Source organism: Melozone crissalis, unplaced genomic scaffold (genome assembly GCF_028551555.1).
Source record: "Melozone crissalis strain CALT ecotype California unplaced genomic scaffold, PUWL_Pcris_2 ptg000013l_1, whole genome shotgun sequence".
Lineage (NCBI taxonomy): Eukaryota > Metazoa > Chordata > Aves > Passeriformes > Passerellidae > Melozone > Melozone crissalis.
In genome coordinates, this window is record NW_026535791.1 from 33,423,173 (window position 1) to 34,372,500 (window position 949,328).

The window sequence follows — 949,328 nt, forward strand, 5'->3', positions numbered from 1 at the left end:
TGACCTCAGAAATGACATGTACCTCTTGTTTCCTCTGTTTCCTTTCATTTGTTTGTATTGGGACATTTTTAATAGTCAGAATTTTCTCTGTATTTCCCAGAACAGATAAGCTTTTGGCTTTATTTTGCCTTCTTTTAAATAATCTTTTCATGTATTATAACTGTTATGGTCTAAAACCAGAATACTTTACTCAAAGTGCTATTTCTCAGACAGACACTCACTCAAAGACTGATCATACTAAAATTGCAATATTAGAGTTGTGAACCTGGCCTTGGTACATTTTTTTTATTTAAATAGCAACCATAAAACAAGAGAGCCTCATAAGAAATAATTTCTTGGAGAACAGTCTGGTTACTTACAATAAAATTCCAGGAAAGGAATAATTCTAAAAAAATACAATACCTCAGAAATCCATAATATTTTTATTTGATGAAATTAAGATATTCCTCTTCTACCCTGAGATTAAGAGAGGTCCTACATGTAGCAGACCCATTTTTTAGGGTAGCCTGCTGCCTCCCCGGGTACAGCCCTCAGATCATTGTCTGTTACTGGATTTCCAGGAAGCCCAAGGTCAATCAAAAAGACTGAGTTGCCATATTGTGCTTGGAAAAGTGCAAGGGAGCTGGTGGCAGGTCTGGAGTGTCTGAGGGAGCTGGGGTTTTTTAGTCTCGAGGAAAGGAGGCTCAGAGGAGACCTTATCACACTACAAATACCAGAGAAGAGGTTGTGCAAAGGTGGGGTCGGCCTCTCCTCCCAGGAAACCAGCGACAGAATGAGGGGACACAGCCTCAAGCTGTGCCAAGAGAGGTTTAGATTGTGTATCAGGAGAAATTTCTTCATAGAAAGGGTTGCTACACATGGGAATGGACTGCCCACTGAGGTGGTGGAATCACTATCCTGAGAGATATTTAAAAGACATGTAGATGTGACACTTTGGGACATGGTTTAGTGACAGACTTGGCAGTGCTGGGTTAACTCGAGGATCTCAAGGTTCTTTTCCAGGCTAAATGATTCTATAATTCTTGTCTTCCCATTTCTATTTTCTGAAGATGTACCTGTGTTTTTAAATGTACTTGTATCTCCTGGGGAAAAGGTACTGACTGGACTACTTATTCTCATAACTAATGTCCTAGCACTTTAAATAAACATTTCAAGGTGAAAACTTTCCTGTGTGTAGCTGGTGAAAGAGAAAAAGAAGCACCTGTTTCCTTAGAAAGCAAATATCCATGGTTCTTTTCATGAATAATAAAAGATGATGCATAATTACAGCTATGTAAAAGGTTATCTTTTTATTTCTTTCTGTAGATAGATAGACATATAACTTCTTTACTACTCTGTACCTGTATATTTATATTCATATTATTAAAATAATGATATTGTTGAGATTATAACAGGGTTTATATTAAGCTATTGAAGATTTCAGATTAACCTTATTATTTCCATATCATCTTCTCAGGATAATGAATTAAAATATGTATTTGAAGCCATATCTATTTATTTTCTTTTATATTCAGTTCTTCTCTGAAATAATTGTGTAAGCATTAATCTTATTTAGAAAATGGTGTGCTTTTCTATGTGCTCTGGGTCACAACTGATTATAATAGGAATTAAAATAAAAGTTATTTTTAATTATGTTACATTAAAAAAGCTAGTGACTCTAGAAAAATCCAGATTTTCTTCTTGAAATTCTCAGCAAAATTAATTAAGTTTTAACTCTTAATTCTTTCTTCCTGGTCATACATGAACAAATTTTGGGAGAAAATATTTGCCTTTCAGGCAGTTAAAAACTTTGTCTTCAATTTATTTTACTACTTTTTAATGTGAAATGCTGCAGACAGTAAGCAGGTAGCCCATGAGGCTCTTTTCCAGTTCACATTGAGGAAGAAGCTCATGCTGAGCTTCTGTGGCTGGGAGGACTCGGTCGATGCCATCTCATCGCCCCTCACAGCACAGAGGGCTGTGCTAGGATCACCTGCTGTGCATGCCTAATTTAGGTGTCACAGCCAAGTCTCTCCAGGTTTGTCCGGCAGTCCAAATCAATTGTTTAGTCTCCTGAATGTAAGTCACACGGAGGTCTTTCTCTGTAGCATTTTCTGATTTTCCTGCTCCTCTCAATGTCACTCTCTTTCCCATTTGAGTGGTACAAGAGTTTACAGGATCACGCAGTGAAACTGGCCGGGGTATTTCTGACTCAAAGGATCTCCTTGATCCAGCTCACCTTGCATCTTCAAAGACAATGCTGCTGGTACAATGGATGGTGTGGCCATAGTGCTCCTGGAATTTTAGCCACATATTTATAGCAGGTGGACACATTAGGAACAAAAAACCCCACTTAAATAACATTTAAAAATACTGCAAAGTTGTTTTTATAACTGTGTTATGTGTGAGGATTCATAATTCAGTTTCTAAAGCAGGATAGGGCCATTAAAAAATCATAGTAAAGTCTGATTTTACTCATGCCACACTTGAAAGTGTATAACAGATCTCTTTTGCTCATGGGCAAAAACGTACTGCTCAATACATTCATCAGTGTGCCTCACCATTTCTCATCATTTCTCTTTTTTGTATCTGTCTTTAGGGGATTGGAATTGTATAGAATGTGCTTTCCTGTTTACTTTCAGTTCATCTTATTTATAAGTATAGCTAATACCTTTGTGATGGCTGTTAAAAATATTTTTCATGTCTGTTTACATCCCTGCTTTTTGGCAGACAGAGGTGTTCATGAAACCCATGTATTTCACCCTCTGTATTACAAAAAACCAACAAACACAGTTTATCAACTAAAAAAAAAAACAAAAAAAAAGAAAAAAAAAAGAATGCCAGGCCTTCACAAAGGCACAAAGCAACATCATCCTAAAGCATAAAGGTTGCTTGTCATGTATATATTTAGCAAGCTATAAAAAATATGTTGTTTTTAGTTTCAGAACAATACCAGACTGGAAATTAGTTCATGGGCCACCTCCTTCTTTTAGACATTTGCAATGCTACTGAATTCCATGGATATAACTGCAAACCAACTTTGTATTATCTACATGCAAAATCGAATTGATACACTTAATAAATAAGATTGTTTTCAGAAAAGCATCACAAAATTACAGGTAATAGCAATTTGTATTTCTCTGCTCTCTCCTGGTGATATGTATACCATAACAAATAAAAAGTTAATTTAGAAAATAAAGATTTATATTGTGAACCCTTTCCTTTGCGGCTCTTAGGAAAAAGTGTGAATTACGTAACCTGGTGATAAATTTCAGCATTTCAGTAATCTAAATATATGGGAAAGAGGAAATGACATAGTTTTTATCTTTTTTTATAACTTTATAGTCAGCCTTCCACTCTTTATATCAGTCTTAAAACTGGCAGTTTCAGACTGCAGAAGAGGGGGTATGTTGGGTGGGCAGCATCTGGGGCCCTTCAAAGGGAGGAATATTACATTGATGCTTCATTCTTTCTCACTTCAGGACTGATTTTGTCATTATGTTTGCTAACATGCTTTTATACCTTTGCTCTTCCTTCAGTCATCTGTTGCTCCAGATTACATCTGAATCTAATATATATAGTGCCATTTACGTATGTTAGATGCTACCTCTTGATTCTCTTTGTTAACCATATAAAACCAGTTTTTTCCTGCTCCAGAGCTACATTTCTTCAAAGACCACAGGTCTGTTGTCTATAGCTATGGGGTCTCCAGCAGCAACCCTGTTCCCTGTCCTTTGGCATCCCACGTCTGTTCTTCCTCTACACCACAAACTGTGTCAGCAATTCTCTGCTCTTGCAGCAAGCCTCTATTGCTCTATGTTACAACATTGCCTTAGAGTCATAAATATCTCATTCTGCATGGAATGACTGCTTGTTACTGCTATCTATATAAAACTGTTGTTGTCTCTTGCAAAGATAAATGAAAGTAAACCCAATTTGCCATAGTCATCAGGTCAGTCAGGAAAAAACCCTCTTGTCACAGCTAAAGTGAGCTAAACAAAGCTGCAGGCAAGTAAAGAAACATTCAGATAGCCAGTCTGAGGAGTGCCAGTCTGGAGGGATTGACAACTCCATACAAAGCCATTAGGGCCACTTTAGCCATGGCAATGCCATATTCCAAGGCTGCACATTTATACCAGGATGGTCTGAGACACCTGCCTCAGTGTGGCCAGAACAACTGGGTCCTCTGGATCAAAAGGGTCACCTTGGAAGTGTGATTCCTCTCATCCTGAAAAAGAAATATAGGATCACATGTGTCTCTTCTGGTAAAAAAGAAATTTGTTCAGGGATATCTAATAATTAATATGTGAATTTACAAGAGAAAAAATTTACTTTTACACTGGGATTCAATCCAACCTTTTCCTTCTAGAACAAAACCTTCTTAAGTGTTACCTCTCTTCATTACCTGAACAGGGAATTTGAATATATACTCTAGCAGGACTGGTCCTCTACATCTCCTGATACTCAGGTACCATCTGTATCTGCTGTATAGCCTTCTACAGCAGCATGGGCCTAAAACTGTTTACGACTTGATACTAAGTAACCTTGAAACTAAATAAAAATAATTATGGAATAATTTCTTTTTAATGTGAGAAAGCTAGGGAAAGGTACTCTCCGTACATTTCTGGAAAACGACTGGAATTCCAAATCATATTTGAGAGTTTATAAACCCATGAACATACTTGCTTATCTGAGCAATGATCAGTTCTGTTTCAAATGTAGATATGTAATAACAAAGAAAATAAACCATTCTGTACCATAGGCAAGTGAAATTCACTTTTGTCTAATTAAATTTTGTCTTCAGTTTTATCTTAATGTAATGCAAAATCTTGAAGTTTATTTACTGATAAAATTTTCTGATTGACAATTAATTTACTGATTGATCAACAAAATCATAAAACTGAACTCAAACCAAACCCAAAACCAAACAAAACCAACAACAGCAACAACAACAACAACAACAAAAAATCCTCTAACATGACATTATTCCAATACTTAGAAATCTGTGATGCACATCCTGAAAAATCTGATTCTTGCTCCCTAAGTGGTTTCTGCATTTTAGGTGCAATGGTTCCCAGATAAAATCCTGACCAGAGGATTTTGATCCAGAGAGAAGACAGTAAGATTTCATACTCTCTGTGAACAAATTCACTGTCTCTGAGTTCTGATGGTGGAGAAGCTTTTTTGTTATTGCCTCTAAAAGCTATTGTTGTCCCCCTAGAATCTATCATGTCTGCTCCTAAGTTGCCACAGCTTGCAGCCTAGCAATTTGCAGAAACACATTAGGGTCTAAATTGCTGTGGCACGGACAAACACTCATATCACTGCTGAAAACACAGAGATCTCTGGGATAGAAGAACCAGTAATTTCTCTGGAGATAGTGGAAGCTCTCTTTTAATGGGAATCAGAGTCCTGAGCATTGAAACTCTAGCCAAGCACTGCTTTCACCTGAAATTTAAAAAAGTAAAATTGTGTGATATATATACACTTGCCTCTATATGCAAACAAGCAGATAATGATCAGTAGCACAATTTTTTGGGTGTTTTTTTTTTTTATTTAACAAATGGTTTCTTTAAGTCATAAAATTATTTTGGAAGAGAATCTTTCTGTTTTAGAAACAAAAGGCAACTTACAACTGATTGAACACTTAGGAAATAAAGATGATAAAAAAATTTAACTATGCATTTTCATCTCAAAAGCAGTAGCATGCTTCATTGCTATTTGAGTCAGGAGCCCATGTACCAATTTTTAACAAAAAAGCATTGCTTATCAGTGCATGAAAACATCTGGTTTCAAAGGCCATCATTTGACTCTGAAAAAGATCTAATGTTGTCAATATCCATTGCTCTTATTTTTCCCAGTAAAACTTAAACAACAGTGGGCAAAAGTAGTAATTAACATGCAAAACAATGTTACCCTAAATGTTTTTTAAATCCCTGCACAAATATGAAATCTATCTGTTCTCTGGAAAAACAGATGAAAGCACAGATGTATAACCACTAACTGGGATGTGTATAGTTCATGCCCACAACTGCATAAGCATTTTGTTTTCTCTCTCACATTATACCCTATTGCTCTTTTTGCATGCTAATTTTATCTACTATTCTGTATAATTGTCAATTTTAGCACTTTTTTCTAATTCAACCGCAGAATTGCAGAGACGTCCCTTTTTTGTAGGTTTGTTCATGGCCGATTGAAGGGGTATTCCTATGTTATTAGGCTTGGAGAGTCTACTTCAAAAATTAATGCTTAGAAAATTACTATGATGAGTAAAAAATTACTATCATGACATCAAGTATGGGATGCTATTGCTGGTATGCAAAAGTCAGCCTTTGCTTCCATACAGATACTTTATTTAATATCAATTTCTAATTTTAATTGACTTCAGGTGAGAAATTAATAGAATCATCTAAATTCAGAGAACTGAACTTATTCATCAGGTCTCCTGATGAGGCAAATGGGAAAAACATTAGAACCCCAAACCTAAACATCATGTTTTTCATAAAGACCTGGATATGCTTAGGGAAGTGATTATACTATTTGGATTGCCTCAGCTAGTGGGGAGCTACATGTCATGGATCAGAGGTACTTCCCAGTCACAACAGTTCACAGCTGCTTTCCAGCTCCATGATCCAGCACCCAACTTACAATTTCTGATTCTCCTACAATGACTGTCAGAGGATATTTATTGCTCAAAACTGTTTAGAAGACCCATTGTTAAATAGGTATCAAACTCTTGAGAATAAGCCAAGCAATGTCGTGGAATTTCAAATAGTTCAGACACAATTCAGTCTCAGAAGGAAAATAACATCTTTTCATCCATTGCTAAGTGGCTATGTAGGTTACACTCTCCATATAGCCATCTTACATATTTTTGCAGGAATTCATGTTTGGCATTTCTGTTTCCATACACTATCTTCTTCATCACAGTGATCTTTTCCACTTTCACTCTACTTTCATTTATTAAGGTGATACCAAATATCTTATCAGAGACTCTAGCCTCTATCCTATCAGAGACCCTAGAAAAGAAGGACAAATTTAATTCTGTGATATGCCAACCTTTTTTAGGGAACGTTGTCACAGGAGCCGAGGAACTGATAAGGTGATTAAGAGCTATTTCAGGTTTAATACATTTAAGCAAACAAGGAGCACCACCATTTGCTTTATTTGATAGCTTTTTGCTGGACTACATTGAAGAATACTGCAGATTTAGGCACTCTGTGACTAGTACACTATCTGATTAGCAGTTTCAGCAATGAGGCTGAGGTTTGAACAAGCAGCAGCTGAACTACACCAAACTCACTCACTGATTCTCAGAATGGAGCTGAAGAGAAGGCTTTGACAGGGTAATGTCAGGAAGCCTGCAGTGCTGCTGTGGATTTTTGTTCAGTGTCTAGATAAAAGCTGTTGGATTCCTGCACTGCTGTTATGATCCAAATAGAAGAGACGGCCCTGCACAAACTAAGGTGCAAACAAGAACATATGCCAAAGTCACCTGTACAAATTTTATTTAACAGTAAATGTGAGATAGAGACATAGAAAGAAATAGGAAAGAGGTGGGAGAGAGGTTTAGTAAATATATCACCACCACAAGTGGCATTCTGCTGATCCCTGAGTCATTCTTCTGTAAGTACTGTGTTTATCCACTCCAGGTCCTGGGTATCCAAGGGGTGAAGATGCCATTCCCATAACTACAGATGGCATGTGTATAAGCACTTTCTTCCTTCCTTTCCCAACAGCTTGCCACAGTGGGAATTTTTTATCTGGATGCTAACCAAACCTTTAACTCCATTAGGCCTGCCTTTAACACCATTAGGCCTGGAATTAACTCTTTCCTGCTGTGCATTTTGCGCTTATTTCAAGTTCCATTGTGGTGGCTTCTATTATGGGGACAGTGTTTTCAGACATGCAATTGCATTCTTTAAGTCCTCACAACTGTCAGTCTGACAGATTTCAGAAAAAATGGTTTGAAGAAAAGACCCATAAAGCTGTCAAATGCTAAGGCAAAATTAAATTTTCATTTCAGGAAGGTTAGTAATTATCATTTCTCAAACATTGCTAGACGGTTTAAACAAAATGCTCTTGAGGACTTTTGATGTATGGCACATTGTATTTAAATGGCTTTGCAGCAAAGCCCAACACTGGCTTTTCACCAAATTATATCTTTGCTATATGATATATGTGCATGAAGACTTGCTCAGATTGTGAGGTTAAAAACAAACTTAGCTCTGCCCTTTATTTCTCTTCCCTTCAGGCTGTATCTCATTTTTTCAAAAAGCTTCAAAACAGTGAGTCTCTGAATGGAATTGAATTTGTCAAATTCAAATATCCTTTTTAACGTTGCCCTACCCTTTATGACACAGTAAGTGCATTGTGAGATCTTATATATCCTTTTTCATAAAAAGACTCAACTTGAAAAAGAAATTCCATAGTGCAGTGTACGCAATAGCTAGTTTCTTGTGACAACCTCAAGTAGATAAAAATTCCTATAAGACCTCTTATTACCTCTTTGAGAAGATGCTGTCTTCACTCCTTGATGCCATGCAGGCACATGGCCCAAGTTTAAATGATGAAAAGAGCCATGTATGAATTTACTCCAATCCAGCATCCAGGAGGCCACATAGAATGTTGTAGCAATTTTTTTTCCACAGATTGAAAATTATTGTACATATAACTTGCGATGTGTTCTATGAAGTCCTATTAATTTCAAGATGTATTAAGTTACTAAAGTGTTATGTGTGGGGTCTGGGATTTTACTGAACTGATTAAGTCTTTACACACAAGTATGTAGCACTTGGTGGTTCCTCCCATGAAAAAACGGAAGTTATTTATTGCTTGTCTGTGGTGGAGATTATATTTAATCCTTAACGCTGTGCATTTAGCCATACTCAGGATTTGTACAATACCTCCTGATCTGTTCTATATTTCATGTTTTAATTAAAACTTTGAAAATATGCTAAGGTTTCTCTCTACCTCTGAATGTCAATTTACATTTATGTTGGGGCATTGTGAATGAGTGAACATTTTAGAATATCAGAATATTCCCCTACTTCCAACTACAACTAAAAGGTTTTTGAGAAATAAAAGTAAGGTTTAAGAAACTTTATCCTCTACTTTGAAAAAAACTTAGAATAACAGGATCAGTGTGAAAGGTTTTTGGCTCCCAAGCCTAGAAACCACTAGATCAAACACACTAAGTCTTTCTAGATACCATTAAACTGGATTTCCTCCAATGCAAAAGGCTCAGCCCAACTCACACAGCCAGTCTGCTCTAAAACCAGGGAGTAATAGCTTAGCTAATAATGAAGTTAAAAGGACTTAACTTTGAGTCATTCAGTGAATAAAAATTTGAGTTCTTGAACAAAGACTTTGAGAAATCAATTCTAAAAGGAAAATTCATATTTCTTTTCCACCAAAGATCAAAATTACAGTGATTTGGACTGGTTTTTGTCTTGCTTAAAGGAAGCAGAAAACTACTTTAATAAAACTTGTATTTTTAAATCTTTGAATGAATACCTTGTTGGGAATGTAAAATAAATTTAACTAGTTGGAGGAGATAGAGGAGTCATCTCACCTAAGTTCGTTCTTCTAAAAATAAATGATTTTGTCCAAGCTTGTCCAAACATTCTCTTAGTCATCTGTAAAATATTTGTAGCACATTTTAATACCACCTTATATGAGCGGAAAAATGAACTACCCCCTGGAGATTCACATCTCCTTCAACTCTCTCTAGAAAGAATTTAGATGAGTAAATTACATAAGTTACTGAAGCTTTTGGATAGTAAATAACAAGACTCATCCCTACCTCCAGTGTCCAGCAGGAATGAGAGAAATAACACTGCCTTAATGACCACAAGGAATTCCAAATATAATTATAATTATTAAAATTGTTTTAGAAAGGTGATTATTATTATTATTATGCAATGAAATTAAATTAATGATAAATGCAAAGGTTAAAAATGTTGCTGCCTTTCCAAAGACTAAATAAAAAGCATCAACCTAACTGCATCTATGAACACAGTTTTCATCCAATCTGTTGATTACAGCCAGCCAACTTTGCAGCCATATCAGCCCTGCAGCAGTAATGACCTGGGAATAGGACTTTGGATTAGTTATATTCATGAGGCCATGATTGGAACAGGAAAATAAAAAAAAAAATTCAGAAACCTGGCTTTCTAGCTTCCAACAATTAGCTTTGCTACAAACCCAATTTGACAGGAGCACACATAAATTCTGCTTTCTGCTACTAACTGTAAACTTCAAAAAAACCCAAAGACATTTCCAAGGGATATTAATGGATATAGTCTGAATCTAAAAGGAAAGGTTGGTGCATTTTAGATCTTTGCTAATGAAATTAATGAACAAAGACATAATGTGTAATGGATTAAATATTACATTAGCAGTCCATTTCCAAAGGATTGATGAGGTTCTTGCTTGTTTCAGACACTATTTACTGCTGACAAGTAAGACTGGCTAAGAATCTGAAGATCTGAACGTGTCTCATTTTGTTTTCCAAAACGTAATATAAAAAGCACCAAATCCACCACAACAAACACAAACAAAGCAGAAATAATAAAAGGTTTTTGCTCGTAAACTTCTGCTTGAAGCAAGACTACAAAGTGAGGCTGCCCCAGGATATGATTCAGTTTCAGAGATGCTTTATACAAAGGCTAATGAGCCTGTACTGAAAACACTATTTGCCAGTGGCAAAACTAACAGTAATTCTATATTACTGCTAATTTACTGGCTATTTTTCTTCATTCAGTAGCTGATAAATTCCAACAGTGTTGCTTCTAGGGAAATATCAATTGCTATGAAAAGGGCATGTAAAAGTGTCATAACTCTTAGTGCTTTTATGACAGGATTATTAATATTTGCAATTCATATTTATCATTGAAGATACAAAAGTTAAACTTTTCCAAAATATTGAGTCAAGGAAATCTGTTTGCTTGGATATGGAAATTAAGAATAAAGAAGATTACATGGCAATCCAAAACTGTTTTAATATTTTGAAGTGATTTTTAGTTTAATTCCTTGAGAGAAGGAAGAAGGCTAATGGCTTGCCCACTTCAAACACAAAAATGGCCCTGAAAACACCACTGTAACAAATATCTTCTCAAAGGATAAATAAAACTTTTATTTCTGTAAGATTTATTTTTTTAACTATTGCTACCCTTACTGAAGGATAATTCCCTTTAAAAGAATATTAAATTTAGTGATAGGAAGTGGTTTTTTTATATTGAGTAACTGTTTTACTAGGACAGAGTAGAAATGAGCAAAGAGAGTTGTTTGCATTACCCTGTGTTGCATCTCCCAAAAGCTCTCTCTGTTAAACAGTCAAGACCAGCTTGTATAACAAATATAATGTGAATTTAATGATACCTACTAAGCAATAGATTTTTTTATTGGAACAACTTGTTTTAAGTCTAAATTTAGAGACCTGTCTCTGCCAAAAAGTATAGTGACAATATATTTTCTTCCTTACCATAAAAGTTACCATATCTCCAGGGAAAATTTTTCTGTGACACGTATTAAGAGCTGTTGACAAATGAGAGAGGTGCAGGAGCAGGAAGGAGAGGGGTGGGAAGGAGAAGACAGAAGGGAGGGAGAGAAGGGGAAAGAGGAAAATTGAGAGGATGAATGGGACAGAGGACAAAATAGGGAAAGGCAGAGATGGGTGAAAGCAAGGGAGGAGGTGAGGCAAGGTAAGGAGAGGAGAGGAGAGGAGAGGAGAGGAGAGGAGAGGAGAGGAGAGGAGAGGAGAGGAGAGGAGAGGAGAGGAGATTTCTCTTGATCTCTATGTCAGAATATTGTTCATAATTTCTCTTGACCATCTATATCAGAATGTTTTTCATATAAACATCCCACTCTGGATTTTGTCATATTTTGCCTCTGTGGTATTGTGAACAATTGGTGTTCTATTGGTTGATAGTGCATTTCATAGAATTGCAGACTCATCAAGTTTAGAAGAGACCTTCTAAAGGTCATCAAGTCCAACCATCAACACCAGTATTCACCTCTAAACCCTGTGCCTAAGTGCCACATCCAGACACCTCTTGAACACTTCCAGAAACAGTGACTGGGTCATGTCCCCAGGCAATTTGTTACAATGCCTAACACTCTTTCAGTGATTTTTTTTCTAGTATCTAATCTGAACCTCCCTTAGTGCTACATATGGCATTTCCTCTTGTCTTTTTACTTGAGACGTGGTAGAGTAGATCAACCCCCAATTGATGAAAATAATAATTTCCTCGATTTTAAAACTAATGACATTTTATAGGCAACAGTAACATTTATTTTCTCTACACATTTACACCGCCAGAGAATGGAGGCAACCTCCATTTTCCTTTTTCTCCCACCTTCAGAGGCAGGATAAGCCTATTAATAAGAATTCACTGACACCTTTCACGTTCTTCCCTTTAGGATCTACAGTGGATGGCTAATGTTACAAGATATCAAGTAACAGGGGACTAAAAGAACATATTGCATTAAAAGAGGTACTTAAATAATACAATATAAGGTCTAACAGTTTTATAGAGCAGGTAAGACTATATTTAATACTTTGAGGATGAATTTAGCATGTGTGTTATAGTTCATGATCCAAACTCCTTTAAAAAGCAACCACAAAATCCTATAGCTCCCTCATGAAAGGGAAACACAGAAAATGCTGCAATAAAAACATTTATCTTTGGATAATAGGTTAAAAGCCCCCTATATTATCTTTTTTTTCAAAATAAAATAAAGTAAAATAAAAATTTATGTTGAGTTGCCCAAAATGTTAAGCAGTGCGTGTTTTGCCTATTTTCTGTTGACTTAATTAAAGGCTCTCAAAATGTTTGTGAATCCTTTTGTTTGTATTTCCTGCATAGAATGCATTTTTTTAGTAGAAAATAAATGTTATCAGTACAATATGCAAAATTAATGTAATGTAATTTTATTCTTTAATAGAAGACACAAATCAAGCAAAGCCAATCAAACAAAATTGATTTTCAAATTATAGTAAGACACAAGGGAATCAGGTAGTAACAGCTCATGGATCTGGTACAAATACTGGTATATCTTCATATTCGTGAATTCACCTACACTGTTTCTGAATGCCTCTGTTACATTGTAAAAGGAAATCTCTATTCTCTGCCTTTCCTTTTATTCACTTATCAGAATATAGCAAGATATGTATTACTGCAGATATGTCTCGATTCCTGATGTACAAACATAAAGAAAACAGATTTTTTTTTTTCCTTTTGTTCCTTTTTCCCTGCAAGGCTCCCTTGCAGAAAGATTTCAAGTTGTGTCACATTATCTTTTGAGCTTTCCTACCTTTGCAGCCATAACAGTTGCTCCTGGTAACTATCCACCTGTCATATATGTGCTCTCTTATGTAGTTACTCTTCAATAAAGCATAACACAATTTTTTTTTTCTAAATACATTGTTCAAATACACCAACTTCTGGCATTTGCTTTGCTGTTTTGTTTCAGTTGTACTATTTACCTCATTTTCCCTTCTGTATGTGCTCAGTGTGATAAAGTGTGATCTGCTCTCCTCCTGTCCCCACTGGCAGTGAAGCTCCCTGAGTGGCTCAAGCCCATGTGGGACAGCGTCCTGCTGAAAGTGCCCACCTCCTCCATGTCTGCAACAGCACATTCCCTCTGCTCCTGCATTTTGGCCAGGCAAGCAGTGAGGCAGGTCAGTTTGTGATTCCCTGGAAATTCAACCAGCTAAAAATCAACACTTGGTTTTGGTCTCAGTGCCACTTTCCCTGGCAGCAACTGCCTGCAGGAGCAGCACTTCAGACCTAGAAATGCACAATATCCCCATCTTAGAATGGGGTGGGTTGTAGCTTGAGAAATTAGGTTAATGAGGGCACTCACAGATCCTAAAGGACATGAAATTGGACGCTCATGGTTTGTAGATGTAGGAGTCCTTCAGAGGTCAGTCATTCTACCTGCTTCATTGTCAAGTAAGAGTGAACACATCAGTTGTTATCACAGGCTCTTTAGTCAACTGATACCCATGGCTCACTTACCATCACTGGCTCTTGAAGAGATAAAAATACACAGACACAAACATGTACAGCCCTACAGGACACCTGGATTTCTGATATATCTCTGTCTTCACCCAAAAGGCAGTTTCTTGCACAATGTGTGGAATTTGAGGTCTTCATTTATGTTACACAGAGAAATCAGCTACTCAGCAAAATCTGCAGTCTTAAATGTCAGGCATTATAGCAGTTTTTTAAATCCCTATTTGAATATTTTACTCCACGAATCAAGAACTTGGTGTTATCTATAGCTTGTTTCATTTGTCATTCACCGTATCAGTCCCCTAGTAGAATGTAGTACAATTTTCTTTTAGAACTCCTTCAAAACCAGAGGGAGGAAAATTCATCACACCTAAAGCTCATAATGGTGTACCTATTTTCTGTCTTTAGAACTATGATCTTTCCATCAGCATCCATCTTTGGAAGTCTGGCATGTGACAGTAAAATGATCTTGTGTTTTGTCATTCATAACCTTTTTTTATCTTTCTGCAATATGGTCACTGCCGTAATTTAATTTCCCATTCACCCTTTTTGAAGCACTCTGTATAACTCCACCTTCTCTGCCACCTCTCATTTTTATTTCTTTCTATTAAATCAGAGAATCTTTGTCCTGACACAATCCACCATTCATGTTCTATTAAATAACATTCTGTGTTGCTAGAGCAAGCTGATAATAATCTGCTATGTGACCTTCTCCTTTGTCAAATTGCTCCCTCAACCCTTCTTACACTGTGAGAACTGTTCTCCCTGCTAAGTGTATTGTTATGGGCTTCCATTGTCCATTGCTTGCATTTATTGCAATGAATGTACCTCAATGTTCTATACAGCACTATTATAATTGATACATTGTTTTGCATGTCTTGGCTTTTTCCATGGTCACTGAAATCAGTATTTTTTAAATTTTTTTTTTTCCTTTCCAGGGATTTCAGTGTTTCAGTGAGTTTTGAATTAAGACTTTATGTTTACTTTCCATGAGCAGCAACTTTGTCTTTTGGACATGACATTTGCACTCAATGTACTATTAGACACTGGGCACCATGGGGTAGGGTAGGCCATCTCAGCAGAGGAGAAGGAAAAAGAAGGGAACAATCCTCTCCATATTTTGAGTGAAACCCTGCTAAAGAAATGGATGTGCTTACAGGACATTTATAAATGTCCTAAAGAATATAAAAAAAGGGCTGAATGCTTAGCAAACATGGCCGCTGGAACTTTACCACAGTACTTTAGAACACTTTAGGAGAAAATCATTCTGCAAAAGGTGAGCATCTTATTGACTTACCTGTCTGGTACCATTGGGTCTCTTCAGCTCTTCATTAAGTAATGCTGTTGTTTAAAGTTCTGGTACTGGTAGTGTTGCTCTAAGTGCTCTTATTTATAATGTTTCCCCATAATAAAGAGAAGTTTATCATCAGGAAAAAGCTGAAAGGAGAAAGAAACAGAAAGGCGAAAGAATAGTTAATAAAATTTTTAATAAATAATAACTAAAAAATTACTTTAATGAGTAATTTAATCATCATCATGATTTTAGCTGAAACAATTCCTGCTTACATCATCTAGAATTGTCAAAAAAGTATGCAGTTGTGCCATATCAGTTCCTAACATATAGTATTAATTTTTAATATTTATAAATGTTTTAAAGTATATTTTGGGGAAAGGTAAATTTTATATTATGAGTTTGCTTGTTTTTCATACACATATTTTAACAAGGCTTGAGCTGGCATTTGGTAAACTTTGCTTCCTTGAAACATTTCTAACTAGAATACATGATTTTGTTTGTGTTTTGTCAGAATACAATTTAAAGTAAGCCCCAAAGTGAACTCTATTTAAATTCAGAGCAATTTAAGATCAGGCTTATGGATTAGGTCAATATCATAGAACAGTTTCTTCCTCCTCTACGACAGCTATCATTTTTTTAAATTGTGTGTAAAGTAAAATTTATTACATTATGTGTGCCTATAAACAATCTCTAGTGAATATGATTGTTTATTCAAATACCTGTGTTTTCCTTGTCCATTTTATTTTGCACTCTTTTGGAACATTATAGTGGAAAAATTTTCCTGGAGAGAGACCTAGTTAATGTTTTATGAGACAGACAACTTCCAGAATTCTTTTTGAGCTTTGCAATGGGAGAATAAAGTTGTCAGGTGTCAGAGCAGTAGAGCATTTTTTCCAGTCTGGTTTGGAGGATGAAGCCACATGGTGCTGTTCTGGGAAAACTGATTTTTGTCTCTGTAAAGTGCATCATTATTATTCAGTGTGATTGATCAAGGTAAGTATATTCACTTCATTTACATCAAATAAAGTCACAACCAAATTATTCTGTACACAGTCAGGTGCATGCCATCTATCTAATCCAAAACATTTTTCTATTTTGTTACAAAAAAGGTAGACTGGTTGCCACAGTGCAGATGTAGTAAGTGAATGATAAATAACTCAATGACTTTCAATCTGTATGAGCAGGAAAAATTAAATAATAGGTGAATAAAAAATAGACAAGTCTTAAATCTTGCAAATCACGTGTAAGAAAGGAAACATTTAATATAATTTTATTTGAAATATTGTTAGTATTGGTAAATTAGATGTACCTTCTGCCAAACAGTTCACCAGGTTTTGAAAGCCGATGGAATATTTTGATATTATCAGAATGACTAGGTGAGAAATAGTAAAATTGAGCTATTTGGAAACAACCCTAATTCATTCCATTATTTTATTAGACAACTTTCAAAGAGACTTGACACCTCACATGATTTGGCTTTCAATATGAAGAGAAAATTTCTGGGCTCCTGAAGTGCTGGATTGAAAGGCAAGCCTGACAGAGTTCAAGAAGTGTTTGGACAGTGGTCTGAGGCCCATGTGTGGCTCTTTGGGATGGTGCAGTGCAGGGCAAGAGTTGGACTCGGTGATCCCAGAGGGTCCCTTCCAACTCAGCACATTCTTTGTGATTCTTTGATTCTGTGATTACAGCTATAACAGTTAAGAGGAAGTGCCAAGCATGGTGAAACTGCTGTAGTTGTTTATCCACAGTGATGAAATTGCTAACATAATAACATTATTTCATGCATTTATATACACCTGTGGGAGTAAGCTTACGTTTTCTTATGGATATCTAGGGCAAGGAGGGCTTATTTATACTTCCTGGCTTGATCTGGTATATTCAAGAAATAGTTCTGCTGTTTCCACTGTGAGGAAGATGGTGTGAGTTTGACAGGGAAGGGATGAAAAGGGGACAGGACCCAAACTTATAAATGATAGAAGGTGTAGCTGGTACACTTTTTAAAGAAAGTTAACCAGTTCAGAATAGTACAACCTCATTTATTCTTACCCAAAACATGGGAAAACAAAAAAGAACAGTCCTTGATACTTTATACCAGTAAAGGTAAAAATTTAAAAATAAAAATCCTACTTGAATAACTAGTTTATGATTAGTCTCGCTAAGTCAAGAATAACTGGATGACTGATTTTATTTAGACCTGGTGTCAGTATGGATACAGTTCATTTTCCTCCCAGTAATTTGTACAGTGCTGTGTTTATTAGGATGAGAGCAATAACACACTGATATTTGAGTTATTACTAAGTAGTGCTTACTCTAAGACAAGGGCTCTTAAGCTTCTTATATTTCCCTGCCAGTGAGGAGGCTGCTGGGCACTAGTTGGGAGGATCCATAGCCAGAACAACTGGCCCTAATGGGCAAAAGGAAATGACAGCATTTAAACCAGGGGGAAAGTTGGCCAGAAGCTGCTGCTCAGAATAAGGATGGGCCTTGTTCAGCAGGTGGTGAGCAATTCTGTTGTTCATCACTTCTTTTGTATAATTATTTTGTTATTGTTCATTGTTAGTTGGAGCAGTAGTAGTAGTAGTCGTTATTTTCTGTCCTATTAAAGTGTCGATCCCAACCCACAAATCTCACTTTTTTTTTCTGATTCTCTATCTATCCCACTTTGAGGCCAGGATTTTAGAAAATTAATGTGTGGTATTTAGCTGCCTGCCAAGTTAATCATGACATAAGGATACAGATGTTTCCTTTCCCCAATATGATCAACTTGTTGTGATCTTTACACATAATTAATTTTTTAATCTATGGGTGTCCTTCAGTATATCTCAGCCCTCATGCCATGCCACTTACCTTAAAATAGAAAAAAAAATATTAAAAAACAATCAATCACAACCAAAAAAAGTCCCTCTCAAAAAATTTAGAAAAGCAAGTTTGTATAGCCTATGCAAAAATACGCAAAACAAGTAGTTTGCAAAAGCTGATCAATGATACACATGGCTTATGACAGATATTATTTAAAGATTGACAGTATTTCTATATTTCATATTTCGCATAATCAAAATGAATACATAAATGATTTTAATTATTTAATTATTTTTTATTTGGCATTACATGAATTGTTAGATGTAGGGCTCCTATTAAAGGACTTTTTCATCAGATTTACCATTCTGAACTTGCTGCAGCAACTGCTAGCACTACCAGTGAACAGCAAAATTAAGAAGGATACAGCTGATAGGTTTTGCCCTTTATCAGCCTCATGCTAATTTAATGCAACACAGAATATTATTTGCATTACTTCAAAAGTAAAAAAGATGCTCCCCATGGGATTACATCACTATTAGACATTTCTTACTCTATTATGCATGAGTCAACACAGCATTAAAACAGGGATTGTACGAACTTCATTTGTGATAATAAACTTAATGAGCAGCACTAAGAAATGTCTGAAGAACTGAATTATGATGACATAGTATTTGCAAAATAGAGCTTTGTATTTTTTTGTATGTTGTTTCACTAAAGACACACCAGCTTTTTTGGCATGAAATGGAAAATAAGAATTCCAATGTGCATTTTAAACATCTGTCATGGTAGACAATCACTGGAAGGGAAACATTCTCTAAAAACATGTAAGATGCAAAATTAGAACCCTCAAACTTGTTTCTTTTGAAATGAGATGGTTATAGTTTTGTAATGTTTTCTGTTGCCATCAGTAAAATTCCTCAGTTTTACTGTGCATCAATAACAGGGAAAGGAAAGAGTAAAACAAATACAGATTTATTTCATTAGGCCATGTAAATATGATAGCCCAGTTTATTTAGTGCCAGACAGAATGGCTGAAAACACTGGTACACCAACCAAAGTGAATGACACCTAACTTGGTCATTATAGAAATAACCCCAGCAAAAGCCAGAGAAAAAGTGTTATAAAGCTTTATATGTACAGGCTGGATTTTGTCTGGTAAACCATAATCCTTATGGATCCAGCCCTGACAGGGATCCTCTCACACTGAAACTACCTAAAGTTGAAAATTTTAAAATAGTTTTGGTTTTATTTTTCAAAACTGTAACATACTTTAAAAAAATAATGTTTTGTTTACAGCATACTTATTTTTTTGCTTATAGTGTCTGACAGTCTTCCCTCAGTCATTTCATTTTCTATTTTGATATTTATAACCACACTCTCACTGTCCTCATCCTTTTGTTCCCATTTCTGTCAATCTGCTCTCTACACACATAAGCACATCATCACCTATCTACACTGAGTGAAACAACCAGCATGGTGGGCCTTGGGCCTGTCAATAATTCATATTGCACAGCAAAAAGGATTTGATAAATACTTGTGATCTCTGTAAATCACCTTGAAAACTGATTATATCTAGGATGATAGAGATCAGAATGACCTGTGAAACTGCATTTAGGGACAGAAAGGGGAAAAGAGTTTTCCTAGTGTGAAGGACAAACCCATATTTTTTAAATTTCCTTTGTAGAAATGTTTGTGCCGCTTCACCTGGTATGGCTTTTTTCCAATCACTTCCACTAAGTAATATTCTATTACTTCTAAGTTATCAAGTAAAAAAACCCCAAAAACAAACAAAAATCCCAACCAGCAAACAAACAAGCAAAACCCAACAATGCTATAATATGGAGAATAATTTCAGATAGTTTTGTTCACCTGTGATTTTGTTGCTGGATATGTTCATCTTAATTTTTTCTAGTTGTGTTTGCTTTATTTCTCAGAACTTTGACAAGGCTATATGTAATGAATCAGTGTCTCCTGTTCAATATCGAATGCTTCTGAAAATTGCTTATTTGTTTTCCTTAATTTGTTGAATCCATTAGCTAATTTTCCTAACAGAAATTGGTCAGTGTCATGTAGAATGTGCTGAAGACAAAGAATTCTTGAGTGGAATACACACAAGGTTTTCCTTTTCCACTGAAACAGCAGAAGGTTGTAGCAGACATTCAATGGGGAAAACTCTAAAGAAGCAGTTGTGAATTAATGGAGGTGTGATCTTTGTGATCTAATATGATCTTCTAAAAACCCCAAAAATTATGCGTTATAAAGTAACAAATGCATTCAACACTATTGATAATAATCACAAAAGTAAAGCTAAAAGCTAAACCGTATGATGGGACATTTTTTAAAATTTCCTTCTCTGATTCAAGGTTGAGATCATTTGGCACATGACCCTTGTTATTTGTATCTTAATTACCTCTGCCCATGTTATAGTTATAAAAGCTTTGTTCTACAAAATTTTCATTTAGTTCATGCCCAAATGCCATCTCTTTCAAGCAAATAGAAGCCACATCTACACTACTACAAAAGACATCTTTTCTCTGGTTCCTGTGTCTTGGTCAATGCCCAAGCCATACCCCAGCCTCACATTAGGACAAGGTATTAGCCTGTAAAACCCTTCTCCTGTACTCCCAGTTACACCAAAGTGGAACTTTGGGGCCCAGGAGGCATCATCTGTTGAAGGAATACAGGCCAGCTTGTCTAGGACACAAAACTTGGGAATGCAACAACAGCAAGGCTGGTGACAGCCACAGAAAGCTAAAGACAGTGACCATCACTGAAAAAAGCCAAAGGTTTCTTTTTATCTCTGCGCACAAACTTTGAGTCTACTGTAAGAGAAAGTGAGAGCAGGAGCACTTCAGAACTCCAGATTTAATTACCTTTGCTCTGAAAACAAACAAGTAATGGATATAGAGTAGCAAAAAGCAGAAGTCAATCTGTGCTACAATGCAGTCAAGAATGGTAGTCCAAGGGCTGTCTTCTATTAATAAACAAATAATTTAGACTGCTTCAAAGATTTCTGTGGTGTTTCTGCAGTACAGATTTCCCTAGGGAAGATCTTCCATATGCATAAAAGTGGGAAATATTCAGGTGCTTTTCATCGAGTAAGAAAACATTTAAAAGAGGACATGTTGTATCAATGTCATACCTATAGCCCTAACTTTGCTGTAATGAGATTAGTTGAAAAATAATTGTGTCCAGGCCTAAATTTGTCCTATTCAATGAAGCACAGCTATCATAATTTTTTTTCCTAATGTTTATCTGCTGTTTAATAACAGATGCCAGAACTCTTCTGTTACTTTTTTGTTCTAATACTCTTTTGATTTAATGACATGATATCCAATGGTATGGATTATCCCTCGGGTCAGTTGGGGTCAGTGGTCCCAGCTGTTTTCCCATCCATTTTCTTGTGAGCCCCCAGCCTTCTCGCTGGCATGGCTGCATGGGAAGCAGAAAGGGCCATGACTCTGTACAAGCTCTGCTCAGCAACAGCTGGAGCAGAACTGGCTTATCAACACTTTTTTCAACATAAATCCAAAACAAAGCCCCACACAAGCTACTGTGAAGAAAACTACCTCTTGCCAAACTAGAGCTTCGTAGCCAGCACCAGCACACCACTGCACCGCAGGGACAAATACAATGCTGCATTAGCAGAATACAATTTTTGAGTGTACACCACGCTTAGGGACTGTTGTCATAATCTACCATTAGCTAAATATTTCAGACTTATTAACTTCTTTGTTAATCTTCAAACCTGGTTAGGGAAACCTAACAAGAACATCCTTTTTATCTGTTATAACTGATAATTTTGGAGAGTTTTTTATATGTCATTAACATATGTAGATAGGTTAGAAAATCCTGACATGAATTGTACAGCAAAAACAATGACACTAATTGTTTCATTCTTGCTTTTTTTGAAATAATAAAATTATAGCTGAGAATACCCCAATTCGTAAACTTTTGCTTTCTAACACACCAACCCATATTTTGGAACATGTAAGTATATAAAAACTGAGCTACACTGTCTCGGTATAATGCAATTCTGGGAAGTCATCCAAATTTGGGAATACTGTTTTACTACTAGCACATAAAAAATGGACAGATAACTCATCTCATAGTCAACTAAGAAAAGAATATAACCAAGGAGTTTGAAGATGAGATTTTGTGTTTTATATAAACAATGCAAGAGACTTTCCTATTTCCTTACTAATAGCACCAAAGTTTGTATTCTCTGAAAGACCCTTTTCCATTTACAGTTGATTTATTAATGGGCAATACAGTTCAAACAGCCTTTTATACAACCAAGATTTCTTTTACACAGATATTAAAATCTGTGGACAGAAGAAGCACAAGACAGAGTGGTGTTGTCTACAGTTTCAAATTTGCCATAGCAAAGCTGCAATTAAACAATGTCTCATTACTTGCAAAATCTTTCCAGTCTAACAGTCTTTCTGCTTCGGTAGTTTACTGATTTCCTCTTCCTGGAATCCAAAGATTATTTGAAAAGAAGCAGACAGACAATTTGTCTTTGCAGGAGGAGTAGATTAGGGAAACAGTTTAGAAAGGATGAACTCTGGAAGTGGCCCATTTGAATGTCTAAAATAATATTGAGAATTGCTTTCCAGTGATGTTTATGTTCTCTGGCTTCAAGAACATGCAGGGCAAGATGATGAGTGTCAGCAAATAAACATGACAACTCCAAGAGGGAGTCATGAAATGGCAGTAAAAACACCTGGCAACAGTAACCAGAAATCCCAGAACTTCCAAATCATAGATTTGTAACAACTGAGGAAGTAGCAAGATAACGAATGTGCAGCCATCCTCTCACACATCTGTAGCAGGTTACTTGGCATGGGAAATAAGCTGCAAGTGAGGTTATCTTGTTATTGAGCATTCTGCCTTTCTAATATTTGTGCTTGCATGATACCCAGAACACAGTCCTACTTTTCAGGTTACGTTACCATTCATAGAGCTTTTATCAATGAATCACCTTAAATAATATACTTAGCTTAAATACAATATACACTGAATGAAAATGGTGTCTTAAAATCTGCTGTTCAGCCCTTAAGCTATTTCTTGCAACTGAAAGGGTCATTTCAAGAGTAAGGTTCATTATTATACAGGAAGAAAATAATTTAATCTTCTCAAGTGCAATTTGCTCTGTGGAGATCACCCCTGTCAGAAGATGAAATGCACCACATGGTTTTTATTATTTTTGCTAGGAATTGAATGATAAAATCCAGACTTTAATCCAGAGAATAAAGTCCTCAATACCCTTTAAGGGAAAAAAGTCACAAGCGGTCTATACCTAGGCATTTTGGAACAATGCGCTGAACATAATACACATGTGCATACACAAAATTAAAAACTCAGTAACCTCCAATAAAGACAAAATCTGAAGTGCTTTTTGGAGAGTTTAATAGAATGGAAAAGAATAAAAAAAACATTGGATGAACTTGATTCAAAACATCATTCATTTCTTGTCACAGAGTTTAAATTAAATTCAAATCAATTTCTGATCTCATCTTCCCATCACATTCTGTGAGGGCATTTTTAACCTGAGGCTAAAATTGATGGAACCAACAATTTGTAGAACAACTTGCATTACCTTTAAGAAGGCTCATGCATATCAAAACAATCAAAAGATAAAGGGCTGGGGACAGACACACACAGGAGAAAATGGTAATAAGGCTGTGTATTGTCTATTCTTCAGTAATGTAGTTTTTATGTAACATTTCATCTCCCCGAAATAAATGTCATTTAAAATATTGAAATGACGGACAAGTAATGAGAAACTGTGCCCTGGGAATATGACTAGAGCAAGAGGTGAGATGGGGCAAGACAAAGAGAGGAAGAGAAGAGAAGAGAAGAGAAGAGAAGAGAAGAGAAGAGAAGAGAAGAGAAGAGAAGAGAAGAGAAGAGAAGAGAAGAGAAGAGAAGAGAGGGAGAGGGGAAAGGAAGTGTGGAAGGGAGGAGAGGAGAAGGAAGAAGAAGGAGAAGAGTAGGAAAGGGAAGGATTCTTTCTAGTTCTGCTTTCTAATTCAGTCTCTAATTCTGCACATTACAGTGTGCATCTAATAATGTTGTTCCATGTATTGTTTGAGACTACAGAAGACACCGACCTCATTACAGAGGAAAATCAGGAATAAGACATCTGTATGGTGCATTTCAAGGTTAAGAAATCTGTAACAGATGCTATACAGGATAACATGGATGGAATATAATTTTAGCAATATAATTCAAACTGCAGGTATCATAGTCAAATGGGAAGTTAAGAAGGCCTGTTACAATTTGAAAGGGACAGATAAAAGCTAAATCCAAAGATTTATTTCCACATTAATTCCTGAGGAGTTATCTATATACTGCAGCAGCTGTATATGAATACAGGATCCTGAATCCTATGTTATGAATCATTGAATGTTCTGATAGGCAAGGTAGAGGGGTGACTAATTATATACAAATGCCTTTTTTTTCATTACAAACTTAGAAAATGCATTTCTTAGTGAAAATAGATGTTGTCATGTGGAAGATATTTACATCACTAAAGACAATTTATAGTGAAAGCTACAGTACAGAAGGAAAGCATGACAAGGTATGTGTATCTCAGAAATGCACTGCAGAATGAAATAGGGAAGATAGTAAGTGAACTGAATTTGTTAATGGTAAAGAATATAAGTGACATCCCAGGTGCTATTTTACATCAGGACTCTTCTTTCCTTCTCTCTTCTAAACTTTATTTTAAAAACATTCATATGTCTATTTCAAGATGCTGAAAAAGGAGTTTCAAACTTTTCTTCTCAAAAGGACTTCAAGATGAAATTACAATAGTCAAGATTTTGAATTTGTGTAGACTAATCAATGCTTCTGAAATAAACAACATTTTTTGTGTACTGTGTACTTTCCTCTTTTTCAGGAATGCTGTTTTTGTTAAATAAAATGTTTTTATGTTAAATTTATTTTCCAGAAATGCCATTTACAGTAATAAAATGGTAAATGGGCAGAGAGAAACTGTTCCCTTTAAATGGGCAATATGGCGAATGCAAAAGAGAAAATATCTCTTTTGGAAATTTGGTTGATTTACAGTGCCTGAGTATCTAACCCAATATGGAAATTTTTGTTTCTTTGATTTTGCATTTATTTTTGCCGTGAATAAGAAAACATATGGGAAAAAAATTGGAAGTCACCCAGACTCTTGTTCTCTCCAGATGTTTCTCAGGAATGCAGAAGGAAAAGAGAAAGAAATGGTTTGCTAGAAATAAGGAAATAATTTACAAACAAAAGAGCCAAAACCACCATTCCTATGAAATCCTCCTACAGAAGTTTGGCCTGGACACAAACTTCTGGGTAATTTGAGATTGAACAGTAACTTCACTAACACAGAAGTAAACATCAAAGTATACTTGAGGCTATAGTGTTAATCATGCTACCGATCTCATTTATATTTTTCTCTTGAAAAAGCTTTAATGGGAATGAAGTTTTTACATTCTAAGAGACATTTTAGGCAAAAAGATTAAATTCAAAATCAGCTGAGCTTACTCAAAATCACAAAAAATGCTTTTCCCTTTTCTGAAAGAAGATGGATTCAATGGGTGTACTGTTCCCATGTTTTGCAAAGTTTTGCAATAACTAGTGGTAGAGGACAGAAGGAAAGGTCTTACACAGAAAAAACCCACAGTAGAAGCACTGTCCTGGCACAACCTGTAAAACCAAACTCTAAAACAAGTAGAGAGAACTATATTTTGAAAGTACTTAAAATGACCTAATAACTATGAAAAATATGAAAATTTATCTCGTCCATATTTTACACAGGATTTACCTGAGCTAAATTTGGAATTCAGCCTCAAAATCAAGACTTAAAGATATGATTTGCAGCTGAGCTTCATATTTACTCTTTTCTGTCCAGTAGAACCAGTAGATTACTTTGCAGGCCATTGGTAAAAATGCTCCTTATTGAATCATTCTTTTTCTGCTTATAAGAATGGGCCAAGGTGATGAAAACTTTAAACAGTCCATTTTATGTTCCTAAATTAGGTACTACCATATTCAAAGAGCAGATGTTAAGGTGAGCCATGGCTATTCTGATAATCTAACTCATCTGCCTAGGTTTTTCATCAAGTCAATATGGAAAAAAAGTAGCTTTGATGTTTGAACTTTTTGAGTAATCTAAATTAGATTGCTTAAATGAATCATCTGGGCAAACACCGCTAAGACATTAAAATTAAGAAATCCCAGAAGTTTTTAAATCGCAAACTGAAATAACTTTTTTGGGGGAAAAATGTTTGCTTCTTTACGATTGTAAAAGAGATTCTTTCATATTACTTAGGAGTTAAACCATCAGTGAGGGACAAGTTATTCCTTCATCAAGGTCTGCATCATGGTTTCTTCTTGATAGTGCAAGTCCTTTGCTGTGGGATATATAGTTATGCTGCTTCAATGCATGGCATGTAAAGGATACCCCATTAATTCCATTGGTCTACAGACTGTTAGTTTTGTCATCACCTAAAAAAAATCTATGTGTGAGTTTACTTGAGCACTTATAATGCCTGCAGCAATGTGAGAATTTTAAAGCAGACCAGGCTATGTCTCAGGGTAGACAGTCTGTGTTGTTACCTAGGGCAGAACCTTCAACCTTCGATTTCAACCTCTGACCTCAGTGCAGTCAGAACCCTTTTGCCTGGATCTAGCCTACTGGAATTAATCCATTTGTTAGCAAAGCAATTGACAGTTCAGAATTCTTCTGCTAACGTGAAGTTGCTCGGAAACTTTTTTAACATCTTCAGCAATTTACGTGAAATCTGATTTGTCTTATTTACTTTTCGAGAGACTAGAATCACAATCCAAAGAGGAGTCAGTCTCATTTTGGCCTTATGCTTTCACAGTTGTTTTCCTTACCCTCTGCAACAGGAAAGGGAATAAAATTAAAATCACCCATGTTTCTCGAAGATTCTTCCTACATGGAAAATGAAATCACACTCATAGAGGTCAGAAAAGATCTGCAGATGTCAGGTAGTCCAACTTCTTACTCAGAGCACATCTGGCAGGCCATGTCCAGTTGACTTTTTAATATCTCTGAAGATGCACGTTCCACAGTCTCTCTAGGAAGCCTATTACAGTGCTTGACCACCTTTATGGCATTTTTTCTTACATAGAAAGATTTTATTTCATTTTCTTATGCTATTTTCCAGCTTGTGTATGTTTCCTCTTGCTTTCCATCTGCACAGCTGAAAAGTTTGACTCTGTCTTCTTTAGTTTCTTGCTGAGGCTCTTGTAGGTCTGCCCTGCCTTGTAGGTCTTCCCTAGTTTGTAGGTATGCCTTCTCCAGGATCAACACTCCCCATTCTTTCAGCATTTCCCCTCATGGTGCATGGATCAACCTACTCAATGATCTTGGTATCTCCCTGACGATCTTACTCCAAAATGTCTTCACTTTATGTCTTGGCCTCTTCTGTGTATGTTCTTAATTCAAATAAAAATTATTCAGTCTTTTGATCTAAGTCTTGGATTGTTTGCCGGGAAGACATTCTGCTCACCACTCCTTCTAACAGAAAATGGGCTAAGCATGCTTGATTATTATACAATGAGCACATGTCACAGAAACTCTTGAAGAAATTGTCCCACAAAGTATTTTGAAAAAATTATGCTGAATTAGTAACTACTTGGAATATTGTATACTTTTATTCTTCTGGTTGTTACATAGATAGAGCAGAATTAATTATTCACTACAAGAATACATATATGAACAACTTTAATTTGAATTTTCTTTTAATTTCATTTCAAGTAAGCTAGAATAGCCCAGACTCCTTGGAGCCAAAGTTTTATGAAGTGCTATAGCTTAGGCTAGTTTCATTATTTCTATATTTAGTTTCAGTATTAAACACTGAAATAATGAGGTTTTTTAATAGCATCATATCTTAACTATTACTAAATAAATTATTTGTACTAGTCTATACAGAATGCAAAACAGAAAACAATTTTAAAAAGTTCCCTTTTACAAATTAGAATTTGTTTTAAGGGCCACGTGTCTTTAAATTAAGAGTACTCCCATTCTGTAAGATTTCTGGATTGTGGATGTTTGGTGTATTTAAGAAGGTATAAGACTTCATAAATTTTAGAATGGAATCATACAATCATTGAATGATTTGTGTTGGGAGAGAACTTAAATAATGTCTGCTTCAAACCCTCTGTGAGCAGGGACTTCTTTGAGCAAAGTGGTCAAGTGGAAGGTGCCCCTGACCATGGCAGAGTGGCAAAAAGAATGTTAAGGCCACTACTAATCCAGGCCATTCTGTGATCTCTTGTTCTTGTGATAATTTAAGTCAGCCATATACTTACACAGTTAAAAAATCAGTCTGGTCATCTAGTCTTCCTGTTTGCATAACTTTCCCGTGAACAAAATCACAGTTATCCATTACTCCAGAAAAATGTAGCAAGAAATGAAGGTGTTTATAAAATAATTTATGGATGTTCTTTAAAATCATATCTAGACTCAAAATCATAATAATTTACTATACAGTTTCTGTTTTCTTATTTATTTTAACTGACTCTACCTCTGTAACTGTTATCTCCATTAAGGTAAAATTTAAAAATATAAAACCCCCAACATTTTGGTAAAATCTGCAAGCAGTTCTATATCCCAGGTGATACTCCAATTTGAACAGTGGTTATAATGCAAACAACTAAGTATTGACTCTGAATTAAGTATTGTATTGATAGTGCTAAATATATCATCTATTATATCAGAATATCTGCAAAGAGCTCAGACAACTGTAGAAAATTGAAAAGTTTGATTTAGGTCTTACTATTAGCTGAGAGTTCAAGGTTTTACTCTTCAGTAATAGGTAATTAAAATGTTTTATCAACAAAAAAAAAAGTATGAAAAAGTTTAACAAAGCTGACAACATGTTTTACATCTGATTTCTACCAAAAATATTTGTATATTTGCTTGAGGTTTGTGTAATCTCTAATGGCAAAATTTCTTTTTTCCTATGTTACATTCTTTACTGGACAGAAACTCAAGGCACTGGCAGGTGATAACTTGGTCATTTTGTGCAAAGGAAATGTCTGCCCAGTCATTTCACATAGCTCGGCTGAGAAACATCCCATCTAATTTTGAGCAGATACTCAAGGTGCTCCTTCTTTAGCTTGATGATAATTCTTTCCAAGTCTATGCCTGAAGGGAACACAAACCTCATGCTAAGAGAAAATACTGCCTTTGCCTCTTCTGCAGCTCTCTGGACAGAAACAGGGGAGCCTAGAACACTAAATGCGCATTGGTATGATCTGTAGCCAAGACAGCTCAAGAGAGTTCAGTTTCTAGAAAATTAATTAGAAAACCAATATGAAATGAAAAAATAAAATATAATCTGAGTTTAGTGTTCTGGCACACAAGCTTGATGAACTTGAATATTAAAGGACAACTCAACTTTTCTTCAAAAAGTTTTTTCAAGAATGTAGTTCATATAGGAAAATAATGCATCTTCAAATGTTCTGCTGGCTGTTAAGGTCAAAATTAAAAAGCTCTAACTCAAAGACAAGTATTTCACAAGATGAAGAAGTTAAAGAAGGCATAACAAATAATGAAAACATTTAGTCACACAGAAGTTTCAGAGCAGTAATTCTCAGACATGAGTCAGAAATCCCCTTGAGAGAAGAAAACTTCATTTTTTAAGTCACCTGTTTTTTCATCTCAGACTTTGAAAGGACAGGTCATTAAGTACAAAAAAGAAGATGTTGCATTGTAGTTATTCCATAGGGATTATATTGCAGCTACTCCCACCAGAGAAACAGCTAAAACTAGTTGCACAGTACACAAGTTCAATATTTAATTGTTGAAGACCTTAGTTAATTGAAGTCAATGAGGAAGGTGAATGCTAAATATTGAGTTAATGATTCATGGTTGAATATATATATTTAATTAAATAAATATTGTGCTCTATATAGCATACCTATTAAAACTATGATAACTGTTGCTATGAAGGTGCTTAAATAACTTATATTCATATTGAAATGATAATTTATATATCTAATTACTAATAAAGGATAGCCAAAAATCATTCACTTAATAAAACTGCTTTTTTTATGAAAAACTCTTTGTGTCCTTTTCTCTACACTCTCTTTCAGATATTTCATGGAATTTCAATGCTCTTTCTTTTATTGACAAGTTTATTTTGAGCTGAAATAATAAAAAGTAAAGTAATGCATTTAAAATTACTAGTATTCTACAGACTGTTTACTTGATTGTAATATATCTATGCTAATTTTATTTAATATAATGTGAGATTACTTTTTTTATTCTGCAGAAACTGCCATCATATTATTTTCAGGGAAAACATAAGTCAAGAGAGATTAGTACTAAGAGGGCAATTTGTAAAAAGTAATTAGACAAAAGAAGTAGTTGTTTGGGTTTTATTCCCATTTATTTTTCCATAAATATCTGTGTTTTTCAGAGCATTCTATCTTACTACTCTATGTGTTTGCTCTTGCATTTCTCAGTCTTAGAGTGAAGCAAACAAATAGGACTGAAATCTTTTATTTGAGCTGCTGTCATGTGATAGTCTACTGTAGACTGCAAATAGCACTGGTTAAAATCCCACTTTTGTGAGTGGAACAAGAAGGCAGTTTGCAGAATTATCACATAGACATACTCTCTTCCCCTTCCTGGGGTTTGCGCAAGACTCTCCAAGCAAATTTCTCTTATTGGAATATTGAAAGCTTGCAAAATAAATCTCTCTGTAACTGAACATAAACTCAAAGTTCATGATTTCAAATTAAATTAATTCAAATTAGTTCTAGGCTAATTAGTTCAAATAAATATTAGTCTATGGTTTCCAACTGAACAGGCCCTTTCAAGAATTTGATCCTCAGTGGCTGGGTTTTGGCAGAAGAGTCAATAATAGAGGGGTTTTTTTGCTTTAATATAATGCAAGAAGTAACACTGCATCCTTTCATCCATTTTAATCACATACTAATCTCAGTTTTATGATTATATACAACTGTATGCGCTGAAACAAGTCCTATTGATTAAAACTTGTTCTATTTACATAAATTCAGTTTCAACTGTAATTCAGAAGTTTTTCTCCTACAGCTGTTTTCAGAAAACATATATGAAGTTGTCTGAGAAATAGCTGATAAGGAAATAGAAAGCCAATACAGAACTATCAATTTGATTGAAATATTAAAACCCATAATAAATCATTATGGGTTCTTCATACCTTTTCCCATTGTGAATAATGTAAGCATCCAAGAAAACCTATCCTTCAATCAAATATTTGTTACCTTTCCTCTCCTGGTGTGTTTCCTTCTCTTCAAGTATTCGCAGTTCCTCAATTATTGCAAACAGCGTTCATGGCAATGAGTGATCTGAACCTTTAATTGTAACTCTGAGTGCCCTTCTTACAAGCTATCATTGTTACCTCTACACAAAAGGACTTGCAGTTTCATGCAGGATGAGTCTAAGACATTGGTTTGTCTTTTAAAAGCAAAACTCTAACAATCTAAGGCATTCAAAAGCAGAAACATCAGTGAAGTCTGCCTTTCCTGTCTGGGAAAATAAAAAGGGAGACATCACTCACACTCCTTTTTAGGGCAGACAAGAAGGCAGACTCACTTGAAAACCTGGAAAGGCTATGGGCTGAATTCTCCAGGAAACCTTGGTGGGGCACATGAAGAACAAGGTATCAGGAGCAATGAGCAAACCATGCCTAAGTGTCTGCTTGTCAGGAGTGGGACCAGTAAAAACTCTGTATCTCCAGCCACTTCCCTGCAAACAAGGTGAAAATGCCTGCTTGAGAGCCTACTGAGGGGCTAAGGAAACAGTCAATTGCCTTTTATTATATGTAAAATAATTTAACTTTCAGTGTAATATCATATGTTTGCCATGAGAGAGAGAGAAAACAGAAACCTGATTTGCAAGTTTATTTTTCTGGTTTGCAAGACCAGTAACCACAGAGGTCATATTTAAGGTGTTTGAAAATGTATATGGGAAGACCCCAATCCTTTATATTGATCACTGCACTGATACAATGAAGTTCTCCCTTTTAAAACCTGCTGAAAGTTCAGGAGCTATTTCAGATTCAGGAACAAAGTCCTATCAAAAACTTTTTCAAGCTAAAAAATGATAAAATATAAAAGCTTGATTTCCCTCTCTTCTTTCCTGAAGTAGATAATAAAGCTGAAAGAAAAGCCTATCTTTTTTCTGCTTCATGTTACAAAGCCCCCTACAATATGCTAGTCTTGATGAAAACCTCTTATGCAGAAACATTTTGTGGAAAAATGCAAAAGAAAGTCCTTTTCATCATCTTTCAAGATTAAGCATGAGTTTGAACTAGAATTAAAATGGAGAAAATTCTTATCAGTGGGCATCATTAACTTCTTGATTTCACCATTAGTCCCTGTATTTTATAGGTTTCAATACAGCAGGAATTCCTGACACATTTTGTCTGATCTTCAGAGCTGCTGCAAAAACAGAAGCAGTGTTTCAGAAAGTTCCACTTTGTTCTGTGAATGAGCCTTTTGAGATAACTTTTGAACAGGTGATCAGAACATGGGACAATTAAATTCTGTTCATTGTATGGCTTGGGTAATTAAAAAAAATGTAAATATTAGTAAGGAAAGACAGTCTCATCTGAGAAGGTATTTTTCTAATGGACTTTCGGAGCAACATCATCAGTAACAATTTGGAGATCTGAAGATGTGTCAATACCTCAGCTCATTTCAAGAACCTCCTCACCTCCAGAACTAAGCAATCTAGGAGAAATCTCTTTCATACTTTTGCTTTCTAAGGAGCTGCACCAAAATGCGTATACTTTATGTAATAATTTATCAAATTCTATATAGAATCTACATAATGCATTAAAGGAAAACACATTTTTAAAATCATATTTAACTCAGCAATGCACTCATGTATAGACCTAATTTTTAAAAAAGTGGCATTACATATAGACATGATCTTCTACCCGTATATTTGATTTTTTGGCACTTTATTCATCTAAGTGCCAAAAAATATTTAGTTTGATTATACATTTCAGTGTGTTTCAGGTGTCAAAAATGTCTTGTAGCAACTCCACTGGTAGGTTTTCCCTTCTGCACATTTTTAGGTTGGAAAATAAAGTTGAATTACTTCATGCAGACAGAACATCTCAAGTTAAACACTAGAGGCAAATTAATATCTGCGGGTTTCCTTTATCTCCTATCTTCCTTTGAGGTGTTGCCTGCCTTCAGACTCTGCTTGGTGTGTGGTACTCTGAACATCTGACACATCCTTCTCTGACACTTTCTGAGGCAGTTGTACATGAGCAGCACCTCCTCTGGGGACTGCTACCATCGTCATCAACTCCAGGGCCAAGCAGAACCTCTGGTGCACGGGGAGTCACTGGGGTCCTTGGCCTGACATTGTTCCCATTGTTCCTCCACTCCTCACCAGGCCTTGGTGGCTGTGCTGATACAATAGTCCGAGCAGAATTCAAATTCTAAAGTTTGGGAGATTAATTGGTCACACTGGAGGCATAGGGCACTCAAGGTACTGAGGAATATTCTTGGGAGGCTTGGGAGTAGGAAGGGCTGGGGCTTCAGCCCTTGAGAGGTTGGAGCAATTCCCATGAAGAAATGTCCAGCTCATTTTAGAAAGCTACTAAAAGGGAAAGAATTGAAGTAAAGTTCTCTGAAGCAAGGGACTCAGGGAATGAGGATGGCTTCCTGGGGCACATGATGAAGGTGACAGAGATTGCCACAGCTGGCCCAGCTGTCTGGAAGGAGCCATTTACCTCTTTTTGACTCCAGACCTCTGTCTGTTAAAGGGAAACATTAATATTGTGCTACAAAGGTTTGAAAAATGCAAAATATTTGTTAGATACTTGGAAATAATGCTGCTACTGTAACAAAATAAGAAAATGCCTCTATGGTGAACAGTGTTCCCTTATCTAGGTTGACAAAGCTATTTAGGTCTCAGGTACGCTAAGTCCTGTGTCTCCATGTTTGGTTTCCATGTGAAAAACAGCATGAGGCAGTGGAGTTTTGGTTAATATATATGACCACTTAGAATGTCCGTGGATTTGGAACTGGGAAGACGACTCCACAGAGAATTTACAATGTTCTATTCAGGAGCTTAGAACACTCTTGTACACAGAGTAGGTAATAATATGGGTCAGCTTTGAGCTACTTAGGGGAGAAAGTTTCAGTCACAGTAAGGCTGAGTTCCACAATTTACTTTTTTTCCCCCCAGATAGTGCAAAAGAAAGGATAAGAAGCAAGATAATCAACACAAATCTTGAAACACCAAGACTTTCAAAGGAACTATGACAATTGTGATGTGTACTGAGAACACACAGATTTATTTCAATTACTCACTTCCTGGTATGTTGAAAGAAAGTATTTCCTGTCAGGAAAGGTCAAACAACTTTTTATAGAGAACTACAGAAGGCAAATACAAAAAAACCCAAAAATTGCCTAGGAAAGTATTGTATCAGAGTGTTCCTCTACTGAGAGTAATCAGAAAAGCAGTGCAGGAGCCAAGAAGAAAGCACCTGGTTTTAGAGGGAAAAACAAACAAACAGTCAAAGAAACAAACAAACAAACGTTTTCTTTCTATAATTAAACAATTAAGTAATAATAACTATTCCATTAAAAATATCATGTTACCAGTGGATATTTCCCACAAATTACACTGAGATTTATGAGAAGTAGCTGATGTCTATATTAATATAGCAAATACCAACTCAATGACAGAGAAATTCCTTCTTTGCATCTCATAGAAGTACTGTATATTGTGACATCTGAAAGAAATATCATAAATGGAATTAGTCACAAACTTTCATGTGAAATTTTTCAATTTAGAAAGCCATGATTTATTGAAATAATACATAATTTCTTGGTAAAATTGTCACTGAATTTTCTGGGTAAAAATAAATTTATGACTGTTAAAGTTTTATGGCTTTTTAAAATCTATTTTCTGGTCTTCAGAAGGAAAATACTTTTAATATTAAAACATAAATGAATTTATGAAATGAGAAATAAAAACCAAAACCGAGAAGAAATGTTTTAGAAATAACTGAAGCAGAATGCTTTGATTAATCTTTATAGACGTTTTTCTTTCTTGCACTTTCATTATGACAAATTTCTCATATATTCAGCATTTATTTCCAACTCAGAAAAAAGCAGTTTGGTTCTTTAAAAGTGGGTAACTAATGTCATTATAGATGCTCTAATATTTTTCCAGATATTTACATGAAGCTGGAATCATTTAAGGAGAGGAGCAGCAGATGAGTACTTGAAAGAGTTCTGCAAGTCTACATTTAGGAAACTGAATCCTGCTTTTTGAGACACTGTAAAACAAAATTACTTTATGAACATATGTAAACACCTCTTCACATTCAGCTATGCTACTTTGCCTGACTTTTGTTTGCTTCCTCTCAGAAACCAAGTGTAAAGCTCCACTCCCCTTAAGTGTAATGCTAAATAACCAAGGGAATTTGCATAAAGATTACCTACTTCTACTCTGATCAAGTTAAAAGATTGTTTCCACTGATTGACTGTTTTTAAATACTTCATGATATTTATCCCAGGTGTTGATGGGTAAGATGTGCAGATGGAAACTTTAACATCACAGTATTATCATTTATAAAGTAAGAGGAAAAATGACCAAGAAATAAGGAGAAAAGCTAAATGCTTCTGAAGAGTGTTACTCTGAATTTAGATGTCATATTTATCCATAATTTGATACTATTAAGTACAAAATTTGAATACACAAGGAAATCAGCTCTCTTTGTTGTTTGTAGGAAGAAAAAGCAGTAAAAATATTGGCACTAAATCAAGTAAAAAAGCCCCAAAACCAAAAAAAAAAAAAACCAGGCATTTTTGTACTTACTGGTTTGTGTTCTCATCCCCAGTCCAGAAATGTTTTCCTTATGAGTATCTGAAATTAAAATTAGAACAGTTTAAAAAAATATTTTGTACTTACATCAATGCTTGCTGCAAATTAAGACTGCCTGAAACCAATATTCATATTTCAGCCATAGCAAAGTAGAACAAAACAGAAATACTACATTAGCTGTAGAAACTTGTTTTTGCTTTATCTTTACATCTACTTTGTTTCCAGTAGCTTATCTTTTTAAGGATTTATCTAATCTCAATTTTAAACAGACTCTTTCTTGGATATATATGTGTCTCATATACAGATATGGACACACATATACTGAATCAGCAAAACATCTACTGCCAGTGCAATCACAAAGAGTTAGAAGTCTATCCTCACAATAACTGGATCACTCAGGAGAATAATCTAATTGCAGAAACCAGAATTATAATTCCTCAGAGCTAGAGAAAATATGAAAACCATTAACAAAATATGAAGAATTTGTTAATTTTTTTCTTCCCATTCCTTGGAAAAAAAATGTATGCAACTTTATTTTTTTTTTCTTCAACAGTTTGAGAACATCCAGTGAATTATGTGATGTGATGCACTAAAATATGAAGTGCATCCTCCATATTTATTTCATTCAAATTAATGATTGCTCGTAACCAAAATCCCTGATCTTAATATATATTTATCTTCACTTTACATAGAATAGCAGCGTGACGATGTAGTTTTTAATCTCTTTCATAGGCCGGTCCACAGTTCTGTCTCTCAGCTTTTAGCAGCTTTGGACAACTGAGAGCACAGCACAACTTTGTAGGGCTTATTTTTTTTTGCAAGCTGTACAGTGCTTATATATTCAGATACCTTCACTAGTTCAGACCTAATAACAAAATGAAACATGTATTTCCAAACAAATAAACTTTTTTTTGTAAATGTAGTGCCTTTTCAGTCAGAAAAGCAAAGTTCCAAGCCTACTTACGTTTATGACGAGTTCGACAGAAATAAAAAAACCAAAAAAATCTTGACTGTATTTAATAAAAGGGTAAATGCTTGAGAATATGCACCATTATATCTATAATGACAAACAAATGCTTCTAAAAATTTACTGGAACTGAAATAACTTGTTGAAGAACTTGAAGGTCAGTCTGAGACAAGGGATTTAGTAAATGAAAGCAGTCACATCGCCCACAGAGTTGCCCTGTCGTATGTGGTACAATGTTCCAGCACTCAAACACTTCTTTTCTAACAGAATGCATCCTTGATTTGTCAGGAATGTGACACACTCTGTTAGAAGAGGATACTGGTAAGTGTCTTCACCGAACAAGTTCTGCTGAGCAGCCTGCAGAAGTGTCACATTTTGTTAGAACTGCTGCCCTGTCCTCACATCTCATTATGTGTAGAACACTATACTGGAGGGTATCTCTTAATGAAATTAATGCTGAAAATGAAACTGAACCTGAGATGATTGCATGACAATGACACAATACATCTGCCCACTTTAGAACATGTTACAAGGTGAAGGTACATCTCTCATTATTTCAACTGGTTTCATTGTATTACAAGTGTTTTTGATGTACTTGCAAATCACTTGAAATGGCTGCAGAAGGAACATTTTACTTTTGTTGCTGAATTTTCATAAACATGTTTGAATTTACTGTTCTCCTTTCCCTCTCATTTCTCTGTCTTTTTAACCTTCTATTGCGACTTTTTAGACAAAGGCTTCTTCCAGTGTTTATGTTCCTAAACTTGCCTATGCTGGCGTGAATAATCTGAGTCTAAAATGAACTCACTGCTACCTCTCACAATATATTAAAAGGTAACAACAGAAAACAAAGGAGAATATAATGCAAAATATAGGAGGCTCCATAATACAGTTCTAGTCACACTGAAGTTGTTCTACCTGAATATTCCATGTGGCTGCTTTAGAGTTTTTAATTCTTGAAAGAAGGATCTGTCACAGAGGTGTCTGCTAGATCATATCTGAGACAATATTCAGGCTGGCTTTAAGTAACGTCAGTGTGTTACTAGAGGTCCTGAACAAAGTGGCCTTCATCAACAGCTGTTGCTCTTTGCAGCATTTAGGCAAGGAATTGTCCTCCAGCACCTTTAATGCAACAGAGCAATCCTGGGGGAGTTCAAGGGAATCCACTAGTTACACGAAATGGGCTGATTTGTACAGTCTTCCTAAATGACAACTCCTAATGCTCTTGGATTAAAACACAGGGCAAAAAGAACCTTTGGTTTGTCTTGAGAGAGGATTTCTTGTGTTCCTGTGAAACCCAAATTCACCCAAATAATGTCCTCTTTCGTCTACACCACACTCAAGTTGAAAGATTGTAAAGGAGGGACAAGCACAGAGAAGACTTCCTGTAGAAAATGCAGCATTCAAATGCTAAGCAGAAGAGATTTGCAGCATAAAAGGGATCTTCAGTTCACAGTGCAGTGCTTAACACATTTTGCCAGCCTGCGGACTCCTGGATTATGGTCTGTGTTTTGTGTTCTACATTTAAGAGTCATTGATTTTAAAACACCCATAGTAGTTTAAAGGAGTGTCTCCCATCTGGGTTTGTAGCCATTAGGATAGTTCATAATACTTTGGGGCCTTTAGTTATGAAGAGGGGCAGTGAAGTATTCTGGCACTGTTGTTAAATAACAATATAGGTTCTTTAGGTTTTAAACTTGGATCCTACATGGCTCAGTCCTGAGATAATAATTTATGATAGTCATAATCTTTGTTATCATCATGCAATTCATTTCATTTTCCCCTTAGCTCAGCACTCATGATTATAACTTTTATAAAGTAATTTTAGTCAGTATTCTGCAGGACCTTGATTCACAAGGGCACACAGGGACGGGAAAGAGGATATAATATAACACATAAAAATTCCAGCTATATTTTCCTTGGTTGTTTAGCTTACTTCCTTTTCTACTCAGTCAATGTATGTATTCTGCTGGATATTTTCTCTCTCTTTGTCTTACACAACATGGGAGGAAAGTAATTTCACAGTGTACAGCATATTTTCATCTGTTGTTTCTCAGGTAGTGAATGAAGTTATGCATACTTGCCTTGAATAATTCAGTATGCTCCTTACAGTCCTGTAGACGAATCAGAGGAGGTGAGGGAGTCTGCAGAGAGACATGCGACTGTCGATGAGTTGCTATCATCTGAGCAGAGGTTATGAAAAAAACAGAGCCTCTAGTAAACTAAACATGTAAAAATGGTGCAGAAATGCAAGATCTTTCCTATAAAAGCTATACATCAAGGGATTCATAGCATGAAAATTTCATGATGCAATTATCTCAACAGAAAGGTCATAAGAGATTAGAAGATAGCACTACAGAAACACTACACTACAATTGTTAGACCAGTGCCCCTCAAGCACAGCCTTTCTCTAATCAGAAAGCTAACTACTGTTCTAAAAATACAAAAAATTATCTTGTGCAATGTGGGAAAAATGGTTTTTATCTACATGATATGAAAAAAGTAAAGTTAGCATGGGATGCTCAAATTTTGTTTTTGCATTTTACCACTTCAATTGTTTCATTGCCTGTATGTGAACACAAACTGCTTAGTGAACCACTTGCTCGGATCCTACAGACCACTGATAATACAGAAACTATGAGCTGAGAAATAGCCTTGGATTTGGCTACTCCTGCACCTCCTTTGATTAGTCCTACTCAGATGAAGTGTCACAAGCAAACCTAGAGGAATTATTCTGTTTTTTGCTAGAAGCTGTCTGATTAAGCAAGGGACGGAGATCAGTGTTCTGCTAAATTGTTATTGCATACTGCTCATCTTCACACAGATACACAAATACACATCCAGGTGTTTCACAAGGTTTTCTCTGGAGGTTTGATGGAAGCTGATCAGTTAAGGACGTGCTCTTTGTGACTTGGTGCTAAGACATTAATGGTCTCTTTGAAGGTACTAAGGGTTTTAAAGATGTAAAATGCGTCCATGTCATATCAAACCTGATCCCATGTTTAGAAGTGCATTTCTGCAACTATGAAATCCGTGATTTTTGTTACAGACTTCATGGAAACTGAACTGTATTCCTATATCAAAGTAAGGAGGATTAGCAAAAAGATTGACATTCATGTGAATTCATAAAGTACTGGAAACTAGTAATTATTTCATTCTATACTCACTATATTATGGAATGGACTTTTGTACTGTTTAAACCATTGTGCAAGAAATAGCTTGACATGAGGGAAATATTTCCTGTTAAAATCCCCATAGAGCTCATTATACAGATGAAGTGATTACAATTCTAAAAAAAGAATGAAAAATTAGTCTGAAAACAAACCTGAATATCACATGGGATTTGGCCTTATGTTTTAGGGTTTCTTTTAATGTTTTTGTTTCATTGTATTTTGACATTTTTGTTAAGTGGGCATCACTAAAACTTTATTTGTGGTGCCAGAGAAAACTTGGAAAACAGCAGAAGGGCTGAGAGAAGTGTTATAGAACTCAATAAGTTGAACTGATGTTTTGGGGGAAAGTGGATTTTCATATTGCTCTTCAGTAAAACTTTAAATTGGTAATTCTATAAAACATGATCCTTACTACAGTCACAATATCAAAATATGAGAAAAAAAAAAAAAAAGTAAAACAAAATAGAATTCCTACAGGATTTTCCAAACATGAAACTAGATCTCAGGTAGTAAGGGAAAAGTATTTATAAGATTTTTATTTCTGTCTGTGCTTTGGTTATGAGGTCTTGGACAATTGGCTCTAGGTGACCCTGATTGAGCAGGGAGGTTACACAAGATCACCTTCAGAGGCCCCTTGCAACCTCAATATTTCTGTGATTCTGTGGTTTAGAACATTAACCACATTTGTGTTTGACACAAGTCAATAAAGTATAGATTATTTTATTATTATCATTTCTCTTCAGTTAACTGTAAGGACAATTCAGAGGAAAGTCAAATTTGTGTCATTCACTCTTTTTGCTCAGAAAAATGCGAGTAGCAGGGACACGTAATGGGACTCATTAGGAAGATGTCTTTCAATTCCATAAGAAATAGAGTTTGGTATGACGCAAAAAATGTTTTCACCTCAGCAAAATAGTGAAGTATTGTTCAATGAAGTGAAATGACTATGAAGTCCAGAATTTCCCTGTCAAGTTCCCTTGCTTCAAACCCTTATAAGGACTTTTACATAAAGTGATTCCTGAACTGCTGCAATGTAGGAAAGAGGAAAAACAGTCTTACAGTCCCTTCACAAGATCTTTAGAAGGCAACCAAAACCTTCATTTGCCTTCATCTATATTAGTAGATTAGTAGGTCAAATGGATTCACATACTGTTATCGTAATCATTTTTCAAGATTTTTTCATAGTGAATATATTTATATAAATACATGCACAAAGATAAATATATATAAGCATTTAATGACCATGTGAAAAAGGTAAAAACATTTTGACATAAATTATAAACTATGAGAATATTTTGTTCATTTTCAAATGCCTTTTATTCATTTAATTTGAAATTCTGTTTATTATACTGCATTACACTCACTTGTCTATGAATGAACATTTTATTATGCTTAGTCATATCTATATCCAAGTGTATTTTATTTCCTATCAACATTAATTCTCTTTAATCGGTATGGAACACCATTACAAATAAAATCAATTTGTATCAACATATTAGGAATATATTCTGTGTAATGCAGTAGCATATTCAGGCACAGCATCGCCAGCCTGTTGAAGGAGGTGATTGTCCCCATCTACTCTGCCCTAGTACAGCCTCACCTTGAATATTGTTTTGGGTACCATTATGTTAAAAAGACATTTAGGTCTTGGATACTGTCCAAAGGAGGGCCATGAGGATGAAGGGCTGAGGTCACTTGGTGTTTTCAGCCTGGAGGTGACTGAAGAGAGACCCCATTGCAGTTACAGCTTCCTCATGAGGGGAAGAGGAGGGGCAGACACTGATCTCTTCTCTGCGGTGACCAGTGACAGGACTGAGGGAATGGCCTGGAGTTGTGTCGGGGAGGTTTGGGCTGGATATTAGAAAAAGGTTCTGCCCCCAGAGGGTGTTTGGGCCCTGGAACAGCTCCCCAGGGCAGTGCTCACAGCACCAGCCTGACAGAGCTCAAGAGGTGTTTGGACAATGCTCTCAGGCACATGGTGTGATTCCTGGGATGCCCTGTGGAGGGCAAGAGTTGGACTCGATGATCCTTGTGGGTCCCTTAGAATTCAGGAGATTCTGTTATTCTATGATATTAACTCCAAAATACAAATATTGAAAGAGTTCATGTAAATTCAAACCATATATTTTTAGGGTCGAATTCAGTTGACCAAACAGACTTCAAGTGCCATTTGAGCTTCTTTGGGATAGTCCTCCTAGACATTTTAAAAGCACATGAGCTATCCGTAGATCTCATATCAGGTGGCCCTGCGTAGATAGCTGAAAGGCATGTGAATACTCAAAATGGTACTTGGTGCCTGTGTACAGGCACTCAAATCTTAACCTAAAGTTGTTGTTCACTCAAGCATCTGCCTTTCTATTTCACAGGGAGCTGGTATCATTTCATCAGTTGGATCATTCTGTAGACTAGTGGCTGTAAAGCAGTTGAAAAGACATTGATGACTGAAAACATTTGAAATACCATACTTTATTCTATTTATCCTTTATGGGACTTCTGTACACCTTGTGTAAGGTTTGTCAGTGTGTCTGACATATCAAAAGGCACTGAGAGCCTTTGAATGGGCATCTGAATCAAAACTAAAATCTTCTAAAAATACAGTGGTATCTTGGACACTAGCTTGCAAATGGACAACTAAATGTAGGTGTCTAAATCTTTGCAGCATGTCCACATTGAGAGTTGTCTTATTTTCTCCATAAAGGTGAACACAAACCAGCTGGTTTAAAATTCAGCACATTACATTTAATGTCCCTACAGTGCACAATGTTTGTGTTACTGTTGTGCAGTCATTGGCTAGCAAGTTCTTATGAACTGAAATCAGGGCATCAGCTCACACTACACAAAATCATCCTTAAGACAAAAATTATAATAGAATGAAAAAATAAAACATAATTAAAACTGTTATTAAAACCATCTCTTTTGCAGAAAAAAGCTTCATTTTAATGCAATCAAAATTGAGATACTGTTAATTACATATCCAAGATTACAAGAAGCATTAAACATGGAGACCTTCTCAATTACTTTACAATAAACTTCTCAATCACTTTGCCTAGAACTCCTTATTTGTATCTCATGGCATTTGTGCTTAACAACATCTTGTATCTGTTGGATTAAAAGCAAAAATACTTCTTTCCTTTTTTATTTAAAATTATCAAAAATGAAATTTATTTTATCAATTCATCTTTTTAATTTCTTGTTCAATTTGAAGTAGATAGGAAAGTGAATCTTTTATTCATTATGCTAGATAGTCACCACTTTATATGCACCGCAACAACTAAAGTACAGTAAGTACCTGCAGCTGTTTTGTAGCAGATGGTTATAGTCAGCATCTGATTTTTTTTTACTGCTAGCAAGTGCACAGCACTTGATTCAATGGCCCATTTAAAAAAAAAACAACCAAAAAACCAAAACCCCACAGACCATTCTAGAAGATACAGTTTGTCTTTTCCCTTCTTTCTTCTTATAATTGCCCTATAGTTTCATTGTATTGCTTCCTCATCTTAGTTTAAAATTTTTGGCATTGATATTTTTCAAGACTCTTTCTTGATAGCTTTTAAATTATCATTGTATGTGCCTCCTGCGGACATCCTCTCCTATGAAGGGAACTTATGCTGATATTCTTAAGACTTCATTTCACAGCTTGAAAAAACTTACAGAAGTTTCAATCTTGTTTGAAGAAGAGCTGGGAATCCGGAAGATAATAATTATGTTAGATTTTTTTTCCAAGCACACTAAAAATATAAAAATTATCTCTTTTCACTGAAACACTGGAAAATTAGTCCAAGCTACCTTACTCAGCTTCAACCCCATTCCACTTGGAAGGAAGGTGAGATTATGAGAGGTTGCTCTACAGCCTTCTTAAAAAATAGTCTGTAGTCAGCTGCAGATCAGTAATGAGAATTAAAGCTGATCAAAACTATATTGTCCTCAGAACTGATTTTTTTTAAAAAAAATGTATGCACAACTGCCTACAAAATCGTGTATCTTAATTTTATCTCTGTTAGTTTCAACAACATCTTTTATAATAATTTTAAAGGTTCCTGAGTTATTCCTCTCCCTCCCACCCAGTAGCTGAACTAACCTAACACAGGGAGAAATCAAAATTGGGATTCTATTCTGGAAGCTGCCATAATGAATTTGAGCTACTTTAAAAAGTAGCATTATAAAAGTAGCTACTTTAAAAAACAGTTGTCTTACTATCACTTGGGAAAATGTGGTGCTTCTTTGAGTTGGATTTCTGAGAAAATGTCCTCCAGAGGTCCTTTCCAAGTAAACAATCTTATGAATCTGTGATTCTAAATCCTGTTTTATCTTTCAAGGAGTTTGTGGCTTAATTGAACACAAATCACAAGGGCCCATCCAGGAAACAAAGTAAGGATCAGAGCAAAACAAGACAAATTACATCATGCAATGGTCCTCACATGCAAGTCAGGGAGAAGGATTACAAGGAAAGTGAGCTATAAGACTAATTTGTTCAACTGGAAAATTATATCAATAACTGTTTCCTGCTTAATTCAGGGCTTATGCACAGTTGAAAGGAGGCCACACTTGAGTGAAAAGTCTTGTGGCAGGACTACTGAGAGCTGTCAGGCTTGTTGCTTCACTGAAAATCCACTGAAACTCCAGCCTACTACTTCCAAATACGTAAGGACCCTGGCAGACACCACTGCATTGGCTGGCCTTAGTACAGGTTTTTGGTACCTTCTTTAGTGTTGTGTGGATTAGAAACTGGGCATAATAAAGGGAGATTGTTTTCCCTTTTCTTCATAGCATTCTTTTGTCTTTAATGAAAAGTGGACACTTCAAAAATCCTTCAGGCTCAGAAAGTAAGACATAAGCTTAAGTTTAATCTGCCCTTGGAAATTCAAAATATGATGACTGTAGTAGAAATATTCTTTTCCTTTAAAGCACCTATCATTTTTATGCTGTTCTAATGTACAGAACATAGTTTACTATCTTGCACAACAATACTAAACCCCATTGATCTGCTTGAGTTATATCTTCCCATCACTGTCTAGTTAAGAGTAAACTAAATAATTTCATTCAGTAGGAGCAGACTTACTTGAACATGGTTCTCTGAAATTGTTATGGGTGCTTGAGTCATAATGATTAGATGACCTACCTACACTCTAATAATGAACAGACTATAGAAAGTAGTACAGCATATTAAATTGAGGATATAAATCTCTTTCAATTACTACTGTCTTCCTCAACACTAATGGAAAGTTCAGTTTTTTATGGCAGCTTAAATAAGAACTGGAAAATGATGGAGCAGGCAGGATTAATTGAATGTCCAGGAGATATGGCTCTTCCTTGTCTACCTGCTCCTGTTGGTCTCCTGGACTCACCTTACAGTACATCTGTGCACTCACCCTGTATTTAAATTGTGTATTTGTGGTAGATTTGCATTAAGGTTTTAATGCCTTTTTTGACAATATTAATTTTCTACAAATATCAGGGCCCATTCTTTTGTTAACATTACATGCTTGTGTGTAAAACTCAAAATTTCCATTTAGAATACTTCCTCACTCTGTAACTCTGACAAATCAGCAGTCAGACCAAATGTTTTGTTTCTGAAAAAAAAGGTTGTGGTGGTTCTGTGTCCACTACAATACTGCGTCTCAAACTTTTTCTTTAACCCCTCAGGTGCATAAACTCTCATCAAAACTTAATTTTCTTATATGTACACTGAATAATATCCCATCTGATGTGCATATAAATTAACTCTGAAGGTAAAGTCCAATTTTTGAAGATTAAGAGAAACAACTATATTCAATGCTTCCAGTTTACTGTTTTATAGAAGCTTTTCTGATTTCCCCCATCCTCCCCGGGTTAATTTGGCTTTGGTAATAATAAAGGTCTTTGTTGCCTTATTAAACTCTTTTGTTGTAGTATATTGACTTAAGGTTTCACACCAACAGTCAAGGTAAAAGTTAATTACTATTCAGAACCTTTAATTGCAAGCTACAGTTCAAATACTTCAGGACAAGGTAAAGCAAATAACACTTGACACCTGTAATTACAGCCAGTTTTCACCACCCTGTCTTAAAGGCACTGAGCTGCTGCTTTCTTAAGAGGTCACTGAAGATAAATGACAGAAAAGATAAATGACCAAAAACATCACACTTCTCAAGCATTCAAATTATACTTCACTTTGACAAGTCTTTACTTATCTGCAATTATGCTTGTGTTCACCATTAAAATTAAGACCAAAAAAAAGCTTTTCTATTTTTCTGTTGCTGTGCATTCCACAAAGTCTCAAAATAATTCATTTTTGCTTACTGTGTAATACTCATATACCTCACCAAGGTCTGAGTTTTGGAATAATTTGGTGGTTGTGATTTTGTTTTTAACAAACTGCCATAAAGATCTAGTGGATAAAGTACACACTTATAAGAAAAACACACAAGAGAAAAATAAACAGAAAGCGGTATAAAATGAAATGGTCAAAGGGAGACTGGCATAGTTTCTAGAATTCACAGATACTTCTTTTTCTCCTATGCAGCTAATGTGAAAAACATAAGCAAGTAAATGGAAGAAGAAAATTTACATCAAGCTGTTTCTTAATTGAGCTCTAATGGATCCCCTTTGAGACTCAACATAACAGAGAAATTCATATGCATTCTGATTTGCATCTGTGCATTGAATTGGCTCACAGGTGTTTACCTTTGCTGTCTAGCAAAAACAGTTTTTAGTACTGGCTTGCAATCTAAATCTTCCTCTCATCTCTTCTAAGCAACACAGTCAAAAGCTTCAAAAATAAGTTTGCTGATTACTCTCAGTGAAAAACATTTCCTTTTAATATCTGCACCTAAGAACTACAGTTTTTAACTGTACTTTGTGAGTTTCCTCACAAAGTATCTATAATGTATAGGTAAGCTGGATAGTTAAGAGTAGAAAACAGAAAACAAACAAAAAAATCTCTGCTGAACAGTCTCTACCATCAACAACAAATTTAGCTGCTTATTAGTGATTATAAATTGTGTGACAGAATTGAGTGTGTGGTTTCAAGGCCAGCGTCAAGTGAAATAGAGAACATTGTAAATTCACATTTGCAGTATATTTGTAACTTTGTTGCATGTGCGGGTGCATTTCCATTACACACACAGCAATATAAATGGTTCTTGAAATAGACTGATCTGAAAAATGTTCATCCTGCTGAGAGACGAAATACTGCAAAAAGGATAGGTAGAGCTGATATTGCCATTGAAACCACTCTGTGTCTGAAGAGAATACTTTTGTGTGCTGAACTTCCCTCACCTAATGACCACAAACTACACGAACTGGCTGCAGTAATTGGCACCTCCCTAGGAGGCTCTGGGTTGGCTTTGTTCAGATCATTTAAGGTATGGTCGGCTAGGACAAGCTCTTAAATGCTGCTGTACATGAAAGGAAACCTACCCAGCTTTTGGACAGGTCAGTGCTTGTTTTCCTGGGTCATTTCCTTCCCTTGAACTTTCACTGGCCCCAGTGCTCAGCTGTCCTGAGAGAGGAGCTAGTTGTAAGCCAGTTTAAAAGGAGTAGCAGGACATATTGGCAGCTTTAGAACCAAAATGTCCTCTTCTTATATGAGGTCTTTTGAGTGCCTTTCTTCAAGCTTCATCATCTAACTTTATTTTGAGATGATTTAGGTACCTGAGATATTAAAATCTATGGTTAATACTTTGTTTGAAAGGAACTAATTTCAGTCAATTAAATAATCCCTATGCAAGTCTTGTTGATGCAAATGTAAATTGAATGTTCAGAAGAATTGCTATACTTAAATTCATTTCATAAATGTAGGATTAACAGTGATTTGGAGTTGTGGAGATCATAATTTTTTTTAATATGTATAATCTTAAATATGTAATATCTGTAGATTCCTTTGATTTTCTCAAAATTTTCCATTTAAAAAAAAAAGAAAAATTGTGCAGAATTGTATGGGGTCAGATTCCTGGGGAAGAACACATGTGAAAGTTTAGAGAGAAAGGGAATGTCTGTTTACCTAGGCATTTCAACTGCATCTTTGCTAGAGATGCAGAAGATGCTTATATGTCAAGCAGGAAATATTTAAGGTAATCATTTTATTGAAAGAATTTTATTCTAATGGATTGTCAAAAGCAAATAATAATGAGTTTTAACTGCAGTGGACAACTAGCATATTTTTCTTAGAGCTTTGGAGAGCCCAAGTATTGAATCCCATTAATAGTTTTTATTTAAGTAAAAAGAAAATCACAAAAAATGGAGATGAAAGCCAGAAGTTTGAAACTAAATTATGTGACTACAAGAATTTTGAGAGCTTGTTTTCAACACAAATAAGTGAAGACGCTGAACGTGCTAGTCCCGAGTCCTGGCAGTAATCAAAGTAGAAAGTGTTTCAGGTGCTACTAAGAATGTATTATAATGCCTCTGCCAATTCAATCCTTAGATAAAAGATATCAGATTCAGCGTTTTCTTCATGACTAAAGTATATAAAAAAGACAATTTTCACTTTCAGTAATGTGTACCACAAACATGTTTTTAGAGATCTAAAAGTACCTTGTTTCTCTTTCATCTTCCTCACTTTTTATATAGAGACAATCATGCATAAATCATCCAAAGACTTGTACATAGATCAAGAGAATGAAGAGAAAATCCTAGAAAAATAACAGGATTTAGGATGGCAAACTAGTCTCAGACTATGTATCAGTTTTTTCATCCTGTGAGTTTGTATGCTTCACCTTAGCTGTGTGAGACTCTTCAGCACCCACAGCAGATTAAAGCTTATGTGGTGCTGATTGCACACCAAATGTGGGCAGAGGAGAGATATCCACAAATCTGAGCTGGTGCCTTCAGTGACTGGCTTGGTTACACCAAGTGCTTTGTCAGCAGAGCCCCCAGTGTGCACGCAGAGCATGGCAGCAGAAAGTGCTTTTCTGCCATCATGGGATCACTAATCCTCTCAATGACATAAACTAAGTATGACAACGACTCTGTCAGCATAAATGTCTCTGCAGAAGGTATTTTTTTAACATAATAGTGAGATTGGAGAGATTCTAACATAAGGAGTGAGATTTTTTTCACGCCCTCAGCTATGAAAACTCCACTGATTAAAATTTTGAGCGTTATTTTGACAGAGATGCAAGACTAAGAAATCAACCTTAAAATGTCTAAGAACACTTTCCCCCTTCCATCTGCCCAGAGAAAAAGCTGAGATGGCATGAGCAGGATTTGTGAGCCACAGAAGGATCAAGATGAATTTTTTGTGGGGCTGTAAAATAGTATGGTCATGTCACCCTCATTTGAAGATGATGTCAAGGAGTTTGGGGACAATTAAGTAGTTTTTGGGGGCTGTAGTGATGTTAATCTGTGATGTAGTTATCAAAATACCCCTTTCTGTACCGTGATATACTGGAAAGATGTTTTTAGGGAATTGCCATATAATGTAAGCTCTTTTCCATTGCTTCCTATAGGACACTACTGGGCCTGCTGCCATTGCTCTAAGTAGACTGTCTGTAACAGTAGTACAGACTGAATATATTATGAATAATAAGAATAAATTATTATAATGAATGACATAAGGTATTATAATATTTCATATCTTTCCATTCTGAGTTTCCAAAAGTGTGTACTTTATTGGCTACATCAAAATATGGGCAAATAATGTGCATTAAATAACCTGCATACAGGTACATAGAGACCTAGACACACTACATACTTCTATATTATATATAGTACATGTGAAGACGTGTATATATATATATATATATATATATATATATATATATGTGTGTGTGTGTGTGTGTGTATATCTCTATATCACACCTCGAGATGCTAAGATTCAGATGAATTTTTAGACTAATTTGGGTAAGCATAAAATGCAATTTTGCTGGAAAAACCCTGATGTTCTACTCCCTTAACTGACAGATTCTGATTCCATTAGAGATACTCTAAGGTCTGATCCACAAAATTTGTGCATGTCAGTTAGTGAAGTGTTTGTTTATAATTACCATTATATTCAGATGTACAACCTTGTACCAATATATTCAAGAAAGTACAATTTCTTCACAAACAGCTTCTTCTCGAACGCTACATTCAATTCTAAACCTGTAAAGTATCCTGATAAGATACAATTGAGAGATACCTCTGCCCAAATTAAGGGGCAAACAAGGCCACATGCTGAAGCTAAAAGTATGGATTTTATTTAACATTAAATGTGAGGTGGAGAGATAGAAAGAAATATAAAAGTAGAAGGGGTAAGTGGGGAGAAAGACAGAGAGACGGGGGAGTGAAAGAGAAGATGGTTAGCCATTCTTCATCCTGGGCTTCCTGGTAGCAGTGGTCCTAAGGTTGTTCAAAACTTTTCACTATCTATATATTTTTCAAAACAACAGAATTAATGGCCAAACATTTATCTTATTCTATTGGCTGAATGATTCCCTCACTTCTATTGCTAATTCATCCCCATGCTCAATTTTTCTCTTCTTGTAAGTCGATGGGTTTCTGAGTCAGTGGGTCTGTGCTCGGCAGTCGTGATCTACTCCTGGTGAATACCTTTTACCCAGCCTGAGCTCTGTGTCTTTACATATCCCTGGAATAATTCTAGCAAAGTTCAAGCATTTTGCCCTCATTGTCTGCAATTACAGCTCACATTTAATGGTTCTATTAAAAGGCATTGCTTTATTCATAGCATTCACCCATATTTTCAATGTTCTGCATTTTTTCCTTTGACTTCAGGTGCTTTGTATAAACTATTTGTATTTATTTAACTTGGCATGGCTGTTTTATCTGCAATGCATATACACTTAATTACTGCAGTTAGGTGATTGAACTTATGAACCTGAATGTATCACATAGGTAGTAAGTAATAGATTTTCTGGCTTGAGTGCTTCCTTCTTTGTGTATTTTCTTCTAGACTAGGCATATTTATTGCCTGAGTAGCTGTTATAATCATTGTTATTCTCTTGAGAGTCTTCTGACACAACTGCCACAGGTTAACTCACATGCAGATCTGGTTTCTGATGCCTGTTCACTAAACAGTCTTCATTTCAGACAGTGTCTAGTACTATAGAAGTTGTTTTTACACTCAGACCATACAACCACCTGTCCTCTCCTTGCTGCTTCTCTCTGGGTCAATGTCTCTTATATTGCAGGTTACAGAGATAAAGAGGCATTCAAAAGTAGAACAGGAAAGTTCGATCTTCAAAATACTCTACTACTTAGGATACTGCCTTAGGAGGGGAAAGAAGAGACAGACTTCTCCAGGGAAAGCTGATATACAAATGTGGAAACTTAGAATCTTTGTGAGTTATTTTAGACACTTAGTCATTCTCTAGAGCATGAATAGTAGAGAATAGACTAGACTAGACTAGACTAGACTAAGCTAGATGGAAGTAGAACAGATTGGGTTAGAAGGAACCTTAAGATCCTCTAATCTACCATGGTCAAGGACACCTTCCACTAGACTAAGTTGTTCAAAGCCCCATCCAAGCTGGCCTTGATCGCTGCCGGAGATGGGGCATCCACAGCTTCTCTGAGCAATCTGTTCTCGTGCTTCATCCCTCTTATACTTAACCTGGGATAAGCCAGTCCTTTCTGCTGGGTGTGGAAGGTCCTTCCTCAGCTGGAGGATTGGCAGCATTCTCCAGAGGAAGCTACCTGATCTCTCCCCAGCCTAAAGATGACAGTCTAAATACCAAACCTCTGAGGTTTAAATCATCACCTAGTGACAGACACCTCATGAATGTGTCTAGTTAAATAAATGAATCTCACCGTTGGCTGATAGAATATACAATAGACTGTCATTTAAAGAGGCACTTAACTGTACTATCCATCCAGTTAAACTAATATCGAGAAATGTCGAGAAATTATTGCCTTTAACAAAAAAATGTGTGGTCTTCAATAAAATACGTAGAAGTCTTTAGTAAAGTTTTTATTTTACTGCTGCAAATATTCAATGTGTAGCTTCTCTTACATTTTTTCATGTTTTATTTCTAGATAAAAAATGAGGCTTTTTTAGTTCTCTATACTTAAATAGTGTATTAATTTAAATAATATTGCTTTTATTGTTAATATTTATTATGGAGTGCTTATCAGCGCTCTTAAATTAGCAAAGGCTTATTACTTACAAATTTCAAATCTTTCTTCAGGGATGTATAGGTGCTTTCTTTTCATTAGGTTTATCAATGATTTTAACATCAATAAAATCTCAAATTCACCAAGATGTACACTAAGTGGCTCTGGCCTGCATTTCAGGTCCAGATTTGAAATTACAGAAAAAGACAACAGGGGCTGACTTAGATATTTTAGAACCAGGGGACAAAAGGAAAAAGGAGGGGCTGTCCTTAGGTCATCTGCTCCTGGTGTTTGAAGTCTGAGGAAATTCCGGCTACAGCTTTAAAGCTCATGAGCACAAAGAGTATATACTGTGCATTATTCATCCTCAGAAACAGAGCTGAACAAAAGTGCCCTCCTGAAGAGCTCCTCACATGAGAATGCATAATTTATATTTGCACAGCACAGTACAATGCCAGGCAGAGGCTGTGTCCCAGCTAGTTCTGGAATGGAGGCACCTTTGTGCTGTGCCTGTGCCTGCCAGGGGTTACCTTATTGTACTTATGCTGCTTCCAAGGTCTAACGTAGCATAAATCTGCATTCAGAGTATGGCACTGCACTGAGCAGTCACATTGCATCATTTAGAGCTAGCTGAGGTGTTCATAACTCTGGGTATTACTTCTTCTAAGCTTGTCTTTAAAGCCCTGGGAGCTTGGACTGAAGTCAATTCATCTGGGATACTTGACACCTCTATTGGCTACAATGACAATGTTATGCCATAGTGTGAGAGTATTGCTGAATGCAATTTCTTCCTAGAAAGTAGAAATGTCAGTTCTGTGGATGGGCATTGCTCTTGGTTCCCTAATGTGCCACTTTAAGGACAATCTTGAAAATCAAGGACTGTTAGTGCAAGTGAGGTTTCCATACTGTGCAATAAGAATTTGAAAAGAAAACCTTATCTAATAGCTTCCCTATTAATACAATCAAGTAGATTTTTATTTATGCTTCAGTAATTTCACAAGAGTATGTAGATTGTTTCTTTTTCATGTGCCTGTAGCTGTAAGATCACCATTCCAGCAGTACATTTTATATTATATTTAATAGACCTTATTAGACTCAATTATCTGTCTGTTCTGACCAGTTACAATGCCAGCCTTGCATGTGTGTTTTGATTTGTATCTTCTAATCACGGTTGTCTAGGTGGTGTCCATGTTAAAATTGCTGTATGTGAGATACTTTTTTGTCAGTATTTTCTTGAATTACAACAGTAAAATTTCACAATTGACTTTCAATACTCTGTCTCTCATTTCTTATAACAATTACTTAAATAAATATTTCATTTATCAAGTTAACTGTGGGACTAAGATTTATTTTCATCCTAACAGAGTATTATTCTCATTCCACTTGTGTTGGAAACATTGTTCATAACTTTTTGCTCCAGCAACTGGAATTTCTACATATAGTCTAAAAATGTGATACTGATAATCTATGTAATAGATTTTTGCATGCATTGTTTTAGGCAATAAATAGTTTAGCAGCTATTGAAACCTTATAAAAGTTTCCCAATTGTTTCTTGGAATGCCATGCAGTATTGCTTTTCAATTAATATTTTTCAGGAACCTTAATCTCTTTCAATATGCCTAAACATCAACAACTGCTATCACCTGAGATTATGTGAAACACGTGCACAGAGCTGACAGACAAATATGAAGGTAGAGGATGTGTGCAGTCCTGTGCCTCTGGAGTGGCAACAACAGGCTGGGCATCATGATCCCTGATTAAAAAAATAACATACCTTAAAGCACCTGAAGCAGTCCCTAGCTGTTGTTTTGCTATGCACTTAAAATATTTGAACAACTGTAGTTTCAAAACAAGATTTAAGAGCTAAAATCCTTTAAAATTTCATACATTGAAAAGCATTACCATAAAAGAAATTTTATGGCCATTTACCATTAAATACTTTTTTTTTCCTAGGGATTTCATTCAAATATGCAGGGCAATGTGTAGTAGGGTCTTGTGCAAGTATATGCATTAGCCACTTAATGGAAAAATATGCATAGATTATTTCTGCAGTAAAAAATTTACACACCTGAAAAAAAAAGTACACAGCTTTGAAAACTAGAGATAAAAATTATGTATCAAACAATAATCAAATAAGCCCATGCAATTCTACTTGTTCAGGGACAACTAAGAACAAAATTTTTCTTGTAAATGTTAGCTGGAAGTTGATGAGATGTGTTATGGATTAAATAATTATAATTAACTTCTTCCAACAATTATAAGTCCTTAGAACAACAACAAAAAATTCTTTACTACAATAAATTCAGTATTCAATCTCGATGTCCTAATTCTGTACTGAATTATATTTATTGTTCACTTAGCACTTCTGAAATGAACCATTTATACCTGCAACAGTGGTCTGTAATTAAACTATTCCATGATCTCTATTATCTGCCTTACAGAAAGGTTCAGGAGAGTAATTAACACTCCTCACAACAGCAAAAACAGTTATTATTCAACAATAAAATAAGCACATGGAAACAATTGTAAATTAATAGGTTTAGAATTTAATAGGTGTGTAACATGAAGACCAGTAAAATTTAGCAGCTGTTTGAGAATTTACTGTAAAAACACTGCAGTATTTTTACATTTCTAATACCAAAGGTAGACTTAATTAGCAAAGGTTATCCTAATAGCAAATTCAGACCTAATAGAAAAGGGTCTTAAGTAGCTAGGCAAAAACTGCGGACTTAAAATTTAAACACAAAGCTGAATATCTGGTTTTATAGCATTATTCCAGCTGTTTTATTTGTTAATACAAATGAAAATTTTGAATGGCTTATATTTATATACTGAGATGTATCTCAGTAGTTATGTCAGATTTATAATATTTTTCAACCAGCGTGTAAACAGAAGTGTAGGTAAAATGAATATATCAGAGAGCCCAAATTTTTACTTGACATGTCTAATTTCTATGATAAAATTTAATTTTTCTAGGTTTTTGCATAAGGTCATAGCATTTTTTTATCAAAATTGTTTGGGTGGGGTTTTTGGTCTGAGTTCTTTACTTGGCTTTTCTTAGAGATTTCGTCGAATGAGGGCAGAAGGTAAGCACTGCCTGTGACAGTGGTGTCACAAGGGTCTTCAGGGTGAAGAGAGAGGCGAGAATGTTGACTCCATGTTCAGAAGGCTTGATTTATTATTTTATGATATATATACTACCTTTTAACTATACTAAAAAGAATAGAAGGAAAAGTTCTCAGAAGCTAGCTAAGCTAAGAATAGAAAAGAATGAATAACAAAGATCTGTGTCCCGGCAGAGAGTGAGACCCAGCTCTGCCATGAGTGGTCAGTAAATCCAAACATCCACAGGAGACCAATCACGGATCCACCTGTTGCATTCCACAGCAGCAGATAAACATTGTTTACATTTTGTTGCTGAAACTTCTCAGTTTCAGCAGGAAAAATCCTAATGAAAGGATTTTAATGAAAAGATGTCAGTGACAACTGCCTACTTACTGTAGTTAAGTGCCCTTCCTGTGCTTTAGTGCTACCCTGAGCTCATTGCCCCAGACGTGAACACGAGCCATGGTTTCATTAATGGCCTTATTGGGAAAAGGCCAAGGCTGGCATCACGGGGATGAATCTGCACAGGGCCCTAGAGCTCCCTTCCCTTCTAGAGGTCAGGCTGACTGTGCTCAGAGCCTGTGCTGATGTGGTGCAGCTGCCTAATATTTCTACAAGTCACTGGGAGAGGACTTTGGGTGGCAGAAGGAACTCACAAGGCCCCGCTGGAGGGCTCCAGCCCACGGCACTGAAGCTGCCCCTCTGCCCAGACCCACAGTTGTGGCCTTTGCCTGAGCTGTGCCGTGGGCATGGCCATGCAAACCTGCTGGCTCAGCTGCCTGTGTCCCCTTCAGGCTGCACTCCTGCAGACAGCACAGTAGTCAAAGTTCAAAACATCCCTCTAGCTGTCCTAGGTTGCCAAGAGCCCTGCCAAAGAGCTCAAAGGCCGTGGCACAGGGCCCAAAACACCTGTGATTTTGATGATGACCCATAGAGCAAATTACCAACCTTATATGAAGATCTGCAAGACACAAAAGTATAAGTAAAATAATAATCAGTTTGTCACAAAGTGAAAAATAATTTTTTTGAGGTTTTTAAAATGAAAGTTCAAAAAGCAAGATAGAAGAATCTAAGCGTGTCCAGCCTTTCTCCTTCTTCTTCTTCTTGGCCTCCATCTTCTGCTGTGATGTTAGCACTTTTAGATTAGTTTAGAATAAAAGCTCACTGTCTAACATAAGTGATAAGTATTAAAAAGTTATTGTAAATAATGTACATGTAGTTTTTAGTATAAAAGATAACACCGCCCTGAGGATGGCCAGAGTGCCTCTGTCTGACCTGCTGAGCAGACCTCAACCAGCCAAAAGAAAGAGTTTTATAGATAAGAAATAATAAACAACCTTAAGAATGAAAACTGAAGAGTTCTGATTCCTTCTTCAACTGCCAAGCTAAGAAAGGAAACTTTCTGATGCATCTCAAAGTCACTCTAACCAGCTTAGGCCACGAGACACAGTGACTGCAGGGCTCGTCTGACCATAGGGACAATCAATGGTCCTGCTCTGCTCTTTTTGCTCACATACTGCTGAGCACTTTCCCCATCCAGCAATAGCCCACTGCTTCTGTCCACCTCTTTTTGGATTTGGCACAAAAGCCAGGGGTAGAGGCAGTAACATTCAGAGCAGCCACTACTTCTGCTCTCACTACTCCTCTCCCAAACAAGGGAAGTTTTCCTTGCACAGGTGAAGAAGGGCAAGGGCTTAAAGAAGGTCCTGAACAACAAAATGAGGAGTGCTCATTGGCAGGTATCTAGATACCTGGCAGGTAGCTAAATCACTTGTCCAAAACTGCAGACCACCATTTCCTCCCTAATGATTTACCAGAACTACTACTTTTTCTCTTTACCCTTTATTAAAGATCTGTACTTGTTTTCACATCTCAGGATAAAACAATCTCTTACTGTTGTTGGTATGTTGTTGTCATCCTCTGGCATTCAAAAATCATTCTGAATCACAAGGTAAAAGCAGCTCTGTTAGTTCTGCTTTTGCCTTCAGTCCTCTTGATTTATGTATTAAAGCTTTCCCATCCAATAATATTTAATTTAATGTTTTCTTGCCTCTTTTTGGTTAGAAGCTCACATTCTTAGGTAATAATACAGAAGTGAGAACATAGGAAATGAAAATAATTGATTTTATGAAATCTGGTAAGTCTGAGTAATGCCTTCAAGGATTTTGTTGGTGACATTTTGGAAAAATCCTTTACCCAGAAATATACAATGCTTCCTCATCTCCTCTATGTCATATTGTGTACATTAATTTTATTTTGTATGAAAAAAAGGTTTTAGTTTAAGTACTTGTCTCTCCTATGCACTGGCATTCAGCTCACACAGGGGTTGATATTGTAAATGATTCCATATTTCTCTGAAATAGTTTGAAGCCAAATCAGCTGAGCAGACAATGTTTATGTAGACTAGCTGATGATGCTGGTACAAGAGAACTTATTTTTGCTTTCAACCTCACCTCAAGCATGAGTTAGCAGCAGCTTTGCCAGTGAAGGCAAATGTCTTGGAAAAAGGTGTAAAACTGGCAGTTTGTACAACAAAAGTTGCATTTTAAATGTCTATCTGTAAGCAAGAGAAGACACACACAGAAATTAGATGTTAGATAGGTTCCATTACATTTTTAAGCACACAATGTATCAGTTTTATTTCCCTGGAGCAGTATAAAAAAAAAACACTAAATGGTTTTAAAACTTGGGCAAATATTCTAGATATAATTACTCAACTTTGTGAACACCATTATTATCCATTATGAACATGGAATCCTGAACAAAGCATTCAGTCTCTTTTTGTTGGTTTGGTTTGGATTATTTTTTTACAATAAAGGCATACATTTAACACATAGGTTCATGTTGTTCTATTTGTGCTTTTATGAAGAAATAAATAGATAAAAAATCAACCATGCATAACTAGGAAAATTAATAGTGTCAACAGCATGTCTCCCACAACATCTAGAAACTTCTTCCTTCCTCAAATTTTATTTCAGCAGTAATTTTACTCTGTGTCCTGGGATGCTTTGAGAGATCTGTGTTTGAATGTTCAGGGCAAACAAGGGACTCGGAGGTCCACACCAAGTGCACACATAGTAGGGACAGGACTGAGAACAGAGGAATTCCCCATTATGATTCACAGGTGCACCCATTTCTGCAATGCCCCTGTTACCTATGGAGTGTTCTCTGTTGCATAATCCAAAGCATACGAATATCAGGGTTATATATAAAATGCTATTTTTTACTTTAATTTATAGAATTTTACTTTTTCCTATTCTGTATTTTAAACTCTATTTGGTTTAAAAGAAAGGTAATACTAATACAGAAGTGCAATTGGGAAATGATGGGAATATTTATTTAATTTCATTAATACTTGAACTCTTTTTCTCCTTAATACAAGTACAGCAAATGATTAGGCTCTAATGACTGCAATCTGATTTAAATATGAATGAGAAAGTTTTTGGCGCTGTAACTTTAAAAAATATAATCTGTGTGACCAATACTCCTAATTTTCTTTGATCTCTTTAATTTATTTTTATTACCAGAGAAGTTGCTTTGTTACAATAAAAGAAGTTCAGGGATAATTTAATCTCTTCTTTTACCTGAATATCTGTAATGATTTACTTCCTTGAAAAACTGTGGATGACAGTAGATACAAATGAAAGCCATTAATCTCTGTATAATGCATGCCAAGTTTGGACTGTATCCAGGACATATCTCACTTAATGTACTGGTCAAGACAAAAATCTTTGAAAATTACTCTTACTGACTTTTGAATACAATAAAACAAGAAGCAGCTGTCTCATTTCTACAAGTTACCAGAGAAGATGTGCCTTTCCAAAATCTTTATGTCTGAATTCAGGTTTAAGTTTTATATGTCAATGTCTTTCCACTTTACCCTAATTATCTTGCTATCATAAAAAATGGATAGGTAAACAGTTAACATTAGTAGCAACCAAGATCAAAACATGTACTGCAGATGCAATAATGCTCATTGTTGCAAATAATCATCATCTGGATGATTTAATTGAGACTCCTCTATTTCTTGCATGCTACACAAGTCCATTGAATAGGACTGCACTTGAGGGTGTTTGTAGGGAGTTTGGAATTGGAATTTTGATTTGTTTTCTTGGTTGTTTTGTTTGTTTGCTTTTGACTGGGATGGGTAACGTTTTTTTTTTAGATTTAAAAAAAAAATTTCACTAATTCCTCTTATAACTCTATAGATCAATGTAAGTTATCTGTTGGCAAATATCTCACGTGTATCTTATAGATACCTGATTTTTGTTATCTAATAGATACCTGATTAATTATTTAGGTCCCATGACAAAAATGATTAAGTGTTTCTGACATTAGGCATTGCATCTTTGCCTTTGACTTTGTGCATGGACACTCACATTTCCATGTGCTGTTCCACACATGTTTTATGCTGTCTGCCTAAGAACAAATGTGGGGTGGGCAGTATATGAGCTTTGGTCGAGTGCAGTGCTAATGCAGTTGGACTGCTTCTGGTATATGGGGCAAGTCTTTCAAGCTGGGTTAGGTCTGTTTTGTTGGGTTTTGTTTGGGGGTTTTTTTTTTTTTTTTTGGTTTGGTGGGGTTTTTTGATTCGTATTTATTTATAAAACTAAAATGGCCTTGGGGTTTTGTTCTTATTCCATTTGAAGCAGTCTAACTTGGACTTACAGCAGAAAATTTATACCTACATGTACTACTTTTCTTTCCTACCTACTGTTTTTTTGCTTTCTCCTTTTAAGTGTACTCCTGACAGCCTTACAGCTGATTTTTCAGTGACAAAAGGCCATAATGGCTTTCCGCAAAATTTTTCCAGGACTCTGATCATTTTTTTGAATGTGAAGGAGTCCCAGAATTTCTGTGAATCAATATGCTTAGTTCCTCCATTAGCGTCACTAATTTCCTACATTTACTGAAATCTGACGACTTCAAACCAAAAGCATTTGGTAACATTTACAGAACTAATTTTTTATTCATATAATTAATTTAAATTGAATTTTTAATGTTATTCTCTATTAAATCCTTACAAGGATATCCAGATCAGTATAAACTTAGCACTGTTGATTTCTAATGACTTAGCAATGAAATCTGCCAGCTGTCAGAAATCTGAATAGCCAAAGCTATTCAATATTAATACCATTATCAGTTTCATTTGTTCTCCAACACTGTGTTTAGGAAGTTCAATACCTCTGTAATGATACTGTTCCCAATTCACCATCTGTTGAATGATGATAGGTCTTTAAACACTCACAGCAAAAATTAATATTGAAGTCTTCTATGGTGATTAAAAAATTGCTGGTTTTTGGGACATCAGCCATACTGTTTCATAAACATGTCTTTAGAAAGATAAGAGTGAGAAAACAGCCTAAAACCTTTGAGAAGATTGTAAATAAATCAGACACTATTGCAGAAAATGTAAATCAGGAAATGCTGGTGAAAAAAGCCAAAAGACACAGCCTAAAAATAAGGAAACTTATTTGGATTGTCCAAAATCCCACTAACAGAAAAGTACGAATAAAATTCTTGTAAAAGCAAGTTGGATACTTCAGCTTAAATATGTTGGAAAGAAAATGAGAGACAGCACACATTCTTAAATTAGCTAAGAGACACTGAGGACCTTCAGGAAGTACTTCAAGGATTATCTGCTTTTGCATTTTCTTGCCTTGGAGTTTTTTTTGTAATATTTTCTTTAACATAATGGTATTTTTTATTTTTAATCCCTGTCAGGCAAAGACCAATTTTTTGAGATCTGACAACATCATATGGGTAAAAGAAGAATGCTGGCTGGGTAAGCAAGGAACTCATTCTCCAGCTGAGGACTGATACACTGCTCAAGGGTCTTTGCCTGATTAATTTCTTTATGTGCTCTCAGATTTATATGAGATAGGAGGGTTCTAGAGACCTGGCACATCTGCCTCCAGTTACAAAGGATCATTTTGGAATGGGACTTCCCGAATGTCCAAGATGTGGAGGGCTTTTAAATGTTGCTTTGACAGACAAGAGGAGTCTCAAAATGACTGGGATGTTTAGAGTTCAATAGACATGAACAGACTCACAAACAAAACAGTAAAATTTCCTTCACTATTTTTTATTCTTTTGTCCTCAAAAGATTGTCCACTATTCTCATATTCTGTGTGCTGATGCTCCTAAGGCAAGTAGGATTCTTGCCTTAGAGGTGTTTCTGATAAAATGTTTAACAGAAGCATCAATTGGAATGAGTGATAAAGGAACATCTATATTTTCAAGAGCTAAATTTTTTGAGATCAAAATTCCTGAAACAAGCTAATTTGTCTTCAAAATATGCATAAAACATAAGCCTGTACTATTTTCAGGACTCAACCTCTGTGTCAGACATAGATTTCCTAACCTGCTGTGATAAAGCAATTACCTCAGGCTTTGAAGTCAGCTATGAGAAACTTTTTAAGGATTCCGTAGTCTGGTGGAGACATCTGGCTGGAAAACAGAAATTAGTGCAAATTTATTGCATTAACCTAAGAAATATTTGGACCAACAGTCACAACAGAACAACTGATATGTTTTAAGACTGAAAATATATTTCAGAAAATAGAATGTCTATAAATACAGTGGTTGTTTAGATGCCAAAAAATAAATGAAGTTATTTACTTCTTTTGAATTGTCTAAACCACCTTCTGTTAGGCTATGATACCACCAAGAATAACTCTTCAGTAAAATGTAAATACTATTTTTTCAATTTGTCTTTTACCTGTTGTATTTGGTCTGACAGATGGAGTTAATTTTCCCCATAGCAGCCCACATCCTGCTGTGCTTTGGAGTGGTAGCTGGGAAGGTGTTGGCAACACACACCAGTGTTTTGGCTCTGGCTGAGCAGAGCTTGCACAGCATCAAGGCTGTACCTCCAACCTTACTCTCTCACTCCAGCAGCCTGGGAGTGGGCAAGATCTTAGGAGGGGACGCAGCCAGGATATCTGATCCCGGCTGGCCAAAGAGTTATTCTATACCATATGGTGTCTGCTCAGCAATAAAAGCTAGGAGAAGAGAAATTGGGAAGCAGGGCGGAGGCATTTGCTATTATGACAATTGACTTACAGGACAAATATTATGTGCACAGAAGTCCTGCTTCCAGGGAAGGGGCTGGACATTACCTGCTGTTGGGAAGTAGAGAATAAATAATTTGGGTTTTCCTTGCTTCCACACACAGCCTTTTTTTTTTTCTTTATTTTTCTGCCTTTAACTTGAACCATGAGGTTTTTTTCCATGTTTTCTCCTCCCCTCTGCCCTGATGAGAAAGGCAATGACAGCACATGTTACTGGTCCAGCCAAAATTAACATACCACAGTCCTTTTTGGCTCACAAAGAGGGACATGAGGAATTTGAGATAAGGCAGAAGCAAAGGGTGGAATGTGGGTTTTGGAATGGAAGGGTTTTGTGGCAGGGTTTTGGTAGCAGGGTGGCTTCTGTGAGAAGCTGCTTGAAGCTTCCCCTACGTTTGACAGAACCAACGTCAACCAGACAGACTGACTGCTGGCCAAGGCTGAGCTCATCAGTGGTGCTGGGATGACAAATCAAGGAAGGGGAAAAAACCCTGTGCAATTCAGCCAAAGGAGTGAGAACATGTGAGAGCAACAGCCCTGCAGACACCAAGGTCAGAGAAAGAGGTTGGGCAGGAGGTGCTCCAGGTACCTGAGCCGATTCCCCCACAGGCCATGGTGAAGCAGCTGTGCCCCAGCAGCCCATTTCATTATCATACTCTGATTTAATTGACAGTAAATTAAACTAATTTCTCCAAGTAAAGTCTTCTTTGTCTGTGCCAGTAACTGGTGAGTGATCTCTCCCTGTCCTTATCTCAATCCATGAGCTCTGTGTTGTTTCCTTTCCCTTTTCCAGTTGAGAAGGGGAATGATAGAGCTGCTTTGGTGAGTGCCTGGCGTCCAGACACCTGAAATTGTTCTTCCTTTGTATTTATTAAAAGTAGAACAAATATATTCATAACAGCATGAAAATCCTCCTGGTTCAATGATTTTCAGATACACTAGGTGGGATACATTATAAACTTCATTTGGTTTTGTCTAGAAATTACCTAAAAGCAAGATAACACTAATGTGGAAGTTTAATTAAATTACTAGATTTTTTGGATGATCTCTCTGTGCCTCGCTTATGAAGTTAAGCTTTCACATAGAGCTTAAAATAAATAAACCTCCATTTTCAGAGGGTTAAAACTCACTGAGACAGATTTCACCTTTACGGATTAATTTGATATTTGTAAATTTTTCCAATTTTTCTTTTACGTTTCTATTAACATTTTGTCATAGTGCTTAAAACAATGTATCTTGATTTCTTTCTTTCAAAGAAAATTGAGAATCAGATGATTCCATCTGTAGTAGGTAATTTTCATAATCTGTAACTAATTTCTTTTTTACTAAAAAAATATTACAAGCTATGCAAAAGCATCCAAGAAAACCCCCACAATACCAAACTCCACATAAACCCAAAACAAAACAAAAATAAAACCCACAATTATTTTCTTAATATACTTTTATGGAAAGTATACACTTTTATGGAAAGTATATACAATATATTGTACAAGCAAATACACTTTTATGGAAAACTGAAAGGTTTTCCCATCTTCACTAACTGAGAAATAAACCATTTTGTCTGAGCAAATGTATGGGAAAGATTAGATTGTAGATGCAACCTGAAAGATTTCCTCTTTACCTTCAGATTTTAAAACTTCTTCAATCCTTGGCTTTATACTAAAATTTTACCCTTTTAACAGTAATTTTCAATGTATTTTTAACTTGACCCATTTTTTTCCCACCATGAATGAATCCTAAAATAAATCTTACTATTTTTTCTTTTAAGTTATCTAACCTATTTCCCTTCTAAAGTTTCTACTGACACTCAATGATTGTGACAGGACTATACTAGAGCCTTCAAAGAGATTATTTCCTTTGGGTGGTTACCTCTTCAGAAGCAGAATAGCTTAAACTTTACTTTAATTTAGTGATTAACTAAAGGTTAGAGGTTGATTTAAAATCTTGGAGTTAGTTCTATTTCCACCAAAAAAATGTTCCAATGAACAAGTAATTATTAAATTACATGGTTTTCACAGTTTTGATGGAAAGTATTTTTTCTTCAGGCAAAAAATCTAGTAATTTAATTAAACTATAATATTGATAAGGTGCTTGTTAAAAATCTATATTTGGTGTGACATGCCAGTTATGTGACACTGCAATATTGTGTGTGCTTCTTTCTTTCAGATAAAAACTATTCAATGGACTTCTCTAGTGGAAATTTAGATAATCTATTTTTCCTTGAATCTGCATTTACACAGTCTCTGCTGGCAGAGAGAGGAGTTGATATGCAATTAGCTGCTCACTTAGAGCACCTTTGAACTTATCACCTTGCTATCTTAAGGAAAACAACATGATAATAAAAAAGTGTCATTTTCTTCATGCTGTGCATAACTGGTAGTTACAAGAGAGGTGCACAGGCTAACAACTCTGAAAGAATTCTTATTTTCTGAAGTGAATCTGTTGACCTTGAAATATGGTGAACTACTTCTAAAAAGCATTATTAAAATTTAAAATAAATGTTAATTACTTCTGAAAAATCCGTGTCTTATTTTGAAGTGACTGATGAGTTTCCTTGAAATTAAAACTTTTAGCTCTCTGTATCTTTAATTTTTAACTGTGTATACTGCATCAGCTTTGGGTCTAAGTGATTCAAATGCTACTACCAGGCTGAAAAATACAAACAATCAAATATATTTTGATCTTTTAAAAGCACTATTCATTTTTAGATTAAAAAGAGTTATGTATTTTCATCAATTGTAGAGGCAGAATGTTATAAACTTCTGACATTTGTAAAGAATTGTATTCCTCTGATTATTGGGAAGACAAGAAATAAAAAAAAATATGACAAAATACTTTGGGGTTAAAGAATTGACACCTGGTTTGAACTAAAACCATAGGTTCTGACTTAGCAGTAATTTTTAATGAGAAATTGTATCTAAGTACCCTGCTTTTAGACTTGACCAAAAAAAAATAAAAACAAAAAGAAAAAAGAAGATAAACAACCTCAACAAGGAGATGAACCCAAGGTGGTTTAATAATACTAGCTTGCTTACATGGCCAGAATGAAAATCTATTTGCTAACACAAGAGAGAAGGGAGTGGGCTAAGATGGTTGATAGTTTTCCAGTATAAACTGATTCTTTTCCTCCCTTAAATGATTGTTCCCTTAATTTCCCTAAATTTGGATGATTCTCTCCAGTAAAAAGCTGGCACTTTTTTGTACCAAAAGAATGAAAATGTACAGTGATGATACGAGCAACTTCTACTGTTGGACCAGGAGGTAATATCTCACAGAACAAGAGGTGAAGAGAGAAAAGCTTGAAGTGTATGTAAAGACTGGAATCTGGGGAAGGTTTTTGACAAATCTTACATATTTTACTGTGTGCTCACTTTTGTTAAAAGGCAAGTCTTCAGGGAATATCTCGATAGTGCTAACAAAGTCCAGTCCCTTGTATAATTGATTGAGAGAAAGGCAGGATCCTTCTTTGAACCATCCTCTGTAAGAACCCAACTTTATAGACTAAATTAGCAGCTGAGAAGCGTTTGTCTCTCTTCATTGACGACTAAAGAAGAAATGAAGATCAGAGTCTCTAAGCACAAGTTAATCCTTAAGAAGACCTTTCCCTTAAGTGAACCATGACTCTAGAGGATGTCACATCATGGGATGGTTCTTCAGTGGTTCCTTAATGCAGGCAGCCCTGTGTGACAGCTGGTTCCAGGGACAGAGCTGCAGAGGGAGGGGGCACAGGGAAAAGGCAGCAGGCTGTACCATGGGCTGAAAGGAAATTTCAAAATTATGAGAACAGAGTGCTTTGGAACACAGGACTCATTCAAAAGCACAGGAATTCTCTTGCTTCAAATTGTCAAGCCTTTCTGCTTGTTTGTTCCAGTTGTGTAGAGAGAAACAGGACTGTGAAAATATTTTTTCTGAATAACCAGTATTGTACTGAAAAAATACACAGCTTCCACTTCCAGAGGATCAAATCAAATGTAAATTAATTGCATATGCTTATGGCAAATATTTTCAAGACAGCTGATAATCTAAAATTTGTGTTCAACATGATTCTGTGAACTTGGAGCTGCATTGAGTGGTTCCCTTCATGACTGGAAAGATTGAAAAGCTCTGCTTTGGATGCTGTTTTCTTCTGAGGCAGTTGGAATAAGACGCATTTCTAGTCAGTGATGCAGGTATGTGGAGCTACACTGAATATGCATTCAATCGCACACAGAGAAATGAAGGCTGCTGTCAGATGGAAGGGATTTTTCTCCAGTGGCACTCAATTCTGCATTTATATGAAAATGCAGAGGTGAATGAGGTGAATGTATGATGTCTATAAGCAGTCCTAATAATCCATGTCTCTGACACAAAGATTTTTATACATAATTTTTCCTGCTAGTATATCCTGTCAAGACACTCACTAATTACTTTCAGAAAATAAGCATTTCACTAACATCAAGGTCACTTGCATAGAATTTTTCACATTTGGTTATATCTATGCTCGTGCAGGCAAGTTATAATACATGAAAATTCCCCAGGTCACTGTATCCATGAGTCACCAAAATAGCTGTCCTGTGGAACTCTATCATTACTGGCAAAATTTGGGAAATTTTGCTTGCCAAACAGACCCCCTAACCCCTAGATTATAATCCTGTGTCCCACTACATCAGGCTACGGCTTCCAGCCACCTGCTGTGGAAAGCAGAAGCAAAATGTCAAGCCTGCAGCAGTCAAGCTTTAAGCTCTTGGTTCTGTATCAACTAGGACGCCCTGCTGCCCAGAAGTGAGCTTCTCTTTCTGACTGGAAACAGGATTGCATTCTGACATCCTGAAGTGCTCCTATTGCACAGTTTTGCTCAGCTCTATTAGCAAGGCCATTTTGTGCCAACAGAATAAACTCTTGCAATATAAATACATTATATTCTATTGAGAACACATATATATCTATTTAAACTCTTAATTGCACAGGAAATAATATACATTACAAAATTATGATCCTTTTGATATCATCTAATAAAATACCAAGTAAATCATACTTCAGTTTTAAGACGTGTAAAGACTATAGTTAATAGTGCTAAAAGTTAATTACAATTATTTCATTGGTGTAGGACCTCTTGTATTATGCAGCTCTTTATGTTCCTCAATTTGTTTATAATAGGATGTTTGCACCTTTACCAGTAGGAGAACATTGTAGTAAGCAACAAAATCATGTTTTTAAAATGAAAATTTTTTGTCAGGAATAATAAGACAGGCATCATTCTGTTCTAACACAGTTCTTTAAATGATGTGTGTGTGTATTTTTGTGTGTGTGTGTGGGTTTGTGTGTGTGATTGTGTTATTTAGCCCAACAATAAACATATTCTTATAAAGAATTTCAAGGGACAACTTCTGTTATTAGTAATGCTTATATTATATGACAGTGTAGTGAACATTATTAATGTCTCAATTTGACTTGAGTTGATCTGTTAATCTGAAGGTGTAACCATGGATAATACTGGGAAGCCTTGCATGTCAAAAAATAGTCTTTCTCCAAAGAGATAATGCTCATGAGTAACTCAGATCAATTAATTGAAATGAAACAATGACATTTTCTCTGTTTATTAATGAGCATTGATTTGTTTAGTGGCTTCAGGCATCTAATGCCCAGTCAGTTTCTAAGTAATTAAACAGCATTTGAATAAAGGAAATAATTTTTAGACTATGAAAAGGAAAACAATGGACTAAATTCTCTGCATATATTTGTATGACTGTGACTTGGAAAAAATAAGACAATATAGTTAGGAGTAATGTATATGAAAAGGAGGAATATAATGTGTTATATGACTCTTGGCTGTTTTATCAGCTATTGCCCTAAGTCAAAACAAGAGCTGTGAAAATGAACATACTAAATGTATCAGTCTGTCCCATTTGTGAATTCCTATGTCAACATTTATATTAGAGACATTTATATATAAATCTTTGGGGGGCTCGATATCAGAAATGCTCCCTTTGGTACTGCTGCTGGGTATCAATTCTCATACAATTGAAGTCAAAACAATCAGGATTGTTGCTCACCTGAAGATAAACCCCTTGCAAGCAACCATTGCAATGAACATCGAATAGGTTCTTATAAGGGAAGACAATGAAATGGCACAAATCTCTCTGTTCTCATCTCTGTGATTCAACTCAACTCATCCCATATAAGTGTCAACACCAGAATAATTCCTCCTAAAAGTGTTCATCTTGAACTTAGACATCCAAAATTAAGAAGTATATATCTTACCCTGTGTGAGTTTGAAACAAATTCTGTTTAGGGTGTTCCTCTTGCTGAGTATCCAACAGCAAGGAAGTTTTTTCAGCAGTGAAACGTTTTGTCCTAGTGAGTAGGATACATCTCACTTAAGTTTAGACAACCTCAATTGAAGTAGTTTGCAATGCTTACTTAAGAGTTAATAGAGATAAATAGGCATCTTGAATCAGACTCATTGCCTATGAAGACAGTCTGGACAAATAATCAAATGTAGACATCCTAATTCACTTATTTGGATTTGAAATGCATTCCTGATTGCAGATACAATGTTTGCAGCGACAAACAAAGGCATCTCTCTTTTCTTTTTCTCTCTCCTCACAAATTCTTATTCCTCACTATATTATGAAGATACTTTGCAGTCCTATTAAGAGTGATTAAATACTTGCTTAAGTAGATAATCAATGTCTGCTGAGACAAATTACCTTATTAAAGAGAAACCTCATTTTAACCATCTCCAAAAATTGGGACATAGTATAGAATAAAAACCCGGGGCAGCCATCAAGGTCACGGTCAGAATGAAATACATCAGTTCAAGCACAAGCAGAAATAACTACAAACAAACAGCCCAAGTAAAAGTAAAAAACACAGGCATGGGGGTAATTTATGCCTCAACACAGGCAGAGCAAGACTATGTTTTATGAATCTCTTGCTTAACTTTAAGTGACCTCTTTGCTCTGCAATTAAATTATCCAGAAAGGAAGAACATTTAATTCATTATAAGAGGGAATGAGGTTTTTTTGCTATGCTAATGACAAGGCTTGTACTGAGACATAATCAGTTACTTCAGTTGACTGCTTAAATTCCAAGTATTTTCTTTCTCTCTGACTAACGGAAGTTACATTTTTTTTCCTTTTTTTAAATGTCTTCATCCATCATCTGATATGTTTCTTTAATGATGCCAAATTCATGTGGCATTTTGGTCCCTCTGGCATACAGGTGGCTCCCAAAGAAAACTTTTTAATGAACCCTATTTTGTGCTTAAAGAGCAAACACCAACTAATGGGTAAGAATTTGTGTACCATGAGACTGGACAAATCCTGACATTTTCTTTGTTCATAATCCTTTTGTGCATTAATAATACCTTGATAAAGGCTGGCTGTAGGGACTAACTTGAAAGTCACAGCTGCCCAGACAGCTATCCAATCCTTTCCTTTGGACCATTAGTATCTTCCTTGATGCTAGTGGTCCAAAGGAAAGGATTGGATCACAGAGGATGCACCAGAAATTCAACTCTTAGGTGATCAGCTGGGGGTCGTTGGCAGGTCTGTGCCTCTTAGCCTGTCTGAGACCCCTCAAAGGATGAGAACTTCTGCAGAGAGAAGATACAAGATCATAGAGTCATAGATTCATACAGTCGTAGAATTTACATTGAAAAAGACCTCCTGAAAAAGAGTGAGTCCAACTGTTAACACTGCCAAGTTTACCCTGCAACCATGTCTCTAAGTGCCACATCTCCATATAATTTAAATACCTCCAGGGATGGTGACTTCCCTGGGCAACCTGTTCCAATGCTTGACAAACCTTCCAGAGAAGAAGTTTCTCCTAATATCCAATGTACATCAGTCCTGGTGCAACCAGGGTCTGTTTCCTCTCATTCTACCACTTGGGACTTGGGAGAAGAGACTGACACCCATATCACTATAACTTCCTTTCAGGCTGTTGTAAAGAGTAATAAGGTCTCTCTGGAGCCTCTTTTCTCCAGGGAGTTTTTGGAATTGATCACGACTCTATATTCAGTACTTTAAAATTTCCCTTCCCCAAATTCAGATCTGTGCACCTCACAGCCTTCTGACTTCTACATTTGCAAATGGGTGAGGCAGAAAAAGAAGAAACAAAAATCAGGAAAGGGATTTGTGTTTTTCCACCCAAACACAACCTGTGATTCTCATGTCTTTAAAGCTTTCCATAGAGAGTGTTCAGATGTAGCTGTAGAAGGGAACACATCTCACAGGACCAGATTACATCAGTGCTAAACAACTCGCTTCCAAAGGCTACCTGCAAACTGATACTGCTTAAAATTTAGAAATAAGAAGGCTGTTTTTCTTAAGACAAGGGATGGCATTCAAGACCAAAAATTTTAGTCCACAGCTTCCCCACATATTTTGGCATCAATCACCGCAGCCTGTGACACTTTAAAGTGACTTAAGTAAGGCAATGTTACAAAAATACAGCTTCTGTCTCTGATCTTTGTAAAATCAGTGTCATTCTACATGATGTCAACATGGGTAGAAACTTTTAAAGGCTGACAGATAGAATAGATACAATATTTTGCACCTGTCTTCTGCTTCTACAACTTATTCCTATAGGGAGATGTACCCTACCCATGCCTCCATCTGCAGAACTACCACTTTTACACTGATTTCTGTGATAGAGAACTCTGATAACTGGCAGATCCATTTTCCTTCAATCGCATGTACAGGTGGGACAGAAACTTTTCTTTTGTAGGCTTAATGCTTGGAATAATAATCTTTTATTTGAAGTTTCACAGAATAATATGGCTAGATGTGCGCTAGAGTACTCCTTCTCCTTCACACACAGTATCTTCCGAATATATTTCTGTTCTTTAATATACTTCAGTTATGTTGTTGAGAGGATGCAGTCTGTGTCTGCTTTTATTAGGCAGAGGATGGGAGGGAAGGAAAGGAAAAGACTATTTCTACAACAAACAGGCACAGAGAATGATTTTTCATGAAGTTATCAAAAGGAAACATTTGAACAGATTTTGGTATCATTTATGAGTAAAAGCATGTTGAGCAATAGACAACTGTGATCTGTTGTCCAACAAGTGAATAAGACGGAGGCAGATGGCGATACACCAACTCTGAAACTCTGACGCGTTTGTTCCAAGGCTCCCGGTGCCAGCCGCGCTCACCAGAACCTCCCGGCATGAACTTCCCTTTCCTTCATTGCCACATGCCACCTAGCGACTCATCACCGAACCACAGCTCCAAAGCCACTAACAGAGAGTTACAGCGTGCCGCGGGGACTCCGGCGTGTTTCTGAATGCTTAAGGGTGCAAAGCTGGGCACGGAAACAGTGGAATGCAGAGCATGAAGCACAGCTGCACTCTGAGAGCAATTTCACTCCCGGACTCCCAAGGACAAAGAAGCAAAACAAAAAATTCGGTGTACACAAATGATGCAAATTTTTGTCTTTCAGTACTTCTGGGTGTGGAGCATTAAAACAGAGATCAGATGATTCAGCCATTAAAATAACAACAACAAAAGCAAGACAGCATATCTGCTAAAACAACAAGGAATAAATTCAATCAATGCCTAAAACTAACAAACATTCCCTTCTGACTTAGACTTCTTAAACATTTTAGTTAACTTTCTTCTTAATCTCCATATACTTTAAACACTTAAAATTCATGGTTTTAGTCATATGATTTGTGGGGGTTTGTTTTATTTGTATATTCTCAGAGAACACAAAAAGTGGTGAAGAGCACCTCTTCCTGACTGCAATCTAAGGCCATGTTACATGTTTCACTTTTTGAACTCTTTATCATATTTCTTACAAAGAATAGTGAGAATATGTTTTTTCTTGAGTAAAATTAGAGATGTTTAAATAGTTATTTTAACAGCTTTACCAGTAACAGCAGCCCTAGAAACTCACTTAATGATTTCATTGTAACAGCTTTAAAATCAAAACTCTTGTGCTTGAGAAGGTAGTTCTAAGAAGAGATGTAATGGATTCTTCCTGCTTAGGAAACAAAAAAACCCAAACAAAATAACACTATAGGGTACTAGTGATGCTTATCAAAATACCGTGTCTGCTTTCTCTCAAGTGTATTTTGATTGAACGCTGTCTGAGAGGTTCTTCATTACACAGCCAGTCCAGACATTAGAGATTCAGCATGACTTTATGTAATGCAGATCAGAAAGCATTTGATGGCAACTTAATATTTGAAATGCAATGAATAATTCACTATGTGGATCCAGAACACCATTTTCTAACTTGCTACGTTAATAAGATTAAACTGCAAAGAATTATCATCTCAAGACAGAACAGTATACCAGACCAAATCAAAATGACATTTGTCATACATGACTCTTAAAAGATCTTGTAAATGAAAACTGCAATATATTCTCCTTTGAGGGCATGTTACTGTGTGACTGGTTACATAATATTATGCCATGTCTGTGTATAATATTTTTTTCATCTGAAACTCCTGGCCTGCTACCCTAGAAGAAACTTCCCTAATCAGCATCAGGGAAGCTGAGGTTGAAAGAAACAAAGAATCTTTATTATTTCCCTCTTGCCTGATTCACCTGCAACTGCATAATATACAAACCAGCCTTTATTACAACAAGATTTAGAAATTCAAATCTGAAATATGTTTTCCTGCTCTGTGGATTTTTTTTAAGGTTCATACATACCATGACTCTACAGTTCTAATGATACAAGGTATTTCCTTGCAAAGCTGTTGAATGTTTACAAATGTTCCAGGCAGCATTCCACAAACAGCATATAATCCTATGTCCTGTCAAGAGCAAGTGTAACTGCATTTTAGAATTTGACCACTTGGTCTTATTTGCACTGGATAGGACCTACCAAAATTCCTTTTGTTACAGTATTTAAGCTCAAGTCTTCCTCATCTATGAAGTCTAAGGTTTACAAACGTGCCTAACATGTTATTCTGAGAGTAAATAAAAAATTCTCAAATATCTGAATAGAAAGCAAGTTTCTAATGCTGAAAACAAACCTGGACTGATGCTACAGACCTAGGCTGGTGCTTTATCAGTATTGACAAAAGAAAGAGTGGGGAAGAAGGAAGCTTTGTGAAAACTTAGGCACTGATGGCAAACATTCAAAATGTTCGTTTAATTCAGAGGCTAAATATTCTCCTACAACTGTTGGTTCTCCTTCAGTCTGTCATGGGTATCAGCCTTGATAAATGGGATGATAGGAGTGATTCATCCTTCCTAATGCTGCGCTCTACAGCTGACCTCAGTCTCTCCTGAGAGTTCCTAGAGTCTGCTGAATTTACTGGCATAACCTATGGTCCATAACTAAAATTTTGAAATAATTTTTTACTGGGGCTTAAATATGTTATATATGTGTGTCTCAGTGACGTGATTCAGAGAGGGTAATGAGGGCAACAAACACAGCTTTGTGAAGGGATCTGCCTTTGAAAGGCTGTTTGTTCATTTGGTGTTTAAAAACCATCTGTTTTACAGGAGAAGGCAGCAGCACACAGTGTAATACACCACAGGCTGTCAGTTCTGTATTTACTAGACAAGGACAATGACAGTCTAATTTTAATGATAAGCTATTCTTGTTGAAGCTAGACAGAATGGCTTCCTCCAGCTTCTTTGCAGGTGTGGCAGTTTGGAGAAAATCTCCCAGTGTTTGACAAACTAAGAGAGTTGTTAATATCTTCCAGAAACCCCACAGAGAAAAAGAAGGAGAAAGAGGAGAAGGAGAGAGAGGAAGAGAGAGCCTTTCTGCTCTCATTACCAGCTGTGGCAGGAAAATAGGATCCTGAGCTCCTTGAAGCCTATTTACCTAAACATTGGAGAGTTTTTCCATAAACACACTGTGGCAACTCTTTCTTGGGATCTGTTACTTTTTGGTTCATGGCAGCAGCATTGTGTCTCACTTAGGCCCTCAGAGGGATGACAGGTAATAATCCCTGTAACAATGTGAAACTGCCTGTCAAAGCTATCACTTTATTTGCCTAAAAGGCAAAGTTCAGACCTTTTTACAAATAGGTTACCTGCATGATTCAGGCCACCAATTTTTCCTGAATCCTAAAGAAGAACTGCATATTGTCTACGTTGGAAAACACAAGAGGCTGGGGACAAAACTCAAGCACTCGCTCACATAATCAAACCACTCTACTAGCTTATTATTCAACTTTCAAACTGTACCAAACCAGCTTTTTTCCAAGATTAAACCTGAGCAGGAGGAGGGATGTAGTCAAGTCCCAAAAACATAAGGACAAATCTACACTAGGGTCACTTTCTTTCTCTCTTAAATCCTCCAACACAACCCAAGGACAACTTGCAGTCTCAAACATGCCTGAAAGCCCTTATCCTTTCCCCAAGGCATGCAACCAACACCTTTAGTTTCTCACTAGGACACCACTCTGCATCACGGAGCTGCATCACAGCCCTACATTAATACAGACACTCCTGGTGGAAAGAGAGGTGTGGGCAGTGCAGACTGTAGGCGTAGACCTCATGTAAATCCTGCCCCTATAGGGCAGTCCAGTCTTCCCTTTCATAACACTACCCATGTCCCGGACATTTAAAACAAATTAATCATGTTGTACTTAAAGAAAATTATCTTGCTTGAGCAATGTTGCAGTTCAGTGATGGAAGTGGAGGAGGCTAAATTCCTTTTCAGCCCCCGGTGTTTAGGGTAGAACTGGCAAGCTCAAAGCAAGTTCTCATGAAGTCTAACACAGCCTGGGAGCACAAAATACAGGATTCATACTGAGTAAACAGGATCAGAGCAGTGTGAAGAAGGCACATCCTAAAGATCTAAACTTTGTTCAGGTAGCAGGCTTGGAGTTTTGGAATAATGCACTCTACAAGTCACTAGTTACATAAAACTTGTATGTGAAACTTTACCAGGCTGTGTGCTAAAGAAAGTATGAATTGGAAACAGGGGTTGTATACAATGTAAAGAGTATTAAATTAACTACTTCTAGGCTGACTCATTATTAATACTCAATGTTATATCACTACTACCTATCACTGTACATTCATATTAATACTCTAACCCTGAAGAAAATAATATATGTCAGTTAAGAACTTTAAATGAAATCAACATATCTCAACCATGAATATGAGTGTTTTGTTTTTTAAATACAGTAGTTAATGCAGTTCAGGCAGAGAAAATTGAACAGTAAAACATGGCAGGGAAATAGTGTATTAATTCTGTATTTACAACTATGATGCTTACTATATCAAAACAGTAGATTTCAAAGCACAGTAAAGGGCTGATATAAATGAACAAGCTGTGGTGCAACAGTTTCACCCATCTCACCTGATTTGTGGCAGCTGCTTGTATAGAGGCTCTTAGCTTATGCTGAAGTAACTCTAGCTAGCTTAGCCTTGTCTCATTAACTTTGTACACAGTAGGAACTTTTTTCATGTATCTGAACTTTCCTGTGACACCTAACTTTCAGGTTAATGCACAGCACTGAAACATCACAGCCAGATAGTTACAAAAGCTTACCCAGATTTGAAAACATGAACATTATTTTAACCTATTCTGATGTAAAGGAGATGTTTAGCTGGGGAAAATAATCAAACCATATGACAAAAAAAGTGGGGTAGAAAAAGTGAAAATACGCTGCGCATATTTTACTAAACCAAGGGATATCATGATAAGAGCAGTGCTCTCTAACACTGTTAAAACTCTTTCACCTTATGATGCTGTCTTCAAGGAGTCAACAGAAGGACAGGATGTCTAGGGGGACAAACTTGAGCGGTGAGCCCACAAGAATATAATGAAGTTCAGTGTGTCTAAATACAAGATGCTGCACCTGGGTTGGTACAGTCCCAGATATGAGTACAGATTGGGACAATAAGCGATTGAGAGCAGCCCTGTGGAGAGGTTTTGGTGGTTATCATGGATGGAAAGCTGAACATGTGTGTGCTCACAGCCCGGAAGGCAAATCACAACCTGGGCTGCAAAGAAGTGTGGCCATCAGGCTGGGCAAGGGGATTTTCCCCCTTCTTTGCACTTGTGACACTGTACTGTGTACAGGTCTGGGGTCATCAGCAAAAGAAAGATATGGACCAGACCAAGATTGCTGGTCCAGGGAAGGGCCATGAAGGTGATGAGAGGGATGAAGCACCTCTCTTATGAAAACAGATTGAGAGAGCTGTGGTTGTTTAGCCCGAAGAAAAGGAAGGAGAAACCTCATTGCAGCCTCTCAGTACCTTAAGGGGGTAAGCATTCAGAAGTCTTCAGGGGTAAGCATTCTACAACGTATATAGCCTCAGTACTTCAAATAGCCCATTGTTTTTATAATTTTTTTATAATATAATTAGACCTGTCAGTCAGAGATCTTTTATACTGATCTCTATAGCTTCGCTTTCTTCTCCCATAAATGCAGTCTCTTTTTCTTTTTTCAGCCAAACTACTGCATGTGAAAATTTCTAATATGTGGCACCTTCCTCTTAGTCCCTCAATCAAAATGCAAACCATCTTCAGATCATATTTTGAAAGGATATTTGAATTTTTGCAACAACTCTAAACTATTACAACAATGTGATTTAGAACTAAGCAAACTATATTTTAAATATGCAGTATTTAAACTACTTCCCGTTATGATATAAAAAAAAAAATTTTAGAAGACAGCAGCACTTCAGTGTTACCTCTGTAGAACATTTCTGTAGCTGTTCCTTTAAGTAAAATGGACATGGACCAAATGAAAATATTTATGTCTAAGCAGAACCTCACAAAAATATTTTATATATGACTAGGAAAGGAAAAATGAGCAGGGCTTGGAAGAATAACAGCAACAAGAGATATCACTATCAGAAATAAAATTAAATGTAGACAGGAACATCAAACAAGAATGTTGTATTATAAATAACCATGTCCCTAACTGAATTCATAAATCAGACTTTACTTATCTTTAATCTCTCTCTTGAGCATTGTAGATGTAGCATCAGCTGCCTAACTACAGCCCTGACTGGCATTTGATCCCTGGGACAGTCTGGTCAGCCTTGAAGCAGTGCATTCTTCCTCGCATTAATCCACGCCCAGGACCAGATTGAGGCCTCATTTCTACTCTAAGCCATATCTCTTCCCAGGCTGCTTTCAAATGACTTTCCCAGTTCACCTCGAGATAAATTTTGAGACTGTGCATTGTGCAGGGTTCCTCAGCAATTGTCATGCAGCCAGTGCAGCCCACCCTGGCACCGGCCCATTGAGGCTCCAGTCGTGCCTCCAAGGTCTGCCCCTGTCGGCATTTCATCTTCAGCTCCCACTTCAGCCCAACTGCCTCTGCCAGTTCCATGAGCCTTGAAGGTCACTTGGTCAATAAAAAGATCAAAAGTGAATAATGAAGCCTAAATGTAAAAAAAAAAAGCAGCAGAAGAAAGCAATACAATTGTATGGCAGGAAATAACTGACACAACTTTCGCCAGAGAAGTGGTTATAATGTCAGTCATAGCTAATAAATAGACAGCTGCCTTTATTACTTACAGATTTCTTATGCATCATGTTTCTTAGCTGTGATTTCCTTATCCATCACCAAAAGAAAACAAGTAAACAACTTTATTTAATTTTTATCTCTCACTTCCATTAACGATCTTTTTTTTGCCTTGAAAGTGGCAGTATTGGCCAAAAATATTCATTCTAAGTTCTCTTGCAAATTCCCTGCTTCTCTGAATTCCTTACATGACTGCCCATTCTTAGCCCAAATATGAACTATTTGTCTTTCAGAGAAACTATATCTGTACATTGAATTTTATTTTGTGGTATCCTGAATACCTAGCCATCCATGCAATCAGGCAACTCCCACTAAACTGTTCAAAACATCTCTGTTTCTTAACATTGTTAGGAATGTTTGTTTCAAGTAGCCTATAACTGTTAATTATTGTTGAAATACAACTAATTCAAAAATTAATGATAGAAATAAAGGAAAGCTGCTGCACAATAGAAATGAAGAAAAATCAAACCCGAAGATTTGTATCCTATTGTGTATTACCTATTTTTAAAACGACACTGACATGCCTTCTTTATATTAAAAAAAAGGCTTTGGTGCAAAGTTATCTGAACTAATTGCACCACAACTTTAATAACACTACACCTATAAATAATCACATTAAAATTACATTCAATTAAATGCGAAAAAAAAGTTCTGATTTATTCGGTCTCTAAGTGGTGAACTGCTATAAAGTCATAGAATAGAAACAATGATTAAGCTAATAAGTAAAAATGAAGTATGGAATGGAGAGAAATATGAGATGAGAGAAAGGATTAAATATCTACATGTAGGTTCCTTAGTTCTTAATTTAAATTTATGTATGCACAGATTTATGACAATAATTGCCCCCAGTATAAGAAAAAATCTGAGTGCAAAAGTTATGCACCTCTATCCTATTTTAAACACTCCTCTCTAGTCCTGCCCAATCTGCAAAGTCATTGGAATGAAAGCTGAAGAAATACAAGGAATTCCTGGGGCAGGAGGCCTCAAAGGTGCTGAGAGGTCTGGAGCATCTCTTCTATGGGGAGACACTGCTGAATCTGGGCCTGTTTAGTCTAGAGAAGAGAAGACTGAGAGGAAATCTCATCAATCCACATGAACACCTCAAAGGTATGTGCCAAGAGGATGGTGCCAGACTCTTTACAGTGGTGCCCAGAGACAGGATAAGGAGCAATGGCCATAAACTAAAACACAGGAAGTTTCACCTCAAGTGAGGAAGAAGAACTTCTTTACACTGAGGGGGGCAGAGCACTGGAACAGGCTGCCAAGGCAGGGGTCACAGAGACCTCTCTGAACACAGTCGAAACCCACCTGGATACGTCCCAGTGTATCCTGCTCTGGGGGACCCTGCCTTAGTAGGGGGATTGGTCTAGATGATCTCCAGAGGTCCCTCTCAACCCTAAAAATTCTGTGCTTTCGTGATTCTGTGAATGAGGCAACAGAAGGCAATAAATATTAAATGAAGGTGTTAGGTTTTGAGGAATGTTTTCAGCAGAAGTCATATAAAGAGCATGACATGTCAATGGAAGAATTTCAGAAACAAATGTAAAGAAGAGTGGCAGTTAAGTCATCAAATCTTATAATGCTGTGGATTGAAGAAAAAGGGGTATACAACAAGAATTAAAATCTCTTAGTTTTGTCAAACCAAGTGCAAATGAGAAAAAGACAAACTGTAGTAGACACGTACTTCGGCTACATGTATCAAGAAAGAAATCCAGCATCAGGATTCCCCTGTAAATTATCACATTTTATGACACAATTTTATGAGATTATATGACTTTTGGGGATTCTATTTGATTGTATTCTGAAGTTAACTTAGCCGTTTGCTTTCCTAAATGAAGTTGTACCTGCATTTTGTGTATCTTCCCATAACAGAAGACAAAGATGCACTTTCCTGGTGTGTTTCATTATTATTAACAAATATATTTGTGATCAGTTTGTGGTTAACAAACATATTCAGTGATCAGTTTTCTGCATTTTTTCCTAAAGCAATGTAGTGAAAAAGGCTGCTGGCAATTAAAGTTCTTCATCATTAGTAGTTGGTTTTAAATAAATGAGCACAGGAATAAGCTCTTGATGCAACTGAATATTTAGGGATGGACAAACTCAAAGTGAAGTGGAAGAACTGTTTCACAAAGCTACGTGTCCATTAAGGACACTTTGACAGCAAGAATGTGGATATTTGCTAAATATGTAAAATGAATCTTCACTTGTGGCACATTCTGTGCAACAGATGACTTTGTCCTGAAAGACTGAGTATTATGTCAGTGAAAATAAAGCAGACTGTTTATCTGCAGCTAAATTCCTATCTTGTTCAAAATATTTTTCTGCCTAAACAAAAGTAGAATTTTTTTTTAAATTTTGCTTTATTAGTGGAAAGTCTTGAATTGCTATTTGAGACAACAAACATCAAGAATATTTGAGCCAAACAAATTGCCATATCAGAGAACTGCAAGAGTTAATCCTATAATGAAAAACTGTGTATAGGATTAAAGCAAGATTGCACCAAGTTATTTGACAAGTGAACAAGAGTCAACTCCTGAACTTGGAACTCGAGTAATGTATCTTCTGTCTGGGCCTTAACATCCATGACTGCTGAGTGCTCATTCAGAAAATTCATGACAAAAGACTAATTCAGTCCTCTTACAGTCACTTTTGATCGATGAATAGGTTTTATTCTGACACAGCCACTAAAATCAACTTGGAAAATTTAAAAAAAATAGTGCTTTTGACTGTCATATAGACAGTTCTCTGATAGCTCCAATTCCAATTTGCAAACATCTTTATTGCAGACCTTCAGTTTCCTTGCCATTTTATTTTCAAGATTAATTAACAAACAGACATAATGAATGCATAATTAACAGACGCATTTGCTTTTATGTTACTGTAGATATGAAACTTGAGGAGAAAACCATAAGCTTATTGTAAATGTTATGGAACAAAAGGGTAAGCACATACTTAGATGTCAAAAAATTATTCTCAGTGTGTCTCAAGGCAGTTTTAAATGCCTGGTTTTGTTAACGTGATTAATGTGCTACCTTTGAAAAGATATTCACAGACAAAAAGTCTGGCAATAAATTTGGTTACAAGTATCTAGAAATATTTCTGGTTCTGTTCTTGATTTCCATTAACTCTATCTATAGTCCCTGACAAAATATTTGCCCTTTAGAAGTTCCAAAATGCAGATTCTGTGGTTTTCTCAGTGTTTAAATTGGGACATTTTCATATTGCAAAGTAAATCTCTTAAATTAAAATGAAACCCCACACAGTCTGTGTATTAAACAGATGGAAAATGTTTTCCTTCACATCCAGCACTTGCAATTGTACCTTAGCATGCTTGTGCTGTATTACGGGAGCATTCCGCTGAGGCACCATTACAACTGCAGCCTTCTGGACTCTCTGCCTGGTGCTTATCTACCCTACAGTGCAGGTGAAAGCATTTCTGCCATGACCACACAGAAAGGAGCTCTACCAAAAAAGCAAAAAGGGGTACATCCTGTGGAGGGACAGTTTTCCTATTTTTATTTCCTGATAAAAAACGATAATTACATTTTTTTGCAATTGCATTGCATTAGTCACTGTTGTTTATCTTCGATCCTAACACGTTTTTGCATAATCCTACCAAGGCTAGCATTCTTATTTTGGTGAAGTAATTCAAAATTTGGGGAACTGTTCCCTGTTCGAATTCAGGATCAGTTTCCAAATTATGTAGTTTATCAAGAAAATTATGGGTTTAAATCTTATCCAACAGTGTGCTTTGAGAAACTCCAAGGTGATAAAGATATATTCTCTCTCTCTCTATCATGAAGTGTTTCAAGACATTCAAATTTAAACACTTAGCAGCAAGAATTTATTTTTCCAAAATGAAATATTTAGACAACATTCTAAATGAGGGAGATAGAAAATAACTTTTCTGAAATAGCACATTAATATGGCGATACATGATCAATGTCAGTGCTCAATATTTAATTCGGCAAGGAGTGACACTTTGGAGTAGTCAAAATAATTCGCTAATTTAGACTGACAAATAAAAACATTAAAAGATCTATTTTCAGAATGAATTGTTCTGTCTTCAAACCAATAGATGTCATATTTTAAATTAAGAGTTTTAACATACTGTTTCTTTTGAATATTTATCTCAAATAAAACCAGAAAGAGCTCAATAACTTGAAAATTAAACTAATGTTCTCATATGACAAAAAGAAAGTGTAGATTAGTCAGATTATCATAGCTATTAGTCAGATTAGTGTAGTTAACATGTTTCAAAAAGAAAAGGGAGGAAACACAGCAGTTTGACATATGAGAAATGCATTTCCCACAGCTATTTGGAGAAAAATTTAGTATGAAACAAACATTTAAAAAATCCTGTCTTTTTTATCTTAGATATTATATTTTCACTGTCACAGTGTTGCAATCAGAAAATTTCCATTCACATTTTTTAAATACTGGTAATTGTAAAATTAATATTTTTTTTAGTTATATACTTGGACAGAAACCATGTCAGATATTTTAAATAATATTTTTAATAATACAGTTCAATTATAGGATCAAAGATTAAGGCAGACATAACTAAAATAATCCTTCATTTTCTTATTCTTTGTTCTCCCAGTAAATATTCTGCTACTGCTACCTCAGGATAAATGTCATTTAGTTACAGTGAAGAGAGGAGGACTGCAGGAGCACTAGTCACTAGTATATTATCTACAACTGAAATATTTGCCACAACTGGTTGTGTTGAAAGAGCAGTTATTTATCAGTATTTTAGGAGAAAAGTTCCAACATTAAAAAAACTTGAGTGCAGGTCTTCATTACAACAAGAAAGGCTTGGCCATGACCTGGGACTGTACATTTACTGTAGACAGGTAATATATGCTTATTCCTGGGAGGTGTAATCTGGGAACTTAGAAACACACTGTACCTCTGTGTGGCAATTAATTCAGCTAGAGTCTTGTTAAATTGATGTGCTGCTCTTTCCTGAGTACTGCTGATACCGACTGCTTTGAATTTTTCTAAGGAAAAGACAAAGGACCATTTATAGTTAACCACCTATGGAAATGAACAGTGTGAAATCATGAAATTAATTGCTCAATTTCTACATTTCACTTCTTAGATTTCAACAGCACCTTCCCTTGAAGATACCATGAGCTATGTAAGAATTTGTAGCTATCATCAACAGATCTTATTCCCATATAAAAGCAGAGCTATTTCCCATTATGATTTCCTCCTGGAAATACTCCCTGCAGGAGGATAAACATATGGTAAATGTGAAAAAGTTAATTGCCTATATATTGGCTGTAAAAGTTAATTAGCTGCATAGTCTTCCATATATTGGTATTTTAACAATTTACCTTCAGATGTCAAAACTGATGCTTTCATTTTCCTGGGTCTGTTACCTCAAAATTAGCTTTCAAGAAAGTTCAATGCAATAAACAGATCTTTCTGTCCGGAGACTGCATGCACCTTACAGAGTAGTTATACTCTTTTTGTCAGTCATCCCAGTGAAAAGTTCATCCTTGGGATTCTTGCCATCTGATTGTGAACAGTCACTCAAAAGCTAACATGAAAAAAATATTTTTTAAGCCAAGTCAGTTGCCTGAAGAAATTGGTTGTCTGGCCATATAACCATAAGAGCTCAGGAAAAAAAAGGGACAAAAATAGTGTCAGATGTGATTTGTGTGGTCCTAATCCTCCAAAAAGCCACATCTTAGTTCTCATGTTCTGTTGTTATGACGACCTGCACTCAAGTTTAAATTAGTCTTGTATCCAGGCTTTGAGCAAGCACCAAAACATGGAGTGTGTGAGAGAGAGGAGAGTTTCAGCTCCAAAGACCCCTCAAGACACTGCATCAAAGACCACACTGAGATAGGCAGGCAACTGGTAAGGACCACCACCACACCCATTTTCCCCAGTTCTCATGCTGTCTACAGATACAACACACAGCTAATATCAGGCAGAAAACTATCACTCTTCTTCATTAGAGGCCCAGTAGGACAAACCAGATTTTTGAAATTCTGGGTAGCTCAACAGAAACTTTCTGTAGCCCCATGCCCTTTGGAGTCCTTTATTTATGCTTCTGGGAAGGGTTGCTTATGCAGGAGGATGTGCATCCTACTGAATATGCCAGATACTTGAAAAAGAGGTGCTAAATCATCTAACACTGTACCTTCTACGGGGTTTAGGCCCTACCATTGTCCAAATTTTGATACAAAGTTGGTGCTTTGAAGTTTGGCACCATTCTGAATGTCACACTGATTAAAATTCTGGGCAATGCCAACAAACACTGTCAGGACAGAACTTTTAACTTAGCCCTTCATCATCTGTGGCACTTACGTTTTAAACCATTCCTTCATGTCTTTTATGGACTGCTCCAGCTAGCTGTTTCCAAGACAAAACTGCTGTAGGGACAGATAGAATCAAGAGGTCTGGAAGCATGACAGTCTGCATCACTTGGCTCTGATGTTCTCTTTAAATATTATAATAACTTATTATAATAGTATAATGATCAATTGTTTCTCTTTTACTTACTGGAGCCTCTGGAACTCTCAGGGAGACCCGTGAGATCTTTAATTAGCAAGAAATGGATGGCCTGCAGGAAGCCTGGAAAAATTAGGTCTATAGGAAGGTTCTTTACTTCTCTCTCTGTTGGGAAAAGCAAAGGTAGAAAGGGGACTGCAATGAAAAAAAAAATTATTTTTGGATTTACAGTGTTTTTCATGTTAAAATCTTACATTAGTTATGAATTTCATGTACTCATGCAACTTACATGTGGAAGTCCACATTTCCTTTGTGTCTAAGGGCTTAGTCAATGTCAGAACATGCTCCATATCACCACCTACTCCTCTGGATGTCAGCTAAATAATTATTTCAGATGGAATAAAAAACACTGTAAGGTACAAGCTCTTAATTTGGACTAGACCTCAACTTTAATCAAAGGTGAAACTTCATTTATAATAAAATTCGTTAGAGTTAGTAGGAATTCTCTTCATAATTTCTTCAACGTCGTATGTATTTTTTTATATTATTGATAAATGTTTCTGCAGTTCCTTTCCAAATGAAAATATCATCCCATCAGAATCTGAAAACTCAAAGACTGAACATCTTTTCCATTCCATTAGATGCCTTAGTTATCATGAAACTGAGAAAAATAAATGACTATCAGTAAATGACTATCACTGAGTACCCATCTCTTAAAACCACTGCCTCTAGTCTGACTTAACTGGCTAGCAAATGCATTATGAGTGCTTTCTGCAGATTTTAATTCCTTCTTTCTATGCAGATTATTCCCAAAGAAACAGTAAAATTTTCTAAAGCACGTTAACTGTTTATTTCTGCGTATTTGAAATAATTCTCATTAGATCTTCTACTCAATTCCAGTAAGCTTTTAAGGAATTTACATAGCCAAGAAAATCTTCCTTTTTTACTGCTCCATTGGCAAATCTGAAGTAGTGTAAAATGATCTTGTGATAGTCAAACAAAGCACTGACCTATTTGTTCCATATTTGCTTGTCCTTGACAAAGACGTGCTGGACTAAAAACAGGTGAGCCAGAAGACAAATCTGGACCAGCATCAAGAAGGCTTATTCTTCTAAAACCAGTATAAGGCAAATTTAAATGGCCAGGTGCAAAATAAAGAGTTGGCCACCTCTACAAGCACTTATAGCTGGGCACTACTTTGTCTACGTCTGAGGGTTTCACCATCAAGTTGGCTTTGCAGCAGCAGCACTTTAGATTCCTGCAAGAAGATGAAGATCCCTGCAAGCCCGATGAAGTAGCTGTGCTTGAAGCACATCTTGTACACAGACCATACCAAAGGCAAATTATTTCCTTAAAAAAATTCTAAGGATGAATATACCCACTAGCTTAGCAAACCGATGTAGGTGATGTCCTCCTTCAAAATAAGGAGTGATAAATCCACATCTTAAAGCTGCTATTAAAGCGTCAAGAGAGAAACTATTTTCCATTCTATACAATGAGGCTATGGCAGTATAGAATATAAAGTTGAAGAGGGTGTGGCAGTTGAGGAATATTAAGTTCCAGGGGCCAGAAAACAAGAGATGTTTCTTCACATCTTCACTGTGAGATGATGCTCTGATTTCGTTTTATCTGAGCAGGGAATAGACTCCAGGCTTTTTATTTCGTGGTTGAATGGTTTAATTATTTTGTGAATAAAAGTATTGAAAATTGGAAAGTGTGTCACTGCTATGTTCTCCTGATCCTTCAGCAGCTCACTGGAGTCTTTCAGTCTTCCAACAAGAAGTCTAGCTAGGACCTTTACAAAAAACTGATTAAAAAACTAAACCAAAACAAAAAATCCAACCAACAACCAAAAATGCAAGTCACTTTACACTGAGATGCTACATGTAAACAGAAAGCCCCTACCTTTCAGTAAAAGCTACTTGTCCTACAGATGGGCTGAGGGAAGCTGTATGTCATTCTCTTATTAATCACTCCTCACAAACGCACTTGGAGAAGCCTCCAAAACACGAAAAGCCACAGTGGTTAGATTATCCTGTATTTGTATGCATCAATGTTTTTTTTAAGAAACAGGGGCTGGTTCTATCTTTCCCATGAGTGATGTAAAAGATCTTGCAGGATTGCCAAGTCAGTCTGGCAATCTCCAACATGAAGGAAAGCTCTCCTTCTACTGCCTGGATAAAGTCCTCAGGCACTGTCAGTAGCGATTTGTGACTGATGTCAGGATCTCAAGAGAAGATTTTTAGCACCTCAGAGGAGAAGATCAATTTTATCAATCTATCCTCAGCTGGTACACATTTACAGAGGGCTACTGAGCCTCATTATCAAATCAGGCAGGCAAACAGGGCAGGAAGCCTCAAGATGATCTAAAAGCCCACTATCAAAAATCATAGAGGACACCGGACTGGGCAGAATGGGAGAGAGATGCAGATCAGAAATGCTGCCTGAAGAAACCAGAAGCTGTGTTGTAAGGGAGTTGTTAGTAAGCATTTTTACATTCTTTTGTTTTCCTGGAACATAACTGAAGTTAGCAACATTAGCTACAGCTGGTCTAGTGCTTGGACACTTTGACACCTTGAACTTCAGAAAGCTGCCACTGGGCTCTGGGTCTGGTATTTATTTCCATGCCTCTAGGTCCGAGTATAATGGAGCTATTAATTCCTGCTGGTTTTGCACATTATGGATAAGCACGATCTTATTATAAACTGCAATTTTTTTGGCTTAGCTGTCTTTCCAGAGTGGAGGCTAATCTTTGCTTTTGATAGGCTTTCCCTGTTTATACTTCTACATGCTTTGTGAGTTGGACAGTATGACTGTAGAGTACTTGAGTTATTGAAAGGCAGTCAAATACTCTCATCCCAAGTCATCCAGCTGTAAATCTGAAAATATAACTTGTATTTATGTTGAGAAACACTTGCATATTCTTACATCTGAGAGCTTTAATTGCTGTAGTATTATTACTTGCCATGTTGCCTTTTTGACTCCTATTTGTTGTTTTATTGGTAGACCGTAGTGAAATGGTTAGCAGCATTGAACAGAAATTCCTAATGCTTGCATCTCATAATCACAAAAGGAAACCTATTCAGATCTAATTCTCTTCTTTATTGTCTTTTTGCCTATTGTGTCTTTCAAAGCAGCCATGTTTTCCCAAGACATATGTAAATATAATGGTAGTAATATTGATCCCCTGTTCCAAATTCTTCACTACCATAATCATCCTAAGAAATATGTTTAAGTAGGAAAAGATCTCTGCCGCCCCCAATTTGATTTGAGCAGGTAGTCTGGGATTCTTTTGCAGTTCAAGATGGAAAAATAATAACATCTGAAATGGCAACATTTCATGGATGTCTAAATAAAACACTCTTGTTCTTTAAATAGAATGTGCATATGCAGACTGCACAAAAAAATAAAGAAAAACATGATTTCAATCCTTCTTAGGTTGACAAACTAAAAATAAGTCACTCTCAAGCTAAAATTGCTTAAGTATTAGTTAGGGGTAAAATCAATGCTGGACTGAGAGTAGCAAAACCCCAGAAACTCAGAACTAATTTGTTTTCCAGAGTTTAGGAAAATGGAAAACTGGAATAAGGTGCACCTTATCATAGGTACAAATTTGTTTTTAATTTTTTTATTATTTTCTTTTTACTGAGATGGGCGACTTTTCCACTCTATATTAAACCTGCTAACTTTAGAAGCTTGCAGAATTATTACAGCATACTCAACTTTTAAAAAAATTTATTAATACTTTTTGAAGTAACTTTTTGGACAGGAAAGGACACTGATACCACTAGGGCTCTATTTGGAAATATAAAACTGTCAGATATAGGAAGGAACAACTTTCTTGCTGGTGTACTGGTTTATCATTCCTTCTATTTATAGCTTGGTGAAAAACTCATTCTATTTGCTCAGAGAAAAATGAAAATAAAATTCTTAGGTTAGATCTATGAGATTACACATTTGAAGGGGGTCAGGCTGTGTTTTATACTTTTCTTGTTGAAGAGTTTTGGCAGTTCTCACAGTTAGGATCAACAATTTTTCCAAAACCAGCTACTGGCGCTGAGACTGAATTTCACAATTCATTGTGGCCCACTGCTGGTGCGAGTTCGTGTGGCTCATTGATTGTTCCCTGTGTTAAACACACTTGGTCACGCTGTTTTTTTCCCAGCCTTCAAATCATGATGGGATGTATTTCCTCCTGTATATTTAATCTTTTTTATTTTATGAGTTATGATGAGTAGGGAATTTGTAAAACTAATATAATAGACATAAGAAAGCAGGAAGATAAGTTTGATTTGGAAGGCCAATCATATGGTCATTTCAATTTTCAATAATGTGTCTTAATTTTGAGGTTTTGATCCAAATCTTGAAAGGAATGAAGATTTTGTACTGGTTTTGTCATTTCAGAAGGAGATTCAGTTTATAAGAAGGTCAAGATTCAGCAGCCAAGACCATTAGTCTTTACACAATTTAAAGCATATGCATAAAAATTCATAGTTGATTAAAATGCTATCTCCTGGTTTTTCTGCACTTCCTCCTAAAGGCAATGAATGAGAAAATAAGCTGACAAACTTTTGTGAATATTTCCTGATGAGTTTGTTTTGTTAAACCATAAAATTATTTCAATATAGATATTTTTTCGTGTTTTTCTTTGGAAAGGATGATATTACTACATAGTGAACTCAGAATTCAGATGACTTCTGGCTGCTGCACAGATTTGGTTTATTTTATTTAAAGATCAAATTGTGCTTATCCTTTGGAAGATGGGTATTGTCAAAGAAATTCCAGTTATTCAAAATCAATTCCAAATAGGAGAAAAAGAAAGATTTAAAATTAGGTTAAGATTACTTTTCTATGTGGTGTATGTACTATCACAACGTATTACTAGAAAAAAAGAATCTCATTTTTTAGTATAGAGTGAATGTTTTTAATGATGTTTTCTGCTTTCTAAAGATAGAATCAAGCTAATCAGCTTGCTGAAGTTTAATTTATAATCTGGTGCTGTCCATTTTGCATATTTGGATACTATTTGCATAAACAATGTAGCTTCTATTATCAGCTTTTCCCAAAAGATTACAAAAATACTAACTAATCCAATTTGCATGAGGATAGAGATAGTTACCTGAACATATTTTCTTTTTTTTTTCTTTTTTTAACCAGAGTAAAAAGCATTTTTCTTTTTTTTTTTTTAAGATTCACACTTTACCCTTACAGAATTGTGTTCTAATAAGCATTGTTGTTTGAAGTTTTCAAAGACAGGGCTCAATTCCCTCAAAATAGATTATTCTGTGATTATATTCCCTGGATATTGACTGATATGAGGCACCCATTCAGATGAAAATGAAATCTGGAGTCCTGAGCACTCTCAACACTATAAATAGCCTCCTTTTAGTTCTTATATTCTCACATGCTCATAAATGAGAAATTTGTGGAACAGGTTAACCCCGCTGCTGTGTTTGCCTTTGAAAACTGAATTTGTCTTTTTTTTTTTTTAATTTTTTTTTTTCTTCTGGATATCTCTATATTCATGTTTTTCAAAAAGGAAGTGCAAGGCTATATTAAAATTTGTGTGAGTGAAAAAGCAGGGTTTGATAGATTTAAATCCCTGGGTGATTGACAGGTACCATCTTCACATTCAGCATCACTGCAGTCAGTGAGCTGGAGGGTTTCAGAGAGAGTGAAAACAAAGATCATACCCTAAGGATTGCTTCTCCCAGTACTAGCAATAATAACCCTGAGTTTTGTCCTCAGGCAACACACATGAAAACAAAAACAAAAATAAAAAGAAGTACATAAATTATTTACAACTATTAAACATTAAAACAGCAAAGGGGTTTTTTTCAGGGGATTTGATGTGTCAATAAAATAACAAAAAAGGAGTAACAGCCTACTTTGCTGTATTCTCCCATTAGCATCCAAATTGAAGGGAAAATGGCAAGGACAGAATTTCTAAAGATTGTCTGTGTGTAGTTACTTGAGTTAAAAATGTGGGTGCAAATTAATATAACTCAATCCTTTGGTTACGTGTGGTGCAACTTTTTTCCATTGGTACACAGGTCACATTGTCTTGAGAGTTTATGGGATCTCTCTCTGCTTTCCCAGGTATAATAGAATGGCTATGTCTGAGTAAGTAACTTTTCCTGTTTTTTGGCGATGTCTGCATCTCACAGACATGAAGCAACTGGCAATTTTATCGTGCTGCAGAGACGGAACAGCTGTGCACAGGGCTAAGCTGCCTCCTGCACTGTTTGCAGTGGCTCCAGGTATACATCCCTTAGTGTGAAGTCTCCTGGTTTTGCCTATCTGGACAAGATCTCACAGTTCTGTTATTTTTGGGTCAGACCTTCTGTACCTTTTGTCTCTTGTCCTGCACTGTACATCCTCCTGGTTACTGTGTTGGGCTGGGGCTGGCCCCTGAGATTCTGCAAGGATGCTGGAGCAGACTGATGGGACAACTTTCCTAATGCCAGCAGAAACAAGATTTTTTAAGGATGTGAAAAGAAGGAAAACATGCATGTCTACCTTATCTTTCCTTTAAGGGAACTTATTTTTTAGACAATGTAAATTTTTGCCCAGTCTAGTTCATATGGCATTCTGGAAAAATAAGCATGAATCATCTCAATCTTTGACATTTTTCTTGCCTTTAAAAATATCAAAAGTGGTTTTTTGTACAGCTTTTTTCAACTTGCAGTTTATAACTCCTGTTGCTTTCCTGAAAACTCCGTGGGCTCCCTCCAATACCATGTACAGTACCACAGCATTTCAGTCTTGGTCCTTCAGAGGTGCTGCACTCTTCTACCTGTTTCTTCTCCCCTTGCTCCAAATTTTCCCAGACTGCTTGCTTTTTGTGGCATTTTTCAGAAGGAAAGTGAGGAGACAAGTTTTCAGCAGGAACAAGTTGCTGAATAAATAGGTATGCTGCATTGTTTCTGACAGACTAATACTCAGAGGGGTAGGACGTGATGGAAGAATGATCAGGTTTTGGCAATTAGGTGGCAAATAAACTGATTTTCTAGTTAATAATTTTTCCATGTGGAATTGTGGAATAGCTCCATGTTTATAAAGAAGCAATTATCTTGTCTTATTGGTGTAATTTACTAATGATTTTTCATTTAGTTTAATGTTGAATGAAAAAAGCTAAAATTGCTTTGGTTTAGAATAGAGATCGTTTTATTGGAATAAAATTGCAGCATGGATTTTAAGATGTCCTAATATTGGCTTTATTAATAAGCAATGCCTTTTCATGCAGCAGATATATTTTACATTCATCTGTTGTGTAAAGACTTATCTCTGGGGAATTGTCTCAGCTTGCTTATTGGTCTGCCACTTTTCTCGTGTCTGAAGTAGTGTCCTGATTTCAGCCAATGACAGAGGGAATTTTTTGCAGTACCTGTGAGGGGGCAGAGGCTGGAGCTGTGTGGGAATGACTGAGACCCTGTTGTTATATGGTATCACCTCATGTCCTTGCCAGAGGCTGGGGAAAGGCACTCTCTCTCCCTTCCAAGAAGAAGAGCATTCCTTCCTGGTGAAGGAATTGGGGAGAACAGAGTGGTGGGGTAACACTGGTCCTGACTGGAGGGAGCAATTTGGGTCCTGTGGCTGTGGTAGGGTTGAGCTCCACACTCTTCTGCACACATTTGTTATCAATATTGTTGCTGTTACTGTTTGCTTTCCTATCTTATAGCTGTTTCCAGTAAACTCTTCTTATTTCAACCTGTGATCTTTGCATTTTGTGTTTTCAGCAGCAGAGGAAGCGAGTGGTGGCATGGGGATTTTTTTTTAGCAGGACTACTAAATTGGAGAATGCCATTCCTAACCCACAAGTACCTCTGTGAAGCTTCAGCCTGGACTACAAGGACAAAAAACCAAAGCATTTGAAGCCAGAATAAGATGAATAGTATATTATCAAATATACTATTTGACAACAGGGCAGAGCAAAATAAGGGCAAGAGGGTAGAATAAGATTCATCTTCAGTAAGATTAATCTTTTCCTGTTATTTTTAACTGTGGTTTTAGTCATGGCTTAGTTTATTAGAAATCTAAATTTTTGGTCTTTTTCTGCATTATATGCTAAAATAAAGCACCAAAAGGAAGAATCTTACATTTGTCATGATTTTTAAATAATATTATTTGAAAAATGAAACAACCAACCAACCAAGGAAAAAACCCCAAAACAATGGAAATATCAAACCAAATCATGGTCCCATGACTCCCTGGAGGAACTACGAATGTATTAGTCCTGTAGTTTCAGGTTGGTTTTTTTAAAGCTAAATTATGATGCTTTTTGAGTTTTGTCCTGTTTTGAGCCTTAAGCTCCTGCAAGATAGTACATAGCAGCACAGTATCCAAAGCAGGTCTGTTCTCTAAAAGTCTCCCTGACAATCCTGATGTTGCCAAACATTCCTGGGAATTTGTCATTCAGTCCAACCCATGCTGGTTGGACTGCAAATGCTCTCAAGAGCACAAATCCGTCAAGCCAGCAAATAATGCTCTGCTTTTGAGTGTGGACAGTGGAGTCACAAAAATCCCTGAGCAGTGGTTGCAAGGAGAATTTCTAGAAGGCTTTGAGATACTGAAGCTCCAAGGGATGAAACAGGAACTATGTGTCTGAAAGCCAGAAAAAGTTATTTGAATGAGAAGCATGGTCAAAACTAATAAAACAAGAACAACAGTGTTAATTTCATATTTTATACTGCCTTAATTTTAATTTAATTTGCTCAAAAGAAGAATAAAAGAACAAGTGAGAAAATTCAAATGAATTATATTAAACTTGAAGGATGTTTAGACCATGAGAAATAATGTGCATGTAAACTTTTCAAACATATCTACTAAGTATTTTTCAAGAGAAAAAGACAAAAGAAATACAAAAATAATTTTTTTAGCTGTCTTCTAGTCTAAAAAACATGAGGCACCCATTACTACCTTATTTCCCTATTTCCTTATTTGTGTGATAATTTCATGCATGTGCTGTGTGGCTTGTACATATACATTTACTTGGAATTTAGGCAGAAATTGCGTTGTAAACTTGTTGACAAGTTATTTCCTTGGTGCGTGTTTATGACTTGGTGTGTGTTGGGGAGGCTGCAAGAGTGAACCTTGACCTTTAAAAAAATCATTGGTATGTTTGGTTTGCAAAGTTTGAGAGGCTTTTTTTGGTGTAAAGAGATGATTTAATAATGTATGTTTGCAATTATAAGCATGAAAAACATAGCTTGGTGTTTCCAGGTTTCCTTTCTGTCTCAATGACAAATAAAGTCCTTGGTTTTACTCATTACAGATCCTGTGTATTTTCACAGAATTTGCATTATGCAAGTAGGTCACCAACAACCTCAAAGTTACTGTGCTGTTTGAATCCTGTTGTGTGAACACAAAATGGAAATTCATTTGAAGAGATGTGATTTCCTAAAGGGGTTTGGAAAAAATAATGAAATTATGCCAAAGTTTTGTGCTGTACTGCATCCTTTTTTGATTCTTTCTCTTCCTTACTGAAATAAGCTTGAATGGTCAACATGGTAAATTATCTGAATCAGCTAATATTAAATTTCTGTTAATTAATCTACTTCATAACTTTACCTACTGATTTTATTAAGCTCAGTTCATATTTTTCATTCTTGCTTGATTAACAATTCTATCTCCCCATTTACTAGATGAACTCTGAATCTTCAGTAAAAAGAAGTATTTCAAAGCATCCTGGTTTTATCTTTTAAATCCCCCCAGTCTATTTAACTGAATCCACAATGTATTTTATGTCAATAAGTGATAGTCTTAACAACCTCACAGTACAGTCAAGGATAAAAAGTTACATGGATATGAAATAAATTGATTTGAAATATTGTTCTGTCATGGCAAGAATGAGTTACTGGTGTTTCTCTCAAGGGTTTGCTTCTGTGTGTTGTCTTATACTACCAATGTATTTTTACATTATGTACTGCCCAGTGAGTTGTTTTCTGTTATCCTATTACTGATTGAAACACAACAAGTGCTGAGTTAAAATTTTATTATATCAGACTGCATCAGATAAGTGAATAGTGTCTTTGTTGGTTTTTTTACTGACCACATATTTGAACCCAACATTGTAAGAACAGGTTAAAGATATCCCAGCCTCAAAAGGTATTGAATATTATCTGGAAAAATTGTTGTCTCAAAAATCAGAGAACCTGAGGCTGATCAGGTGGTTCAAGTCTGTCTCTTCTCAGCAGACAAAAGGGAAGTGTTGCTGTTTAGGACAATAAGGAGTAGGTGTGGAAAGATGTATAACAAGTTTTCTGATTTGGGATTGCTGATCTCTCTCTAAAAAATCTTTCCTGTACATTTTTAATGTACTGATTATCACACTCTTCTTCAGCTGCTGGATTGCGTTGCAAAACCATATTTCATAAACTGATTAATGTGATAAAATCTGTTTTGTAAAGCATAAGTACTCTATCTTTTGACCTATTTTAACTATTACCTTTAACTCTGGAAAGGTTAGTGTGTCAATATGTTACACATTCTAACAACCTGGTACTGCAAGCTGCAGCCTCTGAGGTTACAGCAGGGACAGATGGTAAATTATCTGAATCAGCTTGTGGGGAAAGTTTAGGGAGGGAGTGGATCTGTGTCAAGAGGATACTCCCTTTGCCAGACCACTGAGGGGAGGAGAAGAAAACGTGATACAGAGCTGGGTGGGAAGAGGAATTGTTCCCTCTCCCATTATAATGGCTACTGGCTATCATGTTTTGCTGCTGCTTGTCATTTGTTGACAAAAGAGGAGCTCAGACTTGCTGGCTGTGTGTGGAAATCCAGATTACTTTAATTAGGATACATTCCCTTCAGTGGGGCATGTGCATGAGTCTGTATTTTCATTTAAGTTTTCCAGGTTAGAAAAATGTGATGCAGGCCCACCACCTGCTATTTTAGTAGCCCTTTTTACATTGTTGCATTTCCATCGTGTCTGTTTTCCAAAGCATGATCAAAGTTTGTTTTGTGACATTATGGGACTGCAGAAGGACATCAGTTGGGAGAGCAAGCTATGCTGGTGATCCACAAGAGTGGGAAGAACAGGAAAGTGAATGGGGTGGAAGTAATTAAAACACCTTTGATTAATCTTCACCTTGAGGCAGAGTGAGATATATGATTACATCCTCAGGAAAGATGAAAAAAGGCATTTAAGAAAGATTTAAATATCTAAAAAGCCATACCTAGCAGAATTTGTCCAAATTGTCTAAAATGTACACAGTATGAAGAAAATAAAAACCACCTCTTGTTGAAGCCTTTAAAAAGTGGGACATATCACAAAACAAACCATACAATGTCTGCCACATGAAAGTATGAGAAAGGACAATGAACCCTTGTTTTGCATGACAATCACTTTGTCATTGAACAAGTACAAAAACAATGCCAGGAGTGCTCTGCTGCTGGAGTAATGTTTTCAGTCACTGATGCTCTCACCTGCTCGCTGTGAGCATGTCAGAAGGCTTCACTGCATCAGAGAGCAAGAAGGGGTGCACATCCACCCTGATAGAGCACATACTATCACTGGCAGCTTCTGCCACAGCTCAGTTATCTGCAAATAAAGGCTTTAAAAAAGTGAAAGCAGGAAGAGTGCTGCCAATATAAAATTTACATTCTGTGTTTCCTGTATCACAGAGATGGGATGTAACCACTGACACTTGTTCCTGTGTTGGAGCTCTGAATGATTTTTAAGTTGGGATTTGGTGTACTAAACTACCTCAGATGAGCAATAAAATTGAGATGATTTAATACTATGTAATTTGTTGGCTGCTTTGAATAGGTAAATATTTGTCAGTAAAACTGTCCTTTTCCAGCATCTGCAGAAATATGCTGTGACTCAAATGGCATTATTCTACCACCCACAGAAGACTTTTTCTCAGAGATCACAGAGATTAAGATGATAAAAACATTCTAGTAATAAATATGTCAGAGGAATATTTCTATTGCACGGATGCTAAAAGTTGAATCAAAAGAACATCTACCTTAAGCACTTCTTTTTTTTTTCTTTGTTTTTTTATGAAAGTCTGCAAAGAAAAGGATTGATTCATCCTGTATAGTATTACTTCTGAGGAATAAATATTTTTTCTCCATTTTCCTCCTGTAATCCGAGGTTTTGATCTCTTGCTGTGAATATTCATTTTATATATTTTCAATTGTAATAGTAAAATGAATATTGTTATTAGCCTGTCAACATTTCATTTCATCAGCTTACTCCTTAGTGAGAAGTAGCATCTTGGATGAATTTAAGACAGTTAGTTTTAAAAGGATTTTTTTCTTCCTGAAAAGAAAAGCTATTTTTCTAAGCTGACGTTGATTAAACTCTCTACCTTATGTTTTGTGGCATTCACAGAATACCATCTATAAGAAAACCAGAAAAGGAGATAACTTTGATATGATGAAGGGTGGTCCCCCAGGAAGAAATATTAGTTCCACATACATTACATGCAGTCTTTTCCTTCAAAAGTACAAGATGGGAAAAAGATACTGGGAGCTTTATACAATGAAAGACTTATCAGTTTGTATTTTGTGGGATGATTTAGGTGAAAATACCTGTCTTCACTCATCAGCTAAAATCACTAACATTCTGGATTTGACCAGTTGGAGATTAAGATGTATTTTGTGACTTAATAGATAAAGTGAAGTGGAAATGTATGGGGTCACAGTGTGGGGTTATAGATTATGTCACTAGATTTTGTAAGCAATCATTTAAACTGAGGTCTGTGTCTTCCTATTTAGATATTTTGTAAGCATCATCCTCTCCTATTGAGCCTAAATATCCTGGTTCCTTTGGAAAGTAACTATCCTGTAAAATTCCCAAGTGCTAATTCTTTAGCCAGGATTTGCTAGCTGCAGAACGTCTCACCTACTGCTAAACTAATACCTTCATAAATATTTCCCTGGTACAGGGCCGATGGTTATTTTGCACTGAGAATATTTTTGCAGTGATCTCTGTCAGGAGAGATAGGGTCTGATTAACACTGGTCACCTTTGCCAGCTGGATCTTTAATCACAGACTCTGCAATAAACAGAGAAATGTAATCAATAAAATTGTAGATACTATGAAGAAATATAGGTGAGGAATAAAAGTCTATTGATAAAATCTGGTGATTATTTCTCATCAAGACTTTAGGCTGTTATCTTCTTTACCTGTAGCACTATCTGGCAGAACTGAATAGGCAATTACTAATAAACATTGCAAAGAAAAAAACTTAATAGAGCCTCTAAGCTATGTTTTTTTAAAAAATACTTTTATTTACTTGATTTATCTTTTTTTCTGTATGTATTTCTTCTGCTTCTTACCATGGGTTCATTTGGTAGACAAATGAGTTATGCACACTAATTTGAAATTTGCACCCTTTCTCGCTATAACTTTATTGTAACTTGACATTTCAGGTAACCACATAACTTAAAGCCTTTCTAGAAAGTGATCAATTACTTTCATTTAACAAAGATATTGTATATTTGTTTTTTTTTTATAATTGTTTTTCAATTAATAAATAGTATTTTTATCCTGTTATTATAAATAAACCTTTTATAAAACCACAATTCCCCACGATTTATAAAGTCATCTAACTTCTCTATGTTTTTTTAAGCCTAAAATTTATTTTTTCTCCCTCATTTCTTTTAAGTCTTGGAGAAAAGAAACCCCAATCTCAAACAAGAACAACAACAAAATCAAATGAAACTCCCATGTACTAAATGTGGTAAATGAGATTTTGACTAACAACTCTTTTGTTTCTTTTCATAGAAGTTGCATGCAACTGTCAAGGATTTTCAGGGGAAGAAAAATGGATACATGCCTTAAGTTTGACTTCTTTATTAGCTAAAAATTTAGTAATAAATCTCTCTATGCAAAAAAATGCCCAAACTCAAATCACAACACAAATTTAATATTACAAATTTAATTTAATGCATCATGTATAGAATACATGTTTGAAAACTCTAAACCTAAAGCACAATTTTAAAGAAGTAATTTTATCATTCAAATTGCCTTTGAACCCAAGGAATGGCACCATTTCTCTTGATGATTTTGAACATATTTTCTTCATTTCTTTATCAAATAGAACAAAAATATGATAATTATGTATATAATTTCATAAATTCATGGTAAACTGTCATTCTTTTCTGAAAACAATTTATCATTGATAATCTAAGCTAGCAATTTGAGCATAAACTTCTTAGGCCTGAGCATAGTTTCTAAAAGACAGTTACAGGCATAATTGCTATATTCAAGGCACTATTCAATACTTTGTCATTAATTATCTTTAAAACAATATCCTATATATGTTAATGTTCAGAAACCTGACACTATCTCTGCAGGTGAAAAGCAGAATTCTTTCTTGTGTTATCTGTGCTTGCTTCCACATATACTTTAAAAAATATGAAGTAGGTTGTGGTTTTCAAATTCAGATGATCTGCCACTTTTATGAGAGCACATAAACATATTTCTAGAAGCTCTGCAAATGTATTTCAGGGATGAATTCAGGATAACAATGGAGTTAGTGAGTGAAATCTTTCTTACCCACCACAGCAGAAAATGTACACAGCATGGTATTCATCATGCTCATTTTCACTCCAGTAATCGCCCTGTATTTCAAAATGCCAGTGTAACTTTATTACCAACTGACAAAAAAAAGAAAAAGAAAAGAGAAGATCTTGTGGTGGACAGACAGCATAAGGGTATGGAAATGTGCTCTTCAGCTAAATACTTGCATGTGCCTTACACGTCCCCGGTGTTTTGACTTATGTTATTAAGTCTCTTGCTTAATCCCTGCATTTTTGCAAGATGCGCGTGGTTTGGTATTCAAGTGATGTTCAGACTTGTAGATTACAGATATAATGCAGCGAAGCTCTCCCCTAAGCTTCTCTGACAAGATGGTATGAAGCTTTTAGGTTGCACGCAGATGTAGTCCTTGAGTTGATACACAGAGGGGAATTACCAGGACTCAGGATATGGACAAACACAACTTCAGGGGCTCCTCAAAGTGCGTGATGCAGCCCTGGGGATTAGGGGCATGGGACTTCTTCCCTACCAGAAAGAAGGGCTGGACTGGTTTGGACCACTGGTTTCAAATAAACCCTGGTTTGGAACACTAGTTTTTTCACTGAAAGAGTGCACAGACTCATTAGGAAAGGGAACATGCAAATTCTAGCAATAACAAGGAATCTTCTTGCATTTTCCTTCATTTTCATTCTTCACATATTTTGTGTGGTTAGATACGGAAGGTGCATTAGCCCATTCTATACATGTCAATTGTTCTAGTTGTTACTGTCCATTGTTTGGCAATATCTTTTTGCCTGTTATTACTTATCTGAGTTTTCCCTGGCTATTGATCTGGAATTTTTCAGCAGCTGGAGTCATAAGACTTCAGTAAATCTAAACTGAAATCCACACAAAAGGACTCTGCACGCAAGTAGTTTATGTACATCCAAATGCAATATACTGCACATGGCCAGGCTAACTATGCAACATTCAGCATATTCATTTAAACATATGCAATTTACATACATCTAGCAAATTACAAGCAGGGACAGTATCTGTGAGGAAATCAATTGCCATAGTTCTACTGAGATTAGAGTATTTTGATTTTTTTTTAAACTCATGATTTCTGGAAGAGTTTTGCTTGGTTTTTCAAGCTTTGCTTGTTTGGTTTTTTTAAACTTTGCATTTAAAAAAAAAAGATACACCATGTAGGAAAAGCATCGTAAGACTATTCTGTAACACTTCTCTGGAAATAACAAATTTACAAAAGGATCTGCATAGTGTACATGCCAAGATACCAAGGCTCACTTAAACTGACATTAAGATATCTGTCGTTTCTAGGGAGGTCTCCAAAGGCACTCTTCACAATTATGAGTTTTATCAGCTGTGTATTTTGCAAATATTTATTGTGGTAGGATTTATACTCATTTTAACTTGAAAGCCAGCAGCAGGAAGCCTTTTTAAGTAGACAGAAGAGAATACTTATTAAGGAAGCATAAGAAGGATATGAGCTAAAGCTTTTATATTGAATCAAGAAGAGTCCAGTCACTACATGTGCACTGAAAGAAAATAGGATCCAATAAAAAAGTCAGGAAAGAAAAAAATTACAAAAGACTGGATTCTAGGTGTAGACATCACAGCACTGTTCTTCTGCTCAACCTCAAAAAGTATGCACCAGTTTCAGTTGTCCCAAACCAGTTTCATTGTTCCAGTTTCACAAGCCACAAGAAGGGAGCCATTGCTGTTCATGCTTGTGACTCCCATAGGCAACACCTATCCTATGGAAGAGCAAAGAAATATGGAGCTGGGTGCCAAGCTCTTTTCAGAAATTTTCAGAATTTTTTTTTTCTATGTACAACTTTATTTCTCACCCAGGAATTAGAACATCACATTGAGGACTTGGAGTTATAGAATAATATATGTTACGAGGGACTTCAGAAAGTCATCTGGCCCCACCACTACTGAAAATAGCAATACTGAAGGGTAAGAATCCCAATTTTTTTTCTAACAATAATGGAAAACAATACAAACAGGCTTAATGACTTTCTGCATATTCATCCATCTTCATACACAAAACTCCCACTGGAATTACAGATAACACAGAAAAATCCCTTCTACATTTTTTTTTCTGTTTATTCTTAAGGAATTGACACCTGACTTTCTGACTGCAGAGAAGCTTGTCTTCGAAGGTTTGAGGCTGAAAGCAACTCTACAGCCACAAATCTCCAGGCTCTCTCTTCAGCACCTTCTCTTTACTAGGGAACGAAGGGTGCAACCTTCTTGTCCTCACAAATACACAACCCTAAGACTTTGTCAGATAACTGAAGCGTGTTAGTCAATTATCTGTGCCTTGTCAGGTTAGGCAAATGGTCTTTCAAAAGTTGCCTGGAGGCAACTGGCCACCTGTCCTGCTGCCTTAGTGCCCACAGGGTCTTATGCTCCTTAGGCATCACTGGGGAACAAACCATTCATAAGAAGTAGGTAGATTGATGGCTCCTATACAAATATTCCTCCCTTTATCTGCTGGGTTCCCACAATCTCTCTACTGTGTTTTATCTGCTTAGGAACTGATGTATCTTTAAGGGTCACAATTTTGTACTTGCTGCAGAGGAAACTGCAGTGGGAAATCAAAGTGTCCCTTTTATTTTTTCCTTCTTGCTTTCTGCAAATAAACTCCTGCCCTTCCCACTCTTCGCACTTTTTAGAAATCTTAACATTAAGACTCTGAGCTCTGGGAAAAAAAAAAAGGTGGTGATATGGTTATACTAATGATAATTTTGCTGACAGAGGTGAAAATTATCAAAGGAAGATAAGCTGCAGCATTTTGATGAAGGGTTCGTGTGAGGATAATGAAAATAATCTCCAGAGAAAAAGGCATTCTCCTAAAACCTGCGAGCATGGAAATAAAAATAAAGCATCTGAGTTGTTTAACAAATGCACATTTTATAATTAAAGCCAGCTACTGTCTAAAGATTGGAGGGAGGCTGAACACAATGTCTAAGTTTCACAGAAGAGTTAAAGGTAATGCTGGGAACTACAAAGCAGTGTTGAAGCAGTACAGGAAAAGCTAGCTGCCACTAAATTAACCAACAAAGAATTGAAGAAGGACAGATCAATACCAATAACTGATTTTTCTGTATCAGAACTGTAAATCAACAGAACTCCCTGAACATGAGCACTGTTAAGAGAATACAGACCTTTTCTTTGTAATATCTGCAAAAATTCTCTGAAGAAAGTGGGGTAAACTTTGCATGATTTTTTTTTCCCTCTCTAAGATTGGATTTGCAGCTTCCTGAACAGCAACATAAGGTTATTTATCTGAACAAATAACCTTAGGAGAAGCGATTCTTTTATTTAATTACATATGTGGGATTTAGTGTCCTGAGGACAGAAAAAAACCCCAAAAAACTAAGACTTAGACACTGATATTTTATAAAACCTTCTGAGTTTTGCCATTTAAAGGTCAAATAGACATGAGCTGTGTTGAATCAAGCTACAAAGTACTTCTGGGACTTAGGAAAGTTTCCCTTCCATGGAATACTACTCAGTAACAAGTCAGAGGGAGCTGAAAAGGAGGGATGATAGGGAGGAACTGCGCTTTCCCATGAAGCAAAACATACTTTTAGAAGGACTTGACCGTTGAGCTAGGGATTGTGTAGAATACGGTAATTCCTGTGAACTGCCCTGACTGTGGGAAGTGAAAAAAGGATAGGTTTTGACAATCTCTGTAACACTTGCATGGTATAGTTGGTAAACTGGAGGTTTATGAGGGATTTACAAGGCAGGCACATTCAGTGGAGCTCTGCACTGCTTCCTGCTGGAGGTCTGAGTTCATTGAAGGCACTTTATAAACTGGTAATTTTCCCAGATTCAAAGATATAAGTATTTACTTAATATTTAGGTTACCTTCTGTTCTAGGTATCTAAGATCAAAACCAAATGAAGAATGTAATGTTTGAATGGTTGTATTGTCTCTGACCAGAGGGTAGAGCTAACAGGCTGTTTCTTCTCCAACAGTGTCCCAAAGCACATGCCAACGGAAAGTACAGGAGAGGGCAAATTTCTACAGATAATCTCTCAGCATGGCCATTTGGTTGCTGAAGTTATTCCTGAGCCAGAAGTCAGCTGTGCATTTAGCAATTCTTAGATAATTTCTTTTTCATTGCCTTGTCTAATCTCCCATGGACCCATGTAAATCTGTCTTAAACATCCACAGGAAAGAGACCATAGTAGCAATTCTTTTACATGCTATACAATACTCTATTTTGATTATGGCACTTTGTGCCCACAGCATGACAACAAGGTGATGACATAATTCCATTTAGAGTACCAAGGAAAGTGAAATTATATTACTGTGCCTGAGGTGTATCTTCCTTTAATCCTCAGGTTTCTTGCCTGTCTTTACCTAAGAATGTGGCTTTTCTTCTCTCATAGCTTTTCAGAACACGTGTGTGTACAGGAATGATTGCACCATTGCAACCTCCTCCCACCATTCATTTGCTTATATTCCTAAAATATATTTTGGTTTAGAAAACTGAAAAACCCAAGAAGACTGACAAGGTAAGCATGCCAAGAAATAAAAGAAAATTTACTCTCCAGTAAAACTGCAGCTATTATCATAATGCATATTCCAAGTCAAGTCTAAGATGTCCCGTATTTTTGCTGAATGTATCAGCTTGTGTGACTCGTTAGGCTCCCATTCATTATGGAAATAGACCAGTAAATTACAGCTTTTGCAAATGCAATCATTATAGCTGTAACTTACAAAATATATTAAGCCCTTTGATCTTTGTCAGAGAACATATCATATACTTTTAAACACATTGCTCGGAAATGGTAATTCAGAAACTATAAACCTTACATTCACAGCTTTAATGCATATATTATGCTGTACATTTATATCAGAAATAATGTCCATATTCTGTCTATTGCAAATTATCGCTTTAAATTTCAGCTGAACTGCAAATTGATAAAATATGAATGAAAATTGTCCCCAGTGAATACCTATGGGTTTTTCGCATTACTCAAGACTATGATCTAAATAAAGCTAAATTTTTTTTCTAGTGATAAGGTGTTGGAAATTGAATATTTTGACTCTGTGATTTTGCTTCAGTGTATTCTCTGTAGTTCAGTATTTTATACATCCAGGTTTAGGCAGATTAAATGACACCACCTTAAATAAGTAGATAGAAAAAATTAAGAAAATTATTACAATGAACAACAGTCCTGGATTGTCTGCTGTAATCCTCACCTGAAAGGAGCAATGGTTCTGTCCAGATATTTTGACTTATTCAGTTTCTGTGCATGAACTTCTACTATTTGTTCACAAAAGGTTTCATAAAATGAGCAGCTAATATAAAAAGTGGCTATTTTCCCAAAATAGCATAGCCTGCAGATTTCAAGAGCAACCACTACTGCTTATTGCTTATAATTAATATGACATCACTGATTACTACTTATAAACCTTTTTTATGGGAGCCTAAGCCTCCTATATTATGCATAACTGAGCATATGGAATCTTAGATCATTTTTTGCCTTCTGTCTCTAAAAATTTTCAGAAGAAAGAAAGCTAATCATATTTCATTATTCTGTGTATGTAGCAGGTCTGTTTTCTTGGCCAGGAATCTGAAAACGTTTTCTAAGAGGACTTACCTAGCAGCTGTGTTGACAATTCTATTTTTGAGTGCAACTTCTAGAGAAAGATGAGTTTTTCACACCTGTGCCTCTGGAGCTCACTTTTTGGAAACAACCGGGCTTTGCATTAATTTTGCAGCAAATACCATTCGCTACAAAGAAAAAACCTAAAGTTTCACCTTCCAGCACAGACTGCTAAGGAAGAGCAGTCTGTGCTATATGGAGAAAGTTTTTCTATGAGAGCTCTGGACAGAACATGAAAAATCAGTTAAAAGGCACCTTTTGATGCTGCAATGTATGCCTTCATTGAACTGCTCTTTGGAAAGTTTTATTGGGACAAACTCATAGCACAGTTTCAATCAAAGTGTTACCTCATTGCAATTAACCATTTCTGGACTTTTAAAGAACAATATCCACCTAGTGTAGACACTGTAAACCTAACAAAAGAACAAGTGCCTTCATATCTGTGCTCATGGTTTCACAGTAAAAGGAGAATGTTCAGATTTCCCTCTGGGTGTGCAAAGCTCGGAGTGTGAGTGACTTGGTCCTCAATATCAAGGATGCGTTCTGTACTCTAAATACTTCAGCAACCTGCGTGTGGATGGAACTTCTCCTGCAGTTAAGGCAAGATCCTAAAAGCCCTCCCACCCCCAGAGCAGCTGCAGTGGTGCAGGGGCTGGTGGTGTGAACAGAGGCCACCATCTGCCTGCAGAAATAGCTGGAACGTCAGAGCCACTTCACCAACAGAAATTCTATCAGGCATCTGAGAATCTTACTGATTATTTCCTCAACCACTGAAACATTCATGCTAGAAATCCATTATGTGAAAGCTGCAAATCTAGGGAGTGCATAGGTTTAATGGAGAATCGAGAAGTCAGCTTCTCTTTTTTGTGAAGCTGAGTTATGGAGCATTTTGACATTTGCCAAAGCTTTATTGTCAAGTCAGGTGAAAGATGCTTTTGTCTATGCAGTCCCCTTAATACCCATGACAACAAGGAGCGCTTTTTGATAACACCCAAAAATAAATCAGTGTATCTTTCAAAGTAACATCATTTATCCTGTTTCTAAAGGGAAATAACTCAAAAACATGAAAAAAGGAGCAAAAATTCCTTGTACAATCTCAATCTCATGCCTATGTACTACGCACTATAATGTTTAAGATCTATAATCGTGCTTTTCCACCATGTCCTTGAATTGTTCAGAGCTCAAGATGATAGCTGCTTTGCAAATGATGCAGCAATTCAATACTTATTTTTTTCCTTATTTTTTAGAGATTTCATAAGTCCTTTACATAAGTCCATGAAACTGTCTCAGCCACATGAGGTGGAGTATTCCAGTGGATGAAGGAGATAAAGATAGCTGCTGCTCCACTTTCAATTGATGTTTTTATGATAATTGGGTGTGAATGATCAGTTTTAATTCATTTTTTATGGAAGTGTTTGGAAACAAAGGTTAAAAATCACGTCTTCTATATTTTTTGCAGATCTTTAGGATAAACTTTGCAAAAAAATCAGTTGGTAGAACTTGAAATGAATGAACACCTATTTGGAAGAACTTGAGGGAAAAAAAGCCCACTTGTGGTAACTGTGGCCAGCAGATGCATTGCAAAGTCTTCATTCTAAGCAGTCATCTATGTTACCGCACTGAATGTGTTTGATGAAGGGGGCTCTCCAAGAGAGCAAGATTGATTTTCCGTCTGACTGCCAAGTATGAAAACCATTAAAAATTTATTTTTAAGTGCTATTTTATCTTTCCAGAGAAATACAAAAGACACAGAAACTTTCCCTGGTGATCAAAATATTCCATATAACTAAAATAAAATGTTTCATTTTCATGCTTATGCAAATGAATTGAGTTGTTGAAAAGTATTCATACCCAAAATTGTTGCAAAGTATTCTTACCCGAAATGTAGGAAAAGCCAGCATTTTACCCAACAACTCAGCATTCTAAGCTCCTTCACTGATGCACACCAACTCAGGATCAAGTCCATCTCTTCCAGAGAATGCTTTAAGTTGGAAGACACTAATCACCATGTCAAGGAGAAGGAAGGAAAGCTTTTAAATAAAGTTAGAGTTCTTGTCATACACACCAGTTTTATGGTTTTATTTCTATGGTTCAGCTGGACAAGGATGGGTATGATGTGGCTACCTCAAACAGCCTCCTAGTGCAAGTCCTGAAATAGGAGGGCTTTTAGCTCATGCCTATGATCTGCCTGGCAGAAGGTGTTATGTTTCTAAGCGATTGCTAAAGCCACTGGCTTAGAGTGCATTCCGACCTGGGCTTTCTCTGGAGCTCTTCCACTTGGTAGAAAATTAATTACATGCATACTGAGAGCACACAATGATTCTCCCATGTGATGAGTAGGAGATTTGTTGAAGTCAAAGAAATACCTGTGTTTAAACGTGAGCTCCTGGGAGAGTCAGGCATTCCTTCCACATTCAGAACTATAACACCACTGGCTGTCTAGGCCACTTGCATCTGAGGCAGGATTCAAAGGTGGAACTGAGCCTGACTTTCCCATAGCAAGTTTCCCATGTCATATAAAGGTTATATCATGCTGTCATTGTCTTATGTAAAAGTGCTAATTGTACTAACAATGGTATGAATTCAGCTGGTATTGGCAAAAAATGCATGGGTGAACATGCTCCATTTTTTCTTCTGGCAGATTAATATTTTTCTTACAAAACAATTACCTAAAGGCACCCCTAAATTAATCACAGGATTTCTTTTGCTCTTTTACAGTGATTTGTGCACTTCAGAACAGTTTGCTGATTTTCTTATTTGCATATTTGAATCTGTGTCAACTAAGTTTCCTGTGGGTTGGAGAAATGCTGAAGATTGGATTGTGGGGGAATGTGTCATGCTCAATATGTGGTAAACTAATGCTTGGCTTTGACCACAGCATGGAAGACAGTTGGAGCAATCCTGAAGAACTGAGCTATGTTTAACATTTGTAACACCCTTCTGATCCTCTCTTGGGGTGAACTGAGTGTATCTTCCATGTATCTTGCACACCCTGAGATCTTATATACAGATCTGTCAAAACATTTCTGCACAGTAAATACACAAACCATTTTACATTTACTTTTCACTAATACGGGGCACTAACACATACTAACAGCTGGTTATTGGTAGTGGGCTGGCTAAGACACTGAGCTCTCTGTTTGTAGGTTGTAATAGAGGGGTCCACTTGCATCCTGTCCTCTGGCAGAAGAGGCTGGGTGATAGCACTTGACACTGTTACAAACAATGCTTACCCGCTGTGTGCATAGTGTCAGAGCAGCATCATTCTGCTGGGGAATGGGAGGGAAAGGTAGAGGGAAGAAGAAGGAATGACAATGTGGGAGAGGTAAAACAGGAAGGGAGGCTGGAGGAACACAGAACACCAGGTATGACCAGGCTGCGTACACTGGCTCAGACCCAGAAATTACACTGCAGCTAATATGACACCACAGCAGTGCTGGCACCTAAAAATTTCTGTAAAAATGTGAATTATGTATCTTGAATTATGATACGTCATGATACTGCTCTGTGGCTCCTCACTGATAAGTCAGTCTGCAAGATCATGGTCTTTTATTTCTTCTGTTGGGCCTTCTTCACTTCATCCTGTGTCTGACATCTCTCTCTATACTTAGGACAAGCCATCACACTTCTCTCATAAAAAAGCACTGCAATATCTTTTAAAACTGTAAGTTTGGATTTTGCTATCAAATACTTTACAGTGTATTTTTCTCTCTCCCTAACCCAAGAACAATTCACCTTGCAGGAATTTTCTTTACTTCCCCCATTCAGTTTTTTTGCAGATGCTCATTTGCAGAAAAGAAATTCTGCTCTCCTCTCCTAGGCTGGCAGGAATTATCCAGGTCAAGGACTATCATTCTTGTTTTCTCATTCTTTGTGTGATGCACAGAAACATCTTTCCTTTGCTCTTTCCTTTAGAAAATGGACTAATCCTCATTCTAGCTTGTCAGCTCAGGTATTTATGTGTGCAACAAATAATAATGGGGAAAAAGTATTTAAGGGGCCCAGTCTAACCCTGGTACTACAGAGACCAATCTTGCAGAGCAGTAGTACCTTTTCGACGTCTTGCTAGTAGGCAATTTGTAATTTTGGGTCTAGGAGGAGCTGGATTTGTGGTGAGGGAGGAAGTTTTCGGGGCTGAGGGTGCTTTTCCTTCCTTCTGCCAGCAAAGAGCGATCCACGCCAGGATTTGCTTTCTGCTCCTTTATTCAGTATTTCGGCGATGCAATGTGCAGCACGTTTCTCTCTGTGTGTGTGTGTGTGTGCATGTGCGGCTCTCCCTCGCAGTGTCTTGTCTCCAGGATTTCTCCCTGCCTGGCTCCGGAGGCTGCTCCAGCGCTGCGCGGAGCAGAGGTTTCCCCGGCTCCCGTAAATACAGGCACACGCATCCAGTGCACCACACGCACGCACACCACACACACACACACACACAGAGGCACACAGGCACGCTCCGAGCCGCTGTCCAGTCCATCCCCACGCCGGCTGCTTTCCCCACGTCTCCATCCAGCCCGGCAGAGGCGGCAGGCACAGCTCCGCGGCGGATCGCGCTGACGCTGCCCCGGGACTCCGCTCGCAGCAACGCGCCCGCGGTTTTAATCTTCATAAGCTACAGAAGCTACAGACAGATTTTTACCCTCTTTTTTACATTGCCTTTTTTCTTTTTTCTTTTGGTTGTGGGGATCTGCTTCAGGTTCTGGTTTGGGGTTTTTTCCTTTTTTTTTTTTTCCTCTTTCGGCGTGGGGCGAGCTCTCCGCGTTTGGAGAAGGAGCCGGACGGACGAGGCTACCGCTCTGCTGCCCCCGCCGTGCGCGCATGTGTGCGTGTGCGCGCCCATCTCCCCCCCGCCTCGCAAAAGTTTGCCTGGGCGGCCGGGGGGCTCCCGGGCCGCCGCCCCCGCAGCCGGGGGGCGCGGCGGAGGCGCGGCGGAGCGGCGGCGGCGGCAGCGCGGGACTTGCGCGCCGCGCGGGAGTTGCGCTCCGCGCCATGCCGGCGGCGCGGGGGGCTGCGCGGCGCTGCGCCCTGGCGGGGCCGCCGCTGCCGGTGCCGCCGCCGCCGCTCCTGCTGCTGCTGCTGCTGCTGCTGCTGGTGCTGCCGGTGCTGCCGGCCACGGGGACCGAGGGCAAGGCGCGGAGCTGCGGCGAGGTGCGGCAGGCGTACAGCGCCAAGGGCTTCAGCCTGGCCAGCGTGCCCTACCAGGAGATCGCAGGTAAGGACGGGGCCGGGCGCGGTGGGGAGCGGGCGGGGGCGGCGGAGCGGGGCCGGTGCTGCCGCCGCCGCCGGGCTGCGCGCACGCCCCACGGAGCGCGGCCGGGATCGCGGCGCTGTGTGCGCGGAGCGGAGCGGAGCGGCTCTGCCCGCCCGGGTGGCAGCCGGGGGCTTCCCGGAGGAGCGGGTGTGTGCGTGTAGATAAAGATTAAATACAGAAACTAACGGGGTGGGGGTAAGTAAAAAGGGGTGAGAATGACGGGGACGCAGGCGGGCTCAGCCGCGTTTCTGTTCGCTGGCTGAAACTTCTTGAGAGTTGCAGCCGGGCGGCGAGAGGCAGCGGGCAGCTCCGCAGTGGCGGCTGTCCCCGCTGCCGCCCTGTGCCGGGGAGAAAACTTTGCCCTCTGCCCGCGGGCACAGGGCGTGATGGAGGCGGCGGAGGAGGAGGAGGAGGGCGAGGAGGGCAGTCCTGCTCCCCTCCGCACCCTCCGCGGCCCCGGCCGGCAGGCTCGCCCCTTGGAGGCGCCGCCGCCGCAGCGCGGATCGAGCAGAGGCACCGGCTGCCGGGGAGAGGCACCCACGCACCCGCACACACAGCCGCCCGGCAGCCTGCAACTTGGCTCTTCCGTCTGTTCAAACATGCCTACAACAGGTTACATCGCAATCCGCCTACGAAGGTGCTGGGAACAGTTTTTTGTTGTAATTCCATTTCCCTGCTTTTCCATACAACCTTATCAGTATTGCATCTTTAAGAGTGAATGAATAAAAATACGTTTGGGGCTGGAATTCATTTAGCAATCGGAGAGCGCCACAAAAAGAGAGCTATTATACGTGAACGAGCCGGGGCTGCTTAAATCGGACTGCTTGAGCCCTCAAAAAAGGTTTATGCTTCGCCACTGGCACTTTGCTGTTAGGTCCTGCTATTTGTAGAGTGAATTAGATGCTCCTCGGTTTGCTCGCTTCCTCTTGAAAGTTGGAAGCAGTAGATTTATCTTCCTTGAGGTGAAAAAATGCCACAGTTATTCACTGTGTAACATTTAGCACTTTACATGAGGAATGATGAATGTAGAAAATCTCAGGACAGCGAGGCTGTAGTTCACAAAGATACAGGGAAGGTTGTTTCGTGTTGCACCTTCATCCCTCAGGCTTACTGATTCTCTGGTCTTTCTGTGCTTTTTCCTGTAATTTATATTCAGGTTGCTCATCAGTTATATGAAATCATGAAATCTCTCCTGTGAGCCACAGATCCTTTGAATATGCAGTCATGCTTTCCCTTTGCTCACTGTTACACCAGCTGCTTTCAGACAGAATGGTAGGATATCCTCTGTTACATTAAAAAAAGAAATCCTAGTACATTTCAGACTTCTAATAACTTTGGGTAAACACTTGTTGCTTTCAGCTCACTGAGAAGTTTTATTGTTTCATATATTTTCTGAATGTACAGTGCAAAGTCGACATGCAATTTTTAAGTAAGCCCAGCATTTACAAGTTTCTGTTGACATGTATCAGTACAGAAAGACTCAGAGTAATTAAATATTTAATAGTAGTTCAATCCAAAATTACTCCACAGTTTCCCGCTAAGTTTTATAAGTAAATCTGCTTTTATGATTAAGTACATGATTTATGGGGGGTGTGAGTTATTTTTTCTGAGCTTCCTGTTGAAGTTTTTTGTGGTTTATATTCCTTTTTGCTCGTTGATGTATCAGCTTCTGAGCAGTTCTGTTTGTAGCTGTTCAAATGAGTTGTTGTAAGACTAGGGTTGCTTTAAAGTGTGTTTCTAAGTGTGTTGTTCTTGTACAGTGCTGCAAGGTGGGGTAATAGCTGTTCATACAGCATGGGCTCTGGTTAAAGCTCTGTATTTGCTACCTGGTATGATGTTGGAAGTGTAGTTAAAGCAGTCAATGTACAGGTTTGAGAAGCTTTCTTCTTTTTTTTTTTTCTCATTCTGTCTTTTTTCCATCATTCTGACTTGGTTAAGGAAGCAATTTGTTAGTGTTACAGAAGTGTAGTCCATCAAAGGCCTCATGTTTTAAGGAGTTCAAAGAGCTTTATTACAGTCTTATTTCTGAACAAACATTGTGTTTTCAAAAGATTTTGCATCAATGTCTTGATAATATGCTGATAAATAGTAATACACTGCGTGCTTTGATTTAACAGTAGTCATGTTTTTTGTTGTAATTTGTTCAAAAGCTATTTTCTAGCTATGACTCTTGAAATGATAAACTGAAGACAATGTGTATGTACTAAGGCAAAGTGTTTATGTACTGATGTAAAGAGCTGTTTAAATTATAGAGGCTATGGACATGGAGGGATCTCTCTGTTGGATGGAATTGCAATGCAAGAGACTTGTTAGATAACTTCTGTAGCGTTATTTATACTGTCACTCACTTTTGCACAGACATGGTAGAAGTTACAGATGAAGAAAGTTGTCAGTTTTCGCTCTGTAAGGAAGAGTTTTCCTACGGTATTTTGTTGCATGTGAAATATGTTGAAGTTGGCAATAAAGTGACTGGAGCTGTTCACTGTACTTTTACAACAATGCTAAATTGTTCTATGTGATTGTATAGAACATATCTGTTATCACCTTTCTGTTTCTGACGTCTTGTCTAATAACCACATTCTGGTGCTGTGACCTTCCCTGGAGTACAGCACATAAAGTTGCTTTCTGACATAGCTTAGCAAAGTAAGTCCTCCATAAAGGAACTTTACCTCAGAATGGGGGACAGAGGAAGAAAATTTGAAGTATACTTGGTATGCTGCTGTGGGCTTAATTCAGTCACATGCAGGGTGAGGAGCTGGAGCTCGCAGTGTGCGCTTGGCTGTCCTTGACACGGGCTCCTCCCTGAGAGGAGCTGCTCTGGCTACTGTCTGAGTGGAGTGTCCTGTGGGTTAGAAAGAGTTCTACTGTGAGACTCGGGTTGCCATGACCCAGCATTTCTGAGTGTTTGGAGGAAACTTTGCAGGAAATGTTTTGCTCTAGGAAAGTCTGTAATTTGAAAGTCCACACACAAGAGAAAAGTCATAGAACATACCTTTTTGCAATACTTGTTTAACTCCAGCCATGCCTTCAGTAACTTACATTGTCTTAGAGAAAGTCCTGAAAATGAAATGTCAAAGTTGAAGTTGGGTTGTGCCCTTCCCTCAGAATTTTCTGAATGAAAGTGAATGTCTGACTGTGTAAAGTAGTGGTTGTGTCTGCTTTGTGCCTTTCCACTTCCAAGGTGAAGGATGTGGGGTTTTGTATGTTGTGGTTTTGCTTGGGATTTGGTTTTTTGTTTTGTTTGGGGGTTTTTACTATTTGCTGAACAATAGTTTATTTAGATAAAAACTAGAACTGTTCTGATAAAGCGTCCAGCAGTAAAGATGTTGAATTCTAAATGCTTTGTAAGAGGCATGTGAACTTTGTTCTCCTGCACAGATAGATGATGGATGAGGTGAGATTCTGGCAGCACAGTCACCATAGTCAAAGTGACTGAAATGAAAGCAGAAGCAAACCCTTCATTTTGAAGGTCAGGAGTCACTTGAAATTGTGCTTTGATGAATAGGCTTTATACTGGCATAATACAGAGGCGTTGACTGAAGCCAGCAAGCATACATAAAATAGTTGCTTGTAGCTCCTAAGTGGTAATAATAACAACTATAATAATAATAAGTATAATAAATACCTCAGTAGTCATGCATGCAATGGAGCTATTAGTCCATGTCAGATGTCCCCAAGATATTCTTTCTGAGTGTTTTGCTTTCGTACTCTAAAATGCAGTAATAGATTGACAGAATAGGGAAAATCCTCCTGAGTCTGTATCCAAGTACTTGTTCATTAATATCTTCTTTTACTGTTTCTCTGCTGCTCTCACTGAGAGCTGTGAGAAGAAAGTGCTTGTAGACCAGGAGGTAGATGGGGATTCACAGACAGACACCTTGTGAGGTTGCTTCAGCAGTATTAAGAAAGAAATAGCCTTGGCAAAATAAATACCATATTCAGTGCAAATTCGTGCAATCTTTTTTGGGCCATTAGACATTAATTCACTCTTGATCTCCATGATGGCAGTGAAGATGGACATGGAATTTCATGTAAACTTTAAACTTCGTGTTTGAACATTGTTGTAGTTGTATCCTCCACATTGTGTGTGATCCCCTCTCACCTCTGTTTGCAGTTGCAGTAATTGCAGCATCAAGAGTCTCTCTGATCACGTCTCCTTATGGCCTCCCTTATTTTCCAGTTGTGAGTGCATGGTGAATCCTAATAAATTGGCATGTGCATGTGGGTGTTTGGAAGTGCAGCCTTCCTAAGACCCTTCTTTACTGTCACTTCTGTACATATTTATTGGTTTGTATGTGACTGATGCCATTAAGGGGAATGCAACTTATGTATGCACATCTAAAACCTAAAGGTGATGTTTGTAAGATCGGGGCCTTTGAGAAGAAATAGCATGTTTTTAATGCTTATAAATAATTCAATTTTGAATGAGAATTTTATATCTCAGCATCTGGAGTTTCCCAGTGTGACTTTATGCTAGAGTATTTTGGAAAGAGGGACTTTAAAATAGAAAAGGCAATGCTTTAATAATGAATCTAATTATGAACTTCAGTGTATAGTCTCTAATCATCTCTTTTATTTCTGTTGTCAGTCTGATTTATCATCAAAAACATACCTAAAGTATAATATTTTCTACACTTCCAAGTGCTAATGTGTTAAACTGTTCTAAAGCTGTATTAGTACTTGTTTCATCATATGCTGTTGTGAAATACTCCTGAGATTAGGTGGTGTTCAGACACCAGAGGTCAAGCACTATGTTAAAAGCTCAGGCCATTCTTTTTTATATTACTGCAATAAAGAATATATTCATTTCATTTATATTACCACTTGGCTCTCATAAAAGGTCAGTTTCAGCTGAATGTACAATTACTTGCAAATGGCAAATCTTATAACAAGCGATCAACAATAAAAGCTTTTCTGGGTAATTTGTCTTTAAAACTACTACCTGCCATTTCTTTTGAATGACTTGAGCATCTTGCAGTATCACTTGGAGATCTCTGTCTTATTCCCCACGATACATGTAAGAAAACTGTGCATACTAATCTTCCTTTCTGCTTAGTAAAGTAAAAATGCATAATTACATTAAAATTTCTAGTTGAAATAACAGGCTTGGTGCTTAAAACTCTATTATGGTATCAAAGTATCAGCACTCCCATTACTAGCAAAATGAAATTACTTTTCTAGTGAACTATGACTGTATGCCCCCTTTTGTACCTGGTTAATGGGTGCTCTCTCCCTGTGAAGGGAACCCACATTCTGTGGTTTTGACTGTTCATGCTACCAGCCATAATTATTTTAGCAGTTTAAATATGTGTAAAAGAATTAACACTTCTTCAGAAATTCCTAAGAACAGCACATAAAGGTTGGTTTTTAAAGGCAGAGTTGTTATTATGCTAAAGAGAGAGAATACATTATAAGATGCAAAAGGAATTTAAAATGTGTTGCAGATGGCAAGAAAACATATGCTGGTGAAATTCATAGCACTTTATTCCTCTGTATGTAAAAAAGGCCTATAAACCTACTGAAATCAGGATTTGCTTTCTTCACTACCTATTGTTCTAGAGCTCCAGCACACATACTAAAAAATGAGCTCCCCTTAATAAGAACATTTCTAGCTGTTGGTATAGGAGGCTGTCACAAAGACCATCAGCACTCTCTGACGAGTTTCTTTTGGCTAACGTGACCTTTTCCTTCCAGCAAAGTGGAACAGCAGCACTTTATTCTGTTGAGCAATTGTGGAACACAGGAGGCACGTGTCATTTGGAGGCAGGTGCTGCCAAAGATGTGCTGGAAGAGGTTCCCTCTGACTGCACAGGTGACAGCAATTTGTGTCCTACTGTGACATCTGCCCGGCAGAGCCAGTCTCTGTGGGCAGAGTCAGGGGTTGTGCGTTGTGCTGGGAGGGTTGCTGTCCTCTCCAGCCACTGTGAAACCTGGATGTGCAGGGAGAGGCTCTGCAGCACAACCCCAGCTCTGAGATGGGATGGAGACCCGCTGGCCACTCGTCCTGGTCCTGATTTTCAGGGCTGGGTACAGGATCTGCTTTCAGTGCACCAGAAAGAAGCAGCCAGGGCTGATACTGCTAATGCAAACAGCAAATTGCTCTCCAGCTCACCTGGCCTGTGAGGTCTTTCACCTTGTGCTTCTAATGGCCTTTTAGCAGTGTCTCCAGCTGAGCAGCAGATGTAAAGGGTACTGAGCATCTCGAGCTGGTTTTTTTTTCCTCCTGAAAGAAGCATTTCTACAGATGCTTGACAAACAGTAGAGCCTTGAACCTGCTCACTGACCTGTTGGGTTTAAAACACCAGGGCTAACCTCCCCAAAATAAGTGGAAGTGTCGACTGCTTTTAGCAGGTGCTGTGGAGTGGCATTAAAAAAGTTTGCTTACAGAGTAACACATACTATCTCTCTGTGTGTATGTATGTGCATGCAGAGGTAAAGTTACAGCTTTTACCTGGAGTGGCTTCAAAGTCCCATTTAAGGACTGAAAGAGCTTGATAAGCTGCACGTTACCAGTACAGGTGCTTGCAAACCAGGTTGAAACTTTGTTTTATGGGCCCATCTGACCAGCGCCTGAATACAAACATTAGGCACAATAAAAAACTACACAGGACTCACTTCATATATGTCAGAAAGACCAAAGGCTAAGTCAACCATGCTAATCCTACTGCTTGGGAAGTCCAATTAGTTCAAGCTTGATGCTTGATTAAGTACTAGGTCTTATCACCTGCCTTGTAAGTCAAAAGCTAGACTTCTCTGTTGCCAGAAACAGTTTCTTTGCCAGTCTGTGCAGCTCTTGATGTGTTTATAATGGTAGCAACATATTTATCTGATGTTTTTAGCCCTGTCCCCTGGCTCATGTGTTGAATTTCTAACATGCTAGGGACTGCAGGACCATCTTTTTGGCATTTGTATGAGTTGGCCTTGGAGAGAAATCAGTGCATGGGGTGAGGCTTTTGTATATCTCGGTATCAGATTGTGATGTGCTATAGTGGGAGAATGTATGTGGATACTGATGTAGCTGGAGAACTGTGGAGGTGTGTGGAAGTACTGCAGACCTGGCAAAATACAGTCTGTAAATGCCTCACTGTGGTTCTCATGTCAAATGGCTGTGGATGGCTTTTGAGTTATTGTTGGTATCCCTTATGACCTTGGAGTTTGTCTTTGAGAGCAGTAATTAATACAGGAAACTAAAATGGCTTTCTTAAACAGGATTTATGTTTTGAGAAATGAAGCTTAACAGTGGGGAATAGATCTTTATGTGCAGTATCCTACCAAAAGTACGGCAGTGGTGCCTGATGGAGGCTCTTGTCGTATCCTGTGTACATTTCCTGTAAGTTCTTTTCACTTCAGGATTCAGGTTTCCCGTCTTCAGGAAATGTTCCTCTGAGATGCTGACCTGAACTGGAAAACTGATCTGATAGCAAATCCACCAAAAACCATCTTGAAGTTGCTCAAGATGTTATGTGGGAATGTGGGAATACCTGAAGTCATGATGAGAACATGGGGCTGACGATCTTTTGGTGTCCTTCAGGTGTCTTACAATTCTATTGAAACTGCTAGGGATAGTTTGTCCATCTTTTCGCATGTGTCACGGAAACACAGCGTGGTAGTAGTATAGTGCTCTTAGCAGTGTAGTTCAGAAGAAACTATTAGCAGCTGAACGTTCTTGGCTGTTATCTCCACTTCTGTTCTTGCCTTTTTAACTGCATCACCATCAACTTTACAAGCCATACTAGCAAAGTCGTCTGTTTTCCAAAACTGATGGAGCTGAACACTTGCCTGGGATGAGGAAATGTACTTAGAGGATGTTACTGCCTTAGGGAAACTCTTGTTTGTTATCATGTCAGTGTGTGATAGTTAATGTGGTCGGTATAGTGGGTGTCTGCTGATTTTATGGCATGTTGAATTTGGAGGTTAGGAGGCAAAGGGATTAGGTTGTTAGACCTCATGTTTGTATACTGTTATTTATCGCTGTTTTCATGTTTCAAATCTTTTCTACACCTGAGGGTAACCATTCCCAACTCTGTGCACCTTTGACCTTACAGTTGTGCTCACAGTAGCACTGAAATAGAGATGGTTAAAAGCAGTGGCAAAATGCTTCTTTGTATGCCCTAAGTATCCAGTTGTCAGCTGTGAGACTTCAGATGTTGAACAATTTCTAAATGCCTTCCAGTTTCTAAGTAACCATGTTTTTAAATGAGTGCTTGTCCTTAAGAAGCATCAACAATGCAGTGACAAATCAAAGGCAAGGGCTGATGAACAGCAGTGTCCAGTGGCTCAACCTGATCTGTTTTCTGTCTGTTACAGAGGGAAAGGAGCTGTGAATACAAACAGCAACTTCATCTTCTTTAGTTACACAGAATTGATTCACAGAGTAAACACAAAATATGAATATTTAGTTCTCTGATATTAGCTTTTGGCTTTACAACTTTAACATATAAGTTAATACTGCATATAAGCAATTTAGGCTCCTTGATGAGAATAGATATATATCATTTAATCTGTCAGCACTATCTTTGTTGTAGAAAAATATGGAAAATACCTACTGAACAGTTTCTCAGTCAAGTCATTTTTTCTTTAACCAGTTAGAGTCATTTTAAGTTACAGTATTCTTATGTGGTCCAAACTTTGCATAGCATGCATGTATTTAAAATTGTTTCCAAAATTTGATGTCAACTCACAGTAAAACCTTCCTTAATAAAACAGTTTTTATTTTGTGAAGTAGTCTGTCCTTGCCTAACAGTCCTGTTGCAAAATAAAACAGGGAGGACCAGTAACACAAATCAAAATTGCAAAGTCATGTTGGCTTGACCTAGAGGTTTAGGTGGTTTTTGAGCAGAAAATCAAAATCTAATTTAAAAATGAAAGTATTTAAAAGAATGGCACAAGGGATGTTTATTTATTGAATTGGTAACAAGTAGGAGCATTATTCCTTCACCATTACTATTCCAAGAGATGTTTTTTGTGCTGACTATGGCCTGGCAATAAGCACTGTTAATGGAATACCTGGAACATAGCTAATATTCACTGATTAAAGACAAACACCTGTCTTTGCCATGTAGCATGGCTGATGAACTGGGAAGACTTCCAGAAAGGACTTCCTGAAACTGAATGCTGAAACAGTGATTAGCTTGTTCTTAAAGCTGATCTTCAGAAGTCCTGTGCTGTTCTTTAAATGAGAACTCCAAAGCCTCTTTCTTCTTTGACTACTGAGACAGCATACTAAAAGCCGTGTGTGAATTGATTGTAATCAGATTGGCTCCTAGGCACTTGCATGCTTCTGGTTTTAGTTTTTTGAGTTAAAGACCCCCCCAAAACTTATTTTTGCCTATCTGCCTCCATTGAATGCAGCTCGTGGAGGAGTTTGATTGAGAATTAATTGGAGAGAGTTTTTTTACAAAAGTAAATAGAACAGTAAATGATCAAAATTTAGAATTGCAATTTAATTGTGAGAAGCACTGAAGAAATGCAAGGAAGGAACAGTGCTATCTCCAAAGAGGTTCCATTTTACATTTATGTCAGTATTTCTTCATGAGACTTACAAAATCATAATGTCATAGTTATGTACGTACTGTTTAAACCCTTCTCTGTTACATAGACATCAAACATAATACAAATAAATCTGATGCTTAATTTTTTAGATGTGCCTCTAAAAGACTCCAGCTTCATATCCTGGTGAGATTCAGCAGTAATTGATGGATCGTTTGTGGATGCAACTTTGTACCTTGTTAATTAGCAATTTAGAGTTTGAGTTTGCTTTTTAAAGCAGCTCCAGCTGGACACTGTAAATCATTGTCTAAAGCACAGTCTATGCTCAGCACAGAAACTGGCCAATCCACAAACTCTTTCCACCTCGTATACCAAAATCTGGTTGCTGGCGAATACTTAAACACATAAATACAGGTCCGTGCTGAAGTAAAGCTTTTTGTATCTGATGAACGTATTTAAATTGCTCCTTTCACAACAGACTAATTCTGTCTCTTCGGCCTAGAGGAATACATGGAAGTATTATGTCCACAGTGTATGAACATATATATATATATATATTTTTTTTTTAATATTTATAAACCCCTGTATCCAAACAGCTCCTTACATTCAAAAAGTCTGCTGAGATTGTATCATATTTTGAGCTATATGTAACACTATGGATAACGAGTGGATTACAAAATTTGGATTATAAGTGAGGTCCAGTTGTCTTTTTAATAGTTGCATTGTTTTCCTGTCATTGTTAGTTTTTTTTCTTCCTTGAGTGTTCTAGAGTAATTTCCATTTTGCAGTGACAGGATGGTCACTGATGCCATTATCTCCATGCCTAATGGACTTACAGCTAAATCTGATTTTCCTCCAAAGAGGAAACACTACAGAAGTTCCCTGTCCTTTTCAACTGCAAGAAGAGCAAAAAGTCAACTTAAGATGAAGCAAGTTCTACACTTAAGAATGGATTCATCCAGATTTTATTCTGTAATGCCAAACAAATCTGATATCAGTCCATAAACTTCAGCTGGGTTAAAGAATCATGTGTGTCACTTTGCTATTGATTTATAAACTTTTAGGTTATTTTTATAGTCCTTTCACCATCATTATTACATTTATTGTACAGCACAGACAATAAACCTTTCTAGAAGGAGTAATGGCATTGGAAAATTAGGATCATCATAATTTAATGGCTGTTACCTAAGTGCTTCTCTTTTTGTTCCATTCTGTGGCTTGCCTGATGCTTGGAGCTGATCAACTTGTTGCATCCAATGACTATTCAGACAAGCCATAAGAAAAGGACTGATGTAGCAAAATAAAACTTCTTAAAATGGATATTAAGGTTTCTATATCTTTATGTAAATCAAATATAGAGATATAGAGATACAGAGATACAAAATCTTAATCAGTTGAAATGGGCAAATATGACATGAGCCATTTAAAATTTTCAACAATAAACATTCTGGGAAGTTGATACTAACAGCTAGCAGCCACGTTTTGTGATTAATACATATTTGTGTTTTTGACACGCTCATATGAAAGGCAAATTTGTAAACATTACCGATATTTATTCCGCAAATATTTGTCTCATTTTTATTTCACCCTGCTGCGATCTGCAAGTGCTAATCATTGGAACCCTTTGGAGCAAAGGAACTTATCAAGTTGCATTAGATATAACGGGAACAAAATATTGAAACAAATTTTTGTGGGAAAAGTGTCTTGGTTGATCTAATTTTACAAGTGAGCTGCAGGCATGTCTTTCAACAGTGAGGAGTTAATTTGCAAAGGCGAGTTATAGAATATATTCTGAACATTTTCGCAGTTCCTTACGGGGAACTTCTCTCTTCTAAATCATTCTTTTCCATTCTGTCCACAACACTCCTTGTTTACGCTACACAGACACATACATACATCCCCATTTCGAAATAAGAAAAAAATAACAGATAATTCAGTTTCTAAAGTTTCTTGGCATTGCTGAAATACTTATTGCTTCCACAAAGAGTTAGGCCATCACTGTTTTTACTGATACAGTTCCTTATTTTAGGCAGCTGCCTGCCTTGCAAGATAATTTCTCATATGGGTGCTTAAGGCTACAGGATACAATGCATGAGGGAAGTTAGAATAGTCACTGGCTGATTATTCACTGAATAATCAGCCAGTGAATGTGATGTAGGAGAAAAACCCTGTGTGTGCTGCTTGCTGATGAGTGAGAGAGTTGAGTCCTCCCTCCACCTTTTGAGACATCTTCAAGGCAGTTTTTTGGAAGGATGCATGTGATCCATTGCTTCTTTTTGAAGCAATTCCCCTGTGCATAAATAGTATCACATAATAACAAGAAATAACGTGAGAGTGGAGAGGGATGTTTAACAACATGCAAGAAGTGATAGGACAAGGGGCAGTGATTTTAAGGTGAAAGGGGGTAGATTAGATGTTGGGGAGAAACTTCTTACTGTGAGAGTGGTGAGGCGCTGAAAAATGTTGCCCAGGAGTGTTAAGTATGCTCCATCCCTGGAAGTGTTCATGGCCAGGCTATATGGGACTTGGAAGAACCTGGTTTAGTGAAAAGTGCCCCGACCCATGGCAGAGGGTTGGAACTGGGTAATTTTCAAGGTCCCTTCCAACCCAAACAATTCCATGAATCTATGATTCTGTGTTCATTGAGACAGAGAGGGTGTTTAGTTTTGTGCCTGTTTTTTAGCACATCACTGTTAACTATTGGAAGGGCACATGATTATTGTTGAAGTTGAGTTTTGGGTAGGCTGTAGTTCCAAAAATGGTTTGATCATTCCTCAAACACGTGCATGAAACAGAAAACATTCTTGGAAGATGTTTTTATTTTCCTGTTCGTGGGAGTGGGTGGTGGTGCAGAACGGTTCCTTCCATACCCTGATGAGGGGTTCAACATTTTGTGTTCTATAAATATATATTTTTAAAAGAATATTTATATTTTAGGAGTAATACTGTAAAAACAAACAAAAATGTCCCATGAAGAGTCAGCAGCAGAAATCTTGGTGTTATCTGCTAAAGATGAAGCTGTTCTCCTAAGGTGTTCCACAAAGGTTAAGGTACAGGAGAGAGGTCTTGAATATCCCATGGGTTCTGTCTGTTTCCAGTACAAGTTTTATTTTCTTTATGAGCCTAGATATAAACTTGGTACTGGGAAAAGCTTTAAAACTTTCTCCTGGGGAAATTGTTTGACTTTTGGAACACCTTAGAAGGTTGCAAAGGTATATTGCTGGCCAACAGGCACAAAATAATTTGATATAAAACTGAGCTCTAGGTTGCTGTTGGAAACTACCAAGATAATAAGTCAGTTTTAGAAAAAAACAGGTTCATTATTTTTTAATTGGGCTGCTCATCAAAAATGCAAGATGTGTTCCAAATATCACGAAGTTTAAGGAAATTAGATTCTGATGAATTCCACATCCATAACATGATTAATCTATCGATTATACACTGCTGACCCTCACAAGTGAGTTCTTCCTCCTTTTCAAATATTGTCTCAGGTGAAAAACAACACAAACATCAATTTAAGCAATAGATAAAAATGAAATGAAGTAAGTACTTAAAATGGAACTTTAACAGCACCAAAAGCATATTGGCAAGATTATTTCAGGGAACAGTTAAAATAAATGAGAACAGCTTTCCTTTGTGATTAACACCATTATATTCTCATTCATTTATGACATTATATTAATTCAGGATATTATATTCATTCAAGACTTACACAGCAATTTTCAGAGGAGCAGTGTAAAAACAAAATGAGAAAAGCAATAAAAGACACAGAACTAATAATACATTTGATATTGAGAGAAAGGAGGATGCAGAGTGGGTTGGGAAAATTGGGGCATATCTACATTCAGCTTGCTTCAGAACTCTGATGTAGGAAGATGTAGGAACTAAAGAAGCATTTCTTGTGCAATTACATAGACATAACTGTGACAGAGGAGGTGGATATGTGGTGGAATGCTGATGAGTGGACTTACAAGGCTTTCTGAGATTGGTTTTTTACTTTCACTTTCAGTATAAATTCTCTCCTTGTTGCCATCAACTCCAAAAATAAAACAAGGATAAAAACTCTCTTTCTAAGAATTTTGTAGTCATTTTATAGGGGCTTAGTACTGAACTCAAAAGTGAGTGTGACACTTCCATCACTTATCTGACTGTGAGAGTGACTAACAACTGCAGCAGTCTCGTGTGATGTCTTTCTGAAAGTCCCTCCCATTGGTGTCTTGTCTTTCACTTCCTTTGGTCCTTCCCTGAATATCCCCTAAGTTTTCAGCACCACTGCCTCCCCTCTTTAGCAGATCTCAAAGAGCTTGATAGAGTCTCAAAATGCTCTTGCCTCTGCAAACATCCTGTCAGCAGTCCTTCACCTCTGTACACAATTACCCTGTTCCATGTGCACAGCATGCTGGGGGAAGAGTTTCTTTCTTTGACTTTTTTTTTTTTTTTGTTTCATATCAGATACAACAATCTCGTCAAGAAATCTTTCTTCTTGGGCATTCATGAGTAGCTGACTCAGTGTCCTCTAGTTTTCACTGACTAGGTTACTAGAATTCCTTCACCTTTATTGTTTCTTTGGTCCTTCCCAGGATTTAGTATTTCATTTGTGTTGCCTTTATCATAAAGATAACCTGACAGTAGATTTCCAACAGTTTCACTCCATGTTACTTTTTCCCAGCTGCTTGTTCTTTTTGTTGGATCTTTTTTGTGTATGTCCATGTCCTGGCCCTGCCTGCCCCCCCCTCCCTTGCCCTCCTGCTTTTTTAAGATTGCTCTTAGTATTGTGCTTCTGCAACTTCAGACTGTAAATTTACCAACCAGTTACTGAAAAGAAGATATCATTTAGGGTGGTCTTCTTATATTTAGGATTTAGCCTCCTTTCAGTGAATTTTCTGTCGGCCTTTTCTTGGAGCACTTTCTGACTAAAGCCTGTCAAGGTTGTTGGATTTTAGAAGGGCCAGAGCTTCTTTATTTGCCCAGAATTTAATTTTCTGTATTATTTATTTTGGAAGATCGTTTTCTTGAAAGGCCATATGAAAGAAACTCCTAGGGATATGGAGAGGAGTCCTGTGAGTTCAGTCTTTGAGAAGGAACAAAGCAGTGGGGAGAAAAAGTACGCAACTTTGCCTCTGCAGAGCTATGTAAAAGTAAAGAAACACAGACTGAGTTATGCATTATCTGCTGGAACAAAACACATAATAACTAAAGTAATCTTTTGTAATTTTTCTTGTTTACAAACTCTAATTTTACAGTTCATCTGCAATTAGTATTTTATTCTTAGACTGTGGAAGTTAAACCCCATGGAATTCCTTTTTAAAAAAGGAAAACCAGTAGCTGTCCATCCATATTCCTGCCACAGCAGAGGCCCCAGGAGTTTTCTGCTAAAATTCTCATGTACTCACAAGAGCTGCAGAGGCATACTTTGTGATCCAGCTGATGGGGCATCTGTCTCTGTGACAGCTTCAGGCAGGAGATGGCAACAGCTTCACAGTGGTCCCCTCGCTCTGCTGTGAGGTGAGTGATTAAAAAATCATGGAATGGTTTTGTGTTAAAAGGCATCACAAAAATCATCTAGTTCCAGCCTGCCTTTTCTTGGACTGGGACACCTTCCAGTAGACCACATTGCTCAGAGCCCAAACTGAACTGGCCTTGAAGAGTTGGAGAGATGGGGCAGTCACAGCTTCTCTGGGTGACCTGTTCTAGTGTCTCACCACCCTCACAGTGAAGAATGTCTTCCTAATATCTAATCTAATCCTAGATTAGATTAGATATTTCAGTTTAAAGTCATTAAGAAGTTTAAAGCCATCCCCCCCTTGTCCTGTTGCTGCATGTCCTTGTAAAAAGTTCCTCTCCACCTCTTCAGTAGGCTCTCTTTAGGTGCTGGAAGTCTGCTATAGGTTTTCCGTGAAGCCTTCTCTTCTTCAGACTGAACAACCCCAAGTCTCTCAGCCTGTCTCCACAGGAAGGTGCTCCAGCCCTGTGATTATTGCCATGGCTGTTCTCTGGACGTGCTCCAGCAAATCCATGCCCTTCAGATGAGTCATTTCTGTAATGAGCTTCCCCTGGCATCTCAGGTGGATCTCAGGTGGCTGCACTCCAGGCACCAGTGCCTTGCAGCCCTACAAATGATGTGGTGTGGCCCAGGTGGGTCAGGATGCCCTGCCTGACCTGACCTGCACTGAGGAACAGCACCTGTTGCCTTGTGGAGTAATTTAGTAGTGTGGAGTAGAAAAAGGTATTGGATTGGTTTGGATTTGGATGTAGGACATGGCTTCAAATAAAGATGTTAGGAATGAGAAGGTTTATTGAACTTTTTCTTCCTCACTTCTGGAGGAGGGAGAAATATTAATAGCAAACAGCAGTAGAGATGTATTTTTGCTTCTCAATCATCAGCACTTTGGGAAGAATACAGGCAAAGGACAAAACAAGAAAAAGCAGCCACAAGATAGAAGCAGCGGGATGTGTTGAAAAGCACTGCCTTTGCCCTTCTGCTGTAGTCAGAAAAGTCAAAATCAGAATACAGGAATTAAAAATGCCAGTCTTCTGGACTGAAGCCTGAGAAAATTGCAGTGAATATAAGCTAACTCCAAGCAAAGCACTGCTTATCTACCATTTACCATGATGTTGACTCTTAAGATGAAAAGTGTGATAGTGTATTTGGGGAGTGGAAAATTAATTCTTTTTCATTAGCATGGCAATTTTTAATGTCATTATTTCATAATTACTCCACAAAGTTTAGAGTAGGGACATTTAGCATTGCCAGTAGCTTTTTCATCTTATCGAATAGCACTGAAAAGGAATCAATGTAATGAAATCCAAATACAAAATTAATATGAAATTGGCAAAGATTTGGCTTTTTTGTTTGTTATGTTTTGTTTTCTTTTGATGTATACAGATATACAGGCTTTGAGAAAAAGTTTTTTTTAATTAAAAAAATTTTAAAAGGTACAGTTTCAGAGTAGTGCATGGAATAAGTTGCTGCTACCTAAAAGTTTGGAACACCAGAGGTAAATGCAACTTTAGCCTGAATCAGGACTGAGGAAGCACATAGTGTGTGGCACCACAGGGCTCACTGATATATTTAATGCTGCTCTAATCTCCTTTACTGGCCTGCACATGGCCAACAGGCACAAACTTTATTTGTTGACATTTTTTATGTTAACTGTGCTTTTAGTAGCAGTGAATAAATCCGAAATTAGGAAAGAAACACCAAAACAGGTTTTTTAACAGTGTAAATAAAATGTAATTTAACATAGTAGCATATTGTGACTGTAACCTGATGTAAAAAGTATTATATCAGCAAAATTTTTCTTATGCTATATTCTTGGGTTAACATTACATGGTGGTAAGGACTCAGGGACTGAAATTGTGAAATATAAATTGTTCTTGATCCTGTATGTAATTAGTGATGGTAGTCCTTGCCACTGGTTTTACCCATGGCTAATTTGCATTTATAATCACAATATAAAAACCCCACATGGTCAAGATACAGCTATTTTAGTAACTCAGGTAGGCAGAAGAGCCTGGAGTTTTTTCTTTGGCATCATGCTGTGGAGCAAGAAAATAGTTTATTTAAAAATGAAAAATCCACTTACTTATTCTTTACAGAAAGTTGGTAGTTACCAGTGATGCAGATTCTGGACATAAATGAAACAAATGCACTTAATGAACCAGGTGTGGTGATGAGTGTTGCTTAAAACTTATTTCTTACACTATGACTCATGAGAAGATACTGGTAGAAAAGGTTTACTTTGAACAGAACCAGAGCTGGATGAAAAAACCAGGAGAGAGAAATCTGTGAATTGGGGCTGAGATGTTGGTTTGATAAAACCAGAGATACTTTGTATTTTTGTATGATGCTAGGGACAAGTCAAAGGGATGGATCAAAAAAAAAAGTGCTTGAAAGCCCACTGGCGATAGGATCAAAAGGAAAGTAAATGGGAAATAAAGAGGAGAGTGAGGGAGAAGAGGTGCTCCATAACAGCGTGCAGCAGCCTGTGGAGGTGAAGGAAATGTCATGTGGCAGCTTCCCTTCAGATGTGAGTCTTTTATCTTTTTTTGCATTTTTTGCACATGAATTCTGTAGAATTTTATTTGCTTTCAAAATTTCACCAGGCGCAAGTGGTTGTTGGAGTATTTCTGACAGTATTCCTACTGTTTGAACTTCATAGTTGTCATTAATTCCTTCAATAAATATTCCCTGCTGTTGCTTTGATTTTCATAATTGGTCATTCTCAATCAAGTACATTTCTCAAGGACTGAAATTGTGAAATATAAATTCTTCATGATCCCATAATGAAAAGACAATTTTAAAGGTTTTGATTCACAGTATATGTTTCAGCTAAGAAAAGAACGTGACTATGCGAGAAAGAACAAAGAGCCAGGCGCCAAGGTACTTCCATTTTAGGATCGTTTAGGGAATTTTTTTACACCTTCTTAAGGTGTAAAGATACCCAAATACTTGAAAAACTTGGAATGGATTTATGAAAGATAGAAGTCTGTATCTTAGGTGCATGTTTATATATATATGTCCCTCTATCTATCTAGAGATGGTTAAAGCAATGCTGTTAATTTGCTGTCATTTGTGAAACAATATTTTTTTACTATATATGTGACATAAGAAGGTCTCAGCACATGAAGTGATGTGTGATTCTAGCAAATAAAAGGGCAAGTGAAGTGAAAGGTGTTGTTCTACTCAGAAGTGAAGGCTACAGTGCAAGTATTTTATTGCATGCAAATCCAGTAATACACTTACACAGAAATTATGAATATGCAGGCCTCCAAAAGGTGCTAGAAGGATTTTATGAAGGATTTAGATATTAAAATCTTAGAAAGCAGTTTGAGGCAGTGTCTTTTTAAGAACCCCAAGGTCTCTGTAAAAAACCCATAAAAATCAGCTCCCCTGTGCCAGGCAGTTGTATTGGCTGTTTTGAGGCAGAAATTTCAACGTGCTAGCCATGGGAGAGGAGTGCTGTTCTCCTGTGTACGTTCATTACCCAAAAAGAAGTGTTTGTCATTTTGAATCCAGCTGAATTTAGGCATCTGCTTAATCAGGTTTATGAGCCTGGTATTCTGTTGTGTGGATATCCTGCAGCTTCCCTTGGAAATGTATAGATTTCTAGGGTCTTTATGTTTTCTTTTTTCTTGTTATAGTACATGACAAGGAAATAGATAATATGTATCTTTTTTTTTTTAATTTTTTCTATTGTAGTAAACTTGTATTAAATGGAGAAGGGAAGACTTCTAATTAAGATGTTCTACATCATTCCCTGGAAGCATTCAGGGAACATCCCTGCATTAGCATTTTTGTATGAATTAGGTACATGCTTTTGAAGTAAAGCTCCCCATTGTCTCTGCTTGCTGTGCTTGGATTCACATTATTAAGTGGTCTTGGAGAACACAAGATGGACTTTTTTGGGGGTGACCAGACAATGTGCTCCAACCATTTCCAGTTAATCAAATTCCTAGATCAAAATAAATCCAAACCCTTTAATAAGTATAGTGTGGATGTCAGCTTCTCATCAGCCATGCATTACCCTAAGGAGTTTCTTCCACTGAGCTGCTCTGCTTGCTTCTGTAGGTGCAAGCAGGAATTTCTTCAAAGCTTTCTCTCTTTTAGCTACAGGGTGAGTCTGGGTCCTCAGCAGAGAAGTCAGAATCACTCTGCTGCAGGAAGATGCCTAAATGTGAAGCACTGAAAGCTCATATTAGCTGTCTAAAGTAGGTGATATAAATACTGTTCATAGCGATTGTATCGTAAAATAGAGCAAGGCAGTGCAGGCAGCAGCTGTGCAGCACCTCTTACTTCAGTCCCCTCTGGTGAGTTATCCTCCCTTGGGCAGGATGTGATGGGATTGCACCCCATCTGTGCTAATCCACCTCTTGACTGTTGTCTTAGAGAGATATGATAATATTACCAAAACGATGCACTAGAAAATAGGCAAAATCCTCCTTTTCCTTTTGGAACACACCCTTCCTCACACTTGTATTCAGCTGGTTGTAATCACTGGGTTAGTGCAAAACAAATACTTTGATCTTGTACTAGGACTACTAAGTAAACCTGCTAAATTATGACTAGCATCTAACTCCCATTTTCTAGCATGTTCTCTCAAAAGCTGTTTGGTAAATCTTGCCTCTTTGTCAGTTAAGATATTGTTTTTCCCTCCCAGAAAACAGAGACATCTGAATTCATTCAGAGAATACTTTATAAATACCTATCTCTTATGTCAAGGCCATAGTAAATCAAGTATGGAATGGTGCAGACTTAAGTCATGTACTTTTTCCATTACTTTCTGATTCTCTCAGCATTTGTAGTATATATTTCTACTTAAAACACCAAAAAATACTAGCTTATAGCTTATATCAAGGAAAAAGCAAAAAGACAATATGCTAGCTTACTATTAGAAATTTAGAATTGCACCATCAAACATTAAAAATCTAGATAATTACAATTGTTGCAGGAGCTTTGTTTGGCTACCTATGAGTTATAATAGTCCTAGAAGTATACTCATGCACAAATCCTCATACAGAATCACTTATTGTACTTAGACAATTAATTATTTTCTCTGTTGTATACTAGACCTCATTCAAATTCTGTTCTGAAGATAAGCTATAAATATTCTCATAGCCTCTTCTCTTACAGCTACTATATCTAGAAACTTAATTAAATCATTTTATTTTCATAATCTGTCCTGAGCTATTATTTTCCTTTTACATGTGAGAAAGAAATGCATTTTTAAATATTCCGATGCTCAACTTGTATTGTAAAAGTACTTAGCACTTTGTATTTTCAGAGTATCACTGACTGGCTTTAGCTGCAGTCTCCAAGCAGATCTTCTGCATACCAGGCTCTATTGTGTCTGGTTTTGGACACCAGGAAGTGATTAATGTAAATGGGGAATAATTTGTGAAAGTCTGGCTGAGATACAGGAGCCTACAGGGGGAAGAATGCTACTAAGCAGTTCTCCATGGAAATGCTCTTGCCATGATACTCATGAGATTCTCATTTTTGTAGCTGCAACTCTCGTCTCTATTCACTAAGCACTTTCCAAGTTTGGCAAAAAAAAAAATAAAACAGCTTTTGTCTTACAGACTGAACACTATCCACTCTTGCTCACACTAAACCTATTCCATCCACCATTGTGATGCACATACACGCAGGAGAGTAGGTATGGGGTTTTTTGTATGAATGTTTCTTTTCCTAACTTTCTTCATTATGTTTAGACAAGACTCCTTAGATGCATATCAAAGTTACAGTGCAGGTGAATTTAGACTTTCTTATTGCCATGTCAGCTTTCTGTATAAAATTCACTCTGTATCTGTTTCCCTGTGGTCTTTGTTCTGCCCAAAATACATCTTGGTTCCTTTTAAAAAGTCCTTTATGTACCTTTTGTACTGTGATGGATTTTCCTGGTCTTCATACAGTAGCAGCTTAATGGTAGTAATATGGACAGGAAATATGATGGCATTAATTGAAAAATGTGAGATTAGATGCACACTGAAGTGTTCTGTGACTTGGTTGATAGGATTGGAGCTTCAAATGATACTCAAAACAACACCACTGGATACACTATGGCTCTCTGGCCCTAGCAAGGTTGGGAGGAACCCTAGAAGGACATTTACAGGGGGGAAAAAAACCCTGAAAAAACCTGGTGTAGAGTTTGATTCTCCTGAGCATTGGACTTGGATTCAGGTCCATAAATTCATGAAGAGGGTGGTTTGGGATTTGACTCACATGTCCTCTTCTCCATGAAGCCTATTCTGCTGCAAGTGTTTGTCACTGAGGGCCCAAGAGACAATTGGCAGTGCGAACACAGGGTTTGTATGTGGAGTGAACTTGGCAGCAGAAAGACTGGGCAAGGCACGGTTGAAAAACGAATGTTTGGTTTATGTCTGAGCTCTTCTAGAGAGGGGAAAACCACAGTTTGTTCAGATCAAGTGGCAGCTGCTGAAGTACTGCTGTAAGTGTATTCAAGTGCCAGGTTCATATGGGACGCAAACTTATTTTAAACACTCCATGAAAATGAGAACAGTTCTTCAAAGTTGAAAGCTAAAGCATTCATTTATTTTAAATGTTTCTCTTGGAAAGATTTAGTAGACTAGACTCTTGGTTTACTATTGAGTAGTTTATTATTATTTCTGTTTCCTTCTGAGGGTAGCTTTAGATATTGTACTGCAGAGTTCAGAACTTCCTTGAAAATTCCAAGAGAGGGGGAAGCCTGGCTTATCTCCTTCTCCTTGCTGTCTAGTGATGTTACAGCTGTGATTGAATTACATGAGATCAGCAATTGGCAAGCTTTAGGAGACATACCATATTGTGATCCCCCTTCACCTGATACCTTTGACTTAATACAAAATTCTCCTGTATTACTGATTACCACTTTTCCCATTTCCCATATCTGCTTAGGAAGCTTTTTTCCTATTATTTTTTCAGTCTTTTTAAGTTTTTGTTTTCAGTGTTCTTGGGAACACTTTTCATTATAGTGAATTTTGCAGCACGGAATGCAGCTTCTATCCATAGTACCCTGACCTTGCACGTACTGTCATTAACAGGTGTCACTCACTGGCAACAGATGCTCTTCCTTCATAATTTTACCTATCTCCACAGAAACTGCTAGCTCAGATGGGTTTCCCAGAAGCAGAACTTTCATGTTGAAGGCTTAATTTCAAATTATAATTCTAAAATATGTTCTCTACCCACATCTAATTCCATTTGTGCCTTCCCTGACTGCTGAAGAAATTTCATCTTCTCTCTTCTCCCTCCCCTGTCTTCTGACATAATTGTAGTAGCTGCTGCCCCAGTAGATTTCAAAGAGCATACTAGAGGCAAAAATGCAAACACACAAACAGAGCAAAACAAAATAAAAAACACCCTAATGTGTTTTTCCCTTTAGCTTCCATACTTAATCCCTATAATCAGATGCAACTGAATATAGGTAGACACATCCTGAAAAGGCAGAACTAAATCAGAACTAGATGGTTTACTCCAAGACATACATACAGCAGACAGTATTGCTAAAATAAAATATAAAGCTATCTGTTTTTTTGTTTTATTAATTCAAGTTTCTTAACTTATTTAATGTTTTCAAAGATGAAGTTAACTCATTGTGGTCTTCTCTGTACCTTTGCTAAGTATACCATCCTGTTGAAATTGTGTAGATGTTTTGCATTGTAAGGTTACGTAGTAAATAATTTTCTCTTTTGGTCTTGTTTCTTGCTGCCTAATAATACCTAAAATTATTTATTTTTTAACAGCTATTGGCCATGAAGAGCAGTAATCAAAGGGTTTAGATTGACTGTTAATACTAATGAAAGTCACAGCAGTCCATGACTGTCTGTGGTTAAGACTGTCCTTTCTTGCCCTTTCTTGCATATGCAGTACTTTGCAAGCAGCTACTTTGAATTTCATCTGTAATTTCTTTGCCAAGTGATTGAGTATTGTAAGATCCTCGTACAACTCTTCAAAGGCAGTTTTATTTATTCCTGTTCTGGTTAATTCTTTACTCTCAGACTTTCTCTTCACGTACCATTCTCATTTCTCAGATGGTAAAAAAGAAAGTTCAGTGCCACGAGACCTGAGAGAAGTTGATGGGAATGCTTCCTTCTCTGTTGTGAATAGTGACCATTTTATTCCTAACATGCTTCCTGTCTGCTAGCCAGTTACCAGGTCAGAAATAAATATTGCCTCTCCTCCCCCAATACTCAGGTCTAAGGCTCTTTTAAGTATGCTATCTGAAATAAGGTTTTTGGAAATTCAACTCCTTTTTGCAAATCAGTTGTGTCATATACAAACTTTATTTACTCTTCCAGAGAAGTAGTAACTTGTGAGACAGGACTTATCCTCATGAATTCAACAATTTTCTGTTCATTTGGTTCATTAGGTAAACTTTGTTGGTATATCTGATACAGAGGTTGGGATTGCTCATTTAGTATTTATTAAATTCTGAGGGAGATTAAAAATCTGCCTCTCCTGCATCTGCAGCCTTCCTTTGACACAGAGCTTGATTTTACTGACAAAACCAGTTGTGTTATGTGCTTTCACATGTTCTAGGCTAGTTTGGAGTGCAGTCAAAGTTATAGAAGGGAGAATCAGAGATGTCTGAAGAATTAGGAAACCACTGTTTTGTGGACTGAGCACTACCATAGGTCTCATTCTTCATTCAGAGGAAAGTTATGTCAAGCAGGAAGCTGAACTCATCTTAATCATGATTAGGCATAAGAAATGCAATTCTTTTTAGGAATGCCAGAACCGTGCACTGATCACCATGACAAATAAAAAGCAACATAGTTTGTAGAAGACCAGTGGGAAGGACTTGTTGTAGATACATGAGTAGGAAGTGAAATTGCCACCCTGTCTTCCAAGCATGTTCAAAGAAAAGCTTTTTTTCTTGGAAATGCCAATATTAATTTTAGTCTTAGGGTTGCTTCTTTTATTTCAAACCAGAAAAGTAAAAGCTTGGAACATTATTCTTATAGACCCATGAAGAGCAGAGTGAGCTTTCCAGAGAAACCACTGTAAGGAGGTTTGTTTGTCTAGAGAAGTATGACCACAGTCTTCAAACATCTTTTTAGAAGCTAGAAGCTTTCACCAAAAAAATATGGGTTCACATTATTAATTCAGATGAGTACTTGCTATAACTAATTCAAGATTAATTTTCAAAGTAAATCCAAATAGCTTTTTTCCTTTCAGGTAAGCATCAGAGCTTTTGTTACAGCACTATCAATCTGAGGCAGAGGAGTCATGACTTCTATTTGGAGATCAATGGGAGTGAATACACAGCTACCAGTACTGTGTACAGCTACCAGTACTGCAATTTACTGTTCTGCTATTGGTCATACCAGGTAGAGGAAAATAGAAATTGTATATTATATAGAAAGTTTGTTTCGAATTTTCATACTAGAGTAGGAACTTGCTTTCCAAGCAAGATAAATCTTTCCAAGCTCATAACTGTGAAAAATTGCTCCACAGTTGATTTATGGACCACAGTGTGATGGAAGGTAGAAGTGTATAACTGTGCTTACTTGGAGATTTCCTTTCTTCAGCAACAAAAGTCCTCAGATAGAATATTCTAGAATTGCTGTGTAGAAATATAGAGATTTATGTTCTGAAGTAGTAGAAGTATTTTCCTTTTTCCTCAGTTCTTTTGTTATTTAGTAACATTGAATTAACTTTGAAAGTGCTGATACCACACAAAACTTGAGGGAGTGAGACATGGTATCATTTGTTTGATTTTGCCCTCTTCTTCTAGGGACCAATCTGTATCAGTCTTAAGAGGCTTGTGAATTTCTAAGAAAGGGAAATTTCATTGTTTTTTTCTGACTTAAGGTTTCCATACTTTACCCAATTTATTAAAAAAAAACCCCAGAGGTACGTGAGGCCAATTCAATAGCTCTACATCACTCTAATTCTTTCTAAGTGTCTGAAATGATGTCACTAAAAGACATATGCAAGTTTCAAATGTATGCAATTTGTATATCTGCTTTCTCTGTTTCTGGGAGAATTTTATGACAGCATCCAACTGTTGTGTGTTTGCTTTGTTGAGGTTTATATTACATGATTGGCATGTATGGTATTTTTTCCCCTGGATTCTACCTTCCATCCTTACTCAATAATGCAGTATGTTAAGCTGGGGATTTTGTTAGCCAGCATTAATGGTAATCTGCTTTCAGGGTGTTTTTATGTGGCCACATCTGAAGTGCTGATAAAAAGTTACGAGTTCCACAAGATGAGGACATAAAAGATGCAAAATTCAATCCTCTACCTCCTAGTCTTTTAACCACAATATTATCTGAATCAAGGACACTATCATTATGTGCTGTAAAACCCGGTATTTTTAAAGAGTATTTCCCAAAGTAATTCTGACAGATTTGACAGATGTAATCTTTTTGCCTGGTCATCACCTACCAGGGGTTTTAAAATACTTATGCATGTCATAAGACATAGTAAAACAGCAAAAGGGAGACCCAGCACTGTAGGTACTACCACAACTACCATGGTGATCTGGGCTCTACGTGAGTGTTTCTCAGGACTACGGCAGCACAAACCAGTTAAAAAGCTACCGTGCCTACTAGAGATTACAGAGAAGCAATTGCTGTGCCTTAGTACAACAGCTATGAGTCCTAGCCTAACCCAGAAAGGTTTGTCATGAAGGAGTCCAGTTAAGGCAGCTTAAAATAGTCTTGGAGCAAGATGCTGTTTAAGCATTGTATAATTGGTACTTTACTTCACTACATAGTCCTCTATTTTGTTTTGCAAATTATTTTATTTTATTTTGCTATAAATGCTAAATCCCAAATATATGGAGAACACTCCTATGTAATTTTTTGGCCTTAAATCTTTTCCTCTTGCACCAACACTGAAATTTATCCTCCTTCCCCAACATTGTGATAGTGCTCCCCCTCTCCCCTTTGTCAGTCAGCTGAACGCTCCTTCCCTCTCTGGAGGAAATATCTCTCCTTGTTTTGGTTTTTTTGGTTTGGTTTTTTTTTTTTCTGTCAGTATTAACACTTCCCCTGCAGTCTCTCCTTTCTTGGGCATCTTTTCTGCCTTCCAGTAAATATAACATTGATTAGCATCCATTCAGTTCATTTCCATTTCTCTCAGCAACTTCGTTAATACCAGCTCATGAAAACAGCTAATCGTGCCTTGTTCATAGTCTAAAATAATTCTAAAATAATTCTTCAGGCACTATGGAACAGTTGCTCTCATATTCCCCATATTTGTGAGAGTAAAAGGGGTCATGGAGTGGGACCACATGTCCCTGGTGGGTGGAATCTTCACACTCATCCCCAGTTTGTAGGGTCTTGGGACCACTAGACAGCCCTTGTATAAACACTTTGTATAAACCAAAATATCCTAGCCCTAGTCCTAGCAGCAGGACCACTTAACTCTGTGATTAAAATGCTCTGGACTGGTCACTGAAACTTAGGAATAGATATCTATAGGTTTGTATATAAATATATATATATATATATATATATATATATATACACATATATGTATATACATGTGTGTGTGTGTGTATATATATATGTGTGTGTGTGTGTATATATGGATCTACATATACCTATATATCTAAGTGTGTGTAGTATCATAGAATCATACCTCTTCTATGAAGACGGGCTGAGCAAATTGGGGTTGTTCAACCTGAAGGAGAGAAGGCTCTGGGAAGACCCTAAAGCAGTGTTCCATTACCTAAAAGGGAGCCACAGGAAAGCTGGAAAGGGACTTTTTACATGTAGTGATAGGGCAAGGGGAGTGGCTTTAAGCTGAAAATAGGTATATTTAGATCATATATCAGAAAGAAATTAATTTCTCTGAAGGTAGCGAGACACTGGAAATGGTTGCCCAAAGAAACTGTGGATGTCCTGTTGTCACCAAAACCTGGAAAAGAGACTCTCCAACCAGGCTGGTACATTAGAAAGCTGATATTACTTTATTCAGCACTGAGGTACATGGGGATCACTCCACCCAATGTGTACACCAGTTGTCAAAAGTTTTAATTACTTACATATTTTAGCAAAGAAAGGAATTACTATTCACTGCATAAAAGTTAGAAGTTCTCTTGGTACTTAGTATTCTAGCTTCTGTTGGTTAATAATTCTCTTGCTTCTCATGCTAATTAGTTGACATGCTCAGTTTCTCTTTTCTTTTGGGTTGATGGGTTTCCTGGATCAGTGGTCTGTGGGTCGGTGGTTGCAGATCCCCACTGCCAGAATTACCTTTTACCCACTTGGAGCTGATTTCAGACTAATTTCTTCCTTATTTTGGGATTCCTGCCAAATATCCTTGTTGCCCATAAATTCTCCATTCTTGGTGTCCATTATCAGAGTTGCATCCTTCTTCCTAAACTATGTTACCCTCCTCCCCCAGCTCTCAGATCACTGGAGCGTGACAGGTCCTAAGCTGTAATTTGTAGCACATGGGCATCACTTCGAGGTTGCTTTGTTAGCTGCTATGGGTTTCATGGACTAAACCTTCTTGTTGCTGAGGTCCCAGCATTTTCCCCCAGTTCTTTATGGGCTCTTTTTTAAAAGAAATACAACTTGTTAGGCAGCACCATCCCTAGGGGTGTTCAAGACCGTGCTGGATGGAGCTTTGAACAATCTGCTCTTGTGAAAGATGTCTCAGTCCATAGCAGGAGGGTCTTTAAGGTTCCATATAACCCAAACCATTCTTATGTTTCTGTCATATATACAACATCAAAAGATAGTGTTTTCACCTGGGATGCCTCTGGCCACAGATCAGACACATTAGAAAGGACCCCACTCATCAAGCTGAGAAAATAAATGGCTAAAAACCCCTTTTTTTAAGGTGGGAAATACATCTAAGAAACTCCTCATCCTTTCCTTCTTTCTCCTGATGGAACTTTTTTTTACAAAGCAGTCTTCTCTTCCTCTTTCTCTGATGCTGGTCCCTTGCAGTTTTCTTAGCAGGCAGTCAGAGTTCTTTGCTGATTCCTGAAAGCAGCAAAGGGTTTGCTGTAGGATCAATGTTGGCTTTTTCCCAAATTTCTTTAAGGGACGCAGGTGCACTGCTTCACTGACCATTACTGAAACCAAGTTAACTGTGGAGGATGGATCTTCTTTAGTAATGAAATTACCAATTTTCAAGTACATAAATTCTGTGAGAAGAAATGGTTTTTTACCTGCAGTGAAGTTGTGAGCAGCAAAGTGCATACCTGAGATAGGGGCTGTGCAGGCAGAGGGAGTGCAGTGATGTGCTGTGCTCTCAGTGCAATGGTGTTTCACACACTGGAGCAGCAGCATGGGTGCTGCAGCTGCTGACTGCACAAGAGTGCGAGGTTAAAAACTGAGTGAAATGTCCGAGGTCAGGTAATGGTATGGAGATCAGAAAAATTTAATATAGTTACACCAGTTTCTTGCTGAAAGGCTGGACAGGATTTCAAATTCTTGAGGGGGTAGGGAGGGTGGTGGAAGTTGTACACATCTCAGAATTTTATTAGCTTGTTTTAAATCTTCTGTCTGTCACACACTGGCTCAGCTTTTAAGTATGTTCTGTATTTCTGTGCAACGTGCTGGAGAGATTTTCCTCCTCATTGACAAGAAACTGTTGTAAAATGCTTCTTCTTTCTTTCCTGTTTTTTTGTTGTGCTGATTCTTAAAATATCCCATTCTAAAAAAATATAATTTTTATTCCCTGGATGCTCTTGAAGTAGTCCATTGTGGGGCTGGACCCTTTTAAGTGTTTCAGTATATGTGTACTGTGCTCTTTCATCAGGAATTTCTTCTTGTTTGTCAGGTCACCCAGCCAGTGTTTCCGCTTTAAGGATTAAATAAAATGTCTTTAAAATATAAATTTGCAGAAATGGGACCTAAATACAGAATGATTCATTAATTAAATACAGAATTAACACTGTGCTTAAGAAGAGCAATCTTTCTTGCCTGTTACAGCCTCTCTAAAGATTTCATTGCTCTTGCTTTTTGTCAATGCAGACTCTCTCTCTCTGAATTGAAGCTTACCTGCAGATCCTTGATTTGAGTTTGATTACATGGAAGAAATTGTCTCCAAGTAAAAGCTACTGCTGCCCTGAGCTAGAATGTTCTGTTTACTCACTGAAGAAGTGAAAGGATTACTTTACTTTCTCCATAGGGTTCTTGTAATGCTTCAGTGGCTGCTTACTTGAGAGTTGTGAACAAAGCAGTGCCTGATGGAGAAATTGTGTGCTTAATTCATAACAGAACCATTGGTAAGACAATTTGTGAGGATTTTCCTGGGATTAATGGACTTAATAATATGATTTTCATTCACAGAAAAGTGAATTTTCTTTTTTTTTTAATTAAAAATATGACTCAACAGAGGTTCTAAGCATTGGAATAATACGTGGGTTTGAGGTTTCTTTAGGTATTTAGGATTATATATCTTTAGCTTTTATGCACCTTGGAAAAAAAAATGTTAAAGCAAGTACAAAATCTCAGAGTGGAAAATCAAAAAAATAATATAACTGCAAAACCAAGAAATTCTGAAGGTGTAAAAAATTATAAAATGTACATGAATGTAAAAGAAAAAATAATCTTGATTAGCTATCAGTACTGCAGGTGTTGTATCTTTCCATATTTTATTTCTGAATATTGATAAGCCATTTAAGCAATTGGGAACCTTCACTTTCAGCCACTGTTTTGTTTCTGTATATTTCTTGGGAGTGGTTCAGTAAATTGGGCCATAAAAGTTCACCCATTTTTGTCTGGCAACTCTTCCAACCAGCAGGTCCACAATCACAAGACGGCATGAGGAAGACCCTTATCACTGAGTCCATCAAGTTGGTGTATGTCATAATAAGCTGCTTGGGAAACCCACCTTGCATCGCCTCTGGTTTTATTTAGGTTAGGGAGATGCTGGTGTCGTTCAGCTGATTGCAGAAGATGGAGGAGAATTGCATGGTATTGTAATGGCTTCCATTTCAGCCACAGGGTCTGTAAATGGCAATGTCAACAGACAAGCAATACTAAAACAAGGCAAAACTAAGCAAACTTTCTTCTCTACCAACAAAAACCATTTAGGAACGCAGATTTGTCACAAAATTGAAGTGATGATCTAATGGCAGTTTTTGCAACAAGATGAGATAAAACATACCCTAGGTCTACCTTTGGATCCCTTTCAAAACCCTTAGAGAATAGATGGAATTTCAACAGCATTTTCTCTGATTGCTCGCTGTGAGTAGACTGCACTGCTTTTAAATGGGAAAAAAACTCTGTCCCTTCATATACATGTGTAGTTCCTAAAAAAAGAGACGTCTCTATATAAAGAAGTTTCTTGAAAAGGTTTTCAGGTGCGGAGAGGCTTTGAAGGAAATGGCTGATGAGCCATTACTGGTGACCTAAAAGCTGTGCTTTCAGGATGGAGTTTTCAAAAACTCTTATTTGGAACCTCCATAAAATCTGTGGGAACAAAAGTAATTCTCTTTTGAAAATCTGCCCTAAACATGTGAGCTTTTCATGTGCAATGGGAAAATGTGATAGGGCTGTCTTTTGCCCAAGAAAAGCCTGTGTGACCACTACTGATATGCCCTTACTCTGTCATGGGGCATTTCTGCATTCTGCAAGCAGTGCAGAAATGGAAATTGCCACAGCATCCAAGGACTGTCATAAAATTAAAAATTAGCAATTGAACTCATGTGGAATCAACTCAGTTTTCGGTTGTCTGCTTCTGTCTAACAAGCAAAGCGTGTTACTCCTTCATGAAAATGAATTTCTAATGTAATTGCTTTAATTAAATGGTACTAGATCACTAGCCATATAGAATAAAACCACTGCCATATTAGATATTCAGGGGCATACAGACATTCAGAAGAGCCCTGGGCAAAAGTTGAAATTGTGGTCTTTTCTGAATTTGTATTTATTATTAGCATCATCACACAAAGCTCACTATTCCTCCTCAAAATATTGCAAACTGTCATTCCTTCTTCCTGAGCCTCATCTCTTGGGGAGCCCTGGGCTGTATTTAAGATTATTTTTTTCTGGTTTGGTTGTTTTTACTTGGTTTTTTTTGCTCATTTGTGATTTTTTTTTTCTTATTATTTAAATTTCTTGGTATCCTTTTTCTAACTTGAAATGTTGTCATTGCTATAGAGACAGTGGAGTGCATAGTGGAATGGCCACTTTTGGTTGGATTTAATAATATCTGGGAGGACAGTGTGAGATCCATTTATAAATTATAGCAGCTTGAGAATCTTTGTGTATGATAGCTTGGGAAATAGAGCAGATGTATTGCCCAAGTTCAAGAGCACTTGATTAAAATACTGTCAAGAGAAACATACTTACTAGAGTGCAGTAACTCTTCGTCAGTGCTTAAATTCCATTTTCCTGACTGCTGGATCCAACTGTTGTCTCTCATTTTCTATATGCATCATAAAAGCTTCATGAATGTGTTGCTGTTTCTCCCAGCTTGGTAAAACCAGTGGTCAGTGACACCAGGTTTCATCAATTTCTAGATAATAAATGTATCGCACAATGAGAGGAGCAGTCAGTACCTGTTACATAGATTTTGCAGTGGTGGCATCTTTCATCTTTACACTGTGCTTTCTGCTTATCTTTTAACTCCTTCTCATGCTACCGTGAGGTATTTTATCTCCTGCATTATATATTTGGTTTAAAATACTATATTGATAAGTATTTAAATATTTTATAAACACACAAGCTTTCTAGTTAATATTGTCCTTGCTCTTTCTCCTAGTTGACATAGATTATTTTCTCTCTCTAGACTGGAGAACACTCAGACTGAGGATTAGACACATGGGCTCCAACCCTCAAATGGGATCCACAAAGTGCAGAGGAGGTTCAGTGGATTTCAGTAAACCTGTTGTTTAATCATGGGGGAATGATGTTGGCTGTGGACTCCACATCAGCACCCATTTCTCACCTACCCTACCTTTCTAAGGTGAAATCAAGTATGCAGCAAGTTAATTACAGTATCCTGCAGGCCTCAGTGCCTGTAAAAACCCTGCCTGCAGATCTCTCTTTCAAGTCCTACTGTCAGTGTCACTGCTTTTATTCCCAGCAAATATATATTTTATCCCAAGCCTCCTGTACTTTTCATGACTGCTAATTCTGTCTCTTTTATAATGTTGTTGCATCATGTATTTCTTTGGATGTCTTTTTTAAGGAGGCTGGAAATAAAGTTGCTTTTGCCACCATGAGAAGAATTTAAAAAACCCAAGAAACCGAAACACCCACAAATAAAAGGAAGATTTGGCTACTGGGTGCTGAGCATAGCCACTGATTAATATTTAAATGTCAAGATTAGAAACTTTGTTAGTAGCTCTTTATCTTATACTGGAGAAAGTATATGTATATATATGTTGCAAGGGTGAGAACTGAGTGCAAGACAGCAGAGTTGCTTGGGGCAAACAGGAGTGGAGGGCTTTAAACCTTCCTCTGGGATCTGTCTAGTTCCTTATGCTAACCAATTACTGAATACATTCCATAAACAATTATCATAGAAGGATCTGGAGCGTACTTCTCTCTCACACAGCTGCTCTACCCTCAAAGCTACAGATTCATGCTCTTTTTTTCTTTCTCCTCTTGACTAAGGAAAGGCTGGAGGGAGCTCTTTCCCAGCCAGAGTAATGTACAACCCATTTGTGAAGACACTTTCTGGGGAAATTAGATGTTGCAGATAAAGCTTCAGCTCTCCCACCTCAAAGAAGCAGTGAATCCATTAGACAAGTGTATGTAGAGGACCTGAAAACATCAGATGGATTTTTACCAGTGCTGCCTGAAGGAAAAGAGTGATCCCAAGCACTTTTTTAAAAGGAGTTTCTGCATCTTAGGAAAGTTGCTTTCATATCTCTGTAGTGATCTAGAGAGAGATAGCACTTAAGATATGTATGGGTCTCCTTTGCTAATTGCTGGCTACTTTTGGGGGCTGCTTCAGCACAGTTCTCTGAGGTTAATTGGATCCTCCATCAGCCTGGATTGAGTATCTACTTCTGTCATGATACAGTGTACAGTGTAAGGAGCTGTGCATCCCATACCTGATTTCTCTCTCAGGTCACACAGCCTGATGCTTTGCATAACCTGCAGAGTAGCAGGAGACAGGGGCTTGAATTGCTGTAGCCAAAGAAAGGAGCTGAACTGTTATGTCTGAAAATATCCTGAGTATATTCTTGAATCAGAGTATATCCACTGAATAAAGATTCTGAATTTTTTTTTTTCAAATGCTGTTTTGGCTGAGATGTATATCCATCCATAGCAAACTTAAATCTTATTGATGATTGGGACACTCTTAATTATTCTTTATGGATTACACCAAGACAGTCTGCACTTGTATAATGCTTGCAGACTAGAAATTGAAAATAGGCTCAGCTACATTCAGCTACTGAAAAAAAAGGGGAACCAACACTTGTGTTAAATTTTAAAAGTGTTGGTTAACACTGTACTTCAGATGTGCTTGATCATGATCCAGTCATAAAAATATCTAATGAATTCAGTTTTTTGTGGAAGGTAGGCAGGAGATTATGAACTTGATTTTTATGTTTCATTTTAGCTAAATGCTGGCTTCTTTGCATTCCCACACCTGGAAAATATCTGTGGATGTATTAAAGGGACCTTTTAGGCACATAGGAACTTTCAGGTAGTAGAAGTAGATCGCTTGAGTAAACTTTCATCTGAGTTCAGGTCTTGTGGATTACTTTCTTGACTAAAGGCAACTCTTTTTTACTGAGGCTGATTTAAGTGCTTGATATCCTTCTTCACTTCTTTTAGGTTTTTTTTTTTCCATTTGGAGTGACATGAATTAACCTTAAAGCATGCCTACAAATGAGTGAATTAATACCCAGACTACGCTAATGGTGTTGCATTTACTGCTGAACTAGGAAGGAGAATTAGGTACCTCAGTGTCTGGCTGTCTGTGATCTGGCAGCAAGCTTAATTGGACAGCAGCAGCTCCTTGAATTAACAAGTCCTGCTGCCAGCATGCACCTGATTCCCAGCATGAGCAGAGGGGATGCAAGGGAAAACAGATCTGACCCAAAAAAAAAAAAAAAAAAAAAAAGTTGCTGCAAAAATGAGAGATGAGAGAAAATGAAGGTAATTTTTTTCCTTCTTTAATTTTTTTTCCCTTGATAATTATTAGGTAATGATCAAACATGAACTATATTTCTGGAGTTGCTAGCTGAGAAATACTTTCTAGATTTTGAATTTTCTTGGCAGAAAGCTTGGAATTTGTATTTTTCTTGTGAAATCTTGGAACAGAACAGCCTTATTTATAGTAAACACTGACAGAACATTGGATATATAATGAACAATTATGCTACTTTGTGTAACAAATAACTTTTCATACCACTTTTCTAGTCAATGTATGGATTTTGACAGAGACTCCATGAGTATTTGGTGGTGTTTTTTGGAGTATTTTTCACACAGGCAAAGATAAATTATGGCATAGATAATTATGCTAGACCATGTCAAAGTAATCACTCAAGAGCTGTAAAAATGGTTTTGGTGGGGGAGTCCCTGTTCTTTAACCATTCTGTGTTTCCTTGGCTGTGGAATATAGGAAATGAAAATGATTTTCAGCCTTATGTCATTTTTATCTGCATCAAAAGCTGAATCATTCAATATGTTAGTTGCAGCTAAATGTGATGCTCATAATCTCCTTCCTGTATCTGTGTTTGTCTATGTGCGTGAGTATGTGTAGGACTTCTGAACCTGGTTAAATTGTAAATGTATTTAAATGTAGGACATAACCTTAAAAGCTGTCCATCCTTATAATATAGAATCTTAAAAAAAATCTCTATTTCATCCATTTACTTTTCTCTTTTGTATTTTGAATTTTGTATGCTTTTTGTTTTCATTTAAACTGTTCCTTCTTTTTGTTTAATTTTTCGCCGTCATCAGCCTGGTATCTTGGCTGTCTAGTTAAAAGAGAAAAGGCCTAAAAAAACCAAAAATGAAGAGGACCAGTTTCTTATGGATTTATGTCCCTTGGTTAATAATTGAATTATGGAGGTCTACTTTTATCTCTGAGTATGCATATATTCTGGTGATGGTATGCTGGCTGCCACACTTGACAGCAGAAATGGGCTGATAAGATTGTTAGCACCCTGCATGTTAATACAAGGATCCTGGTCTCTCTTCTCTCCAGCAGCTGCTGCTTTCAAAATTTATAAGAGTGTAACTATCTTTGAGATTTCTATCTCCTCAGTCACATTTAGTTGAAATCAGGCTACTTAGTTCAGAAATTACAAGGAGAGGACACACAGACTGTGTTATATTGTGGCTCAGTCTTGTTTCCATAGGAAACCAGGCTAAAAACAGCCTGAAAAAAGTCAGCTTTATCTTTTGCTAAAAAAAATCCCCTTCTAGTTTGAATGCTGTAGATCATAAGATAGTTGAGGATACTCAGGAGAAATTACTTTAAGGTAAATTAGTTTTATTGTATACTTAATCACACATCACCTTCTGTCAGAAAGAAGCTTTTCACCTGACCAGGAGTAGCTAGGAGTAATCCAGCTGTGGAGAGCCTTTTCTGCCCAAATCTTTCCATGCTGCCTCCCATGGATGAAGGCTGACATCTTGTTACATGCATCTATGAGGAGGAAGAGTAGATGAAGGAAGGGAGAAGAGGACTGCAGAAAGGTAAAACATTGTTTCTGCCCTACCTGCTGTTGAAGACACAGATAAGTCTTTCATCTTCCTGCACTCTGCCTCTGTTCAAAGCTCCATTTCTCTACAGGTGTGCAGGGAGCGTTATTAAACTAATTGGAAGTACATGATGAAAGAAATCAAAGGTACAACCTTCGAGTTTTTTACTGCAGCAAGAACAATCATACATGCATGATTTGGGAAACAGGAACTTATAAGAATAGTTTGACCTGAAAATACAATTACATACAAACCAGTGTTGAATTGTTTAGTAACATGACTTTGGACATCTCACATCATATTTCCAGGAGAAAAAACTTACCACTGTTTTAATGGTAAAAATGAAACTGAATTAAAAAGCAGTCAAAGTCTATTTGCCAAATACAAATAAATCAATAAATTAGAATAACTTAACCGGAACACTGCAGAATTTGAAGACTTTTGGCTTGGCAGGATTGTTGGAAACTTGTCTAAGCGCTAATTTCTTTTGTTTTTTTTCCTGGGTACAACATCTTTTTCCTGGTCAGGTAGTGAATTATGGAGTCTTTGGGGTAAGTATTGGTCACTTAAGTCTCACAAAAATAACATACATTTTATGCCCAGTACATGTAACAGGCAAGCCATACATAGACCAGCTTACTACCCACAAACACATGCAAACTAAAGGCTTAGTAAACTGAAAGCATCCCTGCATCTTTAGAAATTCAAATAATGATTGTTTATATGGTAATACATTCAGAAGTATAAAGTTCTGAAAATTACCTTGTACATTTAAGTGAAAACACTCTTAAATTGAATACAGCCATAGATAATCCACCTAATTGGCATTGGATGGGCTGAGTGCAGTTGGGTGTTTGAGGGTTAAGCATCAAGCCTCAAGTGAGTTGCAGTTACCTCAGCTTCTGTAGGCAGCAAAGAGAAAGGGCCATCTCCAGAGTGTGGCTCATCCTTTGCTGAGTGTGGGACTGGCATGAATGCAGGGAAAAGTGGAAAAGAGAGATCATTTTATTCTGAAGATAGCGAGAATTTAAGAAATTTGTCACTAGTCTTAAAGCAGATGTTTCACCTTCAGAGCTGGAATTCATACATGTGGTGAGTTTTGCTGTGATGTCTGCAGCGTGTCACATACAAGCACATTAAGATGTGTTTAGGCAGTGGCATAGGAACTGTGTCAGGTCAGGGTTTTCTTTTTTTCTATAGTATTTTGCAAATGGACCAAGGTTATGATAAGATGCAGGTAGGATAGATCTTTCTCTCCAGGTTGCTCAGTGATGGTTTGATTGGCTTATTGAGTTCTAAAAAGCCTTTTTCTCTATTATTATTTAATCAAGCTCGGTACTAGCAAATATATTCAATAGCAGTTTTACCATCTGAGGAGCAGACTCTGATTGCTGATTCCCACAGTAACATATCTAAGAGATCAAGTTATGACAGACACCATTTTTATTTCATTGATTGAGGACAGTAATGAGGTCAAAATCATACATCTAAAACTGGTTCATTTAAGCCTCTAATGAGCTGTGTGATATGTAAGCTTTTTCCATGTCTTACAGTATAGACACTGTGCAGTAGGAAAAATGCAGATAAGCAAAACATCTAAAAGAAGTACATAATTTTTAAGGGCTACAGAAGTAGTAATGTTTAGAATTTTTTAACCGTTCTAGTAAATCTGTGGTTGATGAAGGACTTGCAGTGCAGTGACATGAGGCTGCAATGCCACGCTGGCTTACAGACGGAAATTATTTGCCACCATCACCAGAGGAAGGGAAGTGCACTTATGCAAGTGTTTATGGAGCTTGTTGGTGCCCACTGGTCACACTGTGTGGTCAGGGGTGTGCTGTTTGGAGACCTGGGAGGTGCTGATCAGGAAGCAATGCTGTTTAGATTGCAGTCTAATTTAAGATGTGATTAAAGAGGTAGGAGATGCTCCTAGGAGGGCAGCTGAGGGCAGGAGGCTTCCAGCGAAACCAGGGAAACAAAGCTGTGAAAACTAACTCTGTGCAGAAGTATCACATGTGTGTTTTTATTCATTTACTTATCTGTGTGCCATTTTTAATTATTTTTCAAACTTTATTATAAGATTAAAGGCCCTTATTTATTTATCCATTAAGAGACAAGTACATTCATTTACCTAATCAATATGTATATAATTTTTCAGGTATATCATTCAGCTTTTATGGGTTTGCATTCCCTTGGTGTGTAATTTCTAATGGGTGTTATGCCAGTGATTGCTACTGAACTGAAATACATAAACTTTAGTATATTGCAGTAGAACTGCAGATATGTGTTCCTTCTTAAGAGCTTGTCTTGAAACAAAACCCTTTCCTTGGTTTGGTATCTTGTTTCTTGAATTTATGGGGTGTAAAACAGTCTGTGAAATTAATCACAGCTAAAAAACTTGCAGTTCATCTGTATTGTGTGGGCTAAAACCTGCATTTATCCATGCAATGTAACAGCTACCCAGGAAGTTTGGTCTGCTAGTCCCAACATACTAATGGGTTCATTCAAATGTTGCAAATCCCATGAAGAACAAGACCAGAGGTTAGTTTTGTTTAGCTGATGGTGTTTTATCTTAAAAGTAAGAAGATACTGAAAGATCAGTATCTTTCCAGTCTTAATAGTTACAATTATTTTTTAAAAAACCCAAACCAAAGCAAAACCAACTACCAAACCCACAGGCTTGAAATTTCTCCAAGTAGTAACACTGTCTATGTCACATCTGCCACTATTTGTCTATAAAATTATTTCACCACAGTATTTTATTCTTTATTCTCTTCCCTTCCTGTCACTTTTTTTTCCTGTCTTCTAAGGAGATTTCAATCTCCTTATCCAAACTTTTTTTCTATCAGTTTGACCTGACTTTTTCTTTTTCTCGATAACTCAAATTTATACATTTCTTTAAAATGTGTTTCAGGTAGATATTCTTGACACATGTTGTTTTCCTCTCAAATGCCAGTTGTTGTGTGGAGAACAAATTAAAAACCATTTAAATTCATGTTGATAAATGAAGGTCAACAACTGTTTCCCTCACCTATTTCTGTTGGATGATGGACTGAAATGCAGAATATATTAACTGTTTCAGCACTGGGTTTCAAAACAATTACATTATGTTCCAATCCTGAAACCTGCTTTTTGCGTTTAAAAAAAATTCCATTGAATCAATGCCAATTTGACTGTATTTAACTCTCTGGAGAGGTCTTCTGAAGGCCTGTCTTGCAGTGTAGAGCCAGGCTGTCACTGCTGTTTGTGTTATACATGCCTCACTGATTTCTGTGGGACCACAAGGCACTGGAAGATTTCTGTCCTTAGGCAGCATACCAGCCATTATTGCAGGACCATTCTGTTTATTTAAGCCCCTTGCTGTGCTTTCTGTGTCCAAGTTACCAGACTGACCTGCCACAGAGGCCAAGCAGAAGCCATCCCCTCTCCTCAGCAGACCCTGGATACAGGGCAAAAGAAAAGGAAGCAGCCAGTACCATTGTGAGAGAAAGCTGCAAGACCAGAAAGAGCCTGGCATTTTTGTGGTGATGTTCTTTCCCCATCGCCAGTTTTTCTTTTTGAAAACTTGTTAATGTTGTAAGTTCATTTGCCTCTTTATCCTTGGCTCTCCATGTGTGAATGAGGAGAGGAAAAATTATGGCCATTTTGAGCCAAGCTCTCTCCAGGCCTGAGGAGAGGTCCGGGATGATTATGGATGAAGCTGGATGTGTTGGGTATGGATGAAGATAGCCTGACTGTTCCCAGGTGTGGGGGATCCACCACTTCTCTGGGTAACATGTTTGAGTCTTCACCACCTCATTATCAATATATTTTTTTATTTTCTTCCACCTAGTCTGAAGCAACTCTTTTAATTTAAAACCTTTGCTCCTTGTCCTATTGTTGCAGGTCCTATTAATGTCCTGATTAACCACAGTGGCTTTGAACGAGGGCACATTCAGGCACTGAGGGACTTCTTGGAGCATTTAGTTGTCAAATCCATTTCCACAGTGTGTGTCAGGAGAGAAATCTTCCAGAATAGTTTGTGTTTTGTTCAGAGGCAGTAGTTTTTTTCCTAGGGACCACAAAAAGCAGTTTTGTTGACACATTTCAGTTTGCTGCTGCTCCAGAGTGTGAAGTGACAAGTTATCTGATGAGACCGGAGAAGAAATTCGTAAAGCTATTGCATAGCAAATCTTTTCTGCCTTTTCTGATCTGATTTCAGTCTGGAATGGAATATTGGAAAAGTTGTTGCATACTTAAACAACAGACCTCAACCAGATATAAGTTTAAAGATTTTTTTTTTGTTGAAAATTTATTGCCAAAATTTGAAATTCCTGAAAATAAGGAATGCCATAGAAAATTTTGAGCAATACAAAGGCTGAAACTTCCCATCTCCATTAAATAGCTCTATGAATTTGCTTCTAGCAGTGTCTCTAGAAATAATGAGAAATAACACAGAAGATTAATGACAGTGCCATTATCATAGTGCTGATTATAATTGGATACACATTAGAATAGTTTCACATTGTGAATAGCTGTTCAGATCAGGATTATTATAGGTTTAGAGTTTTTTGAATTTTAAAAACGTTAACCATGCTAGTTAGTTGCTTTGTGTGATATATTTATCATAGGTTTACCAAGACTTAACAGAGAGAAGTGAAACAAAACATGTTCTTCCTTTATTCAGACTGCTGTTATTTTGTTTTCTGTTTATACACTTATAAAAGTGTCAGAGTATTATACCACTAAAAAACCCTTTTGTATCATACATGTCAAAGACATTTGTAAAATCACTGCATGCTGAATCACACTTAGTAACAATATCTACCAGCTGTAGCCAGATTATTGCAAGACTTCTATTAATGATTAGTTCACTTGCCAGCTCCTTTGAATTTGCTTTTAACATGTGGATATGCACATGTAAATTTGTATTAGTAAAATCTTTCTTGGTTTCTAAGAATTGCTGGAGAGGGACAGAGTAAGAGAGACAGGTGGCTCTAATCTTGCACAGTTTGTATTTGAGAGTCACGTGTGTGATCTGGGATATCATATTTTAATGTATTCAGCACAATACAGGGTAGATGTTTTTTAATAAACATGGAAATGCTTTTCTCAGATGTTTCCTTGCAGAATTTTAATTTAGTTGTTAGTAATTCCCTGAATCCTTTAGAAACCAGTATTTTTTAGCTACCATTAATCTCTACCACCCTGTCTTCAAACTCCTGTTTTCCAAGGGGAGTTCAGAAACACGGCAGAAAGTTTTAACAGCTTTATTGGAAAACTAGTACTAAACAATACCATAAATTTTACCTATCCCCACCAAAGTGATACTTCATATGAAAAACTATAATAAACTGGTAATTCTTTAGTGTAAAGACACCATTTTTCTCATGCAAACCTGCTTTTAAATAGAATTACAGTCCTTCAAAGCATTTTTGGTAATAGTTTGTTGCTGTTCAGAGAAATATAGGGAATGCATATAAAGAGAATTTTAGACATTGGTAAAACACTGTATTACTAGGTCTTACCTCCTGAGTAAGCATGTCCAGAATCTACCACAGTAGGAAGATTTTGAGGTCTCTTTTGTAAATATACTGCCATATTTTCAAAATAATAAGCACATTTTGCCCACTTACATTTTTTTATCCTTCATGCTTACCCCATTGTCATGGCTTAGGAATGGCATTCCAAGACACAAGCTGCTCCTCCCCCCCCCCCCCCCCCCCCCCCTCCTGTGGGAGACAAAAGGCAGAGATTATGGGCTGAGATAAGAGAAATTTACCGGAAGCAGCAATGAGATAAGAAAAAGAACAGTAACTGCAACAATAGTATTGCAAAAGTATACAAGGAGAGGTTGATTTACGTGCAGAATTGCTCACCAAGACTGAGACAATGAAAAATGGTGGACAGGCCCTACATGATCAATTGCAAGCCATGAAGCTTCTTCCTGGAGATGGGAGAGTCCTTTTCTCCTCCCCATGACACAGGATGCTGTCAGATAACACAATATCTTGGCTGTGCCCAGGGTGCTCTGGGCTCCACTCCATCATGCCCCCTCATCCTGTCCTTGGCTGAAATGAAGACATCCATTCAACCCATGTGGCTATCAGGCAAAAGTATTCCAAACAGGATCCATTATGAAAGAGTACAGACTCTTCAATTTGATTTCTGGTCCAGGTACTCCTGAGGTACTCCTAGCTTTTTTTTTTCCTTCATGATCATGTTGCCATCTCCTAATATTCTGGGCTGGATTTCATAGTGAGTCACCTAAAAGGTGAGCATCCTCTCTTAAACAGTAGTTGAAGTGGAGAGGAAAAGACGGACATCTAGTGTGTGTGATTCATCCCACCTCAGATTTCAGTTTTAGTTCAGTATGAATCATGAGCTAAAGATACTCTCACTAAATGCAGAGAAACCCTTCATGACTGGCTGAGGTTAGACATCTTTTAGATGTCTGAGCTGGAGCAGTTATATATGGTGGTCTGTGATCACTTGAACACAAAGACTTTTTCTTGCTTCTCTTGGTCACAAAGAGAGCTTGCTTGTGTGAGGCAATAAACCTGTGTGAAGTGTTGTGCCAAGCAAAGGAGTTATGCAAGAGCCAGAGCATCATAGCCTTTATTCTTGCATCTCTGTTCCCTCTTCACAAGGCCATGCGGCAACAGCAATGCTGGAATTAAGTGTCAGTCTACTGAAAACATGATTACTGTCGGATTTTGAAATAGCACACCACACTTCTAATAAAATAAATTTTTCTGTATATAGAGTTTCTCTCCAAGATTAGTCTTGGGATAAAGTGGTGGATTTAACGTAACATGACAGCCTGCAAAAGGATACATGGGGACATAGAATACTGCTATAATTCTGAATAACTGAATTTAATACAAAGAATCTGCATCTAGAACTCTCTCATGGTTTTCACAATTTTAGAAAATTTACAAAAATCAGCCTTACTGATGCCTCACGTTGCAGAAACATTTATGAGTTTTCCCTAATGCTTTATATATTATTACCAGTTTTAACATCAGCAGATATCAAATAAGTTACTAATATTTTTTTTAAACTCTTGGAGAGCTCATTCTTGTCTTTATAAGCCTGGCAGCTTGTTAAACAGTGCCAGATGATTAACTAACTTCCCAATTATAATCAGCACTCGATAGTTAAATGCTGATACTAAATGGATAACCAGTTTTGATGGGAAATGACCTTGCAGGTTCTATACATAGAACAGTCTTCTTTGTACTTGATGGTGACATTTTAAAGTATTGCTGTTTTAGAATTTGCTATATTAGAAGCAAGAATTTTTATTTCAATATTGAAGCATTCCTTGAATATAGGAAGAATTTCCTGCAGAAATATAATATTGCAGATAAGAACTGTAAGTACTGTTGGATTTGAATAAAGAATATTATTCTTTTGGGCAATATTATGTCTAGGTTATCTAAAAGTTGTACACATACAAAGGAGTACATCTTAAATATCAGTTAGCCTTACAGCAGCTCATGATAAGGTAACTTTAGAAATCAGCATTTACAAGAATGAACTTATTTCTTACATAGCAACCAAAAATAAGTCCTATCTAACTTGCAGTAACAAGAAATAATGATATTCTGATGTTTCCCTTCAACCAGACAAATGCTGTCATTCCCACATTAAAATGGTCTCTTACCTATACTATTTTCATTTTCCACTAGTTTGGAAATACTTGAAGACAAGCACATAGTTAAAAATACCTTGAATCTTTTGTGCCGGGATGATGGCAGGGGATCAAGACACCAAAGCTTCATGACACTTGCCTTTAAAGCGAGCTGTGGGAAATCATGATGTCTCTGTAGCCATAGTCATTTTACTTACTTGTGAAGTAAAGCACACAACCTTAAACCAGGGGCACTCAACCTTTCTAATTAGGCAGACAGTACTTATTATGGGGCCCTAGGGACTTTGTTAAGAGGCACCCATTAGGTAAACAACATTAGTAGGAACTAGGACAGAAGGAGGCTAAAGAGCTGGAGATGTTCTGATGGCCATAAAACATGGTAAATTTTTGATTTAGTGTTTGCTTAAAGCCCTTTGGAGTAGGTGGTGTCAATTTTAGCTTGAAGTGTGACACCTGAGTAAAGCACTTTTTCCACTTTGCAGGTGCCAGCATCTGCTGCCAGGCGTTTTTATGTTGTGTCTTGTGCTGTTCACTCATAGAATATCCTGAGCTGGAAGCGACCCACAAGGATCGTCAAAGTCCAACTCCTGGCCTTGCACAAGACCACCCATAAATCAACAGTGAAAAAAGTCATCAAACATTTTTATTATATGTTAACTGTGTTGGCATGAGATTCAGTGTGGGCTTTGTGAGGCTAGTGGGATCTCTATCTTCTGGGCTTTCCTGGCTGTGCTGATCTCATGGTTATAATGTCTTCACTGCTATTGGTACAGGATCACCTGGAATAAAGGTAGTGTGAGCATTCCTGTCCCGATTGTAAGGAGAGCAGTGTACACTGTGTACAGATGCTCTGTTCCCAGTCGTGGCTTGTAGGGGGATAGAATATAAGAAAATAAAGATAGTGTAGAAAATAATCTTACCCTTAAAGAGTTGCAGCTGGGCCAATTATCAAAGATCAGGAGCAGGCCTGACTTTAACAGGCACAGCTGTAACCAATGAGAAGCAGAGTGCTATGAAAGAGTGGGGTGGCTGGGTGAGAAGGGAATTGGATTCAGTTGGCTGCTTGGTGAAGAAGTAAGAGTCAGTGCTCTGAGGAGCAGCCTATGAGAAAACACCAAGAAGGTATGAAACTTTTGTGATAAGAACACAACAGTAGGGAACCCCTGTAATATGATGACAACAGTGAGTCATCAACTTGTCTTTCACAGTAGTGGGGAGTGTTGTTTTGGTTGGCAGAGAGATGGTGTTCATAGGAGATGATCTAAAACTGTTCTGCAGTTTCTGTATGCGAAATTAGTATTTTTTAATTTTTACACAAGTTTAGACTTTTCTGTTTTAACTGACCTTTGCTTTGTGCAATTAAAAAGCAGTGCTTGTAGCAGGGTATGTTTTTTAAAATTTCTTTTACATGTCCGAGTTCTTTTTATGGTTAGAAAAGAGAACTGGTATGTTCTATGTGCTGTTTATCTGTTTTATTTTTATAATTTTCATTTTAGATCATGTTCATACCCATAATATATATTATTCTGTATTGCTGTTTCATGGAAATATGGGAGTACTTGTACTTGGATTAATCAGCTACTCAGTCATCACTCATAATTATGCACAGTAAAATAACTTCATGCATGCATTTGCTGCTGCTTTTTTTTTTTTTTTTTTTTTTTTTTAATCCATTTGAGCCCTGGGGTGAAGCCAGAGCCTCTGTAAAGATATGTTGCATGTCTGTTTAGAAAGAAGAATATTTAAGTTCTGTTTGGTTTTGGTGTTTGGTTTTTTTTTGGTTTTTTTTTTTTTAGAGAGAAAAGTGTAAATATAACTATGCAGATAGAACCACAAACCTGTTTACTTAAAAAAGCTGTAGTATTGCATGTTTTGGATAATCCAGAGTGTCTGTCCAGATGACTGAGAGTATTTTCAAGAGACCTGTTCGAAAAGGTTTAAAAATCTAAAAAAAATGATTGCTGTATCGATACAGAAAAGCATAGAAACAACCCTATGAGGGTAAGCACTGGACACTGACATTGGTGAAACTGCAAAGTGCTTGTTTGCATTTTGCTCTAAGTGGATAAGCAGCCAAGTTATTGGAAATGTGATATGGAGGTGGGAGACGTGGAGAAATATAAAATAGTAGGGGTTATTCAGCATTACTTTTGTGGAAGAACATTGCATCACTAAACTCTACAAGTGTTTTGAAGGAATTAAAGGAGCATGCAGACAAGTTTTTTGCGTTATTAGTAATGAACAAAGAGAAGTGTTCTATCACCCACAGGCAGGCCCATGGACATTGCTATGAGCTCTTCCAGAGCAAAGTAACTGAGTGATGTGCTTCACAGATGTGCTTTAAAAAAGGCAGTGTCTTTCACTACTCTGGGCATAGATAAACTGATTAAACAGAACTGTCGTGGTACTGAGGTTTGCATCAACAATAACAGAGAGAAATGCAGGAGTAGAATACAAATAGTTTAGTGGTCTTCATGAAAAAAAAATATTTCAAAATAGTTTTCATTTCAATGTTTGCAGTTACTTCTGGTAATGTAATTCTCATTATTTGGAATGTAAAATGCTTGTATAAGTTGGTGGAGATAATTGTCCAAGGAGTGTTCTCTTCTTTCTTCATATGGTAGTTTATGGGCCATCCATGGTTTCAGATTATTGTGAGATTTAAATATAGCAGGTATTTTTGGTCCTGTAGTCAAAACAGCAGTGGCTTCAGTGTAGCTGAAGAGATTGATGAAGGAGGTCAGAGTTCCTGTAGTACAGAGGTTTATGTGCAGGGCTCTTGTACCCTTCTTGCACTTGCGTGTGGGTGTCATGGAGAATGTTGCTGAGATGCCTTCTTCAACTCATGGCAGAGAAGCTTGTTGAAACAAATCCTTGGTGCCCACAAATACTCTGTTTCTCAGTGTTATGCCCTATGTTATTGTCAAGGTTGGACTTGAAGATCTAGGAGGGCTTTCCCAACCTTAATAATTCTGTAATTATATGATTCTGTGTTGGTTTATAAAAATAATAAAGCTTCAAATAAGCTGTTCCCCTTCCCCTCAGCCTCTCTGGGGAGAGAGGGACAGAGGCAGAGACTATAGGTTGAGAACCTTTTTCTGAAAACAAACAGCAATGGGATGAGAAACACACAGTACCAGCAATAATATCAATAACAAAAATATACAAGAGAAGGTGCTTTACACACAAAAGGTGTTCACCACCTCGACTTAGTTCTGTGTGGCCATCAAGACAAAGACAAGGTGGTGTATGCTCTCCATGGCTTGTGTTCCTCATCCCTGAGCCTGAGACAATGAACAATAATGATGAACCAGCCTCCCAAAAGCCAGTTTGTCCATGCTGCACCACCCAATCCTGCAGTATTTGTCTTTCCCCCTCTCCACTTGGCTTGGGCTCTGCCAGGCTTGGGCTTGTCTCCAGCTCTCTCTGTTCCCTGTGTCTGTTTCCTGCACTGATGCCCAGTGCTGCCCTGGGCTCGGCTGTGTTTGCCACTTAGAGCTGTGTTCTTCCTGAGGAAAGTGAGAGGATGGGCAGCAGTGCGAGAAGGATGGAGTCTGCAGGGATGGTCCTGGCAACTCCTCGGAAGAGAATGGAATAAAATGGTGCTGGTTCCAGGGTGTGCTCACCTTTTCTTCCCCCTGAAGCTATACCTCAGGGATGAATGGGTGGTATAGAACAGCAATATAGCCACACCCACACCATTTTAGGCTGTGCCCCTTCTCGGCAGGTACAAGCAAAACTAGGGTAGGTCATATATCATCCCTAATTTGAGATTAATCTTGGCAAACCCGAATGCTTGTTCTTGATTTCCAGTGCTCACCTGTAAAGCTAGCTTCATTAACCTTTATTCAAAAGTAGCACTCTTTCCTCGTGTGTTTGTTCCTCTAGAACAGTATCTATCAGGAAAAAAATGTGTTCTTTAAAGTGTCCTTTGCACTTCACATCATTGTCTTCAAATTGATTACAAGATTTGTAAAATCTTTCATTCCAACATTAATTACTTCATGGCTTCCTCTTTATGATCTGTTCTTTTTACATTTTTTATATTTTCTTAGATTATATTATTTCATTTCAAAAATCTACAAACAAAATTATAAATCAAAATGTCCTAATTGTGAAATCTTGCTAAAATTTTTATTGCATATAAGACTTAATGGAAGAAAGACTATATTTTCATCTGTTTAGGAAAGGACTGTTGATTGATCTGTTGGCACCAAAGGCCAATGTTTTCTTAAATATTCCTTTGTTTTATATGTGTACTTTTATAGTAATAAATAAATACACTCACTTTTGATAATATAAGAGAGAAAAAAGCCAAGGTAAAATTTTAAATTGGTTATTCTATGGTATACTGTCATGAATTAAGTTTCAACAAATTACTGTGAGTGTTTTTACATAGGCTTCCTGAAATGTACTCTAGTTATAGGCTGGTCTAGACTTTGCTGGGATTTTTTCTCATAAATACTGCTATTTATAGAAATTGTATTAGTGTATTGCTGTATTTTCATTTACATTTGACTTACTGGATTTACTCAAACTGACTAGGTACTTTGAACAAGTAATTAAACAGAATCCTCTGCTGTGTGCAATTTAAACAAAAAAATGTGAATTATTTCCAATCTTCTTATGTAAATGTGCGCAAGTATTATTTGTCAAAGCATAAATTGCAACTGTGAAAAAATATTTTTAAAAAATATTTCAATCCTGATATTATGTAGGTGTTATTGGTTTAAATGATGTTATCTCTGGAAGGTGAACAAGTAGAATGCAACAAATCTTGTTTCAAGACTGATGTCTTATATTTAAATTTTTGTGGTACTTTCTGTTCAGTCATATCAAACCCAGATTTTTTTCTTGGTGATTTTACTGATTTTCCAGGAATTTAGATTACATTCTTTGAGAACCAATTATTCTGAAAGTATTGACCCATTGCACTGACCCATCCCATGGTGACCCTTCTACTTATTTTTACCTCGGACTCAATTTGACCTGAACAACACAAAACAGATTTTATAACATGATTAAGAGGAAATTGCATTGGGGAGGGGGAGGATTGTATTACCTGAAGCGGTAGCGGGGTAAATAAATACACTGCTGATACCTCCTGTTAACTTTCACTTCATGATTTGTGTGTTATGGCTTAAAAAAAAAAATCACAAAAAATGCCCCTTAGCAGGGCGAATTGAAAAAGCCTAGAACTGCAAGTTCAGCTCAGTTACTTTCATTGTGAAGTACAATAACAGTGGCTGTTGGTTGCAGTTAATGCTCTTAGGCAGCCAACACTGACCTGCCAGCATCTCTGTTGGTTTGATGTAAGGTTGAGAGCACAACTGTTATTTCCAGTAACTGGAGGGAAGCTAGAATTCATAATTTCAGTTCCTATGAACTATACAGAAGGATTTTAACCTTTCAAATCCCTCTTGTTTGGTTTGGTTGTATAAAAATAAGATAAACACTGATTTTCTTGAATTGCTTAGAGTTTTTGCAGGTTTTCCTTTTTCCCCAGCTGCAATGAAACACGCTGGTTGGAATGGACATTTGACTTGCAAACGGGATTTCAAGCCATCATGCTTAGCAAAATGGTGCCCCAAAATGTAGGACCAGGATGATGTCTTGATGGCTGGTCCCTGAAGTTGGCGTGCCTTTGGTTTATAGAAGGTAGAGAAGCCCACTAGAGGGCTCACAGTGTGTGAAGACACCCAGCTTTCCTTTCAAGTCAACAGCTTTCCTGTTCTTCCCCGCAGGATCTGACTGAGCTGGGAAGGAGCCTGCTAGCATCTGGAATATAGGTGTAGTGAGTACAAGTAGAGAGCTCTTAAAATGTTTTAAGGAGTACTATTGACTACAAGTCTCCAGTATTTTGGTGTGTCTGCCCAGCCTCTGCAGTACCCTTGTATGTTCTGCATGCACTGGTGCATATGGCATTTTCCCTTGCCAGCAGCAGTTTAGTTTTCCGCTCTGCCTCCTAGCACAGGATTGAATGTTCAATAAAGACTTTATTCAGCTTCTGAACAGAAATCTGAGTGTGAACCAGAGGTCCTGTTATATAGAACCAGAAGTCTTCCTATATAGAAAACACACTTTTAGGCAAGCCAGTCAGCATGGCTGGGAGCACTAATTGTGCCACAATAAAGTTAACACACTGAATATGATTCAGTTGGCTTTCATTTGAGATGCCCAGATGCTGGTTTAGCAGGTTATGTGTGTCCTACCTGCCTCAGCTGCACTGGAGTGGTTTGGATTGCTATAAAACCTTACAACACAGCTCCAGAGGAGGCAGCTAAAGCATTTGCCTTTGGTCAGCTAGGTAACTCCTAGAGTTAGGTAACAAATTTCTAGACATTATGATTAGTAGAGTATCTATCGCAGTATGCAGACAATTTTTAAGCAACCCTAAAGCAATTTCTTGTCATTTATTTCTACTCCTCTACTCCTGTCTGCCAAGAATAAATTATGCACATGCCTAATTCACAAGTATGTTTGGTATAATTCAGTCTTTGTTTATTATCAAAGCAAAAATTGCTGCCTGTACAGTGAGAGGACTGGAGTTCCTTATCCCAGCTATGTGGGCTGTCTTCCCCAAAACCACGATGAAGATCAGCAGTTCTTTGGAGAAGACTTCCTATTTCTTTCAGAATGGATAAATGCTAAAGAGCTGCTGTGGCTTCATGAGGACTGACAATACCTTAACATCTTTGTATGGTGTATCAACACATTTTGGCCTTCTTGACAAAGAAGGAGTATCTTTTGTAGCCAGAAAAGCCTTACAAATCCTTTGAGTAATATTATATTGAAGCCAGTATTGCCACAAAAATTCTAAGTCCCTCCGCTTCCATCTGAAAATTGAAATACAAGAGTTTGGAAAATCTATAGATGTTGATAAGTATCTAAATATTTATATATATAGATATAATCTAATACATAAAGGCACTTCGCATATCAAAGTAAGACACAAAGAGCCATGATTAGTTTTTTCCGATTTATACTAATGACACTATTTTTAGTGCTTTTTCTTTACAAGTGGCTGCTTTGTACCTAGAAGGGAGCAAAACTTAAGTATCTTCTAAACAATTTCCACTTGAGAAAGAAAATGATTTCTAAGCTCTTAAAAAAGCATTTGGAAGCATATGAATGAAGAACTAGAATAGTCAGGATAATCCTCTGTCCTTTATTATGCAGAAGGTCAGATTAGAGGATCACTGAGATCTTTGTGGCTTTATAATCTATGATTAACATATTAATTTTTAACTGTGTGCTTTGTATCAGTTCTTTGCAACAATGCCCTTTTAAAAAAACCCCAACTATTCCACCTAAATTAAACTTGTTTAATAAATTTCTTAATTCATTAAATTATTTCTTTAAACACAGTAAAAGTACTAAAACCTTGACACTTCTTTTTATTTTTCTAAATAAAGTGAAAGTCCACCATTTAAGAAGACCACCATTTGAAGAAATATACTTGAGTAAAAACATTCTGAAAGACTAGGAGAGTTCAGGGTGTCAGGAGTCAAGCTCCAGTCTGCAAAGCACTTCAACATCTGCCTAATTTTAACCTCTTGCTTTGGCTCCACTTGCTCCAAATAAAAACATGTGGCACTTAGGGATAGGTTAGTGATAGGCTTAGCAGTACTGGGTTAACCTTTGGATTCAGTGATTTTAAAGGTGTTTTTCAACTGAAATGGTTCTATGACTGTATGAATAATTCTTCAGATGTGTGTTGGGGTTATTGCTTCCATTATGAAGTGCCTGTTCCACTTAAAATCAGTAAATTCATAGCAGTGTGGTGCACCTTGAAATGTATCAAGAAGAGAAATAACAAATACATAGGCCAATAGTAAAAGGACCTGCATCTTCCTATAGTAAGGATTCATCTCTCCATCTTTCATCCCTGCTCCCTTTGTTTCTGTAGTTTGTGTCTCAGAATGTTTCTATTACAAGTAGAGATATAAATGTAATTCGTAGACAGTGATATGATCAACGAATTGCTTTGCATTTGCTAAGTTTCTGTCAAGATTTCTGGCACTGATTTGTCGTTCATACACCCAGTACTTCTGCATAACTTTTTTGTGTGCTGTTGTCATCTGTCTTCAAGAATCTCAGATGAGCTTGGTTTACTGGGTTCTCAGCTGTTTTTTAGCTGCTGCTCTAGTCACTGCCAGTGTTTTCAGTTACCCAGATGCTACAAGTAGGATAGCTGCATCTATTCTGGTGAAATACAGACATTCTGACAAACTTTGTCATATCTGCCATAACAGAATTCTCTCACAGTTTTGTTTCATTTCCATTGGTCTCCTTTCCTACCACGTCTTATCTTTCTCCCAGTTCTCACAGTACTTCATCTCTTCTGTCTTCACTTCCACTTGCCATACCCTTTTTCCTGAAACTTCATTTTCCTGCTTGCTTGTGGGATAGTTCTGCATGTGTGTACCATTTTGCTCTCTGCAAGACCAGCTCTAAATGTTGACTAAAAACCTGTTGACTAAAAGCTAAACCACTGGATAATGAGCAATAGAGTGAGCAGAATTTATATAAAAATGAAGGTGATTCCAGATGGCTGGCTAATTTGAAAAACCACCCCGTGAGTGTCTTAAGACATTATGGTAATGAATAGTTTTTGAGTTTTTTGTGCAAACAAGTTCTGGTTTTTGAGCTGGTGAGCTGTATGGTTGTCAACTGCGATGCTGTTTAGAACTGTGCACAGACGGCAGTGGGGAGGGGGGAAGTGGCATAGAAACGGTGAGAGAGTTGGTCCTGCATGCCTCTACCTTTTGGCAAAATTGCACTTTTACAGTGGTGGTGTTGATTTGTGATTCTTAGCAAGTCTATGTTAGCAGTCCAGAAGTCTGTTCCGGAGTTAAGGTTGCCAAGGGCACTTTCAGCTCCTGTGTTCAATTACTTTAAACTCTCATACAATATAGTAGTGTATTTTATAACACCAGAAAATGATGTATTAAAGTAATGTTGACTTCAGCTTATGAAAAGCCCTTACAGGTATGCCCCAAAATAATCTAAGGCTGGCCTCCTGAATAGACAGGTGGTTACTGGGAAAAGCAATAGTTGTACAATAGTACACCTAAACAGCAGTGGAATTACTTGTGTTGCGTGTCAAGCTTTTCAGTTCAGCATATGCATTGTTTGTTATCCAGCTTCCACTCACAGCATTGAGTTCAAATGTACTGAAGAGTGGGGGACTGGTTGAAGGAGCTTTTCAGTGTTGTGAATGAATTTGGAAGCCTGAAGCTTCAAGTTATTGCCACCTAAATATGAGTGTCTGCAAGTGAACTCCATGGGCAAGGGTAGAATTGGACTAGGTTACCTCAGTTTAGGTGTTGAATACTATTTCAGCTGTTGTGCCATATCTGAAACAGAATGTAGGGCTAGTGAATTTGACAGAGGGAGGTTGGAGCAGTGGAACCATGCTTTGCCCTGTGTCTTCAAGAACATCTGGTGCAGAATTTTTATCATAAGTTGTAGTTGAGGTAGCCCTGTTTATCCCAATGATGGGAATCTAATAAATACTAATGAAGCTTACAGGTCTTTGCAGAGCCTCTGTTTATCATCTCCATGCATGTATTAAGGGTGCCACACAGTTTCTCAAATTACTTTAGATGCTTGTATTGAAGTACTTAATTCAGTCTATAACTGTTTATAGTGGTGGGAACTTGTGCATATTTGGACACCTAAATGTATATCAATGAAGAACTACATATGTCTCACTGACAGGAGTAAGATTCCATATTACTGATAAAATGAGGGTGTCATGTATAAGTTGGAATGGAAAATAAAGTAGTAATAGGAGTGACTGAGATCTCTGCAATAACATAGAAACAGATAAAGAAAATATTCTTGAGCGAAGAAGTGATGAAGTTTGCAAGGGCTGTTTGATGAGTGTTAGATTTACAGGGAAACCATACTTAAGGGAGTCGCTTTCCTTTAGCTTATCCCTAATGCACTCCTCTTGATTTCACACAGTGATTTCTTTCCCCATGTTTTTTCTAAACTGTTCTTCAGCATCTGTAGTGGAAATGTCCTGACCCCATTATTAAAGAGGGCAGAATTGAGGTTAACATTGTCAAATATTCTTTCTTTGATTTTTCTAGAGGCTTCAGGATATTTTAGTTCAAATGTGACATTATCAGGTGACCCTGACTGTGCATGAGCTGGTGGGTTAACTTTGGCCAGAAGTCAGATGCCCACACTGTTCTCTTGCCACAGAGTCCTTTTTCTGCAGCCTCTCACATCTACACAAGCTTTGGGATCTACACCCAGTATGGTCAGAAATAGTATATTCCTTTTTGTGCTGATGCAGGAAGTACCTGTTCTTCCTTTTGTTCCCTGTAGTTGTTTGAAAATGGTTCTGATGGACAGAATTAACCCTTTTTCTGTTTACGCTTTTATGTCTGCTTAGTTTTCCACCTTCCTCTTTTGAGGTGAGCAAGTGGTGTGAGTATGTAGTGTTTGATGAACTAAAGAAAAGAGACAAGGAAATTACTGAGGGAGGTGAGGGGTGACATACTATGTGCAGGAATGGAAGGGAAAGGGAAATTGTTGTGACAGGTACATCCCACATGTCCAGACTCACTCTCCTCTTCATACTGTCCTGTGTTGTGCTGGCCATAACCATATCCCATGAAGAAATTGCTCTCTAGCAATTAGAATAAAAAGGGAAATTTGGGTTTCTTTGCTCTAATCACAGATCAACAAATGATTCTCACAAGAGATGCTGAAATGAAAAAAAGCAAAACAGACAAATAGTATTTCTAAACTTTTATCCATTAACAGTGTCTTGTCTGTTTCTTAATATTTGTAGGTTTTTTTTCAGCTAGAATTACCAAAAAGCAAAGGCCAGTTTTGATGGGCTGTAGATACAGAGTATTTTTGAAATTCTACTTCTTCATCATGACAATAACCATAATGGATTTTAAGCCCTGCCTCACAACTTTGTGGGGAGTCCTTAGTCAGGTTCACATTGATAGAAGGGTATGATGTTGCTTTATCAGTGTGGCAGTGGAAAATTATTATTAATGATCTCTTTTGAAAGTGCTTGTGTATAATTTAGGTGTGTTTCTTTAAAGTGTGTTCCTATATTTATGCAGGTTTTTTTTTTTTTTTTTTGTGGAAGGATTTTGTATTTATATACAAAGTAGCTTTTGAGAAAAAAATAAGACAAATCTGGATTTTTTAAATTGTCTGTTTAAAACTTCAGATTCTTGAATATATATGCAACACTGAGTACTAGAATAGTTTGCTTAGTTTGTTTAATCATCTTCTTTATTGCACTAAGTTGGCTTGCTAAGAACAATAGTTTATATACATGGGGGAAAAGGGATAAAACCCTTCAATTTTAATCTGGAGAGGAAAACACCCCAAACCAACCATACACCTATAGTGTATTTTCTTGTTGTGCCTTAAAAAAAAAATATTTTCAATTACATCTTGAACTAGGGTGTTTCAGCATCAGTAATAGAGTTATTCATGCCAGGATACAGCCTATGGTCTCAAATGATAACTGGCATTTTCTCCATTCTCTCAAGACATAATACAGAGAACTTTGATCATTTACTTTTCACACAAGCAGGAATTTCCCATCAGTAGCTTTACAAGGTTATCTGTTTATAATCCCTCCTCACTTCTTGAACATAATTTTGCTCTTAATGATAATGCTGAATCTTCTTGTAAGGATTGTCGTCAGCTTTTGTTACAGGGGTTTTAAGTAGGGTAATAAAATCTGGTGATGTGGTCATTGTTGTATACTAAAAGCCTAGAGTATGATGACTTCTGCCAGAAGTAAAATTGGAAGCATTATCAATGATGATGATGTTTTGTAAGATAAGATGGATTTAATTATGTTTTATAAGCATAGATGAGGAAAAAGTGTACTTGTTAACTACCATTTCATTCCATTTATTTGCTACACTTCCTCCAGTGTACTGTATGTGTTTCACAGGAAACTCTCCAAAGACAATATTTTGAAATTAATTATTGTTATGGCTTAGGCTTTTTGCTTTTTAAGAAATAGCACTTCAGAGAATCCTTGGACTTTCCAAGGGCGCTGCACTGTGAGGCCCTATGATGCAAGGAGATTTGCAGACTAGTAAAAATGCAGATGGTGCTTTTCCCTGTTTTCACACCCTTTAGAAAGAAAATATCAGTGAAACTGTTGCTTAGCATCTGGTTGCTGGTTGTGTCCCATAGGGGTAATTCCTATTACTCCTTGTCAGCAAAGAACTACTTTGTTAAATTTGAATTTTTCTGAATTGGTGATGCACTTCTTGGTTTACCCTATTTTCCTTCCCCCTCCCTGAAAATGCTAGGTCCATTAACTGTTGTTCAGTTAATACCTTTGTTACCTATTTTATGTTTTACTTCGTAAATCTTGCAACAAGACGTCTAAAATTCTCAGAAAACATAAATATTTTTACCAGGGATGAAAGTCTACTAGGAACTAACAGTAAGTTAAAGCCTTGATTTTTCTTCTTATAATTTGATATGTGAGTTAAATTTTGAACTCTGTCTTCGCAAACAATTCCCAGTGTATTAGTCTGTAGAGCTCTTCAGATGAACACTCTTTGCCAGAAGTTCAGCTTCTGCTGGCTAAGCAGTAATGGTGGCAAAATAGCAGGAACCCAAGAAGAACTCTTCCCACTTTACTTTAGATGGTTGCATCAGAGATGAACTGTAAATGGCATGTAATGGAAAGAAATAAACACCTCTCCTTTTTAGCAGAATTCCACGTTGCTCCAGTTGATCTCTGCTGATCTGGTCATCATTAGGATGGATGCCTTTTTCCCTTCTGTGACAGGAAAAAGTGCCTGTGATTAATTCCTTAAAGGTAGATGTGTATGGCATAAATACTGGGACAGATAAATTCCCATTCCAGACTTCATGACACTTCATTATTGCTAAATTATATTTTGCATAAATAGAGGCAAATAGACATACCTAACCTGTATCTTTGTGCAATTTAGGAAATATTTTTCTTCTTATTAAAAATTCTATTTAAAGATGAGTGCTTCTGAAAATCAGCTTTCATCTTGTTTATGGGAGCATTGATTGAGTTGAGCAGATTCTGCATTTAATGACAGAATAACAAAGTTGTAATATTTTAATTCCAACCTAAGCCTACTTTGTAAAATACTTTAAAGATGATTGGAATGCAAAAGTAAGTTATTATTAAGTGAAATGGAAGTGTTTTAGTGACACAGAAGCACTAGGTAGTAAGCAACAGAGTATGGATAGGAAACTAAATCAAGATTCACACTCTTTTCCAGAATACATAAAAGATTACAAGCTCCTGATTTTCAAGAATGTATATATCAAGTTAAAGGCAGTATGAATGAAAAAGAATTAGCAAAGTTTATATTACTTGCATCTTCTGAAAACTTATGGCCATGTGTCAAATATATGTGGAGAAAATGACATGTTTAGCTTTGAATTTAAAAAATTTAATTTTTATTTTAAGTCACTTTTCTTTTTCCATATTTTTTTGAGATAAAGAAGAGAATTTTAAATGGAATATTTTGAATTAGAATGTTTGAATCAAATGTAACAAATTAAATTCTGTGATTGCAGAAGGTAGTAATCATACTCTTCTAACAGGGACTATGAACCACAAACATGTTTTAAGAAAGTTCTTAAGCTTATTGGCAAAGTCATTCATGTAGATACCAGAAAGATCATGTTTTTAAAGTAGATTTAGTAGACATGTCAAACAATTCGAAATTTCTTCAAGTTGTTGAGTTTAATTTTGTTTTCCAAGTTGACAAATTCCAAGAGCAGCAATTTTCAAAATGTCTTCTGACTAAGTGTGAAGCTATGGTAAAGCCTCATATATCAATAATTAAGAGTTCTTTACAGAATATTTCTAATCTATTGCGAATCATCAGAAACCCTTCTATGGGAAAAAAAACCTCATAGCTTGTCGCTGATCTTCCTGGCTGTCCAGGATAAACAAGATATGAGCTGAAACCCATGGAAATTACCAGAAGGATTCCCTTGTACCCCAACACCTTGGATTTGGCTTACTGCCTCTTGACTTATCAGAACTAGCTGCATGATTTAATTAAGGTTTATTCAATGGCAAGTGGCTTTTCTGTGCAATGAAGAGGAGGAAGTAGCAGCATTACTTCTTCAGCATGGCCTGCTTTCCTGTCCAAATCACACTGTGCTTTTCATCTTTCAGGAGCTATTTCCAAGCCAAGCAAAATGGTTGTAGTGCTGACGGAGGCATTGCTTTGCTCATCAGACTGGGATGTGTCAGCTTTTGGAAAAAGGAACAGATGAATGTGGAGTCTTACTGACTTTTCTACTTCATTTGAACATTCCTTGGCCTTCTGGTTGCCACATGACAAGCTTCTGGGTTGGGAAGGAGCTTAGGTATCTAAATGAAACCTGACATTAATGGTTCATGTTTGATTATGTCTCTTTTAAATCGCATAATAATACAATAGCACAGGTTGGAAGGGACCTCAAAACACCACTTGCTGCAATTTTTAGCAGGATCACAGATTGCTCCACTTGATCTCTGTAGACCTATAATACTGATCCTTATAATAAACACTCCTATTGACTGATTTTTAACTACCACTTGTTGAGAAGACTGAGACTGCTCTCTGGGGCAGCATCAAGGATCTTTTCACAGTCACAGAATCCCAGAATGGTGATTTTCCATATGAACCTGACCCAACATGAGCTGGTAGCATTGTACAAGATGGTGTGGCAGCATGTGGCCATGCCACTATCAGTCTGAAGCCTTCATTGGGTCAGTGTGGTGCCCCAGCTGATAAGCTTTAGTTCTCCATTGCTGTTCTCCCCAGGCAGATTGTTGCAGTTGCAGCACTGTGGTGGTAAAGCCAAACCATTCACCTGGCTTGAAGTGGTTATTGCATTTTCCTTGATACTGGTACATTTAGCTCATGTCTGCCAACAGCTCCTAAGAGATTTGCTCGTTTGAGGTGTGCTCAAGCATCTGTCTTTCTCTGTCTGTCCATCTGTCTATTTGCATGTTGCTGTTACTGCTGATGGATGTAATCATCTTCTAAGCCACTATTATTTTTATTAATAATTATGTACTATAAACTGGTAATTTGACATAAATTATAACATATATAAATGACATACCTAAGTTACATAAATTATGACACTCCAGGTCTTTGACAGACCTATATCTAGGATCCAGTTAACATAAGAAACATTTATAGTGCATCCCAGAGAATTTTTCAGTTGATGTAAAAGACCAGAGAAATATTCTTTGCAAGCTGAAATTAAGACTGTTGCTCTCTGATGGAGAAAAAATTTATAGGGTATTAAATATATGTTTACTTGTAATTTTATTTCTTGATCATGTCATTAATGGGAATACAAATAAAATTTTCTTCATGCAGTCTGGGATACTGAATAAAAAATGTACCTGCTTAGAGATCATTCTTACCCCTTCTCCCAACATCAATCAAAGGCTAAACATTTTTTGTAGAATCACATGTGCTTCCTAATAATCATTTGCATGTAGCTGTTCACTTCTTCACTTGATTTGTGTGAAGATTCAAGCATGGGTCTTGTTCATATATGCCCTGTTGATAAATTGGGTTAAGGATTGAAAGGAGCATCTGATCTCATTGATAAAAGCTTGTTGGTTTTATTAGCAGCTGAATACTTCCGCTGCTTCAGATGAATGCTGCCTTAATTCTCAGGCCATTTTACTGAAATGAATAGGCTTTCTTCCTGAAAGAAGATGACAAATATGGTAAAAAGCAGATCTTAATTTTCTCTGATAAGATGAAAATATATCATTTATTTTATACTTATTCCTCTAATTCTCCAAATGTTTTGGGAAATAGCAATAAGCCATACATCCTCTAACAGATTTTACTGGAGTGTATATATGCTTTGCATGTATATTTGTGCAATTAGCTGCTGGCAGTGGGCAGTAAAATGGCTGTTACATACTCTCCTTTCCATATGTGTATGAATTTCAGAATTAAATTTAGCTTATTGCAGAGGAAATGTGCTGATCCACTGGCAGAAGAGTGTCATCTATACCAATGACTGTCGGCTCCTCAGCAGAGCAGGGTCAATGGTAGTGCTGGTGTGGTGGCCAGCAGCACCACCTGAGAGGAACAGAAACACTGGCAGGAGAAGAGGAGGGGCCAGGCAACACAGAAACAGTATTTATTCCCAGAGAGAAAGATAATGGATTTTAGCATGGCTTTTTCATTATTATCTTTTCCCATCTGAGGTCATGCATGAGAAGAAGAATTAAAACATACTCAACCTGAAGCAAAAGAAGAAGAGTGTCTACCTAGCTGGCACCAATCTGCAAAGGGACTAGAAAATGTCCTAGGACAGTGGAGAACGTGCTGGTGTGTATGCATCCAGCCTCTGGTAGAATGCAGGTCTCTAGCTCAGTGGCACATATGAAAACGGATTCACTTTCCTTCATACTGATTTAGCCTATACTGTGTAAGCCTTGGCCTGCAAAAGCTTTTAATGCTTTTTTTCTGAATCTACTCCATTCTGTCTTTTGTCAGAGAAAAGCATGCCAGTCCTAAATAAACAGCCTAAATAACTCCTGAAAAACTCTCCTCTCTTAGGAGTTCTCAAGGCACTAACCTTAGCTGCTGCTGCCACTGAATTCCTGAAACTCTAGTACTCTAAATCCCCCATCACCTTTCTCTCAGAGGAATAGGAAAATGTATCAGTTTCATTTGATGCTGTTCTAATATTAAAGATACTTCTGTGGAAATTCCACCTTGGACGAAAGCTTACTGCAGTAATAAACAAATGAAAGAAAGCACACCGGAAATTATTTGCATCTCCAATGAAGGGATAATGGTTTATCCCCATCCACAGGGGAATAATAGTTTATAAAACTTCCATAATAAACTTCATAGTGATGTTACTTTTAAAATCATGAGTTGAACATTTGTGATGACAGTACTTGCAATATTTGTCAACAGAAATCCTGTTTTGATGCATCCAGACAGGCATGAGGTGGAATGGCTCACAGGATTAGAAATGAGATAAAGAACAGTAAGCTTTGCCTTTGTAACTCAGGAATATTTTGGTATTAGTACTTCTTGCTGGTATTGTATAATTTGGGGTTTCAGCTTATTTGCTGTAGAAGCTATTGTTTGTATCAAATATTCATATTGCAGCTCACAAGTTTCTCAGGCAGCTGAGATCATTAAATCACAGAAATCTAAAGCTCAAACTGTCTTGAAGAAATCATCTAATCATCTCTACTGAAAGCAGGATCAAGTACATCCATATGTGACAGATGCTGGTGTATATTCTGTTCCTAAAGTGAGAAAGCTTTTCCTGAGATATCAAACATAAATCTTCTTTGCTGCAATTTAGGATAATCTCTTGTTATCTGCCATGGTCACCAGGAACAGATGATAATTTTGTTTTCCACTCCACTCAAACACCTCTCCCCTTGCTCCTCCCTGCTGCCACTTCCTCTTGGCTGCACCTCGTGGGCTTCATTTGTCTTTCCTTCATTAAAATTGCATGTTTTGGTCTTTAAGTGTCTTCTTGCTTTCATTTGGGCCCTTCAGTTTTTCTAGGCTAACTTGCCCCAACACAGTGACCGTTCTCTGGAAAAGGTCCACCAGTGATAAGTAGAAGAAAGTCAATATTTCCAGTGTGTCATATGAAACATTTGCTAGTTAACAAAGCCAAAGTGACATGTACAGCTAGTGATGACTCATACCTTTAGGGAGCCATTTCAAATCCCCAGACCTTTCCTATCATTTGATAATTTGATGTTATACTTGACACCTTGCCCCTAACCCCCCTTTTCTTTCGTATCACACTTGAGGCTGTGGCAGTAGACTTCTTAGGCTCACCAGGTTCACGTGGCATTCTGGTTGTCTGGATGATTTTGCAGAGCCTTCCCCCGACTCAGTGAGCACTGTAAGCCAAGTCTCTGCACCATTGCTGCATTGTCTTGGTTTGGAAAGACAGGAGTCTGCTAAGGAAGGCAGGAGCCTCCCCTCAAATGGAGAATGTAAACCCTCCCCACCCCTCTGAATTGCTATAAATTTTAAATTAAGGGGCTCTCAGGCAAAAATATGGGAGCAGGAAATAAGTTCTTTAATAGGGAAAGGAAAAAAAGTATAAGGATAAAATAGACAATGCAGTACTCTAGAACAACACTGACAGAGTCAGAACCCAACATGACACTCTGTGGGTCAGAGTGTTGGTGGCAGTCCAATTGGAAATGTGGCTGCAGTCCTCCTGAAGTATCAGGTGTGGTTCTGTAGGAGCAAGGAGGACCTGTAGAGAAGGATTCTTCCTCTGAAGATCCAGTGGACGATGAGACAGCTGCTGTTCCTCTGGGGAATCCTGTGGAGAAAGCTGTGATGGTGTCTCAAAAACTCCTGGATTATATCTGGGTAGCAATGCTTGGCTCCTCCCTCTGGGCAGAGCATCTCACAATGGGATGTTATAGTTCTTATCAGTCATGCAGTGACATTCAATAGCCTGTTATCAGCAGATGTCTCCTCCCGAGGGAGGTGTGAGTGTGGTCACTCAAAGAGAGAGATAAGGCAAACTGCCCACTTGACAAAGGTAATCTGCCATACAGATGGTAATGGAAAACATCTTGCATTGCAATATTCAACATGCATGCAGCTGGGTCTAGGGCGGACTTGGGTCGTTATGGTTGCCCATTGTCCACAGCTCACTGAAGAAACACCAGCAACATTTCTTGTGTTGTTTTTCAACATGTATTGAAACACATTGTGATCTGGGGCTACACTCACTTGTGCCATGTAAACACTTGATCTGTTTGAGAGGTCCTGTGTTTTCTCCCTGGCTTCCAAGTGCTAGATCTTCTGGCCAAGCAGGGTAGGCTGCTGCTAATAGGTTTGTGTCATATCTGTAAGCCTTTTCTGATCTCTGGAGACTTAACATGTTGGGATACCTGGCCCTATTTAAAACAAATAATATTTGCCGTGAATGGACTTTTGTTTTCTCATGGTGTCAAAATTTACCTGTGTATATAATTTGAGACATTTGGCCTGTTTTCTTATTTTCATCAAAAGTAGATAAAGTCGCCTTTGCTCCAGATTTCTTTTCTTACATGTTTTGTTAAGATCAACTGGTAAAAATTTTTCATTATGGCATTAATTTTTTAGAGTAACATTATTTAAAAATAAATATTATTTGGCCTAGATACTAGAAACACACTTTATGTTTTATCTCCTCATCACTATACAGAAATCATTGTGCACAAAACATTTAAGTACCTTAACTGAATTATTGTTAGACTGCAAGGTCTTATGTACAAGCAAAAATTGAAATAATTATACAAGATAAATTTTTATTTTTCTGACTTTAACTTTTCTTTACCTTTAAAAAGGATTAAATGCTTTCAGAAGAGATCCTTTCAAACTATGTATAATCCTTGTGTTGTAAAGACAGTCAGCAAAGTTGATAAGGATAATTTTAGAAGTGAAGCTGAGTGGCTCAGTTTTTGCTGTGAAAGAGATGTAACTTCAGTAAATGAGAAAATTTATATGTGGCTTGTGGGAAGAACCTTTTGATTTAGTTGAGGCAGTTGTTGATGATCTTACAGTTTAATTTCTTAATATAAATTGAAACATTTCCAGTAATTACTTGTATGTTGATATTAAACCTTTCACTGAAGATAGTAATCACATTGATATAAATGCATTGCACAAGGATAGTAAAACTTGAAGTAGCTTATTTTATGTTAATCCAAAATGAATAGCTAGAAATAAGTTGAAAGCCACTTATTTTTTCAATGTTATTTGAAATAATAGGGATTGTTTGAACCTTTTTTATCAGTACGGCTCCAGAATACATGCATTAATTTTAAATCCCTTTGACGATGATTACCACAGGAAATTAGCCTTTATTATTGCATTGGCCTTATGCAGTTGAATAAAGCTTGAAAAAACAAAGATCAAAAAAGAAAAAATGTACTTTTCCTACAACACTTTCACTGCCTTCTCCATTGTTTTTTGATGGAAGTCATTAGTTTACTTCTGGTGAAATTGCTTCCTTCTGACTGAGCTGTGTTGTTAAAGCATGTTTGGGATTAAATGAGCTAGCTATACATTGGGTAGTTACTGCTGAGACTTAGAAGTTGGATTCTTTTAAATATTTGAATGAGATCCTATTACTGAACCTGAGAAAGCTTTGTCAAATGTTAGGAGTTACCATCCATATAAAGAATTTTTTACCTTCCCAAATCACTTTTGCTTTCGCAAGTTGAAACTCCATGTAAACTAAAACAAAAAAAAAATTGCAGAGGGACATCTGAAGGTAAATTCATACTGTGCTTCTTGGTATGTTCTAAAGTGTGGCTGAATTTTATTTGCAGTGTCTTTACTGTTTCTCCTGAGAAATTAATGTTTACAGACATTTTAAAGCACCTGTACAGCAGGCACAAACCAAAATATACTGTTGTCATTTAGCAAATGCTGAGGACCTTTCTACAATGTACTGGGGAAGTATTCATGGAAAAAAAAGAGCGAGAGAGACCAAATGTAGTTCAGTGGACATCTTCTGGCTGCTTTGGTGGGCTCCAGCCCTGATTTGTATTCTGTGAGCTGTAGTGGAAAAGTGGAACTTATGACTGCTGAAGTGGATTAATGTTGCTGTATTCATAAGTTTCAAAAAATCATTTTGTCTGTGGAGACACTGGGTTGCACAGTCTGGCAGTTGGTGGTGGTGGTAGGGCAGAGAGCCCTCTGGGATGCTCCGTATTCAGACAGAGAGTTAAACAATGTCACAGGCTGTCTTTGGGTTGCTGGGTCCCATCTCATCAGTCATTTGTTTTGACTTCTGTTATTTACTCATTTCCAGTGGTTGGCAAAATCCTTGCAAAATACTTAAAGTGGTACATGTGTGAGGAAAAATTAGCTTCATGTGATGCTTCCTAAAAAAACCTCAGTTATATCATGACCTTGAAGTCCTTTACATTGGTTGTAGTGCAGCAGTAGACGTTCAGTTTTACAAAGAAAAAACCCATTTTTTATTGCAAAGATAGTTGTGCATTTTAGATGTGGGTGCCTCAGTGTTACTTTCTTCATTGTGGCGTTATGCCATATGGGTTATGTTTTAACAGAGATATTTCAATAGTAAAGTTTTCTTTCTTACTTACTTAGTTTGCTTGTGGTTTAGGTAGAAAGTTATGTTTCTCTTTGCCATAACAGGAATATTTTAGTTACGGGCCCTAAACATATTAGCCCCTGGCAGGTATTGCAATTGGCTGGAGGGAATTTTTGAAGTGTTTAAAGTGAGGTGTTGTGAGTAGATGGGTTTGCAGTATCCCAGTTTCACTTTTAAGCTTGACTCCGAAATATACAAGGTTCAGTGTTTGTGCACAAGGATAAATGTTAGTTTACCTTTTCACAAACCATTTGGTGATCTCTGATTCTGGGAATTTGCCCCTACCTATAGGACATTCCAGAGAAAACAGACTTTCACCAGTCTGCAATGAAAGGATCTGCCGTAAACTTCAATAGAAAAGATTTCAGCCAAGTTTAAGGAATAGCAATAATTTAGCGAAAAAGTGTTTTACAGTAAAGAAAAAACTGAACAGGGAGGTGGTGAAATCAACTTCAGTCTATTCCCTGGAGAATTTCAAGTCTGCTGACTCGAAGCACTGAGCAATGTCGTCCAGTTTTTCCATTAAGTGCTGTTTTGAGCAGGAGCTGGGGATTAATCCCCTCCAGAGGTCCCTCCCAGGCTCTGTCTCTCTGTGGTTGTTTGAAGGCAGCTAGCAGGAAGCCTCTAGAAAATGTAGTTGAAAATATGAAGGGGGTTTGCTCTGACTTTCTTTAACCTGCTTAGGGAGGACATAAAATGATTTATTACATCAAGGAACAGAAAGTGCAGATCATAATAAAACCAATAAATTATAAGAGAACAAACTAGTAGGGCTGATGAGTCAGATCTCATTGCAAATAAATCTAAGAGAAAAACATGTACAAGCACTGGCAGTTCCCCCCAGAAATTATATTTAAGGGAGAAGCACAAACCATTTCAATACTTGTGAAGCCTAGGAATCAGCTCCCATAAGCAAGCTGTGACTTCAGTGGCTTTTTTTTTCCTAAGGCCCAGGGGATAAAAAAAAAAAAAAAGCCCTCTGAAAGTGGAAACTAGGTCAAATTACCAAATTATTGTAGATGAAATAGCACTAAGAGGAAGGGTGACAAAACTGGAAGGGGCAAGACACAAAATTATGCATGACATAAGAAAAAGAACATAAAGGGCCTATGCCATAAAAGGCATAATTACTAAGAAATTTTATAAAACAATAATCAGAGCAAGGTAAATAAAAAGGTTGATATGCTATCAAACAGTGAAGGAAATAAATTGAAAAATGGTATTAAGCCTGAAAAAATCTTTAATATCTTTTTCACTTTTCCTTAATTGGAGCTACTGTGCATTAATGCAACTACTAAGCCTATGAAAGGGCTAAGATGTGAGAGTGGAATGCTAAAAGAGCTTCCTGAGGAATATATAGAACAATTACATATTTGAAAACAATCCAGGTTTAATGAAGTTTATTGTACAGTATTTAAGTAACTAGATGAAGCCTTCTGAAGATCCATTAGCAGTTCTCAGTCGTGAAGAATGGAGAAAGTTTCAGAAAATTGAAGAAGAGCTGACTCAGTGCTTGCATTTATAAAGGAGAGGAAGGAAGAGCTGTGGAATTACAGACCCATCAGCATAATTTAAATGTCATAAAAAAACCTCCAAACAACTGGAACAAATAAATCAAATTAACTGTAAGCACCTGCAGAATAGGGGGGAGATGAGTTACAGCCAAAATGGATTTATCAAGGAGAAATTGTGTAATACCGGTCCCATATCCTTTTGTGACAGAATAACAGTTCTTGGGACGGTGATGAACCAGGAGATGTCATCTGTCTTGACAAATAAATCTTCTGACGTTATATCACATGACATTTTCATAAGAAGGTGTAAAAAAAAATTACATTATATTATGTGATCATATAATTAGTAAGGAAGCTGTGCAGAGTGTATTGTTCCCTGTCAAGCTGATGTGTGTCCTGTAGGAATATGCCCTCAGTCTTGTAGTATTGCACATTTTTAGTAATGGTATGGACAGTGAAATAAAGACTAATCTAATGAAATTTCTGCTAAAATCAGTGAGAGAGAAGGATAAGCTGAATCAGCAACATGGATGAGAATACAAAAATGTATAAATTAAAAAAAATCCACTTAACACCACAATTCTATGATGACAAAGGCAAGTTCTTATTTTAAATGAAAAAAAAATCCTGATAGAAATACAAATACAAACATGTTTAGAATTGAACTTTCAATGATCTGGGTTTCTCTCTTACAGTCATTAATGTTGTCTCCATTATTGCAATGATAGGTCTTAATTTCATTTTTTAAAGAAAAGTTTCAAGTAATGTAAATGAATACTTTTATAGTACATAATTGATTATGAAGGTAAATAGGGGGAAATTACCAATGGCCTTAATTTTATTTATTACAAGATGTTGCTGTAAGAAAGGTGGAGTTTCAGCTTTTGAATTTTAGCAAAACATAATTTGCCTTTTTCCAAAACTTAGAATGCAGTACATTTTCATCCTACCCTCATAAAATTTTGATTTCTAGGTTTTTATAATCTTTCCCTTGCTCGTCTTGAACAATTGTGCCTGGTTTGTAGTTGTTGAGTTCAGACCGCAGCATCGCAGTATTTTTAATAACTAGCAAAAAAAAGTTCAGCTGTCATAATCTTTTCAGTCAAGAGTTTTCTAAAATATATTTCTGAGGACTGTTAAGGCCCCAGAAATTTTATCAAATCTTAATAGATACCCTAGAAATTCTCTCTGGTGGATGCAAACCCAGTTTTTTAGGCATGAATTTTCACCATTAGTAAAAGACTGTAATAATCTTTACATCGTTACAGTCTTTTGCTAATTGAATAATTACTATTTCTATTAAAATGATATTTCTATATGTGTGGTTATTATAGACTCTATGGTTTACATTTTCCCACTTCTACACATATACTATCATTGCATTTTTTGTCTTATTTTCATACTACAGCCAGCTTGAGCAAGGTGTATTTCCAAGAGATATCTCATATAAAATACAAAAGGGAAAGTAAAAGTTACATGTTAAGCTTACCTAGATGAAAAAGGTGCATCGAATAAAGTGATACAGTTTGTTGGTGCTCTTAAATTTTATTGAGGCTTAGGTAACCTTATTCTAACATGAGTAAACTAAGAAAATTGTCAACCCAAGAATTCTGCAATCTCTGTCAAAATAAATGATAAATTTAGAAAAGAGGCATTCTCTCTGATTCATATTTGTTAGTTAAATACCACCATATTCTTTAAGAGGAGACAAAGCATTCACTTCTAATTGCTCCATATTTGAAGCCAGGGCAGAGGAAAAAGGGTGAATCAAGGTGCTTCCCTCATACTTCCTATTCCAGAATGTATGTACATGCAGACAGTTCAGCATTTTTAAAAATCTTTGAGCAGGATGTGCAGAGAAACAGGAAGAGAAACCAAAAGCTCACTGGTACAGTCAAGAAGAATTTTACCAGATTAGTGACATTCAGGTTAGATTCTGGGGCATGGATTTACATCACCTAATTTTAGACATGAAGGTATCACACCTCATTTAAGTCAGGCTGGCCACTGTCTGTAAAAAATCTTTCAAAGGTGCAGTATAGAGACCAGGCACCCCCACGCAAATACATAAAAATAATGGTGTTGCTCTACAATAAGAACTTAATCATTGACAGTTCCTTTGGAATTCATTTTAATAAAATTAATCATGAAGTACTCAGTTGGGATTAAAATGGATGAAGTACTTAAAGGATTTCAGTGTTAATTGACCATTATATTGAAATGTCCCTACATGAATTTGGAGCATGGGAGCATCACAGTAAAGATGACTTGGTTGTAAGTTAGCTGTGGAGCTACAGAGGTGTGAGCATGTGATTTAGATCTGAGGATGGTTCCACATCCTTACTGCACAAACTGAAATCCGTGTGTAACGTCCTTTGTGTTTTGCTTTGGAACTTAATTGAAGTGGCTTGATCAATTTATGTAGATCTATTTAAGTCAGTGAGTGCCTGTGCATAAAGAGATGGTAAGTTTGACCAGCAGGAGTGAGGCATTTACAGTTAAATTGCCTACATTTTGCAGAAGTTATCAACCACGGGCTTTTGAATGTTGCTTTGCTTTGAATAACTTTGTCTTGGAACTAAGCCACATAGGGTCAATATAGATATTTGAACTGTGGAAATTGTCTTTTTGATTCAGGATCAGCTTCTTTCATACTGAGCACCTGTCAATGGGCAGTAGATTCAGATCATCTGAAATCAAAAGGAACTGTGGTGGTAGTAGCTGCAAGTGGTTATCTTTAGGGTTGCAGATTGGTTTTATATCTACTGCCTTCTTTTGATTGTCTCATTCTCATATCTTAGTGAAAATATCTCTTGGATTGTGCAAATTTAAGGTTTTGTGAATACGGTTTTTCAATTTCTGTTTTGGAAAATCTTCAGTGAAGTTTGAGGTCTTCCTATGAAGTGACACTTTTTACTCTAAGGTAATTCATCTTCTGTCTTTTATGATTTCTAGAGAATTGGGGAATGTATGCAATTGTCTGAATTCTATCTGTTTTTATAGACTAGTAAAAGGTAGATATACTTTGTAGAACAGAATACAGAACAAAGATTACTTACCTTAATCTGACTTGCATCTACCACATGTCACAGTGCAGTGCTCTACAGAGGCACCAGCTGATATCCAGAAATGCATATTAACTGCAACAGCTAAAATAGCCACCATTCCTAACAGAGGTATTGAAAGAGAAGTGTGTTTTCCAGAACTGAGGTTGAAAATGGGGGCAGGGGGAAATATAAACATAGTGAACTCCAAAATTCATGCTTGGCAAGTCATTAAGGGGATTTTTGGAGGGTACTAGAGAAGCTAAAAGAAGAGGTTATCAGCTGTTTTGCCCAGAAAACAGAGAGAGATTATAATTGTTTTCTCTCCAGTATTTGAAAGGAAGTCTACAGTTTGTGTGAGTAAAAATATATGTGGTGCTCTGTGTTTTGGGGCTGAAGTAATAGAATCTTTTGCAATTGAAAAAGTTGGAAAGTAGACCATACCCATAAAGCATCAGTGTTGCTTTGTTTTAAAATATTTTGCCTTTAATTTTGCAATTGTCAATCTTATGTGATTGACAGCTGCGAAGAAACCCGAGCAAAATTCAGCACTTGCAATGTTGTGATTAAAAACAAAATCAGAAGCTTAAGATTGCGCTTTTTAAAAATTTTCTCAGTTATCAAAATCCACAGGCGGAGCAGACTGAGCTGTCCATTTCTTTAAGAGATTTAGCAATAAATACAAGTCTAGTCCAGGGTGACTTACTTGAGTTTAGAAATTTTAGACAATTAATTCAGGTCAGGTTTGGCATTCTGTGAAATATTATTTAGGAAAGCAGAGAGCACTATTTATAGTTTTCCAGATTCCCTGCTTTACTCATTTTGCCAAACTCCTTCTCTACTGTAACATGGAGCAATAAATGTTTCAGGTTAGACTTTATGAAGAAATGAAGCGTTAAATTGCATTATGTTTTGTATTATCTCTGTCTGCCACTAAACAATGCAGCATCAAATTGAGCTCATATGTACAACAGCTTTTACTAGAAAAAAAACATCAGTTCTGATAAACTCATTCTGTAAATGGCAGGTTTTCTGCCTCATGCAATCTCAAGTTGTTTTTTGCTGAACTTTGTGAGTGTGTTGCACAGGATTGTGAGACCAAATTCATTAGTTTTTGAGCTCTGTTAAGACACTTCATTTAGTGCATCAAGCCAGTCAGTCCACCAGTTCCTGAGAGCTGCTTGAGATGGAGAGAGAGGATGCTGCTGTGGTCCAGGTGAATTGTGCTTACTGTGGCATTCCATTGAATATCCTCATACATTATGGGCCCTCACTGCTCATTTGTGCTGTGGGTGGCATATATATATATATATATATACACACACACACGCACACACTCTCAGTACAGGCATCAGTGCTGCAGTGCTGACAGCTCATGTGCTGGATGGCTGGGTGTCTGCTGCAGCCTTCATCTTGGGTCAGGAAGGGGCCTACAACCCACCATATCCTCAGGTGTAAGGATAAGGAGATATGTGATTCTGAAAGTCAAAGCAGCTGAGCCAAGAGTAAGAATTTAAAATGCATTAGTTGGGCAGTGCCAAGTCCCTGTTTGTTAAATTAAGTGGTCTTTCTTCTGAAGATACTGGTCTATATCTGTCTGGTTGCATGCACATATGTATTCAATATGTATTAAAGATACACTCAATTGGCTTCATGTCCCATTGGGAAAAAAAATATTTACTGTGGAAAAAAAAAGGTGTAAGGACCAGGCTGTTCAGTGCTTCCACTAAGCCCCTGCAAATGCCAGAGCAGTCATGCAGCTGTTGTCTGGAGTTGCTCCTTTATCTGCCCCTAAGCAGGTCAGTCTCCCCAGACTGCCAGAAGAGCAGGATGTACTCTAGGCAAATAAATAAGAGGAGCTGGAATTAAACCCCTGACTGTGATGTACTGTTTAATATACACCCTGTCCACGGTGACTCACAAGTTAGAGATGACCAATTCCAGTCATCGCCGAGTACATTATTCTTCATTACCACCCGTTTAAAGATTATTACAGTGTAAGTAAAAAGGACTTCTGGAAAGAAAGAGAGATAACTGAAACTTAGAACGGTAAGCACACAGAGGTTTTTATGTTTCCTTGCTCTGTGACACTTTTCAGTGGCCCTTAGGACACTTTTTCTTCCATTAAGTAAATCACTTGCAAAAATTTGCTGCATCTTTCACCTCAGAAAATGAAGATGCAGGGCTCTGTATCTCAGTTGACAAAAATAAGGACCTTGAAAGCCTTTTCTTGACAAAATCCTTTCAACCTGTGGGAGAGGAAGAGATGAAAATAAATTACATTGGTCTTCTAAGAATTTTCCTTTTCACATGTCTTTCTGCTGGGCATGTAATTTCCACAACTTCTTTATACGTGTTCTAGAAATTTGTATTGTTTTCAGTTATTTCAAAAATTATTGGTAAAGAAGCCTATTAAGAGCAAAAATATTAGCCAGTCATTGTACAGATATTATTAGAAATTAAAAATTGGTTTTTATAAATAAAAACCCTGTAGCAAGATCATGCTTCAGGACCTGCAGTACTTGAGCAAAAACCTCTACTGATGGAAACAGTTTAACTATAAAACAGCTGTGTGCACTGATGGCTAAAGAAATTCCCATTTTAGTGTAATGGCTCATATTGTTGAAAAACTCCTCTAAAGATGATGAAAAAAAGAACAGTAAATGTTTTTTTATTATAAAATATTATTAACTTTTCACATGATTGGGCCATATGAAAGAGATGGAAGAGGAAAAGGTAATTTAAAAAATAATTAAAATTGATATTTGCAGAAGGTTTATTACCTTGATTTTTAATAAGGTTTTCTACTAGCTGCTCTACTCCCTGCTGTTCCAGATTTTTCTGTTAGAAATCAGTCACAGATTTTAACAGTAATTCACCTGTCACCAGGAATTTTAATTGTCAGTATGATCGTTTATTAAAAACCAGAGGTTGATCTGCCTTCTGCTATGCAGGGTGCATTTCCATAGATTCAAATTAAAGAGATTGTGCAAGCATGTCTTATACAATAGAAATAATACATCAGGAGGAGAAGCTGCTGTGTATAGATAATTCTGTAGTGCTGGTAATGCTGAGGGTGAGGATACCAGTGAGGGGGTCTAGTACCATGGGCTATGGTATACACTGCCTTGGAGGAACTTCTTTTGTGCCACTGGGGATATCTGAAAAGTCTTTTCACTGGAGGAGACTCTGCACTGAGGAAAAGAAAAGGGACTTTTAGAGAAACTGCCCCGTATCCCAGCTCTGCTCAAGGCAGAAATAGGGCAGGAGCTGGATGGAGACACCTTCTGCTCTCCCGAAGTAGTAAATGTTTGGGTTTGGGGTTTGAAATCCACAATCTGGTCTAAGAGACCACATGGTTAAATGTATATAGATTGTCACCGATAAAGGCTGGAACTGTTATTTTTTGCAGGGTTTGAAAATAAAAAGACCCATAATGAGTAGTCAATCAAGAAAATATGTTCTAGTAAATAAGAATTACTCTTTAATAGTAATAGTCGATTAATATTTAGTAAATTATGAATTAGTAAATTGAGTAGTAAATAGTAATTGAAGAGTAAATCAAGATCTTTCATCTTTTAGTTTTGTTCTTTAATCATGAGAAAATACTGTTTTACCTTTTCCTATATGAATTAATATTTAAAATATAATTTTAGTATACCAAACTTGCATGTATAAAGAAACTTGAACTCTTAACTCTTGCCAACACAGGCCATTCTCATCCTTAGCTTTACTTCAGGCACCTGCTTGGGTCACTATCTCTAGAAGGGTACTTTGCTGTGAGCTCTCTGCCATTAGAGGAGAGAATCACAGCCTGAGATGCTTTGAGAAAGACTTGCATATCCATCTTCACTGGCCCTAGAAGGAACTTCAGGTCTTTAATATTCAGACTTAGATGGCTCAGATTTTGTAAATGTTGGTCATTGTAGCCGCGTTTGGGACTCTGGACTCCGTGGCTCTGTGTGGAAACTTTTATTTTATTCTCTACATTTTCCACCTCTTTCCTGTAAGTTCTTCTCTGTCGTGACAGGAACCAAAGAAGAGAGAATACAAGAATATATAGGTGAAATCTTATTTTCAAAACTGTGCATCTTTGTACACAATGGTGACATAATGAAAGCTATGCAAGTATTCTTGAGGGCAGAGTATCTCTTTACTCACTAATGAATGGAGAAAGCAGCATGCACATCCAGCCATACAAGGACTGAGGCTGACTCTGAAGCTTGTTAATTTTTGGAGATTGCTCATCCCTCTTTCATGTTCTCATTACAGCAGCCTTACACTGGTCTGATTCTGCTAAATCAAGTGGAATCACTGAAGTTAAACTGCATCAGCACAGGTGCAATCCAACACAGTCCTTTGAAATCATACAAAGGTACTTAATTAAAACAGATAATTTCATATTAAACATGAAATTTATCAAGCATCATTATTTTGTGACTAAGACTGCCTTATCTTTTAGCATAGTTCTCTGTACCTGTGGGTGTTATAACTTTCTGTAGAAAAGGCTTCCTTTCATTGTGGACTTGGTGGAGTCCTTTATAGAACCAGAAGTCTGCACTGTAATAGAAGGATGATATTGAATGCAAATGATTAAAGCGCTCCTGGCAAGTTCTCAAGAAATGTGTATGCAAAGGACAAATAATAACCACCAGCTAGGAGAGCTGTTAAAAACATCTTCCAGCAGGAACCTCTTTTTTGAGGTTTTCTTTCGCCAGAGATCCCCCACCTCTAGCAGAACGGATTATTTAGGCACTAAAATACAACTGCCCTATGACATAGAGTAAAACTCATCTGATGTCCTGAATTTACCAAGTTTTGTCCAGCAGGATATTTAAACTGCAGAGTTTAAAACATCCCTTCAGCAGAGGTTTGTGTCACAGTGGCAACATTGATACCCAGATAAAAAAATACTATGCAGTGTGATGTCTGGAGCCTGCAGAATACAGAATGAGTTCAAAAAGCCACTTCTCTCTTCACCTTTGGACACTAATCATGTCTTCCTCTCTGTTAGTGGTGTTAGTGGACATTCGTTTTTGTTGTTGTTTTTTAATTATTTTATGCTTCAATAGATTTGTGTTGCAGTATACACTGAGGACAGGTTCACACTCACTTGGGTGACTTCCAGGAACTCAGAATTTCACTTAAGCAACAAAATAATCTAGTTCTGATAGGAAAAATGATTTTATTCATGGAAGTGGTAGTTTGGTAAATTTTAAGAGGCAGCATTTATTAAATCCTCTCCCTTTCATAGTCTGGGTTTAAATTAAAACCAAAGGATTCTATAATATGTTTTATTATTTGTATGGAGCGTTGCTTCAGTTAAAATTAAAAGGAAATGCCATTAAATTAAGCAGCAGTCTAAGTCATTTTTATATGACTCCTAGCTCTTAATAAAAACATAACTGTTCATGTAATTCACTATGATGTTGGATAGCAATAAAATGTCTTCCTCATTACAATCAATACCTATGAATAGCAAAGACCTGCAGCGTGCCATGGCCTTTCTCAACAGGCAGCCTCACTTGGTGGTAAGGAAAATTGCTATCGTCTCATGTGAAACCATTTCACATCACCCTGAGCTTAATAGAGCAGTCTTTCATTGCCTGTTAACAAGCTGAGCTATTGCCAGGAAGTGTTTAAACTGACAAATGTTGTCAACGCTCTTCCCTTGCAAAGATTAATTTTTTTGGGGTGTGTATTGTGTTAACATTAGTTTGATTTCTATCAAAACATACGTCGATTATTTTATTTGACAAAGCAGTCTGTTAGTTCAGGAGGACGCAGAATGTTTCTCAGTAGCAACAGGCAGGTATGGGCACAGCAGTGATAAGTGGAAGCCCCTGTGTTTGTGTTTAAATTCATCATAAATTCAGGTATAAATTCGGAGCAGATACAAACGTTAGGGGCTGCATTGTGCAGCCCAGCCCTGTGCTCAGTAGTCACAAGTTGTTCTTGCAGTTTACAAGACTTTGCTATTATAGTGGCAACCCACATATATCAAATGTGATGGAGTGACAAGCGTCTCGTAAAGGCCAGACGTGCTGACATTATACAGGCATTTCTAGTCCTGTATGTACTTGCAGCTGCACAGAATGCATACTGATAATTGCATACATAAAACAGGACAAATGAAGGTGCCCAGTATTTATAGAGGTTTGGTGTAAGGTGAATGGTCACATAAAGAAATTCAAGACAAGGATTGTTGCATTACTCTGTGTTCTGGAAAGGAAAAAAATCAATCAAAAACTTGCTAACAGGAGAAAAATGAAACGTAGGCTTTTTGGGAACATACATCAGTTTTATGATTTCAGAAACTGGGGTTATAATACGGATGCATTCTTTGTGCTGCAAAATCTTCCAAATTCCAGAAATGGTCAAGTAGACTTTGCCCATCTGCCTCCCATTTTTGTGGATCTTTTACAGGCAGTTAGAGACAGTAAGAGGCAAAAAGAAATACTGAAGAAGGATATAGGCTGGTGTGTGCTGCTGTAGGCACCTTCCTTCCTGTTTTATTTTATTGCAACCGTAATTTATCACAAGGTAACCCCTTTCAACCCTCATGGCACAAAGCTGTGCTGTACTTATCCTGCTGCCTCTTTTGCTGAGTGCTCTTCAGGTAGACCCAGTGGATAATATCTATTATTTTTTGAGTGTCATAGAACTGGTTGTGATTTGGCTTCTAAGTCTTACAGTCAAGATTTTGCTTCTAGGTAAATCAAATGGAGTTGGATGTGAAGGGGAGGGATGATGCAGTTAATTGTCTGGACATTCTATTTCCAACTGGCTTTCATGAAATAATTAGCAATTTCACAATATCTCTTGATTGTAGCTGGAACAGTTATTAGGCTCTTCAGATAGAATCTTCTATTTTCATGAAATCCAGAAGCAACAAAAAAAACCCATTAAAATAAAGTAAGGTTCTGTCCTTGAGTGTTACTTTTTAATTCTGCTTTCAAATATAAACTTAAGTTGTAGCTTTTGTGCAACATGTAGTTAGTGTGTGGGGAAAAGTTACTTTTAAAATATTATATATTTATGCTTTTCTTTATGTTTTTCTTCATGCTCTAAGGAATGGTTGGAATACTATAGTGACTAAAAAGGAAGAAAAATAATTAATTAATAATTTTCTTATGCCAGCTGTGGCTTCAAATACATGTTTCTGTTACTTTTCTCAAGATACCCAGACCTAGAAATAAGATTTCAGAGTAAGAAAAAAAGCAAAAAGATAAAGAAATATTGAATCTCACAAAGCGGGGGATTGTCTCCTTTTTTTACTTGAAAAATCTCATGGAATCAAAAGGAGGACTAAGAAATGCTCTACAGTGCCCTGAAAAACAGTCCTCCTCTATATCCTGGAGAGGGAGGATTTTGCATCAAAATCAGGCTCATGCTACAGTAAGTCTCAATGCAAGCACTGTATTAGTTGAGACATGGGGAAAATGAGAGGAGGGAGCAATCAAAAGGGAAACATAAAGGAAACCCCCACTTAATTTAAGACACTTCCAAATAACCAAGTTCCTGAAATAATGTTTGAGACAACTCTGAAATTTCATGCATTCTCATTACATACTGCAAAAAAAGAAAGGTTTTTCAAGAATCTGTTCCTGATTTTCCCTTTCCACGTCTGCGAAATGCGGCGATTGTGGAATGTACTGCCCTCTAGATCAGGAGACCAAGTTCAATCGAGTTCTGTCACTGCATAATAACGATGTTCTTCTTCATCAAGTGTTTGTTATTTTGTGGGCCAAAGGTTTCGTGTTTCCCCAAACTGTGGGATTTAGCACAGTTGTGTTAGTTCTGAGAATTTTATGCAAGAGCCAGTGGGTATGCTCCTGATACAGAGATATCAGAAGGTTTAACTAGCTATACTTCGTGCGGCTTGTGAGAAAAATTTGGGCATGCATAATTTAATTTCTAGCTCTTTACAGGCAGGGCTTGAAAGAAACTTTCCAAAATGCCAAGCTGGTTTTTTTTTGGAAATAGAATATATTTTTATTAGTTTATAATTTTTTACCTGAAGTTGTAAAGGAGAAATAGCCCAAACCAAATGATAAAAAATAATGCCTATGGGTAGACCATGCAGATAGAACGTACAAAGTTAGTATATTCTAAAAAGTTTGCATACCAGTGGGGATGAGACCAATGTTTTTGTCATCTGGTCCTCATGACTGTTTAAAAAAAAATGCAGAAGGCATTTCTATGCAATATACCACAAAACAGTTTGGAAGCAGAAATCTTTTTGTTCATAATTACATAATTGTACTTCTGTTCCAAAATCTGTTTATCCATACTCTGAAGTTTTGGAGTCTTGCTTGTTATAAGTTCTGGACTTCTAAACATTTGCACTTACTTTGAGCAGATTTTAATTTTTGTAGAAGATTCTAAATGCTAAGCAAAAGCATTTTCACTGAGGATTGCATTTTCTGTAAAGGAACAGCAAATGGGTGTTAATACCAGTGACAATATTTACACATGGAGAATTTTCTTGGGTTTTTTGTTAAGTTTGCGTAATGTCTCTGGCACATTTCTCCCCTTATCTTCCTGCACCAATACATTAAAGCCTTCCAGAACAGTAGGGATGCTGTATTAGCATTTGCATTGTGTTCATAAAATTATCATCAGATTCCTTTTGTTCAAGTAGATCTCATATGATCTTTCTGAATAGTCAAAGAAATGAAATCAGCTTGCTGGCTGCAAAAGGGAGGGATTTGCTGGGAATCAGAGGGTGGCCCTAGCAGAAGAGTAGTGCTAGGGAGTTTGAATGCAGATCATATACCAATCTCAAAAGTGTGGGGAACATGGACACACATAGGAGCTTCTGTCTTCTGAGAACTGGACTGAATCCCCATATTGAAGTCTTCTCTGCTAATTGTTTAAGAAATGTGTTTTAGATTTTTTTTTTTTTTTACTGCATGCAGGTGAAGCTTCATTCATAAAAAAAAGCACCCATTGTAGTTTCAATACTTTGTGGTCAGTCTTTGGTTTTTGCTGCTTTGTGCATTAATCTGTTAGCAATGTAGCTGTCTAAAAAAAGGAATATGCAAAAACTCCTATGGTTTGGAAGCAGATAACTAAAACAATATACATTTATTTTCCTGCTTCTGTAGTTTAGTATTGTTTGGAGAAATAACAGTGTGATTAAAAGAAAATATATGCGCAGTTTAATGTGCGTAACCAAGGTAATGCTGAGGTCTGCTAGGAAGGAAGAGGATTTATTTTGGAGCCTGTTTATAAAAATGTGTATTAACTGGTATCTCAGGATTGTGTCTGAAATTCAGTTTCCTGTTTTGACTTCCAGTTTCACAGAATCTGCCTGTGTGAGAGCTGAATCTCTCAAAAATGCTGACATTAATTTTTAGGCTTTGAATCCAATTTTGAAGGAAGCTTTTACTGCAGGGAGTTGAATTAGGGCCTATAAACTGTACAGTCTGTGATGACACACGGAAAAGATGTGGTAACTTTTTATAATAAGAGCTTGTGTTTTCAAATACTTGACACTTTTTGAAACTTTATAACTGTAGTTTCTCTTTCAGTTGTCCTCTGAATTTTTGCTGCCCCATGCATACTTTGCCTGGTTAAAAAGAATAATAATTCTGATCTTCTCTTTCCATCTGGAAATATTGAGTGGAAACATAAGGCCATTTTACTCATAGATAAGTGTCCAGGCTTTCAGAACTGGTTTCAGGGAGAAGTTAAAGATCCAGCCTTGCACTGACAGGTTGAATTTAGTGCTGTAAAAGGCATACTGTCCTGTTGCAGTGCATTTAAGGATGGTTGCAGTAATAAGTTCCAAAATGCCTGCTACTTTTCTGCTCATTTTCATTTAAGGAGGGTTTATCATGAATGAATCAAAATCTTTAGCTTGTGGATCTCAAGCAGACTTTTGCCCTTCCTATAATCTTCTGTTTAGCTCTGATAGTATATGTATTAGTTTAATAATTAGAATACAATCATGAGCAATAGTCATGCTGGAAATACTTGGTGGACTGTGCAACTACATGGCTTCTGAAATTGCTGTCTAAAATCAGACATTCACATCTAGTGTTTTCAAGGTCAACCATCTGAAGCAATTACATCATTTTGCATTGATGAAATACTGCATTAATAATATATATATGTTGATGAAGTGTTATTGACAGTCATTGGTAGCTTGCTTTTGATGCTACTGCTAAAAACTTTGTATTTCTACAGACTTCTCATAGCACAGGTGAACAGTTTTACATAAAAATTCAGTGATCACATAGAGAGCTGCTTACAAATATGTTAACTAATGATTCAATTATGTCTCGTTTATAAAAGATGAGAAGCCTTTTTCTTATTGTGAGATTAATTTTTTTTGGGGGGGGGGATTTGTGGAAATGAATTCACAATACTCAGTTCACTAAACACACTGACACATAAATATAATTTTATTTCAAGCACAAAATAAGTTGTCCACTTGGATGGGTCTTTGAATGACCAGGTCTGGTGGGAGGTGACTCTGCCTCTGTCAGGGTGGTTGGAACTGGATGATCTTTAAGGTCCCTTCTAACCCAAACCATTTTATGATTCTGTGATTATCAAACCTGTGATTATAGAAATGCAGCGAATAGGTCTTAATCCATCTGTTAAGAGAGAGATCCAAAATCAGCTCCTTGGACTGCTTTGGATTCCTCATTGTACAGCTCTGTTTTATAGTCACTCAAAGACACATCTTCATCCCTCAACCCCATTGCTGGAAGCTCTGAAGCTGATCTAGGTATTTGCTAAGGAGAGACTTTTTTTGTTGTACTTTGGATATTCTGAAATTGTGTGGAAGAGATAAAGCATTTGTTAGCGTGTCACAATACCCACTTAGAAATCTGCTAAGCAGTCCTGGATGAAAAATCCTGGCAAGCATGCCTAGCTCAAATCTGTGTAAATTAAAAATGTTAAAAAAAGTTGGTTCCCATGCTGTCTATTTTGCATGTTGTAAATGTTTCTAAAAACTGATCAGTAAGTGAAGGAAAGAAAATGCTTTGTTTTTTGATTTCCACATTAAAACGGAAAGATGTCTCTATGTCTGTTTACATTACATAGTGGATTATACTTTCCATGTGCCATTGAGGTTCCTTTTGAGAGACAACTGCCTCCTAGCAGAAGTGTTAGTTTTATAGCTAATCTTTCTTGAATGTCACTAGGCATCTGGATAGATTTACTCGTTCTCCTTCAGTTCCTCCTGCCTTATTAACTTCTACTTTTGTTAGGATCTAGTTTTACTCTTCCTCCAACTGAAACAGACATTTTCTTAAGGGAGCAAAAATAACTGTAGTGAGTTAGGTAGCAATTCCTGTGTTTGATGGTCACCTCTGAGGGAATGAGGTGGGCTCTTGCACTGCCCTCCTGTCTGGTGACCTGCTGAAAAGTGTCTCCAGCCAACAGACTTAATGTCTTCTATGTCCAGTTGTGTCATCTCTAAGTCTATGTGTACTAAGAATGCAATTGGTGCAAGCATGCATGGGAAATAATGTGTGTAGTCATTACTGTGTCATGATAGTTCCTAGACTCATGGTAGCTATCCACTTGAGAGGACAAGCAGTTTAAATCCTTGTCTGTCTCTACCCTATCTTTTCTAAATATACCATTCTGAATCCCAAAACCCAGTAATGAATCTAAAATCTAAGAGATAGCTCTAAGGTTCATAACACTTGAATGTGTGTCAACACAAAGTGTCACAGTATGAAAACTGCAGTGTGAATATGTGAATAACCATAATTCAATCTTAAGGTGTCACAAATGTTTAGACATGAAATGAAGCCGTAGTTTAACTTAAGTAGTAAGAGAGTGAAGAAGAGGACTACAGTTGTCTAAACAAGACCAATGAGGGAGAATAATGTGGAATGACAGCACTAAATGCAGTGAGATTCAGCTGGAAAGTGAAAGAGATTACAGCATCTTTTGTTTCTACTGTGCCTGTGTGTCTTTTTGACTTTTCTTTAGTCAGAGATGTAAAGCATGAGGATCCATGTAGTGCACTGTGCAGCCCCTGGGGCCCATCTCATGAAGCAGATTAAGAGACCCCATTAGTGCTTGTTTGTCACAGCATCCCATTGCTCAGCACTGGTGAGCCTGGTTTAATCCCTTTCCCTCTTCTGAGCTAGTTTGAAGCTCTGTCAATGAGCCACACCTATCTCCTGTGCTAGAGGGCTTTCTCCCCTCTGAGATATGTGCATCACATCAGGTGTCCATAGGCCAGGTGTTGAGTAGGTCATCCCATGGATATTTATCCAATTTAAAAGTTAGATTGTAAATGTAACTAATTTTTTTTTCAAAGAATGCTCTTGTGAACCCATTCCTGAGTAGCAGATGAGATTTTAGTTTGGGTTTGCTGAGGACAATTTGGTTATTACCTGTGGGGATTGCAGTCAAAGATCATGTCTGAATACAAGTTTGGGAAGATACTTTTTGGTTTTTGCTATGCCAGGAAAGCTGGAAAATGAATGAGCTATCCTAGAACTAGATGGAAACATGATTGCTTCATATTTATACATGAAGAGAGCAAGAAAGGAATACTTCTGGTGATCTGAGGGGGAAAAAGTTCACCAAATTCTTAAAGTTACTTGGAATTCTCATGAATGCCATCAGGTGCCCAAGTTTTTAAATTGCATACTTTAGGAATCCAATAAATCATATTCCAGTAGTGCTTTCTATCTGTACTTTTCACTTTATGCTCTAAATAGAGGAATGAATTTGTACTTAAAGGAAGACTGTAAACATTCTGATTGCCTGTAACAGGAGTGATAGATTTTATGTTGTATATCTTGTCAGAGAATTTTCATGGGGACCCTTCCCCTCCACAGTATTTTAGGATTTTATGGATTGATTACTAAAGCTAAAAAAAAATAAATCTGTTTCATGACCATTTCTGCTGCATCTTGCCCCTCTGTCAAATTGATAAATGTACTTCAGGACTTCAGTGGAAGGAACTTTGAGATACATGAAAATGGACTGTTCAAACCCTTCCTTCCCTAGTGTAAAGTGTTAAATATTAAAATATTAATTATTTTAACAAATTTTTGGTTTTTATAGTGAAAAGAGTTATGTTATAGAAAGGTGAATAAGCAGATGAAGCAGCACTTAAAAGGGATAAAGAAAAAGAAGTTTCACTGAAGAAGGGACAGGGTCAGAATCTGAGGAATGTATAGATTGTGTGTTTGGATGGGAAGGCCACATCTCTTAAAAAGTTTGATGAAATAATCAGCAAAGTGAAGATATATCCTGAGTACAGAGAACCAGACACATCACTTAAGATAAATTCTATGCTTTATATCTGAGGATGGAATTATTCACAGATATAGAGAAAAGAAATAAGGTGTCACAAGCCGGAAAGTAAAATTAAGAGTTCTCTTTTGAGCCATTATTATCTCAAGTCAGCAGTTAAGACCTTCTTGAAATGTATTGGTGTTATGCTCAAGCAGAATTAGAGAAGAAGGAATAAAAGCTAAAAGGAGTGATCCCAAAAACTACAACATTTAAAGAAAAAATCTTATGCCAGAAGCATTTGAAGATTAGGAGGATGAAAATTAAGCATTGATTTTGCTTTTGGCTAAGAAAAAGCATAAACATTCTTTCTGAGAAAGTTGTGTCCATGGAATGTACAGACAGTAGTTATGCTGAAGTAGGGAAGCTACAGACACTAAGAGTAATTAGAGAAAAATAAGGACTCAGAGATAACTGCATGAAAATATTTAAGGTGCTGGCATCAGCGAATGTAGGTGGTTGATTATGACTTGTTTCTGTTGCAGTTCTTGTCAAACTGAAATGACTGAGCATTTGGACAGATATGCTGTGCCTAAAGTTACCATGTTGATCTTTTGTCTTCAAATGCTGTGAGGAGGACTGGAAAACAGCCTATGCAAGTCACAGTTGCCTTCATATAGATATTGCAGCTCCAGGATCCAGAGCAGTATTAGGTACACTAATACTACTACTATTATTATTAATAATAATAATAATAGTGATGATGGTAGTAACAATAACAAGAGCAGTAAGAACATGTGAGTGATAGCACTGGATGAATCTGAAGAGACATTTTACTATAATCGTGTACATCTGAGAGCCACCACTGTCAGTTGCTGAAGGAGGGGTAGAAGTTATAGGGAGCATACAATGGTGTTTGTGTGCTTTCCCAGCCTCAAACAGTTTATATGTCTTGGGATTTTGTTTTAAGTGTTTTATTAAGATTTCTTAAATTAATTTCTTCTGTGATTTAGGCAGCATTGCATTTCGTATTTCAGTAAATTTGATGATGGGCATAGCCTGACAAAACCAGTCATTTTTCTATGGAAATGATAGTTAAAAGTAGAATTTGACATATATTTCACTTGTGGTTCTCCCTAAATTCTTCTTGCAGCAGAGAACTTTCTTTTAAAGATGCTGACCCAGTCCATTTGTCTTTGCAAAATTTCCTTGCATAAAGTATTGTTCTTTTTCACTTACTATGATTTACCATGTTCAGAAAAGGCAGGAAAAACAACAGGATTTAAAAGGGTGACAAAAGATATGGGTATCGTGGCTTTGTTTTGTGAAAGATGAGAAAGTAAGAGATAGTTGTTGGGGAAAAGATTGTGTCACTGCATGTTCTTTTTTTATATCTTTGTAGCTTTGGACTTTAATAACTGTGGTTGCATAGCTAAATACGTGTCAGATTTCAAGGATTTGGTCTAAGAATCACTATTTTAGTGTCAGACTTTAAAACCTGTTTAAAGCAGTTGAATGATGTAAGACACATCATACTGCTCTGGTCTGGAAATAGAGTGAATATTTTTTTTAAGAGGTATTTTGACTGTGTTATTTTAAGTAGCTTTAGTTTTAGTTTGTTACTTTTATTTTTAAAAAATCTGTTAACGCTTAAGCTGAGTCATTTCTCAGGAGTGACTTTTCAAGTGTTTTTTTGAAAGCAAGCTGATTACTTTTTCTTAAACCAACTAACTTTCAAGTCCATTCTACTGCCTAGCATTCTACAGTGTGAAGCATCTAATGTGCTTTCTGACCACATGGTGCTTGAATATCATATAAAAGAAAATTTTTCCTACTATCTTATTTTGGTAGAGTTGTTTCCTTTTTTTTTGTTTTTGTTTTTGTTTTTTTTGTTTTTGTTTTTACAGGGAAGTTTTGTGTATTTCATTGGAAGTGTTATATGGTAAAGACTTGGAGAGGTGAAGTGCGTTTTGTGCTTTTCAAACTCTCCTGAACTTTGCTGAATCATAACAAATATGTATCCAATGCTCCGCAAGTCAGGATATACTGGCAGTCCAACATCATATCTTAAGAATTGCTTAGGATCTCCTGCATTTTGTCAGTTAATGTTGTAGTGAGCTAAATTTAAAGAAGCTAAGTCTATAAAACCAATCAATCCCTTTTGAGCAAGATGTGACAGAAGGAGCACTAATCCATGGCATTGATAGCAGATAGGCCTGTACTTGAGTGAAGTTACCAAATTCACTTTGGTATTGATAAATCTGGTCACGTTGATACTGAAATGTTTTTGAAGCCATACACTTCCAATTTTGACTTTGTTCCCACTACTTCAAAGGACTAATATTGCTAATGCAGTTGGAAGTCTGGTTTGGTTTGGTTCGGTTTGGTTTGAACTCTCATAAATACTAATTTGGTCATGAAATAAGAGGGCTGACTTTTGCTGGGCTATATCCACATACACAACATTTGGCCTAAGTAAGCTGATACAAGGAATCACTATGTTGAACAGTGAATATGTTTGAAAAATACCTCTCTCCCAGCAATGGCGAGACTGCCAGCTTTAATGTGTTACTGGGAATCAGAATGAGAGACACAAATGTAGTAGGACACAAACAGCTTGAAATGCTATGGGATTCATTCATTCTTAAAGAAACAAAACCCCTCTTTTTGTAATTTCAGTGTAGGAATCTTTATTTTTGATAAAGAGTAACTGTAGATATAAGGAGAAAGTAAATATAGTGGGACTAATAAAATATATAGGGACTAAAGATTAGTATATGAATAACATGACCTGCTTTATGCGATCATGAAAAATACAAGAGCCACATTCTTCACTCATTTGAATGCAAAACAAGCTATGTTGCTGGAAAAATACATTGCCAATAGCAGAAATAAAAGTCAGTGCTGTGATGTAGCAGACGCTGCAAATTCCTGGAGCTGTCGCAAACAAAGGATGGATAGTTTCTACCACATGTATAAGTTACTTGAAGAGCCTCTAGTAAATGTTTGTACATACAAGAAAAATGGTATTTGGTTCCATTTATTTCCATGTCTCTTAAGGTCATCCTTTGGAGACACTGAATCATTTTCATTGTGTTCAGTCTGTTTTAGGGTATTTTTATGTTAGCTGCCAGACAACACTTAAAATTAATTTAAGGAAGTTGATAACATTTGGTTGTATTTTATTCACAGAATATGCTTGATTTATAACTAGCTGTTTTATTAACACCATGGCAGTTATAGCCTGTTTGCTTGGAGGGCTTTTGAGTTATATAAAGCAATTATTTTACTTTGCTATATACAGAATCTGTAAAACTACTAACCTACAATTTGAGGAAATCCTTAATCACTTGGAAACTCCTTATAGGCAGCAGAGAACCTGCCAAAGCCTGTGAAGATTCTTACCACACATGGAAGTTTTTTCCTCAAGGCAGGCAACTTTCCAGTTTTGTGGAATGATCTGAAACTGTAATTCTGGGGGATTTTCTGTTTGCTTATGCCCTTTTTGCATTATTTTATAACCTGCAGGAGCCAAAGTGATGGTCTATAGGCGGGTATTAAGGCTCCTGGCTCATGTTCACAGATATTTTTCAAGATGACTAAAAATGCTTATTTTTTCCCCTTTACTGCCATACCACACACTCAGCTTTACTAATGTAAAGTGCTGTTATTTTTAACTTAGAAAATACACAGGGCTGTGAAGACCAGTGGAGTGGGAAGGTTTCCCTTTCTGCTGTTCCCTGTGTAACTTCCAGCTGTGAGAGGAGTGCACAGCCAGGATGGTCCCTGCTTCAGCCATTTCCACACATGCCATTTGGAAGCATTCCCCATGCAAGCCCGAGTCCTGGTTTTTAACCCCCTGAAACACTGCTTTTTGGTGCTAAATTCTCAGGCTTTCTCTACTCTACTACACTGTAATCACAGGTATCATTTGCAGTTCTCTATTTCTTTCATTAAAGAAACTTAGCTTTTCAATACAAAAGAAATCTTCTAAGTGGTGAGTTTAGTTGCTTCTGCAGATTTTCTGAAAAGCATAAAATCACATTATTAAAGTCACCCAGGTGTGAAAGTACTACATATTGCTTGTATTTTTATATCTCCATATTAAAACAGAAGATGAGCTTTGAGAAAATTGTCTGCCACCTTATTGTTCCTGATGGAAATTGTAGGATGTGGCTTAAATATCTGTGTATATATGGATGAATCACTTAAAACACTGCAAATGGATCTAGACAAGCCAAATTATTTTGTCTTGCAGTCGTAAAAACTATCAAGTGCTATTAAAACCAATGATCTGAAAAAAACCCAAAAACCCAGATATGGGTCACGAGATAAGACAGTGAAATTGTCTTTTGAGGTAACTTAGTTGCATTGTAATTTCCATCAAGAAAATGGAATGATTATTTGATTTCTGCATATTCAGGAGTTGGTAAATAGTTTAACATTTCTTTTCCTAGTGCCATGAAAGAATGAATACCTTTTTCAAAAATACTTTATGCATAGCCTCTTGTATGATTTTTTAAGATTTCTTTTTTCTGTACTGATGCTTATTTAAGAATAAATCAGAGCTTCTAATGAAAAGTAAAATACTTCTGCAATGTATTGCATGATAAAATAGTTCTGCAATGGTTTAATAACAAGAATAGAAAAAGAAGTTATTTTATTCTACTCTGAATGTGCTAAGAGAAAAGTCTATTTTTACAATACTGCCTATATTTTTACAATATCTGCATATATTCAGATTATCTGAATATCTAAAACACATATATTTCTGGGAATTGCTTTGTAGTTCAGTACAATTAGATGTTTCAAAATGAAAAGTACTGGTGTAAAATAATTACATCAGACATGAGAATAAGCCAACCTTTCCAGTATTGCTGCTTTTTGATCTGACATATTTAACACAATCTTAAAATCACTGTCAAGATACATTTCTACATGAGGGCACATTTAATACTTTGTGCATACCTTGTGCAGGAGATGGTATTTTCAGTAAGGTATTCAAGAAGGACATGTTTTGCATTGTCACTTGAACTATTCAAATATCTTGTTTGCTAGTCATATCCTGTTGGAATTTTTTTGCACCCTTTTGTTATTGGCATCTCAACTATATGCATTATGCAGGTCAGAGACCATAATGCAGCTTTTTGGGTTTTTTAAGTAACTTTGATTTTTTTTTTCTTTATATACGTGTCATTTTGTGAGCATATGATAGTTGAATTCCTACAGGTTTTCTTCTCAAGTAATTTTAAAATTACTCAATCCTTTTTATGATCAAAAATATGAGAGACTATGAGAGATACTTGAAAATAATTTATTCCTTAGAAGAATTTTGAAGAAATACTATGAATTAATTTCACATCTGTTAAACATATTGTTCAAATGAGTAGCATGATAAAATCAGATTCATTGCTGACCTTGATGTGTGACTTTTAGGTGAAAGAGCAGCAACCTGTCTCATGTGGAAAGCTAAAACAGGAAAGGCTATGCAATAGGGTGATTGAGAAAGGGGCAGTATTTGAGTGCTTTAGCCCAAAACGAACTTATTTCTGTACTTGAAAAAAAAAAAAAAAAAGTGAAAAAATATAAGTTAGTATCCTGGCCAGATTGTTCTCTGGTTCTTCAGTCCATTAACTTGCATCCCACTACATGAATGAAGCCATGGGCCAGGGTGGCTTGCCACCTGCAGATCTCTGCCAGAAATGGATCTGAGCCTGTGAGCCTGCAGGACCCATTACCAGCAGCAGTAGCCTAGCGCACTTGTTACTGCTTCCATCCAGAAGCTGTGTGCCCTTTCCAGCTGCTTTGTTTGGAATTACAGGTTTCAAGCTCAGTGCCATCCTCCCTAATTAGGAGGCCCTGAAGATCTTAGCCTGAGGGTTGTTCAAGCAAAAGCTATTCTCCAGCACAAACATATTTTTATCTCCAATACAAGTCTGCTTTCAGGGCCTAACTGCAGTTAGTTATTACAGTCATACACATTTAGCTTTGGGCAAACACTGTGAGCAGCATTTGTATTCAAGACAATAGGCACTCATCAGTGTAAATTCCTGCCTGCTATGCAAGGTGCATCTTTGTGATCTTTTAGAAAGAGCTGGAAAATGGGATGGTATTTGCAAACGTCTTTCAGCAGAGCAATGTCAATAAAATAATCATGTTGAGGCCAGGGCGTGGAATCGACTTCCTGGAGGGGCCACGAGGATGATTTTAGGTGCAGGAATGAGTTGTGCAGCTTTTGATTACCTAGTCCAAAACTCATAGATGAGAAATTGTGCAAAGGCTCAACATCTCCAGGATGCATCAGCCTCTCGTTTGACATGGCAAATTGAAGGTTTTCCCCACTTTTTTTTTCTGTTTTTTTTTAATTCAGTGTGTATGGAAACACTTTGTACATGCTTTGCCTTCACAATAATAAACACATAAAGGCAAGAATGATATGCAATTGCACTGCTGTGTTTGGCGCATGTTAACAAATGGGATGTGTAGTTTAATTTCTTACTAAAGCATTGTTACACAGGCTGGCTCCCCACTAACATTTCCTGTGCAGAGTTTTGCAAATCTGCAGTGCTTAATGTATCTCTTCTGGTCACTGCTCCCTAGGCACACTACTTCCATAAATACATAGAATTCTTCTTATTATTAATCTATTACATGTTTTTGTTGTTAACTTGAACACATTTTATTTGTGGGTTTTTTTTGTTTTGTTTTTGTTTGTTGTTGTTTTTTAATACATCTGGAAAAAGCACTATAATGAGTATACATAAATCTTTTCTCCTTCCTAAACATTGCTACTTAGAATGCAGCCTTATTCAAAGTTTATTCTTTTGAGAACCCTATAAAGGTGTCAGGATGTTTGTGAAGTACAAATGCAGGTGCTGTACTCAGAGGAATATTGCAGGATTGCCATGGTAAGCTGGTGGTTCATTTAAATCTGGTTTTAATATGAGAGAGAAGTAATCAAGAAGCAGAAATGAGAAAGTAATCCAAATGAAAAAACAGGGCAAGGAAAAAAAGAAAAATACTTAATGGAATATATATTATCAGTGCTTCCTTTTTAGAAGGTAAGTGTGTCATATGTAGGAAGAAGAAAGCAGTAGATTGGTGAGTCCACTGCTAGAAATACAAAATACAGGTTTTTCAGATATCAAATTAGGATCTTCAGTTTTAATGGTAGGAATCTTCTTTGTTATATCTTATGTAGGAATTTAGCAGTGCTTACTTAAGCTTCAGGGAAGCTCTTAAAAATAAACCTTCTTTTGTTTTCATGTTATTATATTTCTTGAAATTTTCAGTAAAGTATTTTTCAGGAAAAGGCTTCTTGTTCAGTCACCATAGAGGAGAGAAGCTGGTGATGACACAACAGCTGGTGAACATAGATATTTAAAAAGATGACATCTGATGATTGACACTGTTTTGGTTTGTTTGTTTGGTTGGTTGGTTTTTCAGTACAGCATATCATTTTAGGTATAGGATGTATCCATTTTCTCTTTGAAATTTTGACATGTAAATTCTGGAATAGAAAAAGTTCATATTTTACTTTCGTTTCTATCTGTATTAGGCAAAGATAATGATTTAAAAATAGCAAAACCCAGGAGATATGTAGTTTTACAATGCTTGGAGATTTCAAAGCACAAGACAGTGGCATAAGAACATGTTCAGTTTCGTATCAGATTACACCTAATATTCAGCCAATTCATATCTTGAATAAAATGGATTAGTGATAGGGTATTGACAACCTAAGGGGGAGTCTAAGCTGGAAGTAACACTGCACAGAATTTTTTCTAGGGCTTCCTGAGGCATAATGATAGTTTTGTATTCAGTGATTCCAAACCAAGCTTTTTTCCCATTAATTTTTCTCTGTCAATTTTGAATCATTGTAAAAATTTACAAGTACTTTCTCACTTTAATTTGATGTGTGATACAAATCATGTTTGTTTTCCTTCCTTGCTTTTTCTGGGATTATTTTTTTTTGGTGGTTGGTTGTTTTGGTAGTAAGTCATTCCCTTATTCCCTGTATGAGGAAAAAAGAATGAACAGTCTGTATGTACCTTCTTCAAACTGCTTTGATTTTAAGAGACCTCTATTATATCTCTCTCCTCCAATTATCTCTCATCCAGCTTGAAGCATCCTTGACTGTTTGGTAGTTCTAGGTACAGAAATATGTTAGTTAAAATTTAATAATCCAAAAAAGCAAAGCTGCATATCTTAAGCAACTGAATTAAAGAGATGTGTTGGCTTTTAGAGTTCTCTCAAGTGTTATTAGCTGGTATTGCTCATTGGAAGTTTACTTAATACTGCAGTGCTCATTTAGGAAGTGTATACATTTGTGAGTCTGCTCTTTATAGTTCTTCTTAGAAATACAGGTTTGATAATAAGGCACAGCAGATCTCTGTGATTCAAATGTGGTCTTTGTGATAATTCAAAATTTAAAAAATATCAGAGAGTCCCTTAACTTTTCTCTTTGACATGCACGTACCAAATAGGGCAGGATTACCTTACATACACCGAAGTTTATTAACTGACATGGTGTGCTATTAACAATGACACTTCCAAACTTGATGTTACTGACAGGGGCTTTATTACTTGATTCAGTTGTTCAGACTTCATGTTTTGGAAACATTTGTCGGATGGTTCCTGTTAAAATGTAGATGGAAATTCACAATGGGAGTAGAAGGACTAAAAAAAAAAGAACTTTATTGGATTTTAAGGTTTGGGGTTTTTTAACAATACAGAGTAAAGCAGAATTAGGGAGATTATGTTTGTTGGCAGATGTCATGCAGGATTTGTCATTTCCCAGTTCCTAGCTTTGTGCTGAATCTTGTTAAACAAATACTACTAAGCTCTCAGTTTCCAAATTTGAGCTGGATTTTAAATACAATGTTTCCTACTCTTTCTGTATATAATCTTACAGTTTTATGGATTCTGTGGAAACACAAACTATGGGAAGGTGAGAAACAGAGTTAGTCATTCCGCAGTTCCCGTCCTGCTGTGATTCCTTACCACAACACATCCTTCTTGGGTGTGCGGTGGGAGAAATTATGTTAACACTTTCCCCCAGCTCTTTGGAGAATTTAGCAAGTTCCACACCTTCTCTAAATGACTGCGCTTTTATGCTAAGTATTCTGACATGTATAGTGGACAGAATACTTACCTAAAAAACAAAACAAAAACGCAACCAAACTTTTTACCATGGCATTCTGTAATACTTGTGTTTGGAATGAAATCACCCAAAAGAACTGGTCTGGGTGGAAATGGGAAACTCTCCTTATTGCAAAAGTCTTTGGTATGGTCATCTTGGACAAGACTCCCCAGACCACTCTTCTGCTCGCTCGTGGCACTACTTGGCAACCTCAGTGCATGCATGGTGCATTTTTAGATGCTATCTCAATTGGCATAGAAAACATCTTCCAGCCATTGCAAAAGAATGTGCTAAAGACTGTCCTACCAGGACATTTCTGTGTCTGCAGCAGGTTCCGACAGGCTGTTTTCATGTGGCTTACCTACAGACGATGGATTAATTCCCCAGTAGGATCCAACTGGGACACTATACTCAGGACATTAATCAAGACATTTAAGCTCACAAATTGAGCAAAGCACCAAAGGAACTGCCTGGGGGAATCTCTACATCCCTTTAAAATTCCTCCATGGAGAGCTCACTTATCTGCAGTTCTTCAGTCACATAATTGATTGTGACAGAAGGTGGCTTGAAGATCAGTCAGTCTCTTAGCTTGAAGTCAGTCCCTTGTCTCCAGCCAGTCCATTAGCTCACCTGTGTGCAACACTGGTCTTGGAAATCCTGAGCTTCTCAGGGAATTCACTGCTGGGTGTGAATGAAGGCACAGCTGTGATATCCAGCTGCAACAGTGGACAAACTTGAACTTCATACTTGGGGTTTAACTTCCATAGCTCATGCCCCTGAGGAACAACAGGGAAGGTGGCTCAGCAGGAAGGGACATGGAAATGCAGCAGTCAGGGCTTTCTGCTCATTCAAATCTCCTGCAAACTGTTTCCTAATACCTGCAGTCAAGTGGTGGGTCCTTCTGCAAACCTAAAATACTTTCATTTCTTCTATTCTACTCACTAATGTGACAGTGTTTCTATTTTTAGTAGCTGTAAGAAGACTCAATATCCCATCAAAGTCTTTCCTCAGGACCAGCTGGCTTAAGGGAAAATTCTGAATTGCTCTTAATTGTAGAATGGCCAGGGTTGAAAGGAACCTTAAAGATCATCAAGTTCCAATCTCCCTGTCATGGAAAGGAACACCTTTCCTAATAGTTGCACTGGCATTATTGAAGCTCTATCCTCAGGTTTAGAGGATTAATTAGATGATGGCTGGAAGTTCTTTTTGCCAAATTAAGTGAGTTTTGCCAGTTATCAGCCTAGTGGGTGAAGAAACCTGTGAGTATGAGAAACAGCAGTGAAGTCTTTTAGGGCTGTTACATCACTGAGAGCATGTCTCCTTGTTTATCTTGAAAATCAGCTTTGGAATAAAATGCCCATTCTTTATGCTGGTTTTGGCTGGGGTAGAATTATATTTCTTCACAGTAACACAGATATGGCTCTGTATTTTGGATTTGTGACCGAGACAGTGTAACAACAAAGTCAACAAAATAACAGTAGTGTGTTTTAGCTGTTGCTGAGCAGCACTTAGACAGAGCCAAAGCCTTTTTTGCCTTTCATCCCACCTTCACCAGTGAGCAGGCTGGGGGTGTGCGAGGAGCTGGGAAGGGGACACAGCTGGGAAAGCTGACCCCAGCTGACACTGGGGATATTCCACACCATATGGCTCCCACTGTGCTCAGCATTTGGAGTTGGGGGAAGAAGGAGGAAAAGGGGGACATTTGGAGTGATGGCCTTTTCTCATCCTTTTAATCTGCTCCATGTGATAGAGCCTGGCTTTCCTGGAGATGGCCAAACGCCTGCCCCTGGGAATGGGTTAATGAATTCCTTGGTTTGCTTTGTTTCTTTGCATGGCTTCTGCTTTACCTATTAAACTGTCTTTTATCTTAACCCATGAGTTTTCTCAAAAGTACCATTGCAATTTTCTCTCCCATCCTGACATGATGGCAGCATGGGATTTAGTTGCTGGCTGGGGTTAAACCACAACATTATTTCAGGCAATTGCCTTCTTACTGAAATTTGACCCACGTGTTATATGGGATTTTACAAAAACCTACAAATTTCCATTTGCTCGAGGTTGCTGCTTAAAATTATGGTTCTTTAACTATTAGATTGGTGACAAGATGCCACGCATGGTATATTTGTTATCTCAAAAAATATCTTGCAAGCCTTGTATTCTTCTGGGACTGTGAGCTCCTATTTACTACACTGAGCTTCAGAAACAGGCTTGTAACATGCCACAGCTGAATTATCATCAGACAGGAATGCTGGTTAAGTGCATGCCTTCCTGTCAACAATTTTAGTTGACACAGTAGCTTTTTTAAAATCTTAACAAAATTTAAGTTTAACATAACCTGGAAAGTTGACCTCTTCCTAATTGGCTGATATGCCTGGGAAATGCTGTAGCTTGTATGCCAGAGAAAGAGCACAAAGTCTGCCAATGAATAGAAGCTGATAGGAATTACCACATGTTTGCCTAGATTAAGAGTATGTCTCTGTAAGAGTGTGCCTGTGATATATTTAAGCAATTAGCTGTATTCCTAGTCCAAAGGCCTCTATAACTTTGTAATTTTTTTTTGTTTTTCTTTGTGTTGTTTTGTCTGAGCAGTCTCCTTGTAATTTTTTTATTTTTATTTTTAAACAGATGATCCCAGTCTTGCTGCTGTGTCGCTAATTAGTTTTGTTGCTGAAGTAGCATGATCTAAGATAAAAGATTCTGTACTTGAAACAAGGACTTCTCATATATGCTTCACTATTACTAGGGACTTACTCCTGTACATTTTTAAAACCTGTACAAACCCTTCCCTCAATTGCCAAAGTCTTTTGAATTAGGGCAGAATATATTTACTGGCCTGTGAGGCTTTTTTCATGATTGATTTTTTTGTATAGGCACTTCTAATGACTGGCTGTGTAGCAATATTAAATCTTGGTGGCCCAGTTATGCAACATTTTATACAAAATGCTTCCAGTGTCCTACATTTCCTGACTTGGATAATAACGTCTCATAAGCAGTTTAAAGTTCACAGCCTGCAGCCAGAGCTCCTTGCATTCATTTTTTTCTCTCCTCCTCCCCCATTCCATATGGTTGGAGTCCTCATGTGTCAGCCCTCCAACTCGCCACCACGTTTTATCCTGCTGAGGTGCAGCATCTCCTGATTTCCCACCTCTCCTTCCTCCATTCCCACCTTTCTCCCTCTTGGTGTTCCACCATCAAGGTGAGGAGCTCCATGTAAGCATCCTTCCCCCCAGTGCTGTTTAAACCCCTCCCCACCTCTTTTCAGGGGTCTTCTTTGCTCCCCTGTTGGGATGTCCAAGAACTCCGATGTACCTCCATGCAGCAGCTTTCCCTGATACAGATTCCTGAATCTGCCTCACTTGGGTCCATGTGGAAATCTCCCATTCCCCACGTCCTTAGTGATGGTGGCCATGCAGAGTAGTCTCTCAAGATTCATTCAACTAAAGGATAAAATGTTTCCTTTAGACAACTCATTATTTTCTGACACTCTTCCCCTCATTTTTCCACTGGGAAAGGGAGACCAAAGTCTGTGTTAGTGCCTTGTAGTTTTACCTAAGACAATTTTCCTTACTGAACAGAACTTTTTTCTCTAAACAAAGATCATTAAAAATATTCCCATTATAGGCACAAAATTTGAGGTATAAAATGAATCTGTAAAGTAAGTTCTTAAAAGTCATGAAAATTTTAGAAATATGGGCAAAAGTGAGGGTTTTATTTTCTGTCTGTGTATATTTTGGTTAAGCTGTTTTCACTGAATAAAATCACAAGAGTAATAATATTTGGATGAAATTGCAGTTGTTTTTTATAATGAAATGGAGGAAATCTGGTCTGGATTGAACAGGCAGAAGAAGACACTGAGTAGATAAAACTGCATAAAGCAGAAATCCATATGGGGTGATAGGAATTGATCTGACACTCATTGCCAGAAACATAAACATGAAAATGCCTCCCACAAACACATCTATGCTTGCAAGTACACCAAAGCAAATATGTCAGCACATAGAACAGAAGAAACTTTGGGTTTTTTTAATTGATGATAAGGTAGTTGCTCAGAATACAGATTATCCTCAAGTGCAATAAAGACATTTTTCCAAGCCTAATCTAATCTTGCATTGATGGCACTGGACAACTGTACTGCATAATGGCAGCCGCTGCAGAAATGCTGAAGCTGACATCTCACACCAGCTCTGGAGTCATGGGATATAACGTACAACTAAGTAATTTAAAAGCAATGCAGCTGAATTTGTATGATGCCACATCCAGACAGTTTTCCTGCTGAGAAATCTCCTATTTTAGGTGTAATGTTACATTTTTGTTAGAACACGTGCACCATGCTGAGCTGCCTCGTGCAGACACAGGAGCTTGGTCAGCATTAGCTTCAGGACCTCAGTGATTTGCACCGTGGTGGAAGGATGCCCTGTGGAGTCCCTTGCTTATACATTAGAGTGCTTTCTCTGACTCTTCCAAAAAAGATGTGTTTATTGAGTGTGCCACTGAGAAGTCAGTGTGATAATACTTCCCTTTACTTTCGTGTTTATGATGAATTATAAGTTATCAATATTCTCAACAGTTAATTGCTGTTAAAAGTCTCTGAGTCATCTAAATCTGAAAAGAAACTTATTTTCTATTCTCCAGCAGAACATTCATCTTTGCTGAACTGCATTTTGACAGGACCTCTGCAGTATTTTTCACTTTCACAGGACAGTGTCCCACTGGGAGACATCAGCAAGATAAATACTGTGCTGGGAAAAAAATAAAGCTAGATTGTTTCTCTTTATGCTTATATTAACCTTTGCATTTATCTTCTCCCTTCTAATTCTCTAATTCACATTTCTGTGCCTATCATTAAGCATGCCGTGTACAGAAGCTTGCAACACAGAGAACTGGTATGTGAATTGAGTTGTGCAGAGAGCCAGGCTTTTGTGATGGGACACTGGTTCCTGAAGGACATAGTGATCTGTGCATTGTGTTTGTATGTAATTCTGCTGTGACTAGACAGATGGGTGGCTGTAAATGAAGTATCTTCCTATTCCCTCTGAGATGTATGTGGTAATGTCCTTCTTTAGATGTTCTGTCGTGGCAGTGCACACAATTAGCTACAGAATATTAGTTACTCTGCAGGATGCAAATCAACATCTTTCTGTGAGTGTGGTAAAGGCACAAACCTATCCAGTGCTATCAAGCTTGTATTAGTGATTTGGTTGTTCATCAGCTGAGTCGGGGGAAGAAAGTATAACAAATGGGCAGTCCTGTGTTTGTTTGTAATGAACCACAATTTAATGTTTTCATCTGCTTGCCCATTTAAATGCAAAAGAGCACATTTCACTTTGCAATATACCACATACACTGATGTACAACTCCACTGAAATATCAGTTTCTTCCAAAGCTTCTCATTGAGATGTAATAGCATCACAGCAGAGAATGACATTGTGGTTAAACACCAGTAAGGATCTAAGTCAGAAATAAACTCTTCTCTAATGTTCTTTATGTAAAGAGAAATACATTCTCCTGTTAACTTTAATATTTTTTCAATCAGGAGGATTTCTATGAAATTCTTTGTGACCTTAGCTGCACCAATAGGAGTTTGACTGTTAGGAGGTACCTAGGCAGATTGTTTTAATTGAAATATAGCTGAGTTTGATTAAACACCTTAGTATGATATGTGCATATAAAGAATGACCTGACCTCTGCCAAAGATCATCAACAGACTGTGGATCTGTTACTTTGTTAGAGAAGAAGTTTTAACTCATTTTTGTTGTTAAATCTGAATCAGAATTCCAATTTGAATGCCCAGCTTTATTGCACTCCTGAGAATTAAACTCAACTGGGACTTGGAACCCAGGATACGACCTAATTTTGAAAGCACAGAAGGCCTTTGATGGCCTCTGTAAAATTCCTACTTTCTCACTCATTGTGAAAATTTAGCAATTCTGTTCACACTTATTTTCTTTTGAGCCATGTTGTGGAAATATCTAGATCACTCTTCTTGCATCAGTTCTGTCTTAAGCTGTTAAGTCATCTCACATTTCTCGGACAAAATAAAATTAATAACCCTCTGGAGGAGCTAATTCATCTCCTGTTTATTGATTTTAAGGTAGCATAGGGATGACAAAAGTGTCTGAAGCTTGTTGTATAAATTAGTGTTTATAATCCTTACCTTTGAATGCAGCAAAATCTTTAATGATAGCAGTCTTGTCTTCACACTCAACTTTCTGTTAGCATTTCATGCAACAGAAAAATGTGTTTATCCTTAAAGGCTTTTGGAAGGACTGTGTCACCTGCAATTTTTAAGTCATAATACAAGTTTGTAACTTTCTTTGTTCAGACCCTTTTTTCACTGCATGTGGCAGTACCCATAAACAGACCTTCCTCTCACCCACTCCTAGATAAGACTTCAGAATATTTAGTTCTGCTTTAAGCTTTCTCCTGATGTATCATGAATCATGAAAATTTTGCATCCAAATATTGCAACTTATCTCATATTAAGCCCTAAAAAAAGACAATATTATGCTGTTAACAATCCACTTTTTTCTTGCTTCTACAAGAACCCTCTGATGAGTCTTGATGATGTTGTAAAAGTAGGAGAAGAAAATAAATTCATAGTGTTTAAAATGAAAAGGCCTTTGCAAAATTGAATCTTCAGCATGTTATGCCAGGAAGGGTCTTGATCATTTACTCAATACTTCTGGAAAACCAGAAAACTGCTCTTCATACGAAAATCAGATAGAGGCCTTTTACAGCAATGCAAGACAAATTTTAAGACACTTCAGGGAGTCTAAGAGTGGATTAAGCAGTTCATTTAAAGATCCCTAGTACAGTCTCCTTTCTCTGTTGGAAATTTTGATTGAGTTAGTCCTAGTAGATTAAAGTCACTATGTTTTCTAAGCTTTTCTCTGTTTTTTTTTTTTTTATATTTACTAACAAATCTGTCAGAGTTTTGAGGTTTTGGTTGGTTGATTGGTTTGGTCTGTTTGTTTCTTGTATGCCTACTTTGCAGTGTACTTGCATTTGTTTTGGAAGAATATTCTGTTCTGTGATTGTGGAGACAAGTAACCACGTTTTCAGAGGCAAAAGTGTTCCTTGAAAGGATGAATTATCTTTTCTTCTACTTATGGTAATATTTGTGGTTGTCCAGTGGGTAAAGAAATTTTTAACCTTATCCTACTTAGTTACATTCGTGCAACACTGTAAAATTTTGTTTAAGTTCCTTCTAAGAATTTTCACTCAACAGAGTTCTTGAAAAGGAAAAGAGCTCACTCTGGCCCCAAGGTTCTCCCAACATAGATAACACTGCAAGCAGTGAAGCAGTGTATTAACATAAGCCTCACCATCATCTTGTGTTGGATTTTCTTCTCAAAAAAAAAAAAAAAACAAAACAAAACCAAACCCCAAACCAACAAAACAAAACCAACAAGAACAAAAAAAACCTCAAAATACAAAAACAACAAAAAACCCCAAACAAAACAAAAAATGTATTTAAATCTAATAATTGCTTCTCTGTGCTCTATTTATTTTGTTTTCCAGCTCTAGAAAGGTGTTTAAAGCAGAAATGCTGAAACAGAAGAACCTGCAAGAGTTCTCTTAAGGAATGAATTTTCTCTGCTCATAGCAGAAGTGGTTTCTCATGCAGTCTGTGCTGAAATTGATGCAAGTATGACAAACTCAAATCTACACTAGTATGAGTAGAATATGTAAAGCTCTTGATTTCTGCAAGGATCCACTGAATCTAGTCATTTAGTAGCACCTCAGTGTTCATTTTTCATGGGTGAAATCAGTGTGAATCACTGCTTTGAAACAAACTGGGTCTATTTCCATTCAGTTTTAAGATGGGTAAATTGCCTCACATAATTTTTAAATATGGTGCTTCTAGTATAGATAGTGTACAGAAGCTTTGTCTAGGCATTACTAACCTGGCTAAAAGTAGCAAGTCACCCAGTGATTCTTCATTTAATTCTTTGAATGCACATAGACTTGGTAGTGAGTGTACCCTGCTGAATTTGTCAGTACAGCCTTCGCATTCATTTCTCTTGCCTGACAGCAGCTTTATTCTCTTGCTTGGTCTTTGGCCAACTCAAATTAACTACTTAGACTGAGGCATCTATAACAAGGGTTGTGCCAGATCTGCATAGTATTGGCAAGTTTTTGGAGTCCGCCTTGTGCCCTAGAGGTCTAGCATGTTTATCTGATTAGGAGTGACTGTTAGGAACCCCATTCCTGATCCCTACAACCATTTGTTCTGGCTGTATTTCAAAGAAAGCTCTTCCTCTGGCAAAAGAAAAGAAAAAAAAGAAAAGAAAAAAAAGGTTTCAGTTGGAACAGCCACATGTCTCTTTCTTTGAGTGTCAGTATATTCTGAATAGATGTCTTTTATAAATAAAAAATCTGTTAAAGAGCTATGGCAAGCTCAATTTTGTATCCAGATGACTGACTTACACTGTAGTCATGAAACATGATTTCTGAGCTTTGAAGTTCAAGTTATAGGTCACTTCCATTAGCAAATTCAGAACAAAAGTTTGACTAGCATTGGTTACTTCACAGAAAACTTTTTTAGTTATGACAGGCAGTCTGCTGGTCACTTCATCAGCTCCTCTGATGCTTTTCTACTGATGCCTTTGATAACAGCTAATCCAACAAAGGTTTAAAGCTGTTTTTAAAGTCAGCTTCTCTTTTTCTCAGAAATCACCAGATGCTGCTTTGATCCCCTTTTGCACCTCTTGTCTTTTACTCTTATTTAAAATTACTGTGTCTGTTTTGGAGTTTTTTAAACACGCTGGCATCTGCTCTTTTGTGGTTCATCAGAAAAACCTGCTCACAGTTTTATCTTCTTAAAAATAAATTCCATGTCTCCTACCAGCATTTCCCTTTCTTGATGCGAGAAGCTAGCTAGTAATTAGAGTCCCGAGGATCCTTTGTGTTAGAGGAGAAAATGACAATGAGGTTGAATCTCTCTTTGTACTTCCTTTGTGAAATAAATAGGGTTGTGTCAAAGTACTGTTCCTGAAGCACAGTATGTAAGATGTGCTTTTATTCACGGATTCCATTCTTCCCCCTGGCTGCTTTGTTGCCTGCTGCCTCTGCTTCACTCTGCATTTTTTTAAAATCATCCTGTCTCAGAGATGGGGCAGGCCTTCAAACCATCCAGAAGAGCTGTTGAAGCACCGTGTCCATCTCTGCCTGGCACCTGCCTTTGCTCAGGGAAGTGGCCTGGGTTTGTTCTGCCCTGAATCTCCTGTTTCAGCATTCTCCTTCCCAAGAACTGCTCAGGGCCTGTCCCAGCTGTCAGGGAAATGGAGCTTTGAGAGCAGCTCTCCATTCCCAAATCATTTCACCAAAGCATAACCTACCTGAGAGCCTATTTTGGGATTGGGCAAGATGACCTGCAAAGGTCCCTTCCAACCTCAACTAATCTCTAACTAATCTGGGATTGTGATTAAGCACTGTAGAGAAGTGGGAAATGTGGCCCTCAGCTATCCCCATAAAAAGTGGAACCAGATACACATCTCCAGACAATGACCTACTGAAGATCCAATTGCTTTCAGCAAAGCACTGCCTTCCTCCTTGTTGACAGCAGTGGAAATGTCCCAGCTTACCTCCCTGTCAGCACTTCCTTTAGGTTGTGTGACTGTCCCTTGATCTCCAGGTATAGATGTAGGTATTGGAGCACTATATCTGCATGACATCTGATTTTAAGAGACATGCTTAAGAGTTCCAATTACATTATGAAGCAGTGGACCTAGGAGCTGTCTATATTAATTTATATTCTCATCTGGTCTAATGACTAAATAAATACATCTTCATCCCTCCTTCATTCCTGAAGTTTTGTCTATTCATTTGTTTTCTTCTTCTGGTATTCTGCACGTCTTCTGGTATTAAGAAATTGTCTTAGTTGGTCTGAGTATGGGAACAAAATAGAAAGCAAATACTAAATAATATGTAGAATGTTACAATAAAGAATGCTCTATCTTTGATGGACAATTTAGAGTATAAAATTTTATAGTTTAGATGAACATTCGTAGTATTAATTTTTTTTTCATAAGACCCTATCTTGGTAATTTGAGAATAGAAAGCAGATTGTAAGTTATATAAACGTATTTTGAGGATTTTTCTGTATCTGTATCTAATATTTAAGTCTTGAAAGAAAAGCAAGGAAGAAAGAAATTTTGTTTTGCACTCATAAGACACTTTTGCTATGTCAAAGCTTTTCCCAGTACTACTGCACTGGAGTATAACCAATATCTTTGTAGTGAAAACAAGAATATAAAGATGAAGTTACATGTCTGAATCAGGGAGAACAGCAGAATCAACCTGTCTCAAACATCACACATGAGCTCTGTGACCAGCTGCTTACTGGCCGTAGATCTGTGTGTTGCACCCTTTCACAGGCCATTGTAACTTTGCTCAAAGCAACACCTCATCCCTCTGGAAAGTTTTGGTTCTGCAAGCCAAATGAGAACTGAATTTTGATTGAAAATTCTAACTGCTTTCATCTGGAATATCTTCCTTTGAAATGCCATCCTAGTTTATCGTAGAAAAATGGACATCCATGCTTTTATCTTTTGTTGCTTTTAAATACATTTTAAGGACAAGTTTCATATGCTACTACCTGAAAGAATGACAAAACCAAAAGCTGCTTCTTCAAATTCCCTTTTGTATCTTCTCCCCAGTCTTTAACTGTTTTTTGTCAGTTGTTCTGTTTCCATGGAGCTGTATGAATTAGTAGATATCTGGGTAGGGAAACAAGAAAAGAGGTACAAAACCAGAGCACGAATCTTATCTGACATTTTCAGAAGAAAAACACTGTGTTTCCTTTCACTATCGGGAGTGTAAAAATGGGCACATCTTGAGTGTTTTGAAAGTTTCGGTTACTCTTCAGGCAGAAGGATCATTACCAGAGCACTTCAACACAGCTCTTTTCTCCCCATTGAATTGTAAGTGCTCAGCAGATTATGGCAGCTGAAACAGGGTCTAGATTTCATCCCTTTTGTTGAGAGCAAAATAGTTCCCTTTCAGGGAAAATAACATTAACTATACTTCTCTATATTTGTGATACTTTTATAATCTTTTTGTTGTTGAGAACACTGTGTGTCACACAAGTTTCCTTGTCATTCAGGTGTGCTGTGGCATGATCACAGGGGGAGGATCCATCAATCAATCAATGCATCAATCAATCAATGCATCAATCAATCACTATATGCCTATGCAGTGACTCATCAGTTAATCACTGTGCCTATTTAATTGCTACCTGCCCCTTGGCAGGTTAGTAAAAATGCCATTGTGGGCCTCATAAATTAAAAATAGTATTGTGCTAATATAACAACAGTTGTGATTAATCATTCATAAATTCTTATTTATGTGATTATTCTTCTGACTGTTATGTAAATTATATTTAAACCCTAGGATCTATTTTTGGGAAACTTAATGACGAAGAAAGAACTTCAGTTTAACCTGAGGTGAATTGAATCTCCAAAGAATAAAGAGACAAATATAAAAGGGACCATGATCCACATCCTATTCTTTTCTTCAAGTCCATGGACCATTACATAGTGAAAAGGTTAACAATTTACCTCTAGAATAATAAGGTTCAGTTTTTTCTGCTTTAAAAATGCGTTTGTTCTCTTCTCAAGTACTTGAAACTACACAGATGACTTTTATGTCCTTATAGCCCTCAAATAATACAGAAACCTACACAGAAAGCAAAAGGGTGGGAGTTGTACCCATTAAAAATAATTCAGGACAGAAATACCTAACTGGAGGTGACAAAGTAAGACTCTCTGTCTCTACATTTGTGCTTTTCAGTGATTTTCTGCTGATTCTAGTAGGAATTATCTCTTGTAGTAAGGTAGGGCTCTCCCTGCTACCCTGACACTTCCACCTATAGAGGATGCAAATAAACCTGGAGGTATTTTGTTGCTGACACATATATAAAGGAGGTATGCACAATCTCTCTGTATTTCTGGGATTTGGAATAATACCATCTGGAATACTGGAAGGTACTAGATTTTATGCAGGGTGAAAACTGACCCAGGTCCTCTGTTCATGTGGACAGTGTGGATAATTTCTTCAGCAGTATTAAGGTGACTTTCAGGCCAGGGCATGTCCCTTGACCCTGAATCCAGATCTGTAATATAACTTTGTCTTCCAATTCCATTCTCCTTTTCATTTATATTCATCAAGGAAAAACTACCTAAGTTTTCCTAAAAAATGCATCAGCTGCTCAAAGTGGCATGTTTTAGTTGCACTCCTTAGCTCTCATTAGTTCCTGGAGAATTGTATCAGAAATCCAGCTTGGTGGAAAGCACAAAGTGCTTTGGAAAAAGTGTTGAAATGACACACACAGTAAAGAAAAATAGCTGCTGGATATAGTGGCCTAAAATGAGCTGAACAAAGGAAGATTTCCATCCATTACTCAAATTTAGTTTTGCTAGCTCTCTCAGAGTGACTATCCACAGTATTTTCACTACATTAAAAGCAGTGAAGACCTGAACCCCAGGAATACACTTCTTCTAAGACCTGGCAAGTACTTTAAGTAATACAGTAAAATTGAATCTCTTCTGTGGAAATTACCGGACCTATAATGGGTACATGATTTTTATGAAGAGTCTGCAAAATCTTAACTGCTTTTTCTTCTTTGCTATGATAAATGCATGCTGTTTTTCTTAAGTAAATGAGTAATATAACTATGTTGTAGGAAAAAGACCCCAGATTTTCTCTTCTTGATTAAAAGCAGCACCTCACACTTGTTCTGCACTGCTCAAAGCGCAGTTGCAGGTCCTTCATACACTCTTCTTTTGAATTAGAAGCACTACATCCTTTTCCATTAGCAGCATGAGGATAGTGGGGTTTTGGTTTTTCTTCCTATCAGCATTAGAGATAATATGCACTCTTTTTTTCCCAGCTGCAATTTAAAGGAAAAAAAATAGAGATATAATGTAATTACCAGCACTGGAGTCTTGCCAGGATACTGGGCCTTTATTTCCTTGAATTCTTCAAAAAAAGTGTTTTAGGACCACCTAATTATAAGTAACCAAGACCACAGTTCCATATCTGACATGAAGGACTTTGCCTCTAGCAACACAGAACATCAGTATGGGCATTTCCTCAGAAATTACTCAAAATTTCCCCCTAATGACTAATTTTTTCTGTTGGTGTTGTTAGTTTGGAGGTTTATTTAATAGATTTTGTGATGTATGTAGATCTTGTCAAAATATCTTAATAACCAACATATGTGCATTTTACAACACGCTGTTTTACAGTCAGTAAAACAAGATCAGCCAGTACACATAATCCAGTCTGTACTCCTTAACACCATTAAGGAGTGCACTTACTCCTGGAGTGTGGAAAATTTAGGGCAATATTAATTTCTTTGTTCATGTGAGTTCATGTGATAGAAAGTAGAATGAAAATGGTATTTTAATTGCAAAGAGTTTTAAAGACATTCATGTTCGATAAACAGTTACAAAGTCAACAGAAAAGAACTGTAAGTGAGAAACAAATGGCCCATCACATTATATGATATATAAAATGTGTCATAGACTCTGTTTTAAAGCATACTGAGAAAAGCTATATCCATGCTCCAATGGCAAAGCTGATCAGCATCTACCAATTAAAAAAAAATCCTGTGAAATTTGAATTTCATTAAAAGTTTGGTATAGCAAGCCCTGTTACTCTTGTGCAAAAAGGACTGTGGTATTTCAAAGAGGAAGACAATAAAAAAACAAAAACCACAATAATTACCAATAAAAAAACCAACAAAAAAAAAAAAAAAAAAAAAAAACCAAACAAACCAACCAAACAAAAAAACCCAGCAAAAAGCCCCCAAAAAACCCCAAACGAAGTGAAAAAGGAAATTGAGTGGGCTTGCGTTCAGAATTCTTTTTATAACGTACATCAAATACTTGACAAAATAGAATAAATAAAACATGGTTCATCTGTCAGTTCAATGAAATACCTTTGTAAATCCCTGAGATGGGGTGTTTAGGTGGAAGGAAGCCTATATTGTTGTGAAAATCATATACGTGAAAATCTTCCCATTCTTAACTATAAAGAAGTCTCATTTTTACCCACAAAAGGGACCACTGCTAATAGAATATTAATTGCAAAAAGCCTAAAAAATATGTTTATACACATACTAAATAATTAGAGGAAAACACAAAAGTTATTAGAAAGAACGTGTACTTACTTATAATTGATCTCATTGCTCTTAATATGCAGAGGATGTGGTGAAATCAATGATCTGCATGGGTAAATGAAACCAGCATCAACATGCTGACTTCATCAACATGAGAAGTCTTCATCAACATCAGCAAGTCTTAGTGAAAGTTGATTTCTCAGGTTGTTTGCCATTTTAGAAATCATGCAATGTAGGTTTTCCTTCTCTAAATTTCCTGTCAAGCTGTTCACTGTGTAAAATAGAAAATTCCCAGTTAATGAATGCCTGGAGAGAAGGAGGTGGGCATCCCCATTATTTTCCTGTGTCAAAGACTGTGCATGAGGAGGTTCCTTTCTTCATACAAGTAATCCATAATGATTTTAATCCTCTATTTATTCTACTTCCCTAACTATTGACTTCAGCTTAAGTTTGGCTTGGTTTGGGTTTGCGGTAACTCAGCTTCTATACATGTAAGGAAATAACAGCATACTCCTGTGTAATAACCATTTTAAAAATGAGTTCCATCACTTCTGTAAAACTGGTTTAAGACAGCTGTGGTAAGAATATTGTGTCTAATAAGATTAGAGGCTATGTGATTGCCTTCAATATCTTTTGAGTTTTTGGCTAGTGCTCAGTGCATTGAGAGCCTTTTTGAAGTGATGTTCAAGTGCAGTAGATATCAGTACCCTTAAAAACTGGTCACATCATCTTTGACTTCAGAATTTAGAAGGATCAGATCCCTAGTTTATACTCAAAGTCCTTTTAAGAAGCTTGCATATATGAAAATGGAACAGAATAAGATAGTATTTAATCTAAATTTAATAGTTATTTTTGGCAGAAAATCACTGTAGCAATATGGTTATCTGGGCAAATTCTTGTCTGTTTGTATCGAATAAATTTAGATTATATTCCTCTTTGTGGGGATGTCAGGCTGAAAGCAGGTCAGAGCATGTATTCACGGATGTAATTCTCAAATTTTCAGGATGTATGTAGGCAGCCTCCTATGAGGGTGACCAAAATTTAACAAGCTAATAACAGATGAATAGGAAAAGTGGCATTCAGCAGAAATGCAATTATATGTTGTGTAAAAATTTTAATAATCTCGAAAAAGAAGGCTGACAGCATGATGTTTCAGGGATAGTAATACCAAGTGCCTCCATATGCTTAGTTGAAGTAAGGGTTGTTGTTATTACTACATTGCTGGCTTTCAATCAAACTGTAACCTAGTTTTGGAGCATTACCACAGTGATGCCCCACAGAGGGATTTAACTGGAATAAAGATATATTAGGCCATTAATTGTTCATGATTTAGTTGTAGTTGTGAAATATTACTTCACTGGATGAACAAAAGAAAAGGGCAAATAATGAAAGATGGGCTTTGATGAGAGGACCCACCTCCTCATTTAGTCAGCCAAGGGTTGTTATCCCTTTATTACCCTGTAACTTGAGGGCAAGTTCAGTGAACAACTGTGGAGACCATTAGGAGCTGTCATGGAGAATTTATTTGCCTCTGAATAGAAGGTGGGTGCAGTATGGTAGAGGCTGTGTGTTTCAAAGTGGGTAATTCTCCTTTTGCAAGCTTTATAATACTATGTTTATTGTTTCCTAGTACATCTCCCTAGACTGTTTTTTGCTGCCTTTGCTCCTCTTGTAGGGAATAAAATTTATAGAAGTGTGGCCCAGGAGAACCAGTCTTATTTTGTGTAGTGACTATGCTAGCAGCCCACAGAGTCTTTCTGGAGACTTGCAGAAAACAGTAAAATCCACATCTCTTCAGAGGCTAAAGATCTGGTGACATTTTTTCCTTCATTGCTATAAAATACAGGTAGCTGTGGTAAAATAGACTCTTTCTTCCAGTGTTTTAACTCCAAAGCAAATCTCATAAAAGTTTGTAAAAGTCAATTAGTCAGCTGAGTTGTTACATCCCAGTTTGTCAGTGCAAGCTTCTGACTTTGTAGGAAGCAGTTATTGCTTGTGCATTTCCTGAAGTGTAATAGACATCTTGAACACAAGAGAAAAGCTTGCTCCTTGCTTTGAATAATGCATTAAATGAACTTAGGAGGCATGAGAAGTTAGAAAAGAGACTGACAGCAATACATTCATCCAGTTGTGAATGCAGGGGACATTCATCCTGAAAGAACCAGCGCTGCTCAAAAAAGTGGAAACAAGAATTTTGCTCAGTGTTTGAAGGTAGACATGGGAAGGAGACAGGAATATCTTTTTTTAGGAGACAGTTTATATTGGATGCGAAAGATATCTCTAAGTAAAGACACAATTTCTGAAGCTCGTGTCACCAGTACTCTTATGTAATTCACATATCCTGTGGATGTGTTATGTTGCAAGAGTGTTTGTGAAATGTATTTTATTTATTCTAAGTGAAATTAATTCTTGAATTTTGATCTGCTTTATAGGCATGCAATTTCCTTACCAGGAAATGCAAATACAAATGTCTCAGAGAAAGAAAATTAAAACCCATAGATGAATATGAAAGTATCTAAAAAAAAAAAATTCAGATACAAAGTCAGTGGGTTCAAATGGTCATCTTGGCCTAGGTCTGAGTTGTGTATTTTTCTTGATGCTACTTTGGTTACCACTTAGTATTCTAAAAATATGGGATCTTATTGTGACATTGATACTATTTACTCAAATAAATATAAATTGACAGTTGCAGTACATTTGTGTGTATTTATACCAGCTAACCCATTCTTCTTATTAATTTATCAGAAGGAGGTGTTTTAAATTAATATTTGTTTATTCACTGTAAGGTTTACTCTCAGAATTCAAATACTACTTTCTTTCCTAAGAAGTGTAGCATTGTTAAAATGTTGCTGAATGAATCTCAATTCTCTAAAAAATCTAGATGAGTAAGTCTCTGCTGACATTCATCTGGGAAAAAAAAAAAGTTTCCAGATACACAAAATGCTCTTGTTCATAGATATATTTCCTGCCTAGCAATGCTCCATTGTTATGACATGAACTCTTAATGAGCTTGGTATACCAAATCTTCTAGTCCAGTCAGAAGTACACAGTCCCAAGTATTTTTTCATATGTTCAGCTGCATTCAATGAATTACAAAGATTCCAGCACTAATTTTTTTTCTTATTTCATTTATTAAGAAGAAAGAATTATTGTGCACTTAATCCTTTTAAAAGTACCTAGACATTATTTCAAAAATTTCTTTCAAGCACTGGCTTTTAAGGCATACATTTCCATTCTGCTTTTCTTCTACCTTTCCTTTCTTCTTTCATCTTCATGGTTTTAAACAATTTCTAGAGGCAGTGGCAGAGGTTTCTTGTGATGTTATTGATAGCCTTGAGGGCAGTGTATTGGAACAGCAATAGGAGTTATAGTCAAAGGTAGAATTATAACTATTTTAAAATTTAAATTACTTGATCCTCCAAAGGACAAGCAACAGTCATTTGCTAACCATGAGCTATCAGTGGAAAGGTTATTGTGGTGTTTTTTTAATCTATCCCAAACTCTCTGTGGCAAAGAGTTGCCTAAAGGTATCTATAAAGCTGTTATGCTCTCTGCTCAGTTCTGGTGAAGAAGAGCAATTCCTTAGTGAGCAGTGTGCTCACCTGTGGGAAATGATCAAATCGGTAATGGGAGAAGAAAAGAGAAACCCCTGCACGTATGATCAGGCATTATCTGACACGCCCAAGTCATCATGAGTCTGAGCTTACCTTTGCCATACTCATTTGTTCAGCTGTTGTTGTTTGTTGTCTGCATCTGCAAGGGTAAATGCACATGTTCCTGAAGCATTCCCAGCTCCTCAGAGGAGGGATGCAGGGTGGTCTGGGCTCCACTGAAGGCCAGTGATGATATTGTGTGAGACACTGCTTGGCTGTGGGGGCTGTCTGAGCCCCGCCTGGTGCCCCATGATCCTGCTAGCATTACACTTACTCATGTGTTTATAAGTATGTGTGCACGGGGGAGGCAAAGCTCTTTTCAGTTTAAAGTACTGTTTTGCATTACAGTGTTTTTATAGCAACATTTAGAAGGTACCATGCTAAAAGCCTGGCAGTCCTCTTGTTCCATATGTTGAGAGTAGAATCCAGTTGCTCATGTGCTACTCTGCACTGTGCATAACCCCTGCTGGAGGCACTGAGTTGCTTTCCTGGTACTTATGTTTTAAAGCAAACAGCAGTGGACTGCTGGTAGTCATGCTCATATTTCTCAGGTCAGCTTGTTCTTTACATACATTACATACACTCTCTCCCACAGGGTGTGATTAGGGGCAGCAGGAGATGACATTTCCCCAGTAGCAGTGAAAGCAGTGCTGGAGCTGTTGGTGAAGCTCATTGCTATCGGTACCAGCTGTTGGGGAAGATGAAACAGGAAAGCCTTATAAATATGATTTTCTGGCAAAAGATTTTGAGAATATAGAAACTATAAGTGAGATTGAACTGAGCTACTGGAAAACAATGGTGTGGCCAGCTGAAGGTAATCCCCTTTTGATGAAACAAGACCCTCTGCTTGCAGGCAGGTCCAAGGGTCAGAGCAGACCCTACTAGCCTGGCAGAAGGGGTCCAAAGAGTAGTTTTTAGGGTTTAAAATGTAACAGAGTATGGTAATGTAATGATTCTTATAGGCTGTATGTAAATGCTATAAGATTTGTATATTGCACTAGGTTGGTTAGTGAGAATTAGAATATTCAACACAGAAGAAGATTTATTGTATTGTAACGGGAACCTCACGCTCTCTTACCCCTTCTACTCTCTTATGCTTTTGCTCTTTTTCCCTCTTACTCTCTTACCCTCTCTACCCCTCTCTTCTCTCGGGCCTGCTCCAAGCTGTGGCTGGCAGCTCCCAGCAGGGCCCTGCACCCAGGCCCTCTACAATAAACCACAAGTTCCATGACCTGGCTTCAGAGATCTCTCGTCTCCGTCTGTCCCGACCGTCCTACCCCCCGATGCTCCTACAACCAACAATCACAATTTCCCTACCGCAGTGCTATTCCCCTGCTGCTGTCCCTGACCTTTATTGTGAAACCCTCTGCTCCTGCCCTCACATCTTACGGAGCTGCTGGCAGAACAGATGCATTACTTGCACAACCGGTTCCTGCAGCTTCCGTGGAAAAGGATGCCTTGTATGTGTTGGCATTGTCAAACTAATCAAATGCTTCTTTGTGAAGTGGTGATACGATGCTTGATTCTTAGGCTCTCTGGTGAAGCAAATCAAAGTGTTTCCTCCCTCCAAGGTGAACCCAGGTGCAGTTCAGGAGATGCTTCTTCCTGAGGACAAATCATTCCTCAGCCAGGACCATGCCAGGTTTGGTTCCCTCTGCCCTACACAGTCCTCTATGCCATCCCAATGGGCTGTGTACTCTGAAACATGCCATATGTTCCGATGCCAAATCCTTCCTTCCCTCAGCAGCATGCTGTGTACACACCGTTCTGTGCTGACAGATTGCATGACAGCCTTCCTGTTATTTCAGGTATTCAAACTGAAACATCTTAAAGCCCAAACAATTATTTCTAAGAGGCAGAAAGATGGCATGAGCAAGTGGGACTGGGCTGCAGGCTGTCGTACTTCCAGCCCAACCAAGAAGTTTATTCACTGCATGGCCTGGGGCACAGGGATGTTTAGCAGAATAGATGTAGTTTTGTCCCCATTTGGCAGATGCAATTAATCTATCTCCTGCAGGATATTTACTTGCACGGTGTAGCTCTGTTAGCAGCATGATGTGAAAAAGTGTATCAGAGGCAGAATAATAGCCTTACAGTGGCTCCTTTTTTTCAGCTGTCCACATTCCAGTGTAGGTGGCCAGTATGAGAAAGATCTTCTTAGACCTCCTCACCTCCCTTATATCAGTGGGAAGAAGTAGGGCTTGCAATCAAGACCTGAAAGAATAGCTGCTTTGAAGTCATGCTGCTCACACATTACACCTTTTAACTGCCTGATTTTCACAGAATGGTTTGCTCTTGCATGTCCACAGGGCATACAAGGTCACTTTATGGTGCATCATAGCCCCACAGTGCACTCAGAGGGAAAACCACTCATTAAAAAGATGAACACTGCCTGCTTTTCAGCGCCTATTACTATCAAGATGTCTGAAATATGCAACGCACATTCTTAATGGGTACCGACAAAGTACTTTAAAGCACATTGATGTTTTAAATGTATATTTAGACTAATGAACAAGATGTAGCTGAAGATTAACCTTTTGAGTCTATCAAATCAGTGGTATAGCCCCCCCTGCTCCTGAATCCCAGAGTTTTCTTTCTTAATGTTTTATCCATACAGTGATATGTTAGGGAGATAGTGAGGGTGCAGCTCTCCATGAAACATCCCAGATTGTAGAGAGAAAGAAGGGTAGTTTAGCAGGGTAAAAAAGAACTTGCATAATAATGACATAAAGGACAGATTATTCAAATTACAATTTTGACCTCGGCAGTGACTTTGCAAGAATAGCATTGTAGGCCTCCATATTTCATGTGTCTTCCAGACTTTTCAGCTAAAACTTGCTTAGCTGGAGAATGAAGAAACCTTACTCTTCTAGACCTGCCAGCCGTACTGATGCTGCCCCAGCTCTGGTTTCCCAGCTGAGCTCTCTCTGGCAGAAGCCCCCTTAGCAGTAAAAACACTTTACCACTTACTGCTTACCGCCCCTATTTACCACCACACAGCCATGTGCAACCTTCACCTAAATAAGGGTTTATTTTCTGCAGTTCCTGTAAAAGCTCACTGCAGGATTATGCTCATGCTCTCACTGCACTTGACGGATGGGCATGAGAACAAGAGGTTTTAGTCATGCCTTGAGTAGGACTAGCAGGCTCAGGGAAGGTACAGATAGAAGGGGAGATGATGTTGATGGCAAGGCATGATGTGAGCAATCTGTCTGTGATTTTTCTGTCTCTGTGGGAGAGACTGAGGGCACAATTTGTCCTGGCATGCAACCCACATGCACACATTTAGTTAGAACAGAGAAAACAATACTTCAATTGCTTGACACTGAAAATGGAGAGATCGCCTGTTCAGTCTGAAGTACTGTTAGATGTATCAGTCCAAAGTAAGAGCTCTCATTTTGTCTAAACATGGGTGGGGGAAGAATTAGCTCCCCTAATTTCTTTTCCTGGTTGTTGAATGTTCAATTGTTCTTGCAAATTTCTAGACCCTGCTTTATGATACAGTTCACACCTTCCTGTAATGCTATGTGTTTGTAAAACAGGCCATGCTGGGACTTCCAGGCAACAGGTTCTAAATCCTTGGATCACCTGTTGTAAATGCATGATCACCCACCAAGATAACAGTTCAGGTTACTTGGAGATAAGTCTCGAAAATATGTGACTTTATTTATTTAGCTTTCTCCTCTATCTATTGTCTTATTAGAACTTTTCATCACACACACCTAGTTTTAGGAATATTTTTGATATTCTCAAATGAAATTATCTGCCCTAGGCCTGCTTAGTAATAGCTGACAGAGACAGGCATTTTTAACAGACAGACATTTTGTGCTTTAATGTAAACATTAAATTTTGTGTTTTCTTTATCACTGCAGAGGAAAAATAGCAGTGTTTTTAGAATAGGCATTATTAAAACATGTGCCCTAGAGACTCTCATGCTAAGGCTCGCTGAGGTGGATCATCTGTGTGTTTGAATTCTCAAAGATACAGAAGTAGGAGTCCTGTGACCTAGCTGGATCCCTCTGAGTATTAGTAAAATAACTCACAATATATGAATAACTGTTTTAACAGCATGGGGCTTTTACATTTTTTGTGATAGTAAAACATGAACATGTTAATTAAGTACCTAAACTCTCATATAAGTATATATCTGATGTTCTTATCCATTTTTTTTTAAAGCAGGGAATGGGAAGGGCTTCAGTGGTATTACATCACTGGATATTTGGGAGTTACATTTACAATATTGAGGTTTATTTCCAGTCTCTCACATGCTTAATGAATGGTTTTCCTTTATGCAAATTTTTCTCCTAATCACTTTCCTAATGAAATGCAGAAGATATATGGGGTTTCTTTTCAATCCCATTTGTGAGATTTATTTTGCATCTTTATAAGAACCAAAACAAGCTAGAGAGAAAAGGGTCTCCAAGCATGCAAATTTCATTGCAAGTAAATCCTACTGCAAACAATGTTAGTGAAATTGAAACAAAAATCAATATGAAATTTGGATCTTTCAAATTCTTTTCTTGCATTTTGAAAAAATGTGGAAATCTGAAATTGCACTGAAGTTTTATAAAACAGTCATAACAATACGTCTTAATTCCACAAAATACACTTTTTTTAAACTTACACATGTTGTTTACTGATAAGTTTAATGTAATTTCTAGATAAATGTCCTGTTTCAAGCTAGAAGTATTAGGCATTTTGTTCCTGATACAAATGAGCATTTACTTTGCCAGAAATTTGTGTTCCTCATTTAGTCTCCTATCCTGTGCAAATCTGTGTGAAGTTATTTACAATCTTCCATACTTCATTAACTGAAATGATTACCTGCAGGCTTCAACTATTTAGTCAACTTTCTCTTGCAGTACACTAATGAATAGATCTACTTAGCATATTGACATTAACTGTCTCTTTCAGAAGAACAGTCTTTATTAAACACCACAGGATTTTAATTTTTTTTTATTTCCTTGATAAGTGACAGTCTCACAAGATTCTGATTTTTAATACTCTTTTGCATGCTAGGCCACATTTTGTTTGCATCTTTTTCTCAAAGGAAGCAGGCATTCTCCTGTTGACTCTGTAATCTACAGTACAGTATATGTTCACTGCAGAGGAATAAGAATTTTTTTCTTTGTGCTGAATAGATAGACAAAAAGGACTTTTGTTGAAATAGGGGCCTCAATCCATGATAGTTGCATGAGTCAAAAAATGTGGTTTCGGTTTGGTTTGATTTTAGGATTTTTGCAGCTGTGAGCACAAGGACTGCTCTAATTTGTTCCAATGGCCTGTCTCAGGAGCTATGGACACTTCTCCTTTGTAAGGATGTTGCCCTTATATTCCTTCCATTATTTGTGGCTTCATGGCATAACCAAATCTGTAGTGGATAATCTTTTTACAGAGCTATCTAAGTATCTGATCTGCACTCAGCGATTTGCTGCACTTAAGGTTTTCCCTAGGGATTTCTGTTTCTAAGGATCAGTTCCAGAAAAATGTCTTTAAGAGAGCATACAACTCCCCTCCCACTGTTGAAAACTGACAGGAAAAAAAAAAAAGCCACTGTGCTTGTTAACCATCTCTTTTAGATAAGTATTTCTTCATTTGAATGTCACTTACTGTGTTTTCCCAGGTGTATTTAAAAAACTCTCAAACTTACTTTGCCATTAGTTTTATTGTTTGTCTTATTAAATACAGTAATCTGTGACATCCATTTTCTGTGATCTTCATTGCTCTTGATAAATCCATATGTCTACAGAGTTTTACTTTCTACTCAGGGGTCATTAGGAATTGCAGTCTGCACAGTGATTTTAAGTGATGGAAATGGGAAAGAGAGGTCAGTTTTTTCAGTGCTCAGCAGCCAAATCCTTGTTAAGAGAGGAACAGAGTAAGGTAAAAAAGCATGTGCAGTAGTTGCTGTCATCATACTTCCACCTTTCATTTTTTAAGTTATGTGTTCATTTCAGATAAAATTTCCTCTCATTGGAACAGAACCTTCTCTTCCAATGGAACCACCTCTGGATGTATATGCAGTTTGTTATCATTGACTTCCTAATGGTCATTCAAAACTAGGCATCGTCAGAAATCTTTAGATAGAAATGGCAAACTTGTTACCCAAATGATATGAAACTAATGTGTCATTTATTTTACTCAGAGCTCCATTTTTTTGTTTATATTTTCTATTTAATGTGTCCTAACTGAGATGGATGAAGGGGGGAACTGTATGAAAAATAACTGGACAGTTTAATATCTTGACCAGTTATTTATTTCTTTACCTTATGCCACTATGTGGCTGATCTGATCTGAGTCATGTGTTGAATTGATGGAAGGAGTGTAGGTTGCTCTAATATTTCTAAGGTGCAGCAGGAGAGGAACCTTAAAACCCACCTGGGATCCCATGGGGATGTATCATATATAGGAAGAGGCAGTAGGCTGAACCTTTCCTCTAACTCTGGTTCAGTCTCATTTGGGGCCTGAATTAGTCAGTAATGGGGCTCCCGTGCCTACGCCTTGCACTTGCTCACTCTGTGAGAGAACTTCTGGCAGAGCTCCTGCTGACAGGGGCCTTTGTTCTGCTGTCACTGAGATTGAAACCTGCCTATAAACGTGACAAATGTCTCCCAGGCGTCATTCCCCTGGCTTCAATAGAGTTACACAAGGGATGGTTTTGGACATTTTCAGCAGTACTTTGTGATTTTAGTACCTGTATGCATACAGTTTGGAGCACGTATTTAATCTGCACAATCAATTTGATAGGTGTCCCAGAAAGTTAAGTCATCTTTTGTCAGAGTTATTGCTCTGTATATTCCACAGTTAAGAGACTGTTAAATCATTTTCTCTAAAAGCTTAACATTTTCCAAGTTTGAGACTTTGCTTCTTTCAAGGAAATATAATGTCTAGTCCAGTATATTGTAATTTTTTTTCCTTTTTTTTAAGCAAATTATTGAGTAACTAAATAATGCTGTAGTTGGTTTAGGACCTAAGGCAAACACAGTTTATTAGGCCAAAGACCAAAAATGTGAAAGTTCTTTTTTTCTTGGAGTGCTGTATGTCAGGGTATTTGTTAGACTGTTGTCTGATATCCACCAGTCTTTAGACTAAACCCAATTTCCATATTAAGTCCTCTGTATGCAGCAAGAGCCAGGAGAGAGCTAACAATTAAGCAATTAAATGGGTGTTGAGAGTTCCTGTGACTGAGCTTTCTCCTTGCCCTCTCGTAGTTTGCAATATGAATGTACTCAATTATTCAATCACAAAAGCTTTTAAGCTAACTGTCTCTGGATACAGTGGGCATTTTTAGGTCTGTGAAGCCAAGTCTCAGGGTCAGAAATCCTTTCAGTGTCCCCTTCTATCACTGAACAGAGCACTTCCTCAGCTCTGAAAAATAATTTTTGATACTTCTTGGTCCTCCTAAGGGCTGCAGCCAGGCTTGTGACACTGGAAATTCAGCCTGATTTATTAATGTAAAGATGACAGGCAGTAAAACAAGGTTCAGCACAGGTTTATTCACTGGTACTTTGCCCTTAAAACATTCAAACATTTGGTAGTATCCTGTATTGTTGTGTTGCTGGCCCTTCAGTGAGTGTGATGATTGCAGTTTGGGCATAGGAGACACCACCGAGTCCTTGCTTCCCTTGAAGCTGTTGGGCAGCCAAGGGTGCTTGGATTTGCCTTTGCCTTTACAGAAGATATCTGTCTTTATTTCCAGAAGCTTTCAATTTGGGAACACGCCAAACGATGCTACTCATAATATTCCCCACACAGCCATCTATATAGCAGATGCTTTTTTGCTGGTGGTGTTTGTTTGTCTGGGTTTTTTTTAATCTTCTCCATTTTCCCAGGAAGTTTAGTAGGGAAAGAGCAGTAGTAGCTTTTAGGCTATTTTGTAGCCTTTTCATAAACGACCAGTGTGATTTCCAGGGTAGAGAGGGTGCTTAATGTGTTTTCAAGGTTATACGGGCCTGTAGAGTCACAGTGTGCCAACACTGCCGAACTCAGACTCACAAGATACAACACATATGAGGGCAACCTGTGCTGTAACACTTGCTTCTCTTCCTATCAGTGTTACAGCCTCTAAATCACTCTGAGCTGGCTGAAAAGTGGATGTACTTCATCCAGGTACAGGTTGTGACAAGTCAAAAAATGTATTGCTTTCAGTGAATTTTTGCTGGAAAACTGCAAAGGAATGGTCCTAGAAGCACGATAAGGCACTTAATGCACCATATGCTTAAGAGGGCAAAGCTGCTGGAGCAGAAGGAAAAATTTTGTGACCATTATTAGCAGCAGCAACGCTGACTGTTCATTAGGATTCTCCAGCTCACTGGTACACTGCATGGGAACAGTTTATTTTGTATTCTGGGTTTAATTACCGCATTAGACCTTAGACCTCTCGGCAAATGAAAGCTTCCCGCCATTCTGACAGCTGATTTGATAGCAGTGATTGTTAACCTTGAAGGCACCTTAAATGACATTTGAATAGTGTTTATGGATTTATGCCGCTCATCGCGCTGTTTTGCTCTCTCTCCATTAAACCAAACGAGACACCTCCAGAAGCCTGTATTGATTCTTGACCACAGATCCTGGCTCTGCAGGATACCAGTCTATTCTTCAGAAAGGTCGTGCTCTCTCAGAAGTCTTTTTTTGCAGAAAACACACATTGCACTGCAGCCAAGAGCTACGCAGATGACCACATAACCAAGTTTTAATGAAGGTTACTGTCCTTCTGCTCTTTCTACATCAATAGTGCAGCACCTTTTAAAAATGTATGCATACAGGATTTTTTTCAAATTTGGCTTTATTAGTCTAACAAGTAGCAGACATATTAAACCTGTTGTCATTTTGTACATGCTTCAGTGAGTTCTACATGAATTTTAAGAATAGAAACGTCTCACTTGAATTGAAGTTTTTTTTTCTGTTGCCCTTTAGCTCTGCCAGGCAACACTTCCTCCTCTGTCTGTAATCTTTTCCTGTTTATGTTCTATTTCTTTGCCCTTGAAAGAAAATACTGGGAGAAGTCAGTCCTCTGATCACTTTTGACTCACCTTACAAAGGAGAAATGTACCTTTTTAGAATCTTCTGTGCTTTGGAGAGGTTTGAAGGCTTTTCTGCATTAAATGTGCCCTATAGACATTTACATCTAGACTTTCTTTACAATTAGGAGCTCCATGTTCAAATAAGTGGTTTGTGGAACATACTTTACCATACAGAAACACATAAAAGCAAACAAGCAGAAGAAAACAAGAAAACAGACAATCATATTAATGATTAATATCTTCCTGAATATTTTTTTTTATTTCTCTGTATTCAAACTACAGGCGTTTTGGCTTTCTAGCCTCAGCTTTTGTTTCCTGTAAGAGGCACTGCATCACCCATTCAGACAGCTCCTAATATATCCCATCCAGTATAAATTTACCCTCTCATTTTCACAAAAAGACATGACTTTGAATTCCACTGTAAACTATCCAGGCACTGCTGATGGACATTTAAAAATACGGGTTTGGTACATTTTTGGCTTTCTAGGCTATACATACCAGTCACAAAAATAAACCCTTCACTTGTACAACACAGATTCTGCTGCAGGTGTCTAGATAGATGTCAAATTATGTGTCCAGTTCTGGGCCCCTCAAATCAGGAAGGACATTGAGGTGCTGGAGTGGGTCCAGAGAAGGGAAACAAAACTGGTGAAGGGTCTAGAGGGTAAGTCCTGTGAGGAGTGACTGAGGGAGCTGGGGTTGTTTAGCCTGGAGAAAAGGAGGCTCAGGGGAGACCTTATGACATTCTACAATTACCTGGTTGTAGCCAGGTGAGGTTCAGCCACTTCTCTCAGGCAATCAGTGGACAAGAGGACATAGACTCAAGCTGTGCTAGAGGAGGGTTGTGTTGGACATTAGGAAAAATTTATTCACAGAAATAGTGATTGGGCACTGGAATGGGCTGCCCGGGGAACTGGTGGAGCCATTGTCCTTGAAAGTATTCAAGAAATGACTGGACATGGCACTTAATACCACGGTCTAGTTGACAAGGTGGTGTTCGGTCATGGGTTGGACTCGATAATCTCAAAGTTCTTTTCCAACTAATTGATTCTGTGATTCTGTGGATCTGTGATAATACCATTTGCTAAATTATTTTATAATCCCTTTCCACTACACTAGCATAATCTTTCAATATTCTGTCAAAACCAATTTAGTTTCCAAAAGAACATACTAGTCCTTAAATGACTTGTCCCAAATGACCATTCAAGTTGGTGATGCCAGTTTAACTATTTGCAGTTAATGGGATATTATCTAGGGGACTGGAATTAGATGTTGTTACAGGAACATGGTAGACTGATAACTTCCAAAGGCTAATGGGAAATTGACTAATTTTTGGTTACATCTCCAAGGAGGAAAAAAAAAAAAGTCACTGATTCTTAAAGCAGCAGCCACTGCTGCTTAAAATGGTATCACAGAAGGAGTAGCAGTTCTCAGGATGTTGAAGTTTGATATTCAGAATGACTGGCTGCCAGCTCTTTACTTCTGTCAGTGCTTTTTACCATGCATTATCAGTATTTTTAATTACTAGATTAATTATAATGCTGAGCGAATTTTGAACCACTTTATTTTCTTACAGATGTACTAGCAGCTTTTCAACTACTATGCAGCAGTGGGCTGCAAGTTGGTCTGCTAAAATTTTCTTAAATCTGCTTAAAATTGTTGCTCAATCAATATTTGGAAAACATCTTCTATGGATGGCAAGTCATGTTTAGTGTAACATTTTAGAGTCACTGTAGGCATATTGCAGTTCCCTACTAGCAATCAGGGACCTCTGTGACTTTTTAGTAGTGTTTATCAAGCTTAGTCCTGAAGTTTTGGTGTAAAGCAGCCATCAAGAATGAAGGCGATGAACAGAAGTGTGAGATTGTTGATGCATTAAAAGAAAAATTTGTCTATTAGGCAAAAAAGAAACAGAAAAGCATTTTCTAGAACATGTTCAGGTTGGTTTTGTTATTTTGATGTTGTAGTCAAACAAAGGAACTTTAGAAAAAAGATGCTTCTACTCTGATAACACAAGTTCAGGCAGTTTGATGGAACACAAATCAAGAAACTAGAAAGTTTCTAAAGTTATTTTTTTTCTTTAAAAAGTTATTCCAAAAGAAATTATTTTTGAACTGCAGCCTTTCTATTTTGCATCTGCTCTCTGTATAAATATGTGTTCATTTGCTTTGAACCTAATGACATCATTTCCCTATTTATAATAATCTAATGTGATAAGTGTAGTGAATCATGAGTTTTATTTCCCCAAGCTCTGGAGTCCTTTGTATGTAAACTGAAGCAGTTGCTGATATAAACAGAATAATCAAAGCTACTAATCTGAACATCAGGCCTGAATTAAGGCCATTAAGTAAAACAATAACATTACAGAGCTGAACTATAATTTACTTTAAATTAAATTAAGTTGAAAATGTTGTTAGCATTATTATGATGTGAGAAATTAAATACTTCTACCTTCTAGATATGCACAAATGCTGATGAATTTTCCTGACTGTTTTTTATTGTTATTGTTCTAGGGAAAAATACAGTGCAACACAGGTTTCAAAAAGCAGACATTATAAGTGATCCCTGCCTATTGAATAACTTGGGTATAGAAAGATATAAAAAATGGGGAATAGTTATAGATCACAAATTGCTTAAATCAAATATTCTTAGAGAAAAGTGTGATTGTTTTCCTTTTCTACATAGTGCTGCTAATTACAGTGTAAAGTTAACCAGATATGGTTAAAAAAGGTCCCAATTTTAAATTTTTTATAAAATTAGTTGATTAGAAGATTTGGAATTTACCTATGAATGATAATTGAGAAAAAAATAAAAATAAGTTGATCATTCTTTAATATTTTGGTAAATTAAAATCTTCTTTCACTTTTAAACCATAAAAATATAAATTAAGTAATTAAATAATTATTAAATTTAGGAACATATTTGTCTTTTCTCTAGCAGTTATTATTCTAACCAAGAATCCCAAGCAATTTTCAAACACACTTTTCAGAATTTTTAAGAAAATTTTTGAAAATTTTGAGATTTCTCAGATATTTGTTCATGTTCTTTTATACTTTGGGGTACGTAACCATCTAATTTTAACATTAGTGACTGGCTATTTGGAAAAAAAAAAAAGAAGAAAGAAAGAAATATGATTTATATGTAGAATTCAGAATCAGCTGTTTTGCTTCTAATCTTTCCCAGGTTGTCCCTAGGGGTAATGCCAGTGTAGACAACCTTTTCCACCATCACTTCCGTGCTTAGAAAAAACAGTGAGACCCTTTTTTCAAGAGGATTGCTCCTTCTGCTCAGAATTTGGCCATGCTGCAGGGAGAATGTTTATGTGAGCTGGGGACAGAAATCTCTGGAGATCATGTTGAGACAAAGGGACTGTTCAGCTGCAATCACAGCCTGCTTCTGCTTTTCCTGGTGACACAGTTGTTGGAGGCACCCAGTGGTTTATAAAATTCCTCTGGTGTCTCCTTGACTCTTCATAATCCTTTCCAAAAACATGTGCAGACCCACTTACACTGGAGAGATGTTGAGAATTATAAAAATATCCTTACTCAAAAAAAGCCACCTCTGTCCGTGGCACCTATGATAACACATAGAGACTTGAACGGGGCTTGGTTAAATGACAAGTTAGATTGACAACAAAGGCACAGATTTTTCTTCTGTTGCTACCCCTACTGCAGTCTACATTGTGAATCTGCTTCCAGTGTTACAAATAAAGCTAACATCACCAGATTAAAAGGTACAGATAATACTTAACTGGAAACACTGCATAAATATTCCTGGAAGTGCCGGGTTAGCAGTTAGACTTCATGATCTTGGAGGCCTTTTCCAACGTAATATGATTATCTATTTCTTTGATTCTATAACATAAATGTGGTGATTATATCCTGCCAGCAGATAAAGGCAAATTTGCAGAGTTGGGACAATAGCTCTGTATTAATAAATGCTTTACTTGAATCTCAGTAAGCATGTTTGCTCCTTTGTATAAGGAAGGCAATTATAATCAGTGAAGGAAGCATTGACCTACAATAATGAAACTACCATGCATTGTATGTAATTAGTAATAAATGTAATAGTTAAAAATATATGCATAAGGAAGAAAGAATAAGGAGTAAAATGGAATAAATTATAAGAATTATTAATAAAAGTATCCTCTTCTAATAATTAAGTATTTATGTATTGGTTATTATGGTATGAGTTTCTCAGAAGAAACTGAATTTTTCTGGCCAAATAGAAGTTAGTCTTCTGATAAAAAACAAAAAACACCACACCTTATGTCCTTATCCCAAAGAATATTTCATCTATTTATTTATTCTTTGCACTTTTTATCAGTCATTCAGATGAGAGAAGGGCACAGGATCATGATGCTCTGTGCATGCTGTTTCTATACACACCTTGCAGCCCAGAGGCACTGGAGTTTGTGTGCAGCACTTTGTAGTGCTGTAGGTTCCACTTGGGCATTTAGGAAAGTAGCTGGTGACATTTAGGAGGCAGAGTCTTTCTGGGATCAGCTGCTGGAGGCCAGGAGGGTTTGCTTCCATGGGACATAGACACATGTGTGCAAGGAAGTGAACTGAACACTTGCTTAATACTGAGGACAAAGGGTGACCCTTGAGGTCCAGGAGTGTTGTGGCTGACACTGCTTTGCGCAGGTGGTTGGGCAAATCTTTGATGTTCCCTTCCAAACGGAATTATCATGGGACTCTATGAAAAGAAGTTAAATTTTGCTTTTGCACTGGTTTCTGATTACAGAATATCTAGGGTGGAGATGTTCTTGAGATAAACTCTATTAACATAGAGTTTAAATTCCTAGGGGAGACTGTCCTTCAAGCCTGCTTGTCTTATTTTAGTACTCATGTTTATGCATAAGTGAAATTAGTGACTCTGAGATTATGCACGAATTCTACATCACTCTTTTCCCCTCTGCTGGGATACTGAAATGAATGGTTTGTGCTTTTCCACTGAGAGCAGAATTATATGTTACAGTCCTTCCAGTCTCTGTTGGCAAGCCCACCCAGGCACTGCAAGAAACACAAGCAAGACCTGCCACTGGTCAGCAGTAATGGTTTCCTCTCACTGCTGCAGAAAGTTATCTCAGATAAACAGCTTGCTAACTCTATTTCTTTTAAGTGCCTTGAGGAGGATTGCCATCATGCAGCTGAGAAACTTCCTGGAAGGGAGCGACAATAAACTAAATTGAACTGTGCTCCTATCGTGAAAATACAGCCAATATGAGCAGTCAGATATGCTTAGTTAATTAATCACTGCTTGATGAATGGCATCCTTCTGTTCATTTATTTTTAGCTGAGCAATAACTTGGTCAAGAGTGGATTGATATTTTCAAACACACACACCTGAATTTTCTAATATCTGTAATTGACTTGTGGCTGAGGTGTAAACTTCTTTCTGCTAAAAAAAAAAATCACTTCATATCACTTCAAATAATTGAGCCAATAAAGGCAGCAAGAATGCTGCAACTGTAAAAAAACGAAACAAAGGGTACTACATTGTGCAAGAGGGCAGTAAAATGTCAGCAGAAACAAATTGTTCATACTTAAGTATTTACAGAGCTGAGGTGTTTCACACTCCTGGTCTTTTCTGATGTCAGCAATTCTGCCAAGACATGCACAGAGGGGCTGGGTAGGGATTGCCATGCAGAGATCTCAGGAGGCCAAGAAGATAAGCTGGGTCATTTTAATGCCATGCCTGCTGTCTTGAGATTCTTTCTCACCTCTAGAGAATGGTGGGTTATGAAATAAGTAGTTGTCATCACTATTAAAAAAAACAAATTTCTAAATGATGCTACGTAAATCTGTGTTTAGTAGTTAATTGATTGTATAGGGGAATATCAAGCAAAAAAATCCCCTCTAAACAACTAGTTGTTATATTTGAGATTATAGACCTTAGTGAAATCTTCCTCATAACTAAAAACTTAAAATATTTATTTATTTAAATAGACTCAGCTTTCACAGATTTTGGAGATCAAGATCCCTTTTTACTGAGAATTTTTATTTTCATAATGGTGCCAGAACTCTCTGTCCAGGTTTGTATGGCTTTACTTCTGTGGGGTAGAAGTTTAAGATACAAGTGCAATATGATTCTTTAATAATTTTATTTGCTGTTCTAGGAAATTTTATACAGGGATTTAAGACAGATATATTTATGAATTACATTGCTGTCTGAACACTCTTACAAAAGTGCAGAAAGTTACATGCCCATTTTAGCAAATGATGACAATTACTATAGACACTTTGTTATTTATCAGACACTTTTGAGCTTATTTTTTTTATTCTAACAAGAAAGCATTCTCATAACTTTAGTGATAAAGAAATATCTTTTATTCATTTGAGAAAAAAAAGATTAATTTATTCTGGTGTGCTTCTGGGTTTTGCTATACCATAAAAACTTATGGAAATAGAAAGCTATTTAATCACAGATAGTTTGGCTTTGTTACAGATATTATTAACTAGCTTTTTGGGATGCTTAATTTTTTTTTTTAATAAGCAGTTTGAGCTCAGTGAAAGAATTCATGAATATGGGTCAAAACTGGTAAGCAGTTTTCCCCAAGACATAAAAAAAAATAAAAACCCCTCATTTTGTAAAGACATCTCAAAGTTCTATATCAAAGTATTTTTAGCCATTAACTAACGAACTAACTAGTTTACTTCATTAAAAATCTTTATACAAAACTTTTTAGGGGAATCAGTTACACCAGATGTTGATTGGAAATGAAGAATGTAGAAAAGGATTTTAGCTGTGAAATTGAAGACAAAGCTATCATCATACTGCAATGAAAATTAAGCAGTGCTTGTTTTTTCCTAATTTTACAATCACAATACTTAATACATTGGGCTCTTACTCAGAATGTTCAATTAGCAGATCTCAATGCATCTAGTGAGGATTTAATTGCAATTACATTATTCCGTCAAAGACCTCTTAAAATAACCAAGTATTAAAAATCTAAAAGCACAAAAGAAATCAAGGAAATCTCTAATGAGACATTAAGTCTACCTCCTGAAGGAATGTTCTCTCTTTTTAAAACCTCCTTTGTCAGTGTCTTCAGGCAAAGGCATGCACATCAAAAAAAAAAAAAAATCTGTGACCAGACATTTAGTCTTTAAGGCAGTAATCAGAAGTTACATATGTAAAAGTAACTGACTGCCCACATTGCACTGCTGAATATTCTCTCTGTACTAATTTCTACACTGATTATTCATCTTATTTACCAGTTATGCTTGAAGCGTGCAAATAAAAGCTATTGTTTATCATACTGGTTATACAAGTATTATCCTTGACTGTGAGATCTCTCAGCACACAATGTTGGCAAAGGCATGAGAGCAAAGTGGGTCCAAGAGTACAACACATACAAAATATAGCTGCAGACTAACAGGAACTTGTAAATTATGGTCCACTGAGAGAAGACTTTAGTTAAGCAAACCTTATTTCTGTGTATAAATGTTGTTTGTAGACATCTTTCTTCCAGCTGCCTTATGAGGGACAAAAAATAAAATCATGTCCACTGCTGTCATATTCTGGACTTCAGTAATGTTGAAGACTAGGGAAAATAAACTAATGGGAAAAATTTTATTTATAGCTTACATTTATTTTTCTTTTAAGCCACACAAAGGCTAATTTACCTTTGTTCTTAAAGCTTTTTCAGAGTCATATCTTTAAGTAATATCAACACTGCACAGTTTAGCTGTTCAGAATAACTCTCTGATGCAATTACACCTCAGTTAGCTAATATATTATTTTGTTTCACTACAAATAACAAAAAAAATTTTTCAAAACGATATCTAGGCAGGGAGTCTTTCACAATACTCTTGAGATACTAGTAGCAACAGTATTTTTTGTGCTTGTTGGAAGCTTCAGTCACCTTCAGAAATCTAACTTGATGATGCATTTGTTGCCTCACTGTAGTAAAATCTTGGTGGGTTTAAGGTGATAACCTGATTTTAGAGAATTCTGAAAGGAGGTTTATGCAGTCATACAGTTTTCACACTTGTGTCTGAAGCCCAGTTGCTAATTTCCACAAATTTAAAGTATAGCAGAAGTCTCACAGTCAAATTCACAATTATGGGAGGAAATTCAGTGGTAGACAATAAGGAGTAACCCAAAATTTATTACATTGGTGCAATATTGAAGAGAATTCAGTCTGGCAGTGTCTGGCTGTGCAGTTTTGCCAGCTCCACAGCACACCAGTGGGCAGAGAGAAGGTAAAGCTTGCTGTGCTGAAGGAGAAAAATGTTGTATTCTTGTTGTATTTCATATTTCTCAAGTCCCATACTGTACCAAGCTGTTCTTCTCTGCAGCACAGTTCTTCGTGTTTCTTCTCAGGGGCTCCTCCTGGGCTCTCGACCCACCCCTTTTTATTCCAGTTACCTTCACGAGCTACAGCTGCTGCCCAACTAAGGACTTCGCAGCTGTAGCTCGTTTGGAGCAACTCTGACCCACACAGATCTTACAATACATAGATCTTAACAGGGACTCTCTCCATAACAATACATATATTCAGGCCCCCACATTTCCCCCCTTTTCTTTTAACAATTATACAATTACAATACACTACAGTCCCAGCTCTCAGGCTGCCACAGCTCTCGGCTGTCTTAGATACATACAAATCCCTAGATGTTCCAAGGCTCTTTTCCTTAAAGGCCATATTCTTACAGCTTTCTGCTGTTACAGCTCCTTAATTCAAAGGCCATATGATATTCTAAAGTCCCAGCTCTCTGGCTGCCACAGCTCTCGGCTGTCCTTTCTTCTATAACATCGGGGGGTCCCATACCTTCTCTCAATGTTTAGCTGCGTGTTCTTCATCACGTCGGGGTCACCAGTTGTTGTATTCATATTTCTCAAATCCCATACTGCACCAAGCTGTTCTTCTCTGCAGCGCAGTCCCTCATGTGTCTTCTCAGAAGCTCCTTCTGGGCTCTTGACCCACCCCTATTTATTCCAGTTACCTTCATGAGCTACAACTGCTGCCCAACTAAGGACTTCACAGCTGTAGCTCGTTTGGAGCAACTCGGACCCACACAGATCTTACAATACATAGATCTTAACAGGGACTCTCTCCATAACAATACATATATTCAGGCCCCCACAGAAAAAGACAGATATTCTGTAGTTCCTTCAGCATGCAAGCAACATGTGACTCTTCAGTGCTGTTTTTCCAGAGATACCACAGAGGTGCACCTGGCTCCAGTATTTATATGGAGTCTATCCATTGGAGTGTTAGCTATATCATGGGCATAGAACACTCCCATTGAAGAGTGAAGTGGCAGAAGTTTATTAATTCAGGTGTGGGCTATTCAGAGAGATCAATAGGTTCCTGACCACATAATTGATTGTGGGAGCGCCAAAACACTCTGCTCAAATACTTTTTTTGTTACCATCTGCCAATTTTAGCAGTTTCTCTGTTCTAGCTTCTCTAGTCAACTGAAAGCCTCTTTAAAAATAATGTATAGGTTACAATCTGTAGGTCTTCCACAGGTGATCAGCATTTGAAATCAAGAGTAAGGCCAGAAATAAATTTCTTCCAAGTAAAAAAAACAAGACTAATGAAGAAATGAGCAAGAAAAGAAAATTCTTTATTTTCCACAATATTTTAAATGCAATAAAAACTGTGGTGTGGTTAGGGATGAAACAACCTTCATACCCAAATATATCCGCAATTGTTCTGATAGCTAGTTCATGTCATTCAACAGAAGTAAAAAGCCAGTGAAAAACTGCCTATTCCTCTGTCATTTATTGGAGATCTACCTATTGTGCTATTCATAAGGAAGGTTTATTATTGGTGAAAGAGGTAGTTCCATATTAGGGAGCTCATAGCCCGAAGACTTGGTGTAAAACTGTAATTAAAGTGAAATCTAAATGAAGTCCATTCAGCTTATTTCATACGTTATGCCTATGATTGATTTTCACACTTGGGCTAATAGAACAGTTTTCATCAGTCCTGCTATTACATTACTGTTAGAGCATTCTTAGAGATTTTTTTTTTCTGATACTACGGACTTAATAGAATTTCTGAGTCTTTTGTTGCTTGTAAATTTCAATTTAATTGGATCATGAGATCTCAATATTGAAAATTTAATCTTTTATTCTTTGGAATAGAACTGGTTTTTTTTGTATTCCCACCTCCTCAGCTGACTGACCTCAAAAGGGTAATAAATGCTTTCATGATGGCAGATATTTCAAAAATTAAAAATGGCTTAAGTGCAGCCAGATGATTCACTTATGCTTTATGAAGATTAAAAAAAAATTCTGTTTTTTTTAAGTGAATTTGGAAGTCTGCACGTTTGCATCACAATTTATAATGAGAAGATATTTTGTCATGTTATTTAAGTGAACCCCAGACATTGAACAAATAGTATGTGTTTTTAACAGTTCTCTTGAAAACATGCTTTTTATTCTTTTAATAGCACGGATGAAACTGGTCCATATCAGAGAGATACCAGTTGAAAGAAAAATAAATTATTTCAACTGATTAAAACATTAGCAATGGTACATGAGATGTTGTTGGCTCTGAAAAATGAACAGAGCTGACTGATCAATCATGTTTTATTGTCAGGTACATATGGAAGGGGAACCTGCATATTGGTTTACTGAAAAAATAGCAGGAAAAATCCTGCTGTCACATTGCTGTGTTATACGTAGTGTTCTTGTTAGGTGTCAGTCAGTGCTGATGTATTTTAATACAAAGCATTAAAAGCAAGAGTTCTCAAAGAGTTGCATAGTAATTAATTCACTGAAATAATGTTGAAATACTATTTTGATTTTTTTGAAAGCATAGGCATCATGAAGCCAAGAGATTTAGAAGTGCTACCTGCAATGTCATCACAATCCAAAGCATAGCTGGAACACCCTGCCTGGTGAAAAAACAGTGTCTCCTTTGGAATCACTTGATCTCTGTGGTTTATAAACCATGAAAGCTGAGAAATTGCTGAATGAGAGGGGAATGTGAGTAGGCATTGAAGATAAATTCTTCTAAGGGAATACAGACTATGGACTGGCTTGTCTAAAAAGTACAAATGATCACTGACAAAAAGATTTTCATATACTAAAGCAAAACATTTTTGTGTTTTGCTCTAATGACCCTGGCACAAATAAGAAGTTAAAAACAAAACTAAAAAATATCGTGGCTCACATGGTAATTTTCACAAGACCTGAGAATAGGTTCTGGTTTTTTTTCAGATAAGTGGGGAGAAATGGTCTCAGTATGATTTTAAGATGAAGCTGTGCAAATGCACTGGGAATATTTTGTATCATGTAAGTTATGTGCCTGGTGCAATAAACTAATAATCAGCTGTACATTTGCCAGAGGAAGTAGCATGACCTTTTCAAAAAATATTTGGGTCTGCTCCGCAGCTTCTGAATCTCACAAGACCATTTTCATGTGTGTTTGTGAATGGTGTTAGAAGGTGTTTAAAATTACAAAGATGTCGTTTTGAAAAGTAAGGAAAGGAATTTAATCTTTTAATGTAAAAATTTACACCTACATGATGTAATGTGAAAGGAAATAGGGAAAGCAAAAAAGTCAATATATTTTTTTAGTGATTGTATGTCAAAACGAAATCATTTGGGTTCCTTGTCCAAGCTGTTACGTGATACAAGACAGCACAGCAGTTCAATGTGATCAGTAAAAGGGAGAACCTTTATCAGCCTGTTTTTATTTTCTCTGAGTTCCCCCATAGCCATCTCTCAATTTCCACAGCTGTCTGCATCAGGAAGAGATCTTTGTTCTCTAGCCAAGGGATACAGGGAGCCTTTGTGTGCCCGCTGAGTTTGAGCAGGATGACTGTGTTGCTGGTGCAGAAGTGGCATCTGTGCCCTGTGTGCTTAGGTACAATGACTGCCTCGTGGATGGTTCTTGAAGTCCCTGAAATAAAGTGAATTCCTAATTGCAGCTCAGCAAAGTGCTGTTTTCTTATTGGAATGGTCAGTGCTGCATTGCCTGCCTTGAGATGTGTCCTGAGAAGGGCAGTGGCTCAAGATCTGGTGGTAACCCATCAAAGTGCAGTGGATAGAGTAAAGGAGCCACATCTACAATCCCAGTCATCTGCCCTCCAGGACTGAAGAAAGGGAGATCCCATTGACTTCACTGACAAAAGAGGGTCTCAGTGAGAAAGCTAAAGATTAAAAAAAATATATCAAAGAGAGCATCAACACAAACTGAGAAAAGGCTTGCTTTTTGTTGCTCTTATAAACTGTAAAACTGTTTGGCATAGGTCATTATGGATACCAAAACTGTGTAAGACTGCAAGGGCCAATTTCATTAAAAATCTTATGAAATGTATTCCATCAAGAGTTTCTAAATGCAGAGGTGTCATCCCAGAATTGGGAAACCTGTGTGCTGCAGAAACATGAGTGCTGACTGTTACAGGTGAGTCTCTGTGTGCTTACCTGAGCCATATAGACTGATTTTGGACATTGTTGAAAACAGTTTATAGGGCTAAAGAGAGTGGCTTATGTTGCTATGCTCAGCTGTGTCAAGGTTTTCTCCTGTGTCTTTTGGTTCTTCAGGTGGAAGTGACCTTTGTTACCTGTGTTTGCTTTTTGCTGAATTTAAGAGGGAGCTCCTTATCTACATGATCCAGAAGAAGATACCACAGTAATTATTTAGGAAGAAGGGCAGACCTGAGAGCTGTACTGAAAAGGCTACAGAATTTTGAAACTGTATTTCTCAGTTTTCTCTGGGAACAGAGGGCTTTTTAAATTAGTCAAACGAGATGTCCCTGTGGGTACTTAAATGAGGAGCAGACCGTGGGAAAGCAGCAATTGGTCAGTAACAACTCTAGTATGCCCTTGGGCAGCAAAAGTGAAAATCTGCTTTCTGGAAGATATGAAATGTGTTTTAAGAAGAGAAAAAGTAAAGGGACATGAATTTTACAGAACATGGCGCATCTAGCAATCTCTTTCTTGGGACTGAATTTTGGGAAAAGATCTCTCTATATGTCTTTTGCTTTAAATCAAGTACCTCAGTTATAATGTGGAAAATACAGGACATCCTTTAACTCAAAATGTCTCTTAACAAACTTTTAAATACATTCATTATGGTAGCATTTGAATATTTAAATAATACTTAAAATTTTATTTAATATTCAGTATTGATTAAAGTATATAAGTGAAATAAGATTACAGCAAAGGCCAGCTTGTGGACATAGACCTTTAAAGTATTAAAAACTTATTATATTTAGAGTATTAAATACTTTAAAATACTTAAAAGTATTTTTTTCAAGCCAGCACAAAAGATGAAAAAAGAATAAGGCATAGTACCTTATATTCATAAATTCTGAAATATTTTGAATAATGATTTGTCATAATACTATGAGAATAATATATATGTACTGCGCAAATGAAAATCAAGTGTCTTACTGAGGACATAATTGCTTTGTATTTTTTCAGTAGAGGACATGTGCAGCTAACTTCAGAAAGGTTGGTAAAATATCGTTTTCAAAGTTTTCCTCAGTAGTTAGGCATCTAGGTATGTTTTTATAGTTGCCACTGCAGGACCAACAAAATAATAATAATCCTTCTAAGGCTCTTAAGTATTAGAGTACTTAATCATAAGTACTCTAGAGTATTCTTGAGAGTTAAAGAAGGCCTGATGTATGTGGAGAGTGATGTGTCAAAAATGGATAAAAATGAGAAAAAGAAACTTTCAGCATAGAATTGTAAAAACATATTTCATGCAATGAGGGTTCCTGAGAAAGTTGGTTCACTAAAAGATGATTGCAACAGGCAACAGGATGGATAGATACAATTAGCCATGGATCAAGGAGACAGTAAGTGAAGGTATATGTGTATTTTCTAGAGCACAACAGTAAACATGGAGTGGACTGTCATGGAGGGTTCCTACTCTAAAAATTATAAACTGAGTAGGTCTGAAACAACTTTAATTTGCTGCCTCATCAGATGAGCTGCTGCTTTGCTTTTAATATTAAGGGGACATAGCTGTAACTTGCTTCAGTTAATGCAGATGTTCAGATAAGTTAAAATAAGTACAGTGAAGACTTAATGAAATAATAAATTAATGTGCTTTTGAAGTAGTCAAATATTGGTGTATTTAAAAGGAAAATATGAATGTATAAAGAACAAGAGATTGTAATGTAATTTTTATATAATTATACATTTTTATTTGCAAAAAAATATTTAAAAAAAAAAAGCGAGGAGGAAAACAGGTTTCCGAGAATAAAAATATAAGCCAGAAAGGCTCTTTGGAAACAACTGTGCCAATCTAGGAGATTTTTAATTTTTAATTTTTTTTCCTGTAAAAGTAAAACATGTGCATTTGTAATTTAGAAAATAGAGAAAAAGAAAGATGCTCTCAGGCCATGGATCATAGAACCAAATCCAGCTGTAAAGTACTTGCTATGCTGTCAAGTTTAACTGTTCATTGAAGCAATTTATCTAAGGTTGTTTTCATGTTTCCATTTTACTTTATTTTGAGTAATACAATTTAAAATCCATCCAGATACTTTTTCCCTGACATCAGAGGAGGAAAGGCTAGGTAAACATTTCATATCCTAGAGGCTGGTATCATAAATTACAGGCTTTAGTAAGGCCCAATAAAACCCTTCATATTCAGACCCTGGTTCTGCATCTTCTTTCCAGCACTGCAATGTTGATGAGTTTGGAAAGTGCCTGCCTGAAAAATGCATAGAAGTTAGGATATGTGTAATGTCAATGTCCATTTGTTCTCATATCACATTAAACCCTCTCTTGGTATCTCCCCAAACCATGATGTCCAAACTCTGTTTTATGAGGGCTCAGAAGGAGGAAGATGTGTGCTGGGATGCAGAAAATCTCACAGTGTCAATGCCTAAAGTGGAGGTATCATCTTTTCCCTTCTACCTTTGCTTTGGAGTTCTCATCTCTCTTAAATCCTGGCAGATTGGATAATTTAGGTCAAAATGCATTTAGTATTTCAAGGTAGTTAAGGAGGTTTTTTTCCTTGTTCAGCAAGTGTTTGTTCAAATGCTTGTTCAAAAATGTTGTTTTGTGGAAATTATTACCCACAGAACTCCCTTTTTTCCTTTTTTAAAACCCATTGGGAAACCTGACCTCATTCTCTAAGAGTATTTCATATACTAAATTTTTATCTGTATTTTCAGAGTGTTTAATAGCATGAACTGAGCATCACGATCCAATTTTATTTGGTGCTGTAAAAACACAGATGGAAAAAGCAGGTCCCCAAAATCTGCAAAAGACAACTACCAGATGGACAAATTTCAGCTGTGGAATACAAGGAATGAATTAGCCAATGCAAATTCATCTTGCTGTCAGAGGTTTCAGTGCAGTCTTGGGTTAGACAGTGACTTCAAATGGAAGGTTGTTTCTAATCTGAAAGTGCACTTGGTAGGGTGAGGCCACTGAATCTGGGTGCAATTTCACTCTCAATGATTGTCCATCTGTGCAGTTTTAAAATTTCTTCTTTCTAAGTTTCTGTGGTCTTTCTAAATGTTTAAATGATTTCCCTGCTCAAGTTTTATATTCAGATTACAATGTGTCAAGAATTAGTAGCAAAAAGAAAGCTGCAGGTTGCCTGAGTATTCTGAAGGCAAAATGAGGTAGAAAATTAAAGATACTTATCTCCATTATTCTGTTTTAAACATATTATTAACAAATCTAAAGGTACAAAGAAATTGATAAGTTATTATTCAGACTGTGAGAGCAATATATATTTTAATCGGAAAGTAGCATATTGTGATCCTCTCTGGAATAAATATTTTCTGGAATAAATGAGATTGCAACTGTTCTGTGCACATCCCTGTCCATTCCAAGCAGTTGCTAGATGCTGTGATGTGTTTTCATAGCAGACGGTACCACTTGATGCCAGGGGAGAGGTCACTAATAACCAAAGTAGATTTCCAGTGACAAGGAAACATGGATTGCCTCGCAAGCTCAAACTATTAATGGCAGTAAGCCGTGAGTTTTTCAAATATCTGTAAATGATAGGTAAATTTTAAAGGAAAAAAAGAGAGATACAGTAAAAATTATATCTGTGTATGTGATGTGTGGCATGACATTCTTGTATTCAATGCTGCTTCCCTTGCAAGCTTCCCTCGGTGAAGAGCTTGTTTAATTTGGTTGGCAGCTTTTTCCCTGCTTCAGAAGGAAAGCTGTAGACTGTTTCTCTGCTCTTGGAATCTCTCAGTCATGCTTGCTGGGTAGGTTTACAAACATACTTCAGCAGCCAGCACACCAGACTGTCTCCATGTGCTGATTCCTCTGCTCTTCTTGTGGGACACCCAGAGCCCACAAATGCCTCTGGTCCTGCAGGGACCTCAGAGGGAGTTGGGTTTTACCAAGGAGTCTCCAGGACATGAAACCAGGTCTCTCAAATCTGCTCTCTTTTTTCTTGCTGATTCCTAGTATTAACTCAGTGACTGGTTCCTCAGTAAAAGAAGGGTGGAAAAAAGTCACGTGGATTAGAAATGCTCTGAGCTCCCTGGGCTCAAAACCACCCACAACATTTCTGTCTCTCTAGGCTGCATGCTGCCTATAAGGCAGCAATATATAGACCATTGTAATAAATAACATGGAAAATATTTCCATGTTTTACCAAAGCGTTAGTACTCATTTCTCTACTTTCAGAGAATTAGTAGCAGTTGTGCTTAACCTACTTATTGTCAATTCAGCCATCTCAGCTGGCATCATCTTGTTAGTGTGCATTGACTGCCCAGCTGCAAACAAGCATTTTTTGGTCAAAACAGCTATGAGAATAACCCCTGAAAATTGTTTCAGCTCATATTGTACTGATTCAATTACTGTATATTGTGTTTTTAAATGTAATTTGTAAACCTCAGTTGTAATGTTCCATATTAATACTTTAAAAATACTCTAGATGAATTGTTTGTTGTCGAGGAACATTGGACTATCAGGTAATCCTGATGGATTAATGTGCTTGTTATAAGCGTAATGAGGCATATTTTACCTGAAAAGGTTTTAATTAGGAAAGCATCAGAGGTTTGTATAGCGCAAAACCATTAATCTGAAAATGAAATCATAACAAAACCATATGAACACACCTCAGCAACTCAAATTTGCTTAATTATAGAAAATTACATAGTCTGTTTAATACATAAATTGCAAGATAATGAAATTAGGGGTCATCTGTTTGAGTAACAGTGATTGCTTTTGGAAAAAAAGGACACTGGCACACACATAATGGAGTGGAAAAGGGGTTATGATAAAAGCTTATCAAAGAGTCTCTGCTGATGCTTGTAAGCTGAAAAAGACAAACATGGTCTTGAAGAATATCTCTAGAAAGACATTAAATCAGAATAATTGTAGAATATACTGCAGTGCTCACAGTATGTTAGATTGAAGAAGTTTTGGCAATTCTAAGACAAAGATGTTTTATAAATGGTCTCAAAGCTCATATTCTGAAAATGATTTTGCTTTATTCTAACTTTTTTCAGTCATAAAATGTAGAAGAGAAAGGCAGAAATTTCGCTAATGGAAGGAGTGACTTAGTGACAAAAGTAGCTCTACAAGTAACTGACTTTCAAAGAGAAAGGCTAAATGTGCTAATGATAACAGTTAAAAGTGTGTTTGTTCTGTAAACCCCATATTGTTTACTTATTTAATGAAAATCATGTCTTTGAATATCTAATTCGATCGCAAAGTAATTACTGTTATGTATAACCAAGAGAGTTCAAAAGACCTGAGATGATTTGTAGCTTTTTTTTTTTTTTAATTATCAGGGCTTCACTATTCATTAAATTTTTTTCTGTAGCTTCCACACATCTTGTAGAGGTTTTGGAAAAGTTGGTGCATTTTTCTGTGAAGCGTGGATCTTTGAAAAGTAATAAAATGTTTTGTCACTTTTGCCAGGTACAGTGACCTAGATAAGACAAATGATGCAGCAGGTGACCTCATGCAAGGTTTTGGGACTGACTGTGATTCTGCTGCAGGGCCAGATTCTGAGTCACTGTTTCCTTTCTGCACTAGCCCAGTGGTCAGTGCCCAAGTCCAGATGTTTTACAGCTTTATCTTACTGCTAACCTAAGCAGGCTTGTATTTTATTTTGGAGGATAAGAGTAAAATATAGTATCTATCCCAGTGGACTGGCTATTATCAGCATTGTCTAAACTTGGCAGTTTATTGAAAAGCTTGGCATAAAGCGAAGACTTTTGATAAGTTTTGACCACATTCAAGACAAATTGTCACAGAAGCTGTGTCAGCAGCTGTAATTCAGCTACACAGTAAAGAAATGTGCTGCATGTTTGAAATTACTAAATCTATAATACTGATTATCAGATTCCTTTTGTAAGTTGTAAAGGGACAGCATAACTAGATACACAGCAAGCAAATCCTTGAAAAGAATGAAAATGTCTTGAAAGGCCTGGGTTTCCTTTCATGTTACAGCAGATTGGTGGATCACTTTCCCAAAGTAAATTTTGTTCATCAGAAAGAAAAAGAAGCAATTTGGTATCAGAATTCAATCTTTAGACTTAATTTTCCCTACTTTTAAAATGTGTGTGTATAAATATACACACACATATAATATACATTTCTTGCCCACTACATATATATATTTAGACATACTTTCCTAAATCAAAAAGTAAAACCCATTAAGTGGAAGGTGACATGTTTTGAGATTACAAATGATTGATCAGAAGAAATACAAGCATGAAATCAAGAGACATTAAGAAGTATTCTAAACTATACAGTCTGGTTCTAAAGACATCACAGCAGCTACACAAACATAATTGTATTAAAATGCCTTGGCACAAAAATGCTGTCTCAGCATATTACTTTCTGAAGACCTCTTGCCTTGTAATATTGTTACAGAACTGCCAATGCAGTAAGTTCTTTGAAAAATCATCCTTCAATATTTGTATGCCTCAGTGGTTCATACGCCAAATGAAATTATCATACATGCTGTAACAGAGCAGCAAATATTTTATTCATTGAAATTTTTATGACAGTACTGAACAGTATTTATTTTCAACTGCTAATTTTTTTTGCTTTCCCTTACTCCATTCAAACCAATAATTCAAGCTTATTTAACTTAGATAAAATGACTAATGGAAAAGAAAGGAAAAATACCTAGGTATCTCTATAAAATTGTACAGATGTTTAAAATGTATACATAAACATATGTATAAAATTACACACATATACAATATACGGAAGATGTCTCCACTAAGTATGTTGGTCAGCCATGCAAATATTCAATTTCCTGGAACATCATAGCTGCTCTCCAGCTGCCAGTCCAGAAAGCCTTGGTGCTCACATTGCACCTCTGTTGTATCTGTGGCTGGTTCAGGTGATACCCCAGGGCCTCTCAAGCACGACTACATGTCTGTATTTATATTATTTATAATCCAGCATTGGAGTTTGTAAGCTGCAGCTGAATTGCACCCAAGGTGGCAATATTTTGACACACATTATTAGTCTTTATCAGGAGCAGATCTGTGGTCAGGCTTTCTGCCTTGGTCACAGATAAATGTGGTTGATTTGGGGGTGCTCTGTGTTGTTTGTATTGGTTTTTTCCATCACAGTTTTTCTCATAGTGATAGGCATGATAGAAGAACTTAAGCAGATAAGGAAAAGGAATACAGTTACATCATGCTTGGGAAAACGAAGAAAATTGTGAGGCTGCTAAATTACAGAAATATTGGATGGACACAACTGCTTGGAAAAGGACTGAGATTTCTTGTACATTTTTTCAGGTTGCCTATTTAGGTCTATAACATTTTTAACTGGTTTAGATTATTTCACCCTGATGAGCTTCAATTTCATATATAAGCAGTAAAATTGCTTCCATGTTTCTACAAACCACAGCACCTGAGAGAGATGTTCAGCCTCAACATCATGATTTGGGAGGAATTTCGATTCTTCTACTCATTAATGGAAATATTAAAGAACCCCAAACAATGCTGAAAATTGATCCAGAATATACAGTTCCTGCCTCTTTTTTTTTTTTTTTGTCGGTTCAGGGAACTCATGGTGATTCATTTCTCCTGAGTACCAAAAAATGGACTAGCTTAGGTCATACAGAAAAATTTCAAACAGGTATTGGTAAGGAAGAGAGACAGAAGTGATATTTAAATTATGTGAGTTACCATGTGAATGCAAATTATTAGATTTTCTACAATTTTTTTTACCTTCCTTATAAGAAATTGTCTCAGTTTAGAGACAAGTTTAGGAGAAAAAGACTCTGGAATGAATGTTTCCTCTAAGAAAGGGTTCCAACAATCCCTTTCCACCAATAAGGAATGAATACTAGTGGATAAAAGTGAAAAAAAAAAAACCCAATTGTTTATTGACAAATAGAGTACCCACACAGCATGGGCAAAAGGCAAATAAATGCTAATTATTGAAATGTCAGAACCGTCACACACAATGCCAGAAAAAAAAACCCAAAATGCCAGGGACAAATGCCTTCTGAAGAGCCCCAAAGCTCCCTCCACACCCACCTTAAAGATGCAGCAACCATTTTTGGGCATAAAGCAGACCATCAGGGCATACACTATCATTAAATTTCCCCAAGACAGACATGTCATAAATATTATAAGAAATCTTAAGTGCAGAGAGCTGCTTTAGAACTTCATCACGTGCATGTTTGTCCCTGATGCCTTCGGGACAAAGTGTTAATCAAATGTATTAATGTTTATTGCTGCTTTCGTTTTTTTCCTTCTCTCATTTGCGTAAGAAGATGTCTACTGCACACTTATTTAGTCTAGTTCCTCTAGGCTAGTGACACGTTAAAGTCGCTACAGAAAGGTAATAAAACATATGGGTTGACTCTGCATGCTATTAAATAAATTGAATTTTTTTCTTTCAAATCAACCAGGGGATATTTATTTCATTATCTTCTATTAAAAGTTACATAAACTTTTAATAAACAGATAGTCTCAGATCTACAAGATGGTCTGTCCCTTTTTTTCCTTAATTTTCCTTATTACAGTCTAGACTGAAATAAAGTAAGCTTATTTGGAAAAAATTGTGTCTTGCTAGATGGTATCTCTCTGTGACTCATCTTTAAATTAAAAATTTATTTTCTCTTTAGATTAAAAATTTATTTTCTATTCCAGTGTAATTCTAATGTTAACTTTTCCATTAGAAGTAGGATTTTAGGTTAATGTTAAAGCAGACAATACATCATGAATAATTTTAAAGCTGTTGGGTTGTCTTAATCTTGTCCTTAGCAATGAAGGGCTTAGCACAGGTTGTAAAACTTGACTAAGAAGCAGATGGACTCTTCATTATGCACTGTACATCATTTTGTGTCATCATGGCCTGAGCTGAATGAAATTGTGAACTACTTCATGGACTGCAAGCCATACAGTTGTATTTTTACTTTTCCTTTCAATTCTGTTTTCAGCCATCTGGAACTGTGTATAAGTTCATATCCATTCTGAGTTAAAATTTGACAGAAAGCAAGACTCTCCTAGGAGGAAAGTTTTGTGTACAAGGAGCTGTCCCTCAATTAGCCTTCTGTACAGCGGTTTCCTCCGCTAATTCATTAAGGGTTTGCATATGCAAATGTCAGCCTCCTGTAATGTCTACAAAAAACGCTGTGCACAGGTCAACCAGGGACACATGCTTAGCCTTCCCTGTCAGTCAAACATGGATAACTGGAATGTCCAAGAGTTTCATGGACACCAGTATTGGTTCATAACCTTTTCACGATGATGTAAGTTTGCCTTCACAACAGCAATTGAAAATATGTCCCAGGAACAATAGCTAAAAAGAGCTGCATATAAAAATAGCAACATTTTAGAGTTTCCTCTCAAACCAAAATACTCTCATGTCTTTAATCTTCTTTAAATGCCCTCCCCACTTTCTTCCTTCATGACAGTTTATGAAAGAGAGTCAGACAAAAAAAAAAGAGGAAGGAATCAGAAAAAGTCTGTGTTAAAGGTCTTCAAATTGAAACTATTTCTGAATCTACATACAGAAAACTTCATAGCAAATGTAAACACAGTCTAAAACACAGAACTGTATAATAGTTAATGTAACTGTAATAGATACTGGAGAAGTCAGGAATTTATGGTCCATTTAAGGTAATTTTAGAGCATACCTTAATTAAAGGGAAGCAGTCAATCAGCTAAACAGCACAGTTCTCTGAGCACTCCAGAATTGCACAGTACACACCAAAATGTGATACTCATCATCATTCAGATTGTTATCTTTGTTTATATTGTTGTATTCATGGACATGGTTAACAAAAAAGAAAGAAAGACATTCTGCTGACAAAATTATTTCTGGTTATTTCAGTGAGTAAAATATAAATAACAGGTCCAGCAGTCCTTCTAAATGTATGTTCATATATGCAAAGACTATACATAGTGATTAAACCACTTTATTTTATAGATAAAGCTTATAGAGATTTTATACTAAATACACTAAGGTATTACCATTAGAGGAATGTAATGTGTGGAAAAAATGTCACAGAATGGTTCTGTGTATTATTAATAGTGGAATAAAAATGACAGGACAAGGGTGAAAGATGGGAAAACTGTGTGCAGTGTAGTAGGCAAAAAAATGTGAGTTTTCATAAATTTGTTTTTATTTTTTCCCCTGATATTTTTCATTGAAGAACAGTTCCAAAATGCCTGAAATATTGTCAAATGTAACTCGCAAGGTCTGAAAGGTTCACTACATGCTATATTTTTACATTATTTCTTGAAGCTTCAGAAAGCACTATGGATGCCTGTAGAAAATCATCATTTAGCTCTCCTGGGAAAGTAGCAGGAGTTGATCACATGTAGTCATAATGATGTTTTGTTGCCAAAGGAAAGTACATAGACTTTACAGTTTCCTGGATCTCCACAGTAAAAATATCCGTCATGATCTGTGTCAGGCCTTTCACACTATCCTGATTGTTCCAGATGAACTGAGAAGATATTTGGATTTCATACTTTAACCAGGAGAGGCAGTTTCACTTTTTTTTGCTAGCATCTTACTGATGTTATTTGTCTGCTCACCTGGGGAAGTTCTCAAACCTGTCACTCATGAGACTCTACTTGGAAGGCATGATTAGATAGCCCCTAGAAATGAAAGATGTAAACAGTGTCATGAATGATTACTGTCTCTTGAGATATCCTCATTTTGCCAGAGGAGTTGGACATTGCGGCTGGACAAGTGCAGCCTCATTCTTGATTTCAGCTGTGATGACTTGCAAATATAAGAAATAGATAAACACGCTGTGTCCGGGGGGCACATAAATATGACCCAGTGATAATAAGCAGCAAATCTCATTCACTATATCTCAGAAATAGTTCTTCTTTATAAAAATTCAAGGTGAGATAACAAGTGGCAAAATGCCTGTAGCATGCTTAAGGCTGGTACAGCTTTTTCTGTTTTTTCATTTGCTGGGTATCCTAACCGATACTCAGCAAATAAAAATTTACAGATTTGCTGTGTCTTCAGTCAAAGTTAGTGGTTATATGACCTGTTAGCTCTGATAGTTATTAATAGATTTAATCTTTTTCTTTTTTCCCTTCACTTCTCAAAATTGTCACTTAAGTGGAGTACCTTTAGTTTTCTAAAATAATTGTAATTGTTAAAGATAAAGGATAAAGTCCTGGCCAAGAGAGTTATCTGTGTCTACAGTGTACCTAGGATGTAAATTAAGTTGCTGAGTCTTCCTTTAAGGACAAAAGTACAGATTCTGAAGCAATTCATAGAGCACCGCTAGGTATTAAAAAAACACTTCTTTTTAGCAGCAAAACTCAATGAGCAGTTATAGAATGCACCAAAGAGAAAAATCATCCAAACTTTAGATTTCCTCAGCCTTATCACTCTAGGTGATTTGAAGTATGGAGTTCTTTTTATCTTAGAGTTTGGTTTTACCCTTGTAGCTCAATGTATTCAGCAGGTTTTCAAGATTTCAGTGTTTCTAGCCAGGCCAAAGATTGTGGTAAGTGCAGCTGTTGTATTCAGCAGCTGAAATGAATTTTTTTTCATAGAATCACAGAATGGATTGGAAGGGGCCTTGAAGATCCTGGAGTTCCAACCTCCCTGCTGTGGGAAGTGACATATTCTACTAGATGCAAGGTTGCTCAAGACCCCAGCCAAACGAGGTTGACTACTTCCAGAGTTCTGGCATCCACAGCTTCTCTAGGAAACCCGTTTCAGTGCCTCACCCACCCTTACAGTAAAGAATTTCTGCCTGATATCTAATCTAAATCTACTCTCTTTGAGCTTAAAGCCATTTTCCCTTGTCCTTGCAAAAAGACCCTCTCCAGCTTTCCTGTAGGGGCCCTTTAGAAAGTGGAAGGCCAATAAAGTCTCTGAGGAGGTTTATCTTCTCCTAGATGATCAGCACCAACTCTCCCAGCCTGTCTTCATAGGATAGGTACTCCAGCCCTCTGATCATCTTTGTGGCCTTCTCTGGACTTATTCCAAGAAATTCATGTCTTTCTTGTGTTGAGCAAATTTTAATACAACCCAGATAAAAATGACAATGCAAGGAAATTTACACTTCTCAATAATATTCCTAGAAAATCTGACATACCAAAATTTTGACCGGGACAGATTCTGAAAACCAGCAGGAGGGACAGTTTTAGAGATAACAGTTTTAGAGAAAGTGTCTTTTGACAAAATAGGAGTAAGAATCAACTCAGCCTTAAACACAATTAACTTAAATCTGTAGGGAAAAAAAGGAGGGGGTTCTAGAATTTATTTTGCACTTTCATGATGCATTGAAAAGCTTCAACTTGCTTTCCTGTAGAAATATACCTGAAAAGATGAGCAATAGAATGACAGTGCTGTTCAGATTTTTATAATTTTGGCTTCATAATAAGAGGGAAGAGTGTGAGTGTGTGAATCAGCACATGGAGGTAGCCAAGGCAACCACCAAGCCAGAGCTAAAATGTGAGGAGCAGATTTATTTTATTACCTTGCTAGCAATGCTGGGCAGCAGAGGCACATGGGGACACAGGCTCTGTTAGGCTTAGTTCCCAGCACCAAGCACTGGGGAGAGGGAGAGCTCACTGCCTGCCCCAAGATAACAAAAGGCTTCCACATGTCTGTGAGAATGTGTCATTTCTCTACAAGAATTCTGCTCCTCAAAACAGGCAGAGGATATACCACATTAGCATAAAAAACTGAGTTTTCCCACACTGACATTTTTATTTATAGCAATTTTTAGCATTCCCAGCTGCAAGGTTAGTTTCAGTGAGACTATTCCCTTCTCCTTAGCAGTTTTAAACCTTTCCTCTCAACAATGAGGTTGAACATCAAAAAAATTTTGGATTTTCTGGGTTTATGTTTAGAATTGTAGTTGGATTTAACACTTCTGAATTTGATAGATTAATAGATGACACGGTCTTGAGGGGTTTTTTTCAGATCTACCCACCAGTTTAGGAGTGTTCCCACTGCTACTGTTCTGAGCTGCTTTGGGCAAAGATTAGTTATTGGAGTGCTAGTTTGTGGTCTGTGAAACTTGAAGCAACCAGAACAATATCAAATTCACCTTTACCTTTTTCCGTAGGGCTTAAACTTCACATCCAGAAGTGGAAGTGGTATTGTCACTCTGCAAGCCTCAGTTATAATGTCACAAGGCCATTTAGTGGTGGGGACTCCATTTCCTAATATCTGGACCTTCTTATGGAAGCTAAAGCTTCATATTGGTTTTCACTCATTCACAGAAATAAATGGCCAAACTATTTTTTTGAGTTAAGGATAGATACAAAGAGATTCTAAGATCTACACATTTATACTGTGCATATAAGTGTTATTGTCAAAGTTACAGATATCAAAAGGTTCCTAGAGTTATAATTTTTGTGTATATGAGGGGAAATCACTTTAATTCCCTTACAGTTGTGTATGGAGAGAGATGTCAAAAAAGACAGCATTATATACAAGAGGACAATTATTCAGGACACCATCAGTGCACAAAAATGAGCAAGGCGAGGCTATTTACACTCTGAAATCAAGTGTAAGTTTTTTACTTGGTAGCTTCCAACCCATCTCTTGAACTGAAATACTCAACAATATTGTGGGCTGCCATTTATTCGATCTTCCTTTTGTTTTTTATTCTCTACTGAGAACAGAAAAGAACTATGGAACAGTTATTTTCATGACACTGAACAGTTGATTTTTGTTCTTTTTTCTACTATATTGACCACTATAGTGATATATAAATAAAAGTACTCTCCTCTAGAAAAGCCAGAATTTAAGAAAACAGTAAAGTCCCTTTGTTCAAATGAATGATGAAAATGTCCTTTTTGTCTGGAGATTTTAATGGTAAATCTTCTTTCTCTGTTCTTTGACATTTAGCTGGTAAATTCAATCTTTCATTAGGAAGAAGGTACTATTTCTGAAGAAGAATGTGACTCTTACTTTCCTTTTGCCTTAAGATTTGGCACTGGCATTATTTATACTTTTATCCAATAAAGAGAAGCTTTCTGGAAAGTGATTCATGTTCTGTCTGTTTAAAGAATGCAGTGGCATATACTCCCCTCAGAGGGGAAAAAAAAGAAGGATTTTTAGGCTTTTTTCATGTCATATCTCTCCTCTTTATATCATTTTAATGGTTTCTTCAGTTTTTATGAAACGGAGGCTTTATTGACTAGTCAGCCTAAAACACAGTGCTAAATATTATATATGAGCTAAATAAGTTGATTTTTATTTTGCCAACTAGATATCTGAAAAATATGCAACTCCCCATTGTGATCGTCTAAGGAGAAATCTCATTTAGTCTCTGAACAATCTATTGCGATTTAGGGGTTTTTTTGCATTTATTGCCAGAAGTGAACTGAAGAAGTACAAAAAATAATAGGGCAGAAAAAAAATTTTAGGAAAATTAATTATTGTTTTCATTTAAATAATAGTTCATTACTTCAATTTTTGGGGTTTTTTTAGATGGACTTCCTCCTCCAAAATAGTGGGTTGCAGAGGCAAAATCCATTTTTTCTTTGTATATATGCTCATGGTATAGCAAGAGTTAATATTGGCTATTTTTCTTTTCCAAAAACACCCCTTGAACTTGCTAGTTCCTTGCAAATAGTAAGGAAATAACAGAAATCTCCAGACACACAAGCTAAGCTAAGTCTAATGCTTGAGTTACCATATTTTTTAGAATAACTGTAGTAGTCCTTAGGACAGCAAAGCAAGGGAGGGATTTTCTAGCTAAGGGGCAAAACCTCATGCTAAAAGGCTAAAGGCTACTCCTCTAAATGAACTTAGTTGCAAATGGGACTTAGGTGTTCCTTGTGTGCAGAAAAGTTTTTTAGGGTCTCTGTGGAAGAGTTAACAGCCGCAGGGTTCCAGTGTTGGTGAAGCTGGGTATTTAGTTTCTGTCTCCAGAATCAGATTACCATTCAACTGGAACAATTTTTTAAAAGTTGGACCATTAAGAGAAATATTTCCTTTTTAGGGAATTAAAATACACAGTATCAAGTTTTGTATACAACTGAGTTGATTAATCTTTTCTTCAAAGAAAACTGCAAGGGTTATGTAATCGTGTGACTGCAGGTGCAAGTGGCCCTGAGGAAAGCATTAAATACTATAAACCCACAGGAATGGCTGCCCTACAGCAGAGACTGTGAGGCCTGAGTAACTTCAACTCAAAGCAGGAAATATCAATTGAAATAATTTTCTGAGCCAGAACATGCCTTATTCTGCTGAAGAAGGAAAATTCACACCCTTCTGCATAACAACAGGAATGGAAGAAAAGAGAAAATATTGTCATCTTATTGCAAAAGTTTCATACCTTCTCAGTGATTTCTCATGGGCATCTCCTCACAACATTGACTCCTTCTTCACAACACAAGCAACAAGCTCCAACTCTCCCCTCACCCAGCTAACCCACTCCTTTGTAGCACTCATCTTCTTATTTGACACAGCTGTGGCCCATTAAGGGCAGGCCTGTTCCTAATCTTTGGTGATTAGCACAGCTGCAACTCCTCAGGGGTGAGATTGCCTTCGGCACTATCTTTATTTTCTTACATTCTATCCCTCCACAAGAAAAGGCCAAAGTTCACATGAATCCCAGAAGGTTCTTTGGGAAATCACAGAATATTTGAGGTTCAAAGGTGCTACTGGAGATCAACTACAACTCCACTTCTGAAACTAAGGTCAGCTACAGCATATAACTCATGTTGAATTCTGAGGATCTCTGAAAACAGAGACTCCACAAACTCACTGGGCAACATGTGCCAGTGTTTTGTCACCCTCACAGTGACAAAGGCATTCCTAATGTTCAGAGACAACTTCTATGTTTCAGATTTTGCCCCTTGCCTCTTGTCCCATCATTGAGCACCGCTGAGCAAAACCCGGCTCTCTCCTCTTTACACACTCCCTTCAAGTATTTCCATTCATTGATGAGATCCTCCTGAGCCTTCGCTTTTTCAACAGTCCCATCTCTTGCAGCTTTTACTTACATGAGAGATGCTCCAAAACCTTGGTCATTTTTGTGGCCATTTTTTGTCCTGACAGCTTTCAAGCTGCTAGTTTTTCCCAAGGATGTATGTACAGATAATTGTCAAAGCCACTCTATAAAGCATGCCATAAGAGGAGTAAGGCAAATTAGAAATGCTTGCTTTTTCAAGAATCAAACTGTATCTTCATTTAGTTTTAATGTACAGATAGACTTTGCATGCTGTTAACCAGCCTTTTGTCACTTGGAAAGCCAAAAGAATTGCAAAGTGTAATTGGTGAGGGAATCTTTTTGTGTCTGGGATGAAGCAAAGGAAAAGTTATTAATTCATAAAGAAGGCAGGGCCCAGGCTTAGCATCTTTGAAGCTCTTTCAAACTATTTCTTAATTCCTTTTCAAGGAGTTCTGAGTTTTGAAATGAGCTGTGAAGGGTTCATGTATGGAGATGTCTAAGACTCATATCGAGAGAAATGTTCATAGCTTCTTGCATCTTTAAAGGGCCATGTAAAGCCCTGGTTCTTGCTCAGAGTGTTTATTTAAAAAGGGCTTAAGGTACTACTTTTTCCTGAGGTGACCACACAGGAGAAACACAACAAAGTTCTCAGAAGGTTAAAAAACCAAACTTTACTGGAAAACTTTAGAAGGTCAGGAAGTTTAAAGCAAAATTTAAAGCAAACATTCAATCAAAACAATGCACTTCACAAAACATTGACTTAGCAAACTCTAACCCATCCAACCTTAAGAAGAAATAAGGAGCAGAAAAGGACAGAAATAGAGAAAGAGAGAAAAGCAAGATATAGCAACTGCCTCTTAGATCCTAGCATGGATAATGGAATCAGTGCTTGATTGTAGAAAATGAAGGATTTTTGGATGAAGCTTAACCAGATGTCTTTTTGCGAATCCTATGTTTGCCACAAGAATGAACTAGAATGAATGTGTAGTAAAAGCTTTTAAAAACTCAACAGAAACTGCTTTGCTCTTCAGAGCACTTTGTTGCAGTGCACTGAATTGCTAATGTAAAGGACAACCCACAACGCACTCACACATGCTCAGGAACTAATTTTCTTTGTCATTCACAGACCATTTGAACCAGAGACCATTCCCCATCTTTTTAAGAGAGAAATTGACCAGGTGATGGATTATTTGTAGTAGCAGCTGCTTTGTAACTAAAACTGTACAAAGTGTTCAGATGGAGCTTGCAGGTTACAATTCAGTCGGTGCAGAAGCTGACTTCACAGCATCTGGGCCACTGGTTGATTTCCTCCAATAGTAGTGGTGTACATTTGGGGATATGGTTTGTTTTCTTTGCAAATGTTGACACTGTTAAACTAATGATCTGAGCAAACTTAACATATTTATGTGTATGAGTAAATATGCACATGCACATGCACATGCATACAACAGATACATGCACACCAAACATGCTGTAGTCTTCATAAGGCACTCTATTCTGCCTTTCTTCAAGTGTTTTATCACAGAAATCTCGCTAAAGGAACTTTTGTTGGTGCATGTGAAAAAAAATCAATGTGTCCTCAAACAGCTGTTTCTATGTAAAATACATTAATGTAGTTAATTAGTATTGACCTTTTAGAATATTCATCATGCCACTGCTTTATTATCTTGAAAGTTCACTTTAAAGGAGGTATAGCTGGTCCTGCAGGGAGAGGCTGAAAGAAAACGCAGTTGGGTTTTAATTTTAAGCTAAAGTAACTGGTTTCTGCTGGATAGCCTTAATTTGCATCACCATTATACATACCATATTTATTTTGTGCTGCTGTAAACTTTCTTAGACTTTATTATTCTTTAGGTGGTTACTGTAGTAGAACAGGAAAGTTGCTTTTACTGAAATTGCTTAATAGTTGTACTTTAGCATATTTTCGTGCACAACCAAATGTTTTCATCCAAATAAGCAAAGCAATAAAGATTCCTCAAATACCATCACCTGTCCAGTGAAGAAAAATCACCAGGATTTTACTATAAAGGGTCTATTTAATACCTTAGGTGAATAATTTCTCAGAAGTGTTCAGTCACTTTGTATAAAGATGCATAAGGTTATTGTTGTTGTATACTTCAAGTTTCCCTGTTTTTTGTTAATATTTTTCTGGAGCTCTACTGCAGAGGCTTCATCTGCTGTTTTAGAAAGAAACTCAAACATGATTATCTAATAGTAAGCCTATCAAAACAAGAGCTGATGCAGGTCATAGCCATGGATATTTTTGTTTTCCCCTAAAAATCTGAAAAATCTTTGACAAACTGTTTCTATATCCAAGTTACAAACAAGAGGAGCAAACAAATGACTTAAAATCTACATGGATTCTTATATACATATTCTTCTTTTTCAGAGTGCTTGCCCCTGCATAGGAGGCTTGCATCTTGCAAAATGCTAGTCTGGATTTCTGCAGTTTTAAAATTAGTACTGCTGTATTTGGGTTATTCTGGTGCATCTTGCCTAGCTAGCTGGTGGCACTACTAAATTCTCCAGTTTACCAGTTACTAACTACCAAAGATAGGTTTTAGGGACAGTCACTTCAAAACAGTGGCCATCTCAGCAGGATTAATTCAATAGTTTGATATTTATGTATGGGGTCATGTACTGAAATAAACACATTTGTCTTGTTTTCATGTTAGTATCAAGTATATTTGATAATCTCCAAGCTACCATAAAAAATGCATCTGATTTTATGAATGCCAACAGAGCCAGTGAAATTTCTGCTCTGACATTTTTACACAGGCTGGAGAAGGAATTATTCATAAGTCAAAAGGCTTGTAGTGGGTCACGCAAGTGCAGGAAGTGACAGTGCTCTGGTGCACCAGTGTTTCCCTCTCCACAGCAGCAGCAGGACAAACTTCCTTTGGATGAGAGGGCTGTCTTAATCATCTGTGCCATAAGTCAAAGAGGTAAATAAATGTGGGAATTGGGAAGAAGTGAATGTGTATATAACTCCAGGAGAGCACACAGAGAAGTAGTCTATAAACCCAGTGTGTTTAAGTAGGAACAGATGCTCATTAAGGACATAGAGTGGGAAGGGAGGACAGCAGGATTCCTGAGGCTGCATCTGGGAGCTGGATATACAGAGAAATCTGTTAGATTGGGTGTTCGTTCACTCATATAGCTTAAATATAGATTACTGTAAACATTTGCAACTGTTTTGTATTTTACATTTGCTTTAAATTTTATTTTTTATTCTACCCTAACTGAGTTAAAGAAAATATTCAGGTGTGTCAAAATGCTTCTGACTAATTTTAAGGGAGAAGGAAGTCTTGAACACAAAGCCTGGACTGCTGGAGACACATTTTATGATAACCTACCTTTGCAACAAGTTATTTTCAGGCTTGACACATAGGCATAACTTGTCCCAGTCTGAAAATTAGCATCTCAGAAGCCAGGAAAGGGACTTTCTCACTCAGAGATAGGTTATATTTGGGAAGGTTCTTCTAATGTGAAAGTAATAGAAAGTTCACATGAATGTCCCAAACTGCAAAGGTCCTTACAGTTGTTCACACTTGAAAATAGAAATACAGCCCTTTACAAAATGTATTTTCAAAACTTACCACAGAGGGGCCACACTTTGCCCCGAGCCTCTGCACGTTGCTGCTCTGCTGTACAAAACCATTTCAGCTGAACCACATGAGAGTAGAAGTGGGCAATTTGGCAGGTAAATGCAAGCATGCATGGAGATACCCATTCCCCTGAAGTAGTTTGTTCTGCAGTGTGTGGTTTAGGATCCAGCATCAGGCATCAAATAAAGCAATATAAAAACTCCTAACCTGATTTTGCCACTGCTGTTTTGCTGTTTCTGCTGCTGCCATTCATACTGTCCAAGGATAATTAATCTCTTTGACCAAATGGAAGTGCTTTTTAGGGGGATGCAAATTCAATGCATCTTACTCAGCACTTGTTCTGTCATAAAGGTAAGCAATCTCTGACTGTATGTGAAGACTTTGCACTTCCCATGGGCAGTAAAGAAGTGAATTTTTAGCTAGTGTCGTGCTTCTTTCTGTACCTGATGATTAATGTGCTGGTAAAAACTTCATGCACACTTAATCATTCATAACGAAATATAACTGATTCTGTGCTGCTAAAAGCTTCAGCATTTATAATTAAATGACAACAGTGGAAAGAAACCTGCAAAATCTGGAACTAGACAGTTTGAAAGCTTAATAATAGTGTTTAAATCTTTCTCCATATCACACAGTGGTATTTAAGGGCATTTCTTGGTGGGTTTTATAATGAGGGAGGGACAGCTCCTTCACAGTGTTTTCTTGGGTACACTCTGTTTCCTTGACTAGGGATTAAAAAATGGGGCAGTGCAAGAGGTGCCTAAACATCTTTACAGAAATATATATTTCAAAGTTTGATTGAATTCATGGGTATGAATTTTCAGCATGTGAGTTTGAAGAAAATGCTCCATAAGAACACTTGTTGTCTGTGAAGATTGTAATGGGGAGGGGAGGGGCAGTCTTGAGATTCTACTTATTCATCTAGGAACTGTATTTTACTAAATTATGGTGTTTGTTCATCAGAAATAAATTGTTGCCAACATTACAAGACAGTCCTATCAGTTCTTCCTTCACCTGCCTCACGTTAAAAGAGAGGGAAATTTAATATCCCAGCATGGGAGAGGGGGCTTCAGACTCTCAAGGACTGGATAGAAACATGTGCATGTTCTCAGGTCACAGCCTGAGTGCGAGCTCAGGTTAGAAAAAAGACAGTTCATGAGTTTTGGCTAAATTTAGATTGACATTCCCTTTCTCATAAATTCAAGAATATAGATTCATTATTTTTCAAACTGTTCCTTCCTGTGACTTTTATGATTTAACATAACTCATCAAAAGTTGTTTATCTTAGATAAAAACTGAGTATTATCTAAAACAAATATATGTATTTAAGGCAATTTGCCTATGGATATAAACTGTTTCCTGAGAATGTTTGGCATTATACTTTTAGTATTTTCATGTAATCCAATAAAAGAAATTAATAAACCCACTTCTAAATTCATGTATTTAAACAGGCTTTTTACTGTTTCACTCAGTTGGGAAGATGTCAAGCAGTCACAGAAGGGAATAAATTACAAGATGCTTCCACCTTGTGGGGATATTTTTTTCCATTTTTTGTGTTCCCCCAAAACAGGTGTAATAGATGGATCAGTGATCTAATTCATTAATTCCCTGAAGCTTGAAAGAGATATCTTAGGGCAAAAGAATGTGGAAGCTATCCAAAGCAATGCAGTATTCAATTATTTATTTGCCTCTGTCCTTAAAAACTGCTCCAGTTCCAGATCTTCCCATTTCTCTTACATAATTAATGGGGGTATAAAATACAGCTCAGAGGAACTTGGCTGGATTTGAAAGCACGTGTACTTTTTGTTCACCATAGACAGTACATAGGTATGTGCACTCCAGCTTCTGCTTGTTTGGTCAGCAAATACTTGACCTATGTCATGTGTTTCACTGTGTCCTGGAAGTGAAGATACATGTTGCACCAAACACATTTGTTGTAATTGCAATTTGCAGGAAAATATCTGCAGAGATGTATAAAATATATGTATAAATTTGCAACTGAGTGTATTTATAACTTATTTTTTTAGACCTAAAGTGCTATTTTGACTTAGTCATACTGAGATAGACTTCAGAAGGTGACATATTCCTATCAGTTTAGTCACCATAGGGAATGTTTTGCAAAAGGAATAGAAATCTTCACTCCAAAATACAGAATGGATGATGGCATGTTCTTGGAAAGTAAAAGGTTTATGTATATTCTGTCTAAAGAGTGTTGAACCCAAATCTTCCATTTAAGGGTTCTCACTCTAAGGTGAGAACCATCACTGCATTCATCAGGTGCTTCTTGGCTTCTTTTTCTTGAAAAAAAAATAAATTAAGAAATCAACTAATTGCCTCTAATGAGATGTGTAAAATCATTGTGTGTCATTGCAGAAATCCCAAGTTGTTCATCCCACCAGTTCAAAAATCCCAAATCAATTCTAGATCCCATCTCTCTTCTGCTTTTATTTTTTTTTTAACTTGTCATAATCAACAATGAGTAGATGCCTTATTCCTAGACACTCTCTTTGTCTTCACCAATGGGAAAACCCAGATCAGAATAGGTAGCTACAAACTCACACAACCCATGCTCTGAACCAACTTGGCATCAGACTTGTGAAATTAAAACACTCAAAATTCAGTGGCTACACTTCTGAAAGAATGTATGTGCCAAAGGGTTTTTTAATATCAGGTTTTGTATAGCTGAGGATGCAAATATAACAAATGTCAGCTGAGGATATCACTGTTTGATACCTGTAGAACTTAGGCTCCTAAAGGCACAGGGGACTTTAAAGGCATTGACTTGTGTATCCATTTAGGGCGGATAATTGTAGATATTTGTTATATTTTAAAAAAATAAGCCTGGTGTAAGATTTTAAAAAGTATAGCAAGTTATTCTGGGCTTTGGTTTTTAGTTTTTCTGGGCTTTTTTTAAAGTTGATGTTGGAGACAGATAAATATGATAAAGAATATTTAGAACATTGTTACTAGATTAGTCATGGATGTCACATATATTATTACACATACTGAGAAAAAAATATGTGTGTTTATGAAATTAATTAACTGATTTGTAGACTAAGACTTCTCCAAGAAATATAAAAATCTAAGTTATATGGTTGGACACAGAATTCACTTTGTATTTGGATTCCCTGTGTAGTTTTAAGGCAGGTAAAATGCAATAAATATAGCATTTCACTACTGATGAAGTATTCAGTTTCTGGAAATCACCCATCTCCAGTAGCTGAATACTGACCAGTCCAGCTGGGGACATTTGCATACACTGCTTGCCACTACAAATATTTTAAAATGCAGTGCATGCTTTTTTCTTCCATCTAGAACCCTGTGATATAAGAAAATGTGCCCATGGATAAATGCATTCTGTTTCAAAGCATCCCTCTCCCAGGCTTGCTAGACTGATCTGCATAACTCACAAGATTCTCTGCAAGGAGACAAATGTTCTATTGAGGTCACAAGGACTACTGTTTCCTTAAAATTCAGGTCCTGTTTTACACTCTTGATTTACTAATCTGAGCCTTTCAACAGGAGAAAATGGATGCAGAAATCATACTATTAAGTATGGTAAATATAGTAATTTATAGGACTCAGTCCTTGCAAGTTTCCTATACAGAGGTTAACAAAATTACTTATTTCTCTGTGTCTGCGGCTGATTTAGTGCTAGAAACACCAAAGCAAATACAGTTTGCCCTTGAAAAGTGCCATGGTTAGGAATGTAAGGCAGTATCTTTATTTTGAAAACTGCGTGAGCTCTGTGGATAACAGGTTTCTCAATTTGCACACATTAAGAAGACCTTTCATGTTGTTTTGAATGTTTAGTTTACAGTAACCCAGGTCATGATGTGTGACTCTGGGAGCAGAGTAAATGAAAGCACAACTTTTCCTTCCTGTTTGTGAGAAAAGAAAGAGCAGGGAGGAGGGTGCCTTAGCAGCTGTCATTGCCAAAGATTATTTAAAAGCTGTAAAAGCCTTCATTTGCCTTCAGGAGTTGTGACATATGGTCAGAAATGGTTTGAAGATTTATTGTCATCTTTGTTGGATGAGATTCAAAGTGTTCTTTAACGAGGATCTTGTCCCTCATCATCCTTGGAAAAATCCTTCAGAAATTGTAAAGCATACAGAAAGCAGACAGTGCATCAGAGGTTTTAATGATTTTTTTGTTTTGTTTTTTTTTCAGAAAAGGCATTAGGCAGGGTTTCCAGATGAAAGAAAGGGATTATTCATGGTAAAAATGAACCTTATTTTTGACTTGCAATCCATTTTTTTTAAGTGAGACCATTTCATCACATGCATTTATGACAGATTGTTCCCTACACAGTTAATTAAAATTTCAGGTGCAAACTGTGCACGCTACATGTCACAAAGCCATCTAGTTGTGATTTGAAAGCATAAAGCTTCTCCATGCAATTACAGCTGTCTATTTTGTCTGGACCTCCCTCCCCCAATAGTTAGCAGATGTGGATTTCACATTTTGAAGGCATGATGAGACCTTTCTGCCCATAAAAGCCTATCAAAACTTGTGAGGCCAAGAAAGCAACAGGAAGGTACCAAATGACAGGCTGCATGATCTAGCAGAGTAAAGGCTAATAGCAAAGGAAAGACAATTGCCTGAGTACAGAAATACTTAGAACCAAAAATAGCCCCAATTGCAGGTCTGCAAATGGTAATGGACAAATCATCTCTAACTTAATTTTCCAGGCTGAAGGTACGTGGAACAGTACTGTGCCTGCTCTCACTCCCACTGCCTACTGCACCTGTGGGGATTTAGAATAAAGCCTGACACAATGAATATTGAAAGGCACATTGATCTCAAGGTATATGAGGTACCAGTGAGATATGGCAAAGGGCACCTTTCTCATCCCTCTCAAATTTTGCATAAGTCAGACTGATTTAAGCTTTAGCTGAATAAAATCCTCCAATCTTAGCAGGCTTGACAAGAATTTATTGTGTTCCGGCAAGAGAATAACATGGAAACATAATACTCCAATCATATTTTTAAAGGTAACTTCACAGTATAAAGTTATGGTGCTTGCATGCTAGAATTATAGTTACTTTCAGATTCAGTGTCCTTGGCTGTTTTCTGAGTAACAATAATTTATCACATAAGTGGGAAGTGACTGTTTACATATGTAAAACTTCTCACTGTCTCCTAAATCCAGGATGCTGCCACGTTGTTGCTCACAGTGGGAGGAGGTGAAAGGCACTGTGCAAGCCTTTTACACTTTCATCATGTGTGTGGACCATGAGGAAAGTGATCTGGTAGTAGTGGCAGGCAGAGAAGCTAAATAAATCATTTTCACCGGGGCTTCTTGGAGAACTTGGAAAAATGAAAATCAGTAAGGGGAAGACAGACTCGATCTGACTCTTGGACAGGAGTTTTATCACTCCTTTGATTGTGTTGCAGTTGTCACTCATCCTTTCCGTAGGAGGGAAGGTATGACTAACTTCTTGTCAGGCTCTTTGCTGTGTTTCCAGATAGAGTGAAATCTCAGTCAGAATCACATAAAAGTAAAACCACTAATTTCATTTGCAATCCAGGACAAAAGGAAAAAAAAAGTTTGAACAAAAACTATTTCATCTAATCTTTTAGGTTCTGGCTACATAAGTGATGACAAATTAGGTCTGTCCAGAGCTGTCCTGTTGCAGGGGGCCATCACATCTCTATATTCAGTTCTCTACCTCAAGGTGTTGCTTCATGCAACATGCCCATGGGAAAAAAGGTTGCCCTGTACCACTCCTAACTCCATTTTTTCCATAGGTGCCTCTGCAGAAAGGAAAATGGTCCATAATTGTCCTGCTTTGGGGTTCTTCTGTGCTTTTACCTGTTTTAGTTTTTCTTCAAGTGCCCCAAACTTTCTAAAGAGCTTCATTCTTCTTGGCAGAAGCTGTATGTTCCTGGCAGCAAGACCTTCCTAACCCTGAGACTGTATTTTTTTAGTATTGATTTGCATAAAGTTGCAGAAACCTATACCAATATAGGGCTTCCCATCTGCTTGCACTATTATCAGTGAGTGGTAGGAATAACACAAATGTTCGAAACAGAGCTTCCAGACCTGCCTGAGATGCTCTCCTCTCTCACACTGGGGCTGCTGCAGTGCAACAAGTTGAAACCAGACTCCCAGGTGTGAATGATCCTGTGAAAAACACCCCCTTCCAGTCCATCCAAGGGTTCAGACTGACAAATGTGTTACTAGAGGAGCACAAATGCAGTGGGAATGCCACCATTGAGGAGATTTCAAGCAGTCAAGCAGTATGGGCCCCGTTGTTGTACTCCTGATTGTGCTGGCAGGGAATTCCCTGCTGTCAGAGGCATGGCTATGCCAAATACCCGAGTGACAATGCCACTGGAGAGGGCTGTCTTCTAGTGCCCATCTCCACGTCAGAACTATGGGATGGAATTCAGGAAGGAGTACATAGTGACAGAGACGTTTGCTGCAGAGTGGGAGGGGAACCAGCCTTGATAAGGAGCAGTATAAATCCTTTTCTTTCCACACCTACATCTTGAATAACTAGGATGAGTTATCCTAGGTGGTAGGGAAGCAGCCTTCACTGCTGCTTTGCTTTGACATCAGAAAGATGAATCAATGCAGGCCCATGTATGGTGCCTCAGAAATTGCTCCAACAGGATATGCCTCACGGTTTCTGAGTTGCAGAACTAAGCCCTAACAGCTTTCTGAATCACTTGAGATTTGTTCCTTATTAGTGCTAATTTAAATTTTCTCGAGAACGTTGGTAGCGAGTCTGTCACAGGCAGAAAGTCATCCTTTTTATTTTTAAGGATGGAAGGATTATACTTGGAAGGAAATCTCAATCTTTTACATTTGATTTTTACATGAATCACTCAGGTACCACTCCATTATTTAAATTAACCTTGTTGCTACAGTTACACAGATATTCATGCTCTCTGATGGCTTTTAATTCCTAGTCTATCTTCAAACACCTATTTTTGAACACAGAGCCAAGGCATATATATGACATATACCAGCTCAAATGTATTACTGGGAACTTCTAATAACCTGTCCCATGGATACTTATTGTCTCATTAAATAACTTATGAAAAGGAGTTTGAATTATCCACAATAAATGATAGCTAGGAGACCTGCATAATGAATTTATAAGTTTATCCTAATCAAATGCTGTTTTCCAGATATAATTTCTTGACTGAGCCTTGGGCTAAGGACAGCTCAGTAGGGGTCTAATTATAGTGATGCTTCTAGTATGAGAAATAGTTGCTTTCCCTTATGGGAAAGTTTCTGTAGACTACTAGGTCAAGATAATGAAGCACTGTTTGTAAGTCTGGAAAACTGCAAGTAATAGCTGCTTTTCTTAGAAGCTGATGTAGATGGTTTTGAGGAAGTTTGTGAAATACTGTGAAATACTTGTCATTGCTTCCAGAAAGTAATTCCAGTGAGTAGGATGTACTTTATTTAATATACTGCATTAGAAATGTCAGCATGCATGAGAATAACAGATCATGTGGGTGAAGGAACTTATTGCTTCTAGAAGAAAATCAATATATAACCATTAAAATAAAGCCTCTTTTCAGTATAATGGGGGACAACATTTTCAAAGACCCTATAATATGCCTACAAAGAATATTCACTCCAAGAATAGGTGCTGTAACTGATCTTGCCATCTATGCACCATAAAACCCTTTTGTCTCTTACATTTTGGGTTTACACAGTGAGCTGCAGGTCTGTAAATACAAATGAAAATGGAAAATTCATTGTACCTGTACAAAAATGCTCATTAATTCTATCATTGTGCATACATTTTAAGAAATAAGCAGAATACTAGAGTTAGACTCTCTGAATCTGTGGCATTAGGCATTTTGAAGAAAGGTGCATTATGTGGGCTACAGAACATTGGAACAATCAGACTTTTGACTGAGGCCTTAACTCCTGCAGAGCTATTAGCACCTTGCACACCAAAGTCAGGGAAGATTTCCTCTTCTTTCTCTGGTGTGAAGACGTGGTCTCAGAAGAGGAAAAGGCGAGCAGATCTGTGTTGGAATTCTTAGGTATTGATTTGAGGCAGGGTTCTGCAATTATTTTGCATAGTTTTTGTTGCCACTGCATCTGTTCTGTTTTCAGTTCTAGTTTAGGGAATAGCTTAATATAGTGGTATCAGTGGAGCATTTCTTTCCCATTAAACACTGCCATATTTTGCAGAACAGAATGTAAAGTTGATGAGAAAATTCTGGTATGTGGTTTTCTAACATCAGCTATAGTTGATTATAGGTTTCTTAAGAAAATTAAGGAAGTCAGTCAGAAATGATGAGACAACAGCATGATCTTCCCAATATGTAAAAAAAGTGTCAGGGAATTTCTTTCCTACTATTGATTTGGCTCTGATAGAGTTTCCTGTATTTTTTCTCACATTCCTTGTCATTGAGAACTATTTCTTACAATAGCTTTTAGATAAGATGTCTGACTCAATCCTTCTAATTGTTAGAGAATGTTGGAGTAATGTTGACTATTGTCTAACAAAACACTGCAAAATTGGACATTTGAGATATATAGGCTTCAGTTTCTTTTACCTTCTTACCAGTAAGAACCGGAGGGTGTAAAGATAAAAAGGCTGATAGGACACAGAGCCATTAGCATCTTGGAATGAAGGCTGTTTTCAGATCTCAATATATAACCTGAAGTGAATATAAGGAGAAGAAATGTAAAAATAGGAAACCACATAAATACAGTACAAAATATTTTATTATACTCCCAGGATTCCTGTTTTACCGTAGGAGTTCTATGAATGGTCATTTTTGTTTCTGTTTGATATCAATAAAAAATGTACTTGTAAGAGGCAGACAAAAACCTCAGGAAAACGAAGGTGGAAACACGGAAAGTAAAGTCACTTATGTTAGAGATGAGGATAAAAAAAAGAGACACTTGATCTTTGTTTTGGTGTTTTTGATAGTTTTCCTAGGACTTCACTGCACAACTCTGAGGGTTTCTTTGCTGCAAGGTTTAGACCACATGCAATTTTGAAGAATTGATACAGCTCATTCCTCACTGGATTTGAATGCCAGCAAGAGCAGTGGTGACTTAGCATTTGACATTTGAGTTTAAAGAAATTTGAAAGTAATTAGTGTATGTTTTTCTCCTTGGTGCCCAGGCATATCTATGATGAGCTTTGGAGATGCTGAGTTTTGAAGCAAACCCATTTTCTTTCAACAGTATGAAAAACAAACTGATGTGTAGGTCTCTACAGTACAGGCAAGGTATGAGTAACCCTGTCAGATTTACTCTTTCAGCATTCAGCAGACTACTTAAGGAAAGATATTAATTCATTTTTAATGTTAGGAAAATACAGTCATTAAAAAGTAGATAACATAAAATGCCAGAAATGCTTTTAACATTACACGAAGTGCTCTACTTGCCTAAATAGCTTTCTACTTTTGGAGATCTAGATATGCTGTGGTATTAAATATTAAAATAGAGGTTGCTTTTTAAAATGCAGTGTTTCTTATCAGAAAAACAGTTTGAACAAGCAGTGCTGTTGTATAATGCATGATGTTGCTAATAAGAGAGTCTTGGAAAATAATTTTTCATGCTGTAAGACTGACTAGTGTTCTGAATAAGAAAGATTCTTTCTCTGTTCATGTTCCCTTAACATATATATGTAACAGTGCTGTCAAGCTGCATGCAATTATAAATTTACAACACAGTCTGAGTCACATGAGGTCCATTCTGGGCTTTTATCGTATTTTTGTTTATTTACTGCTTATCAGCTCTGTTATCCGGCTATACATAACCTTGATTGGAAAGTCATTCTCAATGAGTCGTTATCAGCACTTCAGTGGTGGTTTGTATGAATGTGTTGGAAGGGCTCTGCAGTGTCTGTACTATGTCTGGCGTTATTTAATATTCATGGTATTGATTTGGATGAGACAATAGGAGCAATACTTGTTCAACTTTCCAATGATACTAACCTGTACACAGTGAAACCTTCAACATGAAAGGAAAAGACTCTGAAATGTTAAAAGAAATGATTGGAGAGAAAATAGGGGGAATATGAATGAGAAAAGGAAATGTGGGAGAAAGAGCAGTGTAAGTATGGGCTAGGGAAAGGTTGATTATGTACCATTGTAAAGATAAAGATTTTTTTTTATATAATAAAAGTAGCAAAAGTCAAAATGGCATGATATTGGCAAAAAGAATCCCAAATTATATAGTGAGATGAATGCACAGAAGCACTTTAGGAAAGATACATATACATATGTGTGTGCATATATATATGTGTGTGTGTATATATGTATATATCTCCCCTGTGCTGTGAGGCTGGGAAATTTTTTCCAGACTTGAGTACAAGAAAGAGCAATTGGAGATAGACCATACAGAGCAATAAGAATTATGACACCTCTGAGAAAAGGTGAGGGAAACTTATGTTTCTCAGTTAAGAGAATAGTCTTCAAATATATAAAAAAGTATTTAATAAATTCAAATGAGTTCTCAAAGTTTACAAGAGGGAAATCAAATAGGCATTCAGAATCCCAAATTTTCTAATACTAGGGCAATTGAAGCATTGGAATAAGAATTCATGAGCAGATTAGACAAGAATCTTTCAATGAAGGCACAAAAACTGAGAAATGGGAGACAGATGAGAGTGATGTGTTTGGTTCTCAGAGAGAATTTATTGTCACAAAGAGCACTTTTTGTCTCCCCCAGATACCATTCTTCTTCTTGCAAAAGACAGTAAGCCACAGTCTCACCTCAGGATGGACTTGGGATGGATTAGAGCGCCCAAACCTTTGACCTCATAAATCAGTGATATTTAAACTTTACTGTGATTGTTGCATGGTAGAAGTATGTGTTAATTAGAACTAAGTAGTGTAGCCATGTAGGCTTTTTGGGTGGGACTGGGAATTTGTATCCAAATGGAGAGACTAACACACTTTTTAGCTATTCACATATTCTTTTAAGCAAATTCCCAAGGCACTGTAAAATTTTCAGACAACATAATAAGGCATGTGAAGCAGATGGGAATAATGCATTTGTTACTGTGAAAGTCTATGTGAATTTTTTTTTTTTTATCTGTGTGGCTTGGTTTGTCTTAGTGACAGCACAGTAAGATGTTTGGAGAACAAGTACAGTAACATTTTCACTCCACATTAACCAATAAAGGATCACTATTATAGAAAACTGAGAGGCTTCAAATGGGCCATATGATAACATGGAGCTAAATGACTTGGGAGGAAGGGACATTACATTAGACTGAAAGGATCTGCTTTTTTCTTTTCTTTTTTTTTTTTTTTTTGCCCTTGACTTGTCACTGACTGAGAGTAAAATTTTTTGCCTAGGCTAATTCTTTAGAAAGTAGTGCAAGGAGTGCATCTCACTGCATGTTTAGCAACATGACCACCCTTGTTCCACTGAATACTTTAGGGAACTATTATTATTTAATAACAAAAACAATGTAAGGCAGAAAAGGAAAGGCTGGAAGGTACAGTACACATGTAGTCTGGTTAAACATGAGGTCTTGCAGTGAAAGACTAGTACTATTCAGCCAGAATCTGGTTTTTGCTTATTCCCTTTAAAATATTAATATTCTTCACTTGCAGTGGTATTCACAGCAACAACAATAAAAAGGAACTGAATAAGAATTTTTTATAATACTGACTCCAGTAGTCTGCTTCTATTTCTTGTGCAATCCAAGTCCTGTTATCTTTCATCTCTTCTAGCATTATAAAAGCATTATAAAACTCTTTTTCTATATCTATTTCAATTGACATGCAAACCTAATGCTTTAACTGCTAACACTGGATATTGTGTGATAGCTCAAAGAAGCCAGACATATTATCCCCAGACCATTTTATACATACAGGTTTGTATTAACGTTTTGCATGCATTTGTGTTCTGAATCAGAAACGTTGATGCGGTAGTTTTATAATGTATTGGTTTTAAAGTTTGTAATTCATAGTAAACATAAACTTTGCAGTGATCCATTACTTGCAGGCATTGTAAGGAAAGAATTGCCTGCACATGAAAGGGATGAAAGCCCATGAGACAATTTTTAGTTAACAAAATTCCCTCAGTAGAATATTCAGGTAGAGTAGCTTTTCTGAATTATTTCAGTAGACTAAGGCTTCCAACCTAATCAGTTTTGCTGATTTAAGTGGCCCTCTTGGGAGCCTCTTGTGAGTCAGTCAGGATTTCCAGATAGGACAACATGTAGGAATCAAAAATATTCTGGATTCTGGTGCATTCTTGAACAGTACCATAACTGTAAAGCATTAACTAAGGAATTAACTATTCCAGAAGAATATTAAAGCTGATAAGATTGTATTAAACTTCTGTCAAAAGAATTCTAATTGGATCTGAACTATAATAAAAGTAATCATATAAATAACTTGGCTTTTGTATAGCACACAGCATTTGGAGGAGAGAGAAGGAATTCCAGAACAATAAATTGCAATTATTCAGTCTGTTTTCCTTTGTTTGTTTCCAAAAATTAGTAATATGGATACATGGGATGTGGATGAATGGAAAGACTAGTACTAATCTTTACTAATGCTCGACTGAATATTTACTACTACTAGTACATCAGCACAGGGAGAGCTAATATCCTACCTAGTCCAGTTTTCTGTGGCACCTTCAGGCTGCTCATGATTTTTCATTAAGAAGACAGGGGCTGACCTGCAAGTTCAATTCAGCCTTTGACTAACCTTTCTGAATTGAATGAAAACAAAATGGCTGAGGAGCCATGTGTTCTCTAAGTAGGTGCATTGACACTGCATTCAATAGGACTATATCAAAGTGGTAATGAAGCAATAAGGTTTTCAGATCAAATTCTTACTAAAGTCTTCAAAAACTGACAGATTTCTTAGGGGAAAATATATATATTTTCTAACATTTTGATACTGCTTTTAAAATTTGGATGGTACTGATACAAGGTTTTTGTACAAAAGACTCACTGTTTCAGCCATTCATAATTCAAATTGCTCTCAAAATTTTTAATATATAATAAAATTTGTCTCAAGATTAATGTTTACATTCTGTGATGACCACATACGATAGACTGTTTCAGCTCAGTGCTTTTGGATTCACATCAAGTGCCATTTGTTTGAAGTCTTGTATCTTGCAGTCACCATGAATAACTTTGCACCATAATTTGAGCAACTGTAATTTTAATGGCCAAGCTTCAACTCCCAGCTTCCCTTTAAAGTCAAGGAAGAGTTATTTCCAGAGACAATTAATCTCCTCCTGAGACAGGTATCTGTGGGGGGTCAAACAAATTTCCTTCTGGAGAAGTCTAGTTTTCTTCATTGTTGTATGTATTCAAACACCAAATGTGGATATTTAATGCCTAGTTGTCCAAAATTATCCCTTTAGACAATCTCTACTGCACAGAGAAAAGTATTTATTTATTTAATAGAAAAAGCCTTACCTGGAATTCCAACTGTTTTTCTTGGTGGCTCCGTTACTCATTGGTTTAATTTCTCATGAAATCATACCTTTTTCTGAAAACAACCTGCAGTATTCAAGAGCTGAGAAGTATTCTGATTTTCTGCTCTTAATTGTTGGAAGTTGCTTATTCCCAAGCTGATACTGTGTGCCTGTGTTGCTGAAAATTGTTCAGACATTTTTCATGGCCAATTTCCAAAGATGAGAAAGTCATATTTTTGTTTTGTATCAACAAAGGAAGTAGGATTTGATTTTCTACTCTTTCAATTGGTAGTCATTTACATATGTGCCAAGAACAGAACTTTAGCAAGTCAAAATAGTTGGCTTTATGCTGCTCAGATCTGTCAACTCTCATGCACTGAACATGAGAGTCCTGCCCTTCTGTTTTGATTATTTTATTATGCTTCTTTGCCACTACACCTGTCCTTTTGCCGTGTGGTGCCATGGTCTCTCTCCTACTCCCCAAGTCCCTGCACAAATGCTGCCCTTCCTGGTCAGGGATCTACTGACCAGCTGCAGATACAAAATGAGTCAATAGAGAAATAAATTATTATAAAGTACCATACTGCTGCCAGAGCATTTCTTGTAGCCTAGTTTTGCTTTAAGGGACTGACAAAAAAGCATTTTCCCTTTTTAGAGCCCTGTGTGCAGTAGTGTAGATGCTGTGATAATATATAGAACATGAATAATTTGCTATAATATTGTAGGAGAACGCCAAGAAAAATGTACATTTGTCTTTACTGCACAGATGAAAATGGCAACTAAAGGTATAACAAAGACTCTAGTGACTCAGATCCAAACAATTTTCTGAGATTTTATGGCAATACAGATATAAAAAAAATTATGAAACAAAAGTCTTTGATTCTCTGTGAAACATTCACAGTGTTTTCTGATATCTAGGTAGTAGTATGTGGCTGAAAGAGGCAATGAGATGTATAAAAATACAGCAAAAGAAATTGGTAAAGGAAAGAGAAACTGAGAGAAGCCCCTCAATCCAAAGCAAAACTACTGCTTAATCACCCAAGACCCAAAAGTAAAACTGTTCAAAAGAGAAATCAGGGAAGCCACTGCCTATCCCTTTCAAAGGGTGAAATCTACCCACAAGAAACATTTCTTCTGTGCATGAAAAAGAAATAAATGGGATGTTCAAATAATGGAAGAATCTGCATATTCATCACTTATATGGAAATGAAATTTGCTATGCAGTCATGATAAGACCTGCATTTCAGTAGCACTGATAAGCGAATGTCAAAGCATACATTTTTAGGAGACAATCTGGTTACTTTGGCAACTCAAGCAGTATTAGTCACTTCTGATAAAGCATCCCTCTTTCATTACCACCTGTGGCCTTTGTCACTCTGTTTCCTAGTAACATCAACTGGTTTTGATAAAAAGTAATTAACATATTCAGTTGTAACAAGACTGTACATAAATTTGATCGTTCTTTATTTTTTCTTTTCAAGACAGCATAATGAAATTGAAAAGTAAGCTTTGTTTCTTTCTCTTTTTTCCTAACCAAGCTGAGCAAATTGCGCTAAATTACTGAAGCATCTATATATCGAATCCCATTAAAATAATATAATTAGGTTTAAAAGTGCTAGTTAGTATTGCTCCTTTAGATCAGGGCATATTTGATTAACAAGGAGAAAAAATAGCCTTGAGTTATAATGAAATAAGAAATTATTATTATGCATCTTTGAAAAAATTGCAACAATTCAGAGATGCAGAAAATACTTTAAAGTCTGTTCAAAATGAAATTTTGAGTGATTTCTTTTGAAAATTACCATGATTTTGTTAACCACTTTTAAAAGTCATGATAGTCCTAGGTCATGGAAAACACTAACTTTTAGAAGCTTCTATACAAAAAAATATTGTTAGATTTGATTCAGATAATGACTCACGTTGACACACACAAAAAAAAAAAACCAATACACATTACTGTGCATACAAGCATGTGCTAGGGACTCTGTTTTAAGATGTGAGGTTCTTTTCTTGCTGGTGAAAAAGTCAAGCCAGAGAAACTATACCTCTGGTGGCAGCAGCAATTCCCTGCATTAAATTAAAGAAGGCTTCAATATATTACAGAATTTCAGAATGGCTGAGGTTGGACAAAGTCCCCAAGGACCATCTAGTCCAACATGTCTGCTTCAAAACAGTCAACAAGAACAAGTTGCCAAGGATGGAGTCCAGCTGGGCTTTGGACAACGTCAAGGTTGGAGTCTCCACAACCTCTGGGCAACTTCTTCCAATCACCCTTTCAGTAAAAGATTTTTTTACGATTTAAATAAAATGTATCAGTTTTCTTTGCCTCTTGTTCTACAATTGGACACTACTGAAAAGTGTTTGGCTGAGTCTTCTTTACTCCTGTCAAATCCACACTGAGAAGATTGCCCTGAACCTTCCTTCTGCCATTAAACAGTTGTGGCTCTCTCAGCCTCTCCTCATATGACAGATGCTCCAATCCCTTAGTCATCTTTGTGAGCATTTGCTGTGCTCCCTCTTGTGTTTCCATGTTCCTTTTGTACTGGATAACCAGAACTCAGCACAGCATGCCAGGTGTGGACTCACCAAGACTCAGGAGAGGGCAAGGTAATTTTCCCTCAACTTGCTGGCAACACTCATAATAATGCTCTGGGAATGCTCTGTTGGGATTTTTTTTTTTCTGCAGTGGCACACTACTGGTTTTAATTCAACTTCTTGTCTGTCAGGTCCTTGTCTGAAGGCCAGTCAGCCCCAGTCCATACTGACGATTTGGGTTATTCTTCTCCATATACAGGACTTTGTTTCCCTGTGATGAACTTCATGAGGTTTCTGTTAGTCCATTTCTTCATCTTTTTGAAGTCCCTCTGGATGGTAACGCAACCATCTGGTCTACCAGATAATCATCTTTGCTTCGTGTAATCTGCAAATTTCCAAAGGGTGCAGTCTGTCCCATCATCCAGGTCATGTCTTTGCTGAAGTCAAGATAAAATGCATCACTGTTCTTCCTTCATCCAGAGTTCTAGTACTTTCACTGTTGAAAGTTATTGGTTTGGTCAAGCATGCTTTCCCCTCCATAAATCTATGCTGACTATACCCAGTCACCTTCTTGGTCTTCCTGTGTTTAGAAATGGCTTTCAAGATTATTTGCTTTATCACCTGCCCAGATACTGAGGTGAGACTGGCAGTTCCTTGGGTCGTCCATCTTCTTCTTCCTGAAGATAAAAATGATATTTGCTTTCTTCCACACCTCAGAAACCCCTCTGTATTGCCTTAACCTTAAAAAGATATTTCAGAGAGTTTTTGAATGGTGGCAGCCATCTCCCTCTGCAGTCATGGCTGCATCCCATCCAGATAGAAATGGTCTCTGTCCATTCAGTTTAAATGTTCCCTGGCTTGATCCTCCTCCACCAACCTTTAATATTCCTTGTTCCAGTAGGTCTCAGGGCCGGGATTAATGAAGGCTGGTCTTACCAAGATCACCTTGTCAAGGTTAGGAAGGTGTTGAACACCTCAGCCTTTGCCATGTCCTGTGTCAGAGGTGCCTATTCCCATTTGACAGCAGGCCCACACTTTTTCATTTGCTGTTGATAGACCTCTAGAAGTCCTTGGGGCCTTTCCTGCACATTTTCGGATTCAGCTTCAGATGGGGTCTTGACTTTCCCAGAAAAATGTGCTTTTACTTGAAAACAGCAAAAGTCATTAGAAGAAAAAATTATGCAAAATATGTTAGTGTATACGTGGGTGTATATTTATGTGTATTGGTGTATGTATATGCATAGGAACCTGTATATATGTACATTGGTAAATTCTAGTGACTATTCAAATATTAAAATAAATGTTATCCAATTCCATATATATCACAGATTTCAGAGGGCTAAAAGAGCCTAAAAATTATTGCAGATAAAAGAACTGAGTTTTGACTGGCCACCACATTTCTGGTGTAGCAAGTGCTACTCTAAGTCCTTTAAAGGTGATCTTTTTGCCCTAGAAAAATAAGTGTTGTAGAGGAATTTACTCATGGAATTAATTTGAAATTTAGATAGGCATAATTCAATTTGTAATGTGGAAACAGCAACTCAACGACTAATTAGTCAACACCCTATACATTTAGGTACTATATTTATGGAACATGCGAAATAGAGAGTTTGTGTCCCTACACGAGTGTGATTTTGTACTCTAGAGTGCATAAGAGTGTTGCTATGAGCAAGAGTATATATGCCATTGATTGTAATCCAATAGCACAAGTAAATAGTGCAGAGAGTTGAGAGGTTTCTTTTTTTGTTTTGCATTTTCAGATATATTGAATGTTTTCAGTTTGCCAGAGTTTCATTTTGAGAAAAGTGAGAAAACTTGAATATGTTTATTCATAAAATAAAGCACTCTATTAAAACATTGTCAAAATATTTACCATTTTATGATGTTGCATAATTTCTTTTGAAAGCTGTCATACACATTTTTTTTTTAGTATTTTCCTTTTTTTTTTTTTTGTTCAGACTTATTAGCTGCAGTCCTGCACATTGTGATCATGGCATCTTCTGATTGGTGTCTTTTATGAATACTCAATAATTTTATTTGACTGTCCAGAAATTTGTCAGTACATTCCCACTGAGATTCAGCACTTGCTGAATATCGATACTGATTGAGCTGGCATTTTTTGGTCTGCAACTGAATTACCAATGACTGTAAATATTACAAAAAAAAGAAACCTGTGAATAGTCTACATGAAATTTAGTCTTCTGTTAAGTTCTCTGTACTTGGAATGGGGTAGAATAAGAGTTCTTTTTTATACTGCCACTGAGTACTGTTCGTTTTTTAAATACAATTTATTGCTACACTTCCATGATAAAATAGTTTTCAGAGGTCTGATTGTGAATTTCTGTGTCTTTGTTCTACTTTTTCTAATTACCCTGGGGGAAAAAGAAAAGTCTCTGTATTCTTTGGAAGAATGAAAGGAAACAGGTCATTTTATGTTAAAGGAGCAAGGTAATTGCTTGCCATTATCACGTTTATTTCATATTGGTAATAATTGGAAACATAATGGTATTTGTTGTAACTATTAAGTTTCTTTAAAAAAAAGACAAAGCCAGAAATATTTTTCTAACTGGATATTTCTCACTTTGAACTATTGCTACAACTGAACTGCAAAGAAGTGTAATGCAATTTCTGAATTGTGTACAAATGTTACACATTATCTCCAGAAAAGGCAACACTGCAATTTTAATTTTTCACAAGCTATTTCTTTCACTCATAAAATATAATGTAAATTTCTAGTCAAAATTTGTTAAAAACAGAAATACTGAAATAGCAAATCAGTCATAAATCTTTCTTAACACTACAAAAAATGTATTATGAACTTTCTGTAGCTGAGACTTGATTGTTGTAGCTAGACTTTGAGAAGAGTAAGAAGCCTTCATGACCAGAGAAAAGGATTAATTTAATCAAATAAATTGTTCATTAAAGTTATTGTTAAACTCTAGTGACATAATGAAGAATAATTCTTTTTATTCTTCAGGCCAAACTAAATTCAGTGTATTAATATTTGAATTTGATATTCTGAATTAATTGAGTCATCATTAGGAAGGTTAATGGGAAAAACAATCTAAGACCTTGATCCTGGTAGCTTGTACTTAAAAATAGGTTCTTGAATCGTTTAAACTAGATTCTTCCCAGTCTAAGTCACTACAGGGGAGGTTTGTGAAAATTCAGAGTAATGTTTTAGCAGTGATAAACATGGGAACAGCTTCTACAGAGCAATTGAATCCAGAATTTTTATGTTGTGCTTCAAATCTGACTGAGATCGGCAGAGATCCATGCTGTCTGTGGAAGTGTTGACTTTGGGCTTGAAACAGTTAGGAATGATCCAAATGCACACTAGCATGTGTTCAAAAAGAATGTTTTTCTCCTCTTTTCTATAACTGAGAGCTATGCTTCAGTTCATCTGATCTCTAATCCATTTAAATTACTCATTTTGTCTAAGTTGTCAGCTCTGCTTTTGTAGGTAGGAGAGACAGTCAGGAACTTCTAAAATTAAATAAGTTATCCCCATTAACTGCAGAGAAACGACAGTGATGGATGCACATACATATATAAATCGGGTTGAAGAGAACCAAAAGATGCTGTATTGGGTTTGTATGGCCAGTTTTTGGTGGGGGGGGCTTCAGGGATGGGCTCTGTGAGAAGCTGCCAGAGGCTTCCCCCATGTCTGGCAGAGCCAATGCCAGCCAGACATCTAACATGGCTATTGCATAAGATATAATTATGGTTCAGGACTTATAATTGGAAGCAAAAATCAAACAAACTTGTCAACCTCAAGGAAGCCAATCTCAGGATTGAAAAGACTTTTCCTATTCCTTTAGACTGAGAGATGTTTGGGAAATATTTTTCCAACAACCACTGTTTTGTAGCAATAAATTCTGGTACACTTTTAATTCAGAAAATAAGTTACTTGGATAAGGTAGCAACTGCAGCAGTACTTCCCTTTCCAAAGAGTAAGAGGATGGGGGAAGAATTGAATATTTATGTATTTGAGGGGGAATGTTATTATTTTCCATAATTTAATATGCAAAGTTACTAATTCCTATGTTTATCCATTTGAAAACGATCAATTCTACATGTGTTCCTATAGAGGGCTGATTAACTAAACTCATATGTTTCTAAGTCTTATTTCATTAAAAGGAATCCATTCAAATATCACTCTGTGTTGAAGCAGAGATTTGATTTAAAAGCTATGTGTGCTAACAGTGTTCAGGTTTTCAGCAGTAAAAATACCTGTTATCAAAAAAATCTGCTTTGAAATGTTTTCCTTTCTCAGTAACAAGATTATTTTTTGTTTGAATTTTGTTTAAATAAGTGAAAGTATCTCATGGACAATATTTACATAAGGAGAGCTGAAGTCAGGGATGACATCAAAATCACAAGAAAATAGCTGAATATAGTTAATGCAGCAACATTGCCTTGAGATTGGGAGGCTGTATTCAGGGACAGCAGGGCATTAGGAAATCTGAATAATAAGCAGTTGTTTAGAAAGAATAAGGAGTCTGGTACGTAAACAGATACTCGGCTTTATTCTCCTGTGTTCCTGGGAGTTGATGTAGTGGAGCAGTGTACTCTGCTGGGATCAAGGAGAGGTGACATGGCCATCATCAGTAAGGTGAGATGCAGCTGACTCAAGAAATTTCCTTTGTAAATAAATCAGTCTTCCAGGCTAAGAAAATAATTTTGCAAATACTCTGTCACTGCAAGAACACAATGCTCCTGGCTCATCTGTGGGTATGGTCAAACTCTTTGATGGGCAGTAAGCTCATTTATCTCTACTGACTGATAAACGGAGCACCATCTTCAGGAGGCCCAAGTGATGAAAAACAGCAAAGAATGATTTTGGATGCCCCATCCCTGGCAGTGTTCAAGGCAGATCGGATGGGGCTTGGAGCAACCTGGTCAAGTGGACAGTGTCCCTGCCTATGGCTAGGAGGCTGGAACAGTATGATCTTTAAGGTCTCTCCCAACCCAAACCACTCAATGATTCTATGAAGGAAACAGGAAATAAAAGATGAATAAGTTTTTGTTTAGAATTAGGTATATTATTGTTCTACTACTTCTGGGATAGGTTCTGCTTTGGAATATTTCTCTACACACTTTTGAAAAACATGCCTAAGGAAAATACAACCACAAGCGAGAAAATTTGAATTGCAGTTGAGTGGTACCAGAACACCAGTTCATGGCTAAATTACTTTCCTTTTTATATAATTTTACTGTTTTTCTTTTCTTGCAATGACGGTAGAAGGAACTGCCTTAACTTTACATGCTAGCAGAAAGTACTGTTAAAAACCAATAGGAATTGTATACTCTCCTGCTTATATTTCCACAGTTACAGAGTAATGGGAGATGGAAACTGGAAAATTACTGTTTAGACGTGACCTTAAAAGGCTGAAACTTATGAAACTTGTGCTCTTTAACCTCTCTACGACTGACTAAAATAAATTTAAAAAAAAGAAAAAAAGATAGCAGAAGGTAGATAAAACTAAAGTGATTACCAGTCCTTTCAAATGAAGGATGGTGGAATTAAAATAAACCTAATTAATCTGCATTTTACTTATAGCATTATGTAGCAATACGAATGCACACAATGATGATCTATAGGTTAGATATTACTTTTCAGGAAAGAGTTTCTTAGAGGACAGTTATTAAACCTCGCTTCTCAACAGCTGCTAAAAAGACAAAACCTATGGGGTTTTTAAGAATGGCCAGTCAAAAAGAAACATCACTATACTAGTATCCAAACAAATGTTTTGCCTTCATCTTGAACATTTCATTCAATTCTGCTCATAAACTAAGTGAAAAAAAAAACCAAAAAACAAGCCACATTAAAAAAAAAAAACCCTAAAAAACCCCAAAACAAAACAAACCACCCCAACACCACCAAAAAAACTGAAAACCAAAACAACAAGAAAAATCCACCAAAAAAAACATCCCTAAAGATCTCATAAGTGTGCAAAGGTTCTTGGAAAAAGATGATTAGAAATACAGACTTCCATGCAACCAGAATTATTAAATAGAGTAAGAGTATTCAACACTGAAAGGAAATGATTAGTTCAGGTCAAAGGAGATGCTGGAGATCTCTGTAATAGATGGAGAAAATAGCCAGGTCATTGTGGGTCATCATGTTTTATTGTACAAGGAAAAGTTACTGACATTCAATTAAATTGTTGGGCATAAAGTTGGAGAGAAACACAAAAACATTTCTCACAGCTGGAAAAGTGTTGAAGAAAAGTATCGCTGCACATTTTCCCTGCTCTTATACTTCTCTAGGTAATCTGCTGTTTACTCCAATGGCCTAAGGCTCTGAAGGGTAAGTAGCTCATAGTTGCTCATAGAAAGGCTCCTGTCCATTTTTGTACTAGTCCTTCCAGGGCAGATTGGCTAAGTCTCTTCCCAGCCCTGTGTCGTGCTCCTGTGGCCCTAGAACACAATTCACACAATTCTTCTTTTGTGTCTGTGTGCATGCAATTTTTTTTTTTTTTTTTTTTTTTACTAAGAGTGTTTGAAATAACACAAAGATTGTGTTGTAACCTGCCAGAACAGGCTCTTCAGGTATACTAAGGAGAATATGGGTTGCATGGCATCAGGTACAGACCACACCATAAGGAACCCAGTGCAAAACAATGTCTGTTTTGCACTGGGTATCCTAAAATGTCTACTTTTAGGATACCCAGGGCAAAACAGACATTGTCATGTTGACATGTCATCTACCAGGACCCTGAAGCCATCTTCAGAATTGCTGCAGTCGCATGTTGTTGTTGCACCCCAAGATGCACGAGCTTGTTATTTGTCTTTGCTGAATTTCATGGGGTTTATGATGGCCCTTTCTCCATCTCTCTTTCTGAATAGTAGCTCTGACCTCAAGCAATCACAGGTTTCCCCCACCTGCCATTTGTTAATGTACTGGATGTTTGTCCTGAACAATCACTCACATCACTGACAAAGATTCATTGATTCATTCAGCTGAGTCATTAGCCTCAGAATCAACTCTTGAGAAGCAGTACCCAAAATTGGTTGCCTGCTAGACCTTGAACTATTAGCTTTGATTCTAATTTGCACAGGCAGTTTTTCACCCACCTGCAGTTTACACTTGCAGCCCATCTTCACCTAGTTTGGCTACAAGGAGACTCTGTCAAAGGCTCTACTAAAATAAAAAAAAACTTCTTCCAGTGCTTCCTCCTGACCAGCTCCAGGATCTGCAGAGGCTGTTAACTCCTCACAAGAAGCAATCAGGTTGGTCAAGTGCAGTTTGCTCTTTGTAGATCTGTGACGGCTGCTCACAGTCACTTGTTGTCCTTAATGTGCTTGGAAATGGATCCGTGGGGACTTGTTCCATAAACTTCACAAGGCTTTCATATTTTCAGATTAAATGTAAATGAAAGTAAAAATTCTCTTCTGAAAACTCTTCTTTCATCCAGGTAGCACTGCTTCAGACTTATTCTAGCTTGCATTCATCTTTTTCTTTTTGTAAATAATGAATTATGCATGGAGTATTCTAGATAAGGTTAAATATTCTTCTTTACAAAGTTGCAGTAATACTTTTCCTCAATTCTGCAAATACCTAGTGTGACAAGTTATATATGCATGCTGTAGCCTTCATTATGCATTTTTCAGTTATCCTCTCTTCCACGAGTAAACCTATTTTGGTCATGTATTTTGCTATTCCTCTCAGTAACATTATTTCCTAATTGTGTTATTCTGTTATTCCTGAAGATTTACATCTCACTCTATAGTGTTCATATCTTCCTGTCTTGTTTCTTGAAAAACATTCTTTAGTGTATTTCTGCTCTTATTGCCAAAATCACTATTTAAAATATTCTTAAGGAACTTATGAGTAACTTCCTTCTGGCAAAATATGTAGCTTTCCTCCCTTGAACTAATTTTGTCTCCATCTAAATTATTGTAGTAATAAATGTTAAACATCTTTATATAAACTAACAATTTTTAAAGTGTTACCATATCTAATGCTTAGGGAAGTCAGAAAAAAAATACATCTATATTTTCCACAATGTATTAGTATTTTCTACATAATTTATTTTCTAGATACAAACCCAGTCTGGCATCTATTCTTAGCCCATAAATTTTATCATATTTTTACTTGGAAGCATTCTTTTAAAATATTATTTCTTTCAAAAATCACTCTAAAACATACTTTTTTAACATCCATCCTCAAGGCATATACATTCTTCTAAGACTTTTTTCCTCTTCCTCGTATGTTTTATGATGTCTAGTCATATGAGACACTGTGCAAGATACTGATATTTCTTGCTAGATAAGTGAGACCACAACAAAAAAGCAAAATAGAGAATTACAAAGCTTCTTCCTGAAAAAAACCAGATTGGATAGGAGAAATCAGTAGGATATCTTGCCCTGGTGAACATCAGCAAGGGGAGGCAAATCTGCTCACAGTCATCAGACAAGTCAGATCTGTTGGGGAACTTGGCTTGTTTTCACTTACCTTGAAAGACTGAGAGAACTACTCTGACTTCTTTGAACCTGCCTGATGGATGCCCCTATTTGTCAGAGCCCAGAGGAGGTTTAGGGGATGGAGAGAGTGTGTGAATGTTGAGCTTTTCTTACTGATGCCTTCAGGTGTAGCACAGTCGTGTGCTGTGCTTGTAGCTACACAGATGCTGGGTACAAACTGTGGCTCTACTCAGTGCCAAGATAGGACTGGTTTAACTGCAGGTGGGATCACAGGGGTGAAGAGAGGTGCTATATTGCAGATCTCAGGTCTGTGGGGATGCCTGGCATATCTCACTGAAGATCAACACCTGAAACCTAGCAGGATCTTGAACCACACTTACCAAACTACCTACATTACCTGGCATCCCATGGCTGTGGTAGCAAAAAGACAATGGTACAGGTATACAAGCAATAGCATTTTGTCCTTAATTAATTCTGGATGAGTTTCACCATTTAGTTCAAAAGCTAAGACACATCATTTTGAAGAGTTTGATTTTAAAGAACTCACCTGGCATTAAAATATTTACACTTTTATTTTCTGGAATTATTAATCAAGAATAACATGTAAGTGATAATAAACAGAAAATATGTTTGAGAATTGCCTTGACTTCACTTCCCAGATATATTTTCACATATAAAGAAATCCTGAAAAAAGATCAAAACATTTCCTTTAGGCTAAAAGAATATTATCTTGCTAGCTTTTCTGACAAAATACTAGCTTATCAAATTTGCATTCAAACAGTGTTCAGATCAGTGAAGTGGAAGTAAAAGTAACAGGGTTATTGGGTTCTTTTATAATTGTGTGAAAGGAGCAATCACGTCACTTTATGAACAGCAAGTTCTTAGGTCAGGGAGCATTCGGAGACAAGCCATAAAATAAAGAACAATATAGTGAGAATTTCAGTAAAATAGTAGAATCAGCACTTCTTACTCTGTTTAACTGGAAAAGGATGAGGCCTGCCTTGGGAGCTAATGCTTCTTAACAGTATTTGGGCAGAGAGCCAAGAGGAAAATGCATTTTAGAAAGAAAAAGACAGACCAGTAGCTGGCAGGATAGGTAATCATGGCAAGCCACCCTAAAGCACCTAAATCCAGGATTTTAAATTGAGCATGATTGAGACTTTCAAGTCCTTGTGGCTGAAACTGGAAAGCAGTAGTGTATTTATCAGATTATTAGTGAAAAAGAAGCTTGAATTTTAGAGATTCACTTACTCTACATTGAAAAATTGAATTTATGTAAGTAACCTAACTGGTTAAATAGAAGTGTTTTTATAAAAACGCTGGCCTTGATATCCAGTTAGATTTGCATGGGCTTTGCAAGACATAACAGGAAGATATATTGCTTCAAAGATATGTCCATCCCTGTACAATGTACAATGCATGAAGGATTCAGAAAATCTAATTTGTCAGCGTGTTCCTGCTTCATTTCATTGTGTAGTTTCTTTATTTGAAATGTATTAGAAAGAGCAATCCATTAAAATAGCCTAAGTGTAAATGCAGATTAATAGTCCTTCGTCATTTTTTTCCTCAAGTTGTTTTCAATTTTAATCCAAGATTATAAGTGCTTTCATAAAAAGCAGCAAACATAACTCGAGGCATACTTTAGAGATTTTTTTTTTCTCAAATGTAACCTAATTTTCCAGTTCAAACACATGTGAAGAGCTGTTGGAACAGAAATCTGTGTTCATGCTGCTACTGTAGTAGCAGTAAGTGCTCTTACGATACATAAATAGCAAAGGTAGCACCTGAAAACTGCTGGTATTATGAAGAGTGATAATTGAGGAACAAGATAATATTAGAATATTTATTTCCTTTTAAGAAATATTTTCCATTGCTTTTGGCTCCCTACTAGTGTTGGACATTTATTAACTTCGACATCAAGACTAATTTTGGTTCTTACATTTTGGTCTTTTTAAATAGATTATGTTTTGTTTGCCTTTATTCATATGCCCATAAGCAGCATATGCAAGAAGAAATCTAAGCATTTCCAGTCTAAATCCATCCTTGGATGCTTTGGATGTTAAAAGCATTTAAACTTTCATACCTTTCTGTCAACTAACAAGTCCTCCTCATCTGGTTCCCTTTTTAGAAAGAGAGTATAACATGATTATAGAAGTACACATTTTTACTGTTGATACAGAATATTTACCCCACCTTTCAAAAACAATGCATTTTTAAGATAAGACTTTTTAGGCATTCAGTTCATATTTATTTAGCTTAAAACCATGTTATTTTCTTCTACAGAAAAGTCATAGTAGTCCTTCAGTCTGCTACCAATAGTTCTGTTTTCAGAGAGAGATTCAGAAAAATCCTGAATGCCACATATCCTCCAAAGCACCAGATTACCTCCTTAATACCTCCAACTGCATTGTATCTTATGCACACTCTCCCTGAAGGAACAGTATCTGGATTTTACCGACTATGATGTTATTTCTCATTTGGAGAGAGGAAAAGAAAAATCAGCAGCCAACATTGAAAATTTCACAGCATCTGTAATTTTTGTTCTGCATGAAGGTGCAGTTTTCCTTGTCATTGAAAGTGATCATGTAACCATAGCTGTCACAAAAAAATAGAAATAAATAGGCATATCTGTCATCTGTTTGTCTTCGAAGTTGAAAGATTCACAATACCCTAAATTACTAATGATGTTTTTAAATGTTATTATCGAGTTCTGATTTTAGAACTTGTCCTCTGTTTATTTAAATTCACATCCAAAGATAATGAAAAGTAATGCAAGCAGTGTTTCCTTTTTAAATAACTTATAGTGGGTTTATTTTATTCTCTTATGATAGTAATTTTCATACTAAAGTGTATAATCTGTTTTCATTTTTTTGCAACTTAGTATCCACCTTACTCAAATCTAAACAGTGGTCTTTTGATTTCACTCATTTGTGTAAATCTGCACCAGCACAGGCAGAAGCTAACACTCAGCTGTATCAAATACATGTAGTAGATAATCGGGAAAGCAATAAATTTCTTATGGTTTTCTCTCAGGAGTGGTGCAGGCATTGCACTCTTTGTTTCTTCTACAAGTACCCAGACAAAAAGGCTGAGCAAGTACCTAGAAATTTTCAAGTCAGGTACTGACTCTAATGTTAAAATAGATAATTATCCCAGGATTTTTGTCCTTCTGCCCTCACTAAAAACATACTGTATATTTTCTAGAGAAATATTCTGAAGGATTGACATGATTTTTAAGCATGTTATCCTCATATTCACTTTTATTTGTCTCATGGCTTATAAAGACTAGCAAAGATTTGGACTGTTCTTCATTTTGGGAAAAGTATCAAAAGCTACTAATCCAGATCTTAGTAGAGGTCTTAAGGGATAAATGTACTTACCTCTCCTGATTTCTATCATAAGTATGCTATGGCCTTTCTGCTGAGATCAGCTACTTTACAGGTTCATCTTTCATTATGTTCCTAAGTAAACCATTAGTGAAGCAATTGATTATGAGAGATTGTATAAACAGCTAAATTTTGAACTTTTTTTTTGCTACCACCTCAGATGAGCTGTATGTATTATGCTGCTAGCACAATTGTGAAAAAGAACAGTTTAAACGGGGTTTAACTTTTTACCCACATTATTCAAAAGCAATATCAAAATGAGTTATGTGGCTTTATTGTTAATGTTTCTTTTGCTTTACAATTATTTTAAAGGATATTCAGTAGGCACAGAAATAGCATGCAAAAATATTCATGTGTAAACAGTAGAAATTATTTTCACAGCAGTCTTTTGTATGCACCTGTAGGAGAAATAAAACAATACTTTCAGCATGAAAGATAATTACAAGTATTGCCCATAAACACTTATTTAAACAAAAACTCTCATTTTATAAAATTGTCTAAATATTTTCTAATCATTAGCTTTTCTCTATAGGATTTCCTGTGTATTATAAACTCTGGTGCAGCACAAATGCTTGAATGCTGTCATTATCTGTCTTACATAAGATATTTTATATATCTTACACGTCTTACATATGTCAAGCTATTCCACAGAACATAGTTTTAGGAGGAGAGAATGATAGAGAACCAACTTTTGGCATTAAATATCCTGTTCTGGAATTCAACTCACAAAACTTGAGGCAATAAACAGACATTAATGATTTCAGCAGTAATTTAGGTAATAGAAGGAGTTAGCTGATGGCAAAGAAATAAAATAGCCTAAGTTAAAGGACTCCATCCTAAAGTGATCATCAAGAATAGATTGCTGATGTAGGTGTTGGCATTGACAATTAACAATGTTTGTACCACTGAATATAGGCGAGATGTATCCTGAATGGATAATATGAGCACCAGAAGAATTTGGATAAGGTTCCCTCAGGCAGAGGTGGAGAACCAAACTTCTCTTTCATCTGGAGTAACTATCCAGTTAAATACTGACAAAGAAGCATCTCTTAAAGCACTCACTTTCGTCATTTAAGGGATGTTAGGGCAGGAATACGGAGCTTGTGAGCCCAGCAGTGGCTATCCCTGTGCCAGAAACCTGCCTGCCTGCTTTGCTCAGAGCCTGCAGTCCGAGTGTGCTCAGTCAGAAAGGGAGGATGGAAACACACCCGTGGGACTTCAGAGCCCTGGGGAAGTACTGCTGGTGTTAGGCAGCACTGCTCTCTGGGTTTTGAGGAGCTTAGTTTCCAACCTAGGTATTTCAGAAAATGGCACCTGAATGCTTATGTCCATTTGGAACGCTTATGTCCCCCTGTGTTAATGAACTAAATCTGTTCTGACTCTTTCCTAAATCAAGTGAGCGCAAAAAGGCTTTGTTTGACATATTATTTGGGGTGGGATTTTTGCCATACCTTATTGCATTCCTAAAAGATGATCATAAAAACTATATTCTTTAGTCCCTATTAAAAAAGAACTGCTTTTATTTTGGTTTGCATTTTTTGTGTGTTTGTTTGTTTGGGCTTTTTTTTGGGGGGGGGGGGGGGAGGGAGATTGGTGGTATTTTGGTTTTTGTTTGTTTGTTTGCTTCCTGTTGTTTTTTTGTTATTTTGGGTTTTTGGGGTTTTTTTTTTGGGGGGGGGGTGGTTTTGTTGGATTTTTTGGGGGTTTTTGGGGTTTTTTTTTTTTGTGGTTTTTGGGTTTGTTTTGGTTTGGGTTTATTTTTTTTTGTGGTTTTTGGGTTTTTGGGTTTGTTTTGGTTTGTTTTTGCTTTGTTTTTTTGGGTTTTCTTTTTTTTTTTTTTTTTTTTTTTTAAGGAAGTCTATCCAGAGATTGTGAGTGTATTTGAATATGTCTTTAACAAAGAAATATTCAACAGGACAGCTCTTTGCTTTGGCCACTAAAATCAACAATTGCAGTTTAGTCATTGAAATTGTGTTAATATACTTCCTATACTAGACTTCTGTGTACTTTATGCAGTCACCTTTACGCTCTGAGTTCAGAAAACCTGGATACAAATGGGCTAATTTTGGATGGTGCACTCGAATTAGCCACTTGAAAGTAGGAACACATCAGCTTAATGCTTCTGATTGCACTTCTTATTCTTCAGTTCTCAGTGATGGTTTTGGAGAGGGTCTTGGGAGGCCGGGAGCCGTCACTTAACATTGGTCCCCTGTCTTGACATTTGCAGAATACTGTAACAGCCTCATTTCTTCCCTCAAATCATTTCATACTGAGTATTCAGAAGGATAGCAATTCTCCAGCTAATCCTGATCTCTGACATTAATTTTGTTCTCGGTTGCCAAGCCAAGGACTATTTTCCTTGGCTACATTTTCTTTAGTCCTAGACCCTAGTAACCAATTACAATAAAAAAATAAGTAGGGGAAGGTGAATGATAAAGAACAAAATAGCACACAGAAAACTAATATCCAGTGGAGCAGTTCAGATGTCAATATTTGGTGCCATTATCTTCTCTCTCAGATCATTAAACAGCTGATGATACTGAAATGGAGCAAAGAACTGCTTTGACAGTATTTTGTCTGCAACTATTATGTTTCCCTTCCTAGACCATTTGCAGAAGCATTGGGTGGATTTCTTTCTTGCCCCAAGGAAAACTTCCTTTACAATTTAATAAACCGCTATTAAATGTCCAATGATTTTCAAACTTTCTGGATATTTATGGGCTGAGTCACTCTACTCAAAGCTTTACAAATGTACAGACATTTGGATGAAAGACAGCTAGCTTTTTTTTCCATTTTCCAGAGGAGACAGTATATAAGAAACAACAAATAAATATTGAATGAAGCGTGTGAGTTATAACATTAAACTGGGAAATGAGAAAACACTGAAGTAAAATGGTAACAAAGTAACAAGAAAGCTAACCCTCTGCCTATCAACTGCAATAGTACCATAACTAATGGAAACTCAGTCTGTAAAGCTGTGATCTGGTAAATAGAGTAACAACTTACTTTACTATAGGCTTTCAAAAGGAACCTGAGATATGAAAGAAAAGGATATTTAGGAGCCTGTATGTTAAAGAAGAAGGAAGTGCCTGGAAAGAACAATTATGCTAGGAATTTCGGTAAAATGCCAGTACCATTTCAGGCTGGATTTAAAACCAGTGCTGGAGTGCATTTTAGGTATGAAGCAAAGTTTTAGAATATAAGTTTGTACAGTGAAAAAATTACAGGATTCCTGACATGTAAATATGGTGTTGTCATCTAAATTTCCCAAACTGTCAGTGGGACTGCAGTGTTTGTGTCCTTCTCATTCTCATGTGTCCTTCCCGTTTTCAGTGAATGAGTACATCTCCATCAAATTCTGCTCATCTCTTCTCTCTGTCCCATGTATTAGAAAATACTAGCTGGTTTGTTTCTAACAGGTCTTTTAGTTTAATGCAAGTTACAGGTGATGCACTAAACATTCTTCTAAGGCTTTGTGAATGTACCAAAATTATGAAATAAGCAAGAAATGAAATAATAATAAACTGACCAACTAGATAAAATTTGGAATAGACAAAATTCCTCCCTAAGTTCAAAATAACTAAATTAGATTATAAAAGGGCAGTTCCTTGCTTTAGAGCTGGTGAGCTGGAGAGACAAATATCAAGAGTCCCCCCCTCCATAAACCCCAGCTTCCTAGAAGGAACTTCAAAGGTTCATGTTCCCCATTTTCATCCTACAGAGTCCTATACTTATAAAACTGCACATCTAACCTGTTATGATTTCACAATTTGCACAGACAATCTATTCCTGTATTCAAATAGCTTTACTTTTAGAGAATGTTCATATTTCCTAACTAAATTTTACTTGCTGAAGTGTAGTACTGTTACTTCTTTTCCTATCCATTGAGGACATGGAAAGTAGCTTATTTCCTTTTTCTTTATAACTGCTTCGTAATATTGGAGATAATTCTTATATTCCAACTTCAGTAATTTTTCTTCTATGAACAATAAATCTAGTTGTTTCTGTAGTTTATGATTATTTGACATCTGGGTGCTGCCCTGTAGGATCTCTCTAAGTGGCCAATTTTTCTTTTAAATGCAAGGCCTAAAACTAGACTCAGTAAACATATCAGGCTTTGCCAATCCAAAAGACTTATTCCATGTGGCTTGCAAAAGTATTTCTCTTTATATGTCTCAGTATGATAGCCTTTTACCACTCAGCTGGCATTGACAGCTTACTGTCACCTGAGAATTCATTATATGCCTTAGATTATTCCTTTTACAGCTGCCACCCTGACACTTGTTTCCCATCTAGGGTTTTTGCAACGTTTTGTTCTTTTTGCCTCACTGGAGAACATTGCATAGGGTTTTTTTTTTTTCATAATGAATTCCATCCTGTTTCATTCAGACCACTTTGTCAATCCTTTGGTTTTGTTTTCTAAAACATTTTTTTATTTTGATGCCTGTGAACTCAATAGTTATATTCTCTGCTCTGTCACTATGTTGTCAATTAAATATGAGACTATTGATGCAGTGCTGTATCTGTATCTGTTGACTGTCATATACCTTCCAGTCCTACAATGAACTATTGATAACTGCTCCCTGAGTGCTGTTCTGAAAGTGATATTGCAGGGGTCTTGGAATAGCTTTGTCTGGAACATTATTTGCTTATCAAAATGTCTCTTGGAGCAATGTCAGAAATATTTTTTAAGTTAATGTATTTTCTGCTTTTTTATAAGGCCTTGTTCTTAGAAGGAAAAATGAATTGGATTTGTTTTTGATAAATATATGTTGGCTGCTGTTCATCTTCATGTTATCTTTCAATTTTATAAATTTTTTAATTTCTTCCAGTATTCTTTCAGGTACTGAACATAAGTTGAGTAGTTAGTTATAACTCCTTGTGTCTTCCTTTTGCCACTTTCTAGAGATTAAGCTTGTGCTTGACCTTTTTAAATCTTCCGAAATGTCCTTGTCCTCTCAAAATTCTGAAAGATAACTACAAATGCTTCTGACATTGTTGTAGTCAGTGTTTCGTGTTCTCTGAGGCAAAGTTCCTGAGATCCAGTCAATTTGGCAACATCTAATTAAGCCAGATATTCCCTCCTCAGTTTTTTCTCTGTTCTTACTTGTCCCTCTGTTAGAAATGTTAGCTGCCTGCTACGTACCTGGTAAATGCAGGAACCCCTTTTGATTTCTGCAGTGCCGATGAGATAGGCTGGCACTCAGAGAATTCAATACAGACTGATCTTCAGTGTTCTTGTATCTCCTTAATCCAAATGTGAGCCCCATGCTTTCCATGCTCAGATAGGACTAATCTCCCTCCAGAGAGCCATCAAAAATTTTTCTAAAAGCCATCAGAAACTTCCTCAAGGTCCCTGATAAAGCAGTGTTGGTTTCATTTTGTTGAGGGTTTTTTTTGTTGTTAATAGGTTTTTGGGAATTTTTGGTTGGTTGGTTTTTTTTTTACTGAAGTTCAGTCACTGAAATGAAGGATGTCTCTACATTTCTAAATTTTCATTAAAGGCAGGAGCAAGACGGTGATTCAAGCTCCTCCTTATAGGTACTCAATCCACCTGCCTAACATAAATACTCAGGTTTTTCTGATACATGCTGCAAAATCCAGAACACAAGAACACAAGAATTTGGTCTTTGAGTGTCTGTTCAGTTCAGGTATCTGGTACCAGCTGAGATGCCCTACTACTACATCCTGCTTGACTTCAGCTGCAAATTCAGAAGGTCACACATCTCCCCTATATCTTCTCTCTTATTTGATATGCCAGATATTCAGATATGGCAGGCACAACAAAATGTCTCAGATGAAGCCTGGCACATACATTTAGGGAGCTGATTTCCCCCCAAACACAAACACACACACACACACATCCACACACACACATCCCTATAGCCTGTAAATTTGGTATCTGATGTATAACTCAAATCCCATTCTAGACTTCATAATAATATAATTATTAGTGGTTGGAAATAATCCTACTTCTCATGAAAAGTTCCTTGCATGCCTTTTCTTCAGAAATTGTTCTGTGATTGTATGTGTTTGAATATTTTCCTGTAATCCTTAGTACTATGGAAATTAAGTAAAACCACCCTTCCCCCAAGCTGTTTCTAAAACTTAATCTTCTTGCTGCTCTTTTGTACACTTAAGTCATAATCCTCTATTTGTGGTGCCTGAACTGGTTGCTGTGGAAATAATTACACTGTTACAAACCTGATTAAGAGTTCAGGTACAGATGCAGGTGGAGAAACAAACAAATTCTTGGAAATAAATATTCTAACTTAACATTAACATCCTTGGTAAGGATTACAATAGTAAAACAAAATGTTTTTAAAAAGGATATCTTTTTCCAAATTTCTCCAAGATTTGGGACTTTTTTTGCCCCCCTCCCCCATAATTTTATATAAGTATCTTTAATAAGATAAAAAGAAACAAAACAGAGAATATTTTAATACAATGAAAAAAATTGTTTCTAATATATATTCTGAAGAAGTAGAAAAAAAATCCCTGAGCTACGGTTGCTGCTGGCATGAATTATTTCTCTCCTCTTGCTGCAGATTAAAACATCCAAAAGTATTTTTCTCTTAATCCCTTTTTTCAGGTTAGTGGCTTTTTCTTTTTCTTTTTTGAGAAACCATATGGTTTTCTTCATGTGTGATAAGCCTAAAATTAATATGAAAAAATTAAAAAAAAAAGAAAGTAAAACTAGAACACTTGAATAGAAAACTGCAATAGGAGAAAAAAAATTCTTAATTAGCATCCCCAAAGCACTTTTTACTTTAGGTTAAAATGAATAATGTTGCTCATTCGTCATCATATGTAAATAATATTGGCAGGCCTATCTCTTGTATGCTGAGAGCACCACTGGATATTCAGTCACAGAGGTTTACACTAAAACACTTTGACAGCTTGCAGACATTTTAACCCAGAGACAAGTATCTCTGTGTGACCACTAATGATTCTGATGCATGGAAAAGCAGCAATTGAGCTGAAACAGTGAGAGAAGTAGATAAAGCTACTAAATTAGAGCTAGCAATCAGATTCTTGAGAGCATTGCTTACAGTTTCTCTGTAGTAGGTACTCACTAATTGTGAAGCCTAAGATCCAGACTCCCAAGAGCATATGATGTATTTGTAGTTAAAAAGTAAATCATGCTGATGTCCTCTGCATTACTTTGACTAAATGGGTAAGTCAAGAGGAGATGGAGTCTGAGGTTTTGTTTGATCAGGTGAGCTTAGCAAACAAATGTTGGAGAATTAAAGCTTTCAGTAACAGTCTTTAACACTTAACTGAACTGGCTGATCAAGTGTAATTAACCTGTCTTGTGTCATGGGTGGAATCCAGCTTTAAATACACTGCATCCTCCATCTGTAAAGGAATGTTACATTTGCTGTTTGAGAAGGAGCCATATTCAGCACTCCATTGAACAGTGAAGGAGCCCTTTCCCGACATGGAGGAATTTACATTGCAGTCGGGTTAACTTGTTCCTGTTCCTTTGTTCCTTCCAGTTGTCAGTGTCTTTGCTCCTCTGTACCTCTGTTAGTCTCCTGCTTATGTGTCAGTACAGCTTCAGCTCCAGCTGTAGGAGATGTTTTGCAGACATGCACAAAGAATGAGTCCCAGGGATCCGAGAATACAAAGTGGAACATGAAGGCTGGAAAGAGACAGAATCTAAAAAATGTGGGAGAAAGGAGCTGTTATGAATCATCTGTGTTTCATCTGTGCAAATTTATATTCTGGACCAGGCATTAAAGACAAACTTCTGAAAATCATAGCAGTTTAAACTGTGCTAGGCTGGTCACAGCACAAGGCTGTATTTCTAGTCTTAGAGTTTGTGTAGCAGCACCTAATCACTATAAATCTGCATCTTTCAGACTAAGCTGGCTTTAAAAATTTCTCCAAGTTTCTTTGTAAATTACAAGACTGGAAGATTTATTTAAGAAGAACAAACATTAGCTTTCCTACCAGTGCATATAGCCAATGTAAAATTTCTAATACTCATGGAGCAATAGTGACCAATCTTCTTTCCTCAAATTTCAACAGATTTCTTTCATGAAGTCTGTGTGTAATTGACCAAGGAAGCCAAAATGTGGAACAAATTTCAGCTTATTGACTGCATTGGCAGTCAAGTAATATTGCCACACCTTTATTAGGAGTATGTTTGGCTGTGGAGCACTTACAGAGAAGTAATAATCTGAGCTCCTTTTAATTTGGAAAGTGTAAAATCCTGAATAAGTAGTAGATCTTGATTTCTCAGTTCCTGGTGCAACAACATGAAAAGATGAGTCCAAACCTTAACATAGAAGTAAATATACATATACATATACATATACATATACATGTACATATACATGTACATATACATATACATATGCATAGAATTAGTGTGGATAAAATATATTCTTTCTTAAACCATATACCAAATTTTCATTCAAGTTTAGGAAATGTTTGGTCGTTGCAACCAGCTTGTTCACACATGCCTTAATTGCTCCCTTGGGATCTTGTCAGTAATTTGTAATTGCTGGCCCTGGTTGTCAGTGGTGCCTTTTAAATTTGTGACTTCTAGCATAGCCAAGAGAAGATTCATCATTAACTTTTCCATCACTGCTTTCATTTTGATCCTTCTGGTTTTTATTTTCTTTTTTCTTTTATTTAATTTTATCAAAGTCAAAATGAAACAAAACAGCTCATTATTGGTTAGCAAGAAGTGCAGTCCATTAAGAGTGGATCTGTAGAGTGCAATAACTGCTGCTGAGGATCTGATATGCATTTTCAGGGTGTTTATTTCACTTGGGCTGTAATGGTTCTGTGGACTGTATTTGTCTTAGATACTTAAGGTAAGGTCTTGAAGTGCATCTTTTCACTTGCTGCAGTTATTTGGAAGGAAATGCAAATTGTGCCTGCTGTCTGATATATGACATAAACCAAAGCATCACATATGCAGAGACTGCAATATTCTCTTCAAAATTCTCCTTCCTGGTCCAAATGAAAATGCTAAAGTAGCACACCCTAGGATTAAACATGTATAGAGCATCAACAAGGCAAAAATACCTGAGGGAAAATGTTCTTTTTCTCAGAAGAAAAAAGGTGCCCTGATTGTTGATAAAAGCATAGCAACTCCAAAATGTGTTCAAGGTGCTGTTAAGCTCTGTGTAGAGTCATGCAACAGCACTGAAAAACTTGCTTAGCTCTGTACTTGGTGCAGAGTGTTTTGCTCCTCCTTGAGGATGCTAGGGAATGTTTGCTAGGCACCACTGGAAAGCCATCTTTCAAGTTATGGTCATTAAGCAAATCACGTAGCTAGGGAACTCTGAATCTCCCAGATCTATTGAAACTGAATTCAGAGTATTCAGCTTGAAAGAGAAAAGGAGTTTGTGATGTGCTTGACAAAAATGGTACAGTAATGTGACAAGCATGGAATGACCTGTCCACTGGTTTGATTTGCTGATAGTCTGCAATCTGGGTGCTTTCTGAGCAGGAAATTGCATCTGTGTCAATATGTTCAGCAGACATCTTATTTGTCCAATAACTCCTGAACCCTTATAGAATTTTTCCACTCAAATGAAACGTACCAATGAGCCAAATACAGAATATCTGCTTTTTAAAGTCACTGCTTGATTTGATGCGTTCTGCTTTTTACAGCATAGGATATGCCTTCCCTAGCAAGTAGTACAGTGGGATGAAAGTGAATATGTAGAGTGAAATTATTCATGCTGATGACCTGATAGCCTACAATATGCATTTGAAGGGATTTTACATCAAGCTAACTGTAGTCTAGTTATATACACACCTGTTAGTGGTTGACTCATTTTAGGTGAGTATATGGAGTGCATCTTTCAGTTTATTTTCCTTTTGAAGGAATCTATTTAATGTGCATTGAAGCTCTTCTGTAGTGTGAACCAAAGAGGATATTTGGTTCAAGTGCTCTCCAGATCAAAACAAAACACTGATGTGGATTCGCATTGCAAGAAGAGTTCCCTGCTCTTCTCTCTGCTATTCCTCATCTTCCAGATCTGCATTACAATTTCCTCAGTAATCTCTTTTCCTAGATGAAAAGCCTTAGTTTTATCAATTTCCTCCTTGTATGAAAATATTCCATTCCTTTTAACATTTTTGTCGCCTTCTTAAGTTTATTGTCTCTTTGGGAGCTGAACTGCAAAAGTCAAATCCTTCACCGCTACAAGGCCTCTCTGACTGCAGCAGGGTTGAACAAGTGAATTTCTCTGCCCCACTTGTGGGACCCTGGAGTCAGTCCCTGGAAATGAAGGTTTATCCTGTTCTTGTTCCTTAGCTTGGTACCTGATCAGTGTGCAGTAGAAGCATCATTCAAATAGGGGGACAAAGTGGAGGAGAAGTGGAAGGAGGCAATCAGGTTACGGGCAATTTGCAGGACTAAAGAAGTAGCAAAATGACAAGGGGAAATTCAAGTACGTTAAAGGTAAGGGAAACGGAAAGGAGAGAGCAGGGAGGTCTAAAGTCACATATTTCCTTCAGAATGTTGTAGACAAAAACAATATTCCTCTGAAAAATATCTGTCAGGTTTACAAAATAGCATCCTACTTGCACAGTTGATTCTGTTAGGTTTTGCCTATGTTCACTGCTTGCTTTGCGGCAGAGCTGAAATTGTGGGCAGAGCTCACAGGTCATCCCCACGTGCTGCTCATCAGAGAGCTGAGTCACAGAGCTGTTTGTATTTTCAGAGAAAAGCAATAAAATCTTCAAAGCATACCCCCTTCATAAAAGCCTGACGCAGGTGCAAGCCAAATAGAGTCTGCCCCTTTTTGGAGAGCAAGGGCTGTTCCCCATGACCAGTCCTTTGCATCAGTCAGTTTCCGTGTCCTTGGTGTGAGCACTCAGTCCAGGGAACTGGATTTATCTCATCTGAGGTAAAACTCCTGTACCAGATACATCATTGTAGGGGCCACAGTGCCATCTCTTTTGGTTAGCTGATCCTGTTCTGTTGCTCCAGTTTACTTGTTAGCATATATGTACCCTGCAAAAGCAACTGATAATTAGCTTGAACGTCCAGTGCATCTAACATTTAGTGCAGAGCTCATTATGGTTTCACAAAGCACATGTGACATTTACTTTCCTTTGTTTGTATACAGCAAAAAAAGTGACTTTTAAAAGAGCATTAGACTCCTATAAACAGGGTCTGGAAAGGCTCAAAAGCCACATCCTCAAATGTTAGGAAATGTCAGCATTATGGCTGCAGAAGTGCCCAGCAGTCACAGCTGCAAGTCAAGTCGATTAGAGTAATATGACAGATATTAACTGTTAATGCTCTTAAAACTCAGGTGCTTTGTAGCTTTAAGAAAAAATGTAGTGTACAGTCTGGATGTTTTTTCCTTTCTCTTTAGCAAAGTGCTAATTGCTGTTCTCTAGACTTTCAGAGCAAGTCTGGTGTCAGGGAAGTGAGTATATACTGTGGCATAGGCATAAACAGATAGCTCTGAGTTTTATCTTCTTGGTCGTGGAGTAATCTATACCAAATTGCAATCAGAGAATTTTTGAATTATAGCCAAGCTATTGCAGGAGTGAGAATAGCCCTAAATATAAACCAAGTTGTGCTGCTGTGATCGTGTCTGCCCTCCTGATGGAATGGTGCACTAATGCTGTGAGGGCACTGCTGCTTGGTCATGGTTTGATGTTCTTCTACCCCACCAGACACAGGCTCCACTGGCACTTCCCATCCTGAGCCTGTCATTTCTTTTACAGTGGAAAACCACCTTTTATCATGACTCCCAAAGTTTGCCCTTTGTGCCCATGTTTAAACATGTGATCTTCCTGTGGTATTTATATTCTAGCTAAGATGAGGGGAAGAGAAGAGAGAAACAGGCAAGGAGCTGATGTTCTCAGGTTCTCTATTACGTCCTGATATTTTTTCCAGCACTAATATTATCTGAATTAACAGTATCATCATGTCACCTTTTCAACCTTTTTTACAGATAGGCCGCAGATACTGTGGAATTCTTAATTTTGCCTAGCAGTGAGATTAAGCACAGCAAAGTGAGCCAAGAGTGTTGGCTTGTAGTTCTCCCGTTGTCTGTAATTTGCAATTTGTATTAATGTTCCCAAGACGGACTTTGCTGTAGTGGACATAAATTAAAAATATGCACACACAAATTTATCTAAGTGTTATTTGGGTCTAATGAGATTCTTGGGGGTAGTAAAATGCAGTGTATGTCAGGTTATGAAGGGGCCTTCAATGAGAATTTTTAAACAGGAAACAGAAACATGATGTGCTTTTTCAGAGAGACACTTCTAAAAAAGATGATTAAATTAATCTTTTGTTTATGTCATTTCAGAACAGAATTACAAATCAAATTGTTCTGAATACTTTTGTAAGTCAGTTAGGAGACATCTAAATATTTTTTGTGTGGAGATGGAATTTCTGTGATCTCATTTTAATTTGCCATAGTAAATTGACTCTTTTTATTTGCTTCTGGTTTGCATAATAGTTACTTTTGCTCAAACTGTTATCATGCTCTAAAGGAGGGTTTGCAGATGGTATAAGCACTTTGATTTTTTTCATGACATATTGACTGAAATGCTTTCATAAGGTAGCTTAAAGATAACATTTTGGTAAGCACACTCTTGCCAGAGTATCAGGGTGTTTTTTTAAGATGTAAAAATCTTAATTTCTCCTTCACTGTGAATGTTCAGCTATAATAATTAAAAAGAACCCCATATTTTGATTTTGTGTGATTCTTCCCATTTTAATCCCCTATGTGAACAAATTCAACAATCCATATTGAAAGGAAATCGACTTTGTGGGAAAATATATGCTATACCCATTCATCTAACAATACATAATCCAAGTGCCAGACAGTATTATAGCAAGATGCTACAAGAAATTAACAAGAAATACTTAGTATGTAGAGAATCATGCACATTTTCTTGAACAACTCCTTTCTATATTTTGTTTTTTTTGTCTTGATGTGTTTCCTTATTTGTTAAAAAATATCTGATTAAAAAAACCTCCTGTAACGTGAAATTCCCATTTAAATCTGCTTTGTTAAAGCGCATGCTTTTTTAATTACATGCCTCTGTTCTTCACAGTCTCCTGACAGTTTGACTTTCACATAAATCTCAAGCCATGCCACCCCAGTTTCATCAATGATGTCAGTCTTAAAGCCCAGCTGCTCTTCTGTCACTTTTGTTGAGTCTTTGCATGCCTCTGCAATGCACTGATTATGTTCCCACTGAAACACATCAAGAACAGCCATCTGCTTATGCAAACACAACAGGAAAACCTCTCTCATCTTGTCGCTTGAAGCAATTCTACTACCACGTCTCTGCTTCCTTGTTTGTGCAAAAAAGTGAGTTGAAAAGGAACAAAATATCCCCAAGTTATTTCCTCAAAGTGTTTTCAAAGCTTGTCCATTCTTGATCCAAAGTTTTCATGCTCTGAGTGTGGCCAGTCTGCCTCTCACCAGGGACTGTGCTGGCACTTGAGCAGCAATTTATTATTCCCTATACAGTCCCAGAGTGACTCTGTAATGTGTGTGATGCTAAATCAATCTCTTCATCTTCACAACAACTGTATTGCAAAAGTTTACCAACACACCCTGGTAGAGGTGATTTTGGCTTGCATTGCTTTTTCTGATACATGCCAATAAAATAAGTCATGTATTTTAATACTGTAGACAGAATCACCTGTATCTATGTTTAAAAGAGTCTGTAGCTCTCTGGTCAATTTGGTGAAGAACTGTTATTGTCTGAGACTGGAAACCATCCCCAAAACAGAAAATCAGGCGGTCAAGTTAGGCCCAAATACATTGCTATTCTGGAAAAGAGTGGCACTCCAGATCTCAGGAGGTAGACCTCATTGTTTTCAGAAAAGTGACTATGGAACTTCTAAAAAAAGTGTGTGCAGGAAGAAAGAAGTGAGAAAATTTAGATTTGAGGGAGCAGTAGGAGTAGATAGATGTCTTAGAGAAAATCCACAGAGGCTCCAGCCATCCTGCTGCCATAGAGACATCCACAGCTGCCACCATTTAATGATACAGAATAGTGCATCCTTAGGGGCAGAGCCCCTCCTTAATGGACACGTGCCCACTGTCCAAAAGTGGCACACAGAGGAGCAGCATTTGCTGTCACAGCACAAAAATGTCCATGCAAGAGAGTTATGTGGAGATCAGAAATCCCTGTCTCAAGGGTGCCTGTGGGCAACAGCTGCCTTTTTTCCCCCAACACTTAAAATGGAAAAAATGTACTTGTAATAGTCAGGCTATCATCTTAGATAGACAGCTCAGGTATTTTGTGGGATAGGGCATGGCAAAAGAGAAGGGGGTCAGTCAGGGTATATCCTAATTTCACCTGCTAATAAGAAGAAAAGTTCATATGTGATGAAGGGATTATCTCACTGTACAAAAAATACTTTAAAAACAAACTTCAGCATGTAATCAGTGCAAATCTTAGAGTACCCACTGAAACTATTCTTTAAAAAAAAACAGTGTCATTTCAAATACATATTTTTTATTTTATCTACTTCTCAACATTGTTCTTTCTTTCAGTTTCTGTTATTTTATGTAATCAATTATATTACATCTAATTATGTGTTAAGTGTAAGTACAAGTCATCAGAGGAGTAGACCTTTTAATTACAAAATAATTATGAAGTTATTGTGGTGTAAAATTACATTCATCTTCATTAAGAATACTACACAGTGTGTGCATAAGCAAAATTTCTTTTGAAGTTCAGTATTTTCATAATTTCAAAATGTCAAGAATAATTAGTCTAAATTATATTTTTCATTTCCTTACATATACAGAATGCTTACAAAATCTCAACATGACACTGTATGGCAGAGTTTCATTTTGATTTCCTACCAAGCAAAAAAATCCGCTTGACACAAGAATCAGAATTTTTTGCTTTTTCAAACTCTTGGGTTTATATAATTTTTTTAAAATGGCTTTCAGGAGAGTTAAGTTTGCAGCAAAATTGAAGTACAGCTAGCACTCAAGATCATGAAATAGTGCCTGGAAGTTATAGCACTTTATTTAGAAAACCAGTGGCACAGAGCTGCAGGACCCAGTGGAGAGATGTGTGTCTGTTCTCTCAGCCCTGCTTTGAAACGCAGCCATTGCAGCCACGCTCTGCAATTCTCAGAGCAGCTACAACCAGGGATGCTCCTCAGCAGCTTCAAAGAGCAGCTCCAAACCAGCCCACCAGCAGATGGGCTAATTGACTTGATGTGCAGAGGATCCCAAACCCCTGCATTGCAAACTCACCATTTGTTTTGTTCCTACTGACTCCTGTATTTCAGACCATGCTCACGGTTGACAAAAAATTTACAGGAAGTGATTAGTCTTGATGAATGTTTCCTACTCTAAATACTTTCTCTCACACCCTTATTACATCTCCATTGTGGTGATTCAAGCAAACTTTTTATAGTTAAAGATTTGAAAGGAAATTATTTGGGTGAAAATCCCCATTTTGTAACATGTATGAATTTTGAAACATTCAGGGTTGTAGCTTTGTTCTAAATGTGGGAGCAGCAGGAATTGAAAGTTTAATGGTGATTGCTACCTTAAAAATCTATAATCTAAGTAATAACTTGAAGGGTTTCAAACTGAAATACAAATGGCCAAAAAATAGCTGGAATAGTAATATTTTAATTGTTACACTAATTTAGCTGTGATGAAAATCTCAGTTTTTATTGATAGTGATTTTCAAAATAGTAGCCTTCAGCTATCATTTTGAAAGAACATTTTAGTACAAACTTCAAGGAGTAATCTCAGTCTTTGACTCTTTCAGAGGCAGTTAACTTGTTTGTCATATTGTGCAAAGAGATAAAAAGGCCCTCATTAAGGAAAATAAACCAAATTACCATATTGCTATTTCTCTGTAACCCATACAAACCTTTCATATAGGACCTAGGGCAGATTACATTATCATTTGCTGATATGAAGAGAAGAGTTGCTAACAAATTTTTTGGTCATTGAAAATTAGGAGATTTTTGTTTTTTTAGTGTATGTTTATGTGAATAAGGTGCCAAAATGCCAAAGGTTCAGTGAAAGAAGCTGGATAACAATCTGTTCGACACCTGAATGATGATTTCATGTATGATTATAATTGTTGTTGTCAAATATTTACTTCAGTGAAAGTAGGTATGTAGGTCAGTGAAAACTGCATGACAGATTTGGTCTAACCTGGGAATCACTCATGCTGTGCAAAAAACCCCACCAGAGAAATAAAATGAATGAATGAAGAAAAACTATTTTTTCTCTTGCTTGGCTGCCAAATAAAGGAGTACAGTGTTCCTGCATTAAAGTATTGTCTTTGATATATTTCATATTCTGTAGACATTCTACAGTAAAAAATTTACACTCTCAACAAATGGGTTTTTTTCCATTTAAATGGAATCTAGACTAGCTGAGAACCTGCCCTGAAGGTTGCTGGTTAACATAGTGCTAGTAAGAAGGGAACAATTTTGAATAACGTGTTTTTCTCTTGAGGAAAAAGCTGTTTTTTTCAGTGATCTCATAAGGGAAGTTTAAAGAACTATGAAGGAGAGAAAAAGTGAAAACAAATCCTTTAAGTGAAAAAAAAAAACCAAAACAAAAAGCCTTTAACAAAAGTCTTGACAGTAGTTTGCTGGAGGTGTCAGTTGAGAACAGTAAAAGAAACCAATCATCTGCACTAATTGTTTTGCACTGCTTGAAAAATATATTATTTGGAGGAAAAAAGCCAAAACACACAAAATCAAAATAGTGAAAGATACATCTGGTACCTTGGGAAATTCTTTTTTCTGTAGAAAAAGTTGAAGATGAAGGATGTATTTTTTAATTAGCAAACACTTTTCTTGTTCTATTTTATCTGGGCTCCTTTTTAAATTTAAGGTAATTGAATCTTTCTGAAAAGAACCCAAACCTGAAAGCTTTAATCAGTCTTTTGAAAGGTAAGCCCAATGTCAGTGATGTGAAGCCTGGGTTTTGCTTACTTTAACCTGGCCTCTGGCAGCTACAGCTGGTGAGTTAAAGTGCTTATATAATTCAAATTCTGCAATTTAAGCTGAGTACTAAAATGCTACCAGTAGAATTTTCTTTCAGGTATAGAAAAATGTTTTTGGTATTGAGCAATCAAGACTTTTAAGATATAAATATATTTCATATAATTCTGTTTGTCTCTTGAGTACTTTTGAGTCTCTAGTACTATTACTCGATCTTTTTGATAGTCAAAATTCTGTTACTCGACTTCTGACAGTATCAGTATAGAAAAATGATTGGCAATGAGCTTGAATCTGTTATGGAATTACATTTTTTTTCTTTTAGTAATGAATGAAAAGGACATAATACACAAGTATGTTTCAATGTGCTTATTATTCCCCTAATTACACCTAAACATTTTTAATAGTTGTAATGAGAAATTGATGATTTGGTGAACTGATTAGCTTCTGCAAACAGTGCTTAATAGACCAGTTTTGCTTCAGTTTGAACACCATTAGCTCAACTTCTGCGAAACACCCCCAAAGCCTAAGATCCCTCCTCTGTTTGTAACTATTAGCGTGGCAGACAATAATGTTCCATAAATAAGGACTGTTCTTTTGCAATGGGGAATTAGTTAAATAGTACAATATCTTTATTAACTATATTTTTTAAAAGCTGAAAACACTGTGCAGGATCTCTTCATGGAGAGATGGAGCTCAGGATGAAAACTAGATGAGAATTTCCTGACTATAAATCAAAACAATAAATCAAGTTGAAGTCTGCTGCGTTTGTGTCAGTGGAGAATATACACATCAGAGGTAGAGAACCACCCATGTCAAAATGCATTTGAGACTGCCTACACATTTCTTTTGGCTTCTCCTTGACCTCTTCATCCCACAAGTGATGTCAGTGTTAAAACAACAATAATTTGATGTTTAATTAACAACAGCAAATATGCAACTTTGTGGAATTCTGAAGAGTGGAGATCAGAGTCGAAAGCTTGCAACTAAACTTCAGTTCTCCAATTCCTGGACCAATGTCCTTTGTTCAAAGCATGAATGAAGCATATTGGAGAAGCATTAGCTGTCTACATGTCTAACTAACAAATAGGGAGAGTCCTCTTTTGGAGACAGACACTGATTCTGCAAGAATAAGGACATCGGCACAGATAGTGATGTTTTTGACAATGCTGCTTCTTCACTGTTTTAACTGCTGCTGCTGGCTATTTCACCGCCATTCATAACAGGTGATGTTTATTTTCTTTATTTGTAACCGCTTCTCTACTGTGATTTAAAAATATATCTCTGAGTTAATAACTTATACCCTTCAATACCCTGGAAGCAAGAAAGAGAAAGTTGTAGATACCTGATACTTACAGGCAAGAAAGAGAAAGTTGTAGATACCTGATACTTACAGGCAAAGTACCTTCTACTTCTTGGATTTAGGGAGATGTGCTGGTTTTGGCTGGAGTAGAGTTAATTTTCATCACCATGGCTGGTATAGGATTTATTTTTGCTGAACAGTGTTGATAATGTAGAGATGTTTTTGTTATTGCTGAGCAGGGGTTACACAGCCAGGACAGGTGACCCAAACTGACCAAAGGGATATTCCAGACCATAGGACATCATGATCAGTACATAAAGTAGGGGGAAGAACGATTAATGGGAAGCATTTGGAGTGGTGGAATTTTGTCTTCCCATGTTTTCCTGTTGTCTCCCTAGTCCCACTGGTGGTGGAGCAAACAAGCAGCTGTGTGGGGCTTGGATGCTGCCTAGGGTTAAACCATGACAAGACATTATTAAAGTATTTCTCTTGATAAAAAACAATATGACAATTTTGATGGACTAATCTCAACTAATATGGCCATTATGATCTTCTGGAGAAGAGTATATATCTCATTTTTTTCTGGAAAATATATTTGTTGATTTATAATCAAATAGAAAATAATCTGAGGGATCTGTTAAAAGTGTAGATGAAGCTTAATATGGTAATCATACATGTATATTCTGCAACCTTATGAGAGACCAGGAAGGAAAGCATTGTTCAGATGTAGATCTGAGAGGTGAATTTTCAGTTTGCCTTTTTTTTTTTTCCTACATGTACTTAGAACTGGGTCAGGAAGAAAAAACAGTATTTTACAATTTTTTAATAGTTTTTGTTTCTAATGCCTTCATATGAACCTAATGGCACTGTTTACTGGTGAGTTCTATTTGCAATACAAAATTGTTTACTGGTGAGTTCTATATGCAATACAAAGTGCCAGATAGATGATTCAACTTCTAAGCCTGTGGAACATTCTCTTTTACCTGAATAATTAAAGCACAAACCTGAGAGATGCAAAAATGTGCTTTCTATATTTATGCCACATAAAAGGTCACATTTTTCTTAGTTAACTTTTTTAAGACAATGTAGAAGTGTGCTTTATAAAGAGAAAATACCATATTGCAAAAAAAGTATTGAATATGCAGGTTCCCAGAGACTGTGTTTGCAGTAAAATAAATATTTTATTCTGTAATAACCAGTGCCACTTCACAACATATGTACTAAAATGTGTAAAATCACAGTTTACTATCAAAAAAACTTTTTTCCTTCATCCAGTGGAGATTGTTCAAAATTCTTTTATCAGATATGTCATGATTTCTTTGTAACTAATAATCAATGATCAGGAGCAGCACTGTTACACAATAACTTTGGCTAACATGGATGGTATTTTATTTCTTGGCAGGCAAAGAAGTTTTTAGAATGTAACTGATAGCTGTATAGAAGTAGTTTTAGAATCTGTATATGCATTTAAATTTTAAAATATTGTTGCAGTAATCTTAATATTTCACAACTTTTTAATGAAAAGTCCTAAATAGTCGTAAGTTATTTATACAATTAGTCATAAATTTTCAGAATATTCTATTAAAAAAAGTCTCTCTGTCAGTTTGTTGTGTGGCTGTAAAGCTCCATCATCAACCCTCAAATCAAAGTCCTGATCTATGACACCAGAGGGCCATTGACTTTTGTTGGGATAGTACAAATTTGTGTTTAAGAGCATTTAATTTTCAATCAAGTGCTATGTGCAGACTGCTCTGCACGGATCTCCCATAAGATAGTTTAATATTAAAAAATACAGGTTTAGTTCTATATTTAAACAATATTAACAGTGAGATGTACTTATAAGCAATGAGGCAGACTTTTAATATATCATCATACATATTATTTCAAAACAGGCCTTAAAAAATTAAGTGTTAATGGGACTGTCTTTTTGTCTGTGTAATACTCTCACTGAACATCTGTAATTTAACATATTTTGCATAAAGTAAGATGAAATTTTAAAGCTTTTAAAAATAAAATAAAATAAAATAAAATGTTCAGTGGAAAAGAAATGGCCATGTACTTAAAAATTACAAAATATAAATAATTTCAAATTGTTCACCAAAATTGCTGTATGTTACACTGCAACTCTTATTTTTGATGTTGGGAGTTAGTGCCAAAGTACCATTGACTTTAATGGAAGCAAAGTTGGCATCACATCTGTTAAGGAAATGCAAGCTAAAATAAATTAAACAATGTCAGGAGATCTGACTTGGGAGTAGCATTGCACCAAGCAGAAGAACTTTACCTATTAAAAAAAAATAAAATCAAGGCAAACACAAACAATTTGGGGGTTATGTAACGCCAGAGAGGGAACCTGTGAAACTGTCTTAAATTTTTAACTTAACAAAATAAATTTGAAAAATTTATTTATAGTAAATCTTATAGTAGATGAGTCAAGACAAAATATTACTCTCAATTTTTTGACTATCCAAATATAATTTCACATAGGTCTCAAGAAAGTTTTTTTATGTTTCCATTGGATTAGCACACAGTAAATAGCATTTACCTTAAATTAATTTATTTAGGAGGAATGACTTCTTTAGCATTTTCCCATGTGTCTTGCTTTCTTTTCAGCATAGTCATTTATACAATTTATCCTATATTGTCAAAACAGTGAGCACATCCTTCAAGACCAAAACTTAAACATGTCAGAAGAGTGCTCTTTATTGCCACAAAGACATTTGCCTTATGGTGGTGTCTCTTTTCCTTTTTGTCATCTACTGAATAACCAGGTTTTTGGTCTTCACTGTTTCTTTCTGCATTGTTAGATGATGAGCCAGCTATGCACCACTGTGCCTAGGAAATGCCAACAATTTACCCCTGATAGAACTTTCTGTTCTTCTGAGAATATCCAGATTTGCATGTAAACACTTATGAACTGAAAGCGGAACATATGTAAGTTTCTCTCAGCTGCCAGTACTTTGCATTTGTAGTGCAAATTTGCTCACATTTGTTTTTTGACATTTGTGATTCTATATTCTTACCATACCAATGTAAATAAATACATGAACAATCACCTAATTCCTGAGAAAGAGCAAATTCTCAGAAAAAAAATTCCTCATTTCTGTGTAACTCTGAAAACAAGTCCTGACTTTTCTGCTAAGCTTTATATCAAGGTTAACACAAATTAAAAATGTTGCCTAACCTCAAGATTTTTTACAGAGCTGGTTGTCAAAATGACAACACCAACGTATTTTTTTCTCTGTAGTGCCTGAGACATAATTCAGTAGTTAGACAGTAACTGGTGATCTAGCATGATTCCCAATACAGGAAAGGAATGTCAAGGAGGCTTTGGGAACTTCCTAAACTGTGTGGGGTTCCCCACAGTACTCTTGCACTACACCTGGGGAGATGCTTTTCTCCTAACTAGCAGCACTTTCATGTGTTGGAGTATTTGTTGATTGAGAGTGTTCAAATAGAAAAACTGTAATCAAGTACCTCCCAAATTGTATGGGCTCACAAACCATCATGAAATGAATTCATAACCTTCTCAAGTGCTGCATATTCAAGCTGGACAATGTAGGTTTCTTTTTAGATATGTTTTAAGAGAACATCATCTCACATTAGCTTCCTTGTTGATAGCATGTTTTTTGTTTTAAAATTTTTATTCTAGTGTATTTAAATGCTCCAGGTTTTCCCCCTACCATTTTTTCTCTGTCTGAATGCTTAGCAAAGTCCTCCTTCCAGTGAAGGAATTTGCAGTAAATACAAAGTAAATAGACTTTATTGTAATGCATTTAAATGCCCGAAGGAAATTATATTGAACAATTATGTGGGTTTTTTTATTTTTTATTTTAAAATTAAATATCATTTAAATACATATTTCAATACACTACAAACAGAAAATATCTTCAACTTTCTAATTTTTTTTTAAACAACTTTGGACCAGTATTAGCTGGTACTTTCTTGCACTTGTATTCTTGACAAAAATGCTTTGATATGAATCTTTGCACTTTGCTCTTGGAAGATGCAAGTCCTCATACATATAAGTTTATTGTTTAGGACACTATTTCCAAAAAAGGCCAACTAATCTTTTATCGAAACACTTCTGAGAATTACCTTCAATTAAATTGAAATCATCCAGATCCTCTAATGTGTAGCAGATATGAAACTTTAGGTAGACAATATATGAAAACTTCTTTGCCAGTACGATGCACCCTTTAGTTTCAAGGACAGTGAGATAAAACAAAAGCAATACAATAATTTTCAACATCAAAACAAGTTTCTGAATATTTATGAGACACATGACATGGATAGAGGTGAGCCCAGTAGACTACCACTTTAATAGACAGCTCATTTTAGTCAGATGTAAAAAAGTTAAAAAAGAATTGAAAATGTTCAGATCTCCCTATTATTTAAATGAATTGCAGACCAGTTCCCAGTGAATATACAAACTGTTGGCTGTTTTCTGAAAGAAAAATGGAAACAGTACTATGAGCCAGAAAGGCAGTTTTTCCAAGGTGGCATAAGGAGAAAAATGCATGTGGAAAATATTTGTGCAGAAGGGGTTTCATAAAGTTGCAGATCTTGAAAACTGGTAAGAGAAAAAGGTTTTCAATCTTGCAGGTCTTTCAAGTTTTCCGTGAGTCCTGCCAATCATTGTATCTGAAGTCTGTTCTACAGAATTGAACTGAAGAAACAGACCAGAAAACTCTTTTCTTTCTACTTTCATTAAATATTACTCAGTAAAAAAAAAAAACTTAGTGCACTGAGAAGGAAAATACCTCTTTATTTTTGCCCATCAGTTCTTGGTGAAACTTAAAAGCATTTTAATTCAGTTTGTGAGTGAAGCATCCTAGGCAGCATTGTCCTCTGAAGGTTTCTGCAGCAATGTAGTACTGGAACCAGGACAACAGCTTGTAAATCTTTGCATCTTGTTAAAACACTGTCCTTACCATGGATTGACAATGAAAATTCCTGTCTTTATTTTAATTTCTTAGAAGCATAAGATTATGATTAAGGAAAAGCAATTTTAGTTTTCAACAGTACTTAAATGTATTATTTTAAAATACTGTATGATGAATTGTAGTGTTTATACCCACAGCTTTTATGAAGACCTAGTTGCTTCAACTGTAATTTAACAGCTCAGTTGCCTGGGGAGTGTGTGGAGATACATTTGAGTTTTTTTTAGTATCTGTCTAAAATTGAGTTTTAATTCATATTTTTTAAGTTTCAGCTTGCTACCATTAGGTAACTTAAAATTTCAAAACACCAATTATCCTTGAACTTAGCCCATGTGGCAGATTTCAGTGAGACTGAATAGTCAGTTTTGAAGATTGAAGGCATATGTATGTAGGACAATATGATTAAGGAAGACTGTATGTGAAGATTTTATTGTATTTTTGAATTTCTGTGTATTTGGTTCTGTTATTGTGGTACAGATCAGATCTAAATGCAACTAAAGGCACAAGCATCAGTCAGTAACGTCAAAATATCTGAATGAGATTGTTTAAATGAATTCTAAAAATGTGGGATGCTACAGATTACATCTAGAAAAATATCACCACATTTTTTACTTTTCATTGTTTCAAAAAAGGCTTAATTTTGTACGAAGCGTTATCTGCTAGCTCTTCTTCAATGATTTCACTTCTCTTTTTCACACTCCATATGTCTGGTTTTTCACTCATATGCAGCTATGTAAGCTTGCTGTTACCCTCTTTTGGCTGTGTTTTGGCATGAAAAAAAAATGCTAATTGACATAACCTCTTAAAAGTTGCTGTAGAAGCAAGGGTTCTGTGGAAAAATACCAATGTATTGCATTCACAGCAAAGCTGTGCAACATTGAGCAAAATCTTGAAAGCGTAACTACCAGCTACAGCGTGTTTGTGGATGTGGGTGTTGCAGAGTGACCCTGCAGGAAGGACAACTGTCTTTTTCTGGAGATCTCCAACTCTGAAAAAGCTTCTTTAAGACGCAAACCCTTCATTCTGACGCTGGATTTTGTTTCTTAAGAACCGTGTCTGAATCAGGAAGTTGTAGAAGACCAGGATATGTTCTGCTTGCCTGCATGGCTTAACCAGAAAACTGCTAGCCAAATATACAGTCCCAAAGCATGTGGTATAGTCGAGCTCATACTCACATTACTCTACCTCTTTTGGAGCAGAAGCTGCCTACTAATCCCACACTTCATATTCCTTAACCTTCATTCTTCTGTGCTCCCATAAAAGGGTAATGCTGTGGCACTATTGGTGCATTTATTCAGGTGACATTGTTTCAGTTCAAAGTATCTGAAATAATATGAGGTTTTGTTCTGTCTAAATAATTAGTGTGATTTGCTTTTATATTCTACTTTAGTTGAGAGCTTATGAAAATTAAAATAGCAATGATATGGTTCTTTCTGGACAAATGTTACATTATTTATACCCTCATTATTAATACACTTTGACTGTCTCTCTCTTTTCATTTCCCTTTCTTTCAGTCCTCATTTCCTTCTCATATTTCAAAAGCACTAGACCTTTTTTTGACAATTTAATTACGCTATCCAAAATCAAACTGAGACAATCTTAGGGTTGCAATCCAATCCTGGGTGAGCCTCATAGTTATGCAAACTTATGCATTAAGTAGGTAAGTAAAAAAAAAATTTTACAAGTTTGACTGTATTTGGTTTTAGAAGACTGTGGAAACATTCAGACTTGCAGAATGGCAATTTAGGCAGATCAGAACTGAAGATTATATTAGCTTGACTCTGTGAAACAAAATGGGTGAACTTTGTTCATTTCTGTGCAGCAGAAATAAAGCACAAAAACAATCATGCCATGCTATGGGAACATTTAATAAAGTAAGATGTAGTCACTTGGGGAACGTCATGATACCATTGTATTTCTTTGATCCATCTCACTTTCACCGGTGTGGATGTCGTTCCCTGTAGTACTTATACTTTTCATCTAATTAATCTGTTCTGATGATGCAGCCCCTTGTAAAGGATATTCTGCAACATTCAGAGACCTAAATTTGCTCATAAAATAACCGACACAATTTCAGTTTGATCATTTTGTCAAACAAGTCTTGTCAAACAAGTCTTAGATGCTATCTCAACTCTGAATGATGTTTCAAATTAGCATTAAATCACTGCTTGCTGCTTCTCTTTGCAGTCTGTACTCACTGATCTGCAGCTTGACATGAAGTATGCAGCATCTACCTTTAAAAATGCAGGGAGCTCAGTTCTTATCTTCACTCTAGAATTCTTTCCTAAAGGAGACAGATTGGTTAAAGCTTTGAACTGTTTTTTATTACTTATTTCGTCTTCATAGATCTACTATATTGCAAATAAACTTAGAATTATTGTGGGACCTTACGAGATTCTGTCTCTAGCATATGTGCCTTTATTAAGTCTTTATTATTATATGGCTACCATTTTTTAATCTCTTAAACAGAATTTGACGTTAGTGGTAATAGTAATCATAGTTTCAGATTGTTATAGGGACTTCAGCAGGAAGTTGGTCACACAGGATTTCTAGTTTCTTGCTCTGGAAGCTCTTGAGTATCGCTTGAATGCAGAAGACAGTGAAGGTGCTTAATTTGCTGTTTTCTTACATATCTTAGATATCAATACATTAAGGTTGTCTTGACTGAATTCATCATCTGATTATGAGTAAGTAGTCACACACGTGTATGTTCTAATAGGCAAAGGTTGCATCAAGGACTAATAATTTGATGCATGAATCATACTACTTCATTGTATACCAAATACAACTCGAACTATAAGCAAGCATGTTTGATTCATTTTAGATCAACTGTGCTCTAATCATGAGTGTGGAGCTCATAATCATACCCAAATTTTCCTGTATTTTTTTAGCTGTATAAAAGGAAAATCAATAATTAGATGATCAATAAATGATGAATAATAATGCAATTATAAATTTAAACTCCATATATCAATAAAAATAATTTTTTCAGCAGCTTGTCCTAATGAATTTTAATGCTGGCAGTTTTTATGGATGTAGGACTTCAGATGTGTAAGTTATCACATAGAGTTTAGTGATACTTTCAGAAGCAAAAATTATTGCAGAATTTATTACTGTCATTATCATCATCTTCATTTAAGAGTTTATTTGGATGTTGTGGGTAGCTTTCATTTTTTAGGAAGTAATGTTATCTTGTGGTAGTTACTTTAAGAGTTGTCAGATACTAGTGAATTATTAAATGACAGCAAGGAGTAGCCTAGATAGCTGTTTTGTGACTTGTTTTTAATTAGTTTTTGTGTAGTTTTAGAACTCTGTCAGAGACTATGCAGCATTAATTTTGTATGACAACTCCATTAAGACAGAATTTAACTAATGTGTTGGGTTTGCATGGCCAGGTTTTGGCAGCAGGGGTGCTCCAGGGATGGTTTCTGTGAGAAGCTGCAGCAGCTTCCCCCATGTCCGGCAGAGCCAATGGCAGCCGGCTCCAGGACGGCTCTGCTGGCAAGGGCCAAGTCAATCAGGAATGGTGGAGGCACCTCTCTGCTACCATTAAACAATGGGGAAAAAGTGTTGTTGTGCAGTTGTAATGGGTGCCAAAGAATTTCAGAGTGAGAACATGTGCCAGGAACAACTCTGCAGACACCAAGGTCAGTGCACATGAGGAGCAGGGGGTGCTGCAGGCACCAGAGCTGAGATTTCCCTGCAGTCTGTGGTGCAAACCATGGTGAGGCAGCTGTGTCCTTGCAGCCCATGGAGGTCCATGGGGATACAGAGATCCACTCTCAGCTCATGGAGGCGACCCATGTGGAAGGCCCAAAAGATGCCCATGGCTGCCCAAAAGAAGGCTGTGAGCCCATGGGAGGTGCATGATGGAGCAGGGTCCTGGAAGGGATCTCTGGACTCATCTCCTTTCACTTCCGGGGTGAGGAGGTAGACCTGGGAAAGAGGCAGAGGTGAGGGGAAGGTGTTTTTAAGATATATTTTACTTCTCATTAGCCTGCTCTGATTTTGTTAGTGATAAATTCAGTTAATATCCCCAAACTGAGTCTGTTTTGCCCATATTGGCAATCAGTGAGTCCTGTCCTTAACTCATAAACTCTCCCTTGTCCACTTGCAGAGAGGAGTGATAGAGCAGCTTTCGTGAGTGTCTGGCATCCAGCCAGGGTCAATCCACCACAGCTCTAGATACTTTGCAACCATATTGTAAAGAAGGCTAAATCTATTTAAATGTGCTATATAGATTTTAAGAAGCACTCTGTTCTGTGAAAGGGGATTTAGAGTGTTCCTAAAGTGATGTTAAAAGAATGCTAGTAGTAATCTGATTCTCCCTTTAGGACATTAATCTTTTAACAGTAGTATCATCTAAGATTGGCATTGATAATTCAATCACTGAAGTAGTTGAATTTGCATTTGGCAGAAAATGGTTGGAGACATCTGCAACAAGTGCTCAAAACTACTGTTGCAGTTGAGCAACTGCTGTCGCTGAATGGATGTAGAAAATAGCCAGAAACTTTAAAAGAATATTCATTAAACACAGTACTCATTAGGCAATTTGTGAGCTGCACCACATTAATTACACTGCTTAGAAATTGCCTTGAAATAGGGACATTTTTCCTTAGAAAACAGTAGACAATAAAAAAAATTAGAAAAGCTTTAGTATTTTTTGTGTAATCAAGATGTAAAGGATTTCCTTTTCCTTTTTTGCACATGGCTTTTAGTGAAGTTAATAGCACCTGCATTATATTATTTCTCATTATAAACCTATAAATCTCCTTCAGAAACATAAAATGCTGTGAAACCTGTCAACTGGTAGTATATTGTATTTATTAGGATCATGAATCCCTAATTTGTAATTTAGAAAAGTGCCAGCTCAGTGAAGAGGTTATTTACTGGCAGATGTGTATATTTTGTATATGACTTTTTCATAAACCATTCTGGCTTATTTGCTGATGACTTTTTTTGCAGAATGTGATTTGTTGCCTTATCTCATAAGCCCTCTATGAGCAGACTGATCTTGATATACTTTTTGTCACAGAAGCAGCCAAACCACTCCAGGTTTTCTGAGAATGGCTTTCAACAGTTTAACAAGAAGAAAAAAATCTTTTTGTCACTCTGTACTTTTAATTGCATGTACAGTGTTGTGCAAATGTTCATAACTTGTCCATACTATTTCTAGTTTGATTGTGTAAATCATGATTGTGTAAATCACCACTTCAGAGGAAAGTTCCATCTCCTGGGTCTCCTTATTGCCCATGAATCAAAACATGAAAGAGAAACTTTGCAGGTTGATGTTCAATTGTGACACAGTTCTGCAGTACCTTAAGGCACATGTACAAATCACAGTGAGTGGAGATATTTTAGATGGTTTGCACATTTTACCACATTACTGGGGTTTTTTTTTTTTCTCCTTGGTAATTGCAGACATTACCTTTACTTGCTGACATTTACTCTGTGAAGGCTGGGAAAGACAGTTTGATGTTTTTTCATCTATAGTTTACTAGATGTATTCTTAAACTGAAACTTGTCAGTCATCTTTAATAACCCTATTTACAATATACAAGGAAAACACAGTATATATTACTTACTTTTGATAATCAATGCAGACAGTGATAAGGAAAAGGATAATGTGAGTTTTATCAGGACATTTTCTATTTTAAATAATTGTAAGGACAGTAAAAGTCAATACTATTGCTGAAAATGTAAACTTTACAGACTTTAGAAATTATTAGTAACTAATATTTAGAGAATAATATATTGCCTAGAACTATTTTCTTCTTTACAATTTTTTTTGCCAAGGTGAAAAAACCTGAAATATTTCAGGCCCAAGATTTTAGGTATATATTAGTCCAACAGAGCCCCAAAAATTGCTGTAATATATTTACTACTGCTGCTGCTGAGCCCGGGGTTGAAATATAGTTCATAGTTTATAAAAAAAAAATCCCAAAATATTGTTCTTTCCTAAATATACATGATTCATATTGGAATAATGTGTGTGTTGACCTTTTATTTTGGAGATTTGTTCTTGCTGTTTGTGGGGATTTCTATAGATAATCACAGTCACTCCCTATTAGGGGTGTAAATAGGCACCACTTTTGCCCAGATGGCACAATCACAGAGCCCCTTGGCAGGGACACAGGGCTCTATCCAAAGAGGAGGAGAAGGGAAGAAGAGAGTAAAGAAAGGCAAATTCAAATGGTTTAATCCAAGGCACCCAGGGAAGGCAATGGGCCCTTCCACAGGGAATGAGAAATCCTTACATCTACAACTTCAAAGATAATAACAAAACCTGGAATCATCATATCTACATCTGAAATGCTGGCTTGCATGGGTTTATGAATTTTTAGAGCTGTTTTTAACAGTTTTTTGGGATAAGTTGGGCAGTCATTTGACGTTCATACAGACATCCTCAGAGACTTCCTTACGTTTTTGCCTGTCATTACTGTTATACCTTAATTTGGCTCCATCCATGCAGCAGAGGACAGGGAATACTTTATTCTGAGTAGCTTCTGAGAGAAGGAGCTAAGACAGGAATGTACCCAAGGTGATCTGAATTCAGACAGATGCCTCAGAGTCTTATTTGTACTAAAGGCAAAAAGCACAAAGCACTTTGACATAGTGTTTGCCAACTTTCTTTCTGACTCAAATCTGCAAAGAGTTTTCTCCAAGAGACAAGTACTCACTTTGGATAGTATCTGTCCATGTTATGTCAGCCAAAGTATACAGAGTAAATAGTAACAAAGAGTGCCAAATATTCTTTATAGGAAATATCCCATTTAATCATAATGAAGAAGTATTAAGGTTCTTCAAGGAAAATATGATGCCTGTCATATCCTGAAGATGATGTTCTTTCAATAAATATTTTTTTTTTAAGTTTAGTTGTTATTTCAGGAGTTTTGGGTTTCTTAAAGTGTGGCTTATAAAATAACCCCAAATTAATGGGAGGTTGGTCACTGCTGTAAGGTGCCAGTCAAAAGCTGTGATTGTACTAAAGAAATGGACCCCCCAAAAAGGTACATTAAGAAGGTAAAAGTAATTCTCCAAAGGACTGATAGAAAAAGTCTAGCTTATTACTTTATTCTTCTATATTTAAATGCTTTGATTAAATCTGTAAAAGCGCACCGAAGACTTTTAATTTACACAATCAAAAATCTCCATTCAAAAATTTGATTACATGAGAGAAGACTTCAGACACCTAAAGGGATTTCTTTTCAAGCTGAGCTTTAATCATAAAGGTCAAACCTTTAACATTAAAACACTTGAAGAGCAAGAAACATTCAGTTATTGATTTTGAAGACCCTGACCCTTACCAAGTATCGCAGTCCATAGAGGGTATTGATAGAAGTACAATAAAAAAGAAGCTAAAAAGAAATTGCTCTGACTGATTTTGTGTCTAAATGCAGGGGGGAAAAAACAAAACAAAATCAAACCAAAACAATAACTCCCACATGAACAAAAAACAAAATGCCCACTCTGTAGGGCTAACAATAGATTAGATCTCAAACACTATTGGGAATAGTGGGAAAGGGAAATTGTTGTGGCTCGCTGTTATCCTCTAAAAAGCTTTCTTTTTCCCTTTGGCAGTGATTACTGTGGCTGGATGATATGATGAAAACATAGTTTCTGTTAATTAGGGTGAGCTTAAAATTTTTTCAGAGCAAACAGTGTTCTGCTGGAAAATATTGATTGAAAAAACACTATGATGTAGCAAACAGGTTTTTCTATTACACTGCATTCATTATACTGCCTACATTCTCAAGCTTGCAGCCTCAGCAGTGCAGGACGCACCTGCCCTGTATCCTCCTTCAAGCTGGGAAACCACTTAAAGTCAAGGACAGTGCCTGCTCTGCCAGCACCTCTGAAGCACCCCTCTCTAATTCATTGTTAGAATTGTAGAATCATTATGTTGGAAAAGACCATGAAGAGAGACCAATTGATAACTCAGCACTGCCAAGGCCACCAAAATCCATGTCCCTAAGAGCCACACCTGCACACCTTTTAAATATCTCCAGGAATGGCAATTCAAGCATTTCCAGGGACAGCCTGTTACAGGGCTTGACAACACTTTCCATGAAGAAATTTTTCCTAATATCCATCTAAACCTACCCTGACAAAACTTAAGGCCATTTCCTCTTGTCCTGATACTTGTTACCTAGGAGAAGGTACCAACCTCTACTTTGTTATATCCTCCTTTCAGGCTGTTGTAGAGACTCTATTCTGAGCCTCCTTTTCTGCAGTCTAAACATCCCCAGCTCCCTCAGCCCCTCGTAGGACTTGTGCTTTAGACCTTTCACCAGTTCCATTGCCCTTCTCTGGACATGCTCCAGGATCTCAAAGTCTTTCTTGCAGTGAGGGGCCCAGGACTGGACACAGAACTCAAGGTGTGGCCCCACCAGGGCTGAGTGCAAGTGGACAATCCATGCCCTGGTCCTGATGGCCGCATTATTGCTGATATAGGCCAGGATGCCATTGGCCTTTTTGGCCATCTGGGCACTCGCTGGCTCATGTTCATCTGACTGTTGACCAGCACCCCCAGGTCCTTTCCCAATGGGCAGCTCTTTGGCCACTCTGCCCCCCGTCTGTAGCAGGGAGTGGGGCTGCTGGGACCCAGGTGCAGGAACTTTGCCTTGTTGGACCTCATACCATTGGCCTTTCCCATCCATCCAGCCTGTCCAGATCCCACTCTGGAGCAGAGGGATCCTAAAGTCAAGCAAAGCAACAGTCCTTTCTGTTGGGGTCTTTGTATGAAAATGGGCTAAGAAATTAGCTCAAGCCCTCACCCAAAATTTTTAGGTGCATAAAAGGGGATTTTCCCTTTATGTCTGCAAGCTCCTCTAACCATATGTATCAGTGGCTAGGTTCTTTTTATTGAGGGATATAACTATAGCCCTTGGATACACATGGAAAGGGATAGAAACTTGAGAACTTGACCTGAACTAGCAGCTAAGAGAATTTCTATCTCTTGTAATGTGGAAACCTCAGAGGTTATGAAAATTGGCAAGCTCTAAGACAGCGCTAGGCCTGTAACAGGAAAGAAACCATGTAGTCCATGCTCAGGAATCCTTCAAAATTTTCCAAATTCTGCTGAAGAGTGACAGTGCTGTTTTCTGAACCACCTTCAGTCCAAACCAATCCCAGGAAACTTTAGCTGCACACATACCAGCTGCCTTCCTCTTCAGAGGATCCCCATGAGTCCAGCTTGTCTGAAAGAAGGGAGGACTTGGACATCCCCACCCAGGCTCTACAAGGTGTGACAGCCAGTTATTGAAACTGAGAGTCTGAAAGCAGCAATGAGCAGGATTTCAAGAATGTCAGGCTTCACTGCTGAACCCTGAGATTCCTAAGGAAATATAATTTATTGAAAATGTTTCAGAATTTTTTGCATAGTCATAAAACATTTGCCTATCCATGGTTTTAATAATATAGAATTTCTGTTTGCATGATACAGTTGACAATATTCAGTGAGAAACCTTTGTTTCATATTGATAATTAGAATCTTTGCAATTCAGAGTATTTTTATGCATGCTTTAACACATGGTTATTTTCAGTTCATGAAGTTAAATTTGTCACATAAGTGAATCAAAACAGTCTGAAAGTAGTTACTCAATAGAGAATAAAAAAATCTTTCATGAGAGGACTTCCCTCTGGCACAATCTCAGTGGATATCTGTACTGTATTTCTTCCTCCTGTGTCAGCTGGTATCATCTGTTATTGAAGGAGAGTCATTTCAGCAGTGTTGATTTTCATCAGAGTGGGCAGAAATGGTCTGAATTCCTTACTTGCATAGGATTTACTGTGGGAAGTCATAGGACATTCTTTTCTGCACCTTTAGGAAAGACCTGAATACTTATTTCTGTAGTTCTGAGACTCTCCCACCTGGAGGAGAGGCCACATGCAGAAAAAGGCACCCACCTACTGCGGTATCTTCTTCTACTTCTCTGATTAGCAGGAGCATCTGGGGGAGTTTCTCCCATGACCCCTGGGAGTCAAGGCTCCCAGAGTCACTGCAGAGCATGTTCAACTAGAGCCAATGAGCTGTGAGGCCAAGCAGTAGATTGTTACCATCATCAGTGATAAATCACCTGATAACTCTCAGGTGTTCATGCAGTCATCATTTAGGTCAGGAATTAGCTGATTTTCCTTGTTTCTTCATTGCCACCCTCCAGTTTGTCACTTTTTTCCTGTAGGGTTTTACACCTTCCCATATCAGTAGTTTTCTTCTTGAATCTCCCACGATTCTTTCTGTGCCTTGCTTCCAGAACCTAATTTGGCTTTAGCAGGGACTCTCTCACATTGTAACAGTGATTGGATCTGCAGAACCAAGCTGGGGACAAGTCAACTTGCACCAAGTTTGGGTCACAGACCACAGAACTCCTGCAAGGGGGTAACAGGACATTATTTTTTGCAGCATTTGACCTCTCTTGTATTGAGTGATTTCTCTGGCCATTATACCTTTTGATGTATTCTTAGCATGCTTCTCTGGGGGAAAACAGAAAAGGAAAAAAATGTTTTCCCCCCCCTTTATTAAGTCAAAGATACACAAACTTGGAGAAACTGTTTTGCTTCTTGCCTTACGACTTTGGTCACAGTAAGGTTAATACTTAGGAACTGGTAGAGGCATTTTGCTTTTCACAGTGGTTGGCTCCAAACAGAAATTAAAGGACAAATGCCAGCATTTCTGGCCCTAAATTTCATGGGCAGACCTCAATCATTATGATAACAGGACTCTCAGATCTTTACAAATTGTAGCCTCCCTTTTTGTACTGTCTTTTTCCTGAAGGAACTAAGAAAGAGGTTAGGCTGAGAAATATTTCAATAAAGAGTTTATGGCAGAGGCACCAAAGTCTTAACCACTGGTGTATCCATTACAGTCTATAACTTATGACCAACTCAAAATTATCATGTTTGTCTTCCTGAGCTGTTTCTGTGACTGGCATTCCAGGAAAGCATGTCATTATTAATCAGAGGACAAAAACATAGATTAATCTGCTTAATGGTAGCACAAAAAGGTTTCACTGGGTTGATTGAAGGCATCAATATAAGAGAATAACAGGAGAGCTTTTTGATTAATGACTCTTAAACAGTTGTCATTAAGTTTAGTATTTTAGAAACATGGATTTTATGCATGACAATGTAGTGATTAGCAAGGGATCTGCACAGCTTTAAAATACACTTGACAATTCAGTCAAATGGCATGACTGTATCCCGTTCAGCTTTAACCTTTCATGTATGTATGTTAGTAATGGTATCTTAAGGACTGGTTTGGGCAGTACAGCATACTCACTTAGTCCCAGGAAGCTAAATCCAGCATGGTCTCCTACAGCAACAGTATTTCAGGGGGTATATGGCCTAAGTGGTGGAAATCTGTCTCTGATACACCATGTGCTACAGTCACATCTTTGGATTTCAGTTTTACATGAAGAATGCTGATTAAAATCTTCATAAATACATGAATGTGTACAATCTCATCCTGCTATCTTAATCATTAAATTGTTCTGAGGGCTGATTAAATTTAAAGCCTCCCTTGCATTGTGTTTTATGGTCATGGTACAGAAATGTGCCGCTTGTATTCTACTTCTCACTATAATGCTATATAAGATATTTCTGCTGTTATAGTAGGGAACATAATAAACAGCAAAAATCAATTCAGGGGGAGGGGGAGTTGGCTGCTGTTCCCAGGTGGGAGCATGCTTTGAAATCAGAAAATTGCAGCCATGTAGCCAGTGAGATGATGAAACTGTTGGTGCTGAATCACAGCCTTGCTGTTTGCTTTCCACAAGGCACTGAGCACAAAGCCAGTAATACACTCTCCAAGAGGTAACTAGAGATTCCTCTCACAAACTGTGTTATCAAAAAACAATTTGTCTGACTGTGTATGCTTGGAAAATAAAATGATCCTGAGCATTCGAGCAGTGGTACTGCTTCTAGTAGTTTAGTTGGGAATGCTCGAGGGACTTCAGTTCTTTCCTTAGCATCTGTATAGTCTTAGTCTGAACAAGTTTGCCGTGGCCTCAGCTTCGGTAACTTATTACTGAAATCTTCCCAAGGACAACAGGGTCAGGGCTTCTTGTAAATGAATGTTCCCAGTGGGACCTGTAATGAAGAGACTGTTAACTAATTATCAGTCTGTTTGGAAGGCATTCATTTTTTAATTGACCTCAAAGAAATCAAGGAACAAAAGGAATCTGAGCAAAGATGGTTTGAGTTCCAAGGCAAACAAATGAGTCAGTTTTATTCTTGGGGTAGTTGTACAGGTTTATTGGAGTCCACCAGACATAAAAGGTTTTCAAGTTCAATATTCCTTTGATTAAAATTAGGAGAGCTGTGTCTGATGGCACGATCTGTGTGTTACAGACAGGTTTCCCTCCCTTCCTCCAGCTGTCATTTTCTGTGCAAATATTGCTCCTGTCATCACTTGTCAGGCCAATATTACAATGGATTTAATTTAAAACATAATCTGTTTCCTTTTAGTTTGAGTAGGAAAGTTCAATCTGTGACACGAATGTCAGGTGCAGTTTTACAGAGGCTGCTTGCAGGGCTGTTATACCCCACAGAGAAGATAATTAGGAAGTCAGAAGGAGCCTTAGGACTTTTTGGTTAGAGAACAGGGTTTTGTCCAACAAAATTATATTTTGATTTTGCTGTTTGAATTTGAATTTGTGCTGCCTGAAATGCTAAAATTCATGTTTATAATTAACTTTTAACTGCTAAAAAAGTTAATGCAGAAAACATGATAGTGCTGTTTGGGTTTGTTTTTTTTTTTTAAATTAAAGACGATTGTCAGTCAAATTCTTCTACAGCACTGTTTTCGCTTAGCAGATATGAGACAGAATGGTGTAAGTGTATTGGAGAAGTATATCTTTCACTAATAGAAAATTTATAATGTGATCATTAAGAGTTTACTATTCTCCTTGAAAACTTCAAAAAAGTAGGTATTCAAAAACCTCATCACCCATACTGAAAATGATCCAAATCTCAAAATAGTGGGCAAGGGTTAAAGTTGAATGAGGTTTTTCTTTTAACTGTATTTACCATCGGTTAAAAATAATCTTTTACAATAATAAAAAATACAGAAAACTGGGTGGAAAATGTTAACTTAGAAACAAAGTCAAGTTGTTCCAGTGCCTTATAATTTTGAGAGGTAGGAAGATATGAAGTAACTAATCACAGAACCACAGAAGAGCCCACTTTGAAAGGAATGCTGGCAGATCATCTGGTCTCAGGTGCTGAGGGAAAGGGAGCCCCGATGGGGTTAACTCACACCCTGTCCAATCAAATCTTGGAAACCTCCAGCAATGAGGCATCCACCATGGCCCTGGGGAGGTTGTCCCAGTGACTAGACAGTCAGTTCTCACTTTAAGAAATTTCTTTCTTATGCCAAGATGAAACTTCTCCTGGTACAATTTGTATCTTTTGCCTCTTGTCTTTTCCATGTGGTCCTTGTGAAGAAAGATGCTGCATCCTCTTTGTGCCTTCCCTTTAACAACTGTAATACCTTGATTGGATCCCACCTGAGCCTTCTGTTTCTCCAGGGAAAAAAAACCTGACTCTTTTGTCTTTCCTTACACTCCATCTTTTGATAATCTTTCTGATGTTCCTTTGGACCCTCTCCAGTCTGCATCTTTCTTGTCTTGTGGGGGCCAGAATGGGACATGGTGCTCCAGGTGCAGCATGACAAGCACAGAGTATGGTGGGATGATCATGTCTCTGCCTCTGCTAGCAATGCCCCTGGGGATGCAGCCCAGTATCAGATTTACATCTGCTGCAGCAGGGTATTGTTGTCTCGTGTTGGCTGGGTGTCCCCTAGGAGCCCCCATCCTTTTCAGCAAGGCAGCTCCCCAGCCACACAGGTGTCAGCATGTGCTGGACTCTGTGGCTGTTCTGTTCCAGCTGCACTACTTGATATTATCTTTGTTAAAGCTCATACTGTTAATAAATTCCACTGCTTTCTCCACAAGTGGCTGAATATGTGCAGGTCTGAGGCAAGTGTTTCAAGCTTCAAAGAGCACATCTAATGACAAAAAAAATATCACATCAATGTAACCTGCAAGATGAAGAATGTAGAGCTACCTTTTCTTCTTTTAGACTCTGTTGATGCATACAAACTGATCAAGTTTGAAAGCACATCTTTAATTTTCCCCCTTTTATTTAATAATTTTTATTCATTTCTGGATTTATGAAGCAGGGTAGTGACTCTGCTTCTATTCTCACCATCATACAGTTAGCCCTACCATTCTGTGAGCAGATCACTATCAGGGCTTTAAATTTATGATTAGAATAAGAACTATAAAATTTTGATTGCCTGAGAAAGAATTGCTTCCAAAATTGCTAAACTTGCAACATGACCCATAAAAAATTCTGCCTGATAATAAATATGTTATTTGATAATACTTCCATTTCTAATAATATAACCAAGGTATTAAGGAAATCTGGTGGTTAAATTCTTGAGGGTAATGTTATATTCCATAGGGTTTACTGATCCTTCAGACTGTATCTTCTGCAAGTATTTACCACTCCCAGATCAGTTCTGGCATTTTGATACGCAGTAAAAGCATTTATTCAGCTTGAGAGCTGTAAGTTGCGATTTTTTAAAGACTTCTGAGTTTTGTAGCACATTTTAAGGACACCAAACAGTAATACATCTGAATATAAAACAAGTACTTTATAAATTGCTTTATCACACTTCAAAGCAGCATTGCTAGCAGGATTGCCAAATTCAACTGCAAAACTTGCCAATTTGGATCATGTGAAGGCAGGTGTGAGATTACAGCTGTAATAAAACTGAAATTGAATACTGGTAGCTGAATTTGTAGTAGGCAATTGATTTGATTTATATAACATAAGCCACATGAGGAGAGATATGTAGGTCAGCATCTTCAGCTGGAAACAGTGGTTAGAAGAATTGTGGTAGGTGGCTGGAAATATTGAGTTAGTAGCTGTTCAGCCTGGTGCAGTGTAACTACAGTCGTGTCAAACTTGTTTGGGGAGACACCATTTGCAGCAAGGAAAAGCTATAACCAATGCCACTTGTGCCACAAAAATTGTTGCTAAAATTAGCATAAGAACCTAGACCATATGGAGTTTCCCAAGGCAAGAACTGGTACATTAGTTATGAGCGCATTTTCAGCCTGCAAAATACTTGAGGTGTGTAAATACACAAATTAGTGATTAAACGCTTTCTATGATAATAGAACAATGTTTTACAAAATGCAAACGGTAAACGATCCAATTCAAAAAATCAGAGGAAGCACAATCAAATTAGCCTACAGAGTTATTTTCAATCCAAACAGCCTCTTAGGTCACAAAAGAAGAAAAAAATCCAAAATAAAGCACACACCTCTTAATTAAAAATATCCAAACTAACAACAACAACAAAATGAAAAACCAATCAAAAAACCAACCAAACAAAAAACCCCAAAAACACAGCCCTCCCAGCAAAACACAACATAAAAACCCAACAAACAAACCCCCCACTTTAATGCTAAGCAAAGTGTGTCCATTTTTTAATTTTTTTTTTTTACAAGGAGTGAACTAATGACCTGGCAATTCTAACATTATTTAGAGATTTAATAATAACAAGCACAAAATGAGAACTATACTTTTAAAAAGTAAAAAAAAAAAAGATTAAGCATACAGAAATTACTTTGTGAGAGAGTTTTCCTTTGCCATTCCCAGGAAAGCACATGAGCTTTTGTCCAAGTTATGAACTCTGGAAACTGCAGCCAGTCGTGGCTGGTATAAACATTGCAGGACTTATGAGTAAAAATTTCCAAAAGCTTTATTTTTACAAAATTAGCTTGAACATCTTAGGCATACAAAGACTCTGCTGGTGTGAACCAATGGAAAATGCTTTTTCTTTTACTTTATCTGTAGTCTGACCTGATCCTCCAGTGCAGGAAAGAGAAGGAAGCAAAAATCCTGAAACAGAATTTGAAAAGTAGCACAATATTTCCATTAATATTTATTTCTACAGTAGTGCAATTCTGTGAACAGGGAGGAGAGAATTAGAAATGTGTTTTGAAAAAAGTTCATTATTGGACAGCAAAGTTTTGTTACGAGGGTGGGTGGCTAATATAGATGATTTAGGAGAAGACATTTTGTTGGGAGAAAAAGTCAATGAGGTAATGTAGGAGTTGTGTTTCTGATAAATGTGAGTTTCTACAGTCAAGAGCCTCATGAATGAAAGAATAACCAGTGAACTAAAAGGAGGAAACTTAATGCAAATACATGTAAAAGAAAACAGTGCACTAGGAATCTGAATGAGTTTGTAGTGGGCAAAGTGAGAAATAATTTTTGTAGCAAAGCAAAACTAAGACTCTAAATAAATCAGAGAAAGAAAAAAATTACTATTTCTCCAAAAATGACCATTCAATAGAATTTATTTTGTCATAATACTCAGCCTAATATAATGTCTTAAAAGATTTAGACTCATGGGTGTTACTTACTAAGCGCATGATGATTACCATTAGGCCAGCTTGTAGCCTGACAATTCTGAGAAACAAGCAGAGCCAGACAAAAAAGAATAAGAACTTCAGTTGAAGAGAGGAAAGAAAAGTGCATTTTATAAAAATTTTCGGTTGCAATGGCACCAGAGGATATTATCATAATAAAAAGCATAAACTACCACTCCGACTGGAACTGGGAAAGTAGGTATTTTTAATAAGGAAAAAAACCTGGACTTATTGAGGAAAGGGGGTTGCAGACATTATGGATGGGGTATTTTTTTTATTTAATCAAGCACACAGCACTGCTTCTAATGATACAATATTTCAACTTTACTTGTCTTTCTGGCATCTAATAAAAACTCACATTACTGTTACTGAAATAACCTTTATTGTTTCTTATTATGGCACCTTCCTTACCTGTTGAATAGTTGCAGTTTAATGTGACAGAGATGTAGAGGGTAAGGCAAACATTAGTCTGCCACTATCTTTTATGTTTGACAGCAGCTGGCTCACCAGTCCCTGTATGTGTTGTTTATGGCTTAGATGTGTGACTTTGAGGATGGAGAGGAATTAATTTCTTGTGGTGGGAGGGTGTAGCAGACTTGGGAAGTAATCCTTACAATATTTTGATCGTCATGGGATATAATTTTTTCCCAGTTTTATACAAAGTTTTATATCATGGTTCATTTGGACATGACTGGGACTTGTAGGTAGTACTGCCAAACAGTAACTGGTAATAATAAAATGAACCTTTCTGAAGATGTATAGCTGTGAGCTTTTAAAAAGTCCTGAGACTGCTAAAAGAAACCTCATGGCATTATAATTCATATATTACAAACTCTTGCAGCAAAAACAAATTAAGATTGGTTGAGGAGTCAGGGTTGAGAAATGACTAAATTTCAAGTTAAAAGACTTCATTCGAGAACCAAAACATAAATTCGAATAAGGTGAGGGCAAACTCAAGACAGTGTTTATTCTAAGCATGTGCAAACCTCTTTTTGATGCTGTCTTCAGAATGATGCAGCAGCTAAATGTATTATACCCCTGGGAAGCATAAAACTTAGGGCCTGGTTCTCCTCACTACATAATAAGAATGGTGAAAAGCAGCCTTAAAGTAGGTATAAATTGCATTTTAGTCTTCTTTATGGCTCAGCAGTGGTAGAAAGGAGCCTCAATAGAAATGAGAATCAGGTCCCCAGTATTTATTTAACCCTTGGGCTTTGTATATCATTTTATTTGCACCTTTAAGAGATTTGCAGCGGGATTTTTAATCAGGATTCGGTGTACAGAAAGCTAAATGTTTTCATTGCCTTACAAGTAACTTTAATCATATAGGCAGATTATTCTCTTTATTTCTCAAGAGGAAATGGTAGAATTTTCTGCCTTTGTACAAACCAAGCTAAATGTTTCTGACACCCTTAGTACAGTGTCAATTGGAAATTCACATTTCATGTAATAACAGACCATTTTAATTTCATGAGCTGAAGAATTGGTTTCCATGTGCAAATTGTACTGAAGAAAGCAATATTGTCAGAAGAACTGGCAGAGTGCTTCAAGAGATAAATCTATTGAATTAAATAAGAGACTTTCATTACCTTTTACATTGCATTTCCATATAACATAAGCATTAATTAAACTATTCACTGCTTTCTCCTATTCAGCAGAGCACTTGCTCAGTCTGACAAGAAATGCTCCCCAAGAAAACCCAAACACAATCATTAAAATACGCTTAAGAAGAGGGGAAGGAAGGGGAGAAGGGAACAATGTTTTGGTGCACTTGGGCAAGTGGGACCTGTCTACAAAAATGTATAATTTCTGTTCTTCAGGTTTTGACAACATAGTTTTTGTTTTGCAATTTTTGACAGATCCAGTGGCTTGTAATAGTCGTCTCACTAGATATTTCTCCAGGTGATCTGAATACAAACAGAACACAAGCAATTGTTTCTTTTAAATTTTAAGTATGCCTCAGTAAATGTGGAAGGCTTCTTCAGCATGGGAGAACACTTTTGGTGTGAGGCAATTTTACTTTTTGAAGTATAAAAACAACTCTGCGAAGTGTGTCTCCTCTCCCTGCGAGGAATACCCAGCTATAGCAAAATTGTTGATACAAATCCAAGGTGTTTCCTGTCAAGCTCTTTAGGTCAAGCCTTAAAGAGCTCCCTGGGCAGCCCACCAAAACTGAAAAACCTTTTTGTTTTGTTTTTTTTTGGGTTCTGGCACATTTCTATCAGTTTTCAAATATTTCTAATTTCTTCTTTTATTGTGATTCCAGGGGAACATTTGAGAATCTGCCCTCAGGAATATACATGCTGCACCTCAGAAATGGAGGACAAGTTAAGCCAACAGAGCAAACTGGAGTTTGAAAACTTGGTGGAGGAGACAAGTCACTTTGTACGCACGACTTTCGTATCCCGGCACAAGAAGTTTGATGGTAGGCTGGATATAATTTACTTATTTTCAAGGTTATAGGATTTAAAAGCCATAATATCCGTAATAAATTCCAATGCTCTATTCTTTGCAATTAGATACCACATTTGCAATTTTCAGTTTTGCTAAGATAAGGGTTAATATACAGCTGGTATGCTTATCAGCCTTGTGAGTATTGCCTTTAATTACAATGACAACAAGAATCAGACTGTTAAGTGCCTGCAGGCTTGGCTAATGTTGAAAAAAGAGATATGCATAGAGAGGTTTATAATTTTTGTCTCCTAGTTTCAAATGCAAAATTTAGGTTTGTAATTATGTTCACTGTTGTAAGATGAACGGTGGATCTCCCATGATTTTTGTTATTGCAGAGCAGGATTTGTGTACTCTGCCTTTTTTAGCCTTAAGGCTGTTGTTTTTTTTCCTGCATGATTTTCTTGTGATGTACAGAGTCTCAAAGAGGGCTTCTGGCTTCTAAACACTGAGGCCTCGAGATGTGTTTGAGAGAGATTATCATACAAACCACTTAAGCAGTTGATTGAACACATCTTTTCTACTGAGAAAGAACAGAAAAGAACAGTTTGAGGGCTTTGTTTCCTTTTGATCAGCCTTTATAAGATCTTTTCAAGATCAAGATTATGGTGTGACAATTTGCTAAGTGTTTGTCTGAACATTAAGCTGTTTTTATGGTTGTGTCCAAGCTTTCAAATCATGGTTTTATCTAAATATGAAATCTGTATTTGTATTGAAAGTGTCACCCTGAGCATTTCTGCATATGTGTAAGTTGAAAAGAGTCTGGCATTAAGAGGTGTAAATCAGCATTGCAAAGAGAATTGCAGAACTGCATGTAGGTGGAAATCCTGCAAATAGGTGGGTAAAGCTGGCTAACCCCAGGTAATGGATCATATGCACACATTTAGGAGAATTGTGGAAGTGTTATCTCTGAACTTGGAAGCTTGCTTCAAAACTCTTCGGTCCCATTCAGAAAGAAGTGAAGATGTCTCTAACTCCTCAGGGTAATTCTGTATTATTATCCAATTAAAGATTTTTTCCCTAATATTGATTCTCTCAATGTGACACAGAAGAAAAAATTAATTATAAAAAAATGCAATGGAAAAAGTGTAATATGAAGATGAGCTGGAGGAAAATCTCTAGCAGATCAGATGCTAATGTAATTTAGAGAATGTCCTTGGAAGGTGGGGATGACTGTGAACTTCTCTGAATTATGATGACTTCCCTTTTTAATGTAAAAGCATAATTTTTTTAAGTAGTGGATTTAAAAAAAATTAGTTGTTTTCAAAAGATCTTAAAAAAAACAAATCTAGAATTTTTGTGTATTATTACAAGATGAGTGTGCAAGCAGAACAGACATTTCAAACCATCTAGAGCATGCACAGGGCTTTTTATTCCTGGAAGGAAACTGGGGTGATCACTGATGTTCAGTGACCATGCAGCACACTGAAAATGCTGGGCTCATTGACCACAGAGCTCAGACAGCACTTTGCTAAATCTTTGTCAACTTCAGGCCTTTCTGTATTGCATTGAGTTTAAAGACATTACAGCTTTTTCAGTAATCTGAAGTTCTGTGCCTTAATACTGATGGTGAGGTATGGCTTAAAGTTCCTGATTGGGTGTAAATACTCCCCTCTGGGATCTGCTCCGCAGAAAATTGGAATAAAAGACTAAGTTGTTTCTTCTATCTTATTATTGATGTTTTAAAGGGAGTTTGCAATGTGATGTCTTATCAGAGAGCATTTGAACTTCGTGTATGCTTTCAGAATTTCAACGTTATTTTAAAGCTATTCAAAATTTGTTCACTTGTATGGAAAAATTGCTTCTTTCCAGAAGGGCAAAGACATTAATGGAAAAATATATTCACCTAATAGACTTCCAGTGCAAAATCAGCTAGATTTCTTGCCGTTTAAAATGCTATGATTCTTTTCAGGATAAAGAAATAGCTAAGGTCCATGTCTTAACTGTTCGAGCATAACCCATTTTTTTGTTGGTTTTTAATTTGATACTGTGATTGCACAAAGGAATTCTGGTGCCTGATTCTGCCATTTAATGCTAGTACACCACAAATAGCAAAACAGATACAGCCAATTGTGACGATTTCATGGAAGTTTTGTGCAGTACCTGTATTCGTCAATAGCAGCATATGTAAGCACTAAAAGAATATATGAATATCTAAGTAATGCTGAGATAGATATCAGTGTTGGTCCATTGAGGAGTTAATTTCAACTATAGTTGCTGCCAAGCTCTTTTTTTGTTCAGACATTCATACAATTTTGAGAACTCTTGAAAGGACATCAAAGCAATATCTCGTAGATTTTACTGGGTTTTTTTAATGCTGTACTAGACGTCTTAGGGTAATACTAAGTTTTGCAACATAAGACTTTTCAGAGGTATGTGAGCTCGTTAGAATTTTCATCTGACCTTCATAAGACTTATCTTTCTTAATTTTTCTGCCCCACAACCATAGAGCTTAGATATGATAACTTAGCATAGATATGATGTTATGATTTTCATTTTGAGAAGCAATTTGAGATCTCTTTTCCTTTTCAGGATTTTTTCTCAGATTCCTATTCATGATCTAATCTAAAAGGCAAGTCAATCTGCTGTAACTTGAACATTGTCTCTTTAGCCTCTGATGAGACAAACATTTTTACACAGAATCACAGAATCTGAGCATGGCTGAGATGTGATGGGGGTGGCTTTGTCAACCCTCCTGCTCCAAGCAGGCTCAGCTATCACAGGTCACCCACAACCATGTGCAGCTGTATTTTTAATATCTCTGTGGATAGAGACTGCACAGCATCTTCGAGCAACTTGTAGCAGTGTTTGACCATCTTCACAATAAAGTGTTTTCTTGTGTTTACATGGAATTTCCTGATTTGTTTTGTTTTGTTTTTCTTAGTTTTTACCCACTGCTGTCACTGGGCTATATATCCCCCCGCCCTTAGATATCAGGTAGTCCTGTCCCCTCCTCATCTTACTGCCCCTTGCTTGGATTGCACCACTGTGTCCATATCTCTCTTGTGCTGGGGAGTGCAGACCTGGATGTAACTCTCCATGGGTGCTGAGCTAAGATGAAGATTCCCTTCCCTCAGCCTGCTGGCTACCTATATAATTTCTCTGTCAGTTTTATATTTTGTTTCACCTGAAGTGTGGCACTTCCAAATCTATACAAGAAATAAATGTCTGTAATGGTTAAAAGCAGTGGCAGCTAAAGATTAAATTTGTAACAGAGAACTTTAGAAACTACTAAACTATTTGGAACCATCTATGATCAGAAAAATTATACCTTTCTTTTAATTGCCTAACAGTTCTTGCATCCTTAAGCCCTTTATAATCTTTCATTTCTTATTCATTTGTACTCCACATTTCTAAAGAGCTGTCACTGTATTAGGACTTTTGACTGCTCCATTCTTCTAGACTCATTTATTCCTCACAGTATATGAAGTTCAAAGATGTCTCAGAATCAAAGATCTGACAGTATAATTCTTCCTTCAGTTTCCATGTTCTAGACAAGTGGTGTGCATTAGCATAAGTCACTACACAACATAATGCCAGCTGCCAGTTTTTTCTTGGCTGAGCCTTATGTGCAGATGTTTACATCTGTATTGCTATCATCTGCATATTTGTCATCGCATTGACATACTGGATGGTCATTTCAAGCAAAATCAGTATCTGGGATTCCACTAATACATGTGTGAGGATCCACAGAATCTTCTCCTAAGAATCTTGCCAAATACATAAAGCCTTGAAATAAAAAAAGTTATTATGAAACAAAAAGTGCTTGATGGTCCTGGCAGAGAGTGTTTCAGCAGTGGGACACACATACCCTTCCAAACACTAGGAGGAGAAACAAAAAGCCTTTCCAACAGATAGGAAAAACACAGGAAGTGAAGAATCCTAGCAGATACATTTTTTTTCTTACCTCAAGGCTTTGTGTAAGACTAACCCATATGAGTAGACATTTAATGGTCAGCTGTTTCCTATTCCTAACAACAGACAAGTAATCATGCTCCACTTCTTGGACCTCCACTGTATACCTCAAAGCAGCTTAAAATATATTATGCTCCCAGTGTAGCTGTAATAGTATCATCTTATTATCACCAATTCCCTTGCATAGTGACATTGCTGAGCAGCTGTTTCACACACAAGCCAATTTCTTTTAAGTATTGCTCCATCAGCAATTGAAACCAGCCCGGCCGGAAGGTTTTGTCATGAATGTTAATGAGGACACAAGTAGCGGTTCTGTGACATTTTCTCACTAATCCTTTGAATAAGCATAGGGAAAAATATAACAAAGAGTTTTAATTTAAGCTAAATAGATCAGAACTTGATAAAAGACACACAGTCTCCTCATTCTCATTAAAAATTACACTAGCAGTCTTAGCAGTGGTGTTAAAAATGAAGGAATGTCTAAGAATAGCTGTCATGGACTTGAATGGATATGGATAGCCTTCAGCAGAATGTGTGAGGCATGATGCCTTTTAAGGAAAATAACCTGAATAGCCTGAGGACCAATCTGCAGCTGCATTGATCTGTCATACAGTGTCATCATTCCCTGTGCTCCTTTTATTTGCAGTCTAGAACAGTGATCCATACCCATTAGTGCCGCTCATATATATCTTACAGTCATTGCCAGCAGTAGTGGTGTAAATTACAGGGCAGCAAAGAAAGTTTCACAGATGATCTCCCATAATACCTAAAAGAATAGGTAACATCCCAGATGCCCTGTATTCCCTTTTCTTGCACATTTTATGAAAGAACTTGGAGAAAAATAGCAGGTTTGAATCCTTCCTTGATACTAGAGCTGAAAAAAGTATGTTTTTTGAAGTTGGTTTCCAACAATGTTACAACTTTTCAAAGAGATTAACTATTATAGTCAGGTATAGCTGTCTCTAATTAAACCTGGCAAAAAAAAAAAATAGCGTGAGAAGTGAAATAAAGGAGATTCTTGAAGTTGGAATACACTGAAGTTCAGTTTCATGGCCAGTGTAAATCTCCTGCCCTTTGCTCTCTCCTCCTCCTACTCTTGCTGCCCAGCCTGCCAGCCTACCTTGAGCTATGGCTCATGCCTACAGGCTCACTCACCTCTGTGGATTTCTGCAGAGGACAGGGAATACAGCAACACAGAAGGACACTTGTACACTGATGCTGTTGTGGTCAGCAGATAAAGGATGGGATTCCAGCAGGATAATTTTAATGCTGTGCCTTCCATGCATCCAAAGCGAAAGGACAGTGTTCCCGCATGAAGATTTTTGGCTTGGTTGTTTGGTTTCTGGAAGCAGGAAGTTATAAAGGACTGCCTTTTCAACAGACCTGTTTGGGAGCCAGGAGGCTTCTCTGGGGTGTGGGAAAGTCAAATAAATACATACTTACATTATTCTAGTATTGCCATGCCCAAGGTAGCATGTAGGCTACACCATACCAAATCTGGATTACCAGATATTTTAGGGCTTCCTTCAGGGCAAAATGTTTGTGGTTTGTTTGTTGGTTGGTTGGTTTTACTTTGTTTCTTTTACAATATTTCAGTGTTGCTTTGCAACATGTTTCAAATGCAAAATCCACTGCAGGACAGGTGGATTTTTAAAATCCACAACTACTCGGCTTTAAGAGTGCTAGCAGGGCTACAGTTCACATATAATTCATCTAGTGGTTTAACACACTGCCTAACTTCTGTGTTTGCCAAAATACATACCTTAGAGCAAATAGAAAGCTTAAAGAAATGCAACATCTGTTGACCTGTGGCATGTAAAGGCTTGCAAGCCTTCATTGGACATCTGGCACAAGTTTCTGAGCAGTAAAGAGATTCTTACTAAGAGATGTCATACCTTAAATATGACAGGAAACACAAATTTGAAAATAAAATATTCTACATCTGATCAAAATCCTGTCAGAGCTGATGATAGCCTACGAGAAACCTCTATTGCCTGCAAACAATTTTAGTCTCTAATCCTGTAAGATTCGCCCTGAGATGACTATTTATCAATTTCACATATTATGTCAAAATTTGTGAACTACATTAAAGCAATTTTTTCATTTTTTTAATTAACTGAAAGAGGCAAGCCTACAAGACTTGGATAGGAATGGTTTGCCTAGTTGTAAGAACAGTTTCCAGTCAGGGATGCTAATTCCTGTCACCTGACCAAGTCCAGTGCTGAAAGGCAACATTCTGAGATTGTGTATCTTCTGCACACTCCCTGCAGTTGGAGATGCACTTTCAGCATTTGGATGAGCTCTGCTCTTCCTGAGTTTCCTTTGCTAAATGCAGCTGGTCAGAGGAACAGTACCATTCTAACCAGCTGCATCAAATTTGTGAACCTGCAAAGCAAAGAACAAGCTGTACCCTGAGCTGGAGTAGGTGGGTTTCACCCACTCTCAAATAGATCTTGTTAGAAAGCATGCTGTGCAGGTGTAGCCAAATCCAAACAGGCTTTTGGGTTTGGAGGGCCGATATATGGTGTTTTTGCCATGCAACAGAAAGCAGAATTTGCCTTGCTGATGGTTAGATATCCATTATATAAAGTGTTCCTGTAGTTTCCCTCAGTAGTCAACAGGGAATGAGGGGTGCAAGTCACATTAGTGTAAAGTCTACACTTCAAATAGGTCTGGAAAAATCTTTCCCTGGAGCACATATTTCTCTATATGGATTAGAAAGGGTATTTAGTTATGACATAGATGCCTATACTTTGGACTTACTTATACAATTGTTCAGATAAATTCCACCCCAAGGAACAGAATAAAGAAGTGAAACTTCTGAAATACTTCTGAGGCTCTCTTCTGTGGTTTTTTTTTAATTTTTTTGCCTCTTTTGCAGAAGCCATCCTCTCTTTTTGTTTTGTTTTGTTTTTGTTTTTGTTTTGTATTCTGTAGGGAAAAAACATTTAAAATACTGAGACAGGTAGGCACTATTGAGGTCAGTCATTATCTTATGCTGGTTGAAAAAAAATACTATTCTGTTGAATTCAAATGGCATTTAATCTTCAGCAAAGCTTTGAACAGTGTATGGTTTTTAATATTTTATGATGAAAATTTTTCTCTAAGTGTCCAATCCTTTAAAATATCAACCCATAAGAAAAATTACTGATTTATAAATACTAAATCTCTGTGATTAAAGATGCTTCATATGCATGTGGACAAGAATAGAATTAATAGTGGACTCAGCCTCAAGTCCATAATACTGATGTCTTCTTGCAATTGTCCAACAGAGACTCTCTTACCCCTCTGTGATTCTTACTCTGATGGTAGCTGCTTACCTGACACACAGCAAGGACAAAACCATGCTGTGAGAATCAAAAATAGCCACTGTTCATAAAACCCAAGCTATGAAAAAATGCTATACATACCTATTGTCAGCACTTTGGATAATAGGAACTGTAGCCTTATAATTTCTCATTTGTTGTCCTCAACCCTCATTAAATGCAGAAATACTATTTTTTAGATTAATCTCATGGCTGTTATAAACAGGCATTGTTATCTTTTTGCTGACCTTCTTTCCCTAATTCTTTTGCCTGTGCATCCAAACAACTGGGAAATTAAAAGGAAACTTAGTGTAACATGAAAAGGTTCCTGTAATACTGAAAAATGATTTAATGACTCTCTGTCTCTCTTTCTCTGCTTACCTAAAAGACTTTCCAGAGTTTATTTTAAATTGTTTCCTTTTTTCACCTTTTACCTTTGTTTTATGTATTACAAGAAAAATATGGAGGTGGATCTTTTTCTGGGGGCAGTATCTGTGAAGACTGCCACTTTTTCTGGGAGGAGTATTTTTGGGAGGACAGTCACTTTCAGCAGTGGGATAGGGACAGAAGTGAGCTATATGCTTAAATGCCTGTGTGCCATAGGAATACTCCTAGAGATAACTTAAAAGCAGGCGTATGAATGTCCACTTGTGCTGTACTTAGTGGCAACTATGAAAATTCCATATATAAATCAGAGCTACCAGAATTCAGGAAGGAGACAGGGAAGATGTGGCAAAGAGGTATTGCTTCTCAGGTCTTCCTTGCTTGCTTTTCATTAGCTCTCATTCTATACCAATGGCTGAGAGGTAAAAATAAACATTTGCTGCCTAGACTCCCGGAGTGTTGTCTTGTCTGTGAGGGTGCTGCTGGAAAGTAGCAGCCTTTGTTCTCTGCATGGACAGCCCTGCTGGGTGCTGCTGAGGGCTGACAAAGCTGGTTAGTGCCACACCATAGTCACCACCAAGCTGCTGTTAAATGTGACATCACTGTAAGGAGTGTAGTTTCTGCTGGCCAGGCTACCACAGGTAAAATAAACACAGATCACAAAGACACAAACCCCATTAGATTATCCATACTGCAGTGTTTCTTGCTTCTTTTACTGTGCATGAATGTTCAGGATTTGTTTCTGAAGACTTTGAATTTAAAACAATGCATGGCACCTATGTTATTGAAATATTCCAGTTTTCCTAAATACCTTCAAACTCTAAATTTCACTGATTCTCCACCATGGAGAATTAGTCTTCATAAAGAATATTTTTCTGAATATTTCTGATATAATTCCCACTCATTCACTTCTTAAGATTTTTACATAAACAGCAATCTTCATTTTCAACTTTCCCATCTTTTCAAAGTTATGCTGAAATGCTTTTGCTTAATGTGTTTATTGTCTATGCATCACATGTTTACTCTGGGATACATATATATTGGTTTTTAAGCTTTATCAGAAATAAAGCCTTTAATTTTTTCTAGTTGTAGCCTGTGTGCTTTATGCATTCAGAATGACACAGCACTAAAATGTCAAGTGTTTCAGCAGTGCACAGGTCAGTTACCTGTCATTACCAGCAGACATTGGAAGGGCAAAGCATAGAGCAGGAGATGAACTGACACAGGCTGGTGGGGAGGGGGACAGAGAGAGAGGACCAAAAATACTGTCATGAGCTATCTGTTAAGCTGTAATCATGTAAAGGACAGTATATGGCTTACAGGAACAGTCTGAGAGGGGTAACAATGCAGCTTCTGTGGAAGAGTGTTCACACTGGTAGAGAGACAGATGAAAAGAAAACCAAACCTTAAGGCCTGTAATATATCTTCTTTAATATATGGCAAGTTCTTAATTTAACATTCCTAGGTGAAATTATTTACTGTAAATTGATACTTCTTTTGTGTTATTATGGGAGCATCTAGAAGCCATTCACCATTCCCGAGTTAGGAAATCCATCAACTCACAGCTAAAAGGCTGTCCTTACTCTTGAAGAGCTATACTCATAGTGAAAACATTAGACACATGTAAAGCAGGAAGGAGGGGAAAACAACTCATTCCAGAAATGTAGGACACCTTCAGTCAATAAAGTCTCATCAAGATCATGGCCAGGAAAAGGCAGCAGCAGGTACTTGTTGAATGCTAACATCAGTGAGTGGGCACAACGTATGTGAATTAATTTTTACCCTGATAAGAGCAACTGGTTTGCACAGGTGCTAAAACTGTGCTGAGGAAATCAATTCTGCTGTTATCTCCTTTTTCCTTTTCTGACATTGAAGCAGTTTCACAGGGATATGCGGCTTAAGGAAGGCATCAATTTATACAAGCTTGTTGTGTAAAAGTTGAACCAAAGTTTGGTAGGTGGAAGACAAGGTGATTTTTGTGTGATGTGAACTAGTTTTTGGAGCATGTAAAATCTCTTAAGGGGAAAAAGACAGCAAGCTTTCAAAGCATAACAAGAAAAGAATGCATGTGAATGTATGCAGACTAGGAAATCTACTGTAGCTACTAAGACTAAGCAAATATAGACAATCTGGATTGTTTAATTTTCAAAGGCTGGAAATAATTTTTGGAGAAAACACCGTGTTTCAAGCACCACAAAGCAAGAAGCAATAATTGGAGCTGAAATATGTATTTCATGTCCACAAAATACTATACAGATTTACTTTGGAATTTCAGTAAAATCAAGTATTTTGAAAGATTTCAAATGAATGCTAAAGGTTCTTTTCAGCTGAAAAACCTAATATGTTGCAATTAAAATTGAAGAAAAAAATTATTATCAAATATTTTCCAATAGTATATTTTTTGGTACAGTGAAGTTCTGTGAGTTTGTGAAAAAACATCAGCACTGCATTTTTTAATATTTACAAGTTTCTGATGTTAACACTTGGTCAGCTTTACAAGCAAATCTGAAACACTTCCAAGAAAGCAGTGCTTTTTTCAGTGTCTACTGTTGTATGCATCTCCATAACTTTCCTACAAGTAAATAAGAAATTAATTTAATATCTCATTAAATAACTTGCAGGGGGAATCTTGTCCCACCTTCTAGAGTGCATAAGGAAGTTCCAGTGCAGGTCATGAGCTGAAGATGCAGAGCCTCAGATATCTTAGGATCATTTTTGGGTTCTACCCAAACCCAGCTAGGTGGGATCTGCTGCTTAGTGAGCTACAGCTAGTGGGGAGCTACAGCTTTGAAATTACTCTGCTTCTTACTTCAACGCCCAGAGACATCCTTTTCCTACATGTAGTCAATATTTGGAATTCAGCTACCTCTCTTCATACCAAAGAATACATGATATGTCATTTTAAAAGGCCACTGTGTACTTGTAAGTGTATTGGTATTCAGCTTCTAAAAGTTGTGATTTATTTATTCACACATTGAATTTTAAGTCTAAATAAAGGCAGAGGCTGAACCATTCTAGTCTAATTGTAGATCTATGAGAAGTTAAATATGAAGTGAACATTAAAGAAATTTAAATTAAGAATTTATACAGCTTAAATTAGAAATTACCCTACAACAGATTTTTCTAACCCCACATTAGTAGCATCACACTCCTTGAGTAAATATGGGCATATCTTTAATATTTTTATCAGTTTCAGTGTCATGTAATCTCCATACAGATGGGATCACTGGATCAGGACCTGTCTGCATATCCTTGTACAGCAACTTCTTTTTATGCCAAAACAAAATATGATGAAGACAAGAGATTTTAGAAAATGAAAGAGATGTAGAAAGAAGTTTCCAAAGGGCTCATCAGTAATTTTCCTTGTAGCAGGAAGGAATGTACTGCTGGTCTCAGGAATCTGAGTGTACCTGAAATCTCTTTTACTTTAATTTTACATAATTCTTTGAAAATAAAGAAATATTACTGTTTGTTCAAAGTAATAATAACCAGTTCTAACAACAGAGCCAGAGAGAAAGTACTATACATGCCAGGATAATATCGTGCTCAACTGTTCAAAGGGAACACTAAAAGCACAGTGATTTATTTGGATTTTCTGGCATCTTATATTCCTACATTCTCTTCCTTAATGTGACTGGCTTTTTGAACTGCTTTCTTTCACATGCATGGAAATCCACAGCTACATAAAACTAGAGAAATCCTTGTTCTGTTCTTAGCCCAAGGATAAGCCTGTGCTGGGCCTAAGTATACGCAGGCTTAATGCCAGGACTTTGCATGGGGATCAACTGCATTTTCAGCTAATGCTTGAAATAAAATGCAACAAGCCAAAGCAATGTTGTGCCCACCATTTACAAAAAAAAAGCCCTTTGAAATGAAAGTCCTTATCCTCACCTTCACCTGGGCTATGCTTGTGATTTATGTAGCTGTGTTGCTGAGAGATGCATTTCTCAAGCGTGATCTGGTTTTCTACTTACGCATCAGTAAGTTGCTTGCTGAAACTTTATCACTGTTGCAGTGCCGTGCCTAGGAGGAAATGGTTTTGTTCATCTGCTGCATGGAAGAAGAGCAATGCAGAAGAGGAAGGGAAGTTCAGAGGTGAGAAAAGGACAGATGAGACCTGATTATACTTTTATGGTGGCCTTAGTCCCATGAAAGGATGGGTAAATGTTGAAACCCGAAGGCCACCTCAGCAAAGGTCTCTCACTGAGCAATTCACAGGGCTTTACTGCTCTTGCAGCCTAGGGATTTATTTGTTTAAATTGTCAGGATCTGGTGAATTGTGTAAAGGTATGAGCAGGAGTAGGCGGCTGTTGCCTGAGGATTGTTTACCAGCAGGAGTTGTGGTTGTTATGGAATATTATCTAGGACATAAATCTGCCCCCCTCCTGGCACCTGCTTTTCCTCTTCAGCTCGGAAGAGACTGCAGAATGCAAGTATCTGTAATTAGGCCTTCAAATGCACAGCTTGAAAGGAAACAATCTTAGCACAGCATAAAGACAATAGCACTTCCCTGGTTTGACTAAAATTTCTAAATGTCTTAATCTCCTTAATTTGCATCTCTAATGATGCTTTTTGCAAATTCCCTAAATAGAAACTGCGTTAAAATGCAGATTGACAATGCCCTTATTGATACTCTGTATTGTATTTATTTATTTTTTGCTATTTTAAGAATAGCCAGGAAAGCTATAATCCATATTTAATTTTGGAACAGCAGTGATGTGAGAGGCTTTTAGGTAATCTCTGGAATAAAAACATATACAACATTAGAGGGGGAAAGGACAGAACCAGTGACCATTTACAGGGATGATCTGTGCATCCCTAGTGCAGAGGTGTAGTTGTGCAAAACAAGATATCCTTGGACAGGGGATTTGCAGTTCTCAAATTAAGATTCAGGTGATAATATTGCTTCTGAGCTTGTGCAGTGCTTTTAATTTTACATAAGGAGATAAATATTGATCTTTCATTTTAATTGTTGCATCATTACTAGACCTACAGGTGGTAAGATAATTTTCTGATGGCTAAAGGCTGCACAAATGAAGGGAAAAACAAGTAATGTTGTAACAAGTACATTTTTAGATCAAAATATTAGAATGAATTTAAAATAAAAAACTTCCAATGAAAAATTAAAATTACTTTTGCTTTCAAAGATTTATAAGTTACTGCCTGAAGATACTCTTCTTTGAACTAATTACCTTTGTTTTCCTTGCCTAAAACTTGTGTAGAGTTTCTGAAAATTCTATTTAACATCTCCTTTTGCTACTCAGACCTGATATTGTCCCTACTCAAAATTTTCTTCATTAATATGATAAGCATGTGTAGTCTGGTTATAGTTAAACTCCTGTTGTTCAAGACTTGTAGATGCTGAAGCTTAGGGTCAACCACAAGACCACCTTAGTTTTGTGATGGTCATGCATACCCCCAGTCAACTTTAAACCAACTAAGCTGGCTTAGCTTGTAAAATCAGCAAAAATGTGCTGTGGCTCCTTCAGATAAAAGAAAGGGGTAGAAGAGATAAAAAGACAGTCGTGAAAATTGAGTGATCTGTCCATGTAGTATGGCAAGTAACTCTTGGAGATGAGAACAAAACACTGTCAAGGGAGCAACAAAACTAGGAGGTCAAAATTTTGAGAAGGAGGTAATCAATAGGTAGGTGGTTATGTGACATAGAAACAGCAGATTTCAAGCACCTAGGAGAGGGCCAGAGACTACTCCCACAATGCCTTAGCACTTAGTCTGTTTAAAAGACTTCATTAGACTACCCAGAAAAACAGCACACTATCAAATTCTCTAATAGACCATCTGTGAACAAGTGCAGCAAGTTCTGCAACAGCTAAAAGGTTTCTTCTCAGCTTCTGTTTGCAAAACATGTGTGAGTTAATGGAGTATCACATTCACATGGTGCATTGACCTGGAGTCTCTTCAGGAAATAGATCTAGGTTTTATGTAGATGCACTGTGCTTTACAAGGGGAACAGCCACATTTTCTAATAAGGCAGTAGTCTTATTTGTTATACTTATCATATTTGGTATGCTATTTACTATGCTGTTCCTTCTTGGAGGGCAGTTATCTTTCAAGTAAGTGTCATTTCTCTGTGTTTGCCAGCTTAAGTATCAAGTAAACCAGGGCCAGGGCAGCTCAAAGTTTGGAGTAATGATGCCAGTTTGTGTGACTAGGGGAAAGAAAATGTTCTGATTTGTTTCCAAAGAGTTCAGTGTCATTTGGGGAGGAATTTAGAGATCAGTTTAGAAATGTCTAGATAGTACAGCACTTCCAAAGCCACATTCCTTGTGAAAGCATGCTTCTGAGGTTATTCACACAGATAGTGAAAAAACGGAACTATTTCTGATGCTGCTGTAAATCCATCTGTAATATTTTAACTGTTGAGTATAGAACACGCTTGTGGATTGTCAGGATTTCCTGTCAATGCCTTCATGTCTTCTTTGGTGAGATATGAAGAAAGGATGAAAACAGGTCGAGCAATTATAATTCAGTAGCTAAATAAATGTGGTCTGAAAATTGCTATCCCCTATCTATCCGCTATCAAAGAAGACCATTATGATTTTTATATCCATTCTCTGAACAACAGGTTTTCCTTTCAACTCTGCGTCCGCTTCAACCTTTCTGAAATTAGACTCAAAACACTTTGCTGAAAAGAAAACTTATAGTCAGATTTTGCAGAGCTGTGCTGCATTGTCATATTTTAACCAAATACATAATTTTCTTTAGTCACATAAGAAGACTTCATACAGATTATTCACAGAAGGATGAATATGCAAAAGATCATTTTCTCAGAATGACGGAGATGGAAATCATAGGTGTTAAATGAGAGCATAAATCACAGATCTCTAAATCTTTGAATGATGAGGAAGCTAACTTTCAAACCGTGAAACCTACCCAGATCTTGACAGATCTTTTTTATATAAAAGTATCTCAGCCATATTTTTTCACTCCATTTATTTTCATTCTACTATTTATATTTTCTCTTAAATTTTAAAAATAATCTAAATCAAGTTTAGTTAATTAAAGTCTTCTAACTTCTCTGTGAAATGAAAAAAATTCTTACAATATATATTCTAACAATATACATTGTATATATATCAATATAATTGGAGAGGTGATGAAGAAACTGAGGTACCTAGAGGCAATCTGACTTGCCTGATGTCACAAAATTTGGTAGTGACAAAATTGCAAATGGAACAGTCTGTTTTTCATCTGCATTTTCTCAGACCTTATACATATCCCACCCCAACCTTCTTTATGTTAATGCCATGAATTTTTTAGAGAAAGACATAGTTTTTCTTAGTTTTCATTGATCCCAGCTTTTGCTGTAAGCAAACACTTTTTTTTCTCTCATAAGTTTGAATTTCTTTCATAGGCACTTTTTATTACTTTTTAGTAAATTCCTTTCAGGTCATATTTTTGCTGTAGAAATGTCCAAACCTATACACAATATTCAGTGAGTGCACCATGTTGCAATAAAATAGGTTTCTTGTGTACAATATCTTTTACTTTATGAAATGAAACTGATTTTTCTCCATGCTGCAACAGAGTTACACCTTCACATTACATTTAGGTAATTGTCCCACAGGTATTCCTGTTGAATTTTTTCTCATTAGTCTTTAATGCATTCACTTGCATTTTTCCAGGTAGAACTACTTCACTAGTGACTGCCAGCTTTCATTTTCAGTCATTACAGGCTTTTTGTTTCCCCTCTATATAAGTTGTTGTAACACCTCCCATTCTGAAATAATCTTTACAAATTTAATTACTGTGCTGCTTAGTCCCTCATCCAGGTGATTATTAGATGATTCATTTGCAAAAAGCCCTGTATTCTTTATCTGACACAAGCTCTTTGGGATATACTAACATCTCTAATTAGGTTGCTGAAATTCTGCCATAACATCTTCTCATCATTGATCTTTCAAAACAATACTGCTCTCAAATCAAATTTCTGCTCCTCAACTTCATGACAGCTTCCCACAGCTGAAGTGGATCATTGAACCCCAGTTATTTATCAAACAAATCAGGCTTTTTTTTTCAGATCTGTTACCAAATTGCAGTAGACTTGCAGCCTTTTTTAGATTCAGTTCTCATGAAAACATTTAAGGTTGTCTGTCACTAAAAATGTTTCCATTAGTACCATTACTGCATTGACCACACTGTTTTCTGGTTATTGAAGTGCCTAGTATATATATCTAAAACAGTAAAAGGCTACTCATACTTGATTTCCTCTAACTTTCTCCAAAATGAATAAATAAATGCATTATTTCACTAGGAGTGGCTGGGTTTTGATTTTAGCCAGTGAATTCTGCCCCAGGCATCAAGACACAATTCTGTAGTGAGCTAACGGTAAATTAGGAATATTAAAGTAATGCATATTTTTCAGCACTTCTTATCTGCCAGGCAGAACCTCCTGACTGGAAGTTCTGTAGGTAAGGACTTCAAATACAGTTTATCTTTTAGAAAATTTGCTCAGTTGACAAATTATATTGACCATATATAGAAGTGGAAAACCAGTTTTATATCTAAGAACAGTGAAAAGTTCAGATCAGTGATACCTAATTATTACTCCTCTTAAGATTGTCTTTTTTATAAAATCAAGAGAGAGCTGCCTTTTAAGCTGGAGAGAGATTTATGCTTCTATCTTCTGGTAGGTGCATGATTTCCAAGATCCAGCTTTGCCCATAAATTTCAGAGGTGGAAGAAGGGTATTGCTTATCAACACATGCACTTAGTAAAGAGATTATTCTGGCATTTATTCTTTCTCCCTCCTCTCCATCTATGACATGTTATTTATCCTCTAGGAATGTGTTCCCATACCACAGGTACAGAAAAGTGGCAGCTGTTGCTTAATAATATTTTTGGAATGATAAGGACACTATCTGAGAGAACTAACTATTACATTAATTGTTTCCTTGATGTGATATAAACACTTGTGATTACATACTCAGAATGTCCACATATCTATATAAGACAAACAGACAAAGCAGCAAACAAAAATATTTACAGAAGGAATAGAAAAGCAAAAACCAACCATTTCATCTCCTTAGTGAGTCCAGAGGCAAAAGCACAGGTGTACCTAGCAAAGTACAGGTAACCTAGTCTTCTGCTCAGAAATGTTTAAGGAAAATAAATACAAACAGAAATATGGGAAAATGCATGTATTCTATGTCTTCAACAGATGAAGATGATAGGAAATTTGTTTGCAGATACTACAAAGACACCTAAACATCCATTTCCTCACTGACACATAAAATACACATTGTTAGTTTGCTGGCTGGCCTAGCACCTGCCTGTTACAGCACTTAGCTCTGTTCTCTGAGGACTGATGGGAATCAGATGTCATTTTCAGCCTTTTCTCTTTAAATATCTGTGCAGAGAATACAAGGCTAAATGTTTTTCTATTCCTTGTACAGCTTGAAGATGGCTTATTAGTGAAATGATTGATTTATGCTTTGACCTTTAATGTTCGGTTACTGATCTGTTTCTCTTTGCCTCTGAAAGACAGAAATGCATGTCTTATAAAGTAGCCCTGACACAAATTCAAAACACACTATTTTAAATGGAAACAATGATACCTGGTATTTGAAAATGCTCCATGAAGGATATCTTAATAAAAGTGATGGCATTAGCAAAAATACAGCAGTAATTACTTGGGTACACCTTTATGTGACCTGGAAAACTGTCCCAGATGTAAATGTATTGTGTATAGCTCTGCAGTCTTGTAAGCATGAACAGTTGTTATCATTCACAGAAAATTGCAGTAAGAAATTATTTTAATCAGATGTCTTATAACAAATGTTTAGAATGTCTGAATTACTCTAAAAACACTTTCTGTCCTTATTACTGAGTAGTTTCAAGTCAGTTTTATTTAGTTTTAAGGCTTGATTTTAGAAGTAAAAAGACACTCCCAAAAAATGAGATGTGGAGATATTAAATAATTTAGTATTTCTGTTGCTGCTTGTTAATTTTCAAGTATGATCTTCAGAGTCTTTTGCTGTCCCTAGAAGCAGCACTCTGGAAAAAAAGAAAAAGAATAAAAATCTAGGATGTCCTGAAGTGCAGCAGGTGTTGGCTGTGTCATTTCAACATCAGTTTGGGGTTCAACAGCCTTGCAGGACCGAGATTGTCAGTTTGCAGGTGTTAAATTTAAAAGACTGTGAGGCCAGCTGCATTCAGGCACCACAAGTGTTCACGGCAGGCATTCGAGGGCAAATCATGCCTGAGCAACCTGATTGCCTCTACAGCTAAATGACTGGCTCTGCAGATGAGAAAAGAGCCGTGGAGGTAATATACCTTGACTTTGGTAAGGTTTTTGACACTATCTCCCACAGTGTTCTCATTTGATAGCTGAGGAGACCCTGGCTGCCTAATCTGATTGCTATGTGAGTAGAAAATCGTCCAGGCTATCAGGCTCAAAGGGCAGTGATCAGTGCCACGGTGGCCAGCAGGCAGCTGCTGAAGAGAGGGTACCCAGCACACCAGGGGACGAGTGCTGGGGTCTTTACTGTTCATTTGCAGCCTAGGTGGTGACACAGAACAAACTTTACATGGCACAAAGTTAAGGGAAGTGGCTATCCTTAAGAATTTGAACTTTGGTCCAAAGGTTTATTATGGCAAATCTGTCCATACTTTTCCCAGAAGCAGTTCAAACACTGGCCTATCACTTTCTATTAATTAAGGTATTTATATTGGTTGCCTTTGTTCTCCTTTCCTGATAATTATCTTTCTTCTTTACATGGGACTTAAATGTTAAAGGTTATTGTTTAGATCCAGTTATTAAATTATTAGAGAGATGTCTGTGTCAAAATTACGGTACAAACAAAACCATATGCCAAAGTCGATAGTTCTGGGGTTTTTTTAACTGTAAATGTGAGGTAGAGAGATAGATGGGGAAAAGAGAGATGAGAACTGAGAAAGAAAAAGAGCGACAGAGAAACAGATCAAGTAGAAAAGTAAAATCACCACTCCATAAATTCTGACAACATGCCATTGGTCCTTCTCTAGTCTTCTCAGTGGTTGCAGACTGGGCATGAAGTGGTAGAAGGACAGCCCACCCCACACCAGGTCCATAGGGTTTATATTATGCTGAGGGTAGGTGGAAAATGTCCCCACGAGCCTTTGAGCCGTGCTAGATGTTGCAGCCATGTCTCATGTCAGTGTAGAGTCAATCATGGCCCAAAATAACCCATCAGCTGAGATTAATACCCTCATCCTATATCTGAATGCCTCTTTACTTGGGAGGGGAGGAACTTGGGTCGTTACTACAAGTAGTCAAATGTTTGAGTCATTAATCACTAGCAGTCCAGTCTCTCACAGTCACCCTTCTCACCTTTTCCATTTAGCTTATTTCCTTGTCCTCTGTACCATTGGTTCCTCTCTTTCTCTCTCCCTTTCTCCCTCTCTTTCCCTCTCCCTCTCTCTCTTTTTTTTTCCTAAATGGAAAAAAAACAAAAAACAAAAAAACTTTCAGCCAGTGTGTGCATGGCTTCATCTGAGCAAATTGTCTCAACTCCCTTGATAGTCAGTGGAGAGAAATAGGAACTCTCGGGGTACAGCATATTTCCTAATTTAGAACAGGTTAGATTAATACATCTTACAGGTGTCTCTTTTCCTCTACTGACTGTGCAAGAAATGAAGATGAAGCCCATCAGATGCATGTCACAGGTATCTAAAGTTAGCTACAGTGTTATCAGAATATATCAGAGTGATCAGAACCAGAAAGAATGATGTTGCCACTATCCCATGATAAAAGAAGCTCTTTCTTCTTCATGTTTTAAGGACATGCCATTCCTTCCACGTTCAGAGTCCTCTACCTAAATTTCTGTGCAGACTTATGTTTTTTCACGTTTTTGTTTTGTTTTGTTTTGTTTTTAATTTATGGACACAGAGTATGGGGTATTAGTCTGCTTCTATTTGTGCATATAGCAGGAGATTTCAGGCCCTAAAATTGCTTCTCATAGTAAAAAAAATTTTGAAGGATGACAGTACTGGGTATCTCACTGTTGGATTTCCAGATGCAGATTTCACTTAACAGAAACAGAATAGATTAAATACTAATTTTTCTGGTTATTTTCCTACAGTCTTTTATATTCCAGTTAACACATTAGCCTCTGTTATGTTGAATACTATCAATGCTCCCCAGTCTGAGAGATATTTTAATGCATCTGGCTGGTACAAAATGCTTCTGCTGTGTTTTAAGTATAACATTATGCAGCCAATGAGATTTTAATGGCTCTTTATCGCAGCTGGACTCCAGTAATAAGTGCATCAAGACTTCAGACACATTCTCCTTATATGTGACTGTTGACAGTGAAGGAACCCAAATACATGGGACATATAATGAGATTATTTTGATCTACTATAGAATAGCCAATGCCATAGCACTATTTTCAAACTCCTCATATTTAAGCTTGGCTCACTTCAGATTTTCATGCAGCAGAAAATTGATATTAGGCTAATTTTATAGTTATAGCAGCAAACCTTCAAATTTTTTCTCTCCAAATATTCATGAAATCTCTGATAATTGAGCTTTTTCAATCACAAATGATAATGAAGCCATCTGCTTTAGAGAGGTAAGAGATCATCAAGTATCAGGTTTCCTATTCTTTCAGATTTCATTACAACTATGATTTAAAAGAGGAGAAGTTGACCTAGACTTTGTTTATTAATTTGGTGACTGACTGATTTTTGTCTTTTTTTTTTTTTGTAGACACGTTTTCACCCTTTTAAAATCATCCTTACTGCACAAAATACAGCCCAGATGATTTGCATGCATGTGTGAAATAACATTCTACAAATATGAACACATTTGTCTTTCACTTTCCTTGAAGAGTATGGAATTGAAAAAGTAAACCTAGAGCAATACTTGGCCTGCAAGTTATTGCATGTTTTAGATCATTGAAATAAAAGCCATTTTCAGTGACACTGCAAACAAAGTTAAATGTGAAAGAGCAACTCTTAGCTCTTTTCACATCACATTTTACAGAACAACATGATAAAAGCAGTTTTTTTCTACCTTTTATGAATTTCGTGTAAGCAGAACATTCAGAGATGATTGCAAGTCACAGAAAATACAGGAAAATCTCTCAAAAAGGGAAATTTCTCATCTTTTTGGTAAGCAGTAATAACTTTACTTCTAAGACAACACTGTTCTCAATGGCACATTCCCATTTAACTCATTGAGATGTAGAACTAAAGGCTACAAGGCTCTCTATTTTGCATTTGGCTTCTTGGTAAAACGTTTGAGTGTGAAGGTAGAAGGAATTTGATGCTGTAATGCTGCTGTAGAGTAATGCTGGATGCTATACTGGAGGTACTTGACATTTCTCTTTCTCAGAAACAAAGATGCAGGAGTGTATTTGGGATAGCCCCATGTTTTGGATGCTCAGGAAGTGTCTACATTCATATTGACTTAGATTTTCACTAGAGAGAAAAATATTTCGATGCTTTTTGCAGCATGCATATATGAATTTGTGTTCATCTATTCTGCATAGCAGTGTTGTCTGGAAGAATATTTTCTGGGTTGTGTAGTTTGTGTTTTAGTTTTGTTTTGTTTCTTTTCCCACGTACAAATACTTCTGTAAAATGCACAGAATAAGTCTCTTCAATGGTATTTTAATGGTTCTACTTTCAGTCAAATGTGATGCCCCCAAGCAATGCTGGTGGCAAGTATTGCAGAGCTTAAACATTACTGTTGTGGCTTCTCCAGCCCATTCTGTCAGGAACATTCACTCTTCCTAAACAAGGAAGGGCCCTTATTCACTGAAAGGGTGGTCTGCCCTGTCGGAATGGCAGAACAATCCTGCACAAGCCTTGTGCTCCACAAGACGCATTGAGTATTTTAGGTCCATACTATAACTGATGATAAGTGAGTATTTCATGAGAGGCAAGGTGGTCAGTCAATGTTTAAAACACTGCTTTTATGACTTAAGTTAACCAAGCTTCTGCTTCCTTACCACTTTTAAAATAGCTGGGGTGCTTTCTATGAATCACACTCCAGTCTGAAACCTTTTCCCTTCCCTTTCTGACTGTTATATATTGCTGTAGGTAGTTTGACTGGAAGTTAATGCTTAGCCCCAGTAAGGTGTTCCTCTGCAGTACACAAAAACAGGAGGGTTAGCATATTTTTGAAAATGATACTTTAATCTCTTACCCCTGGAAAGCATAATGTAAAAAACATGCTCTGTCCTGGCTGGATCTATCCATGATCATTGTCCATAGTATTTATGGCATACAGTAGCAGTGTCGTTCAGCAACCAATATTATGAAATCTCACAAAAAGTCAAATTCCCTTGAGGTACCTGCACATCATGTTTCCCCATTGTCACAGTCATATTTTCTGGAAAAATCCCTTCACTGGGATTTCTTCTCCTGGGAAGATGAGAAGCCTCAGAAAAAAAATGAAAACAATATTGTCTCATTTGCTTCTCCTGTGTTTTGCTGCTTTGGAATGTGGTTTGGACATTGTTTACCAACTGGTCATTGTTTGATTGTTTTCATGTGAATTGTTTTAACTTAATGACCAATCACTGTCAACCTGTGTTGGACTCTGAGGAGAGAGTTTTTCATTAGTATCTTGTTAAGCCTTCTGTAACTATCATTTCTTTATTCTTTAGTATAGTTTAGCATAGCATTCTTTAATACAATATAATAACATAAAATAATAAAATTAGCATTCAGAGAACATGGAGATTCATCTTTCTTTCCTGCCATGGGAGACCCAGAAAATACCACACCCCATCCCTCTACATTCCTCATAATCACTAGTGGCATGGAATGTGGGGGAAAATGAGCCAGTTTTTTTGGGAAATCCTTGCTTCATTGATTTGGGAGTTCACTCCTGTACAACTACAAAATTCTGTTAAAGTGACTGAATATTTGCAAGTTTATTTGCATTTAGGCCCTAAAGTAAAATTCTGTTTTGTTTTTTTTTAATGAAAATTTGGATTTAGGAAAATACACTGTAATTAAATTGTCTTGTTATCTGCTGTTTGCTGTTATGCTAAATGGTTATCAAAGTTAATCATATATGTTTAAACTGTTTTATTGAGAAAAATGTTCCCATGGTTAGCTTTTATTCTTTCAGATTCTCAGGGCGTTATTTTCCCTCCAGATTGCACGCACTGAATTACAAGGGGGAAATTCACTCACCTTACAATAGACATGGGTGCCATTTGAGATTTTTCAGCCTTCCCATGACACATGCAGAGGTTAGGCAAATATGATACATTCAGAAGGAACAATCTCGCATTGTTGAAAATAATAGCATATCTTTATATTTCAGCAACTGATTCATATGCTGAATGTCTGCTTATGAGCAGCATTTTTTGATAAATGTTCTTCATGCCATATGAAATGCCACCAGTTATTCCTCCTGGCCTTCAGATACCTCTTCCAAAGGGCATGGTTGAGACAGAGGTCCCATGTAAGCCTCATTGACTCTGTGGGGACAACTTAAATGTGCTAAAAAACCTCAAATGGCACCAGAATCCTCTACGTCAATAGCTGAAGTGAGGATCAGATTTTTCAAGTGCAGAGTAAGAGATATGGACTGAAAAACTAGGAATGATGGTTATCTTCAGCACAAATGGAAAAGGCAGTTTCTCTGTGCTCAAATGGCAAAAGAAAGGACACATCAGCTCAAAACACAGCAGACAGGGTTTTGAGTGTCCATGGAGTAGTCAGGTGTGCCACGTGGATTTACCAGCACATGGCACACACAGCACAGCAGGAATGAATTGACATTTCTGTTTTGGATTGGTGAGTTTGGAAGGTGTAATAATTTCATCTGATGGCTGCAGAATAATTATACAAATACCAAGGAGTCCGTGCTGAGGATGCAGCAGTGAATCTAAACTGGAGCCGTCTAAGCTGCATGCAAGAGCTGCAGCATCCAGGGACATTTGTCTGCATGCCTTTCTTCATGTTGTGGAAGATGGAGAGGTGGAAGTTAGATACTACTTTTAAACTAGAGAGAGTAAAGTATGATCTCAGAGTCCAGGGACATGGAGGTCAGGAGGATTAATAACTTAGAGCAATAAGCAGTAGGGATAAGGCAGAGGGAAAGTAATAATAAGAAGACAAATTGGATGTTTTGAATTTTTTTTCAGTAAATAAAATGGCAATAAAATAAATCTTCTTGAGAAGTTGGGGTTTCTCATCAGTAGGAAGCTAATTCATGCTTGATTATACCTGACATTTTTTCTTCCTGAGTGTTTTTGGGGGAATTTTTGGTTTTTTTAAGCAGTGTTTATTTTCCTGCTCAGATTGGAAATAATGCATTTTCACTGATGTAAAAGCCAGAATCTGCACATAAATGGCAGTCTTTCAACATCACCACAGGAAAATTTCATTTTCTCATCGAGGGATGATATTATTACATACACTTAATACTGAATGAAGTATAAACCAGAATATTTTATTTAAATGCAAATTTTGAAAAATGACTGCAAGAGTATCTCTGAGTTCATTTAGTACCACAATGCTGTTATTGGATAAAATGGATAAACACTTCACCAAACAATAATTCATCTTCTTTCTACATATATCTTTTAACATAAATTTTTTGAACTAGTCTAAAAGCTAAGCTGCTCAAAACATCTTTATTTATGAGAAGCAATTTTTAAACAGAACATAATTCTGTAAATCCTTAATTTCATTTTGGATTCTCCTTGAGAAATAAAAGTATGAAATTTTGGTGCCCTTGTTATATGAGATATTTATCAAGGAAACTGCCATTGGTATGTCTGCCAGTGTGGTGCAAGGACATTGCTTGTCTTAATCCCAATTTCCCTCTAATTGATTATTACTACATATTTTCCTTGTTCTTGGTGCCTGGTATTGTTTACTTTATGTGGGAGTTAATACACTGAGCTAAAAAAGCTTTTTTGTTCCTTTGTTGTTTGATTTTGTGGGTTTTTTCATGCATTTTTATTTAAACAAAGAATAATTTTGACTTGTTGAACCCAAAAGAGGACTCATCCAAAAGCAATAAAATTGTAGTGCTCCACTCTCTAATTTTATTTTACTTAAATAAAAAAAAAAAGATGCAATAGCTTCTGGTATAGTAAAATTAAAGTAATGTACCACTCTCAGTACTCTTTTTTTCTCTCAGTACTTTTTTCATTACTCACAAAGCTGGTGAAGGGTCTGGAGCAGAAGTCTTATGAGGATTGGCTGAGGGAGCTGGGGCTGTTTAGCCTGGAGAGAAGGGGGCTGGGGAGAGTCCCTCCCAATCTCTACAACTACCTGAAAAAAGGCTGTAACAAGGTGGGGTGGTCTCTTCTCCCAGGTAACAAGTGACAGGACAGGAAGAAATTACTTCAAGTTGTGCCAGGTAGGTTTACATCAGATATTAGAAAACATTTCTTCATGAAAAGGATTGTCATGCCACGTATCCAGTCTGCCCAGGGAAACACTGGAGTCACTGTCCCTGGAGATATTTATAAGATGTGCAGATGTGGCACTTAGGGACATGGCTTGGTGGTGAGCTTGGCAGTGCTGAGTTGATGGTTGGTCTCTGTTAAGGATCTTGTCCAAGCTAAATGATTCTGTGGTTCTATTCTTAATTATGACACATATTCAGTGTGCTGCTCACAGTCATACCTAGTGCTTTCTATGTGTCACTTTTAAAGTGGGATAATATTTAGTAACTTTATTAAACCCATGACACACCTGGGCTGTAAGAGACTGCTAAGTACTGCCAATGTTTTTTTTTCTGTCTTTAATGATTCAAGAACCACTTCTTGGTACTAAAAAGAATGAAGTTGCTAAAATTTGATGCTTTACATCTGTAAACAGTAATTAAACATCTGTGAATAAGTGTACATTAACAGACTAGCATCAAATTTTAAAAAATAGAACAATGTCATTAAAACACAAAGTGTAGCAATGCACAACTATAAAATTCTTCACTGTTGTAAAATAACAATAACAAAAACCAGCTGCCTTTCAGAGGGATTAGTGTTTGTTGATGTCATTACAGCTTTCTCACTTTCTCTGTTTTGCAGAGGAATATGATGGTCTCCTCCCTTTAAGTCTTCATCTGGCACCAGTACAGGATCTATCATATGCCAAGTCTCATAAATGCACATCCTTTTAATGTAAAATCAATAAATCACTGGGTCTGCCACCCATTCCTGTGAGTAGAGACACAATTTGTTTAGAAAACAAAGCCTTCAGTAGATGGCTTTGAGAATCTTTGTAATCCTTCATTTCTTTCGAGCTCTTCAAGGATGGGTGGATCTGCATCTGGCTCCATTAGATATATGAGAGGGTCCATTCCTTGTGCAAGAAAGATAAATAAATATCTCTATCTAAATATTGGACCATGAAGGAAGTTCTACAAAACAAAATAAACCAACCAAACAAAAAAAATATAGACCCAGACCAACAGTGTCTGTCATAATGAATATTGTGTGACAAATAGTCTTCTTTGTTCTAGCAGTCTTTTGGAGAACTACAGTGTATATATGATTATCTCCTGTTTGTATGTATTTTTTTCCTTTCTTCCATTAGAAAATCTAAATCAGTGGTTGGATCAAATAAAGAATGAATATGTTTAAATAGCAATATTTGCCTGACTATAGTTTTCAAGTGTCAGATAATCCTGACACATTACATTTCTCAGAAACCTATTGCAACACAAGGAGCAAGGAGAAGCAAAAGGAAATAAAAATTATGCTGTGAAAAGTTATAAAAACTGCCATTAATGCATCTCTTTGGCCTAAACAGTCTTTTTCTTGAGAATTTGAGTCCAATCTTTTTACAGTAAATAGGAGTCTGTGCTTACATCTTTGAATTATTTCTTGCTATGCAGGTATGGAGAGACAATATTAAGGATACCTGTGCTTAGAAAGGGACCTTTCAAATCCATGGGTTTTGCTTTCAGTTTATTAGGATACCACAGATTAATGTTTGAGCCAACTGTAAGCTGCTAACAGCACCCGTATTATAGAAAGTTCTACAACTTATCGAAAAACTTCAAGCTTCATAAGCTCTACTTAGTGAGCTCCTGTTCTGTTATAAATTACCAACTCCAGTATTATTGCAAATCCACATAAACTCCCTGGTGATTACAGATTACAGTCACAAATCCAAAAGGTACAGCACAATATACTTTTCTTAGCTAAATTAATTATTTCAGTTCTGGGCAACTCAATAGTGAGAACTGAACCACCAGCTGGCTAATATGTACAGTCAAAACATTTAGCAGCAGGTTTTTACATTAGTAACAGCAAGAATCCATTTCACAGAAGACAACAGAGAATAAATGATTCTCATTTTAAGAGTCCTTAAGGCTATAGTGCTTTATCCTCCTTAAATGTTCTGACTAACTAGCACCACATGATGTCATCAAGATTAATTTTATGTAGGTAGTTTCTTCTGCAGAAATACTGTAGAAATGTGTGCAAGAGTATGGGAAGTAAGAAAGACGGAGGAGAGCAATTCATGCAAAATAAAATTTTCCAGCTTCATAACCAAGCCTTACAAGTCTTTGTTCTCTTCGGAGTGTGAAGAAATCTCCTTTTTCTAGTTGCTGATGTTGTGATTGTAAGCTCAAAGATGGAAGGAAGTAAACTCTTTCCTACTGTCAGAAGTTTTCTTTTCCATAAGTTCAGTATAAAGGCTAGACATTTTTAGAGAGGAACTTGCAAAGAAATTATGCAACTTTTTTTTTGGATGCACACAATAACCAGTATGTTTAGGAATGTGCAGTCCTGGTTTTCTATTTAACTGAGCCACCAAAATACTTTGTAGGTTGAGTTATGGTGGAACTTTTCGATTTTGTTCCATCCCCACCTCCCTAGAAAAAGCTTTTATCACATAATTTGAGGAAACTACATTAATTGTAAAAAAAAAAAGTCTTATTCAATAGCACAACCAGTAGCGCTTTAGCTATCTGAACTTCCAATTAAGTCAAAGGAGGCACAAATTTGTTATATAAGCATCAGTGTCCATTTTCATTGGAAAAGAAACCCTCCAGAGTAATCAAAACTTACCAGAATAGTAGGTATGACACAAGACTTGTCAGAGACATTGATGAGTCTGATTTGTTTCATGTTGGTCTGTTTCATGAGGTCACCAATCCAGGCTTGTTGCAATTGACAGGAATTGGTCCATTAATTGCAGTGGAAAGATAAGACACAGGACATTTTGGAGACCCACATTCTTCTGCTGTGACAGTTTGAGGCTAGGAAGATTACAGTAATGCATTTCAAATGACAGTAGTTGCCTGTGATAAAGAATTTGAACTGAGTGCTTGCAGTTTAGCCAAAATCATCAGTGGCTGCTGTCATTTTTTCAGCTATACAGTGGGATAAACTAAGTCACTCTCTGGATCCACTGCGTTGCTTGCCTGAGCATAACTTACCTAAACACACATAGAAATATTGGACAGTCATCCACCTGCCTGTGTCAAATTCTGTCTGAGATGGCCTGTGTGTTCCACGTTACATTCTCCGTTATCTCAATGGTTTTTGCAACTGGTTTTCAGCAGCTAAATTGAGACCCATAAACTTCCCAGATCTTCATTTAATATAACAGGAAGCTTCCACATTCCCAGACAATGTCACGGATGTGTCGGGGTGTTTTGAATTAGACCTTTTATTAGACACTTGCTATGGTGGCATCTACATTTATATTTTTCTTGTCTAAGGCTAATCTTGTTGTGGGCACCAAGAGATGTATTTAGTGATTTCATTTAATATATTCAGGGCTTGATGTTCCCTAAAATTCAGCGTAGTCAATGAGGAAAGCAAGATCTTCCAAAGAGAATTTCAGACTAGAAATATTAAATAGATGGCTTTTGCATGTTATGCAGGTAACCTGGAGCTAAGATGGGCAGAGTCAGTTGTCCAATTGGAGTATTTGAAATTCCCTAGATTATCTGTCACATCATTATGGGACTGACAGATACACTGTACAGGTACACTGGAAATCTACAGTATTCTTACATGGTAGCTAGAAGCCAGGCACATCATCTTGAGGGATGTCAAGACACTAGATAGACTATGTGCAGGCATTCTTTCCTCTTACATGGAAAAATCCCCCTTTCCATGTCTGAAATATTGTTGTACCCAGAGAGACACACCAAAGAATGATACCTATAAATTATGGGTGTGAAGCAGTTATTTGCTGATTGACACACCCAACATATAACTGAGACTAATGAGCTAGTAGGCTAGACATTAACATGATCCTGCAGTGAGATACCCCAGGCTGGATATCTCAGCTCGGTGAACACTCAGCCTTTAGATATGGGACAGGCTGATGCTAAGCATTGCTGAGTTACCATTTCTGCTTTTTGCCTTCATGATTTTGATTTGTTGTCCTCTTATTGCAAAAGCTCCATACCTTCTTGGTGATTTCTCATGGACCTCTCCTCACAGCACTGACAACTTCTTCTTCTTCACTGCACAGCCAACAAACAGCAGCTCACATCTCAACCAGCTAACCCACTCTTTTATGGCACTCATCTTCATTGGACACAGCTGTGGCCTGTTAAGGGCAGGCCTGTTCCTAATCTTTGGTGATTAGTACAATTGCAACTCCTCAGGGGTGAGACTGCCTTCTGCACTACCTTTATTTTCTTACATTCTATCCCCCTACAGTGATTTACACCTTCTTATGTCAGATTTTATTGTTCTCAAGTCCTTCATCAGCTAAACAATTGCTTAGCGATTGGTCAGCTATCTCTAGTTTTGCTTTCCTTATATTGCATGTTCTAGCTAATGAACTATCAGGCTCCATCAGGTTGGGGCAAACCAGTCCTGTCTCATAGAGGGCAGACCGCCTGGGCTCAGGGTTACAGAAGTGAGTACAAGGTCTCCAGGAGAGCTGCCTTTTTCTAGGAAGCTAGCTGGAAGCTAGGAAGAATACCACACTGCCTGAAATAATGCTGAGTTTTGGCAGCTAGGTCCTCTACAGATCAATATTCCTACGTATGCTAGTTCTTTGATTAGTGCAGTCCCAGTGAAGTCACTAGAACTTTGTCCAACCTAAAACTGGAACTCTGAAATATTATGTTTGGAAGTCCTGATTTTGGAACAACATTGATAAATTAATTGTACAGTTATGCTTATTGAAAATAGTTGCAGGAATGAATGAAGAAAAAATGTCCTCTTATTTTTTTGAAGAACACTGTATGTATTTCAAAACCAAAACATGTCACAGTGAGAAACACTGACAAAGAAGAAGATAAAAATATTTCTGTATGACAAAAATTCACAGGCAAATCTAAAAAAATGTTCAAAGCAGTATTTTCAGAATGTAACTGGTACTTGACATGGCCAACAATCCTCTAACTATCCATAAAATATCTCTATAGACATTTTTTTCTAGTAAGAGGAACTCTGCTTCATCTGTTGAAAGAAGGGTCTGGGAATAGGCACCAAGTGCCAGTGATTATGATTACATTTTTACTGGAAATAGCAATAATTAATGTATTATCAGTTTATTATTTTATAAACTTGACTGTATAATACCCAAATATGTGCAGATTAAAATACTAACAAATTAATTTTTTCCTGCAACTGACCCACTAGCTATGAAATTGTGATACATGTATCCTCACTGGGAGAAGATATTCTTTAATTCCATGAAGAGTGGGGTGGAAATTCATGGAAATTTTGTATTTTGCCATGGTATTTTTACCAGGATTATTTTTAATGTCATAATGATGTGGATAATATTATGATCTTTTTACTTATATTTTGTTTACCTCCATAGATGCAGAATATGTTATATAGACATCCAGACAGCTTTCAGAGTTGGGGAAATGACAATGCTTGAAGATGTTTTGATTTGTGCAGGGACAGAAACATCGAGGACAGGATGCTGTGTTTCTTAAGCATGCACTTTTATCTCACAGGAATCAGTGGGCATTGGAAAGATGATTAAAGCATTGCTTGCATGCATTCCTTGAAGATGAAAGGTGTAGTTCTGGCCTAGTCTGTCCTGTCCTAGTCTAATCACATTTATAGTTTTCCCTCTATTTGGAAGCTGATTAGAAAAATATGTGCAGGGAGGATGTATCAGCTGAACAGTGTCTTTTTTTCTGTAAATTTGTAATGAATTTGAAAATTAATAGCTTTAAAATGAAAATTTTTAATTAAATATCCTATAAAGAATTTGGTTATTTTAAAATGCTTAAAATATTTTTTCTGAGAAATTACAAAGCACAAAATAATCTCAACTTAAAAGAAAAAGAAATCACTTTTTTTTGGTTTATTTTTCTTTTCTTTCTGAGTCAAGTAATTTACTTTGCCCTAAATTCAAAGAATGTTTTTCTTTAGGTAAACCCTATATTTCTCACAAAATAAAGCTGAATCCAGTGCTTACATTTTGCCACTTTTAGCATGCTGAACTAGTTTGCCAATTTGATGGGTCAGTGTTCCAAATATGTCAGGGATTGAATCCCAAAGTCAATTTTCCAGATATTTGGGCAATAAGGCATTGGAAGGAAATTCAGAGCTTCTCTGGGAATGATAAAATAGTCTGAAAATTAGTGTTGCCATTGAATGTAAAATATTTTCAGATATTGAAATGGAAGACGAAGGTGAACACCAAGTGCAGAAAATCATAGTAGATGTTTAGAGCAAGAAAATATGTGAAAGAGTTGGAAAGAGACTGTGAAAGGATACTCTGTCTACCTCAAAATCTATGTGGCCAACGTTATTCTTACAGCCTTTCAAAGAAAGGAAGCTCAGAGCATTTACTCTCCTTAAACAGATTTGGTGTTTCATGCAAAATTTTTTTATGGGCAAACCCAGATCTTTCATACCAAGCCAAAAATAAATTGTGAGTATGGTGCAAAGGTTACCAGTTAACCAAATAATGGCTGCTCTTCCAGGTACAGAAAAGAACACAATCGTGAAAAAATGACCCAATACTAATACAATTTAAAATGCTACACTCCCAGTATGAGTTCATGTGTAAATGTGCCTCTTTTCCCTGGGGTTATTCCCTTCCTCTGCTCCTCTGGTTCTGAGGGCAGTCAGCGCTCATCTTCCTCAGGAGTGATATCAGCATCGCAGCTTTGTGCTGCAGAGGGCCACTGCTGGTGCTGGGCAATGCTTCCTCTGTGCTCCTGCTTGTTCTTGGGAGGATATTTGCTTGCAAGTTTTCCTAAATCTTCTGTTGAGTTTGCTTGCTTTTTCTTCCATTTACTAGGTCCCAAGACAAATGCATAGGTATTCCTGACCTTTGCTTGTTGTTGCCTTGAACTGAAGTCAGCTTTACCCAGCTCCTGAGACTGAATCCCAGTAGTGACCAGTGATCAAACCATTGGTGATTTATTTGGAAGTCTAGGGCCTGTCTTGTCCTCCTCCTGTATCAGCACCTTCACAGTCTGTGCCACCATCCTGTGCTTGCACCACTCTACATAATGCTTTATTCTAGAGTCAAAGATACTTTTTTTCTGTGCCATTTATATGTTAAAACCATGGATAATGTTAATTCAGTACAGAATTTACTGCTTGCTGTTACTATCCTTTAATCACAGGTCTCTGTGTGTGTGTGTGTGTGTGTGTGTGTGTGTGTGTGTAAGAGTCAACATTATGATAAATATTTCTGTGCCACCACAAATCTAAAGCGAGCTAGAGATAAACCAAAGCAAGGTCAAGGCCGGAAAGGTAATCCCCTATCAAATAGAATAATGTCACAATCACTTTGCTAAATGAAGAAATTAAAATGTTATTTGTAGTCTAATCCTGGGCTTCTCGAAAAACAAGATAAGAGACTGTTGTCCAGTTTTGACTCCTCTAAAGAAGAATGTATCTCATTCTGGTATTTTTGATCTCAGGACAGAGATGGGAAAAGATTTTTAAAAATTGCACTAATAAATGTCAAATTAGCAGATGCTCAATGGGCAACTAACAGCAAATGTTGGAAAAATGCTTTCAGAGATGCAGAGAGGTCTGTAGATCAAGGCAGTAAAGTCAGATCATGTAGTTAGATTGTTCTAAGAGAGATTTGAAAGAATATAACAATTTAACACACCACTTATGTAAATATTGAAGATTTCTAGTGTGTCTTCTTTCTCCTTCATATGATTGGATGCAAGTCTGTTACATTATGAATATTCCATATTTTTATTGTCACATGGGATTATATGACATAATAAAATGATGGCCACTTGGCCTCATACAGAAAGCAAAAAACAAAATTGAAAATCTACAGATGTGGAGTAATTTTAAACATATCACATTGGTTTATAGAGAAGAGTTTTTTTCTTTAAAAAAAGGTATAAGTCAAAATGAAAAAAGCAAAGATTTATGCTATTGCTCATATGGGATTTTTGTTCCTTTTCCATTGCTTAACTCAAGTTTTTCATTATATAGGTTCATATTTAGACAGTCTCACCTTTGGATAAGAGGAAGAAGAAGGCATGGATTTGATATTGAAGGAAGAAATTTCACAAACATAGAAAGTTTACAAAGTAAAATCCCTTAAGCCATTTCAAAGGGCCATAGTACCTTAAACTCCAAGAAGTTAAAGCTTTCTGATAGTTTTGACCTTTTGGTTGTATTTCTCCAGAGTGTTGTCCCACGGTAATTTGTTTTAAGAAGGATAAAGAAAAACAGGAATCTCATGCAGTTCAACAAACACAGGTGTAAAGCCATGTGCCTGGGGAATAACAACACCATGGGCAGGTACAGCTGAGGAAGGACTGGATAGAAACCAACTTTGCAGAAAAGCACCTGGAGCTGTAAGACATGAGCACACTGGAGCAAGTCCAGTGAATAGTTACTAAAATGATTTAAAGGCTGGTGCATTCGAGATATGTGAAGAAGCTGAGAGTGCTGGGACAGTTTTGGCATGGAGCAGAGAAGGTTGGGTCCAGGGTGAGGATTGTATCAACTTGTACAAAGCTGAAGGGATGGTGCAAAGAGGATGTAGCCAAGTGTGATGGTGTTCACAGGGGTCTTATGTTGAAGGAAGAGACGAGGATTTGACTCCATGTTTCAGAAGGCTTGATTTATTATTTTATGATATATATCACATTAAAACTATACTAAAAGAATAGAAGAAAAAGTTTCCTCAGATGGCTAGCTAAGCTAAGAATAGAAAGGAAAGAATGATAACCAAGGCAGCTGTCTCGGACTCTGTCCGAGCCACCTGGGCTGTGATTGGCCATTAGTTAGAAACATCCAAGATGAGCCAATCACAGATCCACCTGTTGCATTCCACAGCAGCAGATAACCATTGTTTAAATTTTGTTCCTGAGGCCTCTCAGCTTCTCAGGAGGAAAAATCCTAAGGAAAGGATTTTCATGAAAAGATGTCTGAGACAGCCAAGTTCCTCTTAGCCCCAGGACTAGAGGCAATGGGCACAAACTCAAAGAGAAGAGGTTCCCTCTGGGTGTCAGGAAACACTTTTTGACTGTGAGGGTAACCAAGCACTGTCACTGGGTGCCCATGGATGTGGTGGAGTGTCCATGCCTGGAGACACTTAAAATTTGTCTGGACACAATCATGGGCAACCTGGTCTAGGTGGCCCCACTTGACTAGGGAGGTTGGTCCAGTTGACCTCGAGCAGTCCATTTAAACCTCAGCTATTCTCTGAAGTTGTGATCATAGTGCCTTAATGTTGGTGATTTGTACAACTGTCTCTTGTGTCATGAGAGAAAATGGAGTAAAATTTCTGAAGAGTTTTTAAAAGGCTTTTTATTGGAAGTCTTTGCCAACTGTAGACACTTGAATAAAATTTCCACATCACAGCAAGAAACTGTAAAGTGTTTTATTATGAAGGAACTTAAAATGTAAAGTACTATTATCTCCACCAATACTTTTTTTTTGGCTGCTGCTTGCTAAAATGTTCTGTGATAGCAAAGGTACAAAATGAGGTTGCTGTAAGAGATCCAGAATTCCAGGTACAGCTGCACATAGATGGAAGTGTGTAGTCATGTGGTGATCTTTCAGTACTTAGAAGACTGAGTACAACTTCCATCAGCACTTTCAATCTGGACAAACGGCTTCAGAAAATGCAGTTGTATGGACAGTAATGAAGATTTCCCAGCAGTGTTTTGTACTACAGTTGTAATTTTGTGCTGTTGTTTTCTATATAGCTGAGATTTTTGTCTGATTAATTTGAATGAAACAGCTGTTGCTGGGTCAGAACAAGCAAAGTCAGAAATTGAACCAGGTCCCTTCCATCACACTGTGAAATACAAGTATTCTCTTTCATCTTATAATTTAAATTCTTGTGAGAAAAGTTCCAGGCAAGCAAGGAATAGATGTACTTCCATAGAAGTACAAAGTAGGTACATTTAACTTTGAATGTCATGCAGCAAAAATGCTTTTCAGTGTGTCTTTCAATTCATGCCAATTTGCATTGGAAAAGTGTCTAAGTAGTTAACTTATTTAAATAAGAGCTTTGAAGAGAAGCTCAAAATTCTGCATAAAAGATAGGTATTCAGTAGTGTTTACTGAATTAAAGAAAGTATCTTTCAAAAAGAATATCTATTTCTTTACATATATGCCTGAAGATTTATTATGGAGACACTATGCTGAATGGTTGAATTTGAGTTGATAATGTACAAAGACAAACAGTATAAAAGTAATTTTTAAAAAGGCTGTGTAACTAAGCATGTCAAAAGCAGCCCTGGAAGTATTTGGCTTTATATTTGTACCTGTGTTTATTCATGGAAATGAAGGTTGCTGAGAAAGCACAAGATTTTAAATTTAGATTTTTAAATATTTTTTACAAATTATTTTTAAGTTTATTTATTATTTATATGACCACTGTTGAAAGTGTCTCTTTGACACACCAACTTGTATTTCAAAAAGATAACTAGCAGAGTCCCATCGCTGTATATTAGATATTTGTGTTACTGCATCCACTTCAAATCTAAATACTGTTTTGAAGAAAAGCTTGCACACTGTGAGTAGTTGATATACACGTTTGATTGTATCCTGTTGACCCCATTTTGACGGGACATTAACTTCCATTATGCAGTTCACTTATGTTTCACCTGATATGTCAGCTGCAGTCTATAGTAAAGAGTCAAAGCTTCACAGAGTATTCAGATAATATAGCCAAGATTTGCTGGGAGATCAAGACAAAGTATTTTCTCTGAACCACAAAACAGAATGGTTTTAGTGTAAATAAAGTTGTGCACAGAAGCATGAAATTGAGAAAGTTCTTGAAGCCTCTGGGAATGGAGGGAGCTACTGCTTCTGCCACATTTGACACCCGTGGTTGGGTGATTTCTCTTCAAAATAGGGTGAAATAGGATAAGAAATCAAGAAGTGTCCATTATGCAGACCCTTTAATTTCCTAGAAGGTTGTAACATTGAGAGCCAGTAAAATGCATGACCCAAGGAAAAACTATTCTCTCAGTAAAATGTTACAGTGATATGAAGTGAGTGTATCAAGAACTTCACTGCAGTTTCGTTTTAGCCCGTAGATGTTTTATTGTTTGTTTGGGTTTTTTTTTTAACAGAATATATTTTATTACTAGCAAAATTCTTCATTATTGTTATTAGTGCTCTTCTGCTTTAATTCTCTAAGGCAGTGCAAAAGTAGTACTTATAAATTGTTTCACAGAGCTTTGAATGGATTCCTTGTTGACTAGGCATGTCGCTGCAGCTCAGCTAGAGCATGCAAGAAACGAATTAACCTGTGTTTTCCAAAAGAGGCAATTTTAGAGTGTCTGAACAAAATGCATCCATTTAAAGTGATACAAGGTAGCAAAGGGGCGGGGTGTTAGTTGGAGAGAGCTCATCCAATTGTAGATTAATCTCAAGAGATGTTTCAGGTCCTAGCATGTCATTCAGAATGGAAAACCAATAATTCAAGATGAATTAATTCATAATAAATTGGAAATTTTGAGGTTCTGTTTCTTGTATTTTGATAAATTTTGCTTATGTTCTAAATAGTTTTGTTTGGAAGTCAGGATAAATATAAATTTATTTGCTGGCCTTTTTTAGATGCTTTCTGCCTTTATTTTGGATAATTTCACTTCTTGGCATCTAGCCATGCATGATTTTTGGGGCTTCTAAACTAAAAATTCTGTGATCATGTTGAAAATAAAAATGTAGAGGGCTTAATTAAATGAGCTATATGTAGTCACCTAGTACCTAGGATACCTTTAAAGAGCTTCCAGCTGTTACTTCAGAAAAGCATAGTCCTTGGTATAACCCATGATATCGCATGTCTTGACTGTCACAGAACATTCCAAATAACACTAGACATCTTTATTTAGTCACCTGAATTGACACCAAAGTTGTATTAGACTCGTGGAGAAGAATAGAGTTTCTTATGTACAGGGAATGATATTCTTTGGGTGAGACTTAGTTGCTAACTAGAATGCTCAAACTTAGTTGTGTACTACACAGGTGCTTACAAGCAAGCCAAGTTCTGACTTCTCATCCTAGTCAGGAGACATCTTGCAAATATAGACCATAGATTCCAACAACCTATTTATTAGTATCAAATCAGTGTCCCTGCTTGACATCCCAGGAGGTAGCAGGCACTGCTTTGGTAGTTGAACCAGCACCAGGAATTAGCTCTCAAGGCCCTGACTGAGTTGGCTAAGGACACCTTCTGGTTCCTGCCCAGCGGTGTTGGGTGTTGCTGAAGCCACTGTAGGCTTTCTGGGACATTCTGCCAGATAAAAGACAGCATTCATGTCACTTCTGGAGTAGCAGCTGAAGGGCAGGTGGGATACGTTGCTAAATTTCAAATGGTGCTGAATGTTTAGGTTCAGGCAACTTTATTAAAATTTTCATCCCTGTTGATGATAGTAGGGGCCAGGGCATGTAAGTAAGTGTGGGTACCTTTATGCGAGAGTTGGATTTCATCCTTCATGTCTGGGTTATTTTGCCCTGTGAGACTGCCTGTCCTTTAGCTGCCAGCCCAAAAGGACATGAATCTCTCAGAGATCTTGCATTGCTTCAATCAGGATCATGCCAATATCTCAGATAAAGGGACATATTGAAGGGCCTTAGACACTTTAGGCAACTGTGAGAAATTTTTAAATATATGTGTCAATGAAGTGATAACGTTTCAAGAGCTTCACAATCTGAAAGTGACCCTGAATTGAGGTGTAAAGGCAAGTAGTTTGTAAGTAGTAGTAAGTTTGTTAAGACCTCAGGGTATTTAGAAGCAGGAGGAGAAAAAAAAATAAAATTGGTGTTACATACCTACACTTTAAAAATACTAATTACAGTTCTTAAAAGTGTTATCTTTTCAATAAATTAGATAGATCAGGCGTCCCCTAAGTAGAATTTACTAAGATTTTCACAACAAAAATAGGCAAAACATCGTACACAATTTATGTGAAATTCACATATTTGTTTACTGTGTAAACAAACCAAGATTCTATTATCTGAGCAATAATCAAATCAAAACACTTAAGACCTAAAAGGAAGGAGACTACTGTTCATTACAGAAAAGCTACTATTTTAAAAGTTTAGTGATAATCTGGAATACTTAAAGAGCACAAGCCGAGGAGTGGAAGGACAGATAATTGTTTTCCCACCAAATGAGGGGTTCAGTGCTGCCAGCTTCACTCTTGGCTGTATTTGCTGTAGCATTCTCTGTCACAGTACTTAAGGAAAGACTTGAATCTTCTCTGGGAACATATGAGAAATGAACTGTGGCTTTCTTAGGAGGTATTGGAAAGAAAGAGCACTGACGCCAGTGATTTTTATAGAGACAAGAAAAGAATTTTTGTTTGAACAAAATGTTGATACCTGGGTATACTATTTAGTGCACACGCTGGTTTTTTTTGTTTCCTGATAGAGTTGGGCCTTTATAGTAGCATTGTCAGTGGCATGGTGTCGACTAACTGAGAATAATGTTTTTTCCTAGTCAGAAACTTTAAAAGTTGAAATAGAGTATTTGTGAAAGGAGAAAAACAAAATCAGATGTTGATATGCATAAAAATAGATTTGAGTATAAGGACATTTTTGGGTTCACAGGTCTATGTCTTTTACTTCACAAATACCTGCTGCCATAAGTACCTGTCAAGATTCCAAGTCATCATGAATTCTAACCTCAGATGTTGTTTTCCTTTTACTGCTACTTGGAAGAGTCTGTGATTTCATTACATTCCAGCACAGAGTTATTGGAATGTGTTTATAATCCATCCATTACTCCTAATTTCAAATTGCTGCCTAGTTCTTTGCAGTTAACCTGGCACAAAGTGCCTTAAGTTCTCAGCAGTCCCTTGCCTTTGCCATATTTGTGGCCTTTGATTGACTGGCTAGGTGTTTTCCATGCTTCCATGTCCTGTTGGTTTTGTTCCTTTGAGTCTGTCATGATCTCACAGATGGACTCTGTAGTAATGATTTGGACTTGACATCTTTCCCATGTGTCCTGAGGTTTCTGGCACTCAGCATTTAGCTTGGTGCAAAAGCTCCAAAAGTTCCCAGCAGCAGCTCCTTCCATTGTACAGACAGGATTCAGCTATACTTAGCTCCTTATCTGTAGGTGACTTTGGACCCTGAGTGGCATTTGCAATAACTGCCTGATCTACAAGCTGTGCATCTGTCTTTAGTCAAAAAGTATCACTTTTATAATTAGACTACAACTTATTTTCATTACTTATAGCAAAGTTTTAATTGTAAAAATGAGGAAAAACGAGGAAAAAATAAATCCTCTGTTTGACTACAGAGGGACTAAAATAAATCCACAGTGTTTGGCTCTGATCTGGTAATTTTCCATTTGTGTTTTGTTTTCATTCCCTTAAATTGGCTCCTTTTAATACTGAATTAATGGGCTGTCTCTCCCTTGGTCCTAATTTCTGCATCAGAAATTCTGTTTCTAATGCCACACATTGTTGTATTTCCAAACTCCTGCTATTCTGGCAGATGTGATTTGATACCATGTGTGAAGGACTTGGATGGATCAAAGTAGACTTTTATTTATAGAAGGCGGGGAGACTATATCCAGTGAGACTCAGAGGCTTATCCTTATTCATTTAGTTTTAGTTAAATAATTATGCTTTGATACACAGTCTTTAAGACTCTTTATTCTTAAGTGGGAATTTAGAAAATCATGCCTAAGCTACTTAAATGTACATTTTCTGCTTTTTCTTTGCCTGTTCTGCTTAGGAAGAACCTATAGCCAAGTTACCTGTGGCTGGAGACTCTTGCTATAGAAAGCCTGACTCCTCTGTCAGCTCACTTTCCACTACAGGGATTCTGAGGAAATAAAAGCATTGATTATACTAAGCCTTCTCAATCTCTTTCATAGCAGGGGATGACTAAATAAAAGAGTATGTGAGCACCATGAGATGTCAAAATGTATAAGCCCTTCCAGAAGGTTTAACTCTGTGGTGGTGCAATACAGCTGCTGCTGAAAAGAGACTGGGGTGTCCTCTGCAAGCTCTGCACTGAGTGCCTTACATTTGTAGGTGCATGAAGATATCTGTTGTTGGCTGTAAGGAACTTCAAAATGTCATCTCTAATCTTGCCCGATTGTTTTGTTCTGCTCTGTGTTGCTTTGCTTTGAATGGTATTTTTTAAAGCAGTGCCTTAATCTGAATTGCTTTCAAGGTAGAGAGACACAGATGGCTGTGAACTGATCTTGTTAGACTTTGTTAAAATAAAATGACAGATGTACTTTAGAAATTGAATACAGGTGCTGCAAAGAGAAAGTTATTACTTTGTGTCTGACTTTGTCTGGAGACAGCTGGTGCTACATCTTTTTGGGTTTTTATTGGTAATGGGGATTCAGACATTTTATTTCTTTTCATCTGATATGTCACTTTTAAAACATAGTTAAATGACTCTGTAGATGTTATCAACTGTAATAAATAAGAAAGGACTTGATTCTCAGAGTTGCCAACTATTGTAGATTCACAGAATCATAGCACGTTTTAGGTTGGAAGGAACCTTAAATGCCATCTAGTTCTACCCACCCCTGCCATGGTTAGAGACACATTCCATTAGACCAGGTGGTTCAATACTTCATCCAACTTGACCTTGAAAACTTCCACAACTCCCATGATTTCAGTATGTTTTTTGTTGGTTTTTTTTTTAATTGAGTACCTCAAACAAATAAAAAATAAAGTGTAAGCATTTTGTTCCGAGTATTTTTCTATATTTGCACCTGAATCCAAACATAGTTAGGCATAATGCCTATATATCTTTTGCAAAGGAGATTTTTTTTTTGAATATTGAAATACTGAAAATTAAATCCATCTGTACATCCTTCATGGTAGTTCATATCATGTCTTCAACTCCCATTTAACTTCTTACCCTGTACAGAGATAACTGCAAATAAATACCTTTTATTAAATCAATTCAGGAAGATTTTGTGGAACTGTGTGCCCATATATCATCACAATTTAATCAGGAAAAAAAAGGAAGAAGAAAATATATGTCTTTTGTTAGATTGACTGACTTAGCTGAAATGGGGCACTCAAACATGTTTAGATGTGAATCAGAAAGAGAAAAGTGAAAAATTACCTACCAGTTAGAAGCAGCTGTGTTTGGTTGTGTCTTTCTGCTAATCAGTAAAGCAATTTGAGAGAAAAGGGTGTATGGCAGTTGATGAAAGAAGGGGAGGTTAATAAAGCAGAGGTGGGAAGATCATTATTCTGCATGGAGCTGACAGAAGCAGGTGGTGAATGCCTGTGTAACATTCAGGGCTAGTTGGCAGGGTGTCACTGGGAAAAATGGAATGTGCAATATCTTTATTCAGTCTATAACTTTTACTGTCCAGTATAAAAATGGGTTTTAGCTTCCAGGCTCATATGTTAAAGGTATTTTATAGGTCTCACTTAAGAGACAGAGAGAACAGTGATAGACTGTTTCATGAAAAAATGGTTTCTGACGACAACTGGATGTTTCTGTCCTCTGCCAGTTGGCTTTTCTCTTTGAGATGTAGCATTCATTTGGTTTCAGCTGTGTGGCTTCTACAGTGACATTCTGTGCAGTGACTGAAATGTGTTGCAATCTGGGATGAATGGCTCTGGGGCAGGTAGCTTTTGATAACTCAAGTGTCCAACTAAGTGTTAGCTTAGAATGTAAGTTGAAAACTTTTACTCCATAGTGGTCTCATGTCATTGATATTTGTTAGTTTTGGGCAATTATCCCTCTGATCCTGTTGCGTTAAGTTAAAAGATGCTTTCTAGTCCAGGAAAGGGAAGAGTGTAGGAAATTTCCTTGCGATGCATGAATCTCTTTTCTGGATCAGTTGGTACAGCTTAATTACTTTTTTAAAAATAGATTTCAGAGAAGAGTGATAGGTAACACTAAAAATGCTCAGTTAAATTTGGTAGGGATTTTTTTTCCTGGAAGACGGTAGTAGTATGAGGCTGTATAGAATTAATGTATAACTTAGGTCTGTTCCAAGATATAAACCTGTTTTGCCAGGGGAGTATTGGCTGAAGGTCATCTTGTAGTTATTAGAATCACGGAATCATAGAATGGCTTGAGTAAGAAAGGACCTTAAAGATGATCTAGTTCTAATTGCCCTGCCATGATCAAGGATGCTAAATCACCATCAAAGCCCCATCCAACCTGGCCTTGAATGCCTTTAGGGATGGGGCATCCACAGCTTCTCTGGACAACATGTTCAAGCTCCTCACACCCTCACAGGAAAGAATAGCTTCCTGATACCTAATCTAAACCTACATTTTAAGCCCTTTGCCCTTGGTTTGTCAGTACATGTCCTTGAAGAAAGCACCCCTCCATCTGTAGACTCCCTTCAGGTACTGGAAGGCCACCTCAAAGTCTTCTCTTCACCAGGCTGAACAGTCATCCTTTTCTCATAGGAGAGGTACTCCATCCCTCTGATTAACTTGGTGGCCTCCCCTGGACTTGTTCCAACAGTTCCATGTCCTTCTTGTGCTGGGAGCCCAGAGCTGGATGCAGCCCTGCAGGTGGAGTCTCACCAGAGCAGAGCAGAGGGGCAGAATCCCCTCCCTGGCCATGCTGCCCACGCTGCTTTGGATAAAGCCCAGGACATGTTTGGCTGTCTGGACTGTGAGTGCCCATGGCTGGCTCATGTCCAACCTCTCAGCCACCAGCACCCCCAAGTCCTTCTTGGCAGGGCTGCTCTGGATCCATTCGTCCCCAGCCTGTGCTGATAGCAGGGGTTGTCCCAATCCAGGTGCAGCACCTTGCCCTTGATCTTGTTAAACCTCCTGAGTTTCCCATGGGCCCATTTCTTGACCTTGTCCAAGCCCCACTGGATGGCATCCAATTCCTAAGGTATGGCAACTGCATTGATCAGTTCAGTGTCCTCTGCAACCTTGCTGAGGGTGCACTCGATGTCTTTGCCTTTGTCATTAATGATTAAATAATGCTGGTGTCAGCATGGACCCTGAGAGACACCACTTGTCACCAATGTTCATCGAGACTGAGCCGTGGACCCTGCCCTCTGAATGTGACTGTCCAACCAATTCCTTACCTAACTGCCCACCAATCAAAGCCACCTCTCTCCAATTCAGAGGGAAGGATGCTGTAGGGAACTGTGTCAAAGGCTTCACAGAAATCCAGGTAAATTACTTCTGTAGCGCTTCCCTGTCCACTGATGCGATCACTCGATTATAGAAGGTCACTGGCTGGGTTAAGCAGGACTTGCCCTTGGAGAAGTCATGCTGCTGTCTCAAATCTTCTCCCTGTCCCTCCATAGCTCCTAGCACAGCTTCTAGGAGGATCTGTTTCATGACCTTCTCAAGCACAGAGGTGAGGCTGACAGGTCAATAATTCCCCAAATCTCCTCTGAGTTCTAATGTTCTAATAAGGCAGTGTTTTCATAAAATCAAATGCTATTACATTTTAGGACCTAATGGTATGTCACTTTTTCTTGGTTTTGTTGATATGATTACTGGTACTATAACTCTCTACTCCAAGAGAGGCTTACAGGTGTTCAGCTGTGCACTGAAATTTAAGAAATATCCTATTAATGTTGCAGAAATACCTCAGGGCAAATACTTAACTACTTAAAATGAAGGCATCTGAAATGATCAGTCCTTTTTGAAGCATAGCAGCTTAGTAATCATTAATGCACTAAAGTTTATTTAGAAGTTAGTATACAGAAATTGTAAAATTCTTATTTTGTGTTCTAAATTTTCTTGTATTTTTTCATTTGATTGAAATCAACATCAACTTACATTTAAAAATTAAATACTCTTTGTGTGAAATGCTGAAAGCTTTGAAATAGTAGTAAAAAACATATTCCGGTTACTGAACTGTCTCTGATAATGATGCTGGCAGCTCTGGGTAAAATAATACTTTCAGGGTAGTGCTATGTCTCACTGGGTGTTTCAATTAACCACTGGAATTAGCAGAGCTCTCCGAAGCACTGCTAATGCAATGCCTGTATTCATACAGCACAATAGATAAAAAGATCCCAGAAGTTATCTTCAGTTTTCCACCTAGTAAGTGCTACAGATCAGGAAATACTATAATGGAAGGAAGCTTATAAAAGCTTGCGCTTTTTTTTGCTTTTTTTTTGCTTTTTTTTAAATTCATGATGATGCATTGGTAGTACCCAAAATCTGTTATTGCTAGACAGAACTAAATGGGTTGTAACTTGCTATTTAGTTTAACTGTACTTTTCAATCCTGATTCATAGCTTTTATGCTGGGAATAATATTTCCAACTAGAATGAGGCAAAAGTTTGCTTTTAAGCCTGTTCATTAGTCACTTTGAATATTCTTTGTTCCAGTTTCTAAAATGACAGCATAAAATCTGTTTCCTGTAAGGCTTGCAAATATAAAAAGTGAAATCAATTTTTTAGTAATCTCACACTGTTCTTAGTATGTGCCTGAATTGCACTGTGCCCAGCAGCTGATGACTTGCTCTTCTTTACAGTTGTTGCTACCTTTCCCATTGCCCACAGTTGCTTTGAAGAATTTAAGGGAATGAATATTAGTAACAAAAGCATGAGAAGTAGTTTACTTGTTAAAAGTGACAGTTGAAAAACCCACCATTCATCTGAATTCTAATATTACCAAAATTAATATTTCAATATGACAAATCTACTGTGGTGAAGGTTCTGGAAATTAAGAGAGGCAATGCAGTACTCAAAAGTTACCAAATGGATGAAGAGCTTCAAGGCAAGCTCAAGGAGGTTACAGAGAGATGCCTGTTCAGTAACTACATCTAGTACACTTCAAACTCTGGATCTCTGTAAATGATGAAAGTGGTGATAAAGGCCTGATACAGACCTTTGAAGTTATAATGATAATAATCTTTTAAATGTCATAGATAAATGGCTAGGAAAAAGGCAGGAAAAAAGTACCTTGTATTTTTGAGTTTCTTCACTGCATTCTTATATATATATATATATATATGTAAGATGATGGCTGGGAAAAATTTTCAGCAGTTGAACTGAAGGTCAACTGATTCATTCATTCTTGTCCCAGAAAAGCTTAGCCAACTGGACAGGATTCACACCTTCCCCCTTATCTGTTCTAGTAGGAGTTGAAGAGTTTAACACTGCATTCTTGCCTCAATAATTTCATTAAAAAACAAGAGATTCTGAAACCAGAGTAGTGTTTCCCATAGCATTGAGATTATGCCAATATCATTGTAAAACTTTATATCAGTGTCTTCTTTTGTATAAACACAACTTTTCTTGCTGGGAAAGTTCCTTAAATTCCTTAATAATGAAAGTCTCCTGAGCCTGTGGTTTCAGGACTCACAAGGATACTCCTTCATACACTTTGATCCGAAGTGCTCTGGAGTTACTGGAAGCCTTTAGTGTAATTTCCATTTGACTCATATGCTGGTATAAGGTCTTGTGTAAAGAAATTAGAGCAAACAGTTATTTTTCATTTTTTCAAGTGTGATGACTTTTGGCAAATTCAGTTTCAATAAAAAGGAAGACTGCTTTGGGAGAAAGATTTGGGAAAGCCGGGTGGACTTAAGTACTGGCAAGGAGAAGTGGGCTTGAACCTTATTATTTTCCTTCTTTAACTCAGCCAGGATCATTTACCCTCTACTGCTCTTGCCTTTCTAGTATATGATACCCTTACCAAAATGCCAAAAGGCTCTATGCATACTGTTCTAGACCATGACTGTTGGCAAATCTTTTTTGCTTTTGTGGAATTTGAAGATTACTTTGGAGGCAAATGCGTCCTCACTCATATTTTTCAAAGGGTTTTTCTATTTCTTTTTTACTTTGCCTTTTCCGTTTACCTTTTTCTTCCTCAGCTCTGTTATGCAGAGCCAGGAAATTTTCTTTGGTCCCTTCATATTTCATTAATTGTGACAGTGTGCCTCAGGAGACTGCATCACTCCAGGTAATTTCATCAGTGTCAAAATGGATGTTAGCCAGTGGCCTTGACACTGCAAGTTAATCTTTTATGAAAGATTTAAACAGACAACAATAAGGTGTGGGGTGGTACCTTTATACTTGACTGAGCAGAATTCAAATGTCAAAAGTATACAGCAGTCTCTATAGTGGTTTTCAAATTTTATTGAATTTCATTTGCAACAAGAAACGTACTTTGAAAAATCAAAGCTGTACTGGTAATTTTCAATGAGTTGTCAAATTTACATTTCAGAATCTCTCTTTCTCTCCTCTTGCTTGGATGTAATGAAATGCCATAAAGTCTGACAGTCACCCATACATACCAATATATTAAGTGCCTGAAAAGTAAACCCACAAACTTATAATAAAAGTGCTGACTTTTATTTCTGAAAATGCTGTGTAGTAAGCACACAAATGCAGTATTTTATTTATAGAGTAAAAAAGCTTAACTTAATATTTGAAATGTGACAATACTGAAAACAATTCTGAGTCTTTACAGTATTTAGAATGAAATGTCATAAAATATTACTTGGCTTATGTCATTAATACAAAAGACAAAAAGACTTTTACAACTGAGATGCCTTGATGTGTATTGCTGGAATTTTGTATGTTATTTTCCCCATTTTGTAATAAAAATGCATCCAAAATGTGCCTTACTATGTATCATTTCAGAATATTTGCAGCAATCGGATTTTTTTGCATGTCCTGATAATTCTTCGGAAAACCAGAGACAAGTGATCTCAAGTTGCATAAAAATATCTGAGGTTTTTTGCTACACTTTGGTAATTTTGTTTCTTTTATTAAGTTTGTTTTCTGTAATAATTTCCACAAAGTCCATTTACGATAAATGATCTGGGTGTGCAAATTAGGACTTACACAAGTTTATCTCATTACAGAACGAAACTACAATAATTTTTTTAAGAAACTCGCTATACAATAGTTTGCTTCTTCGTAGGCATTGGTAAATGCCGGATGTGCAGCCCTACCTGATTAGGGCTGCAGATGCAAAAAAAAATGTTAAAGTAGGTTCAAGATAAGATTTTGTTTAAGAAACAGATGTGGGTTTTCAGTCTCCTTACTAGGTTCTGTTCGTGTAACTTAACATTATATCAAGAACTGTCTAAGATTTAAAATAATAAACTATCAAATTATAGAAAAGCAGTCCAGATAAACATTAGCTATGTTATTTAGACAATTGGCTTCCAGGGGAATCTCAGAAAATGAGACAGAATGGTGACTGGAGGAGCACTTCATCCAAAGTATCATCTTTTGTATCTGCTCTCTTACTTTATGTTTTGCCAACTTGATTTACATACTTAAAAAGAATTTTTCTTTTCATCAGTTTTGATTGTGAGACTAACTTTAATACGGGGTCCCTGTTTTTGATGAGTTAATAAGCCTCCATCTGTTACAACTACTACTGTTACATTAGTTGGTTGCCATGGAAAAATTGTTCACAGTCTGTCTAGGCCTAAGTGGTATGTACCCATTGTTCATCTAACAGATCCCTTCTTTTAATCATTCCCAATAGCACTCAATAATAAGAGCACTGGCATCTTGTGTTTGAATCTCAGTTTTAGTTATTTACCCAGTAATTCTATAGTCCCCTATTACACCTTCAAGTACAGTTATGCTACACTTATGTCTTTACTTTCATTACTGTAATGTAATCTTTAGATAATTATATCAGTGTTAAGGGGGTCAATGTAGAGTAATGACCATCTCTTGTAAAAGAAGGGAGTTTTTCTTTTGATGGTCACAAAACCAGCAAGAGAGCTTTAAAGTATGCCATATCTATTTTGAAAGCAGTATGTATTTGTAGTTAGTCCTTCCACCAAAGTGACATGTACCAGAAGTGTGCAAGGATACAGAATGTGACAATTCAGACAATTCAGAAACCCATGTCCAGCTCACCCACTGAGCTGTAGAGCCTGTTGACTGACAAATGAGTGACAGCAGTGAACAGAGAGTTTCTGTGTAATCAGGCCGTTGCTGGGCCATTCTTTTCCCTTGTAAGTCTGTTTTACTACTAGATTTGCAAAAGACTGGACAAAAGAAGATGCTATCACAAATCTTTCTGCCTTAGAATTATTTACTTCCAGATGTAGGCAGATGAACATTACTTGTTTGTATGTGAAATGTGTGCATTTGCAGGCTGTTAGGTCATTTTCTGGGTGAAAGACATCCCAGTTAAACTTTTATCTGTATAAGTTATATAAAGATGTATTAAAAATTACTTACAAATCATTGAAAACAAGAAAAAAAAATCATTTCAAATGGTATGGCTGTAATCTCTCACTATGAAGCTTCTGAGTCAGGTATTGCTGGCACCATGCAAATCACATTCTGCCTTCCCATGATGAGTTCCAGGCTCATCACAAGACAGCTGTAAAAGGAGTTTTCTCTCTCCAATCCTCTCCTTTTGCACATTTCCTATTTTCATTCTCTTCATTCATTCATTCATTCATTCATTCATTCATTCTCTTAAATATTCATTGTTTTGGTTTTTCCTTTTGACATATTTATGTGTGAAAATAACCCTTTATTCTCTCAGCTACTGCAATTATATTTACAATTTATATATATTTTAATGATGGAAAGAAAGACACAGCAAAACAGTGATTTTTCAAAGAACAGGAAAAATGAATGGGTGTTTCACTTGTTTCTAAGGGTGTAGAGAATTTAGTAGCAAGAATGGATATACTTCCACATGTTTTAAACACAAAGGGGAAGAAAAACCCAAAAACAAGAAAACAAAAAACTTCAAAAGAGAAATTAATCTGCCCAGGCTTGACAACATCCAAAGCATAGGTGTGTAAATATCAGCCAGTTCCCATGGTTTCTTTTAAAGTCAGCAGAGATAAACATTGCAGAGAGTAATTTATCTTACTCTTCTTAGATGCCTTTATTAGCATGAGATTAATTTCCCTCTGTTGTCGATTGTAAAGTGAGACTAGAATGACTTGTTGAGACTTAAAAGCCCAATCTAGAGATGTCTAAACTAGGGCTAACTAATCTGTCCCATCATTTAAAGCAGAAGATAGTCTTAGACAGTTTAGTCTGAATTTCTACATATTGCATTTCACTCAGTAACTGAAACCAGCAACTTCAGCTAAAGCTGACATAAAGCTGAGCCAATATTAAGGCCAGCTTTAGCTCATTTATTGCAAAGGGTCTTGTCATCATGTACCAATCTGAATTCTAAAACCTGTATTATAATGTGTGCTTCCACAGGAAATGCATGAGTGAACTCAGCCTTCTATTTTTCTGTCTCAAATCCTGAACTATGGCATAGTCTGTCCCCTGTGCAAGTGATCCAGGTTTTTGATTGCAAGTGATGAATGCAGCTACTAACACCCTCTTTCATTCTAGTTGTTTGTCTTGCCTACCTGTCACCTGGTTCCAGATTTGAAATATTTGTTTGAAATCACTGTTCTGCTTCAAACAGCTTTTTGTCCATTGTATATGCAGCAGCTTTGTTCACTCCCAGCCAATGCCTTTCCATATCCTCTCAATATACCATTTCCAGGTATTAGGTGTGAAAAAATCCCTCTGAAAGCTATGGGTTTTAATCTGTCTTTGAGAATCTGGTGCTTGGTGTGTCTTAAGTCTCATTTTCTCACCTTCAAAATATTGCAGTATTGAGGATCAGTTGATAACAAATGCAGCAGCTTAAATCCTGTCTTATTCACCTGTCTCATTACATTACACCTGTTAAAAAAATCTCTGTATTAGCTTTCTGTAAAATTTCTTACAGACATAAAAGTGGCTCTTTTTTCCTCCGTTACAAATGCTTCCACAATAGTGCTCTGGGTAGGCTGTGGCTCTCTGACCACTTTTTACCACATGGGACTAGTTTCCATACAGGCATGTATGCATCAGACTGTTCTTTTAAATGTCCTCATTATCAGCTGGATTTAGTTTTTTTGCTGCTGTAACTTTGACTGTAGAGTTAGCCTATGATCCAAATTTAGCAAATTGACACTATCCTGTCTTTCCAGTCTACACTTATGGAAGGTATGCTGGGGGTATGCTGGAGATTTTTAATGAGTTTTCAGTTGGCCAAGTACAAAGTGTCTGCTGTGAAGAAAGCCCTTGAAGTCTGTGATTTTAGTACTGAGAACACCTAAGATTTAATTTATGATGTAATAGTAAGCATTAATCAGACAAAATCACATGCCCTGTTTTGGGTTGGTTCTTAAAACACTTAAAGTCTCAGTAAATCATGGGCTTTTTCTGATATCTGAGATACAGGAAATTGAAAAGTATTAGTCTTCAGTAGTATTATTGTCTCAAAATATAGGATAATTTAAAATATGCAACAGTTGCAATCTGAAGGTGTTTCTCAGCTGGACAGCTGATGAGCTTCCTATGTCTTTGTTTTTTTGTTTTGTTTTGTTTTGTTGTTAATTTTCTCTCATTGTCTGTCTTGGTTTTGTACTGGATTGCAAGTATGACAATATATTTTTTTTTCCTATCAAACAAGTTCAGTCAATTTCTAACTCCTCCAAACAGAGTTTCACCATCAGAATGGGCACAAGCTGCCTGCAGACATCTATGCAAATCTCAAACAAGGCAATCTGCCTTTGCCTAACTAGGATTTGATGAATTAGTTTACTTGTTCTTGTTCAGCCTCCTCTTCATCCTCTTGCTCAGCTTTCACAGAGCAGCATGGTCTTTGCCAGCCTCATCAGCCCTCACTGCCACATGTAGACAAAGGAATGCAGTGGTATTTACAGCCCTTTCACCCCTGGTTGCTATCCCACTTGATAAATATCAACAACTATACACACTTGGAGTCATGGAGTTCACCAGGGCTCAGATTTCTGCCAGACTTGAGCCCTGCAGATGGTATTTATGTGAGTATTTCAGGGCACGGAGGGAAACATTTTATGAAAAACATTTCCTCCTCTTTAACCTTTACAGTATTTTAGTTACTGTTTTCCCCTCTTTCCCTTTTCTCAAGCTCTGATCTATTTATTCTGACATAAGATAAGAATTACATCTGTTAAAAAGCAATCACATTAGCAGCCTGTGACATGGAAGGAGAGGGGATTTCCTGTGGCACCTGTGGTAGTAGAAAGCTCTCACTTTGAAGACAGCAGCTTTTCCTTCCCCCTGGCAGTGTCTGGGGCACTGGTGGGAAAAGTAGATGAATAGCTATGGAGAAAAAACAGGAATCTACATATGACTAAATCAGAAATACAGATGTTTGAATCTGCCAGGTCTGTTAACCTTCAGAAGTCTAAGAAATCCAGACAGGCACATATAAAGTGTCACAAAATCCCAAATGTTGAGGGGAAGATGATGGTGGTCAATAACAGGTGGTAGGTAGCAAATAGCATAAATTCAGGAGATAGTTAACAGGAGGTTGGCTGTCTGCTGGTCTGGTTAGTTCTTATTTAGCTGAAATAAAAGCAACTGCTACATGTAGGCAGTTATGTTTTCTTTGACACATCAGTTCCCTTTCTACCTATCAGTGTATTCTGACTTCCTTTTTAACTTAATTCATTTGCTATTTATTTATTAATTCAAAAGATATTGTGTTTCATGCTAACCAATAAGAATGGTAATACCAAAATATCCATGCAAATACACTTCCAGGTGATTCAGGGAGATTTGCTTATGTTTACAGCTAGTCAATATAAACATACAAATGAGAGTATAGGTCTGTTTTTAGTTTGTGATATGAATGTTTTACATGTAAATGTGAAAACGCTTTAATAAAACTATAGCTGTGGACATTACTGGATTTTTATTTGGAATTAGGTTTTAGAATACCTAGAATTAGGGAATGCTGAAGTTAAGGTCTACACACATGAATGATAATATAGCCTTTGCTTTTATGATCATATACATTTTTTACAGAAGCCTTCATTGAATGCCTTGTTCTCTCAGGCTGCATTGGAAAAAATGCTCTCTGTAGGATATCTGATTCATTTATTTCTGGTTAGAAGATGTGTAACACTAGAGATAGAACTGATGACTGTGAGACAGAAAGATACCATTATTAATGCAGCTATGTTAAAAGTAGTATCTCTATAAGTGGAAAATTAGACAAGCTTTCAGGAAGATATGCCATTTTCCATTCTTAAATTGAAGCAGAAGATTTTAAAGTTGAATACTCCTGTTGAATTTATACTATTTGTAAAACTTCTGAGAATGTACAATTCCTCAGATATCTGTCAGACCATCTCTGTAGGAAGAGGAGGCCTGCAGACCAGAGAGCCACAAGAGGTGGTAAACTAGCTGTCTCTTAGGGGAAAGAGAGAAAGAAAGATGAAAGCATGGCAGAGTCTGGAGGAAAGAAAAAGGAAATTCCTGGAACCTACACCTAAATTTCAAAAAGATATCTTTCATCTAAAGTGTCATGTTTCCGTCTTTCTGGGTACACCATAAAAAATATGGGATCAGATTTGAAGAGCTGTTGAGTTTCCAGTTGTAAAGAAACACAATTAGAACTGCTCTGAATGATGACAATATTATAAATTACTGTATGAACAAGTCAGGTCTCAAGTGATCAAAACTATATACCCAAACCTAGTAGGCATTTTATTAAAACTTAATTTTCAAGCTGAAAAATGGCTGTAATTAATTGAATCTTATGAATTTCTAGTTATGGAATTTTCATTCACCATTCATTCACTATAGCTAACCCGCCTTGAAAACAGTCTTGAAGAAAATAATTTTACTTTCAATTCAAGCTTTGAATAATGTGTGTTAAATAAGGTATGGGGTCAAACAAACATGAAATAAAGAAAAGAACAAAAAATACTACCTTGAATAGCAATAAATACAACTAAAGATTTAGAGGAAGAAATGTAATGAGTCAAGTAACTAAAATATTCTGATGGATGTTTCAAAGAGGCTATAAAGTTGCATATGCATAGGCAATTTTTCTGACAAACTTCTGAGTGTTTGAATACATAACTATGACATTCTGCTCACAAAGGGGTGTGCATACTGCAGATTAATAGAATCCTGCATATTTCTAACTTCTTAGAAAACAATTTGCCATCTGATCAGCTATAACTGTGTTGGTAATGAATTAGGATCATCAGCATTTTTCCAACCAGTGCCACAAACTGCTTCAGCTTCAGGCAGTAGAGTAAGAAGTAGAGTTAGTAGACTATGCCTCATCTATGTACCAGCTGTATGGATAATGTGACATAAGGAATCCAAAGTATAAAGATATTAATGATATTTGAAGTTCAGTTACAATTTCCTTAAGGAAATGTACCTTACTAATTAGGGGCCCTTCTCCCCATATAATGTTTTTTTGCATTTCACAACTTTAGTCAATCAAAATCAGATACTTCATTGTGTTAATCCTGTGTCCTGTGATGAACATTCATTGTGCTTAAAACCTGGTAGACTAAAAATCTCAGTCTAAAACTCTAATCTTTGACTCCTGATTACAAGTTGTATTAGAATGTTTCTTTCAAAAGTCTTGGAAAACTGGAAATTATTTTACATTATGTTTGGTACTGGCCAATTGTTCTGGGAAATCCTTCTTTCCTTCTAATCATATAATCCATCTCTCTCACCTCTCTTAATGGGTGAGATAAATGTAGATTCATCAGTATTTTATTTAGGTTATTTTATGGAAGGAGGGAAGCCTCTTCTCACTCCCTTAAAATCCAATTTGTACTTGTTTTACATTGCTATAAATAAGGAAGAAATTTGTTAATGCATTTATTATTTTATGTGCTGTGTATCCTGTATGATGAAATGTAAGTCAAAATGTAATGAGAGAGTTAATTCAGAGAATTATTAAATATATCAATTGCCTAAAGTAATATTCAGATCTTTGTCATGCTTGAGTTTCATCTCCTTCAGTGATACAGTCTTGGTTCAAGCAATACTATAAAAAGGGCAAGTAACCAACAGGAACATTGTCTTGAAACTTAATAAATACATAAGTAAAGTGACTGTTATGTTGCAAATCTGCTCTTAAATATATTGTTATTTATTTCCTTAAGGCAATATAAAGATATTATTTAAAGACTGCTTGACTGACTCCTGAATCAGTCTGTTTCCATCAGTTTAGCCAAGTGCCACAAATCTCTAAAGTTTCTCAACCACGAAGCAATTGAGTTATCTCTGTTCTGAAATAGAGATGTGCTGCTAGCATCAGATGTGTAAGTTTTGGTAGAAAGAGCAGTGGTAACTATTACCTGTTACAGCACAGTGTATCTACTAAAGTATCAAGGAACTTAAGCCCACAAAATTCAGTTAAATATCCAATCTGGCCTTTAAGTCTCTCTCTTGGCAATATCTGAGCCTTCAGTAGACACCAAGACCTCAAATGCAGTGCAAATATTTGTCTATAAAGCTGGATGTGACACCATAAGTCCTGTGCAAGACATTAGCTGGATAGAAACACTTGGGAGACTAGCAGCATGCCAAAGGAAGGAAAGCGTGCAATCAGAAATGCATCAAAGGAAGAAGATTATCTTGATGATATGTGGAAGATTTCATTGTGGCAAATATTGCCTTTTGGAAAGCAAATATTGCCTTTTGGAAGAAAAGCAGGGGGAAAAAAGTCAGGTTCTTTGCCTAGAGAGGGGAAGAGATTCCTTTCAGATACCAAATTAGCAACCAGTATGATCTTGAATTTTTGGGGGTCATTTATGTGAAGTGTCAAGCATCCTAGTTATGATAAGCCAACAATACTGTATGGAAAAACTCTTCTCCTGGCAGTTGGTGGTAACAGCCACCTAATATTTCCCCAAAGAAGCTGAGGTGGCTTCATGATTCCCTCTGTGTAACAAGAATCTGCAAATATAAATAAAAAAGGAATATAAGTTGCAGACATGCTAAATCTGCATGCTCTTTCCTGTCCTCCATGTTGCACTCATTTTCACATACTGTGATGTTCTGCTGGATGAAATTAGTCTTGTTGGGGATCATAGTTATTCAATAAGAGAGGGAATTTTAAAAGTGCTGCTCCCAATATGAAAGTAGCTCTTCAGGGAACTTGTGCGTGATGGACAATTAAGCAAAGAAGGTTACAAATGTGATTTAACACTGCTCTTCAGTACCCTTATGAACCATTCATGTTTTCATTTCATTTCAGAACTGTAAAGTTGGGTAAGCCTGATGAGGTTTCAGGAAGATTTCCAAACCCTTGACATTTATTGCTATGGTCTCTGAATCCAGGTGTAAATGTGCTAGTGTATGTTGGCTCATCCAGACTTTTGACAATGTCTGGGATTAGTTCAGTTCCTCCTCCTGTGTGTATTCTGGCAATGCCAGCAGGCTGGGCAGCCATATGCTCCTATATTAATTTTGGCAAGGTTAGCATTGCTTCAGTGCAAATTCCACAACACATTCATAACCGAGACCCCACTGATGTCCCAGTGGTGCTGCTGGTGACATTACTTTGAAATCCTAGAGGTGAGACAATAGGGATTTTTTAAATGTTCTTGGAAGAGTGAGTACGGTTTGTTTTGTTTTGTTTTGTTTTTTGCTAGTTATTTCTACAGAAAACAAGACCTCAAAATCTTAGTTTTGCCTTTGGATATGAAGCATATGACAAGTCAGTGCAGCTGAAGTTATGCCTTGGCTGTCTGAGCCAGTATATGTTAGTAAATTTCCTGGGGTTTAAGATAGAAAAAGCTTAAAGTTTTGCTGCTCATCCTTGTTCCTATTAAAGCTAAACCTCTTCTTTTCCTTAAATACCCTTTCACACAAAATAGGCTTCTGTCCACATGACTTTGCTAGTTGAACTGCGTTAACTGTTCACGTAAAATGATATGAATAAATCTGGAAAAATAATTATTTTAACAGTATTTCACAGCTGTCTAAAGAGGTCAGATGGATCAAAATAAAATTTTGATTGATGAAAAACCACTATATCTGATTCAGAAAGATTCCTTATCAAATAATTATGAAAATTGATACTTTTTGTAAAATAATAATGATTTCTGAAAGCAAGTTATACAGCAGAGCGGGGAAAAAGATAATGGATTAAACTGCTCTTGCAGATTTCTACTTTTACTGAACAATGCTGAACATAAAAACAAATTCAGATTGACTGTGGGAACTGTGGTTTATTACTTGGTCTCTAGGTGTTCATAGAAAGTGTTTTAAGGGAGCACTTTGTTTTAAAGGTATTTCATTCTTAGCATAGCTCCTTGCAAGGTAGTTTTTATTTAAATAAGAACTGTCCATTTTATTTTATTGTACATGTAGTTAAGAAAAAGGTAGCATTTTAATGCCATATGAAAAATAATGCTACTGAGAAGCTGAACATATACTTGAAGAAACTAGAAAAATATAGTTACTGTAGCATAACAATTTTACTTCTTGGCTTGGCTTTTACTGGAATGTGGAGAAACCAGCAGCGTGTCTTCAAACACTGTGGAGCAGTAAGGGATATCTTGGAAGTTTCTCTTCTCTACAGAATCCCACTCTTTGCCAGACTCATATAACACTAATGTAAACATTTTCCTGGCTACCTGACTCACTTCCTTCTCAGCAACTGAAGGTACAGACTGTAGCAATCAACTTGGTCAGAACGACCACTGTGGAGAAGAGTAGACCATACTCTTTCTGTTGGAAGAAAGATATTCAATTGCATGGTTTTGTATCCATGGAAATGAATACTTAAAGAATCTTTCTGAAGTTTCAGGAAGAAAAGAAATCCACACTGTATTTTTAAAATGCTCTTAGTTTATTTCTTCAACACAAAACATTTGCTTTTAACTTATGCATAATACCATGCATGGAAATTCACTCATCAGTCCTCTATTGAAGTTGATCCAAATTGCTTAATTTGTGGAACAGCTCGGAGAGGAGAATCTACCTGACATTTGTCTCTGCAAATTAATGCAAGTTTTAGTGTAGTTAGATTAAATCCAGTTTCCATATATGCCTTATTAAACTAAGAGGAACTGTAGAACTGTATTTCCACAAGTGTAAAAATGTCAAAGCAAAAGTGTGCAATCATTCAGAGGAGAAGACTCTATTAGTCTGCCACCCATGAGAAATATCTGGGGCAAGAATATTCTATTGGCCTTCCTTTTCTGTTAGGATTTAGCACCACAGACTTCCAGCTGACATTTTCTTGTATTTCTTGTATTTTAAGCTCTTGCTGTTAAATGGGTATTGGCTCAAAACCTCTTAGGAGTAAAGCTGTGAGAGTCATTGAATCTTCCATTTTGAGCACAACAGCTAGGGAAGTATGTTCAGTCTTGCTATCTTCCTCTATTGCATAACTCCACATTGAGTCATTTTTATTTTCTAGCAAGCAGCAGTGACAAGGACTAATGAGAAATTCACCCAGAGATGTGTGCTACGCTGGGTGAATATTTGAAAGAAAGGCTTTGGAACCAAAACTGCAATGGTCATTTCCTATTAAGCTTGAATTTTGATTTGTATTATGAAGTAAATCTTACCACTGAGCATTGAAAATGAGGTTGCACAGGAAAATATTTGCTAAGATATATGTCTGTTTTCACTAGTACTGAGAGAAAAATAAAGGCAAAACCCATTCTCTGTGGCTGGGTAGCCCTGTCCAATATAAATGAGTTTGCAATTTGCAAAGCCATGACACTGAGGAATAAGGAACTATAAAATGCCTTATCACAAACCAAATGGAGTTCATCTAAGAGAGGACAGACTCCACAGTATTTTGTGACTTTACAGGGTGGAAAGGCAATGGCTAGGTGACAGTTTCTTATCTGCGTGGTCATAGATTCAGAACAGAACAATACTCTTCAAATTGTGCTGAATATCTAGCGTGCAGTTTATTAAGAGCACAATTCCCCGCAGTCAAGTTTCTTGCAAGTCATTTAAGGTTATTGTTCAATTGCCTAATTTCTAGTAGCAAAGCAATTTAAAAGGGAGTATATTAGGTGCAACATTCCCTTGACATTTTCTTTCTCCTTGATTCTGTCCTTATAATGCTACTGTTGATTGTTCCTTCTCTGACATTTATTTTATTCCCTTTGGTAGTTTTATAATTCTGTGAAGAAACTAACAGGTTAACAGGTTACCCCTCTTAGTTTCATTCAGTATTATGTTTTATTAGCAGCACTGCTTATTATTTGGATGAAAGATGTTTATCTTGCTTCCTGCCCAGAAAATAAGTGTTAGCTAAATGATGGAAACCCAGTGGGGGAAGCTAGTCTAATTCTCAAATGTTTATATTAATCCAAACAGGTAAATTTGCTTTACCACAGTGATGCATCCACAGCCTCAAGTCAGGAAGATATGGGACCTTTCTCAAATTAACAATGACCTTAAAAGTCTTTATGTTTAAAAATGGATTAAAGATAATGCACTGCTACACTCAGTAAGACAGATTCCATTCATGGCAACTCAGAATAAAAATGGGGGTGATACATAATACATTTTTCTTTAGTTGTTTTAATAACAATGAACATACAGCCTTCAAAACTTAATTGGGAAATCCAGAGGAGCACAAGGACATTTTTATTTCCAGCAGCCTGACTAAATTGGATTACTTTTTTTTTTCTTGCTTTAAATGATCTATATGATTCCACATAGACTACCCTGTGAGCTTTCAATTTCAAACAAACAAACAAAACTAAAAACCAAAACCAAACAAAAAAACCAAAAAAACCAAAACCAAAAAAGCCCACAACCATTGGTTTTCTCTATTTAATTTTCCTATGGTTTAATATTAACACTGACTTTTGGAAGTCATAATTTATATATAACTTCCAAACTTCAGAAGGCATAATTGTCTGTTGAAATACTATATTTTCCCAAGAGTCTTGTGTAGTTTGATTTCTCAAACCTTTTTAAGTCCCTGGATGTCTTTTTGCTTGTGAGGACAGTGAAATATCTGTTTTCTTCTATGCAAAATAAGGAAGGGGAAGGGGAAAAGGAAGACAAAAGAAAAGGAATGGAAGGAGGAAAGGGAAAGGGAATTTTCAAATAAATATATCCCACTATTTTATGTGCTTGGCATCTCATTTCTTTTCCCAAAAATTATAAAATATTTGGAAACTCTCCATTCCTTCCATAAAATGTACCAGAGGTACCTCTGTGTATTGTATTTTACAGTTAAATGGCATCTTGACTCTTAAAATAAAGATTCTAAATATAATTTTGAGCAATGAATGATCCGTATCTGCATCGTTCCTATCTATATATTTTTTATCTATTTAAAAGGATAGGCATTAGCAGTCCCTTTATTGAAAATTTTATTTACTCTGCCTTAATGTATAGAACGCATTGCTCAACTTCACCATAGATGTATTTGAAATTAGCTTCTGAAATGAGCTGCTGTGCTTATTGACTGTAGCATACAGATATTCTAGTACTTGAAACCAAGTTCAATAAAATATTTTTTATTTATGTTCTGTTTTCTCTTTTTCTTAATACATAAATACATCACTGAAAAGATTTGTTTTTCTCCAGTCACCCTAAAAGTATAGAAAGTTATACTTCTTGTATTTTCAAAAAGGAAGATGAGTTTTTGGAAGATTTATTGAGCAATTTTCTTAGCTCCAACTTCCTGAGATGTTCAGTTTCTTTCGGTATTTTAGACATGTGGGAGAGCTACCAACCACATACAGCAAGTTGAAGGAATCTCAGAGTGTCAAAGAGCAGAGAGCCTTCTTTCAACTGGCTGCCTAGTCTGAAGCTGTTCAGTCTGCTTTAGTTTCTTACAGCCTGTGCAGAGCAGGATTTTACAGGCACGTGTCTCCTCCAAATCCACACTCCATAAGTACACCTCGATATCTGATGGAGAAACAAAATGTTTTCCAGAGACTCTATACTCCTTCTACCTTTGGAAATTCTCAGAATATGTTTCAAACACAGAAAGGTATGATTGGTGACGCATAAATGTGAGGCAGCACCTTTTATACAACAGTGAAGCTTAGCAGGAGTGAGGGTGTCAGAAGAGAGAACAAAAGCTGACTGGGATGTAGGCAGGGTGTGGAAAATTTTCACACCTTCTCTTAGAGAACTTTCATTGTTAAAAAAATTTCTTCAAGTGCTATTAAGCTAAAGAAAGAGTATAAAAGGAAACATGAAGCTGTAACACAGTAATTAAAGGAAAGAATCTATAATAAAGGACTTTTAGTGGTGCTTGATGCAAGAATTAACTTTTGTATATTACATAAAAGAGTCGTGGCAGAAAATATAAAAATCAATAACTATTTCTAACCAGTTTAAAAGAAAAATAGGTTCCCTGAAAGGTTTGCCAAGGACATATGTATATACTGGTGGAAGGAAATGAACAAAGACTTTTTCCAAAAGTCCAGAGTACAGTGTCCATGCAAATTCCATGCAAGAAAGGATAAGAAGGTACTGCAGAGGTACCCACTGCACAGTGTTTCCCACAACCTGGCTCAGACTGATCTTCAGCATGCTGGTTGGCCTGGATCTCCTTGTCTTTTAATGTTCTAATAGCATCAATTAAAGCTCATAAAATTGTCCTTAGGAAATAATAAATAATAACATCTAATATATAGGTACCAAAATCTTCTCTTAGGCTGTCGTTTTGCCATTATTTTACAGGTAACATTTCCTGGAGCAGGTGACATATCTAAAAACCTATACCTAGAAACATGTTTGCTTCTTTTATTTCCCTCTGTGGAAGGGTCTTCAAAATTGTTGAGATCAGGGGATTAAAAAGATAAACAACAACAAGAAAATATAAAAAGTAATTAAGAAATAGTGGAGTTGGACCATAATCCGGCAGTCAGATTTTCATGGCTACATAGATGTCCCTATAGAGATGTTGCTGTACAAATGGCAATTTGTCATGATACAACTGAAAAAGGCATCAGGGTATTTTTTAATAAAATGAGTTTCTCCCTAATTAGACAAAGTGATTGAATGTAACAAAATGAGTCTTAATGCTATTGAGATGACCATTACCAAAATTGAATGGAAATAATAAATGAAGATAATTCTATAAAACCTGAAATGTTGCCCCATTCTTTAAATAACTGAAGTCATACTTTGTATGGGAACAGGCTTAGTTCCTGTAAGAAGAAATTACTGATATTTAAACCAGATTAATTGCAGACTGGTGTACTTAGTAAATTACATTCATTTTGAATCTTATTGTCATCTTTATCTGGTCCCTCAAAGTACCTCTCAATCCACCATGTAGGAAAATGAATTTTGGGGCAAGGGATGTGCTTCTAAACTCCTCTTGCTCAGACAGTAGAGGGGGTTGAGATCACTGTGGCTTGTGACTTATCTCCAGGGGAGAAAAAGGTATTGCAATAGCAGGAGGGTTTCAGCATGAAGGTTGCTTTGACAAGGAAAAAGCATAGAGGGAGAGTTCTCTCAAATTCTTTCCAAGGAGTGGACAAGCAGAAGGGCTATGGTGGGCCTCCTAAAAACACAGTTTATTTTTAAAAAACAACTTTTTTTTTTGTACTAATAAATTCTGAAATAGCATTTGGATGACTTAGGTGTGACAAGAGTAGTGTATTATAAAATGGGGTGTGTGATTCTGCATTACCCAGTACCTTTTCCTAACCTGGGAGAAAATGAAACAGGAAAAAAAAGAAAGGAAAAAAAAGAGAAATACAAAATAAAGGGAAGAAATAACCATGGAATGATCAGCTATCTTTGATCTTAGAACTGCAGTTTTATTTGAGGAGTATCTGCTATACTGCAGTTAAATATATTTTTACATTTGCTTAAAATAAACACTAAATGTTGTTCCTGCTAGATGCATCCTTATGTGTAATGACACTGACAAGGATCTTGAGGTCAGCCTTGAAAATTAGTTACCAATGTAGGACTACAGAAGGAGTATTACTTGGTATTCAGCATCGGTGACATTGTGGGCAAAGTGTTACATTCAGTTATGGTGATGATGCTGTAAAAGCTGTTGATGGAGGTGAATTATGATAGGATTTAAAAGAATGGTTAAATTCAGATTTATCTCTCATATTATGAATTTAAAATAGCTCTCTGGTTTAACAAATAGAAAGTGAAGAGTGTCTCATTTTAAGGCTCCAAAAGAATTTGATCCAAATTATTTTGGGCAATAAACATCTCTGTACTATAGGAGAAGTAAAAATAGCATGTACATGGAAACTGAAACTTTGATTAAAAAATCAGTCTAGATAAAGGCAATATATTTTTACATGAAGTCTCTGGGAAAATGTGTTCAGTGATATTGTAGTTACACCATGACTTCAAATTCCAGCCATGACATTTCTCTCAGACACATACAATAACCCTAAGGAATGAAGCCCTTAATTCCTGAATTGCTGCATGACTTTTTTATAGCCTGTGTTATGAAAAGACCAGATGACTGTAAGAGTTCCTCCTGGCCTTTAAATCTTAAACCTCTGTCAAAGAGGACCTTCTGAAACCTCACTGAAAGGAGAGTTCACAGATTTTGGAACTAACATGGGAATCTAAACCCCATGAAAAAGACAAAAGACAAAAATTCACTTGTATTCACTAATTTCATCCCACATGCCTAAGCTTTTTAATTATAGCCCAAATACATACCAAAAATGACTACCTTTTGCTGATAAGCAGAGCTCAGCAGCTTGTAGTCATCTAATTAAATTTGCTTCTAGATCTGCCTTTATTACTTCTGCTAGCTAAAAACAAAAAAATTATTCATATTAGTGAGAAAATATCACAATTATCAGATGTCAGATGGATTTGTGGTGTTTTTTTTGGTTGAATTAAATAATTTCCTGTTGAAAAATTCCTAGAAAGATGAGCTGAGACATTCGAAGGTTTTGTCAGGAAGCTGAAGTTGTCTGGTCAAACTTGCACTTTTCAGATGGTGTTGCTGCTGTGTCTAGCCACAGTTTATACAGGAACAATTACTAATTTTTACTGTGTTGCTCATGATCCATCCAGCATGAATTCAAATACTGTAAATTAGTATTTCTTACATAAAAAGAGGCAAGTTCAGGAGTGTTTATTTTCCTAATTTCTATATTTTGAATAAACTAAATAAATACTTAAAGCATTAGGTGAGCCATATGAATATGAGCTGTAGTTTCTCCAGTAGCAGCAGAAGTGCTGATGTAAACCAGGAAAGAGACTCCCATTTTATGCTAATGAAAATCACCTTGACAACTGAAGAAATCCTTTTATAAACATAGAATTCATTTACATGTAATTAATCAAAATGTTATTTGAGAAGACCTAAATTCATTTCAAGGAAACATACAAGTGTTATTTCCTCTTTTAAAAGTATGTTTGAAGCATTGTATGAAATGCAAATTTTTTGCTAGTGACGCAGGTTTCAAAACTTCTTTTTTTGTAAGCAAATGAAAAGGCAGTGGGACTTTTTTGCCAATGATATTTTTAAAATCTTGTTAATTAATAGTTATTTGTTCTCTTATGGAATACTTATAGTGTATTTAATGACAGAACCAGATACACAGGATCTTTCTAAAGATCGTGCTATTCAGGTGAGCATATCTTTAAAAATAATTAAAATTGCTATTTATCTCCTACAACAGGAATTGCAACCTGTGCCACTTATTTACTTTCTGCAAGCCCACAGTCCACAAGATTGAAAAATCTATTGAAAGTCACATGTGAGTGAACCCACTAGCCTTTAATGTGCAAGAATACTCATCAATTATTTCTTTATCCCTTCTTTGTTCTAGTTTTACCAACTAGGAGTGAGTGCTGCGTGAGTATTGTTATACACAGGATTACCTGTGTCAGTGGCTGAGCCCCTCAGAGTTTGTATTGCTATGTGACAGCCATGCAATGCACACCCTTCTGTAGTTTTGCAGCTTTGCATGTTCAAAGTAATGTCTGCCCATCCCAGCTTAATTATTTGTGTGATAATCCAAGAATTTTTCATAAAGCCTAATTAATTTTATGGTTGGATATAGAACTAGTCTTTTGTTGTTCTGTAGAAGCAAGGCAGGCTTCACAGTGTCAGAAACAGTCTGAAATTTTAAATCAGGTGTAATATAAACAAATAAGATGAGTCAAGAAAGTGGAACTAAAGCTTATTGGAGAGAATATAATTTCACATTCTCTTTAATGTGTCAAAAGCTTTGCTGTGTCAAAAGAAAGAGCTACATAGCCATCATAAATTGGGCATTCATGGAAGAATAGAAGTTGTTTTATACTCTTTTAGATCAAGCTTTTGCAGTACTTCACACTATTTCCCAACAACCCTCTGATCCATAATCAGGTGCTACATAAGAAGAGGGTATTGTCTTTGCATTAAGTCATTTAGTAGATCTTTATTTCCACCCATGGAGGTTTTTTTTGATGATAGACAGGTAAAATTGGGTCAACAGGTTCTAAAGAGGTGCAAATGAAGGAAAGGGACCTCCCAAGTATAGGAAGCAGAATTTAGGGAAAGTGTTTTAAAAGTTTTCCCTTCAGTTCCTACACAACACTAGTGAGCTTTCAAAAAAAACTAAACATATAAATATGAAAACTAAATGTAATCATCTGTTGCACCTTCACTGAAATGTGGCTATTGCAGCAGCTTATGTCATCAGTATGAAAAGATTGGCAGGAAATCAGCTGGATACCCCTTTGAGCTGCAACCAAGTATATTTGCAGTTACCAAAGGCTAAATTCCTATATTTGTCTATGATGTAAAAGCTGATGCCTTTAAATGAAAATATGTAGTGCAGTTTTATTTAAGCAAGCTTGCCCAGATCTGGGATTGTATTTCACACCTGAAATAAGACGTCCCCCACATCACCATCCTGGTGCTGCTTTCTGCATCTGACAGGTGTTTTATCACAACAGAGGAGCAGCCATACAGCTGAGCACAGAGGTTTGTCTAGCCCAGAATTTGTCTTGACAGTTGCCAGTAATGGATGATTACAAGTGTGGGACAAACAGTGATCATTCACCACCTTGTTTAGGTTTTAGCCCACCACAGAAAATAGCTGTACTGCAGACTAACATACTGCATTTTGACATATTTTAAAGCTAGTGCTTTAGAAACCACAGGTACCACTTCAGCTGTTCTCTTGAGCAGTAGGAATGCTGACAGCAGCTGTACACTGAAACCTGATCTAACCACTGTACATTCCCCTTATTTGGCAAAGTGTTAGCTGCTGGCATTTAGGGACTCCTCATTTCTATTTATTTTTTATATGGTCTGCTTTTGTAAGTGGGACTGAGTAATTTTCCCCCCACAGCTTCTAATGATAAACACCAGCTGTCAACAGTGAATGCAGTGACATGAGAAGCATACAATGATTTTCAAGACAAGGTCAAATGACAGGTAGTTAAATAATGTAGAAAGGATAATCTTCTGAACAAGCAAAAATCTGAGGCTGGCGCAGTGTATTTTGCAAAATTTGCAGTCACCAGATGGCAATGCAGAGGTCAAGCTCCCAGACAGAATGTATCATGTAGCTGAATAAATAATTTGCGTATTAATGATACTCTATGAAAACTAATTTTTGCTATTGAGGTACCTACCTGACCTTGTAATGTTGCTGTTAACACTCTTTAAATTGTTGCCTGAGTTGCTTTATAAGGTACTACTTGAAATCATATGCTGCTACTAAAGTAAAAAATGATATTGTTATACATGTATAAAAGTCTTATGATTTTGAAACCCAAGGCGTTGTTTTCTGTGCTGGTGTGTGTGCTTAAAAGTGTCTTGTGATGGGAACATGACAGAAAGCAAATTCTTAAGAATTTAAGCAAAACTTAGCTGCTTCTGGGATTTTATCTGGCCAGTCTGGAGTCTTTCCTTGCATATTCCTTTTTCACTTATGCCTGGCTTCCTGTGTTTCGTAGTGTCTCTTGAGAGGTATTCCTTTACATTGTCCAAAAGCCTACATTTAACTGGCTAATAAAATTAGCAAAAAGGTTTAATACTTTAGAGCCTAATTTCAATTTTCCCTAAAGCATGAGGTTCTTTAAATTTCTTTAAATTAAAAGCACCACACTTATTATGCAAAAGTTTAATTGAATTCAGTAAATATATTTTCATTATCCCTTTAGAGCAAAAACAAATTAATGTTTCTCTAAAGTGAACCTCTTATGTATGTTAAAAGACATGCAGCAAAGTGATAATCTAAAATCAGTATGTAACCATAGAACCCATGGTGAGCTGTCACAGACATAATAATATAACACTAGAAGATTTTTTAATGGAAATGTCAAATACAATTGTATTAATAGGAAGTTAGCTGCCTATGACAATGTAGATATAATTTCATTTTTTGGTTGGGAGCTTAAAAGATTCCTTTCCATTTATATATTATATTTTAATAAAGGAAATTAAAGCATCAATCAAAATCTCTGCTGAAATCATGTTGAAGGTTTTGAGGACCTAGGCAATGTAGGAAAATTCACAGATAAGGCTGCCACAATATCCAGAGATTAAAAGCAGTGAAACAACCCCCAGGAATTGCTTGCCTTCCATGAATTGTCAGTTGATGATGAGAGATGAGGTGATAGGAAAGTGAAATATTTCTTCCCAGTGAGCTGAAGGTGTGATATTGACTTTGAAGGTGCGAAGATAACTTGATTAGACTAAATTTATTCTGAATTTGCTTTCCAGTTTTAAAGAGACAGTTGAGTTAATGGAATACTAGGAAGCAGAACCTCATACATTATATTGTTTTCAACATCCAGATCATTCTTCAAAAGTAAGGAAAGATTTACAAATTAGTGCCACTACGCTGATTTCAAAGATTACAAAAACTTCTTTGACCACCCTGACAGAGAACATAGTTTTGAAGATGAGTTTCATAGCTGTCTTACTGTTCAGATGATAATCTTATGACCTTGTTTTGAAAAGAAAGTATGAAGAAGTGGTGGAATTACTCTCAGTAGCCAAAAAATAAATGATGCTGCATTCTTTCTCTGCAGTCTCTTTGTACTAGTCATATTCCTTCTTTTAGCCAGAAAGTGTAGATAAACCGTAGGATTCGCATCCAGAACAACATGCAAAAAATGAAATTACTAAAATAATTGAAATTTTCAAATTATTGAAATCTTGGAACATATAAAAATTGCTGGCTATGAAAGTCAAGTAGTTAGGTAATTTAGAGGAAACTTGTTGCAAAAATGACATTTTGGTCCAGTTCTAAAACAAGTCTTTTGCAATACCAATGTTAGTAGTCACAACTTTTTCAAATGAAATTCATTATTATTTTCCTTTTTGTAACGTTCAAATAGGAAGAGCAAGATCCATCTCACTGAAATAACAAGTATGAATTATATTGTAATGTTATATACACCAAGAGAAGCATAGAGGGTGTCATCAGAGTCTAATATTACTATTTCTGGCATTTGAAAATGACCTCTAGTAGTTTAGCATGTGGTATTTTTATGAGCATTGCTAGCTGGAAGCAGATAAAATTTTTCATATTTGTCTCTCTCTGCTGAAAAGGTTTGAGACTTTGAATTGGTTTTTACTTTATAATACGTACTTTTTTGTCATTGAACTTGTTCCACAATTCTTTTCAGCTGAAATTTCAAATAACCTGACAGCATAATAATGTAGACATACATTCCCATTGCTACTATCAACACTTTTAAATGATCTGCATATTAGCATAGATTGGAAATTATTGAAAATCATGTTGTAATGAGAAGGGTGTTCTTGTAAGCAATACTTCTCTTTGAATTCTTTCCCTTTTACGGTCTTAGCTGCTGGCTGACACAACTTGTCTGTTGCTGACAATCCTGAGATGGTAAAAAGCAACTGGGACAGGAACAAAGGGGTTCAACTTGTGAATTCTATATCTTGATTTTCTGATTAGAAGACAGTTTTAAAAAAACTATATTTCCTCCACTGTTACATCAAATACATGCAGATCACATTTTAAGATCTAATAGAGGAATCATTATCTAATTATATAATAAGAAATCATTATCTTCTCATCTATTTATTTATTTTAATTCTATGTCTTCATATCTATTTTCCAACTGAAATTGGCAATGATTTTTGAAAAAAGATGAACAGGATACAATTGTAGCCTCATTAGAATTAAAATTCATAGTGAATTGAATTACTCTGTGTTTTTCCCCCAGTTACACATTTTGATGAACTTCATGGTCCTGAGACCTCAAATGATAGTCCAAAGAATGAAGTCTTCTATTTAACTACAAAATGCTTATAGTACAGAAGAAAAAAACACATGTAAAACACAGTGATTGAAATTAGTTTCTCTCCTTTGCAGTACCTGCTAAGAGCAGTGAGACGAGGCAGTGGAAGGAAGGTTTACCCAACATTGCATGGTGCTTTGTGTGGCTGTGGATAGTTGGAGCCTGTTGGAATGCTTGCTTTCAGGAGCTGTTAGCTTTAGCAAACCCTCCTTGTATAGAATTGTGGTGAGGGGGATTTTTACCTTCAAATTTGCAAATTAAGATTTATGCCAGAAACATTTTAGCATTAGATTGCCATAGACATCTAATCAAGTAAGTCAGTGGGAAATGATCAAGAAAACATTTTGATCTGAGATGTCAGGGAATTCTTTCAATCTACTGCCTTAAAACTAAACACTAAATATTGTTAAAGCCTTTCTGTTGCTCCAAAGCAGACTCTCTAATGCTGCCAATAGTGTCAGTCTTTCTCTCTTGACTCACTATCGAGCCTACATGACCAGTTTTGAGTGACTACCATCAGTTATAGGAAAAGTATAATTAGCAAAGCTTAATCCAAATCTGTGTTGTTAATCAATGTGCACCAGTGCATTCTTTTGAAACTTGAATCTTGAAACATAGGAATGGTGTTTTCAAAGGAGTGATTTATATTCATAAATGACACTTTTACTTAAGATACTATTAAAATACTTTATGGCACTGTTTTTAATTATAGAGATTTTTCTCCCAACATTTTTAATAATTTCCCATTTTTAATTTATGATAATGTTCACATTTGGCTTTCACTAAGATTCTTTTCAGATATATTTTTCTCAAGATTTGTTTTTCCTTTCATGGACCCACACATTAACTTTAGATTTAACGGTTCGTTATCATGCTGGAAATTAAAGAAGTAGCCTTCCAATATGGTACTGGAGGTTTTGCATCTTGTAAAAGAAAAACATGAGAGCAAGAAAATGTCTTTACTGTTACATGATGAGTTAAATAGCTATATGAATTCCTGAATGTTTAAAGAATACAGAAAATTAAGGTCCCACTTGCAATACAAAAGATGAATCTACAAAGAGATAATTATCAGTTCAGAAAGACAAAATAACAAACAGTTGTGAAATCAGCCTGATTAAAAAGGCTAAGAATAATTAAAATAAAAATAGTAGTTTCCTATGAAAAATGTCACATGAATAGTGAGTAGGTAGGCAAAAGTGTTCATTTCTAGATTTGCTAATGAAATAAAAATACTTTGCAAAATGAAATTTAGGAAGAGAAATATTTTTATGGCTTTTGTTTCGTTTAACTACTCTTTATGCAAATGAAACTGAATAAAAATTAACTTGAAAGCAACAGAAAACCAGAAACAAAGAAACATAAACAAACAAACGAAAACTTTAAAAAATCTAACAATCAAACAGTTTGTAAACAAAATCACAACACCATTTTGTAATCCTGTAATAAAGCAAAGATGAACAAACCTCGTGGCATTGTACTGAAGTTTCAGAGGAATTTTTAGTCCAGGCTAGAATACAGTTAAATAATTCTGGGAATTATGAGGAAAAGCCATTCTTTTGCCATTTTAGAATATGTCTTATAAATGCTTCATTTGTGCTGATTTACAGTGTAGGATGTTTCAGGAGCAGCAGTCCTGTCCCGCTGACATTTCATCTATCAGAAATGTTTGCACTATGTGGTGGAAGGGATGTGGTTTAGGCTGGATAAAAAATCACACTTTTTCCTATTTCCCACGGAGGAAACTGTACTGTCGATAGTTTCCATCTTCATTTTCTTCTGTGGTGTAATCCTGACTAAAACGTGGCTAGTATTTTACTTTATCTTTCACTCTGGGACTATCTGGAGTGTAGGAGATAGCAAGGGGGGAGAAGTATGTAATTTTGTGGTGGTTATGATTCTGTATTTCAAGGTAGTCTATAAGGAGACATGAAAGGATGCAAGGAGGAAGTCTCAACTCATTTCATACACTGAACCCTGTATTCACAATTCTTCAGAAGCAAAAAATTTCTACTGCTTCTCTACCTTTAGCACTGGCTAAACTGGCTGAAATTTTAACTCACCTCTAACTGAATACAGTTTGGCAAGCTGCTTTCACATCCTGTGCAGTCACATTTTTTTTTCTATGGTTTAAATGTTTTTCGTTGTGCAGAGAGAACATTTATGTACAAAAATATCCTTGTAAAACGGGTAGTGTTCTCTTCTATTTTTATTCTTTTAAGACATTCTAAATATAAATGCACAAAAAAAATGGAAGCAAAAAGGCACAAGGAAATAGAAAGCAAGTTAAAAATAATTTATCAGCAAAGAAGATACTGAGTCAGAAAAGGGGAAATTATACTTCTTGTCATACGTCACTTTGAATCTTTGGAGAACACTTAGATAATATTTTGATGGGCACTAGCCTAAGAATACAAATATAATTGCTATTAAAATCCATCAGTGTAGGAAGGACTCCACTTCCTTTATATAAGAAATTCTGGTTTAATTTATTAACAGTTTCTGGGGTAATAAAGAAGTAAGAGAAAAGAGAATGCTTTTTTTCTTCAGTCAGCATTGTAGTTGAGGAACAGAGCAAAGACACACACTTTGTTCCTATTGTCATTTGTAAACATGTCATTACTAAGTCTTATACTGTGGTTATTGGTATATCCAAGTAATTAGTGTTAGTATCTCAGAAAATCAGAGCATCCAAGGGTGTTCTAATTAAACAGTTCAAAGAAGATCTGAGGGCACAGATCTAGGACACGGTACAGGTAAAATTTATAATGGAAGCATGTAATCATATGCTTGGGATCCAAAACAAAGTCATCATCATCATGTACATAGATTTCTTTGTCTGATTTTTTATATGTTCATATGGGCTGCATGCAACTGGTGAAAGCTATATACCTTCCTTGTTGGTTTGAAACAGTGAGTTAGTATGAAACTCAGTCACCACACCTGGTGCATTTATACTGCCCAAAGCAGCATTTACAGTAAGAACTGCAAACTTTATCTAGGCCACTGTCAGAAAGTGATGAATGAGGTCAGTGGTGATGTAACCCCAATTCTTTTCCCATGGGTGCAATCGGCTCCCTTGGAAATATTTGCTAGCTGGTTTCAGAATATGCAAGGGTTCCTACCAAATATCTGTAGACTAATAGCTTTTGCAGGGCTTCTGAAATGTTGTATTGTCAACATTGAATTGGGAATATTGGGAACATTGAAGGCAGCAGTGTACTGTTTTCAAGATGCTATATAGTACTATATGTCATTAATAAATGTAGGAAGTATTGCTTGTTAATGTATGCACATGTCAAAATTCCCTCTCCTACCAACTTTTAAAACTATCATCTGCAATACAGTAAATCAGAAATTTGACATTTGAATAATTTTAAAGCAGTCTGCTAGCTCCTTCTCATGACTTTTTGAAATACCAACTTTATGCTATAATCAACGGAGGTGTGATAAAAATTGCAAAGAGTAACTGATATAGCAAATTTCCCATAACATTAACTAATGTACATTTTTCTCAGCTGTGAAAAGTAGCAATTAACTAGCCAATCTTATACATGATTTGTGGGTTCCCTTTGGGTAGCTAAAGGCTGTATTTGTGCAGTAGCATAAATGAAGTACAGGCTAATACAAAATGAAGATTTAGTTTGCATTTTGCCTATAGTCAGACCAGAGTTTAAAAGGGCTTAAAAGTTCAAAAGATTTTAGCACCTTAGGACTTTAATATAATGCTCCTTTGTTGTGTTGATTTCAGATCAGTGTAATTCTCTCAGTGAAATGGGTGTTCATCTGCAGAACAAAACAAGATAAAATACTGTTTTCTCTGAGAAGTCCTATGCTGGAATAAAGTATTTCATGTTCATACAATTTAGTTCCACATAAGGTGTCTAAAAAGCATTATTAGTGTAAATAAACATATGGAAAATAAGTTATGTTGATCTATGTTTATGTGTATCAAACACATCTAAATTCTAGTGATAATCAACCTTGTATTTACCCATGAATAGCAATGCTCCCTAACTGTGCTCTACTGCTAGGAATGTTTTTATCATTGCCAAAACCATAGCTTTACAAGAAGAAAACAAATCAGATGATAAAAATTAATGCATTCATATAGCGGCCCTTTTTCCCCCTACCAAAGAAATCAAGCACCTGTTAATAGTACTTAGACGAAGAGGAAGAGGGAGAGAAAATGTAATTTCACTGCACTATCCATTAGCAGGAGTTTTTAAATCATCAACAGAAAGATGACAGTATCCTTTGATTTCTTCCATGCCTATGGAGGAAACAAGAGAAATTTAAAGTGAAATCAATATCTCTGTTTATATGGTGATAATATAGTTTTTTTAAAGGATATACCCTTATCATCTTCATTCGAAATTTTAAAAAAATCAATGCCAACTAAACCCAACGAAACAAAATAGAGAAATCAAAATAAAAAAACAAGTACTGATTTTTAACAGGTTGATGAAGGCAAGAATAAGTTGCTTTAAACTTATCTCAAAAGGCACATGACATTTTAGCTCCTACCCTCTCTTTTGTAGGATTTTTGATATTTAGAAAAGAATTAATCAAGAAGGAAGAGAAGAAAGAAGGCAGACATGACTGAATGGAGGTCTGGGCTATGTACTGTGTTTCCAAAGCCCTTCTGGCTGGTTCTGCCAATTAGTGATGTGCACCCTATATCCAGGTAACAGCTGGTCTGCAGCAGTCACCAAAAGCTCAAACTCTGGTACTGTTGTGCTCTGTAATGCATAAGGACAAGTATGATTATGTTGTTACCAGTATCAGCAAATTTAGATGTTAAATAAAAAAAAAATACAGTGAAATGTTACTTTGAACGGCAAAATAACAACAGGTAAAAGCATCCTTTAGTGAAAATTGCATCTTCCCACTAACTTTTAATAAATTCGGCACCATTGGCACCTTTTTGTTGCTGAACTTGCCTTCTGTGGGTCTTATTTTCTTCTGTGAAAATGTAATAACACGCCTTACACTCTTTTTACAGGGCATTTGTGTGTTCTGGCAATGTAAAAACCCTTCCCACCCCCACACCCAGTAGCATAGGGCTTCGCTTCATCATCCCAACTCTTCAAAATACAGTCCCTGGGAAATGCTTGGCTTAGTTTTCAGCCTCCTCGCTTTTTACACAGTTCTGAGTAGTAGTAAATATTGATGGCAAATAGATTCGCTGTTTACCCTGTAAAAAAAATAAAGTTCATATTCTCAGTTTATGTTCTGTTTCACCTAAGAGATTGCTCACACCTTTGTGCTGTTTGTATAGGCATATACATATATGCAGTGTACAGTCAGATGGAAAGTACAGAACTGAGTCCTTGTTAAATCAAATGATGCTGAAGATTAATGGAGAGTCCACTGTTCATGTTCACTTGTATTATAAAAGATCTTAAAATTACATATTCTGGCATCCAGAAAGATTTTTAGTTCAATTTTTTTTATATGAAACCTCATAATTTTAAAATCATTCTTAACATTTTTTCCTTCTATTTTAATTTGCCCTTTTGAATGCATTTCTTTCTTTATGTACTCAGCCCTTTTGTAGCAATAGTCCCTCGAGTCAGAAAGAACCAACATGACCTTGAACACATATCAAAGCAGATGTAGTAAATTTACATAGCATCATGCAGTTTTTGTTGAAAATATATCACCTAGTGGAAAATGGGGACATACTTATGCCCAGACAACATGAAATGAAGGATAGCTTTGGCCAGAGGTCTTTGACATATTAAACTGTTCTTCCTGAGAAATTACAACTTTTGTGCAGCTTTTTTTCCCTCTGAAACTAAAGTCAGTGGGTTGGCGTACTGAAAATGTGGTGCTGAGTGAGACTTATTCACACAAGGAAGAACCATGCAGTTTTTGTAAATCTGTGTGCTCTCTGACCTCAGATTTAAAAATCAAGTGATTTAAAGCAGTCCCTTTTTCCAATCACTGCCCCTTCGCCCTTAGTGCAACATGCACACAACAGTATCCAAAATTGTTTTTTACATTTATTTTCATCTTCTGTTTAATTAAATGCCACTGTGAGCTTATATTTTTTTCCTGCTGAGTGAGGATTGCAGCAGCAGACTGACACCATGATGTATGCTGGTGCATACCAGCTGGGTGATTACAGCCCTTGTGAAATGAGTTGGGATAAACCCTACGTATTTTCTGTGTTAACCCCACTACACCACATGCCCTATATACTGTAGTCAGCATCTGGAATCTTTCTGGTGTCAGAAAAATAGGAAGAAAGTATCTTGTGGCTATGCATGGTGTCCCAGAAGTACCTCTAAAATCCAGTTGTGTTTTGAAGGCTCAGATAGGTTGAGCTGGCTCAAGTCTGTCTTAGTATTATTAGTAGAAAGTGATCTCCCACTTGATCTGATCCCCATAGTTCCTCTGATGTTTGGAGAGAAGGAGAAAATCTGAAAATCTTACAGGTGGCTGAACAGGATTAGATGCAGTTAATTCAATGAAGAATGCTAGCTTGACAGAGTGCAGTTGTGTTACATCAATGCAATGCCTCAGCCAGTCAAAAGCACAGTTGACAGAAGATAGCAGAATTAAATATCTACACCAGGTTTTTTTTTATTTATGTGCTTTGGCTATAGTGATGAGAAAACAGAAACAGGCAATATTTAGTAGCTGAATTGTGTGCATGCAAAGCTACAGAGTTAAGCATTGACCTTCATTTTGGGTAGCTGTCATTTTTTCCCCTGTGGGCTGACTAGGACTTATCTTGTTGCAAAAGGGAGTGTGGAAACTGCTCTTTACACTTCAGGTCTTAAAAAGTGAAAAGCTGATATATTAATGTTATAGGTCAGTGGAAGCTGTCAAGATTTGTGACAGCCACTACCATTTACAGATGTCTTGCTTCTGTCTTGCTGTTGTTTTATACTCTATTCCTGAAATAGAAGGCAGCCAAACATAGTAGAGAGCTCAGACCTTCAGTCAGCAGAGTTGTATTTGTTTAGCAAATACACTGAGCTGTCGCCAGTTATTCCTGAAGGATGTAAGGGAGATAAAATTAGTGTTCTTCTTGAAATAGATTGGTACAGATGTTTCTGTGTTATAGCTACTTTAAAACAGCAAATGCCAAACTCCTTTGACACCAACAATAATTGTTGTTGAAATTCTACATCAAGAAAATTGTGTACTGATGGTAGGAACATGACAAGAGTCTGAGGATTATTAGCATATTTGAACAAATAATTTCTTGTTTGAACATATTTGACTACGATGTGGTGTTTGCCTGGGCAGTTTCTGAAGTAGATTAACACAGCTAGGGACTTGAAAAATGCGTTTAAAATTTTATGCAGGTTAAGATTAACAGGCAATTCATAACAGAGAATAAGTTGGTGCTGACTAATCAGGTATGGTCTATATATCAGGCATATGTTTCTTTTAAACTTGTAACCCTGCATTCTTTTTTAATCCTGTACTTTAAATGGTTAGTTCTAGCAACAGTATTGGATTGTCTCTATTCTTTAAGGATCTGATCCAATACCCAGTAAAGACTAGGCTGAGACACTAGCAGAAAACTGGCTACCCCCAAGATTCCATTTTTGTAAGTAGCATCTGAAGAAATGAACCTGAGTTTATACTCATGGTTTTGAGGGGGGGAAAAAAATAAAGTGTTTGGGAATTAAAAAAAAAATAGGAAAAAAAAAAAGAAAAGGTAATTTGTGTTCTATTTGAATTTTCTTACAGAAGAAACTTAGAAATTCCTACCAATTACAGATTTGGTAACTTCACAGAGATATTGGAAACTACTGCTGTTCAGCAGAGTCACAAACTCTTCATGCTAATTAGTTCCTGGGACAGATCCCTTTTCATGAGTTACTCTTCACATAACAATTTTTCTGGTTTATTTATCTGCCAGCTGGTATTTTTATGATGGTCACAGGCTTCCAAGGAGCTGAACTTCTATGGTAAACTAAGCTGTCATAGAGGCAATATACTTTTATATCCATCTTTTATTTCATCTATGTAATGCAACTTTACCCTTAGCATAAGGATCCTCCACTCTTAACTAGAGAAGCCTCTAAGACAGATTGTGCTGGCCAGAGAGCTGTGACTGGTTTTGACTTAAAAGAGGATGGGTCATTTAGACCAAAATCCTTAGGAGAGACGGGAAAAAAGAGCTGATACTTTTCTTATTGCAGTTAATGAATGTGTGAAAAACTCTGAACTTCATTGCTGCTAGTGGGGGAGAGGAGGAGGAGGAAGAGGAATTTCAGCATCTTTGTTCATTGATTTCCAGCAGTCAGTCATGTGTTCCCTCTTTAGAAACTTAATTAATCATGGACTGATATCTTCTTAAAAATGTGAAATGACAACCCCATGAGCACTTGGTCAACTGCTCCAGAGAGAATGGAATTTAGTCAAATTCTGTCAGACTGAGACCCTTCTTTATCAGGTTTGTGGGCAGAACAACATCAAGGGCAGAGCTTGATGAGTGGTGGACTGGTGAGAAATGGAGGGGATTGGCCATCCTGTGCCACCCTGGCCTGGGAGAGAGCAAGGTTGGGCCTTACAGACAGACCGGGACAGCTGAATCAAAGAGGAGCACTTCTTGTCTCTGAGAACGAGTGACATGGACTGCCTCACAGCTATGCTGCCTATGACTTCTCTACCTCCCACACCATTCTCTTCTTGCAGATAACTGTTTTGAAGAGTCCAAAATGGAACCAGAAAGTAGACTAATAACAAAAAGACAATCTGGGTGTCTGATGACATGACTTCCTTCACCTTTTATTTATGCCCTTATGCTGGCCTCAGAGGGACGTTAATGTTTATATGAGCAGCTGCAGCTAACTCATCTATTCAGACCTTCTCAGAACCTCCTCTTCTTCCTAGGTAGTCTCTTTGCCAGTCTCATCACTTGGCAGTGCATATCGCTACCTCAAGTACTTGGACACATATCAACCGAGGAAGTTTGGCTGTTGCTACCATGACAACTTGACTCCATACCAATTGTGGTTTCATTTTGTGAGTCTCCATAGTATCTGGATGTATTTCACCCCCTGTGCTTCTGTGCATACCTGTGCTGGTGTGCATTTCCACCTTACATGCACACTTTTGGCTATGATGTCTTAAGGACTCTCTTTATAGAACCAAAAGTGTACTTCATCCAATAAGAAAACTGGCTAGATTTGGTAACCTACTAAACCTTTCCCATCTCTCTAACTAAAAAGCAAATCACCATTTTCAGAAGCTACAAGTCTGTGTTCACTTCTCTTGAGAGTGGAGACCATGAGCACCCTTCCTTGTCTTGTAAGGGTTTCTCAATCATCAAAGACAAAACTATTGTAATAAAAGGTCAGGGCAGAACCAGGTGTTACCATTTGGAAGAAATCTTGTTATGTAGCTCTACCTGCAAAAGGACCTTCTACATTTTCAATAGCAGCACTTACCTCATAACCTGCAGCTACACTAATGTAAAGAAACATTCCTTCCTCTACTACATCTCTTCCTTTGCTACAGGAAATTAACTTTTAAGCTTTAAACACTGACATTGCCCTTTAGTCTTTTGTGTTGCTAACACACTCACCATACCATGTGCCATGTACTGTGCTTGGAACAACACATACTCATATTTTCTTCCAGGTAGCATCATTGTTCCTGATCTCTCCTCTGTAGCCCAGGACAAAAATGTTACAGCGCAGTGGATTAATCTGCAGGGTTTAGAGCATCTCTTATTTGCACAGCTTTGTAGCCCTGAATGACAGTAAGACCTGCAAGATGTGGCCAAGGTAGAGCTTTTATGGGAAATCACAGCTGCACCCAGAAAACTGGCCAGCACTCTTCCTGCCTGTGGGGTAGTGGTGACATGTAGAGCATTTGGTATAACCAAAGACAGCTGAGTTTCAGAATCTTCCCCCAAAGAGTCATCAGTTTTATGAGGATTTCTGCAACTCAGGGGCTTAAGGAACACTGTATTACTCTATGGGTATTGTAGCCAATTTGTGCTGGCCAGTAAATAAAAAAACTGAGCAGTTCTCTCCTACTTCCAGCCATACTATTTTCCAGCACTGAGTTCTTGTACCAGGAAAATCTATTGCTCACCAAATATGAACAAGTACAGTTTGTTTGTTTGGGTTTTTTTTTTTTCTTGAGAGAACTCATTGAAAACATACTGAATGTTTTTAGACACACATAATAATGAGTATATGTAGAAATTAATTAAATTATCTTTCTGAATAGGATACTAGCAGATTAAAACATAATTATGAAGTCAAATATAATTTTCAGTATATAGATCAATTTTTAATTGCTAGACTAATTAGAGAAAGACAAGAGACCTTTGAAATCATTTGACTGAACAATTAATCAAATGCAGGGTTTGCATTTTTCCACTCTGGTCCCTGTTCCTTTGCAATTAATACCAGTCTTCCCATAGTCATATAATAGAAGCTTTTGATTTAGTCATTTAGAAGTTTAACTTCTTGAATAAGACCAATGAACCATTGCATTAATATGCTAATTGAAACTGTAAGGGGTCTGGAAATTATTAAAGTCTTAAAATATTTATTGCTGTTTTGCTTTCAGCCAATGCAGGAAGTGAGCACAGAGTCTAAGTTTAAAGATTTGTTTGTGAAAAGATTTTAAAATGGGAAGAACTTTTAATAGTATTACGAAAAACATTTCTGATTTGGATATGTAAGCTGCTTGAATATTTTTGCCTGAAATAAGGCATTCCCAATTGGGTATAATTTCATTCCTTTGGGATGTTTTTGCTAATTAAGCCAGCTGAAATGTGAGACAGTGTCATGCAGCAACTCAGACTTTTTTCTATAACTATGAAAAATAACACAGAATGTTAAGGAATTACATGATCTATTGTAGTGACAGACTTTTCCATCAGTCCATAAATGAAATGCCATGCCTCATGAACGTCACAGGGTACCAACATTATACAGAAGGAGTTATAATTAGTTCACAGAGATAAGTTTGAACATAACATATTTTACAGATATGGGAAAAGTAGCTGCCTTATGAAAATCAGGATTAGATTGAGTTTTGAATTTCTTTTAAAAAATGAAAATCAGATTCTATTTTCTGATAATAGATTTTCAATAATCTATGACTTAACAGTAAGTTCTCTTAAACAGCAAATAAATACTTAAAATAGGCACTGTAGGATTCATTTTCATTAAAAGGTACAATTTAAGGTCCCTTAATCTGGTTGCATAATACCATCCCTACAGAACTGTGTCCTTTCTGAACCTCTTTGAAATTGTATATTTAATATACAAGGAGTATGCTGCAGCTCTTGCTGGTTTGTGAGAGGTGGTACCTTTTTTCAGAGGGAGATACAGGTGTGCTGGTTTTCAGGTTATAGAGAGGAAAATACAAGAGACAGATGTTGACTATGATAAGGAGATGATGATGTATATATGATTAATATATCACTAAGTATGTTTTGGGACAGTTTGTATGACCTCTTTATTCAGATTAAAATCATGTGCTCTAAATAACAGTAGGCTTTTAATTTAATCAGTGTTTGTCTTTATACTGCCAGAACTCAAATGAAAATGTCATGGGCATTTAGTTTGATGGGACCTTGCAGCTACTATATCATTCTTGTAACGAACAGTAAATGACTCCATATTTGACCTTTCCAGCTATATCCAGTTACACTGTAGACAGAAAAATTATAAGAGTGTAAATGTTGTCATTATGTGCTTTGATAATACAAATCAAATCCTAGTTTGTGGATATCAATTTCATTGTTATCCTTGAATGCTGTCATTTGTTGTTCACATGAAATCATAGCCCATCCTGATTTCATGAGACTAAATTTAAATGTATATGAAGAATATACTGTTTAACATAAATGCTGCGTGTCAATTATGAGTCAAGCCAGGTATCAGAATTTGATATCCCAATACAAGATCTCTCATAAACCCAGCAGAAATTCCATGCCTTGGAAATTAATTTCCATGTCTACAAATTAAAGTCCTGACTTTTATTGAAACCCTACCTAAAAATAGATTACAAATATAAGACTTCATCTTACTTCAAAACACATATAAAATCATGTTTTACATGACAAAATTTTGGGATTTGTGGTTTTTATTCCAAGATCATTCAAAATCTATCTTGACAGGGAAACTGCAGTCAGCTTTTTTATACATTCTGAGAGTTTTATCATGATATATACATAATGCAAGCAAACCCCCTATTTTTAGGGGCTAAACATACTGATAGAGCTCTGATGCTCTAGTAGAAGTCATCTAAGTGTGTCCCTCTGTGACAATGCAGCCTGCTTCTAAAAACCTAAGTGACAGCTTCTGCAGTCTCGTAATGCATCACTACCTTGGATAAATGGAGGTGTCTAAAGGTAAATTCACACTTTTCAATTAAGTCAAAACTAAATTATCTCATAGTTAATCAAAATCCAGGAACAGCTCAGTTACCTAACCACAAGATCAAATGCCACATGGGCTGTTCTTTGATACTTGCTCCCACACCAGATATTTCTCCAGGGTGTTTTTATAGATATTGAACCAAAGTCTCATGTGACTATTCAGGATATGGCAGGGTTTCTCAAATGGCATTGGAAGCCTACCTTTATATTGAAGAGAATGACTCATCTACTTGACTGTGGGAGAAAGAATCCCCAGAAATGCTTTCAAAGCCAATTGCAGGAAAGGGTTACATACATGACAAAACTACCCAGGGACCTATGTTCTGGACAAAATTTTGGGAGGTATAAACTATACCTTTCGGTTTTTTATCTCTGCTTCTAATAGAAGACAACATGCCACTGATCTAATCATTTGTTTTGCAACCCAAGTTACAGAAAACATTATGATTCTTGAAGGAATTTACTTCATCCTGAGTGGGGTTTTTGCACAATGGAATTTTTCTTCTTCACCATCAAATTTCTTTAAAAAAAAGGCTTATGCAAATCACTTTTACTTTATATCTGCTTTCATTTGCATGGCTCTCTTTTGAAACTCTAATGCAGATAAAGAAATATTTCAATCATAATGCACTGTGTGAAATTTCAATAAGAAAAAGAAGTCAAAGGGAATTTAAAATTGGACCACCAATCGTAAGACATTAGCTACTGAGAATACAAACGCAGTGATCACAGAGAGGGAGAATGGGACAAATCACTTTTCTGAGCTAAGAGTTCTCAGAGGTAAAAACAGTAAGGAGGTTTTCTCTGGCCTTTCTGCAGATAAAGATTTTTCTTTTATATATAAAACATGCAATTTTAACACACAATCCATTTTTCAAAAATAGGGTCTTCTGAAATACATCTGGGTTTCCTTTTATCTTGAGATGATGTACAAAGTCACTGTGGGTAAAGGGACTGTCATGACACTGTTTATGCCAGAAGTATAGGAAAAGAGACTAAATCATGAGATGTCTGAATATATTTATAAAGTTTTCAAGAGAGCAGAAAATAATAAAGTTCAGGCAGGCTTTAATTATACAATCCTTCTGTGAGCATTGTCAGACTAAATACTACAGTAGGAGGTGGATTTGGGTTTTGGGTTGTTTTTTGGGCTTTTTTTTCTTTTTTACTGTAATGTAAAAAGAAAAATCTATTCAAGAAAATATAAAAGCATGAGTTTATGAATTTCAATTCATTTCTACTTGACAAAATTGTTTTATGTTATTTATTCAGAGCAAATAGTCTTCTTAATTGCTTCTAAGTTAATAGTAAGTTTGAAGAGTATAGACCCTTCTAAATCTGCTTATATGGATTTCTCTCTTCAAATTAAATTTGGACTTGTATAATTTTGAGAAAACTTCTGAGGTCTTGTCAAAATACAATGGAACAGATGAAAGTTAGATACAGATCTACTAAAAATCATGAAAATACTCTCTAAAAAGACAAATACCATTTGTTTGTATCAACAGTTTGACCTGAAGCTATTCCTTTCAAAAGTTCTTATTATAACAACATCTTTTATTTTATTACTGTTTAAAAAGTTTAGTTTTTCATTTACTGAGGGAAATCTCATCATTTCTTTCCTCCTATGCTTTGCAGTTGTGATAAAAATGAGCATAACTATCTGTCTGTGTTGGTTTAAGAAGATTTAAAGGGATGGACACTCTAAAAGGAGTTACCTCTCTTTAGTTTCAGCCAATCCCTTTTCACCAATAAGGAATGAATACAAGTAGATATTAAGTGAAAATATAATAGTTTCCTGTTGGAACCCTAGATGCTGAGAATTTTAGACCTTCTGTGCTGTCAGACACTGACTCCCAAAAGAACACTACATTTGAACTACATTGGAAGCCATAGAGAAGGCTTCCAAAATTAAATGATAGAGCTGAGATTATGGGTGTGTAGTTTGAAGATGCAAAACTGCAATAAGCAAATAAAAAGCAGCAAATAATTGTTAGATATAAAACTGCTCAATCCCACAAAGTCCATGGGAATAAAGAGATGCAAAATGGCATAAATACCCTTTCCAAAAAGGCATCCCCCACTGCTGACTGTGTGTAGGGAGACAAAGAGAAAATGGCATCAGAATGAGGGTTAGGTCAGACTTAGCAGAGTCAGGTCTGGCTTTTGCATCCTGCACCCATATAAATGCAGAGTGCATATCTGCATTCGTGGTGAAGAGCAGATCAGAGTAGCTACTTCCTTTCCTGCTGCTCAAACCATTCCCTTTCCCTCTTCTTTGGCATCAACCTATCTGACCCTGTATCCTCCATCAATCCACAGCTAAGCTTTCTAGAGCTATGCTAAGGTTATACCAATTGATGGCTTCATATGTTTCTCTCCCTTTTGGTTAACTTTCTTCAGGCAGATCTTAACTCACAGCAATATGAATTTTCCAGCTAAAGAACTTACAGTTGAAAGTGCATTCTATGTTTTCCAAGATGAAATAAATATTGGAAAAATAAAAGTAGAGGTCTAGAATGTGCTAGTTTTAGTTTAGGAGTGTAGAAAGATTTGATGTATGCCGACTGAATAATCTGAAATATCTGTCTCTTGTAGGTTTTGGTGCAGTGGGCTGTTTTGCTGTGCTTGTCATTAAACTTTCTTCTGCCACATAATTAATTATGGAGGAGGGAACTTCGGTGTAGAACTGACCTAACTTGTTCCACAACTGGGACCTATACAGTTGTGCTAGTATAGGACTGAATCCAAACTCATCAAAACTCTTTCTAGACAGCAAAGTTAACTAGGACCATGCTAATGAATTTAGAGTGCTTTTGGAACTTCAGGTGTTAGGATTTTTTTTTTCTTTTTGAACTGGTGCTGCACCAGCTCCATGTAATATGTTTCCTTTAAGGATGGTTTATATGCTTCTGTACCATTTAAAATACAGATATGCTAAAGGAAATGGGATTAATTAAGTGCTCACAAATATGTTTGTCATAGATTAGAATATGAATGCATGATGAAATACTGCTTTAAGAAAAATAAACAGGGTTCCTCTGTTCATTAATTAAGAGGTGAAATGCTTTTGGCTGATTTATGAAGCTGTGGAATAACACCCAGATATGAGAATGTGTATGTGCACCTCTTGGGGGTGAATTCACACAATTGAACAGAGATATCTAAAGTATAGATAAAAGAGATATCTAAAGTATGGATCTGAGTTAATCATGCTTACTTCCTCTCAGAATCTGTGCAGAACAACAGAACTTCTCGAGTGTGATTCACTGCATCCTAAAATAATCTTCTAAATCTGACTATAGGATTACACTGCCTGTTTCTCCCCATAAAGCATACAAGAATCTGACAGTGGCTAGCACAGATATAAATTATATTGCACATATCTTAGGTCAGAAATCCCATCCTAAAGCACCAAAATAGATTCTCTTAGCACATATTATAAGGATCTGAGTTTCCCTGGAAATAACGTGATAATGAATAATCAGTGTGGGCATCAAAACAGCTAATTAACTCTATAACATGCCTGCTGTGGGTTTGCCAAAAAGCTTATAAAAATGATAAATACTTTTAACATTTTCTTAAAATGTATGTTAGGTTTTCTTCAAATTGTAATAAAAAGTTTTCAAAGCAAAATGACTGTACCATGCTGTGTCACTGTGATACTGCTTTCAAACAATTCAGGTGGGTCAGCTTGAGTGAATCTGAGTCCCTGCAATCATAATAGAATTAATAAAAACATAAAAACTCATTAAAAGGTAGGAAAATTAGAGGAATTGTTATAAAAATGTTATAAAGCACTGTGTGATTTTTCTATTCCCTGCTATCTGGACTAAAGGGTGACTTGTCTGTTAACGATGATTTCTGGCCATGCTAAGGTAACCTAGGACTAGGCCATTTCCTTTTTTTTCTCACACATACCTTCCCAGTGTTTAAGTACTTGATTCAGGGATGGGACCATCTTTATGAAGAGCAGAATGTTTTGTCAGAAGAGGCTGAGAAAGGTTGTTTCCAGATCACCTAATAGTGTTTATGAGTGTATTGATAACTTATTTCCAGTATGCAGGATTATCTGATTTGGAGGTATTATTCCAAATTTATGGAATTCAGGTTACAAATTTAAGTTTAACGTAGGTATGTCTAAAAGCTTTTCCCTACTTGCACCCTTATTTTAGAATAAATTGATTTCCTTTTAGATCAATCAATTTGTCTGCAGAGAATATGAGGAGAGTTTAAGTTACTAGTTTGAAGTGGGCAGCATAAATGTCCCTGTTCACTGGAAATAGCATGCCCAAAGCATAATTTAGGTGCCTTAAGGCATTCAAATGAGTAGGAGTCAGCTCCACATTAATTTCCATATGTATTATCACTTTCCTCTCCAAACCTGAGTTGGGAAACGTTGAAAATTATGCCAAGAGCAAAGGGATCAGACTTATAGAATTTAAGGTTATAAATTATCCAGAATGGGAGGTGGAGGGCGGCCTACCCTTTCAGGCAATTGTTTATATTAGAGAGTTTCTTGTGGTTCTCTATTATAGGATGGAGGCTTTATTCTTTCTTTTTCCAGTACTGTGTTCTTTTCAAGCTTATCTACCTACATTTCACTGTGGGCTGCTTTCCTTTTCTTTTGCTGAGTGTAGTTAACATAATATCCTGGGATCCTTTTCTATACAGGAAAACATTGCTGTTCTATATACAGTCCAGCAGTGATTATGTGCACTTGAATTCAAATACCTCGACATCTTATATCAGTGTCTGTCATGAGATTCTTTTGGGGTTTTTTTTTTTGTTTGTTTGTTTTTTTGAGGGGGGGTTTGGTATGTTTGTTTGTTTTACAAAAAGCATAACTTGCTGTTTTAGACATTGCTTGTCATACTGGAGAAATTAACACTGAAAATACAGACAAGCTGTCTTCTGGTGATTGTAAATCTCAGGGGCTTGAACTAAAACTATGATGTGTTTTCAAAAACATTGCATAAAGATGAAAATTATGACAATGATGATAAAAGATGATAAAAGAGGAGAATGATGATAATGATAATAAAAGAAGCCTTGGGAATAAATTATAGCTAAAAAGATTTTAATCTCTGATGCTAAGTATTCTCTCAACACCCCCTTTTAATGTTCTTTCTCATAAATCCTATACACCAGTGTGGGGCATTGAGGTAAGAGCATTTTTAAAAGGAAAAAGTCTTTGGCTGTAAGTGATAATGTAATAAACAATGACAGAGATTGTGTCTTCTCCAGTCTTAAGATCTAATATTTATATTGCTTAGTGCCCAGGCAGGGAGCATGTCAGCTGAGTTAATCTTCAGCAGAAATCAATAGCTGCTTTGTATACAGAAGTAAATATAGAAAGGGATACAAATAAATGAAGTGAGTACTAGAACTTATATGGTTTCTGGATGAATTTGCTGTAGTCAGAGCTGACAGTGATGCTAAAGTTTCCTATTACAATCAATGTTTTCAGTAAGTTGAGTCGTTATGAGACAGATAAGGCAGATATTGGCCTTTAAAAAGTTTTATCAAGCTTTTTTATAGCCCTTTCCATGCATTAAATTCTTGAATTTGAAGTATTACTCTCCTCATGAGAAGGATGAAGATTTTCTTATTTTCTTGTTTTAATAGCAGCAAAATTCAGTAAGTGGGAAAATACCTTATTATACATAACAATTAAAATATGTGCAGTGTTTCCTATGCACTTTCCTACTGAAAAACCTAAAAACCATGAACATTTGATTTCAAAAGAAAAAAAAAAAGTAAAAATGTCATTATGAAGAAATTTATAGTGCCAGGTTATTTTGCTGGATTCTTTCTTGAAGACTTGTAACATAATTTACACACTGAACCAAATTTTCCCTTCTTTTATTGAACCCACTTAATATACTTTGCCCCTCTCTTGCTCTCTCTCTAAATGCCTATCTTCAGTAGATAGATTCTATAGACTTATTTAGTTTTGCCTCCATCTCTCAGGCTCTATCCTTGCAGCTTGAAAGGATGACTTTACGAGTACCTTTGTGCATTCCTTCTGCTACTCACACCCTTGGAAACCTTCTCTAAAAAAGAGTTTACATTATTTATTGTAGCTGATATTTCACTGCATAATGTCACACTAATAGAAAAGAACAAATAGGAAGATCTCTGTGCCTGGTAGTAGATGGAAATATTAAAAGTAAGACTTTCCTTTTGTGTTAAAATAAAGCACCTTACTGTTTCACAAAAGCTCCTGGAATTGTAATGTGTGGTAACGTTTGAAGGATGAGAAAACATTTCATCTGGATATGCTATCAAAGGGACTTCACTGATACTGTAAGTGGAAAGGGAAAAATACAGTGAAGTATTAAGAATGTTAAATGTCTTCTGAGAAATCAGCTTACTCATCTAATGATACTTGTGGTTTACTTTGGAAAGAGAAATTAACAAATACCAAATTATTCTGTAAACTGAAGTGGCCCAGAAATAAATGCTTTCTTGTGGATAGATCTCATTCTTTTAATAGGAAGGGAAAACCAGCTCTACTCATTCTGTGGTATAGAGATGCCTTTTTTGCCCAAGTGGTCAGAGTGTTGTGTTTCTCTCATTAATTCTTGCCACTCTTTAGGTATACTATCTGCACAAGGGACAGAACATCAGGTCACCTGTTTTCCAAATTTGATTTGTTCTTCTGTTGCTGTTGTGATATCCTGCCTGATTTTGGTGGTCATGGTAAATACTGATTTTTGTTAGGGAATGAAGGAAAAATTCAACAAACAGATTATCTTCTTATACCAGCCACAGGCAAGCCAGACTAAAATATGAAGTGTTTTATGGAGCACTAAATTGAAACTGTCTTCACTAAAATACAGTCAAATGACAGTGCACAGGCATGTTTTATTTTTGTTCATTTCCAGTCTGTCAGAAAAAATTGGGGATATCAGTCCTCCTCTCCTTTTGATTATTCCATTATCAAAAGAATGGGGAGTGCCAGAAACATACATGTTGATTTAGTGTTGCACTGATGAAACCATTCTGTGTGTGTGATGTGTCATTTTTCATTGCTTTCTTATCAAGGTGTTTCAGCTGCACCTATCCCAGGTCTGGTAATTGCTTCAGTTGCTTGTGGCAAAGTTATGTCAATGTCAATTGCTAAATAACTTTTGGCTGCTCCATGTTGGATCTGTTAAAATAGAAAGACAGTGCAGGATGGACTTTTAAATGCTGATGGTGTCATTCTGGATTGCAAATAAAGGCTTTCTTCCAAAGAATGTGACTGCTAGTAAACATATTAAATGTAAAGTGTTAAACATGAAGCCCTGGTGGAATGCTTATTAGAGTGAAATAATACCTTTATGTTAAAAAGATCTATAAAGTCATGTGGGAGTCAGATGGCACATCCATAGAATACCCAGTAGAAATCTGAAGGCAAACCCTGTTACCCATACTAGGTAAAACTCTTGAATTTCAGCAAAAGGTGAAGATTCAGTGGACCCACAGTGGTCCCCCAAAGGCAGAGATAACACCCGTTTGGGTCCTGCCCACAGCCATTCCTGCACTGCTTTGAAATGAGGTGGCCGTGCCATAGGATAGGGCTGTGCATCAGTGGTAATTAGCAGTTACTGGAATGTGGAAGCTTGTTCCTCCTGCTGTGTAGACAGCTGCTGAAACAGATTTAGGAAGACACCACAATTTTTCCTGAAGCCCATTAGGTACAGATTTCAGATTCTTGTATAAGCCATACATTATTTTAAAATCATATATCCAAATGAAAATTTAGAAAGTCTAAAAACTTAATGTGTCATGTGTCAAGCAAATTAACACAATATAGTATTTCTGTCTTAAAATAGTCATGTTAAGTATTTAACATACCAAAATACCAAGTCTTATGTGTACTTATAATATATAAGAAAGAGAGGACCACAACTAACTGGTTTGCTGTGTGACAAGTTTAGAACTAACAAGTTGACCATCAGTTCTCAACTTACATTTTTCAGTGACTTTATGTCAGAAAACCAACTGGAACATGTTACCAAGAATACTATTTTTGTACTGCTCTGAATTTTTTCATCCTTTTGTCATTTACAAACTGCTACAGCTCAGGTAAGACCAAGCTCTGCTCAACATGATTATGTTTCGGAGCCAAGAAGCTCTGACATGCCAAAAACTTGGGTCCCAAGCTGTTGTGAAAACATGGCAGCAGAGGCAGATATGGGAAAATCTGTTGGAAGAAAGGCAGAGAAAAAAAAAAAAAGGGGGGGGGCAATGTAAAATCAGTTTTCAATATCTGTCTTTGCTTTGAAGGTGTGCTTTGGAAGTATATTGACTGCTCTGAAGTGAGAAAGAGAAACAGATCTATGAACATCACCACCACTAGTGGGATCATCTAGCACCATTCAGTGACTTTGCCCGCTAACTGTTCAGATTTTTTCTACATTCTGGGTTTGGCATAGCTTAGGACTGAAAGCTGCTCTGATTTTGCTTCAGAGACCCTGAAGACCATGAAAGATGAATCACTGAGTTGCCAGGCTGATCGCAAAATAAAAATAATAAACAGATAATCCTGCAGAATTTCTAGGTGTATTTGCACCCTTGTTTGAGCAGGAGTGAGCTCGTGTGTGATGGAACCTACAGGGCTTGCTCATGCCACTCTTCCCTGTTTTCTTCACATCCATTGGGAGACACTACATTTACAAAGTAGCTCTGGTGTCCTTACACTTACTGTGAAATTTGGGATTGATTAACAATTATGCCCCCCGGCCATCCAGGGTCGGTATGACAACATTGCCTTCTGTGTTTGTGCTTAGCAACCCACTGCTGCTGCACAAAGTGCACACAAATGGTCTGATCTCAATTTCCTGGTGACACCAGAAACATATTCTTCCTAATTTCTCCAAAACAGCTAAGTGTCTTCCGGGATCCGCTAGTTTTTATGCAAGCCACCTGGAGACCCATTTGGGTTTTTGCTGTTGTTGTAAATTATTATTGCATATATGTGGAGCATATGTTACCCCTAAAGTAAAATCAGTAGGGCCACTGAAGATACTAATGTAAAGACATGGGCTGTGTTCAAGAGCCCTAAGTAAGGATTCTTGTTTGTGCCCTGTTGACACAAAAAGGAACTGTTCCAACTCTTCCGCCCTGGAACAACATTCAGTATCCAGTTGCTGTAAGAAATAGTGCTATTTCCTACTTAGATGATTTATGTATCCAAAATTACCATGAAAAAGGCCAATAGTTTCTGTTGCCAACTTGGCAAAAAGTTAATTTAAACTTTAATTACAGGAAGACATTTTCAAATTCCTTTAAAACTTTTTTTAAAATCGTTCTGAATTATAGACTTGTCATATTCATTCCAGACATGTGGTTTTAAAAAGGATATTCTTCAGTTTTTAACTGAGTAGAAAATAAGTATTTCAGTCTGTCTTCTTTGGCAGGATTTCATTTTTGATTGTTCATTTAGCATTTCTTCTTAAGTCTTCAAAAGTTCCTCATTTCTGATCCATGAGATGCCTACAGAAACAAAGCAAGCTATGTCAGTTGGATTAATGCAATACAATATTTCTTTTTTATTGTGTTAGTTGCTTTCAGTTTTTCTTAAATAAGTATATTCTTTTAGTACCAGCGTCCATGAAACTGCACTTTTCAAGTTTAGAGCACTTAATTTTCCCATACATTGACAGTCTATTTGTGTGCTTCAGTGACTTAAAGACTAATTTTGTGTGCTCCATTTTCTTTTGATTGTTTTGATACCTTTTTGTTCACTTAAATCCAGCTAATAGTATTGATTTTTTTTTTTTTTTAATCAATAGTTTTAGAAGGACACATTTTCAGTTCTTTGCTTGAATAAACTTCTTTTTTCCTGGTAATTTTTAAATGCCACCTTTACTTTGATGTGCAAAAATTTGTACATGCTCCAAGATGTCTGTAAAGATATTGGAGACCAAGAGAAAATGAGATGTAAGTATCTCTTTCTAATCTGCATTTGCTTTTAAGCTAAAGAAGCTGTCAGGACATAATCATATGTTTTGTTTCTTAGACACATTTCAGTCTGCCTTATCAATAGTTTTCCTACAAGCAATGAAAACACTTCAAAATTCCAAAAATGTTTAAAATATTTCATTTTACTTGCCTGTCTTTTACTTAATATGGACTCCTCACCTCTTCAGAGTGATTGGTAGCTATTTCTACAGCAGAGGACTGAATTTCCCTTTCCTTTTATTGGTTACCCCCACAGGTCCAATTTGCCATTATCCTGCTTCTGAGAGGGAAGCATTAAAAAAGTGTAAAATGCTGACAGATGTGGACATTGATGTGCTTTCAATAACCATAACCTTATGAATAAAACTTTGCTCTAAATTAAATATAACCTTCATGTACAAGATTAATAAATATGATATATTGTTATAACTTTAACACCCTATTTTTAAAAGAGGAGTAGCAAATTTTTAGATATTGTGTAAATTGCATAGGAGAAGACCTTGTAATTGTTCCAAATAGCAAGAAAATTATAGACAAAAACATATTTTATTGCATATTCTAATGAAGTCTTGAGGATGACTTCCTAGGATTTTAATTATGATTGGAGTCACACATTTCAGCCTTCCTTCAGGATCAGGCAGGAGGGATGTGTGATGAGAGGAATCAATTATGCCAGCGCTGTGGATTTATGCTGCTGTCACAGAAGCCGCATCTACACTGTCAGTTTGAATCATTCAATTTTTCAATCCAGAAACCTGTTCTTCCTGGTTGTTCACACTTCATGCATGCAGAATCACTCCTGGAATCCCTTTTGGAGAGGACCAGCCGTGTCTGTCTGCAGATAAGCATCAGCAAGGTCTCTCTGCAGGCTGGCCCAAGGAAGGTTCCAGCAGGCCAGGAGGGTTGCCATGCTTTTTGGTATACAGCAGTGACTTTCAGCTTGCAGACAACAAATCAAAAACCTGACAAGTACCAAGGAAGCAATTTAGCATGTCCCTTCCATATAGAAATATTAATTTTTAAAGAATTGTAAAAGTTCTGCTACAATGTTTCATACCCTAAAATTAAATTGACCTCAGATAAGTCCTTTATGACAGCTGGTGTCACACAGTGAGAGAAATGCTATTCATGGTGTGCTGAGTATCCTGAAAAGGCTTGTGAAATACCTATTACAGCCAAATTATATATAGCCTGGAGATGCATGCAGACTAATTCAGAAAGAGCAGGATGGGCTTGAATCATTCAGGACTCATTTGGTTGGGGGAAGGGTCGCTCCCTGGAGCATATCACAGTAATCACCTGACCCAAATGTGTACATATATCTATATACATGTTTATGCTTATAGACAGAAGGGCAAAGCTTGGTATTAAAATTCTAGAAATGTGGCAGGCATGAAGAAATGAATGGTTCTTTTTCTTGCAGTAAGACTAAAATATCAGTTTCATGGAACTCTAAAAAATTTGTAATAATGTAAATGTGACTTACATTTTTAGACAACTTTTAGATGTTTTCCGTTCCACCTGTGATTTTGCTGTTAGTAATGTTCATTTGCTCATCAAAGTTAACAATGAAAGTTTCACAGGTTCATTAATTTGATGATAAACTCATTTTATCTATGAAAGCTGGACCAGAATCAACCCTTAGACATTTAGAGAGAAAATAGTTTCCCCGGAAGTAAGAACATTGGTCTCTCGCTGGATCAAGAATGGCAGGTTTTTGGCAAAAGCTTCAAAATTCATGTATAAATATATACTTCTTTTAAACTATGCAGGGCTAACATTAGCCAGTTAATCTTAGCAGACTATTAATAGTGCTCCTTAAATACAGTGCTAAGCAACAGCACTATATATCACCACTGATTACCATAAAACTCCTTTAAAATTCTGTTCTAACAATTTAAAAAATATTGAATAGAAAAGATTTTGATTAGAAGGCAAACAATGAGGGGAAGGTTGCATAGACCCTTCCTTGGAACATGTCTAGGACAGTGGCTGCCTTGTTCTGATTGTTGAGGTGATATAATTTTGAAATGTCACTCTTTTGCTTCATAGCTTTATGTTTCTGCACATGTACTTATGCATAGCTTAGTGCCTTGACTTATTTATCTTTAAATCTCACTAGACAGAGCATGAATTCACAAAATAAACAGCTTCCTGTGCCAATTAACTATAACATATATGCTTATACTAATATAAGTTTTTTTGGTTTTTTTCTGTTTTGCATGTATATGGATGTTTTCTATAGCAAAATAGATTTAATATATTAAAGTGGTGGATGAGGAGAAACTTGATGTCATAATCCATTTTCACTTTGAAAGAGACTCCAATGATATCCTACATAAGTGGCTGTTGGCAGTAGGATGTCAAGCATAAGATTCAGAAATTACTTCAGTGATGTCTGACTAGTAATTTAGAAGAAAGATTTCCATACTTGAAGGTGATAAAAAATTATTCAGGCTAAGTAAAAAAAAATAAAAAGGGTAGAAACTCTAAGACTGCTGGAAAGATTAAGGAAATGGGATCATGGTTTCGGATAAGTTCACTGCTGGGAAATGCTAGGGAATCTGCTTAAAGAATATGTGAGGTGTTTAACTGGTTCAAACTTAATTGCTCTAGAATTAGGAAAAAGAGGAGACCAAAAGACCTAATAACTTCTGTTGAAGAAATCAGAGAGAATAATGGAATGGGCTACAGCTGATAAAGCTATTAAAATTAAAAATTAAAAAAAAAAAAAGAGCTACTCCCTTGAAACATACAAATGAAAGGATTAAAACTTTGCAAAGGGAAGGGAAGAAGTGATAAAGACAGGTAGAATACAGGAATACAGAAATTTTCAGAAACCGTGGATAAGACACAATTATCTGTACTATACTTTAGAAGTCGCAAGCTTAAAAAATAGTAACATTTGGTTGAAGCAAAAAATAAAGATTCTCTCAACCTAGAAACTATATAGGTACATTTTCTTTCAAGTTGTCCCAGGGCAATTGAATTTAGAACTGCAAGAAATGTGTGTATATGCTTGCAGAAATCTTCACACCAGCAGTGGTTTATCCAAATTATTCTTCTCTCTCTGTTTTATTTACCAGCCTGGGAGCTGTAGCAAAGTCTTGTGATATTCATCATCTTACAAGTAGAAAGAACAGCACAGTTTGGTTACATGCTACAAAATAAAGGTCATAATCTAATAGGCAGAGATATTTTTTTCCATAAGTGTCCACACAAAAACTTATGTCAGCTTAAAACAATGAACTTTATTTGCAGATAAATGAAAAGTGAAAGAGAACTTAAATTTTCCAACAAATTGTTCATTTTAGATGGGAATGCTTTAACAGTAGATCACCTTTATTCACTGAAATTTCATATGAACTGAAAATATTTTATATGAGTGGGAAACTGATAAAATTTCCCGCTTCATAGTTACAGTTTTTATGTCTGTGGATTTATATATTATTTTCCCCTTCTCTTTCTTTCTTCCCATGTCCACAAAGGAAAAATGCTTGGGCCCACCATCAGTAGATGTGGAATGTTGCAATATTTTCAATCCTTATTTCAATAACTCTTTTTCTCTTAAAAAAATAAATAAATAAAAATAAAGAAAGAAAGAAATAAAAAACAAACCCAAACCCAAATCATGCTTGCTGGTTCCTTGAATAGTCCTTGGGTTTTTAAATCTTAAGAGAAAACCTTAAATATGTACAAGAGCACAGTGTATCAAAAGTATATATAAGAATAAAAGAGGCATTTGCATAAATCTGTATATCAGTTGATATTGATTTTTCTTTATGTTTTCAGAGGGGCTTTAACAGCAATCAGAATTATAAAGAAAAGTCAATAGATGAGTCCCCAGCTTTGCTTTCTGCTGCCTACTTCAATCATGCCTGAGCTGAATTGGTTTCTTATTTCTGTTTAAGGAAAAATTTGCTGGCCTCTGTGTGATTGGTACAGGAATAAAAGACCTTATTTTGAAAAATTTGAGTTAGGAATTACTTTACAATTAGGTTATTCTGTCCATGAACCCCAAAATATTTATTGCTATAAATACCTTCATCAGGTTGTGTTGTAAGTTATTTGCTCCTGTTTCTTTTACACATAAACATGAAAACTGTTGCCATGATGCACTCATTCTTCCCAATGTCATCATTGTGAATTACTATGGATCATGTATGACAGTGTACTCATGGAGAAATATGCTTTCCATCATTTTTTTATTTATATGGAAGTGTGGATTCACTTTTCTATTCAACACCTTGGAGCCTGAAGGGAAGACCTGGGATTCAGTTTGTCCTGGTAGCCTCAGGACTGTGCATCCTCATCTTTGCTTTCAAAGGTGGCATTTGCCCTCTCTGCTGCTCCTATTCACACACCTGGCACCAGCACAGAGCCCCCCCTGCCATGGCACCCTGCAGCCACCTTGCACCTGGGTCTGACAGGGCCTCAGCCTGCATTTTCACCACCAGGGTGAAATTCTTCACTTGAAAAGATCATTTTTGTGTGCAGGAATGGACTGCAAGGCTGTAGACCACCTGTAGATGCATTGGAAATTTTTTACCAGGAAGGAGCCTTTTGTGTGCCTTCTTTCTTATCTCTAAAAATACAACTCTGGGAGCAGAGTCCTTTAGATGTTCCATCTAACAATCTTTCTTTCTTTAATTTACTGGGTCAGTCATCTGTATGCACACTACAATACAATTAAGGTTCTTTATATACTCATTACACAATTAGTTTTCTTTATGCTGTAGGTATTGATGGGTTGGATACTTTTTTTACTAAAAAGGGCTAGTTTAAGAAAAAAGCCTAATTATTAAAATTTATATTAAAAATGTTAAGCTTATGCTGTTAATATTCTAATAGCTGAGGCTGAGGTATTTTTGTCTATGGGAATGTATTCAAAAGCATGCAGTAGTTTGCTGCTAGGCTTAAGGTATAAGAGTTTCTGAACAGTCTGTAATGAACATGTAATCCAGGAAAATTACTCATTCTTAACATTGGTTCTTTAATACAGTTTTGTAACCTCCTGAATATGCTGAGTATACTTAAAAGGACAGAAATCATTATTTTCCAGAGACATAAATGTTTCTCTTGCTGAGACTTGGAAAATTTTGAATAATTGGGGATTAATGGAATAGATAGGAAAGTCATAAACTCTTCTTTTACACACAGCTTAACTCAATGAACATGTTTATTAACTACCTGGAATGACTTTGTGGAAAGGACACAGTTTTATAAGTTTAAATTAAGGTGACCATTTACCATATGTGTTTGAAACACAGTATTTATAAATATCCTGATTTAGAAAGATATTTCCTCTGAAGAAAACATATGCAAAGGTGCTTAAAGTAAAGCTGACTTGAAGTTCAGTTAGAAGTAACTTAAGTGAAAGCATGCCAGTAAATTCCTCTCTGGTTTAGGGAAGTTTGTACACCTCTGCTTTACATTCAAGTATACATGAAGTTTTTTCCTAAAATATGATATGTGAACCATCACATGCCTAAAGCAGGGCCTGCTGTCTATGCTGTACAATTATTTAATGGCCTTATAGATATAAATGAACTATATTTATTTTGCTTTTTTTAGGGACTGACACCATACATGAAAAGGAACTAACTTTCCAAAAAGTGTAAAGCTCTCAGATGAAATCTTCAACAGGGTAACACTAAACTCAGTTCCAAATCATGTTGTGCCATCAGAGGATATTTCATGATTTAAGGAGAGTTTTTCTTTTCCTGACAAAACTTGTTCTATTTCCCTTTCCCATCCTGATGCTTGTCAAACGCTTCATGTTCTATTAGGCAATCGTACAGGAAAGATGTTATTACCTTATGAATTCTGTAGGGTCACTTGATTTTCTTGAATTTTTATACCTGCAAATGTTACTCCCAATATTAGCTGTCCTGAGAGTCATGAAAAAATTTTGGTATATATGATGGGACAAGCTAAAGAGACGATTTTTTTTTTTTTCATAGACCAGGTTACTAAATAAACGGGTTTTTAAGAAGTGAAAGCTGTACTGATCAAGACAGCATGTTCAGAATGTGACATTTTATGGAGCTGGTACCACATACACTGCTTTTGGCTGTGCTCATCAGATGGCTTACCCCTTGGCTGCTGCATCAGTACAGAGTAGAATTTGGGAGGCTTCTGGATCCATTTCTCTTTTGTTATTTCAAACTTGAATTGAATTTAACTATGAATTGTTTTGAAAATAGCAATCAAGACTTCAAGTATGAGGACGTTATAAAAGGGGGTTGTTAACATTTAGCAGAGAGCATTTAAGGTTTCTCAAGTGCCACTACAAAGTCTTCTAGAAATTGATCTACCCAGCATGGTACCAGTACTATAAAACTAATATATTAAAAAAAAAAAAATTAGGACATGATTGGGAAGAGTTGAGCAAGTCTTGATGATGGATAGATGACAGACAGACTGGTAGAGAGAGGTATACACATGTGCATACACATGTGAGCACATGAGTTCTGCTAGATGTCCAGTTATGCTTTTCATTGTAGCAGTTTGTGCATGTCTCTCACCCCTTCTCTTTCTGACAGGGGCTTTTGAAGAGATTAACTGCATAGAGACTACAGAAGCATCAATATTTCCTGTTTAAAAAACAAAAAAAAACCAAGTAAACCACCAATGTTCTCTCTAGGAAGATTTCCTTTTAATCAAAAAGGGGCAATAGAAAAAAGACATCTATAATGTCTTATGAATTTCCAAATTTTTACAGGGTGTAGAGCAGGAAAACAATTATATCAGCCTGAACTAGTTTCTTCAAAAAACTGAGCATAGAAGAGACAAAGTGTGTATAAAAAATAACAAGGTCTGATCCAAACAATTACTGCATTTCTAAACATTACAAATGCTAGTGATGGTGCACATGTGGATCTTGTATAATTTTCAAGTAAAGGGCTTAGTTGCACCCCTCTTTATTATGTGTTGCACATGTGAGACTTTCATAGAAGACATAAATTGATTTGGAGAGTTTGATTAATGTTGGGAGTTGATTCATTGGCTTTGCATATGTTTTCCTAAGTATCTGTGTCTTTTTATTACACTCTATTTCTTCAAGCATCCCATATCTACTTCTTTCTTTAAAAAGTTCCAACTTCTTCCTGCTTCTGTTTTTATTGATTTACCCACCAGATTTACGCAAGTCTCTGCTTTTGGCTAGTAGCTGTGTCTGTACTGTACAAAGCATGGCCTTAGGGTGGGTGTGAGAACTGGAGTGCTGCTCATTCCTGGCATGGTTCATGCCCACACCACCCGGTCCTTTCTTTGCAAGACGGTGCCCCAGAGCTGTTTGTGGAGGATGCCTGGAGGGCAGTTCCCAGTGCATGGTGTGAGAAGGATTGCACCAGTCCTGGCTTTCTGCAGCCTACACAGTCCCACAGCAACACCAGTGGAGTCCCACCTGTCCTCATGCTGCCCTCTGGCACTTGGAAAACAAATCAGAAACATGGCATGGTTGGGTTAGAAAGGAACCCTAGAGATCATCTGGTTCCGACCCACCTGATGTGGACTAGGACACCTTCCACTTGACAGTCCTCAGATTCATTCTTTGCTATAAAAATGTCACTCTGGATGATGGAACATCAGTGCTTTATCATGTAGTTTGAAATGATAATCCCCACCCCTGCAAATGGCAGTGTAATGTAAAAGCAGCCAGATAACAACCAGTAGATGGGTTTATGCAATATGTCAGCTCATGCCATTTGTCTTTAAGGGCAGAGGACTCTCTGTGACCTTGTTTTATTCAGCAGTGTAGGTATGGCCTCTCTGCGCTCAGTGAAATTAATCCTATTGTACTGTAACAGCCTAATTTGGATTAGCTGAATTCTGCTGCAGGGGAGGCTATTAGCTGAGTTTAGTTGGGGTCAGTCCCACTCCAGGTGCTCTGGTTCTCTTGCTATATACTTTTGTGTGGTTTTCGTTTTCTATGGAGGTGGAATTCCTGAGGGCTTTTACACAGTCCTTTACAATAGCTATTTGGATTTCTCCTGTTGGGAGAACTGTGCTGTTTCAGAAGTGTTCCTTTGGAAGGTACGTTATATACTGAGAGTCTGCTGATAACTGCTGTATTTCTCTGTTTGTAGAGAAGTTTGCCCTTGCTTGAGAATGGGAAATTCAAAAAGCAAATTTCCAATTGCTCAGTCTCAGGTGTTGAATCTTATCTTATTGGAACAATTGTACAGATAAACCCCTATGGTGTGGTCCCAGGTTCAGCAAACAGCTTAGTTATTAAGGTGAAGCAGTGCTCCTGAGAGATATGCTAATGTCCACCTCATTTTTAACAAAGTTTGAACGGTTTTGCAGTCTGAAGACACACTGGATTAGACTGGCTCACACAGGGATGATTAACAGCTGGATCTAGCACTTCAAAGTACAAGGGTCTTTTGAAAAATAACATAAAATATGATGTTTATGTAGCAGATATAAGCTGAAATGCTAAACATCTTCAGGTTTTACTATATATCTTTACATACATGTAATATTTTTAACTATATTTTTCTTATTGTACTTTACTTTTGTATATTATGTATATTTTTAAGTATTTGACTTAGTAACTAAAATATCCTGTGTTCTTTTCTTAGTCTGAATATTTCAGAATAAATACTGAAAAATATACAGCTTCATGATGAAATTTAAATTATGCAGCAATTTAAAAATTGAAAAGATTTCAATACTGAATCTGGTGCAAAAAGTAAAAGATTTTCTAATACTTGTGCTATGTCAGTAGTGGTATATAAATCCAGACCAAAACTATTGTAGCAGCTAAAAGACAAGTTTTAAAACTTTTAACATAATGTTATTGTGTGCCTTATTACAGAAAACATAGCTACACTCTAACAAATATTTATAACCAATTCTTAAATAGCATTCTTTTGAGTGGTAAATCTTTCTTTAAATATTCTAAAATATTCTTGGCTAAAGGGAATTATGTGGCAAATTTCTAATGTCTAATGAAGTAAGACATCCTTCTAGCCTGGAGAAACGACAGCATAAATTGCTGAAGAGAACCAAATCTTCAGTTGTATAAAGAGTGGACATAGATTGAACAGTAGTTTCCTAAAAAATGCACAAGGGAATTCATCAGTTTTCGTGTCTGTTTGGTTCTTTTAGACAAGTTGGTCTTTTTCACAAAAAAGAGGTGATTTTTTAATTGTCAAAGCTGCAGAATAACGTCAGTCAAAATAAATTGTCTTCCTGCCGTGCTCCTGTTTCCAGAAGGCAGCTGAGGAGTTGCACAAGTTTTATTTTCAACTTCTGCAACTGTTGTACATCAGGTTTATATATCAGTAATGTACATTATCACTCCAGTGTAACAGAGCAACACAAATTTTGTAGGCATGACCTACCATTTCTTCATTCTTTATGGATTTGCTTTAGTGACAGAGTTTGCTTCTTTGTCTACAGAAATGTTGCTTTATTACAGTGGAGAGATAATTTTAAAACTAGCAGACGATGTCAGATCATCATCTACCAAGAACAGAATACATTCTTCTCATCAATGCAGGTGATGTTTTCATTCATTTATAAAATTTTTTTGCCAATGAGCAGACTGAGATTTCCTAAACTGTGGATCAAACTAACCAGTTTTGGACATGTGCTTTAAAAGAAAGGCAATCACTCTGCATCTAATTTTTCCCTGTATCTTTCCTTAGCACATTCCTCACTGTATGTATACTATTATTTTCATGCTAATATGATATTTTCCTGGGCATTTTTTATTTCTTTATTTTGGTTCCATAAGAAAGGGGGCTTGGGAAAGAAGGCTTTAAACCATAAGTACAGTTTCTTCTTCCCTGAAGAAGTATACTACTCCTTAATTTTGTAAATTATTTATCTATGTGCTTAGCTGTGCACTGAACAAACCATCCATTTTATTGATGCACCTTTTAAGAATGTTTAAGAACAGCTCCTATATATTTGCAGAAGGAGTACACAAGTTTCAGAACAATATCTTAATATTGCATGCCTTGGGATGCTGAAAAGGACACCTGAGAGGGGAAAGCAGTTGGCTCCTCCAAGGAGGCAGCCATGTTTTCTCCAGGTTTATTTTATCAAAGGAGAACACTCATGCAGGCAAAGCTTAGAAGAAGCATTTGTAGAAGATCAGTCAATAGCACTAATTGGAATTTAAAAGAATGAACAGATGGTCTTTATGTGACTGGAGGTAGCAGGATAAAAATTAGCTCTTGTTTGCGAAGACAGCTCAGAGTCAAGAAAACACACCTGTTTATTTTTCTGATAACAAAAATATTGTTCATACAATTTTTATTTACAATTATCTTTGCAGTTAAATTACACTGCAGTGTTTTAGTCCCTTTTGTAATCAGACAGATAATCAGCTTTAAACTACTTAATATTATTCATATAAGTGTTTTTCCCCATGGGTCCAATAACATTATTCATAACATCAGAATAGCAAGGTGATCTTTCCAGTTTCCTTAATCCTGTTTACACCATATGGCAAACACAGTCTGACTAGAAAGACAACAAATGCTATATCTTCGCAACTGGAAAAGAGTTTTCCAAGCAATAGCAAATGAAATTCCAGTTTTCTCTAGAAGGTATTGATGGTAGATCCTCATATTGCTTAACTTCGTAATGAAAATTCCCCAAAAACAAAAGAATAGGCATTAAATAGCTTCGCCCACCTAAGCCAGTTCACAAGTGGTGCTCTGACAAAAAGGTTCACCGTGTATCACCCTCTGACTGCCCCTTCCTAAGAGGCATCTGCCATCAAGGGGTTTGCTATGGCAAGGCCTCAAACCAGTCTTTGGAATTTGGTGGAAAGCAAGACCCAGTTCCAGGGATTTCTAAGCTCATTTTGAGTTTCATAAACCTGAGAAGTGTGGCTGCAATTTATTTGGAAACAGATTGCTTTGTATGTTCAAATGGCCTTGTGTGCTAAAGTGAGAGAAAACAACTTGACTATACAACAAATACCATAATATTTAACTTCTGACTTTGAAACACAATTTCAAGGAGGAAGATAAAATACCATGAATTTCTCTGTGTCTTGCTGAACTCACTGAAGGTTTGCCTTTGTTGCTTTCACACTTCCGGAAATTTTGAGCAAATTGGAATTGTTACTACAGAGTTTTCTGAAACTGCACTTTCTTACTGAAATTGTTCAGGATATAAAACTCCTCTACTACCTTACTCATGGCTTTTAAGAAATTTCTTCTAGTTCATATTTATTCTATAATTCAATCAGAATTTAACTAAACCATACCTTTTAAATACATGCAATTCAAAGTTTTCCTGAGCTCTGGGTTCTTTTGGCATTGATCTCTGAGAGGAAAAATGAACATGCATTGTCCCTCTTTGACTAGGGAACTTCCTTGAATATATCTTTAATCATATTTCCTCATTAGCCTTTGCATACTTAACTTTGTTCATACTACTCAAGGCATTTTCAAATTTAATAAGCAGCAAGTAATAGTAAGTACTATGTAGCAATAATATAAATTCATAAATAAATTGTATCTTTTCATGGGAGTTGTCTGCTATACTTGATAATAAAATAACATTCTAGTCATTAATGAATAGAATTATATGAAGATGACATCACTTAGCCATATAATTGACCAATTAGGCATCAGAGCATGCTTTTCCTTTAGCTGATTTCCTACATGTCTTTTACCAGTGTCATGGTCTAACTCCAGCTGTCTAAATTCTGAGGTCTGATTTACATTTAACTGAATGAAAAAAAAACCTTTATTCTTATTACAAGTATTATTTCTAACACACTGCATATTTTTAAAAAAATTATGAAAACCAAGTACTTTCCAGCTCATTAAGAAAACACTTAAAGCTAATTTATAATTAGATCAGTGTCAGTTAACATGGCAAAACTTTATGGTTCTTTGAATCATTGGTCCCATTTCAAGCTAGCAGTTCAGAAATCAGTCAGGAGCAAATCAGAAATACATATCATGCCTTCAAGCCAGGAAATATGTTTGTCACATTATTTACTAAACTTCATAAAGTTACTTATGAGCTTGGGTAGAAAGTTGTAGGAAAAAAAAGTACACAAAAAAACCCCAAAAAAACAAAAAAAACCCCAAAAAAACAAAAAAAACCCCCAAAAAACTAGAATTGAACAAAAGTAATTAGAAGACACTTTAGCCCTGCACACGTCCCACAGAGCTTAGCAGTTGGAGAGCAGATCACACTGTGAGTGAATCGCATTTATGCTTCCTTATCTTGTTTTGGAAATTAGAGAGTGAAAAAATATACCTTGTTAATAGACATCAGACTACATTTCACCCCAATGAAAATTTTCCTTATCATATGCTAAATCTTATTATCCATATGGTTGTCATTTAGGCCGTAGCTAACCCATTTATCGTTTATTGTTCTTTAATTTCATCCATACATAACAGAATTTCAGAAAACTTAATTCTTGTCATCTATCACTACAAGTAACAAGCATAAAATTAACTAAAGAGAACCATAGCTCTGCACAGATGGCCAAGTGCTGTCGGATAATGGTTCACATGTTGCCTTTCATCACCACCTCAATATATATTGCCTCTTAAGTAAAATATAAATACATATGTATAAATACATAAATACTGAAATGCTCTCATCTGCCTGGCATGAAACCTGATTGTACTATCCAGATCAGCTTTTTTTTTTTTTTATCCACCATATTTCTACAGTTCTACAAAGCACTTAAGTCAGGGATAAACTTGAGAATGACTCTATGGAATTACACATAGGATAGAGGCAAAATGTATACAAAATTGGAAGCTTTCCTTTAAAGGGTTCGGATCTTAATATTAAAAATACTTTAAGTGTTTTATTGAATCAGAACTGCTAGGGAGAAGTTCAGAGAGCAAAGAGGTGATTACCTCCTTCTTCTAAATTTGATACTGAGACATTTGGCTCTACACAGCAATCGTGATGGCTTGCAGGAATTCTTGACAGATAGATAACCCATCCAGTCAATTTAGTAATTATCATCCCTCATTGTTTCACTTATAGCTCATTTTCAAAAATAAGTTTATATTTTCAGTCTCTTTAAATGCTTTTAGCAGTGCTCAAAAGTTGTTCTTCAGCAATTGCCCATGGGATTAATATATTCTTTATGTATTATTGCCATGGTAACTTAAGATAACAGGAACAGGGTTTTATGCTATGTTACATCCATCTTAATTTAGCTTAGGATATGTTGTTTTTAGGGTTTTTTTATTTCCTAGGGTCAGTTTTCATTTAACAAAGTATTAAACAGTCTGTTAAATGAAGATTGAAAAGGCAAATGTCCTCTAACATAATACTGTACTGAAGTCCTTTTCACAGTACATTTGCTTTGATCTTAGAGTAAAATAAAAGGAATAATTTTATTATTATTCCTATTTTTAGCAAAAACTGATATCTCTTGTAAGTGTTCTGTGATGATTTTAAATTTATCTTGAATGTCTTGGAAACTTGCTCCTTGACCTTTTTCCTGTGCTATTCATAGTTAATGAAAGTACTAGTCATGGACAGAGGACTTTTTCTAAGTGAATCCAAACAGCTGATTGGATTGTTAGATTTTCAGGAGACATCTTCAGGAACATCTTTGTTTGCTTCTTTTGAAATTACATTGTTGAAGTAGTTTTCTCTTTCCTATATGTCTATATTTTGGTTCCCAATTCTATATAGAATTGCTTTTTTTTTTTTTTTTTTTTGGTTTGTATCTGTGTATCTAAATGAGACTCCCTATTCAACTACTGTTGTTATATAGTATTTTTGCACAGGTAATGTAATATTTACCAGAGTCAGGCTTTTTATTGGTTGCTTCATATTTATATCCTTTGGTGAAATATGTATTCACTTCTAAGTAGATTCTACATGAAGTAGTGAGATAATTAATAAGCCTTAATAATTGAAGCTAAAAGAAATGAAACCAGCAAGTACTACTGTTGGAAATAGTGGCATGTTAGCAAGAGACATTCATTAAAAGATTAGGTTTCATTTTGCTGTTTGCATGTGTTGCCTCGAAAACATTAAGCAATACTATGTCAGACACCATACAACTTCATCATGAGGCTGTCAGGTGAAAAAGCACGCTTTGCAGTTTCAGGAGTATGCTGGATGGAAGGCATTTTTACAAAATATCAATAGAATATATACTTCAGGGAACAGTTGTGCTGTGTAGAGACAGAATTACATTATAGTCGTCTCCATTAAGTTGTCAGCAGTCACCGATTGATTCCATGAAGTCATTTCCTCTTTGCAAAGGGGGGAATAGCAATCAGCTGCATGATGGAAACAACTGAATTTAGTTATACATAAAGTTAACTTATCAGCAGTTAAATGCCAATCGCCATATCTCAAGTACAACTTTAGAATATTTGCATATTTACTTCACAGTGGGGCGAGCTTTCACTGGAAAGCCTTGTCGGGTATAAAATTAAAAACACTTCATTTTGAAATTCTAGGCGATTTAGAATTTAGGCTGGAATTTTTGAAGAAGCTAAATGAGTTAAAATTGAAACGATATTTTAACAAACTGTTTCAAACCTGAGCATTTCTATTTCACTTCTCTTATTGTTCTTATTTCTGTAGGGGGAATACACTTGTTAATTCTTCTTTTTTTTCCATCTTTGAAAAGGTCCTTTATGTTTCTTACTCACTACTGTTGTAGAATGCATTGATTTTGGCACATAGCTTCAGGCCTGGGAAAATAAATGTGGTTTTGGTTGAAGCAGGGAAACATGAAGATAGCACTTTGTAGGAAGTGTTTTCTGTAGCAAGTGATACCTTCATCCATAAAGATACTTCTGGCTTTCCTCATATCCCTTCTCTTACTACTTACATCCTCTTTTCAATTCTTGGTTTCACTGTTTCCTCAACTTGGTGACTAAAGGGGGCAATGGAAAACGCTTGAATGTATTTCTTCTCGTTATATGCTCTTTATTTTGTGTTTCCTTCTCATGCTGTATTTGGGGTTAAATGAGGGGCAAAAGAACACAGCTGACATACAGGCTCACTTTCCTATGGAAAAATGATATCTCATGAGTAGCATTCAAAGCAGGCAAAGGCAGAAGATGAACTTCAATGATCCTTAAGGGTCCCTTCCCACTCAGGATATTCCAGGGCATTGAGAGCACAGTAATTACCGGTCCGTGATTGTGGTTTTGGAAAAGTAGAGGAAAGAATTAAGATAATCAAGATAATTATCAGTGGAGGCACCACATTCACGTATTGCATATCTCACAGGTTTGTATATCATGGCAAAGCAAAAATACTAGTACCAAACAGTGGAACAGAATATCAGAGATTTTTATTTTCTTTCCAAGTCATTGCCATTAGGTCTACTGCCTATGCAGAAAAAAATATCAATATCTTCATTAAGCAAAATAATACTTCAACATGGGACTGAAATTGTCAGAAACATAATATTTTGTCCCTTTACTTATAATATTTGATTTAGCTATTTCTTGGAAATTCATGTTTTCTTGCTCATGTGCAGGCAGACTGAGAATCTATGTTAACCTTCCTCAGTTTTGTGAAATGTAATTTCTGTTTGTCCTGATTTTTTTATAAAATCATAGTTAGATGATAATTATTAACTTTTAACCAAGGCGGCATTAAAACAACATGTGGGGTTACATTTTCTTTGAAGTGCATGCAAACTGACTACAGATGTCTTCCAAAGATCACAGGCTTGAAATCATTTGATTTGACATAATCTATGCCTTTCAAAATGACTGCCTAACTGTTTTCTTTGAAAAAGCCATTATGCCAGAGAAGGCATCTGATGTCTTTTATCATAGAATCTTAGGAGTAATTAGGTTGGAATAAATCCTTAAGATCATTAAGTCAAAAAATCCAGCATTTAGGGTGTGTGATGAAAAGTGGCAGACCTGGATCCTCTTACCTTCATATTCTATGAGAATTTAATTTCATATTTCCCAGGTCTGGAGTAAATTCTTCTTGTATCTGAGTCTTATATTATCAGAAATGTAACCCATATGGGGTCATGAAGTCAGGTCTCTGGAAGCCTGACTTGGTAGCACTGTATGCAGATAAGCAAGATTGCCTTTCAGTTCCTGAACCCTCAGAGCAAAGAGCAATGGATGTGTGCAGTGCAGCTCATAATACAGCATGGCATTTCTCCATGGGACCCTTTCACTCTCATAGCTTGTCCTTTTTGGTGCAAGGATTGTGTGGAATACAGTGTTCTTGCACATTTAGCAATTACTGTACCATGTAAAGAGACAAAACCAACTTGCTACTGCCTGCTGGAGAGCATTACAAAGGAGGAGACCTCCAAAGTCACCCCCACCTACCCACAGCAACCCCAAACTTTGGCTGGAAGTTGAAGATAAAGAATTCCTGAGGAACTCTACCTTGTGCCATGCTCATATAGATTAAATCACCTGAGAATTTAGAAGTCATGAATCTAAGCATCTACTAAATGTACAAAAAAACCCCAAAAACTTCAGGACCCTGTGATTTTGACTGAATGTGGGCAGATCTATGTTAGCAGTAACAGAAATTCCTCACTGGCACAGAGACTATGCAGATTCCACTTCGTGTCCCTGCACTAGGCTGGAAGTGGCATCTGTGTTTCCAGTTTCAATTTTTCTTCCAGCTTCTGAAATTATTTCCGCTTTCTATATTTTATCTTCTATATCATCTTTTGAGGCCATCCTTACCTGCAGTGCCAACTCTCATTAAGATATATTTACTATCATTTGCAAAAGTAAAACTGTGCCATTAATCCTCCCTAACAGTGTGACCTCATTTGTATATTGAGGTGCTGCTGCTGCTGCTGGCAGTACCAGTGCTTTCCTCCTGAAGGTGACAAAATGCCTTCAAGATGCTAATGGAGTACAAGTCCCTACACCCCTGCATGGTAATGAGATAACTTAATTCTGCAGTATTGATGAAAGAATTTCAGGTGCAGAGGGGCCTGATGATTGTCTCCAAAGGGCATAATATTTTGAGATGTAGTAACTTATAGGGCAAGATTTGAATGAAGGCTTCTATGTAGCACTGATTATTCCTGTCATAAAAAGTTACTACTGTGGCACATATTAGATATGAGAATGTTTGTTTTTTGCTTTTCCAATCATCTCCTGCACATTCAAATGTATATCAACATGCTTTGAATTGCCGAAAAATTAAGCCTATTTCTATAATTCTTCTTCAGTCTAACTTAAACGAAATTACATAAATCTTGGTGGCATCTCCATGTGTGGAGATTTGCAAAACCTGGATAAAGACTGGATAAAGCCCAGAGCCCAGAACTTTACTGACCTCATGGATCACCTTACTTTGAGTAGGAAATTGAGCTAGAGATGTCCTGAATCTCCCTGTGTACCAATGTTTTTGTGCTGCTTGCTACTAGAATTTGCATGCATATGACAATTACATACATGTATTACTAGCATAATATTGTGTGTAGGAAATGAATATTTAAAATAGGATTAATGGAGAATGAATTCTGTTTATTGTTATATCACCATAATAATAGAACTTCTTTGCCTTATTGTAGAACCTCTCCTGCATTAAATAAGCATATGATTTGAATATAACTAAAATGTTTCCTAATGAAATAATAAAATTGTTATGAAAGCTGAAACTAGAAGATGGCTCAGAAACTATTCTGGGTACCTGTAGTGCATACTTTCAAGTTGATTTTAAAAAGATTAGGAAATGAAAATCAAATTATAATTAATGGATTGCTTCCATAATAGTGGTAAAATATGTTTTATCGGGGAAGTCTCAAGAAGTTATGCATAACATTTTTATAATGAGTGTAGATGAGTTTACATTGGGTATAAATTTATCATTAGCTTGCATCATCCAAACCCTAGAAGCCTAGAGACTGCAGCCTAAATACCATATCCTTTCTGCAGATTAATGCATTAATTGGCACACTGTGTACATAAGCTTATTTATTTAATGAAGTCTGTGATGTCTCTGTGGATGAGTGCACACATTAAAATATTGCACAACACGCCTAATACTTTTTCTTTCTTTAATTCATAGAACTTTTTTGTGCTAATTCCTTATTATTTTCTGAACTCTTCAAGCTTAAGGCAGAGCTAATCCATAACAAGGAAAATCCAGGGAACCTCTGGAGTCAAGGCTGTGCTCTCTGTTTCTCAGCCTGACTTGCTCTGTGTCAATAGGGAACTGAGAAGAAACTCTCGTGACACTCTGTGAAGTTTCAGCAGATGAGGATTCTGCCCTTTGTATTTAAAAGATTATTTCACCTCCTGCCTGTATAAGAAAGCTAGCTTAAAAGCTGGCTGTCTGAGGGTGAATAACCAGATCCAGACTCTTTTTCAAGGTCTTTTCACAGACAGGAAGACAAAGAAAAAGACCTAGTGCCCCCATTTGAATGTATAGTTCACAGTGCAAAACTGCAGCCTGTCAATCTAGTAAGAAAATTCTGCCAGTGAAAGTTACTACAGAAATCAGTACAAAGAGTCTGCCAGTACAGTAGCTCACTCCAGAAAGTAAAATAAAGGAGAAGTTAAAGGAACAGGAATGTTGCACCAGGACAAGCATGTGTTGCCAGTTGCTGTGGCTCGTTACTTGCAAAACTTTATCTGGAGTTCAAACTCATTGAGGGATGAATACTTGTATGTAATATCAGCATGTGTTTGTTCTTCAGTGAAGGACTGTAAAGCACAGCATCTAAGAAGATACCAGGGAAAAAAATAGGCTGACTCTGATATATCTCAACTTTATCATCCATCCTCAGTTGTCCAAGTAAAAGCAGAGAGCAGTATCTGATTTTGTTTATACCAAAGAGAGTATATTTAGAAGAGCTAAAAGAGAAAAATAGAATGCAGCACGACTGCCTCCTTTGATTTTACTTACATGAAATATTTATAACTTGCATTCACTTTGTGATTTCCACCTATGTTGAAAGCATACAACTTAGTACTGATGTGAAAAGCATAGATGTTAGCATTTGTCATCTTGTGAATGGACACAGTAACTATCTGAAATCTGACCTGCTGTTTGTTGTCTGCTTACTTAAGTGGAACTGTTGTGGGACAACCCTGCATACAGAAAAATCATTGAAATACTCTAATTTTTAGCGTGTCCTATGTATATTTGATATTTCAATAATACTGAAAGGATTGTAAATACAGTGGATAAGCACAGTCCAGATCATGGCCATAAAGCTGTGGCCAGCTGGAAGCTTCTTTTTCCTAAAGGGAGAGGTTTGGATGCTGTAGATCCCCCAGACAGAGTGTGCCATTCTCAGGCAATATACTGACTGCCCTATCCTGTTCATTAGATATTCTATGAGTACATCAGGACAATATGAATATTAGTCTGCAAAGAACACGTGCCTGTTTAACACTTAACAGACTTTCAGGGTCAGCTCCAATTAACTTAAACCCTGGTGGCAGCTAGCAAGAAACCTGTGTTGGGGCATTGACCTTGAAGAGGTTGGCTTCACAGCAAGATTTAACAATTTTTTTTTTTCCTCAATGAAGAGCAAGATAACAGGAGGTGAATACAATTAATGACAAAATTAATCTTCAGCACAGATTCTGTTTAATGTTTCTTCTGGCACAGCAGCACCAGCCCAACCAAGGTTTTCTCCTACCACCTCTAGTTTTCCTCATTTTCCACGCACAGCTTTGGCAACTGTGTCCTTCTGCCTTGCCCAGTTTCTCTCTTTTGCCTCCCCTGCACATGGAAAGGAGGCACAGTGACTTTCACTGGAAGCCCTCTGGATTTTGAATATGCAGCCTGAGCAGCCTCCAAACTCCTGGTTGTTTGGTAGCTCTTCAGGGAGCAGACCAAGGGAGAGCAACAGGCAACAGAAACCAATGGTCTCCACGCTCCCTCCAGGCAAGGTATTTGGTCTCCCACCTCAGACCTTGGGATTAGAGGGTTTTGTTGGGAGAGGGATGACTTGAAAAAGTCCCTTCATGGATCTGATGTGAAGACTGTGCAACCACACATAAGGATCCTGTGGTGGTGCATGAATCTCTCTTACTTTTTTTCTGTAGCAGCCGGCACTTACAGTGCAGATCAATAAATTTCAATTAGCTACAGGGGCTTAAAATAACCAGGCTTAAAATCTGTAGAGCAGCTTTTAGCACTTCCCTTTGTCATTTTTTATCTTTAAAAAAAAAAAGCTTTTTTATTTTAAGATGTGAAAGTGAGGTAGAAAGTATTAATATAATGCGGTTAGATGAAAAAATTTTCATTTGGTTTCTTTCAATCTTTTTTACTAGTATGATTTTGGTTTAACAACACACCACTGTGTTCCTGTAGAAAACCAGCATGCAACAAGCAAACTGTTCTTTGCCACCAGCTGGGCTTGGTGGGTGCATTTCTGTTTTCTAATGGGATTAAACTGGAGATCAGACTACACATGGGCTAGGGTGAGGCTTTGTGCACAATCCTGTTGGGCTTTCTGCTATATCAAATAAAGCTGATGTGAAAGGCATAGCAGTGACATTGCATATGTGTTTCTGTGAGAAGAGATTATTAGAGGACCAGGAGAAATAATCAAAATCCAGCATTTACTGACATGGTGGGTGACGTAAACTCAAATCTTTTATATCTTGGCTACTGGGATCTTGCATTTATATCCTGGTCATACCACTGACTTTATGGAAATTTTTATGAAAAGTTTTAGAATTTAACTTTTTACAACTGATACATGTATTAATTTTGTTCTATTTTTTAGAACACCAACTTTATAGCTGGGCATCCTGCTCTTCATGAGGTTTCCATAGTTTCATGTGTCTGGCCATCCAGAGACTTTCAAAGGAAATAGGTTCCAGCACAGTAGAGAACTGGCGGGGGGGGGGGGGGGGTGTGTTTTTAGGTTTTTTTTTTCAGAACGGGAAACATTTCCTTCTCAGGATTTATCTTCAGGGGGATCTTTCTCATTGCTGGATATCCCCCTTGAGTAAGAAAGGCAGAAGCTTGAAAAACCTATAGTAACAACACTGTACTACTTAATTTTTTTTCTGTTCTTTCCACTTGAAATTATTTCAAAGTTCATGTAAGTTTACCATATGTCTAAGTAAACTGGCATATAGAACAGTGGATCAGATCCTAATCCTTCTGAGTTCTCATCACGATCCTGTAAATTTCAAACTGATCCTTTGTTCTTAATGGGTTTTTTTTGAAAACAGAACATAGGCAATAATTTGTTGACATGGAAGGAGTACATAATGTTGAGGAAATATCCATATTAGCTGGCAAAACTGACATCAGCAAGTCACATCTCCATTCTAATTTCAGGTGGTGAAGGGAATAAGAGTGATATGGTGTCCTTTCCTATCCTTACCCAAAACCCGTTCCTCACATATTTTCAAAGACTGTGTCTATTGATATTTACTGTTGTTGCACAATTTCCAAAACACTGGTCTCAGTACACTGCTTTTCGTTTTTAATAACCCACAGCTAACTGAATCATCAATCATCAATCAATAATGTTCCCTTATCTTTGTTAAAAACATGCACATTAATGTGTTATTTGTAGTATGGCAAATATGCTGTTTCTGAGATGCTTTGGTTTGCCCTGCTGGGTGAAGCACCAGTTGTTTAGAAAACAGTCTCTGCCTCCTATTGCAAAAAAGCCAGTTACACAAAGAACTGCCTGCAATGTGTGGATAGAGGGTCAGTGATCAAGCCAAACTATACTTCAAATTTATGTCTCAGAAACTTTACTATTAATAATTTTTACTGTCAGCTTTTAATATCAAAGAAGAAAGTACAGCACAGTGTTTTAACACACTCCAGAACACTTTATTAAATAGCATGGCAGTATGCTGTTGTAAATTGAGGTCAGGAGGAAGGGTAGCAGTACTTTACAGGCTTAGGAACACAGTATTTTGGTATACTGCTGGGATAAGAGTCTCCTTTCCAAGAGTGTTTGCAGCTGGTAGTGTGCTGTGGCTTAACCCCAGCCTGCAACTAAGCCCCTGAGAGCCTCTTGCTCACTCCCCCCCCAGTGGGACGGGGGAGACAATCAGAGGGGTCAAAGTGATAAAACTCATGGGGTGAGATAAAGACAGTTTAATAGGTAAAGCAAAAGCTGTGCACAAGCAAAGAAAAACAATGAATTCTTTCACCACTTCGCCTGGACAGGCAGGTGATTGGCCGTGTCTAGGAAAGCAGAGTTCCATCACAGCTCATGGTGAACTGGGAAGGCAAACTCCATACTCCAAACATCCCCCATTCCTTATTCTTCCCCCAGCTTTATGTGCTGAACATGATGTTATATGGTGTGGGATATCCCTTTGGTCATTTGGGGTCAGCTCTCCCAGCTGTGTCACCTCCCTTTTGCACCGTCAGCCTCCTCATGGGTGGGGTTCTCTCATGAGGAGAGAAAAGGCCTTGACTTTGTGCAAACCTTGCTCAGTAATAAAAAAGCATCCCCTCATTACCAACAGTTTCCAGCACAAATCCAAAACACAGCCCCATACTAGCAACTGTGCAGAAAATACACCCTGTCCCAGTCAAAACCAGTTCACACCACAATCAACTACTCCAGCTCATTATGACAGCGATAATAAGAATAATAAAAAGAAAGCCAAACAAGTAATTATCAGAGATATAGGTAAAAACAATGATTTTGTTTATCTCAAGCAATAAAGGCAGCCAAAAGGGATCCCTGGGACACCTGAGGGAAGAAGCACTAATGCTAATTGGCATGATTTAAAAAGATGACTCTGTTATTGCCAACAGTCTAATTAAGTCATTATCTCCCCAATGTTGAGGCAATCACACCAGTTATAATTTTAATAGATGGTTAACAAGGTGTGCCTCAGTGTACAGACATATATGCAAGAAGATAGGCTAGAAGAAAGTGAAAACAGCTTTCTAATAAATGCATTATATCTACATGTCTATCTTTTTATGAAACACCACTCCTTAATGTTAGTTGTCTGGTGAATGAGTTTCATTATATTTTATGCAAATATGTAGTAGCAATTTGTCATGAGGCCACAGAAAATCAGCAAGAAAAAACCAAAACTCTACTTATCCTTAATTTCACCATTTCTCAAATTAAAAGCTTATATTTTTTGAGAAAAAAAAAAAGTAGTTGTTAAAGGGAGATAGTTTTGTGACATTTTTCCTCCCTATACTGTGTGTTTTCAGCAAATGCTGCTGTATTAAAGATCTCTTTCTGGTGTTCACCCAGAAATTGTCAAGGCTGTAAGAATTAAAAAGCAGATGTATTTACTCAAAGATTTACCTGCAATGCTTTCCTCACATCTGTTCTAGGTACATTTCCCACTCTGAAAATGTCCTATCAATAGGACAAATAGCAGTTTTACTAAGCTGTTTAGGCATCCTGTAATGTGTTACCCCTGCTCTCACCAGCCTTTCTGCTAAATCATATGTGCTTCAAATGAAGAGTGAAGGAAAAAAGACTCTATATAAAAAATATTTACTGCAACTCAAAATAGCCACTGCCATAAGGATAGGCTTCAGGAGAGGAGAGAGCCTTTAACTTTGGTAAGTCTTTGGAGTGCACTCTGCTCATACAACACAGTGATGCTGAAAGTAGCAGTAACTTTATTCCCATTAAAGAAGAGAGTTCTGACCTTGAAACAGGATTTTCTTCTTCTTTGCAAGAGTTGTTCTAGTCCTGCGTGGCCCTTCTGCTACATACTTTGCTTGACAAATACAGCCCCAAATACCACTGATATTCTGCCACCCCAAAAAGACAGCATTTCATCATGGTTTGTTTGTTTCTTTCCCAAAAATGTTGATGCTCTGAAATCAAGACTCTGTCTCCCTGCGTCACTCAAGGAACAAATATCTGAATGAGAAGGGGAGCAGCCAAAAGCTCCAATGACAAATGTTCTTACTCCATGTAGAGATCAGAGGCTCAGTCTTTATTTTGACTCAAGCAAGGTACAAACCAAAATGTATACCAATCTGTTTCCAGATTTTTAGATGTAAAATTCTGAGAGGTCAATTTAAAAAATTCTAAATGGTCTTATTAAACTAGAGAAAAAAAAAATGGTGCCCTCAAAAAAGACTGAAGTTTGAAATTACATGTTTAATTCTAATACCCAGTTATTTTTTTTTACACTTTATTTTGAGCAGAACAACATAAAAATATTAGATATGAGCTTTTGTAAGACATCTCTTGTTTGCTTAACTGTTAGCTGCCAAGAGATCTAGAAAATTTGATAGAATTAATTCACTTCCATGACATTACTACAATTTATCTCTGGATGGGATAAATGGGCTTTAGAAAATGACACTGCCAGGATTGGATTAGGACAATTAACTTGCATAAGGAGTCAAATCACTGACCTCTACTTTGCTTCACCTCTCCTGATTGCCACAATCCACTGGTAGAAAGATGGAAGTGATAGCCTTTCCAGAGCAGAGCAGAGGAGTGCTCTTGTACAGAGAACAGCTTTTGAGGAGTTGGATTTCATGTGGGTCACTCCAGTCACAATTTACTGCTGTCTACTGCTACAGCAATTTGCATAGGGGAGATTTTTATGCAGCTTGTTAAAACAAGTGTAAGGGAATCACTGTCAGACAGGAGACTACACAATGGGAATGTTAACAAGCCAGCAATCCGTCAGTTGCTCTCTTATAAATTTTCCTAGTAATCTTAAAGCATAAACTAGTCGTAAGGTACTATGTAGAGAATAAACAAATACCATACTATCCTTCATTCCACACAAATGCCTCCAGCTCTGGAAGAGTAGCACTACTGTAAAAAGGAGGCAGTAAGGCAGAAGCCATGCCCATGCAGTGATTTTCCATGTCACTGAAAAATTTGCCAGTGTGCTTTGTGGTCCCTTCAAAAGGAGAAGGAGAAGTAGTAAGGACAGGAGGAGAGTTCTGCGACTGCAAACACTGTCATAAGTCAGGGCTGGATTTCCATAAGGCTCCCAACTCCAGAATTGTAAAAAGATGTGGATGAAATAATAGTCATTTTAGCAGGAGTTTTAGAAAAATCCTTATATCCTACATGATTATTTTGAAGGACAAAATTTCCACAAAATTGCACTTCAGAAAACAGTTTTTTCTGGACTCTTATTAAACAATAAAAATACATATTTCCTGGTTTTGATAAGGGGACATACTTTAGCCACTACCTAGAAGATATTAGCATAATACCTTCAAAATATGTGGAGGGTTGTATAGGCATGCAATAATTATGCTGCCTTGGAAACTTAGAAATCTGCCTGCTGCCAACAAATAAGGGTCAGAACAACACACTGTGCTCAAGGATATGTATTTATATATACACATTTGCATCTTAAAGTTGCAAAAATTTTCATACACTTCAAAGATCCATAATACACACTTAAAATTGTATTTTTTTACAGTATATAAGATAATGCAATTTAATTGCTACAGTTAAAATACAGGCTTCTTTCTGAAAAAAATCTAGTTATGACAATGACCTACTCCTTAATTTCTTTCTTCTCAGCTGTTGACATCAAGTTGCACAAGGGAAGGTTTAGACTGGATGTTAGGAAAAAATTCTTCAAGAGCTGTCAAGCTGGAACAGACTGCCCAGGGAAGTGGTTGAGTCACCATTTCTGGAGGTGTTTAAAAGATATTTGGATGTGGCACTTGCAGACATGGTTTAGTGCTGGACTTGTCAGTCCCTGGTTAACAGTTGGACTAAATGATCCTAAAGGTCTTTTCCAACCCAAATTATTTTACTAATATTTCAGTTGTCACCATTTGTACAGTGCCTATAACAGTCAGGGCCCCTATTCTGGACATGTGTAAGCACCAGGAGAGTTTAGATAGTTATTCATGGTAATTACAGAAGGTGTGTGCTTAAGAAAGCACAGTGCAACCATTGCACAACACGTGACCAGGGCACTGCCAGTGGTAAAACAGCAACAAACAAATGGGGCAACAGCCTTGTTTCAATGTACTACATTATGAGATGGGGAAGATAAGCCTGAGTGCAAGTAGATAAACAATCCAATACTCCGCTGGGATGTTGTGCATCAGAGACAGACTGCAGAGCAGATCCTTCGAGATAAGAGTCATCATATTTCTTGAGTCTCAGCAGAAAATGAAGAGCAGTACATTTAAGCATGCAGATAGATAAGCTGAATTTAGAAGCTGTGTTGAATGTCAGCAAGAAGTGGATAAGGTAGAAATATGAAAGTAGGGAGAACATGATTTTCTGATGTTCTCCATGCACTGAGGCAAAAGAAAATCTTACCCTATGGCTATGTTCACCTGGGAAATGTATTTATTATGAACAAATGAAGTCTTCCATATGTGCGAAAACCTGAAAATATCACAGACCAACTGCACCATTTTGGTGTATGGTAGATTAAACCATATATTTAGTAATAAAAATTATTAAACATTTTATTTATACAATTAATTACATCACCATTTATGTGATATGTTTGGGGAAAAAACCCCTACAAGTTATAGTTTGAATTTTCAGCCTTTGAATTTTTAGCTGATATTTGTGATAATCCAATAGAACTTCAGAATATTTTAATGGTTTCATGAAATGCAGGGAAAAATGAAATAAGAAAGTAATGTCACTTCTTCACATTTTCTGTGTCATTTCCTCCATAAGAAGAAATTTGAGACCATTAGCTGTTAAAGTGACCTGCATATGATAGAATCATTGAATGGTTTGAATTAGGAGGGACCTTAAAATCTTTTTAGATCATATCCATAGGACCTGATACTTATTTCCAGTAAGACAATGAAGATTATTCTCACATAAAAGGTTAAACATGTGCATAAGTGTTTGCAGGAAAAAAGTATTAAAATGTGCACCTCTTGCACCCTGGTAGCAAACCTTGAAGAAAAATGAGACAGAAAAATTCCATTCTTTAGACCTTGCTGCTTATCTGGCAATTTTTAGCTGTCAGCTCATACAGCCAGTCTGGAGAAACACCATCAAACAAAAGCAGAGAAATCAGCATTATAATTATTTGGAGTATTTCTTATCAAAACCTATAAAATTACAAAGAAACAATCAGGACCAGTGTCTCACTGCTAATACAGGAGTCTGCTCTTCAAGGCTGAATGCACTTTACTCTCAATGATACCAGAAAAAGGATTCTGAATTACTGCCTTTTGCCATAGGTTTGGAGAACAGTTGCTGTGCATCAGCTAACACACTGTTGACATTTCTGCATGCTAAAGCCTGCAGGTAGTGTTTTCAACTCCCTGCCCAACAGAAGTGATCACACAGTCCATTCTCACCTGTAACTAGCAGTTTCCTCATCTTAATTTCCCTCTAAAAATGTTTTGGAATCCCTAAATCCACTAAGCAAAATATCTTTAATTTTTTATTTCAGAAATAAATAAATTGATTCAAAAGCATGTGTAGAAACATGAGCTGCAAAAGTTCAGTGCAGATGGCCTCTGATTCTAGTAGGTATGATAGGATTTTATGTAAGTATAAATATTTGCACTGTTTTTGTTATAATCAGATCAGAAATGGAAGATGGATCCTACCTCCTACATTTCTGCCTTTGGAGTTGTCATCTGAAGAATGCCACAACAAAACACAGTCATGTATGTCAAGCTAAAATGTTTGATTTCTTAATTGCTGTGAAGGACCCATCTCTCTTGATGCATTGTACAGAAAGCATTCCAGCCTTGAAGTGTTTTCCAGATACCCCAGTGTGCTAGTTTTATTGCTTTGTTTGGTCTGGTTTGGCTTTGAAACCAGTCTTATGAAATATTCCTCTTTCCAAATTAAGCTATGACTTTCTCTTTCCAGATCTACTTGACAAAAGAAGTTGAGAACATTGGTTGATTTGTCTAATGAAATATCTAGGTAACACTGGGCTAATCTTTCAAAACACATCTTGTGAATCTGCATTGCCTGATGAGGTTTGCTTTTTCTTTAGGTCCACTACCTGAGCCACCACAAATACAGGGGCATAACTCGACTGCAGGCACAAACCAGTCTGTGTAAGGCTGTAGGGCCTTAACATAAAAAGACTAAAGCCAGTGCAGCTGGTGGGGATTTTCTAAGGCATTTACAGCCCTCATCATGCTAATATATTGCAAAACACTTAACAGCTTTATAGGCAGCATACTTGTTAGACAAAGAGCAGAAGTCCCCAGTATATGAGAGGATGCCACATAGTTTGTGATAGCAGGAAGGGGCTCAGCATCTCACCTCTTTTCACGCAGCTGTGCCTGCACAACTGTGCAGATACAGCCACTTCAGATTCAAACACCAAGACCCAAGTCTCTTGTGATAAACTGCAATCATAGAAACACCTTTCCCTTTTAATTAAACATGAAAAAAAGAAAAAAAATCTCAACTCTTGCAATTCTGGTGTCCTACAGATTTTCTAGAATTAAAAAACCCTTTCTACTCCACATTTTTAGGTAGTAATGCTGATAGTCATTACTGTAAAAGGTTAGCTGAGAAGGACAGCAGCATTCACTATTCTAGTTCTGTCTAGTTTCCTAGAAGACTAAATAAATCAAACAGATGAAGAAGTGAGAGAAACAGAGCAGAAAATACAGCATCAGTGGCGAGGGCTGAATTGTGCATCATCGCTTTTGAAAGAAAGACAGGTATTACACACAATCTAGTCAGCCACTCTGACACTTGACAAACTTGTGGTAGTGTCAAACTCTTTGAGATGTTATCATTAGCTGCCTTTCTAGTGATAAGCTTATTGCAACTGAACAAAAATAGAACATTTTGAGAGGCTAAGGCTGGCAGACTCGCAATGAAATGGATTAGGACTCATAATCTGCTATACACGTCTGTTTTGACATTGCCTGTTAACAAAGTGTGACCACTCAGCATGCAGCTGTGGTAGCTGAAAAAGAGATATTTCAGCCATTAGCAAGAAACAAAACCCACTATGCTGAGTGTTTCTAGCCCCCATTTCTATGAAGAAAATCCCTACTCCTTTATTATTGTATTGTTTATCACATCAGTGTGTGACTGAGTTGATGAATGAAGAGCTCTGGTCAACTCTTTCTCCCTTCTTGTTTTATTTGCACAGAATTTTACATTGTTTCCCACTGCAGTGTTTTTCATGCTGATGGAATACATATTCAGGATTGCTGGTGTGGCTCTGCAGCTGGAAAGGTTTGAAGATGAGAAATATGAAGTAGATATGAAAAGGATACAGGAAAGTAAGTGAAGTTAGGAACCTAAGTGTCACATTTCAAATAAAGTGGGAGATCTGACTGAGGCAGGGAAGAAGAAGAATGTGCTTTTTTGATTTTGATCTGATCAGGTAATTTCTAAGTGTGAGGGTGAGGAATAGTAGTGTTAGGTTGGGTAGGAGAAAAGAGAGGAGAAGAAACTTCAGCAGGTGGCAGGATCTCTGGGCAATACTCATTCCTTTACTGTCAGATTATAAAACCTGATGACTGGTGCACTCCCTCCTCCTTTGTTCACTTGTTAGACCCTATATTTTATATCAATTTAAAGTAACTAATTTCATAACTATTTGGTGATAAATGTTAAAAATTTAGCTTGGGTTTCATATTGTAATTGACTGATGTTCAGATTGTAATCTGGCTAACTGACTTTATAAATTACTTCATGCAAGTAGATGAGTTGGGGATTTTTGTTATTTTGGACAACTGAAAGAATAATTTTTCAAAAATATGGTCTCTCTTAGTTCTCTGCTGTGAATTTCTCTACAGGTTTATTTGAATAAAGTTAGAGTAGACACCATTTCCTCTGTAGTCTCTCTGAAAGACTGGGAAATAGTCCAACCACATGCAAGATAAAACTACTTAACAAAAAAATAAGCCCAAATTTAGCATTATAATTAGGTCAATGTAAAATTGACATAAACCCAACATAATGACAGCCCCCAGGTATTGGATTCAAGACAGAAAAGTGTGCCAACAGAAGAATGCTTGCTAAAACTGAGAGGGGAGAAGACACCTGGAAGAATATTCTGCCTGTACTCCGAAGCACCGAGCCGTCAAGTCCTGCAAGAGGTCTTGCTGACCTGACAGGTGAAAAGTCAGGAAAAATTATTGCCATTATAATCCCTCTGCTGAAAATAGCAGGGAATTCTCATCAAATAATGTGAGAGAAGTCCCTTTGATAACTGGAGAGAGGTAGACTGATAAAAAAGTTTTTAGTTACTTTATATGTTATATATGGAGTTATATGTTACTTTATAACCCACAGGTCCCCAGAGATGTTATTTGCAAGCAAGTCCAGAGTACTTGCTAAAATGCAGAGAAGGGATAGACTACTATTTGCAGAGAAGAAAAAAGCTATTAGAAACCTGACAGAGTTATAAAGAAACTATCAGAGGGAGGATTGAAATTGCAGTGTAGAAGAAATGTTTTGTTATTCCACTCCAACTAATAGTGAGAGAGTCTGAAAAACATCAACATTCTTTATTTATTTTTTTAAATTATTTGGGCATTTTGAATTCTTGTTTCTATTGCTTGTAAACGTTTTATGGAATGGGTCTTGGGTATATATAATACTTTTTGTCATTGGGTTAGTACATATAATATTATTTTTAAAAAAAGTCAATTATTTCTGGACAGGATGTTTCATGACCGTTTTAAGAACCTCTTACAACTAAGAGTCTGCTGGGATTAAATGCAGCTTTTAGCTTTTCCCCAAACACACCCTAGGCCTGTTGTGTTTGAAACCCCAATTGATCAAATCCCTCTCTACCCAAGCCTGAGACTTGCTTAGGAATGCACTTGATCTTTATGCTCTCCTTAATATTATGTCTCCAGCTGCAAGCAGTATTAAATTCCCTTTGTAAAATCAATAATGATAAAGGAAGCATGCAAAGATGCATCATCCATGTTTCACTCCAATGAAGCACCCTGTCCTTCTATATTTCTGTGCATCACTGCCTTAAATCTCAACAACTTGAAATGCCATGTCATTAAGGTATCAATCTGACTCCTTCTGTTTTATGGAGATGTGAAAGATTTGTGGACAATAAAGAGAAATCTATAAGGAGAGATTCATAATGAATTCCAAGGATAAATAAGGACTTCTAAATGTTGGTTTTTTTTAAAGGATTGACTTTGAGGGAGGAAAAATATATCTATTAAAAAAAATCAAAAATTGAGAATGCCTAGGGTCAAATATTAAAGAGACATAAGTCAGGCCATAGAGAAAAAGGTTTGTCCTTACAGTAAATAGTAATTCCAAATTTTCTGCTTTCTGAGAAATGAATGAAATAAATGAAATAATTGAATCTCTGGCTCACTACAAGGTTTATTACCCCAGTGAACATGTAGAAACAGATGTTGGGGAAAAAAGTAAAAATCAGTAATAGCTGATTCATATTTCTCTAAGAGCCACTAGAAAAGCTGTCTATTCTGTGTCCATTAGTGAATGAAATTATAATTATTTTAGCTGTTTTAGTTTGGAAGACATCACCTCTTTCTGTGACAGCTTTTATTGGAACAAACCATCATGTTACTAAACAACCTTCTGCTGGAAAATTTATACACTCAGAATTATAACAAAGCAAAGAAAGAGAAAACAAATATGTTTTTCATAGCTTTAGCTTAACATTGTAGCCTCTGCTTATATCTTCCTTCATAGCAAGGCTGTATTTTTGTACTTGTAAATGCCTCACAATTTTGACAGAATCCTAATGACCATAATGCATAATTTACTTTTCATTAAAGCTTACGTTTCATAAAAACTTTCCAAAGGTGTCAAAATTTTATTGGATGCTTTTTCAGTGTTATAAATAGATAGAAAGCAAACCTCAATATTTTTAATACTTCTGTTATTTCTTTGAGACAATTGCATTGTGCGTGACTGGTGTAGGGCAATATCTTTTCACACATTTCAGTATAAAATCATGCCAGTTGTATTAATGTGTAGTTGCTCACAGATATAATTATATTTCTTTGCTTTTTCTCATTGATTTGGTTTGGTTTTAGTGAAGGATGATATCTTGGTGTTGACTTCATAGCATGTGTACCACAACATGCTAGAGACAGAAATAATGTAAAAAATCCTCCAGTATAAAACTATTGTCTCTGTTCAAAGCACTGAAAAAATAATCTTTCAAATAGTGCATTTTAGTATTATTGTGTAATTAATGTGTTATGTGTCTGTAATTTATGAACACTTACATATTTGTGAAATATGAAATTTTTTTCAGCTGAGAGTTGGAAGCATCTGAACTGTGTTATCCTGCATCACTTTAGCATCTAAACCAGTATGACAATTTTTAAAAACCAATTAAATATTTTGTGGCATTAAAAATTGCACAGGTTTTGCCACTAAGATAAACCAAGACAAATTAAGAGGATCTGACTCCCAATATAATCTGTCCATATTGTTCCATTAATTGAATAAAGTATTAAGCCTTGCAAATTGTGGTGGATTTTAAAAGCTACCCTAAAAAAGCAATATTATATTGCAAATGGTGACATCTGTCCTTCAGACTTCAGTGTGTGTAATCTCTAGTGCCCAAAAACATTTAATTGCATTCAGCTCAGGAAGTCACACATACAAATTCTGTATTGGCTCAAGTGCTTGCTGGATCAAGCCATTGTTTGGCTTGAATTACACATCCAAATATTTGTCATTTTATTGCCAGTTTCTACTAAGATATACCCCAGAAATACTGACGTTATTTACAGGCCACTTGCCATTTTGTCCATTTCACATCAAATCAAGTGTCATTTACATAAGTTTAAAATATTTTCACTTCTTGAAATTGAATTTTACTTTATGATGTGATTCTGTAGAACCTTATGCAGTGAATAAAATTGTGATATTCAAAGTTAAGATGGCATACATGAGTTTACTCATAGCATCAGGCTTGGTGTTTGTTGTTGTGAAGGAATAACAGCAATTCTGTTTCCTGACTTGTGTTTGAGAGACTGCTGTGTCTATCAATAGGGAGCTTGTCTAATTATTCTCTGAATTGACATGAGGCTTGGGTTTCCATTATGCAGCTGATAGAAATTCACCACAGCAATATTGTAAAATAGAAGCACTATTTCTAGTAATTAGTTCCAATCAAAGGGTTGTTCCCTAAACTGCATATACCTGCATCTCACAATCTAGCAGTCCAGTTGCCAAAGGACATAATTCTGTTTGCTTTTTATTTGTTTACCTGGTCCCATCACACTGATACTTGTAAATATTTGTGAATCAATGGATTCCTTGTTTACAAGCTCTTCCACAGGGCTTGAGTGTAAATCTTATGTGATTCTTGGGCAAATTACTGCACATTATGATAAGCATAAAAAAATGAGTATTGTTAATTTACACTGCAGTCATCTTACATTCTATTAGACATTTATTAAAAATCTCACTTGGGCGGTCTTTGAGAAAGTCAAGGTTGTAAGGTCACAGATTTCATGTTCAACAAACCCCACATTAGTTACAAAAGAGAGAGCCTGCAGCTGTGCAAGATCTTGTGACTGGGGGTTTTTTGAGGCGATAAGCCATTACAATACAGCATTTGCATTTTGAAACTACATTTTAGCAGTGGTATCTTATGGTTAATCTGTACAGAAACTGAGTTGTCTTCAGCTAATTTTCATTCAGTGAATGGTCTGACTTGCACTGCTGAAGAATCCTTAATCAAGTAGGTTTTGCATTCCAAGTCTTGATGTGAAAAAGAACTGGTCAGGTTTGAAAAGGAATTTTAGATGATTCTCTTCTCTCAACCCAAAATAGGAAGATAAATTATTCCCAGTCTCATCAAGGACTGTGACAATCACTGCTAAGACAGATACTTGCAGTGACACAGTTATTAGGAAATGTTACTGCATGACTGGGCAACGTACCTTTCAAACCTACTACAGAAATTTGTGAATTAATGCTCACATCAATGCAGTAAACTCTAATACATTAACTTGTATCTAGTCTTAGTATTTGAGATAGAATTGATCCAGAAATTGTTTTGTGCACATTAGAAGGATATTCATGACAAAGTTTTGTTTGTTTGTTTTAGCTGGAAAATTCAATTAATCGAAACAGAAAGTCACTGTTGGTTTGTGCCATTATAAAAAGGCTTTTGCTGGCAAAGCCTTCTCTCTCCACAGAGGTCAAAACCAGTAGAGAGAGAGAAACCATATTTCAGTCTCAAGGTGTGTCAAGGGAAATATAGGTTGGATATTAGGAAGAAGTTTTTTACAGAAAGGGTGATAAAATTCTGGAATGATCTGCCTGGGGAGGTGGTGGAGTCACCATCCCTGGATGTGTTTAAGAAAAGACTGGATGTGGCACTCAGTGCCATGGTTTAGTTGAGGTGTTGGGGCGTGGGTTGGACTCGATGATCTTGAAGGTCTCTTCCAACCTTGTCATTCTGTGAATTCTATGTGGAGGATTGTGGTCTCCAACATGAGAAGAGAGTGCTATGATGAACTGGTTATTCAATATTCTTGATTTGTTTTTCTAGGTTTTCCTGCTGGAACTGTTCCAGTTCATGTGCCTCATCAGGTATTATTTTTTGAGTCAGAATCATCAATGTCCCAAATAACTCCCCTGTCTATTGAATTTATCCTTAATAAGTTTATCCAGTGCAGAAGTTCTTAAAAAAGGAATAGACATAATAAATAAGACAGATCCAAATCCAGTAACTTCATCAAATTGAACATCTCTGAATGGGAAAACAAAACTGGACTTGAGCCAGCCAGAGGCAACAGGAAGCATTGGCATTACTCAGATCATATTGATGGCTGGAAATGACACATCCTGCAGTCATCAAAGCAGTAATGGCAGTAGGACTGAAGCAGAGAAGTTAACTCATGTAATACTGTATGAAACCTGAGATAGCAAAAAATTAAACTCAATTTGACGCTGTTCAAAATTAGTTCGCTTAATCAGGATTCCTACGCAATGCCTTTCCAGCCTTCAGCAGAGACTGCTCTAATAAGGATTGCTGGCACGTATGTATTATGCCCCCAACTTTATTTCTCCTCCTTCCTTTCTTAACAGATTGAGGCATTTTTGCTGACACCCATTGATCAAGATTTTTGCTCTGCTCTCACGCAACAAAATATGAAAGAACTTGAATTTTGGAAACTAAAGCTCGAGGTAATCCACTAAGTGGGTTTAGCAGACTGACGGCTGGATCCTGGCTGAGCTGCTTCCCCAAATAATGACTATATATTAAATGTCATAATAACAGCTGTCAACAAGCAGTGTGCAAAAGAGGGTTTTTTTGAAGTCACAATTAGTCAACAACCTCTGCTCGCGTCGCGTACCAGAGACATGTTTGATGTGCCGTCTGCTGCCCTCCCACCCAGCAGTGCCACTGCTCTGGGCACCACACTTTGCAAGATGAGTCATGCAGCTCAGCAAAGCATATTCTTCAGCTCTGGAAATGAATAAAAGAAATACCAGCATGCTGGCTACATGGGATGTACTAAAACTAGAGCTTACTCAGTTCAGCAGGAAGCTGATTTCCTTTGCATTTGGGATTGGTGTTGGCAGGAGTTTGGAAGTGACCACTCCATGATAGCTTTTGTCTGTAATTGGCCTTTGATATCCTGACATAGTTGATCTCAGTGGGAATAATTAATCTTTCACCCACTTAGGACATTGACTGGGTAGTTGAGCTTAGAAACATCATCTGGAATTGCTCTGAGTCACAAAAAAATTGGCACAGGGAGAGGTGAAATGAGAAAGTATAGAAGTCTTCTACAGTCATCAATGCAAGACCATGCAGGGAAAGAAAATGGCGCATTCCTCTGCTTTCCTTACAGAGTAGCTGAAAAGTGTTTTCTAAATAACAGTCTAAAATATTGGGTTGATTAAGATCTAATATATGGAGAAAAAAAATTTTATTTGCTCTGTTTAGAATGCAGATGTCTAATACTGAAAAGAGAAACATGATTTTCCTGGCTTAAAAAATGTTAAGGGAGTTGCCTAAAAATAGATTGCCTGGAAGAAGATTTTAAAAGAAAAACATACAAAATTTGTTACAGCTCCAGTAATGTATTTTCTTGCTGTTGAGTCTCTCTGCATTTAAATACCATCATTTCAAGTTTCTTAAATGACATATAAATCAAGAAATCCAGTATTCTGAGAATGTCTAATGTGCATGAGGATACACATTTTGACAGTGCAGTAAGCAATATTGATTCAGCCAATTCTCAAGAAGCAAATGCAAGAGGAAAATTGTCTCCCAAGTGTTGTTTCTTTTGCTCCCCATGTTCCAGTCCTACATAAGAATATCCATTTGCAGGTGTGGGCATTACTGTTTGGGCCCCTGTTACATTTCCTCAGGTGCTGTAAGCAGCCAGAGGTGGCTAAGAAGGGAAAAGATGTGTTTTTAACATTTAGTTGTTGCCGAATCCCAAGGATGAGGCTGCCCACCACCACAGGGAGTGCCAGATCCTTTCTTCTGTCTGAAAATCCTAGCGAGGCTGTGGAAATCAGAGCCACTGTCCTTCAGCCTGGGCAGACCAGGACACACTGTATTGATTGCCTTATGTTAAAATTCTTTTTAACTCTTCATAAGCTAGTGGGACTTCCTCACTGATCTGAAAGCAAGAAGAAAAATGGGAGAGGTTGAATAAACAAAGTGGTTAAATACGTTCTACTCATCTAAAATTTGAATGCATTCAGAAGTCCTCCTTGTACCTATGGGAATTTGGATGGAAATGTAGTCAAAAGTTTTCTAAACCAACCTTCCTGTTGGAGTAAATAGGATTTTCTATACACAGTTTCAGGAAAAGCATTTTAACAAACAAAATAAAACTAATTTTTAAAAATTAATTATCATTCATCTTAAGCATGAATGACAGAATGTATTTGACTTATTTCTCTTCTTTATAGATAATACATCATTAAATTGACTTAGAATTTCAGGCTGGTCCTGAACTGAACATTTTTGTTTTGAATTATTTTCAATCTTTGTTCCAAGATAATTTTTCATTTAAATTCCTTTCATTTTTATTAACTGAAATCTAGAGTTATTTTTTTAAATTAGATCTTATTTTCAACATGAAGTATATTTTTCTGTGATCAAAAATTTATTAAATACTCAGTACAAGTAGATTTTTCATTTTTTGATGTGATTTACCAACTAAGCACAAAGGTATTTTTTGCTAAGATCTAGTCACAAAATTTTTAGCGCATCCTACAGTAATAGTAAACAAGATTTTTTTTCCTTTTTGTAAGTTTGGATTCTGAATGCATTAATCTTTATATTTCCAGGAAACTTCCAAGAGCTTAAATGCATGTAAAATACTGTTATTTTACAAGAAATAGATATTTTTGTCTTTGGTTTCCCTCATTTAAACATCATGTTCCTTCTAGCTATACTAGTGCTAGCAAATTAACAAACACTGAGAGGTTTGCTTTGGGGAGGGTTATGGGAAGGAGGAAAGGTTTTAGTCTCAGAACTTACACACACATTTGATTTTTTCAAGTTATTTTAAACAATTAAAAGATTCCTTTCAGCTAAATGTTGAAATGGTTAAACTTTCTTCTAGATTAACTCTTTCAACTTGGCAAGTATGCATAACATATAGGGGTAGTTGCATGGTGGATTTGTGTATCTTGTATGTGAAAGCCTTACAGTCTTCATAAAGTAATAGATAATCATAGCAGGAACAACAGATAACTGAAAAGATCAACTACTACAGTAACAATAAAAGAACATACAGAGCTATACAGAATTCATTTATTTCAATTTATATCATGTTCTGTTCTACTTCTGCTTTTCTAAGTTCTGATTAATAGAATGTTTAAGAAACAGTCTTTTTAAACCCATCCAATTAAAGAAAGTATTTTGTTGAGAACTCAAGAATCTGGCCAGGTTATCCAGGGTTCAGATGTAGCTCATAAAAATGAAACTCTACCTCTGATTTTTTTTTTAAGTCTTAGCAACATTGATTCTTACCTTTTTGTCTAAGCTTCCTTGGAGATCTTGTTAAAGTTTCACAACTTGTTCCTTCCTCCCTGCTGAGGTTTGTTGTTTCTCTGTGCTTTTAACAAACAGGGTCTTCAAACTTTGAGGTTTGGGATTTCTCTAGGGTATGAATTAAGGAATTCATGCTTCTTTCTGAAATCTTCTCCATGGACTTCTAGCAACTCATTCCTATTGCAGCTTCACATCTTCCATTACTTTAAAAAGCAAGAATTTACTTTTATAGTTGCCCACTATTAAGGCAAAAAAAAAAAAAAAAAGCATGCTAGAAGATGAAAGTAAGAAACCTGGCATGCCCTCTGGCCATGTCAAATCTATTAAGTCTCCTTCATAAAACTAATCTTTTGCTATTTTTCTCCTGAAGCAATAGACTGTGATCTCATTGTGTTCTATAAACTAAGAAAGGCCAGGCCAGCCTCCCCAGTCTTTGGATGAATGAAATCCTAAGAACTCATCTGTGCTTAGGATGATGCTGATTAAGTTAGTGCAGAAACAAACAAGATCTAGCTAGAACAGTTTGAATTTACTTTTCACAGCTGTTTATTGCTGCTTCTCCAGGTAATCATTACAGCCCCCGCAGCTGAGGCCCAATAACAGCTTGTGGGAGTCCTCCCACTCTGTTTCAGGGCAAACCAGCTGTATTAACCTAAGCCACTGTGGAAGATGGCTCAGGCTAGCCCAAACGGTGACTCATTAGTGCAGCTCAGTATGGGGATAATGAGGAGCAACTGTTAGTCCTGAGAGCTAAAGCTCCTACTGCTGGCTTCAAGGAGAGCGTTTCATGGTTCTGGAAGTGACACTGCTGCCAAAAAGTAAGGGCTGGAAGCAGTCCTTGAACATCCCAGCTTGTACTGGGAGATGTGATTCTTATTCTTAAGAGCTTTGGCCCTATAAACAGGAAAATTAGAACTTCTGTGTAGTTAATAGTGTTAGATGTCATAGTCAGTCATATAGTATAATGCTTTTCTTTTGGTTAAAAGAGTGGGCCCTCTCTCTCAACTTCAAAAAAATTAATTGAAAGAGAAAATATTTTTAAGTAAAATTAAAATTTCTTAATTGTTATTACTTTAGTTTTATAAGTATTTCTCTCCATGTAAATCAAAATTAATGCTGTTTAACAAAAAGAATAAATTGAGCCCCTCTCCTTAAAAGCAATTAAAAATAAAAACAATCTGTGGCTAATGCTAATTTTTTGATCGAATGTGGACTGAAAAATAGTTAATTTTTTTGTTTGGGAATATCCAACTTTACATAAATGGAAAAATAAATATTCTTTTTCACAGTACTGCATTCTGCTGTTCAATGCTAGACATAGCATTCGCTATCAAAAACATCTACATTGCTAAATAAAAGACACCCAGGAAATCAACTGCTGTTGATCCCTACCATTTATTTTTTAGGGTAATCTTCTGATCTCTTTAGGACCTTTTTAACTTGCTCTCTGTGGTAATCTTAGGTGTTGTGACCACAAAACTTTAGAACAACTACTCTTTTCTTTTTCTTTCCTCATTAAATGCTGATATTTTAGTATAAGTAACTAACGGAAGATATGCAATCAGTTTATTAGACTACTTGTGCATCTGTTTACTAAAGTTCAGCTATGCCCTGTCATACAGTGTCTAATCATCTTTTTTATTGAAGTTTCCTGAAAATCATCTCTTTCTTGTGACATCCATTTCCTCTCTATGTATGAAATTATTACTTACAGAGAACAAGAAGGTGGAGGTGAAGCTCTTCCTTAGATCATTTGTGTGGAGCCAGGGACAGATGATAACTCTTTTGACTCTCACAAATGAAGAAGTATATGCAATCTTTGCAGTAATATCATTACTTATTATTTATTATGTGAGAGAGGCCCCACGCCTCCGGCAAATGACAGATTGAGTTGCTGCCAGTACCGTCTTTCCTCTGGCCATTGCTGAAGGGCACATATTTATTTCCTCCCAGGCTATTTTTGTCACTGCTTCCTATGCAAGGAAAGTAGAAAAAGATATCTGATAAGTCTTTCCCATGTGATCTCAAAGAACACTACAACGAGGATTTTTTAATTCCATTTATAATGACTGAATTTAGATTTCTTAATTGCTAATTGGTTAATTACTAAATGGCCGTTTAGTACTTAAGAAATTGCAATTTGTATGCAATGTGTATGCATCTATATCTGCACACAACTATGTACATATGTACATTTAGTATATATGTACATATTTGTGTGCAGATATAGAAGCATACACATATCAATATCCATGCATTGATATGTGACATCCATGCAATGATGTTACATTGACATCAGGGAAATAAATGTTTGATAATAGGTACTGTCCCTTTCCTCCTAAACAATTTTTTAAAAATTTGACAGTAACATGTGGCTAAAGCTGATATTCAATTAATGATGTAGTTTAGAGTCTCGGTTTCAACTAAAATTCTGCTAATTTATTTTTGTTTCTCTCAGACTGGGGAGAGGGCCTGTGATACTCTGTGGATCATTTTGTTCCTTTATTTTGTGGCACTGATGAACAGCAGCTCCATGATCCGCCTGTGTGGAAGGGTTCATACTAATTGTGATTCATAAATGTTATCCTCCGTTGTGCTATTTTAGAGCAATACTCAATCCAGGTAATTACGCTCCGCTGCCTCTGCTGCGAGCAGACAGTCCAGAAATCCTTCAGCCAAGGTGGGCTTGTCAGGCTGAGAATAATGTGCAGGTCCTCAGAAAGGATTTATATTCAAGGTCCATGTGATAGGTGTGTTTTCCAGTTTTTCATTTCTCAGAACTGATGACAAGCCGAACTATTTGGTTATTCCCTACTGATGCTGCTCCAGTGATGGGATGATCGAAAATCTGTGATTAATTCAGAGTAGCTTGTGTGCTAGTACTAGGCAATTTTGACAGCCTTACTTTCAGTATCGATTTCGTGTATAATTTACAAAAGAGAGGCGCACCAGGAACGATGATGCTTTGAAAGTTGTTTGCATTCTTCTTGTAGACACACACCTCCCCACCACATCAGAAAAATCCCAGTGATATAAAACACATTTGAATCAAATAGTCTTACCCCTGCTCCCCTGTCTTTCACTGATGATAGATTTAAGTTTAAAAGTAAATTAAAACAATCTTTCAGCAGTGTATTAACAAGAGTCTATCCCAAGAAGTTAGTATACTAGAGGTATTATGGTTTTATAAGACCTCACCATCTCAAAGTCTGAGAGATCAAGGGATGTTTTTTTATACATTCAAACAAAAGACCTTTTTTGCTCAGCATAACTATGGAAGAACATAATGCCATTTAACAAATAGAGCACATTATGGTCGTGTTTTAGAAATAGCAGTTTTAGCAAGCTTTTCTTTCCTAAAAAAAATGTATTGTTTAATTCAGTTTTCTGCTTTTAAAAGTGCAGTTTCTTTTGAAATCCATGGCATTGCTATGTGGGAAAAAGATAAATTAGTATTATATGAAGATGTATTATTGGAGCACGTGAAAATTCATCTGATGGGAATGAAGGATTTTAAAAATTGTAGTAGAGAACACAGGATATAATTTAGATAACACCTTCTATTTGAAAGTACCAGAAAAACAGTGTGAAAGGTTTAGTGAGGCCTGAGGAGAACAGCTTTCAGTAGATGAAAAAAAATAGTCAGTTACAGCAAGGAAATGTTCCTCTCTGGTAATTGTGATAAATGGGATGGGTTAATCTTCCCTGACATTTTCAAAACTGTGAATTTTTTTTTAAGCAAATAGAAGAGATTAGTGTTGAAAATGAAACTAATTCACTTCTCTTTCTTATTACTGAAATCATCAGGATATGTAATGTATGATATGTAATATATGTTAATCGCTTTGCAAAATAATTCCCTTTTGGGAAATTTGCTAAAATGTTTTTATTTATTAGTTTGTTTTAATTTGAATAATAAAATTATTTACATTAATCTAGATAATAATGAAAACAAGAACACCTGTAACATTATATGAAAAAATGGATGCTTTTTTAACTGAAAATGAAATAAATGTGCTGCTGCTAATATTGAAAACAATTAGCTCATTTTCTGTTCTGATTTGTGCATTTTTTGGATTCTGAAACTGCCCTGTGGGACATGAAAAGAAGAAGCTAGTTTGGAGTTCTCTGATTGATTGTTTGTTTCTTTGATTTTTAATTTTTTTTTGTCATCAGATATTAAGCCAAATATATTAGTATCTATATCCTGCTGTTTTGCTAGTATGCATCAAACAGTATTCCATGTAGTAAAATACACAGTGTCACATGAACAGCAGGTAAATATGCTGCTGAATATACAAAATGAAATCAGAATGCAATCTGCAATTTTGGATGGCTTGATCTGCAATCAAGCCACCCAAACCCATTGGGAGTAGAGATATATTTAATGTGATCTGTAAAGCTGACATTTTCAGCAAGAAAAATGATACATTTTCAGTGAAGATGTAATGTATTCAAAAATATCCATCTCATGGTGGGCTTTCCTTGTGACTGATTGTGGTGAAATTTTCTTTTACCCATTCTTGACCAAACTGAAGGCATCAGCCAGTTGGCTGATGAGGACTCTCCTCGGTGAGAAGGACTGCTGCCTACTGCAAAGGCTAAGTTCAAAATATGTTGCTGGGGGTGAGGGAAGGTTCCAGATCAGGAACTAGTGGCTCAGGTGATAACAGAGGGTTGTGATCATGGCTTTCACCGGTACACTTTCTTAACTTCTTTCCTAAGTGTGAATTTCTCTGCTGCTTTCACAAACATGCAGATCTCTGCATGTCCTGCTCTACTCCGTGGTCATGCACACTCACCTCAAGTCCTCTGTGCAGTTTTGGACACCACAATATAAAAAAATATATAAAGTTATTAGACAGCATCCGAAGGAGGATCTATGAAGATGGTGAACAAAGGAAGCTTTATGAGGAATGTCTATCACTTGGCTCATTACACCTGGAGAAAGTACAGACTGAGGGAAAACCATGTTGTGATCTTCACTATCCTCACAAGGGGAATCAGAGGGACAGGAATGAATTGATCTCTTCCCCCTGGTGACCAGTGGTAGAGGACCCAAGGGAATGTCATGAAACTGTCAAGGAAGATTTAGGTTAGATATTAAGAAATATTTGTGCACTGGAACAGTGGGAATCAGTCCTGGCATCAAGTCTGACAAAGTTCAAGAATTGTTTGGACAACTCACATGGTATGATTCTTGGGGTTGTCTTGTGCGGGGCCAGGAGCAGGCCTTTGATGATTCTAGTGTCTTTTTCCAATTCAGGATATTTTGGGGCTCTATGATCTCAAGTGACCAAGGCTGCATATTTTGTCTGTGTGGCACAAAGTGAGCATGGACTCAAATATTCCTCACTTTATGTGAAAATATTGTAACAAAAATTCTTGTATTATAGTGGTAAAGAAGGTCCTACTTGATCCTCATTTTGTTGTTCATTATTATGATATCAACTCTGATTCTCTGATCACACCACTATTTGTGGTCTGGCATGGTCACAAAGAAAACAGAGTATCGCTGCACAATATTCTAAATACTGTGGAAACTTTTCAAAGCACTAGATTTATGTTCTATTTAGGACTTGAAGGACTTGACTCATAGGAGTCCTTATTATCTTCATTGACGCACTGGAGCCAAGGATAATTGTAACTAATCTAGGCGTCTTTCCAGAACATGGAAGTCAGAAAACCTTTTCCCTAGAACCCACAAAGTCAATGAGGAGAAAGCGATGCACTTCTAGAGATTCAGATTATATATTTTAGCAGATTGCAGAAACTCCATATTGTACAAGAGCTCTACAGAAGTTATGTTCTTCATTTAAACTCCTGTAATGTGGGTGCCACTGGTGAATCTGATGCCACTGTATAATAATGTATTTTGAACACCCATACTTGTATAATTATGGTAATTGCAAAAATTTTTAGGACTTAACTGAAGGTACTCTCAGTCACACTGAGCATAAGATTTGTTTCAAAATTCTGAAGCAGGCATATCTTTATGCCTCACAAATTACACTGGAGAAATGTATATGTGTATCCAGTCAACGAACCTATGGTGGCCTTGAAAGTATCACAACTGAGTAGATCACTATCAGAAAGGTCTGTTTAAAAATGTGTACATCAAACTTTTCAGAGCAAGTGACTTAAGCTATCAATGGAATTGTACTTTGTGTTGTAGGAGGGTTCACAGAATTAATGAAGAAATGAGCAACCTGGTTGCTGATTTTCAAGACAGAGCTTATATTTTTCTAGTTCTATCTAGCAGCTGCCTTTCTTTTTTGTCACAGCATACTTTTGAGTGCTGGGCAGCTGGGTAAGGGATTTGCACAGACATAGGAAAAGGAACCTAAGGGTTATGACAGAAGTGCCCACAACAGCATGAGCAACCCAGGCAGGGAATTTCATACAATGTAAGTTCATATTTAGTGCTGTTCCAGGATGCCTTTATTTTAGTTATCGTGACACTTTTTTAATATTAAAGCAAAGGAAAGCATGTGGTTTTGCATTTTGTTTCTTTATTTCTTTCCAAGTCTAACAAAAAAAAAAAAAAAGGGAAATGGGAAAGACAACATTTAAAGGGAGATAAGACTGACAGGAAGGTTAAGAAGGCTTTTATCTTCAACATGGGTGCAGCAGCCAAAGTATTTAACACATTTACCAGGGTATGCAAGTAGAAGTCCATCTGATGGCCCAATAATGAAATGACATGCAATATTCTGTGATTGCCCTCAATTACCCTATGCAAAGCAAGAATTAATTACTAGCATTGAAAAAATTCACCTTTGTCCCTCATTTCAGGTTCTCATTTATAGTGAGTGTTTCTCAGATGGTATTAATAGAGGTCCAAGTACTTGATAGCTGTGGGTTTTTTCCTTCTTCTTCCTTATAATGGAGTCAATCCGCTTACATGATAACTATAGTCTAATCAATCAGTGGCTGAAGTAAGCATTAAGGTATATACAAAACATTTTAAAAGTGCTGAACCCACCCATGTACTGTTTGGCACTTTGTTGTCCAGACCTGTAATACACATGATAGTTAATTTGATCCATTTGTTTTGCAGCAAAGACTGCCACCACCAAGTTATGTGAATGTAATGTTATAAATCAACTTGAAGGCTGCATAAAAAAATAAATAAGCCAAATAAAAGCAACATAGAGATTTATCACGTTTTGTCTGTTTTCCCTCATTGAATCAAGAGATGAATTTCTAAACGAAAAGCAATGCTAAATGATCATTACCCAAGATTCCCTTTGATTCCCAAGTTGCCAATATAATATAATATTGGTGGAAGGAACTGTCTGCTTGCATGTGATTTTAAACTACATTCTGTCTCCACATATTTAGTAAAAGTCTAGTCATAAATGCAGAGCCAGAACCAAAAATTTAAAGAGAAATGACTCAAAAAAATTTTATGAGAATAACGTTTCTCCATTTCATATTTATTTTATAATTAGTTTTACTCTTTATTCAGGTCTAATTGAACAGATAAAAGTGATGCTGTAGTAATAAAAGAGAATGTAATGATACAGAAGAATGGACACTAGCATCTTTATTTAGTTTGTTTATTTGGAAGATGTTTTCTTCCAAATAAAAAAATCTTAAGAGATGTGTATCCATACAATTGCAGACGTTTCTGAGTTACACTAAGAGTTTTTTTATGTTCTCTGGTAAAACAGTAAGGTACATGCTAAGACTGTAGACAAGAGCACAAAGGAGAAATGTAGAAAATGAGAAATCAGTTCCAGAGAGTAGGTAACAGAAATTTCCAGTCCCCAGTGTCAGCTGGAGAGTGCTAGTAGTGAACTCCTGGTGAAGTGAGAACAGCTTCTGAAATCAGTTGTTCAAATTAACCTGCTTGACTTTACTGTGAAAGGCACTGTAAATACTCATTCACTCAGGAAAGCGTAGGAGGAAATTTCAAAAGCTTTTTTTCCTCTTTCACAAAAATCCATGGAAAGAGATCTCTCATCCATGTAGACACTTCTAATGTGTTGGCAGTATCTGAAGTAGTCATTCAAGGTTCCTTTATAGAAAAAGAATAGGCACTTCTAGAGTGCCATTCTCCTCCTTTCTTAGGTAGACATCTGGCACAAAGTACTTTAATAGCTCTATAAAAGTTCCTACTTCTCACTAACACAAAAAAAAAATAGGCCTGGAAAACCAAATTTGTTTTAGATGTCTACATTGATCTATAGGTAGATGAGATAAATCCCATCTCCATGACTTAAGAGTGCTTCGATCCCATTTGGTGCAAAGTCAAACCAGATATTTTGAGTTATAACTGGAGATTTATGAGGCTGATCCCAGCCATTTCTAACAGTTAGAAGATTTCAGCTGAAAAGAATTTAAAATAAGCTGTTTGCCTTTGCACTGGAGGAGAATGAGGTCTGTCACACACCAGCTGCATCTCCCATCAAGAAAGCTGTGTTTTACTGTAACAGACTGGATGGGCATACATGTCAATTTGGCATAATAACCCAACCTGAGTGAATGAGTTTAGGACAGACAGCCAACTCACCTAATCCTGTAAGTGTATTTTTAATTACTTTCTAAATAAATGGTCACAACAAAGGTGCTTCAGTAGCACAAAAACACAATTAAACACCATGCAATGAAGACTCCCTGACTGAAGGCTCCCTTCATTTTATGTATATACTGCATTTTGTCTCTTCTTTAGCATTTTTTAGATTAATTTTAGTGAAAGATACCATAAAAGTTTGGATTTTTTGTTTTTCTAAAACCTCTGTATTTTCTTCAAATTCTATTACCACACTTTCTTGCATTTGAAGTTAAGGAATTTTTTCAGGATTTTTTTTTTCCACTGAAGGGAAATATTATTTTCTTTTCAGAAAAGTAGAAGTATATAAACCCAAAGGATTATAGACGTCAGGCCACAACTCTGGAGTTGAGGTTCCATTTTCACAGAAAGGAGGATTAAAATCCTTCTCTTTCACACATTACGAATTGAAGTTTCTAACCTAAACTGCAGCCTTCGCAGAAAGAGGGTAGAGCTGTGAAAGAGGACAAGCTCAGTAGCTGTGCTTGGGAATTTTCTTGTCTCCCCTTGTTTTCTATCTATATTATTATGAAGCTGGTTGGAGACAATATATGACTGTAATTTGTTTTAATGAGTTGTGAAATCTGCAGGAGCTGCACTGACCAGCTTCACACTAAAAGCTTTACTGATCTGAGGTGTTTTTAACAGCAACACTGACCCAGAAAAGTAAAAAAATAAACAGAAAGAACCTATATCCTTAGATTTTTTATGCCTGTGGCTGAATATCCCCAACACAGTAAATTGTTATTCTACACAAGAAATCATGGGTCTAAGTTTTTTTTCCTGACTTGACTTAATAAAGAAAAGCCCTGGGCTTGGTGAGAGAGCCAGGCTGGCACCCTGGTTGATGTGAAGCTATGTGCAGGACTAGAGCTAACACACATCCCAGACAGAGGAGGTGCAGTGGGTATCTGCAGAGGATCGTGTAAGAACACTGAATGAGCCAAAACCACAGTGCTTTCTCCCTGGGCAATTTGTGGTGTTAAAAGCTTCTCTTTAAAGGAGAAAGAGTGAAAGGGGAGAAGTGGGAGAAAAGAGTGAAAGGGGAGCAGCTGCCTATATTCACAAAAGCACGTGGCTTAGTGTGGTAGTCAGTGGAAGCATTTCAGTTGTGCTCACCCTAGGAATACAGAAATGCTGAGGTGAGTAGAGACCCTCACTGAAAATCTGGTTATCTCAGTGTCTGAATTACTCCTTTTTTAAAGACAACATATGCTGGTAAAAGCTAGCGGCTTTGTAGGTTTGTGAATTGTTGGTTATGACACCATTATGGTTCACAGGATAAAGAACAAATTTGAAGCGTGGTCCTGAAAAAAGCAGTAAGTATTTATCTGCCCTTCAGGATGAGGCTAAGGTGAAACTGTAAGGAGAAATTAAATGTATTATTACAACACTGTTAATATCTGACCTGTAAATGAATAGGCTTCTACATAGACAACTAGTAAGAATATAAATTGCTGAAAGAATAGATTTGTTTTCCATTGGTTTACAGGAATCTTTATATTCACTGACCCATCCCTAATGACTGTTCAATCTGAACACAAAACAGTTAAATGAGTGAAAGTTAACACCAGTAAATTGTGGCCTACATTGATTTTGTGACCTGCATACACAGTAAATTTTTCACATTGAGACTACCCGCAAAGTCTTTTGTTTTCCACTTCTCAGATTTCAGTTTGAAATAACTGAGGGAAAGCTTTCAGAATCTCCTTTCAGAGTCATCTTTTGGAGGTGACCTTTGACTTGAAAGGGACGGTTAAAACAGGACTTCAAATATCAGAAAAATGCATCATTTTTAGGGATCTTTTACTGTTTGGCCTAGTAGCTGAGATGGTGAAAATATAGTATTAAAATGAAAATTGCCTGGAAAATCAGTAATTACTTGGTTTTAAGATTTCTTGGACAATGATTGAGGAAGAAATTAAAAATGCCTTCTCACTAAAAAGTCAGGAACCTCCAGTTATTTTGCTTTCATAGTCTGTGTGTCATTGACACCAGGGTCCTGTACATAAAGTAAAGATTTTGATCAGGATGTAGAGAAGAATGAAACAAAAATAGATGTCAAGGCAGAAAGCAAAATTTTGCATAAATGCTTAATTTGTCAAGAGAGGCAGCTACATTCCATCAAAAATATCAGTCTTTTAGTTTTGTAGTTTGTGAGTAGTATCCTCTCCAAGGAATTCCATACTATGAAAGCTTATAGGAAGGCAGGAAGCTTTTTGGTCTTCATATTGCAAATAACAAATTTTAAGGCAACTGTTCAGATCTAGCTCTTTTGCTGTTTAAGTTTTGGGAAAACAGCCTGTCATTTTCATTGCTGATTTAAGATGAGAGTTTTGACAAAATTACATATTTTCAATATTTTTCGGTCTTCACTTTTCATCATAGGAAACTAGACTTCAAGAATTTGTGCAAAACTAGCGAAAAGGAAAAAATAGGACTGAAATGGAATATTGAGTGCATTACCTTTGTGAGAAAACTCTTTCCTGTTCTGTAAAAACAGGTGATTATTGAGACAGCACATTTTCATGCACATACACTCTGTTTTGGTGGAAGAGGACAATTGTAGGGCTAGTGCATTAATTAGTTTCTCTTTAGAAGAGATTGTATAATATAATTTATGGCTTCACTCTCAAAAGTTGGGTTGTTGTCATGGGGTTACTATCACATATCAGATGCAAAATATAATAATAAGGTGAAAACAAGCCAGTGTCATTTAGTTCAGAACTAAACTAAGTGAGTACTTTAAATGACTAATAATTGAAAAGAACAGGAAATTTATTCTATGAGGAAGCTAAAGTCAGCTAGTGAGGAATAGTATGTGAGCAATCCCAAGGTAAGGAAAACAAAATCTTTATTTTATCTAGAAGATAGGACATTAAAATTTATTTCAGTGTTGGGGTTTTTTTTTTTCTTAAATCATGCTGCACCTATACTAATGTTCTTAGCAAAGTTCGAGTTTTGGTTAGTTCCTCAAAATGCTTTCCATTCTGTGAGGGAAATTTTTCCACTGAATTAAAGGGAAGAGGCTGCTTGCAGCTATGCAAATGTCGCATATGGACTAGGTGATCATTGTAGGTCCCTTCCAATTGAAATAGTCTAATCTATTCTGTTTACTGGGGAATTAATGTTTTTTTTCTCATGACCACACTCTAAAATGGTTAAGAAACCTGTGACCTGAAATACAGTCTCCATTCCCCAGGAATCAGCTGCTAGCAGGATAATCCCTTCCCTTTACCACTCCCAGTTCTGATGGAAGACTCTTACAGAGCCTTCTCCTTGGCTGCATTAACTGCTTTTTCATTTCCAGATCTATTTATGTCCAGTTGCCACTCTTCCATATTGCACCACCATGGAATTTAAGATTAAATAAATCTTTTCCATCCCTCTCTTAAAGTATACAGCCATATAATGTAAATATACTACTTTCTGCACATATAGTATTTATGTGTAGCATAAAGAACAAAAGTAGAGAACTATTTGATAGGGGATAAAGCTTGTATAGTATTTGCATTTTTCCACCTCTGAATCATATCTAGGAATTAGTTTGCACCTACCAATCAACTGTTAGCTGGTGAAAGAGTTTATGGAGCAGGGAATCTTACATGTACTTGTTGCTCATGAATGGCACTTCAAAACTACCTATTGTGCAGCAACATAGTGTCGCTTTCGTCCTGGTTAACTTCTGAAATGTGTGTCTTCTCTGGCTCTGATATGCCTCTGAGCCATTTGGACTAAGTCCAGGTAAAATATTTTCAATTCAAAAAATCAGCTTCCTGCTCTTGTACACTACTAGGAAGTACTGTAAAGTGCTCTCATACATGTAAATAACAACAGATCATATGAAAATTACTAAGCTAAAATAAAAGATTTCATGTAAACCAAAGTATTCATTTCAATCTTTGCATACAAATGGTGAGAATTCCAGCATGTAGACAGATCTGGTAATAGAGGTATGAAATTCTATGGATTATATCTTTAAATGTAAAAGTCACTAGGTCTTAATTTTATGGTAAAAAAAATTGTCTGAACTTCCATGATGAAAGTGATATTTTAGGAATACAAAGAAGCAAGCAAAATGTATCTAGAGCCATTCCAAAAGACAACCAGGAAAAGATGCTGGAGTTTGGTAGCAAACTTTTGAAATACAAAACTGTATTCTTCTGCTGACATTTCCAGTGACTGTACTGCAGGTCAAGAGGGTCTCAGAGGCCTAAGCTCCAAAATGTTGATAAAAATCTTTATACTTATGACGAACATTTTATGCCTTTTGAATTTTCACAGTACTCTTTTAAACTAGTCCTTTTTTACATGAGTAATATTTTAAATTGATGGTGTAATATAAAACAAGGAGAGCAAAGCAAAGTGATTTTCCCTTGAAGACACCAATCCACTGGCAGAAGTGCATTATGGCATCCTATGCCCATTTATAAAAGATATGAATAGTCACAGCCCACAGATGCAACGTCTTGCAAGGTGGTTTGGGGTTTTTTTTAAACCAAGATCCAGTGAAAGGAGTTGAGAGCATTTAAGCATGTGCATTTGAAATTGTGATTCTGAGGTTTTACATGATTTTGCTGCCCTGTTCTTGGAGAAATAGAGCTTCCATCACATGCACCTTACTTCCTGACCTTCAACTCTTGCACTTCCACACCCCTGAAAACAACACAGACCGCATCAGAATCACAAAACATAGGTACTCTTCCAAATCACCAAAAGTTGTAGATAATGGTTAATTGTGGAACATCCCTAGTGCAACCTATAGGATGTGGTTCCCCCAAAAGGCTATGGTGATTTCTGCTTCACATCACAGTGCTTCTGCTGTAACTGTTGATAGCTGCAGCACTTTCCTAGAAAAACCTACCTTCTGCATCACTTTCCTACAAAAACCCACCTTCTGCACCTTTTTTGGCATGCATAGGTAGAGCTCTGTGTTGCTCAGGTCCTGAGGATGTTGGTGCTTCAATACCAGTGGTTGTACAGAGAAATCAGAGTGGGAACCTTTGTGTAGGAAGGCTGAGGTATAAGAAAGGATTGACATTTCATCTTCCTTTCATTCTTCAACATCATTACTGTGGGAAACATCTTCCTTACTATGGGGTTCTCATGTAATCTTTAATGGTGTCAGAAATCCCACTTTAACTCGAAATTTTTTTATTCAATCTTCTGGCCTTGGCTCAGATGTCTCAAAAGACAGATGAATGCTGCCCATTGGGCTTGCCATTGATTAACCTGCTGCTGAGTAAGGTAATTGGGATATGTGTTTTGCATATAATTTACCAGAGGTGTCACTTCTCCCACTGTGAGTAGATGAATTTTGAATCTCTCCATGAGCCTTCACAAACCCAAGCCTTTCAAAGCTTCTATTCAGTGCAGTATCTATTTCATAGGGCTGAAGAACAGAAGTGCCCACTATTATGGCAATTTGCCTGCATTTTGAATTTTCTTTAAGGGTTCAAGTTTTTTGGGTTGTTTATGAGAAAGGGTAGCTGCTCACACTTGATAGGTGCATTTTAAAGGTAATTACATTTTAGCCGGAATAGCTGGTATTATTTTGAAATAAAATGCTAGAAATAAACTTAATTTGTGTTGAGAGGGACCTGACCACACTGTAACCAAAACTTAGTACTTAGCACCCTTTCTTATCTTTCAAAAATGCTTTGCCATGATAAGCATTCAACAGGTATTCTTCGATGTGGATCTTCTTCCTGAGTAAATCAGTCAGTTGTGACTTAACAGTGTATATTTATTAAGACATGGAAACATTACTAAAATTAATTTTTTCCTCTCTTGCCCACTTTACTGATGAGAATACGAAAATCTCTGTTCACTTGGAGCCATTCTGCTGATTGCTTAGGTATTGCAATGTAGAGGTCATTCAATGTTACTTTTGAAGGTAGATCAAACTAGCTTTGGTGCTAAAACTTTTTTGCACATTGACAGTGAAGAACCACTTGTAAGGAAGACAGTACAAAGAAATGCTTTCAGGTAAAACAAATTCATTTTGTTTTTAAGTAGGTTACCTCTTCAAAGTTCATTTCACTGCTCTTCTTACCCCCTTAAATGTATTTTAAGGAAATTAATATAAAATGAAGAGGCAGACTGAAAAAGGTCACTGCCAAGCACTTTCTGTTATCATGTTCTTTCAGAAGACTTGGTTTGAACCTTGAAAAGAAGAAATACTGCTCTATGCCTTTAACTTTTGATGCTATAGATGTTTTATAATATTGCCAGCCACATATCAAGAAGGAATATTTAAGTTATTTGAATATTGAATACTCTAGGGCAGACAAACATATTGGCATCCAAGGCTGAACCCATTAGATTAATGTACTTAAAATGCTATATCACATAACAGTAATGTAATAGAAATGGTTGTTACTCACACAGCTCATATCAGTTCTTGTCTATATCAATCATCAAGGCTGGATGGGAGTCTGAGCAGCCTGGCCCAGTGGAAGGTGTCTCTGAGCACAGGGAGGGGTTGGACTAGATGATTTTTAAGGTTCCTTCCAATCCAGGCCATTCTATGGATCTATGATTTAATTATTCTATGATTCTATTACATGTCTTATAATCTACTTCGTTATTTTGTACTTTTGTACATGTTGTACTGTATTGAAAATTATATTTTTAAGAAAACATATAATTCTAACCTTATATCTTATCTTGAAGTGGACTCCAAGTGATCTACCACAACTCAAAATTCTATCCCTGTAAGTTCTCAAATCCTTAGAAAGTAGAGTCTGAACAGTTGCAATCAAAGAAATCAGCACTTTTTTTCACAGTAGAGAAGACAGCATCTCTGAATGTGCTGCCATGGGAGCTCATTTCAGGGTACTTTGTTAGATGGTTTGCTATCAAGTTTGATTGTCATCCAGCATTTGATGTGGGATATGGTGTGCAACTGGGAATCCTTTTGTGCTTCCTATTTCATAGGATTCTAGTATTAATAGCTACTTTGGGGGCTTAGTACCATTTCACTTCTTTCTGTACATATATTTCAGCAGTACTTAGATTAAAGAAAAAAATTGAGTGTTTTGTTGAGGTTTTTTTTTTTTTTTGCCTTGGTAATTTTTCTGGTTTCCCTCACTCAGGAAGTCTTGGTGAAAGGAAGAAACCTGGAATTATCAAAACCCAATGCACTCTCAGTGGGTTTAGGTAGACTGAGCATCTATGCTGTAAAGGTTTGCATGGAGAAATATTTAGGGCTACAGAAAGATGTGTGATAATTTACATATAAATTGATTTTTTTTAAAGGAAAAGGTTTCAGGAATTTGAAAGAAGAGTCATAATGCAAATCATGTTTTGTTGACTGCTGAAAAAGCTCAAAAATTAAATTATAAAAGATGAATTAAAAAAAAAAACTGAAGACATTTGGGAAAACGTGTTTACACAAAATATGCAGAAATTAATTGTTAAAACAATAGGCCTTAAGTATCAGAGCTTTGACAAAAGAGAAGTTCAGTCTTTCATGCCTGTAAGGTTTCAAAAAATGCGAGGAAAGTGTTCTAATACTGGTGAAATGTGCAGTGGATAGCATTTTATTTTCTGTGAAGTGTTAGATTTCTTTTTAATAATATATGAAAATGTTTAATACAAGTGTTCTGGATACGGACCCAACTCTAACACAAAGCTTTCAGACTAATTATGGAGATTTGGGGCTTTTTTTGGTTTTGAGTTTGGTTTGGCTTTTAAATTTTGTTTTGGTTAGGTTTGTTTTGGGTTCTTTTTGGATGGTTTTGGTTTTTTGTTTGTTTGGTTGAGGCTTTTTGTTGTTGTGTTATTATGGTTTGGGGGTGTGTTATTATGGTTTGTTGGTGTTTTCCATCACATATCTTTATATAAGGATGTTGATTATGTTTCTAATATAACATCTTGTGAAGTACAGAAGATTGTTTCGAGGTTATGATATAGAAAAGTGACATCTCAGCAGCAGACCTATGTTCTTTGAGAAATGAAATAAGGAAGTAATATCCAACAGACTAGCAACTCCTTTATTTCCCTTAGTGAAGGACCCAATCTTTTCCTAGTCTCACTTTAAGAATCTGTGCCAAATCACATTATCTCTTCCTATACCACACTGTAGATTTGCTATGATTAAAAGAGCTAAGAAATTTTATGTTACTAAAAAAAATCCAGCTAGTCAGGGCTTTAGTGCATATTTTGAAAGATGTTTTAGTATTTTGCAGGTCTTTGTTTTTGGGTTTTAAATTTCCTGTAACTCTTGCTTCTTTTTTTTGTTTGTTCTTACATGCCACACTGCACTTCCAGTTCTCTCCAGTCTTTTCTCCCACTGTCTGCCTCTCTTCCTCCTTTCTTTTTCTTATCCTTCACACAAAGCCTTAAGGGTAAGGCTTTGTGTCTCTACATTGTAACTGGAGAATTTGAACAAGCAGCCAAAGTCAGATACTGGAATGGGAGAGTGACTAGGCACATTTTCCTAGGCAATGTCCATGTGAAAAGCCAGCTCTTGCTGCCTTCTGCCACCCACCACCATGTCCTGAGAGGGAGCTCACTACTCTTTGCTGCTGCTAGCCTGGTTGGGAAATCTGGTTTTTCACATCAATTGCTGGCCAGCAGGTCCCAGAGAAGCACTTCTCTTTTCTATGACAAACCTGATGCCTCACTGAAAGCCATGCAAGTGTTGCTAAGGATTGATAAAAATAACAACAACCCCTTTCAGGGTTTTTTTGTGATAGCTCTGGAGCTGCACTCCCGAGCTGACCCCTTAAAACTTCACAAGTTCTGTTAAGAATATTTTACTAAAAATCTGGGATAGATCCTCATCCAGTGTGTATACTCCTAAGTCATAAGGGGGGATTGATATTATGCCAAGAGTTAGTGTTGGAGTTGTACATAACAGGGAATTCGCCTAGGATTAGCTACCAGCTCAAACTTTGTAGTGGAAATAGGAAAGCTCATTTTATGCCTACCAGAGCTGCTTGCAATGTGATGCTTTTCAGAGGGTTTGGGAAATCCTTACAGGACAGTGCTGCTAACTTGGGGAAAATTACCTATTTTAAAAGAGATTCACTCAGGAAACACGGCACTAGAAGTTGCAGAGAAGCATCTCTAACACAGTCCAAACTAAAAACTGAAAAAGAAGTTTTCTGGTGGAGGTGGTGACTGGATAAGAACAACTAGCTTGTAAGCAAAGTGATTTTTGGTGCTTTCTGAGCCCTGCTGTTATTGCAAAAGCTCCTGCTTTTTGATAAGTAAAAGGGCTCTTGAAAGAAACCTGTGTCATTGTAGTTTTTTGTTGCTAATGCTGACAATTCTCCCCTACCTTGGAGTATAGTTTACCCCTTTTAATAAGAAGAATGGTTCTAAATAACCACTTTTAGCTTCTGGTTACTGAGTAGGAGAAAAATGGAAAAGAATATTACTATCAGGGCAGGGATGTTATTTCCCCACAGTAGTTTCAAGCAGCATTTCAGAAAAATACTGGGCTAAGTATTCTGTCATTCTTTCTGTTTTCTAATCTGAACCTGAGATCTGTGTGTTATTATTGTTGTACACATCTAATTTCAAGCAGGACTGCCAAAGTTCCTAGCTACCTGTTCAATTCTCAGTTTTCAATTACACAAACAGCATGTCATGTTTCCCAGCGTGTAGCCATATAGGTCTTTCTGAACATGACAGGAATGAATACTCACTGAGAATTCTAATCTCAACCACTATGCAGCAGATCTTATTTTCTCTTGCTCCTTCAAAGCTTTGAAGTTTAGAATTGCTATTAAGGATAACAGGTTTGAGTTTTAAATCCTTTAAAATCAGGTCAAGGAACCAACACCTTGTAAAACCAAGATTAAAGAGCAAGTGATAACGTTTAATCCAATTCTGTTAGATTTTACAACAGAAGAAACACATAAGCAGTGGTGCTACATTTTACTCTGAGGCCCAAATTTGTTTGCTGTTCCTTCCTCGAGCTATATTAAAAGTATTAAAGCTTGGCTGCAGTAAATGTTTGTATAGTGCTTAACTTTTAACTTCCTGAGGTATGCTTTATGATTTCTGTCTCTGTAATACATAAATACTTCATAGACTGGTTGGCTACATTGTTAAAGCTCTCAAATCCTCTCTGAGGCACGCACAGTCTGGTTAGCCCCATTACACTGATGAGGAAATGAGCATAAAGTTATGTATGGATCTTTTGCAAGCAGACACCTCACTCTGCTGGGCCAACAAACAGCCTCCTCAGCTGGATCTTTAGAAAAAGTCAATGTACTGCAGCACCTTGGCAGCTGCTGAAGCAGAATGCAGACAGACACTGCTTGTCTCTGCATGCGGGAGGTTGTGTGCTAAGCTGCAGAGAAAATCAAAGTGAGATCTAGGATTTCAGCACTGGGCACCTACATCTGAGGCTACATGAGTGCCTGATAATCTTTTTCTCTTGGTATTGTGTAAGATGAGACAGGGGTACTTGCTTGCCACAGGCAGCAATAAAAATAGCCATACAGTACTCAAGGGCAGCAATATGGAGTGCTGCATATAATGGGATTTCCATACCTACATGCATTAAAGGGATGGGTTGTCACATTTTATGGTCAATACATGCTCTGGAAGTGTACAGAAACGTACTTTTCCTCTCTGGTTACTGTGATTTCACTCACATTTTATTATGTATGGTAGCAAGTCACTACCTTCTCCAAAGATAGTGTCCCAATAGTAATTGAAATAACATATACAATCTCATCATTAAAGGCCTTTCCATAGTCACAGCTTATTTCTGAGACAAAATCACTACTCATCACCATTTCCTTAAATTTTAAGCCACCATTGCTTACATGAGCTGTCTTAGTGCTTCTTGTTTTAACCACCCAGTCAGAGATCTGGGCTTTTTTTTTTCTCATTACAGTACATTGGAGACACTTAGTAATGATAAATAGGTACCTGTACCATGCATCAACAAGCTGAAAAAAATTTTTAAAACAGAACATTTGCAAAGGATAAAACATTTCTTATGCTAAGTTTTTACTTTGTGCTATAGAAAAAAAACCCCAACCAAACCCAAAAACAAACAAACAAACAAATAAATGTAGAATTCAGGAACTAATAATTCAGGAGCTGTTTTCCTTCTTGTGCATTGCTATTCTGTCTACATTTTAGTTCTTAGTAGCTTTTGTTTTGGGATGTATGTCTTTGGAAGGACCAGATGTTGCATCACAATTGCTGTTGATTTCTCATGGGGTATCACACTGTTGTAAAATACTAATTACACATGTTTTTCACAGTTCCTGAAGCTAAATTATGATTTTTGCTACTGCGACTCCTTTGTTTCTTTCTTTCTTGCATACTGTGGGAACTTCACATTTTCCAGCAAAAATGTACTTGAAATACACAAATTCAGTCACATAGCTGAAAAAACGTAAAAGGCTGTTTTCTTGGCTGAGATCCAGTTACCAGCTGGAGCAGGTTAGTTATGCTCACAGAGAACATCTTCTGGTTTGGTCTTATTTCAAAAGATTTTAGTTGCACGGTCAGGCAAGACCGTCCTGCCATGTGAAAGAAGGTGTGGGTATGTGTATTGAAAGAGTAAGCCTGATCCAAAATAAAACATCTAAAGTAGATCCCCTACCCCACCCAAAATGTAGATAATAATGTCCCCAGACAGACACAAGCTTCCTTCTTCTGGAATCTACTGGCTTATCACAAGTATTAACTCTTAAAAGTAGTGATGTCTTGGGATGGATGGGAAAGTGAGATCCCAGCCTTACCTGTGAGATATAGAAGAGACCTCTTGAGCATGCTATCAGTATGCTGTTTTGTCACAAAGTATCTGAAGTAAATACTGTACGGCAGAAAAGCTTGAATCTCAAATGCAAAAGAGATTACAAAAAGATGACAGTGCTCCATGCAACCCAACTGAAAAACTAATCAGTACTTGGATGTAATATTTTATGAAATGGTAAATTTTCTAAAATATACTTTGTCTCAGTTACACCTACAAAAATGTGGAGCTTTTTCTTGTATTTTTTTTTTGTCTGTGAACGAAATATGTGAAATATGTTATGTAAAATAAGGACAATTATCAGTGTAAACAAAGTCTGTGTTAAAATCATAAGTAATAGGTTAGAAAACTGTCTCTGTTTTAGTTAGAAAACTGGCTTAATTTTATTCTATGAATGTTTCTTGTTGTCATAGGCAAATAATTTATCTTGAAAATAGTTAAAAATATTTACAAGGATAGACAAAATATTTCATCTTTTACAATTTAATGTGTAAAATAACCTGCTTTTGTCTACTAAGGGATCACTGTATTCTCCTAACTCAAGGAAAGGAAACTAGACAGAAAAAGAGTCTTTCTTTTATGTGTGTAATATGGTGTTGCCAGTGTTTTCCAATTGTCACAATATTAGTGGGTAAAGATAATTTTTTAACCATTTGTAATGGAATATTATGTATAGATAATACTCATCAGTTTTCAGTGTAAATCTAAATACCATAAGTCTTCCATATCTACAGGACAAACTCCCCTTCTTCCTCAGCTTTATTGTCCAGTTGCTTTTATTGGAAATTTTGTGCAGAAACTCTCTACTCTGTTTATTAGAAATAATCTAACTCATAGACAAGTTGAATTAATGGCCTTTCGTTATTATGCCTGTTTTATCCATCATCTTAAATACCTCTATTTTCTTCCTGGTGTTTAACACTCATATGTACTAGAGAGTAATCATATCTGGCCCTGACCCAACCTTCATAATGTTAGGTTAAGCATGACATGCTCTTCCAAAGTCCCTGTGCTTTGACAGGTTCTCTCTTCTTTTGCGTATCCCAATGATCACATGAAAATGACCAATGAATCCCTTGCTGATAATTTTAATTTGTTGTTATATTTCTTCCCAAAGTGTTGAGAAGACAACCATAGATAAATTAAACCTATTCATTCCACATTCCTTTCAATTGACCTTTCTGCCTGTCCTTATTTTAATAGAAAACCAGATTCCCTAACTAGCAAATAACCCCTGCACAATTATGACATTCATAAGCTGCGGTTGTAATCAAATGAACATCAGGAGGCAGCTGTGATTCACCAGCTTGTTGCTGCCTACTGGGACCCCTTTCTCTTTATCAGCCGTCAAACCAGCGACTGCTAGAGCCTTTCACACAAATGTAACTCCAGTACAACAAGTTTCACCTTTTTTTAATCCAGCTCCAGCACAATGATTCCTTGACAGTTTGTCTCCCAAACTGCTATCACCTACTATATTTCCCAGCTACAGGTCAACAAGGTCTGTTTCATGGAAAATCCCAAAACTAATAGTTAGCCTGAAGTTAGAAGCAGTGTTTCTGTCCCTTGCAGGGAATGGCTCGTGTCACAAAAGCAGATTTGCTGGTTCATCAAACCAATTAGCACATGCCTACATGCCTTCCCTATCCCCCAGGATTTGCTAAGTGTCCTGTCATCCTGACACATATTTCCAAGACTGTGATTGTCATTTTTTAGAAACATTGACCAGAAGTATGAGTGCCAGAATCGAAGTCTCAATGGTAATGCCATAAAAAGTGCAAACTGCCAGAGCTAACATTTTGGTTTGGCTTGAGATTTTGTATTGGTTTGGGTTTTTGGGTCTTCTTCCTTTATAGAAAGGCTTCAGAAGCTCCCATAGTTGAAAATAGCCTCTAATACGCTTGAATGCCCTTGGAAGGGAAAATTTGGGAACACAACTTTGACTCTTAACATCAGACCAAGTTTTATCTGAGCATTCTGGATAGATCAAGTAAATAAAAGGGCTGAAGTCTGACAGGCAATCACAACCTTTGCTTTCAAATAGGAAGAGCAAACACTGAGTGGGATCCACACGGCCATGTACATTGTGGACATCTGCACTGCTCACTCTCGGTATTTTACAGTCAATTAAGACAAATAGGCACTTCAGGGTGCCATTTCTATGTCTTTAGATTACAATCCACATCTGCATTCTAAGAAGCACTCACTAAATTCACTAACTAAATAGGGCCTCTACTGTGACCAATTTGGATACAGGTATCGGTGCTAACAGCATGTCAAGCTAGGTGATGTGAAACCAATCTTTTAAACAATTAAGTCACAAATTAAACCTTTTCCCAAACTCACTTTTTACCTTGCAGTATAAACATGGACTTGTTTAAATGAATACTACATTATCTGTGCTCCTGTGTCATGAATTGTGACAAAGTAATGGAAATAGGAATTTCATATCAGAGAGCAAGCATGTCTTTACTGAACCATGCAGAATTAGCACAAGCTTCACCCACCTTTATACCTTGGCCACACAAGCACATTTCTTTCCTGTGTGACAGTTTACTGTTAGCTAAATACAAAATCATGGAACAATTAGGGTTGAAAGGGACCCTAAAGATCATCTGATTCCAACCCCCTTGCCATGGGCAGGGACAGTTTCCTCTAGAACAGGTTGTTCTGAGCCAATCCAACCTGCCCTTGAACACTTCTAGACATGGGGCGTCCACAGCTTCTCTGAGCAACATATTCACCACCTCACAGTGAAGAATTTCTTCCTAATATCTTGCCTAAATCTACCCTCTTTATGGGTAAATTCTAACATGAAAGGAAGAGGTAAAGGAAAGTTTGGACATTTTTTTCTAGTTTTATCAGTAAACAAAGATATTTTTACTAGCTTTCATCTCCACTAATTTTATCAGTGTTTTCTTTCTTGTTTACAAGCTGATAATTTTAACCTGGATTCTTTGCAGCTATAATAGATAAGCTTATAGGGAAATGCTATTCTCTATCACTCTCATGAGGTATTTCACCAGACATAGTTTAGAAGTCCTGCATTTGGGAAATAAACACTCAGAACAAAAAAGGAAAGGGGAATCATAAGAGGTTAAGAATCATAAGAGGTTAAATGAAAATTTAACATTGAGTCACTGACTATAAAGATGTAAAGTACTGTTGATGATGATGAATGGAAAAAATAACAAATCAGTCAGAAATTCTGATGATGTATTTGTAAAAATAAACATTTTCTTGCCACTTAGGCATTTTTGTGGAAAGGAATTAATTTTAAAATTTTCTAGTCTAAACAGTTAGAAGAGGCCTAGAATGCATGTTACTCTATGGTGGTCAGTTTAAGATTTTTACCTCTACTTTTATTTTTTCATGAACAGATATGCACTTACAGTTTACAAGTGTGGATTTCCAGGAACAGTAATCTTAAAATATGTCAAGGAGTTGTTAATCATTTCTATTTTTACCAATCATAGGTTTATTAATTTCTGAGGTTTCATTAAAAATATCAAGAAATATTCTGATTGATGCACAGTTCTGTATTTTTATGCTCACTTACTGAAGATTACCATGGTTAAGTCCATTAGTTTATAAAAATGTATAATACTAATTTTAAAAGTTATGTCTCTAGCATACACATAAATATCCACACATGTGAGCTTAGCATTGAAGATATACAATGATATTAGGGAGATCAGTAGGATATGATCTGTTTTCCCCAGAGTTTCAGAGTCACATAATCTTGTATCACTGACTTTACTGGGGTAAGTTATATGTTAGGAGTCATACTGAGTGGAAAATGAGAAAGAATCAATGCTTTAATTCTGTGATTCGACACAGTTCATGTTGATTTGCGCCTCTTCCTCAGTTCCTGGGTTCCTGGTTTTTATTTATTTGTTTGTAGCACAGGTTTTTGTAGAGGTTATTTTTTCTGTGTGGAAAGGGTCAGTCTCATGCTTAGTAAAAGAACTAATCATAATTCTTCCCACTTGATGGTGGTTTTCACTGGTGGGATAGTGCTGAGTGTAATCTTTCCTTCAAGGTTCCAGAATTACAGCTCCAAAAGAACTGTGTGAATGATATTACTTCTATAATTTAGTATAAACATTGCATTTTATTTTCTAAATGCTTTTCTTTTTCCTTTTATTTATGTGCATCTTGAATTATGAACATTTTTAGCAAACTTTCATGGGGAAAAGTATGCTTTACTCAAAATTAACACTATATGATCCCCCAGGCCAGGGGGATTGGAACTAGATGATCTCTAAGGTCTCTTCCAACTGAACCATTCTATGATTCTCCGAAAACCACACATAATATTTCCATAATTTCATTAAGAGACACGGTGAAGTGAAAGTCTATCTTGGTAGTTATGTGGAGAATAAATCCTGCCAGGGGTCTGCAATGGTTGCTTTGTGTCCATATGGTGAATTGAAGAGACCATGGGAACTTTGGCTCATACTGCTGACCTTGTAGTGCATCTATTAAAGATAACCAAATTCAGGTTGCAGGACTTGATGTGCAAATGAGAAGCAGAATGGAACAGCAAATCAGTAAAAGACCTGACAGCTTTGAAAGGTAGGAAACAGCTCTGGCTCTTCAGAGCACCAGCATCTTCCTTTTTCCCTTCTCTGATCTTCCTTTTCCCCCCAAGCCAATCCCCAAGGTGCATAAGAGACAGTCTCCCACATCACATCATTAAAACACACTCGGGAATTTAAAAGCATGTCATTAGCAGTTTCCTGAAATAGTGGATAAAAAAATAAAATAAAAATCAATTCAAACACCAAGATCAATATGTTTTTAGACAAGGTAGGAAAGAAAAAGGAATGGTTTTCAGGATGGTTTTTGATTTCCTTCAGAAATGGTAGGATAATTTACAACAGTGAAAGTACAGACACAGTTTGTTTCCTGAGCGTTTAAAACTTGTGTTTAAAACCCTCTTTAATAATTACTACTTTGTAGCAGTTACTTGTTATTGTAATGAATTTTTGTCATTTTGTAGTTCAGTCTAGGATAAATGTATCATTTGAGGGGCATAAGTTTATCATCAAGTCCCTATTTGTTAATTTGTTTGTTTATTTTCAGAAAATATGAGGTTATTAGTTTAAGAAAGCTGGTTAGGGTTCTTTGGTTTGGGTTGGGTTTTTTTCTGTTGTTGATAGTATTTGACCAAAGTTTTACCAGACATGTGAGCCTAAGATGATATATTCCTGAAGCACAAGTTTACCAGCAATGAGCATTTTGGCTCTACATAACTTTTCCAGCATTTGCTGCAATGCCTGTGGCCAAACAAAAAATTGATCTCAGAATATTGTGCTAACAAGAGGCATTGCCAAATGATAAAATATTAATTCTTTTATTTTACATGCAGATATGAGAGAAGCAGCAATTACCTCTACTTTAATTGTTTCATAGATTAGTACAATTATTATGTTATTCATTCCATTTGCAGACTGAATGTAAAAAATAACATCAACATCATATAGTCAGACAGTTCATTCTAAAGCAAACCTTACCAATGTTAGATATATTAAAGCAATAAACCAAGAGATTAAACTTTCATAAACTGTAAGAGCTCATTGTTTTGTAAATGGATGTATAACGTGCTTGTAGCTCAAATGAAACTGTAAAACTGGCTGGATGCTTTAGTCTTTCTGCAAACTTTTGATTTATCTTTTTAATCACTTGTTAGTTTTTTTTTAATGGCAATTAAACACTGGAAATGGCTTCAGCCTTCTTGCTGCATTACTCTTTTCTCATTGAACTGCTGTCATTTCTTTATGATGACAAGCAATTTAAAGATGCAAAACAAAGCCAGTTAAAGTGTATGTGGCTCCTGCTGCTACAGGTGTTTGTTACTAATGAATGAAGTGATAGCTGTTGTTGGAATGTGAGATTTATCTTCCTTTGTCACTTGTGCAGCAGAGAGGAGGTGAGTTACATTGGATAAGCTGGTATGAACAGCCCACAGTCACAGGAAGGCTGTAGCTAGACTTTATATCTGTAATACCAGAGTTAATGTTAGGGAATGTTAAATAAAATTTGTTAGCTAGATTGCAATTTTGAACCTTACTGCAGCTACAAATAAAAGAATGCAATACAACAAGTGTTAAGGTACCATTACAGAGATCTGCTCACATTCCAAACAGGAGTTCTAAAAACCCACCAAATACTTAGATATACAACATTAAGAAAATTAAATATGATGAATGATAAAGACCATAACTGTTCTAAAACAATTGAACATGGTATAAAACTGCTTGCACAGGTACAATGTCCTAATTGCACAGGTATTGTTATACACGTTGCTAGCAGTAGCTGTACCTAGAACTGGGAAGCAGTTCCTGGGAATCCCCACTATTTTCTAGTGCAATCTTTTTTTTTTTTTTTTTTTTTTTTTGAGGGAGGGAAGAGACTGTTCATGCCTAACAAAAGTTACTAGCACATTCTTTGCCCCCTCTGTCATGTTATTGCTTCAGGGCTTAGAGGACTAAAGAGTGCTAAGAACGTATTTTGTCATTGAACAAATCTGTTGACTCAAACTGCCATTTTTGTGGTGACTTCTAAGAGTCAAACAGCACCCTAGAGAAAACTACTCTCTGGAAGAAGAAAAGTAACAACAGCAGCAGAATTTCTCTTCTCATTTCCCACTGCCATCCAGCTACATAAAAATAGTGTCTATCTCTGTACCCAGTCCACACTGAGGAGAGAATTTTAACCTGGGAATATTTCACTGCTGATAGGAGTGAGTCTTTGATATTTTCACATGCTAAATGCCCACAGTGACTTTTTGTTTCTCCATTTGCTGTTTATGTCAAATATCTTGTTTCCTTTTTTTTTATTAAAATATTTCTTGAAATTCACATTCATGTATTTCAAAAGCATTATTTTAATCTATCATGTCGATTACTATCTGTATCCATTAATGATTTTTTCTGCCAAATATAATCTGCCTGGCTCTGCAAAGAAGCATGACCTAAAAATAAACCAGAGAATTTACATCTAGATACCATGGAAGAAGGCAGTAAATCCTGAAAGAATATCAGGTTCAAGTTTTGCTTCTTTAGATGACTTTCCATCCACACTTTGCATCAGTCTGTGTGTTACAAGGACTGGTATTGATTTTAATAATTTTAGTGTGTGCTGTTTATATAAAATAGAGTGAACAAAGGGCAATTTCAGGGATGAGTCTGAGATTTTGGCTTTCATTTGTTTTTAGCTGTAGACCCTATTTGCATGCAGCTTTTGTGGTATAATTGGTTTTAGTTCTGCTGACATTGTGGCAGGATAGCAGCACAGATAATAACAGATGATGTTTCCTTTTGTGGAAGTTAAGAACTAGCTGATTAATTGTTATTATGTTACACTCTAGAGGAAACATTGTAATTAAACCACAAAAAGCTACATTAACATAATGGTAGGGGTCTGACTTAATCCCACGAAAGCAAGAAAATTCGAAGTTAACGATGGAGAGGGTAATGTTATGTGTTTTAGGCCAAGTGCTGCTCTTTGGAAAAGAGCTTAGTCTGGCTATTTCTGACTCTCGTGGTTGTTTCTCTGTGATTAGGGCAGCTGCATTTAAATCAAATTAAGTCCTTTGACTTTTCATTGTGTGTGCTTGCAGACCAGGCTTTATAAAAAAAGATTATTGAGCAGTCAGCTCAGCAGTTATCTTTGGAACTAGGTCTGATGCTAGATTTCATGCTTCCAGGCAGCTGGTCCTGACTTTGAACCAGAGGATGAGCTCCTCAGAAATTTTTTTTATTAGCAGGTATACTGTATTTCCTGACAGCTTGCCAGAGTAGTCTTGGTACTTTTATGTGGTATATTTTGATTTGCAGTAAAATTCTGTTTCTTAATTTGTAAAAATTGGAAAGTGAAACACCTGGTTTATTTGAATGACTGCTTTTCTGAAAGCTAAAATCTTCCAAGTTTTAATATACACTCTATTCAAGACATAATTTAAAATTATTTCCACAGTCACACTTTCCTGTCCTGCTCTATGCATCTTCAGCTTTTTTATCTCTCCCACATAGACTGTCTGAAGATTTCAAAGCCTGTAGCATGCAGACATGCTATCAGGATGAAACACACCAGTAAAAATTCCACAATTAAAAGTTTGAGGCAAGTCAGGGATTAGTCTGGCAGGCTGATCTCAGTGACAGCTTCCTCCACCCCGGACCCTCAGTGATGGAGAGTTACAGCCTGTGCCTGCAGCCTGGGTTCTTGGTTGTCACACTCATCTCCATGGCAGCTGATTGGGAGCCTTGATACTCCTGAAAGGTCTTGATTGGATGCAGTCCCCTTTTGTGTGAACAATTCAGGTAACACAGAACTTAATTCTCTATTCTCTAGTCTGTATGATCCTGTGGGAATTTAATAGCCCATTTTGCATCTATTATGGGTAGAAAATTGCATGCAGGTTGATAGAGTTGGTAGTGAAGTGGCAAAGACAGATGATTACCTGAAAAATTCATATCCTCCAACTAAAAGACTTCAGTCCTCAAGTATGGATTCCACCTTGCATGCCTAAAGATTACTTTTGCATATATTTCCAGAAATTAATGCCTAACTCCTAGCACTGGGGCAAGAGAAAGAAACACATAAATGCATAAGTTGCTGGATCAATCAAGGGTTCATATGTAGTTGGTTATTTCTGAAATTTTTTAAAACATGTACTATAAAATTAGTTTCAAGAGCTTTTTACTAGAAAGGACAACAATGACAAGTGAACTGTCTCTATGAAAACTTAATGAAAACAGAAACAGTTTTGAAATATTAAGAACTCACTCAATTATGAAATTTAAACATTGTAAATGGACTCCAGAGATATGATTGCAGTTCTAGGAATAGACTTGTTTATGAGCTGTCACAGTTAAAGCATCCAAAATGAGAATACATTTTTCATGTAGTTCTAAGGCTTTAAAAGCAGTAAAAAAAATCCTGAACTTTATTTTCCAATTTCCAGATTTCAGAGTTAGTCCAGTACACGTTTTAGATGCATATGCCATGAAATCTGTCCTACTTAGTTATCATGCAAACTCATCAGCCACTGCATTTTAAATACAGTGTAGTCATCCTTGTTTTGGGAAACTAAAAGCACACAATCTTACCTCTGAAGGATTTGTTGTTCTAAACCCTCACCCCTATAACAAATATGCAAGAAGCGAGTTCTGTGGGAAAATAAAAAGACAGGGTTTCATATTTTTGAGCAATTTTTTTTTTTTAATTCCTAGATCATACTTTTTTTCAGTGTTGTCCTGGATTGGAGCATAAAACACCCCTCTGGCTTTCCAGGAGCTTTCTCTGGTTCTCTTCATGTGTGCTTATGATGCTTTTTCTCCCCTCCCTCTACCTCTCTCTCTCTCTCTCTCTCCTCCTCTCTCTCTCTGTCTCTCTCCTGGAGAGAAGTCCAGCTGCTAGCATCTGGGCACACAAACCATCCTCCAAATCCCTGGCTAACTCACTGATGTGCTGTAGTTTGTGTGCAATTTATGCACCTGCAGCTTTAGCTGTCTGGTTTATATGGGCCTTTTAATTATTTTTATCCTTCTCCTAAATGAAGGCCAGACATTATGCTCACTGATTTCAACAATATTTGTTCTCTAAGCAGTCTAGGTATAATCATTTAATTTTGCTCTATTAAACAACAGAGCTACGTCAATTGGTGTATTTAATAGCAGCAAGTTACAACCATAAAAGTTGCAGGAAATTTCACTTATTTTGCCTTTAGGGGGTTCTAATTCCTGTATGTAACACCACAGCTGTCATCTGGAGGAATCTTTTTTTAGCACCTGTAAGAGCCTTATCTTCATTGCCTGTAGATACCTGACTTAAATATTTGATTTGTAAACACTTTTGCATGGTAGGGTTTGACAAGCACATTAAAAATGGTTGCTCAAAAGCTACAAATCTATTAAGTTACAGCTACTGCATATATTGCACAGCTGGCTGTCATGATGCTAGCAAGATTTTTGCTCTTTGATCTAAAAGGAGTTTAAAATTCAAAGCGTTCAAGATGTTTATCAAGATTGTCATTTCTGAAAATGCTAAGAAAAGCTTTCCCACCATGCAAGCACTGCCCTCAGAAGATGAACTTTTAGTAAAGTTGCCAGCTCCATGCTGAATGGGTTCCTTGCTATTTTTGCTTAAGCCAGACCCTTGCCGAACTCTGCCTGTTGGTGCCCACTTAATATGAAATAGTTGGAGCACTGCACAGAAGCCAGATGCAGAAGGACACAAAAACTGCATTGGCAAATGATCTGTCAGGTGACCCATGAACAAAATCGAGATTGAGTTGCCCTTTGAAATAAACCTATTTGAATTTTATTATCTCTAGAGCACCTTGTGTCTCTAATCTTGTGAAAGGTTAGTATTCCATCCATCAGAGCAAGATTAGAGCTCCGGTTGATGCCTGTGCTTGATGATAACTGAATGCAGCAGTTGGTGCTGGAGGAAGGAGATCCATTACCATCAGCAGTTCAAGGAAAGATTGGGTAAATTTGCTTCATTTTATAGACCATGTACAGTCCAGATCAGGGTAGCAGAAATGAAAGGAGCAGAATATCAGCAAAGATTTAAACCTATTAACAATAATCTAAATGAAACAATATTATCTTATTCTCATCCTTTTTTTTTTTTCATGTCACAGATTAGCTGACCCAAATGGATGCTGCCTACGAGGATGCAATGTTAGTCACTTTCTCAATGCATGTCTCAAGAAAAAGCTAAGACTAAAGGAGTAAATGAGACAATAATAAAATAGAAAGATCCAGGGCCTATGACCCTCATATGCATAGATGGAATTGAAGGATTCAGATTCTGTGATGTAAAAAAAAAAAAAAAAATCTGTCTTTATTAATTTAGAAGTTCTTCCTCTCCTACATCTGTTGAAAAAATTATTTCTCTACTTTTATGTCTTTTTAAAGCTCACCTGACATTTTGGAAAAAGCTTTAGTGAACAGGCATCTTTTTTCCATGTCCTTGTTTGCTTGAACTTTCTAAATTTTATATTATGCTCTGAATTATATATGTGATTAAATTAATAACATTGATGACCTTGCATTAAAAAGAGAAATACTTACTTCTTGCATTAAAAAAAGAAATATTATTAAATTCTTCATTTTCCTGTGTCAAGTCCAGGCCTATGTATTGCTTCCAGAATATAGAAGTAATTCAAAGGATTAAAATGTGTATATTTTTCTAATCCTTTAGTTCCTCTTGGTGGGTCTGGATTTGTGCCTCTGGCTTTTCTATCCGTGCAGAGCAGACCATGTATTTATGTTCTCACATTTGGCTTTGAAGGATAACAAGAAACCCTTTGGACCCGATGCCAATGTATCAGCCAGCAGCAAAACAACATGAGACTGAATTTTTTATTTCCTGTCAAACTTCTTAACTTCACAAAGGAAAAAGAAATAGAGGGTAGCTCTGAGATTTTTCAGAGATAGAGGTATGTTAAAGCAGTAGAAATAGTTTCTCTGCAAAGTAGGAACCCATTTACTTCTTAGGTAATACCCACAGTGTAAGAAATTAAAAAACAAATAAATAAACAAACACCCCCAAAAATAAACAAAACAAAGTAAAATAATGCCAAAAAAATTTACATTTTTAATAAGTTATGTTGATGTTCAAAGTATAAGAAATCACTATGAAAATTACTTTCAGCTAGATTAGAACTACTCAGAGCCTGAGACAGGTATACAAATTTTAATGGCTCCTCAGAATAAATAAAAATATTTAGAGGAGACCAACTTTAAAAACAAAACCAGGTAGTAGAAACAAGAAGAAAAAAAATGCAGATTATTCATGGTATTATGAAATATTTCAGTATGTCTTGATTCCAGCGACAAAAGCTGCTGTTTCTGTGTAATCAACAAAAAATATTTTTCAGTACCCTCTACAATTACATTTTCAGCTACTTAATTGAGTTTTACTGTATTAGATGACTTACAGTATAAACTATACCTAATACATGATACTAATTAATGTTCTTAATGAATAAATATGTTTTAGGTAGGCAGTATGACACCTATTGCAGTTACTGCGACATTAAAACACAAAAAAATTCAATTAAAATGTATTATATATGCACATATTATGGACAACTCTGAGTGAACATATAGTCTTTGCAAGAGAGAGGTGTATGACTAAAAAAATAATGCTTCTTCAGTGAAAATGGAGAATATTTTCTAGATAATGGGTATACAATTTAAGGCTGAACCCTAATATAAGAGTCACCTATTGGAAACACATTTCTAATTACATGGTTTGTAAATGTGGAAGCACTTAAAATCTAAGGCCATCCAGGCTACATAAAATTATAATGTACTTATGAAGTTTATTATTATGGCAGAGAAGCAGGGTAATTAGTCTCACCTAACATGTAACATCCCTAACATTTACATTTTTCAGAAGTTATCAGTGTTTTATTGTGAGTTTGAAAGTCCTTCCACAATTATTAATGTCCTCATTAAAGAATGTTGAATGGTGTCTCAATTAAAAAACAGGAAGCGTGTTCTCTCTTATGTCCTTTTCAAAGGAATCCTTATTTCTGTTTGAAATATACTGTTTGACCCTTATCCTGTGCAATGGCTGAATGTTTCTCCCAAATGACTAAGCATATATACATCAGGGAAAGAAAGAAAGAAGTTATTGGCTAAAATGTTTTACAACAATGTCTTAAAATAAGCATTCATTTTGCTTCTGTATTTCACCAGACCACTAAAAACTTGAGTGTTTCAGATTACGCAGTAATGGAAGACGTAAAATCACATTATCAAGCAATATCACATATATTTGTACGTGCATTAAATGAAAATGCTAGCCCTAATCCAGTGGGGTTGATATAAAGGACAGGTACCTGCAGGATGTAAAGGGGAGCCCCCAGTTTAAAGCCCAAGCCAGACTTCTGATCTAAATCCTTCTTTCTCTCCCCATGGAGAACATAAAGGCAGAGCTGGAGCAAGGCTTCATGCCAAGGTTCCTTGGTTGGGTATCTGAAGAGAATCAATGTGTGGACTGAACACTCAATTTTTGGGACCCTTTTTCTGCCTGTGTGTTCAAGAGTGATGGTTTTGGCAATATTGATAGACTCTGAGAAACATCTGGAAAACTAAAGTTGAGCTCTCTTCTTATCACTTCGTCTGTTTCCCTCAGTTGCCATTTCTCTGTTTCTCTGTCTTCTCTCCAACTATTATTCTCCTCTCTAATTTTGCTTTCCTGTTTCACCTGTACTGCCTCATTTGTGCTTATCCTTGCTTATTTTTTCATTTCTGCAGTAGTGCAGTGCAGGAAAACAAGTACAATGCCTTTAGTCACTGCTGGTCACCCTAGCCCCTTCACTGCCTGCTGCCCAGTAGGACTGATCAGCTTTTCAACTTGTTCTTTAAATCTCATCTCAGAGGGCTGTAATTCTCAGCTGGCAAGATTTGTATGAGAAAAGTGGTTAGTGGGGATTTATTCCCAAATGTTCACACCACAGCGTTACTGTTGTGGCCCAACAAGCTGGAGTAACACCCAAAAATTACACAAGGAACTAGTGTCCAGCAACTGTTCCAGGAACTGAATGAGAAGCCCTTGCCACCAGAAGTGACACAGAGTGTCCACTTCACTTCCAGCTCAGGAGGAAGCATTGGGCAATAATGTGGAAAACATGGCCTATGCCTTCACTTCCCCATCAAGCTCTCAGGTAAAATCCATATAATGTGAGGACTGAGAGAGAGGAATGAGGACTGTATGGCAAAGAAGGCAGACAATAAGGCCTCAAGACTGCAGAGAAGATGGAAGAAGCAGTAAACAGCAGAGGGCCTGGAATTCCAGTGACTTCTGCACAAAAAACACCTACCATCAGGAAAATAAAGACCCTACACAAAAATCCAGAAATATTTTCTAAAGCTCCTACTTCCCACTGAGCCACCCTATCTCTCACAAAACCACAAGAAGCAGTAAAGTTTGTTTAAGCAGTAATTTGTTTGCTTAGAGACTCAACAACTTGCAGATTCATTGAAATATTCTTGTCAATATGTTCAGCAACTTACCAGCACACCAGCAGCAGAAGCATGAAACTTTGGTGTCACTACATGGACATAGCCATTTAGGGGGATACATCACATGCAGCACAGCAGCTAATAAATGGAAACAATTCCTCAAATAAACTTGGCCTAGGAGTTTTAAGGCCACTCTTGTGTAGTTCAATGAAATAAAAATTAAGTTATATTGTCTGAAATCGAACATAACCCCAAATATATACCAATCTTGTAAAGCTGATTTTTCAGTTCATTGTGCTGTATCTTAGATATCAGTTTTCTTCTGACTGGAAAGCTTTCCCACTAGACAGCCTTGCAAGAGAAAAAAAACCATTCTGTTGAGAAGGCAGGTCAGATAAAAATCAATCATGCAGCATCTTGATCCAGTGAACTGATGTCTGTAGATGAAGATTTGTGTTGGCTTTAAAGCTATTCAAATACTGACTTCATTTTTTAATCCCTGATCTTTGAAACATCCAGGTAGGAAAGTTTATTGACTTCACAAACCTCCTTAGGGGACCCAAGGTCTTTCTACCAGCTCATGAATGCAGATCCAGAATCTGAAAGACTGTTTTCTTCCAAAAGTAATATGTCTTTTTTTTTAACATGTGTAGCTTATTTGAGGCCAACTCTGTTATCCTTAACCTTATCCACAATCTAGGATTTTATGCATTGCCTTGTTTTAAGTCACTGATTGCCCAAATCCGATCTCTAGGACCATTGCTGGTCCTTAACTTGACTTTCATACCGTTGCCTTGGAAAAAAAAGTAAGATCATCCCTCTCATAAACTGAGAACATTTAAGTTAGCTTAATTTGCTGTCATAAAACTAAGTTTGTTGCTTCACTGAAGTTTGATCATGTAGCACAATTTACAAGCAAGAAATTCAATCACATTGGCTTTATGTCAGTAACAAATAGTAACGTGTTCAGTGTCCAAATAGTCAAGAAATAACTGGGAAACCAGCTGGGATTTAATACTGCTTGACCTAAATGGTACCTAGGGTTCCTTTGAGTGTAGGTGCCGAAAAATTGGATAAACTGAAAAATTGGTAAATTTTCTTGGAGGTAGTTTTATATTTTTTGTTAGTACTGCTAATCCATAACAGAACTTATTAGCTGCATTCAGAGGTGTCTGGGAAAACCATCAACATGACTTCATTACCTCTTAAGCTTCAGACTTTTATACAAAATTGATTTTTATGTACATAATAATTACCATAGGAAGTCAAACTCCAATCTGCTTTATAGTAGGCTTCTGCTGGTTAGCTCAAATAGAATTCTTTGCAACTATTTCAGTAGTATCTGTCTCAGGTCAAACACCTAAAGACTTTGGTGGTTTTTATAGAATACACTAATTTTTTTCTAAATTCTAAAATGAGCCTCTTTAAAAAGGGGAAAAGGTGAAATGAGATTGAAAGGCAAACAGCAACGGATTTACTGCAGTTACATTATATAAATACAACTGTGCAAATATGCTTTAGCTCTCTGCACTTGCAACTGTGACATGAAAGTAGCTGCAGTTCTAATTTTAAACACATTGTGATGCAGCCAGTTTGACCTGTTTAAACCCCACCTTTCTACACTGGGATTCACACCTGCACTTCCTACTGGGTGCTTCACTGAATGCATCTAATCCACTAGATGCTTCAGAAAACACCTCTTTCTTGAAGCTGAGGTATTTGAAAACAATGAAGACATTGTTTTCAAATACCTCAATGAAGGTTCTGCACAGTAGTGTGTTTTATTTAAAGTGGGAGGAAGAAAACAAAGACACTATGCTAAATGAGGTGAGCAAGCCCTCTTCAATCCCATCCACACCTCAACCCAGGCTGAGATTTCTGCCTCCAAAGCCCAGTGTCACTGCTGTCAAATTGTGGCTGATCATCCCAGTATAAATAAAATTCTGTGAAGGGTTCAGTGTTTTCCTCTGGCCAGCCAGAGGCTTCTTCTTCATATGTGCCTCCTTCCTGCAGTCAGTTCAAGTTGTCTACTCTGAGAACAGATGTGAAGGCACACAGTGACTTCAGGGCCACATTCCTCCCCAGCACAACTCCTGTGACCTCTGAGCAGCACAGGAGTGAGTCTGGAGATAGCAAATACTGCCTCTGGTTCCAGACCTGCTTGTCAAAAAATTGCCTCCTTTTTTAAAAAAAAAAAAAATAGCTTTTTGACAGAATATATAAATTTTCCTGAATTAAATTTTATCTAGATTGTAACAAGGCAATTTGTTGTTAATTTTCCCCTATGTCTTCTGGTCCACCTTACACTTCTTTGTATTAAGAGTCAACAAACTTTTAATATGTTTAGAAGATGGTAGTAGATTATAGGCAAGGAAGTTTCATGCAAAATTTTAGATGGTAAATCTCTTTAACTGTTGAACTAGGTGTTTAATAGCCTCTAGTGATACATAGAGAAAAATGGTACAGTCTCTATATTTTGAAACAATTGTTGCACTGAGTCCCATAGTTTATATATTGTTAATATTTTCATGAAAGCTTTAAATGTTTTTCAGAAGAAACTGTGGTGACTCATGAATCTTTCATGAGCTGTTATGCATTTTTATGAACATATGATGTAAAATTCATCATTCTGAAATTCACAGATATCCATGAAGTGCTACACGTCTCTCTTTGGTCATGGATATTCATGACAATACCACTTCTGTAAGCATTTAAATGCCCTTTCATAAATATTCTAGAATGTAATCTTCTGATGCCATGTAACATTTTGCTTACGTTTTATGAGTACTTCACTTGGGCATTTTCCACTTGATAATGAAAGCAGAACCTTCAGGGACAGTTATTGGTGTATCTATAAATTATGTGTGAAACTATCTCATTTCTTTGTTTTTATTCCTCGCATTTTCTTTTTTTTGTAATTGCTCCAAGTTCAATGAGTTCTTTGAAGGCATCTTGGGAATTTCAGGTTTCATATTTATAGCCAAGGATATATTATCAGTAAAAAGTACCACATGCAACAGAATCAGGATTCTAGAGTGCTGTAAAGACTTCAAAAAGTATATGTAATATCTAATATTCCTTGTGTGAAACTTATGTGTTTCAGCTAATTGCAGGAGTGTCTGTATAGAATCAATGGCGGGATGAAATCTCCCTTTCCTGCGTACTCAAATGACCTTTTGCAGTGAAAGAACAGTAGATTTAGCATTTGAAGGTTGCACCTGCATCCCCTAAAGTTGTTGATAATCTTCTTATTGATTTTGGTGTTGCACAATAAAGTCTTATAAGCCTTTATCAATGCATGTAATCAGCTTTGAGTAGATGACAGATCCTTTATCTCTGTATTAATGTACATTTGTACTACAGATCCTTTGTGCTTTGGCATTAAATAATGCCTTAAATTCTTTGTCAAATTAGGTTCCTATTCTGATAATGGCATTTGATGAATAAAAAGCAGCATAGCTTTTTTTCCTTATTCCTGCACTGGATCCACCCTGTCCAACCCAGCCCATCATAGATGTGTTTGTGTTTCTTTCCCATCCTCACGTCTCTTATTTTAGCTTAGGACAGTCCTGTTGGCATTGTCTCTGTGCTCCACAGTGGGGAGTGGTTAAGGATGAAGCCTCAGTGGTTTCCCTTCCCCATGTCTCATTTTTTTCCCACAATATCCTGACCCATAAGGGAGAAGAAGTCAAAAACTCTTGATGGGAGTCAGGGACAAGACCACAGTGAATTCTGCTGTTAACAGGACTTGCAGCAATCTGAGAAATGGAGGGAATAAAGAGGGAAGAGACTCTCATCTTCATTCACAACCTTTGAGACTGCACTTCTAAAAAATTTAGGCATCCAAAATATCATGATATTTACAGGTCTGGGACAGTCTAGAAAGCCATTCATTGACAGCTAGATAATTTCATGCATACCCAAAGCATAACTCAAGTATATAAATGACCTATTCTGAAATTTGCAATTATAGGGTACATTTAATCATTGGATTTGTATTTCTTGGCTTTAAATGCAATGTATATATATTCAAAATGAGTTTAAAAAGGAGAGCAGTTTTCAAAAAATCTCATCACATTGCAGATTTTGTTTTTTTCTAATGGAAGATGAAATTTTTTTCCGAATTGTGACTGTTGAGTGTTTTTAAAGGTCAAAGCTATAAGGGAATTTTAAAATTAGTTATTCAGGCTGACTAAAAAGCAATACCAGTGCACTGTTAGCCTTATGCAAGCAATTTGTTTGCTCTTGAATATAAAACAAATGTAATGTCAAAACTGAGGAAGAAAAATCATCTGCTGTAAATATTCTCCTATAGCAATTTTTTTCTCAATCAGGAAGTTAAATTGAGTTCTTGTTGCTGTGTAAGGTTAGTTATTGTTTAAAGAAAGTCTCCAGAAACCTAAAGCAGTTGGAAAATGAAAAGGCATAAAACCCACAGAGGTTAATTTCACTTGAATTTCCTTGAGATAAATCGCAACTTTCACTAATTGATGCCATTGTGGAATATCTTTTAAAAAAAGACAAAAGAAAATAATAAAGCCTTTGCAACAAAAAAGATGAAGATTTCACCAAAACATTTTTGTTTCATTAATGACTTCCTGAAGAAAAAAAGACAGACAGAAACAGGATGCAGGAAAAGGCTGACATTGATATTTATAATATGTATGTGTGAATGCAAGTATCTGTAGGTAAAGAACCCCCAAAGACTCTTTCTCTCAAAAAGCATAGTCTGTTTACATGAATTCTAATATTCCCTTGCCATCAGCCTTATTAGGACTGGAAGTTCAAACATTTGCAATAAAGTTAGGTACACCAAGCCTGCATAGGGTGTAAATGCATGCACATCTTCACAGTAAATGGTGGATCGTGGTAGCATGGTAAAGCCTGGTAGAATTTACATTTCTAAGTCCTTAGAGCTGGTGGAAAAGCAAGGCCCCCACAAGAAGGAGAACAAGGTTATGATGGGGAGCTACCAGTAGGGTTTGGGTGTTGTTAGTCAATGATGGATGAAATCAGGATGTCACCCTGAGCAGTGTTTTATGTAAAGATTGATATAAAATCAGGCATATATCATTGTCCAGAGCTCTGTGCAGCTGGGCTGGTTTTTTTCTCAATTAACAGTGTATCAGGTGCACCATAGTATCTCTTCAGGTCTCAAGTTCTGCTAAAAAGGAAAGCTGTGCAGAATATATGTTAATTAAATGAAATTATCTTTTTGTTTTTTTTGGTCTTAGAGCTCATGGATATATTTTTGGTTTTAGGAATTAGAAAACAAACTGTTTCTAGCTTTGCACCTTGTCCCACAGTCAGACATTGCTTTTGCTTATTACAGAGGAAAAGAAAATGCAAGGGAACTTATCAGGCTGGGAATGATCATAGAATATCCATGCAAACATAATACAAACTTGTGTCTGTAAAAATTGCCTCTAGGTATTTATGCATAGATTTTGTTCAAAGCAATTATTACATCATTCATGCTGCAATATTATCCCTAATCTTGATCCACTGACTTGCAGGGACAACTAGTTATCACTTTGGAAATAGACCAGCTCCCATTTTGAATTGCATTATGACACTAGTTTACCTATGTCAAAATAGCATGAAAATGTCAGCTTGCAGTTGGCAAAGTACTGTGAGGAATAACAAGACGTTATTTTTAATCTGTGAGCTGTTCCTACCTTTCAGTAATGGGCTCGCAATTCTGCCCATTGAATTTGTGACTGAGTTGCCTTATCGTGGCCAAAATATTTTAAAACAATTCAGACTTCGTTTGCAGACCGTTACTATCTATCTTGCATCCTAAGTTTACAAATAATGTTTAAAAATGAAAACTAGCTGAAGTGTGATCCATGGACTAGAAACCCACCATTTGAGTGTATAGAGAGAATGTAATAGCTTGCAATAGCAATCTTCTCTCCATCTTTTCAGTATCTCAGTGTGCCTTAGACCTTATTCGTTTCAACTACCTCATAGAAGTGATCAGGCTTCCCGAGACCCTCTGGTTAATAAATTAAATCGGTATGAAAACATGCTGGCAACAAAAGACATACATAGGACATATACTGTCATATGAATGAATCATCACTTCAAATTAGGAAAAATTATTTCCGGCATTAACACTGCTCATGACAACCTATTTTGGCAGCAAAAAAAAAAAAAAAAATCACAAGATATATATTTTAAAACACTGCGCAGCTCTGTCTCATATAGATTCTCCTCTCCCACCCTAGTACTTGAGTGGCTTCCAGAAGCACATTAAGCAACATGACTAATGTCTGTCTCATCTTCATTCTTTTACTTGAAGCTGAAAAATTACATTATTTTTCAAAAACTGCCGGCAAGTTGATGAAATATCATCTTTGCAATGAACGTAAAATTTTTACCTTACTGTGAAGACCATGGCAAAATTCGACCTTTACAGAAGCACACACTGTTTCTACTGATGTGAGTGAACAAGTGCTCAGTTATGCCAGGACACAGTTTCTATACATAAGCACTGCAAAGCAGACTACCTTCTTGATATATGGGAGATTTGCAGACTAAAACAGCAAGCAATCCTTCACATCAGCATTCATTTTGCTGGATGGGAGTTGATTGAGAAATTAGCACAACATGGGAGATCTCTTTCTGTCTGGAACTAAAAAGGTATCCAATTTTGCAGTTGCTGTTGATTTATTATTCTGGTCCTGCATGGGGTTACTGATGCAGATAGCTCTCTTAACTGTCTTTTGTGTCAAAGTGTACAAAAGACTAACACTCCAAATTTATAATGGCATAATTTACCTTTAGCAGTAGCTCTCAAAACTGGAGACCTGTAAGACTAAAAATTAAATAACTGTGCTGCTTAAAGGACATTAGCTTTCCTACACAATAAATATGTATGGCTTCACATTTGGGACTAGCATGAAATTTAAGCTCGTAGAGTTATTGGAAATGTTTATACCACAGTATAAATAAAGATTGTGACCAGCATGGACCACATTGTGCTGGATGCTGTACAAGCAGAGAATAAATATCTACCCCTCCCTGGAAAGTTTGGTTGGCTTCCAACAAGCTGACTGTGAGACTGCCAAATAATACACCCATACAAAGAAAGAATAAGCTAATAATCTCAGACAAGATGAGCTGTCAGCAAACCCAGTTAAGCTTTGCTGTGACTGACTTATGCAGTGACATTATCCTTTAAAATAAAGAGTGGGATTCCCAGTATAGCTATGGATTGTGAGGAGCCAGCATGTGAGTTGTTTATAGCAGCCTCCCAGCATATATAGGCTGTTGTCATTCAATTGCACTGGTGGGAAAGCCTGTCTCCAGCCTTAAAACAAACTTTAATTTGAGCCCCAGGTTCTCTGCCATGTTTTTGCTTTCTGGGTTGTGTGACTGGAGAATTAGATTTATTCAGCAGTGCAGTCAGTGTGCATTATTTCTAGAAGAAATGCTGAATGTACAAAATAGTAATCATGGTGATTTAGATGTCAAAGACACCACTAGGTCAGGGCTAACAGTGAAAAACAGCTTTGTTTCACTTTTCTCTTAAACAGAAGCCTATATGTTGTAGACATCAAATTATTACATTTGGCAACAAAATTTTTATTGTGGGGGTTTTTTTTCTCCTTTTTTTTTTTCCTTTTCCCTACATAAACTATTTGGCAAAAGCATATCCTTTTCTGAATGTAATTTATTTCTTATGAGGAGCTTCAGTTTTAATGAAAATTTAGACATTGATATATTTATTAGACTATATTTCCCTTTAATAAATGCTTTGATGTAGCAAGTATGTTCTCAGTGTTCTGTGTATACATTTCCATAATAACCCCTTTCCAGTTATCTGGGAGATCAAAGGCTGCAGCTCTGCACAACTTCTGCCAGAAAGAAGAGATTCTTTTCTTACTGAGTCTTTGTAGACTGGTCCACAGTGTTTAGTGGATTCTGTTTTCATCTGATCACAGTTGCAAACCCTCAAATTTAGTGTAGATTTTTTCTTACTTAGTTTTAATTTCTGTCCTGTCTTTAGCATTGCAGTGGTTCTACATTTTTATAAGTCACTGTAGCCATAGCAGGGCCCTGTGTTGAAGGAGTATTCACATGATAGCATTAGCCAAGAGTGTGAGAAGTCAGCACATCCCTGCAGTTAGCACACACAGATGTGTCTGTGGGCAGTGTCCACAAATTAAGAATCTGGTATCCCAGACCTGGTGTGTGTTGAATCCTGCTTCACTGCAAATCACTTAATTGCAGCCATTACATGTTTTGCCAAAAGTACTGCCATCTCTGCCTTGCTGTCTGCAATGCCTCATTTACAAACCACAGGACTCTTTTCCAAAGTGGTTTAAGAAGGTTGAGAGCAAGCCCTGTAAAAAGATGGGATCTTCTGAAAGCCAGGAGATACTATTTCTCCTTTGGTCAGCTGGGTTTAAAGAACTGTTGTACATGCTCAGTGAATTTTTTTTGGGAAATCCTAAGTACCATATTGCAATTTAAAAATCTGAATAGAGGAGATTATTAAATATTTGTACTTTATCCCATGGGCCCAATTTCCAGTAAGAATAATTTCCACAAGCCAAAATTTAGAAATTGTTTATGGTTTAGGCCTCAGTAGATAAAACCACGGAAGAAATTGTCTGAAAACCTTTCAAGAAAACCTTAATTCCTGCATCTCCAAAATGAACAACACAGACTGGAATTAGTAGGATGGTTGTAACGTGACTGGTGAAGGGTTCTAGCACTGCTGTTCAGTAGAGCAAAAAATTATTGAAGATACTAACATATTGTTGCCATTACCTAGACATGTGACACTTTTAAGAAGGATTGTTCTCATTTCCACTCAAGTCTCTTTCAAGTTCTCTTCAAGAATATGTGCAAATGAGTATTCAAATTTATTTCCATGGTTTGCTTCTACATTGTAAAGGCTTGATCAAAGTGGAATCTAAATTCTAAAATAATTACATTTTCAGTTAAATCATCATATTAGTGACTTTGCTTTTAGCTTAGAAGTTTTAGTGTAAGGGCTGTGGAGGAACAGGGATTACTATGTTAAAATAGTACAAGAAGAAGTGGAAAAACCCGCACTGTTCTTTTAAATGGGTTTTTCTGCTCAGTGTTATAGGTTTGGCATCTTTCGACCTTCGATAGGGAATTCAGTTTATACTCTATTTTTCTTTACTTCCAAATTATGAATTTCACTAGTAAAGTGCTGGGACATCAACCTATTAACACAAACTATGATGAGTTAGGAGTGCAATAAGAAGACCCTTCGTACCTTGCCGTTATGGCCACTAACACCTGCTTGTTTTGCCTGCAGAGTTTTTCCGAGAACTCCTGGAGAACGCGGAGCGATCCTTGAACGACATGTTTGTCCGGACGTATGGCATGCTGTACATGCAGAACTCTGAGGTGTTCCAGGACCTCTTCGCCGAGCTGAAGCGCTATTACACGGGAGGCAACGTCAACCTGGAGGAGATGCTCAACGACTTCTGGGCTCGGCTGCTGGAGCGGATGTTCCAGCTCATTAACCCCCAGTACCATTTCAGTGAGGACTACCTGGAGTGTGTGAGCAAGTACACAGACCAGCTGAAGCCCTTTGGGGACGTGCCCAGGAAGCTGAAGGTTCAAGTGACTCGAGCGTTCATTGCTGCCCGCACCTTTGTTCAGGGACTGACAGTAGGAAGAGAGGTTGCAAACAGAGTATCCAAGGTAATCTGAAAGCAATTTCTTCTCAACTTGCCAGAGAATCCAGAGAATTGAAACCTGTCCTTGTGCTTTTCTTTTTTTTTTTTTTTTTTTATCAGTAAAGGAGGTGTGTTTTGTTGGTTTTTATGCCTACCAATACACCCACCTTAAGTTCATAAATAGGGGCAACGGTTGCTTTCAGTTCCTTCTGGGGATATTAAGGCACTACTGACTGGAAAGCATTTCTCTATGCTTAGGACACTGAAATACCAATATACATCAATGTTATAACATGGTAATGATTTTCATTTGTAATTCAAAGCTGGCTACATATATAAAAGATGGGGATTAGATCAGAATTTAAGTGTTTCAAGCAAATTTATTCTGCTGTTCATTAGGAAAGTACAGCCCTCACAGCATTCATTCATCATGCAGCTGGGTGATGGATTTTTTAAGAAATGTCTAGTCATGTTTCTGATGAGAAAATAGACAAACAGTGACACCTCTGAAGCTTGAGCTTTCCCAAAGGATGGTTTGACTCACATTTATTTTAGGTTTAATTATTTATCTATGCAAATATTTATGACAATTATAATCCTCGAGGGCTTCGCATAATTAAAGAAAAAACATGCAAAAATAACCCATCTGGGCACCAAAAATGTGCCTCAATGACTTTCTCTCATACAGTATTTCAAAATCAGGTATAATTTTCCTGAATTGGTGTTCCAGCTAGATAGTTGCTCTGTGATCTCACTGTTTCACAGTCCTCATCGTGTATTTGGACCTTGAATTCTGAAATACTCTCATGAGATCCACTGTGAAATGTTCAAATACTCACTTCTGAACAATAAGTGCATGAGTGATTTGGATGCTTGGCCCTTACTTTCCCACATTTACAAGCCTAAGCCACTCCTCCACCTCAAGAGGACTGTCTCATTTGATTCATTTAATCCACAGTCAGAAGGTGAGGTAGAACCTATACATTGTACAGCAGACTACAACTCAGGCACTCAATAAGATGGGGCTTTTAAACTTTTCTTAACCTGTGTTATGTGATATTTTACAATTGAAAGTTGAGAAGCCATGGAGCTAAAAATGTAGTCAGGAAGGGAGAGCCTGATTTTATGTCTAGGAGACTGCATGGGAGAAAAAGGTAATTTTGCACTTAAAATTCGGTAGATGAGATATGTGATCCTTGCTAGTCAGCTAGAACCAAAGTCTCTTCCTCCAATTGCCTTCCTGAGCTTCAGGGTTGCCTTTCTGTGATTTCTGGTATTGTCAGTTCTTGCAGTCTTTCTGAATGGTGGCAGGGTGCCACAGTGAAACCCCAGGCTGTCTAGTCTAGCTGGGGCAGCTTTTTAGCCTCCAAATGTGCAGAATGCATAAATCTGCAGCCCCAGATTTCCTCTGAAGAGAGATGATGTCCTCGTGCGTCAGGTTCTAAGTGAAAGTACGGAGATCTGATGTCACTGTTGTCTGCAGGCATTAGGTCTTGCTGGATCAGACTGTGGAGAGTAAGCTTTGTAATTCATGTAATAGATGCATAATTTGTGAATCCCTCACAGATTAAGGTCTGATTTGTCTGCTGAGATGTCACTTTCCCTGTGTACGTACATGACTGTACAGACTGTGCAGGTGTCTCCTCTGTCACATATCCAGGAAATGTTTTCCTCTCAGCCTCTGGGCTTTGGGTATATAAGCCCTCTCAAGAAAAGGGTTTATAACAAGATCACTAAATGATCCTATGATCCTATAATGAGAGCTGCTAGCTCTGCAATGATACAGTGGGTCTTTTCCTAGTGTCAGTTGAAGATGATAACAGTAGCTCAATAGTGCTTCTGTTGGTTTTTTTTTCTTTTAACATGAAGGAAACATTTGAAATCATCGTTAAAAGGGTTCAGTGGTGATGCAAGACACAATAATGTCTTTATAGTGATACTCCATTAGACTACATCTAGAACACTGTGTTCAGTTTTTGTACAAAAAAGACGCTGATAAACTGAAGCAACTCCAGTAGAGGCTGCCCTCAGGATCTGGACTGGATTACTTGTCCTCGAGCCTGTGGGACTGGGGCTTCTTCATTCTGGAGAAGAGGCCACTTCAAGGACAAGTAGCAGTTGCTCCTGGTGCCTCTAGGGAGGTCATTAAAGAAATTCAGCAAAGCTCTTTACAGTGGGGCATCGTGTGATATGATGGGCATGAGTTGATGCATTTTCTCTTCTCCTATCACAGCAGGATCTAATAAAAATCCCATCCCCATCTTTCTTATAAATGCCCTTTAAGTGCTAGAAGGTTGCTAATCAGATCTGCCTGGAGCTTCTCTTCTGCAGGCTGAGCAAACCCAAATCCCTCATGTCTTCACAGGAGAGGTGCTCCAGCCCTCTGACCATTTTTGTGGCCCTCCTCTGGACCCAGTACCACAAGTCCATGTCTTTCCTGTGATGCTGAGGATTCCAGAGCTGGATTTATTAATCCACGTGGGGGTCTTCTGATGGCAGAGTACAGGTCACTTTTCTTTAGGATCATTATCCTATGATCCTATTAAAAAATTAATAAAATCAATATTTTGCTGAAGTGCAGAATATACTTGATTGCAGAACTATCTTTGGTATTAAAATCTTAGTGGATTTATTCATACCCACAGCATATGCAAAACAATTTCTGGCCTTAGGGATTTTGTGTTACATGCAGCCTGGTGAGGCAGATATGAAGAGCCCCAAGTGGCACCAAATATTCAAGATTAATAATTGTCCTGTGGAAAGGATGTGATTACTCTGAGAATGAATAGTTCATTGCCATATCATAACTGTGGACTTTTATACTGGTTTATCTACTGTAGAAAATGACAAATCCTTTTCTTTAAACATAATTTTAAAAGACTACAACCGTTTCTTAGACTTAGCACATAACTGCAGCCAAAAATGAGACAGGTAAACATCTTCTGTTGCTATTTTGAAAGTCATCCAAATTCAGCACAGATTTCTTTCTCATTGTACTCTAATATTGAGAGATTCTGTGATAAGGATGCCACACCTGGATAAGTCAGGAGAAATTAATAAAGACAGAAAATGAAAGGAAGAACTGTTGCAGTTCTATAAAATCCTTTGTCCATTTTCTGCACTGGTTGGGAACAGAGGGGAATCTTCTACCTGCAACATCACAAGCTTAAAAGATTTTTTGCTTTCTATTTGTGGACCCATTATTTCACTGAACTGCCAGTGACATAGAGAAATGTTGAGCCTACACCTTAAACACCACGAGAAAGAGAGTGACTAATGAGAAAGTTGTAACATCTCCTTTGGGCCTTTATTGTCTCATCATATTCTGGACCATTTCTGTAGAGAGTTGGTGGGTCACACACGAAGGATTTGTTCCCTCTCTAATGTCAGGGACACATCCTTTCTAATTTTTCCTCAGAGAGGTTGTAATGTCTGAAAACAATGCAGTTGGTGTATTCCTTGCAAAGGAGCTACACTTCCTTTATTTTAATGGGGTGGGCACTCAAGCACACTCCAAGGAGGCAACACATATCACAAACATTTTCCGCTTACAATAGGATTTTGCAGTTTAGCAATTTGCTTGTCAGTGAGATTATAATTTAGTAAGTCACACTTAGATAAATGGGGAAGGAGGGTGGTTAGGATGTCTTATTTTTGTAATTTTTTCTAATACTATATTTCAGTTGCAAGCAGACACAGTTGCTTCCATGTGCCTGAAGTTTTATTACACTGTTTTAGTTGAACAGTATTTTCATGATCCCTAAGTCTAATTACAATTTTTAATCTTCAGAGATTTTTAAATCTTTTCATTTCTCATTCTAATCCATTAAATTTCTCAGTGCTATGTTCCTATGCTGCTTAAATCTCCACTCAGTACAGTATATTTCCACTGGCTTGAATTGACCAGCTTGCTAAATTATATACATATATTCTAGAAAGTTGTATAAGCATATGAGCAAAAAGTAATTATTTCTTAAATTGAGAATATTAACTCAATTTAAATCAATTTATTCATTAATATAAAAGAATTCCTAAAATATCTCAAGTTTAAAGGTCCTTGTAAAGATCACTCAGTCCAACTCCCTGCTGCTTGCAGGACTAACTAGAAATAAACCATATGACTAAAGGCTTTATCCAGATGCCCCTTGAGCTCTGACAGGCTTGGTTCCATGACCTCTTTCCTGGGGAGACTGTCTCAGTTACCAAGCATCCTCTGAGTGAAGAACCTTTTCCTGATGTCCAATCTGAACTTGCCCTGATGCAGGTTCAATATATAATATTCAATATGCAACATCAGAGCTGCCACTTTCGGTATGTCAGAGGTCTGTTTAGTTGATTTTACCTCAGTGGCAGTAGTTTAAAGGTCAGTATAGGAGCAGAGCTTCTCAGCTGCTGTACTTTCTTAAGCGGTGGGTAGTAGATGTTTGTGGATGTTTTGAACAACTGTTTCAGAAATAATTAGTTAAATTTTCTACTACCTGTTTTTTTCAGTACTTTTTTAGGTTCTAAAAACCTGGCTTTTCTGTTTTGATACCATTTGTTAAAAAAATAATTCTGTCCTTCCCTGTTCCTCTGTAAAAATATAGCATATTAGCCTGTTATCGTTATTAAATTTGCTTGTTATCAACTATTTTCTTAGATAAAATAAATAAATAAACTAAACTAAACTAAAAAATCCCAAGCCTTCCTGACAAACTGTGATTTAGTATCTAATGTTAAGCTGGATAAGCTGCTGAAAATATTTCTGTAGTTGCTCTTAGCTGTGATTACCAATAATGTGATAGAAAAGACATATGCATACTTTTCCTGTTCATCTTTTACTGTGTCTGAGCTCTGGACACTTTGTGAGAAAATAATGCTGAGTTATTCTCTCTGACTCAAAAGAAAGCATTTTCAGCTATCACAATAATCCCTTTGAACTGTCACTGAGTGGTTGGGGATGTAAGCAGAAAAACACATGGGGAATTAAAAATTTTTAACAGGAGAGTCCAGGATTTCCAGGCACATGTGATTCCTGAAATACTTTTCCCATATATATGAATAGCTGAATTACAACAATTATCACTCAATCTTTTCTTAGGAACCAGTTCTCTTTTACACATGCCATGTTTGGTTCAGAACTCTTCCTTATTTAATGAAAAAAAAATCTTCATTGGCTCTTGCACTAAACCTGCCTCACAAGGCCCAGCAAGTAATTGCAGAATTCTTTTATTTACAGAGATCCAGGGGTTTAGTTATTGTTTCCTAGTTTTGCTTTTCTCTAAGTTTGGCTGTTTTGTGGTTTGTTTTTTTGCCTGAATTTGAGCACTTTCTTCCCAGTGTATATTGGATAAGGACAAGAAGAATTGTTCTGAGTTTGGCTTTGACTTTCACACTTGAAAATTCATGCTACCAGCAACCAAAGTAGTTTTTATACCAGAAGTAAAGTGAAGCTTAGCTCAGGGGCATCATTAAGAGCAGTTAGTGATTTTGTTAGTGGCATAAACATCAAAGATTTGTGACCCAGCCACTAAGAACTTATTTCATTAATGCATTTAAATATTAATTATCATTTATTACAAAATAAAAAGAGGCTGTTACAATACTTTTCTAATTGTATGGCATAGGCTATATATCTCCTTCTTTTTAAACCAATTAAAACCATTCATCCCCTGAATATTATTAAATTATGTTAATATCAGACTTCTTATTAGGAAACTGGTGATATATGAGCAAAGTGAAATAAATTCAGTAATAAAATTATAAGTTAAACCCAAGATTAGTAGTGAAAAGCAGTCTCTAGTAATTGCCTGTGATTACTTTACTTGCAGAATGCCAGGCCACTGCTTTTCTAATGTGCTGAATCAATATTCTTACAAACTCTGCTTTTCATGGTTTATAAATAAACATTCAACATTTTGTGAGAGGCATAAATAAAGGCCAATGTTGAATGACACAGTGATTCAGAATGTAATTATTGCAGGGGGGAGGGAATATGACATGGTGATAAGTCAGGTAATTAAAAGCCAAAACAAATTGTACTTTAAGCCTGGAAAATGTGATTTGCAGGGTGTGACAGATAAAGAGCTATGTGTCCTGTATATTTTAGCTTCATTGGCTGAAGAGATTTGGCTTGTTAAAGCCACAGAAGGAAAGGAAATCTAAAAAGACAATGGTATTCAGCAAACTTTAATCCTCAGTTCAAACTGTTGGTTTAGGAACAGCCCAGCTGAGCAAGCAGAGCTTTTATGATTGTATCACTGTCTGTTGTTGTAAGGGTTTTTTCAGTCATTAATTATTTGAATTTTCATTGAGATAACATATATTTACAAGAACTGGATCACCCTGTGACATGAATGGGGCCACATTATTTTTTTCCTCTTTCTTTCCCTTGGTGTTCCTCAGGCAGGGAGCCCAAGGATTATCCAGCCAGGGGAGTTTCAGAGCTGTGATGTGTCTGTGGCACAAAAGCAGGAGTGAATTGTATCCACACTTGAGTTCTCTCTGGGAAGTATCCTTTGAATTGAGGTTCTTCAGCTGTGCTGAACATCTTTCCTTCTTTTTTGGAAAGAAAAGGCACATAAACTGATCTAGTTAATTGCACACATTTCATGGAGAAATAAAACAGATGCCTTCCAGATATCCCAGACATACTGCAGGTGCACTGATCTATTTTCCACTTTGTGTGCACTGGAATCATCAGATGTTCCAGAAGAGCAGTTCAGGAGAAAAGGCCTAAAATGAAACAGCAGCTTCAACAAAAGGAAAAAGGCAGTAGGAGGTGTACAAAAGCTGTGGTCTATGTCCTACCTGTGAGAATTGTCAGATATAATCCAGCCTGGCCTCTCCATTTCACAGGTCTTTAAATACCATTCAGCTACCTTGGTATTGAACTTAATAACCCAAGTTTAACTGAGTCATGTTGCTCAGTAGGACAGTCAGCCTTGCTGAGGATCCCTCTAGGTAGCTCTGCTGTTTGGGTTTATTCCTGCTGTGTGCCACATCACATCTCAGAATCCAAAGCAGTCCTGTCCTTTTGGGGGTTTTTTTTGTATCATTCATAAACAGAGATTTTCTGATTGCAGTTCTTTTGCTCAGTTTGTGGTTTGGGTTTTGCTCAATGCTTACTGCACAGCAAATACCCTTTAATTCAGCTTTGCATGAAACTTCTAACTATAAATTAAGAACTGTAATGAGACTATTTTAGTTTAACAACATTATTAAACACTGCCATGACCCATTAGAAAATGAATTGTTTTAATCAAGGTTTTGTGCAGGATTGCTGAAATGCACATTTTACAGACAATCCTTCAAAATTCTCACATCAGATGATTTACCACCTACAAAAGATGCTCATATGGCACCTGAAGAAAATATCTTAAAAAAATGTTAGAACTTTTTCAGAGGCATTCCTGGAAAAATGATGTATCCTAATGCATATCATGATATATGGTCAAGTCATGATAAAAATAATGGTGAAGAAACAAATCTCATCTAGGAGCTTGGTGATACCACTATATTTAGAAATTCTGTAATTAATCTTAAAGCAGGTTTTACATTTTTGCTGTTTTAGCACAGGGAAGTGAAAGAAAATTCAGGGGAATCAAATGGAAATAAAAAGGAAAATAAAAAGTCTGTAGGTTAACCAATGCAAGGAGATCTAGATCATCTTACAACTTGCTGACCTTTTAGAATGACTCCTTTTATAGATTGTCTTAATTCTGTTTCAAAGACAACCTATGGAAGCACTGGTTTTCAATCATGATTTGAGAAGAGCAATTCATTTCATTTCTCCTGTGAGCCTGAAGCAGAAAACAAATCCTAATAGCTCATTTGGCCTTCAGGTTTCTATGGAAAACATTAGCCAAGAAACTATCTGATTTACCTAAAATGCATCAGGAATACTAACTGGAATTTAAATTCATATTTGTTAAGTGTTGCAGTCAAGAAAGTCATCAGCAAAATAGTAAGGAAATAAAATTTCTTTGAGACTTTCAGATAATTAAGTCTAAAATCAACAATGTGGATCTAAGTTCAATTCTCAGTTATTCAGGGGTTAGTTACAATTCACTTCATTTTCTGATTAAGCTTTGCATTTCAAAATAGATCTCAGACCAATGGTGTGAACATAGAAATACAAAATAAAGAACTTAATTGTCAGGAAAATAATTCTGGTCATCTGAAATTTTAAACTTATCCACATACTCCAGTGTGTGCTTTTTATGGGAGATTTTGTGATGCAAGCTTGCTGAGTTTTTTCCATAATCTTTTCTGGAAAAGATAAAATGTCGCTTTAATTTGGTTCATATGTTTAAGAACATCTTTGCTCTTGCTTCTTCTTCTTCTCTTTTCCTCCTTCTCTTTTGTTTTATTTTTAAGCTCTTAAAAAGAATTGAGTTCTTGAGAAAAAATTACCAGACCAAACTGGGGAAAAAAAGAGATTTGAAGATTGGAGGATTTAGCTGAGCTCAGATGAACACCTGCCACCTTTAAGTTGCCAAGAGCAGAAATTAAGAATATAAGAGTGAGGGTTGTAATGCAACGAGCCTGCTTGTCCTTCATAATGCATTGGCATTCTTTGGCCACTGGTGTAAAAGACTTTGCAGTTATCCAACACTTCAGTGCGGTTTTAGCCGGCAAACAACTTCCTCATTCTTGAAAGTCTTTTTTTCTTTTAAAACTGGCGGAGATGTTTTGATATTCTGGACTGCCCTAATACTGTGCAAGTCTGATTTCTGGCCTTTGATTTTAGAAGGTTTAGCAATTTTCTATGAATACAGCAGTGAATAAATTGCTGGATTTCTTCGGGAAGCACATACAGGCTCTCCACTTAACCCCCACTTATGTGATCTTCAGTATCAATCAGCAACAGAATTGCATCTACACTTGCCTATTGTGTTCTTCATCCCACAGTCCTTTCATTCATGTTCATGTGTTGGCATTATCTATGGATCCAGAAGCAAGTGTGTTTAAGGCAAGTGCTGGCAAGCTGACAAAGCTGAGCAGGACCAGTGCACCCTAATTTGCAGTTCCTGAGTCAGCTCTCTGCACACTGAGTAGTTATGCAGAACCATCAGCAGCTCTCTCCACAGAGAAGACACCAACCTCATTGTCCTATTTCAAATGGAGGTTTTATGCATCTAATTGGTAGAGAGAAGCCTGAGCAGACAAAGATACTATCCGAATTTCACAAAAGTAGCCTTAGGTGTTTAAGTACCAGAAAGCGAGAAATGACAAATTGTGTTCTTCTTCCCTCCAGCAATTTGCTGATTCAGGACTACCACCACTCTCTGTAGATGTGATGGAGCACCAAGTCAGCTGTTATCAACCCTGTTTTTCAGACATGTCCCAAAACAAGTGAATGCATATGGATCTAAGTGCTCAGTCCTCTCTCTCTGGGGAATGCAATAATTGACCTATTTCGGTGTGCAGCATCCAAGCTGCATTGACTCTCACCAGCTCAGGCCTAGGAGCCATGGAAAATTTTATGGAAAAGCTGCTCAGCTCAACTGCAATCTTCTTCTAGGTCTAAGGTCTTCTATGGGAATTAGATTGGATCTGGCCACAATGCCTTTTATACCTGCTTATTTCCTAGTCAATGAAAGAACTATTAGAGGTTTTTACTTGTCTGATTTCTTCAGGCTAAATCTATATTTTGTTGTTGCTGGCTTTACCTGACTATATTAATATTAGAGTCCGTTCAATCCATTGTTTATTTGAAACAACTATTTAATTTTATGTGCTAGTTTGCAAAGGATAGTATGAATGGGGGAAAAAAATCAGTTTTCCTCCAAACGGAGTGTTAGTTTTGAATTCACAGTGACATTTTCTTTGAATAACTGGTGGCTACTTTAACACTTAGCTTGAAATGCAGCAGAGAGACATCTCAGAGCACACTGCTGCCTTTGGTACTCAAGATCTTAAAGTAAACTACAAGACAAACTGATACCACATAGGGCATAGGAAGACAGAACCAAAACATGTTCAGAAAGCACCTGGAAACCTACCCATCATGAGTAAGGTGTAGTTTTACAGGAAAAATAAGCCACTGTGTATCTTTCATCACCGCACATCTGTTTGTAAGTAACAGTGCACATCTGCTTTTCAAGGACATCATATAGAAACCAAAACACAAGAAAAACTGCCCTCAGAAACTTTCACACTGGTCCTCAAAACTGAATTTTTTTTGTGAGCCCTCTGAATGCTTCCTGGCCATAAGTGCAAGGTTAAAGAAACCTCTTAATACAACATTTTTGTTGTTGCAGGATTTCTTGTATATCATCAATATATAAAGTTATCATACAATATGCCAAATGGAAATCATTGCCATTCAGTTTTTTACTTAAATCGAGTTAAAATTTTCATTGAAGAATGTTTGCAGATTTATTTATACCCTGCAATCTCCAAAGTTAACAGAGGAAGCTGGCTGCCATTCTCTACCACTATGCAAATACTTATTCTTCCATATGGTTGCAGCAATATATTAAAAAATTAGGGGTATTAAATAATAACTTATACAATAAATTTTATTCAAAATAAGAAAAGAGGGAGAGGAGTACGGACCCAGCCAGTGAACTGTTAACAACAAAATGGCTCAACTGTCTTACTGTTATCCTGACCCCAAAGAAAGGATCCTATGATCATATCATATTTTCTGTCTGATTCCCTAAAACTGCTTTGAGAGAAATGTCTTCTACACTTAGACTAGTACTGAAGAACTATGAATATACATTTATTCCTAAAAATGCATATTTTATATGTACAAGTCTTTTCTCTATTTAAGATTCAGTGTGTGCCTCCTGCTCTTCCTCCCACTTTCACTCCTTTTGACTGAATCAGTAAAAAGTACCTTAGCCATTGACTTCAATGTGAACTCGATTAAGGTCTGATTGTTCAGATTTATATAAAATCAGGTTGAAAACAAAGGTTTTAAGGCAAAGGTCTTTACAGGGAGATTGAAGAACTTACTGATGGAAACCTTGCTGAGGAAATTTGGGTAGAATGAGAGATTTTCAGTCAGGAAGTGACCATTTAAAGGCCCAAGAACAGTACTACATGTAAACATAGATAAAATGTTTATAACCTGTCTGTATGTAGTATAATTTGCATAAAGACATCATGAGTGGGATTTCAGACACATGATATTTTAGTTTAGTACACTGTAGAAGTTTAATGCATTTCTGAAGCTTACCTGCCACCAGGAGCATGCCCCAAACAGGGGAGCACAGTGTTCACAGTTTCTATTTCAATTCCTGTGGCTGCCAGTGAACTGAATATGGGCTGACAGTGTGCCAAGAAGGCCAATGGCATCCTGGCTTGCATCAGCAATAGTGTGGCCAGCAGGAGCAGGGCAGTGATTGTCCCCCTGTTCTTGGCACTACTGAGGCCACACCTCAGGTACTGTGTCCAGTGTGGGTTCCTTACTACAAACAGACACTGAGGAGCTGGAGCATGGCCAGAGAAGGGCAATGGAACTGGTGAAGGCTCTGGAGCACAAGTCCTGTGAGGAGCAGCTGAGAGAGCTGGGGTTCTTTAGCTGGAGAAAAGGAGGTTCGGGGGAGATCTTACCACTCTCTGCAAAGGAGGCTGTAGCCAGGTGGGGATCAGTCTCTTCTTCCAAGTAAGAAGCAATAGGATGAGAGGAAATGTTCTCAAGCTGCACAAGGAAAAGTTTAGATTGGATATTAGGAAAAACTTCTTCTTAATGGAGAGGGTGTTCAAGCATTGAGACAGGCTGTCAAGGGAAGTGGTTCAGTCACCATATGTAGATGTGGACCTCAGGCACATGGTTTACTGGTGGATTTGGCAGTGTTAATTTAATGGCTGGAGTCAATGATCTTAAAGATCTTTTCTACCCTAAACTAATTCTATGATTCTATACACACACACACACACACAAAAATAATAAGCTATATTGTATTAATAGTGCTGATGTTGTGAGGTAGACCTTATGTAGTGGGGTGTGAAAAGCACTGAATTATTCTTGCTGCTGACGAAGAGATGACATGGAAGAGATTGTCACTTAGCAGAAGAAAGAAACATTTTAACTAGATGTATTGGATTAATTTCTTTTTTTACTATCAAAATTATTTTCCCGGTGACTGTGTATCGGTCCTTAGGAGGAGGAGTAAGTACCTATCAAGGAAAGATTAGATTTCTACAGAGGGGTTGAACTTACTGCTTATCAAGTGATAATCCATTTCAGCACTTCTTTCTCTTGTCTTGCCTTCACATTCCTGCACGCATGCACACACACACACACACACACACACACATTCCCAGGTGTCATGTTGGCAGCTAAAGTAGTGGGAGAACTTGCTGTGTTGTAGGAGAGGTGAGCAGGATGATCTTCCTTTGTACAAACTCAAAGCTGTTGAGGTTCACTCACTTGTGATTACGATCAAATATATTTCAAAATACTGATCGAAAGATGGGACTAAAGTGTATATAAGCCTATGAGCACCCAAACTAGCTGCAGGTAATGGCATAAAAATGTTGCTATTTGAGCTTGTAATGTCTGTGTTAGGATCACCTGATAGGTAATTATGTATGTATCATGAAATGTTGATATATGTGTACATGGATCACAAAAAGCACTACTCAGTCCAGTATTTTTGAAGGTAATCTTAATACAGAGGAAAAAACACAGTCAACAAGTACAGAAAATTACTTTAGGTTTTCTGTACTATGTGGATTTTTGGTTTTGTAGCTTTATTTTTGTCTTTTTGGATCAAAGTTGTAGCATTGTTCACAGCCACACTTTCTTGCTCATTTTTATCAGTGACTAAGGACTCAATTATACTTCACTGTCAGGTTGACATTTTATAAAAACAATGAGAATAAACAAATGCAGTCGAACGGAACCATTTTTCACTATTATCTTTTAACCTAAATGTATCTTCAGCATGATCGAAAAAGCCCCAGAAGTAAAATGATTCATAAATGCTTTAAGATACTCAAACATAATGCTTTTAAAGTGAAAGTGGCAAAAGGACAGGGATTGACAAGAATGGAAGTTTTGGTAGATGAAAATGCTTATAAATGTGTTTATTAGCAAGAAAAGCTAAGGGCTTATAATTCAGAGTATTATAAGAGTTGATAAGTTGCTAAGAAGCATAAAGCTTGATGGAGGAAAAGTACAGGAAAGATGTTCTTGGAAGCTAAGATCAAGCATAATATTTAATAGCCAAAAATTCATATCACCTACAGTCTGTTGGCACTTACCTGAGGTAACTAAGTTAAAAATAGAGTGACCTGATACTGTTTCTATGATCTCTGCAGAAAATCAGGCATCTCCAGGGGAAAATCACATCTTGTGCAGGTTCAGTCATGTTCTAGAGTGGATGTTGTCTCACCAGCAAAGGAGAGGGAACAGAGAGCCGCTAAAGAACATTTAATGCATGGACCAGCCTTTAACTAGCCCAAGGTAAAACTGCCCAATAATGTGAACACCCCATGAAATTAACAAAACTTCCTCTAAATGCAAAGATGGGAATTGCCTAAGGTGTTTTCTTTCTGTCACAGAAGTCCTAAATTCTTTCCTTACTTTTTTGCACAAATGTAGAAAACACACCTGTGCATTTTACTTGTGATTTTTTTTAACAGGCTTCTATTTCATGTTTTTGAATAACTCTGTAAGTTGATATTTATTTATCATTATTAGGATTTCATTACAGAAGTCAACAATAGTGTTCACACACTTCTTAAAAGCCCAGAAGGTTAGTTTCTGCCTGACATATAGATCCATAGTAGTTTTTCTTACCGAAAAAATATATGATTAAGCTCAAAATTATACTTTCTTTTCTAATAAGCCTTATTCATCCAAGTATTCACTATCTCAGTGATCAGAAGTTAGGTTTGCAGATGATGGATAAAGATTAAATAAGGCAGAATCAACCCTAATTTCTTTACATGTAAAATATGGTGTTTCATAATTAACTTAGAAAATGGGACTGATGTTGAAATGAAATATAAAATGTCCTCTTTAATCTGTTGCTCCAGGTGGATGTAGATTATTCATTACTTGTATGGAACAAGGAGACTTAGTAACTCAAAGAATAGGTGACACACCAAAAGAGGAGAGGAATTATATGGTTTATAGAGTTCAGCTGCTATGCATACTTGTGACAGAATTGAAATTTTATTTTCTTAGTAATCATTATAGAAAAGAACTTCTAAACTGGTGACATTACAACGTAACTAGAAATGTAGTTGGCAAAAAACCTACAGCTGTTGGTTAGTACCTTTGGAGACGTGCAATGCCCTATTATAGAAACTTTTTCAGCATTATTATTGACTTACTCTTTTCCAAAGATAGGAATCTATATCCTAGGACATGAGTAATTTTGTCCTAATTGCTGTGAAAAATATTTCCTGATTTTTTGGCATGAGGTAAAGGGAGGCTATTTGAGCTGTCCCCTCAACTGAAATGCTGGTCAGAGAGCAATAACAACAGGAAAAAGTGAAAATCTTACTTCCCCATCTCTTAATTGTGAATGAAGTGGGTCAGAAATAGACTCTGGCATGTATCAGCCATAAAGCAGCCAAGAACTGCCCTTATAAATATTCAAATGGAAGTGCTGGCTGCTGGTAGGATCTGAAAACAGGTGTAAATTTAACTATTTGTAAGAGCAATTTTTTTTTCCTAAATATAAGATTCTTTAAAACAAATACATACACACACGAAAAAAAATCTGTGCTGATAAATTGTGCAGATAAATTAGTTACTTCAATATCAGTACATTTCTGCCTTGGTGTTTGGTCTTTTCCAAATACTTATGCTCTATTTAGCCAGGGAGATTTGCCTTTGAATATTAATCACTTTGAGGAGAGTGGTTGTTTTTCACCCTGGGACCATAATTTCCTTTTGGCGTTACTTTTGCTTGTTCGTTTACTTCGGTTTTGGATTGGGTTTTTTGTTAATTTGTTAGGTTTTTTGTTTGTTTTTATAAGAGTTGATAGATTACTGGGTTTTCCTTTTTTACAGAACATGAAATGAACCTGGCAAAGGAGTTACTGCCTCAGTAAACGTGAGCAGTCATTTTTGGGATCTGCTTGGAAATTTGAATGGGTCTCATCTCAAAGCATGTGGTTCAGCTAAGGAGAGAATTGACTTCAGATTGCTCCATAAATTGTATTCTGGCTTAATCAGAAAGGTGTAAACTGATTTAGTATGACAGAAATCTCTTTTGCCTCAGGTAGACTGTGGAAGATCGGCCACCATTTCATGGTGTTCAAAAGGGAGCTGTAGTTGGAGGTAACAGCCTACATTAGCTTGGCCTTGCTGTGAGAGAGAAGAATCTGTTTGATCATGTAGTCTCATCTCCACACCTTATCAGCCATCCTGCTTTATAAGGCAGTGGACTAAAAAGCACTCAGAAAATTTTTCATTGGTCTGATAATATTGTATACATCCGATAATATAACTTGAGTCATTTATTCAAGGGACTAAAACTTTACATTGCACCAAAACTTACTTTCTGAGCTAGAGATTAATTACACAAATTGACAGATTTCTTACCTCTTTGTTTCTATAACCTGTGAAAAAAAATGAATTCCTGTTTCTCTTATACAGATTTTATAAGCTTTATTCTAGTTTTCGTGCACATTTTTCATCAGAAGAATAAAAAAATCTCAGTGACCTTACTAAGCTAAGAAACAAAGACTTGTAGTTGAAAGCCAGTCTTGTTGGCTTATTTATTTTTGTAGAGGTTTATTCAGAATCACATTTCTTCAGACCTGGAGGCACTTAGCTTGGCCCAGCCAGTCGAGTTCATTAAGCCAAAGTGTATTACCTTATGTAACAGAATTTCAGAAGATCCTTGCCTTTGGTGAACCAAGGTACCTTATGTTTGGAGTATGTTTGTCATAGGCTTCTTCAAATGAGCAGTGAGAAGAGTTGAGCATCTCCAAGAAGTAGTTTTCATCTCCAGACACATCAATTAACTTTAGGACATTGCTCTCTTTCTTCACCAACTCTAGCGAAGAGAATAACTCTTCTTTACATTCTTTATCTATATGCATGGCATTAGAAGGGAGAAAATCCAGTCTGCTGATATTAATGTGCAATATAGTATTTTGTAGCTGTTCAATTAGAGATTGTTAGGATTTTTTAATTAGAGATTGTTAGGATTTTATCTTAGGTACTTACACTAAAGCTGCTCCTTCTTAAATGACATAAATACAATTTTTAACGACATTTTATTCAGCATTTATTGGTCAGTCATTGTGGAAATTATTCTGAAAGGAGAGCAGACAAAGGTAATTATTTTCTGCAGAAATTGGTTGCTTTAAAGGCAACAAGTGTGCAGTTTTAATGCAGTTTAGTGTTCTGGTGTATTAATGGAGTTGACTGAATAATAAAAAATAGATTGTTGAATATTTTTGAATAAAAGTAGACCAATTTTCCTTTATGTAAATTAGTATTTCTGAAAATGCTCAGTTTTGGAAATTGTAAATGAGTTAATCACGGTATTTATGTGAGGAACCTGCTGTTAGTTGGTCAGCAGCTGAAGAATTTTGCTTTTACATGAGATCTAAATACATGGCTACCTAGTCAGGCATAAAATTATCTAATTAAAATACACAGTCTGTAAATAAGTAAATTGTAAACATAATTTCCTAAATTCTGGTTGCAAATACTACTGAATAATGAGGATATCAACACAAATAGAAAATTATCAGCATTAGAAAAACCTCCTGAATCCTATAACCGGTAAAACAGGCAATGGTATTTCATCACATAACCTGATTAGGGATATGACATCATTTGTATGTAGTTCTAGCTGTGAAAGTTGTTTAGTAATATATTCTGTGTTTTTATCACAGTCTGTAACTCACATTCTCCCTATTGCTCCTCCACATACTAGATGACTCAAACAGTAATTAAGTTGCATTTTTAGGTTGGTTTTTTTTTGGGCGGGGAGGTGGGTGGGTTTCATTTTGTTTTGGTTTTTGTAGGTTTTTTGTTTTGGTGGGGTTTTTTTGGGGTTGGTTTTTTTTTTTTTTTTTTTTGGTTGGTTTTATTTAAGAAAGAACCTGATAACTGAATTAAGTTTAGATGGCCTATTGCCTGGAAGCTCAGTTACTCAATCAGCAGTATGGATATCAATCATGTGTAGCAATGCTGCATCTACGTCGTGAAATAGATCAAGACCAGGACATGAGTTCTTGCAGTACTACTGCAGTCCCTCACTTGTTGATCACATTGGATGTACTTAGTTTTTATTCATCTTTTTACTGCTGGCTTTTGCTGTGTTTGTGGTGAACACTGCAATTAGCACAGAGGTCTTTGTAGCACTTACATAAAAAGCATAACATTAGCATGAGTGTTAAGTGTCCTGGGAATATAGTTCGTGTCTGTAAACTTAAGAATTTATATTGCTGGGAAGGTTTTTAAAACCCAACTTTAAAGAGTTGTGTAAAAAGTTATGTAAGTAAAAAGTTATGTAAGTACATAAAAGGATACATAACTTTGGTTGGCAGAAAAACTCATGACCAATAGGAACTGGAAACATGACTAAGGTGCAAATATTGTATCTACTGAAGCCTTTTTCTGATATAATCAGTCACAGCATAGAAATTTTTCCCAAGCAAATATGTTCTGTGAATCCTGTGTTCTTTTCCTATAGCGCAGCAGTGCTTGAGAGAGTTTTCCCCCATAAATATACATGTGTGAGCACTTGAAGATTTTGCCTTTTGCTGGATATGCTGGACACCAGTGTTCCTCATGGGCTGCTCAGGATGCCTACTGTATTTCACCCTCTGGCAGAATGAAGTGCCTGAACCCAGCTCATCATCCTCTCTTCTATTGTTCCTGTGTCTCATTTTGGCTTGGGCACTCGGCACTGGCGTGCCCATCTCTGAGGAGACAATGTTCCTCCTGCAGATGGGGTGGCCTTGGCAGGGCAGTGTGCTCTCACCACCTCAGCCCGCAGTTGGCTGGCAGCTGTGTCCTGGAAAACTGGCATGGTACCTTGCAAGGGGCACGTTGCCATCCATAGACAATCAGGCACCTCGGCGGCAGCAGAATGATCACAAATGAATATCAGCTGTTAACGTTCAAGGACCGATTCCAAGTCATTTGAGTTGGCTAGGAGCATGAAGTCTTTATTCTCTTTATTGCTAAATGCAGAAGTCCCTACTGCATACTGCCTGCTGTCTTACCCATAAATAAGTCTAAATTGAAGAGTAATTCTCCATACAGTATTTACAGCACAGATATCTGTGCTCTTTCATAAATACATAGTGATAGGCACTTTTCAGAAATATTTTTAATTGAAAAATCAGAAAATATATTGAACACTTTTGTCTTTGTATTGTATCTTACCGTTATTCTGAGAAGCAGTCTGTGGTCGGTAGTGAATTAGAGTGTTCTCAAAGTTAATAAACAAATGTTGCGTACCAGTGCCTTTTCAGAAATTAAGATAGAAGAGAAATGAATGATCTGACTCTTGCCCATAGTCATGAGTGCAGACCATACCTTTCTTAACCAGGAAATCAGATCATGCAATGAAATAATGCAATGAAAAGCATATATTAGGAAAACTTAGCTACCATTTAAAATGTGATTTTCATCTGAAAAATGTGTCAGGAGACATTTTGAATTAATTTTTCTTCATAGATTATTTATCGTATTTTAACAGATTTCCTAAAATAAAGTAGAAAGAGCTTTGAATTAGCAAACCTGAATGTTAAAATAAGCTCAGCTTGGCTCATATGAAGATTTACTGAGCCAAGGTCCCTACGTAATTCTGTCTTGTCTCCAGCTGAATGGGATATTTTCAAAAAAGATTAGGATACTACACTGAACAGTTATGGACACCTAAAAGCAAGAATAAAATTGAATTCATTCTCTTTATTTCTGTGCAGTTTGTAGGGCTAAGAAGAGTGGAAAAGACTGCATTTTGATTTTTCTTTCCAGACACTGAATGCATATAGCTGGCTGGAATGCTAATACCATGATGACATTTTTGCATACTGTATTCTCAGACTAGAAATGAATTCTGATTTATCATACAGCTTTTAGGGCAATTTTATTTGACCTTTTCTAAATACTACATCCATTTATCTCTGGGCAGCTGACAAAGTCTCTTTTCCCTGTGACATGGTATTATTTAGAAAATATGAAAGTTGAGGTTGGTTTTAAATTACTGGCTTCACATAGTTTTATTATGAAAAAGGCTAATAAAGTGCCCTCCCCACCTCAATTGTGCAATATTGTTGGAACATTTTAATTGTGGGGCTTTTTTCATTGTCTTATTTTTCCCAGGTACTTTTAGCCAAGGTATGTGGATAAATAAAAAGGGATGGGGGAGTGAACCCTGCTTTCAAAGTGGCACAAATTAATTCACATTAACAGGCCTGTCACCATGTGGAATGAATGATGTCTCTACACATTTATCCATGAACTAAATTTCTTTAATTTAACAGGGGCAAGTAACCTTGGATCCTGGTGGGGGAAGAAAGGTGGAGGAGGGAATGTATGTGCCAGCATTTTCAGCACCTCTGTGTCCTTTCACAGCAAAATGTTATCAGGATCATCATGTTGAATTTCAGCTGGGCTTTGTGCTGTAACTGCCAGCAGAGCAGTGATACACAATAAGCTGGCTGCCAGCTGGGCTGAGAAGACTCACAGCAGGGTGGGCAAGTACAGCAGAGCCCCGTGTGGAAGGACACATCCGAAATGCAGCTCTCATCCAGCCGCCCTCAGGATCTCTGGAGTGCAGTCTCTCCAGCTGCAGGCATCTCACAAACACAGAGCAAACAGTATGAAATCTTTGGGCCTTCCAGAAAGCAACAAATTTACAAAGGCGAAGGAATATGCCGTCAGCACTTTGCTCACAGTGCGTTGTATGGTTATGAGAAATCAGGCTTAAAAACCATAGGACTGTAATTTTTTTAAAATAACTGGAATCTCAGTAGGTGGAGGTGTTCAAGTTTATGCCCCTTTGTTTTATAAAGTCAGCCCACATTGCTAAGCTCACAAGGTGAACTCGCTGTGAGAATTAGCATTCACTGTTTGCCAAGTTTTCTAGGCCTTTATTTCAGGGAGCAGAGATGGTGCTAATTGCAGGGAGTGGGGCTGTGCATCCAAGGAGATATGGGAGTGATATTGTGTGAAGGTACCTATTCCACATTCTAATGGGAAGGTTAAACATTCTCTGCTCCCATCATGATAAATCCTTGTCTGTCTGGACCACTGAGCTGCTCTTCCAGGAGAGACATCATGCCTATGAATAATTCTGGCAGCATTTTAAAGCAAATTAGAGTATGGCTTTATGGCATTTTCCACACTATCCTCACACAGAAAGGATTATAGATGTAAATTATTTTATCTTTTAAAGAGAGAGATGAGATTCTCTGTATATTTCTTGATCCACTGCATAGATGAAAATGGTGTTATGATGAGTTTACAAGACCTCTAAGGCTGATTAATTGCACATAAAATAGTAGTATGAGAGAATCCTGTTAAGAACAAAGAAACTATAAAATGATCCAGATGCAGCTGCATCTCAGCATTACTTCATATTCTGGCTGTTAAATGTCTTGCAAATGCTGTTGACTCCTCTTGAATGCAGTTCTTGTTAACTGTACACTAATCCTATTTGTATTCAGTGGATATGTAAATTTCTTTTTCTAGGTTTTTTTTTTTATTTCCCTGGAAAATTTCACTTGTATACAAGAGATCCTTATGATGTTATTCCTATAAGGAACCAATATATTACACACCGAGAGGCAGGACAATCAATGCAAAACAGTATTATGAATCTCAGGTGCAAGTCTGAGACGATGTTATAGCTTAAAAGAAACAGAATAATCTCTTAATAAACTTATTCTCTGAATATATGATTCAAAACATATTTTATTCCTCTAGCCAATGAGCATTCTCTGGTATTTTGTACTTGCTGTTCTGTTACTGTTTGTGACACGTGTCAGTATGTTGACTTTCTACATAGATTCTGACTGGCAAAAGACCTAAAAACATACTCATCTTTAAATCTGAGATACTAATTCAAAACTAAGAGCATGATTTAAATACTTTTCTAAATTGGGGCCAGACTCTCCACAAATAAAATGTAATATGAATATTGAATTTGCGGAAATAAATGTTTCCTTTTAAAAGTGAATGAGATTTATTACTTTTACACAGTGTTTTTTAAGTGTGTCCCTACTATTTAGCAAAAAACCACATAGAAAGAATAAGTATTTTTTCCTACAACCAGTGATTCATGGCTTTTAGCATGCCAGTGCAAGATGGCATTGTTATCAGAAGTAATGTTAAATAATTAGTGCCAGAGAGTGCTGTCATGCTCATTGTTATAGCAGATTAGTAAGGATTAGAGATAAAATGAATTTATTTTTTATTATATAGATAAAAAGAAAAAATATTACCAAGTCTAAATTCCTCTGATTTTAAACTATAACATTTTTTGGAGCCTAGTGTGCTCAAGAATTGGGGCTACTTTAATACTTAGAATAAAATGATTGAAAATATACATGATTGAATTATGTAACCTGATGTTTTGTTAAAAATGAGATTTTTCTAGAGTTTGAGAGAAGCCTGCTTCTCTCTAATATAAGGTTTTGCTCTTCCATTGTGGCATGGTTTGGGAATGGTGTTGTCCAATTTATTGCTCCCACGAAAAGCATGGTGCTGCTTTCTCCCTCTCCTTGTCTCCTCTTCCCACTGTGGGCAGCTGGAGAAGAGAACTGGAGGCACAATAGGTAAATATTATGGGTTGAGCTAAGAACAATTTACTGGAAATAGCAATGAGGTAGGAAAACCCCATAACATATAGGTATAGAATAGTAACAGCAACAATGCTAATAACAGAAGTGCACAAAAGACTGATTTGGTTTACGTGCAAAATGCTCCTCGGAGCCCAACCCAGCCACTCTACCCTGATTGGAGAGATCCCTTCTCCTGGGAAGAGACTCCCTTCACCCCAGCCCTGTCAATAACATCAGGTGGAGTAGAATAACCTGTGTCATAGCCATGCCCCCTCCTGGCTACTGCAAACAACTAACTCTGTCCTGGTTGGAACCAGGACACATTGCAATCACAAAAGTAAGATTCACTTTTGGATATTACACAGATGCCATTAATCCTAAGAGTATTAAAGCAAGTAGAGATTTGGGTGGTTTGGTTTGAGACACCACTGAAGTGGATTTCACTGCATACTGCAACTACCTAGGTTCTAAAAATTAGGAAACTGAAGTGCTCATTCTCTGGACATCTGGATCTTCTAATTTCACTGAATTACTGTCTGGTGACAAAGGTGATTTTTTTTTTTTTTCCCAAGACTATGTAAACCTTATTTCAGGAAATTGGAAACTATCTAGAGTACAGCCATGCCTATACTTCTGATCTATTTTTATTTCACTAGGGCTTGCAAGCTGACCTGATACTTTGGGAAGCTCTCTTTCTCCTTGTTTTGAAATTATTTGTGTATTTACACCTGATAGTCTCATTGCATTCTTCTTCCAGAACAGTTAGGTAACAGGAGCATCACATTGGGGTGTTTTTAGAACCAGCAGCCTGGTGATTAGAGAGGGAGGTTCTTAGAATAAAGCTAGTTTGAACTGATATGTCCACTCTAACTTCTTCTTTGTTTTGTTTCTCCTACATCAAGCCAAGCTAAAAGCATAGAATTCTTATTGATTAATTATGAATTGTTCTAGCTATAAAAATCAGTCTGCTGCCCTTAGAAGAACAGAGTTGGACCTCTATAGAGAGAAAACTTACGGCAGCATGGCTATAGTGAAAGAAACCCAGCTTTTCAAATGATTGTTTGTAAAATACAGAGAAAATTTGAGAAGGAGCATAGGGCACTCCCTTCCTATGTGGAAAGTGCAGAAATTAGAATTCTATTTCTGAAGAATAGCTGTGAGAAGCTTTCTGACTCAGAAAGGTTGCTCTAGATATGAAAAGGATTGAGTACTGGCAAATAAACATTAATTGATCATAAAATGAAAGGATAAAAATGCTTAGATATGAATTGGTGTAACTGTTGTTGTATTGGGTTGTATTTAGTCCAGTCTGAAAAAGGTTTGAGCACATCCTAGATTGATTTGAAAAAGTGTTCCCAGTTTCCATGTGTCCACAACCCAAGAAAGATACTGAGAGAGGGAAGAAGAATGTCATAATAATATTTAGAAGTAGTTAAAATATGTCCCATAGGAAGAGAGTGAAGAGTGAAGTCTATTTCTTTGGGGGGGGAAAAAAGCATAAAAGATGGTTTAATCATGGATTTTACACGCACAAGTATGGAACTGCATTTTGATGATTTCTCTTAATTGACTAAGACACATAAAGATCCTCTGGCTGGAAGCTGAAACTACACAAATTCAGGCTCTATTCACTACACACATTTTTAATTGCGAGGGTAATTATCCATAGAAACAGCTATTCAAAGGCTATGATGGCCTCCCTAGCACTTGAAGTTTTGAATATTAAATTGGATATTTTTTGAAATAGCTTTCTCAAAAAGCTCTGATGTGCTTTTAACCTAGTTATTTTTTGGCTGTGTTTTGCTAGTCGTGACATCAGATGGCTGCAATGACCCCTTCTGGGTTTAAAATTCTACCAATATAAAGGGAAAGTGGACTTTAATAAGTGAAAACTTAGTCTGATCAAACTAATTTGCTAAATAGCATGGCCCCACTTGGAGCACCTAGATAAGACAGCACAGAATAGGTGCAGTGAGGGAGATTTGTCTTGAAGTAATTTTTGTAGCATTTTGATCCTATACTCAAGGGAACAGGAAGACTCTCAGAGAATAATTTAACATGTAATACAGTGGAAGGTATGTAAGCTGTCTAGACTGCCTGATATTATTATTAATCATAGAACCACATAATGAAAGGGACCTTAAAGATGATGTAGTTTCAACACCCCTGGCATAGGCAATGACACTTTCTATTAGACCAAGTTGGTCAAAGCCCCATCCAGCCTGGCCTTGAACACTTCCAGACATTGGGCATCCTCAGCTTCTCTGGGCAACCAGTACCTCATCACCCTCACAATAAAGAATTTTTTCCTAATATCTAATATAGCCCTACTTTCATTCAACTTAAAGCCTTTCCCCCTTGTCCCACTACCTCTTGCCTGTATGAAAAATGCCTCTTCGTATTTGTTTTAAGCCCCGTTTAGATACTGGAAAGGCTGCCCTAAAATCTTCCCAGAGTGTTTTCTTCTCCTGTCTGAACAATCCCAACTCTCTCAACTCTATTAATGCTGATAGTCTGTAATTTTATAACGTTTGTAATTTTGAACACCTCAGTCCTAGACTACAGACCCCATGTATTTGGTACTATACAAATATGGATTTTTGCTTCACAAACTCTGTGTGTGGAGGTAAAAATCTCCATCTTGCTTTGTCTGCATACCTGTATCAGGACAAACCATGTCTCTTCAAACCAAAGCCTATGCCTCATGTTGTTTCTAATTCAGGGATATTGTTTTCCATCCAGGCTAAGTGGATGGAAACAGCTGTGCCCATGACCCATGAAATAAAAAATCCCTTCCTATTGCTTTTAATTTCATAATGTAAAATAGTTCTTTGGCTCATGGAGAACATAATCTCCAAGACCTCATCTCCAGAGTAAGCCTGGTGATAAGATGTAGGGCCTTCCTGTTCACTGCACAGGATCTGCGGAGCTGTACTGCAGAGTATAACCTGAATTTATGGAGCAGAATACCCTGCTGGGAGTTTCAAAGCATACACAGGTTTGGAAAACGTACTGTATTCTCAAAGAAATCATTAGAACAATAAAAACTTTTTTGATTTTGATATAACCTTTGCTTGAATGAAAGGAAAGAACAATAACTCCTCTTACAGTACAGTAAAACCTTTCCAACAGTTCAGCCGAGTGGGAAATATCTTTATCCAAATTCTTCCCTCCTTCAAGGGGGCTGGTTAAAACCCATTTTGTTGGAAAAATCACCTTGATACTTGAGAAATACCTGTGATATCTGAAGTATACGCATTTCTTTTTCAGCGAGTCAGTTCTTGCAGTGTTAGGTGCACCAGCTGCGTGCTGGAGTTAAAGAGTAGGATGATTATGGAGTCAACTGATCTAGAAAGATGTCTCCAAGGAAGGCAGATTAGTTTAAAAGATACTTTGAATATGCATTTAGTTAGCATTGGTGACTAGTCAAACATCGATATTTGAATCAGACAAACAATTTGTTGTTTATGAATGTCAGATTACAAAAATAATTTGAATTTATGACACTAAGGTTTAAACAAACATCAACTTAAATGTATGTAAGCCTGAAAGTCCTTATGAGCATTTCAATAAATGATGCCATCCTTGGTACTTCAAAAAACCAGGTCACTTATTTTTGCACCAGAAATGATATAGGAGATTTGAATGCGGCATTTTTTTAAATGCATGCATAGGGTATTAAAAAGAGTTATGTAAATGGAATTTGCAAATACACAGAATGGTTTCAGTTGGAAGAGACATTAAAGATCATCTAGTTTATTAAAAGTAAATGTAATCCATACTGCAATGTGTGATGCTGTATCAAGTTGTACATCTTGTTGCGCTTGCCTGAGAAGCAAGCACGTAAAACTTTGTCTCTTTTCTTATCTTTTTCAGCAAAAAAAAAAAAATACATAATAAAAAAATGATAGTATTTGTATTGTTTGCTGAGAAACAGCAGGAATTTTTTTAAGTTGAAAGCAAGACAGCATCAGGGCTCTGTGGGAGACTGTAGACACTGAATTATCATATATTTGGAAGTACTCAATAAGCAAACTATTATAAGTACTCAATAATCAAACTAATCAAACAGACTAAAGCTATGACTAAAGCTTTCTTGAATGCTCTAGGTGCAACACCAAGCATAATTTTCAGTCCTTTGCTCATTATAAAAGAGAATAAAGGGTTGAATTATTGAAAAACATGCAGTTGGCTTCAAAACAGTAACTCTTCAATATATTTAAAATACAAGTATTTGAAATGCCATTAAATATTAGCGAATTAAAAGACCAGTTGTTCCTTATAGGATGCTTCTTAAGTAATCCACACAGAAAAAGAAGGTAGGAAGAAAGACAAATAGGTAAATATCTTAAAGTACTCAGATAATTAATTTCAGAAAAATTTATGATCATTATATGTTTGTTTATTTTCTTCTGCATTTGTAAGTTTGAAAAGTAGTTCTTCTGAAATAAATGTTGATGTAGGGAAGAGATGTTGGCTGATTTGATGTAAATCTCACCCTGTACTAGTCACAGGGCTTGTGGGGGCTTGTTTTCAACACCAGCACCTTAAAAAGCAGAATTCCCATGTGCTGTCACCTTGTCCACTGCAGGACATGGAATCAGTACCAGGTAACCTTTAATACTGCAAGATGTGGTTGCAGGGGTCCTTAATGAGGTTCAGGCTGAACTTTCTCATATAACCTTGGGACCCTTCATTCCCAAGCTGTCTCTGGACAGGAGCACTAATTTTGTTTCATTATCCTAATATGTGGCTCTGTTTATATCCTGCTTTTCAGCAAAGGTTCAGCTGTGGGCTCTGGCCCTAGCAGGTGGAAATGCATCCAGAGTCAGCAGGGAGGCAGATGGCAGCAGATTCTCTGGGCTGTGGCAAACATTAGTAACTGTCACTTTTCAGCTCAGACCTGCACAGTTTCCTGTTTCCAGATGCCTCTGTTAAAGCATTTAGGCTTGTTGCTGGTTAGTTCTCAGGAGCAGTGTGGGAACAAAACCTTTGCACAGTGAGGCTGAGGTATCAACCTGGGTGCTGTAAAATTAGCTCCTTTCCAGGCAGGAGCCTGATGACATTCTTCCTCTCTGCTCTGTGACTGAGACCTTTCTCTGTAAGCAGTAGTCTCAGATTAAAGAGGCAGTTAGCAATTGTCTGCTATGAATGGAAATGCTCCTGTAGCCACGTCCTCTTCTCTGTTGGGAAAAGACAGATAAGAGCTGAGGTCAGAGGAGAGCTGAGACTTGGCATCTACTCTGTGTATTAGAGCTTGACTGGGTGGCAGGTTTGCCTTGTTGTCTTGTGCCGTGTGCCTTGACATTACAACACGGATTGCTTAAGTGCCCAGCAATCAAATGATGTGCAGTCTTAACAAATTAAGATCTAACCCCAAACTGTGCCCACTGTAAATATATTGTACTGTGGTAAATATGATAAAATTATAAATATATGTTAATAATTTTCTTAATTATAACACTGCAACAGTCAGATAACCTTTAGTTCTCAACCAGGGCATTTCTCCCTTCTAACATATTTTTTTTCTTGTAACCACCACCCCCTTCCCCTTTTGCACGCTTACATCCTCTCATGGGAGTCTTCTTGGACATGAATCATCTGAGAATATCCTTTTCCTTACCCATTTCATTAGCTGCAGCCCCAGCCTTATCTCCAGCCTGTGTTATTTTATCTGTCACTGTATTGCCTCTTGCCCTTGACTGCAAAAAATTGAAGAGTAGTTTGGAAAATCTCTTTCACACTGTGAATAAGCTGTAATAAGAACATTGTTTTTCCAACATAATGTCCCTTGACAGAACAATTTATGTTCCTGTAGTGCTTTCTTGCCCTTCCCTCTGTTTCCTTTCTGTCATCCCTCTTTAATTAAAAGACATTTTGCCCTTTGTCCTGTTTGTTTCTTTCCATCTAGCAATTGGTCATTAATACATTTTCCAATTAAATATCAGAGTGGCTTTTATGTCAAGTGGGACATCCTAAAGTCAGTAACAGATTTGCTGATTTCTGTTCTTCCAGTGTCTATACTATTAACATCATATTTAAGTCAATGTTTCCCTAATCACTTTTTGAATTATGAACATTATTATTTTCCTGTTTTCTACATATATTTTCACTTAGAAAAGTTTGATATTTTACGTTCCTTTCTTTTGGACTTCTCAAAAATTAACCTCACTCTGAAGTGCTGGATTCTTCTCTTAGTTTCAAACATCAGATATCCCTTCAGAGTTTAAATCAGTATCACTACTCTGTGCTACAGATGCACTCTCCTCATGCTCTATAGGTTGTCAAGCTTGGTTTAGAAATTAGAAGGAATTGCTATTATCCATAGATAAACTGTGGACTTTGCTTCTCTGAATTTCATCTGGTCAATTGGCAATAGATCCTCTTTCCAGAAAACTAATCCTACTGTCCTCACTGGTCATTTTATACAAGTATTTTGAGAGGGACTATTCTTCATGGTTATCCTGAGTTGAAAACTACTGTGCTATTTACTGGTTCCTGTCTGATGCTTTTTTTTAAGGTTAACAAAATTGAAGCTACTTCATTTCAGTCAGAAGAATAGTGAAGATAATCTTTCTTAACTTCAAGATAAAACAATTTTTGCAGTATCAGTGTGAAACGTTTTTGGTCTCACTTTATCATTTTTTGCCTTTCTGCGCAAGGAGAAAGGGCAGCTAATGCAGTATTGCTATCCTGTTATTCCTTCCTCCTACAAAACATCTATTTCTGCTGGAGGTGGCAGTTAACATTGTTTGTCCCACTTTACCTCGATTAAAGTAGCGTGAGGAAATCATGTGTCCTGGGGAGCTGCTCTTTCTCTATTAAGCGAGTGAGTGGGCTGCACCTGGAGTTATAACATGCTTTCTTTCTTCTGCTTCAAGGTCAGTGGGACTGCCTGATTGATAAATAATGTCTTTGTCCACTGCTGTCATGCAGTTCAAAATGCAACTTCTCAGAAGGGATGAAAATCAGGAGCAAATTGAGTCTGCTTTTTTTTTTTTTCTTTTTCATGAAGAACAGTAAATTATTATAGTGACATTATATGATCATTTGTTATATTAGAGCTACTTGCAAAGCTGATTGCCTCAACAGGAATGGCAGAATTTGATATATTATTTGTGGAATGAGAAATACATCATGGTCATTACGACTCTGTTGAAACCAACCTCCTAGTAAGTAATAAAAGATACCCAATGAAATTATGAAAGGAACATACTCAGGCAAATAATCAGAGAGATGGAGCACCTCTCCTATCAGGAAAGGCTGAGTGAGTTGTGGTTTTTTCAGCCTGGAGATGACAATGCTCTGAACAGACTTTATTGAGGCTTTTAGGTATTTAAAGAGGACTTCTAAGAAAGATAGGGTCAAACATTTCAGTTGGGGCAGTAGAGACAGCATAGGAGGTGATGGTTCTAAAATAAAACTGGTTAGATTCAGAGGAGACAGAAGGAAGTAATTTTTTCTTATGAGGGTGGTGAAATGCTGAAACAGGTTTCCCTGCCACCTGGAGGTGATAGATGGCTCATCTCTGGAAACATTCAAGGTCAGGTTGGATGAGGCTCTGAGCAGTCTGTTTTACTTAAAGATGCCTCTCCTCATTGCAGGACAGTTGGACTAGATAACACCTTCCACTAGACCAGTTTGCTTAAAGCCCCATCCAACCTGGCCTTGGACACTTCTAGGCATTGGGCATCCTGAGCTTCTTGGGGCAACCATGTCCATGTCACCTACAATGTTCAACAGAGCTGTTCCCAGTACTGACCCCTGTCCTCACTGGTCTCCACCTGGGTATCAAGTCATCCATTAAATCCATGTCTTTCCATTTAAAGTATAGGATGTTGTGCAGAGAAATGTCAAATGCTTTACACCAGTCCAGGTAGAAGCTGTCAGTCACTCGTCCATTATTCACCAGTGCTGTAAGACTGTCATTGAAATTTGCTGTCACCAACCTGTCACCTCTGTTTTCCTTGTGTCTTACCATCATGCCAGGGGGTTCTGCTTCTTGAATTTGCCAGGCACAGAATTGAGGCCGATTCCTTTATAAAAATGGGGTTACGTTTCCTCCTTTTCTGTCAGGGGAACTTTACCAGCATGCCATGAGTTCTCAAACATGGCTAGTGGTTTAGCACCTTCATTACAATTTCCCTCCAGATCTTTGGATGCATCTCATGAGATCCCATTGACTTGTGCACATTCAGGTTCCTTAGATGGTCTAGAGCTTGATCTTCTCCCATGGTGGGCAGTAATTTATTCTGCCAGTCCCAGCCTTTCAGTTCTCTGAATTCGATGACGTGGTGAGGTAAAGAGTAAAGGGAAAATAATTTTTGTGTCTTCAAGGTTTATGTCCACAATGGACAATAAACAACTCCAGTGATGGTTTCTTTTAACATATTTGTATGTCTGTGTCTACTGACTGAATGTCAGGCTTCTGCAATCTGGCGGGGGATCTCACCAACTCAGAAACAATTTTTGCAAACTTTGTCTATTTTACTTGTTGATTGGATCCTGTGCTATGACATCTGGAACACTAACCCCTGCTATCTTTGGAGTCAGTGCCCATGTGGCATCAAAATTAAGGAAAACAAGCTTATTCATTTACATACTTTGCATATTTATAAACCCACCATTTTTCTGTATCAGTAAAAAATGGGTGCAGAGACAAATGAGCCTGGCTCCATTGATTTTAAAGAGCCTGACATGACTGACATTAGCAGAGATTTTGCCCTGCTGTGTTTAGCTCTGGTTTACACTGAGTCACATAAAGCCAGGAAACATGATGTTGCAAGTGCTTAGAAGTGTTTGAAATCTTCTCTTGAGAAGATTCTGCACAACAGTGCTAATTTCAAGTCTGCGAAACTTTGCAAGCAAAAGAACTGGGATCAAGCAAAAGCAGCACTGGAACTATGAAATAAGCCTGAAAATTATTTCTAGCAGAGAGTATTGGGATGTAGCTGGTAAAAACTGCCACAGGATCTGAAGTTACACTGCTGTGGCCACTGCATAGATGGAATGGGACCTCCAAGATACATTTCTGCTGGAATATTATTTCTTGATTTATTTTTCGTCTTCCCCTGCAGCTGGACACTCTCCCTCAGTTTTAATGAAAATAAAAACACAGCTGGGTAGAAACATGATCTCCTGGAAAACAATGAATTCTTCACACTTCATGGAATAGCATAAAAAAAGACAACCCACTGTACGGTATCAAAGATTACACAGAGGAGTCAGTGACTGACAGAAATAAAGTAAGGAGCACTGGCGGAAAACACAAGCTTGGGGAAACACAGTCTCACAGGAGGTTTTTCTGGGGAATAATGAGGGTGGCTCCAAACACACTTTCCTGGGGAAGGGATGAGGTGAAATGTGTAACTGCAAGCACACTGATGTGCAAGCTCATGTTGTTCCGGTCACCTGCCAAACCAGGACACCCCTGAAGCCTGTGGTAAGGGATTCAGGAATGGGAGCTGTTGGCAACCAAATAACTGATCCTCATGGACTTCACTGCAGATGTTCCCCTGTGCATGCATGTGAATGCACATGTTCATTATATACAAACATGCACACATGTGTCTATTGCTTGTGTGACTGTCAAAGGTTTAACAGTGCAATTAATTAGGTGGAAGTACTCTGTTACTGACATGAGTGATTGATATTAATAGATTTAAGCATTGTTTTTGAGGACATTATCAACTTGAAATCTCACCGGCATCTCAAAGTATTTTTACTGTTTAAAGGCATATGTTAAGATATGATAACTAAAAGGTAATAGAGCTTGAAATATTTCACCTGTTGTTCTGTTTATTTAGCATGTGTGACAGCATTTCATATATAGTGGGTTTCCCCAGCTACCCAGTGTCACCTTTAGCTGTAGACATCTTGTTCAAAACAAAGAGGAAAATCATTTTCAAGGGGAAAATTTTTGTGTCTTTCTCTCTTTACTACCTGTCCTTGATCCAGATTTATTTTAAAACCTGGCTCTAAATGTAAGCATAAAAAAGCTGAGGAAAATTATATTATTTGCATGCTTCAAAAAATAACATTTCTGTATGAAGTTCTTCTGTATAAAGATCAGGCCCATTGCCAGGGTAATTAATGGACAGATGCAGTCTTTGGAACTACTTTTAACTCATCTCTTGAAACTGATTCAATTTTAATTTGATGATCTCCCTTTAATGGTTCTTACTGTACAGTCAGTGCTAGTTAATGTGAATATTCCCTTCTTAGCCAGGAAGTGGTTTCATATAAGGTATTTAGGGATATCTCAGACCTCATGTCAGATATTATGATACCTGAGAATTTATTATTGCCTTCTTAAATGCAGTAGTCCCTTGAATAAAATCCCTTGAAAAGTCCCTTGAAAAAAATGTATTATTTTTCAAATATGTGGCAATATCACAGAAGGAAATAGCACTGTCATTACACATTTAACAATGCAGCTCACATTTCTTCCATTTTTACAGCTGAAAATGAGCCTTGTTCTATGATTATGATATCTTGTGATCCTTTTTATGGGACAAAAGGGCATATTTAAATTTTATCCATCATGATTAACTAAAGCCAAGCCTCGGGAAACGCTTGTGTTTGCTAGAGGTGACCTTTAGTTTACACCAGGAGGAAACTGCAGCTTTGGTTCTCTAAGGGTGGATTTGGAAGCAGAGCTGATTCCATACAGCTGTGTTTAAGATCTGGCTATGGTAATGGTTCAAAAATGTAGAGGAAAGGAGGCAAGTGATTCTGAGAAGGAAATGGACTGAAGTTTATTTTTTCTTGAAATAGTGTCAGATTTGGCTCTGGTCTGTACCCTCACAACAGAATCTTTATTATACTCTCAGGAATGGTGGTTTTACTGTCAACTTCCCAGACAGTTTTTCAGCAACATCTCTGGTTAGTTTTTCCTCTTCTTTCTCATTTTTAATGACTCTTTAAAAGAAGAATACTAACTTTCCTAGCCATGATTAAAATCCTCAAGTCAAAGAACTAGAAGAAATAATTTATTTTATTTTTTCCCATAATTATATCCTTTATATTGAATATTTTGGGTCAGTTTAAGCAAAGTCTTCCCCAAATAATGGAATATTACAGTGTTATTTGTAAATGGAGCAATTGAAGTTTGTCAACCAATTTGTTTCAAGCGATTGGTTCAAGACTGTGGGAGGAATGACTGTGGAGTAAATGATCTGCATGGAAGAAAGTAATGGGAACAGACTATGAATTACTTTGCTGTAAACAGAAAAGCTTTTGTTAATCTCTTCAGAAAACAAAACAAAAAAAGCAGTCTGTCTACTTTCTATATGGTGTATCTCCTTTTTATTTTGAGATGTAGTTTGCATCTCAGAGACTATTTGCCCTCTTGGCATTAGTTAATGTCTCTGTTTTGTCTCTGTATTTAAATAATTGACAAATCTCCAGAGATCAGGGTAATTGCAAGTTGAACTTGAACTACTGCTTCAGTCTGGCTTCAAAATAATATTAGAAAAGTGCAGTGTTTCATTATATAGCAGTCAAACTACTCAGTCAGACAAAATATGAATTTTGTGTTCCAGGTTTAGTTTAAATAATAAAAAAAGAAGTAGAAAACAGAAAATAATTGTAATTGTATTTTTATGTAAATGGCACATCTTAAAAGGCTGTTTGCTTCAGCAGATTCAAAATATAATTTATACATTATGTTTGTTTTATAGCATTAGGCTGACCACAGCAATAACAGCCCACAGCTGAAGTAAAATGTGTTGTCAAGCAAATAGGGAAAAAGGGAATTAAAGGGAACACCTGTGTCTTGTTGTTAGAAATCATATCCATGCTGAACTTGTAATATCCTAAATAATACAAATTTAGCTAGAAGTAACAAAGCAGATGGAAACATCTGTATATTGTATGCAGTGACAGTTATTGGTAGAGTATCTGGCCCTGGTTTTCCTCTCAGTAAACATTATTTGCATAGTAGTTTTCATCCTTTGCATCCTTAAATCGTGAAAAAAAAATGATGTCTGATGAAGACAGAATAGTTTCTATTAGAACATTAGCACAGGGAGACAATCTGGTCCTGATACAAATACACAGGTACAGATGTAAGTCGTGTACATGTCTAGCATGGACCTACAGTGAACATTCTAGTGGGCATAAATGGAAAATATTCGGACTTTCTTCAATCTACCACCTTCTCACTAAGGGAAAAGCTTATGAGAAAGTGTTGCAATGCCAGGGATTGCTGAGATGTCAAACAGCACATCAAATGCAGCCAGGCTGCCACATCCCCATAAGTGAAAGTCAGAGTAATTTAGTTCTCCCTAACATCAAGTGTCGATATGGGAGGCACAGACCATGCAAGCAAGTTGTCGCTTTCTACTCTGCAGCCAAAGGAAGGGGCAGCCATTCAGCTGGGCAGGTATCAGTGTCTGCTTTTTGTGTGTTTTTGTGTGGCCTCAACATATCCGCATCCTCCATCAACTGCAGTATTGGCTAGGCTCCTCTGGAGCTTGGACAGACTTCCCTACAGACGCATAAACATTGAAGCTACATGTCTGAACCCCGAAGCTGAATCTTACTTTTGTAGCTCCTTTACACACAGATTCAGTTCCTAATATGACAGCATTTGCAGTATAATACCACCATACCTCTGTCTTAACTTTTAAGAGAACTCAGATGTCACCTGGCTATGGTTGGAAAACATTTTTCTTCTGCTAGTCATTTTTGTACCTACACATTTTTTACATTCTTTTTTAATTTCCCCCAGCAAGTTTCCTTGGAGAATATAAAGAAACTCAAAAGCAACAGTAAAAACAGATGATATGCAAAGGGACAAGTCTACAGGACCTTTAAATTAAATTTATGGCTCTTTGTAAAATCAATTTGAGTGAAAATTCTGCAAAGGAGAATTCTTTAAAAGCCTCCTCTCTTTATAAAATACTAAAAGAAATCCAGTGCAATAAATCTCTTAGACTCAGATTTTCTTTTTCATCCTTCTAAGATGTATCATAAATATGAATTCTTTTTTTCAGCTGGAAGGTGTTCTGTCAGCAGGCTGAGGTAGTTGGGCACTGGGTACATTTGGCCTGTATATCTCTAAGGTGCTACAATGGCAGATGATACACCAACTTTGAGACAGATGAAATTAACAATATATGGAATTATGATAAAATACTTTTCTGCAAGTGCTTGATGACAGCTATTGTGCTTTTTGGGACATAAAACTTTTCCAAGATTATGTGTTTGGAGTGTGAGTCAGTACTGACTTCTTGCCTATATGAACAAGTGAAGCTTTTTAATTGCCCTTCTCCTTCACTCTAGGTGGTTTACACCTTATGCTTCCAAAGAAAATGTTTCCTAATCCAGCTATCCAATTGTAGAACTTCTGACAAAATTTCTTCCTCAGATCATCCATGCAATCCATTATTGCTTCAGCTTTCTGAACTAATTTCTGTAGCTTTTTGAGTGAGTTTAATGTTTTCACAACTTACTGCTGTTCCTGTAGATACTATATCCTCTTTAAATTGTCCCAGTGTAGTTTTCCCAATGACTTCTTACAGATGAACTACAAAAATTCTCATTCACTTAATTTGATGCTTCCAGTTGCTAGCTGGGGATATCTTTGGCTAAGCACTCTCACTGTTAAGAGATTCTTGTGATGCAAGTAGAACAATCATTGAAATTGCAGAAACAGTAATTTATTTTTCTGTAGCTTTTCCCTTAATTCTGCTCAGTTTATTAGTAAGAAAGTCACGCACTCTTCTATTCTTCATCCAGCTATTGAGCCTGTTATAAAATTTAAAAAAGGAAGCATTCTAATAATGAAATTACATTTCTTAATGCATTATTCACCAATCTCCAGAGTTTTAATGCTATTTTGTATTGCTAAACACTTAGTGTGTTCATAATTTAAAATGCAACTAAAATGCAGATAAACCAGGCCATTTGGGTGGTCACTCAGAAGGCAGAGAATATGAATCAGCCAAGGAATCTTTTCTTATAAAATCTTACTATGCTCTCTCCCCAAATTTTCAGAAACTCTGTAAAGACAAAATTTCTGTTTAAAATTAAACAAAAAAGTCTTGCATCTGTTGTATTCTCTCCCATTTAGCTTCTTCCTCATTTGTAGGGTAGCCATGGCTCTCTCCCATCATTAGGTTCTCTCATCCTCTGCATTTCCAGGACACTTTCAGAGATAGATCTCTTGTTTTCTGCATATTTGTTGCTCATACATATCAACAACAGTTGTCAACAGATTCTGCCTGTAAGTCTCTGAATATGTTCTTTAAATCCTTGGTGGCAACCAAACTGGTAAAACAATTAGGCAGGAAATCTATAGAAAAGGAAGAAGAATGAAAAGAAAAAAATAGTAGTGCTTTATCTAATCCAGGGAAGGTTACTGTTGGAAAGGGGAAAATTTGTCTCCAGTGTTTTGTATCACTTGTGTATTGTAGAGTCTGTGATTCATACATCACATGGTGCCTAAATAATGACACTATCTGCTTACATTTTTATGCAAACTTAGGGTTTCATCCAGACCCTGTCATGGATGGGCTATGATCACTTACAGCTTGAATACCCAGTCTTTGTGTTTCAATTAGGGTGTAACATTGTCTAATGACTTCAGTCTTTTAAAGCTTAAATATTTTGAGATGGTCCATGTCCTAGACACTGTGTGGTTTTTTATTTAGTTAAGAACCAAACTTCCAAGATATTTCTTTATTAAATCACTATAGAGCCTAAAATTCTTTCCACTTGAAAACTCTTTTCATGTGAGATGATATGTTTGAGGCTGTCATGTTCCTTTGTCTTCAGAAAATCTCAGGGCAGAGCGCCGTGCCATTCCTGTACTCAGGTCCTTTCTGCCTTAGCTTGTTCCACCATTATTTCATAGAATCATGAAATATGCTGATTTGGAAGGGATCCATAAGATCACTAAGTCCAACTCCTGATGTTGCCCAGGACACCCCAGGAGTCACACCATGTGCCTGAGAGTATTGTCCAAATGCTTCTTGAACTCAGACAAGCTTGGTGCTCTGAACATTTCTTTGGGGAGCATGTTACAGTGCTCAGCCACCTCTTTTCCTGACATCCAGCCTTCACCCACCCCAATACTTCATGCCGTTTCCTTGAATCTTGTCACTGATGACAAGACTGAAGAGATCAGGGTCAGCTCTTCCACTTCACTTGATGAGGATGTTGAAGACTACAATGAGTCCTTCTGTCAGTCTCCTCTTCTCCAGGCTGAGCAGACCAAGTGACCTCAGCTACTCCTCAAACGGCTTCTGCTCCAGACCCTTCACTTTGGACACTCTCTAATGTCATTTTTATATTGTGGCATCCAAAACTGCCCCCAGCACTTGAGGTGAGACCACCTCCCAGTGCAGAGCAGAGCAGGGCAATCCCCTCCCTTGCCTGGCTGTGATGCTGTCCCTGATGCCCTTCAGGACATGTTTGTCCCTCCTGGCTGCCAGGGCACTGCTGACTCACATTTGTCTTGCCACCAACTGGGACACCCATGTCCCTTTCCACAGTGCTGCTCTCCAGGCTCTGTTTCCCTGTACTATACACACAACCAGGGGGTTGCCCCTGGTGCAGAACCCAGCACTTGCCCTTGTTAAGTTTCATGCAGTTGGTCACTGCCCAGCTCTCTCATTTGTTGAGGGCCTCTCTGTCCTTGAAGGAGTCAACAGCTCCTCCTAGTACCGTTGTCAGAAAACACTACTACTTGCTTAGTATCCCTTTGAGTCCTGCACCCAGGTCATTACTAAATATTTTGAAGAGCACAAAGCCTAATATGGGGGCTTGAGGAACCCCACTAGTGACAGACTAGTGACAGGTCATCTGTCTGATGTCACCCCATTCACTGTAACCGTTTGTGCCTGACCCTGGAGCCAGCTGCTCACCCATCTCATGGTGTGTTTATCCAGCTGTGTGCTGGACACTGTCCAGAAGGATCCTATGAGACATAAAAAGCTTTGCTGAAGCTGAATCCAAAGAGATTCTATTTACTGGCTTCCCCTGATCATTTGAGTCGGTTATCCTGTCACAGCAGGAAGCCGGGTTCAACAAGCAGGAAGCTGTGCCAGGTGTGACCAATGACTGCGTTGCCCTCCAGGTGTTTTTCAACACCTCCCAGAATAACCTTTTCTGTGATTTTACTGGACACTGAAGTGACTCATGGGTCTGTAGTTTCCAGGGTCCTCCTTCTTCCCCTTCTTGAAAATTGGGACAGCATTCACCAGCTTCCAGTCAGCTGAGACCTCTCTGGGTTCCAAAGACTGCTCAAAAATCATCAAGAAAGGCTTGGCAGTGTCAGCCACTTCTTTTAGAGTTCTCCAGAGAATCCCATCAGACCCCATAGATTTCTAGGGAGATCCAGCTGGGGCAGAAAATCCCACATCAGTTACATCAGATAAACAGTTGAAGAGTTTATCTTTCTTACAGTCATGATCTTGCATCCCAGAGCACTTAGACCTGCCTCTGTCATTGGTGCTGAGGGTGGAGGCAAAGAATGCACTAAACACCTCTGTCTTGTGTCTGTCCCTGTTTGCAAGGACATCTCATCCTGCATTGGCCTGATGTTATTTCCACACTGCCTTTCAACATTAATGAGTTTGAAAAAGCCATTTTTTTATATTTTTGTGCCTGTGGTGCTCTGAATTATATTTTATTCCTCTGTGAGTCCTTTTCTGATCTTGGTGTGTTTTCTAAAAATTTGCTGTTTGTTGACCTATGTGTCAGGACATTGGCTTTCACCTGAAAATATTTTTTTAACCTTTGTAATTAATGGGGGAAAATATGTTTTTAACCTTTGTAATTAATGGAACCAAAAACTGTGGCTGCTATAAGACCTAGAGATTCCAAAACCCTAAGAGAAAGACCCAAAACCCTCAGCATTTTACCCAAATGTAAAACATAGAAAGCTCTTTAACAAAAATGAGCCTGATTTTGGAGGAACTGACCCACAATTGCTGAAGACTCCTGGTTTTCAAGGCATCAGTGGGAGCACCTGCAGTGGAGCCCCTGTTGTGCAATTAGCCTACTGCCACTTTTTTTCCATGTGTGGTGGTACCAGCAGAACCTGCAAATGCCCCACAGGGATTCCTGTTAGGTAAGTGTCAATGTATTTCATTTTGCAGGTGAGCTCCAGAGCAAATTGTATTAACAAGGACTCCCAAAATGGATATTTGGGAAGGACAGCATTAGAGCATAAAGATGGATATTGCAATGGATATGCTAATACCTAATTAGGTAGTCTACTTATAGACATGTCTATAGCACTCATTACCAGAGCAGCTGTGATATGATTTTATCAGCAATCTGAACTTTATCAAATCATTAACTTATGGTATTAGTAATTCCAGAAGAGAACCACAAAATAAATGGCATTGCTGTTATTGTAATGCATGACATGGCACAGTCGCAACTGATAATTAACCATGTGATCAATCCTCATTAAGACTGACACCTGAGTGATTGTCAGCTTTGGAGTACTGTAGTTTTAAATAACTCAACACTTAGGACTTCATACTGTGGCTGAAATATAATGTCTTGGGAAGAAGCTTTATAACTGTGAATAACACTCTCTGGGAGGCAAAGTGCACTGCATGGTTACCGTGTACCTTGTGATATAGCTGCAGGTGGGGCATGAAATAACAGGGCCCCTGTTTGGCAATGCCACCTAGAGTAGGTGCCAGAAAAAACGTGTGCTTAGCAGTCTGTGAAAGAACTCACACAAACCTGGTGGGGCTCATGTGTTCCAGAACACATCTAAAATGTGTCTGACATTGCTATAATTTAGGAAATCTGGAAGGATGTGGATTGGACAGCACACTTCTTTTCACTTTCTGTCAGCTGCAGTGAAGTTGTGTTTGGCTGTGCTGATGGATAATGCACTGGACTGGCACTTTAGAAATTCTTGTTAGTACGTACTGGCATCAGGTCTGGAGGGCAGCACTCAGGCAAGGCTGCAATCTGGTGTTTGTTTCTCCAAATCCATCGTGTTGCTATTCAAGAACATTCTTTTCTCCCTCACTGGAACTGAATTGCATCATTTAAGGTTACGGATTGATCCAGCTTTCTGCTAACATTCCCTGAGTGAAATGTACCACTTCTGAAAGAGTGTTAGACTCACAGCAGTAGAAGATGAAACCATTTGCTTATCCACAAAAGTTTCTGTACAATCACTGTCACCACATTTGCTTGCACATGTATCTAGTCATGGTTTGATGTTTCTTTTTTACACTTGCAAAACACAATGTCTAAACTGCAGCTTAACGACCCATGACTTGCTGGTCATTCAACTTCAAGTCTACAGCAATCTGCACCTGTATTTTTTTTTTTTTTTGTGAAACAAAAGAAGCTGATTTATTGAACTGAGACCATCAAATAATTTTATGTCTGTTCCCAAACATGCCTTGCCAAATATCAGGAGAGAACTAACCTTGTGAAAGATAAGTTGCCACATTATTTATTGCCTTACTTCAGGAGATCAAATATGTTTCATGTTTCTAAAAGAAGAATCTAAACAGGACAGCATGATTGTTAGCATATTCATAATCTACCTCCTCATTCAGCTTTTCTTCATTTCTTCTTTAATATCTATTCTTTTAATCCAGAAAAAGACTTACTTTCCTGTCTGCACTTCCTGAACGATATTAATTCAAAAATCACATTAACGCAAAAGCCCAGGTCACTCAACAGGAATAAAGATATGAATTTCCACTAATCACATTCTCTCTTCCCAGCACTGTTGTTCCCCAGTGAAATGGAAAGAACCAGACATCCCACTGGGTCTTTTATAAAACTGTGCTAACATTACATAATCCCAAAGGCACAGGAAAATGTGATAAAACTTTAAGAAAAAGCCAATGTTTTATCTGTTCATGAGAAACCCATATGTGCCTGTGACACTCAGGCTTTTCTCTCATGCTTGAAAATCCTCCTGTCCTTGGAATTTAACAGAAAAATTCTGACTATCATTTTATCCTCAGTGTCCAACTGAAAAGATTACTTTCTTACACATCTGAGGCTGGCAGAGCTTGTTTTTTGATTGACTTTGCAAAAGTGCTGTCATTTGTGAATCGCCTATCTCATGCAACAAATGGGGGTCTCGCAAGTCTCTTATTTTTAGTGAGTATTTTGTGAAGGTTCATCAGTTTTAATGAACCAAAGGCAGTCACTGCTCAGTGGATGTTGTGGTTCTTGCAATGATGCTGGCAGGTTTTTGTGACTGGGTGGCATAAACATTCATATTAAAGAACCTCTTAATGGCCCTGAGCCAATAAAATGTTAATAGGAGTTTAGTAGTAAGAGCCAACATTATCTTAGTGATTTGAATAAGCTAATGCAACAATTAATTGTTTTATGAACACAGACTAGAGTAGATTGCTGCATATAGATTGGACTGAAATGCATTCTTCGTAGTTAATGTGTTTTGGTTTTTTTTTGATTATCAAATTTTTGTGTACATTTCTTAAGATTGGAGAACATTTCTAGATGCCTATGCAAATTTTTTTTTGCCTAATATATTTTCAAAGAAAGATCAAAACTCCCACATCCCAAATTAAATTTTCAATTATTATTAAAAAATGTAAAAGGATGATTTTTGTGCTTTTACCACTCAACTAAAAGCTGATCCCTCCTCTGCCCTATGAATACCTATTATTTTTTCAGGTGGAGTGGGTGACTCAAACCATGAAATTTGAGGGAAACTACTTTAAAAAAGAAGGAGGATGGTAGGTTGCCTGAGTGCCAGATTCTTAGTTCCATTCAGATGCCATAAACAAAAAGAAAGAATATTTATGCTCAGGCAGAATACTTCTCACTTTACACTCCTAAAACGAAGACCAGGTTCTGTTGTCATCTTATTTCAAAAGTTCCATACCTTCTCAGTGATTTCTCATGTGCAGCTCCTCACAGCACTGACTCCACCATCTTCACAGCCAACAAACTCCATCTTCCCCCCTCACCTAGCTAACCCACTCTTTTTTTTTTTTTTTTTTTTTTTAGTACTCTTCTTCTTATTGGACACAGCTGTGGCCTATTAAGGGCAGGCCTGTTCCTAATCTTTAGTGATTAGTACAGCTGCAACTCTTCAGGTGTGAGATTGCCTTCTGCACTATCTTTATTTTCATACATTCTATCCTTCCACAGGGTTCCTCTTCACATTTCGTTAAAAAAAAAAAAAAGAAAAACAAAACAGTGAAACTCATCCATTGGCATCACTAGGGACAGAGTATTTTGTTTTTGCAATGAAGTCCAACTCCAAGAAGGCTCATTCCAGGGAGTACCTTGTGATACGGTTATTCCCATTAGCAGAATTAAACTAGGTCCTTTAAGGTCACTAGTTTAATACTGTGCTAAATAGTTTATTACTTTGTGTCAAAATTGAGAATGTTTGAGAAACTCTTGAACAGAATATGGGAAAGAAAGTTCTAAAGTTACCTTATATCTCATGAATGTTCTTCTAAAGATGACTCCAGGATCACTAAGGGGTACTCTAGAAATATTAAGCATCCTAGGTGTGTTTGAGTACTGATGTGAGGGACGTGCATGGACTCTCAGAACCCTCCAGACTGATCAGCTTCATATTCCCTCCACTTTACAGTTATAATAGGAAATAAGTTCACCATGTAAAGCCACACCAACTGCTTGACCTGTTTCATAGTCTTCACTCTAAAGAGGAAAAATGAATCATCTTGGAGTAAAAATGACAGTTGAGGGTGTGAGTTCTCTTTAAAAATGTCCAGATGCAAGAAATGCTGTGCACCATTACTTTGTAACAGGCTTCATGGGTTTTTTCTCTTTTAGCATTTGTATTTCTCTTGTTAGTCTGCCATCCATCCCAAGTGCCACTGCAGAAATGAGTAGTTTATGAGTGAGGAAAAAAGAGAAGTTATCATCAGGGAGATAGAACAGAAATCCAAAAATGTGGAATGGAATAAATGGCAAAATCTTCTCTTTGTTTACAAGCCAAATTCTAACTTAGGAAATCAACTGCAGCTTGAAAAGATTCCTGCCAGAAATTTTCTGCAATCAAATCAAAATTCAAACCTTGTCTTGGACACCCTGTGATTTTATTGCCACTCATGTGCATCTCAAGTAAGCCACCAGTGTCTAAACATTTCATCCATCAGGCAATTTGTCAGATTCTGGAGATGACGCCATAATTCCAATAGCATATTTTCTGCACTGAGTAATGTTTTCTGCACCTCATTCAGTACTGTGTGTTCTGCATACAAGTAAGCTCTAACATTAGGTGCTTTGGTGAAGTGCTTTTCACCTTATTTGTAAGCAACTTCAGAACAATGGGGGCAGATGGGGGTGAGTAAGGGAAGGAACTTCTGTTTCCAGTAAGTAACAGATGAAAAATGCAATCATCCCCTGGCTTTCTGCAGACAAACAAATGTCCTTTCATGTTCTCTGAATACCAGCTTTGAGCAATACTGGTACTGGGACAGGCAAGGCAGACCAGAAGACCCCAAACAGAAGATAGGAGGGGACAGCCCCTCAAAACTCCATGAAAAGTGTTTTTCCATATGGAGGAGGACTAGATGCATGTTGAGCATCATAGAAGTGCTATGTGTTCCTTCCTTTAACTGATTCTTATGTTTTCAGTCAGTTGAAATAGGGCCTTAAGACAGCTCAACATTCTTGTGAAAGCAACATCATTACAGCACATTTTGTAGTATGTTGCAGATATCTTTGTTTTTGGGGGGGTCTGTATTGCTCAAATTAGGAACCAAGTTTTAGAAATACAAGGAGAGTTGCATTAACATGCCTAGTTTTGTAATTAGTTTCTTCCAATATCCCTTTCAAAGGATGCCATCAATCTGAATTACTTCTGTTAAAGTGTAAAAATGAAATTATTTAGCCTCACGACTGACCCACAAGATGTGTCTTTGCATTTTATCACGTTTCCAGCAATTTATCCTTCCACCTTGCTGTGAGGCAGTTGTAGGACAGGGCACATCTTCTTCTTTCTTCCTTTAAGAAGAGTAAAATTCACTATTGTTTCAGGTTATAGAAGTAAATCAACAAATTTTTCTTTCAGCTGTGGGAATGTTTCCTTGCAAGACTGCAGTAAAAGGAAGTATGTAGTCTTCTAAGTTTACAAAACTGCTTACTGTAATTGAATCTATCCAGATTATCCTAAGCAAAATTGTTTTCCTATATTCTAATATCAGAAACAATGATGAACTGTGGTTGCTAGGACCATACATATATAAATATATCTATTTATATATTATCTATATCTATATTTATAATGTTCTAGTGTTATTTAGTTGTTTTAAGAATTAGAACATCCAAATGGTTAGGTATCTCATATGACACCAGTGGCAGCCATCTAAAAATCTTTTCATTCCTTCAAAAAGTTATGGTAGGTTTTGAAACAAGTCTACTCAAAACTTTACACAGGTAAGTAGAAATTAAAATCAAAGTGCTTACAGTAAAGTACACTGTGCAGAGCTGAAAAACAAAAGGTTAATCTTGTTTGCGTAATAGAGCTTTAAAAAACCTGATGTTCAGTTGACCAAAAATGTTCCAGTTTTGTAAACCTGTATATTTTAACAAAAAACTCCTCTAAGGAATGCACTTTTGTAAATTGTAAATAAAATTATTCATAATGAGAATTAATGTAGTATATGTTACTATGGAGACCATTTGAGAATAGAGGCATTAAATTGTAGGTTTTTTTCTTCCAGGAATTGAAACAAATGCTTATGAAAACCTTTAAAGGGATTAGTTCATCTGTAGTACTTGAAAGAGTTATGTAGTAAAAAACATATATCTACAAATTCACAGAATTCACAAAGTAAGAAAATCTTGGTGACAGAATTATGTTTTTGGTGGTGGGGAAAATAGCTATCTTTTATTTGTCTAGCTAAAACTGATGGAAGACATTGTTAATCTGCAGAAGTGGAGTATTCGGAAACAATTCATAGGGAGAGGTTTGACAATCCAAATAATGCTTATAGGAAATAGTACCCGGGACTATTTTCAAAGTTCATTTATTTGCTGGATTTGTATGACTGCTGTAAGTGCTCTGAGAAATTTCTCTAAGTGGATAAAACCTGACAGTTGGAAGAAAAAAGTAGATATGCATTTTTTAAGGGCCTTCTAAGAAAATAATTTGCATGCTTAGCCTGTCCTTATTCAGTGGCGTAAGAGGTCATAAGTAGCATATTATGTTATTTTACATTTTTGTTTTCTCATTAGGCTTGATAGAGAAATATCCCACTGTTCACTGGGAACACAGTGTGGGAATCAGTAAGTAGTGTAGGGAAGGAATACATACTTGAAACCAGCACATGCTGCTATGAAATGCAAGGGTGTGAGAAGGGAATTTGGAGGAAAAAAAAAGTAAAAAAAGGAAAGAGAAAGTTATAAAAAATGCAAGAGTGAAAGTAAAAGAAAACAAGGAAAAGGAAGATAAAAGATGAAGTTTTATTGAAAGCTATTTCAAATCTTCACTTCTGCAATGATAATTTCTAGTCTTCATTTGATTTTGATTCTTTTTTCAATGGACTTTCTCTGTGCCATTTCTCTTTCCTGCTGTTCAAATAGCTCAGAGATGCCTCTCTCAATTTTTCTTATTATGTTTTCTTTAAATTTGTCATTTCTTCTCTGAAGAAAGATGTGGCTCCTGAGGGTATTTCTTCACTTGTTTTTCAGGATTCTGCTAATGAAAGGGTGGTTTCTTAGGAGCTCTGATAACCAAACCCAACTGTTCCCCTGCCCAATTTTCTACCCGATTTTAAACACTTTAAACTTTCATTCTGGAGGTTTTTCAGTATCTATGTTTCTGTTATTGAGGGTGTGGGACTGTATTTTCTGTTCAGGCCTGTTTAGCATCTTTCCAGTCTTAGTAATTTTGAAGAGGACCTGGGTAAGAGTGCCAACCTTCCTTATTTGAGAGCCACATACTAAAAATTTTAAGCCTGTCTTCTGGTTCAGATATAAAGGCCATGGGCACAGCCCACATGGAGCAGGGAAAATAAATCTCCACAAGGTTTTCCAAACTAGAGAGGGCAGTGGTTCTCATGTTGTCCTACCAGAACACTACAATAGGAGCTGAGGATTAGGCAGGGGTTATTTGGGTCCCAGGATGGCTGACCTGAAACATCATCCCCACTTTCTACAGCTGAACATGACTTTATGCAGAAGCACATTGCATGAAAGAAGCATGGGAAAGCATCTTTGTGAGAAGTGGAGAAAACCACATCCTAAGGCTTTATATTTTGGCTGAAGGTTCACCATTTAAGATACTCTTTGCCCACTTGGGCAAAAAGTATCAGCTGAGATGAATTGACCTTTAGTCAAACCAAGTCATGTATTTTTGTATATGCTGGAGATCAAGAGTGTGTGCTTGTTCACATGGAGTGATAATGACAGCTGAAACTGCAATATAGTTTTTCTTAGACTAAATGTAATTTATTTTGCATTAATTTCAACATTTCCCATGTCATAAATGGAAGTAAATTCATTTTAAGCCAAAAGATACCACTTTAGTTATTTGGGTCATTAAATTTAGTCCTGCAGGTTCTTTATTTTTAATCCTAAACCGGATGCCTCAGCATTCTTCTGAGAACAAAATAGTAGTCAAGAAGAGAATGAATTGTGAGGTACTTGAGAGGGAAATAACTGAAACTATCTACTGAAAGCATAGAAAAGGAAATGCAACACAGTTGACTGCGAGGTACTTTACATTCAAAGCAGAGATGAAAGCATTGTGAATTTAAATTAGTGTAATGACCTACAGAAACTACGTCAAGGTCTCTGGAATTATTCAGCCCTGGCAACCAGAAGGTGAATGCTAGATTTTATTTTATCGAGAGTTCAAATGAAGCCCAAGCACTGGTAGCAGTTATTTCATACTTTGTATGGAGGGAGCATTGTGGAGAACTTTATATATCTGAGTACAGCCTGTTGCAGAATTCCACTTTGTGCTATTGGAAAAATGTGTTGCTCTTCCCTCCCTGGTTTTTGTTCTTTTTTCTTTTTTCCTCTGTATTTTTCTCTCTTTTCCATTACTCATTCCTAGAATCATGGAATCAGTCACAGAAAAGCCCACGTTGAAAGGGCCCCCAGCAGATCATTTGGTCCAGAAATCTGTGGGAAAGGGAGCCTAGATGGGATTAATTAGCACCTGGTGCAATCAGATTTTGATTTAACAATGGTGCCTCCAGCACATCCCTGGTGAGGTTTTCCATTGGCTGACACTTCTCAATGTAAAAATTTCTTTATGTGAAAGAAAAATTTCTTTCTTCAGCGTGAAAACTCCTTTTGCAACCTCATGCCTGTTGTCCCATGTGTTCTCCAGGTGGCTCCTTGTGGAGAGAGAGCTTCTGCCCTCTTTGCCCTTTAATGCTAGAAGGTTGTGATGAGGTCCTGACTTACATTTCTGTTCTCCATGGAGGAAAGGCCTAATTTGATCAGTCTTTCTTCACGGGGAAGGTTCTGCAGTGCTTTGATGATGATCTTCATGGCCCTTCTTTGGACCCTCTCCAGTCTGTGTACTCCTTGAATTGCGGGGATCAGTGTTCCAGGGGTACTCCTCTTTCTTCTTTCCCTTCATTTTTTTTTTACTGAAATAAAGAGCTGCACTTGACTATTTTTCTTTAGTTTTATCTTTCCAGAGGGATAAGTCAGACTTTTAAATATATGAAGATGGATAAATAAGCCATTCCCTCATTATTTCAGCAGTCCACTGAACACTTGTAAAAAAAAAAAAAAAACTTGGATTTTTTTCATGTGGGTTGCGAGTCTTTGGAGCCTAGTTCAAAAAGTTTAAGTAGATAAGGTTTTCAATACAGGGAATCAAGCTTTTGAAATGTTTTAAAGAGGATGATTTGTAATTTCTTATGGTTTATCATTGAAGAAATATGAGAGATGTTCTTCTTTAAAATAAAGCAAAATATATCAGGCTGTTATGATAAAATAATTATAATTTCCTGTAAGGCTAAAAAGTGCAAGTTTTGCATTGAAATAAAAAAAAGACGTCTTGGTTGGGAGAAAGTTTAGAGCTTAAATTTGCTTCTTTGACAAGAAGATGTATGCCTGCACAGCCAACTTGTAATTAGCAGCATTAAGGGGCACAGTACCCAGACCAGTACATATGAGCTGTTTGGGAATGACATCTACACTGTTTGTACATGTGATTAAGTTCTGAATTAGCTGTAATCTCTCAGGGAAAAAAAACCCCTAAAATGTCACCATGGACAGTTCAATGAAGACATCTGTTCAATGCACACCTGCAGCCAAAGGAGAAATATTCTGTGCCTTTTATTTCAGTGGAAGCCTTGCAGATGAGATAATGACAGGAGCAGGCTCGGGGTGCTGAACACCTGCTTGAGAGGTCTTGTCTTTGCTCTGGTAGGAGAGAGGATAGGAGACTATGTGACCCATTGTTTTGTCCCAGGATGGCAATTTCTGTGTTCCCATAATGAAAGGAACAAAACCTTCTGTGAAAGAAAAAGCAAAGAGATCTGCAGATAATAGCCAATTAGTGGTTCAAAGGCTAATTAGCTAAGTTCTCAAATAAAGTTTTGAAGGTGATACAGTCAGCTAAGCTGGGAATTGTAATCAGAGAGGATAATGATGCTCTCTGAACAGCTCAGGAAAAGACAATCAAATACCCTCAGTGATGCTTGAAATGGTAAGATAAAAAATATACTTAAATAAACATACAAAAAAAATTCGTTAAATCAGTGCTTCTAGGAGTCACTGGTGGAATTTGGACCAAATGAAGGATGACACTTATTTATTTGACTTAAAAATAAGCCATATTCTGTTGCTTATATCTTAATTGATTAGTTGAGAGAGATTAATCAGCAAACATGGAACATGAGCTATTTTTAATGTAAATATATACAGAGACAGACATGCATGCACACACACTCACATACACAGCTTGCCTGTAGTTAATATGAAGTTTATTATTTGAGACTGGAGTCTTAAGGCTCAGTTCACCCCTGCATTAATAGCTAGATGATTGGGTAACATTTAGAGAAATGCTCCACTCAGACAGGAAGGTAACTTGCAGATTGATTTATTGAACTTTTACAGAATTTTACTATTTTAATGACAATATATCTTCTGGAAGGTGTGAATTTGAGTGTACAGAGGGTTATTCTGTTTGCAACTGCAAGCACTAAACATCCAGGCAGTTGTTAGAGAAAAGTAGTTCCTAAATCAATAACTTTGTGTTCTTCGTTCTTTAGCCTCCCAAATTTACAAACTTTTGTCTTTTGCATACTCTGATTTCTTTCCTTTACATGCAGCCAATATTTGGGTTTTCATATGGTAATCCCCTTTATAAGAAGCAAATAGTGGAATATATAATATTTATGAGGTTTTAAAGTCTGGCTCCAAAAGTCACCATGTGAATTAATGTCCTCTGTGGTTCAGTGCTACAGCATGAACTACCAAATTGTTAAGATGCTAACATTCATCAGCTTCCATCAAGCTAATAACCAGAGATAACAAAGAGCTAAATTGCACTCAAACATGCTGAGTGTTTCACTGAATGGGATTTTTAAAAACTAAGTAATTTCAGAACTTTAGCCACTCTAAAACTTTGCAAAGTTGGATTTGTGAATTTTGTCTTTGTTGCTGTGTTTTGTTATTCACATCATTACTAAGTTCATTCCTTATTAAAGAGTGTGTTATACTGCAGAGTGTGTGGAATCACTGTTCCTTCTAACTAAGGAAAGGACTTAGTAACACAGTTACTAAGGACAGAAAAGTCCACCAAGGACAGAAAGTGCTTTTAAGATGTCCTGCATCTTGCCTACATGTCTTTGTGACTGTCAAGAGTAACTCCTACACTGAGTGTTTTCTTCATGGGTTTTTTGTTTGTTTATTGGTTTTGGGGTTTTGTTTTTTTTGGAGCATTTTTTGGGTATGGTGGTTTTTTGTTTTTTGGGTTTTTTTTTCTGTTGGTTTTTGTCACATTCATTCAAAGATAAGAAAGTATTTGGCATTAGAGAAAGGCTACTGCCTGAGCTCTATGCTTGCAAACTTGACATGCTCAGAAATATACCTATCACCCACAATATGTTCCTGTTTGTATTTAAAATACATAGTATGTCTGTTTTGGTTTTACTTTCTTGAAATCTGGGTCTCCAAAAGTGGAGTTTAGAATAAATTTAGGGGCTAAATGTCATATCAATGCAGAAATCCTTTCCATAAAATTTTATCCTAGAAATTCCTTGTGAACATAGTAAGTACATATTTAGAAGACATATTCCAATGTGTATGAGCAAAGTTATTCATGTAAGAGAAAGCCTAAGTGTATGTAATGCTTTGCATTCTTTATATGCTGAGAAACCCCCTAACATCTGTTCTGAGCTTTTTAATGCAAATTCTAACACCTGCATAAGTTAAGATGGTTCTAGCCTCATCCAGTAATACTGTAAATTATTTGTTCACTCCTCTTAGAATTACAACAGGTTCACTGAATGTTTAATCTATTTTTCAAGGCCCTGCACAAACTTTTAAAAGTGAATTTGTGCACTCTTGAAGGTGATGCAACTGTGTGCACGAAGGATGTGCCATAAAAGGTGCCATTATCCTTCAAAGTTAGGTGTATTTTCTTGTCATAAGAAAAAAAGATACGTGGCATTTGTAATATGTTGCTCAATTCCAGCGGTTTTATGGAGCATTGCAACTGTTTCAGTGTAGTGCTATTTCATTCTGAAATATTGTTTTCTTCTTTATAAATACCCCATTAGTATCCTTTCCACTGCCACCCTCTTTTCTGGACCAGTCATAATTACACCTCTCCTATATGGAAGGATTGCAACTATTATTGAGCTATTTATGTCTTTCAAAGCTGTTTCTCTTTTTCTTAGCCAAACATTTAAAACTTCCTATTTTACATGCATATTTGAGCAAAAATAGGGAAGTAACAGCTTTATTTTAAAAGTTTTCTTTGAAAAATGTTCTTTTCCTGAGTTTGAACTTAAGCAACTTCACCTGAAAAGCAGACCAAAAACATAAACCCTGAAATGAAAGTCATTATTTAAGCAGCTCAGGGTATAAGGGAAAACTGAAGAATAAAAGACATTGTTTCTGTTTGGATCACTGGATACTATCCTAAATTTTAAAGACATAGTGTAATACTATCCTAAGTTTATGGAGCAAAATATTGCTTGTAATTTAATTGATGGGATCATGTGTTTTTCAATTTCTATTTAAAAGAAAAAATAAAGGTAGGATCAAAAATATAACTGCTTTTGATTTTTATTTCAAATAAGACTCTAAAGCCTTTTGTAAAGCACTATTGGTACAAAAGAAAATTAAAAAATAAAGATAATAAATTGTTTCTTAAGACAGAAGGATATTTGAGTGAAAGGAAGGAGAACAAGACAATTTTTGAATCTTGGTTTTGGAGAAAAATCAATGAGTTGGCTTAGGTCAGGGCCACATTACATATAGGCCAATGATCTGCATGAGAGAGTATGCAATGAGTTGGATACTAGCTAATAACAGTCTTTAAGGTTTTTTTACTTATTTAGCATGATTGGGCAATTAAAATCCAGAGTTATGCAGATGCAGACACCCTTTGACCAAGTATGATGTTCATGTGTGAAAATAACTGAAAATAACTGATCTTTTGTGGGTTTGTTATGTAGGGTTTTTGTGGGTTTGTTGGTTTTTTTTTTTTAATCTGAAAGAAGAGAAACCATGAAAGGATAGAGAGAATGGCTTTTCTAGGGAAAAAGCTTTCTTGTGTGTGTTTTCTGCTTGATGTTACTTGTACTGTTTGTGACAGTTTAGCTAAAAATAAAACCACAGAGGATTTTCTCAAACAAGAGAATAATTTTTTAAAAAGACAGAAAGTGATAAAGTCATAACAATGACATTTTGATTGAAATAATATTACTCTCTTGCTTCATTATTTCTTGTAACTTTGATCCTATGATTTTAAGGCAAATGGTGCTGTGACTGAAACAATTGTCTTGCAAAGATGTATATAAAATAAGTTATATCACCCAGGAATGCCTTAGTCTAAGGAGGAGTTACTATATGCCTAAACAAAAAAACAAAACAAAACAAACAAAAAAACGCCAACCCCCCCCCCCCCAAAAAAAAACCCAAAAAAACCAAAAACAACCAAAAAAAAAGGACAGAAAACCAAACCAAGACTCACTTCACATTATTAAAGCAGTCATAGCTATGGAAAATGACAGGGAGAAAAATGAATCATTTATATTCTTGAGTGGGCAGTGGGGCTGTTACCCTACCAAAAGAACAAGAAACCCTTTGGTAAACTTGATGAGGCCATGGTGAAGTCTGCAGAAGAAGGCACAGATGACAGTGTGCCACAGACTGTCCTCAGATGCTGCACTCACTGATTTGAGTGGTTTTGATTTCTGTGAATTTATGCATGACCCACTTCCCAACACTTGTCTCCACATTGGGAAAGAAGAATCACGTTGAATAAAGGGCATGTGCCTGGTTTTACATATAAGAATTTCTGACTTGATATCTATTACCTCTTTAGTTAAAGAAGCCAAAGCAAAGTTGTAATAAAATCCTAAGCTTCAGGGAAATAATCCATCACCTACAGAGACCAGGAAGGAGTTTTCCCTTTGCTATGAAGAATATTGCCTTGGGTACACCAGGCATTCTTCGTCTTGCTCAAGAGCACGAAACATTTCATCATTGCCCATGGCAGGCAGGGCACTGTGATAGACCAGTTGTCTGATCCAGTCTGACAAATGCTGTGTTCTAGGTTTAATTTATTCAGGTTTAAAGTTTGCTTATGAAGCTGATAGAGGCGTAGCAACTAGAGAGACAATATTGTTCAACTTGTCCTGGAGAAACAGTTACAGTTTCAGAACACACAAACTCTAATTAGAGAAAATTACTCCTGATGGAATAAGCAATCTGAGAAAAGGAGGAAGAAAAAGTGAGTGTAATTTCTAATGCCACAGGGAGGTCTTGACTGTACAAAAGCTGTCTTTAAATCTTAAGAGCTTTGCTTTGAAGCAATATCTAATAGTGCAGGGCAAGAAATAAGCCTGATTAACATTTTATTAGTAACTTTAACCACAAAAAATTGACTTTCAACAATAGCCAAGCCTCATCATCTTCAACTGAATTTGACTTTTATTTAAGAAAAAAAGTAAATTGAAGCCAATAAAGTGACATTAAATAAATTAGGGTGTTCATTCTGTACATTGCTTATCATTTTCTCATTTAAAATATTATGTTTGGAGATTGCCAGATCTAATTAAAGGGGAGGGGTATCCAGTGGCTTAAACAGATTGTGACACATTTATGTTATTCACCAGTTAATATTAATTCATATCACAACAATCTCTGCTGCACTTGAATACAGCAAATCAATCAGCAATATCTACAATGAAGTCTGGGAGAGATCTATTAGGTATATTGTAAACAATTTACATCTGTAACCCTAAGGCCTTTTTCCAAAGGATTGATTTGAATTCATTGCACTGGATGAGGCAATAGTTATGATTTTTTTTTTCTGCCCTACAGAATAATTCAATGTAAAGTTTGGATGGGTCACATCTTTTTCTGTTTGGCTTCTCACGGTACCACCACAGCACATAATTGTGAATGGGTTTTTGAAGGGAACAAGGTTTTCTTGTTGTAGTTGATTTAGACTTTGGTTTTCATATTTTTAATATGAAATTGCTCTGCTGTTTGGAATTTTTGTTGTTGTTCAATATCTTTTAGCTCAATTTTGTGGGGAACACAGAAGACAATAAGGCGAGGTACACAACAGTGAAGAGAAACAATAACTGTAAGTGGAAGAGAATAATCCCCTCTAAACCTGTAATCAGTATATATCCAAAGGCATAAACTTCATGTGAGCATACTGCTTAGTTTTAGACATGGGTTTTCAGACATTGAGAAAGAAGAGAAAGATTTAGAGAGGCAAACTTTAAGAATATATTTTGTAGACTTTTGTACACAACTTACTGTCCTGTAATGGAAATTTTTAAAAGCTGAAAAGAAATAGGAGGTTAAAATAGGTGGAAAGGATGGAAATAAAAACTGTGGAGGTGGATGAGCGCTAAGGTATTCATCAGTGTGAGGTTTTCTTCCTGGGGGTTGTGTTTTTTCCTTACTGTTTTACAGTTTTCTGGTAGTTTTGCTGTCACATGGGGTTTGCCCTCTGTTTTTTTCAGTAGGCTGGACATGACTAGCTGATTCCCCTCAGTATTCTCAATTCCCCTGGCTGGCCATGGACCTCTCATTTCTGTCTGGAGGAGGTGTCTGAAGGCTGAGTGGCAGGAGCAAGAAATCTGGTTTTGCACTCAGTAACAGGCAGCTATGTACTGATAATAATAGATATGAATTCCTCTTTAATGTAAATTTCAGGCTTTATGTTTTATTTTCAGCTTTACATATGCATATTAGCATAGGAACTTCTCCAGGAACTTCTTTCCTAGGACTCTCTGTGTTTCAGGTGTGCGGTATGCTGACTCTGTTCAAGTCCCCAGAGACTGATTTGTTTAACCTAATCCTCCCATGCTCAAATATGAGCTCTTCTAGCCAGATGTTTAAATCTGTGGCTTGAAACATCTAATAGGACCTTAGAAACTTTTTTTTTCCCCCCAAGTATTAGCATTCCTTTTATTTAAAATTGGTGCCAGGGGGTTTGTAAAAACACTGACTACTTCTGTTTCAAGTCATTAATTATTCAAGTTTCCTCCATTTACTTTATATTTCAGTCTGAAGGAATTCTGACCTATCAATGAATAAAGAGATCACAAAACCCCCCCAACTGTTGGTATAACTGTTGGTATAAACCCAGTACATTTTAGTACTCAGGACTGCAATCCATTCAGAGAAGTGGGTACAACCATACCACCTTCCTCCTCCTAAAAGAATTGACAAAGCATACAGCCAGGTAACTGCTGAAATTTAACTTTTTGTTGATAGTGTTTTTCAGCTCTGAATAAATGATGTTCAGAAAGCGCATATGGGAATATGATCATTAGCTTGCATGTGCACAGTATGTGTATGCTGCCCTAGGACTGGTGAAACTTTGGTCTGAGTCCCACAATGACGCTTTTAAACAAACTTTCCAACCAGTGTCTAGTTTCAATCAACATCCATTTTACTCTTATATCAAGAATTACCAGAATAAATAAGAGTTTGCTCTATTTTCATATATCCTTATTTAAAAGATTTATATGGAGCTGGAAAGCCAATAAAATTGAGTCATTTTAACTTGGTCACGCATTACAGGATTATACCTGCAGACACAGACTAAAGCTGTTTTCTCTAGTTTTAGATTTAACCTGACATATCACTGCCTTGTCAAAAATAGCATCCTAATTTGTCAATATGTGAAGTTTCATGCAGTGCTATATGCAAGTGTCTCTGGGCAGACTCTGAAGGTTCAAAGGTTGTATTAATTTCTTAAGGGGAAACAAGTCATATTCAAATGGTTATCCTCAAGTAGTGTGTTTTGCATTGTGAAACAAGGCAGTAATTCTGTATTCTGTCCTTGTCTGTCTCAGCTTGAAGGGAATAAGATTTCTTCTTCTGACACTGCTTCTCTTATCTGCAGATTTTGTAAAGCATTTTTTTCCTCAGTATATTTTGCCTTTTGCTGCCAGCTCAGTTAAAAAAAGTCAGACTGTGACTGCAAACAGGCAAACCTGACCCAAAATCTTCAAGAATACTGTAAGTGTTATATTGCAGAATACCTATAGCCTAACTTGAGGCTAAAACCTGGATAAGATGATAGGCACTAACTGTACCAGGGAGAAGGGAGGATACAGAATCTGCAGATAATGGCCCCTGCTTTGACACTGTTCAGTGCAAAGATTCTTTTTCTCTAACCCTAGTCCACAGACTGTAGATCTCATTGCAGGCTAATTCACACATTTCCTTCCTGGATCTCTGCACCTTAGGGCATGGAAATATATATCCATTGCAAGCAAAATATATGTCATTTGCACTATCCTACCCACAAAGGAAGAGAGAGCATACAGAGCAAGTTCAGCTTTAAACTGCAGCATTTAAATGAACACCTGGTGTTATCACTGAATCAGTGATTCTCTCAAGAATTTTAAATGCTCAGACAAGAGGGCTCCTATTTGGGGCTATTTGTAGAACCCTTGCATCATGTATGCTGGAAGTCTCTTACACCAGTCCTCACTTGCAGTTATTCTCTCCAGATCAGATGAGCCCTGGGGTCGAAGTCGAGTGAAAGGAATGTTTTATTCTAACATTTCAGAAAACTAGGAGTTGGATTTTTTTCTGAGTTTGACCTTTCAGAAAAAGGAATTGGCTGTCCTCATTACTGACTGTAGGATTCTCTTAACAACATGGATGGTTGGGTCAAAAGGTGAGAGATACCAAGGCATACAGAACATAGATGAGAATCAAATATCATCATTGGCTGCTTCTGTCTCTTCTATTGCCTTGAAAAAAAGAAATCAGCCATCAGAAAGTCTATACAGTGCACAGAGCTACAAAATTCTGGAGCTATGCTCTTTGTATTAAACTGAGTGTGGGAAATATGTGAGAACAGGAAATCCAGAATCCCTTCATTTGCCATCTTGGACATGGTAGTGTCACCTAATCTATGCTTTAAATAGTTGAGCCATTGCATTGTATCTGTTAGGGAGGTCCATCACATTCCCAGATGAGTTGAGATTATTTTTTTCAATATGTTAAAGTCAAAATATCTTTTCTTTTCTATTACAAATGCCATCTGGGATTTGGATTACCCTGCAAATTGTCTGGATTGGTTCTTTGAGTAAGGCAAGAAACCCTAAAGGCAGGTGTTAAGCTTGCATTGCATGACGAATCCTGGAGCAGCACGGGTGTAGCTGCACCACACTCTGAGGCAATTAACCTATGGAAAGGAGAACTTCTTTCAAAGGAAGGCATAATAACATCAATCAGAGAAACACTACTGGGTTTGTTTGTTTTGTTGTCTCTTTTACATATAACTATATATATATATATAATATTGAATGTTATTTAACTTGGGCAGACACTACCTGTTAGTGCTTAGCTATGCAGTTCCGCAAGGGCTGGAGTTGATTCCCCATTGTATTCTCTATATCATAACCCTGATAAAAGGTTTGGAAAAGCTTTTCCCTTGTGTTTCCCCCTCTTGGTGTTAGTAGGATTGATCTTTTCCTTGCTGTCATTGCATTTCAGACATTCAATGAGCAGCACTAAAAGCAGGGAGAGAAAGAGGACAGTGTCAAAGACATGAATCATTTCCTTCCTATGCCTATGGACCGACAAGGATTCTCCTGATGAGCTGGAAGGTCTAATTACACTGGAGTACAGTGAAAAATATACTCCACTGAGGATACTAGTCCTCTTTGGAAAAACCAATAGAATTTAAGAATTGTCCTTAACACTCTCACACAGAAAAAAAATAAATCTTATCATTTAAAACAAGTGGGATTCCTTATATTAAAATGTCCCTTCTCTTTCCAATCACAAAGTAACAACTGACACATTTTTCAGTGGAAGTGGAGAGTTGACAAATCCAGACTGTGGAAGGGACAAGCAGATTTCAAAGAAATCCAGCAGAAAGCCTTCTATAACTCCTGTCAGTGAACTATTACTTTACTTTTGTAAGAATCTGTTTATGAAACAACTTATTCTTGTGAACATCTGCACAAACTTGTGTGATAGTGAATGTACAAAATAGCCCAAAGATTAAATAATGATAATACTAGTTCTATATGACTGAAAATCAAGGAACCTTCCATAAAGGCTGCTATTATTTGCAAATTTTCACTTGCAAAGCTTAACTCATAGATAACAAAATTAATTGTGCAATACCTAATAGAATTTTCAATTTTTAGTTTAGAATTCTCCACTTAAATTGCTGAACAATTTTTTTCTAGATTTGTGTTTTTCCTGTGTTCACCTCTGTCTCTGTGCTTTTCAGTCAATCAGATATTTTTTTTCTGTCTTAATCATGTTTCCTATAATCTCTGTATCTTATTTTTCATTCCCACAGTTTGTCCCAAAAGGAAGTCTTTGCACTGCAGTTTAGTTTGGATGGTCAGTTGTCTTCTCCTGTTGACAAAGGTTATTTCTCTCCTCCTGTTGATGAGATGCTATTTATGCTAAAGATCACTTATCCCCATAACCAGATATTACACAAATCCTAGAGAGATACCAAAGTTTCATTTCCTTCATGAAAGAGCACATGGGAGGATATCAGAATTATTTCTGGTATTAGTCCTAGCCTGTGTATGGTGCTCCTGTGGGAAGCTTCTAACTGGCCATCAGTCCATCTATTAAGCCTCATATTTGGTCATGTCAGTGGTGACTTATATGTGTCCAGTAAAGGTTGCCAACCAGAACAGGTTGCCCTGGCTAGGAAAAAAAAAAGCAAACAAGCAAACAAATAAACAAAAATATTTTTTAAAATTTCATTGTTTCCTTTGAACCATCACTGGTATTATCAATGACTAGACCTAGGAGTTTAAAAAATATATTTTACAGCACCTTTAAACTACTCAAAAATGTTTCAGAGTGAAAATTTAAAAAGATATATTTTTTTTTACTATTGCTGTTTGTCCTAAAAAAGCATAACCTATGAGAAAGAGTAAAGTGACTTAATCTACAAGCAGTATTAGGTTTACAAGATTAGTTGAAAGTAAAGAATTTCCACTTATTTTTTGAAGTTTTTCTTTTTGACTATTAAAAATTGAAATGCATTTTGCTTAGAAAACAAACTTGATTCTGAAAATGTGCAGGGTCATTTATTTTCTGGGCACAGTCATTTACTCACTGGGAGCAGTAGTTTTCCAGGTGGTCACTTTTTAATCCAAAAGTGCAAAAGTAAATAAATATTTTATTAGCTTTTTTATTTGTCTATTTCACCTACTATGTTTGTGGATATGAGGTGGAGAGTGTTATTTGTTCAATCTTGAGATGATGGGGCTTTGCAGGGCTGTCTTGTTGGCTGCTAATACTCAATAGTTGGTTGCAGGAGGGACCTAAACTCTTAAAGGTGCACAGCAGAGCAAAAGGCAACAAACCTAGTTGCAACACTGTGCATTTTACTTATGCATTAGAAAATTTTTCCCCATGATGGAGGTCAGCCCCAGAAAAGGGTTTTTTGGGAGGCTATGGAATCTCTGTCCTTAGAAATGTTCAAAAGAACTAAATATTTTTAAAATTATCTCGATTGTGTAATAATGTCACCTTCAGTGACCTAATACCTGTATCTTCTATGTACAGGCAATATTTTTAGGAGTTTGTTCTACAAGATAGTTAGAGCAGCTGGATTTCAAAGTTATAATTTTATTAGTAGAAGTGAGCTAGCAGGCTTTGTTTAGAGGTCCTCAGGAAATTAAATAGTTCATTGATTGCTGACTATCTCCAGGTCACTGTAAATAAACAAGCTGTACAATGTGATTAAATCATACTTTCTATGCATTATTGCCTTTCAAATTTAAGTACTTAGTTTATAGAAAAGGGAGGGTTTGTAACTTGCCAGCGAAATCAGGAGTCCCAGAGCATGCTGAGCACCTTTGCACATCAGTAGTAGAAGATCTATTGCAACACAAAGCAGTTGCCTTGTGAGATTTCTCTGGAGCCATCATGCCAATTCTAAGGAATTCCCTAACTTCCTAATTTCATATACAAAAGGAAGAGAGTGCCGGTGGCAACTCTGCTCTTCATGTGAAACTGAACTGAATTTAAGAATTGAGATTATTTCTTTTTGTAACTTTGACTATTGTCTATTTTTAAACTGCGCTTGAAGTAACCAAGAAGGGTTGGTTTTGTTGTTTTTTTCTGTAATGTCTATAATCCTTATCTCAATCTCCGAGACTCCACACCTGCTTGCACTGGTCAAGCCTTGATGTGAGCTGGCCGCAGTGTGTTTATGCTTGTCCTGTGCAGGTTGCACTGATTCTGCATCAGAACTGAGCACAGGGTGGGGCCATGGCTGTAAAGAAGGCTTGCAAATCCTTCCTCTTCTTTCCCATGCTGTCTGTGTAATCCTGATGTAAGTGACTCAAACAGAAAAATATGAGATGCTGCAGAGGTGCCTTGGACTTTCCATTGACCAGACCAGATACAGGCATCTACACTGGAGACATCAGAAGTGAGGAGCAATAAACTGGCACTCTAGGGAAATAAATAGATAAAAGTTTAATCAACCCTAGAAGCAGCAAGCAAATATCACTGTGTCAAGCAGCCTGTTTTGCTCCATAAAGCAAAACTAAAAACAGGTTGGAGGGAGAGGACAGAAGCAGGGAAGAATGGAATTAAAACTATGGGAACAAACAGTACAAAGTAATATCTATCACAAGCTCCACAAAAGAATACAATGAATAAAAAATAAGCTGGAAGAGGACTCAGATTTATATTTTACAGTGCAAGGAAATATAAGCAGACTGTGGAGCTGTTCTGTACAAAGCTGTTCCACAGCTGTCTCATATATTTTAATCATGCCTCATTTTGGAAAATATTATGTCTTATATCCAAATAAAACGAACATGTTTTTTTAATTAGCTACAATGACTTTAATTGAATGAGAACAGAAAGAACACATGATGACTGCTGAAATGAATCAGTCAAGTCAAATTTCACTGGTACATTGCCACCAGTGCACTTCAGTTGAAAGGAAGTCTGTAGCTAGGCAGGAGCTGCCCCGAATAACATGGTTTTCACCACCAGGGCAGAAAGTCCTGCAAGAGTCACCACATGTCAGGCTGCTGTGGAGGGGAAAGAGAGCATCACAAGAATTGGTACAAATTGATATGCTCATGTAAAGCAGGCAGAAGCAAAAGTGGCCTTTCAGCTGCACTTTGGTTGTGATCCTGGGAGACTGAGGTCCTGAGTGCCTGTGCCCTGAAGTGAAACTGTAAAAGGCATCCTTGAACATTTAGTCCTTAAGTGTCCTCTCATTTCACTGAGACTCCTTTTCTTGAAATGCTCCTTATGCATTATACATCATCGGTACTATTTTTGTTTAGACACATCAGGAATCATCCCACAGTGATTAAAAATCATTATTCCATTAAGTTTCCTGCACAGAAAAGAATTAATGACTCCATGAATCATAATTAAAGCTTCTACTTCTTTCAGCAAGCAGAAAGCCAGACATTCAACAGACCTTCTTGTTATCTATTTTGGCCGTTCTAATGCTTCATTTTTCATCTTGCTTTCATGCTAACTGAGATCTCCATGCTTTCCCTTCATGTTTATTTCCCTTACGTGGCTGTGAAGTTTTTTGAGCTGCAGAGTACAACTGGTGAAGGAAAATATGGCTGTATGGATAGGCAAGGTACTTTGGGTATTTTTCTAGTATTTTCCTGAATGCAACAGCAGGGGTTTTTGGTGGTTTTGGTTTTGGTTTTTTATTATTATTATTTCATTTTATTTAATATTTAAATGTTAGGTTGGAAGATTTTTGAGATTTTAGCTGTATTTTGCCAGATGAACAGGCTGATAATGCCTCTTACTCTTGTCCTGCTGCTTTTCCCCAGCAGCCAGTGTTTTATCAAATACATTTGTCAGCAAGGCCATAGTTATATCTAATGAAAGCATGTGCTACCACCACTTGTGTATGAGCAGGTAACCAGCAGCCTTTAAAAAGTATTCAAAGTTACTGATTTAAAATATTTGCAAGTGCTTGTAAATATATCTAAATTAATTAGGGGAAGCATCAACTAAATATTAATCAAAAATTTCTTGAAAATATTTTGAGAAAAATTAGCTGTGGTCCAATGCAGTGGCATGCTTTGAAGTTCAGAGGGAAAAGCATGTATATTCAATTTTAAAAAAAGCAAAGAGATATTTGTCTTTATCATACCAGTCTAAGGCAAAGCATAATAAATACTAATGTGTATAATCACTTGATTTTCCACAAATCAGATATTCTTGAGAAACAAACTCTTGTAAATTGCTGGCCCTCAGCTGTAACCTGTGCAATGATCCTTTCCTCTTACAACCTTCTTTCCTCTCCACTTACTCCTCTGTGTACCTTCTGCATCATTCCACCATTTCCTGGTAGCCCTGTGAGTCCAGCTGCCTCAGCCTTCCTTGGGACACGCTGGTGAAATTCAAGCTCTAGTAATGTGACACCCAGCATGATGAAGGCTATGACCTGCAGTTGCTTGTAAGTAATAGTGCTCTGTTTCTGAAATAATAGTAAAATCCCTGGTGCCTGGAACTGATGGACCTGCCCTGCTGAGGAGGCATCAGGCTGTTACCTGCTAAAGGTCAACTTGCCATTGATATTATTGTGTTTTTCAGTTGCAGTGTAGGGATTTTTTTACCCTCAAGCATTCTTTACAATGCATGTGTTTATATAATTCAAATTATTATTAGGGAGTTTTACACAAAATAATTAGTTATAATAAGATTTTGGTGATACTGGTGGAGATGGGGTGTCTTTCTTGAAATATTTCACTCATTTATCTCAATTACCACCTTCTTAGAGCATTTTTTCCCCAGTGTGGCAGATCAAGCCTAGCAGCATTACACTCTGCTAATTATCTACTTCTTTCTCTTTTTCTTCTTCATATATAAGACATTTGTGGAGTTTTTTCAAACTAGCAACTGAAAGCATTCTGTGAAGACACTTCCCTCTACTGAAGAGGAGAACCTCCCTCATATGCTCTGCTGCTACAAATCCTTTTTCCACATTAATAGCAAAGAAGAAGACTGCTGAAGAACTGTGTTTTAAAGAGTGGTTCTTTCTCACCATTGTTTTAGTTGGTGGTGATGCAGGCTTTTTTCCTGCAGTGCTCTAAGATGTGAATAAAAATTATGTGTGGTCTTTTTCCCAGATGCCCAGTGAATCCAGAGTAACAAACTCACTTTGTCTAGTCAAGCAGGAATTTACAGACCTGCCTTTGTAGCACCATAGTGAGGGCTGCCTGCCTCCCTCGTGATGTCCATAATTCTTCTCTGGTTGAAGAGTTTTACAGAGACATTCAACACATCATCCATAAGTCTTAGCTCCTGAGTGACAAAGCACAAAGAAGGGTTTGATTCACTCACCATCTGACAATACTTTTCATTGACAAGCTAAACAAGTGTTGCCAACACAAAGAGATCAAACCACTCCAGTGTCTCAGGGAAGGTACAGTCTGGTCACAGGACAGTTTCCTGGGATGTCTGGAATTTTCCCATTTCCATTGGCATCTATTACCATTTTGGTGGAAACCTGACACAAGGTTTGGCCTCTTCATCCACCTTCCTGTTCTCTTCAGAGTTACTAACACTGTTTAGAGTGATATTCAGTGAAAATCTAGTCGCAGCATTTTCTATATATTTAAAAAAGAGAAATCTAAATTTATCAGAGATAAAACCCAGTAATTTATTATGTCAAGTGTGGAAGTTAGCTGCTAGTCAAATATCTTTTCTATCATCTAGAGTTGCCTCTCAAAGAACTTTCTTCAGCAATAACTTGAATAAATATTATGAGCTGCCACTTACAGTTTCTATTCCTTCAGGACACAAAAATCTAGTAAAGAACTTACCATACATATTCCTATAAGCTGCTATTCTAAAGGGAACAATATACTCTAAATTCTTTGGAAGATACTACAATGGCACAAAATAAAAATTAATAGGAGGACATTGAAAGATTCCCCGTCCCCTGCTTTTTCTCCCTCCCCCAGTAAAACTGAACATTTTCTGAGTTTCATCACAGCAGCTTTCAGCAGAGATGATTTCTTGCCCAAAGGCACAGGAAGATTAACCAGCTATATCCAACTGCTCAACCAATAACTCATCAGAAAAGGAGTCTAAAGAGCATATTGTAAGCTTCACAAATGCAATCAGTTTATCAAGGTCAGATAAGGACAAGAGCCTGAAAAGATATGATTCAGGATAAAAACTGAACAGATACTGATACTCTGCAATTAGAAACCAAATGAGGCTACCTGCTGAATCGCAGGGGTGAAATACCACATTCTGCAAAAATTCACTGTCAATAGAACATACACAGCCTGAAATCCCTGCTGATGAGGAGAAATTAACTTTGTAGTCAAAAAATGTATTGATGCTTTCCTTTTACAACTATACAGTGGATTTGGAGAGATTAGGAGGGAATTTGCAATGCCTAAATGAAGAGCTTTTATGCACATTTTTTATCACATCAGTGAAATGACAGTATGTCTCTGACAATGACCTCTGGTATAATCATCATTAGTGATGGAACAAGATGGCATCTGCTGAGAGGCTGACACCTGACAGGTGAAATATATGTATTTTTTATGAAATTGAGGGCAACATTTTAATGGCAAAAATTCTGCATAGATAAAGTCAGAAAATTAAATTGTTGTACAATCTTGAATATGTAAAACTGGGAAAGAAGTAACCTATTGTTCAGAAGATATGAAGCAAGAAGGAAAGACTGGAGAGAAGAAAACATAGAAACAAAAAAATGTGTCATGGCCAATGTGCCATTCAACAACTGTAGAAAACAACAAACAGGCAAAGGAAAGTTAAAAATATTTCTGATCTTTGCAAATCTTGTTTGTTAAAATCAAGTGCTTTATTTTTGTTATCCCTTTTTAATTTGTAATTCACAGGAACAGATGGCTTGATATGTCCTAAATAAAGGTCCTTATCCTTAGATAATATTTTTGCTGTAGCATTGACTGTCCCTTGGAATAGTGGCAAATGAACATGCAAGCTGTAAATTGCTGTAGTGCTGTGCTCATATATGTGACTCACTAGGATTTCAGGGTTCAAACTGCACTTTACTTACCATCACAAAAAAAAATTAAAATATCCCAAGGAATCTTTCCCTGAGGTTTTTTGCCTTTTTGAGCACATGGGTGTATTGTAGATATGCACGAGAGAAGCTGACTCAACATTTGAATCAACATTGTCTTTCTTCCCCCCAGCTGCCTGGGTGCATAACCACCTGTATTCCCCAAAGCATTTCATGATTCGGCAGAAAAACACAGATAAAGCCACCTTTACGTGGTGTCGTAAAGGTTTGTTCTCTGGAGATGTGCAACTCTGACACCATCCACATTGCTGTGAAAGAAACTCCTCTTCAGTCCAGTTAAAATTTGGTTAAAGCTTATAGGGTTTTAGAAAGTAAAGATGAAGTAACTGCTTGCCAGTGCCTCTTACTGTTTCACATTAGAATTGTGTCATAAAAATGTGTATATGGATAAAAACTTACCATCTAAAGACTGGTTTAAAATAATGTCATTTGTTCTTACTACTTAATCTTGTAGGCCAGCCATCAGTAAGTAGGCATTGAGCATAATCACCACCTTTTTTATTGCTTACCTACTGAGTTTCCTTAGTTTTTCGGAAGCACTGATAGTGACCCTGTGGTGTTCTGTTACAAGCTTGGTCTTTGCATGACATGTTTTCAGTCTCTCAAAGAGAAGCGTGCTTCATGAAGCTGTTCTTGAGTGGTCTTCAGCCAGATTGGTGTGTGCATACATTGTGTGTGCAGTACAGTGAGGCTGAGATTAGTCAGAGATTAGTTTGGCAAGTGGTTCTTGAAATCAGAGGCATAGAAGGAAAGTATTTCCTCTATTGTTTGGTTCAGATGCTCAATTTCCTTTCTCTGTCAGTAAAACCTAGGCCATTACAACATTTTAGAAAATAATGCTGTTTTCATTTATATATCAGCTGCAGAAAATTGGATAGTTCTTCATTCAAAATGAAATTCTTACAAATGCAACATAAAACCATGTGAAATATGTTGTTATTCTGTCATTGAAAATGTATTTGTAGACACAGAAGACAAAATCTGAAATTTGGTTTATACTGCTGAAAGAAAATATTGCCTTAGGAGAACATTATGAAAGAGATCTGCATATGGAATTTAAAAGCCAAAAATTGAGATTCTCTACATCTTTACCAAAAGGTAAGATGAGCAAGACATTCTTAACTGTAAAGGCTGCATTATTCAGTCAGAGGTTTGAAGATGTACGTCAGCTACATTTTTAAAACCTTCACGCTTCAAAGTACTGGAGCTCTGAAAATTTTCATAGAAGCAAGATTGTTTCAAATACTTGATAACCTAAAGTGATATCAATGAGTAGGTACATCAGTGAAACTTACCACTGCTTTTAAGTTTTTATAGATTCCCATTATTCACTTTCTGACTAAACTTGCTGATTTCTGGAAAAATTCCAATGCAATGGTTTCTTGCTCACTGGATTCAAGTAATTGCAAACATGTATGGTTTGTAAACATGTAGGCCGTTGTAACCTTAAGTAAATTTTTTTTGCTTAATTTAGTTTTGAAAATTCTAGATTTTCTAAGACAAACAAAAAGAAAAGTTTGGTTGAATGAAGATCTGGTGTCATGAACAAAATAATAGGAATGTATTAGACCATAAATACCAAAAAATTTTGGAGTAAACACATACTGGTTAGAAATAGCCTAGCTTTAAAAAAGCTGCAAATCTTTGAATGTTTTCTCATTGTCATGTGGACCAACCCTTCAGCAGAACTGTGAGAGGAACACTGAAGTTTAGCCCTTCATTTGCAACAGGGGCAAAGTTCAGAGTATTTTTCTTTCTTTTAGTACAGGTGCAGTTCAGGCAGGGATAAAAGCAAAACAGATATGACAGTTTCAGATAATAATAGAAGTTGATGCTTTGTGCAGTGGACCAATGCTGATATGATGGTACTCAGGTGTCAGACTTGTGCTGTGCTAGGAAAATCACTGCTTCGCAGTTAAAATCATTGCAGGTCTGTACAAAAACGGGATATAATGAAAAAATAATGTAGGAAACAGCCCCTTAAGTGCTCATAAAATTTGCAGGCACTGCAACAGCTACTGTTCAGTGTGCTGTGCACAGCAAGGGTGATTTAGTGTCTGAAATGAATCAGTTCAGGGCACCCAAAGCAGACCTGGGTGAATTTTGCAGCAGCAGGTGGTCAGATAGTTTTTAAAATAAAATATAGTAATATCTTAATGTAGATATTGTTACATATTCTCTTTCATTGTTACCACTATTTTTGGTAATTAAAGATTTTTTCTTGTGCACAAAAAGTATTTCATCCGTCTGCCCTATAGCCACTACTTATATGAAGAGGCAAGGCAGGTAAAAAATATTAGGAGAGGCAGACCAAGGGCATAGAAACAAATAATGTAGCAATTGAAACCTGTGCTTAAGTGAGTAAAAAAAAAATTATAATACTGGAAAAAATTCAGACTCCTTACTCCACTTCCCAGAGACATTATAGTCAAAGCCAGCTCATGAAATAACATGGAAAAGGAGAGAAAAATAACCTGAAGCCAGATTTACAGAGATCTTTGTGGTAAGATTTCTGCCTTAATTTGTGCATATAATTGCTCTTTGTCCATGTTCCACTTCAAGTCAATTGAAGCTCCTTCCAGAGTGTGATTCATTATCTCTTAAAATAGATCTGATAAATTATCTAGAAAGAGAGCCTAAGGTAAGTCGCTCACAATTAGATGTCTAATTTTTGAGCAGCTGAATCTCACTTAATGCTGACAGTAAAGTAAGATCAGAGAGTACATGCATGGCAATTGCCTTGTTCTTTCCTGTAACCTCTATCCCACTCTAATGAAACAGCCCTCATGAGAATGATTTTTCCAAGCTGAATTATTCTATAAGGATTAGTTTTTACTTCCTATCTTTTCCTCACTCTTAGCACTTCTATCATCTTCTTCTTGAAATCTTTTCAATCTCTGCTCCCAGGTCTATGTTCTTTTCTTATTCTTTTCTTCTTTATTTCCCTTCCAATATAGTAGTTTTAGCTGAAGGTCCTCTAGGGTCTGTAGAGCCTGTCCATTCCCTCCTTCCACTGTGCCATCCCTCAGGGTAATCTCATCTAACAGCAATCTAATGTACCATTTTTTTTCTACTGGGAAGGCGTGTAATTTACTATCAATACCAATCCTGCTTCCTTCCACTTGAGCTAAAACCTTGTTTCTCTGATACCTCCAGGTAAGGACATGATCCGTTCTAAAGTTTACCTGCGTTACCCATCTCTGCAGCAGCATCTCTCCTTTTAGAAGGTGTTGTATGAACTGCAGATACCAGTCTCTGTTTGCAATTTCTTCCAGAAAAGACTACAGACTGCATCCAAATATTTTAGACTAATTGTACCTTATACCAAATAAACCTCTTTTTCTTGCATTGACATACTTTTATCCAGTCTCCCAGCGTCATGTGTCATCCTTTTTCTGGCCTTGACCAATGCAGTCTTGTTAATATTTTCAGAATGCTGTAAGGATTGGTTTTCCTCTGTTTTTGAGGGCTTTATATTTCCCTTTGTGGCTGTCCATTGGATCTCCCTTTTTATTAAATTAAAATAAGCTTTCTGTTGACTTCATAGCTTATCTCTTCTTCTCATCATTTCAAACAGACAATTGTCTCACAACCAGCATCCATCATTGTTCTTGATCTTGATTCTTATTAGGAGCATCCTAAAGCAAACCTCTTTCATCATTTTACTGAAATGATATCCACAAATAAACAGCAAAATTGTCATCATCTGTGCTATTCATGTGCTACATATTTCTATTGTCAATTATTCTTCCCAATTTTAGTTTCTCCTCTTTTGAATAACAGCTTGTCTCCATTTTCCTATTACACTCAATCTGTATAATTTATTTTCTCCTTTTTTTTCTCCCAGTCTCTTTTTTTTTTTTTTCAGCAGACTCTTGATTTATAGTTAGAATTCATGGTAGTAATATTAATTAAAAGAAAGAAAAATAGAGAGCAACTGCAGGTTTTGGTGTAATATAAATTGATACACTGTTAACAAGGTGGGACTAGAAACTAATTGTAGTTATTTTACATAAAAACTTACAGTTACTTACTTTTGATGGCCAAGGAATATTTAAATGATATTGCAATGCTGTAGTTCATTTTTCTCAATGAAAAATTCTGTTGAAAAATTTTACTGTCAGGAAAAATATAATAATGAAAAAAGGAGTGTATTCAGATTCATAATCTTGAAAATGAGCACGCAAGGTTAATAGTGATCATATGTTCCTTTCAACATCACAAATTTGTCCCAACCTTCATAGTTCCTGAAGTGGCAGCATCCAGTCTGCCTGGCTGACAGTGGATTCAGAATATTATTCTATACAGCTCAGCTGTGTAGTGTTGTGTTATTACAACTTCAATTTTTTCAATTTCTGTGTGCAGTGCTATATAGTGCAGCAAGAACTCCTCCAGTCAAAAAAAGAGTTATTTCTGAATTACCATTCTTCAATAACAGAATTCAGCAACCATGCTTATTAAATCAAAACTTTGGAAAAGGAAGTATAAACCCAATAGTCCATATAGATGAGAAATATGTTTCTCAATATCTGAATTGCTCAGATGTGAAAATCAGTGCAAGCTATACAATCACTCTTATAATGTGCTTATAAAGGGATTTTCATAACAATGTGATCTTACCAATTGCATGGTTTATTTCTCCAGGATAACAGCACTGACTAATTTCAAATTATTTTTATAGAGTGAAGATATAAATCAGAAAATCTTACATCCTGTGAAGCACAGGGAAGGCTTCCATAATTGAAGCTGGTTTACAGCAATGGGCTACTCCATCAAATTAGAGAGGTTTTCTCACTCCCAAAATTTGTAAGGAAGCTGTGCAACTAATTTGAAGTTCTGGCACACAAACCTTTGAGAGCTAGAGACTCTGATCATAGTTTGATCATTTCTCGGAATGGACAAACTCTTTTTCTCTACATCTGATTTAAAAGCATTATTCAACTTCCATTTTTCTTTCTTTTTTCTTTCTTTTAAACAACTAGATTTCTACAGACAAGATCTTCTCGCTGTATTATCTTTCTCTTAGAATTCCTTTGCCCTCCTATTGTTTTTTTACCAGAAATTTTTAGTACCCATGAAAAGCCACTTAGAATTGGAGTCAAGTTGTTAAACAGCAGAATTCAGGAGATCTTGGAAGGAGGCAAAACAAACTAATTAATTTATTTGATAAACTGCCTATGAACAATAATTCCAGCACATGCAGACTGAAGGCAGGCAATTCTCCCAATCTAGGCAAAAAGTAACTGATTTAGTCATGGTCTAAATTAAATTTTATAAACTATTTTAGGTCTTTTTTATATATACTACATTTATTCTGTAGGCTTTTTTACATAAACTCATATCTCACAATTAGAATATTGCAATGCCTAATTTAGTATTTTAAAAAAATATGTCATTTAAATAACTCTTGTCATCTCTCTACTGCACTGTTTGGTTAGTTAAATTCCCTGCTATAACCATTTTGCTTGCCCATCTAAAGATTTCTTTGCACTCACCCCTCTCTTAAATCTGAGGATTCCATAAAAAAAAAACAAAAACAGAACCAACCTCCCCCAAAAAAGAAACCAAACCAACAAACAAGCAAACAAAAAAACCCAAACAAAGTAGCAACAACAAAACCCCACATGTGCGACTACATAGGAGGAAAATTGAGTTTAAAATTCATGTGCAAAATTAAAGGTTCTCATTGTCAGTATATGCCCAATGCATGACTCTAGATAACCATTTTCTAACTTATCAATTGCTTTGTAGCAATTGCAGTTGCTCAACCACCTAAATGTTCACAATGAGCTAGCACCAACATGCAAAGAACAGTGGGTGTGATAAAGGTTATATTCCTGCAGACACCCTATTCCAGTATTTCCCTCCTGACTTCCCTAGCTCCATTCCCTTAGTTTCCCAGCTGCAGGCTGCTCTGCAAAAGATGCTTGTCGTGAGTAAAGTTCTTGTCAATGAGCTGGGAAGATAGCTGAAGCCACAAGCCTTGTGGAACATCAATCCCTAGCAGTAATAGCAGCCTCCTCCAGCCAGGTCTCATAAGCTCTTGGAGGTTTATTACTCACCCAAGCTAGCTCAGCTACCTTTGGAGGCATAAAATCAGCACGATGGCTTCTGTTGCAGTGTTGGAAACAAAAAGGTTTAATAAAAGACAAAATAACAAATAGAGAAAAACCAAGCCAGATGCAAGAGGTTCTTGCTCCTGGTAAAACACTTCACAAAAGTGATTAGTTTCTTTGTTCTCTTCTTTTTCTAGTCAATTGCCCAGGTGGGACTTTTTGGCCTCTGTCCAATTAGCTATCCTCAAGTTTGAGGTGAAGTCTCCCATGCCTATAAGATTAATTTTTCACCTAATCGAGGAGAGAAACTTCTGGACTCCTTTCCTTTTTAAAGAGGACAAAGGATGGTTTTGCCACTCCATCAACAGGGGGCACATTTCTATACCCAGCCCGCTTTTACTTCACAAACCAGAGAGCTCAGGTCTCTGCCTTTTTGCTCTTGTTGCACAGCTGACCAGCTTTGCAGGAACAGGGAAATATTTTCAGGGAGTGTCGTGGTGTAAGGTGGAAATGGGGATAGCAAATGAAGTGTGAAGAACTGCAGGGATAGCAGTTTTGCACTTTTGATGCATAAACAATTTAGGAGGCTTCCCATATACTTTGTGTTTTTCTGCTGCTCTGGGCCTGTGGAACACCAGGAGTGTGACCTGTCTTCTGACTGACAGGTTGGCTCATTGCAAACATAACAAGCAAATGTGTTGGGAGGACTACTCCAAGCAAATACAAAAATAGAGTACTTAACTTTGGGGTAGGATGATCACTTCAGAGAAGCTTCAGGTTTAATTAATTCCAATACCCTGAAAGCAAGCAAGAAATCACAAAACATCGACTTTGGTATGTTTTGTGTGTTTAGTTTGCCTGAGTCTCATGCCTGGGGTTTTTAAAGATGCATGGAAATGTTAAACCACAAACCAGCAAGAGCAGTGAAAAAGTAATTCTGAGCAATGGATGTGCTCTGTCCTTTTCTTTCCAAAGAGTTTTATATTGAGTGACCCATACTTGAGTTCTGCAATTTGTATTATAATAGCTAACTACTGCTATTATATTGAAGGAGATTTCTCTGTTTTGTGGGCTGGGTTGGGTAGTTTTAAGTTTATATTGTTCATAATTATAGACCAAATGTTGTAGGAAAAGAAAATTAAGCAACCAAGCCAAAAGAAAAAACACCCAGTTTTAATTCAAACTGATTATTCTTATGAATTTCTATCAGAGTTAATTTTTTTCTTTATAACAAAAATGTATTCAAAGTATTTATTTTTTCAATTAATTTAAAATGAAAAAAAAAAACTGTGCTAAGATGCAGAAGGAACCACAAAATTTAGAATTTTCTAAACCCTTTTCATAATATACTTGGACTATTGGTACTATTTACTAAATAACATACATAGAAATTAGGAACCTATTGAAAATTATTCACAAACATATCTCCTAATGAAAAAGTAACTTCTGGAATTTAGTACAAGCATATAGGAGGCTAATGTAATGTTTCTGCCAGCTATCTTGCCCAGGGATCAAGCAATCATGGGAAGTGAAACCATTTTGAGGAGGAATTATCACAGTTGCTATACCTTCCATAAGAATAAGGACAACTGTCCCTTTCTGACATTACCCTGCTGGGTGACAGAGTATTATGTGGTCCTGAAATGCTGTGACTATTAAACTCTACAATCCTATTTTTACAGGTCACTGAAAACACTTTGAAATGCTTTTTTATAGCTCAGCTACAGATAAATGAAGCAGAAAATGTCTGTGTTAGAGACTTGTCAATTAAAGAAGAAAAAACAATCTTTGCTTTTTCTGCCCTTGTTTTGACAGATTTATTTTTATTTCTCAAGTAGAGGATTTTTCTTTTTAGAATTTAAAAGACTGAATATGTGGAAATAAGCCTTCAGTTTTGAACAAGGGAATAGAATTTCTGCATTGTACAAGCATGTGAGATTTGCTAAAATATTTTGTAGTCCTCTCAGTGGTACTGTTTTACCTCTAAATTTTGTTGCCTGATGCATTAAGAAGTAAGGTACATGTGTTCTGTGCAGTTGCTTTGAATCTTTGACATACAAGTAATTTTAAAAATGTACCTTGGGCCAATGTGTATTGGGACATGCACAGGACTAAACTACAATCCACACATAAACTGCAAAGAAAGAATGCTTGTACAGATAAGACAACCTTCTCCTCTCCTCTCCTCTCCTCTCCTCTCCTCTCCTCTCCTCTCCTCTCCTCTCCTCAGATTTTCTGTTTCACTAATCCATAGGACATTATAAATTAATTTTAGCAAAGACACTAACAAAACAGGTATTGCTAGTGTAAATCATTCCCATGAACTGTACAAGTAGCTCACAGCTCATGTTTTATATTCTCTTATCAGTATGGAAAATCCCTACACTTTCTAGCTTGAGTGCATGGACGTGGACCTTGGGACCTTATGATTGAGGTTGGGGTACAGCTTCCTTCCTGATTTTGAGAATGAATTGAAAATGTTCTGCATGATATGATCTTTACACCAGGTTGACTGGTGTATCAGTTCCCTTTACAGTGAAGAGGATTTTTCGGTCCAAGTTCACTGTTATTGGCCATGTCTAAAAAAGAATATTATTGGAAAGTCTATTCTATTACTTCTAAGTCATATTCTGCTAGATAACACTGCGGTCAGAAGTGCACATGTGAGAAATTTCTTTTTCAAATTAAGGCTTGAGGGACACTAGATACAGTTGGTGCAAGGGCAAGTTTCTGTAGTTTCCTATCTGCTCTCCCTTCTACTGGTTCCTTTGCACCAGTGTAGTAAAACTCTGTCTAAAAGGAGACTGTAGACAGAGTCTACAGTCTAAAGAAGAAAAATTATTCCTTGCCATGTCTGATCATGTGTATTTTCTCATATATGTTCGAAGATCCTGTGATACTTGGCAGGATTTAGAGATTAAAATCTCACTAGAGAAGTCTCACTGAAAACATGAAGGACAAGTGACAGATTTTAGTCTGTTTTCAAAAAACAGAAGCTAACTATAGACAGGATTTACACACACAGTTTCCTCTGTTTTCTTTCAAAACTGTAATGAGAGACAGAAACCAAGTTTCTTGCAACAGACAACTATCTGTTTCTCCTCACTGCAGCCCATGTCTATCCCACTGAGGTTATGTGGGTGCATTATCCATACATATTCTGTATTAAGATATCTGTGTTCTGCATGCTTCTCTATCAAAGAGTGAGGAAATCATTTAATAATATTGCCTAGAGCTTTCCATTTAAATTTTCATTGCATCTGGTAAAGCTGCTAAGTGAACGAGCATTGACTTTCTGAGATAAAAATAAACCCATCGTGCTTTAATTTTTTTGGCAAAGAACCAGCATTTCATAATTTCATCCTTTTGGTTTGTTATGAGCTATAACTCAACTTTAATGATCTGATTCAGTGAAGTAATAAAATCCCAGTTTCACTTCAGCTTTTTTCTTTATAATAGCCAGATTTATTGGTTCATACATGGTTTTTAACATCTACAGGTCAGAAACTGTCAAATTGCTTAGACCAAGGTATGTATTTGTTACTTGGGCACCAGTGAACACATAGATTTCTGTTTTAGAATTATCAAAAGACTGATGATTGTATCACTAGTGATGAATGACTCCATGGTTCTCTGTCAGAACCATGTTTTATTTACTTCTTCGGTACTGTCACCCTTATTTTAGGACAGAAGGAAACAGTTTAATCAGAAGCAAAAGGACGAAGAAGTGTTTAAGGAACTGACAGACATTTATACATATGTGAGGAAGGTGAAGGAGATAATACATTGAAAATTATGACTCAATTGCTATAATTTTCCTAAATTATCCTAAACTGCTTGTTTAGGAAATATTACAGAAATAAGAAAAATGTCTAATATTTCTGTTAGATTTAAAAAATACATAAGAAGAAGGCACAGAATAAACTGATTTACAATCAAAAATGAGAGGGAAAGTGTAGTTGCCAATATTTACTTCCCTTGACTAATTTTTTTTCCATCAAATTAGGGGTAGACAGGTAGGGTATAATTAGAAGGAAAGGATCATGTCCCTTGTCCTGCTGGCAGTGATTTTCCTAATGAAGCCCAGAAGTCTGCTGGCCATCTTTGCCCTGGGAGCACATTAGTGTTTCATATCCAGCTTGGCCCACAGGACCTTCTTTGCAAAGCTGCTTTCCATCTTTTAGTCCCCAGTGTAACCTGTATGAGGTTATTCCTTCTTACAGGCAGGGCTTTGCATGTACCAAGAGGGTGCTTAAACCTGGAACCAGGGAGGCTTCCTAGAGAGCAGGTCAATGCCCCAAAGCTGTCAATGGTTGTGAGACATTTGGACGAGGCCCTTAGTAAAACACTTTAACTTTTAGTCAGCTTGAGGTGGTCAGGCAGTTGGACTTGGTGATTGTGTCTTCCAGCTGAGATGGGGAAACATAGTGGCAGAGGATGAGGAAAAGGCTGGGGTACTTAATGCCTTCTTTGCCTCAGTCTTTAAGTAAGACCAGTTGTTCTCAGGGTACCCAACTGCCTGAGCTGGGAAACAGGGGTGAGGAGCAGAATTATGCCCCCCTAATCCAAGGGAAAATGGTCAGCAACCTGTTACACCACCCAGACACACAAAAGTCTAAGGGGATGGATGGAATCTGCCCAAGTGCACTGAGGGAGCTGGCAGAAGGATTCACTGGGCTAATTTTCATCATTTATGGCAATCCTGACTAACCAGGGAGGCCCCAGTTGACTGGAGGTTAACATGTTAATGTAACACCCATCTACAAGAAAGGCTGTAAGGAGGATCTGAGGATATACAGATTTCCTCTCCAGCAGGAAAAAGAGCTTTCCTGGAGCTCTAGGGGCTAAAATTATTTGCTCCTAAACATTTGAAAGTATTATCCAGGGAAGTGGTGGAGTTACCATCCCTGGAAGTATTCAAGAAATGACCAGAAGTGTCACTTAGTTCACTGGTCTAGTTGATATGGTGGCATTCAATCAAGGGTTGGACTCAATGATATTCTAAATATTTTCTAACCAAAATGATTCTGTGATTCCATGATAATATGTCAACAGATGAGATCATACTTACATTCCCAAGGAAAAAAATTATGAAAAGAAAAGCTTAATGAAACACATCATAATCATATAGTCAATATAAAGAGGGGCTATGTTGTTTCTGCTCTTTTCATAAAGCAACTCCTGTAATTTCTGCTTCACAATATCCAGTTACTAAAAACATAATAAACATGGGCTGGGTGGTTTTGCCTTGACTTGTAAATAACATTTGACCAATAAGTTGCAGGCAGCAGCAAGGACTGTGCGCCACTGATTGTGTTTGATCTTCAGATGGTAGAATTAAATCCTAAAATCCATTTTCCTGTAGCCAGTGAAAATCATGTATTCAACTCCTACAGTCAGCACCTGCATTTCCAAAATTAGCAAATTTTGAGATAGCTACACAGATATCAACAAATCGTGTATCTAATATCTGTCTTTCATTGAGCAGTATTTTATTTTTAGCATGCTATTCTTTTCTCTTTTCAGAAACAGAATTTCAAGAGAGAAGTCATAAAGACTCCCCATGTGCTGGGTGCAGACACCTGTGCACTTAGGCAGGCATGCATATATGCATTTAACACACACCACGCACACTGCATACAATTTTTTTGTCATTCAAATAAGAAACAGAAAAGAACATCAGGAGGGATGTGGTTCAATAATTACCTCTTTTTTTAACACAGAATTAGGCTTTCCCAGAATTTGCTCATGGATAATTCTTATCTACTCTGCAAGTGCGTGAGTTCTCCAGTGACTTCCTTCTATGTTTTTGTGCACATAATTCTTTAAATAGGGCAAGAAACAGGCATTTTGGGAGTCCATTTTGGGGTCCATTTAACAGATTCATATTTGAGGAATCAAAGGTTTGTAAGGTTCAATTTCCATTTAAAATTCAAAGTCAGTTTCATTCTTAAGAAATAAGAATTGATTTTCTGCAAAGAAATGCTAATCAGAATGCTGCTGAAAAAGGAAAGGAAATTGAGTGTAGAAGAAAGGCACTCTGAAAGAAGATAGGAAATTTAGTGCCTCCTTGTTTTCTGAAGGGAATATTTTTTTTGGAGCTTTGAGTTTGATGTCCAAGATACAAAGCAAAGTCCATGAAAATAAATACTGACTTTTCAGATACTTTTCTTGATATGATGCTTTTTTCATAGTGACATACTTCAAACAACAGGGATTATTCCAACTGTTGACATTATGAATGCTTTTATGGGTTTAAGATGAAACCTTAAATCTAGTCTCCTTTCTCCAGGAGCTTTGCATAAAACCTGGAAAATGTCTTCTCAAAATGAGAAGGAACCACTGAGATCAATGGACACTGGTCCTGGAGTCAAGCTTCCACAGAACTTACATCTTGTGATAGATAAAATCTTGTTCAGCCTCTCCCTTGTAGATAGAGCAGAGCAGAACATTGTTTTTTCAGATTACCTTCCAGAGGTGCCTCCAAGTTTCATTTTTTCCTTGACGCTATGGTAATCAATGAAAATAAAACTAGAAGATAGAACCCAGCAGCTTCCAACGCTGCACACCTATTCTGCATCCCAGCTCCAGGTCAAGTTAAATTTTGGACAATTTTCCTTTCTTCCTCCATTTCGTAACTTTCCAGTTTCCGTTTGTAAAGACCTGGTGAAAGCAACAGTGTGATCCAACAAGTTCCAGCTTGACAGGACCTGGTTTTCTTTAGCAGAACTAGGTTTGTCTGTTGACTGTTGCCTTAATGTAATGTATTTGAGCTTCTCTAACTAAAAAATATGACTTTCCCAGTGGCTGTAGCTACACAGAGTTTGTAATCACAGTCAGCAGCAAAGAAGTTAAAGGACCAGAAAAATGCAAACTGTCACTCCACCTCCCCCGCCACCAGCAGGCTTTGTGAATGGTCTTTTATGAATGTTGTTAGCTTTCCAGCTACAAGACATTTTAAATGATGGATGAACAAAGGCATCATCTGTGCAAACACTGGGAAGTTTGAACCCAGAGGAAGGTTCAATAATTAGTCATGCAGAATATTAGTAACGCCCTTTGGTCATATTCCAAGTTCCTCCTGGATTACAGCACAATGTCACAAATCATCAGCTGCTGCAACTGGTGTTTTCACAAAGGAAAATCTTCCTGGTGGTAATACTGAACTGAGGAATAATATTTGACTCTGCATCTTTCCTAAAACCTGGTAGTGTACAGGGACCATTTCACTCTACAAGCAGCTTTTTCTAGTTATACTTCTGGAAAATTGACTGGTTTTTTAATCATCTTTCCTTTCCAATCCTGTCATCCTTACAGAACTGAATGTGTTCAGCAGTAGAAAAGTGAGACAGTTTTCTACTGTTTATGTCATCAGATTGACTATGAACAGTTAAATATGCAGCGTCCTCTCTGTTATAGCTTCAAGCAAGTACTAAGAAGTTCCTTTCCAAACCCACTGTGGGCCCTAGGCTACATGGAGGGAGGTAAATGAGGGCAGGATTTGAAAGCAATGCTTTCTCTTTCGCAGTTGTACCAGAAGGAAGCATTTGCCCAGCAGAAGGGTTTTCAGATTGTATTGTGCATATATGAAACAACACAGTTTACTTTCCAGACTCCTGGAAGGCTTGCAGAACAGATGCATAGAAAAAAATGACATTTTAGTCAGCAAGCTAAGAAAATTTGATCTGGAAATCATTGGGGTATAACAGATAACGTTATGCTACCATTTTTTGCAAAAGCACTTTTAAAGTAGGACTGCACTTTAAATTGTTCAGTGTCAAAAAGAACTAGACTGTAGGGACGGTATGGAGATAGAGATTATGTTAGGAGCAATAAAAAAAGTTAAAATGCCTTTCTCTTCAGCTCTAAGGTTCTCCAGCAGATATCACAGTCACTGTTATTGGCAGCAAAGGCCCATATGGTGTTAAAGATACCCATACAGTGCTGCACATTGCTTAAAAAAAAAAAATCCTATTCACATAATATTCTACCTTTATACTGGATCATTGTGCACTTAGTATCACTTCAAGATAAAAAAATGCAGTTTGGGCAGTCAGTTTTTAAATGGAACTCAGTCATGCATCTTTCCTGGATGAATCAAGCTAACTTCAATGTGCACACAGCTGAAACCTCCTGTGATTAAATACTGGGTATGTTCAGCAAGGCATTCTGGCTGTGACTTCAATTGTCTGTTTTAAAACACAAGCCTCCTCCAGAAAAAAATTATTTAGTTAGCTAAATAAAGTGCTTGTTGAAAATCCAAAGAAATCATTTGTTGATAAATAAGGTTGCTTATTACCATGCTAGGATGATTATAGCTATTTTATGAAATTTTAATTACATTATGTGGCTGCTCAAATATTGGTTTTGAACATTAATCAAGTTACTTGGGAAGCATTTCACGGAAGGGAAAATAAAAATGAAATGGCTTATTTACTAATCCCAAAGTATTAAGAAAAAAATTCAGTGGGGAAATAATGAAAAAGCCATCAGGGAGAAAGCACTGCCTAAGTGTGTTCACAGTCAATAGAAGTCTGAAACAAATTTTCACTTGAATGCTCCTCCAGTGCTGTCTCAGTAGTATCTCTATGCTCCTGACAACATGGTGTACTTTAAAAGCCACTATAGGTAACTTTGTAGCCTAAAGCATTAAGATTTTTTACATATTTAGGAAACAATAAGATATTCTCTTGTTACTAGATAAACAAGATATCTACCAATTTTGTTGTTCAAAATATAAAGCTTTTTAAAGGGCTCTGAAAAATCCATAAAAATTCTTTGACAGAAAGAGAGTTTGCAGTGAAGAAAAGAGAATATAAGCCTGAATTAATTAGACAGATATGGATTGATGCTGAACTGATGTGACAAGTGCCCATGTTTTGCCACTGCATATGTTTTCTGTCTCAGTGATTTATTTCCTGTGGTAAATTGCACAGGACAGAGATGTCACCTGAAGTCTTCTGAATTATTTCATTTTACATTTTTATTACCCTTTAGAAACATTCCAGATTTGTATTAACATTGGCATCTTGAATAGCAATTCAAGGGCATTATCTGTGCATGCAGTTTTACTAAGTACATATCAGCACTGAGGGTAGCAAAAACCTCCTGGTGATGCTTCATCATAGACATCCACAAACTCACAGCTGTATCCAACAGAGCCCTTTACAGAGAGATTCAGAGGAGCATCTCTTCTGTAATGCATGACTTAACTCTGCTTTTCCCTCGTCCACAATTAGAGCGATGTGGGAAAAAAGAAGCCTTTTCTCTTCATTTTCTTCCTTGCAGAAGCTGAATAAAGGCCCAGCATATTTCTGCCCTGTCAGCCCAGGAACTGCAGTTTATTGTTTCCTCAGGTCCAGAAGGAAGAGGGAAAGGACAGAAACAAGGCAGCAGATGCTGTTTTGCATTTCTGTCCGGGTGTATGAATAAAACATGCCTTGGGTCTTGAAGCTGGTGCTATAGTACACATGCTCTTTACTCATCAGGAGCCCCAAAAGCTGTTGCTTCATTCAGTTACCTTCACTTCAGACCCTTGGACATCCTTTTCCAGCCAAGGGCTCATTTAGAACCTCTACAGTAGGATACTGCTTGTACTAAAGGGATGGGATAACATGCTGTCAGAAACACAGCTAGTTACTTTACAGTACTTTGATTTCAGCTTAAAAGAGCAATGTTTACCTTTCCTGTGTAAATAGCTCTGCAAAGGTGGTTGTGGGTCAACAAAAGTGATGAGAAAATAACCTCAAGGAAAGTATCATAAATTTCTCACTTGGTAAAATCTAAACTGTACCAAAGTTATTTCCTAATCTCTGTAATTTTATTTCAAACTAGTTGATATTTTAACATAAATCATATGTTTTAATGAAGAAATTATAGGCCTACATTTGATTTTTTGGCAATGAGAATTCCCCATTGTTACGAGCCTTGCTCTCGGGTCCTTTAAATATAATTCAATGATCTTCCCAAAGTATTTCACTTGTATTTTGCAACACATACCTTATCAAGATACAATATTTCTATGTATTGCTAATAACTGCAATACTAATATCTGATATAATTTTTGGAATTTCTTTTCTCTTTGGACAAGACAGAATTCCTAAGAGAAAAAAACAAAATGGAACAATCTGGGGTCTAGATAATGAGATAAACTTTGAGTCTGAATATTTTCATTGAAGCAAAGGTTGAGACAAGGTTGAACATGCATACTTAAGAGACAACCTAGGTATTCTCAGCATGTTTTATATAAATATTAAATCCAGAAATCTCTGACTATTTAATCTCTATCCAAGGGATGACTGAGCTGCTTGTTTATGTAGATCAAAATATTGTCCAGATAACTTCTAAATTGATGCCCGTCTCATGTTGCGTTTTCATTAAATATCAGCTCAGATTTTTTTCTACTCATAAAAGTGATGGTATTCAAGATTGAACTTGTGTATCACCAAAGCAAGGTTATGGTCTAAGTGGGGATAGTCTATCTGTGAATCTCCAATAGTGTATCTATGAATCTCCAAAGACACACATTCATTTTACTTCTAATTTATACAGTTTGCGTTAAACAGACTTAGTAATCAATGATTCTTTTAGGTCCCATCCAGCTCAGCATATTCTGTGATTCTGTGCAATATTAATCTTTCTTAAGAAGACTTACCTATATTTAATCATACACAAAACTTTTTGTACCCATATGTGTAAGCTTGTCTCCTCCTTGGTGGAGTTTTAATTCCCAATATAAAAGTTTTGATTCTGTGAGATCCAGTAAAAAATGTCTCACTTTTGTTGATTTATTTTTAGTCTAAATTGTGTACTTGGAAATGTCAAGCAAACTCCACATACTTGCCTGGCTTATTACCACTGAACATTTTGATTGCAGGAGGTGCAAAAGTTTTGAGCACTTCTGTGTATGTGTGTTCCAGCTCTTCATATACCTATTTAGACAAAGTGAAGTATGATAAATCTTACAAGGAACAGTAAAATAGATTTACTGAAGACTGCTGAGGGCTATGCAGCATTTCATAACTTTCAAAGACACCATTAGAGATAGTACTTTTACCATTGCATTTCAGTAGGGTATGTCTCAAATTAACTTTGAATAGATGGACATTGAGGGAAAAGAAAGACCTTCAAAGAAAATTAAATTTTCAATGTAAGGACCATCCAGGTCCAAGGACATTCACATTTTTGTCCTTTGCACTTTTCAAAATTCAATTGAATAAGAATTGAGTAAGAGTATTTTATGTTCAGATAATTATGTAATTATTTTGGTTTATAACACCTTTCATTCTAAAGAATCCCATGAAGCTTCAATATCCCTATAAAGGAACTGGGAGATATTTTGCTGAAGGAGAACAGAATATAGCTGGAGAACAAATAGCTTTCTGCCAAGTCAAAATTTCAAGATGAAAAACACTTTCTCCAGTCTTATCCTCTCACTAGATTAGTGACCAGCAAATTTATATAAATGAGAAAGAATGATTTGTAATCCATGTACTTTAGCCTACGCCTTTATCATTCCAAATGAAATCCATAATCATGGAGGAAAGGAAATTGCAACCTCTCCCATTGGAACTATTCCACCTTGGATAAGTAATGAACCCTTTCCTTGAAAAGGCATTTGAGCCTTTACTTTCACAATTCAAGATAACTCTAGGTTCTCTGAGAGTTAGAAATAATTTATCCTATGTTTTCTCTGCACTAATGAGTGTTTAGCTGAACATATTAACTAGAAAAAACACCAGCAAGAGAGAGATTGTCAGAGCTGACTGGAAAAGGAATAGTCCCTTGCTTTAATTTTACTACAAAACCTCATCTTTGCTCTCAAAATGTCCTTGCTATAATCATTTTATCAGTGTGGAGGGTTAACCCTGGCCCTTAACTCACCACCCACTCAGTCACTCATCCACTAGTCCTCAATCAGAATGGGGACAACAGTTTGAAGGGCAAAAGCAAGAATGCTTTTGGGTCAAGATAAAGACAATTTAATAAGTGATGGAAATATTAAAAAAATACCCAACCAAACAGAGAGATTGAAAAGACAATCAATTCCCATGCCACAGGCAAACTGAGGCATAGCCAATATCTCTGAGGTCAGCTGCCCTGGCTGTGCTCTCTCGCAGCCTCCTACCTACACCTGGGCTATTTCATGGTGAGGCAACATGAGAAACAAAAAAGTCTCAATGCTGTGCAGCCACTGCTCAGCAATAGCAGAAACTGGTGTACTATCAACACAGTCTCAAAACCAAAATACAGCACTACATGGGCCACTGTGAAGAATTTTAGCTTCATCCCAGCCGGACCCAGTATAATCACAGAAAGCAAGAGGTCTCAATTTTGATAAGTCAGCATTTCCCGATGGAAAGGTTAGTTTACTGGAAAAAATCCCAAATTTGAGTAAGATCCCCACACATTCTCCAGCAACTTGGTAAGGTCTCAGTCCAATTGAAATTCAGTAGAAAGTAAGCACTTCTGTATTTAAGATACTTCTCTATCTAAAGGTATTTTTAAGTGGTATTCCTTTTTAAGCGGTATTCGTTTTTAAGCTATTTTCCAAAATAGTGTGGTGCCTCTGAGATGAAAGAGCTGTGATCCATGGTGACTTCCTTCCAGGCTAGATTTTTATCATTAGGCTAATGAAATGCTAACACAACAATAAAAACTAAGATATGCTTTCAAATACTTTTAAGTCCTAAAACATAGAGCCAAACAAATTGCTAATCAGAAATAGTGTTTAGCCTGGAAAAGATTCTTGAGATTTTCTCTCAGTTGATTTAGATGTCCTAATACCTGACTAATATATCAAACCTGGACAGGTCCATCTCTCTCATTTGGCATTTAGACACTTTCAGGTGCCTGAATTAAGACTTCGAATTCTGATGCAGTATCAGCAAACTGATTTTGCAAAGTGAAATTCAAATTGCTTCCACTTTGTTGTTCCGTGGAGTAGCCTCATTTCCATTTAAGCTGTCTACCCTGAAATACTATTATCTGTTTCAACATCTCCTCCAACTTGTTTACTGAGAACAGTCATTGTATTTTCTTGAACTAAATGTCAACAGGAAATGCTTTAAATTGTTTTTGATTATTGTGTGAAACTTTGTTGGCAAAAAGAAACATTGGTACAGTGTGCCTAAAACGCTCCATGTTGAGAATATTTTAGCTGAAAATGAAGAAATGCTAAGAGTGAAAGAGATAATATCTGGGCAAAAGGAGACATGCAAAGACAGAGAGGATTAATCAAAATTCAGATTAAAGATAGTGTTGTCCAATTTACTAATTCCATTCCAAATAGTGTTTCTTGGAAAATGACATTTTTCATCTCTCCATGTATTTTCTCCATTTCTCTGAACAAGACAGTGGAAGGAAAATAAGATTGTAGCTTATGATAAAGCAGAAAAAAATCCAAGACTGTTGTGCCTATTCACGTGTTAAAGATTCATATCTGATCCTGCAATTTAGGTGGAATGTGACAGTTATTAGACACCTTATTTCAAGAAAATTGGGGAAAAAAGTTGAACAAAATGGTCCTAATAGCTTTTTATGCTACCCTAAGCTTCTAAACCTCTTCCAAATATCCTGTCATGGTGACTTCTTATGCCTTCAAATTTGAAGGGGCTGCACTTGCTGCCTTTTGAATTTCCTTGCATGACCTAATGGAAGATAAGGCAGCTACTAGCCCAAAACATTGTAATTATTGGAGTAACAGACACATTTCCAACAGCACTGCTTTGTTTGGTCTCTAGAGCAGTAGTCATTCTCCTTGTAGAAAAGAAAGAGAAAATGCTGTTCTTGCTCACTCAGATGGAAAGGGAACTTCTTAATTTAATTTCTTTAGGGAAATGGGATGGATACACACATTATAACTAAAAAAGAGTAAGCAGCATCAGTGATTCAGTATATGCTTCTGTAATTTATTCCCCTTGTAGTATTTACATTTTAAAGCACCTTCACTTCATGATCCTCAAGGACAATATGAAGTCTTATCCCTTTAGATATATCTCTTATATTATATTCCTTTGTTGAAAGGACACCAATTTTCTGTGTGAGAATGATTTTTTTCCAAAATCATAGCAGTTTCCAGGTTGAGCTCCTTTACTACACATTTGCATTTGCTTTTGCTATATAATCATGTGGTGTATCTCTTCTGAGAGCAGCTGATCTAAGCAACTTGCTTTTATTTTCTGAAGAAAACATCTTATCAAACCAGGGAAAGCAAAGCCTTTGAAAGAGTTGCTTAGTTTTCTGTAGCATGAAGGAGAATGCCAGGCTATCTGTCACTCCTACCAACTCAACTGGATCAAACCATTGTGGGCAAGGATTCAATACTTAGCAGGATCACCTTGGCAGGTACTGATTGGAGCTGTTAATACTCGTTTTGCTGAGAAAATCAATATGAACACATAAACCACACAGTATAGGGAGGTAGAAGTTCAAATCAATTGCATGTGGCTATCTCTACCATTTCAACTTATTTTATTGCAATTCTGTTTAAATCACATGCTTTTTTCCACACTCCTTGCTATTTCAGTTTTTATTGTGCTCTTTGTTGCAACTTGTAAGGTGTTTTACATACATTAAAGACCCATTTCATATAGATCTAATTCATGAACCAATTCAGTATTACTTAGTCAGTTACCAGTGAAACAAGAATTAAAGAGAATCTTGGCCTATACAATAACAACTTGCTTATACTTTTTCCAAAATAAGATTTACTGTGAAGGTAAAGGATGGTATTTTATTACACTAGAATTTTTATAGAAACAGTTTTTCAGCAGATTTTCCACACAGTAAGGGTTTTCTTTTTTTCCCTACACTCCCATTTTTCCTCTTACAGGTTCTTTAATTTTTCTTCTATCACAACTTCACTCATTCTTACAGCTCAGCTCAGGGTTGTCTTCAGTATTTATTGCTATATTTCATATTGTGTGTTAAATTTAAGTGTATTTTCTATAAACTCCCAAACCCTGCAAAGGTTTGTTCCAATTATTTATATTCTTGCCTGGACAGTCTTTTATTTTTTTGCAGGACTTACATTTAAATGAGTGATAAAATTATATGAACAGGCTTTCAAAGATGCTAGGCAGACAAAGTTTCTATTGCCTTCAGCAGCAGCTTTGTGCAGGTTCTTCAAAAAATCTGTCAGTTGGGTCCTACAAGTTTTACTACAAGTTATTAAAAATGTCAGGACCATACAGATGTGGTATTTGAATGTTAAGATACTCAAATAGGTGATTCTTGTAGTTTGAGGAGGAGGATGAGGCAGTACATATCTTCAGCAACTACAGTGGCCACCAGAAATGAAATGGTGTTTTATTTATGTGAAATTGGAAGCGGGATGGGGGTTTACTGTGTATGTGTAAAATAAGTTAGTGTTATTGATAGACCTATTTTTGACATCTTTTTGTTGTTCATCTTGTTTCTTTCCATTTTGTGGCAGCGCTTGACAACCAAAATTGGTTTTACTTCATCCATCCTTCATATCAGAGAAATGAAATAGCAAGTACTGACATGTCCAAGACAAGTTTATCTATGTGATATCACTTCTCTTTCATTTTGATCTGAAGCTTTGTTTTCATTCCACACCCATCTTCACTCTCAATAAAGAGACAGACATAATGCCATAGTTCTGATGACTGCATACAGAAAACTAAGTTCTGTCATCAGTTATGCCTGACCTAGCTCCAATGATGAAACACATTTGAAAACATGATTTGTGTTCCATTTCAAAATATGTTTTTTCCAAATGTGTTTCATTTCCAGTGTGCTTACCTAAAGACTGCATTTTGATGGGTTTTTGGCTTTGATGTTGGTCTGTTTGTGACAGGTGAATGTTAAAGTTGTAGCCTATTGTTGAAGTCATTGTATATATGTGAAGGAATTGTTATATATTTCCTCATATCTATGACTATTTCTTTTTTATACCTAGACTCTTTAGGGCTGAATTTTCAAAACAGAACATGTTTGTGTAGCTGCATGTTTGTGTGCATGTGGCAGAGAACAAGAGACGGAAACTGACCTACTGTGCACTATCTGACTGATGATAAATACTGCTAAATTTCTCATCAGTGAAGATAATTTCCCTTTAGGACACTAACATTACCACAGTCATAAATATTTTCTGTAGCAACCTTTGCAGAGAATTCAGCAAGAAGAACTGGGGCTTAAGTACCATTAGGTACCTTAAACAGGCCTAAATTTTGGTATGCGTTCATAGTACATAGATCACAGTATGTACCTTCAGAGTCAGACTCAAAGGGATGGTTCTTTTCTTTTTTTTTTTTTTTAAATAATGTGGGGAAAAATATTTTAATCTTAATAAAATCATCAGGTGTAGTCCCGAAATTTAAATCACATTAATATCAATCAATATCAGTAGGAAAATGCCTTTGCAATAAGTTGAGGGTTTGGGTGGTTTTGGTTTGTTTTTTGGGCTTTTGCGGGGGTTGGGGGGTGAGGGTTCAATGAGCACATATCTTTATATTTAAATTTATATCCAAGTGAAGGCAAGTACAATTTTTCCACTCCTGTGCCACAGATCACTTGAATACTAGATGAAAGACAGATGGAAAACCTGGCTTATATTTTAGAAAATTTTAGCAGAAAACAGTAGCATTTATTTCCTGCTCTATTAGACAAACATCAGGGAAACACAGTAAATATTTAGGCAAAAAAATTGTTAGCCTTGGTCTTGTTCATATCTAAGCCTTTTGTTTAAATCTAAGCACAGACATTAAATAAATAAAATATTTACAATTATTGTTTTGTCATTAAACCACTCCTCCTGGGATTTTTGCTTTTGGAAGGACTCCTTTTGGCTCTACAGGTGCATTCCCCAAGTCACTTAAACTATATTTTACCTTCTAAAGGAGGGCAAAAGAATAGATATGAAAGATATAGTTTAGTCAGAGAAGGCAGAATTTTGCAGTGCTTTTGGAATTACTTCAAGAGGTGCATTGTGCTAATTTATTATGGACAGTAGATTGAGTATGTGCTAGAAACAATGCACTATTTGTCACCGAATGACCATTATTTTTTATTATGCTCTTTTTAAAAAATCTGGATTGTATAAATGAAAAAAAAAATTTAAGTTTCTATCTAAACATGTATTGCTATTCATTCAATCCACAATTAAATTTGTTTTAAACAAGACTGATGGAGCTATATTGGTAATCTATATTTCTCCCTCTTCAGTAATAACCTTTTCCTTGTCAATATTTTCATGAATTGCAGTGTAAATGTTTCCTTGAGCTTTACTTTACATGTTTTGAAACTATCATTGACTTTTTTTCCTAATTTATTCCTTGTCATTTTTAATTTAGAAAATGCTTCAGAAATGTTTGTCTATCACTCTAGAAACACACTGATCAAAATTTTACATTTTTGGACATTATCTATTGCTTCCAGGATTGGCAAGGAGAAGTAGATTTTCTTAACAGTTTACTTTCAAAGGCAGCAAGAGCTTCCACATACAGAGTAAGGGAAAAGGGAAAAAAAATAAAGGTCATCTAGATAAGAACTAGTGCATTAATCATCCTGTACTCTGTTAGCTCTCTGGAGGACTCCTTGGCAAGGTAGAACTGTGCCTTTTGCCTGTATTTGTTAAAAATACTTTGAAAAAAAATGGAAGCATTCTAATTATTGAAGCCTAATTTCTGGAAGCAAGCACCAGGTGTGACAGGCACCGTGTGATGAATACCACATCCCATATTTCCAAATGTCATGAGCTCTCATCATACAAAGTTCAAGTAATATCATCTGTGGCTTTAGCTGGTGATAGAAATCCATAAGGGAAATTTTGTAATTGCTACTATCTTGGTGTTTTGATAGCATTGCAAGAATTGCTGTGATAGCTAGAGATAGATGATGGATGGATGGATGGATGGATGGATGGATGGATAGATAGATAGATGATAGATAGATAGATAGATAGATAGATGATAGATAGATAGATAGATAGATAGATAATAGATGGATGATAGATGATAGATAGATAATAGATGATTGATAGATAGATAGATAAATAGATAATAGATGGATGATGGATGATAGATAGATAGATATAGATGATAGATAGATATATGATAGATAGATGATAGATAGATAGATAGATAGATAGATAGATAGATAGATGGATGGATGCAAAGCCACACGTGTGGAGTGTGTATGTGTTTACATTTTTTTATGCTGATGAATTTTATGTTTGGGGAGATGCATGTTTGCTCTTGGACCATCTCCCTTAACCAGATGGTATCGTTGTGATTGTTGTGACACTTCATTGTTGCTGCCGGCTGATGACTCACCGAAGGAAAATCCCAGCACACCCAGTAGGAGAAAATAAGGCTGCTTGGTGTTCTTTGCTACATCTAATTTTCTAACAGAATTTCGACAGATGTGACAATTTTGCTGAAATGTTGTCAAAATAATAGCAACAAGTTGACAAATCAAATCTGGCTCATGTTCAGTCCCCTGGTATTATACTGGTTCATCCGCAATAACAAGGGAATTTATATCAGTGTCATCCTTGACAACTTGATCATTTTAGATGGCACATTATCAATTTTTCATCCTTCTCTATGCCTTGCATTTTTATTTTTTTTATTTTTGCTGTATGCTATTCTCTCTGGTATTTTTTGCAAATAATTATTACCAAGCAATTCCTGATCCCCAACTGGAAGTAAAGAAATACAATAAGCAAATCCTAAGCATAGGAACTTCAAATCTAACATTGAAATGTGAAGGAAACTAAGCTTTAGGAGAGAATTTTTCTATGTTGTGCTGTTAACAAAAGTAAAACTGGGAACAGTAAGACTAAATATACCCAACACATGTACTATTCCATGTTTGAAAAATGCTAAGGAGAGATCTATAGGAATGCAGTCTGGTTATGGCATCTAAAGAAATACAGTAAATAGGCTTTGTGAGAGAAGCTGTTTTGCTCACTCCACGAATTATTTCTATGTAAAGATATTTTTGTGTCTCAATTATGAGAATTTTTTTTGTGAAACTTTGTCCTCTTTTCCCTTAACGGAACTGATTTTAACAAAGATTTTGCTGAAAATCTTTAACAAAGTAAGGCACAGAAACCAAAAGGAAGGATGACTTCCTTGAAGAATAACTGTAACTTTGAAGAATAATGCAGATGCCTGCTGTGTCTGAATTGGAACTCAGAGGCACCAAAATTTCACTGTCCACTGCCTGAAAAAGAGATTTACAATACATTCACTGCTTCTTAGCTTTTTAGCTGTTCTATTTTATAAGGAAGATTAAAAAGTCATTAGGCAGAGGCAAAAACACCCTTACTTCATAAAAGTGGTGGTCATGTGGGATTTGAACCTTAGCCTTTCAGCTCTGAAACTGCTCTTCAGTTTCTTCCATTCTCAGCTACTCTGTGTTGTGTTGTACAACTGCTGAATTCTCCAGGTCTTTTTCAGGGTGAAATCAAGAGTCATCAATGCTCTGTGTGAATGTGCAAATTCACAACAGCATCTTTAAATGACTGGAAGTCAATCAAAACCCCCCACATAAAGTACTACTAATTAATCAGTGAGGCATTCCAAAGTATGAAGTGGGATCCAAATATTGGAAATAGAACAGAGCTTTTTTTTCTTTTTTTTTTTCTCCACCTATGTATTAAGATTACAGGGTAGTGGGTAAAATAATCCAAACACCAGCCTGACCCCTGAAGTGTTGCTTGAATTCCTTGCCTAGTGCAATTTACTTTTGAAAAGAGACCACTGTATTTACAATCTTTTTTTTAATTATTATTATTTATTTAGTAAAGTCAGTAAGTATTTCTATGTATACATTCCAGTAAACTATAACAATTCTGCTGTCCATCCAGGTCTCAGTGCAAAAGCATCAAGATCAGAAGTTACACTGGAGGTACATTTGTTGTCACATTCTACAGTCAGGTTAAGGGCTGAATAGCCATTTCTATTTCAGAACCAGAGCAGTAGCCTGTTCTTCAAGGTAATTTGACTGATACAGCTCTTTGCAGTGAAAACTGAATGCAAGCTTTTAGAGAAAACAAAAAGTAATGTTGACAAATTTGACTGAGGCAAAAAATATGCTATGGAGAAGCCAGTGGATTTTAATGCCAGTGTTCTGCAGTCAGATGATGTAAGGGAATCTGAAAAAAAATTGTAGGTGTGTGGAGAAACTGACATTAGGAGTAAAAATGAGTATGAACTTGTTTAATATGTGGTATAATTTCTGTAAACAAATAAAAAAGCTAGTCCTCTCAGCTGACAATTTATCACTACGTAAAATAACCATTTTATACATAAAATGCAAATGGACATTTAAAACAGATCTGGTACTTGCCTTTCTACAGCACAGGGGATACATTAAAAATATCATTTACAGTGGTCTGGCGTCTCTATCTCTAAATTACAGTGTACTATTTTCTGTACAACAATTTCTGATCAACTGAAGTAAATGTGATCATGACTAGATCATGTGATGGCAGTCAGTTAGGAGGCAGCATAATAACAAAATTCAGAGGGGAAAGAAAAGATTAAATTTGGAAAAATTAACCTGAAATACTTATTGTGACCCAAAAAAAGGTCTTAACTCTTAACATATACAGTATTCTTCCCTCTTTTTATGGTATTAATTAGAAAATGGAATTTGAAACATGTCAGACATACTGATTAAAATGTTTGAAATTAAATATTATTATATTTTTTTAAATGCATAAGAACAAGTTTGGGTTAATATTAGTCTTGAATTTCAGTCAGATTAGACTTTTACCACAGTCACATATAGCACTGTGTGCAACATTATTATGACAGTCTCTAAGAACTTCCAAAAGCCAAAGGAAGGGCAGGCCCAGCACTGAAGTTTCATGTTCCAGTGTTGTTGCTCAAACTGTGGTTTGTGCTGTGTTTCACCACCAGCTCTGTGGAGAATCCAGCAATAGCCTGGTGCATTTGGGCATTGAATAAAATTTTCAAAAGTGTTCCACTGACTTGAAGCTTAATCTCTGAAAATTGGATGGGTTTTAGATTCCCAAATGACTTTAATTTAGAATCTTCTGAATGGTTTTGTAGAATTATTCATTGGATATTTTCAAACATTTTTTCCCTTTTTTATTTCTTGTGTATCACCCTCTTGGTCTATGTAGACAAAAACATCACAGACAGGCCTTTAATAGCAATTTAATAACAATTGCAGTGTGGGTGGAGCCTTGCAGGAGCTCAAGGACTAGAACTACAATTCTGTGGCATTTTGAAAGCTTTAACCAGTATCAGAAACAGAGAAAGATTTATGTGACTCACTGTGACTCTCAGAACCTGCTGTTCTGGTCCCATGAAGCACGGAGAAAAGTCTGTGGTTTTTTCATCTATGAAAAAATAAATATTTTTAACATCATTATTTTAAAATCTGCAGGAAATCATCAGGCTTCATTTATAAATTTTCTTTCGTTATTCTCTTCAGCAGAAAAGAACAGTTGTTGACTACATTTATAGCTTTTGACTTTTTTTAACTTTGTAATCTTGTATCTTCGTCATGATCATGGCCATTTAACTGCAAAGCAATGCAAATATGACAGGAGATAATAGAAAAATAAAGAGTTAAGGCAAACATGCTTGGTCTCTTCAATTTCATTTATGTTGGAAGGGAAATCTTCATAACAGAGGTGATGGTCTGAGACCAGCTGAGGATGCTTTTTCCCCACATGGTAGAGCTGGGAGGAGGAAAGGGACTGGATCATGACCTCTCCTCCTCGAGGTGCTGACTGTGTGAAATTAGAAGTCTCCCCTTGTTGGTTAATCCTTGAAGTAACTGTCATTGCTCAGAACAAAGTGAAATAGGTCAAAGCATTGGTGACATGGAGGGGAGAACTTTCACTGACTCCTGATTGACCTCTGGGCCTCACCACAGACGAAGACTCGAGTCTGACCTGTAGCATTTCCATCTTTTGCTGTGCCTATAATACGAGTTTGCTTTGTAAAGATAACATTTCCCTTAATGGATGCACCAAAGGGACATATTTGCCAATGCCAGGGGCAGTGAACTTATCTGCCTTTTTTTAGTTCTTTACTAATATGTATTTATGTAGTCAGGGCAGGCAAATCTTTTGAGACTTGCACACTCATTTGAAGGATAGCCATGTCAGCAGCATAATTGCATCTCAAATTTGAAAATTTGGAAGAAATGCAGAGAGAAATGTGTTAAAAGCAAATATGCAAAATGCAGTTTTGCACTGATTGAGAACCTGAAATAAAAAAGGACTTTAACACAGAATACTAGTTATTACAGTCATTACTATTTTTGCAGTGCATGTGATATGCCAGACTTCACTGTCCTCATGATTACAATCCCTGGTCCTGTAAAACAGTGAAACAAATTTCAGCTGTTACTCAGTAAAAAAATGAAATAAATGAAGTAAAAATAAGTAGGCAGAATTGTAACAGTAGGGGACATAAAGGAAACAAGGATGCATCTAAATACAGATTAGTCTGTATTTTTTCAAAAGCCTTAACTTCATATTGGAAGTCTTTAAAAAGGCACGAAGTCCTAAAAAAACCATGACTTATTTAAAAATAGCTGCCTTGGTGGCTCCATATTTCTATGCAAAAGCTCACTCATAAAGCAGAATATCTAAAAAGAGGGGCATCCCAGTTCTACACTTCTTGCACTGTAGGTGTGTGTAAATATGGTGCAGAGAGCTCCGTTATATTACATTTTCCTTGGTGTTTGTCTTCAAGTGGAAATGTAAGTGCTACCATGGGAGGGCTGCATGATCTGTTTCTTCTGGTTTGGTGTCACCTGAAGCTGTCTGGTACACTTATAACAAAAGGTTGTTTAGCTGAGCTGACAGCATTATGCTCCAAGTTCCAGAGTTTATCTTCTAGCTGAAGAGTCCCTGTGGTCAATGGCAGGCTGAATATGAGTCAGCAGTGCCCTGGTATCCAGGAGGGCCTGAAAAATCCCTGGTATATCTCGCCAGAATGATTTCACTAAAGCCATGAACCTTTGCATGCTATCCAGAATATGCTGTGGGTTTCAATGGGTTTCAAACATCATCTTTCTCCTCTTCTGTTATTTCTTTTGCTGCCAAAATGTATTTACATTTCAGCTGTGTATTAAGGTGACTTGTGTTTGATCTTAAACTGTAATAAAAGCATATGAAAAATTTGTCAGGATGGGACATCAGGTAGAGTTGAGCATGCCAATATTCTGATTTGTTTAAATCTACATGTGCCTGGAAAGAGCAAGAACTATCATTTTCAGTCAATAATGACCTTGTCTGAGTGATCTTTAAGGCAAACTGGTGCATTTCTGAAAGCACCGTTTCCATCTCTCTGCCTCTTCTTTTTTTTTTTTCTTTTCTTTCTGTCTATTTTTTTTAATTGACATCTCACAGCAAAAAGTGACTGAAGACTGCTCAGAAACTTCCCAGTGCAAGAGATCCATAAAATCCAGACAGCTGCAGGTGACACCAAATCAGAGGGAACAGCTCATGCAGCGCTTGCCTGGTAGCACCTGTGCTCCCTCAAGAGAACAAACACCAGTATTTCCCCAAAACCCCCAGGAAAGGTGCACGATGTGAAACCACGCACTGCTGGCAATCGCCAGCTGGTGCCCAGAGTCAGGACCTGCCACAGATATTCCCCTTTTGCCCTCCCACTGCACGAGCACCACTGTGGAGATGAGTTCTGGCTACGAGGAGCTGCCTCAGGCAGCCCAAACCCGCTCCCTACAGCCAGGGCTGCGCTACTGGGCGTCAGGTTTTGCAAAGATGCAGCTGTTTCCCTTACCATGCTTGAGCTCGGTCCAGCAGCTAGAGCTAAGCTCCTTGATTTAAGTGTGTGGTGTTGCAAAATTTCCTTCTCTTCTTGGGGGTCATTAGGGGGATAGAATATAAGAAATTAAAGATAGTGTAGAAAGTAATCTTACCCGTAAGGAGTTGCAGCTGGGCCAATTATCAAAGATTAGGAACAGGCCTGACTTTAACAGGCACAGCTGTAACCAAGGAGAAGAGTGCTATGAAAGAGTGGTTGGGTGGTTGAAAAGGGAACTGGAGTCAGTTGGCTGGTTGGTGAAGAAGAGCCAGTGCTCTGAGGAACTGCCCACAAGAAAACACCAAGAAGATATGGAACTTTTGTGATAAGGAGACAACAGTATGGACCCCCTACGATAAGATGTCAACAGGGGTCGGGCCATTCAGGTGGTTTGCAAAGGTCTAGAAATGCCCTTTTTCCCTTGTAATTTTTTGGGGAGGTTATAAACTCAGGAAGTAGACTAAGGAAGTTGATCATGATAAAACATTGTTTCAGTGAGACTGACTGCACAAATAGGCTCAGAATAAGGGAGCCAGGATGTGGCCATCTGGTGTTATGGCTGGCGAAACGTGCTCATGCTGTTGGAGAGGTGTAAACAGCTTGAACAAGTGTCATGTTTTGAAAGTAGCATTTCAAAAGGTTTGTAAAGTGGAGGGAACAAATTTGGATTTCATTTGACATTAATATAGAGGTAACAAAGATCTGGAAAAAGAATAAGCTGCATACTCCAGAATAAAAGTTCTGACCTTTCACATCTGGAACCTCTTTAAAGGGGACACAGTCTGCTGTCACACAAAGTTAGGTAAGATAATGGACAAAAATGCTTTGAAAGTTTTTCATCAAAATGCCTCATCCATATACAAATAATATGCTATGTGAGACAGTGTCACCTGACCTTGTTATATCTTATTCATTCCTAATTAGAAATGAGGCATCCAGATGTGAAAGGTCATTATACTAGTTTCTATGGCACCTATCACGGCATATTTCTGTCACCCAGATTTTTATTAGAAGTGCACTGAACAAGCCCAGCACTCTCTGCCATATGTTTATTGCCATGTTCAAGGACCTGCAGGTAAAAAGAATATTTTGTCTACCCAGATGGTTATTGCTACATTTGGTTTTAAACTTCCACAGCATCTCATAGTGCTAATTGGTTCACACTCTGATGCCAGTTTACAGAGATGTTATTTTTGGTAATAACACCATTGACAGCAATTCCTCTGCAAGAAACATCTCTTTAAGGAATAAAAGAAAAAAAAATAGGGAATTTCCCAGCCAAAAACAAAGCTTTTTTTTTTTAATGCTGATTCATAGGAAGTGTATTTTAAGTGTACCCTCATTTAAGACTATGAATTTTAGGGTTTGGTTTTTCCTTTTTATTCCCCGTTGTAGCTTTATGAAAAGTCATTTTATCCGTGCTTATTGAAGTACTCAAAAGACATAAAGCAATAAAATTACTAAATGACTACTTTTTAAAAAGTGTCTTTATCTTTACACAAGAGCATTTATGTTTTTTTAAAAAAACTTTCATTTTGTATTTCAGCATATATGAAATGTCTGGCAGTCATAAATTTTTTTTTGTTTTGTTTTCAGTTATGGAAGGTGACTTCTGATATCCCATTTAGCCTGAAGAGCTTCTTATTTGGCAACTAATACTATTAAAATCAATTGCACCACTTGCTAAAAACGGCACCATTCCACCTGCATCCAGGGTAACAGAATCTGGCTCAGAACTGATATTGTCAAAATTGATTGATTTTGCTTTTGTCTCAAACCCACTTGAACACACAAAAAAAAAAAAAAAAAAAAAAAAAGAGGCTTTTCAAAGTTGAGCATCAATACACATTAGCAAGTCAGCAGATTACTTATCCAATGTTAATATTTAGGGTGTTTTATTACATTCTCCCTTTTCCTCAAAGGAAAGATAGTCTCTGTTTTCTACAGGATTAGCATATATCGATCTATTTTTTTTTCCAAAGTAACATAATATGATTGGTGACCAAATTTTCAGGTAATTTTCAAATATGTCTGCTTCATTTTCTCAGGGTTTCAGTATGCTATAAAATTATGGTGCATATCAATCCTTATTACAGTACAGCAGAGAGCTTTGGCTCAGTCATCCAGGCTCTTGCTGTGATAAAGCTTACATGTTACATGAATCATGTATGGCAACAGAAGCCTAAATGAGACTGAAACACATTTCATTCAGACAGAATGTTCACAGTGTCTACCCCAGTAGTTTAGCAAGTCCACCGCTGAGTAGTATAAATGACAACATTGCCCTTTTTGCAGCTCAGTCAAATCCAAACAGATTTTCCCAAAGATAGCCACAGATATTTTTCTAATCTCTTCCAGATTTCAGATACCATATGCAAGCGGTAAAGTATATCATAGACTGCTTTTGAGGGTCTTTAAATCCCAAAATATGTTTACAGTGCCAAGCGTTGTCTAACCTCAACAGGAAGTCATTTGACTGAATCAGTGATAGCGATGTCATCAACAGATATTTGTGATACTAAGAATCAAAGAATGTATCAAAGGAAAATTTCTTCTAGATTTTTCTTTCCAAACCAACATACAGCACAGTAAGTTGAGAGCACTTGATGGTTGTGTAATTCAATGAACCCATATACATGAAAACCAAGGGGAAAGGTGATAAAAATCTTAAGGTTATAATTTAAAAACAAAACCAGATGTGATGATAAGGCAGTAACTCTCCAGCATTGGAAATGTCACACAACTTTAGCTTGATGACTGTTATATGGAAAATCACCAATTTATTACCCATATGAATTGAAATTTCAAAATATAAAAACTTCAGCATATATTGTGTTGTTAGCTGCAAGAGTTGCTCAGCTGTAGGTAAAACCTTGTGGTTTTTCAGTATTTGCTGTCTTCAGGACTGCCTTTCAAGAAAAACTGAACATTGAACATAAATTTTACTTACCACAGATAAAGTTTGGTCTGAATGAGTGATTTAACTGAACAGAAATTTTATTAGCTCTTCAAATAATGAAAATTTTCATGAACATTATGCTATGTAGATAGTCTGTAAGAGATCACATTTTACTACAAACGTGAAAGGTAGTTATTTCTCTGGGTACACACCATTTGCATTAGTGTAATTTCCAAATTTGAGGATTTTTCAAATTTCTTGGTGTTTATTTTAAACTACTAATGTATTTTTCATAAAACCTGTTTAAGAAATCTCTCAGATGTCTGAAGAACTCCTGTACAAATTTTGAGTTATTGACTACAGCAGCTTCAGGGGTTTTTTTCAAATTTATTTTCAAACATCAGTTGGGTTTTCTAAGGACATCAGAACGTTGATCATTCTGACTGAAGTTTTCTTTTGCATTTCCTATTTCCCTTGGTTTTAGGGAAATGTGGCTTGAATTTTTACATTACACAGTGGCGCCATGAGTATCACAATTTGTGGAGACTGCCACAGTACTTCTGAGTAGCCAGTGGGTTATCATCACAGGTCAATTTTTTTGTGGGTAGGATGTGGGTCAGAAGGTTATTATTAAATATTAAAAACGTAAAGGGGAGAGGAATTACTGTCTCATTTATTTGCTTGGAGATTGTGAAACAAATTATGAAGGAAAAAAGGCTTTTTTTTTTTTTGCTGTTAGTAAGTGCATCATCTATATAGCAGGTATTTTCTGTGTTGTGGATCAGTTTGGTCTAAGATCAGACACACAAGACAGAATGAAGTCAGTATTTTTCCAAGATATATGGCAGCCTGGATTCACTTAAAAAGGAAAATTTTACTTCGCCTTCTCTTCTAGCTCCATTCATCTTCACTTAAAAGAATGTTCTGTTAGTATTGGACCTGGAACACAGTCAAAATACTGGATTTAGAGGAAAACAGGAGTGCTAGATCTCCATGTCAGCAAATATATGACTTGAACCAGGAGAAAATATTTGCTTTAAAACAAGTTTAGCAGCCTCTAAATTATCATGTTTTGTATAAAATGTACATGTATATGTTTTTTTCTCCCAGACTTGAAAGCTGAGACTTAAGAAATAACTAGCTGGCTTTCTTATCACCCACCTCCTCAGCAGCATTATAACAATCAGGGTGAGACTGGTTATGTCAAATGGCACGAGGTTCACCATCAGCTAATTTTGCAAAGTTTGTTAGGCTGTATATGGAGACCATTTCCAGAAACTGGCACTGTAAATGTCACTCCTTTCTTTTTTAGGCTCCTCGCTATTAGAAAATAATTACTTTGCTTGGGTTTTCCATGAAGAGTGAGCAGTTCTCAATACCCTAGAAAAATGGGAAGCTGTGGAGCATGTGCAAGACTATCTGCCTCAGTCTAGATGAATTAATTCTTTTGTTTCCGTATATTCTGCGTAGAGATTCTTGAAGTAACTCCTGTAAAGCTCTGTCCAGAAATTGTACAGAATGCCATTTTTGTGGTATTTTTTCAGAAACAAGTTTTACAGGGGTAGAAATGATAAAACTAAAGGTGATTAAAATCTTTTCAGTTTTCCATAAATAGGACTAGAACTAAAAAATATTTGGTGAAAGTGAACAAGAAGGCATTTAATGTTAAGAGATATATCATTGTCTCTGGGCTTTTCATGATTAATCATCGTTGTGTTATACATGGTCATATTTTAACTCCAACTCAAAAATGAGACTGCTTTCCTACCTTGCTCCGTAACTATCAGTCAGCTAACCTAAAAGTGCTGGTTTAGTGTTTCTAAATCGCTTCCCATCAAATCCGTACCAGCCTGAAACAAAAAATTGATTGAATACATTACAGGAAATTTAGTATGTTCAACAGGTCTGCAGCTGCTATCTTTGAAAACATTAGCATATGACATAATGCACCTCCTTTGACTAAAGATTTAGCCAAGTTCCTGGTTAAAGGTGGTATCAGGTGGCACAACTGCAGGTATAGGATATTGGATAGGCACTGCTACCACCTGAGGTGGCATAACTGCAGGTATAGGATATTGGAGTCTGGCAAACAGATGAGAAAAGAGAATACAGAAATTGTTACAGGAGTGGAAGGAGCATATGTTGTAAAATCTTGGCAAATATTTTATCTCATTTTCTTTTCTGGTTGCAAACTGTGCAGTAGTTACAGCAACCATAGTTTTTTGTCCATAGTTTTTATGTTTAATGCTGAGAGGTAAGATGGGGTGGGAAGGAAGGGTTTCTCTCCTCTCATTGCATAAATGATATTTCATCTCTCTTTGTAAATTAAGTTACCAAGTATTTCAGATCATTTTAGAAGTAGACCAATGGAACCGATTGGCATTTGTTTCATTAGCTCTTGATTATCATTACTAATTGGAAGTCAGGTGAAGAAATTATATTTTAGTGGCAATCACTCATGTTGTCACCTTATTGCAGGGGTTCCATACTGTTATCTCCTATCACAAAAGTTTCTTACCTTCTTGGTGTATCTCGTAGGCAGCTCCCAAAAAGCACTAACTCTTTCTTCTTCTCACAGCAGCCAACTGACTCCAGGTCCCTCCTCACCCCGCCACCCCACTCTTTCACAGCACTCTTCTTCTCATTGGTTACAGCTGTGCCTGTTAAAGTCAGGCCTGCTCCTGATCTTTGATAACTGGCCCAGCTGCAACTCCTTACGGGTAAGATTAATTTCTACACTATCTTTATTTTCTTATATTCTGTCCCCCTACATACTCACACTAGTTCGTGTTTGATTAAAAGATGTGTTTGATGAAATTTATCTACTGATTCACAAAACTTTACCAGCGTAGGTTCATTTTTCTCTGTTCCTAAGTACAATAACTTTATTACCATGTTGGAAGTTGGAAATGCTTGAGGAAGCAAGAAACAGATGCATTTTTAACCATGGACCAGAACTTCCTGTTGTTCATCTTCACAGAATAGAAACTCTGTGTGACTGGCTAAAGTTAGAAGGGTTAAATATACAAAGAAATACCATCTGGTTAATGTTCAGCAGTTTTCCCATGGTATATCCTTCTTTTTGCATTTGAAACTGTGTGTCACTATCCATTGTTTAATGGATTTATCTCCTATCACCAGAATTTGAAATGTTGAGCTTTTGAGCTGATGCACAGCAAACTTGAAGGTTTGCAGTATTTATCTAGCACTTGGTAATTTTGACAAGTACTTCTGTACAATGGTAGATGCTGTGGAACTGAGGCCAAGACTTAAAGGAATAACAATCTTTGACACACTTTATGGGTTATTATTCCTAGTTATATTCCTATCCCATCAGTTTTGATTTAGGACTTCATTAAATATTAAACTGAATGAATTTTCTTTTAAGTTTCTACCCAGTTTAAGTAATAACTGGACCTCATTTTTCTTTCTGTGTTTAAAGTAGCTGATATACATATGTATATGCAAATAGATGTCTTTGCAAATGAATGTTTTCTGAAATCCTATGAGCAAGTATTAAAACAGGCATTAGGATCCTAAAGAGGCTGTGGCAATCTTAATTAGTTTTATGGACTGAATCCAATTATTCTTTATTGGAAACCATGCTGCGTAATTCCAGTGCTTGCTCTTGGTAAAGAATTTACTTCAACTATTAAAAAAAAGTAAGAACTTGCAAGAGGTTATCAAAATATTCGTTCTACAACCGGAGACCTGCTTGCATGAATGTGATGCCTGTCATTTTGACAGAATGCCAGGGACCTCCAGGACTGAAAACCATGAACTGTCACAGTTTGAGAGGAAGAGCCAGGGTTATAACACTGGGGATAGTCATGCCCTGTATCTCACGCAGACCAACCTGCCGTGGAAGTGCACACTCTGCAGTGGGTCACCTTTTTTGGCTACTCAAGAAGTGCTTTCTCAGCATTTAGCATCTACTGCTCATGTAATTCCAGGTGATACCTCAGTCAAGAGGCCTCCTGACGGCCACCACTGGGCGCTGAGGCACAGATCTCCAAAGTTGGTAGCACAAGTCACTCACTGCTCTTGGGTATAAAACATGCTGAGGGTAGGAAGGGGTGAGGTTTGTATGAACTCCTGGCATCTGTTGTGTAGCAAAACCAGTGGTTTATATTGAAGTTTTCAGTTCTAATGAAGAAGGTATGATTGCCTGCAATTTAACAGAGACCTGATCAGCTTTGTTGTCCCTGAGTAGAGAGAATTCAATCTTTTGCTATTCAAATACTAATTAAAAAAAGTTTTCCACTGATTCTAGTGATAATAAATTCACTATATCTCTTTTCTTTATGGGGCTGAATGTCTTAACATTTAATTACTGTTAACAAGACCTTTATGGGAAGAATAGAAAATTTCATGCACTGTTATAGCATTAGCATATTAAATGTAACCATCAGGTGGCCCTCTTAGGATTACTGCTTCTGATTGAAGCCCATTCAGCTTTGTCTTCATTGTCATTTAAACTTCATTAAGGATAAAAATTCATTTTTTTTACTCCTTTCCATGGCAGCCTTGCAGTCAAAGTTGTGTAAGCTGACAATTCCTTTGGTTTCATCAGCAGAAATTTAATCTGATTACATTCTGATTTGGAATGGTCTGAAGGGTGAGTTGGATTTTTCAAAAACAAAATATGAATAGAAATGGTTGTTCTATGTGGAAACTAACAAATTAGAAAGTATTAGATTTTTTTCTTTCAATATATTCATAGAATTTGTTTATAGAAGTTTGCCCTTAAGAGTACCATGTTTAATATTGCTTAACTTTTCTTATAATCTGATTCTGTTTTGGAAGGGCAACCCTGATTAGGAAAAGGAAGAAAATTTTTTAAAAGTCATTCTAAAGGTCATAAAGCCTGACCAAAGTTGAGGTCCTACAGAATCAAAGTTTCTGTTACTAAGTAAACATACTTCGACCTTCCAGATTCAGTGTAGTAGTGAATTTCACTGCTTCTGTGGTTAAAATAGAAAAAATTGGATGAGAAGTTGTTTCCTTAAGAGCAGCATGTAATATTCTCCATCTGCACTACTGTCAAGAATCTTCTGACCCTTGGAAGAAGAGAACAAAATATCAATAACACTGACCTTTATAACGAGAGGTTACTTTTCAGTTCTTCTGCCACTAATTACTATCAACATCTAAACATTAATTTGAATTGTTTTAATTGGCAGTTCTAGTATGATTAGCACAAAAAACAGGTGATATTGTCATGCCTAGCTGCTTTGCTATTATTTCTGCCAGTCTCTGATTTGCTTTGCCAAACAATATGCAGGTTTCCTCACCCTGCAATGCAAGCGCAGAAACTCACATTCCAGGTGGCAGAACGCATTCCAGTTTAGAGCAATGAAAAATATACACTTTTTTTTTTTTGTTATCTGATTTGATTTTCACAGCTCCTGATGTTCCTTTAGGAAGCAGTGAATGATTTGCTTTCAGGAGATGGCAGCTTTGGAGCACGAGGCCGTGTTTGTATCAGGGAAGCGTTCATACGGGGCAGTGATGATGTACCAGCCTGCGAAAGTGTTGTGTGCACAGGCAAAAGGTCTTGGTTTCAGTGTCACAAAAAGAAAGCCCATGCAGCTGCAACAAGTGTTATTATTTGATAAAAATAAAGCTTCCTTTTCTTGCCTTCAGTTTTAAATATTTGTTATTTAACTTGGTTCAGTTAGGGTTTGGTTTGGAGTTGTTTTTGCAAAGAAGCCTTTTCTTTCTGCAGTTCAATTTGACTTTGCCATTTATAGCTTTGCACTGTAGGGAAGAAACATTTTTTATCCAAATGTATATATTTTATTTTGCAGAGAGCAGCAGCTGATTATTTTTTTTCTTGTGATTCTTATTTAAACTTTTCAGTTGTGTCAGTTTTAGTAAAAAGGACAAAGACTTTGATGGATAAAACAAGTTACGTTAATTGCATAGCTGGTGTTCTATTCCAATAAAATATGGCTAAATAAGAGGGAAACAAAGATTGCCACGAAAACACTGATTTCTTTGATGTGGAAAAGGTAGTGATTGTTATTATCTAGTAATTTTACATGACATGGCATCAAAACATCTCAGTTATTTCCCTCTGTACATACTGGCGCCTGTGGCTTCCTGGGCATTCATGAACATCAAACAGACCTTTTCCAATATTCCAGACTTGTCCCCACGGACTTGGCAGGGGCACCATGGTGGACGTGGCATTTCACATTTTCATCATCATCACTTAACTTGGTGAAATTGAAATTATTTACCTGAAACTAGCAATTAGGATTCTTTTTGCCTAAGCTAAGGGCATTAATCAAAACAGTGATATGATACCCTGGCCCGTGGTCCAACAGGGTGTGTCTTGGAAATACCCAAAGTAATTGGGGATTCATTTTGTCCCTTTTTTCATAGGTAGTCAGTAAAATGCAGTGAGGTGCTTTTGTCTGCAAACAAATGCACACAAATAGCCTCACAATGACAGCAAAGAGAAAAATGTCCCAAAACGCTGCTGTCTGCTTGAAAAAACAGTGAAATTTGCTTCCCCTCTTTAGGGTAAAAGTGGAAGAAAAGGAGGAATTTGACTATAGAGATCATTCTGGAAACTTCTTTATCTCTGAGCTCCTAAAATGAGGTTTCCAATAAATTTTGTTAGTAGAAACTATATATAATGGGTGGTTAATAGTTCAAGGGACATGAAAACCACCATCATAATATTGTCTTCTGAAAGAGCACAGGAAAAAGGAGGAGCAAATTCAGGTAAAATCATTCATGTTTCATGTTTCAGAGGACACTATTATGATAATCAAGTTAATTCTATTACAAAAGTTTCTCAGAGACGGAGTTATGACTTAGTGAAATGTGTAGGTGTCTTAGCCTGGGAGAAGGGCTGAGAAATAATTAGAGCTAATAGAAAGACATTGAAAACATAGTCAAAAAGTCATTTTCTAAGGGTTCATAAAGAAAATGAGCAATCACACAAATCAAATTCCCTGGCAAAAATATTAAAATTAAAGCTATTTCGTGAACAATAAAATTATATAAAATAATATTTCATTTTAAGAAATGAACAAGCTAAATGAACATGAGTTTGCTCGCTATGTTAGACAGAGCTAATATAAAGAGCTAAATTTCAAGCAGAAAGATGAGTTATTTCATAATTGTCAAAAACTAGGTAAAAAACATAACTGAGAAAAGGAAACTTTGCTCCACACCTTAACTAAAACTTCCTATCTAGCTTTGTACTAACCTTCCAAACACAATGAAGAATTAAGTTCTTCCTGCAGGAGAGTCATGAAGTGGATTGGAACTGAGGAAAAAAAAATAGGGATTCTCAGGAACATGGGCTAGATGGTCAATGGTTTTTGGTTTTTAACTTTAGAAGTTTTCTTGAAAAAATATATTTTCAATAACTTATCCTATATATATTGCATAATTTTTAATTTGTAAATAGTAGAAAATAGTAGTGCATTTATCTGTAAATCTCTACAGAGAAGGTTGATATGTTGTTTCTTTTATTCAATTTTATGGTTTATGGTTATTTACTATCCATAAACTTTTATTCAAGTTTATGGATAGTAAAAAACTATCCAGAAACTTGAAAGCAGGAAAGATTCATTTCACCATCCCAGAATTCTTTGCCATTTTATCCCAAAAAATTGAGTTGTAAGTCATTTTTAGGTGGTTTCTCCAATAATCTTAGTAAGTGTAATTTCATGCAATGCAATTCATACTTACATTCCTATTGTGGAAGAGAGCTCATCAGTCTGCCTTCTTGGACAGAAAGGTAAAACCTTTCAGAATTACTTAGTGTCAGGTATATTTTCTTTGCAGTGCAACATAACTCTTCCCCAGGAACAGAATAGACCTTGTGTTTGTTTCCACTTTTGGCTAAGATCAACCAATGCAACTTTAACAAAGCTTTTGTAAGCATTTAGAGAACTACATAGTTACAAATAGTGCCAATGTTAATATCACAGTGAAGTAAATGCTCTGTTTAGCCAGAGAATGAAGGCAGCAGTGAAAGTTTTTATATCTGGGGTATTTTTTCTGGATATTGGCATGGGGAACAGACAGATTCAGCATCCACAATAGGACTTGTCAGGTTGGTTTGCCAGCCAGAACATCACTTAGTGCAAAACGTGGTGGTGTGAGGGACAGAACTCACTCACCTGTCTGCTTGTCTCACACTGGCCACCAAACAGCCATCAGAAGGTGTGAGCACCAGCCAGGATCCTGCAGTGGTGTCTGCATGGGGAAAAGGCTTTGCAGGACCAGGACCATAATATGCCCATTATTAGCCTGCCTTCCCACTGGAGACTGAAAATGAGATAGTATTTGTTTTCTTACCCAAGCCCAAGATGTCAGGGCTGCTTGTAGGAAGATTTTGTTTGCTTCTTGTAGATCAAACAAAAATGAGAAAAAAAGAGGTTGATCACTGGATTAGTCTTTAAAATGGTCAATCTTTGGAGAATTTTGTCAAGCTGATACTTCTCATTTGTTAAGGAGGAGTATCAACTAAGACATATGTAACTCATAAAGAAGGGAAAGAGAGAGTTCATTCCATATTATTTTCACACTGTTAGCTTATTTTTAATTATTATAATATTCCTAATTTTATTTAATTACTTCATTTTTTATTCTAAAATCTTCACTTTTAGAGGAAGGAAAATAAAATTGTCAAACTTCAGGGTAGAGGACAAGAATAAGAAATTATAGCAGAGGATTTTCATTTGATGTTTCAATATGATTTTTGATTATAATGTGACATGTATGAAGTTATATGCATTCATTTGAAGATTAATTGCTTTTCATCCAATAGCCTTGTAAAGACACAGGGGGGAAAAATGGGGTTATGGATCAACCATTCTGCTTTTCTCTTCAAACTAATAATAACATCATGTTATGATGTATGTTGAGTGAGTTATCACAGTTATTTGCAGCATTGAATTAAAAAATTAAATTACAGTTTATGAAAACTGCATTAATATAAGCGAAATGCATGTAAAAAAAATTGAATTCTTGGAAGTTAAGAAAGTTGATTAAGTGGCTTATTTACATGAGGCATTGACAGGAATGAGGAAATTCTAAAAAGAGTCATGTAACAAAATCATGTAACAAAAGCAAAGATACAAGGTAACTTATCTCTTTAAGAGAAGCTCGGTAGGAGATATTGTGGCATCCGGGGATGGATTCAAAATATGAAGAAAGCTGTTCACAATAATTTCGTCATGTGGGTTTAATTTCATTGTGCTCAGGAAAAGAGTTTTCATATACTTGTTTTAGCTGTTTGAAAATAATTCTAAAAATGTTTGTAGATTAAGGCCTGGTGCCTAAAGGGCTCACTGCCACATTAAAACAGAAAGACCACTAATCTCCCTATGCCTCACCCCAACAGTTCCTTATGTGTGTAACAGATGTGTGCAAACAGCAAGGAAAGAGTAGTCAAAAAGAGCATTTGGAAGTTTTGGTTCCACTGGAGAACCTGAGGAGGGCTTTCCACAGGAGTCCCCTTGGTTTCAGGGACTTGGGTGGGTGAGGGGCGTGGGGTTCTTTAATTTGGACAAAAAGAGTAGAAAGAGGTTCTAGACAAAAACAGCCAACTCCATAGGCCTGCACACACTGCAGCTGTACTACTCACCCCTACAACTCTGGAGCAAATTTGCTTCTCTGAAACTACTTTTTTCCTTCTTGTGACATAACGATACTACTGTCACTGATCACTTACACCCTATGTATGCAATCACTCCTTCTACTGCTCTATTTCTCTCATTTTTCAGGGAATTTTTATGAAATTTGTGGCACCATAAAAGGTTGTATGACTCAAAAACATTTTACCCATGTGCATTATAGTAGCCTGTTTTATATTACAGCTCATTGCACTCTAAAAGCATAAAAGCTTTCAAGGCTGTTGATTCTGTTAAAGCTGCATTTGCCTATTGCATTGGGCACTGTACACTTACAGGATAAAACAGCAGAGAATCATTTACACTAAAGCAGTCCTTCTCTAACTTTGTGATACTTCTATGAAGTGTTTTCTTAGCTGTCTAGGGGGGTTTCTATATGTCATTCTTTGTTTTGATTTCTTCACACTTGTAAATGATAGTCCTGTTTTTAATTCTGTAGACCAGTCAATGTCTTTCCTAACGGATAAAAACTGCTTACTGGAAAATGTTGGGGCCGTTCATGTGTTTCCCGTTTTATTATATGAGACTGATGGTCTTAAACACAAATTTGGATTCCTAAGTTTAATCACCTAGATTTCACAGAGATTAAGCAGTCTGTTTCATGCTACTTAGTAGGATTTTTTAGATGCCTGGTCAGTTTGAAATTTGTAAAAGACTCAACTTTGTTCCAAGTTCAGTTATTTTGTTGGTTGTTTTTTAAACCTTGGTCTACATACCTATCTCAATTTTCGCATAAATTAGGAGTTGCAATTCATGGATAGCTTGTAATTTATCATCTGTCCCTCTTAACACCCACCTTGTCCTCATCATTTACAGATGATAATCAAAAAAGCACAAAACTTGGCATCAAGTTTAAAGAAAATCAAATTTAAATTAAATAACATTAGAGGGGAATTTTTATCATGCCAGAATGAAAAAAATAAATGGGCCTGTAAAATGAGATGAGCTAAATATATACAGTAGCACCCTCCAGACAAAGTGCAAAATTTGCAAATCCTTTTTCTCCTCTTTGAAATGTAAGTGTATTTCACCTCAACAAAGAGATGTGCCTTTTTATCTTCTTTATTAGGTGTCATATGCATTGTCTAATGTAAATGAAAAATTGTACCATGTGGGCTCAAAATTCCTTTTTCTTTCATGCACATGACATCTTTGCTTCTGAAATCTAATGCAAATAAATCATCATGTCAATGAAAATCAGTAATCTGCACCAAAAAAAAAAAAAAAAGAAGTGGTGGGGGTGGTGTAGGTGGTTAGAATGTGCATCTTCGTGAGTTTAAGAAATAACAGCACTGCTTATTTCAGTACTCAGGATCTATTCCCATTTGTCTCAAGAAGAACTTCTGCTTCAATTATTTAACTGCAGAGCTCTTTTTTAACAGCCTAGGTGAATTTCCAAATGGACCTGGCAGCCTGGCCCTTGAGGCCAGGTGATGCCTTCCTCTCAAATTCACATGGGTCAGGAATTCATTCTTAGAACCTCTTCACATCTTCTGTGAGTGTGAGGACTCCCTGTTACACCTGTAGCATGCAAGTGTTACCAGCAGGGTTGCAGCTCTTTTTCAAAACCTGCATCCCCATCCATTACAGCTGTTTTTGTTCTGCACAGGATGCTTATGAAGATGCAATTTTTGGTGTATGTGTATAGCATAACTGTTATGTTTAATGGCTTGGAAGATATTGTCACTTGGGATTCTAGTACTTATAGTCCTCAGGACTTCTGGGTAGATCAACTTTCAAGTATTTTTCTAATTCTCCTCTTAGCATTTCTCAATTATTTTTTGCATTTGCTCTCAAGTTTCTTATCTCTGAATCAAGAAATATTACTGGATGCTGAAGGTGTGATTTCAATCACATCTGTTTTATTTTCCTGACCCAATGAAGACTGTTGCATCACCACTCTTGCCATTAACTTCTATGTATGTTCAACCTCAAGCTTTTAGCAATAGGTCATGTTAATCCTAGGGAAAGGCCTCCCTCAGTACCATAGTCCATTGACACCAGAGCAAACTTCTGACAATTCCACAGTGAGATCTCAGTCAGGGCAGATTGTTCTGAGCACAATCTGTCTGTCTGAACAATCTGTCTGTCTGGGATCTCCCTAAGCACAAATAAAATATTAACTTGTATTAAGAACTAGCCCTTTTGTTTCTTTTTGTTTCTTTTTGTTTCTTTATTTTTTTTTCTTCAGGTGTGAAAAGTCCAGGCTTATTGCTGATCTTATTTGAGCATGGCCATAAAATTCACGCCATAAACCAGACACTGGTTGCTGCATACAAAGTGGGCCAGCTGTGCATTTGGGACACTTCATTGTCTGGCAGTGTTTGCTTTAGGTTTTCTGTCATGGGTTTGCAGCTTTTTTTAATCTGCTGTTGTGATGGGTTAGCCTGCTTATACAGCTACTGTGTTTGCTTCAGAGGGAAACCTCTCCCTAAATAGCTTCCAGGCACTGGAAACTGGATGTCAGCTTGCAGGAGGGCTCTTGCTCTCATACGGAACCCCTTATGAGGTGTGTAAGCCTTGTGAAGAAGCCAGTACATCTATTTCAGAACCTGATCTTCAGACCACGAGCAAAAAGGCATTGCAGGAATGAGAGCTTATGAGACACTGGAAATTAGGCCCTTCCTTAATGTTACCTGGAAAAGGTCAGATTTCCACCATACTGTCTTCAGTGAGTGATTCAGTTTTGTATCTGCAGAATAAGGATAATGGAGATAAGAATGTGAATTTTAAAATAGAGTTTATGAGGCATAAGTTTTTGTGCTCAATTTCACATATATGCTCAGATTTAAAATAAAAGCATGTTGCAAAAACTTTTAACTTCCACAAATGACAAGCAGAACATTATTGTAGTGAGGTGTCTGTTGTTCATCTTTTTAAAAATATTTTGTTAACTGAAAGTTTATAGCAGAAGAATTATTATATATTTAGAAAAGCTTGTTTGACGTGGAATCTTTATTGTGAGCATAAATCTTCTCTATAAAACAAAAGTCAAACATCACGGCAGTTTCACAGGTTTTCCTATTATAATTACCTTTTTCTGCTTTTCATGGAGTTAGTGTATACATAACAATGGAGAAATAGGTTCTGGCATCTATCAGAGGTAGAAGAAATGCATTTGAAGGGCAAAATAGCAAGGATTCCTAAGAAACTTTCGTTCAAGTGGCCTTTCCACAAGTTTGTTGCTTCTTGCTGAATAGCAGCCACCAGCTGCCACACATGGCTGACTTCATGAAGAGTTCTAGGAGGGTTTGATTCATTGTTGTGACTTTATTAATGCAAAATCATGAACCTGAATTAACCAACCAATTTAGATAAGACCATCTGTTGTCTAATAAGATGTGACTGTAATTTGAATAGTGGTTTTATAATAAGTGTATTACGGGATGAAGGACAAGCAGATATTAGCTCTGTCTCATTGGCTTATAGGAAAAAAAAAAGTAGTTAGTTTGCCACTGTGGAACAGGGAATATTTTTCTTTGTCTTAGGGCAGTTCTGCGTACAAGTGCACCCCCCTGTCTGTATCTTCTCTACCATACAATAACATAAAAAACTAAAAAGAAAATGGGATTCAATGCACCTCCTGGAACACTCTTGTGATACTTCTTTAGTGGCAACAAATCCATTTGGTTCTTGCTTGGTTCTTCACGGTGCTACTGGATACCCTGACTGCTGTGAAGACGAAAATGCTGCTAGATTGCCTTCCAGTTTATTAACATTATGTCAATGTCATCTGGTTTTGCTTTATTTAGTTGCCCTGTCTGGTCTATTACAAGAATGGAATGTCAGCCGAGTACTGAGAAAGCCTGTCCTTTTCTGGATGTCTGGCAATGAGAAAAGGGACAAAGCACATTGTAAAGCTGACTTGTCAACTAAAACTCTCCCTAAAGCTTTCTTATGTTTTTATATGGATGTTAGATAATGCTGTAGAGTAGATTAAGCTTTACTACTCACCATTATGCTTTTATTGAACCTCTAAAACAATATTATAGAACCATTGTCCAGTTAAGTAACAAGGATAAACCTTTTCTTTGGTCATAAAAACCCAAGCATTAATCCATATGAATGAAGATTAAGACAGAAATAGGCGCAGATTTGTCTGTCACCGATTTTCTAAAAAAGAATAATGTTGTGTATTTGTATAGTTTCTGGGTGAGCTGTTGCTTCCTCTCATATCTGAATGATCTTGAATCCAGGAAAGCAAAACATATAATTAACAAGGAACATAGTACCATGGATTAGAAGGTTGTATTAAAACACCAGACTGAGTGGTGCAGTCAGCGTGCTGGTCCATTCAGAGGGACCTTGACAGGCTTGAGAAGTGGGCCTGTGTGAACTTCATGAAGTTTAATATAGCCAGCTCAAAGGTCCTACACCTGGTCTGGGGCACTCCCAAGTACAAATACAGGCTAAGCAGAGAATGGATCAAGAGCAACCCTGCTGAGAACAGCACAGAGTGTTTGTGGATAAGAAGATCAACATGAGCCAGTCACGTGCATTCACAGCCCAGAAAGCCGAGCACACTCTGGGCTGTATCACAAGAATAGAATGAAAAATCTTTTCCTAATATCCAACCTAAACCTCCCCTAACAGAGTTTAATGCCATTTCCTGAGGTTCTGTCACTTCTCACCACAGACAAGAGATCAGCAGATTAAGGGAGGTAATTTTCCCCCTCTACTCTGCTCCTGTGAGACCCCACCTGGAGTTACTGTGTCCAGTTTTGGGTGTCCTAACACAGGAAGGATGTGGATCTGCTCAAGCAAGTCCAGAGGAGGGCCAGGTAGATGATCACAGGGCTGGAGCACCTCCCATATGAGAGCAGGCTGAGAGAGTTGAGGTTGCTTACTCCAGAGGAGAGAAGGCTCCAAGAGAACTTAGGGCAGCCTTCCAGAACTGAAAAGGGACTCACAGAAAAGCTGGAAAGGGCCTTTATCCAAGGGCCTGTTATAGCAGAAGGGAATTGGCTTTAAACTGAAAAAGGGTAGGTTTAGATTGCACCTAAGGAAGAACTGTAGGGGTGGTGAGTCACTGGAACAGAGAGTTTGCCAGAGAACTTCTGGGTGCAGCATCACTGAAAATGTTCAAGGCAAGCCTGGGTGGGGCTTTAAACAACCCGGTGTAGTGGGAGGTGTCCTGCCCATGGCAGGGACTTTGCAAACAGATGATCCCATCCAAACCAAGCATTGAAAAAAACTCATGAGTTCCTTGAGATGGATATTATGATGTGAAAAATTACATCAACAGGTTTTGCACTTCCATGTTTCACAACATGTAGATACAGGACCATAAAAGAGCAATTAATACAAAGGTCTCCAATTTCCTTTTGTCTCTATTCTGTTGCTACTGCCTTCAGAGTCTGAATGCTGAGCTTCAGGGACAAAGTTGAGTCTGAACACTAAGGCACCTTTTTGGTAGTCAGCTGGCTATGCCATTGCTTACTCAAAGGCAGAAAACAATCCAGTATCTGAGAGAACAGTTCTGGCATCAGGCTAAAGGTGAGCATGAAAAGACGTGCAGGATAAGACCTTCCTTGGATATCGGAACAAGGGCATACTGTGCTTCAAAAGCCAGAGTGCTTTTAAGCCTCCAGGAAAGCAAAGAATCTGAAACTGATTCTTTCTGTGAAAAGATCCAGTTATTGTATTGACTTTTTCAGAGAGGGCGGACAATGAGTTTCCTATACAATTTAATGAAGTATCACCAGAGAAGAAATTACATAATCTGAAATCTTTAGACAAGATTGAAAGAGCACATTTTTTATTTCCAGAATGGTAAGGATTCATTGCAGCTTCACATTTCCTAACAAACCCTGAAGTGAAAATGATGTCTCTCCTTAAATCCTACTGTATCATTTGAACAGGGAGCTGCTTTATGCTCGCATTCATATGGTTTTTAAAGCTATAACATAGTATCCACAAAATTTTTTGAAGCATTTCATTTTTTAGGAAATCTGTAAAGAGTTGTAAGGAGTAGGAAGCCTTTTGTATTTGCAAGAGCAGAAAGTCTCAGGCAGCAAATACAAGCTAAGCAAAAGAAATTGTATTACAGGTGCTGATCATTGGCTGGGAGAAGATCAGAAGGTTCTTTGCACATTAAAAAAATACACATCACCAGCAGGGCCACAAGTTTGAAAGTAATATTGCAGCATGTTAGTCATGTTCTGTTTATTTTCTCTGTGTCTCTGTATGTTTTTTTCCTAATAGTACTTTTTTGGATTTATGACTGCAATCAAAATGCAGTATTTACTTCTAAGGAATATACAAGGCTTACAGTAAAAGAAAATTGTTTTTCAGCAAAGGCTGAAAGTTAAACATGTAAGAGTTTCATTTAATGGTTTTGTGTGGAAGATACTTTTGGGCAAGGCTTGTTACATCTGTTACACCTTTTAAAATGGAATATCGTGTTTTGTATATGTGAATTCTGTTGAATACCATTAATCCCAGGAAGCAGCCATTGAAGCCTTTGGAAAGGGGAGGGTAAAAAACCATTCTATTTTAAAGGGAAGGTTATAGTCGAGGTTAATTCAGAGTGCCATGAAAGTGTGGCTGTGACAAGATTTAGTGACAATGTAAGGCCAAATTAATGCAAGATCAGTGGCCTGACTATTGATTCTTATCATGGGATCCTGCTGAAATGAAGTCATTATTTAATTATACTTTTACTTACACTATAAATGGTTCCTAGAATAGACTGCACTTGATTTTGATGTCTGCAGCTCCATCTTCACTTTTCTTTTGTGCCCATAAATAAGTAGAGAATGAATATAAGCACTCCACAAAATTTTCATTTATTGTACTTCACATGCTGTCATTTTCCCAATGTTTCGATTCTTCTGTTCAGAACAGTTTCTGATATTAAATAAATCTGGGTACAGAAGCCTCTGAAAACTGTGAAAACAAAATTTCTCTAAATTTGTTTTTAAAAAATCAGTGTTTGAATGGTTTTCCTTTTCTTCTTGAGTGTTTTAAAATATTTCCTTTCACTATCTCTTGAAGACAACTAAACTGACTGTTCATAGTAAAAGAAGTAACTTAACTGGGACCTAGAAGAACATAATAATTGCTTTATTGGGAATTAAGATACAACAGCAAGGCTTTGCTATAGAAATCTATGTGGGAAAGCTCAAGCACTAACATTCACTGAACAGTCAAAATTGCACTGTTTTCCTATTTTGTATTATGAATTATCAATATCAAATATTTATATTTGATTCTCTTGATTCTGAATCAGATTTGTTTGGAAAATGTGTGGTAATAAAACTTGTGATTAATTCTGGTTTAATTTGTCTTGTGGACTAAGCCCCACATTTTTATCAAATTACACAGATTTGAAAACCCAGCAATTGAGAAAAATAATTGCAATGGGTCTATGTTAATAGTTGGACTCTTAGACATTTTTTCCAACCTTATGATGCCATGAAAATGTAACTGGTTGTCATTGTAATGCTACTATTTGAAAAGCAGCATGTAAATATGGGAAGAATTCACATTTTAAATGCAGGATTATGTTTGTCATTTTTAGAACATGGAAGTATTTACTTCTGTGCTTGTATAGCACAGTGAAAACACAGTCCTGCTCAGAACAAGAATCTTAAATAAATAGTCATTTTGAGGAAGCAAATAGCTCAGTGGAATAAAGTTTCATAAAAAGTTGGTGAGAGATTTAGAGTCATAGAATATTGAGTTGAAAGTGACCCACGAGGACACAGCTTGCGGTCTCATATAGGACCACTTCAGGAATCACACCATGTTCCTGAGAGCATTTTCCAAACACCTCTTGAGCTCTGTCAGGCTGGTGCTGTGAGCACTGCCCTGGGGAGCTGTTCCAGGGCCCAAACACCCTCTGGGGGCAGAACCTTTTTCTAATATCCAACCCAAACCTCCCCTGACACAGCTCCAGGCCATTCCCTCAGTCCTGTCACTGGTCACCGCAGAGAAGAGATCAGTGTCTGCCCCTCCTCTTCCCCTCATGAGGAAGCTGTAACTGCAATGGGCTCTCCCCTCAGTCTCCTCCAGGCTGAAAACACCAAGTGACCTCAGCTGCTCCTCATATGGCTTCCCCTCCAGGCCCTTCACCATCTTTTGTGACATCTCCTGTGGACACCCTCTAATAGCTCTATATATTTCTTTTATTGTGGTGCCCAAAACTCCACACAGGATTTTGAGGAGAGGCTGCACCAACTAAGACTATAGCAGAACAATCTCTTCCTTTGATCAAATGATAATTCTAATTAATCAGATAAAGTGAGCAATATTAACTTTTTTTGATTCGATCAAGCAATGAGTAAAATCAATCTGCAGAATTTAATTTGCTTTTCATGGTGTCCCACCATATTTTAAAAAGCTTCATATCCTCAACTCCTTTTTTGTTTTGTACACTGTATTTTTTTCTTTTAAAATAAATTAATATAAACCTAGATCTTTTATAGACCATATAAGATAAACATGTAACGAAACAAACCCAGTCTCTGCAGGACTGTGCTGTACTCTAAGTCAGATATCTAACTCTTACTTAGCTTATATTGTGGACTTTTCTGTTTGGAACATTATTCTCATTTTAAAACTTCTCTTATTAGACAGAAAGAGAAAAATCAACTTCTTAGATGAGTAATTAATGAAATAGCTTCCTTTAATAACCATCTCAAGTTGTCACTTGGTATTTAGGCATTCAAAAAATAGACAAATAAAATGCAGTGCATAAGGGGTTTGTTTGCTCATTCAGTAGCATGTGATTAGCCATCAAATGATAATATAGCAAGGTCATCATGTTATAGCCCATTATGCTTTGTTAATATTGAAGAAATTTCTTTTCTCTCTTGTGCACCTATGTTCATAAGCTATAGTGTTAAAATTTTCACATTTTCAACTGCTACAGAGGGAAAATATAGATTTTAATTGGAGTGATAACATGTAAAGCATTTTGTTAGTGCTTTTCCTCTGAATGAAGAAATCCAGCTATAGTGAATTTTTTCTGGTTCAGTTTGTCTTTCAGTGGCCTTGACAACTGTAGGGTGAGAGAGAGGAGTGGGAAGAGAGGCTGATTCCTGTGCTTCAGATTTCAGTCTTGGCTAAGTGTGTTTTCTTTTGTCTTTTTTTTTTCATTTCTTGAACTCTTTCTCATTGTAATAGGTGCCCAGCAGTATTTTTGTTCCATCTCTAGCAGCAGCAATGTCACTGATCTCACCATTTTGTGTGTCCACACAGCCAGACAAGAGTATAATAGGTAGAACAAGATATAGGAATGGGAATGAGATATATGGGTCATAAAGGGCTGATTATAGTAAGAATCCACTTCCTGGAGTCATCTTGTACAAGGGAACATTTTTGCAACATTGTTTTGTACATTTTTGTTCCAATGTTATTTGCCAAAGCTGTCTTTAAAGCAGTGCTGACTTCACAGGGGTATTCCTGTTGTCTTCTTCACTGAAGGTGAATAATATTGCTGCACTGAATAATATTGCATCTCTCCCATCTTGTGAAATACCTTTGTGTTTTGGACACGACAGACTTTCCTTACTTTTAAAAGGTTTGGAAAGAGGTTGTGGTAGAGTAGCTGACAGCTCATCCATACCGGAGATGATAAGGATGAGACATCATTCTGCAGGCATTATAAATGGATATCTGGCACTGAGAGTGCCTTTATGGTTTGAGAGTGTTTATCCCTGTGGTTCTGGAAACCAGACCACTAGGTGGATTATATTGCTGTACATAAATTGTATTCCAGCATGTTTAATAAATCAGGTGGCTTAATCAAATAAAGACAAATGGCAATGGAATAGCTTAAATACAAATTTACTGCCAGGTAGCCATTAAAAAGCATTAGATATATTTTCCTTTTACTGGGTTTTCTGACTTAGCCAACAATAAATTCAGTCATTTTTCACTTAGAGACATGGGTCAAATTGTTATTCAGTCCAATCTGAGTAGTCTTTTGAGGTTCAAGATGAATGGTTTTTTTTTTCATCCAGCAAGGACTGACATCTTATTTTACAAGCTGTAGAGCTTCTTTCACTTTCTTAAAGGAGAACTTGGTTTGCTGAGGGAGAATTACACAAATCCTTTCCTTGGTCTAGTTGCAGGTATGTTAAGGGCCAGTGCAGTCAACAGTACAATCAAGACTGCCCTACTGCCCTGATTTTTTTTTTAGAAAGACTGTGACAGTCAGCTGGGAAGAATGACACCAGCAGGGGCAAGGGCAGTTCCAGGTACAAACCTTCCCCCTTTTGCACTGTCTCTCAGGCTGAGATTTCAGGAGCTCTCCATGGAGAGCATCACTGCAGTGGCTGCATCAGTCGAGGGCTGGTATTGTGGCCACTGACTGCATTACCAGATGATCTGTGAAATCATGACAGATCTAGGGTCCACCTAAAAAAGATGAAAGCCCACAGGATGGTTTTATGCACAGATATCCCATCCTCACACGCAGTCACACTGTGACCACAATAGCTGGAAGCACTGCACTTTTGGGCTGATGCATGGAGTGGATGGAGGAAATGATTGCTCCTTCCCATGTCTTCCAAATCCATTTAATATAAAATCTGTAAGCTGGGGATGTATCAGATAATAAAGTGATAAGAAAAGATGATGCACTTGATCTTAGCCAACAGCTGGGAAGTGTGCATCTGGGACAGGGCTTCAGTGCATTCTGCAGAGCACTTCAGCCCGCTGAGGATGATATAGGATCAGCACTTCCAAAGGCTGTTGACAGATCTAAAAGATGACACATAAAAGAATGATTTCTTCATCTGAGAAAGTGAGGGATTTCTGGGCTGTTCAGATGGTCTGGGGAAAAGCCCAAAGATGGCCTTGGGCCCCCGGGTTCGAAAGGACGAGAGGAAGCTTCAGATTTGTTCTTGGTCTTGGTGTTTATTAATTGCTTATCTAAAAGATTTTCTCTTGGCCTGACAGAGTTCTGCTCAGCAGTCAGCCATGGGCACACACTGAAAGCCCCTGGGGCGGTCACCTATCTTTATACCCGGAGTTACGTATACAATATTTATCATTTTTCTCCAATACCCTCTACCCTTATTAACCAGTGTTCCCCTAGTAAGGTCCAATCCTGGAGTGCCAACATCACCACAGAAGATGGAGGTCTAGAGGAAGAAGAAGAAGGAGAAGGGCACGCCCCAATTCCTCCATCTTACTTCTCTAGACCCCCCTGTACAGAAATCTTAAACCCTGTATCTCACACTCCAATTAACTTGTCCCTTCACCATTCACCCCAGTGAAATCCTCCCGTCCTCATACTGATGTCATCTCCCATGTGGGATCAAAGTCCAGCCACCAGACATCTCTGGCAGCATTCCAGGACTCCCGAGCCCCCCAGGGGGGGTCTTGTTCACCCTGCACCCCAGTTCTGAGAGACTGAGATCCCACATCTCCCCCTTCTGTTTGCACCAAAAGACCCCCTTTTTTTTTTTTTTGCTTTTATGTGAAAACCCCCCAAAGTCCTTAGTTTCTTTTCATTTCTCTTCTGGGTCGTTTTTCGCAGCCCGAGTCTCGACTTCTGTCTGAGTACTCGTCTCTCTGCTTCTTGGATCAGCATTCTCGTGTTCTCGCGTTCGGAATGGTTTCACGTGCCGCGCTGACACCCACTTCAGACCTCGATCTGTGGAGATACAAGCGAAACCCTTTCCCCAAGTGATTAGTCTGAAAGGACCCTCTATTTGTCCGGTCTCTGGGTTCCTGATCAAAACTAAAGGATTTTCCCTTAGCTTTGCCTGTGTGTTGTTTAGAAAATGTCTCACGATCGGTGGATCAGGTTCCGAGGATGAGCTATTTAGGAAATTCAGCACATACAATGCCTTATTTAATTTCATGTGAGGTGTTGCCTCTGGCTCACCCCTTCTCTGTCTGTCCAGAAGGGATTTTAGGGTGTGATGTGTTCTCTCAATGATTGCCTGACCTGTGGGTGAATGCGGAATACCAAACGTGTGTCTGACACCCCATCTTTTCAGGAATCTGTCAAGCACCCTGCCTGTGTATGTTGGACCATTATCTGTTTTTATCTCCTGAGGCACACCTAATGCTGCAAATGCCTGCAGAAAGTGTCGGCAAGCATGGTCTGCTGTTTCCCCAGCATGTGCTGAAGCAAAGACTGCACCTGAGAATGTATCTACAGAAACGTGAACATTTTTGAGCTTCCCAAAAGATGGGTATTTTGTGACATCAGCTTGCCACAACTGAAGACTTTGCAGCCCCCGCGGATTGATGGCCCCGGTAGAAGAAGGTGGCTGCACAAGCTGACAGTCTGGACAAGCACTAATGATCTCCCTCGCCTGACTCTTTGTGAGACGAAAGGACTCCATCAGTGCTTGCGCATTCTGATGAAAGAACGCATGACTTAACCTTGCCTGCTCAAAAATGTCCGGCAGCGTTTGCAAAATGGGCATTGTCAACCTGTCCGCCCGAGCATTCCCTTCCGCTAAAAACCCTGGAAGTGTTGTGTGCGCTCTAATGTGTGTGATAAAATACTCCCTTTCCCTGCTCTCTAGCAGTGTTTTCAAGCTTGTCAGGTATGAGTATAAAACCTCATTACTGACTTCTTTCAAGAGCGAACCCTCCAATCTCTTGACCACACCCGCAACATATGCGGAATCTGTCACCAGATTGAGAGGCTGTTTGAACAACTGAAATGCTCGGACAACGGCTGCCAACTCCACAATTTGTGGAGAGCCCTGAACCATCCTCACGTCTGATTCCCAATCCCCTGTCGTTGAGTCTCTCCACGTGATCACTGACTTGTGTGTCTTCCCCGAGCCATCCGTGAACACGGTGATCCCGTCCAAAGGTTCTTCACTTATCTGTGGTTTTGCTCTATAGCATATTTGCGATTGCAGTATTCTGTGTTGGGGAAAGTGGATTGTGCAAGCTCCTGGGAACGCTAACAATGCGATTAACAGGTCTTTCGATTGTTGCATTGCCCAATCGAAGTAGTCTCGTTTCAGAGGTAACCTGATGACTGAGAATTCTCTTCCTGCCATTGTCAGCAGCCTTGTTCTCGCCTTTATGATGATTTGTGCTGCCATCTCCAGATCTGTGAGAATCGTTTTCGCGGGCCTGTGCGGTAGGAAAATCCACTCTATGATTATCAAAGAGTCCTTTTGTGATTCATCCCATTGGAAGATCAAACCATGGAACTGCGTTTTCTTCCCCAGCACTGCCAACTGAAAAGGCAACGATGGAACAAATCGATGTGCCTGCCTTTTCTGTATCGCATCCGAGATTTTCTCCAACTCTTTTCTTGCTTCTGGTGTGAGTGTCCTGGGAGAACGAATGTCTGTGTCTCCTCTCAAGAGATCAAGCAGTGCTGGAATGTCACTATTTGTGATTCCCAAAACTGGTCTCATCCAGTTGATTTCTCCCAAAAGCTGTTGCAAATCATGCAAATTGTTGACCTTTGTGCTGATCTCCACCTTTTGAGGCTTTATTGTTTTCTCTGAGATTTTCCACCCTAGATATTTCCAAGGTGCAACCTCTTGAATCTTTGAAATGCTGATTTCCAGACCTGCCTTTTGCACCTCTGCGATCACACAGTCACGAGCTTCTTGCAGCTCCTGTCGTGTTGATGCTGCGATGAGCAAATCATCCATGTAATGAATGATCTTCGCCTTCATTTCTTTCGTGCTGGTGCCAAAGCTCGCGCCACGTACCATTGACAGATCGTCGGAGAATTTTTCAGGCCTTGTGGAAGGCAGACCCAATGGTACCGCTGCAGAGGCGTTTCCCTGTTGATACTCGGGACTGAAAAGGCAAATCTCGGAGCATCATCTGGATGGAGTGGGATACTGAAAAAGCAATCCTTGAGGTCAATGACCACAAGCTGCCAATCTCTGGGAATCATTGAGACAGATGGAAGTCCCAACTGAAGTGGCCCCATGTCCTCTATGACTTCGTTGATCTTCCTGAGGTCGTGTAACAACCTCCATTTGCCCAACAGCTTTTTCTTGATGACAAACACCGGAGAATTCCAAGGGCTGTCTGTTGGCTTGATGTGTCCCTTCTGCAATTGTTCTTGGACCAGGTCTTTCAAAGCACTCAATTTTTTCCGCTCAAGGGGCCACTGATCCACCCAAACTGGATCATCTGTTTTCCATGTCAGCTTCAGTGTGGCGAGTGCTGCAGTGACCCCTATTAAAAATCCATTTCGATCTTCGCGCCCCATTGTGCCAAAAGGTCCCGACCCCAGACTGTGATCGGCTTTTGAACGACAAAAGGACGAATGATCGCCGTCTTATCTCCTGGTCCCGTGACAACGACGGAATTCTCACTTTGCAGACACAGAGATGCTCCCCCGATGCCTGAGAGAGAGCCCAATGGCGCGACCAAGCTCCAATTGCGTGGCCAAAAGATGTACGATATTACTGTTACATCCGCCCCTGTGTCGAGCATACCTCTGATCGATATTGTCCTGTCCCCACATGTCAATTGGCACGTGAGCGTGGGTCGGTCTCGACCTATGTGCTTCACCCATGTTGTATGTACTTCAACATGCTCTTTCATAGGGAGACCTTCTTCGTCGAAGATTGACATGACCTCTCCAACTGCATGTGGTGGCAGTGCGAAGGCTCTCGCAACCACAGTATTTTCTGGTACAGTCAATGGTGGACGAAGCGCTCTTGCCAAAACTGTTAACTCTGTATTTTTGTCTGCTGAGACAACTGTTGGATAGACAATGAGCCCAAGAATACTGCACTTATCTTGCCCAACTATCAAAAAATCTTGTTTCTTGTATGAGTCCCCGCGGATACCTGTTGGTATCTCCGCATGACTTTCATCTAGAAAGCATACTAGTTTTGAAGCTGCCAATGCACACTGTGCCCCTGGTGGGAGGAGGTCTGGGTCACTGTGGAATCGACTGAGGGTTTTGCTGAGGGCATCTGCTTGTCGCTCACTGATGACTGCCCTGTCTGTTCTTGTGACACCGCCAGTATTTGTGTCGGAGCGCGCCGGGGATTTCCCGCGCTCAATTTCCCGTTTCCCGGATGCGGCAACGGATTTCCTTCCACATCTGTCCGGGAATAACATTCTTTCACGGAGTGTCTTCCTCTTCCGCACCGTGCGCAAATTGGTCTTTCCGCTCTCTGGACTGGCGTTGGTATATGTGTCCGTGGGCAATTCCTTTTCATGTGCCCAGATTCCCCACATCCGTAACACTGTCCTCCTTGGGGTCTGTTTCTTTTCTGCATTGCCGCAAGAACTTTGTTGATATTTTCGTCCTGTTGATGAAGTAATTTTTCGAACATCTTCTCCAATGTCTTGTCCTCTGATTGCCCTTCTGAGCGTCCCTTTAGCTGTTTCTCCCATTCCTCTTTTAGTTCATCCTTTACAATCGCTGCGACGTGCTGAGGCGTCCCCACCTTGCTGCATGCCTCCACCATCTCTGCCAAGGATGGCCGTCCTGGCATGGTGCTAATCACCCGTTGACAATCCGGGTTGGCATTGCCGAAAGCTAAATTCTCCAAGAGAGGCCTCTTCACTTCTTCTGTTGTCACCTGTCGATCCACGGCTTGCGTGAGTCGGTCGATGAATGACATGAATGGCTCTGTGGGACCTTGCCTGATGCAAGAGAACGGGACATCCGGAGCTCCTGTCGGCGTAATTTGCATGATTGCCAATCGCGCTGCTTCTTTGATGTCGCTTAACACTCTCCGTGGAAGCCGCGCTGCTTGTTCCCCTGGATTGTCATCTGGAGGATCCCCTGCTAATTGCCCTTCTGTGAGGTTCGCATTCGGCCCACCTTGGTATCTGTTCCGCAACTCAGCAAGATATTTTCTCCACCTTTTTTCCCAGACAAGACTCTGTGTGTCAGTGAGGATCATTGCCACAATACTTCGAATGTCATATGGTGTGAGATCATACATAGAGAATGTCCCTCTTAATAGCTGTTTGAAGTATTGTGAGTTCAGCCCAAAAGTCTGAGCTGCCTTCCCTAGGTCTTTGAGTGTCTCATGACCCATCCTTTCCCACCTTGGATTCTGTCCCTGGGCATCATATGTCACTGGCATTGTCAAATCCCCTGATCCCGGGAATAAATGCTTTTCCTTTTCCAATGCTTTTCTGATTTGCCTCCAATCCATTGTCTTCACCGGCTCTTGAAACCCCTCTTCATCAGATTCCATTGGGATTTGCATGAATAATGGTGTTGTAGATGTCATCGGTGATTCATAGTGTCTCATTTTTTGCCTTGAGGTTTTTGGCCTTGCTCCTAAATCCGAAAAGGAAACTCGAGGATCCTGTTGATATTTCTTCTTTACTGTATCGAATGAATGCAAGAAGCTTTTTGCTGCTTCTGCTGCTGATAGCATCCATGTTGGGACACCTTCCGATGCTGTGATTCTTATGACATCTTCCCCTTGTAGCTGTTCTTCATCTGAGCTTTCATCATCTTCATGAAATCCCGAAGTGGATGGATAATCCCTTTGTCGTGTTAACATTGTTTTCTTCGAGGTGCTTTTCTTTTTATATATTGTTGGAAAAAATTGCTGCATTGTTGCAGTCTCGCCACGAGATGGCGCTGTGGCTCCGCCGAGCCGACCCGGCATGTCGTGCACTTCTGCCCTCCTGCCACTAGGTGGCGCTGTCACCGGCCCCCCTGGCTCGGATGACGGTGCAATCTCGACTACCCTACTTCCTCTTCCGGCTCGGCGTCTCCCGTGAAGGGAAGGAACTGAAACTCCGAGGCTCGAGACTAAAGGCACCAGATCTGGAGACGGTGTGGAGCCGCGGGACGTAGAATCCCTAACACGGCCCCTCCTCACCCGCGACGTCACAGGGGACCGGGCTCGGGCCCGCCCGCGTCTTACTCTCTGCGCGTGCGTGCTCTCTGAGCTACTTCCGGTGTCCCCCAAGGTGACGTCATCATCGTCTCCCCCCTGTTTCACCTCCGAGGTTCCCGCCCCTCGGTCTGTCCCAGAATCCGACCCCTCCTCCTCTGATGTTGTGTTCGCCTCCCCCGCCGGCACCCCGGCTCTACCCGCGATTCGAGCTGATCGTCGCACCGGCTCTGACATCACACCCGCGCGCCTCCTGCGTCCCGCCGCGGCGGCCCTCCGGGGCTGCGCGTTTTCCCTCAGCCCGCCTTGCGCGCTCGCCGCCCCCGCGCTGGTATGTGAGTCTATCCCCCGGTTTTTGCGAGTTTCGCCCTCCGCGGGCGTGTCCTCATCCTCACCGGCGCTGCTCGCGCCCGCCGCCGCGTCGCCGCTTTCGCCGCGAGCAGGCCCCCCCCCCGATCCCTTATCTTCCTGCTCCCCCCCTTCTGCTCCTGACTCCTCCACACTCTCTGGAGTTTCAGGACGCCCTTGGGGTTTGTTGCATTTTTTGATCGGGGGTTTTAATATTTTTTCCTGCTCTCTTTTTTCGAGAGCCTTTTCCCCCTGGCCTTTTAAAGCCAGAGCAATTTTTTTTCCGGAGCTCTGCCGCTCCGCCCCCTCCTCTGAGGGTGCCGCAGCTTCTCGCTGCTTTTCCAGTTTTTTAGACTGGACTGCAATACCTTGTAACATGATTCTTGCCGGCGAGAGTAGCTTTAACGCTGTCTCATCTTTTTTTGTTGCTAAAATATATAAATGCCTATTAATCTCTTGCCAAAACCCGACTTCGAACAAAAGATATGTCTCTGCAAGTGGGTAATTGAGCCTTGCCCATAATAACAGCTGTTTTAATTCTTTCTTTGGGATCCCTTCTGTATATAATTCTGCTACACTTTGTAAGGTGGATAAGATTTCCCGTTGTTCTTGGGAGAGTGTTGCCCCCATAGTATTATTTTGGCCTTCTTACCGAATCTGTCGCCAGCGTGGTCTGGAGGCCCTTGTTCTCCGTCCAGCAGATTACGAGGGATGGATCAGAGGCGCCTTTCTGGTCCCAGTCCAGGCCGCTCTGCTACGAGCTGTCTTCAGCAGAAGCTGAGAGATGGGATTTCTCAGTGACTGCTGATTTTTGCAGCTTCTCCCGGCCGGTTTTTTCTTTTTCTTCTTTCTTTCTTCAGGCTTCCCTCCTCTGGAGTTATCAGTGCTGTTCTCTTGGCTCTTCAGCTCTTCAGGGCTTTCCCCCCCCCGAAAGGTTTGGTGGGAGATAGCCCGCACAGCGGACGCCAGTTGTGGGATTTCTGGGCTGTTCAGATGGTCTGGGGAAAAGCCCAAAGATGGCCTTGGGCCCCCGGGTTCGAAAGGACGAGAGGAAGCTTCAGATTTGTTCTTGGTCTTGGTGTTTATTAATTGCTTATCTAAAAGATTTTCTCTTGGCCTGACAGAGTTCTGCTCAGCAGTCAGCCATGGGCACACACTGAAAGCCCCTGGGGCGGTCACCTATCTTTATACCCGGAGTTACGTATACAATATTTATCATTTTTCTCCAATACCCTCTACCCTTATTAACCAGTGTTCCCCTAGTAAGGTCCAATCCTGGAGTGCCAACATCACCACAGAAGATGGAGGTCTAGAGGAAGAAGAAGAAGGAGAAGGGCACGCCCCAATTCCTCCATCTTACTTCTCTAGACCCCCCTGTACAGAAATCTTAAACCCTGTATCTCACACTCCAATTAACTTGTCCCTTCACCATTCACCCCAGTGAAATCCTCCCGTCCTCATACTGATGTCATCTCCCATGTGGGATCAAAGTCCAGCCACCAGACATCTCTGGCAGCATTCCAGGACTCCCGAGCCCCCCAGGGGGGGTCTTGTTCACCCTGCACCCCAGTTCTGAGAGACTGAGATCCCACAAGAAAGTAAGAACTGTAAATCAATACAATTACAGTAGTTCATAGAGATAACTGAAATTGCTGGGGTTTAAATTACTCTGGCAAAATTTCTGAGCAAAAGAAAATAATTTTAGGCTATCTTGTTTACCTTCTTAATATCTTCTTTTATTTTTCTAATTTGTAGATCTGCTGCCTCTTAGACACTACTCAGCCCTACATAAAATGACTTTTCTTGCTCAGTTTTGGGTAAAGGAGAAAGTAATCTAAATAATATCTTACCGGGTGAGAATTTACGAGGAACAGGATATTAAAAATATTTCCATGTGGTTGTAGACACTCTTTCTGGTTTGTACATCAACCTAAAATTCAGGGTAAGTTAAATGAAGATTTAATAGCAAATTTCGTATACATTCCATCTCTAAATAAAAGAAAAAGTAAATCTGATTGCCAGATATATTTTAATACATTAGGTTTTGATCTACTTCCTGCAGGCATAAACAAATAGCAGCTTAAACTTGACAAACTGTCTTGTATTTGGTACTTGCTTCTTTCAAACCGATGCTACAATGTCCTTACTTTCCATTGGAATTATTTCCCAAAAATACAGTACCTGAAGTATATTATTATAATATGAGGTATCATAAAAGCAATTTGCTGCTGCAGTTCACCCTTCTTCTATCGGGGAAAAGACAATGTGTCTAATTTTAGTTTTTTCATAAATGAATTCAGGTTTTCTTATGTTTATGTGGATCTGAGCATGAAGAAAAAGGAAAGCTGAATCTTTTACACACAAATAGTTTGTTTTAATATATAGAACATTCTCTGGGAAATTACATACTTGACTTCCTATCATGTAGTCATCCAGTACTAGTACTTTGGACCATGTTTTTCTCTAGTGTGCAACTCAGAGACAAAATTCTGAGAAGAATCCTTGTTCATAGGAACATTTATTCTCCTAACTACTCTTGTTTTAATCACCTCCCCGTGTTTCTGTTGTAGTGTCTTGGAAGTAGGACACACAGACACTAGGGAGGATCCCTCTGTTTTTATGTTTTGTGTCTATGGGTAAGGAGTTATGAGGAAGGGAATAAAAGGGAAATAAAAGAAAATAAAATTATGAGATGAAGATTTACTCTCAGCTATGCAGTCCTAAAAACTGCAAGTGTGATACTCAGCAGAAATGGGAGCACACATCCCATACACAGGTCATTCCAGACTATAGTCATCATCCCAAGGTGCACTTGAGCATCTGCTAAATATTTGTATGGTACTTATATTTACAAGTAGCTCTCTGAAAACCTAATAAGAATATTAGAAAGACCATAAGAAGGAAATGTTAACATGGAGCTGTAGGGTGATCTCACATCATTGAGCCCATATAATGCAGTGGGCGTTTATGGATCCTATAAATAAGTTGTGAACTATTTTTAAAGTATTGCTCCGCCTCTGTGCTACACTGAATATATTACCAAGACTTTGTGATTGATTATTGGTAGCTAGCAAGGTAACTGACTAGATCCTTGCTGGGATACCTTCAAGATCTGGCATCCTTCTTCCCTTTAGAACACAAGAAAATCATTAAATATTTCTGCATATCTGTAAATATTTCTGTACTTGCATATGATTTGCACAGAATTTATTTTACTGTCCTGTCTGTTGTGATCCATCTTGTTCTTAATTCACATCATGACATTAAAAAGGAGAATAAGCAAAATATTATATTCTATTCAGTTCCAGAAAATTAACATCTTGCTTTGTACTGGGCTGCAGGGTCTTCAGAAAACAGTCCCTCTTTAAAGCATTCCCATTCCTTAGTGCCTTGGTGACTGTGTTGTACCTAACCTGTCTCTGACACGGTGTGACCAGCTTATTGGGAATAATCAGAGTGAATGTTTGCTTTCAAAACCCAGCAGTCTTTATTTGGTCTTTTGATTTTCATGGAGAAGGACCAAGAACATGAGCAACTTGAAAAATCTTGTTGGATTTCTATGGATATTCCTTAGACTCTTTTCTCCAGGCTAGTAATGAAATTTTACCATTTGAATTTACCTGAAAAATGTTCAGTATAGGAATATGATGAGGCTTAACAAGTAGGCAAAGCCATCAAACTTGGACTTTCCTGCTTCATTACTCCTACAATTTTATTTTTTTCTCTTGTAAAAATACCCTCCTTTTAGTACTGATCTACCCAGTTCCTACCTTTTATCACTGTGAATATGCAGCCCAGACAATTCACCAATTACACAGGAAAACAGCTGGAAGGAATCTACAAATCCTTACTTGCTGTTTCTAGGAGATTGCCATTGTCAACTAATTTCGATAGTGATCACCTTACTATTTAGTGACCACCTTAATATAAACTTTAAAGTGTCTTTTCCATCTTGACTCCATGTTTCTTAGAGCAGGAAGGAGCAGGAACAAGTTGGGTCAATCTGTTGTCACTTGTCACCTCGAATTATTGCATAACTTGTCATCAACCAAGACTGCCAATATTATGTATGCATTTATTTCTTTCTCATGAGTGTGTTGTTGCTGACACTGCACAAATAAGACATCCCACAGCCCTTTCCCCCACTCTGATTCATGCCCTTTTTAAAGAATTCACACATCAGTAGACAGTGAAGGAGAGGTGCTTGTGAGTGCTTGTGAGTGATCAGAGCAGTTTTGGCTTACTTTCTCTCTCTATGAGAGAACTGCTTTTCTTTGCAGGTGCCTTTTTGGTTGGCATGATGAATCATAGGCAATCAGCAAGAATGCTCTCAGGTATATAGTCTGCATTTCAAACTTCGTGGGTGTTGCAAGTAGGATGACTTTGACCATTCTTCACATCACTTTCTTATCCAGATACTGCTGCACAAAACGTCTAAGTGCATGATTTGATCATTATCTCCTGCCGTGACAGTTCTCTTTCTTTCAGAGCTTTTCCTTCTGCTTATCTGGGAGTTTGATTTCCAGATTATCAAGGACTTCCCTTTCTATTTATGATTTGTACCTGGGTAATACTTAACCTACTTCTCTACAGCAGTTTTTTTTTTTTCCTCACAGGGAGCACAAATCAGAAAGAAATGAGCCCACTCTCTTTTAAGTGAGAGGCAGTTTAGATTTTTTTGCTCTGAGAAGAAAGCAGAGTAGCTACTTTTTATTAAGAGAGTGTCTTAAAGTTTATGTTCGAGAAGAAATGGTGGGGTTTGAAAGCCTAACAGCTGTGAGATTCCTTCTTTGTTTCTGTGTACTGGAAAACTTTTCATCCTCTGGGAGTGGATGGAAGAAATTTTTTCAGAGATTTTTCACCTTAGTGTTGTCCTCAAAATTGTAGGAAAGTAACAGATGGAATCTGTACCTCAAATTCTGTTTAATGTGGGATTACTCTAAAAAAAGATGAGAAAGATAAATATTCTTCCACAAAAATTGCAGGGCAGATTTTTCAGCTCAGTGATATCTCATGGGATGTAAATCCTTGTATCCTGGAGTATTTTCTCAGCTTGCATGTTTGTAAGTCAAATAAATTTTCACTCCCACCAAGTTTGTTTGAATTTAATTATGTTTCTGACAGGTAAAACAGGATTTAAGAACACTTTAATATTTATATCTGAGTGTTCAAACATTTTATTTTGTAAAAAAAAATTCTTTAAAGTGTCATTCAGAAGTGAATCAAGAGATTAAAAAATAAGCTTTACACAAAATATCTTGTGACTGCTGCTTTTCAAGTGGCTTTCTAAATTTAGATTTTCTGTATTCAGATCATCTGATAAGTAATTTTCCTGGTTTCCTAAAAATAGGGGAGACTATTCTTTATCTCTGTAAATAGAGCTTCAGTCTCACCCAAGTAAACATCTGAACATTTTGTCCTTGCCTTTTTTTGCTCTTGACTTCTGTACGGAAATTGTGAAATTCCACAACTCACCTCTCCAACAGTTGCCGATTATTTGATTTTCAACCTCCTGCTGCAATCTCTTCTAGCCACTATTTTCATATGGCCACTTTCACAATTACATGTTGTGATAACTTAGACAAATTATAGATAAGAGTGATGCCCATGGGCAGTGCTCAAAAATTCTGATGCATAACTTTTAGGGGTTTATATACTTAAAATCCTTTATAAAGGAATTTCTTTATTCTTTGTAATATTGTATGGTTTCTCATCTGCTAAATTTGTGCACCTTCCAGAATTATGCAGGTACTGGAACACAACTGAGATGACAAAATAAGTAAGAAAAATGCCTCAAATTTTAATAGGTGCATTAATATTTTTCTTAGAAAGAAAAATAGTTGTCATGTTTCTCATTATTTCAGAGTCATGAATACTGGCAAAGGACATCTCAGTTGGACAAGAACAATGGCTAAAATCTCCTCTTCTTTATTAGCGCTGCATGGTTTGTTGTCAGGTAGTAAATGTGTCATTTTTTTATTGTTACATATAAAACTTATCTAGGGTTCAACTATATTGACTTAATTTTTTTCTAATTATTTAATGAACATCTTGTACTATACATTATACATTTGCTATAAAATGTATAATGTATAGTACAAGATGTACTATATGTACATTATGCATTTGCTAGAAAAATACTTTTGGGATATTAATATATTGAAATTAAAATGACCATGTTTTGTGTCATCATATTAATAAGATGTACTATCCCAGGATTTTGGGGATTTTGCAGCTGCTTAAAGGGCTGCAGTTTGTTATTTTCAGTTTGATATAATTCAAGCACAATGTCATAGGTACTAGTACAAAGCTGCAGTACTTAAACCAGCTTTTCTAGCTTTCAGTCAACTGGGATGAAATTGTTAAAAGGATAGCTATTTTTGTCTTTAGGAGGTTAGTATTAGACTAAACTTAGCAAATATTCTCAAATTTACCTTCTATAACATAAATTCCTAACTAGGTATGGCTGATGCAATACTTCTATTTTTATATCAGATTATGCTATCTGTGAAAGAGTGAACTGAGCTTAGCTTCTATGAGCCAGTCTGAAGCAATGAGAAGTACTTCAATAGAGCATTCAAAATCTTATTAATATTTCTATGTAGTTATAATTGGATACATACAGACATAATTTCAGCTGAAATCCACTGAAAAGAACTTTCTTGATACTTTGACTGTTAAATTAAATCAGCAATAACACAGTGTTCATGAAAACAGACAAAATATGGACAAAAAGAAAATTTAATTACTTCGATCCAACAGTGAGCAGATCTTCTCTGAAGAAAAGAAAGAGCAAAAGGAACAAAACCATCATTACCAGCTAAGCTTTACCTGCTTTTCCCAGTAATAAAAACAAACAACAACAAAAAAATCAATAGGGAGTAATTGTAACATGTGGAGAAGAAAATGTCTAAGATATATGGGAAAAAAATAGTCACTGATTGCACTGAAGTTTAGTCATTGTCCTGAAGTTAATTAAAGATGAAATTAAAGAAAAAGCTCTTAGGATGTGTGATCCAAAGTATTCTAATAATCTTGTATGCCCTGTAAAGTGTGCTTTGTGATATATCTCGGTCTGATCCTGGTTACATCATTGTTATAATGGGTGGTCAGAAATTACAGATTTTGTGCTTAGGAGAAATTTCCTCAGTACTAGCACATTGGATGCAGTTCTTAATTAAAGGTTTTTCTTTTTCCTTTTCTTCTGAAATCACAAGCATGAACAACTAATCCTTATTTCCCCTTTGATCTTTAAATAGAATATTTGATAGTAATGCTAGAAATAAACTGTGGAGAATTTTGGGACAGGAATCCCTAGAATTGTACCATGGAGTTCTCTACAGATTAACTTTCTGGTAAAAGAATGTAAGGAGACTTCTTGAGTTAGTCAAGACATTCTAATGTTTGCAAGTTAAAACTCTGGCCTGGCCTCATACATAAGCATTTCATTGTGCAGGGATAGTGAAGGGCCTGGAGGGGAAGCCACATGAGGAGCAGCTGAGGTCACTTGGTCTGTTCAGCCAGGAGGAGACTGAGAGGAGACCCCATTGCAGTTACAGCTTCCTCATGAGGGGAAGAGGAGGGGCAGACACTGATCTCTTCTCTGTGGTGACCACTGACAGGACTGAGGGAATGGCCTGGAGCTGTGTCAGGGGAGGTTTGGGTTGGATGTTAGAAAAAGGTTCTGCCCCCAGAGGGTGTTTGGGCCCTGGAACAGCTCCCCAGGGCAGTGCTCACAGCACCAGCCTGACAGAGCTCAAGAGGTGTTTGGACAATGCTCTCAGGTGTGACTCTTGGGGATGGTGCTGTGCAGGACCAGGAGTTGGACTCAATGATCCTGACAGGCCCTTTCCAACTCAACATATTCTATGATTCTGTGACTCTAGTCTTATATAAACTCTTGAGATAATTAAGCCATGAATAAAATAATGCTTGGGAAACTTATTCATTTTTCTGTCATTAAGTGGATGGACTATACAGAGATCCAAAAATAATTTAAGGATGCCAATACCTCAGTTTCTCAGACAGTGAGCACCATTCCTTTGCTGGACATACATCAGCTTGCTGAGAGGAAACTGGGTGATTTAGCCAACACTTAGGTGTTAGACAGTGATTCCTTTCAAAATTCTCTCCACTTACAGACCATTTACATGGGATTGCAGGAATATACCTCACCCTCGTCTTGAACGCCAAATGGGAAAGAAGTAGAAATTTCCAGTTTTAATCCAGCAGCTTGAATGTAAATACATTTGTAAAGCTTGTGAAGAATAAAATCTAATCATCTTCTCCTTCAAAAAGGCATTTTTAAAGAGTATCTATTTTCATGGCAAATTGGCTAGATTGGCTGGTTCATCCCAGCAGTTTCCCCTACAAGGTCTTCGTGTTAAGGAGTGACTCCGTGGTTTCAAATGGGAGAAGTTCCTTTGGGTGCACAGCAGACGTAGGAAGTATGTGTGTTCCCTGATGTGATCTCAGCAGTGATTCATTTTGCTCATATTTGACACATTTTATTTTATGCCAAGAAATGACAGGGTTTGGACCTAAGTATGGTGTATGGACTTACTCTGTGAGTTTAGGTACATTCAGTATAACTTTGGAAGAACACCCCTGCCTTATTACCAGACAACATATACCACTTACTCTGGTAAGAAATCTCCTACAAATAAAAGAGAAACCATGTCTCAACATATTTGATCCTTCTAAAGATGACCAGTTGTTTAATAAGTTTCTCTGGTTTTTTTGTATCAGAAAAAAAGATTTATATTTGTATACTTGACAAAGCCAAGGATTTTGGTTATAAAAACAGGTCAAATACATTACAAAGCAGTCTGCAAATGCAGTGTTACAAGAGAGTAAAATTTCCTGGCTTTTGCCCAAATAAGTTCTCTCCTCAATTATTTATATTTGCAAGTTCACCATTGCAAAATCTGTCTTCCAGATGAAATAATATTCCTCCTAGACTTTCTGAAGGGGGAAAACAAGTGTTCAGTAATGAAGCCCTTAAGAATATTGCTTTTGGGGGGTTTTGCATGTATGCAAAAACATGCATTTAGGTAAAGCTGAAGCTGTCAGAAAATGTTACAAAATGCAGTAATGTAACATGTCCTGAAGCTACTAGGCTCAATCAAAGCTCAGAAAGGCACTTTTCTGATGTGATGTATTCCACGCACACTTATGCTAAAATGAAGCTGTCCTAGTCAGTCAGGAAGACAGCCTGCAGTAGTGAATGACTCCTCTATAGCAGTTTCCCCAGTTATGTCATTCAGTGTGATCCAGCTGATTTATACGATTTACGTATGAACCAGTTATTTCTAGACTTTGAAGTCTATGCAAATTTCTCTGCTGCGATTATTGTAGAGCCAATTGCAGCGTGTTTGAAAAGACAAAAAAAGAAAAAAAAAATAAAGTTGTACCCATGCAAAAATGTTACTTAGAAAAAATGTTGAAGCTCCTGAGCTGAGAAACACCTCTCTTCAGGAAACGCAGGTTTTGAGGTTTTGAATACCTCTGAATGTAATTAATATCTGCTTTTTGGCTGGTCTGCAGAAAAGTACTTAAGTGTGAGAGGCTTATTTTCTTTTAAGATGGAAATGGGAAATGGGCTTTCAAAACGCATTTCATAGCATTTTCCAGCAGCAAGAAGGTGGTTGAAAATCAACTTTGTGATAATCTCCAGATTTCAGGAGTTCATCGCTTTCTGAAATACTCACACTCAAAGTTGGATTCTTTTTATATTTTGGTTCTTACCAAGATATCAGAAACTTAGACCAAAATTTGACTATTTTTTGCACAAGAGATAAGTCATCTTTTGTTGAGGGAAGAAAAAGATCTAACTGTATTCTTTGAAAACAAAGGTAGAGAAAAAACAGCTGAAGCTGAGAACTGAAATTTGGCTGCTCACTGAAGACTAGGTTCAGAAAAGCACTTAACTGCTGTAATACAGCATTTAACTTTTACCCTTCAGACTTCTAAAGTAGCTGTGCTATTGGTAATATTTCTCTGAGCCACAGTTTGGATACCTAAAGCCACACCAGTACTGCTAAGTGACAAGTGAATATGGAGCAGGATTGAGAAGGGGACTCATCCCATGCCTCAGTCACAGCTTAATTGTTAGCCCTCTACACAGATGTGTTTTGGACCTCTCCACATTTCTCCCCCTGCAATGCACTTTAGGCAGGATAGACACTGTCTCCAGAAACCTGCATGAACCTGTCCTGTTGTGGCCCCCTCCCTTCTGTCAACACTGAGCAGAGCATGGTCTAAGCCCTATGAAACCCCAGGTCTCACTTCAAAACACACAACATTATATTTAGCTTCCTTTTACTCCCACTGCCTGCACTACTGACTCCTATTATTCAGAACACTTTGAGCTGAAAAATAACCACCCAAAATAATAATTGTGTATTTTAGTCACTCAGGCACTAAGTGGAACCCAGGGGAGGTGTAGTGCCAATACGATGTGGTAGTATGGGGTGTGGCCAGCTTGGAGCAGAAGGTGTGAGCAGTAAGGGAAGTGAATGCAGGCCAGCAGGCACAGCAATTCATCTGTGCTTGTATTCTATGTCACCAGTGTAGCACACTTTGAAACCAAGTTCTGCAACATCCAGCTTGATCAGCAAGGATCTGCTTGTGCTAGTCTTTGTCAGAGGATGATGTAGATAAGTCAGATGCAGATATAAATAACATGACAGAGGCTTCTGTAGAAACCTTCTCCATCTGCTCTTTGCTTTGACCCACCTCTTGGCTGCTTCTCTTAAAAAAGGTATTCCTTCACTCCTAACGTAAGCAGAGCACCTTGCTTTCTTGTAAAATGCTGTTAATGATGCCACCATTTTGTCTGATATATTAAGATACTCAGGCAAGATATGGCACACCTGGGTCCTGCTCATTCTTTTTGAGTGGTTGGAAGTTATCCTGACTTCTTCACAGGGAAGCATGACCAGAAGTACTCTGTTAAAGGACTTGTGTAATGTGACAAGAATTTAAGATTCACAGGGCCAGTGCAAATAGATACTCTAACTCACCTTTAGGGTCCCGTCCTAACAGATCTGGGACATGATCTGGATCTCTGGCAGAGTAAAGCACAATCACTGGTTTCCTCTCAGATTGCTCTTGTTATAAAATAAGGCTCACATAAATATTGATAGTATCTGCTCTCTGTAAAGACAAAATAAGAAAGTTAATATATAATATAAAGACAGGGACTGTCTTCTCTCTTTTAGACCTGTTTCTCAAGAATTAGATTGACAGGAAGTTTTTTTTATAAGATGAAGATCTTATAGATATATGTCAGCACAAGTACCAAAGTGGATTTGAGAAGGTATGGATGGAAAATATGTGGATTCCAGCTGAATTTAGGGTGCTCATAACTTGGCATTGAAAAGACTACTGGGACAGGGAAGAAGCATAACTTTGGGCATGAAAAGAACCTAACTGATAAAACTCTCAGTACTCACAAATGAAAATATCTCTGGCTTTAAGCAGCAATTTCAATGCAAATTTGAAGATTCTGTTTTTGACCGTAAATATAAGTATTCTGCTTTCTTCCTTCTATCTTTTTATAAAAATTGGCCAGTTCTAGGTTTGGAGGTATACAGCACGTTGGATAAGTGACTCTAAAAAGTAGTTCTGAGCAGTGAAAATAATAAAGTCCACCTTTTTTTGAATTTGGATTTTCTGCTGTTCAATAAGGTGTTCAATGAGGAAGTTTCCCCTTGTGATGTTTCTAACCAATGGGTCATTCATAACATAATTTTCAATGTGGATTCTTTGATATCTATGAGGAGCTGACCTCATGTTTCACCCTTTTCCTCAATAAAGGCAATAATAGAGCCTCTCTCCTCTTTTTCTCTCAACTGTCTGTTTAAGAGAAAAAACATGTAGGATCTTAATGTTCTGAGACCTGAAGTGCTCCGTTAAATTTGATTGAAACTGGCTGATGGTTCAAAAGCTATTGGAAAAGGATGAATAAATATACCTTCACACATACCATCAGTGTTCTGCTAGTAAAGTGCAGAAGTTAGTCCCTAGGAAAGTAAAGCAAAAATCCCTTCTGAGCATATTCAGAAGCATGTGCTATATCTCAGAACATTTTAATTTAAAAATGTCCTGTGTAAAGACTATGTTCTGTATAGTTCTCTAAAAATCAATGATTTAACATCAAAAAGGGAGAAACAAATTCCAAAGAAAAAGAAAAGAAACATAATTTTAGTACAATCCTGATAAAACAAGCGACATCAATCAGCTCAGCCTGTACCACTGTAGTGCAAAGTTAGATTCCTGCTTTCAGCACAAGTTACCATTATTATGGAAAAATAGTTTAATCCCTTCAAATTCATATCAGTAGAGATGCATTTATTCATAAACACCCAGGCTGAGTGAAAGGAGTGCCATTGCTTTGCAACATCCTGTCCAGGAATTTTGAAATCACCGAGGAACCTGCAGCTCTTTGTCATTGCTCTGGATTGTCAGTCCAGCATGAGATACTTGTGCTCCACTGCACCATGACAAAAGGCTAGTGTGAGTAGTACCTAGTGTGCAATTTTAATCCATGTTACAAACTCTGGCCTGAAAATGACTATTTCACTAGTACATATGACTTTTAAAGTCTGAGATTAAAAAATTAAATACAGAAGTTCACACATGCTGACATGTGCCATGCTGATGTGAAAATTGAAATGCATTAGATTGTCTATAATGCTCTTTGTCACTTGAGATGTCAAAAGCATACCAAAAAAAAGAAGAACCCTAAACAAACCCTGTCTGATCTCTTTATGAATTTGTCTGAGAAGAAAGAAGGTTATTTTTGTCTGAAAATTGAATGATATCCCTTTGTCATCGTGTAGTTCAGAATAAATTTATAGAAACCGTCAAGATTATCCTGGATTTACTGTGCTTTAATAAAGAGGAGATTTTAATCCAGTGCTGGTGTGACTGACAGTTCTAGCTCACATAGGAAGAGTGAGAAGCCTCCTCAGGATCCTCCATGCTAGGATCAGTCAGTAACTACCCAGCTGATTCACTGGATGTTTTTCCTTCGCCTTTCCAGGAGATTTTGTGTGGGAGGGCTGGGGAGGCAAGCACTGCCGTCAGTAGGGGAGTGTTGATTTTTGCATTCCTGAAAGTCGCTGCTGTGCTAAATGAAGATAATTGGCAGGGATCAATTAGCTTTATAGGAGGGTGTTATTAAGGGTTGAGCTCTTTTCACAAATTGCCCCTTCTGCATTTACTGCTTGTGAGGCATAATCTCAGCCACCCCGAGATTCGCAGAACAGGAGATTGATTTCCTCCTTTTTCTTTTTCTTTCCCTGCCTTAAACTCTGCAGGTCAGTCCCACCCCAGGGTGCATCCGGGCGTTAATGAAGATGTTGTACTGCCCTTACTGCAGAGGACTTCCCACTGTGAAACCTTGCAACAACTATTGCCTCAATGTAATGAAGGGCTGCCTAGCAAATCAGGCTGATTTGGATACTGAGTGGAATCTGTTCATAGGTAAGAAGAGTTTCAATATTAGTGCAAGGAAACTCTGGTAATATCAAATTTCTGCAGGGTTCTGTGAGGTTAGAAGACGCTGTTGGTCAATATTCAGAATGAAGCAACTGCAGATGCAGCTCGCTTTCTAATTGAACTTCATGGCTTGCCGTAAGAAATGACTACTTACCATGCCCTAAGCCAGACACGTTTCACATTTCATATTTCCAAAGGAATGGTGTGGTGTTACAGCTCCTGAGCTGAATTATTACATGCTATTTGAAATGTTGAGAAAGATTTGGTTGAGGATTTGATAACAAGCTTAACCTGGCAGAAATAGCATGTATTACAACTGAAAACCAGGCTCTTGCAAGCTGAGAAGATAATAACATTGTATAACATCCAGTCAACATAAATCACAACCGCTGCTGTTCTTAATTCTGGTAGTACATGGTCAAAAAGCTTTAAAATTTACATATATGAGAAAATACTAATTCCTCATTCTTGCTTAAAATATGCTAATGTCTCCCTTCCAGTGTACTGAACAGAATGTCCCAAACATGCAACCTCATGTTAGAATGGAGCATAGAATATATATTTAAGAAAAACTGCTCCAACAATTTATTCACATAATTCTTCTTTCAAATAGACAAAGAATTAGAAAGAATTGTCCCTTAAAGAGCCATTTATCTGTCCTGTAGCAAAACAAAAAACCAGCCAACAAAAAAAAGCCCAAACCCCACAACCAGAAAAAAACCTCCCAGAAGAATAACATATAACAATAAATATTACTTTTAAGTTGCTTTTGGTGATAGAATAGGATGACAATTAGACAAGGCTGATGATAATATGGAAGGAATGGAACAGCTAGTTAGCCTGGACACTAATGAGTGTCATAGTCTAGACTGGATTTCGGAAAAATAAATGCAGCTGGAAAAAAATGTGATAACACTTTCTTTATTGCAGTCGAAGAAAGGAAATTTATTTTCTATTTTTGCAAAGATAAAACATAAGCAATCTCATTCTGCTTAATTTCAAACCCCACTGACCAATGTGACTTTGAAAATTTGACTCTGACTCATTCATGGATTTTTGCTTTACTCAGCAGTGCAAGATGGATAGGGAGAAGAAAACAGGATGAAAAATGAATCAGGGGATGAAAAGTGAAAACGAGCATTGAGTGTGCTATAAAAATAGCATGCAAACAACAATATTAAACAAATGATGCTGATACATTTGCCTTTCCAGTCTCTCATGCTGGTTAAAGGAGTTGACGTCACAAACAGTACTGTATGGAACAATACCTGTGGGATCACTGGAGTAAAAAAGACAATCTAAACATCATTTAGAAGCTAAGTAGAAGCTATGAGAAAACAATTCTAACCTGTTAAGGACATTGCAAGCTACTTCCCTTGTCACTGAATGATAAGCAAGTGCTGAAATGTCACTAATTCTGACTTTAAAAAATTAATAATTGGCTTAGGCTTTTGAGAAAAGAAACCCAAAACATTTGAACTAAAATAAACAGCAGAGTTTTTATTAAGACAAGCACCAGTTTAAATCAAAAGCTGGAAGTTAAGGTTTGAGCTGTTAAGAGAAGATTTTCTTTTCTGGTGCTTTAAATTCAGTGAGAGTCCTGGGCATGGTGAGACCTGTTGGAAAGTGTGGAAATGCTTACAGATGCAGACTTTCAGAATCTTTGCTGCAAAGCCGTTGTCTGCATCAATGTCTCTTTGTTTTTGATTGTTCTTGCTCTCAGAAAATAAAAACTGCGTGAAAGCTTGTATGTTATGCTAAAACATAGTGCTAATTTATTAAATACCATGTCAGGCAGGCTACTATGCAATTATCCCTGCAGGTCAGTGATGACAAGGCAGGACACCGTACAAAAACATCAAATCATATTTCCTCTTTCTTCTAACTAAACAACTTTCCCTCTGTAACTTTATGGGGAAGAAACTAGAGGAGATACAAAGATTTTCATGTGTTTGGAAAAGGTATTCTGCTTTATCCCATTTTTCAGGCCTCTGACAGCTTTGCTGAAGATGAGGGTCCTTCCTTTATGAAAGACTGAAATGAGGCAAGTTGTCTCTGTCTCTGACAGCTGTCAGAGGCTTTCTAATAACACATGCAATTCCCTTAGTGGTAAACACAACAAAACTTCTACTCACTGAATTAAAACGAACAGCAGCATTTTACAGCACCGCTGAGCTATGAAAGATTGGAAATAACGCATGAGCAGTTTTTATCCCTGTTCCAATACTAGGAACCATGCACTAGTAAAAAAAAAAGATAATTTTGTGCATTAACAGTCTCTGCCTAGGCAGGAATCCCAAATGTTAGTGCATATTCATACACAAGATAGTTTTGCTTAGCTCATAATTGTGCACTGCAAAAGAGTTTTGCTTAGTTCATAATCTGTGCATTGCAAGGTTGTTTTGATAGAAGTTTGTACTAGGAGAAAACTTAGTTACTGTTTGCCAGTAACTAAGTAAATCCTGTAGTTTGGACTGCATGTCCTGATATTATTCTGTAGTTACAGCAATGGTCCAGCAACAGGCAAGTCCTGCACGTGAGGAGGAGCAGAGGAAAGTAAATGAGCTGTTTGACAACAGGATGTGTTGCAAGTTTCACCTAGTTTATAAATATAGAAGGCAGGACTGAAATCACATATATATAGCACTAATAAATCTTGCCTCTACTTTCAAAGCTAGGGAGAGTAGGACAACTTCCCCTAAACATCTGGTGCTTTCCAAGATTTTATAGACTGTGAAAATTGGTAGGAGGTGAAACAGCTGCAGCAGCATGAAACATGGCTTATTATACATTTCCTGGTTTGTCACCTTAAAGTCTGTGTCCTTTTTGTGTAACGTTTCATTACAGGCTTTTTGTATTTTGTTGCCTATATTACTGCATGATAAAATCCGAATGTTGCATATCTCATTCTAGCAGATCATCTGCAACTCAGAATTTTGCCTGAGAAAGGAAGACAGTGTTTAATATCATATTATAATTGTACCACTGTAATGAAAAAATGCACCTTCCAGGTATTTATATAAAATATTTAAGAGGTATTTAAAAGCAAACCCGCCACACTGACTTTAAAAATGTGTATTTTGCAAAGCTTGCTTCTGATGTTTTGCCTGTCAGTTACCCATCATAATCTCCTTTGCACCAGTCTCAAGTAAAGTTGGCAAATGCAAGATAAAAAGCGTGAGCAGAGGAACTGTACTGCTGAGGAAGGAGATTGCCTCAGGGAGGAGTTGACTGATTCTGTGGAGTGGGGAAAAGGGGATTTTCTCTCTCATGGCCCAGCAGATATAGTCAAAATTATTCTTCTCTCCATGGAGCTATACCAATTAACAGCAATAAGAATCAGGCATCCCACTGTTCATTCTGTCACAGAAACAGACGAGTTGGAAAAAATTATTCCCACTTACAAAAATTTAAAGCCCCTGTATCTTAGGGAATGGCATCCAATTTTAGCAATACTATTGTTACTCCTCTTTCTCTTACTAACCTGTATTTAAGTCCCTGTTCCTATCTTGAGATTCTTTGACTTTCCTTAACCTTAGCTTTCCCTATAATTGGTCATTTATTTCCCTTCAAGTGCTCTTTTTCTCGAGCAAAAATATCAGTTGAGGAATGAGCCCACATCAGTGGACACCACACTTTCTCTTGGTATCCTCATTCAGCTTCAGAATCAACAGCCGTAAAAAGATTATTTCTATGGAAGCAAGTGCATCTCATTCTGACAGCTGCCTTAATTACAGGTTCAGGATGGTAAAGTGGACATAACCCATTTGTTTTTTGGAGACTTTCTTTCACAATTAGCCTTAGACTTAATTTTCTTCTGTCTTGAGACAAAAACATAGATGATACTAATTCTGAAAATCTAGCAAGATTGTGGGCCAATATGGCAATCCTTATAGAAGTAATTCAGCACAACTGAAGAATAAAAATCCAGGTAATTGTTTTAATCATAGTAATTGCTGTATCTGAGCTTTTTTTGTGGAAATCCAAAGTAATTGATAAATGTTTTGTTGCTATAGTTAGTGATGCAGTGTAATGCCTGTGTAGCAGTGTATCAGATGCAATCTATGAAGGTTTGACACTGCATGGCTATTTTTATTTTTTTTCCCCTACAAATTATTCAATGATAAATCAGACTCACTCAACCATACCCCCAGGTTTTATTAGGCAGGAGATTGTGGAAAACACTTCAGAAGTTGTGCAGTAGCAGAGGCTGCCTCCCTGCCTGTGAAAAGGAGCCAAGAGTTTCTGTCCACAGCCACCCCTCTGCTTAGAGCAGGGAACAAGTGGCTTTGCTCTGAGTGTGTTCCATATTTGATAAGCTCTACTGTGCAGCAAGGCCGATCAGCATGCAGGGTGTTCATACGGCAGGATTCAAGGCCCTCCTACTGCCTCCATCCTGCCAGGCTTCACCAAAGGAGAAAATCATATCTGCAAGGCTTCAGCAAAAGATTCTCCTGACAGTGTTAAAATTATTTCTCTTATTGTCATTACAATGGCTTTGCATTACTAATTAACATTCTTCTTGTTGTGCTTTAAGAATCCCTTTTTTCTTCCCATCAGTATTACTCAGACACTTACCTTAGGAGTTCTCCTGAGGAAGAGTATATCATGCAGTCTCACTTAGAGCAACTTGGTTATTTTCAGAAAAAGCATGCAACAACACCTTAACTACTTACTCCTAGTGAAAATTTTAGTGATGAAAATATGCAATCAACTTCATTTACTGCTTACAAAAGTCCTCATGTCTCTGTGCTTTCTCTGTTCCATGTGCAAGGATAAACATTTTCTTTTAATGCTTCAAGAGGCTACCCTGATTTGAGTTTTTTAATGGCTTATTACAGGATTAACTGTCTTCAAGATTCACTTTGATTCAGAGAAAAATCAGTGTAATAGTAATCCTTTACTATTTTCTTGTGATTTTTATGAGGTCTCAAAGCAACCTTCTCTTGTCCAGGCTGAGCAGCCCCAACTTACTCAGCCTATCCTTGTAGGGAAGGTGCTCCAGTAGGGAAGGTGCTCCAGTCTTCTTATGGTCCTCTGGATTTGCTCCAATCATTCCATGTTCTCATGCTGGGGACACCAGAGCTGGAGGCAGCACTCCAGGTAGGGTCTCAGAAGAGCAGAGTGCAGGGGCAGAATCCCCTCCCTCACCATGTTGGCCACACTGCTTCTCATGCATCCCAGGGTTCCCCTGGATCACACTGAGGTTTCCATCAACCAGCATCCTCAAGTCCTTCCCTGCAGGGCTGCTGTCAGTCACCTCTCCAGCCAACCTGTAGGTGTGTCTGGCACTGCCACCATCCAGGTGCAGAACCTGGTGCTTGGCGTTGCTGAATTTCATTGAGTCCACGCAGGCCCACTTCTCAAGCTTGTCAAGGCCTCTCTGAGCCCCTGGATGGCACAGCCCTTCCCTCCAGCACACTGACCACACCACACTGGTGCCAGCTTGGCATTGTCACACACACAAGCTTGGTGTCATCTGCAAGCTTGCTGGGCATGCACTCAATCCCACTGTCCCTGTCACCAGCAAAGAAATTGAACAGAATTAGCCCCAGCAGTACTGACCCCTGAGGGACACCACTCATCACTGGGCTCCACGTGGACAATGAGGCATTGAGCACAACTCTGTGTGTGGCCATCCAGCCAGTTATTTTTGCACCAAGTGGTCCATCCATCTCTCCAATTTGGAGACAAGGAGGTCATGCAGGATGGTGTCAAACCCTTTCCATGAGTCCATGCAGATGCTGACAGTTGCTCTGCTCTACCCCCAATGCTGTAGCCTCGTCATAGACGGTTGCCAATTTGTCAGGCATGATTTCCCCTTCATAAAGCAATACTGGCTCTCACCAATTACCTCTTTGTTCTCCATGTGATTCAACACCATTTCCAGGAGAATCTACTCAATCTTTTCCTTTTATTTATCTTTGCATAGTACAGAGCAAAGGCTCTCAGTCTGCTGTAATGCTCAGTAGGCAAAAGTCTTGTTCTGGCTTAATCATGGTAAGTAAGAGCTAAATCAGAGGTTTTATCAATTTTGGTTACCTGGAACTTGAATATCTTTTCTCTACCACTCTCCTCCTTAATCATTATATGAAAGTATACTGTGCTGTTTTTTCATATGTTAGCCTTTCACAAAGACTCTGGGAGAAAATATAAGTTCTATTGTTTCCTCCATGGAAAGGCACTGCAAAAGATTCCTGCAGCCCTGGGGTGCCATTATGCCAAATTCAGAACTTCTGGTAGAAATTCACCAATTTTGGTTTGATGAGCGTAGAATGGGCACTTGAATACAAACACTAAAAGTTTGTAATTTGCATCTTGTGCTGATATAAAAACTGAGAGAATTCATGGTCAAGACAGCCTAATACTCAAACCCAGAATATAAAGCCTTATTTTCAGTTATTATATGATTTAAGAGTATTTAAAAATTTTGGGCTAAAACCATCTTTCCTTGCTTTCTTTCTGAGCCAAAGTTATCATGATGCCTCAAGTGAAACCACCTTTGCCAACTATCAGAATAAAAGTAGGGAAAATTATCTTTACCTAATGCCTTTCATCTTTTCTGCTTACTTCTTAAAACAACTTGAGCACCTCCAGAGTTTGCAGAAGCAATAGTTTCTCTAAGTCTCTTCTCTCTACAGACTGTAGTAGCTGTTATACACCAATATCTATTCCCTTAGTGTCAGGGACGCTTCCCTTGAAGTGTCAGGGTTTGGTGAATGGCTCAAAGGGTGTGAAGCCACATTGTGATTATATATTAAAAAAATGAGACCCCTAGTTCAGAATTATTTTTCCCTACTTTAGATTATTTTTACAAAAACAAGGGACAAGGAGTGGAGTATGATATGTTATACAACTGCAAATCTGGTTGACCAGAGGTTAAGAACAAGATTTGCAGATGTAAATCTAATCTTTTTTATGAGAAAAACCTTTCATGTGCTTCAGGCCAATTAGTCTCCATAATGCATAGGTAGCAACATGAAGGAATTTGTAGTGCTATTAAAAACACTGGCTTAACACCTGCTAACAATTATGTCAGCTCAGGTTAAAGATATGTAATTGTACAAATGAAAAGTGAATTCATCTTGACAATACCTAATTAAAAGTATTTTACTTTTTAAATTCTCTTGTAAGCAGTAACCTCCATGAAACCATATTTTCCTCTTGTTTTCCAAAAATAGTATAATTAGTGCCTACAATTTTAATGCAATACCAAGATCTGATGGTTTAGAGTACACAGGAGCACCCCTGAAATAAAGGGGACAACACCATTCAGTATGGCAAATAATGTGCAGAAGGGGAGAACAGTATTTGTTATTTCCCACTGCTTTTCTTACCTCAGAAGTGTAAAGGATAGGCGACCTGGGTGTGTAAATCCTCAGATGAAAATGAATTCAGCCTGAGAGAAGCTCTCTGATGTTGTGGGACTGCCAGCAGAATGCAAAAAGCACCAGCACTTGCCTGCTGCTTAAACTCTACTTACCCTGCCAAATGTCTGTGCTCCCCTTGGGGCAATGTAAATTCTTACAAGCAACTCACAGCATCCATTGCCCTGTGTGTTTGCTTTAGGATGTGTCACTGAAGAAAGAGATTCCCTCCTGTACTACGATGGGGATTGTGCTCCTGTTACTGGACCAAAAGAGCTGGGAGTCATCTGGCCTGTTCTTGCCAGTGACAGCTTGTTACTTGGGGGTGCAGCCTGCAAGGGGGCTAGTGGCTTCACTCAGAGTGACTCCTGAGGACTGCAGCTCCTAAAGAGGGACTGTGGATTTCTGAGAATGCAAATGTTTAGTTGAATGATAGCAGCAAATCTCTTGGGACCGTGAGCTTTGACATGTCTTGTGGAAATCACATATGGAGATTAACTGTGCTGTCCTCTTTAAGGCACAAAAGATATTAGTGCCCATCACCCATCATCATGTCATACATCAGCTACAAATACAGGATCAAATTCAGCCATTCTAGAATTATGGCATGCAAACACAATTCTCTTGAACTGTATGATTTCTGCACATGCAGGAAAAAGCTTCTCAAAACTTGAAGTGATATGAGAGTCACATATTCAGCATTTTCAGCAGGCCCCATGTTGACTGCAGCACTTAGATGCTACAGCTTCTTTTGAAAATAGCAAGACTGATCAGCATTGTCAAAAAGTTTAAAAGATTTTTAAATGAAACCATTGGACTCAAATGATGACTCTTTAGTTCCATTTTCATTCCTCATCTCCAACTCCTTCATATTATTTCACATCAAAGAGAAATGTCTGTCTAGTACACATGAGCACAGTTTGGAAGTTGCAGAGAACAGCAAATTTCTCTCTGTTTAGATTCAGGGGAAGTGCTGGGGAAGCTGTTTTGCCACTGCCATTAAAATGCTATGAATTAACCAAAGGATGTTGCATAAGATATATCTAGAAACAGGAAATATGTTCATTATTTATTGCTCAAATACTCTGTGGTTCGGGGGCTATTATTTCATACTTTTCCAAGTCCATAGCCATGCCTTCCCAAAGGGCACCTTGCTTCCAGGAGAGCAGTAAGCAGTGCTGCTATTTCTGTCCTAGGTTACCATGCATATTAGCCCCTCAAAGAGTTTTCTCTTCAGTGGAGGATTTGATGTCTCAATTAATTGCATTTACGTAGGGCTGAATCCCTCTTTACCTGTTGGGATATCCCTCAGGCACTTCACTGTGCTCATCTCCCTGTTTCACGGGCAAGGGACCAGCTGGAGGATATTGTGCCTCTTACCTGATCAGGTTTCCCTTCTGGTTTGGAGGATTTGGGCCAGCAGGCCTCTCTGGCATGTGACTGTGAATGAAGCAAATGAAGCACACACCCAGACTACAGAACTTGGCTGTACTTTTATAGTTCAGTTACCTGAAAGAGCTACCTCCATGCAGTTGTGCTTTTTTCTTTTTTTTTTTTTTTTTAAGGATTTCAAATCCAAATAAAGAACATGTGAGTTTCATTTTACTCAAAGCAGGTGGGACTAAATATCATTTTAATTGGTTTGAACGTGCTATTTTGGCTGTGCTTAATTGAGGCAATGCTGTATTACACTAGCAAGGGTGAAAATTATGTTATTTCTAAAAACATGTCTTTGGTTAAATCATTATTTGACTTGGTCAGTATTGATGAACTTGAGATATTCTGAATTCTACTTTTTCAAATGCTCCTATTTTTAAGGGAAAAAATAATTGTGCAATAATTAGAATTTTGCCCAAAGGAATACTGATGGCTTTATTTCAGCTTTAGTGGAAATAAAATTTATCTCTCTGTCCATATTTTTGCATTTTTTTTCTGTTTGTATTTAGGTCCACTTAAAACCTTAAAATCTGAGGAATGTATTGGTTGCACCACGACCCAATTTTATACATTTAAAGTATTTTATCCTGGAATCTGCATTCATTTTAGAAAACTGCATAAATAAGAAGCAGTCTTCATATGCTGAAAATAAACTTGAAACTATGTAATATCTTGTATTATATGTCTTTTCTGATAAATTGATTTACTAACTATTTCAGATTCTCTAAACTTCATCTTAGAAACAAATGTCAAATTATTCAAATCTCCATTATTCAGGCAAATGTAATTGAGAGATAAATGTAACTCAGAGCAAATTTCTTCTTCAAGTAACTATCAAAATACTTGGTTATATCTGAAAATACTTTGCTGAGTTTATTATACAGTATCACAATGATGTCAAAGCAAAACTGACATTGATTTGCTTTGTATTATAATTTTGAACCATTGCTTTATGAGGGATAATCTGTTTATGATAATGTCTTAGGTAGCATATTATCCATTTAGAATCACAGATTTCTTTTTGGAATACAGAAATAAAGTAGTGTTGGCAACCAGCCTTAATTTCTCCTTACAAATAAACCCTAATGCTGCAAATGAACAATACACACAGAGATAAACACACGCACACAAAAAGTGATCTTTGATTATAATCATTCTGTCAGATTCCATTTATGAGAAGTCTGGGGGTTCCTTAGTATCAGTTTCTTAAGCTTTTTTAGTTCTCAAATTTCAGAGAAAGTTTCAGTTTTTCTTGAAAATGAAAAATTAACCCAAAACTCATCTCATTAAAAGAATTCAAATGTGTAGACACACTCAGTCTAAATAATTTAATTTTCTTTACTTTTTGACTGCTTATTCAGATCTTTTTTGAGCTATGCAAATATTATCCTAGGCTGCCAAAAGCTCTAAACATTATTAACATTGTGCAAAACCTGCTCAACAATCTTGTAATAATATTACATATTTTATATATATATATATATATATATATATATATATATGTATATGTATAATACATATTATACATATGCATATATATTATAATATGTAATACTAATACAAGATTAATGTTCTTAATGTAAGCAAAATGTTCTTGTTCCTTAATGTCAACAAAATGTTTTCTTTTTTTCTAATGAAGCCACACAGATATACAAGGGTATTGTTTAGACTCAGTCACTTTACTTGTTTTGGAAAGACTTTTTAAAGATAAGCTAATAGAAGAAGGTGAAGAGTGTTTGGCTGTGCTATAAATTTCTCACAACCTGGCAAAGAGACTGTGATAAAGATCCCTAGGTAGTAGCCCATATTAGTGCCAAATTTAGTGGAGCAAAAACTTGAAATCATTGGAGAGATTAGAATTTTAGTAAAACAAAAGATTCAGGAAGTAATTATTTCTTTCTGATAAGTGTCCTATGGATTCCCTTCTTGTAATAGGTTAACCCTCAATTTTTTTTTGTAAAGAACGTTTTATCAGAAGCAGGAAATACTAGGATAAACATTGATTTTTTTTTTCCTTATCAACAGAAAATCTTACCATTTTTAAAGTCAAGAGAAGTAGTTTGATGCAGAGGGCTATGACAGAGCTGGTATGGCCAAAATTCATTGAGCGTTTTTGCAAGAGTGGAATCTAAAAGTGTTCTGATGCATTTGGGAAATTTCAATGTGTTTAGAAAGTAATGTGAAAAACTCTGCTCTTATATTTCTTATTTCTCTGTGTTACTCGGTGTCACCTGCCCTGTAATATAACATTCAACATTCCTTAATGTCATTTATATTGCAAGTTAACCTATGGGAGTTTAAACTCCCATAACATGTATTTTTCATTTAGCCACCAGAACTTTCCATGTCAGTAGGAACTCACCTTCATAATATCAGACTTCAATTTGCAGCAGCAAAGAGCCTTTTTATCTGTCTTGCCTTGTTAACTCTTAAAATACATTTATGAAGGAGAAACTAGCAGCTTGAAAAATAATGAATTTTGGTTCTGCTGGATATTTGTTGCTTACCTCAGAAGAGAGTCCAATTTTTCAACTAAATGATGCATCTCACTGAAATGCTGGAAAATGAGATGAAGGTCAGTCTTCACTCTCAATGTATAGGTTACAACACCGTCTTGCACTTATTTCAACTGTGGAATAAGATGAAAACCATCACTAAAACAAATGATGGACCATGGAGACTGGACAGTGCCAAAAAGGCAAGAAATTATCCTGAGCATGAGACAATAAAACATAGAGCACTCACAGAAGTCTAGCTTGGATTTCACAAATGAAATTATACAAAAGGTCTTCCAGTGCATTTACCCTCTTTTAATAAAACATTTAGAATCAGGCCTTTAGCTATACTTCAGCTTCCTTATTTTTGTATAGTGAAGAAAATAAGGAGGATATAGACTCTCTACTGCAGGAACAGGAGTGACAGTTCTGGTCACACACAGCTACAGTTTGGGATTTATGTTTCATTTGTACACTCAAAATACGGGGTTTATGTATTTCTTATGACAAACTAAAAATTAATACATGAATATTTTGTCAGTTGAAATTTGGCTAACATCTGCAGTGCTGAAAACATACTTTAAATCAGGTTCTCCTCTTTGAACTGCATTTACTATTTGATTAGCTTTTCATAAAAATTAGAAAATAAAATATTTGTGTTTTCTTTCAAATTTTTCCTGGGAGAGTTTCTGTCAGGAAAATATTTCCATGTAAGTAATAAGAGATGGCTGTTCCAAGTTACACTGATGGCTAAAAAGACATTTCAGTAATACAGAAATCTTCTATTCTAGATATTAATGACTGATATTCTCATTTTGAGTTGACTGTACCCAGATAAATCACTTTCAAATTATTAGACAGTTTTGAGGCATCTCATAATATTTAGTTTGCTTTATTCTCTCCATATACTATTAATATATTCTTACAGTATCTTTCAATCTTTCATTGATACAAGTGTATATTTGGTGGTTTGTTTTTTTTCAAATGCAACTGCTAGAAAAATACATACAGAGCCTAGTTGTCCAACTGATGTGTGTTTTGAAGAGTGTAAATATAAATTAATATTTTAAAAATTAAAAAGGCAAAATTATGGTAATATGCAAGTCATTTTAGGAAGCCTCTGAAATTTCCATTCTAATCAAATTTTCTATAAAAGCATAATAAAAGGATTACAAATTACTCAGGTCAAAATCTGGAAGGACAGTGTGGCAGAACTTTAATGATGCAAATAATTTGCTAATGGCAGTATGTCAGTGAAAAATACATGAAGATCTAATTCCGCTTATACTGAATGTATTGATAAGGAAATAATTCTGAAATTACTTCATTTTGTCAGGCTACTTGTTACTGAAAGATGAGAAAAGCAAGTAGTTCTTTTTCTTTCTGTAAAGCACCTCCAAGCTTCTCATCAAGTCTGCCAATTTCAAGATGTAGAAGAATTCTCTCTCCTCACAAAACAAAATTTGTTAGTTGGAATATCTGGTTATTCTGGTAGGCCATGAATTCTAAAGCAGAATTACTGAATAAAGTCCAATGCATAGGCTAAGGGTAGTCTTGTATAATAGGTGAATTCACATTTGTTTGAAACCTAGTGATGTTAAACCCAAGCATGAGTCCAGACAGAGCTGACATGGAGATCCCACAGATTCTCTCCCCGTTTCCCTTGTCCAGGCAGAACAGGCTACAGGGCCCAACCAATAGACAACTACTCTTTACAGGGAGAGAAACCATCAAATCCATGTAACTTGCACTCTCTGGAGAATAAACATCTCACAGGGAAGCAACAGGTTACAAATAGCCTTTTCCACAGTATTTGACACTGAATTTTCTTTTCCTTTAATTTTCTCGTTTTATTTGGTCAAAATGGTCCAAATTGTGTAGTCTTGTGGCTTTATAGTGCTCTGTAAGTGACGAGAATGCAGTCCTTTCCAGCTATGCAGTTTCATTGGTGGTGTTTGTGGGCTTTTTTACCACTTTTTTTACCTCTTACTTTTTTTAGTGTTCTAAATAAATATGCAAAGCATGTTGCACACAGGATTCATGTAGTATAACTTAATCAGCATTGTAGGAAATATGTTTCTACTTGCCACAATTCATGCCTTATTTTTCGAAAAGCATTCTATTTTATTGTCACTTTCACCTCTGTGGACTTCTGAAACAAATGTTTAAACTGAATAACATTGCATTTGTTATGCATGAAAATAAGCATTTATGAGGAAGAGTAATACATCTTTCAGCTTTTAAGTTGGTCACAAAACCTCAGTGTTACCAGAAGTCCTTCTTGTTCAAATTTTTGAATGCCTCTCCATAAATCTACATCCAAGTTTGAGAGATCTGGGAATACTGTACAAAATAAATAGTTCCATCTAAAATGAGTCTTCATTTATCTCATGTGTTATTTTGGTATTCTGGTTCAGTTTATTTGCTGACGTCTTTTTCTTGGAAACTGACTCTCAATATATCCCATACAAATGTGCTGAGCTGTTAGAAAAGAGACAAAAGAAAGTCAGATCTCTGACTCACTGTGTTTCAGGAGAGGATGTTTTGAGGGTGAGAGAGTAGATTTTCTGAAAAGTTTCCCTCAAGTTCAGAGCATTTCTCAAGGTAGACTGCAAGACCTTCAGGCATAAAAGTATTATTCCAAGCATTGAAGATCCCTAATATCAATATGAAAAAACTAATTATCTTTTCCTGTAGACCAAATTGGTTTTCAATCCTTGTAAAAATATAAAGTGCAAAAGATAAAGTAAAAATGGTACTGAATTAGTAGTTACTGGATGTGCAGTTTCTGCTTTTCATTACTTCATACTGAAATTCTGTTGAAATTAATAGAATAAATAACTGTTATATTGCCATAGAACACCTTGCAGAACAGGATTAGGATTCAAGGCAAAAAGGTTAGTTATGAAATATCAATATTTTCAATGGAAAGTGGGTAGCTATTGAAATTCCTTTGAGTCTGAATTCCATAGCTACTCAAAGCTTTGGTTATCTGTCAGACTCCTCTAATTTAAACAGATACAGACAAGAGAAATATTATTTTCTTTGATTTCAATTGGATGACTGAATATTTCTCTAAAGCATTTAAAGCTCACCAAATTAAAAAAAATTATAGGTGATCTCATTCAAGAATAAATAAGAGAATTTATGTAATTTTTTATGAAAGGTAAGAGAAAAGAAAGAGAAAATGTGCAGAGTTGAGCTATTCCACATTATATACATGGATGTATTTAATTTATACTTCTCACTTAGTGAATGAAAGGGTATGAGAGCTGAGTGAGCTCCCAGAAGTGCACTACACAACATTTCAAGTAACAAAATTTTAAAATGTTAAAATGTTCTTACGTTAAAAAACTGTATTGGAGTGGAGGCAGCAAGCTGATGCTTGACGAATAGCAGCTGTAGTTTGTTTATTTGGGGGAAATGGAGCAACTACCTTCATGCATTTTAGAGAAGTGCCAAGCATATGAATGGGCACCATCCCAACCTAAACATCTTTGTACAAAGCTATTGTTTCAAAGAAAGAATTAATCAGCACTGCAAGTACTATGTGTCATCTTTTAGTGAAGAGGAAAGAAATGGAGATGGATGAAAAAAAAGGCCATCATAGTTCACAGGATTAACAGGAATCACAATTTTTTCTTTAATTGACCATTGGGCAGTAAAACAGGTTTTATCCTGTTTCTCTAATGTGTAAACTAGACAATTTTCACAGAGTCACCTGGATGATCAGACTGAGTGCTTGGATTTTCACAATATATTTTCTAACTATTGCAGCAAATTGTGGGGTGAATTGCTGTCATTTGGGAATATCATGATGAGCCACACATCCCTTCCTACTATTTGAACATAAAGTGGAAGATAGATTGTTTTCCCTAGTGAGAATGGCACCTTGTTTTATCAACACATGTCAATTCCCTAAAAAGCTTGCTGAAAAAGACAAGTTTGCATGGGTTGAAAATTCAGGCCACATCAAAAAAAGCTTTAATGCTAAAAGAACAGTAAACACAGATATCAATAGGATGCTTTGCCACATGTTTTTACTGCAATTAAGTTGCAACTTGAGTTTTATTTAGTTTAGGTACTGAAATCTGGTTTACGTCCTAACTACAATATAAAATAGAAGCACAGATTTGAGCCTAAGCTTGCTCTCTGTATTTCCCTGAGCTCCCAAGTGGGTTCCTGTAACCTGAGTTCATTGATGGTCCAGCCACATCTATTATCTATAAAGCTGGAATGGATATTTCCAAGCAGAATACCATCTTTCCTCTTGCTACAGAGACTGACTTTTTAAAGGAAAAAAACACACAGCAAGAAGAGATGTTGAATAACAATCAATTTGATTTCCAATATGTACAATTCCTGCAAATTTAAACTTGAAAAGAGATTAAGTATCACAGTTTGCAGTTTATGTTCTCATAAACTGCTACTAAGGAATCTCAAAATTCCCAGAATGGTTCAGACTCTGTCTCTGTATCGATGACATTCAATCTGAAAAGGCTTATTCAATTCATACTTTTAAGGCCATAATTTTCCATGTGCACTCAGAGAAATTATCATGACTCTCTGAACTTTCTAATCACTGTAGGTAATTTTGTCTTTAGAAAGCTCTCACCTGAGACAGCTAAATTAGTTTTCTTCTCTGCAGAAACTCACTGTGTACGTGATATCTGTAGCAGGGATCCAAAAGAGCATAGGAAGCAAACAATGCAGATCTCATGGGGTCTGAGCAGTTGCTGACCAATGAAGATTACACCCAAACACTGGAGTAGATGTGCATTTTTACATGCTCTTTATGCAAAATTCTGATTGTTGCCTGAAGTGTGGCTTCATTATTAGGTGACCTAGTGATGCTGCTTCAGAAAACAGTGATGACAGACAGTCTTCCCTGCACTTTCCTATGTTCCAGTCCCTGCACTGAAGGCTAGAAAGCTGATGTCCATAACTTGCTTTTCTACTTTTTCAATAATTGTGCTTAGCTGAGTTTGTTCTCTGGTTTGTCTCACCCTGTGACCCAGTAGGTACTGGCAGCATGGCAAGGGACGGGATGTGTGGTGAGCTAGGAGACATCAAAAAATAATAAAACCACACCCCTAAAATGCTCTGTGTTCTCAATACTTCATATTAGTCATCCTAATTTCACAGAATTCACAGAATTCACAGAATCACTAGGTTGGAAGAGATCTTTGAGATTATCGAGTCCAACCCATGCCCAAACATCTCAACTAAACCATGGCACCCAGTGCCACATCCAGTCTTTTTTTAAACACGTCCAGGGATGGTGACTCCACCACCTCCCCTGGCAGATCATTCCAGAACTTTATCATTCTTTCCGTGAAAAACTTTTTCCTAACATCTGACATTTCCCTTGACACAGCCGGAGACTGTGTCCTCTGGTTCTGTCAGCTGCTGCCTGGTGAAAGAGACCAACCCCAGCTGACTACAATCACCTTTCAGGGAGTTGTAGAGAGTGATAAGGTCACCTCTGAGTCTCCCTTTCTCCAGGCTGAACATACCCAGCTCCCTCAGCCATTCCTCACAGGACTTGTGTTCCAAGCCCCTCACCAGCCTAACTGGCCTCCTCTGGATGCAAACCAAAACTCCCCTAGATTTTTGTTTTAAAACTTTTAATCCTTTTTCCTCACAACATCCAGACCCTCCTCAGGGATTCACTAGGATGAGGTGTAGTCATAGCCCAGTTACCTTTTGATAGTCAGGAATCAACACAGTACCTGAAAACTAACGACTGAGCTCCCTGAGAGGGCACAAAGAGAGCCTGAAAGCCTCCATCTGTGGTTCCTGCTGGGTGAAGGAGCGAGGAGCTGCCACTGCTGTTCCTACTGTCTTGTATGGGAGGGCGACTGGGGCTGGTGCCTTGTTTTCTGCTGAGCATATGGTCTGGCACAGAGTGGGAAAGTGTGACAGAAAACACTTCTAGTCCTGTGAAGGCAGCGTGTGAGCAAGCTACATTTGGGAATCACTCTCTGGTCACGCTTTTGCATTTGGCACCCATCCTGCTTAAGCCAGCCCAGGCAGTCCCCATGTGGCAGCCAGCTGTGTCTGTACCACTGTGCCCTGACCATGGGATCCTCCACGGAAACAAACAGGGACAGGCAGCGTGGTGGGAATGAGCTGCTGGGAGGAGAGTGTCAGGGAGAGAAAAAGAGCTCCCTAGGCCAGTGATGTCTATGGAAATATCAGCCAGGTTGTGATTTAAGAGATTAGTTTGATGCTACAGAGATATGAAACTATGGGCAGCTACCATGAACATGTCAGTCACATTTCTGTCCCTGCCACAGGTTTGTGCCATGCCTTTTCCAGCAGCAGTGGGGCAGCCAGCCTGGGCAGAGCTGGTTGGGACCAGGACCTGCAGGAAGCTAACCCAGCCACAAAACTAGGATAGGCTTTCAACTGGGATAGGCCTCAGCTAACTGATGTAACTCACATGCCACTATATCAACTTACAGCAGAAAGAAATCATTCAGGATAAGAAGTGGAATGCTAATTTCATCTTCATCAGCAGATCTTTAGGTGCATTTTGAAGTAACATCCCTAAGGTGAAGAGTCCTCTTCCAGTCTAAGAGCTGGAAGCTGTCAAAATCAGAGAATTCGTTCCCAGCCATGTGCTCCTTCTCCTTCCAATCTGATGACCTGCTTCCTAAGCTTTCTTCAGCCTACTAACCTGGTAGAAAATGAACCATGAGGGGAGAGGTTGTTTGAAATTCTCAGCCAGAGCAGCATCCATTCAAGAAGTGGACAACTCAAGTAGAAATTCAAATCCTAACTTTACATGAGATGACTATGGTCACCATTGCTGGAAAGGTGTCTTGTAATTTATTTCTTCTGCATCCCTTTGACCCCATATGGCTGCATATGTGCACTGATTCCTTTGCACTCATTTGGATGCTGATAAGGTGTTTTTCTGAACAGAACCTGTCACTTTTTTTTCTGATTTTTTTTGTTGTTGTTGTTGTTTTAAATCAATTTTGTTCTCAGTGTGTTCATTGAGTTATCTTGGCTTATTTCCCCCTTTGATCACCATCCAAGGCATGGTAGGGCCAAAGTTAAAGCTGTGGGTGCTCATAGCAGGGAAGCCAGATGAGGTGTGGGGTAGGAGAGTAAGAGGTCCTTCTAGACTTTTACTACCAGCTAGTAAAAGCTCCTACCTGTTGCTCCATCTTAAGGGTTTGCTTTTAGTCCTTCATTAGATTATATGCAGCACAATAGTGAAAAATATGCATCTCCATAGAGAAAATAAAATGTCAAATACTTTAAACGTTCACTATATATACCACTTCATTATTCTAGTTTTAATAAGTTTTAGATAACTAGTTCACAGCTTCCTTTTAAAAATTAGTTATGTATAAATTTCTGCTATTACATTTCTGTTATTTGTATTGTTTCATGCTCTAGGATGAAGAAATTGTGATTTTGTTTTATTTTAATTTTCCAGTGATCTTATTAAGGACTTCTCACTATACTGAAAGATGCAAATATGATGTGTACTACATCCTCCTACATGCTGTGGACAAAAATATTTCAAAGACTTTAATCAAAATGTCTTAAAGCCCTAACTATGTTTATAATAATTAATAAATAGGTAAGAAAAAGAGCAATTAAAATAATGGAAAATGATAACATAAAAAGTTTTCTTCTGCAATTTAGAACAGTGGGCTTCTAAGCAGGGATATGTAGGAAAGCTGATAGAGATGGCAAAATCTCTCTTTAAGAAGGTTCCTGCATGAATAACAGTAACAAAATGAAAAGGAAAAAGAAAAAGCAGATAGTAAAAAGATATTAAACCATGGTGAAATATTATACACAATCAAAGTCTGTGTGGTTCCTTGCAGTAAATGTGTCACTTTAGTATACACGGTCAGCTTTAATCAGGATACTGAAATTAATGCCATTTTTAATATATTTTCATTTCATTGTATCAATGAAAACATAGCAAAGTAGTTGTGAATACAGGTCAACAATGCAGAAAGCTCTGTGAAATGCAGCTTCAGCCCATCTCAGAACTACAGACAAACCTTTTTCCTTGTGTTTTCGAGGTGTTTTAGCAAGGAATTCAGAACCCTAATAGCAGGTTTGGATGATTGGTGCTGACAGCAAAACTGAGCGAAGGCATTGCTAAAGGAGCTGAAAATGAAAACTATAATTAAATGCACAAGAAAAAAAGTTATAACTTAGAAAGAAGAAGTCCTCTCCATCTTCCATATTATTACTATTTTGAGTAATTAAATGTTGTTTCCTCACAGGTATGATTTAAACAACTGAGTTGCTGTTTGCATAGATATTAGGGAGGACTAGAACACAATGACAAGAGTCTGTACACATGAGGAACTACCATTTTCATGAAACTTACCCAAGAAAGATAAAGCACAATTTCTTGTCAAAGCAGACAATGTGCACTCCTGAGTAGTTACATTAACAATCTCTCCACAGATGCTTAAGCAGGAAAAGGGGATTTCCCATGTTCTGTAGGAATGACCTAGACCAGATGCCTTTTTCGCCATACTGTTAGCATATTTTCTCTTCACTTTTTAAAGCCAATATTTCAGCCTGGTTTTTAATAGGAAAAATTTTAACATTTCAAGGTTTCATTGAGCCATACCCTATATTTAAGAGTTTTTTGTACAACTGAAATGATGCTACAGCCTTTGAAATTGCAGTAATATTACATTTCATTAATTACAGAGAGCTTCCCAATTAGATATTTTAGTTTACAGTGTTCTGTGTTATGTCCTAAATAAACATGAGGTCTTCTGTTACCAGAATGTTGCACTGTAGCAGAGTTCTGAGAGAAGAGTGAGCACAAGGAGGACTGTAATTACAGCAATTATGGAAAAGTAATTTACTAGTTGCGCAAACTGAACAGCTTTGAAAGAGAGTGGATCGACCATAAAAAAAAGTTCAATATTGAAAATAAATATTTTGGGATCTCTGAAATGGTTGTTATATGGATAAGCAAACTGTAAACATTTTGTCTAAAGTGATATATTTTCATTTTAAAGGCCTTTATAAATATAACTTTGTGTTTTTATAAAAAGACTTAAAGATGTCAGAATTATGCATAGATATGCAGATCTGTCATTTCCCACCTGGTATATACTCAGAGCTTGTTAAAAAAACAAATAAATACAGCTGAATTGACATGTCTTTGGGGAAAAAGAATGAAACCCAAACTTTTACATTTTGAAACAGGTGAAATGATAATTCATTTAAAAGGAAATAGGTTAATGCCAAAAGATGCAGTAATGAATCAAACTATCTAGAGAGAAATTTGATCAAAATGTCTCCCAAAATGTAGATGGTTCAGAAGCCAAATTACCACGTAAACAGTTATGTTTTAGACCAAGAATATTCATACTTAGTTTTTCAATGCTTGTTCAAAAGAACAACAGGGCTTTGTCAGCTGTTTCTGAAGACTCCACAAAATGGCATTAAGGAAAGCCAGACCATGTATCCCACATGAAATTTCTAAACAGTTCTGCCCCTTCACCAAATATCTTACTCAAATTTTAAAGAGTATATAAACAGGAGAATGAAAACAACATGCAACTTAAGTGTTTTTATCAAATCAGGCCCATTTTTGCAGTGGCAAAAGCTAGGGCCATGCTGTAGCTGTGCTCTGCCGCACACCTCTGTGCATTCTGCCTCCTGCCAAGGTGCCAGAATACATCTTTGTGCCTTCATCCTTCCTAAGAAAGTCAGAAGTTAGGGAAAAGACCTTTATATCTGCAGTCCATCCCAGATGGAGACATTGCATAGGTTGGCAGCATCCCCACGGCCTCAGGGACTCTCCAGCATCTCAGGTTTAAGCAATTCACTTGCACTTAAAATGGCAGCATTTAGATCTCGCTTGCCTGTCAAGACAGAGCAGCTCAAAACCTAATGTAATTGAGTGGATAATAATAGCAATATTTCTCAGATCTGATTCCTGAGAATGGATGTTCTGACTATCAGTTATTACCCTCACTTTGTGATTTTACATCCACGTTTGTCTCTGAATAATAGCATCCATTACAGGCACTGGCCGTATTCCGCAGTCAAATTAAGCCACATGGCAATTGTGTGTTCCATTACTTTGTAGTAAGTCACAGCACTTAATTGCATTTTCTCAATACTAAGTCATTACAAGCGAGTCAGAAGCAAATACCAAGGCCTGAATGAGTATTTATAGTCATTCAAGCTCTGAGGACTGTTACATGAGAAACTGTCACTTATGCTTTGCAGGGAGAAAGTTAAGACTTCTGTCTATGAGTTAAATGCTTGAAAACTAAAGGGCTGGGCCAAAGCCATTATAGAAAATAAACTGCTTCTGTAACAACCCTGCTGCTGTAAATGCTTCTTTTTATATGAAGCATTTGACTTAAATGGATTGCAGTTACTCTTGACAGTATGAAAGAAGGTACCCTAAAACATTTTAAAAAGCTCTTGTATTCCACCTTTAAAGCTTTGGTGTATTAACTTGGCAGAAAATGGCTTATAAGAAAACCTTACCTATATGAATGACAAAGCTGAAGAGATCCATATGCTGGGGAAAGAATACATCACTTTGCCAGTGGGAAAGAGCACAGGTACCAGCTGGGGCTCATAAAATAAAGACAGAGGATGCAAAAGGATAAAATACCATAACCCTTGGTCTTTTATTTTGTTACAGGTCCAGAAATCTTTCACTCCTGTTTGTAACACATGCTTTTCTGTGAAAAAAAAAAAAAAAGGAAAATAAGTAAAAAGCTTACCTATTTGGACCTTGCTAAAAATTCTCATTCAATACATCTGATTTCTTAATTGCTTCTTTCTGTAGCAATAGGTGTGGAAGTACCAAGCAAGGGTCTGCAGAAATCTAGCAGGTATTTATATGCAGTACTGAGATCCTACTTAATGAGATCTGCAATATAATGTTGCTGGGTTTAACTGGAGTTAGATTCTATAACATAGAAGGTAAAATGCAGTTCCAAAATGCATAGGATGACTCAAAGAATTTATGATTATCTCAGAGTAGAAATTCTTGTGTTGTCTTTAAGGTATATGTGTCTTATTTAGTTTATTTGCTTTGAACTAACTTCATTCAAATAAAAAACTACTCTACTACAAAAATAGTTTTCTAATTAAACAAATTAAAATATACACCAGGAAGACAAGCCCAGCTCTATAGTAGAAATAAACTTCAGCTATTATGAAAACACATAAGCATAAACAAATATCTTTTCATATCCCAAAATTTTACCATTATGTTCAGAATACCCTCCCTAAGTACTATTTACTTAGGGAGTAAGTAAATATTCCAATTTTTTCCAGGTATCTGGGGCTCAACAGGCCAAAGGTATCCATAATAAAGTAGAATTTGAATTTCTCTTGAAGAACCTGAAAAACAATCCCATTAATGGCAGCCTCTTCTAATGTTTAACAAGTTTTTTATTAATAGGTTTCTGTGATGGAAGCAAGTGAAAAGGATTGCTACATGTTGCTTTTGTAGACAATGTTTTTGCATAAAATTCTGATGTGTTTTAAGTCAACTGAAAAATAAGACAGTGGAGAATTAGAAGATATTTTCATTTTCTATTTCTTCTTTAAGCGGGAGATTTATTCTGTAAAATCTTATTAGAAGAACCACTAAAATAAAGATAATTTTCATGTTTGATTTGTTGTAGAAAGCACAAACAGTAATAGGCTTTTGTATCATTTTACATTCAACTTTTTCCAAAACATTTATTTTCCTAACAATGCTGAAGTGTATGTACCAAAAATTGCAGGAAGCTGCTGGAAGGTTAGTTTGAGGGTGACTAAACAAACATTCATTTGTTGGATAAATTATAAGGAATAAATTGAGTCAGGTTATTAGGAGACATATATGAAGGTGAAAAAATTCTGACGAGGTTTAGAGAGGTATAAAGTTGATGAGATGGAAAAATGCAGAATACTCTGGTAAATGCTAGCAGAGAGGGATGAGGACAGACTGTGAATGTTAGTGTAAACTGAAAGAAATACAGTCTGATTCGGATAATAGGAGAAAAACAGAAATCAAATGCAAACAATTTAGCTCAGTGCTGAATAACTTGTCACCATGATGAAGAAATCTTTAGAAGAGTAGCTGTGACTCTGAAGGTCACAGCTCATCTGGGATAAAGGAGCCCACTGCTTTGTTCAGAGTTAACTCTGATTATTTCCATCTTTTGGAGGCTGGACAGGTTAATTCTGCTCCTTCTCCCAGACAGAATTTTTTGAAAAGCAAAAAGTCTGCTGCTTTCTTTTCACGCAAGAAATGACAACCTCCCAGAGCCTGGGAATCAGGTCAGAGCTCTGCATGGCTCTGAGGGTGAGGAGGGGCAAGGCTGCAAGCACAAGTTGCCTCCCATCCCAGTCTGGCAAGTCGGTCACACACCTGCAGATGGAAAGGATTTCCAGTCCAGCAACATAGAGCATACAGGGTAGAACATGTGAAAAACTCAAAATGTGGATGAAATTAAGGCTTTTATAGAATTTGTGGAAGATCTAAGTAAAAAAGTCCTTCTGTATACTGAAAACACAATCAGATTAGGTAGCGTGAGGGGGATCAATACCCAGGTGATGCAGTAAAGGGGCAAATTAGAGGCAGAATAGATTTCTAAACTATTTATACAGTAAATGTGTGGGGGAAAGATTCTGCTTTCTAATGCAATTATGAGTTATCTTCCTTGACATCGAATTATCTGCTTGAGGAATAAATTTTTTACCAAAAAAATGAATAATAAGAACAGCACCATTTACAAGATGATTAGAGCACTCCAGAGGCATATAAACAATCAGCCAAAAGCTTTTCTTTCTATGGAGTCAAGGAAGAAGATTTGAGTACAGGAAACTCACAGTGGCTGAAAAGAGATTTCTTATACATTTCAGACTTGGTCAAGTTCATAAGAGTCACAAGCAGTTTCCTCAGGGGCTTATTCTCTCTAATGGAATTTTACTGAAGATTGATTACACTGCCTTAATAATTAGAAGGTCTTAATAAGCGGTTTACCTTTGATAAATAGAATTGTTAGAAACTACCATACTCTTGTAGTAAGCTAATAAGGTTGAAGTGTCAAGTTTTAGAATGTATTTTAATCTTGGTGTTACATGGTAATTAAAGGTAATTAATAATCCAGAAATAATCACCAGCGAAAACTCCAATCCCTTTTCCTTGTTTAAGAAATTCTTTACAGAGGCTAGATGAGGAAACGACAGTTTCCCTCATTTTTAATCAGCCACTGGGAGGAGGGAAATGAGCAATAAGACCATGACCAAGGGCTCAACACTGAAAGCTCTCTGGAGGAGCAGGGAGTGCAGGGAGACCCAGAAGCATCAGGGCCATGGGCTGGATCCACGCACTCCCACATTACAAAGCTGTGGTGCTATGAACCACCTCCATTTCTACAAGGTAGCTGAGCTGCTGCCAGGATGAAAAACCATAGCTGATGTGCAGACTGTGCCACAGACTCTCAGCTTCTTCTCAAGGTGATATGGTGATATATCTGCATTTCTAATTTTGAAGAAGTAGAAGAAAATGTTCATCATCCTGTAGCTGTGTGAAATAAAAGTAGTCCCCTTCCTCACAGCCACACCAAGTCTCTTGTGCAGTTCATAAAGCAGGTGGTCACCTTTTGCAGTAATACAATATGTCTTAAATATTGAGTGAAGAAAGAATCCATTGCAGGGCAGTTAAATATGCTAATTCCCCTCGGCGTCCCAAAGGGATTGATTATGACTCTTAAGTGGGCAAATTTCATTTGCTTTATTTAAAAGCAGATGCAGTATAATCAATGCTAAATTTCCTGATTAACCATAAAAGCCCTGTTTGAATAACTGATCCTTGGCATTTTAATAGGTTCTGATATAACTACAGTGTGTAAGCAAGGTTTATTAATACCATAGGACTGGAAGCATAGTGTGATATGGGTAGAAATGGTTCCTGTTTTGTAAAAATGTTAATATCCTGTGTAGATGACCTTGCACCTCCTTTCACATATATTTTAGCTCTAGGCACCAAGTGAAATTTAAAACCTAACTGCAAATAACAGTGTGGCAGAAAAAGTAATTTTGATTTGTGAGGAATCAAAGTGGGATTTTATGTCATTATGAACATGGATATATAATTACATGTCTTAAAAGCTAAACCCTGCAACAAAGATAAGGTAGAAAACATAAAAAGAAGTAGCCAGCATTACAGTTTCACTAAATACGTACACTAAATATGTGCATAGCATAGCTCAGGCAGAGAGTTCCCTAAATCTTTGGGATTTGTGGGCGAGCAAGGCAACTCACTTTGCAGGTGGAGGGTCACATAAAAGCAGTTTCAATAACAACATTTTATTTTAAAAGCTTGCTAAATTTTTTTCCTTCAACATTGCAGAGATATACTCTGGGTGGCATGACTGAAATACAGCAGCTCACGTTGCTGTAAAAGTTGTTTTGCCACTTGTTTGGGGTGACCTGCATAACTCACAGGTGACGTAGTGGCAGTAAAGCCTTTATGGCACTCTGCTCCATTACTGATTCCAGCCCTATGCTGATACTTGCACTTGTGTGCTCTGTAAAGCACAGGCCTGGAATGACCTTAATGAGACAAATGCCAGCAGAACTTGACAATGGTGACAAACTTTGCCAACAGAAAATCTGCAAAATTCTCTTTCACACTATAAAGTCAGCTGGAAGAGGAGCTGAGTACAAATAGCTAAGATTAGTCTGGCCCTTGCATGGAGTGAAATGTTTAGGTAGACTGTCTTAAGTATTTTATCTGCTCTTGCTTCTCCTACAAACCCTTATGGCATTGCAGATAGATTACATATGTTAAAAGAAAATATTTCAAATGTTAGCAGTCCTGTTTCCATTCTCATAGCAAAACAGATCCTGGGAAGATGAGGCATTAGAAGTGCTGATCTAAAGCTTGGCTTATGGAAATACTGAGGAGCAAGGATCTTTGATTCTCCATCCCTGCCACAGAAGTAGCTGCAGGAAAAAACTTGCCTTCCCTAGAAAGTGAATCTGTGGTGTGGCAGAGCACATGCAGCCCCATTCTGTCCTTCATAGCACTCCACAGCCTCATAAATGCATTTGAGAACAGAATGAAATTATTTTTATTGGTTTTTTTAATCAACATATGTTAATTCATTAAAACTGAAATGTTTTCTGAGAAGATGCAACTTTGCTTTAAACTTCACCAGCGTGTGTTCTCTCAGGAGCACTACCTCAGATACGAGGGAGTGGAGTCCGTCATTTGTGGAAGCACTTAATAACACGATGGTTTTGTTCTTTTGCTTTCTTGGTGAAAAGTGACGTGAAGTTTCAGGACAAAACCAATATGGAGTGATGAAATTTTTGAAATAATTAAATTTTACACATTACGAGAAATTGATTTTCTATGCATTTCTAGTTACCTCTCCTCAAATTGTACCAGGAGGAACTGATTAGTAAGGATAGAGTTTTCACGATGAAGTGTTTCCTTGCCAATAGCATGATGATGAATGTCCTTCTAAGTGGATGCATCTTTAATTAAAAGTGAATACGTGAAGAAAATAACCATTTCTGGAGAACTTAAAATGGCTTGTTTCAATATTTGTGTGTTTATACCATAAAGTACCTTAGCTAGTGCTGTCACTTGTTACTCAGTACATACTTAACAAGACAGGCAATCAGAGGAATGGAGCAGCAGCAATATGTTTCATCAAGGCTATCAAGAAAAGTTAAGGAAAAGAAACCTGACTAAAGTAATTGTGCATCTGTTAACACACCACAGTTCCAAAGACTATGCCTTTTATCTTGTACAGATATTGGTAGAATAGCATTTATCATTACTAAAGGGCAAAGAAACACAGCTGATTTGGAAACCTGGAGACCAACAGTGACATAGACTATAGTAGGGTCTTGTTTTGGCCTTTTCATACTTTCATTTAAGTGTGTAGCTGCATTAGGGATCCTTGCTGTCCTACTGGCTCAGTCTTAGTTATTTAGACCATCAGATTTCAATGCCAGCATGTAATCTAAGTAGAATGTGCCCAACCATGCCACAAACTCATTTGCTTCTTCTTCTGCTAGCATGTGCATGTACTAGTAGCCAGAATCATGTTTTTTCAAGAAAATTAAAACTAACAAACTGATAAAGTTAGTCTTCTGGCTTTATGATTTTGTGCGCGCCCATATTGCATCTTTGAACTGTGGCATATCTCATGTTCAGTGGGATGTCACATTAATAGGACTAATGGAAAATAATACCTTAGCAGAAGTAAAGAATTGCTGTATTTCCTAATTGTAGTTGAATCAGAAATGATAGTGAAATGATTAAGTGCATGCCTTCATCTTAGGCACAGAGTTTTCTTTTCAGAAAAATTATGCAAACATTTTTCATAAAATGGATGCTGGCATGCCTCCTCTTCCCTGTTTATTACTTGATGTAATTCCTTTTAAGGTGAGGGACTGTGGTGGATTAACCTCAGCCAGCAACCAGACCCCCACTCAGACTCTTTCGCATGCCTCTCCTTTTGAGGACACAGGATAAGCAAAAGTTTGAGGGTCAAGATAAAGACCGGGATATTGCTTATCAATTACTATCATGGGCAAAACTCAAATGTGGAAAATTAATTTAAGTTACTGACAATTAAAATAGGTTTGAAAAGAATCAAAGAGAACATTTAAACAACACATTTCTTCCCCACTTTCCCCCATTCAGCTCTACTCCAGACTCCAAACTCTTCTACTCCCCCCATCCCAGAGGAGCATAGGAGGAGTGGTGAAGGGCTATGTTCCATGTAAAAATTTTGATATCTACCCATACCTCCCTTTCATGTGGTTTACCTGCTCCAGTGAGGAATCCTCATGAGCTACAGCCCTTCAAGACAAAGCCTTCTCCAGTGTGGATGCCCCTCATGGGCTGCAGGGGACTTTGCCCCAATGCTTGGAGCACATTCTTCCCAGTCTCCTTTTCTGGCCTTGACCTCTGCAGAGCTGTTTTTCCCTTTGCCTAACTGGCACTTTTAGCCCTCCTTAAATCTGCCTTGCCCAAGGTTTCAGCAATCACAGCTGAGGGGTTCAGCTGTGCTCAGCAGTGGGTTGGTTGAAGACAGCAGTCTCTGGCCTGGGGCAGCCCCTGGACACTTTCCACAGGAGCCACCACTGTCACCACCAGCAGCACAACCTCAGCACCTGCAGCCAATGCAGGTACAAACCTGATGAGTCTGCTTTAGCATGTAGTTTCCCTCAATGTTCTGTATAATCAATGGAGACAGATGGGCATCTCTGAGGAGTAATTCAAGTCTTGGGGAATCACACACCAGAGGTGTTCATGTTTCTCCTTTTTTTCTATAATACTGCAATCATTTCTTTTAAATTGAACAAAGGAGATCTCCAGAGCAGAGTACACAACACCTTCCGAGATCTATTTATCCCTTGTACATATTCAATGAAACCAAAAGAACAAAGAATTATAGACACTGAACCAGTTGACACAAATATACCACCAAGCTACCTTAATCAAACATAATTATATCTTTTTATTTGCTTTAAATTTGCCTAAAGGTGCAATAAAATAAAAACACGTATGCAGTGGGGGGTATTTGTAATACTAGCAGAGATGGCAAGCAGGCTGTAACAAAACCATGTAAGAGTTTTCAAAGCACTGAGCCAGATTAGCATGGATTACCACATTTGTCTGAAAAGCCATGGCAGGAACCATTGTGTTTGGTACATCACCCCTTATTACGTTGCTTATTTTTTCAGCAAAGTAAGCATTGCACAAAAATAAAAACACTTTGTTGCATATTGCAGTTTCCCACAAAAGGAAACTGTTAAACAAAATGAGGAGGTCATTGTGTGCAATACTGAAAATAAAATAGTGGCATGTTCATATTTTACAGTCCAGGTGCTTTTTAATGAGCACACTGTGGAGTGCTGTTGTGGTTGAACAGAAGTTTGTATTCACATTTTTTTCTTCTTATTTGAAGAAGAAGCAACTAAATATAAAAACATAAAGGATGTTTAGAAAATTGCAAAATGAGAAGTGTCAAGCCACTTGTCATCAGAATGTAAGTTATTCATACCATCTGATTTTTCCCACAATTTTTCATCACAAACTTCTTTCCAGAGGAGAGTCTCATGTTGTTCAGAGTGTGGGAGACAATATGACCAGGGACAGCCTGTAGCAGCCCTGCTTATTTTGCTTTAGCAGTTAAAGAAGGTTCAAAATAAATCTTAGCAACTAATTTAAAGGAAAGAAGCATTTTTAATAGGTGTGCTAAGTATGTTAATGTTGCAATAATTGCACTAATTCATAAATTTTGGTGCATCAGAGCTGTTCTGTTAGGATTTAACCAGCCAAGTTCAAATGCAGTAGCTGTGTGTTCGTGTAACAGCAGTAATTTGCATTCAGTAAAGTTGTGTCCAGGCTAATAATCCCAAAAAAAAGCATGGTGTGATGCTGAATGAATATTAATATCTAGCATCCAGACTCAAAGTGACCTTAGGGTCCCAGATAAAGAGGCACCAAATGGCAGAAAGCAGTAACAGCAAATAAAAAATTAAGGGTATGTTCTAAGTTGATCCCCTTTTAAGTGTTTCTTTCTATCCCAGTAACTTTATCTGTCTTTTTCCTGTGCAAGGTGCCATAACAGTGAATCAAGTTTCTGATTTAAAAAAGATTCAGCACCCATGGTTTTGTGGTGAATACAGATTTTAATCTCAGTTTCACCAAGGTCTTTTTTCGCATTCAGCTCTGGAAGCTCACTGAAAAATTTCATTTATCTGCAGGTGGCAATTACCCCATCATCCTGTCCAGACATTCTGCAAACCAGCATTTTTTTCATGTTTCCATATTGTGTCTTCAGATCCCAAGTGCTTATTTTGATATCTCTACAACAGAAATAAAGAGCATACACAAATTCAGCTCGCTTTACTAGGACATGAGATATTGTATGTTATCAAAAAACACACAGGATCAATTCATAGAAGAAAACTGGTGGCCATTAAGTAAAAAAATCCCATCACTCCTGTATCAGGAAGTCTCAGAATCAGACATCACTCAAGACTGAAATAGTCTCCAGAAAATATTATGATATTTACAGAGACTATGTATTTATACCACTACGGGCTTTGCCTGCCCTCACAGACTGTCCTGTCGGCTCCCCAAGGTCAGAGACGGGATGCAAGCTTACAGTCTGATCTGAACATCCTTCTGTTCATCACATTTGAAAGAAATGTATCATGTCAGAACACATGCCTGGCAGTCAGGTGGTCCTAAATTATAACCCTTCATTTACTGCTGAGCCCATATGTTGCCCACAAAGACTTTGTCTCTGTTCCTCCAGCTGTGAAATACATAATGTCATATTGGAGATGAAATGATTGGTCACAGTCCTCCAGGTTCTTGAGTGATGGGCTGAAAAGCTTGTAGAGGCTGACTTATAATTCACAAAAAATATTAAACCACTTCCTGAGTGAGTATCTTGAGCAATATCTGTTGTGCACATTAGATGAAGCAGGCCTGCTTTGGGAAATGAATGTGTGGGTATGGCATTAAAAATGGTCATACCACATGTGCACAGAGGGCAGCAATAGATTTAAAGTTTTATGTGTTATTTTAATTATAAAATTTCCTGGTTTTCAAGGTTTTGCCTTTGCAGCTTTAATACTTTATAGCATATTATTACAAAAGTGGAAAATTAACATGGAATCATGCCTTTAGAGTGTTGCAGAGAGATTTTTGAATCAACACATGTAAATGCAAGGAGGCCAACCATTTTTTCCAAGTGTGTAGCATGGGTCAGTACATCACACTTAGGCCAATGGCGTACTTTCATTTATCCTTTTCAGCCATTTGTGTGACAGCTACAAATATGTTTTATATACTGCAGATGCTTGATAATACCTCCTGAATAAGGAAGGAAATGTAAAATTAAATTATGGTATAAGCAAAACTTACACCAGTTTTTTAACCTGAGCAGTAAACAAATATCTTTCTAGCAAGGTCACAAAGCTGGCCTTTATGTTTAAAACTAAGGAAATGTTTTGTTAGATAATCTGCTCTTTTCTTTAAACAGAGCCTCTCCAACTCACTTGTCTTCATTCCTTTGGAAGGCTGTAAAGCCTGCTTTCCAGGGCTGCCCATGTTGCATACCTCCTTTGTATCACTACTAGTGATAGCTCCATTTGCTATCCTATCCAGAATGGTCGCTTTCTCTCTCTTTTTTTTTCCTCTCTTGACTTTGCTTACAGGTGTTCTACAGCAGTCTCCATGTGCACCTTTCATATCTGTAAAATGTGTAAAATGAATTTCAAATACAATTCTGGAAAGGACTACTGGGTTTTGGAACCACTGTCCTACAATCCCTGGCAAACATTTCCTGTCATAGACAGGGAAATTGAGAGCACTGTCCAAGATAAGTTCTTGCACTCTCTCAGTATGGAAAAACTGAAGAAAGAAAACCTTTTTGGTGGAAAATTCCCCTATCCTTACTCTGTCTGTAAAACACTCATGGTTTCCCAAGTGACCTTGGAATAGGTTTCTAATATTTAGTTGCTTAAATGCAACCATTGTGATAGACCTGTATCTTAATCAAGGTGTGTCCAAAGAATGTTTTCTTCAGTTGCAAATGTCTGTCTAATGACATCACAGATTAAAATGGGTGTTAAAATGCATTAATCCACTTCCAACTGGAAACAAAGTTTTACTGTTGGAGGAAGGAGCCCTGACACTTCTAGATTTTCTGAAAGCAAACCATGTTTCTTAACTTAGAAAAGGGGCTGGCAGCCAAGCACTACTTTCCTTAAACCTTAGTTGTGACCATGCACATTATTTTGAAGTGTCAGTGGTCACAAATGTTTTTGTATCGCTGGGAAAAGCAGGAGTACTGGCAACAACAAAAGTGTATTTTGACAAACTGTTGAAATCAAAATCAAAGCTCTGGTAACGTTTGGTGCTTCACTACTGTAAACTGGGACTTGCTCAAGGCCTCCTACCAACATGGAGAACCTTCTTTAAAAGCACAGGTCAAAATTTTTAAAAGTGCTGCAATGTTTATAGAGTTCCTAGTAACATGAGACCAGCTCATAACACTGGAAAGTGTAGTATTTGTTTTTCCAGTAAGAATGAACTAACTCTAGCACCAAGAATTGGACTAAAGGGAGCAGAGTTCTTAGGTTACTATAATTGCAACACAGTGTAGCTTTGGCAACACTTCTCTTTCCATCCCTTTCCATTCCTTAGTTCTAATACATATTTATCCTTTCACCTGTAAATTAATCCTTTTCAAAGGCATACTGTTGGCACTTCATGTATTTTTCCCAGTAGGGCTTTTATTTAATGTAGAAATGCTCATTTTAATTTTTAAAAAGTGAGTTCAGAGATCCAGTATTGCAAGTTGTAAATGGTTTGTCAAACTGAACCCGAACTTATAATTTCCTTTACTGTTCTCAAGATGAAGGAGTTTTAACTGAATTTATTTTACTGCTAGAGTCCTAAAATTTACAGATCAAATGCATTAAAAAGAAAAAAAAAAAAAAAAAAAAAAGAGAGATGCCTTAAGAAATTTTGTGATTCCATTTAGAATGGTGATTTTCATTTATTGGATCCCTAGTTTAATATTAATGTATGTTGTCATTTGATCCCAGCCAGCAGCTAAGCATCCAGCTAGCAGCTCATTTCCTTTCCAACAGTGGGCAGGAGAGACAATCAGAAAAGAAAAAGGGAGAAAATTTTGGGACCAAATTAAAGAGAAGTAAAGGAAAGAGGAAAAAAAATCCACCACAACTGTTGCAATGACAATCAGTCACCACTCCCCACGGGGAGCCTGGTGCCATCCAGTCTCCAAGCTGTGGCCACCACGGCAGACAAGCACACTCAGTTTTATTGCCAAGCACAGTTAATATGGAAATGGATATCCCACTGGCCAGCTCAGATCAGCTGTCCTGGCTGTGTTGCCTCCTGGCCTCTTACCCACCCCAGCCTCCTCAGTGAGGGGCAGACTGAGCAGTGGAGAAAGCCTCACACTCTGCAGGCACTGTTCGGCCACGGCCAGAACTGTGGTTTGTGATCAGCACTGTTTCAGTCCCAAATCTGGAATGCAGCATCATAAGGACTGCTACCAAGAAAGTTAACTCCATCCCAGCTAGACCCAGAACATTTATTTACCTAAATAAATTAGAGATATATTTATTACTATTTCCTGATAGCACTTGAGCATTTTAACTCCTACGTTGTTTTTTTTTTCTTTGAAAAGCTCTCTTTTTCTGAGACTAATTGTAGCAGACTATATTACTAATTTGCTTTAAGAGTCACCACAGACTGTACCTGCAGTCCCATCTGCAGCTTCAGCAATGGAAAAATGGAAAGGAAATCTGTATGCAGCAATATAAATATTATATTGAATATGCTTTGATTGTATATAATTTCATGACCATGCATTACTGGCAGAAGTAAAACACATATCTTTAAGAAATTTGGAAAATCATGCAATACTTTAAAGGAACGAGACAGCCAAACAACTGGAGGTGGCATTTTTTTCTAGCACGGGTGCTGTTTAAATTTTTTTACAATTTTGCATTAATTGAGGAAAAAGTGGATACTGGAGCCCTCATGTAAAAATGAAAATTTTTCATATCTTTGATGCTGTTCTGGTATGGCAGGTAGAAATGAAAGGAGAACCCAGAAGCAGAACAGCAGACTAGCAAATGCTCAGACAAAGCACAGCACTAGGAAAGCACAAAACACTTGAGGGTTTTTATAGTAACTGAGCAATCCAAACCTGAGGTAGTACAAGATTTTGCAGATGAATTACTGAAGACAAAATTCCATCACAAAGATTGCTTCTATTACCAGTTGTGATCACTTGCCTCTTTTTCATTTTTTTCTTCTAAATTGTGGCAATATTCTCAGGAATAATAAAGAATTCAAGGGGGCAAATAGCACTGAATTGTACAAAAGTTGAACCAGTTACAATAAGCTACCCTAACATTTCCAGATGAAGCATTTGAATGGATTTTACTTCATTTGAGAAGGCCTTAGGGAGCTGAGAAAACAAGTTAAGGCATTCATTCTCTGGGAACTCAGGAAATCTAGCATAATTTTCTTGCTTCAGGGTTAGTGAAATCATCTAAACCCATCCTTCATAGTGCTTTCAACAGTACTGTGGCAGATGCCGCTTGTCCTTGCCCTTGCAATCAAAGCAAACTTCCATCACATCCATTTGCAATGAATCATGGCATCATAGAACCAGAGACATTTAGAACATCTTGAGTTGGAAGGCACCCACAAGAATGGTCAAAGTCCAACTCCTGACCCAGCAAGGTCAGCCCCTAGAATCACACAGTGTGCCTGAAGGCATTGTCCAAATACTTTTTGAACAGGATGGTTGCTGTGACCACTTCCCTGGGGAGCCAGTTCCAGTGCCCAGCCACCCTCAGATGTAAAACCTTTTCCTGATATCCAACTTAGACCTCTCCTGGCACAATTTCAGTCCATTCCCTCAGTCCTGTCACTGGTCACCACAGAGGCAAGATCAGTGCCTGCCCCTCCACTCCCCTTGTGAGGAAGATGTAAAGGGCTATGAGGTCTCCCCTTGGTCTTCCAGAAGATCTCTTGATGGGAATGGGATATTACCCCTGAGCCCAGCAAGTGCATTTGCTTGGCTACAGCACTGAGGGTTAACTGTGTTGGCTGTGACACTTGCATAGCTCTCCCAGGTTTCACTTGTGTCAGGTTGGCAGGTTGTCTTTCTGCATTCTGAATTACCTACTCACTTTTGCACTAGTCTTAACATTTTGGAAGCTGTGCAGAGTGAACAGAACAAATGCCCTGCACATGTCAAAGAGAATTAGAAAAGTGTCTCATGTTAAGTATTTTGATGAAATATTAGACACATGTCTGCATTTTTCTTCTTGGTGGAAAACTTCTTTGTAAGTGATAAAAAAAAATGGAAGGAAAGGATATGGAAAATTTTCAGTGCATGCAACAATACCTCTGAATTATAAGCAATAAGAAAATAACACCTTTTTATGCATAACTCCACAAATACTGTCTGGACTAATGGTGTCTAAAATTGCATTGAATACAGTGTAACTTTTATTTCATTTTTAAATCACTGTTACTATAAAAACTTTTGGACCATGGCAATTATCCTAAAATGGACACTTTTTTCTCTAGTGTTTTCCCAGAGGGATTTTGCCATCAAACAGCATGGAGGTACTATAAATTCTTACACATTCTCCCTGGTTTTTAATGGCATTTTAAGCTTTACATAACATAACAGTTTGAATCACAAAGCACATATAGAGGTAAAGAGGTATTTAGAACAGTCCCAGCCTTGCTAAAATATACAAAGAAATGGCCAGATTTTCAACAATACTCTGAAAGCAATTTTTAGTAGTCTTTTTAGGATTTGCTGGACATGTGAAATTAAATGATAGGAATTCTAGAGGTGATGAGTTCATGGATGGATGGAAGGGCTGGGCAAATTTTGGTGCTTGCTTAGCTACCAAAGCTTGCATCCAGTACCTACATAGGCAGCCTGATTTTCCAGAAAGACAATCAATATTCAAGGCATCTGTCAGGTCCCTCTGACAGCTTTCAGACAGCTCAGCGCTTCTGTGCATCGCAGCTGTGGCATTGGGCAGAGGGGTCCTTCTCCTGTTAGCATCTGTAAATGGCATGTGTTTATCCATTCAAGCTTTTCCATTTTCCTGCCCTTCCCTCCAAATTAAGCAATCGTTTTTAACTCAGGCTAATAGGATTTTATCTGGGATGTAGCACTTAATCAATGTACAGAATCTGTGTCTCACACCAGACAGCAAAGGAGGTATCCACTTGTTCTTAATTTAATCCAAACTCCAGCCTGATGAATGAGCATTTTATAGTGTATTTTATTCTTCTCAATGCAAAGTATCAGTGCAGGATGATCATCATGTAACAGAAGAACAGGAGGAACAAAAGGATGTGACTGTAGGAAAAAAGGTTTTTTTAGAATAGACTTTCTTATAGTGTGGCATGCTTTTGCTATTTAAAACACTATATAAAATTTCTACTTATTAGATAATCATGCAGAATCTCCACTACTTTTTCTTAAAAAATGAAATATTAAAAACAATTATTTTCATGCTAGAAGCTGCTCCTGTAAATGGAGCTTCATCACATTGGTATATGGATACTACTGCTAAGCTGTGTTGGAAAGCAAAGAGGACTCTGCATACAAGCCTAATTATACCAAGAGCAGTGTCAATGACACCAGAGTAATCTTGAACAGAACACTCACAAAAAACTGGAGGTGCTCTTCTGGGACCTTGGATGGTATTAATAAGGGCTTCATCAAATCAAGAGATCTTATTAAAGAGATGTGCTGTGTATATCTTAATGACAGACTATTTAGGAGCCTATCAGGATCCCAAATGAGAACAGTAATTGCCTTAATGGGATGCTGGTTCTTTCCAGACATAGGACAGTAGCTGTTGGAAGTAATGTCTTTCTCTCTTAGGTTTTTTTACTTTCTGTAATAAAATAAGAAATGCAATTCCTGTTACTATAAAAATAAAAATAATTGATCCTTTAAAGTTTAATCATTACAGGGCTCCATTAAAATATCTGACCTAAACTACTATTTACCTTTCTTATTTAGTCTGAGTTGAGTTTAAATAGAATTTATTGGATGGTATATACTACTAAATTGGTAGGGGCCAAGGCTATTGCTTCTATTCTGTTTTTAATCATCTTGATTCTCTTAGAAGGATTGTCTTCTGCAGTAAAGAAAATTCCAGTTTTATCCCAGGAGTATAATTTTTTTCCAATTATGTATAGTGTCTGTAGTGAAATTTAGATTATTTCAGGAAATGTCAAACAAACCTGTGCTAGAGAGATACTGTATGGATATTTGCAGAAAAGGATCTACAAACAAGAGGAAGATGATGCTTTTTGAAGTCCAGTTCACTAGTGCAATCTTTTCCTCTGATTTATCATTTGCTGAAGTTATTAGAGTTTTCCCAGCATTCAATGAGCTTTAAAAGAAATCCTGTATAATACCATAACTGTGCTTGGGACAGAGGAGGAAAATATCAAAATTACTGTTGTAACAATAAACAAACACTAACTCTTTTAAGGCCGTGTATATATAAAATATCTTCACATCTAACCTTTAATTCTGAAAATGTACTGATTTTCCCATTCTTCTTCATTATTTCTGAAGGCCTGAAAATGAGGGGAAAGGGTAGTAGTAGATGAGAACTTGCACTGTTAAACTGTGTTTTGCTCTAAAGGATCTTCATCAGCTGCTGACAGATGAGAAGACCAAAAAAGTTTCCTTTATATAACCCTTCATAACAGTATAGTATCTGAGATGGAAAAAAAGAGCTGGTCTCAAAATACTTGTGCTAAAGGCTATGTAACTACTAATTCAAAAATGCATGAGGTGAAGATGCAGCATCATTTTAACTGACCTCAGAAATGCCCTCATTTAGTTTAAGCCAAATATTAGAAGTCAAGTAATTCATTATTTTTCCCCATGTCCATGAAGCTATTGACCTGTGACATGGTTTTTATTAGAACATCATTTACATTTCATCCTCAAAATTTCATGTAGTCATTACTCATTAAAATATGAAAGAAAAAATGATGATCAGAAGAGGGAAGAGCATGTTTTTACTCCAGGTATTGACAAGATGAGGTGAGCTGAGATCCTTTTCTCCTAATCCCAGTGCTGCCAGATTCTGCAAGGAGTCACTGAATTTCTAAGTCCATGAGACAAAGCACAATTCATTTTAAAATATCTTTGGCAGAGGAATGTTCAAAGCTGCAAAGAAAAGTGCCATTTGCTCAAGGTGGTATTACCTCTGCACCGCTGTCCTTGTGGGGCATTCTTGGGCCCACTCTTCTCACTCTAAGTTGTCACTCAGTCCCAGGAAGTAAAAACTGAGATGATAAAACCGTGTGAGGTACCCAGCTTCTTCAGCTTCCTCCTTTACACTGCTAGAGCTCTGCTTCCCTCTTCCCTCATCATTTTTCTCAGGAAGCTTTATGGACCGTGTACTTTTTTACCAGCTTCTTACTTGATTTCATCAGCTTTACTGTTTTGTTGCGCAGTGGGATGATTTTTTTTTCTGAAGTCACTGTGCATTTATTTTGAAGCAATGCAGAAAATTGGTGTGAATTATTTTCCTTCACTTTCTCTCAGTTAAGGCATGTGTATATTGATAATGATGGAAAAAGTGGTGGTTGTCTGAGTTGTGGGGTTGGTTGGTTGGTTTGTTCATGGATCTATTTTTTGGATGCAACAGGTGTCTGTGTATTGATGTTGTCACAGCTTTGCTCAAACCTTGTACAGTCAGTAGTGCAGGCAAGGTTACAGGGGAGTGTTTGCATTCAGATAACCTATGAGCTAAGCACATATTACTTATCTGCAGGCTAACTATGTGTCAGGAGTGCTGACTTGCTTAATCTAAAGAGTATTCTGGAAATTTTGTTCTCCTTTCTTTGCTGCACACTCACTGATGGACAGAATGGTGCTAATGGCTATTTACACCTATTTAACTGGTGCTGCTAACCTCATCCTATAAATCTCATGCATCCTTTCACAATCATTAGATATCATACCTAATTACAATCTCTTGCTAAAACCAGAATTTTCCCATATCAATCCCTTCCATGGTCAACAGACAGAAGTTATATTCTGGAAGTTACTTTATTATTATTATTTTATTACGGTTTTGAACCATTTAGTAAATAATTGGATGGATAATTATCAGTAAAATATTCCCAGCTTCTTTCCCTCATCTGACAACAAGGATACAAGAATCAATCATTCTGACAACTGAGCAATGATTAATCAAGTCAAAAGAGGAGTCTACCACAGACAAGTCAACCACATCCCAAAAATCTGGCTGGAATATGTTACTAGTACCAGGACAGGTCTATGTTCAGTGCTTGATCAGGCAGAAATGCACAATTCCTTTCCAGAATTACTGTTTCTCCATCTTCCACACTTTGGGGTTTTATGCATTATTTTTACCCATAGTTTTGGGGGGGGTTATTTTGTTTGGTGAAGGCCACTTTGATTTCACACGACTCACACAGTATCAACAACCATCATTTTTCTCAACAAAAAGCTACCATTAAGAGATTCTGAAAGATGGAAAGGAAAACTTGGTTATATTAATCTGCAAGGTGTTTGGTTCTTCATCTTTATTTTGACCCTCTTAAGAACCACTAGGGCTTTCCTGAAGTACATTTTTGCTTATTTGCAGTGGAGGATACAATTACAGAGCAATTTAGATCTTAGGCAGCAGAAAGATGTTGTGTAAGCAGAAGGCAACGACAGCTGAAGGTTTTTATGCGGTTCTGTAATTCACTAATTAAAAAAGATCATTCTAGCAAACAGAACTGCCTCTTGAGATAATGCTTAATGATCATTTCAGTGACTGGATACCTTTAAACTCCGGTCAAGATTGCTACGGCTCGTAAGATTGCATTCAAGAAGACTGAATGATATAGCACACAAATTAGTTTTAGCTTTCATCAAAGAATTTTGAACTGCTTAGCATATTTATATCTCTTGTATTTACATTTGCTGAAAAAAGTGAATTTATAAGCACTGAAAGCTCAGGCAGCTCTCCTTAATGGTATATATTGATTTTTACACAACATCAGCTTTACCTCATTAATAATAGAGTCTTTTGACATAATGACTCCTTATAGATACTGTCTGTCATTCTTGTGGGAATCTGCTGTTTTGGAAGATATACCCAGGACTTCTTGCAGTGTGACATGTACAATGCCAATGGTTGAATCTTATTAAAATCAGCTTTCTAGGGGAGCAACCAGCAAGTTTGGGAAGACTCCTTGCAGTAAATGCCTGGTAGGGTTTGATGAGGTGAAAAAAAGCCTTCTCACAAGCACTCATGAAGATGACTGAACTTTCTTGATGATTTTTGTAGATTCCTCTGTCTCTTAGAGGGGAATTAAGAACAATATGCTGCCTAAATTAAAAACAGCACAATATAATGCCGGTGGCCCTTAATGTACCAAAGCAGCTGTTCTTCTCATCTTCTGGGATACAGTCTGGGGCTCAGCAGCTAATTGCTGATACTGCACCACTACCAGAAGGAGCAGGGGACTTCTGTTTGCTCAGATTATAGAATTGCTATGTAGGACACAATGAACTTTAGCATTGAGGAGCTGAGGATTTCAATGCATCACGGACTGGTAGCTGCTGCCACAGTGGAGCCTCACCACACGCTCTGTCTCAGCAACAGGGCGTGTAGGATGATGCATATAGCAAGCCTCCAGTGAAACAATTGTGGTGTGATTTACACTTCATCAAGGGGGCTGCAAAAAAACAAAACAAGCTTATTAGGCACAATATATGTAGAAATTTGTCAGATCAGAAGTGACTGAAGATAGCTGTTATGGAAATAATATGATACTAATGTAGTTGTTCTTTCTCTTACTGTCAGGATAATTGGAATACTTTAAAGAAAAAGCAATCTCATGGGTATGAAAGCAATGCTCCAATTTTAACACTCTATTATGCCTCATCTATTTTTTTTTTTTCCAGAGCTCCTTATGTCTGTGCCTAGAAGGATTGATACAAATTTGGTATTCAGTAAGGAAAGTAGCGCATTTGAGATAATTTCCTTTCTAATTAATTTTTTATTATTTTTCATCATAAAGGTTGCCTTACTCCTGCAGTTTTTAAATAAGAGTTCTTCCCATTCATGGAAAAGTAATCTTCATCTTTTGCAAACCTAGCAGCGAGCCTTACCAAAGCACACAGGTTAGGATTCCCAGTGTTTTTCACTCAACCATATGAAATTTAAGTTGCACAAATAACTTCAGTGCAGGGAATATCATTATATCTGATTTTCAGGTGTCTGGCTCCCAGGATGCCACTACCTATACAGAGAATACAGGAAAAGATACATGGAAAAATACTCCTCATCAGCCAATGTGCTAAATGTCTGAATGGCCTGAGATGCCTCTCATTATGGATAGTGCTTCAACATTGCATCAGGTTTGAGATTCCTCCTCCCTCCAATTTAAATGGACCGTTAATTTCAACAAGATACAAATATCTCAGTATCATTTTTGGATTCAGGCCTAAGTGGAAGAGTGGTTTTTTGTACTGCATGTTTTGCTAGATGTAAAGCAATGGCAGCAGAAAAACTATTTGCCCCTGCAGTTTGGCTTTGGTGGTAATATGGAACTAACATTTGGGTTTGAAGCTCCCATTTGTTCTGGCAGGGCTTTTTTGTTTTACTTTCCTGTCATATAACTTTAAATCACACTCACTTAGCTTATTCTGCTTTTCCCTTTTCCTTATCCATGTATTCTCCACATAACTATCTAATAAAAAATGCTAATTCCAGGCTTAAGAAAACCAAATTTTGAGTAAAACTTCAAATCTCCTTACTTTCACACAGGCTTTTAATTCATAATTGTTTTACCATTAATAATTTCAACAGAGCTGAAGATTAAATAGAAAAATTATTAATTAAAATGGTATCAAGTATAAATGCATAATGTGCCTTTATAAAATAAAAAGTATGAAATAGGAATGAAATATAATAATTGGAAATTATTCATGTGTCTGCCATATGAAATTAGTCCATTTTAATAAAGCCAGGATGGAAACAGCAGGAAACATATGTGAAGCAATGAGCAGAACTAGGAACTTCTACAAAAGTGTAGAAGCACTGTTGGTGCTGCTTTTTGTTTCTCACCTTGCAGATTGCATGTTCTCTGGGGCTGTGATTTCTTAGTTGGGTGGGTTATTCTGCTTTTCACCCAAAGATGGAGATGGCTTATTTAAACTGGAGGCTGAAATGAAAAAGGACAGGAGTCACCCTTATGGCTGCATTTTAGGAGCGTGCAGAGCTCGATTTTCTGTCCTTGTTTTCAGATTGACACTTGACATGTGGGCAAAGCACACTGAAATCCAGTGTGCATGATTTCATACATCTGTGCCTCTTGCTCTGCACAGCTGACCACTCATAGATCAGTGGGCATTCAGATCTGGTTTTTGCATGACAGGGTGAGTGATAAAGAGCCCAGATGAAGTAAGAAACCTTGCTTGTGTTCTGCTGCTGGGCTCAGGTACTGTGTTCCCTGTGCTGCCCCAGAGCATCTCTCCCAGGGCCTCCACAGGCCAGAGGCTTTCCAAGGCTGAGGCTTGTGGTTGATGAAGCACAGATTCTCCACTCCTGGCAGAAGCCTCCTTTGTTTTTCCTTCCGTGAATAATTCCTAATTCCCTACTTTGTTGCTCTATCTTGCTGCCCCAAAAAGAAAGTTTGGTGTTGCTTTGTCTTGCTGCCCCAAAAAGAAAATTTGGTTTTTTATCTTTTGTTCCCTTTTTTAGAAAATGGGAAGGGGGGAAAATACTTTTCTACTTTTAAATTCCCTTCTTGTCTTCCGTGTAGACAGGGTAATCATTAAGGTTAATGACTCATCATTGTGCATAATCTGGTGAGTGATAAAGGACTTTTCAGAAAATGACAAAATTCTACATTCCCAGATTGTAATAAAAAACCACAGAGTTTTTACAGTAGTATTAAACAAATGACTAGATCTCATAACTTGTACATTGGCAGAATCCCAAATCATCAAAGCAAAGAAATTGGGAAGCATTTATCCAAGATAAAAGGATGCAAGTGCTTTCTGCATTTCAGCTCTCCAGGGTATTTTGGGTCACTGGCCATTTCCAGTGTTTCCTGCTGCTTTTTCTAGATGTTCCATCTGTAAAATACCACAAAACATATTTTTTGTGTTGAGCATAAAGCAGTGTAAGTTAACAGAGTATGGCTGGGTTGATTCCCTTTTGTGGCAGGGTGCTGAATATAATTATGTACAGTGAACTTGAACTCAGCATATGTATAAATTAGGAGACTGAAAATTACCTCTGAGATTCAGTTTAAACCTACAGAGTCTTGAGGGACTATACTGAGAAGCACTTGTCAGTCCCAAAACATCTGTAGCAAGGATGCCTGAGCAGAAGGGCAAATTACCATATCTTCTGAGAGTGTGTCTGAGTAGCTGAAGAAGGATAGTGTTAAGAAATGCCTCATAAAACTCAAACTAAACTTGTGTAATCCGTTAATCTTCAGAATTTGCCTTACTTAGGTCACGATGAGCCCTCAATGTGCTGAACAAAAGTTTAGTGATTTTGACTTGAAATTATGTGCCAGTGACCCAAGTCAAACAAATGAAGAAAGGCCTTAGTGAGCAATGTCTGAAGATAAGTAGTTTGGATTCTGCTTAGAATTTGGCAGCTTTCAAAGTTCAGATCCTTTGCTGTTTGGAATAAAATAGAAGGGCTGCCATTTGAGCTTAAAAAAAAAATCTCATAAGAGAGAGCTGCAGGCACTGCAAGACAGTCAGATTGATTGCTTGCACTCATCAGAGACAGTGTGTGGGATCTTTGCCCTGGCTGCTGCTCCAGGGAAATAAGCCAGGAGAAGGGATTGGTGTAACACCCTCACCAGGGGCTGTCAGTGAGGCAGCTCCTGGTGGGTCTGTGCTGGTCCATGTGTGGGTCAGCCCCACCTGATGCTTCTGTTCACTGGGACTGCCATGTGGAGTACAGGAGACATGGACAAACTGGAGCAAAGGGATGCTGAGATGGTTAAGTGTCTGGAGCATATCATATGAGGAAAGACTGAGAGAACTCAGACTGTGCAACCTGTAGAAGAGAAAGCTCAGAGGAGAACTCATCAGTGTATATAAATCCCTAAAGTGAGGGAAGTTAAGAAATTGGAGCCAGACTCTTCCCTCTGGTGCTCAGTCATTTAAGAATAGGAAGAAAATAATTTACTATGACAATGGTAGAACACTGGTACAGGTTGTCCAGAGAGGCAGTCTCTATCTATGGAGATACACTCAAAACTCATCAGGACAAGGTGCTGGTCAGCCTGTTGCAGCTGACCCTGCTCTGAGCCAAGTGTTGGTGTCCAAGGTGTTGGACAAGAGCATGTCCAGAGGTGCTTGCCCATCTCAGCAATCCCCTGGGACCCACCTGAGCAATTCCATAGGGAATCAGCCGTGACTTCAAACACGGGTCCTCTGCAGGAGGGTGAGCAGCCTGACCCTCTGCAGTGTTACGGACAGGCTTCAGTCAAAGGGCAGAGTAAACATCAGCAGCAAGGAAAGAAAGGTGCACAGGCACATATCCCCCAGGTGCTGCAAGTGCAGCAGTTTCAGCTAAAAAACATGACCTGTGGAGAGATCTTGAGAAAGCACCTAAAAACAGCCCTTCTGTTTCCTAGAGAAAGACTGTTGCTCTTCACAGAACCAGTCTGTAAATATGTCATGCTAGGAAGAAAGCTGTGAGTTCCTTCTCTCTGCTTCAAATCTCTGCCCCAGAAGAAAAACACTACATGTGTAGGTGTTCTGCACATACACACATTTTTCAAGTTGTAAAAAGTAAACACACTTTTGTTACAGAAAGAAGGTAATGGTGAAATCTTTAAGAAATTACTTCTTAGAGAGAGAAATGGCACAGCAGGATCCAGCAAAATCCTAAAAGGATAATTCAGCAATAAACATTCTGGGCATGAGAGTTATTTAATTTTTAAATTGCTATCACAACTTCTTTGAACAAAAAAAAGCTTTCATATTTTCAATCATGTTAAATAAATCTTTCCTGTCTCTCAGTTATATGTACTGGAAGTGCCTGGGAGGTTTTTCAAAGATTCCTTATAGATTTACCTGTTTCCTGATAGAAATCTCAGTGATGGGATGCTGAAACCCTTGCCCACACAAGCTGTCACATTGCTAGCAGCAAAGCGATCTGTGTGTCAAAGGCATTGTGCTGAGGTAAAGCTTTGCGGAACAGGGCCTTCTGAGACCCATGAAAAGTGATCCCCTCCAAAGGATCTACAGAAAATTCCTTGACAGGTGTGGGGAATGCAGGTTGTGATCAGTTCATCACCCATTGTCTCTGCCACAGGGGGAGGACTCCTTACACTTTTTCCCTGCTCCAGCACAAGGTCCCTCCCACAGGAGACAATCCTGCCCAAACCACTCCAACTCATTCATTTGCCCCCCAAATGAGCCTTCTTCCTTCCCCTCTCCTGCATCTTCTTTCTTCATGATTTATCCCTTGCTTCTTGCTGCAAAGCAAATTCTTCTCCCCCCCACTCATTGTGTCCCAGAGCAGGAGCACCCATAACAGCACATTAAAAAGCAGAATTAATAGATGTGTGGCAGTGTCATGAAATAATCCAAACATCATTTGCCTAAAAACTATGAGTAAAATCCTAAAACTACTGGGTGAAAGGAACTTTTCCCTTTGACTTCAGCTGAGCCAAGACTGTAGACCAGGTGCTCCCATATCCATTGGTTAGATTCATTACTTGCAGAGAACCACAACCATTTAAATCCATTTAAAAAAAATGAGGGATTGACTATTTTGCCAAAAAAGAATATGGAATACAAAGCTATGACATAATAGAAAATGTTGATGGAATTGCTGTACTTTTAATTGCTCAAGAGGGTTTTTAAACCATTTTATTTTTATGTGTATTACTTTTGGAAGGAAGTGTTAAAATAGTCCAGCTTGTGGCACTCTAATTTCTTTATGCTTTTGATTATGCAGGCCTACATACGCAATGCTATTAGGCAATAGATCTCAAGGTGCAACAAAACAACACCAGGACCTATTTGCACAGGATGCTTTTGCATATAAAAATGCAACATTGCAAAAGGAAAGCAAACAGATACATTATTTTTGTAAAGTATGTTAAAGCATTTTAGTTTTCTTATAATGAATCATATTTCACTTTGGTTTGTGGATTCTGACTATCATTACTGAATACAGAAATCTTGGAGGTTTATGATTAATATTGACTATTCAAAGCAAAAACAGTCCTGCTTAGAAATAACCCAAATTTAACAAGCAGCAGTTTCTCCCCTGTGCTCTCCAGCTGAAGGGTGAAGTATACTTATATATATACAGGAGTGTACTATAATCTAGCTTTAGTATAAGTAATAATGAAAATGCATACATAGCTAATTACTCTTCTCAGTCTTTGGTTTTGAAGGTTTTTTTCCCTATCAGATAGTGTATCCACATGGAAAACCTTAACCCCCTTTGTACTCAGAAATGACGTTTCATATTCTGCTTTTCTACTTAAATAAGTAGACCATTGCAGTGATCTGGCATTTGAATTTGGACAAATTAGGCTAAATAAAAAATATAGCAATTAATCAGAGACTTCCTTAGGAAGCAAAAATTTAGGATAATCAATCTTCAAACATTCTACCTTAGCTTGCAGTTTTCCAGTTTTATTTAGCGAATGCACTGCAAACCCCTGTTGTGCCTAGCAAATCTCTATTTCCAAAGCTATCTAGCAGCAATCAGACAAAATTTCAAAGATACATGTTTATTTATGCATAATTCAACACCTGTTGAGGCTTATGAACAGAGAGTCAGGAGTCTTTTTTTGATGTGAGTCACCTCTAGAGAGAGATGTGTTTCTAGGCTGTATTCCTGAATTCAGTAGGTTCCTACAAATTTGGTACAATTCACTCCATAAATTTCGTTGCAATAAACTTGGGACCATCTTAAATTACATTTGCAAATCCCAACTAGTCTCTGAGTTTCAGGAAGTCACCTTAAAACTAAAAAAACCTGGGGACTGACCTGGCTGTAGAGATACCTTTATTAAACTTTGGACTAGCTTTCTTAAATGAGACTCAAGCATCCAGAATTGCCACAGCTGGCACTTCTGTTCTGCATTGTAGCTTTTACTTAGAAATTGTGTAAACTGAAGCACATATGCAAGAAGAAAACTTCATCATGATGTAAAAATTCATCCAAAGAATGACTTGTGAGACAGAATTTTATGGAAGTGGCTCCAGTGAGAGGAATGGAGGAAATGGCCTTAAGCTGAGACAGTGGGCATTCCAATTAGATATTTGAAAAATATTTTCACTGTTATGGTAGTCAGGCATTGGAATATGTTGCCCAGGGAGGTTGTGGAGTCACCATCCCTGGAGGTGTTTAGGAGGTGTCTGGGTCCAGCGCTGGGTGTTAGATGTTACAGAGGTAGTGCTGGGTTAATGGTTGGCCTTGATGGCCTTGATCTCTCCCAACCTTGGTGATCCTATGATTCTGTAAAATGTTTATGGAATAACTAATTTATATATACCCAGTTACTCAAATATGATTCAGGCTTTACATTTTTGAATTTGCATATTACCCTGTTTCAAACCAGATTTACATTCTAGGACTTGCATCAGATTCCAGAAGAAAAGTGAAATTACTAATGCAGTATTTAACAACCTTAGCCATTCTTTCCTTTAATTAAAGTATCAAGATAATAATGATTCCCTTTTGAGGCAGCTGTGGCCTCAGGTTTTGTTAGCAGTGTGTGATTTTGCTGAAATTGAATTGAATCTTTGACAGTAAATAATGACCTTCAGTCAAGAACATTCCAAAGTCTTTGCTAATGATGACCTACAACTTATTCCTCATGTTAATTGTTCAATTTAACGCCTTTGTTTTCTATGCTCTACAGTTGTCTTTCTTAACTTGTGAGCTATTGTGGTTTTTTTGTGTAAAATATTTTGTGTTGGTTTCTACCACTAGCTTTTACTCTTATATCTGTGAGATGTAGAGTATCAAAAGATATTTGAAGTAAAAGGCACAAAGCAGCAGCACTTCTATTTTTCTGCTTGGAAAATAATATATCCAAAAGTTGTCTTCACTCATTGTTCATGCCATGCAGTTTAATGTTATAATTCACAGTTATGCATCTAACTGAGAGTGGGGACCCACTGAGTAAATATTTATACTTTTGTTTAATGCAAGATATGTCATTGCCACTAAAGCTATTAGTATTTGTCAATGCACAAAGTCATGATTATTCATACTTTTAATGATTTATTCTTCTGTTTTCAATATTTCAATTACTTAGACAATATTCCTCCTATGCAAGTAAATTGTATAAAAAATTCTAAAAATATTTCACATTTTTCTAAAATGCTTCCGAATTTACAGTACAATTAAGTTAGGGGTTTGTACACCACAGATGATGTAATAAGGAATATAAGGAGTTGTGACAGAGAGCAGGGCAAGGGAGCAGAACTCAAAATAACCACATAGGTCAGGGAGCTAAACCTATCAGAACCTGAAGACATTAGTTCTCTTTTCCTCTGCTGTTGTAGATATAAAAAAAAAAAATTGCGCTTGACCTAAGAAATCACTTGAATGAATTTGCTCAAACTGATTCTTCACAAGAATTTTTTTGGGGGAATCACATGTTCTGATGAAGAAAAAAACCTCAGAGTATTCCACATGGGGTATAAAAGAGAAAAGGAGGAAAATCACCTTCCTTAATCTGTTCGCCACACTTTTTATGCAACAATTTTTTCTGGGCTGCAGGCAGATATTGGACTCATCCCAGTTTTTCACCCTCCAGTATGCACAAGTCCTCCTCCAGAGGGCTACTTCTTACACTTTAGTTTGACTAGGAGATCTTTTGTCAGCCCTGCTGATCTCCTGCCTTCCTTTCCTGATTTCCTCCATTTGGGAATTGAGTCTAAGAAAAATATCCTTAAAGAGCTGACAGCTCTGCTCATCTCCTTTATTCTGCAGGCAAATTCCCAGGACAGTTCATCCACTAATTACTTTAACAACTTAAAGCTCAGTCTCCTAAACATCAAGGTTCTAACTCTACTCCTCACCTGGCCCATATCCCTCAAGAGTGGGATCCCTCAAGCCCAGGCTGCCACCTACCTTAACATTTCTAATTAGCTCAAGCATGTTGGTAAGCAACTGGTTTCCTCCCCAGTGAAGACTTTATGGGGCAAAGATGATACAATCCAGAGATTGAGAACTGAACTCAGAAAAGCATATTAAGACATCTAGAAATACTTTCCTGCTTGCATTTTCAACATCTGCCCTGGGCTGCATTACCATGCCCACCTAAAAAGCCTGATCTCAGAGCTGTGTCACTGCACCCTCCACCACTGGGAGAAGATAGGAGCTGTCCCATGTACCAGGCAGAGAAAAGTGGCACATAGAATGTGTGATTGCATGTTGGATGTTTGCTGCTGAGAGGTGTTTCATAGTAAACCTCCTGCATTATGTGTTTATCTCAATTTCTCTTCAGCTTTTTCTCATTGGATTATTTTATTATTTTAATACTTCATACCCTCTCTGTATCTGAAGTCCACCTGTATATATTGTCCTCATTCAAAAATGTTTTTAAAAGAAATTAATAACATCAATATTTCTTTCAAAACACTACATATAGTTAGACTGCATGATTTGTCTCTTCCTACCTTCACCAACATTTTCTTTATTAAATCCCTTTAGAGAAGGTGGCCAAAAAGGCCATTTGATTTTTTTTCCCTGTTATTTCTTTGCATTCTGTAGTGTTGGCATTATTATTATTATTATTGATTTATTGCACAGTTTTAAATTTGTTTGCAATTACTGGCATTCAAATTAGTGCCATGATAAAATTATTAAAAATAAAAGCATTTTTTTATTATTCACTGAAATTAATTTTTTCTTTCTTTGCATTACTCATAGTCCTTTACATTTTCACTTCTGTTTCCATTCAATTGTGGTTTTGTTTTCTGTGATTCAATTTGCAAATCAAATTATGCTTGTGTAAGGACTGGATGGCCAGAAGCCTGATACTTGGACAGGTTCAAAACTGACAGAACCAGTTCATAGTCCTGTGCTACTGAATATAAATAAAAAAGGCGTGCTGACCTTTAAAAAAAAATACATTAAGGAATATTTGAGGATATCTTGAAAATTATGAGATGGCCCAAAAAAATTAATCTTCAGAATAAAAGAAATAATAGAATGAGGAATTGATATGTCAGCCGGTACACCAAGATTTGGATAAGAAAGAGGTAGCAGGCAGGGAAAAATTGGGCAGGTTTATCACATAAGGAATTAGAGAGCTCTCCTGTTTAACTGATCATGCACCTTTTAATTGTATCTCAAAGAATTAACAGAAAATCAGGATATAGCATCTCTAACTCACTCATTTAGATAAATGTCTGACAGAAATCTGACCTAAAGGGAGTTTTTCTTTCCACTTGCAAACAAAATAAAAACTATGCAATAAATTAATAATAATCACTACAAACATGTAAAAGTAGCCTTAAACTAAAATCTTCCCCTAAAGAGGACAGACATTTTCCCTTCATGAGCAGTCACATGGAGAGGACAAGAAGTGGGTACAAGTTGCACTAGAAGGGGTTTTATCTTCATGTAAGAACAAAATTTTTATACTGAGAACAATCAGTCATTGGAACATGACTGGGGGGTTTTTCAAGGCATTTTTGAAGATGATGCTAGATAATCTCATCTAGGCTCCCCTTCCCATGAAAGGCTGGGCCAGAGGATCTTTCAAGGTCCCTTTCAGCCCAGGCTATTCTGTGGTTCTGTCATTTGATTCTTGCTTTCTACTTTATATTTTTCCTTACATAATTAAAACTTTTAAAAACCCACAAACTTTGGCTCACCTTAATGATGTCTTATTCCCTTAGGGGCTCTTCCTGGGATATTGTCAGATCAGAGTCAGCCCTCAGCAGTATCTGGATGGAATATCCATTGACCATTTCAATGCTATTCAGTAGACAGGTGGTGAAGGGAAAAGAGAGCCAGGGACTGAGGGTGTGGAACACAGCACAAGGCACACTGGTGTGTAGAGAAATGCCAGAAAGTGACTGACAGACACACTGACATCATTAGTTCTGCTACTCATGAAACAACTGTTGGTAGCTGATATTTCATAGCAACGTATTGCTGTTGAGTTAAAGAGCTACACAAGAATCTCCTTGTTTGCTTCAAATTATATACAGAATTAATGAGTTGCAAATTGTAAAACAATCCACCTTCAATAAATACCACCAGCAGCACTCGGTTTACCTACAGAAATGTTCAAAGCAAAATTACTCTGTGAATACAATAAGATTTAGAGCAGTTACGCTCCCTAAAATACAAGTACTTAAGGAGAAGCTTACCATGTGTTTAGAATTATCTGTAGTTGCATTTGAGATCAGCGATAAAGTGCATATATTTTCTGGATTGTAGCACTTTAGAGGTTTTCCATTTTATTTTTATAGTGTTAGTGTAAAATTCACCTCTAGCAATTTATAGTAAGGCTCTAAAAATTCAAATAATAGAGTTTCTTTCTATGGCTGTGAGTAGTAATTTAACTATACATTAAAATGTTCACTACAAAGAAGCCAAACATAGCTATTGCTGATGAGTTTAGTAAATTGTATTTGTGCTTCAATGCAATGCTAAATTCCAACTAGTGCATCCTGTTCTAGGATTATCAGTGGTGTTATTTTTAAAAATGGTGCATTTAAGCTAACATGTCTACTCATGCACGATATAGGACTTTCTTTTCTTCTCTGAAATCCATGGAGAAATGTAATGTTCTGGTAATCTGCAGTTTCTAACTTCTCTGAGCAACCTGGGCCTTTCACAGTCTGGTATGATTCTCCTTCTCTTTCCTCTGGTAACTCTGCACAGAAGCAGAGGTCAGCAAACATTTCCACATGAACAAAATTACTTGCAATGCTTCTACTCCACAGAAAGACAGCTACTGCCAGAGAGAAAAACCATCCATCTATCCAGATTTAGCAAGGCAATGGGCAATTTACATCAATGCTCCTTGACTCAGTCCACAAGCTGTCCATCTCATAAAGCTGAGAGGCAAGCAGGCAGTTCCTTGACCTGACTCCATCAGCATTTGCCATGCTCAGTGAGCTGCTCACTGCAGCACCGCCGGAGCCTTGATGCCAGAGAGCCTCTCAGTGAGAGAACACAACTCAGGAAAGTAAACTGTGCTGTACAAAGATCATTTGCTTTGCAAAAATGAGCTACAGAATTACTACTGTTTTTTTTTTTAATAGCATCAGTGCCAGTCTACATTGTAAACATTGTAAACTTCTCTTTAAATTCCACCTAAGGCATCCAAGAATGTGCCTGAGTGGTACAGACCAAGAATGTGAGGAAAGATATTGTCAGTGTGAGATCTGCCATGCTTAACAGCCTGGTTTCCACACTGCCTACTTAAGGTGCACTCAGTTTGAAACCATTCAAGAAAGATGATAATTTAAAAATAGGAATATGAAATATTTCGGAATTTTGAAATCATAGATTCTAGATTTGCTGCTTTTTCACTTACAAAAATTACCTCTTTTGTTTGCATTGATAAAAGCGTGATTTTTTTTTTTTTAATAATGTATTCTTTTCTGCTATTGGTTCATAAGCCACTGGGCTGAAAATGGCACTCTATCTTCTGACTGAAAAGTGAGAAAGAATATTTCTCATAAAGCATGAAAGCATGAATTCTCTTTAAAATGCTCAGTTTCCTTCTGTAAAATTTCCAACCATGTGTGATGAACTGATGTGGAAAGAAACTTTTATACTTACTCGTTTGAGGTGATGGGTTTTCAATGCTTTCCTGAATTTCCCCTGAAGAACCATTGATCAGGTCATTATAATTGAACAGATTATGTCTATATTCTATGCTATATCTTTTAGTGTATTATTACTGAGCAAAGAGGCATGCAGATTAGAAATGTATTTATAGGCACACCTCTATGTCCAGGGGAAAATACTTTTTAATTCTTGTGCAGGTACACAGGGGTTCTTTCTTCTGTTGTTAAATAACTCTATATAAACTACAGGTGAATTATTTTATCATTACTAATGAATAAGGTTATAAAAACCTCACTGTCCACCTATGGAACACTCTGTCTTCTGTGCTTTTCATCATCCCTGAAATTCAGTTCAGCTTCTACCTGGGAATTTTTCCCTGCAGTATATGATTAGAAAGAACAGTATTCTGTCAAACTGTTATATAAATTCTCTGTTTCAACTTTATTGGGTGATACCAAACAAGTTCAGAAATCTTTAACATCCAGTTTAAACCTTTAAAATTGTTCTCTATGAGTTTGAGTAGTTCTGTAGTTCTCTCCGCAGGAATTCTTCAGACATCCCAAGGGCCAGATTAACCCATGTATTGATAGAAGTCTTCACCTGCCATAGTGTTTAATAGTGCGTCATCAAAATCAGAATGTGTAGTGGGATATTTAGGAGACTATAAAACTTTATGCCCTTAGGATAAAACACTCAATCTATCTTTGACTATACATATTATGTCCCTTCCTCATCTCAGCTGCCTGATTCCTCCCTGTGAGCAATGTTTTTCTGGTGTTTTTCTTGGAACCATGCTAAGTACAAAATCTAGATTTGAAAATTTTTTTAATTGTACTTCAAATCTAACATCAGTGTTTTTTCCTTTTGTTTATTTTTATTTCACCTCTCCCACACACACTTTATTCTTCATTTCAGAGACTCTCACATATAAGAAACTATGCTGGTTCCTAAAATGCTAGATTCAGTGAAGTGATTTTCACTGAAGTGCTTGTGCCTTCCAGCCCCTACAATAAATGCAAAGCATAGAGAGGTATGTTCATTTTCTGATGAACAAATACTTCTTAATATAAAATAAAATCACAGAGTGATAAAAAAAAGTAAGCTTCATTCTCAATCCTTGGTGAATCAAAGTAGTTGTAACTCTTTAACTGTTCTGAAAACAGGGTCTTAGTCTTGAGTTACAACAAATTCCTGTGGCTTTAGTGGATTAAGGTCTATGTTAAGGGAGATATTTATGCCAGCATAGTTCTGTTGGTGTGTGTAACTACTGTATACATCGGGGTCCTGAGCTAGCTGACTAAATAAACATGGTTTTAAAATCAGGTCCAAAGTGACTTATTCCCTAACTTAAGTGTTAAAATCAGAAGGATCTCCCAAGAGCCCTACCTTAACACCCTCTGTAAAGTTTCTGCTATTGTTTTCCAGGATCTAAGTAACAGATTTTATTTGTCACCTTTTGTAGCATCCTGCACTCTTCTTCCCTGAAGATTATGAAAGGTCAGATGTATATCCACATTCCTCATTGCCTGAAATTAAGAGAAGGTTTTCTCTTAGCATCACTGGGACTCAGCCTTTGCTTTAGGCACCCAGATTTAGGGAAATCATTGAAAAATTATTCTGTTTTTCTGCATTGATAATCCCCTTTTTCACCAGTGCTGATTGCAGGCTATTTTAGTGGCATTTCATTACAGAGCCAGAAGGACTTTCTATCTAAGAGGCTTTTTTTGTGTGTCTTTTTGCTCCAGAGCAGACAGTGGGAAGAGAAAGGGGCTGAACGCTAGTTTGATGTGAATACTCCTGAATACACAACCACCCTTGCCCAAACTGAGACAATATCCTGGTTTCAGCTGCAATAGAGCTAATTTTCTTCCTAGCAGTCAGTATAGTGCTGTGTTTTCGATTTAGGATTTAAATAATGTTGATAACACAGGGATGTTTCATCTGTTGCTGAGCAGTGCTTATACAGAGTGTAGGATTTCCCACCCCACCAGGGAGCAGGCTGGGGGTGCACAGGAGCTGGGAGGGGTCACAGCCAGGACAGCTGACCCAAACTGGCCAAAGAGATGTCCCATATCACTGTCAGCACATAACCTTGGGGAAAGCAGGCCAGTGGAGGGATAGAATGTAAGAGAATAGTGCAGAAGGCAATCTCATCCCTGAGGAGATGCAGCAGCACTAATCACCAAAGATTAGAACAGGCCTGCCCTTAACAGGCCACAGCTGTGTCCTATAAGAAGACAAGTGCTATAAAAGAGTGGGTTAGCTGGGTGAATTGGAGTTTGTTGGTTGTACTGGTGAGCAAGAAGGGGTCAGGCAAGGAGCTGCCTATGAGAATTTGCTAAGAAGGTATGGAACTTTTGCAATAAGATGACGATGTAGGCCAGTGGCAGCTGCTCAGGAACAGGGCATCAGTCAGCAGATGGTGAGTTCTCTTAATAGGAGTTCTTCTGACAATGCACTTGCATTGTACATCACTTATTTTGCAGTGTAGGTGTTCATATTATTGTCCCTCATGTTTCTGTCCTATTAAACTGTCATTATCACAACCTACAGATTTTACTGTTTGTTGTTGTTTTCCCTGTACTCTGCCCTGTCCTACTTGGGGGCAGAAGTGATTGAGTGGCTGTATGGTGTTTAACCACCCACCCAGTTAAACCAAGATACACAAGCAGCTTTCTTCCAAGAAAAAAAAATGCTCTTAGAACTTTAGACTGGTATTGATAATGAAGGGGAAAAAAAATCCTGAAGGGAAATGTGAATGCATTAACAGAAGAATATATGGACAGAAGGCTGCAAACTGGAGCTAGATAATACTCTCAAATGCAAGCTAAAGTGTTTGGACAGTCACAAGCAGGTAAGAAGCCTGGTGAAGAAGTTGCTATTATGGTTCCTACTAGTTTTTCTTTGAGAAGTCATTATGTAGGACTTGCTTCATACTCTTTTTCTGTTCCTTTTTCAACTGAAATGTTGTGCTGACATCTTTTCTATTTATACATTTTTATTTATTTATTTACAAGTGGATGAGCAGCTCTTCTTTTTTTTTAAATGCATTTTCCCAGTTACATGAATATCTGGACAGAATGCAAGAGACAAGGTTTAATTGGATCACATCATTGCTATTTAATGAATTTGCAGTCTGTCAAGCAATGAATTTTCCAGTGCCCTTCCTTTCTGACTGGCCTCCAGCTGGTGGAGCTCATCTGTCTGCTCACAGCCCACTGCCCCGTGTCCTTTCACAGCTAGCCTGCTCTGAAGCCACCTTGCCTTATTTCCAATTTTAAGGTTAACAGACTGAGGAAAGAAGATTATATCAGACAATGAGAACTCTTTTCCTTTCTTGCTGTCTTTAGGGGATGTGTTATCCCAAATCCCCTGCTGTCAGCTCACAAAGTGTCTCATACTGAAGGCCTCTCAGACATGGGTGACGACCTTGAGCTCCCCTATGGCTCATTACAGCTTGTGGCTTCTGCTGTCTCATACTGTATAGATTTATAATAGGGTGTTTGGAAGGGTTGTGATGTTGTGGTTTGGAAGGTAAATGGAGTTGATGTTATATTACAGCATTATCTTAATCAGGGCTGGGGGAGCACAGGACAACAGGAAAGGATTCAGTGGCCTGAGAAATGCTTTTCCAGCTGAACACACCTCTATCAGATAAATGCCTATCATGAGCAATAATACAGTCAGGACAACAGGGATCTCAATTTAAGTTACCACAGTTTAGCTGCTCTTCAGAGCTTATTATAGAGTGATGTAATGGAAAATTCTATTTTTTATTATCAAACAAATTCTGTTGCAACCACTGAAATGTACTGTGACCAGTGATACCCCTTAGGATAATAAATACATCATTGTACAGAATGAGAAACACAAGTCTCTCATAGAGTATTTCTTCTGCTTTGATATCCTCTTGCTTTTTTAAGTGTAATTTATAAAATGCAGAGGTTTGCACAAGGAAGGTCCTATCACTCAACATAAAAGATGCCTTAATTCAGTCAAATGTCTCTTTGTCAGCTCAGGGCTTCTGGTCTTCTATAGCTGAATCACAAGAACACAGAATCATAAAATAATATCCATACATAAATTGGTACAAATAGTAGTTGCAATGGTTGGAGTGTTTTCTACTGACTTTGGTAATTATGCTCAAAAAATAGAACATTGGACTTAATGATTAGTTAATACTAAATATCATTCCTAGTTTTCACCTTTGGAAAGCAGAAATTATTCACTTTGTCAGATACAAAACTATGCTATCCCAGAAATCCCTTGGCTGATATGTTCCTAGCAAAAGCTGCTTTATCCCAGATGTTACAGAACATATGCGTATATGCCCAGTGCAGCAGAGAAGATTTGTACAATATGCCACAAATCACCAGTGAAGACTTAAAATGCTATTGCAGGATATCCTTTGAATTTTCTGATTTCATCATTAAATTGTTTGAAGTGTCTTCCAGGAGTTTTTTTTTAATACAAATCAACCCAGATTATTTTTTGGGGTTTATGTATGTACCTCAATGCTTGACAAATAGCTCTTTTTTTTTTAAATTTATAAATGCCACTAGAAATGTTAAGATTCAACTGTATTGTAACAGGTTTCACTCACATATTGCAAGTGAACACAGAAACAATAAACAGGGCTCTGTTTCTTGTCTCTATGTGTTCATGGCAGCGCCTAGATTAATGTTTTTGGAGGTGGTGATTTGGCACAAGAATTTTGGGGTATTTGATTACCTACAAGCCTATGTATGTGTAACTCTGCAGTCCTGACATTTTTTTGCTAGATTTCCATGCCATTCACTGTCTGTTTTTAGCACAACTCTGCAGACACCTATATTTTAAGGGAACTTCCCACTCTGAGCATTCAGGGGCTCCCCACCAGTCACACTCCCCAGGGCCAGACTTCCACTGCTGGGACTGAAGCCCCTTCCCAGCAGGCAGCTCCAGTGACCTGATGGGAGCCCAGCTTGGCTCCCTGCTCATCCCACTCACACAGTCAGACCAGGTTTCCATGTTGTCTCAGATGTCTCATTCCATTTATTCCTGGCACAATACCACAGACACCACCCAAGCTGGTGGCTCCAAGGAGGAACCTCAAAGAAAGGGGGACACCCTGTTGGTCTTTTATCCCCTCCAAGTCCAAGCACACACAACTCTCATTCATCTTCCCGAGTTTTTGGTTCCTGCTGTGTCCATTCACCTGGCTGGCAGCATCCATCTTCCTGCCCTTTGTTATCCCAAAGGTTGGCAGCTCCCAGCTTCTTGTCTCAGGCTCCCACCCAGAACTCAACCTGCATCTCAATGTGCAGCTTGCAAGCCCAGCTACCTGCACCCGATAAATTCCTCAACATATAAGCCCTTTTCCCTAGGGATCAACAAGTAATTAAAATAGTGCCTGAAAGCTGCATCTTCAAAGAAGGCAGTAGATGATTCTGAAAGGAAATTTTTCATACATCAGTCAGTCACCCTTTCCCCACACCCAGCCATAACAGATGTATTTCTAATCTGGAAAAGCCCAATTTCCTCTAGCATCTTCTCATTTTCTCTGTCCTTGCCAATCAACTCTCAATGACAACAACTGCCTTGTTCCCAAGTCACCGTAGGAAGTTTAGGTTTAAGATCTCTTACCTGCTCCCAAGAGTGAACTAGATGAAAATAGTTTCCTAAACTAGGCATTCACCCTATAAGATGCAGCATAGATAAATTGGAATATATATGAAAATGTTTTTAAAATTCATAACCCTATTCTATGTGTTTATGTAGATGAGGAAAAAAAAATCCATATGTCTAAGTGTAAATGTTTTCTACTTATTACGTAGATTATTTAAATAGTTTGTGAGCCTATTCCTTGAAAATTAGCAAATGAAATACAGACTGTATTTCTGAATCTGATTTTGATCCGATATTTACAGTCAAGAAGTGAATCTACTGAAGTCAGTGAAGAGCCACAAGAAGTGTAGATGAAATCAATTCCATTTTGGTCACCAGTTCTCTACATTCACTTTATAATTAGTTAATGCTAAAATGCATCAGTTTATCTGCACAAGAAAAACTTTTAATTTGATAAAAGCTGTTGTCATCTTATTGTAGGGGTTCCATACTGTTGTCTCCTTATCACAAAAGTTTCATACCTTCTTGGGGTTTTCTCATGGGCTTCTCCTTAGAGCACAGACTCTTTCTTCTTCACAAAGCAGCCACCCCACTCTTTTATAGCACTCTTCTTCTCATTGATTACAGCTGTGGCCTGTTAAAGTCAGGCCTGCTCCTAATCTTTCATAATTGCTGTAACTCCTTAGGGGTAAGATTACTTTCTACACTATTTTCTTATATTCTATCCCCCCACAAAAGCAACTCTTCATGAATTATATCTGGAAATTTTTAATATCTCTTTTTGTCTGAATGTAAAAGTAAATCTTCATATAAAGAAGTTTAGCCCATCTGAGTAGAAGCGCTGCCTAAACTCTCAGAGTGAAACACATTATTCTATGAACATGAACTTGAAAGAGTTTTCCCTGACTACAGCATATATTGACGGCTACTGTGCATTGTATTGGCCACTGTCCAAACATTTTAATGCATACATTGAAGGCTTTTTTCTGTCTAACGGGATAAAAATTTCTCTAAATTAATTTTTGTGGACCAGAGTCTACATTATGCTACACATAGAATCTGACTTTCTTAAAGCAGCTACTTTTACTGACATGTGAGAGAAATAGGCCTAATTTTTATAATAAGTCATATTTCAAATATGTTTACTGGCCATTACCACAAATTTCCTTGGACTGGGTACATTTACAAAATAGAGTTTTTGCCAGGCAAATCCAAGAAACATCTCGTTTACTGGTCTAGGAAAAACCATCGAAATTATTTGTATTAAATATAGAATAAGTAAAATCCAGTTAATATGACTTGGTCACCATTCTCTGATGACCAATAAAACAGTATTTTGTGTGTGTGTGGTGTTACTCGGGACCGTTGAGTGCAGGGCCATGAGTTGGATTTCAGTGGTTCTTGTGGATCTGTTCCAACTCAGGATATTTTGTGAGTCTGTAATTCTAATAGAGTGGTAACATGCAAACAAGTCACAATTCTAGTCTGAACCCAGTTGTTGCAGAAAGTTGAGCTCAAATCATGCAAGATGATTTGAAAATTGTCCGCTCAAGCTGAAGAGGTCAATAAGAAATGCTCTGAAATTTGATTCTTAGCAGATTGTTCTAGATTTAGATCTGCTGTGCAAATATATTTTAAAGCCTGTTGTGTTATTAATCTTCAAGTAACGCGAACTTTTTACAGGTTTTAAGAAAGCTTCTTAGTAATGACAGAATTTTGGAGTACTAAACCTAAGGCAGATAAAAAAGGTGTGAATTTACAAACAGGCTTCTCAAATGATGACAAACAAAATGCCCTAATAAATGATACAAACCATGGAACTGCTCCAGCATCAGCCAGAGCCACTGGGAACATTTCCATTCAGTTTAGGGGGTGTTGGAATCGAGCTCTTTCAATTTGCAATTTAGGAGCAATTTTAGACAGTAGCAATGTTAAATGAGTCAAGGCAGTTAACCACATTTAACTAAACAAGTCAGACCCATTGGATGATAAAAAATTCAGCAACAAACAAAGAAACCATTGAAATAGATCTGATTGCTGACCTCACTGGGCCTTTCTTTTTATGTGAAACTTTTATTTCTTTCACATCTCAAAATTCTCTAAAAGTCACATTTTATTTGGGAAACTAATTGGACTAGCTAATTCTTCCTTACAGATACTTTTCGGGGTTTCTTTCACTTTCTAAATCTGATGAAAACATGCAGTATGAAATTCTTGGCCTGACCTGCTCTTTCCTTGTCTAGAACATTATATGTTACATGGCATTAAGTTGTCTTTCTTCCTACATGATTAAGTAGCATAATTTGAGATACTTAGAGGTCATGACACATTACTCGAAAGATTAAAATGTAATATTATTCATTAATATAAAAGCTATAAAAATTAGCTTAGTTATACTCTTGTTTTTGACCAAAACTATAAATCATAATATTTTGGCAGAGCTAGCATAGCTATACTAATTTAATTATTAATCACTGTATTTCAATTATCCTTGTGAAGAGAGATATGTAACAAAAAAGTGTTTCCTTTGCATGAAGGACAGAATGGTGTTAGAGCATAACAACTTCATTCTTGTGACTAATCAATTCTATGAAAATTTATAGACCTAATGTAATAAAAGACCAAAGGTAAGAGAAAAGATCATAAACTAATGAAACTAATAATATTAACAAAGTATTAAGGCAATCAATTACTATAGAGACATAAAGGTTAACTGCCCGTGAAATGAACATACTAATTCAGTATTATTATATGATGTACTCACAATTTGTTTCTAAATTTACTTCAGTAGCTCAGGAGAAAATTTACTTACTCTTACTTGTGTCACATTACAAATATTCACCTTCAGTTCAGATCTATGGTAAGCAGATACACTGGTGATTGTGACAGCACCTTCTGTCAGGATACAATTTTGTCCATATTGCTACCTCAAGCTGAGCTGCTTCCCAATCCCTTTGATATCCCAGCAGCCAAACTCAATTTTCTTTTAATTAGGTACCTAACTTTGTGTGAGGTGGACACAGGCCCAAGCTCTAAAAGCTTCCAACACCTCCACCTATGAGCCACGTTCCCAGATATTTGATCACCTTCCACACAGCAGCAAACAGACTGAGATAGTTGTAAATAAAAAAAAAAGTGTCCTTAAGTAAACTTATCCTCCTGCATGAAAACTGAAATCACTTACAGTACTATTCTCCCACATTAATTTTTTTCCTGCTTGGGACAAGAACAATGACACATTTGAGTGCCCAAGTCTAGTTTTGTTCATTTTCACTGGAGATGCTGTGTCACCGACATCTTTTCATAAAAATCCTTTCTTTAGGATTTTTCCTTCTGGGAAGCTGAGGCCCCAGAAAAAGAATGTAAACAATGCTGCTGTAGAATGCAACAGGTGCATCTGTGATTGGCCCATATTAGATGTGTATAATTAAGGGCCAATCAAAGACTGAGCTCTCTCTGGGACAATCAGAGAGAGCTCCTTTGTTATTGATTCTTTTTCTATTCTTAGCTTAGCAAGCTTCTGAGAAATTTCTCTCTATTCCTTTTAGTATAGTCATAATGTAATATATATCATAAAATAATAAATCAAGCCTTCTGAACATGAAGTCAACATTCTCTCTCTCCACCCTGCAACCCTTGCAAGCCCTGTAACAATGCTGTTATCTCAGGTTTCTGAAGATTGATTCAAAGACAGGCAACGACCACATATAGTAAAACTGAAAAGCAGAAATTATAATCTATCCTTGTCAAATTAATGAGGTATTGAAAGAAAAGAACTGTGTCTGGCTGCCTTCCCAGCATTACCCAGACTGGGAAGGACCTCAAGAGGTCTTGCCCAGCCTCCTGATCTAAGCATGGCCAGATTGACTTGGGCTGTAAAGGGCTCTTATATGTGTGCAATATTCCAAACATTTCTGTCTGTTGAATACACTTTAGCTGTGAATCCTTTCCTTTAAAAAGAAATGTGTCATAAAATTAGTATGTTCTGGATCCATAAAGAAAATAAGTGGTGTGCATTATTATGTAGGTACATGGATAGATAAATACATACATGCATGCTAAATCAATGCAGCAGATTTTAAATCTGATCCATAGTCCACTGCTCTTATCCTAGAGCCTGGCACTGCACAAGTTTCTCTGCTGAGGATGATATATGGCTGTCAGTGCTGCTTGAAGGAAAAGTCTGTGCAGGGCAGGTGGGTACACATTTAATGGACCATGGCAGATGAGAGGATGCAAAAAGGTAGGAACAGTTGCTAAGTTCAGTGTGAAAGGCAAGACTGTTATCTCTGAAATGTTCAGCCGCTGCACCTTCTCTGTTATCTGAGGGTCATTTAGCTGGGCACTTAAGAAAATTAAGGCTTCCTGCATCTATTTTCCCCAAAGATCTATGGTGCTACATTTTTTTATAGCTTGGATCCAATCTTTTTTATCTCAAAAATGAGATAAGTACTGTCAAGGATGGTGATTAGAGAGGACCCAAGTGACTAGTGTACCTTTGCCATATAATAAACTAAATTATTGCTTTGGCTTGCCTGTGTTTTTGAGAAATAGAAAACCAATGAGTGCTTGTGTCTTGGGGCTGAGCAGAGCAAAAATAGTACAGATTAGTGACAACTCTGGGAAGCCCATAATTGCAAGTGGACTCAGTTTTTGAGTACCACCCATTAACAGCAGCGCACATAGGTACTGTTGGTTTCATTTGCTATTTCATTACAAGCAGTGGCCAAGAGATGCACCTCCCAACGGCCACAGGTCTGGCAGCACCACCATTTTGATTGTTTTTCTCTCACTCTGCATCTCACATATTACTACAAATTTCCAGCCTGCACTAGCTTTCCTGTTTCCATTCTTTGTCTGACCCTGTCCCTCCAAAGCAAAGGGAGCTGATTCCTATCTCCCTCAGGTGATGTTTGCTCAGCATTTCTTCTTTTCCTTCTCTCTCCATTCTTATTGAGAAGAATTGGAAACTAGCTCATGTCTTGGTTCATCCGCCACTTTGTTTCCTGATGTGGGAGCATTTTCTCACTCAGGTGAGAACATTTGTTCAGCTGAGGGGAGAGGCTCAGCACATCCCTGCACTGTTCCTGCAGTTTAATGGCAGGGCACTTGCCCCAGAGGGAAGTTACACCTCACCAGCTCCCTGCTGTCAAAAATCACTCAATTTAAATCCTGTCATGAGATAGCTCCACTACTACAAGCTATTTATCACCCCTTCAGTGTCATTTTGTTTCCTGTGGCGATTGCCACAGAAGGTGTTTCTGCCTTCACTTCTCTCCCTCCCCAGCTCTCATTATTCATTTGGTCCAAACCACATTCCTGGATTGCCCTACTTGATCAGGAAAAGAAAAAAAGGCCAAAAAGATGTGGTTTGTGAAGAGGAGTACGTAAAATAAGGACAATCTAGTTTCTGGCAGGAGCCAGCATCTTTTCAGGCTGCATCTCTCACGCTGCTGCCTTAGCTGCACTAATGCCTGCATAACTCCCTTCCTACTAAGTGTACAAATAACAGGTCTTTGAAAGCTGATATAGCACGATTTGCTAGATATCATGTTCACCCATTTGCCTCCCTCCAGGTCATTATTTGAAAATAGATATGCAAATCTGACAGTTATACCATTTCCCAGTTACAATAGGAGGAGATCAGAATTGGGTCTTTGCTCTCTACACCTTTTACATTCTCACCTACCACAGAACTTTGCAGAGGATTCTCTCCTGCAAGTACACAGAGGACAGTGGGGATGCTTTTCCTCAAAATCTCTTGCAAATTTATTTTTCATGACTGAACTATATAATTTTTACTGTACCAGTAGACCTGCTAGAGCCAAAGTCAACTCAATTAGTACATTTCATCAGAGATTGTGTTTCCAATGCAACAGCTCCTAGGTCTGGTAGTTTTTCCCATTATCCTTGTTCCTGCAGCAGAGACAGGTGGATTGCACAGGCACAGATGTCTGGCATCTGGCTTTAAATGTGCTCGTCTATTCACTTCTGAGCAAGCAATGCATCCCAATGAATTGGCTTCAAAAAGAGCAACTCTAAACAGAAAGATTGACATTTCCTCCCGTTTCATACTGCCACTGCCTACTGCAGAGCTCGCTGATCTGTGCCTAACACCAAGGAGTTGGCACTGGCAGGTTCAAACTGGTGGAGTTTGGAGCTACAGCCTACTGAGACAGAAAAGCAGTGAGTCTCTTCAAGTTCCACAATTCAGCAAAAACAGAATAAGTTAATGCCAGAAGAATAGATCCTTTGAAAAGAAGCATCTTTTCAGCCCTCACCTAATAAATCTCTGATATAATCTGGCATTTGGCCTCTGAAAGATTGTCAGCAGTCTTCTTGGTTTAGCTGTGAAAATTGCATATTTTTTCCAGTAACTTAGGGGGTTGGTTGTTTGGGCAGTTTTATGTACTGCCTTTTCGTTTGAATTCAGTTGGTTCTATAAAAAGCCTGAAATCATTTTTTTCAACAGGCTTTTGACCTGTTCAATCAAAAAGACCTTGAATGACAAGAAAAAGCTTGCTCAAAATGAAGGCATTTCTACTGTCATTGAAGTGTCTCAGAGGGAGAAAAATAGAACTTACCCATATATTTTCTGTTTGTTTACTCCACACAGTGTTTAAACTGTCCAGTGGGGTTTTTCTCTAAGAAGGTATGGCATAGGCCTTTTGTAGACATTTAAGAAAAAAATGCACAAAGGGGTCTACTTAATTTCTATCTGATAAAAAGGGCCTAGTTGCTTTAAGAGTAAAGAGCAAGTGCAAAACCAGAAGTGATAGCTCATTCATGATGGTCAGTAGGTATTAGTTAACACTTTATAGCAGGATTTTTTTAATCAAACAAGTGAGGAAAATGTCTAATGCAGTTCCTTCTAAAGAGCAAACTAATACAAGATGGTAGTTTCAGGTATCACTGGCAAAGTTAATTAACTTCACGGGTCAGTCACTGTATATTTCCCACATACCTTGTAAGAAGCAACTCAGACTAATTATGTGAAAAAGAGCATAGGCACGGGCACTGCAGTTGCACAGTGCTTATCTAAGAGAACTTTACCTTAGAGATGGTGCATAGCACCTTTGACAGCAACTGCAGAGCCAGGCAATGGTCTGACTTCTGCTCTAGTGCAGGAATTTTTGGGGACAACAAATATCCCAAGGGGAAAAGCTCTGACCTTTAATTAACCCACTGTTTGACTGGCAGACTCTAGTTTCTTCATCCTATGCCTCAGAGCTGAACAAAGGCTATGACCACCTAGGGGAGGATTCATCTATTCAATTTCTTCAGCCATCCAAAACTTGGATATTTAATCCAAGGTGCCCACCTGGGATGTCTTCACAGTAAATGGAGAGAGATGGGTGAGTAAGACTGATGAGATGGATCTGCCCCTGGAACTGCTTGCTCCTCTGCTCCATTCTTCATGTTTTTGCAGAGGATGGTGTTTTCATACCAGACACAATTTCAGACTATTAAAGTTAATCTTTCCAGAAAGAGTAAACAGTTTAATATGCACAACACCAAATGGACAGTTGTTATGACCAAGATTCTTTTTTTAGTATTACAATATACAATTGCCCTAAAAAATCTTCCTCAATATCCTTTGCTGTTGGAGCCAGGGAAGCTTTATGTGACAGCTATGTTCTGTATTTTCCCATAATAAGAACAGTTTATACATGCCAACATTCTAATGAAGAAAATGGTAGGAATCCAAAGTGTCCATAAAACCATCTGTGCATGTGCTGTCAATCTGGACTATACTGTGTGTGCACAGATCTGCTCATGCCTGAAAGTCCCAAACGAAACCAGTCTCCATGTGGGCTGCTATGAGATATCTGCACTGAATTCAAAGTGTCCAGGTTGTGTTTGATTTGGTACACAGAGAACATGGATATAGTTTGGGTGCAGAGAGTGATTACTGATTTTAAATTCCTGGATGACCAGAATTTGTGCACTGCACAGTCACAAGCCTGGTAGTTTGTTGCTGAAAGTCATCAGATGGTACATTATTTCTAAGTGTAGTAAAACTGACAGTAAACATGAAAGATAAATTTCTATCATCAAATGGTAAGATTATTTGAGTACAAAAAACTGTGAAGAGCCAGCACTTTGCTGAAAAAAATATGGTCCTGTAAAAAATTGTTCTGCTGTGTACTGAAAGTGTGTCCGGTCTGTGAAGGGCTGCAAGGAATGATTTGAAGGATAGAGACACTGAACCTTGGTGGACTTTTATGAATCCAAGTGGAATAAATTCACAACATGAGCCAGGAGGAATAAAGCTCTGAGTGAAGTTTAGGTGCCAACTAGGCACAGAAAATGAAATCTACATATATGCTGACATTTTGCAAAAGAAAAAAAATTATTTCCTGTTAAGTCCATTGAAGTCCAGCAGATCTCAGAAGTGATGACTTGTCCTAAAACAATTACTCCAAATTGCTCAGTGGTCATTGCTGGGATTCACCAGTTGACTGCGGCCACCTGAGACAGTTTGTGTTGCTGAGATGGGAAAGCATATTGGAAAGGAAAGCTAAGGATACTCATGCAGTGCAGTTCAGCATGCTAGCCTGCTGTCTGCCCAACATGTCACATGGAGCAGGTCAGGAGTGCAAAGCAGATGGCATAGGCAGCTACAATGGACTGCACCTCTGCACTCAACAGACGGCACCAACAGCATACAAGAAAATCATTGGTGTCCTTGTGGACCTGGGAGCACATCAGGACTGGTTTCAAGTGAAGCACCAGTTAAACTTTTCTGAAAATTCATTCTGAGATCATCTCATTGTGATTTGTGGGAGGGAGTGAAAATAGAGATAATAAAAAGAGTAATGAGAAATTAAATAAATGCAAATTATTTTATAAAAACATGGTGTTCTAATTACAAAGATTTTAATTGCAAGTGTTGGTAATAAGAAAAATAATTAGTGGTGGAATTATGCCTGAGGATAGCAGTCAGAAGTTATCTCATGATGCTATCTGTTCACAAGACAAGACTTAGGATAAGTGTTGGATGCTCAGTGCTTTTCTGCTTTCCATGCTTTGTGAGGTGTTAAAACAGCCAAATTTGCAGTCAGACCATCTAGCATCTACAGTTGCAATTTCATATGCAGATCAAGAGGATAAAGATACAATCCCTGCATCAATTAATATAAGATCTACATTCCAGTTAAGTAGGAAGTAGAAGGGTGTGATGCTTTGTGTGCTTGGTAAATACCTTGAAATTACTTTTTGGGCACACTATTATCTTCACAACAAATTCCTGAAATACATTCTCATAGAGATATGCTCATAGCTCCTCCCATCTAAAAGAAGTTTGGTAGGATGTGTGGGTGGTCTTGGTAAAGGAAATTTGGATGCTTGCATTGTAAACTCTGTACAGATATTTTATTTGGGTTTTTAAGTTTTTGAGGCAATCTTTTAATGACAAAGTGCTCACAAGTCACTTAACAAAGTGACAACGTGGGCTCACATTGAACCAATGTATGAGCAACTATATCAGGAAAAATTTATCAGCAGAGAGTCAAATATCTGCTGTTCACTGAAAATTTTTAGGGGTGAATTCACCACAAGACTGTGATGGCCTTTGGTTCTCACTGGAGCAAAGCCAGTGAGAGCAGCTGCACACATGAGCCTTACAGGGAACCTTGGAGTCATGATGCTGCTCTTGGAAGTCTCTGTTGTTCTCTCACTCTGGGACCAGTTTCAGGTGGATAATGTCAGTGTGGCCTAGCAGCAGAGCGGGGTTTTTATAAATACTAAGAGTAGTCAATAAGTAATAAGAGTAAAAACAAAGATATCTTTCGTACAGACTGGAAAAATTTTGCAGTACTCTAATCAAGGATCCAAAAGAAAAATATAGATTTTTGTGCTTGATGCAGACATCTGTGAATATGGGGTATCCTCAGTCCCTCCATGACATTGGGACATGTCACCCCAGTCACTACAATAACACTTCTAACACTATGGCAGGTGAGATCTGCAAGTGAGGTTGTTACCAGTGGCCTAGTGTTCGAAGGGGAAAGCAGAGTGGTCATCTGTTGTTTTTATTACCCCCTGGTCTTGTTTTTCTCTGAAGTTCATTCTGAAATGCAAGAGACATCACTAGGTTTATGATTTTTACAACATCTGCCTTGACAAAAATATGACTAAAATGAGAATAATATGGACGTGGTGCCAGAACAGTAAGAACAGTAATAATAATGGCCTCTCTGTTCATTATGATCATCATTTTATTCTCACTATTACACCAAACAGCATAATTTATTGCAGTAATATGGCCTGGCTATGAGTGATTATATAAATACATATGTTATCTTTTTCAGGGGTTTTACATATTCATGCTTTCCTGATGAAAATATATTATTTACCAACAAGGAGAAGGTCTTAGATGAGAATAAAAGCAAATTTATTCTCTTTGGCAGCTATCCATTTCAGATCCAAGCAGGGGATGAGAAATGCATGCAAATGTGACAGCTGCCTGTTGATACTAGAATTCCTATGGATCATCTATTAGAGCAGCACTTTGTTATCATCTTCTGCATTCTGATCCTGAACTGTGTGAATTTACACTTCATAATGGATGAATATAACTTTAAAATATATCCAGCTGCTAAAGACAGAAAATAATCCCTCAGGTAATGCATCTCAAATATTCAGAGCAGAAAGAACCAAGGTTGATTTACCATCTAAATAGACTTTAAAACACTGAATTCTTAATGGTATTTTTTAGAGTTTGGGGACATTTCTTTCTATAAAGAAAGTCAGCAGTTAAAAAAAAAATTAAATTTGTAACTGGAATATATCTTCAAATAGCAATCTCTGCTTGGTCTCTATTTCACAAGAGATGGACCCAATCTGGAGGATATTTGAGCATTCAAGTTATTCTATTCAATGTCAAACTGTCTGCACTACTCAGTGATTTTACTCATATATGTCAGAAGCAAGAATTTTCACTTGATCAAGAACTTTAGGATCAAAGTATCTAAATTGCAAAACGCCTTACTATAGTAACTAGAGATTTTTACTTTGTCTTTTGGAAGAAGTCAATACTGATATTGTTTTTTAGACCAGAATTTTGCCAATTCATTTTCCATCTAAGAAAATAAATTTAAATTTAAGCTTTGCCGAGCCTTTATCTATTGTGTGATCGTTATAATGAAGAATTAGGTACAAAAAGGCTTCAATCAAAGTTCATGTTAATGCAGTACATATTCTAGGCTCTTCAGTTATGTGAAGCATTAAATTTCTTGAGCACATAGTGTCTGGTATCCAAAAGGGAGATTCTAAATATTTTGAAAGCTATTTAGAATCTAGTTCTACCTGACACAAATGTATCAATTCATTATAAGTAATATTTGGAAGGCTGCTGTAACACAGTTCTAAATTAAAAGAAAACTACCAATGATAAAGCTATTCAGCAAGCTTATAAGTAAATATTGAGCTTAAATCGAAACTAATGTTTTATATAAATGTGACTGCTGAATTTTGCTTTTTGCTTGATAAATTTCACACTTACATCTGTCACTCTAGCAAAGCATGAGTGACATGCTTTATCGTTCCTAAAAGAAAATTGTTAGTCAGGGTTTTTGGGGTTTTTTTGTTTGTTTGTTTGTTTTAATTGTTAATCCTGAAGATAAAATTGTGAACTTCTTGCAAATAATACATCTTTGCTGCTCTCATAATTTTTAGGCATACTCATCCAACTTTAACCTGACCAAGCTCTCTCATTGTTGGAAATTGTAAAGTGCTCACTGCAGCAGAGCTGTGCTGGCCCTGTGAACAATTGAGGTATCACCCGAGAGCTGGTTTCCACTGAAAAAGATCAGTGTCCAAGTGATGAAAAGAAAAGAAATCAGCTGGTTTAATAGTTGACCTGAAGCATTTCTTGAGGGCCTGGTAATAAGAGAAGAAAGGGATGTGGCCCACATGTTAATTAGCTAATACCTTTCTGTTAGTTCCACTGATTGCACAGAATCCCGGAGTGATCAGAGAGGGGTGGGTGACAGCACTGCTGCCCGGGCGCCTGATCCCTGCAGAGCATCCAGAGGCAGGCAGCATGGCTGGGACAGCCAGTTTGGCTTTCCAGGGAGACCAGAATCCTTCTTGGCTCCCACAGGCACTGAGGGAAGGTTTCACACATTTTTTACGCTATTGTAAAGTTGAACCGAAGTGTTTACAGTGACAGTCATGTTTCCAGTAGTGCTCCCTGCTCTGTTTTCAGTTACAAACCCTCTCTCTTACAGTATTCCTGACAAATTGTTTGTTGGTGATAAATATGTTCCCTAATGACTTCCTAAACACTGGAGAGGGAACAGTGACAGCAATTTGGAAGAAAAAAGAAAGTCATAGACATTAATTGATATCTCTTTGGTTTTGAGCACTCAAAGGTACTTCCAACTGCAGCTTTCATCAGCCCTTCTTTTTGGTCTGTAATTTCCCATAGTTTATTGACTTAGTTTAAAATAATAAAAAAATCTCATAAGATATAAGAACATTAGAACATTATTGATTGTGTTGAGATTAAATGGAATTTAGCAAATACAAAAATCTGAAAAAATGGCACTCTACAATGCTTTCTCATTGAAGATGCCATGGGGTTTTTTGAGAACCTTGCATAATGCTGAAAAAATAAAATTATGACTCCTGAACACTAGTTTTAAATATTGATATTCACATAAACTGAACTTTGCTGATTTATAGTCATAGCATTAAGATTTATTTTTATGTAATCACACAACTGCAAATATCAGAAAATTAAAAAACACAGAAGTAATGTTCTGCCATAAATGCTTATATAGGCCATTATACTATTTAGAATGCATCTGCATTTTTGAAATGAAGTAGACTGCTCCAAAAAGAGAAAGGCTATATATCCTTTCCCTTCTATTTTAGGCCAGTGCTGCTGTTCATTCTAAGACTTCTTCTATAGGGGACAAATGTTGGGAAAGAAAAATAATATTCTAGCCTACAGAGAAATGTAGAGAAAACACAAATACGTTTCATTTAAACTGTGTCTTTTAGGACCTTTTCCCTGATTCTAGCTGTGGACTTACACCCTAACTGTGCAGATCAGGAGGAAAAATAATATTCCCTTTCTGCTGCTTTGCTCTTAGTGAAGGAAAAGGCTCTCCAGGTGACAGAGCAGGTCCTTAGCCTTGGGTGGTCAAGACTGTGGGATGTGCCATAGCATGTCCTGCCCTGTGGCTCTTGCGTGAGTGACAAGACCCAAATGGGAGGCTTCATCTGGAAGTTAGCCTTCTCCCTTTTTATCATTCACCCTGGCTCTGGTCTTCCTCCCACAGTACCAGTAATAATTTTAAAGCTTCTTAAAGGTCTTCGATAAAAACATGATGCATCCAAGTGCCAAGAAACAGTCCCTAAATGAGTTCAGTGAAAGGATTTGATGATGAATAAGAACACTTTCAATTTACATTGACATTTTGAGACCTATCATTTAGCCATCTTTAATAATTTTAAAATAGCCCTTGCAGAGCTTTGAAATAATTTTTTAATTAAAGTGTCTTGATACATCAAGTCAAATGCCTTCATAAGTTTAATTCCAGTTTACCATCTTCACTGATCTTATGACTCGTGAAGAAAATATTTAAATTTCATCTCCACAAATGCACTGGGTGAAAAACTGTAGTTCCATCTTTTAGTTCTTTATTTACTAGGTCTACAGCAGCCACAATTATTTTCTCTGAAGTATTTCTCAAACTACCTTTCTTTGTATGTTTCATCTTATTTAAAAATGGCTTAAATTTATATAGAAGTGTCCGTTTCTGAATTGCTTCTCTACTTCTTTCCCCTTTTCCTTTACTATCCTTTTTATAACCTTATTTATTTTATATTTCTAGTTCAAATGTTTTAATTTCTCAATAAAATTTTAATTTGAAGTATCTATAAAATTAGGCAAAATGTGTTGTAGCATTGTGACTATTAAACATCAATTGTGAAAACTGGAAATGTTTTCTAGTTAGAAGTTGGAAAAGCAATTTCAATTTTTCAGATTGGTTGTGACCCTTTAATCAGTATACAAAAGCAATTGTAAAGATATAATTGCTCTGAAGAATATTAAAACAAGTCTTTACAGAACAGAAAATAAATTATGTGTGTACTGTATACTTTTGCACAGGAGGAAGCTGAGTTATATGGACTCTTACTAGTGCAACAAAACCTTTTCATTGCCAAAAATGCACAGTCTTGAAAAACATATCTGGATTTACATTTGGCATCAAGTTTGAAAAATTGCAGCTCTTCAAGTAAATTATCACCAGCTTTGTAACTATGATGTGCTGTTTTTTACCTTCTTGGACAGAGATCATAACTGACGTTATGCCTTGAGGCACCTGAATTTTAAATCTAGAGATTAATATACTGCACCAAGGACTATTTTTTTTAAATGTAATATCATCTAGATTTAATTTGTAGTTGTCATTAGCAGCACTAGGAGCTTGATTTTCACAGTGAAAATAGAAGAAATCATGTGGTTTTAGTTCTGACTGCGTGCAAATAGAAAAGAGTAAATTATTAGTAGATAATGAATATCACTAGGAAGGGAAAAAAAACCCAAAACTTTCTTGCATCCTAATTAATTTTGCTACAAAACCTTGAATTAAAACGTCTCGTGTACAACAACACAAACCTTTCAACTTTAGAGCTGTCTATGGGTATACTGAAGCAATGCAAGAGACTGTACTCTCCAGCCACCTGAACACTGTCAGGTGAATGAAAATTTCATAGCAGGACTAAGTTTCAGCATTTCATTAAATGAATTCCCTATCGCTGTCATTTCCAGGTGACTTACCTGCACCAACTTTAGCATTCCACGTTTTGCAAAGATGTCAGGTCAGGATTTGTCATAGCACTTCTAAGGAAGAAAAAGATCTTATTTGAGAAGTGGCATATGAAATTTCAGGGGATGTTACAATCAAATGCACAAGTCAAATCAGCTTAGCACAGGAAAGCAGCTCTGTTAGTATTTGTAAAGTGGTTGCCTACCATTCAGAGCAGATTTTTAGAAGGTATCTTAGAAGATAGGACTACAGACAGGGTGAAGAAATGCTCTTTCAAATTCACTGTTTAAACTGCACTGTTTAAACTGATAAAAGATCACCTGCCAATGTCAGCTCAAAAAAATTCTTAATATATGCTTAGGTATTCCAGTAATAATAAGAAAATTTTGAAGATTGTGTTCCCTTCTACTAAAGCATAAGGAAATTACTTTTAAGACATGAAACACACATAAATAAAAACAATATTAAGAGGCAAAATTAATCTTATTGTTAGTTTTACCAATATGCCTCTTAACATGCAAAGGCTAGGCAAATATGCTTCTCTCCCTTTCACATAAGTTGTGAATTTTCTTTACCTAAGTCTTAAAAGGCACATTTATATACCAGATTTAGTGCCCATATTCTTAAATTGCTTTGTCCCCCCTAACTGTAGATCCCTAAGGCGAAAATCTAAGCATACTGTGGGTGCTTCCAGTGGGCAGTCCAGACCTTGGCTTTGCTGAATGGTTTTCCAGAGTACCTGTTTCTCTGACAGGATAACTTCTATTCCCTCCATTGACTGCTCCTCCAGCTTACAAAAATGCTCCATCACTGGAAGTGTTCAAGGCCAGGTTGGATGGGGCTCTGAGGAAGCTGGTCTAGTCAAAAATATCCCTGCCCATGGCAGGGAGGTGGGAACTAGATGATTTTTGAGGTTTCTTCCAACCCAAACTGTTCAATGATTCTACAATTCTAAAATCAATGTAAAGGCAAGGGAGGGATTGTATTTTCAAACATTTTTATCTGCAAATTATTTCCTGACAACTGATTCTGCTCAGAGTGGGGAACAGATGACAGACTGCTGAGATGCTCTTCAGACACCCTGGGGCTTCTCCCTAAGGAATCTAACTGACACTCCAATGTTGAAAAATAATTTAAAAACATGTTGGGAGATGAGGAGAGAGGATACAAGCTGAGAAATGGGTGGGAAAGAGAATATTGATGATTTTCCTGAGTTGCCTTGATCTGAGTTGCATAACTATCACAGCCCAGCATGAGCTGATTGCTTTAGTGGAATTTGGGCATCTTTGCTTGTGTACAGGTGCTGGGGTAGCATATTGCATAGACACAACTTTTAGTGCTGGCTGCAGACTTTCCTAAAGCAGGGATTTTAGAGGCACGGGCCTAATAGCATTGAGAAAAGAGAGTTCTTTGGCTAATCAGCAGATATCCTCTTGTGGACACCTTGCCACCATTGGGTTAATTAGAAAACAGCTGGCACTGACTGGGGAGAACAGGGAGGTACAGGGTGGTAGAGTTTGCTGAATCTCTATGATGCTTTATTATCTTTCTCTAACCTTTTAGCCTTAATTGCCATTTTAGGAACTTAATGAGATGCATGTTTTCAGAGCTATACCCCTCAAGTGGTAGGAAATGGGTTTGCTTGGGTAAGTGTGTTTAATCCTCTGGGGTTTCCTTTGAACTATTCAATTTAATTGGATTACACCAGGGGTCTGACTGGGTGTGATGAGGGCCCTCTTCACAAGCCCTTGATTGCTTCATATTGTGTTCATCCTCTTTTACTTCAACCCAGTGAGTTGTAAAATGTGACAAACTGTGTATCTTTGGACTTGGCAAAATGTTAAGTTTGCAACTAGGGCAGGTTATGCTGATTTCTAAAGGAAGACATTTAAAGAGAAATATGGATACATACAGTATCTACATTAACTGAAGTATCTGACAGGAGTTTAGTTTTTTGAGCTTGTGAACTGAGTTATCACATTCCCTGGTGCCTAGAGCAACCATTTCATAGCAAGGATACATGGAAAAGATGAGCAGAGTAAGAATAAGATCAAGAGTTCCTGGGTTTAGAGCTAGAAAGAGAGGACTAGAGCAGCAGAAAAAGAGGGAAGATGCTGAGGAAAGATCTTAATAGATACCAAGCCATGCAGAAACTTGCAACTCCCTATCAGTTAACTGTGAGGTTAAAACTGATGTCTGTGGGAAGAAGGCAATCCAATTTATCTCAGAATCTGTAGGTATTGGTGGCTAAAAAATAATCTGAAGAAAAATACAATAGGATAATTTTCCAATAAACAGAACCATTTTCTGGAGACACATAGTCATAAGTATGATTGAGATATGAAATTGGAAAATATTCAGTCTCTTTAAATCTTTTCCAGTCTTCGAAGATGTAATTGGTGAAAGAACTGACAACTGGATGGTTGAAGTGCATCAGCCTGAAATAACAGCAGGAAGGAGCTGAACAGCAAGAACAGTATGCTTGTGGAACCCATCTGCTTTGAGCAAGGGAAAGTTCCTTAGATGAGGAGGCAGAAACAAATATGAAGACAGAAAACTGTGGGGTTTTGTTGGTTTTTTTGCTCTACCTGTGCATAACTAGATGATCTCCGAGGTCCCTTCCAGCCCAAATCATTCTATGCTTCTATGATAAATTTGCACAGAAGCATCAAGTGTTTGGATTTACCTACTGGTATGGTGGAATAAGTGACTGCAATTTAAATATTCATTACTTTAAAGCCATACAGTACCCCAGAATATTCCTGAAAATTTTTAATTTTGCCTGTACATGGCAATAACAATGACATTGTCACCATGGCAAAGACTTTTGGGTGCATGCAAATAAACAAGGCATGTGATAAAAGTAGTTAAAGATTGATCAGATGAATGATGGGAAAGTCTACAAAGTATTGGTATAAAAAAACTGAGATAAATTAGGAAGTCAAAGGAGGATGAGAGGAGAAAAATTTAATGCAAGTGTCATTTGGAACAAAGAGCAGATTTTGAATAACCATGTAAGACAAATTTTAAAAATCTCCCACAACTAGAAATATTTTAAGGGAGATATGGTTGTAATATTTTTGTTAATAAATTGCAAACATACTTTATGTTTGAAAATCTCACAGTAAAAGTAATTTATTAGATTTTGCAATGAAACAAAAGGGAAAAAAAATAAAAGCTAGACAAATTCATAGTTGTCATTTGAAAAAACCTATAGCAATATATAGGACTTGTAAACACTACATTATCTAAAGCAAATTGCAAAAGTTATGAATTAGTACATTCAGGTTCATTGCATAAGATAAATAAATCAAGAGATATTTAATTTTGTGCTTAAAGCACAGCACTATACTACTGTATATGCAGTAGGGAAAAAGGCAGAATTTAGAAGAAAAAATCAATCTTTGGCTAGGTCTGTTTGTGGTAAATATAAAAGGATTGCAGAAGTGCAAGGGCTCTTTGCCATTGTGTTCATAACCTAATTAGGGTGGTAATTAGGACACAGGTAAAACCACAAAAGGAAAAAAAAAAGAAGGATGTTAAATTTCAAAGAGTGAGTTTCAGAAGAATGTAAAAGCACAGGATGAAATCAAGCAGGATAAATCAATAGAGATAAAGGACACAGAGGGAAATGGAAAACATTCAGAGATAAATTAATGTATGCCCAAGGGTTGTGCATGTAATCTAGCTAAAAATACACCAGAAATAAAGGAGGCTAATGTTGATGAGCAAAGAAGCCCAAACCTGAAAATATACACTCTGGCAATAGCCAAGGGACTGTATGAAATGAATATAGCTGAAAAACAAAAGGTCAGAGATGAAGCTAATAGCACACTCAACAAATTTTAAGAGTTCATTTTCCATTAAAAAATTTAAAAGTTCTTTTTTTTCAGGGGAAAAAAAAATCTTAAATTTGGAAGTAATCAGAAGATAAAGAACAAAATAATCACTGGGAGAGATATATTAAGTGAAAGAAGGAACAAAAACTGCCAAAGATGTTTTGGGTTCAAAGCAGAAATTTTCATGCTAGAGGACTGCAACTCTGATATGCCAGGGACTCTATGAATCCTAAAATTAGTTCTAAATTTCTCTTTTAAATTCAAGCCATTTAAGCAGCCAGTTTGTGGGTAGATTTATAGGTAGCAGGTACATTATTAGAAGACTGACCTCTTGCAATTATTGATTTCTATCCTGGTTTTTGGCCCAACATCCTCATTAAAATAACAGTAGAAAATTACAGTTAACACAAATCCTCAGAGTTTCGCTGCATATATGTTTTCTATGTAACTTTGACTAACATCAGAAGTTGTGAAAGCTCAAATCTTCCAAAGTTTCAACCTAGAAAAAGGAGTAAAACTAAAGGAGGAAAATTTAAAATAAATTTCAAGAAGTGCCAGATTTTCCAGAACTGGAATTCAGAACAGTGTATAGTTATGTCTCTCTCTGGTAATGACCATGGCCAAAACCAAACCTGCCTGGTTTAAGTTTTTCATGGAGGCCTCCTATTGTCCAAATTTCCCTGACAGGTCCATTTCTTCTTCCCCCAAGTGTAAAGGGAACATCTGTACTGAGAAGACCAAATAGGATCACAGCTTACACACTTACTGAGATGCCTAAAGGAGTGGGAGGTTAAATCAGATCTAAATATAGTTTTATTACCATAATTACAAAAAACAATTGCTCTCTATACAGAATAATGAAATGAGAAAATCAAATGACTAACTGCCTGAATTAAGTTGATAAATGCACTACAATATAGTAGGTGGAATGGATCCAGTGAGATAGCTGGTTGAAAATGAGTAATTGATAATCATTTTACACCAGTAGTTCTCACTTGCTACAGCCCATAAACTGTCTTTCTGTAATTTTCCCAGGTATATGACCTTCTTTTTTTTTTTTTTTCTTTTTTTAAACCAAGTAAGAAAATATCTTGGCTTGACAGAAATTCTGTTCATCCCTGATAAAAAGTAATTAAAAAGCTAAAGTACAGGGCAAGAAAAATTTATGTTCCAGGAAAGAAGAGCTCAGAAATCTCCCTAGCAGCAAGAAGAGGGAGAGGGAATCAAGTTTATGTTTTCATTTTGAGTGTGTTACTCTTGGTCCTTTCTTTACCATTTCGTGTTAATGCGTCCAAAAAATCAGATTTATCCTCAGATCTGAAAAACACCCCAAATTAAACTTACTGAACTATCTAATAAAAACTAGAAAAAAAACCAAGGTGGAAATAAAGACTCTTTAGAAAACACTTCCCAAGTGGCAAAATAATCCAAAAGAATTATTCATACCACCTAATATTAAGAGCTCCAGATTCAGACAACTTAAATGTCTATGATGTAAGTGTCTACATGTATATATGTCTCAATTTTGAGCTGAATCAAAGTTTTATCTTGGGACAGAAGTAAACCTGTATCCCTAAAAAAAAAAAAAGAGACAACTTTAACCACTTGCATTGGGTGAGATGAACTCTGCTTTAGCAGTTCCTGTCTTTCTCTATGGACTAAGGGTGGAAAGGATGACAAAAAAAAAATTGTAGCTTTTGTTAGAGGTATCTCAGCTGTACATTGTTTGTGAGACAACATACCCATGTCAAATTCTTCGTGAACAAACAAGTGTCCAGACCCCCTGACTAAGCAACCATGGTTCATTTTGGAGTTTGTAATGGTTCCTAGCAGCCACACAACACTTCCCCTTCACCATAAGATTTGTGTTATCCCCTCTAAAGTTTAACATTTTTCACAAAGTCTGACAGTTAAAACCCTGCAGCACATGGTTGAAGAGTTCATGCTTGGCTCTGACATTGATGTGTCAGAGATTTGAATCCTGACCTCACTGTTCAGTTCTTTCAAAATGTGTGAGCAAGCACCAATGTTTCCTTCAAAGTGTATGCTGGTATAAAACAAAACAGTAGTAAATTATTTGACTTTTAGTAGAGTCAACACACCTCTGATGACATAAACAATCAATGTTTTCCCTTTCTTTGAGCTGTGCTGCCCAGAGAAGAAATACTTAGCATTATTCACAGTCACAAGAAGTAGCAATCAGAAGCTGAGTGGGATTCATATACTGCAATGAAAAATAAAACTGTACCCTGGGGTGTACAAGTGGAAATATTTTCACTAGGAAAAAAATTAAATAAAAGAAAGAAAGAAATGCAGTTTGTCATCAGGAAAAAGGGTCCAAAATGGAATATGTAGAGAATGGCTGAATACGTTCCAGCTCTAAGAATTAGAGTTACAAAAATCAGGGCTGGAAGAGAGTAAGAAAATGCTTTTGTTGTCAGTCTTGGTACTTGGATGACATTGGCCAACAGCTGAGAACCCACCCAGTCACTCATGGAAAGAGAATTGGAAGGAAAGCTGAAAAACCAGGGGAGGGAGCTAAAAACAGTTAAATAGGGGAAGCAAAGCTGCATGTGAAGCAATGCAAATTAAGTTAGTCATTCCCTGCGTCCCACCAGGAGGAAGATGGTTGGTCATTTCCAGGAAAGCCAACCCTCAGCACAGGTAGTGGTTACTTGTGAAGACAAAAGCCACAACTGTGAATGTCTCTTTCCTCCCATTTCCTTGAGCTTTTATTGCTGAGTGTTACCTTACAGGGCCTGAAATGCCTTTCTGGTCAGTTGGGGTTTGATGTCCCAGCTGTGTCCCATGCCAGCCCCTTGCCCACTCCAGCTCCCTCACTGAGGAGGCAGCACGAGAAACTGGGAAAGCCCAAATGCCATGCAGGCACTGTTCAGCAATAGCCTAACACTGGTGTGTTATCAGCACTGTTTCACTCTCAAATCCAAACAAATCACCATATGGGCCACTTTGAGGAACGTTAACTCCATCCTAGCCAGAACCAACCTGTACATTATCTCAGAAACAAGAATAAGGAAAGAAAATAGAAATTTAAGTTGGAGGATAATGGCACAATATTTCTTTCTGGGACTTAAAGAAAGACTTTGTAAAATTAGAGCAACGAGATTCTGGAATTCCTCTTCATTCAAATAGGGAGAACAAAATTACTTGCTTTTAAGGTGCAGCCTCATAATTTTATGAAAAGCTTTATATAGTAAGAGACTTGCAATACCAATTATCAGTGACTCACATCTCTTCCAATCTATTGTTGCTTGTTGTTTGGAGAAGTTTTTAAGAAAATATATTTACATTAATAAACTGCTTTTACTCCCTTTTAATTCCCAATTACCTGCACAGTCTGCAGGTAATTTGGAATTAACTAAGCTATTTTATATATATTTTCTCAGACACTGATAGCTGTTTAGCTGAGGTAGCACAGATAGGAATGGCCTGGGAAGAGCCACCCATCAAGAAAAGTAAAATATTCTATCAGCATGTGCTGGGCTCCCTGCTGCTGAAGACTGCCTCTAATTTAAAATATTTTAAGTGTATGTGCAATGACTGCAGACCAGATATAACCAAAGGCAAAAGAGCAAAGGAACTTCCTTCCCAGCCATAGTGTGACCAAAGCCCTCTTCCAGGCAGCTGAGGATAAGCAGCATGCAGCAAGAAGCTCCTTGAGATTGCACACCCTAGCACATCTCCCCACTGACCCCAAAGTGGAGATGGAAACTCTTCTTTAATCTTCTGAAATGTGCAATTTGTCTCTAGTCATTCTACACAACTTCATTCTATGCATTCAATCTATTTACAGTAGTTCAAATAGGCTAAAGCAATTTAGAGTCTCTGGAAAATGGAAATTCCTATTCCTTATTGCAGAGAGAAACACTTCTAAACTACCCCCCAAGCTCTCTGAGAGCCTTCTCACTCCTCCCCATTTTTTCAATGGGAGGTAGTTAAAGACATAATTTATAAGTTGTTCTAATGGAGTATCACACTGGTTTTAAGCGGTTATTTCGAGGAAGAGAAATCTTTAGGGCAGCCTTGTGAGTGAAACTTGACAGCCAAACTGAACAAACGACACACATGGAAGAGGGTTGTTTCTTTTTTTCATATTTGTCATGCTCTATATTTTTAGAAAGCAAAATTCAACAATAAAACATTTACAAAGTAAAAAAGGTTATATAGCTCTTCATCCTCTTGTTTTTGAGAGCTGAATTCAGGTGAGGTGGGAATTTCCTATGAAGTCTGTCTTCTGTTGAAGGACTTCATTAACATGCCTCAGATAAAATTTACCACTGCTTTCTTAGAAAAGATCATTGTAATGACAAGAGAAAATATATTATTACCATATTCACACACAGAAAAGAAGATTGTCAGTCTGACTGAAAATGAATACAACAATCTTTTCCCTGGGATTCTCTTCTGGATGATAAACACTCACAAAAAATATTTGGGGAAAAACCAAAAAGCTCTCTGAATTAATTGGAATTATTTTCCCCTAGCAGCTTTCCCTGTATAAATACTCTTCTCCTCTAAGGTGCTACACATTTCATAGCTTTTGAAAACCTTTGCTGAAAGAATAAGAGGTTCTGTAATTTATGGCCTGGCACTCTTCTAGAGATGTTGGTACTCCCTTTGCAGTGCAGAAAGGCTGGCCAGTGCTTCAGACAAACAAATCCTTCTCTTCACCAGGAGTACCTTTAGCAGATATTCACTTTGATGTTCCTAGTTCTTCACAGTCAGCATGAGGATTATGTGTTGAGAAGGGATAAATCAGTTTTTGTTGGTAGCTGGAAGAAAAAGGCTGAAAAATCAGTCATAAATCAGTTTCTCATAAGGAAAACCCCTTAATTTAATTTTGGGTTTTCCCTGAATTTCCTTTAATCTAGAACAGATAATTCCATAAATCTGAATTCATCAGGTGTGGATAATGCTTCTGGAAGTCTCTTCTTTGCAGTAGGATGCATCAGTTGCAAGGGGTATACGTTTTACTCCACAAGAAAGTAAAGATATACCCACAAGAAGGACAAAGGAAAAAGCCTTGTATATATATTATGAACAAATGCATTAGAAAGTTTTCCAAAAATTTTTTGAAAAATAAGGGATCATTTTAGAGAGGAATTTTCTAAGGTCACATATGTCATACAAAGAGAATTAATGTCATGCAGCACATTTGAGATCTCAGATCTCTCAAGATATGTGTAGAGAGATCAAAGTTGCAGAAATACCTAAAATTCAACATTACAGTTTAATTCAAGATTCCCAAAGCTTCTTGTTTCCCTGGATGCATAGGATAGATACTCCAGCCTCTGTTACAGTAAACTAACATTTAAATTAATGTCAGACTTTGTTTCACATAAACTTTCTCCTTCACGTATGTCATTTAGCTTTTTCAGCATTCATGTAGGACCCATCATTCAGTGACTGAATTTTTCAAACCTAGTTTTGAATAAACTGGTGTTTTTTAATGCTTTCTCAACATTTCAGTGCACCAAAGATTCTATCAGAAAACTGACAACATTAGAAAAATGAGGTATGAGAAGAAGTCTCCCAGCACAAATGTTCAAGAATTAACATACAGCTGTTGATGTGGAGTTTGATAAAAGAGTTTCATGCAGTAAGATGTAACCTTTAAGATTCTTTTCAAGTAGATGCATTTAATAATTTAGTTTGTCTTTTGTTCTTGTACTCCTAAATGGGCAGTAATGCTCATTGGCAGTCAGCAAGCAGCAGGTTGTGTTCCACTTTCTCTGGGTCTGCTCTGGCATGACCCATTTATCTCCAGAAACACTATAAATTAAAGACCACCTGTCAATGCTTCTCTTCAAAAACATTTTAAACTTATTTTCAAAAACTAACAGTATAATTTAGAGATATTTTAATGTCTCTTGAGCAGCCCTCAGATACATAATGGGGATAGAGGAATGCAGACTGCCCTCTGTGGAGCCAGGGATGAGGAGGCTCCCTTTATAGACTCCAGACCAGTAATGGCTAGTTCCCCTGAAGCCAGATATTTTACGCAATCATCCTCAAGTTACCCCTGTGCTAGACAGCTATTCCTAGGCAAGAAATATCACTGCCCATTGCACTAAGTCTGGATGCCTTTGGTCTGTGGTAACAAGCAGCCTCCCATTAAATTCCTTGGCGCAATTTGTCTGACAGGGTCCACAGATTTTTTCCCAATTTGCAGGAAAGCATAAAGGAAACCTTTGAGGTAGCCCTTACTGTGCTGGCTGGTCCCACTCACTGCTATTTCAATGTCCCAGAAACTGGAAAATTGGAGTTTTTACTCAGAAAAAGCATTTCTTCCCCAAACGTTAGTTAAGTTTCCCCAAAACCCAGCTTTATTTCAGAAAGGAATTTATCAGCTGACCACAAGTCAGGGGGATGAGGATACCTGAGATATACAAAATAATTGAACAATAAAAGAGAGTCAGTATCATGTCTGGTGTAGCTAACAAGGCAGGTCGACCACAGCTGACTTTAGCAGAGCCCTTCAGGTGTCTCTGTCCCAGATTCCCACTCCAGCAGTGTGTACCAACCCGTTCAGCCATGGCGCTGGATCCATACTGGCTCTGTACAACAGTTCCACTTCTCCATTTTAGCAATAATCCTTGGACCAGGAGCACTGCTGGAAAGCAGCACAGAGGCATGGAGAAATAAAACTCTATGAGCTATAATGCAGTGCCCATCAAACTCTACCTCGTCTCCAAGTCAGACGTGCCAGGCTTGGACCAGCTCCATGCAGAGATGTTTGGTTGACTCTGCATGGTGCAGGGAGGCCAAGTGATTTTAGCTTAGGCTCTGTAAACTGGTTCTGGGCCAACTTGACCCTGCAAACTATAAAGCCACCATCCCACAGCACTCTGTAGTAGTATATAATTCTTGCCAGAGCAGAGTTGTCTCTACAAGGAGCCAGCTCAGTGTCCCTGCATCTGCAGTTCAGCTAACCCACAACTTGTAAACCACTCACAAATAGCGTGGTGAGTGGTTGGAGCGTGAGAGTTGATGGAGTAGAATTCATTTCACCCATGTAAATTCTCATTAATCTGCAATTTCTAAGCAGGAAACTGGGGGGAGGGAGGATAAAGGACATTTTACTGAAGTGAATCCAAGTGAGACATTAAGAAAGTCATTACATTAAATTGCAGGAATAATACATGAAGCAGGATGGTTTTGGAAATTAAACAAGCCTCTGCTCTCATAGGCTATGGTATGAATTATATCTGGTCATTTTCTGTGTGGCTTCTTGGGTTGGGATAAGTGGAAGAAACTTGCTACAAGAACTGGAACAAAATGGATTCTTTATCACAACTGTCAAACCAAAAACAATCTGGCCAAATGCTGCCACTTATTTGACAACCGAAGTTCTGAAAATAATTCTAGGATTTATTATTGAACAGCCTTCTCTGCTCAGCAGAGCTGCTTTACACAATCACTCACTTATGTAATATCTGTGTATGAAAACAACCATTCACTCCTCAGTGGTCCCATTTATTCTCAACTGTGTATTTAAGTGCTTTGCAATGTCCTTCATCTCAGAGCAGGGAACTCACAGTACCCACTGGCAATCCCTACTTGGTGTGGCATAACTAGCCAGCTGCTTTTTAAGAGGTGGTGGTTGGGCACCTGTTCTCAAAAACAGTCACTAAATTACAGTGTAATTCCTGTTTCTATGGGAATATGGCACCAGAATTTTAAAAATTATCTTGTGTGTGTCCGGCAAAAGACAATAAAAAACAGAAGAGAACTTCTGGGATGTTAACATGTAGAATAGGGTTGACTGGAAAGGCAAAGCTGTTAATTATAAATAAGAAAAAAAAATGCTTAGGTTCCCTGATCCTTTATGAGAAATGACTGAGTTGGTAAGAATATATCTGACATTTCATAGGACCTTGGTCTGTTTATTCAGCATAAAAGGCAACAAATGTGTTATTTATACATAAAAGCATCCAAAAGGCAGCACCTTTGTGCCCCAAATAAATTTTGGAGAAACTAAAGAAAACAAATATATTCCTCTACTCATTTTTTCATGCTAGTTAAAAATTTCAGTGCTAAAAAGAAGTGATGAAGTTGCAACAAACATTCAACTGCACTAAATTCCTGGACAGTATCCATTCTACCAACAAGCTAGTCTTACCAAGGGGGAGAGGAATTGCATGTATTCTTACGTGAAGGTGTTGTCCTGTGAAAATGCCAATAAAAAGGAAAAAACAAAAGTAGAGCTTTGCCAGTACATATGGTGTGACTTTGAAGAGCAGCCTTCAAAGTTTATTTTTGATGTGTCTGCAGTACAGATTACTCATGTTAAAGTACATCAAATCCTTAAGAGATCCCCTAAAAATAAATTACTGATTTATGTTCCAATATTTCTATTCCCAATGAAGTCAATGATCAGACTTGTTTGTTGGCAGAAGATAATCTAAGCATATTTATGAAGAAAAAAACATAGATATTTTAGAAATAGCTATAGAACTACAGATACCTGTCTTGGTATCTTTGAAAGGATGAAACCTCCTGCTGTGGATTATTTGTGGGGCATTCATTTTCCTCTCTTTCCCAGAGGAAGTCTGCTGACATAGGGCTTGAGTGCTAATGAGTTCCTGCAATTCCCATCACTGGTATAACAGATGCAAAATCCCACCCGAATCAAACGTTTGGCTACAGCAGGAGCAGGAAGAAGCATCTGGGTTTTGGCAAATGAAGCCCTGCTCAGCATTTCAGTGCAGGGGGTGAAAAAAACCCCAGTGAAACCCTAGCCTAAGGTACACTTTCATATTCAGCATTAATGTACAAAAGATGCAGTTATTTTAAAGCAATAATGAGCAAAGGCACGTACCTTAAAAAATATCACTCAATGCAATGAAAATCCTCTTTTTTATGCATGCTGACACTAAAAGCAAAACCTTTGGATTCAGTGTACAAGACACAAGCATGATGCATCCTTGTGTCTAGACAATACTGCTACTGACTGGGAATATTTCTGTGAAAACAAACAAAATTAGATGAAGGGGTAATAAGAAAAAGCCATCTTGACTCATCAGACAATTATTTTTCAGAAAGAGTGTGACAACCAGGAAAGGACCGTTTTTAACCTAGCAGTTCCTCTAGCAAAGGTGTCGTGACATTCGCATGAGCTCTGGGAAATGTATCATTTATATATAGCTCTTAGCACTTTTTCACTCACTGGCAATACTGTTACTGATATCCTGGTGATCTGGAAGAACAGAACACCATGCCACCTTGATTTACTATAAATTCAGCTCTGATGAATTGCTTTACTACCATATGACACCTTACAACACAATCCTTGTGTTGGAGTTTTACTTGATCAGAAAAAGAACTTGAAAGGAGACGTATGAAGGCAAATGTCTTTAAAAGAGTTCTTTGGTTTGCATTACAGGAAAGGATTTAAAAATAAATCTGTGGTTGCAGCCTCAATATTTGATTTGTAAGAACTTCTGCTGACTTCTTGACTAGTTTTGCTAAACCTCTATTGAGTTCAGTTGCTGCAACTTTTTTCCAAATTCCTTTGGGATTTTGAGTTCCTACTGCTTCAAACAGAAACTTGTATGATTCTCAGCTCAGACTGGATATTAATTTTGTAATTTACTCTCCACTTGCTGGTGATCCTGTGCAGCCCAGAATGCTTTGTAATATTCACAGCACTCACATTCCTGTGTAATGGGGGTCACAGGCTCTGGCACAGGCAGGACTGCTCTGCTCTGCCTCATCACCATAAAGCTGTAACCACTCAAACTGCTTCCTGTGAGCTGAAAGGAGAGGGGTATGATGCACATGGACACCCACCACTATTTGGTGTCCTTATTTAACTCTTCTGAAGGGGGCAGTTACAAGGTTCAGTTGTCTTAATGAGGGCCAGATCCTTTTGGTTGGATTTGTTTCCCGGTGATATTACCCACCCTAGAACACCCATGCCTAACTGCCCTAATTTTCCCTTCCAAATATATGGTAGAAGGCAATGAACCATTCTACCAGAGAGGATGAAGATATAACTGTATCTGTACCCACTAGCTTGGATACAGCTCTGATGATACTGCAAAAACATTTTCTGCTACTGAATTAGATATATATATATGTTGCTTTTGCAGCATTTTCCCAACCCTATTCTGACTATTTGGCATGATTTGGAATCCCCCATAACATATATAAAAGAAAGTGCATGATTGTGTGTCTCATTCCTTTATTTTTCCAGCAATAAAGACTTGTGAGTGGGTACAGGTGGCAGTTCAAGGGCATGCAGTATTACAAAGCAAAAGGAGGGGAATGAGAAATGAAATTTCATTAGTTAATTAATTCAGTCAGTGGTTTTATGTTTGCAGTGTCTGTAATTTCTTTGAAGCTGTTCCAGATATGCAGCTATACCACAATTCCTCATTCTTTCCTGTTCTTTCACTTGCAATGCATTCTTCTGTGAAATAAAGATCAAATATAGCTACAGCAGTAGGTTTAGAACTGAGCTGGTGACATCAGACTCTGTCTGCCTGAACTCCTAGCTATCACCAGGTACTTATCAATTAGGCATAATTGAGTACCCATAACACCCATTATTTTTAGCAAAATTATCTAAAAAAGAACTGTAGCATCTCTTGCCCTCGGGTTTCTTTAAGGGAATTTTTTGTCTTTTTTGTCTTTTTTTCCTTTAATGAGTAGAACTGAAAAAGCTAATTATATTATCACGTTGAATCAAATTATGTAACTTACTAAACTATGCCAAGGAAGTATTAACAGATTGTTGGGGTTTTGTATATTCTTTTGTATATTTTGTGTTGGAGTTTTATATTTTCTTTCTCATGTTGAATGCTGCCTATCAAATGAAGGTCTGCAGAGTATTGCTGCTAACAGAAGTCTTATCGCTGTTTCACCATATTTTGCAATGTTTGCAGCTGCAGCAGACTTTTTACTTGAACAGATGTCCCAGACAGGCTATTCAGGACTCAGTTGGACTTGGCCCATAAGCAACCTGAGCTACTTTTGTAGTAGTATCTGTTGTATCTCAAATTAGCCCTAATGACCTCTAGATGCCCCTTCAACTCCAACCAATATGAGGACTAACGTCCTAGTAACTCGTGAATTAAGAAATTTCTTCTGGAGTTTTGGTTCATTAAATCTCTTAGATTTGAGGAAAAGACAGGCTATTCAGGATGTTTCTAAGATATCCCATGGTTGGGTGTGTTTCAGTTTTATGGTCTTGTACAATGTGATCTGTGGGCTGTAACTTTTAGTGCTTAAGGGCAAGATGCTGTCAAGAGAGACTTGAAAAGCTCTCTATCTTACCTGTTCCTTTGTGCAGTTCTTTCAGATATGTAACTTGTGGCCTTTTCTACTCCTTAAACTTTGTTTTAAGAAGAGAAATTAAATTAAATGTGGATTACTACATATTTAAACTGGGCACATTAGGCTTTTTTTTAATATTTTTATTATAATATAGATCATTCTGGTAAAGATGGCTAAAATAAGTCAAATGAATTGTGCTTGTTTCTCTCAAATGACAGCAGACACTGCCTAGATTAAGAGTTTAGCTCAGCTCTAAACATCTACATTACAGGATTCTGAAGTTAGGTGAGACAGATTCCATCTAAGATTCTGGTTAATGGTTAGAATCATGCACCTTGAGAGAATATGTATTCTGTGGGCATTTCTAAGCCCTATTGCTTAGGGTTTTTTTAACTGACAGGGTGATTCATTTTCAGTTCAGGAAGTCTTTGGTCAGAGGCCATAGCAAACCATGTCCAGGAATAATTTTGCTAGAAAATTCTATTTTCCATTCCCTCCCCTGCTGCATATGGACTGTTGTATTTTTGGGGGAAAGGACTTGATTTAGAGGTACTGAAAACTGCATGCACTACTGAGGAAATAATTATATGTTTGGTGGTGGTCATTTAAAGGAAAAAGTATTCTGCATTCCAGGCTTCTGATGAAGTTTTCAACTGGAATTCAGGAAAATATTCTCTTTTGACCACTTTATTGGTTACATCTGCTTTGTAGAAAAGTAAGTTGTCAAGGTATGGATTGTCTCATCACCATACACATAATCACAAGATTTCTTATGAGAATCTTAATGTGGTAGAGAAGGACTTAGAAACTGGCTGTCTCCCAAAATGCTACTGTCTCTGGCTTGGTTTTGATCACATACTCAGATCCACAGTCTTTTCCACTATCAGCCTTAGACAGTAGTTGTAATTTCTATAAATGTGAATCCAGTCAAACTCCTAAATGCAGGAAAGCTGAGAGTATAACTCAAGTCTTGCTGTCCTTTGGGGAGGTGAAAAGAATACTTAGCTCATCTGGATAGAGTTGTTCCTTCATTTTAGCTTTGCTCCCCTTTTGGATTTCATTATGTCCCTCTTTTATTTATTTGCTTCTTACATGGAGCCAGGACTGAAGCTGTGCAAATTCTTCACTGTAAAATTGAATAAATGAAAATTTCCTTGCTTCAAATTTTCTTATATTACTAAAAATTGAACCCAGATAAATCAAAATAAATTTATCTCCTGTCTCAGTAAGGGTTTAGTTTGAAAATCAGTGCAACAGTACACAGATGGAAGAAGAAAACAAACTTGCTCCTTTCACTCATCCCAATATTAAAAAGAAAAATTTGTGTGATGCCTCTGTTTAGGAATGCAGAATGAAACAAAACAGCTGTCTACCTTACTGGAAACTGAATCCACTGAGTGTTAGAATGCTCTAATATTTGTCTCCCTTCCTTTCAGTTGCTCACCAATTTTATGTTTGTCACCAAGAAACATGTAAACAGCAGAAAAGAAACATTTCTTTTAGAATTTTCAATGCTAGATAAATTTGCATTTACTTCACTTCTTAACTTTTTGTCTCGCTTCAGTTTTCTCTGTTGTGACAGTAACAGCAGTAACATTAATACATAATTAGATGGGTAGGAATGTGCTCAAAGTCAATAGCTTGTAATAGCTCCTTTGGAGCCATAGTAAAGTATCTCCTATAGCAAATACATGGTTATGGACTTGTTAAAACAGGCATTAGTTATCCAGTAGTCCATTATGGCTCCTTGTAGTCTACCATTTGAGTAGCTCTATATTTAGAGTCATATTGATCAGTAATTAAGAGATAGCATGGTGGCAAAATAGAAATATATAGTACATAATCTTAAAGAAATAATTTATAAAAATAGTAGCATCATCAGGAATTGGCAAACATCTTTTGTACTATGTTAGTTTTCATATAGAATCCAATGTACTCAATAAAATTATAGCTGATTTTGTGAGATTCCCTTGTGTAGGCTAAGAATCTTACTTCATCCAGAAGTAAGATCTGTTTTAATTTTTAAAACAGATCTATCAAAACTAGGAAGGAGTCAGGCAGGTCACCACCATGTATGCAGTCTTCATCACATTGTAAAAATTAACAGTAGTGAATGTAAGCACTGGTAAAGGGAATTCAGCCACGTTTAATTTTATTCATCTGGAGCTTTCCCGTCTCACATTAGTCTGTAATACCATACAGGTGAGTTTATCCAATTTTCTATTTTACAACTATATTCGCTGAAATACCATTATAATAATCAACTAGTTACAAATGGTTAAGTCTCTATTAGAATATGCCTTGAAAAGATGTTCAGGCATGATAATCTTTTAGACTATTTGAAATGCCACAGTAGTACTAATCCCTTAAGGTTTTCCCGTGATACTCAGGATATTGGGACACAATTACATATAAACCCGGAAAGAACAGCTATTCCTTACTTGTTTTACATTTCCCTGCACAAGGGGACTGCAATATTATTACTTGTGTTGTATGTAATGAAATTGTTTAATTCACAATAGCTCTTGCAAATGTGAAGATCTAGTTACCATGCTTATACTAACTGAGCAAAAGAGAGATGTTCTGCTATGAACCTGTTCTTCTAATTGTTCCAATCCCTGCATTAACATTAATTAGCAAATTTGTCTTTAAGTCTCTCCCACATGAGGCATGTTCATTCAGGGTTGGGTCAGTAGGGAATTTAATTAATTTATCAGCAAATTGGATTTTTTCACCTGGTGTCCTTGCTTTGGCTTTCTTTTGGTTGTTTTTTTTTTTTTTTTGTTGGTGGGGGTATTTTTACCCAGAAACTTTTGATGGTTTATAAAACTATACCGTTTTTTTCATGTGCAATTCTCTGATACAGAGGTTGTTAATGGCATGATATTGAATAGAAATGCTGCATTTGTAAAGAGTACCAAAAGAGAGGCACTGTCTGCCTCACTGGTAATTTGTAAGCAGGTAGTTCTGCTATAGTAAACTTTTTCCCGTGTAGACTTTCAGTCCAGTGGGAATATTACTTTACAGTAAACCTGCCAATAGCTGGATGTAGAAATGCCTGATATTTATGGCTAAAGCAGAAAGGGATCAGTGTGTGAGAATTCAATTCAGCAAGGCTAATCTCAAATGCAATTAATGTTCACGTTCTTTATGTGCCCCTATGGTAGACCATTTGCCCAAGGAATTTATTGGAAGTGATACATTTAATTAAACTTCTTTAAACACTTGGGCAATGATATCATTTATGTGATAAGGCACCACTTTTGGAAAATGGAAAGAGGAACAGAGCACAATTGTTATATACAATCTATACTGGTTTACATTTTACACAGGGTGGGTGGGCTCATGGACACTGCATGACAAGTGCAGCTCAGAAAAGGTGATTTCTTCATATTCTACCAAATTCTAAATAAAAGTCAGCAATGTTTAGATCTTGTGTCCATTTTGATTTAGCTTTATGTACTGTGTGAAAGAAAAGGAAATTTGCTGAACTGCTTGTAGGAAAAAAAAAAATGTGGTTTTCTGTATTTCATTGGAATTATAACTTTACCAGTATGAAAGCAAATTTTCTGCCTACCTATCATCTATTCTTTAACTTGTTAAGCACAAAGTTGTAGCCATAACATAACCAGTGGCAGGGATGATCATGGAGCAGATTGTCCTCAGTGCCGTCACACAGCACATGCAGAATGACCAGGGGGGTCAGGCCCAGCCAGCATGGGTATGTGAAAGGCAGGTCCTGCTTAACCAACCTGATCACCTTCTGTGGCAAGGTGAGCCACTGAGTGGATGAGGGAAAAGCTGTGCATGTCATCTACCCAAACTTTGGTAGAGCCTTTGACACAGTCTCCCATTCTCCAGCATTCTCCTGGGGAAACTGGCTGTTCATGACTTGAAAGGGTGCACTGTTCACTGGGCTGAAAAATGGCTGTGCAACCAGGCCCAAAGAGTGGTGGTGACTGGAGTGACATCCAGCTGGTCACCAGAGGTGTTCCCTGGGGCTCAGTATTGGGGCCAGCCCTGTTTAATACCCTTGGTGATTATCTGGATGAGGGGACCAATGGCACCTTCAGTCAGTTTGGTGATGGCCCCAGGTGGGAGTGCCGAGCTTCTAGAGGGCAGGCAGGCTCTGCAGAGGGATCTGGACACACAGGATCAATGACCCAAGCCAATTGTATGAGGTTCACTGCCCTTGAATCACAACAACTCCATGCTGCCCTATAGGCTTGGGGAAGAGTGGCTGGGAAGCTGCCTCGGAGAAAATGACCTCAAGTGTTGGTCAACAGTGGCCAACCATGAGCCAGTGTGTGCCCTGGGGGCTAAGAAGGCCAATGGCATCCTGGCCTGTACCAGCAACCGTGTGGCCAGTGGGACCAGGGCAGTGATTCTCCCTCTGTACTCAGCACTGGTGAGGTCACATCCCTGAGTCCTGTACCCAGTTTTGGATCACTCACTAGAAGGACATTGAGGTGCCTGGAGGATGCCCTGAGAAGGCAATGAAGCTGATGAAGTGTCTGAAGCACAAGTCCTGTGAGGAGTGGCTGAGGGAGCTGGAGATGCTTAAGATCAAGAAAAGAAGGCTGAAGGAGAACCTTGTCACCCTCTACAACTACCTGAAAGGAGGGTGCAGTGAGGTGAGAGTCAGACTCTTCTGCCAGGTCACAAGTGATAGGAGAGAGAAAACGGCCTCAAGATATTAGGAAAAAATTCTTCACTGAAAGGGTTGTCAGGCATGGAGACAGGCAGCGGTGGGAACTGGTGGAGTCACCATCCCTGGCAAAAATTCAGTATTTAAAGTACATGTAGATGTGGCACTCAGGGACATGGTTTAGTGGTGGACTTGGCAGTGCTGAGTAAACAGTTTAATTTGAGCTCTTGGAGAGCTTTTCAGATCTAAATGATTCCATAGAACTTCAATTAAAGAGAGACTCTGTCTTGCTACCAAGCCATTTGATGTTAAAATGTGTGCGGTTGCACAAATAAATACTCATAGAAAGTATAAATACAAATAAATACTCATAGAAAGTATACATACTCATAGAAAGAATTCTCATAGAATTTTTTTTTGTAGTTTTCTTGGGCTTTTTTTGGATAAATTTAGTCTGTACTAGCTCACTCTATGCTGATTCTGCTCAAGGCTGATATTCTAAGGTAAATTATACAATGCAATAAATTATTGTCAGTGTTTGTCTTTAATGTATCTGTTTTCACAGTGTTTTAAGAGCTCAGCACTACAATGAAATTTGTGAAAGCTGGATGGGAAATTCACAAAATTTCATTTATGAACTGTATATCTAAGGAATTCAGGAGATTTTTAACCCACATGGCCTGAGTTTTGGCTCCCACTGTTTGAAAATTACTCTTTACAGAAGAGATGATAAAAATAGATATGTAGGTGCACCTCTGAAGGGAAAGCGAGGAAAGAGGAATTTTGGTTAATTGTTTGCATGGACCTTATAGATCATTAATTATTTCAGAATTTTTCTACAATGACCCACGTATATGAGGTGGAATATCTCTGTTGAGATGGCTAGGAAATTTTACTCTGAGCCTATATACATAGGCTAACCCCTAATATAAATTCAATTCACATTTCAATATACTATCTTTACAATTAAAATTTCTTCAGAATTCTCATAAAATAAAAAAAACTGAAAACATAAAATTACAAACAAAAACATTATTGATGAGATTCATGAGCAGATTTCCAATTGAGGCAGTGAATTCTGCAGTGACACCAGTGTGCTGGACATATCTTTTCAGGACATATCCTTTCAGGGAATGAAAGCATAAGAACTGTGATATGTTGGCCTTTCTTTTTTTAATAGAAGTATTTAATTAGATTTTTCAAATGCAGATGAAGATACAGTCCTAAAATATTAATTGTGAGAACTATAAAAAAGCTTAATCTGCATAAATGTAATTATACCCCCCATCTTTTATGCATTTGTTTGTATCTCATTCAAAGACATATAAAATGTTAAATATTTGCATTAAGAAAATTGCTGATTTTTTCACATATATGTATTCATATGTATCAGAAAAAAATATATATGGAGTATTTAATGCTTTTAAATCAGAGTAGGCAATGCTTTTTCTAGAGTGCTCTAAAGTGAAATTTTATATTAAGCATGGGAAACCCTTCAAATGTCAACTGCTGAACATGGACTGTCTCTTCAAGTCTGTTCAGGCTCAGTTGGAGAAGAAGGTAGATGGTTCTTGAATAATATGAAAGCATTCTCTTTTTTTGCCTATGTACTTTCACTGTTTCCATGATACAAAATACCGTGGAGATCTCACTTGTGTTTTAGAAATGCCATATTTCTCCTGAAACTAAACACAGGTTACAGTTGGGGTTACTCTTGTCTGTAGGGAAATAAGCATAGAGAAAATTTTCATCATTGAGAAAATCTCCTAATACTTGATTGAAAAAATACCAATAAGGGATGGGGATTAAAGAGACAATAACAAATGAGAATATGTGTGCTAATTGCATCCCAGCATGAGTCCATGCATCTTACCAGGTGTGAGCGTGCCAGTCAGAATTCAATCTGCAGGGCTTCACTGACAATAAGTTTGTAAGGTAACCTTCTGTCTGGTTAGTTAGATTGTCTGCTCATCATGGAGAAATGATGGATGATAAATTCAAATGGAAGATTTCAGACACGCAAATAGGGTCTGCTGAAATTACTTTAACAGGATTTGTTCTTAAGTATTACTTAAATCTATGCAAAATCCTGAAAATTTTCAAAGTATAACATTCAATCAGCCAAATTTACAATTCCTTCTTTTTGCTGGAAACAGATCATAGGCTGGACCTCTTCTACTAGGACCACCCTTGGACCTTTTTTGTTGCATTTCTAGCCCAAGTGTGATTCAGAGATATTTAAGACCCCCAAACATTTCACAAATTCTCTGTGGTTTATGCAAACACAGGACAGAAAAAAATTATCTTTCACTGACTTGATGACAACTTTTCATTTAATATAGGGCCTTAGGAAGGACAAGGATAATTACACTGTCTTCTACTATGGTACTCTGGGAGGGCTGTTTAAAGTTACTTGTTCAATTTGTATAGTCAGTGAAATGATAAAAGAGTGCTTTATTACACAAAAGAGACAAGTCTGAAAAGTTTTATTGTCTTTTTTTCTTAGATAAATACAGATACATCTCACTGCCTCTTAAAAATTCATGCAAAGACAATAACCCTTACTTATTGGAGACTTTTAATGAAGCTTAGCATTTTGCTTCTGTGGTGAAACATAGAAGCATAATTATCCTGCCATTGTAGAAAGAGCATAACTCACCAAGTGGGAGAAATTCAGATATTACCCGGAAATAAGAGCATCCACGAAAGGAAAAGTATTGGTAAAATTATATCCTAGTAAATATCATCAGAATGACAAGACATCCTGCCATGGAAGCAGGAGGCAGGAGTCTCATTTTCAAGGGAGTGACCTGATAATATGGAGATAAGTCTGATTCAAGCCTTGACTCAAGTACTCCTGAGCACAGTCCAGCTGAGACCAGCATCCAAACACTGCCCTTGGTGATGGCCTCTGCTTGGAGGGTGGAACATCACATACGAAACTAATGACTAGTTCTTCAAACCAGAATGAGAAACTGCTATTGTGAGAATTAAATTTTACTGATAGATAAACTGGAGGAACATAATTTTATATTCTGACTTTTCTGCAGCTGAATGCTAAGAACAAGTAGATAAATGCTCAATTTAAGTAAATAAATATGGTAATGTGCAGCATTAGAATCTGAGGAGCTTGGGTGGTAAATCATTCTCAGTTAATCATAATTGTGTCTGTTACTACTGAGCATCATTTAATGGTATTTTAAGGTTTCATTTTATATGAATAATAAATAGAAATTTAGGATGCACATGCATCTTGAAAAAAATTGAACTTTGAAAACTCTTTGCCGCTTTTTTATTACATGGCAATTTTGGAGTAGAATCTCTAAAGCAGACCTAAACTTTTTTTTTTTTTTTAAGCAGATGTAAGTATCAAAGGTGCTCATCATTGCTATTGCTTGTCCAATTTCAGGCAATCAAAATAGTTGCTACCTGTTCCTTTAGTCAGATCAAGGGCTGGGACACTGGTCACCTTGGCTGTGTCATGCATCCCCCTTGTTCCTCCTCCCCATGTAAGCAGGCTGAACCTCTTTTGTGTTTAATCATTGCTGCACTCTCCCGTGCTCTCAGATCAGCTGAGAGCTGGCAGTGTGCTGAGCACTGACACCACTCCCTGACAATCAAGGGGTTTTCAGCCTAAATGGCCTGGCTGTTCTCATAGCTGTACTGTCCCTAGGAGGCAGAGGGCACACATGGTGTGAATGAGTGGCACTGAAATCAAAATCAGTTTGAACTGAAGGCTCCTGTAACTGGAGAGAAAGTGGTGTATTTCACTCCTGCTGAATATCACTCCTGCAGAATGGATGAGCACTTAAATTTACATGGAAGAGGTGAGCCTGCATAAGCTGTTTTTATCAGACCCAGACAATTTTGTGGTTTGTTCTTCTCCAGGGCAGCCTCAAGTTGGTGTTACGGGTGTGGTGAGACAAGCACTGGACAAAGGAAATCTTAGGGTGTAATGTAAGGTAGCATATCACTTGCAAAGCAATCTCTCAGCATCTAATTGAAGAAAATTTGATTTCATATGCCATGAGAAGTTATTTATTCAAATTGATGGTATTCTTGCTGTGACTGGGATTATTTAGAGCATTCAGGCTAACTGTCCCTAGATTTACATACCAAAGAGAACCAAATATGTTTTTGTCACCTTTTCATGTTCAAGAATGAACCCAAAAAAATGAGATGTGTTTTCCAAATCATCTGAAAATAAATCCCAAGTGACAGCCATACATTTCCTGAACAAGTCTGTCACCTCCCTCCTCTGAACTCAGAAAACACCACCTTTTCAGAGTATAAACAGACAGTACTAAGAGTTCTTCCACACAGGAGAAAGTCTTTGGGATAATATGTAGTTAAATAAAACATCAACAGTATAAAATATGAAACCACATTGAAGATGTGATGTGTTTTATGAAACATATAATTCACCACACAGGCAGCAAAATGCTTTAGCTACAAACTGCTCACATAAATTGGCCCTGGGGTCTATAATGCTGGCAAAATACAAAAAAAAAATTAATAATTGCACTGTGTCTCTACACACTTTATTCTAAAGAAGATATTTATTCAAAAGCCTGGAAGTTATCACTCAGCTTTGCATCTAAGCTGAAATACTAGCTTAGTTAAATACTCTGTAAAGCTTGGGCTTCCCAATCTTGAAAAAGCTGTAGTAAAACTGAATATGATACAGAACAGAGCAAAGAGAAAAAGGAATTCTTCCATGCTAGGGATCACTCTGTGGACCAACACATTTCATCTTGGACTAGAAACATCTCCAGGGAGATACTGCAGTGACCTATAAAACCCCAAGAAGTAAAGGGAACGTGCACAGAGAAATTATTGCTGGCTCTCATAGTACAAGAGGTGCTAAATATCTGATTAAATCAACAGATAGCAGATTGCAAATCAGCAGAAGTGTGCTTGTCCACACGTGTCATGGCTGAGCCCCAGACCTCAGTGCCAGATGGTGGTGTGGTTCCCAGAGTTTACATGAGTTTAGAAAAGAGGTTAAGCAGACACATTAAAGTAAAATCAGATAAGGGCTTTGAAATAAAAAGATGCTCCTCACTATGTGCCTGACCTGCTCTTCCATGCTTTCCTTGCCATCTGCTGCTACTCACTGTCAGAGCTTATTAAATTATGTAAACCTTTGTCTGACCTGATAGAGCCATTTACAGCTCCTAAAACTATATTAGAATCCACAAAACTTAAACCACCTGCTTATTGTATTTAATGCTACATAAATCAGTGTAGCAATTATGTATGTGTCATATACAGTGCAAAGCAATATTTTTGTATCAGCTTTCATTTGCATGAAACTTGGTAACTCTCCTCCATTATATCCCATCCCATTTTCTATATTGATATTATTTCAATAAATGTGATTTCTTCCACTGATAATAGTGGGAGACAACAATGTAAATCATTGTGTCCAGGTATAGAATAGGCCCCCACAGCCTATTCCTTTGAAGAATAATATGGCACTACCAAACTGTGAAGTTAACCTATAAAATATTAATTATGGATTGATTTAGTCCAGCTGGAATTCAGCATTAAGGGTTTCACTTAGTGTTACCTAGGTTTTCTAAATTATGTCAGAAAGGCAGTGTAGGAAGTCACAAACAGAGCTGAGGAATGTGTTTTACCTCTTCATCTTTAGAAACCTGAGGTCAAAATCCCATTTTCCCATGCAGACATGAGAGTGGTGTCAACCTGTGCTCTTGTGAATGTTGGTGTGAAGCATAAAACCACTGCACAGCAGGGGTAGAAGTGAAGAGTGAAGTCTGCTGTGGGTCAAGAGTGCAGGGCACTGAGGAGAGCTTTTAAATTATCTATTTTATGAGTTGTTCTGAAATTAGTCCGAAAACTGAGAGCTCTTCTAAGTGACGAACAGTGAAGCAAAATACCAGCTTTGTCAGCATCCCCTGTTGTTATACTGGACCATTTCCAAAGCTATTAAGCAGTACAGAACTTCATATATTTCTGGTTCTTGTTTCTTTCCAGTACTTTGTGTCATGAAATGGACATCCATGTCAGTATAACATCATAGTTCCATTAGCAACTGTTGAAATAAATTAAAGCCCCAAGTCCTGTTTTTTAGGTATTTGGCTGAAATACCTCTTGGAGAATAGACGTCTTCCCTTGTTCTCTCTAAGGACTTTCTCGGTAGTTTCAGTGGCACACAGACACACTGGGCAGCTGCACAGCAGCTTCACCTCGTGGATCAGCCCTTCAACAAATCCAGACCACGCTATTGCAAACAGATGGCTCAGACCTTTTGTCATCCAGACTGGGGACCTGTGGCGCTGCACCATGACCCTCATTTGACCACATCTTTGATTTCCTTTCCACGTAAACCAGGGAATAGAAGGGGGACAAATGCAATCCTGAGGTTTATCCTGATGTGCAGACATGGGATGCAATCCCAAACTTACACAAGCCAGATACAAAACCTGGGAAACATTTTAATTTCACAACAGGCTTATTTTTCAGTCATAAAAATTAGAAGTCTGTGGAGTTTTGAATGGCATGTCTCTGAAGAGGAGCCAGGAGGCACAAGCATACATGACCTTCATTTTCATGGGCACCAGGAATGACAGACCTGTTATTTTTTCATACTATTATGCAAGTTAAACAGGATTGTTTGTTTGTTTGTTTTGTTTGGGATTGTCTGTTTTGTTTTGTTTTGTTTATTTGGCAATGTCTTTATACCCATGTAAGGACCACATCATTCTTGTCAGTATAAATTTAATCACATTGGACAGGATTTAGGCTAAGTAAGGAAAGACGCTACATCTCACATTATGAAATTTTTATGTTCATTTTGCATATTTTGTTCTTTGTTAGTTTATAATTTTACTGCATATCTAAAACATTTGGGTTTCTAATATCGACAATATTTTCTAAATGTGGGTTTGTTGGGTTTTTTTGGTACAGAAGTAAAAAGCTGTAAAATACAGATCAGATTTACAGCCAGTGGATGAAAGATTAGTACTTCTGTCCATTCCTCAGCTAAATTTCCTGTATTGTCTTTAAAACCTTGCCACAGTCAAAAAGACCAGATTTGTAAAACAATTAAGGCATTTGCTTTTAAAAAGGGAAGATTTGGTGAGGAGTTTGTGGAACCAAGTTGTCTCAAGTGTTCCTGTAGGAAAGCAAGCTCTGTAACAACAAAGAATATACCCGAGTCTGCAATTTTTAAGATGACCATATTTCATCTGCCTTTTAACATGACCTCTGCAAAGAAAATATGAAAGAGAAGGTGTCCCAGCTGGCCAAGCATGCTGACATTGAAATGTGAATTATTTCCTCAAAGAAAACATACCTTTAACTTATGTAAAGTTTTGTTTAGCCAGGCTATTGATGACATTTATTGGGCATTTCACTTTCAATTACCTAGATGCTATTAAAATCAAATTTGTTTTCTTCTCTTCTCCTATAATTAGTATGAGTGTCCTCTGAATGTAACAGCTACCTTCCAGTCAAATGTGAAGAAGGCAATAATTGAGACAGGTAGCTTCAACAGTAGTAGTCTAAGACTTTTTAAATGTTTATGATTTAGTTGACAGTTTAAGAGACAGGGGAACAAGATTTAAGAAGAAAAAAACCTAACAATTTTTCAAGTTCTAATGTACAAATACTCTGCTTCAGTTTTGCCATTTAAAAAAAGAATATTTGAAAAAGCTTTTAAGCACATGTCTAGTAAGAAATATCTGATTGTGTTGTTATTATTATTTTAATATATATGAGTCTATAGAGTTTGTCCTGTAACCTAGGATGTTGTTGGGTTTTTTAAGTCATAGAAAAAAATAATGTGGAAGGAAGATATAGGAGCAATACATTTTAAATGTATTATATGCAATGAATTTTTTAATCTTAGTTTTTGATTTGTTTTTGTTATGAACTTCCCATTAAAAGAAACAAAGGACAGCTTAAAAGACAATTGGTAATTAAAAAGCTGTACTCAGTGTCATCATTTATCATTTATCTTTTGGTTTTGCTTATCTTGCTCTTATAAAATGCATACTGTTAGGTTACTTAACATTTGTAGTGGAAGGATTTTTAAATAGCTTTTGATAATTAAACTGCAAGATAAACAAAACATATTATTTTAAGTAATAGTTTCTAATCTCATAAAACAAGCAGGGGCTGCAAGATAAAGAACATTCTCATTTACTTTTGAGTTTTTTTAATATATTTTATGAGTTATCTTCGATTGTCTGGCATACAACCCAGAATCACAAAATAAATAAAAATAGTCCTGTGTGGTTAATTGTGATCTATGGATAACAATCTCTTTACTTTTATTGCACACGTATATTATCCAGAAACGAAACACCAGCTTTCTTGAAAACAACAGAAGTTTAGCTATTTGTTTCAACAGAGGCAGATTTAATTCTGGAGGTATATCTACAGTTGCAGCTGCTTTGTTTGTGATATAAATGTATACACTTGCCCTGAAATTGTTTTCTGTTCTTGCTTCACTACTTGTCACAGTCAGAAGTGGCTCCCACCAAATCTCTCCTTAGAATTGTTTCCTTGTTTTCACACCCTAGGAAACCCCATCCAAGCTATCTTAACTACTCATTAGATCCATAACCAATATTAATGATCTCTTTTCACATAGCCTGCCTGGAACTGTCGTAAGAATTTTCTACTTTTCAGCCATGCAGAACAGCCCTTTGCTTCACCTCCTTTTACCATGTTTCTGATATTAATTCAAAATTTGTCTCTTCTCCTGTGCTCTTGGTGTTATCCCATTGTGCTTCTTGTCACTTTGACATTTTATAAGTGATCATTGATGCCAAAGAAAGTGCCCCTATTTACTATTGTAAATTCACCATTATGTTTTCAAGTAAAGTTGGCCTATCCTTTTCACAAAGTGCTGGTTCTAACAAGAAGTCCTTGCAAGCTTCTTTTCAATAAGAAAGAACTTTTTAAAGTGTATTTCAAAGTGAAAGAGTCAAAACCATTCACATGCAAATATTTCAGTAGAAAAATGCGATTACATGCATATAAAAATTTCTATTTTTGCTTAGGAGTGAGTACACAGAGAGGAACTAGAGCCAAGCAGTTCAAATAAGTTTGTGCAGAAGGACTTCAAACGGCATCATTTTAGAGACAGAAAAATATCTCTAGTGCAGGCAGATTCTTTTGGATGGATAGACCAGCTTTATTTCAAATTAGTCTCTTTTTTTATAGAGGACTGACTACTCCATTCATCCTTCAAAAACCTCTTTCATAAGAAAATGTTTCGTTTAGACCCCAATTTAAATTATAACAGGAACCAGCAAAATTTCTCCCTTTTTATTTGGTTGCATTCCAACTAAAATAAAATAAGTTTCCAACCTAGGTGTTGTACATGCACACAAACATGTCACCGATTCCCATCACATCATCCTGTTTAAATCTGCATTTACAATCTCCATCCTAGAAGTCAGTGCAGTGAGTCTCTAAATATGTTGTCATTGGCATTAAGATTAACAACAGGACTTCTTCCAGCAGTGGTAACCTCAGAGAGCTTGTAAAGCATTTTTTAATGACACAAAAATCCATATTTTGCAGAAAAATAGCCCTGTTTTTAAAAATTTTATACACTTCCAGCTTATAAGAGTCTGAGGACCACTAGTGCAATGTATTCAAACAACCAGCATGAAATTAATCAGATTCAAACATTGCAAACACTACTTTTTTTTTCTCTTAAAAAGCAAATTTAAAGTGCTTGCAGATTACTTTTTCATCAGAAAGACTTTAATTACAAACTAAAAAATGAAAATAATAGCATATAACCACCTATTTTAAAGATTAAAATTTTAAGTTGAAAAACTACATCTGCTGAAGACTCCAAAAGAAAGCTTGCAGCCAGATTAAAGTGTGGTCTCAGCTGTTTGACAGGTGTATGGCCAGTACTGTTATAAATTGTTAAGAGCTCATGTGAATCAAATTCTGAAATTGCATCATATATATTTTCAAAATCTGAACTGAAGTTACAGTGATGGGATCCCATACATATTTCCCATGAAAGGAGAAAACCAGTGTCAGCATGAAAAGCCCCCCAAGAGTTCAGAAACTATTCCATCCAAAATTTTAAAAGGATAAAAATGATTTTGTTCAGCTCCTAATGCTATGCTCAAAGCAGTCCTTTGAAAAGGTTGTTTGCATTTGTCTCTTTGCTGAAATAAGGGCTTGCTGAGAAGCTATTTGTGGAAAATAATAATCATCCTTTCCCTTAATCAGTGCATGTCGTTGATGAACTTCTACATAGGCAGTTGATGGAAAATTCAAATTTAAGTAACATTTGAGTTGACCATGAAATAAATACTGACTTAGTTTATTATATCCATGATTTCTTGTTACTTGCCCTATGTTCAGAGGGCACTGATGTTCACTGTCTCCCAGTAAATTGTTCAAATTCTCCAGGTTTTTAAGACAATATCCAGCTGGTATCGTACAGAAATTAGAGAGACTAAAGTACCTTCAAGGTAGCTCTTCAGATTAGAACCAACAAAGAGATACACTTACTGTTTATAAGGAAAAGAAACAGGTCTTTGATCATTTTTTATTCAAATGCCAGGAGTTTAAAAGTTGCCTTCCAAGCCTCCATCATTCTTTAACAGAAGATCAACAGATCTGCACTCCAAAGATTCACCAACTTGAAAGACCTTTAAATATGCAGAATAAAAGGTCACCATCTCTTGATGAACAGGCTGAGGAAAAGAGAGTGTCCGTTTCAGCCAATATTTATTTTCTTAGATCATGTATAAACACCATTTGGCTGCACATTGTTTTCTTATTGCAAGGTTTCCCTGGTTAACTACAGTTGCCATCCTAGAACAATAATTATGATTTAGGCTTTGTTTAGGTAGCTCACTTCAGTACGTGGAGGTAAATCCTACAGCTTTGAGTGCCTTCTTTGATGTTAATAGAATTATTTTATGAGCATAAGTTAGGGAATAATATGATCCATTCTGTTTCATCTTCTGCCTTTTTAAGTGGATAGCAACTCTACCAGACCATCTGTTTTCCATAAAATATTTATATGTACATAAGAGAGGGAGAGAGAGAGAGGAGGAGAGAGAAGGAAAGGGAGAGGGAGAGAGAGGGAAATAGGACACCACAGAAACAGAAGAGTATCTGAGGACAGCTTTAAAAATGCAGTATGTGTAAAACTTTTTTGATAAAACATAAGTATGAATTAAAAGTAAGATGTGAAACCCTCTGAAAAGGATTTTATGATCATCAATATGTGCTAAAGGGAGTTCTAGTTCATGAGTTTTTTTCTTTTGAAAGGAGAAGAATCTCACTAGTAATATTGATCTGTTGTGCCCAAAAGAAAAGTTGGTAGGCAAATCAACATATTCATTTTTTTTTTAATTATCATGTCTGCTCAAAATAATTAATTGATTAAAGGGAGTTCAAAAGCAAAGCTTCCACCACTCACTAAGTAAGTTGAACTCCATTGCAACTTGCACCCAAACTTTAGGTATTGATTTAGCTCCAGGCATAAACAGTTATATTCCTGATCTAGATGGTGAAAAATGTGATTCTGAAAACATCCCAGGAGAAATCTTGCCAGACTGGTTATGGTATCTGGGTTTAGGCAGGCAGAGATCTCCTTCCAGAGGCCTCTGCTGACACACCTCACCTTTGACTGAAGATCAAAGCCTGTGCACAGAATGTTCATTCTATACCAGCCAGAAGTGTGGACCAGCAGAAGGAGCTTTGCAAAGCAAACCAGCTGGTGCAGAGGGCCTGACATTCACATCCAGAGCATGCACATTTCAAAGTCGTGTCCTCAGCACCAGTGTACAGTGATGCTGGGAATGCAGGGAATGTCATCCTGAAGTACATCTTCCCCTACTTCTGCCTCTCAAAGCGATCCAGTTTGTGTGTCCCTGAGCCCACCCTGCAAAGTGAACCAAACTGAGGACAGGCAAGGAATGCTCTTAAATGGAGTCATCTTGATCTGCACCAAAATGCCAGAATAAATGTACCCACTGAATTTGAACTGTTTCACTGGAGAGCAACATTTTCTGTTCAAACTGGATACCTAACTAAGGATGGCATTTCATGTATGTATTCAAAACTAAAATTGTTGCAGTTTAATATTCAAATACTAAAAAGAGCTAAAGAGGTTTGGCTTCTTACTTTTTTTTTTCCTAGAATATAATCTTATGTATTTTTGTAGCATTTTTCATATACCTTTATTTCATTGCCTAGGAAAAGGAGTATCAAAATTGCATGTAGTAAGTATGATCAAACAAAATTGCCTTCAGTCAGCAATGGAACAATTTCCATGCCCATTTTACAGCAACTGAAAAGAATAACAAAGTTTGCTGCTGCACATTCTAGAGCTTTGTTCTTGGGTACCTTGGATATAGCCCTTACAGCCCTTACTAGCTCTCTCTCCTCTATATTTCAGTATGGAGCAAATTTAAGATTCTTCAAAGGACTACTGGAGTGAGTTTATGTATTTTTTTAGAAATTGTCTCCTACAATTTGCACCCATTTTGAAAAGAAGCCTCCTTGTACTATATTCTCTTGCAACCCTTCAATTTTTCTAGTCAAAGCCTCTGCTTCTTACATCCTCCTTCAAAACCAATCATTCTAATAATATACCCAAGAAAGGCCAATTTTACTCTTATAAGGTAATCATATGTCATATTTGTTCTCATGATGGGGACAACAACAAAAAAAGCAGAGGCTTCATCTCTTTCAAAGAGTTTTGGGAACCAGCTGAATCTGTAGCAGAAAAGCAAGGTGGGACATAAAGAATTAGTTTGCAACATTTTTTTCTTTATTCGCATACTAGCCCATGTTTAAGTAGCAGATCATAGAGGCAGAGAAAAAGGAAGGGAGTTAAAACTGAAGTTATTGAGAACGCAGTGTCTTCAGCTCTTCCACAAAAACAGCTGTTTCTTAAAAAAAAAAAAAAAAAAAAACAAAAAAAACCAACATTTTTTAAGAGGGAACTAACCTGATGGAAGGAGAAGGGCACAAGTTGTTTTCAAACTCGGGTTTCACTTGACAATTTGCTTAACAGATTAGCCTAAAGAGATCATTTGACACAGGAAAATCGAGAAGGCAGCTGAATTACTGCTTGCCACTGCCTTGCTGAGCAGCCCATGCTCACAGCAGTCTCACTGCACTTCTAATTAGCTTACTTAGCTTCAGTAGGCATAGCACTTGGTTTATCTGTACAGCCAAGCATAGGTGCACAACGATGGCCCTATAATAAAAGGAAAACAACCCCACACAGTCATTGGTGTCAGTGACTTTTTAATACACATACTGATTTAGTCCAGTTTTAAACCCATATAATTCAGTTCAGTGACTAAGTTTGACCAGGATAAATCAAAGCAGAAGAGAAAGGCGGAGATGAGACGGGAGGAGGAAGAGGTGTAGCAGGTTTGGACTCAGCGGGGATGTGCAGGGAGGCACTGCATGTCAGCCATCCTGGAATGGGGACCTGCAGAGGCTGCCCATAACCTCTCCGTGCTGGATGGTGGCTGATGGCCCTGGGGCCACTCTGAGTTACAGCCTCACACAACAAAGGGTCACTCCAGTCATGTGAGAAGCTGGGCTTGCGGAGCATGAGGAGCAGCAGGAAATTCCTGAGCACTTGCTGGGGAAGGGCTGGTGTCTCATGGCCCTGGTGAGTCACTCAGGAGAGTCACAGTTACAGCTCACAGCCCTCATGCACATGGGAAGAGCAGTGAGGGAGAGGAGGCCACAAAGAGATGTCCGACTTTATGCACAACATTTCCCACTGCCAACAGAAAGCCAATTGCTTTTCCAGTCAGTAGGTGTCAACAGTCAGGTAGCTAATGCCCAGGGCTCCTGCCTTTTGCATGCCCCTCTGGAGCTTGGCTCCTAGGGTGATACATCAAAGAGAAACATCCAGCAGCAGCTTGTACTGCCCTAAGACTCTAATTCTCATTTCATTGCTAAAGAAACCAACTTACTCTGTGCCTACACCAACACAGCCTTGGAGGAAAATTGATATTTATATATTACTAGTGACTCTAAAGTGCAAATAGAATAAATCTCCTATTATCAATGAACCAGTTTCACATTTGTGTTGGTTATACAGTTTTACTTTTGACTTCACAGAATCACAGAATCATTTAGTTTGGAAAATACCAAGTTCAGCTCTTGCTTCCCATTGTACATGGATCACAATTCCAGTTCCTGCATGCATTGTCTTCTGCCTGCAGTTGGGAAAGTGTTGCAGAGTAAGCATTTAATTCATTTTGATCAAAGTCTGCACCTTGTATCTTCAATCAAAGTGAAAGTACTTATCCAGATGCAGTGTTCAGTAATCAGTAGGGATAATGCACAAGCAATCCATCAGCACTTGAAGCTGCTCTCTATGAGCCCTCTCATGGCCCTAAATTGTTTTTCATGGGCAGAATTGATGCATTACACTTTGTCCCCAACTTTTCTAAAAAATAATGAAGTAATTTCTGGAATTTTTCCAATATACCAGACCTGTACCTCATTTTGAATCAAGGTTGTAGTGTATACTTAGGGTTCTAATATTCTATCACATAAAACAACCTCTGCACCCCCTCTGCAGCCTTGATGGGAGATGCACACCCATCTGTCCAAGGTTCTGCATGCCCTGACACACATCAGAGCTCAGCCATAAAGGCTGTCATTGCTCAGATCACCCCTTATATTGCAGTGGGTTTTTTTTACATTGAAAATGCACTGAAGGGGAAAAAATGCAGAACTCTACATTCTGTAAACCTCTGTGAGCAGAAGCTGGGTGAGGACTTCTCCCTTTCCTGCCAGTATGGCTATTAATTAACATCCATAATGACTTAAAGGCTTAATTTTTACACACACTTGGACATGGTCTCTTGAGAGCTATACATTGGGCAGGAGAGTGTTGTTCAGCTCCCAACTGGACTCAATAACGAAATGGTTGGCAAAAATAGCCCTTATGGCAAACCAGTTTGTTAAAAAAAAAAACATAACCAGATGCATCACATATAGGAAGCCTGCCATACTAGAAAAGCCTTAGAGAGCTGGGTTTGCTCGGCCTTGAGAAAAGAAGGCTCAGAGGAGGCCTTGTCACCATGTTCCAATATTTACGGGATGGTTACAAAGATAGACTCCCATTTTACAAAAAGTTGTGTGGAAAGGACAACGACTAATGGGTACAAATTTCTCCTGGGGAAATTCTAAGTGAACACAAGAGTAGAGTTTTTCACAATGAGAACAATCAGCCATAGGAAAAATCTCCCCAGGGAAGTGGTGGATTTCCCAACACTGGACACTTTTAAGATTCACCTGGCCATCTGGTTTAGATTGTGCTACTGCTGAGAAAGGTTAGACCTGACCATTCTTGAGGTTCCTGTCATATGATTCTATGATTTCATCTCCATTTTACAGCTTTAAGAATTTGGATGTGGATGTGCTTCATTCTGTGGGACTCTGCTTTATCTGTGCAGGACTGGGTTCATTAATACACAAATACATGGAGATATATGCACGTTTGTTAGGATGCACATTAATCTCACATGGATTATTTGGCTCAGCCCTGGCCTGCAAGACTACCCACATGGAGATTTTAATGCCAGTGCAGATTTTGCTTGTTCTCAGGATCAGGAAACTCATGATCTCCCAGCTCTAGGCAGGGGGTTGACAAGATATGGCTTCTCCATTATGAGAAAGGGAATATTCTGCCATGCAGCTGGAGAGATTTCCCACTGCCCCATCCTGTAATGTGTGGAACTAGAGCAGATAATTGCTCCATTTTGCAAATTATGAAGCTGAAATCATTAAATAATTCATCTCGTTATTTTCTGTAGTGTTTTCCCTTTTCTGTGGGTAGTAGTTGTAAATCATAATAATGTACAAGACAAAAGCACATTTGCAAAATTCTTAAATTATCCAGGGATGAAAACCCATCTCTCTGCTCAGTTTCTTTGCTGGACTCATGTGCTGGTCAGTTTTAAGCAGCATAAATAATCAGACCCTGCAAACACACAAAATATGCCAATTACATTTAAGGTGGATAAATCTGTCTCATCCTGTCCATCATCTCTTATAAATTTAACAAAAGAATGTAATAATATGTCCTCCATTAAATAAATCCCAGCCAAACTGTGAACAGCAACAAAAAGTCACTAAGTGGCTTTTTGAACCTGTATTTTTACAGAGCTGGAAGTTTCTGTGAAAATTCATAAAATGTACTGTAGCTTTTGAGTTTATTTGTTGTAGCTTAGTACTAGCAATTAGCAAACAATTCCTGGGTTTTGCAGCCAGATATTCATTTGTGTGTCTAAAGGGTTTATTTACTTGCACTTTCAATTCTAAAATTTCTATGCACGTGTTGGCAGATGTACGTGTGTGTACACACAAGTATGTAAATAGTTGTACACATATAAAGCACAGCCCACAAAATACAGGTGTATCTACATCCAACTGGGTAAAACTCCAGTCTTCTTTACAGAATTACTGTAAACAGTCAAATCCTCAGTTATCTAAATGATGAAAATATATCTCACCAAAGTCAATATAAAGAAGAAATTATTTTATCAACCTTCTCTGTGCATTTTAAGTAACAGATGAATCAAAGCAGATTTTGCAATTTAATTCTTTGATCTTTTTCTTTAAAACAAATTATGACAGCTGAAGGCAGAATCTCATGACATGTGCCATTAATAGTGCATTATGGACAGCATGAAACATGAAATAAGAAAATCATTAAAACAAAGGTGTTAAGTTTTTAAAACTGTTACAAGACAGATGGATCATTACTTGGGGAAAGCCCTCTGTTCTGCAGTTCTGTGCTGCAGGATTCATCACCTCTGGCTAGAGAGATGCTTTACTTAGCAGCTGCAAGACATTTATCCCCATAACACAGCCCTAATCCATGTCCTCTGCAGTTCTCTGCAGTAGAGAGAACTCATTTTGCAGTAGATCCTTGGCTCCTTTGCTAACATTACTAGCAAGAATGGAATAACTTTTCTGGGAGATGAAGCTGATACCTGGTTCTCTGGGTGGCCCTCCCTTCCTCTTCTGGATGAACTTTTCTCTTGGTTAATGTGCAACAGACAAAGATTTGCTATCCACACGCCTTGTGGTGCCCTGTAGAGAGGCATTTTATAGAAAGCTTAAGGACTGAAAGACACCTGTCTTTTGCTATGAAAACAAACATTTTCACCCAGTAATTCAGTAGCCTTGGAATATGTGGACTCATAAGCCTGTTTCCCATCTGGAAAAAAAGGTGTCTATTTATTCTCTTGCCTCAGATAAACTCTTGTTAAGCAAAATGTCTTTCTGATGACCTCATCCAATTTGCACATAATATCTGGTGGGAAATGGGATGTGAAGGAAATTGCTGTTAATTTTGAAACAAAATTAAATGCACTGTAAACCTTTCAGTAATACATAGGAGTTTTTTCAGTGCTTGACCCAAGAGCTGAAAATGCAATTGCCATCAGACACTTTTCTTTTCCCTAAACTATGTGTGCACTGCTTGCTGCAGGAAACCAGTAGGAAGAGACAAGGTGCTGTATACTTCAGACTGGGCTATGATTATCTTATTTCCCATGCCATCAAGCAGTACTTTGGGTAAGATAGAATTGGAGATTTACACTGTGGACTTTTGAGAGAAAGGAAAAAAAAAGCAAAGCACACAAAGACCCATGTTTTCAGGTTTTTTTCTTAATTACTTATCTAAGAGTTCAGGGACAATGTGAGGAAGTGATTTGTATAAACTGGAGAGCTGAGTGTAAAATAATGAAGCTGAATGTGAGCAAGGGTATTTTATCTGATTCTCAAGAACATGCACAACACAGTGCAATCTCTTTGGTAAGCAAATCATGAAACTACTAATCAAGGAGTATGCCCTAATGGCAAAGGGATAAATAACTGCATAATGGCAGTATTTATCTCAGAAATTAGATTCTTTCAAACATCATGAAGCTCTACAAAGCAATCACACATCAGAAACCCTTAGATGTATCATTAGTGACAATAAAGATAAAAAATCTGTCTTTAACTGAACAATAACACCAAAAAAAGTTCAGAATAAATACGTCTTTAATGGCCTGTGTCTCCATGAATAAATAATTGTTTTGTTCGTTAATGTGGACAGGACAGAGACTCCTCCAGTCATCCCCATGGTGCAGAATATCTTTTTTTTAGTTATCTAGAAGAAACCATCAATCTACTATCACAACCTGCTCACCATTTTCTCAAGCAAATGAAGTTAGGGAGCTGAAAAGAACATAAGTTAGTACATAACTCGTTTTGCCCTTTCCAATCAGCATTTATTGTTATATTTTCCTGCTTCTTCAGAAAATAAAAAGAACTAAAAATCATTGACTGTTTAAACCAAGAAAGATTTATGGCCACATATTTGCTTTAAAAACAAATAATTTTTACATCCAGCATTCACTGAAAGGCATATATTTTTCTTAACATAACAAGATGTCATTTTACTGATATTTTCTTTTTAAATTGTTCTGTGGTGGCCTTCAAAACTTCCTAAACATTTTCAAAGTACACAGTGGTTACTGTAGAAAAACAGAAGTCTGAGAATAGCAGATGAGCAGAAGGGCCCAGCTGAGGAGAAACAGGCTAGAACTTTTTCTTGGAACTGTTTTCAGAGTGTCCTGGTGCCATTCTGTCAACCCTTTGCTGTGGCTCCTGTTTTGCAGCTGGTTCACATTGCCATAACAGTTCTGGCTTTGGCTGCTGTTTCCAGCCCCATGGCAATGCTCTGTGTTGGAGCTTCAGCCCAGTAGCCTCTCTCCAGCATTCTGTTCCCGCTACATCCTTCTGGAAATGTTTCTCCTCACAGCATACACATCCTTTTCCAGGGCTGTGCTTGGTGCTACAGAGGAATTCAGTAGCACTCACATGGTCAGAGCCTTCCAACCCATGGCTGCTGGGTGCGCCTGTGGGCCAGGCCTGCAGGCACCTCTTCCTGCAAACCCTGGGCCAGTGGGAGCCTCCTGAGAACCTGACAGAGATGGCAGCACCACTCTAAACACAGTAAAAGCCACTCTAATGCAAGCTGCCTTTTGTAAGGCAAGCTTCTTCCCATTTCCATCACCTTTTTGTCTGCTCTGCAGCAGATCACATCATGATGAAAATTAACCTGAGATTGTTTCCAACCACGTCCGTCCCTCCCTGAATCTGTCTCGCTACTCCATGGGCACCAGGGCTGGCACAGAGCAGGATAAAGTTTTGTCCTCAGTGGTGTAGAAGAGAGTAAACCCTTTTTTCAGTTTACTTAAATGGGTTTTATGCCTGTATCCTGAGCTGAGCAGCACATTTGGCTTGTCTTCTGACACTGCTTTCTCATTTTTGAACTCTCTTGGAAGTTATCCTCCTCCATGCATATCCAAGTCTTCTTTTTCACTACACAATGTAGATATCCAGACTGTTTCATGCATCCAGGATAAAGAAGCACAGGAGAAAGTGCCTGAGGAGACACAAGAACACTCCTGTGTTCCTCGTTGTTCCTTCAGGCAGCTATCCAGAAGTACAGGATCACGTTGTGACTGCAATCTTTATCCACATTTCAAAGAATAGCTTTTATTAACAGAAGAGAATTTTCAGTTCTACTGAACCATTTACACTAAAAGGAAACCACAAGTACGAGTTATAGGCATCTGGCAGGGCTTTTTTTTTGTGGTTTTTGTTTTTGTTTTTGGGTTTGTTTTTTTTTTTGTGACTGGCCACTTAGCTCACAACAAATGTATTTCCAGTCCTTGATTAGATATCCCAGCCTTCCAACACAAATGAAGGAAGGAAAAGCTTTGTAGTAAGAGGTGTAGTAGAGGTATGGAAATGTTTCATATTCTTCCTTTGCCAGACCCTTTTCCATTTTAAATTAATGAGATTCATTCTTATCAAACAAAAAAGGGCTGTCTTTTCATATATTGCCTTTTTTACATCTAAGTTACTGATGTTTTTAGTAAAATTTTTCTGTCTCACTTCTGTCAAGAAACTGTGGTCTTGGACATGTGACAAGGCTGAACAAACTCATCTGAACCACAGACACAATAATTTGTTCATTAATGGGAACTCCTCTACAGATATTTGTGTAAACAAATATTGAGCACACAAATATTTGCAGAAAAAATAAACAAATAAAAAAAGTTGAGCAATAAAGTTAGGGCAAGGGGTAAGTTGAATTTATTCTCTGTTATGTTTCCATAGAGAGAGAGAGAAATGTTTGAAATAATCAAAGTAAATATTTCTATTCCATGGTTTGAGTAAATATCACCAAAAGGACAGGTTTGTTCTAGCTCCATTTGTGCAACTCACTTTTGAAATGGGAAGTTGTCCAACTTGCTTTTCCAAAAGAAAATATACTGGAATAATAGAATGGTTTGTTTTGGAAGAGACCTTAAAGACCACTTAGTTCCACCTGCCACCTAACCAGGGTGCTCAGGGCCCCATCCAACCTGCTCTTGAACACTTCCAGGATCCACAGATCCTCTGGGCAACATGTTCCAGTGCCTCACTACCCTTATTTCCTAATAGGAAAAATTCCTTCCTAATTTCTGTTCTAAACCAACTCTTGTTCAGTTCAAAGCCATGACCCATTGTCCAGTCATTACATCCTCTTGTGAACATTTCCTCTTCAGCTTTCTTGCAGGCCCCTTTAGATACTGGAAAGCTGCTCTAAGGTCCAACTGTAAACTTCTCCAAGATGAACCTCAGCTTCACAGTGTGGTGGTGTTCACAGGGGTCCCAGGATGAGGGAAGAGACGAGAATGTTGACTCCATGTTTCAGAAGGCTGATTTATTATTTTATGATATATATTATATTAAAAGAAAATTATATATTAAAACTACAGTAAAGAATAGAAGAAAGGATTTCATCAGAAGGCCAGCAAGGAATGATAATAAAATCTTGTGTCTTACCAGAGAGTTCAAGACAGCTGGACTGTGATTGGCCATTAATTAAAAACAACCACATGAGACCAATCAAAGATGCACCTGTTGCATTCCACAGCAGCAGATAATCATTGTTTACATTTTGTTTATGAGGCCTTTTCTCCAGCTTCTCAGGAAAAAGATCCTAGTAAAAGGATTTTTCATAAAATATGTCTGTGACATCATGGCTGTCATCTGGACCCACCCCAACAGGCCCAGGCCTTCCTTATGTTGGGAGCCCCAGATTTGGGTGCAGAGCTCAAGGCTGGGTCTCACAAGTGCAGAGACCCCACCTGAGGCTGGGATATATAAATCCTATCTGCCTGCTTTAGGTGGAAAGATGTTTACAGGCTGATGTAAGTATTATAAAAGATTTTTTGTTTTCCTTCCTGGTTGGAAGAGGGACATGATAGTACCAAGTTAATCATCATTATTTATATTGTCAGTTCTTATCTTTCTGTATAGAGCATGTGGGAAATAGTGAGGACAAAAAATATATCCTAAATTTTCCTTTAATTGAAGCAGAACACACTTGACTTTGAAGGCCTTTTTTAGTTACTGAATATCAGCAATGTTAAGTGTCTGTGAAAAGATTTCCCTGGAGAGCAGATAGAATCCAGTGTACGGTGCAGCACATATCACTGTCAGATGATGTCATTTTTCCTATTTTTTTCTTGAAAAATATGATACATGTAAACAGGATTTTAAGTAAGCAGTCATTTCTGTATCAACTTTTAGAAGAGTGTTTGCTGTTCTTTTTTCTGTCTTCTCACATTTTTTTCTCTTCTGAGACCATAGAAAATAATTTTCTCCATATATACTGTCCTATTCCTTTTGACCAACATACAAACATTGATTTTTTTTTTAACCCATATTTTGAACAGAGCCAAAACTGGTATGACTTATTGCGTTTAATAGGAACAAAATCATCAACTTCATTACCATCTAGTCCTTTCATGCCAAAACATGATCATTTCTGTACAGTAATGTCCACAGATAACAGTGCAGAAATGGGAATAATAGTTATTTTCTTCCATACACTCAGCCAACTGGCAAAAAACTGAATATTTTCATAAAAATATGAGAACAGGAATGAAGAGTCTTCTCCAAAACAAATTGTTGAAAAGATGCTTTTTGACTTTATTAGGCCTTGGGTCATGTCCTATTTTCAGCAAATACAAGTATTAGTAATAAACTTAATGTTTTCTTTAAAATGTATAGCATTGAGAGGTTACATCTTTGGGTTTGCACTATCACATTCAGAAAATCTGAAGTCAGTGATATTTCTTTACAGCAATAAACTGTGGGTACAGCAGCACAGGACAGAGCCTAACATTTCTTCCTTAACGTGCTACTGGATCTGCACCCTGTTCTTGCTTATGTCTGGAAGGACCAAGAAGAAATGCAGCGAAATCAGTGTTCATGTCCCAGGGCTAGAGCTGGGTTACTGATAGCAGAATTTCATCAGCATTTGTTATACTAGTAAGAAGAGGAGCTGGGTTCAGTGGATGCAGACAAAGATTAGGAATTTCATGAAGGCTGGTCTCCAGCACAGACCAGTGGCAGAGGAGGAGCTCAGCTGGAAAAGGAGGGTGAGGCAGAGCAGTGCAGAGGCTGGGATGCACAAAGTTGCTTTAGCCAGGCAGCTCCCAAAGAGGGGATGCATTATGAAAAAGTTCACAGCAAACTTAACCCCTAAATAAACCAGGAGGATGGAATTTCTCTGCAGAGGTCTCCAGTGCTGACTACACCTTCACATTTGGCGTTCAGGGAGCCAGGGAGGACTGTTCTACTAAGTGCTTAGAATGGAAAGAACAGGTTAAAACTCAAAGTTATAGAAAATCCATCCCAAAACATCCCTATACCTCCCTAGATTTTGTAGTCCATTTTTATGGCATACAGCAGTCTTATGGGAAAATAGAGTTAATTCATATTCATAAATCCCCATTGGATGAAACTGGAACTGTTGGAGGAATTTTTTGTTCCTGATTTTTTTCTTTTGGGAAATATTCATTTTAGATAATCAAAAATTTTAGAGGGACAATTAATACAATGGTTCCCTGGCCACTGGCCTGGAAGCCTCAGTAGTGTACAGCCAGACAGCAATCTTTCTGTGGAAAATGTTCAATTTTTTAATTTTTCACCCTCTATATTAAAAACTTTTTTTTTTCCCTGCTGTGAAAGTTTTAATGGGAACAGACTTTTTATTTTCTGCAAAACACCATTGTGTATTATTATTAATATTTATGATGATTACAGCACATCAGACAAATTGCCTTGTGATGAACATTAACTTTTTATTGTACTTTGACCTTCTCTAGACTGGACAAAAAGTTTTACTCTTGATCTCCCAATCATCTAAAAGATCAGGACACAGATAACTTGGAAGAATTAAGAAGCTCGAGTGTAGGATTTTTACAATGATGCCCCTGTTCTATTGATTAGTTCTGTTTCATCCCAATATTATAGTTAGTGCAGCTAGGCAAACATAGAGAAATTGCTCTTTCCTTTCAAGAGGAATGTCAAAACAATAAATAGATTAGTCATGCCAACAGCATTGATTTGTGACAGCATTGATGTATGCAATCATTTGGGATTCAAACATTTACCAGTGGGGGAAAAAACCCACTGTTTTTACTTGCTGCATTGAGACTTGCTGGGAGAAAATGCTATTAGGCATCTCAAAATTCTCTGTATAGTGGCAGGCTTTTAAATGCAATGAGATATCCGCAGTACATTTCCATATTAATCAATAAAATGAAGGGCAAAAATCAATTTTGTCTGTGCAACTGTGTGTGACACCTCCCTAAGAGCTGCTCCATTGGGATGGATTCATGCCAGCAAAGATGGTCATAGGCTGATTGTTTATTTATGGCAAGGAAAGGCATAAAGTCATCTTACTGACAAAGTAGCAGGAAAGATGTTACCCATAGGATGTCTATTCAAAAGCCTGGCACTGGTACCTGGGAAGTATGTATTTCAGACTTTAACAGCAACTGTGGCTTCCCACATGAAGCACAGGCAATGATTTTCTTTGATTCAGAGGAAATAAAGGTTGAATTTATCAAAGAAACTGAGGATCATCCAGTTATGCTCTGAAAAGATGACAACAGTGAGGAATTTGCCATATATACTTGGAATTAACAAATTATCATTATTGGAACTTAAAGAAATTAATACAATGTGATCCACTAGTTTTGTATTCCACATCTCTTTTCCTGTACTGGAATAAGCACTGGACCTCAAGAAACCCTCATGTCACCCACAATTTGGCTGGCCACTGTTGCATCCTCTGGTAATTCTTCTGATTCAGGACTGTGTGATGTTAGATTATGGTTTGTGTCATATCTTAAAGCTTTCATTTATCACTTCGGCAATGCACTATCCATAATGTTATTTTATTGTAGATTTATTTGTAACTATAAACCTATTTTATTTGATGCTCTCTTCCTTCTCTACTTATTCTCCAAATATTCAGTGTGAGGTTTTCTGACGAGTACTAAGGCAATGTTATGGTAGCATAAACTGAAAAGCTTGGTTTTGAGTGACAATGATCATCTCAAAACCCTTCATTGCCCAAAAAATATTAGGTATTTTTTTTTGTTTTCTTATAATCATCAGCTGATTCTATTTCATTGCTCAGTCATTCAGTATCATGAGGTCCTTCTCTGATTTTCTAGGTCAGTCTTCATATTTACTCTCCTGAAATGTAACACTAGTGTCCATTTTCACCTTACTGTTTACCCCCAATCCCATTTTATTAAAAAGATAACAACAAGAAAGTCTTGGGTTGGGGTCCTGTGCAGTCTGTTAAAAATGTCTCTGGAGCAAAAGTTATCTCCAAAATTTTGAACATCTAGCTGGTCATCCACTGGACCCTTTTAACTCAAAAAATGGCTAAAAATTCATTGATAATGCAGCAGTGAAGATGCATTACATCTAGTGCCATACAGACACTATGAAGCAGAAAAAATTATTCAGAGAAAAGAAAAAAACAGAACGATGACCAATGTCCTTCCATAAGGCAGTAAGCTACCAATAGAACATCAGTCTGATAGGTTTAAACTGTTTTTTGCAGAAGACATTAAAGTCATAGATTCCACCACAGTAAGTAATAGAAAGATTATGAAAGGTGGAGAAAAACTTTTTGCAAGATCGTGAAGTGTCAGGACAAGGAGAAGTGGCTTCAAACTGAGAGAAAGCAGGTTCAGATTAGATGTTAGGAAAAAAATCTTTACTGTGGGGGTGGTGAGGCACTGGAACAGTTTGCCCAAAGAAATGGTTGATGTTCCATGTCTGGCAGTGTTCAAGGCCAGGCTGGATGGGGCTCTGAGCAACCTGGTCAAGTGAAAGATGTCCCTGCCCATGTCAAGGGGTTGGAATTTCATGATTTTTAAGGTCCTTTCCAATCCAATGCATGCTATGATAAGATGCTAAGGCAAGATAATGTTAAAGGGTGAAGTTATTCCTGAAATAACTAAAAGGTTTTTTTAAACAAATTTTTTTTTATAAAAGTAAAATATGTGTCAATTTTCCAGAAGAGATAATGGGCAGGTCATTAATTATGTGTTAAAAAAGGTACCATAAATTCTGCCAAAGGTTGGAAAAATCTCTACTGCACAAAAATTTAGAATTAAAAGTGGGAAAGAAAATAAAAAAGAGTGTAGAAATTATATTCACTGTAAATTCTGAATATAAGGAGACATTTGAAAAATGTGTCAGGGCTGACATGGGAAATATGAATTATAAATCAGTTGTGATGAAGGCGATAAGGAAATCAGATACATCAAGGGAATCAAGGAAGTTTTCTGAGTCAGAAATATGGAACAAAAAGGACCTCTGCAAAACAACATTAATGAGATCCAACTCTAAAAGTTTAATTAGTTCTAGGCACCACAATATTAGAGAATTCTTTTAAAGGAAATAAAGAAAACAGGAAAAGACCTGAGGAAATCACTTGGGAAAACAGAATAAGAAAATTAACATGGAAAATATGACCAAGCACAAAGTAAAAGACATGATAAATATCTACATATATCTGAGGGATTTAACAAAGAATAAATACTCAAACTGTTGTACAGGAAGCAGCTGATTAGAAATAGTTGAGTTAAATTAAGCAGCAAAAAAAAAATACACCACATAGCTGGACAAATACTCTGATAGTGATGTATGGCAGACAGTGAAATAGCTTTCATTAAAAAAGTCAGAAGAATATAGCAAAGCTATTTTAAAATTTTTCTGCACAGAGCTCTAGGGATTTTATACCTAAGAATTTATATCTAGGGTTGTAACTCTGCATGGGTTTTGGAATGGTTGAAAAGATCTTTGAGGTTCTAATGTCTTTGACTGTATAAAGATAATGCAAACTATATACCCAGGAGATTTTCACTAAGGATACCTTTAAATGTAGTAGGAAATTTCAGGCTATGATTTGTTCTTTTCAACCATTTCAGCCTAGCTCATCAAGAGTCAGAAAGATGGACTTTTTTCAGTGTTTCAAACTCCACCTATCTTAAAAGAATTATGCACACTAGTCTATGTTAATACAAATTTAAATTAACTATGAAAGGTAGCATACAGGCATCAATGGGGGTTCTCTTATTTACTAACATTTTCTCTGACAGACCATTTAAACCTCTCTTGGCATATGGAAAAAGCAACAAGACAAAGGTTTTAGAAATGTATTATTTTTTATTAATTGATGCATGTCAAACATTTAGACATAATGTTAGCTAAAATTCCAGTTCTCACATTCAGCTACTATAGATAGTGGAAGAATAACAGTAGTAGACAAAATTGGCCATTTTGCCTAGTCTTTGCCATTTTATTTTTGCATACATGAACAAAAATAAGACATGATCTAATAACAGTGTATAAACTATTTAGAATTCCTCAAAGTTATAGAAAGACATAGAAGAAGAATAATTTTATATAGCCATTTTTTTCAATACATGGAAAAAAAACATTTGGTATGTGAAATACTCAACAACTTCAGTTCACCCAACAAAACTCATTTTGTTTCTATCAGATGCAAAAAGATTACAATTGTGTGTCAATAACTCTTCATACATCTATTGCAATTTCTTCAGCTGCTCTACCTAAGATACAGTTAGATACAATCCCAACAGGAATAATAAAGTATCCTTTTCATTTATTCATTCTGATGACAATTCTTTTTTTCCTTTTATTTTGAAGGAAGAGTAAGTGATACTACCATGAACCGACATGGCTACATAGCTGATCAGAAATATCAAAACCCACATTTTAATTCTTAAATCTGTATATTCTGGTAATTAAAACATAGATAATCAATAACTAGATCTGGTACTTTACACTCATTTATAAAGTTTGCCTTTTAATTAGCTGGTAATTAACCTGGCAGGGACAATTCTGGATTCCAGTCCCTCCTGAAAGAACTTAGGACATAATTTCATTACATCATCCTTCAGACATAGCCCTTCAAGCATAAGCCAGAAAACTGCATTCACCCCTTCTTGACGATGTGCCTCAAATACCAATCTTTCTGTCCAGAATAGCTAAGTATTCCATAGAAACAGCTTTAAAAGGAGAGCTATTGGGCACTTTAGAATAGCAGAGGTGGTTAAGGTGTTTTTCCAGCAGGTAAAATTTTGAGGCTGCTCACAGCAGGAAAAGAAATTGTAATGGAGTTTTCCATGTCTTGGTTGTACTGTGTACAGTTTGACACCTTCAGGAGTGCATCCTTCTGCACTACTCCTTTGAAGAACTCCAGGCTCAAGGATGATGTGCAGAAATGATAGGCTCAGAAGGGATAAGAGGGTGAATGGATCTCTGTCAGACTGTCCCTGTGGCAGATCATTTGGGAGCTGCATGCAGCCCCCTTTGCTCATACACACACACACACATATCTTGAACCAACTCCCCAGAACCATAGCCTGGACCTCAGGACTGTCCAGACCCTGCACCCAGATTAAACCAAGTGTCCAGCAGAAACCTCAGGTCTTACCTGCTGCTGGTCTCCTACTCACAGGAACATTGGATTGAACCTTGCTAGCTGCATTTTACACACACACACACACACACACACACACAATATTCTGCACAACCATCCTGTTATTCTCAACCAGAAAATGGTTAAGAGTTTAATAGAGGAATAGAGTTTAATAAGGATATAGAGCAGACTGCAGTGATCAAGCCTCTGACAAGTTTGCTGACCAGCAGTTTTTCCAGATGGCCTCTTTCATATGCTCTCTTCCACCTGTTTTCCCATGTTTGTTCCTTAGCTCACTTTAATCCATCTTTCTTTGCCCTTGTTTTCTCCCTGTAAACAACCCACCCCAGACACGTTTTCCCCATTGCTCCCTGTTTTGTTCAGCGTCAGATTTGTATGCTGAGAATTTTCACCTACATAAAAATCTTACCCCACATCCAGCAGCTTCTCATGCAAGGACTGACAAGTCATTTGCCTGCATTTCTCCAGAGAGAAGCTTAACTGGTTATTGTTAACTGAATAGCCAAATAAAAATATTGAATTCCCTCTCCACAAGCGCAACATGAATTTTAAGAAAAGTGCCTTGTCCCATGAAACAAAAGAAAACAAAAACCAAAAATGAACGAACAAAAACAACAACAAAAAAAAAACACCACAAAAAATAAAATAAAGCTGAATGTAGAAAATTATAGTGTTATTATTTCATAGTAGGGAGTGTATGTGGAGTTTAATGATATTCAGCCAGGAAATCTGTAATGTGTCAGTTTAGCTTCATCAGGATAGAATCATATAGAATTCTAATATGAATAATAATTTGAAAAAGGGACCATGGACCCTAAGAAAAAGAGCAGTTTTGGCATCTCTGTCATGCTTTATTCTGTTTTCCTGAGAAGAGTTCTTATCACCTCCCTTAAATGTGAGGTAGAGATTTATTTTCCTCTTCTTGAATTTTTTTAGTAAATCATAATCTAGCAGTAAAAGTTTTGGCAGATTATTACAGGGATGTATTTCCACTGATATTATATTTGTAAAAAGTCAATATGTACCCATATTTCACTTTTCAATTTTTAGTTTTTAATTTGTTTCATTAGTTCACCATCTAATGCTCTAAAGATTTTATGACCACTATTTATATTTAGTGTCATGATGGAAAACTCACCGAGTTTTACCTACACAATACAATAAATAGCAAATATAATCCAGACTCCTGCCTCCCCTTGCCCTTGGTCAGAAGGTTGGGAAGCTACCAAATGATCCCTGTCTTGCAGCCCAGCATATCAACAATTATATCCCATGCCAAAACAGTCATTGCCACTCTCAAGGTCACAGTCAACTGCAACAGGTTTCTCACTCTGCTTACAACTATTTAATCTGCAATCCATGGTCTTGTCCTTAGACAAATCCTTTCAAGTTTCACAAATAAAACTTACTTTTGTTCACCAGCAGCTTTGGGAACAAGCACTTTGCAGTACTCCATAACTAAGTGTAAGACCACATACCTAGAAGAAAAATAGAGAACTCTAAATGGCGAATTTAAAAGAAGATCTTCCTCCTTTTTTTCCCCAAAACAAAATATACCTTTCAGTTTTGTGAAGGACATGCAATTTAGTATTTTACCATTCTTTGTTTCCATGAAGAAACAACATTTATATACTTCATCCATAGATTCTGTCTTGGATTCCCCTGGGGGAAGCTCAGCCACTGCTGGAATCTCACTGATAATTTTGAAGTAGAAGAGCAACAATGTGCATGAAAGGAAAAACTGATGTCACAGCCAAATTAACAGAGATCCTAAAAATGCATTTCCTTATCAGCCTCCCAAATTTTCCCTAACAGAGCCTCTTTGCATTTTCTGGATGCTAGAAAGAGGGCAAGAAAAAGGAGGCACTGGTGGTTCTTGCCAGAACTTTGTATTTCAGCCTAGTTTAGAGGGGGTTGTTGGAAGTCTCATACATCAGTTTAATTTTCCCTGCTCCATTTATTTCAATCTGGAATTCACTGGGAAGTTTTCTGAGAAACTGCTCTGAAAGAAATATAATACAAACAGGAACACATCACTTTTGGTATCAAGATTATTGGAGGGTGCCTTGGTGCTTTTCCAAGGAAACAGAGGCAGGTTCTTGTCTATTTGTATTGTTAGCCTATCCATTATTTTGCCTGTAGATTCCTAGGGCTCATAAAGTATTTCCATATCTTGAAATTCACACCTGGTCTTCTGAATGTTTAAGTTACACAATAAATCACTTAGCATGATGACCAGTTATCTCCTGTGTTTCTCATTAAAATGGAACCTATAAAACCAAAAGAAAAAACCTATAAAGCAAACCAAAAATTTCTTCAGGATCTCTTTCTTAAGTACTGCTTAAAATGAAACAAGGCTTCTAAGAGCCACTGACATACCCGTGGTTTTTCTTGATATGGAAAAGAAAAGTTAGGGAGCTGCTGTGCTCAGCTGGCAGAGACATGTTGGGGGCCCTTGGAGCACACCCCAGGCCTTCAGTAGACTTTGGGGGGTTACTGCATCAGGAAGGTCCCCACTCCTGTTTTCATACAGGAGAGGCTGAGAGCAGCAGCACGGATGGTGAGCCAGGTGTGCCATATACTCTGCACTTTCTTAGCACCATTGGTGAGCCTGTGTTCCCAAGTGAGGAATTAGTCACATCTATTGTTTCCACATCCCTGACAAACCCACAGCACAGGAATGACTTACCTAAACCGAGCTCCTGATCCACTCACCCCAGCTGGCAGCCAGATGCCAGCTTTTTACCAGATGCTGTAGTACATGAAGAACACATACTGAACCTAAGAAGGCAGGTTTGGAAAAATACAAAACAGGAAAAATCAAGAACATATGTAATTGAACAATACAATCCAAGTATATTAACAACATAAAAAACAGGTGAGTCAATCACCCAGTTTTCAGATTTTTTTATAGCCCAAACAATAATTAAGTTCCCAATATCTACTATTTGAAGTCACTGAGAAATTACTAAACCCACTCAGATTTACACTGAACTCAGCTAGGCTTTTGTCCAGTTCAAGGGTCTGTTCTTGAGAATTAGGATTTCAAGACTAAAGCATCTAGATTTTCTGAACTTCATTTTGAAATCTTTCCAGTTTCTCAGGTAATAATATTCACAACATTTTTAGAAGGGAAAAAAAAAGGTTTGGGACAGCAGTGTTGTGTTTGGTGATACACAATTAGAGATTTGAAGAGCTGCAGTCAGGTGAGGACCATTACAATGTTTTGACTGTCCTGTTATTGTTATCGTTTAGGCCCGGCAAAGCCAGGGCCCCCATAAATATACCTTTTACCTGATATCTGCTGTGAGATGTGGCCAGGAAATAAGCAAAGCAGGCTCCAACTTAAACATAAAGGGAAGTTTATTAACTAAACTACACACAACATTACTAAACTACACACACACACAGAGGAAAAAAAACAAGGAGAATGAGAACTACACAGAAACACTTCCTTATCCTCCTCCCACCAAATTCCCAAACACATTTACATTTCCCAAAAATTATCCACACTCGGTCTGGCACCACCCTTTGAAAAAAAAAAAATCAAATCTTCAGCTCATAAGGGATAGACGGAGTCCTTCCTTGTGCCACGGACTTCTTGTCACAATCAGCAATCCGCCCGGTATCTTGCTACCTCGTGACATCTCCTTTCCATGCCGAGGTGCTCTCACCACCTGGCATGGGATGGGGCAGGGGCCTGCCTTCAGGGCCTTTTAAGAATGCCTCGTCTCGTTCCAAGTAGAGTACAGTCACATCCCTGGGACCTCTGTCCCCCCCCCATGTCTTCTATACCCCCTGGGGCCGAGGGGTCTCAAAACCAAACTCTCTTGACGCCGAGCCTCCGCTTCCCCCTGCAATACAGCCTCTGCATCACCAGGAAACAGTCCATGGAAATACAACAAAAAAGAGTCCAGCAAAAACTGCCACTCCATCTTCCTCCATTCCTTCAACATCTCTCTTCTCCCTTTGCCAGACCCTCCTTACTGGCCTAATTTTCTTCCTTCATCTTCCACTCCTGTCCCTTTCCCAGGAAAGGCAATGTTCTGCGAAGCCTTCATTCCCCAAAGGGTTAAAAGTTCTCCCAGGCGGCCGGACTGCCCGCTGCCCCCCCCTTTCTCCTCCCAGCCGTGCTGCCTGCCGGCACATGATATCAAGTTTCAAGATATACAGTTCGAGCACGGGCTGCATTCTCTGGGGGGGGGAATAAACAGGTCGCTCAAGGGTCCGCCACCCTTCCTCCGAACCCGGGCCTACCGTAGATGGCCCACGTGGCTCTCCCCTCCCCCAGCCCAGCCAGAAACTGGGCCGGGGGAGAGACTTCTTCACGCCGGAAATCCCAAGAGGACTCCGAAGGCCAAGAGCCCTGCTTTTAACCCCTTGGGTTCGTAGTCTCAAGAGGCGGATCCAAATGTCCCACTGGTCAAACTAAGTGCCCATCTTAAATTCCAATTACCCATTGGTAATCACAGCAAAACAAAATATCCCAGATGTCCCATTTCCGGTCAAACCACGACAGTTATAAATCTCAGCTTATTACATTTCATCTGATTTTCACTGTATTCAACCTAACAGCTTCCTTTTCACTCAATTGCACAGGCTAGCTGGTATGTATGTGCTCATATGGGACTGTACAAGTGAATAATAAAGTTTATCACTGCAGTGAGAGTTAGGATTGGCAAAAAAGAGAACTCAACCTAATGATCTGAGGAAATATTTTCCAAGGGAGCAATTCACCTTAAACACTGTACAGCAATTCTTCCTAGAAATCAATGTTATACATGAAAAATTCAGCTTTAATTTTAATCTGAGGCCTAACTCAAAAAATTTATAGTATCAAGCTGGTTAGATACAGAAGTAAGTTTGTTTCCAAGGAGCCTGAACATTCACTAATAACATTCAATAATAAAACTACCTTGTTCTTCCAGGCTTCTCTCAGTCTGTGGCTGTCAGGTATCATCTGGATATGTTTGACTTAGTCAGGAACAGCATGGTGGTTAGAAAAAGGGTAGATGGAAGAGCCCAGTCAGACAGAGGCTAAGAAAATAATTTTGGAATTCATAGAAGTGCCACTTGTTCTTCCTCTTTTGCTAGACTGAGCTTGTAGTACTCCTACCAGAAGGAGACAAGAATAACCCAGCAGCCTGGCCACTGCTAAGTCAGCCATTGCCCCACAAAGCTGCTGGAACTGAAATAAAAATGAGTCCTCAAACATTAGTTTTCCATTTCTGCAAGAACTCACCTGAACTGTGCAATTGTCCAAGACTTCCAGTCTGAGCTGATCCCTAAACTGAGCATTAACTGGAAGCACAACTTGCATCACTCTCAGAAATAATGTTGAAGGAGGAAACTGTTTTACTTCAGCCCTTCAAGCAATGCTTTTCACAGAATTTAATCCATTTCTCAGACTCTTCCTCTTCAAATATATCCCTGTATAGGCCTCTACTTCAGCATTAGTCCTATCTCACATCCTAACCCCAAAACGAAAATACAAACTACTGACATAAATATGTACCTGTCATCAATAAAGTTGTGGATATTTCAAATTCTATTTTTCCCTTAACCCCTTGCTCCCCAGGCTTATCTTTAAGATATAATAAAATAAAAGATCACAAGCCTGTAATGTCAAGTGTCACTGTTGGCTCATAGCTTCTCACTGCTCCACAGACTTGAGTTAGGAATAGCTACCTGGAGTGGTCCAGATTCATTCCAAGCCAGAGAAGGAGACAAAAATTAAAGAATATGGACAAGCAGGGATTTACTGTTTGATTTTTCTCTCTCCTTTTGTTGTTTTTTTTTTAATTTTCTCTTACTTTCTTCCTTTCCTTTATGTAGAGCAATAGCTTAAATCTATAGCTAGATGTGACTGAAATATAAACTTGACTCTAAACTAACTTGAACCCCAGCTCTTGAAAGCCTCATCAGACCTATACCATACCATATCAAAGAAAGAACTCAACATAACAAAAAGCTCACCTTTGGCAGCCAGGAATTACCCACATTCCTCAGCCTTTGCCCTCTTCCTTAACAATGACTAAGAGATAGATGACATAGATTATAGATATAGATAAAGATTAGATATAGATATAAATATATAGATATAGAGGATGATGATAGATATAGATATAGATATAGATATAGATATAGATATAGATATAGATATAGATATATTATATAGATAGATATAGATATATATGGATATAGATTAGATATATAGAGATATATTAGATATAGATAGATATAGATTATATAGATACATATATATATGTATGTGTGTATATATAAAGATTAAGTCTATGAATAGGCTTAAGGTTCAGAAAATAGAAGCTGGTTAGCTAAAGGTTATCTTTCTATAGATACAAACTGTTTAAGCCAGGAACAGATTTTTAGTTTGCATCTCCTAGAGCTATTCATTTTGGAGTTGAAGGCACTTTCCTTGAGGAAAGGCTGTTCTTAAATTAAAACTGGCTCTTGTTCAGTTAAAGGTGATGCACTTTTCTGCCACATAGCTGAGATTTCACTTCAAGGTTTAATTCATAACTATTGCCCCATGCCATCAGAAGAAGCTGCAAGTAGGCTGGAGCCACCACCCATTCCCACAAGAGATCTCCAGCAATTATGTATTTACAGAACTCTGCTTCAGCACAGTCCCTGAATACATACTAGGGCTTAGCACTAGACTTTTCCAACCTTCCAGTTGCCAAAATAAAGTGGATTCATATAAAGAGGCACCTGTCCTTAGCTTAAAATGTAGTCTACTCCTACCAAAAAAAATCCAAACCAAACCAAACCAAAGCATAAAAGACCCACACACACAAAAACAAACAAACAAAAAAAAAAAAACAACAAAGAAACACAAATACTTTTGACAGTTTTACACAGTAACCTTAATCTTAACTCTATTCCTGAAGTAAACTACCAAAATTCAGCCACCAAGACCTGTGCCCTAACAAGGCCTGGTACTCATCATGCACCTAGGATTTAAGCTGATCACATTGCTCACAAAGTACTAAATCATAAATGTTTTATTCAAGTCATTCTGAACATGAGGAAGAAAATACTTCATAGGAGTCCACATTTACAAATTCTCTTTGTTTTGGTTTTTTTTTTTTTTGCATTTGAAAAACTGCAAACTTATTGCTGTAATCTGTAAGCGTGTGTGCGTGTGTGTATAGATGTGTGTGTCTTTGTGTGCATGAAAGCCGTTTTCTCTATCAGAGGTAGTTGCTATTTTCACCACTTCCCACTGGAAAGGCTATAAACTACAGAATTTTAAAATAAGGTGCAGGCAAAGTAACACCTCTGCTTGAAACCAATTTCCTATCATCTGTGCATTTCTTACAGTTAGCAACAAGTGCTATACACCTCACTCCAAATAAGTGGAATTACACTCTTTCCAGCCTAAAAGTACTGTGAATTATTAGATGCAAATTTGCAGAAGTGTTTTGGTGCTACATGCCAAGCAATTCCAGTTTCAGTGGGATTTCTGGGTATGCACTGACAGCATATAAACAACTTTATGGAGTCCTTGGGTGAGGCTGTGCATGGAGGTGTTTGTCTAAACTGCTAGAGTGAGACACCAGCCCCTTTTTCCCATACCTCCACACACTTGTGCTTTTATGGGGAAGGAGATGTCCACATCTTGGAACAAACCTCTGTGATTTGCAGCCAAGTGTAAAGCTAACAAGCATTGCAGTCAGATCTATGGGGAGCTCCATGCCTTCTCCACACAGCTGCTGTGGGACTGGTGCTTAAAACAGCAAAGCAGGCATGGGTTTGTTTCAGAAGGAAGTCTGCTTGGTACTTTCTGGAGCTTAGGTCTGGCATATAAAGAAGAGAGCATGTGAAGGTTTTTGTTTATTGTGTTAAGGTTACAAGCTAATTAGTTGCTGAAAACTTTAAATCAAACATGGGGGACAAGGATCCTGTTCAGATGCTATTCAAAGGATGTACTGTAAATCCAGTTTATCACATGGCTATTGCCACATAAATTATGATAAATTTGTGTCTGTGTATAGACAAATATATGTGATTCATGGCAAAACCTTTTTTATTGCCATGAATTTCTCTTCAATTGCTTTTTTTTCACTTGTTAATGAACATCAAAAGATTAAATTATTTTGTACAGAGGCTCTAACAGAAGTTAGGCAAACTTTTTTTTTTTAATACAAAACATACATACAATATATTGTTCAGTTCAAAGCCATGAACTTTTGTCCAGTCATTATATCCTCTTACATACAACTTACAGCCATGTTTTGAAAATGTAGCAAGCATGGTTTATACCGATATACTATGGCAGAAATCCAATATTCATCTGCTGTTCATATTGCAAGAAAATGAGATCATTAAGGTCAGAAAGAACAGCTGCTTTAATTATAACACCCCAATAGATCATATCAAAATTTTCATCATCTCACACAAATTCTAAGAACATACCCCAAGGATTCATTTCCATCATCCTGCTTTTTCTTGGGAAGGAGATTACATAAGTACACTCCAAAGCACTGGCTGCTTCAAGAAGCTGTGTAAAATAATTTTACCCCAAGCTTGATTATGCTATGGCAACTAATATTAATCTAACTTTTAAAGTCTTTATTCCTCTTTCTGTGGTGGCAGCAGTAGGGGAAGATACTTTTGACAGCTGGGAAGCTGCCCTGCAGGCTTCACAGTGCTGCTGCCACCCATGCCCCCAGACTCCTGCTGAGGAGAGCTCAGTGTCCACACCTACAGCTGGCAGTGCTGCTCTGCCTGAGGACCCCAAAGGTATCCCTTCTTTAAGGGAATGGCTGCTTTGTGTTTTAACAGATGCTATGCTTCTGGTAGCGGAGAGATTAGAGGGACCATTCAACATTGAATCAGTCATGGATCCTATTGATGTCAAGATTTCTGAAGCCATCATGAACATGCAAGAGAACAGCATGCAGGTGTCAGCAAAGGTACTGTGTCAGTCGTGCCTTCTCTGTTATTGAATGTCATAAGTGGGGGGAAAAACATCTCCACCATTTTTTCTGTCTAGACTTTAAGAAGAATTGTCCAGACCACCAGAAATTACTTTTGCTTGTTCACCAGTTCACCAGACTGGCTTTGAATTCCTTGTTAAACTAGTTAAACAAGCTTGAATTTTTCAAAATGAAGTGGAAGGGAGAAAGCTACCATTTATTAAACTTCAAAGTAATAGCTGTAAGAGATTTAAGGAAAATAGAGTGTTCTGAAAGCCAGTGGTAACTCTGTAAGCATTATCCTGCAGAGTATACTTGGTAACTTCCACTCATGTCTCATCTGTGATTCTCCATATTAACTTCCAAACAAATTTTGATTTATCTAGGTCAGACTGAGCACAATGTGTTTGAGGTGAATACACAAAATGTTCCATTTGACCTCCTTTAATAGCCACTCTAGGGAAATACTGCATTGGCTGGTCTCTGATTACCAGACCTCAGTTTGATGGAGTTTTGTCTGGATTCTGACACAAAGATAAACAGAGCTAATGATACCGGCTGCCTCCTTTCCATTTTTAATGTGTGTGTGTACACACAGGTCACCACCACCTCTGAACCCCCTGTTAATAAGATCCTTCAAATTCAGTAGCAGGTGCTGTTGAGCCAATAGTCAACAATTAATGGCTTTGCCTTAATATTCATCATTGCACTGTGGCTGAAATTCTAAAGTCAACAGTTCGCCAAGCTTTCTGCATTAGGAGCTCCTACCTCCCATTTAACTCCCAGCAGTCAGTCAGTCAGTCAGTCAGGCAGTCAGTCAGTCAGGTGCTGGCCAGACTGCCATCTAAGTCAGTGATTTTCCATTGCTTGGAAGGAAGCTGCTGTAGCTCGGGGGGAAAAAAAAAAAGAAGTAGGGACAAAAAGCAGGAGCCTGAGGCTTACATTCTTCCTGTCAACCCAAAATTAGATGCTTTTTATGGCCCCAGTGCTGCAGGTTGCTAAGAGTTTCCTTCAATTTGCCTTTTGCTTTCAACCTACATGAAGTTCCTCAGATTTTAAAAGCAGTCTACATCCTGCAGGATGAGACTTTATTCTGGCACCAGTCATCAAGGTGTTTAACAGCCAAATTCTCTCAAATATTTTGGGAATTAAAGGTCAGCTTCAGCAAACTAGCTCTTACCTCAAAAAAGAAACAAAAAATATTTTCACTTAAAACTCACCCCAGGCCCAGGTGTATTTTGTTTTCCCTTTTTCTTCTAACTTTTTCCTTTTTACTTTTGACTTTTTCCTTTTCACTGTTTTCACAGTTTTTCCATTAGCTGGAAAGCTGCATCCCCTGCCAGAGTCCAATGATGTTTTGGCATGAGCTCGTCTCACTGTTTGTTCATAGCAGAGCAGACTGTTTCTCCTGTCCCTCACAAATATTTTATTTGCTCTAAAGATTAATAGCAATGCCATTTGCAATGCAATAGTTTTTCCTCTAAGAGAAACCTTAGATAATAATTTTTTTAATCTTGTAGAACAGAAAAGAAATTATATCAGCAAAATTTATTTCATTATCTTTTCTTAGATAACAGAGCTCTCTATCCTTGAGGGACCTTTGTATGTTCTCTGTAGACCATTATTCTTGTGAAATGTGATTTCCTTGATCTCCTAGGTTACAGCCATCTTTTTTCATGTAGCATGGAAATGCTTTACCCTTTTATAAAAAGGCAAAGGTTTTGGGTATAGTGCTGTCCTCTTTTATGCCTGGCCAGACTTGCAAAGATGATATACAAGCAGACTTTGATCCATCTTCTGTCATCTAATTTTTCCCCCTTATACCAATTGACCACTTAGAGCTCCAGGGGAAATGACAGACACCTCACCAGATTTACTGGGGTGCATGGAATGCAACTGCAGAGCTAATGTGGGAGAAAAGCCACTCTCATCAATTAATCTGAGGTACCACTCAGAAAGCTTCAAGCAGGGTGTTGGAATCATGATCTTTTCTATTTTCTCATTCTTCAGACAATTTTGTACCTTTTATTCGACTGTACTTACTTAAAAATGTGGTGACTAGGAATCATAGCTATTTTTCCCCAAGCCAGTCAGTGCCTTTTTACAGTGGAAAAATGATGATGCACTAATAATGTTATGCCTGCAACACCCACATACACAAAGATTGTTTTTCACCACTGACATGCAGCCTTTTCTATCTAAAAACCTGGTTGAGTCTGGGAGAAGACTCTATGCTGTATTCGGTAGATATTTCTGCCATGTTATATAATGTTGTTTTTTCTTTTAAAAGGGGTGGAAAATATGAAAACAAAAGATTTCTTCCTCAAGGAGCTCTCACTTACTTCATCCTCTTTGTAGGCAGAAGACCCATTTATTTAATCCAAAATCCAGTGCTCCTATGTCATATAGTGATATAAAATTGCCCTATTCCAAAAGCCCAAAAAAAAGCCAATGACTTAACAATTAATCAGTGCAGAAAGTCAAGGCTTATTGCTTGAGTTCACTCTTTCTCTTTCATTTCCTTAGAAGACACAAACCCTCTGTCTTCCTCTTTTGATAGCTGCACGTCAATAGTGAGACAGAGAATTAGATACCACATGTACCTCTTCTGTCTTTGTCCTGCTGACCAAGGACATTCAGACTCAGACACATTCCAGTGTCTCTCACTGCATAAAATGGAGCATCTCTGTTCCTAGGCCATTAACTTTTCTTGTTTGTGTGATGATTACCGTCAATTCTTCTAGCCCAGTTCACATTAAACATGTGCCAGTATTACGTTAAAGTCCTCCAATTCATGCTGAGGCTGCAATCTTTCTCTGTTTTCTTGGTATTTCTCAGCAGTTTATATTCAGCACTGGCTGTCCAGGAAGTCTGACCACAAATCTCTAGGCTTCTTGGCTGCTCACCTTGCACACCTGTCATGTCCCTTAATGACAGCCACACAAGCTCCTTATTTTGCCTCAGGAAAAGTCCCATTCCTGACAGCTGTGACAACTGGAGATGCTTGTCAAAAAAGAGCAACGGTATAGAAAGTCACACCCCAAGGCCCAAGGCCTTTCTCCTGGAAGGATCAATGTGCTCTGAATATGCCCAAACTTTCCCTTCTCCAAGAGAAGACAAGGACTGCTGATCATCAAAACCAGTTTCCACAGATTCATCATCTAACACCTGTAGCCATTCTTACAGTGTTCCTTCCACAAACCACAGCACAGAGAGTGCAAAACAATCAGGCTGGGCTGCCTGAGATGCCTCCCAAGACATCAGCACCTTTTAAGAATAGGCCTTGCAGGCTGGGTCTGCCCAGATTAATGTTCCCTGAAGGTTGCCTCTGGCAGAAGTCATGGTGCAGTAGATTTACCTTGGATTTCTGCTTATAGTAGCTGAGACAGGATGTCCTCTTTATTGAAATCTCTGTAATTCTCCACTGACACCTTTTTGGTATTTGAACAACATAGTGCCAACACTCAGCAACATGTTGATTATTTCTCAGGCAAAATTTTTACATTTTGTGCATTGCTTCCCAAGGTTCACTCATATCCAAGACTTAGTCATAGCATACATTTACCTTATTCTCATTGTTATTCTCATTCTCCCTGAGGTAATTCAGGTAGTCATATTCAGAGTCATAACATATAGGTACTCATTTCAATCTTGGCCAAAACAAGCATGTTTTGAGAGCCTTCACAATCTTCCCACAAGGCTGTCAGTACCAACACCTTCAGCTCCTGCTTCAAGTCAAAAAGTAAATGCCACATCTGCTCCATTTTAAAAGCATGAATGTTTACTAGTTGATACCTGCAGAGATTGCTCATTCACAAGTGGAGGAAAAAACAGCACAAAAGATGTTATAACATCCAATTTTTTTCACAATGGAGAAATTTCCTAATCTGGTTGCATCAGCATAATCATGTCTCCATTGCTGCTCAAAACACAACATATTGAACTATTTTCTGCAACAGTCTAGTCCTATACAAGGATGTTAGACTGCTGGAAGAGTAATTTGGCTGCCATGACAATATTTTTCCACTTTCATATAGTCTATCCCATAACTGAGCTTCTCCTTAGTAAGTCTTAAATCTGCTTTTATCTGAGTTGATGGATGTGCCATTTTAACCTATAAATATATGTTCCTTCTGAGCAATTACTTCAGCTAAATGGATGAATGAGCTCCATGACATAGCAGACTACCTATGCATCATTTATAAGGAGGATATCTTCACAGAACTACATCCAAGGTTCTTCTTAAAATAGTCCACAAGTTTCATACTAAGAAAACCTCTTCATTTATCTGTGTTCTTTCCAGAGCTCTGTGCAGGAAAAATATAATGGCATTTCAGGTAAAAAAATCAATGCTATTCTATTTGAAGAGTCAATGGAGCAGAATCCCATATAGAGACACTCAACTGGAAACACTGAGCACTAGCACATGGCTAAATAACAGTATGACCCAAGGTTTCACAGAGAACAAAATTCATCTTCTGCAAAAATTCAAAACTTCAAATTCTCCTGGAAAAAGGACTCTTTTTTCTCCATTATCTACATCCTAGTCCAGAGGTAGATACTTCCATCTAGTCAGCACAAGAGATGTAATTCTTCACTGGCTCTGTTGACTTGCTCTCACAGCTTGGTTAATATCCCTGACCATAGAGATTTGGTCCATTTGAGCTTTAACAGCAGTTCAGCGGGGAATGGTTTCATGTTATAAAATCTTAACAGGTCTCTCAGATATCCCAGAACATCCCAAATGACTGTAGATGCTGATGAGAAAGAAACAAAAGGAAGCTTTTCATCTCCCCTATCTTAGATGTATAGCTTAAATGTAGATACATATATGATGACAACTAAAGTTAGCTTTCTTAATTTCAAATGGAATCTATTCTCTAAATTCATATGAAATGGACTGCACCAATTTTTTTAGAGAGTGGGTTTATGCTACAATTCACATGTGTAATGAAACATCTGAATATATTCCCAGAAATTGTTCAATACCTCTCAGTAGCATTGTAAAGAAAGTATTTCATGTGCTTCTTCTTAGGAAGCATTTGTTAATATTAGTTATAATCTTTACATTTTGTGTTCTGTCAATACCAGGATGCAAATTTTAAAATGTCTCTTGCACTCAAAATTCAGTTACTGAATATTGTATCCTTACTGTATTTCTGTTAGGTCATTTAGAAAGCAAGATATTTCTTTTTCTGTCATGTAAATATTACTGTCTAGTTTCCATCTCTATTATTGTCTGACTGTATGTAAATTTGTTTGTATAAAACCACTTGCTGAAACTATTTCTATGAAGATAAATGCCACAAAGTCTCTGCTGGGTTCTTTTCAGTACATCATAAGAAAGATGTTATATAAATTATGTAGACTTGCAGTTGCACCACATGGCCATACAAGTAGCTTAACAATCACACACTGGGACTTTTAAGGAGACATTCCCTCACTTTCCTTTCTCCTGAGAATCTGGTTGTATGTTTTGTATAATTGTCACTTGCTTCGAAGGCAAATACCCAGTTGCTTAATTAAGTAAATGGGATTTTATAGATATATAAATAAACAATTATGTTTTCAGTTCTGAAAGAAACTTAAGTAAACTTTTTTAAGTATAATTCATGCTCTTAACGTATAGATTTCACTCTTTAAATTGTCATACACAATCATGTACAAATCTTGAATATTAATATTAGTTGAATTTTCTTCATAGAAGAGAAATAAGATTCTTTCCTGTTGAAAGGTTTAGAGCTTTACAAGCTAAATGTTTTTTCTTCGTTGATTAAATTAATTTTCTGTCCAATAGCCCTCAGGACTAGGGAGGCTTGAAACTCTTAAAACAGATATTCTCAAACCAGACCAAACAGTATTCCACTCATAAATTAAAAATCCCAATGGCCATACAACAGCTGACTTGCTGGACTTTAGGCCAAAGCAGACCTGATGACTGGACATATATTTAGTATTAATCAGCTTCTTTCAGCAAACTTTGAATCATTTGGGGCCTCTAAATTAACAGCAGAAAACCGAAGTGAGAGCCAGTTTAATGTATCCTGATAGAAACAGAAGTTGCACCATGGACTTGGGTCACTCTTCCACGGGGTGCAGTCCTTCAGGCACAGCCTGCTCCATGTGGGTCCTTCACAGGCTCCCAAGTCCTGCCAGCAAACCTGCTCCAGGGTGGGCTCCTCTCTCCACAGGTCTGCAGGAGCCTGCCCCAGCACAGGCCCCAGCACAGGCCCCAGCACAGGCCCCAGCACAGGCCCCAGCACAGGCCTCCCACAGGGTCACAGCCTCCTCCCAGGCACCCCCTGCCCTGGTGTGGGTGTCCTCCATGGGCTGGGGGTGGATCTCTGTGTCCCCAGGGCCCTCCATGGGCTGGGGGTGGATCTCTGTGTCCCAAGGGCCCTCCATGGGCTGGGTTTGGGTCTCTGTGTCCCCAGGGTCCTCCATGGGCTGGGGGTGGATCTCTGTGTCCCCAGGGACCTCCATGGGCTGGGGGTGGATCTCTGTATCCCCAGGGCCCTCCATGGGCTGGGGGTGGATCTCTGCATCCCCAGGGCCCTCCATGGGCTGGGTTTGGGTCTCTGTGTCCCCAGGGTCCTCCATGGGCTGGGGGTGGGTCTCTGTATCCCCAGGGACCTCCATGGGCTGGGGGTGGGTCTCTGTATCCCCAGGGACCTCCATGGGCTTCAGAGTCCCAGCTGCCTCACCATGGGCTGGCTGCACCAGGGGCTGCAGGGGAATCTCAGCTCTGGCACCTGCAGCACCTCCTGCCCCTCCTGCACTGACCTTGGTGTCTGCAGGGCTGCTCCTCTCACGTGTTCTCACTCTGCTTTTCTCTGGCCACAATCACATCTGCACAATGACTTTCTTTACCTTTTTAACAATGTCATCACAGAGGCTTTACTGTCATTTCTGACCGGTCCAGCCTTGGCCTGCAGAGCTGTTCTGGGGCCGGCTGCCATTGGCTCTGCCAGACATGGGGGAAGCTGCTGCAGCTTCTCACAGAAACCAGCCCTGGAGTCCCTCCCCTACCAAAACCTGGCCACGGGAACCAACATAGCCACACAGAAAGGAGTAATTTGGTCCCACAACCAAAACACAGCATTTGTACAGTTTTCACCCCCACAAAGCTCATTCAAACAGTCTGTATATGGCATTAGAGTTTTGTATAATATAACGTATAAGAAATTCTGACATTTAATTCTTTTTCTTTTGAATGGAGGCAAAATGGTGAAACAGTCACTAAACCAGAAGGGTGACTCTAAAACTGAAAAAGCTGGTGTAAAGGCAAACACTAGGATTCTACTTCATGAGAGCATTTGATAATTTTAACTCAGTGGACTTTCTACCTTTTTTCGGATGTGCAGCTTGTGTGAAAATGCCTCTGGGAAATATGCCTGATATCCCGTAGCCTTCTGTGTCCTTTAGTACCTACCAGATACACAACATTGAAACTTTTTTCCAGATGGAAGTATATGAAAAATTTCATAACTGCGAACATTATTTTCTATACCCAGAAAACAAACACACTAGCAGAAAATAATTATCACTGTTGCCCACTCAGTCTGCCTCACCCTTCTAGGGAGAGATTGGGAGGGAATAGGAAAGTTATCCAAGTTACAAAACTATTTCATCATTGACCTTTTCTCTAAGACTACAAATAAGATTGCAAGGTTCAAAGAGCTGTAGGTAGGGATTATGGATGACCTGTGATTCTGGGTAAATACTGCATTTTAACAAAACTGAAAAGAGTTATCAACTATGTCCTGCCGCAAAGGACAACATTTTGTGTATTTTTCTTCCTGGAAAGACAGCAATTAAGATGCTTTCAGATGTTAATTTCTCATAATAATCACCTTCTTAAATTAATGGGGTTTTAAGGCCCCTATATGTTTCCATACCTTCACCAAGTGATTAATAATGCTAAATTATTAACCTGAGTTTTAATGCAGACCAAGCACTCAATTCAGTAGTATAAAAATGTCAATCAAATCTTGTTTTTAGTATACAAAAAAATAATAAAGAGGCTACAAAATACCAGCGTTCCTTTTTTTATGGTTCTCATTTAGCTAACATATAATCAAGAATGTCTTTTTTCAGGTTTTCCAAGGATGTGGCCAACCAAAACCAGCACCTGCCCTGAGATCTTCCCGTTCTGTCCCTGAAAACTTCAATACCCGATTTAGACCATATATCCCAGAGGAGAGACCTACAACTGCTGCTGGCACAAGCTTGGATAGGCTGGTAAGGCAAAATATATTCCATTTTCAGATTAGTACATAAGGCTTGGCTATCTATTAGAAGGTGGTCATCTCCTGATTTAATAATTTTATAATCACTCTTTATAGTTTCTTTGCCAGCTGTTCCAGCATTCAGTAAAGCTTTTTTTCTCCACTGGAAATGGTATAAAATTTCATTGTAGGAGAGCAGTATGGCTCAGGTTTTATGTATTAGGCTTGTTAGAAGAGAATAAATTCTTTCCTACGGGCCAGAAACCACATAAGCCTTTGCAGGTACTTTGCAGTATAAATTATGTATCAAAAGTGATCTACAACAGTATTTTATATTTCTTTATCTTATAAAAAAAGTTATGTATTAAGGCCATTTTTATCACCTAGTTCTTTAACTTACACCCTTCCAAAGGCACCTCAATTTGTTTCACTTCTTTACTTAATTGTAAAATTACCACTGCTTTATTTCCATCCATCTCAACAATTGACTTTAATCAGCTAAAACTTCAGTGATGGTTAATCTTACTTTACTTATTCAATCATTTTGGGAAAACAATACTTCAACATAAGATTATTTTCTTTACTACCAATCATTGGATTCACATTTCAGACTTCAATGTTCCTGCTATTTACACATCTATAGATTTATAGAAGGATAATTAGTACAGCTGTTAGTACCATCCCAGCAATCATCTGTAGGTAAAACTGATGAGCAAAACTGAAGAGCTTCTGATTTAACAAAGGCTGTATCACATGTCCTCAGCTAATTGCTGCACACTTGCAGAGCACTGGTCTGTCTTGCCAAAGAGAGTACCCAAATTTACCAATGCAGATGAGGACCCAGGTATCTTCTTGATGCCATCATTCATCAAATTCATGGGATGGCACAGTAGTTTTTCACAGTGCCAAGGCTTTCCAATCACTTCTGTCTATGTTGTACTCTATGTACTCTATACTGTCAATTTTCATAGCAACCCAATAGGAAAATAACATGGCATTTCCAATAAAGACTTGGGATTACCCTACAGAAAAAAGCAACATTTGTTAGTTCTCTGCACTTCTGGAAATACTGTAGCCTGGTTATCCTAAAAGGAGAAGCAGAGAGAGAAGATGCTTACATCCATTGTAGATCCAACCACAGCAGGATCATAGTGGAGTGCAACATCTCAGGCTAAAAATCTGACTAGCAATACTCAATCTATATTAGATGGGATCTTAATTTTACCCTTTCACTTTAGATTCAGAGAACCAGTCCTTCTGCACTGCTCAGCGCAGAGGCCTGGAATTGGCCAAGGTGAAGTGAAAGGTCAACAAAGCCTTTAGGTTTCAATCATGCTTTGTCAAATCTAAAGGTTGCAAACAGCTGAAATGGGAGGAAGAGCATAAAAAGGAAGAGGCTGGAAGCACAGCTCAGCTTGGATTAGTCTGATGATGTAAAAACAGTTCAAGCATTTTTGTAATGAAAAAGGAAGGTTTAAGATGCATTACAGATTGACATAAGAAGGATACTTCTGAACATATTAATACCCTTTTTAAAATACTAACTTGCAAAATACTGAACAGCATACTGAATAAAGCAGAGATGTGTCCTATGCTGCCAGCCTTTAAAGGCTGAAACTAATGAAAGTTGCCAATACAGATAATTCTTTATGACTTCCAGACTTTGAAAGGGGGACTTATCTCCTTATGATTTAACTAGTCTTGTTCGTGCATTATTTCAGAAAAAAAACCAAGGAGTTTAGTTTTGCTGCCATTCATTTAAAAAATGTTCAAATCAAATTCCTATTTCCTGTTCTTGCTGATAGTATCCAAAATAATTACTATTTATGGTCTGTTAATGATGAGTTTTGGTATCAAATCCATCTTCAAATGGCAGTGATGAATGTGCTGTCTCCTTCTGGGCTGGGACCAACCATCTCTCAGTTCAGAGATGGCTGCTGATCTCAGTGGAGCTAGGAAAGGTAGTTTATGTGGATTAGAGCAGACGGCCTTATTTCAGAGCTGTAATCCCTTAGCAGCTCTCAGGAAAAGTCACTGCCTGCTTCTCACACCATCTTGGGTAATTTTATCCAGAAGGATATAAATGCTACACTCCTGCCTCACAGAAACACCATTTAACCTGTGTTGGACCCTCAACTTTCCATGTGCTGAATCATTCCATGAATGACATATCTCTCTTCATTAACTGTAGCCAGGGCTTGGAGGACCAGCTTCATTTGGACACTCCTAATCCTTGCATTGTCAACAGGGTGTAAGGAGGATCCCATGCACAGCAGTTTTCTTCTCTACCCACTGATCATTTTCTGTTGCTTACTTCATATAAATACACTGCAATATTAGTATTTTGTTGGTATTTTCAAACACTTAAAGACCATTTTGATTGTTATAGGTATAAGAAACCAGTCTTTTCTTGTGATTCAGAAGACTGTTCAGTGTTACATTAACGCTTTTAGAAGTCTGTTCTGGAGTGTGTATTCAGGAAACAGTGTCAGACCACTTGACTTTAAACTGTCAACATAAAGTCCAAACATACAGTTACCAAAACCTCAAAAGAAGTGGCAAACCATTCTGCTTTCATCTGTCTTTGACAGCACAAGAAACCAAGTTTAGAAAATATTTCCTCTGCATCTCAATGTTATACAAACATGCAGCATATCTGAACTGAATTCTGTTTTGGTCCTGCTCATATCCCCATTTATAAGCTTAATTCAGTTGGGCATATTTTATCAGGTAGGTTGCACAAAGCAGCCCTCATAAGAAGCCTACACTGAAACCACCAGGTACTCAGCCCATCTGAGAAAGTGCTCCTTCATCCTTGCCTGAGCTCATGCTATTAACCCAGCTATTCCATTTCAAAAGGAGGGAAAGTGATTTCTCTGTGTTATTGTCACAGCTGCAACAAGTAAGGCTTAACAAATAAGAAATAGATCAAAATTAATTTTAAGAAATGTGGAAAAATTGAAATATCCCCCAAAAGCTGTGATATATGTGGTTTTAAAGCATCTGATGTATTTAGGAAGCTATGTAGAGCTTGGGAGACTTGTCTCAGCATGGATGAAAAGCACCATCTGAGATATCCTAGAGTATCTGAAATATGGGATCGGCAGGAGACTCAAGGAGACCAGCACACTCCTGGAGCAGCAGAGGGGAGCTGGCTTGAATATACTACAGAAGCAATTCAAGACACTTATGCTCAGACAATTCAGTGACATCTTCACATCACTGGGCCTAAAGTCAGGCTCTTTCAGAAGCCAATGGAGAGAGACACACATCTTTGGAGAGTGATTCACCCCATCTGCCACAGACCTCTCTCAAAGACTGGGAAATAAAAGACTCAGCTGGAATATGCACATGTAGATAGACAAGACTGAAGTACCTTGGAGTATTTGAGTCGTCTAATTGAGCTGAAAGATAGAACCGTAATTTGAGATGCTTATGCTCCCCTGGATTGGCATCTGAAGTCTGGACAGAACACCCTAGAGGATGTTCACTATGAGGCATCCAAGTGGGAGAGCAGAACTGAGCCCCAGCTGTTCTCTGCAGGTTGCACCCTGTGAAATTCAGCTACATAAATAGAGTTACCTAATGCTCTTTGAGATGCCTGTGCTCTCCAAGATGTCCAAAGGTGAAAGCAAGGTTACAGGAGACCAGGTTGGAAGTTAAATGGAATATCTCAGAGGTGCTAAATTGACTTGCTCTGCCTACATTTCAATAACTGTATTCCACCTTATACTGGCTGTAAGAGAAGCAAAAATGAGGACTTTTCTGATTCAGTATAAAAATCCATAGAGCAGATACTTAGAACAAACTACCTTAATTTGAGTCCAGATGACTGTCATTTTGACTGTTAACAGAGAGAAATAAAGGCTTTAGTTCGGTTATCTAAGCATGGGTTTAGGCAACTGATCTGAGATCATGGATTTCTAAAGCAAAATTCATCTCCTCCTAAAGTATTCATTTGAACAGCTCAGAGAAATCTTTCCTTATCCCTCTACTAAAAAGTGCCAGAAAGTGACAATCTTAGTCCAGGCATCTAGCAAGTACACCTGAAGATCAGTAAATTTTTTTAATTGCCAAAAATTACATAATTTTAAAGCCTCATTCTGTACAGCATGATCTAAAGTTTCTCGTTTAAAATCAACTGCTTATAGAGACTCGTTATCTTCTCTGTGGTTGCCTGTTTGGTATAACCTGTGGTTTATTTTGTTTTGTTCTGTTTTGTTTTTCTGTTCCCTGAATCTGTTTCCCTCTTGCTTCCCAGAGGACTATCTGGAGGACAATGCAACATGGTGTAAGCTTTGGTATTCTTATTCTTCACTTCATTCCCATTTGTCTTTGTACAATGATGGACAAAACACTTGTTTAAGTTTCATCTTCACCATCTTTACTTTGTGTGTGTGTCTTGTAGGCTCAAATACTAGCAGTTCTTTCTGTAATTTTGCATTCTAATTTCATTTTGCCAAGTGCCCAGAGCTGCTGCTGCCTTCCAATATTTTTCTCTCACCTCAAGGATGATGCCTCATCCCCAGAAAGGAGCGATGTATTCCTCCAGTGAACTAAAAACTGGTGTAAGCATCCCCATAGTCTCAAACCCCACAAGGGCATGTAGAGCAATGCAGACACTGCGGTAGCATTCAGCTCTGAGTCCTGTGCTTGGAGCAATGGAAATGAGCTCTCAGGCCTTCCTGGGCTCTCCCTGAAAATGCCCCTGTCTTGCTGGCCAATCTCCTTATGCTTTACAGCTTCATAAGGTTTTGTGGCTGTTAGAGGTCCCTGGTTCCAGACAGAAAAGCCTTCCTCAGCAGAGCTCATTCAGCACAGCCCAAGGGGAAGGCACAGATTTGCATTTAGCATGGACTTAATAGTCCAGCTTCTTAGCAGGACTAATTAGTCTACAGAGAGCACCATGCTGATACAGCCATGCTGCTTCCTGTGTTTGAGCTGCCCCCAGTCCCTCTGTATCCACCACATCCCTGTACAGCAGTGCTGTCTTAATTCAGCTGGAATTTCTCCTGAGAACATACTGCAGCCTGACCTGGCTGGACGTGTATAAAATATTTCTGCATTTTCTTTCAGGAGGACACGGAAGTTTTCTTGATTTTTCACCAGGGAGCTGATGCACTCTTAAATATATAATACATAATGCACATGCATACTGTGGAGACAGGCAACTGAGAAATTGGCCGTGGCATTCATGGGTGATTTGCATTCACACACAGTACAGTGGCTGCATAGATTAGTGGATGAGCATGCACCCCATCTGAGAAAGAACACCTTCTATGCTCTTTACCCTGGGGAGGGGAATATACTGTGTCACACTTTGTGAGAAAATGTCCTTTTAGAGTCCCTTCTGATTTCCTTAAAGTAAAAGCAGATAAAGTCTCAATGTCTCAATTTCCATGAGGAAGATACCCTGAACTACCCTTTTTATAATTTATAATTTTAATTATAAATATAATTAAATATGCCATGATAGCACAATTTTCCTGGGATAGGACGTTTAGCCTCAAGAGTTTCTTTCCCCAAAAGACAATAGAATAAAATCCAGAAGGTATGAATCTTAAAGGGTTTAAAGTTCTGAGATTAATTTTCCATGTATCTTCTGCATACTGAAGCCATGAGATACAAACAGCGAGCCTGTACAATACATCATAACTCTGGGTCACACTCTTAAGGCTGAAGATGACAGGCTTGCACAAGTGTTTTGGAAGCCTACTGACTTCCCACAGGCTACTCCCCCAAAACCCTTATATGCTGTGCTGTCGGATTTGATAACCATGTGTGATGTTAATCAGCAGATGATTCCTGAAGTGTACAGCTCCTCCAGTTTTACATTTTGCATGTTTAGACAGACTCCTGTTTCTTTTTAGCTGTTTAGATGCAATATGCAAAATGAATAAATGTGTTTTACCACATTCATTGTGGTCATTTGCTGTTAGATTTAGGCTTTGATTGGTTCTCCAAAATAAGTGTTTTCTTAGTATCAAGTTTTGCCTCGTCTCAGTTTCTATCTCGCAGCAATATCTAAATTTAAGTCTGTGCAATCATTTTTTCCCTCATGGTTAATACCAGTTCCAGGTGGCAAAGGTGGATGAATGATGGTGGCTGTCAGAACCCTCCTGGGAGACCTGACAGAGTCCTGTTTTTAAAAATGGTGTTATTATTCCGTCCCCCAGGTGAATGGCTGTGCGTGCTGCTGTATCCGGCACATTGCATTCCCAACATGCGTGAGGTGGTTGCTAAGGCAGAGCTTTGTTACCTGTCTTCAGGTGGAATGGGTCTGCCTGCTGCTCAGACCCTGATCAGCATGGGCAAGGAAAGGCCATCCCCAACAGTGACAGGAAGCACAAATGTCTACATGAATTAGTTATCAAAGAAAATCCATTAATCTTGACTACCATGCAGTTTCTATCTTTCCTCAAGAGTGTTGTCTCATGGAACACAGTGCTTGCATTATCATCTTCTAAAATGGACTTTTTAGTACTAGTTAAAATTCCTTTACCTGCTGGGTGTGAACACCCTTTGGGAGTCATCATCTCATTTCCAGGAAAGTCATAGGGGGTGTGAATGGTACTATGTATCACCATAGTTAGAGAGGTGAGGAATAAAAAACCTGTAGATAGAATCCACTCTTAATCACCAGACTTTCAGCAAACAGTAAGATGAAGAAATGGCACAGTTATGGGTCTTCACTTGGTGTACATTGAAAAACCACTATGTGATTGCTGACCTTGGTATTAGGGTAAAGAAAAGTAAGATATCTAGGCTAAAGTTTGAACATCTCTGCCGTATCAAACCAGATTAACATGAAGTGGGATTTTTTTTTCCTAGCTTTTCATGTTTCTAGTGTTACAATTGAAGTCTGAGCTATCATTTCATTCCTTTACTAATGATAGAGATAGTACCTCCAGAGCTTGCTACAAATACTCATTTGAAGACAAGAATCTGAATTACCTCCTTCTCCTCACTGAGGATGAATAAAATCTGGATGATTAATTCAGAGATCCAGTTTGTAGATGTCTAAATGTGACCATAAATCTTGGGGTTGGAGCTAGGCTCTATGAATCAGATGTGCACAAAGGAGATTTTGGGCTATAAGATATATTGATACATAGTTCTTATCATACTGCTAATCATACTCATTGCCATGGTATCATCAGGTACCTAGAAGGATAGCTAGACTCAAATGAAAATTGTCAATTTGAAGGCTACACAACTTCTATTCAATTTCACCTTGTAAATCTGAATTGAAATCTACTTCCTTCCATTTGATGTTTTAGCTTCTACTCAATAAAGACATGGGATTTTTTCCAATATACAAAAAGTTTTTTATATTACCAGCCTCTGGAAGAATAATCTGAGCAGGAAATACATTTGCACTGCTCTTTCAGCTGGAAGACAGATCACATTTCATTTCACGTGTCTGTGCATGAATCTGTGCAGAAGGAAAAGTCAATTCTTGATGTTCTTGCTCATGATAAAGAAAGATAGCAACTTTATATATATCTTCTGCATTTCATGTTTCGATATCATATTAGGAAAAAAAATATGGTTTAAAAATTAGTGGCAGGGCTTGTGTCCCCACTTGCAGTGTATAAACCATGCTCATTTAGATGCTTCCAAGAAATATCACTGTAGCAGCAACAACTGCCTGCCTCCCTGGAAGGCGCTACACTGCACTGAATTCTTGCATTGCTAAGATGAGTGCAGCCAACCAGTTCTAAGTTTTCATAATCAAATGGATTTGTAGTATATCATCTGTTCATCTACCACTAGAGAATTAGAGGGTCCTTTTTTGTGCAAGCAACTACAGAACATAAAATGTCTTTCTGCAACAAAGTCAGTGGTGTACAAATGTAGATACCAATAGAGGAATTAAAACTTTGGTAATTTCTAAATTAGTTGCAAATAGTGAATCTCACTCTCCAAAGAAAAACATATTTTATGCATTGCTGGCAATGAGTGTTCTCCAGCCTTTGCAGATTATTTTATTTCGTTAGACTGCAGCACTTGGAAATATTGTGAACTCATAACAGGAGTGTGCAGTGCTGGACTCCATTCAGAACAAATAGTAGGTTACAGCAGACTGAAACTGATTTCCCCAAGTAAATATCTCATATGTTTTTCTTTGATGGCAATAGACAGAAAATGGCACTTAATGGACTTTTATGTGTATTACAGTGACTAAAGAGAAGTAAAATACAAGAAATAAGAAGGTTTATCTTCATTACAAATGATGACCCTTTTGTGACCCTTCTTTAGTCAAACCTGAGTCTTTTACATTAGGAAAGACTGCCTGTATTTTTTTTCTGCTCTTATCATCCTTCAATATTTGCCATCCCTCAATCATATCAATGTATCAGTGTAGGTTGGTGGGATAGCAATACAGAATGCTTCTATAATGCAGAGCTGCGCGTAAACAGTAAATCTTGAGTGGATAGTTACAGATGTTTGATGGGAAAGCCAAGAGGATTAATAATTCTGGGGAAGGGAAAAGCGTGGATTCATCACATCAAATTGTATCCATCATTAACAGAGGACAAGCCTAACACTGTTCATCTCTGAGCAAACCCAACAGCATTTTCTGGATCCTAGGTCTGGGTGTAGACCCTAGCAACCTCACAGGTCCACATGAGGGCAAAATGAGTAGCTAGATATTATCAATTCACATACTTAGTCAACATGGAAAATGGGAGAATAACTGCAAAACACTTCAAAAGATCCTGTTCTGGACGCTGCCAAGTACTGAGGTACACAGTAACAAAAAACTCCTCCTACGGGATTAGGATTGAGTAGTATGAACTCCTTGCACAGCTGGTTAAGAAAACAGGTGTTTTCAGAGGGTAACTCCCAGTCTAATGTAGATATCTGCCAAAGATTGCATGAATAGCTCTGTGGAAGTGCCAATGTTCCTCCATCAGCTATGAAGAACTTTAGGCTTGACAACATATTTAGGTTATACAGGGCTAAAACTGAGATAATCTAACTCCTTCTGAGCAGTCAATACCTGACTTCTTCCCAAACAGGCCTACCAAAGTGAAAGTCACTAAGACTATCAGAATTAAGGACTTAGATGTGGTCAACTGGCGACTCAGTAGATGCTCACAATTTCACCCTGTTCCAGTGGCTTTGTGATCTGGTGGCAGCAATCATAAATTACCATCGTGTACATGTCTTTTTGGTTTTCTTGGGTCTTGCTGCTTCTGTACTGAATGTATGTCATGTAAATGTTATTTCTGGTACAAAAGAAATGTAATTCACTCTGTCTGATTCTGTGTCTCTAATACAGGGGCTCGGTGGAGCTGGATTTGTTAATCTTCCATGGTAGCAGTGGAGAGCTAGTCAAGGGGGTCAGTAGCAGGCAGAAACCATTGGCTGAAACACAAGTGTCGTGATAAGTGACATGCCCTGAACTATCTAGGCATCTGCAAAGAGCTAGGAGATGTGAAAAAGGCCTTACAGACGTTCTTCCATCTTCTAGATGCTCTAGAGGATTCCAACATGGCATAAAATTCATTTGTATCTATATTAAATGAGGGAGCTGGGAGCTGCTCATAAGATCTTAAATTAGACTGAAATGAGACCAGCTGAAACCTGAATGACTGTCTAGATGCCACTGCCTGAGAAGTCACAGCCTTTTCAGAGAGAAACTTCACGTGAGGGTCTCAGGTATGGTGCAGGGCCTATTTGACATCAGCTCTGGAAGAGAGGGAAGGTTTCCAAAGCAGTGGATATTGTTCTGCAGGCAGCTGACCCTCACTCCAGGTCTCCACCATCTGTGGTGTGTTCTTAGACACCCAGCTGACCTGTCAACACCCATACTGATGGATTTCAATTCAGGCAAGACCAAAGCACTGCCAGATCCTGATGGACAGCTGACATTACTGTTCATTTGTATGGGAGCAAACCACATTGCTGATACTCAACCAGGTCTTAACAGTCCCTGGGATAATTGCCTTTGCTTAAAAGGGCTGAGACTTTTCCTTTCCTATTATATATTTGGACAGCATAAATGCTATGTAGGAACACAAATGAAAACAGACCAGAATGAAAGTTGTTTTTCTCTTGAAGCATTCAAGGCCATAAAAATATCCAGTACATAATAATAACTATGTTACCTAAGTAACTGCTAGAGAAAGTAAAGTAAAAAGCTAATTGCTTAAAGTGCATTGTGTTTTTAATATAACGTACCTACAGTGCTCCTATATTAAAGTGTGATATATATGGAGAAATAACAGGAATTTGAGTAATGTATTTCTTCTGCTGAAAAAAAGCATCAGTCATTTAAAGGAAAAAGTCACTGCATAATAAATGAACCTGTGAAAAACTTCCCTTTCTGTGATCTCACAGTGAATGCTAATGGGCTTAAAAAATCAGAGAACTAATAGTATTAGAAATAATTTTTACATTTACAAATCAGGGAACATTTGTAATATTAGAAATAATTTGTACATTAAAATCTTCTCAACTCTTATTACCTCATCCAGGCAAAATCCAGTTGACAAAATGGGGGTATCTAACCCCAGAGCCAGACAGATAATGTATCCTTTGGTGTCAGCTGAGAGAAATAGCACTTTGAGGGTACAGTTGATCTGAGCTACTTTAAAAATCTTTGTTGGATTAAGTAACACTTGTACTCTTCAGTTCCTGCTTCTCACCATTGTCTGCAGAAGAAGAGTTTGTAGCTCAGACAGGAACAATGACATCATGTCAGATGAATTTCATTCACAGATTCTTCTTTCTGGAGCTCATGGTCTGGATAGACTAGGAAATTACTATCATACACCTTGGCAGTATTTCTACTTGATTTAGTTTTGCAACAAGGGGTAACACTGTGCTCAGCATTGAACACATATTAAAACTCAGTTCCTGTCTTGACCACCTATATGAGCTCTATCTTCAAAACTTTTCTTTTGAAGTCAAAAATGCAGGATTCCCAGGCATTGCTCATTGCCTCTGTATGTTTTTTAACCATTCACTTGCACCATGGGAACGGAGTGATCCAGAAAAAACAAAATCAGCTGTTTCTGTAAAGTATGATGTTCCTAATACCCAAGTTAACAAAATCTGAACTGTAACCTGTTTGCCTCACAAGAGAAAGAGGGGAAAGTGTACATAGTCTTCCCCTTGTCACTTATGCTCAGGCAATCTCCGAGTGCAGAGCAGTAGAGATGGAATACTGTCCAGGGTGCAAAACTCCGAGAGACTGGGAATATCCTCCTATTTGTCAGGTACAGAGCATTTTCACATGTAGTGATGGGACTGGAAAACCATGGCTGTTTTTAGCTGCAACCCAACCCATGTGTCTCAGATTATAATGCTTACATAGCTGGGAAAGAAAAGAGGACAGTGCCTGTCTCAATCCCATCCAGATTCTTATTCTCAGTCCAACTTTAGCTCTCCTGGGTAAAGACCTTCATTGTTAAATGGAAAATGGATAACTCAGCTCTTTTCTGTCTGCAGAGAGAGACCTAGATTCATCATACTTTTATCAAGTCACCCCTTGCTTGATAAAAATCAATGTGGCAAAACCGGATCCCTTAAAAATCTCTTTTATCATGAAATCAGCCGGATATAGACATACAGGGGAAAGATGGATTGGAGAAAAAGTACTGCCTATAAAACATGCAGCTCACTTGGGAATGTGACTAGCTGAAAATTGACTTGGTAATGTTCTGGGACAAAACCTCTGGAATTCTCAAGCTAGTTGTGGAAGTACTTTTAAGAAATCCTATTTTCCACAGGTTGTAATGTTGATTTATTTCTGTGCTAAAATGTGAAATAATATGGCTGGCAAACACGCTTCCAGAAATCTAGAAAATAGTTAGTGATATATAGGGACATATTCTTCAATGTCATTTGCTCCTTAATGTGTCCCCATGGCAAAGGCACCATAATCACTTCAAGGCCACTCATTCTCATGCTATAACACTCTCTCTGCTCTCAGCCATTCACTTAATCAGAGACAAAACAGAGATTAGAAGAGCATCATTGTAAAAGGAAGATCTGAGCAAGACATTTATGTCTTATAACCACGCAAAATTTAACTCTGGCCTGCTAGACCAGGGTGACCAAAGCCAGACTCTCACTACAGGATATGAGCCACCCTCTAGACGTACTCAGGGGATGCTAAGGACACTGAATTTTGCATCCAGAAAAGAGCCCACACTCATTCTGGAAGCTCTTCAAAAAATGCAAGTGAACTTATCAGGCTTTCAGGAAGGGTTCTGATGCTGCATGGTGGTCACACAGCTGACTTTACATGCACACCTCAATTTTTTTTCCCTCATTTGGAACACTAGAGTGTCTGCTGCTTAGAACCTCTGAATTTGTTTTGTACTTATTCAGGTAGCCATTCCCTAAAGGAATTGGGAACTGGGAACCCTTTTACACTATTAGTAGTGACACATAGCCGGGTTAACATTAAGGTTCTCTTTAGGATTTATTGCACTTCTGAATGCAATGTTATCTGATTTTTATACCTTACTTCTCTAGGTGTTGGCTTGCTGAAGTGTGTTCTAACAAAGAAAGCAATACTCACACTATGATCCAGACCAATGACTAATTTCCAGCAAGGAGTCCAAGGCTCCAACTTTATTTGCACAATTCACCGTTTAATTTTAATGGATTAAATTGCATAGTTGGGGTAAAAGAGCAATGATAAGAACATACCTGTTAATTCTTGCTGCAGTGGTGGAAGTTGCCATAGTAACTTATCAGGATTAGTTAATCAAACTTTGCCTGTTATCAGAAACCAGATGGAGCTAAAGATCCAAACTGTGGATCTTTAGGCAGCTATTAAAAGTCACATTGATGTTCAGCTAGAGGTAAATAGGGCAAGGGTGCAAGGGTCTCTCAGATAGAAATTTTAGGCATAATATGTTGCTATAAAGGAATTACAGAGAAAAATGGAGTTATGAGGCACAGCAAGAAGTGTCTTAAATTTCTATTCATAATATTCAAATATTATTCTGGTTCAGAAAGTATGTTCATTTAAATAAGATTCTGATATTCCATATGATTTGCTCCATCCCTTATATGACTACTGTCATATTTACTTAGTCACAGCTATTTGTCTTCTCCACTCAGTCTTCCAGGGGGAGCCCTGCAAAAGAAAATCAAATTGTCCTAGTCATCTTTCATATGCCATCATTTATAACCTGAAGGTACCTACCTGTTTTTCTTTTACAGTACCTTTCTATGCCTGGGGTGTCATTTGTGAAGGAGAAAAGCAGTATGATTTTCATGGGCCAGTGTGGGGAGCAAAACTTGTTTAATGGACTATGACAACAGAGAAAGATGCTGCATTTTCCACCGAGGATGCACTGGAGAGAGGAGGGGGACACTAGGGAGAAGCCTGTTTCTCCATGTGTGACATGCAGGCTGAGAGGTTCAAGATGGCCAGGAATTTGGCTGCATGCTCAGGTACATGAGCACTAAAACTCTCGAGACCTTTGCTTGGAAACACAAAGTGTGCTCTCCTCTCCTATTCCCAGCAGCCAAGGAGGGCATGCAGTAAAGTTTTTACTTTTTCCCTGTACGTATAATTTTTAATTTGCCTGTAGGCTTCACATATGAAAGGCCATGACAGTATGGGCAGCACAAGACAGTGTTGAGTGCCCTGCACCTGCTGGTCTGTACCATAAGGGATGGCAGCAGAAGCACTGCAGCCTGGTAAACATATCCCACAATTTTAAGTGTGGGGCATGCTATGCTGGCTGCTAGCAGGGCAGCAAGCTGTTAACCTGCACTGCAAACTCAGGGGAGGGAGGCCAAAATCATGAGCCTTGTGTAGGCTTATCAGTAGGGAAGAAAAGCCAAGAGGTGCTTTTCACCAACACAGTCACCAGCTTTTAGCCTTTGGGGTGCATAGTAAGACAGCTTGAGATAACTTCACTCTTCATCAGAAGAGGTACTAGTCCTGAAAGGATCCACAGGCATCAGATGAATTTGAATTTCAACAAGGTAATCAGAAAACCCAAGGTTAGCCTTGCTTGGGAACCTTGGGAACCTTGGGAACCTGCTGTTTTATCCCTGTGGGTCCACTTGTTACTAAGCATCCATCTAGTTTCCATGAAGAGCACTCATCTGCACATTTTCCTTTTGATAGTTTGCCAGGTTTTTCTAAGTAGGAAAATAAATGAGATAAAAATTGCTAAAACCACCTTGAAAGGAAGTGTAAACACCACAGAGATTTGGCTTGCATAGTACATTTCTTAAAGGGCTGGAAGCCATCTGTGGGATGATGTGAGGCAAGTTATATCTTCTGAAAATAATTGAACCCAAGAAGCATAAGAGCAAAAAAGGAGGATGGGTAATCCTGTTCAGATAAAATGAAAAGTAATTTTACCTTTTCTCCCATAGCTCATTGAATTAAACCAATTTGCACATTGAAAAAATCATGCTGCTTTTTTCTTATTTATTTTTATGGATACAATTGTTTTTAGGATTCCTGACAAGAAGAGTCTATTATCTAATAGTTGTACAAACATACAGCTTTGGCACCAAGAACTTGAGTCAGAAATTAATTCAGATGCCAACCACCCCAACCCTTGGCTATCAAACCACATTTCCTTTGAAAACAGGCAGGGGATATAAGTAAGGCAGACAGTTCTTTTTTGTTTCCTGTTTATCTGGGGTTGGTCAGGACTAGAAACAAATAAGCAAATAAAGGAAGTAAAGCAAGCTCCTGACGTAGTTTGCTATCTGAGGTTGAAGTAGAATTGCAGCTATATTTTACAGCTTTCAAAGGTTCAGAAACATGAAATACTCTGGTTTTGGGGTGGTTCTTTAAAGTTCAGCTTTAAAAAATTATTATCACTTGGTATCTCCCTGCTTTGGTGCGTAGCACTGCAGAAGGTGGAACACATCTGTAGGTCCGCATAGTCCAAGCAAGAATCCTGGAGAATGTCACTGGCATTTAGAGATCAGCTGCAGGATTGCTCTGAGAGCAGTCCACTGATTGTTCTGTTACTTTTCACCTTTCTGGTTCTTCTCTATTTCTGCTGTTTTTCAGATTGCCTTCTTGCATATTGTAATTCTTAAAGAAATTGTTGTCAGAATGGTAAAGTTCCCCTGTATATTAATGATTTAAGGCTCCTTCGGGGAATTTATTAGTGTCTTGGGGTTTGGGTTTGTTTTATTTTTCGGTAACTCTTGTGACACAGATTTCCTTTCCTCTGTAACCTACAGTGGAGTTCTAACCCTTTGGCTTTCCCATCACAAGATGAAGTCATGCATACAGTGGCTGAGTTATAAATTCAGCTTCACAAGCTGTTGTACTGTAGAATAAAATAAGACAGGCAAAGCACCTGTAAGAAACAAAACTTGTTTAGATGTAAGTGGCTTTGATCAGCAAATGTGGCAAGGGCATGAGGAAAATAAATAGGTTTGTCTTAAAATAGGACATAGTTTAAAGTCATTCCCAGTGTGAAAGTATTCTCTTTGCACAGCTGAAACATAAATAATGTAAGATCAATGTTAGATGTTGGCTGGTCTATTCTGAAAACGAGACTGTAGAAACTGTGCAAAATGACCACCACCAATAAGTTTGCTTTGCTGTATGCCTCAAGACAGAGAAATTGAAAGAACATGTAGAACTAGGCATGAGTTGATGGAGAAATTAAACTGCAAAATGACAGGAAGACAGAAGATGTAATGACCAGCGTAGGCTGGTTTGACTGGTTGTTTGAATTAAAATGATTACATATGCAGCCTCAGGAAATAAAAGCTCCCATTCCATTCAACACAGTTTATAAAGTTTTGCTCCAGTAATGAAAAATGGAAATTAGCCTCTCTAATGAATTATAGCAATTATCTCTCTGCTGGGGCATGACAACTCAGAATCCCCTTGTATTCCCCCAAGAAAAGCAGCACTGTGTGCTGTTATTCACCACACACCTTAAGAAATTCAACAACATTTTCTTGTTTTTGTTTTTCTGAAGCACAAGGCTTCTCAGCTGCCAGCTCATGGTGCTTCTGGGTTTCACACTATGAGTAGCCTTCACTTGCACAGGCACTCTCTGTGTGGGAGCAGCAGGCTGGCACAGAATTAGGTTGATTTCTTACACTGCTACATGGCAGTAACTTTTTCATGGATTGTGAATCTGGTTAAAATAAAATCCAAGTTTTTTCTCATGTACGGACCTTAGCTGATTTATGCAAAAGGAAAATGGTGCAAATCATATTTTAAACAAAAGTATTTATTTTCTGTGCCACCTGTCATGGAAGAAAAGCAATGCTGGTATTTCTGTGTTAGTAGAACTTTATCTAGACTGGCATAAGTGATGTACTAAAAGTACTATGATTAAATCCAACTGTACTTTATTTTACCACACATGTACATTTTCTCACACACAAAATGTTTACATTAAACTAGCTCAAATACATTTTTGTCCAAAACCATTGTCTAAAAATTGGAGATTTTGCCCAGGAAATTACATTGAATTGAGCAAAAAAGTGAACTATTATGGGTAAATAACATTTATTGCAAGTTAGAAAGTGCATTATCTCTTGGACATTTTTTTCCAAAGAGAAAGCATATTCAATGTGTCCCGTCCTATAGAATTAAGTTGATGTCCACTTAAATCAATAAAAACTAAATTTTTTTTTTCTGTGAGATCACTATTGAGAGATTTATACAAGCTGTTCATTGGCAATGTATCACAGCTAGGCTGGAGCATTATTTTTAGGAAAGATATTAGGTTAAATCCAAGGCATTGGGAGCATCTGGAAAGTCTTTATCTGAATGTTTTCATGCGATAAAAGCATAGATATATTTATATCATATAAAGACAACATATGTTCATATAAGTGAGTTTTTCAGAACTTGCAGACCAAAAACTTCACGGTCTAAACAGAGATGTTTTGACCACCCAGAAAAGAAATTTTTTAACATCCAGTGCCTGTACCTCTATTCAACTGAGAACAACCTCTGCAATTAACTGTTTAAAATGAACGGAGCCTGTTTTCTCTCTTTCTTTTGACAGTGACAGATTCTTTGCATCATGAACAGCCCTAGCTATAAATCTCACTTAAGGCCAAAGCTGTGCATCATCTCATTGTCAGTGCTCAGCCACAACACGCCGCATTCGCAGGCTGCGAGCTCGAGTCTCAGAATTCACAGTCTTTCATACAAACTGCACCAGGAGCTGCTGCCTCGACACACCAGGATAACCCTGGGTTCTGGAGGCAAGCAGGTGCCATCCTTCAGGGTGAGTGTTCCCAGGGTGAGCCTGTGTTCCAGGGGGAGCCTGTGGCCACCAGCTAAGCAAGAGGTTTACAAATGCCAGGGAGCAAAACAGAACAAGCAGGAGAGTTTTGTGCCTCAGGAGTTTGCACAGCACTTTGTGCTGTAAAACAGGGAGCGCTGGGAACAGTGAGCCTGGCTAATTTCCAGTACACTTCCATGATACTTTATTGAAATGAAAATAGATCTGAACAGTGTAGGAGAGGGGAAGAAGCCTGAGGTTTCATCTGAGGAAAGCAGAGTCTTTCTGTGACAAGACTTCATCCTGTGGCTGCTGTTTTAGCCCTGTGGGTCCACTTGTTATTACTGTCCATGAGTAACCTATTGGCAAATTGCCATCTCTTTCAGGTCTTTTTTTTTTTCTCCTCTCTTTATGCAAAATCTTTAATGGTTTCTGATCTCTCAGTGAGATATTACTGCTCTTTTCCCTCCCGTTTTGAACTTTACAAGTAAAAATGTGTTACAGGTCAGCTCTGTGCTCTGCAGTAACACAGCCTAAAAAGCCAGAATCCAGCTCTGGGTGAGCTGGTATAACCCTGCCACTCACCATGCCACAGCATGGGAAGCTGCCAGCTCACTGGAAGCAATAAAGATCTTTTAGCACCATTCTGCAGCTCTTGACCTGCCTCTCCACAGGACTAATTCATTCAATTGACATGTCTCTGCCATCCAGTCACCAGGTCTATAACCAGCCTGACTGGGGTGACCTCAAGGATCTCTGGCTGCCATGATGTAGCTGTGCTCCTTGTCCATCCTTTTTCCCATTCAATCCTCTCCAAATAAGGACTTTCTGTGTAATTTTTTTCTCATTTATAGCTTTTGTGTCTCCTAGGGGAACATACTCGATGGTGTTGATGTTTTCTGTTAGACAGCACTGCTGTAGGCAAGCGTGTATTGTGCAGGGCCTGGTTTTGGTGTGTCCAGCTTGATGTGTGAATTGTAAATTACCTTAGCTAACTTGTCCATGGTATGGATATCACCAACAGGGCGGCTCTTTCCATAGACTGAGATGGAATCACAGAGCTCCTGACTCAGGAAGATCCCAGTAGAAATGTAATGAGCCAAGAATGTGGAAAAATCATGGTGTTAAATCTGGCCAAGCTTGGTGGCCTCATGAAAACTGTTTCTCAGCATGATACCCAGCCTACAGCAATTCCCAAACCATGTCAAAAAGTTGGTCTGGAGAGCTGGCCCATGCCAAAACTGTTCCTGTGATTGATCTCACTCTCTATCTGTATGGACATTCAATCTTCAGTGTCTCCAGGGATGTTCTTGGCACTCTTAACTTACTGAAGAAAAAGCTACCAGGCTAGGCCCCAGAATGTAGCAGTGGTAAAGAGTTTTATTTGATTCCTCATGACCCACTGATTCTTTCTCTGTCCTGTAATTCTTTTCCTTAATAAAAACAAAAACAAACAAACAAGTAAAAAATATCCAACAAAACAACCATCTGTACATGAAGGCAGTGACCAGAGACCTCGGTCCACAGATGCAGTGAAATGGAGAGAGAGCAGAAATGAACTCTCTAGTGGGGATAGTGTAGGATTCAGTAGAAAATAAAATTGCTGAGGGACAAAAATGCAGATATCTGGTGATTTTGAAAAATCAGATTTAGCCCAGTTATACAAAAGGACTGAAGAGCATGCAGTAGGTCATCAGATAATGAGTGAGAAAAGTAAATGTGAGCTTGTGAAAGTATGGAAAAATTTTCTCCCAAGGTAAGGTAGACAATTAAGAGCTTTGACTGCTAAAATAATAAATAAAATTAAATTATTTCTGAAAAGATAGCTCGATTATGTAAATCAAAATACCATTGACATGGAAGAGAGAATAAAATTACAATATTAAGCATATAAAATTAGCAACACAAAAGGGTTATTGACAGAGGCTGATTTGACTTTAAAATATATACTAGAAATTACTGTTCCACTACAAATTACTTCAGGAAAAGAAGTATGGCAACAGTTTGACACCATATCTTTTAAGCATAGAGCTGCTTAGTCAGAATTCCTATATAGAACTTATGGTTCAAGATCAGTCTTGTGGAAAATGCAAAAATCTTGTTCAGCTGCCTATAAAAAAACCCAAAACATGAGAACAATGCTGTGAAGACAACAGTTTGCAGATGACAACTCAGAACATCTCTGTCTGCTCTTGTTTTTCACAAAGATCAGCTCTGTAATCTAGCTTAGTAATGCATCCCTGTTATTTTAAGTGACAACATACAGCGTCCTGATTTAAATTCTTCCTTTCAAAACATGGAGAAAACATATATTAAAAACCTCTAGAATGGAGACAGATTTTTCAAGATGTATAAGCACTTCCTGTAATTTCAAAAAGAAGTATCTGGACTGACTAGCTGGCTTATTATGTCAGCAAATAGAGGGAATCACCATTTTTCCAAGCAACTGTGTTCCTCTATGTAACCATGTGTTCCTGTTCAACTCTGTGAAAACCAGTTATAGATCTTGTAGAATTCAGTGTTTATGTTGGTAAAATTCAATATGAGCTTTGCAGGTAGCAGAGATTGGTCCCATAATATATATTTGACAGCATAGGACAGCCCAAGAGAGTGAGCTAAATCACCTATGATTTTAGTCCATTTAGATAAAACATATTTTGATAGAGCCAGATACAAGGTCATGTGTATGGGAGCAATGACTACCTGCCAGACCTAAAAAATGTGAGACTATCTTGCAAAAGAAAGGCTTAAGAGGCCTAAGGAGATAGCAGGAAAAAGCAAGAAATGTCCAGCTGCTGTTGCAAGAAAGGTTAGCCATCACACACCAATCATGAGGTGTAACTGAGGATTTATGTCTTTTTCTGAATATGGAACTGATGGGTCTACTTGGATCACTGAACAAAAAAAGGCTGGGTGTGATCAAGGGCTGGACCAAGGGTTGCTCACTCTGATGGCTGATTCATCAGCTGATGGTGGCTGATTCATTCCCCATCACAGTTTTGGCCCTCACCAATAAATATCCTCCAAGACATGGACGTAGCTTGAAGGATATCGGGAACCATTCCCCAAAGCCAGCAGATGAGGCACAAAGTCCAACTGCCTTTGGCCCCCCAATCCAGCATATTTTCTCTACTCCATTTTATCATCTGCTATCCCAGTATTACCCTCAGAATACTTTGCCCAGGTCCCTGGCACTCCTCAGTGTAGGTAACACACAGGCATTGTGTAATGTGTGTAAAACAGATGCAGGCAGTTTCTGCCACATGCATCAGGGCCAAACTCTTGAGATCTTTTCTAGAAAGAGTCATATTCTCCCTCTGTCATTTTCTAGCCTTTTTTCATCTCTAGAAAAATCCAGGGCAAAGAGAGAAAGTTCTTTTGCAAGAGGTTAAGACTGTGTTCTGTCTTTCTGTAACATCAACAAATCCAGGGTGTTAATTCAGAAAATAAAAAATATTCCTTCCAGCAGATTGGATAAAATTTGGAATAGATCTTGATAAAAGGCTCACTGCTAGTATAATAGTACAGCAAACCCCAAAGCAACATGTAATGCATTCTTGGCATAGCATTCAGCTTAGTAAGCAGTGAGGCTGTGGTTATATTCCATGCTTACTCTATTTTTCAAGTGAATTCTGTATTTCACTCTAAATAGAGTACGCTACAATAATCCAGTCTTGAGCTGACAAAGGCATGTGGCAAGTTTTTTATAAGGTGGAGAGGCTGTGTTTGCCTTTACAGGCAAAGATGGCTATATTATTTGGGGCTGTAATTGCAAGCTAGGCATGCAAGAGATTCTTAAGGTCTTGTATCACACCCGAATGGCCACCTGCCACCTCCCAGAGCACAGTCACACTCCTTCAGTTTTGATGCTGATCTAATATTTGATCAGCACCTCACCTGAACTTTGCAGTTCGCCCAAGTTGTCTCAGGTGATGTGTAACACATCTGCAGGCAGCTAATCTTCTTCAGCAGCCCTGCCCATGGGGGTGCTCTGTTAGTGAGCTCGTTGCACCAGGTGGAGCCAATGGGACAGATATGGAAAGTTTCATCAACATGCTGTGTGCAGGCACCAGCTCCCCCAGTCCCGTTTTGAGCTAGCTCAGTTGTTTCTTTATTGTGCCTGTAATGCAATTCATTCAGAGCAGGAAATAATCCCCAAGTTAGAAATAAAGTGCTTGACTGTCACGTTTCAAGGGAGGGCTGCTAATTAGCTAAAAATCTCACACCATTTTATTTATATAGAAAGCAAATTTGATTTTGAAACCACTGAGAAGCAATAACCACAGAATTTTATGATGTCACTACTAAAGAGATGTTTTTTCAGGCTTTATTTATGACCTAATTTTATACAAAGGGCCTGCAGTGTTGTGGGCATATAGGAATACCAACTAAGTGCAGGGAAATCAGAGGCCATTTGAAAAAGTCATTTGCTCAGTGATCCCCATGGGCTGATTCCAGTAGAGGATTCAGGTACTTGCAAATTATGTCACAGAAACACCAAACTTTCAAGCCTTCAAGCAGCTGGATCGTGGTGATGAGTCAAGGAGGAGGGAAAAAAAGGAAGAAAAGCCAAAGAAACTTAGAATTATGATTTAAAATATGTGTGCTGAGTAAGTGGTGAAAGTGCATTGACAGGTGACCTGATCTGGCCAAAGGACTATTCTGTACCACAGAACATCATGTTCAGTATGTAGAACGGGGGGAGTTGGCTGGAAGGGGCTGATGTCTGCTCAAGGATGAGGTGGGCATGGGTCAGTGGGTGGTGCACAATTGCACTGTACATCACCCATTTCTCTTGAGTTTTATTTCTCTCTTTCCTTTTCCTTTTCATCATCATCATTCTTTAAATTACTATTATTATTGTTGTTCACATATTAAACTGTTCTTATTTCAAACTTTACCTTCTTCCAATTTTCTGTCCCATCCTACCAGGAGAAAGGCAGAGGGGAGGTGAGCGAGCAGCTGCATGGTACTTCATTGCCAGCTGGGATTAAATCATGGCAGTAGCCAAATTACCTTCTGAGGGGAGAAATATACATTTGAGTCCACTTGTTTCCATTTGAAAGCAAGTGCCACCTTGCCATAGGAACTCCACAGCTCAGTTTATAATATATACTAACAATGGCTATAAATACATTAACAATGGTTCAACCACTGCTTTGCAGAGTGGGGTGCATACCCACTGTGCCCACATTTCTAGTTGGCTAGGTTCAGGGGCCCCACTTTCCACAGTGTGGATTTTAGGGTAGCTTTTGAAACACACCTGGCTTTGCTGAGCTGTGTACTCAAACCAGTCCATCTCTCTGTCGCTTTCTGAAGTGCTACACTTTGTAATGCTGCACTAGAAACAGCCACACCAGTGTCTCACCCGGATGCCTGTAAAAGCTCTTCTGGGGTGATTATGCCTCTTTTCAAGCAGGTCTTGAATTATTTTTAATTTAGAAAAAGAGGGAGATCAATTCTTTACATGGGCAGATTTTGACAGGACAAGGGAGAACAGTTTTAAATTAAAAGAGAAGAAATTTAGATTGGATGTTAAGAAGAAATTCTTCACTGTGAGGGTGATGAAACACTGGAAGATGTTGCCCAGAGAAGCTGTTGACATCCCATCCCTGGAAGCGTCCAAGGCCAGGGTGGATGGGTCTTTGTGCAACCTGGTCTCGTGGAAGGTGTCCCTGCCAAGAGCTGGCTGGAACAAAATGATCTTTAAGGTCCCTGTCAACCCAAACCACTCCGTGATTCTCTGATTCTATTCTTCCTGGATAGCTGTACTAAGTAATAGAAGAGAGATTAGTAGCTTGGTGAAGATTACTCTCCCTCACACCATAACTCCAAGCCCAGGATCCCCTTTCCATTCAGCTATTAGCAGCAGAAGGGATGTAAATGCAAAACATACAGCTCTGCAAGGTGGTTGTACCATATCTCACAGTTTATTTGGGCTATCAGCCAAATGATAATGACAGGTTATCAGCCTGTAGGTCACACAGGCTCCATGGAGTCAGCTTTCCTCTGTGTAAAAGTCTAAAACAGAGAACAGAGAACCTCTGGGAAGAGAGATAAATTTCACAAAAGTAAATTTCCCTTACAAGAGATGTAAATTTCTCTTGCAAGTACAGCATGCTTGGAACCATGCAAAACTGTCTCTTGATTTTTTTAAGGGTTTACTGCTTAAACCATTTTGGTCATTTGAAGCCTAAAAAGTAAACACTGTCTCCAAACACTTCTCTTCTGAAAAGATGTAAAATTGCTTGTCCCAGAAGGGAGAAAAAGTCATCCCCTTATCTCCACTCAAGGCAATGTTCAAAAGTTTTATTCATATATACCTCAGCTTAAATCTCAGCTTCAAGTGGTATGACCCATCTGCAAAAGCTGCCAACTCCCAGATGTTTTTTGTCTCCAGCTGTATACTTATCTCTCAGAAGACTACCCTGGGTCAGGGGATGGCAGAGATTATCCATATTTCTTTCCTACATTCAAAGTAATAATTTTAAAGCTGCACAGTCTTTCTCACAAGCCCTTGTCTGGGTCTTGTCTAGGTCATATATTACTACTCCCTATGAAAACTGCAGAGTCTTACTAGATTGACTATAAAATATCTTCAGGTTGCTGCAGGTTTTTGATTTGTTGCACAGTAGTAGATGAAAATCCTCTCAGCTAAATATGAATGAAGACTCCAGGTTTATATAGCAGCCTTGCAAGAAGAGAAGGTCATCATAACTCTGTCTTCTGAAAAGAAAATGAGGGCTAAAGGAGTGTAATTAAGAATTTTTTCTCCAAGCAGAAAGTAATCTCTGTATTCAAAGGGTTTGAGGGAGTGATGGGAACCACTGACACTTACCACACATTCTGTCTTGACAGGTATTTGGGGTGGTGCCAGCAGTAATTTTTAAATTTTTAAAAATATATTTGACACCAGCTGATAAAAAAGGTCCATTATTAGTGCTTTAAGAGAAAGGGAATGGACTGCAAATCATTTATCATTGTAAACCTGAGAGAGGCTCTGTGATCTTCATTTTGAGGATTTGTCATCAGAACCGAGCACGATGCTTAATGTTGTGAAAAACACCAAGCAACGTGTGGAGATCCATCATGCCAGTAACAAACACAGGTAACTGGGCCAAAGTTACTCCTTCCCAGGCAGGCTGGCAGCACGTTTCAGGAGAGGCAGGAGGACTCCCATCAGCTGCAGTGCAACCACCCCCATGGAGAGGGCAGAGTGTTTTGGGAGGCTTCTGCCTGAGCTGCTCCTCCGACACATGGCATCAAGGCGTCTGCATGGCATGATGGACTTCTTCTACCAGAGATGGTTTTTTCCCAGTTCTTTACCCCCTCCTTGTTCTAACACTGCACTTACACAGACAGACAATCTCAGATATATCACAGAAGAATAAATATTGCCAATTTGAGCTGGATTTATTTTTTATAGCTGCTGTCACCAGCTGTGTTTGCTATACAATCTGCTGGCCACAACCACTGCCCTGCTGAGCTACCTCTGCCCACCAACCTCCCCACAGGGCTTCAGTTCTTCTAGAATGGAATAATTTGCAACAGGATTTTCATATAAGCTTTGCAACAAAAGAGAAATTTCCCTTGCCCCTCTTAGCAAAAATAAAAAAGCAGCAAACTGTGCACCCTTCTAGCAAGGACAGTCTCATCCTACTGATTAATGCAGGGTATGGCAGATATTAGGGTGCATTTTTCTTGGCCTGACTGCCAATGTTTCTAAATGCATGGGCTGTGGCTGTCTTTCATCCCCTAAATACCTCAATTGTCACAAAAGTACTAACACACCTTGTCTTGTCCAGTTAGATGCCCACAGACACACTAATACTGCTCAGAGAACTCTCCAATCCCTGCAAGAAATGCTGCCCACTCATTCTCTTCACTCTTCCCAGGCCTCCAAGAAGTAGCTTACACAGAGAATAGAAAATTGTCAACTTTTCATGTCTGTAAAGCACCTGGGTATAGAATTTTCCAGAAAACGTTACTGACACACATGAAATTTATTTCATTCACATATGGAGTTAAAACATAGAGAATAAATAATTTTTTTATTTCTTTTCAAATTTAATTTCTAGTTACAGAAGACAACATGATGATTATTACAGTATTATTATTCCCATGTCAAAGAAGATTAAATCATGGTATGACTCCAGCAGCACCTATAAACACAGTGCACTCCTTCCATACCCTATTTTTTATCATCACCATGGCTACATAGAGTCTTTAATGGTTTTTCAGCTTTTTGACACTGTAAATTTGTGTACTGAACCTCCTTTTTCTCAGAATTCCTTCAGAATTTTGTCCAAAAAAATTGTCAAAACATTTCTGAGATATACTTTTCACTCCCTGTGTTTGCATTCCATAGTAAGTATGCTTGCATCAAATTTTAGAAAGAAATATCAGGTAATATCTATTCCTTTAATTTTTGAATGGCCATTTTAGGTTTCCACACAGGGAGAGTGTGGTCTTTCCTCTAAAAGAATATAAGGAAACTATATCCTTCACATCTGGTCCTGTGATCAATTCTATCCAATATTCTTCTCCACAGAAACCAAGAGAGGAGTCTATTTTATATTTCAGACACTAAGTACTTTAACTGTTTGAGATTATGACTCAGCACTAAGTAATTCTTCTGTTAGGTTAGGAAGTTTAGTTTGGAGCTCTTGTCCTCAAAGGTACATATTTTTAGATAGATATAAATTTGTGTAACATCTACACTTGTATCAGCTGGTGCTTGTGGCCCACCTGTATTTCCTAAGACTTGGAATTGGTTTAATATCTAAAAGAGTCATTGTAAGGACCATGAGCAATCAACAAACAGATTATTTCAAACTTTTCCCTCATGGTAAGTGAAAAGTGTGCAAAACTCTAAAAGGTACTGGAGCAAAGCTTAATCCTTGGACACTATGCATATATTAACCTCTACAAAGACTTTGATCAAACCCTTAAATGTCATCATCCCCCTTTCTGTTTCTTCCGGGCCATATAACATCACACGCATCAAGAAAATTGACCTTTATTGTTTGCAGGCATGCCCGAGGATATTTACATCACCCACACACAGCCCAGAAATACCAATCTCTGTTCCTTGCAAGATCTAAATAACTCACAGTGCATGGAAAGCAGAATTGCACACCCATACAATAATTTAGATCAAAAGAGACTCCTGGAGGTCATCTGGTTCACTCCTGCCACCTTCTCATCACATCCTCATTTGGTTCAAAGCAGAGAGAACTTCAAAGATGGTTCTATCTCCAAATCAGATCAGGTTGCTCAGGGCCTTGCCTGCATCAGGTGAATAAATCTGTTGCTACCAGGATAGAGAGCCCAATTGGTTGGACATGTGAAAGAGCACAAATTCCCCACAGCAGCATTTCAATATCTAGCACAAGCAGCTTTCCCAACTCGTCCATCTGAGACAACATAGTCACGGACAAAAGCAAAACCAAACCACCCCCTTCAGTTTCACGCTGAAGCCAGTGCTTTGATATCACTATATGCTCTAGGAACACCCTGTCAGTGATGACCATGCTGCCTGCAGAGAACAGCTGCTGGAAATCTCCAAAGGCATTTTTTCCACAGGGTATGAGTGGAAGCTCTGAATTTTGATTATTCTGTTCCTTTTTTCAGAGGTAGGGGTGTCTACCCATGAACCCCTCAGTAGACAGCACAAGCAAGATGTGTCAGATTTTGCTCAGGGGGCATCAGACACAGAACACCTTTGTAATGATGGCCAGGTCAATAAATATCTGCATCCCCAGGGGTTTCCATACTGCTGAGGACTCTGAGAAAAAATAATGGAAGAAAACAGCTCTGTCTTCCATTGTGTAGCTCTAAACCATCTTGCCTACAAAGTGCCTGACCCTTCAGTGGGTTCTGTGGGATCCCAAAATACACCTTCTCTGCTTCCAAACAGAAATGCAAGGGAGCCAATTCTCATTCACATTGTTTTGTCTTAAAACAAAAGGAACAAGAAACATGCTTCACTCACTGCTCTCAGCAGATGATGTTGCTGTCACTCTCCCCTGCCCAGCAGGCACTGCTGGGACACATCTCCCATGGGCAAGCACATTTGCACCCCTTTGTGTTGAGCAAAATGCACACAGAGGTAACACATGTCAAAGACCTTCAATTACTGAACGCGTAACTTTCCTCTCAGTGCACCACATGACTGAGTCCTAATTGCGCATCACATTCCTCCTGGATGCAAAAGCAAACCATTATGGACAAATGAGTCAAAAAGCCAAAATAAAAATCAGTCAGATAGCTCAAGCATGCCTGACAGAGCTATTTAAAGGATTCTGACCATTAGCTATCACTTCGATTATATCACTTTTCATGCTGACATGAAAGGTGGCAGAGGAGCTATTTTCTCAGTCTCTTGCTTCTTCACAAAAGGAGACAAGCATCAGGCAAAAAATATTCAGAAAAAAATGTTAGCTGTCTTTGTTACCATTTCATCTTCACCTGACTCTAATGTTATTGTCTGGGGTGGGGATAACAGCCAAATACTGTTTTTAATGCTTTCAAATAGTCTGAATATGAAAAAGATATGCCTACATATGGATGACTACACTGGTTTTTAATGCTTGATCCCCATATGTATTTTGCTGGTGCAACAAAAAGACCCGGGTATTTTTTTATATGTATGTATATATATATATACACATATGGCATCTTTTCAATATTTATGTTTCATGGGTTTATGTACAGTTGTCTGCAAGACTGTGAACATCATAAGTTTACTTCCTCTCCTCTTTCCCAAAAAGATTGCTGTGTTTTAAACCAATGATTATCTGTGTAGTCCAAAGCCTAGTTTTATGAAAAGTTAGGGAATGCAATTTGAGGCTGGCTTTGCTTGAAATTAAACCATTCCTCAGAGTATCTTGTTATCTGTCTTTCTTCACATGCATGCACACACACAAAATTCCTCACAGCAATGCCTTCCCTTATAATTAAAAGGAAGGCAAATACAAATAATAAGTCTCTCACATGTCCAACCAAATGAGTTCTCTATCCAATGAGCAATCCATTCAATGACTGGTGTTTTCGCTGCCATAGGAAAGAGGGGAGTTCCCATACAAACCTCCAGCTAATTCTAACTGCAAGGTAATCAGGGGGCTGGAGCACATGGCACACAAGGAAAGGAGACAAGCATTGTTCAGGCTGAAGAAGTGGAAGCAAAGACAGAATCTTATTGCTGCCTTCAACTACCTCATGAAAGGTTAGTAAGAATATGGAGCTATATCCTCATTGCAGCTACATGGCCAAAGATTGAGAAGCAGTGGACACAAGCAACAGTACAGGAAAATTCAATTAGACTTTATGATTTTTTTTTTTTTTGGTGTAGTGAAGGTGACTGAGTATCAGAACAAACTGTTGAGAAACTTGCGATACCTCCCTCTTTGGAGATATTCAAAACCTGTTGTAGGCAAGGCCCTGAGGACCCTGATCTGACTTGGAGATAGAACTATCTTTGAAGTTCTTCCTGCTTGGACCAAATGGGAATGTGAAGAGGAGGTGGTAGGAGTGAACCAGATGACCTCCAGGAGCCCCTTTTGATCTAGATTATTGTATGGGTATGCAGCTCTGCTTTCCATGCACTGTGAGTTATTTAGATCTTGTGAGGAACAGAGACTGGTATTTCTGGGCTGTGTGTGGGTGATGTAAATATCCTCGGGCATGCCTGCAAACAATAAAGGTCAATTTTCTTGATGCGTGTGATGTTATATGGCCCGGAAGAAACAGAAAGGGGGATGATGACATTTAAGGGTTTGATCAAAGTCTTTGTAGAGGTTAATATATGCATAGTGTCCAAGGATTAAGCTTTGCTCCAATGCCTTTTAGAGTTTTTAAAACCAAATCACTTCCCTCTTTTGACTCTTGGCTGAACCTCCTCTTTTACTGAGGTTATGTCCTTTTTCTCTCTCAATTTATATTCTTTCTTTTCTTCTCAAAAAATGAGGTATTAAAGTCTTCATTTTCTGAAATTAAATGTTTACCCTTTTTCTAATTTACCTCATCAGTACTGCTCAATGTAAACACCAGCAATACAATTTGAATGACTGTTTTGGGGCTCTGTGTATCTATCTGTTCATTAGGACATGGCCCAGTGCCAATAGCAATCTGTCACTGAATTTTGAATCAGATCTTGTAGAGCTAGATGCAAAAAGAGTGGACACGCTGAGTGAGCCCAGAGCTGAATCCAAATCTTTGAGTCAGGCATTAGCATTACTTATGTCTGGGGACAGATTTGTACCTCACTGTGAGATGTGACACAAGTTCCAGAACTTATACTAAGAGTCTGCAAGCTTGGTCTCAGAAACATATAAAAACATTCCATTTAGAATTGTTTCAGTAATTTGTTTCTAAGGAAGAAATATTACCCATGGGAAAGCAAACTTTAGCAGTAATTTGTTGACTGAAAATATCTGGGAGCCACTAGCTAGAAATAGCCAGTCATTGCTTAGGCAGGCGAATATTTTAGATCTTGACTTCCTTGATATATTTGGTGTTTTACCCATCAGCACCAGGAAAGCACCTCTACATATAACCTGGATCATAAATTTATGTATGTTCACCATAGCATCACCTTGAACCACTAGCAGAGATTGTCTTCCAAAATGGACCTCAAGTGTGCCAAAGCTCATTATGACAGCATTCACAGGCACATGGAAAGTCCAGGTTTAATTCCTTTCCCTGGCTGATGAGATTGCAACCTCCCATCTTCCTAGAAAGGGGCCTATCCATCACCTGTCATCCATCCTAATACAAGAACATCCTCCTTGATGAACTCTGTAGCAAGGAAATGCATTGAGATGTCTTGGGATAAAGTGTGGGAGTGTGAATGAGCCTGGCTGTGAAATTCAGTGATTAGGAATCTGCCATACCTCCCAGTTAGTTAGCATTTAAGGTGACTTATCCTCCTTTCAGTTTCCAGCTGTTCTTTGGTTGTTGGTCTCTGTGCCGACAGCTTGGTTTGCACTTGATGTAAGAGCCTGAGCACTTGAACAATCCTTGGAAGCAGATTTTATATACTTTACTGTCACCCCTTTATATGAAGTATGGACAAATACAGCACAGCAAGAGTGAGGAGTGACAAATTCAAGTTTCTTTTACTGTTTATCAGTGGAACACTGATTGTTTCAGTGTTGTAATTAAAGAATATTAAAGCTTGCCAATAAAGTTTCTTATTTGTTAGGGTTTGGAAGGCGGATGAAATACATTACTAAACTGTGAATTCATCATCAGTGTTGTCTATTCTATTAGAACTAATGATAGGCAGAAAGGATACAAAAATGTAGCATAAAAATTATATTGCCAGTTTTTGACAAACTGTAGCTTTATGGTACCTGTCATTTTGGAATGCCTTCAGTTCTGAGGAACACTAAGATGAGGTCATTTAGATATTATTGACTCTGCCATTATGGCATTGGTCATCAGTATTTAAAGCATTTAGCCCTCCATGAGGAGCTTTGAACTATAAATGGCATTCTGTAATAAGGACAGCCTGCTGTTTTATAACAGTGACACCAGATGTGTGGTCCCTTCCTGTGGCTGCCTGTACTGCCACAGGAACTTCTGTGGGTCTCATGGTGCTTGGAACAGCACTTTCATTGAAGACAATGAAACTATACCCATATTAGAATACAGCAAGCATCTTTTTATTTGCCTATATATTTGAACTCATTCTAGCTAGATTGGGCTGTCTTTTCTGGAGTGATTTTAATGGAGTTCGGAATCAGTGAGCAAACTAACAAAGTCTTGTTCCAGGTAAACAGGAGGTGCAGAATACATATTAATGCAAGACACCACATTCCTTTACTAGAGCCCACAATTAGGCTAATAACACTGCACTCAGCTTTTTCAGCAAATGGCCTTGTTTTTCAGCAGGGCTGAGCACTGACTGCTACAGTGATTTTGCAGGAAGCCTCTGCTCATTCATCCCAAGCGTGCAAATGTGGACATAGCGCATTAACTCAGATACCCTTTTAAAACAAACCTGGGCATAATGTTCACAAATCAAACTGTACATAGAAAAAGAAATCTAGAACCTAACATAAAGTTCAGTGAGGTCAATATAAAAATTTCCATTCATTTTCTTAGGTTTTGGTTGAGTCACAATGAAGATTCAGTAGGTGTTCAGAGCATGAAGTCACAGTTTTGAATTTCTTGTGGTCTAAGTATAAACCCTGAAGTACAAATAAAAACGCTAAATACATTCAGTTAACAGAGATAGCCTTTCCACTAGCCACTCACCACTAGCCTTTCCAACTTAAAACATACCTGCAATTAAGTTTTCATTCCAGTTTGCCTTAAATAAGCATGATATTTTTACCATTTACAATTTCCAACTCTCTGTGAACTTCATGGTTCCAGCTTTCCTACTTGTGTCCATCCATAGTCTGTACCCAGCCTGCAGACCATGTCTTCTGAGTTACTGGCAAAGAAGCACTTCCCAGATGCTCATCAGTGTCAGGCAAGCATGAGATACATAGGTATCAGATATCTGAGCATTTAGAATGCAGCTAACTTTTTCACTGTCGGAGCTCAATGCATTTGCTTACATATGGTGCCTACTGCCATTTGAAATTATATAGATCATGTAAGACATCTGCATGTGGCACAAGGTAGGTGTCACAGCAGGGCTTCTGTGTGATAGCAATCATGTACCCTTCTGAAACCACAACTGACATCCAGGTGGTGTTCTCTGGGGCATCTCTAACAGCAATGGCAACATTTGGGCAACTGGATCACATCCACCAACTGGATCACAGCCCCCAAGATAGGCAAAGGAGTTTCCATATGCATTACAAATATCGGCCTGGGCTGCCTATAAGGATATATTGTTGCCACTAAATAGAGAACAGGCTAGGATATGATCCTGGCATTTTGAGGCTATGCAGTGTAAACTGTGCCTTGATCACACTGATGAGGACTCATTTCCACAGAAGCAAACTGCCTGCACCCACAGACCAAACCTCTTGGTCCTGAAACTCCTATGAGTCACTCATTGTGTTGCTGTGGTCTAAGAAAATACTGATTGTGTGTATGTGTCTTCAAACAATCTGAAATAGCAGGAGAGCTGTGTGTGATCCATCCATGTGGCAGCACTGAACTGAGCATATGTGTCACTGCACCCTTGAACGTGGCAGGAAAGATGCATGGCTGTGCAAGAGAAGGCAAAGCCTGCCAGGATAGCATTAGAGAGCTGTACAGAGCACAGGCTATCATAAATATGCAGTCTCATGTGCAACTGCCTGCTGGGAGCCATCTCTGGAATGAAGTCTGCACCAAGCCATGGCAGGACATTGCAATGGAGAAAGCATTTGGGGTGATGGAGCACAGTTCCAGGGAACATGTTAACCATTTAGCACCATGAACTGCCTGAGGCCTCATGTTTGAGCCATTTCTTATTTTTATGAAGTAATGTAGATCTATCTTCAGTGGCTACTGGTTAGTATTATTGATACTAGGGTTAAAAATGTATGCTTATACAAACATACATACATTTGTAACTTTTTAACTATAAGAGAAATATCAATTAAAGTGTGCTTGAAATTTTGGTATAATTTTATCCTGGACTGTGTCCAAGATCAATAGAAGGACTGAGGTGAGAAATTCTGCTCAGTCTTCCTGAAACTTAGCATGCCAACTCCCTTAGCACACCATATAAAGCACCATGTTCAACAGCACTCCTGCCTAAGGTGTGTGAGACTGGTGTACTCATTGATGTAACCTACATCTCATGGAGAGTAGATGTTCTGTGGATAATGTGTATGCCCCTCAAAAACTAGAGCCAGTGAGAATTAAGCACTTAATACTGGCTAAAATCTGTTCCTGGCTCCAATAAAGCTAATCTAAATGAGCATTATGATGCACTACTAGTTTAATTTTCAGCAGCCTTCCTGTTGTGGGAGTGAGAGTGCTCTGGGGAAGCAAATCATCAGGACATTGATTTAATATCAGTTTTGATTTAAGTTTCTTGCAACGCAGTGGGTTATGCTGACTCTCAGCCTGCCTGTGTTGTTATTTGGATTGTGGATAAACAAAGCAGTGTTCATTAGAAAGACATTAGTACTTTTGCTTTGACTTCTCAGGGGAGGAGGAAGGAGGAATATGCCTTACATTTGCTGTCATTTTTAAATTTTAAGCATTGAAAATCATAGGTAATTTATATCTGATGTATTTCCTTATCAGCTCAAAATACACTTCATGAATATCACTGCTGGTAGAGGAGCCAGGCTTTCATATGGCTTTGCCACTCATAAACAAGTTTTCTTTTCACAAGTGAATACACAGATCACTTTGTGACTACTGTACTGCAAGCTTCCCACAAACCTGAGTATTTGTGCCTTTCACAGTACCATTACTTTTCTATGTGAGGCATCTCATCCACATATGTCTGCAGGATGTCAGTATCCATTGTGAATATTTTGGTTGTTATGAGGAAATATCTCTTGGGTTTTCCAGGAAGCTTTAATCCCCAAGTATGGATTACTACTATTTTTTTGAAAAGTACTTTTTCATTTCTGAGGTAAACACCTAGGAATCATCTGTCTGCTGAGAAAAAGCAGCTTAGCTTGTTGTCCCTAAGGACAACCAGAGCTATCTGCTCCCAGTATTGCATTGGGAAAATTATGTCTATGATGAAAATAACATTGGTCTGAGCTGTAATGCAAGCTACAACTCATCATATTCAAGCAAGACCAGGTCTTGGTGTTTGGAGTCAAATTAATGTAAGGAGGAATGATTTTAGCATGCTATGAATTTAGTCTGCACAAAATAATTTTGTTTTCCATTGCATAGGATTACACATATCCACTGTACATTGATCAAAAGGAATTTTTAATTCTATTCCTAGAGTTATCAGGCACATCTTTTTTTCTTTATTTGGATTTATTTACAGTCTGCCTGCTGGACTCACTTGAACTGGTCCTGTGCATTATTTGCCCCATCCCTAGTATTATAACACCTTGTTTCTCTTTTTGGTAAGAATACTCTGTGGATTTTTTTATATATCTGTGCTATCCTTATGGGAGGTTGTTCAATCTGGTTTTTTCTGGATTTTTTTTTAATGTTTTCTACTTACTGCATTGCTTTTGAATTTCAGAGAAAAATAAAGATCCTAGCACTGATACCTGACTGTTGTCTGATTCAGAAGGAAAAATTAAATCATCTACAAACCGTCCCAAGAATCTGAATCCAACCATCCAACCTAGGCAGCATCACTGGATCTAGCTTGTCAAGCCTTTAAAAAATATTGAAGCATAGAACTTTCATTTTGCTTTGTTTTGCAGTGAAGATGTTTCTCAGAAAGTCATTCAAATGTAGCAACTGTGACCAACAAAGTATTTTGGAAAAGCAGTTAACAGAAATATCACCAAGATTACACTGCTCTGAAATTCTTGTTCAACCACTTTTTCATTATTACAGCATGATCATCCAATGGATTGATATGAAAAGAGACAGAAAATGTATTTTGTGCAGTAAGGTATGTGTTGCTCCTGGAAGAGTTTAAAAGTAGGATTTTCAGTGCATGTAGCTTCCAGCCATATTCAAGGGCACCTTGATTTAACTGTAAGCAGTGCCCCAGTGTATAGTCATAGGGTTATTTCTGTTCTTTGGGGAGAAACTCAGGCTGCAAAAACACACATCCTTCATGGCAGAATATCTGTCTAGAGAGAGGAAAGCAGATATATGTATAAGGGTAAAAATCCCAAATATAGCCCTTAATAGGTGTGATAATTATTTTCAGGAAAAAGTGATAAGATGCAGTTTAAATCCACTGGGCACATTGTTCCAATGAATGTGCAGTGTATTTATTAGGGTACTCAAAGGATTTATAGCTGCTCCAAAGAAGTACATCTGCTCTATGACTACAGGCAACTTCAGTTTCTAGGGAAAGTTTCTTGAAACTTTTTTAATATGCTTTAACCTCTTGCATGCTGACTTGACATACCTAAAAGTGAGTTGCCTCACACAGCCTTCACAGGACAAGGCTAAACAATAGCATCCATCTGCCCTGGATGCTCACACTGGGCATCTAACACCTCTGCCTTGGCACCATCTCCAAATATACATCTCCCAAAACTTTTGTAATTCCTGGTTTCTGGGAGAGGAAATCGGGGAATGAAGACTGGATGGAATGATAGTTTTTCCTGTAGTATCTGATTTAGATTACTTCAGCATGGAGTAGCAGTTAAGTACAGGGGAGCATATGAATATGTACGCAAATGGAATGATTTGCTGCTCCTAAAAAATGGGTATGCTTGGCAAAACAGCCCAACAGAAGCCCATGTGTACATTGCACAGCCCTACATGCTTTAACCCAACACATCTCCTGCCCTTTAGCTGTGCTCACACTGGCAGGTCTGTAGTGTGGGGCCAAGGAAGAGTCTCTTAAGCCACCTCTCATGCCTGCAGGGGTTCACTCATGTCTCCCCTCAGGTGTTCACAGACCAAAGCTGGAGCTATCACATCCCTGGGAGCTGGTCACCAGATCACAACCTCCTGGTTACCCCAACCACACAGGACAGGCGGAGTCAACTGAGACCGCAGAAGAAGGAGATACTGTGCTGCACAAAGGAAGAAGAAAAATTAGATAGAGATAAAATTGAAAAATTGAAAGGAAAAAATTATCCCAGTAAAATAAGAAGTAATTAATTTTTCATTATATTCCAGTGCAAGTCATTACCACTGTGACAAAAAAAATTTTGAACCTCATCGCCCCTTCTCATAGCTGCTGAATAACTTGCCCTCCTCATATGTGCCCATTTGTGGCTCAGGATGTGAACCAGAGAGAATGAAATTGCTTGCTTGATATTTAGAGCAGAGCAGTCAACAACTGTTTGCTCTGCTGGCAAATGACCCATAGGTCAGGCACAGATGGATGTTGCCATCCAGAGTGCTGACTCAGGGAGAGCAGGAATGCCAAATGAATGAGCAATCATCGTGGTATTTTGTTTAGCATGGAAAACTCAATTAGAATTCTGTACTTCTCCTGCTTCTTGTTCTTCCTTGTGGCAATCTTTTTACACAACAGCAAGATGTTAACAGTGCAGAATAAAAGGCATGCTAATAAGTATAATTTCCCTTTTATTTTTTCCCCTGAACACCGCATTTGCTTCATGTTCTTTATTCCGTTGTACATAGCAATTAAATAAAGAAAAACTGGTGCTGGGCTGTTTCTTTCTACAGGGATTTTAAATTTTTCAAGCCACTCCTCTCTGAGCATTTGTACATTTGAAAGCAATTGTACATTTGCTCCCTTTCCTTCACAAACACCAGGTCCCCTCAAGGAAATTGCTGTTCTTGTATGCAAAGATGTAAGAGCAGTGAATAGCAGTGGAACAGTCTGTCTGAAACCCATTTTCATCTGTTTCTTTCCTTTTTTATCCCAAGTGTTATCTTATTCATTATAAAATATTTCTGTTCCTCTATTATATTTTTTCCTTTTCTTATCTTTTTTTCAAATTCCCTGTGTCTACACAAGGTAGATGTGGCTTTGATGGACAGATGATATATGATAGTTTGAGACACATTTGACAGAACATGACTTTGGCCTGCATAAATTACTGTCAGGAAATTTTCAAGGAAGTACTGAAATAAATTTGCAGTGACTCAAAAATGTGTTATAAATTGTAAGATAATCCCCACCACGGAATGATTTGATGCCTTAAAACAATTAAGTGAGTTTTTTACTTTAGGTGAATCCTCATAATTTTTCCTTATAGTTTAACTTCTCAAACTGCTCTGAACCCTTTGAGGAAAATATTTTAGAAAGAAAATTTCCCCTCTCCCTTGCCAAAAATCATATTTCTTTTCTGTCAAGCTTGTGTCTCTACTCTCACAGGTAGTTCAGAGATGGCAAGGTTTGGCCTTTCCTCACATACTTGTATCAACTCCTACAGAGGGTAACTAGGATCCTTATATATTGTGTCACTATCTTCCTGACCCTTTTCTACTCCAAGTCACCAAATCCCAGTTTTTCAAATGACATTCTTGAAATACTCCAATTAAGAGGATAAGAAGTGAGAGTTTGTGAAGCTCAAAATACTTATGGGATCTTGAAAATCTTCTTCAGGCAGTGGCCTATATTTTATGCATTCGGTATCAATGGTAGCTTTGACTCAGTGAGAGTAATCTCTTCTGTCTGCTGAAGAGCTCCTGACTGGAAAATAACTAAAATAGACAGAAAATGTGAATGTTTCTATTATTATCTTTAGCTCCCTTTTGACACTACACTTTGTAGAGGGTGTATATTCTTTTTTTTCTATTTTGAGTTTTTTCTACACTGTGAAGAACTCCGGAGTTATTTTTATAGACAAAATTGCAAATTTTCTAGATTTTTAACTCTCAATCCTCTGAAACTGCTTTTCTTAAAATCTGCAGTCTTCACTCTTGTAGTAAAACAAATCCAATTTTCCAGTTTTTGTCACTATTACTAAACTTCCAGAAACATGGATTTCAAAGCTTCTAGATTTTGGAGGCAAATAAACTGCAGCACTTGTTACTTTTATAATGTCATTATTTTTATGATAGACACCGGACCATGATCCCCAAACACCTGGTGTGGCTGAAAAGCACCAGCAGACAAAGGTGGGGTAGTTACTTTGAAAAGAAAGCCAAAGAAATAACCAGTGCGCAGCTGCCTCCACCATGAGGGGGCTGGCACAGGAGCTGGGCTGCTTTTAAGCTCCTGTGTGCAAGAAGCAAGCATCGATCTTCTGTCCAACTCCTTGCTTCCATCAGGAGCAGGAACTGGCAGGAGGCTGCCTGCCAGCTCCAGGCAGCTCTGCAGCTCAGCTGTACCTGTTTGTTCTCAGAGACAGCTGGGAAGAACTGGCGGGATTGCCTGGGTTTCCAGGGAAGAATGAGACGAGAATATTTTACTGCTCTTTGTGAAGTGACTCACTAGATATCCATTGCAAATTGATTGCTTTGAGTCCTGTAGCTTTCTTTTCATCACCCACCCTGCCCTCACAGCCCACAGCAGAAGATGCAGAACAGATGCATTCCCATTTTCCATTTGTATTTGGAAATATCCCAGTGACAGCATCCTTGTCCTGGCAGAACCACACAGCCTGACTTCCCCCTGCAGCCTCTGTGATGCTGGGGTCTCTTGTATATGCACTAAAGGGAGGGGAAGGTACAAGCACAGAAAGAAGGTCTGTACGTGTGGAAAGGAGGAAAAAACCCACCAAAATCAATTTTGCATACAGAGATGCACATCTTCTTCTTGACTCGGGCCTCCTCCCTTGGCAGCATCCAGAAAGTGTGTCCCCCTCAGCAGTGTGGTGACAGAGTTCCCAGATGCCAGCAGCGTGCTCGTGGTGGCAGGGAAGCCTGCCCAAGAGCCACAACAGATACTCAAGCAGTAGCACCAAGCCTAGTTGCATGCTGTGTTTACCTGGTTGATTTAAATATAGCTTGAATTGTGCTATATTATCACTGTTGTTAGGTAGATGTGTTGGGAGAAGTGGAGAGACTTTTTACTGGATGCGGAATTCAAGAAAGGAAAATAGAGTTTTCATTGTAAGGAAGGTACTTGGAGATGTAGGGGAATGTTTTGCTTACCCAGTGACTCTCTGATTTCAAGTAATTTGCTTGGTATATGATTATTTTTCATCTATATGGGGTCTTCCTTTTCTTCTCTTCATTTTTCTATTTGGAATAAAAACTCTTTGGGACAGAGAGCTCATTCAAATTCACACAGTATGCCTCAAGTGCTGGAAACGGTGCTCATTCTTATCCATCAGTGTTTGCTCTTTAAATTGTCCAGATTAGATTTCACAAATGGTTTTTGCAGTGTATTGAATTTATGGCAGAGGTGAGCTGTGCACCTTGAATTCATACTGCTCACCCAGTCACAGCGCTCAGACTGAGGACTCCAGAAATACATATCTGCTTCAAACAGAACCAAAGAAGGGGTCCATTTCCTGATTCAGGATTAGATTGAGCACCAATTTTGAAAGAGTATCTAAATTCATGACTTTGCAGCCAGCCGTGGCAGAAAACAGGGAATTGATTAGTCTCATAAGATTTTTGCTGCTTTAGGATAAAATCTTATGAGAACACCCCATTACTTTGCTACACTTCAATGTGGACTTAAATTTTGTCCCTCTTTTGGAGTGATTCTTGAACACCAGCAGCAGCTGGACCCACACCCAACCTCTCCATCTCCTGTCTCATCTGCCTGGGTCCCTGGCAGCCTTGAGGAGCTGTGTGCAGTTGTTCTGTGAGGATCCAGTAATTGGGGTACTTAACCCTACCGTGAAAGGACAAGGGAGTGCAAGGCCACCTCAGCTGCCCTGCTCAGTGGGAAGGCAGTGACAGCCATTAGTGCATTGACACAGCAGATTGACACTACCAGGCTCTCTCTGACTCCGATTGTTTTCCCGATAAGCTCTTTCCCTGCTGAGCCCGCTCGCCCTGCTAGAAATATCTTTTTACATAACTTTGTGTCTCTGAAAACATTACCTTTTTCATTCTCAATATTTTGTGATTTTCACTTAGATGTTTTAACAATTTATATTGCGTGTGACTTAACACCAATTTGTTGATATCTTTCTCATACCTGAAACAACTCTGAAAATGAAATTGTGGCATTTTCCTTGGAGAGTCTAGAAAGAAAATTTGGCAGAAAAATACAAAACTACAATGAGCAATTGCAATATCACAAAGCCTCTGTGCCGACTTTTTTTTTTTTCCTGTCTGTATACATTCACCACTAGTAATAATGTGGATTTGTATGTATTTGGATTAAAATAATCCAGAAGGAAAATATCCAGGCCATTGAAACCAAGCTCCAGCTCCAGAAGAGAATGACTGGCAACCAGAAGTGTTAGGGGAGGGAAATCTAGGAGGCATTAATTTTGGATGAAATAAATTGTGGTGTTGGAACAAGCAGGAGTTTGCATGATACGGCTGGCTGTAAATTTGGGGTGTCCCCACAGAACAATAATAATGGGAATATTATTAATCTAGATTATGATGTGAAGAAGAGCACTCTACTGTTCTAGTGCCTTGCTCTCTTCAGCTGCTCTCCCTCAGGCTGGGTCTGTGGGACCTGGGGATAAGAGGGCCTGAAAAGTTTGGCTTTGAATCACTGAGAGTCCTCTGAGAACTTCTTCAGTTTGGAAAGCAAAGGAGCTATGTCAAGAAGTAACTACTAGAAGAAGTGAAGTTAAATATAAGGCTACTTCAAGTATGAAGTACAATTATCCTTGCTCTGTTATGAAAGGATATATCCCAGCTCTGTCTGCCCTTTGAAATCGTACACTTCTCACGGCTCTTAGGAGGCTTCAACTATTTTTCTGCTGTAACACATGCAGTTCCTTTCAAACTCTTGAATTTTAAGAGAAGAAACAGACACTTCAGGTACCAGATGAACATTTCCAGTACAAACGAAAGTCTATGTAAGCTTGAAATACTCTATTAGTAATTGTTTACATTAGTTATTAACATTTTTGCTTGGAGAGATGAAGGGCTGTTCAGAAAGAATCAGTGCTTAACGGCTTAGCCTTGCCACAGAAAAGCTTCTGGCATTTTATCTTTAAGATTCCAACATATTTCTGTTGCTACTTTAATACTTATCTGCAATAAAAAGCTGATTCCTCCGAGTGCTTTGGATTTGCTCGAATCAGATTTATAGACCAGCTTTTTAGTGCTGCTCCTAGGTATTGCAGGGAAGAAGAAAGCTGCTTCAGGTCCTACAGATTTCCATTTCAGGGTACTGATGCTTCCAGTACCTTCTACCTTCCAAAAGCAATATTTTTATTTACTATGAATCAAAGTGTAGAGTTTAAATGGAAATTATGGAAAGGAATTTAAGTGGAATTTATGGAAAGGAGGACACATTTATGGAAAGGGCATTTGGTCCAGGTTGCTCCACCATTGGACAGACTTCTGCCCTTCACCTCTCCCTAGCCAAAATGAATGTTGAATGCAGCAGGAGTTTTGTGTCAGATCTACCTGCCTGTAAGCAAAAATGTCAGTGCTTTATTAAAATAGAAAGGTCCATTTGATGATGTGAGACAACGTTGCTCTCTCTGCAGGCTGAAGGTAGGATCCCCAGGTGAGGGTTCAGACACAGAAAGGCAGCAATGCCAAAGGCACATGCCTGTTTGCTTGTACTTTTTTGGAGCACCAGGCTGTCAGCTCTGAGCAGTGACTGTCCAGCCCCCACATGAGCAATGGCACCTGGAGCCAGCAAACCTGAGATGTGACACCAGCATTTCTGGGCCACAGATGGCAAGGAGACCTCCGCGAGATAATGTCAGCTCTCATGCAGACCCGCAAATTATTTTCCTGAAAAACATGCAGTAGGCAACCTGGATTGTTTTAAAATGCCTGTTTCAGGTCAAAGCTCAATGAAATAAAATTCAGCTAGGTCGTCCACGGCAGCACCCTGGGCAGTCACATATAAATCAAAAGTTGCAGGAGACTTGCCCAGATTCCTGCAGGTGTCTCAAATGGCACTAGAAGCTTCAGTGAGTCTGTGTTTGGTTTCTGGGGATTATGACATGAATGTAGATACATAAGTGTAGGAGTATTAGTGTGGAAGCTGAATACACCCTAACTCTCTGAACTTATATGTATTATATGTGAACTTATATGTGTTATTTCTGAGAATTCGGTAAGGTTAATAGCCTTTCTTTACTGTTATTAAAGGCCTTAACTTTTTTTTTGTCAGAGAGGTGATAGCTCTCAGAGAAAATGACATCAAAAACTCCTTTCATTTTACTTTAAAAGGCTCTGATGAGAAAAGTCTTGCTTTGTAAAGTCCCCTGGCTCATTTGTTTTATTTCACAAATTACCCAGGCGCCCATTTGTGCTTCATAACTGGGATTCTGCATTAGTTCTTGATTAGAAGAGCTGTCACCTGCTTTTCTGCAGATTCAGAAGCATGAATCATGAGCAGGCAGCAGTTATTGGTAAAGCTCCGGACCATTTCAAGTCACAAAGTCAGGGGAGAAAAAAAATTATGGAAAACAAAAAGCATTTGTTGAGCAAGAAGACCTGGGTGAAATTTTCAGAACTTCTCTGCCCTGAGAAAGTATCAATAACCATAAAATTTCACAGCCCCCTTTTTAGAACCGCAGCCTTAATGTTTTGTAAGGAAAATAAAGCTTTGGTTAACCTTGGCACTGGCAGACCTCATTAAAATAACAGCCTGTCACTTTCGAGTTTAAAATAACAGGGTTGTCAGTTTTATATTCAGCGGAACAATCTACGGTCTTATTCTCTGGGAAACACAGCGGGTGTGCTGAGGGGGGCTGGCAGCAGCATCAACACTGAGCAACACTGCCATCTCGAGGGCCCCCCAAGCCCAGGGTGCTGCCTGGCAGCTGGGGCTACGCGATGCTCAGATCCTGCTGAGTCCATGTGGCACACATGCCTCACTTTTTAAAAAGCTGGAAATAATCCACTGTCAAGTGCATGGTGGTTTGGCAACTGCTTGGCATTTAAATTTATTTTGTGTGAGAAAGTATGGAAATGTATAATGTATGAAAAGAAAAATTTCCATATAGAGCAAATAAAGTTCTGCCTCGCTTGTTTTATAATCGAAGCAAGTCACCCTCACTGAGGTACCTAGTGTGCATTGAAATTTGGGGCACCTAACGAGCCATTCTAAACAAAACTATGTGCCTAAGCTCTCTATATCTAATCAGTGGAGAAATGAAGGTTCCTTTAATAAAATATCTGAGAGAGATCCTCTTTAGCTAAATAGCTGGGTGAGATAGAGGGAGCCCAGTTCAGTTGCTTTTACATAAATGGCTAGTGCCTCCAAGATATCTATAGGAAAATGAGAGAAGTAACAAAAGACACACAGGAGACACATCTTTCTTGGGGGACAGTCCCTAAATCTTAGTTAACTGCTTTTCATTAAGCCCATTTTTCAATGAAAATTGTGTCAGTTAAAATACCCAGCTGTCCTATACTATACTGCTTATGACATGTGATCCTTGCCCTGACTGTGGGACACAGGTGCAGCAGACATATAAACATAACAACTTGGTTAGAAACAGTATATAATATGTGCTTGCTGGCCTAGTCCTTTTAAACAAATTGTTGGCTGTTAGTCAAAATGCTTTCAGGTTAAATCCCTAATGGACATAAATCGATGTATGAGAGTCTGGCGCAGTTTTCTGCTGGATGGCAGAACACAAATCAAATGGTGGTGAACTGTTTGTTCTTCCTACCTGGCCATGCCCATGATGAAGGGCATGCCTCTCACAATTCCACATGCAGCTCAGGTACTCAAGCACCATATCCACAAATCCATTATCCAGCTGCCCACCATTATACAAGCTCTACATTATTTTTAATAAATACTGCAAGGGTGCTGAGTGTGTGGCTGGGTGTCTTAGACACTCCTAGGACAAAGCAAGCAGCAGGCAAACAAAAATTTTATCTGGTTTTTCACTGGAAAATAATGCAGAATGAAGAAGTGGCATTAGTTAAATGCTGCCTGTGAATGAAAGGGCAAAGGAGTCTGTGACTAAAGAGACTGAACAGACACAAACATAAGTTGTGATGGCTGCTTTCATGTCTGTTCCCTGAAACAAAATGTCAGACCTCTTTCCACTTGCTGTCTGTAGCTGTTCTGTCAGTGTGACACACTGTTAGAATATACTTTACATACACGGCCTGAAGCCCCTGAAATTACAGCACCTCATCCCAAGCAGCCACTCAAAACATCTGCCAAGTGTCTTTGCTGCCACATACAACCCACAGACAACATCTGGGGTGGCACTCTGGTACTCCAGAGAGGCAACTTCCAGGGAACAACCAGAAACATTTGTACATTTTTCCAGGTCATAAAGATTTAATTCACAATGGATGTTGCATCAAGATGTCTCTGAGCATCCGCAGGCAGAAGGTGTTGACAGAAAGGCAAGTTGAATATTCTGCTTTCTCTTCAAAAGGAAAATCTTTCCGAATTGCAGAATAAACAAGGAAAAAATGCAATTCAAAAACATCAGGAAGAAGAAAGAGAGGTTAATGGGAAACATTTCTTCTTAACATAAAGACTCCATATTATTTTATTTCATTTATTGCATTAAACCTACATCAGGTTTGTGTGCATTTCACCATCTTTGAACACGATTTTAGCATCTTCTGATAGTCCTTTATCTTTGAAAGTAGGAATTATATGGGTGGGGACGATAAATCCGGAAGGAATATGAGATGGTCTTGACAGGGAAAGATTTGGCAGAGCAGGATGAAAAGAAAAAAAAGGAATTTACTTTTTAAAAATTATTTTAGGGACTCCACATTTAAAATTTGCTTTTTGTCCCCAATTGCTTTTAAGCATAGTTTATCACACTGCCAAAGAAGCATTCTTCCATCAGAAATTAAGCCAAAGTGATTCCATTGGCAATTGTCTGCCTCTTTCACAAGCAAGGGTCTTTCTGCAATCTTTCATGCCTTATGAAACTGATATTCAGCACACTTTTATTTTTACATGGTATATTCAAAACTTTCTTTGAATCCTCATTTTATTCAAATGTCCTGAATTAAAGCAAGGAATGTCGGGTCTGATTCCTACTAAAGTGACGGGCTTGCTTTTAGCTCACTTCATGACTTTGGCATGCAAGATGAATAAAGACAGAAACATGGGTCAGCTTTATTTACCTTATAGCTGAGCCCATGCTGATAGGCCTGGAACTGAGCTCATGGGTGCCTTTCCAAGTTCTGCTGAGGAATTACATGACATACATGACTGACTTGGTTGCATAAGTCAGTGGCAGAAACACGAAATAAACTTCATTTCTCAGTGTAGGGTGTGTAGCTATATCATTCCTGTAACTCTGGATATGAGTTTCTCTTTGCAAATTATGCAATACTTAACTTTTCTCACTTACACATTAATGCCTTTCTTCTGTTAGCAATTATAGATCAAGACAAAGCTATTTTAATATCTATTTTTTTATGTTCTGAATAAATTAAAAATTTAACTTTTTGCATGTTTCTTGCTATATCTTTTTTTCTTATGAGAAAGTATTGTGATTCAGAACAAGTTTCATACCTCCAAAGTAGCTGAAAAAAGGGTATTTCAATATAATATCAGGGCTATGTCAGGAAGATAACTAGGGAAAATCAGGGTAGCTACAGCCACAGATATCCAGCTGTCTTAATCCCTATAAATCTCTGCTAGAGCAAGTGGAAAGAAAATATGTAAAATATCAAAATTGCATATGTCTCATATTTAAATGTTTCCACAGAAGTCTAACCAAGCTTGAAAGTTAATCTTTAATTGAAAGAATAGGAAATACCGAGGAATCATTTACAAGGCCACAGGTCACCAGGGAATACAGTAGTCTGACTTCATAAATCACAAGCAAGCAATGCTAACTGTGTCTTTAGTGGGTTCTATCTCATTTTCAAGGGTCTGTACATCTGTTGCATAGTTTTGAAATGCTGGTGGCGATCAAAACAATGTACAGAGGAATATGTGTAACCATGGGGACTAATAAGAGAATTTCTGTGGTCATGCTTGACAAGATCCCAGAACTGAAACCTCTGAAATCCACAGGCAAAAGTTTAACATGTCATGGCAGGCATTTCATCTCTTAATTCTATTCTGCATTTAAAGTTACATTATGGTACTCCAAGGTCGTTGCTTGCCCAAATATTCATCTCACAGATTAATACCAGGTCATCAGGCTACTCCCTAAAAGAGGAGGTGAATCAATCAGGGTTCAGAATTCCTTTATCAACACCATCAGACACCACACTGCACTTCCAGAAAGTTTCAGGATGAGGTTTGAGGAACCAGTTAGACAGATGTGCAGACTCCAGTGCTAAAAACTGAGGATTAACAGAGGTCTGGTCAGATAGCAGGAAAGGACAAGACTCCAGAGACCGAGTCCACACAAGCTGTGTCAAGCTGCATGGTGAAATAAAGCAATAGGAAGGTATGAGGTGGGAGATAGCTGTGAAGGGAAATATCTGAAGGACATAAAAAAATTTTAAAATGCACCTGAATCGAAGGCATCTTGAGAGGCTGTAAATGGTAACATTTCCCTAAGCTGTAGTAATTTTTACTATTGCTGCCTTTTGTGAGCCATGTAAATGTCTGCTTCCCCCCAGGCTCTAAAATGGGAATAACACCTCAGAAGGATGCCTCTGAGATTTAATTAGTTGTCACTTACCAATGATCCTGAGTAAAGTAAGACCATCTTGCTTTATCAGGTGTACCTCCTTAACACAAATTAAAAAGAAGATCCATTAGGAAGTTTAATGATTTGGTATCTAATATAGAGTATGCAGACACCATTTAATATCTTCAGAAGAGACTGGGGAATGGGAGTCCTCATTTTGATTTTCGGGGAATATCTGGAGAGCATGTGCAGCATGTGAGTTGTGAGAATCTCTCTCCATCCTTTTGCTGGGTTCCATGAAAATGAAGGGCTTCTACTCCAAATTACGGCTCTTACAGGAGTCGGGGGGAAAAACACTTTCCAATAGGTGTTGAATCAGTTGTTGAAAGCAGAAGTCTGGAAGTCCTAGAGCACCAGCTCTAATTGAATATGGGCAAAATCTGGGTGTAACTCCAAGCACATGAGTTTTGAATAGCTTTACATAACTTCCAGCAAGCAATGAAGTTACTTCTCTGAAAGGTAATTACTCACAACCAATATCAATCAGATTACTCATGTAAATAGTCAGCCAGGCACAAGCAATAATAAGAAAATCTATCCCTTTGACTTTCATGTTTAGCAAACTCATATTAATGTATCCTCCACGCTATAATCTTTACTCCTTATACTTCCTATAAAATTCCTCTATTCTTACTGTGTCCTAGCAGGAATTTACACACCATGAACAATGGGCAGTTTAACTGAGTTGATTGTGCTGGTTAACTGTCCCAGTAGGGACCTAAGGGTTTTTACCCTCAGCATGGGCAGAAAGGGAAGAAGAGGGATTGCTATCTCCCCAAAAACCCTGGTCCCATGGACCAAAGATATCAGAAAGGGCAGGCGCCCTGAGACCATCTCCACTTCTGCCAAAGCCTTGCTCACAGCCTGTAAACTGGAATTTATTTTTTGGCTTGACAGGGCTCCCCTATTGAGACTTTAAAGGCTTGCAAATGCCACTAGTATCTCATGTGAAAACAAAGCAACTAGGGCTTGGCAAAGGGTGTGGAGGAGATTTATAAGGTGTCTATCATGACAAAAAACACTGTCAACAACCCATACAGAAAAATACTGTCCTACTTATCTTTTGTGGATGAAAATTCAAACAGTGCTTCTGAAATAACATCCTCAGCTGTTTCTATCTCCTGACTTATAAAGTGACATTCTGCAGAGTTTAAGCATGGCACAGCAGCATAGGCCATTTGTGAGGAGAGCTATCATGTCCTGAGAAAAAAAGATAAAAGAGATAAATAGCCGAGTACAATATTGTACCTCAACAAGCTAAAAGACAATCTCAAAACTGAATGGAGGAATGGAGAGCTTTTATTTCTTGGTTTTTTAAAGAACAAAGGTTAGTGATTTCCTTTAAAAGCTATTCTACAAACTCCCCTAAATCCTATTACAACTTAATGTGAAATGCATCTGTTTCCATAAGACCCACAGTGGCGGCATTCATCCTTTGTAGTCTGTCCTTTGTTGTTTTTGCTATCAATTCTTGTCGATTTCCCCACTCTAGTATACCATACACAAAACAAGAACGGATAAAATTTTAGTCAGAGCATTTATTTATTAAGTTGATGCTGGAAAATCAGTTTGTTCCTGCTTGCCACCTGAATCATGCCAAATTAAATTATTGTTCAAGGAATTCATAAGGTAAAGAAACTGTTTCAATACTGTCCCAACATTTCTTGCATGTGGATTCTGTATTCAGCTACAGATATTTAGCTACACATAATAGCAAGGATGAATATAGCCTCTGCATGACTTCTCACTGTAACTGAGATCCAAATGTACTGCAATGTATTCAGCCCATGTATCTTAAATCAGTTCAACATCAGCTCAGCACTGCACCATTTTTTAGAACCTGCACATGTAGCTGCCTATATAATATTTTTCTAAGACATGACCAAGCTGGTGGGTTTATCTGATGTACACTATTTAACTGAATTCACATTCAGCAGACTGTGAGGCATATTAATTCTTAAAAAGGTGTATATTTAGAAAATCTTAGATAAATGGAAACTAGGAAGCTCAAGATGTAACATGCTTTTATTAATGTCTTGCCTGTGAAAAAAGGTGACTTTGATTGTTTGTATGTTCTGACCTCAAATGCTGGGTGTCTTGTTTTTAAACACAAGGAAATTAAGTTTTAGCACCTTTAGCTTTCTTAGCGTTCACCATCATCACCATTACAAATTTATACCATGTATTGTTTAACATTATAATTAGTGTGGCTGATGTTTTTTAATCTGTTTTCCCTCTCGTTGTCTCTTAATCAGGTAACAGACATTAAAGAAAAGCTAAAGCTCTCTAAAAAGTTCTGGTCAGCACTGCCCTACACAATCTGCAAGGATGAGCGGGTGACAGCGGGTCCGTCCGTCGAGGAGGACTGCTGGAATGGCCACACCAAGGCGAGGTGAGGGGGACCCCTCTCCACCCCACCCGGCCCAGATCCCCACCTGGCCTGAAGCATTCATGAGACTGGGGGTCTTTCACAAAACTGCTTATGAGAGTGAAACAGAAATGGGGAGAATAAGTCATTGTCCACTCGCCCCTTGTAGCCAAGATTACTTATTGTCAAAATGCCATTAAAGCCAGAGTGTGAGTCTGGGTAAATGTGCACAGAGGGTCAGCATGTGAAGGCAGAAAATGTGCATTGGTTCAGCTCCAGAAGGATAATTTATACTGAGATTTCAAAGAGCTCTTTAGGTCCATTTAGCATCCCTGTGTTGGGACTGACAGCTTGTGAAGAAATTGCACTCTCGGGATACCATACTGGGATGAAATAGAAATTGGAATTTCAGCTCTGCTTGCTATTGGCTGGGAAAGCTTAGGGCTATTTACTGGGGGGGAGGCAAAAAATGAAAAATCACTGCCAGAGAATAAATGTAGCACTCCTACTTATCTTGTGTAGAAGATTTGACCTTAAGTTACTTCTTCAGAGGTAACTGTGATCATCTGCCCGTGTTTGTGATGAGTATTCTGTGAGTTTTAATTTTGAAGTTTACTTGGCCCTGGCTGCAGCAGAGCAGGAGCCAGCAGATGAGCAGGTGTCTCCAAAAGTCCCAGTGGGGATTCATCAGCTGACAGAGAAGAGGATGTGATTATCCCTGCTGAGAGGGGGAGGAATTGGCTCGGGGACCATGCCAGGGGCATGGTTTCAGGTGTGCAGCAGTATCCTGTGCTTTTGGGTAGACATGGGGAGTGGAGAGGTTTGAGTGTCTGGTGACAGCTGAATCTCGAGAGAAGTGACACATTCTGGCACTCAGGGACTGGAATCTTTATTTTCCTTTTGCCTGAAGATACATATGAAGACAGAATATAAAAATTAGCCAAAAAGAAAAAACAACCTATCAATTAAACAAACAATATAAAAAAATGAGACAAGCATGTAAAATATGAAAACGAGAAGAAAACATAGGAAAAAACTTAGAAACGTGCTCAGTGTCATTTTAGACAGATGTATGGATGGACAGATGCATAAATAGATTGCACCCACTTCATCTCATCATCTGATCATTTTGACAAGGAGCACAGTTTACAGGAGGATGTTTCACACTGAATGCACACCATTTTTTCCTTGCCTTACTACATAGCCTTCAAAGGAATTCATTTTGCAGACAGGAGGAGGGGTTTGTTTGGGACACTGCTAGCTCTTTGAATCCACTTATGGATGCATGTGAACAAATCTGTCCAAAAGCATGAGCCACTGCTTAGTTGCTAAGTTCCAGATCCAGAGAATGCCCCTGGGGATTCAGAGAAGTACTAGGAGGAGTGTCTGACTATTACAGGACTCATCATAAAGGAACAGTGTGAAAAGAGAAACAAAAATGCCTGGTTTCTCTTTCTCTATTTTATCCCTTCTTATTATGAGCTTTGAAAGACATGAGCTCAGGCCTGTGCACTGCCAGCAGTTAAGCAGAGTTTCCAGGCGTGCCAGCTAAATGCCATGAGCCACATCAGGGTGCATGCATCAGTAAGAGATATATGCTACTCTTTCTACAAAAGAGCAGCCAAATCCCTTAATATCTATCTATTCCTCCTGGTTTCAATGCTTAACCTAGTGTCTGTACCACATCTGGCAAGTACTTGGCAGCTCTCTTCTGCTCCTGCACTGAAGGGTTTGGCACAGCTTCCATGTTTGTTGGGAGTTAAGGAGGTACATTTTATGCATACAGTTTTTCACCCTTCTTTTGCAGAATTTATCTTATGAGAAGCCTGGGTTTCTTCATTATGGCTTCTGAGATTAATGTTCTGGAGAGAGAAGAGCAGTCCTCTGTTATTCAATTACCTCCTTGGTAATTGAACACAGATGTTTCACTGGATGCAGAGTGACAGCTTCAAAATATCACCTGAAGATACCATTTCAGCAAGTCCAGCCACTGCTCTTCTGCCCAGTTTCTGTTTAATATCCATTCTCAAAGGAAATGTATAGTCATAGTCTTAGTAACAGAATTCAATAAATGCTTCAGGTGGAGGCAATAGTAATAAATCAGAGAAATAGCACAGAATGCCATGGCTGGATATGAAATAGTATTAAAAACAATATTGAAAATAAATAACGCTAAATGCAAAACCACCTCTTGGCCAGTGGACAAATACTTTTACTGCAGCAGAAAAAAAAAAAAATTTCCTTGATCAGACTGATTAGTATCTGATATCAAATACTAGCTCACAAGAACAAGCATAGCAAAATCTGGCCAGTATTCATATATATATATATATATATATATATGTGTGTGTGTCTGTGTTCACTGTGTCAGCTGTCACAAGCACCCCTGTGCTATATGATGAGCTGCATGTTGAATTCCAGAGAATATGACAAAAACCTGTAAAAAAAAGGAAACTTTGCCACCTCCTGTCTTCCTAGACATTAAGGCTGTAAGTAAGAAGACAACATGGTGTTGGCTACCATTGGGAAAGGAAATTATTGCTGTGGTTTTAATCGAATCCTGTTTTAGAATAAAGAATTAGAAACTTTGAATTGCCAGATAGACATTATGCCTTATGCTTCACTTTACACATCACCTTTTGATGCTGCTTTTACAGGGGAAAAGAGTTACAAACCTGAGATCACAGAGAATGAGAGCTTGGCTTTCTCCTCAGAGAGGCATTACACCAAGGTCATTTGTGGTTATTACACTCCCTAAATATCACTTTGCTGCCATGATTAATTTACAGTGACACCAGGTCACCAGCTGAAGGTCGCCAATTCACAAGTAATCATGGCGTAACAGAGCCATCCATTTGGTGTTCTGGAAGGGTGCACTTGGCTCATTGCTGATCCTGTACAAATAATGGTTTTAATCAGGTCACATCACATAGAAACTAGTGCTGTGGAAATGGGAAAATATTTATTAGATGGATTAATCTCTTTTTTTAAAAAAATCCGTATTAAAGGTAATAATAATAGCTACTTCAGACAGAGTGCCTTTTAGAGAGATGCCCAGCAGGATTTCTCCAGCATATTTGTATTCACAAAAGAATGTGAACATAATTTTTTGTTTAAAGAATTAACATCTTCTACCAGATGTGCAGAGACAGATTTCTGAAAGCTATTTAGGGTCTAAAAAACAACATTAAGATCAAACTTTGAAAATTTACCTCCCTCCCTACAAGCAATTAAACTCTTAACAACAGCTAATGGCAACTTCACTAATAAGTATTCTTTAGAATCAATAAATTTTCCCAAGAATGATGGAAAATCAGGCTTTAGGACTTAAACCAAGTGTAAGGTATTAATCCTTGAATATATGACTTTTACTGAAGTAAGAACAGCAACCAAATCTGGAGCCCTCTGATGCTCAGGAGAATAACCTTGAATTGCTCCAGCCAACTCAGCCAGCTCATTCCAACCAAAGCATCTGAGAGATTGTGCTCATGCAGTATCGTCCTGGTGCTCACGCTCACCACGGCTATAGAATTATTATGTCTCAGCTCTGAAAAGCTGTAATCCATGGAATAGATGAGACCTGCATTCCTTTCCACAAAGAACCTATCACTCCTCCAAACAGAAGAAGAAATAGAATTATATATGAGACAGAAAAATAAAACAAACAGAAAAACATAGAGAAAGGTAAGGAATAAAAAGAAAAATGAACACTATAATTTTCCATATCTAGCTAAAAACTACAAGGTATGTCACCAAAGCAAACACAGGATAAATTCTCACCTGTTCTGACATTCTTTACTTCTCCTGCCACACATGTGGGAGTGTCAACTTCTGTGGCAGAGAGCTGGTGAAATTCAGTGGGAAGACTCACCAGATCAGTGTTTGCCCTGAGGAAGTTGCTCACTGCTGTCCAACAAAGCTTGCAGTGACAATGAGTTGAGTGTCCTTTAGCTGGATGAAGGCACAGATGACTGTTTAGCACCACTAGTGAAAGGGGGAATAAACCACTTCTCACTAAGTGTGAAAACTGCTTATTCTTAATTGATGCTCTAATTTATTTTTGTATCTTCAAAAAAACTGGCAGTCAGGATTTTCTCCCTCTCCTTGTGTCTGCTCAAGCTTTTCTCCAAGATGGAGGGGAAAAACCAAACTGCAAATATCCTTTGGGGATTACCTCCTGAGCAAACAGAATCAGATGAGGTGAACTAGTTAGCCAAACAAGCCAATTTTCCACTGCACTTATCTTTCTGGACCAGATGTGACTGACTAAGCCCAGCCCAGCCTGAGTAAGCCTGTGCTGTATTTTGTATTCTATTGCCTACAATTCTGTGCACCTGGAATAACCCCAGCACTGCCTAGGTGGCATGCCCCAGTTGTACTGCAAGCAGCTGCTGTGGCAGCAAAGTATGGAGAATGTTGCCCTTAAAGACAGATTCTTTTTAAAAATCAGATTCCTCCTTTCTTTTTTTTTCTTTTATTTTATTTGGGGGGGGTGGGGTGTCAACTCTACATGCTTTATATATGTGATTGATTCATCAATAATTTTTAGACTTGAAAAGGAAGCAGACACCATGGAACATTAACAGGTTAGAAGTGGTTTTAAATAGGCTTTGTGGTACTTGGCCATGATGTGCCAAAAGACATCTCTGCTGCGTCTGCTGAGACAAGCAAGAACTGTGGAACGGCTAAGAGGAACAGAAAGCATTAATATTTTAGAAAACAAAATAAATTACACTAAAATCCTGACATAGCTGAGCAAGGAGCAAACACCACAAAACAAACAGTATTGTTCAGCTTCTCTATACTCAGAGGGCTAAGAAACTTTGCTTCTCTTTTTTTTTTTTTTTCTTTTTTTTTGCTTTGCAAGGAGGATGGAAAGAACAGACACTGATTCAGGTTGGCACTTCTCTTCATTTATAATGGGCATACAGTTCCTGTAATGGCCAAGCCTACAAAGAGATCATTAAGGAGAGCAGAAGCAGCAGCAAAGCTTAAAATTCACAAGGGTGTCTCAACTTACGGAACTGCAGCAAAAGCAGCTGTGTTCAACAACTTTGCCCAGCCAGCAACAAATCTTCTGTCAAATCATGGTCCCAAGACATGGCTTCCTATTCGGTGTGACTTAACCCTACCCCACACACATCAAAATGTTTTTGTCAGAACATGTGTTGGGCTGCCTCTCCCAGGCTGCCACTCACAAAACACCTTGGGCTGCCTGTTCTCATATCTGCATCAGTCCTTTAAAGAAAGGAAAGCTATTTGAAGCTATTTCATTCCAAGGCTTTTCTGTCTTTCCCCCTGCAAAGAAGCAGGTGAACTAGCTCAGTAATGAGGGCAGAATCCAGCTACACATTCAAAGGTGTAAATTCAGATACTTCAATATGGGTGAGACAATAAGGGGTATGCTGCCCAAGCAGTTGTAGTATCACTGGAGATTCTTTGGGCTGTCTGGGATGAGTGTGACACAGCACACTGCCTCCCCTCTGGACCAGAGCCTGGGCTAAAACTGCTTGAGCATTTCTAAAAGCACCAATGTTAACATGCCTGAAAAGACCCCCCGTATCCTGTCAGTGTACTCAAAGAGGCAGTTTTCCACTGCCTGAACACACTTACCTACTGCTATGTAAGATGGTCTAAGTAGTCATGACACCTTCATGGAACTGGGAAATTAGACCCTGGACCTAGTGGATATTCAAACCCTACTGGAGTGGCAGCATGACACCAAGCAGCCCACATCCTAGTGGCTAAGGTGGAATTCAAGACTCCATCCAGCTGCCTTAAGAAAGACACACACTATAACTTTAGATGCCCCAGATGTCCAGGACCTCCCCCTAAAGCCTGCAGATATGATCCAGAAAGCCTCACCTTTCAGAGCTCACCTTTCAGGGCTAGTGACAAGAAGAGGAGGAATAACTAAGAGCATTCAAATGGCACCAGCTGTCTATGTTTATGCAAGGAAATCCCAGCGGATGAAACATAATGAACTAGTCATTTGGCCAAAGGCTCATGGGACTCCAACAGCTGTCCCTGCTCCACTGATGAATAAACTCCTGACTAGCTGTGACTAGATGTGGTGGTGGCTAGACCTGGTGAGAGTGGGACTCTGCTTATGCCCAGACACTTGCATTTGAATACACAAGATTTGTGTAAACCTAAAGAATAATTTTCAGCCTTTCTAACTCTTTTGCTATTATGTCCTAAATGCCAAGGGAATTTAAGCATCCAGCTAACTGTTAGGCAGTGTTAAGACCATGGATTTCTTGTGACCTACACCAAGTATGTGTCCCTTACACATATAAGTGAGGTACACTTGCCAGGAATGCTTTGGGGGTCACCAGATCCTGGGCAGATAAAGCACGGTGTGTAGCAGTTTGACAAAATCATTGAATGGGCTGCCCCATGTAAAGTTAGACAATCCTGAGAAGGACATGAGATGCACACTAGTCACAGTGCAAAATACAAACCTCCATGAAATGCGCACACCAGAGCACTCTCTAATTGCTTTAAGTCAGCACATTCTTCCTTTATTATTGATGGTAAGACAAAATGAAATCAGAAAGAAATCAGTCAAAGAAAGCCTGTGAGCTGCCCTTCAGAGCTATCCTTAGCTTCTCATGGACAGCTTGCAATAAAGGGCTGCTAACCCTTCATAAACAAGGAAATCAATCCACATGAATATTTAGCAATTTCAGAGCACTTGTAGCTGCTAACAGCTATGGCCATTGTCATGGACAGGATACAGAGCAAGACAATCTTCCTGTCTGAGCCAGTAGTTCAATCCTTACATTCTTGCTTTTTTAATCAACTGCACCTTGAAATTGCTGATTTACTGCTAGGCTGAGTAATTTATCTACAGCAGCCCTTTCATTGGTAGAGACGTGTGACAGATGGAGATGCTGTTCCTTTGCAGTCCAAAGCATCCCTGCCTGCCAAGGTCTCCATCCTACTGCCTCCAGGCAGCTCTGCAGAATTATTTCCTATTCTGTCTTTAGTGATTCATAACACCATGGCCTGCAGTCTTCCATACTGGGGGAGGTAGCTCTGTGTTCTCACCACAGTAAATCTGACTGCAGGAGTCTGGATGGGATCCCCACAGCAATGCTATTTCTCATCATGGTACCAGTGAAACAGCAGGATATGCAGCTTGAGGCTGGGTATTTTGGCAATCATATTTGGTTCTTTGATTTCATACATTCCCAGGATTATTCTCATGTATGCCTTCAAAGGCCACTGGTGGCGAGTGAGTCTCATCTTGCAAAGTGAGGACCCATTGCACTGAGACTGAGCCCTTCCTTGGTGCAGCACAGTGTGGTTATCTTGTGAGCCTCCAGAAGCAATGCAGAGCTTATTTTCCCTTCACCATGACTTCAACAAAGTCCTTTCATCTCCCTTACTTTCACCTTTTTTTTCCAGAGATATTTGTTTTTCAGAGCAATATGAGCAATGCTGTCATCAATGCCAGACTTCAGTGCTGGTAGAGAATTGGGCACGCACAAGTGAGAGTGATGTGAAATTCTCTCAAACTATATTTGGTACGAGGCATCACAAAAGTTTGTCTCTAGTAAGCTAGACTGTGCTATCATTACTTATTGTCTGAGCACACAAGCACACAAGGACTCCCACAAACATCAGTAGGACAGCCTGGTATGCAAACTAATTACAAAATAGATCATATCCTTATAAAGAACGTAAACGAAGGATAGATCTGCCCCAAATCCCTGGCAGCCTAAATATGAGACAAAGATAGTAGAAAAGACAGACAAGAGAGAAGAGGGAAGCTGTGATGCACTATTTTCTCAGGGTGCCATGCCAGCATAGAGAAATAATGTCAACCTTTTTTCAGCCTGGCAGCTGTAAAATGCACTGACAATTTTTGACAGAAATTCGAAGCAGGAAAAAATGTAGCTTTGCAAAAGCCTACAAGGAGAGCTTCCTGAGGACAAAGAACAGCAGGGGACATAGAGTGCATCTTTAACAAAGGGTAATGGAGATTTTTACTGTAGGATGATTGGAGGCATGGGCTGCTTTTTGTAGGGGAAAGATGTGCAAAGGCACACTTGCTGCTTCCAAGCAGCCTAAGACTGCATTATTCAAGGTCAGAGAAAGGAATGCTGCAGTAATCAAGAAATTCTAAGGTAAGAGCCTGAATAAAAGATTCAGATTTGTGGATGGATAAGAAATGCCGTACCCTAAATGTTATGCATAAAGTACATGAGACATGAAAGCATAGCCTGGTTTAAAGGAATAATGACCAAATCAAAGAGAATACTGGAGTTTGGTAAAATTATAATGCTTTTTATGGGCCTGGATGTCGTGTAGGCTGGAGATGTTCATGGTGATCTAAAAAAGAGATGCAAAGAAGAATTGGAGAAGAAAATTAAGTGCTCTTTTAAACTAGGAAAGCCATAATACCTCAAGATAGGCTCCTAAACTGTCTCAGAACAACAAATATGCTATATACAACAAAAGACTTCATATTTTTTAAGCAGAAAGAAATAAAAACAGCAGAATGCACTGTTAGATGCTTAATTTAGTGTGCAGCCATTCATGTCAGTAGAGGATATGAATATGTGGTGACTTACTGCTGGCTTGTGAACCTTTTCCATAGTTCACACAGTCATTGCTCTTGCTGGGGAGTATGTAGAGAGTTAGGAGGTTGAAAAACCTAAATCCTTTCTCCGCATGCTCCCCATGCAGCTGTGCTACTAAACATCTCCTTTGGAGTCAGTAAAATTAAAAACTGTATTTTTAAAGCAGTTTTAATGGATCTGTTTAAGAACTGCACATTGAATTTCTTAGCACATCATTTACTGCACAGTGTTTTATTTCTGGAATTACTGTGCCTCACACTAATCTTTCATTCTGCTGCCTAGATACTTGCCTGAGATTATGAACGATGGCTTGACCAACCAGATCAACAACCCAGAAGTAGATGTGGACATCACAAGGCCAGACACCTTCATTCGACAGCAAATCATGGCCTTACGTGTCATGACTAACAAACTGAAGAACGCGTACAATGGGAATGATGTCAACTTCCAGGACACGAGTAAGAAACCATTAGCTGTCATTACATAGCTGTAATTTTGGAACCCATTTATAAATTGGCTCCGCTGCAATGACTTTGTGGTCTTTGTGCTCTGCGCTGCTGACAACATAAAAAGTCTTTTTCTGTTCCATGAAATTCCAGTTATATAATTGTTTCTTTTGCTTCTCTTGCTTATCTCCATGTTTAATACATCCAGACACTGAAGGCTTTCCATAATGCCAGCAGTCTGATCCTTTTTCAGAAGAGCACTTAATCACCTAATTAAGTCACAGTGGGTTTCATTTGGAAGCTTTAGTGAGTGAAATTTAGCACCACCAACACTTCCCCATTCCCAATGTGTTCATCCCCACTGGGGTGCCAAGTGGAAGGGAGCAAAGGGACGAAAGCTGTAAGCTGTATCACTCACGCTGATTCCCTCCCTCCTTTGTGCCAGGTGACGAAAGCAGCGGCTCAGGCAGCGGGAGTGGCTGCACAGATGACATCTGCCCCACCGAGTTTGACTTTGTCACCACCGAAGCGCCGCCTGTCGACTCGGACAGGAGGGAGGTGGAGGCTTCAGGCACACAGCCTGGCTGCTCACTGCAGACATTGCTCCTCATCTTCCTCAGCCTCCTACTGCAGAGACAGTGGAGATAATCCTGGATCTAGTCAGAGAAACTGTGTTTTAGCTACAGAAACAGCCTACTTTCTTCTTTTCTTATACTGTTGGACAATGGACTATGCCACAAACACTTGCAGTTTTCTACAAGATGGCAGTTATTGCAACCTGCTTCCCATTTTAGTTTTCCCAAAGAGTACCAGGTGCCAGACTGAACTGCTTCCTGCTTTTTTCAGATATCTCTGAAGACAATATCCACTCCTGAGAGAATTCTTTCTCAATCCTTTATTACAGGAGTCTTTCTGAGCTTCATTTCCTTTTATGCTGCAAAAGGGAAAAAAGATCTTACAGTATGTGTTTTTCCCCAGTGAGAAAAAAGACAGGGGAAGAAACCAAGAAAGTTTTCTTTCTGAATCAAGCCTGACTTAAGGCTGCTGCATTTCAACAGAATATCAACAAAACAAAAAAAAAAAAAAAAAAAAAAAAAAAAAAGACAAGAAAGGAACAAAAAAAATGCAACCGTTCTTCACTGACAGCCAGGTTTCCTTTAGGAACTTCTGTAGGATGATTCAGGTCATCAGAATGATCACTCGTATAGGGAGGAAGGCTGGATTTTTTTTTTCCCCCAACACTAAAAAAGTATGTCTCAGCAGTGAATGTCTTGCACTCCATCTGCCAACCACATCAGATTGGTATGAAGGTAGAGAAGCTGAAAAATAAGTTTATCTTTTAGTATGGTAGTAGCTCCACTAGCTTCAGAATGTCATGTTACAGTTGCTTAGGATTTGAATCTTAATGCCCAGTAAAAATATGAGTAGTAGCACGATTTCACCTAGTTTCTTTTAGGATTTATCCATGTTATAGAATTGTCACAGTTTTCCACTTAGCTCACTCCTGTGAGCTCACCAGCCATGATGGTAATGTTAAACAACTCTCTTGACCCCTCACGGGTTCCAACAGAAAATAATCTCTTGTGATGTAATCTTTTTCCTTTTGTTGCTGTTCTGACATCGATTAGAACTTTTTGCTACTATGTCCATTACCCTACCAAGACAGCAATTCTCTAACAGACTAACAGCAACCGGATCAATAGCGTGTTTCACACCTAACTACATCCTTCATATCAGTTAATTTCAGTGTCGCAAGGATTTCTTCTACAAAATTTCAGATCAAGCAAGTATATAGTACTGACATGGAGATTTCTTTCACTTTTTTAGTCTTAGTATGATCATCTATTTTTATATATATAAATATATATAAATCACAGATTTTAACTTCTTAATTACGAGCTCAGGGTTGACACTTCTTTATAAGGAAAAAAAAAATGTTGGTCAACCAACTCTTCTTTTTTTGTTGCTCTGAAAAGTAACCCTTTAATGACTGGTGAGCATGAAAATCAAAGAAGAGAATTTTTTACATATCCAGTTGTCCATTTCCTAACAAGTTTGCAGGTTGGTGAAGAAAACCTCTCTCATATGTGTGTATTTGGTGGAGAGGGCAGGGGGGAGCATGTGAGTTTGTATGATAAGGCTAGAGAAGGACATGGATGTTAATTGTGATGGTAATTGTACTTCAGATTCTTCAAGGATACATTGCTTTAATAATCATTGTCTAAATGGTTATGGTCTGGGATAGAGTTTGCCTAATTTGCATCTGGTCGTAAAACCCAAGATGGAAGCTGTTTAAATCCTGGACAAATGTGTGTCAACAATTAGACATCAAAATCTTCCTTGTTTTATCAACCACAGACAAAGGATTTTTGGGGCAATTCTGCATGGTGTTGAAATGATGGTGTTTGCCATAAATTTATTTCCTGATTCTTACGTTGACTTTGGAAGTGGTGTACACAAATTGTGGTAACACTGTAAAGCCAGCCAACTACATTCCAATTTAGCAGCAGAGCAGGTAGATCATATCCATTGCAATCGCTTTTTCTTGTCAAATTATAATTAGCTATCGATTTAGGCATGAAATTAAAATAGAAAACACACAGCACGTTAGAATAAAGTATACTTAAGCACTTTTACCAAAAAAAGTATTTACAATCTATTTATATAGTATGTCTAATAGCAAAAAGCATAAGTTTTGAGCCACTTGTATTCAATTCCTTTTTTTCCCCATTTATTTACTTTGAAACATAATGATAGATAGCATCATAGAATCATGGAATCATGGAATGGTCTGAGTTGGAAGGGACCTTAAAGATCATCTAATTCCATCCCTCCCTGCCATGGCAGGGATGCCATTCACCAGATAAAGTTGCTCAGGGCCCCATCCAGCCTGGCTCTGACAGGTGGTCTGTGGGCCCAGATTAGTATGTCACTGTCTAAGGGTGCAGATCACACAGGTCGTACATGGCCATAGCAATGCTTCCCACTTCTCCAAATGTTCCCCTGGAGCAGGTCTTCTGATTGAGCATTTACTGTGTCCAGGAAGTTTAAGCCAATTCTCATAGGCTTTTTCTTTTGCCCTGGTACAGCTGGTATCAAGCAGAAGGTCTTTGCTTTTAATTTTTTTCCCGAATTTGCACATGCAGTTTTCTACAAGGAGAACCCTTTAAAAATCTCCCCTGATCTCTTTCTACCAATCTCCACATCCTCTCTACATCCTCAGCAACTTTGTTTCAGGAGAAGTTAAGTTTGATTTTGATTTCTCTGGTTGTGTGTTTATTCAGTGGTAACTGATTCTATATCCATCTGATTATTCTGGATCTGAAAGCTTATTGACAGGCAAAAGCGTGCAAGCCATCTGATGCAAGTCCTCCTCTGCTGTACTTGCTCCACTCTGTTAGTGAAGGAGCTGATGGACTCATCAGGTTTTTGTGTTGGCCTTGGCACACGTGTAGGTGATCTGCTGGTGCAGCCAAGGTGTGTGTCCAGGGTGCTCTCATCTATTTGCAGACTTCCGTGGATTTTGGACAAGGAGTAAGTTGAAAGCTTTTGGACAGGCAGTAAGAAAGAACTCCCTTCAGGGCTTCACTGAAGGTGTCCATCACTGGAGGAGCTTGCCCTGCTCCTCTTGAACTGGATGTTATAAACTGCCACTCAAACAACACACTAGCCTAATCTTTGCCAAAATGTGATTCTTGCCAGAGTTCTGCCAGAAATTTTTGTCTTCCGTATTATTTCTCCTCTTATTTTGCTACTATGCATGGCGACATTTTGTCAGGAGATGGAGATGCCTTTGCGTGAAGTTACTGTGTATACATTTCTTTAATAGTCCCTAAAGGTTGAATACACTCTTCATACATTGCATTTTTCTGAGATTAAGAGAGCTATTAAATCTCCAGAGAAAATTAAATTGGGAATGAAAGAGAGAAAAGAAAAAGCACTCATGTTCATAAATTATGTGAGAATCTACATAATTTCCAATTATTCTATTCACACATCCTTTGCATCCAATAGCTCTTCTTCTGCGGTAATTTTTTGGTGTGCCACAATTTAAATATTTCTCTTCTGTTAGCAGCAGATAAAATAAGAAATTATAAAGAAGACAATTACATGTTCAAGAAAAAGGAGCTAAGTCCTAAAGGAAATGTCCTTTGATTGTGTAAGTCCTCTATGCTGCACAATCTAGAAGTTCTTCACATGTAATGTTCTTTTAAAGTGGAGGCTAATAAAAAATTAAATGCAATTAATTACATAACCATTGCTGTAGACCCCTTTGAGGTTTAATCTTTTCAATATTAACTGAGTTGTTTTTGCATCATACCCAAATTTTTCATGTTCATTGTACTGCAGATTTTTCTATTGATGACTCAGTACAGAGTACTGTAAATGCAGTGCAGACTACCTGGACTCTGGCCAAATTTAGGCATTTCAAAAAAAGACAATCAGAAAAAATTGAAAAAAGAGAATAGAGATTTCCTGCAAAAGAGGAAGAGGAAAGGAAACTGTGCCTCGGTGTTCTGGTAAGGGTTGATCTATCCCAGTTCCCTTAGAGGCATCATAGACCTCTGTCCATGGAAAGCTCTGAAAATCTGAGTCTCAGATGCACAAATCATTCCAGTTCTGTGGGACTTTTAGTAAGAATGATCCCCACAGATGTGTGAACCAGTCTGAGCTGCTTCCGTGCAAAATGGCGTTACTGTGCTTGTGACTGAGCACTGGCACAGATTGCTCAGAGAGGCTGTGGAGTCTCCCTCACGGGAGATATTCAGGAACCATCTGGACACAATCCTGTGCCATGTGCTCTAGGGTGACCGTGCTTGAGAAGGGAGGTTGGACCAGATGACCTTCTGTGGTCCCTTCCAACCTGACCCATTCTGAGATTCTGTGATTCTGTGAGCTGGAGCTGTTCTTGGGAGGTGAACTCTGTGCGGTATCTCAGCAGGCAGCAGTTGCCTTCAGTTTACTGACTGATTCTGAATCATTATCAAATGTAACTATTCTTATTCACTGAAACTTTTATTATTTCAACATAAAAAATAAATTACAGCACTGATGCATGTTGTGTTTTTTGTTTTTAATTTGCTTCCAAAGATAACCCATTAGAACTGAATACAGAAAATTTTAGAACAATTATGCAGGTTTCTATAGATTTCATTATGGGTATTTAGAAGAAATCCACACTTCAAAGACCACAAAACTATGTTTACTATATTAACCCACAAATGTTCAAACCTGCTAGAGGAGAATGGATAGAGTTAACAACAGTGGAATGTTACATAAAATTGAAAAAAACATAATTTTAAAGGGAAATTCAGCAGTCAAAGGCTAAGTTTTAGTGTCAGCACTGAGATTATGTTGTCAAAACATAATAGACTCAGCAATGCCTACTTTCAAGAAAAATAGGGCAGCTGATGCACTGAACATGCAATGTTTTCATTACAACTACTCAGAGGGACTGTGAGGATCATATTAATATGTGTAATTATGACCCTTTTTGGATAAGATAATGATAAAGATCAGAGAACCATGGTAACAGGGTGTGTAAAGCATAAATGTTATGATAGTAACAATTTCCTCCTCTGTTAAACAGTGTAGGAGATACAATGGAGAATGAAAAGCTTTGATTTTTAAAATAAAGTTCCAACATCAGACAAGAGTGATGGTCTCAAATTAATTTAGTCTGAACATTTTGCAACAGAATGTCCAATTCAAATCTGCTGACCAAACAACCAATCACCTGAGGGTAATTTGCCAATGTGACATGAAGTGCTCACTTACAGGATCTACTTCGTTTTTCTACTAAGCTGAGTATATAGTTGATGATTCTGATTGTGCATCATATGAGGTCATAACCAGACTTGTGCTTTGCACCTGTGTGAAATCCTGGTGCCATGACAAAGCAAATGGGAGCTTTGTCATTAACAAGAATTTTGACTACAATCAGGGAGAAAAAAATATGTCCCTTTTTTTCTGGAAGCTGTTCATATGTGGTTTATTTCTGACTCTTAATAAAACAACGACACTGTCTATAAAAGAAGTGATGTTAGCATTGTCACCTGCAAGTTTTCAACCTTTACTCCAAAGCAGTTACAGTCATTCTGCCTGGTTCCCCCACAGCCAAAGGTCTCTGGACTTTCCAGGAGTTCAAGAAAGTCATATGTGTTTGTCCATAGCTTAAAGTCTACACAGTTAAATCAAATCATTTTAAGAAGCTGAGTCAGTATTTCAGCCAGTTCTTATTTCACCTCTATATATAATTATATAGCATTGATAATTAACAATATAGCACACATGAAAGGCTTTTGTCTCACACTGATGAAAAAAACCTTCTTCCTTTTCCTGCTTTATTCTGCCTCCAAGAAATCTGTGTGGTTTAATACTTAAAGCAGTTGGCAGCATCTGGTGTGTAGTTTGTTTATTAAATTCAGAACAGCTGTATTACTAAGAAGAGTTGTCTTTTTCCTGAGAGGGAATAGGGAAAGAGTGTGTCCATTTATCATTAACAAAAAAGATGTAAAGAATGTCAACTATTTATCTTAGATATATCGGAGGTCCATCTGTCAGCATTTCTGAAGATGTTTTAAAGTCAAATTTGCAGGGAAGACAAATCTACTCCCACTAAAACATAAATCAGTATGATTTTCTTCCATGAAAATAATGCAGAATATGTGGCTTTCAGTTCCAAGCATTGAGGAAGTTAGAAGGAAATTCGATTTCTCCAAAGTGGGAGGCTAGCCATGTAGACAACTCTCCTTCTCCCATCTCCTGCAGCTCTTTTGTAGCTCTCCAGGAATCTCCTGAGCCCCCACACAGATTGTCTGAGGCAGGGAGCCTCCTGGGTAAGCAAGTTGTCCCTGCCAACAATGGAGTTTGTTTTTCCAAGATGAATAGAAAGACACCTGAGGAATGAGTCAGGGCAGAGTGACTTCAACAGTGAGACCCAGCAGATATATATGACTGTGGGGGATTAACAATAAAACCAGGTGAGGGACGGCTGGAGCTGCTCACATCTGTCCAGCTCTTCTTTTCAACCTACTGCCTGTGAATTTTCAGTGTAGACTGATTATAACTATCTACTCATGGACATAGCAAAGGTATAAATATTGCTTCTCAAGTCAGCAGTGCTTTGGTAGTCTGCTGCAAAGTTTCTCTCTCTCTCTCTCTCTTATTTTCCTGGTAGACTGTTTAATTCTGTATCTTTCAGAGTCTGAGGAAGAGCCTACTACCTAAAACAGATTTCTGTGTGTCAACAGTCTGGTTTTCATTTTTAAAAACTTTTATTTAGACACAAAGGTTGTTCACATGTATTGTAAAAATTACTCAATTTTACTATGCATCTAATGAGTTTTCTTCTCCAGCCCGAAAATGACACTCAGAGGAGGCTTTGGAGAAAGCCCAAACTCCATTAACCCTCTAAGTTTCTTAGAGATCTCCCAGGTTCCACTAAATATCCCAAATTCCAGGTTACAGGTGCACAGTGCTCCTTTTCATTCTTCCTCTCCTCACTCCTCACTTCAAAGTATCATCCTGGCCTTGAAAACCTTTCAAAATAAATTCTTCATCATTTCAGCCAGTACATTTTAAAAAAAAAAGCCTTTTGCCTTAGTGCTTCCTGATGATAAATAATTCTAACTAATGATTCCTGTGTGCCACATGTTCTATCTGTCTTTGAGTCCCCAGTGTTGGCTATGACAATTTGCTTCTCCAGGCTGAACTGTCTTTTCTGTCATTTTTAGTTCACTGGATTTTCTATCTCACTTCACCAGATTTCTGTGCCTTTGGTAGCAACTACAGCTTCTATTTTCAGACAGAGGAAGTAGCAACAGGAAGATTTGGTTAACTTATTTGGGAGGTTTCTATTGGGCTTTAACAAACCCCACCCTTAGCTTTAATTCTCATTTCTAAACATGCTTGTGTGGATGTATGTTCTGGATTATCTGACATAAATCCTGCTGACTCTTTTTTCCATCTAGAATTAAAGCTTATAGACTATATTTGGGTTATTCATTCAGCTGTGGCAAAATTCTACTTCTTTCTTATAACTATAGCCTGAAATTTCTGTTTTGTTGTTGTCTGGTATGCTGATGAGCTAGGAGGCCAATGCCAAAGAACTTGTGGATTTTCTATAGCAAGGTAAACTGAATGGGCAACAGCTTCTGCAAACAATTCATATTGCTTCTGTAATTGATTCTTTTGAAGTCTGGTGTTGGGTATTTCTTATTTCATTTTATTTTATTTTAACGTTGTGGGGTTCATTTCATTTACTTCACACATTGGCTACATATACATTGTACACATGTAGTGTTACTACAGATAAATTTTTCAGTCTTTAGATCACACAGAAGATTTTTAAGCAGTTGGTTGATCTTAGGGGTTTTTTTAAGAGCTACAGAGTGATGATCAGTCTCAAAAATTTGTCCAAAGAGTAGTCAGAGGTCTTCAGATTTCAGCTTCTTGCTATTAGTTGAGTTTGAGGCTTCAATAATATTTTGTAAATAATTTGTGAATATGTGAGTGTACTTGAGGGGGGAGAAGGGAGCATTTCATCTCTGAAATATTCTGATGCATCTTCTCAACTTCTGCCTAATCTGAACACAAATCTACAAATGAGGAATTCGCATTCAGATGTTCAGGGAAGTCAAACTAAATCAATTGATGGACATTTATATACAGACTCCCCCCAGGTTACTTTTTCTTGCTGATGAGCAACATCATTTAATTTCCACTAGCAATTTTGTTACATTTCTCAAATTCAAAGAAAGGGTATTGTTTATGTAGCTCAGATTTCTTGGTTTGGGTATCAATTGACATTTATACATGTTTGTTAAACTTTTATGACTCCAGACATATGAACATTGCTTGAAAGCATGCAAATTATTAGCTCTGGTTTTTATGCTATATTTCCAGACTAGTATTTAACATAGCTAAATGAGAATTTATAGGGATGATATATGAATGCAAATCAAGTTTAGAATAAAATTAGTTTTAGAAATGAGGTTAGGTTGAAAAGATATTATTAAACTTTAAACCTGCTTTTCTACTGATCTGGTTCTAACATTTCAACTTAATCTGGCACAACAAAAACCCAAAACTAGTTTATAGCTCATACCTAAAACTAAATAGTAGCTTCAAATTTGGGGGTTTCCAATCAAAATGAAAGTTAAAGAAAAATCCCAAGTTCTCCCATCTCCAAGCACCACTTACAAAGCTAGAATATTTAGCAGCATATGGCAGTGTATGTGTGTATATATAGCAGTATATCAAGGCAGGGTTTGAACTTCTAAGGGAAAGATTCTCTACGGCTTTGTAACTTCAGAGAAGTATTGTACCACAAAATAGAAATAGAAAAATATATACAATTGTTTTGATACATTTGTGAAATAGGTTTCACAGAACCTGATATTTTTGGTGCAAAATGCCTTAAACCACTTTATGTAGGGCTAACGCAATTTATTTCTGTATATAGCCTTTTATAGTAAACACTTCAGATGCAGCACTAGACTTTTCTTTCCACTGCAATGATATACAGCCTTATGATTGCTAACTGTAACAGAGAGACAATGAAAGCTCTGCTTTACTAGCTGTGAATGCCCTTTCAGTCCACTTACAAGGACTGAGAGCTTGGAAGCAAGAAGTGGTGACAGTGCCGAGAGCACCAAGACATTCTTGGTGGGCAATGCCTACTTTCTCTCAGTCATTTGCAGCTGACTCTTTTATTTCTCATGCCATCTGTCTTCATGAAAATAAGCTGTGACTTAGGGCCTCAGACCATCCCACCAAGCACTTCAGGGAGCACATTGTCTTTGTAGATCTCTAGTCAGTCAGCAGAGATGGGCACTTCCACACCTGGGAAAGGGCTTACCTCCCTTCCCAGCACAGGCTGCCTGGGATGACAAGGTTTGTCATGGAGAAATCTCACTTAAGTGCCTGGAGGTAGATGCCACTAGTGAGACAAGAGGTCCAAACTTCATCCAGACCGTCTCTGTGCATCTTTTTTTTTGTTGGCCCAATGATGCCTCTTCTTCACACCAGGGCTGGAGTGAGTTGCCTGGAGAGGAATTCCACCTGGGGAAGTCACAGTACAATGACTTTGTTTCTGGGCCAAACCAGCCCTGGTGTAACCAGACATACAACCAACATGTATTTGTTGTTCTGAATGCTGCCTGATACTGCTGTGTTTATATTCTTACTTATAAGATGTTGGAACCAGTCAAATATCCTAGATTCAAACAGGAAAGGAAACTATCTTCAATGCACATATGCAAAAGGAATGGAGGTCAAACAGGTCTTTTCTGAAATACCAGATGTCTTTGCAAGGCTGGTAAAGGCAGTGCACAGGGCTAAAGCCAGCTCAGACAGTTAGCAAAGATTATGATGCACATAGCCAAAGGACAGGAAGAAAATTAATGCAGTGCCTCAAAGAGTGGGGAAGTGAGATAAAAACAACCTTTGGGTTGAATCATTAATGCACTTAGTTGTTTGTCAGTCTCAGCCCTTACTGCACCAGTGAAAGGAAAACACACATCTAAGAGGTCAGTAGAGAAAGCAAGGTTAATACCCACAGGTTAATGCTGACAAACCACTAACACACCTCTTAAAAAATAGCTGAGTGGTATGACAGAAATAACTCATTAAAAGTTGAACAATAATTAAGCATACTTCATCTGTATCCCACTCCATCTCTTGAGACTCCAAATGAGGAAATTATTTTTCCTTCCCCAGAATACTTCTTGGGGGGGTGGTACTTGAAATGTGGCAGAAACCAAAAGCCCTAGCTGTGAATCACCCATTTCAGTCCAATATTCTAGGCCTCCTGCTCTTGTTTTCCTTTTGCATTTCTGAGAAAGGCATATGCACATAGTATATATGAGGATGCACATTTATGTATGCGTATACACACATATATGTATCTCTACAAATACAACCACAGACCAATAAATTTCAAGCACATATGGTATAAAAGGGTATTGGAAAGGCTCCTTTTACCACAATACTTCACATAAACTTAATTAGAAGAATCCCAGACAGGGAGCTGTGCTTTAAATATGTTTATACCTTGTGTCTCTATAAGTGTTGATGAAATTTTCTGAAATAACTGGAAAAGAGTGAGCCTGCAGAACTTAATTTGGCAACATCTGCTGCTACTAGTAAGGAACAGATAAAACCCAGAATTTTCCAGATAAAAACAGCAACCTAGATGGTATTTGGGGGCTTTACTGATACAAATTTCAGTATTCCTTGGTTTCTTTTTGTGCACACAAAAAAACCCTGCAGAAGCTTACCAAGTTTTTCAGAACCCCTGCTTCCTTCCTTTCAGGCTTCAATAATTGTTAAACTATGACTTTTCTATATTTATGGAAGTATGTTCTTTAGAAATGAGTTGGGTAAAATACTGGTGATCGAAACCATCATCCTAGTTGGTGGGGTTTTTATAAAAAGTTAATTCATAATGCATGGAAAGTGGCTCTTACTTCTAATGATATCATCTGGCCCCCCTTAACTGAATTACAGCTTTATAATCATATTGCCACTGTCCATCACCCAAGAATGACATGACACAATACCCAACGGATTACCCCTACAGCAATTGGGTCTTTTTCATTTCTTTCTTCTCCGTATACTTTCCTCCAGGAAGTTTTGATTAGTAGAAATGCATTCAGATTTCCCTGTGGATAAAAAGAAGGGAAGTGTTTGACATTTTCCAGGCAATCTCAGATGGTGCTGCTCAGCCCATTGCTTTTCCATTTCCCCTCGAGTCTTTACTAAGTCCAGTGCACAACAGCTAATGTGCTTTTCACAAAACAATGATCAGTAATGTAAATACCATTTCTTCCCTCAAGATTTATAATGAATTCTGTGTTTCTTAAGCTTGTTTCTCTCATAGTTTTTCATGTCAAAGATGGTATTTGGAAATCACAGAACAGTTAAAACACAAACCACTGTGTTTCTGTTCATTAGTGAGATTAGTTTGACTGCAGGGATATTTTCTTGGCAGGGTTGTATTAACAGTCACTTACATGCATATATACTTATACATATATATGTAGAGCTGCACCTGCTTTTTTCATATACCTTAAAATTACTACCAGATAATGAATGTCCTTCTATTAAACTCATTTTCTGTACTGCATCTTCCTGAAATATAGACATTAGAACACCTTGCTGCTCAGCCGAGGCAATTTTGCCTGGTGCAATATTATGTTAGTAGACAAAGGCATTTGAAAAAGTCATACATTTTATTTTCTGAATCAATACTTCTTTTGCTGCCTACTGAAAAGTCCTTTTTTCATGCTTATAACACACCTGAGAGCTGGAATAGAATTGTAATATTCAGTAACAGACTGAAACAATACTTAGCATTCTTAAAGATTAATTTTATTTGCCCTGCCTTCTGCCTGCAAACATTATCCACATAATGCTTTTCAGACAGATTTTACCTTGTTAGTTTCCCTGCTTCATAGTATACATATATTAATGAATATGTATTTCCATTGGTGACAGCGTAAGGCAAGTTATTTCTCTCATAGTATTATTCTACTGTTTATTCATGTGCATATTTTAAATTTGCAATGGCTTGTTGGAAAGTCTAATTGATTGTCACTGACTACCAGCCAGAGTTTTCTTTTGTTAAGACACCATTACATAAAATTCTGATCATTACATGAGAATTCACTTCTGATTGTTAGATCTAAATTATATTCTTTTCAAAATCACAGCAAACTCCTTATCAATGAATCTCCACTAAAACATTTTGTTAAAAATGTCAGAAAACACCATTTTTCCAATTGTCTTCATAATAAGAAATAAATAGATTTTCTGAGTTAAACAAGAAGATATATTGACCTTTATATGAATCTTGCCATAATTGGCAAAGCATTAAAATATAGAACTCACAATTCACTAACTCTGTGCAGAGAGAGGACTAGCTCAGCTAGAAAATACCAGATTGCTCATGAGGGAGGTCTTATTGATGCAACACACAAAGTCACTTGCAGACCATCTACTGTAGGTATCCTATAGGTACTATAACTATAGGTATCTATAGGTATCCTATGGGTACTATAACTACTGTGAGATGTAGTAGAGAGAGTCAAACTCTCTGCTTCCCAGTGACATGAGCTTTCAACTGTCTACACAATCAACAGACAGAAACAGGGAAACACATTCTTTCCACCTGCTGTAACTACATATACTGTATGCTGCTCTGACTTTTCTCTGTTGAGGATGAAGGGTATTCTTGGTCTGGCATCACAGCATAACAAGCTCTGTGACTGATTCATTGCCATCTTCAGCTTAGAAACGTTTCAATACATGCACAATGCCATAGGAGGTGGTTAGCGCTCAGCCCATTAATCCAAGTATTAAGAGATAGATGACCAGAAGTAGTTATTTTTGGTGAGGTAACTAACTGTATGGATTAAGACTTCCCAATGTAAGTCATTTAAATTCAAAGTTTAGAAGTGTTCCAGCAACCTGGACAATGTAATTTATGCTGTGTGAGGACTATGCAATGGAGGATCAGAAACACCTTCCCCAGCCTCTCTGGTCCTCCTCCCAGTGAAGCTAGTGAGAGTTTGCCATTGGCTCCAGTACCAGGAAAAGCACATCTAACAAGTTTGATTCTAACCATTTACATCTGTGTTTATATCCTCAGTGTCTCTCTCTCAGACAACACTGGTGACACTTACTAGTTCATAATTACAACAGAAATAAAGTGTGGGACTATCTTTTACACTGTTACTTAATATTCAGTACTGTATGTATATATCTACTTGACACCTCAGTGAAGACTTTGACATGCCTTATTCATTCTAGTTATTTTTATGGTATTGGTTTTGTTAGATTGCTTTCCCATATAAAGAATAAAACTATAACTGTTCTGACTTTAAATTGTCCAATTCATTTTTATCCAAGTTTTGTTAAATCTAAATCATGTTCATCAGTTCTTCTCATTCCCATCACCCTTCACTCACACTAGGAAGGCAATGTATATTGGTGGTTTAAAAACAGGTATTTGATATTCTCTGATGGACTACAATAAATATCTGAAGTAAAATCCTGCCTCATGTCTTGTGGTTTCTTGTCTGCAAAATGAAAAGTGCTCTCTGCAGACCAGAAGTGTTAATCTTATGATTGTCAGCTTTTGGAGAATCATGAGGTTAAATGAATCTTTAAAATAACTTATGAGGACTTCATTCTACAGCATTCTTTTTTCAGCTGCATTTATGTGCCAGTCATATTCCCCTAAAATCTGTCAGAAAAGTGAGAAATATCATGGCAGTGTCCAAAGTCATGACATCTAAGGATAAATTTCAGGCAGGAGTCCTTTATTTACTCTTTTGCAAAAAGTAAGATCTTTCTATATCTACACATAAAATACTTCTAAAAATTATACTTGATTGTTATTTTTACTTACTTATTAGTTGTAGTTTTAAGTCAATTATATTAGGAGCTAATGTAATAGCATTATGTTATTGAAATAGTTCAATAGTTGAACACCTTTTTTTTTTTTTTTTGTATTAGACTGCCCATGATCTAAGAGTCTTAAAACGTAAATCAATCTTGGTGTCTAAGAAATGTGAGATCTGGGAAGTTAAAGGTCTCTTTCTCCTTTTTAGTTTGGCTTGTTCTAATTCATTCAGTGGAGTCTAAGATTTCATACTAGGTTTTCAAACTGTCAGTACAGACTCTTTAAAATTCTTCTGTTGATCAGGTTTCGAGTTTAAAGGGTTTGTTCAGATGCCTACATATTGCTTGAAACAGTATTAAACCTACATATTAAACCTACATATTAAACTTGAAACAGTTTAAGTCAGCCAAGGCATCTGCCCAAAGCCAGCAGACATGACAGGACCTGCAGAGCCCTGCATCCTTCCAGGCTGGCAATTAGTTGTCCAGATGGGATGGTCTCATGAACCTTGAATGAAACTAAAGGCCTATGTTTAAGCAAGAGAACCAATTTCCTAAATTCAGATGAGTTGAATCCCACTCTAACCTGATAAAAACCTAGACTTGGGCAAACTAAATCTCACCCTAAGAAAGGGTTTAGTTGCTTAAATAGAGGCAATGTTGCCATTCTGGGTACGGCAGGGTTTGGTTCAGCTGCCTGTGTTTACATCTTCTAGTCCCACTGCCTTGGAATTTCTAGGATCTATTGAAGAGCACTGGACATTTTTGTGAGGTTCATTGAGTCATAGCTTGCATTCAGGATATCTGTGTGTAGCTGGCAAATGCACAGAGCAGCAGGAAATCCGTGGCTGCCTGGGATAGCAGCTGGAGCCAGTGCAGGGCACGCCGAGCATCTCCAGTGGCGCTGCGGCGCCTGCCTCTGGTACCCACAGCAGCTCTCCAAGACAGGGGAAGCCTGACACCTTCTGGGCGTGTCTATCATTGAACTGAGAGAAAACAGCTCATTTTAAAAATGATTCTGTGAAGAAATTGTTTGGGTAAGTTTGGGAAATGTACTCCTTTCTTTAGGGTGGACCGCTGTGTTTCCCATCCTGAACCAAAAACTTGCAATTTCAAGAAGGAAAAAATATGCTTTATGGTGTTCAGCCTCTAAAGAAGGCTGAAGAATGGTTTCCAGCTTCTAATAATTTTGTAGCATTCTTTAGCTTATTAACACAAAACAAACCTTACTGTGCATGTTTCCTGACAAGGTAAAAACAATCGCTTGTCATAGAAGAGTTTAGTGAAATCAACAATTTAAAATTCTGGTACTTTGAAGAGACATTATCTGAAGCAGTGCATAGAGTCTTCTGTGAATCACAGAAAATCTATCTGACAACTAATAACTTCTTTTAATTATTATTCCTTTCCTGTGCACCTACGAGAAGATTCTGTTAATTAATAGTGCTTTGCTTTAAATCCTGCTGGAACAGAATGAAAATGTGAATTGCCAGGGATTTGATTCTGTTAAGTGTCAAAAATTTACCTGCCTATTCAAACAGCACTGAATCCTTTAGTCTAGAAATGCTATCACAACTATTTTCTCTGCCAAACTTCTGATACTTGTTTCATGACTGTATGAAATATTGCAAGTCTATTTTGATTCTTTTGTCTCATCAGAATGCAAATAAAATTCAAGGAGAATGGAATGTGAGAAAGTATTTTTAAAAGTGAAAATACAACCATCAAACTGTTTGAAAACAACAGATGCTTTTATTTGAATGTCAAGTAAAGGTTCTGGTCGGTTCTATTACAATTTAGAGATGATATTTGAACACCAGCCTTAGCACTGAAATTATAGTGATATATTAAATTCTGAGGCTTTGCTGAATTTATTAGCAAATTTATCTCCTGGTGTAATACACTATTGAACCTAATATTGCATTTGGATCTTTGGAATGCATATACATTTACCTGGATGTCTGGGTAGTGTTTATGGCAAACATTAATAAATCCAAACCGTGAAAGTTAATCCAGGGAAAACTGTGGCCTAAGAAAATGTTTTCTGATGCATTGCTAAGCTCAGGCATACCAGAGAGGCATCAGATAGAGATTCGCAGCTAATATAAAGAATGTGCAGGTGTTGAGTTCTTGCAATATAGGGTAAATGCAAAATACCTCCCCTGGGATTTGGGATCTGCATGAAGAATGAAGTTGTCTTATAAAGAGAGGGATGATGGCCATTTTTGAGCAGCTTGTGTGATGGATGATGCTCACTTCTGCCATCAGCTTCACCTGTCCAAGCCTGGCCCATGGAAGGGAGCAGGGGGCAGGGCAGCCGATGCAGGCGGGAGCTCTGGGGACAGGGCAGTGAGGGAGCATGAAGGAGCAGAGGGGCTTGGAGAGGAGACCAGCCTACTGCAAGGAGACATCTTTGATACTTATAGTTACTTCAAATAAATTATTTTATGAGATAAGGAGTGTGGGAGAAAGAGGAGAGTAAAATTAAAGAAGTCTGAGAGCTACCGAATAATGTAATTAAGAGGAAAGATTTGAGGTGAGTATCAGTAAAAATATCCTTAAAGTGAAACAGATAAAGACGCGTAGTCTGGCTCCTGATTTTAATTTTTGTGATGAAGTTTCTCTTTTTTTCTGGTTAGTGATTTTCTTCAATAATGCATTTATTTAGTTTTGATAGAGATATTAATTAATTCAAAACAATCAATAAAATTATTAATAGAGGAACTTTTCACACACTCTTTATTAGACATTTAAAACTTTTGTCTTTCAACGGTAGCCCTGACTATACTTAAAACAGCAGAGTGTACACAATACAAATGGTTGTTACATGGGACAACTATTTGTGCTACCCAATTTATGAGGCTTCTTTAAAATACAGCCTAGGTTTAAGCATCATTCTACTTTCCCCCACTGGAATGAATATTAATGGATAAGTTAGAGGAAGGTGAACTAGATATATCTGACAAGCAAGGCAGAAAGAGCCAAAAGGACAAGGCAAGCAATGTGGAAGAGAGGAGGGAGACTGGAGAAGCCTCTAGAGGAACAAACAGAAGTGAAATCTCTGGGCACCTCCCAGCAGAAAACAGAACTGGGACAATCCTGCACTGCAATGCAAATATGCTGGAAATTCAGGCTGGATTTTTTCTTTCCCCAGCTGTTGTTCCCTGAAATATTTGAGGGACTCCTCCCTGAAACAATTGCAAAGATCCTAAACCATGCCACAGGCACAACTGAAAACTAAGGCATTCTATTCCAGGGCAAGCAGCTCCACTACACATTCCATGAAATGTGGAAGGAAAAAAGTCTGACATTCCCTGGCTGCAAATTGAATTTACTGACACTTTTCAGGCAAAGGCAATATTCCAAGTAGTCATTTTGTTGCTCAATAAATTCCCATTGCCATTCACTTTGCTGTGTAAAACCTGCCCCTTCCTTGTGTCCAAATGAAATAAATCATGGGATATTAGAGAAAAGAAGAGAAAGCAATTTTGTGAAGTGCTACTAGAGATGTGTTTTCCAGATAAAAACCATACCAATATTGAGAGACTGACAGCAACTAAAGCAAAAATGAGCATGAGACAGGCTGTTGTGTTGGATGATGTGACACAAATTCATCTGTCTGAATAACACAATTAAGTATACATCACAAAAACACAACTAGCAATCCCCAGACCAAGCTAAAAAATTTAGATATAGGTAAGACTGAAACGAAAAGTACCAATTTTTTCCCTCCCTTCTCAATTTTAAGTAGAAATGTACCTTTTATCTTTATGTTTGTCTGTCCTAGCACAGCCACCAGAGTATACTTTTTTCTTACCAGCAGATACACATAGTGTAAATGAGCACTGAGCTCTGTAATCTCTCTCTATATGTGTCATGTCCCTGATCAAATATTTTTATTTGGGGGGTTGACTTAAAAGCAAAAAAATTCCATATTAAAACAAATGCTTTTTTTTCCATATTAAAACAAATACTTTTGCAAAATCAACTTATCCTAAGATTACATGTGGAAAATGTTGGAGGAAAACAAGGGCTTTTCCTCCTGTTAAAAAATCCAGCTTCTTCTTTCCTCAGGAAGGATTGTGCTTTGCCTTCACAAGTGGTGTTTTTCAAAGCCCTGAGCTGAATTCTAAATCCGTGGGGCTTGGCAGGTGCACACATATCTGCAGGGGCAGCAGCCTTGCTGCAGCTCACCCGGGCTCTGCCCCAGCCTTGGGGAGCACATGTGGCAGCCTTGGGATGTGACACGCATCCCAACAGCCCTGGAGCTGCTCTCAATGCAGCTGTTGGTTCACAGCTGCATTTATTTTGGTTCAGGGCAAATTTTAAACAATAAAACTCTTTGCTGCTCTAAAAGAGATGGCAAACTCAGAAAGTCTCTTCTTTGAGTTGCAGTTCAGCTCACTCAGTCTCTGATCAGTCCCTCCGGTGCTGGAAATGTCGCAGGCCAGGCCTGGCCTGGTGGGCCACAGGTGCAGCTGCCGGTGCTCTGCTGGGTGTTCAGTCCAGAGCAGGTTTGAACAGGTCCAAAGAAAAGGAGAAAAAACCAATACCACAATCCAGGGAACTTCTTTGCCTCAGCTAGCTAAACTAACTAAAAGCAAAGGAGAGCTCTGTCCCGCTGTCTGTCCATCCACAGCAACACAGTCCGGGAGCAGGAATGTGGAGGAGTGAGTGCAGTGTCTGAAAACAAACTGCGCACTTCTTCTCTCCCCCCTTCACTCTCTGGAACAAGTCTTAAAGATGCAAAACTTATTCGGCATAAACAGAACAAGACAACTGGGGATAAAAGTATCATATAGTCAGCCTAGGACTACAGCTCTGCCAGACAGCCATGCCAAGGGCACCAGTGAGAGCACAACGTGCCAGCAGGAGAGCACCTGTCAACCATGAACCCAGCTGTTGAAGTCAGTCCCAAGTAGATTTGGTGTGCCTCTGCAAGGGCTGAGCACGGTGGCTCTCCTGGCAATGCCCTGGCTCTTCTGTCAGTGCCCTGGCTCTCCTGGCAGTGCCCTGCTCTCCTGGCAACACCCTGGCTCTTCTGGTAACACCCTGGCTCTTCTGGCAGTGCACCGGCTCTTCTGGCTGTGCCCTGGCTCTCCTGGCTGTGCCCTGCCTCTCCAGGAATGCCCTGGCTCTCCTGGCAATGTCCTAGCTCTCCTGGAAGTGCCCTGGCTCTCCCGGCAATGCCCTGCTCTCCTGGCAGTGCCCTGGCTCTCCTGGTAACACCCTGGCTCTCCTGGCAGTGCCCTGGCTCTGCTGGCAATGTCCTGGCTCTCCTGGCAGTGCCCTGGCCTGGCCCTGCACAGCCCACTGCAGCACCACGGGAAGAAGCAGCTCTCTGGCAAGGTCTCTCCATCCCGAGCAGCTACTGACCACGGGATGGCCGCATGAAAGGGAGTGAAAAAAGTTGCTCATAGAAACTGGGCTGGAGTTTGGAAGTCTCTGGTAAAAATGAAAAAGAAACCCAAGAAGGTTTAATAAGCACTTCAGGCTCTATTTGAAATTGGTGGCACCTAGACCCAACAAAGCCAGTCCCCAGCCTCATTGCTGACAAGAACAGCTTCTGAGCATTTCACGTGTTTAGCAGCTTTTCAGTTCACTCAAGCAGAGGAGGCAACTGTGAAGCTTTTACAGATACTTGAACAATAATGCCTCCACATAAATATGAAGGCACTGAAAGATGCTTTCAAGCAGAAGGCATGCAAGGGGGAAAAAATGAAAGAAATCTCAGGAGACCTTCTTCTAAGTCAGAAATTTTTAAAAATCTGGTAAGAGACAGAATAGACCAAACAGATGGCAGGGAAACAGGCCTGGAAGCAGCCTGGATGCAGCAATGAAATCGCCAGTGAAGGAAGCTGCAAGGGAGAATTTGTGGCTTTACCACTGAACATTTAAGCATTTGTCTCCCAGTCATAAATCCACATAACACAACTCACCATTTCCAGAACAGACAGCTGAGCTCTCTGCTACACAGTTGCAGAAAATCAGGAGCCACAGAAGGAGATCCATGACAGGCAAAACAATGGTGCTGGAAAGAATCTTTTTAATCTAATCTGTGAGAAAGCCTGAGGACAGAGATAAGGCTAGAGACTCCATGACTGCTTCCTTTCTTCAGGCACTTGGAAGTGCTGCCAAGGGCAATAGCTGCAGTCCACCCATACTTTCTTTCCCACCTGCTTGTTGAAGGTGCTCCAGGGTTCATCAGTTTGTCAAGAGGCTAGAGAGAACAAGGCAGTGAAGGGAGGAGATACAAACAGGGATGGATTATGTGATGTGGAAGAGACCTGACTGCTTATTTGGTCTCTACTGAAAAGCTTGGTGTGTTGAGGTTTCTCACTCTCGTAGTCAGATTTACCAACTTTGTCACTATCCTTCAAAACCTATCTGTCCTGGCCCAAGGACAAATGAGACCTTTGAAGTGGGAACACGTGGCAATGGTAACATCATCACAAGTACAGACAGGATTTGTGAAGAAGATCAGGACCTGCTGATTCTGCAGTTTCGTGAATACCTGGAGCTTTCTTTTCATATTTCATCCATACCCTGATGGTCATGGAGCATGGTTTTGGATTCATACAGTGCAATGGTTTATATGTTTTCCTAATTTGTGCAGAGGTACTTTTGTTATCCATGGAAGAGAAGATGAATGCCCCTTCACAAGAAGAAGCTGGTGTGTAAAAAATATGTGCAGTACTGATACCACTTTGTCTGGCCAGCCAGGTCTTGGAAAACCTAGTTTCAGTAAAAAGCCCTGGATAATGAATATCTGCTGTCTCTCAGCTGCAGGAGCACTGAAGCAGAGCAGGATCATAGACACAGCTTTGTTCATAACCTGACTCAGCGCAGGCACCTGTGTGCAGGGTACATCACTGCCTGCATGCACTGCACAGCAGGGCACAGCCAGTATTTTAGGAAAAAAATTTCCTTCCTGGTAGCTATCAGCCTACATGCCTAGTTTTGTAAGTGTGTACTTTCCCTACTAAATTTAGCTGATAGTCTTTCAATGTGCTTCTTTTCTTTCTTTTTTCTGCCATCACAAGCATAGGCATGTTGAAAAACTAAAATTAAAATTTTACAGTAATGGCCATGAGACATGGTAACTTTATGTCACTTCTTTCCTAAATCAGGACAAAATTGGAACAAATTCCATTTCAAGCATTTAGTTAAATAGACAGGAACAAGATTTAGTTTCATTCAGAAAACAGGGTCTCACTAATTCCTTAAGAATATTTCCATGATAATAATTTTCACAAAAGCACAGGCCACGACTGACAGAGATGATGTGGCTTTTATCAGCTCACTGCAGTGTCAAAATTTAGGCACCTGATCTACTGAGTGGCTCAGAAAGAGGCCTTAGCTGCCCACAGATCCTGTTCACCCAGATGAGAGAGCAATTAACTAGTGACCAGAGAGCATTCAACTCCTCAGAAAGATGATCCACTCAAAAGCCCTACATACAAAGCTGAAAGCTGCATGGGTCTAGCTAACAAAAAAGGCTGAGGAAGGGATGGTTTTGAGTACTTCTCCAGAGCTCAAACATCTCATTTATAGCTCCTGTGTGCATTTTCTCAGAAGAAAGCAGCAATTCAGAAGGAATTATTTTAGAGGGGGCAGGGGTGGTGATGATTACACCCATCTCAGCTTGAAGCCATTCAGCAGTGCACCTCCCATCTGTTAGCTAAGTGCCTTGAGTAAAAAGCACACAAAGGTAGATGTGCTGATCCTTCATCTTTGCTCCCTGGGCTGGACTGGGTGGCTGTGTAATTAAGAATGTGAAGGGGAAAAGTGAAGGGCAGAGGTGGTCCATGGGCATCAGCTGAGGTCATGCTTTGCACTGATTTGTAGGATGAAAACCCCAGGGTGTACTGAGATCTGTGGAGATTTGGGATACTATGTTTTCAGCATTCTTCCCATCAGTTTAGGCATCTGTGGGAGCTTTTGAGCATCCGTCTTCATCCCAACCCAGCAGTCTCAGGACAACCTAGAGACGGTAGATATTTAATAACACCTGCATAAAACAGCAACAGAAAATGCATACTGTGTTGTTTGGGATGAATGGAATATCAAAACATGTGAAACCAACCTTTACAGTCAGACTTGTTGCAGGATTTCCTCCATCTGTTCTTTAAAGTGCCCATGCTTGGTTTCCTTTCTTTTTAAGCATTTCATACAAAGATGGCCTGTGTTTCTTTCCTTCACCAAAGACACAACTTGTCTTGGGTGCTAGCACAATACTGTACGTTTTTAAAAGGGAGGAAAAGAGCTTTCTGGTGTCACCAGTAATATTCCAGTAAGCCACGAGAGGGCAGGTTGTGCTCTCGATACAGCTGCAGATTTTTATACGCAGCTGTTAAGTCCCCTCACATTTTTAAAGCCAAACTAAATTACCAAACTAAGCTCCAGCCAGTGAAAGGAGGAATGTATGGATCTTTGATCCTAGGAATTGTTATGTGCATAGCATCAATCTAATGGCTTCATTGCTCTTCTTCTGGAAAGGAAAACACCTTTCCATTCAGTTTACTTGTGAGACAGGAACAACTCTCCTTTGCTTTACCCACAGGCTCTTAGGCAAAATGTGTTCTAATAAGTTAGCTGCTGTGCCGCATTTTTTACATTTCTCCCTCTTTCTTTCCTTCCTCTACCCCACTGCCACTGTCACATGCCCATAACCAGGGCAGTTTGCAAAGCAAATCCTTGGGGCAACAGCATCCAAACTTCCAAGGTGATGAAGCTAGCTGGGCACCCTGTGAGCCCAAGGAAAATTCTCACCCACCCTTGGAAACAGAAGTCTAGAGTGCCTCCTAAATTTTGGCATCCAGATCCCACAAAGGACAAAAAATGTGTCCATCTCCATCCAACAGTCATCTCTCTAACTTAGTGTTTAGTATGAACTGGTGCATTTCTAGGCTGTCCAGCTTGGAGAAGAGAAGGCTCCAGGGAGACCTTGCTGCAGCCTTTCAATACTCAAATGGGGCTTATAAGAAAAACGGAGACAAAATTTTTTAATGGGACTTTTTGCAATAGGTCAAGGGGTAATGGTTTCAAACTAAAAGAGGGTCGATTTAGACTGGACACAAGGAATAAATTTATTACAATGAGGATGGTGAAACACTGTCACAGTTTGCCCAGAGAGGTGGTGGATGCCCCATTCCTGCGAACATTCAAGGTCAGGTTAAATAGGACTCTGAGCAAACTAAAGATGTTCCTGCTCACTGCAGAGGAGCTGGACTAGAGGATCTGGACCCAAAGTGTTCTGGGATTCTGTACGAACACCCTTGTAGTGCTGGAAAACAGCTGACAGCTCCCTGAGAAAGGCACAGGGAGATCTCAGACCTAGCTACCTTCTGACACACATCAGGGTCAGCTAATGCAACTTGTGTGTAAGCTAGATCTCCGGAGACCTCATCTGTTGTCTTCAGCATCAGATAACACCAGTCCCTAAATAACGAAACCCCCAAAAGGCAGCCTGAGTTGGGAAACAATGTACTGAGCTGTGCTGCTGTACAAAAAGTGACATCTTGGATATAATCAAGGAACAAGTGCACTGGGATACCTCAAAGGCACCACAAAACAGCAGAAATGGCAGCAGACTGCTGTCCATCTCATGGAGCAAAGGCTATCTGAGCCTATGATCAGCAAATCACAACTTTGTTTGACCCAAAAGTCTGCATTTTAGAGGTAAGTTTTGTGAGTTACACATATTCAAAGCTAAATATATGTGAAAACCATCTTCTTTCTAGTCCACATAGGTAGTATTTAGCAGGCCTAAAAGAAATGCCAGAAAATGTTACTAACTGAATTTTTTTATTAAAGGCTAAAAAAGCAAAGGTTTTATAAGACTCAAGACCCCACAATACACGAAGTCTGAATACTCCATTAATGAATATATCAAGCACCAAAGCTGACAGGATCTGTTCAAGATGTAATTTTTATGTAAAAAGACCTGTTCCAAGATAACACTGGAGAACCACACAAATGGGCTTCAAATCTCTGTCTAAATAAAGAAGTATACAGGGAACGTAAAAAGGAATAGGATGTGATCTAGCAACTGCCACATCCAAACCTGATTCCCCATCTGCACACCTGAGTAATGCAAGTTATCTTAGTCTTGTTACCTTGAGTCCTGCATCCTAGACTTTGGAAATTTGGAAGTTTATGTCTAGATTCATAGAACAGTGCATCAGAGACCAAAAAGTTAAGTCCCACTATCAACTTCTGTCCAAGGTCCCTAAGACAGAGGTAAAACACAAGTGTATATCTAGGTGTCAGGGAACTCCTGATCTTAAATTTTAGGAGTTGGAGTATTGGGGTTTACCTATTGCTGTCATCAACTTTATTGGAAATAACATACAGAATTTATCATGTTTCTGAAATAAACTGTAACCAGGGAGTTTCTATAGTATTTTGTCAAATGAAACATTTTGAACCTTAAAACAAGACTATGTTATTCAGAATATTTATTGATAACTGTAAAATAATGTATTATTCAAATATACAGGTAGAATTATTAACTTTCAGCACATCTTAATGCTGCTAAATGAAATCAAGGATACATTGAGGTGAAAAATTATCTTGGTTATTCAAGGCGGTTTTCTCCTATTTGGATTCTCAACTGTCTTGATCTAAATCTCTAGAGGATGATTTACAAGTGTCACACACTCCAGATAATTTAGTAATGAGAAAAAATCCAGCCTGACTTGGGCCTTTCTCATATGTACCCAGAGACTTCATGCATTACAATTCACAAGATAACGGGAATAACTTGAATGAGAACAATTTAGTCAGCTGCCAGAGGAGTGTGTGATAAAGTCTCAGCTAAGACACCAGTAAGGCAACCAAGGTCGCTTCCTACAAGAGCAAGCAAAGAAAGAGAGGGCACTAAGCCTCTCCCATGTATTTCTTGGGGCTGAAGCTCACATTCATCAGGGGTTCAAAACCTCTTCTGTGCCTTCGGTGCTGGAAAAGCACAAGCAGCAAAACAAGCACAGCCAGAGCTACAAGTGCTCCTCCAACTGTGGATCCAACCATGACAGCCCATGCTTGTGTTTCGTCAAGGGAACCTGGAAATATGAAACAAGTGAAGTGAGGACTGCACATAATTCAATTTTGCAAATTACACAGAAGACATAATAATTCCTACATGCTGATAATTACAATTATTTGTGCAGCTTAGTGACCTACTGGCCACAGGCAAAATTCAAAGCACACCACATAACTGAGACACATACCAGAGCTGGAGATGCTTCCTGCCAGAGAAGTCTACAGCAGAATTTAAACTTCAACAATTTGTACACATTTAACTGTTGAGAATGGAAAAGATTAACATTGACAAGACAAAAAGACCATTCTTTCATCTAATTTGGCCAAAATTATGAATGAACTAAGTGATTCTTTCTATTGTGACATTTCCAGACAGCTGCTTCCAAACTATTTTGGTCAACAGAAAGCCCTCAAATTTTCCTAAGGACCACAAAGCAGCCTACTGTCAAACTTTTAACTGAAACCACTACTTAGTGTGCTTCTGCTGACCAGCTCCAGATCGCATCTGCTGATTTTGAGCCACTTCTGAAGAACCATTATCTTCAAAGATAATATTGCTTATTGCTATAATAACATTGCTCCACTTGATTAAATGTTTGTGTTTTCATCTGTGCTTTCAGAAGCAAAATTGCCTGGCCTCCTTTTCTGAAGAATGCTACAGATACTGAAAAGGCAATAATCACATTTGATGAAGCAATCACAAAAAAAAAAAAAAAAAAAAAAAAAAAACAACTCTGAAGAGGACTGCACATACTTAAAAGTTATCTAGATATATGGGTTAGAGGAGACAGATGGCTAAGGGAGATGTCACACTGACTATAAAAGCAACTAGAAGTCTTGTGCCCCAATCTGCAGTCTTCAAAAAAGTTGAGTGCAATCATTCCAAAAATTAGTAAAGTCCCAAAATGGATTGGTTACTGCTTTATCACCTTTCAAATAAGAACCAGCAATGTATAAATATATGTTTATTTCCAATGTGATTACCTGAAGTACAATTATTAAGTTATTCTTTTAGCTGAAAGAGAAGGATTTGGATGTAAAAGCTGTATTGTCTGAACATAGGCCTTGCAGACAGGGATAGATACACTCCTTCACAAAGAGCTAAAAATTTATTTAGGTGTGAGTCAGAAGCAACAGAGTCACAAGCTACTCATGTTCCTCTCTGGGTGCCTCATGCCAAAGGGGCATCCACATTTGCAAAGCAGGAGAGGGGGACAGTAATACAAAGGGAGGAAAACTTAAACTCCATAAGTGGAGAAGTTTAAATTTTCAGGGAAAATTCTGGGGATGCCCCAGAGAAAAGCACTGCAGAAGCAGGTAGCTTGCCTCCACAAATCAGGGCTCCCCTGCATGAATACAGCCTGAGGGCAAGGGTTTCAATCTTTTGCAGTCTATAGACCTTTAAACAGTCTCCACAGATTATAAACAGGGATGTATGGTAAGCATTTAGAAGAAATTCCTGCCCACACAGGTTAGATAAGCACCTTATGCCCTCAAAGTAATACTGAAATGGAGAAAGAAATTACTCAGGTTTAATCTTTGGAAAAGCAGCTGAAGCATGGTTTTCACGCAGATCTTACTCTTCTGCCTTTTACAAATATTTTAATATCTTGTTGCAAAATTTGGATTTTCTGCATAAATACTTTGTTTTCTAGCTATTTTCTCTCTGTCTCTGCTGATTTATGTCAAGGGTAATTACAAATGAATAGACAAACACTAAGGAAGATCTCAGCTATGGACATGGAAAATCTTTAAAATTGGAGGTTTACAACAAAAAAACACCCAGGTACATCTCTCCAGGTAGCCAAATATTAATGTTGGGAAGTGAGCAGGTGAATAGACCTGTGTGTTTTGTGAAAAGTTCTGTCCTAGGGTGGCGTTATGATGCTTGTATCCCCATTCATGTGTTCTGCTTGTGCTGGATATTTCCGTGCCTTCAAGACTGGCTCTGAAGAGTGAGAGTTCTGTTTTGGTTTTGTTATCAGCCACTCCCCCATGGCTGGTGGGACACAGAGACGGGGCAGTACATAGTGCTGCTTTTCTTGGCTTTTCGCTTTGCTCTTGTTCTTGCTTCTGCTTTGCTCCTGCTTTGCTCTTGCTCTTTGCATCTGCTCATTAGTTAGTTTAGCAAAGCAGTCTGAGTTTTTCCCTGGACTGTTTTTTCCTTTCCCTTCTTTGGAACTACTCAAACCCTCTCCGGACTGGGACCTGGAAACACCGAGAGTTTGCACCTTGTGGCTGCAGCAGCTGCCCCAGGACCGGAGGGATTGATAACAGAGCGACCACCCCCAAGAGAGACTTTCTGAATCTGTCATCTCCTCCAGAGCGGTGAAAGAGTGGTGCCATCCGGTGTTGTTCATTTTGTGTGCTGGGGGTGCTGTGCCTGTTAAATAAATGGGTTCTTTCCACTTCTGTCCGAGGAATCTTTCCCGAACCAGTTGGGGGAGAAGCTGTGTGAGTTTGCTTTCTGGAGGGGCCCCTTTTGCAAATTCTCTACCAAATTTGCCCTAAACCAGGACAGGTTCCTCATTTTATATATGCCTGTGCCATGGCAAATGTGAGCTGCCTCATCACTTGGTCAGGAGCAGCATCCTGGGACATACCTGGCAGGTCGATGGCGTAGGTGTAGCCGAGCTGCTCCGCAGTTTGGAAGAGCTCGTCGTTGGTCACTGGAGGGAAAAACGGGACCATGTTATACAGCCGGTTGTGCCCAATGGGGGCCAGCTCCTCGGGCCAAGCGTTGTCAGGGGGCTTGAAACGCTTCATCCACTCATCAAAGATGGCATCAGTAAAGGAGTGGAGAACCTGCAAATCCAGGCGTGGGCACACACATTTATTAAGCTCTTTTGGAAATCAACCACCTTTGAAACATGCAACAAACACATGAGGTGGCTGGAGCTTTTGAAAGAGAGAGAAGAGGGTAATCTAGTTTATGGGATTCACAGAATGGGAAATCAGGAAAGTTCATGAGAAGACTAAACTGATCTTCTGCATGGGACCTTTTGCTTTATACACACTTGGTGCTGCTTGTTCACAGTAAGACCTTTCACCAGACAGTTTAACTCCAGCTGACAGCAAATGGGCAGGTTAATCATCACAGGTGAGAAGCCACTGAGCTCATTCAGGTGAATATGCCTTTCAAAATTATTTTAATCCTTCTCATCTCTGAACAAGTATGGAAAGTTGCAGGAAATTTGACTCCATCATGCTCATTTTAGAGCATGTGCCACCAACTCCACAGATCCAGGGGCCCATGGCTTTGATCAGGTGAGTTTATAAATCTAAAACTAACTAAGACAGGAAAGTTGTTTCAGACAACTATTACAAATGTCTGAATCTAATTTCTGATGTACTCATGTTGTTTAATTACAATCCCGGAAAGAAGTTGGAAAATATCCTATAGAAAATCTATAGAAAATAATCTTTTGTACAAAATTACAGCATAGTGAAATGAATTTCACTGTGTAAGAAAAAATCTAATGCAGGAATTAAAGAATTATCAAGGAAACAATCTGAAGGACCACTATAAAAGTATGTGGACTAATTTCTCAAAAAAAAAAAGTTGAGAACTTAAAATAAAGGTAAGAAAGAAATGTATCTACATAATATTCAGATATAATATATAAAGAATTTATATATGTAATGTAAACACTGTGGTTTAATCTAACAAAGAGGAGAATAAATTTGCATGAATTTTCCAGGGGAGAAAGATGTATAAACAGAGTTAACTACTGGCTTTTGCACAATGGTGTTTATGCTGCTTATGGCAGTGCAGCACTATTTCAATGCACCACTGAAATAATATTCTATTTCCCAAGATACCCTGACATTAGATGGACTTCCTTTTAGCTTGTAAATTTTAAACCAAAGAAACATACTCTCAATCTACTGCTTTAAAATAACTATCCCCACTTCACCTTACCTTGTTGCTGTAAAATAACGTTTTATTGTTGTCTGATATAAGCCATTAGATTTAGATATTACCTAATGAAATTATTCAAGGCAGCATGACTTGGAATAGCAGCTCTTCTTCCTAGAATATTATTTTATATTTTACAAATTATCCTGAGATCTTTTTTCTTTTTAATTCAACATTTATGCAAGTGTGGCAGTGTTCAATAAAAGATAAAGGATTCCTCCTTTTCTATTTAAAGAACTATTTCTTAGGGAATTAATTTTATTCGTTCTGCAAATCTCTTGTGAGAGAGGTGCCTTTGAGCCTCAGCCATTGTCAATCACACTGGGAGTAAGAGACATACCACAAAGATGGGATCATTGGCAGCTGCGTGAGGGAGAGCACTGGTCCCATTCAGGAAAGAGTGAACCAAGTTATGAAGGCTCAGCATGGGCGAGTCAAGGGCTCCATCTGGTTTATCAAAGCCCTCCAGCGCATTCCTGCGGACGGGTAAAAGCACCATCAAGTAACCACGTTTACTGACAAATGTGCTCATAAAGAACACCAATGACCCAACCAGCTCTAGAGGAGTCGAAGGACAAACCTGAAACTGAAACTGGAATTGCGGAAAAAGGGGGGTCTGTCGAACTCCTGCAGGGAAAGGCACCTCCTGACATCTTCCACGGTGGGCAGCTGCTCGCTGGAGCCGCGGGGCGGCCTGCGCCGCAGGGGCCCCTCGTCAGTGCCATTGCACAGCGTGACCAGGCGGTTGTAGTCATCCAAACTGAGCGTGGAACAGGCAGAAGCACAAGGCAGGAGAAGGTGAGCACCTGTTTGTTGGCTTTTTCTCATGCAGTACAAAGAGGTCTCAGCTATACATGAGGGAGCAGAGGTTTGGGATGGACACCTCCTGGGGCAGCTCAGTTCACCTCCCACAGCCTGGGAGATGAATTTATAGCAGGACTGTCGCCATTGCAGGCTTTCTGTGGCCCTGCATCCTCTGTGGACCATCAATCATTTAGACCAAGATTTACCAGGTTTATTGTCCACAGAGGATGCTTTAGAAAAAGCATTAGAAAAGCTTTAGAAAAAGCAAGCACAACTCCCGTTGTGCCTTGTCCCCCCACCAAGGGCTTTGGAAGAATTTTTCGTCAGGCAATGTAAAACAGAGTTTTCAATATTGAATTGACAAACTCTCACTCCTGATTATAAACTATTTTTTTTTTTTAACTCTTAAGAAAAAGGAAAAAATGAAGGGAAATGTGAGCTCAGAAAATGCAAGAAATGACAGAAAACAGATTTTTCACTTGCCATCCCTCATCCACTTTAGAAGAAAAGCAAGAGCAATGTATTGCATCCTCTTTTTTCAGGGCCTTCAACAACAACCTGCTGATGCAGAGGTTATCCAGTAACTAATGGGGAGTAAACCCTTTAAACCAGGGACAGAAAGAGGGAAGAAGGAAAACAGTGTAACACTGGTGAAACAAAAAAATAGGTCTATTCAGTGTGAAATGAAACAGCATTTTCAGAAAGTTTTGAAGTAAACAGAAGCTCTTCTCAGTTTAACCTTGGTGAGACAAAAGTTTAGTCATTTCAAGTTTTCAAGGAAAAATCCAAAGCCCTATTTATCTTTGAGGAAAAAGTAGGGGAAAGACATAAAGCCAGCTGGTGCCTAAAGCTGGAATTTCAAATATCTCTTTAGGTATCTAGAAAAAAAGACTATTTTGAAAAACCCTGATCTTTCGGTACCTCTGTCTGACTAACTGCACACTGCCCCTGAGCTGAGAGAAGAATGATGTATGGGTATTGTAACCAACAGCATTTCATGTCACAGCACCCTGATCCTGCATCTGAATCCCCTGTCAAAGCCCTGCTCTCACACAAGTCAGCACATTCCCACAGGGAGCTGGCAGCAAGCTCCTGGCTGGCTCTGTGCTGTTTTTCATGTGAAATCTCAGATATTTCAAAGTCAATCCCCAAACTGCATTAAATATATCAGGGTTAAAGCCTCATCCAAAACAAGGTAGCAGACTTTGCAGCTTCCTGTATGCCAAAACAATTTTGTTTTTCTGCTGCTGACATCAGCTGGGTGTACGTTATAGAGAAACTACACACGAGAATTTCTTTTTTAGAAAGATACTTGCCAATTGGGAAACTCTTCAGACTTTGGCAGCCATAAATTTGCTAAATCAACTAAAATCCTGTACTAGAAGAGTCATCTTTAAAAAATACACTTCCACAATATGAGAAAGTTTACACAGAACTATCTACACATAAACTGATGGCAATTTCCAGTTTTAAAGAAGACGGTCTTGGCTCCTTTCCCCATCACTCATTCCAACAGAGAGAGAGCAGCCCATGCTGTCGATGCTGAATGACAGCAAGGTTTTGTCCACATGTGAGCTTGCCCTGGGTGCCCTCCTACCTGTTACAAACTACTTGCCACCGGGAGAACCTGGAGCTCAGGTTGATCAGGCCCGGGTCGTCGGGCCGCGGTGCCCCGAAGAGCTGGTCCGTGCAGATGTCACACTCATTCCTGCCCTTGGCGAAATTCCAGTAGGGCAACGCAAAGGACTCGTTGCCCATCAGGCGCTGCAATGGACAGAAATGCATTAGTTGGGAATCAGCTCCAAAGGGAAGAGAAAGGAAGGGATTCCTTCAAGCTCTTTGACTGGACATTTCACTGAATATTCAGCTTTTCTTTCTGCATTTCAACTACCTGTGTTTCACAGTGCCGCTCCAACTCCTTCCAAAAAATTGTGGCATTAAATCAGTCTAAGCAATAACACTGCCATTAGTTTCCCTACTGTGAGACTGCACTTCTTTTGGCCATGTTAGGCTTTCTGCCAACTCAGAGACCAGGCAGGAGAGCAGGAGCAGAAATGAATTGAGCCTTGAGCAAGTAAGAGGCTTTGAGTGATGTAAGTGGGTAATGGGTAAAATTGTGCGTGTGGTTGGCTTTCGTTCCAGAAAACTGGCCCTGGGGAGGAATCTGAACTCGTGTTAATAGGGGAGTACAGTGCATTTGATTGTGCTTGCTTGCCAGATACAATTTCACACAAGCAAGATCCTGCAGCTATTTTGATAAGCAACCATTTTCATTAGAGATCTGTAAGGCTGAAATACAGCAACACTGCCAATATAGAAGTCATGCAAATGGAAATGAGTCTATGCTTCTGCAACTGACTCTCAGGCACATTAATATATATTTGTTTAAAAGGCATATTGCTAAATATATGTATGTATTAAATGTATGTTATGTCATATTTAAAGGGAGTAATATTTAGAGCTGGTTTCATAGAAATGGCATCTTCAACATCAACAATATTTGCTACCAAGTTTTACATGAAGGTGTTTCTTCAATTTTATTAATAAATACTTTTACTTCACATCTTCTATCCTCTCTTGTGGAGATGAAGGGAAAAAAAATCCCCTATATAACACATCACTGTTCGTGGTGAGAAACCATTCAGCCCTCAGCACTCAGAAAGCACTAATTTCACTTAAAACAAAACAAAATAAAACAAAAAAATGATCAATGAGCAAATACTCCTGGGAGTCTGGATGAGAAACAATCCTTGGAGGTAGCTTACCCTTGACTGGCTCAACAAAGTGACAGAGCAAAGGGGAGAAGCTGTGCAAGGAAAAGGAAAGGCTGTTCAACTAACCTGCAGTTCCCTCTCGAGCCACAGCAAGTGGTACCTATGCCAAGTAACAAAGGCAGGTCCTTGGTGGGAGAAATCAATACCTTTGAAGGGGCGGCCAGGACCTACAAAGGGAAGATAAAACAAGCATTTAGGCATCAAACAAGGCTGGAGAGAAAGACAGCACTTCCTTCCAGCCTGGAGTGGAGTTAAACAAGGACCTTCAGCTCTGCATCTTTGAAAAGAGTGAACACATCAGAAGCTACATCATGTTTCACTTACTTGGGACAAGTGAAACAAACTCCTCTGTGGATATTTGCTTCAATACTTATTAAAACTTCACATTCTCTAAAAAGCTGGATATTGTGAAGATTTCTTCTCACTTTGGTGGATTTTGATTTTAAAAAGCATTTTACTTTCTAAAAATGTGCATTACCTCATTCTCTTGCTTGGTTGCAAGACTTACACCATGTAAGACTGACACCATACATCTATCTGGAGAACCTCAGCATTTTCCATGCCAATAGTAATCCAGAATCCTTTGCCAAATTTCTTCAAATTCTGCTTGTTATTTCTTGCATAGTGCTTTTGCTGGGTGAGAGGTGAGAGGCTTCAAACCACATATGGATTTGTTTATCACTGTAGAAACCTTCAACCCATATATGCACCATTGCAGCAGTGCTAGAAGTTTCCCCTTCCCTTTCCACATCTCTGTCCTGTCCCCTGAAGAGCCTTTGCTCCTGCTAGGCCAGAGGCTGCCTCCTTCAGCCCTGCAAAAGTGAGCTGTGTCAGAGGGGTAAACTGGATGATACCCACTGCAGTCACCCTCCAGCAAGGAGATAGACATGGGCTGCTCAGCTTGCACATGGGACTGCCAGGTAGAAAAGCCATACTGGTTGGTGCACCTCCTACAAGTAGGCTTTGTGAAATGGGGCTGGTATAGGTACTTCTGTCTAGAAAAGCAATGAGGCCAAGGAATCTGAATTTGGGAGCAAACGTAAGGTTAGATACCCAAACCTCTAAGCTAGGTTTTAAAAGTTTACTGTGGTTACTCAGGCAAATACCACCCTTGGTGGGGACTTGTCGACTTGCTGAAAGCCACAGAAAACAGTAGCACTCTGGTCCCAAATATCTCTGCATGGCCTGTGCCTTCACCACTGCAGACCCCCTTTCCTACCTTGTCCTTTGGACTGGGAACATCTTTTTGAAGTCAGTCACTGCCTGACCACACTTCAGTTCACTCAAGTGAAGACTCTGCATTGCTCCCTGTCAGACTGAAGATGCACCAGGAGTGCAACTGGTGTGCTCCAGCTGCCAGGGGGTGTGGGGACCAGACCATGGCAGGACCAAAGGACACCTCCCTTGAGTACTGATGGCCACCAGCTTCTCACCACCAAATTTCACTCCACAGCTCACTGCCTACTACTGGAACCCTTGTTCAGCAGTGGCATTTTCACCCTTTTCTTTACCTGCAGAGCCCATTGGAAAAGAAAAGCACTCACCCAAGAGCGTGTCTCTGACTGAGTAGTAATGAAGCCAAACAAAGTAGTTATAGATACTGCAGTTGGCAATCTGTGGTTCATCTCCACTTGGACCAAGCAGACTTCTCCAGTGCTGAGTCGCAATGACATAGTCTGGGTGAATGGTTGTCTTGGCACGGTGTAGAGCATCAAAGAACTGCTCTCTCTCCTCTGCTGTCAGGGAGTGGATGTCCTTCCTGACAACTGCTGGCTTCCTCCTGTTGCATTCGGGGCCAGTCCAGCCAAACTTGCATTCACCACAGTTGTACCCACCAAAGTTTCCTGGATCGAGAGGGAACAATCAGTCATGACATTATGAATCAGGGAAAACTAACAGTGCAATGTAGAAGAATGTAGAATTAGTGCTCTTCTTCCCCAGAGATGCCAGTTCCTGGAAAGGACAGCAGCTGAGCAGACTTGCAGCTTTGCCAATTGACTAACCAGAATGATGACTGGCTCGATTCCCAGAGCCACAGCAGGGCCAAGAATCACAGTCAGCCAGTTGGGGAAGTGCTGGGTAATGGGCTTGACGCCCTGAGGTGCTCAGAGCTCTGCAAAGCCCTCAGGCACGTGAGGACTCTGGCTGAACAGAGAGCTGAGCAATTGAGGTTAAGTCGGTGATGAAGTGCTTTGCTGGACTGGCTCTCAAGCACTCTTCTACTTCCAGGATCAAACCCAAAACAGGGTCAGTTCACATGGATCCTTAAGCACAGAAAAAAAATCCCTAAACAAAACAGTTCTATTAAGAACAGAACTTATGTGAAACTAGTGCCTCTTAACAGTGTATCTGGGGCCCAGCACAAACCAAGAAAAGCACCAGGGTTGCTGCTGGTCACACTTTAAGCATTATTAAATAGTGCTGCAATAACAGCCTGTAAAGCACTGCAGTACTGTCATTCCCTGCTGGCATCACTCCTAAGGCAAGTAATCAGGCCTGCTCTAGGATATTAGCTCAGACTCTCTGATGAGATGGGAGAGTCCAGGAAAGCAGAGCTTGCTTTAAGTGTGGCCTCTTGCACGCTGTGGCAGACAGCTGGCAGCAGCAGGAAGGCCCTACTGGATCTTGCTCCCCCGTTTCTGGGGGAGCCAGGGAACAACCTGCCATTCCTGCAGTACACACCTGCCCCCTGCCTTTGTGCTGGCAGGCTGCAGCAGTGTGGGACACGGGGCACTGCTGCCAGGGACAGGGGGGAGCAGATGGCAACAGGGATCTCCACACTGCTATCAAAAATCTGCACTGACTCCTCAACCTGTTCTCAGCCTCTCCTCCAACTCCCCACACACTCATTCCACAACAACCATGACAACTGTTTTCCAAAATGCCACAGAATCTCACTGCTCACCACACATATTGGTGCTGGACTAACATGGGGATGAGGAAGTGACTTATGAAATATTCCCAGATGGGCAGATGTCTTCAGGCTGTAGGCATGAGCCTATGACCAGAAGAGCAATTAACATTAAAGCAAGATTTCAGATTGTTGGGGGCTACAGGGCTTATTATCAAATTCAAGATTACAAGGGCTGTTACCAACAGGGCTCTGAAGCTTATGTCTGACTTTTAGGGTAAGAGCTGCTGAAATGTAAACAACTCTGGCAGACTCCTGTGAGACCTGCCAAGAATACGTTGGGGCTCTTACTGCAGAATTTGGACCAAATGTAAGTTGGTTATGGTTGCTTCAGAGCCCCTGAGATCTCTAAGTTTACATGTTGTCATGAAGCTGAGGATCAGTGCTCAGTTTGGGGACCACAAGCATGAAGGCTCCAATGAGATTTTGGATCATGCACATCCCAATGGCATCCCATGAGGGCAGTTTCCCGATATATGGCTTACATTTTGTCATGAAGCAAGCAGAAGCAGCTGGGTTCAGCTGCCGCATTCCAACTATGCGGGAAGGCACCCAAAGCCAGGGGTCTGCACTGGCTAAAGGGCATGAAGATGTACACCAGAAAAAGCAAGTAGGTTATAGTTATATGAAACAAAGCAGATTGTGTGGATTGTATGGATATGGGAGGGTGAGCAACATGGAAGATTTATTTGATCACAGTATCCTCAGGGTCCCATCAGAACAGCACAATTACTGCTATCAACTCAGTGTACTCCACTATCTGTGCCTTGTTCATTCTTCATGACTCAGCCTAACTATTACATGGCTAGCCCCATCACATACTCCAGCCTGAACTGACCAGATGACAAATATCAAGAATATCTTGCAACATTGCCGAATTGGGCCATGTGTACTGCTCAAGTTTCAATCATGGACCACGAACTTTTGGAAGGTACCTGTTGGCCCCCTCACACTCAGGTACAATTCAATCCTTAAAAGGAGGAAAAAGCAGGAATTAACCATGAAAAGATCTGCCAACAACCCCTTTTGAGACTTGCAGTTATTCCTCCAGTCATTTAAGGGACCTCCCTACTCACAATGCTGGATAAGCAACATATTGAAATACATCACTAACAGAACCAGAGGCAGTGCAGGACCAGGTTTGTGCTGTCTGGGTTGGTACCAGAACAAGACACTCTCAGTGACTTGTTGAGGCTCTGATGGTGCCTATTCCTCTCTCAGGAAGGGCCCTTTGAATCTGCAGGTCTTGATGCCTGAAATAATTTTATCAGACAATATCTGTATTTTAGGTATACTCTATGAACCTCCTCAGGCTCTGACAAGAAATTTGCAAAAGCTTGAAATGATGAATTATCTTCATGGGAAGATAATTTTTTCCGAAGCTTTTTTCCAGCTGTATCTGGAGCCAGGTGGGCCAATGACTTGTCACCTGTTTCCCTTGAGTAGGTGCTAATTATACCCAATTGATGCTCTGCAGGATTTTCTCCCTTAACCATCCTATCTATGAAGGAATCCAAGGGTTCCATTCTTTCCATCACTTCCTCAGTCACTTTTCAATGGGACATGAGCTTTTACTAAGTGAGGAGAACTTCAGTGGAGATTTGCAAACAGGAGACAATTTCTAGGCAAAGTGGTATTTCACACTGCAATATTTCTGCCAATTGTGTTGAACAATTTTGTCACATCCTCAGGTCTATTTGGCAATGTTCCATTGTCAGAAACACACAAAAACACAAAACTTCATTATATCAAAACTTGCTTTTTGTCATTTTCTTTCAACATGCTCCATGCATCACAGGACTGCCGCTATGCAGCAGTTGAAATGGCAAGAAAATGATGGAGGTCTGTGGGATTTCCCATAATTCAAAGAGAAATTACTGCAGTAATCAGACCCAGTTTTTTTATGACCCACCCAAACCATTTTTTCAACATTTATTTCTAAACTCTCCCAGGCCACTGAACTGGAAATTATGCATTACTGTTTCCAGAAAGTTCATTTACTGCCATGTGCACTTCCCACATGACAGCATTGTGAAATGCTGGTCACTTACAATTTAACTTCCCTGTCTGCTATGCTAGTGATGGTGGACTCCAATGGTACAGCTCTACAAGAGCAGGACAAATAGCCTCCTGATAGCAGGATATAGTGCTCAGTAGATATTTTCAGTAAGGCAGTGAGACCCTTTCAAGATCCTTTTGCACACAGGAACTCTAGGAACATGCAAGGATTCATGCCTTAGCATCTTTTCACCTTCAGTGATTAACACATAGGAACTCGGTGCACAACCCTCCTGAGCCTCTGCCAGAGACAACAGAGATTCTTATCATCTCTTGTGGTTTCCAGAGAATATAGCCTGGGAGGTCATTCTGGTACACAGGAAGGAGATCTTATCACTGTTGGATGCTCCCAGCTTGTTCCACTGTTTCCAGGAATGTCCACTGTCAAAATATCATCTGTGTGTTCTCCATCAACCCTTATGTCTGGAGATGGGATCACATGCCTAGGGAGCTGCCTTCTTCTGCACCCAATCTCAGCAACACTTAAAGGGCTCTTTCTCAGTCAAGACTGTTTCTGTAGGCATTATGGCCATTCTCCCAGTGGGCCAATCCATGGGCATGGCACTGACAAAAATACACTTCTTATGACCTGACACTCGCTATGTGCTCTCACACACATCACTGTTGGATGCTAACACCAGTCATGACACACCACTGTTGCTGTATCTCAAGCCTGTGGGTTGCCTGAGCTCATGGATTTTCTGCCTCTTAGTGGTCATAACATGTGGGTGGCCTTCAGTCACCAAGCATAACATAAATTAATAACTCCATCAACTTAGTGTAATTTTTTTCGGTAAAAATGCACCCACTCAACACTTACCATCTTCTGCCTTGTTTTAGTGCACCAAGATGACACCCAGGGAGCTTCCATGCCTCTTCCCTCTATAGAGACCAGTTTTAATGCCCATCATTTATGGGATGGGGAGAAAGGACTCCCTTTCAGACTTCTTTAGCTATTGCACTGAAACGGGAGTAACATTAGATTGGAAACACCTGCATACCGCAATTTCTCAAGGCTGGGATCAGGACTGCTAACATGTGGGACAAATGGTTAGCTCTTCTCTCCTTTTTGGCTCTTCATTTGGGCACTCTCACAGGCTGTAGGATGTGGAAGATCTGTACCTACACTGGATTTAATAGGGTCATCAAGGCATGGCTATAATTTAGTATTACACCACAAGCACATTACCCTACAACAAATAAATTAAATGTATTTTATAACCACTTCAAAAGCCCAAGTTTTACCTCATGGGGTAGCCATCATATCAGCTACACGGCTTAACTGATAATTTGATTACAGCTAAAGGATAGATGTTAAATCATCTGTCCCCAGCTTGAATATATTGCACAAGAATTCAAAAGGATTTTTTTTCCTCAAAAAACTTCTATTAAAAAATAGAGTAATGTTCAGCACATGCCCATATGTAAACCTTGGAAAGTGGAAGCAGAAAAAAAGAATTATAATTATGTTTAATTCCTCAGTGAACTCAAACTACGTCATTGTTTAATCACAGTCACAATCTGTACTAGCCACCACATGACTGACTGCAGTGGTTTTTCACAATAGTCTTCTGTACTGAGTTTTTAAAATGCTATACCAGATCTGTATATCTATCTACTGCTATCCCAGCAGTACAATGTTATCGTTTAGAACTCAAAATAGCATTTAATTCACAAGTCTTCTAAAATAGTTTTCTTCTAAACTAAATTTAACTATCTCACTGAAACACCGCTTTGTTGTGTTAACACCTACAAGTCCCAAAATTCAAGTTTGGACTCACGTATCCATCACTTGGTCTAATTGAACACATACACCTTCTTGAAAACAAATGAGCACATTCCCCTTCACACGTACTGCACACTGTCAGGACCTGTCAGGTCGTTTCAGTTTAAGAATTTATATAAATTGAATAATATGAGGGGCACCCAAACCAATTGTAGAACACATTCAATGTATTCAAAACTGAAATTATTCAAGAACTAAAAATTCTTTGCTACCTTCCAACTACATTCATGCCACAACCCCATATCCTTTTACAGAGATTATATTTTTGCTGCAAACAACACATTGAAGGAAACGTGCGGCATCCTGATGACAAACCTGCAATTGCTTGTTGACCATGGCCCAGGGGACAAAAAGTGGGAAGCAAATCTGGAGCTTTCTTTTGTTCTAATCCTGTTCTATTTGTCCTCAATTAAAGAAAAACTCATGCATATTATCTGCTGAAGCCTAAAAATGGGGGAAAAAATCTGATCCCATTATAGCCATTTGTCCACATTTGTGTTTGGGATCTTCTTTTTTCTTTTTGGTTTGTTAGGCTGTTTGGGAGGAAGGGGGGGTCCATAAATATTCAGTACCCAGACCTGGATAAATTTGATGCTAAGGTATTTTTCCTCAGTGAACAGCTTCAACAAATGGAAAAATTTTCTGTTTCTTTTCTCCTTAGATACTAAGATTTTAGCAAAAAGCAAAATTTATTTTGAAAATCCCAGAATCCCACCACTGGAAAATCTCAGCCCCTGTTCCTCACCATTCCTCCACTTTCCTTACCATATAGCCATCAGCTATGTGACAAGTTCAGTTGGCACTGTCTAACCAAATAATCAGCTACATGGTTGTAGGATTTCCCATGGCTGATCATTCTAAACTATAAAGATGGAACACAGCAGTTTAATTTGTTAAAGTGCTAGAAAGAGCCTTGGTGGGGTTGGAGTTTGCACAATCCAAGAACTATTCCAGGCAGGCAGTTTGTAGTTTGGAAAATAAGACACCATAATAGCAGAGATGTGTGCAGTTCCATGCCCCTTTGAATGGGCATATTTAATTTCTGTTACCCCATTTTACCCAGCATTATGTTACACAGGCAGCATAGCTCTGGATGCCTAATAAATACCACATCATGCCACTTAAAGCTGGTGTGCAGACAACCAACCAGTTTATTAAACTAAGCGGAAAAAAACGCAAAAACTCCCTAATAGACAAGGAGACATGATCATCAGCATTGTAAAAGCATCAGACCTAATTCAAATCCCACACAGCTGTGAACTTCTTAGCATTCCCCCAGAAATGTTTTGTGTACAGCATCAAGCAGCGTACAGCCCAGGAAAACTTTCTGAAAATCATGCTTGAGGATACATTTCACTTGCTGTTTTATCACTGGTATATTTAGATTTTTAAAAAAAACTGCAAGGAGAAAGAGGAATCCAAGGGATTTAAGGAGCCAAGGGGAGCAGCCAGCTCAGAAGAAGCAAAGCTGAAGGAAAGGGCACTACATTCTGCTCGCATAACTTGGAATCCAGTCCTGCAAATATCAAATACCAGTGCTTATCTCTACCTGGACAAGCAAATTAATGTCTGCCTGTGCAGAGCATGTCTGTCTCCAATGCTCTTCAATTTACTCCCAGATTTTGATGCTCTAATGAATTTAACTGAGTAAATATTGATGTATGCCAGTGTGCTCCAGTGTTCTTGTGACCCAGGATCTGTGTCTGTATGTGACACCTGACTTAAGTTTTGGTCACTTTAAAAAAAAATGTGCATCCAATTTCTTATTTTTGCAAACCATCTTGAAAAGTCCTTTCGCACAAGCATTTGAAATCCAGTCAAAGAAAGAGATAAAAATTGATGTATACTATTAAATTGATGTATACTGTATACTATGATGTATACAATTATTTTGAGGAGTTTTGGTACCACCATGTATCCATTTAAGTCATCTGCCACTACCTTTCTGTTTCCAGTTGATAACTGCACTTGAAAATGTAACCTCTTTGGCTGAAATTCTCTGCAGTGCTGCCTTCCCAGATTGATCTGGGCTTTCTTGGTAGTGTGAGCTGAGCTATACATTTCAGATAAAACAATTCAGCTCGGTCTAAGAATCAGGCTGATGCAAAGCAGTTTATTCTTCTCATGTTAGAAAACCCAAACAACTTGATGTTTTCAACAAGAAATCCCAGGTTTCATTTGAAATGTGCCTAGAAAGTGCCTGGGATGTGCCTTTTGTCCTACTAGTGGTGCCATCTCCTGCCAGCTTTGCACAGAAGTCTGGGCTGAGGTGCAGTTCCTGCTCATTTTAACCCCCCTTCAGCCAGGGCTGCTGCTGAGAAAGGGTCCTGTCACCTTATTGTGCCCTGAGCTCACCTTCCTGCTCACTGCCTCCTGCCAGCACTAGGGAAGTGGTTTCATTAGAATCTTATCCCTTTGGCCAGGGTGGCCTTCAAGCACATCTCCTCCTAGGCCCATTTCACCTCCAGCACTCAAACCCAGGAGCCCATGTAAAGTCACAGTGAGAAGCAGCAGCTGGAGATGAAGAGGAAAAGGATGGTATGGCCTCTTTGGTGGTTGCACAGACACATTTTGGATCAGTGTAAGACATAAATTTAGTTAACAAACCTGGAAACACCCTGGCCTGACATGGGGAGACTTTTAGAGCACAGGGCTATGTCATGCTGCAAAGTACTCATCCACGTGGAATAAAGCTTCAAACAATGCACGGTGATCCAGGTTCAGTGCACTGTGAGCAGCAGTGATAGAGGTTTGAAAGCAGCACTGAAGGGTCCAAAACCCCGTGGAGAAAGGGGATTGCTGGCTACAGGGACAGCTCCATGGGCAAAGAGGAAAACACAAAAGTTCGCACGAGAGAAAACATTTCTTTGACCCTGATGCTCTGAAGAAGTACTAACAGTATCACAAATATGGAAGAACTTTTTGGATAATAGCAATATTTGAAGCCTTATACCACCAGGAATGTCTCTGGCCTTTGGAGCAAGGTTAGCAGACCCCTCCATCCCCATCCCCTCCCCCCAGCACCCATCTCACCTGTGCAGCGACAGCTGTGGTTGAAGAACTTGAGAGGCCACCGTTCACGGTCATCCACATTTTGGAGAGTGTAGGGGCCACTCCAGGGCTGAGTGTCTGCCTGCACCCCCTCACACTGTCCCCTGCCCTGCAGGGACCCGCAGATATTGCCTGGCTCTGTCCCCAAGGGCGGGCAGCAGCGTTTCAGGCGAAGGGCTTCCACCGTCATGCAGGCACGGGGAAACTGTGCCTGTGCCTGTGGGGGACAGCAGCAGCTCAGGTAGCCCAGCCCAGCCCAGAAAAGCCACCTCAGGGCTCCCATTACTGCTGCCTGCAGGCTGTGCCTCCCTGCTGGACCCGGCTGCAAAGAGCAGGGAGATGTGGGACAACTGTGGGACAACCTGGCCTCACCACAGCTCCATGCCCCAGCCAACCAGGATAATAACCCTTGATGCTGAGGATGCTGGTGCTGGGTGTTTGTTTAATCCCAGCCTCTAATTGCCTCAAATGCAGCTCAAAAACGGGTGCTTTGACTCTGTGGTGCCTGCCCAGCAGCCACAGCTTTGAGCAGGGTTTATATAGAGGTTGGGAGAAGCCCTCATTAGAGGGATTAGCACGGCACAAATCCTCGTGTTTTGCACATGACATCAAGGGCAGAAAAAATGCCAGTGTGAAAGCAAGATTCTGGCAGCTTGTCAGGAGAGTGAATGCCTCAGATTTATTTCTCCAAGTCTTTTATGAGCTTTGAGAAATTGATGGTCTTGTTTTAGCTGAGGTGGCTGGAGAAACACATTTATTCTTTTAATCAAAACCCTGTAAACAGATGATAAATAAAAGAGGAAACCTCTTCTCTTTTAGTTTGTTCACTGCAAGATAATACTTTCCATTAAAGCAGCAGCAGTGGAAAACTAACTGGAAGCACAGAGGATAGAGATGCACCATTAACAAAAATTAATAAATGTGGTAATTTGTGGTAAATTTGGGGTGGAGATTCCATCTGCCAACTGCTGAACTTCAGCGCTTGCACTAAAAACATCTGAGTGGCAAGTGGGGAAGGGTTTGCTTCCTAATAGCCTTTTTGCATGCAAAATTAATTATTTAATTGTTTTAAAGAGTGAATGGTCCTCATTTGCTCTCTAATCCTTTCCCCATCATTACACCAGAGGTTGTTGTAGAGGTGGTCTGGCTGTTAGACTTTCAGCACTGTCACAGCTGAGCACTTATTACTCACCTGGCAGGAGCCAGTCTCTGAGATCAATACACACACCAGACATGCACTTAAGAGGTTCTGTCCAGTACACCGACAAAAATATCCTTAAAAAGCTCCTAGTGTGCAGCAGTTCTTGCCCTCAATGCAACTCCTACAGCAATGAAATTAATAAACAAAAATAAAGTAGTGATAAGTGATTCTGTGAGTCTGAAGCAATAGCTATTAGTTCAGGTCCACCATAGTAAATAAAAACTGGCAACTCCCCCTGCTTCATTGAAAGCTTTTACTACCTTCCCCCTCCACCTTCCCTGGCTCTGTTGTTTAGCCATTTTTAGAAGCATATATAATGAAAAAAACCATGGTTGTTGTGTCCATGGTATTCAATACTTCCATGGATGTTCAACCATTCTGCCACAAGAAGTTTTTCATCAATGCAGCAAATTATTGTAGCTAAAGAGTTCATCCACACCATGAACACTGTCATCAGCACTTTTAGGTTCTCAGATCTTTTTATATCAAAAATTTATTGTTTGACAGACAAACTGAAATATGATTCTACCTCATTTATGGAGGCATAAAGCATATTAGCAATACCATGTATTCTGAAATGGGTTTCAACTCCTCACTTTGGATTCAATTTACCTGGAATTGGCTTTTGTCTGCTGCTCCTGACACAACATGTGAAAAAGACAGAAAGTGTGAATAGTTGCTGAAAAAATATGTTGAAGAAGCCCAGGAGTTATAAATGGAAGAACTAGCTCAAAAACCCTCTGAAAAACACTCCTCCCCATCCTCCTCAGCACCCAAATGCATCTCTCTGCTGTGAGAAGGATCTGTCTTTGAATCTATCAGACAATGTATTGTACCAAAGTTACGTGCATAATATCTGAAAGCAATTAAAGTGAACACTCACTTATCAGCATCACCAAAACAAACTCAAAATATACAGATATCATTCAGCTAACCAATCCAACCCCTGAGCTGGTGGGTCTGTATGCAAAATATGTGTCCAAGCAGACATTTAATCAAAGCTGGCTCAATTCAGACACTAATAGGAATGTTTCTACAGCTATTTGAAACTCTATATGAGACAGAAAGAGTAAGCACAGAGAAAGGTGAGGTACTGAGGCAGGCAACATAACGTAAGGCAAGAAAATGGGTTTCTAATGCAGTACATGAGGAAGGAGAAATCTGCTGTTTTCAGAGAAGTTGTAGTGTGAAAAAGGAACAGCAGGTAGAGGATGACATGGAAATTACTTCGTGTGCAGGGAAAATAAAACTGAGAGTAGAAGAGTGGCACATGTGTAGATTTTATTATGATTACTTCCCTCCATCACAGCCACCTAATTCTACAACACTGGGAGCACACTACAGCATGCAGTCCTGACATAGATGTAGCAGTAGTCTCTTGCCCTCAGTAATGCATTAGCATTTTACGAGGGCCTTCCCTGGCTGAGGGGGAACACCCAGACAAACAGAGGAGGAAACACAGATCCCACATCCTGGCGTCACTGCGTCGCCAGCAATGGTGGTTTTCTGCTGCTGCATGACACGCCATGAGGAACACACTGAGCAAAATTACAAAAAGACAGTTGTATTTCTATTAATCACTGGAAAACAGCAGGCGCTGTCCGTTCTTTAGTGTGTCACTACTGAGAAGTTCCTCTGTTTTTGCCACGCAATCACACTTAAATAAAGGAGCTGTTGTTGGGGCTGCACAGAATCAGCACTATACCAGTTTACAAATTAGTAACCTGAGTGACTATTTACTACAGAGTTTCACTATGTCTTGAAAAATGGGTTGTGCTGTGTGTTAGTAGTACTGCCCTGAACCATCAAAGGACTTTTCAGGCCGCAAATCTGAGCATATGAGCCATGCCAATTATCCAAGCTGTGATTGAGCTGCCTCATCCACAAGCACTAGCCTTGCATGCCACAGTTTGGCAGATAGGGAGCTACAGGAGTGGTTTCTGTGAGAAGCTTCTAGAAATTTCCCCCATGTCCAAGAGAGCCAAAGCCAGCTGGCTCCAAGATGGGCCCACCACTGGCCAAGGCTGAGCCCATCAACGAAGGTGGCAGCACTTTGGGGATAACAGTTTTAAAAGGGGAAAAGAAAATACTGCCTAATGGCAACTGCAGACAGAGAGAGGAGAGAAAATATGTGGGAGGGACAGCCCTGCAAACACCAAGGTCAGTGCAGAAGGAGGGGCAGGAGGTGCTGCAGGGGCCAGAGCTGAGATTCCCCTGCAGCCCCTGGTGCAGCCAGCCCATGGTGAGGCAGCTGGGACCCTGCAGCCCATGGAGGTCTACAGGGGACCAGAGACCCACCAGCAGCCTGGGAGAGCTCCACACCAGAGCAGGTGGACGCCTGAAGGAGGCTGTGATCCTTTGGGAAGTAGGCTCCTGGCAGGACCTGTGCAGAGAGGAGGCTGTGCTGTAGCAGAGCTCCTGGCAGGACCTGTGAGCCTGCAGGGACCCACACTGGAGCAGTCTGTTCCTGCATGGCTGCACCTGTGGCAAGGACTCATACAGGAGAAATCCATGGAGGACTGTCTCCTGTGGGAGCACCCTGGGCAGAAGCAGGGGTACACTGTGAGGAATTCTCCTGCTGAGGAGGAAGGAACAGAAGAGACATGATAGACTAACCACAGCTCCCATTCATTGTCTCCCTGCACTGCTGATGGGGAGAAGAGAAATTGGAGTGATGTTAAGCCCAGGAAGGGGGAGATAAGAGGGGAAGGTGTTTTCAAGATTTTTTTTTTATTTCTCATTGCCCCAATTTGATTTGACTGGTAATAAATTATACTAATTTCCCTGAGTCTGTTGTGCCCATGATAGTAATTGCTGTATGATCTCTCCCTGCCCTTATCTCAACCCACAAGCCTTTCTTTATATTGTCTCTCTCCTGTCCAGCTGAGGAGGGCAGTGACAGAGTGGCTTTGGAGGGTGTCTGGCATCCAGCAAGGGTCAACCCAACATACCACACATCTGAGCTACTGGATAAGGCTGGCACACCTGAAACTGTGTTCAATTTTCAATTACATTATTTAGGATTTACTCTGAAAGTACAGGAAAACAGTATTTCAGCCACCTTGTAGTTTGGATTCATGCATAGGGTGACCCCCCACAGAAAACTTCTCAGTCTGTCATCAAAGGCTGGCAAAGAAGTATATCCATATGCCAACACTGTCCATATTTTTGTGGCAAGAGAGGGAATAAAGAAAAAGAATACTCAAAACTACATGCAAAGAAATCACTAAACACAATTCACACAAGTAATACAGAATTCCTGAGTAGTAAGTAGGCAGCAAGTTCACTTTTTTTTTTTTCCTCAATGACACTATTGTTTCTCAGGCTCCTTCTACTGTACTCAAGCACAGATTAGTATCAAGCCAGAAAAGTATTTGGCCTTTGGAATTTTGGAAAGAATTTTGGTCAAAATAAAACATTCTACATATAAACTGGTGTGGAAACCAGTATATCAACAGAAGAATAAATAAATTACAAAATAATTCATAATGACTCTAGAGATAACAAGAAGAAAGATCATTTTATAAGGAAAACTGTAGAAGAGGTTTTCAGACACTTGTTCACGTTCTAGGTTTCCCCAGTCTCCTAGCAAATGTATGTCTTTGGGATCTCTCAACAAAAGCTACTGCCCTGTCACCACCTTACCCTTTGTCTCCCTGTGTGGTATGTGGGAGAATGAGGCCAAAGTCTGGGAATGTCAGAGCAGCTCTGAAGATCTCATGATCCTGCCATTGCACAGAAAGCCTCTTCATATGAACAGTCTCATCATCTCCTAGATTCTCATATTTCATTTATTTATCCAGTCCTTTTCTAATGCATGGAATTATTTTCCTGAAAACCAATTTATATGCTACAACATGTTCACATGTTAGAAGAGAAGAGCAACCCAGAGAAGAACAATATGCATGAGAGGTCTACGTTTAGACAGAGGAATTCCCCCCAGATTCTTCACGGATTCCTCACCAGGCCTTGTGGTCCAGCTGAACTTGCCTCCCAGAAGTCTGGAGCTGACTGCAGTGGGAATTACTCATTACTTAAAGACACACACAGCTCCGAAGCTCTGAATTTGCTGGCACTTTGCTTCTCCTCTCCCCAAGGACACGTGCCAGCTGAAACATGTACCCTGCACAACTTGCATAGGAAAGCCCTACACTCATAAACTGCTTTGGTACAACACGTGCCTGTGTCAACTCTGCCAGGTCTCTCCACAGCCTTAAATAAACCTTATTTGCAGGCACATTTTTACACTTTTAAGTCAGATATTGCCTTACTGTGGTTTTATTCATTTATCTCTGAGATAATGATTGAGCACACTTCCATTTCTTTTGTAAGATCTTTCTTTCATCTTACTCCCTCATTCAAGACATCTGAGAAACTTCTTCAGTGATCATGACTGAGTATCATCATTTGGTTTATGGGACTCAGTACTCTGTCACTTCCTAACTAAACAAGCACACTTTTTCCAGTGCCCATATTATGTAGGAACATGAATATAAGCTTAAGCCGTTTATAATTCAGATAAACACAATGCTGACTGGCAGATCAAACTGCTGCTGTGGTGACCAGCTACCCAAAGGCAGTTTTATCTTCAGAATTATTTCATCAGAGTCTACTCTGGGCTTACTATAAAGGCAGTCATAGAATATAAAGTATGATTCACTTAAGAAAGCCAGAATCTGGAAGGTAAGAGAGCTAAATCTCAGTTACCCTGATGTTCGCCAGTACTCTATGAAGGGAAGAAGCACCTCCAGGGAACAGCACACCCCATTCTCAGACAGGCATCTTGGCAAGGTCTTCTGTCCTAATTTCTCTACCTTGGTCTTAAAAGGAGGTGAGGGTGACTAGTTTGACTTCAGAGAGACACTGAAATTCTAAATGTCACTGATAACAAATGAATGTCACTAAATGGCTGTGGTAGGGGAGGGTCTGATCTACATAGAGCAGATTTACACCAGTTTACAAAATGTGAAGTGAAATAGGTAGGACAGAGTCTCTTGTCTCAACAATTCAGCTATGCAACAAATTGCCTCTGTCACAGAGGAATAAATATGAAGAAAGAAATCCAGATCTGTGTACCACATTTTTAAAAAGCTAAAAGATAGGACAAGTATTTGAAATAATATCTGAAATCATAGAGTGATAGTGTCATTTGGTTTGGAACCTTGCATTCAGCTTTCCAGAGCCTGACCCAGAAGACATTCTTCTCTCACAATTTTTATTCAAAATAAAATGCTACTACTTAACCAAACAGAAAATATAAAATGGAACAAAATGTATTCATCCCTCATGTCATGTGGTCTAAATTCCAAAGTAATGAATGCTCCCTTGCTTTAAGCAAGAGGATGTATATACATTTAAACTAAAAATATAATGTTCCCCTGGGGTCCACTGAGGCATAAAGACAGCATTGATGATCATAGCAAGATTGAAGGCTAAGCTTTAGGTGTCCCAAATTTGCCTTGGTAACTGTACCATAAATTCAATAGTTCCACATATAATGGAATAAGAGTCCTATATTACTAGAAAAACATAAAGTAGGAACTCTGGAACAAATCACTTAGAAAAAAAATTTAAAAGAAGGAAGGAAAAAATAAAACCAATCACAGCCCAAAACTCCCAAGGAATGGGATCAAATGAGGTTCCTGAGCAGAACTCAAACAAGATAAAGCTCTCCTAAACTGCTCACTCACAGGGGGACAGGGAAAATAAAAGACTTGAATGCAAACTATTGGATTCTAGAAATGCATCATCAGCTGAAAATTTTTGTTGCCTTTTTAACTGCATTTATTTCCCAGAAAATTGAAAAGCACCATTCTTGCTCTTCTACAGGATCAGAAACCAAATAGACTACAACTAAGATTTGTCATTAAAAATATAGAAAGCTAAATGTGGCTCCTGACTCATGATATAGAAAGCTAAATGTGGCTCCTGACTCATGTTTTCTAAACCCCTTGTACCTGTCACACTACGTAACTAAATAAGATTTACCAGATGTCTGTAAAGTGTGAAGAAGACAAAGTCAGAATTCTTTCAGTCAAGAGACAGAAACAAAACTTTTCTAGCAAATAAACCAAATTTTTAATCCAAAGAGAAGGAAATTTTACTGCTGAGAGGTAGACAAGACTAACAAATATCAAGAGCAGAGATTCCTTCAGGGACAAGGAGGAGACTTTTAAATTATGTAGATGTGCAGCTCTACAGGAGGACATGGAGGAAAAGGAGGAGCATTTCACACAAGGAACACCTGAACTTGAGCCTATGGACAACACCAGGCACAGCAACTTTGTCCCACCTCTGTCAGAAATTCCAAATAGAGGTATTTCACAGTAAAGCTTTGAGCTTCTCCATTATTTGTCATGTTCCATGACTGCAGCAGAGCCAGGAGGTGGGGTGTGCCTCTCTCTGATCCTCTCCTTCTGCCCCAGTTTTCATTCACTTGAAGCAGGAGCCAAGGATGGCCACGGAAAAAGCACATAAACCAAATCCACTAGATTTTGAATCTTTGCCCAAGGCTGAAAACGCATGAAAAGGTTTTTCTCCTCTGAATCCCTGCCAGGTATTAACTTCAGTATTAGGTGGACATTTAAAAAAGCAAATGTGAGTATATCTGTAGAAGCAGAGAAGCTTCCCAGTTGCAGAGAAGGAACTTTGTGACTAAATCATAAAGGCCTAGTTAGACAGCCTGTATTTGTGTCCTAGCAGGGGGTTCATCTTGAGGGAAGAAGCTGATAGAAAAATAAATGGAAATGTCTGCTGGCAAGAAGAGGCCTACAGTGCAGCAAAAAAAAGATTGTGTAAAGAAGGTACAGCTGAATGAAAAAATGCCTGAATATTCTGTGACAAGCAATAAAGCAGCAACACTTGAGGTTATTTTCACAGAACCTGCCAAATCACATTAGAAATCTGCATCAAGCCCACAAAATCAAATAGACAGGAGTTTAAAAGTTCCAGAATTGAGGTTATTTCTTAATTTTATCCTCTTCTTTCACATAAGACTTCAGGCCATACTCAGTGTGTGCAGCCTAAATCCCACACCAAACAAAACAATGCAATTTTATTCTCACTCTCCCCATGGCTACCACCATTAGTATTTCAGTGCTCCACAAAATTTCTGTTTAACGTCACAAAAGATTGGAGTCGCCATTACAAGTAATATTATCTTTATCAATAAAATAGTATTTTCAGACACTAACATACACATATTTGCCATAGATCCTTGTGCCTGGGTACTCCTGCTAAAAATCAGACCCTTTTGAGGGGTGAGGTGAGACCCACGCCCTGCCTGGCCCTTGAGGAACTCAGAAGCAGAGGGAACCAAACCTCTAGAGCAGCATTGGGGGTTATAGCCAGACCACATCTGCAGGAAATTAATACCTCCCTAACTCTTCCCCAAAACACTATAAAAGTCTTTGATGAATAATTGAACACTTTTGGCCAAAAAAAAAGCTACTTAACATTTCCTTCCATCCCTGAGTACTCAAGTGTGCAGTCTTAATGTTATTTCAAAACCTTAAAAAACCTTTAGGAAAAATAGTAATATAAGCAGTTATATTACCCCTTGTCTGTCTTATCATAGGGATCTAAGTAACACTACCCTTGCTTTGTACTAATTAGATATTAATCTGCAGTGAATGTTCCTTGTATTGGACAAGGAATTCAACACCAGTGCTTGTTGTGATGCTGTGATTAGAAAAGGACCAGTGACACCTTCTCATGAAGAGATGAGAGATGCTGAACAGAGGAGTAAGGGAGATGCTTTGCTGCTGTGTTTTGCACTGGTGACATCAATATTGAAAATCTTTTTTCTGTGTATTGTTCTGGTGCCAGTGTGTTAAAAAGGTCACAAAAAAAATTACCTGAAAGCAGGAGAAAATGTCTTAAAGACAGAAAGAATTTAATTTCTTTAGCTTACCCATACAAAGGTGGGTGCTGACTTGACAGTTTTGTAATGACTAAATGCCAGGTACCAAGAAAGATCTCTGATTTAGCAGAGAAAAGGTTTAACAAAGGGCAGGTCCAGATTAAAGGTATATATTTGAAAAAATTGCAACAAATTACCAAAGACAACCAATGGAATGTCCACTTCTTCATGTCTTCAAATCAAAACCAGACACCCTCCTTAAAAATACGCTTCAGAAAATCCAAATTCTTTTTTCTCAATTTACATGTAAAGAAAGGATCAGGAAGAAACAGATGAACAGTACAGACTAGGTGACATTAATCACCAGCTTTTCTGACCTCGAAGCTATTCCATTGGCTTTGTGAAAAACGCCAATCCCTTGTTTTTAACATTTTAAAAGTTTAATGGTAATAAAATGGTTATAAAAATAGTAGTATAATTAGAGTAATAAAAATTTGGACAATTAGGATTTAGGACAATATGAGACAATAAGAACAAAGAGTTACGGACAGTCTGGGTACCTGATTCTGGGCAAAATATGCTCGAAAAAGGACACACGTTAACAGAGGATTTACCCTTAAAAACAACAGCCTATTGCATATTCATACACTTCATACATAATGCATAAATTCCATTCAAACAAAGGATTCTGTCTGGTCAGTGTCAACTTCTTCCTCTTAATCCTAACGGCGTCTTTAGGGCTAAGCGAGGCAGGAAGAACTTCATTTCTTCTGATAAGGGAGCAATAAATTCTTTTTCTCTGAAAGATGTAGGTGTCCTGCGGCTGCTATCTGGGGTGAGTACCTCACTCCTCTCTTTAAAAAAACATCCCACAGACATAGTTTCTGTTTTTACTACACAAGTTACATTTTAACTGCAAAACTACATTTACCATACTTTTAAAATGTTAATACAGCACTACTAATCAATACAACATAATACATATTGTGAAAAACGCCAATCACTTGTTTTTAAAATTTTAAATGTTTAATAGTAATAAAATGGTTATAAAAATAGTAATACAATTAGAATAATAATAATTTGGACAATTTGAATTAGGACAATATGAGACAATAGAAACAAACAGTTACGGATGTCCGGGCAGCATAAGCCCGAAAAAGGACACACGAAAAAGGACACACGTTAACAGAGGATTAACCCTTAAAGTCAATAGCCTGTTGCATATTCATACATCTCATACATGATGCATAAATTCCGTTCAAACAAAGGATTCTGTCCTGTCAGTGTCAACTTCTTCCTCTTAATCCTAACGGCGTCTTCAGGGCTGAGCCAGGTGGGAAGAAGTACGTTTCTTCTGATAATGAAGCAATAAATTATTCTTCTCTGAAAGATTTAGGGGTCCTGTGGCTCCTATCTGGCGCGAGTACCTCATTCCTTTCTTTACAAAAATATCCCACATCCATAGTTTCTATTTTAACTACAAAAGTTACATTTTAACTGCAAAACTACATTTACCATACTTTTAAAATGTTAATACAGCACTACTAATCAATACAACATAATACATATAGTAAATATCTGCGTAGAGGCGTATATTATGCACTTTTCACACTTTTTGTGAAGTAAAATAGTTTCAGCCATCCCTTGAGAGTAGAGGAACAGCGAGGTCCGGGAAGTTTTGAGCTGCGCTACAGATTTTGGCAAGAAGCAACCTCTAATGGTTCTGTCTCTGTCCCCTCGAGCCGCCCTTTCCCCCTCGGTCCCTTCCCTCCCGCTCGCCTCGCTCCTCACGCAGTTTCACTTTCTCTTCTCCCGTCCCTGCCGCCCTGAGACGGGCAGAGAGGGAGAGGGAATGAAGCTCGCTGCTTTCATTTCTTCCACCCTAAATAGAAAGCTTAAACTAAGAGGAGCTGAAAACGGACACGGGAGGGCAGGGCACTGCCTTCCGACGCTGTAGGAACGAGCGCAGCAGGGCAATTCCCAGGCGCTGCCCAAGCCCCGGGGCGCCGGGGGCCGCGGGCCGGGCCGGCAGCAGCATCCGGCCGCTCGCCGCCTCCCGGGAGGGCGAGGGAAAGGAGGAAAAAGGTTCTGCCGAAACCCGGGATCGAACCAGGGACCTTTAGATCTTCAGTCTAACGCTCTCCCAACTGAGCTATTTCGGCCGCTGTGCTGACGCTTCTGCGGTGAGATACCACTAATCTGTCCCTCCACACCCATCACCCGGCGACTCGCCGTCTATATTTTAAGTAAAATGGTTGTTATTAGCCACAAACGAGTCAATGACGGGTCCCGACAAACAAAATTATGCCGTCAGCCAAAGACAAATCAGCAGTAACACAAAATTATGCATATACAGACATCTATGCACAACACACCGACACACACCTCAGAATGAAGGTGTTTTGGCAGTGGCTCCGTGGATCATTGCAAGAGGTAACAGGAACTAGAACATTATGTAGGACTCAGGAGCATTAAATCGGCAGCATTTTACTTTCAGTTTTCAGGGATTTTATTTTAAAGCCTGACAAAATGTGTGCAGAGATGATGATGTCACAAAAAGACGTGAACAGGAAGGGCACCTGCACCTTCTTGCGTCCACTGGAGAAGCTCCCTGTGTCCACATAAATCACAAATCCTGACTAAGTAGTGTAAGAATAAAAAATAGTTTACATTCACGTTGTGGATTAGGCATTGATTTCAACAGGCAACTGGTAGCACACTCCTGTGGCTACAGGGAAAAGGTGGAGGATGCATCAGAGTGCCCACGTTTAGTGCCTGTGGTGGGCGCTGACGTCTCAAGTTTGTGCTGATTTGCACAGCCCGTGGTCTAGGAAAAGCCTCCTGTGAGGGCATCTCCTACTCACACTTCCTGCACACTGTGAGGGAGAGAGGCTGCCTTGCAAAATTGTCCACTGCTGCTCCCTCCTGTTAGTAAAAAACACCAAGACTCTCTTCCGTAGTACTAGAGGAATTTAACAAACCCCTCCTTTTTCAAGGGGGGAAGAAGCAGCCTCAGCCCAAGCCAGCCATGTGAATATTTGGTAACATAAATCCCCCTGTTTCCTTTTATTTTCAGAGTGTATTTTTCCTCACATTGTCCCACATTTGTGGGTTCTTCAGGAGCTGATACGTTTCCAGGAGTCAAATACCTGTTTTCAGAAGTACAAAGGCTGAGGACTGAGCCAGCAGTTTAGTGACTGAAAACAAAAACTCTTCACAAAAAAAAATCAGTTAGGGAGAGGTTAAAAAAAATCCACCCACACTTGTGCTTAAGAGGTGTGTGAACAACATACTGATACAAAATCTCATCTTCTCATGATTTTCCATTGCCACTGGCAATGATTGTTTTGCAGAGAAATGATGAACATAATCCCTTAACAAGACTGTCTCCTACTGATGCAGCTAACACAGTCTGTGATCTCTGGTGCAGATAAACTCCAAATGTGTCATGGCATGCAGAGAAGTCAAAACACTATTGACTTAAGAGTTTTCATACATTACCACAACAATCAGAGCTACTAGGGAGTAATGGGTTATTCTGATTCTTATTTTTAGAAATCTCTGTTTTGCCAGGTGAAATGGAAGTGACAATGGGAATAAAACAAAAAACTAAAGGTAATGCAAAACAAAAATAAATAAAAGAGAAGGACAATTCAGACTCAGACATAGCATATTTAATAAAAGAGTCAGCTTTTCCCCTAACAGAATTTGGTGAGGGGTTTTGTATTAAAAGTTCCTCCTTGTGTAGAAAGATATTTGCAGTTTGTGCCTGTCTAATGAGCATAAGAACACACTTTCAGCAAAATGGAGCATTCTGAGTCAAAAAAACCCCACAAACCAACAAAAAACCCCCACATTTTTCACCCACAGTCTTTCTCCTACATCAAAGAAAGTAGAGGGTGGACAAACCAAAGGTATTTACTAGTCCATCATCTTAGGAAAGTGTAAACAAGCCTAAACCACAGCTGACACCCCTTAATGCAAGCAGCACACAAATTTAAGCAAGTGCTGAGGTCAGACCAGAGAAAGCCTTGGAGAAAGAGCTCTCTTTGTTGCACAAAGTGGAGCTGATACACACACACCACAAATGCCCCACAGGCCACAGCTGGCAGGGTGAGCTGTGGCTGCCCCATCCCTGGCAGTGCTCAAGGCCAGGTTGGACAGGGCTCTGCGTCCCTGCACATGGCAGGGGGCTTGAACTAGGTGATCATTTAGGTCCTTTCCTGGCTGAATCACTCTGACTCTGTGAGTGCAGACGGCCCTGCCTCAGCTGCCCACTTCAGTGTCTTCCGGTTGTATTTTCTGAGACCCCCGTGGCAGGAAGGAATGATGAATCTGACTCCATGTTCTCAGAAGGCTAATTTATTATTTTATGATACTATATTACATTAAAGAATACTATACTAAACTATACTAAAGAATACAGAAAGGATGCAGACAGAAGGCTAGAAAGACACTTAGAAATCTCCTGACTCTCTCTCGAGTCTGACACAGCTTGGCGCCAGTTGGCCAATGGGTGAAAACACTCACACTAGAAACCAGTGAAACAACCACCTGTTGGTAAACAATCTCCAAACACATTCCAAAGCAGCAAAACACAGCAGAAGCAAATCAGATTATTGTTTTCATTTTTCTCTGAGGCTTCTTAGCTTCCCAGGAGCAAGATCCTGGGCAAAGAGATTTTTCCAGAAAATACGACAGTGATATCTTCCAAATCCTTTCACTTGCTGCTGGCTAGGGATGCACTGAATGGCAGCTGTGGCACACCAAGACAGTGAGGTGCAATCTTGGTTTTCCCCAATGCACAAGGGATTTCAGGAGCTGCTTCCCAAAGATCTGATCCAATTCAGAACAGTAATCCCAAAAAGAGATGCAAACCATCCAAATTCCTGATAGAACCTGAATCCAAACCTCTGCCCAAGTCCAGCCCTTCTCCCTTAGAAAGTTTTAGCAGTTAAGTGACATACACATTTACTCCATTTTTCTTACTGGTGTAGCCTCACTTTGCTCTGTGACACAAGCCTTGAAAGAGTAGACTGAAAGGTTACAGTGTTCACAGTATTTTACATCACAACCTCTGCCTCCTGCAGAAATGCTACCCTGCAAAATCAGTGAGAAACAAAATCCTGAAAGCATCACACTTCTCCACACTGACAGTTCACTAAGTTGATCCTTTGTCCTTTTCTTCCTACAGAAGCCAGGAGGCTAATGGCAAAATAAGCTGTTTTCTACAACAGAAAATACTTTTCCTTGTGAAAGAAATGCTCCTACCAGATCACTCAGCTGCAAAGAAAATCTGCTGTACATCAAAGTAGCTCAAAGCAAAAGCCTCCTACATTTCTTAAATACATACATTTCAATATTTTAAAATGTGCATTTATTTATCTATATACAAGTAATAACACTAAGACAAAAATCTCAAACACTTGGATGAATTAAATCTTCAAAAACATTTAAATAAACTAGAACAGCTGTCACTAAAAAATTAATAGATTCTATTGAAAATCCACCCCAGGTAATACAACTTCTTTGGATAGTCATACAAATATCAATGCTTGCATCTTCAGCATCTATACATTAAGAACAACTTTCAAAAGTTCTGTTCAATAAACTAATCACTCCCTACTGCTTTCTTGTGTGTATTTCTGATAACACTGTTTTTAGTGTTCCAAGACACTGTAGCTATTTTCAAAGGTTTAAAATATTTTTAAACTAAGGTTTATACATGTTTAAAATAGTAAGATTTTAGTTATCTGTAATCTCTACTCTTAAAAACACAGCACAGCCAGTATTCCAGTATAAGGAGATGTGAAAGACTCATATTTTCATACAACCTATTCAAAGCAGCTGTCACAGCAATCACAAATACAGCTAAGACAGATCTTTCCAGCACTTTAGCTATTTCTGGTACTGACTTGTACAAAATACAGAACAGTAAGATGGATATTGTAAGGAAGGATGCACTTTTTAAGGAATCAAGAAAAATTCTGTACAATCAAGTACAAAAATTAAGGAAATCTTTGAATTTAGTCAGCAACGTGCATTTGACAATGACATTTCAGTGATTCATCCATAGAAGCACATCTGGTAAGCCAAGTATGCAACAGATCATTACAGATGAAATCCTGTAACTTCTATCTGTCCCAGATGGAGGCTTTTACTTCCAAATCAAGCATCAGTAACTGCCACACAATTCTACTATCATTATCCCACTGTGTCACAGAAAACTCACCTTCAATAACAGGCCCCTAGACCCTAAAACCCATACCTGGCACTGCAGTAAGCCTAGAAACTTCCTGGTTAGCCTTCTTCTAGAGTGACTCTTGCCAGCCACAAGTGGCACTTTACCAACAGCACCATGCGCCACAAGGTGTGTGATGAAGTTGGGAACACTTGTGCTTCAGGAGCTATCTCCCAGTTTCTGAGGCCCTTTAGGAGTCACAGCTTTTTCTGAGTTCCCACAGCATCCCCATCCTGTGCCACTTGCAGCTCTGCCCAGGGGCCACACACGATCAGGGACTGGCCAACTACAGAAGGTGAAGTGACAAAACCGAGAACAGGGGTCCTTTTTATGTTTGCCAGATCACCTCAAAGACAAAAAAGTGAAGGTAATTTTTTCAGGATAGAGGAAGAGCTAAGAAATTATTTTTTTTTTAAAAAACTCACCATGTACTTTTTCAGCATGTTCTTCTTAATTAAGAGAAACCAGTCACACCGTAATATTTATTATTAAATCAACTGTGAACAAGATTCATTGACAGATTTCTAGAATTACAGAGTTTTTTCCCAACTTTTATATTAAAACTCAAATACTGTTTTATCTTTAAAATCTTTATTATAGAAAAAATGCTGATACACTGCATTGATTAAGGTCTGCCTACCCACAATTCACAGAAAAAGAAGAGTTTTAAAAAATTTCCTCCATAAGTAGCCTTCATGTCACAGGAAATGAGATCATTGGAATGTTAACTGTGTTCCAGTATTTCAAGTTTGTTACAATTACAACTAAGAAAAAGGACTTAACATGTAATAGACAGTAATACAGTCAAAAGAGTACAAAGTTTAAGGAAATACTTCTGGAAATCTCAGTGAGAGCACCTACTACTTCTTGACATCATTCCCCCCTTGTTCCCCTTAAAAGGGGCATTTAAAGTTATAGTGTAGGTAAGTGTACTCAGTCAACTACAAAAGCTAAAAGTGCACCAGCAGAGAAATGGACGGAACCATACAGGTGCTGTGTCCAGCTTCTGTCAATTCATAGTCTCCAAAAAATAGGTAATTTCTCCCCTTGATTAAAAATAAAACCCAATTCTTCGAAGTGACAAAAATTATATATATTACACTGTAAAAACAAACTAATACAGATGAATAATTCCAGTACTAAAACAAATTTAACTCCAAGTCTCAAAAGCTGCAATCACAGTTAATTATTCTTAAAAAGGCAGATTTTACTTCAGTACATTAGTTTATAACATTATAAATATTCTTCACTCCATACAGTTTTTTAAAATCAATACTTAGTGAGAATAGAGTATTGCACCGAAAGCTGAAACTAAGAGGTTCAACCTATAAAGTGCTGAAACCATTCCAAAGCTGTGCCACACTGTGGTTCTTTACTCATCATGGTTCATGTATCTTGAATACATTAAGAGTGCAGTGTGGCCACTTGATTGCAGGCTTTGAAGAAAAGATCATATGAGGTAGAAGAAACTCCTTCAGGTTCTGTGCCAGGCTATGGACCACTGAGCTGGGCAAATGGGTCTGTCACAGGAAAGGGCTCCAAAGCTTTCTCTGAGTTTTTCCAGTTGTGGAAATTGTCTCTGTACCATTCAACTAATATGGGAAGAATGTTGATGAGTCAAGCTGACCAGATAACAGGGAAATCCAAATATTCCACAGATATACGACTAACAACATGCTAATTGTTCTTTATGGAAGACTTTAGCCCATAATATTACAAAAAATCTAGTTTAAACTTTTTAAGTTCTTTATGCAAGACTTATTCTAGCACTAAAAAGTTATTATCTTTTTTCTTTTATGTCATGCAAATTCACTATTTAGAAAGCAGCCAATTTTATGTAAAATTCAAGTGTTACATTCAATCTCTTGAGCTTCTCATTAATTAAGCTATATATCCATTTCCCCCTTTTCCCTCTCCCTCCTCCCATCACTCCTACATCAGTGTAAAAGTCACAGTCTTACTTGTTTTCATTATTCCTTCTTTCCAAGGCACTTTGGGTCTCCAGCCTAAGTTGTGCATTTTTTCTGAACTCATTGGATATCTGAGGTCATTTGTAGGCCTGATGAAATATAAAATGCACACAGAAAACAATCTGATTATATTGCTTCCTTAATTAGACATGCAGTACCTCACACTGTCTTCCAAGGAATATTAGATATGCTTCAATTTTGAAAATTCCCACCAACATAAACAGGTTGCATTGCCTTCAAAAAATATGTGGCAGCTGAGTGCAGCTACAACAACACAATTCAGTTTGTACAGTCAACTACTTCAAATTGACTAGAATAAATATTAATTAGTATTTTACTGGCACAAAAATGAACACAAAAATCACTGCCAACGCATTTGTGCAAATCAGTGCATTTGCAACACAGAGTCAGCATTTTCTAATATTAGCATTCATGGTTTTTATCCTGAAAACCCAGAAATTTACACATACTTCAGATTTAAAACACACAGGCTTCCAAAGGGGCATCATTACAGTGGCTCATTAACTACATCAACTTAGTAATACTGAATATGTAGAGTCCCAAGCTGCAAGATTCAACACAGAAAGATATATCTGATATTTAAGCATGGCAGAAATTTTCACTTCCACAGTCTGGCAGATAGGTAGCCCAGTCTAGCATCCTGCACTACTGGCACTGGCATATTGAATAGTCAAGGTACATGTGCAGGCACAAACCAAGCACTTATCACTGTTACTGTAACATGCTAATTTGAAGCAGAAGCAGAATTAATTTTTCCATAGCAAGTAACCCCTATGACCTTTAAGCCACTCATTATAGAATTATATAGTCATAAATCAGGTATATTAACAATATTTGATAAGACCTCCACACTCCTGAAACACATACTCCTACGTGGTTAGTTTTCCCAAGCCCATTTACGTTTAAACATAAGCAGACAAGGCTCAATACACACGAAGAAATATATCAAAGTGAAATACACTGAGAACTCCTAAACACTCACATCATGTGAGCCAAAGGCAATTTGATCAAAGTCCTGTAATACATTGAGATAGGATTCTGAAGAACATTTCCTTTTAAAAACAAAAGCTAGCACATTTTTAAAGACACTTCAGTTGCTATGATAACAATCTAAATGTGATCAGAAAGTGAGAATTCTGAAGGCCATAATACTTAACTGCTATCAGTAGACACATCATTTCTAATCACTCTGGAGAGAGTGATATCTAAAGTAAGCAGAGATTCATTGTTGCTGCAGAAAAGAAATGGATATAAAAGAGCAGAGACAAACCAAGCCTGAAATTAAGGACGGAAACACACAGCAAAAGCATATCTATAAAAGCTACCCATTTTTCCACAGCCCTAACTTTGGTACCTTAGAGCTTTACATCTACTTTTGAGAGAGCAGCTTCAGCTCAAGATAGAAATCTAAAGTTAACAACACTCCACAGGCACATATTTCTGCCTGTGGAGACTGAGTCTTACTACAAAGTACATCTAAGTCTGAATTAGTCACATTCATGCCAAAATACTAAAGCTAGGCAACAGACAATGGCATTGATCTCACTCAGTGATGCTGAATAAAAAGTACACTGAATAAACTGTACAAGCTACTGTGAAGGAAAGGTTTAGTTGTTCTATAAAACTTTTCCTCTTCCCAGAGCAGACTTCAGTAATGACAAGTATGAGAATGTTTTAAGACAGAGATTAGCATTACATGCTCCCCTTCAAGACATTCATTCTGACCTACAGAATAAATGAAAGTCCTGTTTTCTATACAGAACCCTGATTATAGATATCAAATCCACTAGCAAAAAAATAAAAGAAAAAAAAGGAAAAAAAAGAGAAAAAACTTAAGGAAGCAAAACAGCTCTTACTCCCTCAAAAGTGTTCCCTCCTTTAGAGCAGAAACACTTCCACAAAAAACTATTTGGTTAAGAGTCTCAGAAAACCTGCAGGACAAAACTACCCTGCATGTGCAGACCATCCTGCACATCCTCCACATTTCTCACCTGTCTTTGACATAATCCATCCAGTGTTCCATTTCAGACTCTGAACTGGTCTTCTTTATCTGTCAAGAAGAAAAACAAGTATCACTCCCATACATCTTGGGCTATCTAAACATATATTTAAAAATCTGGGTTTTTTCTGAACAAACTTAAATCTTATTTAAAACCTCCACCAAACAAAAAAATATAAACCACAAATAAAAATGGACTTTTGTATACTGAGTCTTCAAACCACCAAAATTATCTAAAACATCTCCAACCTATCTCCTTCATCCAGAGCACTGCCAGACCATCATAATCAAACTGTTAGATTTTAACAGTGCCACATTCTCAGACTAAAATTAAAGCAGTCAGCATGGAAAAAAATGGTAATCATGATGTCAGCCAGGATATGTCCCAGTCAGGATAACTGACACAGCAGCCCAGCACAGGATAGCCCATACTGCAAACTTACACAGCCCAGCTGCCACAGAAAAGGTAGCACATCATTCTGCTGCAAGGATCTTCCAACAGCCACAAGTCTAAGCTCCTTTAGAGCTACAGAAGGTCTGTGTAATTACTTATATGTGCAATGAAAAACAGTAAAGAAAAGCATTAGAACTCTTTACTCACTAAATGAATTAGCTCCTTAGCAAGCTGGGCAATGGACATCTCAAAGTTAGTTCCAATGTTATAAATTTCACCTGGCTTCCCCTCCTTCAGGACAGTAAGGAATGCTTCTACTACATCAGTTGCATAAAGGAAATTCCTTCTCTGAAGTCCAGAACCATGAATACAGCTTAAGATAAGAAAAAGACAAAAAAAGTATTTTAGTTCTCAAATAGACACATTCCATTTACTGGACTGTTTTTAGCAGTTTTGCTGTTAGATGGGTGCCTGAAGGTACCTTAAGTAGCTGACATGCAAACAATCCTTTACTTTAAGGAAATCCTGCTATTAAGTGATTCAGAACTTTGTTATGTAATGATCATTTTACAAACAAGCACATATTTATAACTGCAATTACAGTTTTATAGCAGAAATGCTACCAAAAAATGTGAGTTACCTACCATTTTCTGTTCTGTTGCAACAAAGATATAAACTTTGGAATAACCTAAGGAATTGAACAACAACAAAAAAAATTACTCCACTATTTTAGAAGCTGTTATTCTACAAAGAACAAGGAATTCAATGGTTATGAAGCATTAAGTATTTTAATAAGATCCTTTAAATACTTCTAAGTTTTATTAAATATAGTGAAAGAATATATCAAGCCTAGAAACTGCAAGGATTTTGGTTTGTAAGAGTACATGCCTTTACTGTATTGTAAGCCTTATCTTTCTGGTTGTTACAAATGTAACATTTTTCAAAAATAAAAGAAGTTTCCATTACTTTTGCACATGGCAGTGAATCACAATCTAACTAGAAATATTATCAACAGTTCAGAATAAGGTTTAAACATCCAACGAATTGCAGTAATTCTAGAAACAAAAAGTTGTAAAAGTAGTTAAATTTGGAAGAGAATCAACAGAGAATTTTAAGATTACACAGATAAACACAGATCAAGTGACAGTGTGCTCACTACACAAAGATTTACATTATGTTCATCTAAAAGCTTAGATCCATTCATAATGCCCCAGATACTTCAGAACAGTTACCCCCACTATTAAAGTCCTTAAACTGAAGCCACCAGAAAACTACTCAAATTACTTAAATTTAACTTCCTGCTCTAAAGACAGGAGCAAAATACTAGATAAAAGGTTCATGTAGCCTAGTGCTGTGTTTTTAGCAGTAACTACAATTTGCTATGCAAAGAAGAATAAATGTAAGTCAAAAGCCAGCAAATACATCCCCTAATATACCCCCAAAAATCATGCAACGTGTAGCAAGACACAGATCAACGAAAAATGTACTGTAAAAGCCATTCTTATCCACCTGCAATAATGCATGTGAAAATAAATGTATTTGCAAAAAAAAAACCCACAAAAGGTAAAAAGCAATTTAAAAACAGCTCCATAGAACTGTAAAACATAAGCTACATTTTCCACCAGTTCCAAATTCCAAAAAGTACTTGTGATGATCACTTTCATTTCAACAGTGTATTTCCATTCACTAAACAAGCAGATTCAGGTATTGACTTAAAAAGGCAACTCCTTCTCACAAATAACTGTTTTAAATAGTCACCTTGCAATGTCTGTATGAACACAGGCAAAAACCAAGTCACTTCACACTACTTCTCACTTTATATATGAACGCTACAGCTCCATCTTACTTATTTTCTGTGCAGGCTGGAACATCCCTTTCTATATCAGACATTGAATTCTCAGTTTACTTTTTGAAATGTTTCCCTTAGTTATTGAACACTCACAATTACAAAACATGACATAAGTTAATGTAATTTGTAGGGGAACTCTGTCAAAATATCCTTTGAAAAATAGAAAAATTACAAAACAAAGTTGCTGTCATAAAATTCATTTAAACTACAAGTCTCTAATTGAAGTTAGACCAAAAATTGTGCTCAGGGTAAGACACATTAGTGCACGCTCAAAATATATAATCACATTAATTGTAAGAGTGCTTTTTTCAAAGCACTCTTCCACACACTTTTTCATCCCATGCACATGAGAAAAAAGTAACATCACTGCAACCCTGATTTCTGGTACAGTGAAGCTCGAGTAAAGCACAGTTTAACTTACCTTTTCTGGATACTGATGGGGTCCATAAACATTACTGCTCCGTGTGATGACAACTGGGAACTGGAGAGCATTAAACATACACGTGATTACATAAGAAAGCATACACCAGTACAAATCTGTACCTTCCTGCTGATCAACAAACAAACCAACATATGCACAGTGCTTGCACAAAAATCTGCAAGCCCTTACAAACGTTACAAGCCCTTACAAACTGAATTAAGCTCTCTGTATTTCTGTCAAAGAGGTAAAGGCCTCCAGCCTTCTCAGCCTGTCAGGAGCACCACCAGGGACAAATGTTTGAAATCTCTCTAGCTCTGGAAGCACCGCAGGACATTCATATGTGTTTCTGATTGACTGAAGACTGGCTTACTCCTACTTATGCCAATATGTTTCACAGGTCATTAACATCCTGTTCTTGTTCACTTTATAGCAAAAACATCATATATCAAGAACAGAAGTATAAAGTATCCAAAATATGGATAAATGTGTTTGCTTAAACAAATCTGACTAGCAGGGATTTTTCTTGGGTTTTGGGTTTTTTTTTGCTTTAACCATAAGCCTAGTCTTGATGCAATTTGAATTACGCATGTTCTACAGCTGTGTAATACTTTTGTATTCCTGCAAGCTTAGCACTGATTTTTAAATTCCTAATGTTCTCTTTGACCATTTTATCAAAGCACATTTTTAGATATTACAGTTCAGATTTAAAAAACAAAACTTAAAAAACATTTGATCTGTCCCCACTGTCTTGCAGTGTATCTTCATAACTTATTGAGGGAGATTCTCTAACACATTTGAACTACAAGACTAACAATAAGGAAAGAGGTGGCACTGTGAGGACTGTACTGATTTTTCTTTTATACACTTACATACAAAATACAAACACTAAATTACAAGCTTCAGAGTTTTTGAAGCTTCCATGGACTTACTTGGTACCTTTCCCAGTAAGACTGAACAAAACACTCTGCAGCTGCTTTAGAGGAGGCATAGGGATTGGTTGGACGTTTTGGTGAGGATTCATCAAATTCCTACAATGAAAAGAAAAATTTGCATTGCTCAATTTCTTTTGCCCAGAGAAGCCTTAAAGTTACAAAAGAAATAAAAATCCATAAATATCCAAGCATATCAGCCTAACAAAGTCCCCTTACAACAGAAGACCATAACAAAAGACAGTCTATTTACTGAACATAGGAGACAGACAGAGTACCAGCAGTAATATTTTTATACTTGTAACAGAGTTACCTCACAGCAGCAGGTCCTCAGATTTTTATCTTATTAAATAATTACTGTTGCTAGAGAGGCTTAATATTTTTCACCTCTCTGAGGCCATATTGCCTCAGAGAGCAATTAGGCCACCATTAGCAAATTCACCTTTCAGCCCTAAATAAAAGAGGTCTTTTCTTAAATTTTTGTGTAACTTTATTTCTGTAAAAAATGTAGAATTGCAACCCAAAAGCTTCCAAAGCAAGGCTTCAACAATTCTGACCAGTTCCAGAACAGGTATCTTCCAGACTATCCTGACACTTTAATCTATTTCTCACTTGAAGAGAGAAAAAAAACAAACCCAAAGAAGGAGGATACTAGCCAAGGTGTGATTGGTAACAATCACCTTAACGTGATTAAAACACTCACTGCTCTTGTCTGACCTTTGCCTCTGAAATTAAATGGCCTTCCTCCCCTCAAAAAAAACTCTACAAGAACTTCTAGTGTGACACACAAAGAGAAGAAAAAAAGATATTAAAGTTCTCTTTTCAATGCCCAGAGACAGAAAAAATTCACTTGAAGGTATCAGCCAAGCCACGGGTCTACACACAAGAAAATATCATTCTTAGGTATCACAAAAGCTACAGATGGAAGCTGTGTTGAAGGAAATTATAAAGATACTGTGATAATGAGAAAGTGCATAGAACTCTTCTGACATACATTAATATTTCCAGGGACTATGGCAAAAGGCTCCTTGACTTTATTTATGCCTTTAAAAAGATGAACATGCATAATTTGCCTTTTTACTGAGCTAAATTATATTTCCTGAATTAAGGTCAGGTATAAATTCTCAAAAATCAAAGATGTGCACATAACAAGAAGAAACATCTGAATATTTACTACAGTAATACAGGAATTGTTTTCTATTTGAACTATCACTGCCTACACCTCTGTTAATATCTTAGCTAGAATATAAAGCAGTTCCCCACCTGTTAAGCTGTGCACATTACTGAAGTCTCATGAATGCTCCAGGACAAAACCTGTACAACACACTCCTTTGATACTATCTCTGAGTAGTGACACCATTCATGACCCAAATCTCACAATAAACACTCAACATAAAACAAGCTATGAAAAAAACAAAAACACCAAAAAAAAGCCAAACAAAAAACCAAACAAAACAGGACAATTTTGATACTCAGCTTTCTAGAAGCTACCAGTGCTTACTTAAAGTCAAACATTTACAGAGGCCAAGGAAAGTTAGACTCAACTTTGTTTTCACTATTAAAAGCAGGTAAACTAGAAAAATCCTCACGTATTTTCAAACTCACCTCATCAGTGCTACCTCCATATACTTCATCTGTACTAACATAGACAAATTTCTCCACATTGGCTTCATGTGCAGCAGCAACCAGCACGTTGGTGCCATAAACATTCACGTAGGTGAATTCCAGGGCATGCCAAAATGAAAGATCTACATTAAAAAATACAGACAATTCTGATTAAATTTACAAGACAAGGGCTATAAATTAAATTTAGCAAGACAGGGCTATAGGTTCCACTTGAAGGCTGCAATATAGACCTGTCAGACAGCAAGGTCCTTATTAAATGAAGGCACCTTCTACACTTCCTTGAAGACAAAAATCCTTGTTCTCAACAAGAGGCTGGAATCATGGATTTTTTTAATCTAAAATAGCATTGGCTAAGTACAGTAAGAAAAGTGTCATTCAAAGACAGCTGCAAGATGCAGTAATATGGACCAATGACTAATAACTCAGCAGCAGCTGTTTTGATTCTCACCACTGTTCCCTGACCTAATGACTTTGTGCCTATCAAATATGACAATTTCAAGAAGTATTTTCCTGGAGAATTCTTTGAGGATTTCTTCTCATGATGGATGGAGTATGGTGGGGATTGTTCTTACTAACAGTGATACTGAAAAGCAGCCATCTGAAATATGCACTTTATATTTCATTCTCTCTTTTTAGCATGGAGACAAGATTCCAATGCGATTTATGCCTAATCCTTCAGGTTTCACACTGTTTCTTCATGTGACATTGGAGCCAATTAAGTGAAAACTTCAAACTATGTACAAAGCCCCTCTCCACTGTCTTTATGACTCCCTCAGTACACTGTCAGCAACATGTCAGTCTAGACAGAATTTAAAAATGCAATGCAGACAAAAAGGTACATTACCATTTATATGCAATGAAAGCAAGACAACAGTTAGATTAAGAACTTTTTAAATCAAGGCTGTGAATCCCTCTTAGTTAAAAAGGACACCAGATGCTCAGTCATGTGATTTGTAGAGACAAATTGGATCCTTGATTTATATGAAGGGAAAAGACAAAAGGTATACTGGCACATATTTCAAGCAGGTATAGCCATGGAAAACAATACCAAAACATGCAGCAATGCTCACCTACATGTGTTTGGGCTGCAAAATGAAGCACTATATCTATTTTCTCAGTTTCAAAGAGCTGCTTTATAAAATCAGGTTCACAAATATCCCCCTAAACAGGAAAGAAAAAAAAAGGCAAATTATTTTTGATAGAAAATAGTCAGCTTCCCTTTACACCAAGTGTCACATAAGAAACCATTACAAAGGGAAAATAGGATACAAACAGCACCATCAACTGAGCTCTGGGCCACTTATCAATGCCATGTCTAAAATACACAAAACTTCACCAATTTTTTAAAAAATCCTAAATGAAACTTATTTCAGAATTTATATTATTATTAACATTAGAAATAGCAATGAGTCAAAAATACACACAACAAAAGTACAGCGTGGAGCTCCAACACTGAGGCTGAAATTCCAAGTTTCCAGAGCAAGCAAGAGTTCCCAGTCTGGCAAGCTGGCAGGGACATCTAGTGGTACTGCAAAAGGAGAAGCAGATTCCCACTAAGGGGGATTAGATTATGTCTTGCAAGGGCTTTGCTGTTTGCTGTTTATTTGGGTGATTTATTTTTTAATTGACATATTTTTTTAAGAGATATTATTTTGAACTAAATGGCTAGTTACTGATTTTTTTTAAAGCTTAGTACATGTATGCTGAACAGCAACAGAAATTATGATTAAAACATATCTTTTATACAGCCCCTGAGGCAAATTTTCTAAACTTACTGTTCTACTTTCCAAAACAGACTTCCTTTCTACAGTACCACTAGAGAATACATCCTCGTTCAAAAGTAGTATAGCCACATCATTCTTAGTTACTGCCCCCCTGCTTCACACTGGGATCTGCTGTTTAAAGGATATCTTGTAGAACTCCATGCTCTCCCCAGCAATTAAATGTTAATTTCTCCTCAGGTAACAAGGCTTTTATGCTGCATTCATACATTTCATATTGCTGGAAACAATCAAAGACCTTAGGAAAATAACCAAAAAGCCACTTTGGTCATGTTGAAACTGCACACACGTGCAGGTCTACATAGAGGCTGTGCCTTTCCTCTCAGGCAACTTTTATCCCAAAAGCCCAGATATAATCTCCATACTGAAATAAAGAGGTGGTGCACAAAAACATAAACAGCCATGGGGGTCACAAACAGGTCAGGGCAAGTTCAGCTTCCAGCCTCACCTGAATCTAAGGAAAAAGGCAAGTTGACATCTACTACATCTGAGAAAGGTGCTGTTTCAGCAAACTGAGCTATAAGCATTTCTCAGATGTCCTGCAACCTTGGGCAGACCCCAAGACAGAGAGATGAGCATCAGCATGGCCTGTTGTAGACAGGAGGAACCTCAGCATACAAGCCCAAATATTGATCTGAACAATAAATCAAAATCCATCTCCTGTCTGAAGACAAAACTGTGGAAGCAGTACACCAGAAATCTGTAAAAAGTCACATTTTGTGGAAGGGAAGGTTCTATCACCTGGATAAACTTGTAGTTCTCCTTCCCAGAGACAGTTTCAAGATTCTTCAAGCTTGCACAGTAGTCGAGCTAAAGAGAAATACCACACAACATCAGTGAGTGGGCTTCATGGAAGCAAAAAGGCTACTCAAACCCAACCTAACCACTGGAAAGTCTAAGAATAAAGTAAAAACTTATTTTAAAAAAATCTACTTCACAAGCAGATGTGAAGCTTTAAAAGCACAAATCTCCAAAAGATATCCTAACTGCAAAAATTCTTAAACAGATGTTTAGAGCTTGAAAAGTTTTGTTCTTTGTCTGAACACTAGTTGACTTTTTTTTTTCCACAGAACAAATGGAAAATCAAACAAAAATTAGTAACTAACAATAAGCCATATACATTTCAACATATTATAAACTGCATTATAAATCACTTAAAACAGTTGTCCATACCAAGAAAGAAAACAAGGTATTACCTTATCCAGATTTATAATCAGATAGTTTGGATAGTTTTTCACAAGAGAGACGACTACATGTGAAGCACTGCAGGACAGAAGAAAAACATATTTTACAATTATATACTTGGCTTTAAGGTAATGAAGAGATGACAAATTCCAAATAAATTCAGCAATATCAAAAGTTTTGGGGGAAGAAGAGGATATATTCAAGACAAATGGAAGAAAAATTCAAAGATATTTTAACACATCAACTTTATTCTAATATATATTCTATATATTATTCTAATTTTCTATGTGTAAGGTTAAGAAACTAAAAATCAGAACAAAAGTTCATCCTATAAGGAAAGAAATCAGCACTGCCCACAGTCACATAAAAAACCAAAAAAAAACTGTTATAGGCTATATTCATGTGCTACTGTAAAATATTTTTGCAATGTAAAGCTTACATATTAGGTATCAGGGAGAACCAAGCAGCCAGCACTCCTAACCCACGACAGTGACTGCCATTACCCACGTCTCTGACACTGCTGCTAGGTGTAAGAGACAACCAGGTGGCACTGCCCCTTTGGCACGGTCTTGTGCACATGAAACTCATTCTGAGAGTTCAGGTTAGTTCAGGGTTATTCACACACAGAAATTTAACCCTCTCACAGCTTCCACACACTGAGGAGCTCAAGTTTAATTCGGGCCAGACCCTTCTCTGACTCGAAGTGAGCCCACAGCACTGGGGGTTGACTCAGGAAATAACAGCTGGCTCGAAGCCCTGCCACCTTTAACCCAAAGAATCCACTGGGCTGGAAAAGACCCGAGATCACCAAGTCCAACTTACGACCAAACACAAGGGTTGACCCCTTATTAACCAGACCATGGCATCAACCCCAAGTCCAGTCGTTTCCTGAACATCTGCAGGGACAGCGACTCCTGACCTCTCTGGGCAGCCCATTCCAATATCTAATCATCTTTTCTATGAATAAATCCTTTCTGACGTCCACCCTAAACGTCCGCAGGCGCAGCTTAGACTGTGTCCTCTCGTCCTGTCATTTGCTGCCTAGAACATTGTGGGATCTCAGTCTCTCAGAACTGGGGGGCTCGGGAGTCCTGGAATGTTGCCAGAAATGTCTGGTGGCTGGACTTTGATCCCACATCGGAGATGACATCAGTATGAGGACGGGAGGATTTCACTGGGGTGAATGGTGAAGGGATAAGTTAATTGGAGTGTGAGATACAGGGTTTAAGATCCCTGTACAGGGGGGTCTAGAGAGGCAAGATGGAGGTACTGGGGCATGCCCTTCTCCTTCTTCTTCTTCCTCTAGGCCTCCATCTTCTGTGGTGATGTTGGCACTCCAGGATTGGACCTTACTAGGGGAACACTGGTTAATAAGAGTAGAGGGTATTGGAGAAAAATGATAAATATTGTATACGTAACTCCGGGTATAAAGATAGGTGGCCGCCCCAGGGGCTCTCGGTGTGTGCCCATGGCTGACTGCTGAGCAGAACTCTGTCAGGCCAAGAGAAAATCTTTTAGATAAGCAATTAATAAACACCGAGACCGAGAACAAATCTGAAGCTTCCTCTCGTCCTTTCGAACCCGGGGGCCCAAGGCCATCTTTGGGCTTTTCCCAGACCATCTAAACAGCACCAAAATCCAACAGAACATGAGGCTAAGCTATCTATCTCCAGGGGTTCAACTCCTCTTTCAGGAAGCTGAAAAGACGATAAGGTTGTTTCGCCGGAGGCTCCAGGCAGAACAAGCCCAGCTCCCTCAGCCGCTCCAGGCAGAGCAAGCCCAGCTCCCTCAGCCGCTCCTCACAAGGTTTGTGCTCCAGGCCCTTCTCTGCCTTCCTCTGGGCAGCCCCGGCCCGGCCGAGGCCGAGCACGCACTGCCAGCGCCGGGCGGTCCCTCCATCTCCTGGCCGGCCGCAGGGAAGGCGGACGGGGCTTCCAGCTTGCCCCCCGGCACTCACCACCTCCGAACCCAGACACGGGCGAGCCACCAGCGGCCCCTGAGGGAGCGCGGCCCGAGCCAGCGGCGCCGAGGAACCGGCCCGGGATGGACAAAGGGCGGCAGCACCGCGGGACCCCCGCCCGCCAGGTCTCACCCGCGCCCCCGGACAGGAGGCCGGCGGCCCCCCGCTCCCCGCTCCGGCCCCGCGTGCTCACTCACATGAAGCCGGCGCCGCCCGTCACCAGGACTCGCTTCTCGAACGGCGGCGGCGCCGCGGGGCCCGCCCGCCCCGACATCGTCCGCGCTTTACGGCACCGGCCCCTCGCTCCCTGTCCCCCACGGCTGCGCGTCAGCGGCACGGGCCCGGGGGCTTCACGGGCAGAGCCGCAGCGCCTGCAAGGGGCTCATTGAAAGATCGCCTTCCTCGCTCCCCGCGCGGCCCCAAGAGCGGAGCTGCCACCGTCTCGGAGGCCACCGACAGCGGGGCGGGGCGGCGTGTGAAAAGGGCCAATATCCGCATTCATATATAAAAGTGCCACCTCCGCATTCAGCGGCAACCGGTGGCCGTCTCTTTTACGACTCTGGCTCTTTCAACTTACGGCCGGACCTGGCAACGGGACACGTTGCCGCAGGGGCGGGGCCTGGCTCTCGGTCTCACCCCCAGGGGCGGGCGTGTTCTGTCATTGGCTCTCTCGCTGCTCGCGCCGAAGGCGGCGGGGGGCGTCACGTGACGCGGCGGGGCCGCGCGGGAGGGGGGCAGGAGGATCCCGGCGTCCGGCGGCTCCGGGGATGCGGTGGCGGCTGCTGTGGCTGCTCAGCGCCGCCGCCGCCGGCTGCTGCTGGGGCCTCGCCGCGGGCAAGACTCTGCGGGGCGGCTTCACCAGCTCCGCCGCCCGCCGGGAGCCGTGGCGGCCCGTGGCGCACTTCCAGTTCCACGGTGGGTGCCCCGAGGGCGGGAGAGCGGGGCAGCGGCGGCTGTGCCGCCCTGGAGCGGGGCCGCGGGGAACGGGGCGGCTCTCAGGAGCCGTTGGGGCGCGGGGGGACCGGGGGCGGCCGGAGGGACCCCGGGGTGCGGGGCGGGGTCAGCCCTGCAGCTCTCCGTCTTTCCCTGCTTCTCTCCCTCGCACTCTCCCTCCCTCTTTTCCCCCTTCTCTCTCCGCCCCTGCGGGACGTGCAGCAGGTCCGATCGCTGCCCGGGCAGCGCCGCAGCGGGGCCGGGGGTCCCGGCCGGCAGCAGGACGTGGCCGGAGGCGGCGGGGCGGCCCCAGGCGCAGCAGTTGGCAGCGGCCCCTCCCCGCTGTGGCTCCCGGAGCGGAGCAGAGCAGCACCGTGCCTCCCTTCGGGTCCCCGGGCCGTGCGGGCACTCCGGCCGGCTGTCCCGGAGAGCGGGGATGCTCTCGCTGCCACACGCATCGCTCCTTCCCGCTGGGAACTGCCCCAAATGGCAGCGGTGCTTCACGTCGCTGTGTGGTCTTGGTGACCCCGCGCATCAGGATGTAAAATTCTCACCTGGTTGTTCCCAATGGCTTTTCTTTCTCGTGTTAAAAACTCCTTGTTAGTAATAATTTCTGAATGTTAGTCAGTAATTACTTAGTAATAATTCATGACCACTATCCTGCTGAAAGAGCCCTAGCAGTGGCCCGCGGTGCTTGCTAGAGAAGTTTTACTTTACATAAAGAGATGTGTGCAGCCATGACAAGTGCCGTGTCCAGCCAGGCTGTGCTGGTCAGCCTGCTTTTCCTTTGTGCTCAGCACTTCAGTTGCTTAGGCTGTTTTTCTTTCCCATTGAGCTTCGTGGCAGAACAGTTCTGCACATGCTTCAAAATCTAACGGGAAACAGGAGAACGTGACATAAGCAAAACAGAGTTGGAGCATGACCTTCCAGTGCTGAATGAGGAATGATGGATAGGGTGGAGGTAGCTTATGAAGTGACTTGAAAGCAGTTAATTAGCGCTGTCCTAGAAGTTAACTGTACAAGTGCTCTAAATAGATCTGAAGGAAAAAAGTGCACTGTTTAAATCTGAGAAGAGACTGTCAAAATTGAAGATGAGTGGTGTAGGTGTTCAGATATAATTGTATAAATTGATGTTGCATATTTGCATAGAAATTCTTCTCTTCCTGCGTGAATATCAGCAACTGTTTTGGGTCTTAGTGAAGCCTTCTTTAGAACTTTCTGTTAATATTTCAAAATCTTAGCTAAACTGTAGTTCATATAACATTTTACTGACTTTTCTTCTCCACTAAATTCTACCTTTTAATTTAGGAGACTCCTAGGTTAAAAAAGTCTATGACTCTAGTCTTCTACACTAGAAGACTAGTCTTCTTTCGTATTTTAGTATATGAATGAAATTATGAAAACAAGTTTGAGGGTTGTGGAATTACTCAGGCAAGATAAATTTTGTTAAATGAGCTAGTTCTAAAAGGACCAAAATATTTCTGTGCCTCAAGATGCAGCCTACAGTGTCAGGACAAGGGGGAATGGTTTCAGACTGAAAAAAAAAAGTAGGTTTAGATTAGATATTAGGAAAAAATATTTACAGTGAGGGTGGTGAGGCACTGGAACAGGTTGCCTAGGGATGTTGTGGATGCCCCATCCCTGGAAGTTTTTAAAGACAGGCTGGATGGGGCTTTGTGCAACCTGATCTAGTGGAAAGTGACCCTGTCCACAGCAGGGAGGCTGGAAACTAAGTAGTCTTTCAGGTCCCTTCCAACCCAGGCCGTTCTGCCATTCTCTGATTCTACAGCTAGACTGACATATTAGAGAACATTTGAAGTTTGATTTTCTTTGCATCAATTTGACATCGATCTTTCATCTATAATTAAGTATTTTAGCTCTAATCCATCCATAACGTGGAAGTCCATTCACATAAGTTCTTCTGGTGTTGGACTTAGGAGCTACCCTGTGATGCTCATAGTCATGCCACAGAGATCATAAAATACTAGACTTTGAACAAGGTATTGAGACTACTGAGGCAGTGTCTTTAACTTGAAAATAATAAAATTTGGGGTGGGAGGGAGGAAGGGAAAAAACATTATCTGGAAGTCTGTTTTTAAAAAGAGGGAGGAGTGAAGGCTGTTTGTAGTACTGAAGGTTACTGACACTTCTGCTATAGTTAAGGTTTGTTTAAGGACCATCACAGACAATTGTACGTTCACTGGTTTCTTAATGAGAGACATAGAAATTGTTTCTGAAAGACCATAAATACTTCTAGCAGGAAGTAGAGGTAAAAAATTAAGGCTAATATGAAGCTGTGTTGCAGCTAAGTACAAGGAAAATCTGTGCTACACTGTTTGCTTGTAACTGACATCAAGACAGAATAGTTGATTTTGTTTTTTATATATTAAGGTGACCATGCTGTTCTGTGTGTCAGAATCAAGAATGTAGCAGTAGCTGTGGCAAAAGCAGCTAGACTTCACCTCTTTCAAGCACAGGAATGGCAGAAGCTGGAGAACAGTGTCCAAGACCACAGCTGTACAGAGAAGTTCTCTAAAGCTCAGCTGACAAGTGAGTTACTGGGGTTTTTTTCTCCTTACAGCATTACTGTGTATTTAGAACTCTGTTATCTGTGTGTTTAGAATATTCATTTCAGTGAATTTGGACTTTGCATCAACTAGGACTTTGGCCTTCTACAATTAAAATTACTACAAGGAAATAAAATTTCTTTGTATCACTTCAGAAGAATTTGTTTGCAAGTTATGATTTAATGTGCTGCTGGAAAATGAAATCTATGACAAACAATGGCTTTAGTGGAAACAGCCAAACTTTATGACCAGTTCCAGTTCATGCTTTCACATGTTCACAACTCAGAAACGGTACATACTTGGCTGAAGTTTTCATTTAGTCATTCAGTACAAAGAATTTTTTTTAGCTCTGCTTGGAGTAAATGTCTTTCTTTTTGTTTGTTTTTTATTTTAATCTCGAATTATCTATAAAATAGATTATCTTGGGTATGAGAGAGAATTTACAAAGAGTAGCCTTGTACTAAGAAACTGAAGAACTAAAGAAGCTGAATGTTTGGGACAGTCAGATGTGTGACTTGTTTGAGGTGTGACTTGTTTGAGTTTGAATTGTGACTTTCATTGCAGTGGAATGAAAAACAAACTAGAGGCAAAGTGATGGAACCTGCTGCAGTTGCCTCTAAACTTCTGAAGCAAATGCTTGTAAGGTGGGAGCGTGTAGGCCAAGTACAAAGTAAAAGGGTAATTTTGTACCTGTAAACCTTCTCTTTCACTACCTCATGATAAATCTTTTTTCTCTACAAAAATTAATCTGCATCATGCTACCTTACTTTATAACTTTCCTCTATTATAACTTAATGCTATTTCACCCTTTACTTTTATAACTTGATATTTGTTACTGAATCTCACATTCAGCAGTTTTTAATGTTTGAGCTAAGAGTTATACCAGTATAGATTATGTAGATTGTCTTTGTCTCTTGTTTACAAAGGAACGTTTCCCACTTGTCAGGAGGCTCCCATTCTCCAGTTCCATGGAAATGGCATTTTTCAAAGCAGAGAAAATAAAAATAAAATTATATTTTCATGATAGCACAAATTTGTCATGCTTCGATGTATAAAACATGCTAGAAAAATTTTAATACAGTATTAAAAATGAACTAATCAGGATAAAGCTTAACTTGAGTATCCATCTAAATGTGAAAGAGCAGTAAAACACTGAAGCATTGAGTTATGTAACTAGAAGACAGACTAAAATAATTTTTGCGCCATTTGTTTATCATAATGGTATTTAAAGCATAAATTTTCCTCTAAGAAGTTAAATTAGTATTAGATGCTTCATTCAAATGTATTTAAAAGAGAAGCTGTAGTCACTTAAAATACATTTCCTTTGTGTAGTCAGAATCTCAAGAGTAACAGATTGATCATTTGTCTTAATGAAACCTTACACAGAGGTCACTTGTAGGGATGTGGTTTCCTTACCCTTCATCAGAGCTGCACAAAAGTGCTGCTGGAATAACTGGCAGTTGGTCTGTCATTCCTGACTTGTCCCAGCAGTGTACTCACTGTTTTCTGCTCCCTTAGGAGTTGTGTGACCACAGGATGAGCTGGATCTCTTTGCTGATCTTGGGCAAAATCAGTTACTTTTCTACCTCTGAGTCTGCTTACAGATTTGAGAGGGAACTGACTAAACACACTCTGTGTGATCTCTTACTCTTGGTACAAATAACATTGTGAGAACTCAGCTGAGAGGTGACATGGGGAGTAAAGCCACTCCTGTCTGCCACAGTTTGCCTCTCATTTGGATTAAGCACCATATGCAATACTGGTTTGTATGTCATCCAAATCTATACCTCATGACAGTTGCTGCAAGGACACATACACTGCAATTCTTCCTGGATTCTGATGTTGCTTAGTTCATACCTTAAGAGAACAGAAAATTACTTCTTGCAGTTGAAACACGTTTATTGGAATGACATTGAAGTTTTTCACAGGTGGGCTTCAAGTTAGAAACTTGTTCTAAATTTTGTCTACAAAATATTTAAGGAAAATGAGGTTGTATGTTTGCAGCTCTTATTTAAAAAGGCCTTTCACAAAAGAAAACATGTTTTGTGGATTTTTTATATTATTAAATTTTTCTTCATCCTTAGCCATTGTCATCTTTATCTATTAAGGTGAATTATTGTTATTGTTACTTCTCCTGCAGAGAAATTATTGAACTGATTAGCACTTCAGTTCAGTAGCCAATTTGACAGTGCTTTTGTTTCTTGCAGTTTCAGCCAAACATAGGGAGCCGCAGGTTTCATTTACATCAAGAGTTTGTTTTGAAGAGACTCTGCTTGGTTAACTGTTGTTTTTAGGCAAAAATAGTGGTGAGATAGCAAGAAGATGAAACATGAGTATCTTATGTAGTCATTTTTAAATGTAATCTGATTTGAAATATGCAGTTTAATTACATAATGGTTTCACATCTCAACTGTCAATTGAAATTCAGTATATTACAGTTTGGGTAAGATACTGTGAAATAATACTTATTTGCACCTTTAAAGCATGCATGGTGTTGTTTACTGAGCTCACATGCAGCTGTTCTTGTTTGGTGCTCTAAATCTCTTCGAAAGCAAAGTCAAATAAATTTCAGAAAGGTATTTTTCATGCTGCAGAAGTACCTGGTGGGTAGTACAGAACAGCTAATCCTGTCAATACAGAACTAGAGGATGGAAATGTGCTAAGCAAAGGACATAGTTTGCACTTGCTGGCTTCTAGAAGGAGGGAGCCCTCCCAGCAGAGCTGAAAGTTGGGGTGCAATGTCCTCCCCACCTCTTGCCCACACCTACTTGAAACAAAAGCTGAAGTTGGAGGTCTGATCTCTGGTGTTATGGATAGCTTTCAAAACTCACTATGTCTTCTACTGTATGTAGTTTATAACCCGTATATGATGCTGTGGATTTAAGTTTTCTCATCATTCAAACATGTGTTTTCTAAAACCAAACTAATCAAATATTTACTCCTATTTTTGTTTTTTGTGCTTTCTTCCAAAGTGACTGTGAACCACACAGAGCAAAATCTGACAGTGTCCCAGATTCCTTATCCGGAAACATGGTATGTGTTTTATGTAGACAAGTTTACCTGCGAAGAGAATTATTCTGAATCCGAGGATATTCAGTTTGAAATGATCTTACTAAACCCAGATGCAGAAGGGAATCCATTAGATCACTTTAGCGCAGGGGAATCTGGTAAGATTTTTTTTCTTAAAATTAGATTTGTAAATTAAGGATCTGATAATTCAAATCAGTGCTTACTGTGCTTGGAAGAGTATGGGGAATGGATAGCAGAGCCTCTTATATTTCATATTCTGGTTTTGTACAAATAGTAAACTTGAGTTCATTTTCTGTCATCACAGAAAAATCCTTTCCTTTCCCTAGGCTGACTTTCCAAAGCTTGCCTAACTAGAAGTGTAGATGCACAAGGAAAGTCAGTGTTAAAATCCTTGTGGACAGGTATTTTGAACATGTTGAAATTGTAATCTTCCACTTGAATGTAAACTTAATACCTGATTTTAATTAATTAGTGAAATTCCTTAAATGTGTGAATCTTGAATCTCTGCAACATGAGTACATGCACGGTAAACCATTTTGCCAGTACAATTTCAGTTCAGTGTTGAGATCTTTATAAGTATCTTAGTCACAGGCTGTATATTAGCTTTGTCAGGCCTGATTTTGTTATAATTAAGACACGTAATTTTAAATCTTTAAGCATCCAAAGAAAAACTCAAGAGAGCAGCTAAAGAAATGCCTGTATAAAATTGTATGCTTTGGACAATCCAGCTTAATGTATTCTTGGTTGCAGTGAGTAGCATCACTGCTCTTTGAGGTGTTGAGGCCTCATCAACATGTCACTCACCTGGGTCTGTTGTGAGGAAAGGGCTCTGAAGGCTTAGACTGCCTTCCTATACAGAGTGAGCCTGAGTATACCAAGGATGAGCCTAATTTCTGTGCTGGAATCAAATGTCCTGCTGTCACTCATGACCTCAAGAGAATATAGAGGCAACAACGGCAGATCCATTTTTGAAAGAAAAAATACTCACTGGAATAATTAGCAGAATCTGCAAGAAAGTAGCACATTAATAATCTGGATTTCAAGGCTCATGATAAGACTTAACCTCTCTATTTAACTTCTTAAGTTCTATAAACTTGCTGGTTTTTATTTGGTGAATTTGGCTTTCAGAAGTGAATTCTAGGTTAATTTACTTAGTCTCAAAGAGGAGTGATAGCTAAAGGAGTAATTGCTAAATCAAGGGGCAAAGCAGCTACATGGCATCATATGGCCCAATAAAGGGATGTAGAGACCTCCTACATCACAGAGGCATCTCAGCTCTGTATTAATTTTATAGGAACACTGAGCACTGGGAAGCAGAACTCTAAACAGCTTATGTGCTGAGTAAGAAGGTGTGTGAATGTGCTGGATGTATGTATTTAGGTCTTACAAGAAGGAAGCAAGGTGAGCTGTGCATGCCATGTCTTTCAGAGTTGCAGAAGAACACTTCTGTTAATTCAGAATTAAAACCTGCATTGTTGTCATGAATCCTGATGCTATGTGCACTGGTCTACTTTCAAAGAGCTGAGGAGCATTTCATCTCTCTGTCTTTCTCTTTTATAATTTAATTTAATGCATCTCTGGGAAATAATCTTTGCCATTTTTCCATAGAAACTTAGAATGAGAGGGTATCAGAGAGAAGATCCAGCTTCATTTCTTGCATATTTCATGCAGGCAACTAAAAATTACGTAACTGCAGAAGGTTTTACTTAGGTTTTCCTTCACTTTAATTACTTTAGGCTGTGGCTTGGCACAGAACATCTCAAAAATTAAATTAATAGTAAGGAAAGCATGAGAGAGAACTTAAGGCCTGTGATTACAACATTTGCCTTCAGAGATGAGGGGGCCTGACTTCTGATCCCTGGCAAATAGTCTTATTTTATATGGTAGGGTCTTCTACATAAGACATTGTGTCAGTGGAATCCAGGGTTTCTAAAAGCAGATGAACAGGTAGCATTTTGAAGAGCTTTGAAGTAAGATATTTCATGTAATATTTTACTTTGTCTGTCAGCTAGGTTCCTTGAAAGTCAGGAAACTTAGAGGAGATAGGTTGAAAGTTGTATTTTTTATTGTGGATTTTTAGTGCAGCTTTCTCCTAACCCCTTCTGGTCTCAAACCAATAATCTACACTCTGTCTATGGTTGGAAGGAGTGTTCTATCATAAATGCTTTGTCTTTGTTAAAAGCTAGTTGATTTTCCTGAAGAGTTTTCCAAGAGTTCTCACTCATCATGGTGAGAAATAACTTTTACTTATGCAGTTGTTGCCAACTTCAGTGGGTATCTTTTGAAGCAGAAAGAAAGATTTGATCTATACCACATACTTTTGTCATTGATAAATCATGCACATGTATTGGTGTACAAAAGAAGCAGAGTGGCCTGGAATTTTTAATCCTCTTCATTACCTTATGCTCTTTTTCTCCCATTTTCCTGTGTGTGTGTCCAAAATGCTTCATTTCAGTCACAGAAGTTATAATGCTAGCTACTATTCAGAACTCATCCAGTTCTAATGTTTTTCACCTCAGATATTGACACGTGTATACTTGCTCTTCCCAGTCTCTGGAGGGAGCTGGCTGGGAGCATTTACCGGTTACTTTGCTGCTGGAGAAAAAGCTTTTTTTAGAACCTGATTCTATGGGCACCACTAAATGTCATGGAAGGTTGGAGAATAAAAGCAAGTTTTCTATGAGAAGTGTTTGTTTACCTGTTTTTGCTTGTTTCTCACTGGCTTCGACCCTTTGGGAGCTCCCAGTTGGGTTGCAAAGCTTACTGACAATAGAAAAGGTTTCCAGGATCCAGGTCTTAAAGGAAGTACTTTACCTGACTACTGCCAGACTGAAAATTAGGGGACTTCTGTTTTATAAATAATTTTTTAAAAATTGGGGTTTTTTTTTTAGACAAGTGCAAAAAATGCATGCTAGGAACTAATTACTGTTTTCTGTGCTACTTTTCTTTATCTCTAAGTTTTTAGACATGATCAGCTGTGCTTCTTAAGCTGCTTTATGTGGAGGAAGGGTGACACCCAGTGGTTAAAAAGATTTAATAGAAGTCTGTTTGGGGTTTCTCTCACCTCAGATTGTGCCTTTATGGAATCAAACAAACAAGCAAAAAGAGCTAAAAATGAGTCCTTTAATAAATACGTTACTTATTGATTAAATAAGCTACAGTTGTTTTATGTGTATCAAGAAACTCTGCACTTTATACTAGTGTGGTAATTGCTGCAAACCTCTCTGCTCAGAAAAGGTATTGTTGATTAAAAACACTTTGTCAGATCAAATAATAATCAGTTATTTGATAAAATTCACTGATTTTCTTGTATAAAATTGACTAGGATTTAGATCTTTTATGTGTACTATCACTTTTGGGTAACAGTTGTTAAGAATTTCCCAATGATTGTATTAAAGGAAACCCACTATATTGGGTTTTTTTAGTTATTTATTCCTAGTAGCAGCGTTTCTTTGTAAAACTAAGCTGTATTTCTTTTTTTTCCCCACAGGATTACATGAATTCTTTTTCCTGCTTGTCCTTGCATACTTCATAACTGCATGCATATATGCACAATCCCTGTGGCAAACAATTAGGAAGCGTGGACCTATGCATGGTGTATTAAAGGTGTTGACAATTGCATTACTGTTGCAGGCTGGTTCAGCATTTGCCAACTACCTGCATTTCTCAAGGTACCTTTGATCCTTTTCTGCTTTCAGTCTTTAGACTTTAAGAACAATGTGTTGTAAAGATCAGTACATGATTTGCCTGGGAGGAGGGATTGTGGCAAAATACAGGACTGACTTTTGAACTGCATCATTATCTTAATGTACTTGTGAGAGAGAACACCCGTTTAAGACACACCCACTTAAAAATGCAATCTTTTTGTTCTTGTTTCAGTTACTCTAGAGATGGGATAGGAGCTCCTTTTATGGGAAGTCTGGCAGAATGTGAGTCTGTACCCTGTTTCTTACATATTCCTACCCATGAATCTGTATAATACATAGAAAATGCTGTTGCTAGACTATATTATATTGGATCACATAGTTTGATTTTCAATATAAAATACTAAAAATTGCTCCTTCAGAAAAAAACATGTTTTATGTGTTTACAATAACTGTATTTGAAGTTACACATCTGTGATATTGTTTAGGATTTTTCAAAGGGTTTTTTTGTCTCTAGATTCCTTGCTACGAACACTTAAAGACATGAATATCACCCGAACAGGTTTTTCAATACATTGAAGAGTTTGGGGAGTTAGTTCTAGAAAGCTAAGCTTTTTAGGAAACTTAATCATATTTTATAGAATTTGTCATTTCACTGACAAATTTAACAATTATTAAATGGAAAAGTATTTTACAGCACAAATTTTGTGATTAGCATGATGCAAAAAATGCTTATGTGAAGGTTTGATGCTAACAAAGCATTTTTCTCTACTTTGTATAGATATTCCAAGTTCTTACTGGAACTAAATTCCTGTAGCATACCTTTCCAAAATGCACTAACTTAATCTTGTTCCATTCTTCATTCTCCATTGTTGTTGGATAGTTTGGGGTTTTTTTTCCTGCAGTTCATCTTTGAAGAACTGGGGGCTCATTCCAAGCAAATACATTTCCTTTTGACTGGCTTGAAGCACCCCAAGAAAGCAGTACTGCAGTAGTGTGATAGTGTTGGGTAGTAACAGCCTATAGAGAGAAATATTCCGCTTTGTAGAGTTCATTTAGAAGGCTGCAGTTGGAATTATCAGCCTCTTGATGGCACCTGGCACCACAATAATTGCCTCTTTCTTGTTTTAACCATTTGAGCTGGCAGCTCCCTGCAGCCACTCCAGCAGCTGTGTAATTAAACATTCCTTCTCATCTCATGAAATGAAATAAAATGGAGAATATGGAGGTAGTCATAACTCCACCCCATTGTTAACTATCCAGCCAGAACTTGAGAGAGAATAGCTTCATGTTAGATTTCTTTTTTCTTTTTGTATATGTGTTGTAGTCAAAAAGCCCACTTTTATTTATTAAGATTATAATGAATATTATTTTTTAATCAGTAGCTGAATTTCTTAAATTCAGCTAGGGAAGTTTTTACTTTCTTACTGTCTCTGAAGTTGATGGTTTCCAAAAGAGTAAGAGAGCAGAAGTAATAGAAATGTGGAAAGCTTCAGTGGCAATTACAGTTCTGAAGAATGGCTGATGACAAGTAGTATAGTTTGAAGGGGAAAGATGATACCTATATGGGAGAAAAATTTGAGTTAAAAATAAATGTTAAAATTTCTATTAATTGCAGTGTGGCCAGAATACCTTTCTAAAAACCTGTTTAGATGGTTTAGATACCATGTCAAGCAATTATTCTTTTCCTAGTATGATGTAGTCTTTGCCATGTATAAAGAGCTGATCCTCAGTCTAATTAACTATCTAACCCAATCTCATAAATCACACAAATAACGCTGACAGTCAGAAGCATTGCAAGTGCTGTCCTTTTAACTTTTGGTAAAAATAAAATGTGAAGAGTCAAAGACCATTATTGTGTCTGTTGAAGAATCAAAAAAGGTGAGCTGTGATGAAATCAGACAATTGGTATCAGCTCAGTAACGTGACTTTACACTAACATTGAATATTGTGAGTTCATTCTCATCTTCAAAATTTTTCTCACCCTTTTTCTTTCTAGCAAAATGTATAGGATGTCAAAGATTAAAGCTGGTTGTGGCTTTTTGCCTTACACGAATTTATGTGGGAATCCACTTGAATTGTTACCGCACTGAAGCACAGCAGTAGCTATATCCATGATATGATGGAGAGATGATGTCTGGCTATAATAGGGCAGCTTATCTTAAGGAATGACAGAAAAGAAAATGCTCCCTAGAACACACAGAATTATTCAGTCCTTTTTCTAGTTTAGATTTGTGACATTGATTTGGCATGCCTTTGGTTCATGTAACAATTCTTTTTCTAGTGAGTACTGTCTCTCAGTAAGATAGCATTGGAAAATAACTCCATGATCATTTTTTTTTGCCCAAAATCAGTGCTGGTTGATTTTATTAAAGAATTTCCAATTTTGTATTTACTAAAAGCTCTTGACAGATCTTAAATAGCAAAGGTGTCTTAAAACATTAAGAAGCATTTAAGCATGTAAACTCTGAGAATGCCAAGCATATCCTAGGAATTACATTCTGAAGTCTAATTTATACTCTTTATTTTGCTAGTATTGCTGGATGTCAGGGAAATATTGTAGATTATCTTCTTTTGATACGTTTCCCTTGTGTCCATATTAATTTCTGTACAGTGGCAACATTTCCTGTGCCAATATTTTTAGTGAATATTTATCTTTTTTAATACAGTCCAGTTGTATAAAAGTAGAGCTTTGCTTTTTATGTGACAGAAATATTATTCTTGTACCTGATAGTGTAAGTGAAAATTACAAATAAGGAACAAATTTAATTGAACTAAAATATTAATGAAGCAAAAAAGAAAGCATTGCTGTGTGTAGTGCCCCATCTCTAGTTTCTGAACCAAATTTACAGTATACATAGTGTAAGAATCTATTTTTCTTCTACATCTCTGCTACACTAGTACAATGAGTCAGATCCCAACACCATCTTTAAAATTGTTCTTTAAGTCAAAAACTTACTAGGTCTAAAGCTAACAATTACCCAGAAAGAAATCTTCAGGTTTTTCTACTGTCAGTAGTGCTCAGCAAGCCTACAAATAAAGGCTTTAATATATCCTAGCTTAAAGTTTTCTTTATTCTGATGCAGCTTTAAACACAAGTTTGAGACACTGATTAAGAATGTAACTTTATGGAGTATGTGTTAATTGTTCCCAAACAGAGGTAAAAATGGACATAGCAAAATGAGGCAAAGGTACTTTGCATTTAGTAAAATGAAATACAGACAAGCTGTTGATCTAAATGAAGTTTGTGTTAAGGTTATTCATTATATTTTCCCCTTTAAGTATCTCAGAGTGGTATTTGTCCTAAATATTTGTGCTTTCTTCTGGAAGCTACTACATCCTCAAGACAAAGTGCAATTAATTCAAAGTACAATGTAACTATCTGATTTTTGAACAAAAGTTCTTCAGAGTGAAGAAAGGAGTTAATTTCATTATGTTGCATATTTGCACTATGATTAACATACATATGATTTTAGTTCTTTAGCATTTATAAGTCTATTTATGCAGATGGACTCCTGAGCCCAGACTGCTCTGACACCAGAGTGGGATTTGGAAAGACATGGCACTGTGCCCATGTTCTTGCAGATCTGCAGCATAACTGCAGGAAAGCTGATAGTAATCTGTTTGGTCACTGAAAACTCCGCAAAACAGCCACATTTTGTGGCAAAGCAACTCCATCTAATCTAACTCATCAAAATTAAAAGGTTATACAGAGGCATAAGCATCCATCGTTCGTTCACGGGTATACAGAACATTTCTCTTTGATACAGGAAAAAAACCAAAACTTTATTTTTGTTGTAATTTTATTCATTTTCCTTTTGTTTTCAATAGTGTGTGACATAATCTCACAGATACAGATGCTGTACTTATTGTTGAGTCTGTGTATGGGTTGGACAATAGGCAGAATGAAGAAATCTCATGGCAGACCTCTTCAGTGGGATTCCAGTCCAGCGTCTACCGGCATTGCTGTAGTAGTTGTTGTTACACAGGTTTGCATTTCATATTCCTTCTTACACTGAGGTATACAGCTGCTATTAAGTATGACAGAACTGTGAACCAAATAATTTCAATATTTTAATTTTATGAGGGAGGAAGGGAGTATCAAGACTGGAAAAAAGCCCACAGCATAATGTGCACCCAGTATGTCTAATAGGTAACACCACCTTCTCTTTACTTTAACAATTTAAGATGTAGCTCCACAGTATGTTTTTGTCTAGCAGTAAAACCAGTTAAGAAGTTCCCACAGTTTCCCAAACTCCTGATTGTGCCAATTGTTTGTAGCATTATACTGTGAACCAGATTACTGGAACAACCTAGACTGAAAAAAAAAAAGTAAAACAAACTTTTTTTACACATTTTATTGATCTGATTTGCAATGTGGTCCTATAAATAGTTGTAATCAGTACAGCTGAGGCATTGTGAACTGCATTATGCAGATTGACAACCAGCAGCATGGGAGGAAGGACGAGAAAAGTTGCTGTGACAGTCTTTGTCATGAAAACACAGAAATCATCAGTGCCCTCCTTTTGGAAGCACTCAAATAGAATGTCTAATGGTCCTTTCAATCAATATAAGGAAGGGAATTCTTGAAAGGTTCATGTGCAGGATTGGTCTTGCAAATATACAAATGGTCTGACACATAATTTCATTCAAATATTTTCCATTAGTATAAATTAGAAAGTTAAGTAAACCAGTAACTTAAAAGTAAATTGTAATGGAAATCATTCAACCCTGGTGGTGCCTTTTGTAAACAAATTTTTTTTAAATCACATCATTAAGACAAGAATCTGAAAACCATTGAGAAAGAGAAGGGAGAAACTGGAGACAGTACTGAGGAAGAGATTATACTGAAAATTTTTGTGCTATTTGGGTAGTATCTGTAATTAGCACTGCTTCTAAACTAAATAAGTGGACTTCTAGAACATTAAGAATAGCTGGGAGCTGGCATTTCTTGCTAATTAAGAATATAAACCAAAGGCTGTTAAGGTCAGTGTTGAAATTTAAAGATGGGTGTCAAAGTAAGGTGGAATGAACCTATCCAGCACCAGAAATTTTACATGCTGGTAGTAAAGAAGACTTCTAAAGTATTTAATTTCATTCATGCCTCTGCACTTGTGCATATGTATGGGTTTGTTAATATTCTGCTGCTTGAGACTGGAAACTTTTTCATTGTTGTTTCCCTTTATTATACATAGAAAAGACAGTATAATCAGCTTGATCTTATTTTGGTTGTTACTTGTGGTAAAAGTGGGGCAGGCATCATACATGTGAGCTGCTTCCCCGAAGACTGGTCCATTAGACATCTTGTGGTTCTTGGAGCAGCACTGGAACTGCATTAGTACACAATTGTCTGTCTTACTTTTCACCAGGAAGGCACAGCTCCACCTAATCTCCTTCTGTACCATTGGGAGTGTCAGGTTTGGCAGGAGTCTTGCAGGAGCACAATCTGGATATTGGAATATGTCATTGCTTAAGTGGTTTTGCACCTCCATCTCAGTGTCTACTGTCTCCAGTGAAATTTCCCTCACACCAAGAGTATCCCTTCTGGAGAGGATATTTTCCATCTCATGGTTCAGTACATACAAAATGCACCTTTTGTCAGATTTTATTCTCCTAATTACAGAGTGCAGCTATTGGGCTCAGGGAAATAGGATTTAGACAGTTTTTCACTGGTCTGTCTAGATTGACATGGATGTTTGACCTGCTATAAACACTCAGTTGGCCCTTTTAAGGGCTAAAAACCTAGAATAACCTTCTTCCTGTTCTGATCTTTCCCAGAGATTCTTATGGGAGAACCAGCTTCCTCTTATGTCAGAGATTGGACAAACTTCATGTGGATAATCAGAGATGTTCTGAGGGCTTGCTGTGGAGGCTGCTGGAAACTATGTGCATTAACCTAATGCAGCAGATAGAGATTGCACCATGTTAGTTTTACTGACATTCTCCCATACCTGTCCTCATCTTATCTTCAGGGAAGTCAGGAAAGTCAACAGCCTAGAAAATGTGTTGTTCTTCACCTTAAATGCAGTTTTGACTAGCAGGCTATCTGAGCCTGTTTGCCTGCTACTAGTTCGAATTGCTCAGCAGATTTTCAGGGGTTTTTCTCCTCTTGGTACTGATGCTATGGATTTTTTCTTATTGTTCTTTCAGAAGCACTAGCAATTTCCTGGGCTGTGTTCATGGGTTGTCTTCAGTGTCAGGTGGACACAGCCTCCTAGTCAGCAGATGTCTTGTGGTCTTTGCAGCTGCAAAGAGGTAACATCTCAAAGGAGGGACAAGTCTGCCATTTAGCATCTCCCTTTGCCTTAACTTGTTCTTTATTTCAGCCACAGAATAAAAGATTCCCAGGCTGCTGTGCATTCATTAAAAATTCCACTTTCTGCTGCTGAATCACAAACCTTGTACAGAACTTTATTGATGGCAGGCCCTTGCCATCACATAGACTTGAGCAGTTTCAACTTTCAAGGCTGATCAGACTGTAGGCAGTGATTCTGGAAAGATAGCTGATTGCTCTGAACCTGATCAAAATGGCATAGAATCTTACTGCATTAGACATCACCCTACACAGGGGTTCTTAGGTGTGCTCAGAATGAGCTCTGCCTCTGACCTTAGATCTAAACCATTTTTTGCTGTACTGCATTGCATGACATCAGATAACTCAGTACTAGATATGGTTGGGAACAGCTAGTTTGCCTTGCTGCTCCTTCTAATTTCCCTTTTGCTTCCCCCTTCCCCTTACCTCTCAGGGGTGATCTGTCCCATGAGAACCTGGAGATTGATACCTTATCTTGGCTTGTCATAAAGTCAGTGTTGGCATCATGGAGGGAAGGAGGAGTTCTACCATAATGGTTTTCTCATGACATGAAGGAAGAGTTCTTCTTCATATGGATGTGGAGGTTCTGCTTGTATATCTGGAACATCAGGATGATATCCATGGCCACCATTCCTCTAGTATTTGAAGAGAAGGCCAGTACTGGACAGGGGTTGGTGTCCCCCGTGAGCCAGGATAGGTCAGGATTATATACAGGTAAAGTCAGGCATTTTGAACAGTGTGTTATGTAAACAAGGAGATGGTCGTTCTGTTCCATCTTATGAAGGAGCAGTGACTTTAATGTTGGGCATGGCATAGTGTGAGTCAGCTCTTTAGCTTCCTCTCTCATCCAGTTCTTTCGTCTACAGCCTAAGCACAGTTGTTCTTCTGGATAACAATTAGAATTGCCCCCCCTGATTTCTTCTCAGAGCTCAAACATAATTCTGCTCACTGCCAACAAGAGATGTCTCTGATGTCTACTTCAACAGGTTGATGTCTGGTGCTTTTAAGTTTGTTCCTGATATTGCAGCTAAGTGAGCTGATACTTGCCTTTCTGTGGTCAAGGTAAGGGACCTTAGGATTCCTTGACTTTGATTTCTCAAATTTTAATTTTTTTTTTTTATTTCACAACCAAAGAGATTTTAACTTCAACATCATACTTGTCTATGAAGGTGTTTCTTCATTGAAAACAGATTGTGTAGTCTGTTTTTACCTAGAAACACTTGAAAGCACAGTTTTCTATAGAATCCTGCTTTTCCCAGGTGAGTGAGAACAGCCCCAGCTCATAGAAAAGGCAATGATACATTTACTTTGTCCAAATTTACACTGTGTTGCACTGACAGTTCCACCTCTGCCTCTAACACCTCTTCCTTCTGCTTATTTTGGAATAATCTAATGAAGCTGAAGGAAACTGGACTTCTGTGATCTCACATTCCTGTCACCATACACAGCCTTTGATCAACTGATGTTGTGTTGTTTACACTCTTTAAAGGGCTAGTCCAGAACACACTCTGCTCTCAGACACTATTATCCTATGAGGACTTGGGCTTTGTTCTCATGATCCCTTTACTCCAGCTCTTTGTCATCTTCCCATGAAAGTGCCTTTTTTCTTTGCTGTTACCCTTGGTGTAGACTAAGGAAAATTCAGGCCTTCATGAGCTCTGGCTTTTAAGGTAAGGTAGGTTCCAGTGATATTTTCTTAGAGCAGTATCACAGTTCTGTCTCCATCAGCCTGTATGGCTTCCCCCCAGATGCTTGAGTCAGGAAGATCCTACACATAAGTTCAGGGAGCCTTTTATTTTCTCAAGCAGAATATGTACAGTCCAGGGAAGTTAAATATCTTGGCTGTTCCCAAATGTAAATATCAAAAGGGAAAATGCTGACAAAACTGCGGTGATTCTGTAACTGGTAGAACCGTTGTTCGTTGTCTAAGCATGTTCTAACTGGACTGAAATAACTTCTGTGATAGGAATTCATCAATTTCATGCCAAAACTAGTGCTGCAGACACAACGTTACCAAACACTGTGCTGTATCTCAGGGATTTGGGAGCAGTTTAGTCTTACTTCAGTCTTACTCTTTGACAGAATTCTCAGTCAAGTAACTTGATCATTTGAAGATGTTTGCTTGAAATCACACCTTTTCTGATCATTATGGTGAGAACATTTGAAGCCTGTTGGTCAGGTTGTGTGCTAGTAGTCAGTGATGTTGAAAACACGCATGCTTTATGTCTGTCCCTCTCCCATCCTTCCATTTTCCATCCAGTTGGTTGAGGAGTGACTGAAGTGAGAGCAGCTGTGAAATGACAGGGCTGTGTCCCCCTTAGGTAAGGGAGGGGGAAAGGAGGAGAGTACTCTGAAGATATTCTAAGCACAAATTATTCTAATACTCAACTGATGAGACTCAAGGCCACCCACCTTTGGAAGGCTCAGGTGGATTACACATTTTTTAAAAAGTTAATATTAGGAACCTTTTTGTCTTTATGTAGTGAGAAAGCCTTTGAATGTGTTCAGAAAGGAATTTGACTAATTTATATTTCTAAATTGAGCTATACAATGTCTGCTTCTGAAGACCTTCAGAGCTACTTCACTCATCAAATTTGCCTACCTTTCTTTAAAAAACCTGCTTTATTAGGCACCTGAAGCCTTAGTGCAAGTTAGATATGTGCAGTAGGTGGACTGGATTCCAGTGTATATTCAAGTTTTAAAATGCCATTCAGCTGCTACATGATGCTCCAAGAGTCTAAACTTTATACATTAGTTAGCAATTCACAATGTTAACACAATGTTAGCATTCCCAAAGTCCTGAAAAGATGTTCTTCAGCAAGACACATTTTTTCATGCATCTGGCTGGGGTCTTCTTCACAACTAAGATCCAGAAACTGGGTGCTTGTTAGTCTGTTTTTCCTTGGAGAGTATCAATATTGTTTCTCACAGTGCTCCCAGAAAATTGGATTCCCCAGCAGATGGATACAATGCTGGGAGTTAAGAAGGAGGTTACTGTCTTTTATGTAGTTATCTGTTGGCTGGAGTGCTCGGCCAGATGTTGGAATGGCATTTGGAGCCTGTAACACTCCCTTTCCTAGACCCTAGGAGGTTTCTGAGCCAGGTGTTTGCAGAGTCAGGCTCACTCACAGTTTCTGACCTAGCTGACGCTGAATTCTTTTCTCCACGATGGCATAGCTTCAATAGAAGGGGTGGAGAGTGGCCCACCCAAGAACACCCTATAGCCTGGCAGTTGCAGCACTCTCCAAGGAGGTGGGAGATGTGAATTGGATATCCTTTAGGCAAAGAAGGGAATTGTGGGAGATCCAAGTTCAACCTGGGTGAATGCTTGAGCCTTAAGGCTATTGTATAAAAGGGGCAGCAGCACCACCCTCTTACTTCCCCATCTTTGAAAAGAAAAGTGAATCCTGTTAGGATTTTGAAAGAAAAGGCGTAGTCGCCTGCCTTTGAAACAAGCTTTACAGGTTGTGGATCACAAGTGAAAGGAGACACCTCCCTGTAGCTCTGTGAAATCATTTCAGTGGTCTTCCTGCAGAGTAGGACAAGTGTGCAGGTGATTATTTCACATTTTTTTCTAAGGTGCTACATTCCCTCTATCCACATTAGAGGAAACTTTAACTTGTCCAGCTTTGTACAAGTTACAGCATACAAGAAGTGAGACTCTGTTCCTGCCAGTTGCAGTTGGAGTAATAGGTCACAGCAAAAAGCATTTCAGACTAGGGTTTGTTGGATTTTTTTGCTTAGGATTGCAGTCCCTAACAAGTAGACTGGAGCATTAGCAGATAACTTAATCTGTCACAGGAAAGTTAGTTGAGAGTTAATGTAAGCTGGTTTATTCTAAGTGCACTTTGCTGTTGTTCTTTTTCAGAGCTTCTTGTTAATTTGGGAGCAGTTTGAAGATACAAATCACCACAGCTACCATTCACACCATGGCTTGGCGAGTGGGCTGCTCATTGGCCTCAGAGTCTGCCTAGCTCTGTCCCTGGCTGCTGGGCTGTACCAGATTATCACAGTGGAGAGAAGCACACTGAAAAGGGAGTTCTACATCACCTTTGCCAAAGTATGGCTTACATCAAGCAAACTGATCCCTTTGTCTGTAAATACAAGTGGCATGCAGTTGACTGAAGCACTAAACTCTTTCCCTCCATAAGAAAGTGTCTGACTTGATTATATTGCACCCTGTCATCATACTCTGAAGCAGGCATTTTAATTTGACAAGGAGTATAGAGCTTTTTAAAACAGAAATCCCACCTTTCATTGTGTGGTTTTCGTTATGTTGATTGAAAATTAAACAATGGGTTCATAAAATAGACAGAAATGTAAATGTAGTTCCTGTAACTGTCATCTCTTTCTTCTAAGCTGGCATGTAGTCATTTTACAGCTTACACTCATCTTCTTTTTTAGGCCTGCATTCTCTGGTTTCTGTGCCACCCATGTCTTGCAACCATTGCTGTAATATTCAGAGAATATCAAAGAGAAAAGGTATGTACAGGCAAGATAAAAGAGATGAAATTTGAATAGTAGTTGTTCTTCATGTTTAATGTTTGTTAGCAAACTCATGCTCTTAGGCTGTTAATCCTGTGACCCCAAAGCAACTTGAAAAGTCTTAGTCACACAGCTCTCATTGATGCTAATGTGAGTCATATTTTACAAAGGCATACAGGGCTCAAATCATCTAAGGGTAATCATTTCTGGGTTAAGGGAGGGAGAGGGGGAGATTGTTAAGTCAAAGGAAAATGTGGAGGGGGTGTTTTGTTTTATTGTTTGCTTGTTTGCTTTTAATTAAAAACACCTTGGAGATTCTTTTAACAAAGGGAGTAGAAAGATAAATCAGTGGATTTTTTTTGTTGTTTGCTTTTTAGTCTTCATCCTTTAAAAGCTTTATGTGGCTAAATAGGTCAGGGAACCTGTAGCTGAACTGTATTCTTTAGATCAAGAAGTCTGTCCAAATATGTTGTTTGGTTTGTAAGCTCTAAGCAGTTAAAAACAAAGGTGGACTCGCTCAGTTTCTCGGTTGCTTAAATTGGGAAGTGGAGAATTCTGTGTGTGCAGCCTGCCATGTTCAGATGAAGTGCACCACTGTTCTCAGGTGATTGACTACCTCCTTCCAGCATAGGGTTTGCTTCTTTTCTTTATGCTTATAACCATCTGTGCATTTGTATGCAAATATATTCAGAAAATGAGCTTTTATTTGTGTAGAGGATATGTAATGGAAAGAAAAAGGTTTTATTAAATATAAATGATAAATTCTGTGTTTGATTTACAAAAAAAAAAAAAAAAAAGGAAATCTAGGCTGAAAAAAAATTGATTAAAATTGATTCCTCTAGAGTTACTAATGAAGAGACTTTTTGTTTTCCTTGATGAAAACATCCTCAGGGCAGGAGGACAGTCTCCAGAGGTACCAGTCAAGTGGTATTTTTGCAGTATTTTGAGCTTACTAAAGAAAGACTACAATTGCTCTGCTCTTGCGTTTGAGCAACTTTAACCATTATGTGCAGCTGCAGTTCCTACACTATGATAATTCAGCTGTGTTTGCTTCTTCAAATGCACCTCAATAAAATAAAATGCACAATCAATAAATACCATACTTATTTAAGAAAAACATGCATTTTAAAGGATTGCCTGCACATAAACTGGAGACTTGTGCCTTCTCAGAAGCAAGTTACACCTTTAGGCATTTGATAAATATAGCCTTACACAGCTTTTGCAGATGAAGAGACTTGAACTGAAAGAGATCTGGCTAAGTGAGACTGACAAATCACTATCCTCAGCTCCATGATTTTGCTAGTGCAAAGTGTTTCCAAGCTTTCTTCCCCCCCCAGTCTGTTTGTTGTAAGAATAGAATATCTAAACATCACCTCTGCTTGTGAAACTGCATGGGTGGTGAATTGCAAGTCTGAAATTCCCCAGAACAGAGACTGCCAGAAGGGTTATGTGACTTGCCCAGGGCTATCTACTGATTTAAAAACACCCAGGTGTGAGAGTCTGATTCCTGGACTTAAAATGCATGTTCAAATCTTTTGTAACTGCAGCAGTGTTAAAGGGTTTAAAGTTAAACCTCGAGCACTCATGCTGATAGAAATTTATTGTGGCTTGCCTAGTGAGAGAGTTTTTTTCACTTACTATTTCTTCCTCTCTTTTTTTTGTCTCTAGATTATTACCATAGGAGTTATCCTCTGTCAGTGCATCTCCATGGTTATCCTCTACAGACTTTTTCTATCTCATAGTCTATATTGGGAAGTATCTTCACTGTCATCAGTGACATTGCCACTAACAATATCCTCTGGACATAAAAATCGACATCACTTCTGAGATGTTTGGGAAGAATACATTACCTAATAAATGTGCAATAATGACTTGAATATGCAGGTATTTTTGTCACAAGTGTATGATACATTGGTTTCACTGGAAAACTGAGTGATAATATCAAAGCACTTCACAGACCGTTAGTCTGACGAGATTCCTAGATAAATGTGTTAAAAATATTGTGGAGTTGAATACTGAAGAGTATTGAAAAATATTGAAGAGTTTTATAGATACCGTTTAACAAGTGGTGCTGAGTTATATCACAGAAGAGTACAATGAATCTTTTCTCTCCCATTCACGGACACCAAAAATGCCATTACTTTGTGTCAGTACTAGGTTTGAAGGTCTTATAAAATGGAGTTCCTAAAACATCTACGTGCTCAAACAAGTTTAAAATAGGCCAGTTGTGAAATTGGTGTGATGCATAACGATGAGTAAAAGGATTTTTTTTGTTTTCATGCTTTAGAGAAAATGCATTTTATGTATCAGTGTAAAAGATAGGGAAAGAAAGGAGGGAGAATCATCTAGAAAACATATGTAAAATGTTCACAACTGACTGCAAGAAACCTTCCTTTGTCATGGGTGTAAAAGAAAAGCCTTTTTTTGCATCTAATGTTCATACTGGTTAAAATCCTAATGGGAATGTAAATAGGGTTTATGTCTTCCTTTTTTAAAAAATAAGTAAATGTAACTAAAAATTCCATCCAGTAATCAAGGTCTGAACAGTTTTTGAGGCTTGGAATACATAGCAACATAAAGGTAATTAAAACAGCAGCCTTGCATCTTTTAAAGGAGAAAAAAAAGGCAAAGAAAATGGAATGGGTGATGTGGTACTAGAATTTTAATCCTGATATAATTCATTTCTGTTACATTGAGGATTCAATCATAATTAAGCCATATACACAGATTAAATTAACAGAAGCATTTCAAATAAATGTTGGTTTCAGTCATCAACTACCCATGAATTCCTGCCCAAGGATACTTAATCAGGATTAAATTTTCTATGAATAATTGAAAAACAAAATACTCACTGGATTTGTTATAATCCATGTTGGCACTGGGTTCTAAGTAGTTGCCATCTTCCATCCGTTGTAATAAAGCCATTCTATTTTGTGATGCCCTAGCATCCAGAAAGCCAGTGTAAATATATACTTTATTGAAGTGCCTATTTATAGAGTATGATTAAATCATGCTGACACTTTTTTTCTTTCATAATAAGAACATACCTATTGCCATTGTGAGTGAAATTTTTCATTTTGGATTTAGCTTAGTTTAAACTTCGTACATGTGTGTTTCTTCACAAAATGGATTTTATTTTCTAGTAAATCAATGTTTGCTTCTTCTTAACAGCGTGCATTTGATTATGTCTCTGTGAAAATGTGAAGACACTGGTTCTATCTTTAAAATAGCCCTAAGTTTTCCATTTATCTTTGCCTCAGTTGTGAGCATAGTTGAAACATAAGTCTGTTCCATTTTAGTTTAGAGGCAAAACTAGATATTTGCCTTTGACTAAGGCAAAATGGCAACATGACAAAGTTGCTCATTAAATCATCTCCTTTCTTATTGTTTGTAATTCAGATCAAGAATGGCAGGTTGAGGCTGGAAAAGATGAGATATTATGATTTCACACCATCTTTAGAATGATTAAAAGATTAATTATTACATTCCTCTGATAACCACACAAAAATATTATTGGTTAAAACTTCAGTCTTTATTTCCTAGCTTATCTCTGTACTTTTCATCTTCTCAAGAAAAAAGCATCCTGGTTTTGATAAGTCTCCAATAATGTAGTAAAAGAGTTCTATCTGTCCTCATGTATAAGACTTCAAATTCACACATAAAATAGAATTTTCTGATAGACACAAGTACTGCTTTACAGTTTATGATCCATCATGATAAAAGTTTTAATCTATGCAAAAAAACCTCTATGTGACTTTCAGAAGAGGCACTCCATTTGTTTTGTTTTCCAGAAGTACTGTCTTACTTCCTGTAGTTCTTCTGACTTGGCTTGGTCAGTATTATGATGCCATTTACCTTATTTTCACTTTATAGATACACCCCACAACAAATCATGGTTCATTAGTGTAGGCATGAAACATAAGGTGGTGTCTTTTACATCTTTAGCTCATTGCCCCATAGGTCAACAGTTTCTTAGTTTGGCATTGGTTCCAGTAACTTGGAAATAAATTTTAATTTTGCTATTAATGTACTGTAGCAATGAAGTATCACTTTCTCAGGGGAAGTGGCACAAAGGGTCTCTTTAAATAATATTAAATTTATTATTAAATAATACATGCACGCTGTAGCAGTGTGTCACTATGACTGCAGTAATATTCAGTTAATTTGGTGCAGGGTATCTTGGGGAAGTAGGAAATCTTCAAGTATGACTAATGGACAAAGCTTCGTACTTAACCTGTAGTCTGTGTTGTAACTTAGTGCCTCTGATCATGCATGAGGAGTGGCTCAAGTATGTAAAAGTCTCTCTCTTCTTTCTAACTTACATCTCCTGGGAGAATAGCTGATAAAACCTTGCTTTTTTCATGCTTATCCACCCTGTTACCCATTCTATCAATTTGATTTCATAACTTCATCTTGAAAAAATAGCTTCCAGCCTTCTTCCAGTTGTCCTCAATCTGAGCATCCCAACTTGAAAACTGTATTTCTAAAGTGTGCTTTCTGTCACCCCCTCATTTTCTGTCACACATTAGGCTTTTGTGTGCATCAGCTGGTGCTGTGCCCTACATCAGGACTGCACTAGGTAACAGCAGGGGACAGAAGCACTCCTCCATAGCCCCAGTGTGTACGAGGTGTGAGTTTGTGCCTGCTGAAAGCTGCCACACACCTGGGGAATGTTCAGGAAGGGCTTCAGCAGTTCCAGGCTCCCTGACACCTCACTGCTGCACGGGGCTGAAGCAGGGTCCCCCTGAAGGCAGCACTGACCATGGTGAGCAGCACTGTTGAGGTCAGAGCACAGCATCTCACCTGAGAGATTTCGTGCAGTTCTGTTTTCGATAAAGTTGGGGTTTCTGTGTCTGCTCATTCTATGGCCTGTTTCAGTGCTTGCACAATAGGAGTGTGTATTGACAAGACTGCAAACTGAAGTTGGTTGTGCTCTGAAGAAATCCACTTCTCTGTGTGAGAGGGCATCACTTGGCCAGCCATCACCATTTCTGCAGATGCCAGTTTGTGTCAGCTGTGATTTACTGGTTGGGAGGGAGGATCTCAGTGCAGTAGACAAAAGGGTGAGATGACCAACTCGATCTACAAGCCCCCCCACAAGCTCTCAGGAGGGATCTTCCTGCCTTGCTTCTCACCAGCCGTGGAGACTGGAGCAGTTCTGGGGCTCATCATAAGTCTCCTCAGCTATTCACTCCCCTTCCACATAGACTGTGTTTATTGTATATTTATTTAAAGTGCTTCAGGTAGGAAAATGAATATTTACAATTAAATATATGTAAATGGAAGTGGAAAGACTTGATTGGAAAAATACCAAGTTTCTAATACATATTACAATACTAAGACCTCCCACACAAGATAAACGTTTATAGCCAGATCTAAATGAATATTTCTTTCTGGTTCCTGTGCCAGTGGAAAGCCATGGAAGTATCAAGATCTTTTTGTTTGCATCTCAGTCCTCTACAGAACTGGAAGAATGCTTTATTTGATTTGGTTTTAGTTTATTCTGTGCAGTGCCCTGCCTCTAATTGATAGAATAAAGGTATGGGGCTGGCTAACACTGCTATTAGGCTGTACCTTTTAACTCTTTGTGTGACTATGCAATGTACAAAGAGCAGATTCCCCTTGTGGATGTCAAACATTAAAAAAACTATTGAGCTGATTTTCAAAGGATCCTTCTTCTCTAACTGCACTGATCTGACCAGGCTGTGGTTTTCCACTGAACGCTAAGTTCTGATTCCAGTTTTCCTTAAACCATTATTTTCTGCAAATCTATTTCCTGCCTTGTGAATTCTCTCTCCCACTGTGCTCTCGCTGCCCTCCCCTCTCCCCCTCTCTCATACATATGATTTTGGGTGTAATGGGTGTCATTTCTCTCTCTATCTCTCCATCTGTTCCCACGATCAACGCTCACAGTCCAGCCCCTGCTTTGCATGTAGTGTGTGTGTATCCTCTTTATCCCTGGCCTGTTTTGATTTCGCGCTTTTCCTGTCTCTCCTTTGCCCTCTGTGCCATCTTTCTAGTCTCCATAGCCATCAGAGACCTCAGGGTGTGGTTTGACATTGCAGCTAATTTGGGCTGTTAGCTGTTAAAAATAGTGTCCCTGTTCCCCTGGCTGCACACTGCTCTCACTTCCCTTGAACTGACACCGGCTGTCACCTCGCAGTTTGAGTGAGGAATCGAGGAGTTAAACTGGTTAACAATTCAGCCTTTAGCAGCAGCCAAAGAAAAAACAATTTGGTTCTCAGTGGTTTTAGCTCAGCAAACCAGATTCACCAAACTTTGTTGAGTGCTGGTGACACTGTTGGAGATGGGGTCAGAAAGGCACGTTGAAGAGAGGCCAGAAGCCCTTTAGAAGTCTGGCTGCAGGGTTGGTCAGTCTTTCACAAGCTGTCAGCCTTTTAATTCCTCCATCTCTCTTCTCTAGGTCTCCCGCTACATTTTGCATGCTGAGGGTTGGACTGTCCCTGCCCTTGACCGCTGTCTTTCAACAGGAATGTGTCATTAGGGGCAGAAGGGTTCCAGCAGAAAGAAAACTGTTCAGCTGCTTTAAAGTATTTTAACTTGAATTGAAGTGTGCCTTTGCAGCCTTAAAAAGGAGCTGGGAGGGGTCACGAGCAGCCCCCAGTGTAAGGAAGTATTTTTGAGGAGAGAATAACCGTGATAACAGACACGACTGGAGTGGGTGCCATTTTTTTCAGCAGATGGTAACACTGTGGAAGAAGGCAGCCCAGGATGTCACATGGCTTTTCACAAGGTCTGCCTGTGGGTAAGGAGAGACTCAATCTAAACATCTGCGACCCAAAGAGCAAAGGTTTCCAGCAGCGGGTGCTCTGGAAGGTTGTCTTTATTTTCAGCTGGGATGCGTGATTTCAGAAGGCTCTGGAGGGATGGGGAGGATCTGTTTACCCTGTGGTCAAGTGCTCCTGAGTTTGTCCAGCTTGGTGTACGAGTTTGGCTTCTAATGCTCCTGCAACAACCCCCTCCCAAAAAATGAATGACTGGAATCCGAAAACAAGGTATCTCAGTAATCTCTCCTTCTTTAATACAGTAACCACAACTGAAAGAGTGTATGTGCACCTTGTTAGTGTATACTTTTTTTTGCTTAGTTTCTCACCCTTCCAGCCTCTTAAAACAATGGCATTATTTTCAAATCAAATTTTATAAAATGAACATTGGAGTTGTTAAGAAGAGATCAAAATTTACATAAGACTTCTATGTAACCTATTACCTATGAAAATTTACTTCAGGCTGAAACATGTTTTCCAAAGTTTACAGCATACAAAACAAATGGGGTTTTAAAATTTCTTTACTTATGATTACCTTAAATTGTGTTTTCTAAGAGGGAAGGGGGAAAAAAAACCTTGGAACATTACCAGTTTAATTTGCATTTTGGCTCTGATGTAACTCAAAATAGATTAGATTAAAAAAGGAAATTTGGCAAGTGATTACTCAATTACATGATTTTACTGCTTTGGTATTTTGAAAATAAAAATGAACAGATCTGTTTTACTTTGAAAAGCGCCTGGTGCACGTGTGCTGTAACCACTTTTCAGAAACCATATGGAAGGTTCCCTACGCTGCATATGGCAATGCAATACCAGAGCTCAGATATGTATTCCTGTGATAGACTACACAGGATTCAGTTGCATCAGGGATATTAATGTCTACATTCAGATAGTGCTGTATGGAAGCTCAGCAGGGTAATGGCTTTGGTGTAAAACATGGCAAGTTCCCAGTGACAGGGCTGCATTGCTCCTTTTCCATAGAAAGGAACTAAAATTGTTTGAAGCAAGTGCCAGGCCAGGAAGTTTGCAGGAATTTCGGGAAGGGTTGCAGTTACTATTTTGCAAGATAGTAAAGGTGAGCAGCATCAATAGATACTTCAAAACATTTCATCATCTAGAGCTATGGTAGCTGCTCATCTCTAGCCTTCATGCCGAGGGTAGGAAGCCTCTGCTCACTCCTAGAAGACCAAGCAAGTGGTGACAAACTCCCTAGAGTAACAAAGCATTGATCCTCCACATGGTGAGGGATGGGGTAGTACTGTGCCTTAAACTGGCTATCATCAGGATTATCTGTAATTCCCATCACCCTATTTTCATTAGCAAACTGGTAGGAGAAGATGGACCATCTGTCACTCCATCACTGATGTGTCCCCTTGGAGTCCCTAGGGCTGTTTGTGGCTTTTCAGGTCTCTGAGAAATACAACACTTTTGCCAATGTATGTTTGGTGCCATGATCTGATCATTTGCCTGTCCTGTCTGTAGAGCTGCTTGGGTCCCTGAAAGCTCCTCCACATGCACGTGTGCAGCTGTCCCCTCAGTGCAAACATTACTGTGTGTCTGTTCCTTCACACAAAGGGCAGCCTCCCTGGTGAGGGATTCCGCCAAAATAACCGCAACTTCAAATGACAGAAACCTTACTTAGTGCCGTCACTGCCCTGACAAACTGTGGCTCTTCCACTTGATTTCAGTGAGGATTAAGACCTTGAGAACACTAATCTTGATGTAGAAATGATGACACAGACCCAAAATCCTGACACACGAAGAGCAGAATATGCTGGGAAGTTAGAAATTAATAAATTCCTTCTGCAAGAGTGGTGTGGAATGGAGGTGATGGGCTACAGGATTTCACTGGACTACTGAGCCTGTGGACCTTCAGCAAAGCAGCCCTGTCTGAAGAGGGGTCACTACCTACATGTCCCTCACACAAAGGGCTGTTGCAGAAAGACAAGCAGGCATACCCTGCTTCCATCCTCCTCAATGTATTTAAAGAGTTACATGGCATGTGAGACTTGGTTGTCCTCTACATCTTGGTTTCATCTTTCTGCCTCTCACAAGTAACTAGATTTGAGTGCCATATACGTGATATTTAACAGACCTGTTTCTGAGAAATCTGTGAGATGGATCTTTGCTGTCTGAAATAAAGCACTTCTCAAGACCCTGGATTTTCCTCATATCTTCCCTTTTTTCCTGTTTAAATGTGAAGCAATGGCCTTCATGACCCTTCACTGCTGTGCAATTGTCACTGATGGCATTGCTACAGGAGGATTGTTGCTGCTTCTCAAGAATTGAATATGGTTGGTTTTTCCCTGCTTCCTGCTTTTGTGGGGGCAAGTGATGAGCTCAAACCTGGTCTCCAATCCCTCCAGGTCAGCGACCTGTGCTGGCACTGTCAATAGCCTGAGTCATCCCAGCCCTGACAGTGGACAAAGCACGAAGCCTTTATTCAAGGGCAGGAGAGGAGCTGAGAGCTGCCGTCAGCCCCAAGTATTTCCAAGGGGGGAACGGCCATGCACTTAGCAGAAGGGTTGGTAACCTTCAAAGAAAAAGAAAAGCAAGCTTTTTATGCTACTGAGTTTGAGATATGTAGACAGTGAGTTTCAGTTTCTTATCTCTGAGGTCAGTTACAGACCAGAATGTGCAGCGGTGTGCATGTGAGCAGATGTCACTGTTGTGACTTTATAAATTCTGTGCTGGGGGAAGCAGCAAACCTAGGGCTTCTGTTCTGGAGATGAAAATAGGATGATAGAACCAGGGCAGGAAGAAACCACTTCCCGGTCACCATATCCTGGTGGAATTGTTGCAATTCATGTATTATTCAAAGTCTAGATTTCGTGGCCAAGTCTTTAATTAACCTTGGAGTTATCTGGAAAGTCTCTTCTTCCCTGTCGAGTACGAGGCTTTCCCAAGCAAATGCCCTCACCCCTCACACACCTCACCCCCAGTCACGGCTGTTGCTGTTCCAGAGGGAAAGAAATGCGAGCAGAAAAGCTGCCTTAGAAGTCTCTCCAGGTTCATTCCACGGAGCACGGCTGTGGTCGTGCAGGGCCCGTGAGTACCCACACCTTTCCTCAGCGCCGGCTCTGCAGCTGCGGCTTCCCCCGGTGAGGCAGAAAGCCCCCGCCAAAGGAAGGCTCTCTGCCGGCTGCGGGCGGATCCCCTGGGCTCGGCGGGAGCGCGGCAGGCCGGCCTGTGCCGTGCCGGGCCATACCATACCATGCCGAGCCATGCCGTGCCGTGCCGTGTCTTGCCTTGCCGCGCCGTGCCGAGCCGTGCCAGACCGTGCCATGACGGGCCGAGCCGAGCCGAGCCGAGCCGAGCCGGGCGGCGCCGCCAGGGGGGGCCCTTGGTCCGCGGCCGCAACCCCGGGGAAGCGGCAGCGAGCGGCCCCGGCGGGACACGGCACGGCACGGCACGGCACGGCACGGCCGGGCTGGGCGAGCAGCCGGCCCGGCGTCCGCTCCTCCGCTTCGGGGGGCAGGGATGATTTATGATTCATCTCTCTTCTTATTCTCTTTTTTTTTTCTTTTTCTTTTTTTTTTTTTTCCCCCCAGCCTACGATTATTTCTGTACACCTGACCCGCTATTTCACAAGCTCGGGAAAACCCAGAGCGCGGCTGCTGACACCGTGTGAGGGGGAGAGGATGTGAGCAGAGAAGTTTAGGGAGATAAGTGTGAAATAGGGAAAAATAAAACACCACCAACAAAAACAACAAACAAAACGAGTCTTTAGAAAAATCCTGAATGTCTGAACGTGTGTGTGTGTGCGTGTGTGTGTATGTGTGGTGTGTGTTTTCCTTCCTGCCAAAGCAGGATGTCAAATACTGTCCTTTTCCCCTCTTTTTTAAAGCAGGCTGAAAGGAAAATTCTTCACAGAATCTTAAAGAACTTTTTGACACAACAGCTGCAAAATCTATTTTCTAAACAAAGATTTATACATATTTATACGAGCTTAATCCAGATTTTTTTTTTAATAAATCATTCTCAGAACTGCAGAGGTAAACTATATGTAAATACCTCAAGTAATAGGCTTGTAGTGCAAATCACATCATTTTATCTTCAATTTTGCATTCGTTTTTCTGGCTTAAAGGTGCATCAGAGATATGCATTTTAGCATATTCAGAACACGGGGCGTGAAATTAAATGTTTGACAGAGTGAGAAAAATATACAGACTTTGGAGATGCCTTAAAAATAGTAATTTATGCAGATCTAGAGGAGTGAAATCATTTGCAATGGAGTGACCCTCTCTCCAGGAATTTTTTGCTCAGTGTTCTTCTCTAATCTCCTGCTGTATCTTCATTTTTCATTGAACTAGCCAGTTTTCTGCGAAGCAGTCTTGTAGATAAGGGAAGTGCTAAAAGAAGAAGAAAGAAGAAGCTCAGTGGGTCCGTTTCCATTGCACTTTTACCCAAGGCAATGGGCAGAATTTAACGGATTCCTTCCAACATATGTTTTTGCCAGATAAGTAAACAGTGTGTGTCGGAAATGAAAAAGCATTTGCAATTTAATGACATTACAGCTCTCAGCTTAGGCTGGCGTGCTGCGAGGCGAAAAGCAGAAAGAGAGAGGAGAGTAGAAAGAGAAAAAGAACAAAGTTCATCTTCCCTTTTGTGCATTTTTATCAAGGAAAATATTACTTCTTTCCCCCTCTTGTTCTCTTTTCTTTTTCTCTTTGCTTTTTTGTCTCACTCATCTACATTTTTTTCTTTTCTCTCCTTTTGTCTCCTCTGTTCACTTTTACCTTTTTCTTCCACTGCCACCGACTCGTTTCCTTTCACCACCCCCCCTTTCCATTGTGTCGCCTTATTCATCTATTTGACCCATTCAGTTTTTACCTATAAGGAGCTGTTTATCCAACAATGTATCTTTTTTTTTTTTTTTTTTTTTTTTTCCCTTCCGCCGCGTCGTACTCCCGGCGCTACAGCTCACAGTCAACAGGATTGTTGGAGGGATTATAACGTTTCATTTCAAAGCGCGACAAATCTGCTCGCCTTCCCTCTGTCCCCGCTCTCCCCACGCCCGCCGGTCCCCCGGAGACGCGCGGCGCCCTCGGGGCCGGGATCGCCCGCGCGTCCCCTCGGCAAACCGGCTGTGGGCAGCCCCGGGAGGGGCAGCGGGGCCGGGCAGGGCCGGGCAGGGCAGGGCAGGGCAGGGCCGGGCAGGGCAGGGCAGGGCAGGGCAGGGCAGGGAGAGCCCCCGCTCCGCTCCCGCTCCGCTCCCGCTGCCGCAGCCGTCGGACGCGGCCGCGCCTCATCCCCCGCCCTGCCCAGCCATGAGGCGCTGAGCGCTGCAAAGCCACGGGATCCCAGCCCAGGCTTCCCCTGCAGCTCGGGTGTAATTGAAAAATGCCTCCAGTCAGTGGCAAGTCCTGTCTTACACGCACATATCAGAAACGATGTAAAAACAAACAAAAAAAAAAAAAAAAAAAAAAAAGAAAAGGAAAAAAAAAACCAAAACAACCAAATCCAAAAACTGCCTGTCTAAAGATCCGTGCATGGGTTGGTTTGGAGTTGTGTTAGGTTCGTTGGGGTTTTATTTTTTTTTTCCATTTTCCTTTTTTTTTTTTTTTTTTTTTTAAACCATGAAATTACATCTTCCACATCTCCCAGATCCGGTACTTGGTAAGTAAAAAGGGAAATCTGTTTGGACATAAGGAGGTAAAGTAGCTAGAGGTGGTAATTTAATCATCCGAGGATATATTTCAATGTTTTTTCTGGTCTTCTAGGCATTAGCACTTTAAATTCATTATGTCTGTTTGACAGATATATGCAGCCTTAAGGATCGAAAAATGAAATCCAAGAAGTATAGCCTGCTAGAGGACATATATTGAAGTTAAGAGATTAAAACGGTCTAACCATTGCAAACAGAATGGAACATCTCGCATTTCTCATTCCTTATAAGCATGACTATTTTGCAGATGTTAAATACGGTCTGCTCTAATTATGAAGGAGGGGAGGGGGGGGACCCGCTCAAGAGCCGAGGCTTTCTAACTTTTACATTGATGAAGTGGATATTAGAAAGACCATATTATTTCCTGTGCTGTGTCTCGGGCTCGGGAAGTTTTACATGGGGGATTTTCTCTATCAATAATTTAACAAGGAGGGTGCAGCAGCAGGAGAAGCAGCCTCTCCTACATGCTTTAAAGATTCAAGAATCGTGCATGAATTTCCTATAAGGCAAATAACAAAAGAGCCAAATGAGAAGAGCGGGTCTTTTTTCTGTCTAACTGGGACACTGAGGACTCTGTGTCATTACAGTAATTTAGCAATGTTAATGATCTGTAATATTAATACATCATACTTGAAAATGGGGAAGAGTTGTCATAATTAAATGCATTAAGCCACAATTAAAAAGTCATCTAAGCAGTTGTAAAGATACCAGCGACGATAAAGCTGTTCATTACGCTGTGAACCTCTCTGCCCATGGAAGCTCTCCGTGGCAGGGCTGGTGGAAGGAAGGCGGTGGGGCAATCAGCACATGGCCCACGGAGGCGGGGGGCGAGGGGGCTGGACCAGCGAGCCCTTTCCCGGCTCTGCGGGAACGGGGGAAGGGAGGGAGGGAGCGCAGGAGTCTCATCCCAGACACTGGTGACCACACACACCCCTTTTGAAAGCGTGTCCCCAGACGCACCGAATCGCACATTCCGGCCGCGAAGGCCGGCGAGGCTCAGGGTAAGCCCGCAGCAGGCTGCCCCTGCCGCGGATACGGGCGGCGGCCGCGGGGGCGGCCCCGGCCGGGCCGCTGTACCCGGGCCCTCGGCGCCACCCTCGGCATCTCCCGGCTGGGCTGAGCTCCGGAGCCCCGGCACCGAGCTCTGAGCAGCGCCGCTGGGCGCTCCGCCCGCGGGGCTCCTCTGCCCGCGGTGCGCCCTGCCCTGCCCGCTGCCCGCGAATCGGCGCTCCCTGCCGCGGGGAGCCGGGCCCACACTTGGGTTGGGGATGAGCAGACACAGGCTGATTCTGTGCGCTGGGAAACCTGGCTCTTGTGCTGCCCAGGTGCTGCCAGCCATCACACGGGGGCAACACCCCCACGCATTTATTTCCTCGGATAACCCGTGAGAGCATCATCCTCAAACTAGTTTGTGTGAAAATCTCATCCCCAGCTTCTTCTGTCAGAATGATCCAACTGTAAAACAATCCATTTTTTAAAAAATCACATTCTACCAGATCACTGCTGATAGTCAGAGTGTTTCTTCCATTTCTGTCAGATTTTCCATCTCATGGATATCTCTTGATTTTCAGGCTGGTTTTGTAATGGAGAAGTGGTTGCACTCTCTGACTAGGGCTCTCTGGTGGTCCCCTCCTGAAAACGGCTCATCTCTTTGGAGGAATTCAGGAAAATCTGGATGAGGGAAGATGGTCTCACAGCCCTTTATTATGGAAATGGGCAGTTGGGTAAAGAAGGAAAACCCAGTCTGGTGATTCCAGAGGGAAAGACTAACACCAGCTCAATCCTATGAATCAGACATAGAGGTGTATCTTCCAGTTCAAGGAAAAGTTTTGGACAGATCTTGAACATAGTTCCAAAAATCAGGCCTATTTCCAGCCATAATCCACAACTCCATGCAAATGTAGGCTTGCCCAGGGGAGATACAGCACATGGACACTGGCATCTACATGGAGTCCTGACAGGAATGCTGCATATTGCAACTGCTTATACCTTTCCCTCCTCTGTTGACATCAGTGATGAATATGATCACCAAAAATAAGAGGGAATAGAATTACTGCCAAATAAACAGGTAGGAGTAAAGACTATTAAGTAAAAGCAACACAATTTACTCAATCTTCAGATATGGCATCTTGGTAATGTCAACAATTTTGAATTTTGTTCTGTATTGCCGTTAATTCAAGCACCCTACAAATGCACAAGATCAAGATCTTGGTTTGATATTTACACTTACACCAATATATTAATGAAAATAATTTACATACATAACAATTTACATATATATGTCCAACTTTCATATATGATTGAGTGTAATTCCTTGGAAGCCTTTGCCTTCCATGGGAATGTTGCTTCTTTGAATGACAGCATGATGATGAGAAAGTCTTCATTTCGATTTGTAAAAAATCTTCAGGTAGGAAATAGATTTATCTTGCAGATAAAATGCAGGTGAAATGATAATGCCAAAGTGATGGAACTTCAGCTTTTGTGAGTATGGATTTCTTAAAAGGGCTGAAGGGAGCTTTATCTCCTCTTGCCCTCCTGCATCCGTTGATTCTGTACATCCAAACTCTATGAGATGGTCACAGCTGTCATGGCTTCCCATTCCATGGATGAATTTCTCTGCTATGTTGGCCCATCAGAAGAATTTCATGCACCCTCAGCTTCCTGTCTCATGGCTTTCCTAAGTTTGCTTAAAGCCCATGCTTGACCCCAGCCAGAGGCAAAATAACCTTGGACTTGGGCTCGCACTTACGTCCATTGTTAGAATTCCTTCAAAATGCTCAAAATAATCTTGACTTTAGTCAGGAAGGAGGTGTTACCTTTGGAAATGGGAATGGTCCTTCAGTGGTCTGAGGCCAACACTGTCTCAGAACCCTATTTGTGGTCTGTTTGTCTAAACATGACACGAGCATGTTTCATAATTTATCTTAATGCAGAAGAATAATGCCGCACAAAACTTATGTCATGTCCTGGAGAAGACTTTTCCCCATAGTGAAATCCCAGAAAATACCTTCCCTGGCCCTGAAAATATTAATCTGAACCCAGGCTCCCTAACTTTATGATCATCCCACTGTCTGTTGCAGGGCTGGGATTCTGAGCCCAAGCTCTAGGGCCATGCCTTGGAGTCCATGGTCCTGGGCTTGTGTGGGTGGAGAAAATTCTCACAGCCACTTGTTCTGGGAGCTTCCATGGATGCCTGGGGACAGTGCCTTGAAGAAGCCATTAAAGAACAGCATTTACCTCATCAACTGCAAGATGCAAGGTGTGGTTTTTTTTATTTGGAAACATTACCTTTTGGTGTTCGAAAGGGAATTTATTTCTCTAAAAATGTCCAGGATGAGGAAAAATATTTTTTACTGAGATGAAAATTATGTATAAATATATATAAAATAAATTGTGTTCATGCTTGAATCTATGTTTATTTTAAGTCTTGACAAATGAAAACTGTGCTCTTCAGCTGGGTCTGCTGGGCATGCAACCTGAGGTACTTTCCTGGCACTGGAGAGTGAACAAGCCTGGTGTGTGATACAAGGCCTGTGGGAAGAGGATGAGGAAATAATCACTCATGAACAATGAACAGCCACCCAACCCATCCATTGCCTTGATTCTGTTGTGTTTCACTGGTGCAATTGGAGAAGTCAATTTTCAGGAGAGATTAGGAGGAGCACACTGTACAGCTGACCTCACAGGATGCTCCTTACCTGAGAACTGGGCAAAACTGTAGATGCTTGAGAGGGAAGCTGAATCAATGAGCCACAAGGATGTTATCAAAAGTACTGGAAAGGCAGAAGCTCCTATAGCAACACTGTAGTTAAAGATGCTGCAAGATACACAATTGTCAAAGCTACCAAAACAGCTGTGCTGGAACTGTTGAGAGTTGTGTGGAGCAAAGGGGGGCAGAGAAGGAAAGCACAGAGTAGGTGAGCACATGGGTCAAGGAGACCTGTGCGCTGTTACACAGTGGTAGAGGGAAAATAGATAAATTATATTTAGGAAGGAAGCTACATTAATCTAAATTATGTAGAACTTAAAACTGGTTTGAAGGACAGTAAGGGAAGGCCAGGATTCAGAGATGTTGGTAGGAATATTAATCAAGGGAGGACCATGGAAGGAAATGCTCAGAGCCTGAGAAAGCAGGAGCTTGCTCTGAGCTAGGCTGAAATAATGCTGGTATGTTAAAAACAGCATATGATATTTTGAAAACAAGTAAAAAGACAGAATCTGAGTGAAGAGTGATATTCCATGCTGCCACAGTGAAGGTGATAGATGAAGCCATCTTCTCTGGACTCACCAGGGAAGGGATAGGTAAGGGAAAGAGGGTAAAAGAGGCCAGTATAAAAAGCTTGAAAGAAACAAAGCCTAGAGAGTGTGGCTGCAGGTGTCAGAGGCAGCTGAGACTCTGGAAAGGATGAGAAAAAGCCGTGGGCCATAAACTGAACAGGCTGGATGTGAAACCTTCAGAGAGCAGGCACAGGTGGCATGTCCCAGGGAGGAGGTTGTTTGGAATATCTGCTGCCATCAACAGGAGGGATTCAGCAAGGTGGGATATTGGCTCATGTTGCAGCTGTAACTAGCACTGGTTTGGTACTAGATGTTCAGCTCTGTCAGAGCTTTGTGGTCTGTTCCCAGGGGACAGGCATGTTTGTAGGAAGTATAATAACACCTGACTAAGGCAGACTTGCTCTGAGGTTATCATTACTTCTCCATACCTGATCATAAATAAATATTTCAGCAGAAGCCTTAACTCCCCTTCTAGAAAAGTAGCACAAAAGAAATGAATGTTCTCTTTGAAGTGTGAGTTTTGTTCTCTTTGAAGTGTGAGTTTGACGACAATTTCATCAGTCGTCATTTGGAAGCAATACCTTCAAAAATAGTGCCTCATAAAAAGTAAGCTTTCCCTAAAACCTCACAATCTTATACATGAGCCCTTAAAAAATGAGAGATCTTTTTCTTCCTCAAAGGCTAAAGGTGAAATATTCTGCTCATTTACAAATAACTTGCCTTGGGTACATCTTATTTGGTGTAATATAAATTGTTAGTCAGGATTCCAGAGAAAATAAAGGGGGGGTGGGGGGAAGGAAATTTGTCTCCAGCAATTGTTTCTAGTAGTAATCTTTAAATAATTTGTTCTAGTTGGTCATCCAGGAGCCAAATTTGTCATTAGTCCATGTCAGAAAAAGACCATTCTCAAGAATACTTATGAGATGTAAATGAAAGACTAAATTTTCATTTAATCCAGTACCCTATCAACATTTCACTTTATTAATCAGTAAGGAACTTCTACATGAACTTAAAAAAATGTTCCTAAAAATGATCCAGGTGCAACTTCAAGAAGGGGCATGTTTTCATCAGGATTTATGACACTCTGAAGAGTTTGGAGCCCAGAAATAAATTAATTTATCTCAAGGCATCAACAGAAAGAAAAAAAAAAAAAAAAAAGAAGAAGTTGGGTAAAAGCCTGGTCCTGGTAAAATCTGCAGTAGAGATGTCATTTTCCTTAGTGTAGTCTGGATTTGCCCCATTCTCTTTTATCTGTGACCATTATAAACCTGATGCAGTTGCTTTCTGACTACTTTTACATTTGGAAATTTTCAAGCGTATTTAAATTGGTGAGGTTATGTTCAAAATACAGTAAAATATTGAAATTAACATTGCCCTTTTTTAGTAATTTTTTCTGGATGTGACAATAGATTTTGATTTGTGTAAATATGTGTGAATAGGCATTGTTTACATAAATTGTTTTGGTCAATATTGGCCAGCAATACTGGTTCCTGGACTATTCAAACGCTGGCTTGCTAATTGTTAAATTATGCTGATGATGAGATGCAGGAGCAAGTATAATTTATCCTGTATGCAGAATATTCAGGCCATAAAAACAAATTTCAAACATACCTTTATTCTTCGGTAATTACAGTAACAAGGTCAAGAAAGGCCCGTGAAGGAATGACCACAGCCAAACCACCAGCCAGACTTGGGCAATTAACAGCGGGTGTTAATGAAACCTTCTTGCCCAGCGATACTCGAGAACGTGCATTCAAGAAAGTGGCTCACAGAAGGAAAGGCGGGGGCCAAAACTGCTGATGGAGTCTACAGCGGGATGTGCAAAGGAGGCTCCTGAGAAGCAGATGCCTCTAATGCCCATTTCCTGCAGCTAGGTTGTAGCTAGGCGTCTTTCGGAAGCTGAGCATCAGAGCCTGAAATCACTCGTTTGACCCAGCTCTGAAGTATCCTCTGGAGTTCTGCGCTCTGAACAATACCTGTGTTTTAACCCATAACTAACTAATAAGAGAAATGGAAACAAAGTAGCCGCGGAGAGAACCCCAGAACTGCTGCAGCAGGGATGCCTTAAATTCACTTTTCTCCATCTGTGATCTTTTCCCTCTCGTGTCGCTAGATCTCACCCTCCGGCTCACCAAGTGTTCCGGTGAGGGGGAGGCCCTCACCTCCACTGCCCCACGGCCAGGTGGAGCAGAGGGCAGGCAGTAGCTGGAAATCCTCCCTACTACGGCATGGCCAGGAGCTGGACACCCGTCTCCTAGGTGAAAGCTACTCTGCCAAGCAGGAGCAAAGTTGGGAAATATTCGGAGCAGGGGGAAAAACGGGCTTGCCTAATTAAGTGTCCCAGGTGCTTGTAGGCAGGTTAGAGGTTGACAGTGCAGAGATCAGGTCTGTGAGGAGTCCCAAGGAGCCGTGGCCAGGGTGCCATAGCAGGGGCTTTCCCGACCTGCTCCCGCGGTTTTAGGCTGCCACGTTGACTTTGGCCATTAAAAATCCTCAACAGCTTCCACAGGGGAAATCCCAAAGTTGTGTGGCCTCCTTTACAAGGCTGGGTTAGGGTGTCGCTATTTGGTTTTTTTCTTTTTATTTCTGAGAAAATAAACCAAGCCCATCCGAGCTGCAGCCCCTGAGGGTTCTCCGGCTGCAGTCGGGGCAGCGCGGCGCCCCCCCCCGGCGGGGCGGGGGTCACGGCCAAGGCGGAACCCCGAGACACTGAATGCATTCCTGAGACCCCCCGATCTGCAAAGACCCACAGATCTCTGTCCTCAGCTTCCCCCGACAACCTCCGAAATTCCTGGGTCGGCACGGTCTGTGGCTGGGGCCGGGGCTGGCACGGAGGCCGCGGGAGGCAGGTGGGGAGCCGGAGGGACGGTGACAGAGCATCGGCCACCTCTGGGGATGCACGGACACCTCTGGGGATGCACGGACACCTCTGGGGATGCACGGTCGCCTCGGGGGATGCACGGCAGCCTTGGGGGATGCACGGCCACCTCGGGGGATGCACGGACACCTCGGGGGGATTCACGGTCGCCTCGGGGGATGCACGGTCGCCTCGGGGCTCCCCGCAGGCGCTGCGGGAGGCCGGGGCATGAGGGGGTCGTGCGAGGGTGAGCAGCAGCACGCGGAGGGGGGGAGGGTGACACGGACCATACGCTTGTACTCAGGCTGCCGCAGAGCGGGCAGCTGCTCTGACAGAGCCGGGGAAAGCTGAAGGCTGGGGCCGGGGGGGTCCGGCTGCAAAGTCATTCTGTGCCTGAGACCGACCCGCAGCCGCCCCTTCGCTGCCCAAGGGGGATGCGCCCGGCGCTGCCGTGCTGTGCCACCTGCTCCGGTGCAAGCGATGCCACGAACAGCGGCCAGGGACGCGGTCCGGCCGCCGAGCCGTGTCCAGCCCCGGCGGGGCCGGCCCGTGTCCCCCCGGGACGCTCGCCCGGCAGGCGGGGCGGATGCGGAGATCCACGTTTGTACCCCAGCCCAACCCCGGCGCTGGCCCCAACCTGCAGAGTGGGATCGCGTGGGATTTCCTCAGCAGGTGTGAAAGGGACGGCCAAGGAGGGATAATTCTCCTGGTAATGGAGACCTTTCCCAAGGTTATCCCGCTGAGGGCTGTCAGCGCCTCCTCATGCTGAAATGTTACAACGTAGGAAGGAACGGGGTCGGCGCTAACGATTAACTCCCAAAGTATGCTGAAAATGCAGTGACACTTGTCTTTAGAAGGGCTTGGTTTTGTCTGCGGTGCTAATTGATTTCTGTTCAAGCTGATCCCTCTTAAAACATGAACAGATTTAATGGTTCTTACTCCCGAGCTCTATGCTATTGAGATAATTTCGGTTATTAAGACGCATTAATAAACAGTTAATAGACACCCTTTTTTTCCCCGAGAGGTAAGCTCTTCATCAGTCCGAAATAAACGAGCAGCTTCTACCGATGCTCTGCCGCACTCGGGATCAGCAGTTACAGCCCACGCTCCCCAAAAATGCCCTGCAGCTAAGGAAGCGCAGGTGGCTCGTCCCATAGAGCCCGGCAAGTCCTGCTGCAGCGTCGCACGGCAGAAAGAAGGGCTGTAACATCAAAACAAAGGGTCGGTGACTAACTCGGTGTCTGACTCTGCCGATGAGAAAATAGCTCCCAACAAGTGCACCGAGCCCGGCTTCAGCCCCAGAGCAAAAGAGGGCGAGTCAAATTCCTCGAGTCAAAATCTGGGATGTGCTAGAAAGCCTCCTCGCTGTTCAGGCCAGGGGGATGAATTCCTACTGTAGGGAACCTGAATGAGAGCTGAGTTAGATAACTTGTCATTTTTCTGGCTCCAACCTGCGCTCCCGCCTCCTTCCCCTCCACACCTCCAAAAAAAAAAAAAATGCTTATAAGAATTTGCTCTGGCCTTCCTTTACTTTTTCTCTGGTAAGGCTCATATTCTCATATTTCATTTCTGGCAGCCAGAGAAATCTTAATAAAAAGAACGTGTAGAAGCATTTCCAGGGGAATAATTTGATCAGGAATTATTGCTGGTTTTGGAATTAGTCCTAAAACTTATTAAAAGTTGAACAATCCTAGCCCAGACTCTTCCAGGGATCGTTTTCCAGCGATAATAGCCTTTGCCCTACCACCTTTTCCCCCCTGCTGCTCCGCGTGGATCCCATCGATAGCAGTGGGGCCGGCGTTGTTTTACCCTTCCCGATGTGTTTGATGGTATTTAGCAGGCTGATGCCATTTTGCCCCGCTAGCAGCAGCCCCCAGGTTCCCTCCCTTTTATCTCGTTGTCGCGGGGGCCCAACGCTCCCGCGAGCAGGTGGGAGCCGCCGCTCCCTCCGGGACTGCCCCCGCCACCCGCACTGCTCGGGGCAGCGCTCGCCTCCAGCGGCCCCGGGCCGGCCTCGCCCCCCGACGGGGACCCCGCACCCCGGATTCGGGCGCTGGAGCTGCG

General features: G+C 37.9%; 4 protein-coding genes and 2 non-coding genes across 7 annotated transcripts; 2 read left to right on the plus strand and 4 right to left on the minus strand.

Moving 5' to 3' along the window:
- Positions 1 to 109,153: 109,153 nt before the first annotated feature.
- GPC6 (glypican 6) lies at positions 109,154 to 835,566 on the plus strand. The gene is made up of 10 exons (XM_054271878.1): positions 109,154 to 109,547; positions 329,194 to 329,352; positions 500,947 to 501,338; positions 638,588 to 638,753; positions 768,361 to 768,491; positions 776,592 to 776,735; positions 780,984 to 781,013; positions 825,362 to 825,498; positions 834,348 to 834,523; positions 834,957 to 835,566. The coding sequence occupies exons 1-10, from the start codon at positions 109,154 to 109,156 to the stop codon at positions 835,157 to 835,159; spliced, it is 1,932 nt and encodes a 643-aa protein (XP_054127853.1). The 3' UTR covers positions 835,160 to 835,566.
- LOC128934635 (U2 spliceosomal RNA) lies at positions 618,570 to 618,758 on the minus strand. The gene has a single exon (XR_008482870.1). It is a non-coding gene; the product is annotated as a U2 spliceosomal RNA (small nuclear RNA).
- A 24,235-nt stretch (positions 835,567 to 859,801) lies between the features above and the next one.
- Positions 859,802 to 877,549, minus strand: DCT (dopachrome tautomerase). The gene is made up of 8 exons (XM_054271893.1): positions 877,249 to 877,549; positions 869,005 to 869,304; positions 867,527 to 867,627; positions 866,284 to 866,450; positions 864,463 to 864,642; positions 864,223 to 864,358; positions 862,567 to 862,768; positions 859,802 to 859,983 (listed from the first exon to the last, which is right to left on the minus strand). The coding sequence occupies exons 1-8, from the start codon at positions 877,547 to 877,549 to the stop codon at positions 859,802 to 859,804; spliced, it is 1,569 nt and encodes a 522-aa protein (XP_054127868.1).
- Positions 877,550 to 888,417: 10,868 nt separating this feature from the next.
- Positions 888,418 to 888,490, minus strand: TRNAF-GAA (transfer RNA phenylalanine (anticodon GAA)). Its single transcript has one exon. It is a non-coding gene; the product is annotated as a tRNA-Phe (tRNA).
- Positions 888,491 to 893,464: 4,974 nt separating this feature from the next.
- On the minus strand, positions 893,465 to 907,129 carry TGDS (TDP-glucose 4,6-dehydratase). 2 transcript variants are annotated; one of them, XM_054271695.1, is made up of 12 exons: positions 906,902 to 907,127; positions 904,756 to 904,822; positions 904,301 to 904,369; positions 902,849 to 902,939; positions 901,758 to 901,900; positions 900,153 to 900,251; positions 899,224 to 899,283; positions 897,598 to 897,641; positions 897,161 to 897,326; positions 896,552 to 896,610; positions 894,531 to 894,628; positions 893,465 to 894,161 (listed from the first exon to the last, which is right to left on the minus strand). In XM_054271695.1, the coding sequence occupies exons 1-12, from the start codon at positions 906,976 to 906,978 to the stop codon at positions 894,061 to 894,063; spliced, it is 1,074 nt and encodes a 357-aa protein (XP_054127670.1). In that variant the 5' UTR covers positions 906,979 to 907,127; the 3' UTR covers positions 893,465 to 894,060. The 2 variants fall into 2 exon arrangements, with proteins under 2 accessions (XP_054127670.1, XP_054127671.1); XM_054271696.1 differs by lacking the exons at positions 893,465 to 894,161; positions 894,531 to 894,628 and adding an exon at positions 895,502 to 895,791 and having other exon boundaries at positions 906,902 to 907,129.
- Positions 907,130 to 907,471: 342 nt separating this feature from the next.
- Positions 907,472 to 930,844, plus strand: GPR180 (G protein-coupled receptor 180). The gene is made up of 9 exons (XM_054272092.1): positions 907,472 to 907,619; positions 910,029 to 910,187; positions 913,177 to 913,371; positions 916,725 to 916,905; positions 917,114 to 917,163; positions 920,710 to 920,867; positions 927,060 to 927,251; positions 927,596 to 927,673; positions 929,345 to 930,844. The coding sequence occupies exons 1-9, from the start codon at positions 907,472 to 907,474 to the stop codon at positions 929,501 to 929,503; spliced, it is 1,320 nt and encodes a 439-aa protein (XP_054128067.1). The 3' UTR covers positions 929,504 to 930,844.
- The last annotated feature ends 18,484 nt before the right edge of the window (positions 930,845 to 949,328 follow it).

Coding starts and splice junctions, on each gene's coding strand:
- GPC6 (XM_054271878.1), top strand. CDS start 109,154: ATGTGTGCGTGTGCGCGCCCATCTCCCCCCCGCCTCGCAAAAGTTTGC. Junction 781,014..825,361: donor GGAGGACAATGCAACATGGT/GTAAGCTTTGGT, acceptor TCTCTTAATCAG/GTAACAGACATTAAAGAAAA. Junction 825,499..834,347: donor AATGGCCACACCAAGGCGAG/GTGAGGGGGACC, acceptor TCTGCTGCCTAG/ATACTTGCCTGAGATTATGA.
- DCT (XM_054271893.1), bottom strand. CDS start 877,549: ATGGGAGCCCTGAGGTGGCTTTTCTGGGCTGGGCTGGGCTACCTGAGC. Junction 866,451..867,526: donor GGCTCGAGAGGGAACTGCAG/GTTAGTTGAACA, acceptor TGTCCATTGCAG/CGCCTGATGGGCAACGAGTC. Junction 864,643..866,283: donor TGGCAAGTAGTTTGTAACAG/GTAGGAGGGCAC, acceptor TTCCACGCTCAG/TTTGGATGACTACAACCGCC.
- TGDS (XM_054271695.1), bottom strand. CDS start 906,978: ATGTCGGGGCGGGCGGGCCCCGCGGCGCCGCCGCCGTTCGAGAAGCGA. Junction 899,284..900,152: donor CTTACTGGGAAAGGTACCAA/GTAAGTCCATGG, acceptor AATGCTCTCCAG/TTCCCAGTTGTCATCACACG. Junction 894,162..894,530: donor AGAAGGAATAATGAAAACAA/GTAAGACTGTGA, acceptor TTCCCATATTAG/TTGAATGGTACAGAGACAAT.
- GPR180 (XM_054272092.1), top strand. CDS start 907,472: ATGCGGTGGCGGCTGCTGTGGCTGCTCAGCGCCGCCGCCGCCGGCTGC. Junction 910,188..913,176: donor CTCTAAAGCTCAGCTGACAA/GTGAGTTACTGG, acceptor TTTCTTCCAAAG/TGACTGTGAACCACACAGAG. Junction 920,868..927,059: donor TAGTAGTTGTTGTTACACAG/GTTTGCATTTCA, acceptor GTTCTTTTTCAG/AGCTTCTTGTTAATTTGGGA.